General features: G+C 44.5%; 11 protein-coding genes and 8 long non-coding RNA genes across 30 annotated transcripts; 8 read left to right on the forward strand and 11 right to left on the reverse strand.

The window, feature by feature from the left end:
• The first annotated feature begins 5,532 nt into the window (after window positions 1–5,532).
• LOC310674241 lies at window positions 5,533–40,506 on the forward strand. 2 transcript variants are annotated; one of them, XR_014509469.1, is made up of 4 exons: window positions 5,533–6,090; window positions 15,413–15,589; window positions 19,651–19,708; window positions 40,112–40,506. It is a non-coding gene; the product is annotated as an uncharacterized lncRNA (long non-coding RNA). The 2 variants fall into 2 exon arrangements; XR_014509470.1 differs by lacking the exon at window positions 5,533–6,090 and adding an exon at window positions 13,973–14,014.
• Window positions 24,405–50,744, reverse strand: SOCS5 (suppressor of cytokine signaling 5). 3 transcript variants are annotated; one of them, XM_083433093.1, is made up of 2 exons: window positions 50,242–50,682; window positions 24,405–31,114 (listed from the first exon to the last, which is right to left on the reverse strand). In XM_083433093.1, the coding sequence occupies exon 2, from the start codon at window positions 31,100–31,102 to the stop codon at window positions 29,504–29,506; it is 1,599 nt and encodes a 532-aa protein (XP_083289219.1). In that variant the 5' UTR covers window positions 31,103–31,114; window positions 50,242–50,682; the 3' UTR covers window positions 24,405–29,503. The 3 variants fall into 3 exon arrangements, 2 of the variants coding, with proteins under 2 accessions (XP_083289219.1, XP_083289220.1); XM_083433094.1 differs by lacking the exon at window positions 50,242–50,682 and adding an exon at window positions 47,219–47,360; XR_014509414.1 differs by lacking the exon at window positions 24,405–31,114 and adding an exon at window positions 37,622–38,086 and having other exon boundaries at window positions 50,242–50,744.
• A 41,463-nt stretch (window positions 50,745–92,207) lies between these two features.
• On the forward strand, window positions 92,208–108,877 carry LOC310674177 (GTP cyclohydrolase 1-like). The gene is made up of 6 exons (XM_083433173.1): window positions 92,208–93,399; window positions 98,022–98,131; window positions 101,149–101,204; window positions 103,078–103,109; window positions 105,682–105,766; window positions 108,062–108,877. The coding sequence occupies exons 1-6, from the start codon at window positions 93,060–93,062 to the stop codon at window positions 108,186–108,188; spliced, it is 750 nt and encodes a 249-aa protein (XP_083289299.1). The 5' UTR covers window positions 92,208–93,059; the 3' UTR covers window positions 108,189–108,877.
• A 17-nt stretch (window positions 108,878–108,894) lies between these two features.
• LOC310674257 lies at window positions 108,895–192,415 on the reverse strand. The gene is made up of 2 exons (XR_014509486.1): window positions 192,279–192,415; window positions 108,895–109,019 (listed from the first exon to the last, which is right to left on the reverse strand). It is a non-coding gene; the product is annotated as an uncharacterized lncRNA (long non-coding RNA).
• On the reverse strand, window positions 111,065–117,418 carry CRIPT (CXXC repeat containing interactor of PDZ3 domain). Its single transcript, XM_083433254.1, has 5 exons — window positions 117,289–117,418; window positions 115,870–115,935; window positions 114,760–114,814; window positions 113,320–113,423; window positions 111,065–113,222 (listed from the first exon to the last, which is right to left on the reverse strand). Exons 1-5 carry the CDS (start codon window positions 117,302–117,304, stop codon window positions 113,158–113,160), a joined length of 306 nt encoding a protein of 101 aa, XP_083289380.1. The 5' UTR covers window positions 117,305–117,418; the 3' UTR covers window positions 111,065–113,157.
• On the forward strand, window positions 117,532–157,598 carry PIGF (phosphatidylinositol glycan anchor biosynthesis class F). Of its 3 annotated transcripts, none has more exons than XM_083433180.1 (6): window positions 117,532–117,648; window positions 119,762–120,019; window positions 121,633–121,724; window positions 123,413–123,529; window positions 142,885–142,993; window positions 157,231–157,598. In XM_083433180.1, exons 2-6 carry the CDS (start codon window positions 119,792–119,794, stop codon window positions 157,342–157,344), a joined length of 660 nt encoding a protein of 219 aa, XP_083289306.1. In that variant the 5' UTR covers window positions 117,532–117,648; window positions 119,762–119,791; the 3' UTR covers window positions 157,345–157,598. The 3 variants fall into 3 exon arrangements, with proteins under 3 accessions (XP_083289306.1, XP_083289305.1, XP_083289307.1); XM_083433179.1 differs by lacking the exon at window positions 117,532–117,648 and adding an exon at window positions 117,674–117,910; XM_083433181.1 differs by lacking the exon at window positions 117,532–117,648 and adding an exon at window positions 118,158–118,275.
• RHOQ (ras homolog family member Q) lies at window positions 153,585–188,604 on the reverse strand. 2 transcript variants are annotated; one of them, XM_083433198.1, is made up of 5 exons: window positions 187,537–188,604; window positions 186,432–186,490; window positions 166,186–166,350; window positions 161,629–161,724; window positions 153,585–157,936 (listed from the first exon to the last, which is right to left on the reverse strand). In XM_083433198.1, exons 1-5 carry the CDS (start codon window positions 187,682–187,684, stop codon window positions 157,904–157,906), a joined length of 501 nt encoding a protein of 166 aa, XP_083289324.1. In that variant the 5' UTR covers window positions 187,685–188,604; the 3' UTR covers window positions 153,585–157,903. The 2 variants fall into 2 exon arrangements, with proteins under 2 accessions (XP_083289324.1, XP_083289323.1); XM_083433197.1 differs by having other exon boundaries at window positions 153,585–157,940; window positions 187,537–188,594.
• Window positions 174,028–176,417, reverse strand: LOC310674260. Its single transcript, XR_014509489.1, has 2 exons — window positions 176,295–176,417; window positions 174,028–175,745 (listed from the first exon to the last, which is right to left on the reverse strand). It is a non-coding gene; the product is annotated as an uncharacterized lncRNA (long non-coding RNA).
• Window positions 192,416–214,888: 22,473 nt separating the features above from the next.
• Window positions 214,889–221,657, reverse strand: LOC310674187 (transmembrane protein 247-like). Its single transcript, XM_083433201.1, has 3 exons — window positions 221,488–221,657; window positions 219,227–219,619; window positions 214,889–215,311 (listed from the first exon to the last, which is right to left on the reverse strand). The coding sequence occupies exons 1-3, from the start codon at window positions 221,488–221,490 to the stop codon at window positions 215,129–215,131; spliced, it is 579 nt and encodes a 192-aa protein (XP_083289327.1). The 5' UTR covers window positions 221,491–221,657; the 3' UTR covers window positions 214,889–215,128.
• A 4,748-nt stretch (window positions 221,658–226,405) lies between these two features.
• On the reverse strand, window positions 226,406–231,805 carry LOC310674162 (uncharacterized protein). The gene is made up of 3 exons (XM_083433140.1): window positions 231,667–231,805; window positions 227,956–229,017; window positions 226,406–226,562 (listed from the first exon to the last, which is right to left on the reverse strand). The coding sequence occupies exons 1-3, from the start codon at window positions 231,667–231,669 to the stop codon at window positions 226,554–226,556; spliced, it is 1,074 nt and encodes a 357-aa protein (XP_083289266.1). The 5' UTR covers window positions 231,670–231,805; the 3' UTR covers window positions 226,406–226,553.
• Window positions 231,806–235,629: 3,824 nt separating this feature from the next.
• Window positions 235,630–243,871, forward strand: LOC310674176 (uncharacterized protein). The gene is made up of 4 exons (XM_083433172.1): window positions 235,630–235,799; window positions 238,898–239,128; window positions 240,859–241,194; window positions 243,349–243,871. The coding sequence occupies exons 1-4, from the start codon at window positions 235,797–235,799 to the stop codon at window positions 243,550–243,552; spliced, it is 774 nt and encodes a 257-aa protein (XP_083289298.1). The 5' UTR covers window positions 235,630–235,796; the 3' UTR covers window positions 243,553–243,871.
• Window positions 243,872–274,050: 30,179 nt separating this feature from the next.
• Window positions 274,051–411,005, reverse strand: EPAS1 (endothelial PAS domain protein 1). Of its 4 annotated transcripts, XR_014509402.1 has the most exons (18): window positions 410,121–411,005; window positions 393,485–393,541; window positions 336,921–337,111; window positions 319,409–319,560; window positions 318,005–318,089; window positions 315,061–315,179; window positions 314,743–314,945; window positions 301,279–301,385; window positions 291,237–291,384; window positions 289,653–289,861; window positions 288,158–288,345; window positions 286,416–286,526; window positions 284,828–285,318; window positions 281,901–282,024; window positions 281,331–281,454; window positions 278,493–278,684; window positions 275,017–278,147; window positions 274,051–274,876 (listed from the first exon to the last, which is right to left on the reverse strand). XR_014509402.1 is itself a non-coding variant. In XM_083432997.1 (17 exons), exons 1-17 carry the CDS (start codon window positions 410,435–410,437, stop codon window positions 277,996–277,998), a joined length of 2,970 nt encoding a protein of 989 aa, XP_083289123.1. In that variant the 5' UTR covers window positions 410,438–411,005; the 3' UTR covers window positions 274,051–277,995. The 4 variants fall into 4 exon arrangements, 2 of the variants coding, with proteins under 2 accessions (XP_083289123.1, XP_083289124.1); XR_014509403.1 differs by lacking the exon at window positions 393,485–393,541 and having other exon boundaries at window positions 410,121–410,869; XM_083432997.1 differs by having other exon boundaries at window positions 274,051–278,147.
• On the forward strand, window positions 380,342–388,327 carry LOC310674267. Its single transcript, XR_014509496.1, has 2 exons — window positions 380,342–381,919; window positions 382,687–388,327. It is a non-coding gene; the product is annotated as an uncharacterized lncRNA (long non-coding RNA).
• Window positions 411,006–460,417: 49,412 nt separating the features above from the next.
• Window positions 460,418–469,429, forward strand: LOC310674225. Its single transcript, XR_014509450.1, has 2 exons — window positions 460,418–463,725; window positions 466,468–469,429. It is a non-coding gene; the product is annotated as an uncharacterized lncRNA (long non-coding RNA).
• On the reverse strand, window positions 466,772–768,194 carry PRKCE (protein kinase C epsilon). Its single transcript, XM_083433032.1, has 15 exons — window positions 766,202–768,194; window positions 638,156–638,219; window positions 565,987–566,146; window positions 563,810–563,844; window positions 562,481–562,566; window positions 560,679–560,808; window positions 556,217–556,359; window positions 552,301–552,397; window positions 545,247–545,458; window positions 541,862–542,035; window positions 503,489–503,643; window positions 491,671–491,809; window positions 490,293–490,481; window positions 485,578–485,724; window positions 466,772–470,097 (listed from the first exon to the last, which is right to left on the reverse strand). The coding sequence occupies exons 1-15, from the start codon at window positions 766,547–766,549 to the stop codon at window positions 469,951–469,953; spliced, it is 2,226 nt and encodes a 741-aa protein (XP_083289158.1). The 5' UTR covers window positions 766,550–768,194; the 3' UTR covers window positions 466,772–469,950.
• Window positions 572,892–578,989, reverse strand: LOC310674263. The gene is made up of 3 exons (XR_014509492.1): window positions 575,687–578,989; window positions 574,267–575,307; window positions 572,892–573,876 (listed from the first exon to the last, which is right to left on the reverse strand). It is a non-coding gene; the product is annotated as an uncharacterized lncRNA (long non-coding RNA).
• Window positions 768,195–777,106: 8,912 nt separating the features above from the next.
• On the reverse strand, window positions 777,107–780,083 carry LOC310674245. The gene is made up of 3 exons (XR_014509474.1): window positions 779,851–780,083; window positions 779,574–779,738; window positions 777,107–778,358 (listed from the first exon to the last, which is right to left on the reverse strand). It is a non-coding gene; the product is annotated as an uncharacterized lncRNA (long non-coding RNA).
• An 8,361-nt stretch (window positions 780,084–788,444) lies between these two features.
• On the forward strand, window positions 788,445–959,113 carry SRBD1 (S1 RNA binding domain 1). The gene is made up of 21 exons (XM_083433000.1): window positions 788,445–788,896; window positions 791,620–791,699; window positions 796,308–796,488; window positions 798,488–798,826; window positions 800,854–801,020; window positions 803,172–803,289; window positions 805,349–805,487; window positions 807,512–807,608; window positions 809,272–809,407; window positions 817,692–817,795; window positions 819,993–820,100; window positions 824,641–824,798; window positions 826,774–826,864; window positions 828,108–828,215; window positions 856,788–856,879; window positions 889,536–889,618; window positions 935,875–935,981; window positions 937,591–937,767; window positions 941,101–941,253; window positions 952,874–953,058; window positions 957,217–959,113. Exons 2-21 carry the CDS (start codon window positions 791,620–791,622, stop codon window positions 957,504–957,506), a joined length of 2,913 nt encoding a protein of 970 aa, XP_083289126.1. The 5' UTR covers window positions 788,445–788,896; the 3' UTR covers window positions 957,507–959,113.
• Window positions 959,114–1,010,343: 51,230 nt separating this feature from the next.
• On the forward strand, window positions 1,010,344–1,092,598 carry LOC310674221. 3 transcript variants are annotated; one of them, XR_014509442.1, is made up of 4 exons: window positions 1,010,344–1,010,684; window positions 1,032,422–1,032,554; window positions 1,035,911–1,035,988; window positions 1,092,510–1,092,598. It is a non-coding gene; the product is annotated as an uncharacterized lncRNA (long non-coding RNA). The 3 variants fall into 3 exon arrangements; XR_014509443.1 differs by lacking the exon at window positions 1,092,510–1,092,598 and adding an exon at window positions 1,039,200–1,039,267; XR_014509444.1 differs by lacking the exons at window positions 1,035,911–1,035,988; window positions 1,092,510–1,092,598 and adding an exon at window positions 1,033,822–1,034,184.
• Window positions 1,092,599–1,153,433: the final 60,835 nt, after the last annotated feature.

Below are 1,153,433 nucleotides of genomic sequence, written 5' to 3' on the forward strand. Positions count from 1 at the left end.
AGACTGCTGCATTCTGGACCCTATTGTTCTAGGTCCAATCAGACTGCTGCCTTTTGGATCCTATTCAACTCAGTACAGAACACCGGCTCTCCATATCCTTGCAAGCATTACCCTGCAAAACTTCTAGAAAATTCTTGAAGCACCATGAGAGGCTTCACCAGAGACTGTACCAGAGCTGGCTTTTGTTTTCTCAGAAGATCTGATTGTTGTTTAAAAGCCCGTTTGTTTTCCACCCATGGCAACGTTGCAAGAAGGCAAGAATCCCCCAGAGCCTTGTGGAGAACCAAGAGTGAAAAGAGGACAAATGGATCTGGGTGTGTGTTCAATTAAACCAAGGGTGGAGAACGTTTTTTCAGCCGGAGAGTCGCATTTCCTTCTGGGCAAGCTTCCGACAACCACATGCCATTGGTGGGCGGGGCCAGAGGCAAAGTGGGTGGAGCAACAAATGCACATTTGCACTTTGTACAGTAGGCTAGTTTCTATGCACAAACCCTTCTGCATTCTCCATTGTCAGAGTACGGGGACATGTTATAGCCAGGGAGAAACACTTGAGGTGTGAATCTAGGTCGGTGAGGCATGTGGCCTTGGGAGAGTTTAAAGCACAATTAAAGCAACAGCCATGGCTTCCCCCAAGGAATTCTGGCAGCGGTAGTTTGTGAAGAGTGCTGAGCATTGTTAGGAAACCCCTATTCTTCTCCCAGAGCTACAGTCCCCAGAGGCCCTGAAGGCATCTGCATCCCCATCGTTCAGCCTGGACAGTGAGGTCCAGCTCCAAGGGCCTTCTGGTGGTTTCCTCACTGGTGAGGTTACAGGGAACCAGGCAGAGGGCCTTCTTGGTAGTGGAACCAGGCCTATGGAAGACTCTCCCGTCAGATGTCAAGGAAACAATCAACTTTCTGATTGTCAGAAGACATTTGATGCCAGCCTTGGATAGGGAAGTTTTAAATGTGCGATGTTTTACTGCATTTGATGTTTCAGTTTGTTGGAAGCCCCCCAGAGTTGTTGGGGCAACCCAGTCAGATGGGTGGCATATTGTTGTTGTTGCTGTTGCTGTTGTTGCTGTTGTTGTTGTTGTTGTTGTTAGTAGTAGTAGTATTATTACCCACCGCTCTGGGAATTGTAGCACTATGAGGGGCATGGGGCCTCCTATCAACTCTCTGCACCCTTAACAAACTACATTCCCCATAATTCTTTGGGGGAAGCTATGACGCGGGTGGTGCTGTGGGTTAAACCACAGAGCCTAGGGCTTGCTGATCAGAAGGTCGGCGGTTCGAATCCCCATGCCGGGGTGAGCTCCTGTTGCTCGGTCCCTGGTCCTGCCAACCTAGCAGTTCGAAAGCACGTCAAAGTGCAAGTAGATAAATAGGTACCGCTTCAGCGGGAAGGTAAATGGCATTTCCATGTGCTGCTCTGGCTCGCCAGAAGCGGCTTAGTCATGCTGGCCACATGACCCGGAAGCTGTATGCTGGCTCCCTCGGCCAATAAAGCGAGATGAGCGCCGCAACCCCAGAATCGGTCACGACTGGACCTAATGGTCAGGGTTCCCTTTACCTTTACTTAATGACTGTTCAAAGTGCTATCATAGACCTTTAAATGCACAGTGTGAATGGAGCCATGGAGGTTTGCATTAGATACTGAGGCCTGAGGTGCCCCACCCTTAAATTGAACGGAGCACTTGCAGTCAAGCTAAGCAAGACACGAAAAGTGGATTCAACCATAGACTCTCAGAAGAGTCCCTCGCTGTGTCTGCTCTTAAGACATTTAAAGCGAACGAATGTAAAATTGTAGCACGGCTTTTCTGCCTGGCTGGATCTCTTGTCTTAATCAGCAGTGTCACCTCTGCCATCTGTGGGGAATGCGCAGAAAGAAATCCATTCTGTCCTGATCACAGTCACTTGTGCCCAATAAAATTACTTACATTATAAAAATGCCCATAATGATGGCTAACTTTACTCAATTTCACATTCCACTGGGATGCAATGGCAAGTGTGAGAGAGATGACACTGTCTCTCTTTGGAGCTGCAGAACCAGCAGGAAAACCTATCTCTATCTTGCTTCTCCTGAAGCTTGCTTGCATGGGATTCGAAACACAACAGAGGGGATCAGGTACACTCCCTCTCCCCTTCCTAAAGGGTAGGAATAACCCGTCACCCAATGTGCCCTTCCGAAATGATGAAACAGACTTCCAGTTGGGTGGCGGTCAGTTTTGCATTGCCTACAAAGAGGAAACATGTCACCAAAAAGGAGAGGAGACTGATTCTCATACAATGTATGTGCGGTTATTGACAGAACCGATGGTAACACTCTGTGACTTGTTTGCAAAGTGTTTTGAGGATAAAATTGCTTGCATCTTCCAGAACCTTGACTCCTTTTGAATAAAGGGCACTTTCTAACAGAGGACAGTCCTCTGTAACATGGTTCACCTCCTTCCCATGTCACCTTTGGCAAATTAAATCATTCTCTTCCTCACATCTAGTACCCTAATAATTTCTTTGAGACAAAGGAAGATTTGGACAAAAAAGAAAGCCCCACTTTCTCTTTTACCCAAGCTCTTGACTGACCAAAATAATCAAGAGGCTGGAGCAACTCTAGCTATGAGGAAACGTGACAGCATTTGAGATATTTTAGTTGTGGGGTGGGACAGTGGAGATAAGTAAGGTGTATAAAATTGTGGTTGATGTTATGTACTGAAGTTCCCACCCTGGGCCAGCAGGGGGATACTGTAGATAGTTTTCACTCAGGTCCACATATGCAAATAAGGAATTGAAAGTGACGTTCAGTGATTGGATAGTTACAGAAAGTTGTTACTGTTGCTTTGTAGTTGAGCTCTATATAAGCAGGCTAACTGAGCTCTTCAGTTCAGTTCTGTTCTGGCCTGTGAATAAACAAGAGCTGTCTGAAGAATCGCTGTGTCGTCTGATATGTTCACCCACAACTTAACAGTTGAGGTGTATAAAATTATGCATGATATTTAGAAAGTGACCAGAGAGACATTTTCCTCCCTCTCTCGTAATACTACAGCCTGGGGACATCCAATGAAGTTGGCAGATTCAGGGGAGATGAAAGGAAGCATGTTTCTTTTCACACAGGGCAGTTATACTCTGGAAGAAGCAGCAGTGCCCACCAACTTGGACAACGTTAAATTCGAGCTCTGTGAGGGAATCAACCAACAGCTCTCAGCACACTTAACAAACTACGGTTCCCAGGGTTGCCAGCTTCCGGGGGCCACACAGAGGAGGGTGGGAGAGAGGGGAATGGACAGAGTACACATGGGCATTCAATTGCCTAATGGCATCCACATCACCCAGGAAATCACAGCCATAGAGATAAGAAAAGAAGAGTCACCCTGGAGTGTCTGAAGAGGTCACTCCCTGGTTCGCATGGAGAAGGCATTTTTAGCAGAGCTCAGCAACGGAAGTGTGCAGCTGTATTGAGGCAGCACCGGGTGCTGACATTTTGTGCCCCCTAACAAAGTTGTGCCCAGGGCAACCACCCCGGTGACCCCCCAAACACTACGCCACTAGGGGAAGCTATGATGACTGTTAAAAGCAGTGTGAAGAGCACTTCAAATGTACAATGTGGCAGATGTGGCCCACTGTGGCGCAGCCCACTCAGATCCACCCTCCCATCTCCACAGCAGCTGTGGAGAATCCTGGGCTGCACATGGGAAAGGCAGTCAACACATGAGGCAGTGCATTGTAAGAATGAGCAATCCCTGCCCCCTGCGGGATTGCATCTTGACTCCCTTTCCGCAGCCGTGCCTCCTACGCTGCCAGTTATGTGTATGAACGAGGCCACAGGAATCTTCTTCTGTTCATGCACCCTTGGAGCTTGGCCTGCTACTATTCATAGGAAGTTTCTTGGAAAACTCTCTGGTTAAGGTTAAGGCGCCCAACAAAGCAAAATGCAAGCGTCCATTTAGCAGCTGCGTTATCTGAGGCCATCAGAAACCGGCAGCCGGTTCAAGGAGTTATTCAAAACTCATCAGGCTCACCAGCAACCTTCGCATGAGGACTGTTTGTCCTGTGTGGAGCAACATGAAAACGAAACTCATGCATGTCTAAGAACATAAACACATGTACATGATTTTGACGCATGAAGCGCAGCTTTTATTCCTGCAGTGTCTTTAATTACGGATCTGTGAGAGACCTGCCCAAATGTCGCGTTGAGGCAGATGAAGAGCTACATTCCTTGGCAAATACACCCAATTAAGAAGAGGGAGATGAGTCACTCTTAAGTTTGACTCCCAAATGAGGACACAATGGTTGTATTGTTCATTGGCCGGAGGCTCGCTAATTGCTACAAGAAAGAAGCCCCACAAACTTTTATTCACTCTATGGAGTCAGAGGACCACCCTGAATTACATAGGGAAGGAAAGGAGGAATGAGCATGAGCTCCTTCTGTAAATGGCTTAATATGGCTCCTTCTGCCGTATTAAACAGTTGGTCCCTTACCTTTCTTGCCCTTATCTGGCCACAGTGATCCATGTGACGGTCACCTCCAGGCTTGATTATTGTAACTCGCTTTACGTGGGGCTGCCCTTGAAGCTGACCCAGAAACTCCAGCGGGTGCAGAATGCCGCGGCGAGGCTCCTTACCAGGTCCTTGCTGTGAGATCACATTCATCCAGCGCTTTACCAACTGCACTGGCTCCCGGTGGAGTACAGGGTCAGGTTTAAAGTGCTGGTTTTGACCTTTAAAGCCCTATGCGGCCTAGGACCCACGTACCTATGGGGCCGCCTCTCCTGGTATGCCCCACGTAGGACCTTAAGGTCCACAAATGACAACATTTTGGAGGTCCCAAGTTGCAAGGTGGTTAGATTAGTCTCAACTAGGGCCAGGGCCTTTTCAGTACTGGCCCCGACTTGGTGGAACGCTCTGTCACAAGAGACTAGGGCCCTGCGGGACTTGACATCTTTCTGCAGGGCCTGCAAGACAGCTGTTTCGCCTGGCCTTTGGTTTGGACTCAGTCTGACCCTTATGTTTCCCTCCCCTTATGGTTTTGATCTATGGGCTACTTTTAAAATGAGGCTGCATTTTAAATTGCATTTTAACCTGTATTTTAAATTGTTTTTCCCCCCTGTTATGTTTTTACTGTATTTTTACTGGTGTTAGCCGCCCTGAGCCCAGCTCTGGCCAGGGAGGGCGGGGTATAAATAAAACTTTATTATTATTATTAAACTGTATTAGGCCTTTCACCACCACCACCAACAACCTGGGGAACCTGAGGGCATGAGTGAAACACTGAGATCAACCATCGCACCAACCACTGTCCCAATAGGTTATGTACTTTAAGTAAGGTCACTTCCAGATGACCTGTTTATAAAGTATTCATCCTGATTTGTTTGCACAATTTTTGCAGGGAGGTTAGACAGCATCAGTCAGGGATTGGGGTAGCGTGCAACATTACAATCATTATTATCGAGGAACAAAACAAATAATTACACATGCTTGAGATGAATCGCAACTTACAAACAGTTTTTGGAGATTGCAACCAAGCACAGATTTGGCTGGTTAAGATATTTTTTTATTTATCTGATCTCAAAGACATAAGGCACGTTCAAAAGACATAAGGCACGTTCGAGACATACTCAAAACACAACAGCACCAAATTAAAACCACAATTAAAGAGGGGGGGGGGAATCAATGCACCACTTTAAAAATAAAACACCAGCTGGGGTTACAAGAAGCCACATCTTTTCCATGACTGGGAATAGGTTCAACACATACAAAGCAGGAAAATGAGATTTATGCTTTCACGAAACTGATCCTTCGTTTTGGCAGGCAAATGCTGAAGGTGGGGAGGGAATCAGGATTCTCCTGCCAACTGAACGGGGGTTTTCATCCATACCCAACTTTCTAGGATCTAGCTATATAAAATTAAGATTCCTCTAATTAATCATAACAGCTGGAACACGCCAACAGGCATCCAAAGTCCATTTCCCTCGCATCAATCTCCGAGGAGGCAGCCAGTACCCTAAGATGTTTCCAAGGCCCTGCCTATCACCTAGGGTTTCATAGGCCCTATTGGTTCCCATGGCAACGTATCACTGGCCTTTGCCTAAGAAAGAAATGGAACAGGCCAGACTAGGTTAGTCATGCATCTAACTTTACAGTCCTCTGTTTGAAGGGCTGCCAGTTCTCCATTTGAAGAGCTGGTGGGTCCAAGCCCCGTTTAAAGATGAAGAATAGTGCAAAGGGAGAGCAGAGGCCTTTACGCTGCACATCACCTATTACCACAACTGGACACCAGCTGAGCAGCCACACAGATCACCAGATAACAGCTTCCTCCACTCTAACGGCATGTAATAGTACAATACAAGGTTGCATGTGGACATGTAACTCAGCATACGCAACTTTTATGCAATCGATGTCCCCTTGTCTTTTTTTCAGCCATGCATTTCCACTTTATTGGCAATGTATCAGTGGCTACCTTAGACCATACTCGTCCCGATTGTCTTCCCTTTGCCCAGCTCAAACTCTTACAAGAATAGATATACAGAGTTGTGTGGGATCTTGAGGTCTTAAGATTCATAAGGGTTGCCACCAGAAATATATATATATATATATATATATTGTCCAGTAGCACCTTAGAGACCAACTAAGTTTGTTCTTGGTATGAGCTTGCACTTTTTTATATATATTATATTTATTTATATATATTTCTACTGTGTCAGACCAACAGGGCTACCTACCTGAATCTAGGGTTGCCACCCGTCCCTAGAAAAATGGGATCACCCTTTTTGGGACAAAAGTGTTCCCGGTCCCGTTTAGACTTCAAACGGGATGCCTTTCTTCCCATATTCAAGCTCAGCCAGCCCAAAATGGCTGCAATAATAATAATAATAATAATAATAATAATAATAATAATATATTATTTATACCCCACCCATCTGGCCGGGTTTCCCCAGTCACTCTGGGCGGCTCCCAATAGAATATTGAAAACACAATAAATACATCAAACATTAAAAACTTCCCTAAACAGGGCTGCCTTCAGAGGTTTTCTAAACGTCAGGAGGTTGGTTATTTCCTTGACATTTGATGGGAGGGCATTCCACAGGGCAGGTGCCACCACCAAGAAGGCCCTCTGCCTGGTTGTGTTGTTGTTGGTGACATTGATGAGGAGCTTGGACCAGCGTGAGTGACAATATAGGCCTCCTCTCCCTCTTTCCTCCCCTCTCACTGGTGCTCCTCCGCAGCTGCTACCTGCCAGGCTAGCATGGTGCAAGCCCAGCGCTGCTTTGCCCCTTCCGCTGCCCCGACATCTCCTCCACCCTCTTCTTTGTCCATGCTCAAGTCTCTTTCACCGCCGGCATGGACAAGAGGCTGGAGCAGCAGCTCAAGTCGCCCATGAGAGCTGGCCCTCTACCCCTGACCTCGTCCCATCTATGTGAGTCGAGGGGAAAAGTGGGGCTGGGGTGGTGAAAGGCTGAATGTGGGGAACCCCCCTCCTCCCATGGTGTCATTGGAGTGTGTGTGTCCTCCAGTCCCCACCCTGCCAACCTGTCTTTTATTTTGCCTGACCAAAGGTGGCAGCCCTATGTAGTCACAAACCCCACCCAACTCACAACAAGAATGTGAAAAAGAATTGCGATGATTTCACAAGGTCACTTGACATTGCAGGCCACAATCCGGAGAAAAATAAGCCACACTTAAGTTCCAGTGAGTGCCAATGTGGTGTAGTGGTTAAGAGGTGTGGACTCGTAATCTGGTGAACCAGGTTAGCGTCTCTGCTCCTCCACATGCAGCTGCTGGGTGACCTTGGGCTAGTCTCACTTCTCTGAAGTCTCTCAGCCCCACTCACCTCACAGAGGGTTTGTTGTGGGGGAGGAAGGGAAAGGAGAATGTTAGCCGCTTTGAGACTCCTTCGGGTAGTGATAAAGTGGGATATCAAATCCAAATCCAAACTCTTCTTCTTCCAGAGGACCAGTTGGTTGTAACCAATTTTAGAGTGACTTTAGCACAGACACCCCCAAACTCAGCCCTCCAGATGTTTCGGGACTCCAATTCCCATTATCCCCGACCACTGGTCCTGTTAGCTAGGGATGATGGGAGTTGTAGACCCAAAACATCTGGAGGGCTGAGTTTGGGGATGTCTGCTTTAGCATAACTAACTTTCTTTTGGCTTTGGGCCATAAATTTCAAGCAGTGTTGCATCTAGACTGAGATGTCGGAGAGGTAGGTCATATATTTAGCAGGACACAAATTAAATCAGGGGTTGGGGACCCGTGGACTACAATCCCCATCGCCTCCAGACAACATGGTCAGGGATGGTGGGAGTTATAACCCAAGCATGTCTAGATGTCTGATGTCTTCATAGGGCAGTCGGGTACCATCTCAGTAACCTGCCACACCTGGTGAAATAAATATAGTTTCACCTTATTCCTATTACCTTTTGGGATACAAGCTAAGAAACTTACAGAGCACGCCTGTCTGGAAAGCTCAAAGGCAGGGGTCAGCAAACTTTTTCATCAGGGGGCCGGACTATATTTTTTTTGGGGGGGGGGGAAATGAACAAATTCCTATGCCCCTCAAATAACCCAGAGATGCATTTAAAATAAAAGGACACATTCTACTCATGTAAAAACACGCTGATTCCCAGACCATCTGCGGGCTGGATTTAGAAGGTGATTGGGCCGGATCCAGCCCCCAGGCCTTAGTTTGCCTACCCGTGCTCAAAGGGCTTTTGCAGTGGAGGTGGAAAATTCTGAGCATGGAATCATCCAGCGCTTTCAGTGATGAAACAAAATACCGCGCCACCAGTGATTGGAAAGGAAATGACTCTTCCTCTTTGTTGAGTCTGCCAGTCAAGTAGAGAGGAAATTAGGTCAGACCAAGAAGGAAAAGAGGCAAGTATTTGGAGATCTCTTGACCTTTAAAAAAGCACACCAGCAGCATGAAAAGCTCACTCTGTTGTAGGAACAGGAGTTAGTTTAACTTCTAGCGCAGAAGGGACTTTCAGAATTGCTGCTTGGATTGAAGTAACCTTCCTGGTGGCTGTTTAGAAGATGTGTTCACTGTGTCCTTTTTAGATTTATTTTCTGGATTTCAGGGTGCTGTATGGAAGGAGCAGACCCATTTATTGTCTGAACCAAAGTCTGGTTTCAGGAAGAAGTCCCTATAAGATCAATACAAGCTTCCTATAGGGTTCTTATGTTCTTATAGGGACATCCAGGGTGCTTTCCAGACAACCTGTTTCTTGATCCATTTGCAGGGAGATTAAACGGTGTTGGCTATTTAATTGTAATTTATTCTGATTTGCTTTTGGGGTGGTTAGATGACACTATGTCAAACCCCAAGTGTTATCCCACAGTTTCCACTGCATATTCCTGTCACTTTCCAGGTCACGAAATGTCTGATATTTTGGGGAGACAGGAGTAGTGCAAGACCACCCAACTGACTATAACTGCACAACCTGAATTTCCAGGTATGTGAGTAAATCCCACCTGAAAATAACTTGATTATTGGGCCTTTAGGAGCTGCTTGATCATCAGATGCTAGCAAGTCATAACACTTATCTCTGCAGCTTGGAGAGGTCCATGTGATTGTTTCAGGTCACCAGGTTGCTATAAAATAAATAGGAGTGGGACAAGTTTTACATTTAGGTTTCATAGCCACAGGAGTATAACCGTTGCACTTCTCTCGCAGAGCAAAAGGCTCAGAACTACTATCGAAACTCTTTCCAGCAGCATCAGTCTGCAGATGTAGCCCAACCTGTCTTCTGAAATGCATCATGATTCATTCACTTTGGCGCAGGTGGACAAGTGTGTCGTGGAGCAGATGGGGTTTTGGCAATTAAAGAGACAGGAGCCCTGTTAAAATTATTCACATCATCCTGGAGATATACTTAAAAGCAGACTAGTCATCGAAACCATGATTCCATTTGTCTAAAAACATAAAATACACACACGTGGCTATTAAATGTAAATTAATTTTGTTGCAAGGCTATGGCATATAAGGTAATCATTAAAAGTTATATTAGTCAATATACTGTATGATCCTATGCATATTTACTCAGAAGCAAGAGTCGTGGAATTTAGTGAGGCTTAGTGGGAATAAGTGTGCAGTCTTAAAGAAGTTTTAACTGATTAAAATAGTACACCATTTTAATTAGGGCAGCAGATTTCACATTAAAAATTGTTTTTAATGCAGCTGCTTATAAAAAACTACAGATGGTAATGACCATATTAAAAAGGAATTACCCCTTCTCTCATATAGCAGAGAATGCCTCTTCTAAGTTGGCTGTTATAACACATACACATGTATTATATATATTTTAAAAATTATGTTTCATGCTTTGCTCATTTGCCTGTGTGCAAATTTAAAATAGATTAATCAACGAAAAACTTGTGCAGTTAATCAACTCCAATTTCTTTGTGTGGATAATGACATTATATAGTTCAGTCACTAGGTGGCACTGGACTTAGCTGCATTGGGTGGAGTCAGGAATTTCCTGTTGCTGCTTTTTTGCAGCTGGGGCAGATGAAGGCCCCAGCTGGTTGTGGCTGCGGTGGATGCACCATGGTGTTTTTGCCTCTGCGCTCCTCGCAGCCATCATTCCTCCTCTGACCAAGGCAGCATAGATGTCGCTGAGACAGGAGTGTGAGGAATTAGGGCTCACATCTTTGTTTGAGACTCTACCTTGCCATGTGATCCTTATTGAGGAAGACTGTGAGCTGTCACTGACCTGTCCACCTGCTCAGTCTGCTTCCAAGGTGCTACGTGCTGATGGGCAATTTCTAAGCCCTTCTTGTTCTCCTTTCTTAGAGTCCTTTATCTATGGAGAGCTCTTCAAACAAGAGGACACCCTCAAAGTAAAGACAGCCCTTCAAAGTACAGTCATACCTCGGGTTACAGACGCTTCAGGTTGCATTTTTTCGTGTTGTGGACCGCCGAAACCCGGAAGTACCAGAACGGGTTACTTCCAGATTTCGGCGGTCGCGCATGCGCAGAAGTGCTAAATCGTGCTTTGCGCATGAGCCGAATCGCAACCTCCCTTTCTGGCACAACAAGACACAGTGACGGAAACCAGAGCGCACAGAAACGCTGTTTACCTTCCCGCCGCAGCGGTACCTCTTTATCTACTTGCACTGGCGTGCTTTTGAACTCCTTGGTTGGCAGGAACTGGGATGGAGCAACAGGAGCTCACTCCGTCATGGGGATTCGAACCACCGACCTTCCGATCGGCAAGTCCAAGAGGCTCAGTGGTTTAGACCACAGCGTCACCCTACTGCATCTTCCACTTGTTTTACTCTGCTCATTTCTTCACCAACAGCAGGGAATGTCGGCTTCCAAGTTCCTGTATTGTGCACAGCAACAAGGACAATGATCTTCTCTAGCCATCAATCCTTCCATGGGGGCGGGGGGGGGGAGAGCCAGCCGTGTGTGTAGTCCATTAAAGCAGTCCTGCTTTTCGGGTTTAATTCCAAGAAAATTTGGGCTTCAGGAAGACAACTCACTGTTTTCTCATAAATAAGCCACGTCGCTTTTGTGCCAAGGCCTTCGGTCATCCACCCCCTCCAATCTGTGTCCATTTTTTCACTCCTCTGGGGCAGATTGAAATGAAAAGAGGGAGGGAAAAAAGGCTTAAATTTAGATTCTGGCTTCTGCTGCCCATCACCCAAACGGAGGCCTTGTTCAGAGACAGTTTCGATGATGTGCATTCTTATCAGATGACAATCCCTCTGTTGTCTTTTTGTTCAGAAAATAGAAGGCATATCTTTTCCAAGTTTATCTGAAGGGCAGCCAGATGAGACTTTTTGGGTTTGAGCCCCATGTTGGGCCAAAGATTCCAGCATTGCAGTGTGTGTGTGTGTGTGTGTGTGTGTGTGTGTGTGTATGACCCTTGGGGTCCCTTCCAACTCTACAGTTATATGACTCTAGGCCAAATTCAGCCATGAAGTATACTGGGTGACCTTAGGCTGTCTCTCAGCCCAGCCAACCTTACAGGGCTGTTGTGAGGATAAAAAGGAGAACAGGGAGCAACTTGGAGGGAAATGTAATAAATAAAGGGATAGTTTTAAGGGGGGGGGGGGGGGAGAGACAACTTCAAGGAGAAGACCTGATAAGAGGTTTATAAAATTATTCACAGTGTGGAAGACACATTTTGCTTAGGGTATTAAAAAGCCTTTCGATAGCTGAAAATGTTTAAATGTGTGGCATGAATTTATTACAGTGGTACCTCGGGTTACAGACGCTTCAGGTTACAGATGCTTCAGGTTACAGACTCCGCTAACCCAGAAATAGTATCTCGGGTTAAGAACTTTGCTACAGGATGAGAACAGAAATTGTGCGGTGGCAGCAGGAGGCTCCCCATTAGCTAAAGTGGTACCTCAGGTTAAGAACAGTTTCAGGTTAAGAACGGACCTCCAGAATGAATTAAGTTCTTAACCCGAGGTACCACTGTACTTGCATCAATAAAAGAAAAAGAAAATAATAGAAACCCCCTCCCATCAAATTAAGCAAGGATTTGAAATGAATAATAATTCCAGTGATTCTGATTACATATGGTTTAATAGTGATTTTCCTTTTAGGAGGCTACTGGATTTATGTATCACTACTAACACCACTACTGCTTGTCTCTCTAAGCTGTATGGGACGTGGTTTCCATTTTTTATATCACAGAGCTTTTCTTTTTTTCATAGGGAGATGTTTGTTTTCTCTGTTTTTTAATATGCATCTTCTTGGGTATACAAAGCCAAGTGCAAATCAATAAAGATTTTTTTAATGTCTATTAGGACTGTCTTTTTCAAAGATTGTAATTTCCTATTCTTAAAAAAAAAAAATCAGGGAAAAACAGATGGGTCATCAGATCTACTGCAACAGAGCCACTGCTAGTCAAGTGTAGACAAGCCTTGAAGGGCCAATGGTCTGACTCAGGGTAAGGCTGTTTCCTGTGCTTTTGTACATGATGAAGTGGACTTACGGAGGGAACCTGAACAGTGAGCATAAAACCAAGATGGCGGGTGGATAGCTGTGGGAACTTTCATGGTTTTGCTGAGAACAAAGTGCATCGGGGTCACATGTTGTTTGTTGGCTTGTTATGCAGCCTGGTCTCCACACTGCAGAAGCGGGGAAGATATAGAAGACCCACCTGTGACGTTAACATATGAGAGAGTGCTGGAGGTGAAATAGTTAAACAGGTTGCCCCGTCAGGACCCAGGAGGGTGGAGTCAGTGGGACTATAAAACCAGCTGTGGGAGGGGCCAAGGCAAGTGTTCATTGGGGAGTTCATTGAGGAGTTCGTTGGGAGTTGGGTGGTTGGTTGGAGTGGGAGTGAATTGGGCTAGAGTTGTGGGTAGGTTGAGTTAGTGTAACGAAATAGGCTGAGTTAGGAACAGTTAGGGGATAGGTAAAGGTAAAGGTACCCCTGCCTGTACGGGCCAGTCTTGCCAGACTCTAGGGTTGTGTGCTCATCTCACTCTATAGGCCCGGAGCCAGCGCTGTCCGCAGACACTTCCGGGTCACGTGGCCAGCGTGACAAGCTGCATCTGGCGAGCCAGCGCAGCACACGGAACGCTGTTTACCTTCCCGCTGGTAAGCGGTCCCTATTTATCTACTTGCACCCGGAGGTGCTTTTGAACTGCTAGGTTGGCAGGCGCTGGGACCGAACGACAGGAGCGCACCCCGCCGCGGGGATTCGAACCGCCGACAATGCGATCGGCAAGTCCTAGGCGCTGAGGTTTTACCCACAGCGCCACCCGCGTCATCTGAGAGGTGGTTCAGTGAGTGAGAGCAGGTAGCGAAAGTTATAGGACTGGATAGGTACCCCATGAATGTAATTGACTGATACTGTTTATGAAACCACAGTTTGTTAAATGGCAATAAATAAACAAAAGTTTATGTTTCAGTTTAACCCTGACTGGACTCAGTATTGTCCCAGGTAGGGCCTGGGTGGTGGCAGCGAGAAATAAAGTGGTGGCACAGGGATCAATAGACGGTGAAGTGTCTGGGGACCCTGTGTGATCGCCACACCACCCAATCTGTAAGAAGAGGAAACGGGCACTTAACATAAGGTTACCAGACTTTTTTCAATGAATCTGGGGACACTCTTCAACTTCAATTGATTTTATATGTGGACTTATTTGTAAACCCAGGGACTGTCCCCGGGAAACGGGGATGTCTGGTAACCTTAACAGGAGGAGGGATGAGACCTGCTCATTGGTTAGAAACAAACTGGCTCTCCAAGACTAGCTTGTTCAAACAGTAAAGAGTATGTTTAGTGAAGTGTGTCTGCAAAATATTTATACCAAAATAGAAAAAGTGAGTTTGCAAAATAAATAGGAAAGCCAAGTCACCTGTCGTCAAAAGCCCATCCTGCAGATTATCAGAGGATGCAGCCACAGTACCAAAAGTATTTTGCAGAGAGATCTGATGTTCCAATAGAGCAGGTTGTGGGTGCTTTGGACCTCCCCTTGTTGCTGAACTACAACTCCCATCAGTCTTAGCAAGCATCTCGTTCCCTCCCTTAGTTCTTTGTGGGCAATCAGTTTGAAACATAAGGGGAGGTGGACCCCGGATGAGAAACCTGCCAAACTTCAGACAAATAGGCCAGCAGCTATTGTGCCGGGTGATTTTAACCCTGGTTAGTACAAAACTGGCGAAGCCACATGTGAACCCATGGGAAGAACAACTTGGCTTTGTTCATTTCAACAGCCCTGCCCCTAATTGGAGTGGTATCGGAAAGTAATTTGCAGCGATTAAGGAAGTTAGACCTTCCTCGTAACTACGCAAGATTCCTCCTGCCTCTCTGACCTCTAAGCATTTCCTCGGCTAGTTGTGGTTTTGCTTCTTAAAGGGTCAGGGACAGCCATGCATTTTTGAGTAAACCTAAAGCCACAGAGCCACTCCAAAGTGCAGAAGTCCCTGATCTGCCTCGAGATGCCTTGCTAATGGTAAGATCTGGCTTAGAAAAGCAAGCACCTTCTCTAAATCACCCCAATTTGCCTTTGTAATTTGGGGTACGCACAGAGCTGATGGCATAGCCTCAGCTAATCCCAGATGCTCTGAGCTGCCTGTTACCTTTTGCAGCAAAGAGAGCACGTCACACTCCTCCCCACTGCAGGAGGTTGGACTAGATAATTCTTGGGAACCCTTCCATCTCTACAATTCTATGAATTAAGATATTTGGTGCTTTTGTTACAGCAGGTTGCTCAGGTGTTCCAAAAGGAGCAACTGCAATTCAAGAGTTAAGCTCATCAGTGCCGTTGATTTAAACGCTACTGACAAATCAAGAGACACATGCTGGACAAAGATAGCAACGGCTGTCTCCAGTAAACGGCAATATGAGATATAAACCACACAAAAATCTAGGGGAAATCATCCAAATAAATAAAATTTAAATTAAAATACACGAGGCAATCATGTACTCCATTTTTATTTCCTCTGAGTACTTCATAATCTTTTTTTTATAGCTTTGTCAAACAACCAAGTTTCCAATGGATTTTTACCACCTCCAAAGTACTGTGGTGGCTCCAAATTGAATTCTTCTTGGAAACCCAGAGATTAAGATGAATCCAAAATACATCCACGGACAAATTTATGGTGGAACTGAACTGTTTTATTTCACATTTGAACCAGGCGAACCACAGGTGGGTTCCTACAGCATATAAAATCTTTTGGCTGCTTTGATTTCTGACATTGTGTTGTTATTTTTCTTTTCTTTTCTTCTGGATTCTCCCTTTTCTCTGAAGTGCTATATAACGGCTGCATTCCGTGGTGTGTCATAGTTACGAAGAGGGTGCGTTTCTTTTGTTTTATATTAGTCGTTCAACTTTTAAGAAGAAAAGCCACAAAAACAATGCTTTTTTCTGGGGGGGGGGACGCATACCCCGAAACATTTTGTGCATCTTTGTACTTTTGTCCATTTACTGTATTTATTTTCCCCGATTTGAACTATAAAATACTGGTTTTCTGGAGAGAAAATGAGAGTACCCACTAAACATTTTTAAAGAAAAAAAGCACTGCATACAAAAAAAATATTTTTGAATAAAACAAAGTAATGCGCTTTGGTAAAAGTTTGGTTTTTCCCCATGTTCACTTCTACGCTTGATGGAAATGTGGACTTCTGTGGTGTTATGTCCCTCTGACCATGGAGCCATTATAGCTTGAAGCCGCTGAAAGCCTTATCCCCCAGCAAGCCTACTGGTTCAACCAGTTTCGTAAATTCCACCATTGCAATCAAAGAATCAGATGCTTGTAGGGACTCTGAAGGGACACGGGTGGTGCTGTGGGTTAAACCACAGAGCCTAGGACTTGCTGATCAGAAGGTTGGCAGTTTGAATGCCTGCAATGGGGTGAGCTCCCGTTGCTCAGTCCCAGCTCCTGCCAACCTAGCAGTTCGAAAGCACGTCAAAGTGCAAGTAGATAAATAGGTACCGCTCTGGCGGGAAGATAAACGGCATTTCCGTGCGCTGCTCTGGTTCGCCAGAAGCGGCTTAGTCATGCTGGCCACATGACCCGGAAGCTGTACGCCGGCTCCCTCGGCCAATAAAGCTAGATGAGCGCCGCAACCCCAGAGTCGGCCACGACTGGACCTAATGGACAGGGGTACCTTTACCTTTAGGGACAATGAAAGCTCATCCAACCCAATCTCCCCTGCCCACCACAGCTGAACTCACAAAAAGACATCAGTTTGCCCTTTTGTTTCTTCTACTGCAACAGACCGACATGCCTAGCCTTCTTGAAATTAATCCAAAGCAAAAACAGGAGAACTGTCGGGTGTGGAAGAACAGCTCGACCCATTCCTCTGCCTTCCACAGCTCGTCCAGAGGTCTGCAAAACCGGCACAGGAAGTTTCCCAACAGCGCAGAGATAAGCTGTAACTTTTGCAAACGACTGCAAATCCCAGCAAGGCAAATTAATGGAGAAAGGGTAGGGCGAGGGGGGACAGAGATTAGCAACACACTGTGCCTGCCCAGCTTGCTTTCTTGGCCCAATATTCTACAGAAGGTCTGATACTGCATTTCCCACCAGTTGTTACTTCTAAATAGTTTCCCAAAGCAGCTCCATATACCCCTCACCCCCATCGTTCTGCCTGGACACTGAGGTCCAGCTCCGAGGGCCTTCTGGTGGTTCCCTCACTGCGAGAGGCCAAGTTACAGGGAACCAGGCAGAGGGCCTTCTCGGTGGTGGCGCCTGCCCTGTGGAACGCCCTCCCATCAGATGTCAAAGCGATAAACAACTACCTGACATTCAGAAGACATCTGAAGGCAGCCCTGTTCAGGGAAGTTTTTAATATGTGACATTTTAGTGTATTTTTCATCTTTGTTGGAAGCCGCCCAGAGTGGCTGAGGAAACCCAGCCAGATGGGCGGGGTACAAATAATAAATTATTATTATTATTATTAGTAGTAGTAGTAGTAGTAGTAGCCAAAGCCTTATTTTAAAATGTAAATTGTCTCTAAGAAATGCCTGCACCTCCCTCGTGATCTTACCCTTTACCAAGCCCCTTGAACCTAATTCAATCTGACCTGCTCTTTCAGACCCTCGAGACTTCAGTGTGGGCCTTTGTCATTCTTGCAAAAGAACCGGTTCTCCATCCCATGGGCTTACTTGCTTCATCTCTGCTGCCTGAACACAGTGACCTGGCAGAGACTTTTATAACTTGCCTCCCAGGGTTCCTGAGCAACACTTTGCTAAATGAGAGTGCAGAAGCCTTACGGTCTTCAAACAAAAACATCTTGGAGGTCCCGGGCCACAGGGAAGTTAGGCTGGCCTCAACCAGAGCCAGGGCTTTTTCGGCTGTGGCTCTGATCTGGTGGAACGCTTTGCCACAAGAGACTAGGGCCCTGCGGGACTTGACATCTTTCCACAGGGCCTGCAAGACAGAGCTTTTAGCCAAGGCGCAGCCTGACCCCCTCCTGGCAATCCTCTAGCCCCATGGTTGCCATTAATTTGATTTGAACTGATTTTAAAATGAATTGATTTTAGAATGCTGTATTATTTTACTGTTGTTAGCTGCTCTGTGCCCGGCTTCGGCTGGGAAGGGCGGGATATAAATAAATTATTATTATTGTTGTTGTTGTTGTTGTTGTTGTTATTAGGAGTCTCAGCCGTCTAGGGAAAAGCTTGCCAAGTACCTTGGAGAACGCTGTCAAGTGGAAGGAGAGGCTGAAAGCTGACAACCTGCACATTGTCCACTCGCTTACGGGACATGTCAGGATTTGAACTCGGGTCATCCAGCTGCAAGCCTGCTGAGATGAAAGTAGTCTCTTGTAATCGGCACCCTATTTGGTTCAACTCAAATGCCTGTTTCTGCACTGTGCAAATGTTATGCGGTGTCAGTGACCAGGGCAGAAACTGACCACTAAGGCACAAAAAGTCACCGTGCATCCTAAAGGCCAAAGTTTACTTTCTGATGTTAGACATATCTCTCAGGCCAGCTTAAAACAGCACATTATTTGCTTTCTATAAGGACAAAAATCAAGTTATTGCCAGACATTCAGTTTTAATCAACGGCAGGTTATTAGTCTCCCGAGGAAGTAGCTTGGAGTGGTTTGGCTTTCAAGGCAGACTTTGTACCCACTCCCTAGAAAGCTCCTGGCTTGCAGCTCTGCTCAAGGAGGCTAACTGGAAATCTCAGTTTATTAGTTTGCATTTTAAGCACCAAGCACATTTTCAATGTTGACTCTCTGGAATAAGGCTTTTTTTTTTTTTTAAACTGCCGTTAAGTGTTTCCAGATGTAGATTCATGTTCAGACTTTGAAGGAACACTGCAATCTTTGTCTAAGGCTGGGTTAGGGTGCGGGGGAGAGACCAAAGATGAAAGCTTCTTCTTTCTGAAATGAAGCAAACTGAAAAACCAAACTACGTAGAGGCTACAAAAGCATGTGTAGCTTTGGCAGATGATCTCGCATGAAATGTGTAGATATTCTGGACTTCAGGAATGGGGAACCCCAAGGCTACAGATTTCTCTGTCTGGTCCTCAGAATTATCTCCAGGAAACATCTCCTTCCCAAGGCCAAGTCACTGGCGCCTGCTTCAACCCCCATGTTTTTGCCTTGCTGGAATGTGCTCTTTGTAGGAATGGATTTAGGCACAAGGAGAGGTTATATTGTTGTTATTTATCCCTCCTTGCTCACGTGAGTGAGACCAGCAGAATACCATACTTTGCAGCTTTAAACTTGGAAACTAACACAAGGTTGGGCTAACCTTCTAGAAACAATAAACCAGGATGCTTTAAGGCAGACTGAATTTTCCCTGGCATTACCCCCCCCCCCTTAAAAATAACAATCACAAACACATTGTTTTGTGAAGAAGTAAAAGTAATGTTTACTTACATAATCTAGGACTTGAAGCAGCCATTAGCAAAATGAGTTTATAACTACTATCTAAATCTAAAAGTACAAAATCGAAGTTCAAATGGTTTTGCACGAGAAAGCTAAAAAGATCCAAGCCCGCATCTCCTTGCTTCTGCAAAGTGCATAATTCATACCTCTCCCTAAATCGAGTCAACACTTCAGGCCATAGAAAGCAGAAGTGACAGATTTGTGCCATAGTGAATGTGCTGCAAAGCACATTACTCAGGAATATATTCCATAATTAAGGCCAACCCACCCACTGATTGCTAGCTAATCTTGACCTTGGGGTAAAATATATATTCCTTTCCCAAATATGGTGAACAGTGAGGATTTTCTCTTTTTTTAAAGCAGCAGCTCCTGAGGGAGAAAAATGAAGGTGGAATATACACCATTGCCAGAAAGACAGGAGGTATGTTGCAAACTATGATAGGTGTGTGTGTTGTTGTTGTTTAGTCGTTTAGTCGTGTTCGACTCTTCGTGAGCCCATGGACCAGAGCACGCCCGGCACTTCTGTCTTCCACTGCCTCCCGCAGTTTGGTCAAACTCATGCTGGTAGCTTCGAGAACACTGTCCAACCATCTCATCCTCTGTCATCCCCTTCTCCTTGTGCCCCCCTACTTTCCCAACATCAGGGTCTTTTCCAGTGAGTCTTCTCTTCTCATGTGGTGGCCCAAGTATTGGAGTCTCAGCTTCACGATCTGTCCTTCCAGTGAGCACTCAGGGCTGATTTCCTTCAGAATGGAGAGGTTTGATCTTCTTGCAGTCCATGGGACTCTCAAGCATCATAATTCAAAAGCATCAATTCTTCGGCGATCAGCCTTCTTTATGGTCCAGCTCTCACTATATATAATATCAAACTGAAGCACTTGCAGATAAACCAATCAGGAAGTGCACTAGAGACGCTGATTGACCATCGTTATTGATGATGGCATAGACTTTTCGCTGCCTCTGCCTCCAACAAATAGAAAACCAGCCAATAATCAGGGAAACACATTGGTCTCAAGTTCCTACTATCTTGTATACCTGCCTGCAGACTGAACGCCCACCTCCACTTGCAAGGCTGAAGCATGGCATGGGGAAGAGTGGATAGAATGTTTGTCTACTTCCCTCATCAATATGAGAATTCAGGGCCATGCAGCAAAGCTGACTGTTGGGAGATTGGGGAGAAGCATTTTTTTTTTTTTTACACAGCTCAAGGAAATGGCTTCCACAAGATGTAGTGGTTGCTCCCAACTTGAGAATTAAGAGAAATCAATGGCTAAACACCACAACGCTTTGTGTTCCGTCTCAAGGGTCAGAGGCCACTTGCCCTACTACAGGGGTACCTCAGGTTAAGTACTTAATTCGTTCCGGAGGTCCGTACTTAACCTGAAACTGTGCTTAACCTGAAGCACCACTTTAGCTAATGGGGCCTCCTGATGCTGCCACGCCACCGGAGCACGATTTCTGTTCTCATCCTGAAGCAAAGTTCTTAACCTGAAGCACTTTTTCTGGGTTAGCGGAGTCTGTAACCTGAAGTGTATGTAACCTGAAGCATATGTAACCCGAGGTACCACTGTAGTATCAATTGGCAGCAGTTGCTGCCATGAACACAACAGCACTCTCCCAGAAACTGGCATTCATGGCTAGCGAAGATCGATAGCCATATTTTCCTCCATAAATATTTTAAAGCCATCCCAGTCGGCTTGTGGCAAAGTTCAGTTGGCTTTGAAGCGGGGATTAGAGGAATTCATGGAAGAGGAATGATGGGAGGATGTTATGTATTTTGTGGGTTTGTTTTTTGTTTTTACTGTAAAGCGCCCTGCGATCTTGAAATGTAAATTCAATAAATAATACCAGTTGCTGGAAACTGCAGGGAGCACCATTGCCCTCGAGTCCTGCTTGTGGGCTTTCCACAGGGATCTATGGTTGGCCACCGTGAGAACAGACAGGCCTTTGGCCTGATCTCGCAGCGCTATTCTTATGTTCATTTTCCAGCATCTTTTAAACTGGCTCTACCAACTTGGCAGCCATGTACACCAGTCACCAGCTCTTCCGTCATCTCGTACTGAGCAAAGCAGTTAAGGCATCTGCTGCCCCACAGTTTATTTTTATGAGTAGGGCTCATAATCGGTTGTTAATGATAAAGCAGGGTATTATTTTTTCCTAGATCACTTTGGCAATCAAAGTAGGCCAGCAACTAAAGTTAATGCTTCCAAACAGAAATAGCAGGCTCAATCAGTGCATCACCTCACACTTATTTTGCAACGAAATCCTTTGTATGTTCGCTGCAAAATAGTTTTATTGGGTTCAGTGGGGCTTTTTCATGATGAGGATTGCAGGCTCAGCTTAAAAGGGACAGCAGCAGCAGTAGCTCTACCATTCAGAAAAGCTGTTAGTAATAACTTGATTCCTTTTCAGGAAATATGGCATTTTACAACCAGATCCCAAATTTTTAAGGGCTAGAGAACACTTTGTTTTAAAACTTGTTATGCACCTTAATACATCCAGGCAACAAAAGTTGATTAAACGAACTTGTTAAAAACGACATGAAATAAACAGAAAGATGCTGAACGAAGAACCAGTTGCTTATTGCCAAGAAGTTCCTGCGTTCAGATGGAATCACTAAGTATCACCTACCAATTGTAAAGTTCAGCTGCTGCCGATGGTTTAGCAGTAGCAGAGCAAAATGCCCTCTCTACCCACAACCATGCGATTATCCAACTTTTAATTACGCTATTAAGTAATACCGTGAACTCTCAAGCCACTTTGCTACTGTGTTAAGGTTTTCACACCAATGTAATCTTGGACAATTACTACAATGCGGTAAGAATTCTCTCTCCAAAGTTGTGTTTTGATATTTTTATTGTTTATACCGTACACAATAAAGTGGCTCTCTCTCTACCAATGTCATTTTGGCATAAAACACTGCCAGAAAGGAGCAACTGAGAATGTGAGCCAAAAAGGCCTTAGCATGAAGCTCACCTAAGTCACCAAGTCATTAGGTAGCCTTGCCCACAATTCTACTATTCATGGAATGGAGATCTCCTCCCGCAAAATACTTTCCCGTCCTAGAGCCTAGCTTCCATACTGTGCTAGTACAGTATACTGTCTCAGAGAGTGATGAACTAGGAATTCAGTTTGGAATCCACCTAACATCATGAACTTGGTAGTCTCTGGAAATCCCTCCATGCCATCCTTTCCCAAATCTGCGCTATGGAAATAACACAATGTATGTGTGGTTTGAATAGACTTTTAAAAATGTGCTAGATGGAACTATGTATTCAAAAATAAAGAGCAATACCATCTATGATATTGCTTGGAGGACAATGCCATGTCTAGCAAAAGTTTAGACTTAATACAAGCTGTAGCTATGAAATGGAGAAAGAGGAAAATGTCACCATTCAAAATTTACCTTTGACCAAAAGATAAGATAGATAGATAGATAGATAGATAGATAGATAAGATACAGGAGCAATATAAAAACCACAATTACTGCATCTACCTGCACACTTGAATACAGCATACTGATAGTAAAATTTGTTGTTGTGATAGAGGTTCAAACAACTTTAATTATTTTCATTTATTTGTTTATTAGGAAATGAGTTTCAATGCATAAGTAGCTTATCAGAGCTGCTGACGATTTCATAACGACGTTATTGCCAGAACTTCACAATGGAACTGCATAGTCTGGGTGGGTGAGTGAATGCATGTTCTGAAGTTTTGCTTTTATAGATAGGAAAAAAAAATGCATTGTCCTTTAGCAATTACGCTTTCATAAGGCTAGCATTCCAATGCAAGAGTGTAAAATCTCCTTTTCTGACATCATGTACAATAAAGATCACAGTTCTTCCACAATAATGCACATCTTAAACACCTCAAAACCAGCCTGAGATTGCAATTCCCATGTGGTAAAGCTGTACTAATCTAGTTCAACCAGGCACGATGCTGTTAAAAACCCACCATGTTATAAACAGAGTTAAACTTGCATAAGCAGACTGGCAGAACTTCCTCCCTCCAATGGCACCATCCCTCCCCCCAAAAAATTATTGAATGGGAGGGGACTACCAACAGGAAGAAGTGGGGCAGGGAAGTCAGCTTTTCCCAGACCTATTATCCATACTTAACTTATCTGAAGGAATAATGATTCCACACCTCTAGAGCAACATAAGCAGTGTTTGTCCACAGACAGCTGCCAGGTCATGTGGGCTGCATGACTAAGCCGCTTCTGGCGAACCAGAACAGCGCACGGAAACACTGTTTACCTTCCCGCCAGAGCGGTACCTATTTATCTACTTGCACTTGACGTGCTTTCGAACTGCTAACTTGGCAGGAGCAGGGGCCGAGCAACGGGAGCTCACCCCGTCGTGGGGATTCAAACCGCCAACCTTCTGATCAGCAAGTCCTGGACTCTGTGGTTTAGACCACAGCGCCACCCGCGTCCATTTTGTTTATTATGACAGCTGTTTTTAAGCGTGGCTGAAAGCTACCTGGGGAGTGCGGAGAGTTGGAGATAGCAGAGAGGTGGTGCATGAGTATTTTCAATAAAATAAAAAGGATTTTTGGTCAGGGCACTGGTCCATTATTAGAGAACTAAACAAGGCATCTCAAGACTCACACATAAAAGTTAGCTAGCCAGGAAAGGAGGCAGAGCAGTTGCTATGGTCAGAAGCATTCCTATGTTTCCAATCTCTCTGTAGCTTCCAGAGTTTGCATGACAGTTTTGGCAGCAGCTGAGATGCTAAAACTTGTTGCCTGGAAGAAGGCCTCTGTCTGTTGCTCTGCATTCTGCAAGATCCTCCCCCCTCCATGAAATCTGCCCTCCAACCACCAGGGGGCCCTCTCCCCACAGTTTGTGAGCCACAGGGCTAAGCACAAGAAGGGTACTGCAGCAAGTAAAATAGCAACAAATTCCTACAAAAATTAAGTGCAATTATTTCCACTGAATGTGAATGACACTTTTAACATGTTTCTTGTAGTACAAAAACCAAGTCCCTGATTTGAATCGTTTTGAAGGAATTCACACTAAACACACATTCACCAACAGGGGAAAAAACCCAACCATTGTAGAATTTAACATAAATTGACGGAGCGTGAAAAAGCAGGGAAAGTACACTTGGGCACAATTTCATGCTGGTTACTTTTTTTCCATTTTAATGTAAGCAGCTAGTTTTAGCGCAGTTCATAAACCAAAAGTTTGCATATTCAGTAATACAGACCCACACACAAACCCAACAGTTATAACATGCTTACATTTAACATTAGTGAAAAGTACTTACATGTTCAGAGCAAAAAGAAATTCCACATTGGAAATCTGACATTTGAAAGCACATTTGATACAATTAATGCAAAGTTGGATAATCCTAAATGCCCGGAAACTTCAAATTTGATGCTGGCTCCTATACATTTATGTGTTCTCCTCAGCCCTAGCCTAATGAGAGTTTTCCAAACTAGCCCATTTAAAGTGCTCTCTGGGAGTCTAAATAAACTCCTTTCAATAGCTTTCTGGTGTATATAGATCTTCTGGTGTTGAAGTAGACAGACTTTGGACAATTCTGTATATTGAGACTACACTGCATTAAAAAAATTATGAGTAACTGCTGCTAAATTATATACATTTTCATGATCTCTGGCATTGCATATTATACCCAAATAGCTTATGCTGAAGATACTTTGGTTCAATTGTTTTAGTTTGGATTATAAGCAGCAACATGTTCCTTCAACCTCTTTGGTAAAAAGAATCTGGCCAGGTTCAAACACTTACAAGCAGCAATCCTTGTGAGCTACACAACTTTCGCCAATATCTAAAATACAGTGGGCACTCGACATGTGAATCTTATCTATGCAGAGGCCTGATGAATGCTTTCTTTCCTCTCTGTTCTTCTCTGAAAGAAAAATTACACAAAATAGGATACCAGGCAAATGTTTCTATCTGGATTACTTGTCTTGCAGGTGGACAATACTGAAAAATTAACTCAATTTACAGTGCAATCCTATATATGATCCCTCAAAAGTAAAACTCACCAAGTTCTGTTGGACTCCCAGGAAGGACATTAGAGGATTGTAGCCTAGCCATCTACCATAAAAGATGTCTGGAACAGTATTTCAAAACCGTTTTTTAACCACTGATTCTGTAGCATCTATTCAATCCATTCCTTGCAAACTCATTAGTGCAAAAATAAAAATGCAATTGTTTTGCCAGGGGCTGAGGAAGGGTATAAATAATGCCCTTTACCACTGCCACACATGGCAAATAGCTAACCAATTATATCCAGAAACATCACCTGATCTTAGGTCCACTTCAAAAATGACAAGCTATTATGTCAAACTTCAAATATAATGCACAATAACTTATGACTCTTTTATATAATAAAAGAAAGCAAAAAATAAAAATAAAAAATGAATTGCATTTCATTCCAAGGTGCCAAAAAGCCTTTGAATGAATGCATCTTGTGAATAATCTATATTTAGCTTAAGAAATGTATGGACAAACACAAGTGTAACAGGCAAAACCTGTGTTTGTGTACATGAGATGATGTACACATAGTGTTTATACTTCTTACCTAGAAGGGTTTTCCATATATAATTGCCTTTTTGAAGTGGCCAGATACTGCAGACCCACTATTCTATGGTTTTGCAATGAAAACCAAAGGCCACTTCAAGCATTACATTGTTGTTTTTAAGATACGCACCTTCAATAGAAGCACACATTGAAAAATGAAATTTGTGGGTGTAAAAAGCACACCCCATTCAGATCCACACTAGAGAGCTGGGATTTGCACCAGTTGTCAAGCGTATCCCATGGAAAACCCACAGTTGCCTCCAGGCAATGTGTGAAATGGCCCCAAATGCTTGGAAACATCTGTATTTGGGTGTTCTAGAGAATTTCATTTATGCTTAAATTTGGTGACATGTCAAGTAATCATTGTACATTTGTGCAAGCTAAACTAAACGTAAGATAAAGCTTTTTTTATAAAAAAAAAAGGTTAACTGCTACAAGAGAAGCTCTGCAAATATAAAAGAGCAAATATACAAGTATAACACTGAAAATACTGTACTTTATTAGCACAAAAAAGCTGTAACAAGGCACAGCAAGCGGAGGAAAAACACACATTGATAAACTGGTTAGTGTTGGCATACAAGTATAATTCTTCTTGTATACGCAGCTTTGAAGTTTTCCTACCTCACAGTCACTGTCAACTGGTTAAGAACCTAGGGAGCACTAGTCATTGGTACAAGATACACAAGCAAAAAACAAGGAACTCTGTACTCCAACACAAATTTTAGTGCAAACACAACTAGGACAAAACAGGTTATGTTCTGTCCACAAAGGGGGGGGGGGGAGAACCAGAAGCAAAAGAGCAAGTTTCAAAAGTTTTTTGCTCAAGGAGAACACAATCTACAACTTACCAAAAGAAGGTGCTACACCATTCACAAATACAACAGTACCTATATGAAGCCTGAAACTTTACGTATGATGCGTTGAGTAGGGTGGAGGGAAAGAAGCAGAACAGAACATTATCTTTTCTGGATCAGCTTTTAAGTCATAACTAAGCTAGATGGCCATTAGTTTTTAGCAGACAGTTAAAAATACTGTTTTGAACCGTTCAAAAATCAGTTAATGCAAAGCTCCAATTACTACTTGTCAGGTTTCTTAAAGCTGAGTCAAGTTCATCATCACGACTTACCAGCAGCGGTTGACTTAAACTGCAATCCTACACACGCTTATCTAGAAGTTTAGTCCCAATGAATTTAATGAATCTTACTTCTGTGAAGGCTTGCAGCGTTAGACAGAAGTCACTGAAACACTGTGTATACTAAACTTTACTTTTTTTAAACTAGGGCTGCAATGCTTAAGACAACTGACTACAAGCCATCTGATTAAGGTGACCCTGATTAACTTTATAGCAGATTTTTAGAAAATGTGCAAGTTTTAAGCACTTCCATAAACTGTGCAACATCTCAGAAGAGGAACTCATCCTTCTGAGTCATATTGTAGGATTTTTGGGGGAGGGGTGTTGCCAACTGGGTGCCTGAGACGGCCTTCACTGGTGCCTCCAGGCTGCCCTTACCCACAACTCTTTCTTTCACAGGACTCTAGCCATCCTAGAAAAGAAGTTATGAAGCTGAAGGTGCAGGTGCTCCTCTAAGCAACCGACGTGAAATGAACCAGCCTGGTTGCTCCCACCTGACAGTGTTTTTAGTCAATGAGTGTAGTCAGAGCAGTGCCTGATAAATGAGTTGTTTGGGCAGCAGGCAAAGGGTCCCAAAGAGATGCCATTTCCTGCTTCCTGCACTTTTCCTGTTACTGTCTTGTTTCCTAGTCCTTGGAAGGTTTGCAGCTACATTTACTTTGCTGCCTGCCAGCCACATAGAGCAGTTGACAGGCTGCTACTTGAGAGGCTTTTAAAAATATGTTTGGAATAGGGGAAGCAGCCCAGGAATTAATAGTTTTGCTGCCTGCTGGCCACGTGAAGCAGTCTGCGGATAGTTGCTTAAGAAACTGTTTGAAAATGTGGGGTGGGGGGAGCAAGATGGCAAGCCTCCCATTGTTGCCATACTTGTTTGCTGCCTGCCGGCATGTGGACCACACAGCTGCTTGAGAAAAGCCTCTGTTGAATTCAAGGAGGGGGTAAGGATATGGCAACCCTTTTCCTCCCTGCTACATGCCCTACAGCAAGGATTGTCCCAAAGTTGTTTGAAGGGGGGAGCCCAGTACAGAGACATCATAATGGTGGTGGTAATAATAATGATGCTAAGAATTTTCCTGGTTGTTTCCAAGTTGTTACATTCTTGAGGGGTGGGGTAATGCAGAGGCATCATTATGATCAACATCACCATCCTCACCACATTATTCCTTATTCTTTCCAAGTTGTTGTTTTTGGGGAGGGAGTCATTTCAGAGGCATCAGTGTTATCACTTTCCCCTCCTGCCTGGCCCACAGGGATTGCTCCCAGGTTGTCTGGAGAGAGGAGGGCTCAGTGCAAAGGCAGAAAAATCATTATCATCGTATCCTCATACACCCCTAGTTTTGAGATGCTTGTAGATGAGTCAGCCTTAAAATCACACTACTCTGCAACAGTATTGTTCATCTACTTCTCTGGCGAGTCCTTTCTGTATTTTCTGTGTTTTTCTATTATTTTCTTCTCCAAAAGATAGGGAAAAATACTTATGAGTCAGCTTTATGTCTTTTTATCTCTGATTACGCATATATATATATATATATAACCTGAACTGATTTCCCCATATTCAAACTATTTTATGTTCCCATTTCTTTTCTTTTTCTTCTCTTTTGAAGGTGGCAGCCATTATGTGTTAGGCTACACCCCCGGTGGCAGCCGTTTTCTAACTGGTACCCTTGGTATCTTCTCAAAATTCAGAATGTGCCCCCAGATCCAAAAAGGTTGGTGACCACTGCTATAAGAGATGCCTCTTTCAAGGTATCACAGCAGGCACATGTAAGCATCATTATAAAATAAAGTATGTGTTTCCTTTTCCTGCATATGATTACTATTTTAGTGATATGCAAATTTATGCAAACTTAGTTGGCTGATTAATCTATTAGCACTCAAAAAATCATACACTGAAGTATACTTAATTAGGATACAGCCCTTTTAAAAACCAGAGTTTGGTGCCGAGTAGATGCATATAAGTGCTCATTAATGTACGTGATCAATTCTTAGAAGTGCTAGGTGACAGCAGTTTCCCTAGTTGCTCATGATTTTTCATTTTAGAATAGCTTTAATGTGAAAACTGTCATGGGGAAAAACTGAACTTTAAAATGTATTAAGAAAGCAACTACACTGGAACACAACTGCTGGTGTTCAAATGTTCAAAAATAAATAAAAGTCAGCAACTCACTTTGTTCTGACTCCTGAAATTGAATGGAACTTAGAAAATACTCAATGGCTGCTTTGCATAATAACTATAGGAATTGCGGAAAGAAAATAGTGTATTTCAGAACCAGACAATTATAATCTGCAAGCCCGCATTTAAAAATGTGTGAATTTGTGTTCAACATATTGTTTCAAGAGATATTCACAACTAAGCTTGATTAATAGCAGGCAGCATCTGAACACACTCAGAAACACATTAAGCTTAAAGTACCATATTGCAAAAGAAGATGAAGAAGCAGCTGAACACTGATGTGCTAACCACAGTTATACTGTATTTGCACAAAAAAACACATATTTCTAGTGAGCTTACTGGGGACTCTGAACTCTGTTCACTTTGCCTTTATTGGTTCCCGCTCCAACCATCGCACTCGGACCTTTTGCTTATAGTGATATTCCTTTAGAAAGTCCTGCAACATTGATGGCAAAGGGAGACAATCAATCCCATCATACGAAGTGTACCTACAGATTACTGCCCGGCAGATATATTGCAAGCTGAAAGGGAAAGTTCTGTTTAGGGAGACTGTAAGCAAAGGTTCAAAAAACATGCAAGAACTAGGATCTTTGTAGTGTTCTAGAAGCCCTGTAACAGTGGAGGAGTGAAACACGCAGGGGTCATGAGCATCAAAACTAAAGTTGTGGTTCCATTGTTCAATGCGTGCATGCAGAGACCGGTTGTAACGGCGGAAGCTCACAGAGAAGAGGTAGTCTTCTTGAGCAGAATCCCTGAGCAAAAAAGTGCCTTCGGGTTTTCCTTCCAGAAGTGCTTCTGCTTCGTAGCGGTCCATCACTCCCCAGTAACAAGGATTGCCAGTAATTTGCAGTAAGTCTGGGACAAGGCAGTGTATATAATCAATCTGAGTATGTACTTTCCAAGCTCCTTGTCTGCTGGTGTGGCTATGGCTCTCTCCAGATACCTGGCGCTGCTTTTGCCTACGCGACTGCAAGCAGAGAGTAGTCGTGTCTTCCTCCAGGTCACAATTTCCCTGTGGCGTTGAACTCCCGTCTCCAGTCAGCTCAGACATGCCAGGGGCCAACTTTGGTCCCAGTTTATATAGCGGGTTAACTTGTGCAGTAGCTTCAAAGGTATGGATCTGAGCATTGGGAGGAGGGTCAACCCCTTCTTCAATACTGAGCCTTCGTCTTTCTCTGAGCCTGTCCTCTTCATCTTCTGTAGAAGCCACAGAAGGATCAAATGCATCAAAGAGAGTCGAGTGTGGGCTCACGGGGGCTGTGTGCTGCTTAATTAGATGCCATTTTTGAGCCAGATCTGACCCAGGAGGGAAAGGACATTTCTCTAGCATTAGTTCAGAGAGATGGATCTTCCTTTTGTTAGAAAAGAGAGGTTTGGATGGTTTGCAGTACGTTCTCATAGGAAAACACAAGCCAACAGTATCCTGAAGTCTTTGTCGCAGAGAGCGACTCCCAATGGTCCTGCTTGAGACACTGTCCGTGTCATGAACAGAGCTCACGCCGTATCTTCTCTCTCTCCTTTGCAAGCGAGAACGGCCAAATCTTTTATCACTATCCAAAGAGCTCTGGGTTTTTGTAGAGCAGGAATGTTTCTTTTTCCCACCCCATGGTGCATGCCTTGAGTAGGAATCTCTTCGTGCAAGTCTAGCTCCTGTGCCAACACCCAAGTCACTCTCCCTCTCAATGCTTATTTCCACAATTTGTGGGATTTCTGCGGCACAGTTTTGATTTTTCCTTGCAGAGCTTTTTGAAGGGTTTAGACTCAGTTGTAAAGAAACATCTCTTAAAGGGCTGCTGGGTCGTTGCGCAGCTGGATCGTGAACAAACACACTTTTATCTCTAACAGAAGAACAATTCGAGTTTACATCTACATTTTCACTTCTGTTTCCACCTTCAGAGTTGAAGAGATTCTGGCATCTGTACTTGAAGCTGTTCCACATCTTCCCAACTTTACCCATGGATTAGGTTACCTAAATTTCAAACACAGGAAGACAATATTTTAGTCAAGTCACCTGCTGAATAGAGACTCAAAATGAGTTTCTGAACACTTATTAAGACAACTTATTAACAAAATGAGAAGCTAAGGGGGAAAGTTTATATTTTTATTGCTCCCCCTTATATACCCCAATGGAGCCCTCATTGGTAGCTTACAATAAAACAAATTGTTTAAATACTCTACACCCTAAATATTTAGGATTTTCTATTTATAATGAACACTTCAGTTTTTATGATATTCTATGCAATGGAGTGCAGAGGTTTCAGTTATAATTTTAGAAATAGGATAGGCTTTGGACAGGTGTATGTATAAGGTTGAAACTGAGGAAGAAACATTAGTGTCACCCTTTCCTTATTAAAATATTCATTTCATAGGCTTTCTTTTCTGCAAATAGATAAGAAATACTACAAAATGCATGCTCATATAACCTCCATGGTGATTTTATTCAGCTACTGTTCCCAATTAAACTGAGCATTCATATTCATTTAGATTTCCCATTTAGTAAAGGATAAAGTTATAGAACAAGAGGAAGATTTTGGATCATCTGTGACTAGTACTTTTTAAAATTCAGTTTACTAGCTTTTTAAAAGGTAAAGGTACCCCTGCCCGTACGGGCCAGTCTTGACAGACTCTAGGGTTGTGCGCCCATCTCACTCAAGAGGCCAAGGGCCAGCGCTGTCCGGAGACACTTCCGGGTCACGTGGCCAGCGTGACAAGCTGCATCTGGCGAGCCAGCGCAGCACACGGAAACGCCGTTTACCTTCCCGCCGGTAAGCGGTCCCTATTTATCTACTTGCACACGGGGGTGCTTTCGAACTGCTAGGTTGGCAGGCGCTGGGACCAAGCAACGGGAGCGCACCCCGCCACGGGGATTCGAACCGCCGACCTTTCGATCAGCAAGTCCTAGGTGCTGAGGCTTTAACCCACAGCGCCACCCGCGTCCCTAGCTTTTTAGGTGTTCACTAACAGAAAGTTTCATACTAATGTACCACAAAAAATTATGTTTTAAAAAATGATAGTCTTTCTGCAACACTGGACTTTGGAGTAGAAAATATCAAAGCTAGGAGAATGCGATGGCAGAGCTAAAAACAACAGGATCCATAATATTCTTGAAAGTATTAGCAAACTCTGCGAAAAGATTCCTGTCAATCAGCAAGTACATTGAAGCAACAATTCTGAACGATGACCCACAAAGCAGTTGGTGATCTGAGTTGGCTGATCATTTGAGCTGGCTGCCTGCTTCTCCCCCAGCTGCTGCTCAACATCAAAATACTACTAAATATACATCCCTTTTCTAAGATTAGTTTTCCAGGTAAGCAATTTTTGTAGTTGCCATTGAAATGATATAACATTGTAATACAGCAGATTTTGTTCTCAACCCACTACACCATCACGTTGTCCCACGCTTAACACTGTTATTTGACAGATGCTCATCTAGTATCTGTTTATAGTCACTTTATGCATTAGAGCAGTAGCAGGGAGCCTTCAGCCTAATTAGGCCCAGCAGGCATCCTAATTTGGGCCACAATCCTATTTTCCCTAAGTCACATCCATCAACCCCACATGACATCATATATGTAAAGATAAAGACACGGGTGGTGCAAAGGAACCACGGGGAGCCTGAAAATGTGCTCCCAATTGCTCCTTGGCAAGCAAGTCTTGTATCTGGTAGTTTTTAGATCTGCCACCAAATGCAAACCCCTTTTGGGTGGCATTGGTTCCACTCGGAAGCCCCCAATCAGAGCCATGTTGAAAGGGGGACTTGAAGTCAGTACTAATCGCAGGCTGATCACTAGTGACTTCATGTCCCACTGCGATTGGCTACACTCCAGGGTTCCTGATCAGAAACTCTTGAGTGCAGCCAAGCCTTGCCAAAAATGGAGCTTGAAGGACAGTGCTGATCAGCTGTAACTTCCAAGCACCGCTTTTATTGGCTGGGACCTTCCTTTGCAAAGCTGCTTGAATGCAAGCTGCACTGCAAAGGTAAAATTGATCACCTGGTGCCTTGCCAGTCCTGGGATTCCTGCTCCCTGCCTTGCTGGACTTCTCCCACCCAGCCTGAGAGGGTGGGGCCCTGAATGACTCCAGTCACAAAAGCTGAGGCTGCTGAACAGACTCTTGGTTTGGGGTATTGCTTGGGGACTTGTGTCACTGTTATGGGTATTAATTCTTTGTATCTTTATTTTCAGATCTTTCATGATTTATGTGAAAATTGCCTGGTTGTGTACTTTTTGATGTGTTTTATTTATAAATGACTTTTGTTGTGTTTGTGATTATGTAAATCTTTTCATGTTGTAAGCAGCCTTGAGCATTGTTATAACTATGGAAAGGCAGCATACACAAAATGATGGTGGCAGTGATGTCAGGGAATTCACAGGTAGGCAGCCCTGCCAACATGTCAAAGTTGCTTACAGAAGGTGGAGGAGCACAGTGTGTCAGCCAGATATCTGCATCAGTGTATCATGCATGCCATTTTTGTATGGTTGGGGCCCACAAAACACAAATTAACCGGGGAGCCACATTGGATGGGCAGATGGCACAAACTTGCTGCTGCTTTGACAGGGTTTTCTATCTACCCCAATACTTGCTCTTAAAATGAAAACTAGAGCTGAACGTTTCTAGTTTCTGCAACTGTAAATTGTGATCAACCTTCCATTAAGGTATTGGCTGAGCAGGCAGCTTCCCCCTAGCAACAGGGCCATTTCAAAGACAAACTCTTTATTGAGTCAGTCTAATCAATACCATTGTGTGATTCACCATTCATCCTCCCTCCCCAGCACTTAGTCAGTTTCTCCTTGTTACTTGTGAGTAGTGCATATGTTGTGATTTATTAGATGCCTGTTTTCTAAAATGTCTCCAAGCAACTTAAATTTAAAACATAATTATAAATACATTAAACTATTTAAAAAGTATATAATTGATTAAGATTATCATACAAACACCTAGAATACATACACAGATGTACAAAAATGGTTCCCCACTACAACCACGTTAGACAGCACACTAAGAGTAGTTATTTGATGACTGAGATGATGGCTGCAAAGTGAACATAGATTTCCCAAGTTCACAGAATTCGGCCCAATAAGAAAACACAGGAAGAAAATGGATACTATGGGTTCAGCTTAGAAGCAATGAATTTGAAATACCGTATTTTTCGCCCTATAGGGCGCACCGGCTCATAGGGCGCACCTAGTTTTTTGGGGGGGAAATAATGGGGGGGGGGAATTATTCCCCCCCAGGCACAGGGCTGGGGCGGGGGAAGCTAAGGCTTCCCCCGACCCTAGCCCCAAGAACAGGCTGCTATCCGCAAGCCCAGGGAGCCCAGCAGGAACTCCTACCGGGCTCCCCAGACTTGCGGATATCTGCCCGAAGCCCGGGGCACGCTGCTCAGCGCGCCCCGGGCTTCGGGATGCAGGCAGCTATCTGCAAGCCTAGGAAGCACGGCGGGAATTCCCACCGGGCTCCCAGGGCTTGCGGATAGCTTCCTGAAGCCTGCATTTGCCCCATAGGACACACATTTCCCCTTCATTTTTGGAGGGGAAAAAGTGCGTCCTATAGGGCAAAAAATACGGTAAATGTGAAACTGTAAAGGTGTAATATACTTTGACAAAGCACGGCTTGAAAAGAGACATTGGTGCCCAATATGCTATGTCAACTGGCAGGGGTCCACAATTCACAGGGGCCACCGGCCATCAACCACTAACGTAAGCCCTAGTCTTCCACCTAACCTTGGAGCTAGGGGTTATTCACATAACTGTACTGTGCATTGGAAGCACAGCACAGTCAGTATGGGGCCAATCTGCCTTACTCCAAAGTTAAAAAGAAAGGTCCTACAGGACCCTGGAGTTTCTCTTTCCGTTTCTAAGGAGCTCTAAGAGTCTATGAAGCAAAGCACAGAAACAAGCCACTACCCATAACCAAGCTTTCTTTCTACTATGAATGAATTTACCCCATAATCTCTGCCAAACTTGTTGTTAAAGCATTATACATACTAAGGTGAAAGGTAAAGGACCCCATGACGATTAAGTCCAGTCTAAGGCGACTATGGGGGTGCAGCATTCATCTCGTTTTCAGGCCAAGGGAGCCGGCGTTTGTCCACAAACAGCTTTCTGGGTCATGTGGCCAGCATGTCTAAACCGCTTCTGGTGTAATGGGACACCGTGACAAGTGCCAGAGCTCACAGAAACACCATTTACCTTCCTGCCACAACGGTACCTATTTATCTACTTGCACTGGTGTGCTTTTAAACTGCTAGGTTGGCAAAAGCTGAGACAGAGCAGTGGAAGCTCACCCCATTGTGTGGATCTGAACTGCTGACCTTCCGATCAGCAAGCCCAAAAGGCTCAGTGGTTTACACCACAGCGCCACCCACGTTCCTATTATAGTTATTTGCAGGACCTGAAATAGTGAAACGTGGGAGGATTAAAATCTTCACAGCCACAATGTGGCCCAACCAAGAAAGGTTTAGACCCTCCCAGGATTTCAGTTCCTTGCCTAACAAGGGCTCAAAATTTGCTTTACTTAAAGAGTACAAGTTTTCTGTTATGAATATTCCCAGGTAATTCAGCTTTTGAGCTCCCACAATGCTTTGTATGAAAACTTGAGGCCTTGTGAGGACCCCAATATACCGTATTTTTTGCTCTATAAGACTCACTTTTTCCCTCCTAAAAAGTAAGGGGAAATGTGTGTGCGTCTTATGGAGCGAATGCAGGCTGCGCAGCTATCCCAGAAGCCAGAACAGCAAGAGGGATTGCTGCTTTCACTGCACAGCGATCCCTCTTGCTGTTCTGGCTTCTGAGATTCAGAATATTTTTTTTCTTGTTTTCCTCCTCCAAAAATTAGGTGCGTCTTGTCGTCTGGTGCGTCTTATAGAGCGAAAAATACGGTACATAATTTCATATCTGGTTTCATTATGTGTAGGCCTGCCACTGTCAAAATTATTCAATTCTCAGATAATTTCAGGTAATGCCAATTCTGGTTTTGATAACATGAGAGCTATGTCACTGGCAAAAAAAGGATAACAGTATTCATTTTACTTATTTTTTTTACACTTTCTACATTCACATTGTTTCTAATTACTATTACCAATGATTCAATAGACAAGGCAAATGAAAGTGGGGACAAAAGGCATCCTTGTTTTACTCCTCTTTTTATAGGGGTTTCTGAGTCGAGAAAAATTACACTGACAGTAGCATAAGAACTTCAAAAACTGTACACTTCAAAAATTGAATTAATAAACCACTCTCTCATGTTAAGTCTATGTATCAGTGCTTTTAAAAATGTCGAACTCGGCCTTTCAGAGGCCTTGTAAACAGCTAATGAGGTTACTGCAAGCGTGTTACCTTTCTTTTTACTATAATGAATGACATTCAATAGGTGTCATATTGGAACCACTATCTGCCAGCAAGGCATAAAGCTCATCTGGTCTGGGGAGATATAACCTGTAATGAACGTATTTAACCAGTTTGTTAAAATGCCTGTACAGTGGTACCTTGGGTTACACAGGTTAGAGCTCAATGTCGAGCCTACCAAGTGGCGATAGCGACGGCGAAGAAGACACCTTTGGTAAAGGCTGTTCTCCAATCGGAGCACTTGCAGGCCAGTGTTTTCCAATTGTCTGTGTTTAGATTACATTTTTATATATATACATAGGGCCCCACATTTATTTAAAAAAATTATATACCGTTGTATCATAATACAATCACACCTCGGGTTAAATTTACTTCAAGTTGAGCACGTTCGAGTTGCGCTCCGCGGCAACCCGGAAGTAACGAAGCGCATTACTTCCGGGTTTCGCTGCTTGCGCAGACACTCAAAATGACATCACGCGCATGCGCAGAAGCGGCAAAAGAGACACACGCGTGCGCAGATGTGCCATCACTAAATACGTTTACCTCTAGATGCGAACGGGGCTCCGGAACGGATCCCGTTCATATCTAGAGGTACCACTGTAATATATCACAGTGGTTTGCAACAATATAAAAACACAAAGCCAAATAATAAAATCATTAAAAATAAAAAACAAGTGAAAAGAAATTGAAAACAAATATAAATGGACCATTGTGTGTGGGAGGAGGTGTATTCTTAACTGCCTGCACAGGCATAGCAGAATATAAAAGTTTTCAGCAGGCTTTTAAAAGTTGGCACAGAATGTGCCTGAATTTGCAGGAGGCACAGGGGCAGAGAGTGGAAAAAAATTATTTTCTTTTGCCACTCTCCTGTAAGTACACCCTCACATACACACATTTATATAAGCACACACTCACACCCACACAAGGTAAGGGAAGAACTGCTCATCACTTCCCTCCAATAAGTGCCCTATAGCTGTCTCTTACATGGAGACAGGGATCATGGCCAGCACATATAAACCCTACAACATGCTATCCTTACCTGATAAAATTGGCTATGGTAGTGTAAATAAGGATATGCATCTTATCAGCCTGATGCATAGGCATCAATTGTCCCCAGCATGACCGTTCTGGGAACAGATGCAACCTGGCTTCTGCTGTCCCACAAAGTATTGACACTGCATGTTCATCAGAAAAGAAATTTAGACCAAATATTGGGAACTGCTGGCTTTTTTTTAAAAAAAAAAAAGAGAGGCAAGAATTTGGCTACTGAAAGTTTAGCACTTTGTTTACTGTCAGTCAACAGGTGGCCATTTTTCTAAAATGATCAATGTTCTAGATGTGTGATCACTGAAATTACACCATTGCAGAGACATAACAACTATTATATGAAGAATAAGCAGGGAAGGAAAGGGCAACCAGCACAGGATGAGGAGAGGAACTCTCTCAGACAATAATATTCTTACTTCCATTTAGCATAACTTTTTTTGGGAAAACAGTATTTTCCACACACAGTCTTCTGTGATCAGAGCTGTAAGCACCAATATGACAATGTTCTAATTCTCTGCCAGATACCATCTTTCAACGAAGTTCCTCACCTGTGATGTAATTTCAGAAAATAATAAAATGATTATTTCTAGGACCTTTTCCAAAAAGTGATGTTTTTATTTATATAAGGAAAGTTTTCCTTGAATTCCACTAAATAAAACTGATTATCAGCCTGTTTCTATTGGATGAGCTGCAATGATGTCACAGAAGTGAGAAATAGCTACAGCTCTTGTTTTGATCTATAAGAATGAGAACTCAGTAAATGCTATGTGGACTCAAAGCAATGTTTCAGAATTCTATGCTAGGGGTTGAACTCTACCAACCAAGATAGAAACCTGACAACTGTGAATAGCCTTTTGGTACCTATGTGACCTCTTCCCAAAAGCTATCAGGACAAATGTTGATAACAGAACTAGCAGAAACTATCTATCTATCTATCTATCTATCTATCTATCTAAAAGATTTAAAGCCAAACTCTTAATCCAAGAATTCAGAAAGTAGCTGACAGAAACACAACTATCTTCAGCCTGCCCCCTCCCCCACTTGAAGGTTTTCTGCTTCCATGGAAGTGCATACACCTCAAGATATATTCTGCTCTGGACGAGAAAGTTGTGCATGAGTCACTGAAATAATGTTTTTTGTACTGCTATATTTAAGTTTCCTAGCTTGTAATCTGCTATGGTTAAAATAAAAAACAGGTGGGCAGAGTCAAGAGGGTCATTCAGCCTGCAAGCAAAGCATAGCGGAACTCTTGATGACCTCTTTATTGAGAGCAATAATTTGAGAGCAAGTATGTTCTAGTTCACTCATCTACTACTTGACAATAAAGTGCAATCAGGCTGCAATCCTATGCATGCTTAACTGGGAGCAAGCCCCACTGAGAATAGTTGAACTGCTGAGAAACAAGTATAGGATTGCACTGCAAGAATGTTCATTTTAGTACTTTGTTTAAAAAAAGCCTCCCAAATACCTATAGTGCGTCTGCTAGCTTCATAACATACAATTCACCAACTACTGTAGTTTAAAAACAAACAAACAAAATGGTCACATCCACATCAGTAGAAAATGGGAACGCTTATAATCAAGGCAAAACAACAACATGAAATTTGCTCCAATTGCCTTAGGCAGCCGACTCACATTGTCTCCTAGTGCTGGGCAGGGGAGAAATCAAGGAGCTATCAATTAACAACTGAAAAGGTCAACTACTTAAACACAGTGGCTTCATGACAGAGTATAGCTGGAAAGATACCATCTAAGATAACTTTCCAACCAATCTGAAAAATGGCCCTGAGACTACAAGTGATGAGCAGCCCCACATCCATCTTCATGACTTATTTATTTTATAAGCAAAAAGCAGCAAGAGGAGGTTGGAATTAGAAGCAGAGTATGGATGGGGAGGAGCTGTGAAGTTCTTTTTTATTTGCTGTTTTAAGAAATCCCTTCTGGTTTCTGCCTCACTTTTAAGGAGGAGGGAGAAGAAAGAATACAGACACCCCTAATATTTTTGCTCACAGGGAGAACAGGGGTTAATGGAGCTAATTCTGAAAAGAAAAACACTTGCAATGGAAAGTTATTCAACAGTCTTATCACCCTCAACTTTCAACATTCGGCATCTGCTTCTCTCTCTCTCTTTTTAAAAAGGGTTCCACCACCCAATGGCAAAGGGCTGCTCAGTCATGGATGCAGCTACCGAGCTGCTCAACTGCCTCGTACCTTGAGTCAGAACGACTGAATCTGTATCCACCGCCCATGTGCCGGTTCATGACTAGGGGCTTCCAGATTTCACGATCCTGCCCCCGTTACCATTTGCCGATTGCTATGGGACTTCTGGGGTATAGGTTTGGTTTTTGGAAGACACCTGTACATGAATTTGATTTATGTGTGTAGATCAGTGCACGCTGACCAACACACAGTCTTAGCAGTAAGGTTCTGTTCTGATGCCATGAGTAGTCACGACAACCTGTAGATTGCTATCTGTTGCAGACTTCATCTGCCTTCACAGCCGTTGTAACATACCACTTGTTATTATCCGCCTGTTCTGCCGTTGAGGACTTTTTGGATCATTCTTTGTCTAGCTTCTTTCCTTTGACATTACTGCCTTGGGTGACCCTGCTGGGAGTACGAGATTCCTGACGGCTTCACTCACAAGAGTCATAAGAACATGCAAGTCCACTCACCACGATAAAGGTGATAACCCAGTGAGTGAGTACCCTATCAGCAGTTCCCCTGTAGATCAGAAGCACAACTCGTGTCATCAAGAAGTCATGCCTTAGGTGTAGTGGGCCCAACTCTATAAACTCCCTTCCATTAGGAATCAGGCAGAGATGGTCTGGGTTAAGTTTCAGGTATCAGGCTAAAACCATTTTATTTCAGAAGGCCTTTTTACTATGCAGGATGTTTTAATGTTTCTATTTAAAGGTAAAGGGACCCCTGACTATTAGGTCCAGTCGGGACTGACTCCGGGGTTGTGGCGCTCATCTCGCTTTATTGGTCGAGGGACCAATACAGCTTCCGGGTCATGTGGCCAACATGACTAAGCCGCTTCTGGAGAACCAGAGCAGCGCACGGAAATGCCATTTACCTTCCCGCCGGAGCGGTACCTATTTATCTACTTGCACTTTGATGTGCTTTTGAACTGCTAGGTTGGCAGGAGCAGGAACCGAGCAACGGAGCTCACCCCGTTGCGGGGATTCGAAACCGCCGATCTTCTGATCGGCAAGCCCTAGGCTCTGTGGTTTAACCCACAGCACCACCCGTGTCCCAATGTTTCTATTTACTGATGTTTTAATATATGTTTTACATATTGCATATTGTATGCTGTAAGTCATATAAATAACCACCAGTAAACAGAAAATTGCTACCCAATCAGAAAGGTTTTGTAAAGTTGATTTTCTCTTTCATGATGCTAGATATGCAAAAAAATGAGTATGGGTATTCAAAGACAGACTTGCTACTAAAACTTGGTGATCCAGCAACTTTTGTGATCATATGGAAGACTTGTAAAAAATTAGCCTACAATTTTTAGTCTAGCAGCTTTTGTGGATTGAAACAAACCGTAGACTTGTGGAAAAAAATATTACCCCACTGTTTTTACTAGCCTGCCTGCCCACAGTTTACCTGTATTAGTCATTTGTGGACTGAAAGCAAAAAATATTATGTTTTTTTAAAGCTTAATTCTTACTTATCGCAGCATGATGGCCAGACTACTGCCTATTTAGAAGCCTAATTTATTGTTTAAGCCTTGCACCCCCATCCTATACAAGTTTACAGAGAAATCTGACAGGATCCCACTCCCAGGCTAGTGCTTATAAGTATTTTTCAAACACATAAATGTGAAAAGCTTTCAAACAGCTACTTCCAAATCAGTCAACCATTTTCATTTTTTTAAAAACCCACTACCCTATCATGAAAAAATTCATAGTTTTGGAGGAGAGGTTCCTCATCAAAAATTGTATTATTTTACTTTGACAGGAGATAAATTTTCTTCTTAAGAATATATTCTGGCACTGTAGTGAATCAACAGCATCTACATGGAGACAAGATTGCTGGAAGAACTCACCTGCTGGGAGAATACCCATATAGTTTACTTGATTAAACCAGCTAAGATTATATTAGAATTTGCTACTGATTCTATCATACTCAGTGTATAGAAAGAGCTGCTGCGCTTCTTAATATAATCGAACTAGAGTTATTTACCTAAAGTTTCTTTTTTAAAGCTCAGACATATTTTTGTTACTGATTTATTGTTTATATGTCTCCCTATAACAAAACTTTCTGGGCAGCTTGTAACAAAAATAATCTCATGAAAATAAAAATCTATGCCCAGAATGCAGATAATAAAGCTTTGCTAAGGAGCATTATGGAAATTTAAAACCAAGCAAACCAGAGCAATTTGCCCTGAGAAGTTATAGACGCCCTTTCTCTGGAGGTTTCTAAGAGCATATTGGGTTTTAATCTGTTAAAGTATGGCTTAAACCTCCATTCTTATTGCAAAGAGTTGAACAGATGACCTGGAAAGATGGAGTTTTATATGGTTTCATTCAAATACTGAAGCTGCTGTTCAATTAAGTAGAGTAGTTTTCTTATGTAGCTAGAAATGGTTTAGTTTACTTGAACACTGGGACCAGTAATCGTACACACTATTGTTAGTTAATTTCGATATATTTGAAAGTGCTGAGCAACTCAAATGGAAACCTTATATTAAAGCTGGATGTTTAAGTTTCATTTTTCCATTCCCTCAATTCCCCTTCTATGTTCTCATCCCCTCAGTCCCTTTACTTCTTTTTTCCCCACCCCTTTTCTTTCTTTTCAGCTTTTCACATTTGCTGCTTGAACAGATTTCTCGGTCATGCCGGAGCCAAAAATTTCTAAATTGCCCAAAGGTTATAGAGTGGCACAGCCTCTTTTTGGCATCAGCACATAAGATATATATTAAAAACTGCAGTGGACTTGGCACACCAGAATTCCAGGTTGACCCAAAATACAGCATTTGTCACCCTGAGTTTTAATCAGAGTAAACCTAATGGACCTAACTTAGTAATGTTCATTAATTTCAATGGTCTATTCTGAGCTAAACTTAAGTTGAATACTACCTTCCAGACTACTGCTGCAGTCAATGCATTACTAAAATTAAAATGTATTCAATTCAAAATAAATCACATTTTAAAGAACATACATTTTCTATAAGTGGCTTAATTTAGGCCTAGTGCTCAACTGAGTTAATAACCATTACTACCAAAACAAAGGCCTGTACATAAAATATTAATTGGTGTTACTTGTCTGCTATGGATGACATAACAGTTACCCATAAAGAATGAGACACTCGGGTAAATAAACTGAAGAACTATCCCATAGATGTCAACAATACTGGACCAGCTCTTCCATTTTTATAGGAAGAGTCATTCCATGCCAAATCAACTGATTTTATTAGTCGACTGTGCTCTCACGACTCAGATTTTCTCCATTTTAAAAAAAATTGTAGATACCTATGAGATAAGCTCAAAATAATATTTTTTGGTCCAAATTTTGGGCGGAGAATTTTTTGAAAATTTCAATTTTTGTGCAATTTAGGCTAATGGAATTTCTGCATTAGTGTAGAAAAAAACCTCCTGTTTCGCTTATTTTTCAACCAATTCGGCTTATTTTGGTATCAATATAAAGCTAATTGTGGTCTCTTTCAAAATAAGGTATAAAAATGATCTTAAGTGCCACAGAAAAGGATCACCAACCATTCAAATTGAATTTTTGTTATTTTATTCCCGGTAGGTTCAATAAGCCACAGCACGCAAACCACAACTAACATATATTTCGTACTTTTGTTGTAGAATGGGCTAACCATGTACTTGTTATGTTTTAAAAATAAGGAGAGTGTTTTTTGCAGTTATAATTTTTTACAATTTTTATTTATTTTTGTACAGGTTTAATGTCTCTCTGAGCCTGAAATAACTCACACATTCATGAGAATAGTTAAAACTGTACCCTCTTATGTTACAATGTCATCTAATATATTTTAAAAATTAAGTTTTATTGATTATTTAATAAAAACAAAATACGTCTCAGAGCCCTTGTTCATTTATTGTGTAAAACACTCCTGCAATGATATGGTCAAAGCTATTTTGTTTCCCATAGATGTAATATGGTCAATGATGCTGGATGGATATATATTGGATTTTATAATTTAATATTCAACCAAATAACACAATGTAACATTTGTCATATAAACAAAAAAGAAATAAAAACCATTACTTCCCTCAACTTCCCCTTCTGGTTCTTTAAATATTTATTACTTCTGCTTAATTTTTGTCCTATTTTTACGACCTTATACCTCTCAATATACTTAAATTCTTATCACTTTCATACCAAATTTTCTTTCATAATTATATCTTGCACTGAATTACATTCCATATTATTATTTCCTGACCTTTAAACTTATTTTCTTACTTTTAAGTGTTTAATCAAACCCTGCTATTGAGTCCATTTCTTTACAATATTTCTGTAGATACATCATAAACGGTTCCCAGTCTCTTTTAAAGTCTTCATTATCATTGTCTCTGAGTCTTCCCGCGAGTTTCGCCATTTCTGCATATTCTATATATATAAATCTTTATTGCGGTCCAAAGACCCGTAGAACAATTTCAGAACAAAATACAATTGAGACAGCCAACCACACAAGAGAGAGAAACCGAGGCGGTCATTTTGTTTTGTCTCAAACATGATGATCTTTGATTCTTATAACTTCCGAAAGAAACTTTGCCACGGCCAGTGTAATATCATTAGACCTATCATCCAAAAGATATTTAATATGGACCAAAAATTTTGGACCAAAAAATCTTAAAATAGTATTTAGAGCTTATCTTATAGGTATCTACACATTTTAAAATTCGAGCAAAATCTGAGTTGTGAGAGCATATGGCACCAGGTGATTTGGCGGGGAATGACCCAGAAGAAAGAACTGTAACAACCAGTCCTAATGAATCCAACTACTTGGGTTGTCCAACAGTCACTGGAAAAGCTGTCTGCTTCATATACCGTATTTTTTGCTCTATAAGACTCACTTTTTCACTCCTAAAAAGTAAGGGGAAATGTGTGTGCGTCTTATGGAGCGAATGCAAGCTGCACAGCCATCCCAGAAGCCAGAACAGCAAGAGGGATTGCTGCTTTCACTGTGCAGCAATCCCTCTTGCTGTTCTGGCTTCTGAGATTCAGAATATTTTTTTCCTTGTTTTCCTCCTCCGAAAACTAGGTGCGTCTTGTGGTCTGGTGCGTCTTATAGAGCGAAAAATACGGTAGTTAAATGTATTACCAAGGCAGTCTAAATGTTTATTAGTTTCAAGCATCTTTTTTAAATAAGGAAAATACAATTTAAAGATGCAGGTTTGCCATGTTGCACCTATTTAGGCATAACAATTTCAATGGCACTAACCAAGCATGACTGGATGTTCCTGCCTTTATGCAGAATTTTCGATAATCCAAACTGCTCGTTACACAGTAGTGTAAGTCAAACCAAAAAGTATAAAACACTGTTTGAATTGCCAACAGAGGTCAACTAAACAAGTAGGACAAGTAATAGTGAAAGTTTGTTTTAAAAAGGTAGGAAAAGAGAAAGCTGCAGGGCCATTTCCAAAGCCAAAAAAGGACATGGAGGAAAGAATCCAGAATAGGAATGAAAAAAAGACAACAAGCAGTGGTTTGAGCCTTTGCTTCATGGCAAGTGACAAAAATATGAGCATATATGGTGTCATGTTATCTGGCCCTGTAAAACAGGCATTTTAGGTAAATTAACACCAAATCCACATACCTGTTTTAGAGGGAAATGCTTTACTCAATGGAATTTGCTTCAAAGTGTACACTGGATTTGTGGCTTTAAACTATCAGCAGATCAGCAGTTTACTTTTTAGAAGGCCTTACAACTTGATCCAAATGCAAAGTCAGAATGAGCATGAACAGAAATACTGGCCTTAGGACTTCAAAATTAACATTTTGGTTTGGAAATTTATGCTGCAGCTCAAGAAGATGTGTGGTTGATGTCCCTGCTCAATGAGTACAAATGTTTTAGAACCTAATATGAAATTGTTTTCTAAACATCTGTCTTTAATAGAACTTTAACAGAATAGTCCTAGTTGTATCTATTCAGAATTAAGTCCTGCTGAAATCCACAGGACTAACTCCCAGATAAATGGGGTTAGCATTGCAGCCTAACTTTCTAGGAAGAAGTACGGTTAGGAGCCACAAACTCACACAGAATTTAAAGTAACAATGCAGAGTAAATAGTTTAGAGAAGCCTTTCTCAACACAGTGCCATTCAGATATTCTGAACTACAGTTTCCATCATCCCTGGCCATTGGCCACACTGGCTGGAATTGAGCCTGGAACATTTGGAAGACACTGCATTGGAGAAGGGTGATTTAGAGTGTATTTTTTTAAAATACACAGTCTACTTCTGACAAACTAAGGATCATGAAATATGACAATTCAGCAGTGAAGGACTTGGGAATGAGCAAAGTAGAAATGTAGCAAGTATACCCAAGTCAGCTGTCGGTGCAACTTCTGTAACCCAAACGTCTGCTAATAACAAACTGCTGACCAATATTACCAGGTAAATGTAAATCCCACACTGGCTTTAAGAACTATTATCAAAGTCTGTAACTACTCTCAGGATCACATTTTGTGTCCAATCGGTGGCTAGTATGTTGGCTTTGGGTTCAAATCCATTCTCAGCCATGAAGAGACATGAACTTAGCTTGCCACATACTGATAAAATGTTGTTACAAGGCTGACTAGGCTTAAAATATTATGTGAGCTATAGAAAGGATTTAATAGCAAAGTTACAATGTTACAGCTGAACTAAGCCTGAAACTTTTAGTCAGAATGTTTTGATGAGTACAGCCAAACACTAACCCATGTCCTTTAAGTTTCTATCCCGCTAGCACAGTTAGGGTCTCTACCAAAAACTAAGTATTAACACAATAGTTTTAGTATTTGGAGTGAAAATCTTTTACATGGCCATAAAAGGACAGCAGTGTAGACTTCCTTGCCTGACCTCAATAAATTTAAATATAGTATATCAAGTGCCAGGCCACTGAACACATCTCCTCCTCAGAATTACCTGGCCTTCTAGGAAATACTGTTTTTAATTCTGAAAGGAAAATAATCTGAAACACTTTGCATACAACTTGTCCAATGTTATATAAAACAACTCAGTAATCTTAGCTCATGGCTGCACTGAATTCCCTACAATATTTCTAGGACTAATTCAGTACTAGTCTCCAACTACATACATGCGGTAAACAGAGAGAACAAATGGAAACAATGCAATTTCTACTGTGTTAAGTATTCATAAGGCTCACAGCAACCTAGTTAATTTAGAGAATGCCCTGCTCTGTTCCCCTTTGGCAGCTTTAATGAAAAACTATGTCAATACTATACTCTCACAAACTGAAATATATTCACAGGAAGGTGATCTACAACATATTTCACTATGGCAGATCCACAGTGAAAGATTCCTCTTCTTCTTCAGGGGGTCTTTATTCAAGAATATCTAATGTCCTAAATTTATTGTGACACACTTGTGTATATAAAAATTTAAGGATATTAGAAGTGTTGCACAAATCTACAGATATTACTGTCTATGAACAACTTGCGTTTGCCATTTATGAATTTTTGTAAAACATTCCAGCACTCACATGAAGAATTTCCTGGCTGAAGTCTCGGTGACTAAAAAGCCGGATGTGTTTTTGCACAAATGGGTATTTCCTCCGGGCACTTCCACATTGCTCTATTTCACTGTCCTACAGGTGACCCAGAATGAACAATTTATTTTGCATGGTAATCTGCAAGAAAAGCAATCCTCATGTTCCTCATTAAGAGTTCAGGTTGTCTTGGAGTTAAAGCATTTCCTGGATATTTTTATCCTAGAAATATCATGCATCATGTTCCCTCCTGGTTATGCCTGTGAAGCCATCTTGTGTGAAAGAGACCTAAAACCAAAGTCAGTATTGTATGCATATACACTACAAAGATAAAATTGAACTAGGAAAGCTGTTTTGCTTGACTAAGCACTGTGTCTTAAGGCAAAGGTTTTATAATGGAACATATTTCCTGACACAACATTTTTACTTATTTCTTTCTAAGGCCAATGTACACTTAAACCCTAGAAAGTCACTGCTAGTCAGCAGCAGACAATAGTCAGTGAGGTGGACCAATGCTCTGATAGTTTAAGGCAGGTTCATGTGTTCATATGCAAGTGTGTCACAATGAAATCAATGAACCTGCTTCTAAGTAAATATATTGGCTAATAAGGCACTGAGCAATTAGATCTAGACATCAGGCATAATCATATGGTTTCCAAACCCAAGGCTGCAATTCTACTTTTCGTTATATTGTGTTTTACATCATTATTTTATGTTTGCCATATTTTGTCATTTTAATGCATTCTGAAATACCTTGGAAGAAGGCCTATAAATAAAAAAATTAACTTACTGATTAAATGGGGGGGGGGAGAGAACACACCTACTTCACAAGGTTTATTTTTATTAAGAAATAAGACTGTTATCCAATACACATTCCTGGCAATATGACCAAGAGAATATAGCAGTACTTCAGATTAAACATTTATTTATGAGGCAAGTGCTGTGGCATTTAGAAGTCATAATCAAACAGAAGAATTAGATTCTCCTATCACATAGTTAGTAAACTGGTTATAAATTTGTACTTCATCACACTTTAAGGCTCATGTTAAAGTGAAATTACGTGCTAACTCACTTTAAAAGTTCACATAATACTGGGCAGGGTTATTTATTTATGTTTTAATTAATATAGCACCCTATACACGAAGGTCCCAGGCGGTTTACAGAATAAAATCAAAATATAAAAACATGAAATACATAATAAAAATAAAAACAGCAACAACCTAGTAACCCACCTACAAAAAAACCACATTTTAAAAGGGCATAGTACAAAAAAAATTGCATTAAGCATTAATATAGCAGTCTTTAATACAGCACCATGTACAGAGAACTTGAACACAACAACTCTGTCATTCTCATGATACTACCCTACTCTGAGGTATGGTGTGATATCAGTCTTACAGATAATGGGACAGACTGAACGAAGTGACTTATCCAAGACTGCTTCTAGCAGGACAAATTTTGTACAGGCAGTACTATAACACAAACTGCATGAAGTGGTGTGCAACAATCACAGACCCAAGCCACTGAAAATGGCTGCAGCCTCCCCATTCAAGTTCATACACATCCAGTTTGTTATATCTAATCACTGTATTAAAAAATATGCATGCTCTATGCACATTTCTCCCTACACCGCAGTGCTTAGGGGCACAAAATCCATCACATTTGAAGTCACCTTCAGTTTATCCATGGCTGAGAAGAATACAATAGAAGACCAATCCTGTCAAGCACAGAACCACAATAGGGGGCAACTAGATCTCAGTGCCAAAGCCCATGCTTTGTGTGTACAGTACTAAAGTGCTGGCTAAATAATCCCAGCAAACCTGGGAAAGGGACAAATTCTCCAAGCTGCTGCTAGACTGAATAAGAAATCTGGGCTTGACAGGGTAATAGCTTTAACCAGCATAAAGCAGCTTCTTACATTTGGATGGATTTTTCATTCCTTTGTACTAGCTACTCATTACAGCCATTTCTTACATACCCCACTTGGTAACAATATTGCATATTGAGTTATCAGTTGCAATGATTGTTAACTCATCTAATGCAGTATCTGAACAAGTCAATAAGGCTTGGGGTGGTTTTAAGGAAAGAGCAGGCTACTATTAAGGATGGAATGGGCACCTATCCACTGCAGGACCCACCCCTAGAATAACCATAACCACCTCTGGGGAAAGCATGCTACCAGTTCTGAAGAAACTGGCTGGAGTACACTTGCCGATATTGAATTTCAAAGCAAGGAAAACCTGGACATTTATAGGCGAGCCCTAAGAAAACCCTACTAACGAGTCCTGCTAAAATCTTGACATGCATCTGACTGCAACTGACTCCCACACCGACCGTGCAGATCAATAATAATAATAATAATAATAATAATAATGTATTTATACCCCGCCCATCTGCTGAGTCTCCCCATCAAGTGTTAAAAACAATACAGCATTAAATATTAAAAACTTCAAGGCTTCAGAGGCCACAAAAATAACGGCCACCCCCACCTACCTCCAATAAATACAAAAACGGACTCGCCAGCGAAACGGAGGAAAGTATATTTGTGCAGTTCCGCCCACCCCGCTGACATTATTTCAGCTTCCTCCAGCCCCTTCGTGCTCAAGACCAGAGGCAGCAAGGCGGCAATTGCACATTAAGCCCCCTCCTCACCTTTCCAACTTGCAAAATGAATGAATGAAAGGCGGCCTTCCGCAGTACAGCATAAAGTTTATCTTTCATGGCCACCGTACAGTCAGGAGCATTATGCCCCTTAAAGCTGCAAAGACTTTGCATTTTTTATTTTATTTTTTGGAGGGGGCGGTGGCGGGGCGTGTTTTGCCCGCCCCCCTCCCGTCCCGTTAACATTTCCCTGCGGGGGCGGGAAGTGGCAGCCCAGGCAGGTCGCCCTCCCCACGACGGGGCCTTCCTGAGGGGAAGGGTGGGTTGTTGGGCCGGCCGGCCAGGCCTCCCCGCTCCCTCTTTTCCTCTCACGGCGACCTCCCCCTCCTCGGTCTAGTCCGCCCAGCCCGGCTCACCTACTAAGCGGCGGCTCAGGGCCGTTGGAGGCGGCCGCGGAGGCTGGCGGTGCTGGAAGGCCGGCGCATCTCTCTGCCTCCTCCTCAGCGCCGCGCCGGCTCCCTCCTGGGTTCCAGCATCACCCCGGCCTGTCGCAGAGGCGGCGACGGTGGCGGCGACGGCAGCAGCAGCGCGGAGCCCCCTCCCCTCACGCGGCCTGCGAAACGGCTGTTGCCTCAGGCCCAGCCAGCAAGCGAGCCGAGAGACACTGTAGAGGAGGAGGAGGAGGATGGGGCGGGGGAGACGGGGGGCGGGCGGAAGGGTGGAGTGACGGCGCCGAAGCCAATCGCAACGAAAGGGCAGACTCGCGTACTCCGGCCAACCGTTAAGCTCGGCTGAGGCGGGGAGCAGGCCTGGAGAGAAACGTAGCAACGCGGCCTTCTTCGACGTCCCCCTGATTAGAAGCGAGGCAGCCAATCACCGATCGTGGGAATAAGTAATATGCAAACCACGCCCACTCCTCCCTCCCTCCCCTTCTCTCTCTCACTCTTAATCGCGATCTTCCCTCCCCCAAGCGACCATCTTGGCTGAGGGCAGATTGCCCGGGCAGTAGGACGGGTGTCGCTTCAGCGCCCATTTTGGAATGGGGCACGGCTGACAGGAAGGACGGCGAATTTTTTAAAAGAGAAACGGATCCCTATCCATGGTTACGAAGGAGTAAGCCTCGTAAATGACTTGTTTAGTAAACCTGAATGCGAAATACTGCCCTCTTGGAGGGGCCCGGAAAGTCTGGCACAGTAATCGTTGGCATATCCCATAATGCTCTGCGACGCGGAAAGTAAAATGAAACTATTCCGGGGAGAGTTTTTTGCGTTCTTGCCAGCGGGAAGACCGCGTTTTGTGGGAACGGGGTCCTGATTTATTAAGGTCGCGACTACGTGGTAAACGAGCAGTTACCGTGGGAAACTGCCATAATGCAGTGTGCCCCATACTTGGGTCTCCAGCTGTTTTGGGACTACAAATCCCATCATCCCTGACCACTGGTCCTGCTAGCGAGGGATGTGGGAATTGTAGTCCCCCCCAAAAATCTGGCTAGCCAAGCTCGGCAAACGCTGCACAAGCGACCCTCATTCTTACGAGACACCCGCAGAAATCTACTTGGCTAGTTGGCAAATGGGATGGAGGACATTCCTTTGTAGGACTTCCCCAGTTTTTGGAAGCCAGAGAGTGGGCCATGCTTTGTTCTAAAATGAAATATAAGTTTATTAACATGTAGTAAGAAAGCGGCGGTATCAATCCGTGCTCCTGGAAACACAAAAATTGTAACAAGGTCACAGTACGGAAGCTAAGCACTTTTAATGAGGGATCCCTGAAAGAACAAGCGCCCTCTCCCCCACGGCTACGTAAGAAGTGCTTGCAATGGCCCGCCTAGCATCCCTCTCTCTTCCATGAATTAGACTAATCCTCTTTTAAAGCCATCCAAATTGGTGGCCATCGCGGGTTCTGCTGGCAAAAGAGGACCGGTCCTCGAAGGCCCTTTCTAGCAGCGGACGAAGCGCAGCCTCGGTGGGTGAATAAATAAGTATTGTTACAATATTAAAATATGCATTAGAAATAAACCGATTGGAGGGTAATAATGACCTGCAAAGATTACAAGGAAGCGATCGGCGTTTTAATTCGCACGTTTGCTTTAAAGCAAGCTACATCTGGCAGTCTAACATCCACCTAACTGCGGATCGGGCCCAGTGCAGGGAGGTGCCTTTACTTCCTTACCACGATCCCACCCCCGCGTCTCCTCGGACCTGCGCAGAGGGTCGCAGAGGCTAATTTGCATTGCCCAGGATTCCTTGCGCGCCCGTGGAGGGGAGAGAAAACCAATAGTAATGTTTCTCTGGAGATTTCTTTCACGCTTGCGAACAGCTGAGTCGTATTCTGCTCCAGTGGCTCCTGGAGTCAGTGGGCAATGAACAATCCCAAAAATTGAGTTACCATAAGGTGTTTAAGAGTCGCCGGTTTTGTAGTTACGTTCGCAAAGGAAGGGATTTCGATGTGTGATTTTGGGACGCTGAGGTCTGTGGATTGGGATCTCTCGTTTAAGCCAAGTTTTGGAGGCCGAATGGCGGGCAAGCAATAGTTATAATATATAGGGTGGTTTTTGTGTGATTTTCGTGCTTTTAGTAGACCTAGAAGGCGGAGCCTTTAATCTTGGAATTTATAGTAGAAGTGATCGCTTACATGAGAAGTTTGGAAAATTCTGAGTTGGAAAGAACAGTATTTGAGTGGAAGGTTGCAGGTATCAGAAAAGATCGCCCGCTCCACTTAAATTTGATTTTAGCGGCTGTTGGGGAAGCAAGAAATTATATTTTATAGCACTGCAATTTATTTAGCAGGATGCTTCTTGTCAAAGTGTGAATCCAGATTGCCCGCCCTCCAGTTTTCTTGGCGTTCATTCTCGCGCACCCCTTTAATTCTGTAATTGGAAAGCGCTTTCTCCTCCGCCAACTGTTTTGAGAGAGCGCCTGCATAAAGGAACCGTCCCCGCCTGCAATCTTGGTGCTCTGCAAATGACCTTCCGCGTGTGAGGATTCCTTCCGCCTGTGTGCATTGGAAACTGCACGGAGGAATAGAGTTGGGTTCCTGCTGAGTAAATTTGGGTGGTGTTGCAGCCCAAGATTGCCTTCTCCCCCGAAAATGCACCAGTTCATTCAGAATTAATTTCTCTCTCTCTCTCTATGTAGATATAGATATATATGAACAGAAAGAGAGAGAGAAATAGAAGGGGATTCAGTTAAATGACCCTTGGGTCTCTTCCAGCTCTACAATACTGAGTGCGGGGAAGCGATCGGCGTTTTAATTCGCACGCTTGCTCTGAAGCAAGCTCCTTTACATCCGCCAAGTCTAAAACCCACCGATCTGCCAGTCGAGCCCATTGCAGGGAGGAGCCTTTACTTCCTTACCCGATCCCACCCGCCCGGCTCCTCGGACCTGCGCAGAGGGTCGCTGAGGCTGATTTACATTGCCCAGGATTCCTTGCGCGCCCCGTGAAGCGTGAAAAAACCCCCATGTGTCTATGGAGATTGCTTTCACGCTTGCTAACAGCTGGGCCATATTCTGCTTCCGTGGCTCCTGGATTCAGTGTGCAATGAGCAAGCCCGGATAGGAGTCACCATAACATGAAGGAGAGTCGGGGTTCTGTAGCCATGTTCGCAAAGAAAAGTGTCTTGATGTATGAATGGGACGCTATGTCCAGTTTGGATGGGCTTTTATCCTTAATTTTTGGAGGCTCAATGGCGGGCCACCAATGGTTGTGAAAGGTGGAGCAGAGGTTTCTAATCTTCGTGCTGTTACCAGTGCTTAAAAAGAGTTCTTTTAAACTTTGGTAAAACTGAAATGATGCTCAACTATGTGCATTGGAAACGCTGCAGGAAGGAAGCCAGTCGTGTTCCTGCTTAATAGTTTTGGGTGTTGTTGCAGCCCTGATGATTGCTTTCTTAAAAGTGCACAGCTCTTGAAAGTCTACGGGAATTTCTTTCACCAAAAGTGGCAGTGGGGACAGAGTTTACTCAGAAGTGCCTCCTTTTCGCTCAGCCGTTTCTCCTCTTGTCTGCAGCTCTAAGGTCCTCCTCCCTCGCCAAGCCTCTTGTCCTCCTCCACTTTTGCTGTAGCTGCAGGGAGAGTCTCAGTGCTTATTTGCATAGCCTCATGATGCTGTGCACATGGGGAAGCAGGCTTTGAAGGTGCGAAGAACAGGAAAGATACCTAATTCTCTTCAAAAACGTTGCAACCCTGTTTATTGTGGGGATGTTGTCACGCCGGAGAGGTTCCACGATTCAGTGACAAATGAGTTGCCACAGCGGTGAAACACCATAACCTAATGGTGTCCAAATTTTTTCCAAAGAGGGCCAGATTTGATGAAGTGAAGAGCCTTGAGGGCCAAGCAAAGTTGTTGACCCTTTTTTTAGGATTAAAGTTGTTGAGATTTTTTAGGATTTTAGCAACAGGGGCCAGATTAAACTGATCTGCAGGCCAGATGATTAGGCCCCCCCCCCCAAACAGATTTTGGACATGTCTGCCATAACCTCTTGAAGCGTTAGTATTTGTTGTTGTTTAGTCGTGTCCGCCTCTTCGTGACCCCCTAGACCAGAGCACGCCAGGCACTCCTGTCTTCCACTGCCTCCCGCAGTTTGGTCAAACTCATGCTGGTAGCTTCGAGAACACTGTCCAACCATCTCGTCCTCTGTTGTCCCCTTCTCCTTGTGCCCTCCATCTTTCCCAACATCAGGGTCTTTCCCAGGGAGTCTTCTCTTCTCATGAGGTGGCCAAAGTACTGGAGCCTCAGCTTCGGGATCTGTCCTTCCAGTGAGCACTCAGGGCTGATTTCCTTCAGAATGGAGAGGTTTGATCTTCTTGCAGTCCATGGGACTCTCAAGAGTCTCCTCAAGCACCATAATTCAAAAAAATCAATTCTTCGGCGATCAGCCTTCTATATGGTCCAGCTCTCACTTCCATACATCACTACTGGGAAAAGCACAGCTTTAACTATACGGACCTTTATCGGCAAGGTGATGTCTCTGCTTTTAAGATGCTGTCTAGGTTTGTCATTACTAAACTGAAAACTATGGAGAGACCTGGTCTGAATAGAGATATTGCATTCTTGTCTCATTACATTTCTTAAAGCTATTTTTGGTCATCTGCATGCTATCCTTTGCTTTTTCCAGTAGGATTAATTGCAGTCGTTAACAGTTGTCAACAGCTTTATCATAACCATTGAGTTAATCACCCATCTCCTACTACCCTTCTGAGAAAAGCCCCACCCCACCCTCCCACTATATATAAGGGTCCGGTGACTTCTGTTTCAGTGTATCTGAAGAAGTGTGCATGCACACGGAAGCTTATACCAGTAACTTTTGATATAACTGTAAAAACTGCTCTGAAAATTTATTATTCCAAAAATGAAACCTTCAGCTGGTTGTAAATATTAAGATAATACCAGCAAGAATGACTCTTTATGTAAAAAAAAAAGATTTAAATCAAGTCTTACTGACTAGTGGCACGTAAGTTATTGCTTTGGCTTCTGCCCTTAGACATGATGAGATGCCCATACGGTTGCCATACATCCGGAATTTCCCAGACATATATGGAAGACTGCAGTTGGCAGCAGTGTCTGGCCCAAAATTGGCTGAATGTCTGGGGAAAGCTCACTACTGCAGATGCTCACTATAGCAAAGTTTCTGGGGGCTTTGCCACATTTCTTTCCCACCCTGTGAAGGAGCAGCTTGTGACACAGATGCAAGAAGAGGCAGCCAGGCGGTTCTTCTATTGATTTTTATAGATTTATAGATTTTTATTCCTCCACTCTCATTGTTCTAACCCAACCAGTTCAAAAATTAGGGTGGCTACTGTTTGCGCCATCTAGTGAAAACTAAATAGGAACTGCATTTCGTTTATGTCACTTGCAGTGATGCTGCAGAAGATTAATCCGTTAATTTGGAGTCTCGAATTGAAAACTAAGGCATGATGAGCAAATACGCCTTCGCCCTTTTCACTTCTAGTGCTTTTTTCTTAATAACATGGGCATAGGAATGTAAGAAGCTTCCTCATATTGAATCAGACTGTTGGTCCACCTAGTTCAGTACTAACTGTTGTGACTCGTGGCTCTGCAGAGTTTTGGGCAAGGAACTTGTCCCAGTTCACCTGGTGATGCTAGGGATCAGCGCTGTCTTTAGCATATTGCACCACCGGGGTGCAAAGATCTGTCCAGCGCCCCCAAATTTAGTTTAGCCCCCAAATTCACTTTTATTATGCTTATGTCAGACACCACGCTTAAGCCTTGTCTCTTGTTTACAAAAGAAGGGAGGAAAAATAAACTTTTTTATTTGCTAATTTATTTACAATACACTTACACTTAAGTATACAATACCACCACACTTAAACGTATAAGTATTGTTTAGGCACCTACTTAGGAGAAATGTCCATTAAACGTTAATTAGTTTAATGTTAAGTAAACGTCCAGTGCGCTTCCAACGCCATAAATCTTATCTCAGCAGATAATTTCATGCAGCAGTTGAAGAAGGCAGGAGAGTCAGTACCTTTCAGTGAAGAATCCTGGAGCAAGCACTTTTGAACTCAGGAAAAAAAACTTTATTTACAAAAGAAAAACCCTGGTGATAAAGCACACATGCTTTTATCTCCGGCATAAAGAAAACTTTACTCTAAACTTAACTCATATCAGCAAACACGCCCATGGCCACAAACTGAGTCTGCGAGTCAGGTCAAAAAGGGGGGGGCGGGGGAAAACACACGGGTGAACTGACTATTTATACAAACTAACTCATATTCCTGGATGCTTAATGACTTCCAGCTGCTCAGTGATTAGAGCGACTTGTTACCTCTTAACCCTTTAGTACCAACAAGAAATATCAGTCGTGTCAAAGGTGCCACTGACTCCGCTGCTGCATAGCAGTTCAATACAATACGTAACATAATATTTTGATGTAAGAGTTAATTCTGTGTGCACGGTGCTGTTGTAAATGACAAGCGCTGTCGTTGTGAATGACAAGCGCTGCTGCTGGCATGGCACGTCTTTGGTAAATGAGCGCACAAAGTCGAAAGTCCTTTAGTGAAACAGTAGGTATACATTTCAGTAATACCTAGGTATATATTGTTTTTGTAGCTTGATCAAAATTATTTACAGGTAGATAGTTAAGAGCTTAGGCGGTATCCTGGCACCCCCCAGAATTTGGCACCCGGGTACCCCACACCTCTTGCACCCCCAGGTAAAGACGGCCCTGTTAGGGATTGAACCTGTGAGGCAGGCTATATAGTGATTTTCTCAGCAAATTGTTACAGCACCCCTATTAATACCATATACGGTGCAATCCTATACACCTCTGAAGTAAGTCCAGCTGAGTTCAGTAGGACTAAGTGCGTATAGAATTGAGCATTAGCTCTGGTGTACTGTAGTCCTTTTCAGGTTTCGAAACACTCTGTGTTATCTTGCTGTTATACTTGCAATAGGTAGGTCAGTCTTATTACCCCCATATTGCAGGCAGATGGGAAAACTGAGGCCGAGACAAAGTGTTAACCCCTTAAAATGTGTTGCAGGCGGGGGGGGGCGTTATCTGTTTCTGCTCTTATTTTTATTATGTACAGTGGTACCTCGGGTTACAGACTCCACTAACCCGGAAGTAGTACCTCGGGTTAAGAACTTTGCTTCAGGATAAGAACAGAAATCGTGCTCTGGCAGCGCGGCAGCAGCAGGAGGCCCCATTAGCTAAAGTGCTGCTTCAGGTTAAGAATAGTTTCAGGTTAAGAACGGTCCTCCAGAATGAATTAAGTTCTTAACCCGAGATACCACTGTATATATTGTATTTTTATGCTGGGAACTGTACCTGAGTTCTGTGGATGAAGGGCAGTACTGTATACACATTTAATAAATAAAGTGGCTTGGTGAAGGCTGCCTCCCCCAAAAGGAATGCAGAGACAATATTCAAGTTGGGTCCTTCCTAATTCACATAATGCAGAAGTAAGTCTCACTCAGTTTTAATGGGCTGAATACTCACTTGCAAATGTGTTTGGATTGCAACCTTGCTCATTTTGAGATACTAGCTCCCCTTGCCAGAGCGCTTCGGTTTTTTTCTTTTTTGCTATGAAATACTAAGCAATAATAGCACAAAGTTTTAAATTACATTACTGCTTTCAAGTCATGCTGTCTGATAAGGCCGGGCATTTTAAGTTAATAAAGGCATTGGTGTTGATGTACCAGACCTTTATCAGCTATTTGGCTTCCAGCCATGTGGAATTCTTATTAAGAAACTGATACACAATGTCAACATAAAACTCTTGAGGGGGGCTATCAGTAGGTTTTATTTATTTATCTGTTTCTAAAACCTAATGCCTCACCTCCAATACTAATATGATCAGGATGGCTTGCAAGTCACAACAGAATTTAAAATCACAGGAGCAACAGCATTGACAAGCCGTAAAACAATAACATTGCAGTTAAGCAGCGCAGCATAAAACACCAGCAGAAAATAGAAAGCAAACCAGATTTTAAAAACACACAAAAACAAAACCTGAGAGAATCAGAGATTTGCTCCACCTTGCACTGGAAGGATGTAAAAACTTGGAGCTGGGAGAGCCGTCTGGGGAGAGAAATCCCAAACCAGGGTGCCACCACTAAGAAGGCCCTCCCTCAGGGAGCTGGTCCATTAGGGCAAATGAGGCACTGTCCCACTGACCTCTGTCTTCATCTGATCTCCACCCGCCTGCATTCTTGCTTACAACAAGTCTGCCAGGGGGTGGCTGTCAGCTTGCCTCAGCTTTGCCCTTTTTAGAACTCAACATGGAAAAGGCCAGGGTCAAAAATTGGAATTCGTTGGCTCTGGCGCCACCTGCTGTTGGTCTCCCTGCCTCCTGCCCTGTCTGTTCCAATAGACACCAGCCACCACTGCCTCTCTCTGATAACCTCCAGCCAGATTTGCAGAGCCCTGGTGTCAGTTTTCCCTGTTCAGAAAAACCGCTTTCGGTTAGGGCAATGGAGAGCCACTGTCTCCACCCCTGTCCCAAAGTAGGGTGGTCTTAGGTCTTTCTTTCCAGTCCTCTGTTTGAAGCTGCCCTCTGTTTCAGTGGTAGCCAGCCAGGTGCCTGCAGAAGTTGGGCTCCAACTCCAATCAGCCCTAGCCGATATGGCTATGGTGAGGGATGATGGGGGTTGTAGTGATGGGACGGCAACAGGTGAGGAGATTTCACTCCTCCCATACCCAAGAATCTCCTGAGCAGTCTGCTGATTCTGCAGAGAGGAGGAGGCGTGTTCTTATATCTACTTATTCTGCTCCAGCACCACATCAGAGAGAGAGAGAGAGAGTCGGTCAGTGAGTGAGTGAGTCGGTCAGTGAGAGAGTCGGTCAGTGAGAGAGTCAGTGAGTGAGTCGGTCAGGGAGAGAAAAAGACTGAGTGTTATCTCTGTGTAGATAAGGTCGCTGCAGAAAGCAGCTGTAAGACTCAGTGCAGTCCAGCATCTCCATTTGTATATAGTTTGAATAGTACAGTAGCTGTTAGTGAATAAAAGAAGATATTCTTCAGCGCTGTCGTCTGAGTGATTTATGCTCTGCTGTACAACGACTGTCTTCTTGTTGGAGTGATTTGCGGTGCTCACAGCTCTAAGTTGTGAGTCCACGGCACTTGGACCTGTTCCCACGAGGAAGGTGGTCTCTGGAAGTGCTATCCAGCTCGCCTAGCCCAGTCGGGGCTGAAGTGGATGAGTCCAGTTGGTGACACTGGCTCAAGGGCGATGCTGACAACAGGTTGCCTACCCATTTGAAGGACCGTCCATCGGCGTCTGATTTAAAAGCAAGAAACAACAATAAGGCGAAACAGGAGAGGCTTTGAAGTTGCCCGTCAACTGCCTGGCGACTTCATTATACACCTTTAGGTGCCAGGCAAACATGTTCCTTTTTGACCAGGCCTTTGGTTGATCTGATTGACAGCCTATGCCCTTTTAAAATGCGGGTTTGGGGGGGGCAGGAGCTGTTGGATTAAAAAAAATATATATTATGTATTTTGTGGTTTTATATATCTGTGAACCTCCCTGAGACACCTCGGGTATAGGGTGGTATATAAATTCAATAACTAATAATAATAAAGTTAAGTACATGGAGAGCAGATTGAGCAGGCACACCAGATTGTGAGATTTAGGTAAAGGTAAAGGGACCCCTGAGGGACGCGGGTGGCGCTGTGGGTTAAAGCCTCAGCACCTAGGGCTTGCCGATCAAGAGGTCGGCGGTTCGAATCCCCGCGGCGGGGTGCGCTCCCGTTGTTTGGTCCCAGCGCCTGCCAACCTAGCAGTTCGAAAGCACTCTCAGGTGCAAGTAGATAAATAGGGACCGCTTACTAGCGGGAAGGTAAACGGCGTTTCCGTGTGCGGCTCTGGCTTGCCAGAGCAGCGATGTCACGCTGGCCACGTGACCCGGAAGTGTCTTCGGACAGCGCTGGCCCCCGGCCTCTTGAGTGAGATGGGCGCACAACCCTAGAGTCTGTCAAGACTGGCCCGTACGGGCAGGGGTACCTTTACCTTTACCTTTAAAGGGACCCCTGACTATTAGGTCCAGTCGTGACTCTGGGGTTGCGGCGCTCATCTCGCTTTATTGGCCAAGGGAGCCAGCGTACAGCTTCCGGGTCCTGTGGCCAGCATGACTAAGCCGCTTTTGGCAAACCAGAGCAGCGCACGAAAACGCTGTTTATCTTCCCACCAGAGTGGTACTTATTTATCTACTTGCACTTTTGACATGCTTTCAAACTGCTAGGTTGGCAGGAGCAGGGACCGAGTGACGGTAGCTCACCCTGTCGCGGGGATTCAAACCGCCAACCTTCTGATCGGCAAGTCCTAGGCTCTGTGGTTTAACCCACAGCACTACCCGTGTCCCCTTTAGACTGAGTTTAAAATGCATGCTGTGAGGGTAAGTTAAAGATCACCTGACCCCATATGCGCCCACTTGATAGCTCTGATCTGCAGAACTGCTGCTGTTACGGGTGCCGCATAATACTTGTTCCCCATTTGTACGAAATCATTCAGCACCTGCACTTTTGGAACTCCCTACCTATTGACAACAGGCAGGTGTCTTCACTGTACTCTTTTTGGTACCTGCTAAAAAGGTTTTTTTTTTTCGTTTAGGGAAGCCTATCGAAGCCCTGGGATAGGTTGGTTGGTAGAGTATAAGACTCTTAATATCAGGGTTGTGGGTTCAAATGCTACGTTGGGTGAAAAGATTTCTGCCTTGCCGGGGGTTGGACTAGATGAACCATGTGGTCCCTTCTAACTCTCCAATTCTAGGATTCTGTGATCCAGATTTGTAGAATACTGACGAGTTTTAGTCTGGTTTTTAATTTACTGTTGATTTTAATTCTTTATGAAGGTTTTGAATCGTTTTTAACTTTTTCTTTTTTTCTTTTTACAACAATCGTTTCTTTGTTCCTTGTTCCAAACCTCCTCAAGCTTTTTACTTACACTCAAGCTGTATATAAATGTCAGTGCTTTTTTTCCTGGGGGAACTCAGGGGTACGCATACCCCTAAGCATTTTGTTAATCGAAGTTTGGCCTCATTGAGGGGCAGTATTTCAATCTGAGTAGGAAAATGAGAGTACCCCTAAACATTTTTTAGGGAGGTAAAGCACTGATAAATGTTACGAAATGTAGTAAAACAGTGAGAGATGCTTTGCTCTCCGATCTTCAGCTCAAGGTGCTGATACAATCATATAAGCAGTGGTGGTGCTTTTTGGTGGGGTTTTTTTTAAAAAAAATATTGTTATTATTGGATTAATTGATAATCCTAAAATATGGCAGATGTCCTGAAGCACAACTCAGTTTGGAAACGTGGGCCTGAAGCCCTCCAACCCCCTTGTTCTCAGACAAGATCTAAAATTAGAGCTTGATCCTGAAATGAATACAGTCGCTCTTCAATCAGCAGGTTGCAAATTGAACAATAAATTCTTGCCTCCTATATTTCATGCCAAGTTAGCCCGAGGAGAGAGGGTGATTTACATCTCGCCATGTCTAAGGTCAGAGGCTGGAGCAAAAACAGAAGCTGTTTTGTTCATCCTCTGCGGCAGGAATAGCCAACATGGGGCTCTCTGGATGTGCAGAACTACAACTCCCATCGCCTCCATAGAATCATAGAGTTGGAAGAGACCACAAGGGCCATCGAGTCCAACCCCCTGCCAAGCAGGAAACACCATCAGAGCACTCCTGACATATGGTTGTCAAGCCTCTGCTTAAAGACCTCCAAAGAAGGAGACTCCACCACACTCCTTGGCAGCAAATTCCACTGTCGAACAGCTCTTACTGTCAGGAAGTTCTTCCTAATGTTTAGGTGGAATCTTCTTTCCTCCAACTACCAGTCCTGCTGGCTGAGGCTAATGGGAGTTGGAAGTCCAATGACATTGAGAGGGTGCCGTCTTGGCTACATGAGCTGTGCAGGCCGCAAACTACAGAGGTAGAAATGGTAGAGAGAGACAAGGTTTGAAGAAAATACAAGAGAGAGCGAGAGTCCCAAATAAAAGTGGTAATTCATATGAAATGATCTGGGAGTCTTCGGCAGACAAAAATGTGATCTTAGGTAGAAGAATTTGGGAGGCTTGGACTGCGATAGAGAAGAAACAGAAAGGGAGAGCAAAAAGCGTAAAAGGTTATATTATATGTGGTGGCTGTTATGTACTGAAGTTCTCACCCTGGGCCAGCAGGGGGATACTGTAGATAGTTATGCAAATGAAGGATCGAAAGTGATGTTCAGTGATTGGATAGTTTTAGAAAGTTGCTACAGTAACGTTGTAGAAGAAGAAGAAGAGTTTGGATTTGATATCCCGCCTTTCACTCCCTTTTAAGGAGTCTCAAAGCGGCTAACATTCTCCTTTCCCTTCCTCCCCCACAACAAACACTCTGTGAGGTGAGTGGGGCTGAGAGACTGTGACTGGCCCAAGGTCACCCAGCAGCTGCATGTGGAGGAGCGGAGAGCCTCCAGCAGACTGAATGGGCGAGAAGGAGGAAAAGTCAAAACAGAACCAGCCAGTCCAGTGCCAGATTTACGTAGAAGCTAAACAAGCTATAGCTTAGGGCCCCACTCTCTTGGGGGCCCCCCCAAAAAATTAAAGGAAAAAACCCCCTGTACATTTCCAAAATATAAGATAAAAATAAAATAAAACCTACATACAGCAACAGTATTTTGTGTTGTGTAGGCTCCTATTTGTTATGTGCAAATGGCTTTAGATACCTATTAGGTCCATAAATTACCATATAGCATATATTCAACACAAAAAACAGCGACAATTTGTTGTTGACAAAGGACAGCTGGACATATAAAGGGACCCATTACCTTCAGTAGCTTAGGGCCTCATCAAACCTAAATCCAGCCCTGAGCCATTCCATGACAACTACCTACTTTCTGGTTTTTGAAGTAAAGATACATACATACAGAGAGATCCGCTAACACTATCAGCGTGCTAGCTGCTGCGTCAAACCCACAACCTCTTCTGTCAGTTTGCATTTCTTAGTACAGAAAGTATTGATCTGGTGTGTAGAGATCTTTCCTATTCTACTTAATCCAAGAGGGTTCTGGGAGCTTCTCTGTGTGAAAGAAGCAGGCAGAAGGTTTGTGATGTTTGGGTTATACCTTCAGAGAAGCTGAGTACAGCTGGTTTAAAGTGGTTCTGTTTATCTCTTCTGTCAAGGTCATGCTGACTATAAAAGTAGAGGCCAGAAGGAGCCTGTCTCTTTTCCTTCTGGTGTGGTGTTCTGTACGTAGTATGCTTAGTGTTAAGGTTTAGAATTGTTATAAGTTTAAGTTAAGTCTGCTGCAACTGGATTTCTTATGGACAGTGCCAATCCTGAATGTATTGGATTTGTGACCATTATGTACATATGCCTTCAGTAGCAGTAAAGCTCTGCTAGATGAAATATAATTGCCTCTGGTCTATTTTTGGAGGAATACTGCAATGTGTTTAAGTTTTTAGTCTGCTAACTATACATTGGAATCTACTCTGGATCAATATTGAGTAGAATTCACACGACATCTTCCCTTGACTCAAACCCTGACAGCAAACAGGACAGCATCAGGACAGGACATGGACGTAGAACCAGGAGAAGACCAGGGCATAACGAAAGCAATGCTCTAGAAGCTATTACAGTGGTAACTCAGGTTACATACACTTCAGGTTACATACGCTTCAGGTTACAGACTCCGCTAACCCAGAAATAGTGCTTCAGGCTAAGAACTTTGCTTCAGAATGAGAACAGAAATCGGGCTCCGGCAGCGTGGCAGCAGCGGGAGGCCCCATTAGCTAAAGTGGTGCTTCAGGTTAAGAACAGTTTCAGGTTAAGAACAGACCTCCGGAACAAATTAAGTACTTAACCCGCGGTACCACTGTATACCCGTCTCTGCATTCACGCATATTTCCTGAACCAATGGGGAGGGTGGCTGATTCAGCAAGTCATATGCTCAACATTAGGAAGAACTTCCTGACAGTAAGAGCTGTTTGACAGTGGAATTTGCTGCCAAGGAGTGTGGTGGAGTCTCCTTCTTTGGAGGTCTTTAAGCAGAGGCTTGACAACCATATGTCAGGAGTGCTCTAATGGTGTTTCCTGCTTGGCAGGGGGTTGGACTCGATGGCCCTTGTGGTCTCTTCCAACTCTATGATTCTATGATTCTATGATCTCGCTGGTGTTGCTATGGCAACCCAGTGCACCTGGCATCCTTATCTCAGAACATCCAGATGTGGTGGGAGTGCTCCTCAAGACATGAGCCCAAGCACAGCGTGATTTAACCCACTATTCACATTACACCAATAGTGGAAGCAGAGCATAGCCATCATGCCTAGTGGTCACTGGTCACCTCCACGTATTTGCACAACCTTCATTTAAAGCCATCCAAGTTGGTGGTCATCACTACATGTTGGTGGATCACATCCCATAGCTCATTTACTCACTGTATTCTTCTGCCCATCATGAATCTGACCTGCTGGGAGCCTGAAGGGCGCTGCTCTGCCTCTTTCCACCTGACTTGGGGCGGGGCCTGAAGGGGACTGTTGCTGCTGCTCAACAGAGATGGATCCTTTTTAATTTTTATCTATGCCATTTTACATTGTTATTGATATTTGTCAGGGAATTGCCATCGGCTCAGAGGCAAGAGATAGAAGGGCAGTTATGTTCCAGGGAGCCTCCGAAAATCTTGCGAAGCAGTTCCTCTTCCAGTGTGGAGGAGAGCCCCACCTCCAGTGGAGAAGAGCTGCAAGGACCAGAGGATGCTAGGGAGAGCCTTAACACTGAGCCTGAGCAAGCCAGAGAGGCGGGGAGCACGCCCTTGCCATTGCCCATCCTGCGCAGTAATTTGAGGCGCAGGGAGGGGTGGAAAAGGCTGGGGGTGACGAGACTTTTATGCTGGGGGAGGTACAAAAACAGACCACTCCCGGATTCTGCTAGCGATTGAGCCAGACATGGACTTATGACGATCTTCACTGTAAATGGTTTGCACCAAAATAAAGCCTGTTAAAGACAGGTCAGACTCCTGCCTGGTTACTATCGAGCAACCACAACAGCATCTCACAATATTAATGTTGTATTTTTTAGTTTTAGATTTTATTATTTATGTGGAAATTGTTTTCCATTTGGTTGTGTACCTTTTGATGCGCTTTATTTATTGTTTATGACTTTTGTCATGTTGTTAATTATGTAAACTTGTCATGCTGTAAGCCACCTTGAGCATTGTTTTAACTATGGAAAGGTGGCACAGAAATAAAAAATGATGATGGTGGTGATGATGAATCTTCCAATGCTCCATTTCTCTGGATGGCCCCCGAGTTTTCGTTCTGAGGTCAAAAGTCCACATGCCTCCCTGCACTCATGTATTATGTTGCCACAGTCTGCCTTGCAACCTGCTAAAAGTTGTTGAAATACAGGCTCTGTCAGTGCAAGTGCTCCTGGTAATCCCCAGGGAATCAGAAGCAGGCTTCCCCCAGCTGGCCAGGACAGGTGTCCCAGAAGCTCAGAGCTGCACAGAGAAACCTGAGCAGGGGCTCAGGATGGAGTCTGACGGGGTCAGGGAGCATATTTGGGGGATGCTTTTGGTTAGGACCATGTTAAGTGCCAAAGCGAAGAGGGCTTCCGTACAGGCAGCAGATCAGCTTGCGCTTCGACTTGATGGGGAAGGCTGCCTTATACTGACCTCGTCCAGGCCAGTATTGTCTGCCCTGCACTGGCTGAGAGTAGCTTTCCAGAGTTTTAGACAGAAGACCCCACTCAGCCCATGAAGCTCACTGGGTGACCCCGGGCCAGTCACTCACCTTCGGCCTAGCCTACTTCACAGGGTTTTTGTGCTAATAAAATGGGGGTGGGTGGGAGAGATGTGTCAGCATCGCCCTTGAGCCAGTGTCACCAACTGGATTCATCCACTTCAGCCCCAACTGGGCTAGGCGAGCTGGGTAGCACTTCCAGAGACCACCTTCTCACAGGAACAGGTCTAAGTGCTGTGGACTCACAACTCAGAGCTGTGAGCACCACAAATTACTCCAACAAGAAGACAGTCGTTGTACAGCAGAGTACAGCAGAGCATAAATCACTCGGACGACAGCGCTGAAGAATATCTTCTTTTATTCACTAACAGCTACTGTACTATACAAACTATATACAAATGGAGATGCTGGAGTGCACTGAGTGTTTCAGCTGCTTTCTGCAGTGACCTTATCTACACAGAGATAACACTCAGTCTTTTTCTCTCCCTGACCGACTCACTCACTGACTGACCGACTCTCTCACTGATGTGGTGCTGAAGCAGAATAAGTAGATATCAGAACATGCCTCCTCCTCTCTGCAGAATCAGCAGACTGCTCAGGAGATTCTTGGGTATGGGAGGGGTGAAATCTCTTCAAGATGTATTCCTGATACATCTACATGCAGCCACTGGGAGAGATCATCAGGGGATTTGGGCTGGGTGTTTATCAATATGCAGATGATACCCAGCTCTGCCTCTCTTTCAAATCAGAATCAGTGAAGGCGGTGAAAGTCCTGTGTGAGTGTATGGAGGTGGTTGGAGGATGGATGGCAGCTAACGAATTGAGGTTGAATCCTGACAAGACAGAAGTACTGTTCTTGGGTGACGGGGCGGGCTGGTGTGGACGACTCCCTGGTCCTGAATGGGATAACTGTGCCCCTGAAGGACCAGCTGCGCAGCCTGGGAGTCATTCTGGACTCACAGCTGTCCATGGAGGCGCAGGTTAATTCTGTGTCCAGGGCCGCTGCTTACCAGCTCCATCTGGTTACACAGTCTGCCCGCAGACTGTCTTGCCAGAGTGGTGCATGCTCCAGTTATCTCCTGCTTGGACTACTGCAATGCGCTCTATGTGGGGCTACCTTTGAAGGTGACTCAGAAACTGCAGTTAATCCAGAATGCGGCAGCTAGACTGGTGACTGGGATTGGCCGCCAAGACCACATAACACCGGTCTTGAAAGATCTTCATTGGCTCCCAGTACGTTTCCAAGCACAATTCAAAGTGTTGGTGCTGACCTTGAAAGCCCTAAATGGCCTCGGTCCTGTATACCTGAAGGAGTGTCTCCACCCCCATCATCCAGCCTGGACACTGAGATCCAGCGCCAAGGGCCTTCTGGCAGTTCCCTCACTGCGAGAAGTGAGGTTACAGGGAACCAAACAGAGGGCCTTCTCGGTAGTGGCGCCTGCCCTGTGGAACGCCCTCCCAGCAGATGTCAAGGCAATAAACAACTATTTTACTTTTAAAAGACAACTGAAGGTGGCCCTGTTTAGGGAAGTTTTTAATGTGTGATGCTGTATTGTTTTTAATATTCGGTTGGAAGCCGCCCAGAGTGGCTAGGGAAACCCAGCCAGATGGGCGGGGTAAAAATAATATATTATTATTATTATTATTATTATTATTATTATTATTATTATTATGGAGCAGGTGGCTAAACATGGCTGGTGAAGAGAGAGAGAGAGAGAGAGAGAGAGAGAAGGAACAGGAGAGGAAATGACATCACACAGAGCCTTCTCTACCAATTACAGTGGTACCTTGGTTCCCGAAGTTTGGCTCCTGAACAAATAAGCTCCCGAACGTCGCAAACCCAGAAGTAAGTATTCTGGTTTGCAAATATTTTTGGGAAGCCAAATGTCCATTTCAGTCATTGTTTCCAGGGCCAATCAGCTAACCAGAAGCCACGCCTTAGTTTGCGAACATTTTGGAAGTTCCAGAATGGATTGAGTTTGGGAACCAAGGTACCACTGTATGTTGCTGTGGCCTGAGTCTACAGCTCTATGGTCTTAACCCCATCACATGCTAACTAGCAAGAATATGCATTGAGGTGCCTCCTGCCTCCACTGTTGTCTGCCCAAGTGCTGATGGCAAGGTAGCTGTGTGCCTTACTATACAGAGAGCAGACCTCTGTCTGGAGGGCTGTACAGTCCAAGTCTGCTTGAAAGACAACAACAACCCCTAAGAAAGAAGAGCAGGAAGGGCCTTGAAGTTGCTTGCCATGGGTTGGTACATGAGCTGCTAACAGCTGGATACAGGTCTTCGGGCGACAGTTTCCCCTGCAAATGTGTTGCATTTCAGTTTTAGGGAAAGTTTCTAAATTTGTATACAGTGGTACCTCGCAAGACGAATGCCTCGGAAGACGAAAAACTCGCAAGACGAAAGAGTTTTTCGTTTTCTGAGTTGCTTCGCAAGACGGATTTCCCTATGGGCTTGCTTCGCAAGATGAAACGTCTTGCGCCTTTTTTTTAAAACCGCCAATGCATTCCTATGGGAAACCGTCAATGCACAGTGGTGCTTCGCAAGACGAAAAAACTCACAAGACGAAAAACTCGCAGAACGAGTTGTCTTGCGAGGCACCGCTGTGTATTGATGGTTTCCCATAGGAATGCATTGGCGGTTTTAAAAAAAAGGTACACCACTGTACTGTATATATTTAGGAATTAGCATGTGCAATTTCCATGCAAATTCTCTGCCCTCTTTTCTGGTGATGCACAAGTAGCTATTGTAGGCACTAGAAAAAAGTCTATTCTCGCTCAGTTGGCAATAAAGCTCATGATCTGTATCATGCTGCCAAGATTCAGATCCACCCCACGTGGCCGCACCCACCCAGACAGGCACATGGAAAGAAGGCACACTCACTGGAAGAATTCCCTGCAAATTGGTTTGTTTGTTAGATCGCATTTATACCCCACCCCAAACCCTCATGGTGTTGTGCATTGTTTTCCTCCTTCAGGCCCCACCACAACCCTGTGAGGTAGATTAGGCTGAGAGGCAGTGATTGGCCCCAGGTCACCCAGGGAGCTTTATGTCAAATGGGGATTTGTACCCCGGTCTCCCAGATCCTAGGTCTAACCCAGGGGTCAGCAAACTTTTTCAGCAGGGGGCCAGTCCACCGTCCCTCAGACCTTGAGGGGGGCTGGATTATATTTGGGGGGGGTGAATGAATTTCTATGCCCCACAAGTAGCCCAAAGATGCATTTTAAATAAAAGCACACATTCTACTCATGTAAAAACACACTGATTTCCAGACCGTCCACGAGCCGGATTTAGAAGGTGATTGGGCCGGATCTGGCCTCAGGGCCTTAGTTTGCCTACCCATGGTCTAACCACTAGGTAAAAGTAAAAAGGTAAAGGACCCCTGGACGGTTAAGTCCAGTCAAAGGCGACTATGGGTTTGCGGCGCTCATCTCGCTTTCAGGCCGAGGGAGCCGGCGTTTGTCCACAGACAGCGTTCTGGGTCATGTGGCCAGCATGACTCAACCGTTTCTGAAGAAGAAGAGGAGGAGGAGGAGGAGGAGTATGGATTTGATATTCCGCTTTATCACTACCCGAAGGAGTCTCAAAACGGCTAACAATCTCCTTTTCCCTTCCTCCCCCACAACAAACACTCTGTGAGGTGAGTGGGGCTGAGAGACTTCAAAGAAGTGTGACTAGCCCAAGGTCACCCAGCAGCTGCATGTGGAGGAGCGGAGATGCAAACCCATTTCACCAGATTATGAGTCTACTGCTCTTAACCACTACACCACACTGGCTCTCAGTGTCTGGTGCAATGGGACACTGTGAAGAGTGCCAGAGCGCACAGAAACACCGTTTACCTTTCCGTTGCAGTGGTACCTACTTATTTACTTGCACTGGTATGTTTCTGAACTGCTAGGTTGGCAGAAGCTGGGACAGAGCAATGGGAGCTCACCCTGTTGCGGGGATTTGAACGCTGACCCTCCGATCACCAAAGCCCAAGAGGCTCAGTGGTTTAGACCACAGCACCACCCACTCGCACCACACTGGCTCTCCACAACTTTGCACCGGGAGAGAAGGACGTTGGAACTAGTGGGATCTGAATTCGCCCCTTGAGAGGCTGGTCTAAACACAGCATCCAGGACCATTGGGTCATCCGGACAAGTGGTGGAACTGACAGAAGCAGGATTCAAACCCACAGCTGTGGACTGAGACTGCAACCTTGATGCAGTGCCTTGTACCACTCAGTTATCCTGGTAATGCCAGCCGAGTTGCCTGTGGTTCAAATTCGTTTGCCTTTACGGTGTTCCTCTCATTAAATTCCAGCAAGCTTTTCCAGCTAAGTACTGTTCGGTTTCAAAAGTAGCAATTGGATTGTAAAAGTTTAGTCAGACAGCACCTCTGAGTGTTTTGGGTCATGGCAATCCTTTCTCAAGACGTTTACTCAAATTAAATATGCTTGCTCATTTCCTCTTCCCTTTCCAAAGAAAACGTTGAGAAGTTTGCCTTCGTGTTCCTGCAAAGGAGCCAACTTGGTTTTGAGGGACTGAAACTCATTAGCAAAGTTGACTGCGTTTCTTTGAATAAGAATTCTAGGCCACGGGTGTCAAACACAAGGCCCGCGGGCCGAATCCGGCCCGCCAGACCTCGTCATGTGGCCCGTGTAGCCGCTGCCGGCCGCCAGCCTTCACCTTTTTTTCTCGCTTTTTTTTTTGGACACAAGAAAGCCGCCTCTTCAGCGCATGCGCGGCAGCCTACAAGCCAGAGAACGTCTGCCCTCTAGCGGCGCCGGCGAGGCTGCAGCCACTGCCCACCGCTCCCACACCCAGGGCCCTACGTGCAGTCCGAAGGTCCAGGTGCCTCGGCGCTCCCAGCAAGTCCCACTTGCGATGTCCCGGCGGTGGGCGGGAGGCTGCTTATTCGCGGCCCGCCAGCAGCGCTGGCTCGGCTGCTCCCTCCTCATCGCTCTCGCTCGCTCTCTGGCGGTCCAAGGGTCGACGCTGCTCTGCCTTCACCGCGGCTGACCCGCCTCCGCCTGTCCCCCTCGGTGGCAAGCGAAGCAGAAGGAGTGGAAAACTCCGCTCATACCAAGCATGATCCTCCCTGCAGCAGATGCCTCTCACAGCCGCCTCTTCCGTTTGAAAACTTTTATTGATCTTAGTTGTTGGCCCTTCGCGACGAGGCAGATGAGAGAGAGAGGAGGTGGGGGGCGGGGGGAGGAAGAGAAGGAATCCTTTTTTGTTGAAAGCCACCAGGAACTCCCGAGATGAAAAGAATGTGTTGTTTTCACTCCCGTCTCTTTTCTCCCCACCGAGTAAATTGCACGCGTCTTCAAAGGTCTAAGTGCAATAACCCTTTTGTTGTGGTTTTGTTTTTCTTCTTCCCCTTTAAATGGCTCTTGTTCTCCCTCCCCTTGAATGAAAAAAAATTAAAAAAGAAGAAATGCGATCTTGGTTGATTGAGTTGTTTATTTCCTTCTTTTTATCTTCCCTCTTTTTATCCTCCTTACATTATTACAAAAAACAGTAATAATTGAATGCAGTGACAATAATTTATGATAATAAAGAGTGGACACATAGTCCTATAGATACAACCGGCCCTTTGAGGGTGACCAAACTGCTGATGCGGCCCCCGATGAATTTGAGTTTGACACCCCTGTTCTAGGCAGTCTTCGCTCTAGAAAACAATTGACCCCTTTGTTTCTGTTCTCTTGACTGGGCCTCAAAGGATCAGGAGTGCAAGGAAGTTCAGAGCAACTCAGTTTTGTTGCCACCCAATTTACGCTGCTGCAGTTCTGTTGGATCCAAGATTCAAAGGGAGGCATGACGAGATGGCGCTCCTTCTGTCTTTGACTGGATTTCAAAACAAGCAGCACGCTTAGGGCTTGACGTTGGGAAGGTACGTTCAAATGTTGCAGAACATCTTTCAGTATTTGGCCAAAGAATTCCGTCAGGGATTCTGCCATGCATATCCCTCCTGGAACATGGTGGCAAGGCCTTTGCACAACACAGCTTTTGGCCTCATCCATACCTCGGCTTACTGTGGATTCTGAACCACTTGTGCCCCATTTTATTCCCCATCAACCATTGCAGCATTCTCTTCTGACTACACTTATCCAATACTCCCTCCTCCTTAAATCCAGAGAGTCCCTACTGTTATGTACTGAAGTTCTCACCCTGGGCCAGCAGGGGGATACTGTAGATAGTTATGCAAATGAAGGATCGAAAGTGACGTTCAGTGATTGGATAGTTTTAGAAAGTTGCTACAGTAACGTTGTACTGGAGCTCTATATAAGCAGGCTGACTGAGGCCTTCAGTTCAGTTCAGTTCTGGCCTCTGAATAAATAAGAGCTGTTTGAAGAATCGCTGTGTCGTCTAATATGTTCACCCACAACTTAACACATACGCTTTGGAAATCCACATAGGAGAGCCACACCGATTGCAAAGGGAATCTGGATTTAGGGAGGAGAAAGCGTGCAATGAACATGGCGTTTGTGGCTAGCAGTCTTATACTCCATTAATCTTTCCAATCTTCTTTTAAAGCTATTTAAGGGCTTACCCACACTTCGCTGCTTTCCCCTGGGGAAAACGGCTCTGTAGCACTCCATCAGAGCCAACGGTAATTTGGGTCCCGTCCCCCGCAATGATTGCCATCTGTCACAGGTTTTCCCTTGGAAAGGAATGGAGCTAGGGGACAACTACTCAGACCCATGCTTGGAAAGTGAGGGTCAAGCAAAACCCGCTCAGACCCATGCTTTCTAAGTCTGGCACAAGCAGAGAGGGGTTAGAGTGCTAAGTTAGTGGGTATCACTGCCTCCTGCGGGAGCGACCTCCATAATTTGACAATGTACTGCATGAAGCAATTATTATTATTATTATTATTATTATTATTATTATTTATTTATTCCCCGCCCATCTGGCTGGGTTTCCCCAGCCACTCTGGGCGGCTTCCAACAAAACATTAAAATACAATAACCTATTAAACATTAAAAGCTTCCCTAAACAGGGCTGCCTTCAGATGTCTTCTAAAAGTTTGGTAGTTATTTTTCTCTTTGACATCTGGTGGGAGGGCATTCCACAGGGCGGGTGCCACTACCGAGAAGGCCCTCTGCCTGGTTCCCTGTAACTTGGCTTCTCGCAGTGAGGGAACCGCCAGAAGGCCATCGGTGCTGGACCTCAGTGTCCAGGCAGAACGATGGAGGTGGAGACTCTTCTTCAGGTATACAGAACCGAGGCCGTTTAGGGCTTTAAAGGTCAACACCAACATTTTAAATTGTGCTCGGAAACGTACTGGGAGCCAGTGTAGGTCTTTCAAGACCGGTGTTATATGGTCTCGGCGGCCGCTCCCAGTCACCAGTCTAGCTGCCTCATTCTGGATTAGTTGTAGTTTCCGGGTCACCTTCTTTTATCCCTCCTGAATCTTCCAACATTCGGCTTCGTTTTATTTCCATGAGTTCTAATGCTACGAGAGAGGGAGAAAAAAAAACTCCAAACGTCTAGTCTACAAAAACAAACCAACCCCTGGCAGCAGAAAGCATCGTTGGCAACCAGCTCATTCTCCCACCTCCATTTAAGGCAATACAGTACCATACAAACAGCAACATAATCCCCCTCTCAGGTTGTTAAGGGCTTTATATACTAACACAGAAACTTTAGATGTGGCCCTGCAGCATAATAGCAGCCAGGGCAAATCCATCAACAAAGGTGTTACTTGTAGCGGCCGAGTTTCTGCATTCTCCTCTAGCCACAGGGTCTACACGGTGCACATTCCGTTGTCTGACAAAGTTCTTTCTTTTCTCTGTCCTGGTATTTCACATCCCCCTAGTGTTCCTGTGTTCCTGTTTTCCAGGGACAAGTCTCGGAATTGTAGAAGCCATCCCAGTTTCTGATTTGATTCCGGAATGCCCCTGTTTTCCATTTTTTCCTTCCCTCCACATCTCGCAGAAGAACTTAAAGTGGCGGTATGTGTGTGTAGGTGCAAAGAGTCCTGTTTATACTGAAAATAAAAATGAAGGAAATGGTGAAGCCAGCATAGAAAGCCCTTCCTGTAATTGTGAAAGAAAACGTCACCAACTCACTTTCAATTCCTTAATTGCAATGCTTCAGCAGCCCGCCATTATTTTTTTTAGAAAACACACAGAGTGTAAATGGAGTCTTACGCTGTCTACTGAGAAGCAAGTCCCGCTGTATTCAATAGAGCTTACTCCCAGGTAACTAGGTAAAGACTGTGGAGCCTTACACTGCAATCCTAAGCACTTCTACTCAGAACTAAGTCCCACTAAGTTCAATAGGATTTACACTCTGGTATGTTCCTGATCAGATGGGACGCGGGTGGCGCTGTGGGTTAAACCACAGAGCCTAGGACTTGCTGATCAGAAGGTCGGCGGTTTGAATCCCCATGATGGAGTGAGCTCCCATTGCTCGGTCCCTGCTCCTGCCAATCTAGCAGTTCGAAAGCATGCCAAAGTGCAAGTAGATAAATAGGTACCACTCCGGCAGGAAGGTAAACAATGTTTCCGTGCCCTGCTCTGGTTCGCCAGAAGCGGCTTAGTCATGCTGGCCACATGACTCAGAAGCTGTACGCTGGCTCCCTCGGCCAATAAAGCGAGGTGAGCGCCGCAACCCTAGAGTCGGTCACAACTGGACCTAATGGTCAGGGGTCCCTTTACCTTTACCTATGTTCCTGATCAATCTCACAGTTTCCATTATTATTAGTAGTATTATTTACTGCCTTTTCCCCTGGCAAGGTTCCATTCTGTTTATCTGTGGAAGGTGTTGTACACAATCCCTTCCCTCACACATTTCTTTTCTTTACAATAATCCAGTGAGGTAGGTTAGGCTGAGAGGTTGTAATTGGCTCAAGGTGACAGATTTATATATGACTTCTATTGTGTGCGGCGAGATCAAACGCGGGAGAATCTTTCTGATGCAGAATAGAATTCCCCTATTTGCATTGGAAAAATGTTGGAGGGTGTGGAATTTCATCCAGTCTGCTTCAAAAGTGTCCCTGTGGGATTTAAGAAGAGTTTTGGATTTGATATCCCGCCTTTCACTCCCCTTCAGGAGTCTCAAAGCGGCTAACATTCTCCTTTCCCTTCCTCCCCCACAACACACACTCTGTGAGGTGAGTGGGGCTGAGAGACTTCAGAGAAGTGTGACTGGCCCAAGGTCACCCAGCAGCTGCATGTGGAGGAGCGGAGACAAGAACCCGGTTCCCCAGATTATGAGACTACCGCTCTTAACCACTACACCAGCATGGACCTCTGGAAAGGCTGCGTCATCGTGTAAGTCTGTCAGATATGGCTAAATACCAAATTCTGTCATTCATCATCTTCAAACAGTGCAGGCTCCAGTAGCTTTTAAACGGCACACCATTTTCATATGAGCAGCTGCGAGGAGATGAGCCATCAGAGAGTTCTATGCACTATAATTTTATTTCGTCCACAAAATGAAGATAATGCCAACCCAAGCTTTGCCTCAGTCTCAAAACGAAGCAACCTCAGAAACAGTTGCAAAAACGCTTTGCAAAAATGCCTACATTTTTGGCCACTCCAGTCCCACCAAGTGAGAGTTCCTGACATCTGACTCTGCAAGTGTTTGTTTAATAATAATAATAATAATAATAATAATAATAATAATAATATCTCTTCTATTTGCCAAAGCAAACATGTATTGCTTACTGGCACAAGCACCAGCAAACAGTCTTCTTTCAGGGTCAATAAGGGGTAACATCAAGAGATTCTATAACCAGCTCATTTTGAGATCTGGGCAAGCGCTTTGGAGTCCCGCAACGCTCAAATAGTTATCCGAGGCAATTAAATCAGTCCTTTGGAAGAGCTCCCTGTTTTCAAGTGCTGGCCTATAATAAGTGTACATAGTTAATCAGCTTGCATAGTGCGAACTTGTAAATATTCCGGGGAGATCCAAGCTGTGAATAAAAATAACCCGTTGGGATTTAAGCAGGACGACAAACAATGATCTGTTTATTTAGGGGCCAGAGTTTTGGTCTTGAGTCATCCGCTAGGCGTATCATGCTTACGAAAAACACATGCTCGATTTTAATACAAAGAGAGAGACTTTAGCAGAAACAACAGCTGCCCCCTGCTTGCCCCCAACAGCCTGAAATGCCTGTTTCAGTGACGCTTGAATTTAGGTTTTGTGCATTTGGCAGGATCAAGTGGTAAAAGTTTTTCCTGGCCTGCACTGCACCCCTTGAGGCTGCTTTGTTTGTAAGATCTAAAATGGATTCCTTGCACATAGTACAAGACTGTTGTGACAAGGAGAACAGTTGAGTCCAGCCCTTTAGTGTGTATGTGTGCTAATATTTTTCTATATACAGGGCATTTAATTGTGGAAAAGTTTTGATTTCTTTCCTCTCTCCTCCCTGTTCCTTTCCCCTTGTATGTCTTTCTGATTGATTGATTGATTGTAAGCCTGTCTTGTTTTAATTCATTGCATGTAAGCCACTCTGGATGAGAAGCTGAGTACAATTGCTTCAAATAAACAGACACATCACTTTGAACTGCACCGGTTGTCAGGAGCTCAGCTTACACTCGAGTAGGAGCCTGGTAGAGACACATGCCCAACTGGCATGTTCTCTCCCTCCTGGTCAATCATTCGGGAGCTTCAGAAGCTTTCTTCAGCCCAAACATCACAGCGACCGATGCCAACAGACATCGGCACACTCAGGGATCCGCAGAGTTTGCGCATCATGCGTAACAGACCTCAACAACTCAGCATTTGGGCTAATCTACTTTATTTACATATAAGCACACACGGAGCACTGCAACATGGATCCCTCTCTCTCTAGCATCAGACAGCAAAGAGAGAGAAAACAAAGGACAATAGTCCCACTTCCCAGAACACAGTAACACAAACATCCTGTCTCCATCACTTCCCACTCTGTGGAGTCAAAACATATACCGTCATGTGATAGACAACAATTCCATGACTGCAATCATGGAGCAGGAATTCTAACACCTGTAACCAGTGCTCAAAATTAATTTCCGGAACCAAATTGCTTTTTCTGTGCAGCCTGGGCAGGAGCAGGAGCCGTTAAGAAAAAGAGGCTGGAATAGGCCAATAAGTGGACTGTCCCTTGATCATCTAACTTCTTTAAGTTCTCAAAGCTCTTAACCTAACTCAAGGTAGTCATCTGAACTTGGCAGGTGTTTAATTGAAGAATCAATCAGAGTCAGTCCATCATGTGAAAAATAAGACTTTAGAGCAACCAGACGTTCTGTTTTGGCCGACTGTAACCTTGGTTTAAAGAGCCATTTGCTGGCTAGCTTATCTATCTGAGTTTCTAACACTGTCTGTGATGCTCGCAGTTAACTTCTCGGTCAGCAGATGACACTCTCCAGCCGTGGAAGGGAGGAAGCAGGGAAGCGGAAGGTGAGCCCATTTTGCCATTATTATTCCCATGTGAAAGAAGCAAGAGAGGCAGTTTCTGGGCAAGGTGCTCAAGTGTGTCAGGAACCTGGGTCCTTCTAGATGCTGTTGGGCTCCAAAACCTGTCCGCCCCAGCCAGGATGGCAAATAGTTATGGGTAAGGGAGTGGTAGGGACGCGGGTGGCACTGTGGGTAAAAGCCTCAGCGCCTAGGACTTGCCGATCAAAAGGTTGGCGGTTCGAATCCCCGCGGCGGGGTGCGCTCCCGTTGTTCGGTCCCAGCGCCTGCCAACCTAGCAGTTCGAAAGCACCCCCGGGTGCAAGTAGATAAATAGGGACCGCTTACTAGCGGGAAGGTAAACGGCGTTTCCGTGCGCTGCGCTGGCTCACCAGAGCAGCGATGTCACGCTGGCCACGTGACCCGGAAGTGTCTTCGGACAGCGCTGGCCCCCGGCCTCTTGAGTGAGATGGGCGCACAACCCTAGAGTCTGTCAAGACTGGCCCGTATGGGCAGGGGTACCTTTACCTTTTTAAGGGAGTGGTAGTCCAGGCAACACTTAGGTGCTGACCTTTAAAGCCCTAAACGGCCTCGGTCCAGTATATCTGATGGAGCGTCTCCACCCCCATCGTTCAGCCCGGACACTGAGGTCCAGCACCAAGGGCCTTCTGGCAGTTCCCTCACTGCGAGAAGTGAGATTACAGGGAACCAGACAGAGGGCCTTCTTGGTAGTGGCGCCCACCCTGTGGAACACCCTCCCTTCAGATGTGAAGGAAATAAGCAGCTATCCTATCTTTTAAAAATATCTGAAGGCAGCCCTGTTCAGGGAAGTTTTTAATATTTAACGCTGTACTGTTTTTAACACTTGATTGGGAGTCGCCCAGAGTGGCTGGGGAGACTCAGCCAGATGGGCGGGGTATAAATAATAAATTGTTGTTGTTGTTGTTGTTGTTAGGAGAATCACAGGCTCCCTCCCTCTGCTGGAAAACAATTTGTCCCCATTTTGTTTTTCCTTCTAAGGAAAGCCCAGATATTTTCCACTGGCAGGTTTGTTCACATTGAAACAACTGTGTGGCAAAAGAGGCAGAGGGCGGATTTCCTGTTCCTAATCCTAAAGGAGTCAGAGTACAGTTGCCCTGGAACTCAGGCTCCCGAACACCGCAAACCCAGAAGCGATTGTTCCGGTTGGTGAACGTTCTTTTGCAGGGGATTCCTGCAGCCAATCAGAAGCCGCAATTTGGTTTTCAAACATTTTGGAAGTCAAACAGACTTCCGGAAAGGATTCCGTTTGATTTCCAAGGTATGACTGTATTATGGGTAAGCAAGCTTTTATTTCACCAGCACGTAAAATGGGGGAAAGGAATGCCATGTTTCAGGTGATATCCGTAATGCAACTTAAAATGCCAGCTTATGAAAGGATTTGTACCTTGGGAACAAGCGACTAATACACCTAAATAGTAATGGTGAATAAGAATAATGACCCAAGTACAAACCCACATCTTTATTAATATTTGGGTGGCAGTCAGCTAAGTTTTATGCAGAGTAAACCCATTGAAATAAATGGGCCAGACTTAGGCCTCATTTGCATTGTGCATTTAAAACACTGTTATGCCACTTTAAACAGTTGTGGTTCCCCCCAAAGAATCCTGGAATCCGTGGTTTGTTAAGGGTGCTGAGAGTTATCCCCCTCACAAAGCTTGAATTCCCAGAGTGGTTGAACAATCAATCCCTCTTCGCAGGAACTTTGGGAACTGTAGCTCTGTGGGGGAATAGGGACCTGCAACGCTCTCAGCACCCTCAACAAACTTCTTGAATACAAATTCAGCAGCTGTGTATACAAGAAAGCAAATGATTCAAGAAACTGCCAAGTCAAACCAATGACCCATTGCCTATTATTCAAATCCTGCTCGCAGTTTCATTTGACTACAGTTTCTCTCTCTCAAAGAACTTCCACTCTTCAACAAAGGTCTCATCTTTTTGCTCTGTTTTTGCTGTCCACTTTGCCATGTCAGCAAGGGACGCGGGTGGCGCTGTGGTCTAAACCACTGAGCCTCTTGGGCTTACCGATCAGAAGGTCGCGGTTCGAATCCCCACTACGGGGTGAGCTCCTGTTGTTCAATCCCTGCTCCTGCCAACCTAGCAGTTCAAAAGCATGCCAAAAAGTGCAAGTAGATTAATAGGTACCACTCCAGTGGGAAAGTAAGTGGTGTTTCCGTGCGCTGCTCTGGTTTTGCCAGAAGAGGCTTAGTCATGCTGGCCACATGACCTGGAAAAACTGTCTTCAGACAAATGCCAGCTCCCTTGGCCTGTAAAGCGAGATGAGCGCCGCAACCCCAGAGTCATACGCAACTGGGACTTAACTGTCAGTGGTCCTTTACCTTTACCTTTTTTTGCATTGTCGGCATAGTCCATTAACTTTAAAATCCATTCTTCCTGGATCTTGGGTTACTGATATTCACTCAGTGGTTCTGCCTGGGAGGAGTGGCTAACTGCCTGTCCAGGGGCCTAATCCAGCTCAACAAACAGTCCTTACCGCAGGGGCTGGGGGCTGAGCTGCCTCCTCCCAAAGAAACTGGAAGCCATTCCTGGGTGGTAAGGATTCAACTGACTGTTGTTCCTGGTTGCTGTCCAAGGTCCTGCACTCTCCTAAAGTGACAGATCGTTCTGTACCTGCAGCTGTATCTGCTTCCTGTTACAGATTGCCTTCAGGCATGTTCCCCGGATCCTAATAATAATAATAATAATAATAATAATAATAATAATAATAATAATTTTTTATTTATACCCCACCCTTTCCGGTTCAGAAAACTGGGCTCAGGGCAGCTAACAACAAATTTAAAACACTTAATTGATGCAACAACAAAAAAGCATAAAATACAGTATAAAACGTGAATAACAATAAATTCAGAATTCCAAAATCAGTTTAGGGGGTAAATCCATCCAATAAATATTAGATGATCACCAGGGCTAGCTGGCTAAATTAGTCTTATTTGGGCCAGCGAGGAGACCAGGGGAGAATTAGCTGTGGGATCCCAGAGTGGATAATCTTCATAAAAGGGGGAGGGGGAGGGAAGGAAGGGGAATAAAAGATCAGGCTAAGTTCAAATTGAAAGCCAGGTGGAATAACTCTGTCTTACAAGCCCTGTGGAAGGAAGTTAAATCCTGAAGGGCCCCGGTCTCATGCGACAGAGCATTCCACCAGGTCGGAGCCACCACTGAGAAGGCCCTGGCCTTGGTGGAGGATAATCTGACTTCCTTAGGGCCCAGGACCTCTAAACTATGATTATTCATGGACCTTAAGGTCCTCTGTGGGGCATACCAGGAGAGGTGGTCCCATAAATACCATAAAAACCAGCACCAGGAATGCCAACTTGGCCCCATGACCAAATTTTGTGGGTGCCCGGACCCTTCATGGGGAATTTTGTGGGTGCTCGGGCATCCAGGACCCCAGGGAGTTGACACCTATATCCAGCACCCTGGCACAAACAAGACTCCTAGGACTTCATATAGGTGTCAGGATGCTGTCAGCAGCTCCTGGCTGGTTGACCAGGAATTATAAAGACAAGGAAAAGTTTCTTACAGTCCTTTTTTATTTCAGTCTGTACAGAGAGAGGCTATAGAGGACAGCCTCTTGGTTAATGGTGTTGTCTTAAGTGAAACTCTACCCCCCCCCTCCCATCTCTCCCACTTCCTCACTCATCATTCTCATCATCTCCTCTATGGGTGCTGCTACATGCCCTCTGTCCTTGAGCTCTTTGCTCTCCTACTTTTAAGGCTTGCCGGGTTCTGGGAGATGGAGGGTCTGAAATGCTTTCTAATGATGACGTGTCAGCCAGGTGTTGCTCTGGCTCTCCCATGATTTTCCAACTTTCTCTCTCATCTGCCTCTGAGCTGTGACCTCCCGCAAACCCCTGTTGCAAATCTATACTGTCCTCCTCTTCCTCCTCCCTAGAAGGGTCAGGATGGGAAAGAGGTCTCCATCATTCCTCCTCTGACAATAGGCCAAGCGTATATTGCAGAGCTTTGCCTCTTCCGCCACTTGTGGTTCTGACATCTCATTTATTAACAAATGGATGAGTTTGATTCTCATTCAGACGACTAGGAGTTGATGGCGATGCAAGCCCTTTGCCCCACCCTGCTGATGAGCCCAGCTTTTGCCAACGTAAAACTCCTCTGCCAACCTAGGCAGCCTTCCCAATTTGGTGTCCTCCAGGTGTTGTGGGTTACAGGGCTCACCACCCCTGCTAACTAGGGTTAATCGAAAACATCTGGTTGGGGATGTGGTTTCTTGACCTGATCTGGCCACAGTGATCCATGCAACGGTCACCTCCAGGCTTGATTATTGTAACTCGCTCTACGCGGGGTTGCCCTTGTAGCTGACCCAGAAACTCCAGCAGGTGCAGAATGCCACAGCTAGGCTCCTTACGGGGTCCTTGCCGTGGGATCACATTCATCCAGTGCTTTACCAACTGAACTGGCTCTCAGTGGAGTACAGGGTCAGGCTTAAGGTGCTGGTTTTGACCTTTAAAGATCTATGTGGCCTAGGACCCTCGTACTACGGGACCGCCTCTCCTGGTATGCCCCGCGGAGGACCTTAAGGTCCACAAATGACAACATTTTGGAGGTCCCAAGTCGCAAGGTGGTTAGATTGGTCTCAACTAGGGCCAGGGCCTTTTCAGTCCTGGCCCCGACTTGTTGGAATGCTCTGTCACAAGAGACTAGGGCCCTGCGGGACTTGACATCTTTCCGCAGGGCCTGCAAGACAGAGCTGTTCTGCTTGGCCTTTGGTTTGGACTCAGTCTGACCCTTACGTTTCCCTCCCCTTATGGTTTTGATTTATGGGCTACTATTAAAATGAGGCTGCATTTTAAATTGTATTTTAACCCTAATTTTAATAAACTGTTTTTTGTTTGTTTGTGTGTGTCCTCCCCCCCCCCCCCCCATTATGTTTTAATTGTAATTTTATTGATGTTAGCCGCCCTGAGCCTGGCTCTGCCCGGGGAGAGTGAGGTATAAATAAAAATTTATTATTATTATTTATTAAAGGATGGTACAGGAGAAGGCAGTGTGCAACCACCTTAGGGTTGCATCCCATCCTATGCTATTGGATTGCAGCCTACAACTATAATTTAAAACAGCATTCCAGTTTTCTGGCTTTTCCGTTTGTTACACTCCACTTCACCACCATACCTTCTGGATGGAAACGGTGCAGTTCACTCTGTTAATTTGCGTCCCATGTGACTTGCATTAAACGTAGCAGAGAAGTTCAGCCGAGAACATTCGACTCCATATAAGCAAGCTTTTCGTTACTACCAAAGAGTCTCTTGCAACCATGCTGCATAAATCACTCTGGATCCTAAGACACTTTCCATCTGAGTATTTCCAAAAGGTTTAAAAATGTAAGAAGCGGAACTCTGTATGATAATCGGGGAATGTGTAGCCATCAGCTTATCAGGCCAAGGAAAGTCTCGGGAAATGAATGGGCTTTGCTGGAGGGTTGAGAGAAAGAGTATCATGGGAAGACCTTGTGATTCCTGCCCCTTCCATGCTTTGACAAGTATAAAATGTTGTTATGTTTCTTACGCATGTAATCCCTTTTACCTTGCCTTCATCGCCCTGAAACCTCTTGGCTTGATGTCCATTAACTACACAGTGTGACTGTAAGTGCTATAAGAAAAGGGATTTTGAAAGGATTGAAATGAGCCACATTAAATGGAACTACGCTTCTTGGGTGCAGCAGCATGTATAAGCGTATTTGCAACAGGGTTCCTTTAAATAGCTGTCACAAGATGCTCCCCTCTTCATCTCGGCATGTGGGACACCCGAACCTTTAACTGTTGTTGCTCAATGCAGTTGGTGTAAACAGATAAAATGTGTTGGCTATCCAAGAGCTGTGCACATTCCCTGCTTTCTTCCTTGCACCTCAGTTTTGCTGAGAGGGGACAGATGCAACATTTTAGTAATGGTGGAGGTGATCTGATTATGCTGCTGCTGCTGCCCTTTAAGCCAGGGTGTGGGATGATTTTTAGCCTGGTGCCATGGGCTGGCTGGATGCAAAGGAATGGTGGGAGGCACCTGCTGGGGAACCCCTAAGAGGAGAAGGCTCAGAATCAGGAGATTGGTGGTGGGACGACAATGAGTGGTCAGAGGGAGAAGACTGGAGAGGAGGAGATGTCAGAAGCTGAAGAGGCAACTGGGTTTAGTGAGCAGGAAGATGCCGTGGCAGAGAGTGGTTCAGACTCAGAGGCAAGAGAGGAGTGGGGCTAAGAGGCAGAGATGAGTCAGGATGCGACGGTAGCCACATCCCAGTGTTGCCATGCAACCAAGGAAACAGGGGCAACTGGCAGGCCCCCAGCTGGCTCCAACCCACTGGCCGATGTGCCGGGCAAACTCCAGTCCTTGGTGCAGCATGAATCTGCAACCCGAGCTTCAGAAACTAGGGCACACTACTCAGCAGAGTAAATGCTGCACAAACAGAAGTAGCAGGAGAGGCTGTGTGAGCATATTTATAAGCAGTTTATTCAGCGTACATCAGGACATAAGGAAACATGTCTGATCTCCTTCGTGTCCAAAGCAAGACAGCATAAGCAAAAGCTATACACAAAACAGAAGTTCACAGCATACTGTGCTGGAGTGTAAACAGACATGTGACACACAACAATCATGCCTGTTCCTTAAGGTGGAACAGAATATCCCAACACCCAGGACTTCCCTTGCATATCAAAACAGACTCTGGCAGATAGAGCGGATGAGACCAATAGTGGGTCCAATGGTCAAGAAGACATTTTCTGCACATGCTATAGAGGGAAGTGAGGGGAAGATAGAGCTCGTCAACCTGCTAAGGTAGCCCATTTAGGGGAAGGAAAACTCTGATCCTAAACTTCCTAAATCCTGTCTTGCAGGACATCTTCAGGAGATATCTTCAGAAGAAGAAAAGGCTAAGGAGTAAACCCTACACAAATTTGGAGTGGAGTCTTAAGACGGTTGGATGGTGCCTTGTACGCCTCCTTCTGGTGCCAAATGTATTGCTCTGCTCTCATTTGGACCACATTGGCAAGGCCAAGGGGTATGTGTCTTGTTCTCTGGGCAGTCCAGAGCCTTCATACACACAGCCCAGGCTTGCACCCCAGAGAGGTCGTTTGGTTGACTTCACCCCCCGAGGTGCACTCCATTGTCTCTTGAGACAGATGGATGCCAACAAAAAATATTGTGTAAGAAGTATGTATACATAAATCTGATAATAACTTTTCTCCATCTATGTTCCATGGATTCATTCTAATTTTGCTGGAAGGCCCTCTCCAACTTTCCACCCATCTTTAATATGCCAGCATGCATGAAGGTTGATTACAACTTAGTTTCGGCAGTTTGAGAATAGACCTCACGAGTGTGACATGGTCTTTTTGGTCTCTGAATGAAATAATTCATAAAACCAGGACCATTTCATGCTTCTTTTCACCCCCCATTTACAATAATTGAGAGTGGCTTCAATGAGAAGGTTGCTTAAAGGCACCACATTATATGCCATTCTGTAACCAGACCTTAAGTTCTCGTAAAAGTCTCTTTTTTATGGTAGAGGGTGTACGGTAGAGGAAATCTTGCTCCATCAATAGGAGTCTTTATGGGTAAAAGCATCAGTAGGCTTGTGGTATGTCTTATTGGTATTCTGCGGAAAGTTTTAGGACATGCCTACAGCAAGCCTATGAAACAAGAAATATAGCAAAGGCTACGAAAGTCTACAAAATGTTTAACTTCTTCTGAATGACCAACTGAAACTCACTGGATTTGCTTGTTTGCTTCATAACCCTTACCACTAAAGCACGAATCTCCAAACTCTGGGTGTTTCCACACTGGGGAGTTTAATGTGGAATTGCCGCTCTTTGTTCACTCACTTTTTAGAGAGCACCCCCACAATGTCATCATCCAATCAACGTCAACTTGTATTAAAAAAAATTAGTGTGATCGCCTGGGTCTCTGAACCAGAGGAATCCCAGCCTGCACAGGAGTCCCCGCCTCCAGGGCCGGCTGAGCCAGGGCAGGGCCTCGAATCTGAAGCTCCTGCACCTGTGCCGGATCCTCAGGAGCAGACACCAGATGAATCCACTCTGGCTCCGGAGGTGATTGAGGACCCATTGCCTACAGGTGCGCCTCTCCCAGCCCTGTCAGGGGAAGGTGAGCCTCCCCCTGGGTCCAGTAACCCTCCAGCCTCTCCTGAGCTGCAGAGGCTCAGGGCAGAGAGGCGGAGGGAACTGGGTTCTCTCAGGAGGAGTGCTCGCCTTAAGGCCAGGAGAGGCGGGTCACCTGTGGGCCGGGAGCTCCCCTGGCCTCAGAGAAGATAAACGCCAGTCAGCCCGGTCCCAGGTTGTGGGAGCAATGTCGTTGGAAACCTGTTTCTGCCAGCACCCAGACCTGTTCTTCCAGAGTTTCCAACCTTGCCCGGCTCCTCGCTTTGGATCCCGCTTCGCCCTTGGTGGACAGTCTCCAGACCCTCGACCCAGGACCGGACTCTGACCACACCCTGGGACCAGCACAATTAGGTTGTGTTTTTTTAAAACAAAAACAAACCACAAATAGTCGTGGCAATGTGGAGAACTGATTTGAAAGATGGGGAAAACGAGACGCAGATATAAACTGAAATTGACGGATTTCCCCATCCCCAGTCTTCACTCAAACTATCCCAGAGGGATAGGGCCAGATGCACCTCAGTTGGGAGGGAGTTCCACACACGAGGAGCCACCACCAAAAAGTCCCTTTCCTGGACACCCACATCATGTATCTCGTGCAGAGGAGAGACTAGCAATCTATGCCCTCAGCTGAGCTGCCAAATCTTAAGCAGCACTATAGACATGAACTGTTGCTACCTAAAACTAAGCAAGAATGCTTTTGATTTGGTGGCTGAAATGGCTCCCTTTCTGAAGTACCAAGGAGTTTTTTATGCAATCCACTCACACAGAACTATTACAGGGCAGGTGCTACATTATGAGGTACCATTGAAGAGCAGCAAAATGCCAATTTTTAAAAAAATATAATAATAGTTTTATTACTACCATGGATTGTGTGCCTCAGATACACACAAAGTCAAGCACTTTTCAGTCTTACTGATTGAAAGAGGAATTCAAGAAAGTTATGACCACTGTGACTGAAGTCAGTGGAAAGTGCTTATCTTTGGCCTACTATGCCTATAATCTGTTGCCAGGGCAGGAACTCAGTGATACGCAATCTAATTTACGCACAGAAAGATGGGTTTAAGATGTGCTTTTCTGAAGCGTACATGTTACTAATTTTAAATACACACGCAGTGTGCTGAAAAGCAAACTCAATTATGGTCCCATTTCAGGCCGCATCAGTCTGGGGAGATGCAGCATCTTTTGATCAGCCTGCATCGTGCGATTTTGCAGAAGGCTCGTGGACGTCATCTACGCAGGCCCGTGCTCACATGTGTCTCACATGTGTCTGCAGCCCATGCTCACATGTTAATCAAAGGTAACACAAAGCAGAGCACCTCCACTGCATTTCAGGCCAAAAGGCATCAAGCCGAGAACTGCTTCAACCTCCTGTGCCCCTTTGTTTGCGGATCACTGATGACACTGTCATAGGATCATAGGAAGGTGTTGTGTTGGCACAGTAGCTAAATCACAGCTAGGAAGCCCAATCTTCTGCAATGCTAACTCTTTTCTTGAAATTAAAACAATGTCCAAACATTTGTCCAAAAGCTTTTACTTGAAGAACATATAGCTAAAGTAAGGTTACCAGATTTTTTTCAAAGAATCCGGGTCACTTTTTAAAAAAAAAAAGAGAGGAAAAAAAAGTTATTTAAAAAGTCATATATATATATATATATAGTAATATCTTTTCTTCTGTGGTCTCCTCTGTCACGTGTCCTTCCTCTGGGCCCCAGCCTGCTCTCTTGGAGCACCTTGAGGCAGCCCTGGGCTTGGCCACATGTCCTTGCCATCCCGGTGCTCTCCTACCAACCCAAATAATTACCGCCCAGTCAGTCTGACATCAATACCAGGGAAGATTCTGGAGCAGATCATTAAGCAAACAGTCTGTGAGCACCTAGAAAGGAATGCTGTGATCACCAATAGTCAGCATGGATTTCTGAAAAATAAGTCATGTCAGACTAACCTGATCTCGTTTTTTGACAGAATTACAAGCCTGGTAGATGAAGGGAACGCAGTGGATGTAGCCTACCTTGATTTCAGCAAGGCATTTGACAAGGTGCCCCATGATATTCTTGTAAAGAAGCTGGTAAAATGCGGTCTTGACTATGCTACCACTCAGTGGATTTGTAACTGGCTGACTGACCGAACCCAAAGGGTGCTCATCAATGGTTCCTCTTCATCCTGGAGAAGAGTGACTAGTGGGGTGCCACAGGGTTCTGTCTTTGGCCCGGTCTTATTCAACATCTTTATCAACAACTTGGATGATGGACTCAAGGGCATCCTGATCAAATTTGCAGATGACACCAAACTGGGAGGGGTGGGTAACACCCCAGAGGACAGGATCACACTTCAAAACGACCTTGACAGATTAGAGAACTGGGCCAAAACAAACAAGATGAATTTTAACAGGGAGAAATGTAAAGTATTGCACTTGGGCAAAAAAAATGAGAGGCACAAATACAAGATGGGTGACACCTGGCTTGAGAGCAGTACATGTGAAAAGGATCTAGGAGTCTTGGTTGACCACAAACTTGACATGAGCCAACAGTGTGACGCGGCAGCTAAAAAAGCCAATGCAATTCTGGGCTGCATCAATAGGAGTATAGCATCTAGATCAAGGGAAGTAATAGTGCCACTGTATTCTGCTCTGGTCAGACCTCACCTGGAGTACTGTGTCCAGTTCTGGGCACCACAGTTCAAGAAGGACATTGACAAACTGGAATGTGTCCAGAGGAGGGCAACCAAAATGGTCAAAGGCCTGGAAACGATGCCTTATGAGGAACGGCTAAGGGAGCTGGGCATGTTTAGCCCGGAGAAGAGGAGGTTAAGGGGTGATATGATAGCCATGTTCAAATATATAAAAGGATGTCACATAGAGGAGGGAGAAAGGTTGTTTTCTGCTGCTCCAGAAAAGCGGACACGGAGCAATGGATCCAAACTACAAGAAAGAAGATTCCACCTAAACATTAGGAAGAACTTCCTGACAGTAAGAGCTGTTTGACAGTGGAATTTGCTGCCAAGGAGTGTGGTGGAGTCTCCTTCTTTGGAGGTCTTTAAGCAGAGGCTTGACAACCATATGTCAGGAGTGCTCTGATGGTGTTTCCTGCTTGGCAGGGGGTTGGACTCGATGGCCCTTGTGGTCTCTTCCAACTCTATGATTCTATGATTCTACCTCTCCTCAGTGGCAGCTGCGGCGGCAGCAGCGGCACAGCAAGGTTGGTGCTCCCCTCTTATTTCTCCTTCCTCTTTCTCTCTCTTCCTTCTCCTTCTCTCCTCCTTCTTCCTGTGTCAGCTCCGGGGTTTTCCTGGCCCCGGAGCACTGCTGGGCAGTCAGCCGGATTGCCAGGCACTCTTGCTCCCGGCTCGATTTGGGTCACCGGGTGTGTGTGTCAGCGGTTCCCCCAGTTGACATGCCAGGCATCCCCAGTTCCCCCTCGGCAGTGGCAGCAGCAGTCTCAGCGGCCTGGAGCTAGCCTGGTAGTGCAGCTGGCTCTGGCTGACTTCAGGAGCTGCTCGCTGCCGTGGCGCCCGCCATTTTGCCTCGCCGGAAGTCCCCATATGATGTGTCTTGTGCCATTGAACCAATCACACAACATTCATTCCCTACTAATAAATCTACAAGGGACGCGGGTGGCGCTGTGGGTTAAAGCCTCAGTGCCTAGGGCTTGCTGATCAAAAGGTCGGCGGTTCGAATCCCCGCGGCGGGGTGCGCTCCCGTTGTTCGGTCCCAGCGCCTGCCAACCTAGCAGTTCGAAAGCACTCTTGGGTGCAAGTAGATAAATAGGGACCGCTTACTAGGGGGAAGGTAAACAGCGTTTCCGTGTGCGGCTCTGACTCGCCAGAGCAGCGATGTCACGCTGGCCACGTGACCGGGAAGTGTCTTCGGACAGTGCTGGCCCCCGGCCTCTTTGAGTGAGATGGGTGCACAACCCTAGAGTCTGTCAAGACTGGCCCGTACGGGCAGGGGTACCTTTACCTTTACCTTTACCTTTAATAAATCTACAGCACTTAAAATATAAATCCGGAAACATTAAATGAAATCTAGGGACATTCCCTGGATGGATTTTGTCCGGGGACAGATTTGTAAATCCGGGGACTGTCCCCAGGAAATGGGGGCGTCTGGTAACCATGAGCTAAAGACGAAGTAAGCAAAGTATTTACATTCACATGCTTATACAAGCATGGGCTTTTTCCTTTTTTTTTTAATTGAAGATTATAGCTTCTACCTTCGAACTGGAACTTAATTTGAATGTTCCCTTTTTAGGGAGTGGAGTGTCCTTCTGCCATTTTAATGGATGTTCCAGTCAAGGATGCTTTTATGGGATTCCACATTCCATTGTCAGGATGTGCCACTGCAATTTGGAAAGCATGAAACACAGGGTGAGTTCAGCCTAGCTCAACACAAGGCTCTTAAATCCTCTGGAACACTTTTCATATGGTCTCCGACCACAAGAGTGTCAGCTGCTGCAATAGCTTTTCAAACGTATTGTTGTGAGTTTGTCTGTGTTTGCGGGGTAGGTCTGTATGATGCTTGGGTCCCTTCTAATTCCTAGGATCCTGAATCCAGCCAGGGTGAAAATCCAATGGAGGATTCTCTTGGTGAGCTAGCTAGGCAACTCTTTGGTGAGTTAAAGGTCCTAAGTACTGTGGTTAGCATAACAAAAGAAGTTGCTCTGTGCCAGAAGGCAAATGGGGGAGCCCCTCCCTCAACAAGCTGTTAGGTAAAAGGTAAAGGGACGCGGGTGGCGCTGTGGGTAAAAGCCTCAGCGCCTAGGGCTTGCCGATCGAAAGGTTGGCGGTTCGAATCCCCGCGGCGGGGTGCGCTCCCGTCGATCGGTCCCAGCACCTGCCCACCTAGCAGTTCGAAAGCACTCCCAGGTGCAAGTAGATAAATAGGGACCGCTTACTTGCGGGAAGGTAAACGGCGTTTCCGTGTGCGGCTCCGGCTCGCCAGAGCAGTTTCGTCACGCTGGCCACATGACCCAGAAGTGTCTCGGGACAGCGCTGGCCCCCGGCCTCTTAAGTGAGATGGGCGCACAACCCTAGAGTCTGTCAAGACTGGCCCGTACGGGCAGGGGTACCTTTACCTTTACCTTTTAAAGGGACCCCTGACCATTAGGTCCAGTCGTGGCCGACTCTGGGTTTTTGCAATTAGTCAGCAGCAATTCTCATTCCTGTCTCACCATTGATCATGCTTGGAGCTGTAGTGTTTTTTTAAAATAAATTTAAAAAAAGATTTTATACAAGCATGAGAATAGTAAGGTAAAGGGACCCCTGACCATTAGGTCCAGTTGTGACCGACTCTGGGGTTGCGGCGCTCATCTCGCTTTATTGGCCGAGGGAGCCAGCGTACAGCTTCCAGGTCTTGTGGCTAGCATGATTAAGCCGCTTCTGGCAAACCAGAGCAGCACACGGAAATGCCACTTACCTTCCCGCCGGAGCAGTACCTATTTATCTACTTGCACTTTGACGTGCTTTCCAACTGCTAGATTGGCAGGAGCAGGGACCGAGCAACGGGAGCTCACCCCGTCACAGGGATTCGAACCGCTGATCTTTTGATCGGCAAGCCCAAGAGGCTCAGTGGTTTAATCCACAGTGCCACCTGCATCCCTTCAACTAGCTGTTAGAAGGACAATAATTGAGGGCAGTGGTGTGTGAGAGCTGGAAGCAGGCTGTAGGCAGATGCCAGAAAGCAAGAGCCCTTCTCTGTACATGCTCCAGCTTGTCAATATCCTTCTTAAATTGTGGTACCCAGAACTGGACACAGGGATCCAGGTGTGTTCCGACCAAGGCAGAATAGAGCAGGAATGAGGAAGCTGGCATTCTCTGGTTGCCCTTTGGAATACAACTCCCAACATCCAATTAGTTGAGATCAGAGGAGCCAATTCCCAGGGGCTGAGATCCCTTTGTTCCCCCAATAAAATGTTTGTGTGTGTGCAGTGGCGTAGCGTGGGGGGTGCAGGGGGGGCCGGCCACCGGGCACAACATGGGGGGGGGGGCGTGCTTGCACTCGCAGCTCTCTGCCCCCTGCTAAAATCCAGGGTTAAAGGTAAAGGTAAAGGTACCCTTGCCCGTACGGGCCAGTCTTGACAGACTCTGGGGTTGTGCGCACATCTCACTCAAAGAGGCCAAGGGCCAGCGCTGTCCGAAGACACTTCCGGGTCACGTGGCCAGCGTGACATCGCTGCTCTGGCGAGCCAGAGCCGCACACGGAAACGCCGTTTACCTTCCCGCTAGTAAGCGGTCCCTATTTATCTACTTGCACCCAGGGGTGCTTTCGAACTGCTAGGTTGGCAGGCGCTGGGACCGAACAGCGGGAGCGCACCCCGCCGCCGGGATTCGAACCTCCGACCTTTCGATCAGCAAGCCCTAGGCGCTGAGGCTTTAACCCACAGCGCCACCCGCATCCCCCAAATCCAGGGTTAGGGGGCGCAAATTACTTGCCTTGCCCTGGGTGCTGACAACCCACGCGACGCCACTTTCTCTCTCTGTGTGTGTGTGTGTGTGTGTGTGTGTGTGTGTGCGTCTCCCCAAAGTTGACGGGCATTTCCATTCAAATGGTGTGTGTGCACCGTGTCTTGTGATCAATTTTGTGGGGCTTACCTCGCCACCCCCATATTTTATTCAATTTGGCCACGCTGTCTGAGACTGATGAGAGCTGGAGTCCAATAGAACTTGGAGGCCCGCAGCTTCGCCATATCTGCTTCTGGGGCGAGGCAGTAGCTGAGTGATTGGAGAAGGTCCGTAGCTGAGCATCTGGAAAAGACAGGACTCAGGGAGACGGAGCTCGGAGGGAGGAATACTGCCACGGTGGCGGAGAGGGAAGCGGACCCGATTCCTGCCTCGCAGGAAGTTGGACTGAATGACCCTCGGTGCCCTTTCCAACTCTACCATTTTACGATCGTATACGCAAAGGCGGCGAGTTTGCTGTTGCCTTTCGTTGCGCGCATTAGCCGCGTGCAGCGTGCATAACACTCGTGTCCCGAGCTTGTTTCCTGCGATTACAAGCGAGGAAGAGGAGGGATGGCAGGTGACAAAGGGCGCCTCAGTGCAGCTTGCCCAGCTGACAGTCCCAAGACGTCGCCTTCTGACAGAGGAGAGGAGGGCTGCCGTGGCAAAACGGCGCGATAAATACCAGATGGCCGGCGCGCAAGCAACCCTCCACCAGGCGCAACCCTGACGCCGCGGGCGAGCCGTCCACTCCGCTCCTTTGCGCAAGGCGCGCCGCAGCTCAGCTCCGCCGCAAAGCAGCCCTCCTCTGGACCCCGCTTCCCTTCCACCTCTGCAAAAGTCCCCTGCAGAAACCTCCGCTCCCAGCGTCGTCGAGGACGCTCTCCAGAGCCCCTTAGATCTCCCCTTGGGCATGCACCAGGGCGCTGCCCTTGCAAACTCCGTCGCCGCCGCTTTGCCAGGCATTTTGGCGCAGCCTTAGAAAATCTCCGTCGTCAATTCCCCCTCGAAGCCTGGGCTGTGCCGTCGGTTGTGCCCCTGCGCCTCTCCTGCCAAGCGCCTCGCACGTGCTGCGCCATGGAGCGCCCGCGCCTGGAGGCGCAGTGCTACCGAAACGGGGACTGCCACCCCGGACGCCTCCTCGGGGGCTTGAGCGAGCTGGCGGCTGGCAGCAACCCCTGCGAGATCCGGAAGCCGGCGGCGAAGCTCCCGCGCCCGCCGTCGGACAAAGGCAGCTGGGCCCGGGAAGGCGAGGAGAGTGAAGAGAGGGACGGGCTGCCTGCCCTGGAGGATGCGTACACCACCATCCTGGAGGGCCTGGGCGAGGACCCGACCCGGGAAGGGCTGCTGCTCACGCCCCGTCGGGCCGCCAAGGCCATGCAGTTCCTCACCAAGGGCTACCGCGAAACCGTTGGAGGTGAGATGCCCGCCTGCCTTTCTTTTCTCGTTTTGACAACAGCCGCCAATGGTCTGGTTGCACCTTAAAGGCTTCGTATATTTATTAAGTCGTAAGCCTTCGTGGGCTAGATCAGATGCGTAAATATAAGTGCCTCTCCTCGTTTCCTCTTTTGAAGACCTGCTAAAATCACTTCTGTTCCGTCGGGAACAATTCAGAATACTGTACACCTTCCCACAATTTTCTGATTTTAAAAATGCAGGCAATTAAGCATTCACCTTCCCATAATGTCTTTATTTTAAAACTTTTAATGTTTTTACTGTATGGTTTTTGTTATTATTTTTATTTTATTTACAATTGTAAAGAAAATATTGCACATTTTTATTATATACCGTAGCTTTGTTGTAAACCACTCTGGTGTTTTTTAAAAAATGAATTGCGATATAAAAATATTTTAAATGAACAAATAAATATTACTATATTATATTTCTTACCCACCTTTTGTGAGGTGTTGGGGCAGATTACAGTAATTTTAAAACGCAGTATTGAAATCAGTTAAAACAAATTGCAATCCAGGGAATAGGATGGGCCCTAAAAATAATCTGCAATGCTGCTGATATATTCATAAAATCATAGAATTTTAGAGTTGCAAGGGACCCAAAGATGCTGGGGTCATCTAGCCCAACCCTCTGCAATGTAGGAATATTTTGCTCAAAGTGGGGCTCAAACGCACAACCTTGAGATTAGGAGTCTCATGCTCTACCAACTGAGCTAAAGGCATTTTCTTTTGTATTGGCAATGAACAATCTGGTCATCACTTTATTAAGTATATCCAGTATTGTTCCTCCTCTTGGAAGACTGCGTCTGTGTGATCTCTTTCGCATGCCTTTCTTTCTTTTAAAAAGTGGGTTTTCGCAATTAGTCAGCAGCAATTCTCATCCTGCCTCACCATTGATCATTCTTGGAGCTGTAGTGTTTTTTTAAAAATAATTTTTAAAAAAGATTTTATACATGCATGAGAATAGTAAGGTAAAGGTCCAGTCGTGACCGACTCTGGGGTTGCGATGCTCATCTCGCTTTATTGGCCGAGGGAGCCGGCGTACAGCTTCCGGGTCATGTGGCCAGCCTGACTAAGCCGCTTCTGGCGAACCAGAGCAGCACACGGAAATGCTGTTTACCTTCCCGCCGGAGCAGTATTTATTTATCTATTTGCACTTTGACGTGCTTTCGAACTGCTAGGTTGGCAGGAGCTGGGACCGAGCAACGGAAGCTCACCCCGTCGTGGGGATTCGAACCACCAACCTTCTGATCGGCAAGCCCTAGGCTCTGTGGTTTAACCCACAGCGCCACCCACATCCCTATGCATGAGAATAGGTAACCATAAATTGTTTAATAATAGGCCTGACCTGGAAATACTGAAATATCAGCAAGCCTGTAATGCTATACTGAGCTGCTTGGGATGGATTTTACTTATATGCTGATTTTCCGCAGCAAACTTGTGCCCAAACTGACTTAAAGCAAACATTCAGAGACCTCGAAATAGAGAACACTTGGAAATAAAATTATACAAAATACGGAACGTGTCAGTAAATTCACAAATAACAAAAATCAACAATAAAAAAAATTATAAACATTCACATTCTCTCCGCCGGAGTTGACACACTTTATATCTCTTTATTGCCAACCCATGAGAGACCTAGCAAATATACAGACTTTTGCTGTTTTCATTTCAGAGCCACATTAATCTCTGGCTATAACAATCAGCTCTTTGGTTCTTGCTTAGCAATCCTCTTAAACCTTGTTCCAGGGTTACTGGATTATTTCTATAATGTAGCCATTCAACACTATCTGGGAATTGAGGGGGTGTGTGTGTGTGTGTGTGTATGAATGAATAAGGTTTATAACTCAGTAAGCGTTGAAAGTTTACTTGCATTTGTTTTACAGTGATGTGCAACTTTGAACACACATATACAATTCTCGTTTCAAGGGATAAGACTTGTTGTAGAACGTGGCTGAGGACCCAGAAGCGGGAGCCCCGATCCTACATGAGCATTGCTCATGCCCCATACTAGTGGTTCAGTGGGATATGGGGTACTACTTTGACTAAAATAGCTCCCATCCCCAAGGCAGAACCCCAGAATCTGAAGACACCATGCCAGCTGAAAACTAAAAATGTGACAGTGGCACTTAGCAATTTCCTTGCTGAGGACCAGGTTACAGAGGTAACTCGGGTTACCAAAGCTTCGGGTTACGTGTTTTCAGGTTGCGGACCGCGGGAAACTTGGAAGTACCGGAAAGAGTTACTTCCGGGTTTCGCCGCTCGCGCATGCGCAGAAATGCCAAATCGCGTCACACGCGTGCACAGACGCAGCATTGCAGGTTATGAACGCTACAGGTTGTGGACGTGCCTCTGTCACGGATTACATCCACAACCCGAGGTTCCACTGTACTTTAGGGACTGTCTTTACCCATCTAAACCTACCTGGGCCCTGAAGGAGGCCTTGCTCTTTTAGCTCATTCTCACTGGAAATGTGATTGGCAGGTACAGTGGTACCTCGGGTTAAGAACTTAATTCGTTCTGGAGGTCCGTTCTTAACCTGAAACTGTTCTTCACCTGAGGTACCACTTTAGCTAATGGGGCCTCCTGCCGCCGTCGTGCTGCTGCCACGTGATTTCTGTTTTCCTCCTGAAGCAAAGTTCTTAACCTGAGGTACTATTTCTGTGTTAGTGGAGTCTGTAACCTGAAGTGTCTGTAACCTGAAGTGTCTGTAACCTGAAGCATCTGTAACCCGAGGTACCACTGTACTAGGAACAGGGCCTTTTCAGTAATGGTGCCTGGAGAAATAATCTCCCACTTGTTGACAGGTTTTATTTGGGTCACGAAGAGTCGGACATGACTAAACAACAACAACTGTTTTATGCTCTTTCTAGTGCCACTGATAGCTTTTAAATGCATTTTTAGATTCATTTTTACTGGTTTTTAATACGTTGGTTTTCATCGTTTTGATGTTTAGTACACTTTTGTGGAAATGTGGCATGAAAAGAAATTGAAATGAATGGAAGAGAGAACATTTTTACAGTTCGCTGCAGCACGTGGCCGCTAGAATTGTGAAATATATTTCCATCTAATTTGACCTAAACATTCATGGTCTGTTACTTGTGGGGTATTTAAAATGCAATGAACAATTCATGTTTTGCTAGATAGGCGCATAATAGGAGCTGAAGCTCCTATTATGAGTTTCCCTGTAAGTTTGCTAGAAAGAACTCTGTGAGAGACACTCCCACTGTGCCCTGACAGAGGAAGGGCATAGCTGTACACACACACACACACACACACACACACACTTACCTGCCTGGGCACAGCCTCTCTTTTCTCTCTCTTCTTCATCTCTTCATCAGCAAGCCAGAAATGAGAGAACATCTGCTAAGTCTAAGCTCCAATGCCCAGACACCATTTCAAACTAGACTAAAGCACATCTTTGTAGCTGAATTACTATTTTAAGCCGGCCTGAACAAAGCTGTTATCTCTGTTACTCTGTCCTGACTGAACAAATGTTATTTTTCACCTCTTACAAGACTGTGTGATTATTGTTTTAAGGGGGAGAAATGAGGAAAATACCAGGAGAATCCAGTCTGCCTTAAAGCACGCAGGATTCCTTAAACTAAAAGGCTAAAACTAACCTATCTAGGTGTTAGGAAAACATTCTTTAAGAAACAGATAAAGCTTTAAAGAGGGTTCCAGATTTTTACTTTAGGGTGTAGGAGTGGCTTGATTGGTGTCAGGTGGAGGTGCAAATAAAGGGAGAAAGTAGCAGGGTGCAAATTTCCGCACAAGGAAAGCACACACACACACACACTGTCAGCACACACGCTGACAACAAGGTTGGAAGTAAGACAGTGTGTGCTGCTGATAACTGTGAGTTTTGCTGTGTCCGGATTGTTAAATTACTGGACTGAGATTATATCGTGCTGGAGAGATAAAGAAAGAATGTACAGTGGTACCTTGGGTTACAATACGCTTCAGGTTACAGACTCCACTAACCCAGAAATAGTGCTTCAGGTTAAGAACTTTGCTTCAGGATGAGAACAGAAATCGTGCTCCTGCGGTGCGGCAGCAGCAGGAGGCCCCATTAGCTAAAGTGGTGCTTCAGGTTAAGAACAGATTCAGGTTAAAAATGGACCTCCGGAACGAATTAAGTACTTAACCTGAGGTACCAGTGTAAATAGCTTGTATATAATAGTAACAGAAATGCTTGTGCAACCAGTCAAACAATAAAGAAGCTATTGACTGTGAATTTGAGTATGACTCTCGTTCTTGTCCTCTGCCTCTGGGGAAAACTCTGCTACAATCAGTAAGAAGTGGTTTTACCAAGGTGCCACCATACAAGCAGAAAAGCGCAGTGGAAGTATGTGGGCGGTAACCTCTAATACTAAGCTCCCCCTTTAAGCTGGCAAATGGGTGGCACCCTGCTGAACTCACAAACGTGAGGAAGAAAGGATAATATCTAATAAATATATCCTCTCCTAGCATCTATCCACATCCCAATATTACTAATTATTCTTTATTCAAGGCCAGAACTGGTAGATGGAACAAAGTGCACTTGTCTGCTGTTCCGTGAAAAGCTTCTGTTTTGTCTTTTCAGACATACTCAACGATGCAGTTTTCGATGAGGACCATGACGAGATGGTGATCGTGAAGGACATTGATATGTTTTCCCTCTGTGAACATCACTTGGTACCTTTCTTCGGCAAGGTAATGGTTACCTGAAACGCTTTGTGGTCTAAACCAGTGTTGGCCCCCTGCTGGAGTGGCTGGGGAAACCCAGCCACATGGGCGGGGTATAAATAATAAATTATTATTATTATTATTATTATTATTATTATTATTATTTAGCCTGAGTTGCCTTCACAGGTGTGTGCTGGATTCTCCCCAGCCAAGTTGCATGAGATGGAAGATTCTGCCGTCCACACGGCACATTGCCCAGCCTTTGCAGACATATCCAGGAATCTGTGTTTTACATGCAAAGGGCTCAATGCCTGCCATTTCCGCTGACCGCTGGGAAAGATTCCTGTCTGAAACCCTGCCGGTGTGAAATAGGAACAAGAAATCTGTGCTGCAAAGCCTTTTGCAGTGGCTTGCCAGCCCCCGCCTTTCTCCCCATTCGACTGAGCTTTAAACCTCTCAGCCAAATTTGGCAGTGCGATGCAGGCGAGCGTGACGTGTGCTTGCGTCTTTGTGAGAGTGGCGTGTGCCTCTGTGTGTGTGTGTGTCAAAGAGAGGAGAGTGTGTGCCCTGGTCCTGTATACCTGAAGGAGCATCTCCACCCCCATTGTTCAGCCCGGACACTGAGATCCAGTGCTGAGGGCCTTCTGGCGGTTCCCTCATTGCGAGAAGTGAGGTTACAGGGAACCAGACAAAGGGCCTTCTCAGTAGTGGCGCCCACCCTGTGGAACACCCTCCCTTCAGACGTGAAGGAAATAAGCAGTTATCCTATCTTTAAAAGACATCTGAAGGCAGCCCTGTTTAGGGAAGTTTTTAATATTTAATGCTGTACTGTTTTTAACATTTGATTGGGAGCCGCCCAGAGTGGCTGGGGAGACTCAGCCAGATGGGTGGGGTATAAATAATAAATTATTATTATTATTATTATTATTATTATTATTATTATTATTATTATTTATTTCCTGGATGTTTTGCGGCACGCGTGTGGCGAGTATCTGTTTGTTGTGTGTGTGCATTTGTGTGTATTCATTTTGCTTGTGGTGCGCGTGCATTCACGGCAAGCACACTACCCACGCATGTGGGTTTGGTGGTCACTTAGATCACCACCCGCAAAGGCTTGGCTAGCATTGAATATGGCCTTGGTGTCCAAAAGAGTTAGTCCTTTGGCAGATGATACTGACTGTACTAGATAGGCAAGTAGAATCATAGAATCATAGAATCATAGAGTTGGAAGAGACCACAAGGGCCGTCGAGTCCAACCCCCTGCCAAGCAGGAAACACCATCAGAGCACTCCTGACATATGGTTGTCAAGCCTCTGCTTAAAGACCTCCAAAGAAGGAGACTCCACCACACTCCTTGGCAGCAAATTCCACTGTCAAACAGCTCTTACTGTCAGGAAGTTCTTCCTAATGTTTAGGTGGAATCTTCTTTCTTGTAGTTTGGATCCATTGCTCCGTGTCTGCTTCTCTGGAGCAGCAGCTTCCTAGATCCCTAAGAATTCTCTGTGGCTCAGAGTTCTTTGGGTGACCTTTAGTTTGCACTCCGTCAGGCAGCAGAGGAACCAGCCCCCACGGCAGGCTGCCAGGAATGGACAAGACAAGGGAAAGTCCTTACCATCTGCTTTTATTCAGTATTCACAGAGAGAGGCTTAGAAACTCATCGACTTGGAGCAATGGCGTTGCTCCGAGTCAAACCCCACCCCCTCCGTCTCTCCCATTATGCGTCATCACTACGGTGGCTGAGCTGTGCCTTCTGCCTCTGAGCTTTCTGCTCTCCTACTTTCAATGCCTGCCAGGTTCTGGGAGGGGGGGGTCTGGAATGCTTTCTAAAGACATTTGACTCCATCAGTTGTTCCCCCCTCTGGTTCTGCTTCCTCCTCCTCTCCCATTATTTGAAGAAGAAGAAGAGTTTGGATTTCATATCCTGCTTTATCACTACCCAAAGGAGTCTCAAAGCGGCTAACGTTCTCCTCTCCCTTCCTCCCCCACAACAAACACTCTGTGAGGTGAGTGGGGCTGAGAGACTTCAGAGAAGTGTGACTGGCCCAAGGTCACCCAGCAGCTGCAGGTGGAGGAGCGGGGAAGCGAACCCGGTTCACCAGATTACGAGACTACCGCTCTTAACCCCTACACCACACTGGCTCTTTCCCCCCATCTGTCTTTCCCTCAAACCCTGTTGTAATTCTGAACTGTCTCCTTCTTCTCTGGAAGGGTCAGGCTGGGGAGGTGGTCTCTACCATTCCTCCTCTGCCCAGTCCCTGACATACTGCTGTGTTGAACTACAAACATGGTATATTTTTTATTTACCAAAGAAACCCTCTTCCCTACTCCCTGTTAGATGTGCTATCCTGCTTTTATTTTAAGGGGATGACACAGGGGTGTATCGCTGGGGTGGATGCTCCTGTGCTGGGCAGGACGAAGAGGGTCTCTTCACCCTCCGCAATCACCCAGCCCTCACTGCCAGGTGACGGGGGTCTCTGTGGGGGGTGCCTGTTTTGTGTGTCTCCCCCCCCCCCCGGCATCCTGCACGTTATGCCACTGAGATAACGTTTGCTTCTAAGCCACTGGTTCTCAACCTGTGGGTCCCCAGATGTTGTTGGACTACAATTCCCATCATCCCCGAGCTCTGGTCTTGCTAGCTAGGGATGATGGGAGTTGTAGTCCAACAACATCTGGGGCCCCACAGGTTGAGAACCGTTGTATCTAAGCCAATAGCACTGAAGACTTGTGAGTTTGAATCATTGACAGAGATTTGGGGGAAGTATCCTCAATTGCTTTGGGGAAGAGGATTGTTTTGATTTTACCTGCCCTTGGCAGTCAGAAAAGACAGGCCGCTGTAATGCAGACCAACAAGGCAAATCCACAAATCCCTTTGGAACAAATTGTGCATTAGCAAGATTTCAGAATCGCAGAGTTAGTGACTAGAGCAGGGAGTGTGTTGGAGAAACCTATTCCCAGCAACATAACTGGTGTGTTGCGGTGGGGATAGACTCCAATTGTGAATCCAGTAGTATTAACCATTCTTCCCTCTCTGTTTGAATCTGCAGGTGCACATTGGATACTTACCGAGGAAGAAAGTGGTTGGCTTAAGCAAACTTGCAAGGTTCTTATTATTCAATTTATGTTCTTGTCTGTTCTATGGAATTCACCGGTGCAACGTGTACTGATGGCCGCTGTCTCAGATGGCTTTGAAAGGGAATTAAGACAAATTTGGGGAGGAGAGGTTGTGCCAGTGGGTCTTAGCCAGCATGGCCATTCACAACCTCCAGGTTCAGTAGCAGCTTATCACTGAATAAGACTTGCTGGAGAGCAATAACAAGAAATCATTGTCTTCAGACCATGCTTGCTCACTGTGCGGAAATGGGGTGTTGCACCCAGTGGACCAACCTGCTGTCTCTGTGGCGCAATGGGCCATTGCGTCCGGCTGTTAATCAGAAGGTTGGTGGTTCGAGCCCACCCAGGGATGGCTGTGGGCAGGATTTCTGCATTCCAGGGGGTTAAACTACATGGCCCTTGGGATCCCTTCCAACTCGACCTTGTGTCTGATCCATCATGACTCTTCTTAGGTTTTTGAAGCATGCATCAGTGTACACGTATGTGCATTTTGTGTGTATGTGAAATTAGAAGTTACATGCGATCTGGGATGTTAACACTGATAAGTGAGATGATTCATTTATTGGCCATGGGTGCCTCCTAAACTGCTGAGCTCAGGACCACACACATGGGGGTTATCCCTTTTCTTCTTTCATTTTTGCAACAGTCCAGTGATGCAGATTGAATCGGACTCTGCTGCCTTGCCCAGGCGGTATGAGGACATGCGCCCTCTGCTGCGGGAGGCCAGTGGCTGGGAAACACAAGTAGCCAAACAAACCCCTGTGTTGCAAAGAGAATGTCAACAATGTCTAGGCAACACGATGACCATATACATGCGTAATAGACAATCTTTATAGAATTCCTTCAAATCACAAAAAGTTCAAAATGAAATCTTTAGTCTCAAAGTCTCTGAAAATCTTTAAATGAAGCGAGGTACCAAACTTTGTACGCTGGAAGACAAGCTGTGAAGCTTTGTGTATTCAACAGTGATGTCCAACACTGAATGGTAATTCCGGATATTGACTACTGTTTCATAGAATTCTTCATCAGTGCGGTGGGTAGATATAGAATGCTTCATAAACCCATCTTATTTCAAATGAATGTATATAAATGATAATATCAAATTCTGTGGAACAGTGCTCATGTAATAATGTAGTTACTGCATTATTTGAACCTTTTATGATTTTAAAGATTGTCTATTAGGTATGCATATGGTCATCGTGTTGCCTAGACATTGTTGAGGGAAACACAAGTAGGCAGAGAGCTGTTGCACTCTGGGTCCTGATGGCAGGCTTCCCAGAGGCACCTGAGAGCTGAACTAGATGGGTCTTTGACTTGATACAGCAAGGCTTTTCTTAAGTTCCTACATATTATTGTTCTGAGGAATTCTGGGGACCGCAAATGGCAGTCTCCAGTTGGGAGAAGCTGATGTGTTTTGATCCTGCCCCACCCTCAAGAAAAGCAATTACCTCATGTTTTATTTGAAAGCATGAGTACAGTTGGACCTTGGAAGTCAAATGGAATCCATTCCGGAAGTCCGTTCGACTTCCAAAACGTTCGAAAACCAAATTGCAGCTTCTGATTGGCTGCAGGAAGCTCCTGCAGCCAATCAGAAGCCTCAGAAGTCCCATCGGATCTTCAGGTTCCAAAAGAACGTTTGCAAACTGGAACAATCACTTCCGGGTTTGCGAAGTTCAGGAGACAAAATGTCCGTGTTCCAGGGCATTCATGATTCAAGGCACGACTGTACTCCAAAGGTAAAACCTTGACAACTGTAGCCTGAGAGTGAGTCTTGCTTCTTCCCGTTTTGCATTCCATTTGTTCGTCTGTTTCTTGACAGCATGCCATTTATTTTCTCTCACCATTATCTTTTCTCCCTCCAGAATCGTTGAAATATTCAGCCGAAGGCTTCAAGGTTTGTATCCTTTCTGCAATATGGTGCAGCTCTGCCTACTAACTCCCCTATGTTCCTCTAATACCACCCCTAGGAGTCACTCTAGGGCACAAGTGGCTAACCTGTGGCCATCTTGAGCAGGGATTCCCAAACTTGGGTCTTCAGCTGTTTTGGACTACACTTCCCATCATCCCTGACCACTGGTCCTGCTAGGTAGGGATGATGGGAGTTGTAGTCCAACAAAAGCAGAAGACCCAAGTTTGGGAAACCCGGATCTAGACCTCCCTGAACTACAACTCCCAGACTGTTGGCCACGCTAGCTGGGGCTGTTGGGAGTTGGTGTCTGACACCACCTGGAGGGGCAGAAGCTAGGCACCCCTTCTCAGTGTGCTGTGAGAAATAAAATTAAGAATCCTGCGGGCCTCTGGATATTGTGGAATTCCAAATCCCATCAGCCTTATTATCCAGTATAGCCAATGGTAAGTGTCAGTGTTAGAAAAGGAAAAAGGTTCTGACCTCCTTTTTACTCCTCAGACCTTAGTTGGCACAAAAGAGTCCTTGAGAAAGAGTATTCTTGCAGAGTATTGCTGCTTTTATTCTTAAAAAGTCTTCTTCTCCAACCATGACCGACAGCTTTTACACACACCAAACGCAACCAGCTTTCTTCCATCCAACCACCCAACCCACACCACACACTAATACTGACCACTCTATATATACAGGTACCATTTGGTGAAAGGTTGCATGAGACATTGTAGGCCGCTGACTCATGCTGACTTAGTTCTTTTAGCATTAAAGAAACAGCGGCCAATTTTTAGCTGTGACAGTAAGGCAGTTGTAGCCCTACCACACCTGGAGGGCCACAGGTTCCCCATCCCCGATAACTGCCAGCAGGGCTGCTTTGCTCTCCGATCCTCCAAATGCCCCACATATCCGCTTCATACTGAGAGCTGGAGGGGAGAGGCAGTGGGAGGTCAGCGCGGTGCTCATGCAGTTGCAGGAGGAGTAGAATGGGAAGATGGCAGCCCCGCCAGTCAAATCTTCCAAGACAGGAATGTGCAGATCAGAACAAGCTGGTCAGTCTCTGTTTGATTCGCAGCAGAGTGGCAAAGGTTTTTATCTTCAAAGAATAATAATAATAATAAATCCAAACTACAATAATAAATACAAACTACAAACTACAAATCCAATAATAATAGATCCAAACTACAAGAAAGAAGATTCCACCTAAACATTAGGAAGAACTTCCTGACAGTAAGAGCTGTTTGACAGTGGAATTTGCTGCCACGGAGTGTGGTGGAGTCTCCTTCTTTGGAGGTCTTTAAGCAGAGGCTTGACAACCATATGTCAGGAGTGCTCTGATGGTGTTTCCTGCTTGGCAGGGGGTTGGACTCGATGGCCCTTGTGGTCTCTTCCAACTCTATGATTCTATGAATAAAGATAGCTAGAAAAGGTTTGTCAATGGGAACTCACGTTGAGTGCTGAAAGCAAATTCCTGTGCTGAGTATCTCCTCAGAGGAATTGTTCTCCTTAATTCTAAGTCAGAGGGGAGCGCTCAGGGGCGGAGGAAGGGGGACGGTGGGGGCAGTTTGCCCCGGGTGCCATCACTGAGGGGGGTGACATTTGGCGCGCCGCCCGCCCACGACTCCCAAGCCTACCCCGAGCCATTGGGGGAAGGGGAGGAGCTGTGCCACCTTCCTGGTGGCCTTCCCCTCTTCCTCCTTCGTTTTGACAGCTTAGGGGAGGTTTGGGAGTCGCGGGGCGCATTGCCCCCCCACTCCTGGGCTGCTTCCTGGGTGGGGGGCCTCCTCCATGCTGTCAAAAGGAAGAGGGAAGGGAGGAAGGCTGCTGGCAAAGCGGCGCGGCTCCCTCCCCCCTTGCCCAGGAAGAAGCCCGCCATGGGCGGCTCGCTCCGCCCCCCTGGGCGGCACCCCCCTGGGATGCTTGCCCCACCCGGGAGAGAACAGCATGGGCGCCACTCTGGGTGCTGGAGCAGCTAGCTCCGCCTCTGGGAGCACTAGTGAGTTTTGTCCTTTTCTCTCAATATATGACACACACACACACACACCCTGAATGTGAGGAGGGAGACAGTCTTTCCCCCCCCCCCCTTTGCCTGTGAAAGCCCCCTTCCCCCCAGCTTAGCTGAAAGCTCTCCTTTGAGAACAATTGGCTCGGACCAAATTGATTCAGAAGTCGGTAAGTTCATTTATTCCAAAGTTAGCAATTTACAGTGGTACCTCGGGTTAAGTACTTAATTCGTTCCGGAGGTCCGTTCTTAACCTGGAACTGTTCTTAACCTGAGGTACCACTTTAGCTAATGGGGCCTCCTGCTGCCGCCACGCGATTTCTGTTCTCATCCTGAGGTAAAGTTCTTAACCTGAGGTACTATTTCTGGGTTAGCGGAGTCTACAACCTGAAGTGTCTGTAACCTGAAGCGTCTGTAACCCAAGGTACCACTGTATTAAGGAAAAGAATGTATTCAAAAGTTAACCAAAGCATATATCCGTAAAATAACAGTGAGTGTGTATTTGAAATTGTCAAACAATTAAAGACCATAGCCTTTTTTCCTCACAAAGCACCATTATTTTTCCAGTCCAGGAGCGGCTTACTAAGCAGATTGCCCTGGCAATTACTGAAGCCCTGAAGCCCGTTGGAGTGGCTGTGGTCATTGAAGCATCGTAAGTTCAGCATGCCCTGTCCAGCTTGGAACTGTTGCATCACATACACACATTGCATTTTCCCCATTTCCCTCTTTTGCTGGGAGCAGTTGAGTTTGCATATCATCACTATTAAAAACACATGCTATAAACCATTTAAGAAACCCAGCATGATCCTATACTCAGGAAGTGCCATTGATCTCAGTACAGCTCACTCAAAGGTGAGCAATAGGATTACAATCTTGCTTAGTTGCTGTACACAAAACAGGTTGAATGACCACCTATCATGGATGCTTTTTTATTTTATTATTTTTATTTTTCAAATTTTACATTTCAAATCAAACATCTATTAAACAATACATTCATTGACTTTCCTCCCTCCCCTTCCAAGGTACATTTAATATATCCATCATTCCTGCGTATTTTGATATACCCATCTAATTCTGTTTTCCTATCTTGCATCTCTTCAACATACGTTATATTGTTGAATTTTACTTTAATACTGCCAGCGTTTTCAACTGTACACAATTATTTTCAAAATATTCGACGAGAATTTTCCTTTCCTCTTTTAAATACCTGTTCTTCTTGCTCTCTAATTCTATTTGTTAGACCTGCTAATTCTGCATATTATGTCATCTTCAGTTGCCCGTCTTCCTTTACTAGGGACTTCACTCACTTTCCATTTTTGGGCTAAAATCTGAGCCGCTGTTGTTGCATACCTAAATAACCCCCCTCCCCGCGACTCCTGGAAACCTCCGTATTAACAATTCCTAACAGAAATGCCTCCGGTTTTTTGGGGGAAAGTTGTTTTAAACTTTTTCTTCATCTCATTAGATATCATTTCCCAATATTCTTCAGCTGTCTGTCATGGATGCTTTAGCTGAGATTCCTGCATTGTAGAGGGTTGGGCTAGATGAAACTTGGGATCCCTTCCAACTCTATGATTCTACACCAGAGAGGGGGCAGGGATGTTATCACCCAACCTGTTCATCTCCCCACTCCTGAACCCCCACCTGAACTCCTATTGGTGAAGCTGCCATCTGAGCATGTGCAGCAACTGTCCCAATGGCACACACCTCAGCATAACTGCGATGGGGAAGTGGTTTTTTCAAATCGGGTGCAAACAGCTGTGTTTCTCAAGAAACTACAGCAGGGGTCGGCAAACTAAGGCCTGGGGGCCGGATGCGGCCCACTCGGACCCTGTCGCCCGCTCAGTCAGTCCCCGCACTAAACTGGCGCGGAGGCCTCGCCGTGCGGGGACTGACGTCCGCTATGCTGGCACGGCTTCGAATTGGCTGCAGGAAGCGCCTGCTGCCAATCCGAAGCTGTGGACGCCTCTGGGCGGCGGCCTTCCTTTCCACTGAGGCGGCCACGTATGGCCAAGAACCGAGCAGGAGGAAGCGGCGGCGGCGGGGGGGCTGTCTCCGCTGCCCAGGCCAGAGGCGTGGGCTCTGCGCCCCATGGACCTCTGGCTGAGGCAGAGGACGATGATGACACTGCCAAATATGAGGTGGCGGGAGCATAAGTGGTGGTGGCGGGGGGTCCTTTTGGGAGGGGGGACCGGCCCCCTCCTGAAAATGTTTGCTGACCCCTGAACTAGCCATACCTCATGTTACGTTTGCTTTAGGTTGCGTGTTTTCAGGTTGCGTCCCACGGCGACCTGGAAGTACCGGAAAGGGTTACTTCCGGGTTTCGCCGCTCACGCATGCGCAGACGCGCAAAATGACGTCATGCGCAGAAGCGGCGAATCGTGACCCGCATGTGCGCAAACACAGGTTGTGTTCTTTTCAGGTTGCGGACGGGCCTCCGGAACGGATCCCGTTTGCAACCAGAGGTACCACTGTACAGGATAGGTAGGGATTGTGGCTGACGTCACGTGTACACAGCATCGGACACCATCGATGGAAGTGCACCAGAGCCAGTGTAAACAGTGTAAAGTGTAAAACAGTGTAAAATGCGTACATAGCCTTAACTGGACTGACTTCTGAGTAGATATTTATGGGGTTGCACTGTAAAGTAGCTTGGGAGGCATTGTATGTCTATGGGCAACATTTTAAAATTCATACACACCCCTGCAGTGGTGTAGCGCCATGTGATTTTGCAGCTTATGAAACTCAGCATTTATTTATTTATTACAAAAATGTGTAGCAAGCTCTGAATTATTCTTTGCAATCTGACTGCTATTCTTGACCTTCTGAGGTTGTCAGCTGCTTTGGACATCGTTCACCGTGGAAAATAAACCACAATGGCATGGGTGTTAGCGATTCCTGCTGCTAATTTGATACTAAAAATGCCTCTTTGAATGTCCGCCGGCAGGCACATGTGCATGATCATGAGAGGAGTTCAGAAGATGAGCAGCAAAACCGTCACCAGCGCCATGCTTGGAGTCCTGCGGGAAGATCCCAAAACCAGGGAGGAATTTCTCGCCTTGATCAAGAATTAAACGACAGCAGCTTGCGGCTCTCTGTGGGTTTGGATCCCACACTCGAAACCAGTTGCCAAGACATAATTGCCTTCTGTGAGCCAGAATCTGTGCCATAAAAGAAGAGGAGGAAGACAAAAAAAGGTGAAAGCAAAAAAAGAGAAGAAAATAAATAACTGCACCACAGCTTTGTTCTCGCTTCTGGGTAACACCTTAAGAGTGTCGTTAAACATTAGCTAGGCAGCACAAGCACCAAACTCCCATTTCGCAGCAAAGAAATCGGGTATCCCTGATACAGCAGCATCTTGTGACATGGTGAGCCAAGGGCCTCTTTGCATTCTGCATCTTCTAACCCTTTGAGAACAAAGCAAGAGATCCATCCTCTCCCGTGAGTTTTCATGCATCACAAGAGTGGCACATCTAAGCACATAAAATGTGAATGCAAGAAATGCTTATTTGCAAAGGTGTGTTGTGTAGGTGCACTTAGGATTGGCTGCAGTTCTCTTCATCTGTACGCTCAGTGGATGGTCCAGGTGTGACCTGTTCTAGTGCAGGTAGAGGGAGCCTCAGGCCCAAATGTGGCCCCCTAGGTCTCGTATTTCCGGTTCTAGAAAGCCTGTCAGGCCCCTTCCCCCAGGCCCCACTCCTTACTGGTCCCTCTCTGTGTCTTCCTTAGGTACTTTTGCCTTTGTGGCACGAGAGCCTCACTTTTTTTTTTTTTTTAAGAAAAGCACAAATACCAGTCAAAATACATCTACCTTACAAACTTTTATTGGTTTAATATTGACTGACTCATTTTGCCTTACTCTCAGGCAGGCATAGGCAAACTCGGCCCTCCAGATGTCATCATTCCTGGCCACTGGTCCCATTAGCTAGGGATGATAGGAGTTGTAGTCCCAAAACATCTGGAGGGCCGAGTTTGCCTATGCCTGCTCTAAGGGATCATGGGAATGATAGTTTGGTTAGGGTGGAGAATTATGTTAAAAGATAACATGTCAATCCATTCCCCCCTGGGATTGTCCAGGGAACCTAAATTGCTGGTTGCAAACCTTTGCATGTTTGCTTTGGAGCCAAGGTTGTATTCTGCTAAGTCGTTGCATGGCTGGAATGATTTTTAGAGGTGCAACAGAATGTCCCCTCTCTCTCTTCCCCTTGCACCAGCCAAATCTGGCCCGGGGTTTCTGGGGGGAAGAGACATTCTATTGCACTAGTGAAAGCTATAGTTTGCTTGCGCAATGACTTGGCTGAGTGTATTAGATTGTGCTGCCCGGGGGGCAGAGGGGCAGCTGCCCCCTCCCCAATCAAGTAAAACAATAGAAATACTTAGCTAATTGACCAATCATGTTGGTTCTGTCCCCAACTAACAAGAGTCCTGCCCCCCCCCCCAACAAAAATACTGGCTATGCCCATGTTTGCACACGTACAATGCAGGTATGTCCACAAAAGGCTTTCCAGTGTGTGATACTAAGCCAGTTACTGTTGCCAATTTTCTAACTGGGATTTGTGTCTTGGCACAAATAAAAAGGGGATGAGGAATCTTGACTCTTGAGACATCAATCCTGTGCACACCTACCAGGGAACAAGTCCCACTAGACACAGTAGGATTGGTTCTCAAACTTTTTTCTCCGGGCCACACTTTCAGAATAAAAATTTGCTTGCGACACACTGAATTTTTCATTGATAATACATTGGAAAACAAAAAGAAACAGCTGCTAGCAGTGCTTGATTTATAACATAGAACACAACTAATTTTTTTAAAAAATGATTCTATTCTATACTATACTATGTTTAAATGTTTCTTTGATTGTCCTCAAGACTTCCTACCACACTTGCCAATCTCTCCTGCCACACCGTGCGGCAGGACTCCCTTCTGAGTAAAACATACAGCATTGCGGTATTCTTGAAAACCTGTTTTAAGTAGGGATTCTTTCCATCGGTTCTCTTTAGCTAGAATTGTTGCTAAGTGTTTCATGGCCCATCATGACCGCATTTGGGGGGCTGTGGCTTTTTATGTTATACAAAGTATTGTAAACACAATCAAATCTGTACTGTACAACAAAACTTGAGATGTGCCCTGTGATCTAGAGACTTGAGACAACACAGAAAGTGCTGGCATTTCCTGAAGGATATTCCTTTGCTATGTCATACATACTGTGTATACACACAGGAGTTCACTTAAATCAGGTGTTTAAGAGGAAAACAGGGTTGCGCTGACCTGTATGTTGTCCGAGTAGCTCTTTGTATAGGAACACATTGGGAACGTGCCCATTCACACACCAGCAGCAGAAACTTTGAACTCTCTAGCAGTGTGAGGCTATCTCCTTTTCCTCTTAACTAATAATTTGATTTTTATATTTAGTAAGAGAAAATAGCTGCGTAAAAGTGGTGCTAAAATGTATACTAACTGAAAAAGTTGTGTTACTACTAGATTTATTAAATGCTTTTAGTTTGGCATTCCAACTCTGTTATTGTACTGAAAAGATTGAAGAGTTTTATTGTACCAAAAATATTAAAAATAGCCATATTACATGCTTCATATTTAGGTTTGCATATTGTACTGTATTTCCTTGTATTTTAGTATCTGCATTACCCCTTAATGCCATGCAAGAAATTTAAGATTGAATGAATCGTAATAGTAGTTTTTTGTCCCAAGTAATGTATGCTTTGGAGTCAGCACTAGGCACAAACTAACCTAATCAGTGAAGAAATCCTTGAATTGCCTTTGTAAAGAAGGGCAAAGTAACCGTGCCAAGAGCAAAGGAAAGGATGGCAAGTATATTTGCACAATTTGAACAGAAAAGATACTAGCATTGCATGGGTACAAGCAGAGAACCTGTGGCAGCCATTTTGTTTGGACCACTGGATGGAGCTACAAACTCACACAATTCACAAACAACTTTACAATCACATTTAGCATTTTTGGCCAGCATTTATTTTTTTACAAACACATCATTTAAATTCCGGAACACTTTAATCCAGTGTTTAGGAATGTTGCCTTCAGTTACATTTTTAAAATAAATTTATAAAAATGTACAAACTGTTTCATCAATAAAATAACATAATGGAACAACCAGTGAAATCAGTAGACAGCAAGAACCAAAATGCAACCACCAAAAGCATAAGAAAATAAAGATATTTAAAGACTTCAAAAGTAATAGGGAGGGGGGGGGACATAGGAATCTTTGATCATAAACCCCCACCACATAGTCTTGCCCAGATCAGCAGGGACAGGGGATGATTTTTTATTGAGGGGCCCGATGACTTTCAGAGAACACCAACATGAACCCTGCTACAAAAAGTGCACTATCACATTCACCAGGCCTGCCAATTTCTCCTGCTAGGTGTTACAAGCCAGGAAGGGCAAAGAGATAGCAAGTTGTCGTTCACACTGCACTTGCGTACCTTGTCCATGAAATAACTGATACTCATCCAACTAACGGTTTTGAGTCCAAGTTCCTTAATGAACATGGCATTCAGGTCAAAGTGCTTATTTTAAAAACATTTTACAAATAAGTTGCTGTTCCGGCTCCACAGAATAACTTTCACATGAGCTCTGAAACATGTTTGCTTGGATCTGGTCCAAGTCTTTTGCCATCTGAATTTTGTTCCAGCCATTTACATCTCAAGCAGAAATTAAACCAGGAATTGAAATTCCAAGGATTATTAAAGCAGAAAGATAAAATAAATATATATGCAGAAGGTGTCGAGAACCTTGAAAAAGAAAATATATTTGCCTGGCACTGAAAGTAGGCACTAGGCAAGCTTTCCTGGTGACCATATACTAGGGTTGGAGTGAGACTGCTGAAAAGGCCCTCTCTTCAGCCATCACCTCTCTAACCTCAGAAGGTGGGTGACTCCCAGAGAATAGCCTCTGAAGCGAACTCCAAAGTATGGGCAGGCCAGAGGGCAAGTGATATGCCCTGCTGCCACATCTAGCCAGACAAAGGTGAGTTTCCTCCTTCAGAATCAAATCCTGGATTATTATTGCTTCTATTCTCTACAGCATGGCAACACCAAGATGCAAGGGATGTATCAACTATCGAACAGATCAAAGAATAACACCCTAAGAAACAAAAACAACATACAAGAACACCCTAATACCACCCTCAACCAAGATTATATGGTAGTCACCTCTTTTCTTAAGCACAACAAAATGGAAACACTTTATATACAATTTTTCATCCATGTACAAAGTTATGCCCCAACGCCAATTTTGAATCATGAAGTTAAAGGCTAATTTTTGCTAGGTTTCTTCATTCGACTTCAAGATTCACCCCAACAAAACCAGATTAAAGGAAATAATGCTGGCAACGATAGCACACTTGTTATATACCAGGTTCTAAGAATGTTGGACTCACCTAGTTGAATGAAGCCAACCCCAACCAACCATGTATTTTAACCTGAGGGCTTCTTGAGAACGTTTTGTTTTTGCAGTTATAGGCAGGCAACAAAACCGGGAAGCCTATAGAGCTCCTGGTGGTTGGCTTGGTGGCTTCCAAGTTGTGCATCGTTTTATACATTTGCAAGTAAACCTACATTAAAAAAACAAATCATTTTATGCCAGTTTTATTTTATCAATCCTTCTGCTGGTAGACAATCTACAAATTCTTGTTATAGCAGTGGGGTGAAGAAAAAAGTTGATCTGCTGGCTTTTTTGAGTTTTTCCTCAAAACTAGCCTAATGAGTTGAATTGAAACATTTTTTCTATTTATACCATTAAGTGTCACTAGCAGATCACTATTAATATCACTAGATCAAAACGCCAAATGGCAATTGTGACCATATCAAGTTGCCAACACACCAGTTTTCTTATTATAAATTTATACAGGTATGAATTGGACCATTGATCCAGGTTTACAATCAGCGCTAACAAAGTGCAACTAAAGGTCCATGCAAATTCTGACGGTGTCTGCCATCTTTTACATTTTTCCCCGACGTTGATAACTGTTTTTAAAGTAAAACTGGTCAAGAAAAAGTTCGTAGTATATAATTAAACGGATGTTTGCTTGTAGTTTTTTGTATCCAACACTTTCTTCCCGCACATTGCGCAGATGCCTATTAACGAGAAGAACAGTGAGAATGAAACATTTCCTTTTAGTCCAAAAATACAAAAACAACTGAACAAGAGAAGAATTGATGCCAAATGTCTCACCCTTTTTGTATGCACATCCCTGGCAGTAGTGGGAGCCTGGCTGATGAACTGAACTTTTGCAAATTCGGCATACTGCAAATTTGTTTTTACCATAAGGATCAAACCTAGGAAGGATAAAAAAAAAGTAACTGAATTCATGGAAAGCTTTCCTACATACTTTCATACAGTTGGGAGCAGATGAGGATGGGGGAAGGTAGACAAGAGAGAAGACAGAATTGGCTGATAACAAAGTCTTCAAAAGAAACTTCCCAGTTACAAAGCTGATCAGACGCAGTTCTTCACTTCAGCTTTATCAAATGTAGACTAGTTTGCACATCAACATCTTTAAACTATGTAGGTATACTTGACATGTTTTTCAAAAAGTTTCTTAGCACACCTCTTGCACAAAACAGGTAAACCTGCCCAGAGGATTTTTGCATAATTGATACTGAAAAATAGTTTGAAAGTCAAGTGCTATGTAATTGAGCTATAAAAGTCAACTGCTAATGCTGCATTTCACTTCTGCAACGCTCCAGATTGGAGGACCATGAGGCAGAGAAAAAAATATCGAAAACTGGTTTCAAAAATGACACAACGGGTCTTTCCCAATCCGCCTTTCATTTCCCGTGTCTCATGGCACCTTCACCGTTCATCTATTTCATCTCTGCTCTGGCAGATGCTCTAGCTACATCTCTGGTGCCCACAAAGAAGAAGCAATGGCAGCCATAATATAGCTGACTGCAAAGGTGGCATAAAGTAAGGTGCTATGTGTATGTGTGCAGAGGGAAGGGGGGAAAGCTACAGCCCCTTTTGGACAGAAATGACTTGGCCATTGTACTCCATGCTCTGGTAACTTCAAGATTGAATTATGGCAATGTGCTTCATGTGGTGCTACCCTTGAAAATGACTTGGAAACGTCAGCAGCAGCCAGATTAGTGGCTGAGGATGCTTATAAAACTCACAAAGCCCATCTTTTAAAACAGCTGCAATAGCTGCCAGCTTGTTTCCAGACTCAATTCAAGGTGCGCACACTAGTTATTAAAGCCGTAAACAAATTAAGCCCCAAATATTTGAGAGACCATCTTCCTGACAAGATCCTCTTACCTGTTATGATCAACAAAGGAAGCCCTCTTGGTAGTTTCAGCACCCTTTGAGATTTGGGTGGTAGTGGTGACCCAAGAGAGGGCATTCTCTGTGGCAGCCCCTAAGTCTTTGCTTTCCCTCCTCCCAGAGGTGCATCTGGCACCTTCACTATGCAGGTTTCAAGGAAGTCCTGAAGATGCCCCTCTCTACCCAGGCCTTTGGACAACTAATATGTGTCTTTTCTGGACCCACTCTATTTCTGTGACCCTAATTTGTTTTAACTGTTTTCATTCTGAATTTTAATTTCTGCAAGCTGCCATAGAAACTGCATGTGAAGAGTGGGTAATGATGATGATGATAATTTAATACTTCAGTTACCTTGCCTTCTTTGATGTCAATGCCTTGTTTTCATTTAGTTTTCTCCCACCACTTTCTAAAAAGAACAAATAAGTTTATTGCTTGATGTACATAATTTGCAAAACTATTATAAATTAAGACCCATGTTCACACATCCCTTATTTTCCAATAATACAACCAAAAAAGAGGGGGGGGGGAGATGCAAGTGTACAAGGTGCCCAGTTTTTCTATATAAAGTACTAGGCTTACAGAAATATGCTGCATTTATAGATGATTCAATCAGAACATTTCACGAATTTAGCTCTGATTAGTGCTTCAGTGTTCTTTCAATAACTGAACTAATTAAAGTTTTACAGACGTATTTTTTTAACTCCCAGGTTACTGGCACCAAACCCAGGATTCCTGTTGAGGTTCTCCAGGCAAACAAGGAGTTTTCCTACCCTTCTTTTGAGCCTGGAGATGGGCAGTGGGATCTCTGCCACTGGAGTTGATAAAATAAGTGAATGAGTAATACCCAATGAATGAGAAAACTGATGGAAGTTCTAAAAATAACCTTAAAGCATCATCCAAATTCTGTGCTACTGTAAAAAACTTTCAAAGAATAAATATGTCCCACTTGTCCACTTTTCTCCATTTCCTACTGCCTATATAACTGCATTTTTCACTATCCCCTTCTCTCTCTTTCCTAAGGCTCACCACAAAACCAGTTGTCTCTCCCAAGCCCTACTGCTTATCTCAGTTTGTAAGCACACTCTTGCACTGCTCTTGGCAGCCGTATGGGCCATCTGTCCCGGCCCAAAGAGCCAAAACAAGCAGTATATATTGGAAAGGAGTCTGCAGTGCTCACAGAGGTGTGGGGTGTGTGTGTGTGTGTGTGTGTGTGTGTGTGTGAGTGAATGAGGGAGGCATTTTTTTCCTATTTGTTACCCTGCCTAAGGAAATTGCTACTGGCATCAAAATAACAGATCTGTAGCAAATTGAATCTCTGGACATAAATGAGACAAAAACTTGTAAATAAGCATCTGAAATAAGATTGCAAAAAATAATGCACCTTGAAGGCAATCTACCCACATTTCCAATAAATGTTAGAAAGAATATCTACTGCAGTGATTAGATAGTATTTAGAAATACCTGTGGTGTTTCTTGCACCATCTTTCCATGTATCAGGTGTAATTACAGTACCAAGTTTTCTCTCACCTATGGAAAAACAGAATTGCAGAATAAAGGTTGTGATATTCCAATCTATCTTTTGAAAGTCTTTTGAGAACACACCACATATTTCATTAGGCCCAGCTTCAAATCAGTTCAACTACTTGAACATGGGTAATACAGTGTACATCATTCTTTTAATCCACTACTACTACAATTCCCTTTGAAAAGTAGACATCCATAGCTGATAAAGTACATGTATGCCTACCAGGCTGAGTGGTCCTGGTCAATGAACATACAAAGGACCCTGCCAGATCCAACCAAAGAACCAACTAGTGCACCACTCTATTTCCTATGGAAGTGGGATATAAAAGCAAGAGCCCTGTCCCACTGCTGTGTCCCAGCAACTGGTATTCAGAGGCATACCTCATTATTAGTAGCCACTGATAGCTTCAACCTTGAATGTTAGATATCAATGCACCCAGGCTGCCTAATAAATGAACACTGAATTCTCAGAACACCAATAGCATGATGCACCTCATCATGATTTCACAGTTAACTCCTACCACACCCCACGCTTTTACTGAATAGAGGTTGGAGGCACACCTCACTCTTTAGCCCCAAAATGTTTTGCTTCAGTGTGTAAATGAGTTAAGAAACCACTTGCCCATCAGCAGCCAATCCACTTGTGGTTCTGCATGAGTTACTGATGCAGAGGGCCAAGCAGGTTGGCCCCTGTAAATAAATGGGATACTGGAGCAGGCAAGCCTTAGGGCAATAGTGTCCAAACTTTTTTCAAAGAGGGCCAGATTTGATGAAGTGAAGGGCCCTGAGGGCCGACCAAAGTTGCTGACCTTTCTGTAGGATTGAAGTTGTTAACCTTTTTTCTTAGGATTTTACCCCAAAGTTGTTGAGCTTATTTTAGGATTGAAGTTGTTGAGTTTATTTTAGGATTGAAGCTGTTGAGTTTATTTTAGGATTGAAGTTGTTGAGCTTATTTTTTTAGGGTTGAAGTTGTTGGGGCTTTCTAAGGATTTTATCCCAGGAAATAAACTGCCACAGGGGCCGGATTAAACCGACCGGCGGGCCGGATTAGGCCCCCGAAACGGACATGCCTGTTTTAGGGCCTGATCCAGCAGGGCTCTAACATGTTTGGAAGGGAGGCAAAGCCAGAACAGTGACTTATACAGAGACGCCTCCTCCTCCTCCTCTGTAGGGCGATGCCTTGAGGAGGGACACCCAAGACTCCAGAAATGCCTCCTTATACCATCTCTCTGAGAAGCGTCGCTCTATGGGTCTCTCGCGCGGAGGCTCCGCCGTTTAAAACAACGGCCGTGACGTCACATTCTCAGCAAACCGCCGCCCCACCGTTCCTTCAGCCCCCTCCCCGAACAAACTCACACTTCTCGCACACCATGGCGAACCACCCGCGACGAAGCCTGCGGAACAGAAGCGCCGTCCCCGTCAGCTGCCACCAAAACAAACCGAGTCGGGTCCTTTCAACTTCCGGCAGCCGCTTCAGCGTCCGCACTTCCTCTTCCGGGTTCAACCTCCGCTCTCTCCCATTTCCTCCCTCCCTTTCGCACGCCTATTGGTCAAGATGGATGAGAAGGGGGGGCGGGCCGCTTGTTGTGACGTCACAGAGAACACGACGGGAGGCGCTTGTCGCTGCCGTCTGAAGAGGAGGATGGAACCGGTTTCCTGGTGAGGGAGGGCTGTCTTTGCGAAGCCCCGCCCACTGGCTCCGGAGGGGACGGGCAGGTAAGGCGGACGCAGGTGACGACCCCCACCCCACCCCGGCTCCTCTCCTCCGAAACCCAGTTCCCTGTCTCCGGGGTTGTGGACGGCGACGAGCCCCCTTCGCCTCTTCTACGCAGTTCCCTCCCTAGAGAACAGACGTGGGCGAGCTCAAGGCTGCAGGACCGGCTTTGCTTCCCTTCCTGCTAGAATCCCAAGGGCTGCCAATGGGAAACACGAGATTTGGGAGCCGTCTCTTGGGATGAGCCTGCATGCACGGGTCCAGGTACGTCATGCACCCTGAGCCGCCACAGGGCCAGGATTCCGATTCTAAAAACCAGCCAGAGACGCAAAGCCAGCCAAGTAGGAGAGTCGTGTTTTGTTTTCTACAGACAACTTTTCTACTGACGTCAGAATTCAATTGTAAGACTTGCCGATCTAACTGCAAATCAGCCAGGGATCCGCCAGTAGGTTGCCATTAAGGTCGGCCCAGGCTTGCCCAAGAACACACCCAGTTACTTCCCTTCGGTTGTATGTGAAGGGAAGGGTAGAGTGAAGGAACTGCCAGGAAGGCTTGCGTCTCCTTGTTTGTTCCTCTGCCTTGTTGGAAAACCCTTGATAAGTTTCCAAAAGGAACCCCTGGTAGTGCAGGTGAGTCTTTGTAAGGGGAGTATTATGATTTATTGAATTTATATGCTGCCCTATAGGGATGCGGATGGCGCTGTGGGTTAAACCACAGAGCCTAGGACTTGCCGATCAGAAGGCCGGCGGTTCAAATCCTGGCAATGGGGTGAGCGCCCTTTGCTCGGTCCCTGCTCCTGCCAACCTAGCAGTTCGAAAACACATTAAAATGCAAGTAGATAAATAGGTACCACTCCGGCGGGAAGGTAAACGGCGTTTCCGTGTGCTGCTCTGGTTCTCCAGAAGCGGCTTAGTCATGCTGGCCACATGACCAGGAAACTGTACACCGGCTCCCTCGGCCAATAAAGCGAGATGAGCACCATAACCCCAGAGTCGATCACGACTGGACCTAATGGTCAGATGTCCCTTTACCTTTACCCTATACCCAGAGGTCTCGGGGCAGTTCACAGAACAAAATCAAAATATAAAGCCACAAAATATATAATCAAAATAAAAACACTCAATGGAAAACCAGGGCATAATGATGCTTAACATGTGCATACACATAGCCTGTACCAGTGACTTGCATCCTCCTAAGAGCAAGCTACTCTATTGTGACTCTGCATCCGAAGTGGTTGTCTGCTCCAATTCTGCCCAAGGCAAAGGTCTTGTTGGAATTAAAGGTAAAGGTACCCCTGCCCGTACGGGCCAGTCGTGTCTGACTCTAGGGTTGTGCGCTCATCTCACTTAAGAGGCCAGGAGCTAGCGCTGTCTGGAGACACTTCCGGGTCACGTGGCCAGCGTGACGAAGCTGCTCTGGCGAGCCAGCACCAGTGCAGCACATGGAAATGCCGTTTACCTTCCTGCTATAAAGTGGTACCTATTTATCTACTTGCACTTAGGGGTGCTTTCGAACTGCTAGGTGGGCAGGAGCTGGGACCGAAAGATGGGAGCTCACCCCGCCGCGGGGATTCGAACCGCCGACCATACGATCGGCAAGTTCTAGGCACTGAGGTTTTACCCACAGCGCCACCCGCGTCCCTCTTGTTGGAATTAATCCACCCCAAAGCATAGGGTGGTTAGAGATGGGTTGAGTCACTGTCTTGGCAGCTACTCTTTTAACAGGGTCTGAGAAGCAGTAGTGACCAATCATTTTGGACCATTGTGATCTTTTTCATGTGAATCAGCTTAACTGGGACCACAGAGCCGGTTTTCCTTTGTGGAGCCTGTAGCCCTTTGTGATTATTATTCTTCCTCATCCTGCATGTAGTTTCTCTTATTCTACCTAGCCCTTCCTTCACCTTGTATGGTTCTCATCTACTGTTACTGCTACTGTCGCTATCTCCAGGACACTTGTGTGAACCTAAATCTGAGCTAAAGGTGCCTGTAGAAATGCCTGTAGATTTAGGGGCAACCTGGATAAGATGCAACATTTTCGGTGCCATGTTTTACTGCAAAAAGAGAATTTCCGTTTGTTTGTACAAGAATATAAGTACGTTCATTTGCTTCTCAACAGGTGGAAATTGAAGACAGGACTAAAGGCACCATGAAAGAAACTGAAATAAAAAGACTGCTGTCTGCCAATGTTATCTGTATATTCTCCATTATTGTGGCAACTGTCATTCCTTCTCTGTTTTTGGAAAACTTCTCAATCTTGGGAACACACCTGACTTGGTTATGCATCTGTTCAGCAAGTGTTGGCACTGTAAATATAGTCTTATATTTCATTCTTAAACCAAATCCATCTAATAGAAGAACTTCACTTGCCCATAAGGTAAGTTTTAATCTTGGTAAAACATAATGTTTGGAATGTCGTATAATAGTAACACTTGGTACCTTTTACATCTTTTAAACATGCATTGCATACATTTTTTGTTGCAGTCCTTCAGACAGTCCAGTAAGGTATGCCAGATGGGAGAGTTGAGCTTTAGTTCCAGCTACCTGATAAGTTCATGGCTTAGATCAGATTTTGAACTGAGTACTTCTGGGGAATCTTTTTGGCTTTGCAGGCCTAAGCTAATGGGCCAAATTTGACAGATGGACAGACATCAGGTGATTGGGCACTTTGAAGTCCCAAAGTTAGGACACTGACAAGGTTAGGACAACACAAGGCTCTTTGCTTCGTGGTCCTAATCTCAGATCTAGGACTGCAGTGATAATATTTGAGATTTTTTACTTTATAATGTCCCATGTTGAGTTCTTTGACTTTTCACTTATCAAAAAGGTTATAGATCTAAGGCAGGCATAGGCAAACTCGGCCCTGAAGATGTTTTGGGACTACAACTCCCATCACCCCTAGCTAACAGGACCAGTGGTCAGGGGTGATGGGTATTGTAGTCCCAAAACATCTGGAGGGCCAAGTTTGCCTATTCCTGATCTCAGGCTAGAACCAATCCCTGTTTGATCTCAATAATTTCCATTCTCTCTTGTGTGGTTTTTGCTGATGCATGTTCCATTTGACTTCACTGGCACATGCCTGTTTGCAAAATGAACAAAAGTAGTTGCTGTGCATCTTCATAGAATTCATAGAATCATACAGTTGGAACGGATCCCAAAGGGACATCTAGTCCAACCCCCTGCAATGCAGGAATCTTAACTAAAGCATCCATGACAGATGGTCATCCAACCTCTGCTTAAAAACCCCCAAGGAAGGAGAGTCCATAACCTCCCAAGGGAATCTGTTCCACTGTCGAACAGCTTTTACTGTTAGAAAGGTCTTCCTGATGTTGAGTTGGGATCTCCTTTCATGTAGCTTGAATCCATTGGTTTGTGTCCTACCTTCCAGAGCAGGAAAACACAAGCTTGCTCCATCTTTCATGTGGCAGCCCTTTTGATATCTGAAGTGACTCTCATGTCTCCTCTCAGTCTCCTCTTTTCCAGGCGGAACATACCCAACTCCCGCAACTGTTCCTCATAAGGCTTGGTTTCCAGACCCTTGATAATCTTGGTCGCTCTCCTCTGAACATATTTCGGCTTGTCAGTATCATTCTTAAATTGTGGTGCCCAGAAAGGGTTCTAATCTAACTAAGTTCTAGTCAGGCAAGACCCACTGAAATTAATGGACATGACAAGCAGGACTAGTTGGGAGTTATTGAACCTAAGTTAGTCACATCCATTAATTTCAGTGGATCAAACCGAGCAGAACTTGGCGGAATGCAGCCAGATGTCAATAATACTACAAGGCTTTTTGTCTAACTATTTTAATCAGCTTAAGCACATGCAGCTGAAACAGCTGGGTATTGTTTACCCCTGCTTCTCCCTCCTCTGTTGTTGTGCCCTGTGTCAAATTTTAGATTGTAAACTTCTTGGGGCAGGGACCTGTCCTCCCCTGCTTGTGTCATGTGTGCCATGGGCACTATATAAATAAAGTTTCTCTTTCTTTCAAAGGTGGCAAGGTTTCTAAGATGCTGTGTATACTTCTTCATGTCTTGCATCCTATTTCATGGAATAATTGTTCTTTATGGAGCACCGCTGATAGAGTAAGTTGCTTTATGTAAAACACACACATCATAAATCACAAAGCCAAATGTCCTCTACTGCAGTGTTCCCCAACCTTGGGCCTCCAGCTGCTTTTGGACTACAACTCCCATCATCCCTCGCTAGCAAGACCAGTGGTCAAGGATGATGGGAATTGTAGTCCAAAAACAGCTGGAGGCCCAAGGTTGGGGAACACTGCTCTACTGTATTGAGTCATTTGGACACAGGTCTGCCCAAGTTTGCATGCTTCATAGTAGACCCAGGCGTTTGCTTGGAGTGTTGTGTACAGGTCTGGTCACCTCTCCTTGAAAAGGATATTGTAGAGTTGGAAAGGTTCAGAAAAAGGCCAACAAAATGATTGATGGGATGGAGCAACTCCCCTAGGTGGGAAGGCTGCAGCGTGGTACTTATGATGATTGGCTGCCCTATGATAAGATCATTTTGGTGCGAGGTGAGGATATATATAGCAAGAGTAATAATAATAAAAAAGTTATTTAGGGATTTGAATTTAATTCTAAATTATATACTGGAAACGTGGGAGATTACAAGGGGTAAAAAAAAAGAAAGATGTACCATGCCATATTAGAAGCAAAAAAACTTGTTTTGATGAATTGGAAGAGCCACAAAAAGATCCCATTGAGCACATGGGTTGACAATATGGACAGACTAGTTACATACGAACGAATTGCATAAAGACGCAAATTAAGAATGGATAAATATGAAGAAATCTGGAAGGAATACGTAAGTGATAAGGCGGAAAGTGGTGGGAAGTAGGGGGAGGAGAGGTAGGGAAATATTGTTAAAAAGGTGTAGTTATAGGTATATCGGTACTCAAATCTGAATTGTTAAATTGTGTTATTAGTGTTATTGTGGTTTTTGTTGTAGTGTTTTTTGTGGTTGCTGTTTGTATTGAAAAAATGATTACATTTTTTAAAAAAGGCTGCAGTGTTTGGGACTTAGTTTTGGAAATAGGGGAGTAAGAGGCGACATTATTGAGGTGTTCAAAATTATGCCTAGTGTGGAGAAAGTGGATAAGAGGAAAGGTTCCCCGCCCCCCCGCTTTCTCATAACACTAAATCTTGTGGACACCCAGTGAAACGGAATGTTGGAAAATTCAGGACGAACGAGCGAAAGTACTTCAGACAGCACATAATTAGACTATAGAATTTGGCTACCAGCTTGGAAGACTTTAAAAAAGGACTAGACAAATGCATGGAAGACAATGCCACCAGTGGCAACTAACAATAATGGCTATGTTCCGTCTCCACTGGCAGAAGCAATATGCCTATGAATACCAGTTGCTGGAAACTGAAGAAGAGCAGAATACTCTTGTGCTGAGATCCTCTCATTGACCTGTGTGGGAACAGGATGCTGGACTAGGTGGATCCTTGGCCTGATCCAGCACAGCTGTTCTTATGAGTGGGTGTCGATGCCTCTTGCTTGTATGGATGAATGTGTGTGTGTTTGTCTATAGTCTCCTGTGTAAAGGTAAAAGAAACATTTGTTACACTGTCTGCTTTTGGCTCTGGACCCAATCACTACTCACATATGGTCCCTGGAAGGTGATCCGTGATGGAGTGTGGTCCTCTGTCTATTACAGAACTTAGGGGAATTGAAAGTGTCCTTTCTGTTGGCAGACCTTGGAAGAGAGCTTCACTGACCCATATGCTGTTGCCTCCCTTTTTTCCAGGTCAGTGCTGGAGACCTTCCTATTTGCAGTTCTTCTGTCCACATTTACTACATTGCACTGCTTGTGTTTGCTGGGGCCAAACATTCACCTGTGGCTCAGGGTGTTCAGTAAAAATGGGTAAGTTGCATGCAGTATCCTAATTTTGCTATTTTCCTCCAATAGATTTTATTAAAGCTGAAAAGAAGATATACAAAGATTAATATCAAATACAACATATCTTTTGTAACAGAAAAAGATAAAAAAGCCAATCTCATTAAAAATAAAGAAAGAGAAAGGGGGGAAATAGGGCTTCTGATTCTTTGACTGTCAGCCATATAAAAAAAGTATTCAAAACATTCACGTCAAGGTAACCCCCAACTACAGTGGTGCCTCGCAAGACGAAATTAATCCGTTCCGCGAGTCTCTTCGTCTAGCGGTTTTTTCGTCTTGCGAAGCAACCCTATTAGCGGATTAGCGCTATTAGCGGTTTAGCGGCTATTAGCGGCTATTAAAGGCTTAAGGGATTAGCGGATTAGCTGCTAAAAGGCTATTAGCAGCTTAGCGCCTTAGAAAAAGGGGGTGGGGAAGCGAAAAAACCCCTCAAGAATCGCAAGACATTTTTGTCTTGCGAAGTAAGCCCATAGAGAAATTCGTCCTGCGAAGCACCTCTGAAAACGGAAAACCCTTTCGTCTAGCGGGTTTTCCGTCTTGCGAGGCATTCGTCTTGTGGGGCACCACTGTATTCTAATTTCTATAAAACAGTGTTTTCTTCAATCCTCAAAGCCAGATATCACAAGTTCACTTTCTTTTTCGTGCAAAAATTCCATAATGAGTTTCCAGTCATTAATAAATATCAACAATGATTTTTCTCTAATTAAACATGTCAACTTCTCCATGTCAGCCAAGTCTATTCAGCAACCATTCCCCCATAGTAAGGTAAAGGTAAAGGTACCCCTGCCCGTACGGGCCAGTCTTGACAGATTCTAGGGTTGTGCGCTCATCTCACTCTATAGGCCGGGAGCCAGCGCTATCCGGAGACACTTCTGGGTCACGTGGCCAGCGTGACAAGCTGCATCTGGCGAGCCAGCGCAGCACACGGAACGCCGTTTACCTTCCCGCTGGTAAGCGGTCCCTATTTATCTACTTGCACCCGGAGGTGCTTTCGAACTGCTAGGTTGGCAGGCGCTGGGACCGAACGGCGGGAGTGCATCCCGCCGCGGGGATTCGAACCGCCGACCATGCGATCAGCAAATCCTAGGCACTGCGGTTTTACCCACAGCACCACCCGCGTTCCCCATAGTAGGTAATGATAAATCTTTCCATCTTTGTGCATATAAATGTCTCACCACTGTAATCATTTAATGAAATAATCTTCCACAATCCTTTTCTAATTGTATATCCATTGGTCCTAAAAGGAAAAGTTCTAGCTTCAGTTGAAATCTTTTTAAATCTTCTGTATGATTTGTATCCAATATTTCTTGGCTTTTTTATGTGTCGACCAAGCATGGTAAAATCTCCCTTCATATTTTTCACACTTCCAGCAAACCTTTGGAATGCCTTTATATGCTCTGAATAATTTCGCAGGAGTTAAATACCAGTGAGCCCATTTCCTAATTTTGCATTACCACGAGTGTATTTCTCTTATATTTAGGAAACTCTACTAAATCCAATTAAATACTAAGATTAAAACAAGCTGAGTGTAGCTAACATCTTAAACCCCCAATCATTATCCTCAAAGCAATCTCATATGATTATAACCTTCTGTAGAAAGGACCACATGTGAACGCGTGGAAAAGGCACAGCAGATTATTCACCAAGAGTGGTGGTTTAGTAAAAACAGTGTCTAAATTTATTAAAACGTCCATTGTTGGATTTTTGTTGTTGTTTGGAAAACTGGAGAAATGTGGTACATGTTAGTTTGAAAACTCATTTTGAGCAGGGATGGGGAGCTTGAAACATTTAAATAGAGATTCAAGGATTGGAATCAAAACGGAAAGTGTGAGATCAAGCTTGCTTTTCTCACAGTTTGCCTTGTTTCCTTTACGTTCTTCTGTGTGTGTATTGACGTGGATAAAAGGGAGTCCTTGCATCCCTGAAGGCCAAAACATGAAAGGGCTGTAATTATTGCTAAAATTATCACATGGTTTTGGAAAGCTAGACTTACTATTGAGCTGAATCAGGCAGAATGTCGCAGTCTTGCGATCAGTGATATTTATTTTTTTTAAAAAAATCTTGATATTTTATTAAGGATTTTCTTGTTTTACAGAAGTAAGTGTAATGCCTCGTTGTTGTTTTTCCATGTAACATTTTTACAAATCCATTTCATTTGTTGAGGCATTAGGGGGAGAAGAAAAGAAAAAAGAAAGGGGGGTGGGGTGGGGAAAGGGAAGATGGAAGGGGGTGGGGTCGGGTGGCGGTGTTTCTATTATGTTTAATGTCCCCGGTATGGCTCCACTTTATCACATACCCAGCCCAACAGGACAATGACAATAATCCACCAACAGCATACAAATCAATATGGCTAACCTGATCCAAAACACCCACCCACCTCACTCACACACGAAAACAAAGATCACCACAGCCAGTCACAAGCAAACAATCACACCCTAGGCCAACCCCAACCTCTCTCACCACCAAAGGAACACAAGTGAACAACACAAACAACGCTGACCCCAAACTCTACATACATCAGTGATATTTCTGATAGGAACCTGCCACATATCAAGTCAGACCAGGGGTTCATCTCGCTCAGTACTGCCTTCACTGGTCGGCAGCAGCTCTTTGGGGTTTCAGACAAGGGTTTCTCTCAGCCCTGCCTTGAGATGCCAAGGATTGAACCTGGGACCATCTGCATACAAATCGGATACTCTACCTCTCAGCTACAGCCTTTCCTCCTTAGAAGTGATCCACTGAGTCTGCTTCATTTTGTGCCTGTGCTTATTCTATTGTTAATTGTTGTTGTTGTTTAGTCGTATCCGACTCTCCGTGACAACCATGGACCAGAGCACACCAGGCACTCCTGTCTTCCACACCTCCCACAGTTTGGTCAGACTCATGCTGGTAGCTTCGAGAACACTGTCCAACCATCTTGTCCTCTGTTGTCCCCTTCTCTTTGTGTCCTCCATCTTTCCCAACATCAGGGCCTTTCCCAGGGAGTCTTCTCTTCTCATGAGGTGGCCAAAGTATTGGAGCCTCAGCTTCACGACCTGTCCTTCCAGTGAGCACTCAGGGCTGATTTCCTTCAGAATGGATAGGTTTGATCTTCTTGCAGTCCATGGGACTCTCCAGAGTCTCCTCCAGCACCATAATTCAAAAGCATCAATTCTTCGGCAATCAGCCTTCTTTATGGTCCAGCTCTCACTTCCATACATCACTACTGGTCTATTGTTAATAGGGAGATGCAAACATAGACAGACCCTGTATAACTATAGCATGGGATTTCAACCTCTCTTTCTTATTTTTAAAGTGGCAAACAGCAACAAGAAAGCAGTTCTCACCCCTACCCCAATGCCTTGACACTTTTGGTGAATGTTTAGCTTTATTTTCTGGATCTTGTGTGCTCCTTAAGAAAGGGGAGGGGGAGTAAATTGATGCAGTCTGAAAAGTCTATTGGGTCTGGTTATTGCCTGAATGGGTATTGCCTGGGAACTACATCTGTGCCACCTTGGGGTTCAGGATGGAAGTAAGGCAGGCTACAAATGCAAGGAAATAACAGGTTATTATTTTGCCGAAGGATTCCATCTATTACATTTGAATAGGCTTTCAATATTGGCATGGAAAAGAGACTGGAAGAAATGTTTTTAGGAAAGATTGCAGACTGCTTTGGTCGCATGGCTGATCAGGTGGAAAGAAGGACTGAACATGAGCGTGCCAGGTTTTGTTGTTGATGTTCTTGTTGTTTTAAATTACACCCTGCTTAAATTGACCCCATCAGACTTTCCAGTGGCTTAGGACAAAAAAATACAATAGAAACCTATCCCCAGACAATTTGAAATCCTATCTTGCAAACCTCTTTTATCCCTCCTTCCTGAAGGCCTTTGCAAAACGGAAGTTTTCATGCTAAGGTGGGGGGGGGGGGTATGCTGCCAGTGGGCCGGATCCTTATGTCCCCACACTGTGCGTGAGTCACGTTTGACAGGTGAGCGGAGCCACCCACTTGCCAATTGCCTGATATCACAATGACATCAGGTGGCCGGCTTTCATCCCCACACTTTGAAATCAAACTCTGCAGGCAAAGGCACAACCCACAGGATGCTGACAATCAACTCATTGTTAGGCCTTGCCAAGCCCTGGGGTTTAGCACTCTGCAAAATCTGACAGTCAGCTGGCTGCCGGAATCTCTAAAAAGCCGGGCAGACAGCGCTTTGCAAGCACCACTGGTCACCTGATTGGCGGCTCCTGCCAGTCCCCTTTCAGCTCAGCCATGTCTTCATCTGCCCTACACCTAATACCGCATATGACATCACATGTAGAGAAAGTGGGCATAGCTTGCTCTCCCAGTTCAAAAGGGGCCTGTTGCCCCTCTGCTGCCCTAGGGCGTCAGAAAAAATTCCAGTTCACGCTGAAAATTTGCCCTAAGTGATTCCCCCCATTCCTTATTAAAATTTTGGTCTTCCTTATTTATAACTTATCTTAAAGACCATTGTAAACAGTTAAAATCGTTAGTAGGATTGGAATATCACTTGTAGTTTAATGGTGGATTCTGGACACAACGGAGATGTAAAAGATTTGGATCATCATAAAAGATGCAGGAGAAATTATTAATAATAGGACTCACAAAGGAGAGGATGGAAGCCCAAGAAATTCCTTGGAATCTTGTTTTTATTATTTATGTTTGATATGTAACTGTAAAATTTTTATCTGAAAAACCAAATAAATATTTTTTTGGAAAAAGAAAGACAATTTGCCCTAAGCAAATTTACATGGGATAATTTTCTAGAAAATGTTCCACTTCAGAATTTTCTAGGAAACTCCCATCACTGGCTGCGTAACCTTCTCCTCCTGCTATGGATCTCCCACCCCCAACCTCTCCTTGAAGCGCTTGCTTTGGATTAGGCAAACAGCCTGAGGAGAAGGAATCATCTCTGTCTGCTCCTACGGCTGCTGTGATAAAATCTGGAGGTTCCCCGCCACACTGCCCCACCTGGCAGCTGCATTAGAGTGGTGGAAAAGTGGCGAGATATTCCCCTTGTCTCCCGCCTCACACGTGGTTTGGTCCTGTCAAAATCACTGTTAACAAGTGCTTTTGTTAACAAGTCATCTGTCATCTCAAGAAACGCTAGCAGAAGGCTCTTCTGTGACAGAAGGAGTGCAACAACTACTTTCTGATTTCTCCTTCTCCCTCCCCCCCCCCCCCCCAGCTCCAACGTTGCTATGGCTCAGCTCTGTCATTAGGCACTGCTTTTGGAAAAACCGAAGGTAATGGCAAATGGTGTTATTGTGTACTTTTGGTTTGGATTGGGTAGATATGTTCAGGGACACATTATTCCACTTGAATCGTCTCTACAAAATACATTCGCTATAGTCCTCCTATAGCGGCAACAAATAGTTGTCCTTTTTATTTCACACATCTTTAAGTAGTGACAATTAACATGTCTCCTGCTAAAGAGGCGCTTGCTTTGTTCTGTTGGGGGGGTCAGTGTGTACAGTAGTTCTAGAAGGCAGATGCAGAAATTGTGCTGTTGACCACAGTCTGGTGTGTGTGTGTGTTTTGATGTTCTCGCACATGAAAAATTGTGGGTTGCATCCAAGTATTGAGAGCAAAACACTGACATTCATGGACTTAAGATAGCCGTGTCTATTAAATTCAATGGGTCTCTACTCCAAGTATGATTTAGTTGGATACAAGCACACGTTTTTATCTGATTAAGCACTCACCACCCTAAAGTGGACCGTTCTTCACTAAACTGTAGGACTTTCAGTAACTATGAGGAGTCATTAGTTTGGCAGTCTACCTGGATTATGAAGTTATAACTCTGCCAACTTCCATTCTCTGGCCATCCAGCTCTGTAAGGTATTGTAATGGTTCTAGGGATTGCTTGTGCGTAAGTTGCCTTTACTCATGGCTAGGTTGCATGGTTGAACCCTTTCTGACAGGACAGCCTCTATTCCGTGGCTGCCTCAGTCGCTGGCAGAATCCGTCAGAGGGTGTTTCTTAAACCGCTTCCAACATAAAAGCTGCTTGACGCCCAGTCTCCTCCCCCGTTGCCTGCGCGAAAGCTTTCTGCGCAGGGTGGGTGTGGGCAAAGGAGCACTTGTCCCCTCTCCGCTGGTCTCCTGCGAAGAGTCCTGGAGCCACCTCTCCGCTTCCTCTATCTCCTCCCCTTCTCCACTGGTGTTACGCTGATTTCCTTCCCCAGCGTATGGGCTATCCCTCCTCCTACTAGGGCCCTCTCCACCATCATCCGGGAGCCCTCTCACCTCTTCCCGCTCCGATGGCAGTTCCCTGACAGGTATCTTCCTTGGTAATTCGGCCAGAAGAACAAACTCACGTGGGGTGATATGACTCTGGTAGAATCTCTCCAGGTAAGGGAAAATTGCTGTGTAAGGAAAAGATTGTGTCATTTAAAATATAGGAATATTCAAATCAACAGCAGAATAGTATTATAGCTATATGCCTAAAAAATAAAACTTCCCACAATGGCAAAGGCAGGCATTTTAAAAACACTTAATGTTTAGTTGGTTGCAGGACACCCATATCAAATAACAAAGAACCTCAACTCTCCCATGGCAGAAGATGTCATTGTGCGTAGCCTCTACTATCTTCAAAGTGAAGACCGCTTAGCAATAGACTTGACTGTGTCTTTACAGGGAAGTTAGCTGGAAATTAACTTGCAGATACAAGGTGCTACAAGAGCAGTAGGGCAGGGACCTACCTACCACTGAAAGCTTTGAGATAGGAACTGTGTTACTAAAGGCAACCAGAAATAATACCTTCTACCTGACTTGGTGCAAGGCATGCTCATGTTTCCAGCAAGTCAATACATGGTTGTGATTATTTGGTGTCTGAAAATGTTAACAAAGGGTAGCTATGTGCCGCCCAGCCCAGTCTAGGGAGATAACAATTTAACTTACATTGTATTTCTCCCCCCCCCCCCCTCTGATTCTAGTGACCCCAGCTTACTCTGTGCACTGAGTCTCTTAGAACTTATTTTGGGTGAAGGTGACTCTGAGCTTCTGCCTCTCTGCATAGCTCTTTTCCCATTGCATACATAGCCCCATCTCCATTCCCTGGACATGTTAGAGTGTGACATTAGTGAGGCTCAAGAGTCCCAGTTTGCACATAATGGTAAACTATGGTTTAAAGTTACGAGGGTGAGGATCATGTGCTGGCCCTGCCCCCCTCCGGTGCAGCTGCCAAGAAGAGCTTGGATGCTTCCGTTTCTGATTTAGATTAGCCAGTTTAGTGTTATGTCCCGACTCTACACTGTCATTAGTGAAAACAAGCAAGCTTCATAAAGCACGGTTTGAAGTTGGCTTGTTTTCTGCAACCGTAGTTAAGATTAACCATAATTTGTCCAGCTTCAGATAGCATGACAAGTTCTGGTTAGTTTAAAACAGAAGCAAAAGTGTCTGCAAAACTCTTGGCCATTCCAAAGAAGGAGGGAGGAGCAGGAACTGGAACCCAGAAATTAGTTTGTATATATTATTTTGTTGTACATTTATGTAAGAGTTGGCATTATACCGAGGTAGCATTCTACTACAGTGGTGCCTCGCAAGACGAAAAGAATCCGTTCCGTGAGTCTTTTCGTCTTGCGGTTTTTTCGTCTTGCGAAGCAAGCCCATTAGCGGAGTAGCGCTATTAGCGCTATTGGCAGTTTAAGGGCTAAAAATGGCTTTTTAAGGCTTAAGGGATTAGCAGTTTTGCTGCTAAAATGCTTTTAGCAGCTTAGCGCTTCAGAAAAAGGGGGTTTGGAGCGAAAAAAAACCTCAATTTTTTTTGTCAATTTTTATCTTGCGAAGCAACCCCATAGGGAAATTCGTCTTGCGAAGGGCCTCTGCAAACGGAAAACCCTTTCGTCTTGCGGGTTTTCCGTCTTGCGAGGCATTCGTCTTGTGGGGCACCACTGTATATTAAATCTAATTATCCCAAGATATTTAGTGTTTCACTGACAGTCTTCGACTTAAACTGATTTTTGTTTTCTTTGCAAAAAAATAAAATGTTTCTCGGGTTGTATTCAACAAAGTCATCCCATAAACTTCCATTTCCTGTGTAACCCCTCTGCTCCAGTAGGTTGGGGGAGACCTCAGAACAGATTGGGTCAGGGCAGGGAGAGGAGAGGAAGGAGACGTCCATTGTGCAGGTGAAAGTCCTTGTGCTAATGGAACACCTGTTGGAGCACAACCCGTTACCTTTAATTCCCACTGCCCCCTTAAAAGTCTATAATGTTTCAGTGGCAAATAATAGTTGGGGAGTGAAATGATTTTATGGTGTTCTTTTTAATGCATTCTGAAGAACACTCAATTTGGAAACTCCCTATTAAGCATAAAAAGGCATTGGCCGGAACATGCTGAACAATCTGAATTCTCTGTTCCCCAGCCAGCAATATGGGCATTTTGTTGGAAGTCTCTCGTGGATGAACTATTCAGTCAATTGAGCATTTGGATTTGGCCTGTTGGGACATACGCTGGTGTACTAAAGCACTCTGTCTTAATGTGCACCCACCCACGTCATCCCAGTTCAGCATGACCACCACTTTAAGGGCAAAAATGGTGAGGTTTTCCTTAAACATTTGCACAGTTGGCGTGAACTCAGTAAGGCTCCATGACTGGTGATGCTGGCACATGTTTGCAGGTGCCAAAATGGATTTCCCTGCCTCTGCAAGTGATAAGCTTGGGCAGCATGGAGTGAGGAAGGGGTGGTGATGGTGGAAGTAGATGGGCTGATTAGTCAATGACCCAAGTTTCTGTATCCGGGTACCTTTTGTCTCCTTACACTGATTTTTTATATGTAGAATTCAGGTGCTACTGGGATAAGTCTTAAGGGGAGATAACTCTAATGGATGATGGAGAGAAACTGGGGTTTTTCTCATTGAAAGTTGCCTTATGCCATATGCCAAGTCATCTTTGGCCAGTCTGGCTTACTCTCCATACTCTGACTGGCAGTGGTTCTCCAGGGTTTCAGCAAGGAGTCTTTCCTAGCACTATCTAGAGTTGCCAAAGATTGACCCTGCGATCCTTTGCCTGCCACGTATGTGCTCTGCAGCTGAGTTCTAACTCTTCTAATTTTTACTCTTTTATGGGATGAGAAAGCAGAGGGAAAGCCAACGGTGGTGGGGTATGTACTGGGTACCTGTGTTGTGGACTCAGACCCTACTGTTGTCTTAGGCAAGTTACTTCCTTCACCAGTCTTAAAGCAATGATTCTTCAAAGTCAACTTCGTTGGACTGGTCAGGTTGTGCAGATGCCTGATGATCGTCTTCCAAAGCAATTACTCTATTCCAAACTTAAAAATGGAAAGCGTAATGCTGGTGGTCAACAAAAGAGGTGTAAAGACCCTCTCAAGGCAAATCTTTAAAAATGTAGTATAAACACCGACAACTGGGAAACACTGGCCTGCGAGCGCTCCAGTTGGAGAACAGCCTTTACCAAAGGTGTCATGAGCTTTGAAGACACTCGAACTCAGGGCAAAAGGGAGAAATGAGCTAAGAGGAAGGCACGCTTGGCAAATCCACACAGTGATCAACTCCCATCCGGAAACCAATGTCCCCACTGTGGAAGGACAAGCGGATCCACGATTGGCCTCCACAGTCACTTACGGACTCATTGTTAAAACTGTGTTTATGGAAGACAATCTTATTCGGCTACGAGTGATCGCCAAAGATTTCCTTCCATCTGGTCCAGCTTTCTGCTTCCAACGTTACCTATTCAAGCACTGACCAAAGGCGATCTCACTTCCCCTGTGGTTTGTCCAAGAGCACCTCTTGTTGAGAGGTAGGCTGCCTTTGAATCTGGAGCTTCCATTTCTCTATCATGGGGAACGTACAGTCAGAAGGGACCTCAAGGGTCCTCTCGTCCAACCCCCTGCAGTGGAAGAATCGCAGCTAAGAATGGGCAGAGCAGGTAGGAAGAGCTGCCTGCTATCAGGGTGGAGCTGAGAGAAGGTATTATGGCTGGGATCCCCAAAGGGGATTACTGACTCTGTCATTTGCCATGCTGGCTGGTGGATGTTGCTGTCCCAATAGTGTCTGCAGGGCACCATGTTGGCACAAGTATTATGGGGGTGGTTTGGTAGTGTGGAAAGGACATTTTGCACACATACTCCATGTCATCGGAGTCGCCAGCTGTCCCAGGGAACTCAAACGTTTAAAAATAAACCCCCACCCTTTTTTTTTGCAGGGGGTGCGTGGAGTGTGCGCAGAGAATGCTAAGAGTTTTCATTGTTTGGTGCAGTTTTTCTGAGTGTGTTGTGCAGGCACACAAAGAGAATTATATATAAATAAGCCACATCCTGTGCTTTAAATAATTGCTCCTCACGGCTCCTGTCTCCTGTAGTTCTGTCTGCGAGGAACAAGACGCCTTCGGCTCGCCACTCCTGGACTTTGCTTTGTGCTCTGACATCTCTGTATTGTAACCGGTGTCACTAAGCTAATGGCCAGCTGTCACAAGCCTAGAGCGGGGAAGAAATGCTGCGACGAGATTGTCAGGGCTGATGGAGGCAGGAGAGGAAACCTCTTTGGAAAACTGCTCAAGCATTGTTGGCGAAAATAGCAGGCTGCACAAAAAGCCCTTGCTTCTCTTACAGGCAATTGGCGATTTTGTTACTGCTGCTATTTGAATCCTTCTTTGCCTTTCTTACCTCATACCTCCCTCCAACCCCCTGCCCGGGCTAGCTGCTCACTTTTTTAAAAAAATAATTATTTATTTTTATCTTTTAAAAAAAGGAATACAGCAAAGAAAAGGCACAGCTGCTCCAACCCCATTTAAAGAAACCCCCCTTTCCCCATGGTGACCCAGGAGGCATGACTCAAAGTAATAAACTAGCAGGCAGACTTATAGTGGGTTCCACTAGGATGAGCGGTTTAGGAGGCAGTGGATCTCTGGCTCAGCCTGCTGATTCCCAACTCATCCGGTGTTAAGTCCCCAACTCCTTCTTGGTCAAAGATAAGGCTGCATAACTTGCTCATCCCAACTCAGCTGTCACTCAGTCAGCTTAGCTGAACCGTAGTTGACCATTGTTGATCGTCAAATTTCCAACCCTTCGTCTCCCTCCTGTGCCATTTAAAATCCCAGTACCGTATTTTTCGCCCTATAGGACGCAAAGGCCCATAGGACGCACCTAGTTTTTTTGGGGGGGAAATAAAGGGGGGAAAATTATTTTCCCCCCCCAGCCGCGGGGCTGGGGCGGCGGAAGCCCGAGCTTTTAAAAACGCACCTACCGTAGTCTTTAGAGGAGAAAAACAAGATGGGGCGCTCTGTTTCAGGGCACTCCGCGCGCCGGGCGGCAGGCTGCTATCCGCAGCCTAGGGAGCCCTGCGGGAACTCCCGCGGGCTCCCCAGGCTTGCTGATAGCTTCCTGAAGCCTGGAGAGCGAGAGGGGTTGGTGCGCACCGACCCCTCTCGCTCTCCAAGCTTCAGCGAAAGCCTGCATTCGCCCCATAGGATGCACACAGATTTCCCCTTCATTTTTGGAGGGGAAAAAGTGCGTCCTATAGGGCGAAAAATACGGTAAGTCTCCCCTGTCCCAATTCAGCAATATTGTGTGGAGGTGAGAGACTATGCTCGGCGCTTGCCTTGCGTTTCCAAAAGGGCATTTAGTTGCATTGTTGATGCCAGGTGTGCTTGTGCAAACTAGTCTGGGATCCTAAATCTGTACTATCTCTTGCTTCTCTGTGAGATGTATTTCTTTTTACATTTCTTCCTTTCTCTTTTCTTGTCCTTAGGGTCTTTTGTAGTATTTCTTTGCCTCCCTGTAATTATGGTCTAGTTTGCAGTGAAGTGGTAAATCTGTGTCTGGGCTCTCTCCCTCCAGACTGCAGGGGAGGACTTGCATGACTGGCTGCTCCTTGAGCCAAAAATAAAAATAAAAATGAGAAAAGTGGAGTGCTTGCCCTTGCTTCTCCTTGGCATGGGGAATGGGCACAGCTCAGTACCAGTGTCTGCTTTGCATGTCGATGGTCTTGGGGTCAATCCCTGGCGTCACCAGATAAGACTGGGAATGTCTGCACTCTGAAACCCTGGAGAGTTGTTTCCTCTCAGCCCAGACAGTACGGATCAGGGGTCTGTATATGACAGCTTCCTAGGGCCAGCTTTTCAACACAACTTTTTGGTTCCTGAAATTCATTCTGATTGTGTAGATAAAATATAACAGATAGAATTCTACAGGATGTGTTGCTGGTGTGTGAAAACAGTTCAGATCCAATGATCTCCAGGTGGTGGAGACATCAGGTGCCATCCTGGCTTTTGGGCATCTTCACTTGGTCGCAAGCGCCTGACAGGCAGGTGCAAAATGCGCCTGGCAAATTTTGAATGCTGTTCCCAGGGAACTGGTGAATTGTAGCTCTGTGAGGGGAATAGTAAAGGTAAAGAGACCCCTGACTATTAAGGTCCAATTGTGGCTGACTCTGGGGTTGCGGCGCTCATCTCGCATTACTGGCCGAGGGAGCCGGCATACAGCTTCCGGGTCATGTGGCCAGCATGACTAAGCCGCTTCTGGTGAACCAGAGCAGCACACGGAAACACCGTTTACCTTTCCGCCGGAGCGGTACCTATTTATCTACTTGCACTGGCGTGCTTTTGAACTGCTAGGTTGGCAGGAGCAGGGACCGAGCAACGGGAGCTCACCCCGTCGCGGGGATTCGAACCACCGACCTTCTGATCAGCGAGCTCTAGGCTCTGTGGTTTAACCCACAGCGCCACCCGCGTGAGGGGAATAGTTGTCTCCAAATAATCTCCGGCACCCTTAACAAACAGCAGCTTCCATATTTCTTTGGGAGAAAGCCACAGCTGTCTGAAGTGGCATCTTAGTGCTTTAAATGTATGGCGTAAATGTGGCCTTAGACGCAGTAGTTAGGGTTTGGATTCATCACTGATATCTATGGAGTCACATTTTGTGGTGTCTTCATTGCTGTTAAATCCCCGGTTATTCTCCCTCTTTTGCTGCAGAAGACTTTCCCTAGTGTGCCGGGTGATTCACAATGACTTCAGGATTTCTTTCCTGAGTGGCAATTGCTAATTCAGAGGCTAAAACTTGGGGTGGGGAATCTGTGTATGTATTTTGTGTGTCTTCCCTGCCGCCCCATAACCACCTGGAGTATCATCTGCTGTTTCTTTGCCCACACTCTGTGTTATGAAAGCTTTCTGCAGCTCCTCGCAATCTGTTGTGGATTTTTAGCCGTTGTGATTTGTTTCTGTGTCATCTGCACATTTAGCTGCCTTGACACTTTTTTGCAGCTCGGATCCTCAGACCGTTGTTGCTAGTTCCCTCCATTATAGAAATTGACCATATGTAACACACACACATAGGGACGCGGGTGGCGCTGTGGGGTAAAGCCTCAGTGCATAGGGCTTGCCGATCGAAAGGTCGGCGGTTCGAATCCCTGCGGCGGGGTGCGCTCCCGCTGTTCGGTCCCAGCGCCTGCCAACCTAGCAGTTCGAAAGCACTCCCGGGTGCAAGTAGATAAATAGGGACCGTTTACTAGCGGGAAGGTAAACGGCGTTTCCATGTGCAGCTCTGGCTCGCCAGAGCAGCGATGTCACGCTGGCCACGTGACCCGGAAGTGTCTCCGGACAGCACTGGCCCTTGGCCTCTTTGAGTGAGATGGGCGCACAACCCTAGAGTCTGTCAAGACTGGCCCGTACGGGCAGGGGTACCTTTACCTTTACCTTTAACACACACACACACACACACACACAGAGAGAGAGAGAGAGAGAGAGAGAGAGAGAGAGAGAGAGAATGTGCTTTGGCCAGTTGTCTAGTCATGAAAAAAGGTGCATAATCCTAAGCAAGCAATAAGTATTTCAGGACCTGAGCTATAAATGCTGCAAGGCTTTTGCAGTGTACGTCTGACGTATAAAAAAATAACAATGAGGCGTTTTGCTTAGGTTGCTTCTCTCTCTTCCTTGGCCAAAGTCGGTTGTTAGCGCAGATCCCATGTCTAAGCAAAGCCTCTAATGCGATAAATTCAGCTACAGACTAAGCAGGAGATATTCTCTTGCTGTCTGCGCAGAAGTGTTTGTTTATGCTGGAGCTGATTTTGCAGGCGCCGCTGTACTTAAGGAATTTGAAATGTTATGCCAGCCTGGTGATTTGGGCTGATTTTGTGTCTGCCGTGAATGCTTTTGAGCTAGGATCAAAGTTGGATCTTCCCTCTTTCTGTGCATACAGCCTGGGTAATAATGTTGCAACCAGATGGCAAAGTGTCTGTAAACACTGAGCACTGAAGGCTCCAACGATGCCCTTTCTGTGACAGCTAAGAGTCATTGTGGTTACTTTTATTTACTACTTTAAAATTGGTACAAGCTGGATTAAAGAGCCTTCTAAGGGTATCTATCGCACTGTGTTTTCAGACATAGGAACATAGGAAGTAGCCTTATACCTAGTCAGACTATTGATCCATCTAGCTCAATATCGTCTTCACTGGCTGTCAGTAGGTCTCCAGGGTTTTGGACATTTTCATCCCCAACCCAGAGATGCTCAGGATTGAGTCAGGCAACTTGTGCTTGCAGAGCTGATGCTCTGCTTCTGAGCTATGTGTGGTGTAGTGGTTAAGAGCAGTAGTCTCCTAATCTGGGGAACCGGGTTCGCGTCTCCGCTCCTCCACATGCAGCTGCTGGGTGACCTTGGGCTAGTCACACTTCTCTGAAGTCTCTCACAGAGTGTTTGTTGTGGGGGAGGAAGGGAAAGGAGAATGTTAGCCGCTTTGAGACTCCTTCGGGTAGTGATAAAGCGGGATATCAAATCCAAACTCTTCTTCTTCTTCTATGGCCCTCCCCCAAATTGGTATCGGCAGTCAACGGTTTACGGTTTTCCCTAAGAGATGTGTCCAAAACATTGGCTGTCTAAAGTGCAGCTCATTCCCTATGTTACATTTCTGTGTGCATACACATGTGCACTCATCTGTGAATTATGTGCTTAAAAATAAAATGTCGTTTCCTTCCCATTTCTTGCAAAATGCCCATAGCTGGAAACAGATACATAATTTTTTTAAAAAAAACAACAACCCCAAGCATGATTGAAAACAATATTATACCAAAATGGACAGGAGCAGTAAATAAAACCTCTGGAGCTGCAGTCAAGCGTCGGTCAGCAATAAAAGAAACACATGTTAACTCTTTATTCAAGGAACCAAAACAGTGCAGGCCTAGTGATCCCATCAACTCTTCCCAGTAGGCCTTGCCCCAACAGGGCAGTTGCGAGAAGTTCCCCATCTTCCCACTACAGTGCTACCTCAGGTTAAGAACTTAATTCGTTCTGGAGGTCCGTTCTTAACCTGAAACTGTTCTTAACCTGAAGCACCACTTTAGCTAATGGGGCCTCCCGTTGCTGCCACGCTGCTGGAGCCCAATTTCTGTTCTCATTCTGAAGCAAAGTTCTTAACCCAAGGTACTATTTCTGGGTTAGCAGAGTCTGTAACCTGAAGCGTCTGTAACCCGAGGTATCACTGTACTTCCTAAGACTCCTCCTCTCCAGGGTCTTTCCCAAGCAGTCGCAAACTGTGCCTGCACACAACCTCCCTCTGCTCTGCCCTCTTCATTTCTCTGCGTGTTCTAGACCAGGAAAAAAGGGAGCTGGTTGCAGCAGGAGGGGGAAACTTCATGGTTTTTTCAGCAGCCGTCCTCTCTGTCTTCTGGCCCTCCTCCTCTTCTGCCTCCGAGTCTGAACTGCCCTCTGGCACCGTCTCTTCCTGCCCACCAAACCCTGTTCCCTTTTCTGCTTCCGACACCACCACCTCCCAGTCTGCTCCCTCCTCTCCCTCTGGTCACTCATGGTCATCCCACCACCAGTTTCCTGGCTCTGAGCCATCTTTCCCTGGGGGTTCCCTTGGGGGGGGTTCCCCAGCAGGTGCCTCCCACCATTCCTCTGCATCCAAGCAAATCCATGACAGGAACTGAGGGAGCTGGGGGGGGGGGGGAATGATCAAGAACTGCAGAAACCATAGGCCAGCCAGAACCCAAAAGTTTTTAACCAGCAGGGAGGGGTCCAAATGGGGACATGCAGTTCGATGGATCAAGGGCCACAACAGGGAAAGCTGTTTCATGTGTTCCCACCACCCACATTTCAGTGTGCAATGTGCAAAAGAGCTTTGCCAACTGATTGGAGATAATCGGCAGGATATTTCGGGGGCGCTGGTCCATTTTTGCAAATGATCTGGCTTTGGGTGCTAGGATTGAAGAATGCATTGCATTTCCATATATCAGGCAGGGTTGGAGAATCCTGTGGCTCTCCAGCTCTTGTTGGACTCTTAACTCCCATTGGCTCTGCTGGCTGAGCCTGATGGGAGGTGGAGTCCGCCAACATGTGGATGCTCACAGGATCCCGCTGTCAAGCAAAGAGGTTGCAGAATGTCAGTTTAGAATGGGATGCCATTGCATGAGACACCATGCACCTTTGTCAGCGCCAGCTAGATAGCTGACAACTTGCAAACCTTCTCTCATCCCCCCCCCCCCAAATCCTATGGTTACATAAGCAGCAATTTTCTCAGCGGGGGCGGAAAGAAACCAAACCAATTTTAAGTGAAATCCGATTCCCGATGTAAGTAAACGTAAATCTCATCAGACTCGTGTGGATAGACATCTGGGTCTAGCTCCAGGAAGTGGCAGTCAGTCCCTTGTGGTTCTTGCGCATAAGTCTCTATCAGGACTTGGGCGACAACAATGCAAGGATCTTGATTTACATCTAATTAAATGTCAACGATTTGAATTAGATTTCCCTCCAATGTGACTAGAATTCCTCAGCCAGGAGTCTTTGATACCCCGCTGAACTTAATTAAAAAGCTTGCACAGTGGGAGGAATGACAGCATGTGAATAGTGAATCACGAGGGTTCGGAAAAGCCCCACGTGCCACACGGAGTCCCAGAAGGGTACCAATGCTGGCGAAATTTTATTGTTACTTTTCTGAAAGGGGTGAGGCTTTGCCCCCTTGATTTGATCTGCAGTTCGCGCAGCACACATCCCACGATGCAGAGTTGCCCCTGGGCTGTTTCAGCTGTGGGGCTTTCTGGACTCTAACCATCTGATGAGCTTTCTGCACTGCTTTGCAGGTGAGGCAGAGGCAAATGTGCTCAGCCAATATTTATGTGTTTTTAAAACCTATATCCCGCTTTTCACCACCTGAGTCTCAAAGCAGCTTACAACAGACCCTCTAAGTGTCCCTGTTTTCCAGGGACAGTCACAGATTTTCAGAAGCCATCCCGGTTTCTGATTTGATTCCAGAATGTCCCATTTTTCCTTAGGACTTCCCTATTTTCATCAGGGAAATGTTGGAGGGTATGGAGTTAGGTGACCCCCTGAGTCAAGGAGATCAGTAACTATGCAACCTTTAGAAAACATCCGAAGGCAGCCTTGTGTAGGAAGTTTTAAAAATGTTTTAATTATGTTTTTATATCTGTTGGAAGCCGTGCAGAATGACTGTGGCAACCCAAGTCTGATGGGCGGCGTATAACTAATAAAATTCTTTTTTCTTATGGAATTGGACGTCCCTGTTTTCATCAGAGGAATGTTGGATGGTATGCTTACAACATTAGGCGTATACAGTACAGTCATACCTTGGAAGTCGAATGGAATCCGTTCTGGAAGTCCGTTCAAGTTCCAAAACATTCAGAAACCAAAGCACGGCTTGTGATTGGCTGTGGGAAGCACCTGCAGCCAGTCGGAAGCCCCATCGGATGTTTGGCTTCCAAAATAATGTTTGAAAACTGGAACACTCAATTCCAGTTTTAGATCGTTCAGGAGCCGGAATGTTCAACTCCCAAGGCTTTTGGAAGCCGAGGTACGACTGTATACAAACTATTTTAAGCAGAAATTAAACATCAGAAATTTAAACAAAGAACTTCGGCGGTAATATTAAAGCCACTGATCTCTGTAGGTATTAGCAAGGTTGAGGCTACAACCCTCAGTAGCTATATAAATCAACATTAACCAAGTAAAACTGTAGGCAAAGCATATGTTCCAAATGCCTCTCAAAATGGCAGTGTTTTCATAAGCTGCTTTTAATGCAGTAAAGATGCAGCCTGATGGGCCTTGAGAAAGAGAGCGAAATCCACAGTGTTGAGAGCACTGCTGAGAAGATAATCACTAAATGATTCCCCCCTTGGGCAAAGGATCCTTTAAGAAGTTCTACTGTGATTACTTTTATAATCAGGAAGACACTCACAGTATTCTTTAGTTATGTAGGATCCAGACGATGTCTGGCTTTAAAAGGAATTCACTTTAAACCCCACGGCTTGACATATAAGAGGGACCACTGGTAGTGTGTAAATCAAGTGTGACTGTTACTATTATTTTTTAGTACGTACGCCTGCAGTTTTGCAGCTTGACCCTGTACATTTCACCTAGCTGGTGGGACCTGCTTCCTAGTAAATATGTTTACTAGGATAGTACACATGGACAGCTCAGCTGGTACAGCATGAGACTCTATCTCTGGGTGATACGTTTGTGCCCCACATTGGACGAAGAGATTCCTGCATTGCAGGGGGTTGAACTAGATGACCCATGGGACCCCTTCCATCTCTACAATTCTGTGACCCTGTCTTTGGGATTTGTGGGATATGGGTGGCGCTGTGGGTTAAACCACAGAGCCTAGGACTTGCCGATTAGAAGGTTGGCGGTTCGAATCCCCGCGACGGGGTGAGCTCCTGTTGCTCGGTCCCTGCTCCTGCCAACCTAGCAGTTCGAAAGCACGTCAAAGTGCAAGTAAATAAATAGGTACCGCTCCGGTGGGAAGGTAAACTGCATTTCCATGCACTGCTCTGGTTTGCCAGAAGCTGCTTAGTCATGATGGCCACACAACCCGGAAGCTGTACACCGGCTCCCTTGGCCAAGTGAGATGAGCACCGCAACCCCAGAGTCGTCCGTGACTGGACCTAATGGTCAGGGGTCCCTTTACCTTTATTTTTGGGGTTGCAGCCTTGGCTAGACAGGTCCAATGCTGCGAATCATAGAATTGGAGAGTTGGAAGGGACCCCATGGGTCATCTATCCCCACCCCTTGCAATGCAGGAATCTCAACTAAAGCTTCCATGGCTGTCAAACTTCTGCTTAAAAACCTCCGAGGAAGGAGAGTCTGCAACCTCCCGAGGGAGTGCGTTCCACTGCTAGACAGCTCTTACTGGCAAAAAGTTTTTCCAGGTGTTTAGTTGGAATCTCCTTTCCTGTAACATGACCCTACGGAGCAGGAGAAACCAGCTTGCTCTGTCTCCCACGCAACAGCCCTTTAGATGTTTGAAGGTGGCTATCGTATCTCCTCAGTTTCCTCTTCCCCAGGCTAGTGCATGCATCCCCCCCACCCCACTACTAAAGTTACTGAGCTTTTTTTTTTTACATTTCTCCCCCAGGGCAATGTCCATCTGGGATAGCAGTCTACAGATTACCGCGATGTGCAGCGTGGTGGGGGCGTGGCTTGGAGCATTTCCTATTCCACTGGATTGGGATCGTCCATGGCAGGTTGGTTTCTTCATCTTATATGTGAATGAACATTGGCCGATCAGACCTCTAAGTCTTCCATGCCATTTCCAAGAGCAGCCGTACCCCCTTTGAGAAACTTGGAAGCAGGGCATGAAGGAGGTGGCCTTCCCTGTTGCTATTCCTCAAGCCTCTGCTGTATTCTGTCCCTGAACCTGGAGATTTACCTCTTTTGGAAAAACTGCCATTGATAGACTTATCCTCCAGGTTGCTTTGTTAATGGTCCAGGAATGTCATTGTTGGAGTTCAGTCCACGTGACCTCTCAGCGCTGCTCCCTTGATGTCTCAGGGGGGGCCACGTGTTTTTTCTGCCATCTGAGAACGTGGCCTGCACTGCTGCAGCTTCCCCCCATTAAAAGCACTTAACAAGATGCATCTGGAGCGGACTATTGGCGCCAAATTGATCTGCAAAAGTGGCGTGGCCCAGCCCTGTGCCCGAAAACAATACTTTGCAGTTTTCGAAAAAGCAGAGCTCTGGCAAGCTTTGCTGCCGGTGAGGAAAATGTGACGCTTGCAGGAAAGCTGTAAATGCAGCTGGCTGAGCGGCTACTGGCAATTGATGCCATTTTCAGAGTTGCATAACCCCTGCAGGTCAGTTCAAGAGCTTTCTGACTTTAAAACCAATCTAAAGCAGTTTCTTTCTCCTTTCGCAAGCGGAGGGGAGAGGGAATAGTCCGTGAAAATGGATGAACCTGTTCTCCCGGCTCCAACCACAGGGAAGGAATTTATTTTAGCCATATTGCAACTTAGATCTCTTAGTGGCATTAACGCAGACTTTGTTTCAGATTAAAATAAACCTGAGCTGATTCTAATGTCTCCCTTTCTATGAATACATAAGCACAGTGTGCGTGCACACACACACACACACACACACACACACACACAGACACCCTTCTAAGTGTAAAGGGCACACACAAGTATCTTTAGAAAATTCCAAAGTAGCTAGTAGAGAAGGATTGAGTTACTGCTTTCAAGTCTTTTAAAGAGGCCCAGGTCTAATTCTACACTTCCACACTCTTCACCCTTGCTAGGATGATGATCATAATGATGATGATAATAATAATAAATTTCATTTATACCCCGCACTCCCCAGCCAAGGCCGGGCTTAGGGCGGCTAACAACCAATAAAAACAAGTTGAATGAGTACAACTTAAAAACAAGATTAAAATACAACATTAAAAACATTAAAATGTAGCCTCATCACAGGAGGAGAAAGGAAAAAAGAAAGAGGGAGGAGCTCAAGTTGATTCCAATCCAAAGGCCAGGCGGAACAACTCTGTCTTACAGGCCCTGCGGAAAGAAATCAGATTCCGCAGGGCCCTAGTCTCATGAGACAGAGCGTTCCACCAGACCGGAACCAGAGTTGAAAAGGCCCTGGCTCTGGTTGAAGCCAATCTAACTTCCTTAGGGCCTGGGACCTCTAGGGTGTTGCTATTTGTGGACCTTAAGGTCCTCCATGGGGCATACTGGGAGAGGATGCATGTACATGGGGCCGTGTGCATCTAAATACAAAACAAACTGGGAATCGGCTGATGGGCAGGAAGCAGGACCTGGAATGGACACTTAGCCTGGTCTGCAAGCAGAAGGGGTGGCAATCGGGTGGCACAGTTTGCACTGCACAGCATTTGGGCTGAACTATGAGAAGCCTTTCGACTGCTGATGGAGAGCTTCAAAGAGAAGTAGATGGGAGGCTCCCTTAGGGATCTCAGCAGCAGTCTCCAGAGAGCTAGTCCTGTTAGTCCATTGCAGCAAGAACAATTGTGACGGCTGCGTTCAACCTCCTCTATACGTCTCCAAATGCCAGCTGCTGACAGTCACAAGTGGGGAGAGTGTACCTGGACCCAGGTCCTGCTCGCAGGCTTCCCGCGAACATCTGGTTCATCGCTGAACTCAATAGGCCTTTGGCTTGATCCAGCAGGGCTCTTACGGGTCTTGCGGCATTTGAAAGGAGGAATCCCCAGGGGTCATCTAGTCCAGCCCCTTGCAATGCAGGAATTTCAACTAAAGCATCCATGGCAGATGGCCATCCAACCTCTGATTAAAAACCTCTAAGGAAACAGAGTACACAGCCTCTCGAGGGAGACCGTTCCACTGTTGCAAACAGCTCTTACTGTCAGAAAGTTCTTCCTGATGTTTAGTCGGAATCTCCTTTCTTGTAACATGAAGTTGTTGGTTTAAGACCACTTTGTGTACCTGACAAAGGGGGGTTTAGTCCATGAAAGATTATGCCTCAATAAATAGGTTAGTCTTTGAGCTCCTGCAAAACTCTTTGCTGTTTTAGGAAATTGCATGGCACTTATATTTTCCTAGGGACGTGGGTGGCGCTGTGGGTTAAACCACAGAGCCTAGGACTTGCCTATCAGAAGGTCGGCAGTTTGAATTCCCACGAGGGGTGAGCTCCCGTTTCTCGGTCCCAGCTCCTGCCAACCTAGCAGTTCGAAAGCATGTCAAAGTGCAAGTAGATAAATAGGTACCGCTCCGGTGGGAAGGTAAACGGTGTTTCCGTGCGCTGCTCTGGTTCGCCAGAAGAGGCTTAGTCATGCTGGCCACATGACCTGGAAGCTGTACGCCGGCTCCCTCGGCCAATAAAGCGAGATGGGTGCTGCAACCCCAGAGTCGGTCACGACGGGACCTAATGGTCAGGGGTCCCTTTACCTTTATATTTTCCTGTAAGACCAGCTCCCTCTCCCCCACCCCACCCAAGCTTTTGGAAGGGGCTGCACTGGCTCCCAACACGTTTAATCGCTCCATATTCATCCCTACCTAAACCAATTCTGGTTTCTTCCCCGCATGCAGTTGTGAAGTGGGCTCTGTCCACAAAATCATATTCCATAATAGCATTTCTTAGTCTTGAAGGAGCCACATCACTCTCTGCTGGTTTTGCTGCAGCAGACCCAACACGGCTCCCTCTGTGAAAGTTATTGCTTTGTTTTCTTTATTATCCTCTTTTATAGGGGAAATGGAAAGAATGTCTTCTTCTTGTTTACGATGCAAAAGCAGCTTGTAAATGGGCATTCATCTTGGTATTGTACTAGACCAAGGCGATGCAATAGATGGGGAGCCACTGGAGCGGAAAGATTTTATTGGGAAAAGCCAAACTTGTATCAATGACGGACTTTCAGAACTCAAAAGAAATATTGGTTGCGGAAGTTTGCCTTCTTGGGAGATCGGAGGCTTCCCAAAAATACATTCCCTGTGAATCAAGAGAGAAGTGTGAGGACATTTGGAAATGCCCCTAAATGGCTCCGACGGATTTGAGATGTAAGCAATGCCAAACACAGCAAGTGTTTGGGCTGCATCAATAGGAGTATAGCATCTAGATCAAGGGAAGTAATAGTGCCACTGTATTCTGCTCTGGTCAGACCTCACCTGGAGTACTGTGTCCAGTTCTGGGCACCACAGTTCAAGAAGGACACTGACAAACTGGAACGCGTCCAGAGGAGGGCAACCAAAATGGTCAAAGGCCTGGAAACGATGCCTTATGAGGAATGGCTAAGGGAGCTGGGCATGTTTAGCCTGGAGAAGAGGAGGTTAAGGGGTGATATGATAGCCATGTTCAAATATATAAAAGGATGTCACATAGAGGAGGGAGAAAGGTTGTTTTCTGCTGCTCCAGAGAAGCGGACACGGAGCAATGGATCCAAACTACAAGAAAGAAGATTCCACCTAAACATTAGGAAGAACTTCCTGACAGTAAGAGCTGCTCGACAGTGGAATTTGCTGCCAAGGAGTGTGGTGGAGTCTCCTTCTTTGGAGGTCTTTAAGCAGAGGCTTGGCAACCATATGTCAGGAGTGCTCTGATAGTGTTTCCTGCTTGGCAGGGGTTTGGACTCGATGGCCCTTGTGGTCTCTTCCAACTCTATAATTCTATGATTCTATTGTCATTCTGTGCCCGAATAACATAGGTCTGGAGGGCTTCCTTGTGAACTTCTGGCACTTCATGTTCCGGTTACAGGAAAAGGTTTAGGTTTTAATGGATTCACGCATTGGTTCCCACTGCAACATGCCCCCAGGTATTTTGCTCAGTACAATGACAAAGAGGGCACCAGGCGGTCCTCTCTGGGGAGACCATTCCAAGAGAAATTCATGGTGGTAGCTCGCTGCTGTTCTCTGTTCTTCTTCCTTGCAAAATGTCATTTGTTTCTGCCAGGGTAATGTGGCCCTTGGCCAAAAAAGGGCCCCCCACCCATCCCAGTCTAAAGGGTCTCGCAAAGATGCTTGTCCAGCTTCATTTTTGAAACGCTTCCTTCCCAACAGTTGATGTCAGTGCATCGAAAAAGGGGCAATAAAAGAGTTTGCCTGAAAGGCTACCCAAATCGCTACTGAAATTTCACATTTTCCTCACCATCCCATCTCTGCAAGCGTTGCAACTTGCCAGGTGGAATGACCCCCCCTCTGTCCCCCCCCTGCACACTGTTCTGGGTGGGGGTGCAAAAGCCCCATTGCACAAACAGAAGTCCTTATGCAAGACTTCCACTGATGTGACTGGTGAGTTGAATCCACCCTTACTTTTCACTTCCCCCTTTAGTGATTTGTTTGGGGGTTTTCCTCAACACTTTTGAGGGTTTTTTCTTCTTTTTCTTTCTCGCAACCAGGCAGTAAAGATTTGTGTTAGTCAGGTAACTTCCCGCGCCCACAAATCTGCACAAAACAGCCTGTTTCCTCAAATGCGGACATAAAAACTGCTGCCTTCAGCAAAATTTGGCTCCTGCAGAGGGGAGTATTTATAACGCAATATGAGCTATGAAATTAAAGTGGAAATAAAATTAAATGGGCTGAAAATAGAAATAGTTAGGCCTCATAAATATGTGTCATGCTAAGTATCACTTAATATGTTTTCCAAAAATAGACTGTTGTCTCGAATCCCTCCTTTTTCTTCTAAAATAATGTTTACAGTCTTTTAAAAAGACGTTGCTCTTTTAACTTAATGAAATTTCTGTAAGGCCCGTGATTACAACTCAAAACCAAAACCTATCTACATAATCAGTGGCATTCCGCCCCCCGCCCCTAAAATTACTTTCTTGGTAAACTCTTTTCCTCCTGTAATGAAGGCAGCTGCGGTTGATGGAGAATAGTTTGCTTGAGGCTGCTTAGCAAGTTCATGGCAGATGCGAGATCTGAGCCCCAGACTTTTAGCCACTGTGCTAACACCAACTCTTATTTCACAGACTTTCTAAGGCTTTCATTTCAGGGCTGCCTCAAATGCTATTTTTTGCTCACAAACAGAGTACAAAATACATACATTGCACCGCTCAGAAATCCATGGCCAAAGGCTAGTTTTTTAAACCTACAAAAACGGAAACTTTATTAAAGATACTAAAAAGTGGGGTTCCTGTATTTCAAGGGGTTGGACTAGATGACCCTTGAGGTTCTTCTACAATTCTCTGCTTCTGTGATTTGTATTTGCTGCTTGGACGAGTGAAACCGGCCACCTGTCTCCTTGATCCTTGCCCATCCTGGCTCATAAAAGCGATCTGGGAAGGGCTGGGCGATGGACTCCGTGGGGTGGTGAATGGACCCAGCCAATATGGCCAACTATTGCCCAGTCTCAAATCTTCCATTCTTGGGCAAGGTGATTGAGCGAGTGGTTGCTGAACAACTCCCGGCACTCCTGGAGGATGCAAACCATTTGGATCCCTTCCAGTTGGGATTCAGGCCTCATCATGGGACTGAAACTGCCTTGGTTGCGCTGGTCGATGATCTCTGGCGGGCTAGGGACAAAGGCGAAAGCTGTTTCCTAGTTCTGCTGGATCTCTAAGCGGCCTTTGATACCATCAAGCATGACATCCTTCTGGACCGTCTATAGGGACTGGGAGCTGGGGGCACTGCTACACAGTGGTTCCGCTCCTTCCTCCTGGGCCATATCCAGAAAGTGTGGGGGGGATGAGTGTTCGGACCCCTGGGCTCTCATTTGTGAGGTGCCTCAGGGTTCCGTCCTCTCCCCCATGCTTTTTAATATCTATATGAAGCCGCTGGGAGAGATCATCAGGGGGGTTGGGCTGGGTGTCTACTAGTATGCATATGATACCCAGCTCTATCTCTCATTTAATTCAGAACCAGTGAGGGCAGCGAAGGTCCTGTGTGAGTGTCTGGAGGCGGTTGGCAGATAGATGGTGGCTTACAGATTGAGGTTGAATCCTGACAAGACAGAAGTACTGTTCTTGGGGGACAGGGAGTGGGCTGGTGTGGAGGATTCCCTGGTCCTGAATGGGGTAACTGTGCCCCTGAAGGACCAGGTACGCAGCCTGCGAGTCATTTTGGACTCACAGCTGTCCATGGAGGCGCAGGTCAATTCTGTGTCCAGGGCAGCTGCTTACCAGCTCCATCTGGTACGCAGGCTGAGACCCTAACTGCCCGCAGACAGTCTTGCCAGAGTGGTGCATGCTCCAGTTATCTCCCTCTTGGACTACTGCTATGCGCTCTATGTGGGGCTACCTTTGAAGGTGACTCTGAAACTACAACTAATCCAGAATGTGGCAGCTAGACTGGTGACTGACGATATAACACCGGTCCTAAAGGATCTTCACTAGCTCTCAGTACATTTCCAAGCACAATTCAAGTGTTGGTGCTGACCTTTAAAGCCCTAAAAGTGGAAGAGAAAGATGGTTACTTTCCTGCTTTGGAAATTATTTTCATTTTTCCAGAAGGAAGTGTGCGACATGTAGAAAAGTGGGGAAAATGTGCAACCAGGAGAATGCAATCCTTTTGGATGCACAGCAGTCCATGGAGGTGCAGGTTAATTCTGTTTCCAGGGTGACTGTCTACGCTGGCTGAGACCCTACCTGCCTGCGCACTGTCATGCCAGAGTGGTATATGCCCTGGTTATCTCCCACTTGGATTACTGCAATGCGCTCTAATCTAGAACACAGCAGCTAGGCTGGTGACTGGGAGTGGCTGCCAGGACCATATAACTAACACTGGTTCCAAATAATCTACCCTGGCTCCCAGTATGTTTCCGAGCACAATTCAAAGTGCTGGTGCTGACCTTTAAAGCCCTAAACAGCCTCAGCCCAGTATACCTGAAGGAGCATCTCCACCCCCATTGCTCAGCCCAGACACTGAGGTCCTCCTCTGAGGGTCTTCTGGTTCCCTCACTGTGAGAAGCGAAGTTACAGGGAACCAGGCAGAGGGCCTTCTCGGTGGTGGCGCCCGCTCCTCCCATCATACATCAAAGAGATAAACAACTATCTGACTTTTAGAAGAAATCTGAAGGCAGCCCTGTTCAGGGAAGTTTTTAATGTTTAGGGAAGTTTTAAAGGATTGATGTTTCTATTACGTTTTTAGATATGGCTTGGGAAACCCAGCCAGATAATAAAATATATTACATAGGAATTGGTGTGAGATCAAGTCTGAAGGCAGCCCTTAGAATAAAAACTTTAATTTTTCCTGCCATATCCAAGAAAAAGCTAAACATTTGCCCTTGCCGCTTGCAAATCCAACCAGACTGTGACATTTCTATAGTTTATTCTACTTCTAGTTGCTGTTGAACAGAATCCTATCAAGTTTTTTCTTTAAAAAAATCTCAAAACTGTCAAATGTCTCTTTGTAGTCTTCAACCTGAATTGCCCATTACATGCAAATACTGTCCACTCCAGGATGTGAAACCACTTAGCGTAATGACACATTTTATTCAGTAACTAGACAAATGTTTCAGTGCATTCCATGAAAAGGAGACCCCGTCTCTTCGCCGAATGCAACGCTTGCAAACCTCAGTAAGCCGATGGCAAGTGAAAAAATCCCATTCTTCTATTTTGTGAAATGGAAAAAAGTGTGCTTTTATTTATTTATTTAATTTGTATACCACCCTTCATCTGCCGATCTCGGGGCGGTTCACAACATAAAAAGATGGCAAAGTTTAGTAAAAAAATTATTGTGTGCTCCTCTGGAATCCTAGAGTTGAAAGGGAGCTAGCGAACTTAGTCCTCAGCTAAGGCTAATATAGCTTGCAAAATCGTGTACCCAAAATATGACATGAATTCAGTGGAAACCAAGAATGGCGTTATTAAGGGTGATTTGGGGCAGACAGTTAAAGAAGGCATCGCTAGATTTTCTTTAAAAATTGCAAAGTTCAATAAATATATTTGCGTGAGGCAGCCGCCTTCATTACAGGAGAAGAGCTTACCAAGTCTTGCATAAACACGAAGTATATGAAAGGTAAAACGTGGAGGCTGCCTGCATGCCGTGCATTTGACGTTGCCCACCCAATCTGTTTTATGTCATCTTCAAAAGCTCCACGCCTGCTTTTGACATCCTGGCAAACAGCTGAGTGCAACTGGAAAGCGCTTGAACTTCTCCACAATGAGGATTGCAGATTTAGTCTTTCTGACCTATCTGGGGAGAGCTTCTGAAACCTTTAAAAACACTGACAGCTCAGGGATGTATACCGGGCCAAGTAAGATTTTCTGGTTTAACGTTGCTTGGTGGTAAAGACACCCCCCCCCCCAATGATGTGGGAACAAGAGTCTCCAGTAGCAGAGAGCATGGGTGAATCTGCAACCTGATGCGGATGGGGCCGGCTGTAGTGGGGATACAATTGGTAGGAAAACCTCCTGTGGCTCTGATATTCCTATATGCTCAACACACCACAGGGAATCAGTGTATGAGCATGGGTGAGACTGCAGTCCCGATCACATCATACACTTTAAAGCACTTTAACTGTCATGGCTTGCCCCAAAGAATCCTGGGAACTATGGGTTGTTAAAGGTGCTGAGAGTTCTTAGGAGAGCCTCTCGCAGAGCTACAATTCCCAGCAGCTTTAACAAACTACAGATCCCAATATCTTTAGGGAGCGGGGTGCCGTGATTGTTTAAAGGGTATAAGCATGCTTTGAATGTACGGGGTGGCTGTAGCCAGAGAGAGAAATGGAGCCAAAGTTTGGGATTCATGGGTGAATGTAATAGGCATAAAAGGTAAAGGTAAAGGGACGCCTGACCATTAGGTCCAGTCGTGGCCGACTGGGGTTGCGGCACTCATCTCGCTTTATTGGCCGAGGGAGCCGGCATACAGCTTCCGGGTCATGTGGCCAGCATGACTAAGCCGCTTCTGGCGAACCAGAGCAGCGCACAGAAACGCCATTTACCTTCCCGCCGGAGCGGTACCTATTTATCTACTTGCACTTTGACATGCTTTCGAACTGCTAGGTTGGCAGAAGCAGGGACCGAGCAACGGGAGCGAACCCAAGAGCCTGTGTGTGCCCCCACCAGGTTTAAAAATGTTTAATTTATCAATTAATTGTCTTCTCCCCATGCCACCTCTGAAGCTCGTATGGGAAATCCTACGTCAAATCCATGTTGGGCATGCACACAAAAGTTGTGTAGGTCTGTGGCTCCTGGCCATCCCATCTCCCCCTGCCCAAAATAGTGCAAAACAAAAGGAAGCAGTAGTTTATGCCAAGGTTTATTTACTGAACAAGCTATGCCACCGTTTTTTTGTTTTTGTTTTTTTGGAACTGGCTTGTCAAAGAACATTCCTAAGCTTATCACCCAAAGACCAGGCTCTGTTCCTATTGCAATGCCTCTGGCATTTATAACTGAGCAAGATGTGGGTGAATGTAAAAACGATGACTGTAGCATATGAAAAGATGGGGGAGTTATTTTTATTTTTCTGGTTCGGAAAGCACTTTTTCCAGCAAGAGGGGCAAAAAAGAAAAAAGCTATACCGTCTAGAAATCATCGCGGTAGCACTTGGCAGCTCCAGTTTTTGTTTTGAAGCGCACATTCATGAAATAGCAAGTATGCCCCAAGACAATTGATTCATAAAAGAGAAGCCATAAAGACTCTAATTTTCCGAAAACCGTCCTAGGCATTGCTAGTCTTCTGCTGCAGTCTTCACCATTTTGATGGCCTCCAGAGGCTTTGGCCTACAACTCCCAGCAGCCTCAGCCAGTACGTGCTTGCTGGGGCTGCTGGGAGTTGTAGGCCAAAAACATCTAGAGGGCACTGGATTGCTGACAGCTGTTCTAGTGTATCACTAAGCTCTTTGGACTAATGCACAGGTACAGGATTCCATCTCTTAAGTCACGACTAAGAGAAGGCTGCAGGATCTAAAAACTATACCTGCCTCTTCTTCCTTCAGCAAATTCCCTTTCTTGCCTAATCGAGCATTGAACAAACTTAGCCAATGGGTTACGAATCCTGGTCAAGCAGGGGACTAGATCAGCCTTGGCCAATGCGCCAACATCTCCCTTAAGCATGGATAGCAGTGGGTGGAGGAAATATACATTTCCCATGGCCTTAATCTGCCCTCTGAATTGTGCCTACAAGATCAGAGCTGTTCCATTTGCCCTGGCCTTTCCTGATGGACAGATAGAGGTGGGTTTAACCCAGCAGTGATGATATCTAGGAATGCTAGATATGATATCTAGGATATCTAGGAATGCTAGATATGATATCTAGGATATCTAGGAATCCATCGCTCATATTAAGAGAAGGATGCATGGTTAGCTTCAAATATACACAGTCTCCCTCCCCCCCGCCTTGACCATTGGACGATAAAAGGCACCGGAAGATAACTCAATATTTCATAAAAACCAGCATATCAGTGCCCAGATTATCCTCTAATCACAATTAGTCAATTCCTGATGAAATGTAAGTTTTATTTTGAATGAAAATGTCCAGTGGAGTTACAGCCTTCATTAGGCCACAGAACACAACATACTAGCGCTGAATATGCATTGGCTTACGTATAAGTCTCCTGCAAAAAATACGCGGCACCATCGTTAACGCAGGGGAGCAAGCACATCTTTGGTTTGAAAAGCAACTGCGAGAGAACCCATGAGCTTTTTCTGAAACCAGGACTAGAAAAACGGAAGCAAGGTCAATAAAGAGTACCTAAGGCACCTCATGAAAAGATGATTGCTGTCATCTTCGCTACACTCCTAAAGACCTCCAAATAATGCTCCATTATACTAAACACGCAAGCAGAGGAATGTGATGCTTAAGTGCAGGAAGACCGCATCGTCGTCAATTCCGGGTAGCAAAAATAAAAAGTTTTATTAACATGTCGTGAGGAAAAGATTAACGGCTAGAAGAAAAAAATTGCGGAAGTGGAAGCCACCAGCTCTTTCCCCTGCCTCCTCACCTCAAATACTTCCGTCCTGGAGTTTGTGCAATGCAAGCTTGGGGCAGAAGCGAAAAGCTGGAGAACGAAAACCCATTTTCTCACATGCCTGGGTTGCACTTTCTTTGCTGTCCAGGAGATGGGAGAACGGGAGAAACGAGGAGAACAAATCGTGCCTGTTGTAAAGATGAACGAAGTGTAGCATATACTCGTTTCAGAAAAACACAATGCACAGTGAGGATGGTCTGTACCCAGAGTGCGCAATAAAACAGCAGAACTTGGACTGCAGCACACTATCTTGCTCCCTCGCCTCTCGGCAAGTTGCGGCTTTTAAGTTAATAAAAGTTGGCCTTTTATGTTGCGATGGAGGCGATCAGGCTTCAAAAGTGGGGGAGTCTGTCATTTACTTCTTTCACTCACTGTTTGAAATCAGCCTTCTGTTTTGCCAGAATATTCAAGTCAATGTCGGAATGAATCATTGGCACCAAGAACGTTTTCTAACCTATTACTTGGAATAATTGCTCATTGCCCAGCTAGCTGCCTGCATGTAGGTGCCTGCAGCATTCAATTGCAAAGATCACTTTCCCACCACTCCAGAATTCTTAAATGTTCATTCAAACGCCCGCCCTATGCATGGATTGGGATAGCCTCACCCTGTGTCCCATGCCTGGGATGTCTGCTTAGGCATTGCTTGATACTAACACATAGTAGAGCCCGACCCATGAAGATGCTTTCTGTGTGGTCGCTGTATGCACAGACACACTTGTGAGGAGCACGAGTTGTGCAGATCAGAGCGATGCCCATTGGGCTCTTCATGCAACGGCCTTGATTTGAATGTGACTCCCAAGCACCTGACTGTCAGGGCAGGGAGCCAAGACAGTGCGCTCGGTTAGAATATTTGCATAGGGCTTCAGCATCATAGAGCAAATGTGGGCCACTGTTGAACCACTGGGACAGTATCAGCATTTGGCATCAGTTTGCCATCAGTGTACACAATGATGCCATTATGTTTTAATCTACAGCGATGACTGCCCGGCATAATAACTGCAAAGTTGGAGGACACTGCACACTACTACGTACAATTGTTCCTTTGATGCTTGCTTGGGCAGGGAATACATCAGTCTTGCACCCGGGATTATTTGTATTCCACACTTGTGCAATGCGCGAGTGCAAATTTGGTTCCCTGGCACAGATTTCATGATCTCGGGAGACTTTAGAAGTAGAAAGGTTGTAGTTTTCATGGTTGTGGAGGACTGCCAAGGGAAAACAACCAAGTAGTGTGTCACTAGTTTGCAGTCACAGGCGAAGAGCCTTTTTGCTAGGAGCTACAAAGTGTTTAAATTTCAGTGAGCCTATTTTTTATTCAGTTTTGCTCCTCTATATCTGTGCAGATATTTAAATCTTGGATTAGTTTGATCCTTTAGGAAGTCAAAATTTGAGAAGGGTTAGTTTACGCCAACCACTTTGGGGTTCTTAAACCTTTGCACATACATTTATCTCTTACATTTACTTGTGGGTTGGGTTCAGAGTTAGTTGATACGTAGAGTGTGGGACTTTAGTCAGCCATGACTTCACTTGCAATGCACCCATTTTAAAAGATGATTTTTGTATTTTTTTAACAACCCACTATTTAACTTGGCAACCAGCTGGCTTTTATGTTAATTTAATTTTTATGTGAGTTGTTATAAAAACTGAAGCAGCAGGCAAAATCTTAGAAGGGGGCCTCTCTCCTCTCACACCGGAGGGAATTCCTCATTTAAAATGCTGCCTGCTGTGAGTTGTAACATCACAGGACAGTAGCTATTCGTGAGTAAAAACTAGGACTACTTTGTAGTGCAGTTTGTCAGATTCTAACTAGTGGCTTCTTCTTTGCTGGGATTAGAATGGAACCCTGTCTGATTAATCAGACAGTTCCTACTTTGTTTTCAAAATCTGAATTAAGCTCGTTGGCCGTGTGTGTGTGTGTGTTTCTGCATTTCTGCATCTGATCTCCGCTTTCCCTTTTGGCTCCCTGACTAATTTTGTTGGGCCTCATTCACCAACTTTCAGGCACTTGCAGCCTTTTCAATGGAGAAAAGCACTTGTGGGGTACAGGGGCGAGGGGAGAGTTAGCAAACCCCAAAGATGCTGGGAAGACAATGTGCTTCCTGGCAGGGAGGCAGAGGCCGGTTTTGCAGAGACTTCCTCCCCCAACGGTTAGCAACCACTCAAGCAGAGCGTGACAATTTGTCGTCAACCGAATTTTGCTTTCCTCGTGGTGTATGGCAGAGATGGAGTTAGCTCAAGCTTGCAGATCTACTTTGGGGTCTTTCCCCTCTCCCTCTACTTCTAGAATCCCCAGATGTCCACCAGCAAGCACCAAGTGAAGAAGAGTAGCTCAGAAATAGAGGTGAACAAAGAACTAAGGGCTCTATCTCAGCTTAAGAATTCATTTCAAGGCCAGAACTCATCTCACAGCCCTTTCACAGAGTTATCCATTCCTAGGCTTTCCCCTACACCCTTCAGCAACTTAATTTGGCTGCAGAGTTGTGGCCTTGTTAAACAATCGGGAGTCAGAAATCCTTGGTGATCTACTGGTAAGCACCCAGAAGTCTGCTAGTGGATCTCAATCTACTTTCTGTCTATGGGCTTCCTTAGTAATGCTTCGTTCAAATTGTGCTTTGTGGCTAAACGCTTTGTCACAGCTTTTCAGCAATTAAAATCTGCCATGACTTTGGAGGGCAGGGAGGAGGGAGGAAGAAGTACAGGCTATAGTAACAGTCCACTATTACAGAAATAATAATAATAATAATAATAATAATAATAGCAAAGCAGGAGCACATCAGCAGCCCAGGCCCCAAAACTGGCGGGTTAAAACGCTCCACGTTAGTTCTGGGAATTATCAAGTGTCATCTGCAATAGCCAGAAAGCCTAGTTACATTTTAATGCACACACATGTTTAAAAACTGTACAACATTTAGTGTTCACGTAATAGATGCGTGATGAACCGCTAACACTTTTGGCATTCTCTGAGAAAGCAGGTCGAGCTCTGCAATGGATCCTGTACCGCGTTTTGGTTTCTTCGTTCGATTGCACGGGAAACTTGTGCTCCTAAAAGTACGTCGAGGCTCTCACCTCTTCCTTTCTCTCCTCTCTCCACGTGGCAATTCTCTTTCCTTCAGGTGTGGCCCATTTCCTGTTCGCTCGGAGCAACCTTTGGCTACGTGGCCGGTCTCCTTATTGCACCTTTGTGGATATACTGGAACAGGAAGCAGCTTACGTACAAAAGCAGATAGCTGGCGCAAAGAGAGAAGGCGTTTTTGTTGCTGTGCTGATTCCTGGCGTCGTGACTGCGCAGAGACCACGGTCAAAGCAGAAGGCGATCGAAACACTTTGGGAGCATCGTCAGGCCTTCCTCCTCCTCCTCCTCCTCACAGCACGTTTTGCATGCTGTGGCAACATGATGATGCATCTGTCGCTTGTCCTAAATTATGTTACCCCTGAGAGATCGTACTTTTCCTTCCAGCCTGAATAAAGTGTTTGTAACAGATGCTGCTTGCTCCTTCACTGATTTGGGATTTCCCTCCCACACATTCTGGATTTTGCCCACTGCCAGTTTCCTAAAATCAGCTTCCCAATTGATCTCGGATCTGTGGATAGAGCGTTGTTGTTTTAAGTGTATGTTTGCACGGTATTGGATATTTCACAGTATGTGTGGCCATCGTCCCGGCGGGTCTCACGTGATCAGGCAGCAATTAATGCACCTCGAGCCTATCCGTTTTTTCACCGTGTGTTTCTTTGGAGTTAAAATGGCTATGATAGCTTCATCGAAAACCGTCTTCAGTCCTTTCTGGGTTAAAGCCGAGCACTCCACGTAGCAGTAGGCTCCTATCTGTCAAGAAAACAAATGTCTTTAATAGCTGCACCGGCACACAAAGACACCTCCCTCCTCCCCAAACTCCATTTGCCGGCTTGTGGGCGCCTTTGTTTTTATGGAACACATCAAGGTTTGTTTTGTCTTTGCCCTGTGAAAAACATCCTACTGTTCTAACCCTCCAGGAAAAGAGGTTACGCCTTCACTTTGTCTTTCGGTGACAGATTTAGAATTCTTTTCATTAGGTGCAGTTTCTGAAGAAAACACATTAAGGCTGCACTCCTAAAGGGGGCAGGAGGGGGGAGAGGAAACGAAAGGAGGCCAGATCGCCACATCCAACACCCTGCTGGACTTGCATGGGCAAAACAGAGAAAAGGGCAGAATAGCACTCTTAACGCCCCTTCGTCATTTTCTGGAATTTTTCTCCCTCTTCAACCATTTCCCTCCCATTGGAAAGCTCCATGGCTGCCATAGTCCCCCCCCCCCCCCCGGTTTGTCAGTGTGCCGGGGGGCCTGCAAAGGGTTTGGATCATGTTCTGAGAAACTTCCCCACACCCCTAATTCAACCACCGACATGTCTCCAATTGGTCTCTATCAACACTGGAGCTCCGATGTAAGCAGCCTCAACCTTGTACAGTGGTACCTCGGGTTACATACGCTTCAGGTTACAGACTCTGCTAACCCAGAAACAGTACCTCGGGTTAAGAACTTTGCTTCAGGATGAGAACAGAAATCGTGCTCCGGCGGCGCGGCGGCAGCAGGAGGCCCCATTAGCTAAAGTGGTGCTTAAGGTTAAGAACAGTTTCAGGTTAAGAACAGACCTCTGGAACAAATTAAGTACGTAACCAGAGGTACCACTGTATATCTGAAGGAGCATTTCCACCCCCATCGTTCAGTCCAGACGCTGAGCTCCAGCTCCGAGGGTCTTCTGGCAATTCCCTCACTGTGAGAACTAAGGTTACAGGGAAACAGGCAGAGGGCCTTCTCGGTAGTGGCTCCCGCCCTGTGGAACACTGTCCCGTCAGATGTCAAAGAGATAAGTAACTACAGTGGTACCTTGGTTCCTGAACGGCTTAGTTGTTGAACAAATCGGCTCCTGGACCCCGCAAACCCAGAAGTGTTCTGGTTTGTGAACGTTTTTCAGAAGCCAACCATCCAACGCAGCTTCTGCTTGAGTGCAGGAAGCTCCTGCAGCCAATCAGAAGCCACACCTTGGTTTTCGAACCGTTTCAGGAGTCAAATGGATTCCCAGAACAGATTACGTTTGAGAACCAAGGTGCCACTGTATACAACTTTTAGAAGACATCTGAAGGCAGCCCTGTATAGAGAGGTTTTCAATGTTTTGGTATTTTATTATGTTTCTGTATATGCTGGAAGCCACCCAGAGTCAGTCAGATCAGTGGGGTATTACAGTGGTGCCCCGCAAGACGAATGCCTCGCAAGACGGAAAACCCGCTAGACGAAAGGGTTTTCCATTTTGGAGGTGCTTCGCAAAATGAATTTGCTATGGGCTTGCTTCGCAAGACGAAAATGTCTTGCAGTTCCTGGGGTTTTTTCCCCCCTCCCAGCCTTTTTCCCAAGCCCCTAAGCCGCTTAACAGCTGTTCGCTAAGCCGCTGAACAGCTGATCTAAGCCGCTTATCAGCTGATCTAAGCCGCTAATAGCCTTTTAGCAGCTAATCCGATAATCCCTTAAACCTTTAATAGCCGCTAATAGCCTTTTAGCAGCTAATCCGCTAATCCCTTAAGCCTTTAATAGTCGCTAATAGCCGCTAAACCGCTAATAGCGCTAATCCGCTAATGGGCTTGCTTCGCAAGACGAAAAAAACCGCAAGACGAAGAGACTCGCGGAACGGATTCTTTTCGTCTTGCGAGGCACCACTGTATTATTATTATTATTTAGGACAAGGGCCATGGTGGTTTGCACAGCAGCTGGAAGGAAACATCCGACCCAGATCTTCTCCATGCTCAGAGAGGGACTTCCCCTGTCCCCTGGGATGGGACCTTAGGACTGTAAGATCCAAGCAGTGACGTTTCTGTTAGTGTGTTTGATGGTTGTCAATGTGATCTTGAAGCATTTTAGGAACGCAGAGCGGGCAAAAGAAATCACAGAGGCAATTTTGTAGAGATGAAACTCTCCAGCAGGAATAAGCCGATAAACAAAAGTAGCTGTGGTAACCCGGCATCACCTCGACCGATATTTTAAGTAATATTCATTTTGGAATGCCCTAAAGGTAAGGCTAAACATTTTAAGTCTCAATGGCTCGCTTCGTTAATGTGTTTTATTGCTTTCCGTTGTGAAGAGTTGTTTTCTAATTATTAGAAAAGTATTAAATGGGCCACCCTCGTCAGGAATATTAAGGCTATGTTTTATTCATGAGCAAACCGGCTTCATTAACGGCTAATATTGTGCTGTGCTCACTAATTCGGCTATCTACGTATGCACCAAATACAGCAACCTCCGGTCACTGCTGTTTTCTGCGGAAAGGTTTTCCACTAAATAAGTCTGAAAAGAAGAATTGCGCCATTTGACATTTTTGATGATTTGAGAATTCACACTCCATCCAGAATGAAGTTGAGCACTGGGGTCATCATGAAAATGCACTCTCTGCGACATTATTGCCCAAACCATTTGCTCTCCAAGATCAGGCTCTGCAAAAACAGAAAGCTTACAGTGGAAACTGGCATGCGACAGCACTGATTGGCTGGTGCCTGTGCTGTCATGAACTCACCTCCCATTCTCAGATGCAATTTTAAAAATTGTTTCAGGATCAAGGCAATTTTTTAAAAAAACCAAACAAACAGGCACAATTATTTTCCTAGTTTTTCAATCAGTGCCACATGACAAATGCAAATAATTGGTTGACAGGGCATCTATCTATCTGTCACTCAATTGGCAAAGGACAACTATTTGCAAGAGCTTGGGATAACACTCCCCCATGGCTTTGCGCTGAAAGGTTTATTTCTGGTAGAAGAAGAAGAGGAGTTTGGATTTGATATCCCGCCTTTCACTCCCCTTCAGGAGTCTCAAACAATCTCCTTTCCCTTCCTCCCCCACAGCAAACACTCTGTGAGGTGAGTGGGGCTGGGAGACTTCAAAGAAGTGTGACTGGCCCAAGGTCACCCAGCAGCTGCATGTGGAGGAGTGGGGATGCGAACCCGGTTCCCCAGATTACAAGACTACTGCTCTTAACCACTACACCACACTGGCTCTCCCCACCTCAAAGTGAAATGCAAATTCCAAGTGTTATCAGTATTGACCAATGCTGTCATATAATGCTATCTAGGTAGGCACACACAATTACATTGCATTTGCGGAACTACAGGGCCTTCTCAGTGATGGCACCTCCTAGCCTCCCTCACAAATGGGGTTAAGAGAGCCGTGTCAGTTTGGAGGGCATTTGGGGGAAAACAGAAAACAAGTTGTCTTCATGTCCTTATTCAGCTCTGTTTTGCTGCTGGTGGTGTTGTGACGGTGTTGCTGTTTCCTTATGTTTTTATACGTCTTGTTTTTATATTGATGTTAAGCACCTCGCAGATCCTTTTAGATGCATCGGCAAGAATAAAATAAATGTTAAAGACTGATACACTTTTTTAAAAAAGTGAGAGAGAAAGGGTGAAGAGAAGAGGGAAGAAGAGAATACAGGACGCAACAGAGGAGGAAACTCCAGGCCAGATACCTCCAAATCTCTGAATGGCCAGCTTACCTCTTTTGCCAATTTCTGTCCCTGCTCCATACAAATTGGTTTCTCCTTCATGTCATTCAGCCTTGCTAAAGTTTTGGGGTCATCACGGAGATCGATCTGTTAGGAAATAAATGCGCACACTTTCTTATGTTCACTTCAGAATCCACTCTAGATATTTAAAAACAAAACAAAACAAAAACCAGACACATAGGATTGAATCCACTTAGGTCCCAGGGAAATTAATGGGACTTCGAGTCAGTCATTACTAACTTCGCATTAAATACTAGGGGTCTGAAGTGCAACTAACTTAGGTTGGACCCAACCCATATTCTGAGAGTTAAATTGGCAAGACCTGAGAGCAAAAAGGTACTATACCAGCTGCACTGGCTCCCGGTGGAGTACAGGATCAGGTTTAAGGTGCTGGTTTTAACCTTTAAAGCCCTATACGGCCTAGGACCCTCGTACCTACGGGACCGCCTCTCCTGGTATGTCCCAAGGGAGGAACTGCAAATACATCCTGAAGGTGCCAGGCCACAGAGAGGTTAGGCTGGCCTCGACCAGAGCCAGGGCTTTTTCTGCTGCGGCTCCAATCTGGTGGAACACTCTGTCACAAGAGACTAGGGCCCTGCGGGACCTGACATCTTTCCACAGGGCCTGCAAGACAGAGCTGTTCCACCAGGCCTTTGGTCAGGGCGCAGCCTGACCCCCCTCCTCTGGCAATCTGCACAGAATTTTGCTTAATGGTTGCCATCAATTTGATTTTAATTAATTTTATAATGAATGTTTTTAGAATACTGGATTATTTTCATTGTTGTTAGCCTCCCTGAGCCCAGCTTCGGCTGGGGAGGGCGGGATATAAATAAAATTTATTATTATTATTATTATTATTATTATTATTATTATTATTCTCTCTTAGCTGCGACAGCTATGCTATGTTCTGAGTGGAAACGGGTGGAGAACATACCTTTCTGCAGATGCAATTAGAAGTTGCAACAACAACAACAACAATAATTTTTTAAAAAAAAAATTATACCCCACTCATCTAGCCAGGTTGCCCCAGCCACTCTGGGCAGCTTCCAACACATATGAAAACATAAGGGTTTCCTAAGCCCAGGACAGTGTCTGCTGCAGGATGATAATTCCTGTGCCCCACAAATAACCCAGAGATGCATTTTAAATAAAAGGACACATTCTACTCATGTAAAAACAGGCTGATACCCGGACCATCTGTGGGCCGGGCTGAGAAGGCGATTGGGCTGCATCCGGCCCCCAGGCCTGAGGTTGCCTACCCCTGTGTTATAGCTAAGCAGGTCTGGATCTAAACATCTCTCTGATGGGACAATGCCTGGGAACCCTATGCATTTGTAGGGGAGAATTAGTGGGACGAGAGATGGGGGGTTAACTCCCTGGCTGTGTGTTTATACTTGGGGGGGGGGGGAGAGAGAGAGCCCAGCCAGCTCCAAGTTCAGAAAGAGCTGAGAAGGAAAACACCTAGAGGTAGGACCCTGAGTCATTTCTCCCCTGCATTGCTAAAAGGTAAAGGTAAAGGACCCCTGACATTTAAGTCCAGTCATGAACGACTCTGGAGTTGCGGCGCTCATCTTGCTTTACTGGCTGAGGGAGCCGACGTTTGTTCGCAGGCAGTTTTTCCAAGTCATGTGGCCAGCATGACTAAGCTGCTTCTGGCAAAACCAGAGCAGCGCACGGAAACACCATTTACCTTCCCGCTGGAGCGGTACCTATTTATCTACTTGCCGTGCTTTTGAGCTGCTAGGTTGGCAGGAGCTGGGACCGAGCAACGGAAGCTCACCCTGTTGCAGGGATTCGAACTGCTGACCTTCCGATCTGCAAGCCCTAGGCTCTGTGGTTTAGACCACAACGCCACCCGCGTCCCTCCATTGCTACTATTAAGCAAACCCATATTTTGGAAATGTGTGTTTTCCATCCTATTGTGTCATTCCATCCTGACTCTAAAAGCAGTTTCACACTTCCCTTTTCAATACGGAAAATAATAAAAACAGTAAGACCTGCAATTCAGTTTCTTTTTCCAATCGTCCGCCGAAAAGAACTTTGTAAGAGCTGGACCTTACAGTGCCGCAGCTCTGTATATATAAATGCAAAGTATCTCAGAAGAAAGAAGGTGGCTCCCTCCCCCCCCCCCCCCGCAGGTCTGCCTTCCATCTGATAGGCCAGAACTTATTCTGTCCACCTCACACAAGAGGCTTGGATTTCCCCCCCTCCCCCAGCGACAACAAAGATTCGCCGATGACCACGAGATTCTTATTTCCATCTCTCGCAGGATGTGATACAGAGCTTTGCCTGAGTCACCAGCCTGCATCCCACAACTGCTGTTTTTATCACCCAGTGTTCAATACGCAGAGCACATCCAAGATGCAGATCTTTGCTTGCATCCTAAATTTTGGCATCGGTCTTAAGATTAGCTGGGGGCGTGGGAGGGTCTCATGTACAAAGGACATTCATCGAACTCAAGAGCATGGCTTGCAACACAATTTTGAATTCCTCCTCAGGGCAGTTTCTCCATTCCCTGGTTTCATTGTTGTGTGCTGGTCACACAAGGAATAGAGGACTCTATCACCTCTAAAATGTGATTATTCTTGAATAACCCCCTGCTCTATTTGTTGCAGACTAGAAATACAGTGGTACCTCGGGTTAAGAACTTAATTCGTTCTGGAGGTCCATTCTTAACCTGAAACTGTTCTTAACCTGAGGTACCACTTTAGCTAATGGGGCCTCCCACTGCCACCACACCGCTGGCGTGCAATTTCTGTTCTCATCCTGAGGTAAAGTTCTTAACCCAAGGTACTATTTCTGGGTTAGTGGAGTCTGTAACCTGAAGCGTATGTAACACCGAGGTACCACTGTATACAGCAAGGGAAGTCTGTATACATGGCAGAAGCAAGGAACTATGGTAATAGGTTTGTGTGTGTACGCACACACACGTGCTGTAAGTTGCTTGGAGACCTTTGGGCGACAAGCAACTAATTAAGTGAAATCAATGAAAGACATGGAACAAAGGGGCTGGGTCAAAGGGGGAGTGGCTTGAGCCAGGAGGTGGGAGGAGCCAGGCTGGAACAAAGGAATCCGCCTTTTTACTGAGTCAGACCATTGGTCCAGCCAGCTCAGAGCTGTCCACATTGCCTAGCAACTGCTACCCAAGATTTCAGACAAGAATCTCTCTGGGTCGTATTTGGAGATGCCCAGGATTGAACCTGGGACCTTTACACTGTATGGGCAATCAATCCGGAACATAAATTGTATTTCAAGGAGCTGGGAGGAAGTGATAGTGCTAGGTGCCTTCTTTGATGCTGGACATTGCTTTGAGAAAATGAGGTATTAGGTAAAGGTAAAGGGACCCGTGACCATTAGGTCCAGTCGTGACTCTGGGGTTGCGGCGCTCATCTCGCTTTACTGGCCGAGGGAGTCGGCGTACAGCTTCTGGGTCATGTGGGCTGCATGACTGAGCCGCTTCTGGCGAACCAGAGCAGCGCACGGAAACACCATTTACCTTCCTGCTGGAGTGGTACCTATTTATCTTCTTGCACTTTGACGTGCTTTCGAACTGCTAGGTGGGCAGGAGCAGGGACCCAGCAACGGGAGCTCACTCCGTCGCGGGGATTCGAACTGCCGACTTTCTGATCGGCAAGCCCTAGGCTCTGTGGTTTAACCTACAGCACCACCCGCGTCCCTAATGAGGCATTAGGAGGGGGTGGCTAATGAATAATCTGCACGTAGCCGGTATTGAATGATCTGCATGTAGCCAGTCAGGCGAGCCACACAGGCTAGATAGCTATAAATGGGATGGTTGTGGGCAGAGTTTTTGAGAAGCTCGTGCATGGACTGATCAGCCGCAGGGCCGTGAAAACTGAGGCTACCTGGGGAGTCACTTTGCCGCTTCTTGAGGGCTTCCAAGTGGCAGACTGAAGTTCCTGTTTGGTAAGTTTAGAATAAAATCTTTAATCTTCTCACTCGCTCGTGTTTTGTATTGCTTCTGAATCTCCTTTTAAAAGAACCACCTTGCATTTGGCAAGACATGCGCTGAAAGCAGATTGCTCTACAGCTGAGCCACAGCTGAACTGCGGAGGAGAAGGGATGCTATGAAGAAACATGACGAAGGGGGGAATGTAAGCCAGGCTGACAGAGAAGCAGTGAAGAAGGGAAAGGCTAGGCACGAGCCTAGGGAAGTGTGGGAACCACCACCCTGGACCAAACACTCGCCCAAGCTAAGCCCGTTACCAGCCCTGCTTTGCCCTCTTCTTGAGTGTTTTTGCCTGGCTGGACCTTGCCTGCAAATTCTGGTAATGTTTCTTGTTTGCCTGCATGGACAATGGAGACGGGCTGCCGGTTGTGTGTCTGCAGAAACAAGTCTTATGTACAAAGGCAACAGTCACATTCAGTGCTCTGCCCATTTGCCTCTCGTCCTGCCCATCACACTGGCAGGGAATGTGGTCCGTGGTCCGGAAAAGATTCGGAGAGAGGGATTTGGGATGAGTATAACAGAACAAGGTGGGGGTGTTTTTCTGCATTCGTTCACATAAAACACGCAACATCCAGACCTACCTGGGTTCCGACTAACAAATAGGGTACATTTGGCGCATATTCCTTCAATTCCGGCACCCACTCCTCCTTCACATTCTGAAAGGAAGCTGGATTCACCACCGAGAAGCAGATGAGGAAGACGTCAGTCATGGGGTACGACAGCGGCCTCAGGCGATCATAGTCTTCCTGACAACAGAAGGATGTTTTTAGAAATTCATCGTTTCTCCAACAGTACCTTATGTTTGAGCCTCTTTGATATCTGTTTTGCCGTCAGTGGTAAATCCATTTGGTCAAATAAACTAAATACCAAAAAATCACATCTTTCCTCCAAGCAGCTCAAGGCAGTGTGTGTGTGCGTGTGTGTGTGTGTGTGTGTGTGCACATATAGTAAGATGCTTTCTACTGAGTCAGACCATTGGCCCCTTTAGCTCAATATTGTCTGCACTGACTGACAGCTGCTCTTCAGGTTTTCAGCCAAGAGATCTCTCCCAGCCCTACCCGGAGTTGCCTGGGATTGAACCTGAGGGGTTTATTATGCAGCTACGGCCATTTTACAAAGCTATGGAGTTCTTTCCCCATTTTATCCCCCGTTAAAGATGGCACATGCTGAAATACCGTTCATTTAAGCTAGCAAGCAGTTCATTTAAGCGAGCTTTATGGCCCTTTAAATGGTCTTTAAATCCGTGCTTACCCAGCCCCAGGCTGACACTTTAACCATTATACCACACTGCCTTCTTAGGCAGGTTTCTGGCCTTAACCTGTTCTACAGCTTTGCACTTGCTGTGTGTAGACAGCAGGGCTGCGATGGGCCTGCTCATTTCGACACGAGACCGTCGGCCTCCACCTTTTGCCATCTTTGTCTGGTAGAGACATAAAGCTGAGGAAGAACACTGTTAACATTTCTTCCGAAATACAGTACTTTCTGAGGTCATCTACTGAATTACCACAATTCTACTGGATATTGTGATGGCTGCTGATGGCTTAAAAAAATTAGTAGTGGTTCATGGAGGTCACTGGCCACTAGAGATGCAAACTTTCATGTAAAAAAGACAGTAAACCTAACTTGTGACACACAGCACATGGTAATCCCCTTTTTTTGCATGCATGCCTTAGTTCTTTCTACCCCCAGTCATTATACTAGTAAAAGCCAGAATAATGGGTGGAGAGCACAGAAAAATCTAAAAGTAACCTCCCAACTACAAATTAGGTTTCTTAACAAAACATGCAGTCTTCAGACTGTTGTAAGACTGAAGACATTGGTTTATGAGAGAGATTTGAGAGGGGCAGTGCTACCTGGGTATACATATATCATTATTTTGTCCCTCTTTCACCTCTGAGCAAATAGGTTTGGCAGGTTTTTGAAAGAATACAAGAGCAAAACCTGTTTGGTCAGGCCAGGCCCTCTCAGAGGTCCAGAGAGGCCTACCTTAGCTCCAACATTTGAAGCCCTTCACCATAATACATAATAAAAACATGGCAATACAGGAAAATGAAATAAAATAAGTACGCAGCGGCAAAACCCATGCTAGGGATCATTAGGAGAGGAACTGAAAACAAATTTGCCCAAATCATAATGTCATTGATACAAATTTGCAGTACAAATGCATTTCGAGTACAGTGGTACCTCGGGTTACATACGCTTCAGGTTACATACGCTTCAGGTTACATACGCTTCAGGTTACACACTCCGCTAACCTAGAAATAGTGCTTCAGGTTAAGAACTTTGCTTCAGGATAAGAACAGAAATCATGCTCTGGCGGCGCGGCGGCAGCAGGAGGCCCTGGGTTAGTGGAGTGTGTAACCTGAAGTTTATGTAACCTGAAGCGTATGTAGCCCGAGGTACCACTGTATTTTGCTGGAAGCCACCCAGAGTGGCTGGGGAAGCCCAGCCAGATGGGTGGGGTTTAAATAATAAATGATGATGGTGATGGTGATGATGATGATGATGGAGTCGGAGTCTTCAGCCTAACGTGGAGCTTGAACCCACAACCCTGAGATTAAGAAGCTCGTGCTCTACCAACTATTAGACTACAACTCCCATAATCCCTGACCACGCTGACTGGGCTGCCGGGACTTGCAGTCCAATAATATCTGGAGGTTAGCCATGAGCTACCTTCCCACAGATAAATAAATGCGCACAACTCCTCCAACACATTCAGGTTCTCAGGCGTTCAAACCAGGCCCCGATCCAGGAAGCAATAAAACCCCAACCGCATTTGCACACACAGAGAGATTCATTCGACTGACTTTCTAGCTCGGAGGAGGAGGGAGTGGGCTTCTTGAGGCATGAAAAATATCCGAAGAACTTGAGTGGAATATGTTGAGCACACAGGGAAGAAGCGAAATGGGATGAAGTCATGCTTGAAGCACCCGCCCACATATTCCTTTGGCTGGGAAACGGAGGGGTCCTGATGGAGCAGCAGCCTTAGAAAAAGGAGCGAGAGCAAAAGCTCTCAAAAACGAGACACAGAAACAGCTTCAAAGGCTGCCTTTCTGCACTGGCTGGAAAGGATGCAGGAGAGAGAGAGAGAGAGAAGCAGCAGTTTGCACATGGCTTCACACCAGGTTGCAATTTCTGAAATATACAGTGGTACCTCGGGTTACGAACTTAATTTGTTCTTGAGGTCTGTTCTTAACCTGAAACTGTTCTTAACCTGAAGCACCACTTTAGCTGAAGCAAAGTTCTTAACCCGAGGTAGTATTTCTGGGTTAGCGGAGTCTATAACCTGAAGCGTCTGTAACCTGAGGTACCACTGTACACACAAGGAATCGCGGCCGGGAGCAGCTATCAACCCGCTGCTCTCCAAATGCATTGGACTATGACTCCCAGCAGCACCCAGCCAGCACAGCCAAGAGCTATACAGTGGTACCTTGGGTTACATACGCTTCAGGTTACATACGCTTCAGGTTACAGACTCCGCTAACCCAGAAATAGTGCTTCAGGTTAAGAACTTTGCTTCAGGATGAGAACGGAAATCGTGCTCCAGCGGTGCGGCGGCGGCAGGAGGCCCCATTAGCTAAAGTGGTGCTTCAGGTTAAGAACAGTTTCAGGTTAAGAACAGACCTCCGGAACGAATTAAGGGCTTAACCCAAGGTACCACTGTAGTCCCAAACAGCGGGGAACTACAGCATATTGGCGCCCTTCTGCTGTATACACCTGACCTCAGGTAAACACAATCTAGCGTCGTCTCTGGAGCTGTTTGCGCTGATGCAAAGCTTGGATTCAGGAAATCGGAAGCCAAGAGCTAGCTGTTTAGAAATTGTGTGACAAACTTGTAACTGTGTGAGGAGTCTCTAAAAAATAAATAATTGGTAGTTTCCAATCAGTGGGTTAGGCTCCGTGTCACTATGTGCCTTCCTGCCACCCTCCAGCAACTGCAAAGTGTCAGTAACGCTGGCTGAGAGATTGGAGGCTGCAGACAGCTATCTTCCTCTACCTAGGCAAGACAAGAGCAGACTCAAGGCCAGTCTGCTGCAACCTGAATGCCCTTCCTGGTGCTTTGCTGGACTCCAAGTCCCATCAGCCCCATCCGGGATGGTCAGGGATGATGGGAGTTGTAGTACGGCAACATCTGTAAGGCCACAGGGTCCTCATCCGCGAGCTCCACTTCCCTCCACTGACCCTACTAAACACAGCTGGAGCAGCCAAAAGAAATAGGGAAATCGAGAAGAACATTGTTCTTGTATGGGATAACAGCGGCCAGAATCTTAGTAGCAAGAAATTGGAAAAATACAGCAATACCTAACACGGCAGATTGGCAAATCCTAATGGTAGAATACCTGCAGCTAACAAAGACGACAGGAAGGATAAGAGGACAAACAAAACCAATAGTCTATAAGGATCGGAGAATTTTTAAAGAATACTTTAAAAGTTACGGTATAAAAGGAAACTTCTTTGCAGAATTAGACTGAACCTTGCATTGTATAAATATAAGTTTGTAGGGAAGTTAACAGAAACTATATAAGAAATATGTAACTGTGCGGTATAAGATAATCGACAGATAAAGTACAACGAGACTAACTGGAAGTTATTTTTAATTTCTTGTTTTATAAGTTCTATAATCGTTGGGAGTACAAATGATGTTAGTTATACGAATTGTGTTGTTTCGTATACTGCTATTGTTTGTTTGTCAATATATAGTTTGTTTATTTGATTGTATGTTGTTTGCTTTCCTGGCATAAATGTATCTGTTTTAAAACAATAAAGATATATTAAGAAAATAAAATGAAAAGAACAAAGCAATCCTATGATTCTAGGATGCATAGCAATGACTTCTGCTTCGTTTTGCAAACAGGCGGGTGCCGGTGAAGTCAAATGGGACACACGCCGCCAAAAGCCACACAGGAGAGAAAGGAGATTGTTGAGCTCTGCAGCGGCAACCCGAGAGGAGCTGAGGCTGGGAACTTGAGCCTCAGGGCTTAGAAGAGGGCAGGGAGCAGGGTCGGCTAGCTGTTTGGCACTTACGTAATGAACTTCTGTACCTATGTGAACTCTGAACTATCAAACAACAGGGAAACCAGAACTACTGCAGAATTAAGAAGGCACATTTTGCATCTCGCAAGGGATCCTCAAACAACCATTAGGCCAGCGGTTCTCAACCTGTGGGTCCTCAGATGTTGTTGGACTACAACTCCCATCATCCCTGAGCTCTGGCCTTGCTAGCTAGGGGTGATGGGAGTTGTAGTCTAGGTGAAATACCCCTAGCGCTCTCAAAACCCTGCTGTGACCAACCAGGCTGCACCTTTTCAGGACGACATTGCTCAACTTCAGAGACACCTCAGTTCTGTGCCTGTTGCAGTTCCAACTGCAGTCTATTGTGAATCACATTCAGTTTATGCAGTCTGGCAATGTGCACAAGGTGCCTGCAGCTTCCTACTCGACCATGTTGAGTTGACCCCTTCCCCTCTTTGCTTATGAAATCTAACATAGGAGGGTTGACAGACCAGAGGGTGGTTAATAATGCTTCACTGCCGGAAGGGGTGGTCCCTGCAACCTGAAAGGAGATGGTTATATGGCTACTCCAAAAAAAGCAGACTCTGATCCCATTGGTTTGGACTATCTACCAGCCAGTCACAACACCCCTTTTTCAGGGAATAGCGTTGAAAAAATTCTGGTGTGCCAACAGCAGACCTTATACAGAAGACTCATTCCAGTCTGGGTTTAGGCCTGGTCATGGGCCTGATTCAGCCTTGGTTTCCGTCAAGGGCAATTCCCAACCAAAGGAATGCACACAGCAGAGTTCACTCATTAATAATAATAATAATAATAATAATAATAATAATAATAATAATAATAATTCATACCCTGTCCATCTGGCTGGGTTTCCTGAGCCACTCTGGGTGGCTTCCAACAAAGATTAAAAATACATTAAAACATCAGTCACTAAAAACTTCCCTAAACAGGGCTGCCTTCAGATGTCTTCTAAATGTCAGATAGTTGTTTATCTCTTTGAGATCTGATGGGAGGGTGTTCCACAGGGCGGGTGCCACTACCGAGAAGGCCCTTTATTGTCAACAATAACACAGTTGCTTCTACAGCTCTAGATGCCTAGCATCTAACAAGCTATTCCCAGGTCCGTGCCCCATGGAGCAACAGGGGACCCCTCCCCCTCCCCCAGTTGATGTACCTTCCCCTGACAGGCTGGGCACATGCAGCTGGAGACTATGCCTCTGCTCATCCCTTTTCAATCCTCTCCTGGTTCTGGGAGACAGTGGTGCAAGAGAGGATGGGGAAGCAGGCAACCTCCAGCTCTAAACTTTCCCCTGCCTCTGCCTCTTGCCTCCTGGCTGGTGCAGGACTCCACAAACCACCGTGACCCTCTCCTGAGCCAGACTCCAGCCCCACTTCCCCAGTGCACTCTTGTCCTGCCAATCCCTGCCAGTTGCCTTGATGGAGGGCCTTTATTGAGAACGGGTCCGAGAGAGTGCAACCTTGCTCCTTCTTCTCGATCTCTCTGCGGCTTTTGAGACCGTTGTCCACAGGTTCCTGCTGGACAGGCTCCATCAAATGGGTATCTTGGGGTGTCATTGTGGTCTAAACCACTGAGCCTCTTGGGCTTGCTGATCAGAAGGTTGGCGGTTCGAATCCCCAAGAGGCGTGAGTTCTTATTGCTCTGTCCCAGCTCCTGCCAACCTAGCACTTCGAAAGCACACCAGTGCAAGTAGATAAGTAGGTACCTCTGCAGCGGGAAGATAAACAGTGTTTCTGTGCACTCTGGTTTCCGTCACAGGTGTTCAGTTGCGCCAGAAGCGGTTTAGTCCTGCTGGCCACATGACTCGGAAAGCTGTGGGTTGTAGTCCTACCTACGGGCCAAAGTCCCATGTTTTCACCCCCCCCACCCCCACCCCACCCCGATAGTGCTAACAGGGCACTATTGTACCCTCAATGCTATTTGACCTCTATATGAAGCCACTGGGAGTGGCCATGAGATTCGGGGCAAGTTGCCATCAGCATGCTGATGACGCCCAGCTCTATTTCTTCACAGTATCTAAATCGGGAGACACTGTGCTGGCCCTGGAGCGGTGCCTGGTTGCAGTGGTGGGCTGGGTGAAAAAAAATAAATGGGCTCTGTTGGAGAATGGTTCTCATGCCTGAGAAACTGTCCTACTGAATCCAGCTTTTGTTTCTAAATCGCCCAGATGGCTTCTGTCGCCAGGAGCACTTTTTATCAGCTTCAGCTGGTACGGCAGCTGCGGCCACGGCTGCACTAGTACTGCTTGACCATAGTACTCCAGATGGACGGGGTAGAAATATTATTACTATCATCATCATCATCTTCACTTCTAGATTGCTGCAATGCACTTTATGTGGGGCTTCCCTTGCAGTTGGTCTGGAGTTCCCTGCGGTGACTGCAGAATGTTGCAGCACAGCTGCAGACAGAAGTGAGTTTTAGGAAATTGCACCCTTGTTCAAAGATCTGCACTGTCTGCCTATTTGCTGCTGGGTCAAATTTAACGTTTTACTGTTGGCATAAAAGGTAAAGGACCCCTGACAGCTAAGCCCAGTCGCGAATGATTATGGAGTTGCGGCGCTCATCTCGCTTTACAAGCCGAGGGAGCTGGCATGACTAAGCCGCTTCTGGCGAACCAGAGCAGCGCACAGAAACGCCGTTTACCTTCCCGCCGGAGCGGTACCTATTTATCTACTTGCACTTTTTGGCATGCTTTCGAACTGCTAGGTTGGCAGGAGCAGGGACTGAGCAACCCCCAAACTCAGCCCTCCAGATGGGACTACAATTCCCATTATCCCTGACCACTGGTCCCGTTAGCTAGGGACGATGGGGGTTGTAGTCCCAAAATATCTGGAGGGCCAAGTTTGGGGGTGCCTGTGTTAAATCATACCCACAATATTATAATCTAATTAATTCTGTCGCTCACAGGTCAAATCCTGCTCCCGAGTTAATCATACTGTAATATTTCTTTAAGTAGTCCGAAAAAGGCATCCATAGAACTTACAATTGTACAGGTGACAAATAATGTATGTTCCACATTTAAAAGCTGCAAATCTCTTTGTGTGGCAGCAAGGAAGCTGCAGAACTCTATGCCTATTGGTATTACAGAAACATCTTCACTACATTGTTTTAGATGCCAGCTAAAGCCTTTTTTGTTTATAATAATAATTTATTATTTATACCCCGCCCATCTGGCTGGGTTTCCCCAGCCACTCTGGGTGGCTCCCAACAGAATATTGAAAACATGATAAAACATCAAACATTAAAAACTTCCCTAAACAGGGCTGCCTTCAGATGTCTTCTAAAAGTTAGACAGCTGCTTATTTCCTTGACATCTGATGGGAGGGCGTTCCTCAGGGCGGGTGCCGCCACCGAGAAGGCTCTACTCAGATAACTAATTTACTTATGTACATTTGTGTTTTTCTTTCCAGTTGACTTCAAGTGTATTTTATTTATAATTATTTTATGTACACTTTTTTTAAAAGCTTTGCTGAGCTTAACTGTGTCTTACTGATAATATAATGATCAATAAAACACGGATGAAATATTATGTACACTGCTTGGAGAGTTTTATGATTAAGTGATCTGCAGACTTTTAAAAAATAAAGTGCCTTTAACAGCATCCAAACGTGGATGGCAGGTTGCCTTATTAGTATACAGGTCGGTTTCTTTGGTCCACATTTGTCTTTTAATTACAGAAGATCCATCCAGAAGTGTTTTATGTGCCTACTCTTAAAAGCTGCCTCCCATCTTCAAATGTCAGCTTGAACAAAATACACACAGCGCTACAGGGGTTCAGGCAACCTCATGGCCATTCAACACACTGCGCAAATACCATTTTTAAAATAAAACAACACACGCACACAAACCTCACTGTGATTTTCTCTGATTATTCCTATGAGAAAAGGGCAACATCTCCCATTGAGAACTGAGAAACAAGGTTCACCCAACTACTCAGTGACTCATTTCATTTGGCTAAGGAAGATACTACAGATCCCCCCCCCCACTTCAGCATCTGTTGAGACTGCGAGTAAAACAGCAAAACTCACACCCATCTCACACTTCAGTGTCTGTCGATAAAGCTGTAGAAACTAGAATCGAGTTTAATTCCTGATGTAATTGGATGGCCATCTGTCATGGATGCTTTCGTTGAGATTCCTGCATTGCAGGGGGTTGGACTAGATGGCCCCTGGAGATCCCATCCAACTCTAGGATTCTATTATTCTTTTTTTAAAACTCATTTTTATTGATTTTCCAATAAAAAACATCCAATTAATATATCCAATCATAATACTCCAATTAAAACAAAAAACTAAAATAAAAAAAGACCAAATTATAGTCCAAATTATAATTATTAATTTTTTGGAGCTCTCCACAGTTTGGATCTCTGAAGCATATCTCCACATCTCAGTCCTGTCTCTCCTTGTTGTTTCCATATTTTCCACATCTCGATTTTGACGCTTTATAATTCTCCGTCCCTCAGTCCACGATTCTCAACCATATCAAACATCATGTACTTTCATCCGTCGAATACAGCTTTGTTGGTATATATTTTTAGGATTCTATGATTCTATGTGCATACTGAAAATTCAGGTTTCTGCAAATGAAGTACAGTGGAGCCTTGGTTTTCAAACAAATTCCGTTCCGGACGTCCGTTTGACTTCCAAAACGTTCGAAAACCAAGGATCAAAGGATTCTAGCAAGTTTCTTTGAGAAAAATGGAGAAATGCGCCTCAGAAGCTGTTTGACTTCTGAGGCGTGTTCGAAAACGGAAGAATTCCCTTCTGGGTTTTTGGCATTCGGCTTCCGAAATGTTCGGCAGTAGAGACGTTTGGAAACCGAGGGTTTTTTGGGTTTTTCACATGATTTTTTAATTAATTTTCAATTATTAAAATCAAATGACCACCACATTTTATCAATATCAAATTACAAACCAAGGTTTGACTGTAATGTAAAGCACATCATTGCCTAGCGCAACTAATTCACTTCAAAAAAAAGAAAAGGAAAATAAAATGATGGTGAAGAAATGCACTGAACTGTGCGGGATAAACAAACAGTAACAGGAAGCCAAAAAATACCCTGCAAGCAAATCAGGATGAATGCTCCTTGTCATATAACTGCCCGGCGAACCTGGCGGAAATGACTGGCAGAATCCGAGACCAGGGAGAAGAGTTGGTGGAAGAAGATTGGAAAAAATTCAAAGTATATTTACAGAAATATTGCAAAATTAACAAATGTTAGAAGAATGCTGGAATGAAGTTATATGGTTTTAGCAGAAATGTTATAAAGAATTAAGCAAAAACTGATTGTTAATGGGCCAAAGTGGAAAATTTAAGGTTAGGTTGTGTTAAGATAAATTATAGAACAAAAAATTGAGAAAGATGGAAAGGATTTGCTGAAATAGCTAATTGAACTAGAATACAAAAAAGGGAGGTGTGAGGAGGTCGATGAAACAAGTAAATGAAAGGTAAAGATATGGAAATATTGGATGTGTTTTTAAATGTTTTTGTTTTTCTTGTTGTTTTGCTGTATTGTTTTTTGTTTTTATTTTCGATGTCTTGTAAGGTATTGTTTTGTTCTGTTAAACTTTTTATTGTTTCTTTCTTCTTTTTTCTGTAACTATTAAATCTCTAATAAATATTATTTTTTAAAATATATATATATAACTGCCCGGTGAACAAATCCAATATCAATGTAGACTGGACACAGTCTAGCAGGATCTGCGCAAGCTTTTTGGGATGAATGCTCAGTAAACAGTTTGTCTGGAGGAGCCCCAGGGAGCTAAAAGTTGGGGCAAGGAAATGCAATTGAGATCACCAGAGATCAAACGCTCTGGAAGACCCACTCCGAGTTCTGTAATCGCCACACTGCGAACCATCTGTTGCTCTTTGCAGCTTATGGGCAGGAGTCCTAAGAGAAGGCTCTCAATCAGAACCATCTGTTTTTAGAAGAGGAACCAAAAATAGATCTCGGTCAGAGCTGCCGAAGGAAGCCAACCTTCATGTTGCGAAGGGTAGCCATTAGCGCTGCTAAAAAGGGTATCTGGGAAGAGTTCATGTGTACTCGAGGTTGGCTGCTGGAGAAGGCTAGACTCCCAGTCACAGAACCACTTTATAATCTCTTTCCACAACAGCGCTCACTAATGAGAGCCTGCAAAATCCTCAGGCAAGACAATAATCGCCTGCCCTAATCTCGCCCCTGTCCCTGAGCTGGAGTTTCAAAGTTATCTTTCAAGGTGCTGAGGAAAGGTCCTGATGCAGATTGTTTGCTTCTCTTTTGGGGGAAAAGAGAGAGCGAGAGTATAATCTTCTACATTTGAAAACCAAAATAGCACAGTGCTTCCAAGGCTGCTACATAAGTAAAGGAAAAGTCAGAGGCTAAGGAACCCCTAAAGAGGGGAGCAAGACATTCACGAGGCAGAGCTCTGGGAGGTAAAATAATAATAATGATGCCAAAATTAAACATATTCTCAGACAAGGGAAGCTGAATCCTGCTGCCATTATAAGTCACACATATTACCACCAATTCATTCTGCTTTTTAGCAAGGGATGAGGGGAGAAAGCAGTTCGCAAAATTTATTCTGCTTCTAATGAGCAAGGAGTTGAGTCAAATACTAAAAAACGGTTTCCTAAACTTGGGTCTCCAGCTGTTTCTGGACTACAGTTCCCATTATCCCTGACCACTGATCCTGCTAGACAAAAACAGCTGGAGCGAGTGGTGGCCATGCTGGAGAAACTGGAATTGCTGAACTGTTTACAACAGGGGTCAGCAAACTTTATCAGCAGGGGGCCGGTCCACTGTCTCTCAGACCTTGTGGGGGGCCGGACTATATTTTGAAGAAAAGAAATGAACAAATTCCTATGCCCCACAAATAACCCAGAGATGCATTTAAAATAAAAGCACACATTCTACTCATGTGAAAACACCAGGCAGGCCCCACAAATAACCCAGAGATGCATTTTAAATAAAAGGACACATCCTACTCATGTAAAAACACGCTGATTCCCGGGCCATCCACGGGCCGGATTTAGAAGGCGACTGGGCCGGATCCAGCCCCCGGGCCTTAGTTTGCCTACCCATGGTTTACAAGATGGCATGGCCGTGTGTGCTGTGGCATGCAAGTATGGCAGGAATAAGTCCAGCATACATGCCACTAAGATACAGGAGAAGGCATTTTGGGCAGCAGTGGTAGTGAGTACATTTCCAAATGCGAAGCCACGTGTGGGACGAGGCCCTGGTGAAGACACATAAGGCACTGAACCTATGGCTAGAAGACAGGAACCACCAGCATATCCTTGCTGATAACAGGGATGTCAGTTTTAATCCACAACATCTAGAGGGCACCTGGTTTGGGAATGCTGTTATAGATTCTCTGATTCTCCACGAGGAGGGTCTGCATTTGTGACAAAATACACCTTTAAGAGGGACGTGGGTGGCGCTGTGGTCTAAACCACTGAGCCTAGGGCTTGCTGATCAGAAGGTCGGCAGTTCGAATCCCCGTGATGGGGTGAGCTCCTGTTGCTCAGCGTTTGCCCACCTAGCAGTTCGAAAGCACGTCAAAGTGCAAGTAGATAAATAGCTACCACTCTGGCGGGAAGGCAAACGGCGTTTCCGTGCGCTGCTCTGGTTCGCCAGAAGCGGCTTAGTCATGCTGGCCACATGACCCGGAAGCTGTACACCGGCTCCCTTGGCCTATAGAGCGAGATGAGCGCCGCAACCCCAGAGTCGTTCACGACTGGGCCTAACGGTCAGGGGTACCTTTACCTTTTTACACTTTTAAAGCTCCATATGGCTGCCTGGAGAAGGAAGGGACTCTTGAGAATAAAGCAGCTGGCCTCCCCTGCTTTAGGGCTTCCTCAGAAACATGGCAGAAATCAAATGGAAACCTCATTCAGGGCATTCTTGAAAGTGTCTGTTAGAGCTACAGATGGAGAAAATATGAATTCTATCTCTGAGTCGACGAACGCTGAGATGCTCTTTCCTAAGGTTGAAATCAGAGGGGGTGTGTGTAGATTTTCACAGAGATTTCGACCAAAGTTCAGTCCCCCTTTTCTTTGGGGTTGCTGCAAAAATCACTGAAAGAGTCCACCTACTCAAGAAGTGTCGTTCTGATAAGATTTTGCTTGTCCTTGATGGTGTCATTATGTTCACTATGGGAACCTCACTGTTCACTGTTCATTGACTTTGTTTGCCATCAGTGAAATGAATACATAAGGTAAAAGGTGAAAAGGGACCAAGGCAACTATGAGGTTGCAGTGCTCAGCTAGCTTTTCAGGCCAAGGGAGCCGGCGTGTGTCCACAGACAGCTTTCCAGGTCATGTGGCCAGCATGACTAAACCGCTTCTGGTGCAACGGGACACTGTGATGAGTGCCTGAGCACATAGCCCTTTCTAGTTGGCGACACAGCATTCCCGAACCATCACATTGGGCTTTCAGCGGCACCTTGCGCAATGCTAAAATTTGGCGCCCGTCCCCACCTCTCCCCTTCTGTTCTAAGCCACTGTTGTGACACCCCCCGCAGCGCCCTTTTGGCTCAGCACCTAGTCCGGACGAACCAGTTGTGCTCCCTTAAATCCACCTCTGACATTCAGTCCATGGTCTCTGGTTGGCTGGGATCTCTCTACTGAGGTGTTGAAGCCTGGGACAGGGGGAGAGAAACGGCCACAGCCACGGCAGCTGTAGGGGAAACAACCGTCACCAACAACTTAAAAGACAAAACAAAAGGGAAATAGCATTTAAGGGAATTTGGGAGAAAAATGTTACTTGGAAGCACTGTTTTCAGTCTAATAATAATAATAATAATAATAATAATAATAATAATTTATTATTTATACCCCGCCCATCTGGCTGAGTTTCCCCAGCCACTCTGGGCGGCTCCCAATCAAGTGTTAAAAACAATACAGCATTAAATATTAAAAACTTCCCTAAACAGGGCTGCCTTCAGATGTCTTTTAAAGATAAGATAGCTGCTTATTTCCTTCACATCTGATGGGAGGGCATTCCACAGGGTGGGCGCCACTACCGAGAAGGCCCTCTGCCAATAGCTTTCAAGTGTCCCTTATTTGAAGGGACAGTCCCTTATTCCAGCGCCATGTCCCACTGCTGTCCCTTATTGATGGATGTCCCTTAAATGATGTCCCCTAAATTTCAAAGGAAGCAGCTCCTCTCCCTCCCTCCCTGCCGGCCAGGGAGGAGGGAGGCTCCAACTGTATTGCTTGGCTGTGTTGCTCACCCAATAAGAAGTCTAAGAACGACAGGGGGGTGGAGCTTGCATGCCTTGTGTGTGGCTAGTTAATGCAAGCTGAGGGGTTTTTTGAATGCTGGACGCCATTTTGTTGCACGTGCTGCTGCAAACTTTGCAGTGCAAAGCCAGGCTGGGGAGCCATCTTAAGTTGAGGCTGCATAGGCTTCGTGGTGCATGTGATTCAGTTCTATTCAGTTGAACCTCTGGTTACAAAGTTGGTTGGACAGTGTTCTCGAAGCTACCCAGCATGAGTTTGACCAGACTGCAGGAAGACAGGAAGACTGGAGTGCTTGGAACAGGTGAGGCTGCAGGTCCCTTATTTTGGCTGCTGCTCCCTTATTTTCAAGGCTGCTGGTCCCTTATTTTCAAATCTGTAAGTTGACAGCTATGCCTCTGCCTGGTTCCCTGTAACCTCACTTCTCGCAATGAGGGAACCGCCAGAAGGCCCTCGCACTGGATCTCAGTGTCCGGGCTGAACGATGCAATCCCAAGCATATGCACAGGTTGCAATACTAAAGTGCAAACTCAAAACACTATCGGCAAGGTCAGACATAAGGTAAAAGGTAAAGGTACCCCTGCCCGTACGGGCCAGTCTGGACAGACTCTAGGGTTGTGCGCCCATCTCACTCAAGAGGCCGGGGGCCAGCGCTGTCCGGACACACTTCCAGGTCACGTGGCCAGCGTGACATCGCTGCTCTGGAGAGCCAGAGCCGTACACGGAAACGCCGTTTACCTTCCCGCTGGTAAGCGGTCCCTATTTATCTACTTGCACCCGGGGGTGCTTTCGTACTGCTAGGTTGGCAGGCGCTGGGACCGAACAACGGGAGCGCACCCCGCCACGGGGATTCGAACCGCCGACCTTTCGATCGGCAAGCCCTAGGCGCTGAGGCTTTTACCCACAGTGCCACCCGCGTCCCATAAGTCCAGACATACTTTAGCTCAAAGACGGCAGCAGAATTGCTTTGACTTAATCAGAGAAGTACAAACACCTGCCCAACAGACAGAGAAGTGTTAGTAGCCCGTCTTCCCGCACGAACTCGTGTGGTGTAGGCCAGCTTTAGCAGAAGGCCTGGCAAGCAACTTCCCTTCAGGGAAGAACTACTTCCCCAAGGCATGTGATTAACTGCAGATGCAGACTTCATGCCAACTGCCAAACGCAGGCGTGTGTGGAAAAATCCCTGGGTCTGATGCGAGAGGGAGCAGGGAGGCCAGGGCTCACAGCTCACACTCAGAATATGGGTAGAAGAAGCGGGGGAAAGTCCTCAGCTTGGCTTCAAGCCAATGGAACCTTATGACAGAAAAGCGGCTGAGAAGCAATCTAAAAATGTACAGGAAGCCTGCCCCAATGGTCAAAAGACAGGATTTCAGCTTGCCTTGTGACCTTACAGATCACTTAACCTCAGAGGTTTGGATTTCCTTTCCGTTGCGGGGCAAGCCTTTAAAGGCCTTGCACGTGAAATATGCTTTTAAAAACAGTAAGTATTATTATCAACAGCAGCAGCAACCGCCACAACCTCCAGATTTCTTCAAGTAAAGCTTCACAACGTCAAATTATCTGCTATTGTCTGTTATTTCTCATTATCTGTTAGGAGCATGGAGCTCCTAACACCTCAGGTCATACTGCCTTTGCCAATCTGGTGCCCTCAAGATATTGTTGGACCACAACTCCCATCAGCTCCCATGATGGCAGTCATAGTCCAACACCATCTACAGGGCACCGGAATTGGTCAAGGCTGATATAATAGGCCTATCACCTTCTCTTCCCCACTATTAGAAATGAAAATATCAGTTTCCTCCCCTGCTGCTCATCGTGTACTGGTAAGACTTTAAAGGAAGAATGAAGTAAGGCTGGATACGACCCCAGAGAGTCTATGCTGGCCCTGATCCATGCCCTCCTAAGGTGCTTCTGCATGGCTGAGATGCGGCCTTGATTTGAAGAAGAGGAGTTTGGATTTGATATCCCGCCTTTCACTCCCTTTAAGGAGTCTCAAAGCGGCTAACATTGTCCTTTCCCTTCCTCCCCCACAACGAACACTCTGTGAGGTGAGTGGGGCTGAGATACTTCAAAGAAGTGTGACTAGCCCAAGGTCACCTAGCAGCTGCATGTGGAGGAGCGGAGACGCGAACCTGGTTCCCCAGATTACGAGACTACCGCTCTTAACCACTACACCACATTGGCTCTTGCAATGACGTCTCTTGCTTGCAGAGGTAGAAGACAGAGAGAGGTGTGCGTTTGTGAAATCTGACTTTCGTGTGGCTGGAATGTAGCCTGCTGTAAAAAGCTAAGAGTCTCATCCATAACTCCACCTACTTTTGGTTCTGTCTCCACCCACCTTTGCCTCTGGCCCCACCTACCGATTGTATGTGGCTTCCCAAAGGGGAATGAGACCCTGGGTCTACAATGCTAGCGCTAGCCCATTTTATTCGTGTCTGGAGGTCTACCCTACAAATGCCACCAAACCTCTTTTTCTTTTTTTTTTTACTAAGTAAAGAACTGTGATGATAATAATAATTTATTACTTATACCCCACCCATCTGACTGGGCTACTGCAGCTACTCTGTGCAGCTTCCAACAAAATATTTTTAAAACTTCCTGATACACGGCTGCCTTCAGATATCTTCTAAAAGTCAGGTAGTTGTTTATCTCTTTGACATCTGATGGGAGGGCATTCCACAGGGCGGGCACCATTACCAAGAAGGCCCTCTGCCTGGTTCCCTGTAACCTCACTTCTTGCAGTGAGGGAACTGCCAGAAAGCCCTCAGCGCTGGACCTCAGTGTCCAAACGAGACAATGGAGGTGGAGACGCTCCTTCAGGTATACACAGTTCAGGACCAGGGAGACCCCTACCCCTGCCCACCCCTGCCCCCCAGAAACAGCACTTTGGTTTCGTCAGGATTCAACCCACTCCATTGGCTGCCATCCATCCTCCAACTGCCTCCAGACACCCACACAGGACCTTCACTGCCTTCACAGGCTCAGATTTAACTGATAAGCAGAGCTGGGTATCATTTGCATATTGCTGAACACCCAGCCCAACGCCACTGATGATCTCTCTCAGCGATGAACATGTGAAGCTGTCTCATGCTGAATCAGACCTATGGCTCATCTAAGCCCTGCGTTATTCTCACTAGCAGCACATCTTGAAGGTCTCTGACTTTTTTTGTCTCTATCATCCAACTTCCTTTTTAACTGGAGATTCTGAACCTGGGGACCTGTGCCACCAAAACAGGAGTGGGGACCCTGTGGCCCTCCAGATGTTATTGGACTCCAGTACCCATCAACCCCAACCATCATGGCCAATGGCCAGGAATTATGGGAGCTGTAGTTCAACACCTGAAGGACCACAGGATTCCCATTACTGCTCTAAATACCACCACTCTCCTGAACATTTCCAAGTCATACCAATGCCATTTTAGAAGTTTTGTCCGACTTCTCCTCTCTCTTTTTCCTCTCAGCCAGTGTGGTGTGGTGGTTAAGAGCAATAGTCTCGTAATCTGGGGAACCGGGTTCGCATCTCCGCTCCTCCACATGCAGCTGCTGGGTGACCTTGGGCCAGTCACACTTCTTTGAAGTCTCTCAGCCCCACTCACCTCACAGAGTGTTTGTTGTGGGGGAGGAAGGGAAAGGAGAATGTTAGCCGCTTTGAGACTCCTTAAAGGGAGTGAAAGGCGGGATATCAAATCCAAACTCTTCTTCTTCTTCTTCTTCTTCTTCTTCTTCTTCTTCTTCTTCTCTTTTCTCTTTAAAAAATGAGCTTGTAAGGGTCTGCCATCTCATATTGCTCCCCTGGAGTTCCTAATTAAGAACCGCAGCCTCTTGCAATTTTACAGAAGGTCCTCCGATCTTTTTCAGACATTTACTTAATGTTCCAGCTGCTGAAACTGTGAAAGTTTTATAGCAAGCACAGCTCTAGAGAAAAGTTGTTGATGGCACAGCTGCAGTGTGTGCCATTAAAACCTAGACGGCTTAAACCAACGCCATCATTGCTTTATTGCTCCTGAGTTTCTAGCCAAATGCCTAGTCCCACGTACATAAATCCTTTACTTTTTAAAAGATAAAACCTTATCAATCCAAATCATACCTTCTGACAGTTCAAGTCCACCTCTGCATGATAGCGGCTCCTATAGAGCAATTCTAATTATTCACGTTTCTGGTTAGCCATACATTTTGGATAACACGTCCTTCTCACCCCCAAGATATTCAGAAAAACTAGGTAGAACTTTCATCTGGTGTAGATCAGTAGTAGAACATCTGTTTTGCATGGAGACGGTCTAGAATGAACCAGTCATCTGATAAGGCTGCTTCCACGGTTAAATCATTTAATTTGAGTAATTGACCCAATATGTGGCCGTGGCTGCTCGCTTAGGCAACTTTAAAAATGGAATCAAGACAAATTTGTGGCAGAAACATTTATCTCAGGCTACTAGTCATGGTGGCAGCAGAGGCAGATTTAGGGGAGTGCAACTGGTTTTCCCATACTGGGAGCCGAGCTGAGAGGGTGCTGCAACAATCACTTTGAATGGAAGACGCCAAATTTTGGCATCACGCAAGGCGCAGCTGAAACTTGAAGGCTCAAAGTCGGCCACTGGGGGCAAGATCAGAGGCAGCATGCTTCTAAGTGCCAGCTGCTGGAGAAGACAGCATGCGAGCTATTGCTCTCATGTCCCGCTTATGGGATTCCACAAGGCGTCTGCTTGGGCGCTGTGGGAAATGGGGCCTTTTTCACCTAGCGCATAGTTACTTCACAGCCTAGGACCCTTGTACTTATGGGACCGCCTCTCCTGGTATGCCCCGCGGAGGACCTTAAGACCCATAAATAGCAACACCCTGACAGTGGCATAGCGTGGGGGGTGCAGGGGGGCGGGCCGCACCAGGCGCAACATCGGGGGGGGGGGCGCTCGCACTCGCAGCTCTCTGCTCCTACTAAAATCCACGGGTTAGGGGGCACAAATTACTTGCCTTGCCCTGGGTGCTGACAACCCACGCTACGCCACTGCACCCTGAAGGTCCCGAGCCCTAAGGAAGTCACATTAACCTCCACCAGAGCCAGGGCCTTCTCAACAGTGGCTCCGGCCTAGTGGAATGCTCTGTCTCATGAGACCAGGGCCCTGCAGGATCTGATTTCTTTCCACAGGGCCTGGATTAAGGAGGCTGTTATCTTAACCATATCTACTAAGAAGTTCCACTGAACTCCCAGGTAAATGGGTTAGGACTGCAGCCTTAGTCATGCTGAGAATGGAGTAGGGTTGGGTGATATCTGGTTTTCAACATCGTGATATATCACCAGCTTAAACATCGTGATATACTGATATATCATGATGTATGAAATAAGGATGGACCTATGTACAGTGGTACCTCGGGTTAAGAACTTAATTTGTTCTGGAGGTCCGTTCTTAACCTGAAACTGTTCTTAACCTGAAGCACCACTTTAGCTAATGGGGCCTCCTGCTGCCACTGCACTGCTGCTGCATGATTTCTGTTCTCATCCTGAAGCAAAGTTCTTAACCCGAGGTACTATTTCTGGGTTAGCGGAGTCTGTAACCTGAAGCGTCTGTAACCCGAGGTACTACTGTACTGTAGAGGCATTGGCCAGCTTCATGGGTTCTCCTGCATCGTGATTTCTTGCATAGCACACACACATATGATTCACAATATATTGCCAGGTCAAAAATTATGAAACCAGTATCACAACATGGACTTCAAACCAGTTTTGGATGATATATTGATATATCGCCCAGCCCCAGAACTGAAATGAATAGGACTTGACCTTAAGTCCCATGAGGATGTCCACTTTTAAGTAGAAGAAAGTCTGCCTCCAGCCCATTACGGCTAAAAGAATGCAAACCAACAAGCACTAGCAAACTGGCAACAGTACTATTCCTCATGTCTGATCTGGATGCAAAAGCTGTAGTTTGGGACCTCTTCTTGTTGTTTTCCTTCTCCTGCGCAGACAAATTTGAAACAGAGGGAGAAACCTCCTCTCTCTGCTGTGCTCCAAAACTATTCAGTCATTCCTTGCAAATGTTTTGACTCAAAGGAATGATTTCAGGATGGGAAGCAATGTGTCCCTGGGGCCATAATAAACACAATCAGACAAAATGCCTTCCCATAACATTAGATGATGCCATTATTCTCCAATCAGAGCCAGAGGCTCATGTTGCCCGTCCACCAATGAGAAGCAAGGCAGAACTCAAAAGAGGACCCAGCCATTTGGAACTAAAAATAAAGTATCTCACAAGGCTGGTTGTTTTTCCCTGGGTGATAGGAGTTGGGATCACGAAATCGGCTGCTTGCAATTATTGATTTTTAAAATAATAGTATTTTAAAATACTGGGGGAAGGGCGATCTGCGACAAGGCAGTAAATGAGGCAATTATTACAAGCTGCTGTATTGAGACACCTCAACATAAACGGCAGTCCTTGAATAATTCAGCGTGTGCAAGTAAGCATGAACAGAGCTCAAGCTTTGGAAAACACCATATGCCGACCACTTTTTATTTCCCCCTTTTTAAAAAGCAACCCACCCTGTTGCATTTCAGCTGCTGGATCGGGGGGGGGGGGGGAGCCCTTACCTGTCCTGCAGTGTCATATAGCCCAAGCAGATATTGCTTGCCACCGACTGTCACACTGACTGCAAAGAGAGAAAGAGAATATCAGGCAGGGGCCCCAGAGCAACACACACACACTCTCTCAAGCTCCCTCTTTCCTCTCTAGACCAAGGAGCAAACAAGTGGATTCAATTACTCTCCCAAACTCAATTTTTTTATATATAAAAAAAGCACAGACATCTCAAATGGGGAGGCAACCTTTTAAAAATAGCAATGATCCCTGTCTCTGCCCAGATATACACTTTCGAAGCACTTTTGTGATGGAGCAAAACAGAACTAGACTCCCCATTAACATGCTGAAGCCTACAAAAAGGTGCCCTCGGTGTGTGTGTGTCAATACACACATATCATGTGCTCATAACAGGACTTCAAAGGCTAGTGAGAGGGTATTGGGTCATCGTCCCCCCCATTTAACCTCTGTCCCATTTGCTCCCCAACTTTCAGTTGCTGTCTGTCAAGGTCCTATCCGGCATGGATTAAATCCTTGCTCCCGTCATAAAGGCAATTCGCCACCCTATTCTGCCCCCACCAATTAAATACTATATATATATATATGTGTGTGTGTGTGTGTGTGTGTATTCCAGTCCCTTTACACACACACACACACGCATGCATATATATCTATAAAATGCGACAATTTTGGAGTGGTCAGGCATCTGCAGTCCCAAATCGTCCTTCCCCCTTCCCACTCTTTCCATAACCAGACCCCTCCAATTGAGGGGAAGAGAAGAAGAGTACGCTTTAGAGGAGTCATGTTGAGCTGCTTTCCTTTTGCAAAAAAGGGGGTCGTCGGGGATCCCCGGGATTGCAAACACGAGTCGTCCCCCCGCCGCCAAAGAAATAAAAATAAACGCAGCCTCTGCTTTACAGGGCAGGAGAAAAGAGGGGGGAAAGGAAGGGAGGGGGGGATAGGAGAGCCGAATTATGGAAAGGGAAAAGTTTTTGCTGAAGTTTCTAGGCTCTGTTGCTGCTGCTTCTGGGGTGCTGGAAGCTGGGGGGCCGGGCGGAGAAGGGGGTGGCGGAGCCGGAGCGCCCTTACTCAGCACTTCCCGGCGAGACGCGCGTTTACCTGCGTAATGGTCAAAGACGGTGGGCACGTATTCCTCCGGGAAGGCGTCGTTGGCGTAGCTCATCAGCAGGCAGGTTTTGCCCACCGCCCCGTCGCCCACCACCACGCATTTCAGCATGACCGTCGCCGCCCCCGTCCCGTTGGCCATGATGATGAGAAGGAGCTTCCCAAACCGATCGTCATTTTAGGAAGGAGGGGGAACACCCGGCGAGGAAAAAAAGAGACTCCCCCTTTCCAAGAATAATAAGGATAAAAGTGCGTTGAGCGGGGCGAAGAACGACGCCGTCGGGGGTGGTCGAGGCCGAAAGATCACCGGGCGCCGCGCAGCGAAGGGCGCAGGAGACGACCCCCGGGGGGGCGCATCGGTGCCAGGCGAGGGGAGCGAGCGGTGGGCGAAGCGGGAGGCTTGGCTGGCAGCCCGGGGAGCAGCTCAGCCACAAATCACGGGCGCTGGCATTTCTTCTCGGCTCGCCCTCCTCCTTCCCTCCCCTGCGCCGCCTCGCCGTCGCCCTCCCCGCCGGTGCCAAACTTGGCTGGCAGGGATTTTCCTCCTCCGGCGGGCACGATGACCGAGTGTCTCCGGCGGCGGCTGCCCGGCGGAAAGAGGAACTAGTTGGGCTCCGTGCGCGCACAATCCGCACCGCGGCGCCGGGTCTCCGCGGCGTTGCGCCCCGATGGCGAGGGCGAGGGGGGCTTCCCTGGCGCCGCGTAAAACAAAAAACGCGCGGCGGCGAAACAACAGCCGAGCCGCCCGCCTCCTCCTTCGGCGGAGGGAAGGCCCGCTCTCCCCTTTTCCCGGAGAGAGGAACTGCGCTGAGCCCACTTTGACTTTCCGGAGCGGCCGGATCTTTACGCACACACTCCTCCCTCCCCACCCCGGGCTGCAAACGCCACTTCTCCGAAAAATAAATAAATAAAGGGGAAATGAACAAGCCCGCCCGCCCGCCGTCCTATTGCTGCTGCTGCTGCCGCCGCCGCCACCTCCGACTAGCTGGAGCGGAGAAAGGAGGAGCGATGCCGAATCGCTGCCGGAGAGCGGCTGAGGGTTCCTCTCCAAAGAGCCGACAGCGCCGAGAAGCGTCCACAGTTTTCCCTTTCCCTTTTTTTTTTTTTTTTTTTTTTTGCAGCGCGCTTTCCCCGGCGATGATGTAATCGATAAATCCTCGGAACTTCCACGCAGCCTCCCCCAACCGGGCGCCCTCTTCCAGCTGCTGGGCACTACAACTCCCAGCAGCCTCGACCAGCGGTGGGGAGCAGCTGGAGGACACTAAGTTAAGGCTGCCGCAATCTGTTCCGGTTTTTCGCTGTGTTGTCTCTCCTCCACTTTTTTATTATTATGATTATTAATTTTTTACGCTGGCCGTTAAGGAAACATTTTAGAGTTTGGGAGGATAAGGATTTTTTGGTACTGCTGGTCCCCCCCCACACACACACACTTTGGGCAGGTGTAGTATAAAAAAGGAATATATTTGGAAACATTATTATTATTAAAAACCCTCTTAAAAGTAAGCGGAAGAAGGCTGTCAAGTGGAGTGTAGGACTAGAAAATCAAAATTTTAAACTGCGCCTCAGTTTTCTTAAGTTAAGGTGACATTAGCTAAAGTATCAGATATGTTTTCCAGCTTTTCAGACTTACTTATTTTATTTTGTTTATTTATTTTCTATGCCACCCTTCATCCAAAGATCACAGGGCACTTTACAATATGAAAACACAAAAATACATACCGTAATGATAAATGAAAACAAGAACCCTCCCCGCACAGTATAATTATTTATAATACTAGAATTAGTAACTACACACAAGCAACACACCTTGGCTGGTCTGACAAGTCAGTACAAATTGGTCAAAGCAATGATTCTTCAACATCAACTTTGTTGAACTGGTCATGTTGTGCGGATGCCTGATGATCGTCTTCCAAAGCAACTACTCTATTCCAAACTTAAAAAATGGTAAGTGTAAGGCTGGTGGTCAACAAAAGAGGTTCAAAGACTCTCTCAAGGCAAATCTAAAAAAATGTAGTATAAACATTGACAACTGGGAAACACTGGCCTGCGAATGCTCCAATTGGAGAACAGCCTTTACCAAAGGTGTCATGGGCTTTGAAGATGCTCAAACTCAGGACGAAAGGGAGAAATGCACTAAGAGGAAGGCACCTTTGGCAAACTCTCACCATGATCAACTCCCACCTGGAAATCTATGCCCCACTGTGGAAGGACGTGTGGATCCAGAATTGGCCTCCACAGTCACTTACAGACTCACTTTTACAGACTCACTGACAGACTCACTTTTAAAACCGTGTTTATGGAAGACAATCTTACTTGGCTACTAGCCAAAGAAGAAGAAGAAGAATCCCATTTTATCCTCACAACGGCCCTAGAAGGTAGAGTGGGTTGAAAAATTGTCACTGGGCCAAGGTGGCTTCACAGCTGAGTAGGACGATATGAAACCAGGCCTCTCCTCTGCAATCCATGCCCAGCTCTGTCCACTGTGCTACTGTGCTACTGTGTGGCTAGCCTGCCTTAGCAGCATTCACAGGTGATGCATTCCAGGCTAAAAGACATTGGTGCGTCCGCCAATAGAGCTCCCCCCTCAAAACATTTCTTTAGCATTTAAGTTCCAGCCCAATCCACATGATGTTTCATCACAGAAGTATTGGGATCAACCTTAGTCTAAGCACTAAAAGGGCTCCGGCAGTGCATCCAACACGATCTCTTCACAAATGTTTCCCAAATCACTTTTAAACCAAACTGTGCATTTCCCTTCCCAAGGAATGGGAGCTGGCAGATTAGAGACCATCATCAATCTCTCTGCTAATTGTGTGTTTGACTCGCTCCTGGAACTTTTCTTCCTTAGTCTGCAAGTTCTTTCCCCTATGGATTGCACAAAAACAAAACAATCCGTCATGGGAGCAAAACACACCAGTTTGCTAATTTTAAATTTAAGGAGGTGTTTCAAATAAAACTTTGCTCCCCTGCACCTCTACACACACCCACACACACCACACAATTTCTTGCATTTGGACTGGCAATTTCTATGTAGCTATTGGGCCCTTCCTACCACAAACATTGGTAGTCAATGCTAGTCCTAACATTTAAGCTAACAGATATGACTAAGTTAGGTTGATTTATTTCATTGGTTCTATTCTGAGTAGGACTTGGCTGAATACAACCCAGACTTCAATTGTTTTCTGTTACCATTTTGGTTTCTTCTATTCAGTGACCGTTGTCATTTTGCTGCCTTGTAATCTTGCTGTCTTCTCCACATCCTCCTCTTGCTTCGTTTCTGAGGTGGCCGCTTAAAGGTAAAGGTACCCCTGCCCGTATGGGCCAGTCTTGACAGACTCTAGGGTTGTGCGCCCATCTCACTCAAGAGGCCGGGGGCCAGCGCTGTCCGGAGACACTTCCGGGTCACGTGGCCAGCGTGACATCGCTGCTCTGGCGAGCCAGAGCCGCACACGGAAACGCCGTTTACCTTCCCGCTAGTAAGCGGTCCCTATTTATCTACTTGCACCCGGGGGTGCTTTCGAACTGCTAGGTTGGCAGGCGCTGGGACCGAACAACGGGAGCGCACCCTGCCGCGGGGATTCGAACCGCCGACCTTTCGATCGGCAAGCCCTAGGCGCTGAGGCTTTTACCCACAGCGCCACCCGCGTCCCTGAGTCCCTGAGGTGGCCGCTTACTCGTCACCAAAAATATGGAAAACCCATCACTAAAACGAATGATAAGAAGACACAAGAGCTGCATTAAATGTAGAAATTCTAATGCATAGATTATGGTGCATGGGCTTGAACTGTGATCAAACAACTGCAGTAAGATTCTCTTAAACGGTGCTGATCGGCGCCTCTTCCAAAGTGAATCTGGAATTAGGGATGGGGAGCTGAACCCAACCATTGACATCCTTCTTCTTTATCCAAAAGCAGACGATCCATGTAACGGAGATAACTGGACACAATCCCAGCTCTGGGATCTGATCCCCCCCCCCCCATGGAAAACTCATGTGCAGCATTCATTTGCACTCAACTCCCTTTCCTTGGGATCATGACCACTATGTTTAGAACTGAGTTGACACGCAAGCTAATTATTATTATTACAGTGGTGCCCCGCAAGACGAATGCCTCGCAAGATGGAAAACCCGCTAGACGAAAGGGTTTTCCATTTTGGAGGTGCTTCGCAAAACGAATTTGCTATGGGCTTGCTTCGCAAGACGAAAATGTCTTGCGATTCCTGGGGTTTTTTTTCCGCTCCCCACCCCCTTTTTCTAAGGCACTAAGCTGCTAATAGCCTTTTAGCAGCTAATCCGCTAATCCCTTAAGCCTTTAATAGCCGCTAATAGCCGCTAAACTGCTAATAGCGCTAATCCGCTAATAGGGTTGCTTCGCAAGACGAAAAAACCGCTAGTCGAAGAGACTCCCGGAACGGATTCTTTTCATCTTGCGAGGCACCACTGTATTATTATTATTATTATTATTAAAGATTTTATTGGTTTACAAAAGTATGATCAATGTCTCTCTCTCTTTTTCCCCCAAGTAACGTTTTTACAGATCAGTTTCATTTGTTGAGACATTAGTGTTATATTAGGAAGAAACGGGGGAAAGAGGTGGAAAAGGTGAGTGTCGGGTTTTGTGTCAGCGTCGCTTGTGCAGGTTCCCTGCTATTCACTTGTGTTCCTTTGGTGGTGAGAGAGGTTGGGGTTGGCCTAGGGCAGCAGTTCTCAACCTGTGGGTCCCCAGATGTTGTTGAACTACAACTCCCATCACCCCTAGCTAGCAAGGCCAGAGCTCAGAGATGATGGGAGCTGTAGTCCAACAACATCTGGGGACCCACAGGTTGAGAACCGCTGGCCTAGGGTGTGGTTGTTCATTTGTGATTGGCTGTGGTGAGCATTCACACATGAAAACAAGCTAATCTTTGAAAGAAAACTAGGACTATTGCATTTAATATGCTTCTGAGATTGTTTGTTTACCACTTTTCTTTTTCTGCTTTTTGGCTATAATCTGTTTGGGTTATAATTGTTGTTGTTGCTACTAATACACAATGTCTCCATCCAGGTAATCTTTTTTTTTTTAAGGTTAACCAATGAAGATAGGGACGTGGGTGGTGCTGTGGGTTAAACCACAGAGCCTAGGACTTGCCGATGAGAAGGTCAGTGGTTCGAATCCCTGCGACGGGGTGAGCTTCCGTTGCTTGGTCCCTGCTCCTGCCAACCTAGCAGTATGAAAGACGTCAAAGTGCAAGTAGATAAATAGGTACCGCTCCGGCAGGAAGGTAAACGGCGTTTCCGTGCACTGCTCTGTTTCGCCAGAAGCAGCTTAGTCATGCTGGCCACATGACCCGGAAGCTGTACGCCGGCTCCCTCGGCCAATAAAGCGAGATGAGCGCTGCAACCCCAGAGTCGGTCACGACTGGAGCTAATGGTCAGGGGGCCCTTTACCTTTTAATGAAGATATTCTTTTGAGCTATCATGTATCATTTTGGGGTAGGAAGGCAGCATGGAATTAAAAGCTATGAAACTCCCGAATCGAGAGACTGTTTGCCGAAAACTCATCAGCACTGTGTATCCGTTCCAAAGCCAAACAGCCCTGATTAAAGCCTGTTCACAAATCACTTTAATATCCATGATTACTAACCATAAAATTGTACCAATGAATTAATCAGTGCTTTCAGTTATATTTATTAACTAGCAAAATGCCCCAAAGGCAGCAGCAGAGGATCTTGGCACCAGTGTTATGCAAGAAGCAATGACAGTCGAAACAGAGGTTGGTTATGGTGTGCGTGTGTGATAGATTGAAGCACTATAAAGTCATGGTGGTGGGAGCAGCATTAATTTGTGGAAGCGCCATAGCTCAGTGGTAGAGAATCTGCCTTGTGTACAAAGGATCCTAGGTTCAATCCCCAACATCTCTTGCTATGGCTGAGAGAAGGGATAGGGGAGCAATTAGATTCAGTTCGCATTTAAAGGCTATCAAATCCACAATTTCATGAACCAAATACATTTCACAATGTACAAACCAAATACCTCCATCCTTACAAATTTGCACTTTTCTGAATTTTGCAATGTGTTTCTCCAGCCGAGCAACATGTACTAAAATATATATATCAGGGTTTGTAAGTGTGCATCTGAATGCACCTATGTGAAAATAACAAACACAGTTGCATTAAATTAGTGGAAAGTGCTTGCAAAAAAAAATGTGTATATTTACCAAAACTGCATATAAAAATGTGTCTATTGGGAGAAATTCTTGCTAAAATGCTGGTGAATTTTTGTAAGGGTTTTAAAAAAAGAAAAGCCTGCAAACTGCTGCAGAAATGCACACCATCTTGAGATCCTTGGAGGAAAGGTGGAATAGAAATGAAATAAATAAATAAATAAATAAATAATCATGTATATCATTGTTGAGAAAATGTGCATTTCTATACACACTTTACCCTATGAAATGCACACATTACTTGGCTGGAAAACTGCAGCTCAAAATCCAGAGAAATGCAAATTTCTAAGGATGGCTGCTGTGCTTCAGTTCATGTATCATTTCAGAAAGTGTGAATTGGGTAAATTTGCCTTTTAATGCAATCTGAATCAAATTGCTCCCCTATCCCTCCTGTAGTGGAACAGGGATGGGCATCACCACTTCTTTCGCAGCAGCGACTATGATGTCATCTCCTGGGGCACTATCTGCCAATCCTCTACATGCCAAATGGCTTTTCCCAGAGGGAAAACCCTCCAAATAAGCTAAGCAGAGGAAGAGGTAGGCTATATTAATACCAATTGCTAGATGATAGCACTATTAAATTTGTTTTGAGGGTGTGGGAATCCAAGATCCCTGTATTGTGATCCACCAAATTATCATAAAATAGTGAGCAAGCTTTTGAGATCACCAGAACTCTCCAGCAGACTGGATGGTAAAGCAGGGAGGGGGGTCAGAATAGTCTCTTACCACTTCTCCTATTGAAATCGCTCCACCTGATCAAAAGCTTTCTGTAGACGGAATGATTCTTTGAATTCACGGATGGCAAAGTTTCTAGATTCAACCCTATTGTTTAATTAAATGCTAGGTTCACTAACTCCTGCCAACCTAGCAGTTCAAAAGCACATTGAAGTGCAAGTAGATAAATAGGTACTGCTCCAGCGGGAAGGTAAACGGCGTTTCCGTGCGCTGCTCTGGTTCGCCAGAAGCGGCTTAGTCATGCTGGCCACATGACCTGGAAGCTGTACGCCGGCTCCCTCGGCCAATAAAGCAAGATGAGCGCCGCAACCCCAGAATCGCTCACGACTGGACCTAATGGTCAGGGGCCCCTTTACCTTTACCTTTAGGTTCACTAAATGTTATTCAATGAACCAAGCAATTGTCCTTAAAAACTGAGCTTGAAATCAATAAGCTTCGGTGCTATTAAAGGTAAAGGTACCCCTGACCGTTAGGTCCAGTCACAGACGACTCTGGGGTTGCGCGCTCATCTTGCTTTACTGGTTGAGGGAGCCAGTGTTTGTCTGCAGACAGCTTCCACGTCATGTGGCCAGCATGACTAAGCCACTTCTGGCGAAACCAGAGCAGCACACGGTTCCCGCCAGAGCGGTACCTATTTATCTGCTTGCATTTTGATGTGCTTTTGAACTGCTAGGTGGGCAGGAGCAGGGACAGAGCAATGGGAGCTCACCCCGTTGTGGGGATTTGAACTGCCGACCTTCCGATTGGCAAGCCCTAGGCTCAGTAGTTTAGACCACAGCACCACCCGCGTCCCTTAGGTGCAATTACCCATGTGCAAAATAGTGGCCTTTCACTAGGTTATTGTGGAAATACTTTCTACAGAGTTTACACGATTACTGAACTGTGGTAGCGGACTCTCAACATGTGCCACAAAGGAACCTACAAATCAGTGCATGATATATGGAGGAAAAATGTATTGCATTTAAAAATCATTTTAAGAAGTATATCTGTACCAGCCAGAACCTCCTATTAGCCTGGCATGAGCAAAAGATAATAAGAGATGATTGCATTGAGGATTATGAGCCTATTTTTAAGATAAAGTTTCTTGAGGTGACAGAAATTCACTGAGGGTGGAAAATTCTGATTTCAAGACTATAAGTCTCCAAAAATTAACATGTAGGTCAAATAAAACTCAGTGGGATTTGTTTCTGAGTAAACTCACATAGGAGTGGCCTTTCATTTATTTTCCCCCTGTTTATATTCATTTGAAATATTTCATGCTGCTTTCCTGCAGCTCTGAAGCCTACAAGAATGAAATGATAATATTATTTGGGACATCTTACAACTTTCACTATATTACCACTGGCCCTTGCTATCTTCATGCAAACTGGGAGACAGAGAGAAGAGCACAAAGCATATATTGAGAATGAACTATATTCCAGAGGTAGCCAAAATGCTTCCATTCTATAAAAGGAGCTTGAGTGTTAAATCAATAAAGGAGAGTGATGCATGACAGAGAGTCAGGAAATGCCCAGTGTTTTCAAAAGGTGCATTGAAGAGAAGACAAGAACATTATTGAGGACGGTGTCCTAGGTGAATTCAATGAGCCCAGGACTGCAACTGAATAAATAATAACCCAAACACACAGGCAAAGCAATTGTTAGTTATTTAATTTGGAATCACTGTGTATTTAATGCCGGGAGGTATTTTTTAAAAAATGCATCATTCTCAGGCCTCTTTCTTTAGGATTTTTGTGAGTGCAGAGTTTTGAGGTTATCCTTTCATTACAAGGTGGCCAAATTGGTGTGTATTTTTCTCCCCAGGAAACATTTACCCAACACGCTGCAGCCTCCCCGGCTGCCCACAATTCTTCATCTGGGTGGGAACTAATAGGAGGAGTCACCCAACAATGCTTCTTTGAACTGCAGGCACCTAGGAAGGCTGCAGAGTGCAAACCGCCAGTGAGATGATTGGCAGAGTGAAAGAAAGGAAAGGGACCCCTCGCCTCAAAAGTAAGGGAAGCACTATAACAGGACTGCACTCCCTGTACCTCTGACATTGTCTCTCCTGTTTCATAGTTTTTAAAGGCAATTTCTTTTCTCATTTATGGAGAATGGTAGGGGTGGGGGTGGGGAAATGCAGGAGAAAAATTCAGCATAGCACTAGATTCTATCAAATGTGGTGTACTCCAGTACTGTACAAGGAAAACATGAAACACCTCAATCAATTTTTGTTGAGACTGAAGTTCCTTCAGACAGCCGAGTCTTACATTATTGTTTAGGACCTTTTAGGTAAAGGTAAAGGTACCCCTGACCGTTAGGCCCAGTCACGGACAACTCTGGAGTTGCGTGCTCATCTCGCTCTATAGGCCGAGGGAGCAGGCGTTTGTCCGCAGACAGCTTCCGGGTCATGTGGCCAGCATGACTAAGCCGCTTCTGACAAACCAGAGCAGCACACGGAAATGCCGTTTACCTTCCTGCTGGAGTGGTACCTATTTATCTACTTGCACTTTGACGTGCTTTTGAACTGCTAGGTTGGCAGGAGCTGGGACCCACCCCGTCATGGGGATTCGAACTGCTGACCTTCCGATCAGCAAGCCCTAGGCTCTGTGGTTTAGACCACAGCGCCACCTGCGTCCCTCCTTAGGACCTTTTACGTCCGTGCTAACTTCTTGAATTGGGCTCAATAGCATATAGCAGGTACAGGCTCTTCAGAACAGGTGCTACGTGGTTCCACTTGGTTGAGACAGTCCAAGTTTCTGATGTCAAGGGAATGCACAGCCATGGGCAAGGTGACCCCAGGAGAGGCCCCTCCTTTGTCTGGAGTCCCTGGCGGACTGGGTGCCTGGATGTACCCACCCTTGAATTTCCCACGGTGCCCCACAGCAACTGTTGGCCAGGGGCATTGTGGGAAATTCAGCCTCCTCCTGGTCCTGCTCAAAATGTTGAGCAAGGAAAAAGGTGGGGCAGGGAAAGTATCAGCAGGGCCCCCCCTGCTATGTCAAATCATCTGGGTACCCAAAAGCGGCAAGTATTTCCAGCTACTCCTTTTGGGATGAAATGGAAGATGACTGGAAAGATCAGGACAAAAGGGTAAGAGATTTTCTGGCAGGGGTGATGATTACTGGACATGAGCTAATGTATCTCATCATCTCTGTCTTGGGTTGTTTTGAATTTGGTTTGTCACATGGTTTCACGGCGGTTGCTGCTGCACTATGATATCAAAATATACCCTGAGGTCATGCTTGGTGGGATAAGCAAGCCCAGCGTGGAAGGCATTCTGTTCCAAGGGGAGAAGGGATGCGAAGTGCAGGGGAGCATTGCCAGGATCTTACTTAACGGAATAAATGTTGGCGTTCAAGTGGGGCTGTGTAGCCAGAGAGTTTGCTTGGTTTGATGTCTGGTGCACCATTCCTCTCTGCTATATGGAGCTGTGAATTATAATCATATTCTGCATTACATAATCCTGCACAAAAGAGCAAAGAAGAAATTATATTTTATTATAAATGGCAACAACAACAACAGCAGCACTTAACCACACCGTGTAATATTTTCATTTGTGCCAGTAGTGCGGAACATAGGAACTTTGGAAACTGCCTTACTCAGGCTCAATCCATGGCAGCTCCTGGTAGGTCTGGGAGTGTCTCCTGCCTGAAACCCCAGAAAGCTGCTGGCAGTCAGTGTAGACGTGCTTTTCAAGATACACATGCAGGCACTGGGAGAGATCATCAGGGGGTTTAGGCTGGGGGTCCATCAATATGCATATGATACCCAGCTCTACCTCTCTTTCAAATCAGAACCAGTGAAGGCGGTGAAGGTCCTGTGTGAGTGTCTGGAGGCGGTTGGCAGATGGATGGCGGCTAACAACAGATTGAGGTTGAATCCTGACAAGACAGAAGTATTGTTTTTGGAGAACAGGAGGAGGGCGGGGTGGAGGATTCCCTGGTCCTGAATGGGGTAACTGTGCCCCTGACGTAGCAGGTGCACAGCCTGGGAGTCATTTTGGACTCACAGCTGTCCATGGAGGCGCAGGTCAATTCTGTGTCCAGGGCAGCTGTTTACCAGCTCCATCTGGTACGTAGGCTGAGACCCTACCTGCCCACAGACTGTCTTGCCAGAGCGGTGTATGCTCTGGTTATCTCCCGCTTGGACTACTGCAATGGACTCTATTTGGGGCTACCTTTGAAGGTGACCCGGAAACTGCAGTTAATCCAGAATGTGGTAGCTAGACTGGTGACTGGGAGTGGCCGCTGAAACCACATAACACCGGTCTTAAAAGACCTGCATTGGCTCCCAGTACGTTTCCGAGCACAATTCAAAGTGTTGGTGCTGACCTTTAAAGCCCTAAACGGCCTCGGTCCAGTATATCTGAAGGAGCGTCTCCACCCTCATTGTTCTGCCTGGACACTGAGGGCCTTCTGGCGGCTCCCTCACTGCGAGAAGCCAAGTTACAGGGAACCAGGCAGAGGGCCTTCTTGGTAGTGGCAACCACCCTGTGGAACACCCTCCCACCAGATGTCAAAGAGAACAACAACTACCAGACTTTTAGACAACATCTGAAGGCAGCCCTGTTTAGGGAAGCTTTTAATGTTTGATGCATTATGGTATTTTAATATTTTGTTGGAAGCCGCCCAAAGTGGCGGGGGAAACCCAGCCAGATGGGCGGGGTATAAATAATTTATTATTATTATTATTATTGACGGTACTAACCTAGATGGACCAATGGTCTGACTCAGTGTAAGCCAGCTACAAGTCCCAGGATTCCTGGGGTGGAAGAGAGAGAGAGAGAGAGAGAGACACACACACATACACACACACACACACACAGAGAGAGAGAGAGAGAGAGAGAGAGAGAGAGAGAGAGAGGTGATTAAGTTGTGACATTATGTAGAAGTCTCATGCCTGACCCTTCCCATGGCATGTGGTGTATTTTCTCCTTTTGCAAATCACAGCTGTGGGAGCCTGTGCATCCAGATCAGGACTGCAGCCCTGGGGGAGAGGGGTTTAAATCCTCCCCCCCCCATGCCATCTTCCTGCTGGAAATCACCTGATAAATCAGGCCCCAGTGAAGTAAGAGTTTTCAAGAAGTGGGCAGCACAGTTGGGAATAAGTCTCGCTGTATTCAACCCCAGCTCAGCGGTAAGAAAAAGGAGCTTGAAATGATGCAATATGGGAAGATAACCATGTGGGAAGATTCAACTGCCCACATCCTGTCAGGCCTGGCCCATTAGCAGCAGTCAGGGGACTGAGGAGTGACAGTGCAATTCTAGCCACGTCTACTCAGAAGTAAGTCCGTTTGAGTTCAGTGGGGTTTCTCCCTAGCTAAGTGGGTTTAGATTTTCAGCCTGCCTCAGAATAAGTGGACAAGCCAGACATCAGCATGGAAGAATAACATACCCTCCAACATTTCTCCAATGAAAATATGGATAATAATAATAATAATAATAATGATAATATTTATACCCAGTCCATCTGACAGGGTTGCCTCAGCTACTCTGAGTGGCTTCAAAACATAATAAAACATTAACCATTTAAGAACTTCCCTATACAGTGGTACCTCAGGTTAAGAACTTAATTTGTTCTGGAGGTCCCTTCTTAACCTGAAACTGTTCTTAACCTGAGGTACCACTTTAGCTAATGGGGCCTCCCGCTGCCGCTGCGCTGCCACCGCACAATTTCTGTTCTCATCCTGAAGCAAAGTTCTCAACCTGAGGTACTATTTCTGGGTTAGCGGAGTCTGTAACCTGAAGCGTCTGTAACCTGAAGCGTCTGTAATCCGAGGTACCACTGTACAGGGCTACCTTCAGATATCTTCTAAAAGTTGTATCGTTACATATCTCATTGGTTCGAGGGTCACAGAACTCCGTACCCTCCGACATTTCTCCGATGAAAATAGGGACATCCTAAAGTGGGACATTCCGGGGTCATATCAGAAACCGGGACAGCTTCTGTAAATCTGGAAAAAAAAGGACACCTGGAGGGTCTGGAAGAATCACACAAACATGACACAGCTCAGGAGCCCCAAGTCACTCAAGTTCATAGCTCAGCCTTTTTCTACCTCTTCCTGGAGTTTCCAAGGGCCAGCCTAGATGGGCAGAGTCAGACCGCAGTCTGAAGGTCCTTCACTTGCCACCTGTCATTCAATGGCTCACCGTATGCAGAAGCTTCACATAAATACAGCAGCTCTTGGCATACAGCCTTCCCTGCTTTTATGAAAGAATGTGATGGACACATGATGAATAAATACAGCTGCTCCCATCAAGTCCAGTTCGGCTCTGTGTCTGGTAAGTTAGCCATTCCACCTCCAGGGCAATGACAGTTTGACTCATCATGAGTAAAACATGTATCTTTCTGTCCAGTTGTATTTCACTCCAGGCTGCATGAAGTTTAAGCAAATCCTGTTCGGTGTCTTTCTCCTTTCCAGTTAGACCTGAAATCTGGAATTGGTGGAAGCAAGAGGAGCTACCTACATTAGAAGAATGGAGAATGAAGATGATGGACTTTGCAGAACTTGATAGACTGACAGGAAGGATTCGAAATCGACGAGATCAGAGATTTACAGAAGATTGGGAAAAGTTTACAGAGTATATGCATAATTTAAGTGAAAAACAAATAACGCTTGTAAGCTTTAATGAAGCTCTGTAAAAAGAAATGTTAGAATATGAGTAAAACAAGATTTAATTTACAAAAATAATAGGTGGAAGGTCTTAGAAATGTGTAAGAAATTAAGAAGGGAAGGAGTATCAGTCAAGTTGAGGGAAGTAAAAAAAAAGAGAACGGATGTAAAAAAGACGTATGAATTGTATTAACTTTTTATTGGAAAACTGAATAAAAATTATATATAAAAAAAATGAAATCTGGAATTGGGTTAGCTGACATAACAGCCACACCCGTTCCTGGACTGAAATAGTCTGACCTTGGTTATCCATAGAGCATGGGTACCCTCCTTGGCTAGACTACTGCAAGGCACTATTGGTGGGGCTACCCTTGGACATGGCCTGGGATCTGCAGCTGGTGCAGAATGATGCTTGCCTGGCTGTTGCATGGAGCAATGAGAGAGGGTCGTATAACCCTGATCCTTAAAGAACTGCACTGGCTGCCAGTGAGCTTCCTGTCCCAATTCAAGGTGTAAGTACTAGTACACAAAGCCTGACATGCCCTGGGACTTTAAGGTGGCAGATGCGACATTACCCAGATGTTGGGGACTACAGCTCCCATCATCCCTATGGGCTGGGGCTGATGGGAATTGTAGTCCACAACACCTGGAGGCCATCAGTAGGATACCCGATTGCAACATTGATATAAGCATTAGCCCCTGCTTGCAACTGCAGATCAAGTGGCTGTTATAAAAGGGATAGGAACATGGAGAAAAATGAGACTCTAATGCAGGAGCAAAACCTTGAACCCTGAATCTTCTGCAGGTGGGGACTGATGCAGTTTTCTGAGGGTTGTGCTGGTGGTAATCATGTCCTGAAATACCTTATAATAATAATAATAATAATAATAATAATAATAATAATAATAATAATAATAATATCTTTATTGTCATTGCCCCCTTCGGGGACAACAAAATTACTTGGCTGCTCCATAAAAACACTAATTAAAAAATATAGTAAAATACAGCAAGGGAGATTAGATGACTTTCAAAGTCCGGGCTTCCCATTCAGGGCCGAGATCGCTCTGGAGAAGAAGCTGTTCTTAAGACGGCTCGTTCTTGTCTTCATCGTCCTGTATCTCCGTCCCGACGGCAAGAGCTCAAAGAGACAGTGACCAGGATGCGATGGATCTTTTACTATGTCCAGTGCCTTCCTATGGCACCTTGTGGCATAAATCTGCTCCAAGGTGGAGAGTGGGCAGCCAACACTGCTCTCTGCTGCCTTAACAACCCTGCACAACCCCATCCTGTCCTGGGTAGTACAGCTTCCGTACCACACACATAAGCCATAAGTAAGCACGCTCTCAATGGCACAGTGATAGAAGGCAAGCAGCAGTTTCTGCGGAAGATGGTTTTTCCTTAGTATTCTCAAAAAATACAGTCTCTGCTGCGCCTTCTTCACACCACCAACTGACAAAAAAAGAGGGGGGGAGAGAACCCTCTGTAACTATAACCATTGTAGGCTTTCCTGTGTTCCTATAAGTGTGCAGTGTTCCTTACAGTCTCAGGATTTCCTGTTCTGCATTAATTTGCACTTTGTTAGAAGGCGCGAAGGAAAGTGTTACGAGAGAAAAGGAATTTTTTTTTGTCACCCACTGCAGTGCTTGCTTGTCACTTTGCTGCATGACTGCTGTTCTGAATTAAAAAAAAAAAAAAAGTTAAGGAAGCACAGCACACAGAATGTTCTACACCCCCTTGTTTGTAATAATACAGACCTGCTTCTTCTTTTGTTGCAAGTCACATTGCTAATGCAGATTTGGTGGAACTGAAACCTCGCAGGACCATCCTAAACATGTTTACTCAGAAGCAGGGATGGGCTAATATGTCCATTTTGGTTTCTTGTTTTCCAGTCCAGTTTTCCCGTCCAGCATAGCTGTCAACCTTCTCTTTTTTTTGCTGGAAATTCCCTTATTCCATCGCCGTTTCCCACTGCTTCCCGCTGGTATCCCAGATTGTTAGATATCCCGTAGACTGTCCCCGGGACAGGTGAGGCTGCTGATCCCTTATTTTCGAGGCTGCTGATCCCTTATATTCAAAGCTGAAAGTTGACAGCTATGCAGTCCAGCTCTTCACATTTCAACATCAGCTTGTGATTTTTTTTTTAATTAAAAAAACACAACCTCATGCAAATTAATCAGCACCTTAGTGTTAAATTCTCCTAATACAGACATCCTTGTCTGTAATTTCCCCTATTATAAAGCATAGATGCATGCTATTTTTACTAATAGAAGCATTAATGTGTATGCTTTACCCAAGGATATGCATTCTTGTACATGTACCTCAGCTGGAGAACTGCATTGCAAGATTTGAGGAAGTGCAATTTTTGCAGGATAGCAATGCTTTAGCTCATGTATTGTTTTATCAAGAAAGGAGAGAGAGAGAGAAAGAAAAAGAGAAAGAAAGAAAGACACACACACACACACACAGAGATCCTCTGTCATTTCCATTCCGGTGGAAACCATGTTTGCTAAGAGAACACTTTTGGAAATCGTTGAACATTTACAAAGTGGAATTTAGTGTTAAGGAACTGTGTCTTGCTCATTGCTTCATTACTTAAGTAATTTTTATGATGATCCCTAAGTCCAGAAAAGGCTCACAGGCTGAAGTGGGGGTGGGGGGGAGACTTCTTTTTGCATGCTTGAATATCATAAACACACAGTTGTGCCCTAGTAATTGTAGCTCTGTTGGTGGATTCTGCAGCTGCCATATGACCAGTATATGACCTCATAGTTCTGTTTTCTCTCTCCAAGTGCCGTGCAGGAAAGGAGTGCTGGGAAGAGAGGATTTAAGTGAGCAGAAAGAGGAATGATACAAGTTTGGAAGATGCTTCAAGTGGAAACGCAAGCTTGGAAGGTGCCATACCCGCCAACATTTCTCTGCTGAAAATAAGGATGTCCCATTCCACAATGATAATTTTACTATTTATACCCCACACATCTTATTGGGTTGCCCAAGAACTCTGTGCAGCTTCCAACATATATAGAAACATAATAAAACATCAAACATGGGGGGGAAAAACTTTTCTATACAGAAATACCTTCAGACAACTCGGGGGTTGGATAACTCCATACCCTTCAACATTTCTCCAATGAAAAAAAGGGTGTCCTGAGGAAAAGCAGGGCATTCCAGGATCAAATCAGAAACCTAGACGGCTTCTCTGAATCAGGGATGTCCCTGCAAAATAGGGACACTTGGAGGGTCTGAGATGCAAGCCTAGTTCTTAGGGTCAAACAAAACACAATTAGGGGGCAGCTATGTTTGTTCATATATGGGACGCGGGTGGCGCTGTGGTCTAAACCACAGAGCCTAGGGCTTGCTGATCAGAAGGTTGGTGGTTGGAATCCCCGCAACGGGGTGAGCTCCTGTTGTTCAGTCCCTGATCCTGCAAGTTCAAAAGCATGTCAAAGTGCAAGTAGATAAATAGGTACCACTCTGGCAGGAAGGTAAACGGCGTTTCCGTGCGCTGCTCTGGTCCGCCAGAAGCGGCTTAGTCATGCTGGCCACATGACCCGGAAGCTGTACGCCGGCTTCCTCGGCCAGTAAAGCGAGATGAGCGCCCCAACCCCAGAGTCATCCGTGACTTGACCTAATCATCAGGGGTCCCTTTACCTTTTATGTTTGTTCATGTGTCTCCTGGGCAGACCATTGGGCAGAGTGAGGTGACCGCCTCAGGCGACAGAAGCTGGGGAGTAACATCAGAAAATTGAAAAAGCATTGGACGGGAGGGAGGGAAGTCGTTAGGCTCAGTCGAGCCAAAGAGATAAAATAAGAGGGTATGATTATAGAATATGATTATATAAAAAACCAATAAAAATTATTTATAAAAAAGCACCAAATTATTATTATTATTATTATTATTATTATTATTATTATTATTATTATTATTATTATTTTAAAACCATGTGTGGAGAACTTAGCTTGAAGGAAACGCCACTGATTTCCAATGAGGCTTCCTTCTCAGCAGAGATGGTTAGGACCATGCTGTTAAGGCTTGGAAGACTAAGATGCCTGCTTGAAGACAAGTTCATCATTTAAAAGAGGGCCATATGCTGCTCCTCCCTTATCCCTCCCGGCTCAGCTAATTCCGTGCCACTCGCCAAGAAATGTTAGACAGGTGTGCCAAAACCCGAAGTGTGCTGTTATCTCATAGAAAACAAAACAGAATACCTCAGTCTTAATTATAATTGTCCCTGACCTGCTTAACTTGTGCTCAAGAGCTGCCAAGATAAATGTGCCTTGCAGTGCAGCTGGGAAATGCTCAGACTTGGACTTTGGCAAGTCTCCAGGGTAAGGGTGTTCGACATCAGCGGGGGGCAGCCTTATGCTATTACAATGTGGTGGCTGCACGGATTGTATGGTTAAGAGGATGCCGTAGGCTGATATTAAATATCGCGATCGGGGGGAAGTGGGGAGGCTGCAGTCCTCCTGAAGGAGGCCCAGTATACCTGAAGGAGTGTCTCTACCCCCATCGTTCAGCCCGGACACTGAAGTCCAGCTCCGAGGGCCTTCTGGCGGTTCCCTCACTGCGAGAACTGAGGTTACAGGGAACCTGTAGTGGCACCTGCTTTGTGGAACGCCCTCCCTTCAGGTGTCAAGGAAATAAACAACTATCTGACTTTTAGAAGACATCTGAAGGCAGCCCTGTTTGGGGAAGTTTTTAATGTTTGATGTTTTATTGTGTTTTTAATACAGTGGTACCTCGCAAGACGAATGCCTCGGAAGACGAAAAACTCGCAGGACGAAAGAGTTTTTCGTTTTCTGAGTTGCTTCGCAAGAAGGATTTCCCTATGGGCTTGCTTCGCAAGACGAAACGTCTTGCGCCTTCTTTTAAAAACCGCCAATGCATTCAATACACAGCGGTGCTTCGCAAGACGAAAAAATTCACAAGACAAAAAAACTCGCAGAACGAATTAATTTCGTCTTGCGAGGCACCACTGTATTCTGTTGGGAGCTGCCCAAAGTGGCTCGGGAAACCCAGCCAGATGGGTGGGGTATAAATATATTATTATTATTATTATTATTATTATTATTATTATTATTATTCTGTTTCACACATTTCACAGCTACAAAGGGCTTTTCTATTTCCGGTGCAGGGTGAGGCTCCAGCATTCTAATAGCATTGTCATTTCTGGAAACATAGGCTTATTTCAAATATCAGTTTCTTAGCTAGGCTTATGTGGGTAGAAAAATATCCTATATGGGTAGAAAAGTGGTGTTTTTGCAGTAACATGTGAAGTGGATCTAAGCAAACAGTGGATCTGCCCTTTTCCTGCGCTCCTTCCACAGCCAAGTGTCCCCATTTGGACTTCAGAGTCTAAGCGAGGTCCCAGAGCAATCACTGTCCCCTAAGATTGTCCTGCGAATCTGAGATGCACAATTGAGGATTATAGGAAAGCGATACTTTGGGGGATGTAGCATCGAGAACTGAATGCATAATCCTAATGGAGAGGCTTAATTTAAGATACAAGGATTTGTTTTTAACGAGTCAGGAGATTAGGAGCAAGATTTGCAAACCACCAAATGGAGAATATTAAAATCATTTGGAGGCGCACCCTGTTACAAAATGCAGGCCACGGCAAGATGGCTCGGAAAAGATTAACGTAAAATGAACACATAAAAGCCAAGGATTTTCCAAGGAGAATGCTCTCGCTGAAGCAGGAAACTGGTTCTTTAGAAAGCCGCTTCTTTGTGTACTTTTAGTAAAAAATAAATATTTTGCATCGCATTCTGTAATTCTAAAAGGAGTACAGTATACATCTGTTTGAAACACATCTATTGAGTTATGTGTAAGGACTTCATTCCAGCAGGCATTTAAAATACAGTGGTACCTCAGGTTACAGACGCTTCAGGTTACAGACTCCGCTAACCCAGAAATAGCAACTTTGTTTCAGGATGAGAACAGAAATCATGTGGCGGCGGCAGCGGGAGGCGCCATTAGCTAAAGTGGTACCTCAGGTTAAGAACAGTTTCAGGTTAAGAACGGACCTCCAGAATGAATTAAGTTCTTAACCCGAGGTACCACTGTATAAGCTTCTACCTCAAATCTGGTCGCTACTTTTTGTGTGTAGAGGGATGAAGAAGAATCCTATGCCATTATTATTATTATTATTATTATTATTATTATTATTATTAGCGTTAGCATTATCATTATCATCATCATTTAGATTTTTTAGCTACCCTTCACCCAGGGCCATCTTAAGCATATCCGGCGCTGTGGTGAAAAGCTCCCTCACACACCCCACCCACCGTTCCCAGAGTTTTTTTAGGGAGGACGGCGCTGCCAGCGGGTCTGGAGGAGGCGGGCAGCGGCTGGAGGGCGATTCCTCCGGTGGGGAAGAGGCGGAGGCTGGACGCAGCACCTCTCGGCTCAGCTGGCCTCTTCGTGCCGCAGTGGCCATGGAGGTTCCAGGCACGGCGCTGCTTCGGTGTGGCATGGCGGAGGCGGGTGAGAGCAGCGAGCTGATGCCGGGAGGTACCACGTCCAGCCCCCACCTCTTCCCTGGCACCCCCCAGAACTTGGCGCCCCGGCGCCCCTAGCCTCTATGGATAAGACGCCCTGACTTCACCCCAGGGCAAGTTAGAGAACACAAGTGGTAAATTGTATCTCTAGGTTAGATTTGTTGTTGTTGTTTAGTCATTTCGTTGTGTCCGACTCTTTGTGACCCCATGGACCAGAGCGCGCCAGGCACTCCTGTCTTCCACTGCCACCCGCAGTTTGGTCAGACTCATGTTTGTAGCTTCGAGAACACTGTCCACCCATCTCGTCCTCTGTCATCCCCTTCTCCTTGTGCCCTCCATCTTTCCCAACATCAGGGTCTTTTCCATCCAGCCAGATGGGCGCGGTATAAATAATAAAATAATAATAATAATAATAATAATAATAATAATAATAATAATAATAATAATAATAATAAATTTCAGCTAGTGCAGCATTCAGCAGCCAGGTTGCTCACTGGGACAAGACGGTTTGAACATACAACGCCAATCCTCGCTTGACAGATAGCTATTGGTGACCCCCCTCCATCCCTTCCCACAAGGCGGAAGCTGTATCTTTTGAAGCTGCACTTACAGAATTTCATCTAGATGTTAAAGGCACCAGAGCCCTGCCAGGGAAAATGGTGGCAGACTTATTCCTGGCTTTAAATTCTTGTGGCTACGATGGCATACAGACAAGTTTTCTTTTCTACTGCTAATTGTTTAGAACAGTGTCAACAGCTGCAAGAGAAAAAAGACTTTCCTTTACATTTATCACTGCTTAGTTCTTTCACTCCTGTGGAAGGCAAGGCTAAAGCAGAGCCATAAATCATTAGCCTCAGCTACGCTTTACAACATCACCACCACCTTGACAGCAATTGTTCCTTTTTTCTCCAGAGAGCCTTGGGAATTGTAGTTCTTGTGAGAATCACAACATTTGTCTATTGGGGACCCCTAGTGTCTTCCTTAGAGAAAAGCAGTTTTTACAAAGTTCCTGAATTTAAGCTCATCTAAGTTTGTGGTAGGGACGCGGGTGGCGCTGTGGGTAAAACCTCAGTGCCTAAGACTTGCCGATCACATGGTCGGCGGTTCGAATCCCCGTGGCGGGGTGCGTTCCCGTCGTTCGGTCCCAGCGCCTGCCAACCTAGCAGTTCGAAAGCACCTCCGGGTGCAAGTAGATAAATAGAGACCGCTTACCAGCGGGAAGGTAAATGGCGTTCCGTGTGCTGCGCTGGCTCACCAGATGCAGCTTGTCACGCTGGCCACGTGACCCGGAAGTGTCTGCGGACAGCGCTGGCTCTTGGCCTATAGAGTGAGATGAGCGCACAACCCTAGAGTCTGGCAAGACTGGCCCATACGGGCAGGGGTACCTTTACCTTTACCTTTACCTTTAAGTTCGTGGTGTTGTTAAGACTGGAGGTTTGGATAGATTATGCTTATTACAGGATATATTATTGTATATTTGCGCCTATGTTTCTGTTGCACGTATATATTGTTTACTGCTCTTGTGAGCTGCTTTGTGCATTATCTGGAAAAGCACACATACATATAAGCTTAATGATACTGAGATAGTCAGGATAAATCACTTGGATAGAGTCTTAATCTCAGGGTTGCGGCTTCAAGCCCCACATTCGGCAAAGGATTCCTGCATTTTAGGGGGTTAGACTAGGTGACTCTTGTGGTCCCTTTCAACTCTACAATTCTATAATGTTACATGTATACACGAGAACATTGTCCACTGCACGTGAACCGTAATACACCTTTCTATGAGAGCAACGAAATCTTGTGCGTGGAGCATAGCAGCCTTAGTTTTTGTTTTCAAAGCATCTGCCACATACAGCAACGTGGCATAATTTTTTAAATTTTTTCTCAGGTACCCAAGCGCTCAAATCTACATCAGCATCACGAAGGGTTGCCAACTGGCTAGGACAAACCGCACACCTCAAAGCCATTCCTGTTCCCAATTTGATCCGCAGACCTCAGCAAGCGATGCTTAGCATGGGGGAAAACCGCCAAGTGGGACCCGCTGCCAATTGCTAGAGCAAACCATTATTGAAGGGACATCGACAAGGACATTTTCATAATCTGGCAATCCTAGTCATCATTTGCATCATGGGGCGGAGGGGGGGGGAGCTAAGAGGCGCTGTTGTGCATCGTGGCTTCCACGGCTCAGGAACAAACACCCCAAAAGGCATCTTCACAAATGCACTTAGCAAGGAGTCGTCAATGACCCAGAAGCTCAGGAAACCATGTGCTAAGCTATATCACCTCTTACTGCAATAGGGACCCTTTCCCCCCCCAGACTGAAACTAGACATTATTTGGCCTGATTTCCGTATATATAAGAGAGCCTGATATAACTGGGCAGCCAATCGCCCATCAGTGTCTCTCACCCATTAATCTGTTTTATGGAGACACATCCAAAAACCTGCTGGGTCATCTCCCACCGCTGTTTCAGCATCCTGAGCTCTGCAGCATCTCCCTGGGCACATCTCCTTGTTCCACCCGTGAAAACACAGAGGTTTTGCCAACAATAGCAGCACAGTACTTCCTGAATGCTAAGCTGGGTTGCCCAGCATAAATGTCACATGGCAGAGAATCCTGGCATCCCTGCAACCCAAAGCAGCATCCCTGCAACCCAAAACAGGGAGACCTGCAACAAAATGTTGCAGCGTGCAGAGTGCTTCATTCCTTGGGTTTCCACTCCCCCACCCCAACAGACACGCAGCAATCTATGGCAACTAGCATGTTTAGTCCTTGCTCAGCTGTTTCTATATTGCCATTTTACCTTCTTAGGTTTCCCCCCTAAAGTGCTTTTGTACTGCTGCAAAAGCTAGGTTTCCCACCCCAAGGCTGCTAATAACTCCCTCTTTTTTCCCTGTTGTTTTGGCTATATAAGTCCTGGCAGATGGCGGCACTCATCAGCCGAGTCTTTAGTTTGAAGGAGTAAGCCAGTTCCCAGTATTCTGTCACACTATAGCGTGATCCAGGGGTCAGCAAGGTTTATCTTGCCTCAGCCGGATTGGTTCCGCGGAGATTCCTCCGTGGGCTGGACTGTGTGCACATATAAGCGTGCGCCCCCACAATTTTCAGCGTCTGTGTAGATGTGATTTTCGGTGTCTGCCCAGATGCACTTTTCAGCACTGCGCCAGTTTAGCACAGTGTGAGAGCGGTCGGCTTGGTTCGGGGGCGGCTCGGGGGCCGGTCAAACGACCTCCACAGGCCGCTTCCAGCCCATGGGCCTTAGGTTGCTGACCCCTGGCGTGATCCAAAGACAGGACCTAGGATAGGGAAATGCAGATCGGAGTAGCTTGATTCTCAATAGGACAGCCATCTATTTGGGATGGGGTAGGCGTGGATTTTCTGCAACTCCGATTCTGCAAGTCAGAATGTAGAGATGAGGACATCTCTCAGGTGCTTGAATGAGGAGGAGGGGTGCTGTAGAGGCCCCCTTTGCACCCTTTTTGTTGTTCAAGCCTGTGCTCATAGGCAAGGGGAAAGGGACGCGGGTGACATTGTGGTCTAAACCACCGAGTCTCCTGGGCTTGCCAATCAGGTCAGCGATTCAGATCTGCTCAATGGGATGAGCTCCCATTGCCCTGTCCCAGCTCCTGCCAACCTAGCAGTTTGAAAGCAATCCAGTGTGAGTAGATAAATAGGTACTGCTGCGGTGGGAAGGTAAACGGAGTTTCTGTGCGCTCTGGTTTCCATCACAGAAGCGGTTTAGTCCTGCTGGCCACATGACCCGGAAAGCTGTCTGTGGACGAATGCCGGCTCCCACGGCCTGAAAGCTAGATGAGCACCACAATCCCAGTCACCTTTGACTGGACTTAACCGTCCAGGAGTCCTTTACTTTTAACCTCATAGGCAGAGGAGCAGCAGGTCAGGGGCTTTTGCCTGATCAGTTGACAGCTCTGGAGCACGCACACACAGAGAGCCTGGTAGGCATGTTTTTCATTTCTCCAGCAGCAGCAGGCACGATTTATGCAGTGTGTGTGTGTGTGTGTGTGTGTGTGTATGAGAGAGAGAGCGCAGCAGCAACAGGGGTGACTGTGCAAAGCCATCTTATTCAGAAGTGGAGTTGAGGGTGGGGTGTATGTGGTCTGACTATACTTCTGTTGATGCTACCTAGAATAGCAGCTTTTTCTTCTTTGCTGCATCACACTGTTGACTCCTCTTAATCTCCTGGTCCACCTTAGATCCTTTTCACATGCACTGCTCTCCAATCTGCATCTTGAATCCCGACTCTTGTCTTCTGCACCCCAGTTTGGTGTCATCTGCAGATCTGATGAGCATTCCTTCATCAATTAACATCTTTATAAATGACTTGAATGGAGGAATTGAGGGGACGCTCATCAAACTGTGGGGCGGGGGCGGCGGTAGCAGTACATGTGAATCACTAGCAGTACATGTGGAAAGTCTCCGCGCCTCGTGTCCGGGGACGCACGGAGCCCGTCCATAATTCATGCGCCTGAGCGGCTGCCTCGCATCACGTACGAGCCGCAGGAGCGACCGAGGCCTCAGGAAGCGGAAGGCCCAGTCTGCACGTACCAAAGGAAGCTCCGCGGCAGCAGCAGCAGCCCGGCCGCCTCACGTGGCACGTCTCGCGTCTCTCGCCTCCCTCTCTCCGCCAAGTTTTGTCGGGGGCTCCCGGAGGCGAGGCTTGCGCTGGGAACCCTCAACTTCACAAAAGCGTGCCTCTGCGCCTGCTGGCTGCTATTTTTGTTTTCGCAAGCTTTGTCAAAGGCGGGGAGGGGGGGGGAGCAGATTTTTGCACATTTGCAAAGAGGCTCTTTTCAGCCCAAGACGTGTCTTCTGGCTGAGGTGGAGCAGCAAACAGCAACTTTCCCCCTCAGCCCCAAATCAAAGCGCGTAATAGCGAAAGCTTCATTCAGCCCTCAATTCTAATACGATGAGAAAGAGGGAGAAACCCTTCTCTCCCCCCCCCCCGCCCCTTTCTCCATGCATTATCTTACATACGTACTTCTAAAGCAGGGGTCAGCAAACTTTTTCAGCAGGGGGCCAGTCCACTGTCCCTCAGACCTTGTGGGGGCCCGGACTATATTTTGAAGAAAAAACACATGAACGAATTCCTATGCCCCACAAATAACCCAGAGATGCATTTTAAATAAAAGGGCACATTCTACTCATGTAAAAACACGCTGAGTCCCTGACCGTCCGCCTACCCATGCTCTATCACCTCTTGCTCTCTGCGTATTTTTAAGTCCTTGTATTTTGTTTAAAAAAATACAATATTTTATATTATGGGATATTTCAGCATCAGAATTGAACTATTGAAGTAGCTGATCAAAATGTTTTCAATGCATAGAATTGCAGAATCTTAGAGTTGGAAGGGACCCCAAGGATCATCTAGTCCAACCCCCTGCGATGCAGGAATCTCGGCTAAAGCACCCATGACGGATGACCATCCAACCTCTGCTTAAAAACCTCCAAGGAAGGAGAGCCCACCACCTCTCATGGGAGCCTGTTCCACTGCTGAAAAGCTTTTACTGTCAGAAAGTTTTCCAAATGTTTAGTCGGAATCTCCTTTCTTGCAACTTGAAGGCGTTGGTTCAAATCCTACCCTCCAGAGCAGGGGAAAACAAGCATGCACCCTCCTCCATGTGACATCCCTTAAGATATTTGAAGATGGCTATCATATCTCCTCTCAGTCTCCTCTTTTCCAGGCTAAACATACCCAGATCCTTCAACCGTTCCTCATAAGGCTTAGTTTCCAGACCCTTGATCATCTTGGTTTCCCTCCTCTGCACACATTCCAGGTTGTCAACATCCTTCTTAAATTGTGGTACCCAGAATTGGACACAGTATTCCAAGTGTGGTCTGACTATACAGTGGTACCTCAGGTTAAGTACTTAATTTGTTCCGGAGGTCCGTTCTTAAACTGAAACTGTTCTTAACCTGAAGCACCACTTTAGCTAATGGGGCCTCCTGCTGCCGCCACGCCGCCGGAGCACGATTTCTGTTCTCATCCTGAAGCAAAGTTCTTAACTCGAGGTAATATTTCTGGGTTAGCGGAGTCTGTAACCTGAAGCGTATGGTAACCTGAAGCGTATGTAACCCGAGGTACCACTGTACTTCTGTAGATGCTACCTAGAATAGCATGAGTCTTTCCCCCCCTGCTGCATCACACTGTTGACTCTTAAGCTTGTGGTCCACTAAGACCCCCAGAACCTTTCCACATGTACTGCTAGTAATTCACATGTACTGCCCCCGCCCCCTGGCAAGTTTGATGAGCATCCCCTCAATTCCTTCATTCAAGTCATTTATGAAGATGTTAATTGATGGGATGAAGGAATGCTCATCAAATCTGCAGATGACACCAAACTGGGATGGCTAGCAAATGCTGCAGAAGACAGATTCGGGATTCAAGATGCAGATCGGAGAGCTGGGCCCTAACAAAATGAGTTTCAATAGGGGACAAATCTCGGGTTTTACACTTAGGTAGGAGGAACCAGCTGAACAAATATAAAACGGGGAACACCTGGATTGCTAGTAATATGTGTGAAAAGGATCTAGGGGTCTCGGTAGACCACAAGCTTAACATGAGCCCAGAGTGTGATACAGCGGCAAAAATGCTAAGGCTATTCTAGGCTGCATCAACAGAAGTCTAGTGTGCAGATCAGGGGTCAGCAAACTTTTTCAGCAGGGGGCCAGTCCACTGTCCCTCAGACCTTGTGGGGGGCCGGACTATATTTTGGGGAAAAAACAAATTCCTATGCCCCACAAATAACCCAGAGATGCATTTTAAATAAAAGCACACATTCTACTCATGTAAAAATACACTGACTCCCGGACCGTCTGTGGGCCAGACTGAGAAGGCAATTGGGCCGGATCTGGCCCCTGGGCCTTAGTTTGCCTACCCATGGTCCAGATAAGGGAATTATAGTACCACCGTATTCTACCTTGGTCAGACTGCACCTGGAATACTGTGTTCAGTTCTGGGCACCTCAATTTAAGAAGGGTATTAACAAGCTGGACCACGTGCAAAGGAGCACTGCAAACCAACTTAGCACCTCGAGCTTTGTCCAGTCTCTTTGTCTCCCTGTCAGGAATCTGTTTACTTTCTCCATTTACAGACTTTTAGGCTTCAAATGATATAAAAATGGGGTCATTAAAAAAAATGAAAACCATATTTGTGGACCCTTTAGGAAGTTAGTGAACTTCTTGCGGAAGAAGAGTAAGGATCCCCACTCCATGCGGTGCTAAGCAAATTCAGCAACGAGAATGTTTTTTAACTCTGTTATTAAAATAATTTATTAAAACTCAATTAAAAGTACATCAGGGTGCTTCGTCTGCATGCTTTATTGTGTCGCACATGTGTGTAAAGTGGGGGCAGAGAAAGATTGACAGAACTGGGTTTTTTTGGGTTTTTTGCAGTGCATGGGATAGGCTTACATTTTGTGCATGTGTTGTGGGTATTGGCGACCGGGCTGCAAAGAGGAAGGTTGCATTAAATAAAGTCTGTGAAAATGCTGGTTCTGGGTGCATTGCCGGGGCCCTGTGAGCCATACATGCCGAAGATTCTTACTTCCAGAATATTTTAATGGCACATATGAGGATGACACCGATGGCGAACATCTCGTGCTTCTTAATGAAGAAGAACACCAGTTCCTTCGCTATGTAGATGACGTGTATGAAGATGAAGCAATACAGGAACAAGGTGAACTGGTCCTGAGGTAACAGGAAATGGTGGCTTCCCCCAGAAGGCTGTGGAGAGAGCAAAGGGAAAAGGTGTGAAGTTCCAGCCATGTTGTTGCAGGTCACCAAAAGGCTCACTGAACAAAGATGCACTCTCTTTCTCCTTTGCAAGCACCAGTAATTCCCACATTACACTTCCATAGTGAAACCCTCCTGTGCTGTTTATTGGAGGATGGATGGTGGCTAACAGATTGAGGTTGAATCCTGACAAGACAGAAGTACTGTTTTTGGGGGACAGGAGGCGGGTGGGTGTGGGGAACTCCCTGGTCCTGAATGGGGTAACTGTGCCCCTGAAGGACCAGGTGCGCAGCCTGGGAGTCATTTCGGACTCACAGCTGTCCACGGAGGCACAGGTCAATTCTGAGTCCAGAGCAGCTGTTTACCAGCTCCATCTGGTACGCAGGCTGAGACCCTACCTGCCTGCAGACTGTCTTGCCAGAGTGGCGCATGCTCTGGTTATCTCCTGCTTGGACTACTGCAATGCACTCTATGTGGGGCTACCTTTGAAGGTGACCCAGAAACTACAACTAATCCAGAATGCAGCAGCTAGACTGGTGACTGGGAGCGGATGCCGAGACCACATAACACCGGTCTTGAAAGACCTACATTGGCTTCCAGTATGTTTCTGAGCACAATTCAAAGTTTTGGTGCTGACCTTTAAAGCCCTAAACAGCCTCGGTCCAGTATATCTGAAGGAGCGTCTCCACCCCCATCATTCTACCCAGACACTGAGTGGGCCTTCTGGCGGTTCCCTCACTGCGAGAAGCCAAGTTACGGGGAACCAGGCAGAGGGCCTTCTCGGTAGTGGCACCCGCCCTGTGGAACGCCCTTCCACCAGATGTCAAAGAGAACAACTACCAGACTTTTAGAGAATATCTGAAGGCAGCCCTGTTTAGGGAAGCTTTTAATGTTTGATCCATTACTGTATTTTAATATTGTGTTGGAAGCCACCCAGAGTTGCTGGGGAAACCCAGCCCGATGGGCAGCGTATAAATAATAAATTATTATTATTATTATTATTATTATTATTATTATTATGCCTCAGCCAGCCGCCTGACTTGCAGAAATTATCCCAGTAGCAGAACGTGCTCTCTATGGCTGCAGATTTTGGGTTTATGTTCAATGTAGTTTGCATTATATTCTGATTCATAGGTTCCGAGCTGAATCCACTTGCCAAGTCTCCACTGCAACACATCCTTGTCTTTGCCCTGCATCTAGTTCTTCCCCAATAGCACAATCCTCGTTCTGAATCCTTCACGCTATGCGTTAAAGCCTATTCAGTGCACATTGGAAGCACGGCTTCCTGCAATGAATCCTGGGGACTGCAGTCCCCTCTCAAAGAACCATAATTTCCACTGCCCTTATCAAACTACAGTTCCCAAGATCCTTTGGGGGGAAGTCGTGGTCTTTGAATGGCTAGTGTGGATCTGAGTTCTCCTGTCTTCACATACGGACCTCAAGTCAACACCCAATCCATGCTGTTGGAAGTGGGTGGGACAAATTGCCTTCACCAGGTGACACAACTGTTTCCTACTCATTCTGAACCATTTGCCTGTAATTGTCTTAACAAAAGATGAAACTGGCATGCCTGGGTCCTGACCATGAGGAAACCTTTTCCAGTCATTCTGGTTTCCAGCCTCTTTCACAGGAATGGGACACCTATGTTCTCCAGGAACATTGCATAATGATCAATGTCTTCTGCTCTCAGGAAGAAATTAACCATTATCTGCCTTCAGTCCCTGAGCAGTATTACAAATCACTCTTCCCGAGAGCTTACCAAGCCAACGGTGTCTTTCCATCTGTTCAAGTTCAGAGCACTTTTCTACTTGATTATTTCAAGGGTGGCCCCTTTCACCAGCTGAGTCATTTGATATCAGTCAGGCTGGCAAAGTTTTGATTATATGAAGTCACTGGCAGTGGCCTTGTGAGTTGACAAACAGGAAATGCACCAGCCTCTGTGGGGGGTTTTTGGGGTGTGGGGGTGGGCAGTGACTTTATTCTTATCTGCTTGTTTTTGGATTGTGAAGGGCAGTAGCCAAAATCATTCCTGCTCTATCTGCTGGCCAACCAAGTGGCTCCGTTTTCCTGTAGTTTCTCAGTTCTCAAACTGAATTGGGAACTTGTGGTGAGTGACTGGAGTCTTTGAGGAATTCAAACTCTGGAAGCAGCAGCGGGAGAAAGAAGCTACTAAGGGTCAAATTTACATGTTGCATGAGATCCGTCACTGGAATTCTCTCTCAAAAACCGAAACTAGTGAGTTGCTAGCAGCAGAGAAGGATGTTGAACACTTTCCCTTTTCTGTTTACTTGATCAAACTATTGCCCGCCCCCCAACTGTTGTTTCCCTGGGAAGGAAAAATGCTACAAATACAGCAAAGAGCAGCCTTGGGAGGCAATTTTGATCAGGAAAAGACCTCAGGGAAGGAGAAATAAATCCTTCCATGCTGCTGTGAGCAATTTCACATCCTACCCCCCTCTCCCTGGCTGCGTTTCAGGTTTTTAGGGTTGTTGTTTCTTAAAGTGTCAAGAGATTATGGTCCCTTTGCGAAACGCAGTTTGGCCATCAATTCAACTTCTTCAGAACAGCCAGGTGGGCCCTGTTCCTGGCTGTGGAAGTAGGGTAGAATCTCATAAGAGGACAGGGCTGTGGCACCTTTACAGTGGTACCTCGGGTTAAGTACTTAATTCGTTCCGGAGGTCCATACTTAACCTGAAACTGTTCTTAACCTGAAGACCACTTTAGCTAATGGGGCCTCCTGCTGCTGCTGCGCTGGCCAAGCACGATTTCTGTTCTCATCCTGAAGCAAAGTTCTTAACCTGAAGCACTAATTCTGGGTGAGCAGAGTCCGTAACCTGAAGCGTATGTAACCTGAAGTGTATGTAACCCGAGGTACCACTGTATATAGAAAAGGAAACTTCAGCAGGGGTTAGTAAAGGTAAAGGGACCCCTGACCATTAGGTCCAGTCGCAGACGACTCTGGGGTTGCAGTGCTCATTTCACTCTGTAGGCCGAGGGAGCCGGCGTACAGCTTCCGGACCATGTGGCCAGCATGACTAAGCCGCTTCTGGTGAACTAGAGCAGTGCACGGAAATGCCGTTTACCTTCCCACTGGAGCGGTACCTATTTATCTACTTGCACTTTGACGTGCTTTAGAACTGCTAGGTTGGCAGGAGCAGGGACTGAGTAATGGGAGCTCACCCCGTCGCGGGGATTTGAACCGCCAACCTTCTGATCGGCAAGTCCTAGGCTCTGTGTTTTAACCCACAGCGCCACCCTATGCCCTTCAGAGGACATAGCTATTAAATGTGCTGAAAGCTCTGCACTGCTTTGTACCTGCCACAAAAAATACAACACAGAAATGGTTAAAAAAAAAAGGATTTTTTTAAAAAAAAAACCTACAGTGGTACCTCGGGTTAAGTACTTAATTCATTCCGGAGGTCCGTACTTAACCTGAAACTGTTCTTAACCTGAAGACCACTTTAGCTAATGGGGCCTCCAGCTGCTGCCGCGCCGCCGGAGCATGATTTCTGTTCTCATCCTGAAGCAAAGTTCTTAACTCGAGGTAATATTTCTGGGTTAGCGGAGTCTGTAACCTGAAGCGTATGGTAACCTGAAGCGTATGTAACCCGAAGTACCACTGTACTTCTGTTGATGCTACCTAGAATAGCATTAGTCTTTCCCCCCCTGCTGCATCACACGGTTGACTCCTGTTAAGCTTGTGGTCCACCTTCCCACCGATTTCTGTTCTCATCCTGAAGCAAAGTTCTTAACCTGAAGCACTATTTCTGGGTTAGCGGACTCGGTAACCTGAAGCGTATGTAACCCGAGGTACCACTGTACAGAAAATGCAAGTTGGATTGTGGCCTATATCTTTTCTTCTGTCTTCTTTCTCTGCTTTTCTCACCTCCACCTGCCAGCCCTTACCTGTGCCGTTGACAGTGCCTGCTGGCGCATGGCTTCCATCTTCTCCTCATGCTGCCGCTGCTTCTCCTTGTCTTCGTAGCGGTACCTGGTCATGGTGAGCTCCATGTCTAGGCGCATCTTCTCCAGCTGAGTCGCCAGGGCGCGGGCCTGCTTGTTGCTTGGCTGCTCCATCTGGACCCAGGTGTCCATCTCGCCCTCCGTGTTAGCCAGGCCGCGGTGCAGGTTCTCCAGCTCCACCTGCGGCTTCATCCTCAGCTGTGTCTCTTCGTCTCGGATGTCCAGGGGGTCCGTCACATCGTTAGGGGTGCAGGGCGGCTCGGTCAGGTCGTCGGGGGCCGACGTTGGCTCAGTCACATTGTCGGCAGCAGACGAGACATTTTCAGGGTTGTCCTCCTAGCACGGAAAGGGTATCTAACCTGCTTTTGATGTCACAGGCCCATCACCTTCCTCCCCCATTTTCCAAGAACAAAATTGCAATTTGTTCTTCGTTTTTGCTTTGAAATAAAAATAAGTGGGTATATAAAATATAAATACACAATATAGCGCTTAAATTTTTTTTAAAAAAAGCAAGCAGCTCTCATGAAGCATCGCGGGAAAGGCAAGACTAATGACTTGTTGGTACTAAAGGGTTAAGAGGTAACAAGTCGCTCTAATCACTGAGCAGCTGGAAGTCATTAAGCATCCAGGAATGTGAGTTAGTTTGTATAAATAGTCAGTTTACCCGTGTGTTTTTCCCCCCTGTGTTTGCTGATATGAGTTAAGTTTAGAGTAAAGTTTTCTTTATGCCGGAGATAAAAGCATGTGTGCTTTATCGCCAGGGTTTTTCTTTTGTAAATAAAGTTTTTCCTGAGTTCCAAAGTGCTTGCTCCAGGATTCTTCATTGAAAGGTACTGCCTCTCCTGCCTTCCTTCTACCGCTGCACGAAATTCTCTGCTGAGATAAGATTTATGGCATTGGAAGCGCACTGGACGTTTATTTAACATTAAACTAACTAAAGTTTAATGGACATGACTTAACCAGAGTTTGATTTTCTGGTCCCTACACCTTTCATGCTAATCTCTAAGCTGGCAGGTAGCCAGGCTCACTGCATGGGTAAAGAACTAACTGTGACTTCTTTTTAAATGCTGCATCTTCACCCTTTGTCAATTTTGAAATTGGGGTTTGACCTCACAACTTGCTCAGCTTGGAAATTGTACCTAAGTTGGCTAACAGGCTGCATACTGAAAAGCAATTTAGGCAGCTGATGCAGAACAACCTATATCCCCTCCCTGCAAGAGAAAATGGGGGAGTATACAACTTCTTATTGCAAATTCATCATGATGCTCTAGAAGTGATGGTTATATGCAAGCCCACTTTCAATGCCAATTGTGCCTGCAAAAGTTTTGGGGTGGCTGTGATGGACAGGCCGTGGGTCTGCCTCCTGGCATCCCAAGGACCAGTGAGAGCTGGCGGGACCAATAGTTAATCAGCAGAGAGTCAAATCCTAGAAGGGCCTGAGGGAGGTGTTGCTGGTTAGAACAGTGACAGCCATTCTAGATCTACCTGAGACTTGGTTTGATAGTGCTGTTTAAAATTTTCTTTATAGAAAGTGTGTGCCTCACATGGGAAACCATCAAGCATTAAACAGGCAGACAGTTTTGTTCCCTCCTCACACTTTGAAACTCTAGGTGGGACGTGAGTGGACACTGGGAAGCTTCACAGAACTGTAATGCTATTGGTAAACACAGGCGCTACCATAAAATAGTTAATTATAGACTTCTATTGTGTGAATATGGGCTGCTGCCGGTAGCTTTATCTATTAACACTCCTATAATATTGGTCACACTACCCAGCACTCAACTTCAGTGAGGGTGTCTGTCACAATGGTGACACAACTTATTTTCCAGTCAGTCCATATCCCACAATTTTCTGCTGAAATCACAGTTGGTTGTTGTTTTTTTAACACCCAAAAGAGTTCTGGTTTATTTTTGTCCCATTTTTATTGTATTTGTAGCACCTGCAGATAGCAATAATGTGGTAGCACTGGGGAAGCATTGCAGAACAAACTAAAGCAGGATAAATCCATCACTAGTCCACTACTGTTGTGCCCAGAATGCACCGACAATAAAACACCAGTGTGGCTGGGCCTCTTCTTAAAATTGAGTAGCTCTCATTGCGGTCAGTGCTTGGATAGAAGGCTCCTTCAGAGCCCTGTCCAAACAGCTCTGAGCTTCCTGAAGGAAGAGCAAGACAAAGGATAATGGAGGAACAACCATTCTTACCATAAGCGACTGAAGCTCAAGGCAGAAGGCGTGTGAATAACAGGGCTGCACACCACACTAGGCAGCCTTTCGTTTCACTAGGCTCTCACTGTCCCATGATGCACTTCTGTAACCCGCCACCCCAGACAATACAAAAAGCAAAGCCAGACTTAACAGAGCCAACTGCCAAACTGATGTCATAGATGCCTCACTGTGACATCACAGCCCACCTGTTGCTGTGACTGGCTCATAGTAAAGAACCTAATTTCCATACTCTGAATGCTGAGCAAATGGCAAAAGGAAGTGGGTTTTAGCTTAAAAGCCTCATTTATAGTGCCTATTGTAATGCTGGGCTGCATCTACACAGCTATAAAAAAAACGTTCTGAAATTGCTTTAAAAAAACTCTTTTTAAAGATCACAATGTAAAATTTCATAAAGTTCCAATTTCAGCTCTACAACGCCATCTGGTGTCACAGTGTTCTAACACATTTATAACTTTTGGTTTTCTTTTTCTACTAATGCAGATTGGTATATAAACATGGCGGCTGTGTCTGCGAAATACCCTAATACTTATATGGTGGAGGTTTTGTGTTCCGTCTCTTTGACATCTGGTGGGAGGGCGTTCCACAGGGCAGGCGCCACTACCAAGATGGCCCTCTTCCTGGTTCCCTGTAACTTCGCTTCTCCCAGTGAGAGAACTGCCAGAAGGCCCTTGGAGCTGCACCTCTGTGTCAGGGCTGAACAAAGGGAGTGGAGATGCTCCTTCTGGTATACTGGGCCGAGGCCGTTTAGGGCTTTAAAGGTCAGCACAATTGGTCCATCCAATTCTGTATAGTCTTCCCAGGCTGCCCGATGAGGCACTCCAGGCTTCTAGGCAAAGTTCTCTCCCAGTCCTATGTGGAGATGTCAGGGATTGAATGTGGGATCTTTCCCATGGGAAACAGATGCATCACCACTGAGCCCCAGCCCTTCCCCTAGTTTTGCCACACCACTATCTTTAACTCAGGGACACAGGTGGCGCTGTGGGTTAAACCACGGAGCCTAGGACTTGCCGATCAGAAGGTCGGCAGTTTGAATCCCTGCGACGGGGTGAGCTCCCATTGCTCGGTCCCTGCTCCTGCCAACCTAGCAGTTCGAAAGCACGTCAAAGTGCAAGTAGATAAATAGGTACCACTCCGGCGGGAAGGTAAATGGTGTTTCGGTGTGCTGCTCTGGTTCGCCAAAAGCGGCTTAGTCATGCTGGCCACATGACCCGGAAGCTGTACGCTGGCTCCCTCGGCTAGTAAAGCGAGATGAGCGCCGCAACCCCAGAGTCGGTCACGACTGGACCTAATGGACAGGGGTACCTTTACCTTTTCATCTTTAACTGACACATGAGTATGCTTGATAGCACAGGAAGGTGCCACTGAGAAAAGAACATCTGGTGATGGTTCCTCAGATTGGGTACGGTTGTGTTCCTGTGGTCTGAAAGCTGAGTGCAACTGGCTGTTGGGCTATGTGTTTCCTCCTCCTCATTGAAAAAGTTGGCCACCAACCCAACTTTTGGAACAATGACCACCGCTTCCTCTTTCTGACCCAAGTCTCCTCCCCTCATTGCCTTTGTGATCTGTGGGCACAAAGCAGCCAGCTGTATGCGTAACGGACAGTCTGTGTCTTGAATGGAGTTCTTGCCTTATTCATTCACGACAGACCAGGCGGCCAGGAGGACAACAAGCCCCTTTGTCAGGAGATCTAGCCAAAGGCATACTGACCGTCTCCACTGACTTCATATTTATCTGGTCTCCTCTCCTCCTCTTCTGCGAGTTAAACAATGTGATGCTTTGTCTCCGAGTTGTGAGTGAGCAACTTTTCCTTCTCTCGCTGGAACCTCGGCGAACTACTTATTTATTTATCCGCCCCAATTAAGCCGCGCACGTCTCGCCAAAGAATGAATGAGAAAATGTTATTGAACGGTGAATGCTGGAAGGGAGAGTCTCTGTCTCTCTGTGTGGCCTGTTTTAAAGGACTGTGAGCGCAGACAGGTGGGGTTCCACTTCTCCTTTTTAAGTCATTTTTTAAAAAGCCTTGAAAAACACGTTTGCAGAATTGCTAGAGACAGTTGTGGAGAGGGAGAAGAGTGTTTACTGAGGAGCTTAGGAATTTGCCTTATACTGAAGAAGACCATTGGTCCATCTAGGCCAGTATTTTCAACACTGGCTGGCAGCAGCTCTCCATGGTTTCTAGCCCCACGATCTCTCTCTCTCTCTCTCTCTCTCTCTCTCTCTCTCTCTCTCTCTCACACACACACACACACACAGAACGATTTCCCTATGGAAACAGATGCACATATTTAATTCTTACTAACTCCACCCAAGTTTCACCTCCCATTTTCTTAAACCTTTTTATATATACAGTATATAAACGAAGTTTTCTAAATGCAACAACAAACTCCTCTCCAACAGCCTTTATGTGACCCGACTGCGTAAAAGGCAAAAAGAACTCCGTAATCTCAGCAGAAGAACGCAATTATTCGATCCACAGTTGAACCACAAGCTCTGCCTTGCAGCTTTTCGAAGCCTGAAACTTCAACATCCAGCTGCATCTGGAAACTGCATGCATGCGCTTGCAAAAAAACATGGGCTACTTTTTGCACACAGTATTTACAAGGGACCCAGACTTTGGAGACATCTCCTGCATTTTATTTTCTTGCTCAAGGAGGAGCTGGGCGTCATCTGGAAGTGGTGTATATGACCTTTGGGTTGAGTTCGCCTGAAATCTACTGGGAAAAATTGGAATGGAGGCAGGCACCTTTTTACTTGATCAATATGTTGGGAACAGATTAATCTAACAGAGTGATTAACTAAACTGGAGCCCAAAGTACATATTGTTAACAAAAGTGGTAGGATATGAACAGGCTGTGACTGCAATCCCCTATATACTTACCTGGGATGGGAGCAAGCCCTATTGAATATGGTGGGATTTCATTTCCATGAAAGCATGTACTGTTAAATAAACAGCAACCCGATTCTCCATTATGGCAGAGATACAGAGCCTCAATTCAAAGTGCAGGTTTTGACTGATACAGCCATATGTGGCTCAAGGGCCACATCTCCTGACATGAACTGACCCAGCGCCTGTGATAATAATATGATGCCCTTCTTTGTGGGCTCACTCGATGGGAGGTTCAGAAGGTGGCAGCACAGGAACAGGCCTTTTCTGTGGTGGCCCCCCATTTGTGGAATGCAAGGAGGTACACCTGGCACCATCTTTATCTAGTTAGGCAAACACCTCTCTCTGTACCCAAGCTTCTGGCCCTTACTTTATAGCTCTATTGCTGTATTCTTAGACTTCTATTTTTGCTCGTGATTGGTTTTTAATGCAAGTTGTTTTGGTTGCTGTGTGAGAAAAACAACTAACAAATAAAAATTAAAATAACCACCCTTCAGATGTTGTTGGACCACAGCTCCCATCATCCCATCATCATAAACGGCCTTGGCCCAGTATACCTGAAGGAGCGCCTGCTCCCCCATTTTTCTGCCCGGACGCTGAGGCCCAGCGCCGAGGGCCTTCTGGCGGTTCCCTCACTGCGAGAAGCAAAGCTACAGGGAACCAGGCAGAGGGCCTTCTTGGTAGTGGCGCCTGCCCTGTGGAACGCCCTCCCACCACATGTCAAAGAGTAAAACAACTACCTGACATTTAGAAGACATCTGAAGGCAGCCCTGTTTAGGGAAGTTTTTAATGTGTGACATTTTAATGTATTTTTAATCTTTGTTGGAAGCCGCCCAGAGTGGCTGGGGGAACCCAGCCAGATGGGCGAGGTACAATTAATAATAATAATAATAATAATAATAATAATAATAATAATAATAATATCCCTCAAGGGTAATGCTGGCTGGGGCTGATGGGAGTTGGAGCCAAACAACATCTGGAGGGCCAAAGGCTCCCCATCACTGGATTATGACACCTCCTGACCCAGACAAGCTCAAATAATATTCATACAGTCCGGCAGAGCCTGTATCACTTCTGCAGCACAGTTGTGGTACTATGTACATGCCAAAAGCACCTGTAGACTCTCTGTTAAACACCCAGAGCTCAAGCTTGAGCTGGGAGATGAACCAGGACTTGAGACTAATGGTCTAACACATCTATCTTCTCAGGGCTGGCCCTAGGAGAAATACCACCCTTGGGAGGAAAAGCTTTCAGCTCCTCTGTTCCCTGCCTCCCATGGTCAGTTTTACAGTGTTGCCAAGTGGCATGGCTTGCTCAGGACAGCAAAACCTAGTGTCCTGCTGTTCTCAGGCTTCCCTAGAAATGTTCACGAAAAGGACCCCAACAGGCATGCTGAGTTGGGCCCAACATTGGAGGGTCTGTCGCGCATGTATGATGTCACACGTGCGACACCCTGTGCCGGTGCCTGTGATGGCAATCGTGGTGGGCATGACAGCACATGCCTAGGGACAGTGGGAGATGGCAGCACTCTCAATATTGGGGGTGTGTGTCAGCCCCCTGCCATGAAATATTGAGGGGGCATAAGCCCTTCCTGGCACCTATAGCCAGCGCCCCTGACTCAAAAGTTAGCTCTTAGTAATTTTGCTCTGGCTCACAGCAGGCAATACACTCAGCAAACATTAAGTCACCAAGCTCAGTCTGGTTCTCTCTTCCGTGTGGCCTTTGGCACAAGCTCCCAACTCGCCTACCCATAAAACGAGACCTGTATTTGCTGAATTGACTCTTTGCGAGTATTGTCAACCCCCGATTTGCACAGGGATTGCGTTCCAGGTCATTGTGCACATCGCTGGAGCAGACATAAGTCTACCTACCCCGCTCTGTTCTGCCCCTGCCCCCATTCCGCCCTCTTCTGGGCCCAAAAATGGCATGCACATGTACGGTTGCTCATGCTTTGAGCTCGTGCAAAATGGTCGTTCCCTGTACACATCTCATGGAGGAAAACACAAGGCAGAGAGTCTAGCGTGTTTTATCAAAGTATAATATACTACAGGCAATGCAGAGCAGAGGTTCAAAGTTATAAGGGAGAGACATTCTGTGTGTATTTGCTGATAGCCCAGCCTATGGAAGGAAGGAAGCCGATAGACAGGGCACAGGTTCCTCATTCAGACTGTGGAAGAAAGAAAAAGAGTTGCATGAAGGATTCGGAAGACAGAGAGTCAAACCTAGTCCCTTTCATAGCTGTCAAGCGTCCCTTATTTGGCGGGACAGTCCCTTATCCCAGTGCCATGTCCCGCTGCTGTCCCTTATTGATGAGGCTTTGTTTGGCTGCTGGCTGGGCTTTCTGCCTTTGGCTCGGAGGGGCTCAGAAGTCAAACATACCTGTGCCCGGAAAATCCCTTATTTTGGCTGCTGATCCCTTATTTTCGAGGCTGCTGGTCCCTTATTTTCGAGGCTGCTGGTCCCTTATTTTCAAATCTGTAAGTTGACAGCTATGGTCCCTTTCAAATTTCCATTCAAGGTTTAAACCCACCAATGCCCAAGCCCAGTGACCAGCAGTGAAATAGCAACAAGCCTAGAAACATTCAGGAGCACCAGTGGAATGTCACTCATAAAATGATGGCTCCTGTGCTGATTAGATCACAGGTATCTGATGGTGTATTTGATGTTTTGACATAGGCCCTACAGCAGGGGTAGGAACCCAGGGTTCCTCCAGATGTTGCCCAACTACCCCTGAACAGAAAATTGTAAACTTGGAAGGCAGTACCATCAAACTATCTCCAACACTTTTAACTACATTATCTCATCTTCCCATTTTCTCTCATTTCTGAGGTGTGTGGGGGATTATAGTTAATTTTTAAAATCAGTACTATATGCCACCATTTGCCGATAAGGTCTGAGGGCAGCGTGCATCTATAAAAATATAAAAGCAATGCCATAAAATAAAGGTCAAATTATAGTAAAAACAGTTCTGTAACTCTAAGATACCAGAGGAAAAGGCTGCGTTAACCGGAGACCAATGCAGATGTTTGTTTTTTCCCACATTCATGTTGATTTGTGCTCATGATGCTACTGGGATGGTCACACAGACCCTGCTTTCAATACCGTTTCTGCCTACAAAAATTTCCAAGCAGTCACATTGGTTCATTTCTGATTAGTGCCGATCCTTCAGCTTCCTGCTCACGTCCTGTAACTTTTTTATATAGCGCAAGCGTTCTGGTTTATTTCTGCCTGGCTTTTGTCATGCTGTAGTCCCGCCAGACTGAAATAAAGTGACAGCACTGCGGGAACGTCAGAAAACAAACTAGAGCAGGATAAAACCCCGCCACTTGGGACCTGTCACTGTGTCAATAACTTGTTGTGGAGTCCGCCTGCAATAAAGCACCCATCTGGAGGAGCCTGTATTTGTCAAAGGACATTATTTGCATTTTGCAGTCCTTTCCACAAGAGCAGGTAAGAAGCGAGCCAGAGCGAAAGGGTCTCTGTGTACAAGAGGGCTAGAAAAAGGCTTGCGATCCAGTATGACCACAACCTCCCTTCTTATCTCCCGGTATCCCCTTTACCTCCTTGGGTGTTGCCTGTTGCTGACGCAGCTGTTCCATCTTCTCCTCATGCTGCCGCTGCCTCTCGTTCTCTTCATGCTCGTATTTGAGCCTCGTTAGCTCAAACTCCATCCTCCTCTTCTCCAGCTCGGTCTCGATGGCTAAGTCCAACCTGCTGCTCGACCACTCCGACTCTGCTCCGCTTACCACAATGCGGGGCACCTGCAGACCCAGGTGCTCAGTCACCTCCTCGGTCTTCTGTTCCGGTGGCACTGGCGGCCTACCTGCCTCCAGGATCTTCTCCAGGGGCTGTTCAGGCTTCGGGCCTTCCTGTTGCCCACTAGGCTCAGAGTGGGACTTCTTTTCAGTCACATCTGGCAAGTAGACTTCCATGGCCAGCTGTAGTTCTATCCTCATCTTCCCCACCTCACCAAAGGTCTCAGAAAACGACTCAGTTGCAGCTTCCGCCTTGCTCCCCGTCGCCTTCGGGCCCAGCACTCGGATATTCCCTTGTCGCAGGCGCAGCTTCTCCATGGTTTCCTCATGCTGCCGCTGCTTCTCCTTGTCCTCGCACATTTTCCGTTCGTGCTGCCGCTGCCGCTCGTTCTCCTCGGAGATTTGCTTCAGCTTGGCCAGCTCAAATTCCATGCGCATCTTCTCCAGCTCAATTTCCGTGATGGGGTCCAACTTGCCCCCCAGCTGCTCCTCGTCCCCTTGGCCAGGCGTTCTGCCCGGCAAGTGCTGGCGTATGTTCTCCATCTTCTCCTCGTGTTGCCGCTGCTTGTCGTTCTCCTCGTGCTGGCGCTTCAGAAGGGTCAGCTCAAAGTCTAAGCGCATCTTCTCCATTTCGCTATCGGCTCCCTGGGCCTGCTTGGCGTTCTTCTGCTCCTGCTCCTTGGCTCCTTGGCCGTCCTTCTCCTCTCTGTGCTCATCCTTCTCCTCTTTGGCAACCGCGTCTAATGGCAGAGGGCTGCTGGCGGCTTCTAGCTGCCTTCTGGTCGCTAACGGTGTTCGTTGGTCTCCATTAGCGAGCGCGTCAGTCACAATCGCGGGGGTGGCTGGGGACCCTGAATTGTTGGCATCCTGAAACAGATTGCGGGTGGGGAAGGGAGAAGTCACACACGCTTTTCTGAGAAGACATCATCAACAAATATCACACCGGGGGCAGGAAAGTTAAGGGGAAAAAATTCAACTGGTTTTAATGCACGAGTGTCAGGCTTTGGGGAATCAACCTCCTCCCCTCTAGCCATAAATGAGCAGATCAAACAAAAGGGAATTTTTACCATTTTTACACAGCAAATGACAAAAGAAAGGGTCTACCCAGAATGGCGGTGCTCACAATTAAGGCTTACACCCCCTTCATTCCTATTAATCTACATAACTCCTATGTTTTGTAATCTGAGCTTGTAGACTCTGCACTTTCTGTTCTGAGACTTTCTGAGCTCTTCTTGACCTTGAGAAGAGTAGATAAATGCTGTCCAATGACTGTGAATCTGTTAACCCTCTCTCTCCCAGTGTTTTTTCTGCTAGCTGTTCCCCATCCAGAATTTCCCAGCTTCTGCCTTCTGAACTGTGCCCCTCAGCAAACCACTGTTCCAAATCTATACTGTCTTCCCACTCCTGGGAAGATTCAGGAGCAGGAGCAGGGGGAGGGGGGTGGCTCCCACGATTCCTTCTCAGTGCAACACTCCTCAGCACGGTCCGTGACAGCAAGGCCAAAATGGTTGTGTTGCACAAAAGGGCCCCACTCCACAGCAACCTGGAGCAAGGCTCTTAGTTTGGCTGCCCCTGTTCTGTGGAACAGCATCCCCATCCAAATATGAAGGCACCCACTATCTTCACTTTCCCAAATGCTCCAACTTTTTTGAACAAAATCCGGGATATCCACACCCACCATGCTGCCCTGCCCCACCTCTCACAGCTCACACTACTTGTCCTCACCCTCCCAACACTCATCGCTTGCTTGCGCTACTCACCCTCACTCTTGATGCTCTCGCCCGGCGCTCTGGCATTCAGCAGAGTCATGCCAGATCACTGGTCTGGAAGGCGCTTTGGCGCGACTCTGCTGACAATTGCCAGAGTGAGTGTCTCTTTGACTGAAAAACAGGACATTCTGAGATTGAAACAGAAGTCAGGATTGGCTTTTGGATACAGGATGTCCCACTAAAAATGGGGCAGTTGGCTTTCCAGAAACAACGGAAGACATCTTTTTTTCCTAACAAGATTCACAGCTGAATGGATGGGACTCTGCTGTGGGTGCCTACTTCATACTGAAAGATGTACATTGGCTCCCAGTACGTTTCCAAGCATAAGTCAAAGTGTTGGTGCTGACCTTTAAAGCCCTAAATGGCCTCAGTCCTGTATACCTGAAGGAGCGTCTCCACCCCCATCGTTCTGCCCAGACACTGAGGTCCATTGCCGAGGGCCTTCTGGCGGTTCCCTCACTGCAAGAAGTGAGGTAACAGAGAACCAGGCAGAGGGCCTTCTCAGCAGTAGCACCTGCCCTGTGGAATGCCCTCCTATCCGATGTCAAGGAAATGTGCCAAAATTTTGTTGTTGGCACCCATCTGTCTCGAGAGGGATGTGAAAGTGTGTCAGAATAGTGAAATGGCATGGGAAGTTTAGATGACATGGGAAGATAAGGCAAATTCATGGAGAATAAGCTATCGATGGCTAGATGGCTATGAGTCACGATAGGGATATGCTATCTGTAAGGTCTATCATTCGGAGACAGCTGTTGACCTCATATCCTGCTTGCAAGCCTTCCAGAGGTTGACCACTGTAGGAAACAGGATGCTAAATTAGCTAGGCCTTTGGTCTGATCCAGCAGAGTTCTTATTTTCTTAGCTTAGGTGGGTATATCTTTGGTCAATGAAGGACAAGATAGGAAGAGGAGGAGGAGGAGAAAATAAGGGGATTGCATATCAACAGAGTCAAAAATCACCAAATGTCAAGAAGATCAAGGAACAAGAGGAGGCCAATTGACTTCTCATCCAATCCTGCTGCAATGCAGGAATCTCAACTCAAGCATTCATGACAGATGGATATCCAACCTCTGCCTAAAAACCTGCAAGGAAGGAAAGTCCACCTCTTCCCGAGAGAGTCTGTCCCACTATTGAGCAGCTCTTAACTGTCAGAAAGTTCTTTCTGATGTTTAGTCGGATTCTCCTTTCTTGTAAGTTGAAGTCACTAATTTGGATCCTACCCTACGGAGCAGGAGAAAACAAGCTTGCTCCATCTTCCAGCCCTTTCAGTATTTGAAGATGGCTGTATAAATTGTTGAAACTAACAAACAAACTGCATCGGCATTCTCGAGTGTTTTTCTAGGGTGCATGGAGATAAAATACTCTGCTTTTAATTTCACATTTAATTATTTATAATGCTAATATCCCACCGTTCCTCCATGAAGCTTAAGGTGGTATTCATTGTTCCCCATCCGACCCTTTTATATGTATATATAAAAAAATCCCCTCAGCAACTCTGTGGCGTAGGTTAAGCTGAGAGAAAGTGACTGGCCCGTTAGGCTCACTTTGCGAGTGAGAGACCCAGGTTCAAATCGCCGGGCTGGGTTTGGGGCCAGCCCCTAGTTCTCAGCCTAGCCTACTACACAGGGCTATTGTGAGAATAAAATGCAGGAGGGAGAGAAAAATAATTGTATGATGCTTGGGAAGAAAGGTGAGATATAAATAAAATAAAAATGAAAGACGAAGGTATGAGAGTGACGGATCTTACCATGGCGAAACTGGGCCCAGGGAGACAAGAATCTTAACCACGGCACATGCAGAGATATAATTTCCCCCTCAACCAGCTGCCCCACTTTGCAAAACCAGGCCATGCAAATCCACATTCCAGGCCAACTGCCGTGATGATGTCACGAGATTCCGCACTCAGCTTCTTCCTCACCCTCCCAAGCGACTCCGGCAAGAAACACATTCAGCTGCTAACAATTTGGCCCAGAGTTCCTTCAGCTGCTCATTAGTAGAGCGTGTGGGCGAATCTGGTCAATTTCATCTTCTCATTTTTTCCCCCTAGTCTTAGGGCCTGTTCTCCACATTTCCTTTTTATTATTATTACATTTTAAAAAATTAATTTTCAATTACAAAAATTCAATATGCACCATATTATATTAACACCAAATAGCAATACCAACTCAAATACAAATCAATTACATAGCCAATTATAAATTTTGGGTGGCTTCCCACGTGCTGTACTTCAAGGTCTTATTCCCTTTAATTCTGCCTCAAGACTGTCACTCAAACCAAATACAATCCATTCTTGATAAAATCACTTATACCACAGCTACAATAATTAACTTCAATTCGCATTAACAAATATAATAATTTGTAGATTCCACATTTCCATGTCAGTTTGCAAATTCTTTAAATAAAAAAAAAACCTCTTGTGAAAATTGGTTGGCATTTGAGGGTGAAATGCACACAATATGCAATTTTGTGTGCATTATAATTATTATGTTTCCCTCTCAAAAGTGAAACTGAAAGCAACTTACACACACACACACATGAAACAAATCCAAGCCTGCTAAAAGATAACCAGAAAATTAAGATCTAAAGATATGGGTCTATATGAACATTTTTGCTCAGCACTTGAAAAGAAATAGTGATGATACTAAGCAGGCTACCCTGTACACATTTTTTGCAAGCAATTTCCCTTAATGTAATATTTTGCTGTACACTTTGTCCTAGCACATGTGGTTTTGCACACATTATTTGACTGTAGACGTGAACCGCAAAACTCAGAGACGTGAGCATTTGGAAGGGTTTGTTTTGGTTCAGGTTTTGTTTCAAGAAGTGCGAATTGGGTCGATTCGTCTTTGAATGAAAACTAAATTGATTTTCTCCCCCAGACCCATAAAAGCCCCCAGGCTGAATCCCTAGTGCATCTCTTGCTTAAAAGGCCATGGAGGAAATCCCTTCGTGAGACCCCGGGCAGCTGCTGTCCATCTCAAGACTGCTGGGCTAGAGGAGACCAATGGTCTCATTCCACATGAAGCAGCAAACCTAAGTTCTTGAGACCCTCTGCTGGAAACCTGATGCAAAGCGAGGTGACCTTTTCAACATCTTTGAGAAGACGTGAGCAGCCACCCAAGCTCAGAACACTCTGTCGTTAGTATAGGGTTGCCGTCTTGTCTTCTAGCACTTCAACCTGTGACCTTTTTAAGAGCAGTGTGATCAGCAAACGCTCACAAGTTACCATTCTTCTCTACTTAAGAAGCTTCTCTTGCAGATTTTTGTAGGTCAGCCTTCTCTTTTACACACACACACACACACACACACACACACAGTTTCCAAAAAATATACAACATATTTTATCTTATACAATATTTTGGACTTCCATCAACCACATCTGAAGATTTTTCAGTCTTCATCACTTAATCTGCATTTCATTAGTTTCACTATTACTTTTAATAGTCCTTCACTAATAATTCTCTTCATACTTTTCTCTGCCATATTTCACATAATCCTCCTTACAAAACTTATTATAGTCCTACTAGCATTATCTGTTGATTACACTTGCTTTTCAAATAATTCACATATTTACTCCAGTCCTCTGAGAATCTCTGATCCCGCAGGTTTCGAATCCTTCCTGTCATTTTATCTAATTCTGCATAGTCCATTAATTTCGTCTGCCTTTCTTCTTTCGTCGGTAGTTCTTCTTGTTTCCATTTCTGTGCCAATAATACTCTTATTGCCGTTGTTGCATATAAAAACAGTTTACTATCCTGTCTGTTAATATCCTCCCCTACATTGCCAAGTAGAAATGCTTCTGGTTTTTTTAAATAAATGTATATTTCAACATCTTTTTCATCTCATTATATATCATTTCCCAGAAGCTTTTCACTTTCTTACATTCCCACCACATGTGATAAAAAGTTCCTTCTTTTTCTTTGCAAGGTCAGCCTTCTCTTTGTCTCTGCACGGGACAAAGTCAGGCCGAGTGTATGCTCTGCCCTGCTACTTTTATTTCTGGTCAGCTGGAAAATCTATCTATCTGCAGTTAGCAGTCAGCCAGATCATGATGCTGGAAAGATCCTCATTGAAGGAAGCTACTCCTTTTTTTTTGCTTGCATCCAGCATCTGTTAATCAGAAGTATAAACAGCCTCTGAACATGGATGTTCCATTCTGAGCTACTGCAGCAAAGTTTCATTCACAACTGCCAGGGTACAGCTCTCATGTGGAATAGGCTGAATAGTGACCACAAAGTCAGTGTGGTCAGTCACACACCAGAGAGAGAGAGAGAGGATAAAGGGGTCACACATTTGCATAAAATTTGCATTTTGTAGATCTACTGAGGACCTTCCTCTTTCATCAAGTCTGCGAAGTTGATATCTTTTCTAGTCTTCGCCTGCATTGGAATTGTTTTTATGATTTTTAAAAAATTGTTCTTCTCACTCAATGGTTGCCATCCTGAGGTCCTTTGGAAAGAAGAGTGTGATATACTAAATAAACAAGCAGATGCCGATTCAGAAACAATCACTTTAATTTAAATCGAAATACAACCCACCTCAGTATAGTGGTAAAGACCTGTATTTCTGCTCAGTCGTGTCCAGTGTTGATGGTCAGCTCCAAGGTCCTCACTCCTACTTCTCGTGGCTGTTTTCAAACCAGATTAGTGTTGAATTTTGGCATCAGAGGTAATGTAATACGTTACAATTAACGCAGTATATAAATTCAGTGGAATATTTATGGTTGCAGAGCGTTATTTAAAAATGTGTTTTCAATTAGGCGTGTATCCACAGAAGCACGAAACCTTTCCATAACTAGGCACCCTGAGTATTATTTTGCAATGAAGTGCAGTTTTCTACCGGGGGGGAAAGGAAGGGAAATAAAACGTCAGCAAATAAGGAAATGAAAGACAGTGTTCTCCTCTCTGTCAGATTCCACGATAGTGGCTTTGGAAGGTGTGATGCTGCAGCAGCCTGACAGATACTTGCAGATACTGATAAGATACGTTGAAAAGAAAAACAGGGAGCAAAATGAAGGGGAGGAGTGGTGGAATAAGCAATGCCAACCTTCCCACCCCACCTGCACAGGTGGGGCAGCATTCATCATCAGAATAAGGTCTAACCCAAGACATTTACCTGGCTGAGGTGGGCTAGAAGATGATGCTGCCAATTCCATGTTCAGAAGCCAACAAGACTGGCAACTGAATCAACACCAGAGCAGTGACCTTCGCTGCGCCTGAGGGTGGCAGGCTTGCTTAGGGGGCATAGGGCACTCCAGGTGGCATCTATAATGGGGGCCACTGACCCCTTGCTGACTCTCCCTGCCCCCCAGCAACTTTCGCCTATGGCAGCTGCCTTACTCCTCACCAAGGATGCCAACTTGAATAAAACATTGAGGCTTTCACACTGTTTTAGTTTTGTGTTAGTTTTAATGTATGTGGGGGTTTTCCTGTAAGTCGCTTTGAGTTACATTTCATTTTTAATAGTGTCCAATAAGATCAATAAACAAATGTTGTGATTACAGTGTGTGCTGTGGGAGGAGGAGCAAAATACACCCTTCTTGGGTCATCTATTGATATGGCCACATATGATGTTACCAGTACTGTTTTCAAATAAAATATATAGCAGGCCCACAGACAATCTACAAAGGCCTCTTAGCAACACTTGTCTTAACTGTTGTGGTAACTGGAAAATTATGACATCATCCCAGTGCGGAACTTTCTGACATCACTGTGGCAGTTCAGGAAAGAGCTTGTGGCTGGTGTTTGAGCAGTGTGTGTCTGCTTCAAACTGGGGCAGCCGGTTTCGGTTCTTCTACATGGGGCAGGTGGGGATATAGAGGCTCCTGCCTTGGCATCCAATGTTGATGTATGTTCCCTTCCCAGTACAAAATCTGCTATGGTAAGAAATCCCAGTAAGTTCTTTCTGTTTCAGGATGGGGAAAGATCGTCTGAGGAACCTTTGGCCCTCCAGGTGCTGTTGAACTACAACTCCCATCATCCCTTGGTCACGCTTGGTCGGGGCTGATGGGAGCTGTAGTTCAACAACATCTGGAGGGCCAAAGGTCCCCCACATCTGCCCTAGTGTTTCTAAGGCCATACATTTAAAGGTCCCCACCACAAAGAATCTTGGGAACTGTAGTTTCCCCCCTCACAGAGCTACATCTCCCAGCACCATCAACGAATTACAGTTCTCGGGATTCTTTGGGGGGAAGCATGTATTTAAACAGATTGTATTTGTGGATACTAAATCTTGGAGGTAATGAGCAGGGCTTATTTTCAGTCAGAACTCAGGTGGGTGCCATAGCAAGGGAGGTGTTCATGGTAAGTTCTGGCAACTCTTTTTCTAGAAAAATAGCACTGTTGTATGGAAGTGAAAGCTGGACCATAAAGAAGGCTGATCGCTGAAGAATTGATGCTTTTGAATTATGGTGCTGGAGGAGACTCTTGAGAGTCCCATGGACTGCAAGAAGATCAAACCTCTCCATTCTTAAGGAAATCAGCCCTGAGTGCTCACTGGAAGGACAGATCCTGAAGCTGAGGCTCCAATACTTTGGCCACCTCATGAGAAGAGAAGACTCCCTGGAAAAGACCCTGATGTTGGGAAAGATGGAGGGCACAAGGAGAAGGGGATGACAGAGGACAAGATGGTTGGACAGTGTTCTTGAAGCTACCAGCATGAGTTTGACCAAACTGTGGGAGGCAGTGGAAGACAGGAGTGCCTGGCGTGCTCTGGTCCATGGGGTCACGAAGAGTCGGACACGACTAAACGACTAAACAACAACAAAGGGGGCGGGGCCAAGATGCAGGCCTCTCCCTGCTTTGCAAGGGATCCATTCACACCTCTGAAAGGAGCAATCTGCTCATCTCCCATCAGCCCTCTGGGCAGAGAGGACAAGACAAGGCTGTATCCATTCTCCTCATATGACTCCTGACAGATTTATCCTTAGGAGACGTGGCCCTTAATGGGGAAAATGCAGCCCACTCCTAATATCATGTTTATCTGCAAACCTGAGATGGGCTCAAGGCAGGTGAGAAGGAACTTAGGGCATGATCTAGCAATACTACTAAATTTTATTATTTATACCCTGCCCGTCTGACTGGGTTGTCCCAGCCACTCTGGGCAGCTTCCAACATAATAAAAACACAGCAAACGTCAAAACATAAAAAAGCTTTCGGATACAGGGCTGCCTCCAGATGTCTTCTAAAAGTTGTTTATTTCTTTATTTCCTTGACATCTGATGAAAGGGCATTCCATGGAGAAGGCACCACTAACCGAGAAGGCCCTCTGCCTAGTTCCCTGTAACTTCACTTCTCACAGTGAGAAGGCCCTCGGAGCTGGACCTCAGTGTCTGGGCTGAATGATGGGGGTGGAGATGTTCCCAAGTCAATACCTTTTAAGTGATAGAGAGAGAGAACTATAGCTATGTCAATCAATGAGTGGGAGAATTAGGTGCCTCCTTAACTCTCTCACTGAAATCAGGGCTGGATTTAGGTTTGATGAGGCCCTCAGCTACTGAAGGTAATGGGGCCCTTTATATGTCCAGCTGTCCTTTGTCAACAACAAATTGTCACTGTTTTTTTGTGTTGGCACATTCTGGGTTCAAAGCATATTCAGGGGACTCACTCCCCGCCATCAACAGTGGCAGTCAGGGAGGTTTGGAGGAGGCTGGCTGTGAAACACCCATTCGATCCTGACTCACATGAGAAACTCACTTTATAGCGTACCCCCTGGAAAGATGGCGTTGTGGAAGAGCTGAGTGGCAAGCTCTGAATCAGGCAGGTAACAATGGGGTGGCCCTATATGCCTTTTCTCTTCCTGAAAGATCGCTTTAACCTGCTGGAACATATTCCCTGTCCTTCCCTCTCCCTTTCTCCCCTTTTTATTTTTGTTGCTGGTTTTGATTGAATCATAGAATCATAGAGTTGGAAGAGACCACAAGGCCCATCGAGTCCAACCCCCTGCCAAGCAGGAAACACCATCAGAGCACTCCTGACATATGGTTGTCAAGCCTCTGCTTAAAGACCTCCAAAGGAGGAGACTCCACCACACTCCTTGGCAGCAAATTCCACTGTCGAACAGCTCTTACTGTCAGGAAGTTCTTCCTAATGTTTAGGTGGAATCTTCTTTCTTGTAGTTTGGATCCATTGCTCCGTGTCCGCTTCTCTGGAGCAGCAGAAAACAACCTTTCTCCCTCCTCTATGTGACATCCTTTTATATATTTGAGCATGGCTATCATATCACCCCTTAACCTCCTCTTCTCCAGGCTAAACATACCCAGCTCCCTTAGCCGTTCCTCATAAGGCATCGTTTCCAGGCCTTTGACCATTTTGGTTGCCCTCCTCTGGACACGTTCCAGTTTGTCAGTGTCTGCATCTGCTTGAGTTTGTGTGGTTTTGTATTAGAAATGGACATTTGTTGTTGTTGTTGTTTTGTGCATTGTAATGGGCAAAACAAATAAAAATCAGTTATCTTTGAGTGCATACACACACACAAACACACACCTGCTTTAAAAGGTTATTTATGTATGCCACTACCGCGGCTCGTGTTTTGTAAGCCCCAAAATGGGAAATGAGTGAAGTCCTAACTAAAGAAGAATGGCCACTTAAACTGATGGAACATGCGCACCTTGCAGACCTAACATGTAGAATAAGAGGAACAAGAAGAACATATGTTTAAAGAAGATTGGAAAATGTTTATTTAATATATGGAAGGAAAATGTGTTTATTTGAAACCGTGGGCAGCATTAAGATAAATTCAACAGTGTAAATAGGTTTTGATGGATGTAATAATGGAATACTGAATGGTTTGGTTTATATAAAATATGCATGGATTTATGTTATGCAAAATGAACCATGGAAAGAGAAGAACGGAAGTCATTGATATTTTAAGGTTGTTGAAATGAATGTTCCAAAATGTAAAACAGAAAATTTAATCGAAATTATAGGAAAAAGCAAACAAACATAAACTGCCCTAAATCCCCATCTGTTTTATAACAGGAAGTATCCAGAGAACCCCATTCCTCATCAGATTTCTCCAACTTTGAGACGGAGTCTGTGCACCAAACAGACAAGGAGATTCAAGCAGATCTGGATCACACCAGCAATGTGGAAGGGTCTGAATATTCTTACCAAGGAGGCAGTGTAGGGTTCAAGGAGATGCAAACCGAGATTGAGTTTGCTGTGCAGATAACCCCAATTAAAGATTTGAAAAAGCATCGGGAAAGGATGGTAAGTGGCAGCAGATGTGGGGCAGGGATTCCTTGGCTCTGGGAATCCAGTTGAACTCCCATCCTTTCGATGGGAGCTGACGATTACACAGATCCAGCGGTCACCTTTTCTCATGATGCTACATCTGCAACCAATGAGGGCAGGAGGTCTGTGAGGCAAGTGGGGGAAAACAGCCCTGACCCAGCTGCGCATTCAGCAAGTGTGAGAAAAGAGCCATACATGCCTAATGTTTCTCCTTGCAGATGGGGTTCCTGGGCCATTCAGGGTCCTTTTCTTTACATAGAGAAGTATCTGTTCATCAGGACTCACGTAAGGTCCCTTCTTATAACATTTGATTACTGGAACACATTCTGTGTGGAGCTGCCCTTATATTTCATCTGGAAGCTGCAACTAGTACAGAATGCAGTGGTCACGATCCTCATGGGAGCAGATTATTGGCAACGTGATTTCTGCTGCAGAGAGAGAGCTGTGCTGGTTGCCAATTTGCCGCCAGGAAAGCTTCAAGGTTCCTGTGTTAATTCGCAAAGCCCTAGAGCACCATCAGATGTCAAGGAAATAAACAGCTGTCTGACTTTTGGAAGACATCTGAAGGCAGCCCTGTATAGGGAAGTTTTTAATGTTTAATGTCTCTCTGTGTTTTAATTTGTTGGAAACTGCCTAGAGTGGATAGGGTAACCCAGTCAGATGGGAGGCATCATCATCATCATCAGATGGGAGGCATAATAATAATAATAATAATAATAATAATAATAGGACCAAGGTACCTTAAGGGCCATCTGATCCCTTAAGCAGAGATCTGTTTCAAACCACTTGCGAAATCACAACATAAACAGCAGAAGCAGCTGGAAATTTATTTAACCCGGTCCAACCTCACAAACTTCCAAATGGCTGCTGGAATAAGAAAAGCTTCATAAATAACCTTAAAACGCTGATAGAACTAGCAATCCCTGGACAACTCCTTGTTCCAGCTTCTAGAAAGGGCTGCTGCTTATAGATTTCATGGAGGCATTTGATTGGCCGCTAAGGGAAACGCCGGTGCTGGAGTAGACGGACCCTCAGCAGGGCTCTTCTTAGGTTCTTTTGCATCCACACATCACATTCAGCCCCACAGCATGTGTCTACCATATGGTGGAGACCATGGATGTCTCCAAGACAGATAATGATAGAGCATATATCTATAGTACAGTAGATGCCAATGCTAAGGCTGATATCTCTCAAGACTTTAAGAACAGCCCAGCTGAAGGACCAGCCACTCTAGCATTTCCCGTAACAGCCAAGAGATGTTACCGATGAAGAATTTATCAGAGAGTGGGATATATACAGAGTCTATGTAAAAGAACATTGTCAAAAGATCAATCTGTTGGCAGGTTTTGATTGAGCTTTGGTGTGTAAATAGGATAATTTTACAAAATAAAATTTATAGTAAGTTAAATAACATGGATAAAGTAAAGTTTAAGCGTGTATTTAAGGAATTTAATTTGGGAACGCAAGGGAAGATGGGAGGGCTTGTCAAATTTAATCACAAATGGATGTACAAAGCAAGTTAAAGAACGAATAATTGTGTATTTTTTATTTCTCATTATGCCTATAGCATCTATTGTACATTTCTGTTATAAAGTTTTCAATCAATAAGGCATTTAAAAACTGGGGTGTGGGGTGTGGAATGGAGCATAGCTGGCCTGGCTAGTAGCCACTGATACTTCCCCCCTGTCCCTCCTTTCCTATTACAGGACGCTGCAAGGGACACGCCAGCTTCTTCGTACGTCCCTGATGACATGACGGAGACCTTAGACAATAAGAGTCAGGGAGACCGGCTGGCCATCAGCACCCAGCGAGGGACCAGTGCTCTGCAGCCAGAAGCCTACTCCAGGATAGGCGAGGCCAGCAGTATGGAGCGGATGGGCCAGCTGCACAGCAGGCAGATCACAGCAGCTGATCTCGACCTGGAGAAGATGAGGCTTGATGGTGCAATGACCAGACTGAGGTACCGGCATGAAGACAATGAGAAGAGGCGGCAGCACGAGGAGAAAATGCAACAGCTACATCACCAGACAACCCCTCGATCAGTAAGTGAGGGGGGAAGAAGGGGTAGATGTCAGCTTTCCGTTAAAAATGGAAACCAAATTCTGCATTTGTTAGCCTACAGCATCTTTGGGCATTGTTCTAGGTCAGGGGTCAGCAAGGTTTATTTTGCCTGGGCCGGATCAGTCCCGCAGAGATCCCTCCGTGAGCCGGATCTCGCATGCATGAGCGTGTGATTTTCTTTTCTTTCTTTTTTATTAGTTTTTTAACATATCATTTCCAACAATCACATTATATATCTTCTTATCTTATACATTGTTTTAGACTTCCGTCAACAACTCTGATGATTTTCTGTCTTTTATCACTTATTCTGCATTTTTTAATATATCTATTACTCTTAATTGTCATCAACTAATAACTCTCCTCATAGTCTTTCTTGTAATATTTCATATAATTCTCCTGACTAAACTTCTTGCAATCCTACTAGCATAATCTGTTCATTACTATTACAGTACTTTTCAAGTAGTTCATATATTTACTCCAGTCTTCTAAGAATCTCTGATCCCGCAGGTTTTGAATCCTTCCAGTTAATTTATCCAATTCTGCATAGTCCATCAATTTCATCTACCATTCTTCTATCGTTGGTAATTCTTCTTGCTTCCATTTTTGTGCGTGTGATTTTTGGCATCTACATCTGCGCAGATGTGATTTTTGGCGTCTGCACATGCGCAGATGTGATTTCTAGCACTGCGGAAGTGAGTCCCTGCGCCGCACTGCACCGGTTTAGTGCAGCACATGAGCGGGCAGCTCAGTTCGAGGGTGGCTCGGCGGCCGGTCAAACGACCTCCGCAGGCCGCTTCTGGCCCATGGGCCTTAGGTTGCTGACCCCGTTCCAGGTGCTGGAATCAATCTGTAAAAAACCCCAACTGCTTAGTTCCTGCTAGGGATGGAAGAATCTGTTAATTTCTACTCCCACGGTCTCATTTTTCCAACCTTAAAGCCATTTCTCTACATGCCTGCGGCAGTTTGCAATTTAAAAAAAACAAACATTTTTTTTTGAACCCTCATGAAAATTCTCCAGCATTTGAGTGCCCTTTTCTCCCAGTAAACACATTTTTGTATGCAGTTTGGACCACGGCCAACATTTCTGCAAGCAATACAATCCTAATGTAATGCATTTTTGTATGTTATTTTCACAAATAACGTTCGTGGGGTTTTATTGCACACTTTCCGCTAATGTATGCATTTTTTTGCAAATGTGGTTTGGTTGGAAAACTGCATTGCAAATTTTGGATAAGAGCGACTTTGGAAGGCTGGCTGTGTTTCAGCTCTCATCTTGCTCCAGAAAGCGAAATTCTCACAGATTCAACCTTAAATACAAGCTAAATTGAATTCTCCTCCACCCCCAGCTCTGCCTCTACTGACCCTTTGGTTTGGTCTCCCATTAGCTATCTTCTGCCCCACCAGATCCAATGGATACCAGCTTCCACTATCAGGCCCTTGAGGATTTCTCCCAGCCATGCCCTCTCCCTGGCTACACCTCTCAGTGCCCCTGCTTCATAGCTGAAGGGCACCAGGTTGGCAACATGCTTCCAAAACACACATTTGGCTTCTGCTGCTGTGTCTAAAGAAGACATTTTGCTGTCCTCACCCAGAACAGTTGATGCAATAAGAATATCGGAAACCCCAAGGCAAGCACTGCCCATTGTATGCTTCATTCAAAAGACATTGGGGCAAGGGGGGCATGGTCCTTTTCCTCCAGGAGTGAAAAAGTTCGAGGGAGAAAAAAAGAAAAGAAAACACATTAGATGCCATGTTGTGGGCTCGCCTGACTTCTGCAGTTTGACATTTCTCCGAATCGGTGTTTTGAATGCACAATCTAAATATTTCTGAGCATGCTTAAGTCCATATAAATCAAGGATGGAGAATCCGTAGCTCTCCAGCAGTTGTGGGACTCCAGGCCCCATCAATCCGATAACATCTGGAGGGCCTTGTTTCCCCCACTCCCGATATAAATCAATGGAATTTAAGTTGAGCACATTTACAATGTCTATGAAGATGCGAAGCCCTCTGGGTTCAATGGGAAGGTGTTTATAGTATGGTAGGCTCTTTGGGTAGCTGATCACAGGGAGTGTTTCGTTAACAGACACCTCTTTTTCCTCCCCCCACCCCTGTTTCTCTCCCCCCCTCCCCCACAGATTGGGCAAGAGCTCCACGAACTCCTTCAGCCCCAGAACCAGTATGCCCTATTTTTTTTCTGCTTCATCTTTATCCACATTATTTACACAGCCAGGGAGCTGGCTTTCTATTTTATTATGAAACATGACGTATTCTGCTTTGCCATTTTGCTGTATTTCATTTTCAAGAAGATTTTACTGGATTACAGAAATAGGAGAAACTAATCACGAAACAGCAGCAGACTCTATGCAGCAGAGAAAAAAAGAGTGCAAGCAGCTCCCTGATGTTTATGTATCTCCGTTCTATCGCCTCTCCCTTCCCTCCTCTTTAGAATTCCCCCTTTTTCAGTCGCATGCGGCGAATGCAAGATTTGGCTTGGCTGTCTAAGTGCACTGACACTTCCCTCTATCAAATGCCGCTGCTGAGTGTTGTTGTTTCCCTTTGCTATTCAGTTATAGGCTCATCCATTGCAGCCATCCCACCTGAGCCTGTCACAGTCATCCGATGTTAATAAATTGGCCTAGAATTAAACAAAAAAACAGATTCTATTTCCACATTTTTTTCTTTGAAAAGGGGGGTATAGTAAGCAGGGCCCCTGGAAATGTTTGTAAAGGGCTGGACAGGGGGAGATTCAAGACAATCCAGTAATATGTCCAGTAGGCAGAATATCGACAGATTCGTGCATAGCGCGGGGATGGACTAGATGACCCTTGAGGTCCCTTCCAACTCTACGATTCTATGATAGGTAAAGCGTTCCCATAATTGAATTTCCATACTAGAAAATGCTTACTTTGTGCCAGCCGCATAGCTGTTAAAGGCATGAGACATCACTTGCTTTTTCTTGTACATATAGTACATATAGTACATATTCTTATGGCAAGTTCCTGTTGAAAGACAGTTAATCCCTTCAGCAGGGAAAATACAGTAAATGCCTCGCATTCCTTCCTTCTAATCGTTTAGCAAAAGCGATTAAGTGACCTTAGCAATGGCAGTACCTCCATAAGTGCCTAATAAGCCTTAGAATGTTGCCTCCACATTTTGCTTCCTAACCTTATTGATAGATGTCCAATTCACTTCCTTCTTTTAATTGAAGGCTAAGAGTCCAGGCCTCCTGCTGGTTGGCTGGGTGTGTGAGAATGGACTTGAAGATGAACTAGCAATTGTTCAAGTTTCTTCCTCAAAGTGAACTTCATTCGCCTTTAGTGTATTCAGCTATTATAGGAACTACTTTCTGGTGTCCTTCAGAGATTTTTGAACTAGTTCAGTGAATTTTGTTTAACTGAACTAGTTCATTCAAAGCACTGATAAAATGTAGAGATAGCAGTGCAATAAAGTGTAGAGAAGCAGGATAGGAAGAAGATTTTCTTCCCCACTCACAATACAAGAACTCAGGGCTATCCAATGAAGCTGAATTGTGGAAGCTTCAGAATGAACAAAATAAAGTACTTATTCACACAGGGCATCATTAAACTGTGGAATTCACTCCAACGAGAGATAGCGATGGCCATCCATATCAACAGCTTTAAAAGATTATTAAATACATGGATGATTTGGCCAGTATGGCTCCTAGCTAGTATGGTTATGTTCTACCTCCACTATTGGAAGCAGTAGGAGAATAACAATAATAATAATAATAATAAATTTTATTTATGTCCCACCCTCCCCAGCTGAAGCCGGGCTTAGGGCGGCTAACAACAATAAAACAGTACAAAAGTACAGCACAAACAACACTCTAAAATCATTCATTATAGAATTAATTAATTCAAGCCACTGGCAACCATTGGGCCAGAGCTCCGCGAAGATTGCCGAGGGAGGGAGTCAGGCTGTGCCCTGGCCAAAGGCCTGGTGGAACAGCTCTGTCTTGCAGGCCCTGCGGAAAGATGTCAAGTCCCACAGGGCCCTAGTCTCTTGTGACAGAGTGTTCCACCAGATCGGAGCCACGGCCAAAAAAGCCCTGGCTCTAGTTGAGGCCAGCCTACAACTGAGGCCTAATATATTCATGTCTTGCTTGTAGGCCTCCCACAGGTATCAGCATGGGCACTGTAAGAACCAGATAATGGGCTTTTGGCTTGTTGATCTTATGTAGCAATTGGCTCACAATGGAGCTGAGCCAATGAGCCAATATTTCTCCAAAGACATGGGGGGGGGGGAGAGAAAATTTCTGAGAGATTTCCTTTTCTCAGCAATCCCCCCGCTGTCTGCTAAAAGAAGACTACTTCACAGAATTCCATCTGAATATTCTCCACAATTTATGTGTGGCAGCCGTAAACCTCCTTATACCTCCCAGAACGTCCTAAAATAACACCAGGTCTCTGGCATTGTAAAGGACTCCAAATTGTGGTGAGTCTGTAAACACAGATTTGCGGCTGCTTGGTGTGGGGTAGCCTTGGAGGGGGTGTTGAAGGAAGCTGTGCCATTGCTGCTGCTAATTGTGAGACCCATCCTTAAGAAACTGTTGACAATTTTCTCCTCCCCCTGGAGAAATTGGGTAGAATGGTTCCCACAATTTCTCTGTATACAGAAATGGTAAGGACACAGGCAACAATAGGAACACGGGAAGCTGTCTCACACCTTTGTCAGACCATTGGTTCATCTATCTCAGAATTGTCTACACTGTCCGGTTTCAGACAGACAGACAAAAGGCTGGAGGGATTCAATTCAATTTAAAGGCTGTGGGTTAAACCACAGAGCCTAGGACTTGCCGATCAGAAGGTTAGCGGTTCAAATCCCCGTGACGGAGTGAGCTCCCGTTGCTCGGTCTCTGCTCCTGCCAACCTAGCAGTTCGAAAGCATGTCAAAGTGCAAGTAGATAAATAGGTACCGCTCCAGCGGGAAGGTAAACGGCGTTTCCGTGCACTGCTCTGGTTCGTCAGAAGCGGCTTAGTCATGCTGGCCACATGCTGGCCACAAACGCCAGCTCCCTCGGCCAATAAAGCGAGATGAGTGCCGCAACCCCAGAGTCGTCCGTGACTGGACCTAATGGTCAGGGGTCCCTTTACCTACTTCACACTTTGCGAAACAGTTTGTGACTTGAAACTCGGGAGACATTTGCACTAAAATGCTGATAAATTTTCACAAGGATGCTTTAAAAACCCCCACACACAATCAGAAATGGATATGGAAAAGTGTAGAACTGAACCTAAGGTTGGGGAAATGAGAAAATGAGCTGAAATTGACTGGTTTTGTCCAAACCTAGACAGGGGTGTCTCCTAGCCATTTGTTGAGATGTTGGAGATTGTATCAGGGACCTTCTGCATGCAAAGGAGGCAGAATTCCTCTGAGCTATGTCTCTCTGCTAGTAACAAGCACATACAGACCATAATATACTATATTACAGTATTCAGGATATTGAGGTCTAGAGATCTGGTGACAGTGTGGTTTCAGGCCATGAATAAGACTGTCTTGTAAGGCTAGGGTTTCTCATACACAGATGGGAAAGTATTACAGAAACACATCATTTTAAGACTACTCTTTCTTTAAACAGATTCACTTTCTTCTGGGTAATTATAATTACCCTCTTAAAAGAAATGGGGGTGAATGGGCGAGCAGGAAAACCCCACATAGCTGCTCTGTGACCTACATAGCTCCAGTAGAGCAAGATCAGGTCGATAAATAAATTAATGCCCCACTGACTTGAAGGTGATCATCACAGGAAGAAGGCTGCTTGCAAATGCATCTCTGAGCGTCGCATATCTGTCAAGAAACTCCACCCCTTACAAGCCAGAGGCAGCAGCAACTCTTTTAAGAGCAAGGGAGGGGGGGGGAGCAGTTGGATGATTTGTGGCGCCGAGGAGCTAAGTTAACGCTCCACTTCCAAGACTGCGGAGGGAAAAGGGAAGTGCAGGATTTTAAACGCTGCCTCCAGGGTTAGGTGGACAGGACCAGGATGCAAAGGTAAGTTGCATGGCATTTATTTGCGGGGAAATGCACAGAGGGGAAGAAAGAGCAGCATCCTTGAGTTGGTTCATTGGTTACCTGCTTGTCAGCTTAAGATCTTTAAGAGCCAATATTGTGCCTTGGCTAAGAGCAGAGGAACTGGCATGAAAGGACATGAAAGGCAGACATCTGGAGTCCCACTCAGCAGATGGAGTGTCAGGGCTTCCAGTTGCAGCAGATATTTATTTTGTTTTGTTTTATTATTTTATTTTATTTTATTTTATTTTATTTTATTATTCTATTCTATTCTATTCTATTCTATTCTATTCTATTTTTTGTATACTACCCCCCATACACAGATCTCAAGGCAGCTCCTATTTGGCTTACCACATTTTGCAGAAAGTAATGTAATATACCATTTAAATAGTCCCCCCTGCCCTGCCCCCCCGGTCAGGCCATTGAGACTAGAGTCTAAAACTGCCCAACTGACTAAGAGAATGAGCTGGAGTGTCTTTTGTTCAAATCTCACTTCTACAATGAACTCACCAGCTGGTCCTAGGTGAGACATTGTTCCCTGAGCCTCAGTCTCCCCATCCGTAATATGGGGATAATATAAGAGGGACTTACCAAACAGCATCAACGTGAGGATTATAAGGCGATGTAGAGCAACAATGCAAAGATGCCAAGTTCTTAAGTTATTGATGACTTGCTTAATGAACTGAGTTGTTATATTGCATCTGTTGTGGACCCGTCGTGGGTGGAATACTTGCACTAAAGGTCCATATATAAATAAATGTGACTTGAACCATGATTGTTGTCATTGTTAGGACTTGTTATTGTTATTCTTAGGAATGCAGGTAAATTTAGCTGATTCCTGACACTTTGTTATTCTATCATCCAGTTGTGGGAAACAGCATTTCTGCCTTTCCCATAAACTCTGTGCCTTTACAGCTGCACAAGAGACAGTGGATTTCCCCCGCCTGCCCGCACCTCCCAACAAGGAGAGGCAATGCTGGGGGAAGCTTCACCTGTTGATTTTCTGCCTCTGCAAGGCACAGAACATCTCTCCGTGAAATGTGAGGATCCTGCAGAGGGCATTGCTAGCACCAAAACTGTCAAAGTATGCCCTCTTGTGCCCCTGATGGGGTACTGCATTTGCCCTGTGCAGATGCTGGGGACCGCACCCACCAATGAGCATGTGAGAGGGCAGTTGAGAAAGTTGGGAGGATCCATGCTGGCCCTGCTTCTGACCTCCATGCTTTGAAGGTCCCCTATGCACACAGCGCCTGTGTATGTAAATGGAAGCATGGATAAGCATCATGTCCATGCCTCATACCTTCCGTATTTGCAGCATACCAATTGTGTGCATGCATAAGACTGTTTGCAAACTGCAGTAATAATTTTATTTATACATACATACATACATACATACATAGATACATACATACATACCCCGCCCCTCTGGCTGGGTTTTCCCAGGCACTCTGGGTGGCTTCCAGCAAAATATTAAAATACAATAATTCACCAAATATTAAAAGCTTCGCTAAACAGGGTTGCCTTCAGATGTCTTCTAAAAGTCAGATACAGTGGTACCTCAGGTTAAGAACTTAATTCGTTCTGGAGGTCCGTTCTTAACCTGAAACTGTTCTTAACCTGAAGCACCACTTTAGCTAATGGGGCTGCTGCGCCGCCTCTGTGCGATTTCTGTTCTCATCCTGAAGCTAAGTTCTTAACCCAAGGTACTATATTCTGGGTTAGCAGAGTCTGTAACCTGAAGTGTCTGTAACCTGAAGTGTCTGTAACCCAAGGTACCACTGTAGTTGCTTATTTCCTTGACATCCGATGGGAAGGTGTTCCACAGGGAGGGCGCCACTACCAAGAAGGCCCTCTGCCTGGTTCCCTGTAACTTGGCTTCTCGCAGTGAGGGAACCACCAGAAGACCCTCAGCGCTGGACCTCAGTGAATGATAGGGGTGGAGAGGCTCCTTCAGGTATACTGGGTTGAGAATGTTTAGGGCTTTAAAGGTCAGCCCCAACACTTTGAATTGTGCTTGGAAACGTACTGGGAGCCAATGTAGGTCTTTCAGGATCTGTGTTATGTGGTCTCGGCGGCCGCTCCCAGTCACCAGTCAATGGGAAGCAGGTCCAATCCCCACACCCCCAGCTCAGGCTTTCATTTCCTTGCTTGACCATCCTCCTGGGGCTACTGTATGATGCATGGATTGTATCGGGAAGGACCATAGCAGAGCAGTAGAGCACCTGCTTTTCATGCAGAAGTCCTCAGGTTCAATTCTGAGCATCTCCAGGTAGGGCTGCGTGACAGACTGCTGCCTGAAACCCTAAACAGCTTCTGCCGGTCAGTGTAGGCAATACTAAGCTACACAGGGCAATGTGTCTGACTCAGTACAAAGTGCATTTATGTTCCTATGTTTATCATCTGTGTCAGAAATGATCTGATTTCTGCCTCTGGGCTGGGGTTCATCTTGTAAAAAGTGGTTCGTTACTTTATTTATTTTAAACAGGGATATTAGCTAGTGGGAAAGATGTGAGTGAAATCGCCCACCCTGCTTTTTTCGTAGAATCACAGAATTGTAGAGTTGGAAGGGACCCTCAGAGTCATCTAGTCCAACCCCCTACAATGCAGGAATCTCAGCTAAAGCTGTTGGAGATTCCATTCCACCTTTTGTTGCAGACATAGGATTGTTGCGTGTGGCATGTCTGTTTACATTCCAGCACAGACTGCTGGGTCCCGTGAGCGGAACTTCCGCTCGGTGTGTCTTGCTTTTGTTTTTGAGTCTACACCAGTGTGGTGTAGTGGTTAAGAGCGGTAGACTCGTAATCTGGGGAACCGGGTTCGCGTCTCCGCTCCTCCACATGCAGCTGCTGGGTGACCTTGGGCTAGTCACACTTCTCTGAAGTCTCTCAGCCCCACTCACCTCACAGAGTGATTGTTGTGGGGGAAGAAGGGAAAGGAGAATGTTAGCCGCTTTAAGACTCCTTAGGGTAGTGATAAAGTGGGATATCAAATCCAAACTCCTCCTCTCTCCGAGAAGACAGCAAGGAGAGACGATATGTTTCTTGGTTCTGATTTATGTAAAATAAATCCGTAGTTTTAGTATGTATCCACAGCCTCAAGCCTCTTCTGTTGTGCAGTTTACTCTGCTATGTATAGTGTGCTCAAGTCAGCTAGCTGATTTACGTTGGAGCCAGAGGTCGATGAAGGCTGAGAGGGAGACGATCCAGCATGGGCCTAGCCAGCTGTCCTTTCGACCCCCGGATGCCGACAAAAAGCATCCACGACATTAACCTCTGCTTAAAAACCTCCAAGGAAGAAGAGTCCACAACCTCCCAAAAGAGACCATTCCACTGTCAAACAGCTCTTACTGTCTTAACTTAACTTAGCTCTTAACTTCAGGAAGGCACCAGGTTGGCTACGCTTGTGTTAGAAAAGGATTTCCCAAACTTGGGTCTCCAGCTGTTTTGGGGCTACAGTTCCCATCACTCGTGACTACTTGTCCTGCTAGCTAGGGATGAAGGGAATTGTAGTCCAACAATAGCTGGAGACCCAAGTTTGGGAAACCCTGGTGTAGATAATACACAGCTAGAGTGGGTGATGCTCTGGCTCAGTATAAAAGTTTCCTATGTTCCCAAGGGGGAATGAAATCTTACATTCAGTTACCCTACAGTAAATTGCATAAAAATAAATAAATCACCATGAAAATTCACCTGCCTTTCAATATGAATTTATTCTAATAAAGACATTTCGTATGCAGTTTTGCTAATGCAGTATACACATGTTTACAAGCAATTTCCCCAGATATAATGGATTGGAGGGGGCGTTATTCTCACTAACCTGTTAACTTTCATGCACACCTCCCCCAAATATATGCATTATTCTTTTTGTAAACATGGTTTGTTCGGAGAAGTGCATTGCAAAATTCAGATATGTGCGAATTTCAAAGAAGGGTTGGGTTTCTGTTCTCCTATTGTTGCAGAAAGCGCAGAATTTGAACTGAATTTATCCCCCATCAAGTCAGATATGGCAGCATGGGAAAATAAGGATGCCTGGTCCTTTAAAGTCACTTTTGTGCTAGATCAGTAATGTTTATTTTGACTGGCAGAGGTTATCCAGGTTTCTCTCTCTCCCAGCACAACCTGGAGTTGCCAGAGATTGAACATGAGACTTTGTTGAATATGGGGCAGATGCTCTGCTAGTGAGCTACAGCTCTTTCCCAATCCTTGCTCAGAATAATATTGCAACATCATTTGATGCACACAAGTAATTTTAACCCTCTACCTTACATGGTGGGAAGCGGGTGGCACTGTGGGTTAAACCACAGAGTGTAGGACTTGCTGATCAGAAGGTCAGCGCTTTGAATCCCCGTGACGGGGTGAGCTCCTGTTGCTCAGTCCCAGCTCCTGCCAACCTAGCAGTTAGAAAGCACGTCAAAGTGCAAGTAGATAAATAGGTACCGCACAGGCGGGAAGGTAAACGGCATTTCCGTGCGCTGCTCTGCTTCACCAGAAGCGGCTTAGCCATGCTGGCCACATGACCCAGAAGCTGTACGCCGGCTCCCTCGGCCAATAAAGTGAGATGAGCGCCGCAACCCCAGAGTCGGCCACTACTGGACCTAATGGTCAGGGGTCCCTTTACCTTTACCTTTTACCTTACATGGTGCCTTCCAGCTGTTTTGACCTGCAACTCCATCAGCACCAGCGATCGTGGCCAATGGTCAGGGATAATGGGAGTTTTGGTTATGCAGCATCTGAAGGGTACCATATTGACTACCTGTGCCTTAGCAACCTGTATAGCTCAGCTGGTTAGAGCATGGTGCTGATAATGCCAAGGTTGCAGGTTCGATCCCCGGAAGGGATAGTTGCATATTCCTGCATTGCAGGGGTTTGGACTGGACAATCCTCAAAGTCCCTTCCAACTCTTTTATTCTATGAGTTGTATGAGAAGCAGACAGGATTTGGGATGACCAGAGACCGATAAGCACCCAGCTCACCACAAGGTGGCAATCTTTCCCAGCAAAAGTTAAACCCGCAGTCCCTTCAGTTGCCTGATCCATGTTCATCATAACCTTTATCTTTAATTTAGAACAAGGCCTACCTCCTGTTGGCTTGGCAAATATTTACATGAGCACACTTGCAAAAGCAAATCTTCTTTTTCAAAAAAAGGTTATGTAGATGCCCAAAACATCTAGGGAGTCGTGCTATTGATAAATAATACAGAGTCGCCAGTCAGTGTGGCCGGGACTGTCAGGAATTGGGTGAAGGGGGGCTGGAGACTGACTTGGGAAAATGGATCAGCGATCGGAAGGGGGGGGCCTGTAAGAACCAGGAGGCAAGAGGAAGAGTCAGGAGAAGCTGCAGGACTGGAAAGTGAAGAAGAGGTGCAGGAGGTGTAGAGTCAAGGGCTTTGACACCTTCTGCTGCCCTCACCACTCCTGCTCCACTGTCTCCCTGGACCAGGAGAGGGCTGAAGTGGGAGGAGCAGAAACAGGTTCCATGCAGGCATAGTCTTCGCCTGATTGTGCGCAGTTCAGATGGGGGAGAGACATAAGCTGAAGCCTCTGTTGCAGCAACTGCCTTATCAGGCGCACACCTAGGAGTAGCTAAGAGATGTAGGACTGGTGGACATGCCTTCTCCTAACTTGAAAGGGTGCTTCTGGCAATAAAGAGTTAATTCCCCACTCTGAACATTCCTTGCCTGACAGCGCCATGACAGATACTGACCTGGATGAATAAATGGATTGACTTTGCATATGTAATCTGAGAAGTACATTTTGGTTATTTTCTCTCTCTTTTGGATCAATTTTGGATATTTTCTCTTTTGGATATTGGTCACCTCCAGGCTTGATTATTGTAACCCACTCTACGTGGGGCTGCCCTTGAGACTGACCCAGAAACTCCAGCAGGTGCAGAAAGCCGTGGCAAGACTCCTTACGGGGTCCTCGCCGTGGGATCACATTCACCCGGTGCTATACCAGCTGCACTGGCTCCCGGTGGAGTACAGGATCAGGTTTAAGGTGCTGGTTTAAACCTTCAAAGCCCTATACGGCCTAGGACCCTCGTACCTACGGGACCGCCTCTCCTGGTATGTCCCACGGAGGACCTTACAGTCTTCAAATAAAAACATCTTGGAGATCCCGGGCCTCAGGGAGGTTAGGCTGGCCTCAACCAGAGCCAGGGCTTTTTTGGCTGTGGCTCCAGCCTGGTGGAACGTTATGTCACAAGAGACTAGGGCCCTGTGGGACTTGACATCTTTCCGCAGGGCATGCAAGACAGAGCTGTTCCACCAGGCCTTTGGCCAAGGCACAGTCTGGCCCCCTCCTTCTGTAATCCTCATAGAACTCTAGCCCAGTGGTTGCCATTAATTTGATTCTGAATTGATTTTAGAATGTATTTCAATTAATTGATGGTGATTTTATGTAAACTGTGCTATTTTTACTGTTGTTAGCCGCTCTGAGCCCGGCTTTGGCTGCAGAAGGCGGGATATAAATAAATTATTATTATTATTATTATTATTATTATTATTATTATTATTATTATGGATTAGCACTTTTGCTCACTCCCTCTTGCAGGTACACACACATTACTATTATTATTATTATTATTATTATTATTATTATTATTATTATTATTATTATTATATTTATACTCTGCTCATCTGGCTGGGTTTCCGCAGCCACTCTGGGTGGCTCCCAACAGAATATTAATAATAATAAAAAGTGACAAAACATCAAAAATTAAAAAGTTCGCTAAACAGGGCTGCCTTCAGATATCTTCTAAAAGTCAGATAGTTGTTTATTGCCTTGACATCTGCTGGGAGGGCGTTCCACAGGGCGGGCGCTGCTACCGAGAAGGCCCTCTGTTTGGTTCCCTGTAACCTCACCTCTCACAGTGAGGGATCCACCAGAAGGCCCTTGGAGGTGGACCTCAGTGTCTAGGCTGAATGATGAGGGTGGAGATGCTCCTTCAGGTACACACACACACACACACACTCCAAAACTAGAGTTCTCTAAGGAGAACTTTGTGGTGCCGATCTAGGTATGCAGCCTAGTTCTAGCTGGGAGCAACCTCTCAATAGTTCAATCTTAATAATATCAAATGCCAGAGTACATTTCAGGCCAAGATTTTAAACGGAAATACAAATGCCAACAAAGGCATATTTAACAAGCCTGCAAGGCATTCCAGGGCCGACTCACTCCTGAGTTACATTTCAAGCATTAGATGGGTGAAAATGATGAACTGCATTTGAAGCTGAGCATGGACCCTTTCAGAAAATGGGCAAGACGAAAGGTAATTAGGTTGGCTGGCAGGGAGACGATGCTGTTCAGCTCCAAGGCTGCTTTTGGAATGCTTTTCAGTTTCCTCTGTCAAAGATGCTCACTGAGTAGGACCATGGGACCAACCAGCTCAGTATTCTGAAGAGCAATGATTCCTTAAAGGGCCTTGTCCATCAGCTGCTGCTTCATCCTTCTTAAAGATACCAGGGGCCTTCTCCATGTGAATATGGGCTCTGCCACTGTGTTACGATATGAACCAACTAACCTGTTAGGTATACATAGGAAGTTGCCTTATACTTAGTCCGATCTGTGATCCATCTAGCTTGGTATTTACTGTCTACACTGGCTGACAGTGGCTCTACAAGGTTCCAGATAGCTAGAGATGCCACGGATTAATTCTGTGAGCTTCTGCAAGCCAGGCAGATGTCCTACCACAGATCTAAGGCCCATTAAAAGATCAGGACATTTTGAAGTCCTTACATCAGTAGGCTGAATACTTTGCAGATGTACTTGAGAGCAGGGGTGTAAGAAGGCATTGTTTTCTGTTTTGCCCCATATCTGTTGCATTGTTTCTGTTCTGCTGCCAATCGCTTGCCACAGCCACTGCCGATCACACACCTCGCCGCAGCTGCCAATTGCCTGCCTGCTCACCACCACCACCACCACCAGCCCACCCGCCCACTTGCCGCAGCCACCAGTCACCTTCCCAATTGCCACAGCCACAGCCAATCGCCACAGGCCTCGCCACAGCCACCAATCACCCGCCCAATCGCCGCTGCCAATCTTCTGCTTGCTGCTGCCATTAATCGTACTATCTGTGTATAAGACAACACCCAATTTTTGCCTATTTTTTTTTTTTTTTAAGCAAAAAGCATCGTCTTATACAGTCATACCTTGGGTTAAAGTTGCTTAAGGTTGAGCGTTTTCGGGTTGCGCTCCGCAGTGACCCAGAAGTAACGGAACGCGTTACTTCCGGGTTTCGCCGCTCGCGATGCACAGATGCTCAAAATGACGTCACACGCATGCACAGAAGCGGCAAATTGTGACCTGCACACACGCAGATGCGGGTTGTGTTCTCTTCAGGATGCGAACGGGCCTCCGGAACAGATCTGAGAGCCAGTGTGGTGTAGTGGTTAAGAGCGGTAGTCTCGTAATCTGGTGAACCGGGTTCGCGTCTCCGCTCCTCCACATGCAGCTGCTGGGTGACCTTGGGCCAGTCACACTTCTCTGAAGTCTCTCAGCCCCACTCACCTCACAGAGTGTTTGTTGTGGGGGAGGAAGGGAAAGGAGAATGTTAGCCGCTTTGAGACTCCTTAAAGGGAGTGAAAGACGGGATATCAAATCCAAACTCTTCTTCTTCATCCCGTTCGCATCCAGAGGTACCATTGTACACAGAAAAATATGGTACATTATTCCATCCCATTCGTTTGCACGGAAAGGAAACACAAGGCAAGTCGGAGTGGGAGGTAGCAAACACCATCAGTTCCAGACTGAAAGCAACACCTGCAAATACCAGTCAAATTCACTGGATTGATTTCTGTTCTTGCTTGCATGTAAGCATGCCTGGGAATGGGCTGCACAAGAGCAAGGCTGCGTTTTTGCTTATTCCCACAAGTTCCATGTATATACCGGAAGATCGTTGTTGTCTAGAGAGTAAAAGAAAATGACAAAGATCTGCCTCCTCCTTTTGCAATTTTCCATCAATTGTCTGAATAACTAGCTTTTGTCACAGGTTTCCAGACTTGTTTTGTTGCCTGAGCAGATGAATGAAAAGGGCCGCTTTCTTTCCAGCCCCCGCAAAAAATTGCATTCTCAGAAAGAGATCAAAATCCATCTTAAAATGATACCTCTGGAAGAAATGTGTGTGACTTTCTTTCTTTCTTTCTTTCTTTCTTTCTTTCTTTCTTTCTTTCTTTCTTTCTTTCTTTTTAATAAGGTTCTTATAACTACAATTTCATAGAATCGCTGAATCATAGAATTGTAGAGCTGGAAGGGACCACTAGGGTCATCTAGTCCAACCCCCTGCAATGCAGGAATCTTTTACCCAACGTAGGGCTCAAACCCACAACCCTGGGAGTAATAATCAAGAAGGTTGTTATAATTGTTGGCTTGATCTGCAATGTAGATTAGAGCTGCCTCCAAATCAGATTATCATATTTATGTAGTAAGGAAAGGGGTAGGGTTTCAGTTGCTGAGAAATAATGTACGATCTACTATATTTCAGCTTGTTATTACATTTTTTTGTATGTGAAATTTATATTTTTCTTCTTTGCATTTGTTGTAAGTCACCTTGAGACCCTTGTGGCACAAGGTGATGTGTAAACACCAACTGAGATCAAGCAGGCATCTTCATTTTACACTTTTTGGCCCTTGGTAAAATCATTCCTGTGTAGACAAGTTAAGGTAACCAGATGCCAAGTTGAAGTAATTTTAATCTGCTTTAGTACTGTATTTTAGCTTTTGTTTGCTTCAAAGTAAGGTTGCATTTGTTTATTTACTTATTTATTCTGTTATCTTTCGTAAACTGAGGTCTTCTTTTACAATCAAACAGCGTGCAATTTTTTGAAATAAGAATTCTTAAGAAGTTTGAAGGGAGCTGCTTGCAGACTTTTAATTTTATTTCATTACTTTTGCTTTTTGTAAAAAAAATATCGCCTATCGCTATTCATTAACAAAAAAGTATCAAAGCAGTTTACAATTAACATACCCACATGCAATTAAAAACCATGTGTAAAATCTGAGAACACCTGAAGTTCACAAATTTCATCAGGACCATAAAAAATGAAGCATGAAGCCGCCATTGTTTTTCCCACGAGAATCTTTTGTTTTGTGGTTGCTTGGGGAAGTTGCTTCAGCAACTTAAGACGAAGTGGTGGGTTTTCTTTTTTTATTATTATTATTTAGAAAGAAGACTCAACCACCAGTGACACCGGCATCTAGCTTAAGCGTGCTAGAGAGTGTCAACTTCATCTGGTCTTGTGATGACCAACAGGAAACCTACATGAACCATATTATTCAGGTGAAAGATGGGTCACACTGATACCACAACCTTTTGTGGTTTTGCATTCTCATATATGTCTGGCAGCATCTTATACTGGGGTTGGTGGGCGGAGTCTGGTTAAACAACTTCACACTGAACTTTTGAGTTTCAGATCTTCGAAGTTGACATGACAATTGTTTTCCATCTTGCATAACATTTGGGCTAACCTTTGATGTGGGATAATGGGCAAGCTTATATTAAAAAGCACATTTTCAGCACCTTGGTCGATTGTGAGTGCCACAGCTCTGAAACCGTCTTTTACTGCAGCTCAGAGGTGGGGCAGGAAATCAGATTCTGTTTGCATTCAAAGGACGAACCTACCAAATTCACACTTTCTGAAGCAAAATGTGTGCCTGGAAGCAAGCTCTCCTTCAGAGTTCAAACTTCATTAAATCTGTGGTGTAGTTGTCCAATCAAGCAACGTTTAGAAAAATGCACTTATTGGGGCAAATTGGCTTGCAAGCACGTGTGCATTAGTCCAAACTGCATAGACAAATGTGTTGGGAGAAATTCACCCTAAAACGCTGATGAATATTCGTGAGGGTTTTAAAAACTGAAACCCTCAAATTGCTGCTAAAATGTGGAGAGCCGAATTTGAGATGAGAAAAATAAGAATCTGAGAGAAGTGGAATTGACTGATCCTTTCGTTGCTACTCAGAACACAAGAAAGAAATTCGTTAAGTCTGCATTTCTAAAAGAACTGATACACCAGGCCAACATGAATCAAAATGAAACTGTCCAATGGATTTTGTACTTCTTCAGTTTTTGTGATATGGTTCTCATCTATCTATCATCTATCTATCTATCTATATCTATCTATCTATCTATCTATCTATCTATCTATCTATATCTATCATCTATATCTATCATCTCTCTCTCTCTCTCTCTCTCTCTCTCTCTCATCTATCTATCTAATCTATCTATCTATCTATCTATCTATCTATCTATCTATCTATCATCTATCTATCTCTAATCTGTCTGTCTGTCTCTATATCTATCTATATCTATCTGTCTATCATCTATCTATCTATCTATCTATCTATCAATCATCTATCACACAAATACATTAGAATGTATATTTTAAGGTAAAATATGTTTTGAAACATATAAAAACCATTTAAATGTGTATTTTCTGATTAAAATCTGCATTTAAGTAATTTTTGAAGGACTTAGTTCAATACAATTTTTCAGATAGACATTTTAAACATATATCTTACCGATTAATGTGGAAATGGGATGGACTTTGACATTGACCCAGAATAAGCAGATCCTCCCTTCTCTACTCTGGCTAGCACCAGCTCTCCAGAGTCTCGACTGCGGCCCAGGGGCTTCTGGGATTGCTCTCACAATTTGTTCTGAGTAGCTTGTATGGGCCACATGATGCTCCAGCTATTTCAAGATGGAGGAAATTCATCCTTGTTTGCAGAGCAAATCTTTCTTCCCCTGTCCCCTATTGCAGATGCAATTATTATTATTGAGACTCATTAGTCACCTAAAGATCTCTAAGCCACTCACATTCAAAAACATAAAGCCCATTATATCATAGAAAAGTCATATAAAACACTAACATTCCCCTACAAGAGAGCCAGTGTGGTGTAGTGGTTAAGAGCGGTAGTCTCGTAATCTGGGGAACCGGGTTCGCGTCTCCGCTCCTCCACATGCAGCTGCTGGGTGACCTTGGGCTAGTCACACTTCTCTGAAGTCTCTCAGACCCACTCACTTCACAGAGTGTTTGTTGTGGGGGAGGAAGGGAAAGGAGAATGTTAGCAGCTTTGAGATTCCTTAAGGGGAGTGAAAGGCGGGATATCAAATCCAAACTCTTCTTCTTCTTCTACAAACAGCTACAATTAATGTACACATGTATGCATAGTAAAGGTAAAGGGACCCCTGACTATTAGGTCCAGCCGTGACCGACTCTGCTCCGCTCATCTCTCTTTATTGGCCGAGGGAGCCGGCATGCAGCTTCCGGGTCATGTGGCCAGCATGACTAAGTCGCTTCTGGCGAACCAGAGCAGCACACGGAAACGCCGTTTACCTTCCCGCCGGAGCGATACCTATTTATCTACTTGCACATTGACATGCTTTTGAACTGCTAGGTTGGCAGGAGCAGGGACCGAGCAACGGGAGCTCACCCCGTTTGGGGGATTCGAACCACCAACCTTCTGATCAGCAAGTCCTAGGCTCTGTGGTTTAGGCCATAGCGCCACCCGCGTCCCCATGTATGCATACCCCTCCTACAAATGCACAGCTACAGGAAGCTTTGACAGCAATGCATTATGCTGATGGCAATAATGTTATGATTAGAATACATCTCCCTGCGTGAGGAAATGTAGCGTGGCAGGGGAAGACCCGCCGGCCTCTGTGTTTGCACCTGTAATTTTCAATACTGCTATGAACCGACTCTTAACCACAAGGGAGGTGAGTCAGGAGCTTCTCTTCTTAGTAGCAGTTGACAACTCTGGCTTAGCAGAAGCCTTTGTGTCAGTGGTTTTCAACCTTTCTGAGTCCATGGCTCCCTTGACCAACTATATTCTTTCCGTGGCACTCCTGTGGGGCTCAGGAGCCCAGGTATGTCACCCCTTGCCTGCAGAGCTGGCAGCCCATCACCCTTTTTCAGGCACCCTCCCTTCTGGGGTATTCCCTCAGCCTCCTCTCCCCTCTCCTTGGGAGTCCTCCGGGCAGCCGCTGCTGCCACCCCTGGTCTCTGGTAGAAAAATGCAACCTGTGCTTCTGATAAAAGTAGTGCGACTCATGCAACACGTTCGCGATTAAGATACACAGTATATACATACAGTGGCATAGCGTGGGGGGTGCAGGGGGGCCCGGCCGCACCGGGCGCAACATCTGGGGGGGGCGCTCGCACTCACAGCTCTCTGCCCCTACCTGGCTCACTCACTCTCTCTCACTGCAGTGCTGGCTGTGCGAATCCGATCCGAGCTGCCGGGTTGCCGCCCACTGTGGAGGGGAGGGTGCCAGGCGTGCGGTGCGGTGCGGAGAGAGAGCAAGGGACTATCTGGGGGAGGGACAGTGCAGCGGGGGGGGGGGGGGGGCGCAAATTACTTGCCTTGCCCCGGGTTAGGGGGCGCAAATTACTTGCCTTGCCCCGGGTGCTGACAACCCACGCTACACCACTGTATACATACTTTATCAACCTTCTGAGAAAAATACAAAACACTAAACAAAGCCACAAAAACTTGCGAACTACCCAGCCTAAAATGAACTTATAATGGCTGGTTTCAATAGATTTTTCAAATGCTTAACTCAGTCTTTTAGATAAGTTGATGAAGATACCAACAAAAGGTAAGTTCGGTAGTATTCACAATACCGAGAGACGCTAGTAGAGTTGTAGATAGAGACAGGATGCCGGTGTTTTGCACCTGTTTCGCCCTGGCAGTCCAAGTAATCAAAAGGCCGCTTATTAAAAGTTTTCAGTGAAAAAAATAATATGAAAGAAAAGAAATGTGAATAACATGAGAAGAAAGTTTTTGGCACAATTGCCCAACAAGTCACTTCTGGTGTGCATACAGGTAGAATTAATATATCAGCAACACTGAAAGTTGTCATTTTGCTTCAGGTGTGATGTGCAGCTAATTAAGCTGCCAGCAAATGCCTGTTTTTTTGTTTTGTTTTAATGATGTATTGAGAGAGCAGTTCTGCTACAGGGTGAGGTTTCTATTAGCAAAGGGATGATCCTAAGGGCGAGCTGACACATTGATCGAAGGCACAACAGTCTCCATTAGCAAGCTTGGGAACACTTGGCAGGTATGTACTAAAGAGAACATTAAAGCAATTTAATAATACCTGCGCTACAAATGAGAAAGTAAGAGGAGCCAGGCTGCTGGACCAAACCAAAGGCCCTTCCAGTCCAGCGCTATGTTCTCACAGTGGCCAACCAGAGGCTTGGGGGAAGCCTTTAGCAATAGGCCCGGAGTGATGAACGCCAAAATTTGAAGGCAGTAAAAAGAAGATCTGAATAATCAAATAAATAAACTACAACTCAGAAGAAAGCTCTTATGCACCAGGATTTTGTAGGGGCCCTCCTCTTGACACAAAGCTATTAATGCTTCCTTGAGGTTTACCAGGCCAGATTGGGAGGGGCAGAAGCGATTTATGTCTGCCTTTAATGAATTGCTCAAGTGGCAGAGTCTTGGCTCAGAAGAGGGAAGCCACAGCAATCTTACGCAAGCCCTAGCAGCCCTTGGGCTAAATTCCTCAGATAGCTGTAAAGTCTGAATGACAACAGCTCTCTGGTGCCAGGGGTGTGTGTGTGTGTGTGGCCTACTTTTGCTTCTGGCCCCACCCACCACATTTATGTGGCCCCTACCTGGTTGCCTAGAGCAGGCTGCTGAAAAAGGTTCCCTACCCGTGGACTGGAACTGCTAGCTAGGCCTCGAACTGGGCTATATACATACCAACACATTAGACTTCCTGTCTTTCCCGTTGTATATTCCTTTTTTTTACAAATGATTGTGCTCTTATTATTGCATATTTCTTTACATATTATCTAATACATTCCTATATCAATATGTGCTCTTAGTCTTATTTCTCAACTCAGTCTCACTCCAACGTCAATCAAACGCTAGCACAGACAGCGAACCTTTACTGCATTTTTGAACGTTTGTTTTATATCTCTCCCACTTTTCCATAAATTTTTGTTTTGAATTGCCTCTCAGGGTATTTGTTGGCTGTGCCATTTCAGCAAATTCTTGTAGCTTGTATATGTTTGAGGGGGGGGGAATTGTTTCTGTTTTTTCTCCTTGTTCTTTTTTTGTGTTTCATTTTCTTTCTAGGTATATAAAATTTGTATATAATTTATGTATACATGTTAGAAATTATATTATAGTAAGTCCTGTAATGTAATATGACAATGTTTACCGATGTAATATAGGAATGTTAACAAATAAATAAAATGCAAATTCTTTTTTTTTAAAAAAAGAAGCTTCAAACTGGGCTGCTCAGCATGTGAATGGGCACGTTACAGCTATGTGCCCAGATGACTGAGTCACTGGAGTACTGACCAAAGAGTTGCCACCTAATTGAGTTACTCTCGATCCGAGTAGCTCACCTCACAATGGGCAATCAGATGGTGCTCAGGAGAGGCTCAGTGGTTTAGACCATAGTGCCACCCGCGCCCCATCTACAGCATACATTGAAAGCACATTGAAAGCACATGCCTCGTCAGTGAGGGCCTGTCTTGGCCTTTGTCTTCTCTTGCCATGTCAATCCAGACGTCTTTCTCTCCACCTCCCTCATTTTATCCCACCTAAGAGTGGCTGCAAGCCAATCTCCAGTTAGATTCTCGCGAATTATGCTTAGCCTTCCAGGCTGCGGGAGAGTGCTGACGCTGGGGCGCTCACTCTGTGTGTGTGTTTTGTACCCGCCAACAACCGTCCGCCGGGCTCCCCAGTTGCCATCTCTCGCTCAATCCCATGACCTTCTTGCCATCACTGCCTTCCTGCCCATCTGCCCTGCCCATCTGGCCACGTTGCGTTGCAAATAATGGCACGGCAGTGTTCGGTGCCAGCTGTGCGGCTCCACGGCGCCCAATTCCCTCAGCTGCGTGCGGGACGTGGTGCCTACTGAGGTCACCGTCATGTGAGGCTACTGGCCTTGCAGCTGTACGGAAAGAGGCCGCGCTGCCCTTCGTGACTCCGGGAGATGTGTGTCTGTTGTTGAATCCTCGCCACAATGCAAGAGGGGTTAAGGGCGCTTGCAGCAACACTGGGGCCATTCATGCCATCAAACTGGAGATTGTTGGAGCAGTAGGGGGGAAACGCCCAAGTCAGAGGCGAGCTCTGGACAGGCTGCAATGGCAACTGGGCACAAAAACACACACACACCAATGAAGACGCATTTGATGTAGCCCTGATTGAGCCTGGATTTGAACAGCCTTTAGCAGCTGTGTCCCCAGGAGAAATGTGGCCAGTACTCCTTTTCCCATCGGGATATTTCAGTGATGGGAAGTCTCTTTCAATTGACTTTCTCCCTCTAAAACTCCTAGGAAGCTTTTACAGTGGTACCTCGGGTTAAGAACTTAATTCGTTCCGGAGGTCCGTACTTAACCTGAAACTGTTCTTATCCTGAAGCACCACTTTAGCTAATGGGGCCTCCCGCTGCCGCCGCACGATTTCTGTTCTCATCCTGAAGCAAAGTTCTTAACCCGAGGTAATATTTCTGGGTTAGCGGAGTCTGTAACCTGAAGCGTCTTTAACCTGAAGCATATGTAACCCGAGGTACCACGGTATTTGGGAGACCATGAAGAGCAAGTTTCTGACTAGCAGCATGATTTTACGTATGTCTACTCAAGCTAACTAGCTCAACGGGACTTAATTTTTTGTCGTATTGTACCATTTGTATTTAAATGTTTGTCACTTAGAGGCATTTTGCATTAGGCAAGGCGTACATTATCAGTAGAAGCAGTAGAAGCAGTAAAACTAGTAAGAGTCAATCATATTGGTTGCCAGTCATGGGACTGCAAAAACCTGCCCCTTTTAATTTTGTTTTCCTTCCCTCTGGGAGAGCAACCAAATGTGTTCTGGCCATACCGAAGCAAGTTGCAGCCTCTGCTGTGAAACTGCAAACAGAACTCCATGCTGCAGCATTCTATTACAGACCCAACTTGTCCTTTTTTAAAAAAAAAACCAAACAAACCGGAAATGCTGGAAATTTGTAACGGGAGTTGTTCAGCGTAGCAGTCACTGGAGAAACATGCCTTTTCCTTTTCTTTTGCATGAATTCACTTGGATGGTTGGAGTCTCTGTTCCCATATTGGAAAGATGACGGTTCAGTCGCCTTCTTCGAAAGTTGAAGGCTGAAAAGGGAGAGCACCTTTTTACAGCGTGGCTTTGGAGAAGCACACTATGCTATTGTTCTCTCATTAGTCACACATCTTTCTTGCGGTTAGTAATTAGTTAGCTCTTTGCTAAGAGCTGTTTGCTGAGAGCTCTTTGCCGAGAGCTGAACTCTTTGTTTTTTACCAGGTCTGCTTCTAACATTAAGCAATATTTATGTGCGGTCTGCTCTTTAATGCACCCATCCATCACATTTATATACCCTGGCCTGGCAAAGTCAAGTTTGTGCAACAGCCACAGAACTGGCAAAGGAGCCAAGAAAATTCCCACTTTGCAACCAAGTGATTTGTAGGTAGTGGGAAATAATTGGTTTGCATACTCTACCTATTCTGAGTTACGTAGGTTGTCTGTAGACTCAGCTAGACTGGCAAAGAAAAAGCGGCTAATATGCGTGCAGAGACATCACCTTGCCAACAAAGGTCTGTATAGTTAAAGCTATGGTTTTCCCAGTAGCGATGTATGTGTGCTCTGGTCCATGGTGTCACGAAGAGTCGGACACGACTAAACGACTAAACAACAACATGCGTTGTGTATGCGATATAACATTGTGCCACCAGATGGTGATGTGGAGCCCTCCTTTCCTCTACCTGCTTTCCCTGTTTAGATTGACAACTCTTTAAACTGAAACGCTTCTTTGATGTGTCTAGATCCAGCCCACTTGTCCTACTGTACATAATCAGTCTTACATTTGAGGGACATGATTCAGGATACCTCAGCTGGTAGAGCATGAGTCCCTTAATCTCAGTGTCGTCGGTTTGAGCCCCACATTGGGCAAAAAATACCCCTGCATTGCAGAGGGTTGGCCTAGATGATTCTTGTGGTGCCTTCCAACTCTATGATTCCACAAAAGCACTTCATCACATGACACATAGATAAATTGTGGAATTTGCTCCTGCAAGATGTAGCAACAGCCACCAACTTGGGTGGTTTTAAAAAGAAGATTAGATGAGTTCTTGCAGGAGAAGGCTGTGTTGTTGTTGTTTAGTCGTGTCCGACTCTTCATGACCCCATGGACCAGAAGCACGCCAGGCACTCCTGTCTTCCACTGCCTCCCGCAGTTTGGTCAAACTCATGCTGGTAGCTTCGAGAACACTGTCCCACCATCTCGTCCTCTGTCGTCCCCTTCTTCTTGTGCCCTCCATCTTTCCCAGCATCAGGGTCTTTTCCAGGGAGTCTTCTCTTCTCATGAGGTGGCCAAAGTATTGGAGCCTCGGCTTCAGGATCTGTCCTTCCAGTGAGCACTCAGGGCTGATTTCCTTAAGGATGGATAGGTTTGACCTTCTTGCAGTCCATGGGACTCTCAAGAGAAGGCTATTGCAGGAGAAGGCTATTGACATCTATTAGCCACAATGCCTGTGTTCTGCCTCAACTGTCAGAGGCAGTAAGTCTCTGAGAACCAGTTGCTGGGAATTGCAGTAGGTGAAAGTGCTGCTCTACAAGTTTTCCATCGCCATCTGGTTGGCTTCTTTTTGTACAGGGTGCTAAACGAGATGAACCTTTGCTCAGATCCAGCAGGGCTCTTAATATGATAGTTCTCTATTGAAGGTGTCCTCTGCTTGAATAATAATAATAATAATAATAATAATAATAGTAGTAATTAAAAAATTAAGGGCTTACATATATATAATTTGTTGTTTAGTCGTTCAGTCATGTCCGACTCTTTGTGACCCCATGGACCAGAGCACGCCAGGCACTCCTGTCTTCCACTGCCACCCGCAGTTTGGTCAGATTCATGTTGGTAGCTTCGAGAACACTGTCCAACCATCTCGTCTTCTGTCATCCCCTTCTCCTTGTGCCCTCCATCTTTCCCAACATCAGGGTCTTTTCCAGTGAGTCTTCTCTTCTCATGAGGTGGCCAAAGTATTGGAGCCTCAGCTTCTGTCCTTCCAGTGAGCACTCAGGGCTGATTTCCTTAAGAATGGATGCATTTGATCTTCTGACAGTCCATGGGACTCTCAAGAGTTTCCTCCAGCACCATAATTCAAAAGCATCAATTCTTCGGCGATCAGCCTTCTTTATGGTCCAGCTCTCACTTCCATACATCACTCCTGGGAAAATCATAGCTTTTACTATACGGACCTTTGTTGGCAAGGTGATGTCTCTACTTTTTAATAAATGTTCATAAATGTACCAACTAAGCATGTACATAGATATGTGGACCACATGTTTGGAGCAGCACAGGAAGACCGACCTGAAACCATTTTGACTCCCAGACTGACCAAATGTTTTCTCTGCAAGGAGGGAAGGGGGTGAGGGAACCGTCCCATTGTCTCAGGAATTGGGAAATCACCATCTCAAAGGGTGACAAACTACCAGGAAAGGCAATCAGATAAGGCATTATCAGATAACCTGGCAGACAGGAAAAACAACAACATTCAAATTTCTGTTGTAGACCACCTTTTCTGTGATGCAGGTATGATGTTTGTGGGGGGGAGGCCTTGGTTTACACCCCTTCTGTGATGTATGTATGATATATGGAGGGGTGGTCTTGAGCTCCAGGGCAGGGAATTTAAAATGTCTATATAAGGGCAGGCACATCTTGGTTCTGGGTCCTCCTCCTTTCCTGCGTGTGAAGGGAGCACCCTGCTGCAACAGTTCAATAAAGATCAGGCTTACTAGCTGCTTTGCTTCTCAATATTCTCTGGTTGGCCTCTGTTATTTTCTCCTACCAATGGAGAACCTACAAAGGACTCTATAAGGGCTCTTGTGTACCCCATAAGGGAATAAGGGCAGATTTTGTTTATTCAATAATAATAATAATAATAATAATAATAATAATAATAATACCCCGCCCATCTGGCTGGGTTTCCCCATCCACTCTGAGCGGCTCCCAACAGAATATTAAAAACACGATAAAACATCAGCCTTTAAAAACTTCGCTAAACAGGGCTGCCTTCAGATGTCTTCTAAAAATCAGATAGTTGTTTATTTCCTTGACATCTGAAGGGAGGGCGTTCCACAGGGAGAAGGCCCTCTGCCTGGCTCCCTGTAGCCTCATTTCTCGCAGTGAGGGAACCGTCAGAAGGCCCTCAGCGCTGGATCTCAGTGTCTGAGCTGAACAATGGCGGTGGAGACGCTCCTTCAGGTATACTGGGCTGAGGCTGTTGAAGGGTTGCCTGTTCAAGTCCGGTTTCCACAGCCCTAAAAAGGGGCAGGCAGAAGAGACAGGAGGGAGCTGATTTATGAACCGCCCTCTTGTGATCAGGAGCCCTGAAAAACATTATGCAGAGGATGAATCACACACCCTCCAACATTCCTCAGATGAAAATAGGGACAGTGTCATTGTCCCGCTAGATGCAGCAGCCAAGCGAAGCAAACCAGAGCCAATTGACTGCAATGGCTGCTCTTCAGCTCCTGCGACCCCCAGCAGCGGCCTTGTGGATAGATCCTTCCCCCTTTGTTCCCCCACCCACCACTTTCTTTATAGGAAACCGACTGACTAAGGAGCAAGGATATGGTGAAAATCTTTCTTAGGGGCATTCAAGCGACTCAGATATTGTTTTCATAAAAACAGGAAGTGGCGCCATATTGAGTTTTTTTTTGGGGGGGTGAATTAAGGGAGCAGGAGGCATAGATCTAAGAAATGTGTTAGAGGGGCACACAGATCTGAACTTCCAGTACCACACTGAAACACTGCACTGGAACTGGAAATTCAGGACTCTGTGTGAAAAAGTGAGAAGTTGTAATGGCTTAAGGGTTTTCGTGATATCCTGTCATTTTCAGGGCAGTTGGAGGGTATGGAATCATGTATGTTTCAGTGAATCGAAAGGTCTCAGTTCCTTAAAGAGCAAGCCAACAGAAATGGGAGCAGCATGCTTTAAGCAAAACCAAGAGCTTCTAAATGCCATTTATTTCCATGGTGCACACGTAGTTCTCTCTCATTCAGATCTATGGGCCCCTGGAGTACTTAACTCTGGCTCTCGATGGCATCCACATTCCTTTTCATTTGTGGAAATCTTGGCTGAAGGGTTTGAGATGCGCTGCCTGGTGTTAATAATTATCCCATTTGCAAACCTGTTCCCCCTTTCCCCCTCCTTCCGCACTGCCGTATATGATCCCAAATGCCGCTTTTAGAAACATTTGCCGCAATAATGGATTGCTGCGTCAGCTTGCTTGGCACTCTGACCTTAATGCCCCCTCATCGCCTTTGCAAATATAACCTCGCAGGTGTAATAAACATAGGGTTTCCTGCCCCAGCACCGCACTCTAAAGTCTGGGAGGCAGAGCTTGCGATTCTGTTCCCCCTGTAACTAAAATCTAAGCGAAGGCCATTTGAAAATCCGGTATGGGGGAGCAGTTGATCAGGAAACAATGGGGTTTCTTCATAGCAGATCTCATTAGGCTGATTAAATAGTTGGGAAAGTGAAGCGTGAAAAATGAAACATGACTGTTGTGGCGGCTTGCGAGCACTGAGCTTTTCAGCCACGATGTTGCCCTAACAGCAATTTCTCACATTCAGTAGTGGCATTCTCGTTAGTCCTCCGAGAATTGAACCCCACATGCACTCGTGGGTTAGTTAGGCCTTGCGAACTGGGCAACCGAATGTGGCAACAGGGCTGGAGAAGGCGCTGTTGCTGTTGTTTTTCCAAAGAGTTGCAGGTGGTGTGAACACAACCTCGTTTCATCTCATTTCTCCCTTTGCCATTGCTAGTCAATGAAGTTAACATGGGGAGCTTGGCTTTTAACATTGTACAGTGGTACCTCGGGTTACATACGCTTCAGGTTACAGACTCCGCTAACCCAGAAATATTACCTCAGGTTAAGAACTTTGCTTCAGGATGAGAACAGAAATCGTGCTGTGGCGGCACGGCAGCAGCAGGAGGCCCCATTAGCTAAAGTGGTGCTTCAGGTTAAAAACAGTTTCAGGTTAAGTACAGACCTCCGGAACGAATTAAGTACTTAACCTGAAGTACCACTATACAGTCATACCTCGGGTTAAATATGCTTCGAGTTGAGTGCATTCGAGTTGCGATCCTTGGCAACCCGGAAGTAACGGAGCGTGTTACTTCTGGGTTTCGCCGCTTGCGCATGCACAGACGCTCAAAATGACATCATGTCCAGAAGCGGCGAAAAGCAACGCGTGTGTGCGCAGACGTGCCGTCTCTACTTACGTTTACCTCTAGATGTGAACAGGGCTCCGGAACGGATCCCGTTTGTATCTAGAGGTACCACTGTATATTTATTTATGAATTATGCTATAATTCCGCCTGTGGTTTACAGCATGTTATATTACCTGACGGTCACACCCACAGCATACGTTTAAAACTCATCGAATACACGTTCAAAGCACATGGCTCCCCACTGCCAGAAGTTTGCCCACTCCCTGAGCCGCAACTCCCAACCCCCCAAACAAACTACAGTTCCCAGGCTTCTCTGGAGGAAGCCATAGGCTTCAAATGTGTGCTAGACGTGCTTTGAATGTGTGGTGTTTATGCGGCCTGGGTCAAAGAGCTCATTCGTAAAGCTCATCATTGCTCTCTACACTGAAAACCATCTAAAACAATCAAAATCAACCTGAGAGCATTTAAGACTGCTTTAAAATGTTTAAAAAGTTTCCCCCCCCTTTCCTGCTGACTTTGTATCATGCCAAGGCGACCTTCTCCCAAAGTGCATCTGACTGCATTTTTTAAAAATGGAAATGGCTCATCCTAGTGGGGTTTTGTTAAAAATAACAATTGTCTCTGTTAATTTGCATTGTTTTGGTGTCTTTAGGAAGCCACCCGGGAGGATTTTAGTTGAGATATCTTAATAAACAAATAATAATAGGATGAAATAGTTGGAACTGCAACAAAAAGGTGCTGCACGTCTTGTTCTAGTCATTCAGCCATTCCTTCTTGAGGAAATTCCATTCTTCCACTCTCTCCCTTGATTTTGTCCTCCAAAATCAAGTGGTCCGTCTGCATTCTGCGGCCATTGAGCACGCTCAGTTATCACTAAGTCATTTTTATTGACTCCCCTTCACCTTTTCACTAACTAAATATTGGGGGGGGGGGCATACTTCTGCAAACCTTGCGGCTACCCCAAGCCTGCTGATATATCCCTGCTATTCATTTTTATTCATTTAAAGATATTTACAGTGGGGACACAGGTGGCGCTGTGGGTTGAACCACAGAGCCTAGGACTTGCCGATCAGAAGGTTGGCGGTTCGAATCCCCACGACGGGATGAGCTCCCGTTACTCAGTGCCTGCTCCTGCCAACCTAGCAGTTCGAAAGCACAAAGTGCAAGTAAATAAATAGGTACCGCTCCAGCGGGAAGGTAAACGGCGTTTCAGTGTGCTGCTCTGGTTCACCAGAAGTGGCTTAGTCATGCTGGCCACATGACCCGGAAGCTGTCTGCGGACAAACGCCGGCTCCCTCGGCCAATAAAGCGAGATGAGCACTGCAGCCCCAGAGTCGGTCACGACTGGACCTAATGGTCAGGGGTCCCTTTACCTTTACCTTACAGTGGTACCTCGGGTTAAGTACTTAATTCGTTCTGGAGGTCCGTTCTTAACCTGAAACTGTTCTTAACCTGAAGCACCACTTTAGCTAATGGGGCCTCCTGCTGCTGCCAGAGTATGATTTCTGTTTTCATCCTGAAGCAAAGTTCTTAACGTGAGATATTATTTCTGGGTCAGCGGAGTCTGTAACCTGAAGCATATGTAACCTGAGGTACCACTGTATATACTTTCCTTCATGCAAAACAAATCCAGGCAGTGTGAAGCAGATTGCCAAGACCCTGATCCTGCCCAAAGCTTGACTCCTGTATCAGAAAAGACCTTCATGAGCAACAGCACTCGTAACCTGATCATCAGAGAAAGAGGGAAGGATATTACAAGCGTGACACAACATGAAGCATAAATCTGAACACAGCTCACCAGGCGCACATGATGACACACCAGGAGGGTCTCAAAAACCCTTCTGGGTTTGGGGTGCCAACTTTGGTCAACTTTGGGGCACTGTGATATATTTGGCAGGCCACAAAACATGGCAGGCAGGCAATGTTTGCCGTGGCGTGTCGCAAAATTGTTCAGGTCAGCTAGGACCGGGGCCAGAGTTACCTGGCGCTCTTGACAAGTCCTGTGTGGAAAATGTCACATTTCAAAATACGCTCAAAAGGGCTTTATTCTGTCGCTCGAAGGACTTCCTCAGCTGCAAATGTTGCTTTGTCTTGTCAAAGAAGCGCACGAGTTTGACGTGGGCCCCCCCCATCCCAAAATTGGGCACGTGCCAGTCGGAAGTGTGTATCCCATGGTGCTTTGCAGCAGAAGGTCCCTCACAGCCAGCAGCGTCTCTTGTGAAAGAGAAGGGGGAAACAATGCACAGAGGAGAGGTGAATGGTGTTCTGTGAGTTTGTCCCCCTGCCCCCACCAAGAACCAGAAACTCCTTCTGGCGTGGGCTGATGTCACAATACTCGTATACAAGCACAGAAGGGAGGCAGAAGGCAGCTGCGGGCAGAAGCGGAAGGAAAGCGGGAGAGAAAGATGGTTACTTTCCTGCTTTGGAAATCATTTTCTTTTTCCCAGAAGGAAGTGTGTGATGTGTAGAAAGGGGGGGGGGGAATGTGCAACCAGGAGAATGCAATCTTTTTGGAAGCACAGCTGTCCATGGAGGCGCAGGTTAATTCTGTTTCCAGGGCGGCTGTCTACCAGCTCCATCTAGTACGCCGGCTGAGACCCAACCTGCCTGCGCACTGTCATGCCATAGTGGTATATGCTCTGGTTATCTCCCACTTGGATTACTGCGATGCGCTCCAATCCAGAACACGGCAGCTAGGCTGGTGACTGGGAGTGGCTGCCAGGACCATATGACTAACACTGGTCCCAAATTTGGCTCCCAGTACGTTTCCAAGCACAATTCAAAGTGTTGGTGCTGACCTTTAAAACCTCAGCCCAATATACCTGAAGGAGCATCTCCACCCTCATCATTCAATCCGGACCCTGAGGTCCAGCTCCGAGAGCCTTCTGATGGTTCCCTCACTGTGAGAAGTGAGGTTACAGGGGACCAGGCAGAGGGCCTTTTCGGTGGTGGCGCCCACCCTGTGGAACACCCTCCCTTCAGATGTCAAGGAAATAAACAACTACATGATTTTTGGAGGACATCTGATGGTAGCCCTTTACAGTGGTACCTCGGGTTAAGAACTTAATTCGTTCTGGAGGTCCGTTCTTAACCTGAAACTGTTCTTAACCTGAGGTTCCACTTTAGCTAATGGGGCTTCCCGCCGCCACCATGCTGGCACCACACGATTTCTGTTCTCATCCTGAAGCAAAGTTATTAACCCGAGGTAATATTTCTGGGTCAGCGGACTCTGTAACCTGAAGCGCCTGTAACCAGAGGTACCACTGTACAGGGAAGTTTTTAAATGTTTGAGGTTTCACTGTGTTTTTCTATTTTGCTGGATGTCACCCAGAAAGGCAGGGGCAACCCAGTTAGATGGATGGCATATAAATAATAAAGCCATTATTAGTTGTTGTTGTTGTTGTTGTTGTTGTTATTATTATTAATGGACTTCAGCACTGCATGGTCTCAGCAAAACAGAAGGTGATGCAAAGGGAGGCAGCCATGTGGGTTCCTTTTCCTCTGGACAGGAGACCACCTGCTTGGCCGCCATCTTCCCAGATGCTGCAGAAGTCAGCCAGAGAGTGCTTTTAGAAAAAAGACACATGAAAACAAAGCAAGACATCCAAAAGATACAAATAATTTGATTTTTTTTAAATTATCCATTTAACAAATGCTTTTCTAGCTTTTTTTCTGCACAAATCCACTAATATGAAGCTCTAAGCTGAGTGTGTGTGGCACATTTCGGTCTCTTGCAGATAAAAACATGTTGCAAAACTTGCCAAACGCCCCCCCCCCCCATTAATAGATGCCTGAACTTGTGGCCCCCTGTAAGTTTGGGGGCCTGACCCAAATGACCCTCCTGGATCAACCCCACTGATTGGTCCCACCCGGACATATGCTTCGCAGATTTGAAAGGTGTTATATCAAAGTTACAGTGATGTTGAGAATCCTTCACGATTTGCAATTAGCTTTCAGGCATGGGCCATCTCCCTGGTTTCATGCATGTAAAAATTTATTTTCTATCAATAATTTAATAAATTCTTTTGCTTTACAACAATACATTCAAGTGACATTTTTTCTTTTCTTTTGCCCCCCCCCCTTTTTTTTTGGCGGAAGCAAGAGTCACAAGACATTTCAGGATCAGTATACTTTAATATGGTATCAGTGTCAAAATACATTTCCTTATCAAGTTAAAAGTTCCCATACAGTTACAAGATTATAAATAAGAAATTCAACAATAGAGAGAGCATGAAATAATTACGACAATAGTTACGGTTAATATTTTAAGCACAGATTTTCTTTTACCCCCTTCCCCTCCCTCCCTCCCCACCCGCACAGTGTGTTTTTAGTAAATGGTTAGGGTACAACATCTTAATGCTGAAACTACAAACAGAGATTAAAAATATAATAGCAATATTTAAGCGTGATTAACCCTTCAAGCACACAAATCATTACCACTTTAAAGACCTGCTTTGCTGTAGCCACAGGCTTCAGACCACTTACTCCAAAACTGCTACTGAACGTGAATGGGATTACTTTAAAGCAAACTGCTCAAGGTTGGCAGCCTGGTGGTGACGCTCTTAATTTATGCTTCTTTCTAGGGCTTAGCTACCTTTTCCCCCCCTTAAGACAGTTCAGGCCACCATCCAGCCAGTTAAGCAAGAGCCAATTCACACATCTCCCAGAAGCAAACTCCGATCTGCTACTGACTGTATTACACTCAACCGGAAGATGCAGCCTATGAGTGCGATTTGATGATATATGTGTCAGCTATATTCACAGGTGCTTAACACTGGCTGAATCATGTCCTTAAAAAACAAAAACCTAAAGTCCTTTAAATACCATGGGCCGTACTATTTTGCTTAAAAAAATGCACTTCAGATAGAAAACTGCTCCCGAGCTTTGTGCAACGTAGCACAGGTGGAATATTAATTCAGCACAAGGCCTGGCTGATTCATCCAAGGTCCACTGCTAAATTGCATGAGTGAGAAGGGCTTTTTGGCAAGGTTTTCCCTCTGTATCGGTGGGATTTTTCTCACTGATGCCACTCTCCCAGGTGGCAGTGGGACAGAGCACAGGGGAAGAATGCAAGGAGAGTTTCATAGGGGAAGCTGTTCCACCAGATCCCTTTTTTTTGAAGGGGTGGGGTTTGTAGCCATTGAAAACTACAAAAGCTCCAAGGGCACTAACCACAATCATTCCCTGAAAGCTGTTCTGTAACCCAGCAGAGAGGATCAGGCCAGAAGGGAATCCAAAACGCAATCTTTAAAGAAGTTTGGATTTTCCTTTCCCCCTCCATCATGTAAGTGAAAGCGAGAAATATATATATATGTAGGTTTTGCAGGATGGATCCCTGAGCAGTCCAGATTCCTGAGCATATTTGCTCACAAATCTTTCCCTAAATAATGGCTTTCACAGCTACTTTCTCTTGGAGCACGCTTCCCCAACCTTCGGCCCTCCAGATGTTTTGGACTACAATTCCCGTCATCCCTGACCACCGATCCTGTTAGCTAGGGATGATGGGAGTTGTAGGCCAAAACATCTGGAGCGCCAAAGGTTGGGGGTGCCTGCCTTGGAGGATCCTCAACAAATCCGGCACAATTCATTAAAGAGTCAAGCACTTTCCCCTCCATTGATTTTCAACAAGAAAGGCTAACACCCTCTCAGTGAAATCACTTTGAATGTGAAGTGCTTCATTTTGACTGGATCATGAACATTACGTCAAAACTGGGCTTTCAGTGGGGTACGGCATCGCCAAAGGAGCGAGCTAACATTATTGGGCTTGGATGGGCAAAGCCAGTGCCCAAACTTTATAATTCCTTATGGGTTCTGTGCACCTCCAGGGACCTCCATGTCCACTTCAGTGCTATGGAGATATCCCCAAGGGATATATGTTCAGACCTTTCCTCTTCAGCAAAAATAATGGGGAAGGGCAGCATTGCAGAACATATGGCACTCCGACACAGCTTTGTAGAAGTCAAGGTTTGCAATCCAGAGCCGGAGCTGTTATAACAGCAATAACATTGCTGTTATGGTTGCAATGGACTAAGACTCTGAAGAGCGCCTTTAATGACTGAGGCCGTGTATTCGCCATACATTTAAAGCTCATGGCTTCCGCCAAAGATTCACATGAACTGTGGTTTAAGGGTTCTGGGAATGGTAGCTTTGTGAGGGGTAAATGGTGGTTCCCGGGATTCTTTGGGGGGGATCCATGTGATTTAAATGTACAGTGGGGCACACAACCGAACACATGTGCTTATGAAGCCCACCCTAAGAATATTAGTTGTGCTCAAGTCCTGTGGAAATTAATGGCACTTGTGGGATGGTTTAGCTGCATTTTGAGTCCTTTTGATTTCAGCGGGCCTTAGTGATAAGTAACTTTCTCTGAACTGGAACTGTGTTCAGGAGGAGGCATAAATGGATCTTGCTTGTAAGGGAACCCACAGGTTCTTATAAATCTAGGCTGATTGGCTCCAGGTACTTTTATCTGGGTAAATAAAGCATAACGCCTAATATCACCATTATTTTCTGTCGCCCTGAATTTGCCCCTTAGCCCTTCCAACCTGGCCTTTCTCACCGAAGCCTGACTTTAATAAATATTTTTAAAATCTGCATCCCACAATTCCTTGAGCTTCTGTTATTGCTGGATTGAATATATGAGTGTGCCTGTTTGCCCAGCAAAGGCAACGGATCTTGCAGAGACTCTTTCCATTTTAAATAAATTCCTGAGCACCAACATTGGTTTGTTTTTGTTTAATAGCATTTCTGAAAAGTTCAGATTGCCGTTTCGATGACCTACAGAAAAATCATTTGCACTTGAAAGGCTATCAACAATTAAAAAGTAAACTAAAAAGACAACAAACACCTTCCCACTCAGCCGCTCCAGAGCCTAAAAACATTGATTTCCCCCAGTGTAACAAGTAGGCAAGCAAATATATATTTAGTTTACTTTTTTCAGCAAAAATTCAGTAGTGCAGAGAAAGAATGTGGCTAACTAGCTGGAGCTGGCGTGGATGAACGCCAACCCCCAACTTAGCTGGGAATTAGCAGTTTTAGTAACAGCCTTTGGACAAATCCTGCAACATCAGCAACAGCGTAAGAAAACTCTACCAGATCTAAGTAAAACGGTTCCCAAGAAGAAAACTCATGGTTCTGCATCAATGTCTAAACAGGTATAACAAAGTACCAATATATGATAAACATTTAACCCAGAGAAAAAGGATCAGTCAGTTACACTTTGTGTAAAAAATATATATATGGAGAATTAATACACACAAGATGGGTTGAATTCCTTCCCCGCCCCACGTATTTCAAATTGTGCAGCGGCACCCTCTCTGCTTTCTCTCAGTTGTCCCCAACTGCCATCCGCTCCTAAATTCCTCCCTTTGCCAGGCTGGTTCCTGAGGAGGGCGACACTGACCTAAATGCGATGGCAGTTGGCTGTCTTGGGATTCTTTCGCAGTACCGTGCTCTGAATCTAAGACAGCAGCCACGCCACCCCGCTTGTTTAATTAAGGAAACGTTGAGTTTATCCTGGGAATGGGGTAAGGTCTGGTAGGAAAGGCACCTCGATGTTGCTAAAAACAAAACAAAACCCATTGGCAGTTATTTGCCTGATAGCTTTGGCTCTTCCATATGCAAAAAAAGAAAAAACAAAAAACCCCACCAATCCTCAAATCCAAGGCCAACGCAAGACAGGCGGCTACCTTGCATGATCTGAGAGATGCACACTAAGATCACTTTGTAGTGCCACAGAAGGGTGCTCAGCCACAAGGCTCAGATTTCCCTCTTGTTTCATTATCCAGTCTACTACTTGGATTAGCCCTGCCTTGGATTAGCCCTGTATGGCTAGGTTAGTCCCGCCTCGGACAAAAACACAGCCCCAAGTTTTAGATAAGTGACCTAAGCGTAAGGGGAAAGGCTGTAATTTGCAACTTGGCAAGGACCAACCAACACGAAAGCTGCCGCTGGGTGTGTTAGAATTATGGATGTTTCATCGCTAGCTTTTTTTTAATTGTTAAAAGGCCATAATCTGTGATTATTGATTTTTTCCCCATGTTAGAAAATGCAGAGGAAAAACTAGGGGTAGGGCAACAAGTGCATTTCATCAGATTTGTTTATTTCACTTATCTTTGGCAATAAAATAAAATAAACCTTTGCAATAAATGGAGCCAAAGTATTACATAGAGGCGCGAGCGAGCACACCGCAGCTTCTTCTTCTTTTATTAGCATGAATAATGAGGAAGTTTCAGAACACATAAATTACACAGCGGTGGGGATTCATATAATATAAATTTTCTCAGGAACATCTTATCGAAATAGAAGGGGGTTGGAAATACAGTAGATGCATACTTTTTTTTTTTTTAAATGCAAATAAGGAAAGTGAGTAACTTCACAGAAAGGCCACTATTTGGTGACGTGGACAAGTTCAATAGTTAAGTAAAATCTTGTAAAAGTGTAATCAGTATTAGAAATTGTCTACTTGCAAAAATAGATTTAAAAACTGCAGCTGGTTTGTTTTTGTGTTTTTTTGGACGGTATAGGCCAGGGAATGCTGCAAGGCTGCTTCAAGTCGCCTGGTCGAGAGCTCGGAGCAAATCGCTGCCTTGCAGGAGCGTCGAACTCCCGAGAACTGGGACGTTAACCTCACAGTCATATCGGGTCAGTTCCGGCAACAAATAAGGTTCCAAGGATGAGCCGAGCAGGCGACTTGTCACTCCTGAAACGAGAAGATTTAGATGTTGAGCGGCCTTTTATTTATTTCGGTTCAGGCTTAAGATTTCTGCCTGGTACAAGAAGAAAACACCATATATCCCCTTTGAGCCCTAAATGGCCTCGGTCCAGTATACCTGAAGGAGCGTCTCCACCCCCATTGTTCTGCCCGGACACTGAGGTCCAGCGCTGAGGGCCTTCTGGCGGTTCCCTCACTGCGAGAAGCCAAGTTACATGAACCAAGTCTTAGGTGAGCTCCTGCCTGCAGCCACTGTTCTCTCCTACCCACCCCCTGCCGCCCATTGGAAAAGAGTCCCTCCAAGTTTGTGTTATGGTTTGAGACAGAACTCACCTGACATCCTATGACCTTGTGGCACACTGAAGTCCTGATAAGGGGGGCAGTAAAAGTGTGGGGAGAAGGCAGCTTTGGGGATGTTGGCAGAGTTTCTCAAAGAGGCCGGCGGATGCCGTGGCTGCAGTTGCTGCTGCCCCATATTCATAGGGGGTTGGCCTGGTCCTCTTTGCGGGTTGCAAAGGAACTCATCTGCAAATCAAAAGCAAAAAATGGGGCTTCAAAAAGGATGTCTGCTTTTAGAAACACAATTCCGGACACAAGATTTCCCCCCACGTTTGTCCAGGAGTCAAGACAGCAGGCTGACACTGGCATGCGCATCTGTCTACTTAGGCTGTTTCGATATTGTGGAATATTGCACGTCAATATTAGTGTTGTAATCCAAACAGTACCTTAGGGCATGTAATGAATTGTAATAAAAATGACGATGATTTTTTTTATTAAATTGTTCTTACAGTGCTATTCCATAGAAGATTTCAGAGTGGCTTACCAAAAACATACGTACGACCATACAGTGGAAACATAAAATACCGTATCTTTTGCTCTATAAGACTCACTTTTTCCCTCCTAAAAAGTAAGGGGAAATGTATGTGCGTCTTATGGAGCGAATGCAGGTTGTGCAGCTATCCCAGAAGCCAGAACAGCAAGAGGGATTGCTGCTTTCACTGCACAGCGATCCCTCTTGCTGTTCTGGCTTCTGGGATTCAGAATATTATTTTTCTTGTTTTCCTCCTCCAAAAACTAGGTGCGTCTTGTGGTCTGGTGCGTCTTAAAGAGCGGAAAATACGGTAAAAAAACAAAACAAAAACCCCATACATCAATTAACCATTGTGGACAGATGTGTTCTGAACTGCCTGCATAGTCTGGCGGAATATAAGAGTTTCCAGCAGCCATTTTCAAGTTAAAACGAAACGCACGTGCTAACTCTACTTCAGTACTGTTGACCCTGATTGGCTCTCCAGGGTTTCTGGCGGGGGGGGGGGCATTCTCATCTCAACCTGGATATACTGGGAGGTGGCGCCCAGAACACCTCCTGCATTCAAAGCAGGTGCTCTGAAGCTGGGCTGCAGCCCTTCCCCAAAGAACTGCCGTATAATCTCAGGCAGTTGTATCTATGGATGTATGATGGTGATTCACATTCACTCATGCAAGGTGCCACTGGAGGCTGCAAGTCATGCTGTCCTTGTGAGATTCCCAGAGGTCTGGCTCAGGGTGGATATAAATCAATGACTTAAAAAAAAAATTTTTAAAAAAAATAATAATCAAATTTTTAAAATTTAAATTGGATTTTAAAATTGGATTTTATTTAAATTGGATTTTTTTTTGGGGGGGGGAATCTTTCTAAAGATAAGTAAAGGTAAAGGTACCCCTGCCCGTACGGGCCAGTCATGTCTGACTCTAGGGTTGTGCGTTCATCTCACTTAAGAGGCCGGGAGCCGGCACCAGTGCAGCACACGGAAACGCTGTTTACCTTCCCGCTATAAAGCAGTCCCTATTTATCTACTTAGGGGACGCGGGTGGCGCTGTGGGTAAAAGCCTCAGTGCCTAGGGCTTGCCGATCGAAAGGTCAGCAGTTCGAATCCCCGCGGCGGGGTGCGCTCCCGTTGTTCGGTCCCAGCGCCTGCCAACCTAGCAGTTCGAAAGCACTCCCGGGTGCAAGTAGATAAATAGGGACCGCTTACTAGCGGGAAGGTAAACGGCGTTTCCGTGTGCGGCTCTGGCTCGCCAGAGCAGCGATGTCACGCTGGCCACGTGACCCGGAAGTGTCTCCGGACAGCGCTGGCCCCCGGCCTCTTGAGTGAGATGGGCGCACAACCCTAGAGTCTGTCAAGACTGGCCCGTACGGGCAGGGGTAGCTTTACCTTTTATTTATCTACTTGCACTTAGGGGTGCTTTCGAACTGCTAGGTGGGCAGGAGCTGAGACCGAAAGACAGGAGCTCACCCCACCGCGGGGATTTGAACCGCCGACCATGCGATCGGCAAGCCCTAGGCACTGAGGTTTTACCCACAGCGCCACCCGCTTCCCTTTCTAAAGATAGTTTTCTATTTAAGTTACATTATAGTCCAAAGGTTATTCATCAGGAAATAAGGATTTGTTTTAAGTTTTTCATGTGTCTAAGATTTTTTTTATTAAAAAAACCCCCGTTTAACCACATCAGTTAACAAACATGAGTACATATGCTATAATGCTATTGTTTTAGTTAAACAGATTGTTTAAATTGTTTGTAAGGAAATGATTATTTTTCTCCTTCCAATAAAGTACAGCAGAAAAGTTGTCCAACTGTAAACAGTTAACTTATTAAACCTCACAATTATTTCATAATCATCTCTCTATGTATTTCTAATAGTATAACCAAATCAGTAATTTTTGATATAACTGTAAAAACTACTCTGAAAATTTATTATTCCAAGAATGAAACCTTCCTCTGGTTGTAAATACTAAGTTTATACCAGCAAGAATGAGTCTTTCTGTAAAAAAATGATTTCAATCAAGTCTTAATGAGTAGTGATTTAAATCAGGTCTTACTGACTAGCGATTTAAATCAATTTGATTTAAAACAAATCCACGCTGGTCTGGTCACCCTGGGAAAACAGAACGCTGGCAAAGATGGACCATCTGATCCCACAATACTCTTCTTAAGAGGATTGAAGTTAGTGCAGAAAAACAGACAGTGAGCATAAGATGTGGCAAAAATGAAATGTAAAGGCCGGGACTACATCTGCAGGGCAAGTTTTGTGTTCTGTCACCAGCTGCCCAACAGTGACACAGTGGACCCCATGTGACTCCATTTGGTTATATTGAATTACCTTTCATTTCTTTTAAAAAGGGATCTTACCATTAAGGACACTTGTGCTGAGCGACTTCTTCTCTGTAAGTAATGCACAATTTTCACCTCTGAGGATTTTCATCCTTTTCCACATTAAGTGTGTTGGGTTAATGCCAGATGTTTCTCCTTGTATCTATAGATGGGGGGAGGGGAAAGAGAAGGTATGAGCCTGACAAGAAAAGAATATTGTTTAAAAAAACAAACTCCTTTTTGTTTTAAGGCATAGTAGGGAACTTAGGAAATTGTCTTACACCATGTTGTTAGCATGCTGCCAGCGTTTTATATCCCTGTTGGGGAGCTATTTTTGTTGTTGTTTATTTTTCCCAGTATGTTGTGTGGAACACTAATGTGTTATATGATACACACACACACACACGAATGTAAGTCGCTTGGAGACCCTTTGGGTGACAAGCAACTAACTCATTACTGACCACACCGATTAAGCATCTCCAGGGAGCAATCCGGGTTTCTGGAAATGTTGGGGACTGAACCCAGGACCTTCCACATGCTAAGCAAATGCTCTTCCACTCAGCTACTGCCCTTTCTCAAAAAAGGCAGTCTTTGCAAAGGACAGATTACCCCATTCAGGTGTTGAAAGGCTTGCTCTTCATAGTCCAGCTGCCTCTTCAGCTTCAAAGTGTTGGCAAGAGCAATCCGCGCAGGGTTTATATCCATGCCCCGCTGCCTAAGGCACTCCAGCGACCTATCAAGACAAAGCCATTGTTGCATTTGAAAAACAAAACACTGGAGAAGGATCTTTCCTCAAGCCAAGCTTCAAACCAGAACAGTGAGACTTGCTGACGTGCAGAGGCCTCTTGTTCCTAACTTAGGTTGCTGTTGGATTCTTGGGGAAAGACTTGGGATGTCCTTCTTGAGCAAGGATGTGGATGGTGGTTCTCCAGCTGCTGGTGGACTGCCAACATCACTGGCCACTCTCCCTGTTGACTTTGGAGCCATCCAACAACCTCTGGAGGACCACAAATGCCTGTCCCTGGGAGACAACTCAGTGATTGTAGAGAACAGCTGTAGCATACACAACCGACGAGTCCAAACCAACCCGCATAGTTTATTCAAGCTGCAATATTCTTTCTGCTTCAATAGCAACCTGCATTCCCCAACAGGAAGAATGCTTTAGGCGTGAGTGAAGGATGCGGATTGACCGTGGAGACTTATTTAATCGTTTTTGTGTATCACAGCTGTTTTCCGCAGACAGCATCTGTTGCCAAAGCACTGCTCGCCCTTTGTGCTGTAGCAGACAATTCACAATGCCTTGCTGGTAGCAGAGGCACGAGGTCAACAGAAGCAGTCTGTTTTTGCTTACGGCCTGTCACGTCAGGCTAAGGTGGCATGTGGCAGCGTGAGAATGGCATCATCCCACACCACTATGACAACATTTGGAAGGCTGGAACGTCGTAGATGAGGTCAATGGGCTGGTTATGGGTTGAAGAGACAAGGCCGCTTTGCTGAAGCTAAACACGTCTGGCCCAGTCAGCAACTGGATGAGAGGCCACCTGGGAACCGCGTAGACCCCCCACCCCGAGTATATTTATTTATGACATTTATATATTTTGATCCCTCCAATAGGAGGGATCTCCCTCCCTTCCTGGATGAACAGCTATTGGGCTTTGTGTAACTGGCCCCACCCACATGATTCTGTCCTATCAAATGTTTCTGCAGCAGTACTGGATTATGTCAGCAACTAAAAGGTAAAAGTAAAGGGACCCCTGACCATTAGGTCCAGTCGTGGCCGACTCTGGGGTTGCGGCGCTCATCTCGCTTTATTGGCCGAGGGAGCCAGCGTACAGCTTCCGGGTCATGTGGCCAGCATGACTAAGCCGCTTCTGGCAAACCAGAGCAGCGCACGGAAACGCCATTTACCTTCCCACCGGAGCGGTACCTATTTATCTACTTGCACTTTTGACGTGCTTTCGAACTGCTCGGTTGGCAGGAGCAGGGACCGAGCAACGGGAGCTCACCCTGTCGCAGGGATTCAAACTGCCGACCTTCTGATCAGCAAGTCCTAGGCTCTGTGGTTTAACCCACAGCGCCACCCGCGTCCCTCCATGTCAGCAGCTAAACTGCGGCAATTAACATGTGAAAGATCCCCAGCTGGCTGCAATTTTTTTTTTAAGTGACCAATGCAAGTGTGCCCTTGCACACAGACCCTTAGGCCAAGGCTGGGACCTGTGGCCCTGCAGACCTGTGAAGGGACTAAAACTCCCATTAACCACTGGCTATGCTGTCTAAGGCTGATGGAAGCTGCAGTCCTGCAGCATTTGGGGAACCACCAGTTCCACACCCATCTTAGCCCATGCCTACTGTTTATTATTATTATTATTATTATTATTATTAATTTAAATCAGCCATACTATAATCACATGGTTTTTAAATTATGAGAATCTCTCCAAGAAGACACGGTGACCTCTTCCCGACCCTTTGAAAAGCAGATCTACTGGCAACGTTTTGTTTTTGTTTTTTTCTTCCTGGGACAATTAACTTCCCCTTAAGGTTTCTACTTAAAAGTATATTGCTGTCGGTGTTCCTCCTTTTCGTTTCCACCACTTGGCGTCTGGGCCAAAAACGGAAAGCCTAGTCACTGTTTCACCTTATTCTGAATGTGCTCGTCTATTAAAAGTCATTAACGATTTAAGCCTCCATTTAGGGAAACCCATTAGGGACACACTTTCAAAAGTTCCAAGTCCAAATGGAACCAAGCGAAGGTTGGTCAGGGCTTTCAGAAATGGCTGGACAGATGTCCTAGTGGCTTGTGTTTGGCTACTGGCTGGTGGAGGGAGGTTTCCCAAGACTGTTCCACCCCCCTCCAAGTTTTAGATTTACCGTATTTTTCGCTCTATAGGACACACTTTTCCCCCTCCAAAAATTAAGGGGAAATGTGTGTGCGTCCTATGGAGCGAATGCAGGCTCCTTGGCTTCAGCAATAGCAATGCAAAGCCTCCGAAGCGCAGAGGGAGCGCTCCCTCCGTGCTCCGGAGGCTTCGTGTTGCTTTCGCTGAAGCCTGGAGAGCGAGAGGGGTCGGTGCGCACCAACCCCTCTCACTCTCCAGGCTTCAGGGATAGCTGCCTGAAGCCTCCGGAGCACAGCGGGAGCACCGGCTGTGCTCCGGAGGCTTCAGGTTTCTTTTGCTGAAGCTGAGAGAGCAAGTCTCTCCTGGCTTCAGCAGAGAGGGAGAGCTGCGCAGCACCCCTTCAGCGAAGCGGGAGGAGAAATGGAAGGGGCTCCGTTTCTCCTGCCACTTCGCTGAAGGGGTGCTGAGCAGAGAGGGGGAGATTTTTTTTTCTTGTTCTCCCTCTCTAAAACCAGGTGCGTCCTATGGTCGGGTGCATCCTATAGAGCAAAAAATACGGTAATTCCCACACTCCCATGGGATTTTCTACAGGGAGCTGGTTTCTGGCAACAAAGGGCCCAGTTCTCCACCTTCTCAACATAATGAATGAATGAGCTCAAACCAGCTACCTAAATCCACACACTCTTTCCTCCGAGTTACCTTTTCTTATATAAGTTCATATCAGGCAGGTGCAGTGGTGGCCCCGATGGAGAGCTAGCTATGGATCCCGAACACTTATTGACCGCCGCTCTCTGTTTCGTAGGGGCGTATTGTAAGGGTGGGTCAGGGGGCCACTGTGTGTTGGGTCTCCCACCCATTGAAGACAGAGGAGTGCTGGCTTGGGCATAGTAGGGCAGCAAAGAGGACGGCTGGCTTCCGCCGTTCAAGAAGGGGGGTGGCAGAGTCCCCTGGCCCGTGTTGATGTTTTTGTTAGACATCGGCTGGCAGTATTTCTCCGGGAAGAACTGGTCCTGCGAGGGAGGAACAAGGGGCTGGAAGAGGTTGCTCATGTTGCTCAAGCTCTGCTGAGTGAGCTGGGCGCTTTCGGAGAGGGGCCGCTCCTCTTGACAGATCGGGCTGAGTTGGAAATCTTCTCCGTCCATCGGAATGTAAGGAGCCAAAGTTTCAAGGTCCAGTTCGTTGAAATCAGTCTGCACAGAGAGAAGGGACCAGGGAAGACACTATGATTGCAACAATACAAAAGAAAAATTATCCTGGAAGAAACGTTTCTCCTCCTCTTTCCTAGAAAAATCTTTAACACTGTTGTGCAGCCTTCCTCTATGCGGGGCTACCTTTGCGGGTAACCCAGAAACTACAACTAATCCAGAATGCGGCAGCTAGACTGGTGACTGGGAGCGGCCGCTAAGACCACATAACACCGGTCTTGAAAGACCTACACTGGCTCCCAGTACGTTTCTGAGCACAATTCAAAGTGTTGGTGGTGACCTTTAAAGCCCTAAACGGCCTCGGTCCAGTATACCTGAAGGAGCGTCTCCCTCGCTGCGAGAAGCCAAGTTACAGGGAACCAGGCAGAGGGCCTTCTCGGTGGTGGCACCTCAACTTGACACTTTCCAGATGTTGGCTGAATCCAACTCCCATCAGCCTCAGCCAGCATGGTCAGGCATGCTGGAAGTTGTAGTCCAAAACATCAGGAAGGAACCAGGCTGGAGAAGGCTACTCCCGCTGATGAGCAGGAAAGTAGGAAGCTGCCATATTACACAGAGTCAGACCATTGGTTCCTCTAGCTCAGTAATGTCTACAAACTGATAGGAAGCAGTTGTCCAGGATTTCAGGCAGGAGTCTCATCTAGTCCTGCCTGGAGATGGTGGGGATTGAGGCTGCTCTGATTCTGAGCTACAGTCTTTCCTCAAATGCAGGCATAGGCAAACTCAGGCCCTCCAGATGTTTGGGACTACAATTCCCATCATCCCTGACCACTGGTCCTGTTAGCTAGGGATGATAGGAATTGTAGTCCCAAACATCTGGAGGGCCGGAGTTTGCCTATGCCAGCCCAAATGTGATGTAACAAAAAATAAAAAGATAGCCTTAATTAAGGATTCTGAGCTTTCCCCCCCTGTTCAAAATGGTGCTGGTTTCCTTCACATCTTGCTTTCTCTATCAATACACAGCCCCTGCACTCTGTTGTCTTGCAGTGCTGGTGGCCCAAAGGAGTAAGCATTAGCTGCCAAAGAGATGTGTGTGCTACACACTGGTGACGATGTTACATTTTCCTGCTGGCTTCTCTTACCTGTGAGTTGCACTGATTCTTGGCATCCGTGTCCAAAGCAAAAAGTTTCTCAATCATCTCGATCTTCAGGTCTTCGTCTAAGGAAGTGTAATAGTCTCCGGGGCTGCTTGGCTGCAGAGTGAGAAAGACAGAGCAGACTATCAGGGGTCTGCAAATAACCACCTGCCTCGTCATCCAGGGAAGCTTTACCAAAAGCAAATCTTTGATTTCTCGTTGGCCACTAGCAACTGCCATAAGTACATGTAGGCAGGTGGGCAAGTAGATATTTTTTACAAGGCCTGCTTGTCAAAAAAACAGCACCTGCCTGCTTGCACTAGGGGTGCATGGGTTCCCCTATATTCATTCGGAAAGGGATTTGGGGATTTCAGTGTGTGAAATATGGGCAAAGCCCTCACGCATACACATACAAAGCCCTTTGATCCAAGGCACCTGAAGGGAGTCTGAAACTGTGTGCACCTCTCTCCCCTTCTGGGCCTTCTCCTTGGTGGTACTCAGTGCACAGCATCACTTTCCTGATGGAGATGTTAAGAACATACGAAGAGTCCAATGGCCTGTCTAGTCCAGCCTCCTATTCTCAGTGGCCAACCAGATGCCCGTGGGAAGCCCACGAGCAAGACCTGAGCACAAGAGCCCTCTCCACCAATGCAATGGCCACCAACCTCGATGGCTTTCAAAGTGAATTGGGGAAATATATGAAGGAGGAGGAGATCATTGACTACTAGCCAGGACGGTTATGCTCTGTCTCCATGGTTAAGAGGCAGTATATTTCTGAATACCAGTTGCTGGAAGCCAGAGAAGGGGAGAGTGCTCTCCCACTCAGATCTGTGATGGCCTGGGACTCGGAACCAGAGGAGTCTCAGTCCGCACCGGATCCTTTGCCTCAGGTGGCATCTGAACCTAGTCTGGGGCCTGATTCTGAAGAGCCCCTGTCTGCACAGGTTCCCCTGCAACAAGCACCAGCTGGGCCGAGTCAGGGGCCTGAGCCTGCCCTGGCTCCAGATGCGGGGATTACCTCGTTGCCTTCAGCTGGGCCATCACTTACAGCTGCTCCACTACCGGTTGGGTCAGGAGAGGCTGAGGTGGCCTCTGGGTCTAGTAACCCACCGACATCTCCTGAGCTGCAGAGACTGAGGTCTGAGAGAAGGAGAGACCTGAGTACTTGCAGGAGGAGTGCTCACCTTCGGGCGAGACAGGGAGGTGAGTCACTGGGGGATCAGGACCGGCCGTTACCCCGACAAAGATAAAAGGCTGTCGGATCCCGCCCCAGGTTGTGGGAGCAACATTGCTGTTTGCCAGAACCTGCCTGAGATCCTGTGCCTGATCTTGCCTGGTTTTCTGCCTTGTGTCCTGCCTTGGCCCTGCCGGATTGACTCCTTGTGGAACCCTTGGATTCGGGACCGGACCTGGACCGTGTTACTTGGGTTACCCCTGGGCCCAGCACAGGATCATGCTTTTGGGTTTGCCATTGTGAAACAGGATGCTGGACCGGTCGGATCCTGCCAAGTAAATCTCGACTGTCATCATCATTTGCTGTTGGTTTTGGCTACAGGAGAATAATGCAGCTACTCTTCTGGAAATAATCTCCCCTTTTTTAAAAACAAAGAAACAACAAAACTGGTATTGTAGCCGCTGTTGGTGCTCGTGAAAGAACCACACATGCCCTGAGGCACAACATGCATTCTGGCCGCAGCCCTGCGCGTGAAAACAACAAGGTCATCGCTCAGTGCAGAGGGCTTCCTTACAGTGGAGCAGCTGCTGTTGCTGCTGGCGCTGGGAGTGCTGCTGCCAGGTGCAACCTGGGGCAGTGTAAAGGACGGCACACTCAGCTTCTCAGCTTGCGGAGCCGGAGCCTTCGCTTCCGGAGGCCACTGCTTGTTTGGGGTCATCACAGCTTTGTTGTAGGAAGAGATTTCCTCAAACTTTTGCGTCCCTGAAATTTAAAGATATGCAAGGTCAACTCATCTGCGCAGCCTACAGTCCCTAAGACATCGTTTTAGGGAAAAGAACAAGCTGCACGAGCCTGGAATCATCAGACGTGATGGTCCTCCTCACATCATGAAGGACAGTACAGCTAAGTCTTGGTTTAGTATAAATAGGTGTTAAGCCTGATCTGATCGTCATTCATGCTTCTCTGAGGTCAACGCTATGCAAACAAAGGACTTTCTCACACTGGTGTCTATTATTCTTCATCGACGGTGGCTGCTCACATTACTTCCCTCCCCTAACCCGCTGATGTGGGATATTTCCTATATCTGATATCCAGACAGTGTTTTATCTAAATCAGGGACGTCCAACTCCCAATAGACTGCAATCTACTCACAGAATAAAAAAAACTGACAGTGATCTATCCATTGTTGTTGGATAGATCAAAGAGCTTTTTTGGGAAGCTAAAATTGTTGAGCTTTTATTTAGGAAGACAAAGTTTTGTGTGTGTGTGTGTTGGGGGGAGAAAATCACTGAGGGGCTAGAGATCAACCAGGATCTACCAGGAACACCCCACGATCTACCAGTAGGTCACAATCTACCTGTTGGTCATACCTGATCTAAATGAATTACACACATCATAGGCTTGTGAATTTCAGCTCTTAGGAAATTCAAAGGGTCTGCTTGCTGCAGAGGTGATTCTTTGTGCCTGGCAGAAAAGGAAGTGGGTGCTTAATTTGAAAGATAACATGTAGTTAACTAGGGACACCTGTGCCCACGCAATAGTATATTCATGCAGTCATATCCACAAATGACTTTGGCTCGTAATCTGGAGTCTGTTTGGTTGTTTGTAGGTTTGCCTTTGAAGAAACAGAATGGCAAAGATGTCAAGGTTCATTTCCTCATGGTTTGATTTTAATTTATTTTCATTAACTCTGGTTAGAACAAACCACAGTTCCTCACGCTCATTTGTAACATGGAACTGCAGTTTGATATAAAATGAAAACAGAAGAGGAGTCCCAAGGCTCCCAACAGCTTGTTTGTTGGAGTCCAACAACATTTGCAGGGTACCAAGTTGGGGTATGCTAATATTGACCATAATCTAAATCCATTTTCTTAGGCTACAAAACTACAGCCTACAGTGTGCTTCTTTGTATTAGTTAAATAAGTACAATACAGAGCTGACCTGAGCACTTAAAATATTTGCTTACTGTAACGATTTATGAGAGTTGTATCAATCTACCAATAACCTACTGGTTAATTATTGTGCAAAACAGAAGAAAAGGTGGTTTACCTCCCCAGAACATTACTAACCAAAGTCAAGAGAAATAATGGCATCGCCAGGTGTTGGTGCCAGCTGCGCAAGTTCTTCAGGTTCTTCTTTCAGCTTGGTGAACAAGAAACCACTCTTTTCTGCCACAGGGACTCCGTTATCAAACATAGGATTCATTGCCATCATGTGCGGCTTAAAGAGCGATTCTGTCTGATCCATGGAGAACACGATATCATTGTTCTCTATTTCACTAACAAGAACAAAATCAGGTGGTTTAGAATAGTTTGTACTCCGACGAAGAATGTCCACAAGCAAACAGTTCAATTAATTAAAGCGAAAATTCAATTTTACCAAGCAGGCACCTGGATTTAGATGCTTAACCTCTGACAACACACTCTGACTGCCACGTAGTTGGCTGTGTGCCTACCTATCGGTGGAAATGCACAGTTTTAGGGGTGAAAGGAACAACCAGATTCCCACAGGGATGCTTCCAAGAGGATCATAATGCACATTATGAGCTGAGAGGGGCCTCCTTTTTCTTGGGCGAGCAGAGCTGGGTCTAAGTTCAGGAACTAGCAGTTGAACATCCTGTGTGAGGTCTGACCTATGTTAAACAGCTCAGGACTGCAAGACCTCAAGGACCGCCTCTATCCATATGAACCAACCTGGACCCTGCTATCATCTTCTGAGAACCATCTTTGTGTGCCTCCTCCATGAGAGGTCTGGAGGGTGGCAACGCAAGACAGGGCTTTATCTGCAGTGGGTCCCTGTTTGTAGAATGCTCTCCCTAGGAAGACTCGCCTGCCACCTTCATTATACACCTTTAGGTGCCAGGCAAAAGCATTCCTCTTCAGTCAGCCCTTTGGTTGATATAGTATACAGCAGGGGGTTAGTGGTTTGTTTTCTTATTTTCACTATGTGTTTTGTGTTTTTGATATTGTAATTTTATGTTGTGAACTGCCCTGAGATCTACAAATAAAGGGCGGTATACAAATATTATAATACTAATACTAATAATCTTAGAATAAGGATGGGGACCTTCCAGGTATTGCTGGATGCCAACTCCCATTGTAAAAAGGTAAAGGACCCCTGGACATTTAAGTCCAGTCAAAGGCGACAATGGGGTGCAGCGCTCCTCTTGCTTTCAGGCTGAGGGAGCCAGCGTTTGTCCACAGACAGCTTTCCGGGTCACGAGGCCAGCATGACTAAACTGCTTCTGGTACAACAGGACACCGTGACAGAAACCAGAGCGCACGGAAATACCATTTACCTTCCCACCGGAGCGGTACCTATTTATCTACTTGCACTGGTGTGCTTTCAAACTGCTAGGTTGTCAGGAGCTGGGACAGAGCAACGGGAGCTCACCCCTCGTGGGGATTCGAACCACTGACCTTGGGCAAGCCCAAGGGGCTCAGTGGTTTAGACCACAGCACCACCCACATCCCTAATAATAATAATAATAATACTCTTAGAACAAGGATGGGGACCTTCCAGGTGTTGCTGGATGCCAACTCCCATGAGCCCCAGTCAACATGACCAAGGGCTGGGGACGAGGGAAGTTGTAATCAGCACATCTGGTGGGCCTGCGGTTCCTCAACCCTGCTTTAGGATTCCGGCGGACTTACCTGAGAACGTAGTTGACACAGATGATGCACTGAGGTTGCAGGTTGCGTGTATTGTAGATGACTGTTCCTTGGGTCTCTAGCCACACGTACCCACCATGCTTGGCAAGCATGCGGTACTGCCCAGTGACCACTTGACCTTTTGCGCACACTTTGGGGTGGGGGGGAGAAGGGAGGAAAAAAATAGGAGTAACCAAGTCAAAATATTGCCAGTTGCAGCATGCATTAACATGACTTTATAAATAGCCCCTTTCACAGAACAAAAACAAACTCACAGCCCTCTCACTTAGAACTACAAAAATACATGCTGCAATAGCTCTGTTGGTCTTAGAGAGCATCTTGTGGTTTGCTTTTGCTGCAACAGCCCAAGATAACTGTCCCAGTACCATTGCATACTCTTTTTCAAATCTATGTAAGGCTTTCTGCATCCTGTGATTTTGTGAGCGTGCCACAAAAATACACACATATGTGCACGTGTGAGATTCCTGATAACCTGTGATTTCTTTGGGTGTTTTCTGTTTTGTTTTGTTTTTAGATTAAAAGCAAGTTTTTCGCCCATATGGCTGACAAGCGCTATTTAGAACATGCCTGCTGAACCAGTGAGGGGTTGATTCTCAGAATGAGGATGGTGTTCCAGTGACCTATAGCTCTTACTGTCAGAAAGTTTCTCCTGATGTTTTAAGTCAGAATCTCTTTTCTTGCAACTTGGAAGTCGTGAACTCTTTTCAAGGAAAAATCTACACTCCTTGCTCCATCCACTTTGGCCTCTGGTTCTGGCCCCAGTCGGCATGTGACTCTTGGAAAGTTACCCAGAACAGAATATGACCCCTGGATTGAAAATGGATTCCCACCCCTGGTTTAGACAGTAGGAGCTGCTAATTTTGGCTGCTCCTATTACCCTTTCCTGTGTGGCTGCTCACAGAAATGGTTTCAAAGTGCTGTGAAGCCACTGGAGGTGATGTCTGAGACGCACGCTTTGCTTGCCTTAACTGCTGAATTAAGGACATTCAAAGGGGACAACGCAGCAGCCAGAACGTCTGGAGGGCTGGTGGGGGTTAGGAAAAAAGGCACCATCTCCACCCACCCACCACGGGCTGCCACCTGCCACTGCAACTGATTTATATCATTCTAATTGCCTTAACTATACATTGCTTTAATTGCTCTTTGCTGTAAACCGCCTTGGGAGCTGTTAGGGTTGAAAAAGCCAGGTCTATTTAAAAAAGCCCTTGATGCTTTGTAGGAAGATTAAATGTCTGTGCTATCTAAATTGCAACAACTCCCTCCCAGCTCCCAGTCTCTCCACGAAGCATCATTTGGGCTACAAAGGGGTTGTTTGACTTGAAACACCCAGCCCCAGCTTGTATTTAGACTGCCTTGTAAAGTAAAGGTAAAGGTAAAGGGACCCCTGACCATTAGGTCCAGTCATGGCCGACTCTGGGGTTGCGGTGCTCATCTCGCTTTATTGGCCGAGGGAACCGGCATGCAGCTTCCGGGTGATGTGGCCAGCATGACTAAGCCGCTTCTGGCAAACCAGAGCAGCGCATGGAAACACCGTTTACCTTCCCGCCAGAGCGGTACCTATTTATCTACTTGCACTTTGACGTGCTTTCGAACTGCTAGGTTGGCAGGAGCAGGGACCGAGCAACGGGATTCGAACCGTTGCAGGGATTCGAACCGCCGGCCTTCTGATCAGCAAGTCCTAGGCTCTGTGGTTTAACCCACAGCGCCACCCGCGTCCCTTGCCTTGTAAAGTTGGGTTGCCATATTTCAAAAAGTGAAAATGTGGACACAGTTTTTGAGCTATTTTTTTTTAGGAGATTCGCCAAAAGAAATCAACATTTCCAACATGGATTGCCACACCCCCAGATTTTCCTGCACATTTAAACCAATTTTCGGAAATTCCACCCAAGCACTGTTTCCGACAGGCGAATGCCGGTTATGTCTGGGAAATTTCGGACGTACGGCAGCCCTATCATAAGAATCTTGAACATGAAATCTTTGGCTTCTGGTACCATCGTAGGAAATGGTGGGTTAGGATTCTGGTTGAGGGCTACTCCACATCAGAGCAAAATGCGGCCTGTTGCCCCATTAACACAGAGGCATCCACATGACATTCTCACCACCCCAGTGTTGTCCAGACCCTCTCCCCTTCAAACACTGGGTTTTTTGATCCTCCAAATGTGCAAAACAGAAAGGATTTTTAAAACCCTGCATTTAAAGGGGGAAAGCTCCACATTTTTCTCCGGTGTGGACAAGCCCTGAGAGACAGTGACAGAACCAAACGGGCTGCCTATGATGCAGAAACGACCATTTTTGGTATACAGTATGAGTCATCTATAAAGTGCTTCTATGATGTATTTTACTTCACCACCCTCTTCCTTGTCAGCAAAGGTTTTGCATTAAAAATCACCCTGCTCTTAATTTACTTTAGACTACTACATTTTGATTACCAGATTACTTGTGTGGCATGCGTGTGTGAGGAATATCAAAAGGTTTTGTCTGAAGATTGTTTTAGAAAATTATGTTCTGCAGTGTCTGCGAAACATTATTATATACGGGCCTCCTAATAATCAACTTGCAACGAAGAGTCCTAATGAGAGTTGCCTGTTACATTATCAAAAAGCTTGTTACTGCTTTCATCATTAAAAAATAAAAATAAAATCACATTATGTTCTGTTACAACAAAGAGTAGCTTGTGCTCTTCATTTAACATAACACTGTGTGTGTGTCTCCAGCAGCTATTTGAATCAGCTGTATTACTCTTAGACTTATCAGTCGCTTGTTACCTAATAATAATAACAACATATTTATACCCCACCCATCTAGCTGGGTTTCCCCAGCCACTCTGGGCGAAATATTAAAAAATCAAATATTAAAAGCTTCCCTAAAGAGGGCTGCCTTCAGATGTCTTCTAAAAGTCAGATAGTTGTTTATTTCTTTGACATCTGGTGGGATGTCCACAGGGCGGGTGCCACTACCGAGCAGGCCCTCTGCCTGTACTTACATTTGTACTGTGGTATACACTGTACCACGGGGGGGGGGGGGGAGGGAGAGAACATTTCATATAATGTTTTCATGCAACATACAAAAAAGTGACACACACCCAGTAACCACCCTAGGAAGCTTATACAAAACTGTAGATTTATAAGGAACACCCCTGACCCCGCCGGCTCATCTATTCCAACCCCCCACAATGTAGGAATCTCAGCTAAAGCATCCATGACAGATGGCCACCCAACCTCTGCTTAAAAACTCCAAGCCAGGAGAGTCCATAACCTCCCAAGGGAGACCGTTCCACCGTCAAATGGCTCTTACTGTCAAAATGTTCTTCCTGATGATTAGTCAGAAGCTCCTTTCTTGTAACTTGAAGCCATTGGTTTGAGTTCTGCCCTCCAGAGCAGGAGAAAACAAGCTTGCTCCATCTTCCTGTGACAGCCCTTGAGATATTTGAAGGTGGCTATCATATCTCCTCTCAATCTCCTCTTTTCCAGGCTAAACACACCCAACTTCCTCAACTGTTCCTCATAAGGCTCGGTTTCCAGACCCTTTATATCTTTGGTCACCTTCCTCTGCATACCTTCCAGCTTGTCCATATCTTCCTTAAATTGGGGTGCCCAGAACTGGACACAGGTGTGGTCTCACCAAGGCAGAATAGAGGGGTACTATTACTTCCTTTGATCTGGACACTATACTGGCATACATTACACTGTTGATTCCCTTATTCCATCCTATTCATTTCAATGAGAAGGAAATGCAATGCAGATCAGGCAGGGAAATGAAATCAATTACATATCATTTGCAGATCGAATTCACGGGGTTCATCTCTGCATGGACATGGGACAAATAAGTGAATGTTGGCAATTTCTGCTCCTGATTGCATTTTTGTCTCCAGCATCCCTAGTTGTCCCCCAGCATCAGGGGCCAGCATCATTAGGCACTTGCTGAGGGTCGCACGGTAGCAGGGGCCCATTGCCTATCCCTGGAGCCTCTTGCCCCAGTTCCTCTTCCTTGCCTCTTTACCTGTCCTCTCTGGCCAAGAAAGCTGAGCAGTAAGGAAAAGGAACAGAGACTTCCACATGCCTGAAAGTACCGTATTTTTCACTCCATTGGACACACCGGACCATAGGAGGGGGAGAACAGGAAAAAAAATCCTCCCCCTCTCTGCTCAGCGCCCCTTCACTGAAGTGGCAGGAGAAACGGAGACCTTTCCATTTCTCCTCCCGCTTCATTGAAGGGGCGCTGCGCAGCTCTCCTTCTCTGCTGAAGCCAGGAGAGTCTCCTGGCTTCAGCAAAGACTCTCCTGGCTTCAGCAAAAGGAACCCAAAGACTTTGGAGTGCAGCGCAAGGTCCCACTGCACTCCAAAGGCTTCAGGCGGCTATCCCTGAAGCCTGGAGAGCAAGAGGGGTTGGTGCGCACCGACCCCTCTCGCTCTCCAGGCTTCAGCAAAAGCAACACGAAACCAAGGATCGCGGAGGGAGCGCTCCCTCTGTGCTTCAGAGGCTTTGCATTGCTATCGCTGAAGCCAAGGAGCCTGCATTCGCTCCATAGGACGCGCACACATTTCCCCTTAATTTTTGGAGGGGGGAAAGTGTGTCCTATAGAGCGAAAAATACGGTAAGTCCCCACATTTAATTATTATTTGGAGGCTTTATTTGTCAATGGATTCCCTTCCTTTCCCCTTCACTTATAGAAGAATCAATCTTTTATTGTTGCAGGACCTGAAGTTTGGAACTCTTGGCTTATTGACACCAGGCACGCAACTTCACTGTGCCCTTTTCAATGCCTGTTTTAAACAGTTTTATTTAGGCAAGCCCATCTAGGCTTTTTAGCTACTGTTGATCTCAACCATTCTTTGAATATTTTAAAGTTTTTAAATGCTTTATTTAAATTGCTTCAATATTATTATTATTTTTAGGAACAAAGCAGCATATATGTTTTGTTAAATGCACAAAATAAATAAAAGATGCTGCTATTTTGAACAGTTTAAAGACTACAAAGAAGTCTTTGGTTAAGCAGTTTACTAAAGAATTTCAACTGGCTCTCCATTGAGATGAATGGCAAGATTCAGTGGGAACAGGAACAGATCCAAATCATTCTAAAATATTAATGATGGAATATAATTAATCTCTTGCTATAGTTCTACAGCGCATCGTCAGGGCACATTATGCAATAAGACAAAGACTTTGTTTCCTTTCCCTCTCTCTCTCTTCCCTGCTCCATAGGTTGCAGGGAGTGAGCTATGCCAAATCTGCCAAATTAAACCCTATTATCGCCTCTGATGACTACCAATTAAGTCTCTTGGAGTGTATAGATTTTTTTTATATTTGAAGCCAAGAACGCAAACAATGCTGTAGCTTATTTCAGAACAATGCCATTACCCCATCACAAGACAATAATACAGGCCTGCAAACTTGAAGCAAGCTCTAACTTGGCAAAGGGTTGTGTAGTTTATGGGCAATGTAGATATTTTCATTAATTTGTACACTCCCCACCCCCCCCATCCCTGTGAACAATCATTTTATTATTTCCCCATTGATGGAGGATTATAGTCTTTCTATGGGATATAGCAATAATAATATGAACGGCTTGCATTTCCATTGTTTTTAGAGTTTCTGTGTTTTTAGAGTTTCTGTGCAGCTTGTCCATGGACATACAAGGTTGGCCTCAAACAAATCTCTCTCTCTCTCTCTCTCTCTCTCTCTCTCTCTCTCTCTCTTTCTGCATTGATTTCCCACCTGTAAAGTGGCTCAAGAGCCACTTTGTAAGGTTGGTGGAGAGAAAACAATTTTTAAACGTATTACATAGAAAATGTTCAAAGGTTGCAGACCTTCAGACGTTTACCTGGGACTGAATCCCATTGAAGTTGGCAAATTGTACATAATGGTAAACATGTGCTACATAAACAACTCAACAATAGAAAAAAAAAAATCTGCCTGTACAAGGATGTGCCCTTGTACAAATAACTCCACTTCCCTCCATATGGTATCAAGGCGAGATATACATGTGTGTGCATGCATGCTTCTGTCCCTCTTGCTGCTAGCTCCTATAGCAGCCCGGAGAACATATCCTAGAGAAATCCACAAGGACTGGGCAAGGGAAATAGTCTTCTATTCCTATTGTCCCCTCCCAACACTTAGCATTTAGTGGCCTTTGTAGATTCCATATAGCCATAATGGTTAATAGCAACTGATGGACCTTTCATTCTTGAACTTGTCTAATCCCTCTTCAAATCCATCTAAACTACTTTGGATTATTTTATTGGATGCATAGTTTCACACGAGGCAAGAGACCTTCCCCATTGTCCTTCCCCCGTCCCCATGACAACTATTTCCAGACTTCTGTACCTGCCACCCACAAACCTCAGTCTCTACCCTCTTCCCCGCTCCTTGCAAACATAGCCAAATTATTAGAAAACCCTGGACCCTAATAGCAAAATTGCAAAGGAAAAAAAGAGCAAGGCACATTTGGAAAATAACCTATTCATTTATTCTGGATCATAATTAGCAGTAGCTCAAAGAATTTACATCCCCTTTGAAGGGAAAAAGTTTATTCAGAATTTGCTTATAGAAATTGCTCCTTGCTTGGAGTTGTGCTGTCTTAGCTAGATGGCACTGCTTTACCGTAATGGGGAACATGAGCCTGTGAACATTCCTTTAAATCCATTGCCCTTTGGAGTCGGAACTGTATATTGTGTTTACAGGGTGAGAAGCCTCCATTCATATGCGAGAGCACATTCAAGCCTCTTCGCCATCAGCACATGATCCCACAGCAGTTACCAGGACCATGTGTGACAGGAACAGCGGCCAGCTCTAAAATTGCATGTCTGATTTCCCAGAAAGGAAGTTCTAGATTGAAGAGATTTATGCATGTTCCTGGGAATACTGGTAGGCAATGCCCACAAGAAATGTTCCCCAGGCTTTTCACAGGAACGATGTGCCACTCCTGAGACTTAAAGGAAAGCAACCTTGCAAACATGCCGGTCTTCTCCTTTTCTCATATAAAAACAAACGGACCAGGCTATTAGGGAAATGAAAACTTGGGTAACTTGGGAAGCAGAACTGGAGAAGATATCCTATTGTTTGAGGCTAAAGTACAAAACTCTTAAGGTGAGAGGTGTTGGACATTACTTGAATGAAGGAAAATCCGCAACAGAAATACAATCTATGGTAATTCTCAAAGAACTGCAGGCTAAGGCTCACAAATAGTTAGGCTAACTCTGCACTCCTTCCCCCAATGCTGTACAAGTTGTGATAAAGAGAATTCATGTTCCAGGAATACCCAGAATAGTCTGGCTTTCTTCATGTGAACACTTTGAGAGTTACACATTTTGTTTCTTGCTGGAGATGAGTGAAAAAAGCTGACTTAGAATTCCTTTTCCAAGAGATGTCAGGTAGCCAACATACTAGATCTTTTGTAGAAAACAGCTAAGTCCTGACTATTCTCTGCCAAGCTTACCAAAACCGGCTTGTTCTTTAGTGTTAAGTTGTTACAGAAGAAAATGACTGCATGGAATCAGAACATGGGCTCCCTGGCATGAGGCCATTCTGCAGGGTGACAATACATAGCTACAAAGCGATTACATCTATTTTTAGGCATTGTGCAGCATGTTACAGTGGCAAACAATAGAAAAGGAACTAAGGAGGCAAACAGGAGTGAAAATAGACCTACAGCTTTGTCTCAGTTTGTGAGATTTGTAAGTGAATGTGTGTATACATTCAATTTACTTGTTGCTCTGAATATGGAAGTGTAATGGCAGGAAGGCAATAAGAGGATCTAGCTGATTTGGCGTGTTACACTAAGTATTTTAATGTGGCCACATGAAATGTTGGCAATCCTGACTGAGAACTGCGGCTGCCAGTGTTTTATGGGGCCTCATGAAAATCCCTGAATCCTCCCAGATAGCCATCCCTTGCAGGGGTCTCCATCACTTTCCTCCACACCTGTCAATAAAAGGTGGCTTCAAGATCCGACAGGCTGCCTGCCACTCACAGCTGAATTCATAGGAACACAGGAAGCTGCTTTATACTGCGCCCATGAGTTCATTTAATTCAGTATTGTCTACATTGAGTGGCAGCTGTTCTCCTGGCTTTAGGAAAGAGCTTCTGCTGGTGGGACACCAGGGACCAAACTCATATCCTTTTGCATTGAAACATGTACTCTGTCACTGAGCTACAGCCCTTTTCCAGTTCCTCACCTGCCTTCCTCTCTCACCTGTTTCCTGACCCTTTCTTGCTTCTTTGGTTGGGAAGGAGCTCCAAATTCTAGAGGAACTCCAGGAAGGGAAAGTACCTTTCAACTGCTACTTGCTAGCATTTATTACTGAGTGCACCTCATTCTTTCTCCAAAGAGCTTAGGGTAGCACACACAAGGTATTTCCTGACCCAGCAAAACTGAGTTCCCAAAGTATGAAGGAAACAAACATTAAAAAAAAAAACCCGTTTGTGGACGATCAATTGCAGCATACTATTGTTTGTGGACCACAACCTACTTCATCAGATGCATAAATTGCTATTCTCAGTTATCAGATGAGTGCATGCATGTGAGAATACCTATATGACCAAATGAATTAACATATCCTTAGTAATAAAATTGCCGTTCAAGTGTAGCATCTTGCCCTGTGGATTGGCTCCCCACACAAATTTCTCCCAGTCCAACAACATGCCACCACCAACTAAGGAATCTTTTGCAGTGGTGTAGAAACTGTCAGTTTGCATTTCATAGTACAGAAAGTATTGATCTGATGTGTAGAGATCTTTCCTATTCTAATTAATCCAAGAGGGTTCTGGAAGCTTGTCTGTGTGAAAGAAAGAAGCAGAAGGTTCATGATGTTTGGGTTATTCCCTCAGAGAAACTGAGTACAGCTGGTTCTGTTATCTTTTTCGGTCTAGGTCATGCTGACTATAATAGTAAGGCCAGAAGCACCTGGGTTTCACTCTCTGTCTCTCTTTCCATCCGGTGTGGTGTTCTGTATCTTAACACCTTAGTGTTAAGGTTTTAGTCTTATTATAAGTTATTGCAAATTTAAGTTAAGTCTGCTGCAACTAGATTTCTTTTGGACAGTGCCAATCCTGAATGTATTGGATTTGTGACCATTATGCTCATTTGTCTTCAGTAACAGTAAAACTCTGCTTTATGAAATATAATTGCCTCTGGTCTTTTTTTGGGGGGGGGGAATTCTGCAATGTGTTTAAGTTTTTACTCTGCTAACTATATGGTGGAATCTGCTCTGCATCAATATGAGTAGAGTTCATGACACAGACTAGGGTGACAATGTGTCCTACTTAACAGAGGACAGTCCTCTGTTTGAACAGCTGTCTGGTCTAAAGGTAAAGTACTGTAAGGCAGGAGAGTTGTGGAGGGAAAATGGTGGCTTGATATTTTCCATCAATTTAGCAGCAACCTTGACAGCAGACTCAGCAGGCCCACAGATCACCTCATCACCTCACTCTTCCCCACTATGGCGAGGTGCACCGTACTTCCATTTAAACAATGATTTAAAATTATTTCCAATTCTGCATCTACACATATAAATTTAGCATATGCAGATTTTATGCAAACCACTGTCCTCTTTTGCATAAGCGCCCATCCTTGGGGAGAAAAGCCCTGGGACTGTGGCTAAGGTCTCTGCCCTTAACCATGATCTGAAGCCCAGGTTTGTCCTATGTTTACAGATTATGCTTAAGGAGAAGAGATCTGAACAATGATCCCAGCTTTGAACAACATGCTGAGCCAAACCTTTGGCACACTGTGCTAAAAGGACCAGGGAGGAGCAGAACTTCTGTGAACTCCTCTCTGGGAATGAGCATGCTTGCATGGTCCCAATAAGCCATAGCTTGACTTATCACGAGGTGCTTACCAGGCCAGTGTTTGTATGAAAGTGGACTGAAGCGGCTCATGAGCCTTAGCACCAATTATTTGTGTTGCCCACTGAATAAATAAATATACAAATCATGCTCCTGCCAAATAAATGCAACCTCACACCTTTGCAATGTGCCCAATATCACACATTCCTAAGAGAAAATGCAGGTTTAGAATGAGACTCACAGTTCTGATGACTTTTGGTCATATTCTCAGAGTCCAGTGCATGGTAGAATTCATAGGCAGAACGGCCCAGAAGCTCCTCAGGATGGTATCCAACTAATTCAGTGATCCTTCATGAAACAAGCAAACCAACATTTTCATTAGATATTTGGTTTCGAACATTTTTCATTTAGTAGCGTGCCTTCCCAAATTAAAGAAAAGCTTAGCCTGTAAGTTTTTATTGGTATTGCCCTGAAGAAGTGTACTTCAGCTTCACTGGGACAAATGAACCTTCTTTCACGCACCTTTGTGATTTCATCTTTCTCTCCCTTTTACGCCCTGATTTAGCATAGGATAGCTTCTTACATTCCTACTGAGTGGTGCATATGGCTGCGACAAGATAGCTCTAAAAGTAGTCATTTTGGCAATTGCTGCTCTAAAACATAACATTAAGAACATATCAGAGCAGCATCTTCTGCTGTAGAGTTTTATCTCACTGCATCAAAGGCAAATCCACAAGCGTGGACATATCTAGATGGGACTTCTACCTGGGCTGAGCATCTCTTTAAATACCTGGTCCACCCCCCCTCCACTTTCTGTTTTGCTGGATTTGCAGGTGCTTCTACATTTGTCTAAGCATATTTGTCCAAGGTTTTAATGTAACTACCTCTACTAGCGTACACAGTTTCAGTTAAGTCCACGTTAACTATTGCACTAAAATAAACAAACATTCCTGATCACGCATGCATACTGATTGCCAGATGACTGCAGCATCAAGTGCTGACCTGTGTGTGTGAATGAGCCATCACCATACACCACAGGACATAACCTTTAAGCCTTACCCATAGATCCAGATATCAGGTTTTGAATAATACAAACACATGCAGGCATAAAATGGCCAAAATTCCACTACACGTTTTGTATAAGATAGATGCTTCTCAGTAGAGTTTAAGAATCATTTGTCAATATTTACAAGCTGAGCTTAGCAGCAGGAACACAAAATGCCCGAAGCGCCAGAGCAGTGCCACACAATGACGACATCAGTGTGTAGCTTTGTATTTGATCAGCAAATGATATTTCCAATTCCAAGCAGTTCCTTGCTAGCAAATCAGGCCTTAAGATCCAGAGTGAAAGAGAGGCTGGTCTCCAGTCACAGGTAAGGAATCAGGAATCCTTGTTTAGAGAGCTAAACTGCTGAGGTTAGCCCTGGTACCATTTGACACCTGCATCATTCTAAACCATGGTTAGCTTTAACTGGAGTTTGCAAACTTGGGCAAGCCTGCTATGCTAGCATTTTGCGCACACAGAATGAAACAGCAGAGTGAGCTTGAAAAAGATAAGGAAGAGAGGAATTTGCAAACAAGGATGGAAGGAACACATAGTTCACAGAATGGTTGTAAATTTTTAACCATGGTTAAGACACCAGGAAATGTTGTGTCTCTACTGTGCAATCTGCAACCCATGATTCTGACTGATTTCTGTTGATAGAGCAGACTGGAATGGAGCAGAGAAGGAACCAATTAACTTTTGACTCTTGCTCCTCTTTGGACTTCCATCATTTCTTTAGTTTTGACTCTCTAAATTGGAATTTATAGTTAGGGGTTAGCTCATTGCTTTTGGTATTTCCGTTACTAAAGCGGATATTAAACAAACAAATGCTAGGCAACATGTTAAATGATGGCTTTCCCCCAGCTGCTGTACTTATGCAATAATGTTTCGTAGCATAAATTCGGCAAAGATTTTCACACAGTGACTCCATTCCTTGCGTCACCAATGTACAAACAAGTACCAGGTTACAAATAAATGCCACTGTGAGGATTTGGCTTCGAAAACTTCAGTTGTGTACAGAGGTAATTAGAGAAAAGACCCTATTGTAGCATGTATACTGTATCAGAATGATTGATGTACATTGCTATTAAAATTCAAAGCCCCCCCCCTCCTTTGCTCCTCCTCCTCCACTTTTCAGGATGTCCTTGCTATATTTTGTACAGTTTTTGTTGTTGTTTCAATTTCACATTTTGTATAGTTTTGGTCCTATCTAAGTCAAGAGTCCGTATCCTAGCTATCTGTAGAACGAAACTGGAGGACGTATTTAAGAACAACGGCAGAATGAAAAGGCTACACCATGCCCCCACCTTTTGAACGACTTTGCTCCCAGTTGACGTTAACCTTACAAAGCCAGGAAATACAACCTCAGAACAAGCACACAGCCTCGTCTGCCTGCAAGCACGTAATTGCCATTATCACTAATGATGGTAACACTGTATTCTCACAAGGATCCTGACTTCTGCGAAGGCTCTTCTACCCCACACACATTTTACGTTGTTGTTTTTTTAAATGACACGGAGCACGCTGGAACTTGCGTCAGCAAAAAGAAAAAGAAATCAGACTCCCATCTGTCAGAAGAGCCCCCAAATGCGTTGTAATGCATTACATTATCTGAAAGCACATCTCGGGGGTTAACATCTGTGATGATGGAAGACTGAAGCAGAACAGAGATCTCCTTCCCCAGCTTAAACTAGGAGGGCAGAACCATAGCTCAGTGGTGGAGAATAAGCTTTGCATGTAGAAGTTCCCAGGTCCAATCCTTGGGTCTCTCCATGCAAGGCTGAGAGAGTCTCCTGTTTGAAACCGCAGAGTGTGTGTAAGCCAACATTCCCAAGCCAGGTGTTCTCAAGATATTTAGGACCTCGACTCCCATCATCCCTGAGCCTTGGACATGTTGGCTGGGGCTGATGGGAGCTGGAGTCCAGAACTTCTGGAAGGTACCAGGTTCAGGTAAGGTGGTGGAGGCAGCATTGAGCTAGATGGATCCAGCTCAGCACAAGCCTGTTCCCCATGAGTGGGAGACAAGAGGAAGTCCCAAACCCTGTCTTCATTAACTGCTTTTGTCCCCACAATATAGGGGAGGGATAGTAGCTCTGGTGGGGGACCCATTGTGCTCCTACTGGGCCTCGTTCAGCTCTCACCTGTGGCTCCTAGAAGCTGTCAGCATGCGACAGTGGCCACACCTTGAGGATTGGCCTCAACTGGCTGGCTAAACCAGGGGAAATTTGACTGATGGGTCTTGAGGAACTTCCCTCATCCGAAGCAACGGGAGAAAACCCCCACATTGGCAGGAACGAAAAGATTTTATTCTATTTATTTAAACGATTTAATTAAGCAGCTTATAGGCGCAGACTTTTTCTTTGGAGAAATACAACGGAATTTGGAATGAGTTTACACATAATATATTTGGTTACTGACAATTATATCGGAATTAGGATAATAACAAAATACTGTACATTAATAAATGGTGATGTAACAGTATTTTTTTCTTTTCTTTTTCCATTCTCACTTTCTTCCCCCCCTCTCTATCTTTTTATAAATGAAACTCTCTTAATAAAATAATAAATGATTTCTATAACACTTAGCTACAATCGTCTCTAAGTAAAACGTGGTTAGAGCTATAAAATCAGTCTGCATCAGGGGTGTACTATACAGTGGTGCCTCGTAAGACGAAATTAATTCGTTCTGTGAGTTTTTTCGTTCTGCGAGTTTTTTCGTCTTGCGAAGCACCACTGTGTATTGACGGTTTCCCATAGGAATGCATTGGCGGTTTTTTAAAAAAAGGCGCAAGACGTTTCGTCTTGCAAAGCAAGCCCATAGGGAAATCTGTCTTGCGAAGCAACTCAGAAAACGAAAAACTCTTTCATTTTGCGAGTTTTCGTCTTCTGAGGCATTCATCTTGCGAGGTACCACTGTATTGGTAAACCCATTCTAGAATGACTAGAATAGTCGTTGCTGATGATGTACTAACCAAGCAGTAGGTGGCTAGGATAACTGCATCCTAAATACTGGAATAACTGCACCGATTTTGAGCTTTTGAACAGGAAAGTGTCAAGACGGAATGCTGAACTTCCTTCATTTTTCTCTGTAACTTAAATACAACATTAGGCACTTACTACTGACTGCCCCTGCCATGCCGAACCAGTGTGTTTGTAATCCATTACTTTTCTTTCAATCTGTGCTTTACTTCCTCAATGCAACATCAACCTCGAAAAGTTCACACCCCAGAATTACCTCTTGCGGTACATGTGTCCTGCGAAAATGTCATGTTCAGCTGGATCAGATGTAATCTTGGATTACAAAGTCTCATGAATTAGGGGAAGAGGTGTTCTGTTGCCTTTTCACTGGGGCCTACTAAGAGGTAGGCACGCAGCCTTGCAAACAGCTATTTAGATGCTAAATGTCAAGGGAACAGTGTTTATTCTCTTAAAACAGCAGGTAATGAGGAAAGCAGGGAAATTCTAAACCTGACCTATACGAGATTGAAATATTATCCAGGGATTAAGGTTTTTAAAACAGCTACTTTTGAAAACTGGATAAACCATCCATATGCCGATAAGCTTTTAGCAGAACTGCCTTAATAACACACATGACCCTGCCAATTTTTGCAAAGCAAAATATGCATTTGGTTCTTTTTCCTCCACTCCCGAAACCTGTATTCATGAAATGAGTTTTATTTTCGGCATTCTGAGCTGTCGGCAACAGTCTGCAGAAAGTGCCTCGTGGGTAGCTATCCTGCTTGTTTCCAAACCTGTATTACGTTCAGAATCAGGGTTTTTCAAAAAAACAACAGCAACCCTAATGCACGCAGACTGCCGGCATGGAAATTGCATTAGCCAATTGCAGATGGCACCAAGCACCAGATGCGATGCTAAATGGCCAGCCAGTATCATGTCACTCCCTTTGCCCAAGTCCCTTTCAAGTGGCACACGTGTCAGGCATAGATAAGACCAGAAATTATGTATTGAGGTCCATATGTTCTTAGCATTGCAGCACGTTAGACAGTTTGTCCAGAAGTCTCTCTGTTTATATTTGGCTTTGCAATAGAACTATACATTGCAGTAAACACAGGACTGCCATCAAAAATGGCAGCTCGTCATCAAGTTTAACCCCTCTTTCAGTATACCTTTAAAATGTACATGTGTGCAGGCATCACCTAACTCTGCCTAACTGTATCCTAAATATGGGCTGCCTAGTCTAGGAACAAGCGAGTCTGTCAAATCTGGAGAACAGCATTGCAAAATTCAGAGATGTGTGAATTTCAAAGGATGACTATACTTCTGTTTGTGTATTGTTCCGGAAAGTGAGCATTAAGTAGGTTCACCTTTAAATGTGGACAGAATCAAATTTACTTATTTATTTTATGTTTTTCATAAAATTTATACCACTGCTTGGTTGTAAAGAAAACCTCAAAGTGGAAGGAAAAAACAAGAAAAATCAAAGGAAAATTCACAACCCTGCTTTAAGACATGCAAAAGTTAAGATGCGAAAGTAGATTAAAATCACCTCTAAGTGCCTGGGTAGGCTTATTTCATCAAGAATGTTTTTAGCAGGTGCCGAAAAGAATGCAGTGATGACACCTGCTCGGTTTCAATCGGCAGGGAGTCCCAAAGTGCAGACGCTGCCACACTAAATGATCAGATTTATACAATTGTAGAATGGGTACTATGTGGCACCTGTAGCTGTGCCAATTCCACTGATCCAAATGGTCAAGTGGGAATTTCTCTGCCACCCCAATGTAGTCTAATAGCCCACCTCTTGCAGAAGTTGAAAGATTTGGTGCAGCAGAGGATGGGGAAGATTTATCTCTGAGACTGAGGATAATGGATGCCACACTTTATGCAATATAGTCGTACCTTGAATGCCTTGCGAGTCGAACGTTTTGGCTCCCGAACTCTGCAAACCCAGAAGTGAGTGTTCCGGTTTGCGAACATTCTTTGGAACCCGAACGTCCGACGCGGCTTCCAATTGGCCGCAGGAGCTTCCTGCAGCCAATTGGAAGCTGTGCCTTGGTTTCTGAACATTTTGGAAGTCGAACGGACTTCCGGAACAGATTCCATTCGACTTCCGAGGTTCTACTGTACTGGGCTATATGGCTTAAGGTAAAGGTAAAGGTACCCCTGCCCTTACGGGCCAGTCTTGCCAGACTCTGGGGTTGTGCGCTCATCTCACTCTATAGGCCGGGAGCCAGCGCTGTCCGCAGACACTTCCGGGTCACGTGGCCAGCGTGACAAGCTGCATCTGGCGAGCCAGCGCAGCACACGGAACGCCGCTTACCTTCCCGCTGGTAAGCGGTCCCTATTTATCTACTTGCACCTGGGGGTACTTTCGAACTGCTAGGTTGGCAGGCGCTGGGACCGAACGACGGGAGCGCACCCCGTCGCGGGGTTTTGAACCGCCGACCATGCGATCGGCAAGTCCTAGGCACTGAGGTTTTACCACAGCGCCACCCGCTATATGGCTTAGCTAAGGATAAAGCCACTGATATGTCCCTATGAAAGAAACCTTCTCCACAACCAAAACACTGGTTTAAAGCTCTCTCACACACAATACTTGACATATCCAGTTCCAGGGCCTGCATAAGACATTTTGTCGCATGAGGCCAAAGCCAGTTCTCCAACCTTCCCCATACCACATAAAGAAACAAATTGGACCTACAGTTCAAGCAGACAGCATCTTCTGCTGCGTCTGATGTAGGGATGTCTGAAAATTTCAGTGGAAATGGAAAAGGAAGTGGAAATTGCTGCAGTTTGTGTGTTCACCTGTGGCCAGGAATGGAATTACCAGAAATTAGCAGCTGCTGGAAACCACAGGGAGGAAGAGCGCTCTTGTCCTCAGGTCCCACTTCTGGGTTTCCCACAGGTATCCAGTTGGCCACTGTGAGAACAGCATATTGGACTAGATGGGCCTGATCCAGCAGGGGGTCTTCTTATGTTCTTATGGAAATCAATCATGCGAATATGATTGGTATTTGTTCACATCACTGTTGTGGTGGTGTTTTTTTTTAAAGTTCACAAGTGATGTGCAATTAATGACCTTTTTTACATTGTTTTGCATAGATAGTTGCGTAACGTATGTGCAAGTTCAGCTTGCATTCAGTAGCAGGCAGCGAGATGAATAATGTAGTATTTGGTGGAAACGGAACTGCAGTGGAAGGGGAACAGTGCTGATTGTGACAAACGTAGGCCAGAATGGAAATCACTGCTTTCTTACATCCCTGAGGACAGCAGGCTAGTTTATGACATCCAGATCAGGCCCCCAGGGCACACACAATTCTCCCAACATCTTGCTGATGCCCCATACCATCTGTTGCTGGAGATGACTTCCTCACTCTCCTTAATGGTACCCTTGTCCTGTTAACTCATAAAAAAGTAACAGAACTGAACCCACACGTAAGCTTATTTCCATCTCACAAACACACAGGAACAGGAACTTAGTTCTGAAGATGGCCACAGTTCAAACAAATAGTGGAATCAAACAGGTTTTTTTTTTACAAATAGTGGAATGAAATAACCAGTTGTTGTTTTAAATGTGGTTTTAGCCACCATTCCTGCAGGAACTTGTTGCATTTTTCTAATAGCACCTATATTTCAAAAAGGCGCGTAGCTGCTAATTAGAGAGAGAAAGTTGTGTTAAGATGTGTTAGGCAACCTGCTATCCTTCAAGCAATGGACTAATATGCAGGTAAGCAACAAACAAGCATAACATGGCCTGCAAGCTGAAATCTGATATAGTTTTCCCTTGGGAAAGCTTTCCCCCTTGAATGACTCCAACTCATGGGTGAGTTGCCACATGGTCAGGGGAGCATCACAGCAGCTAATCTGCTGCATGCTGCCTATTCTGTATATACCAGAGGTCAAGAACCTAATTAAGTCTGCCAGGGCCACCCATTTAGTTTGCAAGGCCATGTGGGCCAAATCATGCCCTCCTGCCCTGTGTCTGATGCCGTATATACAAAGCCCTCTGCACAGCGCTTTGCAAGCCCCTGCAATCGGTTGATCACCAGGGACACGGGTGGTGCTGTGGGTTAAACCACAGAGCCTAGGGCTTGCCGATCAGAAGGTCGGCATTTCAAATCCCTGTGACGGGTTGAGCTCCCATTGCTCGGTCCCTGCCCCTGCCAACCTAGCAGTTCAAAAGCACGTCAAAGTGCAAGTAGATAAATAGGTACCACTGCAGCGGGAAGGTAAATGGCGTTTCTGTGTGCTGCTCTGGTTCGCCAGAAGTGACTTAGTCATGCTGGCCACATGACCCGGAAGATGTATGCTGGCTCCCTCGGCCAATAAAGCAAGATGAGCGCCGCAACCCCAGAGTCAGCCACAACTGGACCTAATGGTCAGGGGTCCCTTTACCCTTTACCTTTATGCACATGCTTTGCAAGCTCAGACTGTTCGCTGTTTGTCTGGCACTCATAGTCAACAGTGTATACTAATAGCAAGCTCATTCTCAGAATGCAAATCCCTATCTGGGCAAAACATGGGCAGCACCCATGCGGAAGAGGGAACCCTCCACGGCTTGTGGGAACCCCATGGTTTGGTACAAGAAATCAGGGGTCTTAAAAGTTGCCAGCAGGAGCACCTGCTAGGGAAGGACCATAGCTCAGTGCTTTATATGCAGAAGGTCCCAGGTTAAATCTTTGGCATCTCTAGGTTATGGCTGGAAAAGTCTGAAGCCCTAGAGGGGTGGAGCCGGTCAGTCTGACAAATGCTGTGCTTCGAGGGACAAACGGTCTGATTCTGATTCCTATGATGATCGGCCTTAGTTCGGCTCTCACTAAACCAAAATCAGAAAAACAACATTGTGGACCTGGTCTAGTATTTGCTTTTAAAGTTGGATTCAACATTAACTTTAGTTCAAATGTCTGACGAAAGAGACTTAGTAACTGCTGCATTCCAAATGCTTCCAGCAGTTCTCACTTCCATGGTGAGAAATGTCTGGGTTTTTGCCAACAGAACCAGGAAGTGTGTGTTTTGAGTATCGCTCTTTGCCTTTTTTGGGCGAAATCCCCCTAAAAAAAGCCCAACAACTTCTTGAAATACGGCAACCCTACATCGCAGGTTAAGGGGAAGGATTATTTCTGCTTTGAGGAGGAAGCGCTGGCCAGCTGCAGAGTTCATTAATCTAGAAGGATTTATTAATTGTATTTGCAGCAGAAGCAGTTTTAGCGCTGTGTTTGAAAATGGGGCATCCTAGCTTATGGGAAAGCAAGTGGAAAAACCTGAGCGTTGCACAATGGCAACAAAAGCATATTTCCCAGCACTGCCTGACAAACCACGAGGCTTTGGGGACAAATATCCATTGCTGACGTTGTTTAATAAAGGGACTTTGAGGATTTTGCATCACTCCCTGTTCTTCGTCACCTCTTCCTGATCTGGGAGTGCCTGCCAGGGCATTTCCGCAGGAGGAAAACACTTATCTGGCTGGCCCATATCCTTTCCCCTCTTGGTGCCCATTCAGATTGGGCGGGCTGCTCTTTTCACCTCTTGCTGCCAGGCTGCAACCCTAAGCAAGCTTACCAGAACTGCCCTGCTGGATTTAGGGGGTTCTGCTTCAGGTTAGGATGAAGGCTTGTTTGCCCCCTCGCGTTTCCTCCAAAGAGCCTGCGGCAGTGCAAACAGGGACATCACATTTTATCCTTGACAGCCTTGGTCAAGTATATCTGAAGGAGCATCTCCAACCCCATCGTTCTACCCGGACACTGAAGTCCAGCGCTGAGGGCCTTCTGGTGGTTCCCTCACTGCAAGAAGCCAAGTTACAGGGAACCAGGCAGAGGGCCTTCTCAGTAGTGGCACCCGCCCTGTGGAACATCCTCCCACCAGATGTCAAAGAGAACAACAACCACCAGACGTTTAGAAGACATCTGAAGGCAGCCCTGTTTAGGGAAGCTTTTAATGTTTGATGCATTACTGTATTTTAATATTCTGTTGGAAGCTGCCCAGAGTGGCTGGGGAAACCCAACCAGATGGGTGTGGTATAAATTATTATTATTATTATTATTATTATTATTATTATTATTATTATTATTTCCTCATCAACCACCCTCCCTGTCAGTGGCTGGAAAAGGTTCAGAAAAAGGGGGACCCCCCAAAACAATAAAGTGTATGGAGCGACTCCCCTGAGGAGGAAAGGCTGCAGAGTTTGGGAATTTGGGCTTTAGAGGAAAGGCAAGTTAGAGATGCCATGACAGATGTTCATAAAATTAGTAAAACGATGAAACTTATTCCCACAGGAGGCAATGATGTCCCCTAACTTGGATGGCTTTAAAAGGAGAATAGACAGATCCCATGGACAAGAAAGCTATTGGTGGCCACTAGCCCAAATGGCTATGCTCTGCTTCTGCGGTCAGAGGCAGAAAAGCTTCTGAATACCAGTTGCTGGAAGCCACAGCAGGGGAGTGGGCTCCTGTGTTCGAATCCTGCTGTTGGTTTCCCACAGGCATCTGGGTGGCCACTGTGGGAACAGGATGCTGGATGAGATGGGCCCCTGGCCCAATGCAGCAGCCTCTTCTTATCACAGAATTGTATAATTCAAGAAGACCACAAAGGTCACCTAGCCCCCTGCAATGCAGGAATCTTTTGCGCAACATGGGGCCCGAAACCCACAGCCCTGTGATGAAGTCTCACACTCTACCGACTGAGCTTCTTATGCTAACTAAGGTTGAGATATACCCAAAGGACTGCCTCTTTCCCTATGAACCGCCCCGGACCCTGAGATCATCTTCTGCGGCCCTTCTTTGTGTGTCTCCTTCTCAAGGGTTCGGAGGGTGGGACCACGAGAACAGGTCTTCTCTGCAGTGGCTCCTCGTCTGTGGAATGCTCTCCCCAGGGAAGTTTGTCAGGCCTTTGGTTGATCTGATTTTTATCCTATGCCCTTTTAAAATGTGTTTGTTTTTTGGGGGGGTGGGCTATTGGGTTGTTGTTTTTATTTTTATTAGGTATTTTGTGGTTTTATATCTTGATTTTATTCTGTGAACCGCCCTGAGACCTCCAGGTATAGGGCGGTATATAAATTCTAATAATCATAATCGTACTCATAATAATACAGTCATACCTCGGGTTAAATATGCTTCAGGTTGAGCGTTTTCAGGTTACGCTCCGCAGCGACCCAGAAGTAACTGAATGCGTTACTTCTGGGTTTTACCGCTTGCGCATGTGCAGGCGCTCAAAATGATGTCACGCGCATGCACAGAAGCGGTGAATCGCAGCCCGCACACGCGCAGACGTGCGTTCTACTCCGGAACGGATCCTGTTCACATCCAGAGGTACTACTGTAGAGAGATGACAATGTCCAACACCACCCAGGCTACATTCAGCAACCCTTATCAGATTAATTTAGAATCAGTGCCATTCTGTGACATGCTCATAAGATTAGGACTGCAGCTTCCTTTTACCATATTGTAAGAATCCTCAGGGCTGGGCCGGGCATTTTGCTGCTTGGCTGAGACAAAGCAGTAAATGACTCACCCCACAGACCCCTCTCACTCAAAAGTACACAGCACACAAAGCTAGTTGATTTATTTTGGGACTTGGGGCAGAAAGTCCCACAGGAGTCTGTTTCCCTCTGAGGCAGTAAAAAGACAATATGAAATTAAATAACTCTTTGCTGCCCTTTCATGATGTCCCAGATTCAATGCCTGAGCTGGTCACTTCATTCTGTCTAACGGTAGGACAGGCCCTGGCCATTCCATTTCTATGAAAAACATTCTGTGTGTGTGTGTTGTGCAGACTTGCTTTATTCCCACAACCAACACAGATTCAGGGCATATTTTTTAAGCAACGGGATATTTACTATGCCAAATCCTAAAGCATATTCTGATCCCCATCACAAGTCGCCTTTGTTTGCCTTAAGAGCATTAGTTTAAATCTTTCTTACAACCGCTCAACTTTCTTTTTTCCTCTCATGGTGGGTTCAGGGCAGTGCTGAATGTTGCCCTCTTTATTTCCAGGCCTTATGAAATATTCTCACGGAAGCTGAACTCCTGCAAATGTTTAACTCAGACAGCACATGAACAGTCCCATTGTCTTTCCTAGGTTGATCTCAAAAAGAATGCTCAAGGGCCCGTGTTGGCTTTTTAGGCCCTGTGTTAAATTATATAAATAAATCCCATGATGCAACAGGAAAGCTTGACCTGGCATTGCTGGGAGTACTGGAATGGCAAGAGAAACAAAAGGATTGCAAGAAAAGGATTAGCGCCAAGACGGATGCTTTAGATCAGGCCTGCTGCAACTTGTGAGCACGGCTTGCAGAATTTTATGCAGTAGCCTACAAAAGCTTTCGACATGTTGAATTGCTTAGTCTTTCAGATGCCACCAGAGACTTCCTTTTGTTTAAAAAAAGACTAGAAGTCATTGCCAAGGCAAGTTACAAAATACATGAATTGGCCGGATGCATTTGACTTGGGTATCTCACAACTTGCACAGTCTTGCCTTTGCCAATCGGATTCCTTCCACATATCTTGGACCACAATTCCCATCAGCCGCAGGCAGCGCAACCCTGTTGGGAGTAGGTAATAAGTCTGTTCTGGTTGTGGGTGATGGGAGTTGTAGTACAGAACGTCTGGAGGGTGCTCAGTTGGCAACAGCTGTTTATTCTCATGGAAACATTGCATAAAACACAAGTTGGACAGAGGAATCGCCTCTACCTTTTAGACTTTTTACCATATCAACTGGTTCAGGTGTATGATCAGGATTCCTGGTTGAGCAGAGGTTGCTTACTTCAGATCTTTCTGCTCAATGCAAAGTATTTAGGATGGGGATATTGGGGCGAAGTGTACCCCCTGTGCCCCCTACTCATATGCCCAAATGAGGCTAATGTTATATTGTTATACAGGGCAGGCACAAACTCTCCAAAATTCTCTGAAAGAAAAGAACAGTGTTGTACTAATGTCATAGCACCAAGACCAGACAAAAATACTTTGAATTCCCAGCAGCCAGCTTAAAATGTTTAGCAGCTCTATCTATGCAGAAGTGAGGATATGTTTAAATTCTTTTGCATCGGCCTCCTTTTTTTTTTTAACTTGCCACGGGTTTTTCTAGTCATGGTGGTACTGTTCTCCCTATCGAGCCATATGTCTCCTTTGGGGTTTGCCTAAATAACTGCGTTTTGCTCTGGTGTCTAAGAATATTATTTAAAGAAGGGTGCCTGTGGTGATCACACAGGGTCCCCGGACGTTTGACGGTCTATTGATCCCTGTGCCACCACTGTGATTGCTCTCTTCGTTGCCACCAACCCGTTTCTCTTGGGTACCCACGGAGTCCAGACAATTGTTAACATTAACAAACAATCAAGTTTATTTTTATAAGCATGAACAAGTTTATGGTTTCAGTTAATTTTTCTTGTCAGTTTCTTAATCTTAGATTCCTTACTGTCTTATACATTCCTAACAACTTCAAACTGATTATCCCAGCTATCTATCTGACTCCACCTAACAGTTCCTCACAATCTCTCTCAACACAACTAAACCAACCCACAGACTTATCCTCCCTCTTCCTTCTCAAACTCCCAACTCTCACTCTAACTACTCCCCTTGGGTTCCCACTGGCCAATCACTTCACAATCATTTAACCCTTTCCTTATGACCCACCTAGGAGGCAAACGCCACAGTGCCTCTCAATTTATCACGCTGGAGAGGCGTTATAAGCAAATAGCTGGTCTTTTTACCTGTCATCACAGTAGGTGAATTTCATGTCCATGCTGTGACGGCTCAAGAACGTCTTGCTGTCCAGGGGGATGTCAGTATTGGAAGGGTGTTGAATGGGTTCACACATTAATATCAGGCAAGACAAGAGAGGTTCTTTGTAGCCACAGAGAGCATGAGGAGGGCATGTATTATAGACCTTCAGTTGTCCAGTGCAGTGCAAAACCTGAAACATAAAGAAACTATTTGTACAAATACAAGGGTTTTGATTATTTAAAAAAAACCAAAGGAACTTGAGTAGATCAAATCTTTCAAAAAACATACGTAAAAAAAAAAAGTACCTTCCATGTGGCCGATTTTAGATTCACAGTTCTGCCTCTGTTGGTAACAGTGCATTTCATTCTCATGAAGAAGTCCCGCTCCATGGTCACCTCTTTATTCTTTTTCCCAAAGCCTGGACCTGAGAAAAATGTGGACAAGATTCTTTTTTAAGGCTTGTTTTGCAGTTTCCGTTGCATGCTCTAGTAACCAGCCAGCAAAGTTATTTCAGAAGGACCAGAGTAGGAACATTCCCAAAACCGCTGTGATCAACTAGCTACACACTTTGAGGATAAAGTTAATTGATTTTGGGGAGACCTTGGCAGTTCCAGATGAAGTCCCTAATGCCAAATCACTGGTGTGGTGTGAGATCAGTTTCAGCTTATGCAGTCTGCTGATGTGAACAAGGTGCTGGCAGCTCTATGTCCAACCGCATGCCCTCTGACTCTCTTGGGTTAGACAATCTAGCAGAGGGGGTTGACTGGTTGGGTATAGAGCATGGCTAATGCTTCACTGCATGGGAAGCTGGTTCCTGGTGCCTTGAAAGAGACAGTGGTGCTGTCACTCCTAAAGAAACAGCCCCTTGAACTGGAATAACTACCAACCAGTTAAGAATATCTCCGCTTGGGGGAAGGTGATGGGAGACAACGGCAAGCAATCTTTGATGACATTGATTTAGATCTGTTCCAATCTGGGTTCAAGCTAACTTGCCCTTGGTTGCTTTGATGGATGACTTTGACCAGGGCATGAGGAATGTGACCTTGCTTATTGATCTCTTCGCAGCTTTTGTTACCGTTGACCATGGTACTCTTCTGAACCAGCCCCATGGAATGAAAATTGGGAGCACTGTGTAGGTTCTGGTCATATCTACAAGACCAAGTCCAGAGAGTAGCCTGCCTAAAATATTTACGTTTAGGCAGGCACATCGAAACACATGTGGGACGTGGGGGGGGGGGCGCTGTGGTCTAAACCACTGAGCCTCTTGGGCTTGCCAATCAGGAGGTCGGCGGTTCAAATCCCCATGATGGGGTGAGCTCCCATTGCTCAGTCTCAGCTCCTGCCAACCTAGCAGTTCGAAAGCACCCCAAAAAGTGCAAGTAGATAAATAGGTACTGCTCTGGCGGGAAGGTAAACGGCGTTTCCGTGCGCTGCTCTGGTTTCGGTGTTCCGTTGCGCCAGAAGCGGCTTAGTCATGCTGGCCACATGAACCGGAAAAAACTGTCTGTGGAGCAGACAAATGCTGGCTCCCTCGGCCTGTAAAGCAAGATGAGCGCCGCAACCCCAGAGTCATTCGCGACTGGATTTAACTGTCAGGGGTCCTTTACCTTTACCTTTTTATCCAAACGCATAGATGTTGGCATCTTTTATTCCTTCTTACTGTTACCTTTAAATGTTTTTAATTCCCTTTAACTGTTTTCTTTGCCAATTTTAACAATCCATGCAAACACAGGTATATAAATTTTGCTAAATAAATATGCTAATCCCTGTGTAAAAACTGCCCCTCTTTGTTCTGGGCATGTTGACCATCCAGTCTGGTGAAGCCATCTTCATCAGCACCACTCACTTAATCTGAGAACAGTTTGGGTAGGTTCAGAGAACAATGCGATTCCCATGAGGATTGCAATTTATCACATGATAAGATGCTCATTTCATCACATGATGCAGTGAGGGGGAAGAAAGCTCAGAAGCGCAAGAGAGATAAACACTTTGTCCACAGGTCAGCAGATTATTTGATCCAACCTGTTATCTGTTGTTTCGATTACTCTACAAAGTTTCTGTGCAGCTGATTGAGAAACCAGGTGATTATCATCTCCCTAGAACAGTTCTCTGCTTGGCATTGCTGCACTGAAGGTTAACTGGTGACATTCTAAAGCAGCGATGGGAAAATATATGGACTCCTATCTACCCCAGCCAACATGGTCAATAGTCATGGATTATCAGAACTGCAACCAAGCAGTAGATGGAGTGCCACTAACTTCCCATCCCTGTTTTAAGGCAGCCTTTAGCACCTCTGGTCATGCTGGCTGGGGCGGAGGTGGGTTGTAGTCCAAAACATCTGCAGGGCAGTAGGTGGGGGAAAGCTGTTCAAAGCAATTATTGCTCCATGTACTGTATCCTAAAACACTTCAGCCGTTGCTTAGGCCTCAGGATGCGTCTTGGGTGATATCTGGAACAGACGGTGGATTCAAATGCTCCGACCATCAGCTCTGCTCACTGCAGGCAGAAGCCAACACCTTAGTAAGATAATCCCTGTGTTTATCCAAATACAGAATCTCCAAGGCCCTATAAAGGAGATCCTGTTGGAAGAGTGAAATGTGTTTCCTGGCACAGTAGCTACCATCTCCTTGTGCTAGGGGGAATTAGGGAGTGGCCATATGAACTTAAATCCCCCTCCTAGTTTCTCCTAGAGATAATGCCCTAGTGCCAAATAACAGTCGGCATTAGCTTACACTTTCTAAAAAGAAAATACTTCCCTGGTTGCAATAAATCCCCCAGGAGAAGCAGCCATTGCATTTGGTCTTGAGTCTGGAGGTTCAGACAGGCGAAGTGCTTGGGGAGACACACAAATCTTTCTATTATTCATTAATACTTTTAGTTAATTATCTTAAAGCCCTCCAAACTTCTCAAGACGACTTATAGCAGAATAGAGATGAATCATATTAAAAACGACTTTAAAAACATGAAACACTAAAAATTATAAAAGATCTACCTCCCAAAATCAAGCCCCCCACCCCACCCTCTCCAACAACATTAAAATGATCACCACAATCAGCTGGCTGAAATGTCACAAAACCGCAAAAAAGAAAATTAACAATAAAATGCCCAGGAGAAGAGGCGTCCTTGCTTGGCACCAAAATATATTATTAAAGACAAGTCTTCTTGGGGAGACTACTCCATAAATGATCACAAAGTACACTGCAATATTGTTGTTGCATTATTATTATTTTTTAAAAAAATATTATTTACCATTTTTCAAACTCAGGTTTTCTCGAATTTCCTCATGATCACATGGGTGAGTGAAGTCAAAAATGCTGTGTCCGGTCAGCTCCACCTGTTTGACCATCAAGACAAACAGATTAAAAAATGGGGTGGTGAAAATGAATTTACGCTGGGAACGTATTTTGGATCCCCTCATTCCCAAAATGCACCACATGACAAGAAACTTTGAGAAGTGTTTTACAGAGACTTTTAGATAGCAGCTGATTGTTCATTGAAAATTCACACTCTAGCCGTTTTTGTACATGTATTATGTATTAAGTATTTATATTTCCTTCCCACTCTGTTCTATGGCCTGATGGTAGTGACAGCAATAATCTTTTATCATTTTATTAGCAATGTTTATTTAAAGCACCTGCAAGTCATTATTATTATTATTATTATTATTATTATTATTATTATTATTATTATTATCCATAGATAACAACAAGTTATAAATATTTGTTATACTTTGTCACAATCTTCTTAATTTTCCGACGACTTCCCACCAACTCCTCATGTCTTCATATGTTCTTTTTCTTAGTGCACTATTTGTCTCAGATTTTGTTGTTAATTATCAGAAATATTGTACTTTCTTATACAAATCCAATATATCATAGAAGTTAATCGAAGGCTGCCACAGACATCATGCTATTACTATAGTCTTTAAGGTACTTTTTATATATACCCCATTTCTTAATAAACGTTTGGTCTGTATGGTCTCTCATTTTTTCTGTTAATTTAGCCAGCTCTGTATATTCCATTAATTTATGTTGCCATTCCATCATTGATGGTATTTTCCCACCCTTCTAGTTTGAAGCTATTAAGATTCTCGCAGCCACTGTGGCATAGAAGAATATTTCCCTTGCATTCTTGGGTATTAAAAGCAACCATGGAGCCGCAACCTGCTGGGGAAGCGAATTGGCCTATCTGCAGATTCCATGTTTCAGTTGTGCACATTTAAATCTCCTCTTGGGTCCCTCTGAGCTTAACCCTGGCCTCTTCAGGGCTAAACACCCTTGCAGCCACTCTAAGCAGAGGCTTGACAACCATATGTCAGGAGTGCTCTGATGGTGTTTCCTGCTTGGCAGGGGGTTGGACTCGATGGCCCTTGTGGTCTCTTCCAACTCTATGATTCTATGATTCTATTCTATGATTCTATTCTAATCCCAGAATAGCAAAGGCACCATCATTCTCTTCCTTAGAGTACTTGCAGGAAGCTTTGGCTAAGCCACATTTAACAAACTAGATCTACCAAGTAGAGGAGGCAGCAGAAGTTATATTATACCATAAACCACCCTGTGATCCTCGGCTGAAGAGCAATATACAAGCTTAATAAATAAGCATCACAGTATCATCCAACCTGCTACGTGAGATGCATAGAAAACAGCTCACCTGTGTCAAGCCCATGTACTTGCTGATGTTCTCTGACAAAAAGATCATGTCTCCATCCTGTGTGATGACAGTGATAAATCCTTCCAAAGCTTTCAGGTACAAGTTGTCCATCTGCTGATCAGGCTCTGTTTTACTCTCATTGTCACCACAGACTGCACAAAGGAGTGGGGAGTGGAGGGGGAGGACCAAAATGAAGAGACAAAAAAATAAAAAAATAAATCAGAAATGATGCTTTGCAGTATGCTAGCAAATCCCAGCCGAAATCATATCTGATATAAAGTTCATGGCTTTGCTTTTACCAGATATCTATACAGTTTAGCAGCATTAGAAAAAAGTTACAATAATTATAATATTGTGGCAGTTCAGGCAACAAGGCTACAATCTTATTTGACATTGGGAACCCATAAAGTGGCCTTAAATTGAGTCCTACTGTTAGCCCATGTAGTGCTGCATAGTCTACACACTGGCAGACAACAATTTCACAGAATTGTAGAGTTGGAAGGGACTGCGAGGGTCATCTATCCCAACCCTCTGCAATTCAGGGATCTCAGCTAAAGCATCCATGGCAGATGGCCACCCAACCTCTGCTTAAGAGCCTCCAAGCCAGGAGAGTCCATAACCTCCCAAGGGAGACCGTTCCACTGTCGAACAGCTCTTACTGTCAAAAAGTTCTTCCTTTTATGTAGTCATAAACTCCTTTCTTGTAACTTGAAGGCATTGGTTTGAGTCCTGCCCTCCAGAGCAGGAGAAAACAAGCTTGCTCCATCTTCCATGTGACACAGCCCTCAAGATATTTGAAGATGGCTATCATATCTCCTCCCTGTCTTCTCTTTTCCAGGCTAAACATGTCCAGCTTTTTCAACTGTTCCTCATAAGGCTTTGTTTTCAGACCCTTGATCATCTTGGTTGCCCTCCTCTGCACATCTTGTCAATATGCTTCTTAAATTGTGGTGCCCAGAACTGGATGTAGTACTCCAGGTGTGGTCTGGCCAAGGCAGAATAGAGTGGTGCTATTACTTCCCTTGATCTGGACGCTATACTTGTGTTGATGCAGCCTAGAATAGCGTTAGCTCTTTTTTTGGTGCTGCATCACACTTTGGACTCATGTTAAGTTTGCGTTCCACTAAGACCTCTACAGTGGTACCTCAGTTTAAGAACAGTCCTGTTTACGAATGATTTGGTTTACGAACTCCGCAAAACCAGAAGTAGTGTTCCGGTTTGCGAACTTTACCTCGGTCTACAAATGGAAACCAAAAGGTGGAAGGGCACCGGCGGCAGGAGGCCTCATTAGGGAAAGTGCGCCTTGGTTTAAGAACGGATTCGGTTTAAGAACGGACTTCAGGAACAGATTAAGTTCATAAACTGAGGTACCACTGTAGATCCTTTTCACATGTACTACTAGGAAGCCAGGTGTTTCCCCATCTTATATTTGTGCAACCTGCCTAAGTGCAGAACCTTACAATTGTACCTATGGAAATTTGTTAGTTTGGGCCCAGTTCTCTAATCTGTTAAGGTCATCATGAATCCCAATTCTGTCTTCAGCGGCATTAGCTTCCCTTCCCAGGTTGGTGCCATTTGCAAATTTCAGCGGGGCTTTCAGAGGAAAGTCTTTACCAGTCCTTCCTAGATATTCCAGGAACTGAACATGGGACCCACTTACCTACTATAGCCCTTCCTCTCTGAACTCAGCTGGGACCTACTTCCCATAAACAATCACAAAAAATGCTGGAATTACAGAAATTTGCCACTGCCCCAATCTTACTAGGAAATGCATGTGGAACCAGGCATATCTACACATGCATCCTTAGCTAAATAAGGAACTCCATGCAGATGCAGTCACTGCTTGATCTAACTACTGGAGCCGCACATGCTTCGTTAGGAAATCAGCAATTAGCATTAATAGGGGAGGAAGAAAGGGGTGCGACTTCATTTCCCCTACAACAAAACCCTCCCAAACAGCTATCTGACCAGGGCTGGACATGAGCAGTCATTCCGCCTGCTTCTATACAATAACATAAAAATAAAGAAATAAGATGCTTATGAGAGGCTCACAAGTAGGTCATGAGTGCAACTGTACTCTCCTGCCTGAGATGGAGGACGAGGCTTTAAGTGATGACTAGTCAAGTTCTGTCTTGGATGCAGTAATGCTTCTGGGTATCAGCTTCCAGAAACCACAGGAGGGAAGAGGGCTGCTGAACTCAGGTTCTGCTGGCAAGCTTCTCATGGGCATTTGCTTGGCTACTATGAGAGCAGGATGCTGGTGTAGATGGGCCACTGGCCTGATCTTCTCAAGAACTTGTGTGATCCCAAGCAAATGGTACACAGAGGTTGGTACTGTTTCTGATACTGAAGATAATATAGGCGTCGTGACGATAAGCAACTGATAGCCTTATTGTGCATGAATTTGCCTAACCCTCTTTTAAAGCCATCCAGGTTGGCAACCAAAGCCAGGACAACAGACTGAACAGGTAGGCTGATCACTTGCTCACAGTCTTTTCCACTGTGGCGAAATGGACCCTTTCTGAATTTCCATATACAGTGGTACCTCTGGATGCGAACGGGATACGTTCCAGAGCCCCGTTTGCATCCAGAAGCGAACGCAACCTACGTCTGTGCGTCGCGATTCGCCGCTTCTGTGCATGCGCAAGCGGCAAAACCTGGAAGTAACACGCTCCGTTACTTCCGGGTCGCCGCAGCACGCAACCTGAAAATACTTATCCCAAAGCTACTTCAACCCAAGGTATGACTGTAAATTAAAATATGCACATTTAATGCAAGACGGTGTCCTCGGCTGTCCTCTTTTTTTGGTGTTGGGTTTCTGCTTTGGGGACAAGCATGTTAAATAGCTATCTTTGTTTATTGCAACAGGCAGTTCCACAGTTCAAATATCAAGAACCTCCAATTCCTACCAAGTGGCTGCAAGCCACTGAGTTAGGCTGGTTTTTGCTTCCCAATGATAATTTCGGTCTTGCAACAACAACAATTTTGTTTTGCAGTTGTATTTCTTTTTAAATTTATTCATTGAAATGCTGGGTCCTACCTACTATTAAATGCCAATCTGTCTCCTGGCTCTTAACACTCAATGAGAATTATTCGCCATGGATAGGAAGAGATTCCTTGCAGTAGGTAATGTTGGAACGAATTGAGGTTGTGATTTAGAGAGCCACATGATTATATGCAGCAGGTCTTTCGATTTGTGTTTAGGGAACAGCCGCCTTTGTGTGCAATGCAGCCATCTGATTTTGAAGTGGGGTGGGGAGACAAAAAGGTTATGTTGGGTGTGTCCAGGACTTTGAAGAACCAAAAGTACCTCTCTCTGGATTGTGGTCAATCTGTCTATGCCTAGCAGCCTTTTCTGATGCAACCAAAGCATTGAGGAAGTAATTGGACTGTCAGCACACTCTGGGGGCTGGTAAAGGTAGAACAGCGTCCGCCAACCTGGTGCCTTCCATGAAGGCTGAGGCTCATGGGAGTTGTGGTCCAAAGCATCTGGACTGCTAGGCATAGACTGCTGCTAGGCATAGACACCCAGTTGGTGAAGGCAGATGTAAAATATAAAAACAGCTCTTCCCATTCATAGTTCAACATAATCACTCTCACAATATGTTCTACAGAGGCAGTATGCCTCTCTGAATACCATTTGGTGGGAATCACAAGTGGAGGAAAGTGTTCTTAGTGTTGGCCATTGTGAGAACAGATTGCTAGATCACATGGACATTTCAACCTGCTCTAGTTGGGCCTGTTTTGTTTTCCTAACCAGCAAACTATATTTTGTAGTTAACTGGGGCTCTGAACCAGAATTTCAATATGTGGCTGGCAGTCCTGGTTTGTACAGAAGGTACAAACCAAGGTTTGTTGGAATGATATGTAACAGTAAACTGTGTTTTGCAACTATCACCACTCGGTGGTGGGGATTGGGGAGTTCCTTTCAGTTTTAATGACAAATTTGCATTTAAAAAAAACCTCCCAAATTTGTACTTCTTGCAACAACACACAAATACAGCTATCCTTTTGGAATCCACACATCTCCGAATTTTGAAATGCAGTTCTCAAACCAAAGGATAGGTGAACAAACATGCATATATTAGTGGAAAGTCTACATAGAACCATTTGCATTGGTGAAAATAATGTACAAAAATGCATTATGTTCTGGGAAATGGTTTGCCAAAATGTGTATATTAAGGAAAATAGCATGTTGCATATAAAAATGTCTATATTAGGAAAAATGCACACCAAATACTGACAAATGTTCATGAGGACTTTTTAAAATAATTGCAAACTGTTGGAGAAATGAACTGAAAAAGAAGACACTTACAAAATCCACATTTTCCAGATTCAGCCATCACTATCTGGTCATATAAACAGTAGCAGAAAAGGAGTTTACACGGGTGCATGGGCCAAAACTGATGACTGTTATAGAGTAAATATCTGCTGCTAAAGTCAATAGGAAAGATACCAATATATGTATTGCTCTGCTACTTTTAAGGCAGTCAGTGTTTAGCCAAAACAAACTCTTTACAGAGCAAAGGTCACATAACACAGCAAGTTGCATGATAAGTATAACCTTTCCACTACTCTAGGTCCCAACCCTGTTTAGACTTGTAGTCTAAAAGCAATGCTGGTCAAATGCAAGAAGCTATTCAAGTCCTTTTGTTCTGTTTACTTTTGCATATAGATTTGCTCAGAAAAGCTCTTCAGCCAGGGACTGAAGTAAAGATTGCTGGGGTGATGGGCCTCAGTTGCATCAGACATGTGCTGAAGCAACTGCCCTGTACCATAGCTTGGTACTGCTCCTAAACACTGCTAGCTGAATAATAATAATAATAATAATATGGATGTTGGTGATCTGACACTAAGTAGAGCGCATTGCAGTAGTCCAAGCGGGAGATAACTAGAGCATGCACCACTCTGGCGAGACAGTCTGCGGGAAGGGTTTCAGCCTGCGTACCAGACGGAGCTGATAAGCAGCTGTCCTGGACACAGAATTGACCTGAGGCTCCATGGACAGGTCTGAGTCCAAAATGACTCCTAGGTTGCTCACCTGGTCCTTCAGGGGCACAGTTACCCCATTCAGGACCAGGGAGTCCTCCACACCAGCTCGCCCCCTGTCCCCCAAGAACAGTACTTTTGTCTTGTCAGGATTCAACCTCAATCCGTTAGCCGCCATCCATCCTCCAACCGCCTCCAGACATTCACACAGGACCTTCACTGCCCTCACTGGTTCTGATTTAAGTGAGAGGCAGAGCTGGGTATCATCTGTTTTACTGTATAATGGAGACTTGGCCTGGAACCTTTGTGGAAAGACTATAGCTCTGTGGTGGAGCATGCAGAAGGTCCCATGTTCAATCCCCAACATGTCCAGGTAGGACTAAGAAAGGCTGCTCTCTGAAACCCTAAAAAGCTGCTTGTTCTCTGTCACTGTGGACCAGGGTGGGGAGACTGTGGGCCTCCAGATATTGTTGGACTGAGACTCCCATCTGTCCCAGACAGCATGATCAATTGTTTAGGGTGATGGAAGTCCAGCAACATCTGGAAGGCTCCTTACCTATGGTGCTCCTAAAATTGAGCTACATAGATAGACCAATGGTGTCAGACAGGTGTCAAACATGCACACCTGGGTGTGGTGTCCTTGGATAACTTAAAGCTAGCTTTCCATACTTCTGAGCATATAGTCCTTGCATCACTGAATGGAAAAAGCGAATGAACAACTTCAATTATGAAAATGCCTCGTTTGTCCTTTTGCTCTCTCAAACAGCGTATATGTGAAAATTTGCTACAAAATGTAATTAGCAAATTATCTGGGCACAGTGCAAGTCAATCATAATTGCTTTAAGAGGCTGACTGTAGCAAAGCTGGATGGGTGGTTGAGCTGTTTCATTTTCTGCTGGGGTTTACTAAAGTTCATTACAATGGCTCCAACAGCCACTCTGAAATTCACTATGTGCTTCATGACACTCTCAAAGAACTCTACTAGGTTAAGCGAGACTGGGCCTGCTCTTGCAGAAGCTATGCTGGTTCTGCTTCAGCGAGGCTTGTTCTTCTACATGCTTGGCTATGTTATCTTTAACAATGCTTTCCATCAGTTTTCCAGAGACATCTAACTAGTCTATCATTTCCAGCATCCATCCCTGGATCCCTTTTTCAAAATGGATGTTGGGTTGGCCATTCCACAGTCTTCAGTAGCTGGAAACCACAGGAGGGGAGAGCACTCTTGTTCTTCGCTTGAGGGTTTCCCTTGGGCATCTGAATGGCCACTGCAAGAACAGGATTCTGGATTAGATGGGTCATTGGCCTGATCCAGCAGGCTATTCTTATGTTCACCCACCGCTTCCAGTTTATGGGGCTGAACGACCGTAAAATCTGCTTTGTCCCCTCAATTCCAACAGCAATAAGCCAAAGGCTTTAATTTGATCGAAGCTTTTCTCTTGGAGAAAATTTAAGCAACCTTGTGTACTCTTGTCTGCCTTAAAGGGCTATAGTTGGGTTTTTACTGTTTTATATATAATCATTTATTTATATAATCATTATAATTATTTGTTAGTTAACTTGGACTTTGGGAAGGAGGCGTGAGGCTCTGGCAGGCTCCTAGAGCCCTCCCACCTCCTTTCCAAGCTGGGAAAGTGCTAGCTAGGCTTTGGGAAGGATACGGGAGCTCTCTAGGACCATGTCAGAGCCCTTACAACCCTTCCCCTAGTGCGTTGCTTAGGGAAGGCAGTGTGAGGGCTGGGTGTCAAATGTTGTAGAGGGCTGCCAAACAATGCCTGGAGGGCTGCATGCAGCCCACAGGCTGCGTGTCGGATCATCCTGTTCTAGACTTTACCTCGAACCTTGGTTTAGTTGCCTTCTAAAACTATAGTTTTGGTAACAGAAAACTATTAAGAGGAAGGGCCATAGCTGACTGCATTACATGGGGCTGGACCAGGTGACACTTGGGTTCCTTGCAACTCTACAATTCTATGATTCTTTGACTGGTGGAGCACGTGGAGGTCCCAAGTGCAATCTCCAACATCGCCAGGTAAGGCTGGGAGAGATTCTTGCTTGAAACCCTGGGGAGACGCTGACAGTCAGCACCAACAGTACTAAGCCAGATGGGCCATTGACCTGGCTTAGTATAGCAGCTTCCGATGTCTTGTACCTTATCAGTTATGTAGAGTAAGTGAAAAGTACAAAAAAATAAAAATAACTCCAAACACGAATCAATGCCCGATTTGACATTGTCCCTTTACAGCAAATGCCTAGCATAATTTTCAAAGAAAATATGCCTTTTGTGCTAAAAATATCTTTTGTAAACAAGCTTTGATTGATTCCCACTGTCAGGATGTGCATAGCTTCAGAGGGCCAGAACACATTTCCGCAGATGCTTGCTCACTTCCTTCCATCCAGCTTCTTGGAATGTAGCGGAGAGCTAAAAAAACCAGGCTCTCTTTTTGCAAGAATGAACGGCTCAGGTATGATCCAGACCCAAAACTCTGCAATCCAATGTGCAGAAGCACCAACATGCTTTTGTATACATATCATTTTGTTCAAAAAGTGACACTTAAGAAATATAAAGATTCCTGCTTACATAGCAGCAGGACTTACAACTGGTATTTATTATAATATTTATAGGCTCACAAAAACGTCGATAATATACGATTGTCTTCGCGCTACAACAGCCCTGGATAATTCCAGATTCCATTGCTCATGCCCCAAAGTAAATGGATTGTAGATTTCATCTTAAGAGCACAAGCCACTGACAGTAGTAGTATAAATGCAATTGAAGTGGGGATGACTAACCGGATGATACTGGGCTGCAAGTTTCATCATTGCTCCCTATTGACCATGTTGACTTGGGACTCTGACAACATCTGAAGGGCCACAGAACAGCCACACCTGAATTAAAGCAACAATCCTTGACATGTTTACCTGCAATAAATCCCAATGAGCAGGGAGACTTATTTCTACACACATAGTAAGTCACTGCACACTGACTTAACACCACTTGTTTTGACCACACTGAAGTTCTCAATTGCATAAGGACCTGAGAAGCTGCCTCAGTCCATCAAGCTTGGGAATGTCTTCTCTGATTGGCAGGAGATTTCCAGGGTTTCAGGCAGTTGTATTTCCCAGTCCGACCTGGAGGCACCAAGGACTGAGCCCGGATACTCTGCCACTGAGCTACGGTCCACCCCCAAATTGCAAGTGCAACAGAGTTTGGTCCAAGTTTTGATCAAAACTGGTAAATGTACTATAGCTAATCTGATTACCACCTCTTCCATGTGGCGGGGGTAACACACGAGGGGGCGGGACACCCAGTCACTCCTCACATTTATATTTTGATTGATGTACTGATGTGTAACTTCATTCTGTATGTTTACTAAAAATTAAGTCCTCCTGCATTTACAAGATTGCTTCCAGGTGTATGTGCATATGCTTGCTGTCTTAGACTGCATGCCAGTCCCGTCCCCCCCACAAACGGAACATTCACTGAGCCAAAAACAGCCAATAAAGTCCAAGAAGGCAACAAGTGTTATGCCTTGGGCTATCCTTGAAATATTCAGGTTGATCCTTATATCAGGCGCAATCTTGTAGAGTGCATATTATAAATTACAAACAGGTCCGTTTTGCCAAAAAACCCCACCCCCCCAACACTTATGATGTTTCTTAAACCACACAGAAAAACTGTTTTTCACACACATCTCCCTTGTTCCTTACCCACTTTCTGGCTCTGGGAAGGATCTTTTCTCGAAACAAGCTCAGGCCATCTCCCTGACAGCCTTCCCTTTTCTGAAAGAGCTTCCTGTCTGTTTCCTAGTCTTTCCTATTACTTTTACTGTCTGTAGCCACAGAAATAACCCACCAGTTTCCTCCACCTGTTCAAGAAAATATGAAAGAAAAGAAGTAGGTGGGGGGAGGAGGGGGAAAGAGACTAAACGAGGCTAAAAAAAGAATGGTCTACTAAGAATGGTCTCCAGGAAAAACTGTCTCAACATAGCCTTTGTTTGTCTAGTCTAAGCTGAAAAGGGTGGCATCCCGTGGGCCTTACTCTATACTTTCTAAAGTTAACTGCCTGACTCAGACTAAACATTGGCCATGTTCACACGTAACAGTAACCCACAGCCACAGGTTATCCCAAAACCATGGTTTGCTGCTGGGTAGCTGATCCTGACTTGCCAAGTGAGTAACAAACCACAATACCTGGTTGAGATGCAATGTGAAGCCGAGGTTGTCAGAGGAGAAGCAAAATAGGAGCATCTGGGGAGCCTGCACCGACACACGGCCCATTCACTTTGAACCCCGAAAAGCCAAGAAGTGTTGCTTAGCATTAGTTGTGGACTACCTCTCTGGTTCCCCTTACAAACCACAGTTTGCAATCAGGAGTGAGCCTTGGGGAACATATCGTTCCTCTCTGGTGAAGATCATAGAATCATAGAGTTGGAAGAGACCACAAGGGCCATCGAGTCCAACTCCCTGCCAAGCAGGAAACACCATCAGAGCACTCCTGACATATGGTTGTCAAGCCTCTGCTTAAAGACCTCCAAAGAAGGAGACTCCACCACACTCCTTGGCAGCAAATTCCACTGTCAAACAGCTCTTACTGTCAGGAAGTTCTTCCTAAAGTTTAGGTGGAATCTTCTTTCTTGTAGTTTGGATCCATTGCTCCGTGTCCGCTTCTCTGGAGCAGCAGAAAACAACCTTTCTCCCTCCTCTATGTGACATCCTTTTATATATTTGAACATGGCTATCATATCACCCCTTAACCTCCTCTTCTCCAGGCTAAACATGCCCAGCTCCCTTAGCCGTTCCTCATAAGGCATCGTTTCCAGGCCTTTGACCATTTTGGTTGCCCTCCTCTGGACATTTTGCTCCTCTTGCCTTTATTAAGAACATAAGAGGATCCTCCTGGATCTTCTGTTGTCCAAGCCTCTCTGTCTGGCCTTCAGACAGAACTCTTTCCATGCCACAAAGGTAAAAAGGTAACATTCACATTAGTTGCTCGGCATGTGTGGTTGCCACATCTGGAGGGCAAACCATTCTCCATTCTAACCAAACCTAAGAAGAGACAAGATGGCTCACTCATGCTTCCTTTCACCCTGCTAGTTCAGAACATCAAATGTCACTCTGACTTCAACATGTGTTGGATTCTGTCGGTCAACTGCTAGGCTGTCATCATTCCCCACCCAACGAAGCACAGTACCTATGCCAGAAGAGGCTAGCCTTTAGGCCCCAGATGTTGTTGGACTGCAACTCCCATCATTCCTAACCACTGGCCATGCTGGCTGGAGCTGATGGGCGCTGGAGTCCAACAGCACCTATTTTTATTCAAGTGGTTTACAAAAGGCAAGCTAAAATATTCACTAAAAGCATCGGTGAAAGCAAACACTGAAAACAAGTTACATAAAAATAATAAAATAAAACCAGTAATTTTGAAACAAATATGCTTACTAAAATCACATGTTAAAATCACAGTCTAATGTTGCATACCTGGGTTGGTTTGCCGAAATGAGTAAGTAGCAGGTGCCGAAAACAATACAGCAAAAATGCCTTCTTAATACAGTGGTACCTCGGGTTAAGTACCAGAGTTCTTAACCTGAAACTGTTCTTAACCTGAAGCACCACTTTGGCTAATGGGGCCTCCTGCTGCTGCCACACCGCCGGAGCACGATTTCTGTTCTTATTCTGAAGCAAAGTTCTTAACCTGAAGCACTATTTCTGGGTTAGCGGAGTCTGTAACCTGAAGCTTATGGGCTTATGTAACCTGAGGTACCACTGTATTAGAATCATAGATCTGGAAGGGACCATAAGGGTCATCTAGTCCAAGCAATGCAGGAATCTTTTTGCCCAATATGGGGTTTGAACCCATGACCCTAAGATTTAGAGTCCCGTGCTCTACCAACTGAGCTATCTGTTAAGTTCCAAATGGAGTTCCAAATTTGGGTGTTGCCACACTAAGGGATCGAATGCTTGCAATCTAGAGGGCCCCCGGCCTATGCCTTCATTCACATGGCAAGGAGAAATTTTGAGCCATTCCCCAGAACTGCACAACAACACGCTGGGTAAATTTCTGTGAGTTGAATTTCTGTTGATTTCTGAGCGTCATTCTACCATTCAAGGTGATTAAAAAAACAGAAAGACTCCCCCCCCCCCCCAAGTACACCATGAAGAAAATAGGAACAATATTCTACAGCTATTGTTCCCGTTAGCTTCCTGAAATACTAATCTCAGCCGAGCCGGCAGACTACCAGGCCTAATGCTTCCTTCCCAGCATTCTTGCACAGAGCTGCCTACTGTGAAAAATCAAAAGGAAACATGTTACTAACTAAAGAAGGAACCAGAATAAAAGAACGCTTGGTATGTTGCACTCTTTTGAACTCCAAGGCATGGGACCAGCATTTCCTATTATGAAATGATTAAAAAAAGAACAGTTTCAGACCTTCAGGTGGCTTCAGTGGAATACACATAGGATACAAAACTCATTCTAAAAGTAGCACAGGTTCATTCTAAATACTCATTTCCCCTCTTCTCTTCGGCAAGCTGAAATACAGGTGGGGAGTGGAAGGGGTGCCAACCTGAATAAAATATTGTGGGGGCCCAAATAAGCCCCACCCCACATAATCAATCACATGATGCAGTGCACACACACCATTTGAATGGGAATGCCCATCAATTTGGTGGGGGCCCAGCCCCCTCAAATATTTTATTGTGGGGGCCAAAGCCCCCACAGCCCCCAGGAGTTGGTTCCTATGATGGGTGGGGCTTCAGGAGACTCAGCTACCAACTTTTCTCAAATGAAGACATGATGTGACATAACTTGTTTTGAAAATGTTTCAGCTGAATTGATAATTGAACTCCTATACCAAATTTGCCAAGGGTTGCTTTTTGTTGGTAAAATAATATAACCCTGCGCCCCCGCCCAAGCAAATATGTGTGTAAATCTGGCATGATCGTACTTCTAAGAGTCCAAATGTTTGCTTCAAAAAACAAAACAAAACTATAAACTTGAAGTCTTTGTCTGTTTGTTTTAAGTAAAAAATGTTAACTTAAATCAGCAAGGTGGGTGTAGGAAGTAATGAGACTAAACAGGAAGGGGAGAGCTTGATACAAGATAAAGCTGGACATAACATTTTGACTATTTGTATATTTGCTGCTTTGGAAGGGGGGGATACTTCTCAGGCTGATGAGTAGGGATGATCAAACCTGTCAATTTCAGTTTCTCCCCTATTTTTCATTTTTCCACTTTTAATGTCACTTCACCACATCAGTTTGCAATTTAAAAAAAAAATCCTCATGAAAACTGAGCAGCAAAATTCTCATTTTCACACAGGTGTGTGCAATCTTGTCTAATGTACACTTTTTTACGATTTTTGTGTTGTTATTATTATTATTTCTTAAATTTCCATACCACCCTTTATCTGAGGATCACAAGACACTTTGCAACATAAACACAAAAATACATAACGTAGTAACAAACAAAAAACAATACCCCATGCACACAGTTTAAAAGCAAAGCTATTTCCCCCAAAATAAAGCCTTTTTGTATGGGGTTTTCACTAACATGCAATTTCATGTACACCTTACCATAGTTATATGCATTTTTGCACACATTATATGGCTAGAGAACTGCACTGCAACATTCAGAGAAATGTGAATCGGCTGTGTTTCAATTTTTATATTGTTTCAGAAAGTATGAACTAGGGAGGCTTACTTTTAAATGAAAACTCTGTTGAGAATTCCTACCCATCTCTGTTGGTCAGATACCATTTGGAAGATTTTATCTGGACTGCTTAGGTCAGTGTTTCTCAAACCTTTTGAACTCAAGAGCTATGGAGACATTTCCTATCTTTGTAGAATGTGACGCTCAAGATCATGCCAGGCACTTTGACCTCCCACTGGTTCTGTTGCAACCCTCCCACAATGTGTTGTACATCAATAGCTTGGGTGACAAATTTTCATAAGTAGGACCTGCAAAAAATGTTGCAGTGTGGCATATCTAGGATTCCAGCCAGCCCTGACTTTTTCTAAAATACTGCATTTCACACACACACACAGAGAGAGAGAGAGAGAGAGAGGAGGAGGAGCGAGAAAGGTTTTTGCAGTATGTACTGACAGGGACGCGGGTGGTGTTCTGGGTTAAACCACAGAGCCTAGGACTTGCCGATCATAAGGTCGGCGGTTCGAATCCCCGTGATGAGGTGAGCTCCCGTTGCTTGGTCCCGGCTCCTGCCAACCTAGCAGTTCGAAAGCACGTCAAAGTGCAAGTAGATAAATAGGTACCACTCCGGCGGGAAGGTAAACGACATTTCCGTGTGCTGCTCTGGTTCGCCAGAAGTGGCTTAGTCATGCTAGCCACATGACCTGGAAGCTGTACACCAGCTCCCTCGGCCAAGAAAGCGAGATGAGCACCGCAAACCCAGAGTTAGCCACGACTGGACCTAATGGTCAGGGGTCCCTTTACCTTTACTGATCCACACTCTGAGAATGCATTTGGGATTAATATATAGGCCTATAGACATAAAGGCCAATGCACAATGCTGCGTCCTGATCTACACATCTGTTACCCATACATGTGGTTTTGAAGAATAAGGACCACATCTAGGCACACCATGGCCATAGGAACCTATTCAAAACATGACACCCAACTTTTGGGTGTCAGGTTTCTAGGAGAGAATGCTAGGGTGTTAGGAAAAGGTTGCTGCACTTTTGATTCCCCACGTCCCATAGATAGGGAATTAAATAGGGGGCTTCAGTTCAAAAACAGAGAAACACTCATCACACTTGATTGTACACCACATAAACCAATAGATATAGTAATGTTTTTCTGCGTCTCTGGGTTCTGTTCTGTTCTGTTCTCTGGGGGCCTCGAACTTTTAACAAGACTTGCAACTACAGCTCAAGAAAACCAATAACAACGAAGGAACCAGTAAGCAATAGTCAAATACTGGCTTTGAGAGAAATGGATATTACAGAAGTGAGTGGAATCCAGTTAGCACCCTTGCTCTCACACAGCAGGAGCATCTACTATCACAGCTCCCTGGGAACCCCCAAAATCTGTTCCAGGGGGTTGGGGGAGGTGAGTTGCAGGAAGGAAGGGGAACTGGCAAAAATTGCTTCCCTCCCGTGGGCAGAAGCCTCTGCTGGATCAAAAGGCCTTCCATCAGCAGGAAGGGGGAAATCCAAAAGGTTGTGCACACCTGCCTTAAGAAGTAAAACAGCTACAGCCCTGGAATAATCATCTCTACTGACTTAATGCACAATACACAGTCACTGCCAGGGAAGCTTTCCTGAATCTCTGAATGTTCTTACTGATAGAATTACGAGAGCCAGTGTGGTGTAGTGGTTGAGAGCGGTGGACTCGTAATCTGGTGAACCGGGTTCGCGTCTCCGCTCCTCCACATGCAGCTGCTGGGTGACCTTGGGCCAGTCACACTTCTCTGAAGTCTCTCAGCCTCACCTCACAGAGTGTTTGTTGTGGGGGAGGAAGGGATAGGAGAATGTTAGCCGCTTTGAGACTCCTTAAAGGGAGTGAAAGGCGGGATATCAAATCCAAACTCTTCTTCTTACAGACTGGAGCTATCCAACTAGCTATGTAACTTTGGGAAGGGGAAATCAACAGGCAGACCAAACTTAGCAAAGGACGAACTTTGAAAGAGGATGCACACTCCAGAACAGGAAATAATGGTTTGTTATTGTTTTAATCCAAAGTGTCTTAATTTCCTCCCTGCTCAATGCATTAAACCACTTAGCCTAAGGGGTGACGCAATCCTCCGATTCGAAATAACATCTGCCTATGATCCTATCTTTAACTAAATGAAAGGGGCATTAATTCCCAAGATTGGAGGCTAACTTTTTTTAAAAAAAATTAAAAACCTAATTCACATCACTCATTATTTCTGGAAATATTGGGGGGGGGGAAGCGGTAAATGGAACATTCAGAAGTATACCATGCTTGACGTGGGACTGGCAATCTGGCAAAAGTGTCAAAGATTTTTAACCCAACCAGTGTTGGATGATGCAATGAATATGTATTTTCCCCTCTGGCAGCTGTCTATAGTGTTGGTGACTCCTGCCATGCAGAGGCGGAAGGGAACACAAGGGTCAGCAAGACCAAATCCCTGCGACGCAGAAATTTTCTGCCCAAGATGGGGCTTGAACTCACAATCCCAAGATGTAATGTAATGTAAGGCTCACCAAAGCCTTACTTTAGGGGTGAGAGTCCCGATTTCTATGCTGGATGTGGACTGCCAGGTGGCCATGAGGGCAGAAGAACCTGCTTAATCAATCTAGGTAGTCCATCTAGCTACAGTGACCAGCAGCCACTCTCCAGGCAGGCCTTCAGACAGGATTTCGCCCCCAGTCCTACCAGGATACACAATAGCTAGAACCTGGGATCTTCTGCATGCAGAACATGTGTTGTGCCAATGGACTATGGATCCTTACCCGGGATCCATTGCATGGTGCATGACAAGTGGCTCTGTTGACAGCATGTTACTTGCCCACAGAAACACCATCATGGAAACCTCTAATTAAACACTCTGAATAATGAGATCCATGTGCATAAGCAAACAAACACTCTCTCTGACCAAGTTCCATTTTGCATGGCTCCCCTGTGCTGAGCAACGTGGGTGGTTTTCCGCCTGATGCATTAAGGCAGTCAGACTAGATTTTATTGGGCAGGGAATCTAGGCCGTATCACAAATCTACTCTCTGTTGCAAGCAGCGCTAATCAAGTCATTAGGGTGGACCATTCAGTCTGTTTCCGGTCTGTGCATATTCATAAATCTGTTCCCTCTTGTTTTAGTCTGTGCTGGATTTTTTTTTTTAAAGAAACATTTAAAAAACATTTAAATATGTATTTTTCTTTCAAAATACGCAGAGGTTTCAATCCCTAGCATCTCGAGGGAGAACTGGGAGAGAATTTTGCCTGAAACTCTGGAGAGCTGCTGCCAGGCTAGTGTAGAAAATACTGAGCAAAATGGACCAATGGTTTGATTCTGCATATGGCAGTGCCCAGTGTTTAAATGCACATTTCTAAACTTATTATTGTTATATCTCAGAATACACATTTAATGTTAAATTTCGAAATGCACATTTCAAAATGCACCTCGATACAAGTTTTGGACCAGGAGATGCATTGCAAAATTTGAAGGAGTGAGAAATCAGAAAGTTGACTATGTTTCAATCTGGATACTAGCCAAAAGAGGTGTAGATGAGGTCCTTTCATATCACATTTCTCCAAAATCCCATTCATCAGACATCTCTGTTAGCATTCTCTTTTGCTGGGCAGGCTTCTGCTGGTATAGAAGCATGCAAGCTTTTGAATTATACAAGGGCTCTTTGGCAGAATGGAAATATAAGATCATTTTCAGCTGTACAGATGGCAAAGATAACAAGAGATGAAACACTTCTGGCACTTCAAGGAGATGGCCGACCAATCTCCAAAGGTGTTTTTCCTGCCTTCACACAAACAGAGACATGCACACACAGCAGAGGGTTGCAGACTATGGAATGACCAGCAATGAGCTACAGACGCTTAGGGAGACAAAATGGCCTTTATATGCTATCCTGTTTAAGCGAAGACCTTCTAAAGGCAGTTATGCAACCGTCTTTTCCACACAAGATTGAGATATGCTTGTCCCAGCATGGAAATCTTTTGTGATTTACCATCTCTGGCATTTTAATTAGATTGAAAATTCCTCAAGCTTGAAAATCTTTTAATTGGTTTTAATTAACATTGGTCCGGGTTTATTTTTAGGTGTATGCCTTGCCTTTGTGGAGCAATGATGATTTTGTGCATGTGTGTGTGTGTCTTATTTGTCTTTTATTTGTTACTTGGGCAATGCATTCGTTTTATGTATGTAATACCAGTATAGACCTTTCCTTCCTCCACAGCCAACTTGGCAGGAGTGAGGAACAAATTGGGTATAAATTTAAACAAATTCCCAGGCTTGGAATTGCCATCTTTAAAAACAAACCCAAACCAAACAGCAACCACTACCAAAAATTAGTTCCAGGTGGATAAAATGTGTGGGGGAATGAATCCTTCCACCCAGTGTTTTCCTTCTGAAAAATCTCCCAAAGTAATTTGCCCTTGAACAGGGCCAGCCCAAGACATTCTGCTGTTTGACCACCACACACTGAACAATATTGAAAGGTCCTGGGAACTGGGGCTCATGCTCCCCAAATGGGAAGTTTGATGGACCTGAGACAAGGCGCTGGGTTGCCAGTTGTCACTGGACAACACACCACCTGTTAAGTTGTGGGTGAACATATCAGACGACACAGCGATTCTTCAAACAGCTCTTGTTTATTCACAGGCCAGAACAGAACTGAACTGAAGGGTTCAGTCAGCCTGCTTATATAGAGCTCCAGTACAACATAACTGTAACCATTTTCTAGAACTATCCAATCATTGAACGTCACTTTCGATCCATTATTTGCATAACTATCTACAGTATCCCCCTGCTGGCCCAGGGTGAGAACTTCAGTACATAACACCACCATTCATAGACATCTCTGCTTTTACAAAGCTTACCTGAAGACAATAGTTTGTGTGTCCGCAAGAAACTGATTGCGAGGCGCATTATCGATGCTTTGTCCAGGTGTGAGCTGATGTTGTGAGGCAAAGGGAGTTCATGGGCCAGCTCATAGAAGACCTCTGTCTCCTTGCTCCTCCTGCACCTTGCAGCATCCCTCGACTTCTCCTTCCTCCTTTCAGAACTGCTCCTGTGATGACAAAGACAAAAGGAGAAAGAGAAAATAATTGTACCGACTGTAAAAGCTATTGAGAAGTAATAATTTATTCTCCGGCAGTACAAATACAAGGGCCTTCTGGAATGGAGACAATGTTCTCAATCTTACTGAGTTCATAATGGTTTGTTCTAAATTAGCTGTTGTATTTGCTTTATCCCTCATAATCTCACATCCTTTGGGCAATGTACCATTATTCAGTTCAAAACCATTTAATCTTAAGAAAATCAGTCAACCGTAGTAATTAAAACCCACAAAAGGAAGAAAACTGGACAAAGAACATATTGCCAGTCACAACTAACCCCACTGAGTGCTAAAAGTGATATTGCATCGCATAAAAGCAGACAAGTGACATCAGTATTGATGTTCATTAAAAAGGTGAGCTCTGAGTTGACAAAAGTGGCGGGAGACTAAATGATTGCTGTTCCCTGATGGCACCGTGATTTGAAGTAGGAATTAAATACAGTGGTACCTCGGGTTACGAACTTAATTCATTCCGGAGGTCCGTTCTTAACCTGAAACCATTCTTAACCTGAGACGCACTTTCACTAATAGGGCCTCCCGCCACCACAGCACAGCTGCGCGATTTCCGTTCTCATCCTGGGGCAAAGTTCGCAACCCGAGGTACTACTTTGTAACCCAAAGCGTTTGTAACCCGAGGTACCACTGTACAAGGAATGGGACCAGCAACAAAATGTGTCCTCGCCTCCAAGCAGGTCGTATCCTTGCCTGCTTACCAGCCAGCCATACCTTCCTCCAGTGTATTGTAAGCTGTACAGAGTTCAGACAGGGCATTCTGATCCCCACCATAACCCAGTTGTCCAGTTTTACTTTCTTTTCAGCATCCTGTGGCTTCTGAACAAGCTCAATCAACTTTGTTGTTGTTTTTCTCCCCCTGCCCTTTTATTTATATAGATAGCATTTCTAAAAACATGGGGTTTCCCCCAAGCATGCCAATATCTCATTTCTCAATGGCCCCATCTGGGCCTCATTCAAGTTGCTGCTCACCACCTGTGCCCACTATTTAAGGGAGTGGCACTTAATTCATAATTTCAGCCTGTTGTCTCCTTAGGTCGTGCCTCTGTTTTCCTGTTAAGAAACAAGGAGAGGCAATCACTTTATACAGCACAGGCCCAGCAGCACAGGTGTGCTGACCTGAGGGCACAACAGTGAAGGAGGCAAACTATTCTGTTTTAGGCTGCAATCCTGTGCATGCTTACTTGGGACCAAGTCCCAGAGAACTCAGTGAAACACGTCTTTTTTTGGTACTGAAAAACTTCACTGGCTCCCAGTTCATCCCTGAGCATTCAACTCAGGTTGTTGGTGCTTCCCTATAAAGCCCTATACAGTGGTACCTCGGGTTACAAACGCTTCAGGTTACAAATGCTTCAGGTTACAGACTCCTATAACGCAGAAATAGTACCTCGGGTTAAGAACTTTGCTTCAGGATGAGAACAGAAATCGTGCTGTGGCGGCGCAGCGGCAGCAGGAGGCCCCATTAGCTAAAGTGGTGCTTCAAGTTAAGAACAGTTTCAGGTTAAGAACGGACCTCCGGAATGAATTAAGTACATAACCAGAGGTACCACTGTACAACTTTGCAGAGCCAACCCAAGAAACTTTAATACCTGAGGCAAGGACAAGATACACACACAGAGAGAGAGAGAGAGAATGTATGGAAGCTAACTGGACTTGTAGCTGAATTTTACAACAACACTGGGTTATAATGATGGGTCATCATCCTCTACCACACCTGAGGGCAGCAGACTAACTCAGAAAGTTGAGGGCACCAACCTCTCACTGCTGCTGCCCACCCTCCAGCATATACAGGCGAACTAATATCAGTGTACTGGAAGAAGCAAAGATCACCAGTGTTGAAGCAATGATTCTTCAACATCAACTTCGTTGGACTGGTCATGTTGTGCGGATGGCTGATGATCGTCTTCCAAAGCAACTACTCTATTCCAAACTTAAAAATGGAAAGCGTAATGCTGGTGGTCAACAAAAGAGGTTTAAAGACTGTCTCAAGGCAAAGCTAAAAAAATGTAATATAAACACTGGCAACTGGGAAACACTGGCCTGCGAGCGCTCCAGTGGGAGAACAGCCTTTACCAAAGGTGTCATGGGCTTTGAAGACACTCGAACTCAGGACGCAAGGGAGAAACGTGCTAAGAAGAAGGCACGCTTGGCAAATCCACACCATGATCAACTCCTGCCCAGAAACCAATGTCCCCACTGTGGAAGGACGTGTGGATCCAGAACTGGCCTCCACAGTCACTTATGGACTCATTGCTAAAACCGTGTTTATGGAAGACAATCTTACTGGGCTACGAGTGATCCCCAAAGAAGAAGCATTTGCCAGATGAGTTGACTGCCCCACTCTGCCTAATACTAGGGCCGGCACTGCTGGCAGTCATTTTTCTCTCCCGTCTTTCTCCCAAGTTGGGGTTAAAGGCAGCTCATATTCAAGAAATTGAAAACTATATTTAACTGAAGACTTTGATTGCTTTCCCTGGAAAAGGAGGAAGAGCAAAGGTTGGTTCTTGCTGACATATGATTGCCCAAAATCTCCCATTAGTTTCTAGAGTCCTCTTGGTTTTTGATACAGGAACACTTGGGTTCCCCCACCCCACCCCACGACACTGGGGAAAATATTCCTAGGCACATGCAAGCAGTCCACATCCCATTGTATCTGTGCTGCACAGCATTTTTTTTTAATCAAAAACATTTTGCAAGATTTGTTCTTTTTCAAAGGTAAATGTGCAGGAGACATCCAAGCCCAAGTAAGTCTCTAGCTGAGCCTTTGGGAATACCGCAGGTTAAAGAGATAAATTTTCTGCAGAACCAGCCAACTGAATCGCAAAAGCTTCATCATAAAGAAATACACTCGTGGCGTATAATCGCATGCAAGGCTCCTCCCAAACTAATTTCTCCAACAAAGGTACTTGTTCGGCAACCTCAGCAATGCCTTAAATAGCCTTAGATGCTTAAGATTACAGACACAATAGCCCCACTAAGTAGCGTTTAGAAGGTTCCCCACCCCACCCCAACATCTACAGCAAAAGGGGGACACTTCTATGATACCGATTGCTGGTCGCCCACTATTATTATCAGCTATTTTGAATTAAAATGCTCCAGGGAAGGAATACAAGAGAGAAGTGTCTGTTGCTGGATGATGGAAAATAAGCTATTACTTGATTGAGGCACATGAGGAGCCAGTATGGAGAGCCATCAGTAGAAGCTCATGTTGTGAATTAAGTTCTAAGCGTGTCACCTCAAGCTCCTTTATACTGACCCAGACTATTGGCCCATTTAGCTTTGCACTGCCTGGCAGTGTATCTTCAGGGTTCCTGACATAGATTTCTCCCAGTCCCACCTGCAGATACTGAGGATACAGCTCTGCCACTAAGCTACAAGCCTCCTCCCCCCCCCCCCCCGGGCTATATATCAGAGTTTCTGTGTGCTTTGGCACCAGAAGCAGTTTAGTCATGCTGGCTACATGATCTGGGAAAGCTGTCTGCAGACAAACGCCGGCTCCCTCGGCCTGAAAGCGGAGACGAGCGTCGCACACCATAGTCCAATTTGCTTGGACTTAACCATACAAGGGCCCTGTACCTTTACCTTTATATCAGCTGCAATCAAATTCTCTGCAAAAACCAGCTGCTTCTCTCCCCACTTTTAAAATCCACAAAGCTGTCAATTAGGGTTGTGGTCTTTAGCTGCTTACTTGGCTAGGTTAATCAATGAAAAGCATTATGACTAAAAATGGTGCCTCTTATTTACCAGGCAACACATTTCCCCCCAACCCCCCACCCCATAAATGTTAATACTGTATAAAATGAGATGTAAGCGGCTGCCACAATCTCAGAAGAGGCTTTCTCCCTTCTCTCATGCCGCTGAGAGAGTGCTTCTTCTGAAACTGGTATGCCTTGCAGTGCATGTGCGCACCTCATCTCTAAACAAAGAAAGCATGCTTTCTTCCCCCTTTTATTTAGTTTTATTCATATGCAGATTTTAATTAAAGTCTAGATTGTCTGTGAAAGGTTTTGAATCGCACAGTTTCTGGTATCTTTTGCTTCTCTGTCCATCACATTCTCTGTCCATCACATCACCCTGCCATTTTGGTTATACCAAGAGATTTGGGGCCGGTTCACATGGCAGTTTCTTGTGCACTTGGTGCAGGTTCTTTGCAGTGCCCACACAATATCGCGTTTGTCAAAATCCTCCATCCCCTCTCCCCTTAAATCCAGAATTATCATTTGTTTGGGCGGTTTTTGCTTGTTGGATTTGGAAATGGTAAATCTGGATCAAATTTAGCTGAAGGGAACCACAGTCATGTGGACACTACCAAAACATGCATGTACTGAGCAGCACTGAGTCCAAAATAAGAGAAATTCTACTTGCCTTGTGAGCTTCACAGCTGAATAGGGAGGAGTGAGTTTCAGTTTGATTTGCCCCAAGTATTTTTAATGAACTATGCCACACTGGCACGTGCAAACATCATTTCTGATCTTGAATTTATGTCCTGCCTTTCCATGAGAACACACCCAAGAGTTATAGCCAAGGGTCAGCAAAAGTTTTTAGACACAAGCCAGTCCACTGTCCCTCAGACCTTGTGGCTGGCCGGAGAAGTAGCGCCAGGGGGGCAGAGCTGGAAGAAGAGGCGAGGGGGGCAAGTAGTCCTCCTCCCCAGCCCCAACCACTGTGTTTACCTTCCCTGGGGCTGCTGCCACCACCACCACAACACCGCTGCTGCTGCTTCTTGTGGATAGGCAGAGCGAGCTTGTCCACTCCGCTCTCTGGCCCACAGGAGCCCCAAGGTGGTGGCGGCTGAGGGAAGATGAGCAGCATGAAAAGGCTGGCGCCAGAGAGGGGCTATTTAAAATGGTGCCCAGACAACTCAGCTGAGCCCCATTCCTCCTCTAGGCAGGGCAGGGAAAAGGCAGGAGGAGGGAGGGAGGAGGTGCCGCCGCAGTGTGTGAGAGGGAGGGGGGAATGGATTGGCGCAGTGGGGGAAATGTCGCAGCCCAAACGAACAAAATCCCCACGCCGATCCACGGACAGTCCCCAGGCCAGATCCTGAAGGCAATTGGGCCTGATCCGGCCCGTGGGCCTCAGTTTGCCGACCCCTGGTTTTATCTCTGCCTTAGGGCTGGCCCTACCATTAGGGAGAGTGAGGTAGCCACCTCACATAACTGATCGGCAGCTGGGGACCTCCATGCACACTGCCCAGGTTGCGCCCTGGGGAGGTCACTTTAGTGCTACTAATGCAACAGTTTGGCTTCAGCCCCACAAGCGCACTCCATTGTCTCTCGAGACAGACGGATGCCAGCAACAACAATGATAAAATGTGACGAAATCATTTGTCATTTAATTTATGATCATTGCATTCTTACTGTCAGATGACATGGGGATGAGATCCGTTTGTGAGGTGCTTTTTTCCTGCCTCGTAGTACAAAGCTTAACAGCCAAAAACAGGGTTAAGGCTTAACTCTGGTTTTGAGTGTCAGGTGACAAAATAACTTTCCTAGCTTTGAGCGCTGCTATGAACCTTGACTTGAGGCAGACAGTACACTTGCTGCTCTGATCAGTCAGGGAAAATGCCTTGGGCTGTGTCCTGTTAGCTCTTGAGGAACCAACCAGCTCAGCTCTTACAGAAAGCTCAGTGAAAGGAGAGTGTCCTGTCATACCACTATTGTGCTGTGTGTGTGTGTGTGTGTGTGTGTGTGCAGTCATTAGTCCCCACAACTCAAAGGTTAGGAACCCATGGGTAATTAAGCTGTCAGAAATAAATGCTGCTGTCAAAAGGCTTGCTATCACAGCTTCAAATGCCAACTTGCAGAACAAGAACAGTACTTTTAAATTTTACCAGGAGATGAAAGAACATATACCCGGCTTTCTGGACGGGACACATGGAAACTTCAAACTGCTGACGAAACTGACCGGATAACTTTAAGGTATTTAAAAGGGGCAATTAAATAATGATTCTACATTTCCTTCTCCTTGCTGAGCATGATGCAATGTTTACTACCGCTTTACATAAATGGCGTGCCCACAGCATCAAAAACAACCTTCATATAACACGGAATCCAAAGAGCTCCAAATGTAATCCACTCATTGGATGCATCCAGAGTTACTTCCTTTTAGCAGTAGAAGCCACACCACTGAATTCCATGGATAATGTCTGGAGTGAGCTAACTGCATAGCCCTGCACCTTTGTTGTTGTGTAGTCGTTTAGTCGTGTCCGACTCTTCGTGACCCCATGGACCAGAGCACGCCAGGCACTCCTGTCAAACTCATGCTGGTAGCTTCAAGAGCACTATCCAGCCATCTCTTCCTCTGTCGTCCCCTTCTCCTTGTGCCCTCCATCTTTCCCAACATCAGGGTCTTTTCCAGGGAGTCTTCTCTTCTCATGAGGTGGCCAAAGTATTGGAGCCTCAGCTTCACGATCTGTCCTTCCAGTGAGCACTCAGGGCTGATTTCCTTAAAAATGGAGAGGTTTGATCTTCTTGCAGTCCACGGGACTCTCAAGAGTCTCCTCCAGCACCATAATTCAAAAGCATCAATTCTTCGGCGATCAGCCTTCTTTATGGTCCAGCTCTCACTTCCATACATCACTACTGGGAACCACTCAATGGTCAATCCAGTGGTGGAGCTTCATGTTCCAGCACCGGGGGGGGGGGGGGAGCAGGCGGGGCGGGGCTGGCGCTTGTCTTGGGGGCATGGCGCACCACCTGCGGGGGCATGGCACCCAGCACGGGTGGGGGTGCAGCCGCGATGGCACCCCACTGGGATCGCGCTGCCGGGGGCGGTGCGCTCCCCCCGCACTCCTCTTCCTCCGCCAGTGGGTCAATCCAGTCTTTAAAAGAAGACCAGCGGGGCTGGCCCTACCATTAGGCACAGAGGGAGGTAGCAGCCTCAGGTGGCAAATACTGGAGGAAACGGTGGCAGCCCTATAGCTGTACTTCCTAAGCAAGCACACCCCTCCACCACAATGCACAGCATGTCCTGCTCCCTAACCTAGTTCATTGTTTCAGGTGCAGCAGAGGATGCTACCCCATCACCTGTGCTGTTAAGTAAGATTCAGCCCAGCTGGCTTCTTTGCATGGAATGGGAAGAGGATGCCATCTTGCCCTTCATTTCAGATAGCAACATCTCTCGGGCAGGTGCTGAAGGCCAAACCATACCAAAGGCATACCAAAGATCCCCAATTTTATGCTTTGGTCCACTTTGTAAATGACTTTTCTATCTTAGAGGACTGTCCAGTAGCAGACAGCATAGTGTTGCTGCAGTGCTCACCTGACCTCCCAACTGACTGCGTCGCTGCAGCACACAGAGGGGGAAACTTTTGTGTGCACCTTTTAAATGTACTATGTGAGACCTTTAGAGGTGAGACAGTTGGGTTCTTCCTATGCTGGACAACTGGGTTCCTCCCCCATGGACACCCTCCCCATTTTTCAAACAAAACGATTGATGCAATTCAACCATTTTCTTCCAGTAGCCACTTTTAAGGCTGGTTTGCAATGCCTAAACAGTTTCGCTACATGTTGTTGTCGGAAGCATGAATCTGCTCAACCACATCGAAAACATGCTTGCCAAAACTCACTCTCAGCTTTTTATATTATTGCTTTATTTCACACCATGTGCATTTATGATATCTCTAATAAAATGCGGGCCAAGATCACACTAGAGTGATGATAATAATACCCAACGCTGGAGCCCCAATTATTCGTTTTGTGTATGGTGAGTCTCGAGATCCTAATCTCAGAGAGAGAGAGAAGAGTCTTTCCTTGTGGCAATCAGTCATTTATTCTCGACAGTTTATCTGCAGGTTTGCAAAAGCATCATCAGCCAGAAGCTAAAGAAGCACTGCTGAGATCTGCCTGCAGATAAGTCAACTATTTACATAATCTTTTTTTTTTTAAAAAAGTGCATACCAAAAGCTGAGCTTTATCTCTTTGGCAAAGGGTAAAGTAATGGTGGTCAAAGTGCAGGGCAAGGATTTTCTGAGCTGCAAAGTTTTAACGTGCAGCTCTCAGCCACTATTAGGGGGCAAGGCGTTTTACAGCCTTTGTTCGCTTACCCAAAAGCAGAAGTGGGTCACCGGGTGGGACAGAGCCACTCTGCTAGCTTCCCCAACATGGGCTGCTCCCACTTAACAGGAGGAAAAGGGGAATGGCAGCAGGGAGGTTAGTGTGCTGCAAATGCAGAAGCAGCAGATTGGCATTGCCTCCAAGATCAAAAGCGCCATGCCTCTGAGAGCACTTGATGCGAAATAGCAGGAGAGGGCTATGACTTGGCTTGCATGTTTTCCATAGGCATCTGGTTGGCCACTGTGGGAACAGGGTGGGCCTTGGATCAGGGCCAGCAGGGGTCTTCTTGTTATGTTCATTTGACAGAAGCAACACCTCCCGTTTCAAAAACCCTCCCCAAGGTATCATACAAAAGCAACATTGACAAGATAGACATTCCATCCAGCACAAGGAACAAGTACAATTGTCACTCTGGGCTCCTTGGGGAGGAAGGGGTGGATATATTATTATTATTATTATTATTATTATTATTATTATTATTATTATTATAGCTGTCAACTTTCACATTTGAAAATAAGGGATCAGCAGCCTCACCTGTCCCGGGGACAGTCTACAGGATATCTAACAATCCGGGATAGCAGCGGGAAGCAGCGCTGGAATAAGGGAATTTCCCGCAAAAAAAAGGGAAGGTTGACAGCTATTATTGTTATTATTATTATTATTAGGAATAATTACAACTACTACTACTACTTTTTGCAGTAGCAGCAATCATGAGCACCAACCACAACTTGCTCACATACCAAAAAAAGTATCCAATGCACCGAAACCGGTTCAGATTCAACCTTAGGAAAACCACGACAACATCACTGCCTATGGCAGTGGAAAATTTCAGCCAGCCCCTTCAGCTCTGCAATGGAACATTTGCTGTTCCTGCTTTCTGCTTGGAAATGATGGATTGTTCTTGTTCCTGGGCAAACTACCCTGGAGCAATGGCCTTTGGCTTTCTGGGTCTACCAAGGAATGCCTTCAATCCAGCGGAAACAATTCCCAAGCAGAGCCTTAGCTATGGTGGGGTGTGTGGTGGGTGTGGGACTAGCCAGGTTTTTTGCCCCAGGTGAAGCCTCTAGAGGGGTCTCACTGAGGCTCCCAACCTGTGTGTGTGTGTACACAAATACACATGAAAGGGAACCAAACTGGGTTTTTGACCCAGGTGAAATGAAGCCTAGTTTTGCCCCTGTCTCAAGTATTGGGAATTTATGTATTGAGTATACAACTTGATCTTTTAAAAAGGGCAATACGAAAAGGCAACTATACCCTTCACAAAAACGCATGCATTGCCTGAAGCTATGGAAAATACCATAAACCAAGCGATGATTAATAGGTCTCATATTTTGAATCAAGTTGTACTACGCACGTGGCCAATATTGATCTCAGCTGAGTAATGATTGGGAAATTTATTTGTCTTAGTCCAAAACAGGAAGCGGTTAAGCAATTTAATGCCCCTTTAACTGATGGCGATGCATTTATTTTCAAACGTTTAAAGTGCTATATTTCAATTGCAGTTTGTTTCTAGCCATTAGAGAATGTTACACCCTGTTTTACTTTTTTATGCATTCGGGAGAGTACTCTGCACATGAAAAAGCAAAGGAGATGGATTTTTCTGTTTATTTTGAAAATACAGTGACACACACAAAATGGACATTCTGAATGAATATGTTTGCTTTACAGCAGAGTGAGTGGAAAGTAGAGCATTTGTTTGGAACAACTTTCCCCCTGTTAACCCAGTTTTTCCTTCTTTGGGGGATGCCTGAGGAACCACGAGGCCCATGCAAAAGTAATTTGCAGCCCACCAAACCTGTTCCCATTCATGCAGAGCCAGTTTGACTTCCCATTGCAAATCCCATGCAAACCTCAAAACAAAATTCACAAGGGGCACAGCAACTCACATAGCAGAAAGAGCTTTCTATAAGCATGGATGTAAGAAGAAGGCCGAGACACGACCACACTTGGAAAACTCTGCATAATTCTGGCTGCAGCATCACAGAAAGGATATCACATTACTGGGAAAGATGCAGAAAAGGGCAACCAAAATGACTAAGTAGCTGAAGCAGTTCCCCCATGAGAAAATGTTACAACATTTGGGAATTCTAAGATTAGAGCAGTGTTTCCCAAACTTGGGTCTCCAGCTGTTTTTGAACTACAGTTCCCATCATCCCTGACCACTGGCCCTAGGGATGATGGGAGTTGTAGTCCAGAAACAGTTGGAGACCCAAGTTTGAGAAACACTGGATTAGAGGGGAAAGGGGGGAATGTGCTAGATCAGGGGTCAGCAAGCTTTTTCAGCAGGGGGCCGGTCCACTGTCCCTCAGACCTTGTGTGGGGCTGGACTATATTTTGAAGGGGATAAAATGAACGAATTCCTATGCCCCACAAATAACCCAGAGATGCATTTTAAATAGAAGGACACATTCTACTCATGTAAAAACACGCTGATTTCTGTACCGTCCACAGGTCAGATTTAGAAGGCGATTGGGCCGGATCCAGCCCCAGGCCTTAGTTTGCCTGCCCATGTGATAGACCTTCATAAAATGGAGAAAATGGGTTGAGGAAAATCTTTCTCCCGTTCTCATTATGCTAGAAGGTGGAGTCATCCAAAGAAGTTGAATGGTGGGAGATTTAGGACACAGAGAGAAAAAAAGTACTTCTTACAATGCATAGTAAAAACTGTAGAGTTTTCCATCACAAGATGTAGTGATAGCCACCCACCTGGATGGCTTTAAAAGGGGATTAGACAAATTCATTGAGGATAAGGCTATCAATGGCTACTAAGCATGAAGGATCCAGGATCAGGGGCTCAACTGGTGGTTATACTGCTGGTGGACTTCCCATGGGTATCTGATTAGCCACTGTGCTAAACTGAAAATGAAAGAGCTGTGGAGTGAGAACACAGACCAGCAGGATAAATCAAGTAAGGGAAAATGTCAGGGTACCTATGCATCTGATTCAGTATGCAGTATGTGGAAGTTTGTATCACAAAACTTATTCATGCCAGCAAGATTAGCGTACCCATCGTGGGGGTTTGAACCGCCAACCTTCTGATCGGCAAGCCCAAGAGGCTCAGTGGTTTAGACCACAGCGCCACCTGCATACCATGGTCCAGAACAGTGACTTGGAAAGCTGGAGGACTTATTAAGAACAGGAAATGCCAACTAGGCCTTCAGCTCCTGGACTGATAAAAAGCATCATGGGGTGGCTGGGTGGATAGCTAAAACCAGGGATTTCTTGAGCAGGAACTCAGCAGAACGGAGTTCCCTTCCCTTTTAAAAATTAAATAAGCAATTTTTTCATCTGGGGATGCTGGAATGGACATACACCCAATGCCAGAGCCAAAAATCCACCTATACCTGTAATCAATAAAGTTGTGGCCATTTCTAATCTAGATCACTGTCTTCTTGAGTTTATTAATCACTTCTTACATTTAGCCATGGCCCGGGGAGGGTGTGGGACTGCGACTGGGCCCACAAAGAACCAACGAACTTCGTGGTAAGTTCCCCTACCTTTTTTCCAGAAAAAAAAAAGCACAGACTAAAGCTTTCGTTCCCAAAAGGGTCCTCCATATTCTTGGTGTGAGATTCACCTTTCCTCTCTAGATCTGACCTGGCATATCAACCAGTGCTGTCTCCCCATTCTCTCGTTTCCTCCACACAGCCCACAGCAGAATCCCAATATGCCCAGTGATGGAAGAAGGAGTGGGGGGCATTTGTACAAGGACTGGGAGCCCCAAAATGCTGGCTCCTACAGAGCTCAGATTTCCATTTCAGTGGGCCTGCCCAGCTTCAGTTACCATCAATGGCTTTCAAGGACTTGGCAATGCCAACAATGTCATTTGTTACTTTCAAGGGCTCATCAGCATCTTTGAAATACTTTGGAGTCCATTCTTTAGAAAACTGGATTTTCCCTTTCCAGACCTTGATATTGCAATATTTACACTCCAAATAAAAGAGACGTAGTAATGTCTCTTCAACCAACGGGATCCTTATTCCCGTATTAATGCAAAAGTTAGCTTAAGTACTTCAGGTTCAGCGCAATTTCCTCAAAACTGCACCTGAGAGGAAGCTTTGTGTGGCCTTAATACTTCCAATATATTCTCCAACTCTACTGATTCAACAGTGAAGAAATAGGTTGGTTATTGGTACCCACCACTGTAATAATAATAATAATAATAATAATAATAATAATAATAATAATTTATTATTTATACCCCATCCATCTGGCTGGGCTTCCCCAGCCACTCTGGGCGGCTTCCAACAAAATATTAAAATACAGTAATGCATCAAACATTAAAAGCTTCCCTAAACAGGGCTGCCTTCAGATGTCTTCTACAAGTTTAGTAGTTGTTCTCTTTGACGTCTGGTGGGAGGGCGTTCCACAGGGCGGGTGCCACTACCGAGAAGGCCCTCTGCCTGGTTCCCCGTAACTTGGCTTCTCGCAGTGAGGGAACTGCCAGAAGGCCCTCGGCGCTGGACCTCGATGTCCGGGTAGAACAGTGGGGGTTTACACTAAGTATGTAATTAAGGATGTTAGCCTCCATGAGCCCAATCCTGGCTGGGGAGGGTGGGGTATAAATAAATATTTTTATTATTCTTATATTATTAAGCAGATCCTCCAAATTATAGCTCAGTTGGTTAGAGCATGGTGCTGATAATGCCAGGGTTGCAGGTTCGATCCCCATATGGGACAGCTGCATATTCCTGCAAGGAAATAAGCAGCTATCCTATTTTAAAAAGGCATCTGAAGGCAGCCCTGTTTAGGGAAGTTTTTAATATTTAATGCTGTATTGTTTTTAACACTCGATTGGGAGCTGCCCAGAGTGGCTGGGGAAACTCAGCCAGTTGGGCAGGGTATAAATAAATTATTATTAGTAGTAGTATTAGTATTATTAGTATTACAGTATTGTTGGTGTTGTTGTTGCAGGGGTTTGGGCTAGATCAGGGGTCTGCAACCCGTGGCTCCGGAGCCACATGTGGCTCTTTTACACCTTTGCCGCGACTCCGGGGCGGATACTAGCGAGGGGAGGAGGCGCATTGTGCGCCCCGACACTCCCCACTGTGGCGGGCGTTGTACTGGCTGTGACGTCGCATGGGGGCGGTGCATGCGTTAGTCACACACCGTCCCGACGTCACCTTCCCGGCCGCCCGCTACATTGTAAGGGGCATGTACGCTGGTCACTGCATTGAAAGGGGGCATGTACGCTGGTCACTGTTTTGAAGGGGAGTGAAGAACACACACACACAAAAAGGCAACTTGTTAATTTAACGTTTATTTCTATGAGGAGGAGTAATTCTGAGGGGTCAAACAAAGAAATAATAAAAAGTGACAAAAAAGTTATTTTTATAATGACGAGTTTTGCGGCTCCCAGTTTTTTTTCCTTCGGAAACGGGCCCAAGTGGCTCTTTTTGTCTTAAAGGTTGCAGACCCCTGGGCTAGAGGGTCCCTTCCAACATTACAATTCTATGCTTCTGAATGGCTGTCAGAATATCAGATGGGTTTTTCTGTGCATCTAAAAACCTCCTAGCTGATATACATACCTGATCCACAACCCAGCAGCAGAACCCTTGCTTTGCATCCTGTCTGCTCCAATTAAAAAGCATCGGATAGCAGACAATGGGATAGCTCTCTTATCTAAGACCAGGCAGAGATGGGCAAACAACTTGACCTGGTGCAAAGCAGGTGTGTAGTACCAGCCTAGGCACATCTGTGGCCATCCTTTTAGCTGTGCAAGGAAGCACGTGCTGATGTTCTTTATGAGATATTAACTCTGGTTCATAATTAGATTCCATCCCCCCCAATTCACCCACATAATATACATTTGCAATAGTCACCCAGTTCCACGAAGAACCATCCCTACACTAACTATTCCCTTGTTGATGTTTCAATCATGAAACAGAAGACTTAACATAGATATTATCAGAGGAGTCTCCTCCCCCATGGTCTGATTTGAATGCCATCCACTGGCACTTGCCCAACAGCAGAACTTGTGTTCTGATTAGTATAACATGCAAATGTAGGTGCCCAGTTTTGTCTGGAGGCTGCCATGCACTGGGGAAAAGACAGGGCAATTTATCTCTCACTGCTTATTTACTGAATTTAAGTTACTTTCAGTGGCGTAGCGTGGGGGGTGCAGGGGGGGCCGGCCGCACCGGCCGCAACATCTGGGGGGGGGGCGCTCGCACCCGCAGCTCTCTGCCCCTACCTGGCTCACTCACTCTCTCTCACTGCAGTGCTGGCTGTGCGAATCCGATCCGAGTCGCCAGGTCGCCGCCCACTGTGGAGGGGAGGGTGCCAGGCGTGCGGTGCGGTGCGGAGAGAGAGCGAGGGACTATCTGGGGGAGGGACAGTGCAGTGGGGGGGGGGCAAATTACTTGCCCTGCTCCGGGTGCTGACAACCCACGCTACGCCACTGGTTACTTTATCTATATGTTCCGTAAAATACCTACCCAAAGACAATCTATATTAAAGGGCTTCTGTATTAAAGGACATTTGTCCCATATTCCAAACAGTTGACTTCACAAGAAAACAAGAAAAGTAACCAACTGTTAAGCACAAGGTAGCTTCAAGACTCTAGAAACTCAAAACTCTGCAAAGTGTGCTGTGTCCATGAACGCAGCTGAACCAGTGGTGTAGCGTGGGGGGTGCAAGGGGGGCCGGCCGCACCGGGCGCAACATCTGGGGGGGGGGGGCGCTGCACTTGCAGCTCTCTGCCCCTACCTGGCTCACTCACTCTCTCTCTCACTGCAGTGCTGGCTGTGCGAATCCGATCCGAGCCGCCGGGTCGCCGCCCACTGTGGAGGGGAGGGTGCCAGGCGTGCGGTGCGGTGCGATGCGGAGAGAGAGCGAGGGACTATCTGGGGGAGGGACAGTGCAGCGGGGGGGGGGGGGCGCAAATTACTTGCCTTGCCCCGGGTGCTGACAACCCACGCTACACCACTAAGCTGAACAGTTCTCAACAGGCTAAGCAGGAAAGTTGCACTTTTTGTACCAACTTAATTGTTTTCGTTTTGAGATAACAGTAGGTTAAATACAAAGTTTACAACTTGACAAATAGAAACACAGCCTCTAAGAAGGCTTTTCTCATGGAACTGATAACCCTAGAAAGGGACTTTTCTGCAGTGGCTCCCCGTTTGTGGGACTGCTCTCCACTAGGAGGCTCGCCTGGCGCTTCCGTTATACAGTGGACGCTCGGGTTGCGAACGTGATCCGTGGAGGATGCACGTTCGCAACCCGCAGCGGTGCATCTGCGCACGCACGGGTTGTGATTTGGCCTTCTGCGCATGCGCAAAGTGCGATTTAGCGCTTCTGCGCATGCGCGACTGCTGAAACCCGGAAGTGACCTGTTCCAATGCTTCCAGGTTTCGGCGGTCCGCAACCCGAAAAAACACAACCTGAAGCGTCTGTAACCTGAGGTATGGTTGTACATCTTTAGGCACCAGGCGAAAATGTTTCTCTAGAACCACTGGCTCATTAACATTCTATGGCCTTTGTGGGGGGAGTGTTATCGGTTTGTTTTTGTTTTGTTTTGTATTCTGTGTTATCCTTTCGTATTTTTATGTTGTTAACTGCCCTGTGATCTTTGGATGACGGGCAGTACTGTATTCAAATGTAATTAATAACAGGAACAGGAATAGCTTGATATTTGAATGTGGAACCTTCCCCCTGACTCCCAACCCAATTTCATCCTCAATGTCACATGCCATTTTGGGACTAGGCTATTCTACCTGCTTTAAAAAATCAATTAAGATTTTCTTCTCAGTTTATTAGTATCCATCCTACCCCTACATACAGGACTTGGAATATTCTCCCATCTGTAGTTAGACACACACACACGCTTGTCTTTACTTGCATTTTCCTAGCATTTAAATTATAACCCCCCTGCCCCCTTCCAGTCTGTATTATGGTTGTACCTGCAAAAACCTCTGTCCATGTCTTTATAGTCTCAGCTGGGGCCTGAAAACCGTTATTCTCGTGTAAGAGGGCAAGTTTAAATTTGTCCTTTAATAATCAGCTTACAAATAACTTCTGCCTGTTTATTATTAGAAGCTAGAGTACAGTTGCTACGGTATGTTGACAACTGGATATCTGTCACCCTCTTCTCAGCTTGTTTTGACAGGCACTTTTTATCTCTAGGAAGACATTTGGGTTTCTTAAAATTAAAAAAAGAGAAAGCAACACATATCAGCGCTCTGCTTTTATGTTTGTTGGAAAAAGAAAAAAGGTGGGGTGGAAACCACAGGCACACATACGCACAAATGAGCAGAAGAAGAAGAAATAAATAAGAGACTGTGAACTTCAGATATTACTGAATTTCTGACTGGTTGGAGTGTGAGGGAGGTTTAATACAGTGACAGTGCTCACATCTTACTGCAAACCAGACTTCGGCAAGATCAAAATTGTAGCTGAAAACACAGCTAAAGCCCACAAACCAATTAAAAACAAACATTCATAAAAACCATCTCAATTTAAAAAAACAAAGACCATGACATCAACCGTGTTTTTTGGTATTGCTTATGGTCCTCACACTGTTAAGGCAGCCCCTTACAAGCCAAATTGTGTGGGAAGAGAAGGGCCGCTTTTGCCGCTCCTGCAACATTGGTTATTTATTTTATTTCGATGTCCTTACGTGCCACTTTTCTATACATATTATATACAAAGCTACTAACAGCTTGGTTGAAAGGGCACCAATGAAACATAAGCAATCAAAAATGCCTCAATTAAGATACTGCACACGTAATACTAATCTGTATCATAAAATCAATGAAACAGCCCAGCAACCATAAATAAATCAAAAGCTGCGTTGATGCAAACAAGTCTTAAGTGCTAAGTGCAAGGAGAGAAGGAGTTTAATCCCCGGGACCGCCAGATAGAATCAGGGTAGGTCCAGGACATTTTGCTACCTGAAACACAGGAAAGTGCCTGCCCACCCCACCCCTCAAATTCTGCATACAAAAGCTGACCGGACTTCATATCCTCAGTGCACCTGAGGTCACCAGACTGGCTTAGGGAATGCAAAGCAGGCCACATGCCACTCATAAGCTCTGCCCTCTTGCCAACACATCTCCACCGCTGCCTGATCCCCCAGGCATCTGAAGTAGCCACCTCACTTGGCCGGCCCTACATGGGGCAAGGAAAGGCTTCTGAAGATACATGGTCAATATATTGTGTGGGCGATACTGAGCTGGACAGATGGGCTCATGGTTTGGCTGCATATGGCAGATTTCTATGTTCCTGGAGGATCTTCTTGGGGGAATGTTGCTGAATAATTTGGATGCCACCATAGAAAAGCAGTGCCTACTTTATCTCCGACACAGAGGGCGGGCCTCTGAACCCAGACTTAAGGTCCAGGCAAGAAGGAGCCTGCACTTTATTCATTTCATCCATAGGAGTGGGAGGAAGCAGCCAGGTTCACGCAGGGACGCTGCTGGGAGAGGTGCCAAGCATTCCTTGCAGATAGCATCCACTGGATTCCTCTGCAGCGATATTGCTTGTGCAATATCCTAATATCCTAAGTGATATACCTCGGGGTATTTAAGTGCATCACAGAGTAATGCATGGGATGGGGGGGGGCGACAGTTGCTGGGAAAGCAGTGAGAGGCAGCTATTCTCCAACTTCTTCCTCAGCTGACCACAACAAAATGCAACATTAACTGGCCTTGACATTTGGGGTCTGGCATTTGCAGGAGTGGAGCTGCCAAACTAAGCAAGCTCAAAACAACCCCTGGGAGGACAAATGGGATTTTCATACTTCACACACATACAGCTGCTATTAAATAGAGGGTTCCCCCCCTTTTAATGCCCCCCCCATTTTAATAAAGGAGTTAAAGTTCTTTTTTCTTTTAACTATGTTCTCCTATGTTTCTATATATGCTGTAAGCCAGGCACAGGCAAACTTGGCCCTCCAGATGTTCTGGGACTACAATTCCCATCATCCCTGACCACTGGTCCTGTTAGCTAGCGATGATGGGAGCTGTAGTCCCAAAACATCTGGAGGGCCGAGTTTGCCTATGCCTGCTGTAAGCTGCCTAGAGCAGCTGGGGAAACCCAGCAAGATAAGTGGGTATAAATAATAAAATTACTATTACAGTCATACCTTGGGTTACAGACACTTCAGGTTGTGTTTTTTCGGGTTGCGGACCCTCCGAAACCCGGAAGTACCGGAATGGGTTACTTCCGGGTTTCGGCAGTCACGCATGCGCAGAAGTGCTAAATTCACAACCCAAGCGTCCACTGTACTATTATAACAGATGAGTGTATTGATAAAACTGGAGCGGGGTGGGAGAGGGCAGAAAACCCCACAGAGTAAGGTGTCATCCACAACTTATATTTAATGCACATGGTGTTAGGATATTTCCGTTCCACCTTAAAAGGGAGCAGGCTTTTTGTGTCAGAGTCTGCGTATTTCCTGTTTCACAGGATGTTTATGTTGTGTCTTTGCTTTCGTTTCTCTCTCTCTGCCGGAGACTCTGAAGCAGGCAGTCATGTTTTTCTTTGTTCTGATCAACGCTGAATAAACTTCTAAATAATGCTCTCCTGGGTGCATCTTTCGCTGTGCATTATCTGCTGATAGAGTGTGCATCAGTTCTGGAATGTGGCAAGCTATTTCTGGAGCTCATGTCGCTAATTGCTGATACTGCGTGTCTACGGGAGATCAATGGACGTCCGGAGACGACGTGGAGTCATGATGGATTTTGTCTCCCTGGCAGTATCCCAACACATGGTTCCCCCCAAAGCATCCTGAGAACCACAGTCTTTGCCCTCACAGAGCTATAATTCCCAGCACGCTTGATAAACTATAACTCCCAGGATTCTTTGGAGGAAGCCACATACAGTGGTACCTCTGGTTACGTACTTAATTCGTTCCAGAGGTCCGTTCTTAACCTGAAACTGTTCTTAACCTGAAGCACCACTTTAGCTAATGGGGTTTCCCACTGCCGCCGTGCCACCACCGCACGATTTCTGTTCTCATCCTGAAGCAAAGTTCTTAACCCGAGGTACTATTTCTGGGTTAGCGGAGTCTGTAACCTGAAGCGTATGTAACCTGAAGCGTATGTAACCCGAGGTACCACTGTACTTTAAATGTGTGCTAAATGTGCTTTAAATGTACAGTGTGGATGTGACCTAAATTCTTTTTGAAGTAAAACATCCCCCCACACACACACTGTCACAACAGAAAAACAAAACAAGCAAACCTGCTCTCTGCATGCCCCAAGTTGGACTTCATGATGCTTTAATTACGACTTCGTCATTTGAGACCAGCCACACCAACAATACACAATCTCGGTGGAAAATATATGATAACAAAAGGCTAAGAATAGACCAGAAACACAGGAAGTTTGCTCTGGGATTTTAAAACAAACACAAGGCAACGTTTTATGGTACCAAACTCATACTGGAAAAAATGGCTTTGAATTAGTGGGGGAAAGGTTACCCAAAGAGAGAGGGCAAGGGGAAGAAGAGTGAGCTATGAGCACTCAGAGAAGATTATCCGTTTCAACTGCTAAATGGCAACCTCTGTTGTGTATTTATACTACTCATAGTCTGCAAATCACTTTTAATTGGAGATAATTTGTCTTTTTATTTCATTATCGAGCACAGCAGACAAAAGGGACAACAAATTCACTTTACAGCTGCTCCAGCACTTGCTGTCCATTAACACGGACAAATGAAGCCCAATTAAAGCTTTCAAGTCACATTTTCAGAATATATTGTTCCAAATGTTCTCTGCTTGAACGACACATGGTCACACAACTGGATGCATGCAGGTTTCAGGAAATCTGTGTATTTTAAATAACACTGTATAGACTGCGTGCGTGCATGAACACATGTGTGTTCATCCAACAGCACAGTCCATTTATGTGACGGGACTGTTCAAAAGCTTGTTTTCTAAAACAATCACACCTCTTTCGGAAAAACAGTGACTCCTCTGGGACACAGATATCCTGGCCCCCACTCCCCATACCCTGCTAAACTTCTAGGTTTGACTACTGCAATATAGCCTGAGGGGGAAGGAAGGAGAAGCTTGACCTCGTTCTACCTGCACAATCAGGGTACTAAATCACACAGGGAGCCTGCTTTTGACCTTCCCAATCTATGTGTGCAAGGCTGCCAGAAGCAGACTGAACTGGGAAATACTGGGAAGTACTGGCAACTGAGAGCAACAAGCAAGTTATGGGGATGCAGGATGTTAAGTTGTGGGTGAACATATCAGATGACACAGGCAATTCTTCAAACAGCTCTTGTTTATTCACAGACCCAGAACAGAACTGAACTGAAGGGTTCAGCCAGCCTGCTTATATAGAGCTCCACTACAACGCAACAGTAACAACTTTCTGTAACTATCCAATCACTGAACGTCACTTTCAATTCCTTATTTGCATGTGTGGACCTGAGTGAAAACTATCTACAGTATCTCCCTGCTGGCCCAGGGTGAGAACTCCAGTACATACCACAGGGGATGTGCCATACAAAGTTTTGGGCAACATAAACAACTGGGGAAACTACTGTCCCTGCTGTCCCCTTCTACCTTTGCCGCCTGAGGCAGTCACCCCGAACTTTATAAAAGTTGACTGTATTATTTTCAGGTCACAACTGACTTACACTGACATACTATAAGTACACGGCCTTGCAGTCTTTTCTTGCAACATAGCTAACCAACTCTCTTGGAAAAGCTCACTTGGAACGAATGTTATTCCTCAATGCAAGAAAAACCTTTTATGGCTTCTGGTAGGAAAATGGAATCTAATTTATCACAGTCATGCAGATACAAATTAAAAGCTATTCGGTGGAACTAATACACTTCCACTCATTTTTCTCTGTGTGTGTGTACACTTCGCAAGTCAAGTTGTATTTTAGATGAGTAATTAAAAACACACCCCTTGAAGCAGAAGCCCAGGAGAAAATATTGCATCTTTAATTAAAGGCTGAAAGAATTTTAATTCTGGGAATAGCACTACATGGCAGCTGGGCTCAAGTGGATTGCCTTCCTCACCTGGAGGAAGTACAGGATATTGGCAATTTTTTAGAAACCGCGGGCTTTCCTCTGTATGCATTTGTGTATTGCATACACAAAGTTATTCTAGTGAAAAGATTGTTATTATAATCCATAGTAAAGCTACAAATCACAAGATAACAGAACCAATATCAAGGAAAAAAACATTAGTAAATATTGCCAGTCTTTCAGCAGAATTTAAATAATTCAGCAGCTTCATGAGTGTTCTTCAGGAAACTATTCTAAAATTTGGGTGGGTGCCATCACCAAAAGGACCCTGTTCCAGCGCATTTCCTGAGACTGAAGCATTGAAAAGGAACATTCCACACTTTTTTGTGTGTTGCATGTCCACAGAATCAAAATTCTGTGATATTTGGATAGAACTCGGTGTTCCAAAGCAAAGTTATCCTCAGAGCAGACTCACCGAAGTCAATGGATATTTAAGATTATCCAACTATGAAAGTTAGTCTTGTCCATTAATTTCGATGGGTCTACTCCTGCGTATTTACTCAGGGTAGACTAACTGAAATTAATGGACAAGAATAGCTTTCTTAGTTGGATAACCAATGTTCTGAATTTCCTCTTTGAAGCTGTCCTTGTTAACCATACATACTGAAAGCAGTACATTATCTGGCATGCACTGCTACAGAGAACTGAAATATAATTTCAACTCTACTCTAAAATGGTCCTGTTTATTAGAAATCCATGAATAAATATTTCAACCTGGCACCTGAAGCATTGCTCCTGACCGTTGTTCCTTAAAAAAATAATCAAAGTTTAAAAATCACAATTCAGCCAAAATTAAGCAAAACTAAGTCCCACTGGATCTCATGGAAATCAATAGGGCTTCAAAGTGTTTAGACACTTGAAAATAGCTGAGAGACTTGGCACACCGCTTGATGATTTTTTTTGCCTGGTGTAGCAATTTTATTGCAGTGTGTTAGATGCTGCATGATTTTCCACTGTCTTTCTATTGCTTCTTTTATTTCTTATATTGTATCTTACAGTATAACAATTTGAATACCATGGAATCCTATAGAATTCAAATTGTAAGTGTTCTACACACACACACACACACACACAGCACAAGCCACCTGAATAAAGTTCATGGACCATTATTGCCATAAAAGATTATCATTTTTTAAAAAAGTTTTTGTGACAACTCTCCTTAAAGAGAAAAGAGTGTTCTCCTTCATGGAGAGCATGTGTTGCGGTGGGGGCCGCCAGGACACTCCAAAGTTGGGGGCGGGCTAATTGATCGTTGGCCACTGATGCGATTGGGGCTTCCCTTGTTGTTGGGAAGAAGTTAATGTTGCCATTTGTTGATTGACAGCCAGAAATGCTAAAACTCCTTGCATGAGGCTAGGGCTTCCTTTTTTCGCCCGTGCATCGGATTGCCCGTCCCCCCCTCCCTAGAATTAGGGTTGTTCGCTTTGACCTTGCTATGCCTGTCATGGGGTCATCTGCTCTTGGGGCAGGGGCCCGGTAGGAATTTTGTTCATCTGGCTGATTGGCTGGGGCCATTTGGTTTTTGCCTACTGAGTAGCAAATCGTCACAACTTGTAAGGTTGCGGTTAGGCATTGGTTTATGGTTTGGTTGGTTGAGGGGCATGGATTGGCTGTGCCTGCCCCTCTAATGCTGCTGCTGCAAGGGATTCCGTTAAAGGAATTGGGGGCTAACTATTGCTTGTCCACTCTGTCAAGGGGGCTCGGGCCATAGCAATGAGCTCCTGGTTGCATTTGGGGTGAGGGCAGGTCCCTGCTCCGTCGCTACCCCCAAGTGTATTCCCCTATTCTGACTTTCGCATCGTGCGGAATGTCAGTCTGTCCCCCATGGTGGGGGCAGATAGCCGCAACCAATGCCTAAGAAACCACTCACAAATTTGTATTTTAATAAAGTTGTGGCCAAAATTATGCCAAAAATCTTATCTTAAACAAAAAATTCTGTGTGATGTGTGAGTTATTGGGGTGGCCCTGGGGACCTCAACACGCAACAGACCTGTTCTTTAAATAATATTATCTTAAGCTTTTGCACCAAACTAAAATGGTTTAATTTTAAATCCTCTTCTGCAAAATTCATTACAAGGCCTACTTACACTGAATTTTTGAAGCTGGGATGAGACTATCAATGGATACTAGTCATGATGGCAATATACTGTTTCTAGAGTTAGAGACAGCATACCAGCAGGAGCAACAGAGGAGGAGGCTATTGCCTTATGTCCTCTCCTTGTAGGCTTCTTATAGGCAAGTGGTCAACCACCATGAGAAACGGGTTAATTATGATCCATCAAGCCACTTCCTATGCTCTTAGTGATAAAAAGAAAACCAGGACTGCATCCGCATGGAGGGATTCTTCCATCGCATCCAGATCTCCTCCAGCATGTTGGATAAGGGGTGCCAAATTGCTCAGTAAGTCTGGATCCAACCCTGCTATCTTTCAGATTAAAAAACCCGAGCCTAAACAAAAAGGAAAGGAAATATTTTAGCCAGCCTTGCAGCAGTAGTGTCTAAATCGGTCTTCTAAGAGAGCTCTCTCCCCTTCCTGCCCATTTTGTTATCCATCAAGGAGTTCAAATGTCAAAGCTTTCCCAAAGACTCATGATGCACATGTTGTCCATTTAGAGCTCCCAGAGTTTAGTTGCATAGAACAGAATGAACCTTCTTCCAATCTGGCAGAGCCCATGGGAGTTGTCTGAGTTCACGATAACCGCCGAGGGGATAGAAAAGCAGGGTAGGATAACCTCAGAAGAAGCATATGAACACTAACATGTTTACATGAGCTTCCATGGTCACAAAAGAGAGATATTTCCACCGGATCCAGTTGGACACAATCAGGGCCGGCCCAAGCCATTTTGACAACTGGTGCGAACCAAAATATGGTATCCTTCCCGGCCAGGGAAGATGGGGTAAGTGAAGATCTACATCAGTAACAAGGGTGGAAGACCACCACCAGCACTTCCTATTCAATGTAAGTCAAGTGCCCATATACAGCCCGGTTTGTATGTCACCACATATTTGTTTGATTTATACCCCCTCCCTTCTCCAGCCCTGCCCCAATAAGCGGCAGACACAGCATTGATAAATATTTTTTTTAAAAAAAAAAAACACCTAACCTAAAACAGTTTAAAAACAGATCTCAAGGTTGCCATGAACTGTGCCTTTCAGACACCAAATGCCTGAGTAAACAAGAGAGTGGTGGTTTTTTTTAACTTCTGAAATTCAACAATGAGGGAGACAGACACATATTACTAGGGAGGGCATTCCACAAATGGGGAGCCACCAATGCAAAAGCCCTGTTGTGGGTCAGTGCTACCCAGGTATCCCCTAGTGGTGGCACCAACAACAATGCCTCATCTTCCTATCATAGGATCCAAGATGCCCAATACTAGTTGATTTTGCACTTCCACAGAAGCACGAGAAAGGCCGTCTAATGTGGTACTGCTGTGTCATCATAATTCAGCTTCTTGAAGGACCCTGAGTGAGAAGCAGGGAAGGTAAGAACTCCCAGGGTGAGAAAGACTGGGAGAAGAAAGCAAAACTCCCAGGTGAGAGAGCTTGGGGGGGGGGGTGTCCACCACTTTCTGCAGGTTAAAAGCTACCTTTAAGAAGAGTTTGGGTTTGATATCCCGCTTTATCACTACCCGAAGGAGTCTCAAAGCGGCTAACATTCTCCTTTCCCTTCCTCCCCCACAACAAACACTCTGTGAGGTGAGTGGCGCTGAGAGACTTCAGAGAAGTGTGACTAGCCCAAGGTCACCCAGCAGCTGCAGGTGGAGGAGCAGAGACGCAAACCCGGTTCCCCAGATTACGAGACTACCGCTCTTAACCACCACACTGGCTCTCTTTTCTCTTTCTCTCTCTGTTTTTGTTTTGATTAGTTTCTTTCATCTTGTTGTATTATGAAAAAGCTTCAATAAAATCTTAGGGAGTGGGAAATAATTCAGCTTCCTGAGAAACTCAAATTTTAGTTTTAAAATGAAAGTGCAGGGATCCTTCTCCCATGAGAGAGTAACATCCAGTCATTCCCTCCCTTCCTTAGGCCCCAGAGATGAGTTACGCCAAAAAGAAACACAGGGTGCCTCTAGACTGTCACTGTTTTGTGGGAGGAATTCAGACACATACTAGATGTTTTGCTTTGTTCAATTAAAGTAGATTTAAGCACCCTGCCTGCCTCATGCAACCAATCCACTTAAGAAAAGCCACAGTCCCTTTTCAGTTAGGAAAGTGACAGGGAAAGGCATTGAAAGGTGTGGGGTGAACAAAGGATTAATGGGAAGATGTACCACAAGCAAATCAGAATGAATCCTCATTGTCCTGTAACCATGCCGTAAACAAATCAGAGCTTTTCTATAGCTATGTAAGTAGCAAGTCCCAGTGATCTCAGTGGAACTATCTTTTGTGTAAAGATACATTACTACCAAGCTGTAGATGTGTGCAGGATTGCTTGCCAATCAGTATAATCCAGTCAAATTTAAGCTCACAAACTCTACTGGTCTCAATAGGAGAAAAAAGGTAAACACACATCTCTTTCCAGACAGGAATTCCAGACAGATCTCTAATCCTGCTCTCCAGATTGCTCCATTTAATCATTCTTACACTTGATGCTGGCTGCGTAGTGGTGGAAGAATTAATTAAGCCGAGTTTGCTTAGCATTTTGTAGATCGAGAACAAGATCAATTAGTGCTATATTGTTAAGCATGAAAAGCATTACCTGCCCAGTTTTCCAGTTTGTCAAGATGTGATTTGCCATTGGCAATACTTAAATCACGCCAAAAGGGCCAAAGAATGTACGGCGTTTAGACACAGGAGGAAGCAAGTGTTGGGCTCGGTTTCTTGAGGGGGGGTGATGGAGCTCAGCCTTATAAATCTTTTTGAAGAGTGGTTCTGTTGGAATGCATCAGCAAGTGCAATTTTTTGAGAAAGTGATTACTGCTTGCTCAACTTCAGACAGGGGCCCATTTCATAACGCTAAGCCAAATCACGGCTTAGCAGGGACAAGCAACTGTGCCAGGTACCCAGAGCAAAAATTGTGGCTGCTTCGTTCCTCCCCTGCTCCTGCTACCTGGTTATAAACCATGATTTCACTTAATGTTGAGTGTAAAGCCAAGCTTATGGTTTGCCTCAGTCCTAACAAACATGAGCTGATTGTTTTGAGAACTATAACTCTAAGAACTTCCTTTTTCTCTCCATCTTTCTGCCTTGAGTGTCATGACTTTTAGGTTGCAAGACTGAGGGGTGGGACTCTGATTCTACTGATCTGTGTAAGCTGGTCTGAGAGTTTTTTAAGCTAAAGAGAAGGGCAAAAATGCTTTGAATAAATATTCCAGGCTTTACCAGTTCTGTGCCATCAACACAGCTGATAGGAATACAGTCCTCTATCTAATGAAGATGGCAAAATACATAAATTGCAGTTTGAGTCCTGAAGCCCTCTGGGAAGCATGTTGAGAGATTTCTTCAGACTCCCAGACTGCCTTACATACAATCAATTACAACAAGACTGTCCCTGCTCATGAGCATACAGTCTAAAAATACAGGCCACACCAAAAAAAGGGATGAGAAGAGAGGAGGATGAGGAAACTAAACACAAGCTCCAATTCTTAAATTTAAATAGTATTTCTTAAAAAGGTCAGGCGGTTGTCTCTATGTATGTCCCTAGCTCCTCCCTCCTCAAATATGTTATATATCTCACTCATTTAGCCACACACCAACTAATACACTCCTGCTTGGCTCAGAAAAATCTAAAACAAGCCGGCTGCAACTTTACGCCTTGCAGCTGTGGATCTCAAAAGTACCCAGGAAGACAACAGATCTTCAGGTTGGTACACTTGCAACAGGCCTGTTACTCTCCCAAACCTGAGTCTCCAGCTGTTTTGGGACTACATCTCCCATCGTCCATGACCACTAGTCCTACAAGCAAGGGATGATGGGAATCGGTAATCCTGACGACAGCTGGAGACCCAAGTTTGGGAAACTCTACTCTAGAACATGTGTCTCTGCCTCTCCGCTGGAAGATACTTCTGTTAAGATTTGTAAGGAACACAAAATGGAGTGGCAAGCAATAAAATGTGTTGAGGAAGGGGGATTACTGGGTTGTTTTTGTTTCTGTTTTTATTGTGTATTTTCTGTTTTTTAAAAAATTGTGATTTTGCGTTGTGAACTGCCCTGAGATCTACGGGCATGGGGTGGTATGCAAATTTAAAAATAAATAAATAGCCACGTGGTTACACGAGAAAACCTCAGAGATGGCAGCATCGTAGGATGTCGGGCACATAGCAGGCTTCAGCAGGAAATGAAGCTGGCCGTGGCTGGGCTTGGGGAGGAAGAGGCCTTCTGCATTTGGTCTGTAGGACAAAGGGCACATAAAAGTGGCCTGCCCTTTCACATTTGTAAGGATGCCAAGAAGAGGCCTGCTAGGTCAAGACCAAGGGCCGACCTAGTCCAGCCGCATCCCATTCTCACAGTAGCCAACCGGTGCCAGCAGGAAGCTCACAAGCCGGGCCTGAACTCAACAGAATTTTCCTCAGAAGTTTTTATATGGAGGCATACGACTCAGCACTCCTGATAGTGCTGCATGATTGATTGACTGATGGGAGGGGAGGGCACTCTTGTGCCCAGGTCCTGCTTTACAGATTCCCTGCATGTTGGTGTATTGCCAAAATAAACTTGAAATGAGCCTTTAAGCATGGCACTGAGGCACATCCTTGAAACATCTGCTTGGCAATGAGAATTCTCCCCAGCCACAGGTGTGTCTTTATCAGGGGAGAGATGCGCTGGTGGGTGAGGCACTCAGTGTTGGTCAGTGTGGCTGCCAGAATGTGTGAAAGCCTGCCACTCTGGCCAGATGGCTGAAGGGAACAGAGATCTGTACAGTGGTACCTGTACCACTGTACAGTGGTCTGTACAGTGGTACCTGTACAGACGCTTCAGGTTACAGACTCTGCTAACCCAGAAATAGTACCACTGGTTAAGAACTTTGCTTCAGGATGAGAACAAAAATCACGCGGCAGCGGCGGGAGGCCCCATTAGCTAAAGTGGTACCTCAGGTTAAGAACAGTTTCAGGTTAAGAACGGACCTCCAGAATGAATTAAGTTCTTAACCTGAGGTACCACTGTATATAGTTCTGCTTCTTATTCTATATGTAGACCAGCAGTGTTATGCAACTTGTAAATAATAAAGACTTTAAGAGAAGAACTGTTTATGGGGGGGTGAGCTAGTGTTGCAATTGCCGTGGGCCAAAATATTGGGCCCAGAACTTTTCACTGTTCTCAAAAGTGCAGCAAAAAACACAAAAACAACCCAAAGAATGGGATTTGGGATTCCTGTCTTTCAATATAAGATGGCATAAGATTTCTGTTACTTATTTTTCTTTTTAAAGAACGCCTCCCTCATCCCCAGACAAAAAGAATGATCATAATTTCAAGTGGCATCAATGGCTGCATTCCTAGATCAGAATGATGCCACACCCAGAATGCATCTGGGTTGCTGAGTGCAGCCAAGACACCTTTTGAAATGACCACAAGTTTTGGTTATTGTTGAAAGACAGGAAGTGGGGAAGAAATCCTTGGTCACCTTGTACAGGTAAGTCTTGCCCCTTGCCCCCAAAACTTAATCGTATTTGCCTGCAACCTCTGAAAGTCACAACATTCCTCACACACACATTTTATGGGGAACAAAAAGAGAGCCAGTGTGGTGTAGTGGTTCAGAGCGGTAGTCTCGTAATCTGGGGAACCGGGTTCGCATCTCCGCTCCTCCACATGCAGCTGCTGGGTGACCTTGGGCCAGTCACACTTCTTTGAAGTCTCTCAGCCCCACTCACCTCACAGAGTGTTTGTTGTGGGGGAGGGAGGGAAAGGAGAATGTTAGCCGCTTTGAGACTCCTTAAAGGGAGTGAAAGGCGGGATATCAAGTCCAAACTCCTCCTCCTCCTCCCACCAAAGGTAGGGCAGATATTCAGCCCAGCTTTAGTACATACACAAAAGCTAGAATCTTTCCAACTCTATGATTCTTGCTTCTATTTTCAACCCATGTTAGGTACAGCCTCTTGCTTCTGCACCTATTTGAGCCTGAGAATTTTTTAGCAGATTGTTTGTTCACTGGAGAGGGATGCTTATAGAGACACAAGAGCTTCAGAGTCTTGATTTACATGTAAGCAGAAACAGACACTGTTAAGTTGTGGGTGAACATATCAGACGACACAGCGATTCTTCAAACAGCTCCTGTTTATTCACAGGCCAGGACAGAACTGAACTGAAGGGTTCAGTCAGCCTACTTATATAGAACTCCAGTACAATGTAACTGTAACAATTTTCTAAAACTATCCAATCACTGAATGTCACTTTCGATCCTTTATTTGCATAACCATCTACAGTATCCCCCTGCTGGCCCAGAGTGAGAACTTCAGTACGTAACAGACACAAAGTAGACTTGAAGCTGTTTGTACATAATTTGACGGCAGAGCACAATTATTTTTCCTTCTCGGAAAGAGAGCTGAAGCTTTCTTTGCTCTTTGAGCTGATTAGCATATTGTGCGAGAAAACCCTACACTCTCTTGCAAGAAGCTCCCAAAAAACTTTGGCAGAAACAAAAAACAACAACAAAGAAAGGAGGCACACCATTTCACACATGCAAAAAGAACCAGTGGCCTTGTTTCTCTGTCGCTTCTATAAATGCGGAATCTTTAGACTCTCTCTTTGCTGAAATGTTTTGCAACAACCAGTAACGTTGTTTGGTGTTGGCTCAAAAAAAACAAACAAGCAGTTCTCTGTAATGCAATATAACCTTCTCTCCATTCTGCCAACCTCACCGCCCTTCGAGGATGATTAGAACAGGAACGTCCCGACTGACTATTGCACAGCTGAGGCAGTCAAAAGTCACACTCCTCTGAAAGTCCTTAATTCCCATTTAAGTCATTTTAATGAGTAATTCTTTGCATAGCAGTTACAGCAACCCACAGGATTTAGAGCCTCTTGTCTCATTCATTTGTAAGGCCTTGTGGAGTAGGCTGCTATTATAAGGCAAGATTTCGACAAGAATTGGAGTTCCGACTTTAAACCTAAAGGTCTGGTTGCTCTGAAATACCTCCAATCTCTCCTCTATGCTTCCCTGCTCCCCTTTTCAGGGCTGTTTCAGATGTTAGTTTTCCCCCCAACTCTGGTGACGAAACGCAGAGTAGTTGCTGCAGCACAGATTATATCGTCGGGCAATCTGATACAAAGATGGGGAGAATGTTATGATCCTGGTCACAGAGGCTTCCAGGCTTCCCCAAACTTCCAAGTTCATTCATTTATAAGCTGAGTGAGCTTATAAAGTCATCATCAACACCAACCCATCAGCAACGCATGAAGGGGCAAATCTGTATGTCCTGTATCACGGGGGGAGCCTAGGGGTGTGGAGGCTCTCAAAGCCTACGTAAGTGGACAGAGGAGTATATGCAGTGCTTTTTTTCTGGGGGTACGCAGGGGTAAGCATACCCCTAAACATTTTGTAAATCTTTGTACTTTTGTCCATTTACTGCACAGTCATAAGGTAAAAGGTAAAGGTACCCCTGCCCGTACGGACCAGTCTTGACAGACTCTAGGGTTGTGCGCCCATCTCACTTAAGAGGCCGGGGGCCAGCACTGTCCGAAGACACTTCCGGGTCACATGGCCAGCGTGACATCGCTGCTCTGGCGAGCCAGAGCCGCACATGGAAACGCCGTTTACCTTCCGCTAGTAAGCGGTCCCTATTTATCTACTTGCACCCAGGGGTGCTTTCGAACTGCTAGGTTGGCAGGCGCTGGGACCGAACAGCGGGAGCGCACCCCGCCACGGGGATTCGAACCGCCGACCTTTCGATCGGCAAGCCCTAGGCGCTGAGGCTTTCATAGAATCATAGAATCATAGAGTTGGAAGAGACCACAAGGGTCATCGAGTCCAACCCCCTGCCAAGCAGGAAACACCATCAGAGCACTCCTGACATATGGTTGTCAAGCCTCTGCTTAAAGACCTCCAAAGAAGGAGACTCCACCACACTCCTTGGCAGCAAATTCCACTGTCGAACAGCTCTTACTGTCAGGAAGTTCTTCCTAATGTTTAGGTGGAATCTTCTTTCTTGTAGTTTGTATCCATTGCTCCGTGTCCGCTTCTCTGGAGCAGCAGAAAACAACCTTTCTCCCTCCTCTATGTGACATCCTTTTATATATTTGAACATGGCTATCATATCACCCCTTAACCTCCTCTTCTCCAGGCTAAACATGCCCAGCTCCCTTAGCCGATCCTCATAAGGCATCATTTCCAGGCCTTTGACCATTTTGGTTGCCCTCCTCTGTACACGTTCTAGTTTGTCAGTGTCCTTCTTGAACTGTGGTGCCCAGAACTGGACACAGTACTCCAGGTGAGGTCTGACCAGAGCAGAATACAGTGGCACTATAACTTCCCTTGATCTAGATGCTATACTCCTATTGATGCAGCCCAGAATTGCATTGGCTTTTTTAGCTGCCGCGTCACACTGTCGGCTCATGTTAAGTTTGTGGTCAACCAAGACTCCTAGATCCTTTTCACATGTACTGCTCTCAAGCCAGGTGTCACCCATCTTGTATTTGTGCCTCTCATTTTTTTTGCCCAAGTGCAATACTTTACATTTCTCCCTGTTAAAATTCATCTTGTTTGTTTTGGCCCAGTTCTCTAATCTGTCAAGGTCGTTTTGAAGTGTGATCCTGTCTTCTGGGGTGTTAGCCACCCCTCCCAGTTTGGTGTCATCTGCAAATTTGATCAGGATGCCCTTGAGTCCATCATCCAAGTCGTTGATAAAGATGTTGAATAAGACCGGGCCCAAGACAGAACCCTGTGGCACCCCACTAGTCACTCTTCTCCAGGATGAAGAGGAACCATTGATGAGCACCCTTTGGGTCCGGTCAGTCAGCCAGTTACAAATCCACTGAGTGGTAGCATAGTCAAGACCGCATTTTACCAGCTTCTTTACAAGAATATCATGGGGCACCTTGTCAAATGCCTTGCTGAAATCAAGGTAGACTACATCCACTGCGTTCCCTTCATCTACCAGGCTTGTAATTCTGTCAAAAAATGAGATCAGGTTAGTCTGACATGACTTATTTTTCAGAAATCCATGCTGACTATTGGTGATCACAGCATTCCTTTCTAGGTGCTCACAGATTGTTTGCTTAATGATCTGCTCCAGAATCTTCCCTGGTATTGATGTTAGACTGACTGGGCGGTAATTATTTGGGTCCTCTCTTTTCCCCTTTTTGAAAATAGGGACAACATTTGCCCTCCTCCAGTCTGCCGGGACTTCGCCTGTTCTCCAGGAATTCTCAAAGATGACTGCCAGTGGTTCTGAGATCACATCTGCCAGTTCTTTTAATACTCTTGGATGCAGTTCATCTGGCCCTGGAGACTTGAATACATCTAAACTAGCCAAGTATTCTTGTACTATCTCCTTAGTTATTCTGGGCTGTGTTTCCTCTGCTGAATCATTTCCTCCAAATTCTTCAGGTCGGGCATTGTTTTCTTTATCGGAGAAGACTGAGGCAAAGAAGGCATTGAGGAGTTCAGCCCTTTCTGTGTCCCCTGTTTGCATTTCACCATCTTCTCCTCTGAGTGACCCCACTGTTTCTTTGTTCTTCCTTTTGCTACGAACATACCCATAGAAGCCTTTTTTGTTGCTTTTAACCTCTCTAGCAAGCCTGAGTTCATTCTGTGCTTTAGCTTTTCTGACTTTGTGTCTACACGTGCTGGCTATTTGTTTGAATTCCTCTTTGGTGGTTTCCCCCCTTTTCCATTTTTTGTACACATCCTTTTTTAATCTTAACTCAGTTAAAAGTTCTTTAGATAGCCACCCTGGCTTCTTTAGGCACCTTCCATGTTTCCGTCTCATTGGTATTGCCTGAAGTTGTGCTTTTACTATCTCCCTCTTAACAAACTCCCAGCCATCATGAACTCCCTTTCCTTTTAGTATTACTGTCCATGGGATCTCACCCAGCACTTCCCTAAGTTTTATGAAGTCGGCTTTCTTAAAGTCAAGAAATTGAGTCCTAGTATGCTTGGCTGCTCCTTTCCGTTGTATAGTAAACTTCAGAAGAGCATGATCACTTGCGCCTAATGATCCTTCCACTTCTACCCCATTAACCAGGTCATCGACACTGGTTAGGACCAGATCTAAAATGGCTGTTCCTCTTGTTGCTTCTCCCACTTTCTGGACAATGAAGTTGTCTGCAAGGCCAGTGAGGAATCTGTTTGACCTTATGCTCTTGGCTGAGTTTGACATCCAACAAATATCTGGGTAATTGAAGTCCCCCATTACTACTATCTCCCTTCCTTTTGCATGCTTGGCCATCTGTTCCAGGAAGGCATCATCTATGTCCTCCGTTTGGCTTGGGGATCTATAGTAAACTCCCACAATGAGGTCACTATTATTCTTCTCTCCCTTAATTTTGACCCAAATGCTCTCACTTTGGCTTTGAGGTTCTAAATCTTGGATCTCTTCACAGGTATACACATCCCTGACATATAACGCCACTCCTCCTCCTTTCTTGTCTGGTCTGTTTCTCTGAAATAGATTGTATCCCTCCATTTTTACATTCCAATCGTGGGACTTATCCCACCAGGTTTCAGTGATGCCTATTATGTCATATTTAGTTTGCTGTACCAAGAGCTCAAGCTCATCTTGTTTATTTCCCATGCTTTGTGCATTAGTGTACAGACATTGAAGTCCATTAGTCATTCCCCCGTGTCTCTTATTTAAGGATTTTTTCCTCCCACCACTAGGTCTGCTTGCTGTTTGCTCCATTTGGTCTATGACATTTGGATGATCATCTTCATCAATTAATAGACTCCTACCTTCAGGAGCACTGTCTCCCTCCCCCACATTAGTCAGTTTAAAGCCCTCCTGATGAGGTTTCTTAGTTTTTTGGCAAAAACATTCCTCCCAACCGTTGTGAGGTGCAGCCCATCGCTTGCCAGAAGTCCATCCTCAAGAAACTGCAGTCCGTGATCTAAGAATCCAAACCGTTCCTGTTTACACCATTTGCGAAGCCAGCTGTTTACTTCCACTATTTTCCTCTCTCTCCCTGGGCCACGTCGTTCAACTGGGAGGACAGATGAGATGACGATTTGTGCATTTAATTGCTTCAATTTCCTGCCCAGAGCCTCGTAGTCTCTTTTGATCTTCTGGAGGCTATTGCTTGCAGTGTCATTGGTTCCCACATGAACCAAGAGGAAGGGGTATTTGTCAGTGGGTTTTATGATTCCTTGCAGTCGTTCAGTTACATCTTGGATCTTAGCCCCGGGGAGACAGCACACTTCCCGAGACATCTTGTCAGGCCCACAGATCACTGCTTCTGTTCCCCTCAGTAGGGAATCCCCTATCACCACTACACGCCTTCTCTTAGGTTTGGTCTTGGTTCTTCCGTGAGCGGTCCGTTCCAAGGTCGCCTGCACATTCCCTGAGGACTGACTTTGCTGCTCATCTTCATATACGTGATCGACTGTAATGAGGGAGAGATCCTCAAATGGAGTCTGCTCTTCGTCTTCCATGCTAGGGGAGAGGACCTCAAAGCGATTGTGTATTTCTAGACAATCAGAGCGAACCCTGGGCCTCCTACTTCTTTGAGTCACGTTTCTCCACATATCGGGCTCCTGTGTTGGTGAACTAGCCTCCTTCTCAGGGGAGTCCCCTGTCTCCTCCTTGGTGGAGACGGTGTGCTCTGTTGCTTCCAAGAAGAGCTCCAGCTCTCTAATTCTTTGGAGCGTAGCTACACGTTCCTCCAGTTGCTGGACTTTGTCTTTTAGGAGGGCAATCAACATGCAATTGCCGCACGTAAAGCTGCCTGCCACCTTTGGCAAGATGGCAAACATTGCGCAGGAACCGCAGGCGACTGCAGCTGTTCCCTCCCCCTCCATCTTGAGAATGTGTCGTTGGGCTTGAGACTAGCTCCCCTAAATCTAAAAGATGGTTCAAACTGCGCCGCTGCCCTGCAAACACTGATAAGCTCCTCCCACAGCTAATCACCTGCCTCAACAGAAACCCTGCCCCCTCTGACCTTTGACCAGGGAAAGCAGCTAATCAGCCACAAGAATCACACACACAAGAAACCCCTTTTGGCTCCTTCTTCAGCCGCTGCCCTGCAAACACTGATAAGCTCCTCCCACAGCTAATCACCTGCCTCAACAGAAACCCTGCCCCCTCTGACCTTTGACCAGGGAAAGCAGCTAATCAGCCACAAGAATCACACACACAAGAAACCCCTTTTGGCTCCTTCTTCAGCCGCTGCCCTGCAAACACTGATAAGCTCCTCCCACAGCTAATCACCTGCCTCAACAGAAACCCTGCCCCCTCTGACCTTTGACCAGGGAAAGCAGCTAATCAGCCACAAGAATCACACCCACAAGAAACCCCTTTTGGCTCCTTCTTCAGCCGCTGCCCTGCAAACACTGATAAGCTCCTCCCACAGCTAATCACCTGCCTCAACAGAAACCCTGCCCCCTCTGACCTTTGACCAGGGAAAGCAGCTAATCAGCCACAAGAATCACACACACAAGAAACCCCTTTTGGCTCCTTCTTCAGCCGCTGCCCTGCAAACGCTTTAACCCACAGCGCCACCTGCGTCCCATTACTGCACAGTCATACCTCAGGTTAAATATGCTTCAGGTTGAGTGTTTTCAGGTTGCATTCTGCAGCGACCGGGAAGTAATGGAACGGGTTACTTCTGGGTTTCGCCGCTTGCGCATGCGCAGATGCTCAAAATGACGTCACATGCATGCTCAGAAGTGGTGAATCACAACCCGCGAATGCGCAGACGCGAGTTGCTTTCTGCTCAGGATGCGAACGGGTCTCCAGAACGGATCCCGTTCACATCCAGAGGTACCACTGTATTTATTTCCCCCGATTTGAACTATAAAATGGTGGTTTTCTTGAGTCAAAATGAGAGTACCCCTAGACATTATTTTTTTTTAGAAAAAAAAGCACTGGGTATATGTGTCACTAATGTAACACGCTATGTGATGGTAGCAGTACACTCCAAAAGCGCTCAGGTGATAGATTTGCCTACACCTTTTTCTCCTGCTTGCAAATCTGACTCCAGAGTCTCTCAAAGCTGTGTCGGAGGGTCAAAGGAGCTGAGAGTTAATTGTGTAAATGCTGTTAATCATGCACATTTTTTGCAATGCAAGTAACAACCAAGTTGGTGCCGCTGCTGAAAAGGCACCTGGAACAAGGTTTAAAGTACAGAACAAAGCCTGCAGGGTGGTACATTTTTGGCTTATGATGATGACGACACAAGCAATCCTCAGTAAGCTGTTGGGCAACAAGAACCGAACCAGCATGGTCATCACTGCTGCACATGACAGACAACTGTCCCACAACCAAGTGCCGTTATCAGTCTGGGATGTGCATGTCACAGGCTCAGACAGGACATTCAGTTTCTTAGCCATCATGCACATTGATGGCGAAAGTGTGACTTATGTACATTAACCTGAGCTGGACAAGTAGCCTGGGTACCTGCAGTAGTAAAGAATGGGATGCCCAGATTTCAGAAGTCATGTCTCAAGTCAGACCTGACCCCTTTTTGTATATAGAACAGGGGTCAGCAAACTTTTTCAGCAGGGGGGCGGTCCACTGTCCCTCAGACCTTGTCGGGGGCCAGACTATTTTTTTTTGGGGGGGGGATGAACGATTCCTATGCCCCACAAATAACCCAGAGATGCATTTTAAATAAAAGCACACATTCTGCTTGTGTAAAAACATGCTGATTCCCGGACCATCCATGGGCCGGATTTAGAAGGTGATTGGGCCGGATCCGGCCCCTGGGCCTTAGTGTGCCTACCCATGATATAGAATATCAGCCCTTAATTTAATCTGTTTGATTCATATGCCATGCTCCCGTTTTAAAGATCATGTTTTTAAAAAAGTGCAAACTTCAATTTGAAAAGGAAATTAATCCCAGTCCTAAATGAAATAAAAAAAGGAAGCTGCGGATGTTAAGTAGTGCTATTCATGCACTGGATCAAACAAACAGAAAAGACTCTTATGGCACCACACATCTTACATTTAGAGCACACCCTAGGCTTCTCCTGGAAAAATCCTGGGAACTGTAGTTTTGGGAATTGTAGCTCTGTGAGGGGTAAACTGCAATTCCCAGGAATCTTAGGGGGAAGTAATGAGTTTAAATGTTTGGTGTATAAGCAGCCATACAAATTTATTCTGGCATAATCTTTCATGGATTACAGTCCACTTCGTCAGATGTACACCAAAGCTTGGGATCAAGGTGAATGTGTGTTTTCTGTGCAGGGTTAAGTTAGCTTTATGGATGAATAGCAAGGCATCACCTGCTAACCTTTATTCTGCTCCCTTTCTGTGTACTTTGACCTTTCAATGCCTTTTTTTGCATACCAGGCTTGATTAGGTCATCCTATATGAAAGTAAGCAAACACAAATCTCAGCCCTACCCCTGCCTGTACAGTTATATCCCCATCCATCCGGTCCCTTCCAACTTTACAATTCTATGATTCCCATTTCCTATCCTGAGATTTTGATGCTTTTAGGTGGCATCTCTTATCTTTGTAATCCTTCCTGTATGAGAGAGATGGAATCAAAGTTGTGGTAAGCAAATGTCTTGCTGCAATTAGGGGGGCGGGGGAGAATGATTATGCTTATTTGTAGGAAAGAATGTGTTTTCCTTTGAAACAATGACATAAAGATGAAGCATCTCAATCAAATAAGGTTTCAGAGCCTCAGTTAATCACTGGCCCGAGTGCTGTTTCGATTGGAATGCATAGGTGTCAAGCGTCCCTTATTTGGCGGGACAGTCCTTTATCCCAGCACCATGTCCCACTGCTGTCCCGTATTGATGATGTCTCTTAAATTTTCTGGGTTTCAAAGGAAGCAGCTCCTCTCCCTCCCCCCCTCCCTGCTGGCCAGGGAGCGGGGAGGCTCCAACTGTGTTGCTTGGCTGTGTTGCTCACCCAATAAGGAGTCTAAGAATGACTGAGGGGTGAAGCTTGCATGCTTTGTGCCGATTCAAAGTGGCTGCGTTGCCTGGGGACTCGCCTTTGCTCAGCGCTTCCCAGCGGAGAGGTGACGGTGGTTTTCCTTGCTGCATCCCCTTTGCTGGGTTGCTGTGCTATGGGAACCACCACTTGAGGCTTCGTTTGGCTGCTGGTTGACTAAAATCCCTTATTTTGGCTGCTGATCCCTTATTTTTGAGGCTGCTGGTCCCTTATTTTCAAATCTGTAAGTTGACAGCTATGTTGGAATGGGGGAGAAATCTGATTCGATTCCTATCAATAATAGGTGATTCCTGGTGCCTCTGCTGCAAACATTGCTACAGCCCACGGGCTCTGCTCCCAGCTGCTTCAACAGCTGGGTAGGATTGATCTGATTTCCTCACTTTGTTCCCAATATAGATCTTCACTCCCCACACTTGTTCCCGATCTCCATTTCCCCCTTCTTCCCTGGAAGGGAGGCACCATTTGGGGTTTACCTATGGTGCCCAAATGTCTAGCCCTGACCTCTGAAGCACATTTGCATCAATGCTGTTTCACACTCTCCAGTGCTCAAGACTCCCTACAGATCATGGGCCTAAACCTTAATGAAAACAGGTTTAAAATTTAGTGCATGGGCCGGACAGGGAACCTGCTAGGATTTTCACACATTTTGCCTTTGAAAGTTACGCTGAAGAACTTCAGCCATGAGCATAGAAGCCAACTCTTTGGTCTTCGGCCTCCTCAATAAAATATTTGAGGGGACTGAGCCTCCCCCAAGTTGATGGGCATTGCCATTCAAACGGTGTGCACACATTACATCATGTGATCGAATATGTGGGGCAGGGCTTATCTGGCACACACACACACCCAATTTTATTCAAGTTGGCACCCCTGGCAGTGAGAGGATACCAGCATACAGAGCAGAAAGCTTCCAGCATTCAGCCATCGACTCGCTTTTATCTCTGAGCACAGGCACCTTTAGATATAGACTTATCTGCCCCAAGCATGCTTCTGGCAGGCAGAAGTACCTCTGCACCAAAAGAACAGCTAAGTGACATAAACAAGGAGCTCCCACCAAGATGTTGCTCCAGCTCTTCTTTCTCTGCTGAGATCAGATGGCTTCACTAGCTGGAACGGGCGTAAAGTGCAGCACTGCAGTTGCATAAGTCAGGAGAAGGGTGTTTCCCCATGTTGGAAAGCAGATTACTTTGTGTGGCCACGTGCTAATCTAAATACAGATGACATGTGAGTCAGAAACAAAACGAAACAAAACCCTGTGTCGGATTGCAAGCCTGAATATTCTATCCAAGCTTAAAAAACATATGTGTACAGAAAGGGGGGGAGAAGAAGAGGTTTATACATATCTATACATATATATCTATGTATATATACATACAGTGGTACCTTGGGTTAAGAACTTAATTTGTTCTGGAGGTCCGTTCTTAACTTGAAACTGTTCTTAACCTGAAGCACCACTTTAGCTAATGGGGCCTCCTGCTGCCGCCGCGCCGCCGGAGCACGATTTCTGTTCTCATCCTGAAGCAAAGTTCTTAACCTGAAGCACTATTTCTGGGTTAGCGGAGTCTGTAACCTGAAGTGTATGTAACCTGAAGCGTATGTAACTCAAGGTACCACTGTATCTATATATGTATAGATGCAAATCTAGAATTTATTAATATCATTTATTCATTTGCACTCCACCTTTTTCCCTGAAGGGACTCAAGGCAGCATGCACGAGAGAGAACCGCTAAAAACAGGGAAAAAATCATTAAAAAACAATTAAATATTGTTAGAAGTAAAACAATTAAATATTGTTAGAAGTAAAACTATGCACACATATGAAATCTACTAAAACCATGCAAATAATTACAATACAAACAGTGTGGCACCACCAGCCCTTTCATTAAAACCAGTCAGTTCTCAGAAGCCTGTTGGGACAACTAAATCTTCACCTGCTGGGGGGGGGGGGGACAAGAAGGGAGCTAGTTTAACTTTTCTAGGGAGGGAGTTCCAAAGTCTGGGAGCAGCTAATGGGAAGCCTCCCCCCCCCCACAGACATCCCCACCAAGTGTCCCTATGTGAGCCCCTAGAAATCTCACAACCCAGGCAGGTATCTATGAAGGGGAACAGTCTTTTATAATAATTTATTATAATGATTATAATCATTAAAATAGGAACACAGTGCATTGACCACAATGAGGAAAACTGTGACCTGCTTAATCTGCTGTCCAGGTGCCAGCAGTTGATGGGCAACTTCAAGGCCTCTTTTCTCCTTCTTATGCTCAGGTACCTTTAAAGCAGACGTGGATTGGGCAGCCCTTTGAACAAAGCAAGGGCAGAGAACATGCAGTGAACATGGGTGTAACTTGCATCATCCCCAGCCAACAACATATGGACGGCCACAGGCTTTCCATCGCTGCCTCCTGAAAGTAGGCCACACAGCCACCCTATATCTTCTCTAGGAATCCTTCCTAAACCTGGCACTGGCTGACCCACCATAACCAAACATCAACACACAAGCAAATATTCTCCAGTATGATCATAAAGGTAAAGGGACCCCTACCATTAGGTCCAGTCGTGACCGACTCTGGGGTTGTGGCGCTCATCTCGCTTTATTGGCCGAGGGAGCCGGCATACAGCTTCCAGGTCATGTGGCCAGCATGACTAAGCTGCTTCTGGTGAACCACAGCAGCGCACAGAAACGCTGTTTACCTTCCCACCGGAGTGGTACCTATTTATCTACTTGCACTTTGACATACTTTTGAACTGTTAGGTTGGCAGGAGCAGGGACCAAGCAACAGGAGCTCACCCCGTCGCAGGATTCAAACCGCCGACCTTCTGATTGGCAAGTCCTAGGCTCTGTGGTTTAACCCACAGCGCCACCCACATCCCTGAGTATGAACATACTGTTGCACAATATGCCAATCTCAGAGCGGTGCAAGAGTCTAAGGGTTCCATCCAGGGCTTGGGTTTCCTTTTGGAATGAGGCACAGCAAATATATGGTTTATTCACACACATATACAACCTGAAACTATGATGGAGGGGTTCACAGCATTAACACCCCCGAGAGGGCTTTGCTTCCCCCCTAGCTGCAGCCTTGGGTCAAACGTCTCTCTCTCTGGGTTCCCAGTTTGCTGCTCTCAAACTCTCTGCTATCAACTCTGCCTTAGTCCTTCTAAGAGTTAGGGAATGGGCCCCACCCATTTGCTGTCTTGCACAGATCCACTTCCTTTGTTCCCCATAATGGCTGCAGCCAATCAGAAGCCGCAGAAGCTGCGCTGGACATTCAGCTTCCAAAAATCGTTTGAAAACCAGAACACTCACTTCCGGATTTCGATCGTTTGGGAGCCGATTTGCTCAGGAGCCAAGGCGTTCAGCTTCCAAGGTACAACTGTACAGTATTTGTTTAGAGAACTTATGAGCCACTCTTCAGCATAGGTTCCCAGTTTAAAACAACCAACCAACCAACCAACCAACCAACAGCAATACACTCCATTATATGTTTTGGGAAGGTGCTTGCTCATGCTGTATTTGCACACCTTTTAAGATATTGTCACCAAATTTTGCGTGATTGTTCCTGAGATCAATCTGGTCTAAACCACAGATCCTAGGGCTTGCCGATCAGAAGGTCAGCGGTTCGAATCCCTGTGATGGAGTGAGCTCCCGTTGTTCAGTCCCAGCTCCTGCCCACCTAGCAGTTCAAAAGCATGTCAAAGTGCAAGTAGATAAAAAGGTACCACTCCGGTGGGAAGGTAAATGGCGTTTCCGTGCGCTGCTCTGGTTTCACCAGAAGCAGCTTAGTCATGCTGGCCACATGACCCAGAAGCTGTCTGCGGACAAACACGGGCTCACTCGGCCTATACAACGAGATGAGCGCTGCAACCCCAGAGTCGTCCACAACTGGACCTAACAGTCAGGGGTACTTTTACCTTTACCTAAGATATTGTCACCAAATTTTGCGTGATTGTTCCTGAGATCAAGGAGGAGGTTTCCGTCTATGTTTGGATACAACAGGCTGCCACTTCAGGAGCTGACCTTCGAAACAGAGCCTCTAGTTCCTACCTATCCAGCTTAGGTGCCTAAAGCCAATTGTTTACATTTGGGTAGTGCTATATTAGGTGCTCTGTAGATTTCATAATCCACCAAGCCCTTATTTGCGCCACAGCCTCTTCATCCATAGTTCTTCCAAGCTGGCTCTTTCTCAGGTTGGGAACCAGGAACTTTGTGATTTAATGAGCCTAAGAGGTGTGTTTGTATGGGGGAGAGAGAAAACAATGCTTCGTTGGTATTTTTTAAAACATACAGGCCGTCTTTTTATTCGACAGTGGCGTCAAAGCAGGTTTACAAAAACCATAAAAACCAAGCCACCATCGTTAAATCAATAGAAACACAGCAAAAACAAAACTTAATTCCGTGCATATTTACCACACTGAACTTGCTTACTTTTGAGGAAGCAGGCAGATGATGCTATAGTTACCCTTTAAATATAAGAAAAACTAAATCAATCCTGATTTCAGTTAACTCGAAATATAAATCAAAAATAAATCTAATGAATAAAACAAAAGTCGGAAGATTCAAGACAGATAAAAGAAAGTACCTCTTTGCGAAGCACTTAGTTAAACTATGGCATTTGTTCCCACAGGAGGTAGTGCTGTTCACTAACTTGGATGGCTTTAACAGGATTAGACAAATTCACAGTGGGGAGTGCTATCAATGGCTATAAACCATGATGGCTATGCTCCTCCTCACATCTGGAGGCAGCCAGTGTTAGAAATTCAGATATATACAAGTTAAGCACCAAATGGCTCCTTAAATCAGGGTTACAGTTGCCAAATTGGACTGCCTGGTTGATATTTGGGGACCAGGCAGCTCAAAAGTCATCTTTTTCAATATGACTTTTTGGTTCCTAAACTTTTTGGTTTCTGAGGCGCAATGGGCAGTCGGCAAATTCAATTGAGAAAACTGAGAAACGCGCCTCAGAAGCCGTTCAACTTCTGAGGCACGTTCGAAAACGGAAGCATTCACTTTGGCAGATCTTTGGCATTCAAAAACCAAAACATTTGGCTTCCAAGATGCTCGAAAACTGAGGTACCAGTTTCCTTAGCTATGTGGGTTTAACCCACAGTGCCACCCGCGTCCCAAGTCTTGTCTACCAAATACCTTTTTCTGGTTGATTCAGCCTGGTTGCTTCAACTTTGCCTTGGGCTTGAATGCACACTTCTACGGCCCAAAGCACAGCCTACACATTTCCCAACTTCTGACTCAGAGCTTCAAACTGCAACCATCAGCACGAGCCATGCCACTGGCAAGCAGTCTCCCCAGGTGACCCTCAGGTAAGCACCTCAGGTGAGGACACACGCTTGGGCCAAAGTTTGCAAAACCACCACACCTCTGAAATGTATGACGTTGGAGAGCGGAGCAGCTGGACCTAACGCACACAGCTATAACCAGCAGCGAGGAAACATTATGCAAGACCACAGGAAGTCAGAGGAGACAGCATTCTGCGCAGGCCTGGCAAGCAGCCTGTGTGAACTCCAGCTAACAAGCAGACCTCGGTTGCTGGCGCCAAACCAACCAGAAAACATTCCTGGTGCTACACATGTTTTTGCCAGTGGGCTGTACTCCAGAACGTTGCGTACCTGACGGAAATCAGATTAAACTCAGGTCTCCCTCCCTCTCTTTGCCAACAGCTCTCTCTTTTTTTGCGTGGGTGGGTGGGAGGGACAGGAGAGAGGGTAGGTGCTCATTCAGTATTTGTTAGAAATGACAACAACAACCGCTCCAGCAACCGCTTTGCTAATTGTTTCTTCTCCAGCCCTCAGCTATCATAAGTGCCAGAGCAAAAACATTCTTCCTTTCTTTTCTTTTCTTTTTTTTTTTGTAGTGAATTCCTACTTTCCCTGTGACTTTGCCTCTCGCTGTCCCAAAACTTCACCCAGAGTGAACCCAGCTAGTGTATTAGCTTCCTCGACACCACCTTGCAAAAATAACACCATTTAGGACGGTGTTGAAGACGTGTCCCCTTGCGCAAATACATAATCTTTCAGAGGTTTACTGGTCAGCAACAAGCTTTTCTGGGATGACCGCATCCAGAAGGGAGGAAGGGGGAAGGTGGTATCCCACTTCCCAAGTTGGAACGCTTCCGCACCCCATTTTCACGGAGACAGTATAATCACACCACTTCTTTTTATTCTTTCAGGTCAGCGGTTTGGAGACCAAAAGATATTGCTCCTAGACTAGACTTGGCTCTGTTGATCCACACAGGATATTAGTAATGGCAGTGGTTGTAACCTTATTAGTCATGTGTTACCTAAATGGTCTCCAAGCAACTTCCATTTAAAAACATTCACCTAAATGCATTCTACCAGGGGTCCCCAAACATTTTCCAAAGAGGGCCAGATTTGATGAAGTAAACATGTGTGAGGGCCAACCAAAGTTTTTTAGGATTGAAGTTTTTCCCCCAATTTTACCTCAATGTTGTTGAGCTTTTTAAAAGAATTTTACCCCAGGACATATACTGCCACGGGGGCCGGATTAAACTGAAACGGACTTTGGATACGCCTGCATTATACCATGGCAGGGGTGGGGGTGGGGAGGGGAAGAGTGATTGATAGATTTTGATTTATTTTAAAAAGTCCCATTTCCAAATACCTGAAAATATTTACAGGTGATTGACTAGATAGGCCTTGGTCTTACACAGAAGGGCTTTTCTTATGTTCTTAATTCCATTTAAGTAGGGTTATTGTTGGTGGGTGGGTGGGAGTGCAAGATACTATTTTGCTAAGAAGTTTTGGTAAGAAGTTTTGATAAGAAGAAAAAGCCTCTGTTCGGCCCAGACGCTTTGCCTCTGGGTCCATATAAAATGGGTAGGACTGCCATTTTACACACCAGAAAGGAAGTTTTAATTGAAATCAGTGCAGCCTACTTCTATGTAAATCTAACCAGCAGTTGGATTTGGGCTGCAAGTCTTAGACCAAATCTCTCCCAGGAGTAAGCCCACTGGCATTCAGCATGATATATTTCTGAGTAGAGGTTCGTAGGATTGTACGATTAATTAGCCACATGCTCACAAAAATGATGCAATTTGTTTCAACAGGGCTTCATCCAGGGCTATTTTTCTAGAAAAAGAAGTGCTGGAACTCACCATGAACGCCTCCCTTGTTTTCTTATAATGGCAATGGCGCCCATCTGAGAGGTGCCAGAACTGAGTTTTGGCTTTAAACAAAGCCCTGGCTTCATCAGAGCTAACTTTAACTGTGTCAGAATACAGTGGTACCTCTAGTTGCGGACTTAATCCGTTTCGGGGTGCCGTCTGCACCCTGAAAATTCCTCAACTAGAGCGCCTCTTTGGCGCATGTGCGCGGCGCGATTGAGTGCTTCTACACGTGCACAAAGCGCTCAGATCGCTTCTGCGCATGCGGCAAATCCAGAAGTAAACACTTCCAGGTTTGCCGCATTCGTAAGCTGAAAGTCCGTAACAAGAGCGGAACGCAACACGAGGTATGACTGTACTTTTAAAAAAAGAACAACAGAGACTTCGGGCTAGAGCTGAGACACAAGAAAGAGAGCGGTTTCCTCTGAGGCAAGCATGGGACTTCTAGTGCCAACATTTTAACTCTGCATGCGTGGATATAGCGTGGTCAGTCTGCCTTGAGGTTCTTGCAAACGGTAGTTAGATTTTGTTGGCTGTTATAAATCTCCCTCTTCTCCCACTTAATATGAACCGCTGCTTAATACGCATACAGTGTTGGTGTTAACTGTAGTGACATTATTAATTGGTCTACTTTATGCTTTTTGTGTTTTATGCTTATTTAAACTTTTGATGTGCTTTAAAATTAAATGTTAAGGGATAGTTCAACAATGCTATACAGTATTGCAATGCATTGCCGTTGCTATGCTTTATGGCTCTTTTTTATCATTAACATGTGTTGTTACATTACTTTATTTTCTGAGAGCCACTCTGAGAACAATGTATTTATGGAAAATGTGGTGACGACGATTATAACTGGGCAATCAGTTCATAGCTGAACTGAGAATTAAACTTGTTTCTCTCCAGTGACCGTGCTGACTCCCATTTCTTAAGAAAGAGACAATTACTGGTGTGGTGTTTAGAATTATAATCTTCCACACACTCACAGTGCACTTCCAATTAGTTTTTTTAAAAATCCAGTATGTGTAACCGATGGAATGGAAGACAAGGTTGTTCATAGCATGCTGTTGTCATAGTAGTACTGGACTCACCAAATCTGCATTGAGCAGATTTAAAATACTAACTAATGTTGGGCCATGGAAGCATATTCTGACATGCTACTTTCTCCATGGAGTGCATGTTTACAACCATTTTTTTGGGGGGGGAGGGGAAATTAAGCTAACAATGTAGACACAAACAAAAGCAAAGGTGCAACAGATATGACTCCTGTTAATGCTGATCTAATCAGCACTGCAGTCAACGTATCAAGAAAACCTCAAACATCTCCAAATTCAAAATGCCGTATCCAAAAACTCTGTTGCCATAATTTTACTCTGAAACATCCCATTACCAGTAATTTCCTTGTTATTGACAACTTGGCAAAAGATGCTGTAGGAAACCATCTTATAATGACCAGTAGCATTATAAATCAGTTACTGACAGTAAATTGGTATTTCCATCAATAAAAGGTTATTATCACAAGCAACATGGAGGGTCACTTGAAAGGCTGGTATATAGTAGAGAGTTTTTTTGTTTTTAGAACAAGATGTTTCAGTTCCTCTTAAAATATATTTTATGGCATGGTAATAAAAAGGGAGGTGTGTGTTATTAGACAAGAAGTATTATTATTATTCAAGAATTATCTATTCTATTCTATTTGAATTAAGTTCAGAAGTCAATGACCTGCTTTGAGGCATATGAACACATAATGTTTAAAGTCTAAAGGCACATGAGGTGTCAACCTTCCTGAACTTTTGGGTTTGGTCAGTGCTGAGGTCAGAAACATTCTGAAAAACCCATATACCCATGGAAATCAATTGGGATATATAACTCTTCACTACCACCCTAAATTATACTGCTGAATTAAGCATAGTTTGGGATAACCAGAAATTTATTTTTGTGTGATCTCCACTCAGTTCTGCTACACAAAACAAATTCCTGGGCTCAGAATCCTTTAAATCTAAGTTTATGCCTTCTGTATGAGCATCCAGCTGGTGGATCTTAGAATTCTAGTAAAGAAAACTAAGATGGCTCTCTCAAGCCTAATGTTTATCTGTTTCTCCAATATAGAGCTAGGGTAGTTCAGAAAGGCTGGGGAGGGGGGTACGTCCATTGTCTGTGCCCAACTGCCTGAACATGTGTACATATGCTCATGCACAGACCTAGGTTTTAAAGAAGACTTTTCAAACGCCATGTAGATCTTCTCACTTTTCATTATGCTTCCCAGTGGCATGCAACATGGACTTGGGTTATCAACAAGGAACCTAGAGCGTGGAATTCCATACATGGTATCCGATGAGCAGCAATTGTGTTTGCAAAAATTTCTAGTAAAGCCCTGCCTTGCAAACAGAAGGTGTTGCAATGTGGGTCGAGCTCTGGTTTCAAATTCCTACTCAACCGTGAAGTTCACTGAGCAACATTTGGCCAGTAGCTCACTCTTTCTCTCTCTCCCCTCTCACCTACCTCGCAAGATTGCTTTAAGTATAAAAGTGGGAAGAGAAGCCATTCTAACTGCTCTGAGCTCCTTGGTAAAATATATATATATATTAAAATGCAGTAGTTGATTTCAAACAAACAAACAAAACTCAAGATGAATATGAACGGGGCAGGGTGCTGCAAGCATAAAATTATAGCCTGCCTCCTAGGTGTTACTTAAAAAAAATATAAAAGTATCTTCATGAAATCCTTGTATAAATGTTAGGATTTTCTTTGATCTAAGCTGAAGCAAAGAAGAACAAAGACATTCCAGGTTTGGTATTAGTCCAGCGAGATGGCCCATCCTCCCACCCAAAAATCCCAGTAATTTGTATCAACATAAAGAACTTTGAAGAATACAAGGTAATACCGTATTGGCTCCAATATAAGCCACACTTTTTTTCCAAATTCCGCCCATGCAGAATATAAGTGTGGCTTATATTTGTGGCCTTACGCGGCGTGGCGCCCACCCACCACTCCTGAGCCTCCCCCAAGCTGGCAGGGGAAGGGGGGAAGCCCCTGGCAAAGTGGCTTGGCTCCCCCCTACCCCGAGAGCAGCCCGGAGTGCAGGGCAACTGCGTGCAGCCTGCCCGCTGCTCCCACCTCCCCTGAGCCACCTAAGGAAGGGGTAAGGCCACCAACAAAGCGGCACAGCTCCCCCCTCCCCGAAGCAGCCCATTTTTTTTTCTTTTTTTCTTTCTCCCCCCTTCAATTTTAAAGGTGCAGCTTATTTGCAAGTGCATCTTGTATTTGGGCCAATACAGTACTTAAGGTATGCCTAAAAATCTGTTTGGTTATAATCACGACATCAGCTGTAAAATATCTGTTGGGGAAAGTTTTCATGACTTTTCCACTATTTAATCTCTGGTTAAGTGAAAGTCAATCCAAGATGGAACCGCACATGTTAGAAGACTCTTGTGGTTCCATTTAAAGCCAGATAATCAACTCATATTTATTCAATCCAGTTTTGTTAAGTCTTTAGAAGGTGTGTCAGTCCACTCAGCAACCAGTGCAACTGTGTCACAGCACTACGTTGGATTCCTCCCAGAGATTTCTGCCTGACTTGCATACATTTCAACAGCAAAATTTGATATATATATTTTTAATCACTAACCATTTAATTTTCTTTGCAGAATAGCCCTCCAGATGTTGCTGGACCCCAGATCTCATAAACCCCATCCAGTAAAGCCAATGGTCAGGGATGATGGGTGCTGTAATCCAAAAACATCTGGGAGGGTCACGGGTTCCCCATCCTTTATATAGATGGATAGGGCACAAATATATTTCAGCGCACATGAGCAACGGCTGTTCTTTCTCTTTGGACCGGTTGCTTGGGTAAGCCACCTTGGGGAAAATAATTGGATCGGCGCTTGTTTTGGAAACAATGCCATTCCAGCCCCCGCTCTCCAATAAAAGGGATGTTGAAACTCACCTTAGTGCACAAGTGCCAAGATCCATTTAGAATGTCAATGTGATTAAATCATCAAGAGTTGCCACTCACAGAAGCAACTTCTGCTGTTAAGTACAACTCCTATCAACTGAATCAAGATATCGTTTTACCTACATTGTCCGCCGCATTTGGCAGATCCAGCACGACAACAAGAAACTATGTCCATTATCTACCACAACTATATATCTGCCAACCGCAAGATGCATTAATTGCACATTAATCCCTCGAAGCTTACCTAGCCAATTGTTTCCAATGGTATTCAGTCTCTATATAGATGCTATAACATAAAGGTCACATTCAGATCTGACGTAAAACCCATTGAAAATTGCATGCTACTCAGTAGGTGCAGCTTACCTATGGAGACACAACGGGGTGTGGTGGCGGGAAAAACTAACACATAGGATTGCCAGATAATGTACGCCTCACACTTTTACCACACCTTCCCACTAATTATAAGCCATTGTCATTACTAATAATTGGTAGTAATCGGCCCAAAACGGGGATTTGGGTTATATAACTTTATCCAGGACAAGAGAAGTCAATCCAAAGAAGACTGTCAAATCTAAACCAAGGCAAAGTTGTAGGACTGGAAACTAAAACCCAAGACAGTGGTACCTCGGGTTAAGTACTTAATTCGTTCCGGAGGTCCGTTCTTAACCTGAAACTGTTCTTAACCTGAAGCACCACTTTAGCTAATAGGGCCTCCTGCTGCTGCCACGCCGCCAGAGCACGATTTCTGTTCTCATCCTGAAGCAAAGTTCTTAACCTGAAGCACTATTTCTGGGTTAGCATAGTCTGTAACCTGAAGCGTATGTACCCTGAAGCGTATGTGACCCGAGGTACCACAGTACAGTTTTCATTTCTCCTTCATTAAAGAAGATGGAGGCTTTCAATAAAGATTCATCCATTTTAGAGGGACTATTTTATACCAAAGATGAAGCGATGGGTTTGCTATTACCTCACAGAATGGCCTGTTTGGTTTGTTGGGGGCCTGTAAACCACAGCTTCCCAATATTGGTGTCATGGGAAACAAGTATTTAAGAAACCCAGATTACCTTCACCAAAACGATGTGTGTGAGGGAAAGAGAGACACAGAAGGGCGAGGAAGGAGCATGTGGGGGCACAGGGCTCATTTTCAGCCTAAAACTGGTTTAAAAAATGGAAAGCCTGAACCAGGCAATGTCCCACCGAGGTTTTTACAAGAACAAGGAATGAGAGGGTGAAGAGTCACTTGACGAGTCAAAGCTTTTCTTGATCTCCCAGAGAAAATGGCTGGCGCAGAGTCATCTCTCACAAAAGTGACAACCAGAGCATTCACTGAAGGAGGATGTAGCCATGTGGGCTGAACACTACTCTTCTGTTACGTGAAGGCATTACTGTCAACAAATAAATAAATTTACACACACACATAGGAACAGCTTCGTCAGCACAGCAGGATTTTGCGCTGCCATTTTGGTTATTTAGAGAAGGCTCTGAGAAGGGTCTCTTTGTGGTTAGCAACTGCATGGGAAACGAAAGTTTACAACGCACCAGTATTAAATTTCCACCTAGTCTTCTGCTTATTTCTCTCCCCCCCCCCCCTTCAGGTTTGTACATGCCCACATAAAGAGGAAAGCTGCTGTTGTGCTTATTTCTAGCACACTTAATGCTTCCCATTATGCAACAGCTCAGGGCAACACTGAGGCACAATAGAAAGGATTACTTGAATTCAAACATCACTGTTTATTAGTGACAGCAAAAACACTCTTGCAAACACTTTAGATAGCTAATAATAACAAATGAAGATAAAAGCTCCTGTAGCATAACAATTAAAATGCTGAAATATGAACTGGAACCTATTAATACTGCCAAACTAAGAAAGCCCATCCTAACATTCTTTCTTTCTTTCTTTCTTTCTTTCTTTCTTTTACTAATTAAAACACACAAACTTGCATAAAGTATTTAGCGCTACATTTGTAAGCAGCCACTTGCTTACTCACCCATGGTAGGTAAGAGTCACTTCCAATTTGCAAGGTAAGGCATGTTTTTTTGTCCCTAAATGCAGAGTTAGTTGGCTCACTTGTTTGTTAGTTTCTTTGAGGTATTTCTCTGGCCATCTTTTGCATACACACACATGAAGGGACGTTACAGTAAAATAATTAATAAATTAAATGTGATAGGCGTGTAGCAAAGCTTATTTTGGAAAATAGTTGTCCAAACAATATACCTCTTATTAGCATCAATGAACCTATGGATTCTCTTGTTTGTCTTCACAATTTTATGCCACATTCGGTACCTAGAAAGAAATATGTCCTCCCCCTTGATTCCACTTTCAGGCATCAATGTTGATAAATGACCAACAAGATATGTAAAGGTAAATGGACCTCTGACCATTAGATCCAGTCATGACTAACTCTGGGGTTGCGGCGCTCATCTTGCTTTATTGGCCAAGGGAGCCGGCGTACAGCTTCCGGGTCATGTGGCCAGCATGACTAAGCCGCTTCTGGCGAACCAGAGCAGCGCATGGAAACGCCGTTTACCTTCCCGCAAGAGCGGTACCTATTTATCTACTTGCACTTTGACATGCTTTCGAACTGCTAGGTTGGCAGGAGCAGGGACCGAGCAACGGGAGCTCACCCTGTCGCGGGGATTCGAACCACTGACCTTCTGATCGGCAAGTCCTAGGCTCTGTGGTTTAACCCAAATAGGTACCGCTCCGGCGGGAAGGTAAACGGTGTTTCCGTGCACTGCTCTGGTTCGCCAGAAGCAGCTTAGTCATGCTGGCCACATGACCCAGAAGCTGTACGCCGGATCCCTCGGCCAATAAAGCGAGATGAGCGCCGCAACCCCAGATTCGGCCATGACTGGACCTAATGGTCAGGGGTCCCTTTACCTTTACTTTACCTTGATAATGCTATTCTATATATATATGTTTGTGTGTGTGTGTGTGTGTGTGTGTGTGTAATATAATGGAAAAAGAGACATTGCACCATCTTTTGTAATTCATGAAAATCTTTAATAAAAATTACTTTTTTAAAAAAAACAACACCAAATCTAATCCACCGCCATTTTGTTTCCACCAGCAGCCAGATATTTATTTATTTTTAAACTACATCCCCTACGAGAAACAAAATTAATAGGTAGCATAGTTCCCATAAGCATATACTTGTTCACGCAACCAGCTTTGTCCAGAAGTATTTAAAACATATTGGCCCATGGGACGGGACGACAATGGCTGCCAAGCAAATTTCCTGCACATGCCTGTGTCACCAGGTGGCTGGCACAGCTCAGAAAACCAACTGAACTAAAGAGAGAGAGACTATATGCGCACAGGTTGAGTGCGCAAGCCATTTAACCACAATGCTGAATGAAGGCATGTACTTACCTGGTACTTTCGCGCTCCCAGCCTCCGGCATACTGTGATCTATATTAAGCACTAAGTGTGTTTCAAAACAGTGGAGGAGGTTGGACTAGAAAATATTACAGGTCTTCCTAGTCTCTCAAGCTTACAAGTGCATTTAGAAGACAGTAAAATCTTAATTGCAGCGGTAGGAGATCATATAAGGTACGGGCAGTGGAAGGCACCCAAGTGTGTTCAAATGGCTTGCGTTAAAATACCGTGAACACCAGTGTTGTTAATTAATTGTTCTTCCAGCCCAACCTTCAGCAAATGGTCCCAGGGGAGTTACAAAAGGACCACAATTAAAGATCTTAAAATCACCTGGGAAGTTTACCTAAAAATGTCAGTAAGAACCTCAGGATAAATACATTCGGAACACACACTGATTAATGTGACAAACTCTGATCTAGAATCCCCAAAAAAGTTTCAGGAAGAATAAAAAGGGTTTTGTTCAATGCCTAAAAGCATAACAGAATAAGTGCCAGCAGAGATGTAAGAACACAACAATTTCCATTCCCACCAGTATTGGTCTCAATCAGTACTTTTCTGTTGCGCTTTGGTTTCTGCAAAATACTACGTGATTTGACTTATTATCTGCTATTCAACATAAGTTACGTAAGTATTTGTCTACTATGTTCATTTCGGTGTAAAGGAAATGTAAAAACAATGCTACAAAGTCATTTATTATGAATTGTTTGCCGTTTTTAAACAACAACTACATGAATGAATACCGATTGTATTATCTTGGCTGATTACCATTTCTGACCACAGATGAACATGCAAACTTGCAACTACTTCCATTTCCTTTTGTGTTTTCTTCAGAATTCTCTGACATCCCAAAGTGCCAGGCAGGCAACTCTGGAGGAAAAGCTCTACAAACTACGTCCAAAACCATTATCTCCCTGACCATAACCTGCCTCACCTCCAGTGGCAGAGGCACCTAAAGGGAATCAGCAGAGGACCTTAGCATCTGGGTAGACAGATAGGGAGATGTTTGTTCTGTTAGATGCCTGGACCCCAAGCTCTTTAGGGTCTTAAAGATCAGCGTGTGGGAACTGGGCTTGGAATTGAACTGGTGGCTACACAAGTTCTCGTAATACTGAAAGGCAACCAGTGCATCATACAACCCAAAGCACAACAACAAACAACATTACACAATTTGAAAACCTCTCGGTTAAAAATGCATGTGCTAAAACAACTTGAAATCACAATATCACTGCATCAGAAAATTGTACTCTAAAAGTTTTCTTTTTTAAAAAAGAAAACCCCACTGGAAAAATGAGTCCATTGAAGATGAAAGACTTTTCCAATACCGTCTCCTAAAAATTAGCATAGTTTCAGTATTGCTTCACATAGATAATATGTTGATCTGTTTTCATTTTATACGGATCTCCCATGAGTAAGCAGTATCCAAAGCATGGACCAACCTACCATCTGGCAGGGCCAGCCCTATCATTAGGCAGAGTGAAGCAACCACCTCAGGTGACAGATTTTTTGGGGGGAGGGGGGAGGGAAGCAGCCTTCCTGGCCATTTCCTGTGAGCCTCTTAGTCATTTCCCTCTGTTGGAGATCAGAGTTGCATATGCCACACAGACTGCACCCCCTAAACCACAGGGACTCCTCAGTTCCACTAAGGTGCAATGGAGGATGCTACCCATTGCCAGAGCTGAAGGAAGGCTCAGCGGCCAGTCCATTCGGCTCCCACACATAGAACTGCGGCAGCACCATTTTGTCCTTTGCCCCAGGCATCAAAGAAGCTTGGGCCTGCCATTGGCATTTTGAGAAGTGGGCATACAGATATTATGCTCTCCCTGCAGACTCATAATACCTTGGCACTATGGGGTTGTTAGACTCTGAATTTTTCAAAGTCTAAATGTGATAGTAGACGTTTATATAGCCAAGCTGAGTTTTGTAATATTCCATACTGACAATGGTAAATCAGATTACATAGATAGATATAATGCATCATATACTGTTTATGGCATCAATTGACATATTTGTTATGCTCTCTTTAGTTTTTCGTTATCCCCTCCCTGCCCTGCCTTTTTGTTGCTGTTTGTCTGCTGTTACGGTCACTATGTCCACCAACTGTATTTTAGCATCTTCCATGCCACCAAAGTGAGAGAGAAAATTATAATGCTGTGCAAATCAAAGTTTATTAATAGCTAGCTGCAACATGGTAAATAGAAAGTACTTTATTCGTATTTTCCAAAGTTAAAGAAAGCTATATTTTGAGTTTATATTGAGGGCTTTGCATCTTTTAAAGCCAACATATACAAAACAAAATAGTATTTTCAGTGCGCCTCCAGGATCTTAAAAATACTGTGAAAAAGAATGGGATTGATAGCATCAAGGTTTTTTTTTTGCTTTTTTACATGGAGGGTAATCTAATTGTGAATACACATGGTTAGGAGATTTGTTGATAATGTTATCTGGAGGTAGGATAGTTCAAGGATCAGCCTGTGATTTTCCATACAAAACAAGAGTGAAGATAAGCAGCATGTTATTTAAAATTAAAAGCCCAGTGAACATGTGCCACTTACTGCTGCCATTATGTACGTCTAACCTAATCAGCGGCACAATCAAATTCAAGCCATCTTGCTTAACTGTGACAAAATTGCATTTACGGAAGCCACTTCAGAACCTCTTCAAAATATGACCTTCAGACTTCCTTTTATCTCAGGCAACAAATGTTTGTCGAGACGCCAAGTGCACAAATTGTACATTCTAGAACACTTAAAAATGAAGTACTATTGGGTCCTTCTATGTGACAATCCTCATGTTCATTCGACTGGATGGCCTTTTGCTTTCGCAAAAACTGGCTGACTTGGAGCTTGCGTGTAGGCAGAGACTTTGTGCTCTTAATGAGAACAGGTGTAACCCTGGGCTGGATTAATCACGACGTTAGGTAAGCTCCTCCACAGCAACGTTTCCGTTCCGAACTGGGGCTCTGGCTGCAGCACAAACAAGCGAGACTTTCCCAAGAGGTGCCCATACTTATCTTTACCTGGGTCGCTTTTGAAATACCTTGCAGCTCAGAAGACTGCAGCTTCTCTCACCTCTCCAGAGGACCAGTGGGCCAGTTCCCAACACCAAGGCATCTCCACCCACTCTTCTTATAAACCTCAGCTGGAACCGTTCCAGATTCTGTTATACTAGAAAACTGTGAGGTCACAGCCACACCATACATTTAAAGCACTCTTATACCACGCAGGTGGCGCTGTGGGTTAAACCACAGAGCCTAGGACTTGCCGATCAGAAGGTCGCGGTTCGAATCGCCGCGACGGGGTGAGCTCCCGTCGTTCGGTCCCTGCTCCTGCCAACCTAGCAGTTCAAAAGCACACCAGTGCAAATAGATAAATAGGTACCACTCCGGCCGGAAGGTAAACGGCATTTCTGTGCGCTGCTCTGGTTCGCCAGAAGCAGCTTAGTCATGCTGGCCACATGACCCGGAAGCTGTACGCCGGCTCCCTCGGCCAGTAAAGCGAGATGAGCGCCGCAACCCCAGAGTCGGCCACGATTGGACCTAATGGTCAGGAGTCCCTTTACCTTTATACCACTTACTGTTCAAAGAACCTGAAGAACTGTAGCTTGGTAAGAGTGATGACCTCACAGCATCACAGACCTACAGTTCCCAACACTCTTACCAAGCTACAGTTTCCAGGATTCTCCATGAGCGCATAAGAGTACTTTAAATGTGTGGTGTGGCGGATGTGACCCAAGTTACAAGCTAACCATTAAACACCTCTCAACGATTGCCAACCGCCAGAGGAGAGGTACCAGTCCTTCTTCCCCTTCTTCTTACCTGTCGCTGCACTTCCCAAACTCCCCTGGGCTCGATTCCAGGAACCTGTTCTGCTCCCTGTAACATGCAAGGAGAAGCCCGTTTAGTCCTGCCCTGTGTATCCCCCTCCCCAATATCTCAAGTTGCTTAAGCACTCTTTCTATAAAGTACCAACGCCTTTACCAAAGGTGTCATGGGCTTTGAAGACACTGGATCTCAGGACGAAAGGGAGAAACGAGCTACGAGGAAGGCACATTTGGCAAACGCTCACCATGATCAACTCCCACCAATGTCCCCACTGTGGAAGGACGTGTGGATCCAGAATTGTCCTCCACAGTCACTTACGGACTCACTGTTAAAACTGTGTTTATGGAAGACAATCTTACTCAGCTACGAGTGATCGTCAAAGAAGAAGAAGATAACATACCTGTCTTTAAAGGCAGGGTGCATACCCTCCAACATTTCTCTGATGAAAATATGGATGTCCCATTCCATAATGATAATTTTACTACGTGTACCCCACACATCTTACTGGGTTGCCCCAGCCACTCTGGGCAGCTTCCAACATATATAAAAACATAATGAAAAATTAAACATTTTAAAAAAATAATAGGATTGCCTTCAGACGGCTCAGGTAAGTCCATACCCTCCAACATTTCTCCAAGGAAAAGTGGGACATCCTAAGGAAAAGTGGGACATTCCGGGATCAAATCAGAAACCAGGATAACTTCTATAAATAATTTATTATTTATACCCCACCCATCTGGGCTTCCCCAGCCACTCTGGGCGGCTTCCAACAGAATATTAAAATACAATAGTCTATTAATCATTAAAAGCTTCCCTAAACAGGGCTGCCTTCAGATGTCTTCTAAAAGTCTGGTAGTTGTTGTTCTCTTTGACATCTGATGGGAGGGCGTTCCACAGGGCGGGCGCCACTACCAAGAAGGCCCTCTGCCTGGTTCCCTGTAACTTGGTTTCTCGCAGTGAGGGAACCGCCAGAAGGCCCTCAGTGCTGGACCTCAGTGTCCGGGCAGAACAATGGGGGTGGAGACGCTCCTTCCGATAAATCAGGGACGTCCCTGGAAAATAGGGACACTTGGAGGGTGTGAGGGTGGCGGCTGTGAGTAAGAAGAGCATTCAAGCAAGTTCCATCGCCCTGCACTGGTTTCATACTGGCAATAAGTCTGTACGTTTTAAGCAATGGCTTCTTCCAATCTACTACCAAGCACAAGCCATGCCCACTTCTGAAATCTGTCTCACCATATCGCCATGTTGCAGGACGTGGGCGGAACTTGGCAGAGGAAGTGGGTGGGATTAATACGGACACTGGGGTGGTGGAAATAAAGTAACACCCAGCTCCGTCAAAGTTACCAATTATACCCAACAAGTTTCTGGAGCAGACTTGGTGGAACGCTCTGTCACAAGAGACTAGGGCCCTGCGGGACTTGACATCTTTCCGCAGGGCCTGCAAGACAGAGCTGTTCCACCTGCCCTTTGGTTTGGACTCAGTCTGACCCTTATGTTTCCCTCCCCTTATGGTCTTGATCTACGGGCTACTTTTAAAATGAGGCTGCATTTTAAATTGCATTTTAACCTGTATTTTAAATTGTCCCCCCCCCCCTTTTATGTTTTTACTGTAATTTTACTGGTGTTAGCCGCCCTGAGCCCGGCTCTGGCCGGGGAGGGTGGGGTATAAATTATTATTGTTGTTGTTGTTGTTATTATTATTATTATTATTATTATTATTATGCCATGCTCCTTTTTCCAGCTCGCAGGCAGTAGCAACAATAGATCATTTGCTCGTGTGGGCTAGGAACAAGCAGCAGTAACAAAGAGATGTTCTGCCTACAAGTAACTACTTGCAAGAGATGCTTTGCAGATAATAAGCCACCAGTGAACTCAGATCATGCACCCTGTTTGTGTCTGTGATGCAAGCAGCACATTTAAAGCACGATGCTTTGAAACCTGAAAACTGGGTGCCAGGAACAGTAGCTCTGTGAGGGGTAACCTACAGTTCCCAGGGTTCTTTGAGGGGAAAGCTGTGACTATTAAAGAGGTATAAATGTGGGGAGGATTTTTATTTTTTTTAATCAATGGTTTGCTCCAGCAGCTACAGTTAACATTCAAATTGACTGCAGGGATGTGGGATCTGTGCCCGTCCCCACATGCTGCTAAGCTACACCTCCCACCACTGGTTCTGCTGGCTGTGGGGGATGAAGGCTGGAATCCAACAACATCCAGAGGACCCAAGAGCCAGTGTGGTGTAGTGGTTAAGAGCGGTAGTCTCGTAATCTGGGGAACTGGGTTCGCGTCTCCGCTCCTCCACTTGCAGCTGCTGGGTGACCTTGGGCCAGTCACACTTCTCTGAAGTCTCTCAGCCCCACTCACCTCACAGAGGGTTTGTTGTGGGGGAGGAAGGGAAAGGAGAATGTTAGCCGCTTTGAGACTCCTGAAGGGGAGTGAAAGGCGGGATATCAAATCCAAACTCTTCAGAGATTTCCCTCCCCAGTTTACTTGCTAGGAAGGAATTCCTAAGCGTCTTTTACTAGTTGCGTCGACAGGCGCAAGAGCATGCCTGCTCTAGAATACCTTAAGCTACACCCACATGATTCATTTGTCAGCTCGGTTACTCAATTTTGGGACGAAAAGATAACCTCCTGGAATCCAAGCTTCCCACTGAAACAATGCAAAACTCCCTGTCGCTAGTCTAACTGCCACATTCTGGATTAGGTGTAGTTTCCGAGTCACAAAGGCAGCCCCACGTAGAGCGCATTGCCGTCGTCCATACAAGACAGCATCTACAGCCACATCCCCAGATAGAAGCCACAGCTGTGTTGATCCATTATTGAACTGGCTGCTCTGCTACTTACTGAGCCAGGTTCAAGGTATTGGTATTAATTTCCAAAACCCTAGAGAACTTGGGTCCAGGGCACCTTAGGGAACCCCAAACCCTCATATCCCAGTTCTGTCACGGAGATCATCTGCTGGGATGTCATTGGTTGCCCCCTGCGTTGAAAGTCTCACGATAAGAGCAAGAAATAGAGTTTTAGTGGTATCACTCCACCTTCTGTTTCGACTTTCAAATGCTGGTTGAAAACCTTTCTATGCCATCAGGCTTATGCCAGCAATTAAGAACACATCTTTCCATAATAGTTAGTTAGTTGATGGGCACTGAATTTAAATTTGCATGTGTTTTCATTACTTATACAATGGTACCTCTGGTTAAGAACTTAATTTGTTCTGGAGGTCTGTTCTTAACCTGAAACTGTTCTTAACCTGAAGCACCACTTTAGCTAATGGGGCCTCCTGCTGCCGCCGTGCCACCACTGCGCAATTTCTGTTCTCATCCTGAAGCAAAGTTCTTAAGTACTATTTCTGGGTTAGCGGAGTCTTTAACCTGAAGCATCTGTAACCTGAAGCGTCTGTAACCCGAGGTACCACTGTAGATATTATTGTAAACCTCTGTGGTATTTTTTTTTAAGATTTAGAGGAACATAAGGGTATGTATGCACACACACACACACACACAAGCACACACAACAAAGAGCGGCAGTTTCCAACCTAATACTCAATTATTAGGGTCAATATGACCACAATGCTATGCATGGTTTCCAAGGAGTAAGCTCAAGCTCCCCTGAACTCACTGCATAAATAAACTGTAAAACATACTGAGCTTTAAACAAAAGATTTCTTGGGTTAGGGGTTGGGGGATGACGACTCTTTGTAATTGTGTCTATACGTTGAAAATCCATAAAACTTCTCTTTAAAAAAAGATTGCCACTCAGCTGAAATGCAACCTTTAGCTTTTAACAAGAAATGAAAACAATCTTGCAAAGAAGTGTTAGAATTTTAAATTGCTATCCTGAAGAAGGAACCCTATCAAAGAAAAGAAAGTACCTAGCCTCTGAATAGTTCCCTCCTTCTCTTTCCTCTATGCTACTATGTCACAGACAAATTTGAAAGCATGAGCTCTACTACTGAGCTACGGCCCTTCCTCAAATTATTGGCTCCTCTTGTCAAAATAAAGATATAAGAAATAGAGTGGAGGCATATGCTGCATATGCAAATGAACTCAATCCCAGAATAATCAGAACTTCGGGCGCGGATAGCACTGCATGGACCAGCCCCAAAAGACAGCCTACTGTTTCTAAAGTCATCATCAAATTCCAACCGGGCGGGGGGGGAGGGAACTAGGAGGGACTGAAAGATGTCAAGGTGCATGTCCTATAAAGATGGAGGCAACTCTGTGAGCATTCTCCTCTTCCTTTTTATAGGCTGACCATGACAAGGACAGTTTGCCAAACGAGAGCAGCCACTGGCCTGATGCAGCACCTCTAGTCTCATGTTCTTCTGATGAAGTTGGATTCTGTAGTGCTGACCTGTCCCTGCCCCAAGGAGCTTCACACACAAATGCTGGCAAAAAAAATATGGGAGAAAGTTGGGGGCTGGGAGAGGGAGAACATGCATCAAGCTGCATGTTCTTAGGCAGAAGTTCTGCTGGGCTCCAGCTCCCACCAGCCCCAGCAGACATTGCCAATGCTCAGGGGTGATTTTCTTCTTATTTACAACAGTATTTCTGTACCATTATTTCACACCATACAAAACCAGGGCCATTTGCAATGCTGAAACATCATTTACTAAATAGTCAGTGCAAATAAAAATGCAGATATTTAGATTTGGACGCCTATGGCGTGCATGCTGCAGTCTTTAATTGTTCTTATTTTTTTTTCCTGGATGTTTTTTCAATAATGAAACACAGAACAAAATGAACAGCAGAAGCCTGGTCCATCAATATGATTTGTCCACATGAAATAAAAGCATCACGGCCAGTCAGCACAATGCAAAATATCAAATGGTGAAATCAAATATCAAATGGGCCGTGGTTTTGATAGCATTCCCTTGCTCTTAAGGAATGAAAAACTCCTCCCATTTTGAATGGCAGTCACGGGATGCTACTGTGTGGTATAAAAACAATACTGTTTGCTTTAGAGGCACAGTTATAGCAGGAAACACACTTAAAACAGAACCATGCTTAAACAGAAGCATATCATATAAGTGCTCTCTCTCTCTCTCTCGCTCTCTCTCTCTCTCTTTCTCTTTCTCTTTCTCCAGCACCTATCAGGTGGGCGCCATTGCCATTACAAGGGAAGAGTTCATTGTGAGTTCCGGCACCTCTTTTTCTAGAAAAATAGTAGTTTTGTGTGTGTGTTTTGCTGAAACTGCAGATACCAAATACACCTGTACAAAACTATACTTAGATTTGTAAATACGAATTTAGCTACCCATGTGTGGCAAGTTTTACAAGGAGGCAAGAAATATATAAAGGCAAATTCAAAAAAAGATATAAAGCCATGCATGCAAACAAACATAGGTGGTGGTTTTGTTTAGTTTATAATTGGAAGAGGCTATTTCTACTTCCAGGTTATTGATGTGGCAAAAGTGCCTGACATTCTACATGTGCAGGAAGGAAGTGGGAAAAGGTGGGTTAGTGCCCTTTTTCGTATTTATTGGCTAGGCTGCTTGGCCTGGTTTTTTGTTTTAAAGTGAATAACTGTATTTCTGTTCAGATTAAATATTATTCTCTCACTATGAACTGAAAAAAGCACCCCCAAACTTTCTAACTCAACTGAACTTTTACAGAGGCCAATCAAAACTAGGGTGTGCGGAATCAGTCACGTCCTCCAAATAAAATAAAATAAAAACCTGACAAATCCCACATTTTTGTGATCACAAGAAGAGTCCAAGAGCAGAGCGCCTTTCCCAAAGATCAGGAATAAAAAATTCAATAAAAGCAAACATTGTTACCATCGGCCTTTACAACGGAACACAATCGTCAATGTTTGTTGTGTCAAGTGAGGAAACACAGAGGAGGATAAAGGGTACTTTCATGCCATCCTAATTTCTACAGACTTAAAACAAACTAATCTCAGCGCTTTAAACCAATTTTATTGTATGCTTTCCAGAGCCCCACCTTGCCAGGCCAAGTGGGAAAAACCCTGAAAGGCAGAGAGAGCAGGTCATCCGGGACTCAGAGCCAAGATGGTCTCTTTGTACAAATAAAAATGCAGATAATCTTTAAGGTTGAGTGGCTAATCAATATAAAAATTAACCAGCTACAAAGCTGTTACTGCTGAATTAGATTGCTTTAGGGCAAATCATTCTGCTTCATTTCCAATCAATGCCTGGCCTGTATCTTCCTGCTAAAATTTGATGAATTTTCATACCACCAATGACCCAGAGGTGGGTGGGTTTAGTTCCACTTCTGTTGCATCGTCTTCTTCTTGTTCTTTTATACACTGCTTTGGAGCCAAAATGACTTCTAAGTGGTTTACAACTATAAAATCATTATCTTATTAAAATACACAATAACAAGACCATTGGAGCATTGAAACACCTTAATTAAAATATACCATTAAACAGTTACAGTGGTACCTTGGGTTAAGAACTTAATTTGTTCCAGAGGTCCGTTCTTAACCTGAAACTGTTCTTAACCTGAGGTACCACTCTAGTTAATGGGGCCTCCTGCCGTCGCCACTGCACGATTTCTGTTCTCATCCTGAAGCAAAGTTCTTAATCCGAAGTACTATTACTGAGTTAGCGGAGTCTGTAACCTGAAGCATCTGTAACCCGAGGTACCACTGTAATTAAAAAGTGAAACCATCAAAACAGGTTTTTTTATTAAAAAAAGCAGTTAAAACAACAAAATCATAAGTTCAGTGTGTTTTCCCAAACAGGTGTGTCTTCAGGAGCTGGCAGAATGCCGATACTGATGGGGGCATCTCATATTTCAGAAGGCTACAGCACGGAAGTGCCCTTCTACACAGCAGTAATACAAAAACATTAGGGCAGCATTGCAGAACACCTAATAAAGTGTAACAATTTGAGGGCGGTACAGTAGAGTATAAATCCACTAGTAATGCACTATTATTGTTTCACTGATAATATTGCTGACTTCACAGGAACACCAGTCTCATTCTGGGTAGAATGAGCATCCGAGCAGGCCCACAATGGGACTTCTTTGGGCTAAGACTAACGCTAGCAATGTTATATTTGGGCAGAGTGAAAACATGGAGATCCTACAGCAGAGAGCAATCAACACCCTTATGAATTTTCGCTATGAATAAATATCCTCCGCCCTCAGCTGAACAGCTTCCAACCCCTTACTTTAATTATTTGTTCAGCTTATACAGCACTCTTTATACAGAAATCCCAGATTTTGTTGTTGTTTGGTCATTTAGTTGTGTCTGACTCTTCGTGACCCCATGGACCAGAGCACGCCAGGCACTCCTGTCTTCCACTGCCACCCGCAGTTTGGTCAGATAGGTTAACGTAAAAAATAAATAAAACATAAATTTGTTCAACAGGTACATTTAAAATTCTAGAGCAGCCTTTACCAACCTAGTGCCCTGCAAATGCTTTGGAATACAACTCCCATCAGGACCACTGGAGATGTAGTCCAGCTCTAACTCTAACATCAAGAGCGCACCAGGCTAGTGAAGATTGCTATACAGGATATCCAGTATATAGAAGGACAACACTACAAAACAATCTAATTCAGCAGTAGCAGCTTTGTAGCTGTTTAGTTTTTATATTGATTAGCCACTCAACCTTAAAGATTATCTGCATTTTTATTTGTACTTTTTAAATAGCATTTTGTATTTTTTTATTATTATAAACAGCCCTGACAGTTTATGACATGGTGCTATAGTAATACCTGTATAATAGATAAACAGAACATAAGTAATCCCTGAGGCCTTGTGATGCTCACTAGGGCTGATTGTAGTTTGGAGTCTGACAACATCTGGTTATCCACCCCTGTGTTTATGCCCTGAATCTCCCAGACACAGCCAGCAATTGACCATCAGAAATAGTGTCCGGGCAGAAATCGCTGAAATGTCCAGGAAAATCCAGACGTATGGCAACACATGTCAGCAGTGTCTTTTTTTGTCAACTCCTCTTAAAAATAGCTTTTTAAAAAACAACTTTTCTGTTCCGATTTTCACTTTTGGAAATATGGCAACCCTAGTTAAAGGCATGTAACTCAATGTGTATACATTCTGCCCTTTGCCTCCTCCGTCTTCCTTCCCCACCCCTTGTTGTTGTCTGCTCCTTTGCCCAAATCTGGATGGGAAGCTGCTAAGGGCATGGATAAGTTTGTGCCAGAGAAATGACCCTAATTGCAAGAACATAAATGGAGCCCTGCTGGACGGTTCATATTGTCCAGGATCCTTTGATCTCCCCTCCTGTGATTTACAACAACTGGTGTTTTTGAAGGCATGCTTTTTCCAACAGTAGAAGCAGAACAGAGCCGTTTCGGCTAGTAGCCACTGAACAGCCTTATCCTCCATGAATTTGTCTAATCCTCTTTTAAAACCATCCAAGTTTATGGCCATGGTTGCCACTACCTCTTGCAGGAGCAGAATCCACAGTTTTAACCGGTGTGTGTGTGTGTGTGTGTGTGTGTGTGTGTGTGTGTTGAGCAGGAAATGAGGGGACTGAGTTCCCTTGCCGTCTAAATATTAAATTATTATCATTATTATTATTTTGGCCTGCAGGGGCTGGAACGGATGCCTGAGCCAAAAATCCACCTATATCTATACTGTAATCAATAAAGTTGTGGCCATTTCTAATCCAGATTGTTGTCTGTTTGAGTTTATTAATCACAACTTACATTTAGCCGCTGCCCGGGGTTGGGTGGGTGGCACTGCAACTGGGCCTGCAGCAAACAAACTTTGTGGTGAGTTCCTCCACTTTCTTTTCCAGAAAAAAGTACTGGTTTTAACTATGTAGAGAGCCAGTGTGGTGTAGTGGTTAAGAGCGGTAGACTCGTAATCTGGGGAACTGGGTTCACTTCTCCGCTCCTCCACATGCAGCTGCTGGGTGACCTTGGGCCAGTCACACTTCTCTGAAGTCTCTCAGCCCCACTCACCTCACAGAGTTTTTGTTGTGGGGGAGGAAGGGAAAGGAGAATGTTAGCCGCTTTGAGACTCCTTCGGGTAGTGATAAAGCGGGATATCAAATCCAAACTCTTCTTCTATGTAGTGCATGAATACTTTCTTTTCTCTGCCCTGAATCTTCCAACACTCCACTTTTCTGGGTGTCCATGATTTCTAGTGTTATGAGAAAGGAAGAAAAGCTTTTCTCTCGTCACTTACTCCATGCTGGGCATTTTTTTTTTTTTAACTTCTATCACGTCACATTTTACACATCTTCTCTCTGAACTAAAAAGCCCCAAGAGCTGAAACTTTTCTCCATAGGGAAGTTGCTTCAGCCCTGCCACACCTCTCCTAAGTACATACAATACTATTTTCTGTAACAGTTCGTGGCATATACAGTGCTTTCCCCCCCCCCCTAAAAATATATATATTTAGGGGTACTCTCATTTTCCTACTCATTGAAATGCTGCCCCTCAATGAGGCCAAACTTAGATTCACAAAATGTGTAGGGGTATGCGTACCCCCATGTACACCCCCCAAAAAGCACTGCACATATATATCAATAAATTCAAAATAAATACAGCTGAAGCTGCAATCCTATGCATATGTACTTAGCAGCAAGTCCCACTGAACTCAGTTTGAGCTTCTGCTCAGAGATGCACAGGATTTCAGTGCAAGCTTTAGGATCGCCAAAAGAAGCAGATGTCATTGCTGTGACAGCAGAATCTGACTCACTGCTGCAGAACCTTATATTCCATTTAACTAACACAAACACTCATTCCCGACAGCTTGTTTTCCAAATGAACGTTTTCATGGCGTACAGAAGAGTGCTGTTTACATTCTTTGGGGAAGAAAAGGCAAAAACACTCCAGCCAAAATCTGCAACGCTACGTGTTGCAAATTAAATGTTTGCTCCGAGTAGACAAAACCAGAAGAGCTACTTGGCCTTGCAAACTCCGCCAGCAACAGAAACGACAAAACGGTTAATTGCTTCTGGAGCGCATGAGAACCCTAACTGAGCGAAAAACCGAGACCTTTCGAGAATTTGAGCTAAAAATGTTCTCGGAACACTGTGCCTCAAAAGAAAACAGGAAGTCTGTCCCAACAAGATCTGGACATCTGGACATATTAGTCTGGGACATTGCAACCGGCAACACCGAGAATTGTATGCATGGTGCTGTGGAACTCCTTCACAAGGGAAATCAAGCAGAGCCACCCTTCTCCCTTGCGTTCAGGAAACTTGTGAGGCATTTATTTCTTTATTTATTCAGACATTTGGCTGATAGATTTACAAAGGTTGGGGGTTTCTGGGTTTGTTTGTCTTTTGTTTGTTCTCCTGTGTTGAATTACTATCTGCAGCACATTCTAATGTTGCTCTGAATATTGCAATTCATGTAACCTTGTAGTTGTTAACCACCACAGGTTCACTTGGGAGAGGAAGGGTGGCTTATAAATCTGGAACAAAAAAAAATAATGTTTGCGCTCAGTGGGATTCCCAGTTTGCTGTATCGGCAGCACAGACGAAGGTGAGAAGGGTGAAATTATTGGTGAGCAGAATTTTAAACATCCACTCCCGGCACTGCCATCCCCCTCGCTCCCTGTACCTCCACTGCTCCCATGACACAACTGAGCACCAGCAAAGAGGGCGAGAACGGTTTGTGTATGGAGGTTTGTGTTTTGTATGTAGTTCAGGGATGTGTGGTGTGTGTAACCACGTATACGAAGTGGCAAAGTGGGGTGTGTCGCCATCTTGCTCATGCCCGCATTTGAGTTGGCCACATCCACCTTTGGCATGAGGCCCTCAAAGGGTTGGCTGTCAGTGAATGTGGCCTTTGATGGGGAGGGGGAAGTCCCATACCCAATATAAAGGATTGCAGACACAGGCTATGTGCACGCTACACATGAAAAACACATTTAGAGCACATTGTTTTCCGCCCAAGAATCATGGGAACTGTAGTTTACTCCCTCAGAGAGATATAGTTCCCAGCACCCTTAAACTACAGTTCCTAGAATACTTTGTGGGGAAAGCCATGCATTTAAAAGGTGCTTTAAATATATGATGATTACACAGTCAGCCTTAAGTTTTCATTTGCCTTTCAGTACTAGACAATCTACATAGTAGAATACTTTATTATACAACACCAAAGCAAATAACAGGCTTTCTAGCTTCCAAGTAAGCCCCAGAACAGATACAGCAGCCCCGCGCCGCCTGCAAGACATCTACTAACTTCTTCTGCTATTGCACAATTTAGCCTTTAACTTTTCGGAATTTTGATCTGGCAGCCTAAAGCTACAGTGTGTGCCTTTCCTTCTGTGTTTATTATGACATTGTAAAATTCTAAAAGAATAAGAAGAACTTTGCTAACCTGATACAGGAGTCCTATAGACCCCAGTTAAGTCATAATTTAAAAGAACAGGATATGACGCACTCAAATTTAATGCAAGCATATTAAATTGTTCTAAGAACAGTTGTTCATATTCCAGCTACAACTATTGGAGTGGGTGTGTTATCCAGAGCCTGAAGTGATCCCTGTTTTTGAGTTATATTCCACAGATTATTTCCCCACACAGAGCTGTAGCTAGGTGATCTTACACCCCTGGCAGAACCGTCCAGATTGCGCCCCCTAGCCATGGACAAATTAGCTCTTCTTTCTGCCTCTCCGCCAACCCCGCCCCCTTCCACCCATTCAATTCACCCTCTATCTGAAACCATTTCTTACGAGGCAATAATCAATTTTTATATTTATGGACATACTATTAGCCGATTTTGCCGGGGGGGGGGGGGCATCGCCTGCGCCCCTGGCAGGGGCCCACCTCGCTACAGCTCTGTCCCCACAAACATTATTCATACACCTTTTCTTCAATAACCACTGCAAAAATCCTTCTGGGAATATGATTTATTCCTTTTCTTGCTCTTTTTGAAGAGAAAGCACTGGTTAACACACCCTTGCTTTGACTATATCAGCTTAGCTGTTAGGTTGTTAAATGAGAGCTTTTCACCATGCTGGTCATCAGTGATTCGTTTTTCCTCCCTGGCACACTTTTAATGAATGCAGCAAACAAATGTAATATGTAAGCACACCACAAGAGCGGACAGCTGAACGCCGTGGACATTCAAGAACTTTATTGTTCACGAAATCTGAGTTGGCACAGATCAGGGGAGAAAAGTTTTACATATATCCTACCATGCACCCAAAGGCAACAGGGGTTAAATATTCAATCAATAGGAAATATTTCAAAGGAGAACCGAAAGGAACATGAGCTTTACATTACGTATCCTTGCTCATTTGAAGCTATCTGCTCTGCCCTTCCAAAACAACAGATAGAGCTACACCAACAATGCGAAGATCTTATACAGGCCAAAAGGGGATTGATTGCAGGTTTGCTCTGGGAATCTTCCCACATACCTATATTTCCTTCCCACATACACACACCCTCGATGAAAAGCTACCAAGTTTCTAAAAGGTGCCAATGGGCACACAAGAAAACGCAAAGCTTTAGTGTGTACCCAGAGCTCTACACAAACTGTGGCCCCTTTTCTTCCATGCACACATTTCTTGACTATAATAAAAGAGAATGGAATGACGACTGCTCAGTTATAATTATAGATCTGTAGCCTTGGAAGGGACCACAAGGATCAAGCCCCTGCAATGCAGGAATCTTTTGCCCAATGTGGGTCTCGAACTCACAACCCTGAGATTAAGAGTCTCATGCTCTACCGACTGTGCTGGTTCGGAGTCACTATGCATCTCATATGGCAAATTGGAAGTTTCTACCAACAGAAGTCCGCCCAATTAAAAAAAAAGATACAAACTTAACCCTCTTTGAAGGTCTTAGATAACAGACCATACAAGAGAAGCACATATAAAATGTGAAATTCTAGGTTGCAAATATGGAAACATATATTTTTTAAGACAACAAACTACCCGTGCTCCGAGTTTAATCCTTTCAGCAAAACCTGGACATGATCCACCCAGTGTTAAACACTTTTAAATCCAGTCGAAGTCAGTGAAACATACTAAGTTTGAGTTGATTTTTGCTGTACCCCAAATTTATATTTTCAGGGATTGGAACCAGGGGGTAACTTAAACACATAATGTAGCACTTCATGTGCATAGATAACTTCCCCGATAAAACCATCAGGCTTCAAAGTGCTTTGCACCCTGGAATTCCTAATAATTAAAATGAAGACACATTATATCAAACTATGATTACTTAGGAGTAAGATCCACTAAATTCAATGTGAACCAAGGCTGGATGTCGCATGGCGCATTAACACACCGCACCTTTGTCGCCTGTGTTGAATAAAATAATATACTGAACATTCCCCAGTTGAACCCTCTGGTGTAACAGACATTAAGAGACTAAACCGGAAAGTTGGAAGCCTCCAGTTCAAATCAGCCTCTGCCATGAATACACTAGGTGACTTTGCATTCTCAGCCATGGGCGTAGCGAAGGGGGAGCAGGGAACTGCCCCCTTAAATCAATAATTTTTTATTTAAAAAAGCTAACAGAGGTTCTGCTCCCCTCCCAACAAAAATCCTGACTACGTTCTATGTTCTCAACTGAAATATGTGCCTAACAACAGGTGTATTGTAAGGATCACTGAGGATGTATGAGAAACATTTTGCACAAACAGAAAAGTGTGGTACAAATCTGAAGTATTAAAATTGCCAATTCCTGAAGCGTTGAAAGGTGAAGGGAGAGGAAACGACCCCTTTCAACTTCGCCTCCGATGGTGGCTAAAAATGTCTTGAAAGGGAAACCGCATAGAGAATGCGGCTGAAGCGTGGCAGGAAGACAGGGTCCTCCAGCAGTAAAAGGGAGAAGCATCTTCGTCGACACAGGCTGGCTGCGTTAAAGAGGATGAACTAAAAAAATTCCGCCTTTGCACAATCGGCAAAGCTAGTAATGGGGGAAGATGGCGTAAAAGCAGCCGCGGAGCTGATCTGATGAGGCATGGACGGAGCAGGGGGACGGGAGGGGCAGAGGTGGCGGTTGTGCAATCCGAATTCACCCTTTAACCTCCTGGGAAGCTGCCGGACCTTCCCAGCACCAGCCTCCAAAAGGGGATCCACTCGAATTAAACTGCCTTGCACTGGTCCGTCTCTGGGCGGCTGCCTTCAGCCTATCCCAGACGCTGGGTCTTCAAAACTTCGGCGAGGGGAGAGAGAGAGCTGCTCTCCGCCAAACCGATCGCCCCCTGAAATTTCCTTGCGCCACTGACGGCGAACGCTCAGTTCAATCCGGTGTCACTCCACACATGATCTCCAGCTTTTGGAGAGACGGTGCTGGAAAGCCAGCGCTCTGCAAACTGGCGCAGTTCAAAAGTTTATGTGAACGCAATCTCTCTCCCCTCCCCGCCCCACAAAAAAACAAAACAAAAAACAACACTTCTTTGAATCCTACTCCGCTATTGACGAAATGCAACCGAAGCTGCCAGCGAGCTGGAATACGCGCAAAGGCGCGCGTGGTGGCGATCCGTGGCGGCGCCAGGGAAGGACTTGGGGACGCAGAAGCCCAGGGGGCCCTAGTCCACAGGAGGGGCAGGACGCAGCCCCAAACTCAACAAGGATGGTTCACCGCCCGGGAAGCCAACGCGGTGCCCCCGACCCAGATTTTGTAGACTCCCAACTCCATTCAGCACCCCCCACGCACAGTCACCATGGCCAAGAGTTAAGGGAGGTGAGGGGTTGTCCAAAACATCTGGAGGGCGCCACGTTGGCTACCCGTGGTGAAGTAATGCTGATGATTCCCTAAAGAGTAAGACCATTAAGTCCGGGGGCTAAAATTACCTAACTGTACTCCTGCAGTTTTCTGACCGCGCATTTCTCCCTAGTCAAAGTTGGCTGAAAATCAGCTGTGCATTTAATATTTTCGGGGGAAAGAAGTCGGGAGTGTGAAGTGTTGCATCTGGAGCGGCGGCTCCTTAGTGCAAGCTGTCGTTATTCCTGCCTCTAGAAAAATAAATATGCCACGGGACGAAGAATGGGAGTCACTCCGTTTACTTTTTAGAGGATTCGACTCGGTTCTTTTCTCGCGTAATAGCTCCCAGACGCGCGACAAGAGTGGACACCGACCAAGAACATGCTAAAGTCCCATTTTTGTCATTATGCACCCCAGGTTACATTTTAACTGGCTGTCTAAAGGCCCACGGGCATGGGGATAAGAGGGAGCGATCGTCGGATGCTCCCTTCTCAGTTCCGGAGGTTCTAGAGTTACAGTAGTTCAACAGGTAAAGAGCGGAGAAGGATGCCAAAGCCGTTGGATTTTAGTAGCGTGAGAAGAGATCGTTTTCGGACCTCTCTGTTTAAGGCTGATAATCGCTTTCCGCCTCCTAAGCGTAGTTCTGTCTCCAAAAGACACTGGCACACACAGACACGCACAAGGTGCAGATCTGCGACTGTTCCTTAGCTTTGGCGAACAGCTTCCTTGGGTAAGTTTGGGAGCATCCTATAAGCGCGTCAATTCCAAGGAAGAAGAGGAGGGAAGGGGGGAAGCTAGCCAAAGAGCTGGAAGTTGAACCTTCAAAAGTACACAGATCTGGGAACAACAAAACCGTCACAGATCCCGGAGCAAAGCCAAGAAGAAGTAACATTATTTCTTTCGCGCCGCAATTCCAGTGAATAGCTTCAGTCTTTCCCAAGGCATCGGGGCGAGATCCTGCCAAAATTCAGCGCGTCCATGTCCCACGGATTTCAAGGGCAGAGTTAAGAAGAAGGGGCGAAAAGCGCCCTTTGAAATCGACGGGAACCTAACCAAACGTGTTTTAAAATATATTATTACAGTATGAGTATTACAATCCAGCCTAAGCAAAGCTCTCGGAGGTCCCGTAGATTTCAGGGCAGACGAACACGTGTTTAATGAACTCATGAGAAACATGTTTTTTTAAAAAAACAAAACAAAGGAACGTAAAACTGCTCAGCTTTGTCTGGATTGTACCGAACATTAAAAAAATTAGACAAACGTGTACAAGCGCCAACAAGCGAATCGTACAAGTGTGTGTGTGTATCATAGGAGCCAGCTCCTGGGGGCGAGGTCCCTTCGACCCGCCAATAAAATATTTGAGGGGGCCGCCCCCCAAAAATTGACAGGCATTTCTTTTCAAATGGTGTGCATAGGATGCGTCAAGTGATCGATAATGCAGGGCGGGGCTTGCCCAATATTTTATTCAAGTTGGCACCCCTGTTGTGTATTTACACAACACATACACTATATATATACACACAATATACACACACAGCTGTTTTGTTTTTGTTTTGTTTTGTGTGTGTGTGTGTGTAGAGCAGTGCCAACTTGAACAAAATATTGGGGGGCCCAGGTAAGCCCTACCCCGTATAATCGCTTAGAAGTCGCAACACCCACCCACCATTTAAATGGCAATGCCCATCAACGTGGGAGCCCACCGTGCAACCCCAAAAATAAATTCAAGGGGCCACCTTTCGTGAGCTATATGGCCATTATATCAAGATCAACGCCGAGGCCTTCCCGTCCAACAAGCAGAACGACGATGATGATACAATATTGACAAGTTGTTGTTGCTGTTGTTGTTATGACCTGATACGGCGGGAGAGACCTCAGCCGCAGAAGGGCCACTTTGGAGCTGAGAGAAGAAAATAACTTTTTCCTAAAAAGGGAAACCCCCACCCCCGATCGGCGCCGGATCGGGGAGGTGGGGGCGCCCGACTGCTCAGGTGCGCCCTGGGCGCCTTTCGCCTTACCTCTTCTTCTCCTTCTCCGCTGTCATCGTGGAAGCGGCGCCTCCGCTGTTCTGCGCGGCGTCTGGATACACGGGCTCCCTCGTGGGCGCGCCCGACCCAGGCAGGCAGGCAGGGGGCCTGGCTTGGGTGGGTGGGCAGGTCCCCGGAGGCCTTTGGAGAGGTGCAAGGGGCGTGCTGGGCTGCGCCGGCGGGCTCCCTCTTTCGGCCGCGCAGGTTCCCTGGTGGCGCTCCTCGTGGCCAGCGGATCCGGTGGCGGCGGCGGCGGCGCTGCTTTTGAGGCTGCGATCCCGGGGCCGAGCCGCCCCTGAGCTGACCATACAGTCTCAGGACACTGCCGAGGATTGTACAGTCCGCTCAGGGGAGAGGCGAGGCGGGGCGGGCGCTGTGCTCCCCTTCTTGCCGGGGGAATCGATGTGAAGAGGCAGCTGCGCGCGCGGGGCTCCCTTTAAGACGCGCAACCTTGGCCGGCGCTCCGAGAGGGGCAGGCGCGAGGCGCTCCTCAGCCAGCCGACGGCTCCCGGCTCCAGCTGGAGCGGCCGACGGAGCGCCGGCCAATGGGCGGGCGAGGCGCACGCCGAGGGGCCCGCCTCCTCCTCCTCCTCCCCCGCCTCCCTCCCCGCCCGTCGAGCAAGTTTCTCCCGACTTGTGGAGAGGAAGGAGGGCGGCGGGCGGGCGGGCGAGCCGGAGGGACGCGCGGTCACTCAGAAAGAGCCAGAAAGGGGCATCGCCACAGGCGGCCTCCCGGGACCTGTTTGCCCCGGGAGCTGAGAGGGTTCGGTGACGCACGGGGAGGAGGAGGCAGGACACGGAACAGCTCCCGGGAGCCGTCTGGAAGCTGCCAGGGCGAGTCTCGCGCGCCAGGGCCGGTTTCAGGCCCTTGCCATTAACTTCCAAGGGCAGGGGTGCCGACTAGAATAAAATATCGAGGGCGGGGAAGGGAGCAGGTATGCCCCGCCCCGCATCGCCGATCACATGACATGGCACGCGCACACAAAATTTGGGAATTATCCTCAACTTTGTGGTGGGGGGAGAGCCCCCTGAAATATTTGATGAAGGCAGCTCAACCCCCTAGGAGTTGGCTTCTATGCCTAGGGGCCAAGGTCCCTTCAGCCCCCTCTGAAATATTTGAGGGGGCCAGCGCTCCCTCCAATTGATGGGCATTGCCATTCAAATTGAATGGGTATTGACATTCAAATGATGTGCGTGTGCCACATCACGTGATCACTTATACAGGGTGAGGCTTACCTAGTCTCCCCCCCCCCCAATATTTTATTCAAGTTGGCACCCCTGACCTTTTAAATTTTTTAAATAATTTGTTTAATAATTTGTTTTATTTATTACTTGCCCTTCACCCCAAGGTCCCAGGCAGGGTATCAGTGAGGGGGAGCCAGTGGTTAAGAGCGGTAGACTCGTATTCTGGTGCACTGGGTTCGATTCCCCACTCCTCCACATGCAGCTGCTGGGTGACCTTGGGCCAGTCACACTTCTTTGAAGTCTCTCAGCCTCACTCACCTCACAGAGTGTTTGTTGTGGGGAAGGAAGGGAAAGGAGAATGTTAGCCGCTTTGAGACTCCTTCAGGTAGTGATAAAGCAGGATATCAAATCCAAACTCCTCTTCTTCTGCTTGTGCTGGGAATTACAAGTGCGACTGTGCTGAGGTCCTGCTCGCAGGCTTCCCGTGGACAGCAGGTGGCTACTGGCAGAACAGGACGGTGGGCGCAAGGATCTTAATGAACGAGAGCCCAGCCGACCCAAACTTATTGAGGGTGGGGGAAGCCTCCTCCGCTGGAGGGATGGCTGCCCAACCTCAGTGGTGGCTGGTCAACAGTCAGTGGCTATAGGCACCCCAGAGACCCTGGAGCTTCAACAGCTGTTTGGTGGTACCAATTTTGGACACACCCTGTGAATAGTGGTTCTCCATTGAGAGCCAGTGCCATCGTGGATTGACCATAGACTAGGACAGTGGTTCTCAAAGGGTGTGGCATGCCGCACTGGCCTTGCAGAAAAGGGTGGCAAGTAGATTCAAAATCAATATTATATTTTGGGAATGACTCATGTTCTTCTGTAGGTGCATTGTTTTATACTTTCTAGATGTCCCGTGATCATATTATAAAGTAGTTGTGTTTTCCATTATAAATCAAGCACAGCTAGGAGTTGTTTCTTTTTTCCCCTCCTATTGGTGTTTCTTGTCAATTAAAATTTTGGTGTGGCTCCAGCAAATTTATATCCTGCCCTCCAAACGGAGCCCAGGGCAGCAAACAACAAGTAAGTATAAAAGAATTCCAGCACAGTTGCAGACCAGGAAATATATCGGCTGAAAAGGTTTGTTGCAAGGGGAAGAAGTTCAATGGGCACCGAAAAGAAAACAGGGGTGAAATTCCAAGGGGCAGGTGCTGCAACACTAAAGGCCCAATTCCTACATTGTACAGACTGGACCTGCTGATAAGAGGTTATCTACTCTGGAAAACCAGAGCCTAGGAGGTCTCCACAATGTAGTGCAGCCACAGAGAAGGCCCTCTTACACTTTAATTGTGTGTGTTGTTTTTTATAAAGTGCCATGAGACTATGATTGAAGGGTGGTATAAAATAAAAAAAGTTAGTATTTTCCTTCGTTGGCTGTGCTTTTAAGTCGTCACTAGGTGCCTCACAGGCTTTCAGATGCCTGCTTTAATAAGCAGATAACATTCCACCTCCGGCACAAAACTCTCCGGGTGACCTTGGTCCAGTCGCTTTTTCTGGAACGAACCTACATCGCAAGGTGTAGTATTTATTTACTTAAATCCTTCCTACCCTACTCTGCAGCCAAAAAGGTTCCCGGCTTACTGATCAGTTTAAATCAACAACAGCAGCAACAACAACAAGGCTTGCAGTCTAAGGGATAGGGAAGGAAAAGCAAACTCAGGGACTGCTTGTTAAAGTTGCAGAGTGATCTTGAAGATAAAAGGAGGTGGCCCTGCGTGCTGCCCTGAGCTCCTTGGAGCAGGGCAGGATAACATACGGGTAATCCCTGCCCTGCAAATGGCAGGCTGGAGTTGAGAGCCAGCCTGCACATCGTGCAGTGTCCAGAACTCTGAATGGTGCCTCTCTGAGCAACACTGAACACTGTGAAAAAAGCTTGCTGCATGCAGCAAACTGGCAGGCCATGCATGCACATGCATGGAAACAATGCACAATGTACAAAAATAGCCGAGAGTGCCTACCAAATGGCATCCTGATTGATTGACCAGCCAAATAATTTTGGTTGGACGGCCTTTGTGCAAATAGCGTTCAGTATTCCACGAAGCCAGGGAAGCTGTGTCGATGGCCACTTGCACTTTGTTTCCTTGTGCTGTCATTCGTCATTGCCAAGAGCAGGAGTGAGGACTGCTTGGCCCTTTGCCCTGCGGCAATCGAGGGTGTGGACAAACCTGGCAACATAGCACAGCTCCTCCTCCTGGTCACCTGCTGGAACAGCAGACAATCTAGACAGGGACATGAAACAGCTGGCAGGGCTAAAGGTCACTGCCTACTCTCCATGATTCCATCATACTTGCTGCGGGGACCAGGCAGGAGCATTGGAAATACTGAGTCAGACCACTGCTCCATCCAGCTCAGTAATGCCTACACGGATTGGCAGAAGCTCCCCAGGATTAAAGCCTGGGGTCTCTTCCAGCCCTACCGAGATATGCCTGGGATTGAACCTGCAACCTTCTGCATGCATTGCAGTTCGTAACACTGAGCTATGCCCCCCAAATCTATAATATTACATAATAATACTTAAGCTGTGAACCGCCCTGGGATCTTCGGATGAAGGGGTAGTCACTGGCTGTAATAGGGCTGCTATTTATTTACTGGTTGCATCTGATGAAGTGCATTATAGCCAATGAAAGATTATGGCATAATAATTATATTAGGTTGCAATCCTACTAATCCCACCTACCCAGGGGGAAGCCCCATTGAATTCAGCTGGACTTCTGAGTAGGCATGGTTAGGATCGTGCTGCAATTTAGTCCGTGCCTCCGTTGGTTCTGCTGTCACAAACCAACATGGCCTCATCTCCAGCAGTAGTTAGTTAATAACTTGTAGTAGTAAATGTGTAGTAAATAATTTACTACTAGTAGTAGCAAATGAAAGTGGAAAATATCAGTAAGCAGGCTTTGCGATATCCTGAGGGGAACTAGTTTTCCATCTCCCCCTTGCTTATGACTCTCTGCCGTCCTTCCCAGTCTTATTTATTACTTTATTACTTATTCTTCAGTTATCTCCCTTAACCCCAGCTTCACATCTCTTCCAGCTCCTCATACTACCATCTTACTGTCCCATTGCTAGGAAAAGAAAGAGTCTCGGGCATCTTGAAAAGGTACCTGTTCCTTGCTCTTTCACTAAAAGTCAAATACGACAGAGACTGCTGTCTGATATACACATACCTGGGAGTATCCATCAATAGAACTTCACACTAAGTCTCTATTTTGAATGCCTGAAGAGACAATTGCACCTGTGCAAAACATCAACTGTGATGCATTCCCTGTGGTGCCTGTTGATTTTTTGATCAATTCTATCCTACACCCTTCCGCCATCATTCTTACTATGTGTGTGTGTATTTTTAAAGTTTATCTTAGTAGAGCTGCCTAACCTAAATCCACCACCCAGGGCAGCATACAGTGTATTTAAAAAATCTTAGGAGCTCCCCCTTTCATTAGACTACAGTGCAGCATAGGAGAGCCTTCAGTAATAAAGGACCATGATTTATGAATGTGGGTGAGGCGGGTGTGGGAAAGAAGGGGAACATCTCCCTCCCCCCCCAGACCAGTCTGGAAAGAATGGCTCCCTATTCACTGGCCTTTACCAGCATGACAGTTTCCTGAGCGGTGGAATTTGCTAACCACCCATGGTTTTGCTAATCAAGGTGTCCCCCCCCCCCTTTCCATTATTGTTCTCCATCTTGGGATTTCCACATTTTTAGTTGAGATTTCAGTGCCTTTGGCAAGGCATTGCTCTTCAAGTAGCTGAAGGCTACAGCAGGCACCTGCTAGTCCTGTTTGGTTGGAAAGAAACGAGTGTTAAAACACCAGCTTGCAGCTTGCTGCTCTATCTCCAACACATAGCTCTGTTATTTGTGTGTGTAAGTGCTTCCCCTTTCCTCCCCCTGCTGAGCGTCTGAGGTCTGTGTCCATTTATTGACATGCAAAACTTCACACAAACACTCCCTGCGGTACCTAGTGCCATCTTACTTCTGGTTAGGGCGTCAAAGATCTCAGGGTTTCTCTGTCGTAGCTGTGGGAGGTTTCAGGAGGACCATGCACCCCTTTTGCAAAGCACATTCCACCCACAGAATAAAAATGGTTCCTAAAATATGTAGGGCCCATTTGGCAGCGATTTAAGACAGGGCCTTTTTGGTGGTAGTGCCCCGATTATGGAATTCCTTTCCTGTAGAGTTCTTATTGCCTCCTCCATTGACATTATTCCACAAACAGCCATATGGGCTTATTTGGGCCTTTGAGGAAAGGTTATTAGCACTGGTGACCTGTTGTTTATTAACTTATTTGTTTGTTTTTGACAAAGTCTATATTCTGCTTCATTGTAAATAAAACCTCTAAGCAGCTTACAAAACAACAACATAAAATACATGTTGGCATTGTCAATTAATATAAAAGTTTGTAACAAGTTTTTAAAAACCGAAACATAAATAAGCTCATAAGTCAGAGAACTCCAATGAAAAGAGAAATGGGAGCAGAAATTGGTTATGATCACTTACTTGTTCCCTGAACAGAATGAAAATAAATCCAGCCAATAATATCCGTAGCTGCTGTTTTCAGTCCACAAACGATACACAATTGTCGCCATTGTGTTTCTTTTGCATTGAAACGAACTGGGTGGAATAATGTAATGCCAACGCAATGGACATCAGCTTCATAATTATGTAAGTGATAAAAATAAAAGTTTCATTGATTTGCCGTTGCAGCGAAAATCTGGACTCTCCCTGTTAAATAGAGACAGTCGGAGCAGACGTTTACCGGTTGTATACTCTGCTTTTCTGTCCGTAGAGAGTCAAACATGCCTGCAAGGCAACAATCTAATTGCATAGTAATAGAATCTAAACAAAGGTAATCTGCAAATATTAACCAGGCTCTGTGTGTGTTAGGGCCTCCAAATTTAGCCAGCAGATGATAGAAGAACATGGCAAGATCAAAGAACCAGGTCACTCATTCCCTAGATTAACTGAACTTTAGGTTCTTCACTGATCTGGGCTTTTTCTATATCTGATTCCAGGATAAACACTTGACTTCACAAATCAGGCAAGTAAAAGATTTCAGACAGGCTAAATGAAAGGCTTACAGTTAAAATCCAGACAGGCCAGACCTAGCTGCCTATATGCTGAGCCCAAGAGGTCTTTCTCGGCATTTGAGGGCTTTCATGCCCCTTCCTTTCCAAACTTTAGACAGCAAGATCACTTGTACTCTGACAAATGCAATAGCGCTGCAGCGAATTGATTTCAGACTCTGGACAATGGTTTTAGCAGAAGGGTCCCACTTTCAAATACACTACATCGAAGGGGGTCCCTTCCAACTCTGCAATTCTAGGATTCTATTCTTATTTCCCCTCAAAATGTGGTACACCAGCCCTGCCATGTTTGGCTCATTCCCCTGAGTGTGGCTCTGGACTTTAGCCCCAAAGTCCTGGCCTGGTACCATGACACCCCCAAGTTAGAGTCAAAAATCCATATGGTATCGGCACATAAGTATGGCAGATATTGACCCAGAAAACTCCCAGATTTCTAGCCTGTTCCTGTATGTAGCAGGAACATCCATTGAACAGGACAGAGGGCCAAGTTTTGCCTCTGGAACATGTTTCAGCTGGTCTGGTCTGGCTTGGAGAGTGCAAGATTTGCAGGTGGCGAGTAAACAGATAAGATGACAAAGGAAATGAAAGAGACAAGGCGTTAGGCATCACATGAGAGTGTCTCATTCCTGCGGTTTATAAAGTGTTGGGAGTCTAACTTGATAAAGGCTAGGTTTATTAAATTTGTACCTTGCTTCCCATGGGAAAAAGCCCCTTGTTGTTGTTGGCATCTCGATAGACAATGGAGTGCACCTCCAGGGGTGAAGCCAAACTGCTGTGTGAGCAGCAACAAAGTGACCTTCCTGGGGCACAACCCTGGGCAGTGTGTATGGAGGTCCTGGGCTGCTAAGACAACAAGTCATCCCCCCAAATCTCTGCTTGCTGAAAGCAGAGCAATACATTTGGCATCAGTTTGGCTGCAGGAGTTGCTGGAAGGAGGCGTACAAGGCACCACCCAACTGCCGTAGGAACGCCGCTCCAGATTTTAGTGTTTACTCCTTAGCCTTTTCTTCTCCTGAAGATGTCCCACAAGGCAGCGGAGGTTTAGGACCAGAGTTTTCCTTCTCCTGGATGGGCTACCTTCCCAGGTTGGTATGTGGCAAGGCCACCTTTGGAAGGTACACAGGTATACCATTCTTATGCTTTATGATGCTGAAATGTATTTTTAAAGTGCCTCAAGTCTAAGAATCAAATGCTGTGTCTCTCTATGCCCCGTTGCTGTGCTTGCACAAAACAGAAATATATTTTGCAACAGGTAAGCCTCATCTTTTCCTCTCTTCCCTCTATACCACGTACAGAAAATGTCTTATTGACCATTGGACTCACTATTGGTCTTGTCTGCTCAATCCGCCAGAGCCTGTTTTTGCATGCAGAGGAAGTCCCTAACTCACCGAGGGTTTGAGACCCATTGGCTACTCTCACCTGGTTTAGCCAGGCAATTGAAGCCATTCCCAAGGTGTGGTCACTGTCACAAGGAGCCACAGATGTGTGTTGACTGAGAGCCCCTTCACAATACAACCAGGGGAAAACATTACAATAAAATCATATTAGTATTATTTAAAACAAATGTAATGTTACTATAACTTACTGCTAGTGCTGCCGAAATACCTGGCAGGGCGGAACAAAAACGTCTTTGCCTGGCAGCAAAAAAGGATGACAAGGTTGGATCTTCTTGGGGACAGCATCCCCTAAATGGGGAGCTGCTGCAGAAAAGACCCTGCTCTTTCATTGCAGCCCTCCAGACTTTCCTCAGGCATGGCAGACAGAAAAGGGCCTCAGATGATGATCTCAGGATCTGGGCAGGTTCATTTGCAGAAAGGTGGTTTTTTAGGTATAGGAGTTCGAAACACCATGAGGCTTTTAAGGGCAAAATAATGGTGCTTGATGGTTATATTCTGTGGAGGGAAACCAATGAGCTGCCAGTGCTTCCTAGTGCTTCCAGACTGAGTCCTCCTACCTCAGATTGGCACCATGTTTCATAGCACAGCCAGCTCTCCACTTTCCATTTCCAGTTAGGACTTTGGAGCAGAAGTCCGGGGCTCAACTCAGCAGAATGAGCAAGGCAGCCCCTAAACGCAGCTGGGCTGGCTTACTGCAATCTTAAGTAAGTGAAGTAACACACATTGTAGATGCCCTTCAGGCTGTTAAGTCCAGGGTCTAAGGTTGCCTCACTGTACGACTCCTGAGGCCCACAGAGACCTGTGTTCACACAGCGCCTGAGGCAACTTGTTCCCTTCTAAGCCAGCAGAAGCTCGGGGTGGTTCTTCTTCTTTCTTAAAAAATCAGGTTTAGCAAACAGGTTTTTGTTTGTTTGTTTTGCTCTAGTGTAGCAGGAATGTAGTTGTAAAAAACAATAATGAAATGGCGAAGTCAAGGAAGCAGAGAAACATTAACCGTGTGCTTCACAACAGAGGTAATACACATGGCCCTCTAAACTCAGGGTCTAAAAATACTTCACTGTGTCACTGCACTCTGGTGATGGTTGGGAAACCCTTTTTCATCCTGAGGGCCGCATTCCTTTCTGAGCAACCACCTGAGGGCCACAGTAGTGGGCGGGGCCTGGAGTCAAAGTGGGTGGAGCAATGGATGGAAATGTTAACTTTGTGTAGTAGGCTAGCTTCCGAAACCCGCTCTATTCTCCATACTCACAAGCCAGAAATGCTTGAGCAGAGCCACACCAGACGTTTGAAGCACACCCAAATGCGTAGTCAAAGCCCATGGCTTCCCCCAAACAACCCTGGGAACTGGGGCTTGCATCTCTGTTAGGAGGAAATGACAGCTCCCATGATTCTTTGGGGAAAGTCACGTGCTTTCAATGGGCAGCAGTTGTGTTTTCAATGTCTGGCGTGGATCTGCCCCTCTGCCAGAGTTCAAGCACACAGTCCAGCCAGGCAAAAGCGCTTGGAGGGTGAAGCAATGCGAGTGAGGAGTGTGGCTTGGGGAGTGGTCCAAAGGCCAGACAGAAAGACCTGGCATTTGCCCCCCAGCTCTGAACGTCACCACTCTTCCTCTAGTGTACAGACCCTGTCAGGCTTTGGGGAATCGGATCCCTCTCCCGGTGGCAGTAAATAAGCAGATCAAACAAAAGAAGTGTTGTTGCCAGATAAGTTCTTTAATAATCACAGCCAGAGACAAAGGAATGCACCTCTCTCTTTAAAAAATGGTGTTGCTCCCAGTAAAGGTTTACCCCCTCTGTCCCCATTAATTTACATCACTCCTATGTCGGGTAATCTGAGCTTGTTACTGTCTTAGACAGTAAAAGGGGTGTGTGTCAGAAGTGCTGTCCAAGGACACTGAATCTGCCAGCTGTTTCTCTTTTGACATTTCGTCTTCTAGCTATTCCTCACCCAGTATTTCCCAGCTTTCCCTCTCTGGACTATGCCCTTTTGCAAACCACTGTTGTAAATCAATACTTCCACCATTCCTCCTTAGTCCAGTCCCTGAATTTCCCGGACATAGCCAGAATACGGCAGTCGGAAATCGCTATAATGTCTGGGCAAATCAGGTCATATGGCAGAAGTCTTTTATTTTTTATTTTATTTTTGCACTCCTTTCCCCAGTTTAATCCCCTTTGTGTCCACTCAGACCTACATCTGCAGGACATTATTTTATCAAACTGACCCCCCCCCAAAGTAACACTCTCTCCCCAGCAGCAAATATAGCTGTACCCCGTTGTTACATGAGGAGCAGCAATAAATTGCCACACGCTGTAGCAAGTGCTAAAATAGTGGCAGTCGCCGCCAACTGGGAAGAGACCCATGTTGAAACAATGCAAATATTACTAAAATGTGGTCTGTTCTCTCTCCTTGACAACAGTGTGCGAGAAAACATGTTGTGTTCTGGGCTGCAATTCCTAACCTGTTTTTACTGGAGTAGGCAGGCTTGAATTTAGCCCTATTTGTTGACTGCTATCTGAGAAAGTACGAGTGCCCAGGATTCTTGTGGCTAGCTACAAAAGGAGGGATATCTGAGCTCAAAGGGGAGTATATATGAGAATATCCTTGCTCATGGCAACATAGCAAATGGACTTGTGGCAAGTTTGACTAATTTGCCCATCTTGCTCAGAATCGTCTGTACCAGTAGTTCTCAAACTTTTTCCTCCGGGCCACACCTTCAGAATCAAAATTTGCTTGTGCCGCACCAGATTTTTTTATGATAAGAAATAGGTTAGAAAACAAAAAGAAGTAACGCTTAGCAGTGCGTGATTTATAACATACAGCACAACTGCTTTACAATATGATCATGGAACATCCAGAAATGGCGACATAAGAACATGAATTATTCCCAAAATATAATTCTAAACGAGCCTCTGACATATGTACTCGACGTATACAAGCTCAGTGAGAAGTGTGAGTTTGCTTTTGCCGAGTAATCTAATTTACATCGGGCTCTCATCTCACCAAAACAAAGAAGCCTTTCTCTTTTCTGATCTTTCCTCTTTGTCAGTGTTGAAAGTCCCTGTTCACAACAATATGTCACGGAGAACTGTAGAATAGCCAGTGGTCTTGAACAGAAGCATGGAGACTGTTTCTGGTTGTATATCCAATTTTTAAGAAGAAGAGTTTGGATTTGATATCCCGCTTTATCACTACCCGAAGGAGTCTCAAAGCGGCTAACATTCTCCTTTCCCTTCCTCTCCCACAACAAACACTCTGTGAGGTGAGTGGGGCTGAGAGACTTCAGAGAAGTGTGACTAGCCCAAGGTCACCCAGCAGCTGCATGTGGAGGAGCGGAGATGCGAACCCGGTTCACCAGATTACGAGTCCACTGCTCTTAACCACTATGCCACACTGGCTCTATACTATAGATACTATACTAGTATTGATACTATACTATATTATACAATACTACAGTATGTTGATACTATACTATATTATACAATACTACAGTGGTACCTCAGGTTAAGTACTTAATTCATTCTGGAGGTCCGTTCTTAACCTGAAACTGTTCTTAACCTGAGGTACCAACTTAGCTAATGGGGCCTCCTGCGGTCGCCGCGTGATTTCTGTTCTCATCCTGAAGCAAAGTTCTTAACCCGAGGTACGATTTCTGAGTTAGTGGAGTCTGTAACCTGAAGCGTATGTAACCTGAGGTACCGCTGTATAATGAAATGTTTAAATGTTTCTTTGATTGCCCTTGAGTCTTCCTGCTACACTTGCCGTCCTCTCCTGCCACACCAGGAGAAAACCACTGATCTGGACTGGCTGACAGTGGCTCTCCAGGTTTCCAGGCAGGAGGCATTTCTAGTCCCACCTGCAGATTCCAGGGATTGAACCTGGGACCTTCTGCAGGCAGGGCAGGTGTTCTGTCGCTGAGCAGCAGCCCGAGACCTATTGAAGCATCCTGAGAAACCAGTTACTGAAAACCCTTAACTAGGCCCCCACCATTCCTCCTCTGCACGGTCCCTGTCAAAAACGTGCACCTCTTTTACACACTTGGCCTTTTTGTGGCCTTAACTGCAAAAAAATTGCCAGCCTGCAGGGGGCTTGATCCAGGTGGGGATGTGAAAGGATGGATTTTAACCCTTGAAACAAACCAGACCTCTTTTATGCAATGCAAATGAAAGGTGTTGCAGATGCGTGTGGCCACATTGATCAGGACCACATTGAGGGGCAAAGGGTTAAAAGCCCCCTTACCTGCCACACTAGGGTCCCACCTGGTGAGCCTGTGCTGACTTCCTGTGTGCCTGTGTGTGAACTGCTGCTCTCAAAGGCAAACCTGTGCAGCTGAAATCAGGAAATCAGAAGGGGAAAAAATGAAAGGCAGACCACAGAAAGGATGGGGTATGAAATGCACCTCCTTCTTGCACAACTATCAGTAGCAGATTACACAGCGGCCATACACTCTGAATCAGCATGCACCTTAAAAAACAACAACAACCCAGACCACTCATTCGGATTATTGTTTTTAAAAACAGCCAGAGATCTGCAAATAAAAAAAGTTTTCTGGTTTCACACATTGCAATCTTTTACACATCTACTCAGAAGCAGAGGATTGCAGTCTCTCTTCACAGCCCCTGAGAGCTTTGTTTTTCAAAGTTCCCCCGCACACCCCTGAGGATGCAATCTCGGGTTCTTACATAATCACAGGACTCAAGAAATTCTGACAAGAAATATCGGAGACCGTGTGACTTATGACCTTGTGGCTGCAGATGACAAGATGAAGAATAATGTGATTTTTATGTTTCTTGGTCAGAGTTTTGCAGAAGTAGTTTGGATGTGCGTGTCATTAAAACAAATGTATATATGTGGAGGAAACTGACCCAAAAAATTGCTGTCGTGTCATTTTTACAGCTGCCTTTTTTTTTTTTTTTTACAGAGGGTTGACTGGTGAAATCTACTGTAGTTACACTGAACCGAGTTATCAGAATATTAGTAGTAGTAGTAGCAGTACCCCTCCAATCTGTTAGGGTTGCCCCAGCCACCCTGGGTGGCTTCCAACATATATTAAAACATTAAAAAATTACACATTAAAAGGCTTCCCTATAGAGGCTGCCTTCAGATGTCTTCTAAAGATTATATAGTTACCGGTACTCATCTCCTTGACATCTGATGGGAGGGCGTTCCACAGGGTAGGTGCCACTACCAAGAAGGCCCTCTGCTTGGTTCCCTGTAGCTTCACTTGCAGCGAGGGAACGGTCAGAATTGCTCTGTTAATTATCATCTATTTCTAGAGCACTATCTATATTATAGAGCATTATATCTATTTATAGAACACTATCATGTGGCAGTGTACAGCAAGAGGAAGGTCTCTGCCCAAAGGAACAATGCACAACCTACATTTAGACAATTGAACCCACTGGTGCAAAGTCCAGTCTCCATATTGACCCTTCCAAAAACTTTTTTCAGCCAGCGCAGCTTTCCCTTAGGTAAAGGTAAAGGGACCCCTGACCATTAGGTCCAGTTGTGGCCGACTCTGGGGTTGCGGCGCTCATCTCGCTCTATAGGCCGAGGGAGCCAGTGTACAGCTTCCGGGTCATGTGACCAGCATGACTAAGCCGCTTCTGGCGAACCAGAGCAGTGCACGGAAACGCCGTTTACCTTCCCGCCGGAGTGGTACCTATTTATCTACTTGCACTTTGATGTGCTTTTGAACTGCTAGGTTGTCAGGAGCTGGGACACAGTAACGGGAGCTCACCCCATCGCGGGGATTCGAACCGCCGACCTGATCGGCAAGCCCTAGGCTCTGTGGTTTACACCACAGTGCCACCCGTGTCCCAGCTTTCCCTTACCCCCTTCCAAAAAAAGTGAAAAAAATGTTTCATGTACTCACACTAAATGTTTCTTTGTCCCTTAAAGTGCTCCCTAAACACTGACAACTAGGTATAGCACATTATTCTCACCTTGAGGAAACAGTTTAGCTCAGTGGCAGAGTTCCACAAAAGCGGCAGGGTTCAGCCCCTAGCATCTCCAGGTATGACCAGGAATAATCCTGGTCTGAACTCCTGACGAGCTGCTGCCTGCCAATCACTGTAGACAATGCTGCACCAGATGAGTCAATGGCCTGACTCAGAATAAGTCATCTCCTGGTATTTCAAGTTCATTCCAAAGCCTTAGAGCAATTGCCAAAAAAAGGCCCATTCTAATCTCTCTCGATAAAAGGACTTTGACAGGGTTGGCCCAAGTCATTTTGCACCTCCAAGTCAAGGTGGGTAACACCCAAGGCCAGTCAAGTTATGTTGGCGTTTGAGCCAGAAAGAGCTATAAACGCTGCCCCAGGGGTGGACTTTGGTAATATGGTGCCCTGAGCGAGGACAAATTTTGGCACCACTCTATTATTTCCACAATAATTATTTTTGGTACAGTTGCTTTTCTTCGGATCTTCTCAGTAGGTACCCTTATAAACATAGGGATATATACCGGTATATAGAGAGAGAGATGATAGCTGATAGATAGATGATAGATTAGGTAGATAATAGATAGATAGATAGATAGATAGATAGATAGATAGATAGATATAGATAGATATAGATATAGATAGATAGATAGATGATAGATAGATAGATAGATAGATAGATAGATGATAGATAGATAGATGATAGATAGATAGATGATAGAGATAGATAGATAGATAGATAGATGATAGATAGATGATAGATAGATGATAGATAGATAGATATAGATAGATAGATGATAGATAGATAGATGATAGATAGATAGATAGATAGATGATGATAGATAGATAGATAGATAGATAGATGATAGATGATAGATAGATGATAGATAGATAGATGATAGATAGATAGATATATAGATAGATAGATAGATAGATAGATAGATAGATGATAGATGGATTAGATAGATAGATAGATGATAGATGATAGATAGATAGATAGATAGATAGATAGATAGATAGATAGATAGACAGATAGATGGTAGATGATAGATAGATGATAGATAGATACATAGATATAGAGATGATAGGTAGATGATAGATAGATAGATAGATAGATAGATAGATAGATAGATAGATAGATATGGGATAGCTCAGTCAGTAGAGCAGCAGACCCTTAATTTCAGAGTTATGGGTTCAAAACCCACAGTGGGGAGAATGATTCTCTGAGCAACTGTGAATACGTACAGCGTTTATGCCCCATAATTTGCCAAAGAGGGTTCTCAGAACAACTTCTAACAATCAGTTCCAAAGATGGTCCCTGCCTTCAGGCTTGCTGTCTAAAAAGGGTGCTTGAGAAACACACATGCACACCCAAGCACGGAAGCCTTGTTCCACCTTAAAGGATAAGATGTCACAGACTAGAACTCGCTTTCTCGGATGCATCTGACGAAGTGGACTTGAGTTCACAATACTTTAAATCTGCCCATCCTTTAAGGTGCCACCAGACTCTTGCCTTTGCTGTACCAGGTTAAAAGCAGCCCTGCTTCCGGTGTTTGAGGACTACATTTCCAGAAGGTAACAAAGAATATAGGCTAGGTTTGGAATAGAGGCAAAAAATTCCTCACAGCTACTGGAGGTTAAGCCGCAAGCTGCCTTATAGCTGGTTTGCACCAAACTGAAACTGGAAGCAGTAATCAAAGTCCAAAGGTGAAGATGAACTCCAGCTTCCAAGTAGCAAATCGTTTCAGGAATGCTTTTGTAGAAGGAACACAGGAAACTGCCTTGCACCAGTTCGGGCTGTTTGTCCCTCTAACCTAGTATTGTCTGCTCTCCACCAGAGATGTTTATGTCATTCTTGGGAGAAGCTCTGCTGGGTCTCAAGGCCAAACTAGGCATAAGCATGGGAGTGCAAAGGTTTGGTTTTGTCTTGCTTGCTTGGTTTAAAAAGCAGGAAGGGGGAGGGGTGCCCTTGTGTTGGCAATGTTCACTTCTTCCTAGGGATGGGGAAATATGTCCATTTCGCTTTCTCTCATTTTTCCAAATCTTAAGATTGGTTTTCCACATTTGCACATCAGTTTTCTGATTCTTTTAGAAAAGGCCTCCTGAAACTGAATCAGAATTTTAATATGCACATTTTTGCACATCCATTTCCCCTAGCTTCTGTATGTTATTTTCACGGATACAATCGTACTTTGGTTTTCAAACAGTACTTTAGTTCTCAAATGTTTTGGCTCCTGAACGGCACAAACCTGCAAGTGAGTGTTCCGGTTTGTGAACTATTTTTGGAAGACAAACGTCCGACCGGGCTTCTGATTGGCTGCAGGAGCTTCCTGCAGCCAATCAGAAGTCGCGGTTTGGTTTTTGAACATTTTGGAAGTCGAACGGACTTCTGGAACAGATTCCGTTCAACTTCCAAGGTACGACTGTATATGCATTTTGAGGCAGACTTTGCTCTAGACTTCCCTATGGCATACACATATTGTACACAGTGGCAAAGCTGCATGCTCTGCTACCGGGGGGCGGAGAGCAGGCAGGGGCATGGCTGGCGCCCCCTGGGGGCGTGATACGTCACCCACGAAGGTGTGGCGCGCTGCACGCAGGGGCATGGTGCATGTCCGGGGGGGGGGGGCCGCAATGGCACCCTACCAGAATAGTGGTGCTGGGGCAGTCCGCTCCCTCTGCACTCCCGTTCCTCTGCCAGTGATTGTACACATTTTTAAAGAAATCGGTGAACAGCATCACAAAATTCAGAAAAGCATGAGCCTCAAAGGATAGCTGAATTTTGTCTTGTGTGTTGTTTCAGGGTACGAGAACGGGAAAGTTTGTGTTCAAAACCAGCCCAAATTTCTCTCCCATCTCTAGCTGTGGGTCTCACTTGACACCTCTAATCCTTATTTAACAGCTACATCTACTTTCAGCAAGCAATGGTTTGCACATGGCAAGCCACAAGAACGCTGGTGCATAAGCAGAGCCCTGCCAATGGTTCATTTATTCCAGCCTTCTGTTCTCACAGTGGCCAACCAGATGTCATCAGGAAGCTCACAAGCCAGACCTGAGTGCATCAGCAAACCTCCCTCCTGGCGCTCAGATTATGGAGAAACTGGCCATGGTGGGTAGGTATCCCTGCAAATCCCTTTCTTTTTGCTGTGCGCCAGGGCTCCTTTAGCGGCCTTCATGGAAAACGCTGACAGAGTGCCGCAAAATCGCTGAGAGATACAGAACGATCCACTTAGGTTACCAAACCAAGGGGAAAAGGTGTTAAGAAACCGGCAAGGGTGAGAGTTTATCATCCGGACACAAATAAAAAGCTTTCAGGAGGTGTCCTATCAGCAAGTGATATCAGCAAACAATTACAGAGGGTAAACATTTCCATGAGCAGGCAGTGACTGTGCTCTGTTCTGATGTAAGGCTTGTTTTCTCTCGTCAAGTTTGGTTTTATAGGTTTGTATAAGAATGCAGAATGCAACAGAACCCAGTTAACAAGGCCTTTGGATGTTGGGATGCAGATTGTAGGTATCTGTGATGGTGAGGTTGTAGCTACTTTTAAAAAGGTTTTGTTTTCCAATATTTGCTGTTTTTAGTTCTGGCACCTCTCAAGTGAGTGATATTGCCATTAGAAGAGATTTAAATATGAACTGAATCCTCCACCATCGCTACATTACAACAGAGGAACCCGAGTTCAACTGCTAAGAGAAAAGGAGAGAGGAAAAACTTGCCCTGTCTCTAGTCTAATATCATCTACTCTGCAGAGATTCTTCAGGCAGAGCTATTTTCTAGTTCTGATAGTTGGACTGAATCTCCATCTCTCTACATGCAACTGAGATTCTCAGAGATTCTTCAGGATGATTCCCTGCCCCCACCCCGCCCCCTCCAGCTCTGCTTCCAAGAGATGCCAAGACTGAACCGGGGATATTCTACCAGTAAGACATAGGCTCTCTGATTGAGATACAGCTGTTGTTAAAGTTGCTGCATTCATGGCACTGGGGTTTGCCTAATGCCCCAGCGACTTGGCTTCCCCACTATTTATATGGAGACAAGAATCCAGGTCTCCCTTCTCTAGATGCTATTTGGTTTGTGCCTGGCAAAAACAACAGCAACTATGTCTGCAGCGTTCAGCCTAGACATTGCTTTGTTTAATTGCCCTCATTCCCATCCTTTGCAGGTCCAAAGTCTAGACCACCTACGTCACAGCTGGCAGATAGAGCCTCTGAATGTACTAACTGGCATAAAAGGATTAGGAAAAAGATACCGAAAGTTAATGCATCTCTATCTTCAGGTATCTTCTTCCGAGGGACAATCAAAAGCCATTGAGCAAAGACCAATGGGCTGATGCAATATATAAGCTCATTGCACTTAACGTGGGACTGAGGCAAGTCCCACTGAAGTTATGTACTGTATGCTGCCTTATATATGAGATTAACCCTACAAAGGGGTACCAGAAATAAACTCGAGTGGACTGGTGTAGATGATTGATGGGTGCAGATCACGAACAGGCCTTGCACCCAGCACCCTCAGCAGCACCCTCTGGTGTTGACACCTACACCTTGAGTAGGGCTGCCCATTCATCCCAGTTCCTCGTTCTGTTGCACTTAGCTGCAAGCTGCTGCAAGCTGCCCACCAAGTTATGCTTCCCCATGTCCCAAAGCAACTCTACACTAGGGCTTTGTCGGGGATTTTAAATGGTGGGTGGCTCACAGCTGCCCATCTCAGAACATTGCACTGCTTCCACTGTCAGAGGAAGTGCCCCATAGGGGTGTTGATGCTGGGGGGGGGGGGGCAGCAGTCACCACTCTTCCAGAACACGGAGCTGTTCTCAATCACAAAAGGCTGACATCATCACCATTTGTCAGGAACTTGGGTCTCTGGTGTCATCTAGACAACCTGCTTTTATTCAGCATTCATCCTGATTTGCTTGCAGAAAGCTTATGCTGTGGTTAGACTTTACTAAGCATTCATTCGATAGCAGCAGCAGCAACAACAACAACAATTTATTATTTATACCCCGCCCATCTGGCTGGGTTTCCCCAGCCACTCTGGGCGGCTTTCAACCGAATATTAAAAAACAATACAGCGTCAAACATTAAAAACTTCCCTAAACAGGGCTGCCTTCAGTTGTCTTTTAAAAGTAAAATAGTTGCTTATTGCCTTGACATCTGCTGGGAGGGCGTTCCACAGGGCGGGCGCCACTACCAATAAGACCCTCTGCCTGGTTCCCTGTAACCTCACTTCTCGCAGCAAGGGAATTGCCAGAAGGCCCTCGGCGCTGGATCTCAGTGTCTGGGCTGGACGATGGGGGTGGAGACTTCAGGTATACTGGGCCGAGGCCATTTAGGGCTTTAAAGGTCGGCACCAACACTTTGAATTGTGCTCGGAAACGTACTGGGAGCCAATGCAGATCTTTCAGGACCAGTGTTATATGGTCTCGGCAGCCACTCCCAGTCACCAGTCTAGCTGCCACATTCTGGATTAGTTGTAGTTTCTGGGTCACCTTCAAAGGTAGCCCCACATAGAGCGCATTGTAGTATTCCAAGTGGGAGATAACTAGAGCATGCACCACTCTGGTGAGACAGTCCGTGGGCAGGTAGGGTCTCAGCCTGCGTACCAGGTGGAGCTGGTAGACAGCTGTCCTGGACACAGAATTGACCTGTGCCTCCATGGACAGCTGTGAGTCCAAAATGACTCCCAGGCTGCACACCTAGTTTGTTTACAAGACAGTAACTGAGAAAAGGGCAGTCATTCTGAGCCACTTGAGCTGTTTGCACGTCTTCTCATTAAGGATGAATTAACCCCACTCTTTTTTATGTATTTCCCCGTCATTTGTTGTACTAGGGAAACATAGCACTATAATCTGGCATGCACCGGAATTACTCCTGAAACATATGGACAACCCTTGAGGCACACTCAGGACACAATGCTGAAGGCTGTCCTGGGCCATTCATTATTCATTATTTTTCATTTTTTTATTTTTGATGCTCCAATAAGTACCCAAGGGCATCTGGGTCTGGGCTGTGCTGTATTTTCACACAGCGCCCTAGTGGCTGCTCACAGAACCTACCACCCGGTGCTCATGGGAGTGCACAGAGCTGGCCCAAGACATTTTGCAGCCTGAGCAGCTAACAGTGGCTGTGTCCCCCTTAGTCTAGGCATGTAGTACCCAAGGCCAGCCAAGTTATTTTGCTGCCTGAGGCAGAAAATCCCACAAGTGCCCTCCCTGGCACTAAAAGTTAAATAACTGGCAAATTGCTGCTCTTTCATGACACCCCAAAATGGTTGCCTGAGGTGGCTGCTTCATTCTGCCTAATGATAGCACTGGGTGCTGGTGCTGCTACCCAGTAAGCCCACCAGGGGGCCCCATTGACATAGGAGGGGGCCACCAGCACTCAGCCTGGCCCTGGCCCTGAGGCGGGGTCAACACATGCAGCAGCATGTTAGAGCGGACTCTACCACCACAGACTACAAGTAGGGGGGTGCCACTTTTGAATGCTCCCATCCCTGCAGCATAAACACCCTCTTCAAGTGAAAAACAAACTAAAACCCTAGCATATCAGCATATAAACCTGCTCCGTACCTTAATTCATATGCAGGGAGATCCCACTCCCCCCCCCCCCCCACAATAAGGAAGCATTCAAAGTGTGATTTCCCCACCTGAAATTAGAACCTACTGCCTCGGGTTTCAGGATCGCCTCCTTCCACGGCATGTCCGTAGACATAAATACATACAGTGGTACCTCGGGTTACAGATGCTTCAGGCTACAGCCGCTTCAGGTTACAGACTCCACTAACCCTGAAATAGTACCTTGGGTTAAGAACTTTGCTTCAGGATGAGAACAGAATTTGTGCTCCGGCAGCGCAGCAGCAGCGGGAGGCCCCATTAGCTAAAGTGGTGCTTCAGGTTAAGAACAGTTTCAGGTTAAGAACAGACCTCCGGAACGAATTAAGTTCTTAACCCGAGGTACCACTGTAATCTGGAGGTGCACTGTGAGAGCCAGTGCTCCATTCTCCCCGGCGCTTGACACATTCTTGGCACGGAATAAACATTAAACACAGATCCTAGTAAAGTTAAACCTTTTATTGGATGAACTTCTGCCGGTGACATGCTCGCGTTCCTCAAGATGGAACAATAAAAGGTCTCGCTTTCGCAAGGCGCAATCTATTCCCCTGCCTGCACGGGGGGGGGGGGGAGGTGTTCAAGCTGCAAACAGATCTCCCCTTTCCCTTGCCAGCACTGCAGTTCATGAGGAGCCAGAGTGTGCATGAAAGCCAGGAAAGAGGTGGGACACTGAAAGCTTAGAGGTAAGGTGCAGGACCTCCATTTTAAGGCATAAAAAAAGAAGGTAAAGGACCCCTGGACGGTTAAGTCCAGTCAAGGGTGACTATGGGTTTGCGGCACTCATCTTGCTTTCAGGCCAAGGGAGCCGGCGTTTATCCACAAACAGCTTTCTGGGTCAAGGGTGACTATGGGTTTGCGGCACTCATCTCGCTTTCAGGCCAAGGGAGCCGGCGTTTATCCACAAACAGCTTTCTGGGTCAAGGGTGACTATGGGTTTGCGGCACTCATCTCGCTTTTAGGCCAAGGGAGCCGGCATTTATCCACAAACAGCTTTCTGGGTCATGTGGCTAGCAGGACTAAACCGCTTCTGGCGCAACGGGACACCGTGACAGAAGCCAGAGCGCATGGAAATGCTGTTTACCTTCCCACCGCAGTGGTACCTATTTATCTACTTGCGCTGGTGCGCTTTGGAACTGCTAGGTTTTGAACTGCTAGGTTTTGAACTGCTAGGAGCTGGGACAGAGCAACGGGAGCTCACCCCATCACAGGGATTCAAACCGCCGACCTTCTGATCGGCAAGCCCAAGAGGCTCAGTGGTTTAGACCACAGCGCCACCTGCATCCTATAAGGCATACTGTGCCTCTGGGTACCAGCTGCTGGGAATCCCAAGTTGGGAGAGGGCTGTTAGCACTCAGGTCCTGTTTGCTGATGTCCCAGAGGCATTTGGTTGACCTCTGTGCGAAAAGGATGCTGGACTAGGTGGGCCTTGAGTCCGATGCAACAGTGCTTTTCTTAGGTTCCTAGGACAAAGCAACATACTGTTGCACAACAGCCCAATCTCAGAGCTGCGCAAGATGCCGGAGGTTTCAGCTGCTTACCCAGGGTTCTTGTTTCCTTTTGGAATAAGCCACAGTGGAGGCTACGGTGTCTTTATGATAGATGGTTTATTTACACACATATACAACCCAAGCCTATGATGGAAAGGTTCACAGCATTAGCACCCAAAAGGCGCTTGTTCCTCCATAGCCACAGCCTTGGATTCAAGCAGAAATCAAACATCGCTCTGACTCTCACTCCTACTTCTCGCTTGCAACTCATAACATAGCAATGAAACAGCCTGGCTCAATTTCCATGCAGAGTTTTCATTCCGACGTCTTGATTTCATCCACACCAGCTTTGTTGATGTTGACAGATCAGTCTTTTCCTATACTGTTGTAGAGGCCTTCTTTGCAAGTTGTTTGGTGTACAACTTTGCAGAGGCCTGGGACGATGTTGCTGCCTTTGCCTCAGGCTCAGCGGAACAGTTAAAGCTGGGAGGAGAGGGGGGCAGAGGAACCTGCTAAGCCTGCCTAGCTTGCCAAAGTTGTTGTGGGCTGTGCAGGCCCAACCACTTAAGAACTATTTGAAAAATGTAACTGGAGGCTCCCCTTGGGTTCCCGGAGCCTCCTTGCCTACAGAAATATCTGCTCTCTTTTTCTTCCTCCCTTCTCATTCCCACTTCCCTTATTATTGACATATGTGGCCTAGATTATGCCTAGCACCAAATGAAGTGGCAGGACCAATTTCAGCTTTTCAGACGGCAGGTTTTCAATTCTTTGCTCGTATAAAAATCTCCCTGCAAGTACGTGTGACATCACAGACTGTCAACCAATCAGAATGATGCCCGGACTTCTATTTCAAAGTCCCGCAACTATTTCACACACACCCTATCCTGGAAAAGGAGAGGATACATTTGGGTTTGATGCTTCAAGGGCACTCCCAAAGAAGTTTTCCTGCTTTAAAAAAATGTTGGGTGACCTTAAATCAGTGGTTCTCAAAGGGTGTGGCACACTGCACTGGTGTGGCAGGAAAGGAGGAAGGCAAATGTGGCAGGAAAAATCAAGGACAATTCTTTAAAAAAACACATTTAAACGTTTCAGTGCAGTATAGTATAGCATCAATATATGTTGTTGTTTAGTCGTTTAGTCGTGTCCGACTCTTCGTGACCCCATGGACCAGAGCACGCCAGGCCCTCCTGTCTTCCACTGCCTCCCGCAGTTTGGTCAAACTCATGCTGGTAGCTTCGAGAACACTGTCCAACCATCTCATCCTCTGTCGTCCCCTTCTCCTTGTGCCCTCCATCTTTCCCAACATCAGGGTCTTTTCCAGGGAGTCTTCTCTTCGCATGAGGTGGCCAAAGTATTGGAGCCTCAGTTTCAGGATCTGTCCTTCCAGTGAGCACTCAGGGCTGATTTCCTCCAGAATGGATAGGTTTGATCTTCTTGCAGTCCATGGGACTCTCAAGAGTCTCCTCCAGCAACATAATTCAAAAGCATCAATTCTTCGGCAGTCAGTCTTCTTTTTTTTGGACACCAAAAACTGTATCCACGAGGGCATAGAGATACAAGGGCACCAGAGGTATAAGTGACTACCAGACTGTGAAAAGCTGGTATCACCAGATCAAGTTCATCAGTTTTGCTGAATTAAATCATTTCAACTGCATTTTGAATAAAGGTACATGTCATTGTAACTTTTTTGAATTTCGCTGTGTTGTTGTATTCCTTAGTGGGTCATGCAGACTGCTGTTCTGAATAAAGCTTATCATAAGGGCACTGGGGATATTTATGGACCCAAAGGGGCCAAAAAAGTTTCAGAATCAGTGTTGTAATGTGACAGATAAATAGATCTCTTCATCGCCTTTTAATGCAACCATTATCCTTACTTCAAAATTTGGCAAAAGCCTGGACACACACACAACTGCTATGCACTCATACAATATTACTTGATAGATTAAGAAATAACTTGTTCATCTTTCGAAACAACAACCCCACTTTATATTTTCTGATATTTTGCAACTTTAGCTTACTACCTTCACGCCATGTCAAGCCATAATGTTGCTCTCCGTTGATGCAGGAATGATCACAGCAGGTTTTGGCAAAGCTGGAACTGAGGACATCCCTTTCACCCATAACTTTGAAAGAATACCGAATTACGCTTAGCATGAAAGAAGCTGTATAAAATGAAAACGTATCATTATCGTTATGTCATTACTATCATTATGGAGACTATCAAACGCACTTTGGGGAATATAATTAGCGTGGTATGTTATGGAGGACTGCCGCCAGCAATGATTTTGCTGCAGTTACGCTAGCGCTTCAGATATAAACCTCTCTTTCAAGAGCTAATATTACACAGTAAGCAAAGTTATTAGCTTGGGGCGGGGAGGAAACGGGTGGAAAGATTCTCAGCATCATTAACACGGCCTGAGAGCGGGGTGGGGAGGTGGGGTGGCGCAGAGTTCCCCTGACAAATTACTTGGCCCAGCAGCCCAAGCTTCAGGGCTGAATGTAGCATTCTGGGGGAAATGCAGAGCTGAAAACCCAAAGTCACTCGCTGCTTCTCATTTGAAAAGGCTGTGGAGGGGAAGGGGAATAAATTCACAGAGCTTGCATTGGTGTGTTTAGGCAGAAGTGGGCTTAACTATCCTGGAACAGGTCGTACCCTGAAAGAGAGGCAAATTATGCCAGCCCTGAAGCTGGGTTAGTTTCCCCCCTTTTTTCTTAGAACTAAGAAGAGGGATATTTTCACAGCTGTCCACGGAGGCGCAAGTCAATTCTGTGTCCAGGGCAGCTGTTTACCAGCTCCATCTGGTATGCAGGCTGAGACCCTATCTGTCCACAGACTGTCTCACCAGAGTGGTGCATGCTCCGCTTGGACTACTGCAATGCGCTCTATGTGGGGCTACCTTTGAAGGTGACACGGAAACTACATCTAATCCAGAATGCGGCAGCTAGACTGGTGACTGGGAGCGGCTGCTGAGACCACATAACACCGGTCTTGGAAGACCTATATTGGCTCCCAGTATATTTCTGAGCACAATTCAAAGTGTTGGTGCTGACCTTTAAAGCCCTAAATGGCCTTGGTCCAGTATACCTGAAGGAGCGTCTCCACCTCCATCGTTCTGCCCAGACATTGAGGTCCAGTGCTGAGGGCCTTCTGGCGGTTCCCTCGCTGCAAGAAGCCAAGTTACAGGGAACCAGGCAGAGGGCCTTCTCGGTAGTGGCACCCGCCCTGTGGAACACCCTCCTACCAGATGTCAAAGAGAAAAATACCTACCAAACCTTTAGAAGACATCTGAAGGCAGCCCTGTTTAGGGAAGCTTTTAATGTTTGATGCATTACTGCATTTTAATATTTTATTGGAAGCCGCCCAGAGTGGCTGGGGAAGCCCAGCCAGATGGGCGGAGTATGTATGTATGTATGCATGTATGTATGTATGAATAAATAAATAAATAAATAAATAAGGTTTAAATAAAAGATTAAAAGCTACCACTGTTGCACCTTCTGCTCCTGCCAGTTCAAGCCTGATTGGGCTTAGGAAATGGCATTGTCTTTGTCACAAACCACCCCACCCTGCACGTAACCATGGGATTTCTTTATTATTATTATTATTATTATTATTATTATTATTACTACTACTGCTACTATTATTTGCATACCACCCTTTGACAGATCTCAGGTTGTTTCGCAACATAAAACTGCAATATAGGAAACAGAAAATACATAATAAAAATAAGATCAAAAGCTAATCAATAATTCCCCCCCCAACACATTTAAAAGGACATCAGATGTCAATCAGCCACAGCACAAAAACCATCGCACACTGATGTTGCTGCTGCTGCTGCTGCTGCTACCACTGATTTATCAATCACCTTCTAAACCATTCTCTTAATGTGATTATACATACGATAATTGAAAACAGTTAAAAACATAAATACAACAAAGGTGTTGAAATAGGGTTGCCATATTTCAAGAAGTGAGCCTTTTTTGGCCATGGTTGCTGATTTTTTAAAACCTATTTTTAAAGAAAAACGCCAAAAACCAATATTTCTAATATGCCATATGCCTGGATTTTCCCAGACATTTCCCCCGTTTTTTGAAAATTCCACCCTGACGGACAGATTCTGTCTATGTCCGGGAAATTCCGGACATACAGCAGCCCTGGCAAGACTCTTGCAAGTGGTCATTCATGGTCATGACTCATTTATCTCGCTGGGAGAGCCTGTTAGGGCTATGAGTTTTGTTGTTGTTAAGATTATGCACACAGTTGCTGACACAGACATCACCTTAGAAGGATTCCTTTCTGAGAGAGAATGCTTCTTTTAAGGTAGTGATTTCTACCACTAGTACTTGTAAGCATTACATTATAAATATTACCATGTCTCGCCCCCTCCCTTGAGAAGAAGCAACGACAATCCTGCTGCCCAATTAAATGTGCTGCCTTTATATTTATATATTTACCAAAATGATTTCTGCATCACCTGACCTTGGCAGTTAGATCAAAGTTGTTCGCATTACAATAATATCCAGCAAAATCCAATAAGGATTGGTAAAGTAACATCGCAGGAGCTAAGCCGCTACTAATGGTCAGGGGTTGTCTAATTTCAGCCAATTAACAGTTTCTGAATTGATTAAACTAGTCGTAAGTATTCCATTATCTTCAATATTTTGCCCTTTACTTGGTGATGTAGTGGATTAATAATTTCAGGTAGGGCTGACGCCTGTGGAATGAAGGCCCATCTCTTTGGCAAATTAACATTTCGTGCAATGCTTTGAAGCTGCGAAGGACTATATTTGTGTTATATATAGAAACGATGCCAATTACGAACATGAAAAGAAGACTCAAAACCGTAGGAAGTAGAAGCCAAACTTTCTTCTCCTTGTTTGATGTGTTACCAAAAGAACCCTCAAGGTTGTACCAGCAAGAAGGCACTAACCCCCCCCCCCCCCATTTTATTAGCATGTAGCCTGAAGACACGGATAGGTGGAGTCAGGGAATAGTGAAATCAGCATATATCACTGAGGGAAAGACATGGCTTTTCATCTCTATACTATCCTGCACAACAGATATTCATGCATCCAGTAACTGAGAATCGACTAGATTGGTAAATAATAATAATAATAATAATAATAATAATAATAATAATAATAATAATTTATTATTTGTACCCCGCTCATCTGGCTGGGTTTCCCCAGCCACTCTGGGCGGCTTCCAACAAAGATGAAAAATACACTAAAATGTCACATATTAAAAACTTCCCTGAACAGGGCTGCCTTCAGATGTCTTCTGAATGTCAGGTAGTTGTTTATCGCTTTGACATCTGATGGGAGGGCGTTCCACAGGGCGGGCGCCACTACCGAGAAGGCCCTCTGCCTGGTTCCCTGTAACTTGGCCTCTCGCAGTGAGGGAACCGCCAGAAGGCCCTCGGAGCTGGACCTCAGTGTCCGGGCAGAACGATGGAGGTGGAGACGCTCCTTCAGATATACTAGACCGAGGCCATCCACTTTTTTTTTAGAAAAGGTGATTTATATGCGTTGCATATGCAATATAACATTGTGCCACCAGATGGTGCTGTGGAGCCCCATTTTTGTCTACCCGTTTTCCCTGTTCAAATTTACAACACATTTAACTGAAACGCTTCTTTGATGTGTCTAGATCCAGCCTAGGCATTGCTGAGAGCCTCCTTAGGAAACCAGAAGCTTTGTAGCTTGCAGGTGCTCCTGCATCTGTTTCCAAAGGAAACTACAGTCATACCTTGGGTTACAGACGCTTCAGGTTGCGCGTTTTAGGGTTACGGATGCGCCGAAACCCGGAAGTACCAGAACGGGTTACTTCCAGGTTTTGGTGCTTGCGCATGAGCAGAAGTGCCGAATCCCAACCCGTGCGTGCGCAGACGCGGCTCTGTGGGTTGCAAATGCTGCAGGTTGTGAACGTGCCTCCCACCACGGATCACGTTCGCAGCCCGAGCATCCAGTGTAGTGCCATGCACCTAGTACTGCCAGCAAAAAATTGCTTGGCGGATGAACGGACGACAGAGCAGGCATCAACAGTGGGCCCTGCCAAGGTGCCCTGGTCACAACCCAAGAACACCCAAGTGTTGGCCCTGGCCCTTTTGCTCTCTCATGCCTTCGGCAACAGCAAGAAGGAGACGTTTCAGGAGCCTTCAGGGATTGGCAACAGGCTGCCAGCTGGGATGTGGGTCTTGACTAACAATCCTGACCCCTGGCTTGGGGTGTCACAAAGGACTGAATTTCTGCAAGCAAAACCAAGCTGAGAAGAAGAAGAAAGAAGAAGAAGAAGAAGAAGAAGAAGAAGAAGAAGAAGAAGAAGAAGAAGGAGAAGAGGAGGAGGAGGAGGAGGAGTTTGGATTTGATATCCCGCTTTATCACTACCCGAAGGAGTCTCAAAGCAGCTAACATTCTCCTTTTCCCTTCCTCCCCCACAACAAACACTCTGCGAGGTGAGTGGGGCTGAGAGACTTCAGAGAAGTGTGACTGGCCCAAGGTCACCCAGCAGCTGCATAGGGAAGGAGGAGCAGGGAATCGAACCCAGTTCGCCAGATTACGAGTCTGCCACTCTTAACCACTGCACCACACTGGCTCTCCATGCAATCCATGCAGATTGGGGAGGGTTGCCAAACATTTCCCCAGTCCCTAGCCCTGCACCTCTAACATTTCATCTGCATTCTGCAGACGTAGAATTACAGAATTGGAAGGGACCATGAGCGTCATCGAGTCCAACCCTTTGCGTTGCAGGAATCTTTTGCCCAATGTGGGGTTTGAACCCATGATCCTGAGATTAAGAGTCTCATGGCCTACCAGTTGCGCTATCCTGGGGTTTTCATGAAAAGCTTCCCCTAATGATTTCTGCAAATCCAACTGCTGTTAAAGGAGCAGAAGAGTTTGGATTTGATATCCCGCCTTTCACTCCCTTTAAGGAGTCTCAAAGCGGCTAACATTCTCCTTTCCCTTCCTCCCCCACAACAAACACTCTGTGAGGTGAGTGGGGCTGAGAGACTTCAGAGAAGTGTGACTGGCCCAAGGTCACCCAGCAGCTGCATGTGGAGGAGCGGAGACGCGAACCCGGTTCCCCAGATTATGAGACTACCACAGGGCATGCTAACAGAGTTGGACGACCCATTTCCCCCCCTGCTGCTGCTGCTTCCCTTAATCACACATTTACTCCCTGGAAAGCAGAGCATTCCAAAGAGAGGCGTATTCTGTCCACAAAGCCTCTTTTACAAGGGGGTTCATGGGTTCATGCAGAAATCCAAGGCCCCTGCCTCTTCTTTTTCCCCCAGGAATGTGGGCACAATCGTTCCATGAGCTCACACACAGTGCTCACACACAGAAGGCACCCCAAGGTGTTCAACAGAGCCCTCGTTCTTCTCCCCCTTCCTCCTAGGCACACCTGCATGTTGTGCAGAATAGAAGGAGTGAGTGGGATCTGCAACAAAATGTTGCAGTGCATCCTCCTCTTTAGAGTAGCAGCCAGCCAGCCATGCCCTCCCCCCAGGTATTCCATTTCATTGTCCCAATGACCCCACCCAGTTCTGTGATTTCCTTTTGTGTGTTCAGACCCAGAAACCTCCTGCCTTCACACTTGACTCAAATTTTGGTTTTGGGTTTTGGCAGAATTTAGGCCACAACTTTATTGATTACAGCAAGTGACTGGTTGCATAGGCTCTGGTTCGACTAGCTCCCTGCCATGCAGGTAGCACTGACCCAGGGTTCCAGCATAGGTCAGCCAAGGGTGAACATCTGGATAGGTGGAAAGCCAGGAACGGGCTAACTCCACCACCCAAATGTCCCCCTGGACTCAGGCACGGGCACAACCCCCTCACAGGGGTTGACCAAACCATAGAGTCCCTGGATTCCTTTAATGGAATACCTTTCACATAGGGATGGCGAGAGCGTTCTCCCATCCCTATCACCTGAACCAAAGCCTATCCGCAGCCTTACAAGTTGTGAGGATTTGCTACACGGCAGGCAAAACCCAAATGGCAACAGCCAATCAGCCAAGTGGGGAAAATACCTGCCTTGCCCCTGTCCCAATGACAGACAACACACGACGGCACAAGCCCTAAATATAGGGAGAGGTGGGCGGGTGGTCTGATGCACACACCGAAAGAGGAAGCTCTGGGTCATGGACATAAATAGGTTCCTCAAACCATTTGGACTGTGTCCCATTGGCCAGATTGCACAGAGCTAAGAGGGACCTACCAATCAGGTGTTGTGGCTGACCAGTCGTACCCACCCACAACACCGGGTGTTGGTTTCCAGGTCTCACCACAATACGTGCCCTCTTTAAGGGAGGACCCAGTTTCCAGCTGACACTCAGCGTTCCATGGCTACTGAGCATGCTCGGTCATCATTAGAACGTTGGCTGTCCAATTGGGTTCTTGTCCTTCTGTACTCCGTGGTGTTTCCTCGACCTCGAGCATGCTGCTAACTCCCTTTGGTTTCCCAGTGGCCTTTGCTTCCTCTCCACTCCTGTTGACGTCAAGTTGCCATCTGTGCTGGCTATTAAGAGATGTGCTGTGGGCACTTCCCATATCGCCAGCCAACCACCCTCCATGTGCATTGTCAGTGACTTGAGATCTAGATCCTCATTAGAGCTCCTTGCAATGGTCCATTGAGCTTTAGGAATCACACCCAGGGTAGTGTATTTTGCTCTGAACCCTTAAACGACAGGAGAGTTCCTTATTTGTGAGTTCATTATTTGGGCACAGAGTGGAGCTTCTCCTTCTTCTTCTTCTTCTTCTTCTTCTTCTTCTTCTTCTTCTTCTTCTTCTGCGATCACTCATAGCTGAGTAAGATTGTCTTCCATAAACACGGTTTTAACAATGAGTCTGTAAGTGACTGTGGAGGCCAATTCTGGATCCACACATCCTTTCACAGTGGGGACATTGGTTTCCTGGCAGGAGTTGATCACGGTGTGGATTTGCCAAGTGTGCCTTCTTCCTAGCACTCCCCCCCCCCTTGTGTCCTGAATTCAAGTGTCTTCCAAGCCCATGACACCTTTGGTAAAGGCCAGGCAATTGCATGAGTAGGGATACACTTCAGGGTGTGTGTCAGTGGTAGCTGTGTCTACGATGGGCCAGCGCCATAGGAGGAAAAAAAACTTAATCATGTAGCAGAGTTTCCAAAAAATAGACTAGAGGCAACTGTACTTCATCCAGCAGAGCTTTCCTTTCTACTGAAGGCAAATGAGCATAAATGCTCACAAATGCAATACATTCAGGATTGGCACAGTCCATTAAAAAAATTCAGCTGCAGCACTTACAATAAAACTTACAAAAGTTATAATAAGACTAAACCTTAACACTAAGCACACAGAACCAAAACACCAGAACAAAGAGAGCGAGTGAGACCCAGGCTCCTCCTGGGCTTATTATTGTAGTCAGTATGACCTTGACAAAAAGAACAACAAAACCAGTTTAAAAACAGCTGTACTCAGCTTCCCAGAGAAATAACCCAAACATCAAAAACCTTCTTCCTGTTTTTCTCACATAGAAATAAACCTTCTTTCACACAGAGAAGCTTCTTGAACCTTCTTGTATTAATCAGAATAGTAAAAATCTCTACCCATCAGATCAATACTTTCTGTACTAAGAAATGCAAACTGACAGTCTTAATGTGATGGAATCTGCTTGATATAAATGAGAGGCTTGGCAGCTCCTGCTCTCCAGGGCTTCATAGGATCATAGAGTTGGAATGGATCACGAGGGTCATCTAGTCCAACCCCCGGCAAGACAGGAATATTTTTGCCCAACGCGGGACTCAAACCCACGACCCCGAGATTAAAAGTTTCGTGCTCTACTGACTGAGCTATCCCAGATGTCTTGTTACCTATCAGTGAAGAATATAGCATTACCTAAACGCTATCAGTTCATTAATCTAAGAAGCCTCATTTTGCGGAGACTGCGGAAGACGTCGGACTGTTGCGTAAGCTGTCTGCTGGTAGCTGTCAAAGAGTTGAGCTTAACCTAGCTGAGAGAGAGTAAGAGATAGAGAGAGAGATTTGCAGCGCTGATTTGGAGTGCAAAAAGTTGCCCCATTACCTGCAACGTACAGAAATTCCTATGGACCTATCGCCCCACCCTGAGCCTGCTTGTTTGGAAAAAAATCTGAGAAATTACTCTGGATCTGCCCTTGAGGCGACAGGTGAGGAGTTCCAAAAGCTGTCTGATGGTGAAAGATGGGCATAATTATAATGATTACTTTAATACATGCTGTACTTAACAGTGTCAGCATGAGCAGAGTAGGCAGGCTGATTTGTAGATAAATGGACAAGGGAGGTCTGGGAGATCACAAGATAGACATGCCTGTGGACCAGCGCTGGAACTTCCCAAGACGAGGCTCAGCACTAACAACGTTTGCTATTCCTACGTGTTGCAAATGGGGGAAATCCCAGAAAAGTAACTGTGATCACCTGTGATAATTTAACGCACAAATAACAGGGTTGGGGGTTCAAGTCCCACATTGGGAGATAGAATCTTGCATTGCAGGGGTTGGATTACGTGACCCAGATGGTCCTTCCAAGTCTATAATTTTGGGATCAGTTGCAAGTGCTCAAATGAAACTTCCTTCAATGAAACATTTTTCTTTCTTATTTTATTGCCTGCAAATGTGACTGCCCTCCTCCATACACACACAGCATCAATGTTGAGGCTGATTTGGGGTTGCGTATCTATCTTCTTCTTTGACAATCACTTGTAGCCGAGTGAGATTGACTTCCATGAACACGGTCTTAACAGTGAGTCTGTAAGTGACTGTGGAGGCCAATTCTGGATCCACACGTCCTTCCACAGTTTGTGGGTGGGTTTCTGGGTGGGAGTTGATCACGGTGTGGATTTGCCAAGCATGCCTTCCTCCTAGCCCATTTCTCCCTTGCGTTCTGAGTTCGAGTGTCTACAAAGCCCATGACACCTTTGGTAAAGGCTGTGGAGCGCTCGCAGGTCAGTGTTTCCCAGTTGTTGGTGTTTATACTACATTTTTTTTAGATTTGCCTTGAGACAGTCTTTAGACCTCTTTTGTTGACCACCAGCATTACGCTTTCCATTTTTAAGTTTGGAATAGAGTAGTTGCTTTGGAAGACGATCATCAGGCATCCACACAACATGACCAGTCCAACGAAGTTGATGTTGAAGAATCCTTGCTTCGACACTGATCATCTTTGCTTCTTCCATAACTATATGCATATCTATATTTCTATATCTTATACTTCTGCCCTTAAAAGGCTTCAGGTTTGTAATGCAGGTGTAAGACCTGCACTGGACAGAAGGTTCATTAGCATTACAAATGCCCCTTTTCTTAATGCCCTCTGGTATTTAGGATGCTCAGATGTTGACAAGAACAGCTGAAAGAGATCCAAAGGCAGTTTAGAAACCTCATGTGTGGAAAATGCTTTAAGTTGCCAGTCCAGAGCTACACACACACATAACTGCATGCAAGCATCCACTCTGCCTCAGTGTTAGTGGAGTAAACCTAAACTCCTAACAACATGGATGGTATGATTGTGAGGAGAGAAAGAGACACCAGAACAGCTGTAGATATTTTTGCATGACATTTTAATTTCTGATACAGGTAGAACACTTCTTAATAGTGCAACAAAAATATAAATTAATATGGGGGAGGGGGCAAATCTTAAATTAAAAAAATGAAAAGCAGAATTCAACTCACTCCATAAAAAATTATCTGGGGCCAAATGTGAAAAATGATAAAAGGGCAGGACGGTTGAGCAAATCAGGAAGTGTATGATATGGTACTGCGAGAAGCCAAGTTACAGGGAACCAGGCAGAGGGCCTTCTCGGTAGTGGCACCCGCCCTGTGGAACGCCCTCCCATCAGATGTCAAGGAGAAAAACAACTACCAGACTTTAAGAAGACATCTGAAGGCAGACCTGTTTAGGGAAGCTTTTAATGTTTAATAGACTATTGTATTTTAATATTCTGTTGGAAGCCACCCAGAGTGGCTGGGGAAACTATTATTATTATTATTATTATTATTATTATTATTATTATTATTATTATTATTGTATATGCATTGCATTTCATAGGAACACAGTCAGGAATGTGAAAGGCATCTTTACAAGCAATAGAGTTTGCATTTGGATGTCATGACAAACCATGATTTATGGTGCACCAGAAGAACGGCTTGCACTCTTCTCAGGAGGAACTCAGAAGTTTTCCCTTCTGTTTTGGACTAGCCAGAGCTTGCTATATTGCCTGAACCTGACAAATCTTAACGGTGGTTTGTTTGAAACAAGCCTCCTTCAAATCATGGGCTAGGAAACCTCAGATTAACCACATTTTAGGTTTGGGCTATAATGTTAAATGGTGGCAGGGGTGAAGGAAGGGGGGTGCGGAGTGTGTGGTCCACCCCGGATGTCATCCCTGATGGGGTGACAAAATGGCACACCGCGGGGGCGGCACTTACTGTGGGGCCTGGCCTGCAGGGTGCCCGAGCCACGCATCTCTCCTGGGAGTGACGCCGTGGCTCAGGGCCTTGCGCTGCCCAAAAAGCAGTGTAGGGTTTGCGTCCGCCAGGCGGACTCTGTGGGTGGCTCGCCGCACTGCCCCCCTGGGCGGATCGCTGCAGCGCCCCTATGCACGGATCCCTGCCCTGCCCCCGGGGGGGCTCACCTTGCCCCCGCTGCTCCAGGTGCCAGAGCAGCTAGCTATGCCCCTGAATGCTGGTCAGTCAAAACTAGAAGGGGCAACTTCTGGTCCCCTCCTGCAGCTGCACAGGAGGAACATGGTGGAGGAGGAAGGAGCCTGCAAGTCTTGGGGGGGGGGGGGGTTAGGCTTGTACGCGTCACCATAAACCATCGTTTATTGCATGCCAAGGAGAAACCACAGGGCCACAACCTCATTTTTTAAAGCTGCGATTCCTTGGCAAGTTGCCTCTGTTGAGTCAGTCTGTTTAGTCATAGTTCCCCATATTTATTCAATCTACTGCTGTTTAGAGGGTTGCTGTAATAATTTCCAGTGACATGATTTGCTGCTCTATATATTATAATTACTCAGGGAGGTCTTCCATCCAGAGTTACTGAGTTCACAACGATTGGCTTTAGCATTTTACAGCAATCTGGTATGGGGGAAATTCCTGGCCATTATCAGCAACCATTTCCCAGAACGTTTAAGTGTGTGTATACCCATTTGCCTCTTCTGCAAAGAAGTTCAGCACTGCCAGGGGCCGAATAGTTCTGATAATCCAGTAGTTCGAAGCAGTCAGGTTTCAGCCTAACCTACTTCACAGGGTTGTTGTAGGGATTAAATGAGATGGGGGGGGCATGTGGGGGACCTTGAGAGTCTTGGAGAAAAAGGGGGATATAAATACAATAAATAACATAATTTTGTCCTTTATCCTGTATCTGGCCTCCTTATTTACTTTTTATAAACTGTTTCCTTTATGAACAATTATTAAGATTTTTCTAATTATAACTTAAACATCCACAAAGTCTCCTGCAGACATTAATCGATAAAGGAAGTCTTTTATTTGGTTGTTTGTATTGTTGTATCTTTGCTGGAGGAGGTTCTTGAGAGTCCCATGGACTGAAAGAAGATCAAACCTCTCCATTCTTAAGGAAATCAGCCCTGAGTGCTCACTGGAAGGACAGATCCTGAAGCTGAGGCTCCAATACTTTGGCCACCTCATGAGAAGAGAAGACTCCCTGGAAAAGACCCTGATGTTGGGAAAGATGGAGGGCACAAGGAGAAGGGGACAACAGAGGACAAGATGGTTGGACAGTGTTGTTGAAGCTACCGACATGAGTCTGACCAAACTGCGGGAGGCAGTGGAAGACAGGAGTGCCTGGCATGCTCTGGTCCATGGGGTCACGAAGAGTCAGACACGACTAAACAACTAAACAACAACAATTGTTGTATCTTATGCTCACTGTATGTTATGTTCACGTTTAATGAGGGTGGATTTGTGTATTGGGGGTGGGGGTTTATGTTACGCTGTAAATAAAATTCCAATAAAATTAAATTTAATAACATAATTTTGTTTTAATTTATTTTTTATTATTGTTTGTGATAGAAAACAAACAAATAAACAAGGAAAAGTACATATAGCGTCTCCACTTTCAGTTCATGGAGTCTTTTTCACAGTTCGTTTACATTCAGTGTGAGACACTATTGACCTAGAGAAAAGAGAGGGGGGAGAAAGTTGGAGCATGAAGCTCTTTTCATTCTATCACATAGTATTTGTGCTGGAGTCTCGTGTCAGCGCCTCGTGGGCAGGTCCTTTATTTATATAGTTATTTGCTTTTATTGGTGTTGTGAGAGATTGGACGGTCTAGGGTTTGGTTGGTTTCAGTACGGTTTGTTTGTCTGTATGCATGAGGCTGGGAGGGGCGGTTCTTGTGTAGGGTTAGCCATTTTGATTCGCATGCTGTTTGGGGGGGGGGATAGGTCAATGTCCTGTTGTGTTGTGTATGTGATAAGCCTCTACCTAAGGTGTCATGGACTTGGAAGAAGCATGAACTCAGGACGCAAGGGAGAAATGTGCTAAGAGGAAGGCACGTTTGGCAAACTCTCACTGTGATTAACTCCTGCCCAGAAACTTATGTCCTCACTGTGGAAGGATGTCCAGATCCAGAATTGGCCTCCACAGTCACTTACAGACTCAAGACCATATTCATGGAAGACAATCTTACTCGGCTATGAGTGATCACCAAAGAAGAAGAAGAAGAAGAAGAAGAAGAAGAAGAAGAAGAAGAAGAAGAAGAAGAAGAAGAAGAGGGAACCACATTGGGGTGAAGGCATCCTCCTTTGCTTGTCCCCATGCTAGTTTAAGTTTGTTGGTTAATTTTTCTAGTAGGGCATTTTCCCACACACTTTGATACCAGTGGTCTATGCTCACTCCTGATAGGTCCTTCCATTGTCTAGTTATAATATGTCTAGATGCTGAGAGTGACTTATGAGTTTCTTGTCATGTGCATGTCCTATAAGATGTTTTGTAGGACGAAACACCTGCTTTGGGGCAGAGTGTTGAAGGACATTGTTGTGTGGAGCAGCTAGCGAGGTCATTTACACATCCCCCCACCAAGTGAAAATATTTGTACATGCTAATGGAAGCTGAATGTGATGATTTATGGGTCCACCTGCACGTTTAGCATATCTCACCATCATGTGGAAGACTGGGTGACCAGTGTTCCCACTCAGTCCACTCTCCAGGCCCTGTTGGCAGTTGATGGGCAACTTCAAGGTCTCTCCTGCCCTCCCTTAGGGTCTGTTATCTTTAGATAGCTCTTCAAACAGAGGACTCCTTCAAATAGAGAGCTATGGTCTGCCAGCACATCAGATACCAGCTGTCATCTGTAAAACTGGACACAGAAGAAGAAGAAGAAGAAGAAGAAGAAGAAGAAGAAGAAGAAGAAGAAGAGGAGGAGGAGGAGGAGGAGGAGGAGGAGGAGGAGGAGGAGGAGGAGGAGGAGGAGGAGGAGGAGCTGGAGGAGGAGGAGGAGGAGGAGGAGTTTGGATTTGATATCCTGCTTTATCACTACCCTAAGGAGTTTCAAATGGACTAAGAATCTCCTTTCCCTCCCCCCCACAACAAAAACTCTGTGAGGTGAGTGGGGCTGAGAGACTTCAGAGAAGTCTGACTAGCCCAAAGTCACCCAGCAGCTGCATGTGGAGGAGTGGAGACTCGAACCCGGTTCGCCAGATTATGAGACTACCACTCTTAACCACTACACCACACTGGCTCTCATTGTCACTCTAGGGCATGTATCCGTGGTGGGCTTGCTAGGGTGAGGGTGCCCCAGCAGTTGCCTGAGGGTGCTCGATGCCAGGTCCGATAACCTGTGATCTCCTGCAACAGAAAGTTGCCTGGAATGAGGAACATTTGCAGATCTGAGAGCTTTCAGGCAGCAACACAGGACCAGGGAGGTTCTAGTTTCTGAATTTCTGGAAAAGTTTCTCAGTCAGACTTGTCAGGGATAGATTCCCACCCTCACTACAGTGTCCAAAATACCCCTTTTCTCAATGTGCCCCCAAAAGACCCCTTTTAACATTTGCACCTCAGTCGTCTTCTTCTTCAAACCACTGCAAACTATAAGCTGAGCCATTTCTTACAGTGAAGAGGGAAACCTCAACATGACAACGGGGAACAAGCAGGACCTAGCAGCAAAGAAAGTCTCTTTGTCCAGGTTCATTATCTGCTAAGAAATAAAGGTAATCTTCCCATCAAAGAATGTTAATCTTTTTAAACGTTAACATTTCCACCACCGCCCCTTAGTCCAAATATGTCTTCTCTCTCCGTTTTAAGAGTTCAGAGATAACCGGCCCGTCTTAGAATCTGTCTTTCTTCTTGAACAAATGGCAGATTGTCTCAGGAATGGAAGCAGGCGTTTTCTTCTTCTGGAGACGCAGCCAGTTATTGATGCTCGATCTCCCAGCCAATCTGGCTTTCCAGCCCAGTCAGGCAGCCTCAGAGACGCCTTCTCCTCAAAGCATTCCATCCTGCATTCCTTGCGGAGCGAGGAGACGCTCTCCAAGGTTCAAAAGCCTTGAGGGGAATGGAAGGCAGAAGGCTGTGCTGGGTGCTTGGCTGTCTTCTAACCACCATTTTATCGCCCTCCCCTCTCAGAAACTGGAAGGGATGTGAGGCAGTGGCTCCCTTCAGATATGGTTCTCTACCAGGCAAACCTGCTGGGTTCCGAACCTGAGAACTTCTGCAGGCGAAGCAGGTGTTCCACCAATGATCTACAGCCCTTCCTCAATTCATTCATTCCAAAAGTGGGTGCTAAGGGTGGGCTGCAACTGTAACTAGACATTAGAAAATGGTTGCAAATTACTGCATTGGTGCAAATGATATTATTATTATTATTATTATTATTATTATTATTATTATTAATTTATTTATTGAATTTATATACTGCCCTATACCCGGGGGTCTCAGGGTGGTTCACAGAATAAAATCAAGATATAAAACCACAAAATACATAATAAAAATAAAAACAACAACCTAATAGCCCCTAGCCACAAAAAACACCACATTTTAAAAGGGCATAGGATGTAAATCAGATCAACCAAAGGCCTGGTTAAAAAGGATCATTTTTGCCTGGCACCTAAAAGTGTATAATGAAGGCACCAGGCGAACTTCCCTGGGGAGAACATTCCACAGACAGGGAGCCACTGCAGAGAAGGCCCTGTTCTCACGTTGCCACCATCCAGACCTCTTGACGAGGAGGGACACGAAGGAGGGCCTCAGAAGATGATCTCAGGGTCTGGGTAGGTTCATATGGAAAGAGGCGGTCCTTGAGTTATTCCGGTCCTGAGTAGTTTAAGGCTTTATAGGTCAAAACCAGCACTTTGAATTGGTCCCAGAAACTAATTGGTAGCCAGAGCAGTAGGGGAGATTGATCTTGCAAGTCCCATAAGCAGAAGCCCTGGGCAAAGACTTAGTGCAATGGTGCTTTCCTCCTCTACACCCCTGTGTGCCCCCCAAATTCATACCATCCAACATTTCTCCAATGAAAATAGGAATGTCCTATTCCATCCATCATCATCATCATCATCATACCCCACCCAACTGACTGGGTTCCCACAGCCACTCTGGGCAGCTTCCAATATACAGTGGTACCTCAGTTTACGAACTTAATCCGTTTCGGAAGTCCGTTCTTAAACCAAAACCATTCTTAAACCAAGGTGCACTTTCCCTAACGAGGCCTCCTGCCGTTCTTAAATCGAGGTAAAGTTTTCAAACTGGGACACTATTTCCGGTTTTGTGGAGTTTGTAAACCGAATCATTCTTATACTGGACTGTTCTTAAACCGAGGTACCACTGGATATAAAATCATAATAAAACATTGAACATTAAAAAAAAAACTTCCCTATACAGGACTGCCTTCAGATGTCTTCTAAAAGTTGGGTAGTTACTTGTCTCCTTGGCTCGGGGGTTGCATAACTCCATACACTTCAACATTTCTACATTGAAAATAGAGACGTCCTAAGGAAAAGCGGGACATTCCGGGATCAAATCAGAAACCGGGATGGCTTCTGTAAATCAGGGACTGTCCATGGGAAATAGGGACACTGCAAATTGAAACTGAAGAGGGGGTGATTGGCAGGGAAAAGAGAGGAGGGATTGTTCCATTTTGCAAACTGAAATGCTTGCACTACAATCATAAGAACATGACATTGAATCCCTCCCAAAATTATTGAAAAATACCTGAATACCTGTGCACCTTGCATTTTTTATAATCCATTTTAAGGGTACAGTGGTACTTCAGGTTAAGATCTTAATTCGTTCTGGAGGTCCGTTCTTAACCTGAAACTGTTCTTAACCTGAAGCACCACTTTAGCTAATGGGGCCTCCTGCTGCCGCTGCGCCGCTGGAGCATGATTTCTGTTCTCATCCTGAAGCAAAGTTCTTAACCTGAAGCACTATTTCTGCGTTAGCGGAGTCTGTAACCTGAAGTGTATGTAACCTGAGGTACCACTGTACAGACACTGGTCTTCTAGTTGACTGAGAGCATTCATCCTATCCTACTCTAAGTAGTGCCATAGGCCTCATCCAGCCAGCATGTCATGCTGCAGCGGAGAGTTTGCCAAACCACTAATTAAGTTATTAACTTTGAGGCTAGACAAATTCCACCAAATTCAGTCACTTTGAGGCTGGCTGCACAAATGACAGTCTCAGCTCGAGAGCGTTCCCACAAATCACCAAGCAATCAATTCATCATCAATCACAGAGTGAGGAAGTGGTTTGGGAAGTTCTCTGTGACGTTGAGATTAGCTAGGGAGGTGATTATTAAATGCAAATCTGTAGATCAATATCGTGCACATTGATATCAGATCTTTCGCATAAGCAGCACTGAGTAAATATTAGCTGCAAATAAACAACATAATTAAATCCAAAATCCACAGTCGGGAAATGCCTATATTTGGAGCAACCAAAATGTCCTAAGTGTTATGTACTGAAGTTCTCGCCCTGGCCACCAGGAGTATTGTGTATGTAGTTTTCACTCAGGTCCGCGTCAGTTATTTTAGGCGGGAAACCCTGGGTTGTTGTTGCTACATTGTCGACAGCCGGCTGCCTATAAAAGCAGGCCGGCTGAGCTGTTTGCTGTTCAGTTCTGTCCAGCTTACAAATAAAGAGCTGCTTTGGAGAAATCGCTGTGCCGTCTGCTATGTTCGCCCACAACATAACACTAAGCTACTGAGTGAGGTTTTGAATTCTCCAGAACCCTTCATCAGGCTGGGTGTGACACAAACCAGGGTGTGGCTGTGCGGGGGAGAGGAAAATAAAGAACAAAAACTTTGGCTGATTTATGTTGCCATTGTCATAGGCTCTGTGTTTAATGAGAATGGTTGAACCCGAGCAAGGCTGATGGATGACTTAGCATCCAGCTTGATGCAACCTCCAAGAATGCTACTTCTTCTGAAGCACTGCTACTTTGCCCAAAGCTGCTCGGCACATGCTCAGAGACATTGCTGCCAGAGCTAAGGTTTGGTAATCAAACTTAGCATTGCTGAGTGCAGCCTCTAATAAAGGCTTCCTCAACTCGGCCCTCCAGATGTTTTCAGCCTACAACTCCCATGATCCCTAGCTAGCAGGACCAGTGGTCAGGGATGATGGAAATTGTAGTCTCAACACATCTGGAGGGCCGAGTTTGAGGAAGCCCGCTCTAATAAATTATTGGAGGTTGCAGCTTTGCAGGTGTGTGCTGGGAAAATAAAAAGGGAACAATGGCGGCAGGAGAAGTCAGCGGAACTGATTTATATTATCGCTATCAGCCTCATACCTGGGCCTTGCTGGGGAATTCCAAGAAACCAAAACAAAAATTGCGCAGTTTAGTGGTTGAGATCAGCGCAGCTTTGAAAGGTCCGGCCTGGCATTTTTATTCAAAATTGTCTGATTGTTTCCAAACAAAGAAGAAAACCTGCTCCTGGATCTCAGGAGCGATACTGTAAAAATTTGACTAACAGATCGTAGGAGATTTCCAAATGCGTGCCTGCTGGCTTGCAGGCTCTTTACAGCTTTCGGAGCACGCGCTGGAAATGGAAACTCCGGCTCTCTGAGACCTTCTCATTAGCTATGGTCGATGTCTGGGTCTGCAGTCATGTTTGGAAGAGCCCTCCTTTCATTTCAGGACGCCAATATATTCAGCATCCAGGGAAGAGGACTGATCAACAGTCACGACAGCTAATGGCAAAGTCCCAAGTATTTGATGTTGGGGCCTCTTTCTTCCTTTTCCCCTTTTCTCCTGCTTGGAAAGATCCCCTTTGAAACAATTTCAAAGATTCAGTTGGTGTTTCGTCACTGGGCATCTGTGACAGAACATGACGGGCTGAATCAGTAGCTTCTTTCAGTAACTGCAGGCCCCTCTGTAGCGGCGGCACAAAAGTCGATGGATTCCTATATTGTGCTTGGAAGCTGGCTTTCAAAGCCAACGGAGGGAGCCAAAGCAACAGCTTCGTACTCCCCTATTAGCATCCCAATCAAGGCTCCCTTTTTAATCTCCAAAGTGGTACGTTCCGAGGGTACATACTCTGAAATGAGGCTCTGTATTAACTTGCTAGGTCACATGGCTGGGGGAATCTGCTTCCCTTAATTCCACCACTCCTTTGCGGGGACTGTTTCTGTGTGCTGAAAATGCTTTGCGAAATTAATCATGAATGACTTTGCTGTCCCAAGAGACTCTTTCTCCCCCCACTTGAGGCACTCAGTGGCTGGGATTTACACACAGGTCACGATAACTCAGGGTATTGTATCTGTGCTCCTCAAATTGGGACGGTTGGTGGGTGGGCTGACTGGAGTCACGAACCCTTTTGAATCTTGTAGCGGAAGTTCACAGTTTCATCCGGATCTGCCATGAGAGATGGCAAGGTATTTTCGTCATCTCTCTTTGAATGAAACGTCAAGACAAGGGCTGGACTTCTCTCTAGGCAACACTGCTCCTCGTGCAGCTGAGAGGGAATTTCCCTTTACTGCACAGAACAGGCTGGAAAAAGGAAAGAGGCTTGAGCGTGCTGTGTCAAACCAACAGCCCATTTAGTCATAGTAAAGCTGGATGGTACCCCGAGGGTCATCTTATCCAACCCCCTGCGATGCAGGTATCTCAGCTAAAGCATCCACAACAGATGGCCATCCGACCTCCGCTTAAAAACCTCCAATGAAGGAGAGTCCACAACCTCCCGTGGGAGTCTGTTCCACCGTCAAACAGCTCTTACCATCAGAAAGTTCTTCCTGATGTTTCGTTGGAAACTCCTTTCTTGTAACTTGAAGCCTTTGGTCTGGGTCCTACCCTCCAGAGCAGGAGAAAACAAGCTTGCTCCATCTTCCATGTGACACAGCCCTCAAGATATTTGAAGATGACTATCATATCTCCTCACAGTCTCCTCTTTTCCAGGCTAAACATACCCACAGTGTGACACACTTAAAGTATGATATACTTCATTGGCCAGCTAGAGACCTCTGTGAGGTGATTTTGCCAGCTGGACAGGAAAACAAACCAAATCCCCAATACAGTGGTACCTCAGGTTATAGACGCTTCAGGTTACAGTCTCTGCTAACCCAGAAATAGTACCTCGGGTTAAGAGCTTTGCTTCAGGATGAGAACAGAAATCACGCGGCGGCGGCAGGAGGCCCCATTAGCTAAAGTGGTACCTCAGGTTAAGAACAGTTTCAGGTTAAGAACAGACCGCCGGAACGAATTAAGTTCTTAACCCGAGGTACCACTGTACTTCAAGGACTGCGGCCCTTCTTCATGTGCCTCCTCCATGAGAGGTCTAGAGGGTGTCAACATGAGAACGGGCCTTTTCTGTGATGGATCCCTGTTTGTGAACTGTTCTCCCCATAGGAAGGCTCACCAAGCACCTTCATTATATATCTATTTTTGTGTTTTTATATTGTAAACCACCCTGTGATCCTCAGATGAAGGGTGGCATATACATTTAATAATAATAATAATAATAATATTAATAATAATAATAATAATAATAATAATAATAATAATAATAATAATAAAATACTGTTGCAAATGATTACGTGGGGCCTAGGTGACAGGTGTACATGCTAAATACACAAATCCTTACAAATAAAATAGGGTAACTGTTTGATGTAAAAGTTTAATAGATGTAAGGCTGGGTTGCCTTGGGAAAGATAAAGCGACTAACAAATTTAATAACAGCAGCAGCAGTAGCAGCAAGACCATAAGATGGGCTAGTTGCGTACTCATCTCAGAGCTAACGCCTCCAGCAACCACCAGATCACAAGCCTGAGGATTTTTGTCAAGACAGTGATTGCTGTTTTGGAAATGACGGGCAATTTTGTGGCTGCCTGAACTCATTCACGATGGCCAAAAATTAAGTATTGGGAAATCAGCGATTGCAGAGCACAATGCGTCTCTTGAAAGAGCTGTCATTTGGTTGGCCTCAGCTAGATGAAACCCCCTGCAGGCGCTTTCTGTTAATAAGTAGTTCCTGGGGCTGCAATAGATCATCTCTTGCCATCAGTTATGTGGGGTTGGCTAAGAGGATCGAATGCCCATTTGTGTTCCGCTGCAGCACCACAGCTCCCGCCCCCCCCCCTTTTTAAAAAGCGACGAAGTGCATGACTCACTGCTATCACAATAAATATGGGGTTATAGAGTGGCCTCTCTCGCATGCTGCGGCTGGCAAGTGAGTAATGCTGGGGAAATCCCTTCCAAAGTAAGTTCCAGGCATGGAGCTTTGCCTCCTTCATCCAAATGCCAGATCTGAGCTCAACTGAAATTTCCCAAAGGACGTTTCCTGAGGAAAATTCTGCCCCCTGCCCCAGCATATAAGAAGGCCACTTCAAAGAATTCTCTCCAGATTTTCTCCATCATTTTTGTTGGGGTGGGGTGCACCAGCCATTTCCTTTCCCACCTACAATGCCCTGGAACAAAGTTAAAAGGTAAAGGGACCCCTGACGATTAGGTCCAGTTGTGGCCCACTCTGGGGTCGCAGCGCTCATCTCGCTTTATTGGCCAAGGGAGCCGGCGTACAGCTTCCGGGTCATGTGGCCAGCATGACTAAGCTGCTTCTGGTGAACCAGAGCAGCGCACGGAAACGCCGTTTACCTTCCCGCCAGAGTGGTACCTATTTATCTTCTTGCACTTTGACGTGCTTTCAAACTGCTAGGTTGGCAGGAGCAGGGACCGAGCAACAGGAGCTCACCCCGTCACAGGGATTCGAACCGCCGACCTTCTGATCGGCAAGTCCTAGGCTCTGTGGTTTAACCCACAGCGCCACCCGCGTCCCGGAACAAAGTTAGGCTGCATCAATTTAAAGCCCAATGAGACCACTTTAAAAAGTCATGGCGTCCCTGCAAAGCATCCTGGGAACTGTCATTAGCTGAGGGTACTGAGAGTTGTTCATAGGCCCCTATTGCCCTCACCGAAGTTCCCTGGGAAGAGGGTTTGATAGTTAAACCACTCTGGGATAAGAATGGTATAAAAATTCTTTAAATGTATACAGGGGCGTAGGAAGTGCAGGCAGGGGGCGGGTCTCCCCAGGTGCCATCATGGAGGGGGGTGACAAATTATCAAGGAACAATTACTGCCCTACTAGGGCGGTTCATAATTTTTTTTTCCAAATGCCTGCTCCAAAGGTCTTATCCAAAATGGTCAAAGGCCTGGAAACGATGCCTTATGAGGAACGGCTAAGGGAGCTGGGCATGTTTAGCCTGGAGAAGAGGAGGTTAAGGGGTGATATGATAGCCATGTTCAAATATATAAAAGGATGTCACATAGAGGAGGGAGGAAGGTTGTTTTCTGCTGCTCCAGAGAAGCGGACACGGAGCAATGGATCCAAACTACAAGAAAGAAGATTCCACCTAAACATTAGGAAGAACTTCCTGACAGTAAGAGCTGTTCGACAGTGGAAATTGCTGCCATGGAGTGTGGTGGAGTCTCCTTCTTTGGAGGTCTTTAAGCAGAGGCTTGACAACCATATGTCAGGAGTGCTCTGATGGTGTTTCCTGCTTGGCAGGGGGTTGGACTCGATGGCCCTTGTGGTCTCTTCCAACTCTATGATTCTATGACTCTATGATCTTACTACACTAGGGATTATATAGCTATAAATAAAATTGCATGCTAATAATAATATTAATAATAATAATAATGATTTATTTATACCCTGCCCATCTGGCTGGGGCTCCCCAGCCACTCTGGGCGGCTTCCCCAAAAAATATTAAAATACTGTATCAGTTAATAGCTTGACCCTCCTCCACAAAAACAGCTGTTTACTTGGCCGTTTTCCTATGTCGTGAAGCCTGAAATTTCAATTCAGTGGAGCAGGGTCAAGATATACACATAATATCTGTGCTGCATTGTTTACTGTGACAGCACCTGCACTTTGGAGCTCCCCGCCTATTGCAACAAAGCACGTGCCTTTGCTAGACTCTTTTCGGGCACCTGCTAAAAGCATTCTTCTTTAGGCAAGCATTCCTAGATGCTTAGGAAGTTGAAGTAATTTTAATCTTAACATTTTAGCTTTTGTATGTTTTAAAGTAGGATTGTTAATTTTTCTTGATTTTACTGCTATGTTTTTTTTTTGTTGTTTTTTGTTTTGGTAAACCACTTTGCAGGTTTTTTAAAAATAAATTTTATTAAATAAATAAACAGTAAATATAAATAAAATAACAGAAGCCAAAACGCAATCCATCCTGTAGATTTAAGTATCTGTCCACAGTCGCCTACTTGGTACCAGGGGCCCAGAATCCACATTCCTTTGTAAGAAAATATGAAATAACTTAAAACCATTTTTGCGGGGGGGGGGGTCATGGGGGGTGACAAGAAATTTCCGCACCGGGTACCACCTGACGTTCCTAGGCCTCTGAATGTATAACGTAGATGGGGACTTGGTCCCAGCAGATTGTGGAGGATGCAAAATGGTTGGCTGAGCTGCGTCAACACAGTTGCTGCAATGACATCCAACCCCTCTCACCTCCACAAAAAAAAAAAAAAAAAAAAAGGAGAAAAGGAAGAAGCTCTGCTGCTGATATTGCTAAAGACTTTCTTCTCCACCTGGAGAGATTTGATGAAATGGTCCCCCACTGCTCTAAATTGACATGCCCAATAACAGCATGCAGAATTTTGAGAGACTATTTGTCCACAAAGCTCTAATGTAGATTGCTTCAGAGCTTGTTCCATCAGGGCCAGGCCTGTCCTTAGGCAGGGTGAGAGAGTAGAATATTGCCTGAGTATTGGCTTTGGAAAGGCAAGTAAGAGGTCAGTTGAATCTTTCTGAAGGACATGAGTGCCTTGTTTTTGGATCAGATCAAGGCTTGTACAGTGCTCAGTGCTGGTGAGACCAACACCCCTTAATTTGCCCAGAAGCGCCAGTGCATATAAATTAGCAAAATGCAATCCCCACGCCTCCCCAAATTTGTGGCATGGGCTTGCGCCCCAAGTTCTTTAAGTACCTAGCAATGCCTCTGACCCTAGAGAAGTTTTCTGCCATGGCACGTTCAAGCATGTAAACCAAGATGTCTCAAGGTGATTGATATTGACCCGTGGGGTTGATGGGATTCTGCAGGGCATGAATAAAGAGCTAGCCTAGGGTTGGACAAAAAACGACGATCGAAGATTAATAAATGTTGATAATGTGTTGGTATTTCTTGACTTTATTTCATTTACATTCCTAAGAATTTGGTTCAGGGTTGATGACAACTCATCAAGGGGTCAAACGTTCAGGGAAATCTGACGTAAACCATCTCCATCACTCACCAGTTTGAAGTGTTAATATCTGGGATAAGCGTTGCCACTTAATTTAGAACGTTGAGCCACTATTGCTGCCACCTGCTTGCTTGCCAGAAAGACCCAATGAGCATTGGCAGCTCCTCCTTGCCCCCCTCACTGTTGTTTGCTTGGTCATCCCCTCTGGACCAGAGTGTGAACCAGCTGTTTGCAATCCATGGTGAAAGTCAAGAGGGTTCTCACCTGCTCAGGACTGGGCCAAGTCATGCTGACCCTTGATGCTGGTCTTGCTGAAAAGTATGACTAGGTTGCTGAACAGAACAAGACAGTTTGAGCATATCAACACCAAGCCTGACCTGGCTGTACGGGCTGCCAATTAGTTTCTGGGTCCAATTCAAAGAGCTGGTGCTGACTGAGAAAGCCTTATATGGCTCAGGACTGCAATACCTTAGGACTGCCCCTCTCCATACAAACCAACCCAGACCTTATGCTTGTTTTCTAAGATCAATCTCTGTGTCCTCTCTCCCCAAGAGGCTCAGAGGGTGACAACACGAGGACGGGCCTTTTCTGTGGTGGCTCCCCGACTGTAGAATGCTCTCCCCAGAGAGGTTTCCCTGGTGCCATCATTAGGCACCAGGGAAAAACATCCATTTTTACCCAGGCCTTTGGCCTTTAAATAATCTATGGCCTGATAAAGCTGTGGGGGGAGGGGCTGCTATTATTTTACTTTTATGCCCTTTTTATTAATGCATTTTTATCACTGATGCACCATGAAATGTGTTACAGTGGTACCTCGGGTTAAGTACTTAATTCGTTCCGGAGGTCCGTTCTTAACCTGAAACTGTTCTTAACCTGAAGCACCACTTTAACTAATGGGGCCTCCTGCTGCTGCCGTGCTGCCGGAGCATGACTTCTGTTCTCACCCTGAAGCAAAGTTCTTAACCCGAGGTACTATTTCTGGTTTAGCAGAGTCTGTAACCTGAAGTGTATGTAACCCGAGGTACCACTGTATTATTGTTGTACACCACCCTGGGATTTTATTTTATAAAGGGAGGTATATAAGCTGAATAAATTAAAAACAATAAATAATGATCATGCCCATGGATGGTGTGGGATGTAGCCATATGGAATTTTCTGTCTTTAAAAGAGGGGTTGGGGGAGCTTGTGACCTTTGAGAGGTTGCTGGATTCCCAATTCCTGTCATCCCTGGCCATGCCACCTGGGACTGATGGGAGTCCAGCAACATCTCAAGAATCACAGTTTCTCTAGCCTGCCTTTGAAAGATCTCATCATAGCAGCGTGCTTCCTCAGATTCTGAAGAGGCAACGGCCAGGGGAATTTGTGGCGCGATAACGTCACACTCCAAGGTCTCTCATTCTTCCACTTCCAGCTTCTAGTTGCTTAAGGAAGAACTTTTATGGCTGGGCTTAATTTTTGCCTTGAAATTGTATGGTTCCAAGGAGAATGCCTGGAATCTCTTGTTTACAGGCAAGGAGCAGAAGGTCAGGGTATTATTCACTGGATGAATAATACTATTGCTGCTCTCTGTATGCTCCAGAATTATCACTTACACAGCTGTTAATCCTCTCTGCTTCCAAAATCAGTTTCTCGTTTGTGTGCGCAGAGTAAACGTTAGCTAGCTTACAGCTTTTAGCATTAAGTAAATTACCCCCCCACGCACACACATGGATGCTGTAATTTCGCATAAAGACAAACAAAACCTCCCAATGAATCCTCTTTCAAATGATAAGATGCTTTTGGCCTTAAAACTCAGCACTTAAGAATCTAATTGCTGCAATGTCCTCCAAGTCACTTCCTTCAATCGGTGGGTTGGAAACTCACTGGTGGTTCACAGACTGAGCCAAGGTCGCTTGCCACAATCGCACCACTATCAAATATATGATAAAAGATTAAAAAATGGGTCACCGAAAGCATGTTTGGGTTAAAAAGGGCATCCTGGGTCTGGAAAGTTTGAGACTTCTTTTCTAGGCAAATGGAGATAGTTTGGACAACACCCCTTTTCAGGGTATGCAGAATTTAGATTGATTTGCTCCTTTGAACACCAAGCAGAAATGCACAAAAATATGCAAGGATTCCAGTGGCTCCTGGGACTATGTGCTTTGGGGTCCATTTTAACACATTCAGGTGAGCTCTGTGCATTTCAAAGCGGCGTATTATGAAATTCAGAAACATGCAGATCTAAGCCATGACTCTTCTTCCAGTTATGCTGCTTTAAATATTCATTTTATTTTTGACTTCCTTTAGAAATGTTTTCTTTTGACATCTATTAGGGCTGCCGTACGTCCAGAATTTCCTGGACATAGCCGGGATTTGTCCACCAAAAATGGCATCTGGGTGGAATTTTTAAAAAGTGACAAAATGTCCGGGCAGCCTACGTTGAAATGTTGATCAGTTGGCGATTTCCCCCCAAAAATAGGTAAAAATTTTGGGAGGTTTTTTTGTGTGGTGTTTTTTTTTTTTTTTTTTTGAGATTTTGCCAAAAGAAGCTCAACCATTTTTTTGTCCGGATTTTCACTTTTTGAAATATGGCAACCCTAAACACACACACACACATGTGTGTTAAATGTGCATTCTGTAATTGAAATCTTTAAAATAATACTTTAGTTTCTTGTTAACTATGTTGCTTTTTTAAAAAAAAATTGACTTTTTAAATTGTTTTTTAATTATGTTGCTCAGAAAGTATACTTTATACTTTACTTTCTTCTCTAAATGTTTTATTCTGGAGTGTTTTTACTATAAACCACTTGGAGATTTTTCTCCCCCTCCTTAAAAAATATAAAGCAGTATAGTTCAGGCAACTCCTACAGCCAAGTTTGTGCCAAATGTATTGCTCTGCTTTCCTTTGGACCACATCAGCGAGGCCAAGAGAGGGGAATCTTGTAGTCTGGGCAGCCCAGGACCTTCAGACACACTGCCCAGGCTTGCAGCCAAGGAAGGTCACTTTGGTACTGCTAACACAGCGGTTGGACTTCACCCCTGGAGGTGCACTCCATTGTCCCTCAAGACAGACGGATTCCAACAAAATATAAATGAGTAATAATAATAAATGATAATAATGCTGACATGTAATGTATATACGATCCTCTGTCTCTATAATAACCTCTTCGTTCATTTGAAAAGAGTTGTGAGAGATGCGAAATAAGATTTTAACATCCTTGATTTATTAGGTTCCGAAACAATACACATTCACATCCTTTAGAATACAGTACATTTGGCACAGCAACAATGACTACAATGAAATAACCCTAACGAATGGCAAGAGATTCAAATTACAACCGTAAGAAAAAAATTCTGTACAAAGAAAGCCTCACAATAAAAAAATACCTCCCTGCTCCTCTAAAATGGAATACATTTCATATCCCCCCTCCCCGAACTATTCTGCACATAATTTCAAAAGAAGTCTTTGTTTTTCCGTTTTTAATTTTTAAAAAAAGCCTTTTTGGAGAGATAGCATTATTTTAACAATATGGAATTCCCTCCCATGCCCACATGCACACTAAACGGTGTCTCTAAAAATAGAGATAGAGAAAAATATCCTGATTTATTTATTTATTTTTCAAATTTTTGCTTGCCTTGGCATTTTGCACACCTTTGAACAAAAAAAAAAAAAAGAGAGAGGGGTGGTGGAAAAGAAGCTTGACAGAAGAGGAAGAAATGTAACAGTGTGTTCATTTTAAATAAGTTCAAAGTTAACAGACAAAAACCCGCTAGTGTAAACCAAACTACTTGAATTGAATTCCTGTGTGGCAGGGGGTTGGACTAGATGACCGTTGAGGGTCCCTTCCAACTCTAGAATTCTATGTATTCACTTGAAACGGACTTGAAGGCAGCATTCCCTGCACACAGCCAGGTTGCCTAAACCCCACAAGACTTCAATGCAGTTGCAAAACTACCTGGCGGCTTAAGAGGCTGATGCACCCGCCATCAGAAGGTGCATCGGGACAGCCCAACCCGGTTCAAGTGAGTTATTGCCACGCAGATGGGGGCCTGCATCATCCCAAGCGCATTGGCAAACACTCACTGAATGAAGGGCATTTAATACCTGCACGGACCTCTCTTGCTGGAACGAGGCAGGCAGAGGACTCCCAAGATTGTAGCTGCGGTTTCTGCCTGTGTGAAGCTATTTGTTTTTCCATTCAGCATCCTGAAGAAAAAGGAATGCAGGTGTTGGGGTTTCCTCCCACCCGCTTCAAAAAGGATGAATGATGGTTTGTGATTTTTCACAGCAGGAACAAGGGAATCGCACACTCCACAATTTTGCTCTGCGCAATGCCTCCCTTTAAAAAGGCTTTGCTAATCCCCCGTTTTGTGTAAAGGCCTCTCGTTCCATACAAGCAGGACAGTGCACCGTACGATAGTTTCCTCATTCTAGCCAGTCTTATGGGCAGCCCCTGGAGGCCACTTGGCTATCTCCAAAGCCTCTGTTTGGTTTGCTTAAGGAAAAGACCACTTTAGCATTGTCAAGTTCATGCTTCAGATAGCCAAAGCTTAGCATGTGGCAGAAATACACAGGGCAGAAATATCACCACGCATAAAATGAACGGGCAGTTCTACATTATCCCCACCCCGCCCCAAACGAACATAAAATTAATGAGATGATGTGACCTTTGTGATGTCTCTGTGCTTCCACTCCGTGAGCTGGAGGGGTGGGGGTCCTTTTATTCCTGCCCCCTCCCCGTCCTGCTCCAGCCCTTAAGTTTTTAGTGAAGATAAATTAAATTATTCTAAAAGCTTTGTTCCATTACTACACCGGTAAGCTAGACAACACATGACCACGTAACTTGATATAGCATATTTAATATTTTGAAATCATCAATATTTATGTGTGCGTGTATACATATATATATATACAAACACACATAACATATATATAAAACACTACACCTGAGTTTAAATACGAAAACAAACAAAAAAGAAAAACCACAATGGAACGGAATATAGTAATCGCTATGAACAGCCAGACGCAAAGCTGACGCTCATCTATCCTGCCTGTTTGAGAAGATCCCCGGGACCAACTTTCTCAGGCTATGTGTGCAGCGGGGGGAATCCTTTTGTGCGGCTCCAGCCCATGATGCACCAGGGATGCCTGCCGCTGCAGGCCATGCGGCAGGAGCCCATGTCGAGACTCCTCTTCAGGCCCCTAGCCCAAACTTGGGGCGTGTGTGCTGATTTCACTGGCTCTCCGGTGGGCCCCCTCCTCCGTCGATGGACTTACTTGGTGGCAGCAGGCAACAGTGCTCTGAGCAGGGGGCTGAATGTGGCCGCCATTTTCATTTCCCACAATGCCCTGGAGCGAAGCCCCGTTATCGGGTGTATTGTGGGAAGTGAATGTGGCAGCCAGACCAGCTGTCCAGCACAGCTCAAGGCACTGAGCCATACTTTTTGTAAAAAAGAGAAAATAATAAGGTAGGGGCCACTGCAGGTGTCAGCAGCGGGCCCTGTCAGTTGCACAAATACGACTGGTGCAAACATTACCGCTTTCCACAGGCGTGGGGTTCTTCTCAGGTGGTCCAGAGCTCCTTGGGTTATTTGAGCAAGAGAGGGAAGGAGTCTCCAAGCTCCACGCCACAGAGACAGTACGAGAAAGCAGCCTGCGGCTAGCCTGTGCTTCTGTCAGTCAAGGCCCTTCCCTTCCTCCCCACCCCCCACCCCAATCTCTATCATTCCAGGTAGAGTTTAACTATACAGGAGATTTAGTACAGCTTAATATAGGTATACATCTTTCTTTCTTTTAATAATAATAGAAAACAAACAAATAAAGTGGGGGGAAATCATCTCGGACAGTAACTTGAACCAATACACATACAGAGTATTGCACATGGACATATTCATAATTATTCTTTCATAGGCTAACTTTGTTTTTTTTGTGGTTTTTTTTTAATAATATGCCTGAACATGCAGCAGTTGATACCTCTATATTCATTGAATTCCACAGGCCTTGCAGTAAACACCTATATACAAAATCCTCGTCTGTACAAAAGGCAAGAGAGAGAGAGAGAGAGAGAAGGAGAAACGATAAAGGAAAAAAGCTTCTTTGAGTGCCACTCTGCCAGTCACAAGTATATATAAATTCTGCAATTGGAAAATCCAAGTGCAACAAGTAAAATGGATTCCCTTAACTGCTCACTCAGCGTGTGTGTATATACATAATATATATATGCTTTCGTAGATTTTCACGGGTACAGGAATGCAGGTTTTGGTGTCCTCGGGTGTCTTCCCGTGTAAAAGTTGGGGTGTCTAGGCGACGTTTCGACGAGGTCTCACTCGTCATCTTCAGGCTGGTGCTTTCGGCTTCTTGTTACTGGAACAGAGCAGGATCTCAGTGTTTGAGTTCCTATAAATACTGTTGAGGAGGTGTGGTGTATAGCCTCCAATGTTCTGGGCAGAGAGGAGGTTCCCAGGCTAGTGTGCCTTTTCTTCTTTTGTTCCTTAATTACTTGAGGGATATCTTGAGTGATTTCTTGAGTGATTTCCTGAATCCCACTTAGGTGGGTCATTAGGTGTGGATTAGTTGCTAAAGCCTTCGTGTCTTGAACTCTTGAACTTTGTGAAGAGTTTTTTCTGAGAAGATGGCTGTACTGCATTTGGTTGTGCTCTGGCTTGGCTTCGTGTATAGGGGCGAGCTGTGGTTTTGTGGCCTGTGCCAGCCAGATCTGTGTAGGGATTGCAGGGGGGTGCAGCATCCGGAGGTGCCACCCTGGTTTGGCTACTGGATGGTGTCTGTAATTTATCTGTGGAGAGGGTCTGGGTTTGGGTCTGGTGTGGTTGATTGGTGATGGCGTTCTGTGTGCCTCTGGATCTGGTGTCAGATTTTGTGGGGAGGGCTAATTTCCAGATGTCTGGCAAGCGGGATGTGTCGTCACGCTTGTTCATGTTGTGAGGGTGTTTCTCTATCTCGATGGCTTCCATGATTATTCTCTTGTGGTGATGTTCCATGTTAAAGAGCAATTTGGAATCTGCAAAATTAATTTCGTGTCCTGTTTCTTTCATGTGTTGGAAAAGAGAGGAAGTTTTTTCTTCTTTTTTGACGGCATTCTTGTGTTCTGCGATCCGTGCATTTATTCGTCTGTTTGTTTGTCCAATGTACGTGGCTGGGCAGGCTTTGCAGGGTATTTCATAGACCCCTTGGTTTTCCAACTGAATTTTATCCTTGGGGTTTCTGAGGATATTGGCTATTTTTTGGTTGGTGCAAAAGGCTGTTTTGATATTGTGTTTATGGAGGATTTTGCTAATTTTATCTGTAGTGCCTTTGATATAAGGAAGGAGGGCTATGCCATTGTTTTCTTCTGTGTCTTGGTTTCTGGGGGGTGTTTCTTTTTGGATTAGCTTCGTAACCCTGTTTTGCTGGTATCCATTGGCAATTAACACATTTGAGAGATTCTGTAACTCAGTTGTCAAGTGGTCTTCGTCAGCCAGGCGTTTGGTTCTGGAGATGAGAGTCTTGGCTACGGAGTTTATTTGTGCAGGGTGGTGGTGTGATTGTGCATGTAAGTAGCGGTTGGTGTGTGTTTTTTTCCGGTAGATAGTGTGTCCTAGGGAGCCATCAGGTTTTTTGTAGATTAGGACGTCAAGGAAGGGAAGTTGGTTGTTGGCTTCTATTTCCATAGTGAATTGTATTTTGGGGTGTAGGCTGTTGAGATGTGTGAGGAAGCTATCCAGTTTTTCCTTCCCGTGTGGCCAAATTACAAAGGTGTCGTCAACATATCTGAGCCAAAGTTTGGGTTTGTGTTCTGACTTGTCTAAAGCATTGGTTTCAAAGTGTTCCATGTACAGGTTAGCGATGACCGGTGAGAGGGGTGATCCCATAGGTGCTCCTTCTATCTGTTTGTATCTTTGTCCATTGTGGATGAAGTACGTGTTGGTTAGGCAGTGGTTGGTCAGGTCCAAGATGTATTCGGGGGGATTGTATTTGTTTTGAATGGCTGTCAAGGCTTCATTAATGGGCACTTGTGTGAAGAGAGATACAACATCGAAGCTCACAAGTAGGTCATTGGGTTGTAGGTTTTGCTTCTTTATTGTTTCTATGAACTGGAAGGAGTTTGGAACGTGTGAAGAGATGGATTCTGCATAGGGCTGAAGTTGCTTGGCGAGAAATTTAGCGAGATTTTGTAGAGGTGAGCCTATGGAGCTGACTATTGGTCTGAGTGGTGTTCCTTCTTTGTGTATCTTGGGGAGGCCGTAGAGTTTGGGGCATCTGGATGATTTTTCTCTGGGGATGATTCTTAGCTGGATTTCTTCACTGATAGGAGAGGCTTTTATTTTGGATTTGGTGGTTTTTTCCAGATAGGTGGTGGGATCTGTTTTTATAGGTTGGTAGGTAGGGTCTTGGAGTAGATTTGATAGTTTTGCTTGGTAGTCCGATGTGTTCATCACAACAGTGGCATTACCTTTGTCTGCTGGGAGAATGATTATGTTGTTGTCTTTCCTCAGGTTGGTGAGTGCTTTCTGTTCTTCTTTGTGTAAATTGCTTCTGGGTGGTTTGCTGGAGCAGAGGATGTTGGTGACTTCAAGTCTGATTTTATTCACAAAGTTCAAGAGTTCAAGACACGAAGGCTTTAGCAACTAATCCACACCTAATGACCCACCTAAGTGGGATTCAGGAAATCACTCAAGAAATCACTCAAGATATCCCTCAAGTAATTAAGGAACAAAAGAAGAAAAGGCACACTAGCCTGGGAACCTCCTCTCTGCCCAGAACATTGGAGGCTATACACCACACCTCCTCAACAGTATTTATAGGAACTCAAACACTGAGATCCTGCTCTGTTCCAGTAACAAGAAGCCGAAAGCACCAGCCTGAAGATGACGAGTGAGACCTCGTCGAAACGTCGCCTAGACACCCCAACTTTTACACGGGAAGACACCCGAGGACACCAAAACCTGCATAATATATATATATATATATAGTATACACACCACTCAACAATACACGTACACACACACACACGCACAACACAGGGTACTCCCAGAAATATAAGTACATAACACTGTCAGCAAATCTACAGGCGGTAACTTCACATTTGTTAATGTACTGTCCACATGAGTTACCTTATTTATTTTTTCAATGACTACACAAGAAAATCCATTTACAACTCTTAGCAATGTCAGTTTTTGAATCTTGATCTTCAGTCTCTTGATACACGTTTCACATAATGAATGGCTTTGCCTGGCTTTGTATTCTTCCTGTATAGCACAGTTTTATACCAGATTATTTTCTTCTTCTTCTAAATATCAAAAACACACACAAAAGAACAGTAGTACTATTGGTCATGACCCAGCTGGACCCATAGTACAGTAGTACAGTATCATGTTATCCTTAATCCTTCCTCCTTCCTCTTTCTTCCCAGCCCTTAGCCAGGACCAGAAGCCCCACAATGCCTTGGGGCCAAACAAAATGCTCTGTCAAATGTGTCTTTGCCTGCAGCACACCTTCTTATTTTTAAATGCAACCAGCAGCTGTTGGAGGGGTCAATAATTACTGAGATCACAGAAGGGGCTTAACCCTTTCTCTCCCTACTGGAGTCCTGATGAAAACAGCTCCTCTGAAGCTGCTGTTTGCATTGGGAGGAAATGCAGCTGCTGGGTGCATTTATTTTTCAAGTGCATGCGAAATGCAAAGACGTTTAGCTAGTTTGACCCTCAGCCACTACCTGCTATGTATGTGTCGGCGATGCTAGCTGAAAGCAGCCCTCTCTTTCCCAGTGCATTTGCACAGATAGCTTTAGCAACCTCTGCACACAGCCCTGAGAAGGACAAGGGCTTCTGCATCGACACACGGGCTTGTGGTGGGCTGCTCCTGGCTCAAGGCCAGCAGAGAAGGGACGGAGAGGGAAAAGGCTATGCACAAAGAACCATGCCCATTTTTCTCCTTTGTAAAAGCCTGCAAAAGTAACACACTGCTGTTAAAAGTAAAAGTAGAGTGGGACATCACCCAGATTCAATACAATGATTCCTTTAAAAAGCATCTTTCTTAAAAATCCCCTTCACACCTGTCATTGCATCAATGACATGAATGATTCAGGTACCAGTTTCTAAAATAGTTTCCCTACGGAAGTATTACTATGTACACGTCGGAGAAGCTGTGAGATTTGCAGAAAACCTACACTGCTTTATTAAAGCAGTTACAGGTTGGGTTTTTTTGAGAATTTGCCCAATCTTTAGCCCTTTAACATCTGTCTATAAAGCATCTAAGTCTGTCTGTTTTGATTTTATGATTTAATAAAACATTTGTTTATTTGTTGTTGTTGTTTTAAAAAAACATTGTTTCGTATCTTGGGGTGGGGAGCAATTTTCCTGATATAATCTTTAAGACTTTCCCTGGCAGCTTTACCTGACTATTTTTATCAGTCCTTCAGTCAGGCAGGTTTTTTTCCACTCAGCAACTAGCTTTGCAAAGAAGTGTGTCTTTGGGTGTATTGATTTCAAGATCCACGGTAAAATATCTGTGTCCCATTCACTTATGGCTTTGTGGTAAGGCTTGGCAAGCAGCTCAAGGGTACAACCAGCAGAGAGAAGGAGGTAAAGGGAGATGTCTCCCTCGCAAAACCCTGCATTATGAGGGCTAAAAATGTTTCCGGGACAGATTTCTGGAAGCACCTAGTAGGGAGCCGAATATTTACTTCCAAGCCTGCCTTTTTCACGCAATCGTGCGCATGCTTAATTGGAGATAAACCCCACTGCGTGCAACAGGGTTTACTCCTAGGTTGAGCACACGCAGGCGTTCTGTCTTAGAAGAATCTTAGTACAGCTGTGGGAATTATGTAGCAACCATGCACATTATAGTTTCTTCATCCCTTCTGCACTGATGGCCTCTGTTCTCATCAGTATTAACAAAGAGCGGGGAAACCTCTGTCTAGGCTCCTTTGCCCTGAGCTCAAGCTGGTAGTACTGTGGGCCGTAGATGCCCTTAGCACGCAATGGCCTGGTTCTAGTGAACTAGGAAGCCCAACGAAGCAGAACTTTGAAGAGAAAGAATGTGCATTGCCTTCTGCTTAAAACGCAACTCCTAAGCCTAAGAAGCAGAGGGTGTCCCACCTACCTGTCTTCTTAACACACAAGCAGCCCGAAAGGTGGCACTTGTCTGCCAGCCCCCTCCTCCTTAGTCTCAGTGTTACCTTTGTAGAACTTGGCGGGGAGGAGGGGTGGGGGCAAAAGTAGACTTGGTTGCCTCTGCCCATCACTGGCTGTGGCTCCACCTGCTGCTGTCTTCTCTTTCCTGACTTCCGCCCACCGGCCACGGTTGAGCCTAAGAGGATCAAAGCTTGGAGGTGAACTCTAGTGCCATGGGCCCCTTGCTTACCCACAGAACTGCAGCGTCCTGAAGGTCTCTTTCCATTAAAAAGAAACGGAAGGGTATTTCTGCGAAAGGCAAATGGCTGATCCTAAAGCTGTCTGTCCGTATTTGAGGAATCGGCTTCCGACAGCTATGCTGTGCTGCCACAGCAAATGCGATGGACCAATTCACATTCGATTCAGGAAAGTCAACACAAGGTGACTTTATCCCCACCTATTGGTTTGTGTTGGATAGCTCAGCCGGGACACCATGAGACTCTTAATCTCAGGGTCGCGGGTTCAAGCCCCACCTGGGGCAAAAGATTGCAGGGGGTTGACCTAGGTGGTCCTCATGGCCCTTCCAGCTCTACAATTCTATGATAGTTCCACAGGGGCAAGAGAGCAAATCTAAGTGTTTGTTTAGTACACTTGAGAGGTGTGTGTGCAATGGGACGGTCATTTACCATGTCTTGGAAAACTGTTAGCAGGAGTGGAGAACCTTGTGCCTAGAAGTCAAACACAGCCCTCAAAGCTGCTCTATTTGGCTGTCAGAAATCTCCTTAGGTCAGGGGGAAGGGGAACCTTTCTAGTGACATTTCTCCAAAATGGCAGAATGAATTAGTTCTGCCAGGATAGCTCAGTCGACAGAGCACGAGACTCTCACGGGTGTGAGCCCCACGTTGGGTGAAAGATTCCTGCACTGCAGGGGGTTGGACTAGATGACCCTCGTGTTCCCCTTCCAACTCTAAAATTCCATGATTTTATGAAGGTGCTAGATGAGGATGGGGAGGACAAGTTGCGGCCTTCTGGAGAACAACAGGAAATATCCTAAATTGAGAGGGTTGGGGGGGGGGGAGGCGGCAGCAGCAAGAAACAACAGCAATGTGTTACCTTCACGAACTACTTCTGGCACAAAATATTTTGCGTTCCTTTGTGAGATGGAAATCGTGAGTGCCTCCAGCTCAAGGACAAAAGGAAAATAACAATAAATAGATAGACATAGTAGAAAGTAAGGGTTATGGGCTCAAGGTCAGAGAAGTAGCTCTTGACTGGGTAGCGGAAAACCACCTCTTGCAGTGTCAGTGAACTGGTGGCCCCAAACGGCATGCTGGGGACTTCTTATGGCAGCAGCTCTTCCCCAAAATATGAGAAGCCTTTAAATTCTTCTTGGTTGATCTGCTTTATAATTGTCTCGTCCACTGCTGTTAATACTGGGTCTTCTCGTGTAAAGTCTTGATCAAAGTTATTTACATCCCTTTTGGTTTTCTGAGGAAGAAAAGCAAAATAAAAAATAAAAAAGGGGAGAGGAGATAAAGATGAGGAGTTCTTTCGTACTTAAAAACCCCAAACACAGAAAACCCAGTTTTTTGAGGGGAAGTGGGGTGAGGAAGGAAGCGGGGGGTGAGGATGTTTTCGCTTGTTTGGCTTCTGAGGTAAGCCAACAGGTCCCTGAAATTATGTGCATATATAAAACCACCAGGAGATAATGAGGATGACCAGACGAGATCACAGAAGCGAAGGATGGGTTTGGAGTAGGCCGGCTGGCCTCTTACAGGGGAATATCGAGAGCGATGACAACAGCAGACAGCTACAATTACGATATTATGCAGCAGTGGTTGCCGCTGTATATTTAGGCGGGCAGCTATGTTGTGATAAGTAAAGCATGAATTCAAACGTATCTTGCCTGCAAATGGCGTCACGGGATGAGACCACAAATTGGGCATGAACAAGGAGGCAGGAGGAGCAGAACCCCAGAGCCTCCTTCTGAAGCCGAATGTTGGAAAACTCAGGACAGACAAACAGAAGGAAGGACTTCTGCACCCAGCTAAACCATGGAGGTTTCTAGCACACAGCGTGAGGGGTGGGGGGACCAACTTGGGGGGCTTTAAAAGGGGATTAGGCAGCTTCGCTGAGGATAAAGCTAACGACGGCTTCTGCTCATGTGCTGGACCCAGAAGCTGAACTTAGTGGAGAATGCTGCCGCATGATTGCTGACGGGAGAGAGAATCTGCACTGGTTGTCTGCTTGTGTTATTGTTAGCATACAAAGCCCTTAACAGCTTGGGACCAGTTTACCTGTGAGAGCGCCTTGTCCCATAGAGCCCCACTTGACTGCTTCAATCTGTGGAACTGGCAGGGTCTTAGGTGCTGCATAACAGTCCACATTTGTAAGAAACTGATCTTTTAGCATGGAAGCTACCACACTTGGGAACCATCTGCTTACTGACACCAAGCAGGTGCCTTCACTATCCATACACGTAGAAGCTGTCGGGTGTCTTAATCTGGCTTTAATTTATTGTTGATTTTAATTATTTTTTAATCATTTCAAATACTGGTTTTTAACTGCTTTTTTTAAAAAAACCGATAGTTTGTTTTATTCTTTTTGAAAAATACTTATGAGGTCTTATTGTGAGTACGTAAAACACTTACGGGGTTCCCTCATTGCGAGAAGTGAAGTTACAGGGAACCAGGCAGAGGGCCTTCTCAGCAGTGCTGCCCTCCCTGTGGAACGCCCTCCCGTCGGATGTCAAGGAGATAAACTAAACAACTTTTAGAGGACATCTGAAGGCAGCCCTGTATTGGGAAGTTTTTTTTAAATGTCTGACATTTAATTATGTTTTTATATGTGTCGGAAGCCACCTAGAGTGGCTGGGGCAACCCGATAAGATGTGTGGGGTATAAATAATGCTGAGAAATAGATAAGTAACTCCCCAGTATTAGAGGGGACAGGCCTCTTGAAGACTGGTGAATGAGGACCCCAAGCTGGAGAGGGACTACTGACTTCATGCCCTGCTTTTTAGGGGATTCCCACAGATATCATGTCTGCCACTGCGAAAAGAGGATGCTGGACCAGGTAGGCCTCTGGTCTGACCCAGCAGGGTTCTGGTTGTTTTTGGAGTGTGGCTCCTATTCTCTACAATGAGGGCGGCATTCTGACAAGCTGAATCTCACGAAACTGCCCTGAGATCTTTTGATGAAGGGTGGTGTATAAATCTAATGAATAAAAGTAAATAAATAAAACGCTTGGCCTTCAAATGTCCCCAGGGTGCTTCACCCAACAAGCACTGCACTTCTGCAAATGGCTGTCTTGATGACTTCCATTGTTGCCTCTGATACTGGTTGCTGCTAGACCTTAACACTTCAGTCACACCAGCCATGGAGATGGGAGCCAGCAAGATGTTGCTTTGAAACTATACAACAGGTCAGCCATCTGTGAAATGATTCCTGGCAAAGCCTTCCTTTGAAAGCCCCTTTACCTAAAGGGTTTTCCAAGTAGTGCGATGCAGGAGAGACACAAGCTCCTGACATAGACTCCCCACACCTCGCTTGTCTGTCTTGACTTGGCAAGGATACACAAATGCTACACACACAATCCCATCAGAAAGCAAATTCCCTGTTATGTTGCCATTGCTTGCAACGGAGCCCCACGGCCTCTTTGCCCACTGGGAGCAGTTTAAAATGGAAAGGAATGGGAGGGAAGGGAGCACTGAGCGCTTTTCATACCAGTCTCACCCACCCTACCCATCTCTCCTTCCTAGTTTTACCCCAGCCAATGCTCTGGATGTGCATTTGCTGACCAAGGCAATTTGCTAGGATCCCTATCCTAGGTACCTTCAAAAAACCTTTTTGTGAAGCTACCCCCCCCCAAACAACCCCCCCCCCCACATATTTGGCCCCCAAAATAGAAATTGCCTTATTTTGTTCTTAGTTGTGTTTGGGGATACACACAATTTCATGTCTTACTTAGACAAGCAATGGGAGTACTATGCAAGCTTGCAAGAGTTTGATAACACAAGCGTGGCATGACAAGAGCTTGTGACAATAGGTGTAAATATTGCTGCTTTTGCATCTTTCTAACATCAGTGGCATCCAGTGGTTACTGGGAGTGAAATAGGGGGTGTCATCCAATTAAAAGACTCAGGAATAGGAATGGGGAAGGTGTGGCGCTATAGATGTTGCTGGACTACAACTTCCAACATTCCTGGTGCTGGCTGATGAGAGTTACAGTCCCACAATATCTAGAGGCCACAGACTCCCCATTCTTGCAGGATTTGATGAAGAAGAAAATTGCAGTTCTAGGGCTGGAATGAATTTGTGTGCAATGAACTTCCAAGTGAATTCCTCCAGCTGAAATTTCTTTGCAGTTTCTGGGACCAGATGTGAGAGTTTGTCTCTGCATGAAACTTAGAGGTTCAAAGGGAAGGTGTGTGAATCACTCAAGTCATCTCCGGTGCATGCTCAGGGTTATGTAAAAACTGGGCTGCCAACTTTTAAACTAGACTCCTGCTCTTATACCTTTTCACAGCACCTTGTTCAGCTGTCATAAAGAGGGGGCAATGCTTCTCTCCATGCTGCGAAAAGCTACTGCTATTGCTTCTTGCAGATCAAGCTACTATTCATGGCACAGGAGCAGAACAGGATTGACTCTGGTCAATTCAATGCTAGCACCAAGTCAGAATGTCCTCAGCTATGGAGCACAGATTCATTAGCTAACTGTTACCTGCTACTGCTGCAGCACCTGTTAGAAGAGAAAAGAGGACTCCGCTGCCTCTTAGTGGCTGAAAAGAAACTGTAATGCGTGGGAAGAGTTTGAAGAATGCTCTTACAGTAGAAGGAATTCAGTTTGCTTCCACTCCAGCCACATCAATTGTGCATTCCTTTATTGGGGAGAACCCAGATGAAGTCGCTCTGCTTTTCTCTGCTGTTCTGCAGTCTTTCTAAAGACCGGCTTTGCGGCCATTTCCACCCACTCCTCAATTGCTGGATGCAACTGCAGCATCAACCTCTTTGGTGTGGTCTAAACAAGACCTGCAGCAACTCCTGGCTGGAATAGCAGCCGGTGATGTAACTGGTGCAGCCCTGCCTCTCAACAGAGCTTGCCCTGCATTTTCCTGGATGTTTCTCTTTCCCGGCCAAACCGCTAATTGTCCTATTACTTCTCAAAAGGCTTGCTTTTGTGTGTTTGACTTTGCTTGTTTGCTAAACTACAAGTGCACCAAGAAAATAAAAATAATAACTCCATAGTCACATCTCTGCTTATAGCAATGCAGGCCTACCTGAAGCACCGAGAAGAGGCACAGCTATGACCCCCCCCCCCTCCTTTCAATCTTTATTCCTCTTCGGTTGCTTTATACCAGGGCTGCGGAGCCGAACTTCCAGGGACCAAAGGTGGCCCTCCAAGTCTCTCTACCTGGCCCTATGGACTCTCCCCAGGCCACACCCTCTCTCTCCAAGCCACACCTCTCACCGGCCCTGGTTTGTACCCTCCTTGCATGATTTTGCCTGGCTGGAATGTGTCCTTGAACCCTGACAATGCCTTTTGCTTGCCTGCATTGAGGGTAGAAGGGGAATTGCGAGTGTGTGTAGAAACTAGCCTACTGTGAAGTTTACATTAATTGCTCCACCCATTTTTGTCTCTGGCCCCACCCACCACTAGCTTGTGGTCTCTGGAAGCTTGTCCTGGAAGGGGTGTGGCCCTCAGGATGAAAAGGGTCCCCCACCCTCGCTTTATATTAACCCTCCTTTGGAAACACCTCTCCCACAAAGCTGTCCCCACCATCTCTCCGCAGTTCCCAGCAACTGCCTTTCTGCCCCAACTGGCCAAGTCTGGGTTGCTTTTGGACCCTGCCTACATAGAAGCCACCATGAGAATAATAGCCATGTTGAGACCTTTCCCTCCCTCCTCCCCACCTAGGATCAGACCTCAATACTTACTTATTTTTTACTTTAATTGAGAAGAGCAGGTAGGTGGGAAAACCAGAGGCAAGAGGCAAAGAAGAAAATCGAAAGGCAGGGCATGAAGGTAGAGGTCAGAGATAAAATGATAGACTGAAGGTAGAAGTCAGGATGAGAGAGGAGGAGAATGTTGAGAGGCAGCAAGAGGGACAAAGTGATGTGGGGAACAGGATGGAGTGGGAAAGAGCTTTACTTAGGGAGGAGAAGGAGGAGGAGGAGGAGGAGGAGGAGTTTGGATTTGATATCCCACTTTATCACTACCCTAAGGAGTCTCAAAGTAGCTAACAATTTCTTTTTCCATTCCTTCCCCCTCAGCAAACACTCTGTGAGCTGAGTGGGGCTGTGAGAGAGAAGTGTGACTAGCCCAAGGTCACCCAGCAGCTGCATGTGGAGGAGCGGGGAATCGAACCCGATTCACCAGATTACGAGTCCACTGCTCTTAACCACTACACCACACTGACTCTCTTTTCTTAGGAAGTTCCTGGTTGAATTAAAGTAATTGTGGTCTTATGAGCTTAATTTTTTTTTTTTTTTAGCAAGAGCAAAAAAAATGGGGTGGAGGGGGGGAGAATACTATTGAAAGATGCTGGGATGAAAAGCCACATGGGGAAGGCAATGCAGAGTGAGGAACTGGCAGGTGGAGAAAAGGTTAAGCACCGCTGCTCCTCTCACTCTGTGCTCCAAGTAGCTTTTCTGAAGAAAGAAGGGGGTAGACATGGGCAAATCTGTCAGTTTCTCATTGCCCCAATCTTAAATTCAGCTGCCCATATTTCCACATCCATTTGCTTTAAAATAAAATTTAAAAAATAGTCATGGCAAAAACTCATTTGCATCTCTTCTAATTCTAGCAAGCCATTTTGCTTAATGTAATGTGCTGGGTGTGTCATCTGCACTCATATAGATGTGCATTTGCAGGCACACCTTCCTCTCCCATATGCGTTTCTGCACATTTTTTTTTAGTTGGACGACAGCATCACAAAGTCTGGCTCATTTCTGGGAGATTTAACGAGTTAGGCCTGCATTAAAATGCAATGCAAACTCGATTTCCCCTCCACCCCAGTATCAGGAGGATACAGATACACGGGTTTGCAGCTGACAAACAGCAGATTAGTCATGATGACTTGCCTGCCATGTTCACAAGATCAAATTCTAGACATTTATTTATTACATTTAAGCCCCACATTTCTTCAGATGGGCACCATCCTTCCCTCCACCTCAGGAAGCAAAACAATTTGGGCTGGCTCTGCAGGGAAAATTAAACTTGGGGGCGTGAACAAAAGTTAATTTTTCAAAGAACCAAATGCACAATTTAGGGCCAAAATATTTGTGAATGCATTTACTTCCTCTGTTTGGGGCCTTAGCGATTGCCTTCCTAAATGCAGAACTGAGAATACTTGACCGCCCTTCCTTATCCTTCTCATGAAAGCGATCTGTTTTGAAGCCCTTTGTTGGGGCCCATCTGCTGAGCACAGCAAACAGGTCCAGCGGCATTTCTACTCCTTCTTAGCATTACTGTCTTAAGATTCCAGTCTTATAAGGGTGTTTTTTAAAAGGCATGGCACCCCACGGCGAACGTTTTTCTCAGAGACTGTACAATGGCAAGCTGCAGAAGATGCAAAGCGCACCGGATGCTGAATGCCACAGATAACATGGGCAGGGTGCGGTCTTGTTTTAGAACTTCATTTCTTATTACACATTGTCTGCCACCAAAATTTCCAGTGCTGCTCTCCTGCGGCAAAAACAGCAGCAGCGGACACTCTGAAACGGCACTTCAGAAGAGAGGCTCCAGTAGGAAACAGCTGATCAAGAAATTCAACTGCATTGCTTGTGGCCTGAATCAAGATATCGTGTATTTATCCCACTGAATGTGCTAATCAGCTTCCCAATGCCAGAAGGTTTTGTTATCATCAACACTGCTCTGTTAGGAACATAGGAAACTTCAGGGTTTCAAATGGGTTGGTTAACTGTCACAGAAACAAATATGCATGTTTGGGTTTTATTTTCCCTCTGACCTCACTCTTCACAATTCCCACCCCACTACACCCCACTGTCTGGGTAACAGTTCATGTGTCTGATGAAGTGGGCTTCATCAGATTGCAACATCATACATTTGCTGGGATTGTAGTTTGCTAAGTGAGAATCGAAGTAGACCTACCCGGACACTGGGGTCCAGCACCGAGGGCCTTCTGGCGGTTCCCTCACTGCGAGAAGCCAAGTTACAGGGAACCAGGCAGAGGGCCTTCTCGGTAGTGGCGCCCTCCCTGTGGAATGCCCTCCCACCAGATGTCAAAGAGAACAACAACTACCAGACATCTGAAGGAAGCCGTCTTTAGGAAAACTTTTAATGTTTGATGTATCACAGTATTTTAATATTCTTTTGGAAGCCGCCCAGAGTGGCTGGGGAAACCCAGCCAGATGGGCGGGGTATAAATAATAAATTATTATTATTATTATTATTATTATTATTATTATTATTATTATTATTACTACTACTATTACTGAAACCAGCCCACTGATTTTTAAGGAGTCATGTAGAGGATTGACTGCACAATAAAGTTACGGAGTAAGGGGGGGCGGGAATGTTGCAAACTTGGTCAACAGATTTCTCTGGCCACAACAATGGTAGGATAGCGGTGGTGGCACTTGGCAGAAATCCCAGTTAAGGAAACATCCTCCTTCTTTAAAAAGGGCGGAGAGAAGCAACGCACAGGGTGCTACAATTAAAACTAAATAAACACATCACTGTGCTTTGGAAATGAACATAAACAGCAATAAATATCCAGCAGTGGGGTTGGATGGCAGGAGGTTCCCCCCCCCTTTAAAATCTCACAAAGGATTAAAAAAAAGTAATTGGCCATGACCCAAAATCCATATAATATAAGAACTCCTTAGTCTGGTAATATGAACATATGGACTGTCCTCTAGACCTTCTCCATCAATAAAGGAAATGCTCCCTACGCATGCATGTACTGCCTGTTGAGCATTAAACTTCTTCACAAAAGAGAGCTCTATGGAGCTCCATGTAAAAACGGGAGCCCTCCTCCTCCGCATTTGCAGGTTTCTGATAACCTGCTCCTATTGCTCGGGATGCGCACACTGGTGGGTTGCTTGGCCCCAAAATGATTCATTGTCCTTGAATACTGAAATCCCTTGAGGACGGTGTGTGTGTGTGTGTGTGTGTGTTGGTGTTCAATCAGGCCTTGACCCCCTACCATTCTGTCTGCCCCACCCCCACCCGTTCCTCTGTTCTCCTGCTTCTGTCTGCTCTCGAGTCAAACCCCTGTGGCTGCCACCAACGTAGAGAAGCACGTTGACAGCTGCTGGAGCAAAAGAGGCAAACCTGGCTTTCCCTTCTCTCCACTGTTAGGTAGATGCTAGCAAACATAAGCCATAGGCAAGTTCTATCATCCCTTTCCAATACACTGATCAGGACTGTTAGCCCAACTGTGAGAAGGGACTTGGAGGTGTCAAGAGTCCTTAAGGGTGCGAAGGGAGGCAGGGGAGTCAATGAAAGAGTGTTTTCCAATGGTACGTGGGCCAAACTCCACTGCCCAAAGTTGATTTGAGCAGAATACATTCCATGCAGACGCATGCACTACAGCCCCTTGGCGTCCCCCTCTGTTAAACGCCACTTGCCATGCACCGGGATGACTGAATGGAAATATATTATGAGTCTGGAGAGGGACACCTCGCGTTTGCATGTATTAGGCCTGGAAACAAACCTACCTGGGCATTTTCCCCACACTGCAGGCCTTACCTTAAAGAGGGACATTCACACTGAAGCAAACTTGAAAAGAGAGAACATTCACACAAAAATAAATTTACTCGGCCAGTAATCTCTGGTGTTCCCATTACTATTACTGTGCAGGATACTGCATTTTAAACAGGGACTTATTTATTTGCCAATCTGCAAAGTCATAATCCTGTACCTAGGACAGGTTCAATAAGAAAGCGCATGTGCAACATTATGACTTTTTTAAAGCAGCGGAATAGGAAAAAGCCCTAGATAAAAATGCACAAATATTTGGGTTCCGTAGTTACAAGTTTTGTTTTGTTTTGTTGCCTTTTTAAAGAAAGCAAAAGAAACCAAACACCAACATGGGAAATTTCCATGGACTGTATCCAAATAAGCTATGCTCAGAGTAAAACTCATTGGAATTAATAGAGCTAGGTGAGTCATGTCCATAGTTTTCAGTGGGTTTACTCTGAGCAGGGCTAGCACTGGATGCAAACCCCCAGGTTTATTTATGTTTGAAAGGTTGCCTTCAGAAAGAAAGTCCCTCTTTAAGGATTCCAGCCACATTTCTTTGCAACCCGCTCTCTGCTGCAACATTTGTTATTATAACAAACTGCCGATTTCTCTGCAGCAATCCACTGACCCATATTTATTATTATTAAATTTATGCAAGTGGGGCTGGCAACAAAATGCTGCAGTGTGGAGATAACTTCTGCTTAGGGTTCCAGCCACTCCATTCCATTCCGCCTCCTTCCGGGTTTTCTGGCTCCTCCCTCTCAATAGTCAGTCAGCATTCCATGGCCACTGAGCACGCTCAGTTCCTCACTGGCCTGTTTTGGGCTCATCTTCTTAAGACCTTTCTTTTGTACTTCTGCAAAACCTGGGATTCTCCCAAGCCTGCTGATACCTTCCGCGGGTAGGCGGTGTTTTGGTTTACATAAGCAATGGCGCTCATGGCCTGAACACCAGAAATTATGCTGCCTCATCTACCAAATGAGCTTGTACATTCGATATATTTTTGCATCTGCAAACAGAGGAACTCCTCACTCCAGTGCAGACTCCTGGAAATCATTACATTTCACCCAGATTTCGCATATTTGTATCCATGCAGAAAAGTACCTGGATAGTTTTCCAAGGCACCAGTAAAGATCTTGTGGAAAAATTAGTGACTTTTCCCTCACTATAGAAGAAACCCTTTTGTACACTGGCTGCTGCTGGCACTCTGCAGGAATGCGGACTGTCTATTGTTTTTTTTTTTGGGGGGGGGTATGTTTTCCTAGTGATGGGGTTATTCAAATGGAGACGTTTGCTGCAGCACTATATTGAAAAATCTAACAAATCGCTGGCATCCTTAAGACAAGACTTAACAAAGAGCAAGAAAGCTACAAGGATGGGTTTGAAGGAAATATAGCAACTTAGAAGAGGCAGGACTGTGACGGCTGTTATTTCATCCAGGCAAGAGAGAAGAAAAGGCAATTTCAGCATCGGAATGGGGCAGTCTGAAAAGTAGAAGGTTAGCAACCCACCTCGAAATGCCAATCACCTCTTTTAATAATTTGCTAACAGGTCCAACTGGCTGAGATCAAATGCAGCCCATTGCCCACATCTGACAGCATGCCTTTAAAAAAGGAACTTCGTGGTTTTACTGCCTCCCTCGGACTGTACAGATGGGGGTGGGTGGGTTTCAAGCACTTAAGAGGTATCAGTTCGCAGTTGGTGGGGATGCATCCCATGGTAGCTTAGATTGTTATTTTATTTTAACAGAAAGATTATTGCTCCAAATCCAGAAAAAAGTTAGCTGTGCTTAAGCCCCTTTGAAATCAGAAGGGCAGATTAGTTGTTACTAATTTATATGTGCCCTATTAATTTTAGTGGGAGGTTAAAAAATGACTAACTTTCTTTTGGATTTGAGCCACTGTCTGCTGAGATGTACACACACACACACACACACACACACACTCCCATGCTGTATTTACTCAAATGCAATGAACTTCTTTTTTGGCCAAATTACATTGCAAAAAAATTAGGGTGCACATGAGATTTGATTGCAAGCTTGAAAAGCACCACTGGCATAGCAAATACTTTTTTGGTTTCAAGGGTTTTGAAAATTGAGGCACACGTTAGATTCAATGGTGCATTAGATTCGCATAAATACACTATAGCGTTGCGCCTTACCATGTACAGTATGTGGCTTCAGAAACTGAGCTCCACTACATACATCTCTGTGTAGGATCTCCCTGTCTCAATGTTTAGTCCCTAAATGTGAGGAATGATTGAGGGCGCCAGTGATCCTGTATACATTGCAGGTAAACGTGTCGGTAAAAACGTCTGAACTGAGATGGACCTCAGTTAGCCAAACAGGAAGACAAGACAAGACAATAAGGAGGCATCTTCACATCAATAGGCCTGACTGGGCCGTGTGGTACAGATGTTCATATTCTATGTGCACACTCTTTGTGCTACTTGACACATCACCACTCCCAGCTCCAGCATACAGCAGCTTGGGAGCTATAACAGGGAGCGGAACAGTACACAATCCCTTTGAAGCCTTTTAGGTCAGGTTTACTTGCTGTTCCAAGCAAGTAGTCAACAGGCCACCTTTGTTTGCTCCTCTCTCACCTGAGCAAAGGGCAAGGTCTGCGGGCCAGAAGGGAAGGTGCCCAAAGAACCACTCCCACTCTATGTTGAGTGTTAAATAATCATAAAGAAATGATATCGGGTCCCATGGTATTTACTAACAGCATGAACCAACCCATCCATCTATCTTTCTTTCTTTCTTTCTTTCTTTCTTTCTTTCTTTCTTTCTTTCTTTCTTTCTTTCTTTTTAAAAATTAAAAAAAGATTTCTTATTGTACAAAACCACATGTGTTGTCTCTTTTTTCAAGTTGTGTTTCCTACAATTCAGTTTCATTTGTTGTGAGACATTAGTGTTACATACAATGTTGGGTGAGGAAGAAAAGAGGGGGAGAGAGATTTGTTGTGTTTCCTTGATGGTGAGAGAGGTTGGTGGTGGCCTAGGTTGTGCTTGGTTGTCTTTGGGTGGCTGTAGTGAGATTTGTTTTTGTATGTGAGCGGTGTGTGTATTTCTGAATCAGGTTAGCCAGACTGATTTGTATACTTTTGGCACATTCTTGTCGTCTTCTTGGGCTGTGTATGTGATAAAGGGGAGCCATACTGGGGTGAAGGTGTCTTCTTCTATTTGTCCCCATGTCAGTTTCAGTTTATTGGTTAGTTTTTTCTAATAAGACTGTTTCCCATACTATTTGGTATCATTGGTCCATGCTTACCCCTGACAGATTTCTCCAGTGTCTGGCTATGATGTTCCTGGCTGCTGAGAGTAGGTGGGTTATGAGCTCTTTAAGATGTGAGTGGGCATTATTATATTGGAAGATGTTTAGTAGGGCCAGTTCTGGGGTGACTTCTAAAACTTGCTTAGTTATTTTGCATATTTCTTGTTTGATTGCTGTCCAGAAGAGATGGGTTTTGGGACATTCCCACCACATGTGGAGGTATGTTGAACCTACCCATGTTAAGCACTCCTATGTCTACTTGACCTCAATGGAAAGTTGGAACAATGGTAATAATACAACACTGATTCTGAGCAAGTAGCACTGGCTGCCATTATGTTACTGGGCCCAATTCAAGATGCTAACATATAAACTCTAAATGACTTGAAGGAGCACCTGGTACTTGTGCAATTCTTCTTGCCTGCATAGTGTCCAGTGTGTTAGCCTTACTGAAAGTGAAGGATGAAGAAATGAAACCTGCTCACGCAGCATAGGATTACACTGCTGCTCCATGGACTCTTTCTCTGTCTTTTTACACAGAATGGTTCCCTAGAACTGGTCTTAATCCCATCCCTGTAGAATACAATGTCACTCTCATGAACGGCTCCCAAGTCTACAAATTATGCACAGCTATCTTGTCTGAATAAGTAATGGCAGGGAATGGCTTTCAATGGGTCTCAGAAACTGGCCAGAGGCCAGCTGACAACATACCTTTTCACACATGGAAAAGCCTTGTTAACTCTTTAAATATGACATCCAAAGCAGTGGTTTCACTATAAGGAGACTGAAATGGAGAAGACCAAGAGCCAGAAAGACAGAGAGCAAGAGAGCTCATAGACTGCAAGGACCCCAGCGGGTGTACAATGTATTCCATGTTCCCCCTGGGGTTCATTTCAGTGGAGACCAGGCCAACCAATGTCAGAGTTGGAAAAGATGCCTCCTTGCAATGTAGCCCTTTGCTTCCTTCTATAGGACTGAATAACAGCTTCTTTTTTTAACATATTATGGAATTATTATTAAGTAATTGGGAACAAGTCCCAACCCCCTTTGGCAAGCATTCTCCTAGTTCCCAATTAATTTGCCCCTTCCAAGCTGCCTTGCCAATTGCAGCTCATTTAGGAATGAATGGAAGCCACTGAGAACTAGGTCTGCGCCTAATTAAATTCTAACCTGATTTTTGGTCACCCTAGATCAGGGTTTCCTTAACTCGGGGCTCCAGATGTTTTTGGACTACAACTCCCATCATCCCTAGTGATTATGGGAACTGTAGTCCAAAAACAGCTGGAGACCCAAGTTTAGGAAACCTTGCCCTAGAACAACATTTTGCTACCGATAGCTTTGGCACTTATTATTTCTGATTCCTCCTTCCTGCCAGCCACTCCTGGTCAGAGGTGAACCAGGTCAACTTTGATAATGGCCTACATGCTTTAGGGTCATGGGCTAGCCCAGGCATCCTCAACCTTTGGCCCTCCAGATGTTTTGGCCTATAACTCCCATCATCCCTAGCTAACAGGAGCAGTGGTCAGAAATGATGGGAATTGTAGTCCAAAACATATGGAGGGCCAAAGGTTGGGGATGCCTGGGCTAGTCTCACTCCCTCCCCAGCCATTTTGTCATTTTTCTTTGGTGTCAAAATGTTGCACCCTGGACAAGAGCCCTTACTTGTAGGCTATCTCATGGAGATGCTCAGTGGAAGATTCAGTGAGATGCATAAATGACCTTGGCCTACATTTAGAATGCATACCCAGTGGAGACAGGGAACTGTCTAAAGTTATGTTCTCCAGCAGAGGCAGCCACTCTTGTGTGCATTCCGGTTCAGCAGCTCACTAGAAAAGTCCGCAAAAGAGATGCATGGCACATCCAAGTTTGTGCAACCCTTTTCTGCTCCCCTGGCAGAGCTGGAGTCAGTGCTATGACTTAAGTATTGTTATTAATAATAATGAGGAATTGTGCAAGAGGGAAAATAAAAGAATGCATGGATAGTAGCCAGGGAATGACGTGCCTCGTCTGACGCTGGCATAGGAAAAAATAGGGAACAATTGCAGGGAAATGAAAGTGAGTTCATTTGGAGCTCTGAGTTTAGCTCCTGCTTCCCCCACTGAAAGTTTTTCATGAAGTTGGGGGACCAGTGTGTGTGAGAAAAGAACAGAATGAGCAGAGGTGCTCACAGTTAAATGACATCAGTATTCAGTACTTGGAAAATAAAATAAATGGTTCAGAATTCAAACTGGGTTTAAAAAAATAAAAGGAAAGAACTGAGTATAATTCTGGGGGGTGGGGCCTCATAGGTGCATATATCTTAGCCTCTTTTGTATATCATGCACTGATTTTGTATAATGATTTTACTGTATACTACTTAGATGCATCAGCTTGAAGCAATAAATAAAGTAGCAGGTAAATAAATAAATGATATGCATTGCTCTCGTCTCTCATCACTCACCACTACGTGATTCTCATCTGAAGGCAAGAACGCTTTCCATTGTGTGAGAGCTGAAACTGGGTGATATGCAAAAAAGATTAATCTGGGTGACTTAAGTCACCCAAGTTATCTCTTGATATTGCTCAACATTTGATGATCAGCTCCCTATTTGGAAGATTTTTTTTAAAAAAGACAATATTGGACATGCACTCAGTTGCCAAGGTATTTAAAAGATCATATATTAATGCTATCAGCATAGCAAACAGAATGTGTGGCAGGCTTTACTGCATTACAGAGTCTACCAAGGCCTCCAGGGGAAGATAGCTCAAGCACCAGGTGGCAAAAAATTAATCCTCCGAGGTTCCGTTTTCAAGGCATTAGAAGCTAGCTCACTAGTTGACACTGTTTGAGCCACTCCATCATATATCCGAAAAATTGCAATGCAGTGAGGGAAGCCTGAAGTTTTCCAAGGCTTGTTTCTGAAAAAGGGACATGGTGCAGAAATATTCCCCTGTGGAATACTGAGACACAGAGTCAAAACATGAGACTCAACACAGGCAGAACCTACTACCATCAAGGATTAAACTTCTAGGCAGTGCATACATTTCAGCGTCCAAATTGGGAAAAAAAAGATAAAATTAAAAGTAAAATTTGTTCAGGGAGGAAAGAAATAACAATAATTTCCCTATTCTGTTTTGTGTAGAGATATGTTTGCTTTAAATCATTCTTAAATATCCTTGCAGTGGAAATCCCATATGTATGCCTACTCAAACGGATGATCATGACAAAGTCTTCTTAGGCTTCTTTTACATTCATCTTTATTTATATATTACTTGTTCAGATTAATGCTCGGTCAGTACATGGCAACCTTTGCTGTGCTTTCAGTGATGATATTATAAGCGGCAGTGGGATATGATGGCTGATCATTTCAAAACCAAGAACAATGATTTTAGATTGTTAGGCTATCAAGTGAGGCAAGTTATAATCCAGGTGACTTAATCTGTGGACTCACTTTAGAAGAGTTTGGATTTGATATCACCCTAAGGAGTCTCAAAGCGGCTAACATTCTCCTTTCCCTTCTTCCCCCACAACAAACACTCTGTGAGGTGAGTGGGGCTGAGAGACTTCAGAGAAGTGTGACTAGCCCAAGGTTACCCAGCAGCCGCATGTGGAGGATCAGGGAATCGAACCCGGTTCACCAGATTACGAGTCTACTGCTCTTAACCACTACACCACACTGGCTTTAAAATAATTGATTCCATTAGTTCTTGTGTTTGTAAGAAATACATAATGACCATTTTCACATTCAGTATACAATAAGCGAAACTGAGACTTACCTTGGAAGAAACCAACCACCTTAGCATGGTTGCTACCTGGGCTTTCAACTCTACTGCAGCATAACACTGCAATTCTATACATTTCTACCCCGAAGTATGGCCCACTGAGTTTAATGGGACCTACTTCCAGGTAAATCTGGACAGGATTAGAGTCTTACTATTATAAAGGACACCAAAAAACTTTGATATATTTTCAACTAAGGTCTCTTCCACAGAGTCAAACACTACTTACAATCCGAGGCTTGAAGGGCGGCTTGATTTTCCTTTGCTCTAGAAGAACCCAGTCAATCTCCTTAAAGAAAGGGTGTTGCTTAATCGCATCTTCGCCGTTCTGAGATGCCACACAGCCAAGTCGCTTATTTGGGTTTTTTGTCATGAACTAGAGGAAAAACAAAAGGTACCAAACATTTGTTGCAGAGTGGGAAGTTGAACCAATAAAGCAACAAGGAGCAACAAGTTCTTGGATAGCTCAGATGGCTAGAGAAGGGGTCGGCAAGGCTTACCAGACATAGGCCGGATCACTCCCACAGAGATCATCCATGGGCTGGACTGGCACAGCCGAAAATCACGTCTGCGCATGTCCGCAGCACCAGAAATCACTTCTGCGCATGTCCAGACGCTGAAAATCGCGCCTGCGCAGAAGCGATTTTTGGTATCTGCGCATGTGCAGACACAATTTCTAGCACTGGTCGGCTAGTCCCTGCACCACGCTGCGCCAGTTTAGCGCAGCGCATGGGGGACTCGCCAAGCAGGTGGCTCAGTTTGGGGGTGGCTCGGGCCCGGTAAAACGGTCTTTGTGGGCTGGATCTGGCCCATGGGTTGCACGTTGCCGACCCCTGGGCTAGAGTGTGGTGCTGGTAACACCAGGGTTGCAGTTTTGATCCCTGTAAGGGACAGCTGCATATTCCTGCATTGCAGGGGGTTGGACTAGATGATCCTGAGGGTCCCTTCCAACTCTATGATTCTTTCTTTCTGAGTCAACAGGTCAAGAAAGCAGAGAAGGCCCACAAAAATATTCAGTCCGAGCTGCTCTTTCTGCTGCCCCAATCAGCAACCACCGCATCCTTTTACTCCCTGTTGGGTACTAGAGGGAGACGTCTTTCAAATAAGTCTTCATCATACATAATTAGACCACTGAAGACACTACTTGGCAATGGACCAAAGCCAATCCCAGCTATCAGATTAGTGTACCTGTTTCCAAGCACCCATTTGTTGAATGCACATGTTGAATTTCAAGGTCTAAAAGTTTAATGCCTGAAGCCTTGAAAAGAAAGATGCATGGCTGAGAATAAGCTACTTTGTTATAGCACTGAAAATAAGCCACCTTCCCCTTCTGTCTGGTAAAAGCTTCTGTGTAACTTGCTGTGGCATGGTGCTTTGCATGTAGAAGGTCCCAGGTTAAATACCCCGAAATTCATCCCTCTGGTTAAGGAGCTGAGCTCTCCAGGCAAATTCTAAGGTCTTCATTTTAGGAACATAGGAAACAACTTTTTACCAAATCAGGCCACTGGCTCATCTAACTCAGGGCAAGACTTTTCATCATCATCATCATCGTCATCATCATCATCAACAACAACTGATACATAAATAAGCTAGGTAAAGGTTGGCCATTAGGTCCAGTCGTGACCGACTCTGGCGTTGCGGCACTCGTCTCGATTTATTGGCTAAGAGAGCCGGCGTACAGCTTCCGGGTCATGTGGCCAGCATGACTAAGCCGCTTCTGACAAACTAGAGCAGCGCACGGAAACACCGTTTACCTTCCTGCCGGAGTGGTACCTATTTATCTACTTGCACTTTGATGTGCTTTCAAACTGCTAGGTTGGCAGGACTGAGCAGGGACTGAGCAACGGGAGCTCACCCCAACGCGGGGATTCGAACCGCCAACCTTCTGATCGGCAAGTCCTAGGCTCTGTGATTTAACCCACAGCGCCACCTGCGTCCCTTCCATAAATAAGCTAGTCCCTGTCTATTCTGATTGGCAGCAGCTTTCTAAGGTCTCAGGTGGATATATTGATCCCAGCTCTACTGCGTTGGATCCTTTATCCCAGGGATGGGGAACCTGAGACTCTACAGATGTTGTTAAGACCACAAATCCCATCATTCCTGACCACTGGCCATGCTGGCTGGGGCTGAGGGGAGTTGGAGACAAACACCCATCTGGAGAGCCAGGGGTTCCCCACTCCTGTTGCTGGGGTTTGAGCCTGGGATATTCTGCATGCAGCAGATATAAAGCTGTGGCTTCACCTTCCTCATATTATTCTCATTTTGAAGGGAAGCAAGCCTAAGCCTTAGGAAAAACAAAAACAAAAAAGGGTTTGAATTCCCAGAAGTCACAAGATATTTAAACATTTTTAAAAATAACTTTAGGGCTATGTGTACTGTCAAGAAGTCTCTGCTGCAAAATGGGATCTCTGCCAACAAGGATTTTAGTTTGGGTTTGGAGAAATTAAATTCCAGGTTCTCATAGTTTTTGATTTCAAAGCATCTGGGGTTGCTGAGATTATAAAACGTTTCTGGAAAACAGAAATAAACTGCATAGAAAATCACCTGAATAGAAAGCAAGGTCCATTCTGCAAAAGCTGCTAAAAGAAATGCTTTTCAACGACTTAATAAGACTCCGATTTACAGTGCCTGACGAACAAAACGCATGTCTAACAGTACAATGCGAGGAAACAAAGCGTTCCAAAGCTAATCCCTTGCTAATTTTCGGCAGTCAAGTACATAGACGCCTCTTCATTTCCTCTGTTCTTCCTGCTCCTCTGTTAACTGCATGCCGTTAAAGTACAAGACGAAGAACACAAGTTTCAAACACAAAGCTAAGCCTAAAACTAATTTTTTTTCTTGGGGTGTAGGGTGGGGACAGCTAAATGCAAAAGGCCAGAATCCTTCATATGTGTTCTGCAAGATGCAACTCTTTTGGTTCTGGGTTTCACTTAGCACATCCTTTTAGTCGAAGCCCTGTGCAAGGACTTCCACTTGTGCAAAAGGACTTTCTCTCACCCTCCCACAACTCCAGCGCCCCCTGAAATCGGTTCAGTGGGTGGGGAGAAGGGGAGGCATCACTCCATCTGACAAGCAAAAATGCTTGCGCAGAGAGAATGTTAGTAAGAGTGCAACAGTGAATGCCACCCATAGGACCGGGTTTTTCCAGATCCCCATGAAATACCGTATTTTTCGCTCTATAAGATGCACCAGACCACAAGACGCACCTAGTTTTTGGAGGAGGAAAACAAGAAAAAAAATATTCTGAATCTCAGAAGCCAGAACAGCAAGAGGGATTGCTGCACAGTGAAAGCAGCAATCCCTCTTGCTGTTCTGGCTTCTGGGATAGCTGCGCAACCTGCATTCACTCCATAAGATGCACACACATTTCCCCTTACTTTTTAGGAGGGAAAAAGTGAGTCTTATAGAGCAAAAAATACGGCAAGTGGGAGTTATGGATACTTCAAATGGTTCAGCCCCCTATTTAGGTCATCCAAGGTTCCTCAAGGGGCGGGCAACATTCTATGCAACAAGCATAATGTTTGCCAATAGTTTGCCATGCTCCAATTGCATGGGAAGTTTTTATGCCAGTGATTGGATGGATGGAAGTCTCTTTGGTGGGCTCCACAAGGGGAGCTGAAACTTCTCTCTGAAGCAGCGTTGCTTCATTTGGGGTCAAAATTTGTCTGCATTTCTTGTCCCAACTTTTTTTAAAAAGAAAATGGTTAGCAGCTTTGTGGCCTAAGGCATGGCATGCAAGACATGGACAGCAGCAGGCTGTTAGCATTCCAGATTCAGATGCCCAAGTACTTGGAGCAGAGACGATGAGAAACAGGGAAGACAATAGGGTAGAAGAGCAGTCAAACAGCTGAGACAGAAGCAAAGGGGGACACCTGGGGTTCTAGAGAGCCGGTTGCACAGGACTGGGGGGCTTGGGGTTTGTTCCTTCCTAGAACCCAATGTGTGCTGGTATTTCCAGCTTAAAATGCCTGCACTTTTCTGACGAGCAGCCACAGCAGGGATTTGGTGTCTGACCTGCAGGGCTCGTTGTAGGAACCTGTTGGTACTCAACACTCAGAATGAATGATAGACCTGGAGAAGCTGTTTGGTGGAAAAACAGTAGTTTAGCTATCTTTAATTGTATCGGGAAGCTCTCAATGTCTGTTGCATCTTGTGTTGTTTATATTCTGTTGGAAGCTACCCAGAGCGACTGGGCAACCCAGTCAGATAGGTGGGGTGCAACACATTATTATTATTATTATATTATTATTATTATTATTATTTTGGTTTGTTGCTTCTGGTTTAACTTTGCGCTTTTATCTTGAAGTTTTATCTTGTGACCCACCCTGAGATCTTTTGATGAAGGGTGGTATATAAATATATTATAATAATAATAATAATAATAATAATAATAATAATAATAATAATAATAGAAGATTATTATCTTGAAATTAAATGAATTTTGCACAGATACACAATCCTATGCAAGCTTTCTTGGGAGTTAAGTCCCACTGAAATCAACAGGACTTATTTCCAAGTCAATGTGGCTAGGATCCATATGCCAGTGCGTTCCAGTGTTTTGGATCAGGGCCCAAAGCAAACCTGCTGGCTGAGTTTCTTTAATTACATAACCCTTCCCCTACCGTAGCAAGACATGTGCAGTTGGCAATGTCAGCCTGATAAGGCCATTTAGTCTGCTTGTGTTTTCCTTTTCCCTGAAACATGATTCTCAAGTGCATACATTGATGCAGCATACAGCCACAAAGAACACAAACATTTTGTCCCTTTCCCACAAGAAACGTAATTCATTCCAGACCCCCTTATACGGACAGTAGCACTCTGAACTGCAGTTGAACTCCCAGTGGTGGCTGCTCTTAAACTGCTGTAGTGAAAAGGGAAGGGGAGTCAAATTTAATAAGGAAGAGCAGGGGGGAGAGGGGGGGGGAGAAAGGGACAGTCTCTTACAGCTTTCAAAATGCTAACAGCTTCTTTGCTAAGCCACACTGGATATAGCACATCATCATGCAAGATGGATTCAAAGAGGTCGTCTTCATTGTCAGCTTCGAAGGGGGGTTGGCCAGCCATCATTTCGTACATGAGGACACCCAGCGCCCACCAATCGACCGAGGGACCATATTCCAATTCCTGAAGAATCTGTTACGGAAATGGGGAAAGAAAGAAATGCGTTGAGGACCTGAGAGAATCACGCTGCCCCTTAGAACTGTGAAGTCGAAGGCCCATTGGGAACACGACATATACCATTATCTTTTCAACGAAAGCAATACTCTATTTGTGCACCTGTATAACAAGGTGGAGCCTTGGGCTTGAACACTAGCAGATAAAAGGAGCTTCGTCAGTCACATCGCACAGTATTTCAAAGGCGTGGCACCCAGTCCCATGACAACATTTGCATAATATTGGCACATGCTAATTAATATTTATATATGCCTCTGCCCATATGAAGATGGGGCTCACCAACAACTGTGCGTTGCTTACAGGGCGGCTGGGTGCGCTGCAAAGTTAAAAACAAACACTTTTTTAAGTTTCCAAAAATGGAAAGAATGGATGCTCTTCTAGGGAGGTTTGCACCAACTTTTTATCTATTTTAGGCACCAGGCAAAGTGTTTCCTTTTTCACCCAGGGTTTTAGCCCTTAATTTGCAGGGTTTATAGAACTTTTAGTGGGGCACAATCTGTAATAAGAGCAATGTAGGGTAATTGTGGCCTGGCACAAATGGCCTGGGTCTTAGGCCCCCTGGGTCAGCCTCCAACAATGCCCTTGAGATACGGTGTGGACATGCTTATCTCATTTTCCACATTTTCCACCCATCCCAAAGTAGCAGGATGAAGTTATATTCCATGACACTTGATAAGGAAAAGAGTTAAACGATGGAATTACAGTTTACAAGCATTCTGTTCCTGGTATAACAGAAAATTCAATTTCTTTCTTTTTTTAAATAAAAAAGAGCATATATTACATTCTTTGAGATGGCTTATCCACATGGCACAATGACCAGTTATCTCATTCTCTGGCTCATGCGTGCCAATGACGGCACAGAGATATTCCTGCGTCAGCTAGAAGTAAACATGTACCTGGGATTGTACCGGTGCCTACAATCCCAGGTGCTCTGACAACATGTCACAGAAGTCATTGGAAGGGCTGCAATCCCATCATGGCTGAGGGTAAGGGTGACCCCAGGTTTCTGTGAGACTGTTCTCCAAGTCACCAACATGCAGAAACCCCAAAATGGTTGCATGGAGGGGACTGGGCAAACTGATCCTTTGTGCTCAAGCCAGCATTATGGAAGACACTTCCCCATACTTTTAGGCATGAACTGCGATACCTCTGGAGCTATGTAGTCTGGCGTTCCACAAAAGGTAGTAGTCGTTACTCCATTCAAGATCCCTTCCTTACACATTCCAAAGTCAGCCAATTTGCAGTGACCTTCTGCATCCAGAAGAATATTGTCCAGTTTCAGGTCCCTTGAATAATAAAGAAACAGGAGGGTCATTCTGTCATGAAATTCTACTCAATATTGATCCAGAGCAGAACTCCGACGTATAGTTAGCAGAGTAAAAACACACATTGCAGGATTCCCAAAAATAGACCAGAGGCAATTATATTTCATCCAGCAGAGCTTTACTGCTACTGAAGGCGAATGAGCATAATCGTCACAAATCCAATACATTCAGGATTGGCACTGTCCAAAAGAAATCCAGTTGCAGCAGACTTAAACTTACAATAACTTATAATAAATCTAAACCTTAACACTAAGCATACTATGTACAGAACACCACACCGGAAGGAAGCGAGATAGAAAGAGAAAGTGAAACCCAGGCTCCTTCTGGCCTTACTATTATAGTCAGCATGACCTTGACAGAAGATAACAGAACCAGTTTAAGCCAGCTGTACTCAGCTTCTCTGAAGGAATAACCCAAACATCATGAACCTTCTGCTTGTTTCTTTCACACAGAGAAGCTTCCAGAACCCTCTTGGATTAATTAGAATAGGAAAGATCTCTACACATCAGATCAATACTAAGAAATGCAAATTGACATATTCCACCTTAGCAGAAGTCAAGTTTCTTTCATTGTTTAGAAAACTCAGGATAGTTTATTCTCATTTAGATCGTGAGTGGGGAATCACCTTCAGCAGCTCATGGGTCACTTCTGGGCAAACTCCCAGAGGTCACACGCCGCCGGCACCACGCTAAACGGAGCCCAATTCTCAAGTGAGCAGCGTGATCAGGGTAAATTGGGACCCTGCTTATGGCAATGTCCTTGCAAAAAATATCCTAAAGGATCCTTATTACCGCTGGAAAAACCCTACCCTGTCCCTCAATCCCATGCTAATTTGGGTGAAAAGAAAAAAAAAATCTGTTAACACCTTACAGGATTAGACTTTAATGAGGTATAGGGTTAGGAACAGAGCTTCTTGGAACCTGCTCAAAAGGAACAGCCAACTTTCTCACTAACTGACTCTCTTAGTTAACAACTTAGTTAACAACTGCTGGCCATCTTTCCTTTTACGGGTTTCACTTTACTAATGATGATCTGCCTTTAAATCAGACCTTTCTCAAAGATATAATGCTGGGTAATTTAGAGGACTACAGTGGTGCGAGTTTTTTCGTTATGCGAGTTTTTTCGTCTTGCGAAGCACCGCTGTGTATTGACGGTTTCCCATAGGAATGCATTGGCGGTTTTAAAAAAAAGGCACAAGACGTTTCGTATTGCGAAGCAAGCCGATAGGGAAATCCGTCTTGCGAAGCAACTCAGAAAACAAAAAAACTCTTTCGTCTTGCGAGTTTTTCGTCTTCCGAGGCATTCGTCTTGCGAGGTACCACTGTACTATCCATTAAGTCTCTGTTTCTTTTTCTTTTTTGGTGGTCTTAGCTTGAGGACCAAAAGAGGGGTCAGCCCAAAACTAGGGAAGGCGAATTTTGTTGAAAACAAACAGCTTGACCAGGAAAACCCCTGGCTTGTAATAATGAAACAGTGATGTATTAGGCTGGATTTCTTCAAAACCAGTTTGCTGGTATCTCCCAACTGGAGCATTCAGTCAATTTAAATTGCTGAGTGCTGTACATTTTCTTTTTGGTGTGGGTTGGGGCAGGGAAAGAACAGAATGAGCTAGGCCTCAAATACCTATCACCACATAAAGAATGTGCAAGTAGGGCTGAGGAGAGGCCTATACAGTAACCTTGATATTGGTTGGTAGTGAGAAACCATTTCTGGCAGGGAACGGTTCTGCCAAGTGTAAGCGAGCCAAAAATATGGGTAGATTGATGCCCTCTCTCACATGCACGCTTTCTCTCACACAGAAACAGGCATTCACACACACTGATACTGGCCTGGTTTGGACAACCTTTCCTGTCCTCCTAAACTGTGGCTTAAGGAACTGGGCATGAGTTTCAGGATAGGGATGGAAGGCTTTGCCAATTTTAGATCTCCCAGTTTCTCTTCTTTCCAATCATAAATTTGGTCCTCCACATTTTTGCAGCAATTAAAAAAAATATCAGCCATTTAGTGTGAATTTCTTCTAATAAACCCATTTTTATATGCAGTTTTGACTAATGTACATATTTTTGCAACCAATTTTCCCCAATGTAATGCATTTTTTTTTCATATTTTCAACAATACATTCAATTATTGAATTATATTGTTTCATATGCCCAGCTTCCTCTAATATTGCACGGATTTCTTTATATATATATATATATATGAAGCTGCAATAGGGATGCATCTACAATTTTTGGTAATGTATTATTTTATTTTTAAGATTTGTGCCTGAACTCTCCATTCAAGCTTTCAGAGTGGCTTACAAAAAAAATGTTAAAAAAAAAACACAAACCCAAATAATACAAATTATATGAATCCAAATTTTCTTCCAAATGCATGGGATGCTGTCATGCGGGATGACTTCTTGGTGCATTTCTAATCAAATTGCATTTCTAGATTTCAAGTTAGCCTGCTTTGTACCAAATTCTTCCTTTGGTAGCCCCTCTGTCCCAGCAAGCCTGCTGAGTTTAAATCCGTATAAGATTCCTTTTTCTAAGCTTTGCCCTTAAAAGAAAGAATGCGACTTGTCCTTTTTACTAACCAGAAAAATATTATGACGGTAAGCTGTTATGCAATTTTTATAAAACAGATAAAATAAACACTTTAGAATAGAGGCAGTGAGGTGTAAATTAAAGCTTTTTACTATGCATGGTCTTAATCCTTCCATGCAAAACTGCTAGCAAGCGTTACCTGGAAAAAAAGCCACATGTTGAAAGATGCTGAAAGGATGGTATGACACTCTTACATTTTAGTCCGATGAAGAATGATGGTTGAATGCTTGAAAAACAAGGTCATCGTGTCCTCAGAGGCCAAATATTGTTGTTGAGTTTTGCATTTGTATCAATTGGCGAGGTGAATTTGACTTATCAAACAGCACATTGCTTATTTTGCTCAGGTGCTTTCAAGTTCAGGTATGGATAAAATGTCAGGTTAGCGTGTCTTGCAAATGAATTGAAGACTAAGGAAACTGGTTTTCAGGAGCAAGATTATCTAGGGAGACTGGAGTATCCAGGTCCTTTGCCCACGTTTGCCTCTCCCCCCCCACTCACACTGGAAAAAGAAAAACTATTGAAATAATCCCCCATCTTATTCAATTACTCTAAAAAACACACAAGATATAACATGGCCACTAATTTTAAGAATAGATGGCACTGTACATGTGTGAAACATTGGTGTTCTTATTTAATAAAGAGGATCTACACTGGCTCCCAAGCATAAGTCCAAGTGTTGGTGCTGACCTTTAAAGCCCTAAATGGCCTCAGTCCTGTATATGTGGAAGGAGCATCTTCACCCCCATCATTCAGCCTGGACACTGAGGTCCAGCTCCAAGGGTCTTCTAGCAGTTCCCTCACTGGGAGAAGTGAAGTTACAGGGAATGAGGCAGAGGGCCTTCTCAGTATTCGTGCCCAGCCTCCCATCAGATGACAAACTGATAAACAACCATATGACTTTTAGACGACACCTGAAGCTTTTAATGCTTGATGTTTTATGATGTTTTTATATTTTGTTGGCAGCTGCCCAGAGTGGGTGGGGCAACTCAGTCAGATGGGTGGCAAACAGAGAAACAACAACAACAATAAACAGAGGAGGGGTGCAAAATGAAACCCATCTGAATCTAGGAATTATTTATTAATCATTTAGGAGTTAGGCCCTACATCACAACTGCATTGGTGCAGATTCAAGAGAATTAATGCTGTGTGATGCAACTTGAGGGGGTTTCACTGAAGCTGGCCACAAGCTCAATTTAGACACACGGTACCAACTGAAAAGTTACTGTGCTACTGAAAAACTTTCATGAGCAGATTGGTTGCTCTTCCCAGTATTTTCAAACCATGTCAGAGCACTCAGATGGAGCCTTCTCAGCTCACAGTGTTGATGCTAGGTGGATCTACTCAACCCACATTTTTCCAGATTTGATTTTACCATGAGAATCTGCTTTTCTTAAGTCCAGTTTAGCACTTGTAAGCGATGGGACTTCCAAGGAACTTCTTTAGAAAAACATTTGTGGTTAGGTAATTGTGACGAGATAATCGGGACTGCTTTTTTTCTCTGAAACGCAGAAATGATCCAGGATTTTGGCAAGGTGACCCAAATTTCATAACCGACAGAAATAAAACAAGAAGATTGCTCATCATTGGTCATCTTGCCAGACCTGAAGAGGACTTCATGAGCAGCATATATCTAAAACATCACACAAATATTATAACCTACTGCATACACATTGCTCATGTTATTTAAGAAATATCAAATGGAATTCTACCTAGGGGTAACCTTAAGGGTGGGTTGATAGGAATTAACCAATGCCACCTTCTCAAACAACTCTTCCATGAAATACTGGACCCACTACAAAAGTGTGGCCCACAGCCCACCATAAGGGTCACATGGTAGAAGGTATCAGAAGTTGCTGAGAAGCCCATCAGAACTGATAGGGTTACACTCCCCCTGTGTCTAGTTCCTGCTTCAGATTATATATCAAGGTCCCCAAGAGAGCAAAATCTCTGTGTGACAGCGCCAGCCAGCAAACCAATCCTTTCCCCCATGTTTGAAAATTCCAAGCACACAAGGTTAAGGTGGGTCAAGTTCCACAAATTAAAAATTCCCAGCGTTTGGTAGGTATCTGTTGGTATTCTGTGAATATCCCAGAGGAAGACAGGATTAACTTCTCTTTTTTTAAGGATAGATTTCTCAGCTGTGTTCTCAAGGGTGTACTTGAAGGGGAGAAGTAAGTAGCTTTCAGCTGTACAACATCCCTCCATCCTCAACAAGTTTCCATTGCAGAAGGATAGACTTTAGGAGGACTCTGTAATGGGAAGTCTTTCCACAGGCAAATTAATACAGATTTTACAGTACTGTTATATAACAACAGGCGTTTGTATTATTTATGGAATTTATGTTTGTTTGAAATGATGTATCAAGTATGTTTCCCTAATTAGCTTTCTTTCTTATCATTTAAAGCAGCTACGGGGGTCTCTGGCTTTTACTGGGTGCTGGGAGACAAGGTTTGCAGAACCCTCACCATTCTCCCAATCTAAATGCCCCTTACAAGTTGCTATTATTACCATTTTGGGGAAATGCATGTAGTTGTAGTTTTTCTTCCTGTGCAGTTAAAAGCAGCAGTATGAGCGGAGGGAAGGACACTGACTGGAAAAAAAATCATGGATGGAAAGCATTTGAAGACCCTTCCACTACTGCTGCTTTTCTGATCAAAATTGGGGCCTTCAGCCACTAGTTTAACACTCTCCTCACAACCAGGAAGATCTGGAGATCTTCGCAGAGAATAGAGGGACAAAAGCATTTTACATCCTCATTGAAACAAGGTCACCATCCCAATGCTTGTAGACTTCAAACATGGTAAGAGAAATGTTTAGCAATGGCTCAAAAACAGCTACTGATGCCCACCAATTGTAGTCTAGAAACAGAGTAGAGGACAACATCACATGGAAACAAATGTTCTGAAAGAAGTCTCTCTTCTTGCAGCCAGTCCCATCTATGGTCTTCCTTAGTGACTAGTTAACTAGGAGGTTACTTAGTGACTAGTTAACTAGTAGGTCCTGGGAGCCCAATACTACTGCTGCTGCTGCTGCTGCTACTACTACTACTACTTATTACCTACCTGGGAGCCCAATACCACTACTACTACTTATTACCTACCCTCCAGCCTAAGTTCCAATGGTGGATGGCAACAATTTAAAAGCCAACATTAAAAACCATTTTAAAACTTGCAGTTAAAAATGGTGGTGGTGGGGTTATTGTTTTTGGTTTGTACTCTGTATTTTTTGACTGTACTTATATGCTGTGAACTACCTTAGATTTTCAGATGAAGGGCAGTATACAAATGATGGTGATGATATATGCAATCACAAAATATAGGATGGGTTCTGAAAATATAGAGCTCAGGAGTCAAAGGCCATTGCTCTCTCCATACTCCATTTTTGTTCTGGAATGGCAACTCAGGCCAAATGGTACCTCTCAGGAGGTTAGATTTGAGAGTGTCAATTGATGACTTCTGAATGGTAAGATTAAGACTTTTCTGAAGATCTTGATGTTGTTCTTATCGGCACAGATTTTTAAATAATTTCTGTCTTGCACTTTGATCTTGACAGTGAGCGTTTTTTTATTTTTAAAAAACTAGTTCTGCTACAAATGCTAGCAGTTCTTGCACATTATACTGGTATATATACGTTCCTTGATCTCGTATATGCGTATATATTTTTAATGGTTCCACTAAAAATATGAAGAATTCTCATATATGAGATGCATTATTATGCATATAATATTGCATTCATATATACTCCAGGATTCCTAAAACAAGCAGCACGTAAACAGATGTGTAAAGTAATACATTAAACTGCATAAAAATAATACTAACACTTACAAAATGCAGAAACAGAGTACCACATTGGGCTTGGTTCTTTAACATGCATAATACATGTGTTTTTTGCACCTTTTTTGCACATTTTTTGTAAGTCAGGCCTTAGAAACACGCACCTAATAATGTGTAGGTGCTCAATTCAAGAGGCAAAGCTCAGCTGGGTTGGAACTGCCAAATTATGTCTAGAAATCAGTTCAAAACTGAAATCGCCTTCATTCCTAGCTCCCAAGCTGCCCAGTAGCTGGACATGTTTAGCCTGGAGAAGAGGAGGTTAAGGGGTGATATGATAGCCATGTTCAAATATATAAAAGGATGTCACATAGAGGAGGGAGAAAGGTTGTTTTCTGCTGCTCCAGAGAAGCGGACACGGAGCAATGGATCCAAACTACAAGAAAGAAGATTCCACCTAAACATTAGGAAGAACTTCCTGACAGTAAGAGCTGTTCGACAGTGGAATTTGCTGCCAAGGAGTGTGGTGGAGTCTCCTTCTTTGGAGGTCTTTAAGCAGAGGCTTGACAACCATATGTCAGGAGTGCTCTGATGGTGTTTCCTGCTTGGCAGGGGGTTGGACTCGATGGCCCTTGTGGTCTATTCCAACTCTATGATTCTATGATTCTAAGGAGAGTTCAGAAGTCCATAGCCAATTGTTTAGATTCTGTTTAGAATACTCCTCAGTTATGTATTTACCTGATACCAAAGGCCTTGAAAGGGCAATTTTATGGTCTATTGACTAAACAGCAGCTAGTGAAAATTATACAGTTTAATGGATGAATAATGGCTTTTAAAACAATTCCAAACACATGCTGAACCAGGGGTTTAGGCAGCAGAAGACTACTTCACACTAAAATGACTGTTTCAGTATGTAGTTACCTAAAGCAATCTGCTATAATGGCCTCTTAATCCTCATTATACTCAGATCTCTACCATGATCTTTCATTCACACAACACCATGTCCCGCAACTGAGCCTTAATCAAGATGGATCTTGCTCGAATGTAAGGAAGGGCTGGGGAACTCTAAGCAGCTGTAATGTGGAGCCAAGAAGTCTGCAAGTGGACATTTCAATTTGCTCGCTTGGTGGGATGGGCAGGGTCTGTGGCTTCTTGAGGAATTTGGGATTGAGGCTGAGTACACATTGGGATTGAAGAATCTTCCGTTTTCGTTCTCACGGGTACTCATTTTTCCAATCTTAATTTCAGCAAACTATTTTCCCCAATACAAAGCATATTTGTATGTTATTTTCACTAATATAATAACAACTTCCCCTAACACAGGCATAGGCAAACTCAGCCCTCCAGATGTTTTGGGACTACAACTCCCACCATCCTAGCTAACAGGACCAGTGGTCAGGGATGATGGGAGTTGTAGTCCCAAAATATCTGGAGGGCTGAGTTTGCCTATGCCTGCCCTAATATATGTATTTTTTAAAGAGGGATACTTTGTCAACAGCTGAGAAATTAGCTACTTTTGTCTCCCCCTCCCCTTAAACATTTCTAATCCCGCTGGTCAGTAGTCAAACTCATACCTAAGAACTTATTTCTGTGTTTCCTTATTTCCTCTTCCCTCCCAATCTGCTCTCCTTTTGTGCTGTGTCTTTTAGATGGCAAGCCTCAGGGCAGGCTCTGCCCCTAGTTTGCACAGATCTGCAAACTACTCTGGGAGCTTCTCCTTTTTTTGGCTCAAGAGCAGGACATAATTTCCGTAACTCTATATGTTTCAACCCAGCAAGATAGTACAAGCTTGTGTGGTCCCCCCCACCTTGCCCTTTTTAGTAAAGTAGAACTAAAGAATCTAAAATAATGGACAATTTAAACAGAAGATAAATGCTGTTTCCATACTTCCTCTCTGCAGCTTTAGTTTGCTGTTGTTATCTGACAGAAAGCCTTGGTCCCCTTCCTACAAACTCTGCAGGAAAACGGCTGCCCCCTCAGGAATGTAAACTTGGCATGCTTTTCGGCCGGTTTCTGACTGTCTCTCTCTTTCTCATGATAACAAAAGGCCTACCCCACTATCCCACTGCTAAGGTCAAGGCTCTGCTTACGTTTTATAGGTGACCATTCATGATTAGAAATGCTTCACGTTCTTCCAGTGAAATTATTTTCACCTTTCCAATAAGCCTTTAGCTCAGTAGGAGCTAGGTTCTGTGAGCTGGGAAAACTCTAGTTCAAATGCCATCCAGGCTAGTTCAGATGTAGTGCCCAAACCATGGTTTAGTCAACATGTCTGAATTCCCCATCCTTTATGTTTTCAGCATTGATCGTGGTTACAGTGCAGGGGTGGGGAGCCTTTTATCATGATCTGCCTCACAGGCCAAATTTCACAGACGGGGGTGCGGTTTCCACCCACCTGTCAATCGCCAGACATCACAAATGATGCCAAATGATTTGGTGCTCTGGAGTTCGTTGGAGCAGGGCTTCCACTGTGGCTGCCCCTCTTCTGTGGAACAGAGTTCCTGTCAAAATACGACAGGTGCCCATTATCTGTATTTTCCAGAAAACAATTGAAGACACTTTTCTTCCAACATGCATTTTCCAGCTGAAAGAAAAGGTATTTGCCTTAAAGATGTTGATTTTTAAAACTATATTTAGTAATTTCTTCTGTTCAGTTTTAAAAGCTATTTTAGTTGTTTTGTGATATGTATGCAAATCTTCAGTTGTAGAAGCTGTACATCTAAACAGTACAGTGGTACCTCAGGTTAAGTACTTAATTCATTCCGGAGGTCCGTTCTTAACCTGAAACTGTACTTAACCTGAGGTACCACTTTAGCTAATGGGGCCTCCTGCTGGCGCCGCGCCGCCGGAGCACGATTTCTGTTCTCATCCTGAAGCAAAGTTCTTAACCTGAAGCACTATTTCTGGGTTAGCAGAGTCTGTAACCTGAAGCGTATGTAACCTAAAGTGTATGTAACCTGAAGCGTATGTAACCTGAGGTACCACTGTATCAGTATCTGAATGGTTTTTTAAAAGAGGGGATATTGCCTAGCGCTCCTTCTAACGTTGGAATAGGTTGTGCAGGAGACGCATATGTAAAAGGAGATTCCTAAATGATGAAGCAAATGATGATTAGTGTTAGCACTGGTGCAAGTGTAATGCTGCACGGTGATGTTGGAAAGGAATTTGCAACGAGAGGAGGAGGAGGAGGGAGAGAATAGAGCGTGAGAGCCTGCAAGGCACTCCCAATTTTTCTAACGTGGTTTAGAAACTGGGAAATGTTCTGCCTGCCTTAGACCTCAATCATGCTATGCCAGATACCAATATAGAGCCTTCAGCTCATGCCTTCTGCAGCCGGGCAGAGACTTGGGGAGCTAACGAAAAAACAAAACAAAAGGAGAGCTCCACAGGCAGCGCGAGAAAGCAATGGGTGGTACACTGCGACAGGATGGGCTTTGATATAACAATGTATCTTTTTATGAAAATATTTATGTGAACTGAGAATGTGACTTTTGTTTTCATCGTGGGGATCAGATAAGGCCACTCTCGCATTTGATTTTGTGTTTTAACTAAGAAGAATGCAAGACCTGAGACGGTGCCAGCCAAAAGGTGACATGAACTCAGAGGTGGAGCCCTTTGGTCAAGGCCAACAATGAACCGACCCTTTGAACTGTGGGTGAAATGAGGATAAAACCCAAGGTCAGCAGCGCCACAGTCGCATAGAAAAGACCGGTGTGGCTTGTGGCTAGGGATGGGCAGATTTGTCAGTTCCTTCGTTATTTCATCTTATGTCCAGTTCTTCACATTTGGATACTCACAAAAATCCGCCAGCCTTTTAGTGTGAATTTCTTCTATACATTTGTATGCATTTCCCCCTAATATATATGCAATTCCCTCTGCAGCAATGCATTTCTGTATGCAATTTTCACAAATGCGTGCATTTTCATGGAAACTTTCCTCCAGCATATGCATTACTTAGCTGGAGAACACCATTATTATTATTATTATTATTATTATTATTATTATTATTATTATTGATTGGCCAGGAGGAGGCTAGAATCCTAAATGGAGGACCGATTTGGGATAGGGATGTGTGCTTAACCCCTTATTTTCCTGCTCAAAATTCCCCCTCCCCAACAGCTTTTCTCCATTCAGGAGAAAAGCTATAGGGACTCTAATAGGTGCTTTTCATTAGAAAAGAGTAAGTTGGTGGAATGTTACAGATGACTGCAAGGAGCATGTCATTTGGGCTTGAAAACCCTCTCTCTTAGCCATGTGCAGTGCAGATTATTGCGTGCTTATGAAAACGCACCCCGCACTACTGTTTCTGCTTCATGCATTCCGGCACTCGCCACTCTGCTCACGGGTGTATCTGCAGCAAACCCCTTTGCTATGTAAAGTGTGAATAGTGCTTTGTGGACTGAACCCTTCGAGTACTTCATGGAAGAAACATGAACCTGCGGCCAACTTCCCTCACTGCAGCCCATTCCATATACGCCTGCCAAGATTTATCTGAAGTTGTTAAAAGCTGCCAATTTTTGTATGTTGCTTTTCTTTTTTTAAGGGAAAAGAAGGAGAGGAAGGGTGAAATGACAAGATAAAGTCCTTAATAAACACAGAGATAGTAGGTAAAACTTTCTCAAGTGGCTCCCTGTTTCTAATAATAAATATTTATCCCCGGAAAGCATTCTTTGTGGCATAGCGAAAGATTAGCAACTCGGCCTTTGCTATTGTTCGGGTGGTGATCCGAGGCGGTAAGATGTGAAATTCAAGTTGCCTGCAAAAAGAGGTGCTTCCCGTTAGCGGCCAAGCCCTCACCCTCCTAATGAAGAGGAAAGGGCATCATGTACAAAGCTTCGCAAAAACGATTATCCCATATCTGTCAGGCTGGAGACAACTAGGACAAACAAACTCAGGAAGTGGCAGGGAGTTCAGAAACGAGAGGAAATCCATGGCAGAAGGGGGGAAACTGAAGAGATTGCGCTGATCCGAGAACCAAAGTCAACTCTGAGCCACAGCGTGCCAAGCTTTTAGAAGAAGCACTGCTTGTCTTATAATACAAAACTGGCACCCACAGCTGGCGATGGCTGCAGGGACGATTCAGATGTTAACATTCGGAATGATAAACAGCCTCCCCTCCCCCGCCCCCTGCATCTCCCCCCAAAAAAAGAGAAAGAAAAAAAGTTCTGTGTAAGCAAGCAGAAACAAAACAGCCAATCCGGTTGCTAAGAGACATTGGCCCTCAGCCAAAATCAAACCAAGAGCCTTAAGAATTCTTTATTCCAGACCCGCAAAGAAAGTACCTGTAGATGACGCCATGTTGGTGGAGAAACATGAGTGCCGATGTGACTTCTGCTGCATAGAAGCGGGAGCGGGGCTCGTCAAATTTGCGCGAGCGCTGGATCTGAAACATTAGGTCTCCTCCATTGACATATTCCATGACGAAAAAGAGGCGGTCCTGAAATTCACGAAAATAGTGCTATTTAGCCGATTGCTTCCAGCCGCACAAAGACACAGCTGTACGTACGTGGCACATTAGGAAATTAGGATCTGCATCCAGAAACGAAAGAAAGGAAAGCCTGCACGTTTTAAGCAAGTTGAATGTATGGGTTTAGCTAACGAGCAACAGCAAATCACAGGACCCAAAAAAGTACTTGGGAAAACGATGGGCATTTCTTTAGAATTGCTGCATTTATTGTCCACTTTTGAAAGGTCCAATTTACCAGGTGTACAATTTTCCAAGAACTTTTGCTGAAGCCTCCCAAAATCACATGGTGTTTCCTTCCACCATGAAAAGTAATTCATGTGAAGACCATGAGCCATAGGGTTCACAAGCCAAAACAGTTTCCTCACCCTCCCACGATGGTGGAATGGGTCAGGGATTCACACGCATAAAACCCAAGAACAGATAGAAAAGCCACTTTAAATTCTCATTTGCAGAGAGCCTTTTAAGTAGACATAGGAAGGTTCTGTGGGATGGAGGGAGGAGTCTGGAACCAGGGAGTCTGGCAGTCAAAGGCAGGTTCTTTCCTCTCTGCACCACTATGGCAGCCCTCCAGAAGAGGCAGATGCTACTCTGTGCTGCCCTCAGGCACCACCAGAGGGGTGGTACTGCATATTATAAATAAGCAACAATCAGGTGACAAAAGGGGCAAACCAACAGGTTTCCAACTGGTCCTTTAAAGCCTCAGACATTTCCCTGGTTCCTTACTCAACCATGAAGCTCACTGGGTGACCTTGGACATGAAAAAACACTGACCAAAGAATCAGTTTTAAAAACGACTCTGTTTTCTATGCATTTGGAGTCTAAGAAGGGAACTCTTAGACTCGGGGTCAGCAAACCTTTTCAGCAGAGGGCCGGTCCACTGTCCCTCAGACCTTGTGGGGGGCCGTCATATACGAATGAATTCCTATGCCCCACAAGTAACCCAGAGATGCATCTTAAATAAAAGCACATGTTCTACTCATTTAAAAATACCAGACAGGCCCCACAAATAACCCAGAGATGCATTTTAAATAAAAGGACACATTCTACTCATTTTAAAACACTCTGATTCCTGGACCATCCGTGGACCGGATTTAGAAGGCGATTGGGCCAGATCTGGGCCCTGGGCCTTAGTTTGCCTACACATCTCTTAGAGATAGTTGTGGAAGAACCCTTGAAGTCCAAGGATTAAAAGCACGAATGATCGCTAGTTGCAGGGCTGAAGTCCAGGGGTGCAGCCCAGAGCCCTGAGCATGCAGGGGCTTCCCACCCTCGCTCAGGGGAGGGGGGAATTGCTCTGTGCATTCATGGACTGCAGAATTAGAGCCATAAGGTTATGGCCTAAGAGTGCTCAGCAGAAGTAAACAGGACTTCCCTTGTGGGCGGGAGAGTTCCGGACAGCGAGCACATCAGAGCCCCCCCACCAACTGGATCAAGATATCTGAGAAGAATGCTAAGGAGGAGACTGGGATGAATATAGCCAGCCAGAAAATAAGTGGAGCCTAAGTCATGGAAGCATATAGGCCAGGGGTCAGCAAACCTTTTCAGCAGGGATCTGGTCCACTGTCCCTCAGACCTTGTGGGGGGCCAGATTATATTTTGGGGGGGAAATAAATGAACAAATTCCTATGCCCCAAAAATAACCCAGAGATGCATTTTAAACAAAAGGACACATTCTACTCATGTAAAAACACGCTGATTCCCGGACCGTCCGTGGGCCAGATTTAGAAGGCGATTGAGCCGGATCCGGCCCCTGGGCCTTAGTTTGCCTACCCATGATATAGGCCATGGTTGATAATGAGACAATTTTATAATGGACTAGCAAGGCCTACTGCCAGAGATTTGGATAACTATTTAAAACCAGCATGGAAAAAAATCAGGCTTTCCGGGCAGCAGACACACTTTTCCTCTTCTGCCCATTTTCTACATGTTTGCTCTTGCCTCTTGCCTCTGCTCCTCTCAGCATCCCAACCTTCGTCTTCCCCTTGCGTCCATGAGTTGGCTGTCTTCTTATACCTATGGCTGCTTTTTTCCTAGTCCTCTTGACTCCTCCTTCCCTAGTCCCTATAGGCCAGCCTTGCCCATCAGTAGGATACCAGCAGCTCAACCAAAGGCAGCCCTAGAATCTACACCTCTTTGATGTCAGGGCAGTTCAGCCAATCACTATCACTACAGACGAGGCCTGTACCACTTGTGATCCAGCAAGCTGAATGCAACTCCTCAGAGGCTCAATATTAACCCCCCAGCTTCTACTGTCTGCCTGGCACTGCCGAAAAGCTCAGGATGGTTGTGCCTCTGGGCCACAAAACAAGGCTGAGAGGCTCACAGTAAAGGCCTGATTTGGCTTGGTAGCAACAACAACAGACAAGTTTTCCAGGCCATTTCCAGCCCCAACTTTTTTGTCTCCTTGACTTTAAAATAGCTGGTTGTAATGTGACAGTAAAAAACACACAACCAAAAACAGAAGGAAAACAGTTTTAAATAAAATTAATTACTTATCAGGGTGCATTGGCTTTACAGAGAACATTTTCTTGTTCTCATTTCAGACTTGCCAAAAGGGGGATTAATCTGCAATTATTTTGTTTGTGAACTTTCCTCTTATTGTGGGTTATGCAATTCAGGAGTTCCCAGGGCTGCTTTACGGTACAGTGTTAAAAAATGACCACAATTTTGAACTTAAATGATACTTGGACGTATGTTATGGGGAGGTCTTCATCAATACAGTATACAAATGAAATATGTCACATCATTTTCCACCAAAAAAAGTACATTTATATTTTTTTCAGGCATTTATAAAATATTTTGAGTGCTGGTGTAATTTTTCCTGAAATCCTCATCCTCTTATCGAGCTCTGTGTAAAATTTCAAAGAGATCTGTGTAAAATTTCAAAGAGATCTGATCATTGGTTATGGAGAAATATATATATATATATATATAATATCCTTCAACAGTTCTTAAAATCATAACATTGCAGAGTTGGAAGGGACCATGAGGGTCATCTAGTCCAACAGCCCTGAAATGCAGGAACCTTTTACCCAACTTGGGGCTCAAACCCACGACCCTGAGATTAAGAGTCTCCTGCTATCCTCCGAATGAGCTATTGCAGATGGGGAGTTAAAAGGTCTCTATCAGGCTATATGGAGAATCTCCTTTGTGGATGCATTGCCCTTTCTTGAAACCATCAGTGGTTGTGGCCTCCTTGTAGATCTGCTAGGGATTGAGGAGAAATTTACTCAGTCTGCATCTTAAAGTGAACTGGCCGAATTCTCTAGTCTTGCAATGATACGTGAATTAGAATGAAGCTGTCAATTGAATTACACACTTCTATGAATTCACCGGACAGTTTCATCTGGGAGGAAGGGTGTGTGTGTGTGTGTGTGGAGTACACAAAATGCACATTTTATGGGAAGTTACGTTAAAAATGCATATTAAGGAAAATGTATTAAAAGCATACAATGCACTGAAAACTGTACAGTGGTACCTCTGGTTACAGATGCTTCAGGTTACAGACGCCTCAGGTTACAGACTCCGCTAACCCAGAAATTGTACCTCGGGTTAAAAACTTTGCTTCAGGATGAGAACAGAAATGGCGCGGCGGCAGCGGGAGGCCCCATTAGCTAAAGTGGTGCTTCAGGTTAAGAACAGTTTCAGGTTAAGAATGGACCTCCAGAACGAATTAAGTTCTTAACCCGAGGTACCACTGTACTTTAAGGGGAGAATTCATACAAAATGCATACTTTAGGGGAAAGTGTGTGTCATTTAAAAGTGATTCCCACCTTATTTATTTTTTTAACCCACAAGAAATGGGATTGCAAAACTGACAAGGAATGGAAATGGGCTGATTGCCCCTAGCATGACCACCTCCTCACCCATGAGAAAAGCGTGGAGCACATTATCATTGCTTCCAGGACTCCCTAAATATAAACCACCAAGAATGGAGATGGGCACTCCTAAGGAGAATTTATGAGTGATGACCAACCGCTTCCTGCAAGGAGGAATAAATATCCGTGCCAATTGGTTTTGCTTTCCCCCAAGACTGTCCACTAAACCTTCTCTGTTTACACACGCAGAGATACCATCAATGGGCTAATGAAACTTCACATAAATACCAGACAAAAAGGTAATGTCTTTCATGCATTGTTTTCAGCCTGAGAAACGTTCATTGTCCATCTGCATAAAGAATATCCTTCCCTTCCCACCTCCCCCTGAATTCTAACAGAACCTAAGCTGCCCTTCCTTTTCTTTATTTGTTTTTCCACTTTTTAATTTAATAACGCTGTATTAGATTACGGTTGTGACGAAAAGCACACTTAGTAGCGAGGAAGAGGGCATGTGCAGGGATAGCTAGAAACCCAAGCGAGACTCTCAAGTACGTTTCTGAGAGCTGGGCTGCCTGTCAGCCATGTGAAGACAGCTTGATTAGCTGAAACACCACGGAGCAGGAATAAATCACGCAATGTGTTTCCCACTTTCAAATCTGAGACGTGTGTCCGTGCTGTGCGTCAGGCAAGCAACATTGTCACCGCCGGCCCCCGACGCGAAGAACTACCCTGGCCCACAGTTCAAAACCCCCGAACCAGGAAAGGCATCATACACACACCCCTCCATAACTAGAATTCACAAGAAGATAAGACTTATCAGCATTCCCCAAGTGGCATTTTTCCCTTGTTTAATGTTTCTCATATAAATGGGTGTGAAGAAATCTTTCCCGATGCCAACAAGTCCTTAAAACCTGAGTTCACTGTGTCAATAGATCTCCAACCCTCCTCCCTCCTGGAAACCATTCCGGTAAGTTGCAGTATTTCTTCAAAGGCTAAAACATAGCACAATTGTTTAGGAAAATAGAAGCATTTCTGAACTCTGGAGAATGAAAGGCCCGGGCAGCTGAAGCTTTTACACTGCCTACTGAACACCACCCCAGGTGAAGGCTGGGCTGAATATCCTGCCCCACTTTTGTAGGACCGTTCATCCCTTGAGAAAAAAGGGGGGGATCATCAGCATTTAAAGTTGTGGCGGCTGGATATTTCTCTTTCAATTTCTTTCTAAAGCCTTTCTTCAAAGTGGGACTTAACTTCAAGCGGGATGGATCTCTGGAGAGTGTACTCAAAGAACTTCAGAGAGCATAGCCTTATCTTTAAAGGTGAGGCGTCGAGGGTTTTCTTTACTTTCTTTTCTTACAGAAAAAATTACATTGCAACTTCCTTGTGCAGCACCTTGGATGCTGTTAGTTGCTGGTGGCATTCCTGGGAGAGAAAGCCTCGATGGGACTGATCCTAGGTCATGACGCAGTGCATTTCAAAGGGGTGTTCACAGGGACTAAAGATAACTGCCATGGTTCTCCCTCTCTTTTTATAGAATAGAATAGAATCATAGAGTTGGAAGAGACCACGAGGGCCATCGAGTCCAACCCCCTGCCAAGCAGGAAACACCATCAGAGCACTCCTGACATATGGTTGTCAAGCCTCTGCTTAAAGACCTCCAAAGAAGGAGACTCCACCACACTCCTTGGCAGCAAATTCTACTGTCGAACAGCTCTTACTGTCAGGAAGTTCTTCCTAATGTTTAGGTGGAATCTTCTTTCTTATAGTTTGGATCCATTGCTCCGTGTCCGCTTCTCTGGAGCAGCAGAAAACAACCTTTCTCCCTCCCTCTATATGACATCCTTTTATATATTTGAACATGGCTATCACATCAGCCCTTAACCTCCTCTTCTCCAGGCTAAACATGCCCAGCTCCCTTAGCCGTTCCTCATAAGGCATCGTTTCCAGGCCTTTGACCATTTTGGTTGCCCTCCTCTGGACACGTTCCAATTTGTCAGTGTCCTTATCCTTGCAACAAGCCTAGGACCCTCATACCTACGGGACCACCTCTTCCGGTATGCCCCACAGAGGATCTTAAGGTTCATAAATAGCAACACCCTAGTGGTCCCGGGCCCTAAGGAAGTCAGATTAGCCTCAACCAGAGCCAGGGCCTTTTCAACACTGGCTCTGGCCTGGTGGAATGCTCTGTCTCATGAGACCAGGCCCCTGCAGGATCTGATTTCTTTCCGCAGGGCCTGTAAGACACAGTTGTTCCGCCTGGCCTTTGGCTTGGAATCAACTTGATCCCCTTCCCTCTTTCCTTTTTCCTTTCTCCTTCTGTGATGGAACTCCTATTTGGGGACTTCCCTGGCTTTTTTTCTGGCCCACATATGACCAGTCTGGATAGTTGGCCTTGGTGAAGATTTGACGTTTTCATCCCCCAAAAAGTTTTTGATTTGAGTTTCTACTGAAAAGAGGCTGCATTTTAATGTTGTACTTTAATCTTGTTTTAAAGTTGTATTTTAATCAATTGTTTTTATACCTGGTGTTAGCCGCCCTGAGCCCGGTCTTGGCTGGGGAGGGCGGGGTATAAATAATAATAATAATAATAATAATAATAATGAAGTAGGTTTGGCTCTGCATGTGCAGCTGGCCCGAGGTCACCCAGTGAGTTTCACAGCTGAGTGGGAATACAAAGAAGCGTCTTCCCAGCTACAGTCCAACTCTAACATAGGAAGGGTCCTTATGATGTGTCAGACCATTGGTCCACCTCTGCATTGCCTACCCTGGCTGGCAGCAGCTCTCCAGGAATTCAGGTAGGGAGTCTCTCCCAACCCTAACCAGAGTTTCCAGGGATTGAACCTGTGACTTTCTGCTTGCAAGGCAGACAATCTACCACTGAGCTATGGCCGTTGGCTTCTAACCACTACACCAGGGATAACCAACATGGCAGCCTCCAGGTGTTACTGGACAACAGCTCCGAACCAGCATGGCCAATGTTCAGGGAAAAGGAGGACCGTAGTCTAGCAACATCACATTGGCAACCCCTGCCTCACACCGTGCTGGCAATACTTTGCATGTACCTACCAGGCAAGCCATCAAACAATCAATGCAGTCGGTCACAGGAAAGTAAGTGTGGCCAAGCAGTCAAGGGCACCCCAGCCTATACCTTAGTAGCAAATTTGCTCAGGCAGTGGAGCCAAGCCTTGCTCAGAAGTGGGCAGGACCCTATTGGCTCCTCCGCACACCTGACCCCTGCTGAGCTGTAACTGCAATTCCACCATCTGGCCATGTGTAGTGGTGGCACTGAAGCACAACAATCCAGCTGTTTCTTCCTTTGGCAAGCAATCACAGGGGATAAGGCACCCAGCTCAGATGGCCAAAGTCCCCGTTGGAAAAGTTGGTGTCAGGCTCGACTAATATGCTTCTACGTTACAACCTTCCCAAAACACGGAATTTTGCTAAATGAATGCCACCATCAAAAGGGAGATTTACTATAGCCAAACAAATACATTGTGCCCTTGGCACGTCTTGCGAGAAGCAATTTGATTCAAGATTATGGGGTTGGGGGCGGTATGAAATTCTTTCCCAGCCGGCATAAAAAAACTGTGATTACTTAACTCTATTTAAACAGGATGCTCAAGCAGTTTGTTTAAAATTACTGAAAACTGCAGCGACTATCCCACCCATTAGGGCTTGAATAAACACTTCCTGCTTCTGATTGAAATTGCACAGACACACTAGACTTAGTACACAATATTAAATGCAAACCTAGAGAAAGAGCTGAACAACAACAACACTAATGTTCCAGACTGCTTCGTCTCCATCTTGGGAGAAGGCCATCAATGAAGACTACGTGGAGATGCACAAATGGCAAAAAAATAATAAATAAAAAAAATGAAATTGGTATTCAGGTTTACATACACAGACATTCCAATGAAGTGATACACAACGTTTACTGTATTTTTGTAAGCTATGCTCTAAAAATAACGTAATTCACATTTTACCACTATTATCCCCACATGGTAGATGAGGGTAGGCAGAACTGAATGAAAGTTAAGTTGTGTTTACAAGAAGCTGCCCAGAGTGGTTGGGGAACCCTGTCAGATGGGTAGGGTATAAATATTATTATTATTATTAGTAGTAGTAGTAGTAGTTTAGTCGTTCAGTCATGTCCGACTCTTCGTGACCCCATGGACCAGAGCACGCCAGGCACTCCTGTCTTCCACTGCCTCCCACAGTTTGGTCAAACTCATGCTGGTAGCTTCGAGAACACTGTCCAACCATCTCGTCCTCTGTCGTCCCCTTCTCCTTGTGCCCTCCATCTTTCCCAACATCAGGGTCTTTTCCAGGGAGTCTTCTCTTCTCATGAGGTGGCCAGAGTATTGGAGCCTCAGCTTCAGGATCCTTCCAGTGAGCACTCAGGGCTCATTTCCTTCAGAATGGATGCGTTTGATCTTCTTGCAGTCCATGGGACTTTCAAGAGTCTCCTCCAGCACCATAATTCAAAAGCATCAATTCTTCGGCGATCAGCCTTCTTTGTGGTCCAGCTCTCACTTCCATACATCAGTAGTAGTAGTAGTAGTATGCTTTTCTAAGGATTCAGCTACATGTGGCCAGTTTTAAGGGATGTGGCTTAAAGCTCTGAACCCTTTATTCCAGCTGTACTTTCCCACATGGGTGGAAGAGGAGGAGAACTGAATGCTCTAGCCTGGCTGTACTGAAATCTTATTTAAAGCTGTGAATTACTTCTGGTCATGGAGACCCACCGAGAGAGAGAGAGAGAGAAATGGATAAAAAAAACCTGAGGGAAACATCTAGATGGAAGAGGATGCAACACACCACTAGCCCAAACACACACACTCAACACTCCTTATAGGTAATCAGTAGTAGATTGGATTCTGCATATAGATTTGTCAAAGTATTGGAGTGAAGGAGTGGTGGGGGGTGAAAGGGTTAAGTACACTTGCTACTTCTCTACTACAACTCTCCCTCCCCAGTGCTGCTTTTCTCGAGTGACAGGCTTATGCTAGGGCTTGTGGCTTCCTCTTACACACGTGTAGTTCTAGGCCCTGTGAACAAAACTGCCAGTGTGCAGATACTTGCTAGCAAAAGCAGGAAATGAACTCCCTTCTCCTGAGCACGTGAAGTGTTTCAGCGAAGTTCCCATGTACTTATATGAAAAGGTCAGCCAGTGACAACAGTAGGCTCCAGCTTCACAACGCAGCAGGAGACTTCTAAAAGCCCTGTGATCATCTTGAATGGAAAATGTACAAAAAAATACTGTTGGGTCGCAAACTCTGCCCCGGGTCTAAGAAAGAGCTTATTTGCACAATTAATTTGGACGCAGTGTTCCGAATAGCATGAAATCCGTTCCATTTCCATAAAGCCAGATTTCTTTGTGACTGGTCAGATAAATCCCGCTGGGATGGAAAGTTAGCAGGAAAGAAATGGTTGGAATGTACTAAGGCGGAAATCTCATGCAAGTCGCCCTACTCGTGAGTAATAAGCAAGGCAGCGGTGGGCAACCTTCAGCCTTTGGTTTAAATTTAATAGAAGATAAAGGGGGGCATAGAGAGATAAAAGTACGCACCCACCGACTTTCGGCTTTGGACCCGCCCACTTTGGTTTAGGCTCCACCCACCATGGATTCTGGCTTCTCCTACCACCAGTATGCAGCCCTTACAGACTACCCCAAGGGAATGAAGCACTTTTCTAACAGTTACTAATGACATGAAGCTTATTCAGGAAAATTTACTATCGTATAATAGATTTAAGTATCCTTATACCTCTGCCCAGATCTCGAAAAATCATTGCTTTTATTTAATTTTTCTATTTAAAAAAAAAATACTTTTTATGCTATTTCATCTATTTCATGTCTCTCTCTTTTAAAAAGTTTAGCACAACCATTATGCACTCTTATTAGTCTTGGCGGTTCAGTAGCTTTTGCTGGCTTTATTATTAATTGAATTTCTATACCGTCCTTCATCCAAAGATCACAGGGCGGCTTGCAATACAAAAGCACAAAAATACATACCTTAATAACAAACAATAAAGGATCTAGAAGCTGGAGGCAGGGACCGTCCACTCAGTTAGGATGCTTCCAACACCTTCAGATATTTCAGCTCTGCAGTGGAATTCTTCCCATTTAGTCTAACTTTTTAATGCAGATGTTCTAGTTACACGTAGGTAGCCATGTTGCCATAGTCGAAACAAAATAAAAAAAATCCTTCCGGTAGCACTTTAGAGACCAACTAAGTTTGTTATTGGTATGAGCTTTCGTGTGCATGCATGATACGTATCTGAAGAAGTGTGCATGCACACGAAAGCTCACACCAATAAAAAACTTAGGTGGTCTCTAAAGTGCTACTGGAAGGAATTTTTTAAAAAATGTAGATGTTGTTTAATTATTCTAATTTTTTAAAAAACCAGCCAGGCAACCGACCATTTTTAAAATGTTGTACTTCCTGCTATTATCTGCTTTGGGAATGGAAAGAAGTGAACTTGGGATATAGATTAGAACCAAGGTTCCACGTGCCGTACCCACAATGCATTGTGTGCTTCCGCGCCACACAACAAGAATCTTAGCAGAAAAGAGTGGGATGGGGAAATGAGGACTTACAACACGGGTATATACAGTTAGTTGGACTTCCAATAAAATATTGCAGCATGGACAGCTCCTGTTCAGGGTTTCAGCCAGCAAGCTAGCCATGCCCTATTTCAGTGTACTGAGCACGGCAAGCCCTAATTGGGCTGTTTGGTTCTCTCCCTGCCCCCACAAACTTTTGTACTTGGCTTCCCCCAAGTCTGCTGATACATCCTTTCCTGTACACAGACGGGGAATAAATTCACTATTAGCAGATAGAATTCCTACATATTTAGGGAAGGGAGCTTGACAAACAGATACCATTTTTGGTGACACATCTCCATGTTTCTTATGTCATGTGTTTCTTCGGACAGAGGCCAAGGGCTTTAAAATTAGCTTAAACTCAGCCCTCGCTTTACACCCGTTTTTGAGGCTTCGTAAAGCTCAACTCTTGGGTTTGTCGTGGCACGGAAAAACGACTGTGGAAGAGCTGCCATCCTGTTAGGAATCCTCATAAAAAAGAAAGATGTTTCTGAAAGGAATCTGCAGAATGTATTTTTCTCCCTTTTTAAGATAAACTGAGAAAGGAATGCGTACGCTTATGGATATTGTTAAGAAGCTACTTAACACATAAACGATGCCGTTTTCCCAAATCAGGCGATGATCTGGCCCCCCTACCCCAGATGCCTGCCAAACTACAGAAGCATGAGGCAGGTGGGAAACAAACCAAGCTTTGGAGAAAAAGCTGTCCCTTATTTGCTCATCTGTGAGATAACTTGTGGTTTTTTGAACAAACCATGATTAAAACAAACTGTGGCTCTGTATTATGTGCAATTGTAGCAAACTTAGATGCAGTTGAAAGAGGAGCTGAACTTTCCTCTAGCAACTACATGAGGCTCTCTGGGAAGCCTGGCATTAGAACAATCTTCTCCTGGCAGAAAAGAAGCCCATTGCATTCATTTCATGCAGCCTATAATAAGTCTAAGTGCTGATTAGGATCAAGTAACTTTAAAAACCATTATGATTCAGTTCCCTAAGTAATTGGGCTGAGAGGGCCCTTCAAGATGGACTTAATAAAGCAAGATTTACATTCTGAATAACTTCACAATACCCAGACTCATTCTCGCAGCCGGAAGTCTCGTTCAGGCTGAATGGAATTCATATTTTATGTCATGGGAGCCTTTGGTGACCCCCCTCCCCCAATCGCCTTCTGCACATAGGAAAAAAATAAACTAGAAATCAATTCACACAACCTCAAATGCCTCTTAGACAACTGGTTCCGTTTGCTTGTCAGGTGGGCTTGTTAAGGGCCGAGCCAAAGAAAACATGTCTCTATGTCTGTGCCGAGCAAGAATAAAACAATAAAAAATTATTTCAGCTGCTACAGCTCAGGAAGTAAAACAAAAACACTACATGGAAGCAAAAAGGCGGGGAAAATCCTGGCTTTCAGACTCCTTGTTCTCTTTTGAACCTTATTGTCCAGCTCTTAAAATAGGCACCAGGCTGAATTGAAGTTATGTCAATTCTTCAAAAACAAACAAACCCCAAGCCAGACCTGGTTCGGTTTTTCATCTAAATCCAACCTGCAGTTAACCGAGCCAGATACAGCCATGCCGCAAGTTGTACCTACCAAGAAACAGCTACGGTCAGCTTTATATATAAAGCAAGTGGGATTTGCAGTGCCTAGCAGGAGTGCTCCCATGCAACAGCAATGGGGAACCTCATTCTGGGGAGCCAAAAGTGCAGCATTCCAAGTCTCTCTGTCCAGACCTCAGGGCTCTTCCCCAGTCCATACCCTTGGCCCTGCAAGATGCAACTATCACTGGCCCTGCTCCACACCACCCTTTCTGCACGACGGTACTCTTGAACTGTGATGATGTCTCATTTTGAATTATGGTGCTGGAGGAGACTCTTGAGAGTCCCATGGACTGCAAGAAGATCAAACTGATCCATTCTTAAGGAAATCAACCCTGAGTGCTCACTGGAAGGACAGATCGTGAAGCTGAGGCTCCAATACTTTGGCCACCTCATGAGAAGAGAAGACTCCCTGGAAAAGACCCTGACGTTGGGAAAGATGGAGGGCACAAGGAGAAGGGGGCGACAGAGGACAGTGTTCTCGAAGCTACCAGCATGCGTTTGACCAAACTGCGGGAGGCAGTGGAAGACAGGAGTGCCTGGCATGCTCTGGTTCATGGGGTCACGAAGAGTCGGACACGGCTAAACAACAACAACAAGAAGGAAGTGTATGCGTGGAGGGTGTGTGTGTTAGAAACCTTGGGTTTGTGTGCTTGGAATGCAGTGTGCTAAACAAAAGTAAGATCTGTACTTGTTGCTCTCTCCGTTTTTGCCCCCCAGCCTCACTCTCCACTGCCATGTGGCCCCCAAAAGGTTCCCCATGAGAGAATGTGGCCCTTGAGGTGGAAAAAGGCTCCTCCCCGTGCTATGCAAGTTTCCAGCCAGATGGCCATGCCCCTCCCTAGGAAACTCTGTTCCATGCCCTCCACTCGGATTCTTTGTTCTTCTTTCCAAGTGACGCTCAGTGTCTGGTGACTGCTGAGCATCTCAGTCCTGACTCCCTGTGCATGCCGACACAGGAAATGATGCCAGTTTCTCATTCCACTGCATTCTGCTATGTCTAAGGACACTTATCTTTTGTCCCTTTGTCCTTTCTAGGCACAGGTCCACCTTTAACCCATCATGTCTGAGTGCTCCCCTCCCTTCCCCCACCGTTTTTTTGCTCTGGCATTTTCACCACAAAAAACCGCTCTTTAATGTTGAATCGGAACAAATGACAAATTGGGTTTTCTGCTGTTTGCACCGATTCTGTGGTAAAGAGCGGGTTTTCATGGGGAAAGTACCGGGGCAAAAATAGTGCTTGGACACAGAGCTTTAAAGTGTGGACCTGTGCCCAACAACAGAGCCTGGATGAGCCCTGAGAAACAGAAAGCAGAAGAGGTGATGTGAATAGGAAGAGGTTCAGTTCTCAGTGGATGTTGTCAGTAGAGGCAGGGTGCAGGTTTAACCCCAACACCAATGGCATCTCTTTATACCCTCCAACATTTCCGATGAAAACAGGGAAGTCCTATTCCAAAATAATAATCAAAATTGTATTATTTATACCCCGCCCATCTGACTGGGTTGCCCCAGCCACTCTGGGCAGCTTCCAACATATATAAAAACATTAAAAAACAAACATTAAAATAAAGACTTCCCTATACAGGGTTGCCTTCAGATGCCTTCTAAAGGTTGTATAGTTACTTATATCCTTGGGTAGGGTGGGGGTCGCAGAACTCCATACCCTCTGGTGAAAATGGGGACATCCTACCATACCCTTCAACATTTCTGCGATGAAAATAGGGACGTCCTAAGGAAAAGTGGGACATTGTGGGATCAAATCAGAAACCGGGATGGCTTCTGCAAATCCAGGACTGTCCCTGGAAAATAGGGACACTTGGAGGGTCTGATCTCTTTACTGTTCCCTTTAGGAACGGGTGGCAACTATTCACATATATGGGAGAAAACAAATTGTTGAAACTTGGGGCATTGGCAATGCTGGTGCCAAAGCCCTGTGTCTGTGTGTGTGTGTGTGTGTGTGTGTGTGTGGATTCAGGGCGCATTTGCAAATCCCATCCTACCATCAGTTGTAATGGCGCACCTTCTCTGCTTATTAAATTTTATTGTAGCAAACAAGAAAATATAATGTTATGAACTTTTTCTCTTCTGAGGAAATTTGGAAGTTAAACATTATGGAATGTAGGTTGGCTTGACTGAATAAATATTTACCACTCCTGAACCCCTGAGAAAGAAATTCCTTCCAAATGTTGCTTCCAAACGTTTCATCCACACAGGGAAACCAGCAGGGCTCTATGCCAATTTATAGAATTGTTGTTGTTGTTGTTGTTGTTGTTGTTGTTGTTGTTGTTGTTATTTCCTCAATAATGGCCAGGAAGCTGGCCATTTTTAGTCTCCGCTGTGCTACAGTGGTTTTACCTTTGAGTCACAACACTGCAGAACATCTGTGTGCATTTTTTTTCTTGTTGGTTTAAGGAGATTAATCTAGCATACAAAATCACAGTGTGTTACAACAAAGCTGTAGGCATGTTGAGAACTTGTTAAACTGTAACTCTAGAAAATATGCCAAATCCATGACTGAGAAAGGCAGGGTTCAGTTCGGCTGAAATCACTGGAGCTGTTCCTGTTTATGCCACTGCTAGCTGGCGAGCTTGCAACAGATCCGAACATTGCATAAACCCACAAACCAACAGAGGCTTCGCCATGTTTTTAATTATTAGCCCACAGCTCTGTTTTTTGTTTCATTCTTCCATCAAATTTCTCCATAATTCCACATGGAAACACCATGAGGAAGTGAGGGCAGAGCTGCACAAGCCATGTGGAATTGATAATAGAAACCAGCTTTCCACAATCTGGTGGAAATTGTAATCCCAAATTCCAAAAAATTCCAAAATTCCAGGGAAGGCGCGGGCAGAGGGGGCAAGTTGGAACCCAGAGGCCATTTCTGGCCTCGTGTTCAAATACCGAGTTAACAACACACAAGTGATGCTACCCTAGACAGCAGAGGGAGGTGTGCCAAGAAGTCTGAGGAGGAGAGATGGTGATGATCACTAGCTTTAAAGGTAAAGGTACCCCTGCCCGTACGGGCCAGTCGTGACTGACTCTAGGGTTGCGCGCTCAAGAGACCGGGAGCCGGCTCCGTCCGAAGACACTTCCGGGTCACGTGGCCAGCGTGACGAAGCTGCACTGGTGAGCCAGCACCCGTGCCGCACACGGCTAGGTGGGCAGGAGCTGGGACCGAACGACGGGAGCTCACCCCACCACGGGGATTCGAACCACCGACCTTACGATCAGCAAGTCCTAGGCACTGAGGCTTTACCCACAGTGCCTGGCATGCTCTGGTCCATGGAGTCACGAAGAGTCGGACACGACTAAATGACTAAACAAAAACAACATACAGTCATACCTCGGGTTACGCTCCACGGCGACCCGGAAGTAACAAAGCGCGTTACTTCCAGGTTTCGTCACTCGTGCATGTGCAGACGCAAATGACATCATGCGCATATGCGTAAGCGGCAAATCGCGACCTGCGCACGCGCAGATGCGGGCTGCGTTCGCTTCAGGATACGAACGGGGCTTCGGAATGGATCCCGTTCGCATCCAGAGGCACCACTGTATAATCTTTCACACAATGCAAAAGCATTTCTGGAAATCTAGTGGAAGCTTGGTGCTCGTTTTCATGTTAGCTGGTTCCAGAAAAAATCCAATTGCAACCCCCTTGACTCAGAAAATCAGGGGTTTAGCGTCATAATTTCCCGTGGCGAAATTTGTGGTTGGATCCCAACATACAGTTCCTTTACAACATTTAAAATTTAGTGGAACATGGCAGCATATTGATATTTTAAAAGTCAGTTCCATAACACAACAAATGCCACAGTGACAGGAAAGATTGGAAATCGGGACAGGAACACTAGCATTATAATCAGTAAAACTAATGGTGCAAAATTGCACTTTCGAATGTCGTCAACGACAGCTTTACAGAACTAACTCACAGGACTGCTGTGAAGATGACACTTAACTTGCAAGAGAAACAATTAATAATCCTAACTGTTTCTCTGCGGAAAAGGGGAATTAAAAGTCATGGGTAGCAAGTCACTTAGGTTTCATCGTTGTCTGCCCCTCTATACAAAAATAAAGGTGGCCTTTAAAAAATATCAATTATTTTGGCACAGACCTGAATGTGCAGCCTTAAAAGCATTGCTTGGAATACCTAGGGACATATTACAAAGGCGGCGCCAGTGTAGGAAGGCACAGTTAACCTTGACAAGAAGGAAAAGGGGGTATTTCAACAATAAGCATTTTCCTTTTTATTAGCATCTGGCTTCTTGAACTTCACTTAAGCAGAGGAAGTGTCATACAGCTGGACTGCTGCTGTTACAAAGAGCGGTCTCCCCACCCCCTTCTCTTTTCAATAATGTTAGCATAAAGGATAGCGGTAGGAAGATGTACAACACTCCCACAAACATTTATTTTGTAAGCCTGCATTCTTCACTTATCTTAAGGGCTGCGGCTGCAGGGTCTTTCTCTCTCCTCAACTGAAAGTCTAGCAGTGAACACCAAAAAGAAAGAAAGAAAGAGAGGACATACAAAGTAAAGAGAACTTCTGCTCCCTCTCTCATAATACAGTGGTGCCCCGCAAGACGAATGCCTCGCAAGACGGAAAACCCGCTAGACGAAAGGGTTTTCCGTTTTGGAGGTGCTTCGCAGGACGAATTTGCTATGGGCTTGCTTCGCAAGACGAAAATGCCTTGCGATTCCTGGGTTTTTCCCCCCCTCCCAGCCTTTTCCCCAAGCCCCTAAGCCGCTTAACAGCTGTTCGCTAAGCCACTTATCAGCTGATCTAAGCCGCTAATAGCCTTTTAGCAGCTAATCCACTAATCCCTTAAGGCTTTAATAGCCGCTAATAGCCTTTTAGCAGCTAATCCGCTAATCCCTTAAGTCTTTAATAGCCACTAATAGCCGCTAAACCGCTAATCCGCTAATAGCGCTAATCCGCTAATGGGCTTGCTTCGCAAGACGAAAAAAACCGCAAGACGAAGAGACTCGCGGAACGGATTCTTTTCGTCTTGCGAGGCACCACTGTACTGAGACCTGAGACCACCAATGAAGCCAAGATTTGGGAGAGAGAAAAGAAAGTGCTCCTTCACATAGAACCTAGTAAAGGTACGGAATTCACTCCACAGTACTAATGGCCGCCATCTTACATGGCTTTAATAAAGGACTCAACAAATGTATGGGAGATTTGGCTATCAACAGTTAATAGCCACCATGTTTATGTTCCACTTCCATTGTTGGAAGCGCTGAGCCTCTGAATAGTAGTTGCTGGAGGGAGTGATGTTGCTTTCAGGTTCTCCTTGCAGTTTTCCCAGAATCATCTGGTTGGCCACTGTGATGACAAGATATTGGATTAGAGAGGCTTTTGGCCTGATCTAGCAGGGTTCAAGGGACGCGGGTGGCACTGTGGGTTAAACCACAGAGCCTAGGGATTGCCGGTCAGAAGGTCGGCGGTTCGAATCCCCGCAACAGGGTGAGCTCCCGTTGCTCGGTCCCTGCTCCTGCCAACCTAGCAGTTCAAAAGCACGTTGAAGTGAAGTGCAAGTAGATAAAAGGTACTGCTCCGGCGGGAAGGTAAACAGTGTTTCCGTGCACTGCTCTGGTTTGCCAGAAGCGGCTTAGTCATGCTGGCCACATGACTCAGAAGTACTACACCGGCTCCCTCAGCCAGTAAAGCGAGATGAGCACCGCAACCCCAGAGTCAGCCACGACTGGAACTAATGGTCAGGGGTCCCTTTACCTTTACCTTAGCAGGTTTCATATTTTACCAATCTCAGAAGTTTACTAATCTCAGAAGCTATTGGAAGAGGCTCAGATTGACTGGGGCAACCTAGTCAGATGCGTGGGGTACAAACAACAACAACAAACAAACAAACAAACAAACAAACGCCTCACTCAGGGCTGGTGCTCTCAAAGGCCAACGAGGCAGCTGTTTAGGGTGCAGACCTCGAGGGATGCATTTCTGACCTTTGAGGGGTACAGTTTTATACAGATTAGTTTTGCGGTAGTTCATAAATTTTTCGTAATATTTCACTTTTATTTTATATTTAAAAGGATTTTGTCATGTTTGAAGTAATTCATACATGAGAATTTTTTTTAATGTACCGTATTTTTCGCCCCATAGGGCGCACTGCCCCATAGGACGCACCTAGTTTTTTTGGGGGGGGGGAGTAAAGGGGAAAAAAATATTCCCCCCCCAAGCGCGGGGCTGGCGCGGGGGAGGCCCGAGCTTCCCTGTTTAAGGAAGTTTTTAATGTTTAATGCTGTATTGTGTTTTTAATATTTGATTGGGAGCCACCCAGAGTGGCTGGGGAAACCCAGCCAGATAGGCAGGGTACAAATAATAAATTGTTAGTAGTATTATAATTATTAACCTATGTATGTTGTAGGAGCTGTTCACCAACTGTTACATTAGTTCCCTTTCCCAAGCTGAGCTTCCTTGAAGTACAGTTTATGTTGCATGAACAAGCGTTATAGCCATGATGGCTTTTTGCTGACTGAGGCATTCTGACTTCATGCTTGCCTTTTTGAAGTTTCTGGATCACAGACAAGAATGGTATAGGCAGGTTAAAGAGCATATTGCTTTTTTTAACAGGTTGTGTGTAGGCTTGCAAGCTTAATCCCTTTACACCTTTGATTTAAAGAATTGGCCTAGAACTTGCTTGCAAATCAGAATAGCACACCCAAACTATGTTTAACATCCCTCCACCCAGGCAAGGTGAAACTGCATGGTTAAAATATTCTAACGGCATTAGTCAGCAGTTGCATTAATTTATTCCTGCAGACTTTTAGATTTAGAGACTTAAATGCTATTATATGGGTGAACGCCCAGACAGGAAAAGAACTCTTCCTCACCATCATGTATTCCGTACACACGCATAGACACAGATTTACACAAAGAAAGATATTACTGTAGTGAGGTGTGATTGATAGAGTGTATTCTAGATTTTTTTTCTCTCCTGTGACACAGTTCTCCAATTAATGACACACACACACTCCTCCAATCTATGGTCTATCTATTTCATACATACCATGTTTTTCGCCCTATAGGACGCACTTTTTCCCCTCCAAAAATGAAGGGGAAATGTGTGTGCGTCCTATGGGGCGAATGCAGGCTTTCGCTGAAGCCTGGAGAGTGAGAGGGGTCGGTGCGCAGCGACCCCTCTCGCTCTCCAGGCTTCAGGAAGCTTTGCGCAACCCTCGGCAGACCGGCGCGAATTTCTGATTATGATCAATGTTTCACTGCCTTTTCTACAAGCAAGACAATGCAAGCACCTCGAAAAAAGAATTGTAATTTTATGTTGTGAACCATCCTGAGATCTGCAGATGACAGTATACAAATATAATAATAATAATAATAATCTGTGTTACTTTGAATTAAATCATTCAGTTTTATTCAATGATATGATTCCTGAAAGGAGGAATGCAGTAGACTTACTTTAAAAAAAAAATTGCATCATGATAGTCAGATTCTCAACACAGGAAATACAGCTCTAGGAGAAGAATTCAGGGACAACCATACTGAACTAACATAAGTAAGAATCTAGTGCATGTTAATTACTGGAAATCGGCAACCTCCGTTGACATCAGCATAAGGAAATGAACTCTGAATTCGTAGAAAATGTAGCACAAACACAAAAGGGAAAGTACAACTTGTAAATAGAACATGCTATCTATGGGTTTTTCAGGGGGTAAAAGAGAGCTTTGGCTGAATATTGGAATATTTGTTTTGAATGATTGCCCACCAACTCTTAGCTAGGCTACCTGCTGACGAGGGTGTGTTGGTGGCTATGTAACTGCAGTGATGTCCTTAGTTCAAAAGTGCAGAGACCTGAACTGCAAAGAGTTGCTGAAAGCTTCAAGGTTCTAACTGTTCAGAAAAACAGAACTTCCACGTGGTGAGGGGGCATTTTTATTTTTATTTTTGTTATTATTATTATGACCAGGGCATTGCACTTTGCAGTGCTCTGAGGACACATACAAACATTACTGGAGTGATCTGAGAACGGCTAAGGGAGCTGGGCATGTTTAGCCTGGAGAAGAGGAGGTTAAGGGGTGATATGATAGCCATGTTCAAATATATAAAAGGATGTCACATAGAGGAGGGAGAAAGGTTGTTTTCTGCTGCTCCAGAGAAGCGGACACGGAGCAATGGATCCAAACTACAAGAAAGAAGATTCCACCTAAACATTAGGAAGAACTTCCTGACAGTAAGAGCTGTTCGACAGTGGAATTTGCTGCCAAGGAGTGTGGCGGAGTCTCCTTCTTTGGAGGTCTTTAAGCAGAGGCTTGACAACCATATGTCAGGAGTGCTCTGATGGTGTTTCCTGCTTGGCAGGGGGTTGGACTCGATGGCCCTTGTGGTCTCTTCCAACTCTATGATTCTATGAGAAGAAGTCATGATGACATAGCTCCCATAACTGGTTCTGTGAACAGGTCCTGAGTTTCAACCCATGATGTACATTATTTAGAAGGGGAGAAGTTCCCCCTCTAATTATAGCACTACACCATCTGCAGCAGACTCAACTGCTATGGACACACTGAAGATATCTAAAGTGTAAGCAACACACCTGAATCTCCAAACACCTGTCTAGGAATCCTGATCAATCCAGGGTTGCACAATGAATAGGAACATAGGAAGCTAACTTATAGCACACATATGGGAAACGTATAGCTCCCCAGTTGTTACTGAACTGCAACTCCCATCATCCCTGGCCATTAGTATGCTTGCTAGGGCTGGTGGGAGTTGTAGTTCAGCAACATCTGGAGGGCCAAATGTTCCCTGAAACTACTATATTAGCCCAGACTACTTGGCCATCTTACCTAGGATTTTCTCCTTTGACAGGCAACAGCTCTACAGTCTTTGTAACTGGAGGTGTCGGAAATTGGAACCTTTGGCGCCCAAAATGTGCACTCTACCACTGAGCTATGCCCCTGCACAAAATTAATGAAATTACTTTGCACCAAGTCAGATCACAATATCTATCTAATACAATGATGTCTGCCTTGATTGCCAACATAACGCCAGGGTCTTCCCTTCCCATACTTCCCTTTCAGCATTAATCATGGTTAGTATAATGTTTGCATCGAGGTTACATTAAGCATAGTTAAGAGTCTCAAACCAGATTTCAGAACCAGGGCCATAAGCTGGTTACCAAAAGTTAAATATAACCCTTGCTAAAGCATGGCTAAACTTCATGGAGATTTTTTTCAATAATTTAATTTCCTGCTCCAAGGGGCCAATTGATTTTTAGGGAGAGAAGCAGCAGGCTGTTTGCATATCTCTAGAAAGGAAGCGTAAATTTGGCGGGGATGCGGGAGGAGAATGAAGGAATCAATGTGGCGCTTCCAATCTGCTAAGCATCAACAGACTGCAGAACAATGAGTGAAAAGCAACAAATCCTATATAACGAAATGATAGCCATGCCTATGCCATTCAAACCTTACATGTTTGCTGCAGAAACACACCACACAGTCCTGATGTGATAACGAGGAGGTCTTCTATGTCTACCAGATCAACATTTCATGCACCTAAGATTGAATTTGGCCCTCAGATGTCTAGAACAGAAAGGTCCTGTACTCTGATGTCCTATTTTTCAGGGAAATGAGGTCATTTTAGGTCTGAATGTTCTCAGAGTGTATTTTTTTTTTTAACCAAATCCAGTTCTTAAATTAGATTTTTCAAACTGAAATCCTCTTTCTCCTTGTTTGATATTTCCCATGTGCCCGGACTGGACCGCAATATGTTTTTCCTGCAATGTGAATTCAGACCATGGGATGTTCCAACAAGTTTAGAAGGAGTTATATAACTCTCCTCTGTCTTCTACAAGTTTTAAAATTAGAATTAAAATATGATGGCAGAGGTCCTAGAACAGATTGAGGCTGACCTCTTGTGATGAAAAAAAAAAAAGCAAAGTCTTGAAAAGTATATGTCCTGAGTTAGGGATTGGGGTGCTGCTGCTTCGTCTTTTAAGCACACACTGTTAATTGGGTTTATGCCAATTTCACTGCCTTATCTTTACCCAAAGAATCCAAGGAACTGAAGCTAACTGCTTTGGTTTGCTGTGGAGATTTCTTTTCGGTTATAGATCTCTGCCCAACTTTCACAAAGTACCTGAGGGCAAGAGAAAAGATGTTTAATGAGTTTAATCCTTTAGTGTTTGTAAACCTCATGACAAATAGAAGCTAAATTTTCGGTGCAGTTCTAAACTTGTTGAAAACTAACGTTTACCCAGAGTAATGCACACACCTATGCTCTATTAATTTCAGTGAGTCTACTCTTTGAGAACCCGTAAGGAGGGTACAGGTTCCCTGCTCTGGTTCTGGGTGTTCCTCCTAGTACTCTTTAGTCTTTTGAATTTCAAAATTATACTTTTGAAAGAACAATAATTTTTGGAAATGACTACAGTTTCTTCACTGGAAGGTAGTGAATGTCTGAACTGGGCCAGAAAGAGAGGGGATGTCTTTAGGCAGCCGTGCTCTGGATATGATGTAAAAGCAAAAAGAATCATGCCTGCTATATGCGGGCGGAGGCAAAGGAAAACATCTTCTCTCAAGATCAAATGGAAATGTCTCTTGAAACAGCCATTCAAAACTCTTTCTCATAAGATTTTAGTTCTAGCATCAATAGGAGTATAGCATCTAGATCAAGGGAAGTAATAGTGCCACTGTATTCTGCTCTGGTCAGACCTCACCTGGAGTACTGTGTCCAGTTCTGGGCACCACAGTTCAAGAAGGACACTGACAAACTGGAACGTGTCCAGAGGAGGGCAACCAAAATGGTCAAAGGCCTGGAAACGATCCCTTATGAGGAACGGCTAAGGGAGCTGGGCATGTTTAGCCTGGAGAAGAGGAGGTTAAGGGGTGATATGATAGCCATGTTCAAATATATAAAAGGATGTCACATAGAGGAGGGAGAAAGGTTGTTTTCTGCTGCTCCAGAGAAGCGGACACGGAGCAATGGATCCAAACTACAAGAAAGAAGATTCCACCTAAACATTAGGAAGAACTTCCTGACAGTAAGAGCTGTTCAACAGTGGAATTTGCTGCCAAGGAGTGTGGTGGAGTCTCCTTCTTTGGAGGTCTTTAAGCAGAGGCTTGACAACCATATGTCAGGAGTGCTCTGATGGTGTTTCCTGCTTGGCAGGGGGTTGGACTCGATGGCCCTTGTGGTCTCTTCCAACTCTATGATTCTATGATTTAGAAGCCAGAGTAATTTTGGATTGGTTGGGTAGGGGTGATCAGGAATGGGTGGGGAGTTGGTTTGTCTTTTAACATTTTATTTGCGCCACACAGTCTCAGTGGAAACGCTCCTACCTCCCAAAGCTGGCTGTTCTTGTTGGTAGGGAGGCGGTCACTGAAAACCATTGACGTGTGCAATTTTCTTCATGATTCGTGCAGGAGATCAAGGCTTCAGGATTCCCCTCATTATAGCCAAGATTCTGACGGAAGCAGACTCCTCATATGGAGCTGTTCTAAGTATGTACTTCACTATGTGCGTACAGCCTATTGGTGCACAGCCTAAATGCACAATTGAAGCAAAGATGGCGGCTGAAATTGTAAGGCCTGGTGGCCCTCCTCACATGAGTGTTTGTGAACTCTCAAGGTAGCAAGTTCTAATTTGTTGCTGAAGAGTGCCCATTAAGAACAGAATAGATTTTCCTATGCACATGGAATCTTCTCCCTTCCTTTCCCTGCACTAGTACTGGGAATATACAAATATACAGAAGTGGCTGAGGCCTTAATATGGTTGCTGCATTTTCTCATTCTTGTTTCACAGCAACCCTTTCAATACACAGAGGTGGGAGAAGGCTGTATCACTGTATCTAAGTAGCTCGTCCACTTCTCCCAAAAACAGAGTGCTACAGCTGCAATCCTTACGTTAGCAACACAACAGATTTATATTAAACAGAGCTGTCTATAAAGACACGGCCTGTCCATGCTCAGATAGTTTATGGTGCAACTGGAGCAAAAACTGACAAAAGGGAAAGCCCCAAGAAAGGGGTGCTTTAGAGCACACGGAGAATTGTGCGGGAGGAGAGGGTCAACCAGAAAGGAAACCAAAGATAAGCGCAATATATATTTGACATGAAATAGGCCTCTGTGTATTTTCTGAGGAATCATTATATCTGAGAGGAGCCACGACTGCTTTGCCTATATAAACAAAAGTTCCGCAGAGCAGCTAACCAGTTCATAAATTAGCTGTTGCAGCTACACACAAGACATGCCTAGATCAGTCTATCTGCTCTCACACACGGAGATCTTAAAGCAGGTGGTGTTAAAACTCTGCTGAGAATACTGGTTGGGATTCCCTATATCCCAAGAGCCTGGAACATTCGCTATAAACCCTTAAAGCCCCGTGGCAGAAGAAAGGAGGGAAGATGGAAAAGATAATCCATAAGCTTCATGTCTGCTCAGAATTTACCATAGCTATCGGCTACCTGCAAGATAAAGAGGCAGTGTGTCTCTGAAAAGCAATTCCCAGGGCCGTTGCACATGTCCCACTTATGCGAGCATCTCATATGGTCTGATCCACGGTGCTCTTCCTATTATGAGCGCCACACACCATAGTCGCCTTTGACTGGATTTAACCGTCCAGGGGTCCTTTACCTTTTACCTTTACCACCCACCCCCTTGCACCCCAAAAGAATGGTATTTCTATATGGTTTTCTGGCTCTATTTGAAGTTTCGTTTTCAGTATAGCCCTTGGGGCAAGGTATTTTATGCTCTAGATCTTGCTTTAACCCTCACACCCCACTTCTGTTTCCCTGAAGTCTTGCCCTTGTGCCCTGGGCATGCTCCCTGCCCAACAATCTTGTGCTTACTGAAAAGGTCTGAAGTAATATATTTAACTGAACGTCCCCTTAATACATGAAAGCGGAAGGGGTGTGTGCCTCTGGCACACAGCTAATGCCCCGAACTTTTAGCAAAGAGGGTATCTTGGTTACTTGTAAGCAAATGAGTGGGGAACCGTCAGAAAAGGTGTTGTTTTGGACAAAATAGAAGAAAGGGGAAAAAAATACTAACCCTTCCATTGTATGGAGATAAGATCTAGGGAAAACTTTTTGTTTTGTTCTTTCTAGTGCTTTAGATTTCTTTATTCAAATATAACAGAGACCTTTCTACTAAGACACAGTGTTCTCTCTTCTGTCTGGGAAACAGTTTGACTTTTTAATGCCACTTGCCTTTCGTGTTACTTTAAATAACAAAAACAGAACCGGCAAATCCTTGCGTATCCCTTGACTCCTCCAAGCAGATGCTTCCATACTTGCCCCCAAGAATGTAAACAAGCTGAGAAGCGCAGCAAGGCTAATGGATAAAACATGGGGCTTACTCTGGGCCAGACCAGCAACAGCTCCAATTTGCTATCGTGCTTGTAGGTGGGGGCCCAGTTAACTAGGAACGTCTGCAAAGCCAGTGTGTGCTGCTACATTATGGCACAAGGGGGGACTGCCCCACCAACCTCAGCCTGCCCTCAGCCAGTCTCCCACCTTCCTATATTCCTACTTGCAACCGGTCCAGAGGGTGGTACCAGCTTTACTCCTTCTCGACCTCAGTATTGCCTTTGAGGAACTCAGCAGAGAGAAGAAAGGGCACACAAATAGAATGCACTGGCTCTGCTTGACTTCAGTGCTGGTTCTGCCTAATACTGACTCTGGCTTCCCACAATGTTTGGGCTCCCGGCCTTCCATTCTACAAATGGGCACCAGCCACCACTGTGTAATGCGCATCAATGACCCATGTATACAGCTTCTACTAGTGTGATGTCCATGGAGCACCCAGATATGCACACCGCCTGGCATGCCCTCCTACCCCTAAGCTAGCCTGCTGCCCTCAGGAGTGATGGCCAGGCTCCACTGATGAAACCACCACCAACGTGGCCAATTTCTACACATCAGCATGCTTTAATAGGAACTGGGCGACTAAAGCTCCCGACCAACCAAACTAGCACTCAAAAACTCGTTCTAGTGTGATTGTGAACATGCGGCCATGCACACACACCCTAGTTTTTTGTTGTGCTGTTGATCCCAAACAGTCTTTTGCGTGTGAACTGTAAAATCGTATTTGTTTGACTGTGCTCTAGTGGCTGATCTGAAATCTTAACCATAAAGATGGATTGCTTTGAACACCTATATCTTAAAAGAGTGCTGCATACCTCAAAAGCTCATACACAGTCGTGTGGCTCAGTTGGTAGAGCGTGAGACTCTTAATCTCAGGGTGATGGGTTTGAGACCCACGTTGGGCAAAAGAATCATGCATTTTGGGGGGCTGGACTAGATGACCCTTGCGGTCCTTTCCAACTCTACTATTCTATGATTCTGTTACTGTTCTAATATAAGATATTGCTTTATTTTGGAAGGGGTGAGGTATCTGGCGGCTCTGCAAAAACAAACAAAAACAGCTCGTACTCAATATAATTGATCATGCCAGTAAGTTAACTGTGATGTGTCATGTGTGTATGAATTCAATAATGCTTAGTTTGTTGAATTCTAGTCTGTTAATGTTAATAATGTTTTGTGGATTTTTTAAGACGTTTTGTTAATAGTGTTTTATAGAATGCGGTTGTTTCACTGGCGATTTGTTAATTATTCTATATGATTTATGTTTTATCTGTGATGTTCTATTAAGTTATTGATATTTATCGTTCGTGAGCTGCTTTGTGATTCATGTGAGTGAAAAGCAGCATAGAAATATATTAATATGGTTTCTTCTGTCGCTTAAGAAGGCACTATAGGTACATTAGGTATATGTCCCTGTGCAATAAATGGTCTTGCCAGATTGTGCACTGAGAGTTTCGCTGTAAGGATTATCACTGCAAATAAGACAGGCTGGCAAAAGAAAGGGGAATGCACTTGGATTTGAGGTTTCTTGCAAGCCTTTTTTGAAAAAAACTGTATTATCATTGTAAATAGAGTTACAAGGGCAACGGAAAACAATACGCAGATATAGTGTTACTCACATGGTTGAGTTCCCCCATTAGCCTTGGGGATATATGGATTACACCACTGTGTTTTTTTTCTATATTTAACAATACGTTAACCTAAACAATAAGGATGGCAATTAATCTCCTTGGGCACATCACCAGAAACAATTCTTTTTCTGCTTTTCCCACAGATGGATCATTTCAGGTTGGGCGTTTTTGCAGAAATTGAGTGGTTTTGCTTAATGAAATCTTCCCAAGTTCAGATCCTTAAGTAAAGCTCAAGGCCAAAACTAATTTAGAAATCTCAAACAAACATAACTTGCCTGTTTCTCCAGCCCTGTTCTGAGTAACTTATGAAATGCATCCCAACCTCACAACACAACACTAAGTATTTAGCTGTAATACCAATGAATAAATCTTTCTGTCCCTTGCAAAGTGCAGGAGTGGGAATTGACACTCATGGTTAAACAAACAAAACAAAACAAAACACTCCAGGGCAGACACAGGCTGATTGCAAAGACAAATGGGGTCCATTCACCTGAGTCCCAGAGCTATAAGTGTAAATGTAATGCTAAGTGGCACAACGAGACAGCGTTAATCAAATCACCAAGACTGCTATCTCTACACCCAGATCTGCTTTGCCAACACCAGCACTTGGTGCTTCTGGCACTTGGAAAAGGTGCCATGATGGTATATCTTAGTAGTTAAGAGCAGAAGCTAAGATCTGCAAGTGGCCCTGGTTCAAATCTGATGCGGGTTCCATATGTGCCTGATGGCCTACCACAAGGGTACACAAATGGGTAAAGGTAAAGGTACCCCTGACCGTTAGGTCCAGTCGTGGACAACTCTGGGGTCATGCACTTATCTTGCTCTATAGCCCAAGGGAGCCGGTGTTTGTCCACAACAGCTTCTGGGTCATGTGACCAGCAAGACTAAGCTGCTTCTGGCAAACCAGAGCAGCACACAGAAATACCGCTTACCTTCCTGCCGGAGTGGTACCTATTTATCTACTTGCACTTTGACGTGCTTTCGAACTGCTAGGTGGCCAGGAGCTGGGACCGAGCAACAGGAGCTCACCCCGTCGCGGGGATTCAAACTGCTGACCTTCTGATTGGCAAGCCCTAGGCTCTGTGGTTTAGACCACAGCGCCACCCATGTCACAAATGGATACATGTGTGCAAAAGTAAACTGTGGTTTTAAGAAAATACATCCAGTGCAGCTGTGAATGGAGGGGAGGCCTTTTTGGTTGTGACCTCCTGCCCATGGAATGCTCTCCTCTGATTGACTTATCTGGCGCTCTCTTTTCAGCACCACACAAATACATTGTTTACTATTCTCTCAGGCTTTTAGATCATAAGAAAACCTCTTAAGCCAGGGCTGGTCAGGAGGTAGACTGACATTGACAGGGAGACCTTTGGGTGATTTGTAGTACATAAGCCAAGATTCCTCACTCCCAGCTATTCAACAATAGCAACAACAACACAATCTCCTCTTCCTCCACTAAATTACATCACTGAAATGAAGGAAGTTTGGCATAAATAGGAGCAGATTTGCATGGGGAAGGGCTGCGAGCTCAGCTCAGTTCTGGTTCTCAAAATAAAGCCCCCCTGTTCAGCAGTGCTCAGAGGCACCATGGACGGTATCCAACTAAGCAGTTACGCTAACTCAAGAAGTTTTAACTTCCACATCCTCTCCTCTCCCCTCATGTGCCCCATAAATTTACTCCAGAAGGTTGGGGGACAGACTTAGGGATTTCACAGAGGGGCACACAGGGAAAGGAAAGTGTGGAGCAGCTAAAACTCCTTGCACTAGCAGAACATGTGAAAAGGACTTAGGGGTCTTAGACCACAAGCTTTAAATAAGTCCACAGTGTGATTCAGCAGCAAAAAAAAAAAAAAAGAAAGAAAAAAAAAGGCTCATGCTCTTCTAGGCTGCATCAACAGACACTTCCTTTGTGCACAGAACAAGGGAAGTCATAGTACCACTCTCTTACGCCTTGGTCAAACTACACCTGGAATGATGTGTCAAGTTCTGGGTTCTGCAGTTTAAGGATATTGACAAGCTAGAACATGCACAGAGCCACCAAGATGTTCACCAAGCCTTATGAGGAGCAGTTGAGGGAGTTGGTTGTGTTTAGCCTGGTTAAGAGGAGATTGAGAGGAGATGAGATAGCCAACTTCAAGTATCTAAAGGGCTGTCACCTGGAGGATGCATCAAGCTTGTTTTCTCCTGCTCTGGGGGTTAAGACTCAAACCAGTGGCTTCAAGTTATAAGAAAGGAGATTCCGACTAAATATCAGGAAGAACATTCTAATGGTAAAATCTGTTTGAGAGTGGAACGGACGCCCTCAGGTGGTGGTGGACTCTCCTTCCTTGGAGGTTTTTAAGCAGAGAATAGAGAGCCATCTGCCATGGATACTTTAGTTGAGATCCTACACTGCAGAGTTTGGACTAGATGAGCCTCAGCACCCCTTCCAACGCTACAATACTATGGAAACTGTCCCATGTTGTTTCATTTTAAATGCATGTCTTTTGCAATTGGTGGATCTCAGGATTCAATTAAAATACAAAATTGATCCTGCAAACCTGAAGTCTCCAGGTCCACTCCTGTGTCACAACAAACATACATATCCATTTTTCTCCCTGTTTCACGATGCCTATATTCTACCTGTAGGATTCATGTCCTCCTTCCCATCAGCAGCTGGTTGGCTACTGTGGGAAACAGGATGCTGGCCTTTGGTCTGATAAAGCAATGCTCTTAGGAACATAGCAAGTGCAGTACATGGAATCAGCCCATTCATCCATCTAGCTCAGTAATGTCTACACGGACATTCCCAGTCCTACCTGGAGATGCCAGGGATTGAACCTGGGACCTTCTCCATGGAAAGCAGAGGCTCTGCCATTGAGCTACAGCCCTTCCTACATTCCAGACTGTAGCTCTAGGTGAACCTCTAGGTCATTGTGTGATGTGATGGCCAGGCCTAAAGGGCAAAGACTCTACCTTGTTCCATGTGCCCAAAAAGAAGCCCTCATAGCTCTGTGCTTATGCTAAGCGATGCAAAGTGTAAGGAAGCCATATATTGCAGGCTGAAGCAGCATCTCTCTCTTGTTGCTTGGGTCTAGTTTATTTGCCTTAGTAGGTCTCCAATTCAATGGATAATTATATATATATATTATTTTTGGTGAAACGTACCCGTCTGGTCAGCTGGAGACATTGACAATTCTCCACAAAAAAACTTAGCCCCCGTTCTGTAAGGTCTCCACCTTAGGAGCTGAAGCCTAGAGAACGGCACTGGTAGAAAAGAAGAACAGGAATCATATCCTTAATCCTACACTATAATCACAAAGAAAGGGTTTTGTTCAGGACTTAGCCTAAATGGTGATCAAATGACCGGTCTGGTGAAATCTGTGCGATTTCCAATGGATTGCATCGTCAAGGGGTTACATTTCATAGATTGTTTTCAAACAGAGAAGGTTGGCAATAGAACAAAGTTACTACTTAGCAGTGGTGGTGGAAGTAAAAGTTCAATGTCCCAAACGATTCAGTGGAAACTTTGGGTCTGAACTGATTGTATGAAGAAGCTGGACTGGGGTGTGTGTGTGTGTGTCTTGTTTTCGATTGTTACTATGGTAGGTATCTTTGTGTTTTTATACTGTAAACCAACCTGTGATGAAGGGTGGAAGAGAAAGTTGACAAACAAATGACCAAACCAAACCAAACCAAACCAAACCAAACCAAACCAAACCAATGGTAAGTGAATGCAGGGTTTGGATCACAGAAATAGGGAGATAACTTAACAAATATCCTCACACCAGGATTCACTCAGAGTCAAACACATTATAACAGCAAGTTAGATGTGGTTTGTGCAATCAAATCTGTTTTCTTTAAAAACAACAACACAGTTATCATCCCCTTCACTCATCCAATGATTGATCTGATGAGCAGGGTGGAATTATTTTGCATTCTAGTTGGGAGGCTAGGCTCCACCCATTCCAGAACTGTGCCTACATTAAACTGGTTTTGTTTTTACTTCTGCTGCTGCCGAGAGTAAGGGGAGGGATAAAAATTACTTGAGGAGTCAGGCCAGGCCCCCCAAATCAGGGACCATTTAGACCAGCCCCACTTGGACATAGGACTTACTTTTATGTATTGCATCAACATCAGTCTAGCTTCAAAAGAACCTACAGAGAATGAGTTCAGATAGCTCATTGACATCTTGAGCTCTCCACCACTCTGCCTTAATGATCAGATGCCTATGATTGCTGTGTATTTTCCGGGGAGAGTAAATCCAGTTAACACTGCTGAGGGGCTGCTGAGAACAATGGAGCTTCAGTGAGCTAACAGGACTTTAATAATTTTCCAAGGACAGCTCGGAATGACAGTGCAGCATATCAGCAAGTTTCCCTCGCACTCTCTCAAAATCAGGTCAGCAATCTGGACACAACGGGGGCTTCTGTCTGCAGGACAATAGGAACGTTCAACATTTACTCAACTTTGCCATACTGCTTAGGAAAGTTCCCAAACTCCTGAGCTACCACAACTTCATTTGCAGGGCTGTTCTGCTTGCTTTTGAAATGCACAAACTCATAAAAGTTCAGAGTGTGGTGGTCCAATTTCTTTCTTCCTTTAATTATTACAGGCAGGCAGGCTTTTTTTATTTTTTAGAAAGCCAATTCATCGAGCTCCCAGCCATGACACCCATACTTCCAGAAATTAGGTCAACACAGACAGCAAAAAGAAGCCCATGAACCCTAGCCCAAAACTGTTTTGACAAGCTGCTTAAAAATATACAGGGAGGCAGCCTGTTCCACATCCAGGGCCGGCACCTCCATGAGGCAAGGTGAGATGACAGCCTCAAGTGGCAGGATCCACAGCGGCGGCAGATTACTACTGCAATGCGCTCTACGTGGGGCTACCTTTGAAGGTGACTCAGAAACTGCAATTAATCCAGAATGCGGCAGCTAGACTGGTGATTGGGAGTGGCCGCCCAGGCTGGTCCTGAAAGATCTTCATTGGCTCCCAGTATGTTTCCGAGCACAATTCAAAGTGTTGGTGCTGACCTTTAAAGCCCTAAACAGCCTCAGTCCAGTATACCTGAAGGAGCGTCTCCACCGCCATCATCCAGCCCAGACACTGAGGTCCAGCGCTGAGGGCCTTCTGACCATAGGATGCACCTTGTTTTTGAGGGGGAGAACAAGAGAAAAAAATCTCCCCCTCTCTGCTCAGCGGCCCTTCAGCGAAGCGGCAGGAGAAACAGAGCCCCTTCCATTTTTCGTCCCACTGCGCTGAAGGGGCGCTGCACAGCTCTCCCTCTCTGCTGAAGCCAGGAGAGTCTTGCTCTCCCGGCTTCAGCAAAAGGAACCCGAAGCCTTTGGAGCACAGCATGAGGTCCCACTGCGCTCCAAAGGCTTAAGGGACAGCCACCTGAAGCCTTTGGAGCGCAGCGAGAACTCGCGCTGCGCTCCAAAGGCTTCGGGTTCCTTTCACTGAAGCCAGGAGAGTTGAAATTACTAGTTTTATAAGGATTATAGTGGCACCAGCATGTCATGCATTGTATACACTGAGTGAAAGATGCACGGCTCCTCATCGCCATGCATCGTTCAGTATTTTTTCATATTTTGTATATTAGGAAAAGTTTGGTGGGTATTTTTAAATCAAAGTGTATTTGCGGGTCTAATTAGATATCTCATGAAAAAAACCACACCAAAAAACGCTTTCATACCAACATCTGGCAATCACAAATGGCCTCCACTGGGGTGCAGAATATGAAATATGACCCTCACAAACTTCTAACTTGACACGCAGCAGTAATATTGGACAATGTAAATGCACCTTAAGTAGATTACACTCATCCAGCAGAATCTGCACAACAGGTTTAGCTGCTTAGCAACCCACACAGAAGACGATCAGCTAAAATGAATTACAAACCATTGATTAGGCCTAGATAAATATAAGACTGACCAGCCACAGTCAGGTTAATTGGCACTCTAAATCACAAATGACACGTTTTGCCCCTCAAGCCACTATTATGAGAGAAATTTAGACTGCTGTCCACAAATCAGTTACTGGAAAGTTGCCAGGGCATATTTTGTCAATAGGATCTGCAAATGACAACTCCAGAGACATTTCTTCTTTTTCTTTTGCTCAATAAAAGCAAGGGAAATTAAATAACTCTTTTATCGTGATTGTGGAAGAGACTGAGGCACATATTCGTCTTTCCTTTAAAAAAGTCCACAAGCACTGGATCTGCCTTGGGCGCCCAGCTGGCCAGCAGGGAGCTATAAGCTGCCGTTTAACATTTCCCAGAATGCCTCAGAGCATCCAATGTTGCATCGTTCTAGGGATGGACAACCCATGGGCCTCCAGACATTGCTGGGTTCCAGCTTCCTTAAGTCCCCAAAGCGCATGGCCAACGGTCAGGGATGGTGCCCTGACAGACAATAAGATTTTAGAACTGCTGAAAGTGACTCAAGAGAGGTCAACACACACCTGTTCCTCTAGTCCCACTGTTGCCTCTATTCGAACAGGTTCGACTGGTTTTCAGGAAAGTGCCTATAATGGATAGCGATTTTTTCTTCATATGAGCTTTAAACAAATCTTTAAACAGATTTTTTTCTTCATATGAGCTTTAAACAAAAAGTGTTAGCCTGGAGAAGAGGAGGTTAAGGGGTGATATGATAGCCATGTTCAAATATATAAAAGGATGTCACATAGAGGAGGGAGAAAGGTTGTTTTCTGCTGCTCCAGAGAAGCGGACACGGAGCAATGGATCCAAACTACAAGAAAGAAGATTCCACCTAAACATTAGGAAGAACTTCCTGACAGTAAGAGCTGTTCGACAGTGGAATTTGCTGCCAGGGAGTGTGGTGGAGTCTCCTTCTTTGGAGGTCTTTAAGCAGAGGCTTGACAACCATATGTCAGGAGTGCTCTGATGGTGTTTCCTGCTTGGCAGGGGGTTGGACTCAATGGCCCTTGTGGTCTCTTCCAACTCTATGATTCTATGATTCTATGTATCTCTCCCTGGAAGCACGATGGCAAGGAGATGAGCACAAAATGTACATCCTTAGACTTGTAGAAATGTAGGGCTGGAAGGTACCTTGAGGATCTTCCAAGCCCCTGCAATGTAGGAAGATGCAGCAGCCCCACATGGGGATCGAACCTGCAACCTTGGTGTTATCAGCACCATGCTCTAACCAACGAAGCTACTCAGCAATTATTTAATTGGCTATCCAAGCCACAGTATCTCAAGTCCCAATCTGCAGAAAGAGGGCTAATACCTCACAATAATGCCTGCAGTCAAGATGTCTGAAAGTATGCACGTGAAGCCCTATAAACCCCGATAAATCTCTATAAAATATAAATTTATGGTTGTTAATGCTACGCGGGGGATCTCGCCATTGCGAGGACAGATGAAAAAAAGCTGTGGGTTAAGGGAAGGTTTAAATGCTCTGATTAGGGTTCCCCTTCACCCTCACAGCTTAGAAATGCAACTTCACTAAACTTAACCAAGCACTGGATTATTTGCATGCTTTTGTGACATTCTTTTGCCTGCAATCCAGAAGGCAGATTTCATACCAGAAATCCTAAACGGGAAGCCTACATTGGAAAAGAAAGATAAAGAATTGCATTGGTTGGTTTTCAGTGCTAACAGGATGCAGAAAGAACTCATTTTACAGGAGCTGATTTGGTGAATATATTAAGGATATCGATGGCATAATGTTTTCTGTCTCAAGAAGTATTTCTTGCAGTTGGCAGCATGAGAGCGGACGCTGGTAGTTACAAGAAACTTCTCTTTCTTAAGTCTGCAATTGTGACATTGACTTTAACTGTTGAATTTATACTGTTCTTTTCCCATTTGGTTTTACTTGTTTTACAAGTGTTCTGGTTTTCTCCTGGGTTTTTTTAAAGATGGTGCATGATGTTATTGTAACCTGCCCTGGGACCTTGTAGCGAAGGGTGTGGGGTGAGAAATCTTATAAACAAGCTAAGAGTTGCTATAACTTACTTCAAGGCATACATAATACATGTGAATATGCACTTTGCCACTGAGAGATATCTCATCTGTATTGGAATTGGAATTGTTATCACATGTGAAATTGTTTTAGGTTGTTTTTACATATGGAGTTATTTTTTCATTGTTGATGCTTTTACTGTGAAATTGCTTTGAGGTATTTTATGGGAAGAGACTCATAAATGGCTTCAAATAAATAATCAAATGTGTGCTATGTAAAAGCAGCAAGATCTGCCTGTGTTTGTCCTTTTGAATAGTTTAAAAGAGAATTCAAAATCGATTACAATGCAGCTCCTATGAATGTATGAAGTTATGTAAGCACCTCATTTCCTTCAGAGAGACAGAACCAAAGCAATTGGGGTTTTTTTTGGGGGGGGGGTTGGTTTTTCCCTTTCTTTTTGTATCTTCAGTGCCACCTTCTGGCACTTTAAAGGCAACACAGGACATATATTTTAAAAGTCCTTTTAAAAAACCAACACTGTTCATTACAATGGAGGTTGCACAAGAGAATTGGTTGGAGGACTACATAATCATTGACTTAAAAAAAAATCATCTATTTGGCAAAGCAGCATTATAGTTTTTTGTTTTGGTTTTTAAAACATGCTCAGCTTAAAGGAAACAAATCCCATTTAAATGTTCATATACAGAAAAGAGAGTGCCACTTTCTACAAAAGACAACATCTTGGCGCCAATGACCAGAATGGTTGGAATGAATGAATCAGTTCATCCACTGAATTCAAGCTATAAGAAAGGAGATTCCAACTACAGAAGAATTTTCTGGTGGTAGGAGCAGTTCGACAGTGGAACGGATTCCCTCAAAAAGTGGCGGACTTTCCTTCTTTGGAGGTTTTTAAGCAGACGTTGGATAGCCATCTGTCATGGATGCTTTAGTTGAGATTCCTTCCTTGCAGAGGGTTGCACAAGATGACCCTCAGGATCCCTTTCAACTCTACAATCCTGTGATGCTACGATTTCTAACCTCCTGCACTTCCACATTTGCTCATTCATAAATCTGTTCTATCCCATTTGCACATTAATCTATGATTTTCTTAACCTAAGTCTGCACAAGTATTCACAATGAAAAATGCTATGAAGATACTTCTGTAAAACGTGTCTTGCCTCGAAATATGGATTATCCAAAGCTGATGGACTACATGGAATTGGCAGAAATGACTGGCAGAATCCGAGACCAGGGAGAAGAGTCGATGGAAGATTGGAAAAAATTTAAAGTATATTTACAGAAATATTGCAAAATTAATGAATGTTAGAAGAATACTGGAATGAAGTTATATGGTTTTAGCAGAAATGTTATTAAGAATTATGCAAAAACTGATTGTTAATGGGCTAAAGTGGAAAATTTAAAGTTAGATCGTGTTAAGATAAATTATAGAACAAAAAAATTGAGAAGGAGGGAAAGGATTTGCTGAGTTAGCTAATTTGAACTAGAATACAAAAAAGGGAGGTATGAGGAAGTCGAGGAAATAAGTAAATGAAAGATAAAGATATGGAAATTGGATGTGTTTTTAAATGTTTTTGTTTTTTCTGGTGTTTTGATGTATTGTTTTTTTCCTTTTCCTTTTGATGTATTGTTTGTTATATTTTTTATTGTTTTTTTTCTCTTATACTTTTTTTTTGTAACTATAAAACTTCTAATAAATATTATTTTTTTTAAAAAAAAGAAACACGGATTATCCAATCCCCCAAGCATCCTACTATAAGGTATTTCAAGAGAATATGCATTCCACCAAGACCGCATTCTCAAATAATCAGCCTCCCCTTCAAAGGTCTATCTCCAAAGGTAGCTAGATTACAATTTCCTTCATCCCTGACCATTGGCCATACTTGCTGGGGCTGATGGGAGTTGGAGTCAAGCAAAACATCTGTGAGGTTTCCCATCACTGCTTTAAGTGAAGGAAATACCCAATTGTCCCTTGCAGAATTTTACACGGTTGAATTTCTCTTCCCACCCTCAGCAAAAAAAATAAATCACCATAATCCAACAAAACATAGTCATGACTAAGTCACCATTAAATCACTGGGGCTTCAAGCTATTCACAATTACTGTATTTTTCCGTGTATAAGACTATATTTTTTCCTAAATGTCAGATGCTGGTGGTGGTTGCTCGTGAGTAACCAGGCAGGACTCCGACCTGTCTTTTACAGGTTTTATTGGTGCAAACGATTTACAGTGCAGAACCCCAAAGTTCATGTCTGTCTTAGTGACTTGCAGATTCCGGGAGTGGCCCCTTCTGGTTTCTCCCCCAACATAAGAACTTAGACACCCCAAATACCCGCTTCCCCTCCTTACGTTTCAACCCTCTGCGCAAGCTGGGCGATGTTTCCTGGCCAGCCGGGCTAGGTGAGGCTGTGATGACCTGGGAATTGGATTCAGAGGCTGAACCTGAGGAATCCCAGCCTGCACAGGAGTCCCTGCCTCCAGGGCCGACTGAGCCGGGGCAGGGGCTTGAACCTGAAGGGCCCTCACCTGTGCCGGATCCTCAGGAGCAGACACCAGATGAATCCGCTCTGGCTCCAGAGGTGATCGAGGACCCATTGTCTGCAGATGCTCCTCTCTCAGCCCTGTCAGGGGAAGGTGAGGTTGCCTCTGGGTCCAGTAACCCTCCAGCCTCTCCTGAGCTGCAGAGGCTCAGGGCAGAGAGGTGGAGGGAACTGTTCGGTTTAAACTATTTGTTTTTTTTCTCCCCTGAACAAAGCATCCCATTTTATATGTATTGCCCTCTGAACTGCAAACATACTATTCCAGGGGTCAGCAAACTTTTTCAGCAGGGGGCCAGTCCACTGTCCCCCAGACCTTGTGGGGGGACTATATTTGGGAGGGGGGGAATGAATGAATTCCTATGCCCCACGAATAACCCAGAGATGCATTATAAATAAAAACACGCATTCTACTCATGTAAAAACACCAGGCAGGCCCCACAAATAACACAGAAATGCATTTTAAATAAAAGGACAAATTCTGTTCATGTAAAAACTCGCTGATTCCTGGTCCATCTGCAGGCCGGATTGAGAAGGGCCTTAGTTTGCCTATCCATGTACTATTCTTTCTTTTACCTAACCGTTCACAGAATCACTTTGCTAGGTACAAATTCATTCTGTTGCAGCCAAGAAGGGGTTCTGGCTTACAGCGTGATGTGTTTCGGCTGGACTTTTCATGAACTGACACACAGGCCAGATTCCGCAGAGGTTTGATTCCTCAAGTCTGGTGATAGATTTATGGAACCTACCTTGGTCTGGAAGCAGCAGTAGAGCTGTGTTAAGTAAGGATGCTTCCGTGCTAACGCCAGAATCCGTTTTTCTGTCATTGTACAGTCGACATCATCATCTTGTAGGATGACATCTTTCTTTAAGACTTTCACGGCGTATACTTCATCTTTGCCTTTTAGCTCGGCTAGCATGACCTGCAACAAAGAGGCAACTGCACTTTTACACACAGCAAAGAGAAAGTTCACATACTAAACTAGCTAAAAAGAGAAATTAAATGGAAGTTTTGCACTAGTGGAAGCCAGCACAACAATTCCCGTTAGCGCAATGGAAATCCCCGCTGCCCACAAATCGGCTCCAGAGAGTTGGGGGAACTCCCAGAATATCGTGTGAGGAAAGGTGCTTCCGCTGACAAAACGATCTCTTTAGTGCCACACTGAATAAAACTCACTGAATGGAGAGGCACACACAGCAGACAATCCTGAAGCAAAATGCCTTTTTCCACAGTATCTGAAAGACCACTTCCTTCCCTACAGAACTTCTCAAACCTTAAGCTCAGCAGAGGGAACCATTTTGGTAGTTTCACCACCCTCAGAAGTTCAGGGGGTGGCAACCCTGGAGAAGGCAATCTCTGAGGCTGCCCCTAAGTTTTGGAATTTCCTCCTCACAGAGGTGCGTTTGGCTCCTTCACTCTTCAGCTTTTGAAGAATGCTGAAGATACTCTTCTTTACCCCAGAAATGCATCTGTTCGGAGTCCACCCTATTCCTGTGGCTGCAATTTGTCTTAACTGCTTTTAATCCTGAATTGTAGATGGTTGTCACCCACCCTGGGACCTGCTGGAGTAGAATAAGGCAGGGAATAAGATAATAATTTCAAGGGGGCAAGTGGAGAACTCCAGTATTCCTAGTTTTTAGATTTTCCTATAAAAGGATTTTTCCTCTCTTTAGTGGTCAGAAATTGTAAGGGGTGTGTGTGTGTGTGTGTGTGTGTGTGTGTGCGTGCGTACGTGTGTGTGTGTGATCCAGAGCCTCCAAAAAGCCAGTCTCCAGCACCACAAGAACTACGGTTCCTCAGGAGGCTAAGCAGACTAGGCCTCATGCAGGAGAGATACACACTAGGCCACAGTTCCAGCCTGAAATACTACCCATGCCTCTCTATCCGGCCCTCAGGACACTCCCCAGGCAACAGCCTCCTCCTCAAGCCACACCTCTCACTATCCCTGCTTTGCACCATCCTGGAGTTGTTTTTGCCTGGTTGGAATGCAGTCATTTTATTTCACCCTGATTCTAATTTTTAAGCTGTATTTTAATCAATTGTTTGATTGTGTTTTAATGTATTTGACATTTGATGTTAGCCGCCCTGAGCCCGGTCTTGGCCAGGGAGGGCGGGGTATAAATAAATAAAAATTTACTTATTTACTTACTTACTTACTTACTTACTTAAGCAATAAGCCTTGCTTTCCTGAACTGATGATAGAGAGGGATGTGTATAGAAACAAAGCTAAAATCCACCTTGCTTGCCTTGCCCAAATTAGCTTTGAGTCTTGCCCACCACTGGCGTGTGGGATATGGAGGCTTGCCTAAAAGAGAATGCAGCTTGCAGCAAGAATCAGCAATGCAAAATGTGGATTTGTTTTCTCAAGCATAAATGAAATCCAGATTCTCAATGAACTTGTTTCTTGTAGTTTTTGCCCCAGTGAATTTTTTTTAGTGTGCCTCGCTTGGGCTTTAGAATTGCATGCATCCTGGCTCTGTTGTCACTTCGAATTTCAGACCGTTTCCACCTAACGCTGCAGAGCAAGGGGCCGCAATCCATCTAGAGTCGAATGGGATTTGCTGCTGCCACTTTAAAGTCACCTCTGCAACTCCTCCTTACGGCGGAACAGCAGGAGTCCGAGCAAACACAGCCTAACATTTACATGCCTTGTTGAGTCTGCATGGCTGGCAAATTGAAAAAGCAAATTATCTGACTTGCAAAATCAGGGCATGCAGAGCAGGAATCACCTTCAGGGAGAATAAATGTCAGCCTCCCTATGGAGTGCTTTTTCAGTCAAGTGCCTCAACAGAGGACACCAACTGCAGCTTAGCATTTCAATTGGCAGACACACTTTCAACTTAACAAATAATTCAGCACTGACTTTTTTAAAATAAAAAAACTAGCCAACTTAAAAAAGAGACACTTGTTCCGCACCACAGAAAAAAATACATTGCTGGTAATAATTTCTATGCCATTTTTCAGGGCGTGGGTGGTACCAGTTCTTTTCTAAATTATTCCAAGAACCACCAATGGAAGTAAAGCAGCCCAAGAATCTATCACATGTGCAGCAGCACCCAGCTAAGCAGAGATTTAAACCTTGGCCTTCTGCATCTAAATCCCCTGTGTTATCTACTGATGTTCTTGGATGACAACTCCCACAATCACTGGCCGTTAGCCATGCTGACCAAGATTGATAGGAATGGTAGCTCAAGAATATCCGGATAGCTACCTCTGGACTACACAGCTGTTCCCCCGCATTGTGCTGATATACTTGAGAATCCACAGCATCAAGCAGCACAGAATTAGCAGCCTGAGACATGGCTTGACAGGACTGCCGGTGAAATCAAGTTTATGGGGTCAGTGCATGGACCAAAAAGGTACAGTGGTACCTCTGGTTACGAACTTAATTCGTTCCGGAGGTCCATTCTTAACCTGAAACCGTTCTTAACCTGAGGTACCACTTTAGCTAATGGGGCCTCCCGCTGCCACAGCACGATTTCTGTTCTCATCCTGGGGCAAAGTTCTTAACCTGAGGTACTTCTTCTGGGTTAGTGGAGTCCGTAACCCAAAGTGTTTGTAACCCGAGGTGTTTGTAACCCGAGGTACCACTGTACTCTGCAAGAGATTCTGTGCCAGGTAACCGAGGCAGCGGGAGCCAGTGAGGTGTAGTGGCCAGAGTTTAGTGAAATTATTAATGTTTGATGGTTTATTGTGCTTTTAATTCTGTTGGGAGCCACCCTGAGTGGCTGGGGAAACCCAGCCAGATGGGCAGGCTACCAATAATAATTTATTTATTTATTTATTTATTTATTTTTATTTTATAATTATTATTATACTAAGAATTCAGATCCCTTACACAGCCATAATTTGGGTGATCTGGAAACTTACGGGTGATCCAGACTGGCCCTCTTTCAAATCAGGCCATGAAACAGACTTACCCATAAACCTCCAAGCCCCAATGCATGACTGAATTGATTTGCTGAAGCCCTACTGGCATAGATTTGGTAATCCCTATGACCACCGGAGGAGGGTGTGCATGAATGCAAACACAGATATGCCATAAGCTTCAACCTTGTTTCTTCCTATCAGTACTGCATGTTGTTGTATTTAATACGCACAGTGGAAACAAGCAGCAATCAAGGACTGCTCACCTTCCCGAAGCTGCCTTTCCCTAACACTTTAATGAAGTTAAACTCTTCGAGGCCCATGCGCTTCGTCTGTGTTTTGACCTCTCCGTTTTCGCCGTTCTCCCCGGGAGTGTTAAGCTGGCCGTCAGTCGAGGTCGCCGCTCCTCCCCGGTGCTCTTCTCCTCGGTTGTCAAATGACAATGCTTTCCTAATGTTATTTTCAAGCTCTTTGATTTCTGTGAAAGTTTAAAACGACAGCAGTGGGCAGATATTTTAATACGCACACACATGGATATGGAAGAGCTAAGCTTCAGCAATATCAAGATCCTGGTTGCATCAGGATGACGCATCATCATCATCATTAAAAAAATTACATTGCCCTATACCAGTAGATCTCAGGGCAGTACACAGCATAAAACCACAATATATATAAAAAAGAAAATACATATGAAATAAATAAAAAATATTTAAAAATTGTCCAGTAGTACCTCAGAGACTAAGTTTGTTCTGGGTATAAGCTTTCGTGTGTATCTGAAGAAGTGTGCATGCACACGAAAGCTTATACTCAGAACAAACTTAGTTGGTCCCTAAGGCACTACTGGACAATTTTTAAACTTTTTATTTATTTATTTCGTCTGCGTCAGACCAACACGGCTACCTACCTGAATCTAGAAAATACATAATAAAAACAAAACGACAACAACCCAATAATCTCCCCTTCCACACACATTTTAAAAGGGCATCAGATGTCAATATTATTATGTATGTATACACATACATATGTGTGTGTGGATAGATAGGTAGGTAGATAGATAGACAGATAAACAAACAAACAGGAACACAAGAAGATGCCCTACAATGAATCAGACCATTGGTCCTTCTAGGTAAGTATTTACACTACCAGTGGTCGCTCTGGAGGATTTTCAGACAGGGCTCTCTCCTAGCCCTATGAAGGATTCCAGGGACTGAACCTGGGGCCTTCTGCATGGAAAATAAAAGGTTCTACCACTAAACTGCAGCCCTTCCCAGATAGACAGAAAGATTGTACTTTGTGTATGGAACGCTCCAGGATCTGTCCTCAACATCTCCAGTTAATGTTCCACTGATGGGAAAGACCCCAGAGACATTGGGAAGTTGCTGCAAGTCACAGGAACAGCCAATATGGTGTCTTCTAGAGGTGTCTTTTTTTGTACTACAGCTCCCATCATCTCTGCCCAGTGACTATGCTGGCTAAGGGTGATGGGAGTTGGAGTCCACCAACATCTGGAGGGCACTGTCAGGGAACTGCCATCGGCAGGACAGGAGGTGCAAAGGCTCTCTGAGGTAGAGAGAGACGTAACAGCTGAAGAGGGAACCAGTAGGGGGCGAACAGGAACGTCAAGGGAAGGAGAGTCGGAGGAATGGCTCAGAGACGCTTCCAGCGAAAACAGTGGGGAGGTCTCAGGACCTCCTATAGGGACACCCGTTCCTCGCCGGAAACTGTCACGCCGAGAGTCCAGAAGACGTGTTTCCGTTAAGGAGCTTTTATGTTGGAAACGTTTCCGAAAGCAACCACTTTCGGATTCTGCTAGCGATTGACGCAGCCATGCTGGAGGGGCTCCGTCACAGGCAGAGGTTTGAGAACTTGTTCAAACTCTGAGGGACTTGCAGTTTACGCACAAGCAGCTCTTCATCCCATCACAGCAATCCGAAAGTCACCGAAAGCTAGCTTGTGCCAGGGAGAGGCATCATGAGCGAACCAGCCGGAACCGGAGGAGCAGGAGCAGCTGGAGGAGGTCCAAGCCTGGAGGAAAGGTACAGGACGTTGGAGATCCAGCTTGCCTTGCAAACGGCGAGGCTGGAGGAGAGGAGGGCTCAGGATGCAGAAAGGGGGAAGGAGAAAACCACCCCGCTCACCAGAAAGATGCCAGGATTGGTGCAGAAATTTGGGGGGGACCCCAGAAACTATCATGCCTTTAGGACAGAGATGCAATACGCTCTCAATCTGCAATTTGATGACTTCCCTGATGAGGAATCGCGAGTGGCTTTTGTAATTAGCCATCTCGAATCAGGGGCGAAGGACTGGGTTAGACCCTTGATGGCAGCAAATAATGAGATCCTAAAGGACACGAGGAAGTTTTTTCGTGCCATGGACCTGATGTTTTCCAGCGACATTGAGCAGGGAGTGGTGCGAAGGCAGTTAATGGCTTGCAAACAGGGGAACCGGTCTGTCCGTGAGTACTGGACAGAGTTCACTATGTTGATTCATAGATTGGGGTGGGACCTATCGGCGGAGCCCATCCAGATGCTTTTCGAAGAAGGGCTCTCTTCGTCCTTAAAAGATGAACTTTCCCGGGCCCCCAGAGCGGAGTCTATGGACCAGCTGACTAAATCCGCGCTGGCCATAGGAGCGCGCCAGGAAGCGAGGGCTTTGGAGAAGCGGGAGGGGAAAGGAGAACGTTGGAGGGAGCTTCGCATTCCAGACATTCCAGAGCAGCCTTTCCCGCCGGCAGAGCCGATGGAAGTTGGAACAGCGCGGGCGCGCGCAGTTTCAAACCTCGGTGAAGGGCGGAAGAAGGAGGGAAAGAGCGCCAAGAAATGTTATCTCTGCCAACAGCCAGGACACTTTGCCAGAGTCTGTCCACGAAGAAAGGAATGGCAAGGCATGGCAGGAGCTGTTGGGGGAGAGGAGGAGGAAAGCAAGGAGCAAGTAAAAGCCAACGCCTGGCTGCCACCGTCGGGGCACAGCAGCCAGGCCCAAAAGCAGTGAAAGTGCCCTCACCAGAACCTCCCAGACCTGCTCTAGTGATAGAGGTGTTGCTAGAGCTGCCAAACGGACACCCCCTACAGATCAAGGCCCTTCTGGACTCAGGCAGCTCCTGTAATTTCATGAGTAAGGAGTTCGCAGCTGAGCACCAGATACAAACCCTCCCCTTAAGTAAACCCCTGCAGGTGACCACGATTGACGGCAGAGAGCTGTTGGGAGGAGAAGTGAACCAACAGACAGTCCCCATGATAATGAGGGTGGCAAGGCACACCGAGAGGATAGCGTTTAATGTGGCCACCTTGGGAGGAGCTCCCATCATTTTGGGGATGAGCTGGCTGGCACTACACGATCCTCTAGTGGGCTGGCATCAGAGGGTGGTCTCCTTTGGGTCAGCGCATTGCCTAGAACACTGCAAGCAGGGGAAGGATCCAGGGGGAGCCAGGCTCACCCTAGCTGGGATGGAGGTAATGAATAAAGGGGAGGTGCCTCCGCAATATGCAGATCTGAGCAACGTATTTAGCGAAAGGGAAGCGGACAAATTGCCGCCGCATAGACCCTTTGACTGTCAAATCAACCTACTCCCTGGGGCTCAACTCCCAGTGGGCAAGCTGTACGCCATGTCAGACAGGGAGATGCAGGAGCTGAGGGAGTTCATTGACAAAAACCTGAAGCGAGGTTTCATCAGAGAGTCCCGAGCGGTGGGGGGCAGCCCAGTGTTTTTTGTGGACAAAAAAAACACAGATAAGCCGAGACTTGTAGTGGACTTCAGGGCCCTAAATGCCGTGTCGGAACCCCTGGCTTTTCCTATGCCCCGAATTGATGACATTCTGACCAGGGTGAGGAAGGGGAAGATTTTTACAAAACTGGACCTGCGGGGGGCGTACAATCTGATACGCATAAGGAAGGGGGATGAATGGAAGACCACCATGTTCACCCCTTTGGGAGCATTTGAATACCTCGTAACGCCCTTCGGTCTCCAAGCCGGCTCCGCATGTTTTCAAAGTTTTATCAACCACGTCTTGGGACCTTTGCTCTACAAGAATTGTGTGGCCTTTTTAGATGACGTGTTGGTGTATTCGGAAGATGAAGAGCAGCATGTGAGGGACGTGAGAGAAGTGTTGGGCCGGCTGCAAGCCAATCAGCTGTGGGTGAAACTGGAGAAGTGCCAGTTTCATGCCAAGGAGGTGGAATTCCTGGGGTACCGCTTGTCAGACAAAGGATTGGCCATGGATCCAGGCAAGGTCCAGGCGGTGCTGGAATGGAAGACACCGAAGACCAAGAAGGATGTGCAAAGATTCCTGGGGTTTGGGAACTTTTATCGGAAGTTCATCAAGAACTTTGCACACTTGACGGCGCCCATCACCGACTGCCTCAGTAGCAAGAAGAAATTTGTTTGGACGGCGGAGGCGGAGCGAGCTTTTGAAGAACTGAAAAGGGCTTTCGCCTCGGAAGAACAACTTCTGCATGTGGACCTACAGAAGCCCATGAGAGTGGAAACAGACGCGTCAGACCGAGCGGTAGGGGCGGTACTTCTTCAGCCGGGAAGGAATACGTCGGAGTGGAGACTGTGTGCCTTCTTCTCGAGGAAGCTGAATAAGTCCGAGCGGAACTACACGGTGTATGACCGGGAACTACTCGCCATTCACGAAGCGTTCCGGAGGTGGAGACATTTGTTGATTGGGGCACAACACAAGGTGCAAGTGTGCACCGACCACAAGAATTTGGAGTATTGGAGAACAGCTCGAGTACTCAACCAACGACAAGTGAGATGGGCACAGGAATTTTCCAAATTCCACTTTGAGATTTGTTATGTACCAGGCCCAGAGAACGTCAGGGCGGACGCTCTCTCACGCAAACCAGAGTATTTGGAGGGGGAGGGGGCAATCGAAGAAAGACATGTCATTCCTGAGGACCGCTGGGTGTGTGGGGCGGCGCTGGTGGGGAGACGAGAACTGGTAGAGGAAACGGAAAATGACGAATATGCCCAAAATAAGCTCAGAGGTCTCAGGGGAGAGGGTGAGAGCCCGGAGGGTTTTGAGGAAAGAAACGGGGCATTGTATTACAAAGGGGCACTGTATATACCAGAAGGTGAATTGAGAGGGAGGGTACTCAAGCAGTTGCACGATAGTCCCACGGCGGGACATTTTGGACAACACAAGACCATGTGGATGGTCACCAGGGAATTTTGGTGGCCCAAGGTGAGGGAAGATGTAAAGGAGTATGTAAGAGGGTGTGACCAATGTCAGAGGGCCAAGGGGGAAAGAAGGGCGCCGGCAGGGTTATTAGAACCATTACCCACGCCAGAACGGCCTTGGGAGGCGGTATCAATAGATTTTATGACGGATCTGCCCAAATCCAAGGGGAAAACGGCCATCATGGTAGTAGTGGACCTGTTAACTAAGATGTGCCACTTTGTAGCATGTTCACATGCAGTCACAGCGGAAGAAACGGCGAAGTTGTTTGTAGAACACATCTTCAGGCTGCACGGCGCCCCCTTGAGGGTGATCTCAGACCGCGGCAAACAATTTACTTCCAGGTTCTGGAGGAAGCTCATGAGCTTGCTGCATGTGGAAGTCAATTTTTCGACTGCCCGGCACCCTGAAACCAACGGGCAGGCGGAAAGAGCAAATGGCATCCTCCAACAATATCTGAGGTGTTATGTCAATGACAGAGAGAATGATTGGGTCGAAAAGCTGGCGCTGGCAGAATTTGCCTACAACAATGCGGAGAATGTGTCCACAGGGATGAGCCCCTTTTTGGCTAATTACGGGTGTCACCCCAGGGCATTCCCAGGGGAGGGAGGCGAGAGATGGAGCGTCCCAGCGGCCGAACATTTTGTAGAAGAGATGGAAGCGATCCATCGTCAGCTTCAGCTCAACTTAGAAAGGGCCAAGGCACAATATAAGAAGCAGGCAGACAAGAACAGAAGGGAAGGTGAAACAATAAGGGTGGGGGATCAGGTGTGGCTGTCTACCCAAGGGTTGCCGTTCAAAGGGGGTTGTAAAAAATTAAGACCCAGGAGATTGGGACCCTTTGAGGTCATTCAGCAGGTCAACCCAGTGGCTTTCAAACTCCGGTTACCCAGCCACATGAAATTGCACCCAGTGTTCCACAGGTCGTTACTGTCACCGTACAAGGGGGGAGGTGAAGGGGAGTACACCAGGGGACCAGTCTTGGAAGAGAGGGAAAGCAGTAACCATGTAGCGGAAATCCTCGATTCCAGGTGGAAGGGCAATCAGGTGGAGTATTTGGTGGCGTGGGAAGGGGAACCGGAGTCAGAAAACACCTGGGTGACTGCAGAGGAGGTCAATGACGAGGTTTTAACAGAAACGTCCCACCAAAGATTCCCGAGGAAACCACAGCCGGTAGCAAGGTTTAGGAGGGAGTATTTCGGCACCACAGACGAGGAAGAGGAACTGGAAGGATTCGCAGAGTCGGAGTTGGAAGAAGGAACGGACTCAGATGACGAGGAGTACCGAGAGACTAGGAACAACAACAAGTGGAGAAAGGTGTTCGAAACTTCGGACGATGAGGAAGGTTCTTTCCGGGGTTTTACCTCCTCCCAACCCGTAGGGGAGGAGACGGGAGGGGGTGAAGGGGGCCCTGGAGGGGAGGTGGATGTCAGGGAACTGCCATCGGCAGGACAGGAGGTGCAAAGGCTCTCTGAGGTAGAGAGAGACGTAACAGCTGAAGAGGGAACCAGTAGGGGGCGAACAGGAACGTCAAGGGAAGGAGAGTCGGAGGAATGGCTCAGAGACGCTTCCAGTGAAAACAGTGGGGAGGTCTCAGGACCTCCTATAGGGACACCCGTTCCTCGCCGGAAACTGTCACGCCGAGAGTCCAGAAGACGTGTTTCCGTTAAGGAGCTTTTATGTTGGAAACGTTTCCGAAAGCAACCACTTTCGGATTCTGCTAGCGATTGACGCAGCCATGCTGGAGGGGCTCCGTCACAGGCAGAGGTTTGAGAACTTGTTCAAACTCTGAGGGACTTGCAGTTTACGCACAAGCAGCTCTTCATCCCATCACAGGCACCATTTTTGCTACCCCTGCAGAAGACAGTGTCTCACTAGATGGTCCCAAAAAAGCCTTCAGCAGTTTCTCCTGAATGTTCAAAACTAGCATGTCCTTCTGCTCTACTGAGCAGGAAAGACAGCGCAAGGCACATGGCAATCCCATCTGAGTGATATGGCCACGTTATGACACCAATTCTTTCATAATCCATTCTTCATTAAATCTGAGATGTTGGGGCCACATTGTTTACAAGGCTGCAGTTCAGCGAGACCCCCAAAATAATTCAAAATATTCATAAATATAAAATAAAAGGGGGCAAACCTTGATCACATGGAGAAGTCGGTGCTGACTTTGATCTGTCATCGTCTCCTGGTGAGGATCCAGGAACCGGTGGTTGAGATTCTGCACCTGGGACAAGCTAAGAATAGACAGAGAAATGAGATGCTTAACCATCGCAAGGTGTTCTTCTGACATGACATTTATGAGAGTACAAAGACGCAGCTCCAAATAGCAAAGCTTCTGCACACAAAGAGGAAGGCGACTGAAAATCCTCCTTGAATTGCCATCTGCTTTACAGATTGACAAGCATAGCAGCTCATTTTAAAAAAGAGAGAGAAAAAAAACTTGCATTTACTGCGTTGAAATCTTAACTTGTTTGAAGAAGTTCACGGTGAATGCTGCTAGGCTTACCAGATACACAGAAAGACCACACATAGAAACTCTTTAAAAACAACAACCCATAACTTCTGAAACAAGGTATTCTTGACACAAGTTCTACAGTGTCGTGTCAGGATGAAAGGCCATAATTCACTGAGCACCATTCCAACACTAGTTTAATTAAATCTGCACAGGAGCTGTGCAAACGAGGAGATTTAGTGGATTTCAACCACATTTGGCTCGCCAAAAGATGTAAGATGCTTTGTTTTCTGCTGCTCCAGAGAAGCGGACACGGAGCAATGGATCCAAACTACAAGAAAGAAGATTCCACCTAAACATTAGGAAGAACTTCCTGACAGTAAGAGCTGTTCGACAGTGGAATTTGCTGCCAAGGAGTGTGGTGGAGTCTCCTTCTTTGGAGGTCTTTAAGCAGAGGCTTGACAACCATATGTCAGGAGTGGTCTGGTGGTGGTTCCTGCTTGGCAGAGGGTTGGACTCGATGGCCCTTGTGGTCTCTTCCAACTCTATGATTCTATGATTCTATGACTTGCCAAATGCAGCTTTTCTAAATTCTTCATTATTCCATTCTAAAATCTCCATTATTTATGTCAGGAGAATGATCTCAAAGAGGGATGGGGAACCTGTGACCCTTCACATGTTGTTGCGCTCCACTGCCGTAAGTCAGGAATTATGGAAGTTGTAGTTCAAAATCGTCTGGAGGACCAGAGGTCCCCCATTCCTGGTCTGATGGCATGTGATGCTGTGGATCCTAAGAATGTCTGGTCATATAAGTTGCCTAGACAGAAGATCACCTGGAAACTATATATGTAAGTCTCTTCAGACAAATATAAGTGAAATAAGCTGATAGAATGAGTCAAAGCAGCTGATTATGAACATGTGATTTATGGGCATGCCACCACCACACATTTAAAACACCTCCCAAGACCAGACCACACCTTTAAAGCACAGCCATACCACTTTAATAGTAATGGCTCCCCCCAAAGAATCCTGGGAACTGTGACCTGTTAATGGCGGTGCGAACTGTAGCTCTGTGCGGGGTCTCCTAATAACTCTCAGCATCCTTAAGCAACTACAATTCCCAGGATTCTTTGTGGGGGGGGAACCCATAATTGTTAAAAGTGGTATAAAAGTGCTTTAAACATATTGGGTAGAGGTGACTGATGTAGATGTCAAGAGCACATAGAACCATCATCTCCCTATATTCAAGTGTCTAATAATAATAATAATAATAATAATAATTGCATGTTGTCACCCTCTAGACCTCCCATGGAGGAGGCACACAAAGAAAGAAAGGCCTCAAGTGATGATTGCAGGGTCCAGGTCAGTTCATATGGGGAAATCTACGTGCTATGTACCTGGCACACCCTATGAGGTATCCAACTAGCTTTTACATTGTTATTAATCACTAACTTAGGTTTCTTAATGTCAATGGGTCTATTAAGTAGGTGACTTAGGGGACTACAACTGCCTGGAACAGCATCTTTCCTTGCCAGGGACAAGACCGGGACCCAGCAATCCCTGCTGGGAAATGGGCACCATGCATATCACTTCTAAACGGAGGGCTCCCCAAGGACTACTGTGGGCAGTGAAGAAGAAGAAGAAGAAGAAGAAGAAGAAGAAGAAGAAGAAGAAGAAGAAGAAGAGTTGTTTGGATTTGATATCCCACTTTATCACTACCCTAAGGAGTCTCAAAGCGGCTAACGTTCTCCTTTGCCTTCCTCCCCCACAACAAACACTCTGTGAGGTGAGTGGGGCTGAGAGACTTCAGAGAAGTGTGACTAGCCCAAGGTCACCCAGCAGCTGCAAGTGGAGGAGCGGGGAAGCGAACTCAGTTCACCAGATTACGAGTCCACTGCTCTTAACCACTACACCACACTGGCTCTCTAGTTAACCACACTGGTTAACGGATTGCAGGAGATAAAGACAGGAATCCTGTCCATATATACTTGGGAGGACTCTGTGGGGCTTCCTTCTGAACAGACATATCCAGGAGTGCACTGATGTTATGTGCGACTCTTGGCATAAAGAGGTCGAAGGGATGGTTTGCGGTTTATTTATTTTTTTACCCAACACAGAAGGGATCAGCTTCTGTGAAGTGGCTTTGCAGAGCATCTGCTGAATTCAATTCTCTTTTGGGAGAATGTTATTTCAGTGCGTTTCCATTTGTCATCACTGTAATATCACGGGGGGTAGAGAGGAACATCTGGCAAGACAATGATCTCATGCCAGTTTTTCAACTAGATAAGAATATTTATGTTCACATGTGTTCTCACAAGGGGACTTCAAAGTAGTAGCTTTGATGTTTACATGGCTTTCTGACAAGAACGATTCCTTCTGACAATTGAAAAATAATAAAGCCTTTTTTGACTTCATCACTACTGAGGTCAAAGCAGTCTAAGTTCTTCCAGGGCTTCTTCCAGCTCACTTGGTTTGTGTACTCCAAAGAGCACAAGTTTAGCAGGGACGATGCCATTATTTTGTCCAACTGCTTTTGATTTTCTCCATATGGGAACCTAGGAAGTTGCCTTATACTAAGCTAAACCATTGGACAGCTAGATCAATGCTGTCTATAGCAACTGCCAACAGCCTTCTGTGATATCAGGCAGGGTTCTCATCCAGCCCTACCTGTGTTGAACTGAACTTGAGAACTTCTGAATGCAGAGCTTTGGGATACGTTGTCAGCAATATACTGATGACACACAACTCTAATTCTCCTCTACATCTGCAGGTGTGGCAGTGGATGTGCTGGACTGTTGTCTTGCCTCAGTAAGGGACTGGATGAGAGCCAACAATCTGAAGCTCAATCCAGATAAGGCTGAGGCACTGTTAGTGGGTGGATGAGTGGAGGGTTGCCGTCTCTTGATAGGGTAACACTCCCTCTGAGGAATGGGCACACAGCTTGGGGGTACTTCTGTTAGAATTCTTGCTCCATGGTTGCAGTCATGGGATTGTTGTCTTCTGGATCCACTGCTGTCGCTTGAGGCTCAGGTGGTCTTAGTGGTGCCTTCCATCAGCTTGGGCCGGCGGCTCAGCTGCACACCTATCTGGACCAGGGCTTCTGTTGTCTATGCTCTGGTAACCTCTAGGTTAGATTACTGCAACGTGTTGTGCGTGGGGCTGCCTCTGAAGACGATTCAGAAACTTCAGCCAGTGCAGAATTTGGTGGCCCAGTTGCCCACTAGGGCAAGATGGTTTGAGCATATAACACTGGCCCTGGCCTGACTGCACTAAGCTGCCAATTAAGTTTCCAGGCCCATTTAAGTGTGCTGGTTTGGACACAGAAAGACTTAAATGGCTCGGGACCGCAATATATTTTAAGGACCGGCCCTCCCCATATAAATCGACCAAGACCCTGTAACCAGAATCTTATAAAATCCCTTGGCCAACTCAAAAGTAAGCAAAATGCAACAACAAAAAACCTCATTGAAATTTTTACTCCCCTTGATCATTTTCGTATGCAATTACTTTTCTCATTAATTGACAGAGGATGGTTACAAAAAATGCAGAAGAAAATGTTCCGCACAGCACTAGTCATGAGTTCATATGCAAGAATGATTACCTTCTTCCTCCTTTGTCCGCTATTAGTGATCTTATCCGGAGTGACACCCAGGTCAGCAAGTACTTTAGCTATGCCCCTCGCATCCACTCCGCAGTTGGGGGCCACATTTGTTTCACAGCGTCTATGTACATTCATCTTGCAAACTGCAATTTAAAACAGGTGAGGAAAGGAAGAGAAAACCCAAGTTAGATTAGATCATTTTTTGATACGTCAACATCAACATCTGTCTTTACCATGTGGAAATCAGGGTGCTGAACTGCAGCAACCTTCTTTGAAACGAGAAAATTATTTCAATGGGGAAAACGCTGAGCTGGATCCATGACTGATTGTTTCATATCATGGGACACGAGAACTGCCTTCTTAAGATTAGGTCAAGGTTTATCTAGGCCAGCAGTATGTTCCCAACAGCAGCCAGCTAGCAATGCCTCTGGGAGCTTGCTCGCTCAGGTCTCTCCTTCAAACCTGACAGAAAAGATGTGATTAATGGGCTGTGAAGAGACAGGCAGCCATCTTGTCTGTGAAAGATGAAGCAGCACAGGATGAAGCGAAACATCCTTACACCGTCTAGGAGGCAAGAGACAGTGGTGCACAACCCAAATCACTCTGAGGGCCACTTTTTCATTTTTATTAACCCTAAAAAGCCACCTCACTATATCAAAGCACATTCTTTCCCTCAAAGAAATATGAGCACTGTACTTTGTAAAAGGGACGCGGGTGGTGCTGTGGGTTAAACCACAGAGCCTCGGACTTGCCAATCAGAAAGTCGGCAGTTCGAATCTGCGCAGCAGGGTGAGCTCCCGTTGCTTGGTCCCTGCTCCTGCCAACCTAGCAGTTCGAAAGCACATCAAAGTGCAAGTAGATAAATAGGTACCGTTCCGGCGGGAAGGTAAATGACGTTTCTGTGCGCTGCTCTGGTTTGTCAGAAGCGGCTTAGTCACGGTGGCCGCATGACCCGAAAGCTGTATGCCGGCTCCCTTGGCCAATAAAGCTAGATGAGCGCTGCAATCCCAGAGTCAGCCACGACTGGACCTAATGGTCAGGGGTCACTTTACCTTTACCTTACTCTGTAAAAGGCTGCTGGGAATGGTAACTCTGAGAGGGGTAAACTGCAGTGCCCAGAATTGTCTGAGGGAGAGAAGGTGTTTTGTTGCCATTATATTTTCAGCAGATCCTGATAACCCACTTTGTCTCAAAGTGCCTCACAGTTCACTCTCCCGTGCATAGCTGTCAACTTTTCCCTTTTCTTGCGAGGAATCCTATTCAGAATAGGGGAGTTTCCCTTTTAAAAAGGGAAACGTTGACAGCTATGCTCCCATGTCCCCATGAAACAACACAGGCCGCTCTGAAATCTTGGCCAACCTATCCCTCCCTTTCCAGCTCTACTCCATTACGCCTTCTGTTCTCATCATTCTCTCCATCTCTGTCCACATCTCTCACATTTCTCAACCCAGCCTTTTCATAAACCATTTATAACTCAGCTTGCTACTGAAAATCCTTTTTTTTTTGGGGGGGGGGGGGGGGTTGCAATGAGCAATGGCAGAGGCAGAGGACGATCCAATCAGCCGTCAGGCCTTTCATTGTACAGACCCATTAATCATAAACGAATATACATGTTCCCCCTGCCAAGTACATCATTGATTTCTGGCTGCGAATGTATCAAAGGAAGCAGCAAATAACTGGGCCGCTTAACACTGAGACTCCTCATTTGTTGACAGACTGCTGGAGCCTTATACCTTATATGCGAGTGCCCTCTTGTGGAGGGAAAAAAAGCTCAAGAAAGTGTACAAAAATGTAAGCATAACTCAATGCTGCACACTTTTAGAGATACAAATCCAAACACCGCCCCCCCCCCCAAACAATAATTCACTGCACTTCCAAAGGGATTGAACCTGGGTCCTTTGTTTGTTGCTCAAGGGTCTAGTCGCTTCCTCACACAGATGCCATTTAATGATCATTCTAACAGAGGGATGAAGGATCTGCAACCCTCCAAACATTGTTGGCCTACAACACCCATAATCCCTTATCATGAGCTATACCAGCAAGGGCTGATAGGAGTTGGGAGCCCAACAACACGAGACATGGTAGCCTCAGTCCAGTCTACCTGAAGGAGCGTCTCCACCCCCATCGTTCTGCCCGGACACTGAGGTCCAGCGCCGAGGGCCTTCTGGCAGTTCCCTCGCTGCGAGAAGCCAAGTTACAGGGAACCAGGCAGAGGGCCTTCTTGGTAGTGGCAAGAAGTTCCACCCTGTGGAACGCCCTCCCACCAGATGTCAAAGAGAAAAACAACTACCAGACTTTTAGAAGACATCTGAAGGCAGCCCTGTTTAGGGAAGCTTTTAATGTTTAATAGCTTATTGTATTTTAATATTCCATTGGAAGCCGCCCAGAGCAGCTGGAGAAACCCAACCAGATGGTCGGAGTATAAATTATTATTATTATTATTATTATTATTATTATTATTATTATTATTATTATTAGGGCTGTCACACAGAAGATGGAGCAAGTTCGTTTATCCTATCGTGCTCCAGCGGATAGAATTCGGACTGATGACCCAAGTTACAGGAGAGGAGGTTTTCACTAAACATCAGGAAGAACCTTCCGAAGGTGAGAGGTGTTTGACAGTGGAACCGTCTCCCTCAGAAGGTGGTGGACTCCCCTTCATTGCAGGTTTTTAAGCAGAGGTTGGATCTGTCATGGATACGTTAGTTGAGATTCCTGCATTGCAGAGGGTTGGACTAGATGACCCGTGGGGTCCCTTTCCAACGCCGCTGTTCTATGATTCTATTAGTTTATTGGGGCAAGGGGCACAGGCTCCCCATCCCTGCCCTTCCATTCCCATTGCTACTGGAATGAGAATTAAATCACTGAAGGAAACTTTTCTAAGAAAAGTCCAAAGTCCATATGAGAGCTATAGGTTTACTAGGCCAACCAAAACTTCATAAAATGGTGTGCAAATGTTTTGAGTTCTCCAGACTAGGTGTTACAACAAAACTTAAGGGGGGTGGGGGGGGGAATAAAAAGGCTTCTGGTGTTAGTCAAGCTGTACGTGGCTGCATCTAGTAAGTTTTGAAGATGGGGGTGTGGGAAATGAACTTTCAGGTGCTCGCAGTTTTCATGTTGTACCCCAAACTCCTGAGAAGAAGAAACACGTAATAGCTGGACCTCCGTCTCCACAAATCCCACAACCAGATGCTACTCACTCCTGATAAGAGGCAGGAGGGAGACGATCCACCATAAAATTTATGATGAAGTTGAAAGCTTGCAAAAAAATTGATGATATTTTTGTTGGCCTAACAAAGTCCTAATATGGGCACTCCCCCCCCCCTTATAGGGCAACCTTTTCAAAAAGTTGACATTCCTATCTATCTCCCACCACCGCTGTGATTTTTTTAAATAAAGCTGTTGTGATTCAGAAACATTGCCTTAGTAGGATGCTCCTTGAATACCTTATGTTGCAAGATCAAACCAAAAACAAGGGAAAGCAATACGCCTCTGGTTTCAGAAACGGACCCTAATAAAAGCAGCCATAGATACTTCAGAGCTTACTTTGAATTCTGTGACCACCCGCAGTAGGACAACCCTGAATGTTCCCAAAACATCATAAATTAAAAGGTTAAAAAAAGGGTCCAAGTAATCCAATTAAGTGAACATAAGGAGACAGGGAGGCATCTCTACAAATCTGCCAAGAATTGAATAAGCCAACAGGGCTGGCAGCAGCTGTTGCCAACCAACTCCATTTATCCTGTTCTCTGTTTCTGAATTATTCTGGGTTGTTTTTGTTCTGCTTGCTGCAGGCATGCAAGTGTGTATATTTAAAAAAAACGGGGGGCTTTAACTCAGATGCAGACATGTTTTGATTTCCTCCACTTAAGCTTGCTATTGCAGATAAATTGTTCCTGGTGCGAAAATGAGATGGCAAAGAATGAGAAGCTAACCACTCAAGGACTAAATGTGTGAGTTCATATGGGAAAAAAATCCAGGGTTCTGGCTACCCCACTCTCTATGAAATGTAACTGGGGAATCCAGGAATTTGTATGGTAAGGTAGTGCATTTTAAAGCAATTTATTATTTGTACAAATCTTTATGCACCTAATACTAAAAGAATACCAAAGGCATGTACATTAAGGAGCATACGTAAAGCACTTGGGATAGGTTACTGTGTTGTTCGATGAACATTTTGGGAAAAGTTTTAACTTTCCTTGCTTTCTGTTTATTTTATCTGTTCCTATTTTATCCTGTTAAAGTCACTTTTAGATTTTTTTTATGCGTGTGTATAAAGTGACAAACAGACATAAATACTGATACTATACAAGAAAATGCAAAATTCATGAAATATAGGCATCCAAATAAATTTCCACAACAAGTGAGAAAAACAGCTGTGTTGCATAATAGGCAGAACAGGCTTCGTTTTGTTACTTGCTTTATTATTAAGCACAAGCGCAAAGGAGGAAGCACAACCTACCTTTGCATTGTAAACCTTGTCTCAGAAGACCCCAGAGCAACGAACCACAGTGGTCACAGAAGGTGGGCACTTTGTAATTGTGAATGCTGAACTTGTGAGGCATGTTGACACTGAAACGCTGGGAGCCCACCTGGCAGAAAAATCACAAAAACACCACTCTGGTATGTCTAGTCTTTTCCAGTGAAGGCCTTGCAAAGTACTTCTACATTTTCCATATGTAACAAAAGCAAACCCAATTCCCCGAGTGCCAATCCCTGCATAGGCAAAATGGTGGACTTCTGTGGGTCAGTGGGTCTAGCTGTTAGCCAGAAGGTTGGTGGTTTGAGCCCACCCAGGGACAGCTGTGGGACTGCATTGGAATAGATAACCCTTGTGGTTCTTTCCAACTCTTCAATTCTTTAATTCTGTGAATCAAGGATACTGAGATGGGAGTAAGCTGTGCCTTTTAAGGGAGGGTTAACTGCGCAGCGATAGAGAGTACACTCTGCTTGTGGAAAATCCCAGGCTATTGAATATCTTTGGTCCCCAGTGAAGAGGATCAGGCAGCAGACAAGGAGAAAGAGGCTCTGTCTGAACTCCTGGACAGCTGCTGGTGGTCAGAGCAGACAGTATTGGGCTAGGTGGAAAGGCAGTCTGAGACTGTATTAGGCAGCTTCTTATGCCTGTTGCAGGGGAATATCAGCAGTACAGAGTGGTTCGGGTCAGCTTGCCAATCTTGCTGAGGACCCTCTGGTCATCTTTCAAGAAACATCGGGATCCTACCAAATGCCGTTTGCAAATCAGCATCAACATTGTCCCTAAATGAATCACTTGTGCTACATAAATAATCTTCTGGTTGTTTTAAAAAGTTCCACTTGCAGATGGAGATACATGGCATATTCCCACCCACTTCTTATCGCTGGCTTCTACCCAGAAGTTCTTTAAAACAATAAGAGCACCAATTCAGAAATGCTTTAAAGCTTCCTGTAGTCTGGAGCCAGAGAATGTAAATCTACACAGGAACTTCCATATCCCCGCTGGCATAGAAGGATGGCACAAGTTGGTAGATTAACATCTGGCACAAGAGGTCATGGCTTTTAAAAGCACAAACACTGGCTTGTAAGCTCCGGGGGTGGGAGCAGAAGATGGTAGTGCAATGGCTCTCTGAAACAAAACTGAGATATTATGGGGTGGGGCATCCCAGAGAACAGACTGCAGCGGCACTCTACTTTTTGCAAGAGGGCAAGAGAGAAAAAGATTCTGCACACTGTCAGCTCTACCCTGAGTCTAGATTCACCCTGCCAATTCAAAATTGGAAATGCAAACTGCTTCGGGTGTGAAGCTGTGCACAGGAACCTTGTAGAACCACAGACGGCAGAGGACAAAGACACATCATCAGTGCTGAAATGGGATTCAGCTGCCAGTCTGGTTGGCTTCTGTATATGGAGTGGTAATGGGGCAGCCATCTTGTCTTTTGCCTCAGGCGGCAGAATTTCTTGAGCAGGCTCTGAAGACAGGGCCACCGCTTTGGGTGGCCAGTATCCAGTTCCATTCTCAGAATTCAGAGTTGGCCCTCTTTTAAAAACAAACATTGACAATAGTTCCCAGGGAAATTGTGCACAACAGTTCTCAGTCATGCAAAAAAGTAAATGGTGGACTAAAGAGAGATTAGAAGAGTGCAGTCGGGATCCATCTCCTTCTCCATCTCTTTAACAAACAGGGGAGGTGACAGTGACTTGGCCTGACTTTATAGATATGGAAAAAAATTCCACAAAACAGCACAACTCCCTTTTATCTAGAGCATTTGTTCTATAAATATTTACCTCATTGTGGGCTTCCTGCTTCTTCAACCCAGCGCATTTCGTTATTATAAGCTCATGGCATCGCTTATGGACTACGCAAGTGCAAACTGTAAACAAGAGAAACCGTATCAAGTTTGAGTTTTCACAAAGGCAGTTTTATTATTTTGTCCAGAAGGGATGAGGTAACTGAAAACGAAAAAGGAAAAGGCAAACTCTGAAGGGTTGCTTCCCATTCATACCCACCAGTCCCAGAGGATCTGAAAAACCTAAGCAATATACTTCTTAACTGAAGAGGGTGGTCTAGGGTTATTGTACCTGAGCTGAACTGGGGGACAGGGTTGGGGAAAAGGCTGCAACAAAGTTGTCTTGTTCGTATCTAGTGGAATTTCCCCTCCTTCTCCTCCCCACTTCTGCCCCTGAAATCTCTTCCAGGTTTTCCCCTACCAACTCTTTGGAGAAGACAGGACATGGGGGGGGGGGTTTGCTGGGGGATGAAAGGGATGACAACTTCTGCTGTGCAAACAGAGGCCCTTGCCCAAATGGGACAACTCTGCTGAATGCAACCCACTGCATCCTGTTCCAATGCTGCTATCAAGAGAATCATGGGGCTCTCATGGCACACAGATCCTGCGAATTCACAATACAAAGCGCTCGTTTTTTATATTGAAGGCCCTAAACAGCTTGGGGCCTGCACTCATGTCAACTTGCCCACAGTACATCCCCAGGGCTGTGCTCCTGTGCCTGCCACTGATGTCCATTAAACTGATGGCTATGAGAGGGAGGGCCTTTTCAGTAGTGGCCCCACACTTGTGAAACTCTTTTCTCATTGAGGTTTGTAGAGGCCCATGCCTATTCACCTAGAAGACAGCACTAAGGACCAATTTCTTTTAAATTCAGGTAGGTAGCCGTGTTGGTCTGACACCGCTGAAATAAATAAAAATTAATAATAAATTGCCCCGTAGCACCTTAGAGACCAATTAAGTTTGTTCTGGGTATAAGCTTTCGTGTGCATGCACACTTCTTCAGATATCTGAAGAGTATCTGAAAAAGTGTGCATACACATGAAAGCTTATACCCAGAACAAACTTAGTTGGTCTCTAAGGTGCTACTGGACAATTTTTCAATTTCTTTTAAGTTGCTTTTGCATAATCAGGGGCTCTTTATTCATTTAAATGATATAACTCTGAGCTGAATGTTATTTATTTGTTTGTTTGTTTGATCCTGCTGTGTTTTATACTCTTTATGGCGACTGATCGCTGATCCTGTTCCAAGAACCAATGAATGGCAAAGATGCTAGCTCCTTATAACTTACACCACAGATCTTATAATTGTATGTCAAATTTTCCTTACCTTGACATTGGTACCCTTGCTTTCCTATTACTCCCCTGGAGATGAAAAACAAACACACAGAGCATGAATTAGGAATCGGGAATGGACGTATATTTTCACATCGCAACATTGACATGGTCAAGAGAGAGACACAGCCAATGACCAGGGATGAATGTACTGGCTGCAACCCAATTTATTTAAGGAGATTCCTCTCTTGGCTCTACAGATGGAATTCTTCCCTTTGTTTCCCCCCTCCATCATTTTTGGAAATGTCACCAAGCATATACTTTGCCAAAAATCCCATGCCAAAAATGAAAATAGATAGTTCTTAAGGCTCCTTAGGAACAGATTCCTCCACCACCCTGACACTCTCTCTTTTTCTCTCTCTCTTACATGAAAGAAAGCATTGTGTGTTATCTGCACAGCCACAAATGCTCCAAAGCCCTGAAAGGTCTTGCAGATCTGGTGCCTCTGAGTCCTTAATTCAGGCTAATCTTGGGCCTTCCAGATGTTGCTGGACTTCAGTTCCCATCAGCCCCAGCTGGCATGGACAACCGCCGGGGATTATATAGGAGCTGTAAATCAGCAACATCTGTGGACCACAGGTTAGCCAGCCCTGCTGAAATGGTTGCAACTGAGAAGAAGAAAGCTTGAAAGGCTTCTTCCTCTATTTTAGTCCTGCAAAGATCAGAGACACTGTGGCTGAGGAGCTTTTCCCTGCCACAAGAGACATTATTGATAGATGTAGGGCCAGCTGAACATTACCTTCTGGAGTTTTAGTGTTACAGATCTGGGAAAAAAAACCCCTCTCTCTGCCGTGTATGCATACACACACATTGGTATGATTCAGACAACCAGCCTATCTGGGGATGGGTAAAATTCAGTGTACTTGACCAATCCCTCGTCTGAACGAGTCAACAACTTAAAAATCTTACAGCCCATTCCTACGCATGCCTACTCGGAAGAAAATCCTATTATACTCAATAGGAATTACTCCGAAGAAGGTGTGCAGAAAGAATACAAAGAGTTTGGTTCTATATTATCAAATAGCTGCAGCAACCACAACAATAGTTACCTTCTTTTCAACGAAATGAATGGATTTACAGTAATTGAAGCAGCCCACATGCTATCATGCAACACAACAAGCTAGCCCAAAGGTGGAGAACGGGATCTGGCGGGTGGGCTGGATCCTGACCTGCACCCATAGGCCATTTTGAGTGGTAACTGGGGACAATCACCTGTCAATTACCTGGCATAGCACTGATGCTAATTGCCCCAAAGTTATTTTTTGCTTTACCAAAAACTATTGAATGCAAAGGAAGATTTGTGTTCATAGCAAGCCCTACTTGAGGGCTTGATATCAGTGCCAACCCTACCAGCGCTTCCTGTTGGCACCGATGGGTGTTTAATGCAAGCCTGCTTTAGCAGGGAACAGTTGCAATATGGAGTTCCCCAAACTGGGAATCCTGTAGCACAGCCAATCCTAGCATGTAAGCTCTAAATTAGCATGTAAGCTCTAATAAGCATGTAAGCTTGGCACTTTCAGCAAGTAGGTACACAGGTGGCACTGTGGTGTAAACCACTGAGCCTCTTAAGCTTGCTGATTGTAAGATCGGTGATTTGGATCCCTGTGACAGGGTGAGCTCCCATTGGTCTGTCCCAGCTCCTGCCAACCTAGCAGTTCGAAAGCACAACAGTGCAAGTAGATAAATAGGTATCATTGCGGTGGGAAGGTAAACAGCGTTTCCGTGCGCTCTGGCTTCCATCACGGTGTCCCGCTGTGCCAGTAGCGGTTTAGTCATGCTGGCCACATGACCTGGAAAGCGGTCTGTGGACGAATGCCAGCTCCCTTGGCCCGAAAGTGGAAATGAGCGCTGCACCCCATAGTCAAATTTGACTGGACCTAACCATCCGGGGGTCCTTTACCTTTCAGCAAGCTCCACTTGGGGCAGCTGATCAACTGAATGGCTTGATGAGGGCTAACCAGAAGTGCATTTTAAGGCTTCTAATCATTTCTGTGGACCTGCAGATTTGCCTGCACCACACCTGATACCACATATGAAACCAGTTGTAGGGCAGCGGGGTCTGGTTGGAGGGGGGGAAATCCTTGCAGGCCAAACAGGGACCCATTCTGGGCCTAATTCAGTCTTCCCCTGAGCTAGCCATTACCCGGTAATGACACCTCATAAAATACTTACCATATAAAGTCTCGGCAGTGTGAACAATATGTTGGTTGTCTAAGGTAGGTGGCCATAAACTTGTGCCCGTTAACCTGGTGGACCCTGCGTCGCACTGCCCCCTGGCGCTTCCGGGGCCGCATCCGCTCTCTAAACACTCGTTCCTCATTGTCTTTGGGTGCTGGAGAGAACAAAAGAGAGAGGAAGGGAAAGAACATCTCAGATATGAAAGCTGGTGAGAGAATCAAGAGAATGCACAGTTGCAGTTTGATTTCCACATCACACCGTGGGTGCAAACCACCACAATGCTTTTTATTTCCCCCCGGAGACTTTTTTTTTTTAAATTAAACTTAAAAATCTTTACATGTATATTTCAAAGTCCAAATACATTTCTCTTTAAACTTTGACTTCCTGCATTTCCCTCCATGCTGCTCTTAATCCCATCCCCTTTTAAATACTGCATTCTAATAAACATTTCATCTATGACATTTCTTCTATTTCATATATTATCAATCTTCTACCACTGCTCATATTTCAAATCCTGCTCGCAATTTCATCCAATTATCCCCCCTCCCCCGATATTCCAAAAAAAAGGGAGTGTATACTCTGTCATGTTGGGTTTTTTTCTTCTTTTTTCTGTTAGTTTCTCCAGCTTCACATAGCCCCTTAGCTTTAAAATCCATTCTTCTTTCGTTGATGTTTTCTTTCCAGTTCTGCGTCAAACCACCCCAAAGTTTTGCCTGGTTCATCACACTTAGCTGGCGTATTTATTTTATTTATTAAATTTCTACACCGCTTTTCATACAAGAATCATAGGGCGGTTTACAATATATGAGGCGAGAACTATCCCCACCTCCCCAAAGTTTATCTCTGGCCCAAACCACGGATGCTTCTAGAATGCCTTGGTTATCTAGTTCCAGCAAGAGGCAAGATCACAGCCGCCAGGGGGGTGGGCGCTACTGGTGTGCCACCCCCTCCTCAGACACTGTTGCTAAGCCAGAAGGGGACAAAGGTGGCTTCTTACCCTAGTAGATCAAGCCTAGATTCTTGCTCTCTGCCCCACTGTTCACTTCCAGCAGCCCACAGAAATTGGCTGCAAGTAACTAAATCTTATTACGCCTCCTTTCTTAATGAAACTGCAGGGTTTTTCTAATGCAAATTGAAGCAGTTTGGAGTGTCAGCACACTGTCTGCATCAGATACAAATTGATTCTCAAGGCGAGGAAACGAGCGGTTCCATCGGCGTATTTAATTTCAATTGCCAAACACTCAGCATATTTTCTCAAGGAGCAAGCAGGATGATATATACAAGGGCCAGCGATGATCCCATTTGTTTTCTTTCTTTTCGCACTGTTTCTCCTTCTGCCGTTTCCCCCGAAAACTGGGATGCTGTGGTCTCTTCCTTGTTCTTTAGCTATTGTGCTAAACCAAACGCTGCAGGGGGACCGCAACAGGCAGAGAGATCACACACACAACTTTCGGCTTCCAGCTGCGACGCCGCTATCAAAGGGAAGCCACGCAGTCCGTATGTTGAGGCTTCCAGCTGTGTTACATTGCACTGAGTGAGACACACTCAGTGTCCACCCACATCCTTTTTTGCTTGGGGGGTGGGTTGGAGGGAGAGAAAGGATATGAACCAGCCACTGTCAATATCAGGGAGGCATCCCAGGGGACACAACCAGAGGGTTCGTATCCTGATACACTCACTGTGTTGTGAAGCAACATCTGATAACGGTGACACGGACCTTAATGAATTCAACTTACTGGGGTACTAATAGAGATTTATTATTATTTTTTTTATTATTATTATACCATATGCTCCTGATATCTGATTTAGAAATCAGCAAAATAAATAAATAAGCAAACTCTTATTCAATTGCCTGGAAACTCAATAAGGCTGCTCTCTTTGGCCTACAAGTGCACTGCTGTGGGGCCTAAAAAGATTTTGTTTTCTGCAGCTGCGTAGCATCAAGGGCTTATGGAGAAATACAAGGAGGACTTTAAGTTACCTAGCCACTGTATTTTTTAAAAAATATCTAATGTGTAGTTTAGCGTTTAAGTAATGTTATTAATATTCATAATACTAATAGCCTCAACTCCACAGAGGGGGCCACTTATTCCATTATTATTATTATTATTATTATTATTATTATTATTATTACTACTACTACTATACCACACTTCTTTATAAATTCAAAAGGTTTGCAAAATTACTAGAACATGTGAAAAACAATAAAGAGAACAATAAAGAGAAATTCATTTGGCGGCTCCTTAAGACTAATTATGAATAAGCTTTTGATTACAAAGCTTTCAAAAGGAAACCACCAACCACTTCAGAAATTATGTTGTATATATTGACTTATATACAACCCACTATGTGTAAAATAAGGAAAATAATTAAGTATCATATAATAAGAGCAGGCTAAGGGAAGGTAAAAAAGCAGGGAGATGATGATGATTACAATTCATGAACATGGCATGTTGCAGCCAAAGCAGACAGCTTGAATTCTTGATGGCTTGAATTCTGCAGTTCTCTAAAGATGATGCCCCAAATTTCCACCCCAGACAGACATACCAGAAATTCACCACGGCCAATGTTACTGAAAGCTCCTGAGAGGTCCAGCAGGACCAGGGATAGATACTCCCTGGCGAAGGTCACCTACCAAGGTGATCAAATAATTCTCCACTTAAAACCAAGGCTGGAATCCAGATTGGACAGAGTCCAACCGCTAACGTCTTCTCCCTTATTTCGTCCTCAATATCCTGTACATGCCTAATCCTGCAAAGGGCCAAGTCCATTTCTGCAAGCCTGCTCACATATCCCAAGCAAGCTGATCCTAGCCCAGCCCAGCAGGATTCTTGCCCAGAATTGTTCCAGGCACGTCTCATTGATACCAACACACACAAAAAACATGATTCTGACTCATCTAGCATTTGTTTCCATTACAGAGAAATTTACGGGCAATTGCTTTATACCAGACATTTGGCAGGGCCCTTTCCTGCAAACATAATCCCTAAGGGTTGCTTCATACAGTTAGCTTCTCCTACACATGAGTTGTCGGGGTCTTGCTCACCTATGCCCATGCTCACTATTGTGCGAGGGAAGTGTTTGATCCCACCAGATGAGCATTTCATGTGTGAAGCTCAACATCAAAAAAACGAAAATCATGGCCGCTGGGCCCATCACCTCCTGGCAAATAGAAGGGGAAGAAATGGAGGCAGTGAGAGATTTTACTTTCTTGGGCTCCATGATCACTGCAGGTGATGACAGCAGTCACAAAATTAAAAGACGCCTGCTTCTTGGGAGAAAAGCAATGACAAACCTAGACAGCATCTTAAAAAGCAGAGACATCACCTTGCCAACAAAGGTCCGTATAGTTAAAGCTATGGTTTTCCCAGTAGTGATGTGTGGAAGTGAGAGCTGGACCGTAAAGAAGGCTGATCGCTGAAGAATTGATGCTCAGCTTCAATTATTATGGTGCTGGAGGAGACGCTTGAGAGTCCCATGGACTGCAAGAAGATCAAACCTATCCATTCTGAAGGAAATGAGCCCTGAGTGCTCACTGGAAGGACAGATCCTGAAGCTGAGGCTCCAATACTTTGGCCACCTCATGAGAAGAGAAGACTCACTGGAAAAGACCCAGATGCTGGGAAAGATTGAGGGCACAAGGAGAAGGGGATGACAGAGGACAAGATGGTTGGACAGTGTTCTCGAAGCTACTAGCATGAGTTTGACCAAACTGCGGGAGGCAGTGGAAGACAGGAGTGCCTGGCGTGCTCTGGTCCATGGGGTCATGAAGAGTCGGACATGACTAAACAACTAAACAACAAACAAATTCTGCAACATGTCATTGGTTTAATAACAGCGCATCAGTGGTGGATTTACACTGGGCCATCCACACATCATTTTGCTTTATTCGTTGTTCTGCGACGCTTCCCCGATGTTACCGCCTTATTGCCGTCTGCAGGGACACTCTTGGACTGTAGCGTAACGGAGGGAAACTACGCAAGACTCTTTCTTTTAAAAGTAAGAGATGAGTTTTACTTGGTGTTCTTGCTCTTGTCGGATTGAACGCACAAGACAGGCAGGTAATACTTACGTTACTGAAACATATTTACATGAATTTGTATGAGAGACTAATATTTACAGACCGGTTCTGAGGCAAGCAGCAGCATAACGCAGCGCACTTGCTGCTTGAACAGTTAAAACACACGCAACAGCTGATAACTGGACCAAATGAAAACAAAAACTGTCTCAGGTGTATAGCATCACAGCACTAACCCTTTGCATAGTATTTTGGATGCCCCCATTCCCACAGGGAGGTGGGGGTTGTAGTAATCTTTGTTCTTGCTTTTTTATTATGTATTTTGTGGTTTTCTAAAAATCTCGCATTCTTATGTTACGAACCGCTCTGAGATCTATGGATGAAGGTCAGTATGCTAAATAAATAAACAAATAAATACAGTGGTACCTTGGATTACATACACTTCAGGTTACAGACTCCGCTAACCCAGAAATAGTGCTTCAGGTTAAGAACTTTGCTTCAAGATGAGAACAGAAATCGTGCTCCGGCGGCGTGGCAGCAGCAGAAGGCCCCATTAGCTAAAGTGGTGCTTCAGGTTAAGAACAGTTTCAGGTTAAGTACAGACCTCCGAAACGAATTAAGTACTTAACCCGAGGTACCACTGTAGATGATAGATGATGATAGATAGATAGATGATAGATAGATAGATAGATGATAGATAGATAGATAGATAGATAGATATAGATAGATAGATAGATAGATAGATAGATAGATGATGATAGATAGATAGATGATAGAGAGATAATAGATAGATAGATGATAGAGAGATAATAGATAGATAGATGATAGATAGATAGATAGATAGATATAGATAGATATAGATAGATGATAGAAAAACTGCAGCCCACTTTGAATGTATTTTGTGGTTTTCTAAAAATTTCCATTCTTACGTTGTGAACTGCTCTGAGATCTATGGATGAAGGTCAGTATGCAAAGCAAACAAACGATAGATAGATGATAGATAGATAGATAGATAGATAGATGATAGATGGATAGATAGATAGATAGATAGATAGATGATAGATAGATAGATAGATAGATGATAGATAGATGATAGATAGATAATAGATAGATAGATAGATAGATAGATGATAGATAGATAGATAGATAGATAGATAGATAGATGATAGATAGATGATAGATAGATAGATGATTGATAGATAGATGATAGATAGATAGATAGATAGATCGCTATAGATACATATAGATAGATATAGATAGAGGAGAGAGGAGAGAGAGAGATGATAGAAAAACTGCAGCCCACTTTGAAGTGCTAACTCAGTGCTAGAGCACACAAGGTCTCCAAGTTCAGTTTCCAGCAACCTCTTGTTGGAAAATAATCCCACCTTTTCCTGTTTGGAGCTCCAACTGGAACACATGGTTCTCCTCATTCCATCCTCACAACAACCCTGTGAGGTAGGTTAGGCTGACAGACAGTGACTGGTCCAAGGTCACTCTGTGTGGCTGTGCAAACGGACTAAGAACCCTGGTCTCCCAGCTCTGAGTCCAACAGTCTAAGCATTGCGCCACACAAGCTCTTCTCCCACTGCCTGGGACCCCAGAGGGCTGCAGCTGGTCTTGGACAATATTGAGATAGATGGAAGAGTGGTAGCTTCAAAATGTTCACATAGAGATAAATTATGATCTCCTCCATCTGCGTTTCCAGGGTTTTTAAAAGTCAGCCTTGGAAATAACGTGCAGTATCATTTTTATATTAAATAACCTCAGAAATGCACATTCATATATATATATATATATATATATATTCTCCCAACTTCAGCTTCCTGGAACTCTAAAATAGTCCCTTTTAGCACAGCAAAATCAATCAAGTAATGAGAAATCATTACTTAACTTAATTTATTGTGCATGCCCAATGGAATTTAGGAAGAAATTTAGTGAGAAGGTTTGATCCAGCAGAGAAGTGCCAAAATGCATTAGCTCAAATCTAGATTAACTAGCTAAGCACAAATGAGGGGATTTAGAAGTTTAGCCAGCTAATTATCAGTTGCCAAAGCATGGGGGGGGGGAGCTTTACTTGGAGACCGCAGATTAAATGTGTTTAATGTCCCCCCCCCCAAAATAAATAAATTCACGCGTGCATGTTAAGCCGACACTAGATATCTCAGGTAGTAAGAGAGGCTTTGACTGATACATGTAAGTTTGCAAGACAAAAAGCAACCAGCAACCTTGGTCACATTTAATTATGGCCTTTCCGGTGTAAAAACATGAGTTTTCACCTTTCTGGCTTAATTTTAATAGAAAGGTTCATAAAGGAAGGGGTCCATGAAAATACCATACAAGCAACTTTCTAGGGAACTACAACTCATTTCCACAGAGCCTAGGACTTGCTGATCAGAAGGTCGGTGGTTCGAATCCCTGCAAAGGGGTGAGCTCCCATTGCTCAGTCCCTGCTCCTGCCAACCTAGCAGTTCGAAAGCATGTCAAAGTGCAAGTAGATAAATAGGTACCGCTCCAGCGGGAAGGTAAACGGTGTTTCCGTGCGCTGCTCTGGTTCGCCAGAAGAGGCTTAGTCATGCTGGCCACATGACCCGGAAGCTGTACGCCGGCTCCCTCGGCCAATAAAGCAAGATGAGCGCCGCAACCCCAGAGTCGGTCACGACTGGACCTAAAGGTCAGGGGTCCCTTTACCTTTTAATAGTTCAAAGACTGGGAGAAATGAAAATATATCTCATGTATGTAGGGAATTCATGTACATTCTACATTTACACATAAGGAATGGTCCTGGCCAATCAAGCACTTTGAAGTTCCATTTGTACCAAAGGGAAGGGTGGATTTGATTTAAATCATGATTTAAATCACTAGTCAGTAAGACTTGATTTAATTTTTTTTTTTTTTACAGAAAGACTCATTCTTGCTGGAATAATCTTAATATTTTCTACAAGATGAAGGTTTCGTTTTTGGAATAATAAATTTTCAGAGTAGTTTTTACAGTTATATCCAAAATTACTGATTTGTATTAGAAATACAAAGACAGGTAATTATGAAATTACTGTTTATATTTGGACAACTTTTCTGCTGTACTTTATTGGAAGGAGAAAAATAATCATTTCCTTAAAAACAATTTAAACAGTTTATTTAACTAAAACAATAACATTATAGCATATTTATCCATGTTTGTTAACGGATGTGGTTAAACATTTTTTTAAAAAAAAATCTTAGACTGAGTTTTAGCACACATGAAAAACTTAAATCCTTAAATCCTTTGGGCTACAATGTAACTTAAATGGAAAACTATATTTAGAAAGATTTTTGCTACAAAAGCATTTTATTTTAAAAATCTGATTTAAATTTTTAAAAAATCAGATTTTTAAATTTTATTTTTAAATCATTGATTTTTATCCACCCTGCTAAAGGGAGAGGTTTGATCAAGTGCTCAAAATCTCTCCCATTCAAAGGAATGGGAGTTGCAGGTGCCAGGATTGGGTTGGATTGCACCCTAAGTGTAAAGCTAGCAATACAAAAGTAATGGATGCTCAACAACCTGTGTTTCAGCCTGTGCTCCTTGTGAGTACCCTAAGAGGACCTAAGCCATTCTGTGTAGAAAAAATGTGCAACCATCCAAGGAGGGGAACGGGATTTGGTGTCTTTGATCATTAGACTCTTCCCAGTATCTTATAAAAGACGCAACAATATTCCAGAACATCTACAAAATCCTACTGTCAGGCAGTATGTAGGAGATGTGGAGAACAAACTGAGACAGGGATAACCAGCATCTCTGAAGAAGAGATGAGAAAGAGGATTGTGTGTTGAAAGTAAAATGAGCATTACCAGAAAGCAGGCTGGGAAATGGGATTATTAAATAGGTACTAATATTTAAATTACTAATATTTAATTAGGGACGCAGGTGGCGCTGTGGGTTAAAGCCTCAGTGCCTAGGGCTTGCCGATCGAAAGGTCGGCGGTTCGAATCCCCGCGGCGGGGTGCGCTCCCGCTGTTCGGTCCCAGCGCCTGCCAACCTAGCAGTTCGAAAGCACCCCTGGGTGCAAGTAGATAAATAGGGACCGCTTATTAGCGGGAAGGTAAACGGTGTTTCCGTGTGCGGCTCTGGCTCGCCAGAACAGCAATGTCACGCTGGCCACCTGACCCGGAAGTGTCTTCGGACAGTGCTGGCCCTTGGCCTCTTTGAGTGAGATGGGCGCACAACCCTAGAGTCTGTCAAGACTGGCCCGTACGGGCAGGGGTACCTTTACATTTACCTTAATATTTAAATCCATCCATTCTTAACGAAATCAGCCCTGAGTGCTCACTGGAAGGACAGATGTGAAGCTGAGGCTCCAATACTTTGGCCACCTCATGAGAAGAGAAGACTCCCTGGAAAAGACCCTGATGTTGGGAAAGATGGAGGGCACAAGGAGAAGGGGACGACAGAGGACGAGATGGTTGGACAGTGTTCTCGAAGCTACCAGCATGAGTTTGACCAAACTGCGAGAGGCAGTGGAAGACAGGAGGGCCTGGCGTGCTCTGGTCCATGGGGTCACGAAGAGTCGGACACAACTAAATGACTAAACAACAACAACAATATTTCAATGCTAGAGTTGGAGAATATGAAATAGCTCTAACATGGTAAAAGTCTGTTAATGTTCCCCTCAGGCAGTTTTTCACACTTTTTTTTTAATAAAAAAAGTGTTGCTAAAAATGTGTCCCTAACTCTACTTATGCAAACGAATGAGCCCCATGGGCACACACACAAAAATTACGATTATTTATAGAGAACCATTCATACTGGAATCAAATCGTACAATTGTTACTTCAGGCCCACATAAGTGATTCATCTCCCTCCAGGTCAGCCATCAAAATTATTCTTGCACACCACTGGGGGTCACTCTAGCCTGGCAATTAAAACAGTATCAAATGTTTTTCTTTTTAATTATGAAGGTAAGGAGACCTTAAAAGCCGATTTCCCAACAGCATTCACCGAGGGTTGACTTTTGCACAAAGTATGTGAAAGCTCTGCGGAGGAATCAATCAAAGGTACGTGGGAGAAAAGTTACTTTGAACCTTTCTTCAAATAATAATATAGTTTTCAAGAGCAGCATTTGTTTATTTACTGGATTTGTACGGCTGCTCATCAATGTATGTTCTCTAGGTGGCTCACAGAATACAGAGTAAGATAAAATAATTCAATGCTTAAAATGCAAAAAAAAGCATTAAAAGTTCCTTTCTGGTAGAGGAAAAATAAAATATATATTGTAATGGTTTGTGCATCCATGGCTATTGCTAGAATATTTTTTAAAGAACTGTATGTGTGTATGTAAAGGGACACGGGTGGCGCTGTGGGTTAAAGCCTCAGCGCCTAGGGCTTGCCGATCGAAAGGTCGGCGGTTCGAATCCCCGCGGCGGGGTGCGCTCCCGTTGTTCGGTCCCAGCGCCTGCCAACCTAGCAGTTCGAAAGCACCCTCAGGTGCAAGTAGATAAATAGGGACCGCTTACTAGCGGGAAGGTAAATGGCGTTCCGTGTGCGGCTCTGGCTCGCCAGAGCAGCGATGTCACGCTGGCCACGTGACCCGGAAGTGTCTTCAGACAGCGCTGGCCCCCGGCCTCTTTGAGTGAGATGGGCGCACAACCCTAGAGTCTGTCAAGACTGGCCCGTACGGGCAGGGGTACCTTTACCTTTACCTTTATGTGTGTATGTATATTTTTGGATATATAAACACCTTTCCACAAAGAAGCTAATATTATATTTCAACATTTTGTTACGACAGATAGATTGTCACTGACTTCTGGCAAGTTGCCATCATTAGAAAGCTGAGATGCAATAGAAAATGATGGTGGCTGTGCTCAGAGACAGGGATGTTTTCGAATACCAGTTTCTGGAAACCACAGGAAGGGTTCTTGTGACCGTTTCTCACAGGCATCTTGTTGGCCCCCATGAAAACTGGATGCTGGAACTACATAGATGGACCATTGGCCTGCTCCAACAGGCCTCTCTCATGTCACCTTTTATGAAAGTTTTACTAGCAGAAACAATTCACCAAAATGTTGCCTTGACTAGGTCCTATGGAGAGCAAAGGAATGACATGAATTGCTAGCCCCTCTTCTCTGGCACGGCATCTGAAGTTTGACCTAAATATACAGGCCTCAACCATCACCGGATCTTAGAATACTGTGTTATTTACATATAAAAGGCAGCCTGATTCAGATGCAACGACAAAAGCCCATGAGCTGCACACCTTCCTCTTCCTCTATCCTTTGCGCACAAAACTTCTGACTGTGGTTTGCATCAAGCCATTGGTTCCTGTTTTGTCCAAATACTGGAAACTGCTTTGTGAACACAATTGTTAGTTATCAAACTGTGGTTTGATAAGCAATTATGATTTGTACAACCACAATTTGCATATTCATCTTCAGTGGGGGTTTTTTTTTTTGGGGGGGGGGAATTATGAAGAAGCTCAAGCAGTGGACCTGAGCAAGAACACAGGAGGTACATATTTTCATCCATGAAATGCTGGAGGGGATACAACCACATTGTGCAATTGGAGTGTACATTAATGGCACGGCATTGTTGCAACGCATGCATGGGCATCAGCAGTGGACCACAATGTTTTGTCAGGGCCCACTGGTGATGCCTGCCATGAGCCCCTCCAAAGAGTGGTCCCAAATGGGGAGCTGTTTAAATTTCCCACAATGCCCTGGTGCAACACTACATGGAGGACATTGTGGGAAACCCCACATTTTGCAGAAGGGATTGACACTCATTGTGTGACTTTGGCCTGAGTTCATACCCTTTGATTCACCGAGTTACTCCATTGGTTTCTAAAACACTAGTATGGCACATCCCATTAAACAAGGAACTTTTCTTCTTTGTGTTTTCTATTCTGCGCTAGATCAGACAGCAAGACCATCATTTTCACTCAGAAGGAGCAGGCATTTTAAAAACCTGCACCCCTGCTTCCCAACTTATAATAATGTGGGCTTTTCAATAGATAAGATTGCAATATACGAAAAGTTCAGTGGAAAACAATTAGAGAAAGCAACTAGTCAGAACAATAGAACAAAAACAATCCACTGGCACCCCATAGACCAGAGATGGGTAACGTGTGGTTCTCCAGATGTAACTGGACAACAGTTCTGACAGTCCCTGACTACTGACCATGCTGGCTGAGGCTGATGGGAGCTGGAAACCTACAATATATGGATTCCCCATCCCCGCCACTGGCCAAGCAACCACTTTACGATGTGCAGGTGCATTTGAACTGAAAAGGTCTTAGTTAGTCCCTGGGAAAGCATCATCAAGGAAGTCTGACATGTCTCCTTAGACACAGGATTACACAGCCATGTTCTGCTCCTTGTAGTAAATACATGAGAAGTCCGGAGAATTCTTAACAACCCTTCTTTGATCCAGCAGTCTTTTCCTGTTTGTTCAGGTGCTACCTAGCTGATAAAAGGTGATAAGCATAATGGGATTTAATTGGGGACATCTCCTTTGTGGATTCCCTGGAGAGTCTTGAATTAGGGTGTATTATTTGGTATCTCTTCAATTTGCTCTTTAAAAATTTGGTAGTAGTAGTAGTAGTAGTAATAATAATAAACTTTGCACAGAGCCTGCAAACTATAAAGGACTGTGTCTGGTTGGCTGGAGCAGAAATACACCTAAGAAATTAAACCAATTAGAGAAACTTGTGGGGTGGTCAACCACTCCTGTCCTGTCCCTGAGGGGCCTACTTTGATGTTGAGTTGTGTTCCCCAGCCTGGTTTCCTCCATATCTTTGTTGGACTACAGCTTGCACCTGCCCCAGCCAGCATGGCCAATGGTCAGTGCTGGCTGGGACTGATGGAAGTTGTAGTCCAACAAAATCTGAAGGGGACAGCCAGGTTGTGAAAGGCTGCTTTGCTTTTTGTGCCTGTTAAAAGTATAATTGGCCTGTGTGTCCTTTCTCTCAATCTTCATGCCAGCTGGGAATCATCATCAGCATCTACCCGATGCTGCCGATAAGGACTTAAGCTCACACGGTTGTCAATAAGTTGTTTTTTCTCCCCCCCCCCCCTTTTCTTTTCTTACTGTGTGTTTAACTCTATACTTCACTTTCCACAACTCCCACCTGAAACCTTGAAAAAGAGTTATTTCTCCCAGGATCAATTTTGTCCTTTTATGGTTTGTCAAACATTGATTTCTGCCTTTGTTTTGCTCCTTGCCTTGGTTTCGAAAGCACTGCAGCTGTCACCAAAATAGACATGGCTGTTTTTGCCATACAGGAACAGCATCATCCGCAGATCACATTGCAACCAGGTATATACCAGTGGGGAAATGAGGTCCACTCTGCAGTGTGCAGGTCTGGATCCATATCTCAGGGGGCTCCGAGGGCTGGAGTCAATCACAGGTCGGCACAAAAGATGCAGAGTTCCGTCGTTAGTGAAGCTAACCATTTATTCAAGAAAACGGCATACAACTCAGCAACACTTCCCAGCAGGTCTTGCCCCTATGGAGCAATTGCCAGGACTGAAGGTGCCTGTCTTCAACCCTTTCTAGGGCTCTCCTGTCCCGGATGTTTCCCAAGCAGTCTCAAACTGCATCTGCCCACCTTTGGCCTCTGCTCTGCCCTCCTCCTTATCCTTATTATCCAGCACATTCTTGGAGACCAGCAGGGAGGGGAGCTTGTTGTAGCAGGAGAGGGAGACTCCCTGGATTCTTCGGCAGTCTCTCAGTCCCCCTCCTCTGCTTCAGCCTTGGAGTCTGAACTGCTCCCTGTCACAGGTTCCGCCTGCTCACTAAACCCCGTTGCCCCTTTAGCATTGAGTCCTTCCTCCCAATCCTCTCCCTCTGACTTCCCTTCGGTGTCGCACCACCAATCCCCCAGCTCTGGTCCGTCCTCCTCTGGGGTTTCTCTTGGGGGTTCCCCAGCTGGTGCCTCCCACCACTCCTCTTTGTCTGGCCAGACCCTAGCATCTGAGAAGGCTGTCCTTTGGGACCCCTGATGCAGATCAGACGGCCCTAGCACTAGCCACTCATGGAGCCCTGTGGTGGTGGTGGCATTGCTGTAACTCCAACCTACTCCTCCTCCTTGTGCTCATGTTGGCTTACCTGTGGCAGCAGTGCTTTAATGGACTGGGAAGCCACACGGCTGCTTGGCTCATTGCAGCACAGATGTGTGAAGGCATAGGAGCACAGCCAACCTCCATCTAGGGCTTGTTTGGATCCCTGGCCCTGGGGAGGGAGCCACTGGCTATGCCAGTCACTGGGTAAGCCAGATCATAAGGGGGAGGCTGGCATTTGGAGCAGCTACTGGTCAGAGGAGGCAAGGAATAAGTCCCAGCGGCGCCTGCCAGGTTGTGAGGCTACCAACAAATGCCCCAGTATGCCAAGTGCCTGGTAATACAGTACAAATATCACTTCCTTGTTAAGTGCGCTGCCAAAATGAAGCAGATTCAAGTCCTAACGATTGCAATGAGTTCTATAGCTCTGGATCTTAACTGCATAATGCCTGCTATCTGTGACAACCATCAAGACAAGGGGGAAGGTATTCTAGAGTTGAGAATCCAACCATGCAGCTTGCTTCTGCAGCTGCTATGAGCTGGCAAACAGAAGGCAGACATAAGTCACACCCTCCAACATTTCTCCGATGAAAATAGAGATGTCGCATTCAACAACAACAACAACAACATTTCTTATTATTTATACCCCGCCCATCTGACTGGGTTGCCCCAGCCACTGTGGGAGGCTTCCAACATATATAAAGACATAATAAAACATTAAACATGAAAAAACCCTTCCCTATACAGGGCTATACAACAGTGTAACAATCAGACCCTTTCCACAGGGAACTCTGGGGTTTGTAGTTCTGCACCCTTATCAAACTACAGCACGTTTCCGAGCACAATTCAAAGTGTTGGTGCTGACCTTTGAAGACTTAAATGGCCACGGCCCAGTATACCTAAAGGAGCCCCATCGCTCAACCCTGAGGTCCTCCTCTGAGGGTCTTCTGGCAGTTCCCTCACTGCAAGAAGCGAAGTTGCATGGAACCAGGCAGAGGGCCTTCTCAGTAGTGGCACCCTCCCTGTGGAACGCCCTCCCTACACAACTTTTAGAAGACATCTGAAGGCAGCCCTGTATCAGAAAGTTTTTTATGCTTGATGTTTTGCTGTAAGCCACCCAGAATGGCTGGGGAAACCCAACCAGATGGGCAGGGTATAAAAAAAATTATTATTATTATTATTGCTCACAAAATTATTTGGGGGAAGCCATGACTATTTAAAGTGCAATTATAGTGCTTTAAATGCATGGTGTGGATGTGGCCTAATTCAACTATTGCTTGGCACATAAGTTTCTTCCTTGTTTTGCATGGCATCTGGTCACTCTTAGTACCATTCAGAACACTGGGAAGGCAGCAACTAGATCAGGCAGACCATAGTAATCCCCATCAACTGCAAAAACCTCTCCTTTCCTTCCGGTTTACAGCCCTTCAGTTCAGTACATTGCTACAAGTCGCCGCAGCCAAAGGATCCTCCATTAACTAAGACTCACTCCAGCATTTCGGCTGTTTAATGCAGAGGAATTTAAATGTACATGATGGTCAGTGTCAGAGGTGAACTCTGACTGTGAAGATAAACTTAATTTATTTTTAAGCGGAGCAAAAGAAATCAAGTATCAAAGGCTCAGTCTCAGCGCCACGTCGAAATCAATGAAGCTTTAAAAGCTCAGCCAAGCTCTTTGAGAAGACTAAACCACCAGCCCCAGTGGTTGAAGCGGAATTAAACAGGCTTTGGAGAATGTGAGTTAAAAAAAACTTCTGATCTCGTGGGCACTAAATGTTTAGTAATACAACGACAGAAGCTTAGCTGCTGCTGTTGTTGAACATGTGTTATGCTCCCTGCAGTGCTCAGCGCTGCTCGGCTCTATAAGGAGTCGGCAGCTGGCAGACCCTGGGCCAAATCTGCCTCTCACAAGCAGGTGCCATCTGGTATCGATCTGGCTGCCACCTCAAAGGCACAGGGGAAATGTAGGAATGGCAGCTGTAGGAAAGGGAATTGTTGACCATAGAATCTTAAGAGTTGGAAGGGACCGAAAGTGTCATCTACGCCAACTGTCAGTTAAAGCATCCCTGACAATGGCCATCCAGCCTCTGCTTAAACACCTCCAGGGAAGGAGAGACCACCACTTCCCAAGGGAGTCTGTTCCACTGTCTTAACAGCTTTTATTGTCAGAAAGTTCTTCCTGATGTTTAGTCGGAATCTCCTTTCGTGCAACTTGTCGCCATTGGTTCGAGTCCTACCCTCCGGAGCAGGAGAAAACAAGCTTGCTCCATCTTCTAATAATAATTAAATCAAAGCTGTCCCTTATGCCGCGTTTTAGACTTCACATACATTATCTCTTTATTTACTGGATAGCCTGAGAACATAAAAAAAGAGCTGTGCTGGATCAGACCAGAATGACTTCTCGAAATATGTCTGTTTATTTGTTTTGAATCCGTTTATGACTCACTTGCAGTAAAATATCCCAAAGCGGTTTCACAGTGAAACATCAACAATAAGAAAAATTATAAGCAATTCTGTATTTTATTTTATTTAAAAAAACAATTCTATATATAAAAACAATTAAATGCAATAGCAATTTTAAATGAGGTATAAATACAGACTGAGAAATATCTCCTTAGCAACTTTTATTTTATCAGGAGACGTTTGGATAGCTCAGCCTCGAGGGGGGAAATACACAAACTCACAGCAACCGTTCCTCTCGAGTGTTTGTGTATGTTTTCTTTTCTTTTGCAGGAGGGAGACGAGAAGCAGGAGGCGGCAGAACCCAGTCTTTAAGTCCTGGGTGTTGCCTAGCAGACTGTGTAAAGTCTAGTTGTTTAAGGGAGTTCCCCAGGGGGATGCTGGACTGCATTGCATTAAACATCCCGCTCTGGAATTATGTAAGAACCTTCCAGTGCCAAAAGTTTACATAGTTGATAAGCAGCACTTGGGGACCTGAGATGTGGAATTCGATGTGGTGGGTGTATGTGTTCTTAAAAAGTAAGCTGAAACGATTCTACTTAAAGAACAGTCCTGAAGGAGCTTGGCGAGGGAGGGCAAACTTTGCAAACTGAATGCATACTTTCCAGTTGAATCTCTCTATATCATATTTTTATGTTATGCAATCCCCAAGCTGTGCGTGGAGAGGGTTATTGGTTTTGTTTGCTACTGTGTTATGTATTTTTTTGTGTGTTTTTATACATTGCAAACCTCCCTATTATCCTCAAATAAGAGCAATTTAATTAATAAAAATCTAGATTCAGGTAGGTAGCTGTGTTGGTCTGATGCAGTTGAAATACAGTGGAATCTCGGGTTAAGAACTTACCGTAATTTGTTCTGGAGGTCCGTTCTTAACCTGAAACTGTTCTTAACCTGAGGTACCACTTTAGCTAATGGGGCCACCCACCGCTGCCACACAATTTTTGTTCTCATCCTGAAGCAAAGTTCTTAACCCGAGGTACTATTTCTGGGTTAGCGGAGTCTGTAACCTGAAGCGTCTGTAACCCGAGGTACCACTGTATATATAAAAATAAAAAAAATGTCCAGTAGCACCTTAGAGACCAGCTAAGTTTGTTCTTGGTATAAGCTTTCATGTGCATGCACACTTCTTCAGATACACTTGATGGGAGGTTTTGCTTCTGCACATGAGTCTGGCAAACCGCTCTGAGCTGAAACATTCCTTCCTCACCCACCCTAGATTGCTTAGTTCACATTGAGTTCATGAAACATCGTACCCTGACCTGTTCTTAATGCATGGTTGACCACATCTATGGAATGCAATAGTTATGCCCTTTTAAGTTTTGCTATATCAATCACTAGTAATAGTTTAATAAGGAGGTTTTCATACCTGTCCAATTCTGCGTTCCCTTTCCCAACCTTTAATCTATTGATGATTAATGCCTATATGCAACCCTGGCATATGATTTGTGTTAACCAATCAGCAACAAGCACATATGTGGCAATGCTGTAATATTCAATAAAAGGGACTCTCCGAGACATGCTCGGCAGATGCCTCCCATATGACACTTGTCACTCGTCTGTCGTTTATTTCAACCCAACATACACTAAACAGAAGTCACCAGACCCTGGTGGGAGGGTGGGGTGGGGTTTCTCTCAGGAGGGTAGTAGGAGATGGGCGATTGACTCAATGGATATGGTAAATCTGGTGATTTCTGTTTCAGTGTATCTGAAGAAGTGTGCATGCATCTAAGGTCTAAGGTGCTACTGGACAATTTTTAAAAATATATATATAATAAAAATAATGCTATTTTTAAAGGCATGAAATGGCAAACCACCTTACCACTGATTTCTGCCAATCATATATGCATAGAAGTTGGTGTTTCTTGCTAACACCACCACAGCTGTGGGGAGATAGTGCCCTTTATGGAGCAAGGGTAAGAAAGGGACATTGAAGTGTGGCAGCCACGGCCCTGTGGAACTCCTTGCCAATAGAAGTCCAGCAGGAATCATCCCTTTTTAGACATCTTTTAAGAACTGCACTGTTCATTTGGAATGTGCATTTGTTCCGTAGATCTCAGGGTGGGTTTTTTGTGTTTTTGTTTTTTACCAACCAGCCTTCAATGATGTTTTCTCGTTGATGTCATTGTAGTATTAAGTTTTTATGTTGTACATCGCCACATTGTTGTTTTGAATGTAAGCCCGATTTAGAAGTAATTAAATAATAAGTAAATAAACTGTTGCTCCCTGCTGAGGAAGGCATTCTGTCAAAGAGTAACTGAAGCTTGTGGCATGTTCAACCAAATTGTTTCCTACAACTGCTTTTGGGTTTCTGAGGGAAATGCTATTCTGAGGGAAATTGCATGCTGAAGTCTCAGAAGTTGCTAAAAGCTCAATTCTAACCCTGTCAGGAGTAAGTCCTACTCAATTCAAATTTCTCTCCCCACTTCGCTCCCCACGCATGTTGCATATCAGTTCCTGCTAATAGGGTCCAGCAGAAGTCATATAGGCCCCTTACTGCCCTGCCGGAAGGGAAATGAAGAGGTAAATTTGGTATAATTTGTCCTATGTCTACCTGCCTCCCTTGCCCTGCCAACATGACTGTGTGGGGGTCTTGGTAGACCACAAGCTTAACATGAGTCCACCGTGTGATGCCTCAGCAAAAAAACCTAATGCTATTCCTGGCTGCATCAACAGACGTACAGTGTCCAGATGAAGTGAAGTCATATTCTGCCTTGCTCGCACCACACCTGCAATACTGTGTCCAATTCTGGGCACCCCAATTTAAGAAGGATGTTGACAAGCTGGAACGTGCGCAGAGGGCAACCAAGATGATCAAGCATCTGGAAACCAAGCCTTACGAGGAATGGTAGAGGGAACTGGGTTTGTTTAGCCTGGAAAAGAAGAGACTGAGAGGAGATACGACAGCCATCTGCTGCCATTTCCAAATGAAAAACGACAACACACTCACTATTACGACACTCATGTTACTTCTACATTTTGTACAATCACTTTCAGCTGTGCTTCCCATGTAGCACAACGACTTAATGCTGGGAAGAACTGGAAAAGTTAAAACTATGGGTAAGAAACATTTCTTCATGGGGAGGAACTGCATTGTTGGAACTGGCCAAAGATGACAACCATAAACTCACACGCACCCTTAGGCAATTCTTGCGCGCCTAAATGGCATAGCCCTCCACCCTCAATCTGCACTGGATTATGGGTACCCAAGTAGAACAATTCCAAGTTGGAATCTACTGCTGGGGATGAAAAGTCAGCCACTGGTTCCTGACTACGCTCTAAAGCAGTGATGGCCAAACTTGGCCCTCTAGCTGTTTTGGGACTACAATTCCCATCATCCCTGACCACTAGTCCTGTTAGCTAAGGATGATAGGAGTTGTACTCCCAAAACAGCTGGAGGGCCAAGTTTGGCCATCACTGCTCTAAAGGAACCCAATGCAAATATTCAAGCAGGCAGACTAGGAAACTCACAGATCATTGCGATAAAATAGGAATCTTACTGTCACTGCTTTCTGTGGTCTCCTTTCTTGTGAATAATAATAATAATAATACTAATACTAATAATAATAATAATAATTTATACCCTGCCCTCCCCAGCCAAGGCTGGGCTCAGGGCGGCTAACAAGCAATAATAAAAACAAATTGAATGAATACAACTTAAAAACAAAATTAGTGTTTTTGCTGCAGCTGATGCATATTCAGTTAGTTCTTTAGGCTCTTGTCCCACTGAAACTTCTACATAACTCAATAAAAAGAAAACCAAATATAACTGGACCTCCTAACCAAGAGCAGAAGCTATTCTATTTTTAATCTTTCATGCGTAAAATGACTAAACAACCATAACCAGTGCTGCCTAAGCATCCTTCACAAATACCTAGTTACAGATGGGGTGCCTACTTCCATCCCATAATGTTGGTAATTCCACCCCACACAGAGATATGGAAACTTGCAATGATCCCTAAACCTCGGGGTGGGGAGAAAGAAGTGTTATAGCCCACCTTGAACCACCAAGAGAGGATGGCATAAAATTCTAAAAAGCAAGAGCAAAGGTCATCTTTCACAGGAAATCAGCAAAAAGAGACCTTAGGGAAAGGCATGCCGTATAAAATCTTCCTGGGTAGAAAAAAAGTGTATAAACTTTCCATGAACTGCAAACATGTGCTATTCACCAACATGTGGTTCCTGCAAAATTCCAGCCCTATAGACAAAAATGGATATACATACATTCTCTCTTTCTCTTCATGGGATCATCTTTTTTTCAAAAAGCATGAACCACATGAGAGGGGAAAAGGCCAAACATTATTCCCCGGCTCTAACCAGTAGTTTGAAGAGATGACAGAGCTTATATTAAATATCAGCTTCTGGAGGCAGAAGAATGTTATGTGGTTGACTTTAAGACCATGACAGTACTGTAGGTTTATAATAGGACCACAATTCTGATGTTTTACACAGCCACTAAAACACCAAAGAAACCCCATAATTGACAAAACATTGCAAAAAAATAAATCCTCTGTTCTTACGATACCTTTATAAAACAAGAAAAACCAAACAGTTCAGCTCATGTTCTGTTTCCAAGTTTCCCTATTTTCCAGGGACAGTCCCAGATTTACAGAAGCCGTCCTGGTTTCTGATTTGATCCCGGAATGTCCCGCTTCTCCTTAGGACGCCGCAACTTTCGTCGGAGAAATGTTGGAGGGCATGTGTCAGGGAACTGCCATCAGTGCCGGAGGGAGAGAGCAAGATCCAGAGGGATTCCAGAGAGCGTCCCGGGATTGGGAGAGGCAGCCCATCTTCTGGGGAAGAGAATCAGCGTAGCACCAGTGGAGAAGGGGGGCAGATGGGGGAAGCGGCAAGGCGGTCCCATGACTCCTTGCCGGGGACCAGCGGGGAGAGTAGGGGTCCTCTGCTGCCTACGCCCTCCTTGCGCAGAAGGCTTTTGCGCAGAGAGAGTAGGAGAAGACTAGGCGTCAAAGAGCTTCTTTGCTGGAAGAAGTTTAAGAAACGCCCACTGACGGATGCTGCCAGCGATTGAGATAGCCACAGGTGAGTGGCTGTCCGGAGAGAAAAGGTTCACTCAGGCAACCCAGCCAGGTGTTTGCACCGGCTTACGCACGAGCAACCCCTAGAACCACTACAGGGTTCCATTGGAGAAACGTTGGAGGGTATGTCCATCAGCTAAACTTATATAACTTTATAGTTGAAACTTCCAGTGTTGAACTGTGGAATTCACACCCACTGACACCAACCACTTTGGAGGGTTTTAAAAATTCACGGAGAAGTCTATCAACAGCTACTAGCGACAAGGGCTGTGTTCAGCCTCTACTGTGAGAGGAAGTACTCCTCTGAATACCAGTTTTACTTGCTATTCCCACATGCATCTGCTCGGCCACTCTAAGCACAGGACAATGGCTTACATGGGCCTTTCGCCCGATCAAGCAGGGCTTCTTTATGTTCTTAACCTGGACAACAAAGTGTCACCAGCAAGGGCCGGCCCTACCATAAAACAGAGTGAGGCAGCCACTTCAGGTGGCAGATGCTGGGGAAAAGGGACACACCAGCACCCCAGCACCCCCATGGACCCATAAGCTAGCCTGCCTTGCACTCTGTAAACTAGACACCACAGTCACATTGTCAGTCTTGAAGGAAGGTTCTACCGCCAGTCCATTCAGATGCTGTGTGTGAAATGGAAGGCAGCCATCTTGCCCTTTCCCTCAGTTAGCAAAGGGCCTTGGGGCTGCCCTGTCATCAAAATCACATAGTTTTTGTTAAAAAAAAATGTGACCAGGTGGGACCAAGATGCCGAGTCAGGAATGGTCAAAAGTTGGCCTATTTTAATCCGTCGGTGGCACTTGCACTCAAATCTTTATTAATATTTTAAAGTACTTTTAACATTTCATGTGGTTTTTATTGCTGCTGCTGTGTTTTTGGAAACAACCCTCGTTCTGGGTATTTAATCATTTTTGCCGCTCCGACACATTTGGATCTCGTTGTCATGTCCAAGATTACACCAGGGGGTTGTGTAACGTCTTGGAGAGGGTGGAGTGGAGTGGAGTTATGAACCCAGTAGAATATATTTATGGGGAGGGTTGTTAGCGTATCTCAATCACCAGGGGTTCTAGACTGAGGGAAGTATGGCACTGAGGGATTGTCAGGCCAGGAGCAGAGAAGACTGCCGGCTCTTCTGGAAGATTCCTCAGTTATCAAAACCAGGGTTGGGTTGGGCATTTCGTTTAAACTACTTCTCCCATCTAGCGGTACTGTTAATGAACCCAATAAAGAACTATCATCCACAATTTAAACTTGGATAAATAGGGCTGACCATTCCCTCTGATTACAACAAGACATGTCAGTTGCGAAGGAGCTCCTCGGCTGATCCGGGCATTTCCCTTAAGCTAGTAAGTTATTTGTCTGCAGCATTTGTTATACTTTCTTTTATTTGATGTCTGAATCGCCAAGGCACCACAAAGCACGCCAGGAGCCCCTGCTTCAACTTGTGCAGCTGCAGGGAGATGCCTCTCACGGGGACCAAATCCCTCTGAGCCGCCCCATTTCATCTCAGAAGTTAGGATTCTTTCGGAATCCAGTGCACACCCTTACGTATTACAACTACTTTGCAAGAACCAAACTGGCCACCTATATGGTACCAAGATGCTTGTGTGGACTCTTTATGAAGCCCTGAATAGTATATGAAGAAATTAATGATAATAAAAATATTCAAAAGGGGGACTAAATGGCTCAGGCTGTTAGAGCATATTTCCCTATTGTGGGATACTATGGAATAGTAGGGCCTTCTCTGTAGTGGCACCCTGATTGTCAAATTCTTTCCATCTTCAAGCCAAGATAGTCTACTTTGACATCCAAGTCAAAATGTATCTGTTTGCCCAGACACTGGGTGGACTTGTTTAGACTGCCCAAGTCCTAGGAGCAGAATTTTCTTTTTCTGGGGGGTACTCAAGTGTATGCAGTACCGGCACCTCTTTTTTTCCTAGAACAAAAGCACTGCCCAGGAGTAGATTGTGCCTGCAGTCTATTCTGTATTCTTGCCTTTCACATGAAGGACGGTCTGGAAGTTCAGTCAAATGAATGAATAGTAGAGTAACTCTGGGCTGTATGAGGTCACTAGGTACAGCCATTACTTTGTTTTCCCACAATGCCCCAGAGTGATGCTACACTGGGAACATTGTGGGGAAAGTACTGTGCTGAAAAACAAGATTAGGGCTGGGCAGTATCTGGTTTTCAACATCATGCTATATCACCAGATAAACATCGTGATATACCGATCTATCACGATGTCTGAAATAAGGATGGAACTCTGTTGTCAGGGTTCAGGGAATTGGCTTCCTCCCCTTGTGGTAGTAGATAAGCAGAACCAAGGAAAATGAATCTTCTTACAAGTTAGAAACTTTAATAATCACAGCGAGAGAACAAAGAATTTATCTCCTAGAAACGGCAGCACTCCCACTTAAGGATCACCTCCCGCCCCTGTCCCTATTAATCTACGTCACTCCTACATTTTGTAATCTAAACTTGGAGCCTCTGTTTTTTCTGTTCTGACACTTTCTGAGCTCTTTGGGACTTTGGGGAGGGGTGTGTGTGGATACTATCCAGAGACTGTGAATCTGTTAGCTCTTTCTCGTCCAGTGTTTCTTCTGCTAGCTGTGCCCCATCCAGTATTTCCCAGCTTCTGCCTTCTGAACTGTGCCCCTCTGCAAACCACTGTTCCAAATCTATACTGTCCTCCTGCTTCTGGGAAGATTCAGGATCAGGAGGAAGGGAAGGGGGTGGCTCCCACCATTCTTCCTCAGTGCAGCCCTCCTCAGCACAGTCCCTGACATATGGAGAGGTGAATAGTAGGGCTGGTTTTCAACATCGTGAAATATCACCCTCTAAACACGGCATTTCCGTGCGCTGCTCTGGTCCGCCAGAAGTGGCTTAGTCATGCTGGCCACATGACCCAAAAGCTGTAAGCCGGCTCCCTCGGCCAATAAAGAGAGATGAGCACTGCAACCCCAGAGTCGGCCATGACTGGACCTAAAGGTCAGGTGTCCCTTTAAAGGTAAAAGGTAAAGGTACCCCTGCCCGTACGGGCCAGTCTTGCCAGACTCTAGGGTTGTGCGCTCATCTCACTCTAGAGGCCGGGAGCCAGCGCTGTCCGCAGACACTTCCGGGTCACGTGGCCAGCGTGACAAGCTGCATCTGGCGAGCCAGCGCAGCACACCGAACGCTATTTACCTTCCCGCTGGTAAGCGGTCCCTATTTATCTACTTGCACCCGGGGGTGCTTTCGAACTGCTAGGTTGGCAGGCGCTGGGACCGAACGACGGGAGCGCATCCCGCCGCGGGGATTCGAACCGCCGACCATGTGATCGGCAAGCCCTAGGCGCTGAGGTTTTACCCACAGTGCCACCCACGTCCCTTTACCTTTACCTAAACATCGCAATATACAGATGTATCATAATGTATGAAATAAGGATAGACCTATGTAGAGGCATTGGCTGGCTTCACCGTTTTTCCCACATTGTAATTTTTTTTGCAAATCACACACACATACACACACCATGATTGCAATATATTGCCAGGTCAAAAATTATGAAAACAATATCAGGATATGGACTTAAAACCGGTTTTGGAAGGCAGCATTAAGGGTCCTAGCTCAGAGGTAGAGCATCTGTTTTGTAAGCAGAAGGTCACAGGTTTGATCCCTGGCACCTCCGATTAGGGCCGGGAGAAACCCCTGCCTGAAACTCAGAAGATCCACGGCCAGTGAGCGAGCTAGATGGACCAATGGTCTGTCTCGGTATAAGACAGCTTCCAATGTTCCTGGCAACAGTGTGCCCTGCCAAAGCCCTGGAGGAAGGATGCCACATGTTGAGGCTGGCCTTGCCACCAGGGAACAAAAGGCAGAATGTAAATATTGTAATAAGCAAGACAATAACATTAATAAATGCCCTGAAACACAAAGAGCTGGCTGCGCCTGCTGAAAAGTGGCGTTTTTGAGTGGTGAGCTAGGATGACATACAGCACACTCTTATTCGAAGCTTTCATACATTCATTAGCACGCACAGATGAAAGATAAACGAAAGGCAGCCTGTTGATTATATTTTATTTGCAGCAAGTAACTTGCGGAGCGCATGCAAAGCCATAATGGAATAGATCAAAATAAAATTCGAGCTTGCCATAGGGAACCAGGGCCAACGTGTTTGCGAACGTCCCATATTTAAATTGATTTTGTAAGAGGGAACAAAGACAGAGGTCTCAATCTAAACACCATAAAGTAATACAGCCGCTAAATGTGCTGCTAAGCAACAGAGGTCCAGGCAGGATTAGTTAGCATCAGTTCTGCTATTAGAAAGCTATTTCCGTTGGAAACCAAGAGGAAAGAAAGCAATCACCATTTCTTATCCTTCGTGCCGCTCAGACAAAAGAAATCAAACTGAACTGTCAAACATGTCCAGCTCAGGCAAAGAGGCTGCCTGAAACCCTTAAATGGCTTCATAAAGCAAAATAAAGAGAAAGGAAATGACAGGGTCATGGTGCTCTAGATACTATTGCTATACAATAATATCTGGACTAGTCACTGTCACTGGATTAGTCACATTATTATTGTTGTTGTTGTTGTTGTTGTTATTATTATTATTAAGTGTGATATTTTATTTCAGGCTGAAATACAGCAATTGACTTCTTGGACCATGTCATGGAAGCAACCATAGAGGAATGGTGGCCCCAATCTAGACAGAGCCACATGCAACAGAAGGCAGCCCAAGATGCCATTTGACGGACATGTTTTCCCATCTGAAATGCAATGCAACTGGAAACTCAACTTGATTTTGTAGTGTGATACCGGTCGCCTTGTACCTGAATGAACAGAGCAATGCAAATATGTGTTGGGAGGACGGTGCTCATTCGCCATCTAACACGGGGTTCGTGATCAAGAAAGGGTTTAGAGAAAGCCTGCTTGATTGAAACGAGGAAATACCAGCCTGCAGATTGCAATTCAGATCTGCCACCAGAAGCCGTTTTTTAGACAGGCTATAAACATAATAAAGACTGGAAGACTCAGATAGAGACCTGAGAATGATGGCTCTTTAGCGCTGGAACTTTTTCTCCCTACAGACTATCCAAAATCCACGTTAATTCATCCGTGTCAATTGATTCTGCCAATAGGCCTTGGAGCACCTCCACATACTCATATAAAGCATCAAATTCATGTTTTCTTTCTCAAATGTGCACAGCCTATAAGATAACACCTGTCGCATGCATTTTTACATACTGCACTCATAAAACACTTCAGGTGTGCCTCTAAAAAAAGAAAGAAAAAAGGATGGTATATTAATGGGGAAAGCAGTCCTTGAGTGGGAACGTGCAAAACAATGTAATTATCCTAACCTAATGTCACCCTGCTCCCTGTTCTTTCTTTTCATGCTATGGGTTCTTTCCCCGCTTCCAGGGTCGCCATCATTATGTTCAAAAGCAAAGGTTCTGCCACCACCGACTCCCCGTGTCAGCTATATGATTTTCCACTTAACATTTTCCCCAGTGTTTTCATTAAAGCACAATTAGTGCGGCTCTTTCTGCTTAACACCAACAGCAGCACCTTTCCATTTATATAACCCCTTATCATAGGAGAGCATCTTAGCAATTGCGCCAGCATCACAGCTAACGTCAGCACCATTCTCAGAATAGCATTTATTAGCTAAATGAATGCTGGGGAGCCAGCGATTGGAATACACATTGCTGTGTTTATGTAATCCATACTAACAGAGTGGCTATTGTTTCTCCGGGTGTCGTGTGAGGAAGCAGGGATGCTCCAGATTAGGCTGAATATTTGCTTTTCGTGGAATCATGGGGCTGGAAAACACACTGCCCAGTCCAACCATGAACCGAATCATAGACTTGTAGAGTTGGAAGGGAGCCTGAGGGTCATCTAGTCCAACCCCTTGCAATGCAGCAATCTCAGCTGAAGCATTCGTGACAGATGGCCACCCAACCTCTGCTTAAAAACCCCCAAGGAAGGAGCGTCCACCATCTCTCGAGGGAGACTGTTCCACTGAAGGAGAAGGATATCCTTGCAGCAATGCCCTCAAGCAGCTAAAAAAGCCAATGCAATTCTAGGCTGCATCAATAGGAGTATAGCATCTAGATCAAGGGAAGTAATAGTGCCACTGTATTCTGCTCTGGTCAGACCTCACCTGGAGTACTGTGTCCAGTTCTGGGCACCACAGTTTAAGAAGGACACTGACAAACTGGAACGTGTCCAGAGGAGGGCAACCAAAATGGTCAAAGGCCTGGAAACGATGCCTTATGAGGAACGGCTAAGGGAGCTGGGCATGTTTAGCCTGGAGAAGAGGAGGTTAAGGGGTGATATGATAGCCATGTTCAAATATATAAAAGGATGTCACATAGAGGAGGGAGAAAGGTTGTTTTCTGCTGCTCCAGAGAAGCGGACACGGAGCAATGGATCCAAACTACAAGAAAGAAGATTCCACCTAAACATTAGGAAGAACTTCCTGACAGTAAGAGCTGTTCAACAGTGGAATTTGCTGCCAAGGAGTGTGGTGGAGTCTCCTTCTTTGGAGGTCTTTAAGCAGAGGCTTGACAACCATATGTCAGGAGTGCTCTGATGGTGTTTCCTGCTTGGCAGGGGGTTGGACTCAATGGCCCTTGTGGTCTCTTCCAACTCTATGATTCTATTCTATGATTCTAAGCACAGTTGAGAACACAGGGGAGAGCAAGCAGAGCCCAGCAACAACATAGGTGTTTAGAAACCCAGGACACTGAGGCAAGTCATTGGTCCATCTAGCTCAGTATTGTCTGCACTGACTGGCAGCAGCTCTCCAGAATTTAAAGCAGGGGATAATAATAATATTTTTTTATTTATACCCCACCCTTCCCGGTTCAGAAACCGGGCTCAGGGCAGCTAACAACAAATTTAAAACACTTAATTGTAATACAACATAGAAGCAGCATAAAATACAGTATAAAAACACGAATAACAATAAAATTCAAAGTTCAAAAATCAATTTGAGGGAAATCCATCCAAGAAGCATTAGATAGTCAGCAGGGCTAGCTGGATGAATTAGTCCTACTTGGGCCAGTGAGGAGGCCAGGGGAGAATTAGCTGCGGGGTCTCAGAGCGGGTAATCTTCATAAAAGGGGAGGGGGAGGGAAGAGAAGGGAAGGGAAGGGAAATAAAAGATCAGGCTGAATTCAAATTAAAGGCCAGGCGGAATAGCTCTGTCTTACAGGCCTGACGGAAGGAGGTTAAATCCTGAAGGGCTCTAGTCTCATGGGACAGAGCATTCCACCAGATAGGAGCCATCACTGAAAAGGCCCTGGCCCTGGTGGAGGATAGTCTGACTTCCTTAGGGCCCGGGACCTCTAAACTATGGTTATTCATGGACTTTAAGGTCCTCTGCGGGGCATACCAGGAGAATGCCCAGCTCCACCAGGAGATGCTGGGGATGGAACCTGGGACCTTCTCACACAAAGCAGATGTTCTACCACCGAGTTACAATCCTTGCCACAGAAACAGAAGCAAATGATCCAAGGTACAACAGGTCCACGGCCAGTTTGGGCTAAACTTCAGTCCAGATCTGGAAGGTGTGCTCGTCAGGTCAGGGTCCCCTATATCAATGCCTGCCGCTGACCAGGAGAAGGCAGAAGAAGACCCGATTGCTGAGATTCTCAGCAGGCCTGGGTAATCCAGAGGCCTCATACAGCCCGCAACGTGCAGGGGGTGATGTTACACTTCAGTACGGACTTCTGAACCTGAAATCCATATCTATTACTGCATCATTCTATTGTCTGACGTGGCCAAGCATGTGCCACAAGCGCAATAGACCTCTCCTGCTATGGTGCCCCAGCAACTTGTATTCAGAAGCACGTTACTTCTGATACTGGTGGTAGTACTCAGACAGAAGAAGAAGAAGAAGAGTTTGGATTTGATATCCTGCCTTTTACTCCCCTTCAGGAGTCTCAAAGCTGCTAACATTCTCCTTTCCCTCCCTCCCCCACAACAAACACTCTGTGAGGTGAGTGGGGCTGAGAGACTTCAGAGAAGTGTGACTAGCCTAAGGTCACCCAGCAGCTGCATGTGGAGGAGCGGAGACGCGAACCCAGTTCCCCAGATTACGAGACTGGCTAGTGCCTTGATCCTCCATAAATTTGGAGGGTCGCCTTTTAAAGTCACCCAAGTTGGTGGCTGCCCTACATCTCATGGAATGAACTCCTTCGGCTACCTGTGTGAGAAACTGCTTCCTTTCGTTTCCCTTAATTGTAACCAGTTGGCTTCATTGGAGGACTCAAAGCTCTAGTGTTTTGAGAGATAGACAGGGATTATGGGCGTTGTAATCCATTTTCTGAAGGGCACTTCGTTGACTATGCATGTCTGAGATGCTCGCCAAACCCCTTTTTGATTACGTAGACTTTTTCTGGTTTGCCATTTCTGGCTCATTTTATTTATTTTTATTTATTATTGATACCCCACCCATCTGGCTGGGTTTCCCCAGCCGCTCTGGGCGGCTTCCAACAGAATATTAAAATACAATAGTCTATTAAACATTAAAAGCTTCCCTAAACAGGGGTGCCTTCAGATGTCTTCTAAAAGTCTGGTAGTTGTTTTTCTCTATGACATCTGGTGGGAGGGCGTTCCACAGGGCGGGTGCCACTACCAAGAAGGCCCTCTGCCTCCTGTGGTTCTGCTTGCTGATCCTGATTGCTCCTTGGTCTTGACACCTGGCACCTGGTTTGCTCCAAATTGCTAGTCCTTTTACAGACTTCAGATTCATGCCAGCCAGTCTTGCACGGGAAAAGGATTGCTTGTTTTCCATTGACACCTTGAAATATAAAACAGCCGAGCCAAGTGATTCTGTTGAGAGCATGCAGGTTCACCTAAAGCACAGCTTGTTCCCATCTCAATGCTGATGGATAATCCACATGCATAATCCCATACCCACCAACTTCAAAATAAACTTGCCTAACCACGAGGGAGAATGTTGACTCTTGCATTTATTCAGCAAATTGTAAAATCAAATTTTATATATGAATATTACAAACCTCCCGAGTCAGAATGTGAGCAAACCAAAACAGCTTGTGCTGATTTCCAAACATAATTCTGAGTTTTATTGGTCGAAGGATAATCCTATTTCCTAAGAATGCTCAATGGAAAGTTTTATGCAATGGTGAATGTCTCGTTGACCTAGACATGAACATTTAGAACATCAACAACAGCAACTTTTAAAAAGTCATAGCGCTTCCCAGAGTGAGCAATCTGTGACTTGCTACTGCCTCTTTCCAGCATCTGATTTTTTATAAATTGCCCATTTTAATGTGGTATATGACACATTATCCTTCCAGCTAATGTTCTGCTGAGAAAGATGATGCAATGTGCAGACTATTATACTGCCAACCCCAGTACACAAAATCTCTTCATTGGAAGAAACTGACAACCCTGAGGTTGGCAGAAAACCCTGCTCTGGACCATCTTGGGAAGCAGATGCTGGGTCCTGCAGAGATCAAAATAGATGGACAGCTCTTATGGTGAATGCTTTCTCCACCACTCATTTCTGGTAACGTCTCCCAGCTGACATCTTCGAATATCAATGACTTTCGCCCAAAAATTCATTCCTCTAATGGTATCTTCCACCATATTTGTCTCAGAAGTAATAATGGGTACACCAGTGAAGTACCAGTATACCAGAGTCCACTGCTAAAATCCAGGGCACTATACCTTTAACCTGGGACGCGGGTGGCGCTGTGGGCTAAACCACAGAACCTAGGACTTGCCGATCAGAAGGTCGGTGGTTCGAATCCCCGTAATGGGGTGAGCTCCCGTTGCTCGGTCCCTGCTCCTGCCAACCTAGCAGTTTGAAAGCACGTTAAGTGCAAGTAGATAAATAGGTACCGCTCCGGCAGGAAGGTAAACGGTGTTTCCGTGCGCTGCTCTGGTTCGCCAGAAGTGGCTTAGTCATGCTGGCCACAAGACCCGGAAGCTGTACGTCGGCTCCCTCGGCCAATAAATCGAGATGAACGCCGCAACCCCAGAGTCAGTCACGACTGGACCTAATGGTCAGGGGCCCCTTTACCTTTATATCGTTAACCAGAAATGCATCATCTCCCATGTGGTGGAGCCAAGATTGAATTCTTCCCTCTGGCAGAACTTCAGCCATAACAAAATGCTAGTCGGTCCTAAATTAAGATTGGGCTACTTGATTGCTGCGGACAAATGCAGCAGGCTCCCTTGGCCTATAGAGTGAGATGAGTGTGCAACCCCAGAATCGTCTGTGAGTGGACCTAACAGTCAGGGGGTACCTTTACCTTTTACTTGATTGCTGGCCTTCACCAGGCATCCATCTCCACTGTCCAGGGTCCTGATGCCTGCTGTGTCATTTCAGATTCCCAACGTGACCATTGTATTCCTCCCTGTGGTATAACTTCTATTCAACCTTAAGCCCTGCCTCTGCTAGAGCTCCACATACTCCTTGCAGCCCTGCGCCCATCTGAGTATCCATCACAGGCCCTGGTCTTGAACAGGAGAGCCCTGGCTAAACAATAGCAAAGAGTTGCCACTATTCTGCACCACAAATGCCTAGAGGGTAATCAAAATATGTCTATAAAAGCATCATTTCTTAGCCTCCAGATGGAAGGTGGGTGGAGGGACGGAAGAGCCCACAATCATCACTGTTAGCTTGGCTTGCCTCCTATTCCCATTTCAGGAGCCCTGTCTATACAGGGTGGCCAAAACTGGTATATTGCTTTAGAATCCACTTTCTTTGTTCTTAACGCAAGTTCGCTGTCATCATTCACAATACCAGTAAAAAAAAATATATATCCTCCATTATTCTGTCCAGTTGCCAGCCTGAAATTTCACTGTCACTTTGTTGTGTGTCAGTTATGTGTACCAATATGATCTGTTGTGATGAATTCAATTGATTCAACTGTATAACTACTTTGGGGACAATAAGGAGGTTTACTGAATCTGCCACTGCCAGATTCTGATGTTCTGCACTATGGGATATGCTGAACAGATTTGAACCCATTAAGACTTCTGGGTATATGGGTTGCATTCAAAGTTAGCACTATGTGCACAGGAGTTTGGAGGGGTTGCTGGTAATGTGCATCAGGTGAAGATATTCCTACCTCATCTCTGGTAAGGATGGGGAGGGAGGTAGTGGCAGAAGAGGGAGCAGACTGAGAGGAGGAGGTGTCAGAAACCAAAGAGGCAACAGGATTTAGTGAGCAAGAAAAGGCTGGGGCAGAGAGCAGTCCAGACTCAGAGGCAGAAGCAGAGTGGGGTCAGGGGGCAGAGAGGAGGCAGGCTGATGAAGTAGCCAGGAAATCTCCCTCTTCTGCTGTGACCTGCTCTCTTCCCTGCTGGTCTCCCAGGACATGCAGAGGAATGAAGAGGGTAGAGCAAAGAGAGACAAGAGGAAGGAGCCTTAGGCTGCTGGCAGCAGCTCTCGGCTGGTTGCCCAGGAAAGTATAAAGACAAGGAAAAGTTTCTTACAGTCCTTTTTTTATTTCAAACTTTACAGAGAGAGCCTACAGAACCCAGCCTCTTGGATAATGGCGTTATCCCAAGTGAATCTCCACACACACACACACACACACACACCGTCTCTCCCATTTCCTCATTCATCATCACCATCACCTCCTCTACGAGTGCGGTTCTATGCCCTCTGCCTTCAAGCTCTTTGTTCTCCTACTTTCAATGCTCGCCGGGTTCTGGGAGATGGTGGGTCTGGATTGCTTTCTAGTGACAACATGTCAGCCAGCTGACGCTCTGACCCTGCCTGCTCCACCTCTCCCATTATTTCCCAACTTTCCCCCTCATCTCCCTCTGAGCTGTGCCCTCCCACAAACCCCTCTTGTAAATCTATACTGTCTTCCTCTTCCACCTGCCTGGAAGGGTCAGGATGGGGAGGCGGTCTCCACCATTCCTTCTCCTCTGCCCAACCCCTGACATCTGCTGGGGAAGGACCCAGGGGAAGAGGCTTAGAGAGCGGTGGGAAGACCTTCAGTCCTTGCAACTGCCTCCTTGGGGCAGGACCTACTGGGAAGAGTTGCTGTGATTGCTAGGCCTGCACCGTTTTGGTTCCTCTGAATAAAGTTAGCTTTACAGGCACTGGGTGCTTTACTGTTGACCTGCTCCTGAGTCCAGCTCCTGACATGCATACAGCATGGTGTAAATGTGACTGGGAGCAACATAGCCTATGTCTGGTATGGAAAGCCAGTGTGGTGCATTGGTTAGAGTCCTGGGCTAGGGCCTGGGAGACCAGGGTTAAAATACCCACTCCACTACAAAGCTCACAGGGTGACTGTTGTTGTAAGGATAATATGGATCGGGGGAGAACCCTGTTAAAAGTGGGGTATGCATCTGACAAGAAATGAGACAAACAAAATAATATGAAGTACTTGGGGAAGCTCATTTTCCGAAACAACATTGCACTGCTTTTTCCAGCTCAGCTCAGGTGGGAAATACTGAGCTCCCAGTTGGATGCCATAGGCGGAAGGTGGATTCCAAGCTGTGAAGGCCTCTTGTAGAAGTCTCCCTTTATACAATTTATGCACTTATGGTTTGGGACTCTTCCACCACATACACGCGCATCGAAATTATGTATGATATTCAAGATTACTGTTTAGAGGGGAAGCCCTTCACAGCACCACTCACTTCATTGTCACTTCATGAGAGCCGAACAAAAGCAGCCAATTTCGTCGGAACCATTAATAGAAAATGCTGCTTTTGCCATTTCCACCAAGAACATTACCAGCGTGTGATATTCCCACCTCCATGCATTTGAGCTCTTAATAGGGTTTCCATAGTAACAGCAGCTGGATGAGAAATCAATTCTCAAAGCAATTCTCAAAAACAAGGGGAAAGTTGATCTTGTGGTGGCTGCAAAGGCAGAAGAAGCAAAATCTATGAAGCAGAAGGGGGGGCAACCAAGCGGCCTAGGAGCAAGCTCAGCTGGACATAAACAGCTTTGCTCCAAGTACAATTGGTTGTGACTAAAGCTCCTGCCCACCTAGCAGTTTGAAAGCATGTCAAAGTGCAAGTAGATAAATAGGTACCGCTCCAGCGGGAAGGTAAACGGCGTTTCCGTGGGCTGCTCTGGTTCACCAGAAGCAGCTTAGTCATGCTGGCCACATGACCCGGAAGCTGTCTGCAAACAAACACCAGCTCCCTCGGCCAGTAAAGCGAGATGAGCAATGCAACCCCAGAGTCATCCGCAACTGGACTTAATGGTCAGGGGTCCCTTCACCTTAAAGCTACTGCAATGCTAAACTCAAGGGTACTTACTTCTGAGTCAATGTGCTTAGAATGGAGCTGCACTATCTCTCTCAAGTCCACATATTCCTTTAAATGGAGGCAGGGTTTGAAATTAGCCAGGTGCTAGACGCATTTTGCGAAAGGCAACCGGCCTTTTGCGAGGAAGTGGAGATGTCTGGTCACCTCTTTTGGTGCTGCGCTGCCCCATGAATCAGCTGATTTGTGCAGCAGCACAGCACCAAAAGACGGGTGTGTCCTTTGGTGCCCTGCTGCCCCACAGACCATCTGCTTTATACTTTGGGAAAAATAAATAAATGTGCCTAGACATATCGTTGTGGTGCAATCGTAACCTTGATGTAAGTTGCCATCTGGCTCCTAGATTTTATATCTCAGTTTCTAACACTGTATGGAAGACATGACAAAATGCATCACCTAGATGGCTTAAAGCATTTAGAAATCAACCTTCTCTACCAAACGGCACAGCAGAAGGCCAGGTGAGATGGATCACACTCTTCTCGCATCCAAAGATACCATGGGCTTCCTATTTGAAGATTTCACAACATTTTCATTGCACGCAGCAAGGACTCGTGGGAAGGGCTGGAGTTCTGTGATAGAGTATCTGCTCGGCATATAGAACATCCCAGGGTCAATCCCCAGAATTTCCAGGGGGAAAGTCCTGTCTGGGGTTGCTGCCAGTCAGTGTAGACATTACTAAGCTAGATGGACCAATGGTCTGATTCAGTATAGGGGAGTTTTTCGTGTTCCTCTGTTGATGCTCTCTAGAGGAAACCCCTGACTTGATTAGTACTACTACAAGTAAGGTGTTAAGGAGAGACAGGCCAGCCACTCATGGCTCATCTTGGATTAGCTTGGATATAAGAGGATATATAGTCAAAATGGTTTTCTAAGAATCAGATTTCCAGTTAAAATCTCCTTTGTTGGTCCTCTGATATAGACCGAGTCTGACAAGGAGGTGGATGTGGTGATGATATTAATACCAGGGACTCTTTTTCAAAAAAAAGGAAAAAAGCTCGCCAGACAGCAATCTGCAAAAGCAGAGATGGCTGAAAAACAGCTTTTGCAGATGGAAACTAAATCCCCTGGGAAGCAGAGGATCTATGAGCACATCATTAATTTATTGCTGTAATTCAAATACAAGTCGCCAATTCTTTGCTCTCCATTAGAAAGAGCAAGCTTCCATCTTTCTCATCTTCACACAGTAGTGAAAATGTATTAATGCCACATATTCATTCCATCTGCAATTTCTTTCTCTTCTGAAGATTGGTGTGAATAATGCCCCCCTCTTGGCTCCTGTGCTGGGAGAAGGAAGGACTGAAGCGGCCTGTACACTCCAGATAAACCTCTCATGCAGGATTTTTTTTTCCCAGACGGAACTCAGGACTAAGAGAACAAGGGAGGAGTTCATTGTGAGTTCTAGCACCTCTTTTTCTAACACTGCTCTCACGTATGAGAAAGAGGCAGAATGTGCTGCTGTAGCTCGTGTTATGGGGATTCATATGGGGCCCTGCCACCAAAGACGAACGAGAAAAATGTAACTATTGGGCCCTGAATTCTTTTGTACAGTGTGGTCGTGTTACAGACTTGGAAGATGTACACAAACACCAAGGGAGTCTTGTCATCTATAGCAGGAAATCAAAGACCACATGACAGAGCAAGAGGAACAAAATGGAGGGTGCTTCCCCCCCCCCCAAAAATGGCCTCTTCTTGCATGTCCTGTTCACACATTCAGCTCTGCTGACAGTGAGCAATAAGAGCAGTACAAGCCCCTTATTTCCAGCAAGCAATCCCATTTAAGATCAAGTGTGGGGCAGTGGTTAGAGTGTTGGACCAGGGAGAACCAAGCTTCTAATCTCCAGTCAGCCCTCCCATCAGAAGTCAAAGAGATAAACAACTACCTTACATTTAGAAAACATCTGAAGGCAGCCCTGTTCAGGGAAGTTTTTAATATGTGACATTTTAATGTATTTTTAATCTTTGTTAGAAGCCGCCCAGAGTGGCTGGGGAAACCCAGCCAGATGGGTGGGGTACAAATAAATTGTTGTTGTTGTTGTTTCACCCAACACGGGGCTTGAACCTATGAGCCTGAGATTAAAGAGTCTTGTGCTGTGGAATGAATTCACTCGGAACATGATGGACTTTTCTTCACTGGAAGTTTTTATGCAGAGGTTGGATGGCCATCTGTCCTGGGCGCTTTGCTTGAGATACCTGTATTGCAGGGGGTTGGACTAGATGATCCTCAAGGTCCCTTCCATTTCTACCATTCTGTGGTCCTTTGGCTAACTAGCCCCAACCCATTATGACCTTAAAGGTCAACACCAGCATTTTGAACTATGCCTGGAGACATACCTGTAACTGACACAGCTGGTGCAAAATTGGTAAATGTAGTCCGATCATCTAGCCTCCAATTAACATTTGAGCAGCTGCCTTTTCTACCACTTGACATTTTCAATCATTTTCTAAGGCCACTTCAGGATTATTCTTTTTATATGTACAATCAAGCAGTGTATATACATTTTATGAAATAAAAAACAATTCCGAAATAAAGGCCGTCTAACACAGAATGCACTGCGGTGGTCAAATTTGGATGAAACTAGCTGCATGGGTAACTGTAGTCAGGCCTGACCTTTAACTATAATTTTCCATTATTTTGTTTAATGGATTTCCAGCTCATTTCTTAGAGTGGCCACCCTCCCGTTTTCTGATCCTTCCACTTGGAATATGCCACAATCTAAACCTTACTTTGGCTTGCTTTGCCGTCTTCCTCTTCCCAAATGCTTTGCGTGGGCTGGTCTTTCAAAAGAAGGGTCAGATTCATGAAGATGGTTCAATTTATTGGCAGGTACAGTATCACAATGGGATGCACTCGGCTCTTTGTAATATTGACTGTGCCATTTCTATAGCAACTGTTGGGTTCGTCACAAACCCCTTGCTGTGAGTTTTCTGGCATTTACTGCTTTTTAAAAAAGCAATTGACAGCAACCTAACTTAATGAAACCGTGGTATGATTAAAGCCATCATCAACCTTCCAACCAGCTCATCACCACCCAGACAATTCTGAAGCTCTGAAAAAAACTGCTCTGTTATCCTGCATTTCCAGTATATTTATATCTCAGTAGTCCGCCGTTAAATTTAGTTCAAGTTGGGGCACTGACAGGCTGAGACGCTCACAAAGGCTAGACCAAGCTATTTTTGTCATATGCGACTGGCAAAGCAGCCAGATTTTTCAGGCAGCATTGCATCTCAGCATCTAAGACACACATGCCCTATGCCCTTGTCCATACATATGCAAACACACTGCACTCTTCACAAGTAAATTTGGTTTAGCTTATACTCCCTCTCCACATTGGCAATACCCTTACTTGCTAAGAGAAATATCTACAACCCCGAACAAAAATAAGTCATCTGCATAAGCAGCATATTGTAGATATTGTACCCAATCTCCACTTAATGCTGTAAGATGCAGCCAGGGATTCTATTCCACTGGAGGGTTCTGTGGGTTTGCATTTAGAGTGGTACCTTGGTTCTCAAACTTAATCCTTTCCGGAAGTCCATTCCAAAACCAAGGTGCGCTTTCCCATAGAAAGTAATGCAAAATTGATTAATCCGTTCCAGACTTTTAAAAACAACCCCTAAAAAAGCAATCTAACATGAATTTTACTATCTAACAAGACCATTGACCCATAAAATGAAAGCAATGAACAATGTACGGCAGTCACACAATCAATCGATGAGCAGCTGAACTGGATTCTACACAGTCACAAAAACAAAACAAAAAAGAGCCGCAAAAACAGAATCGCAAAATAAATAGCAATAACAGACAGAGCTCAGCGTAACGCACAAAACGGAAGTGTGGCACTCAAATCGGAAGCGTAACACTCAAAACGGAGCACGTCCAGCTTGTTCGAGTACCAAGGCATTTGAGAACCAAGGTACCACTGTATGAGAACTATGAACCATTAAAGGATTGGCGTGGTTTCTTCCCTTGTGGTGACATTTCCCTATAAAAAGCTATTGTTGCATACATACCCAGGCAATATACCCCGCAAGATAAAATAATGGAAATGACAAGAATGAGCAGTATCACTTTTGCTCCATGTGTATGGGATGCTGTTTTGGGCACATTCTTCATAAAAAGACATACCAACGTTGCTCTCAGAGGTTCAAGGCTCCCTGGTGTGCTACTTCTCTACTTGCAGGGATCTTTCTAAGGAAGCATTCAAAATTACTATGATCCCTAGCGGCTGATGAAATGGTTGGCTGTTCTACCACTTCATCAGCCCCATTCCCAAGTTTGGGGCAGGTCCTCAGGTAGGATGTCCTCAGCTGGCCACTTCCTAGTTTCCCACCCCCTCTTCACTCATTCCTTCCATCTCTGTCTCTGGACCTGATCTAGGGTGAACAAACAAGTGAGTGAGCAGGCAGCAGCTGTTCCTTCTCCTTGCTAACGCCACTCATTTGGGGTCTCTCTTTCTCTCCCTAGGGGTGAGCAGGAGAGCAGAAATGTCAAGATAATCAGCGGCAGGAGAGCCAGAGGGCGGTGTGTCCGTTGCCGAGGCATTAGCACTGGCAGGCAAGGTCAGCTCCAAGTTTCCTTTTCATCATTCGTATTGATTTTATTATTATGTTGGTATACAGTGACAAAATGAATACTGAACAAAAAAAGGAAAACAAGGCAAAGAGAGATGGTGAAAGGAAGAGGGGATAGAGCTGATCGGAATAACACTGTTACAGAGGTTGAGTGCCACCCGCACTCTCTGCTGAGCCCAGGGGGTTTCCAGTCACTCACGCAGGGTCTGCCCTCCTTTGGACATGGCGGAGACTGCCGAAGCTTTAAGAAATGTGGTTTATTCCCCTATTTACACCCTCTGTCTGCATGGGAGGGAGTCCAGATCTTATAACATGGTCCTTTCAATGGTGACCAAGGCATCTCTCCCACCCAGCCTGCAGCCAGCCTGCCCAAGATGGATGCCAGCCCTTCTTCTCCCCGCCTTCTCCCCAGAATGCCCTGCCAAAAGCTCTTTTCCTGTCACCTCACACCCAGTTACCCTGGCAATCTTCCAACCCCCCAGTCCACAGGGCAAGGGGCAGCGGGAGTGGGTTGGGGTGGGGGGAGAGTTCTCTTGCATTGCCAATGGCTCTCCATGGCCCTGTATTGTTTCTTAATGGCCCTAGCTTGGCCCGGTCGTTTTGCATAGGTTAGCTCAGGAATTCCTCTGCTGCTTTTATTTCTCCCTTCACATTCCAAATAACCAAAATCCTACCATTTATGACTTTCTATGGTTTAGAGGAGGGAGTCCCCCCCCCCAAAAAAATCTATAAGGATACATTTTGATAGAAAATTGAATTAAATTAATTGACATACAGAGCCGTATTGCCTCCAATAGCGGAGGCAGAATAAAGCCATCATTGGTAGTAGCCATTGAGAGCCTTATTCCTTGAATAAAATGGAATTCTATATGTCAGAGCTGGCTCCTGGTCCCAGCTCACAGAGGACCAACGCTAGCCGGTAGTAATGTACAAAAGTCTTTATTGAAGTACAGTTTCCATTTTCAAGCCGCAGCGCCCCAGCTCTACGTCTAGGGTTTAGACCGGCGAAGCTCCATCTGAATCTCCGCCCCCTGTACACCAGTTTAAGACTCTAGCCTTACTCCACCTCTTCCGTCTCTCCTTTCTCCTCTGGGTCCTGCTACCCCCCGGGGTTCCTTCCTTCCTGGACTCTTCCGACGCAGACGTTGACCCCCCTGACTCCTCCCTCTCTCTTCGGCGGGCTTTAGGACCTGGCTCCCTATCCGGGCTGCCCACAGTGCCGCCCTCCTGTACATTTGAACTTGGCGCGCGCGCGCAGCCTTCAACCTTCCTTTTGACCGTTTCCTCGCTCCCCGACGGAGGCGTGGTCAATCCTCCCTCATGTTCTCCCGCTGGCAGCGCGCCGCCTGATCCCGATGCCTGGGACTCCTCCCCCCTACTGCACTCTGGTGTGGACGCTGGTCCGGATTTCCAACTGCTGCTCTCTGAGTCCCCTCTGGCCCCTTCTTCCTGGGGTGTCCCCCTAGGCACCCCCCTTGCCCTGACCATGGGGGCCCCTTTCTGTGAATCATCCGATTCACTGGAAAGACTCAGAGACCTCGGACCGTTGTCATCGCTGACATTTCCTTCGGACTCCTCCCCCTCGCTCTCCATTTCCTCCCTTCCCTGTGCCTCTGCTCCTGAACCCCTGACACTATATAATTTCAAATGGCTCCAGCCTTGTTGGCGGGAGCATGACACTGAAGACTTCAGACCTGATTTCCCCACCTCCTTCTGTTGCATTTGAGGAAAGGCCCAAGGCAGTGGTGGAGCACCTGCTCTGTATCCAATAGGTCTCATCTCCCATCCCTGGTACCTCCAGGTAGGTCTGGAAATGATCAAGAATAATAATAATACCTTTATTGTTATTGTACAACAAGTGTACAATGAGATTAAATGAGCCTCCTCTCCCCAACACTCAATCTCTTATCGAACAACACACCACCTCACAAGTCAATTTCGCTATGTTATTTTTCATTCAACAGCCTAACAGCCCACGGATAGAAGCTATTTTTTAGCCTGTTGGTATGGCTGGTTATACTTCTATATCTCCTGCCCGAGGATAAAAGTTTAAAGAGGTGATGGCCGGGGTGTGAGTCATCACTGATAATTTTTCCCACTCTCCTAAGGCAACAATCCCTTGCGATGTCATCTAGCGGACTCAAGGGACAGCTCATGATATCATGTCCTGTATTCACCACCCTCTATAGAGACTTTCTGTCTGTGGCTGTCAAGCCAGCATACCACATTTTGATACAATATAAAAGGACACTTGCTACTGTGGACCGGTAAAAGGAGTTCATCAGTTGTTGTTTAACATTATTCTTTCGCAAGACCCTGAGGAAATGGAGTCTCTGTTGGGCCTCTCTGACCACCTGAGTTATGTTGATTTTCCAAGTGAGGTCCTCACTAATTCCTCACAGGAATTTAAAGGAGGAGACTCTCTCCACAAAGCCCCCCAGATATACAATGGGACATGTTCCCCTCTCTTCCTCCATGTCCAACACCATCTCCTTTGCCTTACTAATATTTGGGTGCAAGTTATTCTCTGAGCACCATGTCAATACCTTTTGAACCTCCCCCCGTACGCTGTTTCATCTTCGCCTGCAATTAGGCCCATTATGGTAGTATCATCTGCAAACTTAATAATTACTGTGGACGGATCAGATGATATGCAGTCATATGTGTACAATGAGTACAGGTAGGGACTTAGCACACATCCCTGTAGGGTGCCAGTGCTAAGCTTCAGGGAGGTAGATGTAACAGTCCCAATCCTCACCGTTTGTGTCCGATCCCTCAAAAAGTCTTTAATCCAGTCACAGATGGTAGAAGAAAGGTCCAGATCCATCAGCTTTTTAATAAGAATGTCCAGGAAGATGGTATTAAAAGCTGAGCTATAATTAATAAAAACATTCTGACATAATTTCCCAGTCTCTCCAGATGACTCGCTGCAAGGTGGAAGGCTGTAGCTATGGCATCATCTGTTGACCTGTTTCTCCTATAGGTGAACCAATGTCTAGTGGGAAGCATGACCTAAGATGTTGAAGGACCAATCTCTCAAAGCGTTTCATCTCTACAGATGTTAATGCAATAGGTCTGTAGTCATTTAGGCAGTTAGTTGCTGTTTTCTTGGGGACTGGGACAATGGTAGCTGCTTTCAAGCATGATGGAACACAAGCCGTTTGCAGAGACATGTTAAAAATCCTTGTCAGAACCCCTGCTAGTTGATCGGCAGTTTTTTACCAGCACCCCATCTGGGCCAGCCACTTTACTGGGATTCACCGCCCTCAATGCAGCTTTCACTTGATGGTAATATAGAATGAATGCCTGAGAGTTTATAGGCTGGCAGGCAGGAGGTACTATACCTGAACTTTCAACCTCATAGCAGGTGAAGAAGATATTCAGCTCATCTGCCAACGAATCATCAGCCTTAACCATGTTCCTCATATTGCCCTTATAGTTGGTTAGCTGCTGCAGTCCCTGCCACACTTGTTTCGTGTTGTTGTCGGCTAAGCAGTTCTCCGCTTTAAGCTTGTATTGTTGTTTCACCACCTGAATGCCTTTCCGGAACTTTGTTCTTGCCCCTCTGTATATATCTATGTTCCCTGGCTTAAAGGCAGAGTCCCGGGCTTTTAAGAGTGACCTTACCTCAGCAGTCATCCAGGGTTTACACTTCCCATAAACTCTAATGCACCTCTCCGTTGTTATGTCGTCGGTGCACACTTTGATATAAGAAAGAAGCCTGAAAACACATGAGGTGCATTTGTGCAACACTCTGGAGCATCCCTGTTGCTTCCTCTTGAATCTCAAATTCACGGAAGGGGCTAAAGATCCCCTTCCCTGCATTCATGAGTCAAGTAATCCAAACATTATTCTGCCATTACTACTACTACTACTACTACTACTTATTATTATTATTATTATTATTATTATTATTATTATTATTATTTACTTATTATTATTATTATTATTATTATTATTATTATTATTATTATTTACTTATACCCCACCCATCTGGCTGGGCCTCCCCAGCCACTCTGGGTGGCTCCCAACAGAATATTTAAAACATGATAAAACATCAAACATTAAAAACTTCCCTAAACAGGGCTGCCTTCAGATGTTTCCTAAAAGTTAGGTAGTTCTTTATTTCCTTGACATCTAAAGGGAGGGCATTCCACAGGGTGGGCACCACTACCAAGAAGGCCCTCTGCTCGTTCCCTGTAACCTCACTTCTCACAGTGAGGGAACCGCCAGAAGGCCCTCAGCGCTGGACCTCAGTGTCCGGGGCTGAATGATGGGGGTGGAGATGCTCCTTTAGGTATACTGGGCCGAGGAAGTTTAGGGCTTTAAAGGTCAGCACCAACACTTTGAATTGTGCTCAGAAATGTACTGGGAGGCAGTGTAGGTCTTTCAAGACCAGTGTTACGGCAGCTGCTGCCAGTCACTAGTCTAGCTGCTGCATTCTGGATTAATTGTGGTTTCCGGGTCACCTTCAAAGCTAGCCCCTCAAAAAAGAAAGGGGAATGTTGTGGTGTCAAAGACTGTTAGAGACACACAGAGACAGGCATCTTCCAAAGAAGCTGTGGAAGAGAAAGAACTTTCTTCATCTCCATCTCTCTCACCGGCCCAGGAGAAATGCAACAAAACCATGATGCAGATTGCATAAGTTCCCTCCCACTCTTTCCTAGCCTTGCATGAAAATTTCCCTTCGCCAAGCTAACCATGGTGTGATATTACAGCTGCTCTAATGTTGATCATAGCCATGGTTAGCTTCACTGGTGGATGAGAACTAGGGTGATAACTTGGCCAGAGGTGATAACTCCACATGAACGATGGCTGCAATGAATGGCATAAGGTGTTGTTGTTTTTAATGGGGATTGGTAGATTCCTAGATTAAATTTGTGTTTAGCCTCATAAGTGTTAGGCTGTCGGCAATGTGTTGTGGGAGCATTAACCTATTGGCAGGAAAAAAGGTTTTTAGACTAGATGGCCCTTATTCTCTTCCAGAAAGCCCCTATTTTGTGAATGCTTTCGTTTGATTAGATAGATAATTAGATGGAGAGATATATTCCTTTCATGGCATAATGGATTCCTTCCATTACATAATTTGATGGATAGAAGGCAGATTTCCTTCTACTGCACATTTCTGTTAAGGAAGGGCAGGCGAGACCAAAAATTCATTTGGGAATGAACAGGCCTCTAAATGTATAAATCAAATGGTTATTGAGTCCTGATAGTCAGTTATTACTGAAAATGGGTGTGGTGTTTGGATGCGGGGAACACTCGTGGATAGAACAAATGTGAACCCTTTTCTTTGTGCATTATATCCAGCTTCTTGAAAGCTAATGGATGCTATAATCCAGCATGATAATGGACCTTTTAAAACTGTAATGGAACTGTTGAAAGAATCACATCAAAGTATCACCAGGGCAAGGATGAATGGGTTTATAAAGGAATTTCAAGTCATTCTACACTCATATGAAAAGTGGTTTCTGGAACAGGAAAGAAAATGGAAAAGACTCTTATAATCCCATTTATCAGAGGGTAGGATTCATAGAGCAAATATAACCCCTGTCTTTTATACATCTTATTTTACATTTTATTTCAAGTTTCAAAAGACAGCAAGTGACACATTCGTTGCATCAAGTCCAGGTAAGAAAAATAGAAAACTATTTTTAAAACATAGTGAATAAATAGATTAGATTGGTTGAAGAGACTGATTTATTTTGCCGGCAGTCAATAAATGATTTCTGACTTTAAACTTCGCCTGACTTCTTTTTTTAAATCTGACTTAAACAGTTGGCTTTTGTCATCATGCCATATTCATTCAGACTGCCATTTAGATGTGAAAAAATAATTTCTCTCTGATGCTTTGCAATACACACACACACATTTTAGCAAAGGTCATCAAGAACGGCAAAGGGTTCAAATTTAAATTCATCTGGGTAATCATTCTGATTGTGTCTCTTCTTTCCCCCAGAACCGCTTAGCATACTTGCAGCATCTTGGAAAAACTGCTACCCTCCTTTTTCTTACCAAGCCAGTAAGGATCAGTCACTTAATGGAAAGTTAGTCATAATTTTGGCATTGAGGCGCTGGCACTTTTCTATAAACAGCAGAGAAATCTGGTCGAGGGCCTAAAATTATTTATAAGCAAATTATATTTAGATGAGTATTTTGGTCTTTGGAAAACAGATATTACCATCATGAAGGTTTTTGGTTTTTTTAAATGGCATCTTGCAACATGTACTTTTAATAGCCATTTCTTATGAATATGTGTATTATAGGCTAATAAACATAGATTATAGGCTAATAAACATAGATTACATTCTGCAGGCATAGATGCTTTATTTTTTGTTCATCAACTTTAAACTTTAAACTTTGAAAGGCCTGACTTTACCAATTGGACCAGGCCCAAGACAGAACCCTGTGGCACCCCACTAGTCACTCTTCTCCAGGATGAAGAGGAACCATTGATGAGCACCCTTTGGGTCCGGTCAGTCAGCCAGTTACAAATCCACTGAGTGGTAGCATAGTCAAGACCGCATTTTACCAGCTTCTTTACAAGAATATCATGGGGCACCTTGTCAAATGCCTTGCTGAAATCAAGGTAGGCATTGTTGTACACCACTTTGATACATTGTCAAAGAGCGAGTCTGCAGTAAATCACACCGTTCAAAGTTGGAGTTAACTCTTTATTAGCAAAAGCACAGTCTTCACTTGGCTGAGTGTCAGGCAGGAGCGCCGACTTGAATAAAGTATGGGGGACAGGTAAGCCCCACCCTGCTTAATTGATCACATGACATGGTGCGCGCATAGCCACTTCCGACCTCGGGAGGAGGTCAAAGTTGGAGTTAACTCTTTATTAGCAAAAGCAAAAGAGGAGGTGGTGTTGCGGGCTTCACGCCCCCAACACGTGCGCGGAGGCTGGCTTCCAGCCCCCGCGCGATCAGGGGAATCCTTGGGCCACGTCATCCCCTGAGCCAGCCAATCGGCTGGCTCGGGGTGTGTGGCTTGCCTCATTTAAGGCCCTGGGATCTCCCTCTTTGTCCCGCTCAGCTGCTGAGGTTTCCCACCCACCCGCCCTTTAAGGTTCCCCTTCTGACCTTGCTATGGACTTCGGTTGGTCGCCGTTAAGGGGCCTGGTAGGATTTTTTCCCACTTGGCAAATTTGGTTTTTCGCCTACCTTGTAGCAAATCGTCACAACTCCTTTGGTTTTGGCGGTTAGGCATTGGTAGGGGTATTGTTATGTAGATGTGTTGGGGGGGAGCGCCATCACCTCCCCCAAATATTGAAGGGTAGTCCGGTAAAGGATTCTGGGGGCGTGGCCTCATCCGAAGCCTATGGAGGCCAGGGCCTAAGACACGCCCCCGAGCGGTGACCCCGGGGGAGTTCCTAGTTGATGTGCATCAGCAGGGCTCCCCCTGCTGGTGTTAACCCTTCCCGGTCTTCAAGCAAACAGGCTGAAGCCAGATAGTTGGATAGGACCAATGCCTAAGCCAATACCGCTCTTTACCTGTAACCAAAGTTGTGGCCAATTTTAGCTCATCAACCTAAAATAATGGTGTCATGTGTTTTTATTTCTACTGGTGGGTGGTGGGAACTCGCCACACAACTACTAGTTTTGGGACATATGTGGAGAAGGGAGCTTGTTATAGCTTCTTCAGCAGCCAGACCTATCTCTGCTTCTTGGCTTCCCACCCCCCATCAGCTTCTGCCTCTGATTCTGGACTTCTCTCTGCCACCGACTCTCCCAGCTCACAAAGCCCTGTAACCTCTTCAGCTTCCAACACCTTCTCCTCTCAGCCTTCTCACTGTGACCACTCATTGTTGTCCCACCACCACCCCCTGAACTCTGACCCTTCTTCTCTTGGTGGTTCCCCAGCTGGCTCCTCCCACCATTCCTCTGTGTGCAACCAGTCCATGACATCCATTTTGTAAAAAGCAGGATAAAGGTAAAGGTAAAGGGTAAAGGGACCCCTGACCATTAGGTCCAGCCACGGATGACTCTGGGGTTGCGGCGCTCATCTCACTTTATTGGCCAAGGGAACCGACATACAGCATGACTAAGCCACTTCTGGCAAACGAGAGCAGCACACGGAAATGCCGTTTACCTTGCTGCCGGAGTGGTACCTATTTATCTACTTGAACCTTGACGTGCTTTCGAACTGCTGGGTTGGCAGGAGCAGGGACCGAGCAACGGGAGCTCACCCCATCACAGGGATTTGAACTGCCGACCTTCTGATCGGCAAGCCCTAAGCTCTGTGGTTTAGACCACAGCACCACCCGCGTCCCCTAAAAAGCAGGATAGAAAACTTTAAGTAATACTTAAAAGATCAGCACACTATAAGGGCAGAATGATTGATAAAATGGCACATTCCTGGAACCTAAAAGTGCCAGTATTTCCTCTTGCTCTAGTTTGGCACTCTAGCTGTGGAGTCAGATGCCGCACAGTATTTATTACGGCAGCTGCCTCAGTGTATTTAATACCAGTCAAGCCCTTGGTATATGCAGCGATTTCTGCAAATGGTTCTACTGTGCTTACGGATGTGTCTCACCACATCTCCTGATACTTTAATTTGATTACAGAAGCCATCAGCAGCCATCCTGACTGTATCAAAATGAATCCCAATTCCCCGACGACCCTCTAAGAGCCATCAGCTCGTCAATATATATAAAGAGTCTGAAGCCCTGTATTGATTGCTGCTGCCTCTAATGGACTCATTACACCAGAGTTCATTGCAACCTCTGCGATTCTACACAAAAGGTTTGCCCAGACCAACATGCAAATGCAACAGTTCTAAAGTCTGTGGCAAGGAACGGGGGGGGGGGGGAGTTTCCTTATACAGTCATACCTTGGAAGCCGAACAGAATCTGTTCCAGAAGTCTGTTCGACTTCCAAAACATTCGGAAACCAAAGCGCGGCTTCTGATTGGCTGCAGGAAGCTTTGGCAGCCAATCGGAAGCCCTGTCGGACGTTCGGCTTCCAAAAATAGTTTGCAAACTGGAACAGTCATTTCCGGGTTTGTGGCATTCAGGAGCCAAAACGTTCAAGAACTAAGCTGTTTGAAAACCAAGGTACGACTGTACCATGTTAGACGGTATCTCCACCTGGTCGTGTGTCATTTACTTTGACTTACTCTCCAGTGACTTGGGCCAAGAGGCTTTTCCATGGCCCCTATGCTGATATTTTTAACTGCACATGCCAAGATTCCAACCTGGGATCATTGGCATGCAAGGCCAATGTGCAGCCTCACCACCAAACTACCTGGTGTAAACAGAGAGCCAGTGTGGTGTAGTGGTTAAGAGCGGTGGACTCGTAATCTGGTGAACTGGGTTCGCTTCCCCGCTCCTCCACATGCAGCTGCTGGGTGACCTTGGGCCAGTCACACTTCTCTGAAGTCTCTCAGCCCCACTCACCTCACCGAGTGTTTGTTGTGGGGGAGGAAGGGAAAGGAGAATGTTAGCCACTTTGAGACTCCTTAGGGTAGTGATAAAGCGGGATATCAAATCCAAACTACTCCTCCTCCATGTGGGAAGTCTGCTTGGGGCTCCCAGCTTAGTAAGCCATGCAGTGAAGGGATGGGAGATTTTCAAGATTTGTATAGAAAAAACCTGATTGTAATTACTACATTTTGAAAAAGTAGTAATGAAGCATTCAGCCCTTTTATCCTCAAAACAGCTCTGTGAGGTAGCCAAGATTATGCCTAACCCAGGGTCACACAGTGAGTTTTGTGCCTGGGATGAAATTTGGAGCTGGGTCTCCCTGGACTAAGTCTAGCCAACCATACCTGTACTCACATGCAACAAGCAGCTAAGCATCAGAAACTGGAAGCAAAGAAGTATTTGGGGAGGTCACCACCTACTCCCACATATATATTAAATGTTCTCTTTTACTATTTAGAATATTCATTTAAACAACCTTAAAATATCACCGACTTCCCTTCTTCTCTTTCCATGGTTCATTTTGCATAGCATAAATCCCTGTATATTTTGCATAAACCAAATCATTCCGTATTCCATTATTACTTCCATCGAAACTTATTTACACTGTTGAATTTACCTTAATGCTGCCAACCTTTTCAAGTGTACACAATCCCCCCCCCCATAGATTCAATAAACTTTTTCCAATCTTCTTTAAACGCATGTTCCTCTTGTTCTTCTTCTTATTCTGTAAGTTAGATACGCAAGCTGCCATTCTTCTTTGGTTAGGACCTCGCTCGTTTTCTATTTTGGGGCTAACAAAACACGGGCCGACGTAGTGGCATACATAAATAACCTTTTTTTTGTGCATGCCCTCCTAACCAGTTACTCATTTAACTTGGAGAAAAAGGGCTCGGAGAGTGCCATTTATTGGTTCGTTGTTGTTCTTAATTTTATTATGTATTTTGTTGTATTTATATTGTAATTTTATGTTGTGGACCACCCTGAGATCTACAGATTAAAGGGAATATACTAATAACAACAGCAATAACATTTTATTTGAAGCATAGCACCCTGTTTCCAAGGTGGCTTAGGAAGATCAGCAATAAGAAATTTAAAGCACCAGGACCCCATAGCATGCCCTGACCCTCTCCCCCTCTCCTCAGCGTGCCCTTCGAGCAAACGCATTGCTCAGCACAGCGCTAGAATCAGCACAAAGCTTTGGTTGTTACCAAGCAGCTTTAATATTAACTGATCCCTACTAATGTCCATCATTGCAAAGCAGCCTCGCTGCCTTAACCCTCCGTGAGAGCAGTCAACCGGGTTCACCGTGGCTATGCTGTTATTTTGCACTCAACACAGCCGGCACTTAACCCAAAGTGTGGTTTTTGTTATGTAATGTCTTCAAATGTCACAGTGCTGGAGCAAACATAAAAATATACGTACACTCCCTTTGTTACAGAAATGTGATGAAACACAACACAAGGTTGGGGGAAAAAGGAAACAACTTTTTTAAAAAATCCACAATGGAGAAAAAAAATCATTATTTATTTAAGGTCCCAGAGCAGATGCATTAGCAGTCAAAAATCACTTCCTCACAACTGTGAGTTGTTTTAAGCTGTCTTTAACATTGTGTTTTAATGTTGTAACCCACCTTGGGACCTTGGGGTGAAGGGCAGGCAATAAATTATTACTATTATTACTATTATTATTATTATTATTTTAAAAAACCAACTCACAGCATGATGAGCAACCAACCAAACATTTTCAAAGTATTAGGTAAAAACTGTGCCTGTGCATGCCTTCGGAATATATGCTGAGCTGGAGCCAGCCAGCCAGACATCTATAAAGCACAAAGTTCCAATGTACGGAGGCCACTGCAAAAAAAGACCTTGCATTCTGTGGCCACCCCGTGGAGCTTTTACTAGGCGTAACAGCCCTAGAGAGGCAGGTGCGAGTGGCAACACAAGCTAAACCTTGACAAGCATGGCACTCTAATCCTCTTGGAGGAGGCTGGCCAAATTAACAGCAGACCCACACCGCACATTTAAAGCACATCCAAAGCACATTAAAATAAGACAGAACCACCAGTGTTCGAAATTCGCCAGGCGCATTTTGCGCCTGACTATCGGCCACTTGCGACCAAGTGAAGATGCCTGGGCGCCAGGATGGCAACAGACGTCTCCGCCATCCGGAGGTGCAGGACTGGGTATCCTGGGCTCCTGCCTGTTTCCACACACTAGCAATACATCCTGTAGAATTCTGTGGTATTTTATCTGCAAAATCAGAACAAATTTCAGGAAGCAAAAAGTTGTATTGAAGAATACGACTTTCGAGCCGCCTGGCCCCTAAATGGCAATGTCAGGGAACTGCCATCGGAGCTGGAGGCGGAGAGGAGGCTCCAGGACGATGGTGGAGAGGGTCCCAGTAGGGAGAGAGGCAGCCCATCCACTGGGGAAGGAAATCAGCGTAACACCAGTGGAGAAGGGGGGCAGATGGGGGAATCGGAGAGGTGGCTCCAGGACTCTTCGCAGGAGACCAGCGGAGAGGGCACGAGTACTCCGTTGCCCACACCCACTTTGCGCAGAAGACTTCCGCGCAGGCAAAGGGGGAGGAGACTGGGCGTCAAACAGCTTTTATGCTGGAAGAGGTTTAAGAGACGCCCACTGACGGATTCTGCCAGCGACTGAGGCAGCCACGGAACTTGAGGCTGTCCAGACAGAAAGGGTTCAACCAGGCAACCTAGCCAGGAGTAACGGCAACTTACGCACGAGCAACCCCTAGAACCATTACAGGCAACTAGGCATTCTGTTTTGGTGGCTTTAACCTTGTTTTAAGGGGCCAACATTTGGTGCCTAGCTGATACATCAGAGTTTCTAATACTGAACAGAGCTCCCCCCCCCCGGCATAGGATCTTGGGAACTGTAGCTTCCAACTCACAGAGCTGCTATTGACATACTACAGCTCCCAGGATTCTCCGGGTTTTAAATGTATTGTGTGGATTCGCCCAAAATGGTCTTCCTACAGTTTTGTAACTAAAGGATGCCATAGAGCAGTGTTTGCTCCCATTTAGTCCTATGATCTGGCATGAAAACACGTAAAAGCAAAAAAGAAGAAGTACAAATCTCAAATTGTAAAATGAATGAGGAAAGCATGGCTGGACACATGCGCTCAAAATAACACCGTTCAGCTCACTAAACAGATACTTTTCTCAGCATGCAGCGCATCAACTGCATGGAACGGTCGAGCTTAGAGTGTTTTGTGACCTGCATGAGACCATGTTTTGATTTTCCGAATGCATTTGCCAATAATAATGATAATAAACGCCCCAAATCCATTTGCAGGAGGAGAGAGAGAGAAATGCAAAAACCGTTGGAAATAGCTGTCCTAAGAACTGTGAAATACACCTCCTTCTGAACGTGACACTGAAATGGCCCCTGCACAGATTGGCTTTAAAAAAAAACACTTGGGGAAGCTGCTAAAAATGCAGCTGTGAAAACCTGTGAAAAGGGCACACACACAAAACGCCACACAGGGTCCTCTAAAATGACACCAAGCCTCCTAGCTAAGTGACAGGTGCTGTGAGCAAAATCCTTCAGAACTAGAAAAAGGAACGTTTTGGTGCTCCATGAAGAGTAGGCTCATTGGCACAGAAGCCCGGCAAAAATATTTCTTTCCAAATTTTTGTTGTTTAGTCGTTTAGTCGTGTCCGACTCTTCGTGACCCCATGGAACAGAGCACGCCAGGCACTCCTGTCTTCCACTGCCTCCTGCAGTTTGGTCAGACTCATGTTCGTAGCTTCGAGAACACTGTCCAACCATCTCGTCCTCTGTCGTCCCCTTCTCCTTGTGCCCTCCATCTTTCCCAACATCAGGGTCTTTCCAGGGAGTCTCCTCTTCTCATCAGGTGGCCAAATTATTGGAGCCTCAGCTTCAGAATCTGTCCTTCCAATGAGCACTCAGGGCTGATTTCCTTCAGAATGGAGAGGTTTGATCTTCTTGCAGTCCATGGGACTCTCAAGAGTCTCCTTTCCAAATTAGGCACACAATAAAACAGGGCAGGGGGGAAAAATCTGCCCCACCGCACCCACCAGCCACTGTTGTAAACAAGCCAACTGCATAAACTATAGCTTGAAATTGACTTGTTCCAAATGCACAGCGGTTAAGATTAGCCAGTTTGTCAGGTTTGGAGACACGACAAGCCACTGTTGACCCTCCCAAACTCTTCCTCACAACTGAGCCACAGGAAGAGGGGGAAGGTGGCGAGGACCTGAGCCTTGGGGAGAAGTCATTGTGACATCCAAACACAGTCAGTATGATAAAGAAAACTGAGGGGAGTTTGGGAAAGGGGTATACAGACGACACTCAACTTACGCAAGGCTTACGTTCCAGGGATAGAGCATAAAGCCAAAACCGCGTAGAGTCAGAACTCGTTCGGTTTAATGGTGGGTGGGATTGCCAAAGTCTCTTTCCCCCAGATGACCACCCCCTTTCTGCCCCCTTCTTAATTTTTAATTTTTTTTTTGCCGAGGGTGTAAAGCTGAATGTGTGCAACTTAAATGTGTATAAGTTGCAGGGCGGGACGCGGGTGGCGCTGTGGGTAAAAGCCTCAGCACCTAGGACTTGCCGATCGCATGGTTGGCGGTTCGAATCCCCCTGGCTGGGTGCGCTCCCGTTGTTCGGTCCCAGCGCCTGCCAACCTAGCAGTTCGAAAGCACCTCCGGGTGCAAGTAGATAAATAGGGACCGCTTACCAGCGGGAAGGTAAACAGCGTTCCATGTGCTGCGCTGGCTCGCCAGATGCAGCTTTGTCACGCTGGCCACGTGACCCGGAAGTGTCTCCGGACAGCGCTGGCCCCCGGCCTCTTAAGTGAGATGGGCGCACAACCCTAGAGTCGGACACGACTGGCCCGTATGGGCAGGGGTACCTTTACCTTTACCTTTTAAGTTGCAGGGCTGGATTTAGGTTTGATGAGGCCCTAAGCTACTGAAGGTAATGGGGCCCTTTATATCTCCAGCTGCCCTTTGTCAACAACAAATTGTTGCTGCTTTGTGTTGAATATATGCTATATGGTAATTATATGGACCTAATAGGTATCTAACCAGTGATATTTTAGGGAGCAGGCTAATAGGCGAAGCCCATTACTTACATCATAGGAGCCTACACAACACAAAACACTGTTGCTGTATGTAGGTTTTATTTTATTTGTTTTTTATCTTTTATTTTGGAAATGTACATCCAGGTTTTTTTTTTCCTTTAAATTTTTTGGGGGGCACCAAGAGAGTGGGGCCCTAAGCTATAGCTTGTTTAGCTTATACGTAAATCCATCACTGGTAAGTTTCAAGTCACTTGTTTTATTATTATTATTATTATTATATTTATTTCTATCCCACCATTTTTCCTGGCTGGGACTCAGTTCAGTTTATAGGACGTAAAGCAGACAGACCCAGAACACTGTAATGACACACGTTCAAGGAGAAATCAGCTGCAATTTGCAAAATATCTTTAAAAGGAGATTGGTTTCTGAGCAAATGTGAAAGGGGGGGGTAGGAATCCAAAGGCATTTAGTGCTTAATTCTGAAAATCCCACCCATTAGATCCACAGGATCAAGTGTTAAATTTCCTTTGGCCCTCCCTTTGCCACCAAGTCCTTGATATTTATGCTGGCAGTATTAACAAAGCTGTTTGGGGCTTTGCGGTGAATCCTTTGGAATCTGAATGGCTCCCATCAGCAGGTTATGCAGTGGCTATCCAAAGTATTCTGAGTCCTCACCAGTGTGGTTACAAAGAGAGACTTTGGATGCAGGGTTCTTTTCGTGTTTTGCTAAAAATCATAATAATAATAAGACTGGCCAAGTGAGTTTGCTTCTCTGCTGTCAACTATAACTAAAGAAAAATCCTGAACTCAAAGGACTTTATAATTTGGAGAGCAGGCTGTGCTAATCTATGATGGAATCCATGCATTACAAACTGTGCTGACATCACGGCAGAACTCAAATGCCAGAGCCAGCTTTCCATGCCCGAGGCCAACGCTCAACTGCCTATCAGCCAGTCTGTTAGTCGCTGCCATAACAGCAATATAGGATGAAAATTCAGACTCTCCATTACACCGTAAGCGTGGGTATCAACTGCTGCAGCGACAAAGGTCTGGAAAATTACTTGGAGCAATTTTATGCTCCCCACACACCCCTTCCTGGTTTTAGGGTTGTTTTTCAAATGATGCAAACCCATTAAGACAGTTAATCAATTACATCTCAAAATACAGCCTCTGTACGGTTAATGAGTAATTTGGGGAACAGACAGGGTAAATGGCTATGCGTTGTCAGAGCTGCACTTTTTTTTTTTACTTTTTTTTTGGCATTTGCAAAAAGTCTGCAGAACATCACATTTAAAGCCTGATTGGGTGGCTCAGCAAAACGTAGCAAGAATAAACAGTATTATTTAGCCCGTAGTGAGAACACTTGAGAGCGTCCAAAGCGTTTTCACATGTGGTGTCTCTGTAATCCTTACACCAGCTCTCGAGAAGGGATGTCAGAATTATAATCCGCACATTTCGGATGGGCCTGGCTCAGTAGGTTCTGGAGACGTCCTGCTTTCCAGAACTCAATCTGTGGCCCAGAGAGACCACTGGTGGCTCTGGTGTTGTGTAGTGGTTAAGAGCAGTGGACTCGTAATCTGGTGAACTGGGTTCGCTTCCCTGCTCCTCCACATGCAGCTGCTGGGTGACCTTGGGCCAGTCACACTTCTCTGAAGTCTCTCAGCCTCACTCACCTCACAGAGTGTTTGTTGTGGGGGAGGAAAGGAAAGGAGATTCTTAGCCCACTTGAAACTCCTTAGGGTAGTGATAAAGTGGGATATCAAATCCAAACTCTTCTTCTGTTTTATCCCACTGCTTCAGAAGTCCTGAGCACTTGATGGCTTCGACTTTGAAGTCACCTATGCATGCATATGCCTTGAGTACAAGGGAGGAAAGGCTGGAAGTTTCGTAAGACAGGGTGGTGTACACACAAAATTTAAACCCAATGGGACTTACTCCCAGCCTAGGGCACACAATGTATTATGTATATCCCTGCCTGTAAAGCTGAACTCAACGAGTGAACGCGAACATTATCGTGGCCAAAATGGAGCCACTGAGAAAGAGGGGGGAGGTTTGGCCGTCCTGGGGAAATACAAAAATACTCAAGGAGGGAAATACAAAAACAGTCAAGGAGGGAACTAAGAGGGCACCCCACAAGTAAGATAATAAGATGCTCAGCCATCACTGAATACTAGCTGCCTGCTTTATTTACTTATTTTAAACACAGGTTGTTCCTTGCCCTAAAGGGTGTGTGCATATCTGTGATGAAACCTGTTCTCCAGTTTGGGGGAAGTTTCTTCCCTTATGAAAAGGACTTTGGTTTTTCTTCCTCATTTGCAGGGCACTTTATAAGTTCAGCAGTGCAGGGCTGATCTTAGCCTCTTCTTGCAGGATGGCAAAAGGTAGCATGTGTTTTTCTTTCCAAACAACACTTTTCCAGCACTCTGCAGCCTCCCCAGCTGCCTGTGTTTCATCACCTGAAAAAGCATCATGGGAGGAGTTAACCCTGTGACATCTTCCCTTGGGCTTTAAGGCTACCAAGCACCTAAAATTGGTTCTCTTGCTGATTCTGTTTTTAAGGGAGGTCCTTCTTTTAACCTTTCAATAAATGTTTCTGCAGAGTTCTCTAAAAGGAAAAAGACTTCACTATATGGATTTTGTCCCTGACCAGTAAGTAGCTTAAACAACATTATCAACTGCCCATGCATATACTTTTCAAATTCCATTATGAAATCTGCACTCTGGCCTTTTCTGCCCTGTACTGAAGTAAGCCACGAACCCTTCAGGTACCATTGCTGCTCTTTGTCCTAACAGTAATCCCTGAGGGTAAAAACAAGCAGTTAAAAGCAGAAAAGTGAACAGAATGAAAATTCAGGTATGGGGAACTGGTGACCTGCCAGACGCTATTGGACTACAACTCCGATTAACCCTGACCACTAGGACTGATGGGGGTTGGAGTCAAGCAGCAGCTAGAGAACCACATGTTTCCTGTTCCTGGGCTAAACACAGATGAATGAATAGTGTTGGTATCACTCGGATTCTCCTTTTTCTAGCCTTAAGCGGAGTTCTCCAGTTCGTTATTATATATTTATTTTAAGTCCTCACCAGCATTTTAGTGCAAATTTATCCATGTGTGTGCATGCAATTTTGCCTAATATACACTTTTCTGCAACATCCCCTTATATATTTTGTTTGTGTGTATATGTGTGTGTGTGTGTGCGTGCGTGTGTACACACACACACACACACACACACACACACACACACTTTATGCACTTTACCCTAGTGCGTGTATTTTTTGTACACATTCCTTGGCTAGAGAACTGCATTGCAAAATACGGGGGAGCGTGGATTTCAAAAGGCGGCTGTGTTCTTGTGGGTTTTCCTTTAATTGTGTGCTGAATTGGATTCTTCCACCCCATCCCTAGCAACAAGCCGTATTACACTGATCCACTTTCCCTATATTCTATCTTGCCTTGTAAGTTTTATAAATGTAAATCAGGATCTCTCACAAGGCAAGTTGGTGCGAGAATAGATGGGAAGGTGAGCTGGCCTGGCAGGTCTCCAAACGCATTCAGGGGTAAAATTACTTAGCAGCAGTACTTGAGTTCCGATGTGACCTTCTGTTTGTCTGACAGGATATCGCACCTATAAAAACAGCCCACCTCTTTATCGCAGTTACAGAACACTTCTGTCTGGGGAGGTTTTTGAGTTGTTGGAAGGCGACTGTGATGAAAAACAGGGAGAGAAGGGAGTGGATTCAGAGTCTCTAGCTCTAATTCTAAAACATGGCTTTAAAAAAAAAACATATTTGAAAAATGAGGCTTTGGGATGCAAGGAAATTTTGCTTTGCATTTTTCCCCCTACAAAGACCAGCATTTTTAATAGGCACTAGGTTTTGCAGTGCTCGAGCAAATAATCCCTGTTATCTATGTATTTAATGAGTTCACCTTAAACCGTTGATATACTGACTTTCTGCCTGCTAAAAGACTTTCAACATGGCTGATACAATAGCAGAAAGTTATTAGCATGTAATAAAAAGGTCAGGAGCGCTTTTTCACTGATTTGCCTGGTATGTGAACCATGGCCATATTGGGATGGTTCTATGCATTGCTAACCTTGAGACTGAATTGCTGCCATGTTTTCTATGTGGGGATACTCTTGACCCTGGCCTGGAAACTCTGGTTAGTGCAGAATACAGCTGCTAGTTTACTGATGGGCAAGATAGTCAACCTTTTTATACCTACCGCCCACTAATGCATCTTTCTTGATGGGAAAATTTCCTTACCGCCCACCAGTTCTCAATGGAAGGAGGATTCAGCTTGTGCCGTAGAACCCCCTACCGCCCACCTAGAATCCTGAAACACTCACAGGTTGACAATCCCTGGCCAAGATGATGCAGTGGCTATCTATCTGTTATCAGGCCAGGGTCAAGGGTCAACAGGGTCAACAATAGGAAAGGGCAAAGATTCATGGGACTGAAAGAGCCAAGGCTCCATTCTGGGCCTGTCAAGGTATCCAGGAGAGGAGAGGAAGAAAGAAAGAGAGGCAATGGGTCCCTGTGATTCTGAAGGCTGGGGCCATTAACAGGCGAGAGTGGGAAAGGATGAGCCTATCAAGGATGCTGATGACAAGACAGGCTCTGAAGCAGAGCAGCAAGCTATCATCATTATTCAAGGGTCAATGGGAAAGGTGACCCTCAGCTACTGCATGCTGTTATCTAGTGGGCAAATAAATTCTTTGCTCCCATTTACAAGGCTGCTTCGGTGGAGAAGTTTGGTCACCAGCCATTCTTCCGGGCTGTGGAGTGGGTATTAATTGTTTTTCTTACTCCATACACATTCAAAGAAATAAAATTTGCAGAAAAAGAAATTTCCCCATATACAGCAGATGTTTAGGAAAAGGTTCTCCGGTGCAAAGGGAGAGTGCCTTGTGTATAAAGAGATTATTGTAGTGGCATGGCATGGGTAGGTCCACAGGGGAGGTTGCCCGTGACATATCAGCATCCCCTTCCAAAGAAAGAATTGTTGCTGCTTCTAAAATTCCTTCAGTATCCACACTTGCCAGAGGAGTAACCAGGTCTGCTGTTTATGTTGTAATAGACTAAGTCCTATAGGATGTAAAGGAAATATAGCAAGGGCTTACAATTTTTTACTAGTCAGAATTGCAGTTGCTGGCTCACAGCCCCACTTATTCATCTTCATCGGGGCAAGCCCCATCTGCCTTTCCTACAGAGAACCCTATTGGAGAGGAGAGCATACTGGGCTGAGCATCCTGAGAACTTTCTGCCAATGGTACTCAAGAACTGCGTTTCCCAAAACTCACTCATGGTACTTGCTCCGGAGCAGAAAATACCAGGAAGGGGGGTGGCTAGAGGGGAAGTGGTTTACCTGTTTGGCCCTATGGTGGTCAAAGTGCCCCAAACACCTTAGCTCTTCAATGTTGTTGTTTAGGCGTTTAGGCGTTTCCGACTCTTCGTGACCCCATGGAACAGAGCACACCAGGCACTCCTGTCTTCCACTGCGTCTCGCAGTTTGGTCAAACTCATGCTGGTAGCATCAAGAACACTGTCCAACCATCTTGTCCTCTGTCGCCCCCTTCTCCTTGTGCCTCCATCTTTCCCAACATCAGGGTCCTTTCCAGGGAGTCTTCTCATCTCATGAGGTGGCCAAAGTATTGGAGTCTCAGCTTCACAATCTGTCCTTCCAGTGAGAACTCAGGGCTGATTTCCCTCAGAATGGAGAGGTTTGATCTTCTTGCAGTCCATGGGACTCTCAAGAGTCTCCTCCAGCCCCATAATTCAAAAGCATCAATTCTTCGGCGATCAGCCTTCTTTATGGTCCAGCTTTCACTTCCATACATCACTACTGGGAAAACCATGGCTTTAACTATAAAGACCTTTGTTGGCAAGGTGATGTCTCTGCTTTTTAAGATGCTGTCTAGGTTTGTCATTGCTTTTCTCCCAAGAAGCAGGCGTCTTTTAATTTCGTGACTGCTGTCTTCAATGTTAGCCTTAGCCAAACAATCCACAGGCATCATCCCCAACTGTGGAGGTGGCAATCTCTATATCCTTCTAGGAGGAAATCTGCCCATCTCTGTAGCTTCAAAGCTGGAAGAGGCTGCACAGTTGTCATGCTTGCTAGACGGCAATGCCAATTATTGGAGCCTGACTTGCACATGTTTATCATGGCATAAGCTTTCCTGAGTCACAGATCCCACTTTATCAGAACAGCTGCATTGCCACTGGATCTATCACCTCTGGCCCTGACAGGCAGCCCTCAAAAAGAAGAGGTTTTCCACCACTGGGGAACTCAAAGTAGCCAGGCTGAGAAAGATCCTTGCAGTCCAACTGAGAGCCAGACCAGACCAGACTGGGTTAGATGGTTTCATGTTCCAGCTTAGCATAAAAGCGAGTTTCAGTCAAGCTCATTTTAGTTTACCAAGTGGACTCATTATATGATTTGTCTCAATGATTCAAAATAAATCATACTTGCTTGGCATTGCAATCAATATGTTTCCATCTATAAAACAGGAAACAGAAGCCCACGAGCCATCCATCCGACGGATTCCTGCTGCAACTAGACCTTGGCCATTAAAAGGTAACGGTAAGAAATTGGAGCAGCCAAGGTCTTGCTCTTGTTGCAATTACTCTTGAGCTCTGCCATTGTCTCCCATAGCAAAGGGAATTGGGGACGGATAAGAAAATGGAAACCACCTGTCTTTTATTGCAATATTGCATGGGTATATTGCCCTGAACCTTATTTTTCTTCGTTAAGCTGGAGGCCTGCAAGTAATCACAGCACACTAATTCATTCCAGATTTTGCAAACAAAGGCTGCTCTCTGCCACAGCTGAATGGAAAATAATAAGGAAGGCGGCCAAAAGCCTTTTAAAGGCTTACCTGTGCTAAGACTTTCTGAGCGTTAGAGTTATCTGTCGTTACGGGTTAAATTGTTTTAATTGTTATTGGAATATAATAAAATGGTCCAAAAACCACAAAGCAACGCTCGGGCTAGAGGGAAATCCATCACATGGGCAAAAGAAGCTACATTTCTGGTGTAGTGGTTAAGAGCGGTAGTCTCGTAATCTGGGGAACTGGGTTCGCGTCTCCGCTCCTCCACATGCAGCTGCTGGGTGACCTTGGGCCAGTCACACTTCTCTGAAATCTCTCAGCCCCACTCACCTCACAGAGTGTTTGTTGTGGGGGAGGAAGGGAAAGGAGAATGTTAGCCGCTTTGAGACCCCTTAAAGGGAGTGAAAGGCGGGATATCAAATCCAAACTCTTCTTCTTCTTCACAAGAAATATATGTATTGTGTTTATTTCCTACATTTGTAGCCTTTGTTTTCCTACAAGGAGCTCAAGGCAATATAGGTAGCTCTGCCCTTGCCCATCTCCATTTTATCACCACCACAACCCTGTGAGGTGGGCTAGGCAGAGACATAATGACTGGCCCAAGGTCATCCAGTGAGATTGCAGCTGAGTTCGGCATCTGAGCCCTGAATTCACTTGTACTAGTCCAAAATTCTAACCACAACACCACAAAGTTATATTATTATTGTTCCTGAGCCATCCCAGAAATTGATCTGCCAAAAAAAGAGGAAGTTTACACACACTTACTAGACCGCAGCAGAGCTTATTTCTGAATAAATATGTATCAGATTATGCTGCAATTTTTAAAAGCATCATCATAACAGCAAGCCTACACAGACACAAAATTTGGTTACCTATACAGGTTTTTAAAGATCTACAAATAATTTGTCAGTGTTTTAATGATGATGGCTTTACACGTATTTGTTTTGAGTTGTTTTATGGGCTTTTGGCTGCTTTTAGATTTCTTATTTTTGTTTTTCAAATTTATACATTTCGTTAGTTTTACAATCAATTTAACGTTTCGAAATTTTGACTTCCTCCCCCCTCTTTCTGCGGTTCCTTAAATTAATTTTTTAGTGTCTTCTGCATATCCAAGTTCATTTAACTTGCTCATTTATTTATCTGCTGTAAATATATACTCTTATAAAATTGCTGGTCATTACATTAATCCTGCTAATGTTTTTATCTGTTTACAAATTATCTGTAAATACTCAATAAACCATTTCCATTCTTTTATAAAACGTTTGTTACCTTGATTTCTTATTCTTCCAGTAAGTTTCATCATTTCTGCATATTCCATACATTTTTGTATCCATTCTTCTTTTTCTGGGACTTCTGCTTCTTTCCACTTTGGGGCAAGTAACATTCTTGCTTTTAGATTTTTTTGTACCTCTTTTTATATGTGTGTAATTGTTTTTAATTAGTTTCACTTTCTTATTTTATGGCTGTTTTATTTGTTTTATAATTGTATATCTTATTGCTTCAACTGGAACCTTACGGAGAGCAAGAAAGATAAACAATAAGCTGAGTTCTTAAAAAAACTGCTTTTCATGGAAAATGTCCATAACATCTGCGGGTAGGGCTGGGAGAGACCCCGCCTGAAGCCCAGGAGAGCCACTGCCAGTCAGAGTAGGCAATATTGAGCTAAATCAGCCTTTCTCAACCTGTAGGTCCCCAGATGTTATTGAACTACAATTCCCATCACCCCTAGCTAGCAAGACCAGAGCTTAGGGATGATGGGAGTTGTAGTCCAACAACATCTGGGAACCCACAGGTTGCGAACCGCTGAGCTAGATGGACCAATGGTCTGTCTCAGGGATAGGCAAACTCGGCCCTCCAGATGTTTTGGGACTACAGCTCCCATCATCCCTGACCACTGGTCCTGTTAGCTAGGGATGGTGGGAGTTTGCCTATGCCTGGTCTGACTCATTGCCTAGTATACTGATGGGCAGATTGGTCTAATTTGTCCCCCCGGCCCCAATAACTAGAATCAGAGAATCGTAGGTGGCCTCAAGCATCATCTAGCCCAATCCCCTGTAATGCAACTTGTATGTGCGTCTTGTCCTGCTCACTGCAAAACTAATTTTGGTTGGGTTTTGAGTGTTCCAGTCAAATACTTGAAAAAACTTCAATTAGCTCTCCTACTTAAGATGGGAATTCTCCACCACTGAAGAGCAGCCATTTTTTATTTTGATGAGATGCCGGTGTGGATAGCATAATAGCCCAATTTTTAGAGTTTCACGATGTGGACAACTCGATTAAATAACCAAAATATTTTTATTATTTTTTATTTTAAGGAATTGAATCAAGTCCAGCTCAAAACGGGCATAGCAGAAAAAGAGACAGTCTTCATCAGAGATAGTGAAGACTTGACGTTTTTATCCCCCAAAAAGTTTTTGACTGAGTTTCCACTGAAATGAGGCTGCATTTTAATGTTTTAATGTTGTATTTTAATCTTGTTTTTTAACCTGTATTTCAATCAATTGTTTTATATTTCGTGTTAGCCGCCCTGAGCCCGGTCTTGGCTGGGGAGGGCGGGGTATAAGGAAAATTATTATTGTTGTTGTTGTTGTTGTTGTTGTTGTTGTTGTTGCACAAAAAAGCGCTCTCTCTCTCTCTCTCTCTCTCTCTCTGTGTCAATTATTCACTTGCCTCTAAAGGGCTCTGGCCCTGACTCAGAAAGGAAGCAGCCTCTTTGAGTTGGGGGGGGGGGGTTGCATTTGAAGCCTACCCCTTTAAAAAGAAAGCCATCATCACATCCTTACTAAAACCAATGCATTCTGCCGCTGGGGGGTGCTGCGATTTTTGCGGCAGCTGCTATTTCCAAAATCCCCCTTCCAACACTGCATCCAAGGCATATGGCGGGAAGGGAAATATAGGTAGGAGAAATATAGGCTGTCCATCTGTGTGTGGCAGAAGCAAACCCTACATGCAAAAAGCACAACATTAAAAGAAAAGGACAAGGGAGTCAATGCTGCTACAACTGCTAAAATAATCCCTTCCCAACGGCCCAGACATCATTTAATGGGAGCTCCCTTGGCAACTGGAGAAATGGCACCACAAATTTCAATTTACAAAACAGGCTTGAAAGCACTGAAAAGTTATAGAATCATAGAGTTGGAAGAGACCACAAGGGCCATCGAGTCCAACCCCCTGCCAAGCAGGAAACACCGTCAGAGCACTCCTGACATATGGTTGTCAAGCCTCTGCTTAAAGACCTCCAAAGAAGGATACTCCACCACACTCCTTGGCAGCAAATTCCACTGTCAAACAGCTCTTACTGTCAGGAAGTTCTTCCTAATGTTTAGGTGGAATCTTCTTTCTTGTAGTTTGGATCCATTGCTCCGTGTCCGCTTCTCTGGAGCAGCAGAAAACAACCTTTCTCCCTCTTCTATGTGACATCCTTTTATATATTTGAACATGGCTATCATATCACCCCTTAACCTCCTCTTCTCCAGGCTAAACATGCCCAGCTCCCTTAGCCGTTTATCATAAGGCATCGTTTCCAGGCCTTTGACCATTTTGGTTGCCCTCCTCTGGACACGTTCCAGTTTGTCAGTGTCCTTCTTGAACTGTGGTGCCCAGAACTGGACACAGTACTCCAGGTGAGGTCTGACCAGAGCAGAATACAGTGGCACTATTACTTCCCTTGATCTAGATGCTATACTCCTATTGATGCAGCCCAGAATTGCATTGGCTTTAAAAAAAGTTATGACAGAAGAGAAATGCATGCATCTCTTTCTCTCCCATCGCAACTCTGTGTTGTGCTTTCAAGCTCACTTATTTTAACAGTAGAGCTGATAAGCGCTTGCTTAAATCTCTCCCATCAGAAAATGAGCAGACTTTTAAAAATGCTTAACTTTCGACTGGCTGATCCCCTAACATCCTTGTCAAATCCGCTTGTTTATGATCACTCACCTACAGGAATGTGTTCTGTATTTTTAACTGGTGGTGTTATGCCTCTGCATTCTTTTTGCACTTCTGTCTTTTTTTCCACCTTCCCTCCAGATGTGTCTGAATTAAATTAAACCACCCAGTGTTTGCACAACTCCTGCTTTTCATGATAAAAAAATAAGAAATAAAATGAGTTTTGTTTCATTTGTTTGCAAGAAGCAGTACCCAGCTAAAGATGCAGATGAGGCCAAGGTCCAGGCTGTTTCCTTGCAGGGAAAACCACCAATATTTTATTCAGGGCCCTGCTGGCCAGAGAACACAGCCCTGCCACCATCCTCCGACTGAAAGAAAAAGTTCCCAGCAATATCTCTGCCTCCCCGAGCCTTGTAGAAATCAAAGGCTACAAAATGAGGGCCCTTCAACTCGCCTGCCAGCACTTCCAGGGAGGTGACCCACACCTGGGTCAACTTACACAAAGTTTCAATTGGCTCTAGCTCCCTTCAGAGACAACTCCTCTTAGCAGGACCTCTCTGAGCTGTCCAAGGTGCTGAATGTTCCCTGCTTGACCTGCACTCTGCCTGCTTCCCCTGGGAGCCTCAAGCACCAATAGGACAGTAAGCCCACAACTGGTTTTGAAATATTTGCCTTGTGGGCACTCATTTCTTTCATACCACCTAACATTCATACCAATTCACACTCCCCTGCCAATCAGAAACTTTAGTAAGTGGACCACAACTTAAAGAACAAACAGCTTATAGAAGAAGATGATCGAATCCTTCGATATGGAAGGATTAATGGATGTTTGGATCTGGCAGGAAACGAAAGAGGTGGTATGGAGTAGGTGAAAATATAATCCAAGGCCAGACCTTCTAGGCTGCAACTCAGATAAGCAGAAAACAAGTCCAGAGGGAGATTTTTTTATTTTTCTGTGGAGAGCTGGTATAAACAGGATTAGATGGTCTACTTGGGAACAACCAATCAATCCACAATAATAAAGGGTTGTCAGGTCAACCATGATAAAATGAAAGCAGTTGGGACAGAACAACCTGTGTCTGTATAAAATACACACAAAACCATAAAGAACTTCCCGAACATACACTTACAAATGTGATACTGGACAATTGATGACAGTGAGCTGTGTCCTCATTTGGCTGTCTTGGCCCTACTTGGTCCCCATTTGGTTTATAATAGTACCATTCTTTTATGCCTTTGGTCTGATCCCACCTGGAGTATTGTGTCAAGTTCTGGGCACCACAATTTAGGAACAATATTGACAAGCTGGAACATGTGAAGACGAGGGCGACCAAGATGATCAAGAGCTTGTTTTCTCCTGCTCTGGAGGGTAGGACTCAAACCGATGGCTTCAACTTACAAGAAAGGTGATTCTGTCTAAACATCAGGAAGAACTTTCTGACAGCAAGAGCTGTTCAACAGCGGACAGACTCCCATGCAAGGTGGTGGACTCTCCTACCTTGGAGATTTTTAAGCAGAGGCTGGATGGCCATCTGTCTTGTATGATCTAATTAAGATTCTTGCATTGTTGTCCCTTTGACTAGATGACCCTCAGGGTCCCTTCCAACGCTACAATTCTAATGATGAAATAATCCTTTCTGGAATGCACAGTAACTACATGGTAGAAAGTGCATGTGTAGAAATGCTCTTCCATGTAATGAAATCTATCTCTAGGTATGGAAAAGGAAGCATATCAGGGAGAAGGCTAGTCAACGTGGCACTTTCCAAATGTTGGTAGACTACAGCTCTCATCAGCCCCAACCACCAAGATCAATTGTCAGGGATGATGGGAGTTGTAGTCCACAGGACTTGGAGGGCACCAAGAGACTGGCTTGTTGCACTGTGTGCTGGCTAGGCAGGCAAATCTGCAATAGATATTTGCATCTTAGATCCAAATTTTGAAATCTGGATATATTACTCTGCTACATTTTCAGACTTAAAGAATCCTAGCGCTGAGCTCAGAGGGGTAAATCTGATTAATTTTCTGTGGGTCATGAGTGGAAATGGCAATGGCTACTGGAGAGGGGCCAGAGAAATAGCCTGATGAGAATACAGACAGATGGAGCCATTCATACAACTATACCTCCAGGCTGCCTAAGTCAAAGGCAGCTGGCCAGTTTATAACAGTATTCAGATCACGGAAAGTCTCATTTGGTGCCAGCAAAATTATTGTGGAGCCTACCAAGAAGATTACAGTCACTGAACAAAATGCACATTAAAATTTATATATACACACACACTGACAACTGCATAAAGATATTGTATTATTAGGGACCATTTCTCATATCAGAGAGGAAAGAAGGTCCCAAATGCAAACCATGGAAACTCCAGGTAAAAGAAGAAGAAAAGGGGGAGGGGGAGGGATCAGGTAGCAGGTGGTGAGAAAGCTGCATTTGGAAAGTCACTGCCAGTCAGAATAGACCATACTGGGCTAAATGAACACAGAGTCTGGCATGGCTTAAGGCAGCCTTCATGTTTCTATTCCAGAAAAGAACAGGAAGATTGTAATGTGCAAGCTGTATCCATATATGCTTTGGTTACATTACATTTCTCATGGGGATAGGTGGGTGCACATGATCACAAAAGCTGGACCCACTACACAACCACACTTGGGGGCTATTTCTAGGATTGCCCAAGTTTGTATCAGCCTAGTGCAAATTATCATTTTGTTCTGATCGCACAAACGTGTGGGTAACACCACTCTTAACACTACAGACCCCCCCCTTCCATTGTCTTTGATGAGAAATTTTATACCACAAGTTTGCTTCTCCCACAGTCTGCCAGAACCAGAAGAGGTCTGAAGAGGGAGGAGGAAAGACAAGTGTGCCGGTGGAGTCTCAGATTGCTTGGGAAGGGCCCAGGAGAAGGAGAGGCTTAGGCAGCTGGGGAGAGGCCCCACAACTGCATCATAGGGGCAAGATCTACTGGGAAGTGTTGCTGTGCTCAGTAGTCCTGGCACTACTGAACAGCCTCATTTCTTCCAATAAAGAGTTACCATATTTACTCGACTGTAATGCGCACCTTTTCTGGCCAAATCACGACGTGAAAATTAGGGTGCGCGTTAGATACGGTGGCGCATTAGATTAGAGTAAATACAGTAACTTCACTTGGAAACCAAAAGATTTCAATGTGCTGCTCCTGGTGACACATACGTATCCCACCTACATGCATGAGCTGTGATATTTTGCTGAAGCTTAATCTTCCCACTCCTGTGCCGAAATCCAAACCTGTATTTTCAGTTAAGTGCAGGCAACCAGACAAACATAATTAATCACCTTGCCTTGATGCAAAAAAGACTTCGTGGTTCCAGGAGACATGGCAAAAGGAAATATGGAGATGGAGGATGCAACTGTGAATCATTCTCTAGCCTTTCGACCAAACATGGAAGAACATTATGGCGCCTCCCCCCAAAAAACAAAAGGAATGAGTCACCTGCTGGTGTAAAGTTTGCATCAAGTGCACTTTTCCAGGGAAACAGACAAGAAGGGTTGTAGCTGCAAAAGCTACTTATGAATTATTAGAGAGTGTTGCCATACACAGAATGAACTTGTAGTCAGAGGCAAACTCTTTCCGAAGGAGGTCTAGAGGAGGTAAGAACTTTGAGAAAAACCACTTTTTATTAGGTTTTCTAAACAAGGATAATAGGAATAATCGGTGATACAAATAAATAGACCCAAGTCTTCTCACATCATTTGCATATCACAAAAATAGCATATTCATAGCTGCCAAGCGTCCCTTATTTGGCGGGACAGTCCCTAATCCCAGCGCCATGTCCCACTGCTGTCCGTTATTGATGATGTCCCTTAAATAAGCTACTGAAGGTAATGGGGCCCTTTCTATGTCCAGCTGTCCTTTGCCAACAACAAATTGTTGCTTTTTTGTGTTGAATATATGCTATATGGTAATTTATGGACCTAATAGGTATCTAAAGCCATTTGCATGCAACAAAATAGGTATTTTATCAGAGTAATTGTTGATCCCTTATTTTGGCTGCTGATCCCTTATTTTCGAGGCTGCTGGTCCCTTATTTTCAAATCTGTAAGTTGACAGCTATGAATAAGTTTGCAGTGGTATCTACAGCATATGGTTCATTATTAGAGGTCAATGTATAAGTTCTTGGTTCGTGAACTGGTTTAAACAAATACAGAAACAGAGGGGAAGCAGGATAGAACAGAGTTAACAGATAACATTCAACAGTGCACAGCTAAACGCCTAATCAGGAGCCCTTGGGGCTGTGCTTAGATTAAGTATGAGTAATAGTCTTTTTCCCTCTTATGTTACCAATGAAACAATATAAGGTGTTCATATATTGATGAATGTGGGAGGTGGGGTTCAAAGCAAAGATAATAATTTATATTTAAATTTACATTTATATCAACCAGATTGAGCCAAATGCTGATGGGGGGATTGCTCGTTTTCTGGAATACTGGCATATGCTATGAAATTAAACCACAGTCATCTTTCTTGATCTGCCCATGTGTCAACTGCAGTTTATTTGTTAATCTTTCAAGGAGGGCTGTTTCCCAAGACGTTTTGAACCAATTGCCCATGTTTCTGCCAGAAATGTCTTTCCAGTGTCTCTTTATGTTGCGTCTCACCTCTTGTCTTAATTATTTATTATGTAAATCAAGATCGTTGTCTTGGAAATATATTTAAAAAAGATAATTCTGGTTTGATTTCCAGTTGTTATTTTATTAATTTATTGCAACATCAAATCCCAGAAAGGCTGGATTTTTGTACAGTCATGTCAGGAGCGGGTTAGACACTCATCAGGGCTGGACGCTGATGAGAAAAACAAGCTTGCGCCATCTTCCATGTAACATTAGCCTTGCTAAGCAATATCAGAGAGCATCTTCAGTCCAGATGCATATCATTATATGGAGCTGCCTTATTTTATTTTCCTATATATTAATTAAATTTATATCCCACCCTACCTCCCACCCCATCACCGCCATCAAGGAGCGAAAGGTGGCAAACAACAACTGAGGAACCAATAGAAAACATATTTAAAACAATTCAAATACGAATGCAGACTGGGAAAGATCTCAGGTCCGCCTGGTATGTCCCACGGAGGACCTTACGGTCTTCAAACAAAAACATCTTGGAGGTCCCGGGCCACAGAGAGGTTAGGCTGCCCTCAACCAGAGCCAGGGCTTTTTCTGCTGCAGCTCCAATCTGGTGGAACGCTCTCTCACAAGAGACTAGGGCCCTGCGGGACTTGACATCTTTCCACCAGGCCTTTGGCCAAGGCACAGCCTTTGATAATTCTTCACAGAACTCTAGCCCAATGGTTGCCATCAATTTGATTTGAACTGATTTTATAATGAATTGATTTTAGAATGCTGTATTATTTTACTGTTGTTAGCTGCTCTGAGCCCAGCTTTGGCTGGGGAGGGCAGGATATAAATAAAAATTATTATTATTATTATTATTATTATTATTAAACAGCTTGCTTTAAGAGGAAGGCTTTCAGTAGGTGCCTGCCTTGTATCCAAGGGGAGGGAATTCCAAAGGACTCAGAGTAGACCTGTTGCAAATAGTAGACAAACTTACTTATGACCTTTAATTTCAACGTGTCTACTCCAATTGAGTTATGGCCATTTATTTCAATGTATCTACTGCAAGGAGGACCAAGCAGAGTATGTTTCATACACAAAGGGCACTGCTCTGAGAGCAGAAACAGGGGGGAGCGAGCCTGTGGATGCTCTTTTCTAGAAATAATGCTTACCAAAGAGAAAAAGGCTGCTTACTATGGAAAAATCAATGTGGTCTTGGGCAGCCGCCAACGTCCAAAGGAGCCAAAAGAAGAAGGAATGCCGTGCTGCTGAAAGACTATCATCTTCCATCAAAGAGAGGAGAAAAGAGAAATGCTTTCTCGTCCAAACTGCTGACTCAGTGATAACCAGAGTTGAAGATTATGAAGCTGGCTGTTCTGGGCCCAGCCAATGTCAGCAGGGCGCGCATACACACACGGAGGAAAAAACAGCTTCCACGAGGAGACGGGTGAGATGAAATAGGAGCAGGAGGCTAACACCAGGGCTCAGAGGCAGCAAAAGGAGGGACAGCCTTGCCAAAAGAGATAATGGAGCCCTTGGAATGGTTTCCTATACTCCTGTTTTCTCGTTCCTGCTTTCTTGATAGATTTGCCGCTTCAGCATGCCAAGGTAGTAAACAGCGAGGACGTCTATGCATCAGCTAGCTACCTTCGGAACTGCTTTGGTTTTCGCCATTTGCCATCTTGATCAGCGGAGGATGCGGCAAGCACCCAGAGATGTCAGGAGAGGGCTTTATAAGGTATTCCAAAGCCAAGTGCCCGCTATTAATCATCCATATAGTAGCTGCATACAAAATACCTCTCTTTTTAACAAGAACAACCCTCCACTTCACAACCAGGCTCTGTCATTATTCTTTTTTGCAGATTGGAAGCAGATGTCGACGGGGGCTTTTTTCCTAAGGCCACACAGATAATTGCTAGCTAAACAAACCTCGGAATCCAGGTTTACCAGCTCAGCTCAGTTTCCCACTCAAGGACTAGGAGTGTTACTAGATCTAATAAGCCCTGCTCTGTTTTGTTTTCAAATTCTTTTAATTAATAAATGAATACTGCCTGACCGGCTCTACCGTTAGGCAGGGTGAGACAGCCGCCGCAGATGGCAGGTGCTGAGAGACAAGCAGAGGGCGTAGCTGTTTGGGACACACCATGATGCCTTGCATCCACAAAGTTAGCTGCTTTGTGTTCGACATACCGCTTTGTGCTCAATATGATAAAAAGAGGTATATAGAAGCTTCTAGTAAAAGAACTCAGTCTTTCGCCTCAACACGCATCAGTGCATATTGGCACTTAATAACAGAATATAAAATGCACCAAGCAGGACAAAAGATTTTGTGGGGGGGAGAAACGAGGAGAAACTGTAAATCTTTTTGCTGTCCACATGCAGAAGAATATGGATATTGTCGTTTGTTATATTTTTAGGCCACCTTACATTTCAAATGGATGCCAAGGTAGCATATACAAAACAAATTCAATACCTTGCTACGCAAATACAGTTATCACAATACATAAAGCGCAACAGGCTGAATAATAGTAACTGTAAACTGTGAAGGTGTTTTTGTACAGGTACTGTAACGAACTGGGATTACAGGTAAGACAGCAGGTGCTTCTAATCTCAGCTCGTTACATACAGTGAAGATACCAGGTAGCCTGACATCTGGCTGGTTGATAGGGGATCAAATACTCATTTCACTCATCATAATGCACATCATTCTCTGACTTTTGTCTTCTGGGTGTTTTCCTGTTATTATTCTGTCTCTCACAGCTACAATAAACCTACCATTACAATCATGGACTGGTCATTTCTTCGTCAGAGGGTAAACGGGCAAATTTAGCAGGGGATCAAATACTTTCCCCCTCACTGTAACCTATGAAAATACATTTCTTCTTTTCTTTTCTTATCTTTTCTTATGGTTTCTTCTTGCGAGTTCCTATATAACACAATCCTTAGGCTTTCTTTTTCTAGCATATACAGCAGCAACCGATGAAATATCACACATGTATTTAAATACGCAGTCACGACATATTTAACAAATATGAAGTCACGACAAACTGGATGGATTTCCACACGCCCCTGCTCTTGCAGATACCTAACCTCTGCACAAAGTAAGTTCTTTCCAATTGCAACAGAAAGAAAACCACGGCTTATTTATCCTTGATGTGTCACGGACCCCTACATGTTCACATATTGTGGAACACACTGTCTCCTTGGGAGCATCGGTGGCCCCAACCTTAATGTGTTTTAGCCATATGGCAAAGGTCCACTTGTTTTCCAGAGACTCCGAGTGACACTCTGATTTATTTTATACCTGAATCTCCCTTTAATTAATGAATTAATTAATGCCCCACCATTCTCACAGTGCAGGAGCCAAAAGGGCTCAGGGCATCCAGTAAAACAGGTATAACTAAAACACATGCATTACATGTAATTAAAAAAAAAAAAACAGTAAGTAAGGAACCCTATTGAAAGCAGCACTGGCAAACGTAAAAGCACAACAAGGAGGACGAAATACAACACACACCCATAGAAGACCCTGTCAGGTGAGCCAGCTGGTGGCGTGCTGGAATGACAAAGTCTTTGCTCACTGGCAAAAGGAAATCTGTGTTGCTTCATCTGTCAGTAGATCAAGATGAAGCAGGTGGAAACAGGTGGAGGCAGAGGCACACCAACCGTCACCAACAAAAATTTGGTCATCTCAAAGCCAGAACCTACAATACATTTGAGAATTACACACCTTCTAATTGCAACCTTAGATTTTGAATTTCCACAGCATCACCACTTAAAAGAGCATGTGGGTGTCGCAAATATTTGTTTGACACAGGTACGCACCACAGGGAGCTCCTGGTTTTCTCAAGCTCCCTGTGGCACATATACCTAGAGACTTATCTTTGGAGGAAGGAGTCCTGAATCATGTGTCCAATAATGTACTATAAATCTGCTATTAATGGCAGAATATGTTAAAACCCAACAGTCTTACCTTCACCTGATGAGCCTGAAAGATCTATGATGACATACACTCTTCCTTCTGGTTCCAAATCAATCTGCAGTTGGAAAAAGCAAATATTTATTATTAGAATTCCACTCTGTACTTTTCCTTGGGTGTGTTTGTTTGTTACTAAACGTCATCTTGCAAATCCTTGTACCGCATACTCAATGGAAGCCAGTGGTTTTAAGGACTTGAAAAAGTCCATCAGATTCCAATGTGCCATCTCAATCCAGCCTCAGGTCTAAGTAGGAAGGCTCCTCATAGACATTTGTTTACACTGCTGGATTTCAACTTCACCGGGTCCCCTTTCTTAATTACCTGAGGACAAGTAAGGGCAACACTTTATCTGATTCTTGAATCCACAACTCTGCATATTCCGAATGTTTGGGATAGGTAAACACATGGGGGGGGGGGAATAGAAATTATCAAGTGAACAATATCTTCAAACAGCCTTCCCCGATCTCATGATTTCCTGATGATTTGGACTCCAACTCCCATAATCTCCAGGCAACATAGCCAATGATCAAGGATGCTGGAAGTTGTTGTCTAAAACATCTGGAGAGCACTAAGCGGGGGAAGACTGTAGTAAAGCAATTAAAATGTAACAGATGTTTACAGCCTTCAGAGCATTGTTGGCTTCAACACTGGCTCCCAAAAGAATTTATGGAAACTGCCGAGAGTGTCTTCATGTGCTGGAAACAGCAAAATGTGGTTGTACAAGCAATTCATGCATCTACTGTCAAGTTTTTGGGATAATACGCATAATGAACAACGCTTTGCCTGTATTTGGAACGTCTGCAGCTTTTCACTCAGGAGGCAAGTCAGTTTCCCCTCAGAAGTGTGATCCCAGCAGTAACAACAGCAGCTAGGATTCTTTATTGCTCAGAAGTGGAAGAAGTTCCCACCAAAGAAGAACGGATGAGCAAGATAATGGACTGTGCAGAGCTGGCAAAATTAAGAGCAAAATTGAGAGACTCTAAAGATGAGTGTTTTATGGAAGAATGGATGCCTTTTCCGGACCACTTAAAGAAATATTATATAATATGATGAACTCGCAAGCAGGATTTGAGCTATGAGCAACAGAAGTAATTACAGTGGTACCTTGGTTCTTATATGCCTTGGTACTCAAACAACTTGGAACCCAAACACTGCAAACCTGGATGTAAGTGTTCCGGTTTGCGAACTGTTTTCGGAAGCCGAATGTGCTCCGATTTGAGTGTAACACTGATGATTTGAGTGCCACACTTCCGTTTTGAGTGTTACACTTACGATTTGAGTGTTACACTGAGGTCTGTCTGTTGCAGCTCTTTTTTGTATGTGACTGCGGAACCCAGTTCAGCTACTGATTGACTGATTCTGTGACTGCAGTACACTGTTTATTGCTTTCATTTTATGGATCAATGGTGTTGTTAGATAGTAAAATTCATGTTAAATTGCTGTTTTAGGGGTTGTTTTTAAAAGTCTGGAATGGAATAATCAATTCTGCATTACTTTCTATGGGAAAGTGCACCTTGGTTTTGGAACGCTTTGGTTTTGGAATGGACTTCCAGAATGGATTAAGTTTGCGAACCAAGATACCACTGTAAATTTAACAAATAGAAGACAGCATGCAGCAAGGGGAGAAATAAAAACTCCATGGAAAAAGGGATAGGAAGTCAACAAAATAAGGGGGGGGGGATTAAATGTGTACCGGATTGTGCATGTTAAAATTGTTGCAGCTTATTAAGAATATCATTGGAGGAAAAGAAGTGTGATCCCAGGAGAGTGAAAGCCAGGATCCTCTTTCTGCCACTCCTTGCCATGTGCAAAGATGAGAGGTGCTCAGACGACAGAGTCTCCGGACGTTCCACAAGGTGCAGCAGCCAAGAACAGGCCGTCTCCTGAATGTCCTTGTCCGCCTCGAGTTGGCACAAAGGCGGCAATTTCCAAATGCTATTCTCGATTGACCTTCGAAATTGCGAGGGAACATGGGGGAGGAGCTGATCTCTTACACATGCGGTGGCTATATTTCAGGATGTTAACACAATACATATTTAGTACAATGCATATTTGGCACCAGTGCACAGTGCCTGCGGTGCAGAGCCAAGGTCTGAAAAGAACTTTTTGGTTCCGGTAATTGCTGTCTTTTATAGCAGGGCAGCCCCAGGCTTGTGTGAGTGACTTTGGTTTTTTGTCTGTCTGTCTATCTGTCTGTCTGTCTGTCACTAGAAACCAAAGTTCCACCCACTGGAACCAGGTGCAAAATAGGGGGACAAAACCTATTGCTTACTGTAGGGTTATGGAAGCCTTTAGACCTCCCTATGTTGCTGGACTCCAACTCCCATCAGCCCCTGCATGGCCAAATGGCTCGAAATGAAAGCAGATGTAGTTCAGCAAAATCTGGGAGGACCCTGTTTCCTTCATCCCTGACCTAATGCATTCCATGAGGCACCTACTCCCGATTTACAACAAATAATGCATATTTTTAATTGCTGATATTAAACAACTGTGCAACCACACTGGCACCTTTCATCATCATCATCATAAATGATTGGTTGGTGGTTTGAATCCCCGCGACGGGGTGAGCTCCCATTGCTCGGTCCCTGCTCCTGCCAACCTAGCAGTTCGAAAGCACGTCAAAGTGCAAGTAGATAAATAGGTACCGCTCTGGTGGGAAGGTAAACAGCGTTTCCGTGTGCTGCTCTGGTTCGCCAGAAGCGGCTTAGTCATGCTGGCCACATGACTCGGAAGCTGTACGCCAGCTCCCTCGGCCAATAAAACGAGATGAGCGCCGCAACCCCAGAGTTGGCCACGACTGGACCTAATGGTCAGGGGTCCCTTTACCTTTAAGGAGTCTCAAAGCGACTAACAATCTCCTTTCCCTTCCTCCCCTACAACAAACACTCTGTGAGGTGAGTGGAGCTGAGAGACTTCAGAGAAGTGTGACTAGCCCAAGGTCACCCAGCAGCTGCATGTGGAGGAGCAGGGAACTGAACCCGATTCACCAGATTACGAGACTACCGCTCTTAACCACTACACCACACTGGCTCTTGAGAGCCGTCTCCTCCATCAATCTGCCTAATCCTCTTTTCTTATGATCCTGTGCATGTTCAGTTGGAAGCAAGCACCACTGACCTTAATAGGGCTTACTCTGAAGTAATGTAGGCAGCATTGCAGCCGGCACCAAATAAATCACGCTGCCCTTGCAGAAGCTAAACCACGTTGACCATGACCAAGGCTAAGTGTTAACTCTGTGTCCACGGCAGGACAGAGAGATGGGAACGAAGCATTCAAACAACGTCCCTCTAAATCCACACGAGATCTGCTACAAGGAAAAGAGAATCCAGAACCACACTAAAACTAAGCATGGCGTTCATCCACAATCATAATGACTACTGTGCGCCAATAATTAAAGGAAGTGAAAACACTCTCTCTCTCTCTCTCTCTCTCTCTCTCTCTCACACACACACACACACACACACACAAACACAGTTGAGCATCAATGCCCCGCAAACTGCACTTTGGTCATTAGTTCTGACAAGTGGCGTTTACTTTTTAATTATTTACAATAATGTTTCGGTAATGCGAGAACTCTGCGGATCCTGCCAGGATTACATCATTGCTGGGAAGAGGAAGAAGAACTGCCCTTTTAGGGAATGTGCTAGAGTATTAATGCTATATTAACATCTTGGTAGATGTTCCTATTTATTTATTCCCCCCTTTTAAGAGTGGCCGGAGTGGCTTTCGATCAAAGCGGCTTACATCTGGACCTCGCCATCTCAGAAAGTGGAAAATGCAGATAATTATCGGATTGCGTTTCATGAAGAAAGTGTGTGGTGGTGGGAGTAGGGGTGAGGGGGGAGAGAGGGACAATGCTAAGGACTGGAGGGAATTTTCTCCCCAGGAAAGACACGCATTGTCAAATGTGGTGCTATTTCTATGCTGAATTTTAACCTGCAAACAAAGCTGACTTGATCCATCTATATGAAAACGCATGAAATTAAAACCTTGCAGATTATCCCCCTAACTACAACGAGGGGCCAGAATGCGCAGGGTGTGAGCGAGCGGCGAGACAATTAAAAAGGATCTGTGCATATGAGCAGGAAAGAGTTGCAAACTTTTTTAAAAATAGGAAATGGTGACAGTTGTGCTGGTGAGGATTCCCACCCCCGATGAAATTCAGCAAAATATCAGCATTTCCTGTGGGATCAAGACAGGCAATGATAACGTCAAAATGCTCCCCTCCCCTCCTTTGTAAATGTTTTAAGTGCAGTCTATTAGAAGATCAGAAGAGCAGCGTGCGAGGTAGATGTTTTGAAGTTAAGAGATGATGGCTGCCTTTGAACCATGTCAGTAATATTCTGCAGATGGCCCCCTAAAATAAAAGGAATCCATATTATTCGTTGTCCCAGCTTATACCATTCGCACACCACGTTCACTTTCAATCCTTTCTGTGATTCCAAATCCCTTAGATAGCGCCATCCTAACCTTTACATTGCAGGAACGTTAAATATAAAGTTGGGGCAGAACCACATCATAAAGGTAAAGCCAGAGGCGGAGCTAGCAGCTCCAGCACCCGGAGCAGTGCACATGCTGTGCACCCGGGGGCGGGGCTAGCCGCCTTCAGGGGAGGGGCTAGCATCTGGGGGGCGGTGAGGTCACCCCTTCCCCAGGGATGACACCTGGGCAGGCCATAACTACCACACACCCCTTCCTCCGCCAGTGTGTAAAGCACATCCAATATACAGTGGTACCTTGGGTTACATACGCTTCAGGTTACATGCGCTTCAGTTTACAGACTCTGCTAACCCAGAAATAGTACCTCGGGTTAAGAACTTTGCTTCAGGATGAGAACAGAAATCGTGCAGTGGCGGTGGCACAGCGGCAGTGGGAGGCCTCATTAGCTAAAGTGGTGCTTCAGGTTAAGAACAGTTTCAGGTTAAGAACGGACCTCCGGAACGAATTAAGTTCTTAACATGAGGTACCACTGTACTGCAATTTCCAGTACCCTTAACAGGATTCTTTCAGTGAAGTCACATGCTTTAAATGTGTGTGAGGTGTGGATGTTTGAGGAAGTTTTTAGTTTTTGACATTGTACTGTGTTTTTGCTAACTTCGTTAGTTTTACCATCTTCATCATCATCATCATCATCATCTCCATTGGGAGGCAGGGGTGAACCCACTGCTCCCCAACATCTCAAAACTCACCCTCAGCTGCTTTTTACACACTCCCCCCAATGTATTATATTGGTATTTACCTCACAGACACAGCTCTAGCCAAATGAGCTTTGAGCTTTTGATGACATTTTGCTCCAAATAAAGGGGGGATGGGAACCCAGCTGCAGCCAATATTTTTAAATTTACATACAACTTCTGGTCTGGATTGTTTTATACCTCTAAAATACACCCTTTTAAAGGGAAAGATAAGAGGTTAAAACCAAGGTGTTTAAAAGCAAATGGGACATAAATATTCTGCTTGGGAGCTTTCAAAAGCTACCACAGAGAATTCTGACAGAGCCGTTCAAGAGACATTGAAGTTTTGAAATCGGGGACATAAAATTTTCATATTATGCTTTGTCAGAGGCAGGAGGACAAGACTAATTGTCACATTGATGCGAGGGTTTCCGTTCTGTCACGACACAACGTGGTGACATTTTGATACGGCTTGCCGAAATGTAATCCTCTTCATTCCCCTGCAGCTATGCAGCATCTCACCCGTTGCCAAAACACTCCGCTAACATTTGTCACCTCCAAAGTGTTTGCATGAGTAATACACAAGGCCCTGATTCAAAAAGGAAGCTGAAAACTTAGGAAGCACCAAAAGCAATTGACCTGTAAAATTTGCCCTCCCGCCCACGTCAAGGCATCTCCACATGACTCTGACATCTTGCTTCGTTTGCTTTGCAGAGCAGATATCAAACCCCCAATGGCCAGAATGCTCATTTGTACTACAAATGCCTTCTCGTGATTTTATTAATAATGTAGACAGCAAACATAATGGCACGAGGCTTTAAAAATAAAATTTAAAAAGCTTTACTGAAACCACACGGAACCCCCATGATCTTTTTCTTTTATGAAAACCAATCACTGGAACATAGGAATCTGCCTTGCACTGGGTGGAGTAATTGGTCCATCTAGTTCAATACTGTCTACACGGACTGGCAGCGGTTTTCCAGGGTTTCAGACACGAATCTCTCCCAGCCCTACCTGGAGATGCTGGGGATTGAACCTGCAACCTACTAGCCATCGTGGCTCCGCTGTGCTGCCACAGTTGGAGGCAGAAATGCTGGAAACCACAGGAGAGGGTGGCTCATGTGCTTGAGTCCTACTTGTGGGGCTTCCCACTGGCAACTGTGAGAACAGGTTGCTGGACTAGATGGGCCAAAGGCTGGATTCAGCGGGCTGTTCTGTTGTTGTTGTTTTAATCTAGCCAGTGAAAAACAACTTGCAGACAGAATAATCACAACATTCCGAAATCAATTGATTTGTGAAGGCCTGCAACGTTAAAAGCCAATGTTCCCAAATTATGGGCCATGTGAATTCAGGACACCATTAATACGGCAAAATGACCAGCGAACAGCTATTGGAAATCATTTGCAAAGCAACAGACAGAGAATAACCTTATTTATCTGCATAATATCCATGGGAAGACAGAGAATGCCCAACCAAAAACTTTTGGGGGGGGGTGTACAGGAATTATTTTTTGCTCAGGTTACATAATACAAACTCAGTAGAAAATAGCTGGAAATGGTTTTTTTCAGTAATTTTAGATCTAACTGTGGTGATGCAATTCCTCTTTTTGGCCAAGTCAGACGTGGTCAATCTATGCCACATCGATTGTGGTGGCACTCGCTTGGTACCTGTAAAGCACTGTTACACCGTTTTAACAGCCCTGGCTCCCCACACATATAAGCCTAGGAACTGGAGTTTGTTAAGGCTGCTGTTTGTTAAATGTACTGGAAGAAGGAAAGATCACGAGTGTCAAAGCAATGATTCTTCAACATCAACTTCGTTGGAATGGTCATGTTGTGCGGATGCCTGATGATTGTCTTCCAAAGCAACTACTCTATTCTGAACTTAAAAATGGAAAGCGTAATGCTGGTGGTCAACAAAAGAGGTTTAAAGATTCTCTCAAGGCAAATCTTTAAAAAATGTAGTATAAAGACCAACAACTGGGAAACACTGGCCTGTGAGTGCTCCAGTTGGAGAACAGCTTTTACCAAAGGTGTCATGGGCTTTGAAGACACTCGAACTTAAGACGAAAGGGAGAAATGAGCTAAGAGCTAGGCAAACCCTCACCGTGACCAACTCCCGCCTCAAAACCAATGTCCCCACCATGGAAGGATGGGTAGATCTAGAATTGGCCTCCACAGTCACCTACAGACTCACTGTTAAGACTGTGCTCATGGAAGATAAGCTTACTCGGCTACGAGTGGTCGCTGAAGAAGAAAGTAGAAGGCTACTGGGAACTATAGCTCTGTGAGGCGTCTCCTAACAACTCACAGCACCCTACATACAGTTCCCAGGATTTTTTGGGGGGGAGCCATGACTGTGGAAGTGGTATATGAGTACAGATATGATGTACAGCAGAATCCCTTAGGCATATAGAAGGAACTCACGCTGTGATTCTTCCCTCATCTGTGCACCATCCTCCTTTCTTAAAAGAGTGGGACAATGGCAAAATGGGAAGGAGACACAGTTTTGAGCTGCTCCAATGAGATTTCGGCTCCAACTTTACTGTTATGGTATCATAAGGAGTCACACTGCAGCAGCTCCAACGCTATGCCATTGGCAGCAGAAAGGGTTCCTAGTCAGAGGCTTCATAACACTGAAGTTACATCAGGCTCAAGGAAAAATGTGCCGAGGAAAAAGAAACCCATGTTGAATGTCAGAAGGCTTGGCAATATGAGCTCCAGCATCTCTATAAGTTCACATAATAAAATCTCTGTCCACAACTGACATTCACTGGCACACTTCTTGGCAGTTTCGGCAGAGAGACAGCAAGTTCACTGGACATGGAAACAATTACTCAGAGGAAGCTGAACTACTTTTAACCCCTGGCCAGAGGAAACTGGAGCACTCTGGGAGAAGACGCCAGGATGGTGGCCTTGATCCGTATTGAATCTATGAATAAGTTCGGGATAGTATTTTAATTTCCAAAGCTTTTGTTAAGGGCCTTCACTACAGAAATGCAGCAAGTGAATCAACTTTGATCAGATCCCTCTTTTTTTCACACATTATGTTTCCATTATCTTGAATTACCTTGATTGGGAGGGGGGGCGGAGGATTGAGGTATTGTGCCTGCTTGCTTGCAAACATTGCCTGATTTAGCCCTCTTTTATGATGAAGAAACTTCTTGACATTTCATTTCTGCTCTCCTCCCACCCTAACAATAGGGCCCAGCAAAAGTTATTTCTTTATTTAGAGCATTCGTACCCGGCTGTTCAGGCAAAACGGCTTCTAGAGTGTTTTACACAGCAACTAAAAAATCCAATGCAATTCTGGGCTGCATCAATAGGAATATAGCATCTAGATCAAGGGAAGTAATAGTGCCACTGTATTCTGCTCTGGTCAGACCTCACCTGGAGTACTGTGTCCAGTTCTGGGCACCACAGTTCAAGAAGGACACTGACAAACTGGAACGTGTCCAGAGGAGGGCAACCAAAATGGTCAAAGGCCTGGAAACGATGCCTTATGAGGAACGGCTAAGGGAGCTGGGCATTGATTAGCCTGGAGAAGAGGAGGTTGAGGGGTGATATGATAGCCATGTTCAAATATATAAAAGGAAGTCATATAGAGGAGGGAGAAAGGTTGTTTTCTGCTGCTCCAGACAAGCGGACACGGAGCAATGGATCCAAACTACAAGAAGATTCCACCTAAACATTAGGAAGAACTTCCTGACACTAAGAGCTGTTCAACAGTGGAATTTGCTGCCAAGGAGTGTGGTGGAGTCTCCTTCTTTGGAGGTCTTTAAGCAGAGGCTTGACAACCATATGTCAGGAGTTCTCTGATGGTGTTTCCTGCTTGGCAGGGGGTTGGACTCGATGGCCCTTGTGGTCTCTTCCAACTCTATGATTCTATGATTCTTCTATGATTCTACATCCAATCAATTAAAACAAGGCATTCCCTGCCCATTAGCTTAAAACCTAAAAACAGACAACCATGATGTGCAAAGGAAAAAGGGGGCGGTGGGGAGACCAAACTCACGTCTTCCTTTTGAAGAATCCTGGTGACTATATGTAGTCTTTTGGGGAGATGAATTGAGAGCATTCAACAAATTTAGGCCTGTGGAGCAGAGAGATCCTAAATGATAACAGGCTGGTTTAATCAGGAATGAGCTCCTCTCCTCTCGTACACAGTTTACTTTCTGTTTCTGCATTATAGCAAAACCCATAGTTTGATGTAATGTCCGAAACCGGCAAACTGCAGTTTGACCCTGCTCTCCAAACCAGAATTGGAAATCCATGATTCTGTTGGCTTTGGATTATGCCTAACCATAACTTACATGTATCCGCTGCCCGTCCCCTTACCCACCCCACCATGGAGCAAATAGCAATGGGTAAAGGATTCAGATCAGGATTAACAGTACTGGGGCTTTAACCTTGCCTCCTGCAGTGCCCAACTGCCCTGATGAAACCCACTGCCACCGCCAGTGGGAGATGCAAGTTTCCCAAGCATCACATCTTGTTTGAACCAGAGTAGTTTGCGCAAGCTTGATTATCATTAAGAACATGTTCATCAGGAACAGAGGCATGCAGGAACTTCTCTGCCAACTCTGCGGCTCACAAAATCCAAAGCTCAGCCTTCCAACCTTTCCCCCTTGCTTTTGTCAACATGCAAGGAGGCTCCTAATCTGCTTCTTATCTGGTACTTGAGAGCCAGCCAAGGAAGGAAAGTAGACTGTGGTCAATCTTCTGTACGAATACAATCATTTGGAAGTTCCTTCATAATGCACTCCCTTCCATTTCCATCCATTAATATAATGAGAAATGATGGAATGTGCAGAAAGAGATTGTGTATTATTGATATTCATAACCAGAGCCAACTTGCCTTCAGGATTGAACTGCTCTGTTGGGTTAACACAACTCTCAGAAAAAGGAAAGAAACATCAGCTGGGATGGCAGAGTTGGAGGTCAAACCATTTCCTGCATTTCAACTGCAGAAAGAAAGAACGAAAAAGAAAGCCAAAGCGATTCAAGGAGGTCGTTTTCCATATTCTCCAAAAGTTGGTTTAAAATGCATACCTAGTCGTGTTCACCTCATCTGCAACTGCAGCTACATGGACGCAAGCAGTATTCCATGTGCAGCTATGCGTATCTTTGGCATCAGGGTAAAGGAAAAACACTGGGAAGGCAGCGTGGTGCAATGGTTAGAGAGTCAGTCTAGGGCCTGGGAGACCAGGGTTCAAATCTCCACTCAGTCAGGAAATTCACCAACCTTGGGACAGTCAACCCACTTCACAGGATTGTTATGGGGATTAATAATAATAATAATAATTTTTATTTATACCCCGCCCTCCCCAGCCAAGGCCGGGCTCAGAGCGGCTTACAAGCAATAATAAAAACAAGTTGAATGATTACAACTTAAAAACAAAATTAAAATACAACATTAAAATATTGAAACATTAAAATATTAAAATGTAGCCTCATCGCAGGAGGAGAAGGAAAAGAAAAAAGAAAGAGAGGGAATCAAATTCACTCCAACCCAAAGGCCAGGCGGAACAACTCTGTCTTACAGGCCCTGCGGAAAGAAATCAGATCCTGCAGGGCCCTGGTCTCAAGAGGCAGAGCGTTCCACCCGGCCAGAGCCAGAGTTGAAAAGGCCCTGGCTCTGGTTGAAGCCAATCTAACTTCCTTAGGGCCTGGGACCACTGGGGTGTTGCTATTTAGGGACCTTGAGGCTCCCCGTGGGGCATACCAGGAGAGGCGGTCCCGTAGGTACGAGGGTCCTAGGTCAAAAGCAGCACCTTAAATCTGACCCTGTACTCCACCGGGAGCCAGTGCAGCTTGAAAAGCACTGGGTGAATATGCTCCCATGGCAGGGACCCTGTGAGGAGCCTCGCTGCAGCATTCTGCACCCGCTGGAGTTTCTGGGACAGCTTCAAGGGCAGCCCCGCGTAGAGGGAATTACAGTAGTCAAGCCTGGAGATGACTGTCGCATGGATCACTGTGGCCAGGTCGGGGCGGGAAAGGTAAGGGACCTTTTAAACAAAGAAGGGAAGGAGCTCTTTGGGGGGGAAAGGTGTAGTATAAATACAATGAAAATAATAAATAATAATAATTTCACTTAAGTAAGAAGTGGCTAAAATACAGAATCAAACCCAGTTAAAATACAAGGAGGAGTGCAGAAGCTTCAAAAAGGTAGTGTATACAGAATTTCTCTTTATGTTTATGGAAGCGGAAGCAAGATATTTACTCCTCGCCATCTCTCCCGCTCTCTAGGCCCTTTGATATACAACGGAGGTTAAAGAGAAATGCAGGCTTTAAAGTGCACTCAAAGCAGGCTTTTAAGTCCGCTCTAAAATAAATATTAATAATATTAAAATAAATACCGAGATGATACACAAAGCAGTGACAGAACGCAGCTTTGCAGGGAGTGTTTAAACAATGTGCTCTCCCTTTCAAATACTTCTTCGGGCTCTTGCCATTTTTTTCAACTATTTAACAATCGATTTGCATGCTTATGAAATAAACAATAACTTTCGGTCAGTGCAAATATCAACACTCGGAGAATGGAAAGCAAACCGTAAAGCTAGCTTGGTTCCTGGGATTTCCCTTCTTCTCCCCAGCACAGAGAGGTTAATTCTGGTTCCTGGTAAGGCAGAATCACACAATTGTGGAGCTGGAAGGAAACGCCAAAGGTCATCTAGTCCAGCCCGCTCCAATGCATGAATCACAGCTAAAGAATCCCTGACAGATGACTATCCAAACTCTGTGTAAAAACATCCCACCTTAAACATCCCACAAATACAAGATGGGTGACACCTGGCTTGAGAGCAGTACATGTGAAAAGGATCTAGGAGTCTTGGTTGACCACAAACTTGACATGAGCCAACAGTGTGACGCGGCAGCTAAAAAAGCCAATGCAATTCTGGGCTGCATCAATAGGAGTATAGCATCTAGATCAAGGGAAGTAATAGTGCCACTGTATTCTGCTCTGGTCAGACCTCACCTGGAGTACTGTGTCCAGTTCTGGGCACCACAGTTCAAGAAGGACACTGACAAACTGGAACGTGTCCAGAGGAGGGCAACCAAAATGGTCAAAGGCCTGGAAATGATGCCTTATGAGGAACGGCTAAGGGAGCTGGGCATGTTTAGCCTGGAGAAGAGGAGGTTAAGGGGTGATATGATAGCCACGTTCAAATATATAAAAGGATGTCACATAGAGGAGGGAGAAAGGTTGTTTTCTGCTGCTCCAGAGAAGCGGACACGGAGCAATGGATCCAAACTACAAGAAAGAAGATTCCACCTAAACATTAGGAAGAACTTCCTGACAGTAAGAGCTGTTCGACAGTGGAATTTGCTGCCAAGGAGTGTGGTGGAGTCTCCTTCTTTGGAGGTCTTTAAGCAGAGGCTTGACAACCATATGTCAGGAGTGCTCTGATGGTGTTTCCTGCTTGGCAGGGGGTTGGACTCGATGGCCCTTGTGGTCTCTTCCAACTCTATGATTCTATGATTCTAAAGGTACTGGAGCAGATGCTGCTGTCTGCAGTATCTGGAGAAATTAGGGGGTTTTAAAAAAAGAAGCACAACAACCCTGCAATATCGCCTGAGTGGTGCATGCTCTGGCTATCTTCCGCTTGGACTATTGCAATGTGCTCTATGTGGGGCTACCTTTGAAGGTGACTTGGAAACTACAACTAATCCAGAATGCGGCAGCCAGAATGCCTAACTGTTGCTACTAGACGCAGTCAATGAGCAAGAAATGGCGTCTACTCCTCCCACCACTGGGGAGCTGATATTTGCGTGCACATCCCACCTGGGCCGGAGGAAGAGGCAGGTGAAGAAGCAGGTGACAATGGTAAAGAGGAAGAGCAGGTCCAGGGGTCTCTCATCATCGGATTCCCTGCTGGGATGTGGGTCTTCATCAGCTGCCCTACTTTGCCACGCATTGGCATCCAACCTGCTCAAGCCATTTAGGGCTGGCTCTGCAACACACCAATCGCGCAACGCCGTGCATATTTATTTGGAACGAAGCTCCGCTGTGTTCACTCAGGCTTACTATAAGGCAATTGCGTGGCTCAAAACAGGTTTGCGAACAGGTTCTCCTCTTGTTCAGTAAGAGCCATTGCCAAGAAACCAGACGCGGAAGGTTTTAGAAAACAAGCTATTATTCTCTTTTAAGGCTTCAAGATGCCATCAAGATGCCATCGGATGCAGGCAGATTAGGAATTTTGGAGGGCTCATCTGCCAGGCTGCAGGAAAAGCAGAACACCCAGGGAGGCTGTGGAGTTCAGTTATTCAGACATTTGCTGCTGGGGAAATGGAAATATCAGTCAAATGCTTCCAAACTCCTACAGCATAAATGTCTGGACGCATGGAGGGCCCTCCCTGCAAGAGATTAAAATGACTGTTTCTAAAAGTGAGTAGATTGTTCCCGCCTGAAATAAATGTAGTTTTGTTCCTGGAGTACACACACCCAAACACCACCAAGGAATAGTACAGAGAGTGACTTGATAAATGCTTGGAGATCACTTCATTGTTTGCTTTATTTATACAGCTTTCCTCTCCCTCTGAAGATGGTGTGCCTCTGTTTACTTTAGAAGATTAGAAAGGGATTAATGAAGCCAATTCTCTTAACAAAATGGCCATCTCCGCTGAAGGCTGCAAATTACTTATGATTCATGCTGGCTTCCTCTCCACTTCCTTGTCCACAACGAAACCAAGGCAATCCCAATTTCAGGCACAAAAAGAGATCGGTCCTTACCTGTATTTAAGGACAGGGCGGAAAAAGACTCTGCCCTGGCAGACACCACATAACCCCATGTAAACAAAACAACTGGTTGGGGAAACAGAGTGAAGGCCAGGCCGTGTCACAGGAAACAGGTCAACAGCAGGCCAACGATCTCTCATTTTGAAAAAAATGAGCTTGAGAGAGATGCAATACAGTACAATCTGGCAATACAGTACTCTGGCTATGAACCTATTTTATTTTAATTGTACATCTTCTGCCCCAGCTGCAACAAAACATATCTCTCCCACCTCGGTGTCTACGGCCTCGGTAGGCATTGCAACCTTCCAACAGATTAATAATAATAATAATAATAATTTATTATTTAAACCCTGCCCATCTGGCTGGGTTTCCCCAGCCACTCTGGGCGGCTTCCAATGGAATATTAAAATACAATAGTCTATTAAACATTAAAAGCTTCCCTAAACAGGGCTGCCTTCAGATGTCTTCTAAAAGTCTAGTAGTTGTTTTTCTCTTTGACATCTGGTGGGAGGGCGTTCCACAGGGCGGGCGCCACTACCAAGAAGGCCCTATGCCCTATGCCTGGTTCCCCTGTAACTTGGCTTCTCGCAGCGAGGGAACCTGGGGGAAGCCTGCTTGTTCCCTCATGCCCACCCCCGGGGAGCCCGTTCCTCCATGCCAGCATGCCATTGGGCGATTCAGCAGGCTGACGCGGAGCTGCAATACAAGCCAGGAGCGTGAGCTGAAGCTCACATTCTGGATGGGATCAGCTCCCCACAACCAGCCCCGCACCATCATTGGGGGGGGGGGGGGAGAGGCTCTGGCCGTCCCAGAAAGCCACCGTACCCCTAAAAGGGGGTAAGCGGACTTGGACAAGAACACTCTCCCCTCCTCCAGCTTCCAGATGTACTCAGAATCCTTATTGCCTCCAATCAAGGAAGCAGAACATAGCCATCACAGACCCTCCAAGTGTTCCTGTTTCCCAGGGACAGTCCCAGATTTACAGAAGCCGTCCCAGTTTCTGATTTGATCCTGGAATGTCCCGCTTTTCCTTAGGACGTCCCTATTTTCATTGGAGAAACGTTTGAGGGTACAGAAACAAGATTTCAAACAATGCTCTCGTTATCAGGGCTGGATATCAAAAACAAGAGATTTAAAACGAGAGAGAGAGAAAGAGGAGAGAGAGAGAGAGAGAGAGAGAGATGGTGTTCTCCAGATGGGCTTGTGTTTAACTGAGCTCAAGTGAAAGGCTTTTAAAACCAAGGACTATGAAGGTTTAAAAACAGGGGCACTGTAATTAGTTTAATCCACAGAATTAGAGGCTGGGTGGCCATCTGTCATGTATGAGCTACTTGAGATTCTTGCTTTGGGGGCGGGGTTAGACTAGATGACCCCCAAGTCCCCTTCTAACAAGTTCCGGTTCTATGAGCATGGTAGTAAAAGCAGAAAGTAAAAATTCTGTGAAATTTAAGAGGGGGACTTCTACCAGGAGATGCAGAGAAAGTCTGCTGCAATTCTAGACGTCTTCCAGCAATAGATGGAGGAGGAGGGGCACACGACACTTTTTATTATCATTTTGTCCAGCTCTAAGACAATTTCCTCTCAACTAATGCAACCCCAGAAACTGCTTTCAAACACCAATTCTCTTGTAACTATCAATCCTCCTTACGAAAAAGGATCTTCTAGTTTCCACTAACACCTTCCCCAGACATAATTAATCCCCTTGCTACAGGGATATATACCCGGTATATACATTTTCATGTGGCTGTGTGTGGCCTCGTTCACCCCAATAATAGACGAGGTAGTAAACCTGTCCGTGGGCTCTGTCCCATCAGACTGTGGGCGATGAACTATTTCGTTGCTCCACTTTACAAAAGAAAATTAACACACACTCCTGCGTACCTAAAACCTAGCTGTCACAGGAGGCTGTGATGGGCCTTAAAAGGGAAGCATTAAAAAAGAGGACTGGGCAAATTCATGGAGGGGAACCCTGACAGTGGCTACTTGCCATGATGGCTCTGCCTACAAAGTTGGATACACCAGTGCTTCTGAATGCCAGATGCTGGAAACCACAGGAGAGGAGATGATGATGATGATGATGATAATAATAATAATAATAATAATAATTAATAACCCACCCATCTGGCTGGGTTTCCTCAGCCACTCTGGGTGGCTCCCAACAGAATATTAAAAACACGCTAAAACATCAAACATTTAAATCATAGAAGAATCATAGAATCATAGAGTTGGAATAGACCACAAGGGCCATCGAGTCCAACCCCCTGCCAAGCAGGAAACACCATCAGAGCAATCCTGACATATGGTTGTCAAGCCTCTGCTTAAAGACCTCCAAAGAAGGAGACTCCACCACACTCCTTGGCAGCAAATTCCACTGCCGAACAGCTCTTACTGTCAGGAAGACAGTGGAATCTTCTTTCTTGTAGTTTGGATCCACTGCTCCGTGTCCCTAAACTTCCCTAAACAGGGCTGCCTTCAGATGTCTTCTAAACGCCACATAGTTGTTTATCTTTTTGACATCTGATGGGAGGGGCATTCCACAGGGAGGGCGCCATTACCAAGAAGGCCCTCTGCCTGGTTCCCTGCAACCTCACTTCTCTCAGTGAGGGATCCGCCAGAAGGCTCTCGGTGCTGGACCTCAGAGAATGATGGGGGTGGAGTCGCTCCTTCAGGTATACTGGGCCGAGGCCGTTTAGGGCTTTAAAGGTCAGCACCAACACTTTGAATTGTGCTCAGAAACGTACTGGGAGCCAATTTAGGTCTTTCAGGATCAGTGTTATGTGGTCTCAGTGGTCACTCCCGGTCACCAGTCTAGCTGCCGCATTCTGGAGAGGGCTCTTGAGCCCATGTTCTGCTTGTGGATCTGGGTGGCCGCTGTGGGAACAGGATGCTAGACTAGTTGAGTCATTGGCCTGATCCAAGGCTCTTCTTATCTTCTTATATCTTTCCCAGACAGTCTAATGCACAGGATTCCTAAGAACAGATCGGCTCAAATAATTACAGCAGCCTCCACAAACATCAGCAGTCACCTTGCAGTTTCCCCGGCATCCATGTCTGCTTGATTAACACACAGTCCTTCATTAATGTTCTTCCCAGCATGACTTTCACATTTCCCCCCTTTTTTGCTAGGGCATTCATTCCCTAATAAAGTACCCTTGGCAGATTGTTAGGTGAGACTCCAAAATGTACTTAATTACAGCTGCTCTGTGAAGCGTTGCACTTTCGATGGGCTTCTAAAGGCTGATTATAAAGAGGAGAGGCAGCGGAGGAGGACAGAGTCTTTTAGAAAACCTGGAGAAAACAAGAGCCCATTAACTGGCTGAACTGCAGGACTCTCGGCCCCTCAGCTTTCCAGCTTTCAGCTGCTTTTGAAGAAAATACCACTTTCAGCTTTCAGCTGCTTTTGAAGAAAATATCATCTCATGCCTGGGTTTGCAGCCAGGTTAAAATGTATCTAGGAAAGGAGGGCCACACGTATACAGTGGTACCTCAGGTTACAGATGCTTCAGGTTACTGACGCTTCAGGTTACAGACTCCGTTAACTCAGAAATAGTACCTCGGGTTAAGAACTTTGCTTCAGGATGAGAAGAGAAATCGTGCGGCAGCGGCGGGAGGCCCCATTAGCTAAAGTGGTACTTCAGGTTAAGAACAGTTTCAGGTTAAGAACGGACCTCCAGAACGAATTAAGTTCTTAACCCGAGGTACCACTGTATTTATACCCACAGCCAGGGTGGATAATCTTTTTTTTTTAATTGGTTTGGGGTTTTTTTATTTAAATCAGATTTTTTTATTCAAATCGTTTTGTTTTTTTTTAATTTAAATCAGGTTTTTAAAATAAAATGCTTTTGGAGGAAAAATCCTTCTAAAGATAGTTTTCTATTTAAGTTACATCATAGTCCAAAGGCTATTCATCAGAAAATAAGGATTTGTTTTCAGTTTTTCATGTGTGCTAAAACACATGTCTAAGGTGTTTTATAAAAAAATGTTTAACCAGATCAGTTAACAAACATGGATACATATTGTATAACACTATTGTTTTAGTTAAATAAATTGTTTAAATTGTTTTTAAGGAAATGATTATTTTTCTCCTTCCAATAAAGTACAACAGAAAAGTTGTCCAAATATAAACAGTTAACTTATTAAATCTCACAATAATTTCATAATTATCTGTCTATGTATTTCCAATAGTATAACCAAATCGCTTTCACTCTCTCAGCCTAGCCTACCTCACAGGGTTGTTGTGGGGATAAAAATGGGGAGGAAGAGAACCACGTATGCTACTTGAGAGAAAGGCGGGATAGAAATGTAATAATAAATACTGATACATTACTTTGCAGATTTTTCTTTTAAAGGCATTGACCAAGAGAGCTGGGGAAGATGTAAAGGAAGCCCTTGTTCCCCAAGAGCGAGTTAGAAGGGTGTTAAGCAACCATTTTCTTCATACCACCAAGTGTCACAAAGGGCACTTCCTGACAGTCTCTATTTTCGGGCGGAATTTAATCTTGCACCAGCAAATTCAGGCGGTGTAATTAAAGCTGATACGAAGCTCTTCCCTAAAAAACCTGCTCTTCCCCCACGAATCAGATCGTTTCTGCAGAAAGTAAGGAGAACACCCTGGGAGAAGGTTGTCAGTGGTTTTGCCACCATTTAAGTTTTGATTATTCGAAACAGCGGCTTTCCGGTGCGCTGCAAAGATCAACGTGATTCAGACTCGCACACGACCTTAATTACTGTCAGAGCAACTGCCCCCCGCTTGAAAAAAAAGTTTGCAGGGGAACCTTATAGATTTCCACGATGCCTCCTGTTAACTCTCGAGTGTGAGTTTTGGACCAGTTCCATTTATGATTCATGATGCTCCTTGTGGCCATCTTCAATACACATCATTTTAAGCTTTTCCCCCAGGAGCTTATAGAATTTCCCTTTCAGCCTTGGCTCCAACTGCGCCCACAGCAAACCGCCTGCTTCTCTCTGAATGTGTTCAACTCATTGACAACGTTCTCTCCCCCCAATTCCATCCACTCCGGGTCCCGCCCTCCCCAAGAGCCTCTCTAAAACATACAAATTTTATTCCTCCCCAAATGCGAAACCCAAGAAGCCATTAGTGGATGTTTAGAGGCCCGCTGACATTATTCGTTATCCTAGGATAACAATCCCTGAACTCATTTCAACCTCTCTCTCTTTTTATTTAATATATTCGAAGGGGAGGGGGGTCAATCAAAGGTTGAAGAAGAAGAAATAAACTTTGGAACAATCAGCCTCTCTTCGCCTCACCTCTAAGGCTGGATTCTTCTTTTTCTTCTTCTTCTTTACACATCGAGTGGAATCTTCACATGATCTTCTAAGGAGAAGATTCTGCACTGCAGTGGTTATAATTGCTAAGGCAACAGCAAGAGGAGCAGTGGCAGCTGGGTGTCTGTTTGCATGGAGAGTGCTGAATGTACAGCCTCACATCGCTTTCATCAAACTTAGCCTCTCAGCAATGAATACCATGTGAAGAGAGCCTAAGAGACCTGATCTTGATGGGAATAGCTTTGGCTTTGCTTTCTGGAGTCAGGTCCAACCTGTGCGACATTAGCGACCGGCTGATTTTTGGAGGGTGAAACCTTAAGAACATCAGAGGAACTTGGCTGGATCAGGCCAAAGGCCCATCTAGTCCAACATTCAAGAAGAAGAAGAAGAAGAAGAAGAAGAAGAAGAAGAAGAAGAAGAAGAAGATGTTGAAGAAGTAGTAGAAGGAGAAGGAGGAGGAGGAGGAGGAGGAGGAGGAGGAGGAGAAGGAGAAGGAGAAGGAGAAGAAGAAGGAGGAGGAGGAGGAGGAGGAGAAGGAGAAGAAGAAGAAGAAGAAGAAGAAGAAGAAGAAGAAGAAGAAGAAGAAGAAGTTGAAGAAGGAGGAGGAGGAGGAGGAGGAGGAGGAGGAGGAGAAGGAGAAGGAGAAGGAGAAGGAGGAGGAGGAGGAGGAGGAGGAGGAGAAGAAGAAGAAGAAGAAGAAGAAGAAGAAGAAGAAGAAGTATTCATGATTGACAAGAAAAGGAAGGCCTTTCAGATCTGGCAAAGAGACAGAAACTGTGCCGCTAAGAAAAAAACCTATGCCAGTGCTAAGGCTGAGGTTCAAAGAAGAACCAGAGAACTAAAAAACACCGGGTGGATAAAAAAAAGCTCAAGAGATCCAGCACTTAGCCAACACTCATGATGCACAGAGTTTCTTTAAAGCCACAAAGACCATCTATGGGCCATTAAATCATGGTGTGTGCCCCCTATGCCCAGGAGACGGTACCACACTTCTAAAAAGATAAAGAAGCTATTGCACTGTGCTGGAAAGAACATGACCAATGTCTCCTATACCTGCAGGTCTCAGGGTGGTTACAACACAAAATTACAATATAAGAACACAAAATACATAATGAAACAAAAATAACCCAATAGCCCCCCCCCCCCGCTTCCCCAACACATTTTAAAACGGCATTGGATGTCCATGACTATGTAAAACTATGTAAAAAAAAAAGAATGAGTTAATTACGGCAATGGCAGGGAGACTGGCAAAGTGGAAGGTTATATAGGCTGTTCCTTCAAGTTCCATCTTGCTATCTCCTTCTGCGCAGTGGGAGCAAGACAGGAAGAGGAGAGTCACACTCCTCCCACCCAGAGAAAAATGTTAAATCTTACAGTAGCTAATTGGGAGATGTTTAAGTGCAATTACATCTTAACTCTGTTTCACAAAATATAAATTAAACGGAGAAATATATGCAGATAGATTCATTGTGAATGCTTGAGTGAACACTTTGCTCAGAACCGTTTTTCTGACATGCCCTACGCTTTATGTATATAAACGTGGGTTATTAAAGTTGCAAAAAAAATAAAAATTAAAAGGACATCACACATTTGGGACATGTGTACAGTTCTGATGATCTCCTTTTCTAACATATCGTGAGATGGAAAAGTTTATTCCCAAGGGTCTGGGCCATGCTCCAGATGTAACTGAGGGCAAAGCTATGCAGGTAGGAGTCACCGGCAACATCTGTTTTATTTGGGATAAAATGCACAGACCCAACAGGTGCATCTGAGAAAGGGCGAAACTTGACCTTCATCCCAGGCACTGGTACCTTCAGCATCTGGACCACAAAGCAACAGTGTCCTCAAGTTGGCCTTTTTGTCCCCTCATCTATATGAATGACCTCCAATGGGATAAACCAGGAGAAACAGATGGCTGCATTTAGAGGCAAAGACTCCTGGCCATGGGTGCTCCAAATGGAATTCCACAAGAAGGTGCAAAGTGGAGCGGGGTCCAATTTTCCACATGCATCACCCATCTAAATGATGCACATTTCCCAATGATATACCAAAAGTGGTGCATAAACCCTAAGTTATTGTTAATTATCAGTCTACATAGAAACACACCAGCCTTGTCATTAACGTGATGTGAAGCGACCCAACCCAAATAGACAGATCCCAGAGATGGAACTGTTTCTTCTCTGCCTCCTTACAGTCGTGCCTCGGGTTACAGACGCTTCAGGTTACAGACGCTTCAGGTTACAGACTCTGCTAACCCAGAAATAGTACCTTGGGTTGAGAACTTTACCTCAGGATGAGAACAGAAATCGCGTGGCAGCAGTGGGAGGCCCCATTAGCTAAAGTGGTACCTCAGGTTAAGAACAGTTTCAGGTTAAGAACGGACCTCCGGAACGAAGTTCTTAACCCGAGCTACCACTGTATTTTCATTTTGGACGAATACAGTCAAAGAGTCAAATGTTCATCCATTCCTACTCAACCCACAGGGCAAAAGTATACCTATGGAAGATGTTTTCTCCTTCTCCAGGAGTTCACCTTACTCCCATGCTTGAAAGCACTATATAAATGTTAAGCGCTGCTATTATTATGGGGTGGTTGTTGCTGTTTGCATTGACTTGAACAGAAGAAGAAGAGCTGGCTCATTCATTCATTCAACTTGTTCACATCTGTTCCCCTCACTCTCTGACAATGGTTTATTTTTGCACCGCTGCTGTGATGTTACAAAGAGTTTTTGTGTCAGCGTGTATATTGTGAGGAAGAAGCAGGTTCCTAATAAACAACTCTATCCAAGTGGCGGCAAAGCGACAACAGTAGAAGCATTGATCACCATGGAAAGATCCCACAACCATATGCATGTCTACTCAAAAATAACTCCCACTACATTCAATGTGACTTATCCTTTAAAGCATTTAAAGGATTGCAGCCTCAACTGTGTTCCTTTGATTTTGTCATTTGACTACCATGATACCTTTCTTACCGGGGTAATTGGAAGACTGGTACCGCAATTATAAACCCAGCTTCGTAAAAAGAAAAGGGAAAAAAGAAAATTAATACCCAAATAGTAGCACCAGGGAACACAGAACGTTTCCCTGCAAGTTGGTATGTTTATTTGGTCTTCCAAAAACCAAAGAAGTCTTCAGTGCAACATGGCTTACAAACAGTATTTCCATTGGCTTCATGTTCAAATCAGCAAAAAAACAAAGACACCATCACAAAACAGGGGGAAACTTTTAAGAAACTAAGATTCAAATTATATCTAGCTTTCATAAAGTTGGAAGACTCCTTTTCCCAGTGCGTTTCCGAGCTCAATTCAAAGTGATGATGCTGACCTTGAAAGCCCTAAATGGCCCCGGCCCAGTATAGCCAAAGGAGCCCGCATCATTCAGCCCGGATGCTGAGGTCCTCCCCTGAGGGTCTTCTGATGGTTCCCTCACTGCACAAAGTGAAGTTACAGGGAACCAGGCAGAGGGCCTTCTCGGTAGTGGCACCCTCCCTGTGGAATGCCTCTCCCCCATCAGATGTCAAGGAAATAAACAACTACTGTATCTGACTTTTAGAAAACATCTAAAGGCAGTCCTGTTTAGGAAAGTTTTTAATGTTTGATCTTTTATTGTGTTTTAACTATTCTGCTGGGAGCTTCCCAGAGTGGCTGGGGAAACCCAGCAATATGAGCAGGCTCTTAATAATAAATATTATTATCATTATTATTATTATTATTAATAATAATATTTCCTCAAAGCAGACATATTCAGCTACCTTCTGATATTTCAGCCAGTCTCCAAATCTCCACTAGCAAGCGGCAGCATGGACATGTCACAGTAAACCTTGGTGATGGCTTACCATGAACATGCAGATGCCTCCTGCTTTGATGCTCTCCTAGCAAGAACAACAAACCACAGTCCCTGGCTTAGCATCAATTCGGAGATCATGGCTTGTTTTTCTCTGCACAAACGAGCAACGTGAAGCCAGTGTTTGGCTTACCAGTCATGGTTGGTTTGAAGGAAACAAATCATAATTCCAAGCTCAAATGTAATAGGAATACAGCAAGCTGCCTTGTTCATGAGTCAGACCCCTGCATTGTCTACATCAGGTGTGTGCTACTGAGCTAGAACTCCCATCATCCTCGGCCACTGGCCATGCTTTCTGGGGCTGATGGGAGTTGTAGTACAGCAATACCTGCTGGTATTAGTGATGTATGGAAGTGAAAGCTGGACTATAAAGAAGGCTGGTTGCCGAAAAATTGATGCTTTTGAATTATGGTGCTGGAGAAGACTCTTGAGAGTCCCATGGACTGCAAGAAGATCAAACCTCTCCATTCTTAAGGAAATCAGCCCTGAGTGCTCACCGGAAGGACAGATCCTGAAGCTGAGGCTCCAGTACTTTGGCCATGAGAAGAGAAGACTCCCTGGAAAACACCCTGATGTTGGGAAAGATGGAGGGCACAAGGAGAAGGGGACGACAGAGGACGAGATGGTTGGACAGTGTTCTTGAAGCTACCAGCATGAATTTGACCAAACTGCGGGAGGCAGTGGAAGACAGAAGTGCCTGGCGTGCTCTGGTCCATGGGGTCACGAAGAGTCGGACACAACTAAACGACTAAACAACAACAACAACAAAATACCTGCTGGGCCAAAGGTTCCCCACACCTGGTCTACATTGACTGGCTTTCCAGGGTTTCAGACAGTATCTTCTCTCTTCTAGCCCTACCTAGAGATGGAACCAGCCTTCTGCATGCAAAGCAGATGCTATATTACTGAGCTATGGGTCTTTTCCCAGGGGCTTGGGGCTTGTTGTTCCCCCTCCCTCCAGGGCACTAGGAAAAAAGCAGAGCTTCCCCACATTCAGGGTAAACTGCTAATTATGGGCTTTCCTGTGACATGTGAAGTGGTCCATTGTTGCAATGAAGGAACAAGAGAATCACACAATTGCCTTTGCGCTTTCTTGCTGCAGTTCGTAAATTCCAGATTAGAAAGAACACGGCAAATTAAACCATACAATCCAAATTGCCAAGCAAATCCAAATGTGGGCTGAAGTGGAGAGGATGGTCTAAAAACACACACACACACAAAACAATTTTCTCCTTTGAACAGTTTCACAAGATATGCAAAGGGACAGCTTTAGTTCATACTCATTTTCAATTTCCACCTGTATAAATCTTACTCAGAAAAGATAAGGTATCTGATACAGTATCTGGTAGGGAATTTTTATAAAATATTCAAATATAGGGATAAAAGCTTTCTCTCCCTCTCTCTCTCTCTCTCTCTCTCTGACACACACACACAGTATTTTCAAATGCACTAATTTCCTGGAACAACCAACAGTATTAAAACTACGTTTCAAGCAGGAACAAGTGTACACAGCCTAATCATTAAATTGCCAGTGTAGAGGAACAATTGTAGCTCAGTTAAACTCTAAACAATTGGAGACTGAACTGTTTTATTCTGAAAGAGGTGATCTTATCCCAGTGTCTTTTTCACACACACACACACACAAATTGGGGTAAACATTTTACTAAATATATTAGATTGAAAACACAATTATTCTATGAAGAATTGCTGTGCCAAATATAGAGGCTTAATTAAACAATTCAAGTGGGAAACAAGAGGGTGATTCATCCTGTTTTAAGTGGAAATCTCTACATAGTGGTAATCTATTGAGCGGCTGTTCCTTGCTCCATCCTGAAAAAGCAGTGTGTGTGTGTGTGTGTGTCTCGTTCTACCTCTTACACTGAACTGTTCCCACTCATACCATTATGTTGTTATCTTCTTTAAACGCAAGAATGTACTGCACATTCACCCACTCATTATTAGAGCAAGAGGAAAATCACCTTTCTATTCTGCATTTTCTCCCCTGCGCCATCCGGAACTGAGTTCAAATGGTAGATTTCATTCCCCCCACCCCGTTTTGTTTTCTTTCCATTTTTTAATTCAACATTCTTCTTCCTCCTCAGCTCTCGATGCACGCCGGAAAACCCCCAACTCATTTGCTTCATTGCATTTCTGTATCCCACCTTTCCTCAAAGGAGCTCAAGGTGGCCTACAAAATTCTCCCCGTTCCTGTTCTATCATCACAACAACCCTGTGAGGTAAGGGTAGGTTGGGCGTGAGTTGTTCGCCCAAGGTCACCCAATGAGCTTCAAGACTGAGTGGGGGATTTGAACCTGAGAGACAGTCCGACACTCTAACCACCAGACCACACTGGCTCTCTGCGTTCATGGGAACAAAGGAAGGTACCTAACGCTGAGTCAGACTATACTAAACTCTGTATTTTTCTACACTATTTGTGTAGATCAGGGTTTCCCAAACTTGAGTCTCCAGCTGTTTTTGGACTACAACACCCATCATCCCTAGCTAGCAGGACCAGTGGTCAAGGATGATGGGAACTGCAGTCCCAAAACAGCTGGAGATCCAAGTTTGGGAAACTCCGGCGCAGACAACCTCCAGCCCTCCAGATGTTACTGAACTCTGGCCCTTGGCTATACCAGATGGGGCTTCTGGGAGCTGCAGCTGTGCAACATCTGGAGAGCTAGATGTTTCCCACCCTTGGTCTACACTGAGGACAAGAGCAGGGGAGAAAAGGGGTAAATTCCCCTCTATGCCTGCTGTAATCCAACGCACACAAACACAATTTGATGCTTCACCTTTTTTTATTATTCCACCTTAGATGCAAAGATGTCTATACTTTTGGTGCTCAGGCACATGCAAAACCGAAGCATTTATAACTGGCGTCTTTTTCTTTCTGGTACGGCTTCTCAGCCTTTACAAGCTGCCCCAAAGGCAAAAATTCAATACGTACAACAAGAAACTCAGGGTCGTGTGTTCGAGCCCCACATTGGGCAACAGATTCTCGCATTGCAGGGGGTTGGACTAGATGACCCTCGTAGTCCCTTCCGACTCTACAATTATATGATCCTAGGCACCGAGATGGAAAAGGTGCCAAGCACTAGTCAGAAGAACAGGAGACCAGGGTGGGCATTAACTTCCATCACGTAAATAATTTGCCAGGAGAAACGTTCTCATAGAGGGCAGAGGAGCAACAGCCAAAACAAAACAAAAAGGTGGCAACCCTACAGTTAACTGCCATTTCTATTTCCAGCATAGGAGTTATTTTGTTTATGGGGAAAGGCTCCCTTACTTCCTTCAGCAGCAGCAGCAGGAATTCAACAGGTAAAGCTCTCCCCAGCAGGGACATGAAGGGGAGAACGTCACCAGTTGAATTTCTGCTCATCAACCCACCTGTTAAAAGACAAAGAAGAAGTAACAGAACAAAAAGTTGGCATCCCCTCAGATGCACAGGCGTTAGGTCATTCCTGTGCAGGAATATTAGGAATGTATCCTCCTTAAGAGTCAGCCCACTGGTCCATTGAGTTCAGTCTTCTCTACACTGACTGGCAGCAGCTCTCCATGGTTTTGAGTAGAGAAATCTCTCCCAGCCCTAGCTGGAGGTGCTGAGTATAATAATAATAATAATAATAATAATAATAATAATTTATTATTTATACCCCGCCCATGTGGCTGGGCTTCCCCAGCCACTCTGGGCGGCTTCCAACCAAATATTAAAATACAGTAATACATCAAACATTAAAAGCTTCCCTAAACAGGGCTGCCTTCAGATGTCTTCTAAAAGTCTGGTAGTTGTTATTCTCTTTGACATCTGGTGGGAGGGCATTCCACAGGGCGGGCGCCACTACCGAGAAGGCCCTCTGCCTGGTTCCCTGTAACTTGGCTTCTCGCAGTGAGGGAACCACCAGAAGACCCTCAGAGCTGGACCTCAGTGTCCCGGCAGAATGATGGAGGTGGAGACGCTCCTTCAGATATACTGGACCAAGGCTGTTTAGGGCTTTAAAGGTCAGCACCAGCACTTTGAATTGTGCTCGGAAACGTACTGGGAGCCAATGTAGGTCTTTCAAGACCGGTGTTATATGGTCTCGGCGGCCGCTCCCAGTCACCAGTCTAGCTGCCGCATTCTGGATTAATTGTAGTTTCCGGGTCACCTTCAAAGGTAGCCCCACATAGAGCACATTGCAGTAGTCCAAGCGGGAGATAACCAGAGCATGCACCACTCTGGCGAGACAGTCCGCAGGCAGATAGGGTCTCAGCCTACGTACCAGATGGAGCTGGTAAACAGTTGCCCTGGACACAGAATTGACCTGTGCCTCCATGGACAGCTGTGAGTCCAAAATGACTCCCAGGCTGCGCACCTGGTCCTTCAGGGGCACAGTTACCCCATTCAGGACCAGGGAATCCTCCACACCTGCCCGCCTCCTGTCCCCCCAAAACAGTACTTCTGTCTTGTCAGGATTCAACCTCAATCTGAGTATTGAATCTGGAACTTTCTACATGCAAGACAGATATCCTACCACTGAGTTACGGCCCCTGAACCTTTTCTGCACATGCTGGAGAGAGAATTCTTGCTTGCATGACAAGTGGAGAAAGCCAGTACTCTTCTTCACAACTACAACAGCTGCAGGATTGTTGTCCTCGTTTGCTCTCTGGCAGCAATGACATCACAGCTTTGGAGCTCTTTTTCCACAGTCTGCGCTAGATGCAGAGCAAGGGCAATGCAATTGCTAGGTGCACCCAAGACAGCCATGTTTTTATTGGCCCTGTTCCCATGCCTTTAACAGCACCCTGATGCACCCGCGCGTGAAGTTTTTCTTGGCCTGGAGATCTGCAGCGATGGGTTGGGAGCTCGCATATTAATCGCATGTGTGCCTCAGGTTGCTGTTTCTAAAAGGGCAGGAGTAGTTGGAGAATTCTGCGGTAGGGAAGGGAAACAACCAATGTCACCAAGGGTCTGGAAACGAGGCCTTATGAGGAAAGGTCGAAGGAGCTGGGTATGTTTAGCCTGGAAAAGAGGAGACTGAAAGGATATGATAGCCACCTTCAAATATCTCAAGGGCTGTCACATGGAAGGGGGGGAGAAGCTTGCTTTCTCCCGCTCCGGAGGGTAGGACCTGAACCAATGGATTCAAATTAAAAGAACGGGAATTCTGACCAAGCATCAGGAATAACTTTCTGACAATGGAATGGTCTCCCGTGGAAGGTGGGGGACTGTTCTTCCTTGGAGGTTTCCAAGCAGAGGTTGGGTGGCCATCTGTCATGGATGCTTTAGATGAGATTCCTGCATTGCAGGGGGTTGGACTGGAGTGACCCAGGGGTCAGCAAACCTTTTCAGCAGGGGGCTGGTCCACTGTCCCTCAGACCTTGTGGGGGGCTGGACTATATGGGGGGGGGGGAATGAACGAATTCCTATGCCCCACAAATAACCCAGAGATGCATTTTAAATAAAAGGACACAGTCTACTCATGTAAAAACAGGCTGATTCCCGGACCGTCCATGGGCCGGATTTAGAAGGTGATTGAGCCGGATCTGGCCCCCGGGCCTTAGTTTGCCTACCCATGACTTACGCATTCAGGTATTGGTGTGTTTCATGTCCAAACTGTGGGATGACCAGCCTCATATAACCAACATGCTTAAGTCTAATTAATGCACGAAGGGGTTAATACCACAGAGTAGACTGTCTTGCCAGGCTTAGCTCATCCTGGGAGGCACTACGTAAACAAGCCTTTGTTCCTCTTGAGTATACCTGAGAAGTTCAGTGTGTGAGGAGGTCTAAGCTGGTTGCTCCAAGCCACTTTTCAGTTCCTTCAACTCACAAGAAAGGCGATTCCTAGTAAACGTTAGGGGAAACTTCCTGACAGTAAGAGCTGTTTGTGACATTGGAACAAAATTTCCTGGTGTTTCTAAGCAGAGGTTGGATAGTCATTTGTCAGGGATGCATTAGCTGAGATTCCTGCCTTGGGGTCTCTTCCCACTCTATAATGCTATGATTCCATGTTACAAAATGTCACAGGTTTTCAGCAGGAAGTTATGGGACAGGCAGCTTTTGAAAAATAAAGAGGTGTGACCGCCCCAAACTTTTTCCAATATTGAAAGTGGGATTGGATATGACTGCACCTATAGCATCACAGACACAAATCACTATGAATTAGTATCAGGGAGGGTGTCTGGAGGGGGAACGACACATCAGTCAGAATTTTTCATTAGTGCCAGGCAGTCTATTTCAGTAGCTCATGCAAAGTTGTCTAATCTTAGGGAAAATAATAATAGCCCAGAGCATACAAAAAGCTGGCTCTTGAAACCCAGCAGCAGCATTTATGCCAAAAGAGAGGACGACATCTTTAGGCCTTCAGCTCCCACAACATATTGTACAGCTCGGCTCCATCCTAGGAATACTTCCTCTAATTCCCAGAATCCACAAATCTGCAGCATAAGCCCTTCCTTTTCTCTCTTGCTGTTACTGCATGGCAAGCTTCATGCAGGCCAAGTAATATTAGAGCCAAGCTATGTATATTTTTGCTCACTGTTTATCTGTCCTCTTGCTGACTTGCCCAAGGCGCCCCTTGGGGAATGACTGGGAGCCTCATAATGCATTTGCAGTCCTTGTCAGACTCTGTTCTGGGGAAACGAGGATCACGCTGCAGGCCAGGCAAGTGCGTGTCAAAGAATCTGAGTAAACAATCCCAGAGAGTGCCTCTTCCAGGTCAGAAGAATTTGGGATAGTTTATACAGCCCAATCAATCAAATGGTACTTTTGTTTTACCTCAGAGCGCACGACTTCAAGCTGCAGGTAAGGGCTTGCGTATTTTAACCCTGCATCGCAAACAAACTCCCTGTTCATGGCATGGGGTAGGGGGAAATAGCACAACAAAAAAATGAGAATACGGGCTCTGTTTACAGTTCAACGTTGTATTATGGGAAATGAAATGAGAACAAGAAGAAGAAGAAGAAGAGTTTGGATTTGATATCCCGCCTTTCACTCCCTTTAAGGAGTCTCAAAGCGGCTAACATTCTCCTTTCCCTTCCTCCCCCACAACAGACACTCTGTGAGGTGAGTGGGGCTGAGAGACTTCAAAGAAGTGTGACTGGCCCAAGGTCACCCAGCAGCTGCATGTGGAGGAGCGGAGACGCGAACCCGGTTCCCCAGATTAGGAGTCTACCGCTCTTAACCACTACACCACACTGGCTCTCAGTTTTCTGCAACCTATGCCTGTGGCCAGTCCGAGGCTATTTTACTTAACTCCTTGTATATGAGGTTCAGACAACCTCTTCAGTTAAAACGCAAGCCAAACTAGCTGGAAGATGAGTAACTTCCAAATAATTAGTCCCAGCATCTGCAGGTATGGTTGGGAGAGACACCTGTCTGAATTCCTGGGTGCCATTATCAGTTGTTGTATACCAGTGTTTCACAAACTTGGGTCTCCAGCTGTTTTTGGACTGCAACTCCCATCATCCCTAGCTAGCAAGATCAGCGGTCAAGGATGAAGGGAACTGTAGTCCGAAAACAGCTGGAGACTCAAGTTTGGGAAGGCCTGGTATAGACATTGCTGAGCTAGGTGGAGCAATGGTCCGGCTTGGAATAAGGCAATTTCCCACATTCCAGTGTGCCTGTGTCCTAAGACTTTATCACATTAGTTGATAAACGCTTTCCAGATGCAGAAAATAGTACCTAAAATTGGTTTGGATAATAGAGAGTAATGAATTCAGAGCCTTGAATTTACAGAGTCACAGGTGAGTTGGCTGAATCACACCCTGCTTCAGTTCAGCTTCAGCTGCACAGACTCCAGGGGTTTTTATCTTCCCAAGGACACAAGGAGTTCTGCTTGTGTAATGAACTTCCTTCCCTCCTCCTCTCCTTGTGTGCTGCTGAAATCTCCTCCGGAGGGTTGGGGAGGACCCCCAGAAAAGGGTTTGGGGGCAAATGGGAGAGAGGAGAGGGAGGGTATAGCTCAATTGGTAGAGCATAAGTTTTGTTGTGCCTACAGAAGTTCTCGTACAAATGAGAAGACTTCGCTGGATAACACCCCACATGAACTTGGGTCCCACCACTCTCGCACAGACGGCCATCCAGCTGCAAATTAGTGATGAAACTGCAAATAACCCTTGGATATGATGCTATACCATATCCATATTACCAAATTAATGTATATGCTAATGAATTGGTCCTTAACAGCTGCAGTTTCCCAGCGTTTTGAAGCGTTATGTATTGAGTTGAATAGGATCCAAATTGCAGCAGTCGGATTGGTCCTAGAACAATAGGATTCGGAATGCAGCAGTGTGATTGGTCCGCAGGAGCCACCCAATCCAATTCCAGGTGGAAGTGAATCCACAACCTGATTGGCCTACAGAAGAATCCCGGAATTAACCAACCACGTGGAGCCCATTGTGTAAATAATGTATATAAAGCAGACATTTCAGGGGAACTTCCATTCCTCACTACTATGAGCTGAATAAAGAGCATGAAATCCACACTTGACTCCGAGTATATTTCAATGGGCAAACATGCAAAACACCCTTAGTGCGTGTTTTTGGCTAATTGAATGGATTTTCCTTCTTATGACAGGACAGCACACAAAAGTGGATTTTTACACTCTAAGCGGAAGCCTGGTTCATTGATTCACACCTAAGCAGGTTAAAAAGGGGATTTTGCTAAGTTATAACTATATTGCAGTTAAGATGGCGAGGAGGAGATCAATTTCCTCTGAGCTGCTTTTCCTCCGAGCTGAAGGGCGAAGAAAGAATTTGTAACCATTATGAGCCGGGATGCTTATCCATAAAGAGCTATTATCGGTAGAACACAAGGTTTTCACCAGATAACTCCTGTTCAGTTTCCTCGCTCTCCAGGACGATGTGTACTGCAGCATGCCCATACTCTGACATTATTATGCAGCACATTTTCTTGCCAAGCCAGTAACATGCAGCATGACAACATCAGGACAGAAGGAACTCAACACAGTGCTGACATTTTTCAGTACCAGCTCTGTTTACCATCACATGCTGCCTTATGATTCCTGGACATATACTTCGGATGAAGACAGGTCTAACACCATGAGAGAAGTGAAGCAAGTTTGGACATTCTCTCTGCATTTTAATACACAGATCTCTCTCCTCCTCCAGAAAACCAGTTATGAACCAATTGTGGACAGCCTTGGCTGGCCTCTTTATTCCCAGGGCAAATTTGCGCAAGGGGTCCAGACTCAATGACATGACTTTTGGTTCGTGCAGGGATATATCATGAAGATCAAACATGTCCATGTTCAACTCTGAGCCAGAAGTTGGCACTATGGCTTCATTTAGTCTGGGATGCTCTTGGCCATTTGGTATACCCATTGCGAAAAGTGCATTAATTGTCTTGTGTCTTAATGCTACACCGGCTTTAATCGGCTTTAACATCCTAAACACCAGAAAGCAGAAAGAAACCTCAAGGCCACCAGATTTACAACAAACGATGTTTGAGGGTTAAGCCATGGGGCTACTGCTTAGAAATTCACAAACAGATTTGACAAGATCTATTCAGAAGACTGGGATGCGGGTGGCACTGTGGGTTAAACCACAGAGCCTAGGACTTGCCGATCAGAAGGTTGGCGGTTCGAATCCCCGTGACGGGGTAAGCTCCCGTTGCTCAGTCCCTGCTCCTGCTAACCTAACAGTTCAAAAGCACGCCAGTGCAAGTAGATAAATAGGTACCACTCCGGCGGGAAGGTAAACGGTGTTTCTGTGCGCTGCTCTGGTTTGCCAGAAGCGGCTTAGTCATGCTGGCCACATGATCTGGAAGCTGTGTCGGCCAATAAAGCGAAATGAGCTCTGCAACCCCAGAGTCGGCCACAACTGGACCTAATGGTCAGGGGTCCCTTTACCTTTACCTTATCCAGAAGACTGAGAGCAGCTCAGTTGCTGCCAACAATAATCTCACATGAGGTGAACACCATGCAAAGGATGGGTTTGAACCTATATACATCAGGCCTGTACAATATGTCTTCCAGCCTGTCAGTCACAAAACGTCATACGACCAGGAATCTTTGAACTTCCTGGTTTTGCTATAGGCTCAGGGCTGCAGAAATCAATGGGCTGTCAATCACAAGGCAGACCACTATAAAATGGTTGTGGTAGATCACTCATTCTACAAGCCTCATCTACATCCAAGGACTCTGTGGATCAAATCTTACAGAACACAACTAATTAATTAAAGTGGAGTCAAAGGATATATTCCAGTGGGCAAGTTAAACTGAGCCATGCTCTATGAAGCTGAAAACAAGCATCAGGCTCGCATTCTCTCTCTTTTTCATCGCACATCAAATACAGCACTTCAAGCCCGGTCTTTTAGTCATATTATTGCTGCTAATGTTTAGATTACTGTTGCTTTTATACTTGTTAAGTCGCTTTGTGCAGCTCCTTTGTAGACGGTGAGAGCAGATGCTATGGCTATAGCTATGAATAGTTCCCCCAAATTAATCCTAGTTAGTAAATTAGTATTCAAACCACAGGTCCCCATTTTGGATACAACCCTTCACACACCGTGTAAAATAGGTTATCTTCATGCAACAATAAAATTTAAGGTGCTAGAGAATTCTCTTCCCTTTTCCTTTCTCCTGCCCTTCTCTGGCTTCAACAGACTGATCTCCCCTTTGTACACTCACTCAGAAGTGTAGGAGCTGCTTCCCCCCATCATTAATTCCCATGCCACCGGGGAGCGTGTGTGAATACTCCAGCAACATTGGGGCCCAGCAATCACATGGGTCTTTCTCATCTGATCCGCACACCACCAGGAAACAAAAGACAACCATGTGCTTAGCCCTTCTCTGCTCAGTGGATGTAATTTTAAAGACTCGTTTGAGAGTAGCATTCTGCAAAGGTTAGCTTTACAGCTTTGCATGGAGAACAACAGAATCACAAAAAGGAAGCTTGTGGAAAGGAATTCTGTTCTCTGTGTAAGAAACTCCTAAGTATGAAGCGCTTTCTAGTTTGGATTTCAAGCACACACTCCACACACCCCAGCATAAGAGAATGTACCACAAGCTTTGCTTGGCTTTATCAGAAACTCTATCAGCTAATACCAGAAACCTGGACTGAGCCTTCCAAGAGCTTACAGGAAGTCGCAAGGAAGTGCTAAACAGGGTGTGGTGTCCATCAGCAATTCCCATAATATGAAATGCTCTTGAATTAACAGATCGTGTTCTGTTGCATTCATGCAAATCCCCACCAAATTCTGACATAGGCTTGAAGAGATCTTAAAAAAAAACCAAAATCATTGGGTCTTCGCATGGAATATTACAGAAGAATGAACTGCTATAGTTGAACCCTGCAAGAGTGAATTTCCCGATACAAAAGGCACCCTGATACCCAGCTTCCTTCCATTGTATTTCAGGGAAATAAAATGTCTATACTGAGCAGCCATTTGGCAACATAGGATATTTTAAACAATTACTCTGAGCTTTGAAAAGTTGTGCTACCCTACCGTTAGGCATGGAAAAACAAATGATTTACACATGTGCAAAGGCAAATGGAGGTGGTGGTGAGGAAGAGCCTTAAACAGAGAATCCTCTGGTGGAATCAGAATCAGTATGGGTTTCTTTTCCCCCATGCAGTTTTAGATGTGAAACTCTCCAGATGGCACACTTATTTCCACGTCAAGGAGAAATGCAAGAGAACAAACAATACTATTATCATTTTATAACTTGAAAATGTTATCCTCTCGTGAATGCTCTCATCTTCCTCAAAGTCTCTGCTTCTGAAAACTATACTCTACAATCTGTGCTCATGCGAACAATTATCGTGCCGGTGGAAACAAATATGCTTTTCCATGGTTTCAGATTAGCGAGAAACAAGATGCGTTATGGGCCAGGCTTTATGACACATATACAATCTGGCAGGAAGAAGAAGAAGAAGAAGAAGAAGAAGAAGAAGAAGAAGAAGAAGAAGAGGAGTTTGGATTTGATATCCCACCTTTCACTCCCTTTAAGGAGTCTCAAAGCGGCTAACAATCTCCTTTCCCTTCCTCCCCCACAACAAACACTCTGTGAGGTGAGTGGGGCTGAGAGACTTCAGAGAAGTGTGACTGGCCCAAGGTCACCCAGCAGCTGCATGTGGAGGAGCAGAGACGCGAACCCGGTTCCCCAGATTACAAGACTACCACTCTCAACCACTACACCACACTGGCTCTCTCAACAAGACCCTACTCAACTGATTTTCAACGTAAAGCCCTTAAATGATAGAGAACTTGTGGCCCTTAAGATGTTGGTGGGAGTTGCCCAGGGCTTTTTTTTCTTTAAAAAAATGTTTAGCGGTACTCTAAGAAAACAGGGGACTCGAGAAAAGGGGGACTCGAGAAAACCATCATTTTATAGTTCAAATTGGGAAAAATGAATACAGTAAATGGACAAACGTACGAAGATTCACAAAATGTTTAGGGGTATGTGAACCCCTGCGTACCCCCAGAAAAAAAGTACTGGAGTTGCCCATCAGCTCCAGTCAGCATGGCCAATGGCCAGGGACCAAGGAACGGGTTCTCCAGCTGTCCCTTAATAGCTTGGGACCAGGTGGAAATGTCTCCACACTTGCATGCCTGTACATTAAGATCTGCACCAGAAGCCTTCCTCTAAGTTCAACCACCATCTGGGATATGGCCGGCGGCAGCAGAGGTAAAGGTTTCCTCCATGGCGGTGGTTGTAGACCGCTCTCATAACCACATAAGAACATAAGAAGACCCTGCTGGATCAGGACAATGGCCTAGCAGCATCCTGTTCTCACAGTGGCCAACCAGATGCCTGCGGGAAACCCACAAGTGGGATTCGAGCACAAGAGCACTCTCTCCTCCTGTGGCTTCTAGCATCTGGTACTGTTTTCAGAAGGATTGCTGCCTCCAACACTGGCAGCAGAGCACAGCCTTCGATGGCCCTCTCCTCCTTGAATCTGTCCAATCCTCTTTAGAAACCACCTAGCTTGGTGGCTGTCTCATTGCCTCCTGTGGGAACAAGTTCCCCTCCCTAGAGAGGACTGCCAAGCACCTACTTGGAAGCTCGGCCAGTCCCAGGCGAAGACATCTCTCTCTCTCTCTCTCTCTCTCTCTCTCTCTCTGACCTTTTGATTCAATTTTATCTGATTATTTTAGTTCAGTTTGATCACGGCTCGGTCACAGCTCAGACGAAAGCCCCCAGGTGAGGGAGACAGTAATTTGGATTGGGACATGCTTAATCAGAGAAAAGCCATTGTGAACCTTTGTTAAAGATTGGAAACCTCTCACGGACTTTTTGCGTGAAAAACAACATCCAGATTTGAGGGCTGAAGATAATGTTTGTTTCTAGAAAGTGGCTTTGTTATAGTGGATTGGACCAAGTGAATATTGTTTTTATATAGCGGACAGATGAAGAATCGGAAGTTCTTTACTTTGTGAATCTTACTTTTCTATCATTTTCTTTTAACCTCTATTGTATTCATTTTTTTATTTCTTTCATTTTCCTTCCCTATTTCTGAATCTTACTATCATTCTCTTTTAACCTCTATTCTCTTTTTTATTTTTCATTTTCCTTCCCTATTCCCCCCCCCTTTTCTCTTTTTTATTGTATCTATAAACCTTAATAATTTTTTAAAAGAAATTTGGATGAGGAGCAGAGGAAGTTTGGGGTGGAAGTGCTCACTATTCGATGAAATGATGGGGCTCCATGTTGAATTCCACACATTACTGGGAACCACATACTATGCAGCAACTTTCCCAGCACCATTAAGAGATCTTTAAAAAAGAAAATTAAAACCCTACTAGGAAAGCAGCTGCTGAGTGCAGAGGCTCACCCTTCTGTCACATTTAAAAGGGGGTGAGCCGGAAGAAAAACCACCTTCTCAGCTTGGTCCAACGAAGAAGTGGAGTGCAGGTGTGAACAGCCCCAGTTTCCATTCTGCTCCAACCAATTTTGTTTGGGCGGGGGGTGTAGACAGGGTAGCGTTTTCAATAGGTTCTGTATTCATTTGAACGTGCTTTGAAATTTTGTAAGGCACCGTGAACGTGCTATTGAAAGGCAGGGCATAAGCCTTTATAATAAGTCAAGATAAATACAATGAAAAACATCCTATGAGCACTTCAGTGAGAAGTCTCATTGAAATCAGTGGAACTTTATAAATATATGTCGTTGCACCTTGCTTTTCAGCCAACACCGGTTCCCAGAGCAACTTTCAATTAAAATCCACACAAAGGCACCATATATAGTGACGGATAATTTCGGTATATGTTGCGGGGGAGAGAAGCCTCTTCTTGCCTCTGGTAATTGGTGATGCAAGTCTAGGATCCCCTCGCAGAGTTTGGCAGAAGGAACTGCAGGTGGATTTATCGAGTGACTAATGGTGAATTCGACAACCCACAGCAACAGCTCATCCATTGATTTGCAGAATTTTCTGGTTGCTTCGAAGCCAACGTGCAAAGAACAGTGAATCCGTTACATAAAAAAGGGGAGGAGGGGAATACTCTGCAACTTCATGACATAGTTTGCATTTTCCTTTAAGCGGTTTGCTCTTCCAACTGGTACAGATTGTGGACAATCTTCACATCGCAATAAACCATGGTTTATCGTGGCATGCACTTCTCGCAGTGAGGGAACCGTCAGAAGGCCTTAGGCACTGTACCTCAGTGTCCGGGCAGAATGATGGGGGTGGATGCCTGATTATCGTCTTCCAAAGCAACTACTCTATTCCGGACTTAAGAATGGAAAATGGAATGCTGTTGGTCAACAAAAGAGGTTTAAAGGCTCTCTCAAGGCAAATCTCAAAAATGTAGTATAGACACCAACAATTGGGAAACTCTGGCCTACAAGTACTCCAATTGGAGCACAGCCTTTACCAAAGGTGTCATGGGTTTTGAAGATGCTCAAACTCTGGATGAAAGGGAGAAACGTGCTAAGAGGAAGGCACGTTTGGCAAACCCTCACCATGATCAGCTCCTGTCTGGAAACATATGTCCCCACTGTGGAATCAGAATTGGCCTCCACAGTCACTTACGGACTCACTGTTAAGACTGTAAGAAGACAATCTTACTCGGCTAAGAGTGATAGCCAAAGAAGAAGACTCCCAAGACACATTCAGATTTATTGTTCAAGCCAGTGGCTTAGCCCACACACAAATGCACGCCAATTCACAAGAGAAAACATCAGTTCAAGCGAAAGCAAATCTGATTACCATGGCAACATTAACCACCTTAAACCAGGGAATGTCTTAAAATGCGGGGGGTGGAATTGAACTAAAAAGCACCAATATGGTGACGGTGAGCTTGCCAGAGACAGCTTGTTGACCCCTGCTGAAAGCAGGTTATTGGATTAGATACGGGATTAGATTTCAGTCTGAGGACCAAATTCCCTTGGTCAATCTTCTGTGGGGGCGCAGCTTAAGAAAGCTGGAGGGCCCAGCCAAGTGGAGATGTCATCTGCCACTCTGGCATCCAGAAATCTCCATGTGGTCACAACTGGACTCACACCAGTAGCAAAACATGCCTGGCGCCTGGGGAATTTCTAACACTGACTTTGCCCCTTTTCGCTAGCAATGCGCAAAAGGCCTTGCTAATGCTCTCCATCCCCTCAACAACTTCTGTGTGCTGCTTTCTGCAGACCCAGCTGCCATTCAAAGCACAGAGGCGGAACATTTGATTGAAAGCCGACGATTTGCTGTTCTGAGCCACCTTTTCAAAGAAGAAGCATCGGGAGGCATGTTCTGTGTTAGCTAAAACTCTCGCTTCTTTATGTATGGAACTTCCCATTACATTGAAACACGCTGAGCCCGTTCCACTGCATGAATAGCAACTCCCTCCAATGGCACCTGCTTCAAGTTCTTTGCTTTATTCCCCTAGACGGAAACCGTACAGAGAGGCACACAGTTTTAGAACTCATCCCTAGACAACCGTTATTTGTGATGCTCCCAGCCCTCCCCCCAAGTCCTCTGGCGATAAAGTAAGGAGAGGAACAATGGGGATCGGCCTTTTTTCTTTGTGTCACGGTTGGGAGACGCTCAGAAGATACAAAAGATACTGTGGAAGTATTGGGCGGGCAGCCAGCCATTATTTGTCGTTGGCTGCAAAGAGGTTTTGGTGGGACCAGGCTCCTTGCCTTCTCCAGCGCTTCTTACACCGGTAAAGGTAAAGGTAAAGGTACACCTGCCCGTACGGGCCAGTCTTGACAGACTCTAGGGTTGTGCGCTCATCTCACTCTATAGGCCAGGGGCCAGCGCTGTCCGGAGACACTTCCGGGTCACGTGGCCAGCATGACAAGCTCCACCTGGCGAGCCAGCGCAGCACACGGAACGCCGTTTACCTTCCCGCTGGTAAGCGGTCCCTATTTATCTACTTGCACCCAGAGGTGCTTTCGAACTGCTAGGTTGGACGGCGCTGGGACCGAGCAACGGGAGCGCACCCCACCGTGGGGATTCGAACCGCCGACCATGCGATCGGCAAGTCCTAGGTGCTGAGGTTTAACCCACAGCGCCACTTCGTCCCTACACCGATACAACTTGCAATTGTGAGCAAACACACGCGCGCACACCTCCTTCACTGGATTAGGGTCACTGTAGCCCACAACCAAAACAATCAACCCCAGTGTAGCTTCAGGAATTCTTCCTGCCTGCACGATTTAATTCCAAACCATATGCTACACCCTGAATATCAGAACCGCTCCTCTAGACATCGACAAGCTTCTTCCGTGGAGACATTATAGCTTTTGAAAAGATTACTGTCTGCCTGTCGCAATAACGAGAAGCTGAATGCCAACAGATTCAGCTAAACTAGTGTGCAATGTTGGCTTTGCAAAAACTTGCGTAAATAAGCACATAAAAGTATGTGAGATGTCAGCTTGGAGAACTAACAAGGCAACTGGCAGCATTGCTTAAAACATATGTGGACTGGGAGAGGTTATTGAGTATATTTACGCACACAAGGGGAGCATTCTCCCCTCCACACATATGAGGAATCATATGAATCCTTGGCCTTGATCTTGAGATACCTTATCAGATACATTTAATTATGAGATTAAGACTTCACATCCACAACTCACTTAGACTAGGGCAATTCCTTTGACCTTAATAGATTACTTAATAGAATAAAGGGACAGGGGATTGTAGGCTAAGTCATAGCTTGTTAGAGTGGATGGCACAACTGCGAGGGATTTCATTTCTAAACAGGAAGATCGTGTTCTCCGTAATGCAGTCTAGATCAACAATAGTATCATTATAGGAACGGCATGGAGTAACCTGCATACAAACACACACATAAACTTACAGAAATACCTATGTTCCCACTGTGGAAGGACGTGTGGATCCAGAATTGGCCTCCACAGTCACTTACTGACACACTGTTAAGACCATATTCATGGAAGACAATCTTACTCGGCTACAAGTGTTCGCCAAAGAAGAAAACTGGGGTTGCACCAGTCCATTACTTGCCCTGATTACTCCATACTAAGAGCCAGTGGGATGCAGTGGTTACAGAGTCAGACTAGGACCTGGGAGACCAGGGTTCAGATCTCCATTCAGCCATGAAGTTCACAAGACGAACTTGGGCTGGTCAGCACCTCTCAGCCTAATCTCCCCAACAGGGCTGCTGTAGGGATTAGCGGTCACATTTTGTACCAACCTGAAATTCCCTGGTAGCCTTCAAAGGCAGCCCCACGTGCAATGCATTGAAGTAGTCTATCCTGGATGTCACTGGGGCATCAATAGCAGCTATCAGGCTATCTCTGCCCAGGAGGCATTGCCACCTAAGCTGGTGAAAGGCACTTCATGCCACCAATGCCAACGGAGACACAAAATTAAGGGCTGACAACAAACCTGGTTCTTAGCAGAAAGTGTCATCCCATACAAATCATCGCAAGTATGTGTGGGCCTCCTTGTTTTCTGCACTATTTTTTTTGCCATTGGTGAGTTGGTGGCATAGCTCCAGTACCATGGCGCAACAACAAAGAACGCTAAGATCCCGGGTTCTATCTCTGACATTGCCAGTGTTTCTGTACAACAACAACAACAACAACAACAACTTAATAACAACAACAACAACAACTTATTTATACCCCGCCCATCTGGCTGGGTTTCCCCAGCCACCCTGGGCGGCTCCCAACAGAATATTAAAAATATAATAAAACATCAAACATTAAAAACTTCCCTAAACAGGGCTGCCTTCAACTGTCTTCTAAAACTCAGATAGTTGTTTATTTCCTTGACATCTGATGGGAGAGCGTTCCACAGGGTGGATGCCACAACCGAGAAGGCCCTCTGCCTGGTTCCTTGTAACCGCCAGAAGACCCTCAGAGCTGGACCTCAGTGTCAAGGCTGAACGATGGGGGTTGAGACGCTCCTTCAGGTATACAGTGGTACCTCGGGTTACATATGCTTCAGGTTACATACGCTTCAGGTTACAGATGCTTCAGGTTACATACGCTTCAGGTTACAGACTCCGCTAACCCAGAAATAGTGTCTTGGGTTAAGAACTTTGCTTCAGGATGAGAACAGAAATCACGCTCCAGCGGCGCGACAGCAGCAGGAGGCCCCATTAGCTAAAGTGGTGCTTCAGATTAAGAACAGTTTCAGGTTAAGAACGGACCTCCGGAACGAATTAAGTACTTAACCTGAGGTCCCACTGCCCTGTATAAAGCAGGGGTCAGCAACCTAAGGCCCATGGGCCAGAAGCAGCCCACGGAGGTTGTTTGACCAGCCCACGAGTTGCCCCCAAACCGAGCCACCCGCTCACACGCTGTGCTAAACAGGACTCACTTCTGCGGCACAGAAAATCGCATCTGAGCAGATGCTGAAAATCGCGGGCGGGCGTGCTCACGTGCATGATGCAGCCCACAGAGGGATCACTGTGGGACCGATCCGGCCTAGGCAAGATAAATCTTGCTGACCCCAGTATGAAGGATCAGTTAGCACATGATTGGGGGAAGAAATCTCAGAAGCTGCTGTGGGTGAAGCATGAAAATATTGGGCTAGATAGACAAATAAACGGATCTGGTACAAGGCAGATTCCTTTGCATCTGTTGACAATCCCCCAAAGGGAAGAGGAGATGAAGCTCAGCCATTTTTTAATTAACGCACAGGAGAACACGAGAATCTTTGGTTATTTCAGTTTCCGTATAAAAGCTGCCTGTATTTCGTTTTTTGTTTCTACCCGCCTCCCTTTTCCGCCTCCCTGCGCTGTGACATCATGCTAGATTCTCTCCTTGAATTCTCGGATTGGCTCCCCTGCTTTAATTCTGCCTATTCCTCGAACCTCTTGCCGTTCCATATGGACGCAACATAATTGTCTTGGAACATGCCTTCTCATTATCTAGCTTGCTTGAACAGTGTGGGCAGAATCCCCTGTGTGGGAGTTAGGAGCGAAGAGAATAATCTGTTTCTTGCCTCGTTCAAGGAGGAGGAGACGGGGGGGGGGGAGAGGGGGAGAAAGGAAAAGATCTGGTGCGAGGAGTGAGAAAGGGCTGAAATTATGATCCTGGACATTCTCAACGGATACCATATGGGCACCATGGCTATAAATGCCTCCTATACGCAGCATCAAAAGGAGCGAGAATAAAGGAGACAAGCAATCAAGCAGCAAAAAAATGCCCAGGGCCTCCAGATCTGTGTGCTGAAATGAATAAAGAGGCAAGAACAGCAAGCAGGGAGAGAAGGGAGCTGGAGGGCAGGAGAATTTGGGAACCTAACCGGGGCATGTCAAATTTGCAGCGTTTACACAGAATCGTTTTATACTTTTTTGAAAAAATAAAATTCTGCCGAAGGTCAAAGGAAGAAAATGCAATCGTTTGGCTGCCAAGAGGCATCCGTAAAGGGGCTATGGCTGGAATGCGAGCGAGTGATGAAGCACCCGGTGGGGTGAGGGAGGAATGAAAAGTATGAAATATTTCCATCCTGTCCTCCTTTCGGGAATCAGGGCGGTTTCCAACACATATGAGCAATAGCCGTGAAAGCGGCAATAAACATGGTTATAAAAATGCACGCGAACCGGGCTGTAACAATATGCCTTCGAGAAATAGAACAAGCCAAGTTGAAAACCCCAAACCTGTGGTATTTCTAAAAGCCTGAATGAACAAGGATGTTTTGCACATGTTTAAATGTCCATAGTTTGTTCATTTTTATTTTAATAATTTAAACCCCCTGCTTCTCACTTTGCTTTATGGTTTGCAACTGAAAACAGCAAAGCAGAATAAAAACAATGCAAAAACAAAACAAAACGGAGAGTGATATTCAATGGAGTCATATTCAAAGTGGAATAGTTGCTTTCGGTGGGTCTACTCTGAGTATGGTTTAGTTGGCTATCCCACCTAATGTGAAAACCACACACAATATCAGCAGCCATAAAACAGTGTGCTTTCTAATGAGCTCATATACTCTTAAGTAGACCCACTGAAATCAATGGGCTTGGTTTCAAGTCATGCCTGTTGATTTCACTGGCTCTACTCTGAGTATTGGATACAAGCCAGATTGCCTTCCTTGGGACAAAAACAGGGGGAAAGACCATTATAAACATAATTATATTAGTTGGCGGTATTAGATAATCACACCCAAGAAACAGCATCAAACTAACTAAGGGTTGTGTTCCAAGTTTTATTCAAGATCAACCCATTGAAATTAATGAATGTGACTAAGTTACAGCCATTGATTTCAATGTGTCAAAACATTAGCTGAATAAAACATTGTTTGGAAAGGGAAAAGTTTTGTCCTTGCACCCAAAAGCAGGTGGTGGTGGAACTTTCCACATAGCTGATGTCACTGCTGAAAAAGGCCCTGATCAGATCCACACCCGGCTTCTTTTGGAAAAAGGCCTCCAGAATGTGGGACTTACACCTGGAAGAAGGCAATCCTTAAGATCCTTGGGTCCAACTGTGTCACTCAGCGGAGGAGAGTTGAAAGGTAGATCAGCCTCCTCCATCAGCAATACAGTGGTACCTCGGGTTAAGTACTTAATGCGTTCCGGAGGTCCGTTCTTAACCTGAAACTGTTCTTAACCTGAAACACCACTTTAGCTAATGGGGCTGCCGCCACACCGCCGCAACACGATTTCTGTTCTCATCCTGAAGCAAAATTCTTAACCTGAGGTACTATTTCAGAGTTAGCGAAGTCTGTAACCTGAAGCATCTGTAACCCGAGGTACCACTGTACAGTTGCGCAGAAGCAAACTCTTTCTCTACTTTGTTGTGAAATCAAAGGCCTCACACTTGCACGCACGTCACCTGAATTCTCTGCACTTGATGAATGTGTATTTTATGAATGGTTGAACAGATGAACCCTACCAGTTGAAATGCCCTGTAGCCATCTGCCATGGATTCTTTAAGTGTCATTCCTGGATTGGGCTAGATGACCCTTAGGGTCCCTTCTGACTCTACAATTCTAGAGTTTCATCTGTGGTCTTCTAACCTGCAATTCACACAGGCAGCCATCACCAGATGCCAATGAGCAAGACACCTCTTGGGAGGCTGCAAATGAAGTTGCGAGTGCACAAGTCATAAGTGGCCACCACAGATGGGCTACCATGGATATATAAAGTCCCAGGCAGAATTCTGCACCACTTCAGACTCGGTGCATTTCAGCTGCCTTGCAGAAAAAGCCTCCTTTCATTTCCCAGAGCTGGGGTCAAACGGGGAGAAAAATCAATTTATTGAAAAGACCCTACTGCAAAAGCTCAGCGCCCATCTGGTACACTTAAGCTAGTTCTGTGCTTCAGCCAACCTTCAGCCTTGCCCTCTGTGGAGAATTAAATGATTCCCACATCATTTATAAAATCCTTTTAAAAAAGAGAGGCGGGTGGGGATGGGGAGAATGAGATTTGATTTCATATAAACCCAACAGCTGTTCAGCTCTGCGTAGGTTTGGCTACAAGTAGGAGGAGCCTGCAAGGCTTACCCTTGTGGGGGGAAAGCCAGACACAGGTAGGAAAAAGCTGGACGAAGAAGGGGAAAATGAGACATGGCGGCATACAAGCAGTATATCCCAATTTGTTTATGCGTATTACTGAAACACCCAAATCTTGCAAGAATTTTTAATCAGGATGGGCAATGTCATAATGGTTTAGCCATAAATAAAACCAAGGGGAATGAAAGAAAACATATATCAATAGTAATACGATGAAATCACGTTCTTAAATAAATGCTCTCACTGGAAATAGAGGCATGATGGAATAATCTGCGAAGACTCGGGGGTGGAGGGTGGGAGTGGGAATTGGACTGACAAAATGGCATGGGGTAAAGACTTCCTCAAACACCATGGGCCTGACTTGAATTAGGGGTTGGGGTACATTTCTCTTCATATTTACTCAGAAGCCAGTCCCATTGTTACTCCACAGTAAGAATTCATGGAGTCACCTTAAATAAAGGTGTGGGGCACACACCACTTTTTAGTTATGAGAAGGCTTCCCACTCTTCAAAGCTGAAGCACCTTATTTAGCTATTACAAAGTGTGACCTGCAACAAAACATTGCAGTGGAGGATGTTCCTGTCTAGGGTCCTAACCAGCCAGCCAGCCAAACCCTTTCCCATTACCCAGCCAGCCAGCCATACCCTTTTCCATTCCGATCCCACAGACGCTCAATGTTCTGTATCCACTGAGCATGTAAAGTTACCTTTGCACACTTTTGAGGTGCACTGTGTGGTTTTGAGGATTCTACCCTTTTTTGCACTTCTGCAAACCTTTAGCTTTACCTATGCCTGCTGCTGCTCTGTCTAGTCTACAGATGATGTCGTTTTGGATACATAAGGACCGGCACTTGGATAATTAGTTCACTATTAGACAGCATCTTAAAAAGCAGAGACATCACCTTGCCGACAAAGGTCCGTATAGTTAAAGCTATGGTTTTCCCAGTAGTGATGTATGGAAGTGAGAGCTGGACCATAAAGAAGGCTGACTGCCGAAGAATTGATGCTTTTGAATTCTGGTGCTGGAGGAGACTCTGGAGAGTCCCATGGACTGCAAGAAGATCAAACGCATCCATTCTTAAGGAAATCAGCCCTGAGTGCTCACTGGAAGGACAGATCGTGAAGCTGAGGCTCCAATACTTTGGCCACCTCATGAGAAGAGAAGACTTCCTGGAAAAGACCCTGATGTTGGGAAATATTGAGGGCACAAGGAGAAGGGGACAACAGAAGACGAGATGGTTGGACAGTGTTCTCGAAGCTACGAACATGAGTTTGACCAAACTGCGGGAGGCAGTGGAAGACAGGAGTGCCTGGCATGCTCTGGTCCATGGGGTCACGAAGAGTTAGACATGACTAAACAGCAATTAGCATATGGGAGTAATTATGACATCCTTATTCCAACCTTCCTCCAGCAAGCACATATCCCCCATCCTGGTCCTTAACAACAACCCTGCAAGGTTTGCACGGCTGACAGTGTGACTGGCCCAAGACCCTCCAGTCAGCTCCATTGCCTTGTGGGTTTTTTTGGGACGTCTGTCTCTCCTCCAACACTATAGCTACCAAAAGAGGAGGGCAAGCTGCTATTTCAATGGGAAACAGCTATTTTCTCAGCAGCAAGCTATTAACCCCTCTGCCTTTCACGACACAGGAACGGCCTGCCGCTGTGATTAATCCCAACTGGTGGAGTGGGGGTGGGGCAAAAGAACCCTCTCCCATTTGCCTCGAATGGCCGTAAGTGCAAAGACAACAAACTCAGGGAGTGGGGAGGAGAGAAAATTCGCAGGCGTATGTCAGGGCAATTAGCATCACTCACTAGACACTCATGTTTATGCTACAGCCTCTAATTAGTCTCTGTTATCAATCCACTGAAACCACTCAAAGCCACTGGGGAATGGCAGCAAGCAGATGAGGCCGGGATGTTGCAGAAGTGCCACAAATCAGAGCAGACAAGACAACGGACTCATGAGACCATTGGACCAACCAATGGTCTGACTCAAGATGAGAGAACATCGTATGTTCCTATCCAAGATAGGAGTTGGGACAGGGGATAAGGAAGTGCCCTAACTCCAAAGACAAGTAGCTCAACAACACCTGGTACGCAGGCTGAGACCCTACCTGCCCGCGGACTGTCTCGCCAGAGTGGTGCATGCTCTGGTTTTCTCCCGTTTGGACTACTGCAATGCGCTCTACGTGGGGCTACCTTTGAAGGTGACTCGGAAACTACAACTAATCCAGAATGCGGCAGCTAGACTGGTGACTGGGGGCGGCCGCCGGGACCATATAACACCGGTCTTGAAAGACCTACATTGGCTCCCAGTACGTTTCCGAGCACAATTCAAAGTGCTGGTGTTGACCTTTAAAGCCCTAAACGGCCTCGGCCCAGTATACCTGAAGGAGCGTCTCCACCCCCATCGTTCTGCCCGGACACTGAGGTCCAGCGCCGAGGGCCTTCTGGCGGTTCCCTCATTGCGAGAAGCAAAGCTACAGGGAACCAGGCAGAGGGCCTTCTCGGTAGTGGCGCCCGCCCTGTGGAACGCCCTCCCATCAGATGTCAAAGCGATAAATAACTACCTGACATTTAGAAGACATCTTAAGGCAGCCCTGTTCAGGGAAGTTTTTAATCTGTGATATTTTACTGTATTTTTTGTTTCTATGGAAGCCGCCCAGAGTGGCTGGGGAAACCCAGCCAGATGGGCGGGGTACAAATAATAAATTATTATTATTATTATTATTATTATTATTATTATTATTATTATTACAAGCGCTAAGGCTAATTTGATAGAGATCAGCTCTTGGAGATCAGCTGACTGAATGTTCGCCCAGACTGGTGTTGCAGCCAAGATGGCGCCCTTAAGCCCACCAGCTTTGCAGAGGGAACAGAGGGAAGGGGTAAGATAGTACAGTAGTACCTCGGGTTACAGACGCTTCAGGTTACAGATGCTTCAGGTTACAGACTCCGCTAACCCAGAAATAGTACCTCGGGTTAAGAACTTTGCTTCAGGGTGAGAGCAAAAATCATATGGTGGTGGCACGGCGGCAGTGGGAGGCCCCATTAGCTAAAGTGGTGCTTCAGGTTAAGAACAGTTTCAGGTTAAGAACAGACCTCCAGAACAAATTAAGTTCTTAACCCGAGCTACCACAGTAATGTTCTTGTTTGGCAATCACTTGTAGCCGAATAAAATTGTCTTCCATGAACTTCGGACTGTGAGAAGCCCAGGTTTGGGAATTCTAGCACCCTACAGTGGGAGCAGCTAACCTTTGATCCTTGACAACTCCCCAGGCTGGCTGGGGTTGATGTGAGTTATAGTTCAGCAACCTGCGAGCTGCAGGTTAGCCACTTCTACCCTACTGGCATCTCCAGGAGCACAGCAGGTCCAAGAAGGAACTCTGCCTAAGACAGCAGAGAAATGGGTTCTCAGACTAGCTTGCTAACAGAGCCGAATTAACAGAGCTAGGATTAATCATTACACGGGAGTTCATGGTGCCGCCTCAAACAAAACTCTTCATTACAGCACCACTAAAGACTCAGAGACCTTGTGATTAACAAATTTTGCACTGAAATGACTGTTAATAGACTCACCATGTTAGAAGCTAGTTAGGGACTGTAGGTAGAGCTGCCCAAACCACGCTTTAAAGCCCAAAGTTCTGGCACTGTAATTGTCCTTTTTGAGGAAACTGAAGAGGGAGCATGAAAATAGCACAGAAATAGCTAAACCACTAGTGGAGAGCCTCTGAATTAGGCATGCTTGGGATCCCTGATTTCCGCAAGCCCTATCCACACACCCCTCTTCTAATGTCAAAAAAGTTCCTTTGCAACATGGTTTGAGTTTCAGTTGTGCTGCAAAGGGGAAATGGGTCAGCTGACATCATGGTGATGTCAGGTGATGGGCGGATGGGCAGCCCTCCAAGACTCTGGCTACAACTCTGAGGTTCACTGGAAAAACAAACAAACATATACATAAACGCAGATATATTTTTCCCATAGGCGGGAAGGAGGAGAAAGATACGCCAGGGCCAAATGTCCATTCCCACTAGATGGCAGTATTGTTTTCTACACAGGCTCAACACCACCCCTCCCCAAATCAAAAGCAGCAAACCAATAATCAGTAAATCAAAGGGGTTAGGAAATTGGTCTTTACCGTTTTTTGAAGGTGAAAAAACATGTAGCCGATCTGAAGGAGGGAGGACCACAAGAACCTCTCATCAGCTGTTAGTTCTTACAATACCAAAAGCTTGAGCATAATTAGATGAAAATTATGCAAATTGGAGAGTGTTAAACAGGACTGTGCTACAGACTAGCAGGCTGGGAACTGGGAGCAACTCCACCCCCCTCTTCCCAGCCCTCCAGATTTTGGGGACTACAATGCTCATCATTCCGATTGTGCTGCCTGAGACTGATGGGAGTTGTAGTCCAAAATGTCTGGATGGGCACCAAGCTTGTAGAGGCTGCATTATAGTATTACTAGGTGGCCATTGAGGTGTTTTGTATAACAGACACTGGTATTCCTGTGTAACCAGCAGGTTAGATTCTAGAAGGAAAGAGTTACCCTGAAATAACTCATCAGCATCTCACTGTGATTTGAAGCTGCATCTTGAAGGAGAATAAGTAAAGATGGTTTGGGGTTTAGAACAGGTAATTTGAGGAAACTGACTGTCTGTCTGTCTGTCATCATCATCTATCTATCTATCTATCTATCTATCTATCTATCTATCTATCTATCTATCTATCATCGCACCTCTAGGTTTTAATGCTCATATCTGTAGGCTTTTGCATATTCCTATTGTTAAAAGGTAAAGGTAAAGGGACCCCTGACCATTAGGTCCAGTCGTGGTCGACTCTGGGGTTGCGGTGCTCATCTTGCTTTATTGGCCGAGGGAGCCGGCATACCGCTTCCGGGTCATGTGGCTAGCATGACTAAGCCGCTTCTGGCAAACCAGAGCAGTGCATGGAAACACCGTTTACCTTCCTACCAGATTCCCACCTATTTATCTTCTTGCACTTTGACATGCTTTTGAACTGCTAGGTTGGCAGGACATTCCTATTCTTACTACTTAGCTAAATTCTTCTTTCATGTATTCAAGACATTTTTACCCCATCTTTCAACTGCAATATAAAATCTAAGGGGGCTTACATGATCACAATAAGCAATTGAACTAATATGGTAATATAAGCAACACCATCACAGTCGTTCGGGTAGGTTAGACCAGGCCCACTGGATTGCCTCTCACTGAGCCCTCTTCTTCCGACCACAAAGGCAGAGCATAATTAACATGGCTTGTAGCCATTCATAGCCCTTGCCCTCAAATTTGCCCACCCCTCTTCTAAGGCCACCTAAGTTGGTGGCTGTCAATGCTTCCAGTGGGAGTGAGTTCCAGAGCGTAACTATGCGCTGAGTGTTTCTGCCTGAGAGCCAGTGTGGTGTAGTGGTTAAGAGCGGTAGTCACGTAATCTGGGTAACCGGGTTCGCGTCTCCGCTCCTCCACATGCAGCTGCTGGGTGACCTTGGGCCAGTCACAGTCTCTCAGCCCCACTCACCTCACAGAGTGTTTGTTGTGGGGGAGGAAGGGAAAGGAGAATGTTAGCCGCTTTGAGACTCCTTAAAGGGAGTGAAAGGCGGGATATCAAATCCAAACTCTTCTTCTTCTTCTTCTTCCTGGATGGAATACATATTTCGACCATGATCATGCCTCTTGCTTGCCTGGTTGATGGATACAGAGATTTGTGAGTGTGTGCCTGTGGCAATCACACAGGGCCCCCGGAAGTTTGACGGTCTATTGACCCTGTGCCACCACTGTGATTGCTTTTTCCGCTGCCACCACCCCGTATCTCAAGGTGACACACGGAGTCCAGACAGTTGTTAACATTAACAAATAATCAAGTTTATTTTTAAACGCAGGAACAAGCTTATGGTTACAGTGAATTTTTCTTGGCAGTTTCTTAATCTTAGTTCCTAACAACTTCAAACTGATTATTCCCAACTATCTATCTGACTCCACCTAACAATTCCTCTCACTCTCTCACAATACAACTCTACCAACCCACACCCAATCCTCCCTCTTCCTTCCTCAACTCCCAAACCTCAACTAACTTTCAAAACCTCCCACTCTAACTTTTACTCCTCCCTTGCATTCCCACTGGCCAATGACATTCTCACTCATTTAACCCTTTCCTAATGACCCACCTAGGAGGCAAACGCCACAGTGCCCCTCTCTGCCTTTTTCATTGCTGTTTACTGTTTACCCACCAACCACTGGCATGTAGCTCCCTTGAAGTTTCACAGAATCATAGAATTGTGGAAGGGACATCAAGGATCGTCTAGTCCATGGGTAGGCAAACTAAGGCCCAGGGGCCAGATCCGGCCCAATCCTCTTCTAAATCTGGCCCATGGATGGTCCGGGAATCAGTGTGTTTTTGCATGAGTAGAATGTGTCCTTTAATTTGAAATAAATCTCTGGGTTATTTGTGGGGCCTGCCTGGTGTTTTTACATTAGTAGAATGTGTGCTTTTATCTAAAATGCATCTCTGGGGCATAAGAATTCTTTCATTTTTTTCAAATTATAGTCTGGCCCCCCACAAGGTCTGAGGGACGGTGGACCGCCCCCCTGCTGAAAAGGTTTGCTGACCCCTGGGTCACTCCAGTCCAACCCCCTGCAATGCAGGAGTCTCATCTAAAGCATCCATGACAGATGGCCACCCAACCTCTGCTTGGAAACCTCCAAGGAAGAACAGTCCCCCACCTTCCAAGGGAGACCATTCCATTGTCAGAAAGTTATTCCTGATGCTTAGTCAGAATTTCCGTTCTTTTAATTTGAATCCATTGGTTCGGGTCCTACCCTCCGGAGCAGGAGAGAACAAGCTTGCTCCATCTTCCATGTGACAGCCCTTTAGATATTTCAAAATGGCCGTCATATCAAGCTAAACATACTCAAGCATCTAAACTGTGTTTCTGCACAACAGAAATAAATCAATATTTATACAAAAAAGGTGGAGGTTGTGGACCTCGAACTGTAAAAACAGTTTCCTACCCCTGTTTTAAGCTTCCAAGAAATAAACCCCTCTAACTTCTCTTCTGATGCTAGAATGCAGCTTGCCAAATGGAAAAATGAGGGAATTTAAAACATATGTAACCCCCCAAAAAGAACTTTAGGAAAAATTGATCTAATACCCATTGCTACATTTACTGAAATATAGGTCCTTTCTCACACCTAAAAAGGTATTGAGCTCTTAAAAACAGATAGACATAATCACACTCATTTTCTCCCCTTCATATGAAGATAAGAGCCTGTAAGCTGATGAAAAACAAACATCATTGTAATCTGAATGGAAAGACAAACATAACTGCAGCTATAGATCCCACCGTTATCACCTGTGGCAATAAATTCATATTCTAAACTTGTATTTACTTTTAGCCTGTTTTATAAACTGCTGACACACAATTAAAGCCACATGGAGAACGTGCATTTTACAACAAGCAAAATCCTATTCTGTTCAGACATCGCACCAAACCACAGCTAGGGATTCTAAATGTAGAGGCAAACTATGGTTCAGTGCTCCCTGTATTCATTCATTTTCCATCAGCAGGTAATTCATATTAGCTTTTCCCAACCTGGTGGCTTCCAGCATGCCCTAATGGTCAGGAGTGATGGGAGTTGTAGTCCAAAATATCAGGAGGGCACCAGGTTCGGGAAGACTGATTCATATGTTATGGGGTCCTCTGACGGCAGAGCCAGTCAATTCAAACATCACACCAAAACACACCAGAAACCATGGCTTCCAATCCCCACTTGAAATCATGGTTTCTGAAACCTTGGTTGAATGTGGAACTGGAACCCATGGTTTATGAACTGACAGTGGTTTGCCATCTAATTAGACTTGGCGGTATTCAACCACTGAACCTAGGGCTTGCCAATCAGAAGGTCGGTGGTTCGAATCCCCACGACGGGGTGAGCTCCCGTTGCTCGGTCCCTGCTGCTGCCAACCTAGCAGTTCGAAAGCACGTCAAAGTGCAAGTAGATAAATAGGTACCACTCTGGCGGGAAGGTAAACGGTGTTTCCGTGCGCTGCTCTGGTTCTCCAGAAGCGGCTTTGTCATGCTGGCCACATGACCCGGAAGCTGTACGCTGGCTCCCTCGACCAGTAAAGCGAGATGAGCGCCGCAACCCCGAGTCGTCCGTGACTGGACCTAATGGTCAGGGGTCCCTTTACCTTTACCTAGTTCTATTAGTACAAGGACTTTTGCTGTGCAACAGGACTTCTCCCTCTCCTTCCAAGCTCCCTATGTTTCCATGCAGACCCTTTAGTTTCACCAACCATACAATAAACTTCCATGGCTGTAACTTCCACAAAGCTCTAAAAATGGAGAAATAACACTTGATGGTTTCTACCTAAACAAACTGAGCTGGCCCTATAATGTTTCGCTGCTGACTAAACATGTGACATAGGAACATACTGAGTCAGGCCACCATCTTTCTTGGTACCGTCTACAATTACTGGAAGAAGCTCTCGGAGGCTTCAGAGAGTTGTTCCCAGCCCTTACCTGGAGATGCTGAGGGCTGAACCTCAGCAGTTGCTCAGCCCATCCTCAACTTAAAGCTTTAAAAACTGCCTTTCAAGCTACACTGCCAGTTGCTTTGTGCGAAACAGCTGCCACCCATCAGCTACCTAACTTTCTCAGCACCCAAATCCAATATTCTTCAACAGAGGCTAGTTTGCTCAACAAATACTTGGACGGATTGTCCGCCAGCAGCATCCCGCAAAGGTGAGCATGCACATTTGGGCAGCTGGTGCGAGTCAGCACATGGTGAAGTGCCACAAAACTCTGGATCTCAACAGCTTCAAACTCAGCTCTCTCCATTTAAGGACATCTGCATGAGGTAGTAATAAAGAGGAGCAAACGATGGCCATATTTTTATGCGATCAAGTCACCATTATCTCTTTGTGTGTGGCCTCATTCTTGAGCCTACTATGATGTGTTAGCATTTCTGAGGTGAAAAAGTCAACCACAAAATGGGTGACTCTCAAGAGAGGAAACCTTCTGGTCTGGCCAACGTATGAGCCAAGCCATGGATGAGAAGAATCTCCACGTGTTGGCCAAGACACAATTATTTACACTCCCTCAGGATGAAAAAAGGAACTTCCCTCAGCAAAACCATGGTGAATAATGGCGAAATCTTCTATAAGCCAAACCTATACAGTATTAGAAACTGAGATATGAAAGCTAGGAGCTAAATGCCACCTTAAACCTAGGTTATGGGCTCAACATGGAATGTCTAGGCACACTGATTTATAACAAGAATACAAAGCTGAAAATGAATGAACTGCAGCTAAAATTCATTTTTCACATGGTCTAGTCCTTCCCCTGCCCACCCACCTAATATTCTTAAGAGGGTCTCTTCTCCAGTCTTCAGAAAGTAGCTGGAAGTAGGAAGGCAGAAAAAGGTTCTTCTTTCCTGAAATCTTAGGTGCAGCACTGCGCCCACAGCTCAGAAACTGCTCACACTAACGAAATTCCGTGTCGCAAAATGCCCCTAGAACAATGGGAGTTTTGAACACTGAACCTATACCACCAGTTTCTGTGAAATCCGTATTATAAAATCCCTACTAGTTAAGACAAATACAAGGTGCGGGTGGAGAATATATCCTTTCTCCACAGATAGCTTAGCTCTGCTGCCATGGAAATCCTGGCAGTTGTCTTTGCTCATCCCTCGCAAAACACTTCACCACTTCAACAGGATGTCAGAGGGTCACTTTTGGATAAAGTCACAGTTGATTATAATTGTCTCCTCCTGGTTGCATTTATTCCAATGACATTTAAAAACCCTGTTCTTGTTTTAAAGCGTTGGCCAATCGCACCAAACAGAAGTCCTCCAAACAGAAAGCTGGCAGGGAAGACCTCGCTGAAATGAACCACGATCCTTCCACTACAACATGTGAAGATTTGAGCTTCCAGCCTACTGAACAGCTCTACTCATTTTGCATATATTCCATCTTTCCTCTCAGGAGCAACAGCCCTGTGAGGTAGGCTGGCCTAAGAGGGAGTGACTGGCCCAGTGCATTTCAGGGCTGACTGGGAATTCAAGACACTCTAACCACTATGCTACCCTTCCAAGGGCCAATTTGAATGCTGGTCAACTCTAGCCCTGTGCTGAAATCTGTCCTCCCATATTTTCCAAGGTTTTAGTCCCCTGAAAAACAGGTTGGGTCCTTAGCTTACCTTCTCACTGTGAGGTGACCGAGGGTGACGTGTGTAGTTTTATTTTCACTATCATTCCTCCAGCCCTCTGCAGCCCCGCTGGCTGCCAAGCTTCCTAATCTGAAAAAGCCCCATGGGAGGAGCCACCTCATGGTGTCTTCTTTGAACTGCAGGCACCCAAGAAGGCTGCAGAGTGCAGGGCATGGGTGAAATGATCTGCTAAATGAATGAAAGGACTCTGACGGAAATCCTTCAGCCACCCCAAAGGTAAGGTAAAACCCTGAACCCAACCCATGAAAATTTCGCTTAAGTTTCCTCTCCCCTTTGACCTTTTCAAACGCAATTTCTGTTCTCATTAAATACTGGGAAATTGAAAAGAAAAGGGGGAGAAACCATGGGAGAAATCTTCAGCACAGTTCTGTAGCCGATTCCAGGCTGACCTGTGAGAAGCAATGACTCTTCTTTAAACTTATTGTATTGTCCCGAGGAATTTTAGGAGCTTCACAAATAAAAGGTGGAGAATGTGACGATGATGAAAACAGTGGCATGGTAAATCAGACAGGGGAAGTGTGTTATTCAGAGATGTTCGAGCACAGCTCTGCAGACAAGGGTGTTTCCCATTTGGTGACCTAGTCAGAGATGAACTGGCAAAGACAAGAAAAATATGTCGGGATTGATTTTAACTGTATCTGTGGAAAGCCATATTTTCTGTTTTAGTTGGCCAAGCCAACTTCAGATGCTATTGTAAATCAGATGAGGAGGGGGAGCTTTGGCCTTCCAGATGCTGCTGAACTACATCTCCCATCATTCTTAGCAAGCACAGTCAAAGGCCAAGGATGGTGGGAGTTGTAGTTCAGCCAGACCCGGGGTGTCACCCCACACCCCTGTTGCCAAGAGAAAGAACAGATCCATTCAAGCTTAATGAGTTTTAATAAACTGAATTTATGATCAATCTTTGAATAAATATGGAGCCATTGGGTGTGCCTTTTTAGCCCATTGAGATTGCTCTCGTGCTTTTAGATTACTAGTTTTGTTTGGAAGTGTACTGTATTGTGATGCCTCAGTTAGTGTTTTTTAGCATTTCTTTGTTTGTATTCTACAATTCTCTTAAGATGCTTTTATTTGGTCATCGCTCAGAAAACACTGCTATAGATCAACTCATAAATATAACAAATTCATTTCGTGAATACAAAGAATAATGGCATACATCAAAATCAGATTTATCATTCCAAAATCTAATGAAGGCTGACCGTTTCCTAAACAATTCATTTTCATACATTTGATTTCCACAGGTAAAGCCATAATATGTAACTTCAAGCAATACAGCTTTTACCCCAGATCCTATAAAACCGATCTGAAAGAGACTTAGATAGTTTCTTTTTTCAGTACATGGCTATTGGCATTTTAGATGCTGTAACCTCCTGGACTCAGGTTGGTCACAGTAGAAAGGGAGAAGTCACATGTATTTTGAAACTAGACAAGACAATTCGTAGCTGCGTCAATGACTATGCGTTCTTGTATTTTTGCAGGATATTTTTTGTTAAAAATAATAATGCACACATGGCTTAGAAATAAACGTGCGCTTTAAGCAAGAGCCATCAATGCACACATAGCCTTAGTGGATTGGAACTGCCACATCCCATGTATAAATCTGTTTAAAATGAATTCCTCCTCCAATCCTAGTAAGGAGCACAAGCCCGAGTTAGTTTGGCCCTTGCCAAGCCCCTACAACGTGTCTGGGAGAGGATTAAATTCTGTGCAGCAGATTAAAAACAAACCAGGACCACTCTCTGCTTTGCTCTTTCCTCTACATTTCTGAGTTCTCTGTTTTCCCCCACCTCCATGACTTTTCCTCCTTATTGCAGTGAAAGGTGGCATCCTGCCCAGCTTCTGCCCACATCAGAAGAGACTGAGAAAACCTGGCACCTTCTGCTAACTCAGAGCAGCCAATATAACATGGCATATGCAAAGCCTTACAAGGAAATCTCGCTCCTCTATACTGGCGGTGGGATTCTCTGCGTCCTCAGATCCAGCCCACTGTTTCTTCCATTTTTCCACACACACAAAAAAACACCCCGCAGTGCACCTAACCTTTCACATCTGCTTCCTATTACCTAAAATCCTAAATTCTTCTCAAACTTGATTCTCCCCCTCCCCCCACTAAAAATATGCATTTGAATTTATTGTCCCAAATGGCATGACCAATGAGATTCAGCAGATTTTTCTACTGGTATAAAACCTCCCACGCTGCATAAAATCTCAAGGTTTTGCGATAGTGCCTTCCATTGTATGCTTTTAAGGTTCAGTGTTACTCGCAAGCCAAGCTTGGAGACCCAGACTCTAGTCATTCTTGGCTTTCAAAAAGCATCTGCAAGCCAATTTTAGTACCACGTTAAGATTTTTTCACCGTAACTTTGATTTGGAAAGCTTCCCACCTGTCATCATTAATTACGAGTCCAATTATTCACATTTCAGAATACAGCGCCCTAAAGTTCTCAGAACTGGCTCCATGTCAGAATCCATAGGTAGAGGGATACAGAGATCCCTCACCGGAGAGTGAAATTCAACATTTCCCTTTCAGCAATTTAACAGTGCATTCCATCGATCTGGTGACTGTTATCACTCGAATCCTCAGGGAGGGTTTCCGTGGACCCCATTGCACCACACGGCTGATCAGCAGAAGGCACTTCAGATCTCCAAACAAGAGAGTTGGCCAGCAAATTTGCATATAGTTCTTCTCGAGGGAAGGGGTCAAGAGCATTGAACATTTGAGCTGAGTGACAGATGAAGAAAGAGAAGCAGGAAGGAAGGGCCTGGCAATCCTCCAAATGGATAAACACTGAACTACACTCCCCTGGCTTTTTTCTGGCCCATGTAGGACCAGTCTGGATAGTTAGCCTCGGTGAAGACTTGACGTTTTCATGCCCCCAAAAGTTTTTGATTTGAGTTTCCACTGAAATGAGGCTGTATTTTAATGTTTTTATGTTGTATTTCAATCTTGTTTTTTTAAGCTGTATTTCAATCAATTGTTTTTATATTTGGTGTTAGCCGCCCTGAGCCCGGTCTTGGCTGGGGAGGGCGAGGTATAAATATATTTATTTATTTATTTATTTTTATTATTATTATTATCATTATCATCATCATCATCATCATCATCACATACTCACACACACCCTCCACTCATGTGTTCCTTTTATGGTTTATGCAAACCACAGTTTACTGCACCACGATAACTGGAAACCAAAGGAGAGGGGGGAAACAGGGTTTGTTGAAACCATGGTTTGCCCAGTTGTGGCTTCTTAAATCAGGAACTGACCTCATTAGATCTCACAAGGGAAGTAGGGAGCATGTAAGCCTGACACCTTAATGATTTCAAGCCATGTGGTGCAAATCAAGTGGAATTAGGTTCTCCGTTGGAGCTCAATGAGCAATATATTCCCCAATACACTGGACACGCTTGGGGGGAAATGGCTTGCCCAAGGGATATTAGCTACAGGATCAGTAGTGAGTTGGATTTGATGCCTCTTGGCTACCACACAATGGCCACAAACAGGGGTGCTCACTTGAATAAAATATTGGGAGGGGGGCCCAGGTAGCCTTTGGTGCTGGACCTCAGTGTCCGAACTGTACAATGGGGTTGGAGACACTCCTTCAGGTATACAAGGCTGAGGCCATTTAGGGCTTTCAAGTTCAACACCAATACTTTGAATTGTGCTCGAAAACGAACACCACCCACAATGACTTCCTGCCGGGGCTGTTATATCACTGACGACAATCCTCCTGCCTTCAAGGCCTGTGCTGCCTTCCCACAGTCTGAGAAACTGAGCTTTTTTTTCAGTTATGCTCCCTGCCCCCCAAATAACGGAATGCTCTCCCCAGTGAGGCCCATCTGGTGCTAACCTTCCTCTAAGACCAGGTATATGACAGGTCCAGTTGTGAATGTTCTGCTCTGCTGGGTGTTTGTTTGTTAACTGGTCATTGCGCCACTTACGATATTGACATTTTTGTGGTGTGGTTTCAGAAGCGTACTGCCAAATTGTTGCTGTTTGCTATTTTCGTTTTCACTCTCGGGTTATTTCATATTGCTTGCTTATGTGTATCGTAAGTGGTCTTGAGAATGTTTTTAGTAGAAGCTGTCTAACAAATCAAATTAATAGTAACCGCAACAACAACACATCACAGAGAAGGCCACTATGCCTGCTCTCCTCTCTTGTGTCACCAGACTATCATCCTTCAGCATTTTATCCTAGATAATTCAGACTGCAAGATTTCAGCTTTCAGCATTCAGCTTCTTTGCTGTTTGGGCTGCTTCTTACACAAGGGAGAACCTGACAGCAAGACTGCAGCCATTCTTCTTTCTTTCTTTCTTTCTTTCTTTCTTTCTTTCTTTCAATTGTCTTCCATGAACATGGTCTTAACAGTGTGTCCATAGGTTGACTGTGGAGGCCAATTCTGGATCCACACGTCCTTCCACAGTGGGGACATAGGTTTCCAGGCAGGAGTTCATCATGGTGAGGGTTTGCCAAACGAGTCAAGTCGGTTCTTCTGTTCATCAGTGGTTGAAAAACTGAATTTGAGATGCATGAACATTCATTGAGATCTCTCCCGTTCTGCATCTGTAGTGTAATTTAAGATGTAGCGTTTTTTTAGAAGTATTGTTATTTGGTTTATCACTTGCTATTTGCTGCCCTCCTGGGATGCGGGTGGCGCTGTGGGTTAAACCACAGAGCCTAGGACTTGCCGATCAGAAGGTCAGCGGTTCGAATCCCCGCAATGGGGTGAGCTCCCATTGCTCAGTCCCTGCTCCTACCAACCTAGCAGTTCAAAAGCACGTCAAAGTGCAAGTAGATAAATACGTACCGCTCCGGTGGGAAGGTAAATGGTGTTTCTGTGCGCTGCTCTCGTTCGCCAGAAGCGGCTTAGTCATGCAGCCCACATGACCCAGAAGCTGTACGCCAGCTCCCTCGGCCAATAAAGCGAGATGAGCACCACAACTCAAGAGTCGGCCACGACTGGACCTAATGGTCAGGGGTCCCTTTACCTATTTGCTGCCCTGGGCTCACTTTGGAGGAAGCTGCAGGGCATAGATTTAAGAAAATGAATAAATTAAATAATAAATAAATAAATACATGCAATGGCCTGCTTTGAGATGGCTTGTTTTTCCGCATGTTCAAAGCCCCTTCCATTGTGGTTCACAATGAAGCCATTGTCTTATGACAATATGATTTTCTTGTGGCTATTCCTTCTCCTGTCGCGTGTGCATGTGGATATTTTTCTGTTATTGTGGCGACTGCGCAGAGCATAACTGTGCGGAGCAGGAATTCAATGAACAGATCAGGCCCAAGAAACAATAGGATGCAGATGGCTCCCTCTCTTCATCCTGCCAGGATGCTGTGAACAGAAAGTCAGCTTCATGGGACCAATTAGCTTCCCAAAAACCAAACTGACAGTAGCACCGCCCAGCTACATTATATGCATCCAAGTTACCTTTATATTTTTAATAATTGAGCTCAACACATAAACATTGGTTGGATTGTTTGGACTAACTACATGGATGTCTCGTCACCAACCCATCTTATTTACTCAAATGATAAATCAATGAAACGTTTCACGTGGCTTTGGAAAATTTCTCTGTTAAAACCTTACAGAGACACAAACGAAACCTCTGTTTTTTTCTGAGTATGGTGCATGCTTTTGCAATGTCACAGTGCATTTGTGCTAGATTCCTATCACAATCCTGATCTGTCCAACACAAGGGCGGGTATTTCAGATTTTCACCCATTAACTATTACCTGAAACTCACCATGCAAATCAGATTATTTTCCTCATGCCAGAGAAGAAATTGTCAGCAACGACGTGGAAAAAACTGCCTAGCCTGCAGGTTTGTGCTGCCATGCTTAAATAATATCTAATCATTCATATAGCTCTATACAGTGGTACCCCGCAAGACAAATGCCTCGCAAGAGGGGAAACCCGCTAGACGAAAGGGTTTTCCGTTTTTTGATGCGCTTCGCAGGACGAATTTCCCTATGGGCTTGCTTCGCAAGACGAAATGTCTTGCGAGTCTTGAGATTTTTTTCTGCTCCCCACCCCACCCTCTTTTTCTAAGCCGCTAAACCGCTAATAGCCTTTTAGCAGCTAATCCGCTAATCCCTTAAGCCTTTAATAGCCGCTAATAGCCGCTATAGCGCTAATCCGCTAAGCCGCTAATAGGGTTGCTTCGCAAGACGAAAAAACCGCTAGACGAAGAGACTCGCAGAACGAATTCATTTCGTCTTGCGAGGCACCACTGTACTGCCCTTCACCAAAATAGTCACAGGCTACTTTACATCAGAATAAGGCAATAAAAATATTTTAAAACACAACAACAACCACAATAATAATTTATTATTTATACCCGCCCATCTGGCTGGGCTTCCCCAGCCACTCTGGGTGGCTTCCAAACAAATATTAAAATACTGTAATACATCAAACATTAAAAGCTTCCCTAAACAGGGCTGCCTTTAGATGTCTTCTAAAAGTCTGGTAGTTGTTGTTCTCTTTGACATCTGGTGGGAGGGTGTTCCACAGGGCGGGCGCCACTACTGAGAAGGCCCTCTGTCTGGTTACTTGTAGCCTCACTTCTTGCAATGAGGGAACCGCCAGAAGGCCCTTGGTGCTGGACCTCAGTGTCCGAGTAGAACGACGGGGGTGGAGACGCTCCTTTGGATATACTGGACTGAGGCCATTTAGGGCTTTAAAGGTCAGCACCAATACTTTGAATTGTGCTCGGAAACGTACTGGGAGCCAATGCAGGTCTTTCAAGACCGGTGTTATATGGTCTCGGTCTCGAGATGATTAAAAAATCATCACGGATACATAAATGACATAATTAGCTGCATCAAAACTAATAACAGTGTTACCTTGGTTCTCGAACGTAATCTGTTCCAGAAGTCCGTTTGACTTCCGAAACATTCAAAAACCAAGGCACAGCTTCCGATTGGTGCAGGCTTCCCAGAAACAATATCCACATCGGACGTTCGGCTTCCAAAAACGTTCTAAACCCGGAACAGTTACTTCTGGGTTTTCGGTGTTCAGGAATCAAAATGTTCGAGTACCAAAGCGTTTGAGAACCAAGGTTCCACTGCATCAAAATAAGGTGGTAGAATTCTGGACTGTACCATCTTAAATGCTCCCTGATTGGGGGGGGGGGGGGCAGAATGTTCCTTGCACATAAACTATCAGATAAGAAGACTATAACTGAACTTTTCTCCCAGAGATGATAGCTAGCATAGTGCATGCAGGGAGGATTATTTTTTTTTTTTAATGTGATGGTGCATTGCAAAATCTGATGGTCCCCCACCCGCAATTTAAAATCAGGGTTCCTGGCTCTAAGCATGAGTAAGGCAGACCCCTTCAGACCAACACTGGCCATGCATTGACCAAGGAGTATGCCTAGTGCTCACAGAATCAAGTGGGGTAGCCTCTCACATTCACAGTCTAGGTCCGCTTTTTTAATAACAAGAATACAAAGCTGAAAATGAATGAACTGCAGCTAAAATATTATGTTCATTCATTTTCACGTGGTCTAGTCTATGGGTAGGCAAACTAAGGCCCGGGGACTGGATCAGGCCCAATTGCCTTCTCAATCCGGCCCGGGAATCAGTGTGTTTTTACATGAGTAGAATGTGTCCTTTTATTTAAAATGCATCTCTGGGTTATTTGTGGGGCATAGGAATTCTGAAAAAGTTTGCTGACCCCTGGTCTAGTGCTTCACCTGCCCACCCCTCTAATATTATGAAGAGGGTTTCTTTTCCAGTCTTCAGAAAGTACAGTCGAACCTCGAGTTGAATGCGCTTCAGGTTGAGCGCATTTGAGTTGTGCTCTGCGGCAACCCAGAAATAATGGAGCGCATTACTTCCAGGTTTCGCAGCTCGGGCATGCGCAGATGCTCAAAATGATGTCACGCGCATGCGCAGTAGCGGCGAAACACGACCTGCTCACGCACAGACACGCCATAGTGTCTTGCGTTCCGTTCCGTTCGGGATGCGAACGGGGCTCCGGAACAGATCCCGTTCGCATCCCGAGGTATCACTGTAACTGGAAGTGGGGAGGCAGAAAAATGTCCCCCTTTCCTTCCACTCTGCAGTTTTGATCTGAAATCTTAGGCGCAGTATTGCACCCAGAGCTCAGAAACTGCTCACGCTAATGAAATTCCCTGTCACAAAATGCGCCTAAAACAAGGGGAGTTTCAAACACTGATTCATAGAGGCAGCATCTCAGTGATCACCACTATGCAGGTTGAGAGTGGCAGAGGGTGGCTCATTGGTCACGTTTGAAGGGAAAATGCTGGACCAGATGAGCCCTTGGCGTGATCCAGCATAGTTAATACATATGTTGTTGATCACTAGGAACAGCTTGCTCAATTTGCATTCATCGTTTGGGAACCTGACATTTTGCAGAGCACGCAGGCAGTGGCAAGGAGCGGTTTGGTGGCGGAAAGAGAGCTATGGGTAACTTAAGGTTAGGAGGAACTTAAGGTTCGTTTGTATGTGTGTAGGATGTGTGACTGGGTACTATATATTCAACGTGGGTTCAAGTTCTGCTCCTGGTACCATTCTTTGCAAAACTGAAAGGTTACGGACAGGAACTATGTGCATCAAGAACTGGCAAGTGCGGGGAAGAGGTTTATATGACCAAGCTGATAGGAACTGGAAGCGCTTTTAGGATAATCAATATAACACTAAGCTGATAGTTCCAACAGCATGAGGGTTTATCCTTCTGCAATGGAACAAGCTCCCCCTCTCCTCGCCCCATGTGCTTCCTTTATCTGTTCTGGGGCGCACCCCAACCTTCCGGAGCAGATCTGGGAATGGCCACTGCCCTGGAATATTTTGATGAATGGTGGTTACATAATAAAACATAAGGAAAAGAGTGAAGCATGACCTGCGTGAATAATGCATCTTGGGGGAAAAGAAGCTGGCTTAGGGCTCTGCCACACCTACATTATTTATTATTATTTTTATTTCTAGGTATAGGTCCACACTTTCTTGGTCCAGGTCCGTATCCGAGTCCCTCCCCCACTTCTTTTCCCCTGCTCTTTACTGCTGAATCGGAACAAATGGCAATCCGCAGAAAACCTGAATTGCCGTATGCTCCAATACAGCAGTAAAGATTGGGTTTTCCTGGGGAAAGTGGTAGGGCCAAGAGAGGACCGGGGGGGGGGGGGGAAGGTATGTGTGGACAAGCCCTTAATCTACCCATAGTGCTTCTGTTCAATAAATCATTGGTCCTTCCCCTTCAGCCAGCCAAGAGGAACTGTTGGCCCACAAGATGTTGCTAGACTCCAGCTCCCATCATCCCAGCCCACAGGCCATGCAGACTGGGGTGACAGGAGCTGCAGTTCTGCGACATCCGCAGAGTTGTAGGTTTCTCATCCCTGCAGCTGGCGATGCATAGCGTGGCAGGCATAATCTTAGAATTATTTTATTGCATTGCATTGCAGTCATTACAGAGCCATACGCTTGGACTCCTGACCTGCTTTAACTGCTGCGTTGTTTCAACACGATTGATTTATTGTGTCTTTTTTTAAAAAAAGAATGGGTGCTTACATTTTTAATAGTTTGATGCTGTTTTATTGTGTATTTTAGTTGCAGGTGTTTGCATTTCATGTTTGTGCAACTGCTTTTTATACTTTGTAAACCACGTGGATGCTTATTTTGGCATTAAGTGGCATATAAATAAATGCATTAGTAATAAATAAATAAATAAATAAATAAGGACGAAGGGATTTGGAAGAGGGCCTCTGCAGAAGATCTTAAGGCATTCTATTTGCCAGCAGCTTGAATAGCCAAGCAGTGACACATTAGCCAGCTTCAGCTGGTCTGACACCAGTACTGTACCCATCTGTATTGACATTTATAAGCCAGCCTAACAGGATGAACTAATCAAGAGCTGTATGCATGGGATACATATTTGCCTTGTTTTGTCAAGAGGTTTGGTCTTTCCCCTACAAGCAGAGGCATTTTAGGACTGGCAAAGCCCCTGGGTTTGTTCAGGATACCCTGTGTAAAATATCCGAGCAGTTTCAAATGAGGACTGACATGCATCTGCCTCCGCTTACCTCAGAAGCAATAAACACTGAGTACGTGGTTGCTCCTCTGTCAAAGCACAAACACAGGGCAACCACCACCCGCCCCAGAAGATGCTCATTCTAAGCAGCTGAAGCACAAACACTACATCTGAATGGTCCCCACTGCCTCACCTCCAGATTGTAAATAATAACTATGTGCCTGGCCTCTGCTCTGGACTTGCTCGAAAAGACCAGTTTAATAAATTGGGGAAATGACTAAAGGGGTTTTGTGTGTGCACAGGCGAGCCACTGCTGTGAACATATTTGCAAGGCTGCGCCCATCCCACAGTGACACACATTCCCCAGCTCCCACAACAGCCTGGAGAAACGTAATCACATGGCTAGCATGTGCGATACCTGTCTGTTATCACCTGACGTGGGGCATTAGCAGGCCATTGCTCCAAGGGCAAAATGTGTTACTGGGTGCAGAAATTACTATCCCAAGAAGTTTGGAATTCTTTTCTGCCCGCCCCAACCCCAAAAAAGTAAGGTTCTAGTCCTTAAGACTGTGATTAAAGAATTGAAAGTATGTGTGTGTGTGATGAAATCTGACAAGCTAAGAGGAAGGGCTCTGTGGTCAGAAAGTGAGGCTTTCATGCCATGAGCAGAAATGTGTTGTTGTTGTTGTTGTTTAGTCATTTAGTCGTGTCCGACACTTCATGACCCCATGGACCAGAGCATGCCAGGCACTTCTGTCTTCCACTGCCTCCCACAGTTTGGTCAGACTCATGTTCGAGAACACTGTCCAATCATCTTGTCCTCTGTCGTCCCCTTCTCCTTGGGCCCTCCATCTTTCCCAGCATCAGGGTCTTTTCCAGGGAGTCTTCTCTTCTCATGAGGTGGCCAAAGTATTGGGAGCCTCAGCTTCAGGATCTGTCCTTCCATTGAGCACTCAGGGCTGATTTCCTTCAGAATGGATAGGTTTGAGCAGAAATGTAGAGATTAACAAATTCAGCTCATCATGCTTTTCCTCATTAAGTCTTTGGCAGAACTCCTTAATCCTCGCTCCCTACTGAAACTAAGTGCACATGACTCCCAAACTGGTCTTCTTTTCTTTCCCTATTTAGCCTCATTTCCATCTTCTTTCCACCTACTGTCTTTTGCTGAGCAGGACTCCTGAGCAGATTCCGTTTCGTCTTTGATTTCACTTATTTGGTGTGATTTATTGCTGGCTTGCTCCTGACACTACTGTGGCTCGAAAAACCAAACAGCTTGGATGAGGAGCCACCAGACCCAGGAAATCCAGCACAGAACAGGGGCAGCATTTCATCGTGTTGCTTTGGCCAGGCTTTATCATGCTCTCCGGTCCAGGTTCAGCAACTACAGAAGACCCACTCCAGACCTATCTGATTATCTAGGATGGATCTGGGTACCATTCAGCGTTGGCAGGGTGGTATTTGAAGAGATGTTCAGCAGGTGGGACCACTCTTACCTCTTGCATTTGCTTTCTCGCCAGCAAGGAGGCGGGTTGGGGGTTTCTTCTGCATCATGATCTATTTGCATCCAATACCACGCTCTAAATGCTAACTAGCAGGCCACATTGCCTCACACAATAGTGCCATATGGAGCTAACATCTGATACTGCTTGAGTATGACTCCTTCCCCGTCAAAAACACGTCAAGCAGCACTGTACATTACACTGTGGCATTTAAATAGTAATAATTTGGATGTGAAGGCTAAATTAGAAAAATGTGCTGCACGTTAGAAGCATGAATTCCTCTAGAGGGGATGGAAAAAATAACAATTAGTCACTGTCTTTCAGCAGCAGCAGAAGCCAAGGTACGCAAGTGAGATCCTCTGTGATCCGTTTTAAAAATCTACTCTTATTCTTACCCAGGGAAGAGCAGTTAAGTTCCACCATAGAACAGTAACAAGGATGCCTAAACTAATTTATTTCAAGAGGCTTAACTACATCCAACTCCATGTTGGACTTTAGGCCGAGATTCACATATCAGTTCAGCTTAGCTCCATTTATACTAAAATGTAAGTTGCCTGTACATGTGACAAAGGCCTGGTGCAACTCTTAGGCTCAAGTAGTGGCCTGGGACTGTCAGCTCAATCAAGGTACCACTCAGCTCCTAACTATCAGCGAAAGGGAGCCACTACTTAAATCCCTCAGGATGCAATGTCAGGTTGGTGTTACGTCAGCTGCTGCATAGTGAGAGGCTGAGGTGGCAGGTCATTGGCAAGGCCACAAACAGTATGGAGCTGAGAGTTGAGCTTCCATCCTGCCAAGACCAGGAAAGTTTCTTGGGCGTGGGCAACTGCAGCGGCAGGCAATCAGTATGCAGCTTGGGTTGTATTGGTGGACCAGCTGAAACAGCATTATTGGGAGCGAAGGGGAGGCAACTTTTGCTTGTCCACCCCAGGCAGCGTGTCTTCGCAGGACCCAGAAGTGATACTTCAATGGGATGGTGTGTATTAATTTTCTGTACCTATTTCTGCATGCAAAACGAACACAAGAAAACTTGAGGGGAAATGTCCCGTTATAGCAAGGCTATACTGTGTCAGGTTATGCCATCTTTGCTGGCACGCTCAGCAAGCCACGTCAGCAGATGTCTTCACACAGGGGCCTTGGTACTACCGGCTCTCGACCTAACGTCATAATTAGCCCCAGAGGATTGTTGTGGGGCTAAACACCAAGTGCACAATGCCCTGAAGCAGTGTTCGAGACGTCCGTTGTTCTAGGCGTATTTTGCGACAGGGAATTTCATTAGCACGAGCAGTTTCTGAGCTCTACGATTTCAGATTAAAACTGCAGAGTGGAAGGAAAGGAGGGCCTTTTCTGTTTCCCCACTTCCAGCTACTCTCTGAAGACTGGAGAAGAGACCCTCTTAAGAATATTAGGGGGGTGGGCAAAGACTAGACCATGTGAAAAATGAACATAATATTTTAGCTGCAGTTCGTTCATTTTCAGCTTTGTATTCTTGATATTTAAAAAGTGCAACTAAGACATTCCATTGTTGCGCCCATATCCTGGGTTTAAGGTGGCATTTAGCTCCTAGCTTTCATATCTCAGTTTCTAAGTAGTGCTTGGGTAGGATGCAAAAATGAACGAGGGAGAAATGAGCATACGAAAGTGCCTGAGTCAGCTCATCCGTTCCTCTGGCTCAGTTCTGTCTCTTCTAACTGGCAATTGCTCTCCAAGGTCTCGCTCTCTTGCAGAGGTCTTTCCCCATCGCGCAACCCGATATCCTTTTAAGTGGCGATGCCTAAGATTGAACCTTCTGCATGCAAAGCTTGTATGTAACCACAGAGCTATGGCCCCTCCTGGAATAAATGTGACAGCAAACAAACACTTCAGCCAAAGCGGTATGCAAATGAAAGGAGACGTTTTCATAGGTTTCAATGGACTGGGATCAGCAACTCATTTCAGGCATGCTGAGTCAAGAGGGATAGCAAAACTGTCAACAACAGCAGCTCCAAATCCCTGAATAATCTTTGAAACATAGGGAGCTACCTTTTAGTGAGTCCTTCTAGCGCAGTACTGCCTATACTGGCTGGCAACAGCTCTCTGGGATTGAACCTGGGACCTCCTGCATTCAAAGCAGACGCTCCACCCATAACCACAGGGGGGTAGAATTGGAAGGGATCATGGGGGGTCATCTAGTCCAACCCCCTGAAATGCAGAAGGTACCTTCCTGAGCTACCTTCCCCAAGGTACTCTTGCTTTACACATGGGTTTATGTGGCTGGGAACACTGACACCAGGAAATGTCTTACTGCAGAGCTTTGACACACTTTTTGGACATGTACCATTTCGTGACACAGTAGAATCATAGAGTTGGAAGAGACCACAAGGGCCATCGAGTCCAACCCCCTGCCAAGCAGGAAACACCATCAGAGCACTCCTGACATATGGTTGTCAAGCCTCTGCTTAAAGACCTCCAAAGAAGCAGACTCCACCACACCCCTTGGCAGCAAATTCCACTGTCGAACAGCTCTTACTGTCAGGAAGTTCTTCCTAATGTTTAGGTGGAATCTTCTTTCTTGTAGTTTGGATCCATTGCTCCGTGTCCGCTTCTCTGGAGCAGCAGAAAACAACCTTTCTCCCTCCTCTATGTGACATCCTTTTATATATTTGAACATGGCTATCATATCACCCCTTAACCTCCTCTTCTCCAGGCTAAACATGCCCAGCTCCCTTAGCCGTTCCTCATAAGGCATCGTTTCCAGGCCTTTGACCATTTTGGTTGCCCTCCTCTGGACACGTTCCAGTTTGTCAGTGTCCTTCTTGAACTGTGGTGCCCAGAACTGGACACAGTACTCCAGGTGAGGTCTGACCAGAGAAGAATACAGTGGCACTATTACTTCCCTTGATCTAGATGCTATACTCCTATTGATGCAGCCCAGTTTTACTGGTTGCCAGTTTTACTGGCAAACCAAGGCCACAAACTAACCCCTTTCCAGCCCCGGGAGGAGCACGTTCGCGCAACACACCTACAAACTGCAGCTGACACACTAACATGTTGCAACACGCGGTTTGGAAAGCTCTGTCCTATTGGATCGCGAACATTTCATCACAACTAAGGCCCAAGAAACAAAGGAAGTTGTATTTTACCAGAGCAGACTATTTGTCCGCCTGGCCCAGCAGCGGTTTGCCAACAAGGCAAACCCCATGGGTTCACGTAAAAGGGATGTAGGTTTCTTTCTTTACAATGAGGAAATAACGCACAAACCCAGGGAGTAAATCCTGCCTCTCTCCCACCTCACTTTGCTGTGTCCCACCTGCTTTAAGCAATTTTTTCTCAGTCCGCGAGTGAACGAGGCAGAGAAAAAATTGCTTAACGTCACAGAAGGCAGTGAGGTAAGATGGAAGGAAGACCGGAGCAGTGCTGGCTGGTAGGGCCAGTTTGGTGCCTCGCTGGGGAAACAAAGCACTTTGCTACTCCACTGCCTCACCAAACCACTGTCCCAGTATGTGCTGGCAGAAAAGACTTGCGAATAAAATGAACTTAGGCTGCATCCACGGAATACGTTTAAAGCAGTGTTATACCGCCTTAACCGTCATGGCTTCCCCCCCAAAGAATCCTGGGAACTGTACTTTGTTAACGGTGCTATGTGGTGTTAGGAGTACCATTTCCCCCCCTCACAGAGCTACAATTCCCAGCGATATATAAAAATTAGTCCCTTTGGGAACTCTGGGAACTGTAGCTCCGTAAGGGGAATGGAGGTTAGCACCCTTAGCGAGCTACAGTTCCCAGAATTCTTTGCAGGGAGCCATGGCTACTGAAGTGTTGTGATAGTCCTTTAAATGGACTGTGTGCCTCAGTAAGCCGTTCACATCTTGTCTGACACAGGCTTTCAAAAAAAGGGGTGGGTGGGTTGCAGAGTGTCTAACAATAACGTACACAATGTAACGTAAGCGTAGATAACAGCACAAAGAAGAAATTACTCGGAAAGTCACTCTGTTTTATGATCTTGCTTCAGCTGAGGTTTCCCCTCAAACAGACGCGCAGGCACAAAAGAGAAAGAAGGGGAAAAACAGGCTGCCAAGTTCTTTGAAGGCTTTTAATGAAATCCAGAGAAACGGCGCTCTCGCTGCTCACACACACGCACACATGCAAAATCGACAAAAGGCAGGTCTTGCCGTGTCACAGTTCTGTCAGACCAAAGCAGAAAATCTCCTCAGCTGCTAACCAGAAAAGAGCAGTCAGGGTTACTAGGTCCCCTGTCAGCTCCAATTTAGCTACCCGGAGACAGCACTGGAGACTTCAAATTCCTCACATTTGTACCTAAATGCAAGGGATTAACCTAGAGATGCCTAGTGACCGATATGGCAAAATGAATAAATGTGCTGAAACATCCAGCTTCGGCCTGATAATAAACTTGTCTTTGACTTCCACTGCTGCAACCATTTGCTTTATTTCATTTCATTTCATTTTTTTATTGAAACCTACTCTTTTACTTCTCCCAGAGTCTGCACTCCAGAAAAAGACAGCATGGTGTTCTGGCAAGAGCATCAAACTAGGACCCCCAGGAGACCAAATCCTCATTTGACTATGTTGCTGTCACCTTGGGCCAGTTTCTCAGCCTAACCAACTTCGCAGGGCTGTTGTGAGGATAAAATGAGGGGAGCAGTACCAAGTATAACCACTCTGAGCACCTTGGAGGAGAGATGGGATATAAATGTAATGATTAACCAATGAATGATGTAAAGTTCCACAGTGGAGGGACCTTTGAGCCAGTGAATTCAAGACCAACTTCATCCTATCATCTCTCCACTAGTAGAGCCCAGTTCAGGGCCTAATTTCCCCTATTTTTCCAACAGGAAGTTGCCAGATGTAGATTTATGCCCACAGAGTTGTTCATGAGCATAGGGTCGGCCTCTACATGGTGGGCATTGCCTCTTTTCCCTCAGAGAAACACCTATGGCCAATCCTGAAGCCCTTTCTGTCAGTGGCATAGCTGTCAACGTTTCCCTTTTTTTAAGGGAAATTCCCTTATTCCGAATAGGATTCGTCGCAAGAAAATGGAAAAGTGGACAGCTATGGACAGTGGTTTGGGGAGGGGGGTGTATTTTGCCTGTATGTTGCCGCCAAAACAAGAACGAGTCTCGTTTGCACCTTTAAAGACTTGTATGTTTAGTATGGCATCATAATCATCACCATCAATATCAATATCATCATCTGTTATTTATACCCCGCCTATCTGGCTAGGTTTCCCACAGCTTTGAGCAAAATACAGTGGTACCTCCGGTTGCAGGCGGGATCTGTTCCGGAGGTCCGGCTGGATCCCGAGGTTTTCACAACCCGAGAGACCGTTTCTGTGCACACACGCATGGCAAAAACCCCAGAAATATACTTCCAGGTTTGCCGCTTACGTATCCCAAAGTTTACGTAACTGGAGGGATATGTAAGCGGAGGTACGACTGTACAAGAATTCATCAAATATTAAAAGCTTCCCTAAACAGGGGAAGTGTCCGTGGTCTACAGTCTGCCACTCTACAAACCAGGAAACTGTGGTTTAATCCCTGCTTACAGGATATCAGGAACTGATCCATGACTGCAATGTCTGAAGCAGACCAACACAATGGTGCAATACAGGATGCTTAACCACAAAGCATTTACCTATACCAAACCTGTATTTCATGTTGATCTGACAGCAAAGATGTGCCATGCGCATTATGAGAGCTTCTGTTATTTCATCAGGAAATTCGCATTTGCATTTTGGATGTCCTGTTGTGTTCTTGCTTCCAAATTGTGTGCTTGGGGGAAAAAGGGATTCTTTTGCAAATCTCAGGGGCTGAATTTTAATATAATCTCCAATGCTTTCTTTGATTCATAAATTGATGTGCTTTCATAAATATACAGTGTGGTATCATGGCTAATCATTGATGTCAAGTAATAGAGTAGCGCTCGGCTGTCATTTCTCATTTTAGGTTACACCCGTCATTTTGGTATCTGGGAGCTTGCTGTTAAAGTTAATAGGAGAAAAATGTTTCCAGCATCTAAGCCACCCTGACCTCTATCTTTTCCTATGAGCTGGAGAGATAAATGACGCTCAGCTGAAATAAAAACAAACCTGGCCATGAAAGCATATCTCATCAACTGTCTTCAAGCATTTACATTAAGGATTGTATCCATCTAAGCCATCATTAAGAGCAGCCCCACTGAAATGAATGGGATTAAGTGAGCCATGTCCATCACCTCTGACTTTGTTGGATACAATGCGGCCCTCCAATTCTCTCCATCTGGCCCTCAGGATTCTCCTCCGTCACACCCCTCATTTCACCCCACCACTTGAGGGCTTCTGCCAAGCTGGAATGTGTCCTCAAACTCTGATAATACCTCTTGCAAGCTTGAATGGAAGAGAGGGGTATGCGAATGTACTTAGCAACTGGCCTATTGTACAAAAGTAAGGGGATGCGGGTGGCGCTGTGCTCTAAACCACTGAGCCTCTTGGGCTTGCCGATCAGAAGGTCGGTGGTTCGAATCCCCACGAGGGGTGAGCTCCTGTTGCTCTGTCCCAGCTCCTGCCAACCTAGCAGTTTGAAAGCATGCCAGTGCAAGTAGATAAATAGGTACCACTGCGGAGGGAAGATAAACAGTGTTTCTGTGAGCTCTGGTTTCCATCACGGTGTCCCATTGCGCCAGAAGAGGTTTAGTCCTGCTGGCCACATGACCTGGAAAGCGGTCTGTGGACAAATGCCGGCTCCCTAGGCCTGAAAGCGAGATGAGTGCCTCAATCCCATAGTCGCCTCAGGACTTAACCATCCAGGGGTCCTTTGCCTTTTTTTTTTTTTTTTTTACCTTTACAAAAGTAAAACTTCATTACTCTGGCCACTTTTGGCTCGGGCATTTGTCCTTCAGCAGGTTGACCCAGAGTGAATTTGGCCCTTGGGCTGAAAAGGGATCACTAGACGTATATGGTATTATGGTATATTGTATTATGGCTTTAGGAGTACTGCTCTGATAGTTCATCACTGAAGTGAAAAGTAGATTCCCCGCCCTCCAATAAACAATAACAATTAGTGGTGACACTGAACAGTCGCAGTGTCCAGATTAGGAATTCCTTCCCCCTAGAGCAGGCATGACCAAACTTGGCCCTCCAGCTGTTTTGGGACTACAATTCCCATCATCCCTGACCACTGGTCCCGTTAGCTAGAGGTCCATGTGGCTTTCACACTACAGGTGTCTCTCGTCAGCCTGTGAAGCAGGGTGAGAGAATGTCTGGCCCTCCACATGTTGCAAAACTACAACTCCCAGCAAGCATGGTCAATGGCAAAGGATGATGGGAGTTGTAGTTAGCAATATTCAAGTGTGCTTTGTTTGGTTTTGGTTGTTAGTTTGTGAATGTTGTTAATATTGTTCTGCTGATGAGTGCTATAAAGCTTGGGAATGGTAAAATACAACTTTTCTTATGGTTGTGCTGTTTAGCCTATTCTTGAGGTGTTTTGTTAACAGTGTTTTAAAGAAGGTGGTTGCTTTACTGATGATCTGTAATTGCTTTACTGGTGATTTGTTAATGATTCTATATGATTTATGTTGTAATTGTCATGTTCTAATTCCAGAATGTTCCAGTTTGTTATTGTCATTTATTTTTTGTAAGCCACTTCGTGACCTGTGGGAGTGAAAAGCAGCATAGAAATAGAATAAATGAAGCGAATAAAATATTTGGAGAACCACAGGTTCCCCGTATCTGCTAGTTTTATTCCAACAAGCTTTCAATCTGGTGGGGGGTTTTTTGCTCTGAGAGAAAAGACCCACATTCTGGGCATGCTTTGACACTCCTTTAACTCCTCTCACATCACCAGACTTTTGTATTGGGGGGTTTTGTGACAAAAGTAGCTAGCTACCAGTGCATGGGGTTTACATAGCTATAAACCAAATGGGAAAACATTAAAATTGGTGCCAGACCATAAGCGCAGTCTTACTGTGCCATTATAAAAGTCCACAACTTTCTAAATAAGTGAGATGATAAAAAGTCAGCTGCCGCTGATGTTGCTCCAAGAAACAACTGAGGAGTAAAACCATCATCCTTGGAGGCAAAGACCTAACACGCAGGTGAGCCCAAACTGCGCAGACTCGTCCATGTCTATTTTTGTAACGTGCCGTTTATGTGTTATATATTTGTACTGGTTCGAAGGGCCGATCTAGGTATGAAGGGATACCCTCAGCAAAATGTTATCTGGTTGGGTTCACATCTCACTGTGGCCACCTTCACCCCCTGGTCTTTCCAAGAGCAGTGGTGACGCTGCTGAAATCTGAAGCAGGCACCTGCAAACCACCCTCCAAGGCCCCATAGAGGAGACACTACAGCAGGGCTTGTGGGACTGTCAAAATGGCAGCTTCCTACCTAATGGCTGCTGCCATTTGGTGAATTTGAGCCAAGGACTGGGAGAGGACCCAGCTCAAGCCGCAGTGTCCCTCTGGGCTGCTGGGCCCTCAGTCCTTGCCCAACCAGGCTGGGTCCTGCCACCAGCCTTGACCAATCCTAATTCTTTGAGTTCATACAACCCATGGCTAGCATGCAATGCCCCATAGGAATGCACTGGACCTCTGGTGAGCTCATGGCCGAGGGTGAGATCCAATGGGCATCCACTTGTGCAACAGAGCTTCTCCCCCATGTATGCCTGCCCCCAAAGCTGCTCCAATTGCAACCTGTGAAATCCAGCTTTTTCTGAACTGTGACAATCATTCAAATCCCAGCAACTATCCTATGTATCCACTCCTTTCAGTTCATACCAACAATGACTTCAGCCAGGTCAGAAGTCTTCCAGCAGTGCCAGCGCTAACTCCGGCCCCCACCCCCCACCCCGGCCCATCAATGGTTGCATGTGCTGGCTTGGCGATTTTAAAAAACGCATCTCTTTGGGATAAAACAAATGTTACACCAACTGTGCAATTGCATTTAATGTGTCTGGTTTTCATCTGGGAGGGAGCAGACCTAGCCCTTTCTTCTGTGCCATAAACCCGACAAAACCTGCCTCTGAATCTTCCATTTGCCCAAAGAGAAAACAATGGGGCCAACTGCGGCTTTCTTCCCATGGCGCATAGCAGCTCCAGAGGGCATTTCAGATGGCAACATGCTATCAGGGGTGGGAGGAAGGGCACACATCCTCCCCACATTGCTTGTGCCATGTTAAATGCCAGCCCAGGAGAATGCCAGCCCAGGCGATTAAAAGCTGTGATAGTGCGCCACTGGTGTGCACATGAACCAAATCCCATGAATTTCAGCTGGCATTCCATGCTCGGAACTGTGCGCCACCCACTTTGGTTGTTTCTAGAATCCTGGTTCACGGAGCTCCGCTTATGCAACATTGGCAGCAGCCCCTTTCTAATGTTCAAAATGTTAATCCCACTCAGAGATGGATTAGCAATAACACATCTCTTTTTTACCTTAGCGGTGGGAGCTCAAGGATCAGGACATTTTGAAAATGCTTTCACTTGGGAATTGTGCCCAGCACATCCATAGCTGATGCTTACACAAATGCCCATCTGTTCATGGCTGGGTGCCGAGCCCACCCACAGATAAGAGGGAATAGCTACACACACCACACATACACACAAAAGACAGAGAGGGGAGATCTGCCTGGATTTGGGCTGCAATTGTGCTTAATATTGACAGGAGCTCTTTGGCATGGCAGATGCCCAACTATCTGGACTCAGAAGTGATGCTACCATGAAGAGATCAGACCCACCCGCTCACACAAATTCTGCAAACATTTATCCTTGGGGTGCAAAGGGCTGTGGAAGTTTACATTTCTCAGAAGTTCAGGCTAAAAATTGATACCAGCCCCTTTGTTAGCATTACTGGGGATCTGGGATGGGTTGAATGAAGGTGGTTTGGAGAAAAAGATTTATTCTATGTGTATTGCTAGCTGCCAGGATGGCTATTGTAAGAACATGGAAATATTTAGAGGGATTAAATATGGATTTAAATTGTAGTCATATCTGGTCGATGGCTATCGCTGAAAACTTAACTCAAGGACTGAGGTAAATTAGAGGGCAAAAATAAATAAATGCTGAAAATAACAACAACAAAAATTATAACAACGTTCAAATACCTCCTGCAAAATGGGCTACTATTTGGAATTCTTAGTAACTTTTCAGCTCCACGAGAGAATATCATAAGACCTTGAAGGCAACACTGTGATACCTACGGTATATACATATATTCTATTCTATTGTTTAGACTTCTTGTTTTAGATTGTATGTCCCTTTGGGGTGCATTTTTTTAATTTTAACTGTGCTGCTATATCATCATCATTATTATTATTATTGTTGTTGTTGTTATTGTTATTATCATCATCATTCTTATTATTATTATTATTATTAAACAACCATACTTTGAATAGTGGCTTTATTAAATGTTCGATGAATGCTGGTAGCAATACGTAATAAGCTGTCTCAAGCCATGAAGAGACAGATTTTGGGGTATCCTGGTATTTACTTTTTGAAATATGGCAACCCTAATTTAATTGAATATTACATTAAGACAGGTGGCATTCTGAAGCAATGGGTTAACAGCAGCAGAATGCAGATTGATTATTTAACTGTTTGGAGCAATGGCAGAACACAGAAGAAATCAAATGTAGAAATATTCAACTCTATGTTACTTCCAAGACCCAATGCTTTTCGTTGCTTTTTGAAGTTCAACAGGAAATACAGGAAACTACCAAAAACCCCATCAATTCATATTGTCAGATGGGCCCAGCAGAACCATCTGTGTGATCATCCTGTTAGATTATTAAGATAAAACGGCATTTTCCCCATGACATTACAAAAATAAAATAAAAACCAAGCTTGATGTCGTCTTTTGACTTTCAATGCAATTCTGTAGCTAAGCATTGGGAGAAATCCAATCCAGTGTGCATTTAAAGGTAAATCTATCTCACTGCCACTTTCTGAAACAACACACGGAGAGAACACAGCTATCTCTTGAAATTTGCGCTTCTCCAAATTTTGCAAGCAATCCCGAATTATCTGTACAAAGGTGCATAATAAAGAATGCCTAAAAATGCACGTATGAGTGAAAACAACGTGCAAAACACATTATAATCAGAGGAAATTGTTTTTTGCAAAAATAAGCGTACTAGGCAAAATGCAAAAAAATGTGAAGATGTGGAGAACTTTGCACTAAAATGATGATCAATTTTCATGTGGACTTTTAAAAATCAATCAATCAATCAATCAGAGTGGTGTAGAAACGGGGCGACTCAAAAACTGAAATTTTAAAAAATCCCCATCCCTACAACAGACAACTTCCTACTCTGTTTGTTTTGCACAGTATAAAACTGCACTGCCAGGCACAGGGTAAGCCTTGGAGGACTGAGTCCACACCCTATTAGAGTCACAGAGTCACTGGGGACTCACTCAGACCAACCAGCACTTCAACTCGGTATTCCTGCATTCTCAGTGGCACTGCCGGTTAATGTAGCCTTGATGCAAACCTCCAAGCCAATAAAAGACTTAATGAATCACATTCATCTCAAATGAACTTTGCAAGGTTAGGACAATAACGCAGCCCAACAGAAGATGTAACTTCAGCACCGCTGAAGAGCAGCGGCATTATCGTTTGCTGCAGAGAGCCCCTTCCATATATTAGTATGCAACACTTCAATCTTGACATTTATTTATGGTGCAATGTTCTCCTGAAGGCAAGCGCCCTGCCCAGTGCAGTGGGAGCAAGTACAAAGAAATAATTTAAGGTCTGGCCAGATGCCATAAAAGGGGATATTATTTATCACACATTATAGGCATTGCTTGTATCATGTAATGAAGTCCTACTTAAAAGATAAAACACTCCAGCATTCATTGGGTGTGCCAGAGTTGCAGTCGTCTTTCTCCTCTTACTTACGATTGCTAGATTAGATTTGGGTAAGCAAAATATTACCATAGTGTGGTTTCCCCTTATTACAGCTGCCATGTAAGAAGGGTGGGGTGGTTTGGGTGGTGGGGTTTTTATAATTTTTTATTTTTTTGAATGTGGGTCTCCACGCATCTGTTGTATTTTACAAATACTGCCAGCCACTTTGAGGACTTTGAGGAAAAGCAGGATTTAAATCTACTGAATAAATAAATAGTGAAGGCTTTCCCCCATGGTTCAGGATTAAAACATTTGTGTTTTTGATAAAAATAAATTAATATTATTTAATGGCACAAGAAACATAAAGATCTTTGATGCTAGAGGTAATTAATTCTGGAGACGTGGAACTTGTTAGGGGTATGTTTGTACTCTGCTATTGGAAGGCATGCTCTAAAATAGCTTTTGGAAAGGGATTTAAAAAATATATGCTAGATATAAAGCTGTGCCTGGAGCCAGAAGGCACATTGGCATCTTATTAATTAGAAAGAATCAAAAAGGAAACTGTGTTCCATTTACTGGCAGTGAGAAAACTGCTAATAGCCAAAAACTGGAAACAGATGATCCTTCTGTAAATCTGATATGTTGTGATTTGGGACAATGCTAACATAATGAAATTATCCTTCATTATCATATGCAGAAGGTTCAATTAACAATTTAAACGATGGAAATTATTGGAATATGGGCTTACTCTTCCTATTGTGTTACATAATGGCTGTGTTTAGACGTAACAACAGACCATAGTTTAATCGTAATGGGAACAAGCGGAAGTGGTCTACACCTTTTGCTTTTCTTTTTCATTAACCACAGTTTAGCATGACATCCAAATCTACGTATGAACTACACTCAACTACGGTTTCTTGAAACATATTCACACAGTTCCACTGTGCAAAACTCTGCCACTGCCACCATCCATTTCTATGCACAGTCTTCTGCTGAACTTGGCTACGTATAAATAGCCCCAGGTCACCTTCCAGCTCTTGCTCAGGCAAGCAGTTAATAGTGGACTCATAGCTTTCCATCTCCATTTCTCTGATCTCTCCCATTCTGTTCTTTTGCCACCTGTTGCCTGATGTGCCCTGGCTGTTTGCCCTCTCTGCCCTCCAGCACTCCAGAATTTCAACTTACCCAGAAGGAAGCATACTTGGGTTTCCATTGTTATTTATTAAACATCTATCCCACTCTGTCTCCCAAAGGAGCCCAGAGCAGAAAACCAGCAAACTAGCAGAACGAATTAGCCAAACAATACCATAAAATTATAATGAAAACATATTTAAATCATTGACCTTGCTAAGCTCTAGGCATCGCCCATGTCTCATTAGATCACCAGTAAAGAATGCCATGGACGCGGGTGGCGCTGTGGGTTAAACCACAGAGCCTAGGACTTGCCGATCAGAAGGTCGGCGGTTCGAATCCCTGCGACGGGGTGAGCTCCCGTTGCTCGGTCCCTGCTCCTGCCAACCTAGCAGTTCGAAAGCACATCCAAGTGCAGGTTGATAAATAGGTACCGCTCCGGCGGGAAGGTAAACGGCGTTTCCATGCGCTGCCAAAGCGGCTTAATCATGCTGGCCACATGACCCGGAAGCTGTACGCTGGCTCCCTCGGCCAATAAAGTGAGATGAGCACCGCAACCCCAGCGTCGGTCACAACTGGACCTAATGGTCAGGGGTCCCTTTACCTTTACCTTTAAAGTATGTCATTATGGCATGGCTTGAATTGTGCCACTAAACCAGCCTCCCCCAATCTCGGGTGCCCAAATATTGTTGGACTACAACTCCCATCATTCTTGACTACTGGCCACGCTAGATGAGGCTGTGGGGGAGCAGGAGTCCATCAACATCTGGAGACACAAAGGTAGGGGCAGGATGCAAGAAACCATTGCTGCATGGAAGGAGTCAATGCAAAGATAGATACTGCTGTGCTCCCTCCACGGGAGGGAGAAGTAGAAAATAAACAAGCCCTGAGCAGAAAGCCAAAGATGAAAGGAAAGGAAGGCGTGTAACAGTGAGATGTTGGTGGTGGAGGGCAGAGAGAGGGAGAGAAATACACAGCATGGAGTTAGTTGAAAGATACGTCTCACTGCACATGCGGAGAGAAAGCATTCCCTTGTTGGCAACATCAATTGGCAAGCTTATGGCCAAATTACTCCAACTAATACTGGCAATAATTTTTACCCACTAACTTGTCCCCTGGTATGTATTTCTGAAACCACAGCATAAGAACAGTTTTAGCTTTGGCTAAAAATTTGCTCAGGCTGCCTCGGCTGCTGTCAGGCCATCTACTGCTTAGCAAGAGAGAGTTTGCAGTCCAGAGGTTTTATACTTTATAAAGGGGGGGGGGAGCAAAGGAACAAAAAAGAGAGGCACTCGTTACCCTACCTGTAAAGGTAAAGGAACCCCTGACCATGAGGTCCAGTTGTGGCCGACTCTGGGGTTGTGGTGCTCATCTCGCTTTACTGGCCGAGGGAGCTTCCGGGTCATGTGGCCAGCATGACTAAGCTGCTTCTGGCGAACCAGAGCAGCGCACAGAAACACCGTTTACCTTCCCACCTATTTATCTACTTGCATTTTGACGTGCTTTCGAACTGTTAGGTTGGCAGGAGCAGGGACCGAGCAACAGGAGCTCACCCCGTCGCAGGGATTTGAACCGCCAACCTTCTGATCGGCAAGTCCTAGGCTCTGTGGCTTAACCCACAGTACCATCTGCGTCCCTACCCTACCTGTAGGGATGGGCAAATGGCTCCATTTTGGTTTCTCTTTTTTTCCCATCGTAAATTCAGTTCTCCACGTTTCCACACCAGTTTGTGATTTTTCAAATTAAAAAAAAGTCGCAAAAACTCAACAAGTCAGCCTATTTTAGGAGTAGGTGAATTTGACCATTGAAGTTTCTCTCAATTTCTCGTTTTCCCAACCTTAAATTCAGTTCAGCCCATTTGAGCATCAGGTTATTTGCTTTAAGTCTGCATGAGAATGTGTACCGATTTCCATGCATTTTTGCAAGTGCCTAACAGAATGGATTTTTGGACATTATTTTCACTATTGTATGCACTTTTATGTGCACTTCCCCCTAATATATACAAGAGAGAGAGAAGAAGAAGAAGGAGAAGCTCCCTGCTGAATCGCTTCCAATGACCCATGTAGCCCATCAGTCTATTCTCACAGCAGCCAGCCAGGTGCCTGTATCCGGCTACATATTAGTCAGAGAACAGTAGTTCCCCATTCCACAGGGTTATTTGTGAAGGAAAGTTTAGCATGCAAAAAGCTACTGATAAGGTCACACAAGTTCTGCATCCAGAGACTTCTCCACATGCGTGCCGAAAAGAAATAGGCAGCTACTAAATAGTTAAAGTTAATCCCTAAAAACCGAAAAACATCTGGAGAGCGTTACAACGTGTGGGTTTTAGAAAGAGAAAGAGTTGGCATACAAAGAGTGGAAGCCTCTGTGCCAAGCTCTCCCAGTCTGTACTGCAGGAGTTTACAATGGAAAAAGTGACTGGGTCATCAACAGAGAGGGCTGGCATGGTGCAGCCCCAATGGCCGAATTGCAACTGCTGCTTGCTTAAATCGACAACTGCAAGTAGTATTGGCCAAACAACTTCCAGGGCTAATCACGGATAACCAGAAGCATTCTGCCTGCACAACACTTTCCTCAGCTTATTGGGAATGATGGTGACAAAGTTCAGGTTTGTCTGGCTCAGAACAGCTTGTGCTCCTTGGCTGCGTTGGGAATTAAGTGCCATTTCCTTGGAAAAATCCTCTGGCTCAGATTTCTGCACCTCAGTTCTTGGATGCTTCCATGGGAAAGGTAGTTTTCCCAGGCTACCCAAGTCATTAGCATGGCCCAATACGTCTTCTGCCTGGAACACTGCTGTGCAAACAAGGAGCCATCGGGAAAATAACTTCCAGGGGTGTGAAGGCCATGCTAGTAACTCAGGTGCAGAAACAGCTTGCCAGGTGGGGTTCGCTTCCCAGTAGGTGAGTCATTGTTGCTTATCAAGAGCAGGGCAGGCGAGGAGATTGGCATGGTAGAAATGCACTGGCAGGAACACTGTGCCAGCTTCCCTGCTGCTTCAGCCCTCTCCCTCTCTGCAAGCAACAGCGACTTACCTGACAGGAACCTAGTGTAGCAAGCTCTGCTCTACCTGGCAAGCCATTTCTGCACAGGCATCCCACCCACCAAAATTACAGCCCCTGCCCGTTGTAGCGCTGAAGGCAACAGAAAGAAGCGTCCTGCAGAGAGACCCCAATTCTTCCTGGCCATGCTTTTGCTAGTTAAGTGGGAAGGGGGTAGGAGAGCAAGGTTTGGGAAGTGGAGGCTGCTGGACATGTTTGGGCCCTGCTGCCATCCCAATGTTGTCACCAGGGACATGACAGAAAGCAATTAATTTGAAACGGGGGTCGGAAAGACCCCAGACTCCATTATTCAGACAAATAAATGCCTCCTTTGTCCAATGGTAGGGCCGGCTCCAATATACTGTAATCAGCCAGGCCTCCTCAAGTATCTTGCAGGGATTTTTCCTTAGTTATAAGGAGGAGCTACAATGGCTCGGAGTTGAACGCGGCGTGAGTCACAGTGACATAATTATGTTTCCACGTCCTGGTGAAGAGTTGTTGTTTTATTTCAGTCGCTGGACTCTCCCGTAGAAGGAGGAAGAAGAAAAAAGTTGCACGGTCGCTGAGCCAAGAAGGAAACTGAAACTGAATTCTTCTGATAATTCTTGTGTTACTACAAGTCAACATTACGCTTGCCGTGAGGCGGGGGGGGGGGAGAAAACCACTGGAAGAAGGTTACTGTAATGCAAGCCTTTGCTCCGAGTGAACCTCAAGGCAGCAATATCTTATGATTCACAGCCGTTTAATCAATGAGCAGATTAGAAACAAGGGCAGCCTCTCTCCTGAAAGTAGAATTATCCCCTTAATCACAATGAACGAAGAAAGGAAAGGCATATTTGAAGGTTATACCATAGACTATAAGGTGAGAAGCATAAAGCGACAGGAATGAATGATCCACGGGTGTGCTGACCACTTAATCCAGTCTTAAATGGATAGGGCGAACCAACGGGCAATTGGTACCTTGTCACATACCGTGGTTCACTGGTAGATTTCGAAGGGCAGGAGCTCAGGATGCAGAAGAGTCCAAAAATAAAGTTATCTGTGTTGATCCACATATATTTGACAGTGACAAACAAAGCAGAGGTTGATTTTTTTATTACAGTAAAACACTTTGGCTTCTGCCTTCCTCAAACTACATAGTGCAGGAGTCCGGGGAAGGGCCATTTCAATGGTCGCCTCTCCACCTGCCTCTGGATTGTATTATTTTAGAAAATGGGTTAAGATGCATCTTTTTCAGTAGGATTTTGGAGAGAAGCAAGGTGAAGAACTGTCCATTGATCTCCTGCAATTGCATTCATGATGAAAGTGGAGAATAATTTAATGCCTCCTTTTTTATTACGTCTTAAGAGTTATAAGTTATGGAATTGTTGCTTCTTATATTTGACCTGTATTTTATTGCATTGTTTTTACGTATATTTGTCTTGATGTAAACACCATGGTGCCTCTGTAACACCAAAATCCGATCCCTTCATCTGCCCTGGTTGCAATAAAACATGTTTCTCTACAGCCATAGCAGACACTGTAACTGCAAAGTCCTACAATTATGTAGATCTATGTCCTTGCTGCTGCTGCTGCTGCTGCTGCTGCTGCTGCTGCTGCTGCGAAAAGTCATCTGTCTCTTGCTCCTGAATATGTTTTTTCTCCTTAATAATTCTAGCCATTCGAGAGCCAGTGTGGTGTAGTGGTTGAGAGCGGTAGTCTTGTAATCTGGGGAACCGGGTTCGCGTCTCCGCTCCTCCACATGCAGCTGCTGGGTGACCTTGGGCTAGTCACACTTCTCTGAAGTCTCTCAGCCCCACTCACCTCACAGTGTTTGTTGAAGGTTAGCCGCTTTGAGACTCCTTAAAGGGAGTGAAAGGCGGGATATCAAATCCAAACTCTTCTTCTTCTTCTCTTCTTCTAGCATGACGGTGATTTTTCTTCTTCTTCTTTGCTTTCATCCATACCTAGCTGCAAGTGGAAAGTTAACCATTGCCAGTATCCCTGAGATGGTATTAGCTTCGAAAATAAGAGTTTGGTTTGAGACAAGCACAGTGTTCCAAACTCTAGTGCACATAAGACGGATTTTCTGTCTCAGACACCTAGTTTTCACATCATTAGCCTTAACATTAAAAACAATTAAGTGTGGCTATCTGTGTCTACATACATGTATGTGTGCATGTTAGAGCGCGGGGGGGGGGGGGGGGTCCTGATAGGATGCAGCTGATCATCAAAATTATGTATTTATTACAGCAAGTAACAAAACAGGGATTAATCTTTTATAGCAAATTGTTATAAAAGACGGCTGAAGCTAGAACATTTGGCTATAAGAAGTTAATCTCCCTCCATATTTATATATAGTTGTACTCAACTGTGGCTTTGAGCTACTGCTAAGGCTTTCTACTCACACAAGGCCGGACCATCCAATTTACAGCCATCCTCCCTACCCCATCCTTTCTGAAAAGCTGCTTCTGTGGATAGGAGGACCTTGCTGAATAGCAAAGGGAGAGGAGCAAAATTCAATACCCTGAAAAGCACTTCTCATTGACACATAGCTACCATAGGGAATTATTATTGTTTGTTTGTTTGTTTGTTTGTTTGTTTGTTTATACCCCGCCCATCTGGCTGAGTTTCCCCAGCCACTCTGGGCGGCTTCCAATCAAGTGTTAAAAACAGTACAGCGTTAAATATTAAAAACTTCCCTGAACAGGGCTGCCTTCAGATGTCTTTTAAAGATAAGATAGCTGCTTATTTCCTTCACATCTGATGGGAGGGTGTTCCACAGGGTGGGCGCCACTACCGAGAAGGCCCTCTGTCTGGTTCCCTTTAACCTCACTTCTCGCAATGGGATGGAGCTGGGATGGAGATTTTGTTGGACCCCAACTCCCATTCAGCATGGCTAATGGTTTGGGATGATGGGAGTTGCGGTCCAAGCACATCCCGAGGTTTCCACATCCCTGCTGTAGGTATTTAGAGCCGTAAGTTCATTGTACAACCACACAGTGGTGGACCAAAAACAGCTTACGCACAACCTTAACCACTCTCACAGAAGAGGCAACGGCTGCATGCAGTGAAATATTAAAAGGCATCTAAATGGGACATCGCTTACCAAGCACATTGCCATTGGGCTCTAAGGGGAACATAACCATGTTGTTTTGCTGACAAATCCCAACCTTGGCATTTATTCCAATTTTACAGGACGCTGTGCCCCGGGGCCAAGATTTCAATTATAAGTAATCATAACACAATTATTAAGAGAACAAGATTAGCCACCTGCACAAGATTCTTGCTGAGCCCGGCAACTGATACTGCTGCTCCTATCTTTTTGAGAAGGGCACATCAGCACTTTGGAGATCTTTGCAGTTTAATTACCCTTCTTAACAGTGATTTGTGAATCACAGGCCACACACAAGGTAAGAAGACTTCCCATTGAAGCAAAGGCCTTTTTGCTTTCAGCTATTCTCCATCCACAGATCTGGAGGTGAAATAAATTAAAAACACCCCCCTCCCATTGGCAGTACAAGACTCCTGCTCCAGGATCTGAACTCCTCTTAGCAGCTGGAGATATACTGCAACAATTTGTTGCAAATCCCACTGGTATTATATTCAAATAATCACCAGTCACGTTACATTCAGGATGACCTTCTTGTCTTCAACTGCACATTGTAATCCTGTAGGCAAGGACTGTTTTATTTTATTTTTTAAAAAATTGTGCAGCACAGTGATTTTGAATGTAATATTAGTGGTGTTGCTAAAAGTAATTTTACGATCAGAAATGAACAGCCATGTAGTTGCTGTCAAGTCAACCAGCATTCAGAAATACCATTTTCATCCATTAAACCAGACTTTCCCATCTACAGATGTTTTTGGACCACAGTTCCCATCACACCGAACCCCTAACATCCCACCCATCTAACTGAGTTGCCCCAGTCACTCTGGGAGGCTTCCAACATATATAAAAGCATAATAAAACATTGATATATATTTTTTAAAAAAAACTTCCCGATACGTGGCTGCCTTCAGATGTCTTCTAAAGGTTGTATAGTTAATTATCTTCTTGGCCTAGAGGTCAAATAACTCCATAATCTCTGATGAAAATGGGACATACTATTCCATACCCTCCAACACTTCTCAGATGAAAATAGGGGTGTTCTAAGTAAAATTGGGACATTCCGGGATGAACTCAGAAACCAGGACAGCTTCTCTAAATCTGGGGCTGTCCCTGGAAAATAGGGACATTTGGCATGTCTGTTATTGTCTCATGTCTCACTGCCCATAGGCCTCCGCTTGCCAACTGTGGGATACAGCAGGGCTCTTGTTATCTTTAAAAGGTGATTTTAAAATTAGACTTAGAATCCACAATGGTCTTGAATGATTCTGAAACTGGGTTTTGGTTTTTGTACTTTTAATCCAGAGACGGTAATACAGTGGTACCTCAGGTTAAGTACTTAATTCGTTCCGGAGGTCCGTACTTAACCTGAAACTGTTCTTAACCTGAAGTACCACTTTAGCTAATGGGGCCTCCTGCTGCTGCCACGCCGCCAGAGCACGATTTCTGTTCTTATCCTGAAGCAAAGTTCTTAACCTGAAGGAATATTTCTGGGGTAGCAGAGTCTGTAACCTGAAGCGTATGCAACCTGAAGTGTATGTAACCCGAGGTACCACTGTAATAAATACTTGGCAAAAGGTTGAAGTCAAGTCCAGTCCAAGGCGACTATGGGATTGTGGCGCTCATCTTGCTTTCAGGCCAAGGGAGCTGGCGTTTGTCCACAGACAGCTTTCTGGGTCATGTGGCCAGCAGGACTAAACTGCTTCTGGTGCAACAGAACACCATGACAGAAACCAGAGAGCACGGAAACGCCGTTTACCTTCCCGCTGCAGCGGTACCTATTTATCTACTTGCACTGGTGTGCTTTCAAACTTCTAGTTTGGCAGGAGCTGGGACAGAGCAACAGAAGTTCACTCTGTTGTGGGGATTTGAACCTCCGACCTTCCGATCGGCAAACCCAAGAGGCTCAGTGGTTTACAGACTCATAAAGGATGATGGGTAAAAGGGTCCATTGTCCCCCGTTTAAAGCATTCTGCACATGGTGGGCTACAGTTTCAAAGAAACTGATATTCAGCTAGTGAGCAGGGGGAGAGGCATTTTCAAATTCCTATCTGCATGAGCAGCCCCATCCATCATGATCAATGGAACATTGCTAGACAGAGGCACATCAGCCTCCAACTCAGCGTGTGACAACTTAAAATCTCTGTTGCTAGGTAGCAATTTTTAAATGTTTTCATAAATTGCCATGATACCATTTTAAATCTTATCTCGATTCAATGATCAGATTAAAGAACCAAAATATTCCAAAGTGCTCAATCTTCCTAAATATTACACATATTTTAAAATTACCTACGTTCAGTGTTTTACCTCTCGTGTTGCTACAAGGAAGATTTGGGGACACTCCTTTTGCTGCACACCTATGTCATCGCAGGACTGGAGAGCTGAGCATCCTACACAAGTCTTTTTATACTGTCTATTTTATTTAGAGCTCTGATTGCTTGTTAGATTTAAGGAAATCCTTGAACAAGCTCATCGGATGTTTTACTTCTCTAAATAGTAGAAATCTGACTGGGGGCTTGGGGGGGGATGCAATAAAAATAAGGTTGGGAAAATGCTGATCTAATGCTTTAAATTTTGGGTTTTAGCTGTATTTATGCTGGTCTGCGGCTGTAATAAATCTTTGACTGAAACTTATTTAGATTCCCAGCTTATTTAGATTCCTTAATAAAGATGAAGGATAATATAATACCTCTAACTTAAATAAAAATGAATGTTTAAGAAATGTAAATTCCTTATTTTTGTCCCTTATGGCACCAAATAATGAGGATGGTATTAGACAGGGTAACTTGCTCAAAAAGTTTAATAAAAATCTGCCAGACTCTGTGGAATTTTATGTAATAAATAATGTGTTTCAGCCTATAAAATGCAAAGGGGACAGCAGATTTATGTGCTACTTTTCGAGGGCTAAAGAGGAAAGCATTATGTTTTGCTGTTCTAAATATGGTAAAAACTTGTCACCTCATAATTCCAGTTTGAGGGGGAAAATGAATGGTAAGTACTTAGATTAGGTCTCATATTCCACCTCCCAACATTACAAGTGTGTGTGTGTGTGTGTGTGTGTTAAGGAGGGTGGGGAAATCCAGTAAGAGCTTAATGTCATCATTCAGACAGCATCAGCATCCCATAGAAGCTATATCATTGCTCCAACAACAGCAACAATTAAGCGAGAACGTTTGGTCAGATCCCCACATCCTCTGTCACACCGGATATACAGACACAAGAGAAGAAAAAACTTATCAACTCAAAAGCTTTTAGAACAGCACTAAAAGGAAAAGCTCCAGAAACCAGAGGGCACTCAGGCGCCAAACTGGGTGATGCTGGCCAGTGGCGTAGCGTGGGTTGTCAGCACCCGGGGCAAGGCAAGTAATTTCCGCCTCCTAACCCGTGGATTTGCGCCCCCTAACCTGTGGATTTGCGCCCCCTAACCCTAACCCCCAGATGTTGCGCCCGGTGCGGTCGGCCCCCCCCTGCACCCCCCACGCTATGCCACTGATGCTGGCACACCTCAGCTCCATAGGTCAAGTGGTGGCTTATGACATAAGGAAAGGTCTGTTGCAGAAGACCAAAGTCCCATTTAGTCTAGGATCCTGTGCTCACAGTGGTCAACTAGAAAAAGCCTGCAAGTAGTATAGCCACTACTGCGGCCTGTGTTTTGTTAGCCCCAAAATGGAAAACGAGTGAGGTCCCAACTAAAGAAGAATGGCCACTTAAAACTGATGGTTTGCGGATCTAACTTACAGAATAAGAGAACAAGAAGAACATGTATTTAAAGAAAATTGGAAAATGTTTATTGAATATATGGGGGGAAATTATGTACACTTGAAAACGCTGGCAGCCTTAAGGTAAATTCAACAGTGTAAATAAGTTTTGATGGATGGAATACTGGAATACTGAATGGTTTAGTTTATATAAAATACACAGGGATTTATGCTATGCAAAATGAACCATGGAAAGAGAAGGAGGGAAGTCGTTGATATTTTAAGGTTGTTTAAATGAATATTCTAAATTGTAAAACAGAAAATTTAATAAAACGTGAGAGAGAGAGATGGAAAAGCCTGCAAGAAGGTGGCGATTCCTCCTGGCAACTGGCAGATTTTATTTATTTGTTTTAAAACATTTATAACTGATACCAGGGCAGGGTCCAATACACACAACGCGAAGCAAACCGTACAATATAAGGGCAACACAATGAAAACCCCATGTAAGAATAAATGTGGGCAACTAAACACAGAACAGCAGTAGAAAAGCAAGGCAAATAAGACGGCTCTCAAAAGAATGTCTGGACAAAAATGACCTTTTGCCAGTATAATAACAACCTTGATGCCTTCACACTGCTAAAGGGAGGGCATTGCACAGGCTAGGGTGTTATTGGAGGTAGGGGCCTTGTAATGGGCCCTAGATCTCCTGCCTCTCCCCCATTTTTTGTAAACCTGTATTTTATTTTTATGAAGCATTGTCTATAGGACTGCTGTCCAGGCTGAAAAGGAACAGTGTCGGCGAGATCTCAGCAACCCCCATTTGCACTATACAGTGGTACCTCGGGTTACATACTCTTCAGGTTACATACGCTTCAGGTTACGGATTCCGCTAACCCAGAAATAGTGCTTCAGGTTAAGAACTTTGCTTCAGGATGAAAACAGAAATTGTGCTCCGGCGGCGCGGCAGCAGGAGGCTAAAGTGATGCTTCAGGTTAAGAACAGACCTCCGGAACGAATTAAGTACTTAACCCGAGATACCACTGTACATTTAAAGCAGCATCATACCATTTTAAGAAGCCATGGCTTCCCCCAAATAATCCTGGGAGCCGTAGTTTGTTTAGGGTGTTGAGAGTTGCTGGGAGACCCCCTATTCCCCGCACAGAGCTACACTCTGACCACTATGAAAACTATAGCTCTGTGCAGGGAATAGGAGTCTCCTAGCAACATTTAGCATCCTTAGGAATGAATCGTTTCAGGATTATTTGGGGGAAGCCAGGATTGTTTAAAGCGGCATGTCAATGTTCTAAATGTGCAGTGCAGCTGAGGGCTGAATTTGCTCAGAGATACCTACGTACCTTTTTGCATCTCTACACATGGAAATGGACAAATTAAAATCCTATATAATTTTGTGCTACGGAGCCTGTGCCTTGAGTTCTTTTCAGCACCTAGCAACACCTCTGAGTGCTATGACAAAGGAAAACTCTCTGTTCAGGTTGCACAAGTAAAGTTGATTTGGTGATTTTACACGCCAACCCCCCACACACAAAAATAAAATAAAATCATACTGTTTTGTGATTTGGGAAGTGGCACAAAAACCACACTGGAATACCGTCACAGCAACTGCTCGACACAACACTGTGTAGCCTCCCCACAAACAAATCAGAATGAACACGGATCTAACCTCTCTGCAGACTCGGTGCAACCAAACTGGGGCAGGTTTACCTGGAAGCAACCCAAATCTGCTCCAGCTTCTGTGGGGCAGCCCTTCAGATCTTCAAAGACTGCCTAGGCCGTTTTCCACTCGGGGAATGTGGAGGTGGGAAAATGGGAGGGTTGGCTAGGAAAGGAGCAGCTGGCTTGCATTTGCATTTTCTTTTAAGCTTGTGTCTGATAAAAGCGCTTTGGGCTTGAAGTAGGCTGCAGATGTGTCCCACTTCTTTATGTTAGGGACCCAAACAAGCCAGCGCCTTTCCCCTGCCTCCTGTTCAAGCAGCATAAAGTGATGATGAACATGGCTGCGCAGTTTTGCTGAGAGACCAAGGTCCCAATAATTCACCTGCCCTTTGATTTCATGCTTGTCAGTGCGACTGAATACACACAACAGCGACGTTACTCTGGCACTGAAGTTACCAAATTTGGGTAACGGTTGGGATAGGAGTTGGGAAAGGATGGCAGAAAACCTGTCACACTTCCTGCATCCTCCTCCTCCTCCTCCTCCTCTGTTCTCTCTCCCCACCCAGCATAGGACCAGCAGCTCCTATTAAACAAGGAAAAATGTCTACTTGACCTCTCTGGGATTCCTGCCAACGAAGACTTGTCATGCTACAGAATTGGCTACGGAGCCTGTCCCTTAGGAAATCACCGAGGGGAAAAGGAGGAGTGGTTATTCCAAAATATGCTCATTACAAATTACAAATAAGCACATCAGGAAATAGCATACATGTGTGGTTTCTTTAATAGCAGGCTGCTGGCGAGGAGAGGAGGGGGAAAGAAATCAGAACTCTGGAGAGCCTTGGGTTGCTTGTAGGCTTCGAGAGCAGACTATTTAGGACAGGGAATGTGGCCCTCCAGATCTCTCTCTCTGTGGCCCTTGGAATGTTCCACGGGCCATATCCTTTCATCTCAGGCCACATTCTTCCCCAGTCTGACATGTGGCCCCTGGAAGGTTGCCAAGAAGGGAATAAATAAATAAAATTATCCAGCCCCCTACTGACCCAGCTAAGTAGGTTATGCCTGATGGTCAAACCACACATGACGATGTCTGATCAGGGATTTATTTGTTGGGTAAGAGACACCTAGCAATGCTCCCAGCAATATAATTTACATATTTTATTGCATTTTCTGTGGCCACAAATGCACATGGAACAACAGCACAAAACCCTCTGCTGAACATTTCCATTTTGAGGATGTCATACTTGCTTACTTGTCTTGTCTCACGTTTACAAGAAACTGAAAGGATGTCTAAAGGTCAAGTAGGGAGAAGATGCTTCTGTGGACCTTCCTGCCTCATTTTTTGGCTAGCAAAGATCAAAGGCTAAACTATTTCCTGTGTTTGTTTTCTGCCTTTTTCTGAACATCCGAGCGGACCCTCACAGGTCTGCTGTGAGTGCTGTGGGCATTGAGATGTTTCTTAGAACACTAAATGGCCAGACGAGCTGAAAGTTATCCGTTTACCTGTCTTCATTATACCGTTTCCAGCAAATACTGAACATCTACCTCTTTACCTGGCCTTTGACACCTGAGATGGATAATTCAAGACGGACCCTATTTGTTGCAATGCCATTTGTTGTAATTGTAAGTTTTGAAAATTGGTTTTAATATTGTGCTTTAAAATGCTGTGACTCTCCCTGGGATCTCAGGCTGAAGGGCAGGTAATAATTTAAAATCATAATCATCACCACCTCCATGATCACCTTGTATGTCAATAATGGTTAGACTCCAGCCTTGTCTTTGCGGGGAACTGATAGTGGATCTCTTGAGGTCCACCAGCTGCAATGAAGAGTTTGAACAGTGGCTAAGTGAGACAGACACGGAATTAAGGAAAGGTTTGAAGCGCACACTCAGCCTAGGGGTGTTTACATAACCTGTCATGAGCTCTCAGCCTTTTCATGGACAAACCCATGACCATACCCCATAGATACCATATCTATGCTTCTATCCACACTTTGCAAAGGAAACATTATTCTATCTTAATACGTTATGTAAATTAACCAGGTTTACATATAATTAGTTATGCCTCTTTTGCATATACAGTGGTGCCTCGCAAGACGAAATTAATTCGTTCCGCGAGTTTTTTCATTGAGCGAGTTTTTCCGTCTTGCGAAGCACCACTGCAGTTAAACACTAACAACGGCGGGGAGGAGCGGGGAGAAGCAGGACAGCTGCCACAGCCGGTACCTCGGACTCACCCGTGCATTGTGGCCACCGCGCGACGCGGCTGCTGGAGGGCGGCGGGGCTCAGGAGCGCGACGCTGGCTGCTGGCGGCAACGGATCCTGAGGGGAGCGCGCGAGGGTGGTGGGCAGCGGTGCAAGGCAGCCGGAAGGTCAGCCGGAAGGTGGGAGGGAGCCGGAGGAGCGGGGAAGTGAGCGTGCGTGCAGTGACCGTCGCCATGACAGGAGAGGCAGGGCCGTTTCGTCTAGCGAAGCAAGCCCTTAGAAAAATCCGTCTTGCGAAGCACCTCAGAAAATGAGAAACCCTTTCGTCTAGCGAGTTTTTCGTCTTCTGAGGCATTCGTCTTGCGGGGTACCACTGTAATAAATTGCAACAGTGCAGAGCCCCAGCATCCAAGATCTTGGCTAATGGAACTACCACATGGCTTCTGAAAATTCAACATGCTTATCTCTGGCTCTATGAGGGCTGATAACTCAGCGGTGTAGCTAGTTGCTTGGGCATCTGGGGCAGGCAGCATGGAGCTTGCATGCAGTCCACCCACTGGGTCCCTCTCAGCTGCAGTCCGCCGGCCGGGTCCCCCTTCTGGGCAGCGCGGAGGCTGCAGACACCCAAGCTACTGCGTCCCTACTCCCAGGAGAGATGTGTGGCTCAGGCAGTAAGTGCTACCCCCGCGGTGTGGCACCCAATGCCCCCCGCCCCCCTAGCTATACCTCTGTGCTAACTTCTTCATTTTAAAAAATGAAAGCTGTTCCTTCTCCCCACCGATGTTCAATGCTACCACCCAAACCAAATTTTGTGTGTGTGTGATGCAACAGCCAATTATGTCACACACAAAGCAGTACATCAAAGAAAGTATCACACACACACCGTCTCCCTGACGCCCATCCTACATCAACAGCAACCATAGGGGTTTTCCTTACTCATTGTCACAGCCGACTTCATTCACAGTGTCCTGGGAAATTATGAGCTCATTCGTTTACAAATTACAGCAAGTCACTGTCCCAGGACAAACAGGCAGCCACACCAACATTGGACCACCTATCTATAAAAAGAAATTCAACATGCAGGATATGAGTTAATACTTCATTATCTGAACACCGAAGGAAAGAGCGGGTATATCCCCTCCCAACAAAATTTGACATGTGAGTGTGACTTGATCACACTTAATAAGCATTTTCCAAAAGTAAATGTGTGATTTATTTCTAACGTCCAGTGTACTTTAATAATAATAATAATAATAATTTATTATTTATACCCTGCCCATCTGGCTGAGTTTCCCCAGCCACTGTGGGCAGCTCCCAATTGAGTGTTAAAAACAATACAGCATTAAACTTTATGTCATGCTGCCAATAAACTCGTCTCAGATTGTTGCTTTAGGATGGCATATCTGAGCTGCAATCCTATTCGCACTTACCTGAGTGCGTATCAGTGTATCTCTGAGTAAGCAAGGCCAGCCCGAGATGTTTTGGCACCTGAGGTAAACCACAAAATGGTGACCTGCCCCCCTGTCCACCAGGGAAGAAGGGGTGAGTGAAGATCTACATCAGGAACAAGGAGGAACTGAATATTTACCTCAGGAACAAGGGTGGGAGGAGACCAGAAGTGTCTCCTATTTGCCAACAGCACCCCATATGGACAGCATTGGGGGGGGCACCAAGGAGGTGCAGATCTGGCATCCACAGAGCACCCCACAACCATCGCTGACCCAGCAGCAGCAGCAGCGGGTGATGCATTCCTTGGAGGCCAGATCCGCTGCCCCTGCAGACCTTGACACCTGAGGTCGCCTCACCTTGCCTCATGGGTGAGCCGGCACTGTGATTGGGGATGCACGAATGCAGCAACCAGTTTGCAGAAACTTCCAGAAGAGCAATCCTAACCTGCTAGGAAGGGCAATTGAGGGGCATTTGGACCCTGTAGTTCTCTCTCCCTTTAGGAGAAGAGGGAGGTGTTTGGGTAAATAAGGAGATATGCAACCAGAGGCTTCCTTCTTGGGGAGGAGAAAAGCTCCTCCATTCAGTAGAGAATGAAGAGGGTGAGGTGAGGATATTTATAGCAAGAGTAACAAAAAGAAATTGTTATTTAGGGGAACTGAATTTAATTCTAAATTATATTCTGGAAACGTGGGAGATTTCAAGGTGTCAAAAAAAATGGATGTACCGTGCCATATTAGAAGCAAAAAAACCACACTTGTCTTGATGAATTGGAAGAGCCGCAAAAAGAGTACATGGATTGATAATATGGACAGATTAGCTACATACGAACAAATTGCATGTCGATGCAAAATAAGAATGGATAAATACGAAGAAATCTGGGACGAATATTTAAGTGATAAGGCGGACAGTAGGAGGAGGACAGAGAGGTGGGGAAATATTGTTTAAAAAAGGTGTAGTCATAGGTATATCAGTGTATTCAAATCTGAATTGTCAAATTGTGTTATTGTTACTATGGTTTTTGTTCTACAGTGGTACCTCGGGTTAAGTACTTAATTTGTTCCAGAGGTCCGTTCTTAACCTGAAACTGTTCTTAACCTGAAGCACCACTTTAGCTAATGGGGCCTCCTGCTGCTGCCGCGCCGCCGGAGCACGATTTCTGTTCTCATCCTGAAGCAAAGTTCTTAACCTGAAGCACTATTTCTGGGTTAGCAGAGTCTGTAACCTGAAGCGTATGTAACCTGAGGTACCACTGTATGTGTCTTTTGCAGTTGATGTTTGTATTGAAAAAATGATTAAACTATTTTTTTAAAAAAGAGAACGAAGAGGGTCATGCTAGGGTGGGGTAAGGAGAAGTCTTGCAAGCAGTTGCAAACAGTTCCATAGGCTACCTGCTGGACTATAGAAGAGCAACCAGTCATACAGCTCTGCCATCAAATGGAGCACCGTTACTAGGGAGTCTGCACCAAAGAAAAAGCCATATACTGTACAGAATGAATGTGTCTGAAGTCTCCATGACAGTTCAGGGGATGACTCAATCCCGCCCCCCCCCCCCCAATTTGACAGCAGGACATAATCCCAAAAGAATAAAACCGAAAGAAAAGCAACATTAATAAGTAACAGTAAGAGCTGTTCGACAGTGGAATTTGCTGCCAAGGAGTGTGGTGGAGTCTCCTTCTTTGGAGGTCTTTAAGCAGAGGCTTGACAACCATATGTCCGGACTGCTCTGATGGTGTTTCCTGCTTGGCAGGGGGTTGGACTCGATGGCCCTTGTGGTCTATTCCAACTCTATGATTCTATGAACATTCCCATTTGCTGCAGTTTAGGCTCTTTCAGCGCTCCTGAATACGATGTGCAGATGGAGTGAATTTCATGCAAAATTATCTGCAGCAGCTGTGCAGTAAAGTTTTCACATGGCTCCTTAGGGGTTAAAAAATATCCTCCACCACGCCCCCTACAAAACCCCCACACCATTACATAATGTATCCTGACTGAAAATTCCATTAGGCAAACCTGCATTTTGTACAGCTGCAAAAGGATGCATTGTCATGATGAAGTTCATTCTAAGGAGCAAAGGAATTCCTGTTCAGTTAAGGTCATGCGTCAGAAATACCCTTTTTCTGTGCCATTGGGCTTTTGAAGCACAACACCTCACTTCCTGCCTTGATTCACATACGGTTCTTATTCCAAAGGAAATACTTGAGGATTTTAGGTATACTTTTGCATCGCGACACATCAACTTCTAAGATTATGCCAGGGTTCCATCCGTTTATCACCACTTTATATGCGCTACTAAAGGCTCTGTTTTTTAAAAAACTCAGCAACATTCTTATTTTGTTGCTGAAGACAATGGGAAGTTGTTCCTGATATAATTATTATCACACCTGAAGGGGTATAAATATAAAAGCCGTTTTTAGTGGGGTAGGGGTGCTCTCAAGACTTTTATGCACTTGGGTACAAATAAGGGGAATTGTTTCTAAGAGGTATGCAGGTTAAGTGCCCTGAAGGAGAGAAAAAGAAAAGAAAAAATAATATCTCTCTAGAAGAATGGGGGGGTTGCATCTTTTTAGGACTGCGTGTGTGTGACAAATTGCCCTTTCAATTTCTGCATATTGAAAATCATTTGACTGCCAGCCTGCTCCAATTTTTACCCAAAAAAATCTATATGAGATCTTTTTTTTCTTTTTTATAAATAATAAATATTGCTATTACACTACACCACAAACGTTCATCAGTTTCATGTCAATGTGTCATGTTCTCCCTCCTCTCTATTAGACACTGTCAGAACTCTACTCAGAAGACTACATTTCCCAGGTTTCCCTGAGGAGAGGAAATGACTATTTAACCCATTTAAATCTGCAGCACTGATGTAAACTTCTCCTGTGCAGGAGTGATAATAATCAGACGTCAGTGACTATGAACATCAACCGCTTTGAATGATAGCTTGCGACTCATTCTAACCACATTTACGAAGATCAATATTTTTATCCACTGTGAGTAACTTCTGTCCTTTTCGATATGGAAAAACCTTTGCAAAAACAAGAGAGAATATGCTAAGAAAGAACAATTTAAAGTATAATCTATACTAAAAGTGACCTCTATGGGGGGAACTTGAGGTGCGTGCAAACTGGTGATTACAGTTTGGCACCAAGCACTTCTTGACAATCTGAGTGTGAGCGCTCAGCCCTTCCTGAAGGTACCCAGCACATCACAGGATCCAAACCTTCTTTTCCAAAACCGCAAGCTGCATTGTACTTTGTTTACTGCTCGCTTATCCTGAACTGCAGGGCTTTCTGACATGCAGATCGTTTTGGAAACAGCTTCTCTCATCTTCTTTGATGGCTTCAAAAGGCCGGAAAGAATCTCTCCCCTTTTGGACAGCCAACCAGCCAAACCCAAGAAAACTGCCGTTTAGCTGCGTGATAATTAGAGCCCATTTATAACTCAGCTGACCTTCCTTGGCCTTAAAATAACTTGCCGTGTCCTTGCTAAAGGAGTACAGGCGCATCAGATCTACCAAGTTCAATCGTTTTTTTACATAGAATGAAATTTTCAAGAGCACCTTAAGTGGTTGGTGGAAGTCAACAAATGCAACAGTCACAGGATAAAAAGCTCTGCAGAGGTCAAGGGGGAGTCAGCGGAACCTAATATTCCCATAAACCTGCCATCCTTTAGGCAACCTACTTCTGCAAAGTTAACCAATTCGGGGTAGAAATTTGGTTCCGTTTGCACTTGAAAGCAAAGCTACCTAATCTATACGTCAACAAACAATACGTGAACTGATTTGGTAAAGTTTGGAAAATCAATGAAAATGGTTTGGCAAAAAACAAACAAACCTACCCCGATTTAGGACATACGTTTCAAAACATGTAGGGACGCGGGTGGCGCTGTGGGTTAAACCACAGAGCCTAGGGCTTGCCGATCAGAAGGTCAGCGGTTCGAATCCCCGCGACGGGGTGAGCTCCCATTGCTCGGTCCCTGCTCCTGCCCACCTAGCAGTTCGAAAGCATGTCAAAGTGCAAGTAGATAAATAGGTACCGATCCGGCAGGAAGGTAAATGGCGTTTCCGTGTGCTGCTCTGGTTCGCCAGAAGCGGCTTATAGTCATGCTGGCCACATGACCCGGAAGCTGTACGCCGGCTCCCTTGGCCAATAAAGCGAGATGAGCGCCACAACCCCAGTCAGCCACAACTGGACCTAATGGTTAGGGGTCCCTTTACCTTTAAAAACATGTAGTTATCTAAACATGCATTCTACGGATTCAATGAGCATGCAGATTTCCCATGGGCATCTTGCTGGCCACTGTGAAAACAGGATGCTGGACTAGATGGGGCCATTGGCCTAATCCAGCAGGTCTCTTATTATGTGAGGCTCTTGTTCAAGACAGTCATCTCCCCCTAAACCTGTGCGTCTGAAACTCTGTTCCAGGGACTGCAGTAGCCCCTTGGAAACATATCAGGAGATTCTCACCAAGATCGGCAACGACAGATAAGTGTCGCTGGTGGCTAGCTTCTCCATCACAACCAGACATCCCCTGCAATATGCAGCTGTAGGGGAGTGTCGGTGCAGTCATGCTAAATAATATTCCTTCCAGATTTGCAATCAGCTCCAGCAATATCGGCCTTCAAAGACACCACCTCACAGACTCACTTGTTCCGCTTGGCTTTGCATTTCGGATAACTTTAAGGCCTTTCACAATAATCGTTTCAATCTCCTGGTTACTTTACGCAGGGCTGTGTATTGCTTTAAATCGGCGGTTATTGCCACTGCTTTGTGATGTGTGTGCGTGTGTGCGAGCGAGAATAAATAACTAAAATGAAAATATGTCCAAGACTGAATCTACTGAGCTCTTTGGTCCTTCCCCACGTACAACTGCGAACTGCAATGTGTGGTCTTAAAAATGCAGCGCTGTACAGTCATACCTCAGGTTACAGACGCTTTATGTTACAGACTCTGCTAATCCAGAAATAGTACCTCAGGTTAAGAACTTTGCTTCAGGACGAGAACAGAAATTGCACGGTGGCAGCATGGCGGCAGCAGGAGGCCCCATTAGCTAAAGTGGTACCTCAGGTTAAGAACAGTTTCAGGTTAAGAACGGACCTCCGGAACGAATTAAGTTCTTAACCCGAGGTACCACTGTATTAAAAAGCGCAGGACACCAAGTCCATTAATATAAATTCCAGTGGAAAAAAAGAAGCAGGAGTTATCACCATGCGCAGGTGTTAATTAGGAGCATGTTTCTCTCCCGCAGCTGAGCACCTGTTACCAAACATTTACAACTCATGCTGCACTCAGCTGGCGCAGTGTCAGTCAAGCAAAGCCCTGGTGCTTTTATCATTGTGCCACCTCAGGCTAAACTAGACCTGTAGAATCAGGATTAACGCAACCGCTCATCTTTCAAAGATGAGGCCGATTTGCAATCCTCGTGTTTACAAGGCCCTTCACTGCAATGTCTGGTTCTGGAGGGCCCTTGGGTGAGGAGCACCCATCTTGGGGCCACCGCCTCTACGCCTGCCTCTCCTTCCATGCATCTCCTGCAGGAGGTTGCTGCTCCTTCCAGAGCTCGCTCGCAGAAGCTGCTCCAAGATGCAAAATGAAATTCCAAGGTTTTGTTTTAGTTTTTGCTCCTACGTCCCGCTTTTGTGAGCAATCACAGAAGAAATTCACCAGCGGATTGCTGGAGAGCACTCAAACACTGTAGATTTCTGGCAAGCGGTGGACTGCCTTGAAAATTATTACAGGAAGATCCACCTCGTGGCGAGCTTTTCCCAGGTATCCCTAGCTGACCACTGCTGGGAGGCAGAATGAGTTGCCAGATGGGCCCTCGATAGGATCCGTCAAGGCAGTTCTTCTGTTCTTATTGGCAGCCTTTACTACCAAGCAAACAAACAATTCAGTCTACATCATACTGGTAACGAATCCCAGAGACCAAGAAAACGTGCAGACTTTTAGTCTCTAAAGAGCCGGAATAAGATTCCAATAGCAGCAATCTCGCTCACAATTAGGTAGTTCCAATCTCGTTGAAGTCAATAGAGTTCATTTGTTTCATTTTCTTGCATTCTTGTTCTAACACACTGACAACAGACAAAAGCAGGGACGGTGCTGGATTTCAGAACTGAAGGAGAGAAGTAAGTGCTTGGAAACAAATTACCCCTGTTTGGGGGGGAAAAAAAGCCTGAACCAATTACAAACAGAGCCCAAGAAATCTCTGAAGTCTGGCTCGACTCATGATTAGTTCTGCTCCACAATAAAGTCTCCCACCTCCCCTCTTTCCCAAACATACCTCAGAAGGGAAATGGGGGGGGGGGGCAGAGGCAAGGAAAGATCAGGGCAAAGATGTTCCCAGATTTAAGTTCACACTATAGACTCAGCTACGTTAGTAAAGAAAAAGCGTTTTAAATGCGTTATAACACTGTGACACCAGATGGCGCTGTGGAGTCCCGTCTTTCATCAATGTGATTTCCCACTATAAGGTTTACAACGAGTTTTCCTGAAATGCTTTTTTTGTTGTGTCTAGATCCAGCCTGTGTTTTGGGAAATACAGTGGATAGCTTTCAAACAAGCTAAGAAGCTCTTCATCACTGGTTGGGACACAGAATCATAATCCCACCATCTGAGCTCTCACCAGAAGTGGTACGGCCAAGTTACAGGTCAACCTCACCTGGAAAGAATTAGACCCACAATTAAATTCTGCGATGGAGCCATTCTAATTCTGCAACAGAAGAAGAAAACCCTGGATCTACCTTAGTCAACATCCTTCGGAGACCCAAGAATATCTACCATTTGGAGGCTATGATTTCTCAAGAAAGGAGCTGTTAAGGGACAAACTCTGATTGTGTTTATACCCGTTGTAAATACGAACGAACCGTACTGGTTTCTTAAGAGAAGGTTCATGTAAACGTTCCGGCGGCCAGCTACTCTTGTTTATTGTGAGAAGCTGTAAATTGAAAATGTGTAAATGGAATTTCCCCTTGAGCAACAATGGAGTCAACCGCACTCTAGATATAAACACACCAGGCTTGCCAACAAGTCTGCATAAGTTACTAGTCCATAAGAATGTTTAATTAATTCATATATTAGTCATTTGTGGCACATCGACAGCTTAAGAGGGAAACAAAAGCACAGCTCTTACAGGTTCCAAAAAGCTTCACAGCCAATTTGCCCAGAGAAAGTTCTTACACACAACAAGGCAACGAGGCAATTCACAAGCCTCAAAAGGCTGTCCAGCTGAGGATCTAACACAAAGCACATAAGCCAAGGCCAACGCAATGGCTTTTTCTGAGGAATTACTGCAGGACACCTTGGCTTGAATCCAACTGAGGATGTTTCACTGCATTGCATCAACGCCTATCTAGATGGACCAATGCTCTGACTCGGTATAAGATTCAGTACGGACATAGGAAAAGCTTTCTTTATTTACCTAATTTGTCAAATTTCTATACTGCCCTTCATCCAAGGATCACCCTCACACCCACATACCAAAGTTTAAAAGGCTATTATCAGTGTACTGGAAGAAGCAAAGATCACCAGTGTTGAAGCAAGGATTCTTCCACATCCACTTTGTTGGACTGGTCATGAGCAACCAGAAAGAATTTCAGGAACAAAATTCACTGCAGGAGCAGTGAACAACGTTACAGTTCATTGTTGTATAATAACAACAACAACAACAACAACAACAACAACAACAACAATAATAATATATTTATATCCCGCCCTCCCCAGCCGAAGCCAGGCTCAGAGTGGCTAACATCAGTAAAATGATACAACATTCTAAAATCATTCCATTATAAAATCAGTTCAAATCAAATTAATGGCAACCATGGGGCTAGAGGATTGCCAGGAGGGGGTCAGGCTGTGCCTTGGCCAAAGGCCTGGTGGAACAGCTCTGTCTTGCATGCCCTGCGGAAAGACGTCAAGTCCCGCAGAGCCCTAGTCTCTTGTGAGAGAGCTTTCCACCAGATTGGAGCCACAGCCGTAAAAGCCCTGGCTCTGGTTGAGGCCAGCCTACCCTCCCTGTGGCCTAGGACCTCCAAGATGTTTTTGTTTGAAGACCATAAGGTCCTCCGTGGGACATACCAGGAGAGGCGGTCCCATAGGTATGAGGGTCCTAGGCCGTATAGGGCTTTAAAGGTTAAAACCAAAAGGTTAAAAGACTCCACTGGGAGCCAGTGCAGCTGGTATAGCACCGGATGAATGTGATCTCGCAGCAAAGACCCCGTAGCTTGTCTTCACTCATCCCAGCCCACTGCCATGCTCACAGCTGTAGAGAATATTCCTACATTATGAATGGTTCATGTCACCATTAAGAAAAAGAGGGAGGGAGGGAGGGTCCAATATACACATGGACCGTCCTTGGTTAAGGTGACTTTTCTTTTTTAAGTTCTCAAAGTTCTTAACCTAGCTCAAGGTTTTCATCGGAACTAGGCAGATGTGTAACTGAGAATCGATCACAGTCAGTCCATCATTTGAAAAATACAGTGGTACTTTGGTTCTCAAACTTAATCCGTTCCGGAAGTCCATTCCAAAACCAAAGCGTTCCAAAACCAAGGCGCGCTTTCCCATAGAAAGTAATGCAAAATGGATTAATCCGTTCCAGACAACCCATAAAACAGCAGTTTAACATGAATTTTACCATCTAACGATACAATTGAACCATAAAATGAAAGCAATAAGCAATGTACTGCAGTCACACAATCAAACCATCAGTAGCTGAACTGGGTTCCACACAAAAACAAAAACAAGAGCCACAAAAACGCAAAATAAATAGCAAAAACAGACAGATCTCAGTGTAACACTCAAAACGGAAGTGTGGCACTCAAATCGGAAGCATAAGACTCAAAATGGAGCACGTTCGACTTCCGAAAAAAGTTCGCAAACTGGAACGCTTACTTCCGGGTTTGCAGTGTTTGGGTTCCAAGTTGTTTGAGTACCAAGGTACCACTGTAAAGTCTTTAGAGCCGTCTTGGCCAAAAAAGGCAACTAAGCATTTCGTTTTGGTGACTGTAACCTTGGTTGAAGGAGCCATTTGGTGATATCATGATATCTCTGAGCTTATCTCTGATTGCTCCACCTCTTTTGGTACCATTAACTTATCCCTCTGAGTTTCTAACACTGGAGCTGGTTAGGGGTCACCTGCCACTTTAACAATGCATAGCATTAGTCCAGAGCACTGTGGGAAATGCAAATGTGGACAGGCTCAAATATTTGGACCAGAAATAACTTGAGCAAATCACTATCTCTCAGCCTAAACTCTCTTGTAGGAAGAAAATCGACAATCCCCATCTACACATCCCTAAGCCTCTTGTGGGAATGGCAGGATCTAACGGTGGTGAATAAGTTAAAATTTCGGTAAGTAATGATTCCACCTCTCTATTTTACACAGTGCTACTTTATATTCACAGTAACTACGGCTGTTACTCACAACTTCGACCTTTCTCTTCACTTCCTACACCACCCATATTTTTGCTTTATGCTCGCATTTACACTGTAATTATTTTTATACTTTATTGTAACCCACCAAGGAAATAGGATCAAAGGGCAATATATTTTTAAAAAAATTTTGAATGTATGAATAAAGTCAGAAAGAAAATCTGTTTCTGAAACATTAGTCACTTCACAACATACCTCTACATGCATAAGTGGTGTGCTAATCCTGAAAATAACCTGATCTTGTTGCTACTATGGAGTTTTGGGCAATATAAGATAGACCTCTCTCAGGCTCCGTTCTCAAACCTCCTCTTTCAATGGATGGCAAACACACAAAAGGAAATCACTTCAGGGATTTCCCTTAATCCAAGACAACTGGTAGCGTCAATGTCTCAAGGCACATACAGTGGTACCCCGCAAGACGAATGCCTCGCAAGATGGAAAACCCGCTAGACGAAAGGGTTTTCCGTTTTTCAATGCGCTTCGCAGGACGAATTTCCCTATGGGCTTGCTTTGCAAGACGAAAATGTCTTGCAAGTCTTGAGATTTTTTTTCGCTCCCCACCCCCTCTTTCTAAGCCGCTAAACCGCTAATAGCCTTTTAGCAGCTAATCCGCTAATCCCTTAAGCCTTTAATAGCCTTTAATAGCCGCTAATAGCCGCTAAACCGCTAATATCGCTAATCCGCTAAGCCGCTAATAGGGTTGCTTTGCAAGATGAAAAAACCGCTAGACGAAGAGACTTGCGGAACGAATTAATTTCGTTTTGCGAGGCACCACTGTATATTGATCACCTCTCTGAACCTTGGTTATTGTTTCTGTAGAGTGGGGCAAAATATAACTTTAGCTAACTTTAGCTTGTCTGCACAACAGGCACCTCATGATATCTCTGAGCTCATTTCTGATCGCTCCACCTCTTTTGGTACCATTGACTGATCCGATCTGATGTCACAATGGTCCTCACCAAAATAGATGCTGGAGCCCATAACTGAGGGACAGCTGTGGCGTAAGAGGGCAACCCTGCTCCATGGTTGTGGCTGGAGGCCTTGCAACCATAGAGAGTTGACTGTTTAGTGAAGGGATGGCGAATCTGTGGTCCTTGAGATGCTATGGACTCCAACTCCCATCAGCCCCAGCCAGCATGGCCAGTGGTCAGGCATGACTGGAGTTGTAGTCCAGAAACATCTGGAATGCCACAGGTTCCTTGTCTCTCCTTTGGATTTAGAATTCCAAAATCTACAGGCAATGCTGCGCTAAATTAAATATTGTTGGGTTGCATTAGCACTGCAGGCAGTTTGAGTCGCACTTAAGAGGCACAGACTTGTCGGGCAGTCCTTTACCTTTTACCACAAACAGGCAAGCAAGAGCAGCTCCTTTTAAGATAGCATAATCAAAGCAATGTTTCTAAGAAGCACATCGCTAGTAGCTGACCGTGAGCGGACAATCTGTATCTAGACAACCAGCAATTATTTTAAAACAGCGCTTTCTTTATTTTGGTGTGTTTATTGTCTTGATTACTTCACGCTTGCGTGGTTTATGTGTGTCCACTGCCAAAGTTTATGTACACTGCTGAGTAATTGAAAAAGGAGGACACAGAAACCCAGGCATCCCATCATCCCTGGTAACACAAATATTGGGCCATGTGATTGGCACCTGGGTCTCTCAAGAGGACAGGAAATCTCTCACGCATGTTGCTGCGTCTATTCACCTCCCCATCTTACCTGCTACTCTTGTGATTTGCCTCCCCATTCATTGTGGGTTTCCATTCTTATTCGTCATCCTTTCAACCCTCTTTTCTCCTTTTCTCATAATTTTCTCAATATCAGCCCAGGGGTTGGCAACCTGCAGCCCATGGGCCACACGCAGCCCACAGGAGTCATTTAAACGGCCCATGAGCCACCCCCGAACTGAGCCACCCGCTCGGCGAGTCTCTGTGCGCTGCGCTAAATCGGTGCAGAGCGGAGTGGAGTCTCACTTTTACAGCACTGGAAATCGCGTCTGCAGAGATGCAGACACCAGAAATCATGTCTGCGAAGATGCAGATGCCAGAAATTGTGTCTGGACAGGCGCTATCCAGCCCACAAAGCGATCTCCGCAGGAGTGAACCGGCCCAAGCGAGGTAAACCTTGCCGACCCCCGTCAAAGTCCCTATTGTTCCCCTTTGCCTTTTCTCACCCTCACCTTCTTTTTCTCTCCCCACTTCCCCGCTAGGGCTGGGCGATATCTAGTTTTCAACGTCATGATATATCACCAGCTAAACGTCGCGATATGCCGATATATCACAATGTCTGAAATAAGGGTGGAGCTATTTAGGGGCACTGGCTAGCTTCACAATTTTTCCTGCATCATGGTTGTTGTGCCTGCTCTTGCAATTCGCTGCCCCCCCTGCATGAGGCCGGGCAGAGCTGAACTGTCAGAGCTAACAGAGTTAACAGCGGTTACAGGAATTGAGAGAAGTGTTGGCTGGCTTCATGATTTTTCTTACCAGTGTGGTGTAGTGGTTAAGAACCGGGTTCGCGACTCCGCTCCTCCACATGCAGCTGCTGGGTGACCTTGGGCTAGTCACACTTCTCTGAAGTCTCTCAGCCCCACTCACCTCACAGAGTGTTTGTTGTGGGGAAGGAAGGGAAAAGGAGATTGTTAGCTGCTTTGAGACTCCTGAAGGGGAGTAATAAAGCGGGATATCAAATCCAAACTCTTCTCCTTATTGTGATTTTTGCATAGCGCGAGCACACATACACACATTATGATTCGCGATATAGTTCCAGGTCGGAAATTATGAAACCGACACCACAATATGGACTTCAAGCCGGTTTTGGACAATATATCAATATATCGCCCAGCCCTACTTACTGCTTCCACAGAATACTTTTCTTTCCCTTCATAGCCTTCTCAGGGAAGTGGGACATCATTCAAGTCATAGTTTCGCAGGACAAAGAACCGGAACGTCTTCCAATATTAGCGCTCAAACTGAGAGCATGTAAATCAGTAAGGAGCGGCAGCAGCCATGGATGCAGTTCACCGCTAGTAAGACTTGACATGGTAGAAGTCAAGAACTGGGAATAGGGACTGTGTTAAAATCTGCGAGTTTCTGCAGTTTTCTGCCCCAGTTGGATACACCAGCACTGATATCTGGCCTGGGCTGGCAAGCCGCCATTTTAAATTTCTCACAATGTCTCCAACATTGTAGTGCTGTCTGAAGCATTGTGGGAAATCAAAATGGCCACCTGCTGCACCCATAGCTGTCAACCTTCCCTTTTTTTGCGGGAAATTCCCTTATTTCAGCGCGTTTCCTGCTGCTATCCCGGATTGTTAGATATCCCGTAGACTGTCTGCGGGACAGGTGAGGCTGCTGATCCCTTATTTTCAAATCCGAAAGTTTACGGCTATGCTGCTTGATCCCTTATTTTCGAGGCTGCTGATCCCTTATTTTCAAATCTGAAAGTTGACAGCTATGGCTGCACCTGCATCACGCAAGCCCATGGCCAGGGGCCCACCAGATATAGGAGAACAACTTGCCATTGGGCCCCTCAGACTTTGAGGGCCCCAAGTTCTAGACTGGCTTGAACCCTCTCAATTAAGCTTTGCCTGGAAAGTTAAGGTTGGGAAGTAAATAAATCCAAACCACCAGAGAGAACAGATTCTGTTCTTTCACTAGTACATTTGGGACTCCATGCCCTCTTCTTAAAAAAAAAAAACTGCCTGGTTTTTAAATTCTGCAAAAACATTTGCACCCCAGGAGAAGGTAATATTTTGCATCAGAGGCTTTTGGCAGGTTAAGAGAGGGTGTGATTACACGTCTATCTTGGTCAGAGGCGAGCTAATTCTACCGTGGCAGATGGAGGAAGTTATCACACTCATATGCAACCCGCCTCAAATGCCTGCTAAGCAAAAATAAATCTATTGATCCACAGCAAAGATATGTTCAAGGAGATGCTATACACAACAACAGGGATTGTCAAAAAAGGGGGGAAAAAACATATTGCAAGTTTGGGATGGTAACTTGAAGGCACCCTCCCTGCATTTCAGAAACAGATTGAGATGGGGAGAATAAGCACATGGGGCTGCAGAAAAGGCAATCGACAGAGCACAGCAGGTCATGGGCAGAATTACTCTAAACACCCGTCAACCACGCGGCCATAAAACTCGCCTGACCAGTTCCAATTGGGCAACGCCAGGGAGAATTTATTCCCTATAAGCATTGCTGCAGCTTATTAAGTAGAGAGACACGGCTGTCAAGCAGGAAGTTGCAGGAACACTGGGCTGGTCCAATCTGTTTTGAGCCAGACAAATTAATTGGAACGACTTTCAAACAGTTTTGTGGCTGTAATTCTGCAAACAGTAGTCTATTCATGTCATCTGTACAATGTGTTAAGTGGGTTTCTACATAAACAAGATTCCAGTGGCTATTGCTCAGGCCTGCCCCCTTCATTGCCTACTTGATGACAGGCCTGAGCTAAATCAACCCGGACAGTACCTACAATGCACATAAAACAGATACAGAACTCGCCCCAAACCAGGCCCCTTTTTATAGAGGGGCCCCCTTAGCCCTAGGCAGCCCAGAGAGCAGAACCTCCATATTTCAGAAAGCATCACTGAGAGGCAAAAAGGCAACTAAGAAAGCTATTGCTGTTAATTTATTAACGAATAACAACAATTATTATTATTATTATTATTATTATCATCATCATCATCATCATCATCATCATCATCATTTGCCCTAAGGTCCCGGAACAGTTACAACAATTAAAACACCATGTGAAAAACAGTTCAAAACAACTTACAATAACTGAAATAAAACGGGTCCTAAAAACATCTCTCTCAAGTGTCAAAAGCCAGGGCAGCAACTAAAGAAATGCAACAATGGATCCATGGATCATGTACAAAATTCAGTGATGTACGGTGCAAATTCCAGCACTAGCTGGTGGTGCAGTAGGGAACAGACACCCTCCCGCCACCGGCATCGCTGCAACCTGCCCAGGTGAGCCGCAAGGAGTGGTGGCTTGGCCCCGGTGGGGCACACATGCAGCCTTGACCTTGCTGCTGCCTTGTCCACTCGATCCTTATTCATCCATGAAAGCTGCAGTGGTGCTGATGTCCCAAGACTGGCTTTACGTCTCCGCCCCAACCCGCTGCTGAATGCCACAAAGGACAACAGATACCACCAACATTCCTTTTGGACATATTAGGCATGTTGCAAAAACAAAACAAAAACAAAAATCTGGTCCACTTTAAAGAAAAAAGGCACTGTAGATGTCAAGAGATGCTTAGTTCAAAGTACTGGAATATTTTAGTGCAAAATTTGGTAACCCTGGTGCCGAGATAAAGGCCAACCATCTCTGCTGTGGAAAAAAAAATCCGATATTGCAGTGGGTTGAAGTGAGTCAGAAGCAATGTAAAACCATGGTTTGGCATTCTGTAGATGGGCATTGCTGGACCCCCAGCTAGAAACTTGGTTTCAAGTCTACAAGCAAACCATGGTTTACTGGCTCAGGGAGGAAATGGCAAACTGCCTTTCCTGACTCCAGGAAGAAGAAGAAGAGTTTGGATTTGATGTCCCGCTTTATCACTACCCAAAGGAGTCTCAAAGCGGCTAACAATCTCCTTTTCCCTTCCTCCCCCACAACAAACACTCTGTGAGGTGAGTGAGGCTGAGAGACTTCAGAGAATGCATAAACCATGGCAAGTCAGTATATGAAACCATGATTCAAAGAGGGTTTGGAAACCATGGTTAAGCAACCCTATCTTCTCTACTCATCTGTTAGGCACACATTTTATTTCCGCATTCCACAGATTTCAAGTCTTCAGCTTTACTTCCTAATTTTCACCCCAGCTTTCCAGAGATTGTAGCACTTGCCAAATGATCTTCTCACACTTCAAATCTTGCTTAAAAGAAGAAGAAACCTTGTCTCCAATCCAAACTTTGGATTAAGCAGTAAGGATTTTGAAAGATTTCTGACAAGCTACTCAAACTTAAATAGGAAAAAGGGGGGACTCACTTGGCTAGAGTACATGTCCTTTCTAAAGAGACTGTAGCTGCCAGAATATTTTAAAATATGTCAGTTTTGATGCCCACAAATTCATTTAAATAAGGCTTGAGTCTTGACAAACTAACAGTATGGTTTCTTCATCCTGTATGAGTATTTTATTATCAGAGACTGGATAGCAATTAGACCCTTCATGTTTATGTGCTTTAAGCCTGTGTTTTTTTAAAAAATAAAAAAATAGATGTTTTCCTGGACACGCCTGAGAATTCAGGCGGATAATGGCATTTGGGCAGATTTTCTGCAAATCAGAAAAATGTCCAGGAAAACCTGGACATATGGCAAGGGGGTATAAAATATTTTAAAAGTCATTTTAAATAGTTCAGCAACTTTGTCCAGATTTTCACTTTTGAGAATATGGCAATCCTACTTCAAGCAAAATGGAAACAAAATGATCAATGTACAGTTATAAGACAATCAAGAGAATAAAACTGATTATGCAATGCTTTTAAGAAACGAAAGCTATAAATTCAAAAGGTTTCATACATGAAATTGTTTTATATACGCTCTTACTGTTAAATCGCTTCAAATTGTTTCCCGAGAAGCGATTCATAAATGGAACGAGACAAACAAATCATATCAAATGTGTTCAAATACGTTATTTTCTAAATGGTTGGAAATGTGTACGTAGAAGTTTTATTTCCAGTGCGCACACCCCAAAATTGGCAAAAAGTACCAGTCACCAGGTGCTGTAGAAGTGGTCTGTTCTCTATCCAACCTCAAGGAACTGCTATATTTTCTACAGTGTACCATAAAAGTAGTGCCTGCTTTCTGCTGGTAAATGACAGGCACCCCCCAAAAGTAGCTCTGCTGACCACAGCTCCTCTCCTCTTTAACTCAGCCCTTTTGCACATTTGAAAATGGCTATCACACTTCCCCCATAATCTTCTTTTCTCTAAGCTAAAGATGCCCTGGTCTTCCCAGCCTTTTCCCACATGGCCTAGATTCCAAAGCCCTTATTATCTTCAGCGCTGTTCTGCAAACCCAGCTCCCTTCTCAGTTCCTTGGAGCACAACATGAAAAACTAGCTACTGATCTCACATGCAACTGCCATCCTTTCGCAGGGAACATTCTCTATTTCCTGGACCCTGAATCAAGGCTCCCCATTTTGTTTTCAGGGTATGCCGTGTGTGTGTATGTTTGTGTGCGCTAGACCTGTCATTGATCAGGGTTCAGTTCTCTCTGCAGGGAAAGCCTGCAGGACTTAAATTTAGGATGACCGCTTACGTATCACTAAGGAAACAGGAAATTCATCAAAAGAAATCACCTTGAGTCAAAGGACGCAACTTTGCATCAGCTCATTTATACACACAGGTGCAATTTAATATATAATTACTATAATTAATCCAAAAATACAATTGTCATCAAGGCCAGCTGGCGCTACATGGCAAAATACCTGGGCAAATGTTTGCTTAAATAATTTCTAAACCGCTTTGTACAATGACCTCTCGATAAAGCTTACAGGCGCATAACAATCACACAATGGGCATTTGCGTGTGTCATTTTCACCAATGTATTTGTGTTCATGCACGCTTTCCCCCAATATATGCACTTTCAACAATGTGTGGTTATCAAGCCGCATAGCAAAATTTGGATAATGGCGAAGTTCGAAGGACAGCTGTGTTTCAGTTCATCTACTGATTAAGAAAGTGCTTCAAATTGAATTATTTTCCTTATCCTTATCCTAACCTGATTAGGTGGGAGCTCCCTTGACTCACCCTGGCTGCCAGCCCTTGGCACCTATGTGGGTAGGTCTCAGCCTCCTAAATTGCATTTTGACTACAGTAAACTGCCCAGTGTGATCTTTGGATGAAGGGTGGTCTATACATTTAATAAATGATAATAATATAATAATACAATAGTGGAAAAGCAAACTCTTCCATATGCATAGCCCTGGACATTTTATGCATGCTGCGCTGATAAAACTCGATGCATAAGAAAGGAGAACAGTATCGTTAGAAGGGAAACGACGTCTGCGCCACGAGTCTGCTATGAACACAGCATGTTGAAGCATAAGAAGAGGTCAACGTGCGGCTGACCTGCACTAAAATGATTATGATTTAATTCCGTGTCCTCTGGTTACAGCAGAACTCCTGGGCTCTGTCAGCTGCAGTGAGTTATCACAGCAGGCAAGGGGAGGCCAAGCAAAAAGCTGAGAAGCAGGGGCAGGCACTGAGGCAACCTTTACAATTAAATCAGCACACGGAGAGCAGCAGTTTGTTGGCTACAGCATGATCCTTGCAAGGGCTACTGCCAGAGTCTCCAAATGAATGTCTTCTGTACCCTGCGTGTGCATCTCGTTTATCTGTTCTTTTCCTTCCTTCTATCCATACCAGCCTCTGCCGGAGGAACATCCTTTCTCAACAAAGAGTTTCGTTTTGAGTAAAGAAGCTCGCTGGTGCAAAATGCAGCGCTTTAAAAGTGGAATCGGAAAGAAAGCGTTGCAGCGTGGGATATTCCACCCCGCCAGCTTGCCATGGCTTCTATGGTTCTGTGATACTTCATTCCATTCCCCAGCAGTAGACACTCAGCACTCTCAGTCATCTTCAGAGTATTCGGGGGAACCCCCTCCCGATGTTTTTTTCCCAACTTCCACAAACCTAGGGATTTCCCCAAGGATACTGATGCTGCCTGGTTGTTTATCTGCAGCCCCATTTTGGCCACAAAGCCATGATAACTCATTGCTTAAGTTAATTGCTATTATATTTTACTAGTGTTATGATCAGTCTCCCCCAGCGGGATGGGGCCAGGTGGTCCAAGCTGTACTCAAACTCAAAGGAAGGGAGCTTTATGAAACCCACAAGTCCCCTCCCCCCCAAAAAAACCTGACTCCCTCAATTTAATTTGTTCACTTGTATCATGCTGGCATCCGTCTGTTTCGGGAGACAATGGAGGAGTGAGCCTTTGGGGTTAAAGATAAAATGTTGGAAGGTTGCAGCGCTTGCTGTGGCAATAGAGACCAAAGCAGGGGAGACATGTTTTGTTGTAGCTGGGGCAGATGAAGACGTCCAGTTGTGCTTCTACCTTGGCTTTCTTTCTTCGCAGAAGTCATTCCTCCTATGGTCACTGCTCTGGATACACAACCTGACCGCCTGTCGCCAGGCACTGTGGTCACCTGCAAGGGGTTCCCATGAGGCAGCGTTGATGTTGCCAGCCTTCATGCCACACGCAGACTGTCTCGCCAGAGTGGTGCATGTTCTATCTCCTGCTTGGACTACTGCAATGCGCTCTATGTGGGGCTACCTTTGAAGGTGACTCGGAAACTACAACTAATCCAGAATGCGACAGCTAGACTGGTGACTGGGAGCGGCTGCCGAGAACACATCATACCGGTTCTGAAAGGCCCACATTGGTTCCCAGTACATTTCCAAGCACAATTCAAAGTGTTGGTGCTGACCTTTAAAACGGCCTCGGCCCAGTATACCTGAAGGAGCGTCTCCACCCCAATCATTCTGCCCGGACACTGATGTCCAGCACCGAGGGCCTTCTGGTGGTTCCCTCACTGCGAGAAGCCAAATTTCAGGAAACCAGGCAGAGGGCCTTCTCGGTAGTGACGCCCGCCCTGTGGAACACCCTCTCACCAGATGTCAAAGGAAAAAAACAACTACCAGACTTTTAGGAGACATCTGAAGGCAACCCTGTTTAGGGAAGCTTTTAATATCTGAAGGACTATTCCATTTTAATATTTTGTTGGAAGCCACCCAGAGTGGCTGGGGAAACCCAGCCAGATAGATGGGTGGGGTATAAATAAATTGTTGTTGTTGTTGTTGTTGTTATCATTATCATCATCATCATTATGTCACGTTGGTGTGTCAACAAGCCCATTGTATCTAGAAATAATTGCAAAACAATTCCCTTTCTGCAGTTGATTCCAAGACACACCCAGCCCTGATTTCTTACTGGGGCACACTAGGGCACATGATAACTCCTTAGTTATCCATCTTGTGGATGTCTCTTTAACAACAGTTTTAATTAGGTGATCTAAGGGTTCAGCTCCATGCCTCCGAAGGCTTCACCTGCTGTTTATGCCAATCAATCCTCTCTTAAAGGGACAGAAAACAGTCCAGAACTTTTAGCTTTCTGGCCAGTTGGCAACCCTTGGTTCCCAGAAAACTTTTTCAAGGTCTGAAAGCAGACCTTGGAATGCTGTTGTCTGATCCTTACCAGGCTTACTCAAAAGCAAGCCCTATTTATTTTACTTGTAAAACTAACATCCTGGCCACATGGGGCAACAGGCACATCACGCCAAAGATTAACAAAAACAAATGTCTTTTTTTAAAAAAAAAAAAACACCAGAAAGATATTTCTCATGCACAAGATTTACTCCTTAAAAGTTCGGCCATTACCCACATTGCCCCACCCCAAATAAACTCCAAAACACAATAAAGAAGTCCTTTGCTAGCTTCCTAAAGCTTAAAAAACAACTCAAAACTGGCAAAGCTCTCTAGGGCGAGAATGCCACGCCAAGAGCGAAATACATTCTTAAACCCTGCAGAGGGTGGAGAAAGCTACTTTGGGGGGGCAATTTAGAGAGGGGGGCACCAGATGGAAGAAGGTTTAAGTGCTCCTTATACTGCTTTCAGCGCTGCCTTCCTAAGAATAAAACTGGGATATTTAACTTGTGTTGTGAATTTCATGGGGTGTGAACAGGAACCTTAGGGGCATCCATGTGTTTTGGAACTGGGCAATTGCCTGGGCAATGGTCAGGCATGATGGGAGTTGCAGTCCAACATGATGTAGGCATGATGGGAGTTGTAGTCCAACAACACATGGCACCAGGCTCCCCACCATTATAAAAAGTATGGCTCTCAGTCCTATTTATTTATTCACTACATAAATAAGGGTAGAGATGGACTACAAGTTTAATTGTTGACCATGCTGGCTGTGATTGTCGAATTCCACTGGCATCTGGATGGCCACAGATTTATATAAAGCCACTCAATAACGTTGTTCTGTCTCTAGCTTGAGAGCACATTACGAATACTACTACTAATAGTAATTTTATTTATTTATACCACACCCATCTGGCTTGGTTGCCCCAGCCACATAAAATGACAAAATGAAATTAAACACACAATATCATTAAATTGTTTTAAAATCCAGCATACAGAAGAGTAAAAGTAGATGAAAATGTGATTATGACCAATAAGCACACTGCTTTTTATTTTTTTTAAAAGGCCTTGGAGGAGAAGAATGTCATCTCACCTGGTGTCAAAATGACAGGTAAGGATTCCAGAGTTGGGGGGAGAAGGGGGGGGAGAAACTATTGATTTGCAGCCCATTTTAGCTTGCGTGCTTTCACTCACAATCCCATTTTGTTTCCACATAACTCCCTGATCTTTATTTTAAAATCTCCTAAAGCCACATTTCAAAGGCATATTTTGATATAGTTAATATTGCCAAGAACTGTGTTGCAATGCTCCAAAAAGGGGGGAAATAAAAATAAAAAAGCCAGGAGATGAAGAGGTATGGGTCAGGTCACTTAGCACACCAGGATGAACAGAGTTCAGATTCCTGGTTCGGACTGAAATCCTGACAGAATGGAGGAGCATCAAACCACTTTGACCTGGGAAAAACACAGCTTGCCTCAGTCTGTTCTTGTTTCAATCAAGATGGCTACCCTGGCGCAGAACGAGAGAAAGTGCACAGCCGTTGATAACCTAGGGTTGCCATATTTCAAAAAGTGAAAACACAAAAGTTGAGCTTTTCTTCGGCAAAGTTGTTGAACTATTTTTAAGGAAACGCACCAAAATCTACATTTCCGACATAGGCTGCCACACATCCAGACATTTCAGCAATTTGCACCCTGGATAACCACAACCTGCTTCCCCAAAGGTTCTTCCTTCACATGCTCCACAACAACCTGCGTCTTTTCGAATGTGCGAATACGGAAAGGGAAGCCAGACGCAGCAACTTAAAGGGAAGTTCTTAGGGAGGAACAGAGTTCTGTTTGGACCAGGGTTGTGGAGTGTCCTTGGTTGGGAAAAGACAAGAGCTGAAATATCCCGCTTCAGATACAACAGCGAATCAAGGAGAGCCCTGTCGCCTCCGCACTGAGGTAAAGTGCCAACAGACATCTCTACCACAGTGAAATGCAATTAAGCAATACTTTCATTTATCACGAAACAAATCAGGCAGTGGAAAACGGGGCCGTTTGAAAGGAGAGCATCTCGCTGACATGTCTTTGGAGCTGGCAAGACTGTGGCGTGGAAGAAATGGAAGGGGGGGTTGCAATCACATGACAGTCAAACAAATCCTTGCTAACCTCCCCACCGCCACCCCCCAATCATACACACAAACCAAAAAGAAAAAGAAAAAATTCTGAGTTTGGAAGGCCCCTTGTTTAGACAGAGGTTCTTAAATTCAGGCCAGCATATAAAGCTTAAGTGCAGCTTTATTGCATTCTTTCACAGAAACCCGAGGAATGTGCGACTAAAACCTGCGATATCTCACTTTAATTCAAGCAATGTGATCGTTTGCAACGGAGGAGCTTCCTCTTCCTGCCCTATAAGGAGGACCACAGTGCAGCAATTTTTTGGTGACTGCTTCGGAACAAGCTGCGGCAGGGCTGAGGTGGGCACTTGACAAGGCCTGTGCCACCGATTGGCGGGAGGGTGGCATACATTGCCAACCCCCAGAGAATCCCCAAACCCTGCTGTTAAAGTACAGTCATACCTCGGGTTACAAACGCTTCAGGTTGCATTTCTTCGGGTTGCGGACTGCTGAAACCCAGAAGTACCGGAACGGGTTACTTCCGGGTTTCGGCGGTTGCGCATGCGCAGAAGTGCCAAATCGCAACCCGCGCGTGCGCAGATGCGGGTTGCGAACATGCATCCCACATGGATCACATTCGCAACCTGAGCGTCTACTGTAGTCAGATGGAAGAAAACAAAAGAGACGGCTGTGGGTGAACCCCCCCCCCTTTTCCACACAACCTGCGGCGCAGGTGGCCTTGGTGGCTAGGCGTACCTACGGCGTAGTGCTAGGACTAGGACCTGGGGGTCAAGGTTTCAAATCCCGACTCGGCCATGAAGGTCCCTGGGTGACCTTGGGCCAGTCACTTTCTCTCTCTTAGCCTAACCTGCATCACAGGGTTGTTGGGGAGGATAAAAATGGGAAGGAGACGAACAATGCCTGCCACCTTGAGCCCTTTGGAGGAAAGGTAGGGTACAATTGCAATAAATAAACAAATGCAATAAATAAATAAAGCAAGCAAGCCAAAGGAGGTGGCGACTCCTCTGTTAGTCACTTGTTGAGTTTCCTAGCGGAGTGGGAATTTGAACCCTGATCTTCCAGGTCCTAGCCTGACACACTAACTTGGCCCTGAATGGCTGTGGTGAGGAACCTGGCCTGCCCTATAGAAAACCCTCACTTTTCTGTACCCCCTGTTCAGGAGGAAAAACCCCACAAACTCCAACCCAAGGGCTAAATAATTTAGGTAATGAAGCAATCTGGATAATGTATGTTCGGATGATGATAATGATAATGTAGATTGCGGGAGGCGTTAATGCTCAAAAGAACTCAGAGATGTTATTGCAGTGATCCTTCACAACCATCATGTTTAAGCTGATAAGACTCAGGATCAAGCCCTCTCTTTCCCGTTGTCCGGCTGCGAGTGCCTCGTTTGCGTAGCCAAAGGGACACCATTCACACACTCAATGTAAAGGATGAGCTACCAAAAATTTGGAAGGTAGAAACCTGAAGAATTGATTAGAGGGGGAGACAGGAGGCAGGAATGAAAGAAGAAGAAGAAGAAGAAGAAGAAGAAGAAGAAGAAGAAGAAGGAGAAGAAAAGAAGAAGAAGAAGAAGAAGAAGAAGAAGAAAAGAAGAAGAAGAAGAAGAAGAAGAAGGCGGAGGAGGAGGAGGAGGAGGAGGAGGAGAAATGGAATCTTCTCACTGAATTCATGAAGTATGCTATAAATGTTGATGAATGTAACAGTTTTTCTACGTGGTAAAATGTTAATATATACACACACATAAATGTATAATGTAAGTATTTATAATGTGTGTATGCATTAATATTTTACCACATGGAGAAACTGTCATATTCATCAACATTTATGTTATATTTATTCTTCAGTAAGAAGATTCCATTTATCTTTATTTTTTTTCCGCTCTTGTCTACCACCTCTCCCTATGTAATGTGTTCATCAATGTGAGGTGTTGCTTTTAAAGATTCAATAAACTATATTAAAAAAACAAACAGGAAAAATAGCAATAGCACAAAAAAGAGAGGTATGTCCTTTTTTTGGGGGGGGGGAATCCCAAGCTTTGCAGAAGTACAAAAAAAGGAACAAACTCAAGGCAGGGAAGGGAAAACAACCCAATTTGGACTGTTTGGTAGCCATCTATCTGCCTAATACCAGGCAAGGATATTTCCTCAGCTAGAACAGAACTGTCTAATCTGAGTGACAGCAGCTCTCCAGGGTCCTGGAGGAGAGGGCTTTCCCATCACCTCCTGCCTGACCCTTTTCCATGGAGACCCCAGGGCTTCCTCTGTAGGTCCTTCCGCATGCATGGCATCTGCTCCCTTCCACTAAACTACAGTTTGGTCAATGCACTGCAATGGAAAGCATAATGCTGGTGGTCAACTAAAGAGGTTTAAAGACTCTCTCCAAGCAAATCTTTAAAAATGTAGTATAAACACTAACAGTTGGGAAACACCTGCCTGTGAGCGCTCTAGTTGGAGAACAGCCTTTACCAAAGGTGTCACGGGCTTTGAAGACACTCGAACTCAGGACGCAAGGGAGAAACGTGCTAAGAGGAAGGCACGCTTGGCAAATACACACCGTGATCAACTCCCGCCCAGAAACCAATGTCCCCACTGTGGAAGGACATATGGATCCAGAATTGGCCTCTACAGTCACTTACGGACTCATTGTTAAAACCGTGTTTATGGAAGACAATCCTACTCAGCTATGAGTGATCGCCAAAGAGAGAAAAGGAAAAGAAAGGGGAAGAGCCTGATGAGGTTACCCAAGGTCCCTTCTAGGGTCTCTTCTGACAGTACAATTCTATACTTCTATGACTCTATGATCTCAACCCAATGGCTTGACTGTAGCTTGCCCTGCACTGACTTTCCTCGATGTGACAATGGAGGACTAAGATGCCTCGTGATTCATGAGGCGGCACAGCCGCACAAGATGTGCGTCTTTCGCTCCACACAAATCAGCTCGCTTGATGGAGATGTCCGTCGCAAACCTGGCACCCAGAAATCTCCACGTTGTCGCAACTGGACCCTTGCCGGTAGCTAAATGTGCCTCGCGCCCGGGGAATTTCGAACGCTCGTGGCCCATGGTGACTCAGCTGTGAAGGAAACAAACTTCTATTCATGCTCAGAAGCAATTATAGATTCTATATATTACTATATATTATTCTATATATAAAGATATTATTATATTTTTACTTTACATACTCCAAGCCTAACACTTAGCTTTCAAAGCATGTTCTGGGAGTGAATTTTTGGCTTAAATAAACTCCGGTGTTGAATTTAACCCACTGCTCTGGCCTGGGAGTTTTTGAGCCTGCAGTGTTGCTGAAGTGAAGCAGGCATAAACCTGATCAAACCCTTGATTGGGAGGCTGGCAGGAACCTCTTGTAAGAGCAGGACAGAACTATCTGCGTTTTAAAAAATGCTTCAGTTCCTGTTTTCAAAAGTCACAATTAACAATTAATCTTAGGCATACTTTCGGGGGGGGGGACATATCCTCACAACAGTGTTATGGCTATTATTCCTTGAGGCAGAAAGACAGCATTTAAAAAAAAAAACCACCATAATAATATTCCCATTTTACAGATGTGGAGCAAAGTAAAGAGGAAAATCAGTGGGGCTTAAGGTCATAAGACAAACCCTTCTAGATCAGATCAAGGCCCTTCTAGGCTAGGATCATGTTTCCTACAATGGCCAACTGGATACCTATGGGAAGCCAACTGTTCTTGCCTAATGCTGCTCCCCCGGAAATTGTTCTTCAGAGCCTCTGATTCTGGAGGAGGTCTACAATGGCTAGTAGCCTTTCACAGCCTTATTAAAAGCACACGTGATTGCAGGCAGGTAGCTTACAGACATATGAACCCAGAGTCCTCATTTCCAGGCCTGGTATGTTCTCCTCCCTATTACACAAACTCACTTCAAAGCAAAATTATCAGAGCATCAGTTGTACACTCCCAGATAGGTCTACACCCAGCCTCCTAATTGTGACAAAACAGGCTGCATGTTAGCTTTGAGCCTGATGTGCTAAGGTCAGAAGCTTCGATTTATTATTTATGTAGAACCATCAATTCAACAACCTAAAATCCACCTTTAGGAGCTTACAATCTAAAGTTTATCAAAGAAGGGAGAATACAAGAAAAAGGGGAAGAGCCTGTAACAACGTACTGATATTATAAATAGAGGACTGGGAAATTGAACTAAAAGGATGAATTTGAATTTGAGGAGGATTATAACAGAGCTGGGAGGTAACAGCAGAAAGATGCTCTGGCAGAGAATTCTAGGCATAAAAGTTGACCAGTGCCAATCAAAGCCGTTCCTTCAAAGCACACATTTGTCACTGTCACGCCATAGCACTTCATCCAAGCTGGCCTATTAGCAATGCCGTTCATTTTTCTTCACTATGGCTGCAACGGTTGGTCTTCTCAGAGAACGCTCTTAAGAAGTCAGTGGTATTTGAGATGCATGTGCACTGGGTTACAGCCTTTTGGGCTGTATCCAACATTTGTCCAATTCAAAGTAAGCCCATTGAAATTAATGGACATGACAAATGTAGGTCCATGGATTTCAGTGGATCTACTCTGAGCATAACTTGGCTGCCTATATAGGCCTGCAGTTGGTTTTTGCAATGTTTGACAGGCAGTTGTTAGAACTTGAAGCCTGCAAGCATCAAGCAATCTTTGCCCTATTCTAGGGATGAGATTTTCCATTCTGTAGTTCATGATGTTCCCTGAGCATCGAACCTTTAAAAGCCAGTGTTCAACACTCTAGAAAAATCATGCCAGTCTCAAAACCTGTTGCCAAAGATGCACCATTGCCACAAATAGCTATATTTCTAACTGCTGCTTTCAAAAATGGCCATTGCTGTAAGTATGCAGTCGTCCCGTCCCCCCCGTCGCCCACCACACTAAAGCATTCCTTGACCTCATCCCACCATTAAACCATTTGATACATGGCAGCAATTGTATAAAATAAGGTCTCCCATTGGCCATCTCCTGAGATTCAGATGTAGCCCATGTAAGTCAATAAAGGATTGGATTGTTTGGAGAATTGCCGAATATTCCACAATCTAAATGTAAAACTGCTTTGTGCATGCATGCCGTGTTAGCACAACAGTTGCTATCGTGATTCTTTAGCACTCTTCTTGTGTATCGCTGCTCTGTAACCATGGAATCAGTCTACATCACAGTCATAACAGAGAGAAAGAGAAAAAATATCTAGCATCTTCCTGCAGAAGAACAAAACACTCCAATCTCTTAAAACCCATCCGTCTTCAATGGGTGGGACATGACCCGTCTTCAAGTCATCCCAGTGGCACTGCTGCCTCCCTCTTAGTAATGTTTGTGTTGACTTAGAAGAAAGTAAAAAATGTGCAAAGGAGGAGACATAAATGTACGATAAAAACAAATTAACATTGGGGTCAAGCGTTGCAGGTTGGGATGAGAGGGAACCGGAGTTTCAAAAATTGACAGTTTCAATCTCAAACAGCATGTTGAAATATGTGTAATGAACTACGACAACCAAAGCAAGGGAAACGACCAACTCCAAAGGGGTTGTGTCTCCCCATCAAAAACAATAGAGCGCTCTTTTTTAATGCGCAGAATTGGCTCCGGTGCCATCTCTCCATATGGATTCCCAAACTATTGTTCTAGAATTCTGGAACACTCCTTCGTGCCGACATTCCCAGATAAAGAATGACATTTGCTTGGAACCGCACCACTGATAATTATCTTTAAGTTTTTACTGAGGAATGTAATCAAGCTGTTAATATGCTGATAGGACATGTTATCAGCGCGCTTGGATTTTGGCAACTCTTAACCTAATAAGAAAATGCAGCTCTGGGAGCAGCGCACCAGAGCATTATGCTAGATGCTAACAGAAAAGCAGCTGTAAGACATCAGAGATTTAACATGTCAGATCTCAATGTTCCCTTAATACAGGGGTAGTGGGTGAACCTGCGGCCCACCAGATGTTCCCAATCCACCAGCCCCAGCCAACATGACTAATGGTCATGTTGGGTTGATGAGAGCTGTAGTCCAACTCCATCTGGAGGGTCACACGTTCGCCATTCTTGCTCTAATACCTGCCGTTGGGGACCAGAAAAAGACAGTGTTTGCCCAAATTGTGAGTAGGAACGTGAAGAGTTTGACCACTGGTCCATTAAGCTAAGTATTTTCAACGTAGTCCAACCACCTGCAATGCAGGAATATTTTGCCCAACATGGAGCTTGAACCCATGACCTTGAGGTTAAGAGTCTCACACTCTACTGGCTAAGCTGAGTCCTACCTGGACACCTTTCCCTAAAAATAGCATTGCAAAGAAAAACAAAATGAAACACTAACAATAAAGTAGGGGCAAAACAGAATGCAATTAAAGGAAACTGGAAGATCAAATACATACTTAAAATTGTTATTTGGAACAAGGCTGCCCTCACTCTCAGAGACAATATGCTGGGAATTACAAGTGAGAAAAGTGCTTTTGGGGGCTCCCCATCACCTTCTGACTGGCCACTATGAGAGCAGAATGTTGGACTAAGTGGGCCTTTGGTCTAATCCAGAAAGTTTCTTCAAGTTCTGAATCATTCTTTCGCTCGTAATAATTTTATAAAAGTAAATACAAGGAATACAAGTACATGTTACATGAATGTTCAATTAATGTATGTATAACCTTTATGCCTGCATAAGCCAATTTAGACCACCTCAGACTATTTATGTCAGGCACCCCCAAACTCGGCCCTCCAGCTGTTCTGGGACTAGTTAACAGGACTAGTGGTCAGGGATAATGGGAATTGTAGTCCCAAAACAGCTGGAGGGCCAAGTTTGGGGATGCCTGATTTATGTGGGTTTTAATTTGAACTGTACCTCTATTTAAATGCATGTTACTAGGGGCTGGATTATGCCTTACAGAGATGAGGGATGTGCTTGTCCACTTTGCAGCCTGGGATGAAAACTGCAGTGTTTGAGAACAGGAGGGAGGTACGTGTGTGTGTGTGAGACAGAGAGAAACAGGGGAGGCATAGGGACAGTAGTCCCTCAGGGTAAATGGAGCACTGCCCCCGCCACACCAGTGTGCCCTCAGTTAGCCCCCACCTGCTAGCCTCCTTACTGAGGACCAATCAGGGAGTGGCTCTGCCTGTCACTGCCTCTGGCTCCACCTCTTGCTGCCTTCACTCCTGCCAGTTCCAGTGAGAACCAGCCACCAATGTATTTCTGGGGCAGGTGTATTTAATGTTAAAAGGCATGTGATAATCAGCCGATAAGATCATGTGACATGGAGAGAACTAATGGACCATTAGAGATATGGAATCAGTGAGACAGTAAGGGTCAACTCAAGGCACAGAGGTGTTTTATTTTTATCTTGTTAATCAGCAGTATATAAATTTAATAAATGAGGATGATGTAACACTGGGGTAGGCAACCCAGCACTGTCCAGACTACAACTCCCATCATCCCTGACCTTCGGTCATGGTGACTGAGATTGATGGGAGATGTAGTCCAACAGCCGCTGCCTAGAAACCACTTTCCCACCCCTGTTTAAAACAACAAGCTGGTTATTGACGCAGCAAATGGGATTCACTGATCGATCATCATGCAACTACTAGCATTTAATAAAATAAAATAAAATATTACCACTCCTGTTGATTTTACGGCATCTTATCTGACACTGAGCCCACTGGTGACAAAGGTTTTTTTTGTTGTTGTTTTTTAATCATGAATTCAGGAAGCCTCTTTCAGGAAGAAGAAAAATAATACAAACTCATTTCAATTATACATCTGCTTCGTTTTCAAGATAGCCCTAAGCTTCCCCTTCCCCAGCGCCCCCATTTAAAAAACAATGGTGATTTACGTCAACATAAGGATTCCTCCTTTCAAATTACCAATACAATTCTATATTGCTTTCTGCTTCTTTATACCCGTGCCAATGGATATTTGCTTAAGGCCACGTCACGTATTACGTTTTAAAGTGTACGCTTAAAAAGAAATGTTTCAGAGTACTCTTAGAAATGCCAGCATAACGAGCACACTAGGCAGTGTACGTGGGGTGTCAACACAGTGTTCCATTCAGGAACACACCATGCAAGATGTGCCTTCAGATCATGGCTTTGGGACATCTGAATACCAAGATGGGGCACCTTTGGCCTTGAAGATGCTGACAGGCTGCAGCTCCCTCCAGCCCCAGTCAACATCTGGAGTTGTAGTCCAACAACATCTGTAGGGGAACAAGTTCCCCACATTCCTATTAATGGGACCCTGTTTGTTCCAAAAGTAAAGTTCCCTATTTTCTCCAGCATTACAGTGGTGCCCCGCAAGACGAATGCCTCGCAAGACGGAAAACCCACTAGACGAAAGGGTTTTCCGTTTTGGAGGTGCTTCGCAGGACGAATTTGCTATGGGCTTGCTTCGCAAGACGAAAATGTCTTGCGATTCCTGGGGGGTTTTTTTCGCTCCCCAACCCCTTTTTCTAAGGCACTAAGCTGCTAATAGCCTTTTAGCAGCTAATCCGCTAATCCCTTAAGCCTTTAATAGCCGCTAATAGCCGCTAAACCGCTAATAGCGCTAATCCGCTAATAGGGTTGCTTCGCAAGACGAAAAAACCGCTAGACGAAGAGACTCACGGAACAGATTCTTTTCGTCTTGCGAGGCACCACTGGTACTTTTCCTAGAGCTTCCAAAATCAATACCCTTTTTATCTAGAACACTAACTACGTCGCAAATCGGGACGCGATCTTGGGGCGGCAGCAAGACATCTTACCAAAAACAATAGCAACCCAGCAGCCACACTGAAATGCTGACAGCATATGGCTTCATCAGTCAATTTCTAAATGCTTCCTGTGAGATGACGATGCCAACGCAGATATACCTGCACCAGTCAATTTGTTCCCGCTGATTTATTCCTTTTATACCATATCAGAAAACACAGCACAAATATTTCTTAAGTCTGATGTATCATCACCAAACACTGATGTTCCAAATTCATGACTCTTTACTGTTTGAGGAGGTGAGCAGCTCGGCACAGTGTGGCTCAGCTGGGAATTTGCTTCTTCCAGTGGGTTTTTTTTCTTTTATTTCCAAGGGAAAGATTATAAACACCTTGGCTCCTATCGACCTGTGCAAAAAGGGAGGTGAATTCAGCATCCTTGCAAACCTGGAGCAGTCCTCCTTGTGTTGCAATCAGAACCTCCCAGCTTCAACCCCCCAATATATCCAGTTTAAAAAAATGGTTTTCAGAAAATATAACTAAGAAAAGCCTCTGGCTGAAAACTTGCAAAAGCTGCTGTCAGTCAAAGTACACAGCACTGCACTGAGTGCTATCCTGCAAGAGAGAAGTCAGTGGATGTGGTTGAACACACACTCGCAGTGTTTCCAGGTATTTGCTTACAGGACAGAACATACGTGCTCAGACCACGTCCACCACAGAATGCCTGTCTGCCTGCACCAGCTTCCTATGTTCATTGCCAATTCTGCTCAAGATCTAAGACCTAAGACAGGATCAACAACACCCTCTTGGGCTCAGCTCCTGCATGCTGCAAGACCAAAAGTCTTTTCACCTGCCTCTGAAAAGCTAATGCGGCCCAGCAAGATGGCAGATCTCAGGCAAGCCAGCTCAGTCCACCCCTGCCAAGACATGTGGAAAGTCAGTCTCTCTTGGTCTCCCCATCTGTAAAATGGGAATAGCAATCACACAAGATTGTTCTGGACCTAAAGGCTGCAAGCTACTTTGTTTGAGTGATGTGCCATGTAAATAATCATAACAACAAGGGCTGCCAAAATATGTCTACAGGCCCAGATAATATTGCAGGTTATAATATTGCAAGTTTAGCATTGCTCCCAGTGTCTGAAGCCTAAAGATACTCCCATCTTCACCAACCAAAACTGTAACCTTCATATCATATATTTTAGAGTAAACCCAGGGAATTGCCAGAAATAATTCCAATGGAAAGGATTGGGATCAAAGCGTGCATATAACCTTATTCAGTTCATGTACCACAGTACAGTACTAATCTCTGGGGTTTAGATTCTGATCAGACATACATTTTTTTCTACTTGCAACAGATAACTTGTTTAAATAGTGCACAGAGGAATGTAACGTGTGAAATTGAAACAAGGATGCAATCCAGATCTTGTCTACTTCCTAGCCAATTCATAAAGCAGGCTGGAGTATCTCAAATGTATATTTATAATACCATAATGTCAGTGCGGGTAAACGTTCTTCATGGTTATGCACTTCATACCCTCAGTTAAATCATGGCAAGATGCATCAAAATCAAACAAGAATCTTAGTCTGTATTGATAAGCCAACTCCCCCCCCAACACACACACACACACTACATACAACTCTCAACAATTGCTCAGGTGTTTATATGGCCAAGCAACACAGCTGTTCTCTGAAAGTCCAAATACATTCCACTTTCACAGTCCTGCCCTGTAAGCCTTGCCCCATCAACCCTACGGAGGTGCGCATTTTAAGGCCTACTAAAATGTTACTTCATCCCCCCAGGAGTGAAGTATTACATCCACAGACCCCACACTTGCGGGCCAAGAGATTTCATGGTCAAATATACACTGGGTTCCCCAGTTCATTCATTTATTACTCACGAGCTCGAAACCCATTCTCAGTACCACCCCAAGCAGAATCCAATGGGGCCGGGCAACACCTGAGCCAATTTGACACCACCTCTGCCAGACGTATCTCCCGCACTCAAATGAGACTGCTTTATTATCAACATTATTTTTCAAGCTAGCTTTCATGCTGCCTGGGTTCTGGATGGTCTCAGGCTCTAGGCAACTGTTTTCCACCACCTCTTAACCCTCTTAAGATTGTGACATGCAAGTTATGCCCTTTTCATGAGGGGAAGACAAGGAATCATTAAGCATCAGGATGCTTTTAAAAAGTGCATACGGACAACTTTGTCGATCGTGCAGGCCGTAGAAAGCAGCAGAGAGCCAGGAAGTCTCACAGTCTGGGTACCATATCTAAGAATCTGATGCTCTTCTTTCATTGACACATGCCCGGCCTGTTTGGGATTTTGTGTGGTGCATGCATGCGAGGGAAGACATGAAAAAAAGTAGCTCATCATTTGTTTTTGCCATCAAGGACCCAGGCAATTACGGCAAAAGATTGTGGAGATTCAAGAGCTGGACAAGTGTAGCATTATTATAACCCAAAGGCAACATGAGCCCAATTCTCCTGAGGCTGCAGAGGTGGGAAGACATGCTTTCTTAAGCACAGGAAATGAGAAGAAAATATACAGTATACAGCCTTAATGAGTATGTAAGGCAATGGCACTACCTGGGGACGCTTATGTCTCCCAGGATGAGCAACACGTGAAAACAAAACTAATGGGATTCAGACCATATCGTGGTGGGTTTTCTTTTGAGGAGAAATCATGCCTTCATTCTCACAAAGCAGGCAAGACAGCCTCGACATCTATGTGAACAGCTCAGCCACCTGCCTCAGCATCAACAAAGCCCTCCATCCAAGGGCCATGTCATGCCTTCCAAGACATCTGTCAAACAAAGTGGGGGGGGCACATTTCCATCCAGCTCAAAGCCCAACCTGCCACAGACACCTGCACAGCCTGGAACCTCTCAGTGCCGCGGATGTGTGTGTATGTACGACGCGAACACTCACCCAGTCCTCAAAGTGGTGGCTCCCGTTCTGCAGCAAGTCCTCAAACTGGATGGTGCAGTTGGCCACGAAATCGTCGTACCCAATGGGGGCATCGTGGAAAACGGCCATCTCGATCTTCCGTCCGTTGCAAACGTCCGTGACAAACTCATCGTTCCAGGCAGGGCTGTTGGTCTTCTGCTTGGTGGAGGTCTGGCCGATCCGGGAGTCGTCCACATTGAGGGCAATGTAAGGGTCCAGCAGGAAGGTCTGTGGTTTGGGACCCACCGCATGCCGCAGGGACCAAGCTGTGGGCTTGAGATTCACCGCTTCGCAGATTTTTATTTTCAGCATGCCATTGAAAACCACCATGGTTAGATGGCTTCACTAGTTGTTGTTGTTGTTTAATTTTTCCCTGGGATTAAAGCACACACTCTGAAGTGCGGAGGGATCCGAGGAGATTTCTCCAATAAATAAGAAGGCAGGTTGGAGTGGAAGGAGGTGCAGGCTTCAGAACAGCAGGGCGGCGGGAAAGGGGGGGGGGCTCTCTCCTTTTGTTGCTTTTTTCTGCTACCTGTGATTATTTAGCCCTTCCTCTCGCGACGCCCGGGGAATACACACACGCCTGCATGCAGACATGCATCGAGGTCTCGTCCTTTCTCTGCCTGTGTGTGTTTCCTAACGGAAAAACAAGGAAGGGACGGGAGGGGAAGGGAGGGGGGGAGACGTCCCTGCTTGCAGGAATCCAAAATGCAATCGGAGCAAAATCAGAGGAGCCTCTGGATAGAGAGAAACAGACTTTCTTTCCCCCCCTCCTCCTCCGCACCCCCCCTTTTTTAGATCATAATCCTGGATCAGTCTTCTGCACACAAACACACACACACAGAAAAACAATCCGAAGCTCTTGCACACGCTAGTGCTGTCTTGTCTGTGTGCGGCGGCGGCGGCGGCGGCAGCGGCAGCCCAGGAGGAGGGAGGAAGAAGGGGGAGTTTGAAAAATAATAACAAAACCCACCCAGAAGCAGCAAAGCGAGCGAGCCGCCCTGCCTGCTCCGCCGCCTCCCCGGCTGGGAGACGAAGCAGCAGAGAAATCACACAGTCCAGCCCAGCCAGGGAACCTTACATCCGCCTCGGCTGCAGGAGCCTCCTCGCCGCCTTCTCCTCCTCCGCCTCCTCCTCTTCCAAGGCCAAGGATCCAGTGGATCGAATCCAAGGCATGGGGAGAAGCGGCTCCGGATCGGACTGCTCAGCGCGGGAGTTCAACTTACGGAGCTTATTTTTAAAAAAATAAAATAATAATAGATATAGAATAATAATAATATTTCGCCAAACGACCCAAACCAGCACGGCGATGGGTTGCTCTCTCTCTCTCTCCGGCTCGCTCCCTTTGGCACTCGCTCTCCCCGCGCTCGCTCGCTCGCTCGCTCTCTCCGGGCGCTCGCTGTTTTTGCGCCGCTCGCCCGCCTGGTGTGTCTGGCGCTGGGCTGGAGGAGCCCTACCCCACCTCTCGCTCTCTCTCTCGCTCGCTCTCTGGGTCTGTCTCCCTAATGCAGGAAATGCGCAAAAGACGTCAGTGTGTGTGCCTGCGAGCGAGGCAGCGCGAGTGCGCGAAGAGAAAGTTTTTGCCTGTTGGGGGAGCACTTTGAGCGATCGCCGGCGAGCAACAGCTCCGAGCGGGGAAGGCAAACGAGAGCAGCCGCCGCCGCCGCAGCTGCTTCTCCTCCCGGGGTCGTGACTTTCAGCCGATCCCCGGGCGCAAAAGGGCTCCGTGCGCCCCGCTTTACGCGCGCCTCGCCGCTACGTCTCCAAGTGCCGCTTCTTTTCAAACCGGGCCGCTTTCGCCTTGCCTCTTGCTCGCTTGATTTTCCTTTAAAGACGTCTCTCTCTCTCTCTGGTTCGCATTCCTTATCACCGGCCTGGGAGCCTAAGGGGGCTCCCTATCGGGAGACTCCTCTTGGAAAAGGCAATCAAAGGCGATAAAAGAGCCACGACAATGATGACTCCGTTCAAATCGCAAGCAGGGCAAAGGGAACCGTCGACGCCCAGCCCCTCAAATCCCGCTCAAGGCGAAGGCTGCCAGGCTTCTTGTCAAGCACATAGCCTTTCCCACAGCGCGTAAAAGTCAAGGAACAGGCCTCTTCGCATCTGAATCTGGCACACAAATGGGCCAGAGAGATGTTCTCACACGCCATAGTTAAAAGACTATGGGACTCACTGCCACAAGAGGCGACGATGGCCATCAGCTTAGATGGCTTTAAAAGATGGTTAGACTAATTCATGGAGGAGGGCTAACAGCGCTAATGGCGCTCCTCTGTCGCCACTGGACTAAAAGGAGGTTGGAGGGTCATCTGTCACGGATGAGATTCTTGCATTGCAGGGGGTTGGACTAGATGTCCCTTGGGGTCCCTGGGCAATTCTATGATAACAGTGGATGGGAATCACAGGTGGACAGAGCCGTGTTGCACTTGCATGCTTCCCACAGACACCGGGTTGGCCGCTGTAAGAACAGGATGCTGACCTTGTCGGGATTTCGTTCTGATGGAGCAGGCACTTCTTATGTCCTTCTGCATAATCCATACGAAGGCCAACAAAAAATTGCATGAATCATCCTAGAATTAGAAAGGACTCTGAGGGTCATCTAGTTTAACCCCCTGCAAGGCAGGAATCTCAGCTAAATCATCTGTGACAGATGGCTATCCAACCTCTGCTTAAAAACCTCCAAGGAAGGAGAGTCTATCTAACCCCCCCCCATTAAAATAAATAAATCAATCAAACTATAAAAGTCAGCAACACAAGCAGGGAGTGGTGCATTGTAAAAACTTATCTGTGCCCAGGACTGATTACATCATGCTAATGTGGCTTTTGCTCTGCAGCAAAAGAATTGCTACCTGATCCCTGGGGGGTGGGGGTGGGTTTTTTAAAAAAATGATGCTGATGTTTTCAGCAATAAAATGTGATTTTATTATGCTTCCGAGCCAATTTGTGGCATAGCACAATATAGCAATATAGCATAGCAATATAGATACACATAATTTTTAAAAGCTAGGAAATCTACGAGCGATTTCCAGCCTGGCAAGGTTTTAATTCTGTGAGAAGGAACAGGATTGCATGAGTAGGAATGACCGTAGCTCACCTTCGAAATGGCCCTGCTGACTGTGGCCCCCATGGGAGGTGTACAGAATTCAGCCTCACACGGACATCTCTGCACAGAACTAGGCCTCATGCACAGACAACCTGGCCCACAATTTTGCTTTAATACTGACGCCCCTATGAAGCACTAGGACTAACAGACATATCTCTCTGTCAGGGCCGGATTAAGAGCTTTAGAGGCCCTAAGCACTGAAAACATTACGGTGCCCCCACCATATGTAATTCGAAATCGAAACAGCACTAAACCATAACAAAAAAGTTTATTTTTCAAAACGGCACAAGGATGCTGAGATGCACATGCATTTGAGTTGCCAGCTTTGTTCTGGCAAAATGTGGGGCGGGGAGGTTGGGAGGCAAATTTTATGGTGCCGAAGCCTAACAGGATGGCCCCTCTTTAATTCCTCCCCCGCCCTCAAACACACACACATCTACAAATGAATTTTTAAATCTGTCTCTACTTGGCTATCCAGAGCTTAAATACTTGACCTTTCACACACCCTTTGAAACACACGCATTTGAAGAGGATCCCTAACTTGGCACACACAGAGAGAAGACCTGAAATCCAGGACAAAAATGATCAATACGGGAATTAGCCTTTTACATTGAAATACGGGACGATCCTGTATTATACAAGACAAGTGGCATCCCTAAATGTATGTCACGTGCGACACACGGCAGGATCTGATGACCTCACATTGTTGTGATTTATGTTACAGTAGTAGGATGCTCCCTGTTTTAGGTGAGGATACTTAAATTTTAGAAAAGGTGCAGAGAATTGTGTAGAGAAAGATGCAGGAGACAGGAAAGGAATGGTGAAGAACTGAAGAGAAGGATGGAAAAGGAGCAGGGGGAGACAGAAACAGAGATGACTCTAAAAATTTAGCTACAGAAGTCTTGGCTTATATTGAAGCAAGAGGATGTTTTGTGCACTAATTTTAATTACTGTACTGTGTTAGGTGTTATTCTTGCTCCTGTTTAGTATTAAGCTGTTCAATGTGTCTGTATTGTTTCATTAACACTTGCATGGATTTTTAAAAAATGATTGATATTATTATTTCTAATTGTTTCTAATATGCCTTTTTTAAACCATTGTACAGTGGTACCTCAGGTTACAGACGCTTCAGGTTACATACGCTTCAGGTTACAGACTCCGCTAACCCAGAAATAGTGCTTCAGGTTAAGAACTTTGCTTCAGGATGAGAACAGAAATTGTGCGCGGCAGCAGCAAGAGGCCCCATTAGCTAAAGTGGTGCTTCAGGTTAAGAACAGCTTCAGATTAAGTACGGACCTCCGGAACAAATTAAGTACTTAACCTGAGGTACCTCTGTACTTAATTGTTTGCTTGAGATGTGAGTCACTTGGGGCACAATGTTGTGGGAAAGTGGCATTCAAGTAAACAGATGGTGATGATGATGAGTAATAAAAAAATAACAGGGAAAATAGGAGAAGGGTGTGGAGTGGAGCAAAGTTCTGACTTTCCCCCATGATAACAAATATATATAATTAAAAAAAACAAAAACTTAATTTTTCGGTGCCCCTTGCTTTGCTGGGGCCCTAAGCTTGGTCTGCCTAGTGGTTAATCCTGCACAGGTCCCTGTACAGAATTCAGGTTAGAGTGTGGTGCTGATAACACCAAGGTTGCAGGTTCAGTCCCCATATGGGACAGCTGCGAAGTCCTCAGGGCCCATTGCAACTCCACAATTCTACCATCCATGCACAGAGCTGCCGAACAAAGAAATCCAGGCCTTCCTTGCAGAGATTTTAGCCTTGCTTGCTTCCAGAGATTTGCATACACAAACACACACTCAGTGGTTCTACAATAATATTGTCACCGGTGGCTTGTGTGTATGTGTTTGCTTTTGGAAGGGGATGGTTTGACGATGCAAACAGTATCTGCACACAAGCAGCACCTGGCTATGAGCCAAACAGCAACCCTTCTGAGCGGCACTCCCCTCCAGAGACTCTCACACGAGGCCTGCTATAAATGTGAGCAAGTTTTAAGATGCCCTGTTTTTCCCGACTGGATTTTAACCCAAGGTACTAGCTGCCATCATATTCTGCCACATATTTATTTATAGCCATATACATAGAGATAGAGCACACGGGTGGCGCTGTGGGTTAAACCACTGAGCCTAGGATTGCCGATCAGAAGGTCGGCGGTTCGGATCCCCGCGATGGGGTGAGCCCCCGTTGTTCGGTCCCTGCTCCTGCCAACCTAGCAGTTCAAAAGCACCTCAAAGTGCAAGTAGATAAATAGGTACCACTCCGGAGGGAAGGTAAACGGCGTTTCCGTGTGCTGCTCTGGTTCGCCAGAAGCGGCTTAGTCATGCTGGCCACATGACCCGGAAGCTGTAAGCCGGTTCCCTCGGCCAATAAAGCGAGATGAGCGCCACAACCCCAGAGTCAGTCACGACTGGAACTAATGGTCAGGGGTCCCTTTACCTTTACATAGAGATAGCTGGCTAACAAAACACTGTTATGGAGGCTATGCACCCAACCACCCTTTAAAAAGAACAAAAAACCCCACAACATAGGTTTTATAGCTTCTTCAGGAACATTACATCCAAGGGGTGTAATGCCAAGCAGAATGGCCAGATTTTTGGAATATTCTAAGCCAAAAGTAGTACGTCCAAAGGAAGAAATTTATTATTTATTAAATTTGTATACAAAATGCATATTTTAGGAGAAAGTGTACATAAATATGACCATAGTATTAGAAACAATCATATATTATTAATAATAATATTAGGAGGAATCACTTGCAAACAATGTGTACTTTAGTTTAAAATCCAACAACGAAGGAATACAGAGAATCTGATCAAACACAAATCTGTATATAATAAACATATAATGTACACTGAATGTCCCAATGCAATTCGTATTGTGACTCAAAATAACACCAACAGGAACATTATATAGATATATAGATATATATATATATATATATATATATATATATATATATATATATATAATGTGTGTGTGTGTGTATAGATAGATAGTTCTTGCAAATTGCTATTCAGTATAACCGAGACTGAGAGCTCAATAGTTCAACTGTGTAGTTTAAAAGGCACAGGAAAACATGTTTATTGGGAGAAAATGCTGACAAATTTTCATGAATTACCAACAAAAACTGAACAAGGAGTTTTTTTAAAAAAACACACACACATTGCAAATTGCTGCAGAATGTGGAGAAATGAATTTAAGATGGGAACATGAGAAACCGAGAATAAAAACCCACCCTTAGTCTCCGGAATGCCAAGGTCTGCAAAAGTGCACAAAGTTTTTAATGGGAAAATAATCCGAAGAGGAACCGCAAATCCAGGCCAATGAAGACTCAGAGGCCCAGACATGTTGCTTGCTTGCTGAGGCTGGGGGTAAGAAAAAACAGGGAGGATTGGAAAAGGGAATGGGTGGGATCCTGAACAAAGAGAATTATCACGTATTGCTGTGGGTCCCACCTGCTGCTTATGAATGAATAGCCCTTGCGCTGTTTATGTGGATAAAGAACAAGCTTATACGCAGCCACCGGTGCCAAGAGATGACATTAGCACACCAGTAGATGCAAAAGCCTGGTGTGAATATTACGCTTGCTTAGGATTTTCCGTCCAGCTGTTTGGCTATTCCCTCGCCTCTTTTCATTTATCTTAAAATCAGGTTCCCACTGGAATCTTCTTCGCACGGTCCAAACTGTGAGAAATTGTTGGCAAATGTAAACTCGGAAGAAGGCAGAGCTGCATTCCTCCTGGCTCCCAATAATTGCTTTGATGAGCTGTGGTTGGCTTCACTTAACCCCTGGCTTCACCACCACCACGGACAGTGAGGTAATGTCTTGAGATTTCAGCATGTGCTCCATTTGGCCTGGATCATCTGCACAGGCTTGACTTCCCACACCATCAGAAGGTGCAGAACTTTGCCTTCCATAGAAATAACATCCTTGCCCCACTCGGCACCCCCCTCAAGGGTTTGGGAAATGAAGGGAACACCAAAGGGAAACGGGCTTCCCAGCTGGATCCAAGGGGAAGATGGGACAATGTAGATCAACAATACAACAGAACAGGATGGAAGTTGCATGATTCTTCCGCCAATGAGGTCCTTTGGCCTCCTGAGCACCATATTTGACCAGGGATGATGAGATGCAGCCAATTCTGTTAACTTGCAGCATTAGAATTAATGTTTATTTATTCAATTAATATACTGCCTGTATCCAAAGATCTCAGGGCGATATGCAACATTAAGAACAGAATTTATGCAGCACAATACACAGCATAATAATATAATAATCATGACAACATGCTCAGGGGTCACAAAATGTTTGGTTGAGGGTGTTATGTACTGAAGTTCTCACCCTGGGCCAGCAGGGGGATACTGTAGATAGTTTTCATTCAGGTCCACATATGCTAATAAGGGATTGAAAGTGACTGAACCCTTCAGTTCAGTTCAGTTCTGGCCTGTGAATAAACAAGAGCTGTTTGATGAATCGCTGTGTCGTCTGATATGTTCACCCACAACTTAACAGAGGGGGTGGTCAAATAGGAAAAAAACAGGGAGGTAAAATGGAATGGAATATCCTGAAACACAGTACAGTTGGTTGGTTGGTAGGAACACTGAGCAGTTGCATTCAACCACCTGTTTTAATTTATTTAATTGATTTAAAAGCTCAAATGATTAATTGATTTGGATTAGTTGTCAGCAGTTGGGAGAGCTTTATGTCACCCATGGCAACGGAGTCAGAAATTCTCAGTTGTTTGCTCATGCAATGACAAATCAGCGCTTCTGATTATCACCAGTTGTATATTGTTGATAACCTTACAAATGCAGAGCACGCATGGATGAGACTGTCATAATTCACTTTGCAGGCCAGACTCCACATCTGTCTAGTTCAGCGCTGTACTCCAAGAGCAGTCAGCCAGATGCCTTTTAACGTAATGGAGATCGCCTTCCTCTGTGTTATACCCCCGGCATCTGATCAAATGGAGTCTTTGCCTTTAGAAGACCCATTTCAGCTGGCATTGGCTAATAGCTGCTGAGATCCTGGGCGGATGTGAAACTAAAATGTTGCTCCAAGCTCTTTTAGCACATGTAGCTATTTTCGCACAGTGTTATCTACTTTGACGGGCAGTGATTCTAGGGTCTCTAGCTGTTTTCTAGCTCCTTTCTAACTAGAGATACCGAGAGATACTAACCTGGGAGATTCTACATCAGGTGTAACTTTTGCCGAACTGCAATGGTCAAGGATAATGTTCCCTGGATCCCCCAAAGAGCATTGTTTTTCTCACCAAGGACTAGGATTATTAGTCCAAAAACACACCTGCTCACCTTTCATTATTCTTGTAAGCTGCATGGGACACAGGTGGCGCTGTGGTTTAAATCACCAAGTCTTCTGGGCTTGCCAATCAGAAGGTTGGCGGTTTGAATCCCTGCGACGGAGTGAGCTCCCGTTGCTCTGCCCCAGCTCCCGCCAACCTAGCAGTTTGAAAGCACACCAGTGCAAGTATATAAATAGGTACCACTGCAACAGGAAGGTAAACAGAGTTTCTGTGCACTCTGGTTTCTGTCACAGTGTCCCGTTGCGCCAGAAGCAGTGTAGTCCTGCTGGCCACATGACCCGGAAAGCTGTCTGTGGACAAACACTGGCTCCCTCGACCTGAAAGTGAGATGAGCGCTGCACCCCATAGTTGCCTTTGACTGGGCTTAACCGTCCAGGGGTCCTTTACCTTTTTACCTTTATTCTTGTCAGCATCCGAGATGGGGTGCTCACTTTTGCAAGTCACCCCGGTGGAATGTTCATGAGCGCAAAGGTAGAGGTAGAAGTTTACTCACCCGTTGTTGCCACCCAGTGGCTCATAACACATGGCTAGTGGAGTTCCACTTGGGGAGTCACAAATGAGGCAGGCCTGATCTACATACCCATCCAATAGCACCAATAAAAATCAGCAGGGAGCGTAATATAATGATGGCTGACTGGGAACAGTTATGGACCACAGGTATGAAATTTACGGCATGTAATGCCTTAAGAGAAAATTTAATGAAAATTATTTATAGGTGGTACATGACACCAGTCAAGCTTGAAAAAAATTATCATTTGCCCGACAATAAATGTTGGAAATGTAAAGAGACTGAAGGTACATTCTTTCACCTTTGGTGGACGTGGCCAAGGATTAAGACTTTCTGGGAGATGATATATAATGAAATGAAAAAGGTATTCAAATATACCTTCCTGAAGAAACCAGAGGCCTTTCTCCTGGGCATGGTCGGCCAATTGGTGCCAAAGAAGGATAGAACTTTTTTTATGTATGCAACAACAGCGGCAAGAATACTCATCACGAAGTATTGGAAGACACAAGATTTACCCACCCGGGAAGAATGGCAGATGAAGTTGATGGACTACATGGAACTGGCGGAAATGACTGGCAGCATCCGAGACCAGGGAGAAGAGTCGGTGGAAGAAATACTGCAAAATTAATGAATGTTAAAAGAATGGTGGAATGAAGTTATATGGCTTTAGCAGAAATGTTATAAGGATTTAAGTATAAATAGATTAATAGAATATTATAGGTAAAATAAGGTTAGAATGTGTTAAGACAATTATAGGACAGAAAACAGAGAAAGATGGAAAGGAATTGCTGAAATAATTGATAGAAGTGGAATACAAAAAGGGAGGTGCGAGGAGGTCGGTGAAATAAGTGAATGAAAGACAAGATATTGAAACTGTTTGAGTGTTTTAAACTGTTTTTGTTTGGTTTTGTTAGTTTAATATGTTAGTGTTATGTAGTGTCTTTGTATTGTTCCTTTTTTGTGTTCTTGTTTTTGTTTTGTTTTGTAGTGTTTAAATTGTTCAAAAAGTAATAAATATTATTTTTTAAAAAATCAGCAGGGAGCGGGGAGTTAGGCTGCTGCAGATTTTAGATAATCCCTGTCCCTATGCAGATATGAAATAGGCAAAGCTTTTTGGGGAAGGGAGTAGAGACAAAGACATGGGAAAAGCTTTATGTGGTTAACTTTTGCCTGTCAGCCAGTTCTTAATTCCTGCATGAATTCCTGCATTGCAGGGGTTTGGGGAGTCCCTTTCAACTCTATGATTCTCTGATTCTAATGGCACTGGATCAAGACTATTAGAACTTTGCTGTCAAGTCCAGGGGCTGCGGCTCAGTGCTTGGCCTGCAGAAGCTTCCGCGTCCAGTCTCTGGTTAAAAGCGCCCCAAGTAACAGGGCTGGGAAAATCTCTCTGTAGGAAAGCTTAAAGAACTGCTGCCATTCAAGGCAGACAGACAATCTGGGGCCAGACAAGGAGCTGCCTCAGTGTGAGATGACCTCACATGTTCATTTACTACTGGGTTTGGGGGTGGGGAGGCAGGAAAGACCCCAAATCACCTCTAACAATTTGTGTGTGTGTGTGTTTATTTCTTGCCTTAACGCAGCGATTTGAAAATGTTATTTCATAGGTGCCAAAATCCCAATGGAGCAGGAAAGGCTATTTATGTACGCGACTGCAGCTGCTCGGATGTTAATGGCCCAGAGGTGAAAAGAAGACAAAATCCCGAACAGAGAAGAATGGCAGATTAAGTTGACGGATTATGCCGAAACGGCAAAAATGACCAGAAGAATCAGAAATCAGGAAGACCAAAATTTTAATAAGGAATGGGGGAAATTTATAATTTACATTAAAAACCATTGTAAACAGCTGAAATCATTAGTAGGATTGGAATGACACTTGTAGTTTAATGTTGAATTTTGGATATCATGGAGATGTAAAAGATTTGGATTATTATTAAAGGTGAACAAAAGGACTCACATAGCAGAGGAGGGAAGTTCAGGAGATTCCTTGGAATTCTGTTTTTATGTTGGCTGTTAATCATTGACTGTAAAACTTTAAACTGAAAAATTAATAAATTTAAATAAAATAAAATGTTATTTCAACCTGTGCCCCTCAGGAAGCTGTTGGAATCCAACTTCCATGAGCCCCAGCCAGCAGTGGGATGATTTAAGGATTTTCCAGGATATTTTTGCAATTTCCGTTTGTACTCTGCTTCCGACTACAGTATTATGGCTATGTCTGGGAAATTATGGTCGTATGGCAACCCTAGGTGGGAGCTGGAGTCTAACAACATATGAAGGTCCACAGGCTCTTCATCCACTGTTTAATACAGTTTCCCAAAATTGGGTCTGTAGCTGTTGTTAGACTACAAATCCTATCATCGTTATCCAGCTGTCAGGGATGATGGGAACTGTAGTCCAAAAACAGCTGGAGACCCAAGTTTGGGAAATCCCCAGTTAAACCATCACAATATAAAATTTGCAATAATGCACGTAGCGATGGGAAGTTATTGCTTCATTTTGCTTTGTGGACTGCTTGTAGACCTGTTGTTTAGTCGTTTAGTCGTGTCCGACTCTTCGTGACCCCCTGGACCAGAGCACGCCAGGCACTCCTGTCTTCCTCTGCCTCCCACAGTTTGGTCAAACTCATGCTGGTAGCTTTGAGAACACTGTCCAACCATCTCGTCCTGTGTCGTCCCCTTCTCCTTGTGCCCACCATCTTCCCCAACATCAGGGTCTTTTCCAGGGAGTCTTCTCTTCTCATGAGGTGGCCAAAGTATTGGAGCCTCAGCTTCAGGATCTGTCCTTCCAGTGAGCACTCAGGGCTGATTTCCCTCAGAATGGATAGGTTTGATCTTCTTACAGTCCATGGGACTCTCAAGAGTCTCCTCCAGCACCATAATTCAAAAGCATCCATTCTTCTGCGATCAGCCTTCTTTATGGTCCAGCTCTCACTTCCATACATCACTACTGGGAAAACCATAGCTTTAACTATACGGACCTTTATTGGCAAGGTGATGTCTCTGCTATTTAAGATGCTGTCTAGGTTTGTCATTGCTTTTCTCCCAAGAAGCAGGCGTCTTTTAATTTTGTGGCTGCTGTCACCATCTGCAGTGATCATGGAGCCCAAGAAAGTAAAATCTCTCACTACCTCCACCGCTTGTAGACCTAGGGATTGGCTTTTCACGGGCTGCTGCTTTTCACTCTTCTTTGCCTGTGAAAAAGCAAAGAGAAATGAGAGAGGCTTGACAGCTGCAGGCTGTGTGTTACCTTGAGCCAGCCCCTGACCTTTGCATGGCCTGCACATTCTAAGTGGCTGTGCGGAGAAACAGCACTATCTGGTGGAAGGAGCATGCAAAACTCTCAGCAAGCATTGAATGTACAAGAAGCACTCTCATTAATCACGATTGCCATCACTGTTGCAGGGGAAGGCGCCCCTGTTCCAGCACAAACACCCCCCCCCCCCCGCAGGGTTGTCCATGATGGTGCTGAAGCAGAGATGCCACAGAATGTTTGCAAACACCCTAATTGTGGTTGCGGCGAAAGGTTTGGCCACAAAATGCTGGTAAAACAGCGCAGCTGTTATAAAAGGAAAGACAATTGAATTGTGAATAAACAAATGGGATATGGGTGAAGGTGGTTTCATATGCTGATTAGATACAACTGGGCAAATTTCTGAGTGCAGATCTCCTGTTACCTAGTTGATGATGATGATTTTATTATTATCATTTGAATATTACTTCCAGATCAGTAATTCTATTTCAAAGCTATCTGAAAAGGCTTGACTTTACTCTACATCAGGGGTCAGGAAACCTTTTCAGCAGGGGCCGGTCCACTGTTCCTCATACCTTGTGGGGGGCCGGACTATATTTTGAAAAAAAAATGTATGAACGAATTCCTATGCCCCACAAATAACCCAGAGATGCATTTTAAATAAAAGGACACATTCTACTCACGTAAAAACACGCTGGTTCCCAGACCATCCACGGGCTGGATTTATAAGGTGATTGGGCCGGGTCCGGCCCCTGGGCCTTAGTTTACCTACCCATGGGTTAGAGTGTAGGACTAGGACCTGGGAGATCAGGGTTCAAATTCCCACTCGGTTGTGAAGCTCACTGGGTGACCTTGGGCCAGTTGCAGCCTCTTCAACTACTTCACAGGGTCTTTGTAGTGATTAGCGGTGTGTGTGTCAGTGGCATAGCGTGGGGGGGTGCAGGGGGGCCCGGCCGCACCGGGCGCAACATCGGGGGGGGGGGCGTGCTCGCACTCGCAGTGCTAAAATCCAGGGGTTAGGGGCGCAAATTACTTGCCTTGCCCCGGGTGCTGGCAACCCACGCTACGCCACTGGTGTGTGTGTGTGTGTGTGATCCATGTACTCCTTTTAGAAGAAGGTAGGATATAAATGCAATAAATTAGCTCTTCTGCTTACCTGCTTAAGAAAGCTGGAGGGGCCAGCAGGATCCAGAATCAATCTAGATTGAAAGCAGCATACTGAAGAAGAAGATGAACAATTCTGGGTCGAGGAAAACGACATTTTTGAGATGCAGACAGGTCAGTGTGTAGGCAGTCTGAATGTTAGGCTGCACTGAATGGCCTAGGAGCAAGTTCAGTAAAAAGAAAAGGCCGCAGCCCAATGGACAATTCATTTTCCAGCAGCAAAATCCATGCCAGTGAAAGCAATTATAGGAAGAAGAGGGGAAAATCACCTTCTCTGTGCCAGGAGGTGACGGAATACCAAGGACGGCAAAATCCCAATTAAGTGCAGCTCCTACTCTGCTCATGCTTGCTGATTGAATTTCATGCCTTAATGATGTGAAAATCTTCATAAATATATTTAACCGGAGCTTCCTAAGTGTAATTGACTGACATCCAAACAACTAAATAGCTGAAGTCTCCCACCCGGAAAACAAAATCCAAACGCATTTAGGAAAGTGATTGGCTCACAACTTCCTCCCGTGATGAAACGTTACATTCTTTCTTAAAGAGGAAATATGGGCTCTAAATTAGTACTAATTGAAAGCATGCATTTATATAAATCGGTTACAGTGTTGTCAGTTCCGAGATGGCTCAAGCTTTCTGATTCTCCATGCCGAAAGCACCCGGTTAGATTAACAGCTGTGTGAAGTAGGTAGAAATAAGCGCTGCGCTGGCTTCTGCAATCCTAAAGTCCCACATGATAACTCGGTGAAATATAGCAGCTTTCACAGCTTTTAGCAAATGTGAGTATTTCCCCAACATATCAAAATACTGTGCCTGTCAGCAATTAAAAAGGGAAATGTTCACCCTTTCAAAATAGTGCAGTGTAAGGAACAGCTGTACAGGTTCACAGAATTCTAGAATTGGAAGGGACACCATGCGTCATCTAGTCCAACCCTCCTACAATGCAGGAATCTCAACTAAATCATAATGTGGTAGAACAGAATCATAGGGTTTTGGGATTACAACTCCCATAATCCTTGATCATTGGCCATGCTGGCTGGGGTTGATGGGAGTTGTAGTCCAAAACATCTGGACAGTGCCAGGTTGTGCTATCTGTACTGGTGTTATATACCATCTACACATCATTTTCATGTAATTTTCTTTCAGAAGGGAGCAATCTGTAAATTTTAAATATATTTTCTTCAACTTTTTCCAGTCCTCAAATTGTATATTATGTCCTATATCTTGTGCCCATTTCATCATGACCAATTTTACCTCCTCATCTTTTGTTTCCCATTCTAGCAAGATGCTATATGTTAATGACTTATGTTTTAATGTATTTTTAATCTTTGTTGAAGCCACCCAGAGTGGCTGGGGAAACCCAGCCAGATGGGCGGGGTACAAATATATTATTATTACAGTGGTGCCCCGCAAGACGAATGCCTCGCAAGACGGAAAACCCGCTAGACGAAAGGGTTTTTCGTTTTGGAGGTGCTTCGCAGGACGAATTTGCTATGGGCTTGCCTTGCAAGACGAAAATGTCTTGCGATTCCTGGGGGTTTTTTTCCGCTCCCCACCCCCTTTTTCTAAGGCACTAAGCTGCTAATAGCCTTTTAGCAGCTAATCCGCTAATCCCTTAAGCCTTTAATAGCCGCTAATAGCCGCTAAACCGCTAATAGCGCTAATCCGCTAATAGGGTTGCTTCGCAAGACGAAAAAACCGCTAGATGAAGAGACTCGCGGAACGGATTCTTTTCGTCTTGCGAGGCACCCCTGTATTATTATTATTATTATTATTATTATGGGTAAAATTGCTCCAGACCAAGGTTTTGTCCAAATTCATACCGGTAGGGCTGCGAAGTGGCATTAATCTGCTATATGTAAGCTGCACAAAAGGTTCTTGTGTAGCATATAGTTTAGACTAGAGGGTGAATGGAAGTGCATGTATACCAACTGTATTAATAAACGAATAGTTGTGAAACAGCTACTTTCATGTTTAATAGAGGTGGAATCTACACACATTTAAAAACTGTTCTGAAAATGCTTTTTTTAAAAAAGCGGTTTTTAAAAATACATTGAATTTTCCATAAAGCTAACCATTGCCATCTAGTGCCACATTGTATATTGCACTTAAAACACACTTAAAACGTTTTATTTGTAAAATATTATGTCTATCTTTTCCTGGTTGTTGTTGTTCTCCGTCATAATATATTTACAAGGACAGGAAGAAACATCACAGACAGAATAATTGCCACACAAGGAAAAACAAGGATTTGGTTTGAAAGCTGTAGTTTTATAAATCATTTAACGTGTCAATACGAATGGAAGCCATTAATATTGCAGCTGTTGTATAAGGGATTGTTATTTTGACTGGAGTGTAATTGAAATTAATAAGATTTTGGAACACAGAAATAAAGTAATTCATCAAACCAGCAATTCTAGCACGCGGGAGGCCACCTAAATTATATAATTTGGCATCAGAATGATTGTTATTAGTAATTGTATTAAAATTTGGCAGTGTTATGATGAGGCTATTATTGGATTATTGTAACTGAAAACTAATAAAAAATATTATTAAAAAACCCCCATGTTTTATTTGTGGCTGCATAGCTGAATCCTAGAGTCTCACATTGTAAAAAAAAATTCCAAAACCAGAGAGCTTCAATTATTAAAATGCTGCTTGGTTAGTATCGGAGTTAACCCATCTCATGTTGACTCAAGCTCTACAAAAGTGAGAGATTGGGACGTTGAGGATCATGTCTTAACGGGAGTATCCCACGATCAACAATGAGGCTGTGCAATGTCACAACTGTGCTTCCTTACACCTGAGGCTCACTGTTTTTATCGTTCTGTGAGTTGACCCATGTCTGTTTGTTACATCAGTGGCTGTCAGGATGGGATAACAGTGGAAAGGGAGCCTTCACCACCCTCAGGCAGGCTCACTGCAGATGTTTTTGTGTGTGCCGCTACAGAAAGACTAGAGTCGCGAGTGGCGCTGTGGGTTAAACCACAGAGCCTAGGACTTGCCGATCAGAAGGTTGGCGGTTCGAATCCCTGCGACAGGGTGAGCTCCCACTGCTTGGTCCCTGCTCCTGCCAACCTAGGAGTTCGAAAGCCCGTCAAACTGTAAGTAGATAAATAGGTACCGCTCTGTTGGGAAGGTAAACGGTGTTTCCGTGTGCTGCTCTGGTTCGCCATTAGTCATGCTGGCCACATGACCCGAAAGCTGTACGCCGGCTCCCTCAGCCAATAAAGCGAGATGAGCGCCGCAACCCCAGAGCCAGCCACGACTGGACCTAATGGTCAGGGGTCCCTTTACCTTTACCTTTACAGAAAGACTGAATGACATGAGAGTTCAAATGTCTTGTTGTGGATGTGGAACTGGAACACAATGGTCTGGTGTTGCAGTTGAAAAGAAGTGGGGAGGGGGGGTTAGGTACCGTCTTGTAACATCCCACTTGCACACACATACACAACCTCCTTGCAACAGAAAAGACCTGCGGGGGCCTATGGTTTGTCCAAACGTCTATTTTGTGCAAAGTCCTTGAGAGCATCTTTTAGAGGAGAAAGGGAACAGGCCTAAAAATGCACCAAGATATAAATAATTAAGCGACCCGTTCCGGCTCAAAATCAATTATGTTCATTGCCCTGAAGCTGCCAAGATGCACTGTTCCTTGGTGCCTCTATGGAAAAGGTGGTTTATTTTCAAAACTTGCTTTAGGGTTTCTCATTACTGTTACCCGTTCTCCATCACAGTAGTGCTGGGAAACCCAAATCATTAGCATCAGTGTCACTGCCATCCTTGCAGCATTCGAAGGTACCCATCCTGCACCCCATGTCACTCTGTTTAACCCACCCTGCCAGGCAACAAATCGGCATGCAGCAGCTCACATAATTATTTTGTCTGGTTGTACAGCAAGGCTCAGATGCCTCACAAGCTAACACAGGAGCAGGAAAACATGGGGCATCTTTGTGTTAGAATTCCTGCTCCGTGATTGCAGTCATGGGATTGTTGTCCATCACATGACGGTGTATGTTTTGACTCCACAGAGTGGGAAGTGATGGTGACAGGATGTTTGTGTAACTATGTTCCGTGAAGTGGGACTATTGTCCTTTGTTCTTTCTCTCTTTGCTGTCTGATGCTAGAGAGAGAGGGATCCACGTTGCAGTGCTCTGTGTGTGTTTATATGTAAATAAAGTAGATTAGCTAAAATGCTGAGTTGCTGAGGACTGTTATGCAAGCTGCGAAGACTCTGCGGATCCCTAAGTGTGCCGATGTCTGTTGGCATCAGTCACTGTGATGTTCAGGCTGAATAAGCTTTGGAAGCTCCCAACCGGTAGACCAGTCTCTGCCAGGGTCCTACTCGAGAGTAGGATGTTCTCCTGACACTTTGCAGGTCCCATGCATGGCACCCCACCCTCCCCGTTTAGATTTGGGCCTGAAGGACCAAGGAAAAGTGGGTGCGTGGAGGGCAAATTGTAAGCAAGGCCAATTTGTGTCGGTGCACAACATAATTGTTCATCATGGTATACGCCTGCTAAGGCATAAGCTTTAGTTCCCAGTGTTTTGGCTTAGTGGAGCTTGAGTCTTACACCTGATCTAAAACTGGCGGTGGTGTAGGAAGGAAGGGTGCAGTCCACTCCAGGTGTCATCACTGAGGGGGGGGGTGACAAAGTAGCAAAAGGAATTGATTTTGATGCGATGTGATTTCAAAATTTGCAGAGAACAAAGTTAGGAAAAAAGGTTTTACGTGCTTATGTGCCTCATGCCTTGGCCCAGTACAGTATACCTGAAGGAGCGTCTCCACCCCCAACGTTCTGCCCGGACGCTGAGGTCGAGCGCCGAGGGCCTTCTGGCGGTTCCCTCACCGCAAAAAGCAAAGCTACAGGGAACCAGGCAGAGAGCCTTCTCGGTAGTGGCGCCCACCCTGTGGAACGCCCTCCCATCGGATGTCAAAGCGATAAATAACTACCTGACATTTAGAAGACATCTTAAGGCAGCCCTGTTCAGGGAAGTTTTTAATCTGTGATATTTTACTGTATTTTTTGTTTCTATGGAAGCCACCCAGAGTGGCTGGGGAAACCCAGCCAGATGGGCAGGGTACAAATAATAAATTATTATTATTATTATTATTATTATTATTATTATGCTCACAATGTTAAGTAAATAAATCAGAAAATAACACTTGCAACTGTAAACATCTTATTTTCCCTTCTTTTAGTAATTTCAATGGGGGGGGGGGGCGGTGACCAGAAATTTTCCTCCCTGGGTACTACCTGACCTTGCTACGCCACTGAAAACTGTTTTCAGTGTTTTTCATCATTATTACTGAAAGTTCTCTTCAGCGCGATGTTGAACGGACCCTCTCATTCATGCAAGCACTGTTGCCGTCGTCGTAGTTCTCATTGTACAATCAGTTACGCTGCTTCTGTGCGATTTCAAACTATGCAAAGCGATGAATGAAGTTTGCTTTTGCTTCGTCGGAAGACACGGAGTCCTGCTGCAAAGCACCGTAGGAAGCAGGTGACGCACACAGCTATTTTTGTGGCGCACCAAACCCTTTCATCACAAATATTGAGCGCGCGCACACACACACACACAAATTAACGAGGGCAAAATATTTACATTTATAGCCTGGGTTATTTATAGTCACACAACCTCTGCGCATACAAAGGAAGATGGTGGGTGTATCCCATATCCCTTCTCCTCCAGAATACAAAGGTTGTTTCAGGACAAATGTTCTTTTATGGTTGCCAGCTTACCTGACCAAAGAGATCTGTCCTGCTACTGACCCTTTAATAGGAGCAGCCAGCCACACATGCAGCAGTTAATTAGGGTAGTTTTTTCACAGCGTAATAATTATCCTGCAGAACACCTGCTGTTCAGGGCACAGGAGTAGGGATGTGTGTTTTTTTAAGCTGGCAATCCTCTGGCCTATAACCTACACATGACACAATCCGTGTGTGACGGAGGGAATGCGTGTGAATGAGAAATCCAGCTGTTCTTGTACAGTAATTTTTCATCTTAGGGCAGGTTGGTATCGTTGCTGAGACAGGACAGTGCAACAGGAAAACCCTGGCTCAAATCCTTTGTAGACCTAGAGTCAAGCCACTATATCTCAGCTTTAAGTCTCATCCGCACAGTACATTTAAGACTGCATCATCCCACTTTAAACAGTCATGGCTCCCTCCAGAGACTCCCAGGAAGTGTACTTTGCTAAGGGTTAAGAGTTCCCGGGAACAGGGATTGATTGCTAAATCAAATTGGGAATTCTCACTCCGAGGGGGAAGAGCTGTCTCCTAACAACTCTGAGCACTCTTAACAAACTATAGTTCCCAGGATTCACTGGATGAAGCCATGACTATAATGTGGGATGACACCGCTTTAAATATATAATACAGATGCGAGATCTTTAGTTTATTCTTCAGTCAGCAATACTTGGGTAACAACACTGGCCTACCCAGCATGGCTGTTGTGAGGAAGACTGAAATACAAATACAGTGGTACCTCGGGTTAAGTAGTTAATTTGTTCCAGAGGTCTGTTCTTAACCTGAAAGAGTTCTTAACCTGAAGCACCACTTTAGCTAATGGGGCCTCCTGCTGCTGCCGCGCCGCCAGAGCACGATTTCTGTTCTTATCCTGAAGCAAAGTTCTTAACCTGAAGCACTATTTCTGGGTTAGCGGAGTCTGTAACCTGAAGCGTATGTAACCTGAAGCGTATGTAACCTGAGGCACCACTGTATAGGAAACATCTTGAACCCTCTAAAGCAGGCATGGCCAAACTCGGCCCTCCAGCTCTTTTTTGGACTACAACTCCCATCATCCCTAGCTAACAGGACCAGTGGTCAGGGATGATGGGAACTGTAGTCCCAAAACAGCTGGAGGGCCGAGTTTGGCCATGCCTGCTCTAAAGTCAGTTGTCTTTAAGTTGAGGAGTCTTTAGCTCCCACAGACAGTTGGGGACCCATTTCTTAATGGCTTTTTTTAAAAAAAAAAAACACCACATATTTGGACAGTGGTTGTGCTGCTGTAGTGACCCACCTTGGGTCAAGCTGTGAGCCAGGAATGAGGAGACTGTGGGCCCCCTCAGACGGTGTTGGACTCCAACTCCCATCAGCCCCAGGCAGAGTAATTTCATGGTCAGGGATGATGGGATTTGAAGTTGAGTGACATCTGGAGGGCCACAGACTCCCCCTCCCTGCATAAGCATCTCCTGACCCACCAGCTGAGGACCAACGCTCTAAAGCGCTATATACATGCTAAGTATGAGCCATATTTAGACATTTCTCTCCCAGCAATTGTAATCCAAGGGAGATACATGGCAGTAAGCTCCCCTGCCCTGAACAGACACCCCCCCCCCTTAATCTGTGGGCGGGAGGTAGATGCCACCATGAAAGCGTCCCCTCCCCGCACTGTGAGTTCTGCACAATCTTGGTATTAATTATTCAAGTAGCAGCAATAATGATGAATAATCACGCACACAGCCCTGTGCGTTTTAAAACATGTTGGGTTGCCAAGTAGGAAATAAATGCTTGACAGCACACAGCAGCACCTAGTGGTCAAAAGTTAGAAAACTACAAAAACATTATATTCCTTATGACCTTGGCTTTGCAAAAAACAAAGAAAAAACCATTAAAAGCTACAAAATAAACCAGTAAAAGAACACCTAAAGCGAGTGATTTATTGGGGGACAATTGGGCTGCAATCATATATCCACTTTCCATAGAGTAGGCCCCATTGAGCAAAACGGAATGAAGATTTGTACAGGATTTCTCTGTTTAGGTTTAAAATGCAGAGGGGGGAAAAGACTTAAGTCCATGGCCAGCTCTTCCTGTGTTAACTGGAATGGGGGTGGGGGAGGGGGCAGCTCAATCCACAGTTAAACTGTGGATTTTGATACAAGGCATCAGCAGCTTGGAGGTTTTAAAAGATTAGGCAAGTTAATGGAGGATGGCTACTAGTCATGACGGCCGTGCCTCCAAATACTGCCCCCCTCGGCTCTGCCCATGTTCTCTTGCCACACCAGTATGATGTACACCCTTTGAGAACCACTATTCTAAGTGTTCTAGCCTAGACAGCATCTTAAAAAGCAGAGACATCACCTTGCCGACAAAGGTCCGTATAATTAAAGCTGTGGTTTCCCCAGTAGTGATGTATGGAAGTGAGAGCTGGACCATAAAGAAGGCTGATCACCGAAGAATTGATGCTTTTGAATTATGGTGCTGGAGGAGACTCTGGAGAGTCCCATGGACTGCAAGAAGGTCAAACCTCTCCATTCTGAAGGAAACCAGCCCTGAGTGCTCACCGGAAGGACAGATCCTGAAGCTGAGGCTCCAATCCTTTGGCCACCTCATGAGAAGAGAAGACTCCCTGGAAAAGACCCTGATGTTGGGAAAGATGGAGGACACAAGGAGAAGGGGATGACACAGGACGAGATGGTTGGACAGTGTTCTTGAAGCTACCAGCATGAGTTTGACCAAACTGTGGGAGGCAGTGGAAGATAGGAGTGCCTGGCGTGCTCTGGTCCAGGGGGTCACGAAGAGTCGGACACGACTAAACAACAACATTCTAAGTGTGATGTTCCCCCTGCTAAATCCATTTCCCAGGACAAGCACCTTCTGGCTCTCCAAATGTCCTTGGACCCCAACTCCCATCATTTTCTGACCGCCAGCCATGCCGACCGAAGGTGAAGGGACCTGCAGTCCAGCTACATAGCTGTCAACGTTTTCCTTTTTTTACGGGAAATTCCCTTATTCCGAATAGGATTCCTCGCAAGACAAGGGAAAAGTTGACAGCTATGGACCAGCAACGGAGTCCCTAGCGGAGTTCCACCTTCCCCACCCAAGCGAGAAACTCCCATTGAGCACAGCGAGCCCAAACGCGCGCAATTACGCACGGGATTGCGCCGTGCGCAAGACCTCATCCTTAGATCGCTATGGATCCTCAGGTCACCAGAGGCACGCGCCTGGGTTTCTCTCTTGGCAAGGGGCGAGCTGGGGAACCAGAAGATCCCCCTTCCCGACTCCTTCCCTCCCCCGCCCTTGGCTCCCGAAGTAATCCGGAGTGCGCTCAGCTTCCTTTCCTGATTGGAGCCGGGGCTGTTCCGGGGCCTGGTCGCGCCGTGCGGCAATCACTTCCTGCTCCTCCCCTTCGCCTCTTGCCTTGCCGGGTCTTGGAGAGCCTGGGTTTCCCCCGCAGGCTCCGGTGGCGCTGCGCGCCGCTTTCAAACGCCGAGCCTGCAGCCGCGATTGGAGGGGCGCAAGGAGAAGGCGTCGCCTTCAACAACAAAACACCCGGCTCTTGGCGCCGCCGGGAAACACCCGCTACGGGAAGGTGAGTATGGAGAGGAGATGAACAAGGAGCGTGTAGCGGGAGGGATGCGGGGAACTCGGGAGCTTCCGGGGCGACAGCGGGGAGCTGCGTTCAGACGTCTTGTGGTTCTCCCGAGTGCCCGGTGGGTTCTGGAATAAAAACGGGGCGTGGGGAAGAAGGCAGCCAGCCAAGCAACGCCAGGGCTGTCGGATCGCTGCAAGTTTGTGATGATACAAGGGCAAGTGACAACTGGAGTCGCCTTCCTTCAAAAACAAAAACCAAAACCCCCATATCAGTTTACCATAAAAGGCTTGATCACATTTGTTTTCAAATGCCATGTGCCGTGGAGGCAAACTTTAATTTATTTCTGTGCAGCAGGCTGATTCCCCTCCCTGTGCTTTGGACTACAACTCCCATCTGCCACTGCCAGTGCAGTTGTGGTCCAAAGCACGTGGAAAGCTTGCAAAGAATGCTGTTCATTCATAATATGAGTGCCCATGTGCGTATGTGGCATGCCTTGTCTTTGCTCTTGTGTAACCACAGCAGGTCCTCAGTGGGCTCATTGAGACTCGGCAGCAAAATGCACTTTTTGCTATTCCCTTTTGACAGCTGCTTGCTTGTCCTGACCTTTCTCAGATCAACCTTATTATTTCCCAGGATTTTTTCCCCTTTTGGTGGCCTAACATGAAGTAGGTGTGTAATTTGCACCATACTATGCCATCCTGTCCACCTAGCAGTTCGAATGCACATCAAAGTGCAAGTAGATAAATTGGTACCGCTCCAGCGGGAAGGTAAACGGCGTTTCCATGCGCTGCTCTGGTTCGCCAGAAGCGGCTTAGTCATGCTGGCCACGTGACCTGGAAAAAACTGCCTGAAGACAAACGCCGGCTCCCTTGGCCAGTAAAGCAAGATGAGGACGCAACCCCAGAGTCGTCCGCGACTGGACCTAATGGTCAGGGGTACCTTTACCTTTACGCTACTCCCCCAGGCTTGGTTTCTATTCTCCATTGTTCCCCTCTCAAAAATCTGCCCATACCTCCTTATGGACATGCACAGTGTCCTGGGACTCCCGTTTTTTAAAAGAAGGAAGTGCTGCATCCAATCATCTGCCTGCCTTTGTTTTAATTGATAAAAAAAAAAGAAATAGAGAGGATTTTTAGGGATTCTTAAAAACGTCTGCTTTATTTTGTGCTGCTTTCACTTACAGCTGCTTGTAGCTTGTTTGCACAACCTTAATTTATGTTTATAAAAATATTTCTATGCTGCCATCAAAGTAGTTTACAACAAAAGTAGATAAAACCGTACAGTAAAAACCATATAAAAAGTCAGGCGTCAGTAAGCTGTTGTCGATGGATGTATTCTTAATTGTCTGCATAGGCCCCCGGCAGAGTAGAAACGTTTTCAGCAGGCACCTGTTGAATCTGTTGTCTTGTTCTTCTTATTTGGCGATCACTTGTAGCCAAGTAAGATTGCCTTCCATAAACACGGTTTTAAAAGTGAGTCCGTAAGTGACTGTGGAGGCCAGTTCTGGATCCACACGTCCTTCCATAGTGGGGACATTGGTTCCCGGGCGGGAGTTGATCACGGTGTGGATTTGCCAAGCGTGCCTTCCTCTTAGCATGTTTCTCCCTTGCGTCCTGAGTTCGAGTGTCTTCAAAGCCCATGACACCTTTGGTAAAGGCTGTTCTCCAATTGGAGCGCTCACAGGCAAGTGTTTCCCAATTGTTAGTGTCTATACTACATTATTTTTTTTAAATTTGCCATGAGACAGTCTTTAAACCCCTTTTGTTGACCACCAGCATTATGCTTTCCATTTTTAAATTTGAATCTATTGACTGGGGCGATGACACTCAAGGCTTGGTTTCTGGTTGACAAATGAGCCACATCAACTTGAGGAACGACCAGTGATGCCCCTACAGATGATCTCGGTCACTGAGCTGTACAAGGGTTCAGACAATCCCCAACATACCCTGGACATAAGCTGTTCAGGGCTTTGTAAATCAATATGAATAAGATTGTTGTTAGCATGCTGGATATTTGCTTCTTTATGCAAACAGTGAGGCTAAAATGGCCAACTTCTTCCTGCCTGCTAGGGACCCAAGTAAAATACAGAGAGATGACCATATGATGAAGCTCTGTTCAAATCCAGAACTAGCCCAACCTGTGCTGTCACAGGTTGGTATAACTCAGTGAAAAGTGGCCAAGAAATGGCTATGGCTTCAGAACAATGTGGGATATGAAGCCATGGGTTAAATTTGGTGTCCTAGCCTACTTGTTTTGAACCTGTTAGCCATAGTTTCTTGGTTTAGATGAAACAGGAAACTATGGTTAGTGGAAGAGTTCCTGGTTTGTTTGTTGGCTCAGCTCAAGAGAGATTTTTTTAAAGGGGTCTGTTGATCCAGCTAAATATCTGTTGTATAATTTGACTTCTTAAGGTGAGATATGATTTTCCTAAAATTGCTGAAGTAAACGGCTAAGTGTGGTTTATCCCCATAAGGAGAAAGTGGGCTCCTAAGGAAAGGATGAGAGAAGGAACGCAGGATCCTATGGCCTGATCTGGAATACTGAATCACACATTTATTATTATTATTATTATTATTATTATTATTATTATTATTATTATTTATATCCTGCTATTCTGCTGTCAGTATCCAGAGTCACAGTTAAGCAGTTGAAAGCGTTATATTTGCCCAACTGATTGAAGTGGGAAACAGTGTTTTGATATTGGATATTTCACCTTTCAGATGTCAGCTTTGCCTAGAAGAACTAGAACAGCACCAAAACCAGGGATTCCAGAAGATGAGCTGCCTTCCTTCCTTAAATCGTGAGTTGAAATTTGTGTGTAGTACTTTTAAAATCCAAATTACCCATAATTGGAACAAGTTTCATCAGTCTAACTGTAGTATGGTTTGAAAAGGTATACATACGGATATAATACATTGGAATAAATAGAAACTGTATAAATTGGCTGCATCTAAAATGATGATTGTACCTTGTACTTTTTTTGTTTCAGATGCTAGCAGTTTGGATACCAACAGCTTATCTGAACAAATGGCAGAATTTTTAAAAATAAGTTTACCGTATTTTTCGCTCTATAAGATGCACCTCGTTTTAGAGGAGGAGAACAAGAAAAGAAAAAAATCTCTCCCTCTCTGTGCAGCGCCCCTTCAGCGAAGCGGCAGGAGAAATGGAGCCCCTTCCATTTCTCCTCCCGCTTCGCTGAAGGGGTGCTGCGCAGAGAGGGAAAGCTGTGCAGCGCCTCTCCAGTGAAGCAAAGCCAGGAGAGCAAGAGGGATTGGTGCACACTGACCCCTCTTGCTCTTCTGGCTTCAGGGATAGCTGCCTGAAGCCTCCGGAGCACAGCGGGAGCTTCGCGTTGCTTTCACTGAAGCAATGGAGCCTGCATTCGATCCATAACACACACACACATTTCCCCTTACTTTTTTTTGGGGGGGGGGAGTGTGTCTTATAGAGCGAAAAATATGGTATATTTTGGTTTGGATAACAATAGCTCATGAACAAGTGACAAATTTTAAAAATAAGTTTAAATTTCAATTCATAGAATCATAGAGTTGGAAGAGACCACAAGGGCCATCGAGTCCAACCCCCTGCCAAGCAGGAAACACCATCAGAGCACTCCTGACATATGGTTGTCAAGCCTCTGCTTAAAGACCTCCAAAGAAGGAGACTCCACCACACTCCTTGGCAGCAAATTCCACTGTCGAACAGCTCTTACTGCCAGGAAGTTCTTCCTAATGTTTAGGTGGAATCTTCTTTCTTGTAGTTTGGATCCATTGCTCCGTGTCCGAGCAGCAGAAAACAACCTTTCTCCCTCCTCTATGTGACATCCTTTTATATATTTGAACATGGCTATCATATCACCCCTTAACCTCCTCTTCTCCAGGCTAAACATGCCCAGCTCCCTTAGCCGTTCCTCATAAGGCATCGTTTCCAGGCCTTTGACCATTTTGGTTGCCCTCCTCTGGACACGTTCCAGATTGTCAGTGTCCTTCTTGAACTGTGGTGCCCAGAACTGGACACAGTACTCCAGGTGAGGTCTGACCAGAGCAGAATACAGTGGCACTATTACTTCCCTTGATCTAGATGCTATACTCCTATTGATGCAGCCCAGAATTGCATTGGCTTTTTTAGCTGCCAAATACATGGACTGACCATGTATTAAAAATAACTTTATTACACCTCCACCCATTGGTTGGCGGTTGGGGCATTCTGAATTTAAGTAGTTACCTCAGTTTTCGAACGTAATCCATGCTGGAAAACCGTTTGAGTTCTGAAACGTTCGAAAACCGAAAACTCAACAGCCGACAGCTAGGCCTCAGGATCTTGCACACAGCGGAAGCCATGTGGCATGTTCGACTTCTGAGGTGTGTTCGAAAACTGAAGCATTTACTTCTGGGTTTACGGTGTTCATAAACTGAAATGTTCATCAACAGAGACGTTTGAAAACCCAAGGTACCGCTGTATTATGAAGCAAGTCAACTTAGCCACATTGATGTGATCCAATAAGAGAACCTAGTGGTCAGCACTGGAGGATATAGTAATTGATGGTGTTCTTAAAGTGGTATTAGTTAGCCTACTGCACAGTAAATATTTCCTGTCAGGCCTGGTCCTCACGCTGCTGTTAGTGTTCCAGGTGTCCAACACAATAAACTAGGGTTAATGCTTGCTCTGGGATTTGGGCTCACCTAGTGGCAGCAGTGGGGCAGCTGTGTGCTAACTGCCAATTTAAATTTCCCATATAATGATGATTATTTAAAGGTAAAGGTAAAGGTACCCCTGCCCGTACGGGCCAGTCTTGACAGACTCTAGGGTTGTGCGCCCATCTCACTCAAAGAGGCTGGGGGCCAGCGCTGTCCGGAGACACTTCCGGGTCACGTGGCGAGCGTGACATCGCTGCTCTGGCGAGCCAGAGCCGCAACGCCGTTTACCTTCCCGCTAGTAAGCGGTCCCTATTTATCTACTTGAACCCGGGGGTGCTTTCGAACTGCTAGGTTGGCAGGCGCTGGGACCGAAGGACGGGAGCGCACCCCGCCGCGGGGATTCGAACCGCCGACCTTTCGATTGGCAAGCCCTAGGCACTGAGGTTTTAACCCACAGCGCCACCCGCGTCCCCTATTTATTATTTATTAAATTTGTCAGGCGGTTCACAACATAAAGTTACAATATAAAAAAACACAAGATACATAATAAAAATAACAACAACAAACCAATAATCCCCCCCCCTCCCGCAACATATTTAAAGGGCATTGGATGCCAGTCAGCCCAAGGCCTGTTTGAAGAGGGACGTTTTTGCCTGGCGCCTAAAGGTGTATAATGAAGGCGCCAGGCGAGCCTCCCTGGGGAGAGCATTCCGCAAACGGAGAGCCCTAAACTCCGAGCCTGCCCTGGCATTTGGCAACAGCACCCGCAGACCCGAGGGTTGGCTGATAGGACAACCGCAATTCCCCAGGTAGGAGAAGGGGCTGGCACAGGCCACAGTCATCAACTGCCTGTGCTGTGTGCCCCTTACCTGGCCTGCCCCACCTCCCACACCATACCTCCCTCCCTACCCTGAACCACTGCGATTCCCTCCCCACTCTCTCTGCTCCTCCTCTTCCCTGGCACATCCCACAAAGAACCCCGGATTTAAACACATACAAGTTAATAACAGTTTTAAACATTTTAAATATTGAGGTCATGGTGACAAAACCAAAAGCAGCATGCCCCAAACCAGAGGTCTGTTCAGCCGCCACAGCTTTCACATTGCAGTCAGCCATGGCCGCACCCTGCTAGGCTGGGTGGAAGAGGCCTGCTTGCCAGGCAGGGAGCAGGTCCCACAAGACTCGTATCCCATAATGACATGGAGTGACACTGTTGTCAGGACATCCTTGATTGAAGTACAGTGGTACCTCTGGTTGCGAACAGGATCCGTTCTGGAGCCCCGTTCGCAACCTGAGCAGAATGCAACCCACGTCTGCGTGTGCACGGGTCGCTATTCGCCAGTTCTGTGCATGTGCGTGATGTCATTTTGAGCGCCTGCACATGCGTGAGTGGCAAAACCCGGAAGTAACCCTTTCCGTTACTTCTGGGTCGCTGTGGGACGCAACCTGAAAAGATTTAACCTGAAGCAAAAGTATGACTGTAGTGAGCAGCTTGTAACCACCGATAACTTAGGGTTAATGTTTTTGCTGTAGGCCACACCTATAATGATGCCAAGTGTGTTTGTGTGGAGTCGAGGGCCTCCCCCTGCCCTAGTGGACCACAATACAGTGGTGCCTCGCAAGACGAAATTAATTCGTTCTGCGAGTCTCTTCGTCTAGCGGTTTTTTCGTCTTGCGAAGCAACCCTATTAGTGGGTTAGCGGATTAGCGCTATTAGTGGTTTAGCGGCTATTAGCAGCTATTAAAGGTTTAAGGGATTAGCGGATTAGCTGCTAAAAGACTATTAGGAGCTTAGCGGCTTAGAAAAAGGGGGTGGGGAGCGAAAAAAAATCTCAAGAATCGCAATACATTTTCATCTTGCGAAGCAAGCCCATGGAGAAATTCGTCCTGCGAAGCGCATTGAAAAGCGGAAAACCCTTTCGTCTAGCGGGTTTTCTGTCTTGTGAGGCATTCGTCTTGCGGGGCACCACTGTATATGGTGGGTGAGCAAGTGTTTGGCTTGGTTGCTCACACTTTGTATAGGTCTCCTGTTTTGTCAAAGTCACTTGAGTAACGCAGATGAAGGGAGTCCAAAGAGAAAAGTCTTGATAACAGTTTGCTGAGAAAACGGAACAAAAACTGCGTACATTTCAAGGGAAATGTAACAGAAAGTTTTTTTTTCTTTCTTAGGTCACGCCTTGTACATAGAGAGATGTACAACCAAGCATAAAATTTTCCTCAGAATAACACACCAATCAGAGCACATGTTGTTACCTCAGCAAATGCCATGCCACTCTGCCACACCTCTACCTGTTTCCCTGTCGGCTAGCTGACTTTAGCACAAAGATAGGACTAAGGTGGTACCTGGGGTTAAGAACGTAATTCGTTTTGGAGGTCCGTTCTTAACCTGAAATTGTTCTTAACCTGAGGTATCACTTTACCTAATGGGGCCTCCCGCTGCTGCTGCACGATTTCTGTCCTCATCCTGAAGCAAAGTTCTTAACCCGAGGTACTATTTCTGGGTTAGTGGAGTCTGTAACCTGAAGTGTCTGTAACCCGAGGTACCACTGTACAATTTCAAGATCCTGAGTTACTCATGATGGGCACCCTGCTTCTCAGAAGGAGGCAACAGCAATTTGTTGCTTTTATCTCCGTCCTTGCCCTCCATTGTGCTTCTGAGATCTCTTGCATGCCCTTGGCCTCAAATACTGAGATTTGTTTTTTCCTCCCCCTTTCTTTAACACAACAGAATCGCATATAGCTTCTCTAAAGTCAGTTCCTTCTTTATTTAGATCTTCAGAATCGGAAGAGGAAACACATGAAGAGGAATGGGAGCCCAAAAAGAAAGTCGCAAGGAAGGCCAGAGCACCCAAAACAAAAGTGTCGAGAGCGAAAAAACCCGCTGTAGCTGCCCAGAAGAAACCAGCTGTGCCTAGGAAAAGGACCAAGAAGGTGGCAGTAAAAGAGGAATTGGTAAGTCGTAGAATCTAGGAAGCACTTTACTTTTCAAAGCATTGGAAAGAGTGGATAACAATTGTCGTAAAGGTAAAGGACCCCTGGATGGTTAAGTCCAGTCAAAGGCTACTGTGGGGTTCTCATCTCGCTTCAGGCCAAAGGAGTCGGTGTTTGTCCACAGACAGCTTTTTTGTCATGTGGCCAGCATGACTAAACTGCTTCTGATGCACAGAGGACCGTGACGAATGACAGAGCACACGGAAACACCATTTACCTTCCCTCCACAGTGGTACCTATTTATCTACTTGTACTGGCATGCTTTTGAGCTGCTAGGTTGGCAGGAGCTGGGACAGAGCAACAGGAGCTCACCCCTCGTGGGGATTCGAACCACCGTCCTGATTTGCAAGTGCAAGAGGCTCAGTGGTTTAGACCACAGCTCCACCCGTGTCCTTGTAAAAATAAATTTCTGTGGGAGCAGGGGGTCTACACTTGGAGATCCCCATACCCAGTTTGATTTTTCACAGGTGCCTGGGGAAATTTTACTTCTCTATAAACTGTAATCTGTAATTTTATACTTATGTATTTGGGAGAAAGTCCCACTGAATGCAATGGGGGTTTCTGAGTAAAGATGTACAAGAGTGCAGTGGTAAAAGTGAAAAAGACTCTTGAGTCCACAGTCTAAAGCTGTGCAGACCCTTTGCTGTGTGCACGCAGAATTTCATGCAAGCAGAATCTGACCTTTCATTTTGTTCTGGGCATCAGATGAATTTATGTCGCACGGACAGCACAATCCATGACTTATGGAAGAGAATGGGAAAGTCTCTGAACACATGAAGAACATAAGAGCATGCTGGATCAGTTCAGTGGCCCATCTAGTCGATTATCCTGCTCCCAGAGCCTGTGAGAAACCCTCAAGCAGGGCCTGCAGACAAGAGCTCCTCTCCTGTTGCTTCCAGCAGAGCAGAGCCATTGCTGTTAGTAGCTATCAATAGCTCTATTCTCCATGAATTTGTCCAGTCCTCTTTTAAAGCCACCCAAGTCGGTGGCCATCGTTTTGGAGTTACATGTTCAACTGGTTGACCGCGACCATGGAGCTCCAGGTCGATTGTGGGATTAAATAAAGTGGGCAATGAATGTTCATGCGCACCGGTGCTAGGTTCATTGCCGCCGCTCAATAACTCTCGGCAAAGCTCCCCCAAACAAGTTCTTGCCAATGACAATGGGTAGATTTTTTTAAATACTGGGAGTAGATTGCAGTCTCTTGGGAGTTGGACGTGCGTGCTGTAGATTAACAAAACTGAGTCTTGTATTGAAAAAAAAAATTCTGTCTAAAAATATGGTTCAAAAGCTTTACCTCGCAGAACTTAAACTCAAACAACTTAAAAACAAAGTTACATTCACTTAGTGAGCACAATTCAAAGTGTTGGCGTTGACCTTTAAAGCCCTAAACGGCCTCGGCCCAGTATACCTGAAGGAGCATCTCCACTCCCATCGTTCTGCCCGGATGCTGAGGTCCAGTGCTGAGGGCCTTCTGGCGGTTCCCTCATTGCGAGAAGCAAAGCTACGGGGAACCAGGCAGAGGGCCTTCTCGGTAGTGGCACCCACCCATCAGATTTCAAAGAGATAAACAACTACCTGAAATTTAGAAGACATCTGAAGGCAGACCTGTTCAGGGAGGTTTTTAATGTGTGACATTTTAATGTATTTTAATCTTTGTTGGAAGCCGCCCAGAGTGGCTGGGGAAACCCAGCCAATTGGGTGGGGTACAAATAATAATTTATTATTATTATTATTATTATTATTAGTGATGCATTTTTGTTCTGAGGTTATGCTTATGGAATGGCCAGAACCCTACAGTTGTACTTCCAAAGCGGCTTCCAGCATATCCGTTTATGACTCTTGGAGGGAGGCTGAAACTGGTGTCATCATGTGACTAGGCCGGGCAATGTCTGTGTGTTTAATCTCTCTTATTTTTTATCAATGTGCTTTCTAAATGTGTTTTTGGTGGCTTGGGCAGGACACATCGGTGCCTATTGCTGCTCCTGGAGGGAACGAAGGTGCCTTTCACCTGCTGCAGCCTAAGGAAGAGGAAGATGTCAAGCCGAGATCCGCAGCCGAAAAGCTCCCTGTGAAAGGGCGCCTGGCCCACAGCCTGGAGAACGCTGAAGGACCCTCCACAAGTGCCGCCGCAACGAAACGAAAAGTGAAGTCGGAAGAGTCGGAAGAAGATTTTACATTCGACGAGCCTCCTTTAAAAAAATCAAAATCAGCCACATGTCCTCAGGGAAAGCCTGTGAAATGTGCAGCGAGTGCCAGATTGGACGAAGACCATAAAATGAACTGGGACATTGTGCAGGTATGAGATCTTTTCCCTTTCATAACAAAGCTCATATAAACCTGTTGCAGCATAAAGAAAGCCTGTGGTCTGGACCGAGGCATAAATTTGGTTTCTGCTGTATATAATAGCAGTGCTGGATGTATTCCAGGAAGCAAATTAGCCTTTATTTATTTTTATAAAATAAATTGCATACTTTCCCTTCTTCTAATGAGAACCTACCCTGAGCGAAAGCAACGGTGCAGGAAGGTTACAATTAGTGTTGGGTTTCATGAGGGAATATCTAAAAGAGGTCATTCAGATATTTGTGAACAGAATGACAGGGTGGGATAGGAGGTTTCTGTTTTTCAAACTATTGAACTTGGTGTTACAAACTCCACAGGTAGGGAGATAATGAAAAATTGAAAAAGAACGGTGTATCTTGTTCACCTTCATTCTGGTTTACAGGTTTTTAATCTTATTCATAAAAGAAGTACAGCAGTTTTATAGGCAGTTAATTCTCATTCCCAGTATTTTATATTTGGAATGGATGTAACTCAGTGATAGAGCATCTGCTTTGCATGCAGAAAATCCTAGATTGAATCCCTGGCATCTCCAGGTACGGCTCAAGATTGGCCCCGGCCTGAAACTTTGGAGAGATGCTGCCATTCAGTGTAGACACATCTGGGGTGAATTGACCCAATGAGCTGACTCTATATAAGGCAGTTGTTTCCTATGTCCCCATTTCTTTTTAAGCATTAGTTGCTCTGAGGTAATTTTGGAGGTATTTGATTTAAAAACAAGAAGAAATCAACATGGCTTCAATAACAAAAACAAACAAACAAACAAATATAAATTTATTTATACCCTGTCCATCTGGCTCCCAACAGAATACAGTGGTACTTCAGGTTTAAGTACTTAATTTGTTCCGGAGGTCCGTTCTTAACCTGAAACTGTTCTTAACCTGAAGCACCACTTTAGCTAATGGGGCCTCCTGCTGCTGCCGTGCCGCTGAAGCACGATTTCTGTTCTCATCCTGAAGCAAAGTTCTTAACCTGAAGCACTATTTCTGGGTTAGCGGAGTCTGTAACCTGAAGCATATGTAACCTGAAGCGTATGTAACCTGAGGTACCACTGTATGATAAAGACATCAAACATTATGAACTTCCCTAAACAGGACTGCCTTCAGATGTCTTCTAAAAGTCAAATAGTTGTTTATTTCCTTGACATCTGATGGGAGGGTGTGGCAGGAGGTGGCAAGAGGTGTGCTTGCCAGAGGCCAGATCTGTCAGCCCTCCCAGCTGCGTGGAGCCTGCTGCCATGAGGACATTGCCTCACCTTGCCTCCTTGGTGAGCTGGCCTTGGCTGCCGGAGATTGAGATTTTTTGGGGGCGGGGGGCGGGGATTGCCAGGCTTATTCTTCACTGCCAGGAGAAAAGAGAAGGAGCTCTTTTGCCTCTGTTGCCTCACCGCAGCCTGCCCTCTCCCACACAGTACCGTGGTACTTCACGTTACAAACGCCTCAGGTTACAAAAGCTTCAGGTTGCAAACTCCGCTAACTGGGAAGAGTTACCTCGAGTTGAGAACTTTGCCCCAGGATGAGAACGGAAATCGTGTGCCGGCGGCGTAGCGGCAGCAAGAGGCCCCGTTAGCGAACGCACGCCTCTAGTTAAGAACAGTTTCAGGTTAAGAACAGACCTCTGGAACAAATTAAGTTCGTAACTAGAGGCACCACTGTACTGGCCTAACAAGCTTATACAGTCATACCTTGATTCTCGGATTTAATCCGTTCTGGGAGTTCGTTCGACTCCGGAAACGGTTTGAAAACCAAGGCGTGGCTTCCGATTGGCTGCAGGAGCTTCCTGCAGCCAGTCTGAAGCTACGCCGGACGTTCAGCTTCCAAAAAACGTTCACAAACCGGAACATTCACTTCCGGTTTTGCGACGTTCGGGAGCTGATTTGTTCGACAACTGAGGCGTTTGACTACCAAGGTACCACACTACAACAACAACTACCCTCTTTTGTGAGAATCCCAATTGACTTGCTGGACTTCTTATTTACTGTTTCAGGTCTTGTCGCAAAGGACTGGCGTTGAAGAATGGGTGTGTGCGAACATAATCCGCCTCTTCAACGACGACAATACTATTCCTTTCATTGCCCGGTATCGGAAAGAGCTTATAAACAACATGGAGGCCGATGCATTGCGTGAAGTGCAGCAGACACTGGAGGAACTACAGTATGCCGTGGGGTGGAGGGTGGTGGCAGTGGAAAGGGACAGAGGACACATAAAAAGTCAATACAGTGGTGCCTCGCAAGACGAAAAGAATCCGTTCCGTGAGTCTCTTCGCCTAGCGGTTTTTTCGTCTTGCGAAGCAAGCCCATTAGCGGATTAGTGCTATTAGTGGTTTAGCGGCTATTAGCGGCTATTAAAGGCATAAGGGATTAGCGGATTAGCTGCTAAAAGGCTATTAGCAGCTTAGTGCCTTAGAAAAAGGGGGTGGGGAGCGAAAAAAAAACCCCAGGAATCGCAAGACATTTTCATCTTGCGAAGCAAGCCCATAGCAAATTTGTCCTGCGAAGCACCTCCAAAACGGAAAACCCTTTCGTCTAGCGGGTTTTCCGTCTTGCGAGGCATTCGTCTTGCGGGGCACCACTGTAATAATAATAAGTTTTAAATTATGGCATGCCCTTCACTTGCAGGTCCCAGGGCAAGGCAGGTGGTTGCAACCGTTTAAAATTAGAAACAATCAAAACAGATTGCAGTCATAGGAATCGGGTAGGCCTTGGTCACTGAAAGCTGTATAGTGAAGGTACCAAACACACTTTTGTGGGGCGGGAATTCCACAACTTATGGGCTACCATAGAGAATATCCTCTCTTGCCCTCACCACAAGAGTGGTGGAATTAGGGAGAGGGCCCCTTCTGCTGAGAGGGTCTGTAGAGAAGGACATGGCCTTTCAGATATTTTGAGCCTAAATTGTTTAGAGTATTTAAATGCTTATAATAACAACAATAATAATTTATTATTTATCCCTGCCCATCTGGCTGGGTTCCCCCAGCCACTCTGGGCGGCTCCCAAAAGAATATTAAAATCATGACAAAACATCAAACATTAAAAACTTCCCTAAACAGGGCTGCCTTCAGATCTCTTCTAAAAGTCAGATAGTTGTTTATTTCCTTAACATCTGATGGGAGGGCGTTCCACAGGACGGGCGCCACTACCGAGAAGGCCCTCTGCCTGGTTCCCTGTAACCTCACTTCTCGCAGTGAGGGAACCACCAGAAGGCCCTCGGCGCTGGACCTCAGCTGAGCAATGGGGGTGGACACACTCATTCAGGTATACGGGGCTGAGGCCATTTATGGCTTTAAAGGTCAACACCAACGCTTTGAATTGTGCTCGGAAACATCCTTGGAACCAGTCTTAGATCTTTCAGGACCAATGTTATATGGTCTCGGCAGCCATTCCTAGTCACCAGTCTAGCTGCTGCATTCTGAATTAATCATCATCATCATGAATTTATAAAAAATGAAAAAACCTTGTCCAAGTTTTCTAGGCGACACAAATGTATGTCTAAGAAACATTACTAAGGGAATTGGTTTCTAGTAAAAGAGGTGCCTCCCCTAAAACTAGAACTTGTTTTCAGGTGAGCAGAAGCTACATGGGAGGCTGTCAGCCATCTAGTTCAGTATTCTCTACACTGACTGACAGAGGTTCTCCAGGGTTTTAGGAAGGCATCTCTCCTAACCTTTCCTGGAGATGCTGAAGACCTAACCTGAGACCTTTTGCATGCAAACCAGTTGCTCTACCACTGCGCTGTGGCCCTTTCCCAATGCTCTAAAAGTGGTTCTCAACCTGTGGATCCCAGATGTCGTTGGACTACAACTCCCATCATCCCTTAGCTCTGGCCTTGCTAGCTAGGCGTGATGGGAGTTGTAGTCCAACAACATCTGGGGACCCACAGGTTGAGAAAGGCTGCCTAGAAGGATGTTCTGGTACATTGCCTTCCTACAGGCCTTTAGGTTGGGAGAGATATAATATAGGAAATGCATTAATATCTAAGGAGCTGGCTTGCCCACTGCCAGTTTGTCCAGGGTGGATTGCAGAACCTGTCTGAGATGCCACAGTCCACTCCAAAGTTTTGGTGGAGCTGAATGAATTAGCTCCAGTTCGAGACAGTTTGATGGACACATTGCCTTGGCTTGGGAAGTTGCCCTTTCTGTCGATGAAGTGGGACACTATGTAAATGTAAGACTCTACGTCCTTTGCAGTCGCATAGTCCACACAAATTTCTTTCTTCACACTAGGAGATGCCTGCAGAATTAGGAGTGGTGTGTCTACATGTGCATTCATTGGTATGACATTCGCCTCCTTTGCTTTTTAATCTTAGGACTGTCGCGAAAAAAGTTCATGCTTCGATCCAGAAGCTTAAGAAAGAAGGAAAACTCTCGGAAAGCCTTTTGACGGCTTTATTAAACTGCAGAACCTTGGAGGAGTTGGACCACGTGGTTAGTATCTTCTTTTTAAAATGTAAATCCATTAGATTCTTTTAAAGCAGTGTTTCATCAAACATCCATGCCCCTATCCACAAATGTTTTGTCTTCTGAGAACCTCTTCCTCATTGCAGAGGATTATGGGGGTGAATACTAGGGTGCATTCTCAATTTGGAACATAGGAAGAATGCCTTATGCCAAGTCAAACCATCTGACTCAACATTGTCTAGAAGAATGTTTTTATAAGGCTCAGAGTGTCCTTTTTCATAGAATTGTTATTCAAAGCATTCTGCGTACCTCTTGTGATTTTTGCTTTGAACGCTCCTTGTAAAGTGCAAAAAGATAATGAGAATTGGTGGCAGAAAAAAAATATATGAATTGATACATAAAAATATCCAGCTGGTGTGCCCCCCTCTCCACACACACACACACACACACACACATATATATAAGTGAAACAAAAATATACAGTGGAACCTTGGTTTTCAAATGTAATCCGTTCCGGAAGTCCATTCAACTTCCGAAACATTCAAAAACCGAGGATCAAAGGGCTGTTGGCAAAATGAATGGAGAAAACTGAGAAACGCACCTCAGAAGCCGTTCAATTTCTGAGGTGCGTTCGAAAACAGAAGCATTCACTTCCGGGTTTTCAGCGTTTGGCTTCCGAAACGTTCAGCAGCCGAGACGTTTGAAAACCGAGGTTTCATTGTATAACAATATATATATTTACATATAAAGGTAAAGGGACCCCTGACCATTAGGTCCAGTTGTGGCGGACTCTGGGGTTGAGGCACTCATCTCGCTTTATTGGCCGAGGAGCCGGCGTACAGCTTCTGGGTCATGTGGCCAGCATGACTAAGCCGCTTCTGGCGAACCAGAGCAGCGCACGGAAACACCGTTTACCTTCCCGCCAGAGCGGTACCTATTTAACTACTTGTACTTTGACATGCTTTCAAACTGCTAGGAGCAGGAACCGAGCAATGGGAGCTCACCCTGTTGCGGGGATTTGAACCGCCGACCTTCTGATCGGCAAGTCCAAGGCTCTGTGGTTTAACCCACAGCGCCACCCGCATCCCATATTTATATATAACTATCTATATATTATATATAACTATAGCTGAAACAAAAATGCAGTGTAAACCTGCAATAAACAAACAAAACAGGAATTCAGGGGATTTAGTTGTATAAAACAAGGTCCTGTCTTATGGGTCAAGGTAGGCAAATCCTGCGCAACAATATGAGTCTGTACAAGGATCTGAAGTAACTGATGGTTGCTGCTTCACAATTTTTTCTGTGGTTTTTATATTGTCATAAGCAGTGAACTGCCCTGAGATCAATGGATGAAAGGTGGTGTACCAATTTTAATAATAATAATATTAAAAAATAATAATATGGTGGAGTGAAGGGCATTCAGATTGTAGGGCCAATGGCAGAAAATGCCTGTTTTTTTGTCACTGCCCTTTTAAATATTTTCTTTAACAAAATTTATATACAATTTGATTGTTAAAAAATACTTTCTAGGTGGTTTACAAAAGTGTAAAATAAAATACTGATATCATTCATTTAAAACAAGTATTAAAATCTCCAAAAGATTATTAAGATTAACACTAGCTTAGAAAACACATAACACATAGAAATACACATAACCTATATGTGTGTCTGGGTAGGCTTGCCTAAACAAAAATGTTTTAACCAGGTGTCGAACAAATGTTATGTGACTCCTATAATAGTGCTAGTTCCACAGACTGAAGGGGCAGACTGGGCATATGTGGGGTCAGGCGATCACATGAACAAGCTGTTCCCAAGCTGTTAGGATGCCAACATCTTGAACATGGCCCCGTAGCAAATGTGCAACCAGTGCTGATCTCTGTGCAGAGACTGACAGGGTCTCACTCCTGTCAGCAACTATGCTGCAGCATTCTGAACTTAGCTACAGCTTCCAGATTGAGGGCAAGGGAAGCACTACATAGAGCACAATGCAGTAATCCAGCCTTGAAGTCACCAACGCTCTGCGATATTCTGTAGAGTGTGGAGCCACATGCATTTTACATCCAGCCTCTGTTCTCTATCCTAGTATGCGCCGTATAAAACGGGAAGCAAAGGAACAAAAGCACAAAGAGCCAGGCAACTGGGATTAGACCATGCTGCAAATTTGCTCATTGAGAACCCGAGAGAACTCAACCTACACTCTTATGTCAAGTCCAGTGTTGAAGGTAAGGACGTCCTTTATACTGAAGCAGAGAGTGTTGTGCGGTGGTTAGAGTGTCAGACTAGGACCTAGGAGACAATGGTTTAATTCCTCACTTGGCTGTGAAGCTTATTGGGTGACCTTGGGCCAGCCACCATCTCTCAGCCTAACCTGCCTCACTGGGTTGTTGCTAGGATAAAATGGGGCGTAAGAGAACCATGATCTGATTGGAGGAAAAGGTGGTATACAGATTTATATTTAAAAAATACATCTGCCTCAAGAGGCAATGGAGTGTGCTTCTAGGGGTGAAATCAAACTGCTGAAGAACCTCAATATCTCAATATTTGTAGATATTTGTAGAATAAATTTGGAAGAAATTCTTCCAACTTTTCTTTTTCGTTTCTCTTTGTTTTTTCTTCTTTTTTATTTTGTTCCTTTTTTCATATATATGTGCTTATTTGAAATACAGTGGTGCCCCGCAAGACGAATGCCTCGCAAGACGGAAAACCCGCTAGACGAAAGGGTTTTCCGTTTTGGAGGTGCTTCGCAGGACGAATTTCTCTATGGGCTTACTTCGCAAGACGAAAATGTCTTGTGATTCTTGCGATTTTTTTCGCTCCCCACCCCCTTTTTCTAAGGCACTAAGCTGCTAATAGCCTTTTAACAGCTTATCCGCTAATCCCTTAAGCCTTTAATAGCCGCTAAACCGCTAATAGCAGTAATCCGCTAATGGGCTTGCTTCGCAAGACGAAAAGACTGCTAGACGAAGAGACTCGCGGAACGGATTCTTTTCGTCTTGCGAGGCACCACTGTATATATGTATGTATGTATTTGCTATATTTTGTAACAATTATGTTAAATAAAATAAAAATTAAAAAAATCAAACTGCTGAAGAATCACAGCACCTGCTGTGGCTGCAGAGACCGGTAACTTGCAACTGCTGCCTCCCACATTGTTTTTGCTGCGTTAGCAAAAACAGGACTGGGCTGCCCAGGCGACAAGCTCCTTACTGACATGGTCCAAAGTAAAGCAGAGTAATACATTTGGCACCAGCTTGGCTGCAGGAGTTGCCAGAAGGAGGCATACAAGATGCCACCCAACCATCTTAGGGACTCCACTGTGGATTTGTGTAGGGTTTCCTCCTTTTCTTCTCCTGAAGATGTCCCACTAGGCAGTGGGTATAACTGCAATAATAATACAGTAATAATAAATAAAACACCAGTCGACCATCTATTGTATTCTCACAGACCTGCTAAAACAGAACATACAAAGAATAAGGCCCCTATTAATTTCAGAGGCAGATAAAAAGAAATGAATGGGAAGTATTGCAGTATTGGATGGGAATAATATTCTGCTTTTGAAGAGGAGAAAATTGCTATTGAAATGTGGTTGGTTTTTTTTTAAGTCTCCTGTTAAATCACAAATTCTGTATATTTTATTATTGATTGAATGTATCTGTCTTTCAAAGTGACTTGCAAAGATTTAAAATGCAGATACGCCATAAAATAAACACCCGCCCATACCAGTAAAAACTCACATAATATGAAGACTTTTCATCCAATCACAATACAAGAAGGAAGAAAATATCCTTTCTTACCCTTCTAAAAAATTAATACCAAGACATGCTGAAAATCACATCAATTTTAAAACCGAAAGCTTGCAACTATATCTAGCTATGTGTCTCCTAGTGTAATTATAGATAAATCTGTAGGGGGCAATATTAGACAATAAAACGGGCTGGTTTTTATATTATTCTTATAGAGAAGCTAGTAAATACTTTTTTCTAGTTCATCTGTGGAGAAGTTTTTCTTCTTGGTTTTTTTTTTAAAAAAAAGATTAATTGAGCATTTTTTAAAGCACAGGTTCTAAATTTGAATCTGTTAGACAGTGTCCAGCAAAGTAAGGCTCCTCAAATTATCCCTACTCAGGACTGATAGTTAAATATAGCTCCTAAATGTTGGAGCACATCCACAGTGTTGTGGACGTTATCAGGGCATAAAATATAGGAATGAAATGAATAGCACAAGGCTCAAATATATTTTCTTCCAGGTCTTTCCACGGTTGAGGAGGTAAAATCTGGAGTGCAGCACATCTTGGCTGACATGATTGCTAAAGATAAAGAGACGCTGGATTTCATCAGAGATCTGTAAGTGCCGTTGTTACAGGCAGTTTGCTTTTATCATAGGCCACTTGAATTCTTATTTTGCAGCTTTTATGCATTCATTTCTGACTGTCTTCATAGGCACAGTGGAAGGGGTTCATCAGATATGGATTCAGGTGGAAAACAACACTCCTTAGGTACATAGGAAGCTGTCTTGTAGACCATCTGGCAACAGTTCTTCAGGGTTTCAGACAGGGGCTTCTCCCAGCCCTACCTGGAGAACCCAGAGTTTGAAGATCTGCAAAGAAAGCAGGTGCTCTACTGCACAGCTAAGGCCCTTCCTGTTTGGCCACATTAAAGCCCTTTAAAGCCCTTCACGGCCTAGGACCTTCGTATCTATGGAACCACCTCTCCTGGTATGCCCCATGGAGGACTTAAGGTCCATAAATAGTAACAGCTTAGAGGTCCTGGGCCCTAAGGAAATTAGATTAGCCTCAACTAGAGCCAGGGCCTTTTCAGCACTGGCTCCGGCCTGGTGGAACGCTCTGTCTCATGAGACCAGGGCCCTGCAGGATCTGATTTCTTTCCGCAGGGCCTGTAAGACAGAGTTGTACCGCCTGGCCTTTGGCTTGGAATCAACTTGATCCCCTCCCCCTCTTTCCTTTTTCCTTTCTCCTTCTGTGATGGAACTCCTATTTGGGGACTTCCCTAGCTTTTTTCTGGCCCACGTAGGACCAGTCTGGATAGTTGGCCTTGGTGAAGACTTGCCGTTTACATCCAAAAAAAAGTTTTTGATTTGAGTTCCTACTGAAATGAGGCTGCATTTTAATGTTTTAATGTTGCATTTTAATCTTGTTTTTAAGTTGTGTTTCAATCAATTGTTTTTATACCTGGTGTCAGCCGCCCTGAGACTGGTCTTGGCTGGGGAGGGCGGGGTATAAATAAAATTTATTATTATTATTATTATTATTATTATTATTATTATTATTATTATTATGCCAGCATACCACCTGCAGACAGTTGTGTAGCAGCACTGAGTGAGCTCCCAAGTCCTGTCCTTTACAAGGAGGGTGGCACTGGAGTGTGGTTCAGGGCAGGCAAAAGGGAGGCCCCCGTGGACCTCTGATGTGATCCAGCTGGTTTTCATCTTCTGCATAAACCAGGGATTTCATGTGCAGAGCTATCCAGGCATTTGTGTGCTTAGAAGAATATAGGGAAGCCCAGCACCAGTGCTCCAGATTTGCATGTTGCATGAAGCGAATGTTACTCCATATGAATCAGACCTTGGTCATCCGGGGGGGGGGGGGGCGAAATCCATGGAACTGGAATCCATTGTGGCCCAACAGTGAACAGGAAGGATCAAAGCAGAATCCTGAATCGGGGCATGGACGCTGGGGTTGCTTGCAGCCAAAGTAGCAGATTCCATCTTTGGCCGCTTGGCATATGAGCATGCAAAGAGCCCTGCTGGATGAGGCCAAAGGCCCATCTAGTGCAACATCCTGTTCTTTTGGAAGACCCAAGCCCAAGAGCCTCTGTCATTTTCTGCTCTGTCTTGCTGTGCTATTGGGATACTTCCTTAATTCTGAAAATCATTTGTTTTGTTAAAACATAGTATGATAATAACGGGCAAGTCACTATCAGTCCTTGTAATGACATTAGCATGACTTCTATTCGAATTCTGTTCAATTTTTTTTTTTTTTAAATATAGATGCCAAAGAAAGTACATTTGTATTCAGTCATCCTTGGCAAAAGTGACCTCGAAAAAGGCCAATGAAAAAGATGTCAACAAGTTTCACCTGTACCAGAATTTTTCTTGCAATATAAAGAATATTCAGCATCACCAGGTAGGTGCTTAATGATCGCCCCTCCGCTCCATAGAATATTATTTATCTGTTAAACAAATTCGTAGACCATTTAGCAGCACAAAACCTTGAAAGCAGTGCAACGAAGGGGGTGCACTCTCTTGGGAAGAAGAGGTTCGGACTTTGGGGGTGCTCCTCATGACTGGAAGCTCAGATAGCCTTAGTGCCTTTTATCAGCTTTGGCTGGTACGCTAACTATGGCTGTTCTTGGACAGGGATAATCTGGCTATGGTGATCCATGCAGAGGTAAACTCAAAGCTTGGTTTTTTGCAGGTGATCTGTGGTGGCTGTCTTTGTGCCTGACACAGAGGCACCATCTGGTGCAAAGCACCGTGACTAGACTGTTGATGGGAGCAGATGGTTGCCAGCACATAACTCCAGTGATCAGAAGCTACTGGACTGGGTTCAGGGTTCATTTATTAATTCACAAGGCCCTGTAAACTTGGGCCCAGGATACCTCAGGGGGGCAGCCTTATCTCCTAGACCTCACAGAGGTCTTCGGGGGAGCTGTTCTTGGTGATTCCCTACTGGCCTGTACACACGATTCCTATCTACAAGGAGCCATGCATTCAAAATGGTGGGCCCAATTTCGTGAAACTCCCCTCCAGTTGAAGGCAGACAGCTCCCCTCTCCCCACCGTTGAACTTCCAGTTCTTACTGAGGGCTTTAAAAAAAATAAATCTGAACGCTACACTACTTAGAGACAACTGTGATTAAGTAGCATGCAAATTGTTGAAACAAACGAACAAGGGAAGAAGAAGAAGAGTTTGGATTTGATATCCCACTTTATCACTCCCCTTCAGGAGTCTCAAAGCGGCTAACATTCTCCTTTCCCTTCCTCCCCCACAACAAGCACTCTGTGAGGTGAGTGGGGCTGAGAGACTTCAGAGAAGTGTGACTAGCCCAAGGTCACCCAGCAGCTGCATGTGGAGGAGCGGAGACGCGAACCCGGTTCCCCAGATTACGAGACTACCACTCTTAACCACTACACCACACTGGCTCCCACTGTGAGAGGAAGATTTTGAAGTTCTTCTGCACACAGGCCTTAAAATGTCAAATTCGCTCCTGCAAGTGACGGTCACCATCTTGGATGATTTTAGTGAATCGTAGAATTGTGGGAAGGCAGCCTGATGGGCCAATCTAATCTAACCTCTATAATGCAGGAATCTTGTGCGCTACGTGGGGCTCGAATCCATGTCCCTGATTAAGAGTCTCATGCTTCCCCAACTGAGCTATCTCCGCTGCCTTAGCCTCTGTGAATGTGTCTCTCAGTGGCTATGTTTTCGCACTTTTGCTGTTGGAAACCGTATGTTTCTGAATACCGGCTGCTGCGAATCACAAGCAAGGAGAGACGTTGTTGAACTCTGGTCCCACTGACATCTGACTGGCTACCATGAGAACAGGGTACCGGACTACACTGGCATTTGGTCTGATCCTTGCAAGCCTCTTTTTGTGCCTCCCCCCTCCTTCCCACCTGCACTTTGCTGCCCTTGAACAGATGGCGGAGGGCAGCTGGACCGAGTCAAGGTCATTACGGATTAGCCCAATGGAAAGATTTGCAGCAGACCTTTTAGTATGAACAAACTGTTTCTCCAGAGATACAAGGGAACATGCCTTGTTATTCCGGGACAGTGGCTGAGGAAGAATGAAGCATTTAATCATTTCCTCCTGGGACCGGCAGGAGTTTGGAAGGCTTACTTTGCTCTCCGTCGCTTTGACCCCCAACCCCCCCTTCCTCCGAGTTGTGCCCTCAGCCCCAGTTCGTTCAGTCTTTGCTCCACCATCTTCTAAATCTAACCTCAGACGTCTTGTCTGATGTCATGTCTCCTGTGTCAGCCACTGCGGCACTGCTGAATGGCTTGGAGAACATCCCTGTGATTGACGAGTGCTCTGAGCCATGCGGCGTTAAACCTGTCAGCTGAAATTGGTCCCAAGTGGCCAGAAAAGGTTAAATAATTGTAGTTAAAGGTGACCTGAAAGAAGGGAAGGTTTTTAAAATACGTGTATATATATATATGTGTGTGTGTGAACTTATATATACATCCTGTGCCAAATGTTCCCAATGTCAAAGTAAAAAAAAGAAAAAGAACATCAGCATTTTGGGATTTATTTAAGTGTTGTTCGTTATTGTTTTGCAGAAATTCCAAATTAGTCCTACTGTTTTTCAAAGCCTGCATTGCGACTAAACCACCACAGGGTCCCAATGCTTATCTAATATTTCCTGGTCTCATAGGCAAGGTTAACAGAGCACTCCCATAGTCATCGGATGGGGTTCTTGAGTCCCAGCAGGGCTCACCATTGCTAATTGGGCATAGCCCATTTCCCACAGTGCCCTGAGGTAGTGTGGCTTTGGGGCAAGGTGGGAAATTAAAATGGCAGCTGCCTGGTGCCAGTTAGAGAGGTTCCACTACAGGGTAAGTGACAGTCCGCTGGAGCCTGGAACCAGCTTGGTTTAACTGGTTTTTAATTTATTTCATTTATTAAATTTACCAGTTGATTTTTCACCAAGGTGTAACTCAAAGCAACTTGCAATATATAAACAAAACAAATCAAGCTTCTTCTTCCTCTTTTTTTCCACATGAGCTCCTGCCTTCCTTTGGCTGTGTTAACCGCAGTGCAGTGTCACCTCTGCACCAAAGTTAATGTTCACCAGGGTTAGCCTTGAACCAGGGTTTTGGAAACAAGCTTCAAATCCTTGCTTTAGACTCTGGTTTGAAGCTCATCACATTAGCGCAAAGATTAGCCGCACTACGGATAATGCTGAAAAGGAAAGAGTGGGAAAATTTGCACGGGAGACAGAAAGAGGTTGTGAATGAGCCAGTGGGTTTCTCCCAACCTTTTTAAGGGAAACGTTATATCTGCAGTTGTTCAGAAGAAGTGGTGTGTGGATTCCATGCTGTGCTTTTATTCGCCCTTCAGTTAGCTAAGAAATGAAAAAGCCATTTGAGGATTTTGTTGCTAACCTTGAGTTTCACCTTCCTCCTGAATTCTCCTGAGTCTTTTCAAATGGATTTCCTGTGCTGCATGCTTATTTGAACAAGGGCTGTGATTCGAAACTAGCCTGTACATGAAAAAGCAAGGACTACTGGCCGGCAGCCAGAAATTTGCTGGTTCCTTCCAATCAATATGTGAACTCCAGCTCTCCTCTCTCCTGCAGCTCCTGGTTGTTTGCTTCACTTTGCCCATATCTTCTCTGTTATTCATCCCCTTCCAAGCTCCTCTTGCCTTGTGTTTTCTTGGTGTGCTTCCTCTCAGTGTTATCCAGTTGTTGCTAATGATGATTTTTATCCTACTTTTCCACGTATGCACGACCACTCACAGTATAAAATTTAAACAAATTCTTGTAGCGATCATACGTAGAATTGTAGAGTTTGAAGGTGCTTTGCCAATCAACACTGCAGGTTCTTTAAAGGGTCCTTGGTAGTCAGTAGATGAGGGAAAATATATTTTATATAAAATATATAAAGGTGTAAGATTTTTTGGAGGCACCATTGATGGAATCTTTTGAGAAGTTGGAGATGGCGTTTGTAAGTGGTCCATGTTTCGCAAGCATACAGTAAGGTTGGTAGCACAATAGCTTGGTAAACAAGCATTTTGGTTTCCCAGCGAATGTCCCATTGCCTTAGGCCTCAGTGAAAAGGGGTTGGTTTACCCACATAGAAAGCTTTACTTGATCAGGCCAATAACCCCAAAGGAACAATTCCTCCACCAGACCTTGACCCACATACACCAGATCTAGCCTTAGGAAACCACACCATTTGGTCCATCATTCTCTCCTTGCTTGACCACGTTGCTTTGCACCATTCGTACCTGCCTCAACCAGGCTGGGCTGGATGTCTCCACAGTCACTACCTGTGTCAATTAGGGCTCCTAATCTGGGCAGTCAGGCCCCAGCTGGGCCACTCTCAAGGGCAGGAGTGCTCCTGTGAGGACTCGCAGGAAGGGTTGCCTGCACATAGCCAAATCTGCAGCACCTCGATTTTTCTTGCCCGTTTTCCACTACAGAAGGGACCCAACTCTGCAATGCAGGAATCACAGCTTAAAAACCCCCTGAAAGATGGGCCACCCAGTCTAGTACTGGAGGTTGTTTGCCTTTGAAAACCAGTTGCTTGGAGTCACAGGTGGGGAGAATGTTGCTGTGCTCAAGTCCTGCTTCCCATAAACATCCACTTCCCATAAGCAGGCTTTCCATAAGCATCCACTTGACCACTGTGAGAACAGGATAGTAAACTCGATGGGCCATTGGCCTGATCAAGTAGAGCTTTCTGTATGGGTAAACCAACCCCTTTTCACTGAGGCCTAAGGCAATGGGACATTCGCAGGGAAACCAAAGTGCTTGTGTACCAAGCTATTGTACTCCCAACCTAACTGTATGCATGCGAAACATGGACCACTTATAAATGCCATCTCCAACTTCTCGAAAGATTCCATCAACAGTGCCTCCGAAAAATCTTACACATCACTTGAGAAGACAGGCGAACTAATATCAGTGTACTGGAAGAAGCAAAGATCACCAGTGTTGAAGCAATGATTCTTCAACATCAGCTTCGTTGGGCTGGTCATGTTGTGCGAATGCCTGATGATCGCCTTCCAAAGCAACTACTCTATTCCGAACTGAAAAATGGAAAGTGTAATGCTTGTGGTCAACAAAAGAGGTTTAAATACTGTCTCAAGGCAAATCTAAAAAAAAAAAAAAAAAAAGTAGTGTAAACACTGACAACTGGGAAATGCTGGCCTGCAAGCTCCTCAGTTGGAAAACAGCCTTTACCAAAGGTGCCATGGGCTTTGAAGACACTCGAACTCAGGATGCAAGAGAGAAATGTGCTAGGAGGAAGGCACGCTTGGCAAATCCACACCGTGATCAACTCCCGCCCGGGAACCAGTGTCCCCACTGTGGAAGGACGTGTGGATCAAGAATTGGCCTCCACAGTCACTTATGGACTCATTGCTAAAACCGTGTTTATGGAAGACAATCTTACTTGACTATGAGTGATCACCAAAGAAGAAACCAACCCCTTTTCACTGAGGCCTAAGGCAATGTTGAAAGCTCAGATATACGAGCTTGGGGCCAAGTGCCACCTAGTTAAAATCAGTTAAAATCGCCACAGTGGAATGTCTGTTCGCCAGGGTGTTGGACTGGGGGTCCCATACAATGCTATGGTTTGACGATTCTATGATCTCAACATTACTTGACTGTAGCTTCCTCTTAACAACAATTCACTTGTCCCAGTACGGAAGGAGGAGAAACACACCCAGTTGAGATGGAAATGACATTATCTATGGACTAAGGCAGAGGTGTTTAAGCTGTGGTTGCCAACCTGGCTCCCAAAAATCTCCACATACAGTGGTGCCCCGCAAGACGAATGCCTCGCAAGACGGAAAACCCGCAAGACGAAAGGGTTTTCCGTTTGCAAAGGCGCTTCGCAAGACGAATTTCCCTATGGGCTTGCTTCGCAAGACGAAAAATGGTGTTTTTTTTTGCTCCAAAACCCCTTATTTTGAATCGCTAAGCTGCTAAAAGCATTTTAGCAGCAAAACCGCTAATCCCCCACCCCTTAAAAAGCCGTTTTTAGCCCTTAAAATGTCAATAGCGCTAATAGCGCTACTCCGTCAATGGGCTTGCTTCGCAAGACGAAAAAACCGCAAGACGAAAAGACCCGCGGAACGGATTCTTTTTGTCTTGCGAGGCACCACTGTAGTCACAATTGGATCTACACCAGTAGAAAACGCACCTGGCGCCTGGCTAATTTCTAACACTGGCCTAAGGGGATGGCAACTTGCTTACTTTTCTACAGATACTTAGTTTCCAAGCTAAATTTGGCTTATCGGGGTTGGCTATTAATGAGAAGATGCTCTTCTTCAAGCCATTGTTTTTCAAGCTAGTTTGTTTGGAGGGGCTTGGAAATAGGGCACTTGGTCGGGAAAAACCCCTGTGAGTCAGGAGCAATGATATCTGTATCTGATGAAGTTGTTTGCCGAAAAACATAATTTTGATTTCACTCCAGATAGCTGTTTTAGCTTTCACACAGACACACAGACACACACACACACTTGCCAGTGTAGAATAACCATGAAAGTGTTTTGTTTTTGTTCGGGAAATGTGTACCCTCCTAATTCCTGCATGAGAGCATTTGCTTTGGCAGTCAAGGTACCTGATGCTATAACATTTCACATGTAATTTTTATTATTTGCTGTGTTGTTCAATGATATGTCAGGCCTGGTATGTCAACATGCACAGGGAAAGCTGAGGAATATAAATTGGTGCGATGCCCCCAGGTCATTTTTAGACCATTGTGTTTAACATATGTGACATGTCTGAGTTAGCTAGTGATTGAATTAAAGTTCGTGATTGACACAGCAAGCTTGCTTGTGACAGGGCTGAGGGCCCGTAGCATACATCAACATGCACGGCAACACAGGAATGTCAACTTTTAACAGCTTTTTAATGGTTTCTCTGCACGTCTAATGTATCGGAAATGTATGGTTTTCTTAACTTTCGGGAGCATGTGGATTTCCACGTACATAGCAATCATTGTTTTCCCCCCCTTTGCTGACAGTTAAAATGAATACTTATCAACTCATGGAAATGTTATTATTCCATAAGAACATAAGAAGAGCCTTTCTGGATCAGGCTATTAGCCTATCTAGTCCAGGCATCCTGTTGTCGCAGTCAAACAGGCATTATTATGCTGACTTAGGCCTTCCTACTGGGTCTGCTGTTGCCTTTGCTTTGGAGGCCCAAGGGATGAAGTGGGAGAATCCAGGATCAAGGCAGAGCTTGGGTTGTGGCCAGAGAGATGGGTGGTAGTTATCAAGTGAGACATCCATGAGATGGGTCCCTTGGTTGGGATCATTTCTGGTTCCTTTGACCCTTTAGGTTGTACTCAGATGATCTTTGGGTCAAGTGGGATTGTGACAACAGTTTGGTTAAATCTCCGCACAGCCTTGAAGCACACACACTCTCTCTCTGTCCCTGTATAAACAGGGCAGGGGAGAATCTTTGTTACTTTGAGAGCAGCTCACACTGAAAGATGGGGAAGTACTTAAATATATGAAAAGTACTTAAATACATTTTAGCAGCCATCCAGATGTCATGCAACCCAGTCGCTTAGTTGGGTTTATGTGACTTGGAGCATCCTGTGGAGCTTATGTACTCTGAATACACTTTTTAATTTAGCCTAGGGGTGGGGAACCTCTGGCCCACAGGCCTAGTAAATGCCCACCTGCTATCGAGCCACGTTCAAGATCCCTGTATTCATTTACATAGCTCTGAACGACTTAGCTCCAGGGTACCTTAGGGATTCCCTGAACCCTTATATCCCTTCTCAGCCACTGAGGTCAAGTGCAGGAGTGCCATTGCTTGTCCCTTGAGTCAGAGAGGCCCTTCTGACACTGATATGAAGTAGGGCCTTTAATATCATTGGCCCAGTCCTGGCAGTAAGGATTCAACAGGTGGCTTCAGTTTCAACCTTCAGATGCCTGTTGAAAACTTTTCTATGCAGGCAATTAAGATAACATCTTTCCATAATAGTTAGTTGATGGTTTCTGATTTTAAACCCATATGTGTTTTTATTCTGTAGGTATAGATGTAGGTATAATTGTAAACCACTTCGATGTTTTTCTATGATTTAGTGGTATATAAATATTTTCCTAAGTAAAATAAATAGAAATGAGGCCTGTTGGGTCTCCCCTTTTGGCTAAGCTGTGCACACCTGCCCCTACATCTGACGTGCAAAGAAAGAGTGCAGAGTTAGCTGATTGATCTGTATAAAAACAAACCAGGACTCAAGCCTGTGTATACCCTGTGGTTCAAAAACAAAATTAAAATTCTACACCTAGGTAATCCATAACTTGGTCTAGCAAAAATGGGATTCTACATCCTGTATACATTATGCAAGGTGACCACATATACATTCTTTCTCTTGATTTGCATACTTAGTTTTGCATAACTCTGCTTTTGCTAAGTTAGGGGAGGGGCAAAACTGAGGACCCCCCTCCCACACACACAACCCACTGAAAACATAGTTCATTCATCTCTGGGTTTTGGTCCTATGGAAGCCATTTTGGCACATTGAACAACTAACAATAATACAGCTGTAATAGCACTTTCACATGTGAACATACGAAGCTGCCTTATAAGCAGTGAAACTATGGATCCCCCTGCAGTCAGCACAGTCACTAGATCAATAGATTCACTGTGGTTTTGAAGGTGTTCCCTGCCTGTTATGTGTGTCTTATGTGTTCTCCATTTCTATTTGCCGTTTAGATTCTAGCCATTAACCGAGGGGAGAATCTCAAAGTCCTGACAGTGAAGGTCAACATTCCTGACGGTGTGAAGTTTGAATTCTGTAGGTGGTGTGTAAATGCAAGGTCTGTATGAGGGCATTTATTCATTTTTCTGATCAGGGTTCGCTGAATGCATTTCCCTTCTCGGTGTGAATTTATAAATGTTGGGCCTACACTTTTGGACTAGTCTAAAAACCTTAAGCTGGGAGTGAGTAGCCAATGTGGTTCTCTCCAGATGTTGGAGTCTCTCCCATTAGACTCAGCCAACATGGCCAATGATCAGGGTTGACAGGAGTTGTATGCAACCCAGCAATACCTTGAGGGAGCAGCATTGGCTATTGCTGCTTTAGATCTAGTAGGGCTGCCATATTTGGAAGAGCAAAAAAGAGGACACATTTGCCGACTCTACTTCTAACTATGGATCGCTTTGGCGACTCTCACTTTAAATACCCCCTGCTATATGTCGGTGGCGCTGTGGGTTAAACTACTGAGCCTAGGGTTTGCCGATCAGAAGGTCAGCAGTTCGAATCTCTGCGACGGGGTGAGCTCCCGTTCCTCGGTCCCTGCTCCTGCCAACCTAGCAGTTTGAAAGCACCTCAAAGTGCAAGTAGATAAATAGGTACCGCTCTGGCGGGAAGGTAAACGGCGTTTCCATGCACTGCTCTGGTTCGCCAGAAGCAGCTTAGTTATGCTGGCCACGTGACCCGGAAGCTGTATGCAGGCTCCCTTGGCCAATAAAGTGAGATGAGCACTGCAACCCCAGAGTCGGCCATGACTGGACCTAATGGTCAGGGGTCCCTTTACCTTTACCTTACTTCTAACTATGGATCACTTTGACGACTCTCACTTTAAATACCCCCTACTATATGTCGGCTGTAGAAGCTGTGATATATTGCTAGTAGCAATGTTCTTAGCTTGCAACAACAAAATAATAATAATAATAATAATATGTATTATTGCCACATGAAAGTATTTGGGCTCACGTTTGCATCTTTGTGAACATAAGCATGCACAGAACAATTTATTAAACTACATGTACATATGGACTCTCCTGAAGGAGACGGGGATGTTAACTCTTGCACTCCCAGATTCCTTCTCCAAGATCTTGCAGCTGAGCCAGCATCCTTTTAGTTCAGCCACAAGAGAAGGGATTCATACAGTATGTAGCTAGTTTAAGATGCTGCTGTGTTGTGATTCTCTTCTGGGTTACAATCCTGAAAAAAAGGTTGTGTCTGGGGAAAAGAGTACATGTGGCAACCAGACCTGGAAAAGAGGATGTATCCTAGAAAAAAAGGACACATGGCAACCCTGCAATGGGAATGTGCCCTGCAAAGTAAACTGGAACAGTAACTGCTGGCTTGGCTAGCAAATAGAGCACTGGGCATGGAGATGGGGGAAACCTGGATCAGATCCAAGATAATAACATCATCTGTATAATGCAATAATATTTTGCATGGAGAAGGTTGAGGCTGAAGTTGGTAGAACTCCTAAGGCCCCCTTGTGGCTCGATGAGACTTGACCTGGTGACTATCTGGATCACAGTTTCCATCCATTGACCTTTGGCTATAACAGCAATAGTTGCCTGGATTTGCTTGGGGTTGTTGTTGTTGTTTTGTATGCTTGCTGGGTTAAGCAGTTGTTGTTGACTGTTTTTATTTGAACTCTTAAGTGCTGGGGAAACGTAATGCAGTAGAAGATCTAAGATTTCTCCGGGAAAACCCGAAGCAGCAGTCAGTCAAAGTTCTGTCTGGGAAATCCAAAGCAACAGAAGATCTTAAACAGATGTACATAAAATGAATTGATGAATGCATGCAAGTAGTAGCCAGTTTTCCATTTATCTCTCTGGTAGTCTTGGCAGTTAGCTCGTAAAATACACGTTGGGTAACCAATAGGTGCTGGCTGTGACCATGAAGATTTGACCATGCTTCTAAATTGTGACAAGTGCCCTTGGCTGCTTCTGGACTTGGCCAAGCTGTTTCAAGCTGTTACACTTGAGTTAATTTCCTACAAATTTGGTTGATAGTAGTCACCCAAGTCTTTGTCATCTGTTTGGCTTCTGTTACACAGATTTTGTTAACCGCCTTGTATGTATGCATATTCTTAGAAGAAGTTAGTCTGCAGGTTTCAAGGACTTCCAAGTCCCATAAAGAGGGTATTTGTAATGGACTTTGTAAACCCTGTGCTAAGATTCCATTTTGCTGAAGCTATAGTATGGCTTTCAGCAGGTTACACTTGCAACATGTTACCAAATAATCTTTGTTTTAAACATTTTGGTGCACAGATGGAGACCAAAGGCCTATGCACAGCCTGAATTAATGGAGCTTCTACGTTATTCAACAGAAGACTCCTACAAGCGCCTTATTTATCCGCTTCTCTGCAGAGAATTCAGGTAAAGCAACACCCTTATGGATTGTAAACTGCCTTGTGTACCGTGATGTAGGAATATCAAATAAAAAGTATTTGCTTAAATTTTTAGAAGCAGCACTTTCATAAAAAATACAGCAAGGCAATTATCACTGGGACTGGGTGATATAGCGATATACAGTGGTACCTCGGTTCAAGAACAGTCCGGTTTAAGAACGATTTGATTTATAAACTCTGCAAAACCGGAAATAGTGTCTTGGTTTGAGAACTTTACCTCGGTCTAAGAATGGGAGCTGAATGTTGGAAGGGCACCGGTGGCGGGAAGCCTCATTAGGGAAAGCACGCCTCGGTTTAAGAACGGACTTCTGGAATGGATTAAGTTCGTAAACCGAGGTACCACTGTATAGTCCAAAACCGGTTTGAAGTCTATATTGTGATATTTTTATTTCATAATTTTTTAAAGGTAAAGGTACCCCTGACTGTTAGCTCCAATCGCAGACGACTCTGGGGTTGCGCGCTTATCTCGCTCTGTAGGCCAAGGGAGCCGGTGTTTGTCCGCACACAGCTTCCGGGTCATGTGGCCAGCACGACTAAGCCGCTTTTGGTGAACCAGAGCAGTGCACGGAAATGCTGTTTACCTTCCCACCGGAGTGGTACCTATTTATCTACTTGCACTTGACATGCTTTCAGACTGCTAGGTGGTCAGGAGCTGGGACTGAACAACGGGAGCTCACCCCGTCACGGGGTTTCGAACTGCCGACCTTCCGATCGCAAGCCCTAGGCTCTGTGTTTTAGACCACAGCGCCACCCGCATCCCTCATAGCTTTTTACCTGGCAATATATCGTGCATCATGATGTGTGTGTGTTTGTGCGCACATGTGCGCTATGCAAAAACCATGATGCAGGAAAATCTGTGAATCCAGCCAGTGCCTCCACATAGTTCCATCCTTATTGCAGACATTGTGATATTTCGGTATCTTGCGTGAAGGAGATTGCTTGATGCCTTAGTCCTCACTCAGAAGTAAGCCCTGCTTCAATCAATATTGATTGATTGATTGATTGATTCATTGATTGATTGATTTCTGTACTGTCCTTCATCCGAGGATCACAGGGTGGTTTACGATATATAAATAAATACCATAGTGACAAAAAATGTCCCACCCCCTTAAAAATTAAAAGGTCAATTGTTTAATTAGACCTGGGAGAAGAGGAATATTTTTGCCTGGTGGCTAAAGATAAGTAATAAAGGAGCCAGAAAGCCTCCGTGAGGAGAACTTTTCCACAAGTGGGGAGCCACCACAGAAAAGGCCCGTTCTCGTGTTGCCACCTTCTGGACCTCTCACAGATGAAGCACATAAAAATGAACTACAGTAGGGCCCATGTTGGTTCATATAGGGAGAGTCCTTGAGGCATTGCAGTCCTGAGCTGTTTAAGGCTTTGTAGGTAAAAACTCATTGGCAGAAGGTGCAGTTGGGCCAGGGTTGGCAACATATGCTCAAACTGTTTTGTCTCAACCTAGCCTCTGAATTGCACCATCTGAAGTTTCCAAACCATCTTCAGAGGCAGCCCCATGTATAGCAAGTTGCAGTAATCTAACAATAAGCTGTACTTCCAAGTAGATCTGTGTAGGGTCGATCTAATTGAAGAATTTTTAACACATGCTCTTTTAGTAGCGACGGTTTCCTGATTTGTTCTTTAGATCACAAGAATATGCAAAAGAAATTTTGGCAAGTTGAAAGACATATTTCCCCTGGCAGCTAGCATGGTGGGAAATAACTTAATGATCAAAAAAAAGCATTGTAAATGGGGAAAAAAATTGACAGTTTGTGTATGCAAACGGCAATTTCCTTAACATTTTTAATGACAGCACCATATTGTGAGCCCCCCATATTGAGTAATACATCAGATGGTTATAATGGTCTTGATGCAAACTGCTATGCTGCTAAAATTGTTTTATTGTATCCATTTCACAATCACTGTTTCGGTAATGTGCGCCATCATGTCTCTCTAATCCCATTTCTCATACTTCTCTGGAGGGATTCGTGGAGGCTAATTGCTCTAGCTATAAGTATCTTTTTAGCTGTCATTCCCCCCCCCCCTTCCTAAATTAACGACATAGTCATAATATTGGGCTCAACTCTGCCACGGTTGCTGTACTGACTAGACTATGAAGTAATCTGTTTCACCAATGACAATATAATGGCTTTTGTAACCAGCTGAAGTGGCGTTTTGGCGGTGCAGAAATGAAATGGGAATTAAAAGCATTTTAGGCTTTTTAAAAAAATGTAGAGTTCTTGTTTATTTGAAATATCACCATTCAGGATCTCCAACCTATCCACATCCTCTCTAAAAACAACACCTTCTACATTCTCAACAATAGCCCTGTTAGTTAGCAGTCAGCATCTACAACGAATAGTTCAACCGCACTGATATCCAGTGCCTTTGTCCAGATAGTGCAGGAGACTTCCAGTTGGGCAATGAAATGTTCCCCTCTTCTTCTTTCCCCTACAGCCCTCCACATGCCATCAAGTTGGCTCCAGAGGACCTCCCAGAGGGGCATGTGGGGAGTGGAGAGGAAGGAATAAGTTGTAGAAGCAAGACACTGTTTAGGAGCCGGGAGAAATCTGTACAGGCAATGACCAATTTACCGTATTTTTCGCTCTATAAGACGCACTTTTCCCCCTCCAAAAATAAAGGGGAAATGTGTGTGCGTCCTATGAAGCGAATGCAGGCTCCTTGGCTTCAGTGATAGCAACGCGAAGCCTCCGAAGCGCATAGGGAGCGCTATTAGGGATAGCCACCTGAAGCCTTCGGAGCGCAGCGCGAGTTCCCGTTGCGCTCCGGAGGCTTCGGGTTCCTTTTGCTGAAGCCGGGGGAGCAAGATGCTCCTGGCTTCAGCAGAGAGGGAGAGCTGCGCAGCGCCCCTTCAGCCAAGCGGGAGGAGAAATGGAAGGGGCTCTGTTTCTCCTGCCGCTTCGTTGAAGGGGCGCTGAGGAGAGAGGGGGAGAATTATTTTTTCTTGTTCTCCCCCTCTAAAACAAGGTGCATCCTATGGTCGGATGCGTCCTATAGAGCGAAAAATACGGTACATGCGCCTGGTTGACACACATGTGCATGCACGCATCACAGCTACCTGGAAGTGGCTGGAAAAGGGGGTGGAAAGGACTTATGCGCTGTCCACAGACATGCACAATGCAACCTCCACATAAATGGGGAGTTGCCTGTACTGATTCCTTTCTGTAAAGTACTTATGCGATGCCCTCCAAATGTTGCTGGACTACAATTCCCTTCACCTTGACCCATTGGACAAGCTGCCTGGGGTGATGGGAGCTGGAGTCAAACAACATCTGGAGGGCACTAGAATCATAGAATCATAGAATCATAGAGTTGGAAGAGACCACAAGGGCCATCGAGTCCAACCCCCTGCCAAGCAGGAAACACCATCAGAGCACTCCTGACATATGGTTGTCAAGCCTCTGCTTAAAGACCTCCAAAGAAGGAGACTCCACCACACTCCTTGGCAGCAAATTCCACTGTCGAACAGCTCTTACTGTCAGGAAGTTCTTCCTAATGTTTAGGTGGAATCTTCTTTCTTGTAGTTTGGATCCATTGCTCCGTGTCCGCTTCTCTGGAGCAGCAGAAAACAACCTTTCTCCCTCCTCTATGTGACATCCTTTTATATATTTGAACATGGCTATCATATCACCCCTTAACCTCCTCTTCTCCAGGCTAAACATGCCCAGCTCCCTTAGCCGTTCCTCATAGGGCATCGTTTCCAGGCCTACGTTGGCTACGGCTGATGGCCTGTGACAAGTCTCAAAGGCCAGACAAAAAGGGCCTCATTTGGCCCCTGGGCCAGAGGCTCCTCACCTCTGCCATAGATGCAAGTAAGGAGGAGGCAGAAGTTTCCTTTGAAGCAAGAGCAGAGTTTCTCTGAAAATGTAATTCACTCAGGCAATGAAAAAGCTGAGTCACAGTCCACAGTAAGTGTACTGTCAAATTTCAAGTGCCTGAACAGTTTCTCCTATACATTCTTTTTAAACTAACTTTATTTAAAAAATAAAAAAATTACAAGCATGAAGTGTTGTCTTTCAGAGCAAATGCATGTTCTGCATTTGTATGCAGTCATCCACGCTGCATCAAAACAGACTGGGGGAGGGGAGTGTTTGCTCCTTAAAAAGTAAGAGTAGGAGAGATGGAAAAGTCATGGAAAAGAAGAGTTTGGATTTGATATCCCGCTTACCGATATATCACTACCCGAAGGAGTCTCAAAGCGGCTAACATTCTCCTTTCCCTTCCTCCCCCACAACAAACACTCTGTGAGGTGAGTGGGGCTGAGAGACTTCAGAGAAGTGTGACTGGCCCAAGGCCACCCAGCAGCTGCATGTGGAGGAGCGGGGAAGCGAACCCGGTTCACCAGATTACGAAACTACCACTCTTAACCACTACACCACACTGGCTCTCAACAGAAAAGGGCAATGGAGTGTTGGTGTGAGGAAGCCAATATGCAGTTTTGCCTGCCTGTGATGAAATAACTCTGTTTTTTTGCTACACTCCTTTCTTAGATCTAAACTGACTTCAGACGCAGAGAAGGAATCTGTAATGATGTTCGGAAGGAACCTCCGCCAGTTGCTTCTCATGAGCCCTGTCAGAGGACGGACCTTGATGGGAGTTGATCCTGGCTATAAACATGGTTGCAAACTGGCCATCATTTCACCAACCAGTAAGTGTGGTGCTCCAGCTGTGAGAAGCACTGGTTGTGTTATCAGGACATGTGTAGCTAACATCATGCTCTGCGGATGGTGTCGGATTATAGCTTCCATTTTCTGTGACCATTAGCTATGCTTGCTGGGGTCATAGGAATCCTGCAACATCTGAAAGGTATTACGTGGGCTACCCTATACTAAGCTAATGCTTTAGGCTGCTCAGCAGAAGAGGGAAACCCCAGGCAAATGGGGGGTGGGATGGGGTAGCAAAGGCATAGAAGAATTACCGTATTTTTCGCTCCATAAGATGCACCTAGTTTTTAGAGGGGGAATGCAAGAGAAAAAAAATTCTTTAAAGGGAGCGCTGAGCAGAGCCTGTACGCATCCCAGGCTCTGCTCAGCGCTCCCTTTCACGAGCCACGTGGAGTGTGTGTGCGCGGTGCTTGCAGGCTTTTCCCCGAGGAGGGAGAAGCCCCCAAGAGCCGCACACATGCTCCGTGTGGCTCTTTAAAGGGAGCGCGGCTCTTGGGAGCTTTTCCGGGAGGTGGGGGAAGGGACTGAGGGGCTAAGCTAGAAGCTAGAACTGCAAGAGGGAGCCCTGCGCAGCGATCCCTCTCGCTGTTCTGGCTTCTGGGATAGCCACGCGAAGCCTCTTCAGGGCAGCAGGATGAAGGCTCCCTCTGCCCTGAAGAGGCTTCGCACAGCTAAGCCAGAAGCTAGAACAGCGAGAGGGAGCGCTGCGCAGTGATCCCTCTTGCTGTTCTGGCTTCTGGGATAGCTGCGCAGCCTGCATTAGCTCCATAAGATGCACACACATTTCCCCTTACTTTTTAGGAGGGAAAAAGTGCGTCTTATAGAGCGAAAAATACAGTAGTTTAATTTCTAATAGTTTGTAGCCCAATGCATTCTGGACTTATCTAGTCCTTTGGCAGGGAATTTCAAAAGAAAGAAGCTCGGTCTTTTGTTACTGCTATCTCCACTTTCCTTCCATTGCCATGATTCCTTTTAGGCACATTAGAGAACAAGGGAGGGACAGTAAAGTAAAAGGGAAGACACAGTAGAATAAAAGGTGATTCAGGATAAGCCAGGATAAAACACAGATGCGTTTAAGGAGACGCTTGAATGTAATCTTGGAAGAAGATGGTTGAATGCCAAGAATTAATAGGAACAGCTGCCTTATACTGAATCAGACCATTAGTCCATTTAGCTCAATATTGTCGGCACGGACTGGCAGCGGCTCTCTAGGTTTTAAGCAGGAGTTTATCTGAGCCCTAAAACTGAGACATTCTGCTTGGAAAGCAGATGCTCTACCAATGAGCTGCAATCCTTCTCCAAACACATTTTGTTGGGACATGCAGCACAAATCTTTGCCGTCTTGAAAACTGCGCTACAAGCTTTTCCTAAAAGATTTGGCTTGTTTTGGATGCAACTCTGAATTATGGCTCAGCCCTACAAGAATACGCTTTGGGCTTCTGTGTTTCTTTTCTCTTCTGATGTGGCTATGCAGAGGTTGGAAGTTTCCCCTCCCTGTTTTAAAGTAACTAGAGATCCTGGTTATGTTTGAACTGGGTAACACTGGTTAGTTTAAGCAATGGTTTGTAAGCAAGCCGGGTTCATAAACTAAGGCTCGATCCTGGCTTGTTTCAACAAACCATAGTTTAAAGCAGAAATAGCAAATGATGTTGGAGTCCAGCTTGCATCACCCCCACCCAAATTTGTTAACACTCAGAGGTTACCATTGTATCTGTCCATAGTTACCCAGTGTCCCCTCACTTTGCACACAGTGAGAAACTCTGGTTTGTTTAAAACAGGAAGCAAAAGCTCCTGTTTGCTGCTGCAGAACAGCAAGAGAGAGGAGGGGTTCGTGCATGAGCCTGAAGCTTGCTGAAATTTGTTCCAGTATCACCAAACCATGGTTTAGTGTTGCATATGAAACGGACCACCAAGGTTATTCTTCCTAACTAGATGGCTTTTCATTTCTTGTCACCTTAGGCCAAATACTCCATACTGATGTTGTCTATTTACACTCTGGTAAAGGATTCCGTGAAGCTGAGAAGATACGGACACTTCTGCTGGATTACAAGTATGTTAAACAAACCTTCCCTCTTTTGGTCTGCCCGTGCATTAGAGCTGAACCAAAATGGAAGGGGTGCCTTTTTGCAATCCTGTTTGGTGGCCCTAGAAATCTGCCTCCCCTGCTTTTTGGCAGCCTTTTTCAACCAATAGCAGGGTGTTGGGAAGAGGGAGAAGAGCACATGTCTGTTGCTGAGACAACAGGGCCAACATTCCCTGTCTTGCTGAGCTGTGTTGGGCGGCAATGGTGCTACCAATGCGATGTGGCAAGAAAGGGGCCATGTTTGCTCAATCATATCCTGGCTTCATAAACTGAGATATGAATGAACCTTCCTTGCTCCCTTCTCTGGGTACTTGAATGCATTATGAAATCACCTTCCTTTAACCATAGGTTCCCACTTCATCTTGAACCAGCTTCAAACTGTGGTTTAAAGTCTGGCTTGTTCCGTTGTTTCCCTGTTTGAATGAAATGGGAAACCATGGTTAGTGGGATACTTCCACACTGCATTCAGGTATGCTGTGAAGCTGAGATACCTCAACTGGACCAGGGAGCATCATTCCTCTTTCTTCATTAATGGATGTGTGCAGCACTTCCATCTCCATTCACAGTAAAGGAGTTTTCAGAGTTCTCTCTTTGTTCAGGAATGTATGGGAGATGCATTGTGCATTAATTCATTTCGGGTTAACAGGGCTGCCCTTCCCCTTATCAATTTTAATCGTGCAATGTTGTCTTGTGAGAAGATACTCATCCCATTCTCAGCCCATGAAATAATTATGGTAGCCTGTGTTATTACAGTTTCCCATTGCATTTTCTGATTCAATCAAGTGATAAAAATAGATATACATGAATGGAATCAGGATAAAGAGTTGAAGGAGAAGCTTACGATTACCTGCACAATTTTTCATTCAAAAATACTTTTATTTCATTTCATTTGTAAAAATTGGGGTTAGTTTTCCCAGACAGTTTGCTTAAGGGTGGTACAGTATATGAGCTTACAAACAAATAAACAAATAAACACCAGCTCTTTGCATCTCCACTATCTGAAACAATGTACTATGTTAGGTGGCCTCTTCATGTTAACTCAGGTAGGTTGGCCTTCTTTTTCCCATTCCATATTGTTGAGCCAGGTGCATTTTCTTCTCTCTGATCTGTTGGTGGAGGAAGCAACAGCACCCCCTACTGGGACAGATGGTGCCATGATGACTTCATACTTTCTCAACCTTAACATTCTCTCTTTCCCTCCCTCTGAAAGCTGCGGCACCGTTGTGATTGGCAATGGAACGGCTTGTAGGGAAACAGAAGCTTACTTTGCTGACTTGATTACGAAGAAATACTTCGCGCCTTTGGATGTCACTTACTGGTAAGAAAATATATGAAGCGTGGTCTTTGCTTTTGTAGAAATGTAGCTTCTATAAGAATTTATTTTATTTTATTGAGATGGCTATTTCCCCATTTATCTCCTTCTGCTTGGTCCAGCTGTTTTCAGGCAAAACCTCAAAACAAACAAAGAGACTTTGAACATAATCATCATCATTAGTCGTCTCCAGAGGGCCTGTAGAAACAAACAGAAGGAAACAGTTCGTTGATAGTCCCAATAATTATGGTCATGGTACGGTGCAGGAATGGGGAACACTTTTCAGCTGGGTGAGGCCAGGGGCAAAACTGATTGGAGCAATGAATGCATATGTTAACCATTGTACCATAGGCAAATTTCGACAACACTCACCAATTTTAATTTGGGGTGGGGTGGGGTGGGGAGTATTCCCAACTAGCAAAGGTTTGGGAATGCAGTTGTAGACCTGATTGTCTTCATAAAGGTAAGGTAAAGGTAAAGGACCCCTGGACGGTGAAGTCCAGTCCAAGGCGACTATGGGGTTGCAACTCTCATCTCGCTTTCAGGCCGAGGGAACCGGTGTTTGTCCACAGACAGCTTTCTGGGTCATATGGCCAGCATAACTATACTGCTTCTGGTGCAACGGGACACTGTGACAGAAACCAGAACACATGGAAATGCCATTTACCTTCCCGCCAGAGTGGTACCTATTTATCTACTTGCATTGGCGTGCTTTCGAACTGCTAGGTTGGCAGGAGCTGGGACAGAGCAACGGGAGCTCACCCTGTAGCGTTGATTCGCACCTCCGACCTTCTGATTGGCAAGCCCAAGAAGCTCAGTGGTTTAGACCACAGCGCCACCTGTGTTCCATAGTTCCTGACTGGGCTGGGCAATGCACCACAAATTACAATTTTCTAGGTGACACGTTTTTGTCGTCATCCACCTGTCTTGGGAGGCAATGGAGGAGTGCATCTTTGGGGTTGAAGCAAAACTGTTGGGAGATTGTAGTGCCTGCTGTGGCTGTAGAGACCTATAATGGAGAGACATGATTTGTTGCAGCTGGGGCAGAGGAAGGCGTGCCACTGCAGATGCGCCACGGCCTATCTTAATAATAGAACGGCCTCGGTCCAGTATATCTGAAGGAGCGTCTCCACCCCCATCGTTCTGCCCGGACACGGAGGTCCATCTCCGAGGGCCTTCTGGCGGTTCCCTCACTGCGAGAGGCCAAGTTACAGGGAACCAGGCAGAGGCCCTTCTCGGTAGTGGCGCCCGCCCTGTGGAACGCCCTTCCAGCAGATGCCAAAGCGATAGAAGACATCTGAAGGCAGCCCTGTTCAGGGAAGTTTTTAATATGTGACATTTTAGTGTATTTTTCATCTTTGTTGGAAGCCGCCCAGAGTGGCTTGGGAAACCCAGCCAGATGGGCGGGGTACAAATAAATTATTATTATTATTATTATTATTATTATTATTATTATTATTATTATTATAGAAGAGCTTCAGGCTGAAATCTTCTGTGTAGTTACTTAGATAAATCCCACTGAGGTCAATTGGCCAACAGTGAAATCCTAACCATGTCCTGTAAGTGCTGTTGAGCCCAACTGGGCTTACACCTGGGTAAATGGAGTTAAGATTGAAACCGTCTCTTGAATGGAGTTAGATCATTGGAAGCTGCCTTATTGTTGGTCCATCTAGCTCAGTATGTGTGCAATGACTGGCAAGGGCTCTCCAAATTTTCAGACATGGAACATTCCTAGTTCTACCTGTAGATACCAAGGATTGAAGCTGGGGCCTTTTGCAGGTGTCCTACTACTGAGCCATGGCCCTTCCCTAATTCTAGCTTATCTCACTGAAATATGTGGGATGACTCTGAAAATGTTTATGTTGAAATGGAATGGATTTTGATGGACTAAGTCCACAATCCTCTACACGTTGTTCCATGAAGCTCAATGGACTTTCTTCTGCATATATATATTCAGGATTGTGTCCTTAGTGCCTCTTTAACCACCCTTGACCGCTGGCTGATGAAAACACTGTTACCAAGTAAAGAATACATACAGATTTTCTGCATCTGCCGCTTGTCTTCCCTGAAATTTGCCTGTATTAATAGTTTTTGAGCCATGTGCTTATTCACTCACTTTGGGCAAGCACTTCCCCCTGTTCCAGCTTTCGAGAAATTGGTAGCATTTGCAGCCACCGGTCATCTGGGAGCATTTAACTATGCCGAAAGAGATTAAGCAAAATCCACTGAGCGTCTAATATCCAGTGCATTCTACTCCATTGCTTAAGCAACTTAAATATCAGTATTAAACGCTTTGGTCTCTCCTAATGGAATCACTTCCTAGCTTTGAAGTGGGCCCCTTACTGGCGAAAGTTTTAGTTTACGGTTCTCGTTCTTTTGTATTTTATATGTGTCTGCGCAAACCTTTACGTGCCCCTTTTGACTTTAATGTGTGTTACATTTCCAAATATCTGCATTAGTCTCTCCGGACTTTGCCACTTTCAAGTCCCCTTGCCCTCCTCTGTTTCTAATGTTTCACCCAGCCTAATTACATTTACTTTTCTGCTTCACAGCACTCTCAGTTTGAAGGGTGATTTAACGTTTGGGGTTTGCATTATGATAATTATATTTCAAGACCGTGGTGGGGGGGATTAAGATGTATTTGCTCCGGTTGCAGATAAAAAGGGTTCAGATCCACTTGTAAAACTTGATTGGTTAACAGCCCATAGTTTTTATTATTATATTTGCTGCTCATGCAGCATTAATTCTCAATTCATCAGGGTACCCAGGGTGCTGTAACTCTAGAGGTGACCTTGGGACTTGATTTACCTCCGCTCGGTTTTCTTTGTTAATGTGCCATGAAAGAAGTACATGAAAGATAGCCAACTTCAAAGCACCTTTTAAAGGAAAATGGCTGATACAAATCCCCTGGCTTTTAATAATGCCTGTCAAATGTTTCAGCTGTCTTGCGTCCTTTTACAAGCTTTTGCTTGCTGCAGTAAATCAGTTTGTTTCAGGTTGGGATGGGGGCCGTTAGAGAACAACAGGATTATTTTTATTTTGTTTTGTTTTGCTTTTTGTTCACTTTGCAATTATTACAATCACTTACTAGCAGCACAATCCTGGTGCAAGCCTACTCAGAAGCAAATCCCAATGAATTCAGTGGGACCTATTCCCAAGTTAGTGGCACATTAACAAGTAAGTGTTTGGGATTGTAGCTTAATTTTTTTCTTAGTTGCCTTCCTCTAGAAAAGTTGGCTTTCAAAAATTCCAGGTAAACAAGTACTTTCTTGATTCTTAATAATAATAATAATAATACTCTTAAAACTAGTAAAATGATAAAATTTGATATGAATAACACAGCATTTAAATAGATAAGCTCATCAGCCAGTAGTTGGGAGTTCTTAGGAGATTTTTTTTTTTTAAAGGAAATTGTAAAAAGTTAAAGTCCATCTTTCTCAAGTGAAAGATGAAAATTTCTTACAATGAAAATTAAAACAGCAAACCTCAAATCCTAGGACATGGTTGGAAGATGAGTGATGTAGCAAGGTTGAAGCAACACAGGTATAGGTCTTTGTCCGTTCATGCAGGCGAGATCACTTGGGATTTACTATATGTGCCATTTTGAGTTCTATTATGGAAAAAAGGTGGGATAATAATGAAATGAGTGCAAGAAGAAGAAGAAGAAGGTTTTCACCAGGCAGGGATGAGAAGATCAATTCCCCAGGAGGCATCTTCAACTAGATCTAGTGGGTTTATTGGTTTGTTTGTTTACTATTAAAAATATAGACCACAAAGTGCGGTTTACATAAAACAATAAAAATACTGTGATAACGTTCGCTAAAGTTCCCAAAAAAAACAAGATAAAACAAAACTATATATTGCAGATGAAACTTCACAGTGTACAAAACACTGTTAAAAGGCAGGGCCCAGGAAAGCTTAAGAAAGCATATATACATTTGAAAGAGGTGGTCAGAAGTAGTGCAAAGCAGTGTCTCACCATGTAGAGGAGACAGTAATTATAATTACGTGGGCATATTTCACTCTGACTTCAGACTTGGTTTTGGTACTGCGACAGCCCTGGTTGATGATGGAGTAGAGCCCTGCTGGTCCCCCTTGATCTCTCAGCTGCTTTTGATACTATTGACCTCAGTATTCTCACTGGTTTGGGAGCTGGAGGTTCCACTCCTACCTTCAGGGCAGTTTCCAAAGTGGTTCTGCTTTGCCCCTGTGGTGATGCTGCTGTAGGATCTCACAGGCTTCTGTCCTCCTTGGTATTTCATATCTCTATGAGGTTGGTGGGAGCAGTCATCGGGATTTGGAGCACAGCATCGTCAAATGCAAATGAAGGTGAATAATATTTATTTATAATAGCTGAACCAAGTGAGGCTGAGCTGGTACTGGACAGATGCCTGGAGGTATGAATGGACTTGATGAGAGCCAGTAAGCTGAAGTGGAGTCCCAACAAAGCAAAGGCACTTCTGTTGGGTAGTTGTTGTGACTGGGAGTTGGGGGGGGGTATGGCCTGTTCTAGATTGAGTTCCCACAGGAGACAATGATGGCCACCAACCTAAAGGTAAAGGGACCCCTGACCATTAGGTCCAGTCGTGACCGACTCTGGGGTTGCGATGCTCATCTCGCTTTATTGGCCGAGGGAGCCGGCGTACAGCTTCCGGATCATGTGGCCAGCATGACTAAGCCACTTCTGGCAAACCAGAGCAGCGCACAGAAACGCCGTTTACCTTCCCGCCGGAGCGGTACCTATTTATCTACTTGCACTTTGACGTGCTTTTGAACTGCTAGGTTGGCAGGAGCATGGACCGAGCAACGGGAGCTCACCCCCTCGTGGCGATTCGAACCGCCGACCTTCTGATCAGCAAGTCCTAGGCTCTGTGGTTTAACCCACAGCGCCACCTGCGTCCCTAGGCCACCAACCTAGATGGCTTCAAAAGAGGATTAGACCAATTCCTGGAAGAGAGGGCTAGCAATGCTTCTGAATGCCAGTTGGTGGAAACCACAGGAGGGAAGGTTGCTGTTGTACTTGAGTCCGCCTTTCTCACAGGCATCTGGTTGGCCACTGTGAGAACAGAATGCTGGACTAGATGGGCCATTGGCCTGATTCATTAGGGTGTTCTTGCACATTTACTTACCCCCTTCCAGCTCTTAATGTCCGTGAATGACTTGGGACTCCTCTGCCTTGCATAGCAAGCCTTTATATTAGATATTCTTAATGCAAATCCAGCATGTCAACTTTTGTAATCTAGGAGGCAAATCCTTACCTAGTCCTCATGGACCTTCTGACAAATTGCTGAGATCAGTTACAGTCCTACATACTGGCCTGCATTAAAAATGTGCTGTTACCGGTTTTGACATTTTAAAGGTTTGGAAATGAGATACTCCCAAATACTATTTACAGTCAGCGGAAAAAGGAAGTCCTGGAACCTACTAAACATTTTGTCAGGCAGGATTTTCAAACTGCTTCAATAAATGGAACTGTGTGATATCACCTTCGTAACAGCCTCCCCCAGCACTGACTTTTTCTAGTAATATATTATTACTTGAGGCCTTTAATTCAGAATGGAAAACAAAATGGATGGTTACCTATCTACCTATCATTGAACTGAGTCTCTCCAATATGAAACTAATATGTTTTGAATCTCAGGAACTCTTGTGGGATCTCAGGAGCCAAGCCAGTTTGAATAACTGATTCGAAATAGCTCTCTCCCCCCCCCCCCCAATGTCGGTGTCTGTTCTTATTTCATTGTTTCTGAAATTATTCCTGCAGTTGACGTGCAGTGCCCCCTCCTAACACAACCTTTTCTCTCTCTAGCCCAATTGAATTGTCTCATTTAATTAAATGCAATTAATTATTCGGCAAACAAATTAGTCAGCCTGCAAATCGGAAGCTATTTGGTACTTTTGGTTGGAATGCGCTAGAATTAGCATTTGATAAAATGTTGTTTGACATTTGAACCTGTTAAGAAGCGTTTCGGAGAAATGGTTTAGACGTGTGCCTTCGCTGGAGCACTCTTGCCTCGCTGCTGTGTGGAAGAACTTTGGAAAGGAAATTTTGGGGAGACCAGTGGTACAGTTCCCTTGATGAGTCTACTCTGTATAATTTCACCCTTGCAGTGCCAGGGCTGAAACATTAATAGCAGTAGTAATAATAACAACAACAATAACAGTAACAACAACTTTCCATACCACCCTTTATCCGAAGACCACAGGGCGGTTTACAGTGTAAAACATATCTTGCTATGCTGCCCTCTTCAGTCAGCAATGGGAAGTTCAATCAATTTTGGTGTTTCATTATTTCAAACGATTGTTTATAGATTGGGTCGGGCTGGACAGTATATCATCCAAAACTGGTTTGAAGCCCATATCGTGATATTGGTTTCATATTTTTTGACCTGGCAATATATCACGAATCATGATGTGTGTGTGTGTGTGTTTGTGTGTGTGTGAATGCGCTATGTAAAAATCACAACGTGGGGGAAAACTGTGAAGCCATCCAATGTTTCTCTTGATTCCTGCAACCCTGCTATAAGGAGGTAGGGAAGGGAAATTGTAGTAGTGAGATGGATTGGAGTGACTGGGAATCAAGTGAAGGGATCAAGAACATAGAGCAAGCTTTCTTGGCAGGCTTAAATACCGCTAGGTCACTTACCCTTGCCTTGGGGGGAAGGGTTACCAAACTCTTTGTTCTCACACTTCTACCATGTGAACTCTACCAGGAAGGAGGTCCAAACTGGATGTTCCAAGCTTAGACTTTTGTTGTTGTTTAGTCGTTTAGTCGTGTCCGACACTTCGTGACCCCATGGACCAGAGCTTGCCAGGCACTCGTGTCTTTCACTGCCTCCCGCAGTTTGGTCAAACTCATGTTAGTAGCTTCGAGAACACTGTCCAACCATCTCGTCCTCTGTCGTCCCCTTCTCCTTGTGCCCTCCATCTTTCCCAGCATCAGGGTCTTTTCCAGGGAGTCTTCTCTTCTCATGAGGTGGCCAAAGTATTGGAGCCTCAGCTTCAGGGTCTGTCCTTCCAGTGAGCACTCAGGGCTGCTTTCCTTAAGAATAGATAGATTTGATCTTCTTGCAGTCCACGGGACTCTCAAGAGTCTCCTCCAGCACCATAATTCAAAAGCATCCATTCTTCGGCGATCGGCCTTCTTTATGGTCCAGCTCTCACTTCCATACGTCACTACTGGGAAAACCCTAGCTTTAACTATACGGACCTTTGTTGGCAAGGTGATGTCTCTGCTTAGACTACATGGCTTAATAATTTAGAAACATTTACCATTTTGGAACCCAAGTTGTACTGCCTGTCTTTTCTTGCTGCTGTATGAAAAAACCACATGAATCTGACCTTTGAAGAGTTTGTAAGTACAGTGGTACCCCTGGTTCCGAACGCTTCAGGTTACGAACTCCGCTAACCCGGAAGTAGCTGTTCCTGGTTGCGAACTTTGCCCCAGGAAATCGCGCGCCGGAGGCCCCATTAGTGAAAGCGCGCCTCAGGATAAGAATGGTTTCAGCTTAAGAATGGACCTCAGGAACGAATTAAGTTCATAACCAGAGGTACCACTGTAAAGCATTTTTAACTTATCAGCAGTATGCTTTCTTTCTATGTTAAGGGAGGAGGGGAAATTTGGAAGCAACTCAAAAGGGGGTATTTTAAAGGTTTGTAACCCTTCCACTTTATCTAAGTGGCTTAGGGTGTGCATCTCTTTGGCCTACAACTCCCTGAATCTGCCGCATCCTGGAAATTTGATGGCCCATTCTACCAGAGCAGCAGCAAACTGCTGCATTCTGCACTAACACCACCCTAGCCAACACTTGTAGGGCAGCCACATTGGGCATCTCCCAGCACGTTTACGAGGCATTACAAGATGGGCATTTATGCCTTTGCTGAAGCCACCTTTGCCTGCAGGGTCCTAGAACAGCCATCAGTGGACTCAAGGCTGCCATTTAAAATTTCCTACAGTGCTGCTACAGTGATAACATGACAAGTACTCCAGGGCATTGTGGGAAAATTTTAATGATGTGCGGCCCATGACTGGCACCAGCAATGGTGTTGACTGGGGTGCTTAAGCAATGGGTTGCCTGAGGATACTATGTGCTTCCATTGGTCTTTATTTAGACCTTTTCTTCCCATGCTATATCCCTTATCTAATTCACTTCCAATGCTGCTATGCCCCACATAGATTTAATAGCAGATGGGGGCGGGCGGATTTAGATTGGGGAAGTGGCATAGGAAGAAGGGTTAAGTACCCCTTCCCCTGGTACCCTCTTCAAAGCAGCTGTGTGTGACTGCTGGTTGGTAAAATGAAAATCCACAGAGATCCTAATTGTGGATTTCCTGTGTCCTGTCACATTTTGCCCTGATTTGGCCGAATATAGTGTTCATCTCTTCCCAGGAGATTTCTGCCTAGGTCCCGTGTTTGTCATTTCCTAAGCTGCGTTAAACCAATGTCTGAAGATCTACAGTGATTAGATGTACGATGTCACTGGAACACCCTGGGCTGATTTAACACTGCTTTAATGGGAAGTAAGTGTGATCTCCGAAAGCAGGGTTGTATCTCTGCTCTTCTGTCTTGGAGGGAGTGGAGCAGTGGTGATGATCAGAAGTCCCAATATTTGGAGCTGGTTTGGATTCAGATCAGCATCTGTGATGACAGATGCTGAGCAGATGTGTTCGATAACTGGCACAAACAATCTTTAGGACTCTTGACGATGAGAGCAATGAAGAGAAGACACAAAAAGAGGCCTGAAGGAAGACGACTGCATGATTTCAGAGTGTTTCACGGTATCCGTTCATGTTGCTATGTGGCTATCAGTATAATTTTTCCTGACTATAGGTCTTTAGGGCTGATGAGAATCACTTCAGGATTTGTTTTTAAAAAGACATTTTTATATATAATATTTTGCTGGGTGGCTTGGCTTTCTTGTGCTCCTTCCACTCTGAATGGTAGTCTTGCATATCTTTTCTCTCTCTTTTTCTTTAGCTTCACAATGATATATTCTAGCAGAACATGCAATTTTGTTTTTGAGTCTGCTTTTCTTTTTGTTGTTCTGCTGGACGTTAAATGTATTGACTGGATCTGCCCAGTCCCATTACTACCTCCCAGCAAACGGCAATATTCTTTATGACAGACGGGGCAGGATTTTTAAAAACCATGCAGTCTGTTATTGGCATACAAATACCGTAAGCGATAGAAGCTCTGTTGGATCATTCTGTTGGCATCTGATAAGCAAAGACAAATGAGGGATGCAAAATCAGATTTGTTTATTTTTCTTCATTAAAAAACTTTATAGCCTGCTCTCCGCCCCTGACACACACATTGAGTTGCCCAAAGTGGCTTCCAATGAAAAGAAACAAATGCAGGAATAATCTAACAATTAAAGAACAAATTAGCAAAACTAGACATTAAAACAGGAGCTGAAACACAAAGGAGTCACGCTAACTATTGATACATTAAACAGCCACAGAATCAAAAGCTTCTTTAAAAATGAAAGTTTACAGTGCTAGCCCAGAAAAAGTCCTCTCACCTGTTGCTTGTAATCCAACAACAAAGCTTGGCTTCAAATTGTAGGTTTCTGCCCAAAACAAGCTGTAGTTAAGCTGTTGAATAGAGTTTGCATGTAAGGCAAAGCCATGGTTTAATCAACCATGAGTTAGTGTTATGTGCAAACCAGGCCAATATATGTAAATTTTGTCAAAGTGGAAGTAGTTGTCAAAGAAGTTGATCCATGAATTTGATGGTGTAAATCCCAACTAACTTGTACCCTTCTCTAACTTATATGGAATAACATACAAGAGTAAGCAAAATTAATGAAAGAAAGCCATGTATTCTGCCGTATTTTCCATCCCTCGCCTTCTACTCCTGGCCAAGAGCTTTGTATCACACACCCTGAGCCTTCTGATCATATTTACTTGGAATTTATTTCTATTCATTTAAATGGTGACTTAATTTCCAAGTGAATATGCATACGATTGCAGCCCAAGTCTCTCAGAGTATCAACTTTCTCTCTGAGTATCCGGACATCTTGAAGTTGGTATTCTTTTAATTAAAATAAAATGATAGAAGCATTTAATGAAAAGCAAAGCAACCTTATTTTACCATCACAATGAATCTCAAATTATGTGTCAGGCATCCTTGAAGAACAAGGAAGCCAAATCGGATCCGTGCTCTGATTTATAAACATTGCTAGGGTTTGTATGGGACTTTAGCCATGTCTGAGGGTTTGCATGTGCCCTCTGCGACTTTTTCTTTTAAATCTTATTTTCTTTGGACAGATGGCCTCCATGTCTCACCACACACAGTTTTTAAATTTGCCCAGAGCTTCAAAAGTGCTTTGGTTTGCCATATCTGTTGGCAGGGTTGGGCCCTGCTGTTTGATTTACAAACCGGTTGGAAGCTCCACCAAGCAAGTGGAATCAGTTGTGCGGGACTTTGGTTGTGCGACATGCTTTCTTGAATGGGAACAATGTTATACCCATGACATCTTTCCCAAATCTGTACCCATGAGTATTAAAGAAAACTTGATAGCAGCTTCAGGTTCACTTCTTCTACCTTGGGATCCATGTATGAATGATTATTTGACTGTTTTCCTGCATAGGCCATTCCAAACATTACATGGCAAGCTAACTCATCAAAGTTAGCTTCCCCATATGTGCATTAATTAATTTACTTAAAAGGCTTCTGTGCTGCTTTTCAGAACAATGGCCTCACAAAGTGCTTTGCAGTCAAATGCATCAATAACAAATCCCTTCCCAACATTTTATCAGGCAGCCGTTGCCAATCTAGACTCTTTAATGAGTGTAGAAAGATGCATGGGTTTTGCAACACATACTTGGTTCATTCTTACATCACCACACTTAATTGAACACCTTAAAAGCAGAATATCTGAACAGGCTCTACACCTGCAGAATCTCTGTGATTGTTATAGACTAGTTTGTCATTTATTTCCATTTGTGCCCCGGTTCTGCATATCAGCTTCCTTGAAGTTTGTCTAGGGCAGAGATGTTTAAATTGTGTCCCTCAATATGTTGCTGAACTACAACTCCGATTAGCCCAGCTCGGCTGGCCAGTCACCAGGAATGGTGAACATTGTGGTTCAGAAACGTCAGGAATCATAGAATCATAGAGTTGGAAGAGACCACAAGGGCCATCAAGTCCAACCCCCTGCCAAGCAGGAAACACCATCAGAGCACTCCTGACATATGGTTGTCAAGCCTCTGCTTAAAGACCTCCAAAGAAGGAGACTCCACCACACTCCTTGGCAGCAAATTCCACTGTCGAACAGCTCTTACTGTCAGGAAGTTCTTCCTAATGTTTAGGTGGAATCTTCTTTCTTGTAGTTTGGATCCATTGCTCCGTGTCCGCTTCTCTGGGGCAGCAGAAAACAACCTTTCTCCCTCCTCTATGTGACATCCTTTTATATATTTGAACATGGCTATCATATCACCTCTTAACCTCCTCTTCTCCAGGCTAAACATGCCCAGCTCCCTTAGCCGTTCCTCATAAGGCATCGTTTCCAGGCCTTTGACCATTTTGGGTGCCCTCCTCTGGACACGTTCCAGTTTGTCAGTGTCCTTCTTGAATTGTGGTGCCCAGAACTGGACACAGTACTCCAGGTGAGGTCTGACCAGAGCAGAATACAGTGGCACTATTACTTCCCTTGATCTAGATGCTATACTCCTATTGATGCAGCCCAGAATTGCATTGGCTTTTTTAGCTGCCGCGTCACACTGTTGGCTCATGTCAAGTTTGTGGTCAACCAAGACTCCTAGATCCTTTTCACATGTACTGCTCTCAAGCCAGGTGTCACCCATCTTGTATTTGTGCCTCTCATTTTTTTTTGCTCATGTGTTATCCGCCCCTGATTTATAGAAATAGATGAGCTGAAAAAGCGTGGTTTGGTGTGATGTTTGGCCATTCTTACCCCTAGTGGCTGCTTGCTTGTGCCATGGAGATAGGAGTGACCTTGGAGAGCTGAGTGCTGACAGGACAGAAAACAAAAAACAGGCAAGCATCTCTACACCACGGCTTGCCTGTCATACTCTAGTTGTGATTTGGCTTTTAAACTATGGTTAGCACAAACTATGGGTTGGGATGATGCTTAGTAGAGCCTGGAAGCATAAATGAATTAATGGATGATTAATTTGGAAGTGGACTATGGAAGTTCATGTTTATGGTGCTATTTTCAGTAAGGAAAGGGGAGCTTTGTGTCACAATAGCTTTATGACTTAAGATGGAAACTCTGTCCTCATGCTGTCAATAGAAAACAATGGGGGACAAATGCAGGTAACTGTCACCTTTTTAATCACAAGACCTGCCATTTCAGGGCTTCACTTTCTGCCACGGACTTGGGATGTGTATTTCTGCTGGGGGATGAATTGCCAGCACCAGCTTTCTTCTGATAACAGCATCTGGCACTAGATTGATTTAACAGACTCTGAGGTTTGCTCTTTTCAGATATGCATTCTTACGGCAGCTACTGTGTAGTTCTGACATGGCCACACGCTGCTGTTGTTTTTTCTGCCTCCTAGCACCACGTGTGAAGCTAAAGCTCTTTGACACCTGCCATTTGGACCCTTTTCTTACGGAAAAATGTCATCGTTTTCCGACAAGATGAAGACAGATATCTGATCGTTCTTCTCTTTGCAGAGATATGCTGAGGGCATGGTTCATAGATGAATGGATAAAGGATTCCAGTGTCACAATTGCACAGTTTGCTACGTTTGGTTTAGTAAGCCAGAGGAAGATGTGGTGCTTTGTATTGGAAGATCCTCTTCCAAATGAAACATAGGAGAGGTTTCATTTTATTAGGCTAAAGTCGTCCTGTTCCACTGATTTTTCTGGGAACCAATTCATCATGACCGTAAAAGTGTGTGCCCTTAGAAGAAGCCAGGACTGGGGGAAGGTGTTTTCATAATAATTGCAAAATAGTCAGAATTATGACGGGAATGTATCAAGTGAAGATATCTGGTTTGCACAAGGACTTCAGTTTGCACCATGGAATTTTCCTTCCATCTCCTCCCTTTCCTGAAAACCTGTTTATAGGTGTGTGTGTTTCGGGAACCCCCAGGACAGATTGGGGTGCATGTGGGGAGGGGAAGCGAAAGCCCTTGTGTGAACAGGACAACTTGCTTGGATGCAAACCCATGTATCCAAATTGTGTGTTGGGGAAGTTGCCGCAGATCCTTCACCCCACTCCAATCAATTACCGTATTTTTCACTCTATAAAGACACACTTTTTCCCTCCTAAAAAGTAAGGGGAAATGTGTGTGCGTCTTATGGAGCGAATGCAGGCTGCACAGCTATCCCAGAAGCCAGAACAGCAAGAGGGATCACTGCGCAGCGCTCCCTCTTGCTGTTCTAGCTTCTGGCTTAGCTGCGTGAAGCCTCTTCAGGGCACGGGGAGTCTTCACCCTGAAGAGACTTCGCACGGCTATCCCAGAAGCCAGAACAGCGAGAGGGATCGCTTCGCAGTGCTCCCTCTTGCTATTCTAGCTTCTGGCTTAGCCCCTCAGTCCCTTCCCCCACCTCCCAGAAAATCCCCCAAGAGCCGCACACATGCTCCACGCGGCTCGTGAAAGGGAGCGCTGAGCAGAGCCTGGGATGCATACAGCCTCTGCTCAGCGCTCCCTTTAAATAATTTTTTTTTTCTTGCATTCCCCCTCTAAAAACTAGGTGCGTCTTATGGTCGGGTGCGTCTTATGGAGCGAAAAATACGGCATCTTCTGACGTGCTCCATCCGAAGTCTCTGCGTGAGCACCACACACAGCAGGCACAGAAGACTGCTTGGCAGTTGTTACAGAGTTGCTTTTGTCATATGAAGCAACAACACCATTGTGTTGGGATTTTTTATTTTTTTATTTTAATTTTGCCTAGAATGGCAGGCTGGGCAACTTAGCATCTTTGTTGAAGGACAGAGATAAATACAGAACCTTAAAAATGATCCCAATTCTTGTTTAAGGGAGCAATTCCAAGCACAGGAAGCTGGCGTATATTACGCTGACTTAAGTTAAGGTGGCATAAAGCACACCATATCCAGGGTCAGCCAGGGCAGTTAGGAGGGGTGAGGCAAGACATGCCTGCAGCGATAGACAACTCCAGAGTCTCTCTCCTGCAATAATCCACAACACCGCTTTGTTTCTTTGGGAAGCAACAAGTCCAACCCCTTTAAAAGGTAAAGGGACCCCTGACCGTTAGGTCCAGTCGCAGACGACTCTGGGGTTGCGGCGCTCATCTCGCTTTACTGGCCGAGGGAGCCGGCGTACAGCTTCCGGGTCATGTGGCCAGGATGACTAAGCCACTTCTGGCGAACCAGAGCAGCGCACGGAAACGCCGTTTACCTTCCCGCCAGAGCGGTACCTATTTATCTATCTGCACTTTGACGTGCTTTCGAACTGCTAGGTTGGCAGCAGCAGGGACCGAGCAAAGGGAGCTCACCCCATTGCGGGGATTCGAACCGCTGACCTTCTGATCGGCAAGCCCTAGGCTCTGTGGTTTAACCCACAGAGCCACCCGCGTCCCTGCAAATGAGCAGACGCCGATGAGCTCCTCGAGACCACAGTGCCAAGCAAAGTGAGTAAGGGGTGTCTAGGAACGTGGCTCCCCTCTGTTGGGCAGCAGGCCACAGCAGATTCTCTGTAGTGACTTAGACACCTCTCTTATAATACATCTGGCCGAGAAACAAGGACGTGGGCTTTGTGGGAGGATGAGTTCTGTGGGGATGGCAGTTGCCTGTCTTATCTGTGCAGGAACATCTTCCTGGAGCCATGCCTAGGCAGGGAGCTGTTCATTGCTACGGTGCTGGGTCTGACAGTGAGAGCAGGGTGGCTGTGGTGGAGAATGAGGTGCTGTTGGGTCTTTTCCTCCCCACCCCTTGGACAGAGCTTGTTTTCTGTCTCCTGGCTGCTTCTCTTGCTGACTGTCCAGTGCAGCTGGCAGTGTTGCTCCTATATTCCTTTTTTTTCCTCTTCACTTTAATACATCACACACACAAAAAGAGAAATATGAAAATAAACAAATATCCATCACCACTTGACAACTAAAAACAACAAGAAGAACAACAACAACAACAAAAGAAATAATACATTGAATAGTGTTCACAATACTTTGACATAAAAATGGTCTTTTTTCTGTAGGCCTGACTTCTGACGTCTGCACCTTACTTCTATTTCTCATCAATTGTTCACAATTGTTCATATCATAACATATTTTGGTTTTAATATTATTTATTTTATCATGGGTTTCCCCTCATACTTGAAGCCCCTGCTGAAGTTATTCAAATGCTGCTGCAGAGTTTAAACTGTCATTACTATTTTTCAAATAAATTTTAAGGACTTCCCATTTTGAAATAAGCACTTCCTGTGATTTATTTTTTATTCTTTCTGAAAGATTGTCTAATTTCACATATTCAAGCATTTATTTGAGTCCACTCTAATCTAGAAGGGACTTTATCACTTTTCCAGTTTGTCGCAGTGAGGACTCTTGCTTTGACCGTGGCGTAGAGAAAAATTTCCTTTGCCTTTTTGGGGATATCTGGGTCTGTGATTCCCCAGTAAGTAGGCTTCTGGTTTTTTGTTGAAAGATATTTTAAACATTTTTTCCCAGTTCAGAATGAGCTGCTGCTCTATTCCTGTTGGGGAGAAAAGCTTGGGTGTTGCCATAGAGGCCTCATTCCACCCCCACCCCCCCATTTCTGGGGTGCAGTCTCTGCTTAGCAAGTGCTCAGCCTGACCGCTGTGTGGAATGTGTTCCCTGACTGCAAAATGCCTTTCACCTTAAGACCCCAGAAGAGCTACTCTAGATTAGCTCTGATGGTGTTTCCTGCTTGGCAGGGGGTTGGACTCGATGGCCCTTGTGGTCTCTTCCAACTCTATGATTCTATGAGATTAATCACATCCTCATGTATCTTTATTGTGCCTTCTTTCTGATTACTTGGAACTTCACATCTTCTTCCTCCTCCTTGAAACAGTTTCTTTCCTGTGACATGTTTTTTTTTTAAAAAAAAATAGCAAGGCTTACATACCACTTAATCAAATAATTTTAAGTAAAACAGCTCAGTTGGTTAGAGCGTGGTGCTGACAACACCAAGGTTGCAGGCTTGATCCTGCATATTCCTGCATTGCAGGAGGTCAGACTAGATCAGGGGTAGGCAACCTAAGACCCGTGGGCTGGATCTGGCCCAATTGCCTTCTCAATCCGGCCCGCGGACGGTCCAGGAATCAGCATGTTTTTACATGAGTAGAATGTGTCCTTTTATTTAAAACGCATCTCTGGGTTATTTGTGGGGCCTGCCTGGTGTTTTTACATGAGTAGAATGTGTGCTTTTATTTGAAATGCACGTCTGGGTTATTTGTGGGGCATAGGAGTTTGTTCATTTCCCCCCCAAAAAATATAGTCCTGCCCACCACATGGTCTGAGGGACGGTGGACCGGCCCATGGCTGAAAAAGGTTGCTGACCCCTGGACTAGATATTCCTCAGGGTTCCTTCCAACTCTATGATTCTATGGAAAATAGTGATGAAACAGACATTAAAAATAGTAGGGAAAACAAGGTTTGCAAAATGTAGATGAAATACAATGGTACCTCGGGTTACAGATGCTTCAGGTTACAGGTGCTTCAGGTTACAGACTCCGCTAACCCAGAAACAGTATCTCGGGTTAAGAACTTTGCTTCAGGATGAGAACAGAAATCGTGCGGTGGGGGCGCGGTGGCAGCGGGAAGCCCCATTAACTAAAGTGGTACCTCAGGATAAGAACAGTTTCAGGTTAAGAACGGACCTCCAGAACAAATTAAGTTCTTAACCCGAGGTACCACTGTAATAATAATAGTAATTATTTATTAAAATACTAATCACTTATTGCCCAAAGGGTCTCCAGGTGACATACATGGAAAATGAATCAATTATACCGTAGAGGAAAATGGGGCATTATATAGCACATTAATATTGCTTTGGGGAAGAAAATACACACATTACGTAGCTGGGTGGGCTTGTCAAAAACAATGCCTAATATTGAAAGGCAGGGCATTTCAGTGAATAGGTGTTGCCACATTAAAATATAATTCCTTGAAAGTGTGGCATGAACATTATGTGGCATTTTTAAAAGTGCCAGTTTCACATATCAGTTGATCCTAAAAGTCCCAAGCTGTTAAGGAGTTTATGTACTAATAGAAACACATTGAGTTTGACCATGTGAAATTTGGCAGCCAGTTCAAGATCACTGAGCAAAGGTGTAACATGCCGGCAGAGTCTCTTGTCTTGTCAGCAGTAATTCTGTACTAACTTCAGTTTCTGGACCAAGCTTGGGGGCGGGGCAGGATGAATGAATAGCTTAAATTCCATCTGCGGATATTGATGCTGCTGAGGCACTGTTGTACACTCTCAAGTTTGCATCACTTTCTTTAGTCGGCACGCAAGGGGCCTATCCGTGCATTGTGAGCCAAACATGCTGAACAGAGTGTTTCAAAGACCCTCCCCCCATTTTTGGTCAAGTTTGCAGGCTAGTCATTGCTTAGAGCTTTATTAAACAACATGTGTAGTGGTCCACAGTAGATGAATCTGATGGAGTGGGCTGTTGAATGTGGATTTCCATTGTCATGGCTCAATTAATGTGCCCGGGACAAAAAGGCCTAAATCCATTGCACAATTAAGCTTGCTTAAGCCCATTGAAATAAATGGTCTCAAGCATGCCTAATTCTGTGTTGGATTTAGGTCAAATAAATATTATTGTAAGTGGTGAAAGACATATTATTGCAGGAATAATACTGTAGAAGACGCATGCCATGAAGGGGAAGTGGCGGCCACGGTACTTAAGATTCCACTGGGATGTAGTAGGAGCTTTAGCATAATAGTATTGGTATTTTATTCTACCTATATGCTAGTTTTCAGCTTTCTAACTATTGTTTGTGCCCTTTCTTTTTAGCGCTGTTTTGCCGGACCATGTCTAAGCATAGATAAATAACCAATATGATTTTCACCAAATAAAGTTGTAGCTTAGAGAATATCAAAAGTGTATGTCTGATGGGGGAAGGGGAAATACTGTATTATGTCGATGTATTCTCAATTTCTCATGTTTCAGGGTACTGTGATTTCTCTCCCCCCCCCCCACTTATAAACATTGTTTTTCATGAACTTTCCCTGACTCCTTTAAATTTATTGAGAAGAGGGGTTTCAATAAGCTCTGTAGAATGTGAGAGAATGATTAAATATGTCAGTATTTGATACATGAGTTATTCCAAAAGATCCTAAGGTTAACAAAATAATAAAATTGGACATAAATCCAACCTTCCTCGAATCGGCTGTCAAATCACGACGCTTTTCTCCCACACAAGTGAAAATACGTGTATTTTTCCATGGCAGGGATTTACCAAGGATGATGGCACATGGCAAGGCTGACAATCCCCGTCTGAGATGCATGATTTTTGAGACATATGCCACCTCCCTTGACCCGTAGCTGGCCTCCAAATGCATTCTCAGGTTTAGCTGCCAAATGGGGACCTGGTGTAAGTGAATGCCGCCCCATTGCCTCTAGGGTCCTTTCTCGCTAGGGCTGGGTTTGGCTCTGGCACTGCGAACTGTCAATCCAACATTCCGCTAACTTAATTGGAGTTGAATTTATTTATTTATCTGAGCGCACATGTGGGCGCGTACAAAAAAAACACCACCACGTTTGACTTTGTCAGGGAGAAATTGGCAAGAAATTGCCTTTGAGAAGCATTCGTGGTTTAGAATTATGCACAATTCAGCTGTTGCCATGGGCTGCTGACAGTAGTTCAACTTACTCAGTTCTTAAGTCTATGATGATTAGGTGCCGGCTGTGTTCTTATTGTGTTCTCTTTCTGCCCAACTTGTTGGCCTAGCATTGATGCTTTGCTTGGCATGTTTTGAATCCTGATTGTACCTGGTGCATTTTATCGTAAGCACGCTGTGTTGCTTCAGTTTATAGTGAAAGGATTTCTTTATCTTGACTTTTTGGAGAATTCTTCACATTGACAGGCCACAATGTTTGAAATAAGCAATCGTGTTCTTTCTACTTCCAGTTGACATTTTTTTGAGAACAGGGCTAAAAACCAGGCCTCCTCTTGTATGTGTGCAGAAATACGGTTGCAAATTCATCTCTACTTTTCACTCATCAAACATTATAAGAGCTTCCTTTGACATAACCTTGAAAGTATCTGTTTACAAAATGTTTGTACTGCATTTATGGGGAGAATAATGAAGAGTGTTGAACGAGCTAAAGTAGAGATTTAAATCCAGTAGAGGATAGATGGGAGTGCATTCGTTTCATAAGAGGGAAAGGTCTCTCCCCCCTTAAAAAAACAACACTTTAATGTATTGAGAATCTACCTTAAAGAAAACAGATGACCAGAGCGGAGTTACATTCCATCTTTATTGGCAAACACATGGAATATGCTTCTAGAATTGTGCCACGGCCTACAAGAGCGCAAGCTCCACTTAGGAATAAATTAGGAAGGGTTAGTCTTCTCAAGAGCAGAATTAAGCTCCTGACCTCTTGATTGTTGGAGCTTGAGTCTGTTTGATGAAGGTCATGTTGGCTGCATTCTCTAGAGACAGAAGGGCAGACTTGATAAGCACATTGTACTTGATCTGGTGATTTGGCAGGGGGTGGCGGCAGTGTGTTGAAAAAGTGAAGTGCTGCTTTGTTGAACGGTAACAGGAAGGTGGGGTGGTACCATGGACATATCAGAATTTGTGTATCTGCATGTGGTTTTGCTCTGTCCACCTAATCATGGTGACATTTTGTTTGTACTGGGGCGAGGGGAGTAAAGTGAGGAACATGGTAAAATTATGAATGTTATATGGCCTGAGTAGCTAACCCATAGCCCTCCAGATGTTTCAAAAACTTTTGATAAAGTCCCTCACTAAAGACTCCTAAATAGGTTTAGCAGCCATAGGATAAGTGGAGAGGTCCCCTTCTGGATCAGGAACTGGTTACACAACAGGAAGCCAAGAGTTAGGAAGAAGTGGGATGTTCTCACAAAGGAGGCATATGGGTTCCTCGAAGGATCTGTATTGAGTCTGGTCCTTTTTCGCTTGTTCATAAATGATCTGTAATTAATGGTGAGCAGTGGAATGGGTTGGCCGAGTTTCTTGGCGAAACCAAATTGTCCAGGGTGATGAAAACAACAAAAAACAGAATTGCGAGGAGCTCCAAAAATATCTCTGAGAACTCCAAAAGCTGCAGTGCTTCTACATACATACATACATAGTTTTATAACTTTCCACAGTTCAAACCGTGCTCAAGGTGGCTCACAGCGTGAACAAAATGCAGAGCTGCAACATAATTCTAAGTAGTCATAAACAATAAATGAAACATAAAAAATACAAAACCAAACTGAATAATTTCCACATAAATAACAACAAAGTCCTTAAACGGATACAAAAGCCCAATAGCAACAGCAGCCACGCTCAACAAGAGTCAGCCACCCTCAATACCCCAGCCCAAGAGTCTTCAGCAGCCTCAGCTTTTGTAGCTGAAATCAAGAGCCCCGCCTCTCAGGCCAGGTGGAAAAGACCTATAAGAAGTAGTGAGGATGGAACCTGGTACCTTCTGGATGTGACGCAGAAGCAGTTTACCACTGAGCTATGCCGCCCTCCAAAGCTGGCTGTGTAATTAATTACCTTCTCTAACTTTTCATGGTAAACTCAGATGAAACTGCCTAGAGGCTTGGAACTGTGCTGCAGGGAGGTAGCTGCTACCCAAGCAGGTCTACTTGAAAGGGCCAGTGTAATAATGTCCAGTGGAGATATATAGGAGACTTGTATGCAGGAGAATTGGTATCAAATAGGAGAATTGGTATCAATAGGAGTATAGCATCTAGATCAAGGGAAGTAATAGTGCCACTGTATTCTGCTCTGGTCAGACCTCACCTGGAGTACTGTGTCCAGTTCTGGGCACCACAGTTCAAGAAGGACACTGACAAACTGGAACGTGTCCAGAGGAGGGCAACCAAAATGGTCAAAGGCCTGGAAATGATGCCTTATGAGGAACGGCTAAGGGAGCTGGGCATGTTTAGCCTGGAGAAGAGGAGGTTAAGGGGTGATATGATAGCCATGTTCAAATATATAAAAGGATGTCACATAGAGGAGGGAGAAAGGTTGTTTTCTGCTGCTCCAGAGAAGCGGACACGGAGCAATGGATCCAAACTACAAGAAAGAAGATTCCACCTAAACATTAGGAAGAACTTCCTGACAGTAAGAGCTGTTTGACAGTGGAATTTGCTGCCAAGGAGTGTGGTGGAGTCTCCTTCTTTGGAGGTCTTTAAGCAGAGGCTTGACAACCATATGTCAGGAGTGCTCTGATGGTGTTTCCTGCTTGGCAGGGGGTTGGACTCGATGGCCCTTGTGGTCTCTTCCAACTCTATGATTCTATGATTCTAATTCAGAGGACTATGAAGTTGGGGATGTCACCAGTTGTTGGGGCACTCCCAGTTTCAGGTAGGGCATCCACCAGAGCCAGACTAAGACATTTTGGTGCCTGAGGTGAACCACAAAACAACACACACCCCACAGTCAGGTAAGAAGTGGGGAGTGAAGATCTATATTGGGGACAAGGGGGAGGGGATAAACTTTGACATTGGGATCTGCCACCCCTTTGGATCCTGCCGCCTGAGGCTGTCGCCTCACCTTGCCGTATGTGTGGGCTGGCCCTGGCATCCACACCTTAGCATGGATTTTTTTTTTAATCCTCATTAGTAAAAATGAGATTCATGCAAAGTACTGGAAAATGTGATCTCTTGCTATAAAGTGGGGATATGTTAATGCATCTCTTGAGTGCTAATAAAATAGGAATCTGGTTTGAGTATTGTTTGTTGCAAAGCTCCCTGGGCTGGATTCAGAGTGTCTCTTCTGCGAGTGAAAAGGCCTTGAATGCTTGTGGCAGGGACTGGAATCCAGCAGAGATTCTTGCTGGGTGAAGGGGAGGTGCCGTTTTTCAACGAGGGTCCTTCAGCCCTCCAGAACGGTTCCATGTGATAATCATCCTGGGGGCAGTTTCAACTTAATAAATCTAACCCTTCCAAAAATAATCATAATTCCAAATGTTCTTGACATGTAATAAAGAGAAAACATTATTAGCTTAATTTTGCATGTATGTGTGTCTGCAGTGTACTAAAAGAAGTATAATTTATCATTTAGATTTTCCCCACAGAATTTCCAGCAGTAAGCACAGACAGTCACCAGATGGTGCTAAAGCAACACATTTAGAGAACTGGCAATGAACATAATGCTGTTTGCTACTGTCTGATAAGTTCTGATGATATTTATACTGTTCACGACGGTTTCCTTGATTTGACTTGCAAAGCAAACAAGTTGCTGAGAATAACCGAGAAAGGAATAATAGTTTGTTGGTGTTCAAGTGAGTTTTATCTGACCACTTTCTGAGTTCCATTTTAGGGGAGGAAGGAGAGAAATAGCCTCTTCCCTTCCCTTTTGCTTTCATTATATTTCTCAACAGCATCTATAGCTTTGGCCTACATGCCTGTCGACCAATGTGCACACCAATTAGCATAGATTTATTTACAGTGGTACCTCAGTTTACAGATGCTTCAGGTTACAGACTCCGCTAATCCAGAAATAGTACCTCGGGTTAAGAACTTTGCTTCAGGATGAGAACAGAAATCGTGCGGTGGCGGTGCACCAGCAGTGGGAGGCCCCATTAGCTAAAGTGGTATCTCAGGTTAAGAACAGTTTCTGGTTAAGAACAGACCTCCAGAATGAATTAAGTTTCTAACCTGAGATACCACTGTATTTGTTTCATTTCATTTATCAGCTGCTTCCTGCGAACCGTCTCCAAGTGGATTTAATGATTAATAATAAATGGTTGTACATTTTCCACATTGGATGGCAGGACTCTGTGCTTGATCCCAAACCGTGGATCTCCTTCCCCATAAGTATGCTTCTGGTAACTTCACTCTATCGCTTTGGGCAAATACCCCAAAGACACCTCTTTACTCCGATCTTTGATGCCTGAGTTGTATATTTTGTAATTGAAAGTTGATTTAAAGCAGGCTTCCTCAACCTCGGCCCTCTAGATGTTTTGAGACTACAACTCCCATCATCTTTGAGCTCTGGCCTTGCAAGCTAGGGGTAATGGGAGTTGTAGTCCAACAACATCTGGGGACCCACAGGTTGAGAAAGGCTGCTCCAGATGTTTTGAGACTACAATTCCATTCATCCTTGACCACTGGTCCTGCTAGCTAGGGATCATGGGAGTTATAGGCCAAAAGCATATGGAGGGCTGAGGTTGAGGAAGCCTGGTTTTAATGTTGTAAGCTAGCCTGGAGCCTTAGGGTGGAGGGTGGGTAATTAAGATCATCTTCATCATTTGGTGGTAGCAAACTCCATACTACTGTATGAAGAATTCTTCCCACCACAGTCCAGTCCAGGTAAACTGCCATAACTAGTTTTGGGAGGGTGGCTCTCCAACACACCATCTGCTGCCATTTTTCACTGGATAAAATTATTACTGTTTATTTCAATTTACACCCCTCTTCCTTTGGGAGGAGCCCAGGATAATGCAATTAGGATCTTCAATCACCTATAATTAAACCTTACGTTTTACATATTTATTGCACAAAGTACTTTGCAATCCTCATTGCTTTCATTCTTCTGGGAAAAGTCTCTTCATTCCGCCCCCCCCCCCCATTATTTTCATTGTATGGAAGGACACCTGAAATTGAAAACAGCATGTCCAAGAGAGAATGGTGGACATCTTAGGATCTTTGTATTAGACTGTAGGCCATTGCTGTGCAAGAATATGTAAGCTTTTTTTGCATACCTAATTGTTCATCAAGCAGGACAAATTAATCACTTTGGAGTGAATTCTGTGTGCTGCAGAATATTTTGCATTCTTCACAAATAGGAGTAAAGGGATTTCTCCTTCGCCTGTTTTATATATTTTAATTTTGAGAGGGCAACCAGCTATGTGTAAGATGTACAGAGAGTGCCAAATTCATGCTCAGTCCGTCCCCCCGACTTTAAGTAAGGGGGGGGGGGATGAAATAGATTAAAAATCCACATGAGACATGCTGTTTCCCCTTTTCTTTTCTTAAATTTATGTAATATCACTGTCTTCCATATATTGAACTTCAAAGAAGAAAATGTATGGACCAAATTAATCCTAGAAACCTGATGACTTTAACTCTGCTCACGCTATCCCCTGAATTTGTTTCTAACAGCGCTCTTAAAATCTCGAGCCATTTGGTACTGCTTATTTATCATTTGTACAGATCTGTTAAAAGTGTGAAGGGCTTTACCTTTATCTCATTCCAGTAATCTGCTGGAACTGTTTACATTTGTACCAACTGAGCCAGGATGATGCACATTGCAGTGAGAGGGCTCTAAGCTTGGATCTTGACGCCAGGAACAGACTATTTTGAGGCCAGGGACAGCCATTATGAGGTTGACTTTTGTTCATATTTATCCTGTGGTTCCCTTCCAAGGAGCTCTGGTCTAGGATCACCCATGAGTTTAACGGCTGTGGAACTAGTCCAACATTCTGTGCAGTCCACCTCACCAATTATAACCTTATTATTCAGGGATGGGGAGGAATATGTGACTTCAGCCTTCCACGACACTTGATGTGTGGTGCGGACGTTTGTTTTATTGTCGTTTAAAGAAGCCGGTTAAATATTGTTTACGCTTAATTAAAAGACAAATGTTTAAAAAGACATTTCTTGTGTGATCGTCACCAAGAATCAAACCTCAAAATCTGCATGCTCCTTGTGGCATTTAATATTCTTCTTCCTTTTGCTTCTGTTCTTTTCCTTCATGTGGCTCAGAGCCAATACCTGAAGTGGGAGGAAAAAAAGAAAGGGACTTTTATTTATTTTTATCCTCCCTTCACCACAAGGTCCCAGGGCGAGTCACAACAGAGTATAATGAAGCATTAAGAACAGTTTGAAACAAATTACAATTATAACTAGACGAGGGTCCTAAATATTTCTTAAGTGGCAAAGAAGTGTGTCTTCAGCATATTACAAAAGCTGTATAATGAAGGTGCCTGATGCATCTCTGTGGGGAGTGAATTCCACAATTTGGGGGCTGCCACAGATAAGGCCCTGTTGCAAATTAGACCAGACTCTGTTACATCCGTTGAAAAGAAGTGGGATGCTTTTAGGTTGTCCTTTTGAGCAGACATAGACAGGGTGATGTCTTGCCTTATCCCACCTCATGTCAGACACCGCCCAGAACAACAAGTTCCCCATCTGTGGCTCCTTATACAGCATACGGTGCATGAAGCATAGCAAAACTGACCAAGAATAAAATATACAAGATTCACCTAATCTGCACAGGCAATCATGCATATGCAGTTCAGAAACAGATAAGATTTTATAGACTTACTTATTATTTAACAGTGGGTGAAACGTGCCCTTCTGTTCATGCTGCCTCCTGTTTCGTGAGGGAGTTTTCCAATTTGAGCTGCAATAAGTGTAATTACATCTGGGCTTGTGTGTGTGTGTGTGTGTGTGTGTGTGCGCGCGCAAAAATTATAACAGCAGATTTTTCCTCTGGAAAATACCTCTTCAGTAATGCCTTTAATTTTCCTGACAGTTGCATGCAAAATTTTGTCCCCACAAAAAGAAGAAAGCACAAACTTTCTAGATAGTATTTTGTGTCATATATATTTATGTGCCATTTCTACTGGTTGTAAGAGATCTTGACATACAGGCAGGGAAATCACTTTACTGTATCTGTAAATTTTTAAATACATTGTACGCTTTGCTTGAGAGCATATTCCATTTGTATCTGATATCATTTAAGTATTTTTTTGCACATGTAAAAAAAGGCATGCAAATCTTGCAAATGCATTTTTCCATAGAAGTGCTTCTCCCCTTTTCTAACTCTGTTATTTTGTTTACTTTTAAGCAATTTATTTCTCCAATATCCTTTATTTAGAAGCTGGTAGTTTTCCTTGTGCTGTGCAGCAAGGTTAGCTCCGGGAGCAAAATAATCAGTGTTCACTGATCTAATAAATGATTTAAAATATTCATGGTTGAAAATCAATAAGATACCGGTTATCTTTGGATACCTGCTAAGTTGCTTTTTATGTCATTAATGAATAAATAAAAATTACTTCCAGACGACAGTCTTGAGAAAATCCAGGCATCGTGTCATTGTGTAGATTTCTGATCCTATTCTTATGCTACTGTGAAGTAAAATGTGTTTAACTTGGACGGTATTTTAACGTGGTTTATTTAAGAGACAAAATACACATTTGAAAATGTTTGCAGTCATGTCCAAGTATAATTGACAAGTGTTGAGATAAATTACTAGGGAGGCAATTCCTCTTGTGCGTCCTAAGGAATATGATTTAAAACTTTTCTCTGCAAAATTTTTGGCATTATTGCCTGGCCTCAGTCAAGTCTATATATACACACTGAATTTCAGCTAGAATAAGTAACCAGCAGTTTTCGCAATCTGGAGCATTTTCAAAAGAGACTCCAAAAACTAATTTTTGTCTGGGAAAGTGTTGCTTGTAAATGCCATGAATGATGAATGGAACGCTGAAAAACGACTTTTTGAAACAGAATAAATATGTTTCAATTTGGGCTTTTCTTTTGTATTGGAGTCTTGGAAATGTTAGAGAAGTGATTTAAAAGCAAATTTGCTTCTAAGAAAACTAACCATCCACCTACTACTAAAGTTAATTCTCCCCTTCCCTCCCTTTCCATTTTTCAAAGCTGCGATGCGGAAGAGGAGACTTGCATTCTCAAGTTGCGTTGTTAGCGATCTGTGTTATAATTCAGAGCATTCTGAAGGTGTGCTAATTGGTCTGGTTCCTGCCTGCCTGCCTGCCTGCCTTTCCGGCCAGGTACACCCATGTAATACCTCTATCTTAAAGCTAGTAGAGTTACCCACACATTTGATGGTGGGGTGGGGCTCTTGATCATTATTTACTTACTTCTCAAAGCTTCCTTCTCCATAAGTGATTTCTTGGCAACTTCCGCAGCTGTATGGAACTCGGACTTTGAATATATGAATAAAATTGAGCCCAGTTGCCTCTGACCTGTAGATCTTTAAAGGGACTGGTTCTCTGGTACGAACAGAAATCTCATTGTCTCTCTCAAGTTGGAGGTTTTCGGTAGTAGGTGGGAAAGAGTTCGTTTTCTCCCAGCCGATCCTCCCCTCAAGATTTCTCTGTTGGCCTGTTTCAAATACGATACAGCCTTGATTGCTATTTCAGTTCACCTTCATATCTCATTCTGATTCAAACTTTGGGGACATTTGAAGTGTGCCTCAGCAAAGGAAAGGTGATACTTCTGCCTTTTGGGGACTGCCAACTTCAGGTTTTAAAGCTGGCCTTGTATGTGATGTTGCGATGCTGGTACTTTTTAGAGAAGACAGCTGTGGGTGCGGATGTGGGGGAACCCTGGTGCTCTCTGTTAAGTCAGGATAGGAACAAAAAATGATAGGTTTTATTCCAATGTTGCGAGCTGGTTTTGTGCTTTATATTTAGGAACGCAGAAAAATGCATGTATAGGAGTGTGTGAGAGAGGGAGGGGTAAGTAGCCCTACACTGAACTGGTGTGTGTGTTATTTTTGCATTTGAATGACAACTGACTTGAAGAAAATTTCCAGGGCCACTTTTCATAATACACAGAACCATGTACAAATATTAATTAAGTGCAAAATAAAAAGGAGATAATTATGTGTCTGCTGTTTCACAGAAATGTGTAATAAATCAGTGTGCCCATCAAATGCACCCGGACTCTGAAGAGAAGTAGCTGACATTATATATTTTGCTTTATTCAGTAAAGTTTTTTTTGAGATTTGAAAAAAAAGAAGACTGCTGATAACACTCCAGTCGGCTGTAATTTCCAATTTATAATTTTAGAATTAATGCGTTGCAATTAGGAACTGAGTGGTTCTAGTTCTGGTGGGCGGGCTGTGTTATGTCTCGTTACTCGTGTTATCTTAGCTTTTTGTTAAATGTGCCCTAAATAAAGTTTATAGTGGAAAGAAAGAAAAATAGTTTTTGTGATTAGTGATTTCCAGTTTTGCAAAGTTCTTTACAACTCTAGATCTCATTCAGATGCATATGTAGATACTTTTATGAGAGATACACACATTTTTATATGTGTTCAGAATGCTTTTTGTGAAATAACAATTGGTGTGAGGAGTACAAAGCCCAGTGTAAAAGATAGGATGCAGTCTTTCACAAGCCCTGTTGAAAACAGTGGAGCGTGTTCATATGTAAACAGCCTAAGATGGAGAAGGGAGATACAATTTTCAGATGGGAGGGGGAACAAAAATAAGAATCCAACAGCACTTTTTCATTTACCTGTGACATATTGAAATCACAGGAAAAGGTGGCATGGGTGAGAGGTGATGTGGAATATCACAGCTCCTAAATTTTTGAAATAAATCTCTTATATTTCAGTTCAAGAACGTATGTTTAGGATCACAGCCCAAGATCACACAAAACTGTACTTTCATATAATGCATGATGCAGATTTTACAAGCTTTGAGCCTGTATCTTTATATTTTGTGAACCCATTATTAAGATTTTTTAAAAATTTATTTTGTGTTGCAAGGTTTTAATGATTTGCTTTCTGTTCTGCAGCATTACCAATGAAGCGGGAGCCTCAATATACAGTGTTAGTCCAGAAGCTACCAAGGAGATGCCTGATTTAGATCCTAACCTACGAAGTGCAGGTAATTATTGGCTACTTCAGTATTTTCATGACACTCATAATGTATATATATGCACAACCACTTAAATAAGAGAAGATAATATTACTGTTGCCACCCTTAACTCTTTATGAATTTCCTTTCATTATTTCTTTTCATCATCCTTGAAACAAATTATAAATTGAGAACTCTACTTACTGTAAATATGTAAATACTGTGATGACCTACTTGTTGCCTGGATTGAGCCATATAATTGGGATTCATGTCTCCCTCATATTTACATGATAGGAAACCACAGGTTTTTTTCCTTTATTTAATGCCATATATAGTATACTTACTGCACGGGCATGTGACATATTGACTAATATATCTAATATGCTTGACAAGGCTGTATCTTGATAATTTGGTATCTGCTTTTTAGGTAGAAATAGCTCCAATAGGGAAATTAAACGAGGAATAACTGAATGTGATAGCTTTTACATAATTTATCTCTCTCTGGCTGTATTCGGGCATAAGATTAAACCTTGGTTCAACACTAGATAAATGTACGCAGCTTCCTCACGCTCACTCATTATTCAGCCTGCGTGTCTATCTTCTTGTCTTACGTGGCCAAGAGGAAGAATTTAGAAACTTTAAATAACCACAGTATCTTGTTTCGTCTGAACTGGAGATTGTGGTTAAATGCTAACTATGGTTAATTTCAAAAGAAGCCAACTTCAAACCATGGGTTATGAAGCCAGCTTGTTGAAATTAACTATAGTTAGTGTTTAACCACAAGCCCAGTTAGGACTAAATGGCAAACAGAGTTCATTAAAAGCAAAATATTCCAAATGCTTCCTCTTGTCTCTTGTGAATAGGTGGGAGCGGCTCACTCCCGTAGTGCTAAACTGTGGTTTAGTGTTACGTCCAAACACATTCTTCCTGGATAAAGAAACCCGTTTCTCATTGCAGGGGGTATCAAAATTGCAAAGGTACTTGCAGAAGTTATAGGATATTGGTAAACGTAAACACATTTTTTTTTAATAAAAAGGGGACATTTTACCCTTCCATCATAACAGTGGCCAGCATAAAACAAGCCCAGACACAGATGGACTGTGGGAGTTGCAAGCCATCTCAGCTTGGCATACTGAGAAGTGCTTTATACTGGCTGTATGTGGGAATGTCTCATTAACAATAATTTAACAGTCTTTGTAAAGGGAAAGTGGTGGTTTCCAGTGGCAACCTGAAACATATCTGTACTTGAATAACACGAACTATGTTTACTGCTAGTGATGTTTGAAGAACTTAATTTCTATGAATATTGATGCAAATTGACCAAAACTGCACTTCCCAGATTAGTGTGCAGAACAGGATAATGCTATCATTTGAATTTTTCATTTCCCCAAATTTTTTGATACATCACTAAAAAAGTAATGTACCAAAATGCATTGAAATGCATATTTTAGAATATGTGTGAGCATTGAGCTACAACATGTTCTTTAACGTGAATTTGTGATAAATGCATATTATTATTATTGATTATTTGATTTACATACCACCCTTCATCAAAAGATCTCAGATTTAAATATGAGGTTTAAATATGAACTTTCCTCTTTGTGTGGTTTTCTTAAAATAATAATAATAATAATAATAATAATAATAATAATAATAATAATAACAACAACAACAACAACAACAATAACAAACAGATTAATGCAGAAGCTGGACTTTGCAGACTTAGGTAAGAACACTTGGAAAATTGATTCAGACTAGAAATTAACTGATCTGTCCATTCTTGAGTACTACAGCTGAAAAATGTAATAATAATTTTGGGAACTTTTGGCTTTTCACGCGTTTAATTTTGTGTCCATTATAATGCCTTTAGATTGTTTCTAAACCAAACAAATACTTAGAACACAAAAAGTTAATCTATATATTTTTAACGTTAATACCGTCAAATAGCTTCATCTGTAGTTCCTGCTTATCTTTTATTTCTGATTTCTCTCCTCATCAGACTTTGTGCTCCTCATTCATCGCTTGCCAGAATCTATCATGTTTCTTCCTCTGTCTCACATCTCTGTGCTTTTTCCTTTTATTTCTCCTTATCTATAGAAACATTTACCAGCCAATATTTATTCAATAAATCTTCTCTTTTTTAAGAAACCCTAACCCTTAACTTTCCTTTAATTGAACTGCAATGTCCAATTTATTTTATTGAAAGATTTTGCTTCCATCTCCTCCAGTTGTGAGTTTCAATTCCATGTTATTTTGACTAACTTGTTCTTTATCTGAAGTGGGCAGGAGCTTTGCTGTTTGTTTAGCACCCGGAATCTTCAAAAATCAATACTGTATTTCCTCAAAAATGGAGATGTGCAGAGTGTTTTGTCAAGTGGGTGGGTGGGTGGGGCAAAATATGAATAAAGAGCAACTGCACGTGTGCAAAGTTTGGCAGGTTGCAATTCAAGGGTGAGTTCACATGACCAGCTACAGTCTGGTTTGGAGAGCCACGTAGAATGTAGTCCTGCAACCATATTGAAAGAAGGAGTGACTATCGCTCTTGCTGTGATAGTTCCTGAGGTGATGGTTGACAACCTCCAGCTCTGTTCATCCATCCCCTTCCTTAGTAGTAGTAGCAGTAATAGCAGCAGCAGCAGTAGTAGTAGTAGTAGTAATAAGAAGTAGTAATAGTAGTAAAGTAAAGGTAAAGAAAGGTAAAGGTACCCCTGACCATTAGGTCCAGTCGTGGACGACTCTGGGGTTGTGGTGCTCATCTCGCTCTATAGGCCGAGGGAGCCGCCGTTTGTCCGGAGACAGCTTCCGGGGCATGTGGCCAGCATGACTGAGCCACTTCTGGTGAACTAGAGCAGCACACAGAAACGCAGTTTACCTTCCCGCCAGAGCGGTACCTATTTATCTACTTGCACTTGATGTTCTTTCGAACCGCTAGGTTGGCAGAAGCTGGCACCGAACAACAGGAGCTTACCCCATTGCGGGGATTCGAACCACCGACCTTCTGATCAGCAAGCCATAGGCTCTGTGGTTTAAACCACAGCACCACCCGCATCCCTTATAAGTAGTAGTAGTAGTAAGTAATAATTTTATTATTTAAACTCTGCCCATCTGGCTGGGTTTTCCCAGCCACTCTGGGCAGCTCCCATCAGAACTTTAAAAACACAATAAAAGAACGTTAAAAACTTCCTTAAATAGGACTGCCTTCAGATTTCTCCTAAAAGTCAAATTGTTAATTTCCTTGACATCTGATGGGAGGGCGTTCCACAGGGAGAGCCATTGCCAAGGAGGCCCTCTTGCTTCTACTGCCTACTGCTGCTGTCAGCTCTCCTGACCTGTGGGCACGGTGCATTCTTCGGAAAGACCATTCTCTATGCTTCCTTCTCCAGTTTACGGGGAGGAAGGACAAACTTATTCCTTACCTCCTTCATTTTGCTAGGATCCATGGGTTGCAACCAGCTAAGCCCGGCATGGGGAACCTTCAGCTTGTTGACCTAATTACCATATTTTTTGCTCTAGAGAATGCGCCACCCGACCATAAGACGCACCTAGTTTTAGAAGGGGAGAACAAGAAAAAAAAATCCCTCTCTGCGCAGCACCCCTTCAGCTAAGCGGCAGGAGAAGCAGAGCCCCTTCCATTTCTCCTCTCGCTTTGCTAGAGAGGCGCTGCGCAGCGAGGAAGTCAGGAGAGCTCCGAAGGCTTTGCTATGCTTTCGCTGACGCCATGGAGCCTGCATTTGCTCCATAAGACGCACACACATTTCTCCTTAATTTTTGGAGGGGGAAAAGTGTGTCTTATAGAGCGAAAAATGCGGTAGACCCTGTACAGGTCCTGCTTTGGCCCGCGAGGCCATTTCCCCAAAGCACACCTATCTGGTGCTATATGTGCCTAATTACAGTGCACAGTTGGGAGCCTTAATGTGTAATCTCATTTGCTCATTGAAAAAGGAGTCTTGCTCTCACCTCTGGTCAGCTGGCTGTCGGTGAGAGCAAGCCCGCTGGTATCAGAGTTTCTACAGGGAACCCCATAGGGCAACTGACGCCTTCAGAAAGTAGAGCTTGGACTCGGCACCTAGCCAATGATAGGTGGTGAATTCAAGTCCTCTGGGATTGGCTTTGCTACTTCCTTACCCGGTCCAAAGCCTACACAGACTCAAAGCAGACTCTCTGAAATTGATGGACCCGTGTTAGTCGTGCCCGTTGGTCTACTCTGAGTAGGACTTCGTTGGATTCAGCCTCGTGACTCCAGGTTGAAGCTGCATGCTCTCACCATGTCAGACATTACACTTTGCTCTCTCTCCCAGCGGCTGCAAATATTCAAGGCAAAAGGTAGATGGACAGAGTTGAACGTGCATCCCAAAAATGGCACCAGCCAATCCGGCCCCTTGTAGCCTCAGGTGGCAGAAGTAGAACTGGTGGCAGCACTTGCGGGGCTCCATAAGGGCTGAACATTGACACCCACCCACCCGGGAGGTCTGTAATTTCTTGCTCTCTGCAAGAATGCAATTTCCAGTTACAAATTTCATCATTATGTTTGCAGACAAATGTTGATTCGAAAAAGCCCTGAACTTAATACTATATGCAAGTAATAATAGAATCTGTTCAAGTTGCTTGGAAGCCTATAATGAATAAAATGCCTGCCTCTCAGGAGAAGTGACAGCACTTGGCTGGTCATCATGTAGGTTTAGCGAGATGTCTAGTCTGGTGAGATTAGTTTCTGTGGTGATTTTGTTTTTTTCTTGTTTACTGGATCTCCATTTTGGTTTGGTAGGCCACGAGGTCACACTTAAATCAAGGAAATCTGACTTTTTCTCTTTTCGTTTTAATTGTGTTAATCGACGTCAAGTTCTGTGCCGGCGTGATTTAGTTCAGTACATTGAGACAACGACAGCAGCTGACAGCTGCATGATGAAGTGTGACATTTGGAATTAAAATAAAAGGTTTTGCAGGCGTTGCACCAGATAGCTGTGATCCTAACCCGGTTTGCCACTTTAGCATTTCACTCAGTACAAAATAAGATAGTGAGGAGCAAGGGAGAATTAATCTGACAAAATAAAGTGAAGAGACCTGTATCTGCTAATAAAGAGTAGTTACATAAACTCAGTCAGAGGAGGCTTTTGTAAAATGAAGTTGTGCACTGTTTGGTAGCCTTTTTAGATCTATCATTCTGATTCTGACAATCTATAATTCTGATTCCGATGATCTGTAATCTCTGTTAAAAGCCGCCTCTGCTTTTGTTCAGCATATCATATATATTTTTTAATGAAACCCACCAAAATCCAGTTGTCTCAGCAAAAGTGGAAAGGGTTCTTTGTTGATTGGTACATTGGCTGTTGTATATTTCAGCCAAATAAGATTGCTCTTATTGCTATTTTGAATCTAGGGAGCTGATGCAGAGAGATAGTGAATAGCCCCAGGTCAATTCATATAGTGGGTGATGGCCTACATTGGTCCACGTAGCCCAATGTAATGGTCTGGAGCAATTGGCAACATTTATTCAGATGGGTGGATTCCTTCCGCCCCCGGGAGGGGGGGAGGCACCCTGCCTCAAATATTTTTTATTGGGGGGTTGGCAAGGGGCATCCGCCCCTAGGAGTTGGCTCCTATGGGTTGAGGATTGTGTGACTCCTCTTCAACATGTTGCAATAGCTTCACTGTTAAGTATAGTCTGCTGGGTTATGCACATCAATTCCATTCAAATATATATTTCTCCTTTTAGCATAGGCACAAGAATCCTTGACCCTCAGCACAACTGATGTTAAGGCTGCAGTCCTGGCGTCCATTGAGTAGGGAGTAAGTCCCATCAATTTTAGAGATATGTTTTTGTGTAAACATACTTAGTCCTGCATGAGAAAGTGTTAAATATATTTATCTATCTGCAAGACCAGGTTAGATCATGGGCCGAGTGGATTGCAACCCAGGGCCCCCTGTCTCAAGGGGCCACTAGTGTTCTAGGCCACCTTCAAAATATGATGTGTGTTTAATTCTTACAGCGCAGGTGTGTTTGCCTGTTTCTGCTGCGCCTTACCTATATAAAAAGGTAAAGGTACCCCTGCCCGTACGGGCCAGTCTTGCCAGACTCTAGGGTTGTGCGCTCATCTCACTCTAAAGGCCGGGAGCCAGCGCTGTCTGAAGACACTTCCGGGTCACGTAGCCAGCGTGACAAGCTGCATCTGGCGAGCCAGCGCAGCACACGGAACGCCGTTTACCTTCCCGCTGGTAAGCGGTCCCTATTTATCTACTTGCACCCGAGGGTGCTTTCGAACTGCTAGGTTGGCAGGCGCTGGGACCGAACAACGGGAGCGCACCCTGCCACGGGGATTTGAACCGCCGACCTTTCGATCGGCAAGTCCTAGGCGCTGAGGCTTTAACCCACAGCGCCACCCGCGTCCCTTACCTATATAGAAACCTATATTATAAAACACTTGAACAACGTATTCTCCAAATGGGTGCACAGATAAAATTATAGATAAAATGCAGCTAAAATGCGGAATCAGAAGAAAAACAGATATTCATAAAGTTGCCTGCATTAAAGCAAAGATTAAAAAAAACACCCTTAAATTGTGTGTCTGCGAAGGATTGCCAAAACTAAAAAATGTTTTCAGTACTGCGTATACCTGCCTAGTGCCAAGAGACAGGGAGTTACAAAACATGGGTGCTGCTGCACTAAAGGAATGAGTCCTTGCAAATGCAGAATGGGCAGGTGACACTCATCAAAAACATTGAGTAGTCATATGATGAGCTATTAAGCGATATGTATGCAGGCAGGTGTGAAGCAGGCTCCTTAGAGTTGAATCACTAAGATTTTCTGTCCAGCACTTTTGCTTGAGACTGAACATACATAAAATTCCTTAGAGATGTTAATTATTTAGCACAAATTCTATTTATTTGGCATTTTGTAGAGTACTGGAAGCAAAGAGGGCAAGTCCTCTGCCCCGAGGAGCTTGCAGTCTACATTTTGATAGATGAAGAGCTGGGAAAGGGAAGGGAGGAAAGGGGGAGCCAAGGAGTTCAGTGAGCGATGGTAGGCAACTGCGGCTTGATGGATGACTATTTTAGTACAGTGTGTATCCCAAATGTTTTTGTTCACAGATTTGTAGACTTCTGAAAAAGAATGAAATCTCCCACTAATATGAAATCGCACAGATGAGTGTGTCATAATCCAGAGCAGCTGTTTGAGAGAAGGAGGGAAAGGAATTCCCTCCCCTCTTTTGCTTCTATGTTGCCTAACAAAAAACCTTGACCAGCACGTTTCTTCCAGATGCTGGAGAAACACTGGTGAGTCTTAATGGCTACTACTTAGAAGCAAAACCAGTTGATTCCTACGTGGAAGTAGTTTTAACCATTCTTAAGAGTAAAAATGAGACAAGACAAGACTTAACTGACTGTTTTTCAGGTAACTGGATTTTAGCTCAGAATTAAAGTCATAGTATTTAGGAGAAGGGTGAAAGCTATGCTTCTGCAATTCATACACCAAGGAAACATTGCAGAAAGGTGCTTATTGAGCAAATAGCTTCAATCAGCCAGACTGCATATTGCAAGAAAGTCCAGGGTATTATTGCTTGGTTCATGGGTGTTGTTGTTGTCGTAGTTCATTTTGGTCCCTTTAAGGGTCCCTTGGTGGAAATGAGAGCAAAAATCATTGCCTAAGAAATCCTCTGGGGATTTTTACTGACCACATTGCAACCCAACACAGCACATTCTATACCTCCTCAGACAATCCTTTTTGGTGTTGGGATGCAAGGCAGAAGTAACCAGTCTTTCTGGACCAGTGGGCACATTTTGAGAGAGAGAGATGGAGGTACCAGTTGCAAAATAGCTGGTATGGGGGTGGGCATGGCACAACACAAAATCAGAGAGATTTGCTTACCATGGGAAGTCGGCAATGTCTTGCTGGTCCAGATTGTGAAGATCACACCACACTAACTCTCCTTTCACAGAAATTGCTTAAAAGATACCTGCCCATTTTGCCCCATAACTTCCTTTCTAGGAGGGCTAGAGACGTACATTTCCAAAGCATGAAAGCAGAGAGTCTGGGGCAGCTGATGAGGTTCACCAGCAAAAGCTGGAAAGAAGGCTTGATTGTTAAGTCACTCTTTAAGTTGTAGCCCTGTGAGGGGAATAGGGGTCTTCTAACAGCTCTCAGCACCCTTAACAAATGACATTTCCCAGGATTCTCTGGGGGAAGCCATGACTGTTTAAAAATTGTATGATACTGCTTTAAATGCATAGCAGTTCGAAAGCACCCCCGGGTGCAAGTAGATAAATAGGGACCGCTTACCAGCAGGAAGGTAAACGGCGTTCCATGTGCTGCGCTGGCTCGCCAGATGCAGCTTGTTACGCTGGCCACGTGACCCGGAATTGTCTGCGGACAGCGCTGGCTCCGGGCCTATAGAGTGAGATGAGCGCACAACTCTAGAGTCTGTCAAGACTGGCCCGTACGGGCAGGGGTACCTTTACCTTTACCTTACAGATGGTGCCTAAGGCAATTGCAGGAGTCCCTGTGAAACAAGGGAAGCCAACACAGGCCCCTTCAGATGTTGTCAGACAACAGCTCCCATCATCCCTATTTGCCATGCTGTCTGGGGCTGATGAGAGCTGGGGTCCACAGCATCTGATGGGCACCATGTTGGCTGCCCCTGGCCTAGAGATACTTTCTGTGCAGCATTGTTCAGTGTTATATGTGTTTTGGTTCCCTATGACAGGTCAAGTTGCCAAGTTCCTCAGAAATCCCTTGGCGCTATCAAGTTTTGTAAGGTAGCTTCTTGTCTTTAACTCTCCCCTATTTGTGATTTGCCACTGTGTTTCTCTGGACAGCAGCCATTGGGTGCAATCCAGAGAAAGTTAGCAGGCTCAAGTCCCATTGAAATTGATAGGGCTCAAGTGCTTAATAGTGCAATTTCATCTCGCTGATTTCAATGTAATTTAAGCACGCTTGACTTTCCCTGGATTGCCTCCATTGTGCATTGGTGGTACTTTGAAGCATCGCACCAGTTCCATTTCTTAATACGAAAAATAAAAATAAATCTATTTTTTAGAAATAGCAAATGCAATATATTATCTGGGTTGCCACTGTTAACAGAGAGTGTGCTGACTGAGATAGACCCAATCCTGCACAGGCAATTCTTAGGGTTCTTTAAAAACTGTATTACACTGTTCAAATTCCTTTCACAACAAGGGGCAGTGCTGATTTGTATGATAGGCGTGGGAGAAAACATGTTGTCAGAAACAAACAAAAAGCATTCTGAACTAACTTGGCTGTTTGTGTTATACAGACAACCACTGATCAAGTGGTGCATTTGCAGGAGATAAATCCTTTTTGAAATTAATGGGTCTCTTTCTCCCTCTAACCCGAAGCAACTGTGGAAGTGCCAAATCTTGAAAGAATAAGCCTCCTTAAAACTGAGCTTGGCGATAGCTCTTACAATGAAATACAGTTATTGGGAAGATTGGCTCCATGCATTTTGCTTGGCACCGGCTACGTTGATTCAGTTCTGTTTTGGGATACCCAGCGTAGTTTCAAAATGTCGCCTTTCCCCCTGACTTTTCTTTTTATGCTTCTTTTACCAAGCCTAGCCACTCGGTGTGCTTCATTGCATCAACTCACAGAAAGAAATATAGACAGGCCGCAGTACAAAGATTCCTTCTGACATGGAATAAGATAGGAAAGGGCATTTCCTCTTAACCGACAAGCGCATTTATACTAGCCTATGTCAAAAGAGATCTCCTTAGTATAGCTTGTCTGTATTACTTTTGTAAGTTAGTGCAACGAAGCACAGAGGGACACTTTCATTTTAATTTCCGTTTCACCTATTAAAGCAGAGACTGCACACTTTTTTCTGGTTTTGTTCCTACACTGCGATGCCTTCAAGATGAACTCGCTTTGCTCAAAAGCTAGTCAGAGCAGCCTGGGAGCCTGTGTCCAGCTTCAGAGCTGTCTCTTGTCTTGCCATGTGGCAGAAGTTAGTTGTTAGAATGTACATGGCATAATGTTTCTTCAAGCCAATTTCCCTTGGACTGATTTAGAGTGAAATTGAGGGATGGAGTGTAGTTCAATGTTAGATTATTGGCTTTGCATGCAGAACATCCCAGGTTCAATGTGAAAGGTCGCTTGAAAAGACTTCTGCCATAAACCATGGACAGCTACTGCCAGTCAGTGTAGACGATATTGAGGTAGATGGACCAATGGGCTGACACAGTAAAAATCTCTCCCATATCCCATGTCCTGATCTCATGAATTACCCAGTTCCAATTATCTCGGAAGCAAGTCTTCTATTCCTTCCTGAAAGAAAGGCATTTCCATAAACAAAGCATGTATCTCCTGCTATTTTCTTTGCTTGCTATGCATCTGGACACCTCTTAGTCTATAGTAACCAAATTTTTAATGGTGCCTGAGATGCAGGAGCAGGTATTCCTCTATGTGTGGATACAATTGAATGAACTGGACCGTTTCAAATGGCACTGATTTCAAAACTGCAGTGATTTCTTTTTTGGTTTCTTAGAATTCCTGATCAATGCAGAGTAGGAGGCTCCTGGTTTTAATTTATTTAAAAGAGTTGTACGTAGATGGTGCTTGTTAATGTGCGCTGCTTTTCCTTCAAGGAGCGCCAGGCAGCACATAGTTCCCCTTCCCCTTATTTCATCCTCACAACAACCTTATGCAGTGGATTATACTGAGAGATGTTGATGGCCCCAGCTCACCCAGTGGGCTTCATTGCTATGTAAAGATATGATCCTGGGTCTCCCTGATCCTAGTCCTGCACTCTAACCACTACCCCGTAGATAATCATGCATAATAGATTTTCACTGCTAGTGCATGCACTGGAAAGCACCTTGCAAAGGGAAAAAATGAAAGCCTTCAAGAGGGAAACTTTGCAATAATTCCTGCATGGAAGTACCTTTCTGTGCAGAATTTGGGCATCTTGTTTGGATGCTGCTGCATCAAGCTGCAACAGTGTGTTTACTGCCCTGCCTCTTATTAGAGTTTGGATGATAATAATAGTAATAGTAATAGTAGTAATAGTAATAATAATAATAATAATAATAATAATAATAATAATAATTTATTATTTGTACCTCGCCCATCTTGCTGGGTTTCCCCAGCCACTCTGGGCGGCTTCCAACACAATATTAAAATACAGTAATGCATCAAACATTAAGAGCTTCCCTAAACAGGGCTGCCTTCAGATGTCATCTAAAAGTCTGGTAGTTGTTGTTCTCTTTGACATCTGGTGGGAAGGCGTTCCACAGGGCGGGTGCCACTACCGAGAAGGCCCTCTGCCTGGCTCCCTGTAACTTGGCTTCTTGCAGTGAGGGAATCGCCAGGAAGCCCTCGGAGCTGGACCTCAGTGTCCAGGTAGAACGAAAAATGCCTCTCATCATTCTTAGTCCCAGATGCATCTGTCTTTGTGTGTCTCTAGCAATTCTTACTAGCCAACAGGAGTGCAGGATTCTGCTGGTTACCCAAGTCAGACCAATTGGTCCATCTAGCTCAGTACTGTCTGCATTGATAGAGCCCACAGCCTTTCCATGGTTAGTAACAGAGGACATTACATGTCCTACCTGGAAATGCAAGGGAATGAACTACTTGCAGGAGAGGCAGATGCTCTACCACTGAACTACAGCCCTTCCCCTTGTTTCTTTGCTCCTCTCTTTTTGGTGACTCTGCTTCCAACTCTGCAAGACCAGCCCTCCATCTCCACCAGATTGTTTTGTGTGTTCCCCTGCAAAATGATTAACTTTCATCACTGCAGTAGGGGGCAGCGCTGGTGTAGACTTACCCTGAATGCGTCTTGGGTTAGAGGTTGGGAAGGTATTCTGCAGGGTGCATCAGAGGTGAGCCTACATCCCTGTGTTTGAATGGAGGTACTAACTATGGGTAAAAGGAGCTGCCTGGATAAGTAAAAGGATGGCTCCTGAGTGAAGGGAAAGAAAAAGAGAGCAAAAGGTCACGCAGCGCAGCTTGGCTTAGCATTGTCAAGTCCCATCTGCTTGTATTCTCTCCACAGGGCAGAATACATTGGATTATTGTACATTCAAAGTTCAGCAAACCACTTGCACTTCCCGTTGCAAGAGAATGCCTTTTAGGCATTTGGGGCTTGTTAAGACTTTTAAGACTGTCATGCTACAGGGGCTTATACCCTTGGGTGCTTTTACAGATAGAGATGTACCGTTCAGAGCTGTCACAGTGCCCAGCAAATGGAAGGTAAAGATCGGAGACAATATAATTTCTTTTGACTTTATCTCAGGGAAAGTAAAACCATTTGATGATTAGATGTGTGGGACATAGTGCCTTTATGTCTACTTGAGCTAATTTCTTCGGCTTCTTTAAAAGAGCACTGTTCCCCTTTGGCTGCTTCGGAAGAGAAGGTCACTTTTAGAAAACTTTGCCAGAGAAAAGTCGTACACTTAACGGCGCACTGGAGAGAGGTGGTTTTAAGTGGAAAATACTTGCAGCTAACCACAGAGAGCCAACGTGAATTAACTCGGGATTAGAAACATATTTTAAAAAGGCTACATTATTATTAGTCAGTGTAATATGCTGTCAAGCCTTTTCAGCTCAAGTGTGAAACTAGCTGTTTCTTGGAGAGGATAAGAGGAGATACAGGCCTAATTCGCGTGTTACAATAAACCGTAATGACTTCTAGCGAACCTGCCAATTTCACTCATTTGGCTGTTACGCAGGAGAAGCAAACCATAAGGCTTAGCCTTACGTCTGAACTGGGTTTTGTGGCATATTTCACCCAAATAAACCATCATAGGCAAAGCAGAAAATCTTAGTTACAGATCTTAGTTCGTTTGGAGTGAAATAGGACATCATCCCCAGGTTAGACAGAATGCAGTGACAGGGATAAAAGTTTGCTCCAAGCTACCAAGGAGGAGCAAAGCATACATGATTGGCTTGTTCATGGTAAACTATTAAATACTGGTTTACTGGGAAGTGCAGACTGGGCCATGGACTGCAAAATGGAGCCATTTTTATTTACTCTGCTAAATAGATAAAGTCTACTGTGGGATGGGCAAGGTTTACTCTGAGAAAGATTTATTCTGAGATCCTATCAGGCATCATTTTAGTCAGGATATGTAATAGACTACCTCCCTGACGACAGACCAAACCAATCCTAGTGATCATTAGAGGAGAATAATGGCTATCAGACTGCCACCTAGGAATCTCACAGAAATGAGCCTTTTGGGTTTCAGCATATACCTTTGGGAATATGTTCCCAAAAGAGATTTGGGAAGCATAATTTGTTGAATGTTTTAAACATCTCTTAAAAACCCATTTGATTACGCATATGGTTGCACTGATGTTTAGAAGAGTTGTCCTGCACAGGTGGTGTTTATATATATAAACTTTCATTATATTTGTAATATTTTGTGATCTGTGTAAGTTGCTTGGAGATTTTGCTAAAAATGCTGTGTGGTATATAAATTATCTAAATAAATCATGCTAGTTTGGTCTCAAAGCACTATGAACAGAAGTTTGTTTGCACAAAATAGCCTTTCACCTTGCTCTTTCAACCCTTTGCACACTCCAAAACATGTCCCTGAGATTGGAAAGGGCTTTAGGCGTGCTTGTGAAGTGGTGAAAGCAGCTGAAGTTGTGGGTGGTGAGATTCTTAGGGAATCTGTGAACCCTCTCCTTGCATAAGCAGAAATGTTTTCAAGGAGCTCTCTGGATCCAGGCCACTATATTTATTATATAAGCTGCAATGTATTTGAGGGAGTTTTGCATCATCAAAACAAGTGTCCGGTTTCTGCCATACTAGAAATACATTTCTTTGGCTCTTCATGTAGCATCAGAGGATATAAAGACTCCATGGAATATTACAATATATTCAAGTTAGTTGTGGTACATTTGTATGTAACAGGGGTGGCTAACCTGTGGCCTTCTAGAAAGTGCTGGACTACAACTCCCATCAGCTTGGCCAACATGGCCAGGGCACAGGAATGATGGGAGCTGTAGTCCAACAACATCTGGAGGACCCCAGGTTACAAAGCTAAGCGAGTGAGGCAAATTTGATAGGGAAGGCAAATTTAATGGGGAATAAATGTGAGTCCTGAAGCAAAAACCTGATCCAAGTCTCCCGTTGTGAGAGTAGAAAACAAGACTTTTGAACCAAAATATATTGTGACTAAAACTGCATTGCTTTGGAATTTCTGCATTGTTCTAATGATTCTGTTTGTTTGGCAAGGTCTGGTTGGGAAACCACTGAGGTAGCCAAGATGCTGGGAAGAATGAAGGCAGGGTGGGGAAAGGAAAGGAGAAAAATCTGTGTCAGCATAAAGTTCAGTGGTTTGTCAAAGCTAACTGGTGCCACAAATCCTAGCATTGCACTCAGCCACAAACTGTAGGAACTTGGACAGAATACAGGGAGCATAAGGAAGCTGCCTTATACCAAATTAGACCATTGGTCCGTCTAGCTCAGTATTGCCTACACTGACAGGCAGAGAACTCTCCATACTTATTGGAGATGCCAAGAATTGACCCTGGGATCTTCTGCATGCACAGCAAATGCCCCTCCACTGAGTTTACATCCCCTTCCGGTCTCAAGTGGGTAAATACTAGGTGTAGATTGACATTTCCAGGTGAATTTTGCTGTTGGTTTTTGTCTTGGAGCCTTACTGTCTTATTGTTTTTATATACCTGTGTTATGAGTTTCTCGCCTTGGGTTTTTTGCATGTTTGCATGTGGTTACCAATGTTGTTGTTGTTTAGTCGTTTAGTCGTGTCCGACTCTTCGTGACCCCATGGACCAGAGCATGCCAGGCACTCCTGTCTTCCTCTGCCTCCCGCAGTTTGGTCAAACTCATGCTGGTAGCTTCAAGAACACTGTCCAACCATCTCGTCCTCTGTTGTTCCCCTTCTCCTTGTGCCCTCCATCTTTCCCAACATCAGGGTCTTTTCCAGGGAGTCTTCTCTTCTCATGAGGTGGCCAAAGTATTGGAGCCTCAGCTTCAGGATCTGTCCTTCCAGTGAGCACTCAGGGCTGCTTTCCTTAAGAATGGAGAGGTTTGATCTTCTTGCAGTCCGTGGGACTCTCCAGAGTCTCCTCCAGCACCATAATTCAAAAGCATCCATTCTTCGGCGATCAGCCTTCTTTATGGTCCAGCTCTCACTTCCATACATCTGGGAAAACCATAGCTTTAACTATACGGACCTTTGTTGGCCAGGTGATGTCTCTGCTTTTTAAGATGCTGCCTAGGTTTGTCATTGCTTTTCTCCCAAGAAGCAGGCATCTTTTAATTTCGTGACTGCTGTCACCATCTGCAGTGATCATGGAGCCCAAGAAAGTAAAATCTCTCACTGCCTCCATTTCTTCCTCTTCTATTTAGAACACCATAGTTAAGGAGTGAGGACATTGGATGGCATGATCTAAATCAATAACAGAGCTTGTCCATTGGGACTGACTGGGCAGAAGGCAGAGGGACCAACAGTAGGAGAAGCCGGAACCAATGACAGGGAGAGCCAACCAATTCTAGTTTTCTCCTCATCTTCCTCGCTGCTGAGTTCTACAAGGACGATCCTGAAATTGAGGAGGAGGAGACTGAGAGGCAGTGCCGCAGCCTGGGCAGGCAGGTGGGGGCTGGCTAAAGGCAGGGTGGGCAGTGCCTCATTTGCCCTAATGGACCACCCTCCAATGGTAGGAGTGGCAAGTGAAACAGTACCATCTGTAAAAGGAAAGTAACTAAGCTTCCTTAAGAGATACTAAAGCATGTATAGAAGTAATTTTAAAATGTTGAAGTTGACCCCTAAAATAAATAGTGAGCAGCGCAGATGATGATGATGATTATATTTTACAAGTAATTTTCACCTGCTTCACATTTAATGATGTGTGGCGCAATATCCTTTGTTTAAAATGTCCTGAAGTGCTTTTATTACTTTTACAAGCCTCTTCGTGTCTAATATCTCATAAAAAACCCTCAAACAACTGGTATAAATACATATTCCATTGCAATTTACATTTTTATTCCACAAGGAGAGAATACTAGAGAACTAGACTTCCACAACCATTGGAATACTTCACATTGTAAGCAACTACCTTAGTCTGCACTGAGGCCATGATATCAGTCTATAAAGCGGAATTCTAGCACACATTTTTCTGTGTTATTTTATCTAGATAATGAACAGTAATCTGACTCAAAACAGTAGTAAAATCAACAGTTAGTTGCAAGGCAATCATGGAAAATATTGTGATTAATATTGTTAAATGTTAACGATGGCAAAAATCATTGGGTGGGGAAACACTAAATTAATCTCAGATTAGTTCAGTACTATCTGTGAAAGGATCTCCTGGATATTTTTTTTTGGGGGGGGGGGTGATGGTTTGGATTACTTTTGTTCTCTGTGTCCAGTCCTGAGCATCCTTTAAGAAGGATGTTGACAAGCTGGAAGGTGTGCAGAGAAGGATGGCCAAGATGATCAGTTGTCTGGAAACCAGGCCTTATGAGGAACAGTTGAAGGAGCTGGGTATGTTTAGCCTATAAAAGAGGAGATGAGAGGAGATATGATAGCCATCTTCAAATATCTAAAGGGCTGTCACAGGGAAGATGGAGCAAGCTTGTTTTCTTCTCCTCTGGGGCGTAGGACTCGAACCAATGGCTTCAAGTTACAAGAAAGGAGATTCCGACTAAACATCAGGAAAAACTTTCTGACAGTAAAAGCTGTTCAGCAGTGGAAGAGACTCGCATGAGAGGTGATGGACTCTCCTTCCTTGGAGGTTTTTAAGCAGAGGTTGGATGGCCATCTGTCATGGATGCTTTAGCCGAAATTCCTGTGTTGCAGGGAGTTAGTCTAGATGACTCTTGGGGTCCCTTCCAACTCTACAATTCTCTAAGTGTGTTTAGGATTACAGCTGTACAGAAAAATGAGATGATATTTTAATTGGCACAGGTAATGCAGGCTTTACTAAAGGAGAGGTTTCTGTATTACAGTTTAGCTTTTAGAAATTGAGTCGCTTATTGCCCTGCTTATAATTTGTACATTTACTTTCAGAATTGCTTCATTACCAAGCCAAGGTAATTAAAAAAAATAGTTTTAGTTTTAGCTTTTAAGTAGGTCATACACATTTGTAGAGTCATGTTTCTTGTCCTCACCCCCCGCTAGCTTACACAATATATTTGCTTATTGTGTTTTTTAAAAGTATTTCCACATTTTATTCATTTTATTAATTCATTCAATTAGTTATTCTAAATCTCCCTTTTTGTTAACAGAAGACTGTCGCTTTGTTTTTATAAATCATAGCCATGTTGCAGGTTATCAGTTTTATAGTGTCAGAAGTAATCCACACTCTAATCTTTTCAAAACAAAAACCTGACAACTTTTGCAGAATTGAGTTTTGGATGAGGTACAGCTGTTGAGCAGCTGCTTAAAATAAGTCTCATTTTAACCCCGCCAAGAAGATGTATGGGGAATCAAATTTGTGCCACAAATCCTGCCCTACTGAGAGCAAATTCTCAACACAAAGACTACTGTATATTTTACTGTATCCTTTACTTAGAAGGTGAAATTCAGGTCAACAGGATAGAAATCTCCTGCGGCACAAGAAACCTGAACAATCGATCACTGAGTAAATATTATCGTGGGCAAGCAAAAGCCCCTGAAATCTTACAGATAGGAGGAGAGGGCAGGCTCCATCCCCGTCCTTCACCCTCTTCCCACTTCATCCCTCCTCCACCCATCTTTGAAAATAAGACCACAAAGATTACCAGATTGCAGTTTTTGTATTTATTTTTTCTAAAGGAGAAGAAATATTTGCTAGCCTGCTAATAAACTAGCAGTCTGCATTTCCATGCTGGCTATAGAGCAGGGTTAGGCAAACTAAGGCCCGGGGGCCGGATCCTGCCCAATCACCTTCTAAATCCGGTCCACGGATGGTCCGGGAATCAGTGTGTTTTCACATGAATTTAATGTGCCCTTTTATTTAAAATGCATCTCTGGGTTATTTGTGGGGCTTGCCTGGTGTTTTTACATGAGTAGAATGTGTGCTTTTATTTAAAATGCATCTCTGGGTTATTTGTGGGGCATAGGAATTCGTTCTTTCCCCCCCAAAAAATATAGTCTGGCCCCCCACAAGGTCTGACGGACAGTGGACCGGCCCCCTGCTGAAAAAGTTTGCTGACCCCTGCCATAGAGAATGGGAACCTGGGATAGTATCAGCTACCGGGAGTAGGAGATTGGGATGCCTCCCCAAAAAACAGACTGATGGAGGGAGGGTTGGGCTTCCCGTTGCCTGAGGCCACCGTGGAAATCAAGTGGTCTGGTGGAGAAGGGACAGAGAGTTCTGTTCCTTTTCTGCTAGTCTACTCACTCTCTTACGTGGAAGTCCTTGTCTGCTGTGGTGACCGGGTAAGTTTAATATGAGGCTGCCTCCGTTCCACCACTTTATATACATATATATATATATATATATATATATATATATATATATATAAAATAATATTTATTGGAATTTTAAAATTACAAGAGAAAGAAAACAAGAAAGACAGGAAAAGCAAAAAAAAACAAAAAAACCCCCAGAATTAACCATACAAATCAATAAGAAAAGAATAAAATAAAAATAAAAAATACAATACACCAACATCCAAAAACAAAAACAAAAACAAAAAGTAAATTTAAAAACAAATCCAATAACTCAATATTCTTATCTTCGTTAACTTATTTCCTTGACCTCCTCACACCTCCCTCTTTTGTATTCTAATTATTAATTATCTCAGCAAATCCTTTCCATCTTTCACTATATTCTGTCCTTTAATTATCTTAATTTATTTTAGCCTTATCTCACCATAAAACGAAAAAACCCTAAAGTTTAAAAAATTATTTGTACATAACTCCTTATAACATTTCTACTATAGCCTAATAGTTTCATTCCAAGATTTTCCTGACAGTCATTAATTTTACAATACTTCTCAAAATGGTTTAAAAAAAAAAATTCTGCCAAACTTCATCCACCGTCTCTTCTTCCTGGTCCCGAGTTCTGTCAGTCCTTTCTGTCTGTTCCACCTAGTCCATCAACCAGGTGATCTTATGTCCGAGGCTCTTTGTTCCACCACTTTATACAACAGTTTCCCTCCCCTATCCACACCTGGAGCCATTTTCCTTGCTCTTCCTCCTCTTCCCTCATGGACAACAGTATATGATTACAGTACAGCCATACCTTGGAAGTCAAACGGAATCCATTCCGGAAGTCCGTTTGACTTACAAAACGTTCGGAAACCAAAGCGTGGCTTCTGATTGGCTGCAGGAAGCTCCTGCAGCCAATCAGAAGCTGCGGAAGCCCCGTCGGACGTCTGGCTTCCAAAAATAGTTCACAAACCAGAACTGTCACTTTTGCAGTGTTCTGGAGCCAAAAGGTTCGAGAACTAAGCTGTTCAAACATTACATTTCCCCATAGGAATGAATGGCAGACATTTGATTGTGTTGCAGAAAGTAACGAGATTTGATTTAATATTTGCATTTCACTTTTCCAACAACAAGTTGCACCCGAAGTGGTTCAAAATAGCATAAAAATGAACAAGCATTTCAATTACCATAGGGATATCAGGACAGAGTAGCATATAAATGAGGCGAAAAGCAAACAAATTCATCACACGATTAATACAACTCAATATAAACTCATAGGGGTTCAAAATGAGAATGCATTCAGACTGACTATGACTGCTGTCTTTTGACTGCACTCAATTTTGCACTTACGAATGCAATTTTATTGTTGATTTTATGCTCTTCATTGCCTTGGTATTTCTTCCCTCCATTTTGGTGGTATAGAAATAAATAAATGACACCAGGTGTTTCCAGGTGTTACTGCATACTTAAGTTTTAATTAGAATCAACCACGTTTACATCATTCTTGTTTCTCATGATTTTATGTGTTTTGTTAATTTGCTTCCCAAATGCAGTGCTTTCATTTTTGGTTGTTTCTTATGTATTTGTAGTTCTAGTCTCTCTCTCTCTCTCTCTCTCTCTCTCTGAGGGGGGCATTGTTAATTTTGTTATTGTGTTATGTTTTTTCGTGTTTTTATACTATAAATTGCCCTGTGATCCTCTGATGAAGGACAGTATATAAATTTAATTAATAATAATAAAAATAGTAATAATTGATACACATAATAGTTATTTCATATTATCAGGCAGAAATCAGCTTCTTTCAGAAAATAACCTTTCGATTCAGCAATACAAAAACCCAGAAAGTTTGGAAGGAGCTAGAGACAAATTTGTACTTTGTTCATTCCAGGAAACAGCACCAAAGACTGGACCAAAATGATTTTATTTTTTATTAAAGTAGAAAATAACAGAGCTTCATCTGGCAAGTTGATCTTGGGTTGGGGGTGGGGGAAGTTCAGCAACCTTTTGCTAGAGATATCAGACCCCTTTTCCAGAAATCAGAGGAGCCCGGGGAATTCTCTGGACCTTAGCCATTGAGATCCATTACATTACTTCCTACACAGTCTGTTCCTGAGTTCTGTTCCTTGGTCACTGTGACTAGTGGCAGAATATCGAAGGAGTGGGGTGGTTTGTTGATGGCTTTATAAAGGTTCTTATGGCATAGAATTAATCTCAAACCCAAGAAATAGGCCGAAAAATTCCCATTGCTGTGTTAGATAATGTGCTGAAATCCTTTACCTAAAAGGATGGCAGCTACACACATTCCCCTTATTCTCAGAGTACCTTAATAGGTGTATATATTTAGCTTTAATTAAGAATTATTTTAATGACACCATTTTAAAACGTTGAGTTGGGTTTTTAAAGCAAAGGAAATATAATCTGCAGGCGTGCAACATATGTTTTGTACTTGCACATTTCGACACGGAGAAACGACCAAGGCTCAAACAAAAAAAAGCAGAATGTTCTTATTTATGGGAAGATTGAGGTTGAGCTAATCCTCATCTATTAGCTTGTGGTTGTCATATGTTTGTTTATATGGTCATTTTGTAAAATCGTGCCCATTCCACTAGCATCTGGAAGGCTCATAATATTTCAATACACAACCGTTCTTGTTGGCTTAGAACGGTGAAGCCATTTCAGTTGATGTTGCCTGGCAAGTGGTTTAAGTTTATAGGGTAACTATGTTCAAAGTGTTTGTTTAAGAGAACGGGATCCAGCAAAGAGCTTGCATATCTGATTGCAAACATTTGATCTGTGTTCCGCGACTGTGAGAAGGAGAAGAGGGAGAAACTGATTCTCCTCCTCCTCTTACTATTTTCCTCAGGCATTTCCCCCCTATTATCTTGGCCTTAAATACCACAAGAAGGAGGGGAAACCTGTGAAGAAAGGGTTGGTACTGCAGCAAAAAAAAAAAAAAAAGGGGGGGGGGGAGGCCTGCCATTATGATATACAAAGCTGGTGTAGGGCAGGGCATAACTTGTGACCTATTAAGTTGAATGCAGCTCATCAGTTCTGTATTGTAGTTCACCAGATGCTTGACATTCATCCCTCCCAATTTTTGAAGCAGCAAAAATTGAAGGTTTGGCTAGTAGGTTGCATTTGGCTTTGCAAGTCACAGATTGTGCAGACCATTTGTAGTGGGCTTCCAGGGTCCCTAGGCTAAACTGTAGTAGCTTGGATGTGAATTTGGACGTATGTAGCCAGTCCTGTGGGACGCGGGTAGCGCTGTGGGTTAAACCACAGAGCCTAGGACTTGTCAATCAGAAGGTCGGTGGTTTGAATGCCTGCAATGGGGTGAGCTCCCATTGCTCGGTCCCTGCTTCTGCCAACCTAGCAGTTCGAAAGCTCGTCAAAGTGCAAGTAGATAAATAGGTACCGCTCTGGTGGGAAGGTAAAGGGCGTTTCCGTGCACTGCTCTGGTTTGCCGCAAGCTGGCCACATGACCCAGAAGCTGTATGCCAGCTCCCTCGGCCAATAGTGAGATGAGCACCGCAACCCCAAAGTCGGTCACGACTGGACGTAATGGTCAGGGGTCCCTTTACCTTTACTTGCCAGTCCTGTAGTGTGTGGCTCATAGGATATGGTGGGTGATTGCTACTGGCCATCATTTGGCAACTGGTTTCACCTCCAAGGCCCCCATGCCTACCCTAAGGCATTCTACTTGGTGTCTGCTAGTCTACCCAATGTCACGGGCACATTTGTTTCCTGAGGCACAGCACTTTTAATTTTTGGCATAGAAGTGTCTGGCAGCTCTTCACCGATAGGTTTTAAGGTGTATTGTCACTGTTGGACTGGAAGAACAGGTCAGCCTTTGATGGCCCTGTTTCTTGGCGAGAAAGACTTCTGCCACTCCTTCACCAAGCCTGCTTATTGCCAGTCTTATACATTGCCCCACAAAACTTAATGGAATTAACCCACCAATAAATTATAGATTTTTTTTTCTGTGCTGGTGGCATTTCCCCCTTGGAAAAATCCAAACTGTACATTCTCAGTGTGTTTTGAATTCAGATGATGAGAGAGGGAGAGAATTGTGGATTCTAAGGGGACACTTTCTGAGACCTAGGAAGATGAAACCAATGTTCTGTCTAGTCCAGCATCCCGTTTTGCACAGTGATCAACCATATGCCTATGGGAAGCCCTCAGTAAGGACATATGGACAGTATCCCTCTCCCATTGTTGTTTCCCAAAGGCTAATATTCAGAGGTACATTGCCTCTGAACCTGGAGGTTGTCTTTAGTCATCATGACTAGTAACCATCAACAGACCTGTCCTCCTTTAATAGGTGGCTTAAAGTCATCTAAGCTAGTGGGCATCACTACCTTATGGCAGCGTATTCCTCAAATTTATTACACAGAATTGTATGGAGTGCTTTCTCTTTGTCTCCTGCCAATCAAATTCACTGGGTGACTCCCAACTTCTAGCATTTTAACACTGGGGTTATGTGTCTCCCTATTTTCACAACTCTGTGCCTAATTTTAACACTCCCTGGATTGCGGCCTCTGTTAATATGATGAAAAAGTGCTTTCCATGCCACTACAAATATCTCCCCATATGAGGAAAGGGACGTAAGTGAGCCAAATCAAGTAATATTTTATTACTTTTTCAATATAAATTGAAAAAAGCATGTTTAATGTTTATTATGCATATTATTATTTAAAAGTACAAGCCAAGAGGACTCGTTGCTGCTATAGTAACAATTTTCTTCATTGTTCCTTTTCCAGATGTATTTTTTCCCCCCGAGTCCCGAAAGATGTAAGCAAATTTTAGGCCCCTTTCTAAATTATTCATGTATTCCAAGCAAGATTTTCCTAGGTGTGATCTATCTTCTGATGAATCTTTTAAAATTCATCACGGTTTTCTTTTTGCCGGCATTCTGAAAATACGGGCAAACCGTTTCAAGCCTGTTTTAGATATTGCCATCTTTATGCTGAAATGTTTTCCCCACCCACAACTGCAGTGCTCAGCATGAAGTGGTGATGTTTACATTTTTATTATTATTCGGCACATCTCCCTATCGAGCCTGAATCTGGCAGCTGCATAACTGGGTGCCATACATAGTAAGGAGAATTTAAACACTATTATTTATTACCATTTTTTATTTACGGATGCATTTTCGGGCTGCTTTTTGGGTGTAACCCACACAAGACAACTTATTTCCCCAACTTACTGCCAGTGTTTTGGACATCAGCTCCCCTTGGCTCCAGCCAGCTCAAGTCAGGGATGATGGGAGCTGTAGTTGACTTGATCAATGTCTATGTGCTTTGGACAGCGGTTGATGTCCGAGAGTGTTCAAAAAATCTGTGTGAGCACCCAAATACCCCCTGCATTACTAGTATAGTGTTGGTGTGGTGTGTTTTCACGCCCTCTTGGTTGTGTCTGCTCAACTTATGGAATGATTCCTCATCCTCAACAGAATAGTTTAAACTCCTAAAAACGAGATGCTGTAGTACAATTGCCACTAATTCGACCCAGGTACCCCATCTGTGGGTCTAGTGTTCTATTTCCTGGTCAAGGAAGCAGTCTTCCAGTTTACCGTATTTTTCGCTCTATAAGACGCACCAGACCACAAGACGCACCTAGTTTTTGGAGAAGGTAAACAAGAAAAAAAATATTCTGAATCTCAGAAGCCAGAACAGCAAGAGGGATCGCTGCGCACTGAAAGCAGCGATCCCTCTTGCTGTTTTGACTTCTGGGATAGCTGCGCAGCCTGCATTCAGTCCATAAGACGCACACACATTTCCCCATACTTTTTAGGAGGGAAAAAGTGAGTCTTATAGAGCAAAAAATACGGTACTTTACAGGGCACATTTTCATTAGGTCTAAAGAAGGCGTAGTCAACATGGTACTCAGAGTTGTAGCCTAGCAGCATCGGGAGCACATCACTTTGTCTGCTCCTCTTGTACAGTATATAAATAACAGTGACCAAACCTGCCTGCAAGTCCTCGCCCGAGAAACAGACTTCCTTGTCTCGGAAATAGATGAGACACATGAAGAAGAGTGGGAGGGATAAGGAAAGACAACGGAGAAAATTATTGTTGTTATTAATTTGTACACTGCCCTATACCTGTAGATCTCACAAGATAAAATCACAACACAAAATTATTCCCTCCTTTTCTCCTTAGATACCATCCCTCCAGTTGTATTTGCATTAGGGCATGTGGACATCTTTTGCTTGCGTATCCTTTGGTTGTGAGCTAACGCATTTGTAGCACCACTGTTTCAGCTACTGTAAAAAATTGGGTATAAAATGCCACTCCTGAGAAGGGAATGAATTAACAGTGCTTTGAGGAAGAAGAATGTAGCTCAAGTTTGTTAGCCAGGCAAGGAGTCGACATTGTTCGCTTGTGGTTTTCGTTTTGTTCTGGTTTTTGCTGAAGACTAGCTCCTCAAAGCCCCTGCTCCCTCTCTCCCCAACAGCACTGTCAAGACACTTCACTGCTCATGGGCAAAAATGTTAAAACTGTGCGGTGGCTTTGTCATGTCAAATATGTAGCATGGGGGTGGACTGAGACCACCAAACTGTTATTAAATCACTTCTTTTTGCAAGGCGCCCCAAGCTATCTGGATGATAAGATGGTATCCGTACTGAAACATCTGCATTGTATGCCAGAGATGCCGAGGTGAAAAGTGTGTGTATGAGATTCGCTTTGCCACCTGGCTCCTCCCCTCCCCTCCAGCCATGAAATTTTACATGGGTTTCCTGCATGACAGCACAATATGCTGTTGTCATGCCAGATGTTGCAATCGTGTTTTATTCCTAATTGATGACCTAAAAGGTTTTGCCTCAGCTTCGCAGGAGGAATCTTCAGGTTATGTTTCCTCAATAAACTGAAACAGCCTCGTGTAGAAGTCAAAACACTGTATCACTCTTATTTCTTTTTAATTTTAAAAGAAGCATGGTCTGACTTCACAAGATTCACTTCACACCTCCAGCCTTCAGATGTCTTGTTTTGACAACACTATTTTAAAGATTATGAATGTGCCTTGATGTTTGTCCCGGCCGACCTTTAAAAGAAACTTTTTAAACAGAATCTTTAGCCTCCTCATCATCATACTTATTTTTAACTCCTTATATTTTTCTGTTGGAAAGAAAAATCCAATATCTGTTAATGAAAACACTATTCAAGATTAGTATAAGCATTTAAAAAGAAATGTGTCTCTTACTTTGCTCCCAAAAATAGATATAGAAGTCAGTTAATTTTAATGTGTTGTAAAATAATTCTACTCCACACTTTAATATTTTGTTATAATATTTCAAAATGTGTATAATAACTATTAATGTTATTCTTTCCCAGGGAAAGAATCCCTGTGGTATAAGTCCTGTTAGTCTGTGGCAAGAAACAACAACATAGAATCTTGTATCATGAAGACGAACAAATATATCAGCTTTTGTGGAACAGAAACCATGTCCCTCTGGGGATGTTCAGAAGCAGTGTGGTACCGTGGTTAGCGTGTCAAAATAGTACTAGGTGTACCCAGTTTCGAATCCCTACTCTGCTATGAAGCTCTCTGGTTCATCTTGCACCAGTCACAATACTCTTCTTCTCTGTGTGTTCAACTTGTGTGTGGCCAAGTGGGGTGAGAAGCTGGGCCACTGACCCCAATCTTTGTGGTAGACCCCCAAAGGTCTAAAATGGGGTCATCTATGTGTGTATTGGGATGCAGGTGGTGCTGTGGTCTAAACCACAGAGCCTAGGTCTTGCCGATCAGAAGGTTGGCAGTTTGAATTCCTGTTGCTCACTCCCTGCTCCTGCCAACCTAGCAGTTTGAAAGCACGTCAAAGTGCAAGTAGATAAATAGGTACCACTCCTGCAGGAAGGTAAACAGTGTTTCCGTGCGGTGCTCTGGTTCTCCAGAAGCGGCTTAGTCATGCTGGCCACATGACCCGGAAGCTGTACGCCGACTCCCTTGGCCAGTAAAGCAAGATGAGCACCGCAACTCCAGAGTCGGCCATGACTGGACCTAACGGTCAGGGGTCCCTTTACCTTTATGTGTGTAGAACGCTGTGCATGTAGGTCAGGGTCAAGGCTATCCTGGCCCATGATGTTGTGAAGACCTAATCTGACTCACGGAAATGTTGTGAGGGGTTTGTCAAAGAGGATTCATTCTGTTCATGGTGTGTAAGACTGTCGGTGGCTAGGAGCCATGCCTGCTATGTTCTCTCTCCACTGCCAGAGGCAGTATTCCTCTGAACACTGGTTGCCGGAAATCATGAGAAATCATGAATCACAATTGCGCTCATGCCCAGCTTGCAGGCTTCCCATAGTTGGCCATTGTGAGAAGGGGATACTGGGCTACATGGGCCAATGGCGTCATTCAGCAGGGCTGTTCTCCATTGCTGGCTTTCAAGGATGCCAGTGGTTGGCAGCAGAAGCTGAGATTGGAAAACAGCTGTGCTTTGCTTTGTACCGGTTTGTAACTTAAATAATTCTGTGAGGTTATATTTGTTGTTCTTAATGTTTAATGAAAATAATAAAAATCCTTTTTTTAAAATAAAAAAAAGACAATAAATGGAAAATATTAATTGTTGGCAGCAGAGGATGGTTCCAAGGAAAACACCCCTCTATTTGCCATTTTTAAACTCAGAGAAAAATAAAGTGTTGGCTACCGAAGGAGGACTCAAACTTTGCTGTTAATTTTTACGTCGGAGTATTATGGCACTTTATATTATTTGATGTTAGGCATATATTGTGTCTGTTAGAATCAGTCTTGTATTTTATTTGCGCAGTTTTATTTTAATTTGTGTTGGCTGCTCCGATCGTGCCTAATGTAAAGGTGGGCTGCACTTCAAATAAATATGTGCGTCTCTGAACATACACAGATAAATTTGTTCTATGCTGTGTTTGCAACTGGGCTTCCCTTCACAACTTTCTTCCTGTCTTCCTCTTCCTTTAAAAAACAAAAACAAAGCAAAACCGTCTACTCCAACCCTTTGTTACCTCTTCACCGATTCTTCTTTGGTAAAATAATACCGCCTTTTAAAGACTGTTCTTGATCTCTTACCACTGGAGCTCCAATTGGTAATTATATGTGTGATTATTATAGGAGAGCATTTCTCTCCTAAGCTGTACTGCTTGCACTGATTAACCTTTTGTGTTTTTGACAAGAAAGGCATATGTGAAAGCCTTTGAATTCACAAGTTCTCTGTTATAGAAGCTGGCGGATCGGATGTCACCAGTGTGGTTCTTTCTAAGCCAAGCCTGCGAGCTGCCATTGTCGGTGTATGTTAAAACTTGTAATAAAGGATGTGAAAACTTGTGCGTGACCGAGCAGTGAACTTCACCTTAACTATGCATCTTTATCGGAAGGTGGGGATGTAGACCTGTGAATGCAGCTCTCTGCGGTGTGCGTAGGTGCGTGCCTTTGTGTTGTGGTACTGGAGAGATCTCACGTAAACAATTACGTATCGGGTTTGTTCTCTTGTCTTGAAGCATCAGTTTCTAGCAAAATGCCTGGGACCCTTTCAGAGCAGTGTGTTTGTAATTATGTGCTAAGGTAAACATCATAGTTTTCTGAAACTCTGTTGTAGCTAATGGTCAAGAGATCACTTGGAAGGATAGGTGCCTTGTATAGTCATTCTGCATTTCTTGATCTTCTAGTGGCTACAATTTAGAGCATGGGTAGGCAACCTAAGGCCCGGGGGGCCGGATCCGGCCCATTCACCATCTAAATCCAGCCTGTGGACAGTCCGGGAATCAGCGTGTTTTTACATGAGTAGAATGTGTGCTTTTATTTAAAATGCATCTCTGGGTTATTTGTGGGGCCTGCCTGGTGTTTTTACATGAGTAGAATGTGTGCTTTTATTTAAAATGCATCTCTGGGTTATTTGTGGGGCTTAGGAATTTGTTCATTTTTTCCCTCTTCTTCAAAATATAGTCGTCCCCCCACCCCCCAGGCCTGAGGGACAGTGGACCGGCCCCCTGCTGAAAAAGTTTACTGACCCCTGGTTTAGAGCTTCTTGCCTGTTAACTTCCAGCAAGCTACCTTCACTGTACTCTTTTCAGCGCCTGCTAAAAACACTTTTGTTTAGACAAGCCTACCCAGATACATATAATGTTTTCATCTGTTTTTAGCTTATCGTTAATTTGATTATTATTTGATTTTTTTAAATAGTTGCTTTGAGCAGTTGTTTTTTTATTTTTACTGATTTTATTGCTTTATTCTTTTTGTAAAACCACTTTGAGGGGTTTTGCAAACAAACGGTATATGAATTGCATGGAATACTTACATGCGTGCATGGATACAATTTCTAGGGTTGGTTGCTTCCATAAAACACTGCTACTTTTTTCCTTGCCAAGTTTCTGTACCAATTGACAGGAGTTTCAGGGTCTTGAACTAAGAACCTTTGGTTCTGTGTGCAGCCCCCTCATGCGCTGAGCTGTCATTAGGGATGAGCAAATATTTCAATTTCAGTTCTCATTTTTCCAAACCTATGTCCATTCCTCCACATTTCCACATCATTGTGCAATATCTTCTTTTTTTAAGTCTTTGTGAAAATTCACCAGCATTTGGTGCAGATGTATCCTAATACAGTTTGTTTGTAGTTTTCACTAACGTAGGCACACTTTTAACCTAGTATTTTTGTACACATTGCTTGGCTGGAGAACTGGATTGCAAAATTCAGTGAAGTGTGAACTTCAAAGAACGGCTGTGTTTTGGTTTGCATACCTCTTTCGGTATCTGTGCATTAGGTAAGCTCGCCTTTGAGTACAAACCGAATCAAATTTCTCCCCCATCCTCAGCTATCAGAAATGAATTTTGGAACATTCCAGAATATTGAAAAGTATCACAAACGAAACCCACTCAGCAGATACATAAACAAGAACTTGAAAGGCTTGGGAAGGAAAACGCACGCAGCAGATTGTTACTTGTAATACTGAATTGAATTTGAGACGCAGGGCCCAAAAGCTGACATGGACACTTCCTGGTATAGCATGCCAGGCGTATCAACACACTGCAAACACCTTCTTGGAGTGACATACTCTCAGGCTTCAGAATAGCACTTCCCACCTGAGTTGGCTGTTTGACCTTGCTGAACAGGAAGGACTACACATGTCTTCCTGTTTGGGGTGTGACCTTGCTGAAGCAGTGAAGTCTATCTGTCTCTTGTGTGTTCCTACGCAGTCCTCAACCCTGACTGTGACGGGCAGGGCCGGATTTAGGTTTGATGAGGCCCTCAGCTACTGAAGATAATGGGGCCCTTTATATGTCCAGCTGTCCTTTATCAACAACAAATTGTCACTGTTTTATGTGTTGAATATATGCTATATGGTAATTTATGGACCTAATAGGTATCTAAAGTCATTTGCACATTACCAAAGTTATCAATTATCAAAGTAATTGTTGAACTGAAATACAATTAAGAAGTATATTAATTGTGGGGCCCTAAACTATAGCTTGTTTAGCTTATACGTAATCCAGCACTGGTGACAGGCAGCTATGACAGGGAGAATCTTTTGCTGATGGATAATTAGGCTTTGGGAACGATTGAATGGTCCCGTCGCACCAAAAAAGAATTACCCACAATGACTGATTGGAAAGATGCAAGGCTAGAACAAGGAATTGTCCAGAGATGCAGCTACCTGTTCCCTCTGTGTGTGGATGCTTTGGACAAAATTGAGCCCTTAATTACTCATAGTACACAGTTTGAGAATTACAGAATGAGCAGTGCAGCTCATTCAGCGTTCTTTGAAGGGGCTGTAGCACTGTGGTAGAGCACATGCTTTTCACAGGTTCAAGTCCCAGTTATCTCCAAGTAGGGCTGGAATAAGACCTCTGTCTGAAACCATGGAGAGTTCTACAGTCAGTGTAGAGAATATTGGACTATACACACCAGGGGTCTCTGTATAAGGCAGCTTCCTATCTATTAACACAAATTATCAAAACAAAGGCCTCCAACTCCCTGGCTTTGGGATTTATCCACGCCAAAATGCAATAAATAAAAAGTTTAAAAATTAAGCTTTTAAAACTCTCCATTGATATTCTCAGTGTGGGCTTTGAAAAAGCCAAATGGCTATGTGTGATCAGGTTGCAGAGCCACGGGAAAAATTCATTCTCTCCCCAGAAGACCACTGGTCTAGCAGAGCAATCCAGCTGGCAGAGGTGGAGGGAGGCCAATTTATGGAGTAACAGTTTTAATCTGTTGGTGACTCTTTAGAGCAGTGGTACACTGAGGACTGCAAGGGAAGGGGTAGAATCTAAAATCTCCATTGTCAGCAGTGAAATCTTGATCCAGCTCAAAATATGCTCCCACTTAATTGGACAACTCTGTGTGAGTGTGTATCTATCTACCTACCTCAATCTATGTTGAGATTCCACCATTATAGGGGGGTTGGACTGGATAATCCTTGGAGGCCCTTCCAACTCTACAGTTCCATGATTCTGTGATCTATGTTAGTCAACTAAAAGTGTTTAATTGGCTTGGCCATCTGTTAGCTATTGCAGCTCTAATAATAAAATAAATAATGTTTGTTCTCTGCGGAATTGCAACATATATAGATAGAGGTATGTAGACCGTTTTGAGAAAACATTGTTCTTGGGTTACTATTTGATGAGAAATGAGTTGAGATATTGGTTACAGTGATATCACGGTATTGTCATTTGAGGACATGCCAAGGAGTGTGTGCATACTTTTGTGTGCTTGAACAAACGCTATGCAAATACAGTGGTACCTCGGGTTACAGACTCTTCAGGTTATAGACTCCACTAATGCAGAAATAGTACCTCGGGTTAAGAACTTTGCTTCAGGATGAGAACAGAAATCGTGTGGCAGCAGTGGGAGGCCCCATTAGCTAAAGTGGTACCTCAGGTTAAGAACAGTTTCAGGTTAAGAATGGACCTCCAGAACGAGTTAAGTTCTTAACCAGAGGTACCACTGTATATCAATATAAACTATCCAGGACTAGCAACAACAATGCAATAGGAAGATTGGACCATTCACACAGTGTCAGATATCTGGTTGCAGTTGATGCACAAGCTTAGTGAATATTAGTGCAATGTATGTGACGCAAGTGGCGCTGTGTTCTAAACCACAGAGCCTAGGACTTGCTGATCAGAAGGTCGGCGGTTCGAATCCCCGCAATGGGGTGAGCTCCCGTTGCTTGGTCCCTGCTCCTGCCAACCTAGCAGTTCGAAAGCACGTCAATGTGCAAGTAGATAAATAGGTACCGCTCCAGCGGGAAGGTAAACGGCGTTTCTGTGCACTGCTTTGGTTCGCCAGAAGCAGCTTAGTCATTCTGGCCACATGACCTGGAAGCTATCGGCAGACAAATGCCGGCTCCTTGGCCTATAGAGTGAGATCAGCGCCGCAACCCCAGAGTCGTCCGTGACAACCTAACGGTCAGGGATACCTTTACCTTTATCTTTATGTGACCGGGGTAACTGATGACTATAGTATAAGAGAGCATACATGATGCATGATAACGTTTATGTTTTGAAACTGTGTACTGAAAACAACCGTTTCAGCTCAGATGTATAAATTTTGCACATGTTGTCTCACTTAAGATATGTAGCTAGAATATTTGTAAAATTATAACTTTGGATACTTTCACAGAACAGGGCAGCTACAATTGAAATTCATATTTCTTAAAACGTTCACTTAACAAAATCTATCCACAGCATCCATTAATTGATTAATTCTGCTGAATGAAAAATAGAGTTATGTTTATTTCTTTATTTAAAGATTTATAAATGGTTTCCTAGGAAATATTTCCAAAGCAGTGTACAGCACTGAAAAAATATTAACAGTGTTCTTTTTAAAAAGAGATGGAGAAAAGTGAACAACTGATTATGAGGGCCACACATCACAGTAATCTGTTATTTTATGTTCTGATTGTCTAAATTACTAAATTACCCAGATTTCCAGCTCAAAATGTGGTGTAAAATAAATTTTGTTAACTGTTTATGTAATTTGCCTAAGCTAATTTTATGTTTGCTTCAAAAGTTGGTTAACGGTGTGTTTGTGTTGATATCTGATTACGGAGGCATGTAGGGTCCTCTTACTTAATCTCTCACTTGCATTTTTAAAAAGTAGACCCCAAAAAAGTTTACATGATGGGATTAGTTTCTAGAGGTGCTTTGATGAAAATGTGCTACATATTTTTACAATAAAATAGCATTTTCTCATGTGAAACTCTCCCCCACGCCCACCTCTTGGTATCCTGTAACTTTATTTTTCTTGCTCCACAGAACGAAAGTTACCAACACTGGACAGACGCAACAAAATGTACTTACTTAGTCCTACATTTCACAGGACACCATTCTTATTTTTTTATTTTATTTTTTGCTCTTTTCTCCCCCCCCCCCCCCCCAGTTTCCATTGCGAGAAGAGTACAGGACCCATTAGCTGAGCTAGTGAAAATTGAGCCCAAACACATTGGAGTTGGAATGTACCAGGTAAGGCAGTGCAGATCATTTTAATCTAAGTATAATCCAACCTGATATGAAGGAACACTGAAACAGTGCTTGGTAATTAAGTGTCAACTAGTTATATGTCTGCTTTAAAAGATTTGTGGAATGGTAATAAATATTTATAAGTCCTGGTGCAGGTTTTTTCTTTAAAAATTCCCTGGCTTTAACGATTGCGACTGAGACTTAGCGATGGCTGCAGCCAGATTTATTGTCTATTAAAAACATCAGATCAGGCTGGTAACCTGATCTGCAAAGCCTTCTCTCTTTCACATTGCTACAACAATGGGTTGGTGTTTTTTTTAAGCCCTCTTGGGAAAACACTATAAGATATTGATTCTCCACTCAGAGACTATTGGCCTACATCCTTGTCTATGACATTTCTTCAGCTATTTGATCCGGGAGCCTTTATTCCCCATACCTTTAAAATTAATTAAATATGAAGTGGAAACATTTTAATGATTAAAAAATACATTTGAGCAAATACGTATGTTAGCATATGGTAGAAATTTCCAGTGTTTTTGAAATTGGCAGTGGTGTAAATAGTATGTGGCCATGAACATGTAATCCGTTGTAATGAAAATCATTTTCAGAACTGTAAATCTGATGGGTTTTTTTCCTTCACGCGGGGGGGGGGGGGGCATCCAATGTAGTGTGGAAAGTGGCATGGGGGTTCCAGGAAGAAACACTGGAAATAGTATTTACTTCTTTTAGTGGTCACCTTCGGTGGTTCAGAAGCAGAAGAGCAGCTGTGGTTTTTAGTCACAATACTAAACAACAAAAATTCTATCAACTTGTTTGTGGGTGCTAGGTTATACTAGGCCTTCAAAAATGTCCAGACTTCAGGAAGTGAATCTCATATTTGCTAGATCCTTCTCACCAAGTTGACACTGTTAAGGAGGCAGTTCGTCAAACTTAAGAGTTCTCCTAAATATATGAGAGTCAGGTGCACTGATTGTTCATCTATACACTGCTTGATTGCAAAAGCAGAAAAACAAAACCCTCAAATCAGTTTACGAAAAGATAAAACAATATCAAGGTGGGATCACAACCATACTTAAAAGCATACAAAAGTTAAAATACTAAAAAAAAACCAATACTATTAATTACCAGATGCTTGGAACCCACATGGCTTCTGTTGATTCATGTTCTGATCATTGATGTTTCTCCACAAAGCTAGAAAAAAGCAAACATCTCATGCTTATCAGAGAGCACAAATTAAAACATTTCGAAAAGGAATTGTGTCCAAGCACATTTTTTAGAAGTGAGTTTAGAACCCAAACATTGGAGGGGAGTCTTGGTTGCTGTTGTTGTTTTTAAATCTTCGTCTCAATTCATGATCAAAATAATTTGGCAGCATTCCTAGTGAGGGCATATAAATCAAAGGAATGGAGGGCCTCACATATGTGATCTGTTGTTGCTGCCACTAGATCAAACATTGGCATGAGCCCCCTTGAGAGCACTGTCTGGTGTTTTAAAGGCTATACAGGCCTGCTGAGGAGACCAGGTACTGAAATTAATACTCTGGCGTGGTCGAGATGACAAGTGTGTCTTGCCGGTTCCTCCCTGCTCCTCCAGTGACAGCAGAGAGTAGACAATACCTTTAGGTAGACAAAACCTCTTGTCAGAAGTTTTTAAGTGAAAATATCACCCCAGAAGGTATCTAAGATGCATGCTCAGTGATGTAAAGGAATTCTGAATCACCAGAGCATTCAGTGCCACTTAGGGAGACAAATTGTTCAACTTGTGTGTCAAAAGTGTTATTATCCTTCGGCAACAGAACAAGTCTAAGGGGAGCGGATTAAATTTTTGTGACTTTTCTTCCTTTAAGCGTACATAGTTGTTTGTTTTCAGCTGAACAGCTGAAGGAAGAGGAGGAAGAGGAAGACCTTTGGGTTTAAGTCCACCCAGGGGTAAAAGTAAACACACTCGGCTAATAGTTGCTCTGTAGTAACAAAGTGCCAGCATTACCCCAGTTCAATGGGTTGAGACTTCTGTGAGGTGGAGTCACAGCGCAGTCTTCTCCTACCTAGCCCAGGATTTCTTATGTTGCAGAGGCCCTTCTGTTTCTTTAGAGCAGAAAAGATTAGCCCTGTACTGGATCCTTTGCCACAAATTTAACATTAGTAAAAAACCTGCACCATTTTGACATTGCAGATTTTATTGACCAGCCATATTTGCGAACGTAGCTTAAAAAAAAAAATCATTTCAGTAATAAATTCCTCCTTGTTCTACACTCTGAAATCTTCTCTCCTTAACACATTTGGGAAATTAACATCCTTTAAGCATATGAGAGATAATGTGTATAGTTTTTCAAGCCCCCAGAAGGGAAGCATACTTGGTTCCAGATGTAACTGCAGCATTTTGTGTCAAATAAAATCTGCGAATAATGCTTTTATATGTAGACTCCTTAAGGGAAAACAGTTGAACTAATTTCTCCCCCTAGTTTCCATGTATTGCTCCAGGGTCCTGATCAAAGAAGGATTTTATAAAGTATAATTGGAATACCTAATGTGAAGTTTAAATACAATGCGGCTAACGCCATTCCTTCTCCTCTTGCCCTCCTTCTGGCCTTCTCCTCTTCCCTTGGTGGTTTAATGTGTAGCGGGTTTCTCCCCCACCCGCTTTCCTCTTCCCAAACATTTTGTTCTGGGGCCTTTTCCATTCCAAAATGAAACTGGATATTTTACAGTCAAGCTTTTTGGTAACTTTAAAAAAAATTTAAAAAATCAAGATTGACAGAAAGGGGCTTGAGACCATTTTCTTAAAATAACCTATTGGAAGTTGAGGGAACGCTGTTTTCACGAAGGGGTCGCTTCCCCTTTAATTGACAGTGGGAGATTTCCTTTAATAATCTCAAGTGTCCTGTCGGTATTGCTGTCATATGAATCTAGGCTGGGTTTTAAAGTTTTTGCACCTAATTCTTTCGACATTTAGTGCCATGAATAGGCCCATTAAATTGTAGCAGGGTCTTCTCAGTTGGGTCCCATGGGGAAGCCAACCGTTCTTCGCTGCTGGCAAGCAGAGTGGATGTTTTTCTATCTGCTCTTGGTATGCACTTTTTACGCTTGGGCCAAGCCCAATGATCAGTGTATGCAGTCAGGCTTTGTTGAAAGGGAATATCGGGATCCCTCTCGTGATACGTTGTGGGACTGACTGCATAACACCACTCATGGTTAAGTGAATTCCACTTTAGCAGCTGTTCAAAAAGGTTCTATCACGCAAGTTGTGACCCTCTTAAGAATGCACACTGGGGTAAGGAACTTACGGCACTACAGGATGAGAAGCCTATCTCAGAAGACACTTCTATATTTTTGAATTATGTGGGCTTTGAGTTCTCCTGCCTTTGGGGTGAGACAGGTGGTTTCTGAAGAGACGGCCTTTTCTGTGTTGGCAACCTGGCCTTGAAACTCCTTGCCTAGGAGAGTTTCCATTTATAGAAAATGGAAACTTCTGAGCACCCATAATTTTTAATTATGGAGAGGACACATGTTTATTACATGATATCCGTTTCAGTGGGTTTACACTGAACTTCACTTCAAATGTTTTCCACTTTGATAAGTACAAATCTGAGATAAGATGTGGAGCTTTCAAAAACTAAAAGTACAGCTTTCCACATTTGAGGAAGTTTTAAGAAACACTCTTTTCTCACAAAATAATCACATGGTCGAAATTTAAGTATCAGTGAATAGGAATCTATTAGGAGGATATGAATTTTCCAACCTTTAGAGATTTCCACACAATATGGCAGCTTTTCAAGGTTAGATGCTTCCCTCTAAAAGACCTATATACTAAAAATCTTGTGCTTTAAGGATCGAGGGGAGATGGCATACACAAACCCATAGATATAATAGATACTCAGTATCTTTCATCTTTAAAACTTGCTGCTGTTTTATTCTTGAATGCAAAGATGTACATAGATTCCCTGTGTTTACTTCAGTAGTCCTGGATTGTGTGTGTGTAACTGATAGAAACTATGTGTATAGATGTGTTTTTCCACTTAGTGCTTAGAAATGTATATATGAATAGGACTGCAGGGTATTTCAGGTACAATAGAAGGCTGGTGTCTTGAGACAGTTGCTTGCAAAAAGTGATTTTGAGGGATGATGTGCCGCTGAGTGATTTTTAAACCTCTGAGGTGTGATTATGTCATAACAACTATAACTTCTGGACTTGCTTTATTACTTTTATTAAAACAAATATGTATGAAGGGACTTTGTATTCTTTTCGTGTGTGTGATGAGGGAAATGAGGTGGTTAATTTATGAGGTGAACAGAACTTCCAGAGAGCAGAGTGCCATTTGCTTAGATGTGCTTAAACCACACATTTTGCAGGGAAACAATTGTTCAGTGGTCTGATTTGTGGGGTTTTGCTGTCAACGTTAAACTGTGCAGTCCCTCCCCTTCCAAACGGCTATTTTACATTTTTGCCCCTTTGTCCCAAAGTAATTGGTCTTCTGTCTTTTAACAAAGTGGCATTATATCAAATCATAATATTAGTGGTGGTCACCCACTCTTAACACCTTTCTGAGTGCAGGATGCAACTCCAGCGTCTATGAAATGACCTTCAAGCTACTGCCTAACTCAGGCTTCCTCAACCTCAGCCCTCCAGATGTTTTGAGACTACAATTCCCATCATCCCTGACCACTGGTCCTGCTAGCTAGGGATCATGGGAATTGTAGGCCAAAAACATCTGGAGGACCGAGGCTGAGGACGCCTGGCTTAACTACTTCAGTGAATATATGATAAAAGTTATATCTGAGGTTTGTGTATTTTGGTTATTTCTTAATCAGTCTACTTGTCCTTACATTGAATACAATACACGTGCTTACATGAGCATTTTGAGAACATTTAAAATCGTACCTGGAATCACTAGTGAATACTAAAAAAAAAAATATGTAGGAAGGAGCAGGATCCCAAATTACTACTTAGACTCAACTAAAACAATGGGCAAACTGGTCTATGTCACTTTTGATTGTATTTACCTATATCTCTATTCTGTTTCCACATTAATCCACAGGTTGGTTGGTTTTTTTAAAGTTTGCTTACAATACAGATTTAGGGTGCAATGATATGGTCTTTGGGAGGATGTCCCAGGGGCAATAGATTAGATCAGAATTACCCCTCTGCTGTTAAGAGACAGAGTTCTGAATCTGGAAAGGTTGATCTGATGTCAGTCAGAGCCTCCTTCTCCATAGATGACAGTGCTCCAAATTAGCACAGAGTCTCTTGTTCCATTTATGCAATGATTTACCCTTGTGCAACAGAACTTATCCCCTTCCTCCTCTCATATGTCTCCTAAATCTTTTATTGGGGTTTCCCCAACCACCCAGAGCATTTGGGGGGGGGTATGCGCAGGGGGAGGATGGGGGGAGAATTCCATTGTGCAAGCTCAAATCCTTGCGCTAATTAGGGCATTGGGCACCGCCCTTGAGAGCCAGTGATGATGTAGTGGTTAAGAGCGGTAGACTCGTAATCTGATGAACCGAGTTTCTCCACATGCACCTGCTGGGTGACCTTGGGCCAGTCACACTTCTCTGAAGTCTCTCAGCCCCACTCACCTCACAGAGTGTTTGTTGTGGGGGAGGAAGGGAAAGGAGATTGTTAGCCGTTTTGAGACTCCTTCGGGTAGTGATAAAGCGGGATAACAAATCCAAACTCCTCCTCCTCCTCCTTGTCTTCTTCTTCTTCTTCTTCTTCTTCTTCTTCTTCTTCTTCTTCTTCGTGATGGCAACAGTTCCTTTGACAACCTGGCCGAGCGAATGTTAGCATTCTGATGTTGGTAGGGTGAAAAAGGGGACATCCCAGATGGCAGGTTGGATCCAAAGCTGTCCCTGACATTCCTCTAAATGGGGGGGGGGGGGATAGACACACTTCTGAGCATGTCTGTATGTCTTTCCACCCCATTGTTTCTAGTGAGACAGAAAATGAAACATAAGGTTGTTGTTTTTTAAAAAAAAGGTTTCTTACTGACAGAAGCTGAGAAAAGAACACAAAGCAAGGCATTGGATTTCACCTTGATATTTCTTATCCATGTTAGGATTGTAATGCTAAAAACCATGTTGTGCCTCCCTAATTGGAGGCGGTGTACCTGTTTGCAGGCTTCCCATAAGCATTAGGCTGGTCACTGTGAAAACAGAATGCTTAACTTGAGCAGGAGTCAGCAACCTTTTTCAGCCATGGGCCTGTGGTGGGCCGGACTATATATATTTTTTGGGGAGGGATGAACAAATTCCAATGCCCCACAAATAACCCAGAGATGCATTTTAAATAAAAAGACACATTCTACTAATGTAAAAACACACTGATTCCTGGAGTGTCCATGGGCCGGATTAAGAAGGCGATTGGGCTGCATCCGGCCCCCGGGCCTTAGGTTGCCTACCCCTGAACTAGAGGGACAGCAGGGCTCTTTGCACATTCTTAAGATAGAATTTGCTACTCTACCTGCGAGCATCTCTTGTATCCATGCACCAAATTCCCTGCTCCAGTAATCTGCTTCTTCCCTTCTTATACACTGCTGGGCTATACAAACTAGATGGGCCTTTGGCCTGGTCCAGCATGTCATGGAACTGCCATCGGAGCTGGAGGCGGAGAGGAGGCTCCAGAGGGATGCTGGAGAGGGTCCCAGTAGGGAGAGAGGTAGCCCATCCGCTGGGGAAGGAAATCAGCGTAACACCAGTGGAGAAGGGGGGGAGATGGGGGAATCGGAGAGGTGGCTCCAGGACTCCTCGCCGGAGACCAGCGGAGAGGGCACGAGTAGTCCACTGCCCACACCCACTGTGCGCAGAAGACTTCCGCGCAGGCAAAGTAGGAGGAGACTGGGCGTCAAACAGCTTCTATGCTGGAAGAGGTTCAAGAAACGCCCACTAATGGATTCTGCCAGCGACTGAGGCAGCCACGGAACTTGGGGCTGTCCAGACAGAAAGGGTTCAACCAGGCAACCTAGCCAGGAGTAACGGCAACTTACGCACGAGCAACCCCCAGAACCATTACACAGCATGACTCTCTTATGTTCCTATACATTCAAATAGCCGAGAATCTGGTTTCAGCCTTCAAATAAGTGTGAAATCTGCTAGACTGTTAAGTTCTGATACATGCATCAGTCCAACATTACATATAAGAATTACATTATACGTAGGAATTTTGAAAGTTAGAATTTGTCAAGCATCCCTCCCTACTCATATAAAAGGGCTTGTCTTGTGCTTGGTTTGGTACAATTTTTTTTTACTGTATTTTTTTTCAACAGCTGACCCCCATGTCATATCAAAATCTGTTTCTTTCCTTTCATTCAACAGTGTAACACGGTTGCTTTTCTCTCTCGTTATAACTGGTTGTAAATTTTTTTGTTGTAGTGTCTATTTTTCTACGATTGTACAATTCTTTTTTTTAAAAAAAATGTTTCAGAAGCAGAAAATCAAATCTGAGGCCCATTGGGCTCCTAGAACTAGCTGAACAATTATTTTGATGCTGGCTGAGGTTTTAAAACTCTTTGAAACTTTTGCGAAGCTGTATAATTTAGCATGAAAAAGTTACCAAGATTATTTTAAAAGCTTCTTTAATCTTTTTGTTTCTCTACTGTTCCCAATTTTAATCAATATTCCACTTCATCTTGTGACTTTAGCAACATAGTTTCATGCAGTCAATATTTTAAAAAAGGATTGTGTTCTTCTCTTTTCTGTTTTCTATAACAGATATGTATATAAAGCATGCATTTTTGGTTGTGTTTTACAATTTCATACTTTCTAGATTTTATCCGTCTAACAACTTTTTTGCAACTGCTCTCCCCCTCAAAACAACACTCTTGTTATAGAAACTAATATCTTGTTTTATTATACAGTGATTATTATCTTTGACCTTTATTTTTGGATCACCAACAAAAATATACACTTTTTTCTATGTCAGTCATTGTCTAAAATTTCATCTTTGTTCTGCTTTCCATTACATGCCATGAATTATATGAAATTAAATTAATCGCTACTCTAAACAAAAATTAAATGTGCCGTAATCCAGAGTTACGTTGTTTGCTTTTACAACTGTAAGTCATAAGTAATTAATTTTCCTTGGAAAATTAATTCACTTACCATTCCCAGTAGCATCATATGTTGACACAGGATTATAGATAGTTTAATGTTTTTCTTCAGCAAGTTGGCCTCAACTTTGGAAGACCTTAAATCAAAACAAATTCAAATTTACTCAACTGCATACATTCAGGGTTATTTAAGATGAATGTTGTCTTTATTGCTGTCATCCAGATGATGATTCGAAAACTGCATTCAGACTTTTGCAAAAATCATATGCCTGCGGACAGTTTGCCAATTTCTTCTTTTTGTTTTGTTTCACATTTCCTCCAATGTTAAGTTCAACCAAGGTTGACCACTACAAGACTAAACAAGGAAACTCACCAAAACTTCAGCCTCAGGATTTTTGAGAAGTGTGATAAAAACTTAAATGTTTGCCTTGTTTTGGAGGGGATTTGTGTTAAACTGGCAGAGGTATGTCCATTTTATGTTACATGTTGGACTTCCTTTCATAGAAAGATCTTCCTGTGTTGAAAGAAGATGCCTTCTGTTGGAAGAAGGTAACCCCTGAATATAACCCATTGCCTTGTGTTTTTCATTGGGGTTCCCCCCCCCCCCAATGTGCTGCCATTCTAATACCGTGGATTATAAAAGTAAATTGAGCAAGTAATTTTGGAAAAGAACCTTTTAAATGAATAAATAAATACATTCAAATAAATGAATCATTTAAATCAGGCATAGGCAAACTCGGACATCCATACGTTTTGGGACTACAACTCCCATCATCGCTAGCTAACAGGACCAGTGGTCAGGGATGATGGGAGTTGTAGTCCCAAAACATCTATGCCCAATTTAAATCATTCCAACAATGAATGTCAGTGATTGCAATAAGAACTATTTCAGAACACAAGGGGAACAACTTGCATATACTTGGCATATAGAGTTAACATGGTCACTAAGGCCCTAAGGAAGTTAGATTGGCTTCAACCAGAGCCAGGGCCTTTTCAACTCTGGCTCCGGCCTGGTGGAACACTCTGCCTCACGAGACCAGGGCCCTGCAGGATCTGATTTCTTTCCGCAGGGCCTGTAAGACAGAGTTGTTCTGCCTGGCCTTTGGCTTGGAGCCAATTTGATTCCCTCCCTCCCTCTCTTTCTTTTTTCTTTTCCTTCTCCTCCTGCGATGAGGCTACATTTTAATATTTTAATGTTCCATTATTTTAATGTTGTATTTTACTTTTGTTTTTTAAGTTGTAATCATTCATCTTGTTTTTATTATTGCTTGTAAGCCGCTCTGAGCCCGGCCTTGGCTGGGGAGGGCGGGGTATAAATAAAAAAATATTATTATTATTATACAAATGTACATGGTGGACCTTAGGCCTTCTTCTAACTAGCAGTTTTTTCCTTTGGTATCACATTCATTTTACGATGAGATTCCAGGCTGCATACAACGAAGTAGTTTTGTTAGCACAATAATTTCTGTTTGTGCAGTGGGATTTCGCATTTCTTCCCTTGTGACCCTGAAGTCTCCTTAAATCTGCTCTGGAGGGTGGGGGGAAACCCCAGAAAAGATTTGGAGGACCCAGGAAGAAGTTATGGATATGCACAGTCCTTGGGCTAACAAAACAATGTTGTTGCGATACTGTGTTTTAGAGATATGTGCATGCATGCACACACACACACACACACACACACACAATCATGTGATCATCATGTGATCATCATCTTTAGCTGTCCCTTGGGATACCTTCCAACTCAACAATTCCAAGATTCTATGTTGCGAATCACATGAGCAAAAGTTTCCCATTCCATGGCTTAACAGAAAAGCCAGAAAGATGCAACTGATAATACAGTGAGGGGGGGAAGTATTTGATCCCCTGCTAAATTTGCCTGTTTGCCCTCTGACGAAGAAATGACCAGTCCATAATTTTAATTATAGGTTTATTGTAGCTGTGAGAGACAGAATAACAACAGGAAAACCCCCAAAAACCCAGAAGACAAAAGTCCGAGATTGATGTGCATTATAATGAGTGAAATAAGTATTTGATCCCCTATCAACCAGCCAGATGTCAGGCTACCTGGTATCTTCACTGTATGTAACGAGCTGAGATTAGAACCAATAATCTGATTAGGAGTTAAAGGCAAACTGTGATGATAGCAAAGCCTGGAAGGGAGTGGGAGGTCTCTGTCTCTGTAAAATAACTTAAGTGACTTGTAAACAAATTGAAAACCAAGAAATAAAAGGGAGCGTTTTTTGCTAAAGGTCCCCTGAGTTAATTATTCCAGGTGATCAGAAGAAGTGGTTACTTACGAGCCTGGTTAATATAAAAGGCTCCTATAATGGGGTTAGATATCACGATACACATTTAAAGTGTAGTAGGCTTTTTGACCTTTAGTGTCCATTAAAATATATCTTTTAGGAGGGTGTATATTAAGACCTACATTAAATATACACCCTGAGGCCATAATACTTTTTTTTTTTAAAAAAGCCAAGCTTTATGATGCTACTGTTTTGTTAAAGTTCTCCTCCCAGTTTATTGAATCTTGATTGCCAGTATAAGGATTTTGTGCCTTAACAGTAAAATTTTATACTGGAATGAAATTGGATTTTTTTTGCCTCCGCCCCTCTCCGCCCCAAATGAATAAATAGCAAGACCTTGATTAGTAACCCCCTGCATTCATGCAAAACGCAACCACCAATTCACAAAGGCACATTTATAACTTAAGCCTTGGCTTGTTTGAACTGTAACACTGCCGCCACTGGAGTTTCACCTCGGAGACTTAAATAAATATAAATAAACTAAAGTAATAAACACTATACGTTTTATGGAGCTGTGTGAACCTGAAAAAGATTTCTCCAGGCTAACAACCTCTTGGCAAACTCAAAGAAAAAGAAAGAAAGAAAAATAATTTGATTCACTTGCATCTTGAGGTCCCGGGCAACCAGCTAGCATGAATGGTGAAAATAAAGGCCTTGCACTACTTTTTATAATGTTCTGAGCATATAGAAATACTCCATGAATAATCCTTTTGAGAGTAATGCGTAATACATTGATAATATGGAAGTCTGAAAGCACGGCAGAAAGAACAGAGGGTGATACAGCGTATGCATTACAGCAAATATATCTAGGCTAGGCTGGTTAGTGTTTGAAGTTTGGAGAAGAGAATCGGCCCTATCACTAGGCAGAGTGTGGTGGCAGTAGATGTTGGGAAACAAGGGAAAGAAGTGAGGATTTGGAGGACAAAAGTGCCTGTGCATCAGTGACTGCCCTGTGGCCCGTCATTGAGTCTGCGGCCCTCAACTGCACTGTCTTGTCCTAGGGTTGAAGTAAGAAGAAGAGTTTGGATTTGATATCCCGCTTTATCACTACCCGAAGGAGTCTCAAAGCGGCTAGCATTCTCCTTTCCCTTCCTCCCCCACAACAAACACTCTGTGAGGTGAGTGGGGCTGAGAGACTTCAGAGAAGTGTGACTGGCCCAAGGTCACCCAGCAGCTGCATGTGGAGGAGCAGCGAAGCGAACCCGGTTCACTAGATTACGACTCCACCGCTCTTAACCACTACACCACACTAAGATTCAAAGTCCTGTTTGCACATGGATCTTTTGGGGAGGGAAATGACATCTACAGGCCGAAACATGTCTTGCGGTGGCTCTGCAGAATAAAAATTATTTCAGACAACTCAAAGAAAGCTTGAAACATGATTTCACCTGTTGACTCAGGAAGTGTGAATTTGCTGGATGTGCAGTAAAAAGTGAACTGAAACAAATTTCTCTCCAGTCATGGCTGGCCAAAATACTGTCTTGCTGGATTGGGGGGGGGGTGGCAGGTGTTGGTCCTTGAGCAGGTTAAGGAAGGCCTCTGGAAACCAATTTATGATCTTCATATTCACTCCTGTGAGTGACTTTAATGCCTCAGTACCTGTAGAAAACTTGTGTGAATCTGGTGTGTGTATAAATTGCTTCCCTCTGAATCACTGAGTTGCAATGGACATCTGATTTAAAGCCTCAAACCTTGTTATTTTTGACAATCCGATATGATATGCAAGATTTCAGCCATGTTTTCTTTTTAGCTAAAATGTTTCTCAGGTACTGAAAAAACCTAAATATAAAGATTCTATGGCTGACTTGGAGAAACAAATTCTGTTGCACTTGGGACTTTGTAGACTGATCTAAACCCCAAAAAGAGAAGGAAATAGTGTTTTTTAAAAATCTCCCTGTTTTAAAGATGGTAGCTGCTACCTGATTCTTGGTGTTTCCCTGGCAGCACTGTTACAGTATAATTCTTTTTGATTTAATAAACGTGATTTTCACCTTGCTCCCTGTTCCTCTTTTACTTTTTTTCATAAACGTCTTAATAATTTTCATAACAATACTTTTAAATAACAACAACTAATAATAATAATAATAATAATAATAATAATAATAATAATAATAATAAATGATAAGAATAATGTCTGGCATTTATGTAGCACTTCCAAGTGTTCAGAGTACTTAACACTCATTTTTCTGGTTGTAAACCTTACAGAAATCCTTGGAGTAACAAGATGGCTAACCGTTGGCCCTCCAGATGTTGCTGGACTACAATTCCCATAATCCTTAACCATTGGCCAGACTTATTGAGGCTGGTTGGAGTCCAACAATGTCTATTGGAGGACCACAGGCTAATCACCCATACTTTAAAGAAGGTCTATATCTCATCTCCCCCATTTTGCAGGTCACGGAGGGACTATCGAGTCTGAGAGAGAGACTGGATGTGGCAGTGATATGGCAGTGATGGTCAAACTTGGCCCGCCAGCTGTTTTGGGACTACAATTCCCATCATCCCAGACCACTGGTCCTGTTAGCTAGGGATGATGAGAGTTGTAGTCCCAAAACAGCTGGAGGGCCAACTTTGGCCATCACTGACCTATGGACACTTAGGCTGCAGTTCTATACATCAAATCATAGAATTGTAGCATTGGAAGCGACCCTGAGGATCATCTAGTCCAACCCCCTTCAGTGCAGGAATATTCAGCTCTCCCATACGGGGACTGAACTTGCAAACTTGGCATTATCAGCACCATGCTCAACCAGCTGAGCTATCCAGACTGATATGTCTACTCAGAAGTGACTGTATTGATGGGGCTTACCCCCAGGTTAAGTTAAATGGGGCTTACACCCGGGTAAATATATTCATGGCAGAGGCGAGATTTGAACCAGGAAAGTTCTGAGTCACAGCTTCATATGTTAGCTGCTAATTTACATCACTCTCTGTGTGCTTGAAACTCCTATTGTTCTAGGCGCATTTTGCGATGGGGAATTTCAGTAGCGCGAGAGGTTTCTGAGCTCTGGGCGCAGTACTGCGCCTAAGATTTCAGATTAAAACTGCAGAGTGGAAGGAAAGGAGGACCTTTTTCTGCTTCTCTACCTCCAGCTACTCTCTGAAGACTGGAGAAGAGACCTTCTTAAGAATATTAGGGGGGTGAAGGACTAGACCGTGTGAAAAATAAACATAATATTTTAGCTGCAGTGCGTTCATTTTTAGCTTTGTATTCTTGTTATAAAAATGCATGCGTAGACGTTCCGTTGTTGCGCCCATAACCTAGGGTTAAGGTGTCATTTAGCTCCTAGCCTTCATACCACAGTTTCTAACTCTCTAACACTCTCTCTCTCTCTCTCTCTCTTTGCGAATAGGGTTTCTTTTTTCTTTTCAACTATTACGTTCAACAGTAAACTCAAACTCACAGGTCTTCTACAGATTTTTAAATAGGATTTTAGGATTTTATGTATTTATTTATTTATTTGGTTATTCCAAACAAGTAGAAAAGAGAGAGAGAAGCATAACAATAGATAAAAATCTGGGTTTTTATGGAACGACACAGATTTGCAAACCAAATCTGGACTGCAAGGCAGTGATTTGGCAATCACTTCTGAAATAAACAATGGAGCTGTAAACTCCCGATAGAAGGAAAACTCAGAAGAAAAATGAACAAATAGCGTACAGTGTCCATTAATGTAAACGTTTGCCTCTGCATGGGCCACCAAGAAGTCTGCGGTGATTGACAGCCATCCTGGTTGGGTATCCCCCCCCCGCCCTTTTCTGCGGCAGCACTGAAGTCAGTCAAAGTATATAGACAAAGCTAAGTGAATACCAGTTTCCCCAGTACAGGGGCTATTTTTTTAGGAAGTCTAACTGAAACCAGATGTTTAGCCTAGACTTAGAGTTCCTTGCTGCCAAGCATCTCATCAGAGGTCAGAGTTCTGGGCTCAGGGCTCTGCTAGAATTCTTTCACAAATTGCTATTCGGTGAGGTTTTAATCCTAATGGAAAGAATAATGTGCTTGTAAAATCTGCAGTTATTACAAACACAGTATACATATTGTGGACTTCAAATGACTACATATTTCATTCCCATAAACAGGGAATGCAGATGAATGCCGTGTGTAATAGCTTTAGACATCCAAACTTAAACCGAGTAGAGAGTTTATACTACTGTTAACCATTTGCATTCTTAACACCCCTGTAAATGGAATAGTAATCTTGGCTTATGGCTGCTAACTCCCAACATTTTAAGAAAGGAAAGAGGGAGGGAGTAAGAGTGCCTTTCAATGTTATTTCTTGAGAGAAGTATGTATAATAAAATATTTGTTTACAAAAAAGAATGCATTTATAGTAATCAGATAGGCAGCTTTCCATAGAGAAAGTGCTTGCCAGTCTGCAGTTTTTTATTACGTCATGTTTGCACAGTTACGTTGAACTCTAATTTTACCAATACAGACAAGTGCTTGTTTTCCATCATATGCAAATTAGTAGCCTTTAAAGGCAAAACAAAAGGTGATAGTTACAAAAGTAACTGCAGAAAATTTTGTGTGTAAGCCAGTAGTTGTGTACATATTATTATTGGTACTGTTTATATGGGGGATTGCCGGAATAAATATCAACAACCTCAGATATGCAGATGACACAACCTTGATGGCAGAAAGTGAGGAGGAATTAAAAAACCTTTTAATGAGGGAAAGAGGAGAGCGCAAAATATGGTTTGAAGCTCAACATCAAAAAAACTAAGATCATGGCCGTTGGGCCCATCACCTCCTGGCAAATAGAAGGTGACGAAATGGAGGCAGTGAGAGATTTTACTTTCTTGGGCTCCATGATCACTGCAGATGGTGACAGCAGTCACGAAATTAAAAGATGCCTGCTTCTTGGGAGAAAAGCAATGACAAACCAAGACAGCACCTTAAAAAGCAGAGACATCACCTTGCCAACAAAGGTCCATATAGTTAAAGCTATGGTTTTCCCAGTAGTGATGTATGGAAGTGAGAGCTGGACCATAAAGAAGGCTGATCGCCGAAGAATTGACGCTTTTGAATTATGGTGCTGGAGGAGACTCTTGAGAGTCCCATGGACTGCAAGAAGATCAAACACATCCATTCTTAAGGAAATCAGCCCTGAGTGCTCACTGGAAGGACAGATCGTGAAGCTGAGGCTCCAATACTTTGGCCACCTCATGAGAAGAGAAGACTCCCTGGAAAAGACCCTGATGTTGGGAAAGATGGAGGGCACAAGGAGAAGGGGACGACAGAGGACAAGATGGTTGGACAGTGTTCTCGAAGCTACCAGCATGAGTTTGACCAAACTGCAGGAGGCAGTGGAAGACAGGAGTGCCTGGCGTGCTCTGGTCCATGGGGTCATGAAGAGTCGGACATGACTAAACGACTAAACAACAACAACATATGGGGGGGGTAGGAAAACTTTGGATTCCACATGTTGTTAGACTACAACTCCCATGAGTGTTGGCTTAGACATGGGAAATCCGGTAGAAATTGTAAAACAAGTTAGCAAAACAAGTAACATAATTTGACAGAATGCTAATCATCAACATTTACAAATTTGGGGGTATACTTCAGTGTAAAATATTGCAGGTTTTTTATATATACAATGTACCCAAAGCCTTGGATGTTTGAACTTCTATGCAGGGATGCCATCATGCTTGAATGGGTTGTGGCATAGTGCTGCTACCAGGCCCCTGGCACCTGCTGCCACTTGGGCCCCCTCATGACACTGTAGCTTCCTGTCACTCATCTGCTGCCCCTGGATGTGGTAGTGCCAGGACTTTAGATGGCATCTGGATGTCTCTTCCGTCATCTTTCTTGCTGTTCCATCAGCCATGTTCTGTCTTGCTTGTCTAGCCTAAAAGGTAAAGGTAAAGGTGCCCCTGCCCGTACGGGCCAGTCGTGTCCGACTCTAGGGTTGTGGTCCCATCTCACTTAAGAGGCCGGGGACCAGCGCTGTCTGGAGACACTTCTGGGTCACGTGGCCAGGGTGACGAAGCTGCTCTGGCGAGCTAGCACCAGCACAGCACACGGAAACGCCGTTTACCTTCCCGCTATAAAGCGGTACCTATTTATCTACTTGCACTTAGGGGTGCTTTCGAACTGCTAGGTGGGCAGGAGCTGGGACCGAAAGACGGGAGCTCACCCCGCCGTGGGGATTCAAACCGCCGACCATGCGATCGGCAAGCCCTAGGCGCTGAGGTTTTACCCACAGCGCCACCTGCGTCCCATGCTTGTCTAGCTTAGGCTTGCCTAGGATATGGCAAATCCAAGGCCCCAAACCATAATGCTGTGTGCATTTGGGGCCAGCTAGTGATATATGGAAGTGAGAGCTAGACCATAAAGAAGGCTGATCGCCGAAGAATGGATGCTTTTGAATTATGGTGCTGGAGGAGACTCTTGAGAGTCCCATGGACTGCAAGAAGATCAAACCTATCTATTTTTAAGGAAATCGGCCCTGAGTGCTCACTGGAAGGACAGAACCTGAAGCTTAGGCTCCCATGCTTTGGCCAACTCATGCGAAGAGAAGACCCCCCTGGAAAAGACCCAGATGCTGGGAAAGATTGAAGGCACAAGGAGAAGGGGACGACAGAGGACGAGATGGTTGGACAGTGTTCTCAAAGCTGCCAACATGAGTTTGACCAAACTGTGAGAGGCAGTGGAAAACAGGAGTGCCTGGCGTGCTCTGGTCCATGGGGTCACGAAGAGTCGGACACGACTAAACGACTAAACAACAACAACAACTATCTTGAACCCTGTGCCCTGAAGTAGCCTCCTCCAACCTGCTGCCTTCCATGTTCACTGGAGGGTGGTGAGAATTGTGACCCAAAACATCTGGATGGCTCCATGTCAGCAAAGACTGGTTTGAGGAAAATAAGTTAGTAGCTTTATCCCTTTGGTACCATGACTGCTGTTTAGAGGGGAGAGCTCTGGGCACCTGAATTCAGCTATAAGCTGCTTTTGGATACAGAAAGCATCCACCCCACCCCATTTCAGCAGCAGGGATTCTCCCCATCTGTCTCTGCTTGAAGGCCTTCCCTTTTAGGGTTGGCTTTTGGGGGGAATTGAATGTGAACGGAAAAACATGAAATTCATATTACATGACCAGGACTCTGCTCACTGTACTTAGAATCTATCCCAATGAGTTGATATTTATAAATTCTGCCTTTATAATACATTTAGCTCACAGCTTGCACACATTTAGCTTTACGCTCACGGCAAACAAAAACAAAAGGGGGGGGCAGAAAAGGGGCAGGGTTATGAGGAATGACATTGGCAATCCTATCCACCATTGAACCCAATGGGTTTTGACTCTATGTGTGTTTGGTTTGAGGTGCGATCTCTGGAACAAAACCTCCACATAAGCTGAAGGCTTACTGTATAATAATCTACCAGTAACACCGTGCTGCTGTTTTTGTAATTGAACATGTTTACTGTTGCTTGGCATCAAATATATCAGAAGTGTATGATTTATGTGCCATGTAAGGTAATCACAGTATGAACTACGTTGCATTTACAGAAAGGAGAAAAGATGTAAAGCCAGTTCAGAACCCACTCAATACATCATCGTAATTCAGGTGTAATAAAAAATTGCTGCCTCCAATGCCCATCTCATAAAAGGGAAACCTTTCTCATATTAATGAGTTTCCATTTGCTAATAATTCTTTCATTTGTAACTGGAATCATTCACCACCCCACAAAGGGTCCTTTTTTGAGACATCATTTGCAACATCGTCCTGTGTTTTTGTCCTTGATGTTGTGAAAATGGCCGTCTACAGTTACATGACTGAAAAGAGATCCCATTCACATATCTTTTGTGTTTCCACTTTCTGAAAAAAGGAAAAAAAGAAAAAGAAAGGGGAAAGAACAAAAAATGTTTTTCAAACCTGCAGCTGGTTATTTCTGCAGGAGTTCCCACTTATATTCCATCTTGATTGACATTCTGAAATGGCAGCTTTTCATGAAAAGCTGTTAACTTGTAGAATTTGGTTATGGTACTAAGACAGACTGACTTTGTTCTACTGTTGGGGCCTGTCCAACCTAAACAGAACCTTGCATCTGAATTTAATAGTGCTGCCGAGCCCAGAAAGACTGCAGTTCCAACAGTGGTGCTTCTGATGTGTTTTCGAACATGACTCGATGAATATTCTTCCCGAAAACTTTTTGTTGCATAATTATTTTAATTGGGTTTTCTTGTTTCTTTGTCTTTTGCTTAGCAGGTAGTTCTTCCTTGCTTTTCCTGAGCAGTGGAATATATGGACTGGCAATATATAAACTGCTTTTCAACTTTTACAATGTGCTACATCACCAAAACTCTTAAAATCTAAAATAAAAAAGCCTATTGCTGTCGTATGTTTCTTCAGTCCACTATTTTTGAGGTGCTAACCAAAAGGGGGGAAAAAATCATCTTAACCAGTCATCATAGCAGTGATTAGGTTTTAATTTCCAGTTGAAAACTGAGAGCCTAGTGAGTAATATATCATAATTTTCTCCTAATCTTTGCCAATCACTCCTTTAATGACCTGCCAGCTATTTGAAAGTCAAGCGTATAAAGAAGGAACTCCATCCAAACGCTCAGTTTCCTTTTCTGCATCTATTACCATACTCCAAAATAAAGTATGCATGGAAGTATATTTTTAACATCTCAGATTCATGACCTTATTTGCTCAAAAGAAGTAAGAGAAAGTAAACAAAACAGAAATTTAAGCACCACGAGCCCCTTTACTTGATGTATAGCAGTGCCCTGAGTGCATGTTTAAAAGGTAGAATTCTACAAATATTATCTTTACTGTACTGATATACAATATGCACTTTTCTTTCCTAGAGAGTTTAACATTACACCGTCTTAAGTGTTAATGCAATACGGTGGCTGAGCTTATGAATTCCAAATTAATAGGATTGTATGGCATATTGTTTGAGGTCATAATTATACCGTGGTTTTGGGTGGCTGCGTTTCACTTTGCTTTTCATAACTGCCGGCAAGTCAAGTTTGTGCTTCTGTGTGTGTGTTTTCTAATTGACAGTCGGTCAGTTTATGGTGGGTGGAAATTGGGCATGTTTGCGTTTATTTTCTGAATGTGAGTGATGAGTTTGCTTCATGCAATCTGCACGTATTTCAGCCTGCAGCTGTGGGCATTAATGGTTTTTAGCTCATGCTTTCTTTAGCAGTGGAGACTGTTGCCCATTTAGACTCCCAGGGCAGAACAAAAGTAGGTAAAACCAGAGACAATGCCCAGCAGGGACAACTAATTCTGGGCTTGTCCTCATCTTCTTCCCTGCTGATCTCTGCAGAGGTAACACTGAGACTAAAGAGGAGGACTCTGACAGCCAGTGCCATCCCCCCAACTCATAAATAAAGAGGTAGACAAGCAGAGTCCGGTTGAGGCCAAACTGAGCTTGGTTGCTCCCCTTACCCTGTTGGACCAGCTTCCATGGATCTTTAGGCTGCTTCCCTCAAATAGGAGTTCTGTTCTGTTGGATCCAGAAGACATGGTGATTAGCCAGTCATGGTTCTGGGTTCTTAAGTCATTTATGAGTCCTGAGGTTTACTCTCTCCTCACCCATTAAATCTCAACACACACACACACACACACACACACACACACACTTGCCTGCCTGTTCCTTCTCGGTTTCACACACAAATTCAGCTGTTGCCGAGCCTCCTTTGCCTCAAACTCTGTATCCATATCTGTGGATCCCTGGGTCTGGCGCTGTTTTCTTCTTCCTGTATCTTCTTTAAGACCCTCCTCAAGATCAGTTTCTTCAGCAAAGTGTTCCTTGAACCAAGCTGCCCAAAGCTCGCTGGCATCTATTTTCTTGTAGCGTGTTGCCACCTCCCTTACTACTCAAACAGACCTTGGCCTTAGTTCCAAAATGGGTCTGAGGCAATAGACGGGGCCAGAGACTCTCTGGAGTCAGATAGATGAGGATCAGAAGGGACAGAGGGTCAAAAACTATGTCAGAAGTAAACCAGAGTCAGGTACCAGTTTTAAGTAGGTGATGCACCAGAAGACATGGGGACAAGGTGCACACAACTGAAGAGCTGGGTTGGCTTACAGAGACTCCATAGGGTTTTCAGTCTGAAATTTCAGCCTAAAGTCCCCTTTTTCCTAAATCTTGGCCTGTCTGACCTTCTGAGTAATGATACTGTTGTGGCACTGGAGGCTAGCTGGTGGAGAACCTGCTTTAAGAGGTACACACACCCTCAACACTTTTCAACCACTAAACCCTGACCTCTCATTTTTCTTTGTCTTGCTTGTTTGTAGTAGAAGCTGTAATCCATATATTCAGTGACCACTGATGTTTTTGGACTCTTAATTCCCATCATCCCTGGCTAGCTGAGGCTGATGGGAGCGGGTGTCTAAAATCTCTGGAGGGCACCACATTGGCTAAAGGTAAAGGGGCTCCTGACCATTTAGGTCCAGTCGTGACCGACTCTGGGGTTGCACTCTCATCTTGCTCTATAGGCCGTGGGAGCCGGCATTTGTCCGCAGACAGCTTCCGGGTCATGTGGCCAGCATGACTAAGCTGCTTCTGGCGAACCAGAGCAGTACACGGAAACGCTGTTTACCTTCCCGCCGGAGCAGTCCCTATTTATCTACTTGCACTTTGACGTGCTTTCAAACTGCTAGGTTGGCAGGAGCTGGGACCGAGCAACGGGAGCTCACCCCGTTGCGGGGATTCAAACCGCCAACCTTCTGATCGGCAAGTCCTAGGCTCTGTGGTGTAACCCACAGCGCCACCCATGTCCCTACTACATTGGCTACTCCTGGACAATTGTTTTCTATAAAGCACATTGCACTCCTTTCAGTACAATATGTATTCTGCATCCATATCCATGATACCAGCTCCTGCGTGACTTCTTTCTGTTTATCCATCACAGGGATGGCATTTTGCTTTCCTAGGCCCTACTGAGAGCTCATCTTTGGGCAGTTATGCTGCACAACTCCTAGAGTCTTTTGCTTGTCAAGCCCTCACCAGGATGCAGCACCCCCTCTTTCAAGTGTGACCTACATTCTTTGATGTGTGACCTTGCATTTGGCGGTATTAAAACACATGGTGATCAAATGAAACTGGCAAGTACACATTCCAGATCTGAATGCTACCAGTTTGACACTGATGATGGAGAAGATAACATGTCAGTGTAATAATTTTCATGTTAAGAGGTATTTGCTCTCGGGATGAATAAATATAGTCAGTATGCCTTAAGAGTTGCAAAGGCTTGCAGCCTGTTAGAATCCTACTAAGGCCTGTTTGGGTGTGTGTGTGTGTGTGTGTGTTAGTTTCTTTAAAATCCATTGACCACAGCTCTATTGTTTCATCCCAGTTCCACCCTCTTCTACAAGCACCTAGCTACTTGGGTGTAAAAAATGCTTCCATTTCAAATCTTGAATTGTAGAAGTGTGCATTTATTGTGTTCAGTATTTGTTTGTTCTGGAAATAGCACAGGTACCCATGCCCTAAGAATTGATGAAAATGTTTCAGTGTACTGTTTAAGAAGGGTGAACATTTTGGCACACAAAAGCAACAGCAGCAGCAGCAACACCACCACATTTCTTTAGTGCTTTCAAGTGCTTGAAATATATAATTTACAATACTCCTAATAAAAAAAGCTGTATTGGTGTCCCCATATTGCATGGGTGTGTTTTTCTGCTGAGGCTAAGAGAGAGGGCTGCCGAAGGTCACTGACTGATTTTATGGCCAAGGTGAGATTCGAACCAGGGACCTCCAGGCACTGCTGCGTTCACAACTTTCACAACTTTGCTTTGATTCTTGAAGTTTAAATTAAGAGGCTGGTGTACAACTTGGTAGAAAGCTGTAAACGCATCTCAACTGTCACCTGTCAAAGCATTGAAAAAGTGACTTGATGTTTGCTTTTAAAGTGAAGATATCTGTTATGTACCACGGTTTTCGTTCGTTTTGCTTGCTTATGTTGAAAGTTAGCTCAAGCAAATAAAAATAATCTATGCCTTTTGATTTATTTACTTTAAAGCACTGTACTTTATATGACTGACACATAATTAGTATCTGTGTAGCTGTATTTGTGGTGCCAAAGGCAGTCATTTTAATTGTTCCTTTAGCGTTGTGTGTGTGCCTGCGTGTATGTAAGTACATGCTGAATCAGTGTTAGAAACTGAGATATGAAAGTTAAGAGCTAAATGGCACCTTAAACCTAGGTTATGGGTGCAACAGCAGAATGTTTAGGCACGCTTTTTAAATAACAAGAATAGAAAGCTGAAAATGAATGAACTGCAGCTAAAATATTATGCTCATTTTTCACATGGTCTAGTCCTTCCCCTGCCCACCCCCCTAATATTGTTAAGAGGGTCTCTTCTCCAGTCTTCAGAGAGTAGCTGGAAGTAGAGAAGCAGAAAAAGGTCCTCCTTTCCTTCCGCTCTGCAGCTTTAATCTGAAATCTTAGGCGCAGTACTGTGCCCAGAGCTCAGAAACTGCTCATGCTAATGAAATCCCCTGTCGCCAAATGTGCCGCAGGGAGTTTCGAGCACTGTGCTTGATGCTGCAAGACATGCCACCAGGAAGCACAAGTGACACTTCTTTCAGTGCGCTCTCTTCAGTTTTCAATAATGTACTAGTTTATTGCAATGGCAGTGCTCCTGTTTCGTGTGCCAGCCAGCCTCCCAATGTTCCATTCCTCTCCTGCCAAACAGCATGCTCTAGTCTCTTGAGCATGCTCAGTCCTCACTTGGCTGTTTTTGGGGTCCCATCCCTCTTAGCTCTCTTATCCTTTTGTATGTGGGTGCTGCTGCTTTGGCTACGTAATTGTTAGTATTCACTCTTGAACATCAAAAATAGAGGGAATGATAGTAACTCATGTCAACAGGCATGACCCTATTAAGGGCCAATGTCCTGTTTCCAACAGTAGCCTGGGAAGCCCAGAAGCAGGACATGAAAAGCAAGAGCCTTTTCACTTGTGGGCTGCCCTACATGTTACATTGAGGCTGGAGGCTGGGCCAGAAAAACAGTTTGTTGTAGAGCATGCCCAAATTCCCAGATGTTGCAGTAGTAGTGCTGCAGGTCAATTTCTGTCTAAATTCAGTTCAGAGGTCCTATTCAGGTCCCATTTACTACAGGTTTGCACACAGAGAACTGGAAACTACAGTCTTCCCTGATATCACATGGTGAATTCTGGAAGAGATGTGAAATCAGGTCTTTGAAATGCCAGTCCAGTCCAGATTTGTTTTGCCAGTGAATCTCAGTGACTAATGCCTGTTTCCAGGAGCTTTTGTCCACCCTTGTTGTAGGCTTTGTTGATGCAATGGACAGCCATCCACATCATGTTTCAGGTGTCTATGTTGTGGGTATTTCTTCAGCACCATGTTGCATACAGACAACTGTGCACAATATTTCAACCTGTTCCAGACTGAGCTCTTCCCTAGAGGTACTACTGTTAATTTCCAAAAGGCATCTGCTTCACCACAGTTCTTGCCACGCACACACACATTCAGGTCAGAATGAGGGACAGTGCACTAGGGCTTGAAAATTAGAGAAATGCTGAATGGTTTCCAGGCAGCCAAAGGAATGGTACTGTATCCTCTCACCAGCTGGGAAAACAAAATATACAAGCTCCCCTGCCAACAAAAGCGGCTGTTATTGTCTTAACAGTGCATTCCTTCAGTGCAGCAATTGGTTTTCTAATTTGGACTCAGTTTTGATGGATCTCAGAGAAGCATGTGTTCCTTCATCATATTTCCCCTTCATGTTAAAATGGCAACTTTTACCTGCTACACAGTTACTTCAGCAAATTTTTTATGTTTGTTTTTCAAGAATCAGATTATATATAGGCCTGAAAACATAACTCTGAAGAGGGGTTTTCAGGATCGCAGCCTTAATATGCATTGTACTTGTTGAAAACGTAAGAAACTTTGGGCGAGATGCTGTCAGTGTAATGCTGGCTTAAATGATTTGCGTTAGCTCATTAGTCACGGTGGGTCTTGTAAAACGAGAGAGCTAAACTAACTAGGCTTGGGGAAACTGAAAAGGGGGCTCAATATTTATGCCCTTCTTTTCAGACTTTGGCTGTTCAGAGCAAATATTAATTGTTCAGAGCAAATATTAAAAGAAACACTGGGTTGAAATTGGGAGCTTGTTAGAACAGGGGGCAGGCAATAGGAACTTTTGTTCGTTTGGCTAAGAATCCCAGAAGGATAGCTTGTGTCAGTCAGTTGCAGCAAACCAAAAAGGTACTGGAGGTTACCAGGTTGAGAAACAAACTTGTGTGGACTAGGGTGAGCTGTGGTCATTGAAAGCATGTGTTGCACTATAAATATCAGTCTTGAAAGTGCCACAGAACTTTGGGGAGCTTACAAGTTATGCACATGTTATATTGTGAATTCAACAATAATAAAAAAAAGACCAAGGCATCGCTTCTGTGCGGACCTTGCCCATAAAACTGACACATTGAGCTACAGTTGGGATCATTCATCCTGGACCACCTAACTGTTATTACTTGCCAGTGGGAGCCAAACTTAGGAGACCCACCTTTGCCAATTCAGGACTTGCCAATTCTGCTGTTCCCTCGCAAGAGGATGGCTATTTTCAAAACTTTAATCTATGGCCGTTCCCTTACCAAGCTATTGTTTGGTAGTTTCAACAATGCTGTGAACATGATCATATGAATGGGCCCTTTGTAGCCAATGGAAAAGGTACAACACCACCCCATGCACGTCTTTTTCATTCATAATATTAAGTCCACATGCTCTGGAAAGTAAACGATTGTGTTTTGGTTGTGCTACTGAAACAGCCATTTCTCCAGTAACTGCAGCCAAGTCTTGGAACCCAAGTCGCTGAAAAGGAACAAGACGCCCAAGATTCATTCTGCCTGCCCATTCCCCCCATTAAACGATCCATGGCAGCTCCCACTATTTTGCTAAGCCCCCGTAATTAATGATAGGAGGGCTTTCTTGGCTTGTGCTGAACACCTCAAGTTTTGCTTGAGGTATTCTCCCAGTTCCTTTCGCAGCGGATGGGTCATGTGAGCCGGCCAGCCTGCCATTGCTGCGATCAGCATTTCTGAAACTGCTTTTCCGGAGAGGAAAGTTTTGACTTCCAAGATAGCCAGTCCTCAAAAGAGGAAGAAAGGGAGGAAAGGTACAGTCTCTTTACTGCTTGTTTCCATGGAACAGTGGAGCAAGCGGGAGCTGCAAGCCAATTCAGCTTTCCTTGGCGGAAAGTTGGGGAAAGAGAAGCTGCCTACAGGTAGACAGAATTTCAGGAATACAAGAATAAACGACTTTGGATGCTGGCCTGAAGAGTAATGCAGAAATTCCATGATAAAACGTTCCTCCTTTTAAAAAAGAAAAAGAAGTGTGTGTTGATGGTGGTGGCTGCAGAATTAAAGTCCTGGATAGTTGTTGAAATGGCCAAAACTATTAGCAATTCTCTTGATGCTTGCTTGTTCCAGATCATTTGCAAATTTAAACAGACATTACTGTATTAGATTTTCCCCTGTATTTGTGTAATGCCTGAAGGAAATGCCAGGTTTCCTTAACACTTATTACTAAATATGTGTACCATTCATATCTCAGTGTGCTCAATACATACTTTCCTTAACAGATGCTTATGTAAACAAAAAACTGTATTTCAACATTTCTATGTTGAAAATACTCAAGTCAACCCCTAAGTTTCCTGAATTAGTGAGCATGTGTTTCTAGCAGAGTCTTCATGCTACTTGTGACGTAGAGATAGCTGGTTGTTTTTTTCACTAGGATTTACATGCAATCATACACATGCTTACCTGGGAGTAAATCCCACTGAATACAAGGGTACTTTCTTCTGACTGGCCATGCATAGGACTGAACTGTTACTTTGATTTTCTAGTTCATTGAGTTCCAAGGTCTCAATATGACAATCTGTAATCATTACAGGTACTGCGTTAGGAAAACCCTTGAACAAAGCTTCAGAAAAGCTTCATCTTATGTTTTCTATAAGGGTGGGCTAATTTCACTGCTGTTACTGGAGTTTAGCAGATTTGAGTTTGGAAGCAGATGTAGAAGATATTTATATCCTATAGCTGCCAGGTCTTTAAACTTCTGCAATACTATTTTAATAGTTCTCCCTCTCCAGAACATTAAACCTGCAAGCCTAAAGGGGATGGCGCTGTTATAACTTAATTGAAGGCATCGTCTGAAAGAAAGAAAATAAATCATTAAAGTAGAAAATGCAACATAAATTTTATCACTGAGAGGATTGGAAGAGGATGAGAGGGTTTCTGGCTAACCTGTTTTTATCAGATGCTTGTGGGGTAAGCTAATTGTTTATGAGAAAGCTGCATAATATCAGTCTAGCCTAGCTGCTTTCAAGGCAAATTGGTAGTCATTTTTTAGCATAAACCCGTGAATCTAAATTAATAAAATCTATAATCAATGTCATCATCTTATTTTGAGCTTCCTATACATGGAAGACTACTAATCAGATAATGTGACCAAATATCTCCTGGTTTGGGTTTTTTGGGTTTTTTAAAATGTAATATAGTTACTCCACTTTAATCTAAAATATGAAATTGTATCAATTTGACTCGGATCCAACAATCCGTGAACAGACCTTTGCTCACAAAATAGGTATTGCAAATTGGATCTTCAGCCTCTTGTGCTACCTGCAGAGCTGATGGTAGAGGTTGGTGCACTGTCTGGATATGGTAACAGGGTCCCTTTGGATTCAACCTATTGTTTACAACAGGGATTTGGCTATTTATATATGTGTATCTGAAGTGGCGCTGTGGGTTAAACCACAGAGCCTAGGACTTGCCAATCAGAAGGTCAGCGGTTCAAATCCCTGCAACGGGGTGAGCTCCCGTTGCTCGGTCCCTGCTCCTGCCAACCTAGCAGTTCGAAAGCACATCAAAGTGCAAGTAGATAAATAGGTACCACTCCAGTGGGAAGGTAAACGGTGTTTCCATGCGCTGCTCTGGTTCGCCAGAAGTGGTTTAATCATGCTGGCCACATGACCCGGAAGCTGTACGCCGGCTTCCTTGGCCAATAAAGCGAGATGAACGCCACAACCCCAGAGTCGGTCACGACTGGACCTAATGGTCAGGGGTCCCTTTACCTTTATCTGAAGTGGATGTGGCTGCTTCTCATGCCATGTTCTTAATGTTTGAAAAGGAATCATCATATCGACAGCCTGGGTGATTTGGTTACATCCCAGCGCACTGTTGCTACCTGGGTCTCTAGATGAGGGTATTTTAAAAAATAAAAATCCATAAGTAAGAAAGTGTAGGTTTAACAAAAAGTAGAATGATAGAACCACAAAGCTGTTCCTATGTCCACTGCTAATTAGGAAAGCTGCTGCCTTTTTATTTCATAATGTCGTTTTCAGATTGTTTTGCTTCTTCAGTTTACTTTTTGAAATGAATAATAAAGTGTAAAATAAAACAGAAAGGGGAAAGGGAGGCTTCTGTTGAATCGATAATTTCTTTTAGAGTGCTTCATATATTTTTTGGGTTGTGTTTTTAAACAATTCCCTTATTATTTGCCTGACCATCCATCTAGCCATTGGGGAAGGGACATAACTTGCATGCAAAACCTCCTGGGTTCAACCTCTGGTGCCTTCAGGTTGGGCTGAGAAGACTCCTGCCAGAATGGAGTCCTGAGCAGCTTTTCATTGTCAACAGTACTAAGCTAGGTAGACAAAGGGTCCGTTTTGCTATAAAGCAACCAAGTCTGTGTTCTTGGCCAAGTCTGACTATTCAGGCTTGCCGTAGCTCTCCAAAGAACCTTCTCATTTTCTCCTAGTTCATATCCTTTTCACTGGGCATGCAACTGGAACGAACTCTGAAATGAATGTGCTCTACAAGTGACCTGCAAGCTTTCTCTAAATATGCAGAGCCATGCACCTAGCATGTGCCTATTGTAAATGCTTTATGCAGAATCCACAGCCACTGGTGGATTCCCCCCCCCCCTCCTCAGAGTTCATCTGTTTTTAAGCAGAGGTTGGATCACCATCTGTCAGGGATTCATCAGTTGTGAGTCCTTCATTGCACAGGGTAGGACTAGATGATCTGTGTGTCCCTTCCAACCCTACAATTCTATGATTTTAAGGTGCGTCTGTGGGACCCATATACAGTGGTACCTCGGGTTACAGGCGCTTCAGGTTACAGACTCCGCTAACCCAGAAATAGTACCTCGGGTTAAGAGCTTTGCTTCAGGATGAGAACAGAAATCGCACAGCGGTAGCAGGAGCCCCATTAGCTAATGTGGTGCTTCAGGTTAAGAACAGTTTCAGGTTAAGAACGGACCTTCTTAACCCGAGGTACCACTGTATACTGCCACTGCTACGTCCCCACTGGTTGCTGTTTGAAGCTATTTGAAGAGCTGTTTTGGTGATTTTGCAAGAATACCTTTCGAAAATCTGAATTCTGAAGATAAAGTAGTGTGTGTGTGTGTGTGTGTGTGTGTGTGTGTGTGTACACACTCTGCTGGATCCTGGCCATGGTAATTTTGAAAAAATTAGTGAAAGATGTATTTGAACTTTATATTCCTTTTATGTGGAAAACCTCAAGAACTTCAGGCAGCTTCATCTATTGCGGGAGCGGGGGCGGTTTGAGGTTCTTGAGGAGATTGCACTTGAAAGTAAGCAAGCTGGAACTTGAGCACAAACTTCAGATGTATTATTTGAACTCGGGTCTTTTTTCAGAACAGTTGTTATGACATGACACTGGAACTTGCTGCAGAAAAATGAGGAAGGGTTAGATTCCACCCGAAAAGCGGGGAGGTGTGTGTGTGTGTGTGTGTGTGTCTGTTTACCCTGATCTGCTGAGAGTCACTTAAAACAAAAAAAACTAAAAAACTGGATAGTCAAGTTAATAAGCATCTTACCTTACCCAGAAGCCTGCAAAAAGGAAAGACGAGGATTGCATTCCAGCTGCAGTTCTTAACATACTGTTGTTAATTAAATGTTGTGACTTGAGTACTTTTGATCAAAACTGTACTCTCCTCTGAGAACTTTTCAGTTGCTTTCTCTTATTTGCCCTTTGGCCTCTGTTCTGCTTGTGGCATATTGTAATTCAAGCCAGAGTTTCCCCAGAGTTGCGCGATGGTATTCCAAAGAGAATCTTAGACCCTGGAGGCAATCTAGGGCAGCCCCTTGCTCAATGCTAGACTGTTGATGGGGACAGACTATATCACAAGCACATAACTCCAGTGCTCAATAGCTCGAACCGGCTGCCCTTACGTTACCGGGCCAGATTCAAGGCTGCTGGTTTAATCTAAAAGGCTCTTAACCAACTTGGGCCCAGGATACCTCAGGGACCGCCTCTCCTGGTATTCCCCACAGAGAAACCTACGGTCCGCAAATAAAAACATCCTGAAGGTCCCAGGCCTCAGAGAGGTTAGGCTGGCCTCAACTAGAGCCAGGGCTTTCTCGGCCGTGGCTCCAATCTGGTGGAACGCTCTGTCACAAGAGACTAGGGCCCTGAGGGACCTGACATCTTTCCGCAGGGCCTGTAAGACAGAGCTGTTCCACCAGGCCTTTGGTCAGGGCGCAGCCTGACCCCCTCCTCTGGCAATCTGTACAGAGTCTTGCTCAATAGTTGCCATCAATTTGATTTTAATTAATTTTTATAATGAAAGGTTTTTAGAATGTTGGATTATTTTGATTGTTGTTAGCCGCCCTGAGCCCAGCTTTGGCTGGGGAGGGCGGGGTATAAATAAAATTTATTATTATTATTATTATATTCCTGCCCAATCAACGAGGTGGGTTTTTTTTGGGGGGGGGGGAGTCACTGTTACTGGTTCCCCATGGCTCAGGGGCATGACTTGCATCCACCAGGAGCCCTGCATTCAGTACTGTTTTATGGAACTCACTTCCTGTTGAAATCAAAAGGGCTTTCTCCCTGTTGAACTTCCAGTGCTTACCAAAGACTTTTAAAATTTCTTTTTAAAAAAATAATTTTTCATTTGATTTTCCAAAATATAAACATACAACAAAGACAATTCCCATAGCAGCGAGGGACTCAGTTTACAAATGGAACACACTCAACAGGAAGTGGAACATGTTCTTATTCCAAGGCAAAGTTCACAAACCAAAACACCTACTTTTGCAGTGTTCTTAATCCAAGTTGTTCATGAACTTAGCTGTTCTTAAACCAAGGTACCGCTGTAGTAGTAGTAATAATAATAATAATAATAATAATGTTGATTTTATTATTTATACTCCTTCCACCAGCCCCAGCCACTCTGGGCAGCTTCCAATATATATATATAAAACATAATAAAACATGAAACATTAAAAAACTTGCCTTCAGATGTCTTCTAAAGGCTGTATTGTTACTTTTCTCTTTGGCTCAGGAGTCGCCTAATTCCATACCCTCCAACATTTCTCCAATTAAAATAGAGATGTCCTAAAGAAAAGCGGGATGTTCCAGGATCAAATCAGAAACCAGGATGGCTTCTGTAAATCCGGGACTGTCCCTGGAAAACAGGGACTCTTGGAGGCTCTGCATTTTAACTGGATTCTGATTGTATAGTTTTAACCAGTTTTTATTTTCATAGCACTGTGTTCCTTGTGCACCGTTTAGAGATGACTTTAATTAAGGGGTGCCTAAGCTATCTAAGGAGGACATGGGTGGCACTGTGGGTTAAACCACAGAGCCTAGGATTTGCCGATCAGAAGGTCGGTGGTTCGAATCACCGCGACGGGGTGAGCTCCCGTTGCTCGGTCCCTGCTCCTGCCAACCTAGCAGTTCGAAAGCACATCAAAGTGCAAGTAGATAAATAGGTACCGCTCCGGTGGGAAGGTAAATGGCATTTATGTGTGCTGCTCTGGTTTGCCAGAAGCGAGTTAGTCATGCTGGCCACATGACCCAGAAGCTGTACGCCAGCTCCCTCAGCCAATAAAGCGAGATGAACGCGCAACCCCAGAGTCAGCCACGACTGGAGCTAATGGTCAGGGGTCCCTTTACCTTTAAGCTGTCTAAATAAAATTATTTTGAAAAGCAAGATGCAACTGCGGCATTCCTGACAGTCGGGTACCTATCCTGGCTTGGCTTAAATATCCCCAGTACAGGAGAGTCCAGTACTTCCCAGAGCAGTCCGTTTAGCTGTCCCAACAATTCTTAACCATTAGAGAGGTGATGGATTAAGCTCCAGCTCCATTTAAACCCTGTGCAGTTTTCACATCCATCTCCAGGTGAGATACAAGTGCTTGGGGGGGGGGTATGTTGCCCACCCTGGTTCCACTAAGGCCTATGGGCCACCAGCAAAAGAAAATATGTTATTATACCATAAAACAGAAAATAAGCCATTAGAAAACAATTACATTAGTTAATGACTGCTGCAATTAAAATGTTACTAGAACACACAAGCTGGGCTCATGAAACAAATTGCCTAATTAGATCACTGACTCTTCAGCATCCTGAAGTCACTGTGGGTTATTAGCTGGGTACGATGATCTAATTCTCTCCTTCTGTATACCTTGTGCAGTCATTCACACCTATGTACATGGCAATGGGAGAAAGTTCATGTCAAGGCAGCTCAATCAGAATTTCCTGCTCCGTTTTTGCATCGGAATGAATAAGCCACACATGGGAGCGCTGAGGTGGAGAAATTGGGACTGTGTCCTCTCACGCAGATGTTTCAATAAATTGCAGAAGCTTGAGAAGTAAGATTATTATGGGCTGGGTGGATTGCTTTCAGAATTAAGGCATAAAAACAGCTATTTTACAGATCGCTCTTCGGGAATATTGTGAATATCTTTTGTGAATTTATAACTCATACTTTCCAAGCCGTGTTTTCTCTTGAAATTTTTAGAAAAGGAGATGACAGAGACAGCTGTTTAGATGGACTTTTAACTTAACCAGAACTTTGTCCCAACATGTTTTTGAATTTGTAGCCTTCTGAGGATTGTAGTTGATTACTTGCTGGTTTTAAAATCATCACTATATATATATGTTTTGGGTTTTTTCCAATTAAATTTCAGAAAATAATTTACATACACAAGCAAAGGAAGAGAAAAATGCTAGTTCTGTATCTATACATCATATTACAGTGTTTATCATTATCATAATCCAATGCATGCTTATACGCTATATCATAGAGTATAAGATTCCACAAATATAATTTTAATACAATATTCACAGTATATCCAATCCTTTAAATATACTTAATGAGTTAGTCATGTCCATTGATTTCAGTGGGTCTACTTTGAGTATGACTTAGTCAGATACAACATGCAGTTTTATTAGCTGTATTGTAAGCTGTTTTGACGGCCTTTTTCTTCGTAGGGGGAAAAAGCAACTTACTACATTTTAACTATAACTCAGTAAGCAATGAACAGACATAAATGGAACCGTGTTAACTTTTAATTCTCCTTAAATTTACTGTAAATTCTCCTTAAATCCCAACTCCCTGATTCTATGATTCTAAGTTTAAAGTGAAATCATGGCAGCCTGGCTGGAGTAGGGGAGGAGCCAAGCGGCTGCAATTGATTTGCCCTAACATTCACTTTTTAACTATAGTTAGGCTTAATTGTGTTTTAAAGTGATGTGTAACTCAGCCTTAAATGTAATCTGGTGGTCCAGGCAGTGTGGGTTTGGATAACCTGTTTATGTGCATTAATAATTTTATTCTATAAACACTGCATTTGACTGCTAAACCATTTTACTCACAAACTGCCACCTTGTTGCTGTGTATAAGTAAACATTGATTTTATTTGAGCCCAGAGTGGGTCTTGCTAGTTTCCCCAAGTGATTAAAGTGATTAGAGGTACCGTGCAGTCTCTCCTGCGGTGTCAATGAACTGCGGATCAAAGATCCCTGACATATTCCACTTATAGATGTGTTAGTCACTGTAACGTCTGAACAAGGATATGTGCAAACTTGGTGACTCTCTTAATTCCAAACCCAGTAGTGTTCTGGAAGTGCTTTTCCTTGGTGTTAATTATGCATATAGGTGGCCTGCTCATAAAGATATGCCTCATTAAAAATAGTTTTCAGTCATAAAACAAGTGACTCTTGTTTTCCTTTTTGCTTATATATAAGCAATTTGAGGGCGAAAGGAGCAGTGCTGAAATTGGTACCAGTTGTGAGCAACACAATGGGTGTTTATCTACTCTGTTTGGAGAATCACAGGGAAACTGGTGCTGAACTCACACCTCCTCTGTTATGTCAAATGTTTTCTGATCTTCTTTGAGCCTTCAGTCTTTCACGGGTCATTCAACATAACACTTGCATCCCTGGATGGCTTCTTTTAAGCTGCTGTGCCAATCAAATGGAAGTGGGGTGCTTTCCTGCAAGCAGAGAAAATGAGCATTCATCCTTTCAATTTTTAAACTTCCCTGTGTTTTTCCTTGGAAGACTTTTCTGTCTTTGAGTCTAAACCCTGAGTTGCATCTAAAGAGAGTAGACCCATTACACAGAGTAGACCAGGGGTCAGCAAAGTTTTTGTGGCTTGGGCTGGTTCACGGTCCTGCAGACGCCGCGGTGGGCCGGAGTGCGTGTGTGTGTGAGAAAACGCTATTTCCAGCGTGGAGGAAGAAGAAGAGTTTGGGTTTGATATCCCGCTTTATCACTACCCTAAGGAGTCTCAAAGCGGCTAGCATTCTCCTTTCCCTTCCTCCCCCACAACAAACACTCTGTGAGGTGAGTGAGGCTGAGAGACTTCAGAGAAGTGTGACTAGCCCAAGGTCACACAGCAGCTGCATGTGGAAGAGCTGAGACGCAAACCCTGTTCACCAGATTACGAGACTACCGCTCTTAACCACTACACCACACTGTGTGCAACTTCCCATTGGCTGAAGCCGGCTAGTGTCGTGGAAGGCGGTCCCCGCTCTGCTCCGCGCGGCGCACGGGAGCCAACCGAGTGGGCAGGGGGGTCCATGGGCCAGTTAAATGACCTCCCATGGGCCGCTTGTGGCCCATGGGCCTTAGGTTGCCAACCCCTGCTTTAGATATTTGAAGATGGCTATCATATCTTGATAGGCCTCTGTAACATGGGGAACAGTCGATAATGTTCCTCTTGACGATCTCAGTGATCAAACTGGGATACGAGGGCTCAGGTGGTCCTTAAGGTATCCTGGCTGAAGTGGTTCTGGGCTTTGTATAGCAACACAAAATCCTTAAACCTAGCCAGGTAGCAAATGAGAAACCTGTGCAAATACCTTACACTACCAAAAGATTTACAATAAGTAGAAATGTGGTACCGAGGGTGCAAGTATTTGAATAACACCCCATCACTACCAATTGTTGTGTGTTTGTTTCTCTTCCTTTTAGCTCCTAGAGACAAGTCCTAAACTGGCTGAATCAGCATTATCAATACATGAATTAAATTAAATTCCACTGCTAATTTTGCAACATCATTGCATTTGTAACAGTCATAACAGTGGCTGGTATTGTTGTTGATTTTTTAAAAAACGACTAAGTAAATTCAACACAGATGGATAATCCAAAATGCACTTTTAAATGTAATGGTATTTTCAGTTTTTTCAAATGTTTTGATTGCTTGGGGATGATATATATATTTGGCCTCTGGGGATATTTCGAGGTAACATATTGCTATTAAAAACAAACAGCAGTTCACTTTGAAACGACAAGAAATGAATCCAAATAAAAGTACAAACTAGAACAAAAAATATCCAGAATTGTGTCCAGCACGGGGAGGAGAGGGAGAAACCACATGCAAAAAAAATCTTCAAAAGAGAGTCTTGAAGTAAGGCTCTTTTATCAAACATCAGAGGACTAAGCTTCTGTTCTTAGAATCTAATTGAAAGGGGTTTTCCAAAGGAGACGCTAAAGATTAAGACCTCTGGTCTGAACTTTCAGAGGCTTCTACGTGAGATGTAAGGTGTTTTTCTCATGTTGATTGTCTTTTAATTCTCCACATGAAAGGATGTTACGCATTGTGTCTCACATGGGCCTTTCCGTATGTTTTGATTATAACCTTCATCTTTTTGCAGAGAGAGGCAATATCAAGTATTGTACCTGTGAAACAACAGTCAGGTACATTCAGGTTGTCCTGAGAATGTCAGGAACCTAAGAACATAAGTCTGAGGAGAAGCCCAAAGACCAGATAGAAAGGACTGCATCTCCCACACCAAGGCCTGAGGTTCCCTATCCCCTATCCTAGATGGTCACCATTTTGAGTCCCTCACAGAGTGTGAAGTATCCCTCATCTCCTGCTATTAGGCTTTCTCCAAGACTCCTAATCATGGGTAGGCAAACTAAGGCCTGGGGGCCGGATCCGGCCCATTCTCCATCTAAATCCAGCCTGCGAACGGTCCGGGAATCAGCATGTTTTTACATGAGTAGAATGTATGCTTTTATTTAAAATGCATCTCTGGGTTATTTCTGGGGCATAGGAATTCGTTCATTCCCCCCCCCCAAAAAAAATATAGTCCGGCCCCCCACAAGGTCTGAGGGACAGGCCACCTGCTGAAAAAGTTTGCTGATCCCTGCTCCTAATCAACGAAGTTAAGGAAAAAATGTCCCAGTGTAAACTTTGGTTAATAGAAACAAATCAGTTCTAAAATTTGAGGCTTTCCTTTGGTCCCCGAAACTGAATTGTTTTGCAGGTTCCCCCTTTTGCCTTTCCTACCTGAAAAAGAATCAGAATTACCTAATTACATCTTAGTACTTTATCTGGGACGCTAGTGGCGCTGTGGGTTAAACCACAGAGCCTAGGACTTGTCGATCAGAAGGTTAGTGGTTCGAATCCCCGCGACCGGGTGAGCTCCCGTTGCTCGGTCCCTGCTCCTGCCAACCTAGCAGTTCGAAAGCACGTCAAAGTGCAAGTAGATAAATAGGTACCGCTCCAGCGGGAAGGAAAACGGCGTTTCTGTGCGCTGCTCTGGTTTGCCAGAAGCGGCTTAGTCATGCTGGCCAAATGACCCGGAAGCTGTACACCAGCTCCCTCGGCCAATAATGCGAGATGAGTGCCGCAACCCCAGAGTCGGCCACGACTGGGCCTAATGGTCAGGGGTCCCTTTACCTTTACTTTATCTGAAGATGCTTAGAACGTCCACGTATCTGTCTTTCAGTGGCAGCTACTGCCATATGACCGCTTGCTTTGTGGTATGCGTGCATGCCTTCATAATCTCCCTTTTACTTGTAAAGTTGACAAATTTGTCATGGAAATAATCAAAAGAAAATATCCATGGAAACCAAAAATTCTTACAGGCCCTTTTCTGAATAGTGAATAACTTCAAAGGGAGAAATGAGTATAAACCAGGTTTACAAGCTGCTGGTTATAAAGCTTAAGGGTTAAAGTGTAATTTTAATATCAGAAGTTCCTTTGATGGTTAATTACAGTGTGTAACACTTTTATTTTTTATTGCTGCAGTCGTAACCAGACATTTGAATGATCTAATTTTATCCTGTGGCACTTCCTGTTTCGCTGGCGATAACCTCAAAATGTGAGAGCCAAAAGTCTCACTTGGAACCCATGTGAAAAACTTGATTTCCACAAAAATGATTTATTCTGAATACCCACTTCTTTAAATGAAGTTGTCTTTTTTTAAAAACCGGCCGCACTATAAGAAAGATCATGTGAAATATTTCCAGTGCATCATTCGTCAACTGGGATGGGAAAGGATGTTTAGTTGGAATTATTTCATAGAAGAGGGTTGTACAGTGGTACCTCTGGTTGCGAACGGGATCCGTTCCGGAGGCCCGTTCGCAACATGAAAAGAGCGCAACCCGCAGCGGCGCGTCTGCATATGCACGGGTTGCGATTCGCCGCTTCTGCGCATGCGTGTGACGTCATTTTGTGCTTATGCGCGAGCGGCGAAACCTGGAAGTAACCCTTTCCGGTCCTTCCGGCTCGCCGCAGGATGTAACCTGAAAGAACGTAACATGAAGCAAACGTAACATGAGGTATGACTGTATCTGTAAAAACTTGTATAAGAACATAAGCAGAAGCTGCTGGATCACACCAATGGCCCATCTAGTCCAGCATCCTTTTCCCACAGTGGCTGAGCAAATGTCTGGGGGAAATCTGCGAGCAGGACCTGAACACAAGAGCAGAATAATAGCACATAGCACTGGAAGGGGCCCTGAGGATCATCTAGTCCAACCCCCTGCAATGCAGGAATATGCAGCTGGTCCATACAGGGATCGAACCTGCAACCTTGGCGTTATCAGCACCATGGTCTAACCAACTGAGCTATCCAGGCTCATCGTCCCTCCTGTGGTTTCCAGCAGCTGTTATCCCAGGGTCAGCAAACTTTTTCAGCAGGGGGCCGGTCCACTGTCCCTCAGACCTTGTGGGGGGCCGGACTATATTTTGAAAAAAAGAAATGAACAAATTCCTATGCCCCACAAATAACCCAGAGATGCATTTTAAATAAAAGCACATGTTCTACTCATGTAAAAACACCAGGCAGGCCCCACAAATAACCCAGAGATGCATTTTAAATAAAAGGACACATTCTACTCATGTAAAAACACACTGATTCCCGGACCATCCGCGAGCCAGATTTAGAAGGCGATTGGGCCAGATCCGGCCCCCCACACCTTAGTTTGCCTACTCATGTGTTCTTCAGAAACTTTGCTGCCTCCTATCATCCCTCACCATGTTGGCTGGGGCTATTGGGAGTTGTAGTCTAAAACATCTGGAATTGGGGAAGATGGTTGCGATTGACTGCCTGTGACATGACGTCACTTCAAAATGGAATAGTTAGCATAACGCCCTTTCCTTTCTGTTTCATTGGAACAGAAGGGCATTGAGTTTTTGTTGTTCGTTGCCTTGGGGAGATGGAGGAGCCACAGAAGTTTGCTAAAGGAACAATCTTTTTAAAAACAACAACGGACAAATCATATCTAACCAAGTGGACAGAAATGATGCCATTCCAGTGCTTTTAACTGAAGTTGATTTGGTGTCATCGTAGCTTGAGACTCACATTAGTGTCCCTATTTTGAGTCATTCACAAACTTGATCCCCAATGATCTTATGTTGAAATCGAAAGATACAGTCATAGCTCGGGTTAAATATGCTTCCTGTTGAGCATTTTTGGGTCGCGCTCTGCAGCGACCCGGAAGTAACGGAACACGTTATTTCGGGGGTTTGCCGCTTGCGCATGCGCAGATGCTCAAAATGACGTCACGCGCATGCGCGGAAGTGGCGAATCGTGACCCGCACACACGCAGACGCAGGTTGTGTTCGCTTCAGGATGCGAACGTGGCTCCGGAACAGATCCCGTTCACATCCAGAGGTACCACTATAATAGGGATGACCAAAAATACTGCTTCAGTGATCAGAGTTTAGACATATACTCTATGACAAGGGAGATGGGGGGGATTCTTTATTTTTCCTATAAATATGTCAAGTTTTGTGTCTTCCCTTAGCATGCATAGATTCACAGCAGATGTCTGCTCCATCTGGTGCAGCTGTTATCTTTTGAATATTAGAAACTTGCGGGTGCCTCTTCCTTAATGGGTGCTTTAGAGCGCTGCTCTTTGCAGGTGTTAAGCTGCATGTGTTTGTTGGGCAAAGCTGCAGCACGTTGACAAGGAGAATTAATAAGCCTTTTTTTGCAAGACAGAAATATACACATAGCTACTCCTTTCAAAGGATTCCTTGTTCCTTCTCTCTCATGCTTTGCTCACCAGACTGTTTGTACAGACAGTCAAGTCACTCCTCGGAATTACATGACAAATAAACAGTTGGGTGAGCAAGCAGTGCGAAGGAATTGAGATTGGATCCACGGTCGAAAGGTACAAGGAGCCCTCACATTGAGACGACAGGCTCCACTTCTGAAGGGGAGGTGCCACTGGGACAAGAATTATAAGGAGGAAGGGAAAAATAAATAATGAAAATAGATTATGTGCGTGAGAGTGTATGATGGATAGATCAATAGGTAGACAAATGGACCATGAGATCTAGGTATTTGTGTTTGCGATTGTATAATTTTAAAACTGATTATACAGTTTTACATTAAATCAATTAAAATTAATTAATTAAGTTAATTAAAATTATATTAAAACTGACTATACAGTTTTCATTTCGATTTTAATTGTCTCGGACCATAGGTGCTTTTTGAATTAAACTAGAATAAAGGAGTGTATATAGCAGATGGAGATTGTGAAAAGTGGCAAAACTCCAGTTTTACAATGAATATCAGTGTTTTGCAGTTTATATTAATGTTTTCGGTTGGATAATGTGTTAAAATGTGTTCCTTAAAGGATCGCCTCTCTCAATCCTAAGGAGAATCTAATGGCCAATGTCTTAACATGCCTACAGTCATACCTTGGTTTTTGAACAGTTTAATTTTAACCTATGTATATTTACATGTTCTCTATTGCTGTATATGCCCGTATTTCTGGTCTGTGACCATAATAATCAATTCATTCATTCAACTGCTAGCACATTTCCAAAGCTAAGCAGGGCTGCAGTTCGGAGCCCACCCCCAAGAAAAGAAGGGACATGGACCCCTAGGAACCGGCACCTGTATCTAGAAGGCACAGAATTGTACAAGGCTTGGTTCAGCAGTTTATCACACTAGGCTCCCCTCTCTAGTAGCTGTTACAACTGCATTTAGCGACATACACAGCCATGGACTCACCTGTGGAAAAACATGACTGGTGAATCATGAGTCGGCAAATGCGTCCTCTTTTTTGCTCTTCAAGATAAAAAGGTAAAGGTAAAGGTACCCCTGCCCGTTCGGGCCAGTCTTGCCAGACTCTAGGGTTGTGCGCTCATCTCACTCTATAGGCCGGGAGCCAGCGCTGTCCGGAGACACTTCTGGGTCACGTGGCCAGCGTGACGAAGCTGCTCTGGCGAGCCAGCACCAGCACAGCACACGGAAACGCCGTTTACCTTCCCGCCAGAGCAGTACCTATTTATCTACATGCACTTTGATGTGCTTTCGAACTGCTAGGTGGGCAGGAGCTGGGACCGAAAGACGGGAGCTCACCCTGTTGCGGGGATTCGAACCACCGACCTTGCGATCGGCAAGTCCTAGGCGCTGAGGTTTTACCCACAGCACCACCCGCGTCCCATATCTCTTCAAGATATGGCAACCCTAAACCTGGCATCTAAAGTTACCTAACTTTATTTGTTTATCAAAAGTTATATACCACTTGATTGCAGTAAAACCTCAAAGTGGTCTACAATCAATGCTAAAATTATCAATTAAAAAAAAACAGTTAAAGGCAATTACACAGTGGTACCTTGGTTTAAGAACAGCTTACGTTATGAACAACTTGGATTAAGAACGCTGCACACCCGGAAGTAGGTGTTTTGGTTTGTGAACTTTGCCTTGGAATAAGCACATGTTGAGTGTGTTCCATTTGTAAATTGAGTCCCCCGCTGCTATGGAAAAGCACGCCAAAGAACACTTTGGTTTAAGAACGGACTTCCGGAATGGATTAAGTTCGTAAACCAAGGTACCACTGTAAAAACATTTTAAAATAATTAAAGCAAACAGTAATAGAGATTAGAAGAAGAAGAAGAGTTTGGATTTGATATCCCGCTTTATCACTACCCAAAGGAGTCGCAAAGCGGCTAACATTCTCCTTTCCCTTCCTCCCCCACAACAAACACTCTGTGAGGTGAGTGGGGCTGAGAGACTTCAGAGAAGTGTGACGAGCCCAAGGTCACCCAGCAGCTGCAAGTGGAGGAGCGGAGACGCGAACCCGGTTCACCAGATTACCGCTCTTAACCACTACACCACACTGGCTCTCATTACCTAGTTACTACATCAGCTCTAGCCAGCATGACCAAATGGTCAGGGATGATGAGTAGCCCACCAACATTTGGAAGGCATAACATTGTCTATCCCTGTACATTTAAGCAATATATACCACTTCATAAAATACAGATACTTGATGTCCGGAGGTTTTTTAAACAGGTTCTTGGTGTCTGTGCTTCAGCATCTATTGCGTGCAATCAGATTATCTAGCCGAATACACAGAAGAGGATTATGGTGCCTGCATGACATCATCTTCATTTGAAACATCAATGGTGTTGGGTATTATTTTGAGCTTAGGAAGCTTTCCTATCTTATGCATCTCATGTTGCTGTTCATCATGGTCATTGTATGCTTAAGTTTGATAAACTGTGATAAAGGAATGAGGGCTCGCTTAGGGAACCAATCTGATATTAACCACAATTTAATGAATTACAAATACGAGTCAATGGAGGCTGATGCTGGTAGCATGTCATATTTGGTTAAAATAACTTTGGAAGCGCTCAGTGGCTTACAAGATAAAACAAACTATTGGGTGAAATAATCTGGGATCTTGGCTCAAAGCCAGCATGATGTCCCGAACAGATGCATCACAAAACCACTGCAGATCAACCCAGATTTATATGAGTGACTTATAAGAGCCCCTGAGCTAAGCCAACATGGTGATTGAATTAGCTCCTGCATTTACAAAGCATTCAGGCTTCTTGGCTCTGGTGGGCCCGAGCAGTAAAGTTGACATTATTGTTGCTTCAAGTGTATGTACTGTGTATAGATAAATTTAAAACGCTTCAACTTTTGCAAAGTATGGTGAACTTTTAAAAGCAGGAATAAGTACTCAAACCCTGAAAAGGGAGCAATGGGCGCCGAGACAGTAGCAAAAGGCCTAGTTGATCTTCCCAGTGCTGCTCATTGGGAAGATTTTGGTTGCCGCAGGACTGAAATGTATCTTGCGTATATTTATCCCTAAGTACAGTTTACAAGGGACACGGGTGGCGCTGTGGTCTAAACCACTGAGCCTAGGGCTTGCCGATCAGAAGGTCGGCGGTTCGAATCCCCATGACGGGGTGAGCTCCCATTGTTCGGTCCCTGCTCCTGCCCACCTAGCAGTTCGAAAGCACGTCAAAGTGCAAGTAGATAAATAGGTACCGCTCTGGCGGGAAGGTAAACGGCGTTTCCGTGCACTGCTCTGGTTCACCAGAAGCGGCTTAGTCATGCTGGCCACATGACCTGGAAGCTGCCTGCAGACAAACGTCGACTCCCTCGGCCTATAGAGCGAGATGAGCACGCAACCCAAGAGTCGTCCGCGACTGGACCTAATGGTCAGGGGTACCTTTACCTTTACAGTTTACAAATGTACTAACTTTTGCATTTGGCCCTATTCTGAAATCTTGTCATAGTTAATTTCATTTGGAAGACAAAAATGTAGCATACAAAAGCAAACCCCAGCTAATCAAACTCTCAAATGCTATCTGGAAGAAAAAGCCCTACAGACTGCTTCAGGGCGCCCTCAGGTGGGACAGCAAGCAAGCCAAGAACCCAGGCCATCCAGTGAAGATGGATTCAGGACAAACAAGAGGAGGTATTTCTCCTTGCAGCACATAATTCAACAGTGGGATTCGCTACCAGAGAATGAAGTGATTTCTGCTAACTCAGACATTTTTTTAAAAAGTGGGGGATAGGCAGATTTAGGGAAGGTAAGGCTATTAGTGGCTGCTAGTCATGATAGCTATATATTCCCTCCAGTATCAGAGGCAGGGTAGCAGCAGCAGCAGCAGCAGAGGACTCTTGCCTTCACGTTCAGCATGTAGACCAGAGCTTTCCAAACTGTGTGTAACAACAACAACAACAACCATAGAATCATAGAATCATAGAATCATAGAGTTGGAAGAGACCACAAGGGTCATCGAGTCCAAACCCCTGCCAAGCAGGAAACACCATCAGAGCACTCCTGACATATGGCTGTCAAGCCTCTGCTTAAAGACGTCCAAAGAAGGAGACTCCACCACACTCCTTGGCAGCAAATTCCACTGTCGAACAGCTCTTACTGTCAGGAAGTTCTTCCTAATGTTTAGGTGGAATCTTCTTTCTTGTAGTTTGGATCCATTGCTCCGTGTCCGCTTCTCTGGAATTTATTATTTGTACCCCGCCCATCTGGCTGGGTTTCCCCAGCCACTCTGGGCGGCTTCCAACAAAGATTGGAATGTCACACGTTAAAAACTTCCCTGAATAGGGCTGCCTTCAGATGTCTTCTGAATGTCAAGTAGTTGTTTATCTCTTTGACATGTGATGGGAGGGCATTCCACAGGGCAGGTGCCACTACCGAGAAGGCCCTCTGCCTGGTTCCCTGTAGCTTTGCTTCTTGCAGTGAGGGAATCGCCAGAAGACCCTCGGCACTGGACCTCAGTGTCCAGGCAGAACAATGGGGGTGGAGATGCTACTTCAGGTATACTGGGCCAATATGTTAGTGCATTGCCCAAATGCTCCCAGTGCTCCTCCCAGGGCTGGAAAAGGGTTAGTTTAACCTCCAGTAAAACTGAATTACTCTGTCACCAAATGATATATGGCTAAGATTTACATGGGAAATCTAAAAAAGATGCAGTATAAACATCAGAAATTGGGAAACACTGGCCTGCTAGCGCTCCAATTGGAGGATAGCCTCTACCAAAGGCATCATGGACTTCAAAGAAGCACGAACTGAGGATGAAGGGGAGAAACGAGCTAAGAGGAAGGCACATTTAGAAAATCCACACTGTGATCAACTCCCGCCCGGAAACCTATGTCCTCACTGTGGAAGGATGTGTGGATCCAGAATTGGCCTCCACAGTCACTTATGGACACAGAGTTAAGAACATATTCATGGAAGACCATCTTACTTGGCTATGAGCGATCACCAAAGAAGAAGACAACATGTCTAAAAAGTGTCACCAACATGAAAAGTTTGGAAAGATCTGATGTAGATTTTGTGTCTGGTCCATGGGTTCTGGTTAGGGCTTTGGTCTGGTCCAGCAGGGCTCTTCTTGTGTACCTGTGCAGATTTTATTGTGTTTTTAGGATGTGGTCATTATACAATTTCAGTGAAAAACTTCTTGAACCATTTAGTCTCATACTGAGCATTAATACAGAACAAAATCATACGTGCTAAAAGCTAGTTGTTGGGAGAGAGAAGAAAAAGTAATGAGCTTAATGAGGAACATCAGTTTGTGGAGGAAATCAGAAAAGCCCTTGCGTACCCGTGAAATGCATTTGGGAGTGCAAATAGGGCTTTTGGATCTTGTCCACTGTGTGTTTTTACATGTCCTTCTCACAGTGATACACAGAATGGGGCCCTTACTGCCTCCTCCACCTTTTATGTCATGTAAAATTCTATGCCACACTTCAGCATAGAACTCTTTGAGTGGCTCACATATTAAAGCAATAACATAGCATATATTTAATTGGTAACAGTGTTAGAAAAACGGCACAAAGGCTGGGATCCAAAGAGGCCTGTTTGCACGGAAGGGGCACTCATGGCATAGCATCTCACATCACAGAGCATGTTCCTGCTTCAAGAGTAGCTTTTAGAGGGGAACAATTAGCTGCCGGGGGTGGGGTGGGACTAAAGCTGTGGTTTGTGTGTGATATTAATATATTCTTCTGCTTTATGTCTGTCTTACTAATTAATGCTGCACCACTCCTACTGAAACCTAGTTTCGTGCAGCTTAATCACTAGGGTGCATTTAATTGGAGGAGTGTCACATTTTAATGGACCAGGCTGTGAGTTAAGGAGGTCTGAGTCTATTTTGTTTTCCTGTATTGCTCTAACAATCAATGGGGAAATAAATAAGGGAGATGACCTTTCATTCTAACAATTACTGGTATTATTATTATTATTATTACATGGGGAGAGGCCATAGCTCAGTGATTGAGTATGTGCCCAACCCAATTTCAGTCCTTGGCACCTCCAGGTAGGGCTGGGAGTGTTCCTCATCTGATAATCCTGGAGAGCTTCTGCCCGTCAGTGTAGACACAATACTGAGCTAGATAGACCAGTGGTTTGACTCCCTATGTTCCTAAATGGTGTCTCCTACTTCCTTCCGTAGGGACGCGGGTGGCGCTGTGGGTTAAACCACAGAGCTTAGGACTTGCTGATCAGAAGGTTGGCGGTTTGAATCCCCACGACAGGGTGAACTCCCTTTCCTCGGTCCCTGCTCCTGCCAACCTAGCAGTTCAAAAGCACGTCAAAGTGCAAGTAGATAAATAGGTACCTCTCTGGTGGGAAGGTAAACGGCGTTTCCGTGTGCTGCTCTGGTTCGCCAGAAGCGGCTTAGTCATGCTGGCCACATGACCTGTACGCCGGCTCCCTTGGCCAATAAAGCAAGATGAGCGCGGCATCTCCAGAGTCGGTCACGACTGGACCTAATGGTGAGGGGTCCCTTTACCTTTACTTCCTTCCATAGGGCAAAGAAGTATCTGTATTTGTGATCCTGGTGATATGCAGAGTTATTTAAAAGTAATAGGTTGATTAACTAAAGGGCAACATCCCAATCCGGCACTATACATGCACAACATCATGTGGAACACTGCAGGTGGCCCAACCCATTTAAAGAAGCTGGAATCACATCTGTCAGGCTGCATCCAATCCTCAATTCCTCCTTCCCCAAAGTTGCTCCTGCTGCTTGATCTAGCTGGGAATAATTTGTGTAGCACATGCAATTCTCCTTGTAGCGACCCGAGCACATGTACAGCCATTCGTTGGATCAGGATGCAGATTATTATTTATTGGCTGGTTTTGCAATGAATAATCTACTAAGTATTTTGCTACCCAAGTATGTAGCAAATTTGGAGTGGGTATGCATAAGTAAAACCAGTACATTGCAGTAATTCCTTCTTGCAATGGTTCCTTCTTTCTTCATTTCCATTATATCATTTTTAGAGGAAAAACACGCAAGTGCTTGCCCAGTAATAGGTCTTTGTTTTGAGAAGAAATAGGATAGTCTGTCTGTCATGTGCATAGCTCCTATCTGGAGTTCTCGCAAACTGTTTTTAAAAGGAAAAGACAGCTTGAAAATAAATTCAAGGGAATAACGCTAGCTCTGCAGTACGAGCAGTGGCAGTACATCAGATGTGCATCTCCTGGGCTCTTTCACGTGTTGATATTATACCAGCAAATGTTTTATTAAAATTGCCATTCTCTGGAATTCTCATTTCTGTGTGGTTTCCGTATTTCAGTAATCCGATATTGCTCAGTTATTGTTGGAATTTTTTTTTGTCTCTCCCCTCTCCCTTGCACCCCCAAATCTTGCAGCATGACGTATCTCAGACCCTGCTCAAAGCAACCCTAGACAGCGTGGTGGAGGAATGTGTCAGCTTTGTCGGAGTTGATATTAACATCTGCTCAGAAATATTATTAAGGTGAGCTTGGAAGACTTGTGTGTTTCAGTAACCACATGGAGTTGGATCAAATGGGTTCAGAGGTTCAAACCTGCCATGGCTCCCAAATGAGCCGTGGCTTGAATCCTCACGTTTAACTCTTAAGAGAGAAAGGGTCTGTTGTCCACAGAATGTTTGTTGTTCTCTTCTTCTGTGCGTGCAACTCTCCTTTCATAAACAGTTTCCCCTTGCATTCTGAGAGGTCTTAAGCCTGCAGGATATATTGAGAGAGTAGAATTGAAACTGATGTGCATACAGTGGGTGTGAATGGGATCCATTCCGGAGCCCTGTTCGCATCCAGAAGCGAATGCAACCCGCGTCCACAGGTTGCGATTTGCCGCTTCCGCGCATGCATGTGACGTCAAAATGACGTCACACACATGTGCGAGCAGCGAAACCTGGAAGTAACGTGCTCCGTTACTTCCGGGTCACCGCAGTGTGCAACCCAAAAATACTTATCCCAAAGCTACTTCGACCCGAGGTATGACTGTACACAGAGGAAAATAAAGTTTTGAACCTTTTCCCAAGCCCACTGACCACACTCACTACCACATCTCTTAGTCTGCATGCTACAATAGGGTTGGGTTTATATCCACTGCCTTGCGGGACATCTTCAGGAGTAGAAAAGGCTAAGGAGTAAACACTACACAAATCCAGAGTGGAAGCCCTAAGTCAGTTGGATGGCTCCTAGTATGGCCTCCTTCCAACAATTGCTGCAGCCAAGCTGGTGCCAAACGTATTGCTCTGCTTTAATTTGGACCACATTAATGAGGCCGAGAGGAGGGTCTTGCCATCTGGGCAATCCAGGACCCCCATACTCACTGTCCAGGCTTGCGCCCTGGAGAGGTCACTTCGGTGATGCTAATGCAGCTGTTTGACTTCATTCCTGGAGGTGCACTCCATCGTCTCTTGAGACACACAACAGCAACAGGGTTGTGGGTTTGCTCATTTTCCATGCTGATTGCTGCATTTGGAGGGAGAATCTGTTTTCGCTTCACATATTGTCCCTGATTGTGGCTCATTTATTTTCTCACATAGAGCCAAACTTCCCACTATGGTAAACATGATTTTTACACGCACGCACACACACACAAATACTTTAACTGGCCATTTTTATTTTGAACAAAAGCAGGTCTCTGTTCTTCACTCCTCATTATCCTGTGCATTCTTGGAAACCAGAGGGGAGCTTGTCACATCCAGAAAGGGAGATTCCCAGGATTATTCAGCAGTCTCTTCCTCCCCTCCACCCCCGCTTCAGCCCTGGAATCTGAACTGCTCCCTGTCACAGGTTCCTCCTGCTCACTAAGCCCTGTTGTACCTTCAGTACCCAGCGCCTCCTCCCAATCTCCCCCCCCCCCCACTGACGTCTCTTCAGTGTCCCACCACCAGCCCCCAGGCTCCAAGCCTTCCTCCTCTGGGATTTCCCCAGCTGCTGCCTCCCACCACTCCTTGTCGTCCAGCCAGTCCCTGACATCTGTACAACAAACAGAATTCACATTGTGCCTTTGCATTAGTCATTGCTTAATACTTACACAGGTGATTCAATGCTTACATTGATGTGTGAGTACCTTCTTCCCTCCATCCTTCTTAGACATATTGCAGGACTGAATGCCAACAGGGCTAAAAATATAGTTGAATGGCGAGAGAAGAATGGAGTGTTCATTAATCGGGAGCAGCTCAAGGATGTTAAAGGACTGGGTCCAAAATCCTTTCAGCAATGTGCTGGCTTTATCAGGATTAACCAGGAGCATATCAGAACTCACTGCAGGTAATGTATTAAGGTGCGATGTGGACAACAGGTTACAGTTATTTATTTGCCACCTACTTGTTTAAGTAACATTTACCGTATTTTTTGCTCTATAAGACACACTTTTTCCCTCCTAAAAAGTAAGAGGAAATGTGTGTGCGTCTTATGGAGCGAATGCAGGCTGCGCAGCTATCCCAGAAGCCAGAACAGCAAGAGGGATTGCTATGCAGCGATCCTTCTTGCTCTTCTGGCTTCTGGGATTCAGAATATTTTTTTTCTTGTTTTCTTCCTCCAAAAGCTAGGTGCGTCTTATGGTCTGGTGCGTCTTATGGAGCGAAAAATATGGTGAATGAATGTATAGAATCACTCATCTTCCAACGGGAGGCAGAAGCTTAGTAAAAATAAAATAAAAAGGAAGACAGTAAGTTGGAAGTCTTCTTTTCCCATGGCCCTGAGAGAGGGTAACCTGGTTTCTTTTGAAACTGCCATGTTACTAGTATGCCAATGTTTTATAGAATGACAATATGACATAGGGGCTGGTGAAGGTATGGGGAACATGTGGCCCTCCAAATATTCCTGGATTACAACTCCCATAATCTCTGGCTGTTGGCCCTGCCTCCTGGGGCTTTCTCTGTCCTTCTAACTCTATTTTGATCTTGGCAGCTGCAGACATTCTCTGGCAAATTGGAACTGTGTGTCATAATAAAACTTCCCCATCCCTTCCAATGGAAGAAACCCCAAACGAAAGTTCAATTAAATTTTAAGTAGTGCTGTAATGCAATAGCAACACGGCTGAACTCGGTCTGGAGCTGAGCATTGGGGCTCACTCCAAAGGCTGACCCCGCCCTGAGACATGAAGATACTTTGAAGGCCAACTTCAAAGTGCACAGATTAGATGTTAAAACCTTTGAGCTTGTTGCACCAACCAGCTATAGATGGAACGGTCTGTGTTACGAGCCCATATCTATGTTAGAGGAGCAACAGGAGTAGTCCCTGCAGGAGAAGGGACTGCCAGGCCAGCGCTATACACTTTGGCCCACAAGCTGATACACATGTGTTTAATATACGCAGTCATGTCTGCCAATCTCAGATTGGACTTGTATCTCGTGTGAGAAGCCATAAATTAAGTAAGGATGCAAGTTGGAAATAGCTGCACACCCATTCATTGTAGCAGAGTAATAGTAAGGAAATAAAATCAAGTGCTGCGATAGGAAAACTGTGTTTGTCTTTCATCATGAAGAAATATACGTTTGGCTGCACATTACCTTAATTAACAGTTCATTATTTTTTTTAATTACAAAATATCATGAGGTTTAATAGGTCACAGCCTGCTTCTTCAGACACAAATTGCAGCTTAGCATCTGAAGTAGTAGCATCTGAACCTACAAAAGTTCATGCCATTTTCTAATTTTTAAAAAAGATGATTAATGGTTAATCTCAAGGTGCCATCAAACACATTTCTTTTCAAGTAAGCCAAGCGTTTCTGTGCCATTGTTTTGGGCAAAAAGCTCCCAGAACACCCTAAAACAACTATTCAAACCATCAAGTTAAAAAGTCAACAATTTGACTCAAAAAGAAATGTGTGGAAAGGAAAGGTTTTGACCAACCAAAAGAGCTGCAATAGTGCTTTGCATGCAGAAGGTCCCAGGTTCAGTCCCCAACATCTCTAGGTAGGGCTGAGATAGCCCTCGCTTGAAACCCTGAAGAGGCTCTGCCAATCAGTGTAGACGATTCTGCACCAGACAGGCAAAAGCTCTTAACTTGGCATGAGGCAGTTTCCAATGTTCCCTAAGTATCAAGGAATGGTACAAAACCCAGAGCCATTTGGGCTAAGGACCTCCTGGGAAAGGACTGCCTGAGGAAGTGCAAGAAAACATATTATTACGAATTTCATGTATGAATCACTTCCATGAGTCACCCCAAAGTGATTTACAATGTAATAAAGTATATATATTTGTAAAAAAAATGCCTAACACAATGATATATACAAACACACACAGTTTAAATCAACAACAGCACATATATAAAATCCATTCATGTCTAATACAGACGCCAACTGGGATAAAGTTCTCCATCTTAAGGACCATCTGATTCCTTATGCTCCAGCTTGATCACTGAGATCCTCTGATAGGGGATTTCTGGTGGTTCTCTACACCCCTGAGGTTTGGTTGGCATTGACTAGGAACTCCTTACCAATAGAGGTTCAGCAGGAACCACTCCGCCCATCTTTAAAGTGTCTTTTGCAAACTGTTTGTTTAGACAGGCCTCTGCTGGGTAGAATTTCTTTTTTTCACCAATCAGTATTTACTGGTGTTTTTATGAATGCTTTCTGCTGATTTTATTCTTATATGTTGTATACCACTTTGATATATTTTAATGAACATGCATATTAGAAATGGGTGAATAAATAAGTAAATCTAGAAGGCTTGCTAAAAATATACGAAGCTGGTTTGTCCTCTTAGAGATCCTTTGCCCACCAGCCCAATAATGACTACTCCAGCTAGATGGGGTGAGCTCCCTTTGCTCTGTCCCAGCTCCTGCCAACCTAGCAGTTCAAAGCACACCAGCGCGAGTAGATAAATAGGTACCGCTGTGGCAGAAAGGTAAATGACATTTCTGTGTGCTCTGGTTTCCATCACGGTGTTCTGTTGTGCCAGAAATGGTTTAATCCTGCTGGTCACATGACTGTCTGTGGACAAACGCCGGCTCCCTCGGCCTGAAAACAAGATGAGCGCCACAACCCCATCATCGTCTTTGACTGGACTTAACCGTTCAGGGGTCCTTTGCTTTCATCTTTACTCTGGCTAGAAGTGGTTCTTCAGGACTTAGGTGGAGGGCTTGCTTCCCAGTCCTTAAAACTTGTTTAAAGAACATAGGACTAAGACCACTGGTCTGTGCAACTCGTTAGTGTCTTATGGCAGCTCTCCAGGGTTTCAGAGAGAGGTCTTCCTCAGTCCTACCTGGAGGTGCTTGGGGTTGAACAAAGCAGTGTTTTCCCCCACCTAGGTGCAGTCCTTTAGCTGTAGTTTGAACCTCGGACATTCTGTACCTTCAAAGCATGATCTCACCCCCTGGGACTTCCCCTAAAATGATGTTTCTGCCCAGGTTTGCACCAGACATCTTTCAAGTGAGGCTAACATAATAGCTGCCATGCGATTAGGACATTTGTGTGTTTGCTTTAGCCAGGATTTCCAAAGGTTTGTTAATTATGAAATTCGCTTTCACTCATAAGATCACATTTCCTTTGGCCCCTTGTAGTGCTAGCACAGGGGGAGGTAAACACTCATTTCAGGGACACTCTTTTTTAACGGCAACTCCACATTTCTCTTTCTCTTCCATGATTTTGGACATCAGTCAACAGGGCGAGCTTGCAGCTGAGGGTCATAAAGCAGCTGCAAACGAGAAGCAGGGTAAGAAGAAAACCAAAGCGGCAATAAACATCATTCGACGGCCAAATCCTTTGGATCAAACTTGCATCCACCCAGAATCATATAATATTGCAATGAGGTAAGCAATAATACAATGGGTCTACAGTTAGCACATTAACTTTTCATTTAGGAAATGGTCATTTTTCTCGGATAATGGAAAAATCAGGGGAGCAATACATTGACTTTAGTCTTGTACTATAATGATGGCGAAGTTAAAAATCTTCAGTTCTGTTTGGCGTCCTTTGGCACACACAAGGCATTCCTTCACCCATACAAAAGAAACCGTTGCTGCTTATATGAATCCCCCTGTGTATGTTGGAACTGTCACATTCACTGGGGCTAATGGACCAGGCTCCTAAATATTAAGTTGTTTTGCGCAGTGATAACTTGCTAACCTTTCTGGACGGTGACACACGTGTGCTCCTTGTGTTGTTTCCATGTCAAGCATAGATTGTAATATCTGTGCAGAAATGGCACCCTGCCATAGCACGTTACTGCTGTGTCAGGTGTTATTATCCCAGGGATAAAGCCGAAAAGAAAAGAAAGGAAGAAAAATAAATTTGAACCCAGTTTTGCAACAAAATGAAGAGACTTGAACTGAAATTAGCTGTCACCGAGGAAGGACTCAGTTCAAAACACTGAGCTCAAAACAAAAGCAACAGAAATATTTCCTACACCCAGAAGTCTCTCTCCCTCCCTCCCTCCCTCCTTCCTTCCTTCCTTCCTTCCTTCCTTCCTTCCTTCCTTCCTTCCTTCCTTCTCCTGCAATTGGTGCATTGCTGGTTTCCCTTTCTTACTCAGTGGTGTTTTGTCTTACAAGTGGGTAAACTTTTGTGGCCTGAGGACCACAGCCTCTTATGGGCAACCTTCTAGGGCCCATACGTCAAGTGTGGAAGGGGCCAAAAGCAAAAGTGGGTGGAGCCGGGCAAAACAGCTAGACTTCCCATGTGATCTTGGGCCAGTCACCAGCTCTCAGCACAAGCTACCTTGCCTGGTTGTTGGGAAGATGTAAGAGGGCAGCGAGGGACTGTGCAAGCCACCCAGATCTCCTTCTAAGGAAGAACAGGATAAAAGCAGAATAAGTAATGTACAAGGATTTGCAAATGAAATGTCTGCCTAATGGCAGTTCTCTATTACTTCCCTTTTCTTTCCAGTCATATGTTTACATTTCCTTTGCAAATTATGCTTTTATGATGCTAGCAGTAGGTGCAGAACTCTTTATAACCAATTATGAGGAAATAAAGTGGAGTGTTAATGCCGCTGGATATTGCCACGTTTATTTGTGCTGAAGCAAGCACACAATCCCTGTTGGGTGTAAGAAGGCCGCCCTGATATTCTGTTGCCTGCAGCAGCTCTTTACTCTTAAGCTGGAAATGAAAGAGTTAGGAGAGGTATTTTAAGGCCGTATGCTAGTACGTCATTCACTGAAGATCACATAGCCCAGTATACTGAATCTATAACATCATGAGGCTTTAAAAGCTCCTTTTTTATTTTTAATCTGGCAAAACACTCATTAGTTTGACAAGCAATATTTTGGGCTTTGTAGCTTATTCCTAGTAACAGCGAACTCTTATGGCTGAGTGCCTATCCATTTCGAAGAGAATCTGGGCCACCTGATTCCTCATACGTGAAGTACTTCTTCGGTACATAGAAGCATAGAATTGTAGAGCTGGGACCAACACAATTCAATGAAGGCATCTTTTGCCCAACACGGGACTCGAAGATTAAGAGTCCCATGCTCAACTGAAGTGAATTTAAAAAAACAACAACACACATTTTAATGAGAAGCCCAAAATTGCCTGATAAGAACCTATGCTGGTGGTAGCTGAGGCTATAGAGAGAGGCAAAATAAAAAGGGTCTAAAGAAATCAGAAGTCAGGCAGACTGTGCAAGTCTATAAGGTAAGTCTATGGTTGAGAACAATGGAGGCACAGAATGTTAGAATGTCAGTTGGAGGCAAAAGAAAAGGAAAGAATCAATACTCATGTTTTTTTGTTGATATGCATCCCTATCTAGTCAGGTAGGTTGGGGATATTATTGCTGCTGTTGTTTTGAATTCCAGTTCTTTTCCACTTTATTTGTACATCTTTTTATGATAAATTCTTATTTAGGGTGGAAAGCTGTTCCCCCTCCACCCAAAAATCAGCTCAACAACTTTGCACCCCCCAAAAAATGGGGCTTTCCTCCTCCCCCCCAAAACAAGGATCTCTCCTCCCTTCTAAAAAATGTCAACAATTTTGACATGAACCCCCCAAAAGGCGGTAGATCACTGGCAGTTTTTAATTCTGTGAGCAGATCACAGTCTCTTGGGAGTTGGCCACCCCAGAACTAGTAGTTGCATTGGGAGAAAATCTTTTCTGAAGCTACTATTTGTATTGGGATCCCTCATTAGTGCCTATGGGGAGTTTCCCCCTTAAGCAAATGTGTTTACTTCTGAGTAAATATACTCACGATTGTGCTGCATGTTTCCTTAAGAAACCATTTGTTCCCCTTATTTCCTGACACATCATTATGGGCATGGCATTTTAACTATATCAGAAAGGGTGGGTAAAAGCCTTTCCACTAACGTATCCACCATAATCCTAAAAGTATCTCATTGCCAACACCCGCTGTGTTTCTGATGTGCCCTGGGTCAATAGGAGCCTGGGAAACAGCCAACTAGGAATTTTCTGACGTCTGGCAAGCAGCCTATACCTGGTCAATAGATTACGCCTCCCCTCACCCCCCCCCCCAAAAAAAACCCCTTTCCCATACCTTTCGGTTTACAAGGATTCAGAGTAGTGTAAATGGCGTAGGCACTAAGATTAAGCAAAGAGAGCAAAATCCACTTCTAACTAGAAACTAAGTCCACTTTTGTGTAGCTCAGTAGACATCTGGTACTAACGCTAGCAGAGCTACCGTTTCAACATTCTAGTTACACTTTTCCAAACTCCCTAGTTAGTCCATATTCAACAGAAAGCCTGCCTTGAGGAATGAGGCTTTCAGAAGCTCAATAAAGGGCACCCGCTTCCTCACAGACACACACAACCGCGTATCGAGGGCTATTCCAGGCTGTTGCTATTTTGGGTTGGGATTCAGTTACACACCAGCAAATTTGGGCAGCACAATTCAAGTTGATTTGGTGCTCTTGCGCAACTTCCCCCAAAGTGTCTTGTCTTTTTGCAGTAAGGAAAGGGACAGGGATATGCACCAGAAAGTGTGGGGGAACTCTTGCTTTGACGCATTGGGAAGCATGCGAGTTAAATAGCCAATATCTGGGCAAACAAATTAGGATGAATGCTGAATAAATAGAGAATCCCTAGTCTGTGAAAGCGCTAATTAAAAGGCACTTGAAAGTGGTCTTGGATACCTCTTTCTATATATATATTTTAAACTGTCTGGTAGCCTGAAAATGCAGACGCTGTAACCTTATTGATTTCTAGGCAATGTCATTCTTAAATGTGAAAAGGATCTGGGGGTCTTAGTGAACCACAAGCTTAACATGAGTCAACAGTGTGATGCAGTAGCAAAAAAGCCAATGCTGTTCTAGGCCATGGAGGAAAGGGTAACAATTCTCCCCCCATGCCACCTCTGATCCCTTTTTCTTTTCAGGGGCTCCTCCCATCTGATGCAAGTCACGCTACACACACACACACACAGTAAAAGCAAAGATGTATTGAACATCATGCATAGTTTTGCCCCAAGGCTTGTTGTTTTCCATATATTCTACTCATGAATATTTGTGGTTGGGATTGCAGCCTAACCAGTCCTCAGCCACTATTTAAGCCCAGACGACAGAGATGAACAACTTCTATGCCTTCCTTGTCACTTACAACTATCAAGTCTTTGTAACTTTCACTATATGCAACCAACGTTAAAGTGTAAATTGCATTTGTATCGGCAACCGTAGTGGGTTTCTTCCCCTTAATGTTGGAATCGTTTAATGTGGTCTCATTTAATCGGATGCAAACAAGTAGCCTTGTTTGCGAATGAACCAGCTTGCTCTTCTCATACATGCATGCTAGGTTCCCAAAAAGTGTTACTTGCCATCTTAAACATCCATATCTGGTTCACAACAGTTCATTAAGATTCCCGCATAGACGACCTCACTTTTAGTATGTGACCTTTAGTATGTGACCTCCGAAACGTTTTTCAGAGTTCATGTGTCTGTCACTTGTTAGGGGCCAGTGCAGCTGGCTAGCTCCAATTTAAAATGGGATCTACAATGTCATCTTCTTGGGGCTAACACTAGAATTAGTCCTCTTGAAGGAGGGAGGGAGATAAATACATTTTCTGCTGTGCAATAGCCATTATTTTCAGTGGGATTTGCACAAGAAATCTATTTTTCTAACAATTTCTCCCCGCATAGCTTTTGTTTGTTTGTATCTAAACTGTAATTCCAGCAGGAGTGCAATATTTAGAATTTTCATGTGAGATCACTGCAGCAGACATCTCAGAGGAAAACGTTATATCCATTTAATAATTGCCAAATACATAAAATACTTTAAAAATAGGATCTGACTCAACTGTATTTGTATGTAATGTGCATTAACTCAAGTCTGAGCAATTCTTATTGTCTGGCATGACCATGTTTCTCAACTTCATTAATATGCATCGTGTGAGTTGACACAATCAGTGAGATCCTGCTTCATGCTGATGCCAGTGAAGGCAATTGAGACTAACAACAAGTGAGGTCAATTTAAATAAACATACACACACACTTAAGAGGAGGACATATATTTGATTTAATGTCCTCTGTGCGTGCAATCCAGTTCTGTAGATTGTAGTCATTATGTGACATTTCAGTAATACCTCGGGTTACAGACGGTTCAGGCTGCGTTTTTTTGGGTTGCGGACTGCCGAAACCTGGAAGTGCCAGAACGGGTTACTTCTGGGTTTTGGCAGTCACACATGCGCAAAAGCGCCAAATTACAACCCGCGTGTGTGCAGACTCACCACTGCAGGTTGCGAACACTGTGGGTTGTGAATGTGCATCCCTCACGGATCACATTCGCAACCAGAGCGTCCACTGTGTATCATTGGTGTCCAAATTTCACTGATGTTCATTAGCCAACAATGGTTCGCGTGGAATATTTGTGCGTAGGTCACCAGGCTATTGTTTGATGTTAAGGAAAGAATACAGAAAGCTGCCCTATACTGAGACACACCACTGAGCCACTGAGTTCAGAATTCTCTACTTTAACTAACATTAGCTCTCCAGGGTCACAAAAGAGGCAATTCATAGCCCTTTCTGGATATGAAACCTGGCACCCTTTTACATGGGGAGGATCCACTCCAGCACAGATCGACAGGCCTTTCCTTTAAATGTGCGGCACAAAGCGGTACGAGGAAGGGGGTGCAAAAACTTTGACTCTTAACAAGTACAAAATGCGATTCAGCCTTCTCCATGATAAATCTTTGGGAGCTATAAATCCACTATAAAAATACGCATGTAATACATGTACTGCATACCAAAAAAGACCAGTTTTAAAGACTGAGAACTGTTGGAAGTTTCAAAAGCCCACCAAATACTCAAAACTGCTGTGCCCCCCCCCCCTTGAATCAGATTTTACTGCTTTAAAGCCCAAGCATCTTTATATTAAAATTTAGGTTTTAAACAGAATTGCTCCCAAGTGGTGACTTGTTCTACCCAGCTTTGATCTGCAGGCACTTTCTGTGGTTGAATTAGGAAGACCTGAAAAGAGGGGCGAGAAGCTTGCAGAGGAATCTAAAATAGTAGTTATATTTTCAACAGGCAGAATATAATCCTTTTACCTTAAATGTATTGAAAAAAAATATGCAGCAAACATATTGTGGTCTATTTGACTGTGTTTAGATGATCAAAATGTATTAATACTTTCCCACTGTGGAAACTTAATATAGTTCTGAATTCTAATAAAGCATATTAATGTTTTTTAAGTGTCTGTAATACAAATCTTTCTGGAACTTAAAAACCTTTTTTTTTGTAAGCAAAGATTTCTGCATAAGCACTTTCAAGGCAGTATATTTTCCTGGAATCTTAGGATTGTATATTAAAATTACGAAGGAAGTCTGTATGTAAAAAGCAGGCTGCAATGGCAGATCTTCCTATGACAATTAATACAGCATGGGCAAACTATCCAGTTTCAGAGTGTGTGTATTGCAAAAGAATTGCACTGGAAAAACCAGGGGAACGTTTAGAAATTACAGTGAGGTAATGGACCCCAGCTCCCTGTTTGGGGATCTTGGTAGAGTAATATAATTTTCTTCTTCGCTGCATTGCATTAGTCTACTGGGTAAGGTGGTTTTCATTAATTAGATGTAAATGTTTGCCAAAAGAAAATCCCAGAGAAAATGCTCATTAAGACAGGATGTTAAGCAGATTATGTATATTATGTGGCAAAATTGCAACATCTGGTTTATGGATTATATTTCATGCAGATTGATATTTTAGGGGTCTTGTGCCATAGCTGCTTTTTTTATTAAAAAAAATACGTAGTATTTAGCACTGCACATATGGGAATCTCCTTTTGTAACTTGCACAGCTCCAAGTGCCATTAATACCAGTTAATCTGGTTGGAGTATTTCCTTCTCTTCCCATGCCACTGTTCTCCACTATATCCTAAGGAATAGTCTTCTTCTTTGGTGATCACTCGTAGCTGAGTAAGATTGCCTTCCATAAACATGGTTTTAAAAGTGAGTCTGTAAGTGACTGTGGAGGCCAATTCTGGATCTAGACATCCTTCCACAGTGGGGACATAGGGTTCCGGGTAGGAGTTGATCACGGTGAGGGTTTACCAAGTGTGCCTTCCTCTTAGCACGTTTCTCCCTTTCATCCTGAGTTCAAAGTATGGTCGCAGCCATACTTCACCCGTTTTATCCCTCCCTTCATTTCCTTCCATTTCCTTTGCATTTTCCGTGGTGTAGTGGTTAAGAGTGGTAGTCTTGTAATCTGGGGAACCGAGTTCGCGTCTCCGCTCCTCCACATGCAGCTGCTGGGTGACCTTGGGCCAGTCACATTTCTTTGAAGTCTCTCAGCCCCACTCACCTCACAGAGTGTTTGTTGTGGGGGAGAAAGGGAAAGGAGAACGTTAGCCGCTTTGAGACTCCTTAAAAGGGAGTGAAAGGCAGGATATCAAATCCAAACTCCTCCTCTTCTTCTTCTTCTTCTCTGTTATGGGCTCCTTGGGGCAGCGCCATACCTATGTATGGTTCAATATAAATACTGGTTGGATCCAGTGGTTCCGCTTGTAATCTTTGATCAGCAGAACAGGGAGGGAGGCTGCTTTCCCTGATTCGCCCTTGCAGCCCCTAGCATGCTGTTCCAAATTATCTCCAAACCCTCTCTTGAGCAGATTTGCAGGGATAGAAGAGAGATGGGGGCTGCATGGGGGAAGGACGTGCATGCAAAAATAGCTTTCTTCCCCCTTTCCCCTGGATCAAAGAGCCTTCTGCCACCAGAGGAGCACCATTGGGTACAACTCAGTAATAAGCAAAGCATTCTTGTTGATTCAAAGCTTCATATTGTCAAAGCATACAGTGGTACCTTGGTTCTCAAACTTAATCTGTTCCGGGAGTCCGTTCAACTCCCAAAACCATTTGAAAACCAAGGCACAGCTTCCAATTGGCTGCAGGAGCTTCCTGCACTCAAGCGGAAGCCACATTGGACATTCGGCTTCCGAAAAACGTTCGCAAACTGGAACACTCACTTCCTGGTTTGCGGTGTTCGGTAGCCGATTTGTTCAGGAGCCAAGCCGTTCAGGAACCAAGGTACCACTGTATATCACTCAATGTTGCAGTCATTAGCTCATGAGTTTCCAAGTTTACATCTGTTATTCTTTTTAACTGGGTGAGGGAGAAAGTACATGTTCAGTTTGTTAATTCTGTGTTGTTTTGGTTGTCTGGCTAATTGGTAACTGCAAAATTTCTAATTCGTAGATGCACTCAGATGATATGCCATCTGTCTCCTTAACTTCTTGTGCAAACATAATTATGACTCATGTAAACCCTCTCCTGGGGACTGAGAGACCCTCTTGAAAAGATGGGGTACGTTGCGCTGGGGCACTGCATTTGGAGGGAAGAATAACCAAAACTTGGGTGGTGGCAGCTGGCAAGAGTTTTGCTTGTTCAAGCTACATCTGCCATATTTGAGGTAATCCTCCATCCCACGCCAGCTCCTTGTGCCATACCCTAGACCTTCTGTGAGAGTCTCCTCTGCCCCAAAGAAGGCTTTTCTTGTTCATAGGGACCGCAGCAGGGAAGAAGGGGTGGGAAAGCCCCCATACTCAGACTTACCTGGTGGAACAAGAGTCCACTTGGACAGCTTTGAATGCAGCTAAAGGAATTTGCCTTCTCCCTGTTACTGGGTGGTCAATTCACTGCAGTAGAACAACGTTGTGCTTTGGATAGCTCTTCGAAAACAAGGTTTTAGAAACTGTGTATTGAACTAAAGTTTTAGATTGTGCTTAGTTGTTTGCATTTACTAACATTTCAGCTGCATGTGTGGTAGTAATTGCATTCAGATGTGTACACTGCAAGAATCGTTTGCCTATTTTCTGCATCAGACATGGTCATTGCTGGCAGATCTTTAACCTTCAGAAACGTCTCTGGAAATTATCATTTCCATCCATTCCAGTGGATATTCCATTTCTAAAAAACCCACCATTAAAAATATTATAACCTGAATTGGCCTTTCATTTTAAGATCTAAACTGAAACGAATTCACTAAGAACGTGGGCAACTCAATGAAGTATGAAAACCAATCTCAATATATATGTTACAGTGAGTGTCCAAAATATGATGAATTTTGACTTGTGAACATTGATAGCTCCAGTTAAACCTTGGAAGGCTGCAGTCGTATACCCACTTACCTGGAGTAAGCCCGTGTTTTGTAGTACAGTGTTGGACAACAGCCTTGGAGCCCAGGGTTCAAATTCCCACATAGCCATGAAGTAAATTGGGAGGCCTCAGACCAGTCACTATCTCTCAAGCATAGCCTACCTCATAGGGTTCTTGTGAGGAGAAAATGAGAACTATATTTCCTACCTTGAGCTCCTTGGAGGAAAGGTTTGATATAAATGAAAGAAGCCCCATTTAACTTGATGGGCCTTACTTCTAAATAGACATCCATAGGCTTGTCCTAGAAGTGTCTAAAACAGGGGTGGCTAACCTGTGGCCCACCAGATGTAGTGGGACTCCAGCTGCTATTAGTCCAAGCCAGCATGACCAATGGTTAAGGAAGCTGGGATCTGTAACCCAGCAACACCTTTAGGACTGCAGGTTAGGCACCCCTCGTGTAAAATTCATTACACCCCTGATGTAAAACATCATTGTTGGATGTTAAAGTAACCTGAATGTGAATATAGCATCCATTGGCATAGGCTAAGAAGTGGAATACGAATGTTCGTTATATATTTCAGACCTTCTCTCCATTAATTTGCATTTACATATTGAACATTGGTCTTAATGTCAGTTGGCATTTTCTTAAAGAGGGGAAGAGAAAGAGGGTTTGCTGCATTTATCTCCATCTGCTGAAATGCGTATATGTTTATTTTTCCTTTGTTAACTTTTGTGTATATGTTTACTTTTTTGTCCAAAGCTTAGTGCATGTTTATTTACAGCTAGCTTTAAATACTAATCAATGTAGGGTTTTTTAAAAAAATAAATACTCCTAAAATATGTGCATTTGGTGTTGATACGAGTGGTCAATAAACAGTTAATTGCAATTTGTCATTAGCAAGCACCCCCTCAGTTATTACAGACACAAATAAAAGGCAATACTTGGAGAAGGGTTGGTTATTTATTGAAGGCCCTATAGCATGCTTTCCAAATATAGCCAACTGGAAGTTGTTGTTCAATATGTGTGTTAAACATAAAAAAACCAAAATTCAAAACCAACAAAGCAGCATTGGATAAACATACAAACTATCACAGGCATCCTAACATTGTCAAGTCCAATATACCCATCCCTCCTGCTTCCCATATATCAGAATAAATATCTAGTATTTCGACAGTTGTCCATTAACAATCTAGTGTTGAATGTAGTGTGCCAGTGTGTTTTGTTCAGTCCAACACAAGCCAAATGGAGTTAGGGAGACGAGGAAGTTGCCTGTGACAAAGTCTGCTTTTCTTCCTTTCTTTTAACATGTAATACCCATTTATTCTGGCTCCATTTTCCGTGACCTTGCAGTAAATTTGAGGACGTTTTTCTACACGCAAAAGCATTTCACTTTGTTCTTAGCAATGACATTTAAAAATAGAGATGGTCAATATGCATTACGGCTGAGATGGAGCTGTCTGTTTAATATTGATTTCTGTTCCAAGTGCCCTCCAAGCACGTTTATTTGGGTGAAAATGATCTATGAAATATGTAACCAGATTAAACAGCCTCTCTTTTAAGGGGGGGGGGGATACATCTGTAATCACTAAGGACACTGTTGACATGGAAATGAGTGCTTTCCCTTGACTGAACAAGGCTCTATGAGGGAGCAAGAAAATGGCATTGTTTCTTTGAAGATAGCTTTTCATTTATAATTCTGGGGTGAACAGGAAGTTGTTAAGATGTTGCTAGAATTCTTATAGTCTTGCAAGCTGTTAATGTTGAAAATGTATGCATAGATATATAGGGTTGTATCCAGTGCTGCAGTTCTGTTCAAGCAAGAGACTTTCCCATCCTCTTCTGCTGTGGGATACACCCTCAAAATCTGGGATTCTTATGGTCTTGCAAAGTGCTAATGAGATACGATGTATAGGGTTTGCTCCAGAGGCACCAGGTTTGGGGAAGTCTGGTACACTGAATCTTCCTGCGTCATTCTGAACCAATCAATGCTCTCCTTCCCACCTAAGCAAAAACTGGTTGGGGTTTTTTAATTAAATTCCCCTCCCCACTTTTCCAGTTTACAGCACAGCAGAGTGGATTTTTGTCATGGCAAAAGAGGCCCTAAATCCATGCTTTTTTCCTCAGTTAGCTGTATGTAGGAATAGGCATTCCAGGTCCTGTAAAAAGCAGGCTTGGAGTCACCACCTGTCAGCTTATAGGATGTTACTTCATGTCTGCCGATCAGCACAGGGCCGGCCCACCCATGAGGCGCAAGGTGAGGTGACTGCCTCAGGCGGCAAGTTCCACAGGGGCAGCAGATCTGGCTTCTAAGCAATCACCAATGATGGTGATGGTGATGATGCCTCAGTGGTAGCAACAGCATGCTCCTTGGAGGTGGGATCTGTCATCTCCTCAGCAGCCCCCTCCCCATGCTGCATCTACAGCAGCCTCTTGGTGAATAGGAGGCACTGCTGGTCTCTTCGCACCCTTGTTCACAATGAAGTTCTTAATTTCCCCCTTTGTCCTGATGTAGATCTTCGCTCACCCCTTCTTTCCTGGCGGCCATTTTGTGGTTCATGTCAGGTGCATCTTGGGCCAGCCCTGGGTCAATAGCACTTCAAAACACAGGCAGGGCTCTGTGCAAGGCCTATGTGGTACTTTGAAGTCCCAGTGATCACCACTGTGTTGGGTGATAGGCAGGTGGTCAGCTTGCCCACCCAGAGGTGCACCTAGGGGAGTATGACCAATGTGGTCGCACTGGGTGTGGAGTTTTGGGGGCACCACAAATATGACATCCAAATTGAGAGGGGGGGTTGAATATATTTCTATGCACCCCAGGCTTGAAACATTATGAACTTCACAAAGTTTCTAATCTATAGAATATTTGCTTTGCTTTCCGTTATTTTTAATGTTTACGTATAAGGTTTTTAACGCTCATTGGAGGAAGCCTCAGCGATATTGGAAAGTCAGCCATGAAGCAAAATGTGGATGTGATAATTAAAAATGAAGGGCTGGAAGGAACTGCAAAAAAGTTGAATACAACGGGGCAAACACTGCAAATAATAATCGATGGGCTAACTCAACCAGAAGGCTTTGACATCCGACAAGGTAAGAGATTTGAAGGCATCTGCAGTTTCCAGTTTTGTCTGCTTGTGTTCTTATTTATTAAGCCAGTGTCGTGTTTAGATGGATGGATGGATGGATGGAGCGGACAACTCCCCTTAAGTTGTCCGGGGCAAGAAAGCATTGTGTTACTCTGTGGGTTGGGTAGCATGTGTTAGTTTTGTAATTAAGTAATTTGAATCCTGCCTCTAAATCATGATCCTTGAAAGCCCTAGGAGGACAGATCTCACAAATCAGAGTGCTTTAGTATGCTTCCACACAGGATGAGTTTATCGATCCCTAACCTGCTTGGGCCAGCTCTAGTGGTCCAACCTTCTTTGATGATGGATTGTAAATCTTCTCCCTTTTCCCTGCTTGAATAATGCAGAAAACGTGAGACTGAGATGCAAGTGATTTGTGCTGTTCACAAATGTAACTTTCTGTTTTTGTGGGCAGGCTGGGCTGCATGTTTCCTGAAGGTTAGGAGCTTAGATCTTTCCTACAGTGGACAGCTATCTGTTTAGGAAATAAAGAGTGAAGCATGCACTCTGAAGAACAGGGAAACAGTGGGTTGGATCCACGGAAAGACCACTGTGCCCCCCAGAATGCTCTGGGGACTTTCTGGTGCAGCCTGGAAGGTAGCATTGAGAGCTGAGGGGGAAAGGAGGAATCAGTGAAAATTGTCTTCTTCCTGCCTCTGGTAGGGTGTCCCATGAGTTAAACTCTGCTCACGGGAAGTCTGGATCCAACCCAATGAAACTAGTAAAACTTTTTTAAATAAAAAACCCCACGTACCCAATTTCTGTCTGTCATTCCCCCTGCCGTGCACCTCAGAAAAATAGCAAGCCCACCAAACTCCCTTATAATGGAACTCCTGTTGCCATGGTATATATTTAGGCACCAATAACACAGTTCAGAAGCAATTGTGCATAATTATGTAAAAGCCATATATTTTTAAAACACTCAATTATCTGCTTAGCCGAACATAAGAAAGTAAAAACGTTTTGGGCTGCCAGCATCAGTGAAGAGAACTAATAAAACTAATGGGGAATAAAGCATATGGTCTTGAAGCCTATGTTTTAATTAGGCAATGGACTGAGCAAAACTGCAACCTTTTTCATGTGCAAATGTTTAACAGCTGATCATATATTTGGAGCAAATCAGGGGTAGGGGATGCTGTGGCTCTCGGACGTGCCAGGAATCGCTTTTTGTTGTTTTTTAAGAGCAGTTTGTAAAATATATATAAGTGGCTCTTGAGTTGCTGCCTAAGCCCATCTCCGCTACAACCATTAAACACTATTTACTTAGGGTTTAGGGGTTTTGTTATTTTTATTTTGGGGGGAGAAAAACACTGGAAAGTGCCTGCACTGCGTAGTGTAATATTGCAAGAAGCTTAACTGTTTGGGAGTTGAGTAATTAAGTTCATTCCTTCGCTGGAAACTTTGATGTCATGCAGTCTACGGCTACCCTTGACTATATAGGGTCTCCTTCCCCGCCTTTCTTCCACAAAGCTTTCCAAAAATATTAGAAACATTCCCACTGATTTCAGGTGACGCCACCACCTTGTATTTAAAAATAAATACATGTTTTGAGCATCACTTTTGATTCCAAGACTTAGGATTTGAGTTGGGGTTTTTTTCTGCTGGGAAATTTGAACATGTCGCTGCTAAACCCACAGTGACAGTGTGTTGGGAGATGCATAAAATTGCGGTCTAAAAATAACAAGCACTTGGTGAAACTGAACAAAGGGAGTCTCAAGCAAAGTTCTGCATTTCCTCAAAGTAGCATACAGTTGGAACCGTGAAATCACATGATGTACAGTTATTGGGATTGTACTGTTTTGGAAAAGAAAGAGAAATACCCTTCTTGCAGAAGGGCGAGGGCTTGGTTGGAATCCCATCGTGGATGAGTTAGGCCCCCATGTCAAGGGAGGTTTTGAAACGTGACACCCTAATCCTGGAGTCTGAAATTGTGCCCTTGTACCATGTGACTTATCTGAATGTGCAGATTAATGTGTGCCTAAGTCTCCAAATGTGATTCTGAAATACCATTTACACTGAGAGCAACACCTTAAAAACGCAGTGTTATTGTGCTGTACAGGTGGGACCTGCAACAGAATGTTGCACGGTTTAACATCCCAGTCCATAACTGTCAAGCTTGTGGTCTACAGTCTTATTCCAGCGCTGTTTCCTGCTGCTTCCCGCTGCTATCTCGCATTGTTAGATATCCCATAGACTGTCCCCAGGACAGGTGAGGCTGCTGATCCCTTATTTTCGAGGCTGCTGATCCCTTATTTTCAAATCTGAAAGTTGACAGCTATGTCCCAGTCACCTGTGCCCAGTTCCAGAATACTCCATTCCATCCATTTCCCTCCCCAACTTTCAAGATTTACTCCAACAGTGAGTCAGCATTCCAAGCCCTCTGAGCATTCTCTGCCCTCATTTCTGGGGGCCCCCATCTTAGGGGGAGTTATAGTCCAACACTGAGAGGACCCTAGCTTGGGAGAAGGCAACCTTACTACTTTAGAACTAGGGAGCACCTTATTCTGGATTCTGCCATGCTTATTTATGGTCTCCAGCAGTGAATTATTCTGGGAAGCTCTGTTTGCTGCCCCTCTGTTAAGTTGCAACATATAACACAGTTGTAGCTTTTAATTAGTTATGTGTTAACTACCACAATAGTCTTTTGGCTCGGCAATCAAGCGAAGTTTTTTCTAATGAGGCTGGATAGTGTCTTGAGGACCAAGAAAGTCTGGGTTATATTTTACATGGCTGACTTTAAAATGTCTGGGCTTCCAAAAAAAACCCCATCATCATCATTCTTTTTTTTTACACAATACATAAAACAGTAATATTCATCAGGTATTCATTCATTATACAGAAATCACTCTTGTGTCAGAGGGTAATATTCTGCTTCTTTTGGAATCATATGAAACTGTTTCATCTTTGATTGTGTCACCTCTAGCGCTGCTTTCCCAGTATTTTTACATTGGGTGTTGCCATCCTAGTACATTCTAAACCTATGCCAACACTTGAACGAGCCCTTTTGGATATCTGTTGTGCATTCCCATTGTCCTTTATAATAATGTTTCTTAAACTGAAGGACTTGATGCTACAATTCCCCATTCACTAAAGCAACAGGATTTTGTCCAGGGCTTTAATATGTGTGCTGCGGCTAATAAAACCCCCATGTATATATACCAAAAAGTTAAGAGGTGTTGAATGAAGCTTACTCCCTAGGAGGTTTGTTGAGGACTTCAACCCTAAGGAACCTTCTGTTTTGGAGATGTACAGACTGTGCAGCCATGGCAGCAGCCAACCAGCTCTGAATTTTGGGGGGTATGAATAGATGTGTGTTCCATTGGTTTATAATGTCACCAGAGTGCTTTAGGAGAACTGCCTGTTTATGTAGACCACAAGCACTGAAATATAATTAAAATTATAATTATGATTATACAGCTGTATTATGAACCATCTGTAAGCAGGAGTGTGTGTGTACACGCACACACGCTTGAACAAACAAGAGCTGTATGCCTGGATGACCAAACTGCTCCCGTTTTTTCCAAGTTCCAGATAGTTTTTTGATGCCAGGTTTAACATACAGCGTGAAACACTTTGAGCAGCAAATACAGGTTTTAGCAAAACAATAGTCTACTGTGGTTTTGCCTCAGACTGCAACACTCACACTGCCCTAAACTCACCCCTGAAACCACCCCAGGGTGCCTAGTATTCATATTGGAAGGAAATCTTCTTTTGGTATGGTGGCTTGCCTCCCATTGCAGGTAACAGATGTGAGAGGTGGTGACTCCAGTCTGGAGCATGGTGGGGCAAAAGGTTACAAAAAGAATTAATTCCATTTCATGGTACCGGTCAGCTTACCCTGTCCTGCTGACTATTAACTTAAAAACAAAACAAAACACCCCATCAAGTTCAAGTAAAAATTGCCTAAGAAACATTGTCCTTAACAGAGATGCTGAGTATATTTTCTAAGTCTGTCAGAAGCTGCTCAGAGTGGCTGGGGCAACCTAGTCAGGTGGGTGGCATATGAATAATAAAATTATTGCGATTATCATCATCATCATCAAGCACATGGCCATCTGCAGATTGCCCTCCATGCACCTTACCTGAATAACTTTTTAAAAAATGTTTCCTCTTTACCTCACAGATTTTGATAAACCTGATTTCAAGAGGAGCATCGTTTGTCTTGAAGACTTAAAAGTTGGAACTGTCCTGACAGGAAGAGTTGTGAATGCTACTCTCTTTGGAGTCTTTGTTGACATCGGCGTTGGTAGAGCGGGATTGATTCCCATTCGGAACGTAACCGAAGACAAGCTTTCCAAAGAAAAGAAAAGGAGGAGTCTTGGCCTGGGCCCGGGAGAAAAAGTTGAAGTCAGAGTACGTGAAATTGACATTCCACGATCCAGAATAACACTGGACCTTATACGTGTATTGTGAGCAGTTTGTTGGCACTTTTCAAGGGCTACCATCTTATCATGATGAGCAGAGCGCAGCTGAAAAACAAGGACCAATTCAGGCTGTCGGCAGCCTAGACTGCGTTGGGGAGTCTAGAAGCTCAGAATCTGGCCAGAAATTTGCACAGAGACTCCCGACTGTATGAAACAATGCTAAGATTTGTGGCAGGGTTGAGCAACCTGTGGCCCTCCAGATGTGGTTAGACTCCAGCTCCGGTCCATCTCAGGTGGCATGGACAGCAGCCAGAGATGATGGGAATCGTAGTTCGACATCTGGAGGGCCATCCCTGATTCATTATGTGGGAGGCTATATAAGTGGCTACTGCAGTTTGTACGAGGCAGTAAAAAACTGTGAAAAATCCAAATGGCTTTTGAATTCCAAGACATGATTCTGTGGGGGCCCACTAAATGTCTGAACTGAGTCTTAGTTTCTCCAGCGGAGGAAAAATTACTAAATCTAGCAATTTAAAACTGCCGGTTCATGTTTAGATGCAGAAATTATTGATTTCTAACGATTTCATCTACCTTTCCTGTCCTGTACTTGCATGTCTTTCCTTGCGGAGACCGACAGAAATACAATGCTGGAACAATTGAACAGGCCGTAGATCAGGCTTCCTCAAACTTGGTTCTCCAGATGTTTTTGGCCTACAACTTCCATGATCCCTAGCTAGCAGGACCAGTGGTCAGGGATGATGGGAATTGTAGTCTCAAAACATCTGGAGGGCTGAGTCCGAGGAAGCCTGCCTTAGATGTATGGAATGTATTGAGCTCCAGAAGCTGGTCGGCAGGCCCCACTTTTCCACTTGGCAATTCTGTTAGGAAGGCTTATTAAGTCTCGCTCCCCATCGCCCACACTTTTCTGCTCCCCAAGCCAACCTCACTTTTCTACTCATAATCAAAAGGCCATCCTAGCTCTCACCCACGATATCATGTGATGCTGCAATGACATCGTGTGATTGGCAGGGGGTTATCCTGCCCACCTGTCAAATTTGGCCCACATGGCTGGTCCTGATAAAAGATTAGTTCCATGGGGCCAAAAAGGTTCCACACCCCGATATAAACACATAAAGTCGTACAACCCTGGCAGAGGTTTATTCCTGGGTAGGCTGCTTTGGTGGCTTCAGAGTGAGCACTTGTTCTAGACTTGAACAAAAACCTATTAAACTTGGGATTCCTCTGGGAAGTAAGGTGAGTCCTAAAATAAATGTACGCTCCAAGCAACGGCTTGCTTGGTTTGTTGCAGATTAAATTGCTATCTTCTGTTCAGCTTCAAAAAAGAATGTTTCCTGGATCTGTTTCTAAGATGTCAGGGGGTGGGTGGTTGCTAGTTTAAAATTAAAAAAAAGAAGTTATGTGAAAGGAAGGTTGTCTAAATCCGGGATAATTGTAGGAACTGCAGTGCCATCCTATTGAACTGGGATTTGTAACCAACAAATGCAGATTTTTTTGGTATATATTTTTAGCTGCAGGATATAATAATTATTTTTAAATTTACTTTGTTGATAAACAACATGGAAATGTTTTCATCAAGACGAGAAACTTTGTCCAATGATGTCTTTTGAAAATCTTTTTATTAAAAAAAAAAATCAACTTTATTCTTTGCTTGAGTGTTTCCCTCCATCTGTTTCAGCAATTTGTTTGTTTCATTTATATAGCACATTTTTCTTCCAAGGAGCTCAACCTGGCGTGTACCTAGTTCTCCTCCCTGTTTCATCCTCACAATAGCCCTGTGAAGTAGGTTAGGCTGAGACATGGCGACCAGGTTCAACGCTCTAACCATTGCACCATCTCTAGATGGCCAGCTTTGCCAGATGGCTACGTTGAGAAGGCTGCCTCTGGGAGAAAGTCAGGGCAGGCCTGCAGGTGCTTTCACAAGGCACAGCCTACTTATCAGACGAGACAGCCAAATAATCAATAAGCCTTTCATTCATGCAAGCTCATCAAAAGGCAGCGCTTAACTCCTCCTTTACGTAACACGTGCACACACCTCTGTGGCTTTAGCAAGGTGCAATAAAATGGCTTCTAAGTAGTAGGGAGACTTGTTTTGAGCACTTTGTCTCGTGGAAATAAATTTCTAAATGAACTGGGATGGCTGCCAAAATCTGTGCCGCAGGAAAAGCGGTATAAATTATGTCTCGCTCTCCACCCTACATATATTTTTTGGGATACGCTATTTAGATTAGGGTTGCAGTCATGATTAGCGGGATAGTGTGAAAAACATACTGCCAGTGCTGAAGATTAATAAAAGAACTGGTTCTGCTAGTCCTTTGCCCTTTCACAGCTAATGGAAAACTGCACCTGAGAACACATGATCTGCTTCATAAGAAGACAGGTGAGTTCTGTGTAATTTATACCAGGCAATAAAACCTTTATATAAACACAACAAAGAAATGTGTGTTTGGAGCATTACCCAGATGATTAACTTCTCATCTCAGAATCCTTAATTTGATATGTTTATTCCATAATGGATGCAAAATTAACAACTGTTTCCGTCAGAGCTAGACTATGTCTTCAGTCGGTAGACTTAACCCTTCCTCTTCCCTCCACCATAGAAGATTAGTAAAAAGAAGTTCAGGAAGAACTTCTGATAAGTTTTGGGAGTTTGATCGGTGAGGCTATCTGAACGTGTGATAAACTTGGAAGAAATAGTTGCCCTTTGATCTGCCAGTGATATTTTAATATTTAGGCATCGGTTTATTGGAGCTATAAGGGATGCGGGTGGCGCTGTGGGTTAAGCCACAGAGCCTAGGACTTGCCGATCAGAAGGTCGGCGGTTCGAATCCCCGCGACAGGGTGAGCTCCCGTTGCTTGTCCCTGCTCCTGCCCACCTAGCAGTTCGAAAGCACGTCAGAGTACAAGTAGATAAATAGGTACCACTCCGGCGGGAAGGTAAACAGCGTTTCCGTGCACTGCTCTGGTTCACCAGAAGCAGCTTAGTCATGCTGGCCACATGACCCGGAAGCTGTACGCCAGCTCCCTCGGCCAATAAAGCGAGATGAGCGCCGCAACCCCAGAGTCGGCCACAACTGGACCTAATGGTCAGGGTCCCTTTACCTTTACCTTATTGGAGCTATTGGAAGAAAGGTGTCTGAAACAGCATTTATCTTGATAAAGCCATCTTCTTGTGCTTTGCAGGAAACAAAATTGGCTTCTGCCATAAAATAATGGCTTTGTCTTTAACACTTCAGTCTTGTGCAAGTTGACTCTGAAGCACGTTTGGGGCTTACTCCCAGGCAAGTGTGCAAAGGGTTGCAGCTCTTCACTGGAAGATCTCATCCTTTGCATGCAAAAAAAGTTTCCAGGTTGAGCTGGAAACATCTCCTATCTGATATCTTGGAAAAAAAAACAGTCTGTGTAGAGCAAGGTTTCCCAAACTTGGGCCTCCAGCTGGTTTTGAACTACAATTCCCATCATCCCTGACTACTGGTCCTGCTAGCTAGGGATGATGGGAATTGTAGTCCAACAACAGCTGGAGACCCAAGTTTGGGAAACCCTGGTGTAGAGGGACTATTGGAGCCGGAGGGTCAGCTTCCTCTATTGCCAGCATACTGTGCTGTTGTTTCCTGGACACAGTGGAGGAAAACTAAAGGAAGATGCTGTCTTACACTGAGCCAGACAGGCTCAGTATTGTCTACACTATGATTGGCAGCAAGTGATTGGGTTTCAGACAGGAAGCACTCCCAGCCCTACCTGTGGATGCTGAAGATTGAACCTGGAGCCTTCTGAATGCAAAGCTGATGCTCTATCAAATTGTGTTGAGTTTTCCCTACAACCAAGAGGCATATAAACCTTGTGAAATACCATATTATTTGCTCTATAAGACTCACTTTTTCCCTCCTAAAAAGTAAGGGAAAATGTGTGTGCATCTTATGGAGCGAATGCAGGCTGTGCAGCTATCCCAGAAGCCAGAACAGTGAGAGGGATTGCTGCTTTCACTGCGCAGTGATCCCTCTTGCTGTTCTGGCTTCTGGGATTCAGAATATTTTTTTCTTGTTTTCCTCCTCCAAAAACTAGGTGCGTCTTAGGGTCTGGTGCGTCTTATAGAGCGAAAAAAGTAAATAAAAATAAATAAATGCCACCATGGCCCTTCCAGCTAGTTGCAGGGTGCTAATAATTCCTTCTCAATCCCCATACCATCTGATCAATTAGAATCCTGAACACGAAGCACAAATTGTGAAAATACTAGCCCTTCATCTCTTCTTTCTCACCTTGCAGTGCCTAGTGTCACTAAATATATCTCATGATGTCATTTCCTATCCCTGTTTCACCACCTACTTCTTGCAGTGGTGGGAAAACTTGGTGCACCGTGACATTGTGCGACACATAGCGAAGCACCACTGGGGAGAGGCCGTGAGGTTGTGGGGCTGCCATTAGTGGTGGTTGGAGCTTCATCCAGCTTCTGGGCGACAGCTAATTTTATCGGGGCAAACTCACTCACTCCTTCCATCTGGGACAGATATTGTGACCGTAAGGGACAGCACATTTAACACTCCTTGACATCACCTGCTGTTATCGTTGCTGAGCCTCTTTCCTTCCTCGAATGAGATCATCGGTTGGCTGAAGACAAGCTGGCTGGAGCTAAATTCAGACAACAAAGAACCCCGGGGAGGGGAGAGGGATAATGTGCATTTGTGATGACCTCGGCAATACAATATCATTTTCACTAGACAGCCTATATCCACAACGCCACCTCAGTTGACTGTGCACAGTCTCTTGGATTTGCCTTTGATTCTGCTGCCTAATTAGCTACAGCTGCTAAAAGCACTTTCTGACTTCACGTGGCCAAATTGCAGCCTGTCCTGGCAAGATGCGAAAAGTAGCCACGGTGAAGTCAGTGTTTATAACTTCCAGCCTTTGCTTTATTTGAAAATGTGCTGTGCATGGGAAGGAAGCCGTTGGAAATTAAGGGACTCCACCTTGGCAGCTGCTGGCCCCCGTACTTTGCAATCTTTAATCCGGACTGGGCATATGGGACTTCTCCATGGGACTACAGTGGGAGGGGTGGAGAATGTGGAACTTTAAGCTTTCTGAAAAACCAAGAATGTAGACATTCTCTGTTCACCTTATCAACACCATGCAGAATTTTATACATGTCCATTATGTTCCCCCTTACCTTTTTTCTGAACTGAAAAGACCCAAATGTTTCCTCACAGGGACTTGTTCCAGTACCTTCGGCAAAGACGTCATTTGAATTTACTGTTGTCAAATTAGAGAGTCTCACTGGCTGTGTGTACCAGTATAAGAGGGACGCAGGTAGCGCTGTGGTCTAAACCACTGAGCCTCTTGGGCTTGCCGGTCAGAAGGTCAGCGGTTCGAATCTGTGCAACGGGGTGAGCTCCTGTTGCTCTGTCCCAGTTCCTGGCAACCTAGCAGATCGAAAGCACACTAGTGCAAGTAGATAAATAGGTACCATTGTGAGAATGCTATTAGCTCAAAGATGGAAAAGCGATGAAATACCAACAAAAGAACAATGGTAAGAAAAGTTAATGGAATACGTGGAAATGGAGAAGCTAACTGAGAGACTTAAAGATAACGACAATAATGACTTCAAAAAGGATTGGGAACCTTTTAAGATATATATACAGAAACAATACATTGAAATGAGCTCACTTGCAAGATTTGAGTAATACACTTACAATGGACAAATACAAATAGTAAATACAAATAAGGACTAAGAGACTAAGTACAGATTAAGAAATTATTTTATCATAGAAGGGATACAAAACTATATGCAGAACAAAAATAATACACTCTAAACCAGAAAGGGAAGTCGTAGTATATTGAGTATGTAAAATGTAATTTGAGTTTCTTGAATATGTTAAAATTTGTTTTTACCATTGCGGTGGGAAGGTAAAAGGCGTTTCCATGTGCTCTGTTTTCCGTCATGATGTCCCATTGCGCCAGAAGTGGTTTAGTCCTGCTGGTCACATGACCCGGAAAGCTCTCTGTGGACAAACGCCGGCTCCCTCGGCCTGAAAGCGAGATGAGCGCTGCAACCCCATAGTCGCCTTGGACTGGACTTCAGGGGTCCTTTACCTTTTACCTTACCAGTATAAGAACATGCAACTTGTTTTTCTCCCTGACCTCTAACCTAATTAATTCATCCTAAGCACATCCTGATTTTACTTATTTAGAAATCTGATGGTGAAACCTCCATGCAGAAACTACCGTAGTTACATTAGCACACATTAGCACATTAGAACCAGTGCTAGAAAAAGAGGTGGCAGAACTCACCATGAACTCACCCTTGTTCTCTTATAATAGCAATAGCACCCACCTGAGAGGTGCCAGAACTGAGTTTTGGTAAGTTCTGCCTGAAGAAAAGCCCTGGTTAGAACCCAGCCAATATTTTCACACCATGTAATTTTGCCCTCAAAAATCTTGTAATTTTGTCAACTTGGGAAGGTAGTCCATTCAGAAGGAAAACTCCCATCCGAAACCTCTGCTGCCTTGCGGGAGAACAAAAGGCTAAGGGATAACCTTATCCAGAGTGGAGTCCCTAAAAGGGTTGGATGGCGCCTTGTACACTTCCAGCAACTCCTGCAGCCAAGCTGGTGCCAAATATATTGCCTGGGCCACATGAAAATGTATTTCCTTTGGACCACATCAGTGAGAAGGGGGTCTTGTCGTCTGAGCAGCCAGAACCCCCATATGCACTGTTCAGGCTTGCGGCCCAGAGAGGTCATTTTGGTGCAAAGTAGATGTTTTCTCCTCTCCTGGCAGAAATATAATGATCCTTGTAAAATAACAAATATATATATTTTTTTGGTATCTGAGGAAAACAAAGAAAGCAATACAACAATTTGGAACTGTGTGTGAAAAAATAGTAGAAATAATAACAGAAGTCTAATCGGAAGTCAAATTTGTTAATTTTGTTTTGTTTTCTTCTTCCTTCTTTTCTCTCTATTGTTTTCCCCTTTTCTGTTTCTTCTTTTGTACCTCTTTCTTTGGTCTTTTCCTCTTTGACCTGCTAAGAAAGGGATAAAGAGATAAAACTTAAATATGAAAACTCAAGTAAGTTAAAAGTAATGTTTTGTAATTTTTCAATTATTGTCCATTTATTGTTAAAGTTGGTCAATTGTAATGAACTGATGTAGTAGTTGCTGCGGGGTTTTTTGTTATTGTTGAACTCTAAATAAAGTAGGAATTTATTTTTAAAAAGATGTTTTCTCCAAGAAGGCCTTGCCTCCAAATGCTGCTACCATGTAAGTCTTTAAGAATGATGGTGTTTGGAGAACTGGTGGGAAGGAGCATGGATGATGGAGGTAGGCTGTTGGGAACACCAGGAGGGGAGATTTTAATTGAGCTGGAGCAGAGCCTGGGAGCTCTTTTTCTGAGGCATGTTTACAAACCCTAGAAGGGCACCCCCAGACCTAAGCATGACAAGCTTTGCTGACATCCCTCACCTGAGAACTTCCTGCATTTCCTCTCCTAGCAAACATTGTTAGTCATAAAAATAGACCTCAGAGCTTCAGAAAATGATTTATGTCACCCACCCCCTGGCAATGCCCCCCTTCTCTCTGCACCAAACCCTCCAAAGCAGACATCTTGTTTTTCCATGCTGGCTTAAGGTTTGGAAATGGGAAATTTCTATTCTCTTCACTATCAATTTCCTCTTTAGACATTGTGGTTTTGGGTTCCTGACATCATAGTTTGACTATTACAGTCGCTCGTGTGCCTGTGCTTTCCCTTCCTGCTTTAAGGCTTCAGGAGCAATTGCACCAGATGCTTTTCCAATAAGCGCTGGGAGCTCCTTCCATTGTGTGGTCCCTTGTGGTCTGGATTTGGAAAAAACAACAATGCTTTTTCCTTGTTGGAAGGAAATATCCCTGCTTCAGTGATAGAAAATTCGGCTCCCTGTGACAAAATAAATGTGCGCTTTGAGAGCATTGGCTGTTTCATACTTAATAAATGCTTACCTTCTGAACATATGAACATTTGAAGAGCCTCTCAGCTTAGACCAAAGGCTTTTCTAGTCCTGTCTCCTGTCATTCCACACACACCCCTCCATCAATGGCCAACTAGATGTCTCTGAGAAGCCCAGAAGCAGAACATGAGGACAAGAACCATCTCTCAGTGTCGTTCCTCAGCACTTGGTACCCAGGGGGACGCAAATTGCTTCTGATGTTGGAGAAAATATACAGTAAAGCCACTATTACTGGTAGCCATTGTTACCCTATTGATACCCTCTGGATGGGATTGCCCTTTCTTGGAATGAGCAGATTCACAGCTTGGGATACCCTGGGATCCAGCATCATCACTTGAGGCCCAGCTGGCTTTAGAGACTAGGAGTGCCTATCTGCAGCTATGACTCATTCACCAGCTATGACCCCTGTTGGACAGAGATGGCCACCGTACTCTATGTTTTTAGCATCCGGACTGGATTACTGCAGTGCATTTTATATGGGGCTGCCCTGAGAGACGACTCGGAAACTTCAACTTGTCCAAAAGGCAGCAGCCACGTTACCGGATGCGGTTGCCTTTAGAACTTACACAAACCATGTTCTAAAGTACCATACGCCCAGAGAACCTGTCATTGTGCCATGGGTGTGGTTGAGTCCACCGAACACATTCTCTTGACTTGTCCTTCTTATGCAGAGCTTAGACAAAATTTTATAGACCCACTTCTATGTCAATTTAGCTTCCTACCTGGAGAAAACCAGGTATTACCCTTGCTGAATAATGTCACTAGAGCTATACCTTCCTTGGTGGCCAAATTTCTTTTTTTAGCTTTTAAGCGTCGTAAGACTATAATTGACTGTATTGATATGGGGCTATCTGTTTAGCCCATTTTAGTGTTGGCTAAGTTATAAAAATCTTTTTCAATGTTTTAACTGTGTACTGACATGTTCCTTTTTCTGACTGACGGTCGAATAAAAAGGTTGATGATGAACCATGTTCTAAAACAGCTGCATTGACTGCCAGTTCATTTCAGGGCACAATTTAAATTGCTCGCGTTAGCGTTCAAAGCCCTAAACGGCGTAGGTCCAAATAGCTGAAAGACTGACTCCTCCCTACAGACCCCCCCCCCCTTGCAGTTAAGATCAGCAGAGGAGGCCCTCTTGGTGGCTCCACCACCTTCAGAAGCTCAGGGGTGGTGGTGTTGGCCCCGGAGAGGGGATTCTCCATGCCCGCCTCTATGCTGTCGAGCTGTCTCTCAAGAGAGGTGCACCTGTCAACCTCATCACACAGCTTTCAGAGAATACGGAAGATGCACCTGTTTACTCTGGACTTTGGCACCTGAGATGTGTGTGACTGTCTGTTTATTAGATGTAAAAATTTTATTGATTTTTTACACCTATAACGAATAAAACATACAAAGCACACACTACAATACTACAAAAAACCAAAAACCAAAAACAACATATTCTTTCTTATATTCATTTTAAATTCCATTATTACGTGACTTCATCAAATGCCCCCTAACTGAATTTCATTATGTTCCCTTGTAACAGTTCTCCCAAACATTCTTTCCATTACAATCAGTTCCTTCCATTTACTATCTTCATCTCTTTTCTCATTGTCTTAAATCCATCTTACTAAACAACATTCACATTATAATCCTAGGCCTGTTTAATTCTTTCAAGTATCTTCTTAATTATCTTATATTACAATATTGGGCTAAATATTCTTTAAATTTCATCCACTCTGTGACAGTCCGTTTATTAACTGTACAGGCAACTCCCCATTTATGCTTGGGTTACATTCCAAGGTACCACACGCTTAACTAAAGTCGCGTATATTGGGAACACCATGGAAAAAGCCTGACAACATCACCATCGCTCCCTCCAAATGTCCTTGCTCAAACTCCGACTCTCCACAGGCCTCAAAGGTCAGTGCAAGGGCTCCTGGGATTGCACTTGCAAAGGATTGTGGGATTGCAAGATGCCATTTTTGCACTCTTTTAGGGCCGCTTTTGCCCCTCTTTGGGCCACTTCCAGGTTTGCGGCGCTGTGGCGCTGTGGGTTAAACCACAGAGCCTAGGACTTGCCGATCAGAAGGTCAGCGGTTCGAATCCCCGTGACGGGGTGAGCTCTCGTTATTTGGTCCCTGCTCCTGCCAACCTAGCAGTTCGAAAGCACGTCAAAGCGCAAGTAGATAAATAGGTACCGCTCCGGCGGGAAGGTAAATGGCGTTTCCATGCACTGCTCTAGTTCGCCAGAAGCGGCTTAGTCATGCTGGCCACATGACCCGGAAGCTGTACGCCGGCTCCCTCAGCCAATAAAGCGAGATGAGCGCCACAACCCCAGAGTCGGTCACGACTGGACCTAATGGTCAGGGGTCCCTTTACCTTTACCTTACATGTGTCTGGCCATGCATGCCTTGAATGTGCATAAATGGGGGAGTGCCTTTATTAAATTCTAAATTTTAAATCGTTGTAACCCACCTGGGGACCTGTTGATGAAGGGCGGGTAATAAATTTAACAGCATCCACCTTAATTCAATGCTTCCCCAACACAGAGCCAGTGCCTTCAAAGCAAAAAGATGCTCTTGAGGAATGAGCACATTTGGTCTAAGACCCAGGAAGGTGCCCCCTAAATGGAACCTCCCTTATACGCATCCCCTTCCAGTGAAAAATCAGAAGTCAGAACTCCCAGCTATCTCTCGCTGTCCCAGTGGACAAGTTTGGCAGAGGGGAGAAGAACACCTTTCAAAGATTTATTTTCCTTTTGAAGTTGGGCACATGGGGGAGGAGGAACCCAACCCCCACTATGCCTTTGACCAAACAGGATGGCACCTGCATTCCTGACTCCGTCTGATGTAAGCCATGAGTTGAAAGTAGCCATTTGGTTTGGTTTTATTCCTGTCTTCGGGCAATTTCAGACAGCTTCTATCAATTTGCCTGGTGCTCGCCATCCCCGGCAATGATTTAGTATGCCGTTAAGAGGATAAAACCACCCGTTGAAGAACAAATAGGATCTGAATGAGAGACAGAGCAGCCAATCCATGAAGCATGTGGAGGCACTGAAATTGGGGGTTGGAGGGGGAAGCGGGACACACCCAGCTCAGTATTGTCTGCGGTGACTGACAGCAGCTCTCTAGCATTGCAAGGAGGGGTCTCTTCCCTGCCTGGAGATGCTGAGGGTCAAGCCTGGGACCTTCTGCACCCAGAGCAGATGCTCCACCACTCCCCTGAAAACAGTTCCATGTACTAAATGGCAGCAATATAAATATACCAATGCATACAGGGCTATCGGGTGGTGCTGTGGTCTAAACCACCGAGCCTTTCGGGCTTGCCGATTGGAAGGTCGGTGGTTCAGATCCACGCAGCAGGGTGACTCCCATTGCTCTGTCCCAACTCATGCCAACCTAGCAGTTCGAAAGCATATCAGCGCAAATAAATAGGTACTGCTGTGGCGGGAAGGTAAACAGTGTTTCCGTGCGCTCTGGCTCTCATCACGGTGTCCCATTGCGCCAGAAGCAGTTTAGTCATGCTGGCCACATGTGTATATGGGCGATCGAAGTTCCAGCTGAGGACGTCAGGACTGGGGGCAAGATGGCGGGGTGGGAGCAGGAACAAAAGTCCAGAAGCCAGGGGTCTGAGGGTCAGGAAGCAGGGAGTCATGAAGTCAAGGGTCTGAGGGCCGAGAAGCAAGGAGTCAAGAAGTCAAGGTCCAAGGATCAGGAAGCAAGAAGCCAAACACAGCAAGGCAGGAAGCGTGTTGCTGTGGCAAAGAGCCAATGGGAAATGCTGACCTTATAGCCCTTCCCGGCTCTTGCCACCAAGTGCAGTGAGTTACCAAGCGGCCTCAGGTTCAATCCCCAGCTAGAACTGGGAACAATCCCTGTCTGAAACCCTGTAGAACCCCCACCGGTCAGGGTAGACTGACAGAACCAGGCAGAGGGCCTACTTGGTAGTGGCACCCACCCTGTGGAATGCCCTCAAATCAGATGTTAAGGAAATAAACAACTATTTGACTTTTGAAGACATCTGAAGGCAGCCCTGTTCAAGGAAGCTTTTATATTTGATGAATCATTGTATTTTAATATTCTGCTAGAAGCCGCCCAGAGTGGCTGGGGAAACCCAGCCAGGTGGGTGAGGCATAAATAAATTATTATTATTATTATTAACAACAACAACAACAACAACATGGCACCCATGAGTGTGGGATGTAATCCATTGGTACAGTCAAATGCAACATTCCTTATTTCCCTAGAGTGGGCACAAGCAGGGGAGCATCCAGTCAGTGTAACTTCCTGTTCCAGGAAGCATTCTTCTATAGGCAATATAGAATAGCTTGTGAGGGAATGTTTGTAGTGTCCACATCAGTTTCTCCAGTTTGCAAAGCTGTAAAGGTACCCCTGCTCATACGGGCCAGTCTTGACAGACTCTAGGGTTGTGCGCCCATCTCACTCAAGAGGCCCGGGGCCAGTGCTGTCCGGAGACCCTTCCGGGTCATGTGGCCAGCGTGACAAAGCCACATCTGGCGAGCCAGCTCAGCACACGGAAACGCTGTTTACCTTCCCGCCAGTAAGCGGTCCCTATTTATCTACTTGCACCCGAGAGTGCTAGGTTGGCAGGTGCTGGGACCGAGCAACGGGAGCGCACCCCGCCGTGAGGATTCGAACCGCCGACCTTTCGATCGGCAAGCCCAAGGCGCTGAGGCTTTTACCCACAGCGCCACCCACGTCCCTTGCAAAGCTGTACACAGGCTCAAATAAAGCCAACATCCCCTGTTGTTTGCAAACAATATGGAGTTAGGTGGACCAATGGGCTGATCATTGCAATTCCATTCTTAGAAGCACATTTGAAGTGTGTCAGACAAATACAGTCTTCAAATCAAATACAGTCATACCTCATGTTATGTCCGCTTCATGTTACGTTCTTTCAGGATGCATCCCGCGGAAGGGTTACTTCCGGGTTTTGCTGCTCGCGCATGCGCAGATGCGCAAAATGACATCATGTGCATGCGCAGAAGTGGCGAATCGCACGCGCAGACGCACCACTGCGGGTTGTGTTCTTTTGGTGTTGCAAACAGGCCTCCGGAACGGATCCCATTCGCAACCAGAGGTATCAGTGTGGTGTAGTGGTTAAGAGCGGTAGTCTCGTAATTTGGTGAACCGGGTTCGCGTCGCCGCTCCTCCACATGCAGCTGCTGGGTGACCTTGGGCCAGTCACACTTCTCTGAAGTCTCTCAGCCCCACTCACCTCACAGAGTGTTTGTTGTGGGGGAGGAAGGGAAAGGAGAATGTTAGCCGCTTTGAGACTCCTTAAAGGGAGTGAAAGGCGGGATATCAAATCCAAACTCTTCTTCTTCTTCTTCTTCTACCACTGTAATATGGATGTATTTGCTGATCTTAATGTGATAGCAAATAAGTAGCCAGGATATGTTGCAGCTTAACGTTTTGCAAGCTTTCTCAGGGCCGAATGTTGGCGTTTCCCCTTCCCCTGGGAGAGATGGTGCAAAGCAAGTAATGATATCATTTATTTTATGGCATTTAACATAAGCGTAAAACATATGCCTGTGGCTCTTTTTAAAAACAAATAAATGGAATGCATGTGGCTCATCTCTGTGTGTCTCTGCTCCTTCTGTCTCTTTCGGGGGAGCTCTTTACTTGATACACATTGCATCCATTGTAAGTCATTTATAAGGAGGAGCAAGAATGTTTGTTCCGTAATTATTTACTGTCTTTAAAGTATAATTATCCTGTAGTAGCAGTGCCTGGAAAACATCATTCAACAAGCGCAATTCAGGGAAAGAACATGAAGTGGAGACAATGGGCCATCTTTTTTCTATTACAAGCCCTGCCTGGGCATTGGTACCCAGCACAATGGGGAAAACACTAGGCCTAATCAGCCCAAGAGGGTCTTCCACAGCTGACTCTGGTGTCCTTTGTTTAATTCTATTTAAGTTGAGCTTCCTTTTTCTTTTTTACAACCCAGAAGTCTGAAGAGAAGCATTGAGTGAGCACCATCTTTATTTGTGTGTTCAGACCCAGAAACATCCCCCCTAAATAAATTCAAGTTTGGTTTTGGGCAGAATTTAGGCCACAACTTTATTGATTACAGCAAGTGACTGGTTGCATAGGCTCTGGTTCGACTAGCTCCCTGCCTTGCAGGTAGCACTGGCCCAGGGTTCCAGCATAGGTCAGCCAAGGGTGAACATCTGGATAGGTGGAAAGCCGGGAACGGGCTAACTCCACCACCCAAATGTCCCCCTGGACTCAGGCACGGGCACAACCCCCTCTCAGGGGTTGACCAAACCATCGAGTCCCTGGATTCCTTTAACAGAATACCCTTCACAAGAACATTCTCCCATCCCTATCACCTGAACCAGAGCCTATCTGTAACATTACAAGTTGTGACAATTTGCTACGCAGCAGGCAAAACCCAAATTTCAACAACCAATCAGCCAAGTGGGGAAATTCCTGCCGTGTCCCTGTGTGACATATGACACACAACGGCATAGCAAGGTCAAGTGCAAAGCCTTAAAAGTAGGGAGAGGTGGGTGAGTGTTCTGAATGCACGCGCCGAAAGAGGAAGCTCTGGGTCATGGGCATAAATAGGTCCCTTGAACTGTTTGGACTGCGTCCTATTGGCCAGATTGCACCCAGCTTCGAGGGACCTACCAATCGGTGTTGTGGCTGACCAATCGTACCCACCCACAACACAGGGTGTCAGTTTTCCAGGTCTCACTGCAATACATGCCCTCTTTAAGGGAGGACCCAATTTCCCTAGTTTGCTTCTGGGTGTATTTGTTTGAGGATGATGGGCGTTGCATTCCAACAGGATCTGGAGGTCCACAAAGAAGCCTGACATATGGCCCAGAGGCATTCTGGGGGAAATAAAATGGTGGCTTTGCTCACGTTTCACCTGATGACTTTCTTTTAAAATGTCTGGCAGCATGCTGCTGACTGTCCCCACTGTGACTGCTGCTGTGCCCCCGCATTGGTGAGCTCAGTTTTGGGGACTGCTTTTGAGCACCAGGAGATTACTGAAAGAGGTCACTGAGGACACAGAGCACAGGGCCCCTTCAGACTTATTCCTGATTCTCCTTTTGGGTAACAGCAAAGAAAAAATGCACCTTGGTTGTATATTTTGTTGCGGTGAAACGTCTTGTGTACAGTAATATAGAAAGGTGGCATGCAAATTAAAAGTGAAATGAAATGAGATAGTTGGACCCAGATTTAAATGTGATCTCCTTTGTGAACTCCAGTTCTGCACATTTATTTATTTTTAAGCACCATATGAATGAATGAATGAATGAATGAATGTTGTCATAGAAGGAAGAGGGGAGATAGTGATTTTGAGAGGGCGGCAGGTGGGGAAGGCAATTGTCAGATGATCATTTGTTGCTTTAAAAATTAATAGTGAAAAGGGCACTACAGTGCTAGATAGCGGGACTGTACAGCCTAGTGTGTATGTGTGTGTGTATCTTCCTACTCTTGTGTTTTGTTCCCATTCTTTTCAATGGGGCCTGGGTGGAAGAGTAGTCCAGTCAACCGGGAGCTGAATAAATACACCCTGCACACAACCGAAACTTCTTTAAAAAAAGAGGGCAATTCCTCTAAGTCACCCAGGGCATGGCTTAGCCCTTAAACCAGGCTGTTCTGTAACGTCATGGATTCTTGGCTCGCTGGTTGCTTTTTGTTTTATGCTCCTATTGGCCTCAGCGCAGCTTGTAAAATCCTAGCTGTTGCTTGCTCCTGATAACAACGCCCCAAGGGAATCAGTCTGACCGCGGGAGAAGCGAACCCGCCATAACTCACGGTGACGTGTAAGTTCAGGCTGGGATGTGACCGGATACCCCGGGATCACAACTTCGGGTGTTAATTTATTGCAAAAGTGATAGCGGCCCTCCGTTTAGAGAGGGCGAAAACCTCCCCGGCTGCCGTCGTCTCCGGGAAGAAAGAGTTTAGCGACAACAGCATGGCGTGCAGCGCCTTCTGATTCGCAGGCCTGGTCTATATTGCTTTGTGTAACTGCTTGCCCCCGTGGGCCTGGCAATTGCGGCTTCTCCAAAGAGCCTCCCAGCTGCAAGAACTGATTGAGTGAGTCCGTAGGCAGATGCTGTTGCCAGATTCCAATAAAGCCGGGGCCTTGGGAAAATGTAAGGCAATTATTGATGGGCAGCAACTCACTAATCAGACAATTTCAAAATTAATCCCATATTCCCTCATTGTATTAGCTTGCCTTCGTGTTTCGTGTTTATGGAGGAAATTCACAGTTTGAGGGGGGGAAGTCTCCCCTCCGGCCCAATTATGTCTTTCCGAGGGTATTAAATTAAGAAAAGGAGACATATTGAAAGTGGCTTACAGTTAGCTTCTTCAAAGGATAGGACAGCTACTTGGAGCGCCTGCCCTGTATCAGATGCAGGCTCCTAAACAGACATTTTTCTTCATCTTAGCTAAATAAGCATCAACGACCCGTATAAAGATGTCTGTGCAGAAAGTGAGAGGGAGTACAAATTTGATTTGGGGGTTGTAATGGTGTTCTGCTGACCTTTTTGTTTGTTTTCTGCAAGATCATAGAATCATAACATTGTAGAGTCAGAAGGGACCCTGAGGATCATCTAGTCCAACCCCCTGCAATGCAGGGATATGTAGTTGCCCCATACGGGGATCGAACCTGTAACCTTGGAATTATCAGCACCATGCTGTAACCAATCGAGTAGAGGAAAACGGCTAGGGGTGAAGGTAGCCCTGTTTAGGGAAGCTTTTAATGTTTAATAGACTATTGTATTTTAATATTTTGTTGGAAGCCACCCAGAGTGGCTGGGGAAACCCGGCCAGATGGGTGGGGTATAAATAAATTTTATTATTATTATTATTGAAAAGTGATGGGGGGAGAGCAGAACCCCTTCCCTCCCACCGCAGTGTCTCTTCTGCAATGCACATTGGAAGCAAACCTGGGACTGGGAATCTTGTGCCGACTGGCAAATATATCTTATCCCTCCCTTGGCTTGACAAGATGAGCGTGCAGCAACACGGCAGAGCAAAACTTTGGGTTCAAGACACCCAGGGAACTGCTTCTCAGGCAGTAAGGAGTCACCCAGAGATGAAGACTGATACGGCTGCCCCCAACCCAGCGGGCCTATGAAACCCTCCAGCGTCTGGCTGTGAGATTTTTTGTGTGCCTTTGCTCCCTGAGCAGTGGGAGAGCATCTGCTTCGCGTGCAGAAGAATGCAAGCTCAATCCCTGGCGTTGCCAGGTTGAGCTGGGAGAGACCCTTGTCCAAAACTCTGCAGAGTCTGCAGACAGTACAGTGGTACCACGGGTTAAGTACTTCTTTCGTTCCGGAGGTCCATACTTAACCTAAAACTGTTCTTAACCTGAAGCACCACTTTAGCTAATGGGGCCTCCTGCTCCTGCTGCGCCACCAGAGCACGATTTCTGTTCTCATCCTGAAGCAAAGTTCTTAACCCGAGGTAATATTTCTGGGTTAGCGGAGTCTGTAACCTGAAGCATATGTAACCTGAAGCGTATGTAACCCGAGGTACCAGTGTACTGCACTTCTCCACCTGCAGGATTTCATAAGCATATTTGTGATGGGAGTTCAGCCCTGACATCAAACAGATTGATAGACTCGCATACCCACCATCCTCCTCCTGCCGACTCCCTATTTATTTGATGCCTTTAATTTGCTCTTGCTGAGTTCATTTCATCCTTAAGATAGATTCCTTAGGAGGCTGCAAAGAACGCCCATGGACAGTGTCAACTTCTGAGGTCACTCTCTGCGCTCCAATCTGTACACAGCACAGCGCTCCTTTTTTAATATGTTCTTAAGCAGGAAACCTGAGCAACAGAACTCTCTGGTTGATAGGAGGCAGGCTAGCCAGAGTGCCATCTGGATTCTTGCATTCAGTTTAGGCCACATGAACGGTCTCTGCTGGAGGTGCATTCTGAGAAAATGGAGGGGAATTGAGCATGACGTGAATAAACCAGCAAATTACACGACTTCCCTCTGGAAGCACCTGCTTTTTGTTAAAGGCCGGGTTGCTTTGCTAACCAACATATGGAGCCGCCTCCTCTGCTTCGTCCGACTGACCATTAAAAAGTTTGATACAGTAGTACTTTATTACCGACATGTGGTTCAGTCCCTTTGCTTAAATGCGCAGTGGATTTTTAAAAATATCTATTTTAATCAAACCACAGTGCCTTGAGCCACGGGAGCACAGAAAATGATTGAAAACATTAGAAGATCTCACCTCTAGATGGTCATTTTTCAAAACAGGATGCTGCCCCAGATGAATCTGATCAAGGAGATAATGTATCTCTGAGGTTACTGTCTGTCTTGTTCAATAACTTGATTTGGGGCTGTTGTTCAAGGTTCTCCTGTTAATTCACAAAGACCTAAACAACCTGGGCCCAAGGGGGAACTGCAGCAGCAGTGAATGTTCAGATATCATCTCAGTAATGCTTGCAACGGCTCTATGAAGTAGGAGAGTATTATCCCCAAGTTGGAACTGCAGGGACAGGTGAGTGAAGCTGGGAGTATGGGTGCTTGCCTCCTAAGGCAAGTTACTACAAGTTGTTGTTGTTGTTTAGTCGTTCAGTCGTGTCCGACTCTTCGTGACCCCATGGACCAGAGCATGCCAGGCACTCCTGTCTTCCACTGCCACCCGCAGTTTGGTCAGACTCATGTTTGTAGCTTCGAGAACACTGTCTAACCATCTTGTCTTCTGTCATCCCCTTCTCCTTGTGCCCTCCATCTTTCCCAGCATCAGGGTCTTTTCCAGGGAGCCTTCTCTTCTTGTGAGGTGGCCAAAGTATTGGAGCCTCAGCTTCAGGATCTGTCCTTCCAGTGAGCACTCAGGGCTGATTTCCTTAAGAATGGATGCGTTTGATCTTCTTGCAGTCCATGGGACTCTCAAGAGTCTCCTCCAGCACCATAATTCAAAAGCGTCAATTCTTCGGCGATCAGCCTTCTTTATGGTCCAACTCTCACTTCCATACATCACTATTGGGAAAACCATAACTTTTACTATACGGACCTTTTTTGGCAAGGTAGAGACATCACCTTCCTTTTTTTTTTTTTTTACTACAAGTTACTACAAGTTAACTACTGAGTTAGCGGCAGAAGTATTCTGGGGAGGGGTTGCTTACTGGTTTTTACTGGGAAGTGCAACTTCTCACCAGCTGCACTTCCCGGGATGCGTTAGGAACAATGTCCAAAGCCATTAATAGGCAAGATGTTGAATTGTTTGTATATGCAACAACTGCGGCAAGAGTATTATTAGCTCAGAAATGGAAACAAGAAGAAATTCCGACGAAAGAAGAATGGCAGGCGAAATAAATGGACTATGCAGAATTGGACAAAATGACAGGAAGGATTCAAAACCTGCGGGACCACAGATTTACAAAAGATTGGAAGAGGTATATGAATTATTTGAAGAGCAACTGTAATCAACAAATTACTCTAGTAGGACTACAAGAAGTTTTGTAAGGAGAAATATACGAAGTCTTACAAAGTATAAAAAGATAGAGATATTGGTTATGAGTTTGAAATGTAATAGGGAAGATAAGAAATGCATACTGAGAGATTAGATTGGAAAATTTTCAGATAGGATTGATGGAAGTCAAAAATGTGAATAAGATGTAAAAGTAGGTTTAATTACTGTTGAAAATGCTATGTTAAAAAAAACTAGTAAAAATTATATTGGGAAAAAAAGGAACAAAGTCCAAAGCAGCTCAGCACAAAGACAGAAGCAGCAGGAAAGGATAAAATAAAATTCCATTTTGAAACAAGAACCACGTTTTGAAAATACTTTATTTGAAAACTACAAGTTAAGACAATATATATGCACACCGTAATATATGCAGTTCAATTTAAGAGGTAATTATAAATAGCCTGCTGTTGCAAAGAGACTCTCATACCATATAGTCTTTGCTAATTAGAACAATGGAAATCCATAATTCATCATTGGCAATATCCCACTTCTGCAGTAGTCAATAAAGTTTTGCCAGATTGTCAAAATTCTGTCTGACTCTTAAGGAAGTATCTCAGTTATACATGGGGGCGTCTTATACATGGAAAAATACGGTAGTTTTACCACTGTTTTCAGCACTTGGATTTAGTACGCAGTGCACTCACAGCTTTCTGAAAGCAGTCAGCCCCCGCAACAACATCTCAAGGACATGCTGGAGTATACCTGGCAAACCCCCCCTCCAAATGGAGATACAGTGGTACCTCGGGTTAAGTACTTAATTCGTTCTGGAGGTCCGTTCTTAACCTGAAACTGTTCGTAACCTGAAGCACCACTTTAGTTAATGGGGCCGCCTGCTGCCGCCACTGTGCACAATTTCTGTTCTAATCCTGAAGCAAAGTTCTTAACCCAAGGTACTATTTCTGGGTTAGCAGAGTCTGTAACCTGAAGCGTATGTAACCTGAAGCGTATGTAACCCGAGGTACCACTGTATTGCAGTGGCGTAGCGTGGGGGGTGCAGGGGGGGCCGGCCGCGCCGGCCGCAACATCTGGGGGGGGGGCGCTCGCACTCGCAGCTCTCTGCCCCTACCTGGCTCACTCACTCACTCTCACTGCAGTGCTGGCTGTGCGAATCCGAGCCGCTGGGTCGCCGCCCACTGTGGAGGGGAGGGTGCCAGGCGTGCGGTGCTGTGCGGAGAGAGAGCGAGGGACTATCTGGGGGAGGGACAGTGCAGCGGGAGGGGGTGCAGATTACTTGCCTTGCCCCGGGTGCTGACAACCCACGCTACGCCACTGCTGTATTGGTTCGCTTTGTTTGTATTCCACTGACTTAATTCCCACCCACCCCCCTTCTCCAGGAGCAAATAAATTTGTCCTAGCTAAGCTTTGCAGTAAGAATGGAGCAGGAAGTGGGATCAGTTCAGATTCAGTCCTTTTTCTTCTGGGGGTACGCAGGGGTACACATACCCCTAAACATTTTGTGAATCTAAGTTTGACCTCATTGAGGGGCCATATTTCAATATGAGTAGGGAAATGAGAGTACCCCTAAACATATATTTTTTTAGAAAAAAAGCACTGGCTCACATTTAAAAGCAAACTTACCTAATTCCTACTTTCAGAAACAATACCCAAACCATTCCCAGCCCTCCATCAAAATGTGCATTCTTCTGAATTTTGCAGTGCGATTATCCAGTCAAGTAATGTGTACAAAGATGCACACGGCTGGCACTGGAGTCTAAACCAGTGGCATGCGGTCAGTGGAGGAGGTAAGGGAGACTAGGCTAGTTCCCTAAATGTTCCCCCAGTGCCTCCTTCCCAAAACCCAGGAAGCTTCTGCCCAGTATAGGGAGGGAAGAACAATGCTCTGGTGGGTACAATAGCCCTTCCGCCATCTTACCAAAGCCCACCTAGCTTTGGGGAGGAGGCAGCAAAGCTCTAGCATCCTATCAGAGCCCTGTCGCCTTCCTCCCAAAACCTGGGAAGCTTCTGCTGGCTTTGGGAGGGAGGTGTGGCTTTGGGAGGGAGCTGGTGCCTCTGGTCTAAACCACCGAGCCTCTTGGGCTTGCTGATTGTAAGGTTGGCCGTTCAGATCTGTGCGACAGGGTGAGTTCCCATTGCTGTGGCTCAGCTCCTGCCAACCTAGCAGTTCGAAAGCATACCAGTACAAGTAGATAAATAGGTACCTCTAAGGCAGGAAGGTACACAGTGTTTCCGTGAGCTCTGGCACTCGTCACGGTGTTCCATGCGCCAATAGTGGTTTAGTCATGCTGGCCACATGGCCAGGAAAGCTGTCTGTGGACAAAAGCTGGCTCCCTCAGCCTGAAGCAAGATGAGCGTAGCGCCCCATAGTCAAATTCAACTGGATTTAACCACCCAGTTAGTCCTTTACCTTTGCCTTTTACTATGGTGAGGCGTGCAAAATAAATGCATATATAAATGAAAATAAAATACAAAATTGCATTCTCTTAAGCAACATTGCTTGCAAAAAGGCGTATTAGGCAAAACTACTGTATTTAATGCACACCCGTTTGGGTAAAATTATGTCGTGAAAATTAGGGTGTGCATTAAATATGATGGCACATTAGATTCACGTAAATATGGTACTTAGAAAAATGAATTTAAGGATGAATGTGCAGTGAAATGCTGATAATTTTAAAATGAGGACTTTAAAACAAAAAATAAATAAATTGCAAACTGTTGAGTAAATGTGGAGAACTGAACAAGACAGAACTGAGAAAATGAGAGGAACGGACAGCTATGCCTCTCCTGACTTCAGGGTATCTCAGGTGATTTTTGCTATTTGTGCACTGTAACACTGAGGAATGCAGTGTTTAGATCAAGACGGAAATAGAAAGGTAGATCCTATATCTTCCAATGGTGCTCGGCTCATGACATAACAATACTGCCTTGATTAAGCTTTGCAGAATTGATTCAGTTTGAACTTGTGTTTTGCCATTGTTGTCTTAAACCACAACACTAATTTACTCTCTGGTAAATCCTGTCCTACACAGATTGCTTAAGAAAAACACTCACGTTAACAGACAAACGTTAATAAATTCCCCGAGCAGTCGACAACGTTAGCCCGGATGTGATTGAAATGCAGAGCCCAGCCTTGTTATTTTTATGAAACTGTGAATAATATAAGTATCCAATTGATAAAATGTTATTAAAGCTGACAGCCCTTAAGTGATCTAAGTGGTAAATATTGAAATTAAGTTTCTGTAGTGCGGCGGTAGGCAAAGGAGCCCTAAGGCTGTAATAAGGATTAAACAATGATTTAATGTTGTTCTGTGGGGGGTAGGGATTGTGATCGCAATAGCTCGGCTCCCTTTAAATAATTAAACCGTGATTTAAGAAATTGATCTAAGGTAGTTGTAGTGGTTTGTTAGAAGTCCGAACGAGCTAAATGAAGGAAACCTATCCCGGGGCAGCTGGGAGTCAGGTGAAGAGATACTCAGACAGGGGAGTCTCCTGATATATCTCCCACCGGGGTAGGCCGGCTGACAACGAGCATATTTTATCATCTCTTTTGTAATGTAAACAGACTTCTGTCGCTGGAGGGTGGATAATAGCTAATGAGCAGAGGGGGTTCCACAGGCTGCGGATTTTATTAGCAGAGTTTATAAGAAACGGAGAGAAATTAAAAACGAGGCATCTTTGAGATAATCTGATAATCAGGGTCTCTGTGGGGAACGTATTTACCTATGCACAGCGGGTGGGGGTGGGGTGGGGGAGGAAGCCCGATTCACATGTGAACGCCGAGATGTGCAAATTATTTCCTTGGGTACATTTCGCAATTGTGCAGCTGAGGCAGGGAGGGAGAGGGAATTTTGCAAGCCAAGTAAGGGGCAATGTTTTCTTAGGGTGGTCAAGAAGTACGTTTTGGGTTTTCAAGCTAGTAACTAACTCTGTTAGGACTTATTCACAAATTATGTTTTCTATGTGATGATGATGATGACCGGTGCTATTTTTCTAGAAAAAAAGAGGTGCCTAAACTCACTACGAACACGTCCCTTGTTCTCTTAGAATGGCAATGGCACCCACCTGAGAGGTGGTGGAACTGAGAGGTTCCGGAAACTTCCGACTGGAAAAAAAGCCACAATGATGATGAATCCAGTTGTTGTCTTCCGTTCACGGACACTAGCTAGTGAAAGACGAGGGCTGGGGGTTTTGCTGATTCAACCATCCTTTTGCTGTCTTCAACATTGTTCTGGAGCAGGCTTCCTCAAACTCAGCCCTCCAGATGTTTTGAGACTACAATTCCCATCATCCCTGACCACTGGTCCTGCTAGCTAGGGATCATGGGAGTTGTAGGCCAAAAACTTCTGGAGGGCTGAGTTTGAGGAAGCCTGTTCTGGAGGGTCTCCCAAGCCTCTGGAGCATTTTTTTCCTTTCTGGGAGGATATGATGGGCTGCAGGAAGAAAAGGGAACCAGTGGACATTGTCCTCTACTCTTCTGTCAATGGAAGTTTCCCATAAACCAAAGACTCTTTCATTAATGGAAGGACTATTGGATCGCACTCATTCTCTTTTATTTGTTTGAAATCATTTTAAAGAAACTTTTCATTAGAAAACATGAAAACAGTTCACAGCAGTAGGATAACACTACTGTTGTTGTGCTTATATATTCTAGAAAATGTAATGTCTGAAGGGGCCCTCAAAGGTTATGATGATGATGATGATGATGCATGAAAGATCTATAACTGTTTGGGGTTTATTTTGCTTTTCATTGTATTGCGATTTGCAAAATTAAATTTTAAAAAATCGTGGTGACACCATGTTTGACAGGATTGACAGGTGGATCAAGAGGCAAAGTTAACAAATACATGGAAAAAAAAATACCAGTGTCAGGGAATGAATGCCTCTAAAAGGGACCTGCCCTTGTTAGCTCACAGGGCTCTTCTAGCCAAGAGCCATCACTGGTGCAAATTGCTGTTACATTATAATTTTAAATATTACTTAGAAAGAAAGAAAAACAGGTCCCAAATGTCACAGTTCATCAAGCTGCGGTGAATATCTATTTACACAAACCATTGTCAGGCAGGTGAGGAGAAAGCCCCCAACATTAGAGAAAAATAAAACTTCAAAAAGGTTTTATATAGTTCACTTTTATGTTTTAATAGCTCTTTAGGAGCCTGTAAATAAAGAGGCAATTGCTTTTCAGATTGTTTCCATAGTTGTGTTACGCACCCAGGGAGAATTCCATAAAACCAATCTTTTATTTAGTCCCTGACAGGTAATTAAAATGCGCCCCTACAGTTCTGTGTGTCTTCTGCAGGGCAGGAAGGACCCGCTATCTGGATTTCTGAAAGCTACAGTTAGTCACTAAGGCAGCAGTTTCTCCTTCTGGGCTCTGCCATTGCAAATGGAGATCGGCACTCAATGGGAAAAGTGCATCGTGTTCAGCATTTGAGGCCTTAGATTTCATTCTTCCATCATTCAGCTCCAACAATATTCCAAGACTGTGGGGCTGTGGGGTTTGTTTTTAGGAAGAAAGTTGAAGGTAGTTTGAACAAGATATGACTGCTAGTGTTTTGCATGTTCCATCCCACGTCTGCCAAACCTTTTTGACCAATGGTAGTGGGTGAGGGGAGAAAGAAAATATTTTTGTATATAGCAGGGCAGAGGAACCCCCAGTCCTCAATATTTGGCCCTTGGGGCCACCACAAAGCCATCTCCTCAAATGTGCTTGCCTGTGGCTGGATCTACTGCCTCTGGTCTACTGTGACTCGCAGAAGCTCTCATTCCAAAGTGCTACTTTTAATGGCAGAGGTTGTTCCTGGGGCCTTTCTTTGGCTGCGTTCAAATGGCAAATCATTCCATTTCCTAAATGTTTCTCCAACTGTCAATTTCTGCATTATGTCTGAGCTTTCACATGATGTACCGGTAAGCCACTTCTGGAACTATTTCAGAATATAGCACAAGTTATAGCATTCCCCCCCCCCCCGAAGCAAAAACAACAACACAGAAATGAGCACTAAACATGCACTATGTTCCACTGTATTTTGTGCGAAAGCTCAAATATAATGCAGAAATTAACAGTTAGGAAAACGCCTGGTACGCGGAACAAAGTTCTGCCTGAATGCAGCCTGAGTGAGTTTTTATACTCCTGTCAATGTTCATTTTACATTTTGTCTGCTAACTTTCATTAGATGTATCCCACAATATCACAAATGAAAAATAGGAAAGGAGAGCAATTTCAAGTCGTATTATCAGTGCAGCTAGTTCAGGGTCCTCTATGCCCAGTCTTAGTTGGACTACAAATCCCATCAGCCATCTCCATTGGCTATGAAGCCTGGAGCTGATGGGAGATGGTGCTCACATCAGGAAAGCCTGGCTCCTAATTCCTGCTCCACACTGCCTGGGAGTAGTTTGAGGGTTTTAGTCACCAGTCTTTCCCATCCCTACCTGAAGATGTCAAGAATTGAACTTTGGAATTGAACCTTAGTAAATACTGGCTCACTGAGGTTGGGAAGTGTGAAGAGGTGATTCCAATGTTGCTTCCTTGGCCATCTTGAGGATTTCGGAACATTCTGGAAGTCCAGTGTGACCCAAAGGCTGAAATCCTACATTGTCTCTTATGCAGACGTACAGCACCAGCTGATTAAAACTATTGGGTGATGGCCAATGTTGGTCAACCCATTGAAATCTAAGGTTCTACACTGATACTGACTTAGTTGGGTATCCTCCTTTTAAGTCTGTGCAACAAGAAACAATTTCCTATTTATTTTCCTTTGGGGGGAAGGAGGAGGAGAAGGAAAAAGAAGACATCTGAAATTATTACATTAGCGGGTGTAATCTCAACAGAATGATAAGATTTGCAGTGTAGTTTGATGGGATGAGATAGGCCAATAAAACACTAGAAACAGCCTAAGCTGGAGGAATTTGCAGGGCAATTTATGAGAACTTGGCACGCTCAGAAACAACTGTTTCCATGAATGGCTGTTTTATCAGGAAGAGAAATTACATAGTCATGTAGCACAAGATGTTTGTAACGGAGGAGAAAAGCCTTCGTTTCTGGTTCTCTCTTGGCACTGCCTATCCCATAACATTTTTTTTTTAAAAAAGAAAAAATACAGAAATCCTAATCACAGCGAGCTGTTCATCTGTTTATTATTGTAATGCAGAATTTCAGGTGTGTATAAATACAGCGTATTTCAAATGAACTCTGATAGCAGCTTTCAGAGTTGTCTTTTATCTCTTGCTGCAGCAGTTTGAGCCCACTTATTGCATTTGCAGAATTTATGTGTTTTATAAAGCGAACAGAAAGCCTCATGTAGTGATTGATGGAAAATCAGTTATTCAGTTGCCAGAAAATGATTGATTTTCCAACACAGCTGCTCCAGCTGTGCTACAGATGCTGTTTTCTGCAAATATCACAGAGCCGGTGGGGAGAGTGTTTTGAGTCAGGTCCTTAATTCTCATGGACTGCAGGGCCGGACATTTCAACAGACAATCTGCGTAAAAGGGATTCACACTACTAAGTAGACTAGTTCATTATCTCAAATAGGTATGCCACCATCTTTTGTAATTAAGCTATTTTTGGCAATGCCGTAATTAAGTTATTTCTCTGTCCTGAGCTGATTCTCGATTCCTCTGCTCCCTGGAAGGAATTGCTCTGTGGAGAGTACCCAAAGTATTCAGTGGCTGAATGTGCTCCGTTGTGTTAGGCTGCAGGCAGTGGGCTAGTGAAAAGCTCCCTGGTTTTATTGTTGTTGTTTGGTCGTTTAGTCGTGTCCGACTCTTCGTGACCCCATGGACCAGAGCACGCCAGGCACTACTGTCTTCCACTGCCTCCCGCAGTTTGGTCAAACTCATGCTGGTAGCTTCGAGAACACTGTCCAACCATCTCGTCCTCTGTCGTCCCCTTCTCCTTGTGCCCTCCATCTTTCCCAACATCAGGGTCTTTTCCAGAGAGTCTTCTCTTCTCATGAGGTGGCCAAAGTATTGGAATCTCAGCTTCAGGATCTGTCCTTCCAGTGAGCACTCAGGGCTGATTTCCTTAAGAATGGAGAGGTTTGATCTTCTTGCAGTCCATGGGACTCTCAAGAGTCTCCTCCAGCACCATAATTCAAAAGCATCAATTCTTCGGCAATCAGCCTTCTTTATGGTCCAGCTCTCACTTCCGTACAGCCTTGGTCTTATTATTCCTTACTAAAAACATGACTTAACTTATTATATTATATTACATGATTATTGCTGCTTCTTTTGCAACCTTGATCTTTCCAGCCAAGTACCCCATCAGTCCTCATTAGTTTCGCTTCTAAACGTCTGCAGGTAAAGGAGTATGCAAGCATTCATGGTACACAGATGCTTTTACTGGGCTGGGATAGCTCAGTCAGTAGAGCATGAGACTCTTAATATCAGGGTCATGGGTTTGAGCCCAAGGTGCCAACTTGAAGAAAATATTGGGGGAGATGCAGGTAAGCCCAACCACATAATCAATCACAGTGGCAATGCCCATCAACTTTGGAGGGGAGACTCAGACCCCTCAAATATTTTAGGGGGGGTGAAGGGACTTTGACCCCCTAGGAGCTTGCTCCTATGTTTGAGTCCCATGTTGAACAAAATATTCCTGCAATGCAGAGGGTTGGACTAGATTGGTCCCTTTCAATTCTACTAATTCTACTTTTTATTATTATTTAAAGGGCCCAATTTATGGTGCTAAAAGCACTAAACGAATTGAGAGTTTGGTGCTTAACAGAATGCCTCCTCCTGTATATATCTTTACCATGTGCCTGCCCTCTATCTGAAGCTTGGAGGGTGGCCATGTGGGGGGGGGGCTTTGGGTGGTGACCCCTTGGCTATGAAATGTTCCCCTAGGGGGGTTTGCTTGTCATCCACAGGGATTTTTTTTTTTCAACACAAGCATCACAAATGTTTGTTCTCTTGTTTTAAGAGCTTGTTTGTTCATTGGTTTTCTTTCTTTATTTTTGGCAGTACAGTGGTACCCCTGGTTACGTACTTAATTTGTTCCGGAGGTCCGTTCTTAACCTGAAACTGTTCTTAACCTGAAGCACCACTTTAGCTAACGGGGCCTCCTGCTGCCGCTGCGCTGCCACTGCACGATTTCTGTTCTCATCCTGAAGCAAAGTTCTTAACCCGAGGTACAATTTCTGGGTTAGCGGAGTCTGTAACCTGAAGCATATGTAACCTGAAGCATATGTAACCCGAGGTACCACTGTACGCAAATAAGAGATTTGCATTCTGAAGCTGCAGCTGAATAAATTTCCGTAAGAGCAAATTTGGTGTAGGGGAGGGGGAAAACAATCTTGTGTTCTGGTAATGAAGGGTGCATGCCATTTATGAGAAATAGAACCCCATCTGTCCCAAAGAAACCACTGCGATCCATCACGTTAAATCGAGAAACCATTTGACACATTTATTTCTTCAGCAGGAAGTGTTCTGTCAGATCTGTAGGGAACACTGAAATTTTGTACATATGAAGATGAAAGTAGAAAGAGCAGGCGTCGCTACTTTCCCTGGGCCTGGGTCCATTAACATGGGACATGCCTCTTTGCCAGTTGGATACAGAAAAATATGCTGTATTTGCCTATAGGCTCCAATGATGTTGCATCATTAAGGACTATATGAGATGAGTCTGATGTGCTGAATTTGCTCTCAGCATTAAAGCAGACATTGTCTGTAAATGCATTCTATATGCTATGTCATATGACAGATTCGTAATGAAACAATTACCAGGAACAGGAAGGAAGCTATTTATGATATACTTCTTTTTTAAAAAAGAAAGTTAACACAAAGCATAAGTAAAGCATAAATGGGCATAAAAGAAAATTACACTTCTATTCAAAAAGGTCCATTGACCTACAGTGGTACCTGAGGTTACATACGCTTCAGGTTACATACGCTTCAGGTTACAGACTCCACTAACCCAGAAATAGTGCTTCAGGTTAAGAACTTTGCTTCAGAATGAGAACAGAAATCATGCTCTGGTGGCGCGGCAGCAGCAGGAGGCCCCATTAGCTAAAGTGGTGCTTCAGGTTAAGAACAGTTTCAGGTTAAGTACGGACCTCCGGAACGAATTAAGTACTTAACCCGAGGTACCACTGTACAAGGAAAAGTGCTACACTCTTAGTAAACATTAGACCTAGTCTTCACTCATATAAAGGGATTCCTCCTATGTCGTTAATAGTAAGGGCAAAACACAACACCAGGGTTGGAGCTTGGTGATGGCTACACACACACACACACACACACACACACACACACACACACACACAGATACACAGCACTGGAGATGTTAAAGCTTTGAGTGCCAGCTGCATTTTTATTGGCCGTCTGCAACTTCAAAGCTTTTCCTCTTCAGAAGCTTGGCCAGGTACCACTGGCTGCCCCCAATCTGCTTTTGCTGACTTATTGTTTCTCAATGTGTTTTTCTTTTCTCCCAAGCTGTGGTGTTCAGTTTGAAATTAGGTAGCTTTCTCTCTCTCCCCCCTCCCAACGTTAGCTACCATTTTTGTTTCCTTTGCTCCAACTGTGAGCAAATATGACTGTGTGATCTTACCCACTCATTTGTCTACATGTTTCAATTGCAAATCCATTAAGTGACTTCTAAAAAAAAAGAGAGAAAAGAACATAAGAAGAGACTTGCTGAATCAGCGTAAAAAACCATGGATGTTGTTGGACTCCAACTCCCATCAGCCTCAGCCAGGGCAGCCAAGAGTTGGGGTTGATGGGAGCTGGGAGCCCAGATTTAAAACACTATTCAGAGTAGAGTTGTTCATCTAGCGTGTTTCACCACATGGAATGCAGAACCCTCTTATCATCGCAACCCCCACCAACTTATGACTTGAAACCATAGCTGTCAACATTTCCCTTTTCTAAAGGGAAATTCCCTTATTCCGAATAGGATTCCTCGCAAGAAAAGGGAAAAGTTGACAGCTATGCTTGAAACTAATACAGTGGTACCTCGTTTTACGAACATCTCAGAAGTCAAATGCTTTGGCTTTCGAACGCCGAAAACCCCAGAAGTAAGCGGTTCAGTTTCCAACCACTTTTCGTAAATCGAACGTGCCATATAGCTTCCATATTGAGTTTTCCGTAAGTAAATGCTTCCAGAAGTAAATTCTTCAGTTTTGGAAGTCAAACAGTCTTATGGAATCGATTACGTTCGAAACCCAAGGTACTACTGTAACTTGCTTTGTGTGGGAATTAAGCAAGGTGATCCATTAAAAGAAATGCCTGCAGGGTGAATTTCTTTGTACACCCCCCCCCCCCGAACTAAATGTTGTTACCATTGATTTCAAGGGAATGTACATCTAAATTAGGGCTGGGGAACTTCTGGCCCCCCAAAGATGTTGTTACCCATCACCAATGACTATTCATCATGCTAGCTGAGGCTGATGGGCCAGACTATTGTCTTCTCCAATATGAACTTATCCATGCATTAAGACAGGAATGGAGAACCCATTGTCCTTCCAGGAATCGCTGGACTACAACACCCATCATCCCTGACCATTGTCCACACTGCTTGCGGATGATGGGAGCTGGAGTCCAGCAACATTTGGAGGCTTCCCGACTCTAGTGTAGATAAAAAATTTTCTTATACTCTGCCATGTACATTGATGGTGCTGTATTGTTTATCACCATAATCAGAATTTTGCCAGGAAAAGAGAAGTATGGAAACAGATGAACCAATGTAATTCATATAGATTCGCTGGCAGCATTGGGTAGGTTGCCTATGGGCCCTGGTTTACACAGCCTCCAATGTTAATTCCCAGACACACGTACTAGAGTGTAAGTTCCTTTATACTTAGCTGCTGATGTAGGATGGCCTATGGGAAAAGTGCACTGGAGCCAATGATGTGTGGAGCTTGAAACATTGCATGGCTTAGTCACTCTTTGAGCCACCCCCTATCTCCCTTTCTCTGTGTTTCCTCCTCCATCCATCCCCCCCCTCCACTTTTCCTAATTCCTTAACACAGGCTTGATCCCTTAGAGAGGGCTGCCTAAAATTAGGCATATGGACCTTGCCCCCAAATTTAGATGGATTTATTTCTGCTTAAACACTGTGTAGGCTTGTAGTAGGGACGCGGGTGGCGCTGTGGGTTAAACCACAGAGCCTAGGACTTGCCGATTGGAAGGTCGGCGCTTCGAATCCCTGCGACGGAGTGAACTCCCGTTGCTCGGTCCCTGCTCCTGCCAACCTAGCAGTTCGAAAGCATGTCAAAGTGCAAGTAGATAAATAGGTACAACTCCGGCGGGAAGGTAAATGGCGTTTCCGTGCACTGCTCTGGTTCACCAGAAGTGGCTTAGTCATGCTGGCCACATGACCCGGAAGCTGTACGCCAGCTCCCTCGGCCAATAAAATGAGATGAGCGCCGCAACCCTGGTCACAACTGGACCTAATGGTCAGGGGTCCCTTCACCTTTACCCTTTACTAGGCTTGTGGTACATAGGTGTGAGCTGACAAACCCCCCAGCTGAGGCTGGGTGTAGCCACCCCTGAGAAAACTCTCTTACATTCACACCAAACACACCTTGGATATTAGTGGGATGAAGAAGAGAGCCTCTCTTGCATCTCTTGATGCAGGGATGGGGAAGCCATGGCCCTCTGGACTTTGCTGGACTCCAAACCCCATCAGCTGTAGGCTATGTGGCCGACGGCCAGGGATGATGGGAGCTGTAGTCAAGCAACACCAGGAGGACCTTGGGCTCCCCACACCTGTCTTAAAAGATGTGAAAATTCATATTGGAGAAGACAGTCCTTCAGATAGCCTGGTCCTAAGCCATTGCGGACCTTAAAGTTCATAAAGAAGTTTGGACTGGTCTTGGAAATGAAACAGTGAGCCAATGTAACTGCATACTTTCAATGGAAGAGCACGTGTTCCTCCTTCATCCTGAAATGAATGGGGTCACATACCAACATGCCACCATTTCATTTTCAGCTATTTATTTATTTACTGCATTTATATATCACCTTTTTCTTCAAGGAGCTCAAGGTGGTATACATGGTTGGCCAAATCTATGGTACGTTAACCACTGTTGACTCCACAGACAGCTATATGTTTCAGTTAATTAAGCAAACATTGGCATGGCATTGGATCACCATATATTTTTATGTTCAGATATTTAAAATTGGGCAAAAACTTTGCGGTCATCTCAATGAAGTCCAGTGAATGTTTTCGCTCTGTATATTTTTAGGTGCACATTTAAAAAAGAAAGACAATAGATTGCAATACGACAGCTGGCAAAATAGGGAGTTATTCCTTTTAATTCCCTGCTTCCTTAAAAAAAAACATTTGGGGCTTTAAGCTGCATAGGAAACTGGCAAACCTGCCAATAAGATCAGTCTTAAAAAAATAAAAGATTGCAAGCCAGTATAGTAGAGGCATTTCAGAGCAACTTGCTTGTTTAGGCATTAAGGCAAAAGACTTTGAAGTCACAGAGTGCCAATAAAAATGCAGCTGGCATTCAGAAATTTAACAACTCCAGCATTTAGCTTTTACATGTCTGTTCCTAAATCCGAAGCTGGCAAATTTTAGAATGCCCCCCCTCCCCGCCCCGCATTCCTGCAGCAGGAGGCGTGTGTACTTATATGGTGGAAGGCCTCCGCTGGCACATTTTCTTCTGGAATCTTAGGATGGATATCAGAGTCCTTTTAACCTGATGACTATAGGAAACTGCCTTATGCCAAGACTTGGTCTATCCAAGGTTCTCTCATGACATTTGAATGAAAAGCAAGGACTCCCCCACCCCACCCTTCTATGTACAGAAGTGGACCAGATGGGCTGTTGAATCTTAAGAACATAAGAAGATCCTGCTGGATCAAGCCTATCTAGTCCAGCATCCTATTGTCACAGTGGCCAACCAGATACAGTGGTACCTTGGGTTAAGAACTTAATTCATTCCGGAGGTCCGTTCTTAACCTGAAACTGTTCTTTAGCTAATAGGGCCTCCAGCTGCTGCCGCGCGATTTCTGTTCTCATCCTGAAGCAAAGTTCTTAACCCGGGTTAGCTGAGTCTGTAACCTGAAGCGTCCGTAACCTGAAGCGTCTGTAACCCAAGGTACCACTTTACCTGTGGAAAACCCAAAAGCAGGACCTAAGAAAGGGTTGCCATATTTCAAAAAGTAAAAACCAGGACACCCCGAAAGTTATTGAGCTTCTTTTTAGGAAGACCCAAAAAACGCCCCTTGATTTTTCAATTGACTTGGCTAAGATCCAGAACAAAGCTCCACCTTTCAGAAATTGCCCACTGTGAAATCCTGGCAATGTCCAGGAAAATCCAGGTGTATGGCAGCCCTATATAAGAGAGAACTCTCCCTTCCTGCGCTTTCCCGCAACTGGCCTTCAGAAACATTGCTGTCTCTGATTTCCCTCCTTTCTGCTTTGTTTGTGGCTTTCAAACATTCCTTAAGGGCAGCCTAACAAAAGTGAGATAGTGGTAGCCAAGGCATAAGTAAGAGTGGATTTGGTTTGGATTGCTGCCTAAGGCAGAGAATAAGAATAATAAATTATACTGATATACTGAATTTCTTCCACCTTGGAACTTAAAACCACATACATGGTATTTTCAGGAGGTTACATATCTGATCACGGACCAGACACAGGCCTATATGCCCACCCATAAATCCATTCCATCCCAATTCTGCATCAATCTGCATGTTGTTGTTGTTTTTTAAAATCTGCATGACACTTCATATATATACGTAGATGGTTGCATATGCATTTTCTCCAAGCATTTTATGCAGATCCCCCATATTTATTTCTCTCTCCTCACCCCCAGCTGCTGCAATGTTCTAGTTTCTGTGGCTTATTTTATTGCTTGTTTTATACTTTTTTATATTTTTCTGTAACGCTGCACAAGCAGCTGCGTATTTATCCTGTATTGTATAATACACCAGTAGATGGGGCTCATCTATCTGGGAAGGTAGCCCATCTAGGAGAAGGAAAACTCTGATCCTAAACCTCCACTGGACCATAAAGAAGGCTGATCGCCGAAGAATGGATGCTTTTGAATTATGGTGCTGGAGGAGACTCTTGAGAGTCCCATGGACTGCAAGAAGATCAAACCTCTCCATTCTTTAGGAAATCAGCCCTGAGTGCTCCACTGGAAGGACAGATCCTGAAGCCGAGGCTCCAATACTTTGGCCACCTCATGAGAAGAGAAGACTCCCTGGAAAAGACCCTGATGTTGGGAAAGATGGAGGGCGCAAGGAGAAGGGGATGACAGAGGACGAGATGGTTGGACAGTATTCTCGAAGCTATCAGCATGTGTTTGACCAAAATGTGGGAGGCAGTGGAAGACAGGAGTGCCTGGCATGCTCTGGTCCATGGGTCACGAAGAGTCAGACATGACTAAATGACTAAACAACATCAACAACAACAACAAACCTCCACTGTGGGATATCTTTGGGGGGGCGGGGAGGAGAAAAAGTCAAAGAGTAAACCCTACACAAATCCAGAGTGGAGTCCCTAAGGTGGTTGGATGGTTCCTCGTACGCCTCCTTCAAGAAATTCCTGCAGTCAAGCTTGTGCCAAATGTATTGCTCTGCTTTCCTTTGGACCACATCAGTTGAGAAGGAGGTTCTTGCTATTTTGGCAGCCCAGGACCTCCAAACACACTGCCCAGGCCTTTGCCCTGGGGATGTCACTTCAGTTTGACTTCTCCCCTGGTAGCGCACTATATTGTCTCTTGAGACAGACAGATGCCTCCGCCAACAACAACAACCAGTAGTGAAAAGTAGTTTTGAAATGAAAGCATGGCTATTAGCCAGATGCATCAAAGGACCGTTTTTCCCCACGTGAGCCTGCCTGGCACCTAAGATTATAATCTGAGGCCACCTACAATGAAGATCTGGAGAGCAGCAGCAAGATAACAGGGCCTTTTCTGTAGCAGTTCCCTCTGCTCTCCCCAGGGCAGTCCAGCTGGCAGCAACCTTGTCATCATTTTGGTGCTATGCAAAGATGTCAACTTCCCTCCCCCCAACATTTGGACACCACCAGTGATTGGATATTTGTACCTTTTAATATATGCATTTTTATTGCTATACAGTGGTACCTCTGGATGTGAACGGGATCCGTTCCAGAGCCCCGTTTGCATCCTGAGTAGAATGTAACCTGCGACTGCGCGTCTGTGCGTGTGTGGGTCGCAATTCGCCACTTCCGCGCATGCACGTGACGCCATTTTGAGCGTCTGCGCAAGTGGCGAAACCCAGAAGTAACGTGTTCCGTTACTTCCGGGTCGCCGCGGAGCGCAGCCCAAAAATACCTAACCTGAAGCTACTTCAACCCAAGGTATGACTGTATTTTATTCTTCTTGTGAGGCATTTTGGGATTTTTTGGGGGGGGAGGTGGGAATTCCTAAATTCAGCAAACTGACCTAACTAACTAAACCTGTCAGGCCCTGGCCGCACAGTGCTGGTCAGAATAAATGCATCAACCATTCATTGGATTAAGAGTGTAGAAAAGGCAATGTGTTCAAATCTTAAGCACGTCATAATTTTAAGCATCCCAAAGTGTTTAAAAAGTGTTACTAGGAATGAGCACATACATCCATTTGCTAGTTAAACAACATAACCTGTTTCATTTTTAAACGCACAGGCCGGGGACCAGAGCACATTAAAAATGTTAAACACACTGACATGTTTACAACGTGTTGCAAGAAAGTGTTTAACTTCTTGTGCTCCAAAGCTAAACACTTTCGAATTAGAGGGTTTGCTACTTCTCTATTTATTCAGCGCAGCTATCACTTACTCATGCTTATTGGTTTAAGTTTAAATTGATTTGGAGCAGGCAGTAAGTCATACAAACAAGGAGATAATTTTGATTTCAGAACCATATGGGCAAAATTGTGTTCGCAGCTTCCAGTGAAATACGTCTCGCCGTGCGTATTTAATAAAGAGAATGGCCCAAAATTTATGAACTGCGCTGATCCTAATTCATGTTACGTATTAACAAAGGTTATTGTATCAAATTAGAGTTCAGGTTCATATTCATTTCGAGGGGAGATTAAAAGCATATAAAACCAATTCTCCGTGTATTTGCAAACCATTTATAAGCAACGCAGCCCAATCCTGTGGGTCAGTTTAAGAAGCAGGAGTCGAAGCAAGAAACTGGATTGAGAATGTGGGAAGGGTTGTGCTGGATTAGACCAAGGTTTTCTCTTGGAGAAAAGTGCAGCAAGCGTTTCTCATCAACTAAAGCTTGTGGACACCCAATGAGGCTGAATGTTGGAAGATTCAGGACCAGGGTGGATGGCCATTTCTCATGGATGCTTTAGTCAAGTATCCTGCCTTGCAAGTGGTTGGACTAGATGACCCTACAACAACAACAGTAACAACAACAACAACAACAACAACAACAGCAACAATACTTTTTATTTATACCCCACCCTCCCCAGCCAAGACCAGGCTCAGGGCGGCTAACAACCAATAATAAAAACAAGTTGATTAAAATACAACTTTAAAAACAAGATTAAAATACAACATTAAAACATTAAAACACAGCCTCTTCACAGGAGGAGAAAGGAAAAAAGAAAGAGGGGGAAGGAATCAAATTGATTCCAAGCCAAAGGCCAGGCAGAGCAACTCTGTCTTACAGGCCCTGTGGAAAGAAATCAGATCCTGCAGGGCCCTGGTCTCCTGAGACAGAGCGTTCCACTAGGCCGGAGCCAGTGTTGAGAAGGCCCTGGCTCTGGTGGAGGCTAATCTGACTTCCTTAGAGCCCGGGACCTTCAGGGTGTTGCTATTTATGGACCTTAAGGTCCTCCGTAGGGCATACCGGGAGAGGTGGTCCCATAGGTATGAGGGTCCTAGGCCGTGAAGGGCTTTAAGGGTCAAAACCAGCACCTTAAATCTGACCCTGTACTCCATATGATTGTATGAGATCACGGAAAGCACTTCTTCATGCAGCACATAGTGGCACTTGCTCCCACAAGAAGCAGTGGTGGCCACCAACTCTGACAGCTTTAAAAGAGTATTATAGACAAATTCATGGCGGATAAGGCTATCAAAGACCACAAGGCATGATGACTCTGCTCTGCCTCAGTACAAATGCCAGTTGCTAGAAATCACCAGTGGGTGATGCATTGTTGCCGTCAAGATTCTCATAGGCATGTGGTTGGCCAATGTGAGAACAGGATACTGAACTAGATGGGCATTTGGCCTGATCCAGTAAGGCGTCCCTTAGATTATCAAGTTCTTATTTTTGCTTTCTGCTGCCTAGCCTTCTTAATTTTTTTAAAAATAGGCAGACATTTTATTTGTCAGGTTGACATTTTTGTTAGGATATTTCCGTTTCACCTTTCCGTGTAACCGGTAGTACCTGTGGTTCAACCCAATTGCAACCTCTGTACATAAACCTTAAGTTGTTCTCTGTTAACCAACCTTAGACAACAGATCAGCAGGAATTTCATAGCTGATTGAACCCCCTTAAAGGTAAAGGGACCCCTGACCATTAGGTCCAGTCGTGGCCGACTCTGGGGTTGCGGTGCTCATCTCGCTTTACTGGCCGAGGGAGCCGGCATACAGCTTCCGGGTCATGTGGCCAGCATGACTAAGCTGCTTCTGGTGAACCAGAGCAGCGCACAGAAACGCCGTTTACCTTCCCGCCGGAGCAGTACCTATTTCTTTACTTGCACTTTGACGTGCTTTCGAACTGCTAGATTGGCAGGAGCAGGGACCAAGCAACGGGAACTCACCCTGTCGCGGGGATTTGAACCGCCGACCTTCTGATCGGCAGGTCCTAGGCTCTGTGGTTTAACCCACAACGCCACCCGCATCCCTTAACCCCCTTAAGGTTATTTTATTTGTTGCATCTGTGTCTCTGTCTCTTGTTATTCATGCGTACATTCACCTCTTCCACCGCTGTAAACCGTCCTGACGACTATGTTTTCGGTGGAAATCCAGGTTATACATTTCCCGAAACAAAAATAAAATAAACGCTGCACATCTGATCTTCTCCAAGTCCGTATGTGCTAAATGGTGTTCCAACCAGGCATTCTGCTTCCAAGGAGTCTCAAGTGAATTTGCCTCCTTAATGACCATTTTTACAGTTGCAATATGATACACGACTGATTGTGCATTCATTTTTCTAATGAATACAAATGTATTTCTAATGGATTTCCCCTGGGGGGTTGCATAAGGGAGGTATGCTGGATAAGAATTCATCACCTTTGATTATCCTATTACACTTCTTCTAAGTCTTTGATTTCCACCCCTCATTTTTTTAAAAAAAAACCCCAGAATGTTAACATTCTACTTGGTCTTAAATTTTAAATACACACCAAGCTCCCTGCAAAATTAAAGCAGTATCATATCACATATCATAATTAAAGCAGTTCTAGACAGTTCTAGACTAAACGACTAAACAACAACAACAACAAGGTTATTGTATTTTAGTGTTCTATTGGAAGCCACCCAGAGTGGGCAGGGTATAAATAAATTATTATTATTATTATTATTATTATTATTATTATTATTATTATTATTATTATTTTCTGCGGAAAAAATAATAGCTAGCTGGGCACATTGCACAGAGCCCCTTCCCACATTCGATACCCATGGATGTACCAAATGACCAAACAGGTTTCTCATGGCTGTGTATGTGTGTGTTTTCTTTTTCTGTTGCTTCTCTCCAATTCAAAGCCATCATCTCCTAAAGGGCAAGAAATGAATTTGCTGATAAGCTGAGGCATAAGAAGCCTGGGAAGGGGGAAATGAGCGGGCACTTTTCCCCGCTTGTTTTCCAAACCTGGATATTTCCAAAACAGTTGTTGGCCGGTTGCCTATTCCAAGGGAAGAATGTGGGCCAGTGTTCATGCTTCGGGTCAGATTGAAAAGATATAGTATGTAAAGGAGGAAGCATGCCTGCAATTGAAGGATTTTCCATAGCTGAGTCAGGCATGCAGAGCAAAGCTATTCCCCCTACAGCGCTACAAATTCAGCTGTTGGACACAACTTGAAACCAAGGGCTCTGGTCATGCAAATTGACTAAATCGTGTTTTGTTTTTTGTTTTTCAACAATGCAGAATATGTGGCCACATAGGAAAGATTGTCAGATTTGTGTAATGTAAATTCATTATATTAGCGGCTTTTCTTCTTCCCTCCCACATCCTCAGGCAGGTGAATGGGTCTTTTTCAAGATGGCAGTGTAAAAATCACCCCTCCTAGGTATTGCTCTCTGGAACTCCCTGCTTATTGATTCTAGGTGGTTGCTTTCGTTGTAGTGATTGTTACAGTCATTTCTTTGGCTGCTACATACATTTCTTTGTTCAGGCAAGCCTGCAATTTTATTGTATATATGTGCTTTTTTAAAAGGTCTACTAGTTTTTTATGTTTGATTTTATTGGTATTTTCTTATCAACATGTTATATTCATAATACAAAAAAGATTTTTTAAAATTAAGTGCTATATAAAACTTGCTAATAAAAATAAATACTAAATAATATTTAGCACCAAGTAATAGTACCACTCCATTCTGCCTTGGTCAGATCACATCTGGAATACTGTGTTCACTTCTGGGCGGCACAATTTAAGAATGATATTGACAAGCTGGAACATGTGCAGAGGAGGGCAACCAAGATGTTCAAGGGTCTGGAAACCAAGCTGCATGGGGAATGGTGGAAGGAGCTGGGTAGGTTTAGCAAGGAACAGAGGAGACTGAGAGGAGATACGGTAGCCATTTTCAAATACCCGAAGGGCTGTCACATGGAAGATGGATTAAGCTTGTTTTCTTCTACTCAAGAGGGTAGGACATGAACCAATGGCTTCAGGTTACAAGAAAGCAGATTCCAACTAAACATCAGGAAGATCTTTCTGACAGTAAGAGCTGTTTGACAGTGGAACAGTCTCCCTCAGGAGGTTGTGGACTCTCCTTCCTTGCAAGTTTTTAAGCAGCGGTTGGATGGCCACCTGTCATGGATGCTTTAGTTGGGATTCCTGCCTTGCAGAGGGCTGGGCCAATGACCTTTTGGGTCCCTTCCAGCTCTACAATTCTATGATTTTATGCAAATGTAGGTCCTCTTTTAGTGATGCTGGTGAAGGATGTGGCCTAGGGCAGGGGTCTGCAACCCGCGGCTCCGGAGCCGCATATGGCTCTTTTACACCTTTGCCGCGGCTCCGGGGTGGATACTAGCGAGGGGAGGAGGTGCATTGTGCGCCCCGATACTCCCCACTGTGGTGGGCACTGTACTGGCTGTGACGTCGCATGGGGGCGGTGCGTGCGTTAGTCACACACCGTCCCGACGTCACCTTCCCGCCCGCTGTCAGATCGGAGGGCAGCGGCGCGCATGCTTTAAATGTCGCAATGGTTTTGCGGCTCCCAGGTTTTTTTTTCTTCGGAAACGGGTCCAAGTGGCTCTTTTTGTCTTAAAGGTTGCAGACCCCTGGCCTAGGGGAATTTTCAAGAGGTGGACAGATAGGCCTGGAGGGCCACATTAATCTCCCAGATCTGAGGCTCCCCACTCCTGATATTGATAAAACAGAGGGCTGTCATGCAGATAGGCCAGTGTGGTGTAGTGGTTAAGAGTGGTGGACTCGTAATCTGGTGAACCAGGTTTGATTCCCCACTCCTCCACATGCAGCTGCTGGGTGACCTTGGGCCAGTCACACTTCTCTGAAGTCTCTCAGCCCCACTCACCTCACAGAGTGTTTGTTGTGGGGGCGGAAGGGAAAAGGAGATTGTTAGTCTCTCTGAGACTCCTTAGGGTAGTGATAAAACGGGATATCAAATCCAAACTCCTCCTCCTCCTCCTCCTCCTCTTCTTCTTCTTCTCCTTCTCCTTCTCCTTCTTCTTCTGGTCTTTTCAGAAATTTGGATAAGCGGCTAAAATGTCTGGGAAACCCGGGTGTATCAGCTCAACTTTTCAGCTTGGATTTTCACTGTTTGAAATAAGGTAAAGTAAAGGTACCCCTGCCCGTACGGGCCAGTCTTGCCAGACTCTAGGGTTGTGCGCTCATCTCACTCTAAAGGCCGGGAGCCAGCGCTGTCCGCAGACACTTCCGGGTCACGTGGCCAGCGTGACAAGCTGCATCTGGCGAGCCAGCGCAGCACACGGAACGCCATTTACCTTCCCGCACCCGGGGGTGCTTTCGAACTGCTAGGTTGGCAGGCGCTGGGACCGAACAACGGGAGCGCACCCCGGCGCGGGGATTTGAACTGCCGACCTTTCGATCGGCAAGCCCTAGGCACTGAGGCTTTTACCCACAGCGCCACCCGCGTCCCGTTTGAAATATGGCAACCCTATTCTAACCACACTGCTACCATTCCCAGGGCAAAGAAAGGAAAGGGAAATGAACTCTTATTTGGGGTGTATCCAGGACAAGTCAGGAGATGAGAACCAGCCCATAGTCAGGACCAAAGAGCAAATGACAACTTAAAGACAAGCCAACAGATGAAGCTGTGGAGCAAGCCGGAAGCCGGAACCAAAGACTGAGTCAAGACCAAGGGGTAAACCAGGACGAAGGGTTGGAGCAAGCTGGGAATGAATAATAACCAAGGATGCAGCAAACATGTTGCTCAAGGTGGAATACGAAGCTCTTCAAGTTCTTCTTCAAGCTCCAAGAACATTCAGTAGCCAAGCTACCTGTGTGGACAGAGTCAGTCCTTGGCTGAAGATACTGAGAAGTTGCAGTTCAGTGGGTCACCACAGAGAGCAGTTCATTGACAGCTGGGCCATTGTCCTGCAACACCACAGCCTGTGCCACGGACGAGCCTCTTCTCTGTGGCAGCTGAGACTTTGCGGCTCAACATCGCACCAGATCCATCATTCCCAGCTTTGCTTAGAACTTGTGCACGGGTATGCAGAAAGGAGATCCTGTGCAATTTACTAGGAATCTGGACCCCAAAACACAAATGTTTGGAATGTATTCCAGCAATAAAATTAGTAGCGTTCTTAGCTCCTCAGCAACCAGGGAGCACATAAATCAATAGCTCAGCTCATTTTGTTCAAAGCCGTTCAGAGATTTAAGAGAAGCTATGTTGCATATCAGCACAGTTGGCTGCAGATCCAGTTTTCCCCCCTACCCATTTTATACCTGCGGGTCTTTCTTTGCTTTAGTCTTCTGTTGTTTCATATGTTTCTGGTCTACAGACAACCTTTCATAGGTTCGTTAAGTGTAGCATGCCATTTAATAGGAAGCCATGGGAAACACCTGCCTTCTTAGTGTTGCCAGATTTTTAATGTACTCTTCATTGCTTTGTGCTTATCTCATTTGTAATTATATAAAAAAAGATTTTTTTGGCAGCTGTCATCAAATAATAACAGAGCCACAGCTAATACCTTTTAAGTCTACATTCTCGGTGTCTTGGTAATTTCATACTGTGCTTTTATATACATGCGATGCTTTTGATTACTTCCCCCCTCCCCCCAAAAACTTTGATTTTAAAAAGAAGAGAAAAAGAATTTTAACTGGATGATAAACACAATCTACAACTCCAATGAACCAGAGCCCTTGGATTTAAGCTCATCTACGTCTCAGCACAAACCATGTGAGCGTAATAATAAATTATATAGAAATAATTTGGGATGCTTTAGGATTTTCACATTATGGACCTTGTTCGGTTTCTGTTAAATGCTGCAGTCCTATACCTGGTAAAAACACACATGCATTAAGTCTTTGCTGCTGCCAGTGGAACTTAAGTGCATACAAGTGGCCTCAAAGTCACAGTAACATTTGCACTGATTTGAGTGGCATGGTCCTATCTAAAGGTTGTATTCAAAGTAGCACTCTGTGTACATTCCGTCAGCGCAAGGATTTCTGCTTGCACAGCAGAATGCTCTCTCACTCTCCTCCCCCAAACATGTCCTAAATCTCTTCTAGGGGTTCCCCAAAACTCTGGAGTAGATTTGATGAGGGTGCCAGTTAGATGCAGGGGGACAAGAGCAGGGAAATGGTTTGACTTCCAGAGTGGTTTAATGATCAATTCTACTTCTCAGGGAACTCTGGGAATCTTAGCAGAAATAGGGGTCTCCTAAGACCACTTAACCCTTCATGGATCACTGCCTTGTTGTGGCGAAGGGGCTTGAAGAACTCCAAGAGGCTATGAACTATGCCTTGCAGGGCCACTCAAGACGGACAGGTCATAGCTGAGAGTTTAGACTAAATGTGATCCACCTGGAGAAGGAACTGGCAACCCACTCCAGTATTTTGCCATGAAAACTCCATGGACATAAAACTCCATGGAAACTCCATGGACAAAAAAAGGCTTTGAGGAGAAAGTGAGAGTTTTCAAGGCATGCTCTGGTTCATGGGGTCAGGGAGAGTTGAACACGACTAAGATGACTAAATTACAAGACCACTCAACACCCTGAACAAACTACAGCTCCCATAATTATTTAGGGGGACTCTTGACATACCCTCCAACATTGCCCTGATAAAAATAAGGATGTCCTAGTCAACAATAATAACAATAATAATTTTATTATTTATACCCTGCCCATCTGACTGGGCTGCCCCAGCCACTCTGGATGACTTCCAACATATATAAAAACATTAAACATTAAAAAAACTTCCCTATACAGGGCTGCCTTCAGACTTCTTCTAAAGGTTGTACAATTACTTATCTCCTTGGTTCTGGAGTTGCATTACTACATAGCCGCCAACATTTCTACAGTGAAATTAGGGACTTCCTGAGGAAAATTCTGGGATCAAATCAGAAACCGGGATGGCTTCTGTAAATCTGGGACTGTCCTTAGAAAATAGGGACACTTGGAGGGTCTGCCATGACTGTTTAAAGTGCCCCCATAAATTGCTTTAAATGTATCATGTGACTATGGCCCTAATTTAGTATAAAGCCAGCTGAACGAGCTTCAGATATGGGTATCTTGCCTCGTTACAGAGGAGGAGAGTAGTTAGGCCTTTCTGTTCAAGAAGCATTTTCCCCTCCAAAGTTTCTTCCGAAGGACTAAATATGTCACACACAGATATGGTGTTACTGAGATAAAGATGAGTGAGACTGTGAAAATGTAGGTGTCAACGGCTGATGGAGAATAAAACACCAAGTTGTCAACCCTGGTGCTGTAATTTGCGAGGAAGCTGATGTTTAATAGTGAAGCGTGAAAAGAATGTTACACCACCCTTAAGGCTAAAGACTAGGAGGTAGGCTTGGAAGCTAGGAACTGTCAACAGCAACAGTTAATGTTAAAAAAAAAAAGTCTACCCAAATGTGTGGTTTTTCCATAGCAGGTTGAGGGGCTGCATTTTAGAGGAGCTGTAATCTCGACACTTTTACAAAAAATATTTGCAGTTGTTAGCATTCCCCAAAGGGGAAAACAAGACAGATATCAGATCAGTTACATTGCTGAACATCACTTTCCTTCATGTAAAACACAGGAGTGATTGCAACAAGCCTGAAGCCTATTGGTGTCCGACAAAATTATTGTGTTAAAGAGGGTTGTGGGTGCAAAAAGGATCTTGTGTGAGGCCTTTGAAAGGGTTGCAGACCACCTCAGCCAGCAACTTGGACAAACTTTGCAAGAGTTCTCCTATTTGGGGACTTCCTTAGCTTTTTTCTGGCCCACGTAGGACCAGTCTGGAGAGTTGGCCTTGGTGAAGATTTGACATTTTCATCCCCAAAAAGTTTTTGATTTGAGTTTCTACTGAAATGAGGCTGCATTTTAATGTTGTATTTTAATCTTGTTTTTAAGTTGTATTTTAATCAATTGTTTTTATACCTGGTGTTAGCCGCCCTAAGCCCAGTCTTGGCTGGGGAGGGCGGGGTAGAAATAAAAATTATTATTATTATTATTATTATTATTATTATTATTATTATTATTATTTTATTAGGGTTAGGCAGATGAATGAAGGACTTTGAGGTTTGCCTATTGATACCATGTGGAAACCATCTTTTTACGCCTGAGACATTTAGTGTGGACCGAAATCCTGACAAAGAAAGGGAGACTGGCGTTATAAACTGTATCTTTTCAATGCGTTGCTCATCCCTCTTAAGGCCTTTTTCCTTAATAAAGGTATCTAAGCTTGTTGGGTTCTTTTCTCTCTCCCACGAATGCGGCTCACAACATAAAAATGTAAGATAAAAACACAAAAAACATAATAAAAACAAGAACAACACCCCCCACAAACCACCTCCCTACTCCTAGCCCCTCCCACAAACAAATTGATCCAAATTGATTGATTATTTGTTTTAAATGCTTTAATTTATTTATTTTTGGTAAATATTTAAACAACCCTAAAGTCTGAGGCCAGCAGCACAGGTGTTGTAAAGGTTGTTGCAAACAGCCCAATTGCAGAAGGGAACAGTGCTTGCCCAGACCTCATTGCTGGTTGTGAAGGGGCCCCCATGATAGTTTGAGCTTCAGTACCCCCTAAATGTAGGTCCACCAATGCTACTGAAAGTCGTAACCTGGCTTAGTAATGCCACACTTAAGCACCACTGCTGCCACATAGAATTTGAGGGCAAGATTAATATTATGGTGATGTTTACAACTCAAAACATGAGTTCTCTGCAATTGTTGTCACTTTCCTCTACCTGAAGTCTTCTGCTCTGGCAGTGGCGTAGCGTGGGGGGTGCAGGGGGGCCCGGCCGCACCGGGCACAACATCGGGGGGGGGGGCGTGCTCGCACTCGCAGCTTTCTGCCCCTACCTGGCTCACTCACTCTCTCTCACTGCAGTGCTGGCTGTGCGAATCCGATCCGAGCCGCCGGGTCGCCGCCCACTGTGGAGGTGAGGGTGCCAGGCGTGCGGTGTGGAGAGAGAGCGAGGGACTATCTGGGGGAGGGACAGTGCAGCGGGGGGGGCGCAAATTACTTGCCTTGCCCCGGGTGCTGACAACCCACGCTACGCCACTGTGCTCTGGGGCAGTTGTCCTATTTGTAAAATGGTAGAACCAGTCCTGCTGTCCTTAATATGCACCCCTTTCCTCTAACAGCTGACATTTCATTTTAATGAGCAATAAATGTGATTAGTTGGTGGATAGACTGCCAAATTTGGGCTGAGGGCAGGTTCAAATCTGTAGCAAGTCCCAAACGTAAGTGGCCTTGGGCCAGTCACCATCTCACATGTTTGTTGAAAGGATAAAACAAGTTGAAGGAAACCACATATGCCATAAGAATGGGGTGTGGGGAGGAGAGATAAGCAATGAATTAAAGAGATTTCCTTTCGTAAAACAATTTCAACATTGTAAAGAGATTAAAATGTCCATTGATTGAAATAGAATTAGGATTAATTAAATAATTTGTTCTGGCTGTGGAGGCATTTTTCTGTCCCTGTCCAAGAGCTGGTTATTTACAGAAGTAATAGAGCCATGAACTATTTCCAGCGACAAGAATGGAAGTAGCAGCAGACCCTCCAAGTGTCCCTGTTTTCCAGGGACAGTCTCAGATTTACAGAAATCTGACCCCGCTTTCCCTCAGGACGTCCCCAATTTCATCAGAGAAATGTTGGAGGGTATGGAGTTATGCGACCTCCGAGCCAAGGAGATACAACCTGTAGAAGACATCTGAAGGCAGCCTTGTATCAGGAAGTTTGTTTTAAAAAATGGTTAATGTTTTATTATGTTTTTATATATGTTGGAAGCCTTCTATAGTGGCTGGTGCAACCCAGTCAGATGGGTGGTGTATAAATAAAATTTTCACTATTATCATTACTAATGTGTGACCGGAAAGTTAATGTGTGACCGGAAAGTTCGGTGAATGGTCACAGAAGTTGGACAGTGAGAAATAAACAATTGGCATTGGAAACCCACCAAATGCTCGTAATTGTGTACGGAGATGAAGCTGTAACTCGAAAGACAGTGTATGAGTCATTTAAGCATTTTCATGAAGGGCAGCAAATGTCGACAGAGTTCATCAGTTATTGATGTGGGATCGGCATTTGTCTGTCTGAATGATGGCGGAAGAATTGCATATTCCGTGTGAAATCGTTACTGAGGTTACTGAGTTGTCCCACCCTCCATATTCATCCAATCTGGCCCCACCAGATTTCTTTCTTTTTCCAAAACTGAAATCTGAACTGAAAGGGCACAGATTTTCCAACATTTCACGTGTCCAAGCTGCTGTGATGAGGGAACTGAAAGCAGTATGAAAAGAGGACTTCTCCAGAAGTTTCCAACAGTTCTATGAATGTCAACAGTGCATTGTATCAGAGGGGGCCTACTTTGGAGGCCTGCAAGATATGTATGTTCAAATATTTCTCGCTGTCTGGTTTCTGTGACAATTCACCGAGCCTTCTGGTCACACCTTGTATTATTATGGAATAAGCCACCCCTATTTTCATAGTGGGACGCGGGTGGCGCTGTGGGTTAAACCACAGAGCCTAGGACTTGCTGATCAAAAGGTTGGCGGTTCAAATCCCCGTGACGGGATGAGCTCCTGTTGCTTGGTCCCTGCTCCTGCCAACCTAGCAGTTCGAAAGCGCGTCAAAGTGCAAGTAGATAAATAGGTACCTCTCTGGTGGGAAGGTAAATGGCATTTCTGTGCACTGCTGTGGTTTGCCAGAAGCGGCTTAGTCATGCTGGCCACTTGACCCAGAAGCTGTACATCGGCTCCCTCAGCCAATAAAGCAAGATGAGCGCCGTAACCCCAGAGTCGGTCACGACTGGACCTAATGGTCAGGGGTCCCTTTACCGTTACCTTTATTTTCATTGGAGAAGTGTTAGAGGGTATGTAGCAGTAGCATCTTCTTCAGAGAAGGAAAATAGTTGGTGGTATAGATATTTTTACCCTCCAGGCTTAAAAACACCATTACAGTGGTACCTCGGGTTAAGCACTTAATTCGTTCCGGAGGGCCGTTCTTAACCTGAAACTGTTCTTAACCTGAAGCACCACTTTAGCTAATGGGGCCTCCCGCTGCTGGAGCACGATTTCTGTTCTCATCCTGAAGCAAAGTTCTTAACCCGAGGTACTATTTCTGGGTTAGCAGAGTCTGTATCCTGAAACGTATGTAACCTGAAGCGTATGTAACCCGAGGTACCACTGTACTGCCCTGTTCCCTCGGGAAGGACAGTAGCTCGGGAGCGGATCACATGCTTGACATGCAAAAGACATGCATCTCCAGGTAGCACTGGGAAAGAGTCTTGCCTATGACCCTGGAGAGCTACTGCCAGTCAGTGCAGACAACACTGAACTAGATGGACCAGTGGGCTGACTTGCTCTAAAGCAGCTTGCCGTCCGCCTCTTAATATACAAAGAAAACAATTCTTTGCAAACGTTATATAACCAGCAAGGGGCAACATCCCCAGCTGAAGAGGCCTGACTCTTTTAGCAAAAGCATTTCTTTGAAGAGATGTTTTATGTGGAGATTGATGAGGTCAGAGGAGCTTGAGCAGGGAGAGATTTGGAGCAATAAAACAGGGAGAGATCTCAAACAGAAAAACCAACTCTTTCTCCAGTTAAGAGTTCCACCCCCCAACCCCCCATTCTGATTAATTGCTTGGCACCAGAAGTAGGACATTAATGGGGCAAAGTCCGTTGCGGAAATGAACTCACTGGGAATCATTGAGGCAAAGCAAAAAGATTTAAGGTGTGAGCCAGAGGAGGCAGCCTTGCTTTAGTGCTTGTGAGGCGGGGGAAGGAAGGCTGAATTAACCATAATGAGAGCCATGGAACTGACACCTTACTGGGATGGAACATTCGACTCCGAGCACAATGCACGGAGTAATAAGGAAAGGGTTAAGTACTTTGCCAATTTTTCCCCCTTAATGAAAAAATATGAGATCTGGATTCTAGTCATTGGGAGAATCGGGGGGGGGGGGGGTGCGGTGCACAACAAACTTTTTGGCAACACAACATCACAGAAGGGGGCCCAGAGGACCAGCCAACTTTAATATTATTTTTAAAGCCTTGTTCGAAAAAAGTAAATGGGGGAAAATATTGGGGGCACAAAAGTTCTTGCAGCCTGTGGATTCGCCACCTCTGGTCTTTTCTGAAGGCTGTTAGGTGTGAACGGGGGCAGGCTTTGGTATTTCAGTTTTCAGAAGTGCCCTGTGTGAGGTCAAAATTTGGTGCCTCTTCCTCTGGCTTCCCATTCTGTGTGTGCACTACTACATCACAGCTGCAACACCCTGCAATGCTCCCCTTGGCTCAGCACACAGTGCCCTAAATCCACCTCTGGTATGAACCCTGTAAGAATGTGGATCTACCCTTGATCTGCACAAGGGGTGAGTGAACATGTCAATGTCAGTTTCTCCTCTTTCTCATTTTCCCAATGTTTACTTCTCTAGATTCCGATGCATTTTTAAAGTCCTTGTAAGAATTCCCCAGCATTTTAGTGTAAATTTTCCCTAATATACACATTTCTGCATGCAATTTTTCCTCTTATACATATTTGGGGTTGTTTTTGGGTTTTTTTGCAAAACCCCTCATGCATTATTTTCAGTAATATGTGCATTTCTGCACAATTTGCCACAAGGGATACGTTTTTGTACATATTATTAGGGTGTGTTACATGCTGACAGGTTCTGTGAGCCACAGGTGAGAGGTGGGGACCAAAAGTGGAAAAACGACACCACCAGAGGTCCTACTCATCCCCTACCACTCCAGGGCATCCACATGCCAGGAATGACTTCAACTTGCCAGCTAAACCAGGTGAGGTTAGCTGATGGGTCTGAAAGCCTTGGTGAATTAGTGACTTCCCTTGCATGTGAAGACAGGCACTGAGGGGGTGAGACCAATCATTGGGTTAATGATCAAGATGGAGGTTTCATCACATGTTGTAGAGGGAAATGAGAGGCAGATGGGGCTCATCAACCTGGGAAAGCAGCACATCTGGGAGAAGGAAAACTCTTATCCTAACTTCCAATGCCTTGTGGAATATCTCCAGGAGAGAAAAAAGGGCTAAGGAGTAAACCCTACACAAATCCAAACCTAAAGCCGTTGTACGGCACCTTGTACACCTCTTTCTGGCAACTCCTGCAGTCAAGCTGGTGCCAAATATATTGTGCTTTCCTTTGGATCACATCAGTGAGGCTGAGATGGGGGCCTTGTCAACTGGGCAGCCCAGGACTTCCATATACACTGCCCAGGCTTGCACCCCACGGAGGTCCCTTTGGTGTTGTTTACACACCATAAATAAGTCAGATTGTTTTAACAGAGGAAAAAATCTATATGGAAAACCGGGTTTTAAAATTTCCTGCTCTCTGGCACCATCTGGTGTTGCATGTTTATAGCACATCCAAATCACCGTTTCTTTACTAATGTAGTTGAGTTCTGTTTCAGTTTCCATGTTCTTTTGGAAAGGGTGGGTCTAGTAAATTCACCCCCCATCATCCCTAATCTATATAAATCAAATTGGAGGTGATTTGCATTTTTGTAGGTATCAAAATTTGGTAGGATGGGCAGGGTATAAATTCAATAAATAATAAATATTGTAGATCCATTTTTTAAAAGCATCTAATTAATACTTAGAGGCTACACCTCATCATTAAAACCTATAAGCAACATGGTCTTGAAAGAGCCACTCTACACACGTTCCGTGAAAAGCAGAAATGCTACCAAACTTGTTAACTTCCCCACAATAAAGCTGGTTCAAGCCCTACTAATCTTAGTGAAACCATTTCCTAGTTCCATAGTTAGGATTGCAGCCAAAGAAAGATGCAATCTTCTTATTTAATGCATATTTTTAGGAGTGTGTATGTATGTGCATAAATATATTAAAAACCACTTCAACAATTAATCTCCTGTGAGACAACTGACAGCCACATATTGATAAAAAATGAGCAAGTTCCAGTTGAATTAACCTGCCATATATTTCATCCCAACCTTGTTAAGTGCTTAATTCTAAGCTTAGGAAAGGCAATTTAAAATGTTTGTAAAGTCAACGGCAGTTAAGATCCTTCATGCCAAAATGCCTCCACTAATTAGGTTGATAACTCTGGACTGCGGTCTTGGAAAAACGTGAAGACTTGGAGCCTTAGAGCTTACTCATGTGATAACCATTTTTCAATCTGAAGATTACTTTTGTGTAGTCACCTGGTTGTGGTGATCCATTTGAAATATCCATGCAAGATAGAATTTGTAAGTAAAACTAGATTAATATACAAAGTGGGAAGTGAGTGGGAAGCGAACAATAAAATACCATCCGCTAAAACAGGGGGATCTTTTATATACAGCAAGCTAGGGTGATATCTCCCCACCTCTGTGGGGCCAGCCGTAATTTGTTTTAAACAGTTTTTAATGTTGGATTCCAAATTATTGCGATCTGCTCTGAGACCTTCTGGTGAAGGGCAGATGATGATAAGAGGAGGTTAAGGGGTGATATGATAGCCATGTTCAAATATATAAAAGGATGTCACATAGAGGAGGGAGAAAGGTTGTTTTCTGCTGCCCCAGAGAAGCGGACACGGAGCAATGGATCCAAACTACAAGAAAGAAGATTCCACCTAAACATTAGGAAGAACTTCCTGACAGTAAGACCTGTTTGACAGTGGAATTTGCTGCCAAGGAGTGTGGTGGAGTCTCCTTCTTTGGAGGTCTTTAAGCAGAGGCTTGACAACCATATGTCAGGAGTGCTCTGATGGTGTTTCCTGCTTGGCAGGGGGTTGGACTCGATGGCCCTTGTGGTCTCTTCCAACTCTATGATTCTATGATTCTATAACAAAACAACAACAACAACAACTATTATAAGTCTCTGAGGAGGCTTTAATTATACTGGCACATCAGAGACAGAGCGGAGAGCTGAAACAATTCATTCTTTCCGCCTTCAAGCCTGTTGCATCAGAAGCAAGGCATCCAGGCAAGGAATTCTCTTGAAAGTGGTCCCCTATGACAGAAGCTCCCATCCCCCCCACTTGAAAATTGCTGAGGGTCTTGTATTTTTATTGCTTCTTTTATTCCTTATATTGTATTTTATTGCATTACAATGCGAACTCCCCAGTATACAAAATAAAATGCAATAATAACAGACCCATCAACTGCCCTAGAGGGAAAAAGGGACACCCTGTTTTTTTCTCAGGGGAGGGCAGCAGCCAAAATGGCAGCCACGACCTCACACAATTTTGGGCTGCATTTTATTTGGGCATGGAGCCCAAATAAATGCATGTTTTGGGGCCACACAAGAGAGCTTTCCCCTCCAAAAGTGCTTTTTTTGGGATAGCGATCTTGTGTGGTGCCCCAAAATGGATGCTTTGGGGTGTTATGCTTGGGGAAAGTGCATTTTTGGGGGGCACAATCTCACACGGATCATGTGACTCACATGGGAGTGCAGATCCAGGAGGCGGCGTCCCAGATTTGTGCCACGCCGTGTTGCAAGGTGTGTAATAAATAAACATATAAGCAATAACAGAAGCAAGATAATTGCAACTTAAATCGACATGAATATTTAAGAGTGCCCTTCCACAGCCATTCTTCACAGAGACACCATGGACCACCTTGAGTGAAGCTCGCGGACCCCAGCTTGGAAGCCCCTTCCCCACGATATTCTGTTTGGGCAACAGGGCATATGGAAGATGAAAGGGTACCAAGTCTTTCATCAAATAGGAGGCAGTAGGTAAGGGAGAGGAAGAGGGTGGGGAAGAGAGAGGTTAGAATATGCCCTTTGGCTGCTCTTTACTGTGTGGTGAAATTTCACAATATCTCACCTCATATACTATATGGGCCCTGAAAGCAGCTGGAAAGATTTAGAGGCGAATGCCTCTTTTGGTATGAGATTGCCTCTCTGCATGTTGCGAGGGCTGAGAAATTGGCTCAAATGAAAAGCCCAGAATAAGGAAAGGAGCTGGAGGCGATACGGCAGCCTAATCGGTGCCCTCTGTTAAAAGAATCAGCCACTTGACTGCTCATTAAGTAACAGCGAAACACAGGCCGGAGCCCAGGAGTGCAGATGTCTCCAAGTGATTACTTTGTGCTTTAATGAGATCATCGGCAGTGTCATGAGGTAAAATACGCTCCAGCCCTCTTCTCTGGGAAGTATCAAAGCTCACAGGCTTTTAAGGAATGTCATACGTTTGAGTCATCTTTTCCGAGAGGATAAAAAAGGTGCGGTTGTATGAGGAACATGACAGTGGCTGCGCATGTATTCCATTTACTCACATTTGGCACTCCTGAGGTTTTTATTTATTCGTTCAAATGCTTATGTCCTCGCCCTTCGGGGGTGGGGTGGGGGAAACTCCACCCCGCAACATTTACAATTACAATTTCATGAAAAGCAACAATATGAAAGAATGCAACCAAACAACAGCATTTAAAGCTTGGGTAGGCAAACTAAGGCCCGGGGGCTGGATCCGGCCCAATAGCCTTCTAAATCCGGCCTGCAGACAATCCAGGAATCAGCGTATTTTTACATGAGTAGAATGTGCCCTTTTATTTAAAATGCATCTCTGGGTTATTTGTGGCGCCTGCCTGGTGTTTTTACAGAAGTAGAATGTGTGCTTTTATTTAAAATGCATCTCTGGGTTATTTGTTGGGTTAGAAATTCATTCATATATATTTTTTCAAAATATAGTCCGGCCCCCCACAAGGTCTGAGGGACAGTGGACCGGCCCCCTGCTGAAAAAGTTTGCTGACCCCTGAATTAAAGCATCAAAACATCATTTGCCATAGGCAACAAAAAAACTGCTGGAATAAAACAATAGCTAATAATTTTAAAAAAAATGTGAGGTTAGGGGAAAGGTGTTCCACAACTTAAGTTGGGGCAGCGAACATTTTTACCTGGAGGGCCCTGGTTCCTGAGCCTGGGGTTCGCTGCTCCTGATCTAGGTGCAACTACTGAGGAGATCTGCCCTCTTTTATCCCACTCAAATGTCTTTCCACCCTAGGTAGAGCAAAGGAAAGGGCTTCTCCTTATAATTTTGCAGAGCAAAGGGTGACATTAGGTCACTGGTTAGTAATTCCTTTGATTGTCCTAATCATCTTAGTATTTATTTATTTTCTAAATGTTTGGTGCATGTAGCAGAATATAACGTGGCTTTCCTCGTTTGATTGGCATGTGGGGAATACAAACCACTACTGTAAGAACAGCTGATAAACCTGCAAGCAATTTTTTGATGGATTAAAATATCTGTCATGGAACTAATGTCCCCTATTTGACTCCAAATTGCTCCAGACCTATCCCATCTGATCAGTTCCATTCCTCACTTTAGTATAGTCTCCAATTATTGTTCAGAGCTTTCCCTCCAGAGCAACATTTTCCATAGCATTCAACCCATGATCTACCAAATCCAGATTTAATTCACTAACAGAATTTCCAGCAAAGCCAGGTTTACTTTTGCTTACTAATAAGCATAATACTCTGTAGCACACTCATTTACGTGCATGATTTACCCAAAGAGTTGCATTTCTGCACACATTATTTAGCCGACGAACTGCATCTCAAAATCTGGAGAAGTGTGAATTTTGAAGGATGTCATCTCACTGACTGTGGTGCCCTTCCAAGTGATGTGCAGCACCCCTATTATTCCTAGGCAGCATCAGAAACAGGAAACATGTTGATCATCTGAAAAGCTAGTGGCTGTATACAGGACTGTGATAAATTTCGTAGGGCCAGCTCTAGAGATAAAGATCCTGATTCCTGAATTAGAAACAAATTCAGCTCTACATTTTGGAGTTGCCCCATAGGTGCCCTTAATTCGTTCTGGAAGTCCATTCTTAACCTGAAATTGTTCTTAACCTGAAGCACCACTTTAGCAAATGGGGCCTCCCGCTGCCGCTGCACGATTTCTGTTCTCATCCTGAAGCAAAGTTCTTAACCTGAGGTACTACTTCTGGGTTAGCGGAGTCTGTAACCTGAAGCGTCTGTAACCTGAGGTACCACTGTATCATATTTTTTATGGTGTAAAAATGAGCCCATCTTTGATGAAAGTGTTGGCTTGTGTTTTCCTTATGGAAATTGCCAGGGAGTTATACTGGGGGGTGGGGGTGGGAGTTAATGTTGGACCCATATAATTCAAATAAAGGTGGCTGTAAAGCCCGACTATGCTTGCCAGGTGTCAGGATCTGATCCTTTTTGTTTAAGCTCATACCATTTTTCTCAATATGAAAACAATCAATGAGAAACTGTTGGCAGAGTTTAGCTTTAATGACATCTGGAAAAAACTTGTGCCACAATAAATATGTTAGTCTTTAAGGTGCCAGGAGAGCTTGTTTTTTCAGCCACTAATGTTAATCCCATGAATGCAGTAACAGCAACAATGAAAAGTTTTTAGAGTTTACAGGTAATCTTTTTAGGAATCATCAAAGAGCAAAACAAATTATGAATTAGAAGGAAATTATATGGCAGATGATTCACACAGACAATTTCAGCCAAGCAAAGCACCAGTCTACGTGCAGGAACAAAAGCAAAAGGCATCTCTCTGGAGCAGAAAAGATGCTTATTGTGGAAAGGGTTTAGGAGAAGCAAAAGAGGAAAGCCCAAAGGCAGTGATTACAGTCATGAATGGCTTTGAACAAAATAAATAAAATGACCATGGTATGAGAGACCAGCTATTATACCCCTCCTTTTCCGAGGAGACACCTGTATATGTGCTTTTGTTGAGGGATGTCTGGTATGAGACTAAGCCATTGACATCAAAGTAACCTAAACAGTATAATAAGTGATGTAAAGTGATGAGCAAAGTTGACATAAATCATCTGATATCCAGGGGAGAGAATGGAAACATACCTCCATAATAGGTAGTTGGCTGGGCCATTGGCTTACAGCACCGGTAAAGTTAAAGGTGAAAGTGACAATGTAATGCCCCTTTAGGGGTTTGTGTCAAATGAAACAGGGACATTTTACTTTTCCTGCAAGAAACTAATTGGGCGTTCAAATGGGGAACATTTAAAGACACATTTTGTAATAAGCTTCTTTAAGCATTGCAAAGAAGGGGAAGTGTGGGGGAACTTGTGCTTCTGCTCCACATGCTTCCAGGTTTTTCTTCTTGCTATCAGAACCACAGATCTTTAGAGTGGGAAGAGATTTCATAGGGTGCCTAGCCTGAAATTTGCTCAATGCAGGATCTGCGGGGCAGGATGCAAGCAGTGGCGTAGCGTGGGTTGTCAGCACCCGGGGCAAGGCAAGTAATTTGCGCCCCCACCCGCTGCACTGTCCCTCCCCCAGACAGTCCCTCGCTCTCTCTCCACACCGCACCACACGCCTGCCACCCTCCCCTCCACAGTGGGCGGCAACCCTGCGGCTCCGATCGGATTCGCACAGCCAGCACTGCAGTGAGAGAGAGTGAGTGAGCCAGGTAGGGGCAGAGAGCTGCGAGTGCGAGCGCGCCCCCCCCAGATGTTGCGCCCAGTGTGGCCGGCCCCCCTGCACCCCCACGCTACGCCACTGGATGCACGTACAACATCCCCAACATATAGCTTTCCAACCCTTGGCTTAAATACCCCCAGCGGAGGACAGAACCCCACATCCTAGTGATCTGTTGATTGAATCTTGCCATTAGGAAGGTTCTTCTAACATCTAGGCACAAAGTTCTGCCTTGACATTTTCTCCCGTTCTAGTGCTGCCCCTTGGATCAAAATGCCCTATCTTCTGCGACTGGTGTGGAAAACCTTTGGCTCTCCAGATGTAGCTGAACTACACCTCCCATCAGCCCTAGCAAGCATGTCAATGGTTAGGGGTTATTGGAGCTGTAGTTCAGCAACATCTGGAGGGCCATAGGTTCCCCACACTTGCGTCTATGTAACAGCCCTGTCTGAAGATGGATGTCCTGTCTCCTTTATTCCAGTGGTGGCTCCATGTTTTGTGTGTCCTTTGGTAAGAAGCCCTCAGTTGAGCCCTCTCTGAGTGGCTCCACTTCCTCATTGCCACTGTGTGCATGGGGCAGCACCACCCACATAAGTGAATAGTGTACCTGAGTGAGTGAAAAGTGAACAGCTTTTCTGTTGCTTCTGATGTCTGTCACAGTGCAGGGAAGAAGCCCATTCTCCCTTGTCTGGGGGGAATGCACAATTTGTGGGAATGTTCAGGGTGACAGGAGAGGATATATTGTCTATTAATATCCTTCCTAACTTGTGCTAGCAAGTTCCTTTACTTAGCAGAGTTACATTCCCCTTTTTACATGCACAGCAGATAGCCGGTTGCAGGCTCGTGTAAGCCTCTCACTATTATACAATTCAGTCTAAGACTGAATTGTACGTTCCCTTGAGTCTCTCTTAAAAGAATAAAGACACCACAATCTTATTCAAAGTCAATAAAAGAAGTTTACTCACATCAGTTCACAGTTGGATTCCTGAAGGCAGACTTAGTTACAAATATGTACATGTGGATCTACCCCACATGGGGGAATAATCCCAGTGCTTCTGCTAGCTGAGAGCTAGCAGAGCAGTCCTAGCTAAATGAAGAAGGAAGTCAAAAAGAGGGAGGCTGCTGCGTGACTCATCCTTTTGTTACCTGGACAGGTTAGGTCATGTCCACCTTCTATCACATGTGAAACGAAGGATGCCCCAGCCAGGAGGAATAGAAAGTTTCGACTGGCTGGACCAAACATTCCCTCGCATGTCTTCTCTGGTATTACAAGGAATGTTGTACTTGACTGCCTCTCATGGATCACATTCCACACAATCCCCATACAAGGGCTGCATATATAGAGGGAGGAATAGTGCATATATGCAGCCTACAATAGACCATGTAATGCAAAATGGGCTGACGTTCACAGATATTCTTCCTTAAGGGAAAGGGAGCCTTCATAGCTGCCAAAGGGTGCAAGTATAGAGCTGTCTCTCCACTACAGGCATTGGAAAAGCACACTTGGCGTAGTATGTCCTGGCCCACATTGCAGCCCCTTTTCTGGGTCTCTGACTATGCGGGTAATTGTGCGATTGAAATCAATATGGGGAGAAATAAATATACACAGAGGATAATAAAAAACCTTTCTCTGTGGGCTTTCGGCTGAGTGCCTCGGATCATCAGCATCTCCTGCATGGCATGGAAATGGTTTGTCATCAGGAGTTCAGCGTGTGGCATGTGCCGAAGAGATAAGATCTCTATTCCCCCCCCCCCTTACCTCCCAAATTAACATGCTAATACATTGTCCCCAAAGAAACGAGGAACATAATCAAGCCCTAAGTACATAATTATTCCTATTTCCAATTTAACATTATCTAGCTGGGGTGGCTTGAATTCGGGCGGGAAGCCAGTTTCGTCTTCCTTTTATACGTTCTCCGTGCCAGTTGCCTCGGGTGCCTTCCCGTCTGCATTATATGAGCATAATCTAGGCACATGGTCTCCACCGGTATCATATATTTGGAATTTATTTTCTCAGATGCTGTGCGACCGAATATAATCCTTTGGCAGGGAAGTTTGTGGGCGGGGGCAGTGGGTGGAGGGAGAGCAGGCGCTCGTTGATGGCATGAAGTCTCCTGTTTGGAGCCATTTACTTTAACACAAAGCACACATGATGCTGCAGCTGAGCGCTGGACTCCTGAGCTGTCATCTCTAAATTGTGGAGGTCACCGCAGGGATTGCCGGCATGTTAATTATGTCAAACAAAGGAGACAGTGACTGATTTCATATTGTCAAAGGAGATAAAGTTGTATGCTCGTGAGGCTGTGACAAATATGAAGGGTAACTCTCCAGAAAATACCTTTGACCGATTCCTACTGAATGCCCGGAATTGTGTAAAAATAGGATCACACGAAACAAGTTGGTGTTTGTGTGTGTCTCATGCTCTGTAGCAATCTCTTTATCTTCATATTTACTTTATATGCAATAGTTGTTAAAAACGAGGGGTTTGTACGTGCCTCCAGATTTTCCTTTCATCTGTATCTGTGCTTAAGAAAACAACACTGATTTGCTTCTGAGTCACTCCATCCACTTTGATTTGCAATTTGGCTCCTAAGATGATGTTTAGAAAATGAAGGTCTGTGATCCTCATTCTCTCTTACGGGGAATCTAAATACAACTATGATCTTCCTGCCACTTTTAGCCAAAGCAAGTTAAATTTGTAGGTACCGGGAGGCCCTCCAGAGTGGATTAAGCTGGCCACACTGTAGATAAGCAAGTCTATGGGCTCTTATTTATTTCATGCCTATTGCCTATTGGGATCAAGCGGGAACCTTCACTTTACTCTTTTCAGTGCCTGCTAAAAACATTCCTGTTTAGGCAAACCTACCCAGATGTTTAGAAAGTTGAGGTAATTTTAATCTGTTTTAGTATTTTACTTTGTATTTTTCACAGTAGAGTTGTAATGTTTCTTGATTTTACTGTTTTATCTTTTTGCAAACCTCTTTGAGGTGTTTTTTTTAAAAAAAATCAAGCAGTGTATAACTTTTATGAAATAAAGTAAGTAAATATAACAATTTCATGAATTGCTTCCCATGAAGCATCTCAAAACAACATCACAACACAATGGAAATCCATATAAAACAATTGCATATATAAAACCCCCCAAAATATATTTTTAAAAGTGTTAAAATAATTATGTACAAAAACCAATGTAAAATCCAATAGACTTACAAACTGGGATAAAAAAATGTCCACTTAGAAGACTAGTTGGAAAAGGAAGGTCTTTGGTAGACACCAAAAAGACAACAGTTAGCTGACATCCTGGTGATATCAAGCATTACTCAATTCTTTGTTGGTTGCACCCATCAGTTCCTCACAGGTGCATGCAGCCAAAGCAGAAGGATTTAACCTCTCACTCATCAGCCAGTGAGTGATGGTTAAATCCTGCTCAAAACACTGCAGGAGTGAACTCACGATTCATCTGCTGAAGAGCAAAGTCCAGTCCTTCTTGGAGTTGCTGCGCCAATGCGTTCTTTGCAGACAGTAGGACAGGACTCTCTCTCACCCCACTGGTCAACTCTGAGGGATAGGCAGGCCTGCCCACCTATCAGTGCTTGATGTTATTATGATGTCAGATGATTGACATGTAGGTGTCTCCGTCCGGCTGTCAACGTTTGTCCACAGGGTGAAGGTGTGGGGAGAAAAAAATACATAGAGTGCACAGAGGAGTGTGACTGTGGGTAGAAATCTCCTACTTTAGCAGAACTGGAATATCTTCTCTGTACTAAAGAGGGACGCGGGTGGCGCTGTGGGTTAAACCACAGGGCCTAGGACTTGCCGATCAGAAGGTCGGTGGTTCGAATCCCCACGACAGGGTGAGCTCCCGTTGCTCGTTCCCTGCTCCTGCCAACCTAGCAGTTCAAAAGCACGTCAAAAGTGCAAGTAGATAAATAGGTACCGCTCCTGTGAGAAGGTAAATGACATTTCCGTGTGCTGCTCTGGTTTGCCAGAAGCGGCTTAGTCATGCTGGCCACACGACCCGGAAGCTGTACGCTGGCTCCCTCGGCCAATAAAGCGAGATGAGCTCAGCAACCCCAGAGTCGGTCACAACTGGACCTAATGGTCAGGGGTCCCTTTACCTTTACCTTACTAAAGTTAAGAGCGCTATCTTTTGCTCTGTTTATTTTTGCCCATCATTTCTCTCTGGCCACACCCACTTTTCACCTCTTACCACTTGGATACAGCCAGTGTTGCCCATTATGGGATGGAACCCTCAGGCTGAAAATGATGTCTCATCCCTGATACAGAATATAGAGTATACTGAGAACTCATTGCTAGCGTTAAATGCAGTAACTTACAAATCTCAGACAGATTTCAATCACCTGGAAGCCTGAAGCAGACCATGTTGTCTTATGTCAATAACATTTTGCACAAGCCCCTCAGGTGAAGATAGACTGGAGGGGTGTCCTGTAGCTGCCTGAAACCCAATACTTCCTTCCTTGCAGGATTAGAGTCCTATTGTCAATATCATGTCAATGTGAAATGGAAACAGCAGTGTTTACAAAATTAACAAATGGACTTCAAGTTAAACACTGGGCAATTTGTGAGACAGCCTTGACCAGTCTCAAGGGATTGCTTGCAGGTGAACGTTCTGTTTTTCTTTCTGGATTGACTTACATTAACATCATGTCATTTTAAATTGCTTTTCTTGGGAAAATAGGCTGGCGGCATCATTTTAATACCCTGAGTGCTCTTTCTGTTAACTTTCCTTTCTACTTTGCTTTTACCATGAAAAATCTAGGGACTGGGAGAAATTTGATGTTTGTTTGCATTTTCATGAGCAACTACGTAAGTTGCACTTCTTGAACTGACACACGAATCGAAGCACAGCTATCCTTTGAAATTTGCAGTTCTCTGAATTTTGTGATGCAGTTCGCCAGCCTAACACTGTGTAGAAAAACGCATGTATTAGGCAAAAGTGTGCATACATTAATGAAAACAGCATATAAAAAATGCATCACAATAGGGAGTGTGGTTTGCAAAAAAAATATGTCTAGAGTCAAAATGGCTTGCAAATATGTGCATATTGGGAGAAATTCATTCTAAAATGCTGGTGAATTTTCATGAGGATTTAGAGAGAAAATTGGAAAGGTGGAGAACTGAATTTAAGACAGGGAAAATGAGAAACTGGGGGAAAATCGAATTGACAGATCCATGCATCCCTGGGGGGGGGGTGCACTTTGACCCACACCTAGTTATGCAGAAGGAGAAGAAAACTATCACGTTGCAGGCAGTATATACCACATTGCATAGTTTCAGCTTTTGGGGCAAGTACAAGTTCTGAATTGCAATGTGGGGAGGAATCTGTATACTGGTCAGTAGCCAGTTTTGTTGTGTGGGGCTGCTTTGAGAAAGGGGGAATGCAGCAGCAGGTCAGACGGATGGGAGTGGACTGCCTACTTGGCTTCCCAACATCACTGCTGGCTTCTGAGAGGGAGGGGGAAGGGGTGAGGAACCAGGCAGCTGAGTGCGGTGTGGGCACAGTAACTGGTAGTGACATGTGGCACTGGGAAGCCAGGTAAGCAATGCAGCAAGCACTGTCCACACGGCCTAGCCATCTTCCGCTGCCTAACTGCTTTCTCAAAACAGCCCACACAACAAAACTAGGATGGCTTGCCCATCAAATTGTTCAATAAGTAGGTACAGTGGTACCTTGGGTTAAGTACTTAATTTGTTCTGGAGGTCCGTTCTTAACCTGAAACTGTTCTTAACCTGAGGTACCACTTTAGCTAATGGGGCCTCCTGCCGCCGCCGCGCGATTTCTGTTCTCATCCTGAAGCAAAGTTCTTAACCCGAGGTACTATTTCTGTGTTAGTGGAGTCTGTAACCTGAAGCGGCTGTAACCTGAAGCATCTGTAACCCAAGGTACCACTGTAATAGAAAACAGCTTATATATAAATAGTAGCCTGCTGCTGTATCTGGTGAACAAACACTCATTTAATGCTGTAATCTGCCCTGGGGCCTTAGAGTGGGTAGCAAGTCAATCAATCAATAATAGATTTGTCAACTTTTTTGAAGCCCCTGTGCATGTCCATTTAATAGCAACTTGATATCCAGATAAATGTAAAGGTAAAGGGGACCCCTGACCGTTAGGTCCAGTCATGGCCGACTCTGGGATTGCGGCGCTCATCTCTCTTTATTGGCCGAGGGAGCCAGCGTACAGCTTCCGGGTCATGTGGCCAGCATGACTAACTCGCTTCTGGCGAACCAGAACAGCACACGGAAACGCCGTTTACCTTCCCACCGGAGCGGTACCTATTTATCTACTTGCACTTTTGATGTGCTTTCGAACTGCTAGGTTGGCAGGAGCAGGGACCGAGCAATGGGAGCTCACCCCGTCCCGGGGATTCAAACTGCCGACCTTCTGATCGGCAAGCCCTAGGCTCTGTGGTTTAACCCACAGCGCTACCATATTCAATGGTGATTGTGCTTTTCTCAAAGCTATTTTTGCTGACTTCTGCATATCACGCCATTGTCAAAGGCAGAGGAACATCCTGTACTATTTTTTTCTGGCCAGTTGGCAACCCTACATTGTGCTGGTTTAAACATGCTACTGAAACGAGGTGCAACTAATGACCAGACCTGTGGATACTATCCCTTCCGTGCTCCCCAGATTTCACCCAAATTGTGCTGGAGGGATTAAAGTGACATCCTGAAACCATATTAAATTGTACATGTCTTGTTTGTTTACTTTTGAGGTCTCCCTATGATCATAGCTTGCTTGGATCTAATCATGCGATTTGCTAGCTCTTGTCACTCCCCTCCCACCCTTTTATGTATATCCCGCAAGTTTTCAAAAGCCCATCTATCAGCATCTTGAGAGTTTCTTCAAAAGATCATGTAGTGTCTAGAAAACAGATCTGCCAGACAGGCTTGTCGTATACACACATATTTTGTTATTAAATGTGTTCAGGCATGAATTTTGGCAGGGTTTCTTCACAGCTCTCTTGAACTTTACTTGACACCTTTTGTGGCACGTAATATATCTGCGAAGCAATACTAAGGAAGGGGGTTTAACTCTTTTCATTATGAGCCCACAGTTCCCTTCTGTAAATATTGTCTGGAGGACATCACTGACTAATCATTATACCAAATGGAGAGATCTGGGCTGCAGGAGTTCTGGACCAAATTGACTGCTTCTGCGGTTTTATTTAACTGCACGGTGTCGGGAGAAAGTTAGGAATGTGGGGCTCTGTCACCGCAACACTGTGACAGGAGAGAGAGAGAGAGAGAGACGATGTTTCTGAAACAGGAAATACCTTGAGGTCCAGAATTGTTGGTAGGCTTGGCCAACAAGCCAGAAAAACAGTGGGGAAGCCAGTCATCCAAAACGACAAAGAGTGATATACTATTTTTCTCACACCCATATATAAAATAGACATAGATAAAGATACGGATTTATATCACTAGTGGGTTGCTGCCCCAAAAGGTAGTCAGCTGAATTTTGTGGTCTGGACATACTCAAAGACATTGTGATCGCTATACATGTGTGAACACGAGACATATAAGAGTAAACATCACAGCACAAAGGGCAGCCTACACTCCAATGCTGAGCAAGCCAAGCCACATTCAAAAATTTGGGCTGGGTAAATTTGGGTTTGGCCTGAAATTAAGGGGCGGGGGAGGGATTTTTGCAGTGAGAGCCAGGAACATTATGCTCAGTTCAGACAATCTTCTGAATGGAATTGTTTAGCCCATGGTTTAGAGACTCTTCCTCTTTCCTCTCCTTTCACACAGGCCTTTCCATCCCATGTTCCTACTTAGTGCCCCTTTGTTGTTGTTTAGTCGTTTAGTCGTGTCCGACTCTTCGTGACCCCCTGGACCAGAGCACGCCAGGCACTCCTGTCTTCCACTGCCTCCCGCAGTTTGGTCAAACTCATGTTTGTAGCTTCGAGAACACTGTCCAACCATCTTGTCCTCTCTCGTCCCCTTCTCCTTGTGCCCTCCATCTTTCCCAGCATCAGACTCTTCTCTTCTCATGAGGTGGCCAAAGTATTGGAGCCTCAGCTTTATGATCTGTCCTTCCAGTGAGCACTCAGGGTTGATTTAGTGCCCCTATCTATAGCTAATTTGGCAAGCTATGTTTAGTGCTAGTCCTCAGCAAACCAGGATCAGAAAATGTGTGCGTTGCAAAACAGGGGAATGAGTATACCAAGGGACTTGGGTTTTCTAGCACCTTAGACAGCAAATCAACCCCCTTTGCACCCTGCCCTACCAGCCTCTGCTGGCTGCCTGCTACCTGTGGAGTCACAACAGCATCGTTCCACAAGCATGGCACTCCCCTTCCTGCAGCAGCCAATGGGAAGCCATGAAACAGGAAGTCCAAGGGTAGGGAGAGTCTGGGATCCCGAGTCAGCCCTGCTGCCATAACATGACAGCATCTAAGCCCAATCACTGTGCCATCTCCAAACTGGCACAGCAATCCGCCAATCCCTACCTTCCACCTCAGCCAAGCAGAAAAGGAAGTCAGCGCCGCAGCTTTTCTATTCTAAAGAAGATCTCATTTAATTGTTCTGTGTAGGTCTGATTATGTAAAAATAAAAATAAAAATTGCCTTCTTGACCATAAGTGAAAAAATGCCAGGCACACCTAGCTTTTCTGAGTCATCTACTGTATGTAATATATAAAAAAGTGGTTCAGGCAACTTGTAATTTAAAACAAATACACAACTCGATGTAACAAATCAAAACTATGCAAACTTCACGATGACTCATCGAATTCAACAACTAGCAGAATCCTCCCAGTGAACGCAGACCGACATGGAAACTCGGATCAATCAAACAAACCGCACTAAACAATATTAAAATGCTGGCTGGCAAGGTATGCAAAAATTGCTATAAATGCTGAAAACTCTGTAAAAGCCTGGGAAAGTTTTACACAGAAGGAAAGCCTTCACCTAATTAATTTTGATGTATATGTGTGAGAGGGTTTCAGTGAGTTCCGGTGACTCCACTAGATCTTACATGAGTTTGTTGTTGTTGTTGTTGTTTAGTCGTTTAGTCATGTCCGACTCTTCGTGACCCCATGGACCAGAGCACGCCAGGCACTTCTGTCTTCCACTGCCTCCCACAGTTTGGTCAAACTCATGCTGGTAGCTTCGAGAACACTATCCAACCATCTCTTTTTTTTTTTATAAATTTTTTTATTGCGTTTCTTTCCATAATTTTATAGGTTTATAAACAAATAAAGTAGTTACAAGAAACAAATTTTCTCTTTTTTAACAACAAAAACAAAATAAAACTTGGACTTCCCCACCCCTTCCGATTCTGCGTTCTTTGCATTAACAATGTCAGCATTTTGTTACCTTATTTCATACCTTGTTGTAACTTTCGAATGTTATGTATCCAAATACAATATATTATATCTCAATTTCAATACCTTTAAAATAAACATAACATATTCAATTTAAATTGTCTCCTTTTCTCTTTTGTCACTAATTTTACCATTTACTTAATCATATTCGCAGAAGCTTAACGTTTCCTAATCATGCACTTTCTTAGGATTCATACAGCTTATAATATTTTTTCAGATAATCTTTAAATTTTCCCCAGTCCTCCTCAATTGTTTCTTTATCCAAATCTCGGATTCTGCCGGTCAGTTCAGCTATCTCCATGTAGTCCATCAACTGCGTCTGCCAGTCCTCCAGCGTGGGCAAATCTTGTGTCTTCCAACTCTTTGCAATGAGTATTCTTGCTGCTGTGCTAGCGTACATAAACAAAGTTCTATCTTTCTTTGACATTTTCTGGTCCACCATGCCCAACAGGAAGGCCTCTGGTTTCTTAGGAAAGGTATACCTAAATACCTTTTTCAATTCATTATAAATCATTTCCCAGAAGGCCTTCACTTTTGGGCAGGTCCACCAGAGATGGAAGAAAGTCCCCTCTGCTTCCTTACACTTCCAACATTTGTTGTCAGACAGGTGATGCATCTTGGCTAGCCTGACTGGGGTCATGTACCACCGGTATATCATTTTCATAATGTTTTCCTTCAAGGCACTAGATGCCGTGAATTTCATTCCGGTGTTCCATAACCTTTCCCAGTCTTCAAACATAATATTATGTCCAACATCCTGTGCCCATTTTATCATAGCAGATTTAACTATCTCATCCTGTGTGTTCCACATAAGCAGCAAGTTATACATTCTAGATAAAATCTTGGTCTTTGGTTCTAACAATTCTGTCTCTAGTTTCGATTTCCCCTCCTGGAAACCAACCTTTTTATCCATTTTAAAAACCTCTTGAATTTGAGCATAATGTAACCAATCTCGCACCTTGTTTTTTAATTTGTCCTGGCTCTGCAACTTCCAACCGTCTCCAATTTTTTCAATTAATTCCCAATATTTCGGCCAATAGGCCTCCATATTGGGTCTTTTTCGAGCTTTGGCCTCCACCGGTGATAGCCACCTCGGTGTTTTACTCTCTAATAAGTCTTTATATTTCATCCAGACTGCAAAAATCGCTTTTCTGACAATATGGCTTTTAAACAATTTGTGAACTTTAACCTTGTCATACCATAGATATGCATGCCAACCAAATGCATTATCAAAACCTTCCAGATCTAGGACGTCGGTGTTTTCTAGCAAAAACCAATCTTTCAGCCAGCAGAAGGCTGCAGCTTCATAGTACAACCTCAAATCCGGCAGGGCAAACCCCCCTCTTTCTTTTGAATCAGTTAATATTTTATACTTTATTCGGGGCTTTTTGCCCTGCCAGACAAACTTAGATATATCCTTCTGCCATTTTCCAAAACATTCCTCTCTGTCCACGATCTGTAGGGTTTGAAACAAGAATAACATTTTCGGCAATACATTCATTTTAATTGCTGCAATCCTTCCCAACAAGGAAAGTTTCAATCTTGACCAAATTTCTAAATCCTTCTTTACTTCCAACCAGCATTTTTCATAATTGTCCTTAAATAAATTCAAATTTTTGGAAGACAAATAGATCCCTAGGTATTTCACTTTCTTTACCACATTTAATTCTGTTTCTCTCTGAAACCCCTCTGTTTCTGTAAGTGTCAAATTCTTGGTCAAAACCTTGGTTTTTTGTTTGTTCAACTTAAACCCCGCCACCTGACCGAACTCAGATATAAGTTCAAGAACTCTTTTTGTACTGGATTCTGGCTCCTGCAATGTCAAAACTAGGTCATCTGCAAAAGCTTTAAGTTTATATTGTTTCACTCCGACCTCTATCCCTTGTACCAGCCGGTCCTCCCTTATCATGTTCAATAGCACCTCCAGGACTGAAATGAATAAAAGAGGGGATAGAGGGCACCCTTGTCGTGTCCCTTTTTCAATTTTGAACTCCTCCGTCACCACATTGTTCACTATTAATTTGGCCTTTTGCTCTGAATAAATTGCTCGTAACCCATTTTCAAACCCCCGCCCCACTCCCATCCCTTCCAAGTTTTTCTTCATGAACATCCAAGATATATTGTCAAATGCTTTCTCCGCATCAACAAAAATTAACACCGCCCTTGTGTTCCTGTTAGTTTGTAAAAGTTCCAAAATATCGATGATGTTTCTGGTATTCTCATATAAATGTCTACCAGGGAGAAAGCCTGCTTGGTCTTTGTGAATTACTTCAATTAAAACTTTTTTAAGTCTACTTGCCAAAATGTCTGCAAATATTTTGTAATCCACATTCAGGAGTGAGATGGGGCGGTAGTTCTTGAGTTGAGTCTTTTCAGATTCTATCTTAGGTATCAATGTGATGAACGCTTCTTTCCACGTTTCTGGTGCCCTCTTCCCATCCATGATCTGGTTGCATACCTCCAACAAGGGTTGTGTTAAATAGTCTTTCAAAATCTTGTAGTATTTGGAGGTAAGCCCATCCGGGCCTGGAGATTTGCCTAGTTGCATGTTCTGAATGGCACTTTCAATTTCCTGGGTGGTTATTGTAGAGTTCAAGATTGATCTTTTATCTTGAGTTATTTTTGATAGTCCATTTGTCTTTAAAAAATGATCTATCTCTGATTCTTTCTGAGGCCCCTGTACATAAAGTTCTTTAAAATATCTGTGGAAGCACTTCCTAATTTCCTCTGGTTTCTGCACCGTTCTTCCTTCAATCTCTAGATTTGTAACTGTATTCAACTTTTGTCTTTTTTTCAGCTGCCAAGCTAGCAGCTTTCCACATTTATTTGCTGATTCAAAGGATCTTTGCTTCATCTGTTTTATTTTCCATTCAATCTCCTGATTAATCAATTTTGAATATTCTGCTTGATGGAATTTAATTTCTCTCAACAGATCCTTTGACTTTGGTTTAGTTCTCAATTTTTTCTCTCCTTGATGTATTTTCTCCAGTATTTTATCTTTCTTTCCATTCCAGAGCTTCTTCTTAATTGTATTCTGTTGTATCAGAAACCCCCTCATGACAGCTTTACTTGCGTCCCAGATCGTTCTTTTTTCTACTGTAGTATTCAAATTTATCTCAAAATAGTCCTTTAATGTTTTTTGGGCCTTTTTCACAATCTCTTGATCTCTTAAAAGAGTGTCATTCATTCTCCATCTGAAGGAACCGGTTTGAGTAAGTCTGAGATCTAATTTCAGAGCGTTGTGGTCGGAGCATGTTTTTGGGCAGATTTCCACCTTTTTAGTCTTGGGTGCCAGCCCCCTGGAGGTCCAGATTTGGTCGATCCTTGACCAGGACAGGTGGGCCTCAGAGAAGAAAGTTCCTTCTTTACCTAGGGGGTTCTTTGTCCTCCATATATCAATCAAATCCAGATTGTCAGTCATTTCAAAAAAAGTTTTAGGCAGTCTGCCGTCTGATGTTAGATTTTGGTTATAAGACTTATCCATATGTGTAGACACCACTCCATTCATGTCTCCCATCATTATGATGTTAGCATAGTCCAGATAGTCCAGCAGCGTCTCATGCAGCTTCTTGAAAAATTCTGATTTCCCGTCGTTTGGAGCATAAATTCCTAGTATCAATATTTTTTCTCCTTGGGTCTGGATTTCAATTGCCAGAATTCTTCCATATTCATCTTTGAATAAAAATTTAGGTATCAGGCTCTCCTTAGCATAAATCACCACTCCTCTTTTCTTTACCTTGTCTGAGGAAATAAACTCTTGGCCTAGTCTTTTGTTGACCAAAACTTTCCTGTGGAGCCTGGTCACATGGGTTTCTTGTAAACAAATAATATCCAATTGTTCTTTCTTCAATATATGAAACAGTTTCCTTCTTTTCTCCGGGGAATTTCCGCCATTTATATTCCAACTGAGTAGCTGCAGAGACATCCTGAACTATTCTGTTACACCTAGAGCGGTGTATCTTCTTTTTCCTCTAATTCCGAGGGTTTAGGCGTCCCTCCGCCTGCTGGCAGAGTGGGTCCTGGTTTAAGTATAGGCCAAAGGGCTGCTGCTTCTTTTTGGAGATCTTCTCCGTGGTCGTGCTGGAACTTTTGTAGATCCTCTGGTAATCTTATTTTAACCTTCTTCTGTTTGTAAGTAAATGATAGTCCTTGTGGGAACTCCCACCTATAAGGGATTGAGTTAAGTCTCAACAACTTAGCCAATTCTGAATAGGTGGCTCTCAGATCCAATAACTGTTTAGGAATATCTCGGTAGATTTCCACCCTTTTCTCTTGTATCTCAATTGAGTTTTTGAAGTGTAGGCCTAATATTTTGTCTCTCTCCTCTCTTGATCTCAAAGCTATTAGACAGTCTCTAGATCTATCTTTTCTTACCAATCTTCCCAGTCGAAAAGCCGATACTATTTTAAAATCACTTTCTTCTTTTAAGCCCCAGAACTTTGAAAATTCTGTTGTCAAAAATCCAATCAAATCTTCTTGTTCGATTTCTGGGACCGCCCTAAGCCTAAGATTAGTCTCCCGGTTTTTCAGTTCCACCAAAGAGAGATAGGTTTGTTGGTCCCCTATCTGTTTATGCAGAGGCTTGACTTCTGCTTTAACTTCCTCAACCTCTTTTTTAGCTGATGTTGCAATTTCAACGGCTTCCCCTGCCAATTTACGGTTCTCTTCCGTTGCTCCTTGCAATTTTTCAATTGCTTGGGTGTGTTGGGAAACCTGATCTGTCAATTTCTGGATCGAGGATGTAGCTTGGTCAATTTTTGTTGATTGGTTATCAATTTTTTGATTTAATGTTGACAATTGTTCCAAAACTTGTTTCAGTGCTGCCTCTGCTCCTCCTGATGCCATATCTTCCTCTTCAGATTTTTCAGGCTTTTCACTTTCTACTTTTTGTGTTGCAAGCACAGCAGGCACTGATAGTCTACGTCCCTGAGTTAAAGTTGTTTGCAAAAGCTGTGCCTGCTTTTTTGCTTTTTCTTTTTCCTTAGCTTCCTTAGCTTTGGCTGCTCTTGTCTTTCCTGTACCACTCATCAGTCAATGTTCAAGGTCAGATGTTGTAATCCCATGGGAAAGACAAGTCCAAATTTATAAACAGTCTGGAGAAAGAAAGTAAACAAAAAAACTTTTCCCAGGCCTTTGTTATCCAATGTCCTCTAGGGGGAGTGCCACCAAAAGTTAGTAAGAAGAAGGTAACTTTTCCGCCATTAAAGTTTCCGTTTTCAAAAACAATTTTAAAAGCAAGTTAGTTCCAAAACACTAAGAAAAAAGTCCTGCAGAGCACTTTAAAACGTTTAACAATGTTCCAACAAGGTGCCTGCAATTGTATCCACTCAAACTAAGTAAGCCCAAAAGTTGCACTTCAGTTACAAAAGTATCTGGAAGTTTGTAACAGTTCCGCAGTCAAGCAACTTCACCCGGCCACCCGAAGATTTGGGGTTAGAGTCTTCCCTCGCCCCATGGGGGACCGCTCCAAGTCCAATTTAAACTGTATTTTTTCTTCCTTTAAGAATAGAATTTCAAGTGTGCACGAAAGTCCCACTTTAAAGCCTTAAAGCTTCCCTGTTCACAGCGCTTTCCGCTCTTTAAACAGTCTGCTTTGATCTTATAAGCAGTGCCGGAAGACGGACTTCCTCTTTCTCGTCTCCCGGTTTCAGCCAAATTTCTTCAAGTTATTGTAACAAATCTTAAGTCCTTACTCACGGGTTTGCTGTTTCAGAGTAGTATTTTTTGGAAGAAAGGTCAGCGCTCATCCGTGACAGCCGCGCGGCTTCGCCTCCGCAGAAAGAGCGATGAACTCACAGCACCGCTCCCCCTCCTTCACTCCGGAGCCCCTTACGGGGTCCCTTCCGCGAATTTGGGGTCGCTCCAGGTGCCCGCCGAGTCCCACGGCCACGGACTCTCTCTGTCCGAGGTTTTTCTTGATGGGTTGCCGCTGCGCCGTAGCGAAACAACCCTTTTCTGCGGTGCCCCTCTTCAGAGCTCGAAGAGGTCCGCCATCACGGTTTCGCGCCGCCTCCGGAAGTCCCCACTATCCAACCATCTCGCCCTCTGTCATCCCCTTCTCCTTATGCCCTCCATCTTTCCAAACATATATTTTTCTTTACAGCATTGGACTTTCCTTTCGCTTCCATGCATATCCGCAACTGAGCGTCCTTTCGGCTTTGGCCCAGCCGCTTCATCAGCTCTGAATCTACTTGTACTTGTCCTCCGCTCTTCCTCAGTAGCATGTTGGACGCCTTCCAACCTGAGGGGCTCATCTTCCAGCATCATAACTTTTATATGCCTGTTGTCTTTGCCCATGGAGTTTTCTTGGCAGGGATACTGGAGTGGCTTGCCGGTTCCTCCTCCAGGTGGATCACGTTTGGTCAAAACTCTCCACTATGACCTGTTCATCTTGGGTGCCCTGCTCAGCATACTTCATAGCTTCTCTGAGTTATTCAAGCCCCTTCGCCATGGCAAGGCAGTGATCCATGAAGGGGATCTTACATGAGAGTTCACCCTAAATGGACGTGGTCTTGCCCCAAATCAGCACTGTGATTGGCCGCCACTGGTGGAGTTTGGGGGGGGCAGGGAGGAACGCCTGGGGCTCTTCTGCAACCTGAGGCAGCTGTGACAGCTCTGAGTCCAGAGTATATGTTTGGTATTAATTGTGGTTCTTATTTTCAGCCTGCAAATGATATGTACTGTATTGCCCCAAATATAAGCCACACTTTTTTTCCAAATTCCGACCATGAAATGTTAAAGCGCGGCTTAAATTTGCGAACTTACAAAAATAGGCTTTTACAATATCATTGCTGAAACGATATGGTAAAACGGAACAAACGATATGGTAAAACGATATGGTAAAACGGAACAAAAAAAATGTTTTATTGCCAATTTGCGAGCTTGAGTGCCTGTGGAATTGTAGAAACTGAATAGTGATTTGTGATTTTAGCGATCGTACGGTACCTTTTGTGGGCTTGCAAAATCAAAGGCTTAAGTTGGCTTGGAGTTACAATTCTACCAACTGCAACGATTTTCAACCTGTAACCCAATTTTAAGGGAGTGGCTTATATTCGGGTATTATCTTTCTCTCTCTCTCCCCTCCCCCTTCGAATTTTAAAGGTGCGGGTTATTTGCAGGTGCGGCTTATATTTGGGCCAATACGGTAATTGCATTGCACTGCATTTTCTTTGCATCAAAATGAGTGAGGTGGAAGAACACAATGAGAACATAATGTTGCATAAAGGTAAAGGGACCCCTGACCATTAGGTCCAGTCATGGCCAACTCTGGGGTTATAGCGCTCATCTCACTTAATTGGCTGAGGAAGCCGGCGTACAGCTTCCGGGTCATGTGGCCAGCATGACTAAGCTGCTTCTGGCAAACCAGAACAGCACACGGACACGCTGTTTACCTTCCCACCAGAGCAGTACCTATTTATCTACTTGCACTTTGATGTGCTTTCAAACTGCTAGGTTGCCAGGAGCAGGGACTGAGCAACGGGAGCTCACCCCGTTGTGGGGATTCGAACCGCCGACCTTCTGATCAGCAAGTCCTAGGCTGATCAGGTTTTACCCACAGCGCCACCCGCGTTGCATAAGTTACTTGAATTACGTAATGACAGCCTAATTTGGTAATTTATGTGATTTACGTAAGTTGCACAATTTTATAAAGTGAGATAATCAGATGAATTACATATGTTCGCTAAGGTGAACAGTGAATAACACACTTTGTGGTGGAAGTGGAACTGCAGTGGAATGGAGACAGGGCTTCACGCAATGAATCCATTGCAGAACACAAAATGATTCCATCCTTGGTCTGATCCAATAGGGCTCTTCTTTTTTCTTCTTCTTCTTTAATATTTGACTGAATCTCTCTCTCTCTTTTTTCCCCATGGTAAATCTTTATTGATTTAAAATACAGATGTAAATGATAATTTACAACAAAGGTAAGTATAGAAAAATTCAATAAAGAAGAAAAAAACATCATGACGTAAGAATAAGAAAAAGGTGAAAAAGACGGAAAAAAGAAAAGAAAAGACGAAGGAAAAAGGAAAAAGAAAAAAGCAAACCAAAAATTTATACAAAATCATGTCCAAGCAGAACTTGAATGATACTTGTGAACAAAAATGAATGAAACGAATAGTGGAATATATGAAAAAGGATATAACTCAAAGCTGTGTGACAAAACCATGATATAGTATAATGAGAACGAGTGGAAGTTTTAAGCAGAAATTTTTATCCAATAGGCCTCTTCTTATGTTGGGAAAGAGAATAAGTGGCTGTCGGAGGGTGGGTGGGTGTTTTGGGCTTTTTCAGCAGCAAGTCAGCTTTTTTTTTAAAAAAATGTTTATTTCTGCCTTCAGCCTGTCCTAGCAAACTTATCAGGGAGAAAGGCAAGAGGGCTGGCAGCTAACTACCCAAATACCGAGGTGGGTTGGATGTTTATTTTCTGGGCTTTCTTCTTATTTGGACATGCATTGTTGTTATGGTCACTGGCTGAAGCAGAAAAACATTGTCTTACCTTTATACATGCATACATACATACATACATACATACATACATACATGTATATATATATGGCAACCAGAAGCATTTTTGTTAGGGATTGTAGGACCTGCCAAGGAAAATAAGGAACTTATTTATGTATGCTACAATAGCGGCAAGAGTCTTGTTAGCACAAGGATGGAAGAATGAGGAAATCCCAACGAAAGAACAGTGGCGAGAAAAATCGATGAGCTCTGCGGAATTGGCCAAACTGACATAGAAACTGTGTGATAAAGGACAATTGTGACTTCAAGGAAGAATGGGAACTTTTTTACAAATTACCTAAAAAGACAACAAAATGATCTGGACTCCTTGGCAGGTTTTGAATAAGCATCCACAAATTTATTATGTGAACACATGATAGATAAGGCAAGGATATGCACAATTTTATAACATGCAGAGAACAATATGTGCAAAGAAACCAGAGAGGGGAGCTGAGGGAAGTCCTGGGTGAGGGGGAGAGGGAGGGAGGGGGAGGGAGGGGGGAAAATAATGTAACTGATTATTTGGATTGATAATTTGTTTTGCTGAAATTGTTTAATAAATTTTTTTTTTTTAAAAAAAGGCAACCCTGTCCAACTACGAACAGCTTGAGGGTATGTTGCCATCTTAGACACAGATTCAGTATGTGCAGTGCAGAAAGTACACTTTATAGGAAGATTGGTACAAAGGTCTGTCAAAATGGATATAGCAGGAAGGTAGGCAAGCCTTTGGCCAAAGCACAGCCTGACCCCCTCATTTGGTAATTCTTCACAGAACTCTAGCCCAATGGTTGCCATCAATTTGATTTGAACTGATTTTAGAATGAATTGATTTTAGAATGCTGTATTATTTTACTGTTGTTAGCCGCTCTGAGCCCGGCTTCGGCTGGGGAGGGCGGGATATAAATAAATTATTTATTATTATTATTATTATTATTATTATTACAGTGGTGCCTCGCAAGACGAAATTAATTTGTTCTGCGAGTTTTTTCGTCTTGTGAATTTTTCGTCTTGCGAAGCACGGTTTCCCATAGGAAATGCATTTACGGTTTTAAGAAAAAGGCGCAAGACGTTTTCGTCTTGCGAAGCAAGCCCATAGGGAAATTCGTCTTGCGAAGCAACTCAAAAAACAAAAAATTCTTTCGTTTTGCAAGCTTTTCGTCTTGTGAGGCATTCGTCTTGCGAGGTACCACTGTATTATTATTATTATTATTATTATTATTATTATTATTATTATTATTATATTTGTTTCCTTAACCGGGAGAAGTGTGATTGCCCTCAGCGATACAGTTACAATGACCGTGTACATTCCTGTTAGTCTTCTGCCAAGCTGGACAAAGTTCACGCAAATGCTGCTTATAGAGCTAAACCCGTTTCTTCAAGAAAAGGAAAGTTCCCTCCCTCCCTTTCCTTGTTTGCCCAGGCGTATGAGCCTCCACACCCCTGCTCTGTCCGTCCTTCCCACCCCCCGCCCCCCCGAGTGTGGACAAATGGCAAGAGGTGATAAGAGACATGGTTCCCCTTCAGGCTGTGAAGCTGAGAAGCTTATTGATAGATTTATTATGCAGGACTTGGTGCACTCTTGGAAACTATATTTAAACTAAACTTCAGCTTTCTTTGTGAAACTGAAACGGAGAGGTCAGGGATTAATGATGGGACCTCCTCTCTCTGCAAGGCTAGCGCAAACTGACGACTGGGTGCATGTCTCCTACAAAACAAGGGAAGGAAAGAAAAAGAGGAGGATACAGTCGGATGTTCATTTGTGATTGGTTTGGCTTTGGAGCGGAAACAAATTTGCTTGCGGTTTATATAGATGGCACCATCCATGTGCCATCTTTGTAGCAACTTTTGCCAGCTGTGGACCAAAGCATCTGGTTATAAAGTACCAGCAGAAAGTACCCAGCCCTGCTCAAGAATTCTAAGAAATCCAAATAAATGCTGTACTGAGATTTATAAATGGATAATGTAATTTGTTATTTTCTAGGATAAAGTGATGGGGAAGGAGACTCTGAGTCTTCGTCTGCTGAAGCACCCTGCAACCAAACTGCAGAGAACAGGAGGGTTCAGTCCTGCTGGGTGCTGCTTCACCAATGCATTCTCCGTGGGGAATATAGGATTGCACCCTCTCACTCCATGACCTCAGGCATCCACTGGTTGGTGGATATGCAGGCGAGGTCTTTAGATGCAGAGCTGAAGCCACTTCACTGTAGTGGATTCAAGTTCTTCCTTTTGTAACTTGCTATTTTTATTTGCTGGCTGCCTTGTATGCATAAAAATGATTTTGTTGCTGTTGTTTTAAGCTGCGTCAGTTTTAAGCTGCCATGGAAAGGTGGCTATAAATATTTTAAATAGATAATAATGCACAGTTAATCATAGATAAATAATATTCCCCAGGTTGGTGAATATTAATTAAATATTTGCTATTCGGCACTTAAACATCCAAACATCTCACAGCAACAGCCAGGGCTAGACAGAAGCACATCTCTGACATTGTCGGACAAAGGACTATGCAATACCAACCAGTACAATATCTGAAAGGTGATGACCTGCAATTATAATTTAGTCTGTTTTAAAAATGCAAACACAATTCATTCATCTGATCAAACCGGGTAAACTCTGAGGTCAACACTTAGAGGGTGGGTGGTCAAATTGCCAGGTCCTGAATCTTTGCAGAAATTCATGCGCTTGAACCTTTTTTTAATACAAAACAGTTTTCAACTGCCTGTTGTAGCTGCATGAACTGTGCAATAGTAGATAGAGGAAATGGTGTGTGGGTAAACATTTCCCCACAAACACCAGCACAAAGGGGGAAAGCGGCCGACATGAGGAAACCTGATCCTGTTGCAAATCTTTCTCCCCACCCCCAAATGTCTCGTGCTGCTGTTTGGTAGTGGTGGAAGAAGAGCAATAAGAGATGTCCAAGCTGCACCTCACCTGACTACCTCCCACAGCTGTTTGCAATAGTAAATGCATAATTATAATTATAAAGGAACCCTTCAGTTGCAGGGGTGTCAAGCAACATCTGCACAGAGCCGAGAGTTTCTCTGCATAGAAGGGCAAAGGCAAGATGCACACCCCTCACAGCTGCCAGCCCTCCCCCTTTGCAAAGGAGGCAGAGCTGGCCTTACACAGCCCCAAGTGAAACACACACTCCCTCGCAATATGAAACGAATGGGTGAAATGACCAGAAACACTCTCAGCCCAACTAACCTTGCAGGGTTGTCGTGAAGAGAATATATATATGGTAATCTCATGTATGACCTCTTGGGCTCGTTGGAAAAAGAGATAAAGGTAAAGGGACCCCTGACCATTAGGTCCAGTCATGACCGACTCTGGGGTTGCGGCGCTGATCTCGCTTTATTGGCCGAGGGAGCTGGCGTACAGCTTCCGAGTCATGTGGCCAGCATGACAAAGCTGCTTCTGGTGAACCAGAGCAGCACACAGAAACACCGTTTACCTTCCCGCCGGAGCAGTACCTATTTATCTACTTGCACTTTGACACGCTTTCAAACTGCTAGGTTGGCAGGAGCAGGGACCGAGCAACGGGAGCTCACCCTGTTGTGGGGATTCGAACCACCGACCTTCTGATCGGCAAGTCCTAGGCTCTGTGGTTTATTGATAAGCCACTCTTTCCCTGCCTCAGCACTTTCCCTGTCTGGAATACAGGGACAATATAGGGAAGGGTCGTAGTTCAGTGGGTAGGGCGTCTGCTTTGCATTCATAAAGTCCCAAATTCAATCCCAGGAATCTTTGGGTAGGGCTGAAACCCTGCAGAGGTGAAGGCAGTCAGTGTAGACAATATTGAGTTGGGTAGACCAATGATCTGACTTGATATAAGTAAGCTCCCTATGCAATATCAGGGTTGGATTAAGGGCATCTGGTGTGCTCTGACAATTCCAAAAGTGCTGTTCCAGTGTCATTGCTTGTTCATCTTCCACATTCTGTAGAGGATATAAATGATGCTAGCAAACAGAGTACATATTGAAAAGCACAGCTGGCTGTTGTCCTAGGCACTCCATTGCTAAAACATGGCCATGCAACAAAAACACTCCTGGTGCTTTTCTTTTATCCAGTTGTTTTGTAGGCTACATGGGGCCTGCAACTGATTTGGAAGTGCTTCAGATGTGGAGAGATGCACAGGAGCAGCGAAGGTAGGAGACATACCAGGTAAAGGCCAGCAGTATTGAGGCTGTCTTTGTCCATGGAGTTTTCTTGGCAGGGATACTGAAATGGCTTGCCGGTTCCTCCTCCAGGTGGATCAAGTTTGGTCTAAATCTCCACTATGACCTGTCTACCTTGGGTGCCCTGCTCGGCATAGTTCATAGCTTCTCTGAGTTATTCAAGCCCCTTCGCCATGGTAAGGCAGTGATCCATGAAGGGGGATCCAATACTGAGGCTCCAATACTTTGGCCACCTCATGAGAAGAGAAGACTCTCTGGAAAAGACCCTGATGTTGGGAAAGATGGAGGGCACAAGGAGAAGGGGATGACAGAGGACGAGATGGTTGGATAGTGTTCGCGAAGCTACCAGCATGAGTTTGACCAAACTGCGGGAGGCAGTGGAAGACAGAAGTGCCTGGTGTGCTCTGGTCCATGGGGTCACGAAGAGTCGGACACGACTAAATGACTAAACAACAACAACAACATTGAGGCTGTCTACTAGAGAGCTTCAGTCAATTTCTAAACATATCAGCCTAGCACAATCCACCGTGAACAGGGAAACAAACAAACAAGGGATTTAGTGCATTGAGTAAGGAATGCTCAAATTCATGGCTCATATTCTGTCTGTTCATAAACCATCGCTGAGCTATTACAAACCCAACTTTTACTGGGTGGCTTGATCTGTGTGTGTCAAAGTAATTCAGCAGCTGATAGTAGAGAAAACACACCATGGAAGGTTGTGGCTCAAAATCCTTTTGGAAATAAAGAGAACAAAGCACTGCCCAGTCCTGATTTGTCGGTTGATGAGGCCTGATGACAAAGGCAAGCTGCTTGCAGCAGAGTATCTGACCACCTGTTTGCTTGACCTTTGACCCTCCTGGCTCAAAACAGTTGACTGAGTGGTAGGCTGCCTTTGACTAGGATGTGATAAATGTCTCTTGAAAGAAGAGGTTGTGAGAAAGCTCTACCTGAAGAAAGCTTCTCTGGATCCTGAAAATTAATCCAATTATTGGCCAGCAGCAATAATTGGGCAGGATGCACAACCCAGTACATTTTTGGATGGCATCAATTTCCTGAATCCATTTCAGTTCCATTTCCATTGTGGTTTGGATACAGAAAGAGCTTTTATTCTACCAGTGGAAGATGTATGCAGGAAGACATATAGGAGGAATGTGAACCTGTTGATTCTCTTTGACTGCCTTGCAATTTTTGATACATTCAGCTTTTTGATAGACATTCTGGACTGGCTATCTGAGATGGGGATTGGGGACACAATGCCTTCGTGGTTCTGTACCTACCAGGACACCAAGAGGCTTTCCTCTGCTCTTATCGTGACTCAGGATGCTTAAGAAAACACAAAAATTTAAGATACACATGGGCTGACAAGCTACCTGTCAAACATTAAGTCTTAGATATTGGCTGAGCTGCTGTTAATGGTCAGAGTGTCTGTGGAGGGGTCAGAGCTTTGATTTCAGTTTATTGAAATAAGGGCACCCAGTCGCACACTAAGCTGTCCTGATATCATGGAAGGTTCACAAACATTCCAACTTCTCATGGAGAAACTCAGCAGAAAAGAGATTACAGAAACAAGGAGCCATGATGAAAAGAAGAAATGTGAGAAGCGCAGAGGTTTGAATTCAGATTAAACCAACTGGAATGAATCCACTTTCCCTCCCTGGGCTTCCTCTTTTTTCTAAAGGGTAACTCATGCACCTAAAATGTATTTAAGTTTACCTAAAAATTACTTTGTATCTGATTCAGAGCCCAAAATTTTGTAACCAGATTTGCACTTAGTTAATTTTGAAGATTTGACAAGTAAGTCTTTTTTGAATACTTCTTTCAAAGGCTTTGAAGATCTGGTTTCTGTTTACAGTGTGTACCCTTAAATATAATTTTTATTCCTAAATTGTGCTTGTATCTCTGTGATTACCATTCCATTTTTGGTAAAGTTCTGCTCCGATGCAAGGGACCCTTTTCTATTTGTGTAAGCACAAATACAGCAATAAATTACCTTTTGCCATTATTTAAAATGACAAATGATCTGTTAGCCTTTTAGGATGTAATTTAAAAATCATTTGTCTTTGCGTGAATAACTAAGAGTCTACTTCCTCTTTAAAGCAAAGAAAGCCACTAACTGTAGATGTCTTATAGTATTTCACTGAGCCTGAGACGGGTGTAATCTAACCCCCACGTGTTTGGGAAATTCACAGTTGAGGCTAAATGGCTGTTGGAGTTTTACAAATGATCGGGTCACTTAAATGGCGTAACTGTGTAGGTTACAGTGGCTGAGGATCTGGTCTGCAAGGTTTCTGAGGCCTGGAAATGGAAGAATGGGGGCAGAACAGGGCGAAGGGTGGGCTTATGCATGCTCCACCAAGTGGAACCCCTGTGCAAAATGGTGGCCACCCGTACTCTGCTTCAGACACAAAGCACTCACCGGGAAACTTCAACTCCATTGCTGTCAAGTGGACAAAGAGCTCTACACAGGTAAGCCCTCATTAGAGAAGGGGACCTCATGACTCATACTGTGGCTCTTGACTTTCCTCCGTTCAAGATGGCTGAAATGAAGGGTTCCCATGAGGCAAGACACAGTGATAACAAACAGCAAGAACCTTTATTGAACTTACAGAAGTGGACAACAGGGGCAAAGCAGCTGCTTATATACATTTCTGGGCCACTCCCACTCCCAACGTGATTGGCTGTCTAAACTTCCAAGCTGCAAATCATGACTCAGAGTTTAAGGGCCAATGGCAGAGGCCCCAGTCCTGAAATGTTCTGTGATTGGATATCATGTATCGAATCAGAACACAGGGGCTCAGAATCCTTAGTCCAGACCAGGCTCCCTCAACCTCAGCCCTCCAGATGTTTTGAGACTACAATTCCCATCATCCCTGACCAGTGGTCCTGCTAGCTAGGGATCATGGGAGTTGTAGGCCAAAAACAGGTTGAGGAAGCTTGGTCCAGACTCAAGTTCAGGCAAACACAGACCACTGAATACATAACAATGGCTATGCCATTTAAAGTGATGGCCAAGTTCTCCCTCAGCTGTCCAAGGCAGCACGCCTCTGAATACCAGTTGCAGGGAGTCACGAGTGGGGGAAATGATGTTGCACCTGGCTCCTGCTTGTGGTATTTGTTTGGCCACTGTGAGAACAGGATGGGCCTTTGGCCTGATCTACATGGGCTCTCTTTTTCTTATTAGGTTCGTTCCTGTGCCTTACGCAACCCAAGATGTGCAGGCGCTGAAGCATCCATGACCATACTGCAGTCAAACCAAATGTCAAGCCAAGTGGTAGGAGGAGGAGCAGGATGGCAGCTGCTTACCTGGAGGAATGGTGGGGACTGCCGCCCCTTCTCCTGAACCTTCCTGAAAACAGTAGGACAGTATAGATTTAGAACGGTGGTTTGCAGAAGGACATAGTTCAGCAGCTGCAGAGAAGCTGGGAAATATTGGAAGAAGAACAGCAGGAAGAAGAAGCACTAGGGGAGAGATAGCTGACAGACTCAGTCTCTTTGGAAAGCATTCCTAACCCCCCCTCCCAGGACCAGGCGCGCATTGAGAGTAGTGGAACAGAAGGCTCAGAGGCAGAAAGCTCAGATTAGCTGACACAGGGGTGACGTAGAATAGGAGAGATGGAGTGGGTGGGATTTTACTCAGAGCAACGCCATTATCTAGGGAAGACTGCATTCCTTCGTCTCTCTCTGTGAATTTTGAATAAATTACTCGGTAAGAAATTCTTCATGTTTATCTGCTTCTTGGCTGCCACCATTGGAGGGAGCAGGTTCCCTGAAGCCTGACATTATCCCAACCTCGATGTCCATGCATTGAGTAGAACATGGGCCGTGGAGGGTATGCAATGTCCAGCTCAATGCATGGACCTCAGGCAGGGGAAGAAAGTTAGCAGAAATGGAAGGGTGGAACCAGAAGGTGCAGCCCCCCTGCACATGTTTCCTATATGCACAGAGCATTGTGCATGGGACAAGACATGGACTGGATTCCATCACATGATCGTAATGTGCTCGCTGCACATTGATTGGTGTTTTCACTACATGGATATTCCAGGGGCATCACTGGGGGAGCCAGAGCAACATTGCGATCTGTGGGCGGTGGCAAAATTACCAAGGACACCTTGTGGGCGCGGCTTTTGGTGTTGGTTTGTCACCTCTTATTGTTGCTTTGTTATTTTGCTGCGTGGATCGTACAGGATTGTGAGGCCTCATAACTCAGGCATAGCAGCAACCGTTGGACCCACCTGTGGTAGATCTCCCATCTTTCAGGGGGGTATTTTTTGAATTAGAACCGAATTAATTTCAAATGAGGAAACTGTGAATAAATGCATGGCCTTTTTATTTATGCCAGAAAAACAGTCCGTCTGCCAGACGTGGCTGTACAGTGGAGATTTGACTGTGATAAGCAATGGGTTGGGATTTAGAGCAGTGTATCACTGCCAAAACCAAGATGTCATCCATTTGAGAGACAGATAACGTCAGCCTGAGGCCCGGGACCTTTTGGAAGCTGTGGCTGTGCAGATTGTTTCTTCAAGAATGCTTGTGTTTAGCTTTGCGATTTGAAAACTAAAAACTGTGGAGAAAGACATGCACATACATACAGAGAGAGACTGAAAAGGAGAGAGGACATTTCTGCCTGAGATGGCTCCTTCCAGAATCCTCGTAAGGCTGGTTCCGTGACAATATAATTAAGGAATAAGACATGACAGCCATTCATTTCTGGGTTATTACCGCATGCCTAAGGTGGCATTATAGGCACAAGACTGAGGGGAGAGTGGCTTTAATCACCCAGTAAGTGGAATAATAATCCCTTTGAAATGTGCTGTCTGGAGTGCCTTGTTGAGATGGAATTTAGAAGCAATATTAAAGGAAACAGACAGACTGGTAAATTTAGTGCGCATTAAATACTGACAAGGCTGGGCATCCCTGACAGACATTGAGAGTGGCCCATTTGGGTCAAGTTTCCATAATTAAAAATGCCCCCCAAGGTTGATTTAAAGAAAATGAAGCAAAATCCCGTTCCCACTTTTTTTTTAGCCTTTAATTGAATTCCTTTGAATGCTATTACTTACTGCTTAGAGATCTTATCTACTGCTGACATTTAAAAGGGTTAATATCAACCAGTATTACACTATATTGCTGGATGTAGGAATGCTTCTGAATACTCAGATCTTGCTTGTGGGTTTCCCATAAACATTTGGTTGGCCACTCTGGGAACTGGATACTGGGCTGGCCGATCCAGCAGGCTCTCCTTATATTTTTAAGAATGAAACTTACAGTCAGGGATCGAAGCTCCTGCAGCCAATCAGAAACTGCGGAAGACCCGTCAGACGTTTGGCTTCCAAAAATAGTTTGCAAACTGGAACAGTCACTTCTGGGTTTGGAGTGTTCAGGAGCCAAAAAGTTCGAGAACTAAGCTGTTCAAAAACCAAGGCGCAACTAAAATCCTTTGCTTATTGGGGCTACCCCACATTTTCTTTAAAAAAATTTGCTTTGTACAGGTAACTACCGCAGAGGTATCAAAATTTCAAAAGCAGGGGGTCCGTGGCTTGGCTTTTGAAAAATAGAGGTCCTCAGTAGTTAGCTAACTGGGAGCCACTGCTCTAGACTATTCGTGTCAACCTCCATCAGTGCCTTGTAAAATGAAGAAGCGTGCAGGTGGATGCTTTTGTGGTCTTCATCCCTCTCTCTTAACCACCAGAACTGGGAATTCAAAAAAACAATCTTTAGGACCAAGAGGACTTAGATACTGCCAGAATGCCGAATCGCTTCAGTAAAATATTCAGTAACTGCTAGTAAAATATTTTTGTTGGTATTCTAAGGAGGGCATAAAATTAAATTGTTTTTCTTATGAAATGGTTTATGAGGAGGAATAACTCCAAACACAATGATTCTCTGGATTTTCTTTTACTGCTTCATATAGTTTTGTGCTGTAGGCTGCATCCGGAATCAGATTTTTGGCAAGGTTTTGCCTATGTACTAGAAACAGTCCTTTGTGTGGTTCTTTTCTCTTGTTTTATCCCATTTTATAACCACTGTGGCCCACATCTCCATGACTTTTTGAACCTCATGCTTTCCTGGTTTTGGTGCCAACTTGAGGGTCGCTGCTTTGCACCAAAACCTCCTCCCTCCCCTTTCAAATGGAATATTTTCTGTTTGGGGTTTCAGTCTTGCTCACTCTTTAAGAAGCACCCCAATAATAGGTCTGCATTTGTAAGTGAGCAGGTCTACTGTACGTAAATGGCTCCACCCACATTAGAACGCAGATTGGAATGCGATTATCTTTCAGATTTCTCGCTTCTCTGAATTTTGCTATTGTACACATCACGTCCTGCTTGTGGACTTCCAATAGGCATCTGGGTGGCAACTGTGAGAATGGGATTCAGAACTAGATTAGCCTTTGGCCTGATCCCGCATGGTTAACAAGGTTATGTTCTCTGGTCTCAGTCTTTGACCTCCACCCACACCTCTGGTCAGAAGGCATAAAAAAGAAAAACAATAATAAAAGACACCGGATTTTAGCAAGACTATGGGACATGCACCAGTTGGAAAAAGGTGTACAGTGGTACCTCAGGTTAAGAACTTAATTCATTCTGGAGGTCCGTTCTTAACTTGAAACTGTTTTTAACCTGAGGTACCACTTTAGCTAATGGGGCCTCCTGCTGCTGCCGCCGCACGATTTCTGTTCTCATCCTGAAGCAAAGTTCTTAACCTGAGGTACTATTTCTGGGTTAGTGGAGTCTGTAACCTGAAGCGTCTGTAACCTGAAGCGTCTGAGGTACCATTGTATGTCCACTTTGAAATTTTTGCAGGCATGAACAGCACTGAAACTAGGATCACACATAACTTCCCAGATAACATAACAAGTACAAACCATGATTTATGTTAAATAAAAAGAGCATCTGAATGGGCCCTCACACTGTGTCTGTTGCACACAGAAGACCAAGGCAAAGTTGTATGAGGAAATTTCTGTTGTCTCATCCACCACCCCCTTTCTTCACTGTTGTCTCCCCCTCCCAAAAAGCAACAACAGAGGAGATACATGTTGCACTAATCTGAAACATACACAAATAAAATAAAAACTTTACCTCTACTCCGTGACAGAAGAGTTTAAGAAACAAAATCCCACTAGAATTCCCCAAAGGAGAAGATAGTTCATTTTTAGGGGGGAAGTTATTGTTGTGGTAGTAAGAGGATCTGTCTTTTACTACCACAACAATACCTTTCACTCCTTAAATGGAATGAATGTTGTTGTCTTCTAGTATAATTTGTCCTCATATTGGAGAAAGGGGTTTCCTTCTTTTCTCTTTTCTTTGTAAAGTTGTTGGGACTGCTAAACTCAAATGGATACAGGTGACATTTGCCGAAGCAAATAGACTCTGTAGCAAATATATGGCACAGGAGAATTCTGTGTGAATATTAGGCAAGTTGCAGATTATACAGTATGTTCTTATTAGGAATGGGCAAATCTGTTGCCCATGTTATTTTTATGTATTTTTATCCATAATTCTGTTCTGCTTTGTTATTAATCCGCAAATTAAAAAGCAAACAACTTCCTCTCTACAAACATATTTAAATGCATATTTTCTCTCAAAATATTATTCAAATGCCTGTTTTGTGATGTTTTAATCTGCAAGGAGCCACGCTCAAACATTTGGAGTGTGAAATAGAGTGGCTAGCTAATTTCCAATCTTCATGCTAGGCTGAGAGTTGCAGATTATATTGGGTTTTGCAAAAACTGAATTCCTCAAGCGCTCTTGGTTCTTATAGGAGTCCGTTTAACTGTAGGTGTTGCAAACAGCCTGTAAGTCACCTACAAAATACTTATTGTGTGCGAGAGAGAAAGAGAGGGAGGGAGGGAGAAATTAGCATGTCACCGTGGCAAGAGTTCCATTTATTAATGAAGATAAAGTTCCTGAGAGAAAAGCGAAGTGTGCTGGGTCTGCGCTTATGAAAATTCTGCAGCCTGGAGATTAAAAGGTTTTAGGAGGAAATAATACTTTTCTTGTCGCTGGTCTTCAGTGGCAGAATGAGCGCAACAGCTGGAAGGCATATGCACAGTGTTTACTAGAGCGATTCTTACACTTTCAGACAGAAGGAAATCCTGTGCGGGATTCGAAAGTGCAGAGAGCTGTCACCAGGGAATAGGCTGTCTGTGTGTCTCTATGAAATGAAAGCTGTGCGGACCACAGACTCTGCAGTGGGCACTTCCTGCCCCACTTTCTGTAGCAGATCAAGATTCCTTTCTCTCTCCCTCTCTGCTCCCCCCCCAACCTTTTGGGAAGGGAGGGGTTTGAATTTCAAATCTAGTGATAATATCTGCAAAGATGCTGAGGAGGTTCAGGATTTACTTTGTATCAGACTTCAAAAAAAAGAAGAAGCCAACAACCCATATTAATCTTGCATTTTTTGGCAGAGGGCAATTCTGGAACGTTTGCCATCTCTTGGGTCACATAGATTGATCTTTACAGGCTAATAAGACATTTGATATCGCTTGGGGCTGGGGGGCTGTGGAGACAGCGTCGATTTCTAACTACCACATACTTTGATCAAGGAGAAGCCCAGCATAGAAAATGGCAAATTGTGGCAATGTCACGGATTGACCTCTTTACGGGAATGTTTGCCATTCATATCTGATCGTTAATAAAGAACACGCTCATTATCCAAACCTGTGTTAAATACACAAACCAGTCAAGATTTTGTTGTTGTTGTTGTTGCTTTAGTAAGATACACGCGAGAGATTTCAAATTTAATCACTGTCAGTCTGGTTGTAGCCAAAATATATTCCATAGGAAGCAAAAGTGTGGGCTTCGGGGGGGGGGGGGCTCCTGAAAATATCTCTGCTTTCTGATTCTTTTGGGCCTATTATATTTCTGATCTTTTCTAGAATGGAGAGCAGATCTGCATATTTACAATTTACAATCTTGAAATGGGCATGTGATGGATTGTTACCACTGTCAGCAAAAAGGGAGTGGGGAGAAGGAGAGCTTATTTGAATAACTTAAAATTCAAACAAATAAATTGTGTGCCTGATTGCATTGGTGAATATAGTGCAGCTATTAAGTTTTATATTGGTTTCATATTTCCTAATGGCACAATGATGTCTTTTTCAAAGGCAGAAAGTGAAACAATTTAGCTACCTGTTAACTAGAAATAGGCGAGTTCCCTTTTGCTCTGCTCAGAATTGGATCAGTACTATTTGAGAGTTGTCTTGCTGAGCATTTTGAGGGAAAGTGCACAATTTCTTTCTTGGCTTGCAGTGTTGATGCATGTGCACCGAGGGTTCGTTTTGCAGCGAATGCAGGTCCTGGCCTTTAGTGACTGACTGCTGGCAACAGCCTAGGATGAGTCACAGGGACCTCTTGATAGCAGCCAGTTTTTCTTTAGTATGAGACTGGGCCTGGAGGAGCAGAGCAGAATATAGGGGGAGGGGGTGGAGTGAATTATGGAGTCTGTTCCTTTTGGATTGGCTGCCTGGTGTGTTTGTGTGTGTGAATCTGCTGACCTCTGAATGCACAGAATCCCATTCAACATTCTGAGCCAGAGAAGAATTTCCAGTGGAAATGGTGCATCCAATATACCCATGCACTATGAGCTGGACAGATCTGTGCGCCAAAGGAGGACAGCATAGAATTTGGAATCGTTGCTATGTGTACGAATAAGACAACTTGAAATGGGGAGGAGGAGAACCATGAACATCACTTTGAGCTCCTTGCAAGATAACGGAGGTATATAGAGGTAATAAAAAATAAATGGAACTTTGTGTTAATGGTAAACACATTTGGCCAAGAGCAGAGATTGCGAACCTGTGACACTCCTGACATTGTTGGACTACAACAACCGTCAGCACCAGTCAGCATGTCCAATGGTTGGGGAAGCTACAATTCCCAGAGTGGCTTAGCAATTGATCTCTCTTCCCAGGGAACTCTGGGAACTGTAATGCTGTGAGGAGAACTGGGGTTTCCTAACTACTTTCAGTGCTCTTAACAAACTACAGCTCCCAGAATCTTTTGGAGCAAGCAATGGCAGTTTAAAATGGTATCACGGTGCTTTAAATGCATGGTGTAAACGTTGCCAAACTTAGTAGCAAGTTCAGACTTAGCTCTACTTCCTGGCCTAGCCTGGCCCAAGAGGGCAACATATTTTTTTAAAAAAATCCTGTATTGGTAGTAACCCTACCCACCCATTTCTTGGAACAAAACTTCCAATGGCTTCCATGGGCAAAACAGGGAAATGTTTCGGGCGAATGTCCTCTGTTGCCAAATGTTCAGTTCTTCCAGGGCCGCCCTTCTGTTCAGTTGTTTTTGTTTGTGTACCAAGCCTGTCATTCAGAGGGGAACATTTTCCATTGAAAATATATTCTGGGCTGTCTGTGTTTGTCCTCCCCCCCAAAAAAAAACCCCTTCTCTAAAGAGACATGCCTGTTCTTACTATTTCATGGTTTCATAATCAGATAAGGCCCGTTTTGTGTTAGGCTTTAAGTTAAATATGCTAGACTCCAGCCCAACAAAAACATAATCCAACCTGTGGGTTGCCAAGTATCCTAGGCTTTTAAAATATATTCAGGCGGCATGATGATATTAATAGGGAAGTAAGTATCTCGTTTCAGGCTACAAAGCAAATCATGAAGCGGAAGAGGAGAAGTGCCAACCTCTGAATAAATGTAAGACAAGCGGCATTTGTATACACAAGAAAGATAAATATTACCTGGATTAGTGCGACGTGCCTTGAGCAAAGTCTGATGGTCTGTATCTGGGACTATTAAACAATGCTCCTGTACTTGCCCTGTTGGGATTACTGAGAGCAGGAGAGAAGCCTTGCCGTCTATCTACCTACAGCCATTTGCGGACCAGGATAGCCTGGCCTCTGTTGTCCATGCTCAGGACCACAATACCTCAAGGACTACCTCTCCCCATATAAACCATCCCGGACTCTGCATTCATCATCTGAGGCCCTTCTTTGTGTGCCTCCTCCATGAGAGGTCTGGAGCGTGGCAACACAAGAGTAGGCCTTTTCTGTAGTGGCTCCCCGTTTGTGGAATGCTCTCCCCAGGGAGGTTGGCCTGGGGCCTTCAATATATATATTTTAGGTGCCAGTCAAAAACGCTTCTCTTCAACCAGAGCTTGGGCTGATTAATATTCTACAGCTTTTTAAATGCATCTGTGGGAAGGGGGCATTGTTTAGTTGTTCTGGTGTAAGTATTTACTGTGTTTTATCTTGTGTTTTATTCTGTGAACCACCCTGAGGTCTTTTGATGAAGGGCGGTATATAAATTTAATCAGTCATCATCATCCCTGGCATCTCCAGGCAGGGCTTCTTGAAACCCTGGAAAGCTGTTAGATGGACCATAGGTCTGACTCATAGGTAGCTTCCATAACAGAAACAAATAAATAAATAAGGAAACCCTACTGCCAGGTTAGTTTGGGGTTTGTTTGTTTTTAATGACCATCCTAACTGATTGTATTATGAAACCAGACTTCCCCAAACTTGTCCCCTCCAGATGCTGTTGGACTCAGCTCCCATCAGCAACAGCTGACACAGCCAGTGGTTGGGAACGATGGGGAGCTGTCATCTAACAACATCTGGAGGGTGGCAGGTTGGGGGTGGCTGTATTCAACGTTAAACTCTCCACAGACACATGCGCACATGAACACACATTCTGCCACTCTGTTCTGCCTTGGTCAGACCACAACTGGAATACTGTGTCCAGTTCTAGGCACCACAGAAGGATGTTGACAAGCTGGAATGTGTGCAGAGGAGGGCGACCAAGATGATCAAGGGTCTGGAAACCAGGACTTATGAAGAACGGTTGGGTGTGTTTAGCCTGCAAAAGAGGAGACTGAGAGGCGATATGGTAGCCATCGTCAAATATCTCAAGGGCTCTCACATGGAAGATGGAGCAAGCTTGTTTTCTCCTGCTCCAGTGGCTAGGACCCAAACCAATGGCTTCAAGTTTCAAGAAAGGAGATTCCGACTAAACATCGGGAAGAACTTTCTGACAGTAAGAGCTGTTTGACAGTGGAGCGGTCTCCCTCTGGAGGTTGTGGACTCTCCTTCCTTGGAGGTTTTTAAGCAGAGTTTGGATTACTATCTGTCATGGATGCTTTAACTGAGACCCCTGCATTGCAGTGGGGTTGGATTAGAGGATCCTCAAGCCCCTTCCAACTCTACAATTCTATGATTCTATATACTGACTGCCATAATGACGAGCATTAACAGCTGAGTGGTACTGATGACTCTGTGACTTATAAGGTGGCTCTTTAAGCCCTGGCAGCTAGGAAGAAAGAACTGGATGTTTTAGTGGTCAGTTGCAAAGGGGACTCTGAGATCTAATTTGCACATTTTATTTGAGAATTACTTTTTTATTCTGTGCAATAAGAAATTTTGGTGGATTTGAACATGGTTTTGCTGAATATTTAGCGGCTGCTGTTTCTTCTTCTTCTTCTTCTTCTTCTTCTTCTTCTTCTTCTTCTTCTTCTGTCCTTTGGCTAGCGCAATAAAATTATTATTATTTTTATAAAGAATACTGCCATAATGACGGGTATTAACTGTAGGAAAGCCTGTCCACTGACTCACAAATATGGGCATCATTATCCTAACTTTAGACCAAGGAGGGAGGCTCATTTTACCTGGGGTGTGCTGTCTGTGGTGCCTTTTCCATTGATCTGTTGGGCCCGGTGCCTGGGAAAAGAGTGAGCTTTTGCCAGCCAATTCATCTTCCTTCGGTCTTAGCTGTCTTTGGACAGCTTCCAGCTATTTATTTCTTGACTTTGGGAGAGGGTTGCTGCTGCAAGCCTTGAGAAACTCTTGCTTGAAATGAAATCACATCCCGATCATCCCTGCCGTGTGTCCCCGTGTGACGGCGATGGCCGTAGCAAACAGCCAGCGAAGAGACTTACTTTAATGCACTCCACTTCTGGAGGTTTGTGCAAACATTGCTTTCACCGTCCTGCCATCCATGTAATAGTTTCTTTGCATCAGCAAATGCTACAAATCCCAGTGCTCTTTCTGTGGCATCACTATTCATGAGTGAAGGAAATTCACATACCTTGGCAGTTTTAATAATATCATAGTACATTGTGAATCAAACAGTTTTTGATTTAATGTGTAATTGTGCTAAGGACAGAACAGCCCTGGGGGAAGCAGGGAGATTGGGAAGTTTCCACTGAACAGAATTCAGCGCTGCCCTAGTACTTTTTAATGTAATGTATTTAATAATAATAATAATAATAATAATAATACAACTAAAAGTAAATTTTAAGAAAACAATAATAATGGTATACAAATAACATACAGGGGAACCCAAAAGCTGGTGAGGGAGATTATGGGAGAGAAAAATAAACATTATTACGACTTAATAGTGTGTCAACATTACTTTTAGACAGGCAACAAGCATGTCTGTGGCACTGAAACTGCCATGGTCTTCCTGACTGACATTTGTCGGGTGAGAGAGATGTAGAAGAACATGGCCTTGCTGATTTTCCTTGATCTCTCAGCGGCTTTCTATAGCTTTGACCACAGTATTCTTCTGGAAATGCTCTGGGAAGTGGGAGTTGAGGGGAATGTTACTTCAGTAGTTCCACCTCCAGAGCCATTTCTAGAAAACACTGTATTTACTTGAATGTAATGCACACCTTTTTTGGCCAAATTACCTCATGAAAATTAGGGTGCGCATTAGATTTGATGGCCCGTTTACATTCACCAGCAAATCCTTTTTTGGTTTCAAGGTTTTGAAAAATTAAGATTCACAAATCACGCATCAGATTTGCGTAAATATGGTAGTTATAGGATGCCACTATTTGGAACAGCTCCCAAGTCAGATTTGCTTTCATACTCTGATTAATAAATCAGAATGATTTAATTCAAATGAAATAGAAAGCCTTATATATTTATACTGTAATCCTTAGAGCCTGTGCTTAGGACTGCAACCTTAACAATACAATCCTATGCATGTCTACTCAGAAGTAAGTCCCATTGATTTCAATGAAACTTACTCCCATGTAAGTGAGAATAGGACTGAAGCCTAATGGAATTTCCACATGGTTATGTAGCAATGATTAAGTGGCTTAAAGAAGGCTTCCTTCAAATTCCCACATACAGTGGGAATCTAGATATACATATATTAAGACCAGCGATTCTCCACATTCATTTTGAGATGGCATAACCCTTTCTGTTAGAAACAGAATATTCTGATCAGCTCTTTCATTTTCTCTTTCTTTCTTTTGTAACAAATTGACACAGTATTTCATATATATATTTCACATTGCAGTAATCAAAAGCATAGAGCCTCACATAGTTTCTTATTAAACTATGTCTAGTAAAAACAAATACATTTTGAGATAAGGCTCTTACTCAGTTTCATAGTCGTTTATGCTGACTTTAGTCAAGTAGCAAGAAAATAAAGCCTCAAGTCAAAACAAAAATTCACCACCCTGTTAATAAAATAAAGAGAGATTTAAACATCCTGGGAAAACAGTTCCCCATCCGTATCTGGTGAGGATGCAAAAGTCTTGCAATGCAGAAGAGAAATGATTCTATAAACGTAGTAAGTTTAATAAATGGCATTGTGTTCAACCTGTAATTGTCATTATAATTTATAGTTGTTGCTGTTCACTTCAAAAGTCTGTCTTCTGGCATGAAAAGCAGAGAATTTTATTAAAAAGCAAGTCACACAGATACAAAACTGAAGAGGAAATATTTTATAACACTTGCCATTCCAACCATTTTTTAACGATAGAAGCAGGAGGGTAGCTTCTATTTGGAACTGGCTCTCCGAAGCTCTGTTTTTTGTCTTAAACACTAAAGAATTAAAATTATCAGGTCACTTAAACTATTCTAGATACTTTAGTCATGAGAATAAATCTAGTTTTATTTTATTTTTTGTTCACTCTCTCAGTTTTCCAGGGACCTACTAACACTCTTTCCATTAATGCGTGGTTTTTTAAAAATGCAGTTCATTTGTACTCGGGCATAATTTGTGATCTATAGCACCAGATGTGAGTTTTTAAAAAAACAAAAACACCAAAAAAGCTATTTCATATGTTCTGAGGTTTTCCTGTAGAGAATTTCTTAAACCTCAGATATGGAACATCAAATCAGACTAAAAGGCCCAGTATCGGGTGTATGAGAGATGTTTTTGACACAATAGGGTCAGAAAAGTTAAAGACACATTGTTTGATAGCAATTTTGGCAGAAATGCTGAAACGCAAGGTGGGGACTTCAAATCTTATGACATTCAAGGGAAACTGGAAGACGTTGCCTTTGTGAAATATGACTTGATGTCAGGTATATGAGTTAGTACCTTTTACATGACTGATAATGAATCTCAGCGTTTAACTGAAAATTGGAGAGAGTTCCCCAGTCCAAATAGAAGCTATATTTTGAACTGTAGCATGTTATATATGTACGTATCCCTTGAGTGGGCTATTTATTAATTTATTTTTAAAAGTGTTCCATTTCCTGACAGGTCACATAACCTCTCTGTAATTTTAGTGATTCTTTATAGTATGTTCTGCCAATACGTCATGGAATAAAGGTAAAGGTACCCTTGACCATTAGGTCCAGTCGCAGATGACTCTGGGGTTGCAGTGCTCATCTCACTCTATAGGCCGACAGTTTTTCCGGCTCATGTGGCCAACATGACTAAGCCACTTCTGGCAAAACCAGAGCAGAGTGGTACCTATTTATCTACTTGCACTTTGACATGCTTTTGAACTGCTAGGTGGGCAGGAGCTGGGACCAAACAATGGGAGCTCACCCCTTCGCAGGGATTCGAACCACCGACCTTCGGATCGGCAAGCCCTAGGCTCTGTGGTTTAGACCACAGCGCCACCTGTGTCCCTATGCCAAGATAAAATGGGGGGGGGGAGTGCAGAGATGTTAGGATCAAAAGTTAGAACTGAGCCAGGGATCATGGGAATTGTAGGCCAAAAACATCTGGAGGGCTGAGTCTGCGGAAGCCTGAGCTAACAGGATGAGCTCTTGGCCTGGCCTTCTTCTCTTCTGCTGTTCCCTCAAGAGTTACAGCTTACTAAGTAGCCCCCGAGAAGGGAGAGATTAGGCTGGACTCTCTCAGGCCATTGGTGGTCTCTTATAGGGACACATGTTGAACTCATTCAGGGATGCAAGTGGGGATGTAGATAAATGGAAGGCGCATTCCAGTATATAACATGACCTTTTTAGGGATCGTCACCTGAGCTTCTGTAGGGAGAAGTGCATTCACCCAAACAAGTATCTAATAAAAGCTGTGTGAACCTCGTTCAACTGGGAGATAGGGATTCGTCTAATGCAGCCTTTCTCAAATTTGGGTCCCCGGATGTTCTTGAACTATAATGCCCATAACTCTGGCTACTGGCCATGCTGGCTAGGAATGATGGAAATTGTAGTCCAACAAGATCCAGGGACTTAAGGTTGAGAAAGGCTGGTCCAGTGAATAAGAGCATAAGAAGAGCCTGCTAGATCAGGAGTCCATCTAGTCCAGCATCCTGTTCTCACAGTGGCCACCCAAATGTTTGTGGGAAACCCACAAGTAGGACCTAGACACAAGAGCACTCTCTCCTTCTGTGGTTTCCAGCAACTATTCAGAAGCATTACTGCATCTGATTGTGGAAGTAGAGTGCACCCATCATTCATGGCTACCAACTGTTGATAGACCTCTCCTCCATGAATTTGTTTAAAGCCATCTAAGTTGGTGCCCATCACTGTCTGCTGTGGAAGCAAGACTTGTAGTTTCATTAGGTACCATGTGAAGAAGTATTTATATTCTATCTGTCCTGAATCTTCCAACATTCAGCTTCATTGAATGTCCACTATTACAAGTGAGGGAGGAAAACTTTCCTCTATCCACTTTCTCTATGCCATGCATAATTTTATATGCTTCTGTCATGTTGCCTCTTCCTCATCTTTTCTCTAAACTAAAAATCTTCACAGGGGACATGCAGCAAACTTTCCAACCGAGTGACTTGAGGCTGGATTTCAGTATCCCACCCAGGCTGTCAACCCACCTTCAGCTTTGAGCATTTGAATTCTTGCTCGACCAAGTTTCCAAGAACTCTAGAAAGTCCTCAGCAGGGGGAGAAAGAGCCTTAGTTCTTGGCACCATGCTCAGAAAAAGCACTCTGAGACAGAACGGAGAAGTGCTCTGGAGCAGAGTTAGCAGCTACCAGCCCTCCAGTTAGCTGAGAGTGAAGCGAATGTGAACTGCAGGACAATTTAAGCGAAAGGAATTAGTGTCATTTCTTCCCATGTGGAATAATTGCTTATGTAATACTTCCTTCCTGGGGGGGTGTCACCCACTCGTCCCTAAGCAAGGGTGCCATCTTCTGAGTAGCAGTTTTCATAACAGAAGGAGTCGTGGGTTTGCCAGGATTCTGAGAGGACCCTCAAAAAGAATAAAGCTGTTTCTGAGGTGGGAAAAGGTGGGAGGAAATCCCCACCTAGTCAAGTCAGGGCCTTACAGACCTTTGCATATAAAGCTGGATTTAGCTACTCTGGGAAAGCCACATGGCATCTTCTCCCAGGTGTCTTCAAAGTCCGTGTCAAAAGGAAATGACTCATCCCAGGATCAGGAAGCAGCATCAGCAAGAAGCAGGGCCCACACAACTTGTCAACCAGACAAGTTGAATACAGCTTGCCAGTCGAATGCTAGGGCCTGTTTTTCTTTATTATAGGCAAGTGTAAACAAATGGGAGGTTTATCAAGTTGCCAGTGGGCCATCCATCCATCACTGGTGAACCCTCAATGTGGTGATCCACAAGTTGTGAAGGTTTACTGCGGCCAAACCAAGACATTTTGCTGCCTGGGGTGGAACAGCAGAGACTGGTCCATTAGGGCAAATGGAGCACTGCAGCACCAACCTCAGCCAACCTTCAGCCAGCCCCCACCTTCTTACTTAACAACCAGTCCAAGGAGTGTAGCTCTGTGAGGGGAACAAGGGTCTCCTTGCAAATCTCAACACCCTTAACAAACCACACTTCCCAGGATGCTTTGCGGGACATCATGGCTCTTTAAAATGGCATCATAGTGCTGTGATTGTATACAAGTTTTCTTGGAGAGAAAGGTTTGGAAGAGAGATTCCTACTCTCCAGTAGCAGAGTTAAACACAATGGCAATTGCTCCAAGCATATTAAAACTTGGTAAGATTTGCATCTGCCCTCATCGAACTTTAAACAAATGTTGCCCCCCAAAATACTTAGGCTAGAATAAATCACAAGCACTTAGCTTTTCAAATAAGTGAATGCTTTATTCACAGCATTTCCAGAACTTACAGCAAACAGGTCTCCATCCACTGGCAGTAAACCAAAGATGAAAAAAAGGTTCCAAACAACTTTAAAAGAAAAGTACTTGGTCTCCTTACAAAAAGGATCTTGCAATCTTTGTGTTAAGTTGTGGGTGAACATATCAGACGACACAGTGATTCTTCAAACAGCTCTTCTTTATTCAGATGCCAGAACAGAACTAACTGAGGAGCTCAGTCAGCCTGCTTATATAGAGCTCCAGAACAATTGTAACTGTTGCAACTTTCTAAAAGTATCCAATCACAGAACGTCACTTTTCGACCCTTCATTTGCATACAAACTATCCAATCACAGAACGTCACTTTCGATCCTTCATTTGCTTAACTATCTACAGTATCCCCCTGCTGGCCCAGGGTGAGAACATCAGTACATAACACTTTGGGTTAGCAAAGATGCAGGCTATAAAATCTCCATTTTGGAGAGATTTGGTTAACTTGCAGCAATTGCTGATTTATGAGCCATTGTGTTTCCTTCTTCCAGGAAGCAGAGAGAGAGAGAGAGAGAGAGAGAGAGAGAGAATGGGAGAGAATGGGAGAGAGGAAACAAAAGGCTGCAGGGAGCCTGCTAAGCTCCACCCCCACTGGCAAGCTGATGTCAGAAACTGATGGAGAACTGAATTGAAAACTGGAGAAATGAAAAACTAGGAGAGACTGAAATGGACTGATTGGCCTGTCCCTACCCAGAGGACTTGATTTCTGGATCCCTCACCATCCTCCTCTGGGCATAGGGTTTCCAGGTGAGGAGCACCCCAGATCCTAAGATGTCAAAGCCCACTCCTGAGACCTAGGGGTGTCCCCTGCTAATGTCACAGGAGCAGACCCTGGAGATGGAGGTTAATTGAGAGAGGGGAGCAGAGGAGGGCAGATCCCCCCGAGTGTTTACACTATAATGTGCAACCAGCTGCTACAAGTCTGAAGCTTGCAAGCTGCATGTACAGTCTTCTTAATAGTATTCTTTTTTAATTAAAGGCACCTGGAGAAACTACACCCCCCAGAATTTGGGGGGGGGAGAGAGAGCCATGACTATTTAAAGTGGTTTCAGAGTGCTTAAAATATATAGTGTGAATCTGACCTAGCACAGAATAGAGTGAAAGTATGACTTTTCAGGTGTTGTGGTTGGCCATAGATAGACACAGAAAGTGACATTACCGTGGGGTGGAAATAGTCATGTAATCCACTGTGAAGAATCGGTCTAAGTGCCTTTAGCACTCTTAGGGGCTACCATATAGGCATGTAGAGTTTATTTTTCTTTGTTTTAATTTGTTTAAGGTCTTCTCTGCTCCGCTGGTACTTTCTGCCCTTCAGCAACTTTGCATTCTTACCCAACTCTTTCCTTTCCTTTCCTTTCAGACACTTTATATTGTCTGTCCTAATCTAGATCATCTTGTGCCTGGTTTTATGCCTTCTTAATCCCTGTTAGCACAAATTCTGCCTTTCCCCTTCAACGTGTAACTCGCTTATGGATGTAAATTGGCCTTGGAAAAAAGGGAGGGGAATCCAAACTCTTTTAAATATAATTGTAAACGTGCTCCAGGACCTGAAAGTGGCTTACAGTGTCAGACCCTGATGTCTGGAATCCCTGTACATGGGCAGGATCTTGCAAAGTTGTTCCAGGAAGTGGATGTTTCATTGGGGTTGGGGCCACAGCCCAATCAGCACACAGTTGCCCTATGTGTGAGGAACTCATGAACAAAGCTATAGGTATACTGTTGCTGCCCAGGAGGACTGGCTGCTGAGGGCCTGAAAGACCCTGCCTTTGCCTCTTTCCACCTGGCTTGGGGTGGGGCTTCACAAGGACTGCAGCTGTTTTTAAATGGTTTTAATTTTTATCTGTGTTGTTTTAAATGAGACCATCCTAGCTGTGAGCCCCAGAAGACCTGCACTCTGCCTTGCCGGCCCTTTCCTATCTGGCCTGGGAGAGTGGAGTGCTGACTGACTCCAGCTACACTCTGGCCTGGGAGAGTGGAGTGCTGACTGACTCCAGCTACAAAAGCTGAAGCTGTTGAACAGATTCTTGGGCTGGAGTATTGTTGAGAGAGCTGTTGCTGTTATCATAGCTGTAAACTTTTCCCTTTTCTTGCGAGGAATCCTATTCGGAATAAAGGAATTTCCCTTAAAAAACGGGAAACGTTGACAGCTATGGCTGTTATTGTTATTATTGTTGTATCTTTAGTTTTAGAGCTTATGATTTGTGTGGAAATTGTTTCCATTGGTTGTGTATTTTTTGATGTGTTAAATTTATTGGTTTTTTTTTACTTTTGTTGTGTTTGTAATTATGTAAATCTTGTCACGTTGTAAGCCTCCTTGAGCGTAGTTTCAACTATGGGAAGGCAGCATACAAATAAAATGATGATGATGGTGATAGGTATTAGCAGATGGCTGGTGTGCATTTATTATCAATGATCGTGATAGTTCTTAGGAATCTGGTGGTAGTATTTAATGCAAATCAACTAAGTTGAAGCACAGTGTACACTAGAGGTTCCCAAACTTATTTGGCCTACCACCCCCTTTTCAGGAAAAAAACAAACACTCAGTGCCCCCCTCAAATCTACCTTCTTTAATTGAACAAACAGAAATATGTTGTTGTAAATAAGACACCTTAAAGCTTGAAATTATAAAATTATTTATGAAAATCAACCATAGCAACATTTAACTCTATGTTACATCAATAAGTGGTCTTCTTCTCTTCTTTCTTTATGCTTCCACTGCCCCTTATTATTTTTATTTCGTTATTTATTTTAAATTGTATTTATGCTTTACAGGTTTATACATTTCACTAATTTTACAATGATTGTAACACTTCAAAACTTGACGGCCTTCCCCCTCTTTCTGCGGTTCCTTAATTTTATTTTTAGTATCTTCTGCACATCGAAATTAACTTAATTTGCTCATTTATTCATCTCCTTTAAATTTATACTCTTATAAAACTGCAGGTTATTACAATAATCCTGCCAATCTTCTTATCTGTTTACAATTTCACTGTAAATATTCAATAAACCATTTCCTTTCCTTTATAAAAAGTTTTTTATCTTGATTTTTTATTCTTCTGGTAAGTTTTGTCACTTCTGCATATTCCATAAGTTTTTATATCCTTTGCTGGGACTTCTGCTTCTTTTCATTTTGGGGCGAGTAACATTCTTGCTGCTGTAGTAGCATACATGAATCAGTTTCCATACAGTTTAGGTCAGGCATCCCCAAACTCAGCCCTCCAGATGTTTTGGGGCTACAACCCCCATCATCCCTGACCACTGGTCCTGTTAGCTAGGGATGATGGGAGTTGTAGTCCCAAAACATCTGGAGGGCTGAGTTTAGGGGTACCTGGTTTAGGCAGTTCTGTCCCTATAATTCCCAAAAGAAAAGCTTCTGGGTTTTTTAACAAACATTATTTTAAATATCCTTTTCAATTCATTATATATTATTTCCCCATAAGCTTTAACCTTACTACAAGACCACCACATATAGTAAAAAGAACCTTCTTTCTCTTTACACTTCTAACACTTATTTGATTTAGATTTATACATTTTTGCCAATTTACTTGATGTTAGATACCATCGATATATCATTTTCATATACAGTGGTACCTCTGGTTGCGAACGGGATCCGTTCTGGAGGCCCGTTCGCAACATGAAAAGAGCGCAACCCATGGCGGCGCGTCTGTGTATGCGCAGGTTGCAATTCGCCGCTTGTGCACATGCACGTGACGTCATTTTGCGCTTCTGCGCATGTGTGAGCGGCAAAACCCGGAAGTAACCCTTTCTGGTACTTCCGGGTCGCTGTGGGACGTAATCTAAAAGAACATAACATGAAGCGGACGTAACATGATGTATGACTGTAATTTTCTCGACTTAGACCATAACATGCTATAAATTTTATATCCATATTCCACAATTGTCCCCATGCTTCATGTCTATACTATGACCAATCTCTATTGCCCAATGTATCATTGAGGATTTTACTTGTAAAATCCACTGCCCCCTTTTTTATTCAACACCCCCCATTTGCACCCGAGGCTTCCATTCCCCCCCCCCCCCCGGATAGTTCCAGCACCCCACAAGGGGCAGTATCGCCCACTTTGGGAAACACTGGTATACAGCGTACATTGAACTATATGGCTTTCCTCAAAGAATCCTGGGAAATGTAGTTTACCCCTACAGTGCTACAATTCCCATCACCCTTAACAGCCCCTGGGATTCTTTGGAGAGAAGCAACTTAGAGTGTGGATTTGACTGATACCTGCACTGCTTTTGTGTTGCGTCCCCAGCCTCAACAACAGCTGCTCATGAGGAGGTGTGACAACCCTGATTCCTAAAAAATCTTAGCCATGAAGCAAGCTACCTTTCAGCCAAACCTACCTCAAACAATTGCTGTAAACATCCATGAGGAAATCAGAGAAACTGCCACATTCTGTACCCAATGAAATGATTTGTGTACATATCCCATGAGAGATGAGGGAAACGCCGGAAGATTTCAGGAGGACACATTTTTTAAAAAGAAAAAACATTCATGGTACAAGTTTGTTTGTGTCCCGCTATTTGTTTCCCTTGCTGTCTATGTGCTAGACTTAAGCCTACACGGATCACTGTAATAAGTAGTGACGTGCCACACTTTTTATTTTCAATGGTACTTTAAATGTTTCCGGAGCCGTTTCTATAAAAGAAAAGCATAGTCAGAATTTCTGCTTGGGTTCTTATAATTTACTAGGGTAAACAAACGAGCTCAAGCCACAAAAAGCCTGCCCTGTCAGAAGGAGCAATTTTGGAACATATAAGTACCAAAGCATTTCTCTTAGCCGTGCTGCTAGTGGGTGACTCAGTGCATGAAGTTGGACAGCTATTTTAAAATCACTGTCGTGGACGTGGTGTGCTTCTGAGTGCATTGTCACAGATGGGTCCTATTGATGCTGCAAAGCCTAAAAACCTGGGGAAGAGTGTGTTCTTTGACGCTCCATTTCTGATTTCCTTCCTGCTTGGAAACCAAAAGCAAGTTTTTTTGTTTTTGTTTGTTTCAAATATTTTTCCTCCTGTTTTTCCAGCCCAATGAAGCATGAAAACATGAAGGAGTAAACACATTTTAGAGCAGGAGTGGGAAACCTATAGCCCTCCGGCTATTGTTGGACTCCAACTCCCATCAGCCCCAGCCAGCATGGCCAATGGTGAGGGATGATGGGAGTTGGAGTCTAGCCGCATCACTTTGCCAACAAAGGTCCGTATAGTTAAAGCTATGGTTTTCCCAGTAGTGATGTATGGAAGTGAGAGCTGGACCATAAAGAAGGCTGATCGCCGAAGAATTGATGCTTTTGAATTATGGTGCTGGAGGAGACTCTTGAGAGTCCCGTGGACTGCAAGAAGATCAAACCTATCCATTCTGAAGGAAATCAGCCCTGAGTGCTCCCTGGAAGGACAGATCGTGAAGCTGAGGCTCCAATACTTTGGCCACCTCATGAGAAGAGAAGACTCCCTGCAAAAGACCCTGATGTTGGGAAAGATGGAGGGCACAAGGAGAAGGGGATGACAGAGGACGAGATGGTTGGATGGTGTTCTCAAATCTACCAGCATGAATTTGACCAAACTGTGGGAGGCAGTGGAAGACAGGAGTGCCTGGCGTGCTCTGGTCCATGGGGTCACAAAGAGTCGGACACAACTAAATGACTAAACAACAACAACAACAACAACAGGCCAAAGGTTCCTCATCCCTTTGTAGAGTCTCTGTCAGAGACCAGGCTGAGGGGTACTGCTCTGATAAGGAATGGTGGGAGCCTCCCCCTTCCCTGGCTCCTTGTTAGGATTCTTTACCCATGTTTGCAGTCATGAGATTGTTGTCTATCACATGACGGTGTATGTTTCCATTCCACAGTGTGGGAAGTGACAGAAACAGGATGTTTTGATGTTACTGTGTTCCGTGATGTGGGACTATTGCCCTTTGTTGTTTTTTTCTTTGCTGTTTGATGAGAAAGAGGAAGGAGCTAAGTCAGAATGCTCCGAGTGTAATATATGTACATAAAGTAGATTAGCCAAAATGCTGTGCTACTGAGTTCTGTTAAGCAAACTGCAAACAGCAAATACTCTGCAGGATCCTAAGTGTGCTGATGCTTCTTGGTATCAGTTGCTGTGATGTTCGGGCTGAAGAAAGCTTTTGAAGCTCCCGAACGACAGACCAGGAGGGAGAGAACTTGCCTGTCGGGCATCTGTCTCTACCAGGGTCCTACACAAGAGTAGGACGATCCTAAAACTCCTGGACCCTAACACTCTTGAAGCTGCCCAGGAGCAGTGGAGCAGTATAGATTTGGAACAGTGGTTTGCAGAGGGGCATAATTCTGAAGACAAAAGTTGGGAAGAACTGGTGGGTGAACAGCAAAGTGAAGAAGAACTGGAAGAGAGAGAGCTAGCAGACTCTCTCTCGCTGGAAAGTGTCCAGCCTATCAGTCCAAGGTCACGTAGCATAGATAAGGTGGCGGCACATAAAGCAAAGTGGTTGAGAGATCAGGTTGTAAGGTGAGGAAGTGACGAGGGTAACTCAGGGAGAAGTGGGTGTAGACATTAATTGGGAGCACCATCACTCCAAGAATGGACTCTGTGTTCTTTCTCTGTGATCATTAAAATATCTTTAAATGGTGAGGGACTGTTTTGCTTTGTTCTGCTTATTCATGGGCAAAGGGAGGGAGGAAGCCACATTCCCGAAGCCTGACAGTCTCGTGTATTGTGCTCACTTGTCAACTAGTCTCTCTATAAACCCACAAATTCCCTCTGTCCTAATCTTCCACTGCAGATTGGAAGGATACAGAAAGCTCAAGACCCTACTGAGGGCAGCGCTCAGCTATTTGCATGACAACCCTATATCAGGAGTGGGGAGCCTCAGATCTGGGGGATTAATATGGCCCTCCAAGGCCTCTCTGCCCAGCTCTTGAAACTCTCCCTAGGCCACATCCCTCACAAGCATGACTAAACAGAGTACCCAGATTTACATAAAATCATATCCTTCATAGAACCTCCAAGGAAAGAGAGGCCACCACCTCACGAGGGAGACTATTCCACTGTTTAACAGCTCTTATTGTCAGAAGGTTCTTCCTGATGTTTAGTTAAAATCTCCTTTCTTGTAACTTGAAGCCATTGGTTCAAGTCCTACCCTCCAGAGCAGGAGAAAACAAGCTTTCTCCGTCTTCCATGTGACAGCCCTTGAGATATTTGAAGATGGCTATCATATCTCCCCTCAGGCTCCTCTTTTCCTTCAAGGGTCCCAATTTTCCTGGGACATTCCCAGAATTACAGAAGCCATCCCAGCTTCTGATTTGATCCCAGAATGCCCTGTTTTTCCCCTCCAGTGCCACTGCTGAGCTTGGGGGGGAGGAGGAGGAGGAGGAGCCGGCACTTGCTTTTGGCACTAGCACATACAGAGGTGCTGCGCCCTCGTGTGAGTTAGCTGGTTCATGTGAGAGTGCGGCACGAAAAGACATGTGGCCTGATTTTCATCAGAGGAATGTCGGAGGGTATGTAAAATATGTTAATTTATAGGGACAGAATGCATTTCAACAAAGATTAAACAAAAGAACCCAAAGTTTTAAAAGCCTGGGAGGATTTATTTATTTATTTGTGTCTCTGTCTAGCACCAAAAATACAAATTAGATGCTAGACAAGCCTCAGGATAGGGGTGCTGTTCTACAGCTTAGGTGCAATCATAGAGAAGGCCCACTCATAGCTACCCACTGGATCCCACTTGGAAAAAGAACTCCAATGATAGTTGCCAGGTCCAGGTAGGAATATTGGAAGGAGAACAATGTTCCATGTAATTTGCTCCCAGTTATTTAGGATTTCATAGGTTATGGTTACCAGATTTTTTTCAATGAATCCGGGGACCCCCCCCTTTTTTTTTTTAAGCCGAGTAGCAACAGGGAGTCAGTAGTGGGGATGGTGAGGCAAAAGACCCTGGGCCCAAGCACACATGCATGTTGTATAAAGGTGCAAAGCCCTTCTTTCGCACCCTGTGAAACATAAATGCGCAGAGTTCTTTAAAAACTGGGCAACAGCCGCCCGCCTGTGACTCCTGAGCCTTCCCCGATCTCCTGCCCCCTTCCTCCTTTGTTTTGACTGATTGGGGGAGGCTCGGAGTCAGGGGCGGGCAGCTGTTGCCCAGTTTTTAAAAAACTGCACATTTATGTTTCACAGGATGTGAAAGAAGGGCTTTGCACCTTGCCTGGCAGAGAAACCACATGCCTTGCGTCCCTCCTGGGCAACACCCGCCCACCCGTGACTCCCGAGCCTCCCCCGATCTGTCAAAACAAAGGGGGCAGGAGATCTGTACCGCTGGTTCCTCTTCGGCAGTGGCGTTGGCAGCGAGCAGCAAGCAGCTCCTGAAGCCAGCCAGAGCCAACTGCGTTACCAGGCTGACTCCGGGCTGCTGAGGCTGCCACTTCCACGTTTCCCGGGGACAGATTTGCAAATCTGGGGACATTCCGGGGATGGAATTTGTCCGGGGACAGATTTGCAAATCTGGGGACATTCCGGGGATGGAATTTGTCCGGGGACAGATTTGCAAATCCGGGGACATTCCGGGGATGGAATTTGTCCGGGGACAGATTTGCAAATCCGGGGACATCTGGTAACCCTATCATAGGTTAAAATTGGCTCCAGAAATGAACTGGGAAGCCTGGACACAGGTTGCTAAATGGGTGGGTCTCATTTGGCAGGGATTTCCTTATGCTCTTCTTGTGAAAGAGGAGAGTGACCTCAGATTCCCTGCCTGTAGTCATATATTGGCTCATTGGGTAGTTGTTTTCCCCCTCTTGCTTTTATTGACTCAATAAAGAACAAAAATTATGCAGTGAATATATACATTTGCTCATATGCACATTCTGATTTGAATCTTGTTGGCATATGAAGAACCCAGAGCTATTAATAGTGGGTGATATTTCGATAGCAATTTCTTGCAGGTGAACATTGTTAACCCCTCACCAACTGATAAGAAAAAACGTTAAGCCGAATAACAGAGGTTATGTTTTCCTTCATCTGTTCCCCTTTGGCGTCTACCAATTTGATCACAAATGTACATTGGACTGGCGTGAGAGCGGGAGGAGAGTTGGACGTACTTTCTCACTTCATCAAATATTTCTGAACTGATATCCCTGGCAATGGTGAACGTTAATAGCTTCCAGATCGTCAGTAGTTGCTTTCTCTCTTATTCATTGGTGGGGTGGGGGGAACACTCTAAAAAGATGTTCTGAAATGTACAAAAAAGAATAAAATCTTCATTCACTGCCCCAGACATCAGGTACGTACTGTATGTCGCAAATACTGATATAATGAAGACGGGGCAAATTCAAAAAGCAAATGGTGGTAGGATTTGGGGGGGGGGGGCAGGATTTTGTTGCTTCAAGATTAAAAGAAACATGTTTGATAACTGAGGGGCCCTAGTCTCTTGTGGGACCCGTTACTCTGTCAATGGGTGCCGGTAGGTTAATGTGGGTGTGGTGGAATCCTGGGAACTATAGTTCAGCGCTCGAAGAGCTCCAATTCCCAGCACCCTTGACAAGCTACAGTTCTCAGGATTCTTTGGGGGGAAGCACAATGTTCTAAATGTGCTTTACATGTATTTATATATTTCATAAGATGTATATACTGCTTGATTCCAGAAAAATCTCAAAGGGGTTGTATGGAGGATGTGACTCAAATTGTGCTGGGTGGTTGTATCTACCCATTTAGCTCAATATTGTCTGCTCGAAAAGAGGATTGGAAGAACTCATGGAGGATAAGAATATACCCTCCAAAGTTTTTCTGATGAAAATAGGAATGTCTTATATTATTATTATTATTATTATTATTATTATTACCCCTCCCTTCTGACTGGGTTGCCCCAGCCACTTTGGGTAGCTTCCAACATATATAAAAACATAATAAAGCATTATACATTTTTTAAAAACTTCCATATGCAGAGCTGCCTTCACATATCTTCTAAAGGTTGTATAGTTATTTATCTCCTTGGCTCAGAGGCTGCATTATGCCATACCCTCCACCATTTCTGCGATGAAGAGCTGGACCATAAAGAAGGCTGATCACTGAAGAATTGATGCTTTTGAATTATGGTGCTGGACTCTTGAGAGTCCCATGGACTGCAGGAAGATCAAACCTATCCATTCTGGAGGAAATCAGCCCTGAGTGCTCACTGGAAGGACAGATCGTGAAACTGAGGCTCCAATACTTTGGCCACCTCATGAGAAGAGAAGACTCCCTGGAAAAGACCCTGATGTTGGGAAAGATTGAGGGCACAAGGAGAAGGGGACGACAGAGGACGAGGTGGTAGGACAGTGTTCTCGAAGCTACCAACATGAGTTTGACCAAACTGCAGGAGGCAGTGGAAGACAGGAGTGCCTGGCATGCTCTGGTCCATGGGGTCATGAAGAGTCGGACACGACTAAACGACTAAACAACAACAACAAGGAAAAGCGATACATTCCGGGGTCGAATCAGAAACCGGGACGGCTTCTGTAAATCCGGGACTGTCCCTGGAAAAGAGGGGCATTTGGAGGGTCTGTAAGAGTATCACTGACTACTTGCCATGATGGCTAGTTGTGCTGGAGGCACTATGTTTCTGAATGCCAGTCGCTGGGAATCAGAAGTGGGAAGAATGCTGCTTCATTCATGTCCTTCTTGCAGGCTTCCCATAGGCACCTAGTTGGCCCTTTGAGGGCCAGGATACTGGACTAGATGGGCCATTGACTTGATCCATCAGGCTAGTCTTCTGTTCTCAGGTCCTTGCAGGTGGATTGGACTATGCGTTGTACTGGAGCCACATTCACCCCATCTAATCCTAAAACTGAGGTCAGCAATTTTATTTTGCTTGTCTACACATAAGTCTGAAAGGAAATGGTGGTCCCCGAAGTAAAGACCACCACTTTCTTTAGTAAGCCTTGTAATCCTCTAGTGTAACATGAGTAATAATATCATGTTACATACACTATAACCAGCAAATTACCAAGACTGATCGCGGAAGTCCTTGGAGAGAATAACAATTTACTACCCGGTTGAGAACATTTGTCTAATCCAAGATGCAGATCCTAGGGAAGAAGTAGAGAAAGGCATCATTAGCTAATTATATTGTGAATACATCTATTCATTACGGCAAAGAGTTGTTCTTTATCAACATAGTTATTTGATATTATAGTAATTTAACAAGGAGAACTAATGAATATAGACAGCCACTCAGAATAGTTAAAATAAAAATGAAAGTGTCAACTTGCCAGGCAGCTGTTCAGGAGAAATAAACTGTTATTTCCAATGCACATATTAATCACTTCTCATTTTAACTTCAGCATATTTTATAACTTGACAACAATGCCTCCCAGACCAAAAATGAAAACTCTCAAACAAAGCTCACTTTATTCTGGCTTCTATTTTTAAAGGCAGGATTTATTTCTGACTCATGTGGTGGGAAGATGATTTAGGTTTTATATGTTTCCTTTTTCCAGGGGTAGAAACCAATATTAGCTCAGCCATGATTTTGAATATATGGCCTTTTAACACGTTGCATTTCTAAGCTGATCCCACAAATGAAAGAAAATCAAAATATTCTGAACTTGGATATATTTTACCCCTTAGTTACTGCACTGAGAGGATAACCTCTAAGTGGTTCAGAGCAAAGGCAGATGTAATGTTTGCAATATAATGGGGCTGGTTTGGAAATGCCTTTACTGTGTTCACTGCCAATCCTAAATAGCAGGGGCAGCCAATCTTGTACCACCCATATGTTGTTGAACTACAGCCCTCATAAATCCCTGCTGGCAATATGGGGATGGTAGACATCGCAGGATCACTGCAGATGGTGACAGCAGCCACGAAATTAAGAGATGCCTGCTTCTTGGGAGGAAAGCAATGACAAACCTAGACAGCATCTTAAAAAGTAGAGACATCACCTTGCCAACAAAGGTCCGTATAGTAAAAGCTATGGTTTTCCCAGTAGTGATGTATGGAAGTGAGAGCTGGACCATAAAGAAGGCTGATCGCCGAAGTATTGATGCTTTTGAATTATGGTGCTGGAGGAGACTCTTGAGAGTCCCATGGACTGCAAGAAGATCAAACCTATCCATTCTGAAGGAAATCAGCCCTGAGTGCTCCCTGGAAGGACAGATCATGAAGCTGAGGCTCCAATACTTTGGCCACCTCATGAGAAGAGAAGACTCCCTGGAAAAGACCCTGATGTTGGGAAAGATGGAGGGCACATGGAGAAGGGGACGACAGAGGACGAGATGGTTGGATAGTGTCTTCGAAGCTACAAACATGATTCTGACCAAACTGCGGGAGGCAGTGGAAGACAGAAGTGCCTGGCGTGCTCTGGTCCATGGGGTCACGAAGAGTCGGACACGACTAAACGACTAAACAACAACAACAGACATCGCAGACCAACAACACTGGGAGGGCACTGCATTAGCTGTCCCTACTAATTGTCAATCATTCCTTATATTGATGGTGAATTGAGTTATCCCAGGGTAGATCTTTATTTAGCCAAAATGGCACCCTTCATTTTCAGGAGACATGTATCAGTGGGAATCCAAATGTTCACAGTAAAACAACAGCATATTTAGAATAAACCCTTGAGGCTGGATTCAAGCAAAATTCTAATGTATGTTGATGATGATGAAGAAAAGGAAGAAGAAGAAGAGTTGGATTTGATATCCCGCTTTATCACTACCTGAAGGAGTCTCAATGCGGCTAACATTCTCCTTTCCCTTCCTCCCCCACAACAAACACTCTGTGAGGTGAGTGAGGCTGAGAGACTTCAGAGAAGTGTGACTAGCCCAAGGTCACCCAGCAGCTGCATGTGGAGGAGCAGGGAATCAAACCCGGTTCACCAAATTACGAGTCAACTGCTCTTAACCACTACACCACATTGGCTCTTGGTGTGTAGGTTGCTCTCCTTTGGCCTCTGCTGGTGGAGAGATGGCTGTTCCATGATGGATGTCCTAAATGTCACCCAGGCAGGTGGAAAGTGTCCACCGACAGTTATCTCACCAGCGGTAGAGCACAGCCTCAAAACAGGGCATTCCAGAGGAGAGCCCCGGCAGCTTTTGAAACACTGGATCCTAAGCCCCATGGATTCCCCCCACAACCCCCCCACCCACACAACCCCCCAACTTTGGTCCTGGCCCCCTAACAGACTTCAGATGCAATGGTGGGTCCACTGCTTCATTCTGCCCTGCCCCGCTAATCCCCGTCCCAGTTTGGATTGCTGTGTTAGTTGTGTACTCCTATACACGCCCGCTCTGACGTAAGGGCCATTAAGCTATATGAACCAGGTGAGCAGGTATAGGATTATGGGCCTTAGTCTCACTGAAGCCAATTGAAGATCTATTTGCATTCACTCTTGTGGTTTTAGAGATAAATAGTGCAAACATAGATTAGGCAGAAGTAAGTCCTATTGAGTTCAGTGGGCTGTACTCCAAGGTAAGGATTAGACCTGATGGTCTTGTCACTTTTCAATGTATCAAGTCCCATACTTTCTCTGCAACTTTTAAGGTCTGCTTGATAGTCAATGGCTTTGCAATCTTGTTAAGCCCTTCAAAAGTATCTGGCAGTAAATTTTGCAACAACAACAACCTTTTGGGATGACAAACAGCTGAGCTTTAAAGCTCTTGTCAGTAAGGATTTTCTCCACTTGTCCCTAGCTCATGTGTTATGGGAATGTGTTTGCACTTAATACTGTATATGTGTGTGTCTGTGTGTATACTGTCTGAAGTATTTTCCAGATGCAGCTAAGCTCATATTGCAAAATGTTTCTTGAGGTTTTACATTAAACTCTGGTGCCACGGTGGCCAAGAGGGTGTGAATTTGTCAGAACTTGCAGAGTCCAGCCAAAGGTTTCAAACTCAAAGTGCCTTGCAAGCTGTAGGGTTGGGATGCATGATCTGCTAGGTCTTTAATAGAGCTGTGTACAAATAGTCTCACAAAATTCTCCACCATGTCTAAAGATCAGGGATGATGGGAGTCCAGCAACGTCTGAAGAGCATCCATGCTGTTAAGGAAAGTGATCAATAGAGCCCGTGGTCAGAAGCACTTTGGACAAATAAAATAATACTATTTAGATGGCCTTTTTTTACTTTATCTGAGCACTCCCCAAGTTTTCAGTTTGGCCTGGCACCAATATTACAATGTGGTTTGTACCCGGCAAATTTTTATTTATCTAGGCATTTTAATCTGTGCAGATCTTGGTCTGCTGTTTAGGTTTTTGTCTAGCTGGCATTCATCTGTCTCAGGAGACAATGGAGGAGTGAGCCATTGGGGGTGAAGTCAAACTGTCAGAGAGTTATAGCGCCTGCTGTGGCTGTTGAGACCAATATGGGAGAGACATGTTTGTTGCAGCTGGGGCCGATGAAGGCTTCTGGTTGTGCTGACGCAGGTGTTCCATGGCATTTATTCATTCTGTGCTCCTTCCACTGGTCACTGCTGTGGATGCGGCACCTGACTGGCTGTCTTTTGGCATTGCAGTCGTCTGCAAGGGATTCCCACACCGCGGGGTTGATGTTGCCAGTCTTCATGTCACGTTTGCAGACACCTTTGTAACCCAGAGCTGGTCTGCCAATGGGCCTAGTGCCTGAAACCAGCTTCTCATAGAGCATGTCCCTGGGGATCTTGCCATCTTCCACTCCATTCATGACCAAGTCAGTGTAGACATTGCTGACACAGAAGTGTGAATGTAGGCTTGGGAGAGCACATCTTTGATTCTGTCCTGCCCTGTGGTGTTCAAAATCTTCTTGATGCAACACTTGTGGAAGGCGTTGAGACATTGCTCCTAGCAAGTGTAAGCTGCCCACATCTCATTACCATAAAACAGCTTGCTCTGTTGTTTAATTACTGTAGCAGACCTTCCTGTGTTAATAACTTTCACTCACCATGAAAACTGTCTTGCACCTCTGGCCTGAAGTCCCAAATGCAGTATTTTTGGTTTGTCATTCAGTTCTCATGTTGTGGAACAAACCTGGCTATTATCTACATGTGGCATTAGCTACATGCGTGCCCTGAAGAATTTTCAGTCTGTCCAGCTTTCTCAACAGACAGCCATGACACTTCAGAGGCTTATGCTGCCTTGCCAAAGTCAGCTGAAGACCTTGAACAGGCTGGGGAACTGACATCTTCCACAAGTGACAGCTGTCAGGCTGCCATGTTCTAACATGCAGGCACTTGCTTGGTTGTGCTTCAGAGCCTGTAAGAGAATTCATGAGACTGACAGCTGCCAGGTTGCTATGCCGTGATAGTGTTCTGCTCAAAGCTAAGTCTTCAAAAGTAGATAACGATCGATGGCTGTTGCACCACAAGCACTTTGAATGTGTGGGTGAGGGGTAGAACATCTGCTTTGCATGCAGAGAGTCCTTGGTTTAATCCTGAGCATCTCCAGAAAGGATTGGGAGAATCCCCTGTCTCAAATCCTGGATAGCTGTTGCGTGGCAAGTCCCCTCCCCCCTAGTGAAATAAAGACACAGGACACTTTAAGGTTAATGGGCGTAAAAGGCCACAACTTTATTGATTACAGGAATTGAGGGGTATTGCCTTAGGCATTGGTTCCTATCAACTACCCGGCTTCAGCCCAGTTGCATGAAGACCAGGAAGGGTTAACCACCAGTCAGGGGAGTCCTGCTGAAGTATGTCAACTAGGATCCCCCGGGTGTCACTGCTCGGGGGCGTGCCTGAGGCCCACACCTCCATAGGCTCCGGAGAGGGCAACGCCCCCCGGAGTCCTTTACCGGACTACCCTTTGCTTGGGGGAAGGTGATGGCGCTTCCTTCCCCTTCATTTGCATAACAATACCCCTGCCAATGCCTAACCGCTCGCCGCCAATACCCTCAAACCTGTAACCAACTCCTAATCCCCCCTAAGATGTCAATCACCAAATATCATTTCCAGCATCTGATAGATACACGCCATCAACTCTGTTGGTGTACTGGATGCCAGGGTGGCTAATGACACCCCCCCCCGAGCTGCCACTCTACGCGCCACAGCCCGCTCTAAGATTTTTCTTGCTCTATTGATTGCGACCGGGCACCGACAATCTCTCCAAATCCGCCTTTCAAGCAGCGATGACGCGCCCGAGGATTCCCTTACTCTCGTGGGGGCATGTGTGGGGAGGGTGTGGGCCCGCAACCCCACCTCCTCTCCAGTTGAGAAGTGGCTTTGCCAGTCAGTGTTGGCAGTGCTGTTCTAGATGGGCCTGTGATCTGACTAGCTCAGTATGAGGTCACTTCCAGGGCTTTTTTCAGCCAGAACTCACTGGAACCCAGCTCCAGCACCTCTCAGGTGGGCGCCATTGCCATTACAAGAGAACAAGGGAGGCGTTCATGGTGAGTTCCGGCACCTCTTTTTCTAGAAAAATAGCACTGGTCGCTTCCTATGTTATTGTGCTCAAATGTATTTGGCTTTCTGGTGAAGAAATGTGGAGAGAACATAAACCCCTGCCCCCAGGAGTGGCAGCAAGAATACCTACTGCATCAGGAAGAACACTCAGACACCTGCTACTTTCCTCTGCTGCCACCACCTTTAAGGAGGGCAGAAGAAGGAGACATTTAATTCCTAGGGTTGGGGAAGAAAATTGATCTGGTTCACATTTAAAGGCAACCCTAGCTAATCCTAACCTTCCGAAACAATATGCAAACTGAGACACAGGCCTCTTTTGAAATTTGTGTTTTTCCAATTTTTTCAGCGCAGTTCTCCAGCCAGTTAATGTGTACAAAAATACATCTACAATAGTGAAGTGTGTATTTAAATGCATATATTAGTGAATACAATGATGTGCATTGTATTAGTGGAAGTTGCTTCTCCACCCACCAATAGGCCCCTATGTACAAGAAGCTTCCACAGAGGGGGTGTGCCTAACAACATCCATAGCCCTAACTTAAACAAAACATTTATTGCATTATTTTAAACATTTATTAAACCCACTATTACACATTGTTCAGAGACTTGCTTTGCATTGTTTGTAACACTCTCAGTTTAGTTTCTAGCAAATATCCTATTTTATTTTGTCAATGAACACTTTACATGACTTACAGCCCAGTAATTACTCTATGTAATAATATTACGTAAAGCCAATACCCACATACAACCATGTTTCATATGTAGCATACATCTGGAGCATACATGCATGAACCATGTGTAACAAGGTTACATCACAACACACATATCTTATAAACATGCATGATATGATATAGGCAAATCTTATGAATCTTGAAATCCAGGAGTTTGATGGAGAGCAAAACAGTATGACTCCCAGCTGAGCATCCACTTACCTCTTCCACCGAAGCCAAGAGAACTTAAAAGTGCTTATTGTTGGTTGGATGGAGCTCTGTCCTTGTAATTGGCAAATGCCTGCAAAACCCTTAAAAGGAGACAGTCAATTCTGCCGGTGTAGAGGCTGGGATAAGAGGGGAGCACACGATGCTGGCATGCCATTTTATTAAGTGAGACGTGATCTTCTAGAATGTCTCCAACAAGCAGTATATTGCCCGAGCTTTCATGAAAATCCCTCCTGGCTCACAGTGCATTAGTTCTCCTTGGGGCTCGTCCTGCTTGCATTTTTACAAGCTTTCCTCCCTTTCTCCATTGGATCTCAATCTCACCTCGGTGACCCAATTCAAGAATGTTTGTACTTTCTTTTCTTTTCTTTTTTTTGGTCTTGTCTCCACCATGTGTGCTTGGATTATCGACACAAATGGCCGGCTCTAAAATATTTCCAACAGTTTAACGGCAACTCTCGGTTTGTTCCTCTTCTAGTAGCATAAAAAGCAGCAACAGATACAAATATGACCGTGCTTTAAAGGTATGGTGCAGATGTGGCCACATTCTGCTGCTGGTTTAGCCAGCCTCTGTACATGGAATGGAGGTGGGCGCCATCTTGTCATTTGCCTCAGGCAGCAAAATTGCTTGGGCCAACCCCGCCCCCAAGAGGCAGGTGGGTGAGGTCTCCTCTGTCAACTCAGCAAGGGCTGCCATTTTGCTCTTCCTCTCCCCGGACTGCCACTCCTCCTACCTGCTTGAGCGGGAGATATAAGACAAAGAAGCACTCTCCTTTGGTCTGTGTGAGCAGGCCCGGTCCCAGTACATGGGAGACTTGGGTTGCTACTGCTGCCACTGCATGCTTGTGGCCTTCAGCCACTTGCCAGTCTGTGATAGAAGCTTGTAGAGTCTTGGGAGGCAGATCAGAAGCATCACTGAGCAGAGATGGTTCAATTGTCTTAATTATGCTGGGCGCATCCCTGTTGTGTTTGTTGTACATAAGGAGTAGTACTTGCATAGTTAAGACAATAGAACCAGAAAGTTCTGGCATGCTGGCTGGAGCACTGTGTGCCGACCTGCAAACTAATATGCATAGAGTCCCACTGAACACCTATGGGGGGCTCACCTTGTGCACATTGCCCAGGACCCCCCAAAATACCTGCAGTTCGACCTATGACTGAGACAAGCTGCTATTTGGCTTCTCTCCTTTCGGAACTATTTACCCCAGGGGCATTCCACCTGAACATTATAACAGTGGTAATGCAACATTATGTAAGAATTGCTAACCTTCTTCCCAGTGTGGAGCCAGTGTGGTGTAGTGGTTAAGAGCGGTAGACTCCTAATCTGGGGAACCGGGTTTGCGTCTCCGCTCCTCCACATGCTGCTGCTGGGTGACCTTGGGCCAGTCACACTTCTCTGAAGTCTCTCAGCCCCACTCACCCCACAGAGTGTTTGTTGTGGGGGAGGAAGGGAAAGGAGAATGTTAGCCGCTTTGAGACTCTTTAAAGGGAGTGAAAAGCGGGATATCAAATCAAATCCAAAACTCTTCTTCTCTTCTTCATCCCCTTTCCTTTTGTGCCACACCTTACCAGATTGCATGTCACTGCTTCATTTTAGAAATCACTTGAGTGAAGTGGCAGAAAGATGGGTATCATGCCAAATAAGCAAGCAGGTAAGTAAATATTCTTCAGGGCTGCTCCTGGGTTGAGATATCTCAGTTGGTAGAGCATGAGACTCTTCATCTCAGGGTCTTGGGTCCGAGCCCCACATTGGACAAAAGATTCCTGCATTGCAGGGGGTTGGACTAGATTACCCTCCTGGTCCCTTCCAACTCTACAATTCTATGAGTCTAAGATTAAGGTGGGATGAGTGTGGGATAGCATAATTTTGTACTTCTGCATGAAGGATTTAAGACCAAAATGAGACATCAGTCATGGCTTCTTCCCCTATCATTCTAATGACAATTGGATGGCAAGAGTCATAAGCAGTGGAGGTTGGGCCATTAGGACAAATGGGACAGTCTGCTCTGAGCCAACCACCACTTCTCTGCCTCCTTAAAGGGGCCCCTGACCATTAGGTCCAGTCGTGGCCAACTCTGGGGTTGCGGCACTCATCTCGCTTTATTGGCTGAGGGAGCCGGCATACAGCTTCCGGGTCATGTGGCCAGCATGACTAAGCCACTTCTGGAGAACCAGAGCAGTGCACGGAAACGCCGTTTACCTTCCCACCTATTTATCTACTTGCACTATGTGCTTTCGAACTGCTAGGCTGGCAGGAGCAGGGACCGAGCAACGGGAGCTCACCCCGTCTTGAGGATTCAAACTGCTGACCTTCTGATCGGCAAGTCCTAGGCTCTGTGGTTTAACCCACAGCACCACCCGTGTCCCTTTCTCTGCCTCCTTACTTACAACCAATCAGGTGGTGGCTCTGCATGTCATTGGCCCTGGCTCCGCCTACAGTTTGTCTTCGGCCCTACCAGCCCAAATTGGCCATTATGCTTGAGCCAATTGCATGGTTCCTCCCCAGCCAAATGGGGAAGTGGCTCCCTTGCTGCTGTGGTCATTGTCCTGCATGCACTTTAATAAACTATTTCCTCTTGGACATGGAACTGGCATCATAGAAGAGTAAACTTAATTGCACTATTCCTATACCCCTGAGCTACGCCCCTTCCTCCCAAGCAGAGAGCTCAGACCATGGTGTTGGGGGTTGTATTTTAAATTGACAAATCAGTCCAAATCTCTATGTTGCCTTCTTCAATGGGAACAGTCAAACAAACATGTTATTGGCAGCTCATTAATAGCAAGACAAGGCAGTTTGTACTGTGACAACAGTGTTGCTTGATCCAAACCTATCATATAGTCAGAGATCTTTCAGCGTTACCAATCACCTATAATGCATGGTAGTCTAGTAGGGACAGAAATAAGAGTCAGCTTTTATCTTCTTCTTCTTCTTCTTCTTCTTCTTCTTCTTCTTCTTCTTCTTCTTCTTCTTCCTTTTTGATATGTTTAGCAAATTATTATTACTTCCTTCCTTACCAGAGATTTTATATTCTTCAAGTATCAAGGGAACAGAGGTAAAGAATGGACCTAAAATGGCCGGGATGCTTAGAGGTACAGATGGCTGATTCCATCCATTTTGGCTTCTATTTTTTTCAGTCTTCAGTTTAGGTCTCTGTATTTCTGCATCAGTTTCTGATTTTAATTTTTTTAAGCCCTCCTGAAAATGCATCAGCATTTTAGTGCTAATTTCTCCAAACCCACATTCTTGCATGCAGTATATGTATTATTATTTTTTACACATTAACTAACTGGAGAACCACACTGCAAAATTCGGACAAGTGCAAAGTTTGAAGGACAGCTGTGCTCTGGTTTGCGTATTGTTTCGGAAACGCGAATTAGGTAGGGTTGCCTTTAAATGTAATCTGAACTGAATTTCTCCCCCATTGCGAGTTGGAGGCTATCCCCAAGCAGAAAAGTATTCTGTTTGCTTACTTGGCATTTAAAATCCGAATCTCCTTTTTTATCCCCAAAGAAACACACACACAGAATGAATATCGCAGCTGAGTAACTTCAGCTATAGAAAGTTCCTTCATTAACTCAGTTGTTCTTTAATTCATAATAGAACTTAAATAAAGAGTGACTTATAGACAGCTGTTTCTAATATCGAGTCCCTACCCTACATGAAAGGCGCATTATTTCTGCTGCAGCCTCTCTACCCTTGGGTGTTATCAGCCGAACAAGTTTTGAACCCACCTAATGCATTTTGAGGTAGCTGAGGTTTATTTTTCTTTCAATAAAATAAATGGTTTTGTAATTAAATTTCTGCACTGACTGAGCTTAATGGCCACATTGACAAGTGCTAATGTATGGGAGCGGAATGAGTTTGAAATGAAACATGCTGTTTTCCAATCTGCAAGCAATTTTGCACCAAGGCAATCAAAAATATATATATATAAAAAAAACCTTGTGCCAGTGAAACATTTTCATTAATCTGTGAGCTTAATGCACACTGCCCACTCAGCAAAGCAAGGACACTTTAAAAAGAGAGAGAACGAAAGCAAAAAAAGAAAAAAGAAAAAATCTTAAAAAAAAATCATGAAGTGAGCCGTTGTTTGAAACCATTTTGTGGTCTCTGGCAGCAAGGACTGTGGAAATTTGCTGACTTTACACCCTGAAAAGTTGCAGCTGTCTCTATGGAAGCTGCCTGTTCTGGTCTTGGCAATAATTCAGCTTTCAGAAATCTGTCGCTCTCTCTTCTTCCCTCCCCCACCCTCCCCTCCTTAGCCAAATTTATTTTTGAATAAATCTTCTTGTCGAAAACCGAGAGGAGCTATTACATATTTGGACTTCATTTACGAAACCACTTCAAGTCATCAAGAGGCGCGTTGCCCCGCCTGTTCTGTTTATGTTACTTTCATGATTGGGAAGCTCGACAGGACGGCATTCTGCCGTCGCCACCCTGAGTGTGCGCTCACACTCACACACACAATTCTATAGGTAGCACCACATTTCGACACAAGCACTTTTTTATTGCTAGACAGATAAGAACTTGCCGAAATACATTGGCTTTCATCGGGCTCTGTAAACTTTATTTAATCTTCTGGCCACTAGAGGGTTGACTTACAAACGGCTGCATCGTACAGGGTTCTTCAGCGGCGTTCTTTCCAAAAGCCATAAAAAAGGGGGAAGGAAACACATCCACACAGATTACCAAAATCAAGACATTTCTTCGAAACGTGCTCAAGTTATACTCTTTGTCCAACAGAGCAACCATTGCCTCTGCCACCACCTGTGTCAAGCGACAAACTTGAAGACTGCTGAGACTTCAACGCAATTTATTTGTCCAGCAGTGGTGCATTAAATAGGACATTGTAGTTTTTGTTGCCTGACAGTGTTTTCGCAACATGGTGTGGTGATGGTGGGGCAATCTGATAGGGTCCACAGTGTTGGGGAAAGGAGAGAAATTATATTTTCATATGCTAAATTTGCACTTTCCCAAACCAAAATTCATTTAACTTCAAAATTTGCACTTCTCTGAATTTTGCAACCCACTTCTCTAAAAGGAATGTGTGCAGAGACACGTATCTGCTAGTGAGAAAGGCACAGGGGAAATTACATGTCTTAGTGAAAATAAAGGACAAAATAAAATTAATTTAGTTAGGAGGAAATTGCATTTACTAGGGGAAAATGTGCATGTTAAAAGAAATGTGTGCGAAAATGCATACAACTTTTCATGTAGACTTTTTAAAAAAAGAATTGCAAATGTATCTTCATATATCTTCATATATTGCGGTGAACCTCATCTAAGGCTGAAAAAAAGGAGAAACAGAAAACCTACAAATGACAAATTCACCTATTACTAAGAAGAGGGCCTTCACCCTGCCCTCTTATGCCATTTCTCCATTGACTTCCCCGAATTCCCTATTTGTCCTGTAGGGGAAAACTTAAATATACTATTGTCATTGAATTCTACAGTACAACCTCGACTTACTACCGCCCCTACTCGCAAACAATCCGACTCGCGACCGTGGCAAACCTGGAAGTAAATACTGGGTTTGCCACAATTCGCGCACACACAGAAGCGGCTTCTGCCGACTGCACATGCGCAGAAGCAGCTGCTGCCATCTTCACATGCGCAGAATGGTGCATTCGCTGAATCCGCACTCACAGAACAGCACTTCTCCCAGCGACCTGGATCGACTCACGAATGGACTTCTGAAAAGGATTCTGTACGAGAGTAGAGCTTCCACTGTCCTCAGAATTGATCCAGAGCAGATTCCAATGTAAAGTTAGCAGAGTAAAAATTTAAACGCGTTGCACGATTCACACAAAAAAGACCAGAGGCAATTAATATTTCATCCAGCAGAGCTTTACTGCTACTGAAGGCAAATGAGCATAATGGTCACAAATCCAATACATTCAGGATTGGCAATGTCCATAACAAATCCAGTTGCAACAGACTACAACTTACAATAACTTATAAGAAGTCTAAACCTTAACACTAAGTATACCGTACTATGTACAGAACACCACACCAGAAGGAAGAGAGATAGAAAGAGAAAGTGAAACCCAGGCTCCTTCTGGCCTTACTATTATAGTCAGCATGACCTTGACAGAAGAGATAACAGAACCAGTTTAAGCCAACTGTACTCAGCTTCTCTGAAGGAATAACCCAAACATCATGAACCTTCTGCTTGTTTCTTTCACACAGAGAAGCTTCCAGAACCCTCTTGGATTAATTAGAATAGGAAAGATCTCTACACATCAGATCAATACTTTCTGCACCAAGAAATGCAAACTGACAACTATACAGGTATCTCTATGTTCCCCCTCATTCCTACTTCACAGGTAGGCTTAGGTGAGGATGGAAAACTGCAAATGTGAAGGCCACTGTGAGAACAGAATGCTTGACAAGGTAGGTCATTGGCCTGATCCAGCTGGCTCTTACCTCTACTGGAAAATTCCTGTGCTTATAGAAGCTGGTTTTAAAAACTTTGGGCACACTCGGCAGTGCGCAGCCGTAAGCAGCATGTGCATACGTTCAGGCAGAAGCTGGGTCTGAATGCACCTGTTGATCTGGGATAATGGCTCAGGCAGTTTGACAGCAGCAGGAACTGCAAATTGAGGGTTGGGCCGCAACCACCTATGGGATTTCAGCTGCATGCTTGAGTCACTAACCCACACATGCATGGCTTGGTTGCTCTGCAAGTTTCTGGTCACCGTGCATCTCTAATAAAAGGATTCTGTTCACAATCTTCAGCTGCAGAAAGCAGCACAGCAGAGGTAAAAGTATGGCTGATTATAATTATGCAAACATTCCTGCAGCCCATGGCAATTTATGGGGTTAATGAAGCCTCTGAAGAAAAGTTCAGTCCAGTATCCTGTTTATGAATTGGGTTGATCCCAAGTGGATTTCTGTTTGTTGTAGGTCACTGGTTTTTTATTTTAAAAAAATGCAGTGAGATTGTATTATATTACGTATCAGGTATCATCGTTTGTATTGTGGTTTAAAGTTTGTTTTACTTATGTGTTTGTATTGTTAGCCGCCCTGGGCTCTCGTGAGAGAAAGGGTGGGATATAAGAAATAAAAATAAATGGACAAACGATAAATAATAAATAAGGAAATGGCAGCTCAGCGGAAAAGAAAACTCTGCCAAGTGTTGGCTTCTTTAAAAAGTGTGGTGCTACGCTGGGAACTGCTACTCTTAGGCCAGATCCACACCAGACATTTAAAGCTATATGCAGTGCAAATTTAAATCACATCACTTCCTCCAAAGAATGCTGGGAACTGTAGTTTAGCCCTCGCCAGCAGCCTTAACAAACTACAGTTCCCGGGTTTCTTGGAGGGATGTTGTGTGCTTTAAACGTCTGGTGTGGGTGTGGCTTTTGATTAAAATAATAATGATGATGATGATGATGATGATGATGTATGGGGACAAATTCCACCCCTCTGTCCAACTAAATCATGCTTCAGAATATATCCACTGAAATGACTGAACTTGAGTTAGCCATGTTGTGCTCAGGGTAGACCAGCTGAGGAGCTGGTTGCCAGCAAAAATGGTCTACATGTGAAGTGTCACTATACTGTGCAGGGGTGGGGCAGCATGGCAGTGAGGTTGGGGTGGTTCCTCAAGAAGCCCATCCAACCTTGCCCCTGTACTGTTCTGGTATCAGCAATAACAGTGCTGGGAGATCTATGGCCCTGCCCACCCCTCCCACAGAGACGGAGGAGGAGGAGGAGGAGGAGGAGGAGGAGGAGAAGAAGAAGAAGAAGAAGAAGAAGAAGAAGAAGAAGAAGAAGAAGAAGATTGTACCCCAACTGTCTGACTAGGTTCCCCCAGTAACTCTGAGTGGCTTCCAGCAGATATAAGAATACAATAAAAACATCAAACATTAAAAACCTCCCTATACAAGGCTGCCTTCATATGTCTTCTAAAAGTTTATAGTTATTTATCTCTTTAACTTGTGATGGGAGGGCATTCCACAGGAAGGGTGCCACTACCAAGAAGACCTGGTTCCCTGTAACTTCACTTCTTGCAGTGAGGGAAATGCCAGAAGGCCCTGGGAGCTGGACCACAGTGCCCGGGCTGGACAATGTGTGTGCAGATGCTCCTTCAGGTATACAGGGCTGAGTCAACTTAAGGTTGTCATGTCCATTGATTTCAGTTGATCTGCTGTGAGTACATAACCAGTTTGCAGAGCATAATGTGTGCCTTCCCATATAACCAACAAGGAGAAACATTAAATAAGCAGTGGAAGTGGTTAGGTGGGGCATTTCACGCACACAGTCTGTTAGAGTCCAGTTTATGTTGTTCTACCAACATCAAGGGACGCCGGTGGCGCTGTGGGTTAAACCACAGAGCCTAGGACTTGCCGATCGGAAGGTCGGCAGTTCGAATCCCCGTGACGGGGTGAGCTCCCGTTGCTCAGTCCCACCTCCTGCCAACCTAGCAGTTTGAAAGCACATCAAAGCGCAAGTAGATAAATAGGTACCACTCCAGCGGGAAGGTAAACGGCATTTCCGTGCGCTGCTCTGGTTCGCTAGAAGCGGCTTAGTCGTGCTGGCCACATGACCTGGAAGTTGTACGCCAGCTCCCTCGGCCTATAGAGCGAGATGAGCGCCGCAACCCCAGAGTCCGTCGCGACTGGACCTAATGGTCAGGGGTCCCTTTACCTTTACTTTGCCAACATCAAGGGATGAAAAATACACTCCAGGAATATCACTGATAGGTCATCCAAAGTGTTTTGGACTACCAGTGGGAGTTTTCCACTGGAACAACAACAACAACACCCAGAAAATTCAGAATTCAGGGTTATTTTATATTGGCATAGCTCAGTTGGTACAGCATGAGACTCTTAATCTCAGCGTCATGGGTTTGTGCCCCACACTGGGCGAAAGATTCCTGAAACACAGGGCAATGGAATAGATGTCCCTCACAGTTCCCTCCAACTCTGTGATTCTGTGACATTCAGGGGCGTAGGAAGGGGTGGGGGTGGGGGGCGGTCCTCCCCAGGTGTCATCATAGAGGGAGGTGACAAATTATCAAGGAACAATTACTGCTCTACTAGGGTGGTTCATAAAAAACTTTTTCTTAAAAAGAATGCCTGCTCCAAAGGTCTTATCTTACTACACCAGGGATTATATACCTATATATGAAATTTCATGCATATCAGTTAATATCTTGACCATCCTCCACAAAAATAGCTGTTTACTTGGCCGTTTTGCTATATCATGAAGGCTGAAATTTCAATTCAGTGGAGCAGGGTCAAGATATTAACCAATGTGCATGAATTTTCAGATATAGCTATATAATCCCTAGTTAATAAGAAAAGACCTTTGGAACAGGCAAGTTTTTTATGAACTACCCTACTGCCCTACCCTCCGCTGGGCTTCCCGGGTCCTGGAAAGTCAGTTTATGTGAAGAAAATGAGACTAGGCCAAGTAGATTAGGCCTTGCCTTCTCTTGCCTTCACCCTGCCTCCTGCACGCAGCCAATTTTTCTTGATTTTACTGCTGCAGTGTTTTTTTGTTTTGGTAAACCACTTTGCAGTGCACTTTATTAAACAAACAAACAAACAATAAATAAATAAATAAATAAATATAAATATGATAACGCAAGCCAAAACACAATCCATCCTGTAGATTTAAGTATCTGTCCATAGTCGCCTACTTGTTATCAAAGGCCCAGAATCCACATTCCTTTGGAAGAAAATATGAAATAACATAAAACCATTTTTGCAGGCAAAAAATAAAAAAAATAAAAAAATAATGTGTGTGGGACGACGACAAGAAATTTTCCGCACCAGGTACCACCTGACCTTCCTACGCCTCTGATGACATTATGGACTGAAAATAAAGTGTGGCTGAAGTTCTAGTCAGCTTTGAACAAATGTGTTGAAAAAGAGCTGCAATACAAAGCCAGAGAGCTTCAAACAGATGAATTTTCTTTCCTGGGATCCAAGTTACTGCCTTGCAATTCATAGTTTGGAGCACTTTTGAGCCAGTCTGCAGGATTATGGCAGAAGGAACAGCACGAGGCATTTAAAACCAAATTTAACATGCTGAAGTCAAAAGGATATGGTTGTGTGTATCTAAGTCTTTCTCAGAGTAGACCCACTGAAATAAAAGAACCTAAATTATTTATGTACACTAACATCCGTGCTTCTGCTCATTCTCATAGCATTAGATATGGCTAGTATTTGTGCAATGACATTTGTCCTGTAAGACAAGACACAAATATTTTAATAAACAAACCAACAAAAATATAAAGTGTATATCTGAGATTATTATAAAAATAGCAAACAGGCATACACCTGATTGAAAAACCACTCCAACTGGATTTACGCTGACAGCAACCCACATTTTTAAAATCTTTGGGAAGCCACAAACAATGTAGTCTTTGTGTTCATCATGGGTAGCCTGTTGGATTATTTAATTACAAACAGCCATATACTCCAAAGACCGCCTTTTAATCTCAGGAAATTAGAAGGGACATGAAAAAAAGGAAAGGAAAGAAAAGAGATTTGTAAGCAAAACGTAAAATTTTGACTAATCATAAATAATAACACATATGGCCAGTTTCAAATGACGTGCTTAATCTTTTCATTCATATTGGGACACTTTTTTGTAACTTTAGAAGCTTGTTGGGTTTGTTTAGAGTAAAGAAAAGGGGGGAAGCAACCTGAGATTTTGGATTTCTTATGTTGCTGTCCTTTTTCCTCCCAAGGTATATTTAATTTATTCCATGTGGATTTCTGTGTGTTGGGCTGTTGTTATTTTTAAATGTAGGCTGATGAGAAAACTGCTTAGTTTATTAATTATCTGCTTTTAATCAGAAAATTAACTTTAAATATATTTGTATAATACCCAAACCTCCATTTAGATCCTTATTTGGAGCATAAAAGGATACATAACTATTAATTACCATTTAATGAACAAAATCTATTGCGCACAGTGTTAGAAAGGCCATCTTAAATGCTTTATTTTACAATAATGAACCAGAATCAAAGCAGCCTTGTCAGGGTGGTGGTGGACAACTGGGTCCTCTACCACACTAATTAATCATCTGAAATTTAAATTGACAAGTTTACTGGGGGAGAACCAGGCCCATTATTTTGCATTGAAATATTCACATCGGTGCTATATTCCCTGCATTTTCTCCACATTTATATTGGGTGAGTATCCTGTCTGTCACACACATGCCTTAATACATCTATCACACATATCTGATTCATTGTCTGCAGATTTCACGCATGCTTAAATATGGTTTTCTGCAGTGCTCATATATATATACTCCTGTCTTCCACTGCCTCCTGCAGCTTGGTCAAACTCATGCTGGTAACATCGAGAACACTGTCCAATCATCTCGTCCTCTGTTGTCCCCTTCTCCTTGTGCCCTCCCTCTTTCCCAACATCAGGGTCTTTTCCAGGGAGTCTTCTCTTCTCATGAGGTGGCCAACGTACTGGAGCCTCAGCTTCACGATCTGTCCTTCCAGTGAGCTCAGGGTTAATTTCCTTAAGAATGGATGCGTTTGATCTTCTTGCAGTCCATGGGACTCTCAAGAGTCTCCTCCATCACCATAATTCAAAAGCATCAATTCTCTGGTGATCAGCCTTCTTTATGGTCCAGCTTTCACTTCCATACATCACTACTGGGAAAGCCATAGCTTTAACTATACGGGCCTTTGTTGGCAAGGTGATGTCTCTGCTTTTTAAGATGCTGTCTAGGTTTGTCATCACTTTTCTCCCAAGAAGCGGGCGTCTTTTAATTTTGTGACTGCTGTCACCCTCTGCAGTGATCATGGAGCCCAAGAAAGTAAAATCTCTCACTGCCTCCATTTCTTCCCCTTCTATTTGCCAGGAGGTGATGGGCCCAGTGGCCATGATCTTCGTTTTTTTGATGTTGAGCTTCAGACCATATTTTGCACTCTCCTCTTTCACCCTCATTAAAAGGTTCTTTAATTCCTCCTCACTTTCTGCCATCAAGGTTGTGTCATCTGCATATCTGAGGTTGTTGATATTTCTTCCGGCAATCTTAATTCCGGCTTGGGATCCATCCAGTCCAGCCTTTCGCTAGAAAGTGTCACACTTTAAACATTGGGTGGGGGGGATGCCAACACTACGTACTGTATATTTGTATATTGTGGGGTTTTTTAAATGACAGGTGTAACCAATTAAGTATCATTGTCTCCCTGTCCTCTCTGCTGAGTTCTACAGGGGAAACACTGAAACAAAGGTGGAGGAAGATGGCAGCCAGAGCCACACACTGGACTGGCTGTAAGGAGGCAGGCAGGTGGGTCCCAGCTGAGGGGAGACTGAGGTTGGTGTGGCAGTGCCCCATTCATCCTAATGGACCAGCCTCTGCTGCTTCTCCTCCCACTGTTATGTGTGGAACTTGAAAAGGCTGAAAGATCCCCTCAGCTTGGTAACCATATAACTGGACTATTAGCTAAAGTCAGCATTAGTCAACGGTTTTGAAGATGAAAACCCCCTCCTGAGTGTGAAGCAGTAACTTATTACTGTTTTATTTTATTAATGTCTTTTGGCTTTGGGTGTTTTATCACAAGCTCCATAACCTTTCGGTCCCTCAGGCAGTATTTCACCATTGCTGCTTTCAAAACGAGTCACTATTTATAATATACATACAGTATATTACAATCATTAATTTTTTTCAACGTTTTATGAGGTGTGCTTATTACATGAAATGGTGTGTCTGGCACTGGCAAATCTCTCGTGCATTCTCCCCCCCACCCCCACCCCATGTTTCCTTTCTCTTGGCAGGTCCGGCCAGAAGGAATAATTTTCTGTGGGCCACGCATGCTTTTCCATGCCTTTTTTTTTTCCTTCAGGGGAGGGGCGGGATTTGTCACTTCTTCGGCAAGGCCTTATAATTCACAGAAACACAGATTTATGCCTCGGCGTTTCTTTTTCTTTTCTTTTTGCCAAGCCTTGTCAAACCCTAACATTTTTGTTGGCAACCTTTTGTGCCTTGCCCAGCTGAAAAGGGAGGCTCATCTAGACACAGAGCTTTCTCTTCGCCTTCTTTTCTCTTTTCCGGAGTGTCTGTTCTGGCGCATGCTGCTTCGTCTGCGTTATCAGGACTCCCTGCCACATTTCACGTCTTCCATCACCGAAACATTTTATTAAAAATATGCATTCATCAGCTAATGTTCTGTATTTTGAAGGTTTCAGGGGCCCTCTCCAGCCTGAGATGCCCCCTCTAGGCAAGCAGAGAGAAGGATCATGGTCATAGCTGTCAACGTTTCCCTTTTTAAAGGGAAATTCCCTTATTCCGAATAGGATTCCTCGCAAGAAAAGGGAAGAGTTGACAGCTATGATCATGGTGTGAGGGAGTAAATGGTTACTTCAGTCTCAGAGCTTCTTTCTCCCTCCCCCCATTTTTATTATTATTTGGTTTTTACATATTCAAATTTACAATCATACCACAACACATCAAAAAGTACAAAATTCCCACGAATCTTTGGACTTCCCCCTCCCCCTCTGTGGGTCCTATTGTTGAGCCTTATCTACTGCATATTTTATAATAATCCAATATTTTACATCTCCATTACCTCCATAGTTCTCATTGCATTACAAGTGTTATTGCAATCCCGCTAACGACTTTAACGGTTTACATTGGTCTCCAAGGTAAACCATAAATTCCCCCCATTCCTTATTAAAGTTTTGGTCTTCCTGTGTTCTGATCCTTCTGGTCATCTTTGCCGTTTTGGCATAGTCCATCAACTTAATCTGCCATTCTTCTCTGGTAGAGACTTTGTCTTCTTTCCAACTCCGGGCTAACAACATCTGCACGGCTGTCGTCGCATACATGAACAGTCTTTTCTGCTCCCTTGGGATTTCAGCACCAGAGCTTCTGGTCTCATCCCTGAAGGCCTTCACTGAGGTTCTTCCCAGCCCTTATATGTAAAGCAAGAGCCCTGCCCCTAGCTTAAAATCAAGCTCCTTTGAGTCCTAGTTTCCTCCACTCCCAGCAATCTCTTGCAGAGTGGACACAGGCTCCAGGCCTGTGAGCTAGTTCTTTACTGTCCTATACACAGGTTTGTTATCAGAGTCAGCATTGTCAGGTACCTCCTGTGGCCTGCACACCAAAACATCTCATTATCAGTCCCTGGAGTGTTGTAGCACCTCTTGACGAAGACCAACATCCCAGGGTCAGGATATCACCAGCACTCCATGCATCAGCACTGGTGACCACACTCCTGAAGTGGTAGATGATTTTGTCTACCTAGGTTCCACCATAACCAGCAACCTCTCCATCAGCACTGAGCTGGACAAGTGTATTGGCAAGGCAGCTGTGGTAATGGCTTGCCTCTCCAAAAAGGTATGGGAGAATATTATACTAATGTCCAATACCAAGATAAAGGTCTACCAGTTGAGCATGCTACTTTATGGAAGTGAGTTGTGGGCAGGAGGGATGCCTCAATGCCTTCCACATGCTTTGTTTCAGGAAGATTTTGGGCATCATATGATGGGACAGAGTCTCAAACAAAGGTTTGCTCTCACAAGTCCACATTCCCAGTATGTTCGCAGTCCTATGTTCCAGTATTGTGATTTACATTTTTTCTTTATTATCAGGACACTATTTCCTCTGTTAATTACATCTATGTGAAATCATCATCCGTTGAACAGTTATTTCAAGGAATTAATTGCTCTTTAGTGCAGAGAGACTTGTGAGAGGCTGAGCAGTTGAGAGCGAGAGAAATCAGCCAGTAACCTGTTTGACCCTTTGGTCAGTGCCAGCCCAGAAGGGCATGGTATTTTTAGAGGACCATGTGGCTCCAGTTGTTTTCTGCATTCTCAAGATTCTGACATTCTTTGTCATAAAGAACGAAAGTCTTGTGTGGCTAGAGAGGAAGTGGGAAGTGATTCACTTTAAAGGATTTCATGGTTTGCTCCAGGAGAATGGCCAAGATACTGACCTGCTTTGGAAAGCAAACCCCAAGGCGAGAGGTAGTGATATTTTAATAGTTTTAGCTGTCCTTCTCTCAGCTCCAGTGGAAATTGGCAGTGTCAAATATTTGCTGTGGGAAATAAATGTCATCACTGTTCCTGGCAGATCTGGTATGCGTAAGAGGGGCCTTATGTCACATGCTGCATGAGAACCCTCATTTTGCAAATGCCTCCATGGTTTCAGTTGTCTCTACACAAATGCACAGAGTATGGGAAACAAACAAGATGAACTGGAGCTTTTAATACAGGGTTGCAAATATGACCTGGTAGGCATTACTGAAACCTGGTGGGATGAAACTCATGACTGTAATGTAGGAATTGAGGGGTATAACCTGTTCAAAAGGAATAGACCAAACAAGAAGGGAGGAGGAGTAGCATTGTATATGAATGATATGTACACTTGTGAAGAAATCCATGACTTGGAGCATGAAAAGCAGATTGAGAGTATATGGGTAAAAATTGTAGGAGAGAGAAACAACAGTGACCTTACTGTGGGTGTCTGCTATAGACTGCCAAGCCAGACTGAAGACTTGGATGATGCCTTACTAGAGCAGATTACTAAACATTCAAAATGGAGAGAAATAGTAATAATGGGGGACTTCCACTACCCCGATATCTGTTGGAACTTAAACTCTGCCAAAAGTGTAAGGTCTGACAAACTCCTCCATTTTCTCACTGACAATTTCATTTCCCAGAAGGTGGAAGAACCAACAAGGAGATCTTGGACCTGTTCTCACCAATAGGGAGGAACTGACTGGTGAGGTGAAAGTGCTTGGAAACTTGGGAGGAAGTGATCATGCTCTCCTGGGATTTAGCATACAGGCAAGGAACAACTGAGTGTAGTTGGACATGAGGTAACTGTTAGGTGGATTTGTAGCTGGTTGACTGACCAAACCCAAAGAGTATTCATTAGTGGTTCCTCGTCATCCTGGGAAAAGGTGACAGGTGGGGTGCTGCAGGGTTCTGTCCTGGACCTGTTGTTGTTCAACATCTTTATAAATGACTTGGATGAAGGAATTGAGGGGATGTTCATTAAATTTGCAGATGAGACCAAACCGGGGAGGGGGGGTGTGTAGCTAATGCTGCAGAAGACAGAATCAGAATTCATAATGACCTTAACAGATTGTAGAACTGGGCACAAGCTAACAAAATGAATTTCAATAGGGACAAATGTAAGGTTCTGCACTTAGGCAGGAAGAACCAGATGCACAAGAAGAAGAAGAAGAAGAAGAAGAAGAAGAAGAAGAAGAAGAAGAAGAAGAAGAAGAAGAGTTTGGATTTGATATCTCGCCTTTCACTCCCTTTAAGGAGTCTCAAAGCGGCTAACATTTTCCTTGCCCTTCCTCCCCCACAACAAACACCCTGTGAGGTGAGTGGGGCTGAGAGACTTCAAAGAAGTGTGACTGACCCAAGGTCACCCAGCAGCTGCATGTGGAGGAGCAGAGACGCGAACCCGGTTCCCCAGATTACGAGACTACCGCTCTTAACCACTACACCACACTGGCACGAAAATAGGATGGGGGACACCTGGCTTAATAACAGTACATGTGTAAAAGGTCTAGGGGTCCTGGTGGACCCTGAACATGAGTGGAGTTCAAAACATGACAAGTATCTTGTCTGCTTATTGTACTTTTTAATTATGCCTATCCAACATTGAGGTGTTTTTCCCATGGTGGCTAAGTGCTGACAAGTATTTGGATTCTGAGTCATACGATCATAAGAAGAGTCCTGTTGGTTCATGCCAACAGTTCATCTAATCACTTTCCGACAATGACCAGTTAGATGTCTCCAGGACATTCACGACCAGGCTATTGGTGCTAAGCCATCTAGGGCTTAGGCTTACAACTCTGACCAGCAGTAGCCCTCCAGGACATCAGGCAGAGGACCTGGTCTTCCTTATTCTACCTACCACCAAGGCAAGCTGTTTTAACAGTTGTTTTCACTCTTCCCGCCAAGGCAAAGATTGTCTTTATCCTTTAGTCCAACACAAGCAACAAGTGGAGATGGATAGACAGTTTTAGTGGTGTTGTAAATTTGCTATCAGAGCTCATTTTATTGTTTCCAATGGTGGAAGCCAAAGTGATGAGGCTGACCATGTTTTATTACCTCTCCTCCCACCCCTGCTATTCCACCTTATTCTTGGTATGGAATAAATGTATCTATAATCTCTAAATACTGTTGAGTGGTTTCTTTCCATTTCTGTTGAGAATGCTCCAAGCCATTCTATATCAAGCCCATGGCCATCATCCAAAACTTCATGGGGACCCAGAATGTGCATAGAACTCAATATATATGGAGAGAAAACTCAATATATTATTGTGTTATGTTTCTATTATTATTTAGTTTTAATAATAATAATAATAATAATAATAATACCTTCAGGTAGTGGTGCCCACCCTGTGGAATGTCCTTCCATCAGATGTTAAGGAGATGAGTAATTATATAACATTTAAGAAACATCTGAAGGCAGCCCTGTATTGGGAAGTTTTTAAATATTTAATGTTTTACTATGTTTTTATATATGCTGGAAGCCGCCCAGAGTGGCTGGCGAAACCCAGTCAGATGGACGGGGTACAAATAAGAAGAAGAAGAAGAAGAAGAAGAAGAAGAAGAAGAAGAAGAAGAAGAAGAAGTTTTATTAAATAAAACAAATAATAATAGTAATTTTATAATTTATAAATTTGTAATTTATTATTACAAATATTGTTTATTTATTTCATTTTTATTGGGACGCGGGTGGCGCTGTGGGTTAAAGCCTCAGTGCCTAGGGCTTGCCGATCGAAAGGTCGGCGGTTCGAATCCCCGCGGTGGGGTGCGCTCCCGTCGTTCGGTCCCAGCGCCTGCCAACCTAGCAGTTCGAAAGCACCCCTGGGTGCAAGTAGATAAATAGGGACCGCTTACTAGCGGGAAGGTAAACGGCGTTTCCGTGTGCGGCTCTGGCTCGCCAGATGAGCTTGTCACGCTGGCCACGTGACCCGGGATTTTCTTCGGACAGCGCTGGCCCTTGGCCTCTTGAGTGAGATGGGCGCACAACCCTAGAGTCTGTCAAGACTGGCCCGTACGGGCAGGGGTACCTTTACCTTATTTCATTTTTATTGTGTTATGTTGTTGTTGTTGTTGTTGTTGTTGTTAAATGCTGGGATCTTTTGATAAAAGGTAAAGCAAGCAAGGAAGCACCTGGCCTGTTCTCTTCATTGCATGCATTTACAGGATTTGACAGATTCATGAATGAGAGACTTCTCATTGGCTCTCTGGAGGATCGGTGTCCATAGGAAACTGCCTAATATCAGTCAGTCCATCTGTCTACCTATCCCGGAATTGTCTAACTGGCAGCTACTCTCCTGCATCTCAGACAGAAGTGTTTCCCATCACCTGCTGCTTCCAGATCCTTTAAACTGGAGGTGCCAAGGATTGAAACTGGGATGATTTGTCTGCAACACGTGTGCTCTGAACTCAGCTATGAATCCCTCCCCATGTTTGGAGACAGAATGGATGCAAACATATCTAAAAACAGACTTAAAGAATCAATTCCAGTACAGACCGGGAAAGATCTTTACTGAAAAGGCTTGTTGGAAGAGAATGTTTTTCAATAGGTGCTGGGAAGGCAGCAGAGACAGCGCCTGTCAAATATTTAATGAGAGAGAATTGCAAAGGGTAGGTGCCATGACAGAAGCCTGGTTCCTGTTTTGTGTGGAATGGACCTCCGGATAAGATGGCATCTAGTAAGATGTATCCACCTGGGAGAAAGCCATTTAACTCAGTGAGGTTTAAACATGCATTTAAACAAGCAAGATTTTGATTTCGCTTCTATTTCAGGAATCAGATTGGTTTGACTTGGCCCACTTTCAGGAATACTCACTTCACTTTGGATTGAAATCAGAACACAGCTTCTAAAACTCCAGTGATTTATGTCTCCCCCATTGATTGTAATGGAAAAATCAGCCAAGAGCTATAGTCGTTTTCTGTTCTTTGGCATGACTGGATGAAATTTGCAGGCATAGTTGCCCCTTCTGAGTGGATGAAGTCTGGAAAATTACAGCAGCTTGCCTCTGTTTTGTTATTTATTTGATGTGCATGCACACACCTAGTGCTGCGTTATGTATGAATCATTTCCCATGAGGCATCCCAAAGAGATTTACAAAATAATAATATATATAAAACAATTACAAATACAGTGGTACCTCGCAAGACAAATGCCTCGGAAGACAAAAAACTCGCAAGAAGAAAGAGTTTTCCGTTTTCTGAGTTGCTTCGCAAGACTGATTTCCCTATGGGCTTGCTTCGCAAGACGAAAAGTCTTGCGCCTTTTTAAAAAAACCGCCAATGCATTCCTATGGGAAACCGTCAATACACAGTGGTGCTTCACAAGACGAAAAAACTCTCAGAACGAAAAAACTCGCAGAACGAATTAATTTCGTCTTGCGAGGCACCACTGTAGAAACATATAAACAGTTAAAACAACTGCATATATAAAAACAAAAATGACTATAAAAACAGTTCAAAACAACCACACATATATAAATTCAATTAATTTTTTTTTACAATAAATTTCATGAAATGTTCAATTATACACCTCAAAATCAACATTTTACATACCGTTGGATATCCAGCAACTTCCCTCCTTCTCCTTCCATTGTTCATTCGGTTTATTCCTGCATATTTGACTATAACCATATAAATTCAATTCAAATCCAGACAGATACTGACTGGGAATATATTTATTTGTTGAAAGAGGAATGTATCTGTGCCACTGAATAACAGTTGCTGTGGAACAACAGTAGGGGGTGGGCTTTTATGTTTTATTTGTGAGTTTCCTGAAGGCATCTGACCAAAGATGCTGGGCTGGACGGATCTTTGGTCTGGTCCAGCAAAGTACTTTATCTCCACAACCACTCCTTATCTTCATCTCTAAACCACTGAGCCTCTTGGGCTTGCTGATCAGAAGGTCGGTGGTTTGAATCCCTTCGATGGGGTGAGCTCCCGTTGCTCTGTCCCAGCTCCTGCCAACCTAGCAGTTTGAAAGCACGCCAGTGCAAGTAGATAAATAGGTACCGCTGTGGCGGGAAGGTAAATGGCATTTCCGTGTGCTCTGGTTTCCGTCACAGTGTTCCGTTGTGCCAGAAGCGGTTAAGTCATGCTGACCACATGACCCAGAAAGCTGTCTGTGGACAAATGCCGGCTCTCTCGGCCTGAAAGCAAGATGAGTGCCGCAGCCCCATAGTTGCCTTTGACTGGATTTAACTGTCCAGGGGTCCTTTTATCTCCACAGTATACACAGAAGTTTGCCTGACAGTGCAAAGAACAGAACACCCCCGGTCAGGCCAAGCTCCCTGTAAACCTGAAACAGCAACTGCACACAGACCCCACTGAATAATATTGGAATCTACAAGCAAGTTTGTGGTGGCTAATCTTACCTTGCCCAGAGAATTGCCATCATCGCAATACAATTATGGCAAGCAGGGGGTGAAAAAGCAAGAAATGGACTACATTTCTCTGTGTGCCTTAAAAAGAAAAAAAGGGGGGGAGGGAAGTAAGGTGTTAGAAGAGAAAATTTCTGGGACATTGATTTTCAAGTTCGTATTTGAGCCAGAAGCATGAAGTGCTAACATAACCCATATGTCACAAAATAAGATCCTCCAAAAAGACTAGACATTTTGAAGGGAGTTCATTTCCCTTGCTCTGTTGTATTACTTGTAATATTTCACTGCTAACTCCAATCCATGGTTCTTCATGCCTGAGCACACACATTGGCTGTGATTAAGGTGAAACTTAAGTCAATTAGTGGAATGATTTCTTCCACAGAAAAGCTGAGTTTTAGATGCTTTTTGCCAATTTTTCTACCCGGTAACATTTGTCACTTTTTTCTTCCTTTCGTTTGAAAGTATACAATAATTTCCTTCTCTTTCCATTTCTTTTTTACACGCTTCCCTTCCTCTTTTTCGGTTAAAATACCGTACACTCTGTAATTCAAGTCTTCTGCTTCCTTTATTAGGAAAACAGTAATACCCAAATACTGGTGGAAAGAAAGAAAGAAAAAATATGAGAGATCCAACAGGAAACAAAAACCGCAAGCAGAAAGGGGTTAGTACAGGTTACTGAAATAGTTGAGTCCTCTCTTGGGCTCCACAGAAAGTAACAGAACTTTACAATATCTTGAAAATCTGTTTCACAACCATTCTTATTTTTCACTAGATATTCATATCGTAGCAAAGGGGTGGCAGGGGGGAACTTGGTTATAGTTTTCTGGTGTTGTTTTTTTTACACTTAGTATTTGTTATTTTTTAAGAACTGTACGTGCTGCTAACAAGTCTTCTAAGAATATCAAACTCCAGGTGTTTATTTTGGGCATTCCAAAGCTTAACAAGAACTGCATTTGAATGCTAGGCTCTCCCCCTGTGTTACAACCCTCTCGGTGACTTAAAACACATTTTCATCACATGATGACTTGGCTTAGAATAAGCATCAATCTAAACATGACTGACGAATGACTTGGTGATTTAATTGAAAGATTACCTCCCCCCCCCCCCCCGCAAAAAATTGCTGCTTTAAAGTTATCTGAAACCGTGCATCAGGTCCTCTGCAGAATCCAGAAATTTGAAATGAAAGCAGGACCTGCAACAAGATACTGTAATGGGGAGTGTTTCTGGTTAGGATTCCATCCACTCCATTTTATTCCCTGTCTACAGTTTTCAGTATCTCTCCAAAATAATCAGTCACCATGGGCGCTGAGCATGCTCAAAACTCACTCACGTTTTTTGCTTTTCTCTATATTTTGTACTTCTGTAAACTTCAAGCATCCCTCAGTCCTGCTCATATCTCCCAGGAGTGATGCCTCAATGCCTCGCTCCAGTCAGTGGCGTAGCGTGGGTTGTCAGCACCCGGGGCAAGGCAAGTAATTTGCACCCCCTAACCTGTGGATTTGCGCCCCCAACCCGTGGATTTGCGCCCCCTAACCCTAACCCCCAGATGTTGCGCCTGGTGCGGCCAGCCCCCCCTGCACCCCCCACGCTACACCACTGGCTCCAGTATATCTGAAGGAGCGTCTCCACCTCCATCGTTCTGCCCGGACACTGAGGTCCAGCGCTGAGGGCCTTCTGGCGGTTCCCTCACTGCGAGAAGCCAAGTTATAGGGAACCAGGCAGAGAGCCTTCTCGGTAGTGGCACCCGCCCTGTGGAACACCCTCCCTCCAGATGTCAAAGAGAAAAATAACTACCAAACTTTTAGAAGACATCTGAAGGCAGCCCTGTTCAGGGAAGCTTTTAATGTTTAATAGGTTATTGTATTTTAGTGTTCTGTTGGAAGCCGCCCAAAGTGGCTAGGGAAACCCAGCCAGATGGGCGGGGTATAAATAAATTATTATTATTATTATTATTATTATTATTATTATTATTATTATTCCACATGCGCTGTGTTAGGACAGCATCTCAAACAAAGATGTGCTCTCCCAAGACCACATTCCCAGCATGTTTGCTGTCCTTTCTCAGCGATGTCTACACTGGCTTGGTTATATCCACAGAATGGAAGATGGCAGCATCCCTAAGGACCTGCTCTGCTGTGAGCTAGCTTCAGGCACTAGGCCAATTGGCAGATCAACTCTGCATTATAAACATGCCTGCAACATCAACCCCACCATGTGGGAATCCCTTGAGGATGACCACAGTGCTTGGAGACAGGCGGTCAAGTCGTGTATCCATAGCAGTGACCAGAGGAAGAATGACTGCTGGGAGGAGAGCAGAGAGAAGAAACGCCATGGTGCATCTGCAGCAGCACAACCAGACACCCTCATCTGCCCCAGCTGTAACAAAACATGTCTCTCCTGTATTGGTCTCTACAGCCACAGCAGGCACTGTAACCTTCCATCATTTGACTCCATCCCCAAAGGCACATTCCTCAACGTTCTCCCAAGACAGACGGATCCCAACCAATCAACCAGCTTATGCTTGGGTGCTCCCATTTTGACTATAAATGCAATGGCACAGCCTGAACATCAGAAACAGAAGGACAATTTCCCTTATGTAGTTCTGTTTCAAGCATTTGCTTCACTGGGCTCTCTCCTTCTATTCAGGCAATATAAATTGTTTTTCTATTGATGATGATGTTGATGTTGAGGATGAGGATGATGATGATGATGATGATGATAATGATGATAATAATAATAATAATAATAATAATAATAATAATAATAATTTATTTGTACCCCGCCCATCTGGCTGGGTTTCCCCAGCCACTCTGGGCGGCTTCCAACAGAGATTAAAAATACATTAAAACATCAGTCATTAAAAACTTCCCTAAACAGGGCTGTCTTCAAATGTCTTCTAAACGTCAGGTAGTTGTTTATCTCTGTGACATCTGGTGGGAGGGTGTTCCACAGGGCGGGCTCCACTACCAAGAAGGCCCTCTGCCTGGTTCCCTGTAACCTCATTCTTGCAGTGAGGGAACCACCAGAAGGCCCTTGGTGCTGGACCTCAGTGTCCAGGCTGAATGATGGAGGTGAAGACGCTCCTTCAGGTATAGTGGGCCAAGGCCATTTAGGACTTTAAAGGTCAACACCAACACTTTGAATTGTGCTCGGAAACGTACTGAGAGCCAATGTAGGTCTTTCAAGATGTGGTCTTGGCAGCCACTCCCAGTCACCAGTCTGGCTGCCGCATTCTGGATTGGTTGTAGTTTCCGGGTCACCTTCAAAGGTAGCCCCACGTAGAGCGTGTTGCAGTAGTCCAAGCGGGAGATAACTAGAGCATGCACCATGATCAAGCAAATCAGCTGTATTATTGGCTTCTTGTTGTTCTTGTTTTTATCATGTATTTTGTGCTTTTTATCTTGGATTTTTATGTTGTGAGCCACCCTGAGATCTACAATTGAGGGCGGTATACATGTTTAATACTCATGAGAAGAGAAGACTCCCTGGAAAAGACCCTGATGTTGGGAAAGATGGAGGGCACAAGGAGAAGGGGACGACAGAGGACGAGATGGTTGGACAGTGTTCTCGAAGCTACCAGCATGAGTTTGACCAAACTGCGGGAGGCAGTGGAAGACAGGAGTGCCTGGCATGCTCTGGTCCGTGGAGTCACGAAGAGTCGGACATGACTAAACGACTAAACAACAACAACATACATGTTTAATTAATTAATTAACAACAACAACAATAATAGCAATAATAAATTATCCAAACAATGAAAGGAACAATTACTCCTCAGCTCAGTTAGCAGAGCAAGTGTTCTGCATCTTTAGCTAAAGTGTCGTATGACTGGCCAAGATCTTGAATAGCCCCTGGCAGTAAAATTACACAATGTTGGAAGCAGAATTTGACCTCCCATCACCATCACGTCTGTGGCTTAACAGGAGGGAGGCGTACATTCACAATAACCCTGTGAGGAAGGCAAGCATTTTACACACGTCGAATTGATGCCCAAATCAACACATGTTCATGGCTGAGCGATGATTTCAAACCAGTTCACCCTCAGAACACGAAAAACAATGCCACTGATTCTTGCTGTACGCTAGTTTAGTACTCAACTTATTCAATTATCTCTCGAAAACTCTGGAAACTCAAGTATATGAGCAAAACTCCCTACCTGCGTAGGCTTCCTCATTCACGTCAATCGAAGGGGATGCTCCATGCATTCAAACAATTTGTTCCTGGGGCTGCTCTATGGTTGCCAGTTCCAGAGCTATCCCCTTCAGGTGTGCATCCAGAGAATGGTCCACATTATCTGTACCACATCCATGGGGTTCACAGCACACCTGCCCAAAACAGATTCCTTGGGTGGGGCGATGGTCTAGTTCAGGCATCTTCAACCTTTTCAGACCCTGGGCTCACTTTTCACCCAAATATGCACCTGGAGATCCATTTATTAATATTTTGCCACATATTTGCATGATGGCAGTGCTCCTGTTGTGACCCACCTTGAACCAGGCTATATGACGCACTAGGGAGTCTTGACTCTAGGGAGTCTAGCAGGGCTACAAACAGAACTTCTGAACATTTTAAATTGTTTCTCATTCTTGTGGTTCTTCTGTATTACATACATCAGGTTGATCCATTCTGGTAAAAAGAGGATGTGTTTCTCATGTTAAGTTATGTGAGACTTGTTAAACGAATTACTCAATTTTTGGCTAAGTGAAGTGGGTGAAGAAGCCACAAACGAAACCTTGATTCTGGGTCCCACCCCACCCCCGCCTCCTCTCCATTATTATTTCTAGCATGTTTTCCAGTATTAAACTTGTCGTTTTCAGTCTTCGTGCTGATTCAGCACCAGCTCCTGTTCCTGAATTACTAAAACAACTTTCCTCTCCAACTAACAAGGGACCCATGATTCACTAGGTAAAGAAAATGGAGAAACAGAAAGGGACTTTTTTTCCATCTCCTAATATTAAAAAATAAACTGGTAAGAGTTCATAAAACACCCCTGTTAAATGTCTGGGATATTGGGGGGGGGGGTCTGTGAGGGAGAAGCTGCAGTAAAATCTCACGTTTCACAGATGGATTACTCAGGTCTACGCTAATTCGCCTTGTGCCTTGAATATGCATCTTCGCCTTGGCCCAGAAAGGGCGATTTCTATGGGAAAAGAGAGTTCTCTATGAGAAAGACCCTTCTCAGTGTTGTCTTTTGTGCCATCCCCTGTCCTGTCTCTGTTCCCCTGCTGCCACTCACCCCTATTACTACTCAGGGCTCTTTTTCTAGAAAAAGAGGTGCCACAACTCACCTTAAACCCTGGTCTCTTATAATGGCAATGGTGCCCACCTGAGAGGTGCCGGAACTGAGATGCGACTGTAAAAAAAAGCCCAGAATACATTTGCCATATTTTTCCGTGTATAACACGCCCCCATGTATTTTGGGGGACTCCAAATTAAGAAAATGGGGGGGGGGGTTGCCCAGAGTTGCTGAGCTTTTGGGGGGAGGATTGCTCATAGTTGTTGAGCTTTCTGGGGTGGGGTGGCTCAGACTTATTGAGGGGGGATTGGCCAAAATCACACGCATTGCAAAAGCTGCCAATCACCCGCCCACTTTCCTCAACGGCAGCCAATCAACACCAGCCCTTGCCATAGCCACCAATAACACGCACAATAAAAGTAAAGGGACCCCTGACCATTAGGTCCAGTCGTGGCCGACTCTGGGGTTGCGGCGCTCATCTCGCTTTATTGCCCGAGGGAGCTGGCGTACAGCTTCCAGGTCATGTGGCCAGCATGACTAAGCCGCTTCTGGTGAACCAGAGCAGCGCACAGAAACGCCGTTTACCTTCCTGCCGGAGCGGTACCTATTTATCTACTTGCACTTTGGTGTGCTTTCAAACTGCTAGGTTGGCAGGAGCAGGGACCGAGCAACGGGAGCTCACCCTGTCGTAGGGATTCAAACCGCCTACCTTCTGACTGGCAAGTCCTAGGCTCTGTGGTTTAACCCACAGCGCCACCCGCGTCCCTTAACATGCACGATAGCTGCTGAAAATCTCCAACTTGCAGCAGCAACCAGACCCACATCCCACATATGTACTCTCCGTGCATAAGACTGCCCCCAATTTTAAACATAAATTTTTAATTAAAAAAAAAACTAGGTTAGGCTGAGAGGTGGTGACTGACTCAAGGTCACCACAGTGAGCTTCATGGCTGAGTGGGGATTTGAACCCTGGTTTCCCAGGTTCTAGTCTGGCAGTCTAACCATTATACGACACGACACAGATTTAGCCATCCAAGAGCAGGATCTTTGAAGTGAACGAAAATGATCTTCAACTGCCTGATGGGGGTGCTTTATGACTATCCCCAAAAGCAATGATAACCCTAGGTAATACAATCCATTTTGGCTTTTGGGGTACCACTTAAAAATACTCCCTAGTTTTGCTAAAGTAATGACTGAAGGCTAAATCGCGCTAGGTAACTCCATGAACATGAGAACGTCCATCCACACAACAGACATCGTTCCCCTCCCTTTCCTCCCCCTCATGCCCTCACCCATGATATATGCTCAGAAAGGGGGGGGTCCCCCAGTACTGTGGAGCAGATTTTGGGGTGCAAGAGGGGGCAGAGAAAGTGCCATTACACTTTCAGGTATTCCACTTGTGCAAAGTGTAACGCAATGCACATTTAAAGCAGCTGGGTGCCCCAAAAGATAATGGGAACTGTAGTTTTTCCACCACAGGGCCGGAATAGTACAAACTACGGTTCCCCTCAGGAAATCCTGAGGAGAAGTCACGTGTTTTTAATGTGCATTTTAAAAAGTGGGATATTTATTTATTTTTAAGCCACCGATTGAAATAAATAATTCCACAGCTCTCTTGATGCAACATTAGGCATTGAACTAAATATATGTATTGTAGTTTGTTATTGTCGTCATGCTCCACGATCCACCCCCCCCCCGAATCATCACTACTGGGGAGCCTTTGTTTCCAAATATAAATGCTTTATTGTGAATTTGGATTTGGTTTATAGTGAAATCAAGCTCTCATGTTCGTTTCTAAAGAGCTTCTTGCACTTTGGTGTCCCCAATCAGTGTAAATATTGTTTAAGATGAACATAGCGGTTGGCATACCATTGAACAGAGACCACCAGCAGAGCATTAAACAAGTACAGATGTGGGTGCCCGGCTGAAAATGAAGACATTCCTAGAGCCTAAGCATGCTATTCCAAAGGTATCTGAGGCTAGGAAGTTGTCATGGGGGTGGGGGAGATCCTCTGACAAATGGCCACGCTAAATAAATAAGTTACATTGAGAAAATGCAGATGCTAAGTTAACTGGCATTTTGCTCGGTGTTGTGAAAAATCGCATTGTTCTTGTTTAATTCGAAATTGAAATTGAAATGTATTTATGGCCTGTTTTTGGCAAGGGGTTTCCAAGCAATGGTACTATATAATACGTGTAAGGCAAAGCAAGTTTTAGAAAAAGTTGATGAATAGTTTGATCTGGGATTTTTTTTTTAAGGCATTTTGCCAAAAACAACGAGGGGAAAAAACATTCAGATGCAAGAGTGTGCAATGCGATAGAAAGTTCTTTCTGTGGTTTTTGACCTGCGATGGTGCATTTGCAGCTGACGCTACAGCCACCAAGTAATAAATGCAAGTGTGACTTTGAGCCTTCAGTTCTGAAACACACTTAAACTCTGTCGTGTTTACTCTCCCTTTTTCCTGGGTCCATGCAATTGCACATTTTGACAACTGGCAAAGAACATTCCATGTACTTTGACATTGCTTTTGGATTTGCGGTATTTCAAAATTGTCAGCAAAAGAAAACTAAGGTTTCAACAATTTCTTCCCAGTGCTGGAATTCAAAGATCTCTGACACGGGTTAATTCTTGATCTAAGAAATGTGTTTAGATTCAGGTAGGTAGCCATGTTGGTCTGACACAGTTGAAATATATATATAAAAATAAAAAAATGTCCAGTAGACCAACTAAGTTTTTTCTTGGTATAAGCTTTTTTGTGCTTAAAGACGTGCATGAAGGTATCTGAAGTGTGCAAGCACACAAAAGCTTATACCAAGAACAAGCTTAGTTGGTCTCTAAGGTGCTACTGGACAAGTGTGTGTGTGTGTGTGTGTGTGTGGGTGTGTGGGTGTGTGTGTGTGTATCTCCCTTGTTTCTACCAATTTTGTCCCCAAGCTAGCTTACAAACTCAATTTGAGCTGTGTTAAAGGGAGCCTGCAACAAAATGTTGCGGTATGCGTTATCTCTTAACGGGGATTCTCCTGGACAAAGCTCCAGCCAGGCGTTTCTTCAAAGCCAAATGCTCCATCATCAGCACCACAGTTTTCACGTGCTTTTTCCCCACTGGCAAGTCCATGTTCTGTGGCTACTGTACATGCTCAATCCTCATGGAACTATTCTTAATGGAGAGGGTATTCTTTTTTTTGTTGGTCCTGTTTGTTTATTTTGAACAATTGTTTTTGCCGTTCTGAAAACTTCAGGGTTTCCGCAAGCATACCCCTAGCTCCCAGCGCCTTCTTTATGGCTCCAGTCCTGTTGTCACTCACCACCAAAGTTCACTGTTAAAGGGAATGAGATTTATTTATTTTTTAAATGCCTATAAAAGCAGGCCAGATCAAACAATCTAAAAACAGGAAAGCAGAAGGAAAACAGAGAGCAGCTAAAACCACATTAATTGGCTTTGGAAATGTTGGGCTAATAGAACAGACATAGCCTAACATCTAAAATATAAGAATGATTATAAACAAATCACTTGCCAACCAAGTGAACACGCCTGAAGGGAGAGAGCAAGACTGGGATGAAGTAACATGAAAGGTGACTTATTTAACATTTGAAGAAGGGAACGTCTAAAGGAAAGCTTCAATTGGTGACCTCATCTGACAGACAGGTTCATATTTTAAAAGATGAAAGTTTAACAGTGTTCAGATAAATACTCCGAGACCACATAACACCGGTCCTGAAAGACCTACATTGGCTCCCAGGGCACATTCCAAAGTGTTGGTGTTGACCTTTAAAGCCCTAAACGTTCTCAGCCCAGTATACCTAAATAATTAATAATAATAATAATAATAATAATAATAATTTATACCCCGCCCATCTGGCTGGGTTTCCCCAGCCACTCTGGGTGGCTTCCAACTGAATATTAAAAACAGTACAGCATCAGACATTAAAAACTTCCCTAAAGAGGGCTGCCTTCAGTTGTCTTTTAAAAGTAAAATAGTTGTTTATTGCTTTGACATCTGCTGGGAGGGCGTTCCACAGGGCAGGCGCCACTACCGAGAAGGCCCTCTGCCTGGTTCCCTGTAACCTTACTTCTCGCAATGAGGGAACCGCCAGAAGGCCCTCGGCGCTGGATCTCAGTGTCCGGGCTGAACGATGGGGGTGGAAACACTCCTTCAGGTATACAGGACCGAGGCCGTTTAGGGCTTTAAAGGTCAGCACCAACACGACTCCACCCCCATAGTTCAGCCCAGGGAGGTCCAGCCACGAGGGCCTTCTGGTGGTTCTCTCACTGCGAGAAGTGAGGTTACAGGGAACCAGGCAGAGGGCCTTCTCGGTAGTGGCACCCGCCCTGTGGAACACCCTCCCATCAGATGTCAAAGAAATAAACAACTACCTGACTTTTAGAAGACATCTGAAGGCAGCCCTGTTTAGGGAAGCTTTTAATATTTGATGAATTATTGTATTTTAATATTTTGCTGGAAGCTGCCCAGAGTGGCTGGGGAAACCCAGTCAGATGGGCGGGGTATAAAATTATTATTATTGTTATTATTATTATCATTATCATTATTATTATTCCACAGAATAGAACAAAGAACAAAGAAATCCCATAAACGAAACTGAATGGGAAAGATTTCATGCAGAATTGTAGAGTTGGAAGGGACCGCAAGGGCCATCTATTCCAACCCCCTGCAATACAGGCTCGAACTCACAATTATTATATTATCATACATGTGGAAAGAGGGTCCTTAGAATCAGAGATCAGTGGTGTAAACATATGATGTTTCATCAGTTTATAAATCCCAAATGATAGACAGGTTCACATTTGTACAGAGTCTCTCTTGGTGAGGTGACTTTTATCTTCTCCTTATGGTCACGAGACGAGTTTCTATTGCTGTATCTTCCAGCCTGCAAGACTCAGGTGTTAAATTGTGTTTGTTTTTTGTTGTTGTTGAGCATATATGCAATTATTTTTAAATTATTCGGTGCACTGCCTTGAGCAGTGGGAAAGGCGGGCTAGAAATATTTTAAACGGGATCATTAAAGGCATTAGGGGGGAGTGGGGATCATATTCAGTCAAATTACCTGAACTACTTAGATCACGGTGGTTTAATATTATCTGGCCAAGGGAACAAGGCTGTCTCAGGTGTTTCTTGTGCATTTGACAAATGCAGGTTGGATAATCTATTAGGTAAATAAATCTCAATTTTTAAACAGGTATTTCATTACTCCTACAGTATGCAAGCACAATGCACGTTTATTTGGGAGTAAGCCCTACTGAACTCATTGGAACTTACTTCTGGGTAGACTAGGGTTGCCATACATCCGGAATTTCCCGGACATAGCCGGTATTCAGCCCTCATAAACAGTGTCTGGGCAGAAAGCGTAGATTTCATGAAGAAGAGTTGGACAACTGCTGGAGATGTGGAACTAAAAATGCAAACTTAGTACATATGATGATTCACTGCCCGATGATAAGATCATTTTGGTGTGAGGTAAGGATATATATAGCAAGAGTAATAAAAAGAAACTGTTATTTAGGGGATTTGAATCTAATTCTAAATTATATACCGTAAACATGGGAGATTACAAGAGGTCAAAAAAATGGATGTACCGTGCCATATTAGAAGCAAAAAAACTTGTTTTGATGAATTACCGGTAGAAGAGCCGCAAAAAAGATCCCATTGAGCACATGGATTGACAATATGGACAGATTAGTTACATATGAACGAATTGCATATCGACGCAAATTAAGAATGGATAAATATGAAGAAATCTGAAAGGAATACTTAAGCGATAAGGCGGAAAGTGGTGGGAAGTAGGGGGAGGAGAGGTGGGGAAATATTGTTAAAAGGGTGTAGTTATAGGTATATCAGTACTCAAATCTGAATTGTTAAATTGTATTATTAGTGTTATTGTGGTTTTTGTTGTATGTGTTTTTTTGCGGTTGATGTCTGTATTGAAAAACGATTAAATAAATAAATAAAAGAAAAGTTGGAAGTGTAGATTTCATATCAAGATGTCAAGAAATTTTAAGAAAGAATGGGAAATGTTTATTATGTATTTGCAAAAATATTGTAAACAGATAAATACATTGACAGGATTTTAGGAACACTTGTAATTTTAGAAATAGTATAGGAAATATGAGGTTAGGAAAAAAAATGGAGTAGAAATGATATGCAGTTGAAAATAATTTTAGGAACCAGAAATGGGGGAGGGGGAGAGAGTCTATGGGATTCAAAGAATCCCATTTTATGGATTTGATATCGTTTTTATGTATAATTTTCTTTGTTTGTGGTTGTTATTGCATTTGTTATTGTTGTTTTTTGCTTTTGTTTTTGTTGAAAACTTAAAAAAATATTATTTTTTTAAAAAAGAAAGTGTAGATTTCATGAAGAAGAGCTCAAAAACATTTTTGTCCAGATTCTCACTTTTTGAAATATGGCTACCCTAGGGTAGACAAAAATAGAATTGAACTGTTGAATTAGGCCAACAGCCCGTTTAGTCCAGCTTCCTTTTATCACAGTGCCCAACCAAATACCTGTGGGAAATCTACAAACTGTGCCTGGGCACAAGAGCAACTCACACTGAACACACTGGCACTTGTTTCCAAGTAAACCCTACCGGAGATAGATAACATTCCAGCTTCTGAAAGAAGCAAGCCACCAGCTGGACCACGTGCAGCTTAAAGATGAAGAACCATAAGCAGTAACAGGGGCCTTGAAGTTGCTCATCAACAGAAAACATCTGGACAGCAGACCGAACAACCACAGTCTTCCTCACTATGGTGAGATATACTGCATTTCTACTTAAATTATGGTAACTGGTACATGTAAATTTAGTACATATAAATTTCCCCGTTCCCCCTCTTTTTTTGGATGATGCATTTCATCATATTTGGTGATCTATAAGTGGCCGCCATGGGACGTGGGTGGCGCTGTGGGTTAAACCACAGAGCCTAGGACTTGCCAACCAGAAGGTCAGTGGTTCAAGTCCCCACGACGGGGTGAGTTCCCATTGCTCAGTCCCTGCTCCTGCCAACCTAGCAGTTCGAAAGCACGTCAAAGTGCAAGTAGATAAATAGGTACCGCTCCGGCGGGAAGGTAAACGGCGTTTCCGTGCGCTGCTCTGGTTTGCCAGAAGCGGCTTAGTCATGCTGGCCACATGACCCGGAAGCTGTACGCCGGCTCCCTCAGCCAATAAAGCGAGATGAGCGCTGCAACCCCAGAGTCGACCACGACTGGACCTAATGGTCAGGGTTCCCTTTACCTTTACTAAGTGGCCACCATACTAGGAAGGAAGCACTATATGTATGGGGCAATCACTAAAAAGGCGTCATCTGTAGTGCCCGTCAACCTAATACTTCAGATAGTGGGCTTGTGAGTGGGGTCTTGGGGGCTGATTTTAAGGCAGGAGAAGATTGCTGCAGATTCAGGCAAGCATCCAGATGATTTTTCTCAGTGGTTTCATGTTGGAACAGGAGACAAGATAGCACTGAGGAACCCCAAAAGTAAATGGCTGTGGAGCATACTACTTTGTGGGACTTTTCCTCCAGGAAGACCACTATGACCTTTTACACCATGCCCTTCAGTCCTAAACCAGATAGCTCAGAAGGAAACCATGGGCGATGGTATCAAAAGCTGCTGAGAAGTCCCATCGAACCAATAGGGCTGTACTTCTTCTTTCCATTCCCTGGTGTAAGTCATCCATCAGAGCAACCAAAGCTGTTTCAATCCCATAAACAGGCTGAAAATTAGTTTCTCCAGTTTGCAGATTCCACCCACCATCCACTCACAGTTCTTTTGTGGGCATGAAGTGATTATTGTTCTGCCAAAGGAGCTAGATGTCTGCTGGTACTGGAAGAACAACAAAGCCTGTGCGATGCATACAGATTTTACAAGGACCTCTGGATCATGGCTGTTGTGTGGAAGCACAGAGAACCAGCCTCCTGTAAATAGTTTGCAAGCTTTTGAATAAAGTTTGCTTACTTCAGTTAAAGGGGGGAAAATCCACTTCAAGCACATGGAAGGGAGGATGAAAAATTAAACTAGAACACATTGGATGGCACAGGCCTATTAATTGGAGAATTGAAGCTATCCCGCCTCTCTGTTCATCTGAAATTAATAAAACATGGACAATTACAAGATGGTACCGCTCAGACGGCAGCCCAGGGCTCAAGTTAATCAAAAGAGCACATGTTGAATGCGCACAAGTTAGTTAGGGTTAATCCACTGAAGATGTTCTTTCCCTGGTTCTAATTAATGTAGGTGATAGATTGCAGAATGAGAAAATAGGAAGGAAGGATAATGCCGTCCTGATGGCCTGATGAAGATTCGTATGTTTAATTGAATTTAGGAGGCTATTCTTGGGGGCAAACAGTTTCTATTTAAAGTTAAGGCTGCACTCTTAGGGTGTTTCTCCCAGGTGGGCATAAGAAACTTGAAACCAAAAATGTTTTAGACAGGATGCGAGTAAAATGAACCAATGAGCCAATATATTCTTCCTTCTTAGAGAGAAAGATTTTGAAATAAAGACATTGTGTCAATCTTCTTGAGGGCTGTTGGCCGTTTCATAAATTAGGAGTTGAAATATGATGTGTCTCCATGGTGTGGACCCCCCCCATCCTTAAATTTTAATGAAAATATGTTTAGAAACATGCCCTTTTCATTGTTTATGGATCTCTTCTTTTTGTTTCAGAAATTCCAAAATCTCCACTCAGATTTTTATTCTCAAATCCAGAATGTATCTTTAAAAATAAATAAATCTGGAGGTTTGGAGCTTCCTGTTACCACTTACAAACAAACTCTTTGGGTTCCAGGTTTCACGTTCCTGAATTGGTTTGGAATGCAGACGTATCATAATGTCTATATGTGTACATTACAGTGGAGAAAAGAAGACTGTGGTCCTGAGCCTACTGTTACAGAGCATAGGAGCCAACTCCAAGGGGCTGAGGTCCTTTCACACACCCCAATAAAATATTTGAGGAGACCGTCCCCCCAAAAAAAGTTGATGGGCATTCCATTCAAATGGTGTGCTTGTGCTGCATATTGTGATGCAAGGCAGGGCTTACGTGCCCCCCCCCCCATTTCATTAAAGTTGGCACCCCTGAAGAAGAAGAAGAGAAGAGTTTGGATTTGATATCCTGCCTTTCACTCCCTTTAGGGAGTCTCAAAGCGGCTAACATTCTCCTTTCCCTTCCTCCCCCACAACAAAAACTCTGTGAGGTGAGTGGGGCTGAGAGACTTCAGAGAAGTGTGACTGGCCCAAGGTCACCCAGCAGCTGCATGTGGAGGAGCGGAGACGCGAACCCGGTTCCCCAGATTACGAGACTACCGCTCTTAACCACTACACCACACTGGCTCCACACTGGCACACTGGCTGATGCAAAGCCCCTTTCAAAAAGCACAAACCACTCTGATTCAGCCCCTCCAGTGTAGCTGGAACTCACCATGAACACCTCCCTCATTCTCTTAGAATGGCAATGGAGCCCACCTAAGATGTGCCAGAACTGAGTTCTGTTAAGTTCCAGCTGGGGGAAGGAAGCCCTGGTTTAGGGGCAGCGATTGGCCCACGGTCAACCAGTGACCTTCATTGCCAAGTTCAGACTTAAGCCTTGGTTTCCCAGATCCTTGCCCTACAGTCTAACCCCTATAACACACTGGATCTCCCTGAAAAGTTGGTGGAGGTCATTATTAATATTCAGAGAGAGCTCTGATTGTGGCCCAGTCCTGGCAGCAGCACCCAGTGCTGCCCCCCATGACATTTTACTGCCTGAAGTGGAACCCAAATGGCAACCTCTCGGTTAGAGCCAATACGTTAAAAGGTTGGGCTGCACCTTCTGACACCACTTCCTGCCTTCGCACACATCCCAGTTGGTGCTTTCTGAAGCAGGTGGCTTCCCTCTGCTGCATAACAGGGCCAGCCTTGACAGCATCCATTTGCATGGTTGATTTATGGCTACACACAGAAGCTATCCTTATAGGCGCAAGCACACATACACACAGCCCGTACTATGCTTGGGGTGCATGAATTTCCAAGATGGGTGTGTTGTTTTGTTCTAAACTATAATATTGGTGGGATCAGGGGACCCCAGACATGTCACCCCATCAGATCCACAACAGCTGGAAGTCCCATCAGCAGTTGTAAGTCCAATACGATCCAAGCAATGGTGGATTTGCTTCATTGTAGAAAGCTTTTCTGTTTCTTTTCTGTTTGTCAATTTCAATGGGTTCTTTTGTTGCTGAATTCAATCATATCTCTCTCTCCCTCTCTCTCTGATGCTTCCCCTCCCCTTTTTCCTTTTCTTCAGGTCCTTTGTTCCAACTTTCTGAGTGTCTTGTGAAAAGCTTTCAGTTCCCTCATGCACGTATGTTAGAGAGAGAGGAGCTGTCAAATAATTTGCCCTGTTTTTCAGGTTAGTGATATATCCTTGCTCAAGTGGAGGTATCTGTTTCTGATTTATTAACATTTGATCCTCTGGTTTCCTGCCATTGATCAAGCCAAATACTCAGCTCAACTGATGAGTTTTATATGAAACTGGATATTCCAGGAAGAGAGAAGAGCGACTCCCATTTTTTAATATTTTCCGATATCCCAACCCATGGCACACACAAAAAAAGCACTGAATAATTTCAAGCACCATCTATTTTTATTGCCTCTCCCTGGTTTGAAAATGGGTGGGTGGGTGGGAGAGAGAAGTGTATTTATCAATAGAGCAGATGTGCGCTTGAGTCATACACATCCTGTAAATTGTATATACATTTACACCCCGGCACCAAAACATGGTTTCACCCTACTACTGAGTGCCTGTCTGCCATTCAATCTTGAGTTAAGTCACGGTCAAGAAGGTCAGCTCCACTGGCAACATCTGCATTTGATCAGTTCGCACAAAATGGCGGGGGGGGGGGGGACCTTCCTTAAGCCTCCCTACCCTGAAGTACTTTAAGAGGCCAGGCATTACAATACTCAATTCACCGCAACTGCAGGCTCTCTGCTTTCAGAAACCTTCTCTCTCCCCCCCCCCCCACTTTTTCCAGGAAAGGCTGGGATGGAAACACACTCAGGGAAAAACAACAACTTGTGTGTATGCGTGCCTTGCTTTGTATTTTATTTGTTTATTTCTATCATCAAGCACCGAGACTGGTGTACATAGTTAGAACATAATACATTACTTTCATATATATATTATAGATGATTATTAAGGCTAATCAAAGATTATGCAGGCTCAAAGGCCTGTCAGCAGTTGCAAGGCACCTCCCTCCCTCAAAAGCTGAAAAACCCATCAATAGCTTCTCTCCTTTCATCTGTGCTCCATAAATGGGTCTCATAAAGGCTTCCATTTCTGACTCCCTAGAATGATGATTAGGGCTGCTCACATTAATATTCCACTCTTTTTCCAAAGTGCTTTAGCGTGCAGCAGTAGTGGAAAGGAGACTCCCCATTTTGTCCACTCTGTGAGGAAGGTTAGGCTGACAGGGTGTCCCAAACTTACCCACTGGGCTTTGTGGATCGGAAGAGACTTGAACACAGGACTTCCTAGTTTAAAGTCAAATCATTCCTTCTATTTCTGAAGTTCAGAGAAGAGTGTTGGTCCTCATGCAGCCAAAATGATACCACCCACCCACAAGAGGGCAGTATCAGCATGCTTGCATTAACTCAAAATTTGAAGAAGTACAAAGGGGGGGGGGTACAAAAAGGAAGCCCAGTGTGGACTACCTGTGGTCACAAAATGCTGACATTGTTCGGGGAAGAGATAGAAAATCAGGTGGGGTGGGATGTAATGGAATGTAGTGAAAAGGGGTGTGGCTGGTTCACTGTAATGGAGTTCAATGGAAGAGGGCATGGCTGGCTCACTGGAATGTTCAATGAGATAATTACACACTGTAATATTTTGCTGCATCCATCCTTATTGTAATCTATAGCACTTCTTTGTATTCATTCTTTATGGATGAGATGATCTCCCTTCTTCTCTGTATGCATCGTTCCTTCTATTTGCCATGGCCTGCATTCCAGCCCTGCTGAATTGGGAGTTCTGCACCCAAATAATCTCATAAGACAGGTAGCATCATGCAGCTAGTTGGATGCTTTGCTGGCAGCCATGATGTTCCTACCTGGCATATTGGCTACTCTGTTCCTTGGGGGGCCATAGGAGGATAGGCTGTGATTCAGCCAGACACCCATGCTGTTGGTGTGAAGTCCTCCAGTCTTACCGCTTGGGGGCTATCCATCACTTTGGGACAGGGTAAATTGCTAAAATGAAATTAATGGATTGCTCTTTTAGTGATTGTCATTTATTTTTGTTCCTGTCCTCCATTTTGTAATTATAACATTGATAAAGGTTTTCATTGATTTTTTATTATCACTGTTTTGTACATTACATTGGGCAAATTAATTTAAAACAAAAAAACAAAGAAGTGGCTTAGAAATGCTTAAAATTAATAAACACTGTAATAAATGAGGCCACCCTGGGTGGCAGGCTTGGAGCTACCATTAAAGGTAAAGGGACCCCTGACAGTTAAGTCCAGTTGCAGATGACTGGGGTTGTGGCGCTCATCTTGCTTTACTGGCTGAGGGAGACGGCGTACAGCTTCCAGGTCATGGGGCCAGCATGACTAAGCCGCTTCTGGTGAACCAGAGCAGCGCATGGAAATGCCGTTTACCTTCCCGCCAGAGCGGTACCTATTTATCTACTTGCACTTTGACGTGCTTTCAAACTGCTAGGTTAGCAGGAGCAGGAACCGAGCAATGGGAGCTCACCCCGTCGCAGGGATTCGAACCACTGACCTTCTGATCGGCAAGCCCTAGGCTCTGTGGTTTAGACCACAGTGCTACCTGCGTCGGAGCTACCATTAGAGAGCAGCAAACTGACAGAAATTTATTTATTTAAATTCATAAACCGCCTAATTGTAAAAGAAAAACCCCCACTACACCTCAAAGCAGTTTACAAAAAGATAAAACAAGAAAACCAAGAAAAATTTACAACAATGCTTTAAAACATACAAAAAGTTAAAATACTAAAACAGATTAAAGCTAAGATTTAACTTTAAAAACTATATTTTTACTGCCTTAGGGTACCATCTGGATGCTCTGTCTTGTGTCAGGATGGGCAAATGTATCAATTTTGGTTCCTCTCATTTTTCTAATCTTAAATTCACCTCACCCCATTTCTGCATCAGTTTTTAAAACTGATTTTTAAAAAATGAATGAAAATTCTTGTGCATATTTATGCCCATTTTCTCCAATATATGCAGTTTTGTATGCTATTTACTCTAATATACATTTTTGTCAAGCACATTCTTGTATGTTATTTTCACCGATATATGCAGTTTCCCCAAATATATGCCATTTTAAATGTTTCTTTTGGGTTGGAGAACTGTATTGCAAGATTCATAAAAGTGTGAAATGCAGGTAGCTGCATGTCATTTGGGGGGCTGTGACTTAGGTTTATGTCTTCCCCATCTTTCTCCTCTCAGATATCAAACAGTCCTGCGCCATCTGAAATTAAGTTATAAAGAACTTAATTGCCTATAGAATATGCTGAGAATTCATTCTAAATTGATGGAAGACAGAATATGGTGAACAATCAGTAGACCCAAAACTCTTCTGCATTTTTCAGCTGTTCCTGTTCACTGCCATCTTCAGAAACCTAAGATCTTACTCTACAGAAAGCCAGAAGAAAGGGGTGGTCTTTGCACAAATGCAGAGGGTAATGCCAATGTTCCTGCAACAGAGTTTGCTGGAACCCAGCTAATTAAGAGCACACAAAAAAAGCAGCAGCCTGGGGCCCTTAATCTCTTCAATAATAATAATAATAATAATAATAATAATAATAATAATAATAGTAATAATATTTTTTTATACCCTGCCCTCCCCAGCCAAGGCCGGGCTCAGAGCGGCTTACAAGCAATAATAAAAACAAGATGAATGATTACAACTTAAAAACAAAAATAAAATCGCAAGAGATCACATTTCAGGCTGTGAAGCTGTTGCATGTAATACAGTGAAATGAAACCCCGTTCCATCACTGCCACGCTTGGAGAAACCTTAGCCCTGTTCACTTGGCACTTGTGCAAATGGAGCGTCCAAATGCTGCCAGGTGTTGGCTATTCTAGAGAACAGCTGAAGAGAAGCTTCAGCAAGAGATTCAAGGGATGATCTGTAGTGCTGGGGAAGGGGAACTAAAGTACAAGCAGACTGGAGAAAATAGTAAGATCCATACAAGGTTTCCCAAACTTGGATCTTCAGCTGTTTCAGGACCTCAATTCTCATCATCCCTGACCACTAGTCCTGCTAGCTAGGGATGATGAGAATTGTGTGGGATGTGATACATAAGTAGCAGTCAAGTACAACATTCCTTGTTTTCCTAGAGTGGACATGCGGGGGGATGTTTGGTCCAGGCAGTTGAAAACTTCCTGTTTCCTCCTGGCTGGGACATACTTCCTTTGCATGTGACTAGAGGTGGGTGTGACCTTACCTCTCCAGGTAACAAAAAGGACAAGGTACGCAGCACTCTCTCTCCTCTTTTTGACTTCCTCCATCATTGGATCAGCTTTTAGCTAGAGATGCTCTGTTGGCTTCCAGCCAAGAGAGAACACTGGGATTATCCCATATGTATATACTTTGTATATACATGTATATACTTTGTAACTAAGTCTGCCTTCAGGAATCCAACTGTGAACAGAATGTGAGTAAACTACTTTTATATACTTTACACAAGATTGTGGCGTGTTTATTCTTTTAAGAGGGATATAAGGGAACTTAAAAGGTAAAGGGACCCCTGACCATTAGGTCCAGTCGCGGACGACTCTGGGGTTGCGGCGCTCATCTCGCTTTACTGGCTGAGGGAGCCGGCGTACAGCTTCTGGGTCATGTGGCCAGCATGACTAAGCTGCTTCTGGCAAACCAGAGCAGTGCATGGAAAAACCATTTACCTTCCCGCCAGAGCGGTACCTATTTATCTACTTGCACTTTGACGTGCTTTCGAACTGCTAGGTTGGCAGGAGCAGGGACCGAGCAATGGGAGCTCACCCCGTCTTGGGGATTCGAACCGCCGACCTTCTGATCGGCAAGTCCTAGGCTCTGTGGTTTAACCCACAGCACCACCCACGTCCCATATTTGAGGTTAGCAACGTTCAAATACCTCCTGTGAGATATGCTCCTAGTTTGAATTAGTAACTTTTCAGCTTTAAGTGATGAAATTCAAACCTTTGTCTATCATTCCCTGTATTTCTCTTGACCAGCATTGTCTAATCTGACTGGCAGCGATGCTCCAAGGTGTCAGGCAGAGAATGTATTTCTCATCTGTTTGTTACCTGCTAATTTTTAAACGGAGCCACCAAGGATCAAGCATGGGGTCTCCTGGCTCTACAAAGTGTGAGCTCTGCCACTGAACTTCCATCAGGAATCCAACATGCAGGGGGTTAAAGAACAGAAGAAATAATACTTAACATGATTTATGCCCCACTTCATAAAAAGTTTTTTGGGGATGGGAGTAACTTACAAATATATTTAAAAGCCAAAACCGCATGAACCACTGTTGCCAAGTCCTTGTTTATTTAGAAATGATTCTTATCAGTTGCTCGGAGAGTTTGAGATTGTGGCTTTCCTCTGCCTGCCACTTTATTCTGGTTCCTGTGTAATTCTGAGCACCTTACATTATAATCCTTTGTACCCTTACTCTGGGAGGAAGCCCCATTGGACATAGTGAGACCTACTTCCAAGTAAACCTACACAGAGTTGTGCAGTTATGAAGCTATTTTCAGACCCAGACATGGAAGTTCTAGGGGTTGGTCACGTATTTCATGGAACACAGGTCGAAGCCGTTTGTGTACATATACAAGTGTTTGTGCAAAATAATGTACCGTGGTTCATTTGTGAAACTTAGCTGTTGTGTACACAGGCTATAAACTCATTGAACATTACATGTGCCTTACAGTATGAGTGTGCAAATCAACTGTGTGCATACTCAGGTACACAGATTGCACGCTTGTTGAATGAAGTGTCCTGCTGTTGACTTCTAATGAAGCAGAACCCCTTTCTACAGCAGCTCAGTGTTAAACACACACACACATGAACAAACACACAAAGCTCAATACATACATTAATGGTGTGTGTGTGTGTTCTATATTTTTCTGGAAAAAAAGTACTTCTGGACAGTCGTAAAGGCATTAAGAGGGAGACATCAAAGAGCGCATTACATATGCTTGGTAGATTAATGTCTGCTTTATCTTATTAACCAATTAATCCATTCTATAATTTAGCATGCTATTAGTATGCTTTCAATGAGTGCACTATTTGCAGATAAAACAAAGGTTCTAATGCATCCGGAAGTTTCCTCTTCTGATCTTATTAATAAAAAACATGCTTGCATGTCGTTTCTGTAAAGTGAGCTATTGCAATGGCTCAGCTCAGAGGCTGGAAGATTTTATGTTCCTAAACTTTAAGAGGACATTGCAAGAGTCACACTGACCACGCTAATGGCTCCAAAGTGAAGGCATGTGGGTGGGGGAATGTGGAGACACTCGCCACAGGACAGGACGCTTGTGAGGTCCCGCACAGCAGATCTTGCAAGGGGAGAGACGGCTGAGGGCTTAAAAGCCTCAGACACACAGAAATTGGGGCCAAGATTCTTCGACGGAGGCCCTGTTATATATTACTGCTTTCAATGTATAGTGCAAATGATGCCCTTGCAGCATTCTTTAAAAAATATGTGTGCTGCGATGTTTCTGGAAATGTAGAGAGATGCATTTCAATTTTCTGGGTCTTTCCTGTCTCCTGCCCCTGCTCCATGTTGTTGTTGCTTTGCTGAGTTTCAAAATATTAACAAATACATCAAGGAAAAAGCAACTTTCTCAAGCATACAAAAACAAAAGTAGATAAAAGGTCATTAGAACTTAAGAGCTCATTCCAAAACAGATCTCTTTTCACTATTAAGAACAAACTGTGTACTTGTGCCAGAAAAGGTATAATACACTTTACCATTAATATTGCAGCGTTTTGCTTGTTACATTAATTTGTTTGCTTTCCATGCTAAAGGATACAGATGGCAGAAAATATGCAACAAAATCTCTTCAGTCTATACATGCCAAACTTTGCTATAACTGGGGGTATTTCCCTGCTATGTGCTTCATTATTTGTATATACAATGAAGTTGTGCCAGATTTGAGCCTACTTAAAATAATAATAATAATGATGATGATGAAGATGATGATGATGATGATGATGATAGTTTTATACCCCGCCCATCTGGCTGGGTTTCCCCAGCCACTCTGGGCAGCTCCCAACAGAATTAATAATAATGATAATTAATGGGGGGGGGAGGGGGATGATAAAACATCAGACATAAAAAACTTCCCTAAACAGGGCAGCCTTCAGATGTCTTCTAAAAGTCAGACAGTTGTTTATTTCCTTGACATCTGATGGGAGGGTGTTCCATAGAGCAGGTGCCACTACTGAGAAGGCTCTCTGCCCTGTAACCTCACTTCTCGCAGTGAGGGAACTGCCAGAAGTTCCTCGGAGCTGGACTTCAGTGTCCAGGCTGAACGATGGGGGTGGAGATGCTCCTTCAGGTATACTGGGCTATATACTTCAGGTATATTGTGTAATGTGAGTTGAGGAGAGATCATAGATCAGTGGTAGAGAGCATTCTTTACATGCAGAAGGTCCTAGGATCAGCCACTGACAGCGCAAATTTAAAAGGCTGAACCAGGTAGCAGGTGATAGGGAAGGAGCTCTCGCTCTCTCTCCCTCTCTCTCTCTCTGAGACCATGGAGACCCACTGCCAATCAAATTAGATTGCCTAGATAGGCTAATAGCCTTACCCAATATTAGCCAGCTTCTCACACCTTTTTTGGCTATTGTAGGGCTGCATCTAAGCTGCAGAACTGCATGAAAAGTGGAGAATTCAGATTACTGAGAATTTTGGTTTTCCTTTTGCACACGGCGTCACTCCAGCACTCCAAAACAGAGTTTGGATAGGCTTCCATGGTTAGCTAAAATAGCTACAGCGCAGATGAATATCTTGCCTGGAGTCATCTTCTTACTCCAAACAATTCTGCTTCCTCTGCCTTCTGGCCAAATAGAACAAGTTATTGTCAGATTTTTATCTGGCCAGGACAGAAGCAGAGGTCAAAGGGAGAGACTCATAGCAGACCTCGCTCATAAAGAGGTCTTGCCATGCCAGATCTGGAATCACATCATGCTACTGCTTGATACAGATTTCTTCTGGGATGGATACCTCCCTTCTCAAAATCTCAATGGACAAACAAAAGCCAGTGGATGATTTCCCTTAGATTAACAAAGGAGCATGAGCCTGCTGAATCAGGCCAATGGCCCGTCTCGTCCAGCATCCTGATCTCACCATGGGCAGCCACGTGCCTGTGACAAACCCCCAAGCCAAATTTGTCCCCCTGTGGCTTCCAGCAACAGGTTTTCAGAACACTGATTTCAGGCCAACTGTGGAGGCAGAGCAGAGCCATCATGTCTCCTCGCCATCTGCCATGAATTTGCCTAATCCTCTTTTAAAGCCATCTAAGTTGGGGGCCGAGGGACGCGGGTGGTGCTGTGGGTTAAACCACAGAGCGTAGGACTTGCTGATCAGAAGGTCGGCGGTTCAAATCCCCGTGACGGGGTGAGCTCCCATTGCTCGGTCCCTGCTCCTGCCAACCTAGAAGTTCGAAAGCACGTCAAAGTGCAAGTAGACAAATAGGTACCGCTCCGGTGGGAAGGTAAACGGCGTTTCTGTGTGCTGCTCTGGTTCGCCAGAAGCAGCCTAGTCATGCTGGCCACATGACCCAGAAGCTGTCTGAAGACAAACGCTGGCTCCCTCGGCCAATAAAGCGAGATGAGCACCGCAACCCCAGAGTCGTCCGCGACTGGACTTGACGGTCGGGGTCCCTTTACCTTTATATCTGAATTGTCTCTGTTATACAATTGCAATCCAATTTATTCCTGTTGTGTTTTATGATTTTTCTGATATTGTAAGTGAGCCGGAACTGGTCTGTGACCATAATAATAAAATTCAGTTCAATGAAAAGATTATGCATGGCTATAGACAAGCTTTTCTGCCTTTCTCATTATGCTAGAACTCATGGATATCCAATGGTAAAAGAACGTACTTCTTCAAGCATTGCACTGATAAATTAGGGAACTCACACACACAGGAGACAGTAATGGCCACCAACTTAAGGTAAAGGTAAAGAGACCCCTGACCATTAGGTCCAGTCGTGATCAACTCTGGGGTTGCAGCGCTCATCTCGCTTTACTGGTTGAGGGAGCTGGCGTACAGCTTCCAGGTAATGTGGCAAAGCCACTTCTGGTGAACCAGAGCAGCGCACGGAAAGGCCGTTTAGCTTCCCGCTGGAGCGGTACCTATTTGTCTACTTGCACTTGACGTGCTTTCAAACTGCTAGGTTGGCAGGCGCTGGGACTGAGCAACGGGAGCTCACCCAGTCACTAGTGTTGTTGAATTGGAATATAACTGTTGAGTAACAAATGTAACTTTCAATATGGAAAAAGAAGAAAATATTATTATTTTTAAAAATAGGACAAGTGGAAAACTGCTTGGACCTGTGATTTCTAGGCACAGAAAATGCAGAAGTCTGGATGACTCCACATTCTACAACATTTTTATGGAGATGGTACAACGGTTAAAGACTGATTCCTCTCAATGCAGTTTTCAGCTAAATGCGCATCGTCCTATTTCCTTCTGCAATCTATCAGAAGCATCTTTGTTCAACTCCCAACAAGAGCAAAAGACTAGATGGATATTGGCCTCAACCCAAACAGTGGTTGATTAATCACAACCTCTTGACCCAGTGACTAATAGCTATGTTAAAAAATGTTCCCGTTATCTAAATGGAGGACTGTGATGCCCAGCGACTCCTCAGCCAATCAGCCACCTCCTGTTTATAAACAGCACAAGAAGACGAACTCCAAGGTTTATACTGAAAAGGGTCATCATTCATTTTTATCCATCATACCTGCTTTTAGCGATGATACCCACACAAGCAGGCTTTAGGGAGGCTTAACCATTCAAGTGCTTTATATGCTTTTAAGACGTATTCTAAGGTATACATCACAACCGGTGTGGCAATGCACAATACCTGCCTAAAGTGTGAGTGTGTACTCAACCCCTAGTTTATCACGGCAAGCTATAGCAGCAATTCTTCTGTTCACCTCTGTTGTTACCATTGTTGACAAAAGAAACATGCATCCTTCCATTACACCGCAATAGCCCTCCAGGTGGCTCACCTGCCAATAAAAACAATCAATAATATCACAGCCAATGATGAAGAACAAATGAAATCAGCACCACCACCAAACAACAGTAAAAAAAAGAGGAACAAATTATATTAATAAGAAACTGATAGGAGCTAATAAAAAATAGTTGTTACGAAGCACATGAATGGGCAGGAAAGACTTTAGGAGGCAATTTTGACTGGGTGACAGATGTGCAGAGTGGCAAATTTCCAACTGCGTCTGCAAACTTGGCATTTCCTGCCAGCTAGGGCAGAAGGTGTGGAAGCTGTTCATCTTTCTTCTTTTGCTGTGCCTGCTCTCTTACGAAACTTACGATTCTGTGATCTCCATCAGCTGGAGGGCTCTGATTTTTCTTATCGTTTTTAAAATATTCAGCCACACGATTTACCGCAGTCTTGGTAAGGTTGTTCCAATGAAACCATGGCTGTAGGAAGCCTGCTATTATTCATGTCTGGAAGAGCATACTTATATAAATATACAGTCATACCTCGGGTTACAGACACTTCGGGTTGTGTGATTTCAGGTTGTGCACCACGCTGAACCCGGAAGTACTGGGTTACTTCCAGGTTTCAGTGCTTGCGCATGTGCAGAAGCGCTAAATCGCACTTTGCGCATGTGCAGAAACACCAAATCACGAGCCACACATGTGCAGATGCAGCGCTGTGGGTTGCAGACACTGCAGGTTGTGAACGTGCTTCCCGCACAGATCACGTTCGCAACCCGAGCATCCACTGTATATGTATATACATAGACATACACACACACACTCACACACACAGATATGCATCTCTTATCTTATTGCTATGAGTTCTTTGCATGTGCCTAAAAAAAACACCAGCAACTCATACATATGCAGCCTTTGTGATGGCCACACTATCCATAAACGTATGAGGCTAACCTCCCCCAAAACTCCAATCTTGACGGCTGGGAGTGGTTAGGATAGTGTGCTGTCTTCTCTCTACTCACCTTCAGGTGGCACAATGGGTCAGTGTGTCTGGCTGATAACCAGAAGGTTGGTGGTTCAAGCCCACCTAGGGACAGCTGTGGGCAGGATTCCTGTGGGTTGGACTACATGACTCTCTGGGTCCCATCCAACTTACAATTCTGTGATTCTGTGACCTTCATCTGCCAGAGGACCCAGCTTTGCCCAGGTGAAGAGAAAGAAAGCTACGCCAATGGTTCTCCTGCTGGGGGTAGAAAGAAGAGTTTGGATTTGATATTCCACTTTATCACTACCTGAAGGAGTCTCAAAGCGGCCTTTCTCTTCCTTCCCCACAACAAACACTCTGTGAGGTGAGTAAGGCTGAGAGACTTCAGAGAGAGGTGTGACTAGCCCAAGGTCACCCAGCAGTTGCATGTGGAGGAGCAGGGAAGCAAACCCGGTTCACCAGATTACGAGTCTACCACTCTTAACCACTACACCACACTGGGAACCAGCAATTTTGAATGTGCTGGAGATCAGGTGCCACTGAAGGCTTAGAGGACACAGCAGCAGGACAACAACTGTATTGTTTGTCTCTAATAAGGACAGAACAGCCACAGAAAACTACTGACCCCGGCCCCCAACACACAATTAAGTCCAGTTCCACCCACTGATGCTGGCATTTATTTATTTCACAACATTTATATACTGCTTGATTGTAAGGAAACCTCAAAGTGGTTTACAAAAAGAACAAAACAATAAGGTTATCAATAAAAAACAGTTAAAAGCAAGTATTTTAAACATTCAAAAAGTATTTAGAATCAACAATAAACTATGGCCAGATTAAAGCACAGGACATCTTCCACATGTCTGGATAGAAGAAAATGTTCTTAGCAGGTGCCAGAAAGAGTACAGTGAAGGTGGCAAGGACTTCCAAAGTTCCTGAGAGCCAATATGGTGTAGTGGTTAAGAGCGGTAGATTCGTAATCTGGTGAACCGGGTTCGCGTCTCCGCTCCTCCACATGCAGCTGCTGGGTGATCTTGGGCTAGTCACACTTCTCTGAAGTCTTTCAGCCCCACTCACCTCACAGAGTGTTTGTTGTGGGGGAGGAAGGGAAAGGAGATTGTTAGCCGCTTTGAGACTCCTGAAGGGGAGTGATAAAGCGGGATATCAAATCCAAACTCCTCCTCCTCCTCCTCTTCTTCTTCTTCTTCTTCTTCTTCTTCTTCTTCTTCCTGCACTAAAAGACTGATTCCTTACAAGTGCAGAACAAGCATTATGTGGCAAGTAGGGAGTCTTAACAATAGGTGGAGCCTGAGCCAAAGACAGACAGAGCCAGCTAATTCTAATCTTATCCCCATCCTTCTCACTGCTGAGTTTTACAAGGGCAACACAGAGAGGAAGAAGGGAAAAGCTATCTATCAGGAAGTGCCATGCTCTGAAGATGGTTGTAGATACGAAGGCAGGCAGGTAGGGGAGGCTGAGGGCAGGCCAAGGTTGGTGGAGTAGTACCCATTCCTTTGAATGGTCTACCCTCCGATGGTAAAGCCTCTCCTCCTTACAGAGGGGCAGAGTTGTGAGCAGAAGCCGTTTCCTGCGTTGGCAGGGGGCATTCCAGCCCCTACCCAGCTGGCCTGGCTGCTGCGCCGTGCCCCCAGGTAGCCAACCAATCAGGTGGAGGCTTGGGGGTGGGGTTTTGCTGCTCAAACGTGGCCGCAGGAGCACTTCCCTTTCATTCCACTGCTGGTTTTCGTCGGATCACCCACCCACCCTCCCTTTAGTTCATTGCTTGGTTCTTGACATTGCTATGGACCTGTGGTTGGTCACCTTGGTTGTCCAAGGGGCCTGGTAGGAATTTATATCCAACTGGCAAATTGGCACCGGCTACTTGGTTTTTCGCCTACCTTGTAGCAAATTGTCACAACTTTTAGGTATTGGTGGTTAGGCACTGGAATATATTTGTGTATTTTGACGGAGGGTGTGGCCATCTTTATGGGTATTCCGGTAAAGGAATCCGGCGGTTGTGGATCCTGTCCGACGCCCTTGCTGGTGGCTAGGGCCATGACACGACCCCCGGTGACATCAGGGGGAGCTTTCAGTTGTATTTGCATCAACAGGCTACTCCCACTGGTGGTCAACCCTTGTTAGACTCACCCCTCCCTGAGGGGGGTGGAGTCACGCTCTGTTGTTTTATCCAATGCCAATGCCTCTCACACGCTGTAATCAATAAAGTTGTGGTCTTTTTTTTAGCCCATTAACCTAATATACTGTGTCTATGTGTCTTTCTTATCCCCAAGCGGGTGGCGGGTCCTTGAATCACAAATACATATTCTCCCCAAAACTGTCCCCCCCCCCCTTCTTAGGAGTTTGAGAACCACTCCTTCAAATAAATTTCCTAAGACATCATCTGCAGTTGCTCAGACTTCACTGATTTGAAGTTCTCAGTGTTTGGGAGTAAAATAATGTTGGCCCCACACACTGTATCAGTTTCTGGAACTTATTATCTGCTTTGTTAGGCTCAGATGGCTTTCAGATAAGAATAATTCAATTAGACATCTCGGTAATTATGAGTGGGTACTTATGAACGCCACAGTAGGGGGTCGGGTCTACAAGCTAAAATCCTACGCATTTGTTTAAGGCAATGGGAACGCTATCTCAAAAGATTCTATGCTCAGTGTATCTGCTGGTTTTATTTCAGGATTCCACATGCCACATTTTCATGTTCGCTAGATACAGCTGATCTCTGATAAACCGCTGGTACTTATGAAGCGTCTGGATGTGTGGTTTTTGGTTTTTTTCTTCCCCGCAAGCCATTTGTATAACTTAGGATGCTCGGTTTTCCAAACAATTTCTGTTATTGGTGACAGAAAGCAAAACCCTCTGAAATCTACAGCTGAACAAAACCATTGTTAGGCGTCCCAGGGGTCAGCAAACTTTTTCAGCAGGGGGCCAGTCCACTGTCCCTCAGACCTTGTGGGGGGCTGGACTAGATTTGTTTTTTTTTTGGGGGGGGATGAACGAATTCCTATGCCCCACAAATAACCCAGGCAGGCCCCGCAAATAACCCAGAGATGCATTTTAAATAAATGGACACCTTCTGCTTATGTAAAAACACGCTGATTCCCGGACCATCCGCGGGCCGGATTTAGAAGGCAATTGGGCCGGATCCGGCCCCGGGCCTTAGTTTGTGTTGAATAGTGGGTAGACATAGCAGACGACACAGCGATTCTTCCAAAGCAGCTCTTTATTTGTAAGCTGGACAGAACTGAACAGCAAACAGCTCACCCGCCTGCTTTTATAGGCAGCCAGCTGTCAACAATGTAGCAACAACAACCCAGGGTTTCCCCCCTAAAATAACTGACATGGACCTGAGTGAAAACTACATACACAATACTCCTGGTGGCCAGAGTGAGAACTTCAATACATAACAGTTTGCCTACCCATGGTTAGGACCAACCAAAATGTCACAAAATACAGAGCAAGACTTTGAGTTCTGCAGAACTCTTCATCAGATTAGGGATCTCTCCAGAGAGCCTTTTAATTGCACACCCATGTTGATTTGATGTTATTATGATGCTGTCAGGGCAGTTGTACACTATCTCACTTTCAATACTCCCCCCCCCCAATCATATTTTTTTAAATTTCAACATTTTTAGCATATACAATCAATGCACCATTGCATATTTTCTCTTACTTTTGTCGACTTCCCACCCCATTTTCCATGGAGTTCTCACTCCTCCTCTTCTGCTGCACTATTTCAATACTATTTGAGCCAGCTAAAGTTCTGGAGTGGTCATACAGCTTCATATCCAGTCGCTGCATATCCTGTAACTTCCTGCTGAAGTCGTGTAACTTTTCGTACCACAAACGCTTTGTTGCGCTGTAGACCCTCCGGACAGCAATGCTGTGATAGCATTGAGGAAGCATCTCAGAACAACTAATAAAGCAAAATTAATCCTCCACCACTGCACCGTTATTGTGTCAAGAACACATCGCAGAACACACCCATAATAAATAAGTAAATAACAGTAATTTTAAATGTGTTATTATCATGCAACACCAGATGGCACTGTAGAGCAGAAAACTTTTCTATTTGATTTTACATAGAGGATTTTTGTGGGGGGTTTTTTTGTTAAAATGATTTAATTTATGACTTATTTGTAGCATTTGCCCCCCTGTGTGTAGATCCACCCTGGGGAAGCCCAAAATGTTACACAAAGCAGAGGATGGGGAGGGGAACCCAAACATACAAGGCCTCAGGGCTTCAACATCCAACCTGTCATTTTCTTCCTTCCACACCAGCACAGCACCAGTTTCAGTGGTGCCATGTGCAATACTAAACTCTGGTGCCTCCTGCCTCTCTTACTCCATTTTAAAGCATTGTTTTGGCACCCCCTGCAGCATGGCACCCAGTGTGACCACATGTATCACACCACCCTGGGACAGCCTGTGCTTGTTTGTAACCTTTCTAGCTTATTTGGAGGTGGGGCTCTAGAGAGTCATGTGTTTTACTTCCCTCACTTCAGCATGTGGTGAGCCAGCCATTCTGCACTTGGGGGCCAGCCTGCTCATTCTGCTGAATGAGCCTCCGGACGTCTGCTCAGAAGTCCTGCCCCAATGGCACCTCTGTAGAGAGCTCACAAGAAGCCTCTTAGCAAATGTTACTTCAGCACTGTGGGAGGAAGCTCCATACATAGTTTAGCTATGTGCTCCACAAAGAAGTATTATTTTTTACCTGCCCTGAATCTTTCAACATTCAGCTTTATTGAAAACCCACATATTCTAGTGTTATGTGGGAAGGAGAAAAACTTTTCTCTATTATTACCAGGGCTGTCTTACCCATAGGCACTAGGGGTGCAGTACACCCGGGCACCGAGCTCTCAGGGATGCCAGGCTGAGAGTCCGGGGCCCGAGAGTTGAGTCCGGGGAAGAGCCCACCCCTCGGTTGGAGCGCCGCGGCAGGTTCTTCTGTTGCAGGCAGCTCTGCGCCACAAGTTCGGGGGCGGCCAAGCCTGCGAGACACTGAGGCTGCCGGCCGGCTCTGCCCTCCTGCGCGCCTGGGACTGGGCAACATGGGGGGGGCACTGGGAGGATCTTTGCACACCAGCACTGCATATGCTTAAGACAGGCCTGATTATTATTATTATTATTATTATTATTATTATTATTATTATTGATTGAATTTATATACTGCCCTATACCCAGGGGTCTCAGGGCAGTTCACAGAATAAAATCAAGATATAAAACCATAACTCATAAAAATAAAAACAATCCAATAGCCCCCCGCCACAAACAACCCATTTTAAAAGGGCATAGGATGTAAATCAGATCAACCAGAGGCCTGGTTTAAAAGAAACATTTTTGCCTGGTGCCTAAAGGTGTATAATGAAGGCTCCAAGCGACCTTCCCTGGGGAGTGCATTCCACAGATGGGGAGCCACTGCAGAGAAGGCCTCTTCTCGTGTTGCCACCCTCCGGACCTCTTGAGGAAGGGGCACACGAAGGAAGGCCTCAGAAGATGATTTCAGGGTCTGGGTAAGTTCATATGGAAAGAGGCGGTCCTTGAGGTATTGTGGTCCTGAGCCGTTTAAGGCTTTATAGGTCAAAATCAGCACTTTGAATTTGGCCCGGAAACTAATTGGTAGCCAGTGCAGTCGGATCAGTATAGTATGTATGCTCAAACCGCCTTGCTCTGGTGAGCAACCTGGCCGTTGAATTCTGCACCAGCTGAAGTTTCTGAACCGTCTTCAGAGGCAGCCCTACGTCTGTCTACTTTCTCCATCCCATGCATAATCTTACAAACTTCCTGTTGGGATACTGCCAGGGAGACATAGGCCATCATGCCTCCACGCCATCTCCCGGTCTCTCGTGGAAACAGTATCAGTCAATTAGTGACACGAGCCTCAGAAATAGCTGTCCACATTCCAGGACTCGTGCACGCCCTTTTCGCAGAGTTTCCACAACGAAAGATGCACCCAGGAGAGCATATTTTACAGATTTATTCAACGTTGGTCAGAACAAAGGAAAAACATGACTGCCTGCCTTCGTGTCGAGGCAACAGACAAAAGCTATATACAAAACAGAAACTTCCTGTGAGCAGGAAGTACTCAGGCTTGTGACACACAGCAGCCTGCTCCCTTTTTAAGGTGGAACGGAAATATCCTAACATCATGTCACCTCTTGCTTTTCTTTTCTATAAAACATAAAGTCCCAAATTTTCCTCACAGGGGTAGTTTCTCTGGTTTGCAAATGTGTCCAAAAAGGTTGCCAACCCTTGCTTTAACTCAACTAAAAAATATTCTCTTTGCTTTTAAATTTGGTGCGGTAAAACAGACACACATCTATAAGTAACTTAATACACATCTGAGTCTTCAGCAGTCTGTAATAATGAAGATGGGGCAGCTCAGGCTGAGGCCCTCATTATGAAAATAGGACGTGATACAAAGTCTCCCCCTATTTTCATCCAAGAAAAGTTAGATGGAGTCTAAGTGTGAGTAACAGATTCAGGGCAAGCATTTGCTCCCACGTTTCATTTCCATTCATTCTGCATTACAGTGGTCACAAAGTGGTCTCCTTAAAGTCCGTGTTGGCCTCAGACCCACCCACAAAATATTTTCTTATACAGTGTAGAAACAATACTCATGCCTGCAGCCATGGGAACTAAATCCAAATATTTTCATTCAGCATGTTTAGGTAAGGTTTTCTTTCTCTTCCCCTAAGTAATTTTTTTGTTAACAGCATTTTCAAAATCTTCATGACTAAAGCTAACTCGCTTTGGTCTACATGGGATGGAAACCGACACCCATATAAGTCCATTAAAATACATTATGCATCTTGAGTTTTTTTCTGTTGCACCCTTAAAATGGCAGCTGGCAGCTGATAAACCTGGATTCAGACCACAAGCTAAAGGTTCAAAACAATTGCAATTGTTTTCTAGCAACAGTCGGTGATTCTATATACTTTGCTATACAGAAACATAGAAAGCAAAAACATAAAGGAAGGTAGCATTACAATATGGCTTAGAATCATAGAATTTTAGAATTGGAAAGGACTCTAAGGGTCATCTAGTCTAACCCCCTGTAATGCAGGAATCTCAGCTAAAGCATCCATGGCAGATGACCATCCGAATCTCAGAATCTTCTTTCTTGCAACTTGAAGCCATTAGTTCGAGTCCTACCCTCCAGAGCAGGAGAAAACAAGCTTGCTCCCTTCTCCATGTGACAGCCCTTGAGATCTTTGAAGATGGCTATCATACCTCCTCTCAGTCTCCTCTTTTCCAGGCTGAACATACCCAGATCCTTCAAGTGCTCCTTATAAGGCTTAGTTTCCAGACCCTTGATCATCTTGGTTGCCCTCCTCTGCACACGTTCCCGCTTGTCAACATCCTTCTCAAATTGTGGTGCCGAAAATTGGACACAGTATTCCAAGTGTGGTCTGACTAAGGCAGAATAGAGTCGTGCTGTTACTTCCCTTGATTTGGACACTATACTTCTGTTGATGCAGCCTAGAATAGCATTAGCTTTTTTTTTGCTGCTGTATCACACTGTTGACTCATGTTAAGCTTGTGGTCCACCAAGATCCCTAGACCCTTTTCACATGTACTGCTAGTAAGCCAGGTGTCCCCCATCCTATATTTGTGCATCTGGTTCTTCCTGCATAAGTGCAGAAGTTTACATTTGTCCCTGTTGAAATTCATTTTGTTAGCTTGCACCCAGTTCTCCAATCTGTTGAGGTCCAATTCTATCTTCTGCAGCATTAGCTACCCTTCCCAGTTTGATGTCATCTGTCAGTTTGATGAGCATCCCCTCACTGATGAGATCCCTGGAATTCATTTACAGGATGACATGAGCTTCCCATGGCCCATGACAAGGATGGGGAATGTATGACCCTCCAGATGCTACTGGACTACAACTCCCATCATCCTTGGTCATTGGCCAGGAAGGCTGAGAATGAGACACAAACAACATCTGGAAGGCCACAGGGTCCCCATTCTGGTCCATAGAATCATAGAATTGTGGAGTTGGAAGGCACCCTGGGAGTCATCGAGTCCAACCTCTCAACTCCTTCATCCAAGTCTTTTATAAAGACATTGAACAACAACAGTGTCAGGACAGGACACTGTGGCACCTCACTTGTCAATATTTCCAGGATGATTAAGAACCATTCATGAGCACTCTTTGGGTTCAGACAGTCAAGCAGCTACAAATCCACCTAACAGCTACCTCTTTCAACTCACTTTTTACCAGCTTCCTTGCAGAAATATCATGAGGTACTTTGTCAAAAGCCCTACTGAAATCAAGATACACTATGTCCGCAGCATTTCCCTGATCCACCAAGCTTGTAGCTCTATTAAAAAAAGAAATGACATTTACCTGGCAGAACTTAGGGTAAGGCTTTATCATCGACAGCTCAAGCCACCATAGAATACATGCAACTGAAAGCCCCATGCCTATAAACTTGTGGGTTTATTTATATAGCACATTTCAGAGGGACCCGTCACATATCAGATTCTCCTCTTTGTCTTCGCCACTGCTATCATCAAAGGAATTTAAACAAATTCTAAAGACCGCAGAAAAGAGAAGCTGGCGAGGGGGAGGGATGAAAACATATTCATAGAGACTATTTTGTAATAATTGCCACTTCTGCTTCCAGCACTGAACAGTGGTTTACTCTGATAGCATAGAGAGAAACAAGAGCAGAGTCCTGTGGATTCCCTGCACCCCAGCCTGCAGTTCCCGTATTTGTAATTTCACACATAGGGAAGAAAAATGGTGTGAAGCGTTGGAACTGACATTGCCGGTCAGCAGGAAACCTGAAAAAGAGATATCAAGATTAGGCTGCGAGTAGCAACAATAGCAGAACGGTGCTTTTTTTTAATGTGATACATGGAGCTGTAGGGAGCAGGTCAGTCTAGCTTTCAGGGGGCAATCTTTGTGTTACTGATATCCCCACGGCTACGAATCCTAAACACCAAAGCTTTGAAAACTGACAGGCAATTTGCTAAGACTTTCTTACACCAGGAAGGGAAAATCTGAAGGCTATGATTTAATATCCAGCGATCTTCCTAAAATTGTAATTCGTCGTTTAGCTTTTCAAAGAAGATTGAATTTAAACGGATGCTCATATTATCAAAAACCTCAATAAACATGTCCCTTTCTCAAATATTGGAGGAAGTTCACTTAGGATGTAATAAACAAAATCCGTTACCCGTCGTAAAGAAGCAAAAGCCAGCTTCAACACGAATAACAGACCCGGGTGCTGAATTATGGCAGTGGTGAAGCCAAAATGGGGCTTCTACGAAAGAAAAAGAAGGGATCTGCATGCTCAGAGGAATGTCAAGGGTATACAGAAGTTTTTGTATATATAGGAAAAACCACCAAGGGGGTAACATCGCTCTCCCTTCAAAGAAACAGCCCAGGGATGGCTGAGCATGCTCAGTAACCACAGAATGTTGAGGGTCTATTACAGGGGGGAAATAAAAAGGCTGGCACCCCAAAGAGGAGCACTCCACGCTGCAACATTTTGTTACAGACCCCACCTATCTTTAATATTTTATTTTGTATTCCCTGCTATAGTAATGCAATAAAATGAGTTTCTAAAAAAATAGACAAGTGTACCACCTTCAAATATCTTAAGAGCTGTCACATGGGAAGAGGGAGCAATCTTGTTTTCTCTGGAGGGCAGGACTCAAGGCAATGGATTCAAGTAGCAAGAAAGGAGATTCCGATGGAGGCTTTTAAGCAGAGGTTGGATGACCATCTGTCATGGATGCTTTAGCTGAGATTCATGCATTTCAAGGTGTTGGACAAGATGACCCTTGGGTCTCTTCCAACTCTATAATTCTACCTGGAATGTGAAGTGCTACTGATTAACGTTTGTCATTGCAGGCAACCCACAACTTACAAGGGGGGCTACGATCTGGGGATAGGAGTGTAAAACCAAAATCGCAAACAGTCAAAACACATTGGGTTAAATGGCAGATGGCCTTGCCAAAAAGACCTTTTCCCCAGACACCTGCCCCCCACTTCCTGCCCCCTTTTGAATATTTCCCCCCCAAATGGGTAAAGCTGAATGTGTGCAAGCTAAACTTGCATAAGTTGTGAGTTACCTGTACTGATTAAAATAAGAACCCCACTGTTAATCTAGTGACCACTTCATTGACTAAACTACCTGTGAAATGAATTGCAATGCACATCTTTGACAGAGCTTGATGTAATGTCATGGTGAAGGATGAGCTCTGAACTGGGAAGCCCTCATGCTTCCTCTTTCTATCTGACCTGTGTCCCTTTCCCTATTTCCCCTCAGCCTTCTCTATCCTAAAGGTAAAGGTAAAGGGACCCCTGACTATTAGGTCCAGTCATGGCCGACTCTGGGGTTGCGGCGCTCATCTCACTTTATTGGCCGAGGGAGCCAGCGTACAGCTTCCGGGTCATGTGGCCAGCATGACTAAGCTGCTTCTGGTGAACCAGAGCAGCACACAGAAACGCTTGTTTACCTTCCCGCCAGAGTGGTACCTATTTATCTACTTCGTGCTTTCGAACTGCTAGGTTGGCAGGAGCTGGGACTGAGCAATGGGAGCTTGCCCCGTCGCGGGGATTCAAACCACCGACCTTCTGATCGGGAAGCCCTAGGCTCTGTGGTTTAACCCACAGCGCCACCCACGTCCCTGAAACCAAACCAGCACCCACCAGATGTTTTGGACTACCATTCCCATCAGCCTCAGCAGGCAAGGCCATGCTGGCTTGGGCTGATGGGAGTTGTTGCGGAAAGGCTATTTCATTCTTTGAGAACCCTGCCAAACATACATTTTATTCCCATGTGTCTCTCATGTTGATGCATTATATTTTCATGTATCTCTCCTTTTGATTGGCCTTGCTGCCTTCAGGCCGCAAATTTGTTTCTTTTCTTTTTTTAAAACTGTATTCATAACCACCTGCTGTGTTTTAAATGAGGCTTTTCTAGTGAAGTAGAGCAGAATAATCACTTCATTTGCATTATATGTGACATTCCTATTAATAAAACTGACTCCAGAGCACTTTCCTAACTTTGCCACAGTGCTGCATTGTCGATCCATGTTCAAACGGTTCACGCTTATAAACCATGCGTCCTTCTTTTGGCTTCCATGCTATTTTTTGCCTATTTGTGATATGTAATATTGTGGTTCAAGGCAAGTACATCTGAGAGACACATTGCCTGCCTGCGCCTTGCCAAACATGTGCAATTCTGTCCTTGTGTATTTTCTTATTATTTTATCTCTCTCTCTCTCTCTCTCTCTCTCTCTCTCTCTCTCTCTCTCTCTCACACACACACACACACACACACATATATATATGAAAAGGAAGTTCCTTTGCTATTGGCTATCATGTTAGAGATTCTATGAGTCGATGACTCAAGAGTGTGTTTGTTGGATAACCTTAGTATTGCAAAGTCTCAAGCTTTGGTCCTGAAACTCAGGTTTGGAAGTTCATTCACAGGGCAGCAATTTAAATTGCAGGCTGGGCTGGTTGTCCAGCACACCTGCCCACTAGGTGGCTTTTTCAAAGAGCCAAAGAGGGATGCAGCGCTATAATAATAATAATAATAATAATTTATTATTTATACCCCGCCCATCTGGCTGGGTTTCCCTAGCCACTCTGGGCGGCTTCCAAAAGAATATTAAAATACTGTGATACATCAAACATTAAAAGCTTCCCTAAACAGGGCTGCCTTCAGATGTCTTCTAAAAGTCTGGTAGTTGTTGTTCTCTTTTGTTGTTCGCTATTTAAGGATGTACCAATTGCATGAATGGTTTTTAGAATTGCATGGATGGGTGTGTGTGTTCTGGTTTGGGACTCTTGCATGACAAGAAAAAGGACTTTTAATCCTTCGTCACCTGTTGTGATCCTCATTTTCCCTCCATCAATGCCCCTGCATTTTGCATTGGAATAAACTTTCCCATTCACTCCACTTGGAGCTTTCCCCAAATGCAAATAGCAGGCACCTGTGAATCATAACCTGGGGGGAGGGGGCTTGTTGTTGTTGTTTAGTCATTTAGTCATGTCTGACTCTTCGTGACCCCATGAACCAGAGCACGCCAGGCACTCCTGTCTTCCACTGCCTCCCGCAGTTTGGTCAAACTCATGCTGGTAGCTTCGAGCACACTGTCCAACCATCTCGTCCTCTGTCGTCCCCTTCTCCTTGCGCCCTCCATCTTTCCCAACATCAGGGTCTTTCCCAGGGAGTCTTCTCTTCTCATGAGAAGACCAAAGTATTGGAGCCTCAGCTTCATGGTCTGTCCTTCCAGTGAGCACTCAGGGCTGATTTCCTTAAGAATGGAGAGGTTTGATCTTCTTGCAGTCCATGGGACTCCCCAGAGTCTCCTCCAGCACCATAATTCAAAAGCATCAATTCTTTGGCAATCAGCCTTCTTTATGGTCCAGCTTCCATACATCACTACTGGGAAAACCATAGCTTTAGCTATACGGACCTTTGTTGGCAAGAGGGGGCGGGTAATCGTTAAAGGCACCTAATTCCATCCCAAGAGCCCAGTCCAGATCAGCCCCTCCACCCCCCAAATGCCTGTAAGTTACTTTTTAAAATTCATTCACACAATTGCAAATTGCACAAATATAACCACATATCATCTATAGCTCAGTTGGTTAGATCGTGGTGTTAATGCCAAGGTTGCATGTTCGATCCCCTTAAGGGACAACTGCATATTCCTGCATGGCAGGGGGTTCAACTAGATGATCCTCAGGGTGTTAATGCCAAGGTTGCAGGTTCGATCCCCTTAAGGGACAACTGCATATTCCTGCATGGCAGGGGGTTCAACTAGATGATCCTCAGGGTCCCGTCTAACTCTGTGATTCTATGATTCTATGTCTCATTTAGCAGGTGTGCCTTTCTAGCTGGTTACTACCACACATGGCATTTGTATAGACTGTTAGAGCTTTAAAATATGCCCATTAAAGTGAGTTCCAAAAGTTTTCCTCCTCCCCTAGCATAGAAAACAACCACACATTTGGTAAATTAAAAATAGTTCACTTACAAACTTTCCAAAGATCAGATTCATGTGCATTTTCAATAGAACATTCAGAAAAATCGCACAAGCAGTAAAACATGGCCTTGTTACAAAGTAGTGAAAGTTCCAAAATTTTTGGTACAGGAACTTAAAAGTGGCTTGGAGCAACCAGCTTAGACCTCCTCACACACTGAACTTCTCAGGTAGACTCAAGAGGAACAAAGGCTTCTTTACGTAGTGCCTCCAGGATGAGCTAAGCCTGGCAGGACAGCCTACTCTATGGTATTAACCCCTTCGTGCATTAATTAGACTTAAGCATGTTGGCTATACGAGGCAGGTTATCCCACAGTTTGGACATGAAACACACCAATACTTGAATGCGTAAGTCATGGGTAGGCAAACTAAGGGCCAGGGGCCAGATCCGGCCCAATCACCTTATAAATCCGGCCCGCAGACGGTCCGGGAATCAGCGTGTTTTTACATGAGTAGAATGTGTCCTTTTATTTAAAATGCATCTCTGGGTTATTTGTGGGGCATAGGAATTGGTTCATTTCCCCCTAAAAATATAGTCCTGCCCCCCCCCCCCAGGTCTGAGGGACAGTGGACCGGCCCCCTGCTGAAAAAGTTTGCTGATTCCTGGTAGATGAGTAATGGGTTGGCTTGGGCATGTAGTTGCACATAGGAAGCGCACTGGATTGTAATCCAAGACAGGGACTGATCTAATTGATAAATCAAACAAAAATTGCATTCCTAATAATAATATGTCAATATATTAATCCTCCTCTCCTTTGCACTCATCACCATTTCAGTAGGAAATGTATTTGTCTATATCTAGTCAAGAGAGTGCCCTTGAGATGTTGGCAAACTATAGCTCATGTTCTCCCTGATCATTGGCGATGCTGGCTGGGGCTGATGGGAGCTATAGTCCAACAACTCACGGAAGGTCAAACATTGGGAATCCCATGGCTTGCTAAAATAATTTTCATTTACTTTGTTTATTTATATGCCACCTTTAATCCATTATGGAACCCAAAATGATCCCAGGAGGTCCAGACCAGGCCCAGGTCTGCTCAGCTTCAGCAGTGTGGTGGCCTCATGTGTCTTCAGACCATACTCTGGGACAAACTGATTGGCTACACCTTCGAAACTGATTCATTGAGTTAAAATCCACCCCATCCCATGCGGAGTGGATGGCAATGAATAAACCCAAAAATGAACATGCCCCAGAATAAAAGCCAGTCATTTTAAAACATGTTGAAACCGAAAACAAAAAAAAACTGGAGTCCTCCCTTAACCCTGACCTCACAAGCTGAGTCAGTCCAAACAAAAAAGGTCTTAATGGCTTTCCAAAAGATGCTGTGATGATATCAGTATAATGGGAACTGCCTTTGTGCAGGGACAAATAAAAGGCTGTTTACTGCTCTAATATAATATGGAAAAGATAAAGTTGTGACTGGAGATGAGAGGAGTTTATTTCTACCGCCATCATCACTTCAGAATAACTAGTCATGTGCCAATTTGAGTGCTGAGTAGAACAGTTAATTTTATTGATTTTTTAAATAAATGTAAGAAATCTAGGACTTAGGTGGAGCCTAGGCAATGTCTGCCTGCACTCCGGAGCAGAAAATGCTTTGTTTATCCAAGGGATACAGCTATTGTGTTGTATCTTGTGGTTGGCTAGGGTGAAGGGGATGAGCTTCTATTCCTTTCGGGAACTTCCATATGCACAAACCCATCTGCTTCGGCAGTCTAACCCAACCACCCTGTAAGTGATAAGCATCGTATGATGGAGGGTGGAGATGAGTGCCCTAACTCCACCATCACCTTCTTGACCCTCCGTAAATTGGAATCAGAAGGGGATAGACTTTCCTTCCTTTGAGGTTGGGGTTGATCTAGATGACCCTCTGGGTCCATTCCAACTGCAATTCTATGTTTCTGTGAACTATATGCAGTTGGAATTCTACTGAGAGCCAGTGTGGTGTAGTGGTTAAGAGCGGTAGACTCATAATCTGGTGAACCGGGTTCGCTTCTCCACTCCTCTACATGCAGCTGCTGGGTGACCTTGGGCCAGTCACACTTCTCTGAAGTCTCTCAGCCCCACTCACCTCACAGAGTGTTTGTTGTGGGGGAGGAAGGGAAAGAAGAATGTTAGCCACTTTGAGACTCCTTTGGGTAGTGATAAAGCGGGATATCTAATCCAAACTCTTCTTCTACCCTAATTGCATAGGCCTCCTGCACGATTTAGAACCCCAGAAATTGAGCGGACAGGCCCTGCCTCCTGAGCTGTTGGTTTGGCTGAAGGGGAGGGACCATAGCTGTCAACATTTCCCTTTTTTAAAGGGAAATTCCCTTATTCCGAATAGGATTCCTCACAAGTAAAGGGGAAAGTTGACAGCTATGGGAGGGACCAAAGAGCTGTGGTGGCTAACAAAAGATGGAGTTCAACCCAATATGTGGTACCAAACAAGCCCATTGTAGCTCAATGTCACACAAACTCATCCAGTCCAGGTAAAAGGTACCCCTGCCCGTACGGGCCAGTCTTGACAGACTCTAGGGTTGTGCGCCCATCTCACTCAAAGAGGCCAAGGGCCAGCGCTGTCCGAAGACACTTCCGGGTCACGTGGCCAGCGTGACATCGCTGCTCTGGCGAGCCAGAGCCGCACACGGAAACGCCGTTTACCTTCCCGCTGGTAAGCGGTCCCTATTTATCTACTTGCACCCGGAGGTGCTTTCGAACTGCTAGGTTGGCAGGCGCTGGGACCGAACAGCAGGAGCGCACCCCGCCGCAGGGATTCGAACCGCCGACCTTTCGATCGGCAAGCCCTAGGCACTGAGGCTTTAACCCACAGCGCCACCCGCGTCCCCCATCCAGTCCAGGAGCCAGATGCAAAGGCAGAAATTGGTGCCTGAATGGTACAGCTTTCATATCCATTCATTCCTTGGTGGTCTTCATTCTGCAATGAATGAAAACTGATGTAGACGGGACCTATTCAGTGCCATTCTTTATTGTTACGAAACAAAATGCACATCCACCTTCTGCACTTATCATCTGTGTCACAACTATACTTACGGTGTTTCTGTAACCCCTGTACTCTGATTAGTTCTAGACCGAGCCTAGTAAACATTACATTGTGCAATAATTTCCACCCCACTTGGACCTAACCCACTCATATCAGGGTTAACGATCAAAAAAAATAAAGCGAGCAATCTGAAATGTTCTGAACCAGGGCTTTCTTTCTTTTTTTGGTGTGTCCCCCCCCCCTCTGTCCCTAGCTACCTCTTTCTCAATTCATTTGGTGTGAATGGCAGATTCCTGCATCGTGTCGAGTTTCAGATCACCATAGAAACAAACGAGGAGGCAGTTTCATTAATCATTTAGAGCACAAGAAGTCTAGGTCAGTCTGATTGCGGCATATAGAGTATCATCCTAGCGCCACATGGGACTCAGTTGATTTGAATTAAAAAAGATTAAGCTGCCCCTACGACGCCCAGCACCATCAGTTTAAGTTCTCATGTAACAGTGGTCTCTGGAGCCACATGGATTAGAAGACTGGAGTTATGCACTTATTTTCCAGGACTCAGTGAAACGTTAGAAGGGTGCAGGTGTCTGATGGGGGGGCGGCGGGAGAAGGACAAAGATCACATATAGTTTTTTAGAACTTGTTGCTTGTTCTTTTGAAACTGGAAACAATCACTCAGTTTTATTTCACCATTGACAGTTACCACTCTTTCTGGTCATGAAATGGAACATTGGTGAGCCAGTGTTTACAACTCAGTATGAAACATTTTTTATGAATCTACCAAAAAAAAGAAAGAAGCTCGACAGCAAGTAGCGCGTAATACAGTTTTACACGGATGCTGACATTTTATTATTTTTGGTTTCTTCGTCTTTTTTTTTGTTTCTCGAGGGTGTAAAAAACGCATCGCATAAATATTGATGGCATCTGAGTTTTACTTGAATGAAGATTTATAGCCCCCAGGAAACTGGCTTGCAGGCAGCAACAAATCAACGTGACTATGAACTTGTTGTATATGTATACCACAAAAAAGAGGACCCCCACCCCGAAGTACTCACCTTATTTATTGGTCTCTCCAGGACTTCAAAGAACTTCAGTAACTTTGTCCAGACTGTTTTATTGCCTCATGGAACTAAGACATTTCAAGGGAGAAAGCTGCAGGCTACAGTATATTGTGTATGAGGAACTCGTTCTCCTGGAGGGGTTATCAATCCCTTGATACTATATGAACTACTGATCTAAAGCTTATTATAGCCTGATTTCCGACACCATTAATTCTTAAATCTTTTAAAGTTAGACAATATTGTTTTCAGCTCCAAGTGCTAATCCTACATAGAAGACTCCCCACACCCCCTCCAAATGTCTAGAAAGAGGACACAATCCATCCAGAATGAAACACTGTGTTAAGTGTGCGCTTAATCCTGCCACTGATACCACTGAGAGTTAAAAGTGCTTCAGCTGGGCTGGATCATGCCCAGCACTTGGTAGAATCCTGGTGGCTATTGTTCCATGCATCAAATAGTACATCAATAGACCGTACAAATGTTAAAGAGGAGTATCAGCAGCAGTAATTATTCTGAGTAGTGGGGTAGGAGAGCTGAAAATAATGCCAATGTATTTCTCATCTGGCAACCAATGTGCCCCTTTGGTTTCAAATAGTACATGGATAGACAAGTCTAAAAAGCCTGGGACACAAATATTTACAGCTATGATGGCTCATTTACCAGAAGTAATGTATTTAGTGTTAACTCTGAAATTGTGTAGGGGATGTGGGTGGCGCTGTGGGTTAAACCACAGAGCCTAGGACTTGCTGATCAGAAGGTCGGCGGTTCGAATCCCCGTGACAGGGTGAGCTCCCGTTGCTTGGTCCCTGTTCCTGCCAACCTAGCAGTTCGAAAGCACGACTAAACGTAGGGACACGACTAAACGACTAAACAACAACACTCATGTACTATCTGAAACCAAAGGGGTGTATTGGTTGCCAGAGGTGATTTTGGCCCCCCCCCCCCAAGCTCTGCTACCCCACTAGTCACTCAAGTGTCTTATGGTTGTTTTTTCTAAGTAGTGCTTTCTGCAATACAATGTATATAAGCAATTGTGCATGTGGGTAACAATAACAGGCAAGTCTGGTGGAGAAATATTCCTGCTAGAGCACTTACTGAGCTGATGGATATCAACTGTATTCAGAGCCAGGTCTGCGGAAGAAAAGATGCCTGCGGAAGAAAAGATGGCACCTTCTCCCTGTTCCACATACAAAGTCAACAGGACTGTCAGTTTAAGCTGACTTCTATACAGGTGGTGGGACAGCATAATCTACTTCACCTGAGGCAGCAGCTCTAGTTATGGTGCCAAGTGTGACATACACAGCTCTGTCTTCCAGCAGAGATGGTCATCTCACACAGCCTAATGGTAAGGCCGGCCCTAATTATATCATTAAAAGGTAAAGGTAAAGGGACCCCTCACCATTAGGTCCAGTCGTGGCCGACTCTGGGGTTGCGGCGCTCATCTCGCTTTATTGGCCGAAGGAGCCGGCGTACAGCTTCCGGGTCATGTGGCCAGCATGACTAAGCCACTTCTGGCAAACCAGAGCAGCGCACAGAAGCACCGTTTACCTGCCTGCCGGAGCAGTACCTATTCATCTACTTGCACTTTAATGTGCTTTCAAACTGCTAGGTTGGCAGGAGCAGGGACCGAACAACGGGAGCTCACCCCGTCGAGGGATTTGAACCGCCGACCTTCTGATCAGCAAGCCCTAGGCTCTGTGGTTTAACCCACAGTGCCACCCGCGTCCCAATTATATCATTACATAGATACTATTAGTGCATTGCTAAGAGAAAGCAGCAATGTGCCTTTGTGGATACACATATCATTGTGCACTTCTGATAAAGTTATCTGTTTCTAGGGGTGTTGTTTTCACATATAAGATGTGCTACCTAAGAAAGAGATACAAATATCACGATATATGATCTTTGTCACAGCCTACCATGAATAAGACATGACATTATATTTTTCATTTCCTACCTTTCTTCCGTGAAATTCAAGGGAGTGTATATAGGATTACCAAGTTGGTCTACTATGGAGATGCAGACCAGATGTAGACCTGCTTAACATCAGCATGGTGGCTGCATCATGTTCCTTCAGATCATGGGTAGACAAACTAAGGCCCGGGGGCCGGATTCGGCCCAAACGCCTTCTAAATCTGGCCCACGGACGATCCGGGATTCAGCGTGTTTTTACATGAGTAGAATGTGTGCTTTTATTTAAAATGCATCTCTGGGTTATTTGTGGGGCATAGGAATTTGTTCATTTCCCCCCCAAAAAATATAGTCCAGCCCCCCCACAAGGTCTGAGGGACAGTGGACCGGCCCCCAGCTGAAAAAGTTTTCTGACCCCTGCTTCAGACCTAATGTTCTGGGACTCAAAGGCGGGGGTTTGTCGATGAAAGTGCAACACTGGAAGCTGCCTTATAACAATCAGGCCATTGGTCTATCTAGTTCAGTATTGGCAGTGGCCCTCCAGGGTTTCAGAGGGTTTCTGACTGGGGTGAGTCCCCACCTCCAGAGATCAAATCCAGGGCCTTCTGCATGGAAAGCAATTATTTTACCACTTATTTTGCCACTAAGTTGTGTTACATTTACTCCTGAGGCAGATAAGCGTACACGCACCTTTCTCCCCTCCTTGGCAGTAAAAGAACAGCATAAGTTAAGTAGCTAATAATTTGCTGCCCTTTCATGACAAATGAATTCTGCTGCCTGAGGTGCCCACCTCATTCTGCCTAATAGTAGGGTCAGCTTGGGTGAATAGGCCGGGCTGAATTTGCATTGTTTCAGAAATATGCTGAGGCATTTCTTGGCTTTGGAGAATGCCTCTGCTTTTTTCTGAAGGAGACCAGTGTGAGTAAGGGTCAGAGTGCTTCCTTTTACTATTTAAAAAAAAAATATTTGCTAACCAGGGACATTAACTGAATCCAAGTCTTATAATACTCTTTGGAAATCCTATTCTGATTGGATGAATCAGGGATCTTCCTAAGTTCTGTTCTGCAAGAGCGTATCTTGATCTCTCGTAGTATTAAAAGGACAACTAGACTCACTTTTTTGGAAAATCTCTGTATTTTGGACATGTGATAGTCTGCACTCCAGTTTTCATAGACATCCATTAGTCTTGATAACTCTTGATTATGAAATGAAGTGTGGTAGCTAATGCCCTGATAGACTGAGATCAAATTGAGATCAAATCCCAGCTTTTTGGCTCAGCCCTCCAGTAAGTTCTTGCTAATGAGTACTTGGAAGTTTTGATTTCATCAGTGGAAGTGCTTTAGGGTATCTGTCAGAAAATATCTTGAATGTGATAAAAATGAGAGGTCCTAGCTGCATTCTTATTGCTAATAAAATCCCAAGATACTTTCCCCTAGAATGGGAGTGGGGGCTTAACCCTGTTATTCTAATTATGCCCTTCTTAAAACCTGAAATTCTCTATGGCCTTACTTTTCTGCTATTTTCATGCAGACACAATCTGAAACTAAATACACCCTCCCCCCCCCAGAAGGTTATTTCTGAAAGCCCATCATAAATGTGTTAATAACTGTGCCTCTGCAGTGGTTTGCCATTATTTGGAAATGACAGTAATGACCAGGTTAACAACATCCATCTCGCTCAGTAACCCGTTTGCTTTGATTGAAAGATGTAAAAGGTTGGATAAACTCAAGAGGGCTGCAGTTTGTTAAAATCACTTGTGATAATAAATTAATTCAAGATGTTAAAGATGTTCTTTCATACACCATACACATGTATCCTCTTGAGTACGGCGGGCTGGTTTCCCTCTCTGTGTTTTCTGCCTAGGCGATCTTGGAAGCTGTATTTCAGTGTGATAAAGGGCTGAGCATGGGAGCACAGTTGCTCTGGGGTGCCCATTCTCCTTACCACCCTGTTGGATGTTATATATGCGCCATGAAAGTTCAGTTGAGCAGTTAGGCTTACTACAGGAAACAACTGTGTAGCAGAGATAGCTTTGATTTTGCAAACACAAACACACATTAAAAAATTAAAAAATTGTCCAGTAGCACCTTAGAGACCAACTAAGTTTCTTCTGGGTATGTTATATTCACACACTATATATAGTTGCTACAAGAAGTCTTCACTCTCTGAACCCAGAGAGGGTTCCAGCTTACTTTGTCCTTGCTGAGACAAAGTCCACAAGGCAAAGTCCAGTTGCTAACAAAGTGCTATAGCTCTCTGAGTCCAGAAGTCTTGCTAGTTGTCTTAAGTTCCCTCAGATGAGCTTTCCACAAAGTCTTCCACGTTTTCATAGAATCGTTCCAACAGTCTCTACGTCTCCAACAAATTCTCCTGTACTACCCAGCAATGAATGTTATAAGCTAAGCCCTTGTCTACTCAGTGCTACGGCCTAGTTTGCCCAGCAACACAGATATGCACTGTGGGTGAGGGGTATTAGCAGGAGGCATTACAGAGCTTCGGGACAGTGGTGGCCGGTGCCCATTGGAACTGGCAGGGTGTAAGCCTAGGTGGATCCAGAACCAATTACAGGAAGAACCAAGTGGTTCTAGTTTTGTCCCCATCCTCCCCACTGTTGAGGTCTATAACACTGAGGCTAAACAGTAGGAAAGGGGCAGGTAGTACCATTCTTTGAACTGGCAGGAAGAAAGAAGTCAGACAGGTAGGGGTTGAGGTCAGACTGTGCCCCACATGCCCTAATGGGCCATCCTCTACTGGTCTGATATACATACATGCTTCATGAATAGGTTCAGACCTAAATTAGTCCAGTTTGGGTCTAACCCAGAACCTTGCCAATTAGACATACAATGCAGTAATTTCAGAGCTGTCATGTTAGAAAAGTTACACAAGTTCTCCCACAAATGCTCCTCAAAATTATCTAATGTGATGCAAAGTATTCTCTAGTTATTCTATACCATTTGCTGAATCTGTGCTGTTTACATTTGTGATATATTTTACCTCAGCATTTCATATTTGAATGCATCTGATAGCTTGCATGCAGTGGTATTTAGTATCTGACACAATTTGATGGTTGGTTTGCCTGCAGTAATAATGGTGACATTTGATAGTTGATGTGTGCTGGTATTTATTATCTGATGGCATTTAATGGATGACATGCAATGGCAGGCAACTTGTGGGATTTCCTATTTGATGGTTGCCAAAACAATCAAGAGATGCCAAGAAGTGCAAAGCACCAGAATTCTGGAAGATCTTGTTGCTCATATAAGGGTCGATTCACACAAGAAGTCCTTATAGTACTGCCTGCCTAGGAGAGTACAATGGCCAGAGAGTAGGAGAAGGGCTGAAGCTCAGGTGAACAGCATCTGCTTTCCATGCAGAAGGTCTCTGTTTCAATCCCTGGGACCTCCAGCTAGGACTGGGAATGTCCCCAGTCTGAAACCCCAGAGAGCCACTGCCAGTCAAGTGTGGAAAATACTGAGCTAGGTAGACTAATGTTTTGAGCTTCCTATGTAGGCAGTGCCAGTTCAAGACAAGAGAAGACAATTAAGACCTCTCATCTTGGCAAGGCAATTGCTCTGGCCTGCAGGCTCATCATATGAGGTGCTGTAGGTCCGCAGTTTGAGCACAGGCAACTCCTGACGATGACCATAGTGAATATTTTTCTCACTGACCAAGCAAAGCACTACTTCACCTACCGGTTTGTGTTATTTGTGTCTCATCTATATCGGGGGTGGAGAACCTTAAGTCTGTTGTGTGACCCTCTGGGCCTCTTTACCTGGCCCTCATAACTCTCCCTAGGACATTTTGATGCCTGAAGCAAGCTACAAAATGGTGCCTCCCCTCCATGCCAGGGAAGAAGGAATGAGTGAATATCTATGTCAGGAACAAGGGGGAAATAAAGATCTACATCAGGAGCTGCTGCCCTTGTGGATCCTGCCACCTGAAGCAGTCACCTCACCTTGCCTCACGGGTGGGCTGGCCTTGGCCCTAGGCCATGTCCACTCTTCACAAGCCACACTCCTTACTGGTCCTTCTTTACACCATTCTTGGGTGTTTTTGTCTGGCTGGAATGCATCCTTGAACTCTGATAATATCTTAAGGGCTTTTCTCCTGCCCTGGATGGTAGGACACAAACCAATGGTTTCAAGTCTCAAGGAAAGAGATTCCGACTAATCTCCATGTGGCCCTTGGAAGGTTGCAGAGAAGGAAAGGCAATCCTCCAATGGAAAAAGTCTTCCCTATTTCCTGTTGGGAAAGATGGAGGGCACAAGGAGAAGGGGATGACAGAGGACGAGATGGTTGGACAGTGTTCTTGAAGCTACCAGCATGAGTTTGACCAAACTGCGGGAGGCAGTGGAAGACAGTAGTGCCTGGCATGCTCTGGTCAATGGGGTCACGAAGAGTCGGACACGACTAAACAACTAAACAACAACAATGCCTGATCCATAAAATAAACTCCCTCCCCACTTCAAGAGCACTTTGTTTGAAGGGTCTCCACTAACCTTCAGCAGGAAAAGGGCACAGAGGTTTTTAGCTTGTCACCCATCAGAGTGTCTTCTCAGGGCAAATCTGTGGCACGCTAATGAATCAGCATGCTGCTGATGTTTCTTAAGATGTACTGTCCTTTCCCCTTGACAAATAAAGACTGCAGGCTTCAGAAGTGTCAGTGTTTAATGCACACTCAGCTACCTTAAAATAGAGTTGCTAAAAAGGAAATATAATGGCACAGAAGATAATGAACTCCCCTATGAGGAAAGATTTTGACGCTTGAGGTTTTTTTAGTTTATGGGAAAGGTGAGTAAGAGGAGACAGAGTAGAGGGGTATAAATTTATGCATAGTGCAGATAAAATGGGTAGAGAAAGTATTTTCTCCCTGTCGCATAACACTAGAACTCATGGCCATCCAATGAAACCGAGTGTTGGAAGATTTAGGATAGAGAAGAGAAAGTAATTCTTCGCCTACCACGCAGTTAAACTATGGAATTTGCTCCCGCAACCAGTAGTGATGGTCACTAATTTGGATGGATTTAAAAGATGATTACTGTACAGAAATTCAGGGAGAGTAAGGCTATTGTGTTGGCTATCTTCTGCCTCCACTGTTGGAGGGAGTAAGCCTCTGAATGCCAATCGCTGGGAATCACAATTGGAGAGAGTGCTGTTGCACATTTTGTTCTAGAGCATTTTTATGGTTTTATGGTCCACCAGGTTCTCTGTCCCAAAGAAAATTTTAATTCCTCATCTGTGCAAACCAGACCAACTGTTCATCTAACCCAACGAAGGAAAGGCATTCTGAATCTGTACGTTCCTCAAGCGAGCTTCTTCCATATCACTTTAGGAGCAGCATAAGGAAGTGACAACCATGGGCCTCTGAAAGATTCCCCACATTGGGGTAGTCAATTTGGTGCTCTTCAGAAGTTGTGGACTACAAACTCCCATCTTCCATGATTATTGGCCAAGATAGCTGGGACTGATGAAGCCTACATCAGGAGAGCACCACATTGACTACTACAACCTTGATTCTTGACGTCAGGAGTGTCTGCATGATAAAGTTGGAGAACCCTAAGAAAAAGATGCTGCAAACTCCTACATGTGAATCTAGTATAAATGCTTAACCGCTTTCATTTATTCATTTATTAACTCGCCACATCATGTGGGCTAAGAGCAAATCGCAGCACTTGAAGCCACAATGGAATAAAACAAAACAAAAAAGGTAGAGAAGCCAAAAGGCAAAATATTTCCAGAAATGAAAAGAAAAAGCATTTCTTGAAGAGAGCTGGATAGAGGACTTATCACATCCCTCTTCATATAGTTCCAAGAACCATGAGAAAGCAAGACCATCTTCTCTGGGAAGCTGATGAGACACAATAAACATCCTGTTCAAGGTCAGAAGATAAATTCTAGCAGAAACATTTAGAGTAAACTATGTTTTGGTTGTGATAAATTGTTGCCCAAGTTTAATGCGCAAACAGCTTTAAGAACTTTTTGTTCAAAAGCGGCATATAAGTATTCTAAACAAAGAAATAAAGATTGAAACTGGGTATGCGAAGCAATTTGGTTGTGAGTTTTGAAACAGGGAGTGTTGTTCTGCATTCACAAAAATAGAATAAAGGGCTGTGAAGTTTTGTATGCAGCAAAGTTTGTGCACTACCCATATAATTCATTTGCCCTTTAATTGTTTAGTACTTAGTTACTGAGCCTTAATACAGTTGGTCACATTCCTTGCTTCCACACACTATCTGCTATCATGAGTCACACTGGTGTCTTTGAGTACCGTTTGCAGTGCAAACTTCTACATGTCTACTCAGATGTAAGCCCCGCTGAGTTCAGTGGGACTTACTCCTAGGTAGAAATGGAAGGACCTGCCAATTTTGGTTCTTTCTGTTTCTCATTTTTCTAATCTTAAATTCAGTTCTACATATCTCTGATATTTGAAAATTCATCAGTGTTTTAGAGTGAATTTATCCTAATAAACACACTCTTGTATGTAGCTTTGATTAATCTAGCAATTTCCATAATATAATGCATTTCTGTATCTTCTTTTCACTAATATATTCATTTTTAGGCATTTTCTCTAATATATACAATTTTGTAAATATTGTTGCATTGGAGAACTTATCACAAAATTCAGATATGTGCAAATTTCAAAGGATAGCGGTGTCTCGGTTCTCATATTGTTCCATAAAATGCTAATTTGATATAAAAAGGTAAAGGTAAAGGTACCCCTGCCCGTACGGGCCAGTCTTGACAGACTCTAGGGTTGTGCGCCCATCTCACTCAAGAGGCCGGGGGCCAGCGCTGTCCGGAGACACTTCCGGGTCACGTGGCCAGCGTGACAAAGCCGCATCTGGCGAGCCAGCGCAGCACACGGAAACGCCGTTTACCTTCCCACCAGTAAGCGGTCCCTATTTATCTACTTGCACCCAGGGGTGCTTTCGAACCGCTAGGTTGGCAGGCGCTGGGACCGAGCAATGGGAGTGCACCCCGCCACAGGGATTCGAACCACCAACCTTTCGATCGGCAAGCCCTAGGTGCTGAGGCTTTTACCCATAGCGCCACCCATGTCCCTCTAATTTGATATATTCACCTTTAAATGCAAATTGAATCAAATTTCTCCCTCTTCCCTATTCCCATGAAAATGTTTTAGGATTGCAATTTTTCATCATAATTTGTGATTTATGTTTCCCACTTCCATCTCCACATCAAAATGTGAGGTACAAACATGCCTGAAACAAGTTAACAACCATGGAAAGAAACCTCCAGAAATTAAGCCTTACGGGTGCTCTCATCTACTATTCTTAGCCTCGGACACATGGCATATCACCTCAGTTCCTATCTAAGATCAAGAAGACCATTTGGGAACGTACACTTGTGGCAATTATCACTTTCATGCCATTTACTTTCTACAGCAATATGCAGAGTCATCAGCCTGACTGTAGCCTGCTGAAATATAATGCAGAGTAAGCAGTGTCCTGGCTGAGGACAAATGCAAACTGTTATTTACGTCAGCAGCCCTTTTTCCTATATACGGCAGGACACTATTTAGGACAGGCATATAAGCCTGCTCCATATGGTCGCAGGTGGTGCTATGGTCTAAACGACTGAGCCCCTTGGGCTTGCTGATCAGAAGATCACTGGTTCGAATCCGTGCAACAGGGTGAGCTCTTGTTGCTCTGTCCCAGCTCCTGCCAACCTAGCGGTTCGAAAACACGCCAGTGCAGGTAGATTAATAGGTACTGCTGTGGCAGGAAGGTAAACTGTGTTTCTGTGCACTCTGGTTTCTGTCACGGTGTCCCAGAAGTGGTTTAGTCATGCTGACCACATGACTTGGAAAACTGTCTGTGGACAAACGCCAGCTCCCTCAGCCTGAAAGCGAAATGAGCACTCATAGTTGCCTTTGACTGAACTTAACTGTCCAGGGGTCCTTTACCTTTACTTTTAACATATGGTAAGAGGTAAAGGGACCCCTGACCATTAGATCCAGTCGCGAATGACTCTGGGGTTGCGGCGCTCATACAGCTTCTGGGTCAAGTGGCCAGCATGACTAAGCCGCTTCTGGCGAACCAGAGCAGCGCATGGAAATGCCATTTACCTTCCTGCCAGAGCGGTACCTATTTATCTACTTGCACTTTGACGTGCTTTCGAACTGCTAGGTTGGCAGGAGCAGGGACCGAGCAACGGGAGCTCACCCCGTCGCGGGGATTCGAACCACCAACCTTCTGATCGGCAAGCCCTAGGCTCTGTGGTTTAACCCACAGCGCCACTTACGTCCCACTAACATATGGTAGGGTTGTCACATTTCAAGAGGTAAAAATCTGGACACAAAAAGTTCTTGAAACACCAGAGTCAGAGCCAGAGCCTGAAACAGAGTCGCCCGTGCACTTTTTAAAAAAAACCCAAAATCCAGGACATTTGCTTTAGAAGGTAAACTCCCCCCCAGATGGGCATGTAGGACTCCCAAAAGAGGATATGTCCAGGAATTCCTGGACGTATGGCAACCCTATCATATGGAGTCTGGCCACTTGTCCATTCACATACTCAGTTGGAAGCAAACCACCAAATAAAGGACCTACTCACAGAAATACTACGCAACAGAATTAAAGATCTTTATCCCCACCCTACCGCCGCTTCTTTGTTTCCCCACCTGTCTTTTCCCCCAACCCAAGAATGCTGAGAGCAGCAGAGTCTCACACTGAATGTAACTGAACTGTGAAAAGGACTCTATGGATCGAAAAGAGAGGTGATATATGTACTTTGGTTATACAAGAAAATCTTTTAATAAAAAGTATTTAAAAAAAAAACAGAGCAAATGGTAATCCACGGAAAATTCGAATTCCCATTGGCCCCAACTGAGCACTAAAGAGCATGTTTTTGCAGGGCAGGAAAAATAATATTGCTCAGGCACAGAGCTTTTAAGCGCAGGCCTGTGCCTGAATAGAGCCAGGCAAAAGGTAGTTGTGGCTAAGCCCTGGACAGGCCTTTGGTCTGGTCTAGCAAGGCTTATGTTCCTAAGACTATGAAAAATACTATTCAGCTATGGGAAAGATGATTAGCTTTGCTTCCCCTAATGTAAAGCTCTCATTCAATAAGATAGTTCACCTCCTTTGGTCGAAAGAAACTCATGCTTCTTGAGGGGGCCTTAGAAAGATGAAGCCTCAATTTGGTGGCTATACCAGCAAATTCAAATGAGGAAGAAGGCTCCTTGCAGTAGATACTTCATTATCTCCCACAGGATCAAGCACCATCTGGATTTTTCTATTTACAGTTATTTTTGCATTACTACTGGCTGGATTTGAAGGAATAATTTGTAATGGTTTTGTTTTATCTATGGTGCTTTGATCTCCCAAAACAAGAGTAGTTTTAAACAGAGCCAGATCCTTTGAGGAAAAAAGATGAACCAGCATGTGTTTCTAATAGCGTGTTCTATTTGGTGTCATAACTTAAATCAACAAGATGTGAACAGCAATTCTGTTATCACATTTCACTGTGTTATCACATTTGTTAATTTTGTCCTAATGAAATATTGGCAATTATTACACAGCATCTCCCGTTAGAGCTCTGCTCTAGCCGGCAGAAAGATTCATTGGTGTCAGGCGTAAAATGACAGTGATTTATATTTGCATTTTTGAAAAGTTTCCTAAAATGTGTAAGTTTATCATTATAATTTTTTTGGGACGGGGGGAGCTTAAGCAGATTGTTTTAATCAATGCACATCTTTACTTTGTTCACACATTTCTTTCCCCCCCTTTCCATGATGTCATAATGTTGGAGTTGGAAGAGGCCAAGATATCTTGCAGTTGTCCAGGCCAAACATAGCCTGCCAGTCATGCTTTGTGGTCTGCCAAGTGTTTGGCAAACCCCCTTGATTTTGAAGTCCAGGTCAGACAACAAAATCAAATACAGGTGATTAAGGCAAGATTCTTTTGGGCCACCGTACATATCTAGTGGGCTATGTTTGGCTTGCAGGATCACAGGATGTGCAGCCCTTTTGGCATATGTGTGTTTCCAGTTTGTAATACAGTGGTACCTTGGTTCTCAAACTTAATCTGTTCCGGAAATCCGTTCCAAAACCAAAGCGTTCCAAAACCAAGGCATGCTTTCCCATAGAAAGTAATGCAAAACAGATTTATCCGTGCCAGACTTTTAAAAACAACCCCTAAAACAGCAATGTAACATGAATTTTACTATCTAACAAGACCATTGATCCATAATATGAAAGCAATAAACAATGTGCTGCAGTCACACAAGCAATCAATCAGTAGCTGAACTGGGTTCCACACAGTCACCAAAAAAAAGAGCCACAAAAATGCAAAATAAATAGCAAAAACAGACAGCGTAACACTAAAATGGAAGTGTAGCACTCAAATTAGAAGCTTAACACTGAAAACGGAACACATTCAGCTTCCAAAAAAAGCCAAACTTCCAGGTTTGCAGTGTTTGGGTTCCAAGTTGTTTGAGTACCAAGGTACCACTATAAATGAATAAAAAAGCAGAACACAATATGACAATACAATACAGAACAGCCCTATAAGTTCATGTGAAGAGCAATACATATTTCATCAGTTCAATTGTGTAAGCACCAAGCTTAAGATACATCATTTAAAGGAGAGTTGCAACAAATATAAGAATAAATAAAATACAGTTTACCTCCGGAGATCTTTCCACAATGTTCCCGTATATTGTTGGAAGATTACAGTCATATTCTCTAGTTTATATATATGAAATAAAACTCTACCACTGCTCACAGAATGTATTTCTGGCCTTTCTGTTTCCTTTTTTCTAACCTGTTTTGTTAATTTTTCCATGAGTTGTGCAGTCCTGGGTTACAAAAATGATACGTATCTACAGATATCCCATTACCTTGCTACACTCCCAGAGGTGCATTCCCACAGGACTAGCATATTTATTTCAGCTGAGAGACTCTTCAGCAGTCAATTGGCCTCAGAGCTGCTGCCTCTCTTGAGTTTGTTTCAGAACCACTGGTTCTCTATACACAGATTTGCACAGTCTGCTTCTTCAGGTTTCCCAGTGAAATCTAAGATACCCTTATACAGTGGTGCCCCGCAAGACGAATGCCTCACAAGACGGAAAACCCGCTAGACGAAAGGGTTTTCCGTTTTTCAATACGCTTCGCAGGGCGAATTTCCCTATGGGCTTGCTTCGCAAGACGAAAATGTCTTGCAAGTCTTGAGATTTTTTTTCGCTCCGCTCCCCCTTTTTCTAAGCCGCTAAGCCGCTAATAGCCTTTTAGCAGCTAATCCGCTAATCCCTTAAGCCTTTAATAGCCGCTAATAGCCGCTAAACCGCTAATAGCGCTAATCCGCTAAGCCGCTAATAGGGTTGCTTCGCAAGACGAAAAAACCGCTAGACGAAGAGACTCACGGAACGAATTAATTTCATCTTGCGAGGCACCACTGTACTAAGGAGAAGGGACCTCAAGCCTCAGAGCCATATTGTCCCTCAAGCCACATATGCAAAATATTTATGCAGGAAGCAGAATTTTATTGGCGCAGAATTTGAATGACCCCGGTGCAGAAATATTGTTTTTATTTTCATTTTTAGTTCACAATATACAGTGATTGGCTACAGAGGAATCAACAGTCAGTCACGTGGGAATTAATTTATATTAATTATTTCTTTGGATCATCTTGCCCTTGGATATTTGGTTTTCTGGAATTATACACACACAAGCACACACACATGAAATCTTGTCTCTTTCACAAGATCATTCCTGCCCACAAGTCCTCTGGCGCATGTCATGCCCACTAAACAAGACATGTTCTTTTGTTCGGTTCAGCAGCCTATTCAGGAGAGCTTCGCCAGCATGGGAACTTGGGGAAAGCAAGGTAGACTTAAAAGCTCTGTGGACTGTTTGGACTGCTAATCTGTTCCAAAGGCGAGACGCACTCATCAAAAAAACGTGTTGAAAGAAGACTATATTTCAATAGGGCTTATTCTTCTGCAGACTGTAAAGCAGAAGGCTTCAATCAGCTAAGCTCCTTTTCCAGAAAAGCATAAGTCAAAGCCATGAACACACTTAAACGATTCTTTCCCCCGAAATGCCTATCAAAGTACTTGCTTTGTTTGATTAGGGTTAACTATTGAGAGCTAACATGGTGTAGTGAGCAGCAAGCAAGGTATGGATGAGGAAGTTGCTGGGTCAAATCTCTGCCATGAACTCATGAGATTGCCTTAAGCAAGCCACAACTTCAGCCTCCCATCTACAATATGTGGATAATAATAATAATTACAGAGTCGGTTGAAAGGCTTTCAACAAGGCTTTATGGGATGTAGCCAATGCTAGTCTTATTCAGAGCAAACCCACTGAAATAAATAGCCATGGCTAACTTTGGCCCATCAGTTTTGAACCTAGTTGGCTACATCCCCTATGTGTGAAATACCAGGTAAAGGTAAAGGGACCCCTGACCATTAGGTCCAGTCGTGGCCGACTCTGGGGTTGTGACGCTCATCTTGCTTTATTGGCCGAGGGAGCCGGCGTACAGCTTCCGGGTCATGTGGCCAGCATGACTAAGCCGCTTCTGGCGAACCAGAGCAGCGCACGGAAGCACCGTTTACCTTCCCACCAGAGCAGTACCTATTTATCTACTTGCACTTTGATGTGCTTTCAAACTGCAGGTTGGCAGGAGCAGGGACCGAGCAACGGGAGATCACCCCATCGTGGGGATTCGAACCACCGACCTTCTGATCGGCAAGTCCTAGGCTCTGTGGTTTAACCCACAGCGCCACCCGCTTCCCTTGTGAAATATCAGGCGCACTCAGCAAATAATACCACTGCTTCCATTTCCAACTTGCAGAGTATGAGTGCCATTGCTTACGAAGCCAGGCTAGCACCACCTATGCACAAGACAGAGATATGAAGAAATGAGAGAGCCAGTGTGTTTATTATATCATGTATAAAGCAATGTACGTTTTGTTTCAGGAGAGGCAAAGCTAAGTACAAAAAGTCAAAGGGAAATCAGCTCTTAGAATAGCAGATTGTTTTTGCACTTCCGCATGATATATCATAATGATCGCTAATATCACCGTCTATTTACACATCTGTTCAACATTTTCCTACAATTACTTTGGTTTGTGTTATTTGTTATTACAGTGCTTGTCATCGTATTAATGGAGCTGTACGTTTAAGGTGATTGTAATTGCCAAATTTCCTCAAAAAGCTCAGTTTTGTGCAAGTATTTAATTAAACCATTGCCCTGAATTAAAAATAATTATGTAACTATACTCCAGTATAACACACACTTTCCCCTTTCTCACTCGTGCCACCGTCCTCTCTAGAAAATAGGTGTTTTACTTAATTTGTACAATATGTAGATTAATTAAAGGTCAACCACCAGCAGAAAAGGTAGGTAATTAACTGGAGCTGAAACTCCTGATGTGTTTGAATTAATATGTGTTTGAAACAGCCTCTCCTTCTTTCTCTACGTCCCCTGCCTCTTTTAAGTCCCTTCTCAAAACTCCTTTGTCTATATATATATATATATATATATATATATATATATATATTACAGTACAGTGGTACCTTAGTTCTCAAACACCTTGGTTCTCAAACGTCGCCCGGAAGTAAGTGTTCTGGTTTTCAAACGTTTTTCGGAAGCTGGACAGCCAATGTGGCTGTTGGCTATTGTTTCCGAAGTCAAATGGATTTCCGGAATGGATTAAGTTTGGCACTTTTGTTTTTGCTATTTATTTAGTATTTTTGTTTTTGAGGCTTTTTCAGTTACGGTAATTTGTTTTCGTGACTGTGTGGAACCCAGTTCAGCTACTGATTGATTGATTGATTGATTGTGTGACTGCGGAAATGGATAAAAAACCCTATCCATACAATGACTATCATCAGTGCAGGTAAGGGGAAAAAAGTAATTTTATTTTTTATCATCTACAATGCTGTCTTATTTATTTTATAGTACAGTACATTGATTATTTCTTTCATTTTATGGATCAATGGTCTCATAAGATAGTAAAATTCATGCTAAATTGCTGTTTTAGGGGTTGTTTTTAAAAGTCTGGTATGGGTTAATTCATTTTGCATTAAAATGGTACCTCTGGTTCTCAAACTTAATCCGTACCGGAGGCCCGTTCTTAACCTGAAACTGTTCTTAACCTGAAGCACCACTTTAGCTAATGGGGCCTCCTGCCGCTGCTGCACCGCTGCTGCACGATTTCTGTTCTCATCCTGAAGCAAAGTTCTTAACCCGAGGTACCATTTCTGGGTTAGCGGAGTCTGTAACCTGAAGCGACCGTAATCTGAAGCGTCTGTAACCCGAGGTACCACTGTACTTTCTATGGGAAAGTGCGCCTTGGTTTTGGAATGCTTTGGTTTTGGAACGGACTTCCAGAACGGATTAAGTTTGAGAACCAAGGTACCACTGTAAATTAGTAGAACACACTCATCTAGTCCTCTAGTCCAACCCCCTGCAATGCAGGAATCTCAATGAAAGCATCCATAACATCCAGCCTCATCTCCCCCCTCCTCCCTTTTTATCCTCACAACAACCCTGTGAGGTAGGTTAGGCTGAGAGGTGGTTGTGAAGGTAAAAGGAAAGGGCCATAAGTTGTCCCGAGTCCCTTGAAGGAAGGGTGGGGTAAATATATAATAATTAAAAAATATTACCAGAGATGGACAGCCCTAACAACCAGCCTGGAGTGGTGGTTCGGTTCAAGTGTTGGACTGCAACCTGGGAGACCAGAGTTCAAGTCCCCAGCCAGCCATGAAGCTTGCAGGGTGATCTTCAGCCAGTCACTTCCTCCCAGCACTATTGCTACTACTTTTTTCCATACCATTTTATATTTTTAAGGGTTGCTGTGAGGCTATAGATGGGGAAGATGTATGCCACTTTGAACTTCTTGAGGAAAAGATGGGATATTAATCTAATAGTAAATAACAATGCCCACACCATTTCTAGTGACTTTGAAAAACATACACATCCTAGTTTTCTATGCAAGCACATTTAGTTAATTCTGCAGTGAGAAATCTCTAAAAAGTTTGCTGGCACTTTAAGAAATAATTTTAACAGAAGAGATGCCAGGGAGAGAGAATGAGAGAGAGAGAGAGAGAGAGAGAGAGAGAGAGAGAGAGAGAGAGAGAGAGAGAGATGTCGTGATATAATATGCTAATAAAGTTGAAATTTCTAAAAAGTTCCACCGTAAACTTTTTTTTTCATGTTTAAAAACAGCTTTCATTTAATGTATTCTTTTTAAGAAGCAAAAACGTCATCCTGGCCATCATAAATAATTCTTGACATTCATTAATGATTCTGTTTCCCATTTCCACCATCTGCGTTTCTAAATGATGGAAACAAGCTAAGTATAAGAGAGAGAGGAACACTCAGACATCCAGCCCATATGTCCAGAACAATTCTTAACACTTCTTGCAATGTGTGCAAGAGCTAAATAATACATTTTTCCTATTAGAAAAAAAAATGAGAGAAGACGGATTTTAATACTAAAATTACTAAAAGTACACATTCTGCCTGGTTTTGTTGTGTGTGTGTGCCTGTGTGAAAACGAAGCACAAATTCTGTAGCACTCGCTGCTTTGCTGATGGAGACATGTCTGCCAAATGAACGGTTTACATTGGAATCCCTCGTTATTTATATAAGTATGCTACGATATGAGACATTTCATCTTGCCCTCATTCCAAGGCCATGACAAGCCATTTTGACACCTTTCAGAAATGTTTCACATATGGCAAGTTGCAGCAACTCAAGCTATAAAAGGCAAGAAATATAGATGAGCTAAATTAAAGGAGAGGGTTTTTTTAAAAAAAAAAACCAAGCAAAGGAAACTCTTGGAAACTCAGTTTGGGGATAGTAAGTCTTGCCTACTTAAGAATACGTTCAAACTAGTTCCCTGTCAAGTTTCATTTTGCTCTCGTTAATTTTTGTTCCATGGGCTAGCTCTAGACATTTAACGGAGGTAGTGTGGCTGTCGCTGATAATAACAGCTCTGCAACTTATCCTTCATCTCACCTTAGCAATGTCTAGAAATGCAAAGCTCGTCACGCTGCACAGAGGTTCCTGCAGCTGCCAATTGCAGCCAATGGAACAGCAGAGAAGCTCCAAGCACAACAACTTCACATTGTGGGTCGCTAGA

This window comes from Podarcis tiliguerta (genome assembly GCF_965153285.1).
Source record: "Podarcis tiliguerta genome assembly, chromosome: 3".
Classification (NCBI taxonomy): Eukaryota; Metazoa; Chordata; class Lepidosauria; order Squamata; family Lacertidae; genus Podarcis; species Podarcis tiliguerta.

What these genes read in the sequence shown, in the direction of transcription:
- CRIPT (XM_083433254.1), bottom strand. An exon ending in TGGTGCAAGAAACACCACAG is followed by an intron (nt 114,815 to 115,869) that starts GTATTTCTAAAT and finishes TGTTCTTTTTAG; the next exon opens with AAAGTGGTGGGAGAAAACTA. An exon ending in TTGACATCAAAGAAGGCAAG is followed by an intron (nt 113,424 to 114,759) that starts GTAACTGAAGTA and finishes TATCCTTCCTAG; the next exon opens with GTTTGATCCTTATGGTAAAA.
- LOC310674176 (XM_083433172.1), top strand. An exon ending in AAAAGCATCGGGAAAGGATG is followed by an intron (nt 239,129 to 240,858) that starts GTAAGTGGCAGC and finishes TTCCTATTACAG; the next exon opens with GACGCTGCAAGGGACACGCC. An exon ending in ACCAGACAACCCCTCGATCA is followed by an intron (nt 241,195 to 243,348) that starts GTAAGTGAGGGG and finishes CCTCCCCCACAG; the next exon opens with ATTGGGCAAGAGCTCCACGA.
- LOC310674187 (XM_083433201.1), bottom strand. An exon ending in AGGCACTGTCAACGGCACAG is followed by an intron (nt 215,312 to 219,226) that starts GTAAGGGCTGGC and finishes CTCTCTCCACAG; the next exon opens with CCTTCTGGGGGAAGCCACCA.
- SRBD1 (XM_083433000.1), top strand. Translation starts at nt 791,620, where the DNA reads ATGTCAGCTTTGCCTAGAAGAACTAGAACAGCACCAAAACCAGGGATT. An exon ending in CTGCCTTCCTTCCTTAAATC is followed by an intron (nt 791,700 to 796,307) that starts GTGAGTTGAAAT and finishes TTCTTTATTTAG; the next exon opens with ATCTTCAGAATCGGAAGAGG. An exon ending in AGGCTTTGACATCCGACAAG is followed by an intron (nt 953,059 to 957,216) that starts GTAAGAGATTTG and finishes TTTACCTCACAG; the next exon opens with ATTTTGATAAACCTGATTTC.
- LOC310674177 (XM_083433173.1), top strand. Translation starts at nt 93,060, where the DNA reads ATGGAGCGCCCGCGCCTGGAGGCGCAGTGCTACCGAAACGGGGACTGC. An exon ending in CTACCGCGAAACCGTTGGAG is followed by an intron (nt 93,400 to 98,021) that starts GTGAGATGCCCG and finishes TTGTCTTTTCAG; the next exon opens with ACATACTCAACGATGCAGTT. An exon ending in GGCTTAAGCAAACTTGCAAG is followed by an intron (nt 101,205 to 103,077) that starts GTTCTTATTATT and finishes TTCTCCCTCCAG; the next exon opens with AATCGTTGAAATATTCAGCC.
- RHOQ (XM_083433197.1), bottom strand. Translation starts at nt 187,684, where the DNA reads ATGGCCAACGGGACGGGGGCGGCGACGGTCATGCTGAAATGCGTGGTG. An exon ending in CGTCTTTGACCATTACGCAG is followed by an intron (nt 186,491 to 187,536) that starts GTAAACGCGCGT and finishes CTCTCTTTGCAG; the next exon opens with TCAGTGTGACAGTCGGTGGC. An exon ending in GACAGAAATTGGCAAAAGAG is followed by an intron (nt 157,941 to 161,628) that starts GTAAGCTGGCCA and finishes TTTTCTTGACAG; the next exon opens with ATAGGAGCCTACTGCTACGT.
- PIGF (XM_083433179.1), top strand. Translation starts at nt 117,887, where the DNA reads ATGAGCCTGCATGCACGGGTCCAG. An exon ending in GAACTTCACTTGCCCATAAG is followed by an intron (nt 120,020 to 121,632) that starts GTAAGTTTTAAT and finishes TTTCTTTCAAAG; the next exon opens with GTGGCAAGGTTTCTAAGATG. An exon ending in AGGGTGTTCAGTAAAAATGG is followed by an intron (nt 123,530 to 142,884) that starts GTAAGTTGCATG and finishes TTTCTCCCCCAG; the next exon opens with GGCAATGTCCATCTGGGATA.
- SOCS5 (XM_083433093.1), bottom strand. Translation starts at nt 31,102, where the DNA reads ATGGGTAAAGTTGGGAAGATGTGGAACAGCTTCAAGTACAGATGCCAG.
- EPAS1 (XM_083432997.1), bottom strand. Translation starts at nt 410,437, where the DNA reads ATGGTCAGCTCAGGGGCGGCTCGGCCCCGGGATCGCAGCCTCAAAAGC. An exon ending in GCGGAGAAGGAGAAGAAGAG is followed by an intron (nt 393,542 to 410,120) that starts GTAAGGCGAAAG and finishes TGCATGTTACAG; the next exon opens with GGAGCAGAACAGGTTCCTGG. An exon ending in CAGCACAAGTGTCCTTAATG is followed by an intron (nt 278,685 to 281,330) that starts GTAAGATCCCTT and finishes TTTGATTTGCAG; the next exon opens with ATGAGTTCCTTTGCAACCCG.
- PRKCE (XM_083433032.1), bottom strand. Translation starts at nt 766,549, where the DNA reads ATGGTGGTTTTCAATGGCATGCTGAAAATAAAAATCTGCGAAGCGGTG. An exon ending in GCCACCACTTTGAGGACTGG is followed by an intron (nt 638,220 to 766,201) that starts GTGAGTGTTCGC and finishes TTCCAACTGCAG; the next exon opens with ATTGATTTGGAACCAGAAGG. An exon ending in CGCCCTTCAAGCCTCGGATT is followed by an intron (nt 470,098 to 485,577) that starts GTAAGTAGTGTT and finishes TTTCTTCCTCAG; the next exon opens with AAAACCAAAAGGGATGTAAA.